The 1153433-nt window shown below is 41.2% G+C and overlaps 2 protein-coding genes, 1 non-coding gene and 1 pseudogene across 3 annotated transcripts; 1 reads left to right on the forward strand and 3 right to left on the reverse strand.

Moving 5' to 3' along the window:
- Positions 1-26745: 26745 nt before the first annotated feature.
- LOC136875849 (caspase-3) lies at positions 26746-200459 on the reverse strand. The gene is made up of 10 exons (XM_068228218.1): positions 200318-200459; positions 145345-145421; positions 144920-145178; positions 144590-144792; positions 118552-118790; positions 91647-91822; positions 75287-75425; positions 51572-51801; positions 31795-31868; positions 26746-27058 (listed from the first exon to the last, which is right to left on the reverse strand). Exons 2-10 carry the CDS (start codon positions 145347-145349, stop codon positions 26746-26748), a joined length of 1638 nt encoding a protein of 545 aa, XP_068084319.1. The 5' UTR covers positions 145350-145421; positions 200318-200459.
- A 31351-nt stretch (positions 200460-231810) lies between these two features.
- On the reverse strand, positions 231811-767381 carry LOC136876074 (dipeptidase 1). Its single transcript, XM_067149708.2, has 13 exons — positions 767282-767381; positions 707050-707224; positions 607000-607146; positions 597930-598098; positions 587392-587548; positions 579061-579190; positions 541737-541887; positions 515576-515645; positions 492466-492642; positions 489399-489483; positions 248348-248423; positions 238100-238238; positions 231811-232269 (listed from the first exon to the last, which is right to left on the reverse strand). Exons 1-13 carry the CDS (start codon positions 767312-767314, stop codon positions 232168-232170), a joined length of 1611 nt encoding a protein of 536 aa, XP_067005809.2. The 5' UTR covers positions 767315-767381; the 3' UTR covers positions 231811-232167.
- On the reverse strand, positions 370151-370269 carry LOC136876639 (5S ribosomal RNA). The gene has a single exon (XR_010860668.1). It is a non-coding gene; the product is annotated as a 5S ribosomal RNA (ribosomal RNA).
- Positions 723464-723582, forward strand: LOC136876641 (5S ribosomal RNA; annotated as a pseudogene).
- Positions 767382-1153433: the final 386052 nt, after the last annotated feature.

Below are 1153433 nucleotides of genomic sequence, written 5' to 3' on the forward strand. Positions count from 1 at the left end.
CATTTTGATCGCAGAGACTCCATCTTTGTTACTATAGCTCTTATAAAGAACTGTGAAACGGCACATTAAATAACAAGTCTGTACAGAGTTATCCTCCATTTACAACAGACCTATGCATGAACTAAATAATGGATTGTATGAATAATTGGTTAATATGGCAAACGGCAAAAGTTATATACATGTTAAACCTTGGCCGAATCAGCACGTCTTGTCTAGCTAAGACAGTTTGCTGATTCAGCCAACTTCCCTCCCATATGCTTGCTGAGCTACAGTGCCCCATATCATTACAACATTGCACTAATACACTGCAGTACTCACACACGATAACTCTCCTCTGTGTCCAAGCGTCTCTTGCTCACTAATCATATGTCCACTTCCTTTATTTTCTTAATACATAATTCCCTCACTTCACTTAAATACATACTTAACTTCCTACCCTTGTCTACTCTTTCATCCCTCCTCCAATAATCTACTACTGTTTGCTTACAGCTAAGTACTATCACTTCTCCTTTCCTGTAACGTTCGTATACACATATTTCTAACTACAACTAAGTACTTACATTACTAGGATTATTCCATTCATTTTCCATCCATTTTATTCTTCATTCTTTTTATGACTTAACACTAATATTTCACTATTACTAAGTTTTTTTTTCTAATCACTATAGTTTCTTTACATACTTTTAGGAGATGAAATTCTTCTCTTATTTTCCGACATAACACACATCTAAAATTGAATAATTAAAAAAGAGGTTCAACCTATTCAATACATAAGAGAAAGAAATGTAGTGATTACATTCTTATTTAATAGTAATTAGAAATGGGACCGGTTTCGACCCTAGTCCAGGTCATCGTCAGCCGTTCAAAACATAAAAACATGAAAAACAATGCATATGAAAAAGAAAAAGATTAAGTGAACTCTGGATCGGTATAAGATGAAATATAAAATGATGATGGGGGTAGAAACTGTGAGTCACTTAAAAGAAAACAGTACGTAATATTATAAATGGTAGTACGGCACACGCAATGATAGGTAAAGTCTAACAATGTTTATGAACAGTGAACGGTCAAATGGGTCAGTTTTTACACACTGTCAGGTACAAAGTCACAACACTATCGAACAACATATTAAATACCGAAAAAGTCGGCTCGCTCCTGCACTCAGACTCCAGCGACTGTCTTTGAATATCCTTGACCCTTCTTGCAATTCTCTTCCATAGTATAGCCTCTCCCCTAACCATGCCTATCTCCCAATAATTACCTGCTCCTAATCTCTCTAAGATACTTTTCACCTTACCTAACCAATAATCTTTGGACATATTGTCCCTTTGGTGTTTATATGCCCTCTGCAGGAGCAGCCTCCACCTCTCCTTTTTTTATCCTTAACCAATAACTTATAATTCTCTTTAAAATGTCTACTTGAATATACTCATCACATATTAGTCCTGCACCAGAATTTTCTGTACAGTATGGCAGTCCCATTACAGTTTACTTTTTTTGCTATTGGCTTTACGTCGCACCAACACAGATAGGTCTTATGGCGACGATGCATTACAGTTTTGCTAAATTTACTTACTATTTGGTTCAGCTTCTCACTTGCCGCTTTTACTCCCCATACCTCAGAACCATATAACATTCTGCTCTTTATTACAGTTTGAAAAACCAATTTTTGAATCTTATAGTCTATATTCGGGAACTTATTTTCTAGAATCTTTATTACTGAAAGTGCTGCTAGGCCTTTCCATTTCGCTTGTCTTATTTGGTGGGTCCATTTCCCATTGCTACTTATATATACATATTCCTAAGTACTCTAGTTTATTAGTTATCTCCATTTTTTCTTCCTTTATCATCCATTGTTCATTTGCCACTCTTTTCCCACCCTTCTTACATATCAACACCTTCGTCTTACCAATGTTAATTTTCAATGATCATTTTTGAGAGAATTCTATCACCTCATTTATACTTTTTTTTCAAGCCTCCCACTGTTAGTGTCATCAGGAAAACATTGTCTGCAAAGATCAAGCCTGGTATTTCTAGATTTCCTAATACTGGACAAGCCCACCTCTCTTGACCATGGGCCTGTAGTATATCATTTATAAATAACAAGAACAGAATTAGTGATAACTTGCACCACTGTTTCAGCCCCATATTTGACTCTATTAATCCACATACTACTACGTAGAAATGAAAAGGTTGGCTCAGGATAGGGTGGCATGGAGGGCTGCAACAAACCACTCTATGGACTGATGACTCAAACAACAACAACAACAACAACAACAACAACAACAACAACAACAACAACAACAACAACAACAACAACAACAACAACAACAACAACAACAACAACAACAACAACAACAACAACAACAACAACAACAACAACAACAACAACAACAACAACAACAACAACAACAACAACAACAACAACAACAACAACAACAACAACAACAACAACAACAACAACAACAACAACAACAACAACAACAACAACAACAACAACAACAACAACAACAACAACAACAACAACAACAACAACAACAACACCACCACTCCATCATCTACTCTAATACTGCAATATACCCTTTCATATATAGCCTCAGTCGCCCTTCTCATGTTGTTCGACACCCCTAACCGAGCCAACTTCTCAAACAATCTTCCCCTGCAAACTGTGTCAAAGGCTTTCTCAAAGTCCACCGCGGCAATATTTAATTTACCTCCTTTCCTTTTTAAATATTTGTCTATTATTGTTTTAACAATCATAATATTATCAGTTGTTCTTCTCCCCTTTCGAAATCCACTTTGGAATATCGTGAGGATGTGTAACTCTTCAGCCCACCTCATCAGCCTACTTGCTAAGATTCCTGTATATAACTTATGGAGGGAATCTAATAGTGTTATTCCTCTATAATTACTAGGATTGTCTCTATCCCCACGCTTTTTATAAATTGGACAGATTATGCCCCTCGGCCATTCCTTCAGAAATTATGCAAGCTCAAATATCTTATTACATACCTTTACTAGAGTTCCCAGCATTTGTTTACTTTTAACTGCTTCTTTCCAAAACTCATTCGATAAACCACTTAACCCCCCTGCTTTCCTACATTTGGCTTTGCCTATCACCTCTAATACTTAGTATTCAGTTATCTCATCATCTAAGTAAGGTATACTTATCTAAACATCCCACACCACATCCAGACACCTCATTATTTTTCCACACCTCTTTTCCTCTTAATAATTTCTGGAAATAGTCAACCCACTCTTCCTTATTAATTTTAGATTTTACATAACTTCTCTCCCCTCTATTTATGCTGTTAATTCTACTCCATACCTTATCTACATGGTTATTTTTACATTCTACTGTATATTAATCAGCTGTGCCTGCTCTTTCTGCCAAAGTTTCTTTCTTTCTACTAATAACTCTTTACGTACTCCTTCCTTATTTTACAAAACTGTTCCCTCATTTCCGTATCCCCGTATTTCAGGTTCCCTGTAGCCTTTGCTGGCAAGATGTAGTGTTTACAGTGCACTATGTCTTCTGGTACGGGCTAGAATAAATTTGTTACTTTCATTGACCTGTCTCAGTCTTATCCTTGGCTCTGACAATATGAAAGTGGCTGCGGTATGGGTGATGCTAGTAATGCCATTCCTTATGCAGCCAGTCCCTGCTATGAATGGTGTGAAAATGTTACTCATAGGGTCAGTTGGTGTACGCATTTCAGTGGGCTTGGCAGACTGATATGCAATAGCAACTTCTGGCCCAGTGAGGAAAGCAACGGGAAACTACCTCACTCCTCATTTCCCTAGTACGCCTCTTCAGTGACACCTAGGCAATCTATGACAGCTAATGGTGGACCTGTTGAGGATCCAACCAGCCTTCGGGCTGAATACCCATACCCAACACATGGGAATCAACATCTATATCATCTGATGACCGGGCAGACATCAATTTTTGGTAATGAGACAAAGTCTCTCATAGTGCATTGGCATTGCCGGTGGCTCCAAGTAGCCTACGCAGTGGCCTCCACGATATGCACTAGCCATGTGTCTTGGTGGGTGTGCTGTTTTTTGCCAACTGATGAGCCCGACTTGGCACTGTGAGACGAGACGCTAGCAACCAGGAGTGGATTGGCTGGAAAATTTATAATGTCCAGTAATGGACCAGCTATATTGGTATTATAAATTTACTCACTTGGAACAAATATTTCAGGTTCCCTATGGGAATCAAAATCATCAAGGCTGATTGTAACTGATGCTATGTCTCATTTTCCTTTTGTAGTCAAAATGAGCTCTTTCACTACGGCAGCAACCATTTGTGGATTATAGCGGATATTTACAATTGAAGATTTACCTCAAACTATTATTTCCAATAATGGACCTCAGTCCATATCAGCCAAATTCCAGGTTTTCTGTGCAACAAATTGCATTTGCCATGTCTTGGCACCTCCATTCCACCCGTAATCCAATGGAGAAGCTGAGCGCTTTGTCCAGACTTTCAAGAAGTCCACGAAGAAAGTCATCCACTCCGGTCACCACAAATACCAGGCTCTACTACACCTTTTGTGAAACTACAGGACCATCCTTAGACCTTACGGTCTTCGCCCAGCGCAGAAGCTGCCTGGACAAACTTACCAAAATCTGCTTTCTCTTTTGCAGCCCATCAAGCAGAAGACATTCAGCACCAACTGCAAGTTCCTACCTGTGACAAGGTCTATGCCAAACCTTTCCGCCAGCATCCAGCCTGGGTACCTGGTGTAAAAAAAAAACATCCTTTGGGAAACCGACTGCGAGGTCCAGACAGCCGGCAGGATTGTTTGTCGACACCAAGATCAGCTCTGCAAGCGCTACCCTACAGCCCCGGAGGTGGACTTAACCCTTCCACACCAACAACCTATCTCAGAAAGAGCATTAGACCAGTTCATTAATATGGGTTCTTTTCCAGGTAAACCTGCACTACTGCAACAGCACCAGCACGTGGCCACCAAAATACAGATGGCCAGCTCCCCAGTACAACAGCGCCACCGCCATCGATGTCGTCGTCGTTTTACGCCATACCGGCATAATTAGGAGGGGAAGGTGTTGTGGTGCCCTTATCAAACTGCGCACCACGCACCTACATCTACAGTCAATACGGCAGAGTGCAGCGCTGGATAATAACGTCACTCCAATGTTCAGTATAAATTGGCATGCAGGATGAGGTGCAACACACTGTCGTACGCTGACCTGTCTACACTGTACTTCAGTCACGTAGTCTGGACAGGTGGTCTGACAAATGTCATGAGGTTTCACCTATGCACGCGCAAGCGTAACCTCGGAAGGAGCCACTCCCTTTCTCCCTCTCACTGTAGTCTTCTTTCCCTTCAACATATTCGTGACATATGCTATGTCCCATTATACATTGTACCGAAGGACTAAATTCCTTATTCTTTATCTCATGTGCTTTAAGACAGGGCTTCACTTAATATTTGTGTTCTGGCAACAAGAATATTATTGTGACTTAAAGCACACTTGGGAACTGACTACAGTTGTTTCCACTAATAAGCATCATTTTGTAAATAATGTACATAGTTCATTTTTATGGTCACCAGCAAGAACAACCTTTAGTTTCAGTGCAATTTAAATTTAAGAATGTTTCTTGATGGTCCACCTTTTCAATACATTATACACTGACTGACAGAGCAAATGCAACACCAAGAAGGAGTGGTCAGAACCTTATGCCAATTGCAGGGTAGACTGACGTCACTGAGGTATGCTCATGATGTGAAATGCGCCGCTGTGCTGCGCATGTAGCGAACGATAAATGGGACACGGCGTTGGCAAATGGCCCACTTCGTACCGTGATTTCTCAGCCGACAGTCATTGTAGAACGTGTTGTCGTGTGCCACAGGACACGTGTATAGCTAAGAATGCCAGGCCGCCGTCAACGGAGGCATTTCCAGCAGACAGACGACTTTACGAGGGGTATGGTGATCGGGCTGAGAAGGGCAGGTTGGTCGCTTCATCAAATCGCAGCCGATACCCATAGGGATGTGTCCACGGTGCAGCGCCTGTGGCGAAGATGGTTGGCGCAGGGACATGTGGCACGTGCGAGGGGTCCAGGCGCAGCCCGAGTGACGTCAGCACGCGAGGATCGGCGCATCCGCCGCCAAGCGGTGGCAGCCCCGCACGCCACGTCAACCGCCATTCTTCAGCATGTGCAAGACACCCTGGCTGTTCCAATATTGACCAGAACAATTTCCCGTCGATTGGTTGAAGGAGGCCTGCACTCCCGGCGTCCGCTCAGAAGACTACCATTGACTCCACAGCATAGACGTGCACGCCTGGCATGGTGCCGGGCTAGAGCGACTTGGATGAGGGAATGGCGGAACGTCGTGTTCTCCGATGAGTCACGCTTCTGTTCTGTCAGTGATAGTCACCGCAGACGAGTGTGGCGTCGGCGTGGAGAAAGGTCAAATCCGGCAGTAACTGTGGAGCGCCCTACCGCTAGACAACGCGGCATCATGGTTTGGGGCGCTATTGCGTATGATTCCACGTCACCTCTAGTGCGTATTCAAGGCACGTTAAATGCCCACTGCTACGTGCAGCATGTGCTGCGACTGGTGGCAATCCCGTACCTTCAGGGGCTGCCCAATGCTCTGTTTCAGCAGGATAATGCCCGCCCACACACTGCTCGCATCTCCCAACAGGCTCTACGAGGTGTACAGATGCTTCCGTGGCCAGCGTACTCTCCGGATCTCTCACCAATCGAACACGTGTGGGATCTCATTGGACGCCGTTTGCAAACTCTGCCCCAGCCTCGTACGGACGACCAACTGTGGCAAATGGTTGACAGAGAATGGAGAACCATCCCTCAGGACACCATCCGCACTCTTATTGACTCTGTACCTCGACGTGTTTCTGCGTGCATCGCCGCTCGCGGTGGTCCTACATCCTACTGAGTCGATGCCGTGCGCATTGTGTAACCTGCATATCGGTTTGAAATAAACATCAATTATTCATCCGTGCCGTCTCTGTTTTTTTCCCCAACTTTCATCCCTTTTGAACCACTCCTCCTTGGTGTTGCATTGTCACTGTCAGTCAGTGTATGTGTTTTATTAATTTTGTGGCAGGATTTGTGACAGCAGTGGGGGAAATGATGGAAGCCTCTTCATTTATTGTTTTGAAAAATGGTTTGTGTTCTTTTGGAACTAAAAGAGAAAAATCTGTTTTGGAAATATTTTTAATTGTTTGTATTGTTTTGGAACTAAAAGTGAAAGTCTGTTTTGGAAATAATGTAGTTGCGAGTTTTAAAGTTATTATGTATGTAAACTGTGAGGCAGCGTGTAATTACACATGCTGTTTTTAGAAGCACACTTCCTGTTGCTTCCTGTTGCGTCATAAAACTCGCCTGAATACTTGTCAGCAAGAAAATCAAGAAACTTTATTGTTTGAAATAAACTTAATGATAATTGTTGAATATGAAAGTCGAGGATCAAGTCTGTAGCCTGATTGGTTACATTGGTGGTTGCACCATTTCCTGTTCCTTGACCTCATCCACTCCTCTTTGGGATCAAGGTTGCTTCCACGTCTTTGATTCTTGACCTTCCTTGGAAGTAGTCATGCTCCTGCATCGATCCTGTCATGGGATGCCTCTCTCGGGGTAAGCACTATTTCTTCTTATTATAGTTTGGGCATTAACTTAATTTAAATGTAATTAATTCTTTTCTTGGGCAGGAGTTTATCCTCGGGATTTACCATTTTACCATTAAATTATCGAAATGACTTAGCTTTTCAGCTAAGCATGTGCAGTTTAATCTTTTGAGGCAACTGCCTCTCCTGTTTTCTAACCTTGTAATCAACATGCAATTTAACTTTTTCTCGGGTTTGCCTCTCGTAGTTCTGCTTGACTTAACACAAGCAAGTTAAATCTATGCTCTTTACCAGAAGTGATTTTAGTATAGACGCAAGTTTATTGTGCCTCTGTGTTAACATCTTATTTGTTTCTTTTCCTAATTTTGTGTAATGGGGATTAGCCCTCGTTTAAAACAACATACACAATAGTACTTTTTGAATGTAACTTAAAATATTTCTTTGTGCGTAGTGCATATCTGCAGACACAGTTAAAACTGTAGTCTTGTAAATGAATTTATTTAGTTCCTTGTTCATGATTTTTGGTTCATCCTTCTATTAACACATTGCTGAACGGATGCTTGAGCTTGTCACATTCCCTGTGGACCGGACATCTTTCTACTAAGCATACTAGGGTGGACTTGATTATAAAAATGTACATAAGTATTAAACCAGTCAAGATTTTATCTTTAAAGTTGGTATGAGTACTCAACCAATGCCCCTAGTAGTACTTCAACATATCTAAGATAAGCAAGAAAATGCGTGTTAATTCAACAACACATCATTAATATTTACATCGTTGTCGTCGTCAGAGTCAGTTGAATAAATAAGCACACTAGGTAAATTACGGCGTGTAGAGGCTTGAATATCACTTCCACTATCACTCTCACATTCAGTTTCCACTAATTCATTATCACTATATCCATTTGAACGATCATCGGCATATAATTCTTATCATTGTCAGCTAACACCGTATTCCGCGGGCGCTCCACCTTGTCATTGACAACCGGCAGAAAGAAAGTCGACGTTTCGAAACTAAATCAAAGAATAAAAGAGGCCGTGAATAAAAGAAAAGTGGCAGATACACAATATATGGTCAAGAGATGTCACAGGAAGACCGAAAACAATGTCGTGAACAAAACCGAGATTTCTCGGGGCCCGTCACCTACCGCTGGCGAGCGTACTACGAGATTTCTTGGGGCCCGTCACCCATGTGTTAATTTATTTGTTTCTTTCAATAAAATGTCAAGGGCAATTACCATGTTTTAATTCTTCATCCATGACAAATATGTTCCATTCCCTCGTAGGGTCTATGCCATTTTCCACATCCTTTTGGTAGTTGTCATGTTTCCCAACCTGTTGTTTATGTTTTATGCTCCTTCGAGTCTTTGAACTTTGAGTTTGTTCTAATGTTTTTACTGTGTTTTTTAGTCATAAAATTTATTATCATTATTTCATTTATGTAATTAATCAGTAACACAGTTACATTTGGTAGCAGAGCGTGGTTGTGAGCAAAGGATTAGTAGATGGTGATTGACCCTTGAACTAACCTTAAAATTAAGTAAGATGGTAAATCCAACTTAAATTCTAATCTTGTATTTTTTTCTTAATACCTTTCATGATGTCTCAAGTCATTTCTGGCACATTGCTGTAATTTCGAAAAGTGAAATTTAACTGATGTCATTTTTCCTTTTAAAAGATGTAATTATGGTGTGTGCATTCCTAATCCTTGTTTGGTTGTTTTTCTTCATAATGGTCACTCGCGCTCAATATTCACATCCCGAGGGAGTTGCCTATTATCTCCGTATAAGGCACCTAAATGTGTCTGGCATTGTCCGTGATGTGGAATCTGTGTTTTGTTGTTTTCAACCTGTAATTGCCTGAACATTGGAGGAAATGGAAAGTCACTCTCCATGACATTGTATTTCAGTCTGTTGTCAATTTATATTAAAAAGTTTTGCCTGTGGTAAGCTTTCTGCTAACCGAGTGAATATTTTAAAGCTATATCAGCACATTGCGTGTGCCGTGTTTTCAAAGTGTTCTGTGATAAATTTCAAGATGTGTTATTAATTTAAAGTTTTCTTGATCCGTGTGTTTTGATTGTAACATCTGTGTAATCACCTGTTGCTTTAGGCTATCTCATTAAATCGTGCTAAGTTGTGAACTTCTTCATGTGACTTCGCGCTTATCTTTCGAACAGCTGATGGACGTATCTGTTGAAGACAGCTGATTGCTTGACCTGCTTCAAGTTTCAGCACACTATACACCTTAAAATTAACTTGTGTCATATTCTTCTTGTTCTCCTTCCAGATTATGTAATTTTAAATTTGATTGTCGTACCAGATATCATGTACGTGGACATTGCTGATATTTATTCCCACTTGGCGATAAACAGTCAGTGAACGCAGTTTTCGGTTCATGTTCTTTCATTCTTGAAATGTGTATTTTCTAAGTTTATAACCAACAAACTTCATTTTTGAAGTGTTCTATGGATATTTTTGCTAGTAACGTTTTCTTGTGTTTGATGTTTAAAATCACGTAAAGTGTTGTGGCTATTTTCAGGTTAGTTTACTATTTTGCCTTTCAGCAGGTACCTATTTATCCGTTATCCCCTTCCCCCTATGACCTTTTTTTTCTTATTTGTCCTTTCGATGTAAAGTATTTGTGATGGTTGGGAAACAACAATATTTGTAAAGATCAGTAGATTTCTTGTAAATTTGTAAATTTTGGTATCATTCTTTTTAAATAGATTTTGTTATCAAAGTTATCAGTGCTCTTTTCTCTTGCCTTGGCAATCCTGCTTCTGAGCCTAACCCGAATTCCTAAGCTGAACACTTATTTATTGTGCTCCTCATTTGATTCTGACATAGATTTCAAATTTTAATCCTGGTATTCCTAGTTATTTTATTGCTTCCACTCCTTTGTTCTTAATTTCTATTTGAATTGTCATCAGAGTGTACCTTCTTCTTCTTATTGGTATTATTACCACAGCCTCTATCTCCCCGTCATTTATACTATGGTAACAGAGCATTACAAAATGGTAGCAGAATACGGTAGTAAATATGATAGCAAATCATCATTAGCTATCATTATCTTCTCGTATTATCATACATATATGGTTTTTCTTCACCATCTTCATCACTGCTCAAATCAGGTTCAGCTTGATTTTATTTTCTAAGAGTTATTATTGGTTATATTCTTCAATATGGCATACTTTTCAGATAATTTTCTCCTTACCCTTCTGAAACTTCACATATGTCCTTTAACTCTCATTTTTTTTTTTTTTTTCAGATCCATATCCCTTCTCTAATATGCAATACAATCCCTTTGTTAATTCTAATTCAGATACTCTTTCAACCTCGAGCACTATTTCTGTAACAGTGTCCACTAGTACACCTTCCGAATCCCCATTGCTCCCACCTCAACCTACCACCTCTCTCTATCTCGATCTTTCAATTTTTACTGTAGAATCAAAACAGCCACTTAATCATGCACCTCCTCCTCCAGTTGAAAAACATCAATCTGCACAGCAACACTCCTCAGATTTTCGTACCCCACTGCCAACCCCTTCTCAGCAGTATTTGTATGATTCTCCACTCTAACACAGTCCCTCCTCACAACAACCTCTTTATTTCCATATATTAACAAAATGTCTTGATCAGGTACCACTTATTCAGTCTACTGATCCTATCACATTAATCCAATGGCTATTTACAGTTCAAAAATTTGTACAGACGGATTCAGCTCCATTTCCTCAACTACTTTTGTTGCTCTATCCTAAAACTTCAGGCCATCTCAGCAACTTTTGGTTACAACACATGAAATCTTGTCTTGATTGGGCCCAGTTTTGATCCGTCTTACACACTTTTTTTCTACTGTATGAAATTCGACAACTCAGTGATAAGTTCATTTGACGTCGCCAACATCCGGACGAATCTGCATATGAATATCTTGACTCTATCATTGGGTATTCTGATGTGCTAGCTATTGCTCAACACCCTCAAGAAATTATTTCACTAATTAGATTTTACGCTGTCCCAGCTTTTTGTCAGCTAATTAATGCCTTTACTCCACCCACTACTATACCCCAGTTTTATAATATTGCTCAATTAGATGTTTTAAATACACATAGTATTTTTTCCTACTATACTTCTACCCTCCCTCCTCAGTTGGTCACTTCAACCAGTAGCAACCTTCCCTCTCGTGCGTCACCTTTTCATGGCAGTACTCCTCGTCCCTGCTGTTATCGTTGTCAGGGCATGGGACACTTGGCACGGAATTGTGCCACTCCAAATTTGGGAAACTCCATCCCCCGTCGTCAGTAGGCAGTTCATCTTACGTCTCCTCGACCTTTTCGTCAGGCAATAAACTATCCAAGTCATACACTTTAGTACAATTACAAAACTTTCCCTCCTTAGCATTATTAGATTCAGGTTCAGCTGCTTCATCAATTAGTTCCTCTTTTTTTCAGCAACTTTCACAATCAGACTCCCACTTTCAATTACACCCTTCTACCCTCAGATGTCATTCCATATCTCAACACTCTCTTGAAATCTTGGGTAAAGTAAAACTCAATGTTAAAATATCAAAATTGTCTTGGCCTTTTGAATTTCATGTTGTCAATAATTGTTCTCTTCCCATTATTTTGGGTTATGACATTTTTACTCATACCGGTCTTATCTATAACACAGCAATTGCCCCCTTCTCCACTTTTTTTTCGATCAGAACACTCAAATCCCTTTGGTAAATCCACTAGAATTTCCCATCAACCACATTTCTAGTCATCAGCATATTTATGTTACTATTGCCCAGCAAGAGGCTCTGGAGTCATAAAAGTTTGAATTTACGAATGTTATTACAGATAAGTTAGGAGCTGTTACCAATTATCAGGCTCATATTGATCTAATTGATAACACCCCTGAACGTTCCCCTCCGTACCACCTCAGCCCCCTAGAATCTCCAAATTGGATGACCTAATTAGGAAAATGCTCAATGACGGCACTATAGTCCTCCTTTAATTATGCATCTCCTGCATTTTTAGTTGATAAGCCTGATGGTTCTTCACGACTGGTCATTGATTAAGTAAAATTCTTTCTTGAATAAAATTACTGTGCCCACCTATTCAATACAATTATATTTTGTAGTGATTAAATTCTACATGAAATATAAACACTAGTTAGGGACATGTTTCACCCTAGTTTTGGGCATCTTCAGCCTAATATTAATCTTAAGGTCAAGTCTTAAATCTGTTAACACTGGAACTTAATATTAATCTTAAATTAATATCAAATACTAAATACAATGGTCTTATGCTTATTACATATTTACATACTGTAGTTTACAATATGTACATTAACTAAATGCCAGAATTTGTGAACAAGGAAGCAATAAAATATTTTATTTTACAATGACTAGGAAACGTCTGAGACGTCTGGATGAAAGTTTATGCAAATGTGTACATATTGGCTAGAGATTGATTACAGCGTGAATTGGAGTATCTCCAACTGTTTGATCACGCTGTGATCAGTCTCTAGCCAATATGTACACATTTACATAAACTTTCATCCAGACGTCTCAGACGTTTTCTAGTCATTGTAAAATAAAATATTTTTTTGCTTCATTGTTCACAAATTCTGGCATTTAGTTAATGTACATATTGTAAACTGTGGCCGTTGGTGAGCAGATATCAGTGAAGCAACAGAAGTCCTTCTTATGTATGTAATGTTATGTAAATTTTATCTTGTCATCATTTTGGATAAACAAAAACATTTAAAGAACTGAAGTGTTTATGTAAAGTATATTATTGTATGAAGCTTTCTTATTTAAAAATTATTACACATTTAGGCATATGAAGGAATGGACTATGAAGAAGATTTATGTTCTGTTACATTGCCTGATTTAAATTTTATTTTTCTGTAAATTATAGAAAGGGATTTGGAATTTTTATTCATGACTTGTGAGGCAGGGTGTGCCACATGTAAGTGGCCCTTCATATCGTTTTGTAATATCCGTGAAGATGCAAATTCTGCAGAAAGCATAATTCTAGAACATCATTGTCATTGGTCAAAAGTACAAGGGTTTTTATTGGTGAATGTGGCAAACTGGAGTGTTGCTATTGGTCATTTGTTATCACTCTATTTCCTGTTCGTGGCTCATCGCGTGTGCGAGTCACTTTGTCCGGGTCTTTGAATTTGGATCAGTACAGTGGGCGGGCGTGTTTAGCGCCCGTCCCGCAATGGGTCGTCAGCCGCCAAAGGTAAGCGCATTTTTGCCTTATGCTATTTAAATGTTTCGGACAATTCTCACTTAATGTAAATTCAGTCATTATGTAGAAGTTCATCTCGTGTGCCGGAATTTCCTCTAGTTTTCCACATTTTCCAAAATAGTGTATTTATATGACTTAGCGATTATGCTAGTCTGCAACGTGTTGTTTTCAGAGGCAAACCTTCTTTTCTAAATCTAGTTGTAAGTGTAAGTAAAGGATAACACTTTCTTGAATTGTGTAATTAATTTTGTTTCGATTGAGGTTGCCTCCCTTCATTCTGTAAATTCTGAATCTCTATGTCAAAGTTTGTTAGTGATCGAAGACCTTAGTTGTTTCACTTACACATCTTTTGTTTTGTATCTCAAGTATCAGTTAATCCGCAGTCCATTTATTTGTTCATTAGTATTGTATATTCATGTTCTTAATAATTATTTGTCTGTTGGGTGTATTATTGTAAGTCTTTTCTCCCCCATAACATCATACGTTCCCATGGACCTCATAAGGGCTTCCCGCACGTTCCACTCTCCTGTCTTAGTTGTCATTTTTAGGCCTGTAAGTGTACCCTATATTTGATTTAATTTTGCGTATCTAAAGATACTCGTCTCGTTTCCACGTTCTGATGGCAATACACCGCTACTGCGTTATTTACTATTTCCTTAGTCATATTATTAAGTATTATATTATTTACTACTGGTATTATTTTATTATTATTATTATTATTATTATTATTATTATTATTATTATTATTATTATTATTATTATTATGTTTATTATTATGTGTAACCGTAATTGCCCCCGGAGCGGTTACAAAAACTATGTAAATATGTAATAAGCATAAGACCATTGTATTTAGTATTTGATATTAATTTAAGTTTAGTATTAAGTTCCAATGTTAATAGATTTAAGACTTGACCTTAAGATTAATATTAGGCTGAAGATGGCCAAAACTAGGGCGAAAAATGTCCCCAACTAGTGTTTATATTTCATGTAGAATTTAATCACTACAAAATATAATTGTATTGAATAGGTGGGCACAGTAATTTTATTCAAGAAAGAATTTTACTTATTGTATCTTCAATACGAAACAAAATGAGATTAGTTACTTGGTCATTGATTACCGTAAATTAAATTCTAAAATACTTTATGATTCGTATCCTATTCCCAAAATGGAGAATGCATTTCATTTTTTTCCATGGCTAAATATTTCTCTGTTCTAGATTTTAATTCCGCCTATTATCGGATCCCTCTTGATTCTGACAGCAGCAAGCTTACTGCATTCATTACCCCCAATGGCTTATTTCAGTTTACAAAAGTACCATTTGGTTTAAATATAGGATCGCATATCATGCAAAGATTTGTGGATTCCATACTTTCTGATATCAAATATCAATTTTTGTATCCTTATATTGATGATCTTATATTTAGTCCTGATTTTGAGTCCCATATGTCACATTTAACCCAAGTTCTTTCAAGATTACGCTTGATTGGACTTACTGTCAATCCCTTTAAGATCTCCCTTGCTCAGACTTCTATAAAGTTTTTAGGTTACATTATTTCATCTCACAGAGTAGCAGTAGGTCCTGAACGTACTTCTGCCATCTCTAATATTCCCTCACCCAAAAACCTCAAGTAATTACGCACATTCATGGGCATGGTTTCGTTTTATAACCATTTCATTCCTAATTTTTCTCACATTGCTGAACCTCTTAACTATATAAAGCGAAAAACGTCTCGTTCAACTGGACACAGTCTCAACAACAAGCTTTTCTCAAACTAAAGTCTCCTTCGATGCATGTTTCTATTCTCCAATTTCCCGATTTTTCTCTGCCTTTTGAAATTCATACTGACACATTTAATCTTGCTGTTGCTGGAGTTCTGACTCAACTTGTCAATGATATTCCTCTACCTATAGCTTACTTCAGTAGACTTCTCTCGCTCACTGAAAAGAAGTATTCTACTTTTGAGCGTGAAGCCCTGGCATTGTTGAATACCATCGAACATTTTGCAGAATATCTTGAACATAAAGAGTTTCTGGTCAAGATGGATAACCAGGCCCTTTCCTGGCTATTGCATAATGCACCCAAAATTGGAAGAACTGGTCAATGGCTTAGGAGTTCCGCTATTAATGACATTTCTGCCAAACTTGCCCCTCGATGGCTTGGACCATATCACATTCTTGCTTTTCCTACTCCACTTAATGTGTTTGTACAATCCACTTCGGATTTGATGAATACTAAGAAACACCATGTTAGTCAGCTCAAAAGATTTCATTCCTCTTAATATCATTCTTTTCTTCTATATCTTTCTATGTTAATTATTAAAGCCCAAACTGCTCGATTTATCCTTTCTTTTTTCTGTTATTATGCTCTTTTAATTACGTTAATTATATTTTTCGTTCTTCCTTGGAAATGTGCAATGCTTCCCATTTTTATATATATGTTTTGTTTTTCTTTTAATTTTTATTTCTTGTGTACTATATGTTGGTCTACCCCATGTCCACACTTTTTTTTTTCTCTCTCGTTTTCTTCCTTTTCTATGGTTTTAATTAATTATCCCCCTCTACACACACTCATCCGATCTCCCTCCCAGACCAGAAGGTCAACATTGTAATGGGAATGTATATACGTCTTCTTTTCTCCCAACCACATTTTTTTTCTATTTTTTGTAAGAGTTTAATATTTTTAAATATTATAAGTCCTTTTGTAATCCTTTCTCCTCCCTTTGCTAGCATGTTAGCCCCCCTTCATTCCCACCCTTCTTCCCCCTCTACCTTACTATTCATCAACTTCTTATATTTATATTTTTCGAATATGTGTTTGGTGCCTTTTACTTGTATTTTTTCAGTATATTTACACTTCCTGACTTTCGACTCCATGGCATCACTCGACCCACTCATCAGCATTTGGAAGAGCCCTCCATTGCTGACACCTGGGACATTGTGCTGTCTCAAGAAAACTGTGCCTTCTACCGATATTTTCATTGACTATCACCAAAAAAAAAACCCTTGGATTTTTTTCTGGTGCCTGGCGGATGATGTAATTGACTCACCTCATCGCTGATATCTACGAGAAATGGAAATACGCCGCACGCACATAACCTTCACCTTCTCAGCTATTCACCTCGGCTGTGCATCGTTTACTAACTGCTCTGCATAGTCAGCTGATACCCTGATGACGTCACGCTGCACAGCTGTTTCAACTGGTGCATGTTCTCGTAATATTAAAAATTCTTCCAGAAAGTGCTGGTACCTCCTCCCCTCATTTCTCCCCCTCTGCACTATCATATATAATCCCGGCTTCGCTCACATCGAACTGGGATGGACTTCAGCCTGTGTAGAGAACTTTTATTTACTTTATGGCTATGGGGAGCATGCCATTTCCAAGCAAAATCTCTATCTTTCTTCACCACTCTATGTATGGTGAGTAAGGCTTCAAGCTTTCTGAGGTGCATGTGTTTAGTTTCCATTGCCTTTGAGTTCACTTCGTCTGTACGCATGAACTATGTTTTGATCCATACACTTGTTTCCCCATTCTGCACCATTTAAGGTTAAGTGAGACTGTCATTGAAAAGCCATATCTGATAACTGGGTCTGGCTCCATAGCTAAGTGGTTAGCATGCTGGCCTTTGGTCACAGGGGTCCCGGGTTAGATTCCTGGCAGGGTCGGGGATTTTAACCATCATTGGTTAATTTCGCTGGCACGGGGGCTGGGTATATGTGTCGTTCTCATCAACATTTCATCCTCATCACGATGTGCAGGTCGCCTATGGGAGTCAAATCAAAAGACCTGCAACTGGCAAGCCGAACTTGTCCTCGGACACTCACAGCACTAAAAGCCATACGCCATTTCATTTCATCTGATAAATGGAACTTTCAGTAAGGACTTGGCACTTGGCAATAGACAGTCAGCGGATGCAGTTTTCTGTTAATGTTCTTTCATTCTTGAAATGTGTATTGTCTACATGTGTAACCAATGAACTTCATTTTTGAAGTGTTCTATGGATATTTCCGCTAGTAACATTTCCTTCCGTTTGATGTTTAAAAGCATGTAAAGTGTTGTGGCTATTTTCAGGTTAGTTTACTATTTTGCCTTTCAGCAGGTACCTATTTATCCGTTATCCCCTTCCCCCTATGACCTTTTTTTTCTTATTTGTCCTTTCGATGTAAAGTATTTGTGATGGTTGGGAAACAACAATATTTGTAAAGATCAGTAGATTGCTTGTAAATTTGTAAATTATGGTATTGTTCTTTTTAAATAGATTTTGTTATCAAAGTTATCAGTGCTCTTTTCTCTTGCCTTGGCAATCCTGCTTCTGAGCCTAACCCGAATTCCTAAGCTGAACACTTATTTATTGTGCTCCTCATCTGATTCTGACATAGATTTCAAATCTTAATCCTGGTATTTCTAGTTATTGCTTCCACTGCTTTCTTCTTAATTTCTATTTGAGTTGTCATTGGAGTGTATAATAATATTATTATTATTATTATTTAATAATTATTTAAATATTTAATTTAGCGTGCTGGCCTTTGATCACAGGAGTCCTGGGTTCAATTCCTGGCAGGGTCGGGAATTTTAACCATAATTGGTTAATTTCACTGACACGGGGTCTGGGTGTATGTGTCGTCTTCATCATCATTGTCACCGGTCGGTGGGACGGAGAATTGGAACTACAGTGTGTTTAGAAATATAAATTTTAAAGTTTTTGTGTAACTGAAATATGTTTGTAAATTTTTTAAAAATATGGAAACATCACGATAATATTGAACTGTATGAACATTGCAACATGCAAAATTTTTTTGAAGTGATTTTTTTTTAAATGTAGTTTTTATGTAATCTGATGTAAAATTTGTGGGGTAATTTATTTTGGAGCATCCTGTACCTGTGCTGCAAGCGCGGTTTCCTATGATGAAATTTTGGTGTTGTAATCGTAATGTTCCAGAACTTGTGCAATTGTTAACGATGTTAAAATGACCATATATGGTCACAAGATTTCCTATTGGCAAATGGTCCAGGAATCTAGGGTAAGTCTGATCTTATTGGTTGATTGTAATCGGGCCATATCCGGTCTTCCTACCGGCTTGGGAAAAATGATGCGTGAGCTCGGCGTCATTTTCCATCCGACCACCCTCGCGAGCGTTCGCGCTCGAGGGCTACCCTCGGGAACTCCTGCCTTTCCGAAGTAAGTGTTATTTCAGTGTTTTTGCAAAGTTTATCTCAATGTTTTCTGGTTTCGTTTCATTTAGTTTAATTCCTTTTGTGTTTCATTATTTCTTTGCTTAATGTCATTTTAAAAGTTTAATTTAATGTGTCCGAGTTTACCCTAGGTTCCAATTGCCGTACTTTCAATTCTTTCATCCATTATATACTTTCGCTTTAAACTATACCTTTAATGTAGCATCACCTTCATTGTTAAATCAAGTTTTATGTTAAGTTACTTAAGTATGTCTTGTTTCCGTGTCGTGGAACTGTATTTTGTAAAACTTTCTTGTCATTTTTAATATAGTTGAGCTAGAGGGTGTTTCTTATAAGTCTTTTCTCCCCATAACGTCATACGTTCCATGTACCTCGATAAGGGCTTCCCGCAGCTTCCACATCCTGTCTTAGTTGTCATTTTTAGGCCTGTAAGTGTTCCCTGTTTTGGTTTATATGAATTCTCTGCCACTGCATCATTTTATCATATTATTATTATTATGTTATTTACTATATTATTATTATTATTATTATTATTATTATTATTATTATTATTATTATTATTATTATTATTATTATTATTATTATTATTATTATTTATGTACGCGCTCGAAGTCCTGCGGTTACAATCATTTCATCCTCATCACAACGCACAGGTTGCCTACGGGTGTCAAATCAAAAGACCTGCATTTGGCAAGGTGAACATGTCCTCGGACACTCCCAGCACTAAAAGCCATACACCATTTCATTTCACATCAAATGCTTTAGCAAAATCAATTACAATATTATCAACTTGCACATCTTTGTCTACTGGTTCACTAATATCTTGAAAGAGCTGCATCTGGTTCTCACAGGAGAAACCTTTTCTAAAACCATGTTGACGGCCATTAATCCACAAACATTTCTCCCTTTGTTCCCTTAGATATTCTGAAATGAGTTGATCCATTTTTTGCATACAATGGATATAAGGTTAGAAGGTCTATACCGGAAGTTGTCCATTAGCAGCCTGTTTCCCCTTTAAAAATCAGGACTAGAGTTTCCTTCTTCCAGTCATCTTTTCATTGTACGCTTTCCTTACTTTCCTTTTAAAGCTCCTAATTTTCCTATTGTAGTATTCTGGATCTAGTTTCCGTTTTTGTAATTTAAGGGCACAAACTGCTCAATAGCCCTATTAATTATCCCACATTTGCCATAGAAACTCTACACGCTCCTCCAGGACTCTGCTTAGCAGTGGCAGACCAACTGCGTGGTCCCTCCGTGTTAGCAAATAGGGATTGCTAACCTGCTAAAGGAGAAGTGAATTCTCCATTTCCAAAAATATTACTCCCCATGGAGTTACATGGAGGGGCGTGCCAATCCAGCTGATGAGCCCAAATGGCACGTCTGGGTGAAACTCTGCAAGTGCACACGGCCTAACCACCCAAAAGCTGGTTCTATTCCTGTGATTGTAAAATCGCTCTCTTGTTTTTTGCTAGTTGCTTTACGTCGCACCAACACAGACAGGTCTTATGGCAACGATGGGATAGGAAAGGGCTAGGAGTGGGAAGGAAGCAACCATGGCCTTATTTAGGGTAAAGCCCCAGCATATGCCTGTGTGAAAATGGGAAACCTTGGAAAACCATCTTCAGAGCTGCCGACAGTGGGGTTCGAACCCACTATCTCCCGGATGCAAGCTCACAGCAATCGCTCTTTTTTAAAACAATCTACAAAGAATATATACATGTTTCACACCAATGACCTATTAGTGGCGCCATATTGGATGTCTTTGTGTGTTAATACGTCCATTGCTATGTCACAAGTCTTTAATAATAATAATGTTATTTGTTTTACGTCCCACTAATGACTCTTTTACGATTTTCGGAGATGCCAAGGTGCCGGAATTTAGTCCTGCAGGAGTTCTTTTACGTGCCAGTAATTCTACCGACATGAGGCTGACGTATTTGAGCACATTGAAATACCACCGGACTGAGCCAGGATCGAACCTGCCAAGTTGGGGTCAGAAGGCCAGCGCCTTAACCGTCTGAGCCACTCAGCCCGGCACACAAGTCTTTAAAAATCCTGTCCATTGGTACCTTATTCCTCGTAAACTCAGCATGCTAATATATAAGCAGGATAAGTATATGGACATTATATGTCCAGGGACATAATATATATATATATATATGATATAATATAAGAGTTTTGTCTGTACATTGCTCAGAATTTAAAAAGGATGGTATTTCTGTATCAGTCATGTCGACAGTAACAAGGAAATGTACTTTTTAATTTTCTGTAAATTCTGTCTGTCTGTCTGTCTGTCTGTCTGTCTGTCTGTCTGTCTGTCTGTCTGTCTGTCTGTCTGTCTGTATGTATGTATGTACAAGCATCACGAGAAAACGGCTGAAGAGAATTTAATGAAAATCAGTATGCAAAGTCCGGAAATAAGTTGCTACAATCTAGGCTATAAATAATTGTATTCAGCCTGAGTGAAGTGGTAGTTTAGGGGAAGGCCTAAAATTTAATTCTCAAATATAATGTTATTAGTGGTTGTGTCGATAAATACCGCATAACTAAAGTTATATAGTATTGAATTTCCGATCATTTGTATCATACATTGTTACCATATGGGCTATGATCACAGAGATATTCATGAATTTGGATTTTTGTTACTAAGTCCGTATCAGCGCCGAGCCGCGAGAAAATGGGTAAACAGAATTTAATGAGAATTGGTATGTAAATTCGGAGGATAAGGAACTACAGTCCATGTTACAAATAATGTTATAAGATGCCCTAATCTCACAGAGTCCCAAGACAATTAAATGTGAAGGCCTACAATGTATAAAGCTCATAAAATTGACCAACAATAACATTACAAACCATTATTCTCGTCATTATTCCGTATTGAAAAATAGCTAATTGAATTGAATAGGTGGAATTAAAATTACTCCTTGTATAAACTTTGTGATCAACACTAACATTACGTTGACCATTGTTTGTTCTGATGTGCTTTATGCCTTCTGTTGCCACTTATCTCTGATAGATAGGATTACTGCCACGCACAGAGTATTTTTTAAAATTTGCCTTACGTTGCACCGAGACAGATAAGTCTTATGGTGACGACGGGATACAAAAGGGCTAAGAGTGTGTAGAAAGAGGCCTTAGCCTTAATTAAGGTACAGCCCCATCATTTTCCTGGTGTGAAAATTGGAAACCAAGGAATACCATCTTCAGGTTGCCGACAGTGGGGTTCGAATCCGATATCTTCCAGATACAAGGTCACAGCTGCGTGCCCCTAACCACATGGCCAACTCACCCAGTCGTACCAAGTGTAACAGCCTGCCTGAATATTGACGGGAAGTAGCTGGGGAGTTAGATAACTTTCTTCTTTAGCATGCCATTCCTCTGGTTTACAAATGTTCTGATAATACTGGTACATAATACACTGGTCCATCATAGCATGCGAGTTATTCAATCCCTGTTCTAAGGCACTGATTGGAATGAGCAGTGTGCATATATAACGGAATAATGACAGAGGAATGTTCATGGCTTCTGCGGCCTGGTCATTCCAGCTCTGGAACTATGGACTGTTAGATCGGCACTGTAGTACTGTTCGTTAAAAGTGAGAAAATGTGCGATTTTTTTATTTGATCGAGTATTTTATATGATAACATTGCTTTTAATTGCTACTGTCGTACTGACATTTTTGTAATGACCTATGTTAACTTCAGTTAAGAAAACCACAAGGTCAGACTTTTTGAGAATCCCGTAGCGAAGCACGAGTACATCAGCTAGTATTAAAATATTAACACAATTTGTAGATCATCGTAACTCCTATTATTTTATCTATTATATTAAATATGATTATTGAAGGTTTTACCACAATAAGATATTGGACCTATGACAATTATCCCCCCTAAAAACTTCAATATCTATCCTGGACCTTCCTTTCTCTAGGTCTTAAATTAGATCTAGGTGTCCTGATATCTATGTCTTCATCTCTCTTATCCTTCAAGGTAGATATCGGTGTGTGTTGATTCTCCCTGGAGTTTGCATTCTTCTGAGGCCCCTTAGAGAGTGTCCACTCTCCGGTCTCTCCACCTTCTTGTAGGGGTTGAGGTAACACCTTCAATTCCAACATATGCACCTTCATTGGTGGTGTAGTCTTCTCAAGATACACACCATTTCCCAACTTTATACCCACCTCGAAAGGTCTGAGCCACTTTGGAGCCATCCCAGCATAGAACTTTTGAAGCTTGTTGCTGAGGGGTGGTTTCGACGAAGAACTAGTGTTCCAGGTCTGAACTCCCTTTCCTCCAGTGCATCAACGTTCTTGGCTTCTCTCCTTGAATGCTCTTCGGCTTGGTGGTGCACCTACTGAATCTGCTGCTGGTTCCACACATGCCATGTATCAGGATCCTTCAGTTCCTCTCCTTGCCCATGGATGAAGTTCCAGTCACCAGTTCTCTTGATTGGAAGTCCAAGGAAAAGTTCTGCAGGTGAGAACCCGTGATGTGATTAACCCGCTGTCGGATGGCCAGAAGGGACTCATGTAGATGTTGGTCCCACTTGGTATGTTCTCTGCCGACCAAGTGAATCCGAAACATCTTCTTTAGCTCCTGGTTTCCCTGTTTGGTGGGATTCGCCTGTGGATGGTAGATCCGTGTTGTCCAGTGTTCAATTCCCTACTCTGACAAAGTTTGCAACCACTGACTCGAAGTGAACCGACTGCCATTGTCCGTGAGTAGACACCGAGGATACCCATACTGACTGAAGACTTCCATCCTTAAGAGTTGTACGATACGTTCCAATGTAGCTTCAGGGATGGCGAATGCTTCCACCCATCTAGTGAATATTTTTTATTTCGTATGGCATATAGAGGGTATGTTAGGGGCTTTACGTCGCACCGACACAGATAGGTCTTATGGCGACGATGGGATAGGAAAGGCCTAGGAGTTGGAAGGAAGCGGCCGTGGCCTTAATTAAGGTACAGCCCCAGCATTTGCCTGGTGTGAAAATGGGAAACCACGGAAAACCATCTTCAGGGCTGCCGATAGTGGGATTCGAACCTACTATCTCCCGGATGCAAGCTCACAGCCGCGCGCCTCTACGCCCACGGCCAACTCGCCCGGTATATAGAGGGTATGGAGAAACTATGTATATATACTTGTATATATATGTATATATACACACACTATATACACTTAAAGCAGATAGAACAACATTCGGACAAAGGATCAATGGATGGTAATATAACTTATAGTTTAATGTCCAGAGAATTTAGCCAGTTCACTGCCTCTTCACTTGCCGCATGAAGTTCGTGGTATCCTCCCTGGAAGCTCCGAAGTGGGCGTTGATCTGGTTGGCATCCTCTCATGCTGGTACTTGCCTTCTAGTTGTTGTTGACCTTAGTGCGAGCACAGATTGCACAGGCTTGAACGTAGTTCTTGATTTCCTGACACATGTGTACCCAGAAGAAACGTCACCGAATCAAAGAATAGGTTTCCTCTTGATCAGGATGACTGGCTTCTGGATTATCATGGTATTTATTCAAAATCCTCGTGGTTTGGACTTCGGAATGACGGTGACCGGAGATGATCCAGGCAGGTGGAAAGTATACTTAAGTATGCCGTCTTCGAGACAGAAGTTCTTGTAGCACATCTTAAACAGAACTGCGACAAATCAACAATTAGTGCTGTGTTTGCTGATCCAGGATACCATTCTGTTACAGGGCATGTCCTAAGTCTGCCACTTCCTTATTAAATCTATCTCATTATTTGCTCACCGGATAGCAAGGAGCATAGGATCAGTTTGAGACCTCTTACTTGGCCCAGGAATCTCCCTGTCTAAAAAATTTGTGGCTGATTTCTATCCGTCCGCACGATTTCTTGACAGACTGTCCGCAGCTTGATTGGCTACACCAAAAACATGACAAATTTTGAAGTCAAAATCAGCAAGGATCAAGGCCAATTGCATCAGTTTGGACTTAGTTCCAGAAATTTGGTTCAACCACTGAAGTGAAGAGTTGTTTGTAAAGAGTCTGAACTTCCCTCCCTCCTTCCTTCTAGATAATCTCTGGACTTCCCAACAACCCATACAACTGTTAATGCCTCCTTCTCAGCTGTACAATAGTTTCTCTCAGGAGCAGAAAGTTTCCTCTTGGCATACTCAATTATATCCTTGCCTCCTCCTCCTCTCTCGTGGAACAGTACAGCCCCAAGACCGATGTCACTCACATCCGTCTGCAAGCAGACCTCTTGGCTAGACTTGGAATGTCACAAATAGATCTTTTTATCTCCTGGAAGGCTGTTTCTTCCCTTTGGGTCCATTTAAATGGTATGTTTTTATTGAGGAGGTCAGTCAGTGGAGCAGTTTTTATTTCAAAGTGTGGTACAAAGCTACTGTATCACTCACAGAGGCCTAAAAATTGACATACCTGGCGTTTCATATGAGACCTTTCCTGTTCCTGAATGGCCCTATTCTTCTCAGTTTGTCTGTCCAAGCCCTTGTCCGTTAATACATGACCTAGGTGCTCAACTGAGTTTGATGCTTAACTGATACTTCCTGACTTGGCAGGTAAGTCTGCAAATCCTCAACCTCTCTAATATTTTAGCTAGGTGTTCCAAATGGTCTGAAAATATCTTGCTGTACACAAGGATGTCATCCAGATATACCTGGCAGAATTCTCCTGTGTATCCGGACAAGACTTCATCCATCACACGCATAAAGTTGGCTGGAGCATTCTTAAGACCAAATGGCACGACTCTGAATTGATCGAGTCCTCTTGAGGTGGAAAAAGCAGTCATCAATCGAGACTCTTCTTCGATTTCTACTTGCCAGTAGCCAGAGTTCAAATTGAGGGTACTGAAGACTTTTGCCCCACTCACTTGCTTTATCAGATGGTGGAGATCCAGCATGGGATAGGCATCTGATATAGTCTTGTTATTTACCTGATGTAGGTCCACACAAAGTCGGTAATCACCATTTTTCTTCTTAGGTAGTACAGTACTGTTGGAGAAGACCATCCTGATACTGTAGGTTCAATCAATCCTTGCTTCTCCATTTCGTTTATCTGGGTAGGGGCTTTGTTTAACTGGGGCATTATCCTTACAAATTATTTTATGTTTTACTGATGTGGTATATACGATTCTATCAGTAATGACCTCAGGAAACTTATTCAGTAACTTCTCAAGGTCTTCCTTCTCCTCCACCCTCAACAGTCCTGTTTTAGTTCGGCCAATACATTGGTTTCTAAAATTTCTGACTCAAAGGCGTTATTTTCAACCCATGCCAACCTAATTCTATTTCTATTACCAAAGAATGTTTCATTGCCTGTATAATCTATCACTACCCCATATTTAGCTAAGAAGTCGTGTCCTAATATTATGTCAGGTATCCCTGTCCAGCTCCATGGCTAAATGGTTAGCGTGCTGGCCTTTGGTCACAGGGTTCGATTCCCTTAATTTGTTAATTTCGTTGGCACGGGGACTGGGTGTATGTGTCGTCTCCTCGTCTTCATCATCATCATCATCATCATCATTTCATCCTCATCACAACGCGCAGGTCGCCTACGGGAGTCAAATCAAAAGACCTGCATCTGGCGAGCCGAACTTGTCCTCGGACACTCCCGGCACTAAAAGCCATACGCCATTTCATTTTTTCATGTCACGTATCAAATCCTTGACAACCCTCATCAGTATATCTATGACTTCAGTAGCACTTGGCTTGAAGAAAGGTACAATCCTCAATCTGGTAATGCATGTGGTGAGTTGCCCCCATGACTGTTGCCACCTTAGCAGGATGAACAGGTTTTAATAATTTTGCCACATTCATGCTCACAAACGAGTCTGAAGCTTGAATGTCAAGGATAGCGATTGAAGGCTTATCATTAATCGTCAAGTTAATAGCCGGGTGGAATGGATTAGGTTCATCATCACTACAGATTTTAACAATATGTTTACCTTCTAGCCAGGTGTCATGTATCCAGGGCTTCTTCATTCTTCCGGAACCCTCCTTACCCCAACTAGAACAGTCCCAAGAGAGTTTTCTGGGCATTGGCCTTTAAAATGCGCAGTCTGCCTGCATCGGTAGCATTTCCGGGGTTCCTCCGCTGTTGAGGTTTTCATTTTTGAGGTATGCTAACTTGTTTCTTTGTCTAATTTTTCTACGATGTGACGGAGCTCTTCAAACGTTTTTGGTTGTTCCACCTTAACAAGCGATCGAACCTTATCATGGACCAGTTCAATTATATAAGGGATTCTCTTATCAATATTTTCCCATTCGTGGACTCGCTTAAAGAGCTGTTGGTTTCCTTCTCCAAGGTGACTTTGAAGTCGAAACTGCCTGGGTCCTCCTCATTTTCTATCAAATCCTGGTGCAGCCTCTCTTGTAACTGTGCCTTGCTTTCAGCCGTCGGTAAACCTTGGGATACCAGCGCCTTCCATAAAATCACCACTGTCATTTGATCAATCTTCATCGCTGAGTTTCGAAAGTCCTGTAGCAGTCACCAATTTATCATTCTCAATATGCGATTTTTTTTTTACGAAAGAAAAATATCATACGAGAACATGTATACTTCTTTGTGTAACAACTTTATCATCACTACGATACATATGCTGTTCTCTTCAATCGTCCTTTTTTTCCATTATCACCCATGCGTTATCTTTTTTATTCCCTAGAAAGCAATCACTCTTTTTTTAAAACAATCTACAAAGAATATATACATATTTCACACCAATGACCTATTGGTGATGTTTCTTGGTGCCATATTGGAAGTCTTTGTGGATTAATACGTCCACTGCTATGTCACAAGTCTTTAAATATTCTGTTCATGGGTACCTTATTCCTTGTAAACCGAGCATGCTAATATATAAGCAGGAGAAGTATATGGATGTTATACGTCTGGGGACATAAAACATTAATACATGAACACAATTTATAGATCATCGTAATTCCTATAATTTTATCTATTAAATTAAATATGATTATTGAAGGTTTTACCACAATAGGATATCTGATCTACAGCATGGGTACCCGGTATTTATACTAAAGACTGTACTACAGACACTTACACTAAAGACAAATAAATACATGGAAGAATACATACATAAATATATACATCATCATTATAGACCATTATGCCTTTCAGTGTTAAGTCTGCAAGACTCTGAATTTACTAAACGTCGCCACAGATCGCACTGGTATCTCGATTTTACATTTTGAGTGACATTTCCCCTTCTTCCCCTGGACCCTCCATTTGCAACTAGTCCCGTAGCCTCATTTAGTTCTACACCTCTTATCTTTAAATCATTAGAAACTGAGTCTAACCATCATCGTCTTGGTCTCCCTCTACTCCTCTTACCCTCCATAACAGAGTCCATTATTCTCCTAGGTAACCTATCCTCTTCCATTCGTCTCACAAGACCCTTCCACTGAAGCCGGTTTATGCGTACAGCTTCATCCATCGAGTTCGTTATTAACTTAGCTTTTATGCCCGCATTCTGAGCACCCTCCTGCCATTGTTCCCACTTGTTTGTACCAGCAATCATCCTCACTACTTTCATGTCTGTTACTTCTAACTTAAGAATAACAAATCCTGAGTCCACCCAGCTTTCGCTCCCGTAAAGCAAAGTTGGTCTGGAAACAGACTGATGTAAAGATAGTTTCGTCCGGGAGCCGACTTCCTTCTTACAGAATACTGTTGATCGCAACTGTGAGCTCACTGCCTTAGCTTTACTACACCTTGATTCAATCTCACTTACTATAATACCATCCTGGGAGAACACACAACCTAAATACTTTAAATTATCTACCTGTTCCAGCTTTGTATCACCAGTCTGACATTTAATTCTTTTGGATCTCTTACCTACTGACATCAGTTTAGTCTTCGAAAGGCTTATTTTCATACCAAACTCATTGCACCTATTTCAAGTTCCAAGATATTAGACTGCAGACTTTCAGCACAATCTGCCATAAGAACAAGTCGTCAGAATAAGTCAGAATACTTACTACATTTCCACCTAACTGAACCCCTCCCTGCCAATTTATGTCTTTCAGCAGATGATCCATGTAAACTACGAACAACAAGGTTGAAAAATTACTGCCTTGTTTAACCCCTATAAGTACCCTGAACCAAGAACTCATTCTACCATCAATTCTCACGGCAGCCCAATTGTCAACATTGATTTTAACAATCTACCCTTAATATCATAATCCCCCAGTATGGCAAAAAACTTTACCCTTGGAACACTGTCATTTGCTTTCTCTAGATCTACGAAACATAAATGTAACTATCTATTCCTCTCGTAGCATTTTTCAATTACCTGGCGCATACTGAAAATCTGATCCTGACAGCCCCTCTGTGGTCTGAAACCACACTGGTTTTCATCCAACCACTGATCGCACCGTTCCTTCCAAGATGCCAGTGCATACTTTGCTTGGTATACTACTCAATGAGATGCCTCGATAGTTGTTGCAATCCTTCCTGTTCAATTGCTTATAGATAGGTGCAATTACTGCTTTTGTTCTATCCGAAGGTACCTTACCAACATTCCATGTTAATCTTATTACTATATGAAGCCATTTCCTCCCTGTCTTTCCACTATACTTCACCATTTCAGGTCTAAGTTTATCTACTCCTGCTGCTCTATGACAATGGAGTTTATTTACCATCTTTTCCACTTCCTCAAGCGTAATTTCACCATCATCATTTTCCTCCTCTCCATGAGCTCATTTGTTCGCGACACAACCATGAAGATTTTCTTTTACATTGAGAAGATTTTCAAAATATTCCCTCCACCTGTCCAGTAATTCCCTGGAATCTATTATGAGTTCACCTGAATGACCCAAAACACTGTTCATTTCCATTTTCCCTCCCTTCCTAAGATTCTTTATTACTGTCCAAAAAGGTTTCCTGCTGCTTGACCTAGCCTTTCCAGGTTATTACCAAAATCTTCCGATGACTTCTTTTTGGATTTAAAAACTATTTGTTTCACTCTGTTTCTTTCATCTGCTGTACGTACAATTCCTTGTCTGCAACAGCCCTTGTTTGGAGCCATTTCTGATAAGCCTTCTTTTTACGTTTACAAGCTGCTCTCACTTCATCATTCCACCAAGATGTTCACTTTTTCTCATCTTCACACACAGTTGTTCCTAGGCACTCCCTTGCTGTTTCTACTACAGCATCCCTGTATGTCACCCATTCTCTTTCTATATCCTGAACCTGCTTACTGTCCAATGTTCGGAACTTCTCACTAATCATATCCATGTACTTCTGTCTAATTTCCTGTTCCTGGAGATTTTCTACCCTTATTCGTTTGCAGACAGATTTCACTTTCTCTATTCTAGGCCTAGAAATACTTAGTTCACTACAGATCAGATAGTGGTCTGCATCATCGAAAAATCCCCAGAAAACCTATACATTCGTAACAAATTTCCTGATTTTGAAGTCGGTTACGATATAGTCTATTAAGGATCTGGCTCCCCTACCCTCTGATGTGTGGCAGTGAATAGCCTTATGCTTGAAGAATGTGTTTGTAACTGCTAAATCCATACTAGCACAGAAGTCCAGCAAACTCTTCCCATTCCTATTAGCTTCCATATCTTAACCACATTTACCAATCACCCTTTTGTATCCTTCAGTTCTATTTCCAACTCTTGCATTGAAATCGCCCATTAGCACTATCCTATCCTTGCTGTTGACCCTGAATATGATGTCACTCAGAGCTTCATAAAACTTGTCAACTTCATCCTCATCTGCATAGTCACATGGTGAATACACTGAGACAATCCTTGTCCTAATTCCTCCAACTGAAAAATCTACCTACATCATTCACTCATTTACGTACCTAACAATTACTATGTGCGTGCAATAGTATTCCTGATAAAGCACTACCCACACTCTGCCCTTCCCTTTTTAACACCCCTCAAGTACACTGTATAATCTCCTATCTCTTCCTCCCGAATATCACTTACTCCTAGCACATCCAGATGCATCCTCTTTGCTAACTCAGCCAGTTCTACTTTCTTTCTTACATCAGCCTCATTAATAATGATAGCTCCCCATCAAATTCCATTTCAATCGCCAAGTTGTTTCAAAGGAGTACCTCGCCTGTCATATGGGAGTGGGACTCTGTTACTCCCATAAGTCCGAGGCTTGCTTAAAATGTTCTGAGCTCGGTAAATTTATGAAGCTGGATGCTATGCTACTTACACATTGTCCAAGTGAGGATCTCTCCTCTAACGGGTTAGGGACCAGAGGTGGATTGTATAGTCCTAGCCGCCCGAGGACAAGAAGGGCCATGACTCAGAAAGTGTCCACTCCCATTCCATAGCAACTGGCATCCTGACTCTCAGGACCACTTACTAGGCCACTCAGACGTTGCTCATGGTTCACGAACTAGGATATGACTACAGTAACCCATAATATGAACTAATGGAAGAATAGAAAGAACAAATAAAATAGATGAAGGAAGATCTATAGCAATGGGTGGCGAAGTTTAGCATTGACTGGGAAAGTGTAGAAAAGAAAGGTGGATAAACACAGAAAGATGGAAGTGACATAAGATAAAGATAAATAAATGTTGTAAAAGACTAGGAGCACAGGATAAACACAAAAGGAGAAAAGGATCCCAATATGTCAATACAGGTATTGGAAAGGAACAAACAAGTGTCAAATCAAGTCATGAATCAGCAAACAAGTATAGTCAAAGAGGGCAAGGCAGGAGGAGTACATGTGATGATGTAGTTATGGTGACTCACGTTGAAGATTCAGATGAAGAAGTTTTATACTCAGAAATTTGATTTTTTTCAGTCAGTTGTTGTCCCATAGGTACCTGAAATTTTTGGCATAAATTTATTAAAGACAAGAATTCTCTGTTTGCTGTTATAACAAAACCTCAGAACTCTATAAGCTAACACAATAGAATAGAGAAATACTGATCCTGACCGATTTATATAACTTCAAAAGAAACTTTTTGTTTTGGCTTTCATCAATTACTTCACCTTCTTTTGCTTATCCCAGATATTCCTGGGGTTACTGGAGACATCCAAGCTCATTTTGGTTTTGTGGTGGTGGTGGTGGTGGTGGTGGTGGTGGTGTTTTAAAAGGAAGTACAACTAGGCACTCATCCTCTATATAACACTAATCACAGAGAAATAATGGAAGGGATCCAATACTTCAAAAAATGAAGGTATCCACCATAGAAAGTCAAGGTTCACGAAGGGCATGAAAATGAAAGACTCCCTAGGCCTCCATACGTAATACTGTCAGAGTCGGAGAGGAACAAGAGTTGAACAAGGAAGGTCAGATAGGATAGATGAAAGTAAGGGCTGGGAGTTTTAGGCCAGATACCCTTCCTGACACCACATGCTTTTTAATATGAAAATCTCATCCCAGAAACGACCGGAGTTCAGCCTTCCGGGAGGCATGCCAGCAACTATGCAACGGAGCTAATCATTCCCTGCTTTGACTTTCACCAATGACAAAATAAAAATCAGTCATGCTAAACTACTGTATTGATACAGCAATCTCTGATGCAGCAACTTCATTAATATAAAATCTCATTCACCCAAAATGTACCTCATTTGAGAATCACAGTGACAAGAAATTACATATTGATCCTTCTTTTGTCATCCTGAAAAATCAAGTAGTAACAGCAGTAGTGCCTTCTATTAAGTGGAAACCTGCCTTTAATGGAAAATTACCCTAGTCCCTTGACTTGGGCATAAAATGTAATGCAAATCACCCTCAAATCTGTCTTTCTAATATCAACTAAAAACGTGAGGAAGTGATTAAAATTATCTCTGAACTGTAAAACACTGCCAGCTAGCTGATGATGATGTAAGCAATATTCTACTGAAGATATGTAAATTTAGTCTTATTAGTGCTTTGGATGGTCTGTTTAATCTATCTCTCTCTTTTGTGGCAAGGTAACGGAAAAATAAGCAAAATTGCCAAAGTAGTGCTTGTCCTTAAATGTGATGACTTCTATAATCCTCAGAGCTACACATCATGAAGTATTACATCAGCATTGTCAAAATTGCTTGAAATAATAGTTAAGGACAGACTTGTTTTTCTTAGACTCTAACTGTTGCGACTTTATGTGTTGGCAACACTGCATATGCCGTAGTTCATAAATTTGACATTGTACAGTTGGCAATGTGCTGCTGCATCTTGGATATAGAATAGAGAGACAAGATGGCTATAACAGCAGTGGATGTGTTTTTGTACCTCTAAGGCTTCACCTGTAAATTGGTGTATATATGTGCTGTTTATACATTTATTCGTAGAGAATAAATGCCTTGAAACATGTCAGTGAGTGACATGTTTGTGTGTGTCTGTGCAGGACAGTCTGGTCATAAAAATTAACATAGTATTTCCACATATGGAAATATGAGCATGTATGTGTGTCCCGTATGTTGATTCATCAGTCGCAACATTTTGGTCCTTCCAGTCCGTGATAGGAATCACTATAAACAATGAAGTTTGAACATCGTACAGCTTTGAACACTGTGCTAGATAGACACCATAAAACATTGTCATGTATCGCTGCCTGTAACCACCATTTGAACATAGCAACGAGGCTGGTGTGAAAAGCATTGTATTTGATCACCGACACATGCTGGTGCTTAAAACAAATTACTACGAATGATGGAATAAGTTACATTGAGATTTCAATGAAGTCTATATTGCTTTGGAACTGTCTTGAGACTGCATGTTAGTGAACTGTGGAATGTTTCCCAAGTACCATCAGTTCTTGTGAGCTGTTTACACCAGTTTTGTATCTGATCCCCTGATGTTCGAGATGTTGAATGCTGCTTAGAACTTTGACTCCAGCTAACATAACATCACAGAACATCATCCTTGGATTTTCTAGTCAGCTTGGATATGTCTATGACAAGCCGCATGTGGTTCCAGTGGCAGTGATGGTGCAGCATCACTATGAACTCCGAAGTCTGTTCTATTTGTCTTATTGTTTCTGTCTTGACTAGGGCAGAAATCCTGCCTAATATCCTAACCCTACTGCTAGCACTTATCAAGTATAGAATTAACTGAGATTGGCCTTGATTTCTCACAGACAACGTAAAGCTCTGTAGTAATAATTTGTTGTGCCGTTCAGTGTATTTTGAATATTTTGGGATGTATGTGACTTATACATTATTGCCATGCTTGTATGCATTTGCTTACATTGCTGGGTCGCTTCAAACATTGTCACTCATTCCGACAATGCAAAATGAATGCAGTGCACTTAGTATAGAGCTTATTGTTTATACATTCACCATAGTTGCAAGATTGATTCCTTTATTATCTTATCAGTAACTGATTACCAGAACTATTCATTATGGTGTTCGAATCCAAAGCAAAGGCTGCTAAAAAATGTGGCCTACTTAAAATGTCATTAACTCAGCTTGAAAATTACATCAATCATCACAAACTGATTTCCAGCCAAAATAGGCTGCCAGAAATTTGGAAGGAATTCAGTAATGTTAGGGAGTATCTAGAATGTGAATTAGACCCAAATGTAGCAAAACTCCCTTCGGAGAACATGATGAATTTGAAAACAGCAATAGTTGGTAGGATTCAAGAATTGCTTAGTTCGTTTGAACGACCCACATGTCCTGGTAATGCGTCCATTGTTTCTAATAACTTTACTCGAACCAGCTCTAGCTTGAAACTCCCTCCCATTGAACTGCCTGTTTCTAAGGGAGATTTGACAAATTACATTAGTTTTAGGAACACCCTTGAAAGCTTAGTTATTAACAATACCCGCATTGACAATGTGCAAAGATTACACCACCTATTTTCGCCTCTTCAATGTGAACCTAGGGATTTGTTAGATAACCTAGTGTGCTGAAACCTTCACTGTTGCTTGGGATTTAATTGATGAAAGGAATAATAATAAACACTTTAATTGTATCACAGCACATAAAACATTTGCTTAATATCCATAACTGTACTAGTGGATCTTTTTCTCAAATATCGCAAATCTAACGTTCGCGCTATTGAAAATTTGCAAGGTGAAGTTGCACTTCATGAAATATTGCAACAGGAACTGATTCTAAATAAGATCAAGTCTAACCATAGAAGTGAATGGGAAAACAAATTTGCCTCCACTGATGCCCCAAAACGAAATAATTTGATTGATTTCTTGAGAAGAAAATGTCAGACATTAGAGCTGACAGAATCCAAGAAACCTGTTATTGAACAAAAATGAGAGCCAAAATCCAACCTAAAGGCACTTCACATTAAGAATAACAGCACTTCCTTTGCAAACTTGATAATCATAGCATTTCTTAGTATAGAAAGTTAAAACAAGCAAACATTGATCATCAACACAAGTTTGTGAGGGAAAATAAACTTTGTTATGTGTGTTTTTCCACTTCTCGTGTTTCTAAACAGCGTAACCGACACAAGTGCTCCCCAGTGTAACGGACCCCACAACTTATTGGTTCATAAAGAACAAACAACTCCCAATAATAATATAAGTTCTGCAATTGTTTCACCCACCGTTATGAAGGTTGTTTCAGAACTAGGCTCAAATATCTTGCTAAGCACAGCTTGTGTAGGAGTGAAAAACAGTTCAGCAGAGATTGTACTAGTTAAAGCTTTATTGGACTCAGCAAGTCAGTTATCCTTTGTGATTTATAGTCTTGATAAAACCTGATAAAACTTGATTCTCTCAACACAAAACTACAAAGCTTGAAGAACTTCATCAACCAGTTCTTACTCGTGAAGAAAGGGCTTGTGAAGAACATTTTGTGAATAATGTTCAAAGAGATGATTCTGGAAGTTTTTTTTGTCAAACTTCCAATTTGACCTGAAGTAACACCTGCAGCTGAGTCCAAGCATCATGCTGTTAAAAGGCTCAAACACATTGAAAATACATTAGGTAGATTTCCAAACTTGAAAAAGAAGTATGTAGATTTGATGTGTGAATACAGTGAAATGGGACATAGAAATTGCACCCCCAGAGACTTTTAACTCAGTTTTTACATGCCCTTCATTATGTGTTCAAGCATTCTAGCACTACAACCAAGCTGAGAGTTGTTTTTGACGGAAGTTGTGAATCTTCAAATGGGATAGAGTTGAACTCTATGTTAATGGTTGGCGCTATTATTCAGCCTTACTTGCTGTTTATTGTTTTAAAATTCAGGACTTATCTTGTTGCTCTTTCAGCTGATGTTGCTCAGATGTACAGATGTGTGTTAATTCATCCTGACCACAGAAATCTTCAGAAAACTGTCTGGCGTGAATCCTCTGATGAAGGGAACAAGGACTACTGTCTTACTATCGTTACACACGGTACAAGTTCTGCCCCCTTTCTTGCTACGAGATGTCTAGTTCAACTTGTTGATGAAGACAGAGAATTTCACCTCACTGCATCAGAGATCTTTTGCTCTTGTTTTTACGTTGATGACCTGTTGACAGGTACTAGCTCAGCTGAAGAAGCTAAGGAGCTTCAATCAGAAATGTCTTCCATGCTTGATATTGCACATTTTCATCTCAGGAAGTGGATGTCAAATTGTGCAGAAGCCCTTGTCAAAGTCCCAGTAGAAGACAGAGAAATCTTGTCACCTTGTAACCCCACTAAGGATGAAGCTAGGTATTGTTTGTCATCCTAAATATGAAGAGTTTTAGTTTCAAATAAACTTGAAGAAAGCACCTAAGGAATTACCTAAGAAAAGCATTCTCACAATCATCGCTTCCATACCAGGTGTATGCATAAGTCTTTTCCGGTTTCACAAAGAGATGGCGCCAGCGAACAGTATGCAGTGTATAAATTTATAAGTAATAATAATAACAACGTAAACGTTTCCACCTTTTCAATACTAAAATATATTCACAAAATTATAAATTACATGGTACTAGTTTCGACCCATCTAGGGGTCATCATCAGCCGTATTGGAGCAAAGATCACTTTTGGTGAAATCCTAAGAAAATGTTATTTTAAAGAATAACAAGTGAAATGAGATATTATGGTAATAGTTAATAATACAAGGAATATACATACTAAGAGGTTTTTAACAAAGAATAAAGTATAAAAGGGGTGTTGTAAAAATTATAATCATGGAAATCAGTAAGTTCTTGTATTGAAATGACATATATAAAATTATATATGGCTTAGGAAGAGGGCTTAAGGTGGGGCTGAAGGGTGCAGGAGAAAGTGTAATTGTCTTGGAAAAGTACCTTTGATTAAATTTAGGATTGAGTTTAGGTTGGCTGCATTATTGTTTCTGAGGAAAGTGATAAATAGATCGAAGAGTATGTTGGGTTTCTCTGAGATTTCATTGAGATTGTGACTGGCATTAAAGTATTGGTCTAGGTGTATGTAGTAATTTTCCATTATGTTGAGTAAAGGGCTCTTGTTTGCTAATACGAGGATGTCCATGTCTTGTTCAATATTGGTGAAATTATGGTTGTAATCTTGCATGTGTTGGCCGATGGCTGAAAACCTGTTGTATTTTATTGCGTTAGTGTGCTCGTGGTATCTGATAATGAAGTTTCTCCCGGTTTGCCCGATGTAGGTTTTTTGACAGGTGGTACATTTGATCCTATAAACTCCTGATTTTAAAAAACTGCTGGTCTTGTTGATGTGTGAAGTATTGTATAAAATGTTCATGTTCTTACTGTTGGTTTTGAAGGCTATTTTAACGCCTTGTTTCTTAAAGATGTTGGTTAACTTGTAGATATCATTGTTGAACGTGAAGGTGGAAAATGTTAGAGGTTTGGTTATTTCTTTTTTGAGGGTAGTTTTTGGGCGATGTTTGTGTTTATTGATTATCCTTTCTATAAAATGATTGCTGAAGCCGTTGAATTTTGCGATTCCGCGGATTGTGTTGAGTTCGTTTTTTAGATCTTTATTGGACATAGGTATGCTGAAGGCTCGGTGAACTAGGCTGTTGTATGTGGCTCGTTTGTGGGACTGGGGGTGCACTGAATCTTGGCGAATGGTGGAGGCTGTTTGAGTGGGTTTTCTGAAAATTTTATAACTGAAAGAATCTGAGTTTCTAGTGATGGTTAAATCTAGAAAGTTGATTTTTTGATTTGATTCGGATTCTAGTGTGAATTTGATATGAGGATCAATATTGTTGAGTCTTAAGAGGGTGGTGGGTGCGTTAATTGATTTCTCATTCATGATTACAAAGACATCGTCGACATATCTGGCCCAAAAGAGAATGTTTTCGAATTCGTTGTCAATTTTGGTGTATTCGAAGAAGTCCAGGTATATTTCTGCTAAGATACCTGAGGCTGGTGACCCCATTGCCAAACCATTTTGTTGATATATGACATTGTCAAAAGTGAAGAAGTTACTGTCGATGATAAGTTTTAATATTGTGATAAAGTCTTGTATTTCTAGTTTGCTTAAGTGGCTGTTTTTGTTTAAATTGTTTATAATTATCGGGATTAATTTTGATACTTGTATGCTTGGGTACATGTTTACAATATCGAAAGAGTGGATGGAGTGATCCGGTTGCAAATTGAACTTGTTTAGTTTTTCTACTAGCTCAGCTCATTTTCCATAATCAAAAAAGACCCCACCCATAAAATTCAAAAACTACTTAAACAAACTCTTAAAAACACTTCATTTTATTTACCGAACAGGAAAAATCCAAACTCATACATATGAACCCAGGACTCCCCACTGCTAAAGCTCTTCCCAAAATTCACAAAACCGGAATTCCCATCCGGCCAATTATCAACTATAGACCGAGCCCCTTATACAAAATATCACAATTCATCCAATGTTTCTTAAGAAAAAATTATCAATTCTTATCCAAAAAGTCTATTAAAAACACATCTGAGCTAGTAGAAAAACTAAACAAGTTCAATTTGCAACCGGATCACTCCATCCACTCTTTCGATATTGTAAACATGTACCCAAGCATACAAGTATCAAAATTAATCCCGATAATTATAAACAATTTAAACAAAAACAGCCACTTAAGCAAACTAGAAATACAAGACTTTATCACAATATTAAAACTTATCATCGACAATAACTTCTTCACTTTTGACAATGTCATATATCAACAAAATGGTTTGACAATGGGGTCACCGGCCTCAGGTATCTTAGCAGAAATATACCTGGACTTCTTCGAATACACCAAAATTGACAACGAATTCGAAAACATTCTCTTTTGGGCCAGATATGTCGACGATGTCTTTGTAATCATGAATGAGAAATCAATTAACGCACCCACCACCCTCTTAAGACTCAACAATATTGATCCTCATATCAAATTCACACTAGAATCCGAATCAAATCAAAAAATCAACTTTCTAGATTTAACCATCACTAGAAACTCAGATTCTTTCAGTTATAAAATTTTCAGAAAACCCACTCAAACAGCCTCCACCATTCACCAAGATTCAGTGCACCCCCAGTCCCACAAACGAGCCACATACAACAGCCTAGTTCACCGAGCCTTCAGCATACCTATGTCCAATAAAGATCTAAAAAACGAACTCAACACAATCCGCGGAATCACAAAATTCAACGGCTTCAGCAATCATTTTATAGAAAGGATAATCAATAAACACAAACATCGCCCCAAAACTACCCTCAAAAACGAAATAACCAAACCTCTAACATTTTCCACCTTCACGTTCAACAATGATATCTACAAGTTAACCAACATCTTTAAGAAACAAGGCGTTAAAATAGCCTTCAAAACCAACAGTAAGAACATGAACATTTTATACAATACTTCACACATCAACAAGACCAGCAGTTTTTTAAAATCAGGAGTTTATAGGATCAAATGTACCACCTGTCAAAAAACCTACATCGGGCAAACCGGGAGAAACTTCATTATCAGATACCACGAGCACACTAACGCAATAAAATACAACAGGTTTTCAGCCATCGGCCAACACATGCAAGATTACAACCATAATTTCACCAATATTGAACAAGACATGGACATCCTCGTATTAGCAAACAAGGGCCCTTTACTCAACATAATGGAAAATTACTACATACACCTAGACCAATACTTTAATGCCAGTCACAATCTCAATGAAATCTCAGAGAAACCCAACATACTCTTCGATCTATTTATCACTTTCCTCAGAAACAATAATGCAGCCAACCTAAACTCAATCCTAAATTTAATCAAAGGTACTTTTCCAAGACAATTACACTTTCTCCCGCACCCTTCAGCCCCACCTTAAGCCCTCTTCCTAAGCCATATATAATTTTATATATGTCATTTCAATACAAGAACTTACTGATTTCCATGATTATAATTTTTACAACACCCCTTTTATACTTTATTCTTTGTTAAAAACCTCTTAGTATGTATATTCCTTGTATTATTAACTATTACCATAATATCTCATTTCACTTGTTATTCTTTAAAATAACATTTTCTTAGGATTTCACCAAAAGTGATCTTTGCTCCAATACGGCTGATGATGACCCCTAGATGGGTCGAAACTAGTACCGTGTAATTTATAATTTTGTGAATATATTTTAGTATTGAAAAGGTGGAAACGTTTACGTTGTTATTATTATTACTTATATATTATTCTCAGTTCAATACGGACCAAAAACATGAAATTCATAACCATCAGTGTATAAATTTGACACATAATCAGTTTGTTCATTTGACATTAACCTACGAACACACACAAATTGAGTCTGCCAAACAGTAGCATTTGCGTTGTATTGTTCAGTGATCATGTTTGTGCCTGAAAAAGAATATTTGCGGCACGCATTGCTTTTCTTATTTAATCAAAGGAAAAGGCTGTGGAAAGTCATCGTTTGCTGGTAGAAACATATGGTGAACATGCTCCATCGATTAGAACATGTGAGACATGGTTTCGACAATTTAAACATGGTGATTTCAATGTGATGTGATTTCAGTTGTGTCTAGTGGGACCAGAGCAGTATTGTATTATGAACTCTTGAAGCCTGGTGAAACCATTACTGCACACACTATCGCAAACAAATTATTAATTTAAATAACGCATTGATTGAAATACAATCAGAATGGGCCAGAAGACATGGCAAAGTTATTTTGTAGCATGACAATGTGCCATCTCACACAGCAAAACCAGTCAAAGACACCTTGAAATCGCTTGGATGGGACATCCTTCTGCACCGTACTGCCCCAACCTGGCGCCATCTTCGCATCAATAGGCCACACGCCTGCAAGCTGATGCAAGCTAGTGAATATGGGAAGGATATTCATGACTTGAGGTCTGATAATGTAGTTGCCTCTTCGAGCACATTGAAAAACTCTGAATCCGTTTTTTGATGATAATCGGCTGTTATGAATCTGTGGTTGACTCATGAATTCTTAGTTGGAATATAATGAAAAACATCCTATCATTCTTCCTCTGAAATACTTTGTTACTAAATTGATTGTTAAACGATGAACACAAGATGCTATTGCATTCCGGCCCTCAGGCTGTATTGCTCTTTTTGCATAACAGATTCTGGATTCTATGTGGGAAAACAGTTATTCATTGTGTGATCCATTCATGCTTCAAGTGCTTCAGAAGCAAACCTCCATTCACCACTCACATGATGGGTCAGTTACACTTATACAGAGTTGAACCGTCCTTACCTTTTGTTAAGGTTGGTCTTGATTATGGTGGTCCAATCATCATAAAGAGTGACAACCTGAGGAGTAAGATAAAGTTTAAAGCATACATTGCTCTCTTTGTTTGTTCTGTCACTAAGGAAATACATCTTGAACTTGTGAAGAGTCTAACAATTCAGTGTTTACTCGCTGCCTGTAGAAGATTTACGGTATGTAGAGGATTCCCAAATCTCATCTTGAGTGACAATGGCACAAATTTTGTTGGAGCAAAATATAAGTTATTAAGATTTATAAAGGATAGCTGGACTTAAATAAAAGAATAATCATATAATATGAATGCAAAATGGAAATTTATTCCACCCTCCAGTCCTCATTTTGGTGGACTTTGGGAGGCTGGAATAAAGTAAGCAAAATCACCTTCGAAGTGGACTATAGGAAATTCCATTCTTAATTTTTAAGGGTTGTGTACTCTTCTGTATCAAACTGAGTCTGTGTTGAACTCAAGACCTCTCTGTTCAATAACTGATGACCCTGATAATCAATGTTATTTGACACCTGGACATTTTCTAGTAGGGAGTCAATTGACCTCTGTCCCTTCTCCAGACATATCCAACAGCTCCTCCTCCTGTCTAACTGAATGGAATTTGGTACAAGAACTGTATCAAGGTTTCTGGCACAGGTGGTCAAAGGAATACATGCAATCACTCCAACAGAGGCATAAGTGGTCATCTACAGGAAAATTGAATCCAGCTATAGGAAACTTGGTGCTTCTAAAGGAAGATAACCTTCCTCCACTGGTTTGGAAGACTGGTGTAATCCAGGAGCTCCATCCTGGCTGTGACAGTGGTCACTGTGAAAACAAAAACTGGTTTCTTTTGCTGTGCCATATTCAAATTGTGTCCATTGCCCAAAGATTTTCATCTATTTGTACCATAATTTTCAGTGTTAATTTGATATTTATTTGAGTGTTCAGATCCCTCAAAGGGGGGAATATGTTGCAAATTGATGTGTTAGCAACACTGCATATGCTGCACTTCATAAATTTGACATTGTACAGTTGGCAATGTTCTGCTGCATCTTGGATATAGACTAGACAGAGACAAGATGGCTATAGCAGTAATGGATGTGTTTTTGTACCCCTAAAGCTTCACTGTAAATTGGTGTACATACGAAGTGTGTTAAAAAAAAGACCGAACTTTGTAAATTGCGCGCAAACCGCAACATTGAGCGAGTTGTGACTGTGGCGGCGCCTAGCGGCAACTTCTGACAACAGACCGCTGCTTTCCGCATTCCATTGCCTGCATTATCAGTTGAGTTAGAGCCTCTGAAGTAATTGTGTGTGTCACATGTTCATCGAATTCTATAATGAAACAGCTTGAGGAACAACGCGTGTGCGTGAAGTACTGCTTCAAAGTTGGGAAAACGTTTGTGGAAACATTTGAAATGTTGAAGCTAGCATACGGGGAGGAATGCATGAGTCGTACACAATGCTACGAGTGGTTTAAACATTTCAAAGACGGTAGAACGTCTGTCACTGAAGACCCTAGGCCTGGGCGACCTTCCACATCAACAGACGACCGCCATGTAGAGAGAGTTTGTGAAGTGATTCGTGGAAATCGTCGTTTGACAGTCCGAGAGGTTGCTGATCAGGTGTGCATCAGCGTAGGATCATGTCATGCAATTTTAACCGAAAAACTTCAGATGCGGCGCGTCAGTGCTAAATTTGTCCCTTGTTTGCTGACTGACGATCAAAAAGAGAACCGAGTCAGCATCAGTCAGGAAATGCTTGCTAACGCAGATGCTGATGACAACTTCCTGAAGAACATCATCACTGGAGATGAGACGTGGGTGTACGGTTACGATGTCAAAACCAAAAGGCAATCATCACAGTGGGTGGGGAAAGGTTCTCCTCGACCGAAAAAAGCACGAATGAGTCGTTCAAATATCAAGGTGATGCTGATTGTGTTTTTTGATTGGAAAGGCATTGTCCATCACGAGTTTGTACCCCGAGGCCAGACAGTGAACAAAGAACTGTACCAGAATGTTTTAACGCATTTGAGAGATGCTGTGCGCAGGAAGAGGCCTGAGCTGTGGGAAAACAAATCCTGGATGTTGCACCATGACAATGCGCCAGCACATGCCTCTCTCTCGGTCCGCAGTTATCTGGCAAAACACCAAATTCTTGTTGTGCCCCATCCGCCCTATTCTCCCGACTTGGCTCCAGCAGACTTTTTCTTATTCCCCGAATTGAAAACCACCTTGAAAGGACATCGTTTCCAAGACATTGAAAAGATCAAGGAGAATGCGATGAGGCAACTTTGCGCCATCAAAGAAAGTGCATTCCAGGAAGCATTCCAAAGGTGGAAGAAATGTTGGCAACACGCTGTTGATAGTGCAGGGGACTATTTTGAAGGGGACAGTCTGTGAAATGATGTAAGCTACATAATAAAGTTTTTCTAGCCACAGTTCGGTCTTTTTTTGAACACACCTCGTATGTGCTGTTTATACATTTATTCGTATAGAATAAATACCTAGAATCATGTCAGTGAGTGATGTGTTTGTGTCTGTCTGTGCTGGACAGTCTGGTCCTAAAAATTAACATAGTATTTGTGCCTATGGAAATATGAGCATGTATGTGCATGTGGTAAGTTGGTCCATTGGTTGTAACACTAACAATGTATTAAACAATCAACAGTTATAGCTTTTGAAGGAAATCAAGCACAGAAAGAACTGCAATAGATGCAATAATATCAATTCATTGTTCTCTTGATAGTGGAAAATTAGCAGCTGGACTGTTCAGTGTACGACAACAAGGGTAGACTATTAAAGGGTAGAGAAAGATCCACTTATTCAATACCAATTATATTAATGTTGTTATCTTTTATTAATGTTCATACTAGTTTCAACAGACACCAGAAAAAAGACCTGTCCCAAGCGCACATAAACTACGAGGAGCGCGAGGACGTTCACTTCACACTGAATTCTACCACAGATCATTTCATCGGATGGAAAGGCCACTTATTCAAGTTGTGAATGTCCCCTTTAATGCTACATAAACTGTTCCTCTTACATTCTATTTGTTAAGGCATAAATTGTCAATCTAACGGGTCTATAACATACATAAATGATGAATTATCAGCTCCAAGATCAATTTAAAACTCAAGAATACTGGTTTATAATAAGGACATTATCATAGTTCAACGACACCAGTAACAATAGTTTTAATGTGTTATTTTAATTCTTTTTTTTAAATGTGTAGTCTGACATTTCATCCACACTGTTTTAGATTAAGACTCAAGTTACCAATGAAAACAAGATATCAGTACCCAGTTTGACTTCATAGATGCGTATAACAATATCAGTTTGGGCAGGGCTTATGTGTGTTCTCAACATTATGTAATACAAATTAAGACAATCCAATTTTATTGATGTTCATATATATGCATGCTATTTCCAATTTTGATCATGGCTGAAGTTGATCTAATATAAAGTTGAAACTAGTGTAGTACCAATATTAATACAAGATAACAACATTAATCTAATTGGTATCGAATAGGTGGGCCTTTCTCTACCCTTTGATAATGATCAATTGCCAATACAGACCAAAATGAAATCCGTAACTTACGAACATAGGTAGATGTAAGAATGTGACAGAGTGGCAAAAAGGGGCAATTGTGTTTGGCCGTGCCCATGGCCATACGCTGAGTGAAGTTGCTGGATTGTTGGTGTTTTGCAGCGGACTGTTCAACGTGTCTACAAGAAGTGGTGTATTACACGTGGCCACAAAACACGACATCAGAATTCTGATCGGAAACAGATTCTGACTGAGAGGGACCGGAGAGGTGTTTCACGGCTTGTAAATCAAAATCGCTTCCAAAACTGAGAAGAATTTTGGCAGTCAGTGAATGAAGGTCCATCCCAACCTGTTAGCAAGAGAAAATTGCAACTGGAACTGCATGCAATGAATATTTGGATTCGGTCACCTCTCAAAATGCCATTGCTCACACAGGAACATATAAAGCTGCGCATCATCAATGGGCCAGAAATCATCGAATGTGGTCAGTAGCTGACTGGCAGAATGTAATGTGGTCTGATGAATCACGTTTTTGCCTGTATTCCAACGACTCATGTTGTAAAGTATAACAAAGGCCAAATGAAGCATTTCATCCTGGATGTGTGCAATGTCCGGTTCAAGCCGAAGGTGGGTCTGTGATGTTTTGGGGGTGTTTTTCGTATCGTGGATTGGGCTCACTCACTGAGATGACCGCTAGGATGAACCAGCATGTTTATTTAAACATTCTGGGTGATCAGGTGTTGCCTGTCAGTCAACATCTGCATGATGAGTATGCTAATGATACCCCGATTTTTCAAGATGACAACAGCAAAGTTCATTGGGCGTCCGCATATGTAACTGGTTTTATGAACACTCTCCCACCCTATTACATCTCAATTGGCCTGTAAAATCACCTGACTTGAACCCCATTGAAAATGTGTGGGACATGTTGCAACAGTGGATAAAATGACATCAGCAATTTAGTGAAACTGCGCAATGAAATCCTCAGCAAGTGGCTTAACCTGGATGTGACGTACCTGCACAACCTTGTGGACTAATTTCCTAAACAAATCTGGGCAGTTATCAAGTCCAGAGGTGGAGTTACACGATGTTAAATAATGCTTGTACTGATTTCTCCAGAAGTGACTAATTTTTTGTCCGGTGAGCTTATTGTAAAGAATAAGTTTCCTGTACGTAAAGGTTCAAAGTCAAAATGAAGAAAGTGAAGAGGAAGAACAGGCAAAACTACAATTTGAGGAAAATCAAAGACCCAATAATGAAAGAGAACATGCAAGTAGAACTTAACTTGAAGATTATCACAGAGGAAAACATCACCAGCAATAATGTCAAATTAGAATTAACTAAACTACAAAACGCCGTTCAGCAAATAAAAGAGAAATACATGAAACCAGAGGAGAAAAAAAGAAAGTCATGGATGACAGATGAAATACTGAACCTAATGGAGAAAAGAAGAGTCAATAAAGGAAAACCTGCAGAATACAGAAAGATAAATGCAGACATCAGAAGAAAGATCAGGGAGGCAAAAGAAAAAGAAAAAGTGGAGCAATGTGAGGAGATTGAGTTATATCAAAGTAGGTATGACAGCTTCAATGTACACAGGAAAGTAAGAGAAGTAACAGGGAAATACAGGAATGGCTCTGGTGGAAAGTTAATAGATGAAGCCGGGAACTTGATGGTGGATTTAGAAGACAAGAAAAAGATCTGGAAAAAATATATAGAAGATTTATTTTATGACACTAGATGTGCTTTTACACAAAATACAAATGAAATAAGTGGCACAGATATATTAGAAGAAGAAGTTCAAACAGCCATCAATCAGATGAAGGACGGAAAGGCAGTGGGACCAGATAAAGTAGAAGCAGAGTTCTTAAAACTGATGGATGAACATCATGTAAAATGGTTGACCAAAATTTTCAATCGAATTTATGTATCCGGGAATATTCCATCGGAATGGCTCAAATCAGAGTTCATCACCTTGCCAAAAAAGCAAAACGCAAACCAATGTGGAGATTACCGCACAATAAGTTTGATGAGTCATCTCTTGAAAGTGTTCTTGAGAGTGATACACAGAAGAATATACAGACTGTGTGAAGATCAGATAGCCCCTAATCAATTTGGGTTTATTAAAGCAGTAGGTACGAGAGAAGCCTTGTTCAGTGTGCAGGTCCTCTTTCAGAGATGTAGAGATGTAAATAAGAATGTATTTGCTTGTTTAATAGACTACCAGAAAGCCTTTGACTGTGTAAAACATGAAAAATTGATGGATATTTTGAGAAATATTGGAATGGAGGAAAGAGATCAGCGAATCATCAAGACGCTGTACTGGAATCAAACAGTGGTGTTGCGTGTTGAAGGAGAACACACCGAAGCAGTCAAAATCCTGAGAGGAGTGAGGCAAGGATGTATCTTGTCACCTATACTATTTAATTTGTATTCAGAATACATATTTAGAGAAGCCTTGGAAGATATAGAAGAAGGAATTTTGATAAATGGAGTGAGATTAAACAACATCCGGTATGCTGACGATACAATTGTATTTGCTGATACTATCCAAGTGCTACAATCACTAATGGATAGAATTGTAAGAGTCAGCAGCCAATACGGGCTTGAAATAAACACCGCAAAGACAAAACTCATGGTTATAAGTAAGGAAAATATTTCCGGAATAAACTTGGTTATAAATCAAAAGAGTATAGAAAGGGTAAAACAATATACATACCTTGGAACCATAATAAATGAAGACTGGGATTGCTCACAAGAAGTCAAGGTACGCATTGGAAAAGCAAGAAGTGTGTTCCAGAAAATGAGTGATGTGTTTAAAAGCCACAATCTAACTTTAGGGACTAAAATCAGACTTCTGCACTGTTATGTATTTTCTGTTCTTTTATATGGTGTAGAGACATGGACCTTAAATAAAAACACAGAGAAGAAGCTGGAGGCCTTTGAAACATGGCTTTATAGGCGGATCCTGAGAATATCTTGGACCCGGAGAATTACAAACGTGGAAGTAATGAGAAGGATGAACACAACACCTCAGTTGATCAAGATAGTGAAATGCCGAAAGCTGCAGTATCTGGGACATATAATGCGCAACACAGATAGATACAACCTACTCCAAAAAATACTCCAGGGGAAAATCAACAGCAAAAGAGGTCCTGGAAGAAGAAGAATATCTTGGCTTGACAATCTTAGAGGCTGGTGCAATATGTCATCAGTTGAACTGTTCCGCTCTGCCACAAACAAGACGAAAATAGCCATCATGATCGCCAACATCCGAAACGGATAGGCACCGAAAGAAGAAGAAGAAAGGTTCATGTTGTACTCCTAATTTTTCAACCCAATGCTGTGTGTTACTTAATGTATCTCTCCAAATCTAAATATGCTAAGACTGTCCCTGCCTAGAGCCACAGGATCATTGGAATGAATAAATGAAATAATAAATCTCCAAGAGAAGACTAAGTAGTGATAACAACAACCTCCGCTTCCTTAAACTTCACCCGTGCTGCATTTACCAAATCCCACACATCCCCAACTATGTTGGTACTTTCACCTGCTTGCCTTACGTTGTTGGTACCATTGTAACACACTACCACCTTCTCCTTCCCCTCCTCCTTCTCTTCTACTTTCCTCTGCCTCAACCTATTTCCTGGATAACAATATACCCTGTTTCCCTTTCCTCCACACACTTTCCCCACATGTCTAACAATGGAATTCCCCGTGACCAGAGCCTCAACCCTACCCACCTCATTTGATCCCCTCCTCTCCTGGTCAGCCATATCTTTCCTGATAGCTGCAGAAGCTACTTCTTCCTCCTTTTTCTCCCTCCCATCAGCCTGTTTCACCTGTCTTTTCCTATCCTCTACATTTCCCCTTCCTACCCATTCCCTTCCTCCTACTTCCACACTTCTCAGCAACAGTTCCCTGTTCCTCATCTTCCCTCTCTTGTTCTACCTGCAGTGACTCGTACTGATTTCTCACAGACACCTGTCCTGAATTCTGATCCTGAATAAAGCCCTTAGACTGCAATCTCCTTCCCCTTAGAACGTTAGACCACCTGTCTTCTACAATTATCCCCTTTCCTTCCCATCTCTCTTTTACACCTACTGTATACTGTATACCATCTGACCAAGAACACGTACAACAAAAGGTGTCTCTCCCATAACACCAAACTCAGACACAATCATGCTGTCATCAGCCCAGAAGCCCCGTATGCTTCCGAGTGCCTGATCCTTAACAGGAAATGTCTAGCTGAAAAACTAGAGATCAAAGAAAGGAAGATTCTCAGGAAGATAATAGGGCCAGTCAAAAAAGAGGGTGAATACAGGAGGCAGCACAATCAGAAGCTCTATGACTACACAGAAAAGATTACAGATGTGGCTAGGAAGAGACGTCTGACCTTCTATGGGCACATATTAAGGATGAATTCTGCCAGGGTGACCAATCGTGTTCTATCCTACTGGCAGAAGAGAAAGATTAAGATCCTGTGGTTAACAGTAGTGGCTAAAGATCTTCAGGAACTAGGAATAGTTGAAAGTGACATCAGAGACTGTTCATCACTCAGAAGTATTCTGAGACAAAGGGAGTTCCCCGTAACAAGACAGGTACCTTCTGGACAAAGGAGAGGAAGGAGCCAGAGAATGTGCACATACTGGGCAAATATCAAAGCCCACTCTCACCAAAAACGTTGAATATCATGGTCCTTAGTTGGCCTTATCAAAATAGAGAGAGAAAAATAAATAAATATTCTTCTATTGTGTTTCTTTCAGCCTTTACACTTAGTCCTCGTGCAACATGTTCCTTGAAACAATCCCTCACACGCTTTCCTTTCAACTTTTCTAGATCCCATCTCCGAACATTCCTTTCTTCAATTTTTTCAACTTCAGATGGCATTTCATGACCAACAACTTGTGGTCACAGTCCATGTCTGCTCCTGGGAAAGTCTTACAATCCAACACCTGGTTTCTGAATCTCTGCCTAATCATAATCAAGTTTTTGATATCTTCCAGTGTTTCCATGTCTCATCCACGTATACAGCCCTTGTTTGCAGTGTTTGAACCAAGTATTAGCAAGGACTAAATTATGATTGGTGCAGAATTCAACCAGCCGACTTCCTCTTTCATTCCCTTGTCCCAGTCTGAATTCTCCTACTGTGTTTACCTTCTCTTCCTTGGCTTACCATTGCATTCCACTCTCCCATCACAATAAGATTCTTATCACCTTTGCACATTGTATGAAATTTTTTCTCTCTTTATATATTCTTTGATTTCTTCATTGTCCACCGAACTAGTACGCATATAGACCTGCACTATTGTGGTGGGCATTGGTGTGGTGTCTATCTTGACAACAATAATACTTTCACTAAGCTGGTCATAGTAGCTTACCTGCTATTTCTTATTCATTACTAAACCAACTCCTGCATTTCCCTGTTTGATTCTGTGTTGAAAATTCTGTAGTTGCCTGATCAGTAATCCTGCTCTTCCTGCCAATGTACTTCACTTATACTAACTACATCTAACTTTAAGTCTATCCATCTCTATTTTCAGATTTTCTAATTTACCACAATGGTTCAAACTTCTAACATTCTATGCTCCGACTCGTAGAATGTCAGTATCCATCTTCCTGTCATGTAGGCCCCACCCAGAGATTCGAATGGGGAAATATTTTACCTTGGAGGTAGCCATCATCAGTACATCATTCATACATTTGCCCTGAAGATGATCTTTTTCATGCAACACAGAATGGACTTGATGTTGCCAGGTTCTGGTTGAGATTGGTGTGAAGTGCTTTGATTTTTATCTGTGTTATATTTTGTTATGTTTGTTATGCATTAATGAACTGTGTAAATGATATTTCTGATATGATAACAATAATTCATACAGAGAGCTGCATGTCCTCAGGAGTTAGTTACAGCTGTAGTTTCCCGTTGTTTTCAACCATGTAGCAGTATCAATCCAGCTAAGCAATGTTGACTATTATTACAAGGTCGTATCAGTCAATCATCTAGACTTCTGCCCTTGCAAGTTCTGAAAGGCTGCTACCCCCCTTTTGATGAACCGTTCATTAGTCTGGTCTATTACAGAACTATTTCAAATAGTTTTAGTTTTGTAATAGATTCAGACAAGTCAATACGGATCAAACAACCATATTAACCTATCATGGTTAAGTTTATCAACAGTCAGTCTGGTCTTTCGACAGATACCCATCCGATATGGTTGCACCTGTGGCTTGGCTATCTGCTTCACTGGAACACACTGCGCAGCAAGGTCGCACGGTTACTTAATATTCTATCTATAATAAATCTTATTTCATGAACTTAAGTACCATATATATTTAAAAAATCTTGATTTATTGTGAGGGAAAGACATGATCTTTTAAAAAGAGATGTAAAAATCAATCAAATATATGACTAACCTTGGATTTTAAATAGAGTTTCTTGGTAAGTGTAGAGCGTATGGAAGGGACTTGTTTGCATCTACTTATGTTACTATCCACAGAAAATGATTCATATTCCAAAGCCACTTTCCCAGAGACCTGGTGAAGCAGAGTAAGCAAATCTTCAGAGCCATTACTTTGTGAGAGCACATCTCTCAGTGCAGTAATAAACCATGAACCATCTAACCTGTTGCTCCATGAATAGAAACCTGCAATAAAGAACACATTTTCTCTTACAAACAGAAGTATATAGGAATAAATAAAGCATGCATATCTATACTGGCAAGCAAGAGAAGTGGATCACTTTGTAAAAATGAAATCAGAAACAAATGAACAACATACAGAGGCAGAGAATTACAGTAGGCAAAGCTTTATCTGATCCCATAATCACTATGAGGGGAATTCCTCAAGGCCTTTATGTTTCCTTATATATATATATATATATATATATATATATATGATATGATTAAAGAACTGGAATCAGAGATAAGGCTTTTTGCAGATGATGTTATTCTGTATAGAGTAATAAATAAGTTACAAGGTTGTGAGAAACTGCATAATGACCTTGATAATGTTGTGAGATGGACAATAGGCAATGGTATGATGATAAATGGGGTTAAAAGTCAGGTTGCGAGTTTCACAAACAGGAAAAGTCCTCTCAGTTTAAATTACTGCATTGATGGGGTGAACGTTCCTTATGGGGATTATCGTAAGTATCTAGGTGTTAATACAAGGAAAGATCTTCATTGGGGTAATCACATAAATGGGATTGTAAATAAAGGGTACAGATCTCTGCACATGGTTATGAGGTTATTTAGGGGTTGTAGTAAGGATGTATAGTAAAGGGCATATAAGTCTCTTGTAAGACCCTAACTACTGTATGGTTGCAGTGTATGGGACCCTCACCAGGATTACTTGATTCAAGAACTGGAAAAAAATTCCAAAGAAAAACAGCTCAATTTGTTCTGGGTGATTTCTGACAAAAGAGTAGCTTTACAAAAATGTTGTAAAGTTTGGGCTGGGAAGACTTGGAAGAAAGGAGACAAGCTTTTCGACTAAGTGGTATATATTACAAGTAATAAATTTCATCTTGATCCATGGTGGAATTTGTTATATATAATAACTCCAACTTGTATGTTTGGGAAGTTCCACCTTTCCAGCACTTTTAAATCACGATTTTTCTTAGATTAAAATAACATTAATCTATTTTAAAACTAGATGACCCGGTGAACTTCATACCACCTAAAATGGATTTTATTGTAACTCTTCGTAAGTGATTATTAATCCAAATCAAACTTCCTCCTCCAGTTCATTGAGATCGATAATATTAGCCATATCTTGTATGGTTTGAGTTTTGTTTGGTTATTAAATGAAACCCGTTTGTAAATGAAATGAATTCAATGTCTTTTATTTACATGAAGGATAAATGCAGTTAACATTCAACGCAAAGCTTTCCGGTAAACTACATTTTTAGTTTTGTTTTCTGGTACGTAAATAAACAAAGATGGTTTTCCGACACACGAACACATGACATACAGTTGTCCATGAAGTAAACACAGAAACTCAAAGTTAATTCCGCAAACTTCCAACGACTGGCTTTGTGATTTGTTGATGGTCATCGTGAAGGCCAGAATGCATGGGGAATTGCAACCGTTTAAAATTGTATGGCACATCTACTGGAAACATCGGGATGCGCAGAATCAAAGCATAGTTATAAATGGACAGGCAATTAACAATATCAGGTATGCAGATGATACTGTTGTCATAGCAAATGAATTACCTGTGCTCCAACGCATGATAGACAAATTAGTCCGGCGCAGTGAAGAGTTTGGCCTGTTTGTCAATGCTTCCAAGACCAAAGTTGTAGTCTTCTCTAAAAGAAAAATTCCAGCAACCCTGTCAATAAATGGTAAGATTGAACAAGTATCCTCCTTAAAATACTTGGGTACTGTGCTAGATGAGGAATGTGATTCCAAGAGAGAGATAAAATCTAGAATAGAACAGGCCAGGAGGCAATTTTTTAGCATGAAACAGCTATTTACAAAATCGGACCTAAGTGTGCAATTAAGAATGCGAATGATTCGGTGCTATGTATTCTCCATTTTTCTCTTTGGATGTAAAAGCTGGACCCTTGAACAAAATATAGGAAAAAGAATTGATGCTTTTGAAATGTATCTATATCGCCGTCTACTCCGAATACCTTGGGTGCTGAAAATTTCAAATGACGAAGTCCTTCATCACATGAAGAAACAAAAAGAACTATTACTTACTGTTAAAAAAAGAAAAACCCAATATCTAGGGCACATTATGAGAGGCGAGAAGTACCAGCTATTACAACTCATCACTGAAGGTAAAATACAGGGGAAAAGGTCTGTTGGCAGGAGGAAGAATTCATGGCTGAAGGACATCCGAAGATGGCACAACTGCACTTCAGAAGATGCTTTCCATGCTGCAACAACATGTCCAGAGCTATGTGGCTATGTGGACCGCCAACCTCCGCTAGGAGAAGGCGCCTCAAGAAGAAGAATGACGTTATTCATGCGCTTCTCCACAGCCAGTCTCGTTCCATTGCATAGTCGAGGTTGACTGATGTTATGCAACATTTGATCGACTTAACGGAGTTACAGTATTCCACATTGATGTGATTGCACCACTTAAAGCCATTTATTGAAAGTAATCTGAACTGACTCCTATCCTTCGCATTGTACCACGAACGCCATCTATTGAGCCAATTCCGATACCGAAGTACCAATTTTTATTTTTTTAATTTTTTTGGTGTTTCTTTGGGATCTTCATTTAAAAAAAATTCCCTAAACCATCTCAGTATTGAGGTGAAGAAAACAAAACAAAATTATTCAAATTGGTCAAGCCATTTTCGAGTATTTGCAAGATCAACACACGGCAACTAATTTTTATATTGAGAGAAAATTATTAAATAACACTAGTACGGTATGTTTTTATTGTTCACCCACCTATTCATTGCAATACAATCTTAAAAGTTAGGACTTTGCCCTTATCAAAATTGTTAACATAAAATTAATACATTGGACGGTACATGTTACGCCTATCAATAGTAGGCATCATCGGCCATATTTTTTAACTTAGGAATAGATCAGGTACCTGATTGGAAATGACTTATGAATACTGTTAAAAACTATGTCTTGTAAAATGGATTAGAGATCATTAAATAAGTATTACAATATAAAACGTAGTATACTATTACTTAACAATATTTGTGTTAATATTTGAGTCTAAAACCATGACAATTATTTGAGGATTATGACATAGGTGGTTGGATATTAAAAGATATTACAATAAAGATAAAAATCAGAAAGCACATTCTATTTAATTGTCAATTGGTGTGTTGTTAAAAACTTGAAGAAACTTGAGCATTGGTAATGGTCGTTTGTTCTTGAAGTTAATAAGCACTGATTTTCATTTATATGCTTATAAATTTTGAAGAATTTCCATATGGCCTGGTTCTTTTTGAGATAATATTAGTTGGAATGTTGGTGCCATAGGCTTTATTGAAGTTCGTGTAGATGTCATTAGGCCATCTTCTTTGATGTAGTATTTGTGGGAAGAGTTTGCGATAGGTGTGGCTCTTTGTTGTTGGATGTGTTGGGGTGAGCATACTAGTTGAAAGGGAACGTTGTTGTCAATCAGTGGGTAGCCAAGTGTGTGATGAAATTCCCTTCGACTGCTGAGATGTTAACTTATGTTGAGGGCTCTAAAGTTGAGATTCTGAGGTGCCAGAATTCATTCCTGCAGAAGTTCTTTTGCATGCCAGTAAATCTACTGACAAAAGGCTGGCGTATTTGAGCACCTTCAAATACCACCGCTCTGTGCCATAATCGAACCTGCCAAGTTGGGGTCAGAAGGCTGGCCAGCGCCTCAACAGTCTAGCCCACTCAGTCCGGCGAGGAAAAAAGAAATCTCTTGCGTCATCAGCTCATAGAAAATAGGCGTACCGAGCTCGATAGCTGCAGTCACTTAAGTGCGGCCAGTATCCAGTATTCGGGAGATAGTAGGTTCGAACCCCACTGTCGGCAGCCCTGAAAAATGTTTTCCGTGGTTTCCCATTTTCACACCAGGCAAATGCTGGGGCTGTACCTTAATTAAGGCCACGGCCGCTTCCTTCCCACTCCTAGTCCTTCCCTGTCCCATCGTCGCTGTACCGGGTGGTACACCTCCCCGCCGCTAATTCGAACTTTGCGCCAGTTGAAACTCCTCTACTGGAGGAAGCCTGAACTTTAACTACCGGGTTAATTCTCAAGTTTCTCAGAAGATGTTCCTACTATAAATTTTGAAGTGTTCTGAACTGTGTCTTTTTCGATTCATATTTGTTTTCTCTGTAGCAAGAAGTGTGAACATTCTCTCCTAGATGGCACCACTTAAGAACTACTATTGTGCACCCTAGTGCAAAGTGAAGGAACTTTTCTTTGAAGAAATTTAGTATCTATAAGTTTGTTCTTTATTAAATTTCTTTCTGCCATTGTTTAAGTTGGCAACATTAACCCTTTCTTTCCACCAGTTTTGAAATTGGCCATTCATAAATTTCTGTAATTAATTTTCCACCAATCCTGGTTTTCTTCTTCAGTTTTGACATGTAATCTTTTGGCCGTCCAATAAAAAGCTTGTGGGCGGGTGTTCTTATTCTTGAAAGGTCTCGAATGTTCCACGAGGGTATATAAACTGCTGATTTTTGGGTCTCCGGGCCACTTCAGTAACATCTATCATAGTGTAAATTATGTAGCAGGGGGCGGGAAGCGCCTCTTTCGTCGGGCAGAAGTTCTTCAATAAGGTAATGGCCTTTTAATAACTTATTTTCTTGCTAGCTCAGCAGTTTAACTCTCGGGGCAGGTTCGATACCCTTTACCATGTAACTTTTCTCTAAAATGTAAAAGACTCTTGGTATAGATTCTATCTCTTTAAACTACATATTGGGATAGAGAGTGCTTAACCCTCTCGAACTCCCACTCCTATTGCTTTGAGGTGAACTTATTTTCACAACCGTTTCTTCCCTTCCTAATGTAATATAATTTTTTTTTTTTTATATAAGTCACCTCTGTAGTATGGGATTAGCCCTTGCATAAGTGGTCTAGAGCTGAATAGGTTTTAATAAAGTGTATTAGGAGTGCAAGTACGCCTCCACTCAAATTGGTATTTTGGGGCCATGTCATTGTCCGGTTTCTTCACTGAATAGGCCTCAGTAAGTTGGGTATTTTTACCCCTGTGTTATTGTACTTGGAGGACAGCTTGAATGTGGAGTTTGGTGTGGCCTTTGATGGGCTTGAACTTTGAGAGCGAGTTGCTCTTTCTTAAAATTTGTTTCTGTGTGCCTCGAGGAGGCTTTTACTATGTAATTGGGAGCAAGTGCTCTTGAGCATGATTGGGGTCTTCTGCCCCTTGGTTGAATCTTGTATACGGGTAAAGTTGGGCTTATAGCTCAAGAATTGTGTCTGGCTCTCGGAGCCCAAATCCTGTAACTACTGTAATTGTACTTTCTCGATTTGTTGCTAGGCTACTAAGTACCTGTTATATTTGTTATTTCTTGATCTTGAAAAGAAAATATAACCTTGTTAAATTTTAAATTAACTTTAATTTCGTAGATTGAGACCTATTCATCCCAACACCTTCTTTCACCTCTAACTACCATGGATAACTCCGTAACAGTCGCCACAAGACCTATCTGTGTCGGTGCGACGTAAAGCAAAAAAAAAAAAAAAAAAAAAGGCGTAGTGAACAAGCGACTGCAAGAAATATAGTGTCCTAATTTGTTCGGACACGATCTTGATCTCGACTCCTTCGTTTCATCTTACTAAACTGGGTTTTATGTGCGATTTCCTGCTCGGCATCTTTTGTCTGTTCAGCTATGTTCTGGCATATCTCGTCATAAAAAAGTAATTGAAATATTTTGGTCAGTTTTGTTTTCCCTAAAAACTCTCCCTTTACATCATGATGGAATTATGGATCAATGCGGGACTTTCTTTATCCATTTTCAGTATAAGTTGACAAAGAACTTGCACTGGTTGGATTGTAATCAGTATTATCGTCACAACTGTCACTTAAAGATAAAAATTTCATTGTTCCGTATTGAAAAGTATCAAAGTTAAATTGCGTGTGCCGTGCTGATGCTCGGAAGATTACACATTACTTCTTTTAAGTGACTTACATTCCACTTCATCTGAATTTTACATTGCCTACCCCCGTCATTTTTATACTGCCTCTTCAACTGATATTGTGTGGACTTGACCGTTAACTTCTTACTTACTTATGCATTGTTTTTCGAGTTAGAATAGGCTGATGATGACCCAGACTGGGGTCGAAACCGGTACCATTTCCACTTTTAATTAAATAAGAATGTAATCTCTACATCTCTTATTTACTTGTATTGAATAGGTTGAACTACCATATTTATTATTTCAATTTAACAACTGTCACTATCGTGATTGCTACTTGAACTGGAATCGAATACGTGTTGTCTCTTTTGTGACTGCTGAACATTTGCATCAGCTACGCCCGAACCCTGTACATTCCAGCCTGCAGTACTTATTCCAGGTAAGTTCCTGTCACTTACGAATTCTCCTTCGGCAGAAATTACTTCACTAATGTCACTATCCTCCCCACTAAATTCCAACATTTTGTTTATCATGACCCGTAAATCATCTTCCTCTAACGGTGGGGGCCGGTAATTCGTTACAGACATTTTAGCGAAAAAAATGTAAGAAAAAGGATCAAATAGAACCCTGGTCTCTGCAGTTTGGATGGAAATCATGAATTGTGCCTGTATTATGGATGTGTACAGTAATAAATGTTGTGTAACTCGCGGTAAACACACACTCCAGTCGTGAAGGAAGAACTCAAGACTGAGGATAATAAATCAGGTCACAGTTCTAAAATGTCATCAGAGAGGTCTGTTCAGTACCATAATCTCTAGAAACCCCTCCTACAGCAATATTATTACATCCAAGGGACGATTAGGCGATGAGCTAAAGCTTCAGCCCGAAGCTATTAGGCTTTAGTTCATTCTTGCCTGGACGTAAGCTGCGTTCTTTATGATGCAACTCGTGGATGACACATTGATATCGGAAGAACATAGTTGAAAAATTCACATCAGTGGGCAGACTCATCCAGAATACGCTGCTGAAAAGAAAACAAACCTCTGCAGGCAGGTAACTGAGAAAAAAAATAATAATTTGAATCAGCGGATATATCCACGTTTTCCCCCCCGAGCAAGCAACTTGTAGCTGCGGATCTCGCCGCATCACCCACCGAACGGGTTAAAATTTCTTAATGAATAAGAACAATAGTGTACAGCTATGCAAGTTCTTGTAACATTCAACACTGGATGTGAAAAGAAAGTGGGAATTTTCTTGTCAGTTTCAATCCCAAAAAGTAGTAACTATACAGATTCAGGTGTTTACAGGCTTAATTGTGCTAGTTGCAGAGCCGTGTACATCAGACAAACCAGTTGAGACTTTGCAACTAGATACTAATGAAGGTGAAAGAAGAAAGTGCAAAAGCTGGACTAAGGTTGAATGTCAAGAAAACAAAGATCATGGCAACTAAACCTATCACCTCCTGGCATATAAATGGTGAAACAATGGAGGTTGTTCCTAGTTTCATCTACTTGGGCTCCAAAATAACTGCTGATGGCGATTGCAGCCATGAAATTAAGAGACGCTTGCTCCTTGGGAGGAAGGCAATGGCCAACCTTGATAACGTTTTCAAGAGTAGAGACGTAACTTTAAGAACGAAGATTCGTATAGTGAAGGCTATGGTCTTCCCAGTAGCAATGTACGGAAGCGAAACCTGGACAGTAAGAAAGGCTGAGTGCCGAAGAATAGATGCATTTGAACTATGGTGTTGGAGAAAACTCCTTAGAGTTCCGTGGACTGCGAAGAGATCTAATAAGTCCATATTACAGGAAATCAACCCAGGCTGTTCACTGGAAGGTCAAATACTCAGGCAAAAACTAAAGTACTTCGGTCATATCATGAGAAAACATGATTCACTGGAAAAGACCTTAATGCTGGGGAAGACTGATGGTAACAGGAGAAGAGGGCGACAACGGATGAGGTGGATTGATGACATCAAGGAAGCCACGGCTCTCAATTTAGAAAGACTTCGGAAAATTGTATACGACAGGAAGAAATGGCGCACTTTGGTCTATGGGGTCACGGAGAGTCGAAAGCGACTAAACGACTAACAACAACAACAACAACATGGAGAATGTAAATGCCAGTAAACCCTGAAAATTCTCTGCTATGAGTAGTCACATGGAAGAGTCCAGATATACATATACAATTGAACAAAATCTGGATGTAATAAAAAGAGTGAAGAAAGGGTGCCTAATGAATACAATGGAGAACCTATCATTTTCTGGGACTAGTTCTATAAAAATCATAATCTGAACGAAAATATAGAAAATAGGAATCCTTTATTTGATTCATACCTCCCTTATTAAACCTACTTAGCGTCAATAACAAAATAGGCTACAGAATGTAGAATTTTCCTGCAGCTAGAAGGAACATTTCCCCTCCACTTCCTTCCACAACTGTTGTTCCCCCTCCCTCCACCACGCATACAGAACATGCGAGCACACACAGATACAACACTAGGAGGAAAGCAGCTTTGAGCGCAGTAGGAGGCCCAGTGTGAGTCAGCTGTGAGGGATGTCAGGTGGTGAGCAAACTTGAGGTCTCATTAAAAATGACAGCTAAATTACTTTTGCTATCGAGCTTCAAAATTTGTTCTCCTTTCCAGATTTGGACACAACTACATCACATCTTGAACACAAATAGTCCATTTCATCTGACAAGAAAATTCCCCTTTCCATTCACATCAAGTGTTGAATGTTACAAGAACTTGCATAGCTGTACACTACTGTTTCATTTATTCATTAAGAAAATTTAAGATCCCTTTATCTTAGGATAGTTTTCAGTATTCAACAATTTTAGAGATACGAGATAAACACAAGAAAAAATAAATCTTGCTCCATGAATCGCTTTTTAACACTAAGAGCTGGCACAGATTTTGTTGCACCTAAAAGCAATAAAACCTTTTAATTTTTAAAATTTTTTGCAATACATTCAGAATCAAGTCAGCACAGCAAGATCGTGTGGTTCGTTTTATATTCTTTTCTGGATAACAGCGCATCGATAAGAATATTTCAATTTATAAGTTATATGGTTACATATACATATAAGTGTTCATAGTATGGCTAATAATCTTTCCGATGAACAACAATCACACGGTGTACAATGTGGAAAATATTATCGAGACGATAGGGGTATAAGCATACACATTAGCCGAGCTCACCCTACAGTGCACAGAGATACCCTGGTCAAGAAACAAAGTAAAATCAGTATGTTACGAAATTCCCCACAGACTTCTTACAAAATTGTACAAAACTATTTAACTAACATTTCATTTTGTGTGTTCCTATGTTTTTAAATTTATACGTGTCTTACTGAGGATGACCCAATGCCAGGTCAAAACATATCTATTTATGTGTGAAGTTTCGTCTTAATTGGACGTAAAATAGTTTTGTACAATTTTGTAAGGAGTTCAACCATCAATATGGATTTAAAATGAGATTAATTCCCCAGAGAATCGTCAGTCAATGATACCACAACCGACACCGCTACTACTCCAGCTCCAAATATGGATGAGTACAATCGTGATCTGATTAAATGGATATCGAAGTTTTCTGAAATCCTAACAGACGATGACTTCGACAATGCTGTTAATGACTTTGTCCAATTCTTAGCTTCAGTGCCACATATTCTTCCTGGGCTGAAACACCCCGCTCAGAAATATTATGAACTGAGAAGAAAAGACCAATTTAATTCTGCCCAGCGTTCATATAGGACCTCTTCAAACCCTGAAAGATAAACGAAAAGGGGAAGAGAAAAGAGAAGAATGAAGTACATGTATGAATTAACTGAGTTCTACTATTACAATCAGTGGCGAAAAGCCATACACAACATGTTTACAAACGAACAACCAATTTGCGGGCTGAAAGAAGAAGTATTGCACATATACTTTTCAGACATATTTTCTAGAATACCCTCAAAAGGGCACTGAGAGTGAACTCATGGAGACTAACAACTTATACAATCCTGTCATATCTAAAGAAGACATTGTTCAGGCAACACAGAAAATCAAGATAGACGCTGCAAGCTGTCCTGACCATGTAATCATCCGAGCTATTAAAAACAACACTATTTCAGAGATAATCACAATAATCGCCACTAGAATGCTAACAACAGGGTTAGTACCATCGACTTTCAAGAAAACTCGTACAATTCTGGTTCATAAAGGAGGTAATAACTACAATAATCATATGGCCTCAGCTACCGTGTGCAGACATTTCAATTTGACGTCATCTGGCTGTCTGTTTGTCAATTTTGATGTTCCGTTTTACTCTTGGCCCACTAGATGGCAGACCGAGTAAACCAAAACTCTCTTGGGTGTCTATGGCTGAGATTTAATGAATTTTGTCGGGTAAACACCAAATGTGTCACCAGAGATCTTTTTACATGCCGACATCGTACGACATGGAGTGTCGAATGGACTTTTCCTCCCCCTTTCAAAAAACCACTACCTCTGCTGGGTTTGAACCCGCTATCTTGGGATCCGGAGGCCGACACTACCACTGATCCACAGAGGAGGTGATGTAAATGATTCCAGTAACTGGCGTCCAGTTACTATAGGCTCAGTAGTTAGAAGAGTCATTGAGAAAGTTCTTGATAAACAGCTTCGGAACTACATTGCGTTTCATGACAATCAAAAAGGCTTCACCAAAACACCCGGTACTTACATAAATACCTCAATTTTGGAAGCCGTTTTACAGCACACTAGGCAAGAAAAGAACGATGCATGCATTATAATTCCGAACATTCGAAAAGCTTTTGATAACGTCGAACATGCCCACCTCCAGAGCACATTGGGGTCGGTCGGAGTGCCCGAAAAACTGATGAGGCTGCTAATTGCTCTACAAGATGGAAATGTAACACAGATACAGACCCGAAAACTGGAAACAAAACCCAACAAAATTAATCGCGGTGTACTTCAAGGCTCCCCTTTGTCACCGGCATTAACATCGCTATCAGTCATATTGTGGAAGAACTATCTGAAGATTCTTTAGCAGGAAATTAAGGTTACTCGATTGCAAATGAGCAGCCTAACCTCACTATATTGTGTTTCACCAACGATACGGTAATATTTGGGAAAAACACTGAATCTGCTGCCGAACTAGCCAGGATCGCCATAGAAAGATTTAAGGATTTGGCCTGGACATCAGAGCTTCAAAATCAGTTTGTCTTTCTATCAAGAAAGGTCAGCTAACACAGGAGAATATCATCATAAATGACGACTGTGAAATTAAATCACAGTGCAACGGAAGTGCGATTTGTTACTTAGGTGTGAATTTCATTAATGAACTTAAATTGGATTCACAAGCCATATTTGACAAGACGCAAAACAAGATTGACACCCTTGTTAGCTCACCATTGCTGCAATCTGACAAGAAATTTTCAATTTTAAATAGTTCAATGTCACGTACTCTTATTTACCCACTCCAATTTACTCCCCTAAACAAGATGTATCAGATGTGGATAAAATATTAAAGAGTAGAACTAAAGAATTATTACAACTACCAGCAGATATTCCAGACCACATGGTTTACACTGAAAAAAAGTATAAAGGCCTCGGTTTGTTTCACGCCACTTGGGAAGCCAAACTGCAGCATATTAACATCTGTTATAAATTAACGTTTGCAAATAACGTCTACATTAATGCAACTAGGAATTTGGAGCAAGAACGTATAATTTGTTTGCAAGATCTAGGCATAGAAATGAATGATAAGTTGTGTCCAAAAGCAGCCATCTTCCCAATGTAAGGAAGGTCCGACAGATACTACGAAACAGAGAAGTCCAGTCATGGACAAAGCTGCCACACAAAAGAAAGGGTGTTGGGTTCTTCCAGAAATACATGCCAGGGAACAAATGGATAAGAGATCACTGAGGTTTATCCTGTGCGGAATGGAGAGAGGTCATCAAGATGACAGCGAATGTGTGCGCCGTTTGCTCCGTGCCAGGAAGGTCCCAGGACAATACCCTCTGTCGGCATTGCCACAGAGAGCACAAAACTCTTGCCCATGTCCTGGGTGCCTGTCCACATGGGGAGGTATTGAGAAATTCCCACCATCATACAATACGACACATGATCACGACCTAGCTGAGGGATCAGGGTTTCACGGTGCATGAAGAGGTTTCTGGACTAGCTACTGTTGGGAGTAACAGGCGTATTGACATGATAGCCTTTCAACCAGCTAGCAAGCAAGGACTAATCTTAGATCCCACAATACGCTTCGAGTCATACGTTGGCCAAGCCGAAGAGGTGGACACTGAGTAGAATTCGATTTACCAGCCAACTGTGAACTATTATAAAGACAGATATCACCTAGACAGTATCTCTGTCCATGGACTCATGATCGGAGCTTGAGGCACAATCACTACATTTCTTGTACAGCTATGGGATTCTGTCCGTCTCAACTGACACGACTTCACGATATCACTATTGCCGCAATACGAGGTTCAATAACCATACTCCGCAATCATCTATATAACATTTGAAGAACCATACATCATGCCACATTCCAAATTTATTCCTGAGCGTAGTGATGGTTATTTCTATCTCGCACACTAGCAAACTCACCAGTAACTTAGAAGACAAAATACTGTGTAGTCGACATACTTTGTTCTTGTGGCAGCCTCCTCTTGGGGGAAGTTGTATTAATCAATAATCAAGGTATTGATGGTAGTAAAGATGCTTCTTATCCAAGAAGACAGTGCTAGAGCTATTGCATTAATTAACAATAGATGAAGCATTCATTATGGTGCTGATGTAACATTCACTATTTGGAAGAGTCCAGCATACTCTGAGATTATTCTGTGTACTCAGTACCTATCAGAGATGATGTGGATAAGCCATCAGAGGTCTACAGCTGTCAGGAAATATTGGTTGCTGGTAGTTCAAGTCTTGCAAGTTCACCACACTGCTACGGTCCATGCCAGAAAATGTCTCAAGTCAGTGTGTAAATGTCACTTTAAGTAAGAGGACTGTAAGACAAAATATTCTGGAAGCCAGTTAGAGGTCAAGAAGACCTATCATCTGTTGCAGTTTACTCTCCAGCACCGAGCAGCACAATTAGAATTTGTGCATCAATGCCATAACTGGACTGTGGACCCGTAATCAATACTGTTTTTCACAGGAGTCATGATTCTGTCTCTGGTCACCTGATAGTAAAAATAGTATGTAGAAGGTATGGGGTGTGATATTCACCCTGCAATATCTCTGCAAGGACATCATTTGGAGGTGGCTCCATAATGTTTTGTGATATTATCAGCTTTGAGGTGTGGGAAGAGCTTATCATCAATGATGGAGGTGCTCTATCAGCTTTCAGGTGTGAAAATAGCTTGTCATCAATGATGGATGTGCTCTGAATGCACACAAATACACTGAGGAGTTGCTGAAAGCACATCCCCTATGATCCATTTGTTGGCAATAGCTTCAGAACGATGCACGACAATGCCCACTCTCATGGCTTTCGTTGCATGTTGGAATATCTTCGCAACATCAGGATAAAAACGTCGAACTAATCAACACGTAGCGCAGACCTCAATCCCATTGAACATCAATAGGATATGCCAGTACAAAATCTCTGAAGTCAAAATTTTAACACCCTAAAAGAAATGAGACCAGTTTAGCACGTATGTTGTTACAAAGATGAGACAAAGGCAGACATCTTGTAATCATGTAATAGCCTCAGTACGCTAGTTTGAGGGGAAGGTATAAAAATTATTTCCTAATGTATACTTCAATTTTCTATGTAAATTTTCAAACAAGTTTAAAGACCTTAGTCTATCTTAGGGAATAAAGAGTGAGAATCCTCTTTTAATTTCTCTTCAACTTGGTATTGGGGTGACTATGATTTCATAAAATTTTAAATATATCTTTTCCTTTTGTATATTTTTTTTTTTTCCATCTAGTCTTCACCGTAGTATAGGCTTAGTCTCTATAACTTCGGGCCATAAGCCCACATAGTGTTTTAAGAATTTTCAAGTGAATTTCAAAAGAGTGCAAGTGTTTAAATCCTAACATTTTGATTTACAGCTAATAACTTTAACCTTTTCTTTTTCACTAAGGCCATGTAGAATGGGCACTTATTGCCTCTGTTAAATTTAACTATTCTTATATAATTTCCTATTTAGACGTAACAGACTGTCGAGCGAGTAAGACAGTGGAAGCTGGTTATATTTTACCTAATGTTGAAGTTAAACTGTGCCTCTGAGAGGCTTGAATCTTGTAAATTTTGGAGAGTAGTCTCCTTACTTGTAACTGACTGGAGCAGTAGTGCTCTTGGTAATAGTGTAATGTTTGAGGTACCTAACTCTTCTCTTTGTTGTACCTGATTTCAAATAATTATTGTTTCTAGAGCTGTAGAACTCCCCTTATGGCTATCTCACTATTATGTGTTATTGTTTAACAAAGTTTAAAATCTAAAAAGAGAAAAAAACAGGAAAGAAATAAAATTTCAACTTTTAGAGTTTTAAATTAAGGTTTGATCTTTTCTCTATACACCCATTCACACCCGCACCTTCTTACACCTTTATGCTCCACGGTATTTCTGGAACAAGTGGTAGCAGAACGTGGTTCAATGGGTCTGGATAAAGCCCATTTTGATGGATGTTCATAGAATTTGAAACTGAACTCTAAAAATGTTTCTGGAATTTTCCAAATTTTGTCAACTTTTCCTTGATTATGTCTGGTCCTAGGGAAGTCCTTGCACCGTGGTATCTGCACGAGGAAGAGCTTATTTATGAACTTTTGATTAGTAACGTCCAATCTGGTGACACGGTTATGAAAGACGTGGCTGAACTTAAAGAATCCTTAGAATTTCCCATCTGTATTCTGGTGTATGAGGATAAGGAAACTCTGAGGCTCTGTCCACCATTACAGCCAATACTACTGAGATTGCCTCTGTTTTAAGCTTTTTTGAAGTAGGTGAACCTTCGGAAATCAACTAAAGCGTGTTCAAGCTAGGTTGTTCCATTTCTATAATAGGGCTAGGTACCTATTGTCTCTGAAGCTAACACTAACGGGAAGCTGTGGAAATACGTAGTAATCCTAACAATTTCAATAGGGACACCGGCTATCAAGTAATACCTGGTTGCCAGCCATTAAGTGACTCGTAAGGCCCCTTCACTGTTGTTATTTCATTTTGGTGTTTTCCAAATTCGTACGTTCCTCGTCGCCAGATGTTTCATTCCAGGCTTATGTCTATGTCTTACACCTGTCATATGTTACGCAAACATGTTATGTGAACCGCTTAGTCTGATTGTGATGGTTCGGTCAGCGTCCGCTTCGAACGCTAGCATTGTGCCACGTCCTAGGGGCCATCTGGTGGTGAATGAACGTACCATTTCCACTTCTACTTCTATTACAACGTTCCAAATTCAAAAGTGTCATTGTTTAAGAAGCCTTTCTCGTGGACAGTCGAGAATTCTTCTGAGGACGCTGAGCACAGTTTTCTGCGAAACGTTAAGAATTTCACCTTATTTTCTTGACACGGCACAAGCCAAAAGCCTATACAATATCATGTCTATAAGTACGGGCCGTGGAAGCATTAATGCCAGGTTTTATTAATGTTTCGCTTCTCGACCTCAAACATTTTCTAAACTTGAGGCTATGGCAGTGTCTGCGGAAGGAGTTAGGTATGCTGACACCTTACGAGTCACTAGGGAGCCTCCTCTATCAGCTAATAATTCTCGGCCACCTCCTTGGTGAACCTTCTCTCCACGCAAGTGTTATGCATGCGGATTGGCAGAACACCTTCAAAATAAGTGTCCATTTGTGAAATCTAGTGGAACTAGGAATGGTGCAGGGCTATCCCAGGGATGTTTTAAGTGTGGATCATTTTCACATCTTTCCAAAACCTGTACTTCGCCTAACATACACCTTAATGTTCAACTTCTGGTGCTGCCTCCACTAACTTAGGTGGTAGGAAATGACTAGCACGTCTGGCAGAGTCACAAACTTCAGCTTCTCGAGGCTCAGCTCAGGTCCAGTCAGGCACCGAACTCTCTGAGGAAGAAACACCCTCTAATTTATCTTTTGAAGGCCCAAGGGAATGTCTTAAAATCGCCTCTGAGACCTCAGGATTTGTGTCCTTCCTCAAAATTGAGATAAATAACAAACCAGTCATGGGTCTGTTAGACTCAGGAAGTGTTCGCTCTATTATTTCTGAGGAGTGGTATTCTAAATTGAAAGTTTGCTGTAAATTTCCTGATAATTGTTTTTCTTCTGTTAAATGTGTTTCGACAAATTTTTCACCCTTAGAAATATAAGGCTGATGCTAAAGTTCGCATTTCTAAATTTACTTGGAAAATTAAGTTGTTTGTTGCCAAAAAGTTGTCCTGCCCTGTGATATTAGGAGGAGATTTCATGTCACACTCTGGTCTTGTGCTCGACCTTCAGAGCAAGTTTTGCCCATTCAAATTTGAAAGTAATTTCCATATCCCCCTTTTAAAATGTACCTCTGCTTCATCGCCTTTTATTTCGCCTACCCAGAGTGAGATCTTGTTAGATCTTAGACATCTTCCTGAGGACCAGGCTGATTGTATTCGTAAATTATGTCAGTCTTTTCCCAATGTATTTTCGGAAACCCTTGGTGTTACTGACCTAAATGAATACAAGGTTGAGGTAACTGATTCAATCCCTTTAAGGCTTCCCCCACATAGGCTGTCTCCACCTAAAATGAAGGCTCTTAAGGAGATTATTGATCAAATGTTGAAGGATGGTATTATTTGACCTTCAAAGTCGGCGTATTCATCACCCATTTTTCTTGTACCGAAACCCCAAGGAAGGTTCATGCCTGTCATTGATTACAGGGCTTTAAACCATAAGGTTGTATTACAATCAGTGCCCCTTCCTGATCTTCGTTCATGTTTCTCTTGTTTTCGTAAGGCTAAGTTCTTCACCATCCTAGACTTTAACCAAGCGCACAATCAGATACCCCTGGTGGAAGAACTGAAACATCTGACTGCTTTCGCTATAGACTGGAACTTGTACGAATACAACTGCATGCCTTTTGTGCTCCCCACGGGCACAGCTGTTCTTACCAGACTGCTGGATAGGGTCTTCTCTGACATCAAATTCGAATATCTGGGCCATTACCTTGATGATGTCGTGATTTTTTTGGAAGCCTTTAAAACACTTAGATCATCTTAAGAAGTCTTAAATCGCCTTCGTAAGGCTGGGTTAATTGTAAAGTTATCTTTTTTTTTTTTTTTGCTAGTTGCTTTACGTCGCACCGACATAGATAGGTCTTATGGTGACGATGGGATAGGAAAGGCCTAGGAGATGGAAGGAAGCGGCCGTGGCCTTAATTAAGGTACAGCCCCAGCATTTGCCTGGTATGAAAATGGGAAACCACGGAAAACCATTTTCAGGGCTGCCGACAGTGGGGTTCGAACCTACTATCTCCCGAATACTGGATACTGGCCTCTTTAAGGGCTGTAGTGCCATGGGGTTTGGTTTGGTTTGGTTATGCACTTAAAAGACCTGATTGGACTAAATTGTAATATAACTGTGGCCAATCGCTTCGCCATTATTAAAAACCTGACTTCTGTTCCAGCGCTCGAAAAGAGCAGGTGTGATGTCGTTTGTCTTGCTGCCATTCGCTATGGCAGGCAAGAATGATTTGAAACCCCCATAAGATGATAGTGAAAGGAAGGTGCAGGCCTGTATAAATTGTTTTATATTGAATGTTGTTTATTTGGTAGTGTTTTAATTTGAACTTGTGTGTAAATTTGGAATGCAACTTTATGTGTGACTCCGAGTGCCTGCAGCTGACTATAATATTATCCTTGGTAATATTTCAAACAAAATTGTATAAGTGAGTACTTCAGAACTGTTCATCACCAGTCTGGTAAGTGATCGTCTGGCTTGATATTAACTCCAACAGACTTTATCCACGTAAACTACAGTGCATTTTTCTGCAGTGAGAAAAACGCCAACATGGCTACCGTCGTCGAAGTTTTAAATGAATATTTTTGAGAGACGTCTTGTGAACCACAACCTCAAATTACCACTTACCGGAGAGCAATGTTTATTCACAAAATAATGTTCAGAAATGATTAGACTGGTATTTAAATTCGTAACAATTAATAATAATAATAAAAATTGTGTTCTGTCGAAAACTTGTAAAATCTAGTTGAGAGTCATGTACTGGTTCCATAAACATTCTTAAGGTTGTCTAACTCCCAAAAACTTGCTAGGGTTAAAATTAATATCGTACTGGATCTTGGTGATGTGATAATGATGGTATTTCAAGCATTAATAATATGGAATTGTTTCGAGCCTACTGGATAAATGTATTAGCTGTTAAAGATACTCTCTCACATTTATTTGTTGTAAAGATGAAATTTTAGGTAGGTTAGATTGACTTATTCTGATCTTATCTACGATATTCCGTTGCATCTTTCATTATTGTCTATTGTTCTGGTAGTGTCAATTATTGATGTGGGCTTGTTATTGTTATGTGTATGCGTTTATTTGATAAGATTGAAGGGGTATTTTAATTAGCTTTGAGTTTAAAAATTGGCACTTCAGTGTTCTTGAGGTATTGTACACTTTCTTAACATATATATATATATATATATATATATATATATATATTTTTTAAGGTTCCCTCAATCTTTCAAGGTCTTAATTATGTTTGGGATGGTACACCGAGGTAAACTAAAATTTTCTTGTTTTGAGAAAGGTAAATATGGTAATCTGAAAATCCTATTATAAAACAAGGGTAAAACTTAATGTATTGGTTATTTCTGAAAGATATGCAACTCTACTAGCATTTTCTGTTTTTCTAGATGATTTTATTAATCTGAATTTGAGTTCATTACTTTTTAAGTATTTTAATTTCTAATATTTTAAAACCTTCTCCTTTGAATTTTCTTTCTATTAAATATCTTGGGTTGTTTAAACTATACATGGTGTTTATGTTATTTCAGGTAATTTTTCTATCCCTTGTTGGTTCAAGATTCACCCTCTGCTGAGGTTCCTTTGACCTTGGTATTGCCCAGATTCCATCGCTTCCCAGTCCTGTGTCTTGTGTTTGATCGAGGCCTACCCTAAGTAGTTGGGATTTCACACTGGGTTGGCCTTTAATCTCTTAGTGGTTGGGCTAGCAATCGAAGACCTGGGCTGCGGTCTTGTGCCGTCAGTTGTTTCATTGTCCTTTTCTTCGGTTGTTGGTATGCCACAGTCGTTCAGGCAGACACCTCATCATCTGCAGTCACTGCTGCTGTCATTCTCCAAGGAACTCAACTCAGAAGGTGACCAATTGCCTATGCGTCTAGGACCTTATCGGCTCAAGAAGCCAAGTACTCCATTTATGAGTTAGAAAGACTGGCTGTGCTGTTCACCTTAGAAAAATTCTGCCTGTATCTTGAACATGTTAAGTTCGAATTGGAAACCGACAATCAGGCTCTAAGTTGGGTTTTAGCTAGGCCCCATCGTACAGGACGTATCATCCATTGGGCCATCCGCATCTCAGCATTTCAATTTGACATGCAACACATTCGGGGATCAGAGAATGTGGTCGCAGATGGGTTAAGCCGCATGTTTTCTGGAGAGCCTGATCCCATTGAGGCGGAAGAAAGTTCTTCTCCTTCTATTTCCATACATTCTTGTGTTAGTGCTATTTTGACTAATGCCCCTACGTTATTCCGTGACACTGAAAAATATCAATGGGGAGCTCCAGTACTGGCTCCTATTATGGAAACACTTTCTTCTGAGGAACATGTTGTCCCTTATGTTCTGAGGAATGGGGTTCTGTGTTGCCCTTCGAGGCATGATCTAAAGATGAAAGTCATAGTTCCAGCTGTTCTTGTGCCAATGATCTTCAAGTACTACCATGATACCCCATTAGTGAGACATTTAGGCATCTTCAAAAGTAGAGGAAAAAATTAGAAAAGGGTTTATCTGGAAGAGAATGGACGGTGAGATTAGGGAAATGGTTAAAGCTTGTAAATCTTGCTTGCTTAGTAAGCCCACCTTGTCCACTAAGCCAGGGTTATTATCAACTCATCAAGCATCTCGCCCTATGGAATGCTTATACTTAGATCACGTTGGACCCTCCCCTCAATCTAAGGGGAATGGGAACAAATTCATTCTCGTATGAGTAGATGGTTTCACCAGGTTTTCATGGCTATTTCTGACTAAGCTGACCCCAGTCAGTCTACCATTTCTTGCCTTAATATTATTTTTGCTTATTTTGGTCCTTGTCAATATATAGTCTCTGGTAATTCCAAGGCATTCACCTCTAATTTATTCCACAAATTCTGTTTTGACCTACCCATCTCAAATGTAACAACATATGCCTATTACCCACAGCCATCTCTTGCTGAACGGGTTAAACGTAATCTTCAATCTGCCTTGATCGCTTTTCATCATGAAAACCATTCTTGGTGGGATACTTCACTGCATTGGTCATCTTTTGCATTCAACTCTGCTGTTCACGAATCACACAAGTTTTCACCTGCATCTCTCATGTTTAAGTTCATTCTTAACACGCCGTTGTCCGATTTGTGGTCAATCAACGAGATTTTGCCAGAGACAATTGATCCTGATAATATCAGGGATCTGCGGAGAAAGGCCAAAAGTAACTTAAAAGTTTCTCATGAGAAAGTAAAAGAGAGATATGATCGTGGACAGAGACCCACCAATTTAAAGGTTGGAGATCAAGTCATGGTGAAAAATTTTGTTCCTACAGGCAAGCTTGCCCCCATATTTCATGGCCCATGCATTATTCTGGATTTCTTAACACCGGTCTCCCTCTTGGTGAGGAATCCAGAGACCGAAAGAATTTTTAGGGTTCATCTGTCCCAAGTAAAACCTGTATGACATCTCTGTTTTTCAGTATAAGCCACCAAGTCATGGCATTGTGAATGTAATTGTATTTTTTTCCTAAACAACATAGAATTTAAAATTTTTGTGTGTAAGTTGAAAGATGAGGCCTTCTGCCCCATTAACTCTGTAAAAATATCTAAGGTATTCTTTTTTACTTTGTCAACTTTTGTACAAACCTTCCCTTTAGTAAGAGTTTATTTATTTATTCCTTTTCCCGTCTGCCATTACCTTAGCCCTGCCTCCAAGCCTGAGCCTGGATTCTACGCACTCATCCTCTATGCCGCCGCCTTAACTGCACTACCAACAAAAAACAAACTCTCTCCCCATTAAAAAAACAGTCACTGTCGCCCAGTGCAGTGCCCTAATGTCATCTGAGGCCATCTCACAACAACTGGCAAGAGATGCTGGCGCGGAGTAAGGGCCCACCTCGCTCTGGTCCAGTCTCCTTCACAACGGCAAACTTGAGCACCATCATTAGTGGCAAGGGCTGAGATGCGGTTCCACAACTGCCCACTTCATCATTGGGCAGAATTCCAGATTTGGTCCGTGGCAACCATCGCCATGGCTGCCCCTGTCAAGGTAGTGGGAGAGACGTATCTGAGGGTACTTGGAGGGTCTGGGGGACCCCATCCTGGTTTCGACAGTCAACCTTGGGCATAACTGGACGGACTTCAACAACTTCACAAATCACATCAAGAACTATTTTTCTTCCAATATCTGGTGAATGAACTCTCTATTAATAAATTTTCTGACTCCAAATTCAAAGTTTTCTAAAATTCTAGAATGCTAAAATTTAAGACTGTATCAACCATGGGAGGACTTTATGGGGTGGAAGTCTGTACCAGAGGTACACCAACCCCGTTTATTTAAAGTGAGCACCTCCTAGAGGGCGATCTGCAATACGCACACTAAGCTTTCTTGCACTAGAAGTTTGAATGTTTATCGTCAGATGTCTCTACTGTCTATTTATGTGCAACCTCAGGTGGGAAGATGAACAATTAATATTCAAGAGAATTAAAGTATTCATATTCTTTCAAAACTGAATTGTTTGTAGATTGCTTTTCGTTTTTCTTAGGTTAACTAGCACTGCTATCCCTTCCTTCTTCATGTAAATTTTCCACCAGTCACAAATTTCAGTATTTAATTTTGTAATCAATCAAAACTGTAGGTGTGTACAGGGCTTCGGCCCAGAGAATTCTAGAACTTTCTTCTCCGCTATAAAAGCTGGGACCTTTTGGGCCATGTTGTCTTTTGATCGCTCCAGTCAAGAAGTAGAGTATGTTCGTAGAGGAGGCAGGGGGCTAGCCTTGCCTTGCCCATGAAATTTTTAAACTTGAACATCCCCGGAAGGCCCACCAGCTCAAGGTAAAGGCAGACATCTTGTAATCATATAATAGCCTCAGTATGCTAGTTTGAGGGGAAGGTTTAAAAATTATTTCCTAACGTAAACTTCATTTTGCTATGTAAATTTTCAAACAAGTCTAAAGTTCTTAGTCTAACTTAAGGAGTAAAGAGTGAGAATCCTCTTTAAATTCCTATTATCCTATTATCCTGTTATCTTTTCCTTTTGTAATTTAAAAAATTTTCTCCATCTAGTCACCTCTAGGCTTAGCCTCTGTAACTTCGGGCCATAAGCCCACATAGTGTTTTAAGAATTTTCAAATGAATTTCAAAAGAGTGCAAGTGTTCGCCTCCTAACATTTTGATTTACAGCTAATAACTTTAACCTTTGCTTTTTCACTAAGGCCATGTAGAATGGGCACTTATTGCCTCTGTTAAATTTAACTATTCTTATATAGTTTCCTATTTAGATGTAACTTAGACTGTCGAGCGAGTAAGACAGTGGAATCTGGTTGTATTTTACCTAATGTTAAAGTTAAACTGTGCCTTTGAAGGGCTTGAATCTTGTTAATTTTGGAGAGTAGTCTCTTAGGTGATTGTGTGGAGCAAAGACACTCTTTCTAATGTTGTAAATTTTAGAGCCCAGTCTCCTTACTTGTAATTAATTGGAGCGGTAGTGCTCTTGGTAATAGTGTAACGTTTGAGGTACCTAACTCATCTCTTTATTGTACCTGATATCAAATAATTATTGTTTTTAGAGCTACTAGTGCTTTCGTCCAATTACTTTCATCCTATTACTCTATCTGGCATATGCTTCAGAAACTTGGATAACGTAGGGAAGAGAGAAAAGCAGGATCGATACCAATGAGAGGTGGGAAGCAATTTTTGAGAAATAGAACAGGAGTAATGAAAAAGGATAAGAGAATAAATGAGAAGGTTAGATAACTAGTGCATGTGGAACTGTTGTAGGACAGGACACAAGAATCAAGGCTTAGATGATTTAGATGCATGAGATGAGGGTGGAAGGCAGGGAGGGGTTCAAGAGGAAGACCAAGCGGCAGATGACTGAAAGGAGTGGAGGAACAGGTGAAGAAAATTTGGAATGACTGAACCAAAGTGAGATGACGGGAAGCCACAAGAACAAGGTTTTTGATCTAAACGGATCCACCCATTGGGTGCAAAATGATGATCTGTTCAGAGATTACTGGAATCTGCAATGAGTTCATCTGATTTTCCCAAAAAGTATGAAGTATGGTAATTCCTACTTACTTTCCTCCAATATAAGATTTCACAGAAGAAGAAAAAGGAAAGAAAAACACAAATGTTCTAATTAGAAAACAGAGTCAGAGTATATAAAACAGTACTTACCTTCGACAGAACTGTTCATTATAATGAGATCTGCATAGGAGGGAATTCGGTAATGTTCTGTATGTATGCTATGTCCAGAATCAGTCATCTTACGAGAAGGCACATCTATTGCACGATCAAATTTTTCCCCTCGAGAAGCCTATGGAAATGATGAGAATTTGTCATCATCAACATCAGCAACAGCAGCAACAGAAAAGGAAAATAGTTAATTTTAAGATAACAGACTCCTGTGTACTTTCACGTGGTGTTGCAGTATTGTAATAAATGAGATACCATAATCCTCAGATTCATGAGTAGGATAGTATTTATACCATTTAAGTGCATAAGTATAGAATAAGTCAGGTGCTTTTAAGTGCATGTAAGTGAGAATTTCATGATATGACCAGTGAAAAATAAGCTAAAATGATACACAGCGTATGATGCTGTGAAATGTCGGAGCAATGTAGCTGAAAAAATAGTAGTACCCAAGTGTCAAATGGTTTAAAATATTAAATCTACAATAATTTGATTAACACTGCATGTTTCATACATACAAGGTGATTGGAAACAATGTGAACCAGATGTATGAGTTTTAGAGGGTTGGTCTTAAGCCGTGTGTAGATTTAGCAACACCACCTCGCAAAGCCCATTTGAATTCATCCACTTCAATAGCTGAAACAATTATAACGGTGCAAGATTTCAAATTATTTAAAAAAAATGATTTATCAGTATGTCCAATCCTCTTATGCACATATACACGGTTCACATTGTTTCCATCCACCCAGTATATAGCTTTTGGACTCAGGTAATACAACTTATACATTTTTACAGTGTGTTAAAATATGAAATATAAGCCTTAGAACAAGACCGGCTCAAAAAATAGGTAGCCAAAAATGAAACTGAGCAAAACAGAACTGTTGCCATGAAAATCAGCAGAGATAAAGTACTGGTTGCCAAATACAACTTGATGGTCAATACATTACAACAGTACAAGAATTAGAGTACCTTAGGAACATGGTCTCAAATAAGGGTGGAGCAGGGCTTTAAAGAGTGGCCAGTGGGTCTAAATGCTATACTCTCACGCGTACCCTGATCTGGGACAAGGTACCCCTACAAACCAAGATATCCTTGTATAAATTGTATATTATTCCCATACTCACGTATGGCCCAGAAACCTACATGTTGTGGACTACAGTCCTTAGTAAACTGCAGGCCTGTGAAATGAAATTTCTCAGGAATGCCATGCAGAAAGTACGGCACAATTATGTGAGAAATGTGGATTTCAGATCATCTTTGGAAGTGGAGAACCCTCTGCAAGAAAGACTTAAGTCTCCAAGATTTAAATGTTTCAGGTATGCAAGGAGAATGCAAGGCACTTGAACATCACATGCATACATGAAGGAGACAGTCAGTGGAGAGAGACCTATTGCACAACCATGGAAACAATGGCTGGACCAACCAAAGATAGACATCGAGAGTAGAGGAGACTAAAGAGCTGTGATGGAGGGAGAGAACTACATCGGCAGACAATGAAGATGAGAGCTCATTCAACAGAACCCCACCCAGCAAGCTGGAAGGATTTCATGATGATAATGATGATGAATGCTATAATACAACCGTGAAATGTTGGAGCACTGTAGAGAAGAAAAATAACAGTACCCTATGTGTTAATGACATAGTTTCAAGAGGATATTCTTGTAGAATGAAACATGTCATTCTCTTACTAATATTCTTCTGTTTATTTCTTAAATAGTGTTCTAAATGTTATATTTCAGGTTTCAACAGACTGGAAAAACTTATAAGTTATACATACATACGAGGGGCGTACTATATTGTTTTACACTTTATTTTTCGTACGTCCGGGTATGGTTCAAATTTCAGTTTTGAAGGTGGTGACGTGTAACTAGTGTCTTATTCCACCGTTTGGTAGCAGCACACACACGGGCCAACGAATGCACGCATCATAGCCATTTCATAACAACATTGTCAGTGTAGGGGCAGACAACATGGAAAGCAACCATCAGGGACAGCGCTATACGACTTGGTTCCTATGGAAAGAAGGCGTGACCACTGCAGAAATTTATCGGCACTTGGTGGCAGTCTGTGGAGAACATGGGCCGTCAAGTAAAACAGTTTACTACTGGGTGGAAGGTTGGAAAACAGGGCGCACATCGGTGGACAAGAGTACCAGTTCTGGAAGGAATGTGACAGTGTCAACACCACCCAGCATTACCCGGGTCGAACAAGCCATCTAAGGAAAGAAATGCATCACATTTACGGAAATGGAGGCAGCCATGGGAATTATCCAAAACACCCTGCAGTGGATCATGCATGGCCACTTACGGTTGGGGAAGGTGTCATCCACATGGGTGCCTAGACTTTTGTCTGCAGATGAAAAGCAGAGGTGTGTGGACATGTGCAGAGAACTTTTGCAACTCCATGGTCAAGATCCAGCCGACTTCATGGCTAGGCTTGTGACTGGTGATGAGACGTGGCCCCATAACCATGAGTCACAAACGAAACAACAATCGATGCAGTGGAAGCATTGGGGCAGTCCACGGTCAAAGAAATGTCGAAAAGTGATTATCACCTGTTTGGGAACATGAAGAAACCTCTGCATGGTCACTGTTTTGTGGATTTTGCAGTACTGGACACAGCTGTCAAGGCATGGGTATGCAGCACTCTGACAGAATGGTTTCAGGAGGTCTGGAGAGACTTACACATCATTGGCAAGAGAGCATACAGTTACAAGGAGATCATGTTGATAAGGTGGACAACTGATGTGTAATGTACTTCATTTGGGCAGAAAAAAAAATGTAAAACTATAGTATGCCCTTCGTACAAGACAAACAGAAAAGGTGGAATGCTGTAACATTTTAATTGTGTATTTCATAACAAAATAGGTACCGGTATAAAACAAATAACAAATAATTTGTGTATAACGTCTCTTTATCTAAGAGACAGCTTGTATTTCTGTACAGTACCTTCAGTTGTATGAATGAGTATTTTGAAAGAAAGAAAGAAAGAAAGAAAGAAAGAAAGAAAGAAATAAATAAATAAATAAATAAATAAATCAATCAATCAATGTGGTCTTTAAAGGAACTGAAGATGTCTCCAGAGGAGACAAAACATGTAAAAATATTACTATACATAATTAAATGTATGATATAAAAAGTGGTGAATAAGTGGACCTTTTTACTTGACAATTGGATATTTTGCCAACATGGATATTGGAATAGGACAGATATAGGATGAAATTCATCAATTGTAGTACTTTTACAGTTTTTGGAGACGTTGAGGTGCCGGAATTTAGTCTGGCAAGAGTTCTTTTAGGTGCCAGTAAATCTACCGACATGAGGCTGGTGTATCTGGGCACAATCAAATACCACCAGACATACCAAGTTGGGTCAGTAGGCCAGCGCCTCAACCATCTTGGGCCATTCAGCCCAGCTTTTTCTTTTCTTTTAAAGCAGCCTCTTCAAACTGTGTGTTCCATACCGATGGTGCACTGCCAGTGTCGAGCATCTCAGGGACATCGTCGCCTGTTAATGGACACCAAGGTTGAATGATGAGGGTGGCAGCGGATAGGGTGCCAGATGCCACAAATCCGTGGGGCTTCTCTCCCATTGCCATTTGCTGCCCCATAGGCTAGGTGCATATCAGCCATTTAATTGTTGGTGCACTGAAATGGAGCCATTCTCACCAATTTCTACCGCAAACTCAGTAGCCATTGTATGCGGACTGCCTACTGGGGCTGGGAAGCAACTGTGTGAAACGAACGAGAAACTTGTGCATTAGCACTGAATATTATCTCTGTCTCTGTCTATCACACACCCCACTTCCCCTGCCTTCCCTTCTCTCCTCTGAAACATAGCAGCAGGCAGCAGCTTATGCTCTGGCACAGAAAATACAGCGAGTTCGTCAATCTGAATTGTGTGCCCGGAAGTAACAAAGTAGCCTCATTTTCTCAAAATGAAAAACTTTCTGTGACAGTCCAAATGCGCCATCGTTATTTACATAACACTAGGAGCATCCCTGATTTTTTTTTGTTAGTATAATTAACTTACACCCTGTATAGAGCTCATCTGATTTTTCAACACCATGTCTAGAATATTTCCCCTCTAGTTGGTTCCATCACTTTCCGATTCACCTGTCCTAGCCAGATTAAATTATTCACCATTTGTTGGTCATGCTTTATCTTCCAGACAATATTTGGTGAAATGAAATACCTACTACCATAACATTCCTTTCTGTGTCATTCCCAACACAGCAGATTATCTTACCAACTAATTCTGCATCAGCGTCAATCCACCCTTTCCTAGTCTGTACACCCCAAAAGCATCAAGTTTCAGATATGAGCCTTACACCTAGAATTTCATGTATCTCACCCCCTTTTTTTTTAGCTCATGAATTCTTCTTTCACCAGTATGAATACTGCCCTTTCTATTGTTCCTATCCTGTCTATATGATAAACACTCATGGCTCATGTTCCCTAAGAAAATTTCCACGTTCATAATATCACTTCTCAGCCATGATTCAACACCCATTACAATATCTGGTAAATACATATATATTAAATTACTTAATTCTATTCCTTTCTTTACAATATTTCTACAGTCTAACACTAACAATTTTATGTCATCCTTACTTGACTTCCTGCTCCCTACACTTTCATCAACACTCCCTGGTCCACCCTGTTTCTCTGAATGTATCTCTCACTTATCCCTCTAAACAAACACCCTAGTTATATGTACCATTGCGGTTCAAAAGAAGGCCACCTGAAAGTAGACCCTATATCCTACCCACCAATTAGAATCTACAAATCTCACTACCAGTTTCCCACATACCCATCCCATAGTCTCTTTTAAGTTCCTGATCACCCTCCAATCAGAATCCCTCCAGCACTTTATCATACTGATAACAATCTCTGACCCCTTAAACTTCTCCCATGATCACATATAACCAGATCCCACCCATGCCATTCCTGCCTGCCTTACATTGTTGGTACTAACGTGGAAAATTACTACCTTCCCGTTATCCTCCTCCTTCCCTTCTACTCTCTTCAACATCTGCCTTAACCTAATTCCTGGATAACACAATCTACACTGGTTTCCTTTCCTCCACACACTTTCCCCATATGGCGAACAACAGAGTCATCTATGACCAGAGCCTCACTCCCACCCACCTTATTAGACCCCGTCCTCTTGTGGTCTCCCTTAACTCCCCTGATGGCTACAGAACCTACTTCCTACTCCCTTCTCTTCCTCTCACGACAATATTCCACCTCCTTCCTCTTCTATATTCAATGTTTCTCTTTCCTACCATTCCCTTTCTTCTTGCCCTACCCCTGCTCTCTAATACTTTCCCGTTTCCATTTTCCCTCTGCTGTTCTATCTGCAGTGACTCATAGTGATTCCTCAGTGATACATCTCCTGAACTCACCTCCTATGAGTGCCATTATCCCTCATTCCTTCCCCTTAAAACATTAGCCCACCCAGCTTCCACAACTTCTCCCATTCCTTCCCCTTCCTCTTGCTTACCAACCGTGTGCTATTATATTGATTGAAGGAGACCTATCTTCACTGGGCTGAGTGGCTCAGACGGTTGAGGCACTGGCCCTCTGACCCGAACTTCGCAGGTTCCTTCCTGGCTCAATCCAGTGTTATTTGACAGTGCTCAAATACGTCAGTCTTGTATCAGTAGATTTACTGGCGAGACTAAATTGCAGCACCTTTAAGTCTCCAAAAACCATAAAAGTAGTTAGTGGGATGTAAAAACCATTTCTTTAAAGACCTATCTTCATTGCTGTTATCCATTTAAAGCCTTATTATCTCCCTCAAACTTGTTCTCTCTTTCCTCGTTCTCCTTAAGTCCCTCTCACACCTAAAGTCCCTACACCTACCATCATCAGCCATTCTTTTACCTTCTTCACAGAAATATGAAATAATTTGAAAATATCAACAGAAATAAAATAATGTATTCTGTAAATAAGTATACGGTATATGTCAGATGACAGAAATACTGGGTACTACTCAAGAATTTTGTGACAATATCCAGCAAGACACTAACTGATAAAATAACTACACTACAATTCAACTTAGGCATAACCTAATTATAAAATAATGGGGATAACAGATAAAATAATAAGAATAACAGCTAACTAGTTACACTAAATATTTCCATGTACTGGTAGAGAAAGATTATTATTACTACTACTACTACTACAACACACAAATAGAAATTATAATAATGAATGTTATCGATTTTACATCCCACTGACTACTTCTGATGGTTTTTGGTAATGCCAAGGTGTTAGAATTTTGTCCTGCAGGAGTTCTTTTACATACCAGTAAATCTATCGACACAAGGCTGACATACTTGAGCACCTTCAAATACCACCAGACTGAGCCAGGATCGAACCTCCCAAGTTGAGATCAGAAGGCCAGTGCCTCAACCATATGAGCCACTGAGCCCAGCAACAGAAATTAAAATTGATGTTAACTGCTGAAATATCAAAAGGACTACACAAGGATTATACAACAATAAAGAAAGATACAGTACTATGTAATAAACAAGCTATATGTACTACAATATTATTCGAAACCAAGCCTATTCTAATTACAACAGGCTAACTGAAACAATAAAATTGTAGTTAGAATTAAATACCTAGAGAGATTTCTCCTGTATTACAGCAGGATTACACAATAATAAAGCGCTAAATAATTAACCAAGCCATTTCAATTTCCGACTTCGGGCGGGACAAGATACAGATGTTGATTCCCATAGGGAACCTGAAATATTTGTCCCAAATTAGTAAAATTACAATACCAATATAGTTAGTCAGTAAAGCTGTGACGTCACCATCAGGCCCATCTGCCCACTCTCTATTCATCCGTGGCGACACGGGGGCAAAATGGAAATTACAAGAATGATTAACCAGGAGTCTTCTACCTCGCAAGGTGTTCTGGATACATCCAACATCCGGACTGTTCTAGAATGACCGGCCCAGTTATGTAAGTCCAGCGTGACCTGTGGGTTCAGTTCAGTGTTAGTTCAGTATCAGCTCAGTCAGTTAGCGATTGAGTGCGAGTTACAGCCTGAGTTGAGTGAGGCAGTCTATTGGAGATCTGATGGTTCGTTCTGTGTGTCTATCGTCGTTCTACTGGAGTGAACAGTCAGTGTACACCATCCTTAACTGCGAGACTGTCACATGTGGGATGTAGTGCTAATGAACGAAAACTGAGTGTGAAAGAACAGTGAGAATTGAGAGAGAGAGAGAGAGAGCATGACCTGTGTAGCTGTGCGATCTGTACTATGATGTGTGTGTGGTTTTTTTTGGTGACACAACTTCGGCACTTGAGTTTTCTGTCTCCTTTCTTGAATTTCTGTTGTGACTCATTGGCGTTTTAACCTCATACAAATACTTGCAGCTTCCTTAGTCCACCCGGATCCTGCATTTTAGAAGTTTAAAAACGAGCTTCACAACCTTCTCATGTCGTAGCGCCAGCATCATCATCATGTCAGCTTCGCTAATTGTTTCATTGCGAAAAAATAATTTTACGGAATAGAACATGTCCTATTTTATGAAACGTTTTATCAAAGGTTTTATAAAACTTGAATTTCACCATGAGCAACAGATATTTTATAAAATTAAATTATTGTACAATTAATTTGAAGGAAAATTTTACCATCAGCAACAGGCATAATCCTTCCAGTGCTTCTGTTAATCAACACTCCTGTCTCAACAAGTGTCCCATCCAGTTCCTCTTTCTTTCTCTTATAAATTGCTGCAATCTTCTCTTCTCACCAACTCTTTCCAATACTTCTTCATTTGTCACTCTTATCATCATCAATTCTCCTCCACACCCACATCTCAAACACTTCTAGCCTTTTCCCATCTTCTCTTCTCAATGTTCATGTCTCTCCCCTATATAATGCCACACTCCAAACAAAGTGCTTACCAAGACTTTTTCTCAAACCTTCATCTAATTTGCCGCACAATAATCTCCTCCTCCCACTGAACGCTTCCTTCGCTACAGCAATACGAGTTTTCACCCCCTGATGACATCTCATGTCTTCATTTATTGTACTTGCAAGATATTTGAAAGCTCTTACTTGGTTGATATCATATTGTGCTATCTTAGTACATCCATCAAAGGCTGCTAATTTCAGATGGCAACCAGCCATAATACGCAGCCTTCATGGCTGCTAGGTAACATTGCCTGACCGTCCATCTATATCTTACTCCCAAACTTCTTGTGTCTGAGGTCCTCTTAGCATATCACATCCATATCCAAGGATCCCCTAGCCACAGAACATAATACTGAATAACATACATACATTATCATTATAGGCCATTATGCCTTTCAGTTTTCAGTCTGAAAACCTCTGAATTTACTAAACGTCACCGCAATCTTCTATTTACAACTAATGCTGTGGCCTCATTTAGTTCTATAATTCTTATCTTTAAATCGTTAGAAGTGGGATAAAATTGTGGGATAAATTGGTACGTTAAAACTGGTGTCAGAATCTTTAGTTACTGGTAGTGTATTTCATAGTTGTTAAAAATCTCTAGTTGGTGATAAAATGGATGCAGTTCCAGGTTGTTCTTTGGCAACTTGAGAGAGAAATCATAAGTGAAATCAAATCCAGCTATGAACAACTCATGAACAGATCATGGGCGAACTTAAACCTAGCCAAGACTGACTCAGAAGTGAACTGGAAGCGAGTCAGGAAAAATATAAGAGTGAAATGAAAACAGACTTAAATGAACTGAAGAACGGATAGCTGAAGTTAGAAAACTAAGTGCACTCTCTTGAAACCGAGGTGAAGGATGATTTTGTGCAGAACGAGAATGAACTGGTTGAGAAGCGGTCCAAACTAATGTCCGCAGTTGTAGATTCCGGAGGTAGAAACATAATGGCAGAAGTGAGTGCCCTGCATGAGAGGACGCCGACCATAGAGACCCGATTATACCCCCCCCCCAGTAGTGATGGCAGCTCTGGTGGTGGGCAGGTGGCAACCCCATGGTCACGACAGGACCACTTCCTGTGGAACATGCCAGACTCAATATGAGACTATCTGTGTGGACAATGGATCAACATCAGAGAAGAGAGCGGAAAACCCGATCACCAGACTACATGGACAGAAGACAAGTACTACACAGCCCCCAGCCAGGTTCGACCTACAAGGAAGTTGTGGGAGTACTTGACGGGCGCTGCAGTGACCACAAGCCAAGAGACACCTACTGTGTACAATTCAGAAGACTCAGCGTACCGACAGAATGTTGTGGATATTCGACATTGAATTCAAGCGACCAGCTGATATGACTCTGGATATTTTGCGCCGAGATGACACCCAGCGCGAGAAGGCTGACACCTGTGATAAGCTCTGCAGCACCAAGATCCAACTAGGGAGGGTGCTCAATGGGAAGCAGAACCTCGAGGGGACTCTGGCAATATTCCCGGAGATGGAGGTAGTGATGCTAACAGCAAGGCTGGAGGGAGCCTCAATAAAATAATAATGATACTAGCTATACGTCCCACTAACCACTTTCATGGTTTACAGAGATGCTGAGGTGCTGGAATTTTGTCCTGCAGGAGTTCTTTCACCTGCCAGTAAATCTACTGCATGAGGCTGACATAATTGAGCACTTTCAAATACCTCCGAACTGAGCCAGGATTGAACCTGACCCACTCAGCCCAGCCAGAGGGAGCCTCATTAGGAGTCAGTATGTTAATGGAGACCAAACTGGCAATCGACAAATGAAAACGCCACCTAACCAGGACACTCGGCCCAGCATGAAGCTGCATGCCGGTGCGAACATCAAGTTCGGCATCTCGGAAGAAGAGGAAGCTCAGCAGAGTCAAGTTTTGGACATGCAAGCCAGTTGCACTGGTAGACTACGAAGGCTCTCAAGCGTTGGAAGTAACAGAGATGTGAACAATGGGAAAGCCAGCAGAGCTTCTACCATCATGCGAGGACCTGTGGATTGTCGCCAACTGAAACAAGGACACTGCCAACCAGACCCAGCAGATCCTCTATGGGAAGGCGATGGCTACCTGATCAAATTGTCCAGCGCCATATCATGGAGTAAGTCGAGTCACCTTGCTCTAGGCGGGAAGGGGCAATGCAATGCTGACGGCCTGTACATCTGTCATTTCAATCTCCAACAACTTCTTTGTCAGTGTTACCTTTGTACCGGTACTGGTGGCAAGACAGCAGTTTGAATTAATTGGAACTCTCATTTATTTTCCTGTATACAATTTTATTATTTGATTTGGTGTTGTAGAAATTTGTTGATCTGAACTTCTGGACTTTTGAAACATAAGGTAGTTCAGGAAGCACTATTATTTCTGATTTCAAAAGCCTTGACTTTTCTAGAAATTGTGCATTTGACTGTGTCAGCAAGAAAAAAAAGAGAAATTTAATTGGTGAAAATAAAAATGATTCCTATTGGGTAATGTTAAGTCCTGAGGGTTAACTCTGTGCTCTTATTGGTCTCCTTTTGTGCTTACACCATTTCCTGTCTCCTCAACTCCGCTGCTCTTTGGTGGGAGTGAGGGAGTGTCTATTGTCTTTCCTGGTTGACCGTCTTAGCGAGTGGATGTGTTCGCGCTGAGCTCCCATCTCATGAGAACCCACCTATCCTAGGGTAAGCACTCTTGTTTCTTTCATGTTTTGTTTTAATTTCACTTAAATTTTAAATGTAATACTTTTCTTTAAATATGCAGGAGTTCGCCCACAGATCTTACATTTACCGCTAACTTTAATTTCGCGATGAGTTAGTTTTTCAGCTAAACTTACTTTCAACTTTGTTGGAGACAAACACTTTTTAACCTTTCCATTTGTATTAATTTTAATTTATCCATTGGGTTTGCATTAGTTCTGTTTCACCTTACATATGTAAATTAATTTTAATGTTCATCTCCTATAGTGTTTTCGGTGATGGCATAACCCTGTTTTCTTTTACGTCTTTGCTTATGTCAATTTTTAGTCACTCCTGGATTGTGTAGAATGGCACCAGCCTTCCTTTTCAGTGACGTGAATCATCGTAATAGGTTTTGACATGTTTTCATTCAAGTGCCAAGGCACATATAACTTGTGAATAATTTGTTTTAGCGCACTGCGCATGTGTTTGTTAGGGTATGTTCAATGAATACTTATTTATTTCTCACCAATCATGTTAAGAGTCATGCTTAGTCTTTTGAGTTTTGAATATACACTCTATAACAAAAAAAGAAAAACGACGCACCAGGAAGGCGTTGTCTGATTGTAAGGAAATTACATATGCAAAGACATTTGGACCGAACATGCAAATGATGAATGAATGAATGAATGAATGAACGAATGAATAGTGGGAGCTCCTGCGCATCCGAACTGCGCATGCATCAGGTGTATAGAAGGCGCGATTCTGAAGCGTAAGCTCAAAGTAGCTGTTGCATTCGACTGTGCTATCTTAACGTCGGCTGTAAGAATGTGACGCCGAAGGATTCGTGCTCATTACAAGCAGATGTCAGAGTTTGAAAGAGGTCGTGTGATCGGATTGAAAGACGCTGGTTGGTCGAATCGAGCTGTTGCTGGACAGTTGGGTTGAAGTGATGCGGCGATCAGACGATGCTGGCAAGCGTGGGTCAGCAACGTCAAGCATCAGCGTCAGGACGGCAGTGGTCGACTGACAGCCACAACAGCACGGGCAGACAGAGCGATTGTCAGAACAGCTATCACAGCACCGAAGTCATCGTTATCAACAATCCAGCGTGTCACCCGCACACATGTGTTCCACCATGACCATCAACAGATGTCTGAGCGAGAGGAATTTGCGCTTGCGCCACCCGTTACGCCGCTTCCCACTCATGCCTGTTCACCGTCAAGCCAGATTACAGTGATGCCGCACTCGAGCAATGTGGAACTGTGCTGACTTTGGACGTATAGTCATAGTGACGAGTCCCATTTCCAACGGTCCCTGACAACAACCGGAGACACGTTTGGAGATGTCCAGGCCAGCATGGGGATCCTGCCTTGACTATCGCATGCCACACAGCCCCACAACAGGGGGTGATGGTCTGGGGTGCCATCTCCTTCAATAGCCGGACCCCTGTGGTAGTCATTCCTCGCACACTGACAGCACAGTGGTATGTTGATGACATTCTATAGCCGGTTGTGTTACCGTTCCTTCAGCGACATCCAGGCCTTACTTTCCAATAGGATAATGTCCGGCCGCACATGGCACGTGTTGCTATGAGCTGTCTTCAAGCTTGCCTTATCCTTCCTTGGCCAACTCGGTCGCCGGATCTCTCTCCCATAGAGCATATTTGGGACGTCATGGGAAGGCGATTGCGAACATCCCAGAATGTCGCTGATTTAGCCCAACAGTTGGAGACCATTTGGCATGAAATTCCGCAGGACACCATCCGGGAACTTTATCAGTCTATGCCACGTTGAGTGACAGCTTGCATCCAAGCCAGGGGTGGACCAACACCTTATTGACGTCCTCACTTTCTAACACTCTAACTCTGCAATAAATCATTCAATTGTTCTGCACTTTTGATCTTTTGTTTTTCTATGTCTGTTCCTCACATCCACCGATTTGTATCACCATTGGACAATTCCTTCCTGATGCGTCATTTTTTTGGTTATCCAGTATATTAGAGCATGTTACAATAAACCTTTGACACTTACAAAAATTATCTGTTCCGAATGAAAGGCTATGTTTCACTACCTCACAGGGCTCCTGCCACTTCCCACATCCTATGGGTACCTGTAGTTATCGTGTTTTTAACCTTGTTTAATTTTGATTTAATGGTATGGTTTCAATGATTTTAAATTTATTTTCATGTTTAAAAATTCTTTCTTTTACATGTTTTATGTGTTAAGAGCTCAAAGGCAGTTACACCTTCACTAAAGAAGCAACAGTCCACCATGAGATCTTTTGTTGATTTGCTAGTAATCTCATGCTCATGGACCCATACAGTGGCCGAACATTCCAAAGAGATAGAATATAGGCCTACCATTCATCATCATCATCTTCTTCTGGAGCAGTTTCCAACCACAGGCTGGGTCTACTTAATATACCATTCAATATAAGTATAAAGAGTGTAAAGAGGGGAGTGGAGGGGTAGTCAATGATGCAGCTATTTGAAACAACAGATCCAGTGTGATCTTTCAAGTTAAGCAAATTGGCATGATCACTTATCCATCTTACTGCAAAGGCTTAATAAGAGGGTCACACAAGACAAGAAATTGTACAGAAAAACTAAAATTGATGAATTTGGGACTAACCTTAAATCACAATTCAGTTGTTGGATAAGTAAAGGGAGTAATGTGGAAACACTCTGGGCTAAATTCAAAGGAATCGTTTGGGAAGGAGAGAAGAGATTTGTACCTGTTAAGAAGGGTAAAATCACCTCAGACTCTGTTTATTATACAAGGGAAATAAGAAAATTAAAAAGAAAATGTAGAATAGTAAACAGGAAAATCAAAGAAGGTAGGGAGAGTAGAGAAAGTAGAAAACAGCTAATGAGGGAACTGAATAGAGTGAAAAAGGAAGCAAAAGAGAATTATATGAATGGCATTCTTCAAGAGCATAATGACCACAAAGGGAAATGGAAAAAGCTGTATTCATATATCAGGAATCAAAAAGGAAAAGGAATCCAAATTCCTACAATGGTGGGAGAAGGGGGTGAACACTATTTAACAGATACTGAGAAAGCAAACCTCTTTAGTAGGGAATTCAGAGATTCAGTAGATGATTGTCAGGAGTTGGAAACCGAAACTGAAGATAGAGAGGGAGAGACACAGAGGGAAACAAGAAGCTTCTCATTCACAAATGAAGATATTTTCAGAGAAATCCAACTGCTCCAGCAAGGAAAAGCAGCAGGAAGTGATCAAATTACTGGGAAGGTATTAAAGACAATGGGGTGGTACATAGTGCCTTATTTAAAATTTCTCTTTGACTATGTCATAAATAATAGTGTAAAACCAAAGGAATGGAAGGAATCTATAATAATACCAATTTATAAAGGAAAGGGTGATAAAAGGAAACCAGAGAACTACAGACCAATCAGCCTGACCAGTATAGTTTGTAAAATACTGGAGAGTTTAATACCAAAGTACATCAGAGGGATAAGTGATGATAAAAATTGGTTCATGAGGAGCCAGTATGGATTTAGAAAGAAATTTTCTTGTGAGGCACAACTGGTGGGATTTCAGCAGGACATATCAGACCAATTGAATTCAGGAGGCCAGTTAGATTGCATAGCCATAGATCTTTCCAAAGCCTTTGATAGAGAGGAACATGGAATATTATTAAAGAAATTGGAGGGAATAGGATTTTACGTAAGGGTTACACGTTGAATAAAAACATTTCTAAATTCAAGGGTTCAGAAAGTCAAAGTAGGAAATAACGTATCGCAGGAAGAGAAAGTTTGGAAGGGAATTGCACAGGGTAGTATAATTGGTCCGTTACTTTTCTTAATATACGTAAATGATTTAGGGAATAATATAACATCAAAAATAAGATTGTATGCAGAAGACATAATTGTTTATAGGGAAATAAATACCATTGAGGATTGTTCAGAATTCCAAAGGGACCTTGAAACTATCCAACAATGGGTTGAAGAGAATAATATGAAGGTTAATGGAGGCAAATCAACTGTTACAACATTTACAAACAGGAGTTTTAAAACTGAATTTGAATATACTTTGGATGGGGTAGTTATCCCAAAAGATGGCAAGTGTAAATACTTAGGTGTGAGATTTGAAAGTAATTTGCACTGGAAGGGTCATGTGGATGACATTGTTGGGAAAGCATACAGATCGTTACATGTCATAATGAGGCTACTTAAAGGATGCAATAAAGAATTAAAAGAGAAAAGTTACCTAAGTATGGTTCGTCCATTATTGGAATATGCAAACAGTGTTTGGGATCCTCACCAAGAATACCTAATCAAAGAAATATATAGTGTGCAGAGGAAAGAAGCAAGATTTGTAACAGGGGATTTCAGGAGAAAGAGTAGTGTATCAGAAATGTTAAAGGAACTAGGGTGGGAAACTTTAAGTTAGAGAAGGGAGAAAACTAGACTTACAGGATTGTATAGAGCCTATACAGAAGAAGCAGCATGGGGAGATATCCGTGAGAGGCTTCAGTTGGAAAATAATTATATCGGCAGGACTGGCCACAAATATAAAATTAGAAGGAATTTTAGCAGAAGTGATTGGGGTAAATGTTCATTCATTGGGAAGGGCGTGAAGGAGTGGAACAGTTTACCAGGGGTAGTGTTTGATCCTTTTCCAAAATCTGTACAGATATTCAAGAAGAGAATAAACAGCAACAGAGAAAATAAATGAAATGTTAGAGGACATTCGACCAGTGCAGGTTAATATAAATAAAAAATATGTGTGAATACATTAATTCCATCTCCTGGTCTAAGGAGTTGGACAGCCAAAGTAGGGGACTGCCTGTATGGGTGAAGTACAGTGGGGACTTCGAGGGCCCTGGGACCGCTACGGTAGCTGTGAAGGCCCTTCAAGAACTCTGAAAAGTGGTGGCAAAAGGGGCTCTGGTTAAGACGCAGCAGGTCGTTATGCTACTTAGGTTCCAGAATGGGTAAAGAAAAAATAAATAAATAAATGCAATGTAAATTTTAATCTTATACCAGTTGTACAGTATCGTTTGAAGTAATTCCACATACTGTATATCAGTTGACTATATTTGTAAGTAGTATAGGAGATATTATAAGTAGAATTTTGTAAACAATATAAATTTATTAAGGATGAGCTGTGTGTTTAATAGAAAAAATTGTCAGCGTAAATTGTATAATATTGTATTATAGGAAAATTTTCTTCTCTTGTTAATTTAATATTTAGTGCTTGACAATAATGTATTTTAGTGTACCATTTGCCACCGAGGTAGACACCTCATTTGCAAATAAAGAGATTTTGATTTGATTTTGAAGAAAACTCTGACTCAAGACACCTGATTAGTGGCCTCTGGTTTAGCTGGGAACAATGAAGTTCAGGTTTGGATAAGACGCTTGGTTATAATAGGAGACATCCAGGTACTGTGGTCTAGCAAATCAGTTCCCAACTCATGTGTCCCAGGTTTGAATTCCAGTAAACTCTGGTGGGATTTTCTATAGGATCAGTGCATGGAGAAAGGAAGATGTACAATCCTAAGCCACCAGCCTATTCAAATTGAGCCAGAGTCCTTTGCTTGCCCCAGATTAACATGAGAAGGTAGTGTTAGAAATAAATACACTGGCCGACTGAGGAGATATACATGGACTTCCTGTCACACTGTTTATTGGTGGGCTTTTCATCTTTACAAAAGAATGTTATGAGTAAGTTGAAAGTATAATCAAGTGTTTTAGTGAAGCCTTACCTCTATGAAGAACAGTTTTGGTTTTCCTGCCAAATGAGGACATGTATTTCCAATAAATGGGGTCCACAATTCTTCAGGTTTGTATGGCATATCTGCAGCCATCAGAAAACCTTTCTTTCCAGATGTGCTAATGGCAACAACTAAACAATCTTCATCACTATGATCTTGTTCAGACACTAGGAAAGAATAATTATACAAGTCACTAAACAATCTTCATCACTATGATCTTGTTCAGACACTAGGAAAGAATAATTATACAAGTCAATGAAAAATTACTTTCCTTACAGCAGTTTTAATTCAAGTGGCAAACTTCATTTCACTGAAGGCCATCTTAAGTTCAATTATACATAATTATGTAAGAATTTTCAGTAATTAAAGAAAATTGTTACAAAACAAAAAAGAAAGAAAATAACATGCATATGAAAGCATCCTGTCCAGAAAAAATAAGATACAAGAATCATAAAATACAAATTATGAACAAATAGATTAGAGTAAGACAAAGCAATTATGTACTAAAGTGCTTCAAATCACATTTACAAGCATTAAATCAGAGCTGTGCAAAGAGTGCTCCTAGAGCAGCAGAGGTCATTCTAACTCCCTTTGTCATCTGCTTGCTTACGTCACATCTGCTCAGTGCTTGTGATAGGCTAATTTTAATTGTTTGTATGTCTATTTACGGTTCCGGTGTATCATCTGTGAGGCATCTTCATGATGATTCTCCTGATTCCTTTTACTTCTGAAGTTTGTTCATGCGCTCCAGTTGTGAGGTGTGAAATTGTGTCGAGGTGTTTTGGTCGGTAATACATCACCTTTGATTCCTCATTGTCCTGGTAATCAAGATGTACGTAACATTGTATCTCTACTACTCCTGTGAATTTGTGTTATTGAAAACTGTCTTGAGTTGTCAACTCTTGCGTGCTAACTTTACCTAGCCTTCTGATGTCTCATTACATTTTTGGTTTTGGTTTACTGTAGTTTCATTTATTTTATCTACCGCTCTATGATGTCCCTTGGATGCTGTCTTAGTTACCCTCTGTGGTAGGTTTTAACTATTTTGCTGATCTGTGTTGTTAAAACTAGTAGGTATGGGATTACTAACTAGACTTTTGGTCAGTACTAAGGTTTTAGTCTGCTTGTAGAGTATGGGATCTTCAGGTTAGGTTGCTTCTTTCTTCTTCTTCACTGCCTTTGAGCTTTTCAATCTGATGAAACCTATCTCTTTCATTTATGTATTTCATTTTGCCTTATTTCTTCCTTTGGAAAAGGTACCTACCGTATGTGGTTGTTTTTATCCCATAGAACCTCACTTATTGTTAGTCTGGTATTACACTGAGGTCCCCTGGGATAATTGAAATGGATTTGGTCCTCACTTCCTGCTCCTATTAATCTAGTTAGGTTTCTTGATTTGAGGTACATTGTGTATATTTTCTTTCGAAATTAGGTTACGGTGCCTATCCTTGATGCCAATATTATTGCCTTATTCTGTGAAGTGTTGTTGAATTATGTAACCTCATGTTTTATAGCATTTCTGAGCTTTTACTTCGTTTCTTGTGATGTTAGTTACCTTTCTGACATTACCCATGGTAATAGGCGTGTTGTAAAAGGTTGATGACCTTACACCGTGGTCTTGTTCTTAGCAATATTTGGTGGTGAGGATTGTTGTTGAGTAACTATTGCATGCACCCGCCATCCTTATTGATTGTTATATGTCCTTCGATTTTTTCACTCATTGTTTTGGCTAGACAAGTAAATTTTTCTCAAACTTCCACGGATGTCATATAACTTGAATTACATTTTTCTGGGAACATTCCTACATTCTGGCCCTCCAGTTTTTAATTATCCTCATTATGTCCTTCTTCTTGGATTTGGTTGTGCAGTTGAGATGTTGATGGCTCTGTCCAAATTTGTTCACTTAAATGTTGTCATGCTACGATTTACCTATTATTGATAATTTAACTCTGTATAAACCTATGCATCATAAATTCAACCTGCATTTTTCTTGGAGTTTATGTTTGTCCCCTGTCGGTTGTGTTGTAAGTTGGTGCTCATGCAAGTGGATTAGTTAAGAATAGTTGATTTGCGCCCCTTCTTCATGTTTTCGCTGTGTTCTTCTGAACCATTGGGAAGTTTTGGTAACTGTATTGTATGTGAAACCCTATGTAGTTGTGAATGGGTAATTGGTATTGTATATGGTGTTGAGGCATGTGTTGGGATTTTTAATATCCTTGGCTTCATGTGGGTAGCATTGCACTCGTACTTACCGAGCTCGATAGCTGCAGTCGCTTAATTGCGGCCAGTATCCAGTATTCGGGAGATAGTAGGTTCGAACCCCACTATCGGCAGCCCTGAAAATGGTTTTCCGTGGTTTCCCATTTTCACACCAGGCAAATGCTGGGGCTGTACCTTAATTAAGGCCATGGCCGCTTTCTTCCCACTCCTAGCCATTTCCTGTCCCATCGTTGCCATAAGACCTATCTGTGTCGGTGCGACGTAGAGCAACTAGAAAAAAAAAATAGCACTCGTACTTCGATGTCAATTCTAGTGTGATGTGTATACTATGCGAACCTTTCCTTCTTCTTCTTGAAATGTTGTGTTGGACTCCTTGTAAGTTTCGCCCAGTCAGTATTCTTATGAGAGTTATAAAACACTGTATACATATGTGTATAAATATAAATAAATAAACAAATGGGAGCACTGCATTATACACACTACAGAAAACACTGGGGGTTTGGGAAAAGAGGTGCGCATTATAGACTTGATTAACTCATAGAGCGATAACGGTATCGTACGCAAGGGGTAAGCTTCATAGAGAAGGTAGTAGGCAGCTTCAGTGACAAAACAAAACAAAAAACTGAGAATGAAGAAAGAGTCACCACAAAAACAAATGATCAGGTTATATACACAAAGGAGGCCAGGAACATACCAACAAAAGACAAATGAAAGAGTAATATGATATCAAGTTATAAAGTGAGGTTGGAGCAAATACAGTAGAGAAATACGCGACACTTAACCAAACCAAACCAAACCAAACCAAACCAAACCAAACCAAACCAAACCAAACCAAACCAAACCAAACCAAACCAAACCAAACCAAACCCCATGGCACTACAGCCCTTGAAAGGCCTTGGCCTACGAAGCGACCGCTGCTCAGCTTGAAGGCCTGCAGATTGCGAGGTGTCATGTGGTCAGCACGATGAATCATCTTGACCATAATTCTTGGCTTTCTAGAGCGGGGCTGCTATCTCACCGTCAGATAGCTCCTCAATTCTAATCACGTAGGCTGAGTGGACCTCGAACCAACCCTCAGGTCCAGGTAAAAATCTCTGACCTGGCCGGGAATTGAACCCGGGGCCTCCGGGTAAGAGGCACGCACGCTACCCCTACACCAAGGGACCGGCCACTTCCGGATTTAGCCTTGTTAAAATGGGAGACAATTCGCAAGTGGAGCTCCTAGTGGCTTGACCTGAAAATTCGCGCTAAATTCAAATGTCAGTGGAAATGTATATATGGAAATGGATAAATAAATTACATCCAGAAAGAAAGTGTTGCAAAAATATTAACTTCAAAGTTGCAAAAACAATTCTGGATACATGAATGAAGAATTATTTAACAGGTTATTATTTAAAGACTGAAATTAGACATATAATCAAGATGTGAAATGAACTGCTATGAGAGGGCTTGATCTTTCATTTATGCATTACTTTTTTAGCTTTAGCATACCTGCCTGAACTTTCATGGCTAGATTTGTCCTTTTTTTTCATTTAAAAGCATTGTATATCACATTAGGACACTTGTCAATAAAAATATCGGCACATTCCTTACACACATGATTCAATGAATTTACACTTAAGAGCTGGACAATTTTCCTTTTAACTTGAAGCCTAATAACAGAAAGAAAATCTATAAATTTAGCCACAAAAACATTCAAAATTTCCCTATAAGCAATACTTGCCATTACATTAGGGTAAAGCAAATTTGTGTCATCATCACATTTTTTCTTAAATTACCCACATTTTCTTCAGCGGTTGACAACGCATAACGGCATTCCAAATGGGGTACTTGGAACACAACCAGCCACACACATATGCATATGCATTTTCCTGAATTAAATCAAAACCCACAGATCACACCTACATCAACACATTGGTATTGAAGGTTAACTGCTGCACTAATACAATAAAATAAGCTTATTATACTTTAAGCAGTTAAAATATGGGTCGCTCAGGTCAGAAATTTAGGAAGTAGGCCTTCTATAAAATATCTTTGTAACCGGAAGAATATGTATGCAAACACAGTAACTAATTTACTTCCTTTTTCTCATCACGAGGGAAATGGAAGAAAGATCACGAATCCTTCTGCATTTCATAGTTATTGCAGCCAAACGCAGCACATATCTTTCCACTCATGTTGAAAGGAGATATAAAGGAATGACACACGCCACTATTTACTTATGTCAACTTAATGCAAACGCATACATAACCCCAAAAACTTCACAAACAAATACATGTGCTCTTACGACAGAATCAGTAACTCTCAGGTCACTCTGCTAGATAGCTCTAATCACTGTCCCTCGATATCTCGCAGAGTGTCGCATATTGTCTCTTACTGTATTTGGTTGGAGTTATCAAGAAAAGTGGAAATTAGTGAAATTGCAGTGGGTGTCAGATTATAGAGTAAACAAGAAATACTGGTAGGCAATGATAATTTGTGCTGGACAAGGCGGTGTTAAAAACCTTGGCGGGCTGAACGATATAAAGGACATTGGAAAAAGATATGATTAGCATCTCCGTCGAGGTAAGCACATTCACAAAAGGGGTGAGTTGTCAGATGAAATCGATATTTATAGAGCGGAGTAAGGACATGATTAAATCTTACACGGAGGATAGTAGTAATATTGTATGCGAACTTCTTAGTGATAGATGAACACCCTAGTGCTGAATCGGTCGACCTCGGTTATTTTTGAGATTCGAATCTGCAACCTTTGAAACACAAACTAAGAATTGCTTATGATCGCTGTGCGACATCTAGCGTACACTTTACGTAGTCATACTGTTTACACAGCAAAGCCAAACTATAGAATTCATGCTAGGAACAAGTTTCGCATCGAGAAATGTTATATGATATTATATATTGTGTGTGTGACACACTTGTTGGCTTAAGAAAATAAAGGTTTAGAACATTCATATCGATCGATCATATTATCGATTCAATTCAGATTTCATTTCCATTCAGTTGGAAGTATTACCGGAACCGGCAGTGCTCCCTCCTTACTCCTCAACCCAGTACAAAAATCTATCACTAAAAAGTGCGCGTACAATATGTCGTCTAGAGTACTGGCCTGTTATGAACCACGGTTGTAGGGGAATAAGAGGTTGCAGTTGGTAGTACGATCTACCTTTGTGCTTGGCAGTATAATGCCATTCTGATTGCCATTCAGAGTGAGCCTTGTTTTTGACATGTATAAAATAATCAGTGGGGGGAATAGCTATAGCAGAGGCGGGAAGCGGAAGACATGCTGCTTGCTCCGCATAAGTATCGGCTCGTCCATCTCCATAAATTCCAATATGCGCTGGCACCCAGACGAAAGTCAGGTAGACGTTTGAGTGTTCGAGGGTATAAATAATTTTTATTCTATTCAGATAGGTAGTTATTTCGTTTTCCCCGTTAGAGGAGCGGGCCACCAGTCCAACAAAGGGATTCTTTGGCTGATTAGATGTACAGATATTTGTTTTGAAATGCTTTATATGAGTGTGTGCTAATAGCACATGTTTTACGAAAATTAAAAAATCTTATGTAGAACACGACATAAGAAATGAAAGTCTTTTCCTTGAAGTACGAAGCACTACAAACGTAACAAAAGAACAGTGAGCATTGTTTTTCTTGAAGTGAAAGAATGTGGAATAAATTGATAAACAATATCGAAATTTAAATATACAATCAATGACAATATTAATATCCATTTCTTGTCCAAATGAAAAAGCCAAATCGTCATAAGTTCTAAGAGAAGGTCACACATACACTGAACACAAATGTAGTCAGAGATGGCGGTGATATCGCCATTAATTCCACTAAATGTGTAAGGTGGCAGTGGAAAAATAACCGGAATAAGAACCTCAGTCAGAATTGTGTGATCTGAAGTGGTCCATAATTTTATGTGCATTTAGCTTTATCTGTGGGCTGAGGTCGAGCGGGGGGGGGGGGGGGGGGGGATGTGTTTGATGAAAGGTGTTGGTTGGTTTGTAAGAATGGCAGTGGCGAGAGGGGAAAGGCTAATTTATTCTAAAGGTTCAGAAGAGCTGCGGGAGACAGCATTCTGTAAATAACGAAAACAAATAGAATGTAGATGGGAAAGGATTGTTGGGAATGTATAAAGGTTATTTATTACTTCGAGTCTAGTTTCTGGTCTGAGGCGATAAGCCAGTCGAATGGCGTGATGGTCAAGTCTAGGTATTGGAGAAGGGAGGCGGAGATCCAGGATAAGGAGGCATTCGTGATAACAGGTCGAACAAAAGCTTTGTACGTATTAATGATTTGTGTTGCTTTTAATCCCCAGGTTTGACCTAACAACCAGCGGAGGAGGTGAAACCTGCGGGATGTCTTTTTGTAAATCATGTCCAAATATATATTCCATTTTAAATTATTTTGGAAAGTGATGCCTAGGAAGGTAAGGGTGGTGGTTTCTGTAAGGGGTTGATCATGTAGGGTTAGGTAAATTTGGTTAGTAGGATGGCATCTACGTTTACGATTACGAAAAATTATAAAATGTGTTTTGCTTACGTTGATTTTGATTTGCCAGAGATTCAGCCATTGTTCGAGCTCATTTAAGTAGGTTTGTAATCGGGATTGCAGGGATCGGTTATTGGTTCCTAGAGCCAGTATTGCTATGCCATCAGCAAATTGATATAATCTGAGTGGGAGAAGAGGTTGGGGAATATCGATACAAAACAAGATATAAAAAAGCGATGACAATGGGCTACCTTGTAATACTCCTGCTTCAATAGGAAAGGTGTAGGATACCGGTAATGTATTATGGATATTGATTTGGGCTGTGTGAGATTTAAGAAAGTTGGTGAAAAAACGGATGATCGTCAGAGGTAGCGGGAGCTGATGAAGTTTAAATATCAGTCTGTCAATCCAAATCTTATCAAAGGTTTTCTCAACGTCTAGACTGATAAGGGCTGTGCAGTTTTTTGGAGGTAAATATTTGGTGAGGTATGCAGAGATATGGAAGAGGCGATCATGTGTGGAGTGCTGAGGACAGAAACCGGCTTGCGATTGAGGTATGAGATGGAGGGAGTTGAAATAGGAATATATACGGCGTGCGAGGATGGTTTCTAAGATTTTAAAATACACTGTTAGAAGGCTGATAGGACGATATGAATTTAGAAGGGATGGCAGTTTTTAGGTTTTAAAAATAACAAAATAGTAGCATGTCCCCAATGGGCAGGAAAGAATCCAGTATGGAGAATGATAGTATATACTGCACTTAGGAGTTGTAGGAAGGGATGTGGAGCTTCTTTGATGTGTCGATAATTAATCTGATCTAGACCTGGGGCAGTGTTCTTTTTGGTCCTGAGTACGTCTTTTATGTCTTTTACTGTAATAGGAGCATTTAGGGGATGTTGGAAGTCAGGGGCGGAAGGAGGTTCAAAGCTAGGTCGAAGAGGAGGTTGAGTGATATCCGCATTTTCAGATATTACAGAGTGGTCAGGATGGTATAAATGGGGGTCGGAAGACAGTGACAAAATTGCTCTATAATGATCTGCAAAAATGTCGGCCTTTACTTTAGGATCACTGGGTGCGGATTTGTTATGTATTATTGGATAATGGGGGTAGGATTTCTTTATGTGTGTCAGTTGTTTTAATTTAGTCCAATATTTGCGAGTATCAGTCATGTTGGAAAATTCAGCACAATTATTTGCCCAGGCTTTTCTTTTCATAGCCTTGATGAATGAACGAGCATGTCTAAGCGTAGTTCTATGTTCGTGGAGGGTATTTGGGTCACGGGTTCAGAGGTATGCCTTATAAAGGTCATGAGAATATTTCAATAACTGGCGAGGAGTATGGAGTCGGTCGGCAGTAATTAGTGCGGATTCTAATGTCTTAATTACGTCATGTAATTCGTGCGGTGATGTAGGTGGGTCAGTATTGCGTATTATGTCTGTTATTGTTTGCCTGTTTGCTACCAAATCGGTTCGATTATACTGTCTGACTGGTGGAGGACGTGGGGTATGTTGGTATGGGTTGTTAGTAAATTTGTTAAGGTTAATAGAGCAGGGACATGGTCACTGCTGATTGAAGGTAGCATAGTGATGTCACAGTTCGTTGCTAGGATTGGGGAGCAGATCAGAATGTCAGGAGTCGTATTTGATATAGGGCGGGTGGGGGAGGGAAAGGGTAAGTCAACACCCCGGATATCATGTAATAGTTGGTCGTAAATGGTTTGTTGTTGTTGTTGTTGTTGCGTATATGACGTAATGTTAAAATCTGCGATAATGGTGTAAATACTGTATTTACGATCGATGTATTCCACAAATTTGGTTGGTGGGGAAGAACTTGGAGGTATATAAATTGTTGCTAGAGCTATTATTTGATTTCCAATCGTGATTTCTATAATTAAGTTTTCAGATGGATATTCAGTTAGATAATGATAATTTTGTTGTGAGGGAATGGATTGGTGAATACTAATAGCTACCCCTCCGTGGCTATTCATGGGGTGATCGGAGCAGTAGAAAGTATGGTTTATTAATTTTGGACTTTGTTTTCTTGTTAAAGTGTTTCATTAAAAATTATGATATCCGGTCTGTGTTGATCTATCTGCAAATCCAGCAGCGGTCGCTTGGCCCTCAAAGAACATACATTATCGTAATAAATTTTCATTTACTACAATAGTGGACTAGGATCAAGGGGAAAGAATGCACAGTGCATTCTTGTCCCAGAGAATGTTGCGTCCAAGTGAGTCTAGAAGATCAATCGCACCGCTAACTTGATCTGATAAAGGATATAAGGACGTTGGAAGGGGAGAACATTCTGGAGCACCATGGTGATGAATCGCAGAATGTTCTCAGTGGAGGGAGGGGGAAGAGTAGAATAGGAAGGCGGGGCAGGAAGGTCAATGGGAGGGAGTGATAGGTAGCACGGTCTCTGGTTGAGTGGGAGGAGGTTGAGGTTTACCCTTGTATTTAACTGAAAATGTCGGATGAGCTTCGCCGCAAGTACTGCATTAGGGTGATCACTTATTTGTGCAAGCATGTGAGGCGTGTTGACCACTAGAAATCACACATACCTGATCGAGAAAGCACGGTACAGTAGTAGGATGATCGTAGGATTGACAGCGATCGCAGCGCCTGCGCTGTGGTGGAGATGAGCGGGAGGCCTCCACACGATGTCGCTTCGCGTAGATCAGAAAACCATCCCTCAGTAGCTGGTCCCGGGACAGGATACGCATCAGCGAGGTCGGTCCGTTGGCATTTCGGATCCGAATGGCCCGGAATATTTGATGTCCTTGCTGCTGGAGTTGGGCAGCGACCTCGTCCTCATTGTAACTGCGATCGACCCCATATGCCACCACTGACAAGGTGGGGGTGGGACGCGAAGGTGGTTGGTTTCGCCGGGGTTCTTGAGCCAGGTTTTGTGCTGCAGCGTGTGTTCCAAAGTGCGCCAGTCCTGTGGAGTTGACCAGGACTGTGTAGAATGGTCTAGAAGTTTTAATATTGTAGCCTCTTTGCTCCACTGAATTTCAAGATTATAATCGTGTATGGCGTTGGGCAGAAACTTGATGATACAGTAGATTGCTTTCAGATGGTTGATGTCCGCGTTTAGATGCCTCAACTTCACTATGTAGAATGGGGCTTGTAGACCAGTTTTTGTTGCTGTGCCACTGTGCTGTCATACTTGGTAGGGCAGTGCAGGGTTTTTTGCTGCCTCTGCATAGCTTCTAATATTTAATGGCATAATTCCCTGAGACTGGTTCCCAGGTGGTAAATGGAACGATGCTAGAATATCAATCTCTTTGATGTTTAGAAGGGATATGCCACTTGGAGATGCTTCAGGATTGACTGAGAGTGGTGTATAGGTACCGCCAGCCAATGCACGGGACCTGTCATCCTCAGGAGCAATGGCAAGCTTCTTGCGATGAATGGGACTTGGGTCATTGTCTTCAAGACTCCTTGCTTGTTTTCCTGTTTCCTCGTCTATCGCGGATTGTTGTCCTCGTGGTTGTGGTGATGGTGGTGGTGGAGGATTTCCGGACGCCATGAGTGGTGCTTTACCCTCTGTTGCTCTGCTGGTGATATACAGGTGTAGCCGTTCGTAGCTGTTGCCATACAGTACACAAATAGCTGGAATGTGTGGTATAAATAACTAGCTAACTAACTAACTAAGAATGCTTTCATTCCCTACCCTGAAGGGGTGGGGCGTGCCACCTGGAGGGTAACGCCCTCCCTCTAGCCGGGAGATTGGGCGGGGTTGAGGAGGTTTGAGAGAAGGAGATGGGAAAGGAGACGTGTCATATTAAGGAGTGTTGAGCAAAGGAGCCTTCTTTTTTTTTTTTTTTGTTATTTTGAGAACAGAGAGATGAGTCTTTATTGAGCTGAGATACAATACAATATATTAGATACAGAGCTTTACATGACGGTGCGACAGAAAAGATGGAGGGCTAGGAGATGGTAAAATGAGGAGAAGTTAAGAAGGGAAGTGAGGATAAGGTTGAAAAGGTCCGGGTTGGGTAAGAGAGGCGTAAAGTAGTTGGGAGGTGGTGGAGCGGTGAGATGAGGACGAGGAGATTGGGGTGATGGAACGGGCCGGGGACGGCTGCGTGGTGTGGGCATACGGTGCGATGGGAGTGGAGAAGAATGGGAGGGTTCAACCCTATGATAGCGCCCATAGATGTGGATGCCTTGATCGATAAGGCGCTGAACGTCGGCGTGCGTCGGCAGCTGGAGTCTCACCAGAAATGTGGGACCGTCGGAGTTATAAATACGGGATGCTTGCTTGACAGGTACTCCTGCCTGGCGAAGGTCACGTGTGATGGCAGCAGGCGCTACGGTACGTTGGGGTCCATACCGCGCAGAACACAGCTGTAAGTTGAGGTACGATCAGATGGCGGTAGTGGCGAAGATGGATGTGCCGCATTTTCAGAAGGATCGGTAGAAGTTCCCTCGGTAGATGGTGGTTGAGACGTTTCCTGGCGACTTGTCTGCTCAGAGTTGGGAGGGAGAGGATGAGAGGTCAGGAGAGGAGATGGATGGGACGAGGTAGTAGTAGTAATAGAAATGATGGGATAAAGTTGCGTAGAAGTAATAGTGATAGTGGGAGTTATCGTGGTAGGGACAGGTATGGTAGGCGAAATGTTGGGAGAAATGGTAGTGGTGGCGATGGTAGTGGGGCAACAAGAAGGCGATGGAAGTGGGGGTGGATTATATGGAGGAGGCAGGCGAGCGGCGGGCGGAGCAGGTGCTTGAGCGCTGATGTTTGCTGGGGTAGGTGATACTCGATGACGTCTGAGCTGGATAACCACGCCGGTAGTTTGGACAGAGTTGCATGTACTGGCAGAGTGGAAATGAAGAAGTATCTCCGGTGCGGGAACAGAGCCGTAATAAAGACGAGTGACACTGAAGACACCGAGCGGGCGAAGTTCATTAGCAATGTCTTCAACTGATAGAGCTGGGTCAACATCACTGACTAGGAGAGTATACATGGCTCGGGATGGCCGTCAACCCAACTTGGAGACAGCCGATATGCTAATTGGCTCGGCGAAGGACGAAGTATAGATGTGGCGTCCCCTCGGCCGATCAAAAGTAAAGGATGAGACGAAGAAGCGATGCGTGCTGTGTTGTGTGTCTCCTCGCCTCTTGCCCTCCTGTGTTGTGTGTGCAGCGTCTGTGTATAAATAAGATGTTTTACGTTATATAGGTACCAATTGTATGAGAAGGAGGTGGAGGAGAGTGATTGTAATACGCTCATGGAATCAGTGTAGATGGTTGCTTTTGCATAATTTTGTTGTGTAGCTTGGCGTACGGCAAAAAATTCAGCAGAATAAATGGAGAAGTGACTAGGTAATCTAAATTGTTGGGCAAACTGAGGTTGAACAGCATAAAAGGCCGCTCCAACGCCAGTCGATGACTTAGAGCCATCTGTGTATATATCGACAGTATTTGTAAAAGGGGAGACACGTATATTTTTGTGAAGCTGTTCCTGTGTACAGTGCTGTTTGACATCGCAGCAATAGTTAGAAGCATTAGGGAGAATAATATAAGGGCGACGAATGAAAGATTCATAAGAAAACGAGTACCGTAATACGGCAGTGTAGGCATCCGCAAAAGAGCATCGCGGTATCCATGTAAATAACTATATGTGTGATATAGTGCCGGAATTTTTTGAAGACGGTGACGGGGAGGAGCGGAAAGTTCGAACAAGAGTTGTAATTTAGGTATGAGGGGAGTAGCGATGATGGCAAATTTCTTGAGGAGGTATTTTTTTTGTTAACGTAAGTCGTCGTATTTTGAGGGCGGGATCGCCAGCTTCCACAAGTAATGCGTTAGTAGGCGTTGTGTGAAGAGCACCGAAACAAATGCGGAAAGCGCTGAATTGTATCGTATTTAGATGTGCTAAAATAGTGTTAGAAGCCATATCTAGGACATGGACACCATCTATGTTGATGTGAGACAGGTAAAGAACGATATCGTCAGCGTACGCTATTATGCGGCCGGAGCGCGTCATTAACCTGTCAAAATCGCTCATATAAAGAGCAAAAAGTATTCCGCTGAAAATATCTCCCTGCGGTAAGCCATTTGACAAGTGCCGACTAGAAATAGGACGTTGAGACGATTTTATTATAAGATTACGGTATGTAAATAATTGCTGTAAGAGGGAAATAAAACCAGGTGAGAAATTCTTAGCAGAAAGGCAATCCCATAACATATGTAACGAAATAGAATCATATGCGCCTTGAATATCAAGAAACGTACCTATGGTACCTACTGTGGTGACGTGCCTTGGCCAATATTAGGTCGAGTACACAGGTGTTTATAGCATCTTGAGTGGTACGGCCCTTAAGAAATGCATATTGAATTTTTTTAGGACCAGATTATAATATTCGAGTACCCAAAGAAATCTCTGGAGTAGTATTTTGGGAAATGTTTTCCTCATACACGAACTGAGAACAATCCCCCGGTAACTGCGAAAATCAGAGGCTATCTTATTCGGTTTAAGGATGGGCACAAGAAAGAAGTCATTCCATTGACAGGGCACTTAAAGTGTATATAACATGTTATTATCGTATTTAAGAATGACTTGCTTAGCTGTGAGTGGCAACAAGTGCAGCATACTGTAGGTAATGTAATCAGGGCCAGGTGCTGACTGAGAGGATGTAGGGAGTTCTGCTTCGAATTCATATAGTGTAATAGGTTGTAATAAAACGGAAGAATAACGACTGGAATCGGCTTGTGGAAATGGACTGACAGGGACGACATAGTCCGGAGTGAGGGAATGTGGAAACTGCTCAAGCACATCAGTTGGGATTATCGCACTTGCCGCATGTTGAGAAACACGGGTTAATGTTCGAACAGCATACCAGAGTTGCGTAACCGGTGTGGATGTTGTAAGTGGTGAAATAAAGCTCCTCCACGCTTCCCGGCGCTCGGCGGGAATAAGCAATATGATGTTTTAAAGCGAAATAGTTGTGAGGCGATAAGTTTTTTCGGTAAAGGCGAAATAATCTTTTACGTTTTTGTATAATATTGTGGCAATCATAATCCCACCAACGCAAACGACCAAGTTGCCGTGATTGAGGACTGTGAACGACTTTAAAAGGGTGATAGATATTGATGTAGCGAAAGACGATCTGCAGGAGTGAGTCATATGTTAGCATATGAGAAGGCATAAGAGAAAGTTGAGTCGCGATAAAGTGTTGGTAGGTGTTCGCGTCAAAGTTCTTAAGTGATCGTACGGTAGGAATATGTCTGCTGTCAAACAGAGACGGGTTCGGTCTACTGAGGCCGTACATAATAATGATGGGAAAGTGATTGCTTGTAAAGGTATCCACCAAAGTATGCCAGGATGTGAGTGGTGCCATAGCACTACGACATAGAGTAAGATCTACCGCGCTGGGTGGGGAGCCTGGGGGAGTCAATCTTGAGGAGAGCCATCGTTAAATATTATGAGATTATGGTGATATGACACATCTAAGAGATGGATACCTCTCGACGAGTCAGAGTCACTACCTCATACTGTATGGTGACAATTCATATCTCCGAGGATGAGGATCTTTGAGGCATGATCAAATTGAGCGAAATAGTTCAACCATTGTCCTTCTGAAAGATAAAAATCGGGGGGGGGGGGGGAAATAGATATTGATAATGTATATATCACGATAAAGTATACCGATACTAAAGGTGGAAGGAAGTTGAGTAGTAATGTGTAATGATTGATCTGATATATTATTTTGACCGACGAGTGCCACGCCACCAAATCCTCGGTCATCATATCGTTCAATATTGTAACCTGGAACGGAAAGAAATGACTCGGCAAAAACCATGTTTCTTTTAAAGCTACAATCTGAGGGTGTGTTTGTTGGATAAGTAATTTTAGTTCATGTTGTTTAGTTAGGATGCTCCTAGCATCCCATTGCGTGAGACTGATCATAAAAAGAAAACATAGGGTATACACTATCTTTTAACATGTGAAGAGCATGACATACTTGATGATTATCACCCAGGAGTTGGATTAATTGTGAAAGTTTATAGGTAATATCATGTCGTAGATATAGACGTTGGCGTTGGATATTGTCTGCCAACGGTGGTTGTGACACACTTCCGGACACAGAACGAGCTCCGAAGGCGGGGGATACAGATGGGGCGGTTGAATGGGGAGTGGATGGCAATGGAAGGGCTTGAGAAGCTGGTGCCGGAGGAGCACGGAAGAGATTTAGATAACCATCTCGGTCATATCCTGGTACAGGTACAGGCCGAGGTTGATGAGTAATAATTAGGGCGAATTTGCGTTTTCTTGGTTATTCGGCAGGCATAGGAGATGTAGCCTGAAGTAGAGGGGGAAATTGTTGCTGATGCCGATCAGGAGAATAACTTGCGGGATGAAGCTTAGACAAGGCGTCATTAACAGAGATATTTTCAGTGCTCATGATTTTCTTAATTTGGAGTTGGCGTTGTTTGGAATAGGAGGCAGAATCAGTCAAATGGGGTCCTTGGCAGTGAACACATTTGAAGAATGTTTCTAGACAGTCTTCAGCAGAATGAGAAAGGGAACAGCGACCACAATCTGGTAGTATTTGCCCCACAATTCTTGTCTCTATGGCCATACTTTTGGCACTTACGGCAAAGAATAGGAACAAAAATAAACGGTTCAGCCTCCATATAAACACTGTATAGGGAAACATGTTGAGGTAACGCCTGACCAGGAAATACTACTTTAACAGAGCCCGTGGGTAGATATTCTGTATTACCTTGTTGCGGACTCGACGGTTAAGGCATTTAACAGATTTAACTGGGTCGTGGACTTTAAGTTTTTAAGAATCTCAGATTCAGTAAGTGTTTTTACAACATCACGGATGATGGCCACACGCATAATATTGGAACTAGGTATGAATGCTTTAACTTGAAGAGTGTTGAGAAGAGGATTAGTTAAGAAAGCATTAGCTTGCACTGCATATGAAAATTCAAACTGAAGGGCGATTACGCCCTTTGCGAGTAATGGATTTCGCACTTAAATTATTTTCATGAAGTTTTTGCCCCCAAACCGTTGGGTGCAAATGACTGATATTTTGTGGATTGGTAGACTGCACATACAATATATGGTCCGTAGTGAGTACTAGGACACGTTTCAGTTACAACAGGCGGAGTAGAATCAGAGTGGGGTTGATCATTGGATCCTTCCATATTTTGAGAAGTAAAATTGGGTAATTGAGCGGAATCAAGTAGTGAGTTATCATCTTCCATACGGAGTTCTATTTCCATTTCAACCTGTAGCTGTGACGCGATTCCTCACCCCCACTATGCTCTGCCATATCACACACACTACACTATGTAGCACACACTGTACTGCACTACACTCGACCGTACGTTACTCGCAACCGCACACACTATACGAGGCAACCGTTCAGGTCCGCTGCCAAGCAGCAGCTCGAACCTTTTCTTGATACGGTACCTGAGCTCCCTAGTGCTGAATCCGTAGACCTCGGTTATCTTCGAGATTAGTATTGACAACCTTTGAAACACAAACTATGAATCGCTTATGCATCGCCGTGAGACATCTGGCGTACACTTTACGTACTAGTACTGTTGTTATTTACACAGCCAAGCCAGACTATAAAAATCATGCTAGGAAGAAGATTCGCATAGAGAAATATTACATAATGTTATATAATGTGTGTGTGATACAGTTGTTGGCTTAAGATAATATAAGTTTAGAAAATTAATATAGATCGATCATATTATCGATTCAATTCAGATTTCAATTCCATTCAGTTGGCATTATAACCGGAACCGGGAGAGCTCCCTCCTCAACCCCGTAAAACTTGGTATCAAGAAATGGTTCGCGTATTATACAAGTCCTTCTGATTATGTAACATGTTTTCAGTGCGCAGTACTGGGTTTATGTGATCTGTTGTATTATGGAGTCTTGGTTGTAGGCAGCTCCACATCGTTCATAAATAAACCAGCCCTCATGGATAATAAGATTTATTTACACCACACACAGTTTTAGTACACCTTTGCATGTGAGATAGGTTACACTGATTACACCAACAAGACACAAACAGGCGTGATGCTCATGCTCACTCCACGCAGCCGAATGACGCTAGTTTAGCAAGCTATACCCTGATGCAATGTTGCATCGTGCACAAGGGTGTGTTCTGTATGTGGGGCGAGTTCATTCTTCCCGATGCCACCACAGTATCTTGCTTGTTCTAATTTTCGATGTATTTTACTTTGATCTGGGTTGTAGGCCTATACATAATTTTCTTTCTTGGTTGTTCTTTAACTTAGTGGTATACTGTAGTCCTAAGTCAATTGACTGTAATTGAAGGTTATGTTAACTTAATGTGTGGATCTTACTATCCTTGTAGGAATCTGTTCACGAATGTTGTCTTTTTCTCCATCCTCCCTTGCACTGTTTTCATTTAATTCTTGTCCATTAATGTTATTTATGCGATGGATAAGAATGGAGGTCGTGTGTTTTTTAAAATGGAAGCCCAACAGTTAATTAATTTAAAGCTGGATAACGTATAATATACTAACTATTGTAGACTCTTTGGGACATATTTTAACTATGCGTGTGCCGTTGTAAGAATCAAACATTTGTTGCGAACTGTGAAGTAACTTTCAAAACTTATATTTTGAGAAGGCCCGGTATGTGACAATTGAATTATGCTTCAACCCTATCAAATATAACCAAATATTTTGTAAGCAACTCGGTTAAAATACATGGTTTGGAATTTATCTCGCGCATCGAACTCCTTTAACTCAAGTGTGAACTGTGATCATGCATTTCTTTAAGTGAACGCATGAGGGTAAAAGCAAACCTAATCAATTTTGTGTGTGGAATATTTGAACATCATTGCTGATGTAATGAACTATGAATGTATCAGCGCAGTATTGTGAATAATTTTACTTGATATTTCACCCCCTCCCCTACGCAAGTTAGTGGTGTCTTACCACAATAGCATTTTTTCCAGATAAAAAGTCATATTTTTACCAAGTTTGCCTGTGAGCTACGCTGGAACATACAAACATACATCCATAATCTCGGTCATTTTGGACAGTTTCTTTTCCAATCCTTCTCACGTCCCATATCGATGGGGAGTGACATTGGACTTAAAATACATCCGGAATGTCACTGTTCATCTTAAAGACCCCGAAAACTATGGATGCTGCATTAATATTGGAAGTTTTCTATTACTTATATATTTCACCCCTTTCCATCCCACCTGATGGGTGCTAGGAGTGTATGAACCCTACAGTATTTATTTCTGATACTAAGCCACGTGTAACATGTTTGGTGTAGACCTATTCTGAAAACGCACACATACATCCCTAATATCAGTCATTTTGTACATTATTTCTCACCTCTTCTAACCCCAATTCTGACGGGCTGAACTTGAGTACCACAGTTCACCTCAGAGACAACAAAATCTATGTATTTGACACTAATATCTGTCGTTTTTATTATTTTTATATTTCACCACTCCCTCCCCTTAGGGCGCTATAAGTGTCTTACCCTTAAAATATTTTATTCAGATAGTAATTCATATATTCTATCAGTTATGGTTGAGAGCTATGTGAAACATACATACATACATACATACTGTACCGGGAAATTATTGAGTGATACGCCACTAGTTATTTCGGAGTGTTTAAGAAGTCGTAACCGCAGTGCACACTCAGTGTAGACTAGAGCTGGGTACAGAGAGAGGTCCTAACTACAATCAGTTCAGATCTTTAAAATACTGACTTTATTCAAATAAGGTTCACCTTAAAATTCTGCTGGTTACAGTGAAGTTGTCTCTGTATAAACTCCTTGTTGAACGGTGTCCCAACCATGGAAACACGATTCCTCGTATTCAGCAACCAAATCACGGAACCGCGATCCATTGTAAGCAGCAATGGTCGTCATTGATTCTGGAAGGTCTCGGCGCGGGGTAACCACTCACTGATTATGTTACGCGAGTGTCCACATTTAACAGTCCCCCGAGTATTGGAATAATTTCACGAAAACCACAGCACTTCGTAATCGATGATGATGATGATGATGCTTGGTGTTTTAAGGAGCCTAACATCGAAGGTCATCGGCCCCTAATGGAACGAGATGAATGTCATGATATATGGCAATTAAAATTATAAAAAGCATCCACTGACTAGAGTTTAAAAATGGTGATAGAGAAATATGTGGGTGAGATTAAAACAATCAGTGGATCTAATACGCAATGCCTTATTTCCTAATAAAATACGAGAAAATACAGGAAAACTAAGGAATAAGGCATTGCCTAGTAGTACATAATTTACGAAAGACGTTAAAATAACACATTAAAATACGCAACACAAACTAAAATGAAGTCAATGGGATAAAAGCGCAAGTCACACAAAAAACACTAGGACAAAGGACATTATCACACGCGATAAAACAGACCACTATCTCTCATAAAGCGGATGACGAGGTCTGCTGACTGCTCGTCATCTCGCAAGATAAGGGAGATTGTACTCGGAAGTTTAAGACTACAGCGCAGATCGACCAGGTCCACACAGTCCGTAAGGATATGTACCACGGTAAGATGGTCACCGCAGCTACACACCGGAGGGGGTTCTCCTTTCAAAAGATGCGAGTGAGTCAAGATACCGTGGCCGATCCGAAGACGACATAATACCACGGCTTCCCTCCGCGAAGCCTGAAGGGAAGTCCTCCATACCGTCGTTGTTCCTTTTATCGCTCCCAGCTTATTGGAAAGTGGAGTGGCCTGCCACTCCATCTCCCAATGGGACATAACCAGATGTCTCAGCTGGGAGCGAATATCACTTGCTGGAACCTTGAAAGGCAACGGGGGCAGTGTAACTGACTCCTTGGCAGCCTGATCTGTTAACTCGTTTCCCTCTATGCCCATGTGGCTTGGGAGCCACAGAAACGTGATTCTGGTGCCGGCATCCCAACACCCGGCCAGCAGGTCCTGGATCCGCTGCACCAGAGGGTCCCGAGGGAAACAGGTATCTATAGACTGGAGCGAACTCAAGGAGTCAGTACACAGAAGAAAGTGTCGGCGCTCATTGTACAGTGCGTACCGCAGAGCCTCACAGATAGCATAGAGCTCTGTTGTGTACACACTACAGATTGCCGGAAGAGCAAAAAGGAACCTATCATTGTCAACAACGAACGTACAGCCCATCTTCGTATCTGTCCTTGAACCATCCGTGTAGACGACGACTGAACCCGGATAGCGGCCAACAACGGACCGGAAGAGTCTCCGATAAATCGAAGGGTCCGTGTTTTCCTTTGGGCCAGTGTGCAGATCCAGGATTATTTCAGGTCGTCGTACGACCCACGGAGGTACCCCACTTGGTTGTCTGACAAGACAAGGAACCGAAGGTACGTCAAACAATTCGGAACTGCTATCCAAGCGTATCCCAACCGGCCGCGTCGCTCGAGGACAAGCAGCGCACAGCAAACGGTTGCCATTGTTGAACACGCAAGGATAGCTTGGATGAAGTGGCATCTGTCGCAAATTAGCAGCATAGGTAAGAAGCATTTGCTGGCGCCTCAGATGTAAAGGCGACACACCAGACTCAGCGAGCAGGCTAGCTATGGGGCTTGTTCGAAAAGCACCAGTCGCCAGCCGAACCCCGCTGTGGTGGATGCTGTTCAGCTTTGAAAGAACACTTGGTCTTGCTGAGCCATATGCTGCACTGCCGTAGTCTAACCGGGATAAAATATGTGCCCTATAGAATCCTAGGAGCACCGTGCGGTCAGCCCCCCAAGAAGTGCTGCTAAGAAACTTCATGATATTAAGCTTCCTAGTGCATTGCACTTTCAACTGCCGAACAGATGGCTCCCACGATAATTTACTATCGAAAAGGAACCCATGAAATCGGTAAGTGTCAACAACTGGCAGAACGACATTTCCTAAATAGAGCTCGGGATGAGGGTGAAGAGTACGTTGACGACAAAAGTGGACAACAGAGATCTTTGCGGCAGAAAACCGAAAGCCATGTTTTAAGGTCCACTGCTCCACCCTCCTAATAGCCTGCTGTAACTGTCGCTCTGCGACTGTCATACTGCACGAGCTATAGTGCAGAGCAAAGTCGTCCACATATAGGAACGGTATTTCTGCTGGACCAGCAGCAGCAACAATACCGTTTATGGTAATCGCGAACAGAGTGACACTAAGGACCGATCCCTGTGGGACTCCATTTTCTTGAACGTGGTATTGCGAATATGTCCTCCCCACTCGGACACGGAATAGACGGAGGGACAAAAAATTCGCAATAAATACCGGCAAGTGACCTCGGAATCTCCATTGATGCAGGACTGAAAGGATACCATATCGCCATGTGTAGTCGTAGGCCTTCTCCAAGTCAAAGAAAACAGCTACCAAGTGCTGTTTGCGGAGAAACGCATTCTGGGTAGAGCTCTCCAGGCGTACCAAGTGGTCAGTGGTGGATCGAGCGGCTCGAAAACCACATTGGTACTCGGACAAGAGTCCTTGTTTCTCCAGACACCACACGAGTCGGCGATTTACCATCCTCTCAAATAGCTTACACAGGCAGTTTGTAAGACAAATTATTCTGTAACTTCCTGCATACTCAGGATCCTTGTCAGGCCTGAGGACAGGAATGACTAGGCCCTCTCGCCACTGAGACGGAAAATCACCCTCTATCCAGATACGGTTGAACACACGAAGGAGATATAGTAAACTATCATCACTAAGGTGTTTCAACATCTGGTTATGGATGTTGTCCGGTCCAGGAGACGTGTCCTTACAAAGCGCTAAGGCGCTGCGGAGTTCCCAATTCGTAAAGGGCACGTTGTAGTCCTCTGAAGCTTGGGTGGCAAAACTAAGGTGATGAAGTTCTGCCTCCCGCTTCAGAGCGTAGAAATCAGGATGGTAATTCCCGGAGCCAGATACATCCGCGAAATGACTAGCTAGATGGTCAGCAATCGCGAGAGGGAAATTCCCGGTACAGCAGATGATCCTTGGATATCCGAAATCTGTCGAAGCTTAGTCAACACTTGGGATGATGGAGTATGTGGCGTCATAGACTACACACATCTCTCCCATGAAGCCTTCTTACTTTGTCGAATAAGAACTCGCGCCTTAGCGCGGAGTTTCTTAAATGTTACCCACTTGGCCACAGTAGGCTGTCTACGGTAACGCTTATGAGCGCGACGGCGTTCTTTGATGGCTGCTGCTCTTTCATCGTTCCACCAAGGAACGAGTTTTCGGTGAGGAGTCCCCGAGAAAAACGGAATGGACTCCTCAGCAGCAGCAAGAATAACTTAGGTGACGTAAGTTATTTCCTCGCCGACGGTCCGCCTGATATCATCGTTAAAGACAGCTAGTGATGTGTACTTTGGCCAATCAGCATGTTTAAGAATCCATCGAGGGGGAGCCTCGACGGGTTTATGTTTCAACAAAGTAAGAATGATGGAAAAATAGTCACTGTCACAGAGATCATCGTGTGCATTCCACCGAAACAGTGGAACCAACGTTCGGCTGCATAGACTTACTTCTATGCGAGAATATGTGCCGTAAGGTGGTTCCCCTGTGTTCAAAATACATAAATCCTGCTCTGTTAGTAGTGTTTCCAGCTCTCTTTCCCGGGGGCAAGGCGTCTCAGAGTCCCATATGGGGTGATGGGCGTTAAAATCGCCCAATAAGAGGAAGGGTGGTGGAAACTGATCTATAAGATCAGCGACATCATTTATGTTCAGATGCTGGCCTGGTGGAAAATAAACATTACACACTGTTGCTATGACAGGCAGCGGAACGCGAACAGCTACAGCCTCGAGTGGGATTCTTAATGGAACCTCTTCGCTGTAGGTATCAGAACGTACAAAAATGCCAACACCATCGGAAGCCCGGTGAGCATAGTACCGTTCTGTCGAGTATAGTCGGAAATTTCTCAAGACCGTATGATGACCAGGTCTGGTCTCCTGAATACAGACTATACTCGCTGCGTACTCACTAATGAGCTGACGTAACTCAACAAGATGCCTGTCATAACCGTTACAATTCCATTGCAACAGTGCCATAGCGTGGATTATAAAAGGAGTGTTAGATTATGAGCGACAAAATGCTCGTAAGCCTAAACACTATCTACTTCTACATCCGTAGATGTACAGGACAGCGCGACATCCATCCCGTCATCAAAAGATGGCAGGGATGCCGCCCAGAACTTCAACGCTTTTCGGGGGCGAGCAGGTCCCCTACGAGGAGAGCGCGCAGGTTTGGGAGCAGGAGTACCTCCCGGCGCAGACTCATAGCCCCCAGATGGGGGGCATGACTTCTCCTTCGCAGGGGAATTCCGAGAGCGCTCAGCACGGGCGCTCTTCTTCGCCGCCTTCTTTTCTTATTTAGACGGGCTGGCAGATGGTTTCTCAGCCCTGGTCGACGATACCGCCTCCGCCAGCTGGGGCACGGCTTTCGCCGACCTCTTATGGGGGGGGTTTAGTCTTCCCCCCTTGCTGTGCCGGCTGGGAACTGCCAGCCTGCACAGACTTTTACTCTTTGCGATGCTGCTCTGAGGAGCAACAGTCGCCATGGGCGCAGCGATCGTCACGGGTAACGATGTCGAGAAAGACGAACCTGGAAGACTCTCAGCTATCAAGCTATAGTCGAGTGTACGGGCAGGTGTATTCATAGAATTAAACTTATGGCGCGCTTCCTGGTAGGAAAGACCATCCAGGGTCTTGATCTCCTGAATCTTCTTCTCACTCAGATATGTTGGACAATTCCGATCCCGAGGAGAATGAAAACCGGAGCAGTTAGTGCACTTGTATGGAGTTGTGCACTCCTCCGCGCCGTGAGCTACTCGTCCACATGTATCACATGCAGGCTGATTCGAACAGCGAGATACCATATGTCCGAATCGCTGGCATTGATAGCATCGCATAGGAGGCGGGATGTACGGCCTCACATCGCAACGATAAGTTGTTACCTTGACTTTCTCTGGTAACACTGACAACTTGAAAGAGACAATGAAGGCACCAGTGGCAACGTCTTCACCGTTGACATGCGCGTAATGCGCCGGACGTGTGTCACGCCACGGTTCTTCATGTCTTCCATCAACTTGTCGTCAGTGTTCAAAATAAGGTCGCGGTAAAAGATGACTCCGCGAACCAGGTTCAAGGACTTATGCTCCTCCATTTTGACGGGGATTTCGCCAAAGTGCTCGCACTTAAGCAACTGATCAGCTTGCAGTGCTGTACGAGTCTTCAGAAGCAAACTACCGTTGCGCATTTTCTTGAGGTCCTTCAGTTCGCCGTAGACGCCTTCGATGTGACTACTGTAAAGGATCGACTTCACCAGCTTAAAATCGTGCCCATCGGTTCTGGTAGCGACCAGAAACCTAGGGAAGCTGGGTCCCATTCATTCACCCTGCGCATGTTCCTAGGGAGTTGAACCTCTCAGGGAAGCAAAAGTTAAAGACTTAGGTGGGAGACCACCTTGAGAGAGCCGACTTCGTTTGGAAGCCATGCCCGAAAGCTTCCTCCCCGAATGCCACTCACTCCGATCAGGGGTCTCTGTAGCCGAACCAAGCAGCCAAGGCCATACCCACCTGGTCATATAGCAGGTACTGCCCGGGATCCGATGTTGGACGATGCCTAATACGGGATGACTGAGGCAATGATCACTAGGACTCCCTTCCTCTAGTCACCCGCAATAGCATGTACCCCATAGCGTGTACAGAGCACTAAATATAGAGATAAAAAATAATTAATAATAATATGTCCTTCTGGCATTCGGCTGTGTGGGGACCTGTGTTGTCAGGCGGATACTACTGCCAAGGTACATGGCGCTCCCACCCGCAATGGTCCTGGATGAGCAGTTGCGGGCTTTTGGGCGTAATCGCACACGTAAGAGGCCCATCTCCGGGCAGCACGCACATCAAAATTTGGAATGGTCTATATCTGACCCTCGGAAAAGTAATAAAAAATAAAGAGTGGACCATGGCCACATGACCCTTTAAGTCGCCTTCTACGACAGGCAGGGATTACCTATGGATGTATTCAACCTCTCCCATCCACAGGAGGTCCCACACAGTATACCAAACCGCAATCCATGTCCGCGCCAAGGTCGCCCCTTTTTGTCGCCTCTTACGACAGGCAGGGGATACCGCGGGTGTATTCTACATGTGCGTCCCCCCACCCGCAGGGGGTATTGTGTTTGGTCCGCGAGAGGTATTTTATTTCCCTCAAGTCCGCCGGCAAGCCGGTTAGGACCCCCCTATCCTCCACCTGGGACGGGCCACGTGGAAGTATCACCTCACCCCTGCTACGCCTGCGTAGCAGGTTCGTGGCTTCATAATCGTAACGTAATATTTTATCATTGGCTCAGCTCTGACTTAGAACCAGAATGTTAGTTTGGTAAAACAAGTTGCACTTGTGTGAAAAATTGTGGTAGTTCCCCACATACACGAAAAAATAAAGTCTGAATCCCTTCACGTGCGTGGTGTTTTCCCACTAACTGAAATTAACACTGTTCTTTTGCACTAATAACTACAAAATTTATTCCTATTCGTATCAGGAAATATAGTGTCTGATAGAATAAGTTTAACTTCGAATGATTCCTAAATGTTCTATAAAATTAAACTGAATGTCTGCATTGACCGACCAAAAGCACTTGTGAGATAAAGCGACAATTATTGCACTGAAGGAGACTGTTCATATTTCAACAGTACTGCGGACTGTAGGCCATTATTTCGCACCTTAAGGTGTTTTATGGCATTTGCTATGAATTTTACTGTATTTCTCTTCTACTTCCATTCTCTTCTTTTACTTCTTGCAAGGAAGACTCTTTAGGCTTAATTAATAATACCGTAAGTAATTTCCTTATCTAAGAATCCCTGCGCCTAAACTTCTCCTGCCGGGCTGAGTGGCTCAGACGGTTGAGGCGCTGGCCTTCTTGGCAGGTTCGATCCTGGCTCAATCCGGTGGTATTTGAAGGTGCTCAAGTATATCAGCCTCGTGTTGGTAGATTTACTGGCACGTAAAAGAACTCCTGCGGGACAAAATTCCAGCACCTCGGCGTCTCCAAAAACCGTAAAAGTAGTTAATGGGACGTAAAGCAAATATCATCATTATTATTATCATTATTATTAAATTTCTCCTCTCTTACTGCTTGACTAATTGAATAATTAATACTGAAAGTAGCCGTAGTGTCTACGTCTTCCACAGAGTCCATTCTTGCCCAGGAGTACGCAGTGTAACCTTAAGGAGTTAATGAACTATTCACCATTATAGTTAAAGATTTTTAAGAATCAAAACTATTTTAACTTTACATTAATTTCACCCTGTAGCAATCATAGTAAAAGTGTTTCTGCATGTAATAAATGTTATTAATTAAGTCATATTTTGAATTTTATAGGTTATGTTTTTAGGTCATAAACGCATACATATTTCATACCTTTTTACGTCATAGAAATCTGCCCCCTACTTTTTAGCAAACTTAATATTGCATAACTTCTTTACGTCTGGTTAGAACAGTCTTACTAAATAGCTTGAAAATATAATGTGATTAGAGATCTTCGGTGTAATTCTATCAATTGTATTATTAACTACCTTAAGTGATTATCTATTTGTTTTGTTAAAGTTTTTATGTTAATTTAAAAAAATGAAACGCTGATTGGTATTATACATACGACAGTCAAATACCTGTAACCCAGCAAAATAATTGACTGAACAGGATTACCCCAATTTATGGGATAACATCAATCAATTATATTTTTCTTTTTGCATTATTATTATTATTATTATTATTATTATTATTATTATTATTATTATTATCGATTACTTCAAATTCCTTATTATTACGTCAAAATTGCTAAATAATTATAAAACAGACTTATTTAATTTCATAAGTACTACGTATGTATCCAAATAAACATTTAAATGGTCGGTTTTACCCCATTTGTTGGTATCCAATGACTTCACATAGAATAATTTACTTGCATCCGGGAGATAGTGTGTTCGAATCCCACTGTCGGCAGCCCTGGTTTCCATGGTTTCCCATTTTCACACCAGGAAAATGCTGGGCATGTACCTTAATTAAGGCCACGGCCGCTTCCTTCCAACTCCTAGGCCTTTCCTATCCCATCGTCGCCGTAAGACCTATCTGTGTCGGTGCGACGTAAAGCCACTAGCAAAAAAGATTAATTTAGTATTTCTGCCTTGAAATGATACTTACAGTTGTTAAGTATTTCCATAATTTCTCGATACTTCTTGTCCATATATACTTCTGTAGTGAAGCCGAACCTCTCGAAAGTACGACGTAGTTTTTCTGCATCAATATTTGCAGCGTATCTTTCATTCAAATGAAGATGTTCCAAGAATCTTTTATGGCTAAAAATGACTGCATAGCCTCTTTTAGGATGATTCATGCTGTAGGAGAATCTTTCATCAGCATATTCTTCTTTAGTTGAATCTCTGTAAAAACACAAACATTGTATTGATGCATGCATATGTATGTTGAGTGCTCAGCCCAAAAGCTGTTTGGGATCTCAACAGTTCCAACATCAGTTAGGTAGCTTATTCATCACTGAAGAGGCATACCATGGAAATGAGGTGTGAGGTCATTTCCCGTTGCTTTCCTCACTGAATTAGAAGTTGCTATTTCATACAAATAATAAACCTTGTATAAGTAATGCAGATTTTTATTAGTAATTCAATTACCTATCATTATTTCACCACCTGACAACAGAATATGACACATGTTGTGGAATACGAATTAATAAATAACATGACTGGTAACAATTTGAATTATTAAATAATGAATAAATTCACAGTCATGGACAAGGAGTACATTAAAACATGGTTACGTTCAACACCATTTGATTAAAAAATGAACTTAACAGTTAATATATATAGACCTATACACACCATGCTTCTTACAAAAAATCCTTATACAGTTGCTTAATACTTGTCTAGCTATACAATAAATAAACCCTGTATAAGCGATGCAGATTTTTCTTATTAATAAAAGTGGTATAGACACTGTATTTTATACCACAAATATACACTCGTTGCAAGCCATACGAATCTCTTTCTGCTGTTTGCAGACTTATTTCAACACATTCGCCACCTTTATGATCACTGTTGCTGGTTATCTAAAACCGGTTCACTACTGATTAACATTTAACAATAACATGTTAAAAATGACATGTTGAAATTGACATAGGCCTATAGGCCTACAGGGTGAACTTTAATAAAACCGACAAACTGCAGGGACTTATTCCTGACTAGAAATGGAGGAAAAAATGTCCTATTCATGTTGGGAACAAGCCGAGATGGTGTTTGTGTACGGCCAAGCCAATGGAAACAGTCGAGAGTCAACACGGCTATACCAAAATATGTACCCTCACAGACACCAACCACATCACACAACGTTTCAAGCCATTTATGGGCGTTTGTGTGATCATGGGTTCTACAAGTTAGTCTCATAACAACCTGTGTCTAGCCACCATCTTTTGCAATTGCCCATGGCCGTCATCTTTCTCCATAAGAGCGCATTTATAGCCACTATCTTGTGGAATTGCCCATAGCCGTTATCTTTCTCCATAAGAGCCCATGTATAGCCGCCATCTTGTGCAATCGCCCATGGCAGTCATCTTTCTCTATAAGAGCCCATGTATAGTCGCCATCTTGTGCAATAGACCATCTCATAAGGGCCTATGTATAGCCGCCATCTTGTGCCAGCGCCCCTAGGCCGTCTCATAAGAGCAGCCGCCATCTTGCGCAAGCGCCTTTAGGCCGTCTCATAAGAGCAGCCGCCATCTTGTGCTTAGAGATGAGACGTTACAGCGAGGAAGAAGTTCCATATATTCTCCGCCGTATAGGGGTCCGTATGTAATACAGAAAGTTGAAGGAGTGAACTGTTTTTGAGAACCAGAAAAAATGGGACGTAATTAAAGTGCAAAAGAATTGTTTGAATCTATATATTTAAACTGGGTTGTGGTGTTAAGAGAGTAGATGAACTATGTATGTTCTAAAACAAAGGGTGCTGAGTAAGCATTTTTCCCAAGAGGTTATTGATCCTGAGTTGAGTAGTAAGGCTTTACGATCCTGACGCGAAGTCATTGACCCTGAGTTGAGTAGTAAGGCTTTACGAACCCGACGCGAGGTCATTGACCCCTAGATGAGTAGTAAGCCTATGTAGGTCCTAGACCATTGAACGCCGAATAACGTCGTAACCTTGCATACGAGAGCAAGCCAAACTTCACAGACTCCATTGTAGGGATGTAATTGGTCAGGGAATGATCTGGGGTGCTTTTCTACCCCCTATGTGAGGTTATGACGTCATGCGCACACGTGCAATGGCAATGCTAACCTCACTGGCAAACCTGGAGTGTTTTTGACCGCTAGGTGATGTTATGACGTCATACCCTTACGTACAAGGGCAATGCTAACCTCACGGACAACTTTGGAGGAGCTGAATCGGACGGAGCCCCTTCGAGGAGCCGAGTCGGAAAGGCCTCACTGGCCAACCAGGAGTGATTTTGACAGCTAGAGAAGGTTATGATGACATACTCTTACGTACGAGGGTAATACTAACCTCACGGCACTTCGTAGGAGCCGAATCAGACGGGTCTCCCTTGGAGGAGCCGAGTCGGAAAGGTCACGTACCCCTTTGGAAGAGCCGAATCGCAATAGGATCCCTAAGGGTATTTCGAGAAGCCAGTGGAAGGAAATATCACGTAGGCCAGGGCCTCGCAAACGCCCACAATCTCACGCGTGCAAACAGCGGCGCGGAGTTCCTATGCACAGTGCATCGGTTCCACTCGGCTCGGACCAACGTTTCGTCTCTGGGCTACTCGTCCAAGCTCGGCTCAACTCGGCTCGGATTTGGAGCGCTACGGAGCAAGTGAGGAAGAGGGAGACAGGTGGAGCGAGCGAGACAGGCGTGGCGAAAGAGAGACAGCGCTATTGCTCCAAATCTAGGAGTGGGGTTCCGCACTCTGGGCAACCAAGCGAAGTCGTCTTTTGCACCGTGCACAGTGCATGCACCCTGAGAGGCCCTGACGTAGGCCAACGCAGTGATTTTGACGCATTAGAAAAATACTTTTTCCGAGCGTGTTCTATGACACAGCCGCCATTAATTAGTGGGAGGAACATGTGAGCCAATCAGACTGAGACACAACAGACTTCAGTGAGAGTTCTGGAAAATTCGAACTTGAGGATATAGGCAGAGGTTTTGAGAGACTAAAGATAGAATCAGTGCAGAACCTATGGGAGACGTATGTGGTGGTGGTGGTGATTATTGTTTTAGGAGGAAGTACAACTAGGCAACCATCCTCTATATAACACTAATCGGAGAGAAAAATGAAAGGGGTCATACACTTCGAAAAATGAAGGTATCGGCCAAAGGAAGACAAGGGTCTCGAAGGGCGTGAAAATGAAAGACTCCCTAGGCCTCCATACATAATACCGTCGGGGTCGGAAAAGATCAAGAGTTGACCAAGGGAGGTCGGATAGGATAGGTGAAAGTGAGGAGCCTGGCACAAGTAAGTGAAAACAACGCCAGGCTCAGCTGAGGGCCCCGTGGTTGCTAACCCACGCTCCAAAGTTTAGAGCCCTTGGGACCCCTTTTAGTCGCCTCTTACGACAGGCAGGGGATACTGTGGGTGTTATTCTGCCGCCCCCACCCATAGGAGGAAAGACGTGTGTGACAGTGAGCCGTAGAGCAAGTTGTATGTGGCCGGGCGCCACTGAGGGAATCAGTCCAAATATTGTGAAGGATGCGCGTGGCAGTGAGGGACTACTGTCAACTTAAACTTGCAACCAGTAGTGAAGGGAGATTGGTCAAGCTGACTGACGTTGGAGTTTGAAGGTGCCGAGTTTGAGTTCTGGATTTGCGCTTCCCATTCAACGAGCTATCGCGACGCCCAGTGCGATTACGGCGTCTCGAAGAGAAGAATCAAGAGAGAAGACGGAAGTAGGAGAAGAAAGAAGCCCTCGAACACGAGCTAGGTATTCGCCAAGTTTCCCAAGGCTTAGCATTTCTGAAGTAAAGAGTGTAAAGTGAAATTGGGGCAGCAAGGACTTGGAAGAGTCTACCTCAAACCTAAAGTTGTACATAATTGTAAAAAGATCAAGTCTTCTGTATAATTTGTGTATTTGTATTATGTGCTAAATTTTAAACAATACAGGTGAAGGGAGTTGTGTGTGTATGGATAATTTTAGTATCTTCATAGCCTAGGGTAAAATCTCGATTATTCCGAACCCTAGTCCCCAGCCTGTCCAATCCTTAGGATCACGAAATAGTGTGTGTTACGATTTGCACTTCCGAATGTAATGCATAGTTACTGTGGCTGTTGAAAACCAGACCCTTGTTTTTAAGTATGTTTAATGCTTGTTCACTACATTTATCACATCAGGATTTACCTAAACAGGTATAAATGAGATGAGAGACCGCATTGTTTAGGTTAGGTATCCTCTAGCGACCCCTTGTATCATATATGATACACTGGGGCCCGGTTTCATCAACACATGTTAAATATATACTAACAAGTAGTTAGTTAATACGGAGTTAAAATTTTAACATCTTGCTAGGTTTTTTGCGTTTCATCAAACTTTTCTTGTGAAATGTTAACTAATCGACTGTTAACCTCCCAATATTGCGAACTGGTGCGAATCAAGGAGGCAGTGGTACGAACATGCTGTTTTACAGCGCGCTCCGATGCGCTTTTGTTTGTGTACAGCTGTAAAATACGGCGCGAGAAGTGAAACGGAATCGTAGTTCTATTATTTTTCCTCCTTCGAAAAAGAGTTGTTAATTGAATTAGTTAGTAAATGTAAGCTATATAAGTTACTGAGTGCAAGCGCACGGATGGCTTGACGATCAAACAAAAGGACAAGGCGTGGGAGAAAGTCCGCGATGGTTTCAATGGGGTTAACAGTTACTTTTTTAGCGGGTATCCACTGTCACCTAACAAAATCACTTCGTTAATTGTCCAACTTCAAACTGTGCTGCGATATGGGAGTTATTAAATATTGTATTGTCGTGTGCAGAACCAGACCACCTAGCAAGTATATCCCTGATTTGGAGGTTAGACTCATTAATCACCTGAACATTAACAGAAAAGTATCCCTTCCGATTACGATATATTTCGGCCCAATTGCCTCCAGGTGATTGGATTCTTTCATGTGTGTAATCTATTGCACCTAGAACAAACACTAGGAAAACGGCTTATTTCATAGAAGTCGCGGATAATTTGCTGACGCTCTTCTACTGAAGGGAATGTAATGTTATATGCTTCCTCCTCATGGATGCTATTGCTGCAGACACTCGTCAAACAGCTCTAGTAACAGTGGCTTTAGAAATTCCAGCATTGTCTCCGACCATTATGTGAAAATAACCAGTAGCAAAAAATCGTAATATTATCAGTACCTGCAACATTGGAGAAAGAGGTTAAGTTTCTCTTCGTATGATATTCTAACCTCACTCGAATTTCGTCAACAACCTTAGCAACGACTATTTTCGATAACCTGTATCTATGAAGAAATTTCTCATCCGTCAAATTTTCAAAAGTCATTACGTCGCTGAACTCTTCTTCGATCAGGACTGTTTTGTAAAAGATCTAAATAGAGCAATTTCGCACCGAAAGCGAGATTCACAGCAGCCATTTTGCAACAGGTTGCTAAATGCTAATGTTAGCCATTTAACATTGGAAATGGCTGATGTTAACTTTAATACGCAGTTTAACATTTGTTAATGTTAACAGTTGTTGATGAAACGCAAATTTTCTTAAATCGTATGTTAAAATGATTTAACACCTTGTTAAGTACTAACATGTGTTGATGAAACCGGGCCTGGGAATTTATTTTCTCTGGCGCTTCGTATGCATGTTGGGAAGGTTGCACCCATTGTATCACATTCGTTACACTCTACGCTATTCAACCGTCGCTTGTTTTTCATTGCTCGCTGTCCCGGTAGATGGCAGGGGAGGTTGTAATCAGGTGGAGATTGAACCATAACAACAATGCTACATAATAAACACGGTAAGTTACGTTATTACGTACTTTATAACATAAGATTGTTTGCTAATTGTGCTCCAAGTCTGGAGATCATATTTTTATCATAGTAACAAATTTTTCAATAAAATTTCAATGTGTAACACCAAGATATATCTTATGTATCATATATGATACATTGGGTTCCTATAACTACTTTTCAAGCAGTTTTCTCGTGGGTTGTCTGTGATTTAGTATTTAGATTTTTATTCTCGGAATTGTCATGTTTTTGGCTTTAATGCAATAGAACCGTGAGGTAAATACATATCAAATATGTAAACCCATACAAACGTATTAAAAATAAAAAATATATCAATATTTTAAGGTTATGTTACACATGATCTTCCGATTTCTTTTTTAGGGCTGGATGATGATGAGATTTTTGAGATGTTGGATGGCGTAGATCCAAACAATTCAAATATTGAAACTGAAGATGAGGATGTTGAGGCTGATATTCAAGCTCCAGCAGTTAGTAGTGGCGTTCTGCAAGATGGAGCTTCTGATGATGATGATGCTAATGATAGAACAGTTTCCAATGGTGACGTTTCTGCCAGAAGGGATCCTACTCAGCGATGGCGCCACAAAACAGAGTGAGTAATTTTGTCAACTGGTCCATTTAATAAATAATCAACCCAGATAAAAACCAATTTTCACAGATTATCTCATTGTGTGTTGTAGTTCAAACAGTAAAAAGTGTCTTGTTACTAATTTTATGGTTTATTTTTCTTTTCAGGTTTCTGGGACCATCTCATCATGCTCCTTTCATGGCCAAGTGAAGATGAAACAGTATGTGAAAGGAAAACCCCAACCTGTTGGGTTAAAAAACTTTGTTATGACAAGTACCAGTGGCCTTCCCTTAGATTTTACCTTGTACGAAGGAGGTGGAAGGGAAATTGTGTCGGAAAAGGTTCCTCTCCCATATAAAATGGACATTGGATGAAGGGTTGTACTTAAACTCTTGGACTCGCTTCCTTCTGGTTCAACCATTTTTATGGACAGATATTCTTTATCTGTGACTCTCTTTGATGCATTGTTTACCCACAGGTCCATTTTAGCTTGTGGTACAATCATGGTAAACAGGATTCCAAAATCTGTGACGCTGAAAAGAGATGGTGATATGAAGCGCGAAGGGGGAGGTGCAAGTGACCAAGTTGTAAGAGCAGATGAAAAGATGGTTATAGTAAATTAATTTCAACAGACTACGGTCTTGCTCCCATTGAAGAATACATGCGTTGGTCAAAGAAAGATGGTCAGTACATATGTATTCCTCGACCATTCCTAGTCAAAATGTACAACAACATCGTGGGAGGTGTTGATCTCTTGGATAAAATCCTCAGCAGGTATGCTATGAGAAACAGGACTAATAAGTGGACAATTAGAACAATCCACCATTTTTTCTATTTTGTGTTGGCAGCCGCTTGGATCGAGTATCGAATGGCTGCTATGCAAAATAAGTGGCTAAGGAAAGACATTCTAACCTATTTCTCATTCAAGCTATGTATTGCAAAGCATCTCATCTACTCTCATGTCACTAGGAAAAGTGTAGAAAGTGAAATTGAAGACGAAGATGACGAAGTAGCAGAAGAACAAAGAAAACGAACCCCAGCCCAGCCACTTCCACCATTGGCAAAAAGATCAAGAAATGCCATGCATTTACCAGAAACGATGACTCAACAGAAGTCAAGATCAAGGGGTAGAGCGCCCGGATGATCTGCACTAACATATGTCAGATGCATAGATTGTAACGTGTTTCTATGTTTCACTTCCCAAAGGAACTGCTTCGGTGAATTCCATACCACAAGAGGGAGTTGCCTGTTGGATGGGTATGGAAAAGAAACCCTAAAATTCATTCTTTCAATGTCTAATAGTTCTAACAAGTAAAAGGCTATGAAAGAGCTTATTTTAACCTGTATTATCATGTAAATAAATTTTCTCACAATAAATGTTTGTTCTTGATACAGACCCACTGTATCATATATGATCGTGTATGTCATCGTAGAATACATCACTCGATTCGGAAGAATAATTGTCAGTTTCGTCTTCACTTTCGTCGCAAAATAAGAACATTCGTTCATTATCACTGCTAAATTACTTTGTTTGTTTACACTCAGGGGGTTTTAGCGCGGAAGCCATATTGCTTCGACTGCTAACCACACGGAAAACGTGTGTACGGCCACTTGAATTTTACACGGAATATAATATTCCATGGAAATAAAATGTAGAACTTTGTTGCAAAATAAGGCCAATAGATGTCAGAAGTATCTATGAACTTCTGACGCTTATAATTGGTTGACGCAATCTGTAACAAACACATGAACTTGGATGACACTTATAAGCGGTTCACACAACCTGTGAATGACCTTGACTCTTATAAGCGTTCGGCACTGGGAAGGGGTAATGTTAAGGCCGGCTGCTTCCCTGGCCCTGAATACCAGTTAATGTCCAGCTTTGGAATCTCTTAAGAGTGAGAGGGTTGGAAGTTCGGGGCAAATGTTTGAGGACTATCACTGAAACATTCATCAAACGCGGTTTGATGATGCCTGGTGTGAATGGGGGTTGGAAGATCCATGTTATGTGTTTTTCGGGTACTGCAGTGGCCGCATATAGATTTAGCTAGTGTGTTGCTAGGAAACACATTAGAGACTCCGCCCATAGAAACTACGGGTGTATTACTGTATTTACTCGTATAATAGACCCCTCGTGTATTAGACCCCCTGGTTTTTCGAGACGAAGGAAACCAGAGAATAAATCTTGCATAAAAGACACCCCCAACGTAATTCAGCAGAGAGGAACAACGATTCCGCTTCGAAGTGGGTACAAGCCTTACTGCAGCTTTGATGACATGACACAAATTTGTGAATTTTCGTCCAAACGACCCACGAAATGAAAACACGAACCAAAGTCATGCGGTACATCTGTGTTTCGTAGTTAAGAAGTGTCTGCCTCCGTGGCGTAGGCCTACAGCAGCTCTGATGACGTCCCACAAATAAGTGAATAGTTTCGTGTCCAACCCGCGCATTGCAAGCACACATCAGTCATGTTCGATTTGTTTTGTAGTTAAGAATGTCCACCAGCGTAATGGATAGCACAATTATCTGCCATTCTCAGGAGCCAAAGTTCGATTCCAGGCACCATAAAGCGAGAGATTTACAAATGGCAGGAAGATTGATATGCGATAAAAATGATACATGTAACTCCCCTCCACTGGGGGGGGGGGCGTGTCTAAAAAATGCTGGACCACCTCGGAATGAGGAAACGAGTTGACTTTAGTTGCGAAATATTCACTGTGGTTGCTATTAATATAGCAGGCGAGATCATTAACAAAGTGATCGTTTGATATCTCATAACTCTCGTCTATATAGGTATTTTGTGGAGAGAAGTAAGTTTAAAACGTGATAAAAACAATCCAATCACAACGATTGTTTTACTTACCAACATACGTAACAATACGTCCCCATTTCTAACGAATTTCGGAGATGCCCAACAAAACATTCCATCCGTTAATAAAAATGGAGACAACGAATATACAAAATTAAACTTTATCATAATAAAATGCAATACCGCCACACCTGTAGATATACACTGACTGACAGAGCAAATGCAACACCAAGAAGGAGTGGTCAGAACTTTATGCCAATTGCAGGGTAGAATGATGTCACTGCGGTATGCTCATGATGTGAAATGCGCCGCTGTGCTGCGCACGTAGCGAACGATAAATGGGACACGGCGTTGGCGAATGGCCCACTTCGTACCGTGATTTCTCAGCCGACAGTCATTGTAGAACGTGTTGTCGTGTGCCACAGGACACGTGTATAGCTAAGAATGCCAGGCCGCCGTCAACGGAGGCATTTCCAGCAGACAGACGACTTTACGAGGGGTATGGTGATCGGGTTGAGAAGGGCAGGTTGGTCGCTTCGTCAAATCGCAGCCGATACCCATAGGGATGTGTCCACGGTGCAGCGCCTGTGGCGAAGATGGTTGGCGCAGGGACATGTGGCACGTGCGTGGGGTCCAGGCGCAGCCCGAGTGACGTCAGCACGCGAGGATCGGCGCATCCGCCGCCAAGCGGTGGCAGCCCCGCACGCCACGTCAACCGCCATTCTTCAGCATGTGCAAGACACCCTGGCTGTTCCAATATCGACCAGAACAATTTCCCGTCGATTGGTTGAAGGAGGCCTGCACTCCCGGCGTCCGCTCAGAAGACTACCATTGACTCCACAGCATAGACGTGCACGCCTGGCATGGTGCCGGGCTAGAGCGACTTGGATGAGGGAATGGCGGAACGTCGTGTTCTCCGATGAGTCACGCTTCTGTCAGTGATAGTCACCGCAGACGAGTGTGGCGTCGGCGTGGAGAAAGGTCAAATCCGGCAGTAACTGTGGAGCGCCCTACCGCTAGACAACGCGGCATCATGGTTTGGGGCGCTATTGCGTATGATTCCACGTCACCTCTAGTGCGTATTCAAGGAACGTTAAATGCCCACCGCTACGTGCAGCATGTGCTGCGGCAGGTGGCACTCCCGTACCTTCAGGGGCTGCCCAATGCTCTGTTTCAGCAGGATAATGCCCGCCCACACACTGCTCGCATCTCCCAACAGGCTCTACGAGGTGTACAGATGCTTCCGTGGCCAGCGTACTCTCCGGATCTCTCACCAATCGAACACGTGTGGGATCTCATTGGACGCCGTTTGCAAACTCTGCCCCAGCCTCGTACGGACGACCAACTGTGGCAAATGGTTGACAGAGAATGGAGAACCATCCCTCAGGACACCATCCGCACTCTTATTGACTCTGTACCTCGACGTGTTTCTGCGTGCATCGCTGCTCGCGGTGGTCCTACATCCTACTGAGTTGATGCCGTGCGCATTGTGTAACCTGCATATCGGTTTGAAATAAACATCAATTATTCTTCCGTGCCGACTCTGTTTTTCCCCAACTTTCATCCATTTCGAACCACTCCTCCTTGGTGTTGCATTTGCTCTGTCAGTCAGTGTACATAAATGTGGCAAACTTTCCTGTTATTTTATTCTTTCCGTCGTGGAAATTCGGACTCTATCCGGGCACTTGATAGCATACCCTCTAGAGACCCAAGGTCAAATTTGTTTCGTGAAATATGATTCTCTGAATTAATTTTACTCTTTCAGGCTTGAAAATGGTACTTGCACTATAATTTTTTTTTAGGGTTTCCATAGTGGCAGGAAGGGACATTCAGACGGACTGAGTTACGTTTGGAGAGCCACGCAACAGATTCAATTTTACCGGCAATAGTGAGATTCATTCTAACTTTGAGGATTATCCCGAACCATTGACAATATTTGAAGATTTTCTTAGTGATGAAAAATTATCTGAAGTAAAGTAAAAAAGACGCAGATGTGAATGTCTTGTCAGGCGGGCTGGAGTAATGATAATACCTTTACAAATAATAAGAATATATTGCAGCCGAAAGGCCAAAGCAAGATAATAACATCTACGTTAGACTTCTTACATCTTTCTATAATGTGTTAATGACATTGTTCTTTTTGTACACGTTGTTAGGTGACATCCGTCACATTCTCGATTACACAGCTCACATATACAATTTTCGCTGGGATTGTGATACGATAGGGTCGCGCATATTTTGTGATGACAGCCGTGGATGGCGTATCGGGTCACAACGTGTGTGAGTTCCCGGTTTTCCTTCATCTAGTTTCTCCCTAACGTGGCGCTTGTAGGGTAGAAGTATGTCTATCTCTTTACTCTTAGCCGCTCTTCTCTCCAGATGTTTTGCATATTGTTCAGTAGATGGCAGGAACTATTGGTTCCTCAAATCCTCAACATAGGTCTCCTTGGTTAATATACAAGCCATTCTTGTAGGTGCTGATTTACCCACTCTCAGTGCATTCTTAAGGGAGCGTGCTTTGACACCTTCTATTGTTTTCAAAGTCCCTACGTTTAAGACGTTCCCAGATGAGTTCCAATCCATGAGATACTATAGAGGATATGGCGTTAAAACGTGTCATAGCTGTAGCTAAGGACAGAGCTGGGAGGTTCTGTATGGCTGAAATTGGTCTTGTAGCTGCTGCGGTTCTTTCTTGGACATGGTATCTAAATGACATTGTAGTAGTTTGCAGGGCATTTCCAAGATAACTGACGTGGTTGCCGATTTTCTGCGGTTCTCCATTGACAGCAAGATAGTGTCTACCTGAGATTTTTCCTCCCTTTCGTAATGTCATTTGGACTGTCTTCTCCAAATTTATTGTCAGGCAATTTTTCTTTACCCAATTCCTCAACTCTATTAAAGCACCTTGTAGGTCTTTTCTATTGGGTGACCCCAGCACCATGTCATCTGGTATTGTTCCAGACCGGAGGCATTCATTTAGCAATTTTGTCCACACCGGTATCATTATCTCTTGTCACTCTTTTAGGTGTTCCATGTCTATATGGTCTGAACCTGAAGCCTTTTTCCTTTTTTGTCTTACTTATCGCCTCTGTGATTTCTGTGGGTGTTATTTGCATTATTTGTGCGATTATTGTATTGAGGACCGTTCGTCCATTTTGAATGCGCATGGTTTGTTCTCCTGGTTCAATACCTTTTTGAAGTGTGTCTCCCATGTGTCCATTGGGATTTTCTTTGGTCTTCCTTCTGAGTTTAAAGTCAAGAATTTCATGTTTGGTCCATATTGAATAGAGATTACAAAACAATAAGTTAAATAGTACAAGATCCACCTTTTCAATACAAGATATGTTGTTGATTAAAATTACAACATCATTTATTAAATAGTACAGGTTTCAACATCCATGGACGTCATCATCAGCCAAATATGGTCATTATACAAAGATACACATTAAAGTTAAAGCACATGAAATTGACCCCATAATTAAAATTATCTATAACACGTTAAGATATAAACCATATTTATGCTAAATGTCCAGGTTTGAATATATAATTAGTACAAGATTGACAACTTGTTAGTCACTAATAAAATAAAAAAAACTGAAGTTGGGAAGCCTCATAGAAATAAGTTCGAAGTCATTGACCGTTTTTTTAAGATTTGGGTGCTTTGTACAACATTGGCATCGACGTATGAAGATAAATGTATGCTAAGTGCGATGCAGTAATGTTAAATACGTTGAAAGAAGTGGATGATGTGCCTCTCTGAGCGTAAAAACAATGTCTATTTTAAAATTGTTGATCGACAATAACTATTTTATCTTTGATAATGTAATTTATTAACAGAACGGTTTGGCTATGGGGTCACCGGCCTCTGACATTTTGGCCGAAATATACCTGGATTTCTTGGAACACACGGCAATTGATAATGATGTGAGATTCAACAATACTCATATATGTGGATGATACATTTATTATCTTAGATGAACGCTCCACCGGTGCACCGACGACGCTAATAAATCTCAATAACATTGATCCTAACATTAACTTTACATTAGAATCAGAAATTAATGGCTCCATCAATTTTTTTTAATATTTAACAATCAGCAGACTTTCCTCTTCTTATCTATATAGAATTTTCAGGAAACCCACTCAAACAGCAACGACAATTAAACAAGACCCAATGCATCCTCAGACTCAAAAACGCGCCACTTACAATAGCTTAGTGGACCGCGCATTTAATATCCCCATGTCTGAAACGGATCTGAGTAGGTAATTAAACACCATTCGTGCTATAGCTAAGTTCAATGGTTATAACAACACTTTTATCGAACGCATAATCAATACATTTAAGCATCGCTCAAAATCAAATTTAATAAAGGATAAACCAAAACAAAAAAAGTTTTCGACTTTCACTTTTGATAAAATCATATATAACGTCACTAATATATTGAAGATGCATAAAGTTAACATCTCTTTCAGAACTGCGCCGTTCCCGCGTCCAGGTCGAGTTGCATGAGATCCAGGCTGGCTCGAATATATCTTACTTTCTCGTTTCTCAAAATTTATGGGCTATGGGTTCCGCAATCGAGGAAAGATCGCCGGCTTATGCTTGCAGGAAAGACCTAATCTTCGTAGTGGACGTCTCCTGCCCGTAATTTGATTCGTTTCCACATTTGGCTCATGAAAATATAAAATAATCATCACTTACATCTAATACTTATTCTAAGAAGTCACTGAAAGAGTACTTAGGTTTTACAATACAATATTTAGTTGAAAATGTAAATAAAACTAGAGGAGAATAATTAAATGTTGAATTCTTCTTCGAGAAAGTAGATAAGAAATAACCGATTTGATGTCATAAATTAAACCAAAAAAATATATCGGAAATGTCTTGGAAATATTAGATTGAAAATATTAGATGCATCTAATGAAATGAAGGGAAATATATCAGGTTACATTATTTACAACGTTATCGATTGAGAGTTATCAAATGCATTGGACGCAGATTTTTACGACTGAAATACAAACAAAATTTAGAATCACATATTTCATCTTATTAACTCTTGTGCGAAATGTTCCTACAATCTATCTCGCCTTCATCAAACACTTGCTAATTCCATCACAGTGCGACGATTTCGCTTGATTGTAACTGTTCATATTCAATTACGGACAACAGGTTATTCATGGCAAAATGTTTTCAGAAACCATAAAAATATTCAACATGCATTACACTTTTCTAACATTCTTTCAAGATTCTTAGCACTTTCTTCTTGTAGAGAAAGATAATCCATTTAGTTATTATATCCTTCAGAAAAATATGATCAAATATAATGCCTTAAAATTACTGAAATTGTTCTCTTAGTTGTAAGTCTTAATTAATTTAAGTGCTTATCTATGTCATAATATGGTACTATTATCTATATCTGACAGTCATTCAACCAGATCATGCTGTTTTCAGGTGATCTAGCTTGTACGAAGATTCTATCGATTATTAACAATCTTCATTTGTGAACAAAAATTACCAGTGATATTGGGTAATGCAGAAAAGTAAGCTTCCTAGCTTTGCTAACCTGAGTAAGAATTCTTGTGGTTAGAAGAAACACATGAAAATAGGCTATTTCTATGTTATCCCTCTTATTAGGAATTATTCGATGATCTACCGACTGAATATTAACATAAGAACGTTACTGAGATCGTATTCTACGCTATATGTCGCTTATTCAAGTATCAACGGTCGATTGAAAACAAATTGTAATCATCCATCATCTCAAAAATACGCAAACTGAAACAATATCATCGCTAAAATAAACTGAAACTTCACTTGCGATGAAACAATAAATATCACCAACATTATTCATCATAATATCTTACCATTACTCGCATATAAAACCATCACTTCACATTATTCATCTCATATAACATTCTACATTACCTTAAACACATCAATTCATTTCATCCTGACGTATATTATTATGCCATCATTGACCGTTCACCTGATTATTCCGTTGTATACTCAATCTTGAATAAATTCATAAATATCACCACATTTTACTATTAAGCCTTCAAAATCTTATATAAGATCTCATTTCCACTCAATTTCATGTCACATGTTCTTCTACAAACCTAGTGACTACCACAACGTCGTATATCATTCACCTAAAGGAGAAACTTAACCTCTTTTCACTTAATATTGACAGCATTACGAACGGAATACCTGATTATCACTGGTTAACTGTCTCGTATATACGGATTTGTGAGGTGATTACCTACCAACCTCTAACCTATTTATATAAGTCGTCTTCTCATATGTTATTACTCCTACGATATTAATTAAGATAGCACTTTCAAAAGAAATGAATTTCATTTACAAGAATAACTCCAATGATTTGTCTTTCTCTGTATTCCCTCGTTGTCATCACATGTCTCGGTGGTTAGACATGCAGGCTTGGTTCACGGCATTTCCCTCATCTATTTGGGAACTCCTGGGACAGTCTCGGTCGGTTACCGGTCATCATGGGTTGGAATCGTCATCTCATGTTGCCATAATCTAGGTAGCTGCGCCTCCTCTTCCTTAGTGCATGATGTTCTTGGTCTCTTGCGCAATCCAAACAGAAAAATACGTCAGCATGGTTAATTTCGTCATCTTACACATATAGCCTCCTATAATCTATGGGAATACCGCTTCTTAAAATTATCTTTGGGTTATTCTAAGACTTGTAATGTATATACGAATATTTCAATTGAGCTCCGGTAGTAAACGTTCTTCTTTTCTCTTTCGCTATGCTGATATCACTGCTATGTGGCTTCTCAAAGTCAATTATACCGGCTAATACGTCGTTTTATAAAGATATCGTGACGTAGTAGTACGGAAATATATTTACTCTGTAGGGACAGTTTCAATTTTCGAAGTGAAATATTATTCAGCTCCGATATCTCGCAAAATAGTTCGTGGACAGTAACCCTTATCTACCTAAAGTCTTAAACTTCGTCTAGACGATATTGTTCTTCCTCTCGAGTAGTTCTGGATGAGGTTCTCCTTCTGTACCTTTAGTGCGAATCGAATGTTATATTCCAATAATAAATTTCAACAATCTTCTTGCGACTTTCTTTACCACCGCCTTCTATGCTCCTTTCTCATCAAGTACCTGACGAAAACGTTACTCCTTTGACATGTAGGAATATTCTGACGCTTTACCAATGACATTCTCATGGTCCAAACTCCATTTTTGTTCCAATTAGACCTGCTTGGGAACAGTGAAATGACACAGAACTAACAATAGAAATTCGGACATTCTACACAATTCCAGCATGATTAATAGCTCTAACCCTTTCTCAAAATCAGGTGTATACAGATTTCGATGCAATGAGATGCAATGACTGTAGCAGCTCATATAATGGGCAAACTGGCCGTACCATAAAAATTAGGTACACGGAACATACGAACGCAATTAGGGATAATTGATTTTCCGCGGTAGGCCAGCATATTCACGACGCTAAGCACACATTTTACGGAATAGACCAGGATATTGAGATCCTCGACACGCTTAGCAAGGGTCATCTTTTAGATACTACCGAAAGCTGCTACATTCACTTAGACCAATTTTTTAATTCAAACCTTAATTTAAATGACCTCTCTGAGAAACCGAAAATCCTGTTTGATGTTCTCATTACAATGTTTTATTTGTTCAAAATTCCGGAAAATAGCTCAGTCTTTCAGATAGGACGCAACTCTTTGACGCGATATTTCCTCCTACCTCCAAAACCGCTGATCCCGCCATGTTTATCGGCCCTCCTCCTACTCTAACACTCCTCCCTCTCCCCTTCCTTCCCCAGCCTGACCACACGTCTCCCTTGTCAGTTCCTCTTAAACTCAACTCCGCAGTACATACAACCACTCAACCAAAAGGTGAGTCTCTTCATAAAACTTCACTTTCTTGCCCCATTTCCACTATCCGAGTTCACACGTTTTTATCCTTCATACTACAGGCACGCATTGGGTCGAGAATATCTTAACTTCAACATAAGTTCCGGTCACAAGATCCATTTGCTCCAAATAAATACGACATAACATCGTACTTACGAAGATGGCTTTTATAAGTGTTATCTACTGGCTTAGTATTGTTTTTGCGCTCACAGAGGAACATCATCCACTTCTTTCAACGTATTTAACATTACTGCATCGCACTTAGCATACATTTCTGTACATACGTCGATGCCAATGTTGTACAAAGCACCCAAATCTAAAAAAACTGTCAATGACTTCGAACTTATTTCTACGAGGCTTCCCAACTTCAGTTTTTTATTTTATTAGTGACTAACAAGTTATCAGTCTTGTAATAATTACATATTCAAACCTGGACATTTAGCATAAATATGCTTTATATCTTAACTTGTTATAGATAATTTTAATTATGGGAATCAATTTTATGTGTTTTAACTTTAATGTGTATCTTTGCATAATGACCCTATTTGGCTGATGATGGATGTTGAAACCGGTACCATTTAATAAATGATGATGTAATTTTAATCAACAACATAGCTTGTATTGAAAAGGTGTATCTTGTACAATTTAATTTATTGTTTTGTTCCTTCTGAGTGGCAGGAAGGGGTCCCATTTTGCTTCTTCCGCTAATCATTTTGTCTCTGTTTCCAAGTAGTGGGATTTATTCAGTGCCAAGAGTTTCTTATATTCCCTCCGGTGTGTGGCGTATTCTTGTAGCTCTCCTTCCGAATCCCTGGCCCTTTGCTTATGTAAAAACCTTAGGGTTTCTTTTCTTTTATTGTAGCGTTCGCCGTCGAATCAGGACTGTGATTTTCTCTCCTTTCTTGGTATAATTGCCTTCGTTATCAGATCTGTAGCAATTTGCGTTGCTTCGTTCAGATGTCCTTTTGTACCGGTATTAGGTCTTGTGCTAATGTAAGTGCTTCACTTTGCTGTAGTTGTTCAGTGTCCAATCTTCTTGATATTTTCTTCTCTCCGTCCGTATACTTATTGGGTACGGATTTCATAATTGTGATGTCGGTCGCAACTGGTATGTGTTTCCTTATCGGGGCTACACCTGAGTTCCAGAGAACTTCCTGCTTCTGTATGGTGATTGCAGAGCCTTTGTAGAAGACAAGGTATATAGTACTTGAACCGTTGAATGCAAAGTATGTTTTTTCTTCTTTCTTATTTATTAGGTTGAAACCCTCCTCCGATAGCATCTCAAGGATCAATTTTGACTTTTGGTTCGGTTTATCAATTCTACATTTGATGTCCCTTGCAATAATGATATTCACCTCGTTACGGACTTTCTCAATCGTTTTGAATAATATCTCTATCACGTCTTCTGAAGAGTTGTTTGGTTTATTATATAAGCAGATTAAAGTTATCAATGACGTAGTTACTATTACCCACTACATTTTCTTCTTTGTATGTATTTTTCAATTTGCCTGCTGTTGCCTTCAAGAAACTTGAAACTCCTCCTTCTGGTCTTCCTGCAATAGGTGTTGCGTATGTGTGATTGCCATGGTATCCTGTTAAGTCATATTCTTTTAGTATAAATGATTCTGTTGCTATTAGTATATCTGTTTCTTTCATAATCATTTGTGGGATGTGGGGAAGAGCATTTTTCAGTCCTTCAGTGTTCCATAGAACTATCTTGATCGACTGCTGCTCCTTTAGATTATCTGTGGGAGAAGCGAAAGCAAAATCTTCTCACTAGAACATATTTGGGCCAGAATTCTGGTTCTGAAGCAACCGTGAGGTATTGAAAAGGGATTACTATTTTGAATGCCTCTTTCTGACCTCTTGTTAAGAGTTCTTCACACACTATTTGATCTTAGATTCCATTCCTATGGAGAAATTCCTTCACTGATTCCGTAGTAGTGCTCGAATTGAGCCTCCCTACATAGAGCCAGGCTCTTTTCATTCCGGCTTGGAGTTCGTACCCCCAGATGAAACCTTGTCTATTTTTGTTCCAATTATCACAAGATTCGTGGATTCCTGTATCTGCATCCTTCCGATATGCGTTACATTTGCCCGGGAATCATGATTGGTTGGGTTCCCTTCTATTCCCTGTCCTTCTACACTTTGGAATTGACTCTTCAGTATTATTGTATTATTGCCTGAGTATTGTCAGTAGTTTTATTTTTTATGAGGTGTTTACTACTTTATCCGCTATTAAAGCACTTGGTTTGTCCATTATATTTTATACTTTCTCATTTAAGTTCTCTATGCTTTCTTTATCAGTTGTTTTATCATTTGATTTAACGGTAAAATAGTCTCTGCAATTATCGCACAGCCAGCAAAGTTTCCTATTCTTTCTCTTGAGAATATCAAATCCTCCTTGAGTTAAACCAGTACAGTCTTTATAATATTTTCGTTCAAAAGCTCCATCGCATTTAAGGGAAATTTCCTCGTCCTCCTTGATAACCGTGTTACAGGTATCACATATCTTCTTTGTCTCCTGTGTAGATGGCATGTTGATAATCTGCAGTTTATGTCTTTATTCTTTGCTAACCTATTCCTCAGTGGTGAGATCATGTGGCAGAGCTAGTAACTCACAAAAAGTAAATCGCCTAGTGACACTTCCAATCTTCTTGCTTTATGGAGTAGGTATTACACTATTCAATATGCACGATCGTATGTTTCCTCTTTACTGTTCTGAGAAAATTCACTGTATCACGGGTTTTTTTCAGGCACTCACTAACACCGTACTCGTGAATATGTACAACTATATATACATTCAAATAGCACTTACAAATTAGTATAACGGCATAACTATATGTATGACAGAGCTAGTAGCTCCCAAGCAGTAGATCGCTTAGTGACACTTCCTATCTTTCTACTTCATGGAGAATTACACCAATCATTATTCACTTCACAAAAATGCGATCTATGTTTCTCTTAGAAGATCTGAGAATTCACTGTACCGCGGGATATTTCATTTAGGCCCACACCGTTCGATCTCAGCAGTGAAGCGAGCACGTTGTTTAAGTTCGTGTGCTGCGTGTGATAAGTGTTTGTTTGTTCTTGTGCACTTGTGGGCTTTCTTTTTTTCACCATCAACTGCTAGTAAGACGTGAACAGGATGGCCGCCTCCAGTGGAGGAGGTGGTCAAAATTATAGGGGATAGTTTAATAGTTAGTAGGGAAGAGGAAGTCCCTATAAATGTTGAATCTTCTGGAAAATCCATACCTCAACAAGCTCCGAATGATACGGCATTGCTGCAAAGACACAGTAATGATAGCAACACCTTACAAGTCCAAGTGGAATAGGAATATTATTGTCATTCACATCGTGGACCATACCTCGTCTTTATTGAATTTACCGACAACAGGAATCTGTGTCATGTAAATCCCATGGCCTTGGGACGTCACTTCTATGGCAGAGACGTTTTCGTGCAATCGATTTCATGTAAAGGGAGAAATATATTACAAATAGTATTTAATAACGCCGAGCAGGCTAACAATTTCTTAAGTAATCCAATTCTTGAAACATTAAAACTCAAGTCATATATTCTTTCGTCCAACGTCTTACGTGTGGGCATTATTCGCGATGTCGATAAAAGCTCATCTGAAGATGACATTCGCACGTATCTCACATCAACGGTTCCTGTTAAAGTTGTCCAGAGACTTAAAAGGAGAGCAGTTAATAATGATGACATAGATTGTGTTCCGACAGGTTCTATTAAAACCATATTTCGTTCTCAACATTTACCACAGCAAGTGTCGCTCTTTCATATATATCTCCATGTTGAACCTTTTATTTTTCACCCATTATCTGCCGTAAATGTTTACGATATGGACATACCTTAAAACAATTCAAGGCACAAGAATTTCGATGTGGAAAGTGTACACTGAGGCATACCACTGAACAGTGCACAGCACTATATCACAAATGTGCGTATTGTAAGGGTAACCATTTAACCGGAGCATCGATATGTCCAGAGCAGAAACATCATCAGGACATCAAAAAGTGATGAGTGTTGAGCATATTTAATTTACAGAGGCTAAAGCGAAAATCACATTACCAGTATATTACCCACAACAAAATTCTCAGAACTTCCCACTCCTCTCTCAAGATATTCCTACTACTTCCTGTTATCACTAAAATCCGCGGAAAAGGAAGTTCAGGCCGATAATACAGAAAGCCTCAAGACTCATGCCGGAACCAGGTTTTGATAAAGAGGGTTGGCTCTCCTGCGTCACGAGAACATCCCCTCGGGAGGAGCGGTTGTGCCGCCTCAGCCACAGAACACATCTTTACCTTTTACTTCTACCGTTTCTTCTTTGTCGAATACGGGTCCTATTTACCCGACCCTTCAGCAAGATCAGCATTATATATGCAAAGGACTCATTTACAACGGGAAATTCAAGATATTTTTCCTGTTACTTCAAAATTTGGGAGGAGAATCACCAATTTCCCCCGTGATTTATCAGCTACAAGAGAGGATTGCACATATGCCAGCCCTTTATGATACGCGTTTTACAGTGGATCGCAAGGAGCCTAATATCTAAAAAATATGAATTGCAGTTATTTATAAAATAAAATCTTGCTAGCATAATTGTCATACACGAAACATGGTGTTCTGCTGCCAGTAATTTTAATATTCTAGGATTTAATCTCGAACGCCAAGATAATAATGTCAGTACAGCGGTAGCGATCTTCATTCATAATCACATTTCCTATCCTCTTTTTAATTTTACCTATCAAATTCCTAACACGTTTGTACTTGGCATTATCCACAACAATTTGCATTTGATTAGTATATATTGTCCGCCGGACGTGTGTATTACCACCTCTCAATGGTCAAGATTTTTCGGTCAGTTTGATCCGTTAGAGTTTGTAATTATATTGGGCGATGTAAATTGCCACCATACATTCTGGAAAAGTGTAAGGGACTGTTAAAGGAACACATTTGCTATTCGAGTCTCAATTACATGATTTTGACAAACAAACTTACTGCACATTTTCCATGAACAACTTCGCAATCGGCGGTCCCCGACATTCAAATATTCAGATCTCGTACTTCTACTCCATAATTACGTGAATACATTTCATCTTTACAGATTAATTAATCCCAAATCTTCGCGTCCATTTCAGTGTATCCATTGGTGGGATAGTGAATGTCATAACATGATACTTCAGCGGAAACTCTTATTTCAACGTTATAGAAAGGACATGACATTAGAACATTACTTAGCATTGAAACGACATAACGCGCGAATCAAGAAATTTTTAAATGCAAAAGACGAGCTTTCTGGCGATCATTCATATTATCGCTCAATCAACGTACGGTATATCCGCATCCAGTCTCTGGAATGCCATACGCGCTCTTACCCCGGTTGCATCTAATAATAATACTCGTTCGGTTATACCCGTTCGGTTATACCGCCCGACATTCTTCTCCCTTTCCTTACCTCGTTAACACCGGATTTTACACTTCCTCGCCTTTTTCATTCTTTCCGTAACACATCCTTTCAATACACCACATTATTAAATCCAATCCATTTTAGTGAACTACAATCTGTACCAGACTTCGCCAATAGTACCTCTCCCGGGCCTGATAGCATTACCTACACTACGATACAATTATTGCTATCTTCTGTAGCATACCATGTCTTGCTTTCCTTTTTTAATGTCATGTTAATTACTCTACATATACCGGCACAATGGGATATTTTCCATTTAGTACCGATTCTGAAAGCAGGAAAAGCCCCGACAGATCCAGTAAACTACGATGTTGAGGCATAGTAGTAAGTTCATGCATCAGAATACTTTTTTGAAAATTCTGTTAAAGCGATTAGTGTGGGTATTGGAATACTATAACCTACTGCCGAAAACTTAATATGCCTTCCTTAAGGGGATGAGCACGCAAGATCCCATAAGCACTTCGATAATTGATCTGCTCTTAGCGCGTCATAGAAAAGCACAGTACCATTACGTTTTTTCTTGACATTAAAGGTGCATAGTTTCTGTACCCTTGAATCTATTATGGACATACCTGGATATGCACAAGGATTTCCTGCCAATTTTATCACATTTTTGAAAAGTATCTTATTATTAAAGCAACCCTCTCATCAATTCCAAGTCGACAATGTTCACAGGGTTTGCCTCATGGAGATATATTAAGCGTCGTACTTTTTACGAATTTTATGAGTGACCTAGAGCGCATAATTACATTACGAGCAAGAGTATTAGCTAACGCCGATGATTTTGTATTATACGTCTCCCATGAAAATATCGATGAATGTAGGAGGATTATTGTCCAGGTGATGGGTGACGTCATAGACTGGTTACAAGGTCATGGTTTTTCTATCACTAAATGCGCAGCTATGCTGTTTACACATAAACGTGCTCATAATACTTCTCCCTTATCTTTCGAAGGATTTTCAGTACCTTTTGTTTCACAACATCTTTATCTCGGTATAATACTGGATCACAAATTGACGTGAAAACAACATGTATCTATGATTGGTCCAAAACTGATAGCTTTATTAAATTGTTATACACGATTGCACGTAGAAACTGGGGTGCTGATCCCAGAACTGCGATTACCCTATACCGCACCAGCGTCCAATCTATAATGGATTACTGTGCATTTTTCATCGATATGGCACCCTCCACAACGATCGCACACTTAAATACTATTCAATTCCAAGCATTCCGAGTATGTATAAGCGCACTCAAAACCACCTCTACACCAACGCCTTACTGATTGAAACGGGCGAATATCCTTCATGGATACGCAGACAGACTCTCGCTAATAAGTATCTACTCAAGCATTTCGCGCTGGCACAGTCTCCACTCATTCCCAAGTTGAAACTATTGCATGAATATTATTCACAACAATCTCCACGTGCTGATCGAACCCCTGCCCTCTACAACGCATATAAGTCCATTAGTACGCAGCGAATTGAATTCCTACGTATGCCTAAACTTCCTATGTATTCCATACTTTATGAGATTTGTGTTTTATACCAACTATTATATTTTCTTCAATTGATACTTGCCCAAGCAACCCACAAAATTTGTATCATTCCTCCACTAAGTTTAAACGGGTAAAAGTTTCCTTATGCGAGGTTGAAGTTAGCATTTATACCGATGGTGCTAAATCAGTAAATAGAACCGGAGCAGCGATTTTTATTCCCTATCCACACACTTACCGAGTATTACCTCCCCTACCATAGTTCTATATTTACTGCCGAAGTATTTGCAATACGTCAAGCTCTCCTTCTTATTAAGAACAATTTCTATTAAAAAAATCTACTATATATATATACGGATCCTAAATATGTTTTACAAGCCTTATTCTCTAAATCGACTTAATTCAATTGGTTTTTATATAATGTGAAATATTTATTACATTAACTTGACCAGGCTGGTGCGTACATAACCTTAATATGGATACCTGACCATGTAGGAATTCCTGGCAACGAGAAAGCTGATGTTGCCGCTAAACACGCAAGCAATCAATCTACTGCACCCCTCTCCATTGCGATTCCTCCTTTAGATTACCTATCAGTAACTCAAACTGAAGCCTACCAGACATGGCAACATGAATGGCAAAATTCTTCCCGTAAACAAGGTAATTTTATTATCAACTCCAACTTATAATCCCACCTAAACCTTGGTACTTCTATGGATCTTATACAAGACGTCACATCACAAACATAATACGACTTCCTTTCAATCATGCGTTAACTTCTCAATATAAAGCACGTTTTCACCTTACTCAACAAGCTTACTGCATGTGTGGTCAGTCTAGTGGTGATAGCAATCATATTTCTTACAATGTCCGGTCTGCGATTTACCTCGAAGAACTTTCTTATCTTGTTTAACGAAGAGGGCTATCCCCTTTTCTACCAGTATATCTTGCTTATTGGCAACACCTTCTCCTAATCTCATTGCTAGTTTAAATCAGTTTCTTGATGACGCTCAAATAGTGTTGTAATTGTTCTGCAATGACTAACTTCCGTCATTCCTGTCCACTGTGAAGCCTGTAGGTATCTCATTCCTTTCTACTCTTCGTATGCTAATGGCCTTCTAAATATCAAATTACGTGTGTCATTAACATCCTATGTCACTATTAGATTATCATTTACTATTTACACGTTCGCATTAATCAAGAATTCAGCTTTAGATATATGCAAGTGTATACTTATAAACAGGGTTAAAGTGACTGGGCGATAATCTAAAGAATCCAAACAACCCCCTCCCGAAGAAGAAGAAGAAGAAGAAGAAGAAGAAGAAGAAGAAGAAGGCCTACACCGTTCCTCTCGGCTATGTGTAACCGCCAAGTTGTCGGACTATATTTACATTCAAATAACAGATTTAACTTAGCACATAACGACATAACTGTGTGTGTCATGACCTGGATTTCTGTGTCTACTTCAACATAAATAAACACTATATAGCCCACATGTAAGTACTTTCGAATTAATGCACTGCAACCTACGAGATTTTACAAAATTTAAAGAGCGTTGATGAGCACACTAGATAACACACGCCACAGTTTTCAAAGAGGTCATATACTGTATAAGCCTAGGGCACAGTTGTAGAACAGCAATTTACCATGTAAGACTGCATGGATAGAGTAGGCTATACTTAAAATAAAGGCATGGGTCCAAAATTTTTGGCTGAAGCCTTCATCAGTGGAGGATAGAATAATAATAGTAGATATCATTGGTGACAAGTATACGCTAAATGAGGTTAAGCGAGTAGGGAGAACAGATGGATAAGAGAATGGTAAAAATGAGCAGTTATTTAACCCCTAACTGAGCATTCATTTTCCATGTTTTGTGTATTCATTTTTCTTTGGAGGAAAATATAAATATAAATTACCCAAAAAAGATCTTACCTAGTTTTCATAAACTCATTTTTCGATGTTGATGAATTTGAAAAGGTTGAGTGTTTGATAACTGGCTTCATCAGTTCAAAATTATTCTCCATTTCAGACATTTTATTCACTTTTCTGTCCGTGGTAGACAGGTTTGATTCTTCTTCAGAGTCATGGGATTTGGCTGCCATAGATGGCTCTTGATCCTCAGCATTGTTTTTGACCTGTGATAAAGAATGAAAAATGGAGGATTATAAGGTATAAATTTAATTTTTGTTCCGTACTGAAGTGCAATTGTCAATTTATTTCTTATACTAATGGAGGATGTTCGAAAAACTGCATTCCACTCACATATGGGGAACACTGGTGTTCAGATAGGAGGCATATTGAAGATGTGTTACCAGTACCGGTAGTGTGAGTATTATTCTTATCATCTGTGCTTGTTGTTGGTAGTACAGCAATTACATCATTTATAAATGAAGGATCCTTCCTGAGTGCTTCCTGCAGCTCTTGTAAGAGCTGTCTTCGATTTCTGATTGAAGAAGACATTTCTGACTGTTGATCTTCACAATATTCTATACCGTATCCACCATTCTTAGCAAAATTTTCTCTGCAAAGAAATAAATAAATGTAAATAAACAGATACATAGATACATAAATAGCACTTCAGCCTGTTCAGATCATAAGTAACTTACTCAAAGATTTCATTTCTACTCTGGCAAACCTATTGTTATCAATGTACTTCCAGGGTGTTTATTTGCAGAATAGCCACTTACTGCATTTCTACAGGAAGGATTCTTCTTAATTCATTTTACACATCTTGTAAGCCCTTCCTTTAATGTAGGGTTGCATTCTGTAAACATGAGACATGAAATCTTATAAAAAGATTATTTGCAAATAATAATATAATTTGCATATACAGTATTGCCACCAATATAAGATCACAGTGAAAAAACATGTTAAGTGGAATTTTCCTGGAATATTTCAGAGAGCAATTTTAAAATTCAATGAATATCCACAGCTTGTTTCCAGTTATTTGATTGGGTCAGGAATGGAATGAATGAAGCCCCCATATAGCAGTGAGGATAGGAATTGTGTCGACTTCCAAAGCCTGTCGCACTCCTCTGGGCCAATGATTAATGACTGACAGATGAAATGAAATGATTCTGGAGTGTGTTGCTGGAATGAGAGATGACAGGGAAAATCAGAGTACCCAGAGAATAACATGTTCTGATTTTTTCAGCAAAAGTTCACATGGAGTGACCGGGATTTGAACCAAGGAACCCTGCGGTGAGAGGCTGGCGTGCTGCCACCTGAGCCACAGAGGTTCTTTAAAGTTCAATATGATGTCAAATAAAACTATATAATCCAATCTGTTGTCTAGTTGGGTGTAATGGCCAATTATATGATGTAGTATTGAAATTATACTTTTGGTCACAACAGGAGCCACATCCTGTCTTTTTTGGAAAATGCCCTGTACCTATCCGCTTTTTCCCTAGCAAAGTATTTAATTTTTGAATGCTTGAATTTCAGTATGTCTGATCATTTAACATCATTTACTCTGGTTTGGATCAAACTGTGCACAATTAGAGCATTATGCACAGGAAATCATTGCCAAAATTTATTTTTTATATATGTAGCAGAATATTAGCATACTGCTCAAAACGCAACAGAGCTTTATTTAGGCCTGTATAATACCAAAAATTAAACAGATCAACCAGTCTTAACAAATACGAGAAAGGGTTTCGCATATGATTATGATTTAATATTGAAATACTATAATGGGAAAGTCTCTCACAAACAGGTTTTGTCTCTGGACTGAACAACACTTTCAGAGCCTGTAAACCCTTATAATTTGCAATCTTCAATGGCCCTGTTTATTTAAACATGTCGGAAGCTATATCAGTCTTAAAAGTACAAGATTAGATAATAAATAGGTACAATATAAGAGGTAAATATTTAGTTGGTACTATATACAGTCACATCATAACCATCAAAACTTGGTTATAAAATCTCTACATAGAGAACCAGCATTAGACTAGTATTTTGTCACATCAAATGCTTCAGGTATTGCCCTCATCAAGACCTTCATCATACACTTAGATGGACATAATCTGCAAGCAAGGTGATTCTTCCCTGCACTTCTTTTCTTCCTAGTGACTTTACGTCGCACCGACACAGACGTTGGGATAGGAAAGGCCTAGGAGTTGGAAGGAAGCGGCCATAGCCTTAATTAAGGTACAGCCCCAGCATTTGCCTGGTGTGAAAATGTGAAACCACGAAAAACCATCTTCAGGGCTGCCGACAGTGAGATTCAAACCCACTATCTCCCGGATGCAAGCTCACGGCCGCGCGCCTCTAACCGCACGGCCAACTCGCCCGTTATTTCTTGCACTTGCACATGGTGGTGTTGGAAGTGTATCCACAGTTTTTCAAATTCACCTTAAACCTACCCACCCCGCATCTCAACCTCTTCTGCATTTTTCATGAAACCCATCCATTGTCATGTCCAGTGATAAGTCAGCAGGTATTATTCAGAGCGATGTCTACTTGCTTTGAATGACCAGATATATATCAGACAGGGGATGAATATTCTACAGTGGAGTTGTAGAGGACCAAGAAGTTGTTCTAAGCATGTTAGGTCGTGTCCCCCATTAGATACTAGAGAGTTTACACAATATATTGTTCCTAGCTGAAGGTAGCAGGTAGGGACCCTCTTTGTAGGCAGGCCTGCCCAGGGAGTGGCGCCCCTGTCTATGTGAGTCCCAAAGCACATTGACCCGGTGTGTAACATCTAGTAAAGGTCCCAGCTCAGGGTTACGAGTGAAGACCTCAACGACATCTACAGCAGAGAAGTTGAATTTCAGTAAGGTGGAGATGGTGGAAGGGGCAGCCCTATACTTGAGGATTAATATGAGTACAACCTGCTGCCTTGCAGTTGAATAGGGGACTATCAAAGGCTAAGAGAAAATACCCCAAGAGAAACATCGTCTCTAGCGTTAGGCTTAGCAAGCCAGCAAAGAAAGACATTGGAATTGCTTTCAAAACTAAAAAGAACCTTGGATACCATAATAAAATCCCAAATGCGACTTCATCTTTGCATGGCTCTGCTGGGAATGGCTGTCAGTAACCTGATGTTAAACAGAGCCATGCTAAGAAAAGAAACACTATGAGACAGAATAAGACACGAATTGGGACTTTAAACATCATGACCCTGACTGCTAAATGTGAAGAGCTCATTGATCTCATGGAAAGAAGGAAGATAGAGGTCCTAGGGTTGAGTAAAATAAACTGGAAAGAGAAAGGTGCAATATCTCTTCGCAAAGATTACACTCTCCACTGCCATGACAATACAAATGAAGCACGTAATGGTATAGCATTCCTCCTCAGTAAACAGGTACACGCAATTTCAGACATAGAATATGTCAGTGAGAGGATAACGAAGTCACGATGGAAAACAAATCAGAATATCTTGACCATTGTTCAGGTGTATGCACTGCAGTCTAGTTGCACTCAAGAGGAGAAACTTGCCTACCTTGAGGATCTGGAAGAACATGTAGAAGAGAACATCGTAATTGTGATGGGAAATCTTAATGCCCAAGTTGGTATTGATAGACAGGGATATGAAAATGTAATTGGCCCCAATGGGTTTGGAAACAGGAATGGAGAAAGAGAACACCTCTTAGATTTCTGCCTGAGGAATACCCTCCTTATTAAAATACTTATTTTAAGAAACAACTGAGCCATAAAACCAGCGGGGATGGAAACCTGAAATCCGTAATAGGCTATATCATATCTGACAAAGAATCTGCAACCCCCATCACAAATGTAAAAGTCTTCCCAAGTGAAAACCTCAATAGTAACCATCGACTACTAACTGCCACTTTGTGATACATTCCAATGAAAAGGGCAAAACCTCAGCGTACACAAAATATAAAGGTTTGGGGCCTAGAATATCTTACAAAAAAGGAAGTATACCAGTAGAAAATCAAAAACAACCTACCACTTGATGAATTAGACCAGGCCAAGAAGAGTGGAACAAGTTTAAAGAAATAACTGTGTGCACTGCAGTTGATATAGTTGGTAAAACAAGCACCAAAGTAAAGGCGAAAAAAACGCCCTGGTAGAATGCTTCTATCCAGAGAACCATATAGGAAGGAAATATGGCTAGGAGTAGTAGGGCATTAGGGTTCACACCCCCGAGCCAATCAGAGGCCGCGATTCGGGTCACGTGACTACTGACGTCAGCAGCGCAGGCAATTTCAATTCGGCGTGTGCGAAATATGAATTTGTAAACAAAGCCACGTGCTTTTTGACAGCTGACAGCTGTCATCCTTAAACAAGACAGCATCTCTAACCTCAGTCCTGCCATCTTTACGGCACTAAACCTAATGGCTACAAGCTTAGGGGCACGTGGTGGCGGGCAATTTGAAATTCCACGTGCTTTTTTACACCCCATCTTTAAACAAGAGCGCATCGCTAACTTCAGTGCTGACATCTTGACGGGGCCAAATCCTCATGGCTACCACCTTAGGTACGTGGTAGCGGCAATTTGAAACTCCATGTGCTTTTTTGACAGCTGTCAAGGTTACAGGTGACATCTTTAAACAACAGACTATCGCAAACTTCAGTGCTGACATCTTGACGGGGCTAAATCCTTATGACTACTACCTTATGCACATGGGCGCGCGAAATTTGAAAAATTCTACGTGTTTTTTTGACAACTGTCAGCTGCTATCTTTAAACAACAGAACATCGTGTTGGCATCTTGACGGAGCTAAATCCTAATGGCTGCCAACTTAAGCAGGTGGTAGCGGGCAATTTGAAATTACACATGCTTTATTTGACATCTGTCAAGATAAAAGCCGTTATCTTTAACCACGAGCGCATAGCTTACTTGAGTACTGCTATCTTGACAGAAGAAAACATTATAGTGCAGAATTTAAATTGATCTTGACGGGACTTAGCTACGCTGCGGACAACCAAGCTGCCCTTCCCAACTTACTACTACTATCTTAGTTATAAAGCAAGCTGCGCTTGTCGACACATACTTAAAATCGTATAGCGAACTGCCCTGACAAAACATACAATTATCTTAGAGAACCTAGTTTTTAGGTATACTTAAACCAACACTCTAAGGCTTTGTTTTTGTTCACATACTTACTACCTTAAACGAAGCTGCTGTTGCCGTTACTTACAACAGATGTTGAGAACACTGATTGTTGTGTTCAGAACACAAAATGACTGATTAAATCATGTTTACTGCTTAGCAGGGGATACCTTTGTCCTAAGAAGATGGATTTTATAGGATTCGAACAGAGAAAAATATATATCGCCAATTGCAATGGTAACAAGACTAGAATTCTGAAAAGCTTGCGCAAGATAGCGGCTATACGTAGGCTGTTTGAACTCCTCCTCTTCCGCCTCCTCTGCTTCCTCCTCTTCCCGCTCTGTTAAGGCACAGCTTTATGTCTCTATCGATCGAGTTTAAACATGCATTACTATAACAACGTGATCTTATGCATAAGGCTAGAGTGAGCTCGTGCTATTATTTTGTTTATAACAACAGCGATGACGTCGTCATAGTTATGCATGTGTAGATTTGATCGCTATGAATGTGAACGTTAATTTACAAAATATGAATACAGCTAACGCACATCTATCATTTGCCTAGTGTGAAAATCAGAAACGGCAGAAACACATATCGCACAAACCGCGTAGCTTACTCGCTCGGTAAACGATAATTTACAAAATATGAATACCGGTAACGTACATCTATCATTTGCCTAGTGGGAAAATCAGAAACGGCAGAAACACATATCGCACAAACCGCGTAGCCAACTCGCTTGGTAAACGCTAATTTACAAAATATGTATACAGCTAACGTACAACTTTTACCATTTGCCTAGTGTGAAAATCAGAAACCGCGGAAACACATATTGCGCAAACCGCGTAGCCAACTCGCTCGGTAAACGCTAATTTCAAAATATGAATACAGCTAACGTACAACTTTTATCATTTGCCTAGTGTGAAAATCAGAAACCGCGGAAACACATATTGCACAAAACCGCGTAGCCAACTCGCTCGGTAAACGCTAATTTCAAAATATGAATACAGCTAACGTACAACTTTTATCATTTGCCTAGTGCGAAAATCAGAAACCGCGGAAACACATATTGCACGAACCGCGTAGCCAACTCGCTTGGTAAAGGCTAATTTACAAAATATGTATACAGCTAACGTACAACTTTTACCATTTGCCTAGTGTGAAAATCAGAAACAGCGGAAACACATATTGCGCAAACCGCGTAGCCAACTCGCTCGGTAAACGCTAATTTCAAAATATGAATACAGCTAACGTACAACTTTTATCATTTGCCTAGTGTGAAAATCAGAAACCGCGGAAACACATATTGCACAAAACCGCGTAGCCAACTCGCTCGGTAAACGCTAATTTCAAAATATGAATACAGCTAACGTACAACTTTTATCATTTGCCTAGTGTGAAAATCAGAAACCGCGGAAACACATATTGCACAAAACCGCGTAGCCAACTCGCTCGGTAAACGCTAATTTCAAAATATGAATACAGCTAACGTACAACTTTTATCATTTGCCTAGTGTGAAAATCAGAAACTGTGAAAACACATATTGCTCGCCTAGTGCAAAATCAGAAACCGTAGAGACACATATTGCTCGCCTAGTGCGAAAATCAGAAGCTGTGTAAACACATATTGCTTTAACTGCGCAGCTAACACGCTCGGTGATTACAAAGTTACAAAATATGAATAAGCACAACACGGGTTATCGAGCAGAACACTGATATCCGCACACACATCACTCCCTTTTTAGAAAAACAGAACATACATAGACAAGAATGTTGCGAGTTAGCTATTATATTTTATTACACAAAGTTTATACCACATACACACGATTTTTAATTTACTCTACACACAGATATATGAATACCTAAGATACTTACTGTTGTAACCAAGGTTGAGATTTACAAAACACAACTTTATTATTCGCTTCAAATGCAAAATACACTATTTACACAAATAAAACTGAAATTTAACTTGAAGCAAAATGAATTAGGAATCTTGAGAAAGAGTCTATCTTCTGTATACTATATACAAGTTTACAGTATTTACATCCACTTCTATCTTGAAAAGATAGTCCTTGATATATGAAAAGTTGATAGTCGAAAACTATCCGAAGTACTGACATAAATGTTTTGGAAAGTCCTTCCTTGCTGAGTTCATAAAAGCAAGTTCAATGTTGGAAGAATTCTTACTTGGCGAAACCAAGGGAGCTTGCATTAATTAGGGAAATATAACGGTATGTAATAGTATGACTGGATATGGGCAGCGGAAGAGGAGCGGTGACCAGAGGTGAGACCTCGTACTGCCAGAAATTCAGTCCACCTGGCCGAAGCACATTTTCAAGAGGAGTAGCCTCCGTGCTCGACGTAGGGTGTATTCTGGAGCTGGACACCGGGGCAAGTGGGCATCTGGACAGGCTGGGAGTTCCTCTTTATAGTACACACACGATGGTTCAGGCACGCGCACTGAGGGCTGCGCGTCGAGGCTAGAAGAATGACACTTGGCGCGCGTGTAGCTGGCTGGCGGAGCGAGAAGGGAGCGCCGGACATACAACACCCTCCCCTCCTAAATACGCCGGTACGGCGTGAAACGGCGGCGGCGCTGGCGGCGGCTGCGATGCTGGGCCGGAGCTGCTGATGTCTCTGTTGGATTGTCCGGAGCTGGGACCGGGCGGAGTGGCGCTGTCTCGTCCTGAAAGGAACCCATGGTTATTAAATGGTCTAAAGCTCGTTCAGCAATAGATTTATCTGGCTGAGCAATAGAATCAATAGCTGGACATGGGCGGTAGCGCAGACGTATCTGGTCTTGATGGCGGCAGATACGTTTCTCCGTAGTCTGTATTTCGTAGAGACGATGACCCAAAGATCTGCAGATGACTCCAGGTATCCAGAGTGGGTTTGACCTGAATGTCCGGGTGTAGACCTTGTCGTTGACTGAGAACTTCGTTGGTGAGGTCTGAGACTGGGCCGGAAGAGGCTGCAACAGAGAAAGTAAAGTTCTGTGAGGTCGTCCATGGAGCTTCTGTGCAGGAGTGATATTATCAGCGCCGGGCAGAGTTCTGTAGTTGCTTAAGAGTTGGAGCAATGCTTGGTCTTTAGTTAAGCCTGAAGAGACAGCTTTTTTCATACTTCTCTTAAATGTTTGTACAAAGCGTTCAGCTTCACCATTAGATTGAGGGTGAAAAGGCGGTGCTAGGATATGACGAATGCCATTATATGTACAAAATTTCTTAAAAGCAGTAGCTGTAAATTGAGGTCCGTTGTCCGAAATGAGTACTTGAGGTAAGCCTTCTGTAGTAAATATTTTCTGTAGAGCACGAATGGTAGCTTCGGTCGTAGTAGTCGAATGCATATCCACTACATATGGAAAGTGCGATAGTGAATCGATGACTATTAACCACATGGAATTGAGGAAAGGACCTGCGAAATCGATGTGAACTCGTTCCCATGGAGTAGTAGCAGGGGGCCATGAAGCTAGATCAGAAGACGGGGCGTTCTGATTCAGTTGACATTGTTCACAATGACGGATGAGCTTTTCGATGGCGGCATCAATACCGGGCCAGTAGCAGTGTTGACGTGCTAGTTGCTTCGTTCGGGATATACCCCAATGGCTTTGGTGTAATAATTCGAGAACTTGTTTCTGTAGGCTAAGTGGGATAACCACTCGGAAGATGGTGCCTGCTTCTAGGAGTACGACTCCAGCACGAGTCGTGAGACGATGCTGCATACGATGATAAGGTGCAAGGTGGGCGGGAAGATTGCTCTGAAGAGGCCAACCGTTGCGGATGTAAGTACGCACAGTAGCAAGTGTACTGTCCTTATCCGTAGCTTTAGCTATGCAGGTAGCATCAATAGGAAAACTGGAGACAGTATCTTCAAGTCCTATGTCCAACTGAAGACATTCAGATTCGTGAGAATCGAAGGCAGTATCAGGACCAACTGGTAAGCGTGAGAGGGCATCAGCATTACAATGCTGGGATGTGGCTCGATAGACAATCTGATAGGAATAATCAGAAAGGAACATGGACCATCTTTGAAGCTTTCTGAGGGAATTCTCAGGGATCTTATTACCAGGATGGAATAAGTGTACGAGAGGCTTATGATCAGTAATGATCAGGAAATGGTTGCCATAGAGATATTCATTGAAACGGCGAATACCAAAGATGATGGCTAAAGCTTCTTTCTCTATCTGTATCGACGTTGATGGTCATTAAGTGTTTTCGAAGCGAAAGCGATGGGGCGTTCCCGTCCATGACGATCCTTCTGGGAGAGAACGGCACCGACACCGTAGTCTGAAGCGTCAGTAGCTAGCGTGATGAGCTTGTCGGGCTGAAAATGAGTGAGTTGTATAGCTTGAATTAAGGCGTTGTTGATGGTTTTCCATGCCTGTTGGCATTGCGGAGTCCATTGAAATTTAACACCTTTTTTACGTAGAGCGTTTAATGGAGCTGCCACTGTAGCGAAGCGGGGAATGAACTTATTATAGTAGTTCGCGTTGCCTATGAAGGACTGGAGCTGCTTGAGGTTCTGAGGTGCTGGCATGTTGACGATAGCTGAGACATTCTGTGCACTAGGGCGAATTCCAGTCTTATCAAGTATATGTCCTAGGTAGTGAACTTGAGGCTGAAAGAATGTACATTTAGCGAGATTCGCTCGTAGGCCATTGTCTTTCAATTTCTGGAGAAGGAGGCGTAGATTGTTTAGATGTTCCTGATGATCTTTTCCCGTAATAATAATATCATCCAGGTAGTTAGCACAACCGGGAATGGAGGCAGTGAGTTGAGCTAAATAGCGCTGAAAAATAGCCGCTGAGGATGAAACACCGAATGGGAGCCGCTGGAGCTGGAGCAGTCCGAGAGGAGTGTTGAGTGTTAGAAATTTCTTAGAGTCTTCGTCTAAAAGTAGCTGGAGATATGCTTCTTTAAGATCAACTCGAGAGAAGAATTGTCCACCAGCGAGACGACGGAATAAGTCTTCTGGACGTGGAATAGGAAAGATATCTGTGTCGAGTTGTGCGTTGACTGTAGATCGAAAATCGCCACAAAGTCGAACATTACCATCCGGTTTCTTGATTACCACTAGTGGAGTAGCCCATTGACTAGAAGTAACTGGTACCACAATTCCAGTTTGTATCCATCTTTCTAATTCTTTCGTGACCGGGTCTTGAAGTGCTAGGGGTACTGGACGTGCTTTGAGGAAGCGAGGCTTAGCTCCGGATTTCAGCTGTATGTGAGCTGTATAGTCTTTTGCTGTTCCGAGCTGAGAGTCGAAGACTTCAGGAAACTGCTTTAGGAGATCGGTAACGTCAGAAGTAGGATGCAATGTAGATACAACGTTAATGTTGTCATGTATCTGGAAACCAAATAAGTTAAATAGATCCATGCCCATAATGTTGGATGCAGTGTAGTTGTTAACTACGAGAAGAGGAATGGCCTTCTGAATTCCTTTATAACTAGCCTGAAGCTGGATTTGACCTTTAATGTCAATTTTCCTTTTGTTAAACGTCACAAGCTGGATGTCAGCTGGAGAGCATGAAGGGGAACCTAAGTCATGGTAGGTAGCCAGGTTAATAATAGAGACAGGTGATCCAGTGTCTAATTGAAAATCGACAGATCGAGTAGAGAATGATAGAGGAACGATGATCTTGTGAGAATTCCTTGTGGGAATAATAAGATTGATCTGATCAACTTCCATGTCTTGGCGGGGCTGTATATACTTCGGGCGTGCTGCAGGAGTCTTAGCAGGGCGGAGCGAACTCCGACATACAGTCTTATTGTGTCCAAGTTTATTACATCGTTCACAAGTGGCTTTGAAAAAACGACAGTCATGACGTTCATGATGCTTGAAACAGCCTCGGCAGGAAGGCAGGAGTTTCGAGGTGCTTTTAGAATTGGGCTTCCTTGTAGCATTACGAGAGGGAACCTGGCGAGAATGCTTGGTAGAGAGCGCCTTATCTGGACGGTTCACTGTAGCAGAGGACTTGCGGGCCTGAGTCGAGACTTGAGCAACTTCGTGTGGAGAAGCTATGGCTGCGGCAGTCTTGGTAGTAAGCTCATAAACCGTAGCAATACGCTGGACGTCTTCTAAAGAAGGGTTACTCTGCTTGACAGCGTCAAAACGTATCTTGTCCTCAGGAGTATGTAAAATTACCATGTCCCGAATGAGAGAATCAATGTAGGGTGAACCACAACCGTCCTTGGAGCATATGAACTGGCAGGGTTTAGCTAGACCACGCAATTCAGTTATCCATTCAGTATGTGTCTGATGGGGTTGCTTTCTGCTCTGAAAAAATTTATAGCGAGCAGCCACTATGTGAGGAGCTTTGGCATAATGTTCAGTGAGACGGGCCAGGAGCTGTGCGAATGGTACCTCAGAAAGGTTTTCTTCTGGACCTAATTTACGTAGTAATTCACACGTAGCATTGCCAACCGAACTAAGAAATAGTGCGCGGCGGCGTTGATCATCTGTGACAGAATGGCAGATGAAATGCTGTTGTAAGCGGGCTAAATAAACTGACCATTCTTCCTTAGCCGGATCAAAAGCAGAGAACGGAGGAATAGCTGATGGCTGTGTAGAGACAGACATAGCTTGAATAGCCTGAATTAATGCTGCCTGTTGTTGTTGCATAAACTGTTGTTGTTGCTGCTGTAAGGCTTGGAATACCGTAGCGAGTTGCTCAGCTGTAGCCATTGCGAGATGCGTGCAATAAAGAGCAAGGAGAGCTGTGTGTCAGCACTGGTTGTAGGCGCGACCTTGACCGGTATATGCTGGGAGTGAGAGAGAGAGCAAGCAAACACGTTGGAGCGTGCCACACAGGTGGAGCGCACGACAGAGCTGTGGAATGTCTGTGGAGTGGGCGACACACTGAGCACTGATTGACTTCGTCGCCAATGTCTAAGTGTATGAGGGCACGGAGTTTGCTGTACCTCGTTGTGCAGGAGTGGATGAATTGCAAGTTATTATCCTGTCGCCACAGAGTTGGTGACTGGGGCCGATGAATTGGAGTGTTTGTTGGGTTCTTTTTTTTTTTTTACCTCGTCGCCATAGAGTTGTGTTGTAACCAAGGTTGAGATTTACAAAACACAACTTTATTATTCGCTTCAAATGCAAAATACACTATTTACACAAATAAAACTGAAATTTAACTTGAAGCAAAATGAATTAGGAATCTTGAGAAAGATCTATCTTCTGTACACTATATACAAGTTTACAGTATTTACATCCACTTCTATCTTGAAAAGATAGTCCTTGATATATGAAAAGTTGATAGTCGAAAACTATCCGAAGTACTGACATAAATGTTTTGGAAAGTCCTTCCTTGCTGAGTTCATAAAAGCAAGTTCAATGTTGGAAGAATTCTTACTTGGCGAAACCAAGGGAGCTTGCATTAATTAGGGAAATATAACGGTATGTAATAGTATGACTGGATATGGGCAGCGGAAGAGGAGCGGTGACCAGAGGTGAGACCTCGTACTGCCAGAAATTCAGTCCACCTGGCCGAAGCACATTTTCAAGAGGAGTAGCCTCCGTGCTCGACGTAGGGTGTATTCTGGAGCTGGACACCGGGGCAAGTGGGCATCTGGACAGGCTGGGAGTTCCTCTTTATAGTACACACACGATGGTTCAGGCACGCGAACTGAGGGCTGCGCGTCGAGGCTAGAAGAATGACACTTGGCGCGCGTGTAGCTGGCTGGCGGAGCGAGAAGGGAGCGCCGGACATACAACACTTACATGTAAAAAGGGGGTAAAAAATCAAATCATACTTTTTTGGTATGTATGCATTTATTGTCTGCGCCAAGTCATATGAGCAAATGAGAGCGAATAGTGTGAGGTTCTGCTACTGCTTGCAAAAACGTGAACAGAAGTCACTTGAAAACGCAGCAAAATACTCATCACCTTGTTCGGGCATAGACAAGTAAGACACACATTTAGTTTGAAATAAAATGCTGGATAGCGTGGTTCAAATCACGGTGACTTAATGTCCTGATACTTGATAAACCTAGTAATTACATCTTAGCCTTGGCGTTATAAGGGGCATCCGGCAGTAAAACAGTGTGTTTGATTCTTGTGTTTGTTTCTGTTCTCTGTTACTTGAAGGACCTAGTTTCTAATAATTACATCTTGTATATATATCTTGTGTATATAACATGGTAGTTGAATAACAAACATAGTGTGCCCTGTTTGTTGTATCAGCTTTTAGTTTCCCAAGCCAGAATCAAAGGTAGTTTTACCGCCGGATAGCATTCCTGACGACAACGCTAAGATATAATTACAAGAAACTAGGTCTATCAAGTAACAGATAACAGAAACAAACACAAGAATCAAACTCTCTGTTTTACTGCCGGATGCCCCTTATAACGCCAAGGCTAAGATGTAATTACTAGGTTTATCAAGTATCAGGACATTAAGTCACCGGGATTTGAACCACGCTATCCAGCATTTTATTTCAAACTAAATGTGTGTCTTACTTGTCTATGCCCGAACAAGGTGATGAGTATTTTGCTGCGTTTTCAAGTGACTTCCGTTCACGTTTTTGCAAGCAGTAGCAGAACCTCACAGTATTCGCTTTCATTTGCTCATATGACTTGGCGCAGACTACATGCATACATACAACACATTATGATTTGATATCCCCCCTTTTTTACATGTAAGTATCTTAGGCAATTCATATATCTGTGTGTAGAGTAAATTAAAAATCGTGCGTGAGTGGAAATAAAATATAATAGCTATCTCGCAACATTCTTGTCCGTGTGTGTTCTGTTTTTCTAAAAAAGGAGTGATGTGTGTGCGTATATCAGTGTTCTGCTCGATAACCCGTGTTGTGCTGTATTCATATTTTGTAAATTTGCAATCAGCGAGCGTGTTAGCTGCGCAGTTAAAGCAATATGGGTTTCTACGTTTTCTGATTTTTGCACTAGGCGAGCAATATGTGTTTTCACAGTTTCTGATTTTTATACTAGGCAAATGATGAATGTTGTACGTTAGCTGTATTCATATTTTGTAAATTAGCGTTTACCGAGCGAGTTAGCTACGTGTTTTGTGCAATGTGTGTTTCCGCGGTTTCTGATTTTCGCACTAGGCAAATGATAGAAGATGTACGTTAGCTGTATTAATATTTTGTAAATTAGCGTTTACCGAGCGATTTGGCTACGCGATATGTGTTTTAGCGGTTTCTGATTTTTCACACTAGGCAAATGGTGAATGTTGTACGATAGCTGTATTCATATTTTGTAAATTAGCGTTTACCGAGCGAGTTGGCTACGCGGTTTGTGCAATATTTGTTTCCGCGGTTTCTGATTTTCACACTAGGCAAATGATAAAAGTTGTACGTTAGCTGTATTCATATTTTGTAAATTAGTGTTTACGGAGCTAGTTGGCTACGCGGTTTGTGCGATATGGGTTTCTGCCGTTTCTGATTTTCGCACTAGGTAAATGATGGAAGATGTACGTTAGCTGTATTCATATTTTGTAAATTAACGTTTACATTCATAACGATCAAGTTTACACATGCATAACTATGATGACGTCATCGCTGCAGGTTATAAACAGAATAATAGCACATGCTCATTCTAGCCTTATGCATAAGATCACGTTGTTATAGTAATGCATGTTTAAACTTGATAGAGACATAAAGCTATGCCTTAACAGACCGGGAAGAGGAGGAAGCAGAGGAGGATTAGCAGGAAGAGGAGGAGGAGGACGATGTCATAGCAGCTTATGTATAGTCGCTATCTTGCGCAAGCTGTTCAGAATTCTAGTCTTGTTAGCATTGCAGTATGCGATATATATTTTTCTCTGTTCGAATCCTATAAAATCCATCTTCTTAGGACAAAGGTATCCCTTTATGACTGTTTTAGTCAGTACATAGACCCATCACAGCATGGATTTGTTAAAGGTAGGTCAACTGTTACCAATCTGGCAGTTTATTTATCTTCAGTTCCAGATGCATTAGGCAAAGGTAAACAGGTTGATGTGATATATACTGATTTCTCCAAAGCCTTCGACTCTTTATAACACGAAGCCTTGTTGAGAAAGTTGTCAGCGTATGGAGTGTCCGGGAGTTTTTCAAGTGGCTAAAGAGCTACTTGACAAAACGAGGTATGTTTTGTCAAGTCCGAGGGTTTGATCTCTGACCCCTATCAACCTTCATCTGGCGTCCCATAGGGATCACTGTTTGGTCCTCTTCTATTTGTTTTGTTTCTAAGTGATATTAGTACAGTCGTTCAGGGCAGTGAATGTCTCTTGTACGCTGATGACTTGAAACTATACAAAGTCATAGAAGGAGACAATGATGGTGATTGTCTACAAGAGGATTTGAAGCAAATGTGCGAGTGGTATGATAAGTGGGTCCTTAAAGTGAATAAACTCAAGTGTGGTGTCGAGTCATTTACTCGGAAATTAATACCTGTATTTTACAGATATAAAATAAGTGGAGAAAGTTTAAATCGTGTGGAGGAGTTTAATGATTTAGGTATAATTCTTAGTAACAGGAATGGCTTATCCTTTGAGAAACACATCGATGGTATTATAAAGAAATCTTTCAGACTCCTGGGGTTTGTCAAAAGGAATTGTAAAGATTTCCAAGCATGTGTCAAAACACTGTTTTGTTCCGTGGTGAGACCCTGTCTCGAGTATGGTTGTGAGGTGTGGCTCCCATATCAGAAAGGCCACATGCACCAACTCGAGAGAGTACAGATAAGGTTCATGAAGTGGATTAGTTTTGGGTTCCTGGGCATGCAACTCTCTTCAAGCAGGTATGAAGAATTTGGAAACATTCTTGGAATGAATACGCTGGCAACGCGCCAAAAATGAGCGAACGCAATGTTAGTGATTAAGTGCTTGAAGAGTAAAGTGGACTGTCCGGCTATACTGGGGTTGATCCCACTTCATGTTCCAAGCAGACGAACAAGGCAGATATGTACATTCCACCTGCCCAAATGTAGGACGGTTGCACATGAAAATTCTTGGTTCATGCAAGCCCTTAGGACCATAAATCAGCTTGAAAGGTCACTCGACAGTTTTTACCACCCTTCCACTGCAATTCGGAAAGTTCTTCTCAAGGGTGGAACGTGATAATTTCGTAAATTATGTAAATAATCTGTAGGAAACATGAGAAGATTTAACTGTTTGTATATATACATGTATATTTGTATATACATTATTTAATTTAATTCTTTATTAATTTAATTATTTAATTTAATTTTCTATTACATCATCTGTAATTGGGACATCCTGTAGGTGATAATTCAATATATTCTATTCTATTATATTCCCTGCTAAGCAGTAAACATGATTTAATCAGTCATTTTGTGTTCTGAGCACAACAATCAGTGTTCTCAACATCTGTTATAAGTAACGGCAACAGCAGCTTCGTTTAAGGTAGTAAGTATGTTAACAAGAACAAAGTCTTAGGGTGCTGAAAATAGCAGCTTGGTTTAAGGATATCTAAAAACTAGGTTCTCTAAGATAATAGTATGTTGAGAAGGGCAGCTCGATATAAGATGTCAAGTATGTGTCGACAAGGGCAGCTTGTTTTATAACTAAGATAGTAGTAGTAAGTTGAGAAGGGCAGCTTGTTTGTCCGCAGTATAGCTAAGTCCCGTCAAGATCAATTTGAATTAAGCGCTATAATGTTTACTTCTGTCAAGATAGCAGCATTCAAGTAAGCTATGCGCACGTGGTTAAAGATAACGGCTTTTATCTTGACAGATGTCCAAAAAAGCATGTGGAATTTCAAATTGCCCGCTGTCACATGCCTAAAGTGGTAGCCATGAGGATTTAGCTCCATCAAGAAGCCAGCACGATGCTCTGTTGTTTAAAGATAGCAGCTGACAGCTGTCAAAAAAACGCGGAATTTTTCAAATTTCAGGCACCCACGTGCATAAGGATTTAGCCCCATCAAGGTGTCAGCACTGAAGTTTACGATAGTCTGTTGTTTGAAGATGGCAGGTCAAGAAAGCACATGGAATTTCAAATTGCCTGCTACCACATGCGTAAGGTGGCAGCCATGAGGATTTGGCCCCGTCAAAATGTCAGCACTGAAGTTAGCGATGCGCTCTTGTTTAAAGATGGCAGCTGTCACCTTGACAGTTGTCAAAAAAGCACATAGAATTTCAAATTGCCCACTACCATGTGCCTAAGGTGGCAGCCTTGAGGATTTGGCCCCGTCAAAATGTCAGCACTGAAGTTAGCGATGCGCTCTTGTTTAAAGATGGCAGCTGTCACCTTGACAGCTGTCAAAAAAGCACATGGAATTTCAAATTGCCCGCCACCACATACTTAAAGTAATAGCCATGAGGTTTAGTGCCGTAAAGATGGCAGCACTGAGGTTAGCAACGTTGTCTTGTTTAAAGATGACAGCTGTCAGCTGTCAAAAAAGCATGTGGCTTTGTTTACAAACAAGAGCATGTGGCTTTGTTTACAAATTCAAATTTTGCATACACCAAATTCAAATTTCCTGCGCAGCTGACGTCATCAGTCACGTGACCCGCTCTGCGGCCTCTGATTAGCTCGGGGGTGGGAACCCCATTGCCCTACTACAGCTGGAAAAGATAAGTTTAAGAGAACTAGAAGGGTGTAAGACAAAATGAAATCAGACTGAGAGAATTAGATAAGAAGTAGAGACTTCAAGCTTAAAGCTAAGATTAATCAAATCGGAGAAAGAAAATGTTGGTTGGATTTCACTTTCAAATTAGAAAGGGACAACAAAAACCACAAGATGCTCTTGTTCAACATTATGAAAAATAGATGAAAAGCTATAGAAAGCTATGGAAAATAACGATGGAACGGTTGTATGGAAAGAGACAGACTTAAGACAAGTGACGAGGAACTATTTTGCACAGTTATATAACGGAAAAGATGCAGTAGAGAAGGAAGGAGAAGGTTTAGAAGCTGAGAGTGAGAGGAGAGAAAGTGGGCCTTCCCTGACCTGGTCAGTGGTTGAAAATGCTTTAAAGATCATTCGGAAAGGCAAGTTACCTGGCATTGTTGAAGTGAGTGTTGACATGATAAAGGCTGCAGGAATTCCTGAACTTCAATGGTTGTTCAGAGTTGGTCTGGTAACTTGCACCATCAACAGAAGGAATAGCAGCAGACTCCAGGCTGTGGAAACAAAATTCCTGCAAGGAAGAGGAGTGGAATTGTGCAAAGATGAAGAAGTATACTGTACTTGCATAGACGTAAGTGGAGAGCGTTCTTGCATCTCACCTGGGAAACTGGAGACGGTTAAATGATAATAATATAATGAGCATCAATTTGTAATGTATATGAGGTAAACACTTAGAAACAAAACCATCTTTAAAGAAATGATCTAAATTCATGGCTATTTAATTTCAGGGACACACAGGTTTGTGTGAAATGTAATGCCATCGTTATTATAGCGCTCAGGGTAGGCAACAATATTTTATTCTTTTCAGGGGTCCTCATTTGCATTATTTAGCAGCAACACTCTTTCTATAGCAGCACTAGTATCTTGAGGACTACACAATACTCATCCTACTTTTATATTTCACATGCTTTGATTTCAGATACAAAAGTAACTCAGTCCATCATTTGTCAATAGTTACCCTCGAATCATCCCCACAGTAACTCGGAAGGAAAGAGGAAATAGGAACCCAGCAATACTGCAAAGATTCATACAGCTTCGATTGTCAAACTAGGGTTGCCAACTTTCACTAATTTCTCATAACGTTTTTAGAAACTTTTTTGAAATTGGAAGCAAGGAATTAAAACAGAATTTTGCTGGATACAACATTTGTACCATGGTTCAAATCCCCAGTCACTCCACATGAGATTTGTCCTGGACAAAGCGGAGGCGGGGCAGGTTTTTCTCCGGGTACTCCAGTTTTCCCTGTCATCTTTCATTTCAGCAACACTCTCCATTCTCATTTCATAGTATCTATCAGTCATTACTAAATCACTTTGGGAGTGGCGACACCATCATACTAATAGCCTATATATGATTCATTCATAACATCCCTGACCCAGTCAATGACTGGAAAACAGGTTGTAGGTTTTCATTTTCACAACATTTGTACTATAGAGGGACTGTTGCACTGAAAGCAGGGTGTATGATCACTTTAATTTAAGATTTTTATTTTCAGTTTCATTCAAACTTCCAAATAGGGCTGAGCATCCAGCTTTCCAAACCAAAAAGAAGGGCAGGGATAACATAGCATCGCAACATGCGAACTCGGAGCTGAAGTTTGAGATATCTTCTGGTGAATAGGGCTCTCATACTTTTGAAGAAATTTTTGGCTTACCCAATCCTGGGTAACATTTCATTCTTGAGATCGCAATGCTCACTCACTGTAGTGCCAAGATATTTGAAGGATGACACTTGCTGAACAATCAACTTGGCCTTACCAATATTCATGAACAGACCAAATGCTGCACTGATCCTTACAATGTTATCAATAATAATGCAAAGATCAGCAAATTTACTGACTAACACAACTATATCATGAACAGGACAGATGTTATTAATGACACTGCCATTTATTCTGATGCCAAATTTAACATCCTTGACAGCTTCTCTTAACACAGTTTCAGAATATATATTTAAAAGGAGAGGGGACAGGACGCAGCTGTGTTGCACACCTCTATGTACAGCTATGTTCTCAGTTGTGTCTCCCTCTACTTTCACCTCTGCTGTTTGGTTCCAGTAGAACTGAGTGATGATATGTAAATCACCAGCATCAACACTAGTAGTTTAGAAAATTTTTGGCAAGTTTTGCATGAGACATGCAATCGAAAGCTTTTCAGTAGCCAAAGCATGCATATATGTCGACATTCATGTCCTGGCATCTCTGAGTCAAAACATTGAGAGAGAAAAGACCCTCATGAGTTCCCAATCTACTTCTAAAACCAAACTGAGTACAAATAATTTGGCATCCGCATTTTGCAAAGATTCGAGTGTGGATGATATATAGGAATACATTTAAGACATGGGACATTACAATGATCATGTGAAAATCATCACAATGTGATGCACTACCTTTCTTAAGTATGGTAATGAAAGTTGGTCTTAGCCTGTCACACGCAATTCTCCCAGCCTTATATATTGCATTGTATAGTACAGTTGGCAGGTTTAAGCCTCCACCATCACCTAAAGCAATGAGTTTCTACATGTTATGTCAGAACTTGCTTCATTGCATTCTTCAATACATGGTGGTTTCATATGACATAAACTTCACAATGATCCATATTGACAAGTATTCAACATGAAATGAAATGGCATTATGGCTTTTATTGCCGGGAGTGTCCGAGGACAAGTTTGGCTCTCCAGATGCAGGTCTTTTGATTTGACTCCCGTAGGCAACCTGCATGTCGTGATGAGGATGAAATGATGATGAAGCCAACACATACACCCAGCCCCCGTGCCAGCGAATTTAACCAATTAAGTTTAAAATTCCCTACCCTGCCGGGAATCGAACCCGAGACCCCTGTGACCACAGGCCAGCATGCTAACCATTTAGCCATGGAGCCGGACAAGTATTCAACATTAAATGGGGTAAGAGTGGGTCCACCTATTCAATACGTAATTACACTACCCAGCATGATTTTTGCGGCAAAGCATCTGATATGTGATTTTAACTAAATAAGGTCTCCTGATTTCAGAAATGTCATTGGTTCTATTGTATCACATCTAGTTTTCGTGATATTTGCTATTTACTGTCTGAAAATGTGTAATTGCAGCACAGTGCTGCTTTGTGATAACGGCGAATCGGCTGTTTGTGGATTCCTGCAAGAGGAGCTTAAAGGCTATACTACTTCATAACGGAAACATTCTAGCTTCGATTCCTGTGGCACATTACATGTAATAAATATCATTTTTGGTCCGTATTGATGATATTAGATTGAAATAATAACATTAAGTTATTTATTAGACCACCTAATCAATACAAAATCGTCTTGGATGATTTACATAAATTTGTTAGCTAATGGTGGGACATGTTTCGCCTTCCCTGAAGGCATCATCAGCCATAGTCTTAACCTTAAATTAAAAATAAGCGTCTAAATAACATGTAGTGATGAAATGAATTTTAAAATCTTGAAGAGATTTGAAGTAAAATAACATTAAAAATAACAATGATGGTTTGAAAATACAATGTGATGAGATACAATAGTGGAAGTATTAGCAAAATTAACATTAGAAGGCTGCTAAAATAAGTACAATGGATAAAACAACAGATTGTTATACAATCAGTAGTAAGATTGCATAAAAGTAAAGTTGATAGTCATGGCGGTTATAATTAGACGATGGCGAAAAATCTTATATAATCAAAGTAAAGAGGAGAGAATAAAAGTCAAAGTTAGTCGTGAGATCAGAAGTTCATCATGATCTTGAAGATAAAAGACGAAAGTCAGATGCATATGGTGAAGTTGTAGAACACGTTGAGGATATGAAGTTGGTGAATAGAAGTTGAAGAACAGTTTCAAATAGGATCACTATGGACCATCTCAAAATTTGAAGTGATGTTCAAATGTTGTAAATTGTGAGTTTGTAGATATTCTAGTTGAAAAAGCATATACAAGTGGAATCTGTAAATGGAAGCAAGAAACGTAGAGTTAATTGTGTGAAAAGATTGAGGTAGAATCGTATGCACTTACCATTTGACGGTGACAAAGATAGCTTGTAATATTATGAGTTAGAAGTATTTGCAACAGTAGACTTCTTGCTACGTGTGTTATAACTGAAGTTTTGTGCTGGAGGGGGATCTGTTTGCGTTGACGTAACTATTGGAGGGGGGCTGCTATTGGTGGGAGGGAAGGAAGAGAGTGTATTACTGCGCGTGTTGTAACGGTGTGAGGCTATTGGAGGGAGCGATGTTCCGGTGGGTGTGGCTATGGGTTTATTGGTTGTATTTGAATTAGAGGTACTAGCGGCGGGGGGAAGGGAGGGGGGTATATTAGCTGTAGGGGAGGTGGGAACTCTAATTGATGTGAGGTTGAAGATTTTTAAGAATTTGTTGGTGAGGGAAGTTGATTCTCGTAATCAAATAAGAATCTGTTCATACAAGGGGCTTTTTTTATCAATAGTGTCATTTAGATTTTTATCTTTATTAAAATGTTGGTCGAGGAAAATAAATAAGTTTTCATATTCTGTCATGAGTTTGCTTTTATCGACTCTTTTTAGGATATGGAGGTCTTGTTCTATTGTGGTGAATTTATGCCCGGTGTCCCTCATATGGTTGACCATTGCGGAGAATTTGTTGTGTCTTTGGGCATTGTAATGCTCGGCGTATCTGGTAGAGAAGCTGCGGCCAGTTTGGCCAACATAAGAAAAATTACATGTAGAGCATTTCAATCTGTATATTCCTGATCCAGAGTAACTATTGTCTGTGATAAAAAAGCCACTTATCACAGTTTAATATATAGAGCATTAAAGATCCCTATGTCCTCTACTAATTTAAAGAAAGAATTACTATTCATCAAGGAAATAGCTAAATTCAATGGATTTAACACGAATATGATTGATAAAATCATCAATAAAACCAAACTGAAACTAGCTACCAATTTAACTCCATTAAAACCCGTCAAACCTAAATACGCTAAATTCACGTTCACTAACCATAGCATTTACCCGATAACCAATTCATTAATGAAGCACGAAATAAAAATAGCCTACACAACAAAAAACACTAATCGTAATTTATTCTTCAATCACAACTCTATCAACATCACAGACAATAGTTACTCTGGATCAGGAATATACAGATTGAAATGCTCTACATGTAATTTTTCTTATGTTGGCCAAACTGGCCGCAGCTTCTCTACCAGATACGCCGAGCATTACAATACCCAAAGACACAACAAATTCTCCGCAATGGCCAACCATATGAGGGACACCGGGCATAAATTCACCACAATAGAACAAGACCTCCATATCCTAAAAAGAGTCGATAAAAGCAAACTCATGACAGAATATGAAAACTTATTTATTTTCCTCGACCAACATTTTAATAAAGATAAAAATCTAAATGACACTATTGATAAAAAAAGCCCCTTGTATGAACAGATTCTTATTTGATTACGAGAATCAACTTCCCTCACCAACAAATTCTTAAAAATCTTCAACCTCACATCAATTAGAGTTCCCACCTCCCCTACAGCTAATATACCCCCCTCCCTTCCCCCCGCCGCTAGTACCTCTAATTCAAATACAACCAATAAACCCATAGCCACACCCACCGGAACATCGCTCCCTCCAATAGCCTCACACCGTTACAACACGCGCAGTAATACACTCTCTTCCTTCCCTCCCACCAATAGCAGCCCCCCTCCAATAGTTACGTCAACGCAAACAGATCCCCCTCCAGCACAAAACTTCAGTTATAACACACGTAGCAAGAAGTCTACTGTTGCAAATACTTCTAACTCATAATATTACAAGCTATCTTTGTCACCGTCAAATGGTAAGTGCATACGATTCTACCTCAATCTTTTCACACAATTAACTCTACGTTTCTTGCTTCCATTTACAGATTCCACTTGTATATGCTTTTTCAACTAGAATATCTACAAACTCACAATTTACAACATTTGAACATCACTTCAAATTTTGAGATGGTCCATAGTGATCCTATTTGAAACTGTTCTTCAACTTCTATTCACCAACTTCATATCCTCAACGTGTTCTACAACTTCACCATATGCATCTGACTTTCGTCTTTTATCTTCAAGATCATGATGAACTTCTGATCTCACGACTAACTTTGACTTTTATTCTCTCCTCTTTACTTTGATTATATAAGATTTTTCGCCATCGTCTAATTATAACCGCCATGACTATCAACTTTACTTTTATGCAATCTTACTACTGATTGTATAACAATCTGTTGTTTTATCCATTGTACTTATTTTAGCAGCCTTCTAATGTTAATTTTGCTAATACTTCCACTATTGTATCTCATCACATTGTATTTTCAAACCATCATTGTTATTTTTAATGTTATTTTACTTCAAATCTCTTCAAGATTTTAAAATTCATTTCATCACTACATGTTATTTAGACGCTTATTTTTAATTTAAGGTTAAGACTATGGCTGATGATGCCTTCAGGGAAGGCGAAACATGTCCCACCATTAGCTAACAAATTTATGTAAATCATCCAAGACGATTTTGTATTGATTAGGTGGTCTAATAAATAACTTAATGTTATTATTTGAATCCTGTGGCACATTCGGTTTCACTAAAATAAAATTACAATATATCACAATGCAAACTGTTTTAGATAAAATCAAGTATCATGAGCACCGGTGGGATTTGTGTAGTGACTTGAAGGTGTGTGGTATTGTATTAGGATAACAAGCAGGCTACACTAAATTCCCTTGTTATTTATGTGAATGGGACAGCAGAGCTATGGACAAACACTGGTCTACACCTTCCTGGCCCAAGAGACAAGTTTTGACACTTGTGAAAAATGTTACAAATACTTCATTAGTTGACCCACAAAAAATTATTTTGCCACCACTACACATCAAACTGGGAAACATGAAGCAGTTCATTAAGGCCTTGGACAAAAGTAGCCCCTGTTTCAAGTACATTGCGAGCAAATTTCCACATTTATCTGTTGTAAAAGTCAAGGGAGGCGTTTTTAATGGACCACAAATTAGAAAGCTTCTGAAAGACAGAAACTTTCAACAGACGATGAATGCCGTGGAACTTGATACATGGAATTCAATAAGAGACGCCATAATGAAGTTCCTAGGAAATGTAAAGGATGAACAATACGAAACAGTAGTGAAAACGATGTTGGATGACATGAAAGAGTTGCGTAGAATGAGTCTGAAACTGCACTTCCTTCATTCCCATCTCGATCAGTTTCAGGAAAGTCTTGGGGCTGTTAATGAAGAGATGGGAGGGAGATTATATCAGGACATCAAGGAGGCAGAAAGAAGATACCAGGGGAGGTGGGATGAACTAATGATGGCCGACTACTGTTGGTGTTTGAAAAGAAAAGACCATCTTTGATGCAGTCAGACGCTGGGGAGCCAAGCATTCATACCCAGCGGACATTTAGGACTGTTAAAGTTTATTTTGTTCACATTTATGAATTCATAAAGATACTGAACAAAAGTTACATTGTTTGCTTGTAAATCACGTTTAATTGTCAAAATAAAACGCTTTCATTGCCTCAGAGTAGTTTGTTTATGTGTTTTTGTGTAAATCAGTATTATATTACAATAAATGCTAAATATTTCATTGTAATTTTATACTCAATAATTATTCATGTATATAATAATTCAAGACAATATTCAACTATTTCAAAATATATAGTAATGCAAAGAAATATAAATCTTTCCAAAATTATCAACATTTTTCAGTACTTTTTCAATGCAATATTCAGGTCTATCTCTTATTTTTATATACCTATTGCCAGAAAACATGACAAAATACATAGAAACGGACAACGGATTCGTATTCAGCGACCCAAAATTAGTTAAGATCACCTATCACACCTCTTGCCACAAGAAAAAAGTTTGAAAATGCTGGGTTGTGTTATCAATGACAACTTAACTGTATTTTCATTCAAAAATTGGCTATGTTCTCATTAAAACATTAATGCAACTAGTCTTAACCTTATTTTGAGGTCATCCTCAGCCATTATATAGACCCAAATTGGCATAATTAAAAAACATGACCATATAAAAGAGTAAATGAAACATGACACTTAAAAATACTGAGACTTTGGTGAAATGTTTTTTGAAGAATGACACCAATATCCCTCAGTTATTTTGTGAAGATAATGTTTGTTTAGTTAAATGACACTGTTTTGTTCAAGTTGTAGCCATAGGAACCAGTCATAATCTTGATTGCACTGTGACTTATAATGAGTAGATACATTTAACAAACTTGACAACTGGCTGAGAAGGACTCTATAAAACAGAACTCTGGAACATAGTGGCCCAGTAGATGTTTGCAGGTTGTCAATATGGATCAACTGTATGTTGTCCAGAAACAGATGCCCCCCTCTCACACAGCTTTATGGGTGTCGTTCAACTACGGTAGAGTGCACCACAGTGTGACGCTAGAGCAACTCTCAATCCTTACAAACATTCATAATATTTGTAATTTCAGCATGAGTATGAAGAGTGGGTGTGTACTGTACAAATCTTCTCATACTGCAATTTACAGGCAGACTGTTGATGAGTGCACCTCATGTAAGAGGGTCTATGCTGGGCCTGGTGAGAAAAAATGTCACAACAGTAACTTGAATTAATTTCCATCAGCATACACACAACTCAACTGACAGAGCAAAAAACAAGGCTGATGTCCAATATTACCTGCAGCATTCTGAATGTGATTGAGGAGGTCTTCAAGGGAACAAAAGTCTGTGACAAGGATTGTTTCATTTAGGAAGAAACCCAACAGGGTTATATCAGTGCTTCTGGTGGGTCAGACTACTGGTCTACCAGAACCAATTCTATTCATCTTCTGGGATAGTTCACTTTCTGCCACTGACGAATATCATAGGAGTGACTGGGTGGTGCACCATCATGCTAAAATCATACCGAGAAAAACCTCTTCCAACAACCTTGGCAACATCTCCTCAAAGAAGTGAAAACAGTCATTACCACTGAAACACCCTTCCATTACCAGTACATAGCGCCCAGTCAAAGTATTCCCCACTATTCCCGCCCAGAAATTATTTGCTAATATGAGGAGCATTCCACAGAATTATGGTTCACCAGAGCCTGTACTTGTGCATTATGGATGTTTATTATACCAAGCCTTGTGAATTTCGACTCATCGCATAATAATAATAATAATAATAATAATAATAATAATAATAATAATATGGCCTCAGCCACCGTGAGCGGACATTTTTGTCTGGTGCCATTTAGGCTGCCTGTGTGTCATTTTTAATGTTCTGTTTCACTCTACCTGATGGCAGAGAAATGAATCTCTGTAGGATAATCTATGGCTGAATTTCAATTAATTTTTTCAGGTTAACACCAGATGTGCCACCGGAGATTTTTTACACATCGTCGTTGTATGAACAGAGTGCAGACTCGACTTTTTCTACCCATTAAAAATCCAACAAACAGTGCCAGGTCTGAACCCACAGTCTTAGGATCTGGAGGCTGACACTCCACCACTGATCCACAGAGGGAGCTAGCTCATAAATGAAATGGCTATAGCCCTTTCTCGCGTAAAATATGCTATGCTATACCCAGAGGCACCACTATGTTAAGGCAAAAAAATAGAATGGCACTGGCTAAGCACTCGTGCTTGAAGTGGCCTCAGAAATTCGGTAAATTTTATTAAATTATTTAATTATTGTTATCTTACTGGAGTGCATGGTGATTGAGTTCCCAATGTCATTTGCACTGCAGCTCAAAATTTAATTGATGCAAGGAATGCTGGCTGAACTGTATTCCCAGTAATCCTTGTGCAACAGCTCAGAAATGTTAGGCTGAGTTTAATGGTAGTTTGTTGCAGTTTCTTGCGTCTAGTGATGAGCTGTAAGTTTCTTGTGTTGACAGTAAAGATGTGTATAGTATTTATTCTAGTAAGCATTCCATTAGATTTTTGTGTTGTCTCTGAAAATGTCTGGAAGTGGAAAGAAGGGAAGGAGTATTGGTAGGAAACTTGAGTCTGGCTATGCAAAGATAAAGAAAAAGGCCAGATGAAATAAATAGAAAAGTAAAATTAGTGGATCTATCTTACTAGCAGTACTAACAGTGATTTAGTTGAAACGAAATATTTACAGGAACTCCCCTTAGCAATTTACAAATGGACTCGTATTGGGTGTGAAAATCAGCAGCCTCATGTTTCCGAGAAGTTGTTTCATCAGCTGAACGTCTCCCCTTTCGTAGCCATGACTTGACATATGGATGTGGGTTAAATATATGCACAGGAGGTCCAACGCTGCTTATGAAAATAAGTCCGCTTGATCTTGCATCCAGCAGCCTATTTCTCTTTTCGGTGAGGATCTCATTCATGGTACTGAAAGCTCCTTCAGCTTCTGTTGAAGAGATGGGAATGGTCTGTACAGTCTTGATTAAAGGCATCACCTCCACTGGAATTTCCTTGCTCTGGACATACTTTCTAAAAGCATTAATGTACCTCGTCTTGTCTGACACGTGGAAAAAGTCACAAAGGTTGCCAACACCCTCATCACCATAGTATATATCCAAAGTAGAAGTGGAGGGCCAGTTATTTTTGTATAGTACCTTTGAATCACTGATACCTTTAGTCATTCTCTCATGTCTCTGCTGACTAGAGCTGGAACCAAGATGAGATGATGTTGTTTAAATTGTTCACAAGACTTCTGAAAAACTGCTTTCTGTCAATTTTTACAACTTTTTTTTTTATTATTTTTTTTTTTTTTTAGAATCATGTAATCCTATGTTTCTAAACATTTTGTTTTCTGCTGCTTTAAGAACTGTTCTGTAGTATTCTCCAGGAGCTGAGTTACACATAGATTCAAACCCTTTCATAGTGTGCTTGATTGCATTTTGAGCCTCTGTCAGACTTGTCTCTCTTTTCTGCAACTCTAATGACAAATCAGCTAACTCAACAAGAGCATCATATATAACTGCTATATTTTCTAGGACTTTTACACATGTTAACATATTTTCTAGGCCTTGGAATTTTGCCTTTCTTTGGAGTCTCTCTGGTGGTCATTTTTGGGCTCACTAAAATGTTTTACTAGTGCACTATAGTTTTCCCAGACAGCTTTCACAGTTGTCTGGCTTGATGCTACCCATCTTATTGTAAATGTTTTGGATTCACTTGGATTCACACAAACATAACAAGTGGAAGAAGGTTGTTGTGCTCACTTCCCGCTCTCCGAATCCAAGAGCAGTGTAGCCAACATTAGAGAACCAGAAAACCACCCAGCAGTGTAAAATCGACCTATCTTATGAACATAAAACCGTAAGTTTGGATATTAGTCCGTTAGAGTACACCCATAACGTTTCAGTAATATGTATAGATTATAAGATTTTCTTACTGAATGTAAAAATCTTACGTCATTGTAAAGCGGGAAAATATTTTCCGGAACGGCGTTCCAGCCCGTTCCGGTCCAACTAAACCACTGAGTACTAATACTGAAAAACAGGATGGTTCTGAACTGAAAGACTTCTGTTTAATTGAACCTTCAACTTCAAACAACAATATGGCTAGGAATGATACTTAGTTGATGCCAAACAGTCATAGACAATGATAGAACATTCGTTACATGCAAATATAAGTTATCATCCTGGTGACTGGCTTTCCCTAGTCCATGACAAAGTCATAACCAGTTTAGTTCATCAGGGTGCAATTGTAGTTGATAAGATGACTTACCCTCTCAATGTAGGTAAATAATGGACATTTCTTATATTTTGATTACACTAGAGTCCTAAGCAACAACGGAAAACAAGGCGAGCATTTGCTGGTATACTCAAAAAAGAAAAAAAGGAAGAAAAAGAGATTTTTATTGTTTTGCCTGCTGTCTTTTCTCACCACCCACCACCTCTTCATCTGTAGACAGTGGTGTAAGGGACCAGAAAAATATTGGTGCTTACCAGTTATCGTATTACGGATAGTGTAATTAAGTGGATAGAGTTAAAATAAAGATTTAAATCTGGGATACTTGACTCAACTTAAAGCAGAAAGAAAATGATGGGGAAATATTTTTAAAAGGATACTTGCTGTCATTCAGTACCTAATTGAGTACACATAATATTGTGTTTAGAGATCTTAGAAAAAGCTTGGAACGGGAAAGCAGTGGTGAAGTTGTTGACCGAATTTGACCCCATTATAAGTGACCATGTACAGAGAACCAAAGAGAACCACCTCCACAAGATCTGGGAAAAAGATATATGGAATGACAAACTGCTAAGTTACAACAGGTATCTGTGAAATTAATGAGACTTTATGGGTAGATTTATTGAGGAATCAGTTTCCTGCAGCCACTTACCGAGTTCTCCAACCTGTCACCCTTAGTTGACCTTTGTCTTCTTTGGCCAAAACTTACATAAAATTGATTCCTGTGTAAGCTCCCATTTATTGACTCCTTCGTTATTTTGTGCAACCCTCAACAATTCTCGAACAAAGCTAATTGTGGAACCCTTAATAATTCTCGAATAAAGCTAACTATTCAGTTGAGACAGTCTGGTTCCTTGGCTGAACAGTCAGTGTATTTGCTTTTGATTCAGAGTGTCTTGGGCTTGATTACCAACAATGGTTCAATGGCTGGGTGTTTGTGTTCATCTTAATACATGTTTTCATTTACATTCAAGACATCACACTTCCATTTCCACACGCACAGCAAGTCTCTATTCTTTGTTGATAAATTTAACCATAATGGTTGCTATTTACTCCTGTACTGACTTGTATAATCATATAAATAGGACATACGAAAGATCCACCTTGCCAATACAATATCTCGCAAAAGTTTAAGACCACCAGCAAAAATCAATTAATGAACTCCTGCTTCTCCATTTATTGTATGAATCAGTCTGCAAATATTTTTTTGGCTTATTTTTGTTGAAGTTTATAAGTTTTGAAACATTTTGAAAACCTATAAAAGTTCTCCACTTTTGGCTTTTAAACTTTTGTTAAATACTGTAAACTTTATGTTAATATTATTTATTAATTAAAAACATTGCCCATGTTTCAAGAAAAGCTTGTTTTATTCATTGATGCTGTAAATCATATTATCATATTATTCTCTAAAGGTGTACAATGGTTTTAGTGAACAAATAAGATTAATATAAAGTGTACTGGCAAGGCAGTTTCTTTCCAGCATCTTATTTATGAGATCTCTACTCTGTGGCAAAACACAGGGACGTAACTGGGGCAATAATAAGGGGGATAATAAGCCAAGAATAATGGCTGACTTGTGATAATCACAGACCGAGTTAACTGGCTGGACGGTTTGATCGCATAGCTGTCAGCTTGCATTTGGGGAATAGTGGGTTTGAACCCCAATGTCGGCATCCCTGAAGATGGTTTTTCATAGTTTCCCATTTTCGCACTAGGTAAATGTTGGGGCTATACCTTAACTAAGGCCATGGTCTCTTCTTCCCCACTCCCAGCCCTTTCCTAACCCATCATCGCTACACGACCTGTCTGTGTCAGTACAAGGTAAAGAAAATTGTAAAATTTTTAATCACAGTTTATCAAAGCTGTACGAGGATATGCATTGCGCTTCATTACCTCTAGTAAGTGAAACAGGTCTACGCAGTGTTGACTTTACAGAAGCTACCACCATGCTGTTCGATCTTGACTCATCATAACGCACATGCACCGTTAGGCCATGTGCTCATTGAAAATGTAAACATAAACGCTTTGCTGTGCTGTGTATCAGTCCGGTCATCATCGCGCACACGACACAGTGGAACTGACCTCCCTCTCTTCTTCCCTTTACTGTGCTGCAAGCCAGACAGTTCCAAGTGTCTCAGATGAAACATACCGAATGGTGGCGAGGTTCATAAATGTGAGATACGCTGGTGATGGAAATGTCCTAGCAACTGTATGGACTAGTTGGCTTTGATTTTCAAACAGACGCCAATCTCAGTGGCATGTGTTTGAGAGAGTGCATCACAAAATATGAAAAAGCAGTAAGGAACAGGGGAGATCAGTTATTGTAATTTGTAATATTTTAAGCTGTCTCTTTTCAATTTTGAGTAAGTTCAGGTAGTTTTTAAATTTATTTACTCAATGTTAGTTTTAGCAGCCTGAAAACCCTAACAGTTATAAAACAAATTAAGAAAGATAGTTATTGGGCATGAAGAACACTGAAACACGAGATGTCCTCAACTTAATGCATGCCAGTTCTTCTATGAGCGCTCACCAAGCAGCTCAAATCAGCATATCAGAAAGTATGACCATAAGGGGCCATAGAATTCACAAGGCAAAGTTAATTTCGAGGCTCCTTAAAATGGTGTTGGTGGTAAATAGGCAGCAGTGCTTAACAACTACAATTGTATTGATCATATATAGCAAGAGACAGTCATATTGAGAAATGCAGAATAAAGTACAACAACAATTATGTACAATAACCAAACAATGATTTGAACAATTTTACAAGCATTCAGGAACTGCCATGCAAAACTGTTCCCCAGCCTTTAGAAGCATTGAATGCATCAGTTACAGGCTAGAAGTCCAGTTCTGCTGAACCAAATTTCTCAGAAGATTGAAAGCTATATCATTTGTATTCATACTCTTCAGTGAGTTAGTAATTTGTCATTTCTGATACACCACTTTCATACATCCTCCATAAAGCGCTTCAGCAAGGGTAGAGTCATAAGTCATAGCATCTATTTTTTTTCCTCATGAACAGGAGACAACATGGAAAATCTAAGATATGCATTTGGAAATATAGGGCATGTACTTATGCATACTGCCTGAAGACAAATTCTGACTTCAAGAGATTCTCATTGTTTTATTATGGTATAGACAGCAAATACACAAGACTATGTACAAAGGGCAGGTTTCCACTGGTTACAGACCTTTAAAATAATCACCTAAGGTTTCCACTGTGCGTTGGGGCAGGTGCTGAAAACCATTCGCTGCATGTGTATCGCTAACGTGTGACACCTCTCTCCAAAATGCTGTTAAGATGTCCTCCTTGTTAGCAAACCGTTGTTTACGTAATGGCTTCTTGACTTTGGGGATTAAACCACAGTCTCATGGGCTCAGATCAGGTGAATAAGGTGGGTGTGGAAGAACCTCCCATCCCCACCGTTGTAAGCGACGCTGAACAATGGCTGCTGTGTGAGCTGTCGCATTGTCATGTAGGATTATGGCATTGTCCAAAAGATCTGGATGTTTGGTTCGCACTGTACTGCGCAATTGGTACAACAAAAAATAATTTTAATAAACTGCATTGACAGTGTGTCCCTCACGCACTGGATGACACACAAGATCACCTTGAACATTGTATGCCAGGATTACCATAACCACCTTGCCACTGTTCTATACACCTAATGCTTCACGCAGCTCTGCATGGCATTGGCGTGCATTTCTGCCGTGGGGAACTGCTATTTTAATATACAATTGTTGCTCCTGCTTGTTGACTTCCATTTTGTGATACTCTCGCTCACACACTGAACTTGGGGGCATGCTTAGACCCACACTTTTGTTTACATACACCATCTAGTGGCATCATACACAAGTACATACTGTACATTTCCAAATGCATGTCTTAGATTTTCTGTTTTTTCTCCTGTTTGTGAAAAAAAATAGTTGCCATGACTTATGACTCGGCCTACATATATAGAAGTAGATATTTCAGATATTTTATTCTTCCACCATCAAGTACAGAAAATGTACACTAGGTATTGTCAGTATAAATAAAAATAATCTATATACAATATCTTAGTAATTATGCCTGAGTCATTAGAAAAATTATTTTAGCTACCTATATTATGTCAGTTTTTGAAATACCACATTCTAGATACTCTTCTACACTATAAAATGCCTTTTTCCTTAAGAATTGTGACAGTACCCTGTTAAATGCACTATTGTCTAATGTTCGAATAGGTAGTGGAAGCTTATTGTACATCTTAAGCTGTTGATAACAGTGGCTGTTTGTGCTTTTACTAAGCCTGGAGTAAGGAGTATCCAGATCATTCTTGTATCTTGTGTCGTGCATGTGAACTGTAGATCTTTCTTTAAATTTGGAAAGATTCTCTTTCACATGCATAATATTTGTAAGAATATATAAACAGGGAACTGTCATAATTTTTAGGCTCACAAAGGAAGTTTTACAGGAGTCTCTAAATTCGAATCCAGCAATTAGACAGACTGCCTTTTTCTGCCATATAAATACATTATTTGATGTGGGACAATTTCCCCATAACCTGATCCTATACAGTATATGAGGGTGAAAGAAAGCATGATAGGATGCAAGTAGCATATCCCGACTGATGCAGGTTTTCAGTTTCCGCAACAGATACCACACCCTGGATAATCTCTTACAGAGTTCTGATGTATGTATTTCCCATGTAAGTCTTGTATCTACATGTATGCCTAATAATTTAACAGAATTACGGCAGCCATTATTTACAGTGTGATCCAAGGTAAATATGATATTTTCTGTTTTAGTGACGTTAATAGTTAATTTATTGTGATGAAACCAGTTTTCAGCAATTTTAACAGATGTGCTGACTTGGTTTTGTAGTGTTGTGATATCAACATTACTGTTTACGAAAGTTGTATCATCAGCATATAGAACTGATGTGCAGGGAACATTACATGCTAGGTCATTGATATAGACCAAAAACAGGAAAGGTCCCAAAACAGACCCTTGTGGGACACCTGCTTTAACCATTTCCATACCAGATTTTTTATCACTTATTACCACCATCTGTCTCCTTTGATGGAGATAGGATGCCATTAATTTCAGTTCATGACCCCTTACTCCACAATAACTAAGCTTGTGAATTAGGATTTCATGCGAGACACAATCAAAAGCTTTCGTCAGGTCAATTAATGTAGCACCTGTGACTGTTTTATTCTCAAAATTATTTAATATGTCTTTGATGACACATTCAACTGCTTTTATCGTTGAATGACCCTTCCTAAATCCAAACTGTTTGTTGTAAAGCAAATTATTTCTGAAAAAGTACTCGTCGAGTTGTATAAATATACAGGATTCAATAATTTTGCTCAGAATGGGTACTATTGTTATAGGGCGGTAATTTGATGGGCACATTCTATCCCCCTTTTTAAAGATAGGTATCACTTTAGACATCTTTAAACACTCAGGAAAAACACATTGTCTAAGCATTAAATTTATTAAAAATGTCAATGGCATTAATATCATGTCAATAACTGCTTTGATTGTATTGTTAGAGAGACCATAAATGTCTTGGGTACTAGATGAATTCAAATTTGTGACAATACTTCTGACTGTTTGCAGATTTACTTCCACCCACCTAAAATCATTATTCAGTACATTTGAGGGAAGATCAAAGTTATGCAACCAGTCTGAGAAATTATGTTTACTTGCATCCCCATCTGATGAAATGCTATTATCCTGATCACATGTGCTTTCATGTGCACTGATAAAATACCTATTACACTGATCAGGTTCTAGAGGAATCACATCTTTGTTATTTAAAGTATGACTAGCACTTCTTATGATAGACCATGCAGCTTTGCATTTATTGTTCGCACTTAGGATATACCTGTCATTTGCTGCAAGTTTAGCCTCATGTATATGTTTTTTATATAATTTCCTGTAGTTTTTGAATATTTCTTTATCCTCTAAATTATTATTTAATTTATACTTATTATAATAAGCTAACATAATGCTACGCATTTTACCCAAATTAGGCGTAAACCAGTTTTTAACTCTATTTCTTGGTTTAGAGCTGTTGGCCTTTATAGTTACAACTTTTTCAGGGAAGGCTGAATTAAAATATATAATTATCGTGTTAATGAAATAAGAAAATGCAAGGTTGACATCATTCATGGCATAAAGGTTAGTCCAGTCTGTTCTTATTAATTTGTCTTGTAATTCATTAACCCCTTTAATTGATATGACACGTCTGATGCATTTTAATTCTTTTGATGACTCGATGACTCTTCTCTTACCGGTACAGTTAACTTTAAATTCAACCCAAATACCACCATGGTCTGACAATACATCTTGTCCTAGAAATGAACATTTGTAAAATGATTTGTGTACATTGGTTACAACATTATCTAGGCATGCATTATTTCTTGTGGGTTCACCATGTGTACAATATAAGTCATGCGATCTTAACATATTAAGGAAGTTTTGAGTATTTTGTGATACCTCTAAGATATTTACATTAAAGTCACCAGCTATAGCAATCTGTTGATCATATTTACAAGTTAAATAAGAAATCAACTTCTCTAACTGTGATATAAATAATTTTATATTGGTGTTAGGGGCACGATACACAGATACTACAACAAAATCATATTCACACAATCTAATAGCTACTGATTCACATAGGTTATTAATGCAAAAGGAGGAAACATCTATTACTTCAAATTTAAGTGATTTCTTAACATATATTGCAGCTCCACCATGTGTTAGTGGGAAGTCTCTAGTAAAAATACTTCCTAATTCAAAATCATGAGGTATATATAGATTGGTCTCATCTCTAGTCAGCCAGTGCTCATTTACACACAAAACATCAGTAGGCATTTTATTGAGTATTACATCTAATTCATCCAGTTTATTTCTAATTGACTGTAAGTTAATGTGAAAAATAACTATGTTGCTCATGATTGTTTCTACTGGTTCATTGATTTTAGTGAACTGATGATAACCTAACCTAGACTGTCTACCTTGCACATTAATACTATTCTCCAATACAGTTTTAAAAGTACCTAACCTGTCTAGACTACCATAAGCATTAATATCATTCCTTGACTCTAACACAACAGACCGACCTACATCGGTCACTTTCTCTAGTTTTTTAGAGGAATAGGAAAAGTTTTACACTCGACATCTTTAATTGCATTAGCAAACTCTAATATACTATTTACAACGTACCTTTTTCCCAACCTATTTAGGTGCAGACCATGCCAGGTATGAAATCTTCTTCCTAAATTACTTATATCTACATATTTTACATTCTTGAAGTGCCTACATATTTTCAAAAGTTCTTCATAGACCTTGTTTACCTCCTTGTTAACACAAGACCATGCCGTTTACATGCAGGATTCAGATCGATCTGTGTACACTTCCCGTATTGAAAACGCCATGTAAACGGGGACTCAGTTCGGATTGAGTCTCAAGGTCGATACGGTAAAATCTGGGATCGTATCGTACTCAGTTCGAATTGAGTTCCATGTAAACGCGGATCGTACAGAGATCGTATTGAAAACGACTGCGCACACAGTCCATGTTTGTTCTGACAAAATCATCATCATTAAAGTTCTGTCGAAATGACAAATATAATAAGCCAGTAAATATATTACCGTACCTGTATAAATGATCAGCAACTGCAATCATATTATAAGACGGCCAGCCCTGGCGATTAAGAAAATCACGATAACCTTCTGTTGGGGGTAAAATTGGAATGTGCTTTCTATCTATTGCACCAATTACATTTGGAATACCACACATACTTTCAAAACTGAAAGTTATCTCCTAGGCTTCTACTGCATTTGGCGTTTTTAAATTCTAAGAGGTGATATCGATTTTACAACAATTCTGCATCGTCTGTATACGTCGATGTTGCCTGGCGGATTCAATACGATACTCAACTACTGTACATGTAAACGGGGATCGTATTCAATACGGTAAGTGTACTCAAATCGATCTCAATCCCCATGTAAACGTACTAACGTGTCTATGAGGAACCGAAAATACCACAACATTGGTGTGATGCAACTCTTGGAGTCTTGATCTGAGGGAAGATATCATTCCCCTTGCGTTATTTCTTCCCACGTCGTTAGTCCCTGCTAGATAAACAGCAACCCCCGTAGCTCCTAAATGTTTACAGTATTTTTTACTTTCTGAGGTTATGTCATTAAAATTTGCACCAGGCTTAATCACAGCAGAAACATCATGCTTGCTGTTTCTAATTAATTCTGAAGCAATATTCCTCCCCTGACTATCGGCAAAAAGTCTTATCTTCACAGATTTTCGCGAGGTTTTGCAACTTGGTTTTACAATATTCTTGTTACTTTCACTTCGAACATCCAACAAATTTACTTCAGAGCTGTTATCTACAGATTCATGAGTGCCACTTGCAAGGGGTTCAAACCTATTCTTTAAAACAGGAAAGTGACAATCGTCCTTTATCTGTTTTTTGAAGCCCGCGTATTTTACCGGCACCGATTCCCATCGTCTACAGTTTTTAGGCCTAACTGTTTCAGTTCGCACAGGTTCATAATTCGAATCCAACTCGAACTCTAATCCACAGTTCAAATATTTACACTCCATCACATTAATCTTATCCTTAAGTGCGTCATTTTCAGCTTTAAGTTCCTCAATGTCATTTCGCAAAATATTGATAATTTCCAACGCATTTTCATGCTCTCGATCTTTAGATTTCGAGCCGCCATCACCGATAACAATATTCGCAACGCACTGATCACAAAACCAGTCTTCAATTGCATTAAATTTTTCCTCCCTGGACCTCTTCCCGCACTTAAAATGCCACCAACGATCGCACAATTTACACAGGATGCCGTTTTTAACTGGTTTACGGCATTTACCGCACTTATCATCAAGTTTTACACTTACTTTCTCGGGAGTAGACATAACCGTGTTCACAATAATCCAGTATGATGTACCTGAGAGCATGGATGGACAACAGCATCACTGCACCACCGATGGACCTCTTCTTCAATATTATACTTATTGTTATTGGCACATGTGTCAATTTACTTCAATATAATTGTGTAGTTTTTACAGAGCTTAAATTTATATTGATACAGAAGTGTATCCATTTCAATGTGAGATATTTTGAGGAATACATCGTTTTATCATTGTAGTAAGCTCATTTAATCTGTACGAAGTGTATCTGTATGTTATAATGTATTATGACAAAGGCTATTGCACTTATTGTTTAATGCCAAAAAAATGATTCAATGATCTCCAAAACATACAGTAAGTACCGTACTTCTTGAAGAGTATAAGTGATGGAGAAGTTCTTCATCAAATATTCCCTTCAAAGATTTAATCTTGTACAGAAAGCAAAGTTTACCTCACAATTTATCATATACCGGTACATGCTTTGCTGATCATGTCAACCATTATGTAAATGTAGTCTGTTCTGTAAACGTTTTCTCCTCTCAGGGGACTATCAAGTACTGTACTCAATTCATTTTTTCATATCTTCCTACAATGAACTTTCTTTAACTCCTTGGTAATGTCAAGATTATCAGCTATTTTATTTGCTGTGATCTCTGCAGAGTTAAAATCCACTTTATCTATATTCTGATACCGTAGTCAAGAGAGAAACTACTTCAAGCAAAAAATAACTGAAACACACAAACAAAGGAGAATTTTCAAGGCACTCTGCAGTCTCTTTCAGCTGATACCGTACACCTCTAACACTTTCCACTCAGCATTCTCATTCTGTTTCAGATAAAAGCTTCAGCAAGATGTTGACCCTTTTCTCCATCTCTATGAGGATGCTGAGACATAATATTTGTGAATTTCTGTAAAATAAGTATGCCTTTGGGCATGATGCTTCATCACAAATCAGGAAGTTCCAGCTATCACACTCACAAGGAGATAAAAAACTTAAAAAACAAATTTTTCCAGTTTTCTGAATTTAATGCTGCTGTACTCTCCTGTCATGTTGCAGTCATTGTTATTGTAATTAAAATAACAATAAACTGCATTTGAATAACCAGTCTTTGCAGAAATTCTGCATAAGCCACCTTCTTCACTATAACGTGGATTAAGCCCAGTTATAACAACAAGGTGCCACCATTCGCTATTGTGTGTCTCTGAGGGGGTTTGTAATGTAGTATGTTGAATGTAAATGAAGATGTGTATTAGGACAAACAAAAATCCCCAGCCACTGAGCTAGATCAATTGTACAGACATGGGGGAATCAAACCGAAGACCCTCTCAACCAAAAGCAACTACTCTGACCATACAGCCAAAGAGCCAGACTGTACCAACTGAACGGTCGGCATTATTCGAGAACTGTTTAGGGCTGCACAAAATAACAAGGAGTCAATAAATGAGAGCTTATACAGGAATCAAATTTACGCACATTTTGCCCCAAGACAAACATCAACTAAAGAACTAGTTAAGTGGTTGCAGAAGACCGATTCCTCAATAAATTTACCCATAAGGGCTCGTTTATATTACAGACTAGCTGTAGTACCTGTCGTTGACGGGACAATGTAACTCCCCAACTACTTTCTACCAATATTCAATCAGGCTGTTTTACTCTGGGTGCAGCAGTAATCCCATCTATCGGAGATGAGTGGCAGCAGAAGAGACAAATCACATCACAACAATTGTCAATATACTGTTGTTGGCCAGTTTTACAAGTTTTCAATATTGTAGGCCTTCACTTTTCGTTTTCTTCCGACTCTGGGATGTTAGAGCATCTAATGTAAAAGCAGTCTTTTCCTATATGACTCCGCCTTGTCTTATTCTTCGAGCTATCATTTCGTTACGATTTTTCTCGTTTTTTATAATCATCTTCACATTTTTCTTGTCGATACAGACCGATGACCAAGCGGTTTTACACCTTAAGACAATCATGACAAAAACCATCGCCAGTTAACATGATTAAACAATATTTCCATGTTAACAATGCTTGGCGTTGATATGGACTAGGTCTAAGCAAGCAACAGAAGTCTAAATTCACTATTCTATTATAGATGGTACGGTAAAACTCTATAAGATATAAATGACTGGAACCTGTATTCTCTACAACATTTCTTATGTAATACTTTTCGACAGGACCAGTAACATACGTATTTTAAAAATTCAATTTTAGGCACTTTCCCCTAAACTACCATTTCATCCAGCATGAATAAAAGTTATTTATAACCTAGACTGTATCATCTTATTCCAAATTCTGTTCACCCATTTGCTCGTGGTTCGGCGTTATATGGACTTCGCTATAAAAACCGATATTCACGAATATCTGTATTATAATAACCGGTAGGCCTACGGTAAAAATGTATAAGACATAAATGATCATAAATATAATTCTATATAACTGTACTTGTGTAGTAGGCTATTTATTGGCAGGATATATATAGAATTAGGCCAATAGACACAGATATTTGAGAATTAAATTTTAGGCCTTCCCCTAAACTACCATTTCATTCAGCATAAATATGATTATTTGTAGCCTAGGTTGTAGTGTATTATTCCCCGACTTTACATTCCTACCAATTTTCATTAAATTCTCTTCAGCCATTTTCTCGTGATGCCCGTACATACAGACAGACAACCAGAAATGATGGAAAATTAAAAAGTGCATTTCCTTGTTACTGTGGACACAACCAACACAGAAATACCATTCTTTTTAAATTCTGAGCCATGTACAGACACTTCTCTTTTTTAAAAATATAATATGAGTAGCCTATATAGTTAGATAGGCCCTATCTGTTTTAACTTAGCAGTTTGACATGTTTGGTGACAGGCCAAATACAGCAGAGAGAGTCTGCTAGAGACAATACAGGACACTTCCGGATTTAGCCTTGTTAAAATGGGAGACAAGTCGCAAGTGGCGCTTCTAGTGGCTTGACCTGAAAATTCGCGCTAAATTCGAATATCAATTGAAATGTATATACGGAAATGGATAAATAAATTACGTCTAGAACGTAAGTGTTACTAAGATATTAACTTCAAAGATGCTAAATCAATTCTGGACAAATGAATGAAGAATTGTTTACCAGATTATTATTTAAAGACTGGAAATTGGACATATAATCAAGATGTGAAATGGACTGCATTACTTTTTTAGCTTTAGAATTCCTGCCTGAACGTTTACGGCTAGATTTTTCTTTTTTCTCATTTAAAAGCATTGTATCATCATAATAAAACACTTGTCAACAAAAATATCGGCACATTCCTTACACACATGATTCAATGAATTTACATTTAAGAGCTGGACAATTTTCCTTTTAACTTGAAGCCTACTAACAGAAAGAAAATCTATAAATTTAGCCTCAAAAACATGCAAACTTTCCCTACAAGCAATACTTGCCATAATGCCATTACATTAGGGAAAAGCAAATTTGCATGATCATGGTGTTTCAACAAAATATGTGCATTTCTCAAATCACTCATATTTTCTTCAGTGCTTGACAACGCATTACGGCTTTCCAAATGGGGTAACTTGGAACACAACCAGCCACACTCATAAGCATATGTATTTTCCTGAATTAAATCAAACCCACAGATCACACCTACAACACATCGGTATGAAGGTTAACTGCTGCACTATACAACAAAATATGCGTATTATATTTTAAGCCAGTTAAAATATGGGTTGAGCAGGTCAGAAGATTATGAAGTACTATAAAAATCTCTTTTGTCACTGGAAGAATATTATATGCAAACGCAATATTACATTTTCTTGTCATGAGGGAAACAGAAGAAAGAACGCGCATTCTTCTCTTCTTCATAGTTTCTGCAGCCAAACACAGCACATACCTCATGTTAAGAGGAGATATCAAGGAATGACACACGCTACTATTTAATTATGTCAACTCACTGAAAACGCATAAATAACACCAAAAAATTCACACACAAATACACGTGCACTTATGACAGAATCAGTAGTTCTCAGGTCAATCCGCTAGAGAGAGCTCTAATCGCTGTCCCTCGATATCTCGCTGAATGTCGCGTATTTTCTCTACTGTATTTGATAAGGCCAACTGAGAAAGCTGAACTTTCAACATTCAACATCGGAGTGGACTGAAAACATAGACTAAAAGTGGTGGCAGACATCGCTCCAGTACAAAGTTCGTTCAGCAGGAGTTATAGAAACAGCTAATAAACCACTATGGTGTGAATCAAACATGGCACGAGTCCTTGGACACTGCCTGTTCAGCCGTTGCCTACGAGATACATAAGGCCGGGATATAGGAAGCAATTTGCCGCTGAAAAAGCGGCCCGATCGTGTTCACGGCTTGCCCGCTAGATGTCAGGTTTCCGTTCTGTTCTTGGCGGACTTTTAACATTGTGATGTGCGGACTAATAGTGATGTTGTGTTGATTTTGTGCAATTTATTGTCAGTATTTTTTCTGTCGGTGTGTGTATGTGAGGTTGAGAAGATGGCGAACTGTTGTGTACCTCTGTGTACTTCCGATACTGCTAAAAAGCAAGAAAATGTGACGTTTCATAGTTTCCCTTCGGAGCGCGGTTTAAGAGAGAAGTGGAGGCAAGCCATTTCCAGGCACGGTGATAAACTAGGATGTCTTTAGGTACCTAACAACTCTTATCGAGTGTGTAGCTCGCATTTTAATACGTCAGATTCACCGAGCTCGATAGGTGCAGTCGCTTAAGTGCGACCAGTATCCAGTATTCGGGAGATAGTAGGTTCGAACCGCACTGTCGGCAGCCCTGAATATGGTTTTCCGTGGTTTCCCATTTTCACACCAGGAAAATGCTGGGGCTGTACCTTAATTAAGGCCACGGATGCTTCTTTCCCACTCCTAGCCCTTTCCAGTCTTATCGTCGCCATAAGACATATCTGTGTCTGTGCGACGTAAAGCAAAAAAAAAAAAAAAAAAAGAGTCAAATTTTAGTGTAAGCACATCAATCAAGCGAATTCTTCCTAACAAAGTTCCTTCTGTTTTTAGTGTGTACCCTGTTCATAAACAGAACAGTAACAAGCGCAGGAAGGATCCAGCTCCCAGAAATGACGTACCATGAAAATTTAGTAGAATTTCTGATTCTGATAATGATATATCTTCAACAAATAACGGTTCTACACCAGTCACAAACGAAAAAGGGTTACAAGTCTCGTTTCTATGTAAGGGAAAGTCTACGAGTAGCTCTTTTAAATCGAAATATTTATTGACGAGAAAGTCAAATACCAGGTTAAGGGAAACAATATTTAAATTGAGAAGTAGGATACGGGCAATGAAATCAGAAAAACGTTTTAAGATATCTGAACTTCATCGAAAATTTCCGAACAGGATGATGGGTTCAAGAATTTCCGAAGGAAATCCCTGAACCGCAAAGTGCTGAAATTTTGATAACTTCCTGCACCTCAGGTAAGCTAATCTTATGTATCGGTACGTCATACACTATAGATAATATTCTATGAGATGAAATGAATTGTTTCTTGTGATCATTTGAACATTGATGCTGCTGATATGTATTTGTCTTAATTGATCACGAAGTTTTCGTGAATTACTTATTTCGTCTTAACACAGTGTGAGACAAAGGCCTACGTTCTAGAAAATAAGTCATACAATTGCTCTTAGTCTATTTTTTTTATCTTATATCTGTTTGGTGTCCTCTGAAATTACTAGTTTTAATTAAATTTTATAGTTTTTCGCAAACCAACGCGCGAGACAGAATAGTAAAGAGAACTCTAGCGGCGCTTGTCGGAAGTATCTCGAGACAAGTTTAGAGTGCTGTATTTCCCGGCCTTGGTGTATCTCGTAGGCAACGGTTCAGCTCATCACTTACAATTAGAAATGCATACCGTAATATCATACAGTATGAGGCCATATTGCCAATGCTTTTTGTAATGAAGGCTGGGAGGTTTATAAGGACGTTCATAGCTTCAGGAGGAAGTACAAGAAAGAGCTGTTATTCTAACTATTGATAAGTGAAGAAAAATGCACTCTTTTTTGAGCCATCAAAGCAGCTAGAATTCAGTTAATTGCCACAAGACACAGTAGCGTAGGCAGGATTTCAGTTTGGGCGGGGGGGGGGCATTCATTCAGAATTTTGTTTTGATAGGTGTCCAAACTTCCATAGTTTCGGTGGTGTAGAATACCGAAAAAGAAAATGGGTGTCCTTGGATCCAAGTAAGAGTGGTGGATTCGTGCGGATTCCGGAAGCTAATAGTAATTTTTCTTCTTCTTCTTCTTCCCACGATATTCACACATATGTGGGGTCGCGGGTGCGAACTGTGTCGCACATGTGGATTTGGCCATGTTTTACGGCCGGATGTCCTTCCCGACGCCAACCCTATACAGAGGGATGTAATCAGTGTTGTGTGTTTCTTTGGTGGTTGGTAGTGTAGTATGTTGTCTGAATATGAATATGTTGGGACAAACACCTAGTCCCCAGCCAGAAGAATTAATCAGACGCGATTAAAATCCCCGACCCAGCCGGGAATCGAACCCGGGACCGTCTTAACTGAAGGCCTCAACACTGATCATTCAGCCAATGAGTCGGACTCCGTAAGCTAATATTAATGAACATTATATACAAAATGCTCAATAAAAGTACATTCGTTAAAACTCCTGGGGTGTCTGGACTTCTTGGACGACAACGCCGTCCCCCGGCTACCACTGTTACTCCCATCCCAACATAACTGCAGCATTTCATATATTTCGAGTACAAGTGAAATGAATGCAAGAATAAACAGTTTGAGTAAGGATGCAATATTCTGGTTTAGAATAAATCCGGTAAAGTTATTATAATAATGGTCATGTGATAAGCCATAAAGAAGTGACATTTTATACAAATAATGCGGCAAAGACACACACACACACACACACACACACACACACACACACACACACACACACACACGCACGCACGCACACACACACACACACACACACACACGTCGAATACAGGTTTCTCGTTCTTCTTGTCCATGGCTAGATGATGATGAAGGCAAGAGAATGATGGCCCACCGTGACTCGTTATTTCGACATTATAAACAAACCCTAGATGACACAGACGTCGAATCTAACCGCATCTTAAGAAATCTCACAAAGCAGTTAATCAGAAATGTAAAAAAATGTATATATTTTCGGAAATTAGCTAACAACTTAAATTTTAATCGCGCACGGGACCAGCTTAGAGCTCTGGGAATAGGAAAACATCAACAGAGACAGACAACTCCTGACATTCCACTTGACAAACTGAACGATTACTTTAGTAGAATAAATAATCAACCTACCCAAATTAACTGCACAGACTCACCGCCCTCTCCTCCAGCCAATCCACAATTCACATTTCACAGTGTCACAGAAAATCAGATTAAAAGGCTTTGTACCCGATTAAATCAAAGACTACAGGTGTAGATGATATTCCTATTACTTTTATACATAACATTATGGGTGCTATCTTGCCTATGCTGACACACATACTGAACTACTGTTTACTAAACAGAACTTTCCCTACTGTCTGGAAAACAGCCAATATTGTATCGGTACCTAAGAGTTTAGACCCACAATCACCCTCTGACTATCGTCCTATCACACGAAACAAATACGTAAAAAGATTTTTGGAGTTCTTCACCCTCTTAAACGGCAGAGGGATGTATTTCCATTTGAGCCACAGACCAGACGAATACAGACACTCATTCTCCCTATTCTTGATTATTGTGACAGGAAATAACACACATGACCTCTGTGCTGACGATCTTCATATATCGACACTACAAGACAAGGTATTAACAGGGATCTCCGATGACTCAGTGTACAGTATATGCACAGCGAAGCTCTCTTATACTAAACTGCAAAAAAAAAAAAAAAAAAAAAAAAAAAAAAAACTCAGACAATTATAATTGGATCACGAAAATTACTGAGCTGCTCAAACAATGTCTCAATCCCGCCTATCCTACTGATTTATTCCCTACAGTTAAACGGTTTAAAATTCCGGTGTAATGATGAATGAAGCAGTTGATTGGTCTGATCACACGAAACAAATACGTAAAAAGATTTTTGGAGGTCTTCACCCTCTTAAACGGCAGAGGGATGTATTTCCATTTGAGCTACAGGCCAAACGAATACAGACACTCATTCTCCCTATTCTTGATTATTGTAACGTTGTTTTAGTTGACATGACGAGAGAAGAAACACTTAAACTTCAACGAGCACTGAATTCCTGCCTGCGATTTATTTTCAATATCGGGCACCATGTTCATATCATCCCATACTATCAGGCTGTCTCATGGCTGATGTCTGATAAACGTCGGCAGCTACACACTTTAACGATGGTGATCAGAGTGGTAGCTGAAATTCAGCCAATGTATATTTCTTCTAAATTCATTTTTTTATCATCATTTCACAACTTAAATACACGTTCTAGATTCATTCTTTCTATTCCACTGCACCGCACAAATAAAATAAAATAAAATTAATAGATATTTTGTGGTGACTGTCCATGCCAGTTCAGGTCAGGGAAACTAGCTTTTCAAAATCACGATTTAAGGTCACCTGCCGAGACTACCTGCTGAGGACAGCTGACTGAATGGTTGAAATATGGATGTGTGCGTTCCTGAGGATTAGCCATTTTTAAAAGTTTTTAATATTAATTAGTTCTAATATTAATTTAGTAAGTAATTTATTTAAATTTATTTTCAATTCTATTAATTTATGTAGTTTTAACTATTTTGACTATCTCAGTATTTTATTTAAGATTCTGATTAGTATGTGGTTAAGTGTACGAGAGGGCCTAGAGACCTAACTTCGCCACTGTACTGAAGGCACTAATAAATAAATAAATGAATAAATAAATAAATAAATAAATAAATAAATACATAAATAAATGAATAAATAATGTAAAGCGTATGGGTATAGGTATTTTGTTAGTTGGTAAAGAAAAATACGTGTTACAACATATGCTATGTAGGGTTTACCTTGTCCTATCAGTTTCCAACGCGGTTAGGCCCATGCAGCTATGAGCTTGCATCCGGGAGATAGTGGATTCGAACCCCACTGTCGGCAGCCCTGAAAATGTTTTTCCGTGGTTTCCAATTTTCACACCAAGCAAATGCTGGAGCTGTATCGTAATTAAGGCCACGGCCGCTTCCTTCCCGCTCCTAAGTCCTATCCCACCGCCGCCATAAGACCTATCTGTGTCGGTGCAACGTAAAGTAAATTGTTAATTACTTTCCTCGCAGGCCTGGGATACAGAATATAGTAGTATAAAGCTAGAGATTTGTGACGCTAATATTCATATGTATAATTTTCATTAACGTGTCAGAAACCAACGACACTGAGCTGATGCCATTTCAACACCGTTTTAAGGGTTACCGATCCAAGCCGGGATTTGAACCTGCGAACTCGGACTCAGAAGGACAGAGACACAACCAACTGAGCCACATGAAAAGAAGGCGTTTGTGATTATTGTTATAAATAGATGCAGTTAGTATTTTTACAAAGGTTTCATGAGGAGCGTTTATTGAGGCGTACGTTTTCTTGCTTTCCTAAAGGCACGAGGCCGGACAGAAGAACTAGCTGGAAGCTAAGGAGCCTTGCAGGGGTGTCGCTTCCTTCTCTGTTCACTTTTCCAAACCAAACTCCATGACGTAACAGCCCCGAAGCGCCATCGCCTACCAAGCGATGGCTGTTCAGCCCGAAGGCCTGCAGATTACGAGGTGTCTTGTGGTCAGCACGACGAATCCTCTCCCTCCACCGTTATTCTTGGCTTTCTAGACCGGGGCCGCCATGTCACCGTCAGATATCTCCTCGATTATAAACATGTGGGCTGAGTGTACCTCGAACCAGCCCTCAGATCCAAGTAAAAGTCCTTGACCTGGCCGGGAATCGAACCCGGGGCCTCTGGTAAGAGGCAGGCACGCTACCCGTACACCGTGGGACAGGCTGGTTACTTTTAGGTCTCCTTATTTTCGAATTTGACTTAAGGCATCCTGCATTCGATTCCCGGCACAGACAGAGTTAAGAAAGGCATGGGATGGGGAGGATACAACCTTCTTTTTGGGTGCAGTAGAGTTTTCCTTGAGTTTCCCGTAATCGAAATATCTACGGCCTGGAAGGTAGTCACCTTCACGGAGTGTAGTACCAAAGTGGTTCCTTTTTTAAGAAGACAAATTAAATAAAGATTCTACTTCCTCACAAACGAAGAACGATATTATCAATTTTACGAACAGTTTCAATAATGCAGCCGGTGTATGTACAGAAGCTATGATTGTACATGGTAACAATCAAAACCAACAATATCTACTGAAGATCCGTCACCGCACTCGGTAGGACCGGCTTTCTTTTTATATCCACCGGGCGAGTTGGCCGTGCGGTTAGGGGCGCACAGCTGTGTGCTTGCTTCCGGAAGATAGTGGGTTCAAACACCACTATCGGCAGCCCTAAAGATGGTTTTCTGTGTTTTCCCATTTTCACACCAGGCAAATGCTGGGGCTGTACCATAATTAAGGCCACGGCCGTTTCTTCCCACTCTCAGCCCTTTCCTTTCCCATCGTCGCCATAAGACCTACGGTGCGACGTAAAGCAAATTCTAAATAAAAAATATTTTCACAGCCCCTTCCAAGGAAAATATTATCCACACTACTGGCCTGGACACTGAAATTATTTTGTGGGTACGCCACTGCATCCACTCACCATTGAAGGTACAAGGTAAGTCCGAAGAATGGTTGGATACTCAAAATACGCCACCATAAATGATGCGGTTCTGGCTCAAAAGTGTAAGGAAACGTAAGGGACGGGATCTAGTGTTTTAAGTAGAATCCGTATCAATAGAACGTGACTTCCCATTTAAAAATGTTTCATGTATCGATCGACTGCGATTCAAGCCTGGGCCGTCCTGATGAGAAGATAGAACCATTGGAACTGAGTTATCACGCCCGCCAATTACAAAATACACTGACTGACAGTGACAATGCAACACCAAGGAGGAGTGGTTCGAAAGGGATGAAAGTTGGGGAAAAAACAGAGACGGCACGGATGAATAATTGATGTTTATTTCAAACCGATATCCAGGTTACACAATGCGCACGGCATCGACTCAGTAGGATGTAGGACCACCGCGAGCGGCGATGCACGCAGAAACAAGTCGAGGTACAGAGTCAATAAGAGTGCGGATGGTGTCCTGAGGGATGGTTCTCCAATCTCTGTCAACCATTTGCCACAGTTGGTCGTCCGTACGAGGCTGGGGCAGAGTTTGCAAACGGCGTCCAATGAGATCCCACACGTGTTCGATTGGTGAGAGATCCGGAGAGTACGCTGGCCACGGAAGCATCTGTACACCTCGTAGAGCCTGTTGGGAGATGCGAGCAGTGTGTGGGCGGGCATTATCCTGCTGAAACAGAGCATTGGGCAGCCCCTGAAGGTACGGGAGTGCCACCGGCCGCAGCACATGCTGCACGTAGCGGTGGGCATTTAACGTGCCTTGAATACGCACTAGAGGTGACGTGGAATCATACGCAATAGCGCCCCAAACCATGATGCCGCGTTGTCTAGCGGTAGGGCGCTCCACAGTTACTGCCGGATTTGACCTTTCTCCACGCCGACGCCACACTCGTCTGCGGTGACTATCACTGACAGAACAGAAGCGTGACTCATCGGAGAACACGACGTTCCGCCATTCCCTCATCCAAGTCGCTCTAGCCCGGCACCATGCCAGGCGTGCACGTCTATGCTGTGGAGTCAATGGTAGTCTTCTGAGCGGACGCCGGGAGTGCAGGCCTCCTTCAACCAATCGACGGGAAATTGTTCTGGTCGATATTGGAACAGCCAGAGTGTCTTGCACATGCTGAAGAATGGCGGTTGACGTGGCGTGCGGGGCTGCCACCGCTTGGCGGCGAATGCGCCGATCCTCGCGTGCTGACGTCACTCGGGCTGCGCCTGGACCCCTCGCACGTGCCACATGTCCCTGCGCCAACCATCTTCGCCACAGGCGCTGCACCGTGGACACATCCCTATGGGTATCGGCTGCGATTTGACGAAGCGACCAACCTGCCCTTCTCAGCCCGATCACCATACCCGTCGTAAAGTCGTCTGTTTGCTGGAAATGCCTCCGTTGACGGCGGCCTGGCATTCTTAGCTATACACGTGTCCTGTGGCACACGACAACACGTTCTACAATGACTGTCGGCTGAGAAATCACGGTACGAAGTGGGCCATTCGCCAACGCCGTGTCCCATTTATCGTTCGCTACGTGCGCAGCACAGCGGCGCATTTCACATCATGAGCATACCTCAGTGACGTCAGTCTACCCTGCAATTGGCATAAAGTTCTGACCACTCCTTCTTGGTGTTGCATTTGCTCTGTCAGTCAGTGTAGTTACCCGCACTTTTGATGGTGCCATTTGGGGTTCCAATCGTCTCCGGGCATTTGACAAAATATATAGGCCTACCTATCGAACTTGGGCACGACTCCGCGCTTGCCAGAATGAAACATGAACAATAGGCTGCAGATGCGGATTTCCACTGTTGCGTTGTTTTCTTGCTCAAGGTCCGGCAGTCATTTGATTTATTGCTGATGTTTCTATGGAAATATGCACAGTAAAATCATTAATTTCAATAATAAACTATACGTGTTCTACATTTTCCTCATTATTTTATAATGAAGGAATCCCCCCGGGCAATTTTAGTGGGGGGGGGACACTTTGAGATAAAATCGTCGGCGGGGGGGGAATCCCTCCCATCTCCCCCGCGATTTCACACCCTGACGGTAATACATCTGTTTAACTATACGGCAGGTAGGCTACTACAGGTATATTGTTTTATCTGCGATGGGGATTGTCACTTGCCCAGTCGCCAGCACTGCGAGCTTGTCTCCCACCAAGCACTTCGCCGCGATGCGCTTCTCGGAGCCACAAGTTCCCCCCTCCTTTGCAGTCTGCTGAGAGCCTTATCAGCGCAAGGTTCAGCTGAGCCAGTTGTTCACGTGTTTTGGGCTCAGTGTGTTGTTACAATGCCTGGAAATCTTGTGCGAAAACCCGATGGGAATTCCGTAAGAAATTTCCAAACAGACCCATGCCTAGCGCCAATACAATTAAAAGTCTAGCTAAAAATTTCAGTAAACTATTGTAAAAGACATAGAAGGAGACATGTTTTTACAGAAGAGAAATTAGATGAGTTTCGAGAGAGATTAGAGCACACCCTGCAAAAATGTCTTAGGCATTTGCCCAAGAAACTATAGTAAGTAAGAGTTCTGCTAATAAAGCAGTAAAATTACTTAAATTAAAGCCATACAGGAGTTCGATGGTACAAGAGTTAAGGGAATATGACCCCAATAAGAAGTCAGATTTTTTAAAATTGGATTTTAGATAGAGGTAATTCTGGGGAAATCTATCTGAAATTGATTTATTTATGTTTTTACTGACGAAGCATTGTTTCATCTGCATGGGCACATCTGTTCTCAGAATAATACGTATTACTTTGTACTCGAAACACCTTTGTGTGGTGAAAAAACTGGGGTCTAGTGTGCACTTAATGGACACGGAATGATCGAGCCTATTTTTTATGAGAGCACAATCAACAGTGGGCATTGTGTTAATGAGATCCTTGACAAATTTCTTGATGAACTGACTTACGGAGAACATTTGTCAGCATATTTTCAACAAGATTCCGCCACTGCTCACACTGCTGAAGCATTCAACAGAATTGCGTCACATTTTCGGTATGAGGATTATAAGTAGGAACGTGCGGATCCTGCGAAGCCCAGACTTCTCACCATGCAAGTTTTATCTATGGGGTACTCTTAAAAATAGGGTGTATGCGAGAAACCCTCACACTATAAGTGAGCTTAAAGGCTATACAAGAGCTGAAATATACCGGGTGAGTTGGCCGTGTGGTTAGGGTCGCACAGCTGTGAGCTGGCATCTAGGAGATAATGAGTTCGAGCCCCACTGTCGGTAGCCCTGAAGATAGTTTTCCATGGTTTCCCCATTTTCATACCAGGCAAATGCTGGGGCTGTACCTTAATTAAGGCCACGGCTGATTCCTTCCCACTCCTAGGCCTTTCCTATCCCATCGACATAAGACCTATCTGTGTCGGTGCGACGTAAAGCAAGTTGTCAAAAAAAAGGCGCTGAAATCGTGTCAATCAGTGCTGAAGAACTTCTCAAAGTAAATAACAATTTCATAAGGAGGTGCTAGCAATGTGTAGCAGTGAATGGCGAACATTTTTAGCACCAGCTGTGAACTGGGTTAAGTACAAATTTTTAAACTCAATGATTCAGTGCCTGGGAAGCGTTGGCCGCATTACGGCAAAGTGCTTGGCAGGAGACAGATTCACAGCGAAGGCGACCGGGTGAGTGACAATTCCCCGTCATAGATAAAACAATGTTCCTGTATCTTTCTGGCAAGTCTGTTATGGTGCTCCTGTAGTAAATAATTATACATGGGTTATATGGTATTTATTAGTTATTCCATACTTCTTAGACCTGCTCATAGGAATTTAAAGTATCATATTACAATTTCTTTCCATTTGAAATGTACAAAAAAATACGTTTCTAAAGACCTAGGTTCTTATAAAATATATTTGCCAAAAACTGACTTTAAAACTTAGCCCCTTTTAAAAAATGGTCATTTCTAAGCGGAATGACTTGGCTGACAACAGACGGGTGTATTACTTAGAAAGCTGTCTTATTATGATATGAAAAAAAAAAGAAATGTTAACATAAAAGGCGGAGATAATCCTTCGCTCGATTTTATTATATAATTACCTTCCCCTTTATCTATATACCGTACCTATTGCTTACTAAGGGCCTAATAATAATAATAATAATAATAATAATAATAATAATAATAATAATAATAATAATAATAATAATAATAATAATAATAATAATAATAATAAGTAACGACGATTGGGAATTAGAGGGGGGGGGGAGGGGCGAGCAAGAAATGTACAAACAACAAAACGTACCCAAGTTGTGGGATACAGCGGGCGGGTGGGGGGGCTTTTATAATCAAAACTGAAAAAAAGAAAGAAAAGCTACAAAATGGTAAGTTTTTGAAGCTCTCTGAGCGAATTTCGGTTTACAGTTTACTAACTTAAGTGCGGTAAAGCCGGTAATAATAGATTTTTTTGAGATTTTGATTCAATACTATACAATAAAACTTTCACCAAAGGAACAATATCGCACATGTACCGTATTACAATTAAATAGAAGTATGGCGTGATTATAGAATTAAAAACATTTAGTATTTGGCTACTCACTAAGAAACTAACAGATACTAAAGAGACTGCCAGACTGACGAATGCGCGCGGCAAGCGGGTGAATCATACCTCAGGGCTTATACAAATTGCTTTTTTGTAATAATTCCTAGTTTCAGCCTCCCAAAATGGAATAAAAATGTAATGTTTTCTCCACGAAATAGTAGTGGTGGTGGTGGTGGGGGCAGGATGATATGAAATGACGTATGGCTTTTAGTGCCGGGAGTGTCCGAGGACAAGTTCGACTTGTCAGGTGCAGGTCTTTTGAAGTGACGCCCGTAGGCGATCTGAGCGTTCATACACCCAGCCCCTGCGGAATTAACCAATTATGGTTAAAATTCCCGTCCCTGACGGGAATCGAAGCCGGGACCCCTGTGACCAAAGGCCACCAGCATGCCATGGAGCCTGAATTAATAATAATAATAATAATAATAATAATAATAATAATAATAATAATAATAATAATAATAATAATATCATACGACTTTCGACATAATGTCTTTCGAATTTATTTGCCTCTCCAAACGTATCCTAATTTACGTTTTGGAGCTTTCCACTCCGCCTACTTTCGCTGAGTAGATTTCAGCCATTCATTTTATAGATTTTCCAGGATAAAGATGCCGAAAAACACAGGTTATCAGACATGTATCGTATTCATTGTAACTATACAGAGATAACTGTCACTGTCAATATATCACTTCTTCGAAAATAGAAAACAAAATGCTCGCAGTGTCTCTATTAGCAAAATATGGCTTGAATTCCTCTATCGAGTTACTATCTAACAGCTAACATTTGACTGGAATGTTGTCTCCTGACTTGTGTTTTGGGACTTACATTTATATAAGGAAATAGATATCAAGCATTGAACCTACAACCTGTTTTCCAATCAATGACCGGGTCAGGGATGGGAAGAATGGAGCCCCCAACTTGCGGCGAGGATAGAAATTGTGCCGGCTGCCGAGGCCTGTCGCACTCCTCTGGGGCAAAATGAAGTGTCGTATGGCTTTTAGTGTCGGGATATCCCATGATGGGTTCGGCTCGCCAGGTGCAGGTCTTTCTATTTGACTCCCGTAGGCGACCTGCGCGTCGTGATGAGGATGAAATGATGATGAAGACAACACAACACCCAGCCCCCGTGCCATTGGAATTAACCAATTAAGGTTAAAATCCACGACCCGGCCGGGAATCGAACCCGGGACCCTCTGAACCGAAGGCCAGTATGCTGACCGTTCAGCCAACGAGTCGGGCTACTCTGGGGCAATGTTTAATGACTGACAGATGAAGTCATAATGGAGAGTGTTGCTGGAACGAAAGATGACAGGGAAAACCGGAATACCCGAAGAAAAAAACTGTTCCGTCTCCGCTTTGTCCAGCACAAATCACACATGGAGTGACCGGGATTTGAAACACGGTATCCAGCGGTGAGAGGCCGGCGGACTCCCGCCTGAGCCACGGAGGCTCTACGGATACCAAGCCTTGAACAAGCCATCTATTTTTAAGACAAACAAAATTGCGTTTATTATGTCAGACACATCGTATGGAGAATATGTGCTTTATTCTGGTACCCAACCCATTTCGCAAAGGTTCGCGTAGTTTACGATTGGAATTCATTTTTACTTTGTTAGAAACGTCATTTCAGCGGTTTAGTCCGCGAGTAGCAGAGAAGAAGAAGACGCATTTCAGCGCACTTGCCAACCAAGGAACGCTGAATTAAGTTGAATAACTTGATAAGTGGCTACAGAAAACCGATTCCTCAATAAAACTACTCACCATTTATCCAGATACTTACTTTATTCTTACAAATTAACGCTTGCTGCGATAAAGGAGAATGGCTGCGCGTTAACGCGCTACGGCTAAGTAACCAAACGAGTAGGTTCGAACCCCATCGTCGGCTTTATGTGGCTTCCCATTTTCACTTCCAGGCAAATGCCGGGACAGTTCTTATTCATAGGCCACAGCTGATTCCTTCCACCTCGTAACACAATTTCATTCACCATGATTCATTTCATCTTCATTATTTCAACTGAGGATGGCGTCTACCAGGTACCCGTAAAAACCTGCCACATATTTTCATCTAATCCCCGACCCCGCAGTAGGTAACAAAAGGGTAGACATGCCGTACACAAATACAGTTAAAGCTTGTTGCGAGTAGGTACAAATAATCAAAAGCTTACCGTACTCGATAAATGAAGCTACATGTCTTCACTCTCTTGTATTAACGATGCAACATCACCTACATTTAATTGTTTTTAACTGTCCATTTTTCTACTTGCGTCAAACACCATACACTACTATACACCACAAAATAATAGTCAAGAAGCAGCCGTACACACGCTATGCACTGATCAAAGCTGTGCTGATACTGATTGCTCCTGAGAGGCTCGATAAAACTAAACGGCAAAGAAGATAAAACGGAGTTCGCGTGCTTTTTCCTCATGACGTAACACCACGGCTTGCTTATCCGGCAAGTTGAGATCCAACTGTATACGTTGTGACGTCAGTTCATGAGAAATTTGGCGAACTGACTCACATTCGAATGGCCCTCTTACTTATCCTGCGTGCGATGAATGAAAACTTCTTTAAACGTATTGATAGTATCCACTATCCGAATACACTTTGCATATCGTACTTGAAGTGGTATAACCAATTCTAACGGCGAAAGCTCTTGTTGCTGCTTACTTGTAATGTAATAAGATAATCAGTGTCTAATGTAAGGGTCTCCTCGTGCTGTAGGGATAGAGGGTCTGCCTCTTAGCTGGAGGGTCGATTCCCAGCTCGTCTGTACTAAATTAACGAGGACAAGATGCGAAGTCGAACGGCGAAAATCGATTTTTATTTTTACATATTCGTGAAGGTCTCTTAAATCTGAAACAGGTAGAGCGGTTCTAATTCTTCGCTAGTCGTTTTTTAAGAGGAGATTTGGAAGCTCCGAGTTCGCGCTGCGCGACCTGAAAAGTACAGTACCAAGCTCGAAAGCTGCAGTCGCTTAAGTGCGGCCAGTATCCAGTAATCGGGGGGATAGTGGGTTCGAACCCCACTGTCGGCAGCCCTGAAGATTTTTTCCGTGGTTTCCCCGTTTTCAACCCATGCAAATGCTGGGACTGTACCTTAATTAAGGCAACGGCCATTTCCTCCCCACTCCTAGCCCCTTCTTATCTCATCGTCGCCATTAAGACCTATCTGTGTCGGTGCGACCCACTATCTCCCGATTACTGGATACTCTCAACCACATAGGCCTACGGCTGTCTCGGGCTGTCTACAGTTGTGTATAGGGGACGACGAGTCCTATACCGTCAAGTTCTTCGCGACGAATGGCTGTTGATTTCTTGCGCTTCCCCCCCCCCCCCGGACAGGTCTTCCGGACACATTGGAGGATTTAGGTGCTGAACTCATCATGCACAGATTTCAACCTTATTCTTCATCATCATCATCATCATCATCACCATTTCCCTTTATCCAGCTGTAGCCGGGTAGGGGTAAATATGGTTCCTTTCCACTTTCTTCGGTCTTTCCAGCACTCCTCCTCCAACACTGTGTCTCCAACACTGTGTCCCAGTCCAGGATTCATTCTATAATACTGCGTTGAATTGTGTCCTTTCATCTCAATCGTGGTCGTCCACGGCCTCTCCTTCCTTGCATTCGCATTTCCATAACCTTTTTTGGCATTCTTTCATCACTCATTCGCTTTATGTGCCTAAACGATCTCTAGTCGGCTCCTCTCTATTCTATCATTCATTTTTTTCCACTCCAATCATATTCCTCAAGAACTTCATTTCGGCTGCCTGTATTCGACTTTCATCCTTCTTTGTCGTTGTCCAAGTCTCTGCTCCGTAAGTTGTTATTGGTACGTAATACATCTTGTACACAGTTTCCTTTGCTTCCATTGGCACATTTTTGTCCCATAACATGCTACTTACACTATGATAGAAACAGCTTCCAGCTTCAATCCACTTACTAATCTCAGCATCCAGTCGAGCATTCTCCATGTATTCACTCCCCAGGTATTAGAAGTCTCCACTATTTCCAGGGGCTTGTCTGCAAGTCTAATCTGACCTTTCCCTTCTTTCTCCCCTCTAGTCATAACAATAGTTTTACTCTTTTCTACACTCATTTTCAATCCACATTCTTCGATCTTCTTATTCACCACATCCAACTGATCTTGAACCTTCATGTCCTCTTTTCCCCAAATCACAATATCATCTGCCAATAACATGATGTTAATTTCCCTTCCTCCATATGTTGCATTTGCTGTTCTCATGATGCCATCCATTACTGTTGTAAATAGGATTGGTGCAGTGGCGAATATAGAATATATTTTTTTTGGGGGGGGGGGCCAAGATTGATACATACATACATTACACCAATGGTTACAAAACGAAGTCCAGGTTTCTTGGTACACTTGCAAACTTATCAAGAACCTCTTCATCACTAACTATAATGTCTCTGTGGATAGAGAGTAAAGCAAGCCCGTTAAGCCTACTTTCAGATGTGCTGTTCCTTAAGTAAGTCTTCAGTCTCCTTAGGCTAGAGGAAGTTCTTTCTACGGTTGCGATAGAAACAGGGCGAGTAATTTTAGAAGGGTATAAATCTCGGGGAAGAAAGTCTTGTCACATTTTTCTAGAGAACTTACAGCCATTTTGGGAAGATTTGAAGGATTTTCCTGACTCCACTTTTCTTTCCACAACATAAACTCACTTTGCACAATCTCTTTATGTGACAGATCTCCTTCGAAGAAACTAAAAGCAGCCTCCAGTGAACCGAAATCTGTTACGATACAGAAAGATGTTTTGTAAGGATGCAACTATTTCCTTGTGAGATTCAAAGCGTTCTTTTAGTTAGTTACAAAAATCGTCCAGGTATGGCACATAAACAGCTAACTGTTGGCTCGGTATCTCAAAAACGATCGAAAATTCCCATCATTTTGGTCCGGTTCTTCAAGGCTTATACATTTTTTCGGGGGGGGGGGGCCAGGCCCCCTGGCCCCCCCCCTTATATACGCCCCTGAATTGGTGATAGAACACTTCCCTGTCTCAGCCCACTAGTTATTTTGAACCAACTTGTCCTGCCAACTTGGGTTTGCACGCAACTACAACATTCCTTGTACGTTACCATCATCATTTTTATTAATCCCTGTCCAATTCCTTTTTGCACCAGACTGTCCCAAACTTTAGTCCTGGGGACACTGTCATATGCCTTTTCAATGTCAGTGAATGTCATCACCATATCATTCCCGTACTCCAATTGCTTTTCCATTAGTTGTCTCATAATGAAAATGGGCTCTTTTTTTTTGACCTTCCACTTCTGAAACCAAACTGATTTTCCTGTATCTGATTTTCAACCCTCAACCTTATCCTACTTTCCAGTATCATCTCAATTATCTTAGCAACATGGGATATCAGAGTATTTCCCCTGTAGTTCTTCAATACTTTCGTATCGCCTTTCTTGAAAATTGGAATGATTATTCCTTTTTACCAATCCTCAGGGACCTCCTTGTTCTCCCAGACAATCCTGAGAACAATATATGTCAATTGCAGGCCTACAGCTCCAGCTGCCTTTATCATCACTGAAATTTCATCTATTCCAGGAGTTTTTCCATTCTTCATCTTTTTACTACATTCATTGTAATATCTTTATCCATTTCTTCATCAACTAATTGCCTTCCCTGTTCGTCCATTGAATGACTGCCATTGGTTCTCATGTTCGGCAACTTCTAAAAATACTCTCTCCATCTATTTTGTATTTCTTGCTTTGTTTATGCCACTTTCATCCTTCACAAATCTAGTGATTACTTGATCTCTCTTTTTGTTTCTTAAAACACCATGCAGTTGTTTCTTGTTGCCGTGCATATCATCTATCAATTTCTGTGTGAATAATGCCCAGCTTTTCCTCCTTTCTTCTTCCACTACTTTCTTGGTCAAATTCTTTGCCTCCACATATTTTCTTCTACTTTCTTCAGTCTTAGAAGGTTTCCATGCTTTCCATGCTATTTTCTTATCTTCACTTTAATCTTTACCTTATCATTCCACCAGTGTGTCTCTCTTTGTCTTTCACCTTTCCTAATGTTCTACCACATACCTTTTCTGTACATCCAACCAGTGCTTCCTTAAATCTTTTCCATTCATCTTCAACATTCCCCATCTCTGTCATGGGTACCAAGGGTTATATTTCCCTTTGAAATTCTCCTTGTATGCTTTTCTCCCTCAACTTCCATACTTATTTCTTTTCTCTCTTCTTAATGGTTTTTTTTCAATCTTTCCAACTTTCAATAATTTCCTATCACAACTCTATGATCTCCACCAAAGGCTTCTTCAGGCATGGTTGTAACATCTAAAAGGTTCTTCCGGTGTTCTTTCTCTATGATTATATAATCAATCGTGGTCTTTTTTCGTCTGTCTCCCCTACCATACCTTGTAATCTTATGACTATTCTTCTTCCTAAGCCAGGTGTTTCCAACAGTCATTTGGTTCCTCATGCCAAAATCCACCAACGACTCTCCTTCTGGACTTACATTTCCATATCCAAAGGGCCCTATAACATCTTCCTTTTCTTGTCTATCCGTTCCAACTTCTGCATTTAAATCTCCCATCAATAGCACTTCCTTATCTCCTATCTGTCTCTCCACTTCCTCTAAACAGTCCTCTAGATGTTCATCTATCATCTAGATGTTCATGTTTGTGGGTCATGCAACTGAAATAGATCTTTCATGCCATTTTCAAACTGGAGTCTCATCACCATCATCCTATCGCTGACGCATCTTGTATATTGTAAATAAACAACAGAAATTTGCACGTGGCTTAGACTATGTAGCTAACCAAACAGCGAGCACTGCACCGCACAGTAAAACGGGCAGCAGGCGTGGAGTAGAGTGCGGGAGCGCTCTCACTCCGTGCTGCCATGCATGACTAGACAGACAGTTAACACCTATTTTGCGTTAAATGTCTATTTAAGAGCCTAAAACATTTTCTTCGATAGTCCTATCTGTACTTGTAATCTCGTTAGTCGGCCAGGAATACGCTATAGCCCCAGGGACATAATATTAGGGCCTGCAATGCAGACGCACCCGGGCATTTAAGGGACCCCCAAAGACTCCTCGTAAAGTGTACATAGGCTATATGTCACCATCAATAAATATTCTTACACGAAAAATCGATCTAGACTAATTTGAGCCCGCTCTATCGTTTGTTCCTGTAAACTAACACATTAAACAACATTTCGTTTGAAGTAAGAAACAAACCGACAGTTTTCGTTTACCTTGGACGCTGCAAGTCGCACCTCATGAAAATTCTTTGTTTGGGCTGGTTTAACCTACACATTACAAAAACGAAATTGAAAATTCCTTCTAAAACACTAGAGAAACGGCGACTAACGACTCTTACATGCGACATCCAGTATACAATGTCACTCTGCAGAAGGTCAGATCATGACAGTTTGTTTTGTAGAATCAGTCGAAATAGTTTGTTTTTGCAATTTTTATGTAGAGTAATCGTCATATGTTTGCATCTAGCAGCTGTTATTTATTATTATTATTATTATTATTATTATTATTATTATTATTATTATTATTATTATTATTATTATTATTATACAATTTGTTTTACGTCACACCGACACTGCCTAGTTTTGGCACCGCTGTTGGCTTTTGTGGTTTCCCTACTTCAGGATCTAACCATCCTCCAGACTGATGACCTTACAGATTGAAAAAACTGTGAAAACAAACTAGGTATTTAGACAAACTGTTGTGATCTGACTTTCTGCCCATTTCCATGCAGAGTGACATTGGCTAAATATATTATACCAGGAGGACCAAGAGCAGTGATGTGATGACAGCAGGAAGTCAAGTACGGATGACAAAATTTTTAGTGTTAAATTGTAGAAGTATTGTAAAGTAATATAATTACCGGTAATGTAATAAATACCGGTATGTTATATTTTCCAGCTATTGTGATGGGAATTGAATCATGGCTGGGAAATAATATTATGGATGCAGAAATTTTCCCCTGAAACAGGGTTAAAAATAATGGCGCATGGCTTTTAGTGCCGGGAGTGCCCGAGGATATGTTCGACTCGCCAGGTGCAGGTCTTTTGATTTGACTCCCGTAGGCGACCTGCGCGTCATGATGAGGGTGGAATGTTGATGAAAACGACATATACACCCAGTCCCCATGCCAGCGAAATTAATCAGTGATGGTTACAATTCCCAACCCTGTCGAAAATCGAACCTGGGACCCCTGTGATTAAAGGCCAGCACGCTAAACATTTAGCCATAGAGCCGGACCTGGCACTGGGTGTTTATCATAGATACAGGTTAGGAACAATACGAGGGGGAGTATTCATAGTGGTGAGGGAAGAATTTGTAAGCTACGAAATAGTTAAGGACGAGAAAGATGAAATTCTTTGTGTAAGTGTTATTTGGAAAGTTTTTTTTTTTTTTTTTGCAAGTTGCTTTACGTCGCACCGACACAGATAGGTCTTATGGTGACGATGGGTCAGGAAAGGGATAGGAATGTGAAGGAAGCGGCCGTGGCCATAAAAAGGTACAGCCTGGTGTGAAAATGGGAAACCACGGAAAACCATATTCAGTGCTACAGACAGTGGGGTTCAAACCCACTATCTTTCGAATACTGGACACTGGCTGCATTTAAGCGACTGCAGCTATCAAGCTCGGTTGCAAAGATAACAGGCAACTTGATGCTTTTGGGGTGTAGAGACCTGGCAAGTCTGGTGGTGACGCTGGCGTGGAATTATTTCATAAGATAATTCACCATATGAAGAACGACGCAAAAAGGAACATTTTTGTAGCGGGTGATCTCAATTTGCGTAAAATAAATTTCATTGTAAAGTCCGTATTGTCGCTCGTATACTTTTCTTTAAAAAGGTACATTCAAAGGTTCCACCTTTACAATACTGAAAGATTTTTTATTTGATTAAGAATTAACAAATATCGGTACATGTTTCGTCTATCTTGTGGACATCATCTGCCGAACATTTGTAGAATAAGTACAACAGACAAGGACAAAAATACATTAAAATGATTCGGATTACCGAATACGTCAATTAAAAACTTGTTTGGAGAATATTCTGGAGCACAAATATTTGGTTCTAATAAAGTGCATCGACAGGAAGTTTTTGGATGTTAGATTCAGCTTTAGCGATAGCTGTAATTATATACATACCTACGGCTAGAGCGTTGCCAAAATCTTCCTATGGACACTCAGGATGATCCTAGGTATTAAATAAAGAAAAGACTCCCTCAGTTAGTCAGCTCAAAACCAATATTCCATTGGACAAAGTTAAATGTAACAAGGATTGTAGGAATAAAATAAGTGACACCGACGTTATCGTGACTAAGGCTGATAAGGGCAATTGTACGGTCATATTGGATAGAAAAAAATATATTTAAAAGATAGAAAGGTTTTCCTGACGAGTCGTTTTCCAGAGTTTATAAGGACACCAGGTTTAAAATCGTTATTGAAAACATCTACGTTTGTCCTCAATGAAGACGAAATTCAGAGGATGATAAATATGAACCCCAGGTTACCGACGGATAGAGCGTTGCCTACAATCCATAAAGTAGGAATATCTGTCAGAACTATTATTAATTGCAAGAACAATCCTACGTATAAAATCTCCAAATTTATACAGAAATTTCTTTCTTAACAACTAGGCCCTATAAGTTTCATAAAAAATCAACGATAAGGAATTCAGTAGATTTTTGTAATAGTTTGGAAAGTTTCAAACTTTTGACACATCATTATGTTTATATGACATAACTAATACGTATTACAGTTATTAAGTTCTGAGACTGACCGCATAATGGCGCTGTGGTGCACAATAGCGCATAGGTGGCGCCATGGTATAGTACCATCTCAGTTAGTCCCTCGAATCTACAAGAGACAGTTGACTGCATGCATTGGAAGCAGACGTACGGTCGTTGTTGTGGCGGTGATTTGAATGCCCCCGTCGGACCTTGACATGTCACAGTTTGAGTAACGGGCAAACATCAATTTCTGCCAGAAATTAGGCAAAACCGCTGCCGAGACGTTTGAAATGATGCAGCAGATTTACGGTGAGGACGCATTGAGTCGCAGTGTTGTGTATAGGTGGCACCGACGTTTTGTGCAAGGACGGACAGTTCAGAAGATGATGTGCGTAATGGTTGGCCACAAACAGTTCGAACGGAATGCAAGATCCAAGAAGTTGCAACGTTGGTACGTACTAACCGCTCCCAATCGGTAGACGATCTCGCAGCAGCAATAGGAGTCAGCCATGGTACTTGCCACAAAATTCTGACGGATGATCTCAACATGTCTCGTGTTAGCCAGCACAGTGTTCCACGAATCCTGTCGCAAGACCAACGTGATGATCGCATGACGATTTGTGGTGACCTCATCAGTAGTGCTGACGATGATCCGATGTCTCAACCGGATAATAACTGGAGACGAAACAATCTCTCATTTGTGCTCCAAGCAGCTATACCAGCGTTGGCAAACGGGCACAACGGTCAACGGCGACTATTTTGAGGGTGGATGTGGTTCTGTTTAAGTGGTTCACGGCCAACGGCAACTATTTTGTTTTCTGAACAAATTCATTAAATCGAACGCTTCAGTATTCTTCTGCTAATGATAAGGGGACCTTTTCCACAAAACTGTCCATCACAATCTTGCAAAAATTCTTCTACATGTTGAAATTTGATTCTAAATAATATACCTTGAGATTTGACATACGGTAGCTTCAGTGTACTGACCAAGGTAGAATTTGAACTTAGGCCTCGGAAATGGGAGAATCAAATTTCAACACGTAGAAGAATTTTTGCAAGATTTTGATGGACAGTTTTATGGAAAAACAGTATGTATTGTTTTAGTGTAGTTTTAAACATTTCATTTTAAATTATTCCATTTTAAATTATTAGACAGTAATAATTATGTATTTTAATTAGATACGAGACGCTATGGCTGAAAAAGTCTTAAATAAGACGAAACATGTACCAGTACAAAAGAATGTATAACATACTTTAACAATGAATGTGTTCTCACCTGTAAAGTGAAGTGTACTGATGGGGTGGACCATTAAACCTAATACTAGTTCTTAATTAAGCTGTATTAATACGGACCTATATAATGAAGTTTGTAAATTGTAATTAACCTGGGAGGAGTCCAGGTGGCTTTTGTCATCACATGGCTCTGGGCAAATGGGAGTGAAACGCGTCGTTGCTTGTCATCTGCAACTATAACATATTGGGTTCAGCAAGAGAACCCAACTTAGCCTCTTTCACTCCAACTCCAGCATGTAACCTACAAGAGGTGTCCCTGTTAAACAGAGCAACCCAGTGAAATGTTGGGAAACCAATCCCAGCGGGAAACTGGGTCGGTGAGCCGATCAGTGTTGGTGGCTTCAAGGCTTACAACCTTGATAGTTAAAACCCGTTACCTTTTAGGTAACCACCATTACGACACTCGTAATACTCGATACATGTAGACAAAGAATATTCAGAAATATACCCCAGGTGGTAAACAATCCACCTCCACACAGTATGGGGCAAGCAGGTCATCTAATTCTGCTAAACGACAACCAAAGAGAAACATCGAGTACTTTGTTACAATAAACATTAATTCCCTACTGAAGGTAGGTAAGCTCAAACAAACGTTTGACGTGCTGGGAAAGTACAAGGTTATGATAGCAGCGCTACAAGAGACTCGGTTTACCGACGAGGATACAATAGAGTCCGGAGTGTACAGAATCTACAAGGGGAAACCTGGTGAAAAAGTTACGAGGACACTTCCACAATTTGGTACTGGTTTTGCGGTACACCACAAGATGGTTGACTTTATTTTAGATTTCACTTCACCTAATGGAAGGACTTCCTTGTTATCCTTTAGGTCTCGTAATAAAGCATACACAATCGTAAATTTCCACTCACCCACGAATGACACAAACCGTTCAAACCTGGAAAATGTAGAACAATGCTGGGCCACGTTAGAAGAAACTCTAGATAAGATCCCTTCCCACCATTCCATCATACTCATGGGAGACTTCAATGCACATGTCGGTAAGGAGTGGAAGTACCGGAAGATAGTAGGCCATTATCCAGCCCATAAGAGAACAAACAGAAATGGACAACGTCTCATTGAACTCCGTGACAAGTACAACTTGGTCCTAAAATCAACAGCCTTCAAACGTCTACCTAGAAAGGCCAAAAACTGGAAGAGTCCAAATCCCATGCTTGGTTAATTCCAGTTAGACCATGTTGCTATAGCACGGCAACATCATACGGACATACAGAACGTCAAGGTATTACGAGGAGCCAACATAGATTCTGACCACTACCTTTCACTTGTCAAGATTAATACGCAACCCTTTAGAAAAACACCAACTCTCCAAAGCAGTCATAAGATACCCAGGTTCAACACTCTGCGACTGCGCGATGAGGATTGTGATTTTCAGGATACCCTCAGGAAGAATACAGAGAAAGAAGGATGGCCTGCCTTACAAAAGGCCTTGCTAGATGCCGCTCAAGAAACTATTCCTGTCTCATCAACCAAAGGCAAACACCCATGGTGGAGTTCATAGTGTGATGAGGTTACAGAAGAAAGGCGTAAAGCCTGGACTAGGTGGAACCAACATAAAATTGAAGCCAATTATGAAGCCTTCCTCATGCAAAGAAAAGCTACAGCTAACACCATCCGCAGTGCCAAGAGAAATTACCTCAGGAGCCTAATGCAACAGGCTGAAAATAATTTTCAGGAACACAACTCAAGAGACCTGTACAAAGGACTTAAGAAGCAAACGACCCAGTACACAGCTCCTACCCTCATCCTCCACGGGCCAGATGGAAAACTTCAACTGAACAATAAAGACTGCACCAAAACTCTTGCTGATTATTTCCAGAACCTACTAAACGCAGAGGAACCTAAAGAAAAGCTTATTTTCCATGAGCCTTCATACAGGAACCCTGATTCTCAACCACCTACGAGAGAAGAAATAAAGAACATCATCGGTGGACTCAAGAACAACAAGGCTTCAGGTGAAGACGGCATAGTTGCCGAGATGTGGAAACATGCAGATGACCAGTCTTCGCAGAGCATCCATCAAATCATAAAGGACATATGGACAACAGAGTCCCTACCCGAAGTATGGACGTCTACCGTGATTCATCCCCTCCACAAGAATTAACAAATTTAAACAAGGATGTATAACTAAACATACAAATAGAACAGACGTCTCTGGCTAGAGTCTGAACAACAGCACAGTGGTGTTGCGAGTGTAGCCTGGCTGGAAGGTTTACTGAAGCGCTCGCAGCGCTATAGGAACCGTGCGCGTACGAGATTTTTAGTAGCTAGCGCCCCTTACGGAAACAGCTGCAGTCGTATAAGAGGATCGAGACGGCGGTGTGGGGCACTCACGAGACTTTTGACAGTGCAGTTCATCGCAACCAGCGCAGTAAGATGTGACTTGTGATTGTAAAATAAAGAGGTAAAGCCGGACAATAATGGCTTCGACAGTAGCAGTGACCGCTATAATTTATGTAGGTTTTCGGACAGTGCAACACTCAGATTATTTCCGGGAATCCACGCTAAAGAAAGGTGAAGATTTAAATAGCAGTAACCATGTCTTCAACGTGAATTAAAGGTTAGAGCAAGAAATATACGCAATTGTCTAAGGGAAACGAGTATTAATCAGCCGCCATACAATGTTGAAATTAAGGTATTTACTATATTTTATTCCTACTTCGGGAAATTGTTAATTACTTATTTATTCACAATAACTTTAGTTGTAAATTATTGAATCATTGTGCGGAGCCATTGCATACCCTGAGTCCTGTAATACTTGTAATCATGATTTTAAAGTCGGATGCTTTCCTGAAACATAATTCTTTCAACTGAAAATCGCACTTCAGTGACACTGGGGTTCAAACCACGGTCACTTAAGTCAGATGCTAGCAGCTAAGCTAACATAGGGAAAGCAAGCCAGTTTTCCTTAGCTATTCTACTATTATAAAGGAGGTAGCGAGCGGCTTGCCTCAAGTTCCGGCGACTGTGGTTCAAATCCCGGCAGAAATTCAGTTTATAAATAATGAGTGAGGAAGGGCAACCGACCTGCAATTCATGGTGATAACTTCTTCTTGAGTGTACTTCCCCCGCGCAGGCGGGATAAGCTGTGAATGATGATGAGATGGTTCAAAAAATATAATACAAATATTTAATTCCAAAAGTATTGTTATTTATTTTTCAGATTGACTGTAACAGGAACGTCGTTAACTGTGATTGTGGATGCAAAGCAGGTCAGTCGAAACGCTGTAAGCACATTACTGCTTTGTGTTCCTTTATTAACTCCGAGAGGGACTCCTCCAAAACAACCATAGTACAACAATGGGAAAAACCAAAGTGTGCTCGTAAGGATCTATACTGACTGAGCAAATGTCATGGGATAGCGGAGCACTGATGCGCAGGTGTGTTGTCTGCGTACCACACGCCCCCTTTGCCAGCGGCAGTTCTATAGGAGACCTTGTAAGCAGTGGCTGTGCATGTGACAGCAGTAACATGGAACGTCGTCATGAGCTGACACCATTCGAACGGGGTATGGTGGTCGGTGCCCGACGGATCGGAAGTGGTGCGGGAATTCAGCTTCACACGACCAACCGTGTCCAGGGTATATCGTGGATGGTTGAATGCGAGTGTCACCGTCCACAACAGACGAACGACCGGCCGTCCAGCCATCCTCGATGACCGTGACCGGCGACATCTGAGACGGATTGTCATTAGTGACAGACGGGCAACCGTGCAACAAATCACGGCTCATTTCAACACAGGCAGTGCTAGTCACGTCTCCCAGTGGACAATCCGTAGGAACATGTGTTCTATGGGGTATGGGAGCCGGCGCCGCACACGGGTGCCACTGTTAACCCAACGTCATCGGGCACAACGACGCGCATTTGACGCCAGGGATGGGCACTGGAAAAATGGCGTAACGTGATATGGTCGGACGAATCACGATTTCAGCTGCACCATGCCGATGGGAGGTACCGTGTACGGCGCAGACCACATGAAGCGATGGATCTCGCCTGCCTCGAAGGTGTGGTCCAGGGCGTTGGTGTCTTGTTATGGTCTGGGGTGCATTTTCCTGGTATGGAATGGGCCCCCTAGTTGTTCTGGAAGAGGCTTTAAATGGTACGCGGTATGTTGAGCTGCCCGGAGACCATCTCCACCCATTTTTGGCCTTCCAGCGCCCAGACGGTTCTGCGGTGTTTTAAGGTGATAACGCGCCGCCACATCGCTCCCACGTCGCCCGGGAATGGTTCCAGGAACATGCAGCGGAGTTCCAACGACTGCCATGACCACCCAGGAGCCCCGATATGAACCATATCGAGCATATCTGGGATGTCCTGGAACGCAGGCTCCGTGCCATGGATCCTGCACCCACGAACAGACCAGCATTGGCGGCCGCTCTGCAAACGATTTGGTGTCCAGGGGACTACCAGGGACTTGTCGACTCACTTCTACGGCGTCTCACTGCAGTTCGCAGGGCCAGATGAGGCCCCACACGCTATTAGGAGACTATCCCATGACATTTGCTAAGTCAGTGTATATTCGAAAGGAGAGAAGAGAAATGTCGAAACCATACGTCCACGTTGCTGAACAAACAGAATCAACCACTTTCAATAAAAATTGTTTGTACCAACGAGTAAAACATATTGAGTGTGCCTTCACTGACATGCTCAAAGCCGAATGTGAGAGTGAAAATTTCGTGGTGGAAAATTCCATTCTACAAAACGTTATAGATGATGCTGTAGAACGTAGCAAAATTGAGGATTTGATCAAGTGTCTGAACGAAGTACAAAATCAGAATACCCATGCAGTCCATAGGTGCTATTTTGTTACGAAAATGTTGTAACCGTCCAGGCTTCTCCAGTCCTACTAATTTAATATAATATCATTTTACGCGATATCATTTGATATCAAGTTTATCCGCCATCGGCAATTATTTGTAATAACATATTTATTCAACTTCAATCATTTGTAATCAAGGCTTTTTGGAATCATATTGTATATATGATAACATAGTTTTATTATTTAAATTATTATATTATGTAGGATAAGAATTCATTATGTTGTAAATACGGTCAATATGTTGAGACATAGTTATTTTCATTTCATCTCATGTTTGTGTATACGGAGGGTTATTCTTGAAGCTTGGGATTTTGCGTTAGTCATGGGTTTATCTTATGACCAAGGCTAGTAAACAGCGACCCGTGCGCGAGGCTTGCAAACCTGGTCAGCTATATCATCGCCACGCCTTCTGGACTTGTCGAGGAAGAGAAGGGGAGTTGATGCTTCGATCTATCGAATCAGATACTTCGTTGTATATGAGTTTTGAGATTGAGCTGTTACCAAGAGTGGGGGTGAGCCCGGATATATACTGATTCTCAACACAAGAACGGGAGCTAACTAAGTACAACTTCTGCTGACAACCTTACAACCTAACTACGTGATACTCCATCACTAGTACTTCTACTGTGAACATCTACTTTGTACGACGTGATTTGATTTTTGAAACAGTGTGTGGTCGCTCCGCGACAGAGTTATTTTTGTACAATGTGTTATCGCTTCGATACAGTACTTAGTTGCGGTAATGTTATCAGATCTGCGTGAAACGAAACAAGCTTATGGCTTGTGTGATATTCAGTAAATATTGTGGACGAAGAACTATGTTTAGTTCAAGTCTACGGAATTTTGGTACAAGTCTGTACCGCATAAATAGTATAGCTCAGTTGGATTGAGATTTCTAGTAATATGGAAAAATTCATATCTCTGAATTTTCTCCTCATACGATCAACGCTGATCAGTTATTACAAGTATAGGGCCAATGTCTAATTTAAAGACTAGGCAAGTAGGGAGTGTTAGTCCAGATAGCCCGTACCATATCAGAGAAGGAAGAGTCTACAACGAGAAGAAGAGAACGAGTAACCACGGAAACCAGATGACTTCAACGGAAGCTGCAATTGGTGAGCTTCAGATAAAGCAAGCAATAGTAAATTCAGTAAATTCTAAATTCCTCCACGCTTTAAGGAAACTTTTCCGATTCATCTCATTTTTTTGTATAATAAATTCATTTGTATTTAATATTGCGTTAATTTTCTTTCATAAGCGATACTTAATGGTTAATTATTTAAAATCCTACCCCTGTGATTTAAGTATAAGTCTCTATGCTAGTAAATATAAATTTTGGTTTACAGTTTTATTTAAAACTGTAATCATGGCGCCCAAACATTACATAGAGAAATGGGGAACCATGGAATGTTAATTGTTTCTATTTGCGTGGCAATTTGCGGGCAAGCCACAAATAGTTTATTTAATATTCATGTGTCCCAAGATAATAACTTTCATCTCCCCAAGTGTTATGACGAGGAGGAACAGTTACATTTGTCGCACCAACGTGGAGCTCGAAAACCATTAAGTATTCGTGGAAAGAAAGCAGTAAAGTAGAGTCTGTGTTTGTGGGGGTTAAGTGAGTGTCCATATAATTTGTATGTGTGATTTTGGGGGAATCATGGCTACACATGGTGAAAAGGACATGAAATTACGTAGCGGAAACTTAGTAAAGGGAGGCGAGACACTGAATTCTAGGAATGTTGTAGATGAAAGTATTGAAGTAGATAAATCGGTAGAGAGTGGTGGGAACATGGAAAATAGTACAGAATCTGATGTAGCTAGGATGGAGGACGAGAAAAGTAATACGAATAGTGATAAGAATATTCAACAACTGTTTGTGATGATGCAAGGGATATTTGAGCAAACGAATGAAATCAAGAAGGAAGTACAGAGAACGAAAACCGAAATTAGCAAAGAAGTAGAGAAAACACAGACAGAGATTAAAGAAAATAGAAAGGAGATAGAACAGATGAAAACCGAAATTAGCAAGGAGATAGAACAGACTAAAACGGAAATTAGCAGAGAAGTGAATGCTAGGATGGATGCCTTAGATCATAGATTAGATGAAGCACTAGAGCAGCAGAAACGTTTTGAGAATCAGTTAGCGGAACAGGAGATGAGACGCAGCCAACATGAGAAAGTGGTAGAAAGAAAGTTAACTGAACAGAAAACCGAAGTCATAGAGTTGGTAGAGAAAGAAAATAGTAAAGTTAGAGAAAGAGTACAACAACAATACGATGATCTGTGTGGTAAGGTAGAGACTAATACTAAAATATGTAATGAAAAGTTTAAGAAAGCAGAGGAATATGCTGTTGAAATTAAAGCCACCAGGGAAAGACAGGAACACATTGCGAATGACGTGAAAAGAATTAATGAACGTATTGATAGGTCGGAGGCACAAATACGTAAAGAAATCAGAGAAAAGCAAGGTAATATAGGAAGTCAGTGCCATGGTACAAATTTCATATATGAAACTGAACTACCTAAATTTAATGGGAGGCAGACAAACCCTTTAGATTTTTTAAACACTGTTAAGAAACGGTTTGAAAAGCGAATAGAAGAAGGAATCATTGAATGGGAAGAAGCGTTAGAGATAATTGGTAAAGCTTTTATTGGGGAAACGAAATCATGGTTTGCGGTGTATAAGAGCAGCATGACCAGTATGGTGGAATTCCAGAAATATTTCACGGAAAATTTTTGGAGTGAAGCTATACAAAGCAGGGAAAGAGAACGCATTGTCTTTGGGAAATTTAGGCCACACGAAGGAGTTTCTATGACCGAATATTTTTTAGCCCACGTTATGATTTGTAAAAACGTAGATGGGATGTCAGCGGAGAGAGATATTGTGAATTTATTACTCAGACATTTTCCCAACAAAATCCGCGAAGCTAGCTGTATGCAACAGATAGAGTCTATTCAGGGAATGGAAAGATTGCTAGCAAGTTTCGATGCGTTAGGAAATAGTAATAGTACACGAGAACACACAAACTATCAACCACCACCCAGAAGACAAGAACACAATCACAGTGGTCAGTTTCAACCGAGACAACAACCTGTAGGTAATCAGTCACACCAGCAAAATAGGAAAGTTCACAGGGAACGTAATGTAGAGGAAAATACAAGCCGAAATCTGGATACAAGGAGACACAGTAATTTAAACTGATAGTAGACGGTAATGAGAGATCAGATTATCAGTCTTCAGAACATGTTGCGAGAAATTGTGTAATGACGCACATGAGTTATGATCTCGATGTTAGAGATGAGTTATTACGGAAGGTGGAAGTGGATCAAGTCGATGTTGGTAGTAAAAGTGAGAACCCCGTTGTTACGATCGTTATATGGAGGGCGCAGTATCAGGCTTTATTGGATTCAGGCAGTCAAAGATCATGTGTAAGTTTGAAGTGGTATGAGGACAGAAAAAAGGAGAATATTGAGATTGAAGAAATGCCTGTGAAATCCACATATATCGTCACTGCTGTAGGTAAAAGATCCAAGCAAATATGTAAACAAGTTGCCATACCTATTTGTATTAACGGGAAGTCGAAAATTCAGATCTGTCTTGTTATTCCGAATCTTATATTTGATGTTATCTTGGGATCTGACTGGCTAAGTTTATACTCAGCTCGGCTAGATTACAATGATGCGATAGTATATTTAAGGTGGGATAATGAGGATGTTAAAGTCACGTGGGATGCCGAAGTTCAGACGAAAGTGGAGGTTTGTAACATGTGGTGTGTTAATGAGGTTTCAAAAGATGAAGAAGAGAGAGCGGGTTTTAAGTTGTGTGAAGTGTGGTTAGAGGAGAACCACGATGATGCTTTGAGAGAAGCGGTAGATAGTAGCAATTTGGAAGAAGGTCAGAGGGACCGATTTTTGTATGTGTTGAGAGAACACAAGGAAGTATTTTCATCGAAACCTGGCAAAACACATGTGTATGAACACTCATTTTCAGTGCTGGATAAAAGTATATTCGCTGGACCGAAATATCCGATTCCACATAAATATGCTAAAGCGGTAGACAATCAAATTGAAGCTATGTTAGAGGATAGTATTATTGAAGTTTCGAGTAGTGAGTGTGTCAATCTTTTATTTAGTAAAGCGACAGGTCTTAGTTGCAGTAAGATTATTAGTGATAAGTATATTCAGGAATTAGGTACGCCTAGTAGGTTATTATCTGATAGCGGATCTCAATTTACATCGAAGAAGTGGAAGGCTGTGATGACAGAGTTAGGTATCACACATGTTTTTTCCTCAATTAGGAATCCGCAAGGGAATATGTGTAAACGCACGATGAAGGAATTAGGTAGGATGTTTCGATCTTTAGTTCATGACAAGCACACTGCGTGGGTTGGTTCTTTAGCGTTGATTGAGAAATGGATTAACATGGTTCAGCATGATAGTACGAAATTCACCCCATTAGAGGTTCATTTTGGCAGCAATCCAAGGAATGAGCTGACAAAAGTACTAGGTATTACACAGGAACCTCAGCGGGACTCTCAGAGATATGTCAGATTAGCGAGAGAGAATTTGATTAAAGCGGCTGAGAAGCGTAGCAGACAGCAGAAACGTCAGGTGTTAGACGAATTTCAGGTAGGAGATTATGTTCTGTTACGTGTTCCCATGCCCTCGTCCAGTGAAGACAAAGTGACGAAGAAATTATTTCTGTTGTATCAGGGTCCATTCCAGATTCATTGTCGGGTTGGTCCTTGTGCATACAGATTGAAAGATGGTAATCGTGTCATGTTGGGCACTTATAATATTCGTTCTCTGAGACGATATATTTCTGCGAATTAAGTGTAATGTCTCCCAGACGTTGTTTTGACAACATTAAATGTACTTGAGTTTGAAAACGTGAATTCATGTATAGGTTGTGAACCTAGACCTGACACCATTGTAGAAGCCATGAGTAACTTGGGATTTTTTTTGAAACTGCAGAAGGAAATTAATGCAATAATTTTCTAAGTAGTAATATTTTTTGCAATGAAAACAAGAAATTGCTTGCGGCCATCTAAGAGAGGTAAGCCACGTGTGATTACGTGTGTGTGTGTTGTATATATTATGATAACCTGAAACTGCCGAACACTTTGATGGTGAAGTGCAAAGATAGAGTTATTTACCTGTTGTTGTAAATATTATAAGTGTTGCTGACAAACTTTCTGAAGAAAATCGGCAGGAATTATAACTAATGTTATCTGGTATCGTTGAAACAGACACTCTACAGTGAGATACAAGATTTAATTATGTATGCTTTATTAAGGGTGTGTCAGATGTAATGATGTATATATCAGCCATTTTGTTGTAGTGTGTTATTTTCATATATGTTATATCTGTAAATAACAGGAGGGCGTATGTAACCGTCCAGGCTTCTCCAGTCCTACTAATTTAATATAATATCAATTTACGCGATATCATTTGATATCAAGTTTATCCGCCATCGGCAATTATTTGTAATAACATATTTATTCAACTTCAATCATTTGTAATCAAGGCTTTTTGGAATCATATTGTATATATGATAACATAGTTTTATTATTTAAATTATTATATTATGTAGGATAAGAATTCATTATGTTGTAAATACGGTCAATATGTTGAGACATAGTTATTTTCATTTCATCTCATGTTTGTGTATACGGAGGGTTATACTTGAAGCTTGGGATTTTGCGTTAGTCATGGGTTTATCTTATGACCAAGGCTAGTAAACAGCGACCCGTGCGCGAGGCTTGCAAAGCTGGTCAGCTATATCATCGCCACGCCTTCTGGACTTGTCGAGGAAGAGAAGGGGAGTTGATGCTTCGATCTATCGAATCAGATACTTCGTTGTATATGAGTTTTGAGATTGAGCTGTTACCAAGAGTGGGGGTGAGCCCGGATATATACTGATTCTCAACACGAGAACGGGAGCTAATTAAGTACAACTACTGCTGACAACCTTACAACCTAACTACGTGATACTCCATCACTAGTACTTCTACTGTGAACATCTACTTTGTACGACGTGATTTGATTTTTGAAACAGTGTGTGGTCGCTCCGCGACAGAGTTATTTTTGTACAATGTGTTATCGCTTCGATACAGTACTTAGTTGCGGTAATGTTATCAGATCTGCGTGAAACGAAACAAGCTTATGGCTTGTGTGATATTCAGTAAATATTGTGGACGAAGAACTATGTTTAGTTCAAGTCTACGGAATTTTGGTACAAGTCTGTACCGCATAAATAGTATAGCTCAGTTGGATTGAGATTTCTAGTAATATGGAAAAATTCATATCTCTGAATTTTCTCCTCATACGATCAACGCTGATCAGTTATTAGAAGTATAGGGCCAATGTCTAATTTAAAGACTAGGCAAGTAGGGAGTGTTAGTCCAGATAGCCGTACCATATCAGAGAAGGAAGAGTCTACATCGAGAAGAAGAGAACGAGTAACCACGGAAACCAGATGACTTCAACGGAAGCTGCAATTGGTGAGCTTCAGATAAAGCAAGCAATAGTAAATTCAGTAAATTCTAAATTCCTCCACGCTTTAAGGAAACTTTTCCGATTCATCTCATTTTTTTGTATAATAAATTCATTTGTATTTAATATTGCGTTAATTTTCTTTCTTAAGCGATACTTAAAGGTTAATTATTTAAAATCCTACCCCTGTGATTTAAGTATAAGTCTCTATGCTAGTAAATATAAATTTTGGTTTACAGTTTTATTTAAAACTGTAACCATGGCGCCCAAACATTACATAGAGAAATGGGGAACCATGGAATGTTAATTATTTCTATTTGCGTGGCAATTTGCGGGCAAGCCACAAATAGTTTATTTAATATTCATGTGTCCCAAGAAAATAACTTTCATCTTCCCAAGTGTTATGACGAGAAGGAACAGTTACAATGTCCGCTGTTAGATTATCAATCAAACCTGTGAATTATCTCGATTTCTTGCCTCAAGATGTGCAACTATTTTATATCGCAAACGTTACAATTACAACAGAACAGATGTACAAAATTGCATTTGATACAGGGTTTCAATATTGCTGTGCTGTATGGTTCAAACAAAGAAAATTACGCTTATCTGCCAGCCAGCCAGCTCGTCAGATTAAAACACTGAGAAGTGGTGATTATAATCAGCTTGCAAGGTCATTTCTAATTTCCACATCCCCTAACACACCTGCGATAAGGTACGGTAGGAACAATAAACAACTAGCGGTGGCTGAGTACTGCAAACTCAAAGACTGTTTTGTAAAACAGGTGGGAGTGTGCATCAAAGTAGAGCAGCCATGGCTGTGTTCGAGTCAAGACTGAATAGTATTTCATCCCAATGGCTTTCCTCTCTTGGAAATTAAGTGTCCTTTTTCGGGTAAAGAAAAGAGAAACGGAGCAATGTGCCGTACTTGTATGTGGCACAAGAAGGTGAAATCAATATTAAAGACAGTCACGTCTACTACACCCAAGTGCAGATATCCATGTATGTTTTAAACATCAACTTATGTGAACTGTTTGTATATTCTCCTAAAGGAAGTATCACTGTTAAAATTTCAAGGGATGAGCAATTCCTATCTAGTGTCATTCCCTTACTGGAAAGGTTTTATTTTCAGTACTATCTGCCATTAATTCGGAATATGTGAAACTGTATTCTTAATCGAAGAATGGTCGTTACGGGTAGTGTCACATTGAGGGACACGTGTATGCACTTTTATCTTTTTACAGTATTTTGCTCACCGACGTACTTCAAAGTTTTCAATGCAGAGAACTAACAGTAACAAAGGTACATTGTATTCGGTCCCAAACGCTTTCAGGGGTTCGTAAGCGAATTAGGGTGTTTGACAACCATAACATCACTACTCAAACTAAACTGTATGTATACAAAGCCGTTCTTGTTCCAACTCTACTCTATGACTGTGAAACTTGGTTTACGTACAGAAATGCACATACTATGCGTAGAAAGATACCATCAACGCCGCATTAGGAGAATCCTAGGAATATAATGGCAAAACACACGCATTAACGTAAGTGTTTTGGAGCAAGCTAATATAACCAGCGTTGAGGCTCCCATAATAAAACACCAGCTTCGATGGACAGGTCATGAAATTCGTATGCCTGAGTCACGTCTCCCAAAACAAATCATGTTCTGTCAATTGAAGGTCGGATAGAAAACAGGGTGGGCAACAAAAAGGCTATAAAGAAGTTCAGAAGGCGAATCTAAAGAAATGCCAAATTGGCCCTGAAAATTTGGAGGTTGTGGCATCCACTCGTCCAGAGTGGCGTCGCGTCGTCCACCAAAGGCATCGATCCTTTGAACTACAGCGAAGGAAACTTCTGACCGACAAACTCAAGAGCGTATGAATAGCAGAAGTAGCAACCCTCAAAGACCAGTGGCTACCCAAGACACCGTGTGCCAACAGAGAACTCATGTGATCTGAACTTTACCTTTGGATGACAATCATACTTGTTAACGAGCGATAGCCCAATAATAATGAAAATGAAAATCCACAGCCTGTTTCCAGTCATTCGACCGGGTCAGGAATAGAATGAATGAAGCCCCCATTTAGCGGCGAGGATAGGAAATGTGCAGCCTGCCGAAGTCTGTCGCACTCCCCTAGCCCAATAATAATAATAATAATAATAATAATATAATAGTTATTATAGGTCTAGGCCTATCTACAAATACAGAATTTCTAACCTCTTAAATAATTGTGACTTGTTGTATACCACGTATAAATATAAATTTGGAACTCTTATGTCAGGTAGTAAAATACTGATATATACACGCATTATAAGCAAAAGAAAAAGAAAATCTTACAACATTAAACTAGTCTTCTTCTTCTTCTTCTTTTCCTGCCGCTTTTTCCCACACCTGTGGGGTCGCGGGTGCGAACTGAGTCGCACATGTGGATTTGGCCCTGTTTTTACGGCCGGATGCCCTTCCTGACGCCAACCCTCTATGGAGGGATGTAAGCACTATTGCGTGTTTCTGTCGTGGTTGGTAGTGTAGTGTGTTGTCTGAATATGATGAGGAGAGTGTTGGGACGGACATATACACCCAGTCCCCGAGCCAGAAGAATTAATCAGAAGCGATTAAAATCCCCGACCCGGCCGGGAATCGAACCCGGGACCCTCTGAACCGAAGGCCAGTACGCTGACCATTCAGCCAACGAGTCGGACAACATTAAACTAGTCTATTATTTATTAAAACAATATCATTCTCCTTCATCTATCTGCTGTTTGAGTCTTCTTCTTTAATCTGTTTACCCTCCAGGGTTGGTTTTTCCCTCGGACTCAGCGAGGGATCCCACCTCTACCGCCTCAAGGGCAGTGTCATGGAGCGTGAGACATTGGGTCGGTGTATACAACTGGGGAGAATGACCAGTACCTCGCCCAGGCGGCTTCACCTGCTATGCTGAACAGGGGCCTCATGGGGGGATGGGAAGATTGGAAGGGTTAGACAAGGAAGAGGGAAGGATGCGGCCGTGGCCTTAAGTTAGGTACAGTCCCGGCATTCGCCTGGAGGAGAAGTGGGAGACCACGGAAAACTACTTCCAGGATGGCAGAGGCGGGAATCGAACCCACCTCTACTCAGTTGACCTCCCGAGGCTGAGTGGACCCCGTTCCAGCCCTCGTACCACTTTTCAAATTTCGTGGCAGAGCCGGGAATCGAACCTGGGCTTCTGGGGGTACAGCTAATCACACTAACCACTACACCACACAGACGGACTGCTGTTTGAGTATGTGGCTAAAACATGGCGGCTGAACTGGACTAGGCCACACTGTGCATACAGTCAGTCGGGCGACGAGTGGGTTCGAGCCCCACCGTCAGCTTTCTGTTGTTTCCCATTTTCACTTACAGGCAAATGTCCGGACAGCCGATTCCTTCCACCTCCTAACCCATTTTAATTCGCCATCATTCGTTTCATCTTCATTAGCCCGACTGAGGATGGCGACCGGCCGTAAAGCACGCCATGTATTTTCATCTAATCCCCGACCCCTATCAGAAAACAAAGGGTAGACATACATAAATACAGTTAAAGCTTGTTGTGAGTACCAATTATCAAAAGCCTTGATGTACCTACCGGTACTCGTTAGATAAGGCTTTAGGCTAATCTCTTAATTTCTATTTCTTCACTGTCTTGTATTAAACGATGCGACATCACCTACATTTTTCTTAAAATATCTACCTACCTTTCCACTTGCGTCAAACACCGCTATGCACAACAAAAATAACAGTCAAAATCACCCGTACACAAGGTATGCAATGATCACAGGCTGTGCAGATATTGACTGAACTTGAGTGGCTCGATCAAAGTCGGAAAAGAAGATAAGGGTTCGCGAACCTCTCCCTTATGACGCAACACAAGCTTCCTTGTCTACCACACGGCTATGACGTCAGAGCAAGTACGGTAGATTCGACAGCATGCATTTCACCGCTAACTAGACAATGATACGACAGGAATTGTGTTCACGATTTTATATAAGCTGAATTACTTTCAGCCGGCCCCGTGGTGTAGGGGTAGCGTGCCTGCCTCTTACCCGGAGATCCCGGGTTCGATTCCCGGCCAGGTCAGGGATTTTTACCTGGACCTGAGGGCTGGCTCCAGGTCCATTCAGTTTACGTGATTAGAACTGAGGAGCTATCTGACGGTGAGATAGCGGCCCCGGTCTAGAAAGCCAAGAATAACGGCCGAGAGGATTCGACGTGCTGACCACACGTCACCTCGTAATCTGCAGGTATATAAAGGCTAAAATATCAAGTCCTTGTTGTTTAAAAGCCTTTTTTTTGCTAGTTGTTTTACGTCGTACCGACACAGACAGGTCTTACGGCGACGATGGGACAGGAAAGGGCTAGGAGTGGGAAGGAAGCGGCCGTGTCCTTAATTAAAGTACAGCCCCAGCATTTGCCTGGTGTGAAAATGAGAAACCACGGAAAACCATTTTCAGGGCTGCCGACAGTGGGGTTCGAACCTACTATCTCCCGAATACTGGATACTGGCCGCACTTAAACGACTGCAGCTATCGAGCTCGGTTTTTAAAAGACTTTCCGTGGCTGTAAAATAAGGTACAAACTTGGGATCTTCTTAAAATAGATCATGTTGATTTAGATGTTATAATACCATTTTTTGAGTCTGGATAAAATCTTGACTTGTACTGTGTGGGATGTTGTGTGAAATCCTGCTCAATCCAGGTTCTTAAAAGTTAAGGTATTCAAAGAACATATCTGTAACAAACAGGAAAAAGCCGTAAGCATTGAGAGAGCCAAAAAATGGGGGGGGGATAAGAAAAAAATTGTTTGAAAAGTGAAAGAAAAGCAACTTGCATCCTCACTGGCTTAAGTTGGTCTATGTCTATCCACGTCCTCGGGCCATTGTAATTAAGAAATGAACGTTAAAATCCCCGAACCGGCCGGAAATCGAGCCCCGCACCTTCTGAACCGAAGGCCAGTACGCTGACCATTCAGCCAAAGAGCCGGACAGCTAATATGTTTAAAAATCATTCTTAAATGTTCCAATATACTGGAAAATTTAGTATTCACACTCCCAATTACTTGAAAGAATTTAAAATAAATACCATATACATATACAGATGAAATAAATCAAACCTTATCATCATCATCATCATCATCAATGTCCCACTCCAGTCGCCCGGGTGTGGTTAACAAGCCTCCTCCACTCCTTTCTGTCCTTCCACTTTTCCTGCTCCATTACTTCCGCCACATTCTATCCAGTTTCTCTAATGTCCTTCTAAATCTGATATATAAATTCTGGGTTATATAAGGTGGAATGCCAGGGATGTGGTTCAAGTCGGGCAAACTGGAGGAACTTCCTCATAGATATGCAGAACACTGCAACGCTTTAATATATAATCGTTTCTCTGCCATGAGTAACCATCACAAAGACCATGACCATGATTATACCAGAACAGATCAAGATCTGAAAATTCTACAACGTGAACAAAAAGGTCCACTACTCAACATCTTTCAGAATTTTTACATTAGTACGGATCAATATAAGAATTCAGCTCTCAACTTAAATGAGATAAATGAAAAAATATAACGTACCTAATATGATAAACTTTCATTCCGATTATTTGTAGTAAAGAACAAGAAAAGAACAGAAGAATTCACAATTACTGCACTCAGTTGCAGTCACCACCCCTATAATCCCGCATACTACCCCACTCCCACTTCCCTTCTGTTTCTGGTTTTTTATGCTGCTTTTTACTTAGCCCTTGCATTCTTATCATTGCAACCAGGTTCTACTTCAACACATTACTAGTTGGATATGCTCTAACTTTATTTCACTTTCCTATATAATTGTTTGTCATGTTTTCTGATAGTCATGTTTTCAGCTGCCTGACTAGGCCTGACAACTTGGTTTTAAATCAGAGGACTTTCTCCTAGGCAACGGGCAACAGTCTTACTGGACTAATGTGCTTGCCTGCTTGCTCTACACACACACAGTGAAACTTCATTAAGACGTTCATGTAGGGGACAAGCAAAGAGAACGTGCCAAGCCAGAAAATGTACTACTGAACATTAAACATGTTTGAAAAATTAATAACTGGTTTGACAGAAGGCAGTTTGGGTTTAGGAAAGGTTATTCGACTGAAGCTCAGCTGGTAGGATTTCAGTAAGATATAGCAGATATCCTGGATTCAGGAGGCCAAATAGACTGCATTGCGATTGACCTATCTAAGGCATTTGAAGATCATGGAAGACTACTGGCAAAAATTAGTGCTATTGGACTAGAAAAAAGAGTGACTGAACGGGTGGCTATACTTCTAGAAAATAGTACTCAGAGAATTAGAGTAGGCGAAGCTTTATCTCACCCTGTAATAATTAAGAGGGGAATTCCTCAAGGCAGTATTATTGGACCTTCATGTTTTCTTATATATATATCAATGATATGTGTAAAGAAGTGGAATCAGAGATAAGGCTGTTTGCAGATGATGTTATTCTGTACAGAGTAATAAATAAGTTACAAGATTGTGAGCAACTGCAAAATGACCTTGATAATGTTGTGAGATGGACGGTGGGCAATGGTATGATGATAAACGGGGTTAAAAGTCAGGTTGAGAGTTTCACTAATAGGAAAAGTCCTCTCAGTTTTAATTACTGCGTTGATGGGGTGAAAGTTCCTTTTGGGGATCATTGTAAGTATCTAGGTGTTAATATAAGAAAAGTCCTTCATTGGGGTAATCACATAAATATGATTGTTAATAAAGGGTACAGATTTCTGCACATGGTTATGAGGGTATTTAGAGGTTGTAGTAAGGATGTAAAGGAGAGGGCGTTAAGTCTCTGGTAAGACCCCAACTAGAGTATGGTTCCAGTGTATGGGACCCTCACCAGGATTACTTGATTCAAGAACTGGAAAAAATCCAAAGGAAAGCAGCTCGATTTGTTCTGAGTGATTTCCGACAAAAGAGTAGCGTTACAAAAATATTGCAAAGTTTTGGCTGGGAAGAATTGAGAGAAAGAAGAAGGGCTGTTCGACTAAGTGGTATGTTCCGAGCTGTCAGTGGAGAGATGGCGTGGGAGGACATCAGTAGACAAATAAGTTTGGATGGTGTCTTTAAAAGTAGGAAAGATCACAATATGAAGATAAAGCTGGAATTCAAGAGGACAAATTGGGGCAAATATTCATTTATAGGAAGGGGAGTTAGGGACTGGAATAACTTACCAAGGGAAATGTTCAATAATTTTCCAATTTCTTTGCGATCATTTAAGAAAAGACTAGGAAAACAATAGATAGGGAATCTGCCACCTGGGCGACTGCCCTAAATGCAGATAAGTAGTGATTGATTGATTGATTGATTGATTGATTGATTGATGAATAAGAACTAGCCAACAGGGATATGTAAACACTTGATATGTTTTCTCTGACATTAGTGCATTTTACGTCATGTATGTATGGGTACAGTAAAAGAAATAGGCTATCTACGTATTCTAAAGATGAGATGAGATTATTCAAAGGCACGAAAAAGATGAGAGAACAAATACGAAAACGAGAGAGGACCCACCTAATCAATACATAATTTAGAACTAGTTTCGACAAATACTGATCATCTTCAGCCACTCATAGTAAAAATTTGACAAAGTGTTAATCCTATTGTATACAAATAACGTTGAAACATACAAAATTTCAGAACAAAATATGTTTTGTTCATTTTATATGACTTGTTATATGACTTGTTATATGTTAGTATGCTTATAATTAGTTCCAACGAGCTAGAATAACCTTTCTATTCCTAAGTTGATCTGAGAGTTGGCATTCTCCATCTGTATAGTCGAGCCTCTTGATTTATAAATTATGTTTTGTTGAATAGTAATATGGGTAATGGTTTGTATTTAGCTTGGAGGGGAACATTCATTTTTATCAGATGTAGTGATCTATGTTTAATTTGGTTTGAAGTGAATGTCTGAAAAGAAAATATTTGAAGTAAATCATTGAGAAAAGAAGGGAAGCTAGAAGATCAAGATTAATATACAGCTATATGAGACTCACCCCTATCATCATCATCATCATCATCATCATCATCATCATCATCACCATCATCATCATCATCATCATCATCATCATCAATGTCCCACTCCAGTTGCCCAGGTGTGGTTAACAAGCCTCCTCCACTCCTTTCTGTTCTTCCACTTTTCCTGCTCCATTACTTCCGCCACAACCAATCCAGCTTCTCTAATGTCCTTTCATATCTGATCCATCCACCTTCTTCTCGGTCTTCCAACTGGTCGCCAGCGGGATACAGGAGAGCGTATCTACACGACGCCACAGAAGATGACTACCGCAGCAGAAGTCGAAACGTCTGGGAGAAGCGAGAGGAGTGGACCACGGCATAACAGCCCGGAAGATTTTTATTATATTGACACCGGCCGTGAAAGCCTTCATACTTTAATGGTCTCTTTCCCTTAACTTCTCTTTCCAATTCCCTTCTTGCTACCTGTTCCTTTCCCATTCTTTTTACATGTCCGAACCATCTCAGTCTTGCTTTCTGAATGTTCTGTACTAACGGTTCTATATTTAGTTCTTCTCTGATTTTAATATTTTGAATTATATCTCTTCTTGTCTTTTTAACCGAAGTTCTTAAAAATTTCATTTCTACTGCTTGGATCTTACTATCTTGTCTCTCATTAGTTACCAGCGTTTCTAGTCCGTACGTTACACTTGGTATGAAATACTGTTTATATCATGTTAATTTCGATCTCTTGGTTACTTTGTCATCCCATAAAAGCTCTCTGACTTGATGATAAAATGTTGTACCTTTACTTAGTCTGTTATTAATTTCAGGGATGATTTCATTACTTCCATTAATAATGCTACCCAGATATGTAAACTGTTCTACATTCTCTAACCGTTCTCCGTCTATGTTCACTTGGCTTCTCTTTTTCTCTTTTCCACAGTGCATGATTGCAGTTTTCTTTTTACTAATTACCATTCCAAACTCCTTCATATTTTCATTCCATATGCCCAGTCTCCTTTGTACTTCCTTTTCTCCCCTTTCCCAAATCACCACATCATCTGTAAATACTACTTCAACACTATTGATACTCTGTTTTACACGTTTTATGATTTCATCCTCAATATAATAAACAATAAAGGCGACAGTGCACTTCCTTGTTTGAGACCTTCTTTTGTATAAAATGTTTCAGAGTCACCACTCCCCACTTGTACACTGCTTTTACTCTCATGGTACAACATTTTTATCTTGTTAATTAATAATTTTGGTACATTCCTTTTCAATAGACGTTCCCATACATGTTTTCTCTCAACTGTATCATAAGCTTATAATATAAACTTTAACAACCAAGAAATAATATTAACCGATAAAGTCTAAATGAAAACACTTAAACACAATAAAATACACATGTTTAAATACCGCATGTTGTTACTTTCCTGAAAGTAGTCACTGTACTAAAATCATTGTTTTTTAACTTATTACTAACAAAAATCTATAATAATAATAATAATAATAATAATAATAATAATAATAATAATAATAATAATAATAATAATAATAAAGAGATCATAACGTTTTTCAAAAATAATAAAGCTCCGAGTGAAGACTCAGTGATCACAGAATACTGAAAATTACTGGATAAGAATGTGGTACAGCCCTTCCTCCCAACTATCCAACAGATTTGGAAGACCACTCAGATACGCTCTAAATGGGTCACAGCTCTTATTCATCCCCTTCATAAAAATATGATATATTGGATGTCAATAATTACTGCGGCATCTCATTTTTTCCTTTTACTTATAAAATCCTCTTCAAAGCATTACTCACTAGAGCCGTAGAACAACTTACTTGACTCACAAATAGGTGAATACCAAGCTGGCTTCCAAAAATTCAGATTTTGCGCAGTACAGATCCAGAACCGAAAAATGACTATCACCTACCTGAAACTCACAGGCCAGACTTTTGTACATTTTCAGAAGGCATATGAAACGATTGACCGCACAACCCTTTTCCAAATTCTCCAAGAACTTGGCCTAGACAGCAAGACCCAGCCGATCATCCAAAGTACACTCACTGGTACGTCTTCAAATGTTAAATTTAAATCTGAGATTTTGGAAATGCTGACCAAATGCGGAAATTAATGCACTGATTAAATTTTACAATTTATTGTTATTACACTCTGATGGTCCCTTTACGTCTAAAATGGTTAGACATCGCTAGTTCTAGGTTCAAACCTGTGACTGGATGTAAAACTTGTGATGGATAAAGCGGAGTATTTCCGGTATTTCCAGTATTTCCGGTTTCCCCATGTCCCTTTCTAGTGCTACTCCATTTATTCATTATATCCTGTGCTAAACTTTACATTTCTACGTAACTGCTTCATCCTACATCTGCTCTAATCTACTTGTCATATCCATACTTTGGTCTACCCCTACCGTTCTTACCGCCTACACTTCCTTCAAAAACCAACTGCACATGTCCTGGGTGTCTTAAGATGTGTCATATCATTCTATCTCTTCGTCTCGTCAAATTTAACCAAATCGATCTTCTCTCACCAAATCGATTCAGTATCTCTTCTTTCATGATTCAATCAATCCATCTCACCTTCAGCATTCTTCTGTAACACCACGTTTTGAAAGCTTCTATTCTCTTTCTGAGGTAGTTATCGTCCATGTTTCACTTCCATACAATGCCACGCTCCAGACGAAAGTCTTCAAAAACAGATTTCTAATTCCTATATCAGTGTTTGAAGTGAGCAAATTTCCTTTCTTAAGAAAGGCCTTCTTTGCTTGTGCCAGTCTGCATTTTATGTCTTCCTTACTTCTGCCATGGTGGCATGGAGAGCTGCATCAATCCAGTCTATGGACTGATGACTCAAGCAACAACAAGAAGTACGATAGGAAAGACAGATTGAGAAATGTAGATATTAGAAATGAAGTTTAAATAGAAAAACTAAATAAGAAGAAATTAAGATAGTTTGATCATGTAAAGAGTATGGACGAGGAACGAATACCAAATCAGGTGATGAATATAGAAGGGGAGCAAGAAGGAGATCTAGAACAAGGTAGATGGATTCAATAAAGAGGAGTGCAAGATGAAGAAACCTCCAGTGGAACAAAATGATGGAAGAGGAATGGTGGAAGGTGGAGAAATGCCATAAATGTCCCGACCATGGAGGAGCCGGATATGGGAAAGGAAGATGATGAGGGCATTACAAAAAGGAATGTATCATAATGATAAAGTCAGACAGTAAATAATAAAGAATGAGTCCTTTATCCACAGGTTTCTTTGAATAGTTTGTACAGTAGTCAAACAGCTGTTTGGGAACTATTGTTTCAAAGCACGTACTTAGTAATACATTATTAATTGGTACAGTCCCTATGTTATTTTGGACAGTGTACAAGAAACAGCTTTACAATCTCTGATTGGAGTTATTGGCCTGGAATCTTCAAAACTCCACTCCACAAATTCATAAATTTCCATATGCTGCAGTTTTCCCTATTCCTTTGCAATTATTTCCATTCTTGTTTCTGAGAAAGTTCGTTTTGTTGAACACCCATTACAAACTTCATCTTCCAGAAATGACTCTATGTACTGCATATTTGCCGAAGGAGACAGCTCATTCTCAATGATGCCTCGTAATTATTGTCATCGGCCCAGGCAACCATGTTTGTCCAAGCTGCTGATGTCAGCAGGAGGAATCCATTCTTCATATGGTTCGATAGCTAGTTTACGCATCTGCTCCTTCACCTGTTAACAGAATGGAAAAAAAATAACATTATTGAACAAAACATTACATTTGACCTTGGTTTAGACTTTGAAATCAATCAATCAATCAATCAATCAATCAATCAATCAATCAATCAATCAATAAATCAATCAATCAATCAATCAATCAATCAATCAATCAATCAATCAATCAATCAATCAATCAATCAATCAATCAATCAATCAATCAATCAATCAATCAATCAATCAATCAATCAATCAATCAATCAATCAATCAATACTGATCTGCACTTACGGCAGTCGTCAAGCTGGTAGATTACCCCTATCTTTTGTTTTCTTAGCCTTTTCTTGAATGATTTCCTTCCTATAAACGAATATTTGCCCTAATTTGTCCCTTGAATTCCAACTTTACCTTCATATTGTGATATTTCCTACTTTTAAAGTTACCACTCAAACTAATTCGTCTACTAATGTCATTCCACGCCTTCTCTCCACTGACAGCTCGAAACATACCACTTAGTCGAGCAGTTCGTCTTCTTCCTCCCAAGTCTTCCCAGCACAAACTTCGAAAAAAAAAAAAATTTTTGCTATTTGCTTTACGTCGCACTGACACTGATAGGTCTTATGGCGGCGATAGAATAGGAAAGGTCCAGGAATGGGAAGAAAGCAGCCATGGCCTTAAGCTACAGCCCCAGTATTTGCCTGGTGTGAAAATGGGAAACCACGGAAAACCATCTTCAGGGCTGCCAACATTTTTGTAACACTACTCTTTTGTCTGAAATCACACAAAACAAATCGAGCTGCTTTTCTTTGGATTTATTCCAGTTCTTGAATCAAGTAATGCTGGTGAGGGTCCCATAGACATGAACCATACTCTATTTGGGGTCTTACCAGAGACTTGTAAGCCCTCTCCTTTACATCGTTACTACAACCCCTAAACATCCTCATAACCATGTGCAGAGATCTGTACTCTTTATTTACCGTTGCCTACGTTATAATACAAGGCCTGGAAATAGAGCCCGTAAAACGCTATCGAAGTGGTCACAATGAAGTTCAGTGCCGGGCCGCCTGGGTCGCTTTCTTGCACCCTTCTACCAGGTTCGCGCCTTTAAACGTGTTTATTAACTGATTTGGTTGTGAATGTATTATGCATTCGTCTGATGTTAAGCATTCGCAGTTCCAGTCATGGTTTATTCACGAGAAATTAAAGGTAGTGGAATTTCGTTTCACAAGTTTCCAGTGAATGTTCAATGTTCGAAACATTATACAGAGGAAGTATTACGCATGAGATACGACTTCCACCTGATGAAATTAGGTTCCTAAGTTTTGATCCGAGTTACGTCATAAGAATCGGGCGATCCCAAAATTTGTCACTGGACTTCTTTGTAAACATTGCTACCGTGACCGGCGATCATTTGAGAGGTCTCTTCAAACTCAGAAATTTTAAATTAGGAAACCAACCAGAATAATAATTTGCCCAACAAATTTGGAGAAAATGAATGTAGCAAGAGCAAAAAATACCGTATTGTATTTCCCCCCGGAACAATCTCTGGTTTGAAAAGTATGGAGGTGATTTGTCCCGAGAGCATTAAATACAGTTTAAAATAAATCATTTGTTTTATGGAGCATTTTATGAAATTGTTCGATGCGCATGACGTCTGCAACACCTCACATGGGACATATTCCAGGAATGAGAACAAACGAGCATCTTTTAGTACTGAAGATGAACGCCTCAGTTGGTTAATTAATGATTTCCTGTCGTATATTAAGGAGCCGGCCCCTTGGTGTAGGGGTAGCGTGCCTGCCTCTTACCCGGAGGACCCGGTTCGGTTCCCGGCCAGGTCAGGGATTTTTACTTGGACCTGAGGGCTGGTTCGAGGTGAACTCATCCTACGTGATATGAACTGAGGAGCTATCTGACGGTGAGATGGCGGCCCCCGTCTAGAAAGCCCAGAATAACGGCAGAGAGGTTTCGTCGTGTTGACCACGCGACATCTCGTAATCTGCAGGCTTTCGGGCTGAGCAGCGGTCGCTTGGTAGGCCAAGGCCCTTCAAGGGCTGTAGTGCCATGGGGTTTGGTTTTTTGTTTGTCATTATATTAAGAAAATTCAAATGCATTCAGAGAAAATAAAAAAGATTCATGAGGGAAATGTATCAGGCATAGATCTTGACTACCCAATCCACTGTAGCCTGCGTAAAATACCTCATAAGTATACATTTGCATTATGCATTGACGAGGAACCTAACAAGCGATGGCATCGAGCTCTTCTTCAGCTACCTAAGACGCCAAGCGGAATACAATGACATTATGGTTCGTGTAGCGAAAGAACAAACAGACTGTAAAGGCTGTTTAGAACATATCTCTTCTCCAACTATTCAAAGTCCATCATTGGGTCTTATTCGTCTTCAAGATCGAGGAGCCCTCAGATACCGAAAATCATCGTCTGTGGCACTTCTGCAGTGATCGACGGAATTTGTCACCTCCGCTACGCAGTACTTGCCCCGAAGAGAGTTACTAAAAAGACATTTTCAACATTGAAACTAAATGTAGAAAGTGTAAACACGACAAACCAGCTGTTTTTCTACAATGAAAATTTCTGAGACCTCTATTAGTCAACATTGCTTCGAGCCACTCAAGTAGAAGAGGGAAAGTTTTGAAACTTGATAAGAAGCCCCTGAAAAGGAAAGTTTTGAAACTTCAATGACACATCCAAGCCAATGCAGTACCGCTCTATAAATAAAGTACTGTCAATACTCGCAAAAACAGTCAGCTCTTTTTATTTAGGATATAATTTACTTATTGGCATATACGGCCATGCGAATTAAAAGGGGGCAAGAACGCGATCCTAGCGGCTGAATGGTGAACTAGAATGCTACCCGTTTCCATGAGTGCATTTCAAGGCCTTGTATTATAGCGTAGGCAACGTTATTTACAATCCCTTTTATGTGATTATCCCAATGAAGGTCTCTCCTTATATTAACACCTAGGTACTTTCAGTGATCCCCATAAGGGACTTTCACCCCATCAATGCAGTAATTAAAACTGAGAGGAATTTTCCTATTTGTGAAACTCACAACCTGACTTTTAACCCCATTTATCAACATACCATTGCCTGCTGTCCATCTCACATTATCGAGGTCACGTTGCAGTTGCTCACAATTTTGTAACTTATTTATTACTCTATACAGAATAACATCATCCACAAAAAAGCCTTATCTCTGATTCCACTTCTTTATTCATATCATTTTAAAACATGAAGGTCCAATAATACTGCCTTAATAAATTCCCCTCTTAATTATTACAGGGTCGGATAAGCTTTGCCTACTCTAATTCTTTGAGATTATGTTTTCTAGAAATATTGCTACCCATTCAATCACTCTTTTGTCTAGGCCAGTTTGACTCATTTTTGCCAGTAGTCTACCATGATCCACCCTATCAAATGCCTTAGACAGGTCAATTGCAATACAGTCCTGAATCCAAGATAACCCCTCCTTCATACAAACAATAATCAAATAAGTACTTCATATATGGTACTATTTCCCAAACCATTGTCCTTAGTATATCAGCAGAAATCTTATCAATTCCAGCTGATTTTCTAGTTTTCAACTTTTGTATCGTATTGTAAATGTCATTGTTATCATAGGTAAATTTTAATACTTCTTTAGCATAAGTCATCATCTCTATCTGGACATTATCCTTGTAACCAACAATCTTTACATACTGCTGACTGAATACTTCTGCCTTGTGAACATCCTTACATACACACTCCCTTCGATCGCTAATAATTCACCGGGCGAGTTGGCCGTGCGGTTAGAGGCACGCGGCTGTGAACTTGCATCTGGGAGATAGTGGGTTCGAATCCCACTGTCGGCAGCCCTGAAGATGGTTTTCCGCGGTTTGCCATTTTCACACCAGGCAAATGCTGGGGCTGTACCTTAATTAAGGCCACGGCCGCTTCCATCCAACTCCTAGGCCTTTCTTATATCATCGTCGCCATAAGACATATTTGTGTCGGTGCGACATAAAGCCACTAGCATTAATAATTCCTGGAATGTCCTTGGAACCTGTTTCTGCCTTGAAGTATCTATACATACTCTTCCATTTTTCGCTAAAATTGGTATGACTGCCAATTATGCTTGCCATCATGTTATCCTTATCTGCCTTCTTTGCTGGATTAAGTTCCTTCAATTTCTCCTTACTTCCACAGCCATTTCTAACTCTCTTTCTTTCCAGTCTGCACCTCCTTCTTAGTCTCTTTATTTCTCTGTTATAATAAAGTGGGTCTTTATCATTCCTTACCACCTTTAAAGGTACTAACCTGTTTTCACATACCTGAACAATTGCTTTAAACACAATCCAGAGTCTGTTTACATTTTTATTTATCGTTTTACACCGAACACTATTACTTTTTAAAAGCTCCCTCATGCCTACTTTATCAGCCATATGGTACTGCCTAATAGGCCTACTTTTAAGACCCTCTTTCTATGACATTTATTTTTGACTAGGGCAAAAGCACCTTCGTGATCACTAATACCATCTATTATTTTGGTTTCTCTATAGAGCTCATCTGGTTTTACCAGCACCACGTCCAGTATATTCTTCCTCCTAGTTGGTTCCATCACTTTCTGAATCAGCTGTCCTTCCCATATTAACTTATTTGCCATTTGTTGGTCATGCTTCGTGTCGTTCGCATTACCTTCCCAATTGACATTTGGTAAATTGAGATCTCCCGCTACAATCACATTCTTTTCCATACCGTTTCCCACATAGCTGATTATCTTATCAAATAATTCTGAATCAGCGTCAGCGCTACCCTTTACCGGTCTGTACACTCCAAAGATATCAAGTTGCCTATCACCTTTAGAGGTGAGCTTTACACCTAGAATTTCATATTTGTCAACTTTAACATTTTCGTAGCTTACAAATTCTTCTTTCACCAGAATGCATACTCCCCCTCCTACCATTCCTATCCTATCTCTACTATACACACTCCAGTTCTTTGAGAAAATTTCTGCATTCATTATATCATTTCTCGGCCATGATTCAAGTCTTGTTACAATATCTTGTAAGTATTATCTATTACATTACTTAATTCTATTCCTTTCTTTACAGTACTTCTACAGTTCAACACTAACATTTTTATGTCATTCCTACTTGACGTCCAGAACCCTGTACTCTTATCACCACTCCCACTGCGGTTTAATTGAAAGTCATCTGAGCGCAGATCCCTTTTTCCTATCCACCCATTAGGATCTAGAATTCTCACTCTCAGTTTCCCACATACCCACTCGATAGTCTCATTTAAATCCCCAACCACTTTCCAGTCAGTATCCCTACTATACAGTATTACACTGATAACAATCTCTGCTTCCTTAAACTTCACCCGAGGTGCATTTACCAGATCCCACACATCCCCAACTATGTTGGTACTTATACCTGCTGGCCTTACGTTGTTGGTACCAATGTGAAACACTACCACTTTCTCCTTTCCCTCCTCCTTATCTTCTACTTTATTCAACATCTGCCTCAACCTAATTTCTCGATAACACTCTACCCTGGTTGCCTTTCCTCCACACACTTTTCCCACACGTCTAACAATGGAATCCTCCATGACCAGAGCCACAACCCTACCTACCTCATTTGATCCCCTCCCCTCTGGGTGAGCCCTATCTATCCTGACAGCTGCAGAAGCTACTTCCTCCTCCCCCCTCCCCTATGAGCCTGTTCCACATGTCCTTTTTTATCCTCTCCTCTTCATTTCCCTTTCCTACCTTTTCCCTTCCTCTTACTTCCATACTTCTCAGCAACAGAAATTAGCACACCATTGCAAGCAACAAGGACATGTTTTACCTTCTCCACACTCCTCAGCACCCTGAGTAGGTTCTTTCCGGCTAGCTTCTCCAGCTGACTCATGGTCCAACCCTTGGTACGTGCCAACTCTGCCAGGAGGATTGGATAGCGAGAAACATCTTCTAGTCCCACAGGAGTCCTGAAAGATGGAAAACCATTAAGGCTACTGTTTTATCTAGAGGAAGTGGTGGGAATATTTGTTGCTGGGACAGTAGAAAGTAGGGACAAAGGTAGAGCCTTTGAAATAAACGTAGGAACATTTATCTGGAGCATTTGGATTGCGGTTATTTGAACCTCACCGTCAGTAAACACGGTTTTCTTTGGTCTCTCATTTTTATTTCAGCCTGTACAGTATCTTAATTAAGGCCACGGCTACTTCCTTCCCAACAGACGAATTTTAGTGAAAAATGGAAGGGTATGTATAGGTATTTTAAGGCAGAAACAGGTTCCAAGAAGGACATTCCAGGAATAATTAATGAACAAGGGGAGTGTGTATGTGAGGATCTTCAAAAGGCAGAAGTATTCAGTCAGCAGTATGTAAAGATTGTTGGTTACAAGGATAATGTCGAGATAGAGGAGGAAACTAAGGCCAAAGAAGTAATAAAATTTACATATGATAACAATGACATTTACAATAAGATACAAAAGTTGAAAACTAGAAAAGCGGCTGGAATTGATCAGATTTCTGGGGATATACTAAAGACAGTGGTACTATATACCATATCTGAAGTACTTATTTGATTATTGTTTGGTCGGAGGAGCTATACCAGATGAATGGGGAGTTGCTATAGTAGCCCCTGTGTATAAAGGAAAGGGTGATAGACATAAAGCTGAAAATTACAGGCCAGTAAGTTTGACATGCATTGTATGTAAGCTTTGGGAAGGGATTCTTTCTGATTATATTAGACATGTTTGTGAAATTAATAACTGGTTCGATAGAAGGCAATTCGGTTTTAGGAAAGGTTATTCCACTGAAGCTCAACTTGTAGGATTCCAGCAAGATATAGCAGATATCTTGGATTCTGGAGGTCAAATGGACTGTATCGCGATTGACCTGTCTAAAGCATTTGATAGGGTGGATCATGGGAGACTACTGGCAAAAATGAGTGCAATTGGACTAGACAAAAGAGTGACTGAATGGGTTGCTATATTTCTAGAAAATAGATCTCAGAGAATTAGAGTAGGTGAAGCTTTATCTGACCCTGTAATAATTAAGAGGGGAATTCCTCAAAGCAGTTTTATCAGACCTTTATATTTTCTGATATATATATATATAAATGATATGAGTAAAGGAGTGGAATCGGAGGTAAGGCTTTTTGCGGATGATGTTATTCTCTATAGAGTGATAAATAGTTACAAGATTGTGAGCAACTGCAACGTGACCTCGAAAATGTTGTGAGATGGACAGCAGGCAATGGTATGTTGATAAACGGGGTTAAAAGTCAGGTTGTGAGTTTCACAAATAGGAAAAGTCCTCTCAGTTTTAATTACTGCGTTGATGGGGTGAAAGTTCCTTTTGGGGATCATTGTAAGTATCTAGGTGTTAATATAAGGAAAGATCTTCATTGGGGTAATCACATAAATGGGATTGTAAATAAAGGGTACAGATCTCTGCACATGGTTATGAGGGTGTTTAGGGGTTGTAGTAAGGATGTAAAGGAGAGTGCATATAAGTCTCTGGTAAGACCCCAACTAGAGTATGGTTCCAGTGTATGGGACCCTCACCAGGATTACCTGATTCGAGAACTGGAAAAAATCCAAAGAAAAGCAGCTCGATTTGTTCTGGATGATTTCCGACAAAAGATTAGCGTTACAAAAATGTTGCAAAGTTTGGGTTGGGAAGAATTGAGAGAAAGAAGAAGAGCTGCTCGACTAAGTGGTATGTTCCGAGCTGTTAGCGGAGAGATGGCGTGGAATCATATTAGTAGACGAATAAGTTTGAATGGCGTTTATAAAAGTAGGAAATATCACAATATGAAGATAAAGTTGGAATTCAAGAGGACAAACTGGGGCAAATATTCATTTATAGGAAGGGGAGTTAGGGATTGGAATAACTTACTAAGGGGGATGTTCAATAATTTTCCAATTTCTTTGAAATCATTTAGGAAAAGGCTAGGAAAGCAACAGATAGGGAATCTGCCACCTGGGCGACTGCCCTAAATGCAGATCAGTATTGATTGTATTGTATTGTATTGTATTGTATTGTGCTGACTTCCCCGATTTAAGCCAGACACTCCCTATTTTTGGTCCTTTCTCCCTATCTCCTGATCGCAGAAACTTACCTCCCGATTTTGAGGACAGGTTTAGTGTTTATGTATTTTTTAAATCCCAGGTTTTCCCTCGTTCTTTAAGTAGCTGTCCGCCTGTGGGTGGGGGTGGTAGAATAAATGGGACCCTAGTGGCTCTTAACTTTGGGGCATGGTTTGGCGACCACGCGGCCCTTAGCTGAGTCCTAGCAATGCTTCCACTTACTTGTGTCAGCCTCCTCACTTTCATCTATCCTATCCGACCTTCCTAGGTCAACTCTTGTTCTTTTCCGATTCCGACGGTATTAGAGCACTCGAGGTCTAGGGAGTCTTTTATTTTCATGGGCACTGGCAAGGCAGATGAAATCAGCTGCTAGTGTTCTTAAATATGACAGAATCTCTTACGTAATGCTTTTTATTTCATACTTTCCACATAGCAATGTCAACTGTGAAAGTATTTTTAAGCATATTTACAAGGCCAAAAACTCAATTCAGATCAAATCTTCCCAAAGAAGAATTCTGAAAAACTTTACCCTTGAAACCACTTTCAACAAGGCCAGTGATTTGAGCATTAGTCTAGTTCAGAAAAATATGAAGAGGCCTAAGGCAATTACTATGAAGAGTCTTATGTTCTAAAGCTCAGAAACATGTAGTATCTCAGTATTTATAAATAGATTAATAAATTAATAAATACATGACACAATTGAGTAGAATAATGTGTTAAATATTCTTGAAAGTTACATGGTCAATTATGTGTTGTAATATGTCGGGATATGCCGCAAAAAAGAAAAAAAAGTAAATCTCCTGATTTTCTACTTTTGAACGTTTTTCTGCAAGAACACTGAAAAATCTGGATGCGTTAGTGCAATATTACATTTCTAGTAGATCGTAAATGACTTGAAGACACACAGAAGAAATCATCAAGTAAGTTCACAGTGACACTAATATGGTGTAATAAATTGGTGGCATACACTTGATATGATCAGTTTTGTAGGTTTAAGATATTTAGGTTGTTTCCTTTTTTAGGTGTAATTCTTTTACCATATGTTTTCTTTGTAAGTTTAAAAATGTTATTCAAAAATGATTTTGGCAGACTGGAGAACCTAACAGTTCTGTAGGGTACGGTAATTGGATAGTTTTGTTAATTGTGAACAGTGGCGGCTGGTGTTATCTGAAGTTGAGTGTCGCACCAAAATTTTCGATGTAATATTTTTATATGAGAAGCTTACAGAAATTACAAGAAACTATGTTATCGTTAAGTAATGAACTACATTCCTAGTAAAACTGAAATATATCCAGCAATTAAAGCACAAGAAGTAGGAGGCTAATTATCCAGTATAACTACAGTAATTCTTACCTCACTTGAATAGAAAATTTGGCCTCTTGTTTTTCAATGATGTTAAATGTTAGTAACACCATAGTGGTGTTGAAAAGAAATTACCGTTGCGAGAGGATAGAAAGTAGGAACAAAATCATCTCCGCAGAATGGTGCAATCTAAATGGGACATTTGGAATTGTCTCTCGATACCAGTAGGGGGCTTGCTGGTTTCGTGCAACTTCCGAGGACCACTACTGGTGAGCGTGCGACAAGGCAAGGAGAGATGTTTTAGCTAAGAAGTTGTTTTGGTTGTTCGTTGATTATATTCTCGAATAATTTGATCACGTTGGTAATAAACTTAGTAATCTGTAGCTCGCTGGTAGTGGCAAACGTTTTCCAGGTTTGTGAACTGCTTGTTTCGATGTAGTGGAGACAGTATCCTCGACAAAAAAGTGAACTGAATATACATGCAAAATTGAGTGTGCTTTTGTCATGGTACAGACTTAAGGCCGCCACGCACAGAAAGTTAAGATAAGCTACGTTCAGCTACGCTATGCTAAGCAATGCTAAACTACGTTGTGCTAAGTCACGTATAAAATGCTAAGCTAAACTATGCTAGGCAGCCGTTTAAATATGTCAGATCAATGGAAGAGGATATTTTTTTTATTGGGCGCTGCCGTAGAAGAGGAACAGAAAGAGGAGAAGATTCTGTATATGTGAAACTGGAGGGAGAATAATTCATGGTGAATTCTATAATTTGATTCAAGCATTGCATAGAAATGATGAAGAATTAAAAATCACTATCGTCTAAATCAGGAACAGATTCATGAACTTCTCTCTATTACTGAGGATGATAATAAGAAAAAACGAACATGAAGTACGCAAATTATAGATTGTTGGGTAAAAATGTATGTAAAAGCAATAAATGATACGTACAATCAATCAGTGGCGGTTCGTGACATTTTCACTGACCAGTACCATAATAATTTGAGATGAATAATAATAATAATAATAATAATAATAATAATAATAATAATAATAATAATAATAATAATAATAATAATAATAATCCGATGACACTGGCTGAATAGAAATCTGCTTGCACTAAAACACTAATGCACACACATTAACAATCTAAAAGCGAATGCAATCCCAACTACAATCAAACACAGAAGAGACAATACTTGACATTCTGCGAGATATCGAGGGACAGCGATTAGAGCTCTATCTAGCGGAGTGACCTGAGAGTTACTGATTCTGTCATAAGAACACGTGTATTTGTTTGTGAAGTTTTTGGGGTTATTTATGCGTTTGCATTAAGTTGACATAAGTAAATAGTAGCGTGTGTCATTCCTTTATATCTCCTGTCAATATGAGTGGAAAGATATGTGCTGCATTTGGCTGCAATAACTATGAAGTGCAGGAGGATTCGTGCTCTTTCTTCCGTTTCCCTTGTGACAAGAAAATATAAGTAAATACTGTGTTTGCATATATATTCTTCCAGTTACAAATATATTTTTATAGAAGGCCTACTTCCTAAACTTCTGACCTGCACGACCCATATTTTAACTGGCTTATAAGAAGCTTATTTTATTGTATTAGTGCAGCAGTTAACCTTCAATACCGATGTGTTGATGTAGGTGTGATCTGTGGGTTTTGATTTAATTGAGGAAAATGCATATGCATATGTGTGTGGTTGGTTGTGTTCCAAGTTACGCCATTTGGAATGCCGTAATGCGTTGTCAAGCACTGAAGAAAATATGGGTGATTTAAGAAATATGATGATGATGCAAATTTGCTTTACCCTAATGTAATGGCAAGTATTGCTTATAGGGAAATTTTGAATGTTTCTGCGGCTGAATTTATAGATTTTCTTTCTGTTAGTAGGCTTCAAGTTAAAAGGAAAATTGTCCAGCTCTTAAGTGTAAATTCATTGAATCATGTGTGTAAGGAATGTGCCGATATTTTTATTGACAAATGTCCTAATGTGATGTACAATGCTTTTAAGTGAGAAAAAAAGACAAATCTAGCCGTGAAAGTTCAGGCAGGTATGCTAAAGCTAAAAGGGTAATGCATAAATGAAAGATCAAGCCCTTTCACAGCAGTCCATTTCACATCTTGATTATATGTCTAATTTCAGTCTTTAAATAATAACCTGTTAAAAATTCTTCATTCATGTATCCAGATTTGCTTTAGCAACTTTGAAGTTAATATTTTAACAACACTTTCTTTCTAGACGTAATTTATTTATCCATTTCCGTATATACATTTCCATTGATATTTGAATTTAGCGCGAATTTTCAGGTCACGCCACTAGGAGCGCCGCTTGCGAATTGTCTCCCATTTTAACAAGGGTAAATCCGGAAGTGTCGCGTATTTTCTGTACTGTATTTGCTACAATGGCACTGCACTGTTTCACTGTGAACGATAACAAATGGTATAATAACGACATTCATAAAACAAGTAAACAGTGCACTCCCGAATTTATCTCTCTTTGCTCAAATTTGAAAGCATGAAAACCCTACAAAGTGACAAAGTGACCACCTTACAAATAGTGCCGTCACGTTATGGTTACATTTTAAATCTTTATTCTAGCTTCTTTATAGAACTGAATTTTTTAAATAGTCAGTATAATGGAATTCATTGTTTTGTAAAATGTTTTCAAATTCACCTCTAACAACAATTAATGTAAGACGTGGGGGAAAAGCCTAGGGTACATTGTAAAGTGGTTGGTGATGTTGCTGGGGGCTCCACAGTTCAGCGCTTACACCTGCTTGCCCTCTTCCTTCCCCTGACAAGTCCATATTGGTCTTCCAGGCTCCCCCCGCACCCCGCACACTTGCTTACTCCAGGGACCTACTGAGGGCTCTGCCGGACAGACCATACACCCGCCTGCACTCTTCCTTCCCCTGACAAGCCCACGTTATCCTTCCAGGTTCCTTCCGCACCCCGCACAATTGCCAAGTCTGGGACCTACTCAGGGCTCTGCTGCCACAGTCCGAGCGCCTGAAGACTAAAGAGAAAACATCGTGCTTGCTGGACAGCCGCCACGGTCAGAAAACCTTTGCCATTTCTCTGAAAATAGAAAAGCAAAATGTCTACAGCCGAAATAATAAAGATAACATCGTGTAACTGAATAGCACACCACATAAGTTCGACTTCGCTACATGTTTCAATATCTTTATGTAATCAGTTACAGAGTGGAATCACGTTAAATATTTCTGAAAAGACGGTGGGGCGGCGCCCAAAAGCCCTTCATGCACGAACCGCCACTGCAATCAATTTCCAGTTTCATTTATTTCTTTAATAATTTGAGAGACAAGTATATTTTTGTATCTCTTCAATCAGTCTTTGATCTTTTGGTCTGCCTTCCATGATAATTAACAAACACAGAAACAATTGGGCAATATAATAACTTCTGTGTGAGCTAATTCACGAAAGCCACACACATAAAACGACTGTTTGCTAGACGCCGGACAAAAAGGTGATTGCGTGCATGCGCGCGAAGCGAGCTGCAGCTATGAAACTGCCTCCTTGGCGATGTATAAAATTGAGCTTGGCATGGCTTAGGTTAGCGTAGCGTGTGTGTGGTGGTCTTTAGGCTTGTCCCTGCTGAAACTAGGCCTACATTGCTCCACGCTGTCTGCTTGGGAATTGCCGTAGGAAAGCAAACCCCTGAGTTTGATTCGAAGCCGGCAGCGTTTATTGGTCCATTTGGACACTGAGGGCCGATTGCAGAAACGATGACTAGTTTTAAGCCTTAGACATCGTCTACCTAAACAACGTCTAAATCATTCACGATCTTCCATTACATAAACAATGTTCAGTCGATGTTTAACTAGACATCCCTTAAAGTTTCAATTTTGGTTTGAAAATGGAGACAGAAGTATCTTTCATGCAACTCTTTGCTTGTCGCAACCAATGAAATTCGTCGGTGCGCGCGCCGAACGCCAGTCAGCTGTTTGTCTTCCTACACATTACTCAAATATGGCTGAGCATGACTTGCCCACAGATAAGAGTATCGCTTTCGGTGCAAATTAAATCTCATACCGGTAATATTATCGACACTAAAGCGACACGCCACGGTACGGGGAAGTGTAGCTTTCATTATAATGTTGTTACAGTGAGTGTAATCTACTCATAAATACGGTAGCCTCGACGAAGGGAAGATGAAGCAATAGTAATGTGTAACCGAGTGTGTTGTACGGGCCATATAGATGTAGCTTGCATTCTGGAGATCGTAGATTCGAAACGCATCATCGACAGACGTGAAGATTGTTTTCCGTAGTTACCCTATTTTTACAGCAGGCAAATACTAGGGCAATTATTATGGCCACGGCTCTTCTTCCCCAGTCCTCTTTAAACGATAATCACCACCACTTGCCTTTTCCTATCTGATAATTGCCGAAAACCTATGCGATTATATATATAAAAATCCCATACAACCTACTTTTTAGTTTTCACTATTATGTGTGTTTACTTGGCAGTAAATATAAGTGAATCTCTCCCGGTTGATGTATGTGACAGCCCTCAGACGATCGGGACACGTAATTGTGATATGTATGTAGTCGAAGTGACCTATAAATCCATGAAAATTACCCCATGTATATAATAAAATATATCGATTGCCAAGAATTGTATTCAAGTTGACAGTTACCGGACTGTCACTTTGTCAGTCTCAAGAAACAAGTATCTCGTAAAGCGGAACCTTATTTTTTGATTATCTCCCCGTGCATGTCAAACGAATTGCTGCGATTTAGCAGCGGGTGACCCACAGAGAGGCCGTCGGACTAACCTTTCTTCCCGGAATCGTCTCAACATGATAATACAAATTACATATTTCACTGTACATAACCTCTGATTGTGATTCACTCCTGTCATTTGAGGTTAAACAGTGCTCTCGGCAGTGTTTAAACATGACCGGTTGAACATCGGTTTTAGACAGTGTCTAAGTGATAAATAACGTCTCTGCAATGCGGCAGCCATACTTAGGCATTGTTTAACCGTAGACATCGTCTAAATGCCGTTTCTGCAATCGGCCCTGAATGACCAAAGATGGTTGATTTTAACAGATTTTGCAGTTTGCCGCACTTTTTAAATATTTGTTAATAATTTCGTTGCTCGCCGCTGTAGGGCATAGGGCGCTCGTTTCATCCCTCCTCTCCCTCTCTCTCGCCTGACGTTGATTATCATCAGTGTATTGCCTGCTGCATTCCGGAATGGTTTAAGTTTTCTTTCACTCTCGCATCTGCTGTGGCAAATTGCCTTCGGGTGACCCCTCGCGTAGTGCATTCTTACATGACTGCATTTCCAAGAAAGTTTCTTAAGTAAAGTTCATGAGGTCTATGGTGGCTTTCAGTGAAATGTGGTGCTGTAGTTTTATCTTGAATTGTGACCAAATCATTCATTGAAATGTACAAATGCAAACGCTGAGACAATTTGCTCATGCGCGACCTCTCGCGCTCTTTAAAAACTCATGTAATTTTACCAGATTTTGCAAAAAAATTCATTTTTTAATATTGAGAAAATATTTTTACTGGGTAATTATGTTAGTACTAGTTGAAAGGCAGTTAAACAGGGTACATATTTACATTTTCATCAGAGCATTCACTGCAAAAGGAAAATAGAAGCTCATTACAATATTATGCGTGAGCAATTTGCCTTCGCGCGACCTCTCGCGTTCTAAAACGGGCGCGACCTCTCGCGCGTTAAACTAAAAAATTAGAAGAAAAGACAAGTGAAGTGTAAAATTATTGAGAGTTGTGCAACACTGCAACAATACCATGCACTCCCCTTGGTCGTGAAACAAATGAAGGCCTTTCTTAAAGAAAGAAATTTGTTCCAGAAGGATGTTGAAGGTCAGATGGAGAGATCACGTCACGTTTGAAGATATATTGAATCGAATTAGTGAGAGGATAAAGATTTGAGGATATTTGATCATAAGAAGAGATAGAATGTTAGCATTTTAAGACACCCAGGACTTGGTCAGTTAGTTTCTGAGAGAAGTGTAGGCGGTAGAACGGTAAGGGTAGACCATAGATATGAATGTGGCAAACTGATTAAAGTACATATAGAATGTAGTAGTTAAGTAGAAATGCCGGCCCCGTGGTGTAGGGGTAGCGTGCCTGCCTCTTACCCGGAGGCCTCGGGTTCGATTCCCGGCCAGGTCAGGGATTTTTATCCGGACCTGAGGACTGGTTCGAGGTCCACTCAGCCTACGTGATTAGAATTGAGGAGCTATTGACAGTGAGGTAGCGGCCCCGGTCTAGAAAGCCAAGAATAACGGCCGAGAGGATTCGTCGCGCTGACCACACGACACCTCGTAATCTGCAGGCCTTCGGGCTGAGCAGCGGTCGCTTGGTGGCCAAGGCCCTTCAAGGGCTGTAATGCCATGGGGATTGGATTGGAGTTAAGTAGAAGTAGAAAGGTAAGCTCAGGATAGGGTGGCATGGAGAGCCGCATTAAACTAGTCTATGGACTAATGACCCATACAATAAGAGTAAAGGAATGACCTTCGTATCACGCAAAGCTTCAGAATTCTTGCCCTCTTTATGCATTTTTTAAAGTATTCTAACTCGTTCAGGTTGATCTGGTTGCCTGCATGGAGTAGGAGTCGTCAATTGGCGGCTGTGTATGACAGTGTATTTCGGTGCGTCGCGACGTTCAGCGGTCAATCGTACTTACCGGTTTATACCGTCGTATCCAGCACCAATGCCCACGTGGTCCTCTCCCGCTACATCCCGTATGTGGGTCAAATGACCTAGAACAAACAAACAATTGGCATAAGTAGTTCTGAAAGTCTAGGCTAGTACAAGTTACGTAAAGCATATAATTTAGTTGTTCAGTAAAAATAATAATGCATTATTGGAGTTGATCGAGTGATATTTTAATTTTCTTTTGATGTGATACCGTCAATAACATCAGGCTATACACATTCGAGACTTAGTGTAAGGAAATAAAGTGTTCACATTTGCGCTTCAACTCCGGAAATAAAGTTTCGCTCCGAATGGTTGAGGCCGTTTTCAATTAGAAATATGGAACTTGAGACTAAAGGGCCTAAGATAAATACACCGGTTGGAGGGAGAAGGGGGGGTATTTAAGGACCGAGCGGGTGGTTGCGCGGCTTAGGTTACGTAGCTGTCAGCTAGCATTCAAGAGATGATATGTTTGAACCCCACTGTCGGTAGCCCTGAAGAATTTTCCGTGGTTTCCAATTTTCACACCAGGTAAATGGGGCTGTCCTGACCCATTGACACCATGTTGGTGCGACGTAACCAAAATTTTTATATAAATAAATAAAAATATGTATATTAAGAAAAGTGACAATTATGAGGCCTATGATTTGGTTTGCAATTAATTACTCCGAAACCAAAATACATACGAAGGTGGTTAAAAATAATTGATTGATCGATTGACTGATGCTTCATTTATTCTGGCAAGATTAAGGCCAGACGGCCTTCTCTTTCATGTAAACATTTTAATATGAAACTAAATGTTATATTTACAAACATTATAACAAAACATAGCCTCCGTGGCTCAGGCGGCAGAGCGCCGGCCTCTCACATCTGATCTGCCCTGTGAGAGGCGGCGGTAGAATAACACCTACGGTGTCCCCTGCCTATCGTAAGAGACGACTAATAGGGCCCCAGAGGCTCTTAACTTGGGTGTGTGGGTTGACGACTGTGGGGCCCTTAGCTGAGTCCTGGCATTGCTTCCACTTACTTGTCCAGGCTCCTCACTTTCATCTATCCTGTTCGACCTTCCTTGGTCAACTCTTGTTCTATCACGACTCCGACAGTATTAGGTATCGAGGCCTAGGGAGTCCTTCATTTTCACGCCCTTCGTGACCCTTGTCTTTCTTTGGCCGATACCTTCATGTTTCAAAGTGTCGGATCCCTTCCATTTTTGCTCTCTGATTAGTGTTAAGAGAGGATGATTGCTTACTTGTACTCCCCCTTAAAACAATTACCTCCACCACCACATCTCACCTTTGGGTTCCGCGGTTCAAATAAATGTGAGCTTTGTGCTGGATAAAATGGAGGCGGGGCAGGATTTTCTCTGGATACTCCGGTTTTCTCTGTCATCTTTCATTCCAGCAACACTCTCCAATCATTTCATCTGTCAGTCATTAATCATTGCCCCAGAAGTATGCGACAGCCTTCGGCAGCTGGCACAGTTCCTATCCCCGCCGCTGGATGGGGGATTCATTCCATTTCGAACGGGATTGAAACTGGGAACAGGCTGTGGATTTTCATAACAAAACATATTCCTTGGTTGCGAATGATGCTAGAATACGGAATTATTTCCTCCATAACATTAGAGCCATAAATAGCTTAAAATCTCTTTAATTAGTCTTGCCGTGGGCATCTCCTCGATGTGTGCCGCCAGCTTGAATGAATCTTGAGGAGCGAATGTGTAGTCTATTATTTTATTCAGCTTATATTTTGCCAGTTTGTGTCACGTTACTTCTAGTTTGTAATGGTAGTTTCTAAGATAAGATTAATAGTTAATTTTGTACACTATAAATGACGTGTGGTAAAGTGTAAGAGAGGACTGTAAGTCCTAACTTCGCCACTATGAATGAAGATAATAATAATAATAATAATAATAATAATAATAATAATAATAATAATAATTCTTTCCTTCTCTCTTTCTTCCTTAATCCGCTCACCCTCCAAGGTTGGTATTTCTCCTCGAACTCAGAGAGGGATTCCACCACTACCGCCCCAAAGGCAGTGTCCTGGAGCGTAGGGCTTTGGGTCAGGACATACAACTTGGGTGGAGGACCAGTACCTCGCCCATGCGGCCCCGGCTGTTATATTGAACAAGGGTCTTGTGGGAGGATGGGAAGAGCGCACGAGATAGGCCTAGACAAGGAAGAGGGAAGGAAGCGACAGTGACTTTAAGTAGTTACCAACCCGGCATTTGCCTGGAAAGAAAACCACTTCGAGGATGGCTGATGTAGGAATCGAACCCCCTCTACTCAGTTGACCTGATGTTGAGTGGATCCCATTCCAGCCCTCGTACCACAACCGGGAATCGAACCCGAGCCTCCGGGGATGGCAGCTAATCACACTAACCACTACACCGTAGAGGCGGACAATAATAATAATAATAATAATAATAATAATAATAATAATAATAATAATAATAATAATAATAATAATAATAATAATAATAATAATAATAATAATTGTACCGGGCGGTACACCTCCACTCCGCTAATTTAAAATGTGCGCCAGTTGAAACTCCTCTGCTGGAGGAAGTCTGAACTTTATCTACGCTATTAATTCTCTACTTTCTCAGAAGATGTCACCACGTGGAAAATTTTGAGTTTTTGAACTGTGTCATTTTTGATGTGGTTTTGTTTCGCTTGAAGTAAGAAGTGTGAACTTTCTCTTCTAGAGGACACTACTGAAGATCAACAATAGTGCAACCTAGTGCGGAGTCAAAGAACTATTTTGTTGGAGAAATTTTTATTTCAAATGTTTGTTCTTTGCTAAATTTTTTTCAGTCTTTGGTTAAGTTGGCAATATTAACCCCTTCTTTCCCCTTGTTTTAAATCTAGCCTATCCCGAATTTCTTGAATTAATTTTCCACCAATTATGTGTTTCTTCTTAGTATTGTGTAGGGGGTTTATTGATCTACCAATAAAATCATCGCGGGAGGGTGTTTTCATTCCCCTAACGCCTAGAACCTTCTGCGAGAGTATTTAAACTGCTGATTTTAGGGTCTCCGGGCCACTTCTGTTCCATCTTTCAGTGTATAAAGTACATAGCAGGAGGCGGGAAGCGCCTCTTTCCTCGGCAGCGGTCATCAATAAGGTAATGGCCGATTAATAAATTCTTTCTTTGCTAGCTCAGCAGTTTAACTCTCGGGGCGGGTGCGAGGCGTTCCTCCATGTAACCTTTTCCTAAAATGTAACGATCTTTTCTTCTATTCTCTTTTAAGCTGCATATTGGGATAGAGAGTGCTAACCCTCTCGAGCTCCCACTCACATTTTCTTGAGGTGAACTTATTTTCTCAACCTATTCTTCGTTAATGTAAAACAAATTGCTCTTTTCTAAAGTCACCTCGGTAGTATGGGATTAGCCCTTGCATTAGTGGCCTAGAGCCAGATTAGGTTTTTAAAAACAAGTGTATTAGGAGTGCAAGATCGCCTCCTCTCAAATTGTTATTTTAGAGGTCATGTAATTGCCCATTTTTATTTAATAGACCTCAGTAGGTTGGGTACTTTACCCCTGTGTCTATGTCCAGTGAGGACAACTTGAAGGTGGAGTTTGGTGTGGCCTGGGAGAGGCTTAAATTTTGAGAGCGAGTGGCTGTTTTGAAAATTGAGTGTTGTATGCCTCGTGGAGGCTTTTCCGTGTAATTTGGAGCAAGGGCTCCTAGGTATGAATGGGGTTTTCTGCCCCTCTGTTAAAACTCGTGTTTGGGGTAAAACTGAGCTGATTGCCCAAGCAGTGTAAAATCAGGGCGCGAAGCCCAATTCCTGTAAATATTGTAACTACCCTTTTTGATTTGCTACTTTGTACCTGCCATGCTTGTTATTTCTTTGTTTTTGAAAAGAAAATATAACCTTGTTAAATTTTAAATTAATTTTGCTTTCGTAACTGGAGGCCTATTCACACCCGCACCTTCTTTCACCTCTACCTACCACGGAAAACTCCGTAACAATAATAATAGACTGCAAACTTCTTAAGCGAATAGCCATTTTCTTCCGGTCCGTAAGACGGTTGTTTTAAGAAGAACTGTAACTGGGCAACCATCCTCTCAGAGGAAAAATGGATGAGATCCGAGCTTTCGAAAAATGAACGACGTGAAAATGAAACACTCCCGAGGGCTTGCAAACGCATTACCATTGGAATAGAGGTTGGATAGGACAGATGAAAGAGAGGAGCAATGATAGACTCAGTTAGACGCCCCGTGATGGGCAGCATACGCTCTCAAACTGAGAACTCCTGGAAGTTCCCCTTTTAGTCTCATCTTACAATAAGCAGGGGATACCGTTGAAGTATTCTGCCTGCTGTGCCGGCAGCGAGACATATCTGACAAATTGTTTTGTTCTTTTAAGTTGAAGAAAGCGACAGGCCGAATTCACCTGTCCGGTTTATTGATATTATTATGTTACACGGTCATTAATAACAACTAACATTTATCGTTGAACATCCTTCTTAAAACTCATTGCGAATTGTGTCAGTATCGCTAGATTTGAGCCATTCAAAGGACGAAGCACAAAGGTATCGACCGTATTTAAAGGGGCAAGCCCACTTATAACGGAATGACAAATACAGAGATTGTTTGATGGACGCTATAAAAGGTCGTCAGCTAAAGTATAGACGGAAGGGGACAAACATGGGTAATCTCTCTTCTTTCTCCTGTAAGCCACGTTAAATTGCTTGAAGGTAGAGTGCATAGACAATGGAGGCTAGGAGACGCAAACAAATTAGTGAACAAACCAGTGGCGGCGCGTGACTTTCGCCACTGGGGGTTCAACAGGAAAAAATCCTCCCCTCATTATCTCCTCTCCACCCCTGTCACCTGTGCCATGACTAAGTTCAGAGAATGGGCATAACGGTGCACATAATGTACATGCCTAAAATCTTCCCTGATGAGAACTTGCACCATGAATGGTGACCACTCATTACATTTGCTCCATCGTAACCTTGTGAAATCAACTTATCTCTATTATCCACAACTTCGCTCAAAGAAAATTTTAAACACTCTGCTATTGTCTTAGCATCATGACTAGAGGGTAGAGGAAACCCCGGAATCTTTCAACTGGCTTACCGTTGGGAAGAATGATAACAAATTGTGCTGTAGTTGATATATCGGTGGTCTCATCTGCAATTACCGAAATGAAAGGCACTGTGGTGATTTTTTTTTTCTCACGACAGATTTCATAGATGCACGAAAGCAAATAATTCTGAATGTCTTTCGAGGGGCCTTTGAAAACAGTAGCTTTGGACAGATGGTCTCTTAATGCAACGTCAATTTCAGAACTAAACTTGACGAGGCCTCAAAATATGCCAGGATTCGATGATTCACTTGTTTCGTCATGCCCGCGCAATGCCATCTCAAACGCGCCACAGAACTTTACACAGCACATAACGATTTTTCCGTACTTGGTCGTTGTCTCTTTCCACAGACTGCCTGTAAGCACAGTCAAATTACTGACGGTTATCGTGTCTTCCCAGGAGATCGAATTGTAACTGGGCAAGCATATGAGATTTAGAACTTCTGTGTTTCTTTATAAATTTTTTGGACGAATATCCTATATCTACCACTCCGACTTTGGTCCAAGTCCCTTCGCTTTCATCACTCATGAATCATAAAAAAGGAAAACAAATCAACATGCTAGTAATTTCGCACCCACAGATCCACTCGATTCTTTTATACAGTATAAATCCATTCTGAATTTACGCACGATTTCATTAATTTTACTTTTAGGATGCCTTGTTTTATCAAGATCAGGCATTGGGCGTCCGGCATCCTTAATCTTAATCTTAAGTTTACGCTCAAGATAGAGAGAGAGAAGAAAAGTTTGTCTTTTTAAGTATCATATCACTGTTCAAACTCATTATGTAGGTAGCACCTTACCTTTCCCGGGAACAAAAATTATGGACGCAACTACAGTGCACAAAAATACACACACGGAGAAAATATTGTAACTTTTTATGTCCTAAAAATTAAGTTCCTGAACGGCACAACAGTGCAGAAAAACACTCACACGCTTGCACAGCGTACATTAATATTACGAATTATGATTACTATTGCAAACTGTTGTAAACACTAGCATCACACTTGAAGAACAGAGTAAACTTTAGGCATGTATGTTCGCAATGTTGGTAACTTAATTTTAAGAACTCCTGTGACTAGGCAATTAGCGTTTTCTTTGGCATTACATTCCCGCTACTCTTTGCCTCGGTGATTTTTAAGTTAATTTTCTCTCCAACAAGTAATTATTCCAAAGAAGGCAAATGAACAGATGTTTAGTAAATATTGATGTGTTTGGGAAAAGACATCAATTGGAATTTGACAGTTAAATGTGACTGCTGGCAGTAATGATGCTCTTCAACACTAGCGCTAATTATGTGCACTATTTTCTGCTACGTAGTTGAATTCCTGTAAGGGCAACAGATGGCAGGCACACACTTACCCAACGCAAGGTCAGTCTAGACAGACCTTGCCCCAACACCCCTGACAACACTAGAGAGAGTGGCATATTGCGCATGCGTAAACCAAGGATATCTGTTTCTGCGATATCCTGGCCTTGTCTACGTGCCGGCCGATTTCCCCGCGCACCTCGCCACTCCCTTCGCCCAGGCACGGTCGGAGAGATAGCCTTCCAAGGGGGTTCATTCCAGACAAGTATCCAGCCACGGAACGTGCGCTGTTCACATGAATTGAAAGCCAGTACGAGTATATTACGGATAGATGGGCTAAGCAAGAGCTTCGAGATTGACAAGGGAGTTATGAATACTAAGTAGTTGAATAAAATTTGATATAAACTGGGGGTTCATTGCTCCATTGCGCTATACCAGAAACCGCCACTGGAACAAACATCTCTTTCCAGTTCTACAGGTCAACGAAAACAAGAATAATTAAAAACTGGAGACTGGGATTATCTCAAGAAGTTTGAATGGAGTAAGAGAAATGAGAACAAGATATTATCTCAGTAGATATACCTGTCGTATTATCATAAAAGTGACAAATAATTTCAAGGTTTCGACTCTTGAAGGTTTTTCAGACAATTTTACCCCGTGATCTGTTATTTACGAGAGTATTTCGGCAATTCCTCATTGGTGGTGGTGGTAATTATTGATATAAGAGGAAGCACAACTAGGCAGCCGTTCCCTTTTAAACCCCCTGTGGGAGGGGGCAGTAGCATAACACCCACGGTATCCCCTACTTGTCACAAGAGGTGGCTAAAAGGGGCCCCAGGTGCTCTGAACGTGGGGGGGTGTGGGTCGGTGAGCATGGGGCCCTTAGCTGAGTCCTGGCATTGTTTCCACTTACTTGTGCCAGGCTCTTCGCTTTCATCTATTCTATCCGACCTCCCTTGGTCAAGTCTTGTTCTTTTCCGACCCCGACGGTATTAGAGCACTCGAGGGAGTCTTTCATTTTCACGCCCTTCGTGGTCTTTGTCTTCCTTTGGCCGATACCTTCATCTTTCGAAGTGTCGGATCCCTTCCATTTTTCTCTACGATTAGTGTTATAATTATAGAGGATGGTTGCCTAGTTGTACTTCCTCTTAAAACAATAATCACCACCACCTCCACGTTCTCTCTTAACACTAACCCGAGGTAAGAAAGCCCACCTGGAAACTAGGATCGTTAACGAGCCATGCCTCCCAGTGATTAGCAGGTTTGAGTCCCGCTGCTGAAACAAATCAGCAGCAGCATGTTGGCCGGCATGGTAAGAGAGGGGGTGGTAGGCCTATACAGTTTTTAATCATTGAATTGTATTCCAAAAGCCTTGATTTAATTCCCAGACCTCTCCTTAGTGTTTATGTGCATGGGGGGGGGGGCGGAGGGGTGTATGACGTTGATGCTGATGATTCATCCGTCGCATGGGGACGATAAGCATCGCTCCCCTTGGCGTTATCTGATAGGAGTAGACTCTGTGTCGGCAATGGGTTTCACCTTCTCCCTATCTCATACCCACCATCATCATCATATCAGGTCCCACATGTTTGCTAACACTCCGTATATAGACTGTCACCGCGACGATCGACAAGCAGCTGCGTTGTATGCACAGCGATATCCAGACAGGTGACATTCAGATCGGTGTTTGGTGTGCTGTTAGTGCAAGACGAATAATTGAGCCTATTTGTTTCCAGACGACAGTAAATGCAGAGAGGCACGAAGAAGAAATTTTGACGTCGTTCTTCCATCAGTTAACGGAAGATGTAAAATCGCGTGGGTGTTCTCAACAAGATTCAGCCGCTTCTCATTGAGCTGAAGATTCCCTTCTTACAATCTCGAAGTGTTTGCAGACAGAGTGATCAGAGCTGGTCTATTTCCCCCTCGTTCTCCAGATCTAACAGTGTGTGATTTTTATTTGTGGGGTAAACTGAGAGAAAAACTGCTACTCTAGGTGCGGTAATTCAACATACGGTGGAGTATGCGCGTGCTAGGTGCGGTAACTCAACATACGCTGGAGTATGCGACTGCTAGGTGTGGTAACTCAACATACGGTGGAGTATGCGCCTGCTAGGTGTGGTAACTCAACATACGGTGGAGTATGCGCGTGCTAGGTGCGGTAACTCAACATACGATGGAGTATGCGCGTGCTAGGTGCGGTAACTCAACATACGGTGGAGTATGCGCCTGCTAGGTGCGATAACTCAACATACGGTGGAGTATGCGCCTGCTAATTGCGGTAACTCAACATACGGTGGAGTATGCGCGAGCTAATTGCGGTAACTCAACATACGGTGGAGTATGCGCCTGCTAGGTGCGGTATCTCAAAATACGGTGGAGTATGCGCGTGCTAGGTGTGGTAACTCAACATACGGTGGAGTATGCGCCTGCTAGGTGTGGTTACTCAACATACGGTGGAGTATGCGCCTGCTAGGTGTGGTAACTCAACATACGGTGGAGTATGCGCGTGCTAGGTGCGGTATCTCAAAATACGGTGGAGTATGCACCTGCTAGGTGTGGTAACTCAACATACGATGGAGTATGCGCGTGCTAATTGCGGTAACTCAACATACGGTGGAGTATGCGCGAGCTAATTGCGGTAACTCAACATACGGTGGAGTATGCGCGAGCTAGGTGTGATAACTCAACATACGGTCGAGTATGCGCGTGCTAGGTGTGGTAACTCAACACACGGTGGAGTATGGACGTGCTAGGTGTGGTAACTCAACATACGGTGGAGTGTACGCGTGCTAGGTGTGCTAACTCAACATACGATGGAGTATGCGCCTGCTAGGTGTGGTAACTCAACATACGGTGGAGTATGGACGTGCTAGGTGTGGTAACTCAACGTACGGTGGAGTATGGACGTGTTAGGTGCGGTAACTCATCATACGGTGGAGTATGGACGTGCTAGGTGTGGTAACTCAACATACGATGGAGTATGCGCTTGCTAGGTGTGGTAACTCAACATACGATGGAGTATGCGCCTGCTAGGTGTGGTAACTCAACATACGATGGAGTATGCACCTGCTAGGTGTGGTAACTCAACGTACGGTGGAGTATGGACGTGTTAGGTGCGGTAACTCAACATACGATGTAGTATGCGCCTGCTAGGTGTGGTAACTCAACATACGGTGGAGTATGGACGTGCTAGGTGTGGTAACTCAACGTACGGTGGAGTATGGACGTGTTAGGTGCGGTAACTCAACATACGGTGGAGTATGGACGTGCTAGGTGTGGTAACTCAACATACGGTGGAGTATGCGCGTGCTAGGTGCGGTAATTCAACATACGGTGGAGTATGCGCGAGCTAGGTGTGATAACTCAACATACGGTCGAGTATGCGCGTGCTAGGTGTGGTAACTCAACATACGGTGGAGTATGGACGTGCTAGGTGTGGTAACTCAACGTACGGTGGAGTATGGACGTGTTAGGTGCGGTAACTCAACATACGGTGGATTATGGACGTGCTAGGTGTGGTAACTCAACATACGGTGGAGTATGGACGTGCTAGGTGCGGTAACTCAACATAGATGGAGTATGCGCCTGCTAGGTGCGGTAACTCAACATACGGTGGAGTATGGACGTGCTAGGTGCGGTAATTCAACATACGGTGGAGTATGCGCGAGCTAGGTGTGATAACTCAACATACGGTCGAGTATGCGCGAGCTAGGTGTGGTAACTCAACACACGGTGGAGTATGGACGTGCTAGGTGTGGTAACTCAACATACGGTGGAGTATGCGCCTGCTAGGTGTGGTAACTCAACATACGGTGGAGTATGCGCGTGCTAGGTGCGGTATCTCAAAATACGGTGGAGTATGCGCCTGCTAGGTGTGGTAACTCAACATACGATGGAGTATGCGCCTGCTAGGTGTGGTAACTCAAAATACGGTGGAGTATGCGCGTGCTAATTGCGATAACTCAACATACGATGGAGTATGCGCCTGCTAGGTGTGGTAACTCAACATACGGTGGAGTATGGACGTGCTAGGTGTGGTAACTCAACGTACGTTGGAGTATGGACATGTTAGGTGCGGTAACTCATCATACGGTGGAGTATGGACGTGCTAGGTGTGGTAACTCAACATACGATGGAGTATGCGCCTGCTAGGTGTGGTAACTCAACATACGATGGAGTATGCGCCTGCTAGGTGTGGTAACTCAACATACGATGGAGTATGCACCTGCTAGGTGTGGTAACTCAACGTACGGTGGAGTATGGACGTGTTATGTGCGGTAACTCAACATACGGTGGAGTATGGACGTGCTAGGTGTGGTAACTCAACATACGGTGGAGTATGGACGTGCTAGGTGCGGTAACTCAACATAGATGGAGTATGCACCTGCTAGGTGCGGTAACTCAACATACGGTGGAGTATGGACGTGCTAGGTGCGGTAATTCAACATACGGTGGAGTATGCGCGAGCTAGGTGTGATAACTCAACATACGGTGGAGTATGGACGTGTTAGGTGCGTAATTCAACATACGGTGGAGTATGGACGTGCTAGGTGCGGTAATTCAACATACGGTGGAGTATGCGCGAGCTAGGTGTGATAACTCAACATACGGTGGAGTATGGACGTGTTAGGTGCGGTAACTCAACATACGGTGGAGTATGCACCTGCTAGGTGCGGTAACTCAACATACGATGGAGTATGCGCCTGCTAGGTGTGATAACTCAACATACGGTGGAGTATGCACCTGCTAGGTGCGGTAACTCAACATACGATGGAGTATGCGCATGCTAGGTGCGGTAACTCAAGATACGGTGGAGTATGGACGTGCTAGGTGCGGTAATTCAACATACGGTGGAGTATGCGCGAGCTAGGTGTGATAACTCAACATAGGTCGAGTATGCGCGTGCTAGGTGTGGTAACTCAACACACGGTGGAGTATGGACGTGCTAGGTGTGGTAACTCAACATACGGTGGAGTATGGACGTGCTAGGTGTGGTAACTCAACATACGGTGGAGTATACGCGTTCTAGGTGTGCTAACTCAACATACGGTGGAGTGTACGCCTGCTAGGTGTGATAACTCAACATACGGTCGAGTATGCGCCTGCTAGGTGCGGTAACTCAACATACGGTGGAGTATGGACGTGCTAGGTGTGGTAACTCAACATACGGTGGAGTATACGCGTTCTAGGTGTGCTAACTCAACATACGGTCGAGTATGCGCGTGCTAGGTGTGGTAACTCAACACACGGTGGAGTATGGACGTGCTAGGTGTGGTAACTCAACATACGGTGGAGTATACGCGTTCTAGGTGTGCTAACTCAACATACGGTGGAGTAGGCGCGTGCTAGGTGCGGTAACTCAACACACGGTGGAGTAGGCGCGTGCTAGGTGCGGTAACTCAACATACGGTGGAGTACACGCGTGTTAGGTGCGGCAACCCACCATAATGAAAAGTATATGATTATGTATTATGATGTATGCATATATGCATGTATGTATGTATGTACGGGTATGCAACTGAAACAGCCGGGGACACATAAGGGACCCCTACAATTTGATATATTATAATGTTCGACTGACTGACTGATTTTTTCTCTTTCTAATTATTGTAAAGTACGGTATGGCTTAGATCAATTGAAATGAATTTCACAGAACACACTAATGGATTAGAAGGCCGACTTTGCTACATACCTGAACGCTTTACATATCAGAGAATGTGAAAAGCAGCTGTTGCTCACGTTTGCCAATACCTGGGAATTCACTAGCAGCGGGCGGGAGTGTTAGAGAAGTGTTCGCTTCAGGCAGCAAGAATTGGAACGCAAGTAATAAGGCAATCTGGTTTAAGGGATGACATTCTCCTGAAGTGAAAAGGTTGAAACCTACTCCCCCTTCTCTTCCATACAAGACCATAAGCAATAAATTACGTTTTATTCTTAGAAGCCGTGTATATAAGCATTTTAAACGAACTAGTAAATGTGTAAAATGAAGAAAAAGAAACAGAATTATTTCAGTAGTGCAAAATGTTGCTAAATAGAGAAACTAATTTATATGCATCCTGATATATATATACAATGCACAACATGTACATGTTTGCTATTGGTTTAACGTCACACCGACACAAACAGGTCTTTTGGTAACGTTGGGATAGGACTGAGAAGGAAGTGACGTGGCACAGCCCCCAGCATTTTCCTAGTGTGAAAATGGGAATCCATGGAAACCATCTTCAGGGCTACCGACGGGGGTATTCGAACCCACTAGATAGCGAATGCAAGCTCAGAGTTGCGCGACCCTAACCGCACGGCCAACTCGCTTGGTAAATTTATCTTTGTCCGGGATTGAGGCCACCACACACAGAAAGCTGAGCTAAGCTACGCAATGCTGCTCAACCCAACGACAATAATCACTCCATTGAAAAAAAGCAAAAACCAAACCAAACCCCATGGCACTACAGCCCTTGAAGGGCCTTGGCCTACCAAGCGACCGCTGCTCAGCCCGAAGGCCTGCAGATTACGAGGTGTCGTGTGGTCTGCACGACGAATCCTCTCGGCCGTTGTTCTTGGCTTTCTAGACCGGGGCCGCCATCTCACCGTCAGATAGTTCCTCAATTCTAATCACGTAGGCTGAGTTGACCTCGAACCAGCCCTCAGGTCCAGGTAAAAATCCCTGACCTGGCCGGGAATCGAACCCAGGGCCTCCGGGTAAGAGGCACGCACGCTACCCCTACACCACGGGGGCGGCCTAATCACTCCACTGAAGTTACATAGAATGGCATACACATACTGGTGCCCTAAGCTATGCTAAGCTATGCTAAGCTATGCTAAGCTAAGCTACGCAATGCTACTCAGCCCAACGACAATAATCACTCCAATGGAGTTACATAGAACGGTACACACATACTGCTGGGTTAAGCTATGCTAAGCTAAGTTACGCAATGCTACTCAACCCAACTACAATAATCACTCCATTGAATTTACATAGAATGCGCTAAGCTATGCTAAACTAAGCTGAGCTAAGTCAAGCTACGGAATGTTACTCACCCCACTGCGCTAAGCTAAGCTATGCTAAGCTAAGTTAAGCTACTCAATGCTACTGAACCCAACGACAATAATCACTCCAATGAAGTTACATAGAATGGCACACACACACATACTGGTGCGCTAAGCTAAGCTAAGCTAAGCTAAGTTAAGCTACTCAATGCTACTGAACCCAACGACAATAATCACTCCAATGGAGTTACATAGAACGGTACACACATACTGGTGCGCTAAGCTAAGCTAAGCTATGCAGTGCTACTCAACCCAGCGACAGTAATCACTCCAATGAGATTACTTAGAATGGCACACACATACTGCTGGGCTAAGCTAAGCTAAGCTAAGCTAAGCTACGCAGTGCTACTCAACCCAGCGACAATAATCACTCCAATGAAGTTACTTAGAATGGCACACACATACTGCTGGGCTAAGCTAAGCTAAGGTAAGCTACGTAATGCTAATCAACCCAACGAGAATAATCACTGCAATTAAGTTACATAGAAGCTAAACTTTGCCAAGGAGGCGATTTTCATAGCTGTAGCTGACTTCGCGCATGCGTACAATCACTTTTTGGGCATGTGTGTGACTTTTGTGAATTACCTCAATGCTGGATCTATTGTATTGCTTAATTGTTTCTGTGTTTGTTAATTATCATGAAAAGCAGACGAAAGAAAGAAAGACTGATTGAAGAGATACAAAAATATACTTGTTTGTAAAATTATTAAAGATACCTAACCATGAAAGACTTACTGTTGACAAGAAATAAATGAAACTTTTGAAATTGATTGTACGCATCATTTACTACTTTTGCATACATTTTTACCTTGCTTTCGGTAATTTGACTACTTCAAATTCAGTTTTCCTTAAGGTCATCCTCAGCAATAGAGGGGGAGTTCAGGAAACTGTTCGTGATTTAGACGAAAGTAATTTTTAATTTTTCATCATCTCCACACATTGCTTGATGGAATTCACCACGAATTATTCTTTTTCCAAATTCACGCATACAGAATCTTCTCCTCTCTCTGTTTCTTCATCTTTCTTCACCTTCCACGACAGTGGCCAATAAAAAAGCCTCCTCTTCAATTAATCCGTCATCTTTAAACGGTTACCTAGCATAGATTTAGCTTAGATTTTTATCCATGACATAGCACAACATTAAAGTCAAATAAATATGAAAGTTTATTTGTTCCACCTTTTCAATACATAAAAAGAATTTACAAAAATAATTAAAACTGTAGGGACATATTCCGCTCTTCAATCAAGAGCATCATCAGCCTATATCTCCAATTGAAAGGTAAATAATCAGGTACCTGATTGTAATTAAATTAAATATAAATGTGAAGATGATGTTACAAATGGCGAGCGAAATGGTTGACAATAGTTTAAAGATTAAAATATTTAAAAAGAATAAATTTATTATTATAAAATTTTACTTCTATCCATATTTTAATCTTTAAACTATTGTCAACCATTTCGCTCACCATTCGTAACATCATCTTCACATTTATATTTAATTTAATTACAATCAGGTACCTGATTATTTACCTTTCAGTTTGAGATATAGGCTGATGATGCTCTTGATTGAAGAGCGAAACATGTCCCTACAGTTTTAATTCTTTTTTTTTAAATTCTTTTTTTTTGTATTGAAAAGGTGGAACAAATAAACTTTCATATTTATTTGACTTTATTGTACATTTCAATACGGACCAAAATATGAGAATCATAACATGTAATAGCACAACATTGCTTAGCATAGCAAGCCTTATCTTAGATTTCTATGCGTGGTGGCCTTTAGACTGTTGATTACAGTTCTGCATTGAAGTTTGATAATAAAATACAGACTGTTAACATTTTAAGAATAAAATTAAAGAAAATGAATCTTCAATTTAATAAACCGGTATTCGTAACTTGTTGCTGTGACTAACAGAAGCGCCTGTGGGAAACAAGGATGCAGTAGATAAGTTTCCCGATGTAGAAGCTGTCTATGCTGTTTACCCACCATAAACTCTGGCTTCAAACTTCTTCCATCTCCCTATCTCATCGCTGATGTAAACAAACAAAAAAATTCAGGGCTCGCGAAGTTAGTTTTACGTAGTGCAGGACGGAACAAACTCTTCTCCTCAACTCCTAACAATAAACAGCATAATTTATTAGCTCTAAACCGGAGGCTCAGACAATATTTACATCTCGTACAAGAACAAATATGCCGGGGTGTGTATCACTTTAAATTTAAGTCTAATCCTATCAGCGCAACTTGTAAATTTATTGTAAGTGAGATTCTGAGTAACGAGATAGCGGATATTATTATTATTATTATTATTATTATTATTATTATTATTATTATTATTATTATTATTATTATTACATCGCCATGCCCAACTAAGGGGCACGGTTGGACTGTTTTATCAGATATTTTTGCTTTCTTCTTCTCCCAAAATCTCTTCATCGTCTCACTAAGATTTTTGCTGCTTTCTTCTGTCCAGGTGTTAGGTATTATTATTATTATTATTATTATTATTATTATTATTATTATTATTATTATTATTATACTCTTCTTCTTTCTTCGATTTTGGCCTACTTCGGACCACGTTAAACAGTTGACTTGTCAGTTAGTCCTTTTTTCTTCTCCCAGAACTTTTTCATCATTTCGCTGCGGTTCCTCTTCCTCCCCTCTGACCATATGTTTTTGGACTTTTTATTTTGTTTTTCCTGGACCCCCTCGAATTTGTTATTTTAACTCGAAACATTTAAGATTTATTTTGGATTGTGGCCAAGTTCCTCCATATATTTTCTTGTTTCTCTACCCATTTAGTATTTGCTTTTAATTTGATGATACCGGGCGAGTTGGCCGTGCTGTGAGGAGCGTTCAGCTGTGAGCTTGCATCCGGGAGATAGTGGGTTCGAACCCCACTGTCGGTAACCCTGAAGATGGTTTTCCGTGGTTTCCCATTTTCCCATTTCCCATTGATAAAATAGCAAATAAGGGAAGGGCCAGAAGGATGGAGTTAGTCTGTAGATAGAAAAGACAAATCTATACCTTAATTAAGGCCACGGCCGCTTCCTTCCCATTCCTAGGCCTTTCCTGTCCCATCGTCGCCATAAGACCTATCTGTGTCAGTGGGACGTAAAGAAAACACCAAAAAGAAAAAAGTAAAAAAGAAAAAATATGTGATGATGTAGTTAAAGATGTTCTTCGTTAGTCGACTCTCGTTCATTCTTGTGAGGTGCCCATAATAATTTCAGTCTACTCTTACATGTGGTGTCTGTGATCTTCTCTGTCTGTCTGTACAGATCTTCACTTCTCTTCCTCCATGTACCATCCATTCCTTTTACGGGCCCTAAGGTCTTTCTCAAGATTTTTCTTTCTTTCTTCTTTAGCTTATTCATTTCTCTTTTCTTATTCAGTATCAGACATTCTGAACTGCAAATTCCCTCTGGCTTGATAACCGCGCTATAGTGTCTGATCATTGCTCTCTTTTGTTGTCTCTATTCTGTACTAATCTACAGGCTAACTCCATCCTTCTGGCACTTCCCTTATTTGCTATTTTATCAAGTCCATTCCTCTGGATCTATTCATTAAGGCAGGGCCTCTCAAACGCCCAAACTCTCACGCGTGCAGAGCACGGTGCATAGGCTCTGTGCACTGTGCATCGGTACGCTTCGCCTCAACTCGGCTTGACTCGGATGGTGTAGTGTGCTGAGAGCGACGAAGCGTTTGGTGGTAGACGACGTGTTTATCAGGGAAATAGATAAGCGCACGACAACAACATAATAATGGAGCAACCTGTTTCGAAGAAAGCAAAGACTTCCGAAAGTCCATTTCAATCAAACTGGGAACTTCCGTATTTTTTTTGTTTGTTTGTCGTGACGATAACGCCAAATGCTTAATCTATGGGACGATAATTACGTGCGTAAGAAAATCGTCTATTGAAAGACACTACAACAGACTACATTCGGAAAATTATTGTGAAGTCATAGGAGACGTCAGAGAGAAAGAATTAAGGAAGCTGAAACAGCTTGAAGAAGAGCATTCTATATCCACAAATGAGGTTTGTTCCAGTACTGTAGCATTTTCATTTTGGTTACGGGTTCTGCATTTCTTAAAAATTATGTTTACATTCCTCTCAAACATGTATGTGTATTTCTAATTCACTTTTTTAATTTTTTTAATAACACTGGTAACCTTGTCCCATACAACTGTGCGTCTCCGCTCACCACACGTAAGCATTTCGCAGTGGGGGAGAAACAGCAGTGAAGGTGAGGAACGCGGAGAAAGGCCGAACGGGGAGACAGGTGTAGGGAGAGAGGAGTGGGGGGTCTGCACTCTGGTCAACCAAGCGAAGTCGTCTTTTGCACCGTGCACAGTGCATGCACCACGCGCATGCACCCTGAGAGGCCCTGCATTAAGGTATTTAAATTTATCTGATCTCTTGAATTTCTCATACATTGTTTATTATTATTATTATTATTATTATTATTATTATTATTATTATTATTATTATTATTATTTAGTCCGGCTCCAAGGCTAAATGGTTAGCGCGCTGGCCTTTGATCACAGGGGTCCCGGTTTCGATTCCCGGCAGGGTCGGCAATTTTAAGCATCATTGGTTAATTTCTCTGGCACGGAGACTGGGTGTATGTGTCGTCTTCATCATCATTTCATCCTCATCAAGACGCGCAGGTCGCCTACGGGAGTCACATAGAAAAACCTGTACCTGGCGAGCCGAACATGTCTTAGGGCACTCCCGGCACTAAAAGCCATACGCAATTTCATTCATTTCATTTCATTTCATTAATATGTAACGAGAACTTATCCCCTAAATTTTGTTTTTTGCTATTGGTTTTATGTCGCACGGACACAGATAGGCCTTTTGGCAATGATGGGACAGAAAAGGGCTAGGACTGGGGAGGAAGCGGCCGTCGCCTTAATTAAGGTACAGCCCAAGCATTTGCCTGGTGTGAATATGGGAAACCACGGAAAACCATCTTCAGGGCTGCCGACAGTGGGGTTTGAACCCACTATCTCCCGAATATTCCCAAATTTCGTAGTGTTAATAGTTTCTGTCTATAAACCATTACCGCAACTGAGTAATACGTGCTGTGAAGTTCGGTAAGTGTTCCAGTTCAGTCTATGTGCAGTCTGTTTGCGAGCCCAAATACAAACCAACATACACGATAAAAGCTTTACACTGTTTAAATGCGGACGCTCTTGCTGCAGTTGGCTTGGTGGTTCATAATTATAATCGCAGATATCCCAAGCTCAAGCTTCGTTGGCACTTTTAAATACAGACTGCTTGTTTAACTCTAAACAGAGCACATTTGTGTAAATTCACACATCTGTGCATAAATATCTTTTTCCAGGTTAAACAATAACTACAGACTCCAATTTATCGTTCTTGTATAGCATTATTATTGTGTCCGGCTCCATGGCTAAATGGTTAGCGTGCAGGCCTTTGATCACAGGGGTCCCGGGTTTGATTCCCGGCAGGGTCGGGAATTTTAACCATCATTGGTTAATTTCGCTGGCACGGGGGCTGGGTGTAGCCTATATGTCGTCTTCATCATCATTTCATCCTCATCACGACGCGCAGGTCGCCTAGGAGGGTCAAATCAAAAGACGTGCACCTGGTCAGCTGAACATGTCCTCGGACACTCCAGGCACTGAAAGCCATGTGCCATTTCATTATTATTATTATTATTATTATTATTATTATTATTATTATTATTATTATTATTATTATTATTATTATTATTGTCATCATCACGTGGCAGAGAGCCTACGTAGCTGCACGCCGGCCTCTCACCGCTGGATTCCGTGGTTCAAATCCCGGACACTCCATGTCAGATTCATTGTGGAGTATAATTGTATGTATGCATGTACGTTTGTTTGTTGAGTCCTGAACTCGAAGACTGGTTGGAATCTCCACAGATCCACCATCAGCTGTCAGAAGTGGTCTTGGTGTCACTGAAGAAGAGAACATGGGAACTGTGGAGCGAGGTAGTTTCCCGTTGTCTTCATCACCGAGTCAGAAGGTGCTGTTGTATATCCTTCTATCAAACCTACTACGATGCATACACGAGCTGATCCTATGAGCAACACTTTCACACTATTCATCACTCGGCCTGGCTTCATAAGGAATGGTATTATTATCATCGCTCATACCTCTGTCACTTTCATATCGTCACAGACAAGAATAAGACTGAGAAAAAAAAGAAAAAAAGGTATAAGAAAATTTCTCATCTTCACGGAAAAAGCGTAGAATCATGGAATTTTTTTTTCAAATTGCTTTACGTCGCACCGACACATATAGGTCTTACGCCGAGAATGGGATACAAAAGGGCTAGGAGTTGGAAGGAAGCGACCGTGGTCTTAATTAAGCAACAGACCCAGCAATTGCTTGGTGTGAAAAAAGGAAACCATGGAAAACCATTCTTCTTGTGAAAATGGGAAACCATGGAAAACCATCCTCAGGGCTGCCGACAGTAGGGTTCCAATCCACTATCTCCCGGATGTAAGTAAGCTCACAGCTGCGCATCCCTAACCGCACGGCCAACTCGCCCGGTTCATGGATATGTTTCCAGGTTTAGAAGACGAGAGAAGAGTACATACTCTTTGAGTGTTCCCCTCTTAGTAGCCTCTTACGACATGCGGTGGATACAGATAATGCATCCTGTCACTCTGCTCGCAGGGGAGATAAAGAATTCCGATAAATCGAAAGAAGTACTGTATGTAAGATCGTGGTCTACGTCCAACAACATGACAGCTGATCCAGCACACAAAACTTCTGTTTGTTACGTCCAACAAAATGGTCGCTGATTTAACACACAATTTTATGGCGATAAATATTCGTAAGATACGTATTATGAGAATAATTCTGCTGCCTTCTGTGACGTTACCATGTGTAAGGGGCTTTGATGTGACCTAGACCACGACTAGCTACAATATACCAGACCTTAATGCAGTTATCGATATTAGCTAAAATGGCGCTGCGTTCGGTTTGTCCAAATGTACACAGGAGCACATGCGAAGCATCATTTTAGTTCTTTCTGATGGTTTACTTTGATTGGGAAACACTAGTCTAGTGATGTATTTATTAAAAATTTGGTTTTAAAACTACTTCGATATATTAGGACGTGTCGATCGTATCGTGTGCCTGGATGTAATTTATATTAAAGCAGATGCACTCACATTCAGATCAAGTGTACTTAATGCATCGTGATGTTTTCGTAGTTACAAATAATTAATTAGGGTGTACTAAAATATAAATTTGTCAATATAGAGAGGATGTTTTCCGTGTACTTGATGAGCTATTTATTTCCGGATAAGGCCAAAACTCTGTGTTGGTGCCTATCCTGGAACGTTTCTCATTTACTATATTTTTTGAGGTTTTAATAAGTGAGGTTATAAAGTGATAAAGCTATTTATTTTATCTGTGAATGATGAAATTATCTTTGTTTAATTAGAGGACAATATATCAACTCATATACTGTCACCTACAGTAAGCATTTACGTGACAAACGATTTCGGTGTTAAAGTGTTTTTTTTTTTTTTTTTTTTTTTTTTTTACTAAAGTGCATATGCCACCAGAGAACTTAAAATCGATTGTTCTAATGAGAGACAAAGATTATCTGAAGTGAAACAGATGTAGTATATCAGTTAGGTGAATCGTTATTAGAATCATTGTTATGAGAGAATTGAAATTCGTGACAAGGTTATGTTTCTAATAATTTATTGAACGAGGTAGGCTATTATATTTAAAAGCGTACAGTACAAGAAAGGCCATTGAAATGAATGTATTTCTAAAACAAGTACTGATTTATAGGAATAATTACTGTGTGGAGTAATTTTCGAAGGGTGCCAACTATATCTACACCAATTCGATAAATTTCCAACTTTTTTGAAATCATTTAAAAAAGACTAGTTGAACAATTGACACGTAATCTGCCACTTGGACGATATCCCTAAATTCAGATATTCCCCCAGGTCTGTTATTTTATAATGCAATCCTATATTGCCCATTTCCTGAAGCATACAAGTTAATAGAAAATAATTATATTTTGAATTTTCCACATATTGCTTATCTAAATATAGGCTGTTTCTTGACAGTATTGCTTCTATCACCCAAAGTAAAGTACGGTATTCTGTTCGTCATTATTGACAACTTAGAAATTCAATTCGATAATCAGAAGGTTATGCTTGTATATCCTCAACTGCCCTTACATCAGGACTGCAACCCTCAGAAACAGAAGAGATTAAAGTCCAGAAACTCATCATGGAAGTTAGGCGAGAAGCTCCTGGAAACACATTTTGATGCTGATGAGATCTGGCGCGAAGAATGGACCTCTTCAAATCCTGACCACCTGAGTTTAATCCACCATCCTTGTAGAGCTCCTCCTGGTTGCAATTTACCGAGAAGGGAATGGAGATCTCTAAACAGAATCAGGACAAACCATGGAAGGTGTAAATTCTGGCTTCACAAGTGGTGAGAATCTGAAGACCCATTCTGCGACTGTGATAATGTGCCTCAGACCTTCCAGCACGTTGTTATGGACTGCCCAAAAAGAAGATTCAATGGATCTGTTCAAGAATTACATAGTGCCTCTACAGAAGCAGTGGACTGGCTGAAAAGTCTGGACATTAAGTTTTGAATGCTGGCCTGTAAATTACATACTTATTTAAGAAATATGTATTTATATGTATTTATAATGTATCCTTGTTTTGCCATACGAAATAATAATAACAGGCTTGTTTACATTCAACCGATACGTCGGCCATGTTGATTTTGCATTAAGGTCTGATACTATTGTAGATGGTCTTGCGTAGACGAAACGCCAGCCAAAGACAGCGGAAAATAGTTTTAAACACAACGCCATTTGTACGTACTGTATATAGAAGGCAGAGAGAGTTCCGGCACAGCGTAATAACACGAGGAAGAAGATGACGAAGACTTAGTACAGATATATGACGAACACTGATTGCCTATCGGTTTTCTGCCCACGTATAATTGACGACGCTAATTACAGATAGAACCCCAGTCCAAAAGTCCTTCATGCAAGCAACGCAATGTTAGAAACATCCTAGGGACATGAGCTACGAATTTTAGGTAAGTAGAATATAAAATAAAGTATGAGTATGTGCAATGTGGCTTGCAGACTACTGGTACTATTCCCATCGACGGGCAAGATCTAGTTAAAGCCAACCAATTTAAATACCTTGGATCACTCATCACTCATCTCCTCAGGCGGAAAGACATTACCAGACACCCGAGCACGAGTAAATCCATCTTGGCTGAAGTGGCGTCAGGTCACTGGTGTGCAATGTGACAAGAAAATTCCCACCCGCCTGAAAGGAAAAGTCTACATATCCATGGTCCTACCAGTTGCACTCTATGGGTCGGAATGCTGGCCTACGACTAAGAAGCATGAGCAGGTTCTACATGATATGGAGATGAAAATTTAACGTTGGTCACTGGGTCTTACAAGACTGGACCATGTCAGAAATGAAGATGTCCGAAGGCGATTGGAAGTGACATCTATCCCAGAGAAGATGCGAGAAGCGCGACTTTTAGACGATATGGTCATGTCGTACGAAGCCCTGCAGGCTCAATGATACATGCAGCCCTCCGATTTGATCCTGGAGGTTCTCGATCCCGAGGTCGTCCCAAGAAGCAATGGATCGACTGCGTCTTGTAGGCATCCCTGAAGCTGACGCCCTTGAACGCAGGAAGTGGAGGATGGCATGTTTAAAAGCGGACCCTGCACCAATGCGGGACTAAACGCTAGGGAAGAAGAAAAACTATGAGAATATATTCTTTATTTATTCCTAAAAATTGCAATCCTTTTCTTAATCATCGTTATCCGGTGGATTAGATTAGCAGTTTACCGGGCGAGTTGGCCGGGCGTGTAGCGGCGCGCGGCTGTGAGCTTGCATCCGGGAGATAGTAGGTTCGAATCCCACTATCGGCAGCCCTGAAGATGGTTTTCCGTGGTTTCCCATTTTCACACCAGGCAAATGCTGGGGCTGTACCTTAATTAAGGCCACGGCCGCTTCCTTCCAACTCCTAGGCCTTTCCTATCCCATCGTCGCCATAAGACCTATCTGTGTCGGTGCGACGTAAAGCCCGTAGCAAAAAAAAAAAAAGATTAGCAGTTTTCTTTTTCAACCGCTACGAGCGCTAATGTGGGTCAATGCAGAGTTTCACTTAAGCCCTTATAACTACATTTGGTGTGTACATTTTTCAAAATATCAAAAAAAACCGCCTGAGGTACTGAACCAAGGAACACATTACAGAAATAATTGAATTTGGCTAAGATTTGAATAAAAAGAAAACGAGTAAAGAAATAAGCGATTTTAGGCTGTTTTCCGGAAATGCATTTTCGAAATTTGTCTTTTTAGTTTGATAGAGATAGTCATGAATTACAATTTGGAATCTTTTCGGGCCCTTTAGCCCTTCAACTTTGGGCACAATTGAGAAGATTGCATAATTTTACGTTTTTTTTTCGTAGTGTGGAGACCCATACTTTATCTGCTAAGAAATGTTTGCAACATTAAAACACATCCATTTGATCCAGCCTGTACCGGGAGATATAGCACAGTGTTCGCTCTAGACTGAGAATGTAATTCATCTAATGATCTGTGTGTTTTACGATTTGTGCACTCCAACGTTAAGGCGCGAAGATTGTTAATACTGCTCTTATAGTGTTATTATCTTCCTGGATGTACGGAGATTTGAGCTGAAAGGAGGAACGAAGCTGAACAATCAGTTGTTGTCATTGTTCGTGCAGCATGCTGTGGACCTGATTACAACAGCCGGCCGCTAATTGGCGCAGAGGGCCGTGGAACTCGTTAGTAACTCCGCACCGACTGTTCTGTTATTGTGATCGCAGTGACACAGTAATATTATTTAAAGTTTACATATCTTTCAATAGACTTTCTTTTTTTTATTTGCTTTACATCGCACCGATACAGATAGGTCGGTCTTATGGCGAACTTTCAATAGACTTGTAGATGGACCGTAGGACATTTTTGCAGTTGACAGTAACACTCCTACTGAAATATATAGAAATATAAAAATAAATCGCGCGAGTTCAATCAATTTCTCCGCCACACTGAACATAGAATCATGGATATGTTTCGGGCTCAGAAGACAAGAGAGCGAGTACAGATTCTTTGGTTGTTGCCTTCTTAGTAGCCTCTTACGACATGCAGGGGGCACAAGGTAATGCATACTTTAACTCCATCCCCCTGTGGATGGGGGCGGTAGAATACATACGCGGTATCCCCTGTCTGTCGTAAGAGGAAGCGACTAAAAGGGTTCCTAGGAACTCTGAACTTAGCAGCGTGGGTTGGCGACCACGAGGCCATTAGCTGAGCCCTGGCATTGCTTCCACTTTCTTGTGCCAAGCTCCTCACTTTCATCAATCCTATCCGTCCTCCCTTGCTCAACACTTGCTCTTTTCTGACCCCGACGGTATTAGAGCATTCGAGGCCTAGGGAGTCTTTCATTTTCACGCCCTTCGTGACTCATATCTTTCTTTGAGTGATATTTTCATTTTTGAAGTGTAAGTCCTCTTCCATTCTTTCTCTATGATTAGTGTTATATAGAGGATGGTTGCCTAGTTGTACTTCTTCTTAAAACAATAATCACCACTACCACCACCACCTCAACCACCTTTGACTCCACCCACAGGGAAGATAAATGAGCGTGTCCACAAAACAATGGTAAGTTAAGGCTCATGAACTGTGAAGAGATGAATTGAGTCGTATGCGCGAACAAACGTCTATGTTACATTTTTATGGCATTTGAGATATTCACGGAACAAGCATCTATGATGTGTCCTAGATATGTATTTGCAGGTAGTTTGAGCATATCTCAACAGATGGCTATAGTATTCCGGAAAATGTGAAGAGAAATGCACTTGAAAAATAATGGAACAAAAGTCTATGTTACATCGTTTCCCGCGCGAGCGCTCGACAATGTCACGAATTGAATGCAATGTAATGAACACATTCTAGTCCGGAGATTGTTCTGGTTTGTTCAGTCTTATATTACTGAGTTTATTTAGTTACTCATCGAAACCATAATCATGCAATCAGACGATAGTAGTGATCGTAATGTACTGTTGTAGCCAAGCAGTATACACAAGTTGACGAAAAACAGATGCAGGAAAAGGAAACGTGACCCTAGTGAGTGGAAAGATGTACGCACCAAATCATTATAATTAGGCTAAAACTTTAAAATAACACTATTCCCCTCTGCATCCATACATTATGTACGAATGAGTGAACGCGTGCACTTATAACCTGTTGGTTTACGGAACAAAAGTCTATGTTACATTCTCTCGCGTAGCCATGTCCCGCGATCAACAATTATCTTTATTGCCGTTTTTCTCAATATGTAGGGAATGTAACATAGACGTTTGTTCGCGCATACGACTCAATTACATTCTAGACGTTGTAAATGTAACACTGATCTTCTTCTTAACCAGCCCTGTGGTGTAGAGGTAGCGCGCATGTGTCTTATTTAAAGGGGTTGGGTTCGTTTTCCGGCCAGTTTAAGGATTCAAATTCTGAATTGAGGTGTAGAACGGGATTCATCTGATACGAAATTTTCTCAAGCTCTTAGTTACAGGAAGAAAGCGAACAGTGAGAAGATGGCGCTTCTGACTGGTACACATACAAGAATACTGGTTGCTATGGTTACAATGGTGTCAGGAAACTGATGACGTTAATATTGCAGATAGACCAAAAACACATCCATGTTGAAACTTTCAACGGTAATCGTAGTCAAGAGTCAACACCAAGTCCAGGAAAATGTTAATGCCAGTTTTCTGACGGTGGTGATGGTGGTGATTATTGTTTTAAATGAAAGTACAAACAGATAACCATCCTATATTTACGCTAATCACAGGGGGAAACATTAAAGGAGGTCCAACACTTCGCAAAAAGGAGATATCGGCCGAACAAGGGCAAGGGTCATAAAGGGCGTGAAAATGAAAAACTCCGTAGGCCTCGACACCTCATACAGTCGGGGTCAAAAATGAACATGAGTTGACCAACGGAGGTCGGAGCCTGACACAAGTAAGTGGAAGCAATGCCAGGACTTAGCTAATGGCCTTGTGGTCGCCAACCCACCCTCCCAAGTTTTGTCGCAAGTTGCTTTCCGTCGCACCGACACAGATAGGTCTTGCGGCGACGATAGGACGGGAAAGGGCTAGGAGTGGGAAGGAAGCTACCGTAGCCTTAATTAAGGTACAGCCCCAGCATTTGCCTAGTGTGAAAATGGGAAAACACGGAAAACATCTTTAGGGCTGCTGACAGTGGGGTTCGAACTCACTATCTCCATAATACTGAATACTGGCCGCACTTAAGCGACTGCAGCTATCGAGCTCGGTCGCTCCCAAGGCAATGTCGTGTGTTCTCTCCTATCGCCCCCACCCACAAGGGGGACATTTTTGTGACAATGAATTCAGAATAGGAATGGACGAGTATTACGAGGAGTTTTCAGTGCTATGTGATCTCTAGGTTTAGGATAGATAAAGTGAAGTCTGCCTGCAGATGGATAAATATAGAAAAACTCGAGGACAAATAATTTAGACGCAAATACTGAACATGGGTATGATTACTGAAAAGTTCCAAGGTTCGGGATTAGGAACAGATGGGTGGCATACAGGAATGCTATAGTAGTAATGACGTGGAAATATATACTGTCAGTAGTATAATATACGGGTTCTGCCGCCACCTCCACCTCAGGCTCCCAGTGGCCACCTCCACCTCCACCTCAGCCAGAGGCCTCCCAGTGGCCACCTCCACCTCCACCTCAGCCAGAGGCCTCCCAGTGGCCACCTCCACCTCCACCTCAGCCAGAGGCCTCCCAGATGCCTCCTCCACCTCCCGCGGGAAATTTGAATTTGTAAACAAAGCCACGTGCTTTTTGACAGACAACAACGCATCGCAAACCTCAGTACTGCCATCTTGACGGGCCTAAACCTCAGTAGTGCCAACTTAACCTAACTAGCGCGAGGTAAACAAAGCCACGTGCTTTTTGACAGCCACGTGCTTTTTGACAGATTTGTAAACAAAGCCACGTGCTTTTTGACAGCTCTCATCAACAACAACGCATCGCAAACCTCAGTACTACCATCTTGACGGGCCTAAACCTTAGTGGTACCAACTTAACCTAACTAGCATGAGGTAAACAAAGCCACGTGTTTTTTTGACAGCCACGTGCTTTTTGACAGATTTGTAAACAAAGCCACGTGCTTTTTGACAGCTCTCATCAACAACAACGCATCGCAAACCTCAGTACTACCATCTTGACGGGCCTAAACCTTAGTGGTACCAACTTAACCTAACTAGCATGAGGTAAACAAAGCCACGTGTTTTTTTGACAGCCACGTGCTTTTCGACAGATTTGTAAACAAAGCCACGTGCTTTCTGACAGCTGTCATCGACAACAACGCATCGCTAACCCCAGTACTGCCATCTTGACGGGCCTAAACCTCAGTAGTACCAACTTAACCTAACTAGCGCGAGATAAACAAAGCCACGTGCTTTTTGACAGCCACGTGCTTTTTTGACAGCTGTCATCCGCCATCTTTAAACCACAGAGCACCGTGCTGCCCTCTTGCGTCACCTGTCATCGGCAGTGCTGCCATCTTGACGGGCCTAAACCTTAGTGCTAACAACTTAACCTCACTAGCTCGAGATAAACAAATCCACGTGCTTTTTGACAGCCACGTGCATTTTTGATAGCTGTCATCCACCATCTTTAATCTATAGAGCACAGTGCTGCCCTCTTTAGCTACTTACCTTTGAAATGTGGTGGCGGATAATTTGAAAAATGCTTTTCGACAAGCAGCCATCTTTAATCCAGAGAGAACAGTGCTGCCCTCTATGTGGTGGCGGCAAATTGAAAAATTCCACGTGCTCTTGTTTGAAAACAAACTCACGTGCTTTTTTGACAGCTGTCATCTGCCATCTTTAATCTATAGAGCACAGTGCTGCCCTCTTTAGTTTGAAACGTGGTGGCGGTAAATTCCACGTGCTCTTGTTTGGAAACAAAGCCATGTGCAGCTGTCATCCGCCATCTTTAATCAACAGAGCACCGTGCTGCTATCATGCGGGCAATTTCATCACCTGTCATCCGCCATCTTTAATCCACAGAACACCGTGCTGCCCTCTTTATGGCTACTACCTTAAGCATGTAGTAGCGGGCAATTTGAAAAGTTCTGTTAGCTATCATCCACCATCTTTAATCAAGAGAGCACCGTGCTGCCATCTTTAGTTGAAATGTGGTGGCGGCAAATTCCACGTGCTCTTGTTTGGAAACAAAGCCATGTGCTTTTCTGACAGCTGTCATCCACCATCTTTAATCAACAGAGCACCGTGCTGCTATCATGCGGGCAATTTCATCACCTATCACCCGCCATCTTTAATCTACAGAACACCGTGCTGCCCTCTTTATGGCTACTACCTTAAGCATGTAGTAGCGGGCAATTTGAAAAGTTCTGTTAGCTATCATCTACCATCTTTAATCAAGAGAGCACCGTGCTGCCATCTTTAGCTAGATACCTTTGAAATGTGGTGGCGGCAAATTGAAAAATTCCACGTGCTCTTGTTTGGAAACAAACTCACGTGCTTTTTTGTCAGCTACCATCCGCCATCTTTAATCAACAGAGCATAGTGCTGCCCTCTTTAGTTTGAAATGTGGTGGCGGCAAATTCCACATGCTCTTGTTTGGTAAACATAGCTACGTGCTTTTTTGACAGCTATCATCCGCCATCTTTGAGCACCGTGCTGCCCTCTTTATCGCAGTAGATGTAAATTCGTCACCTGTCATACGCAGTGCTGCTATCTTTAGCTAGATACCTTTGAAATGTGGTGGTGGATAATTTAAAAAGAAAAATTCTACAGCAGTCCTCTCTCAACGCTAATTGCATAAGATGGCGGCTATACATGACTCCTTAAGGGTGCTTACGCAAGATGGCTGCTATACACAGGTTCTTATGAGACGCCCTTGGGATGCTTGCGCAAGATGGTGGTTATACAAGGCTCCTTATGAGACGCCCTAGTGATGCTTGTGCAAGATGGCGGTTGCTCTTATGAGGCGGCTTAAGGGTCCTTGCACAAGATGGCTAGAGACGCCCTAAGGATACTTGCGCAAGATGGCGGACACAAGATGGCGGCTATACACGTCTCCTTATGAGACGCCTTAAGGGTGCTTGCGCAAGATGGCTGCTGCTCTTAGTTTAGAGACTAACGTGTCGTGCTAGTTCGATTCATTAAATTTAGGGCTTAAATGCAAAATGTTAAATATCTCGAAAGCAGTGCATCGTAGAGCAAAACGGACAAAAATTTTCTGCTCAATACCTCGGTTCGAAGTACGAGGATCAAGTAAAACATAGTCTAATGATGAGATCAACGGTTCGGTTCCTACTTAGGCCCTTTGGCATTCACTCTGTTTTAGCTTGTATTGAAGTAAGTCTTCGTAACATGATCAGGTCTAGCTATGGTAGAGAGTATAACGTGCCGTGCAGGTTCGATTCATTAAATTTGGGGCTTAAATGCAAAATGTTAAATATCTCGAAAACGGATAAAAATTTTCTACCTGATACCTAGGTTTACAGTATCAGGAACATGAAAAAAACATAGTCTAATGATGAGATCGACGGTTCGATCCTTACTTAGGCCCTTTGGCATTGGCAGCTATCTATTTCTACAAGATGGTGACTATACATAGCTTCTTATGAGACAGCTTAAGAGCGCTTGCACAAGATGGCTGCTGCTCTTATGAGACGCCCTAGGGGTGCTTGCGGGAGGTAGCAGCGACAAGACGGTGACTATACACAGCTGCTTATGATACGGCCTAGAGGTGCTCACACAAGATGGTGGCTGCTCTGATGAAGAAAGTTAGCTTTGCATCGTGCAGGTATCTTTACAGCACTAAACCTCATACCTTTGAAATGTGGTAGCAGGTAATTTGAAAAATTCGACGTGCTTTTTCTTCACAGCAGCTATCTTTAAACAATAGCGGCTATACATAAGCTGTTAAGGCCTCCTCTCATGTCAAGGTATAGCTCTATCGAACAAGTTTAAACCTGCATCGGGATAGCTAGAGTAAGCATGTGCTGCAGTGATGACGTCATTATGCATGGTTAGACTTGCAAATCACTAAAGAAACATAACAATACTAGAATCGAACACCGCACTCTATGCCGTTAACTTTATCATGTGATCGGAACATTGATTGAAGTGTTTAGAACACTAAATAAGTGATCAAGACTATAATAGAACACTGTACTCGATACAACATGTGTTTAGAACATGTCAGGGGATACCTTTGTTCTAAGAAGATTAGATTACCGCACATTCCTTGGCTAAAGGGCTAATGGGCTAAAGGGCTAATGGGCTAAAGGGCTAAAGGGCTAAAGGGCTAATGGGCTAATGGGCTAAAGGGCTAGGGCGCCTCTCCTCTCTTTATCCGGGCTTGAGACCGGCTCTACAACTAGAGGCGGAGTTAACACCCTAAGGAAGGGAGAATGTTAGGAAATAATCTATACGAATATAGCTACTCGATCGACTATATACTACAGATGGATGACTTAGGTGAGGGTAAGCGCTTACTTAATAATACCAACACGACGTAATTCATGCTCTATTTCAAAAATATCTTCTTTGTACTGTGTGTAACCAGCATCATGATAGGCTCTTAGCAGTTGTAAACGTTTTACCAGTACGTTGGGGTCTTTACAGTAGCTTATATCTACATAGGGTAACAGAGGCTTGTTGTGAACTTTGAGTCTATATGCAGACAGTTGATGTGCAGGGACTTGTTTTGATATAATACGTGCTTCAGCAGTAGCGTTTCTAGGTACAAACATAACTTGTTTCGATAGCGATGAAGCGTTGAAATTTCCTTCTTCTTTACCTTGCATCTCTTCTTGAGATGTTTGCACTTCGACAGAACGTGTAGTAGGCTTAGGAAATGAAGTAAAATCATCAAGCTGTAATGGCAATGAATTTTCTTCTTCTTCTACTTTCCCTTTACTACTGTTTTGATCAACATCATTATCCTTATTATCATAATCATGATCTTGCCTCTCTTTATCTTGAAGTTTGTGCTCAGTAACAGAACTTGCAGCAGGCCTAGACAGCAAGGGAGAATTAAAAATCTCTCGCAGAGGTGTACTTTTTAAACATAAATCAGTGTTCGCTGGAATATGGTTGAGCTCTTTGTATTTTGTTCCCGATGAAGCTACATTACACGCGGCTTCATGACGTTGAGCGTTGTATGCGTTCTTGAACTCTCTTCTACAATGTTTGCATTGAAAAATCATCCTACATGATATCTCATGACGTCTCCTGTGATAGCTTCGGGAAAATGCTTTTCCACACTCTTCGCAAATATACCTAGAAATAGGTTTTTCCATGACGGACTTTTATCTTCTGCTAACAGATTCTTCTTTAAATCTACTCGACATTTGTTACTCTCTACTTCGATGATGCGAACAGCTTAGCGATTAATAGTAAACTAACACAAAAGCGTATAACCAAGGTAGCAACAGTAAGGTTTAAGCCCATCAAGATGGCAAGAGTGAGGTTAGCGACGTTCTGCTGTTGGATTTTAAATTCCGCGCTGTAACATGCATAAGGTGGCAGCCTTGAGGTTTACTGCCCTAAAGATGGCAGCAGTGAGGTTAGCGACGCTCTATTGTCCTTCAAAGTGAGGTTATGTTTGGTAAACATAACCACGTGCTTTTTTGACAGCTGTCTTCTTGACGAACCCTAACCTCACTTTGAAGGACAATAGAGCGTCGCTAACCTCACTGCTGCCATCTTTACGGCAGTAAACCTCAAGGCTGCCACCTTATGCATGTTACAGCGCGGAATTTAAAATCCAACAGCAGAACGTCGCTAACCTCACTCTTGCCATCTTGATGGGCTTAAACCTTACTGTTGCTACCTTGGTTATACGCTTTTGTGTTAGTTTACTATTAATCGCTAAGCTGTTCGCATCATCGAAGTAGAGAGTAACAAATGTCGAGTAGATTTAAAGAAGAATCTGTTAGCAGAAGATAAAAGTCCGTCATGGAAAAACCTATTTCTAGGTATATTTGCGAAGAGTGTGGAAAAGCATTTTCCCGAAGCTATCACAGGAGACGTCATGAGATATCATGTAGGATGATTTTTCAATGCAAACATTGTAGAAGAGAGTTCAAGAACGCATACAACGCTCAACGTCATGAAGCCGCGTGTAATGTAGCTTCATCGGGAACAAAATACAAAGAGCTCAACCATATTCCAGCGAACACTGATTTATGTTTAAAAAGTACACCTCTGCGAGAGATTTTTAATTCTCCCTTGCTGTCTAGGCCTGCTGCAAGTTCTGTTACTGAGCACAAACTTCAAGATAAAGAGAGGCAAGATCATGATTATGATAATAAGGATAATGATGTTGATCAAAACAGTAGTAAAGGGAAAGTAGAAGAAGAAGAAAATTCATTGCCATTACAGCTTGATGATTTTACTTCATTTCCTAAGCCTACTACACGTTCTGTCGAAGTGCAAACATCTCAAGAAGAGATGCAAGGTAAAGAAGAAGGAAATTTCAACGCTTCATCGCTATCGAAACAAGTTATGTTTGTACCTAGAAACGCTACTGCTGAAGCACGTATTATATCAAAACAAGTCCCTGCACATCAACTGTCTGCATATAGACTCAAAGTTCACAACAAGCCTCTGTTACCCTATGTAGATATAAGCTACTGTAAAGACCCCAACGTACTGGTAAAACGTTTACAACTGCTAAGAGCCTATCATGATGCTGGTTACACACAGTACAAAGAAGATATTTTTGAAATAGAGCATGAATTACGTCGTGTTGGTATTATTAAGTAAGCGCTTACCCTCACCTAAGTCATCCATCTGTAGTATATAGTCGATCGAGTAGCTATATTCGTATAGATTATTTCCCAACATTCTCCCTTCCTTAGGGTGTTAACTCCGCCTCTAGTTGTAGAGCCGGTCTCAAGCCCGGATAAAGAGAGGAGAGGCGCCCTAGCCCTTTAGCCCATTAGCCCATTAGCCCTTTAGCCCTTTAGCCCTTTAGCCCTTTAGCCCATTAGCCCTTTAGCCCATTAGCCCTTTAGCCAAGGAATGTGCGGTAATCTAATCTTCTTAGAACAAAGGCATCCCCTGACATGTTCTAAACACATGTTGTATCGAGTACAGTGTTCTATTATAGTCTTGATCACTTATTTAGTGTTCTAAACACTTCAATCAATGTTCCGATCACATGATAAAGTTAACGGCATAGAGTGCGGTGTTCGATTCTAGTCTTGTTATGTTTCTTTAGTGATTTGCAAGTCTAAACATGCATAATGACGTCATCACTGCAGCACATGCTTACTCTAGCTATCCCGATGCAGGTTTAAACTTGTTCGATAGAACTATACCTTGACATAAGAGGAGGCCTTAACAGCTTATGTATAGCCGCTATTGTTTAAAGATAGCTGCTGTGAAGAAAAAGCACGTCGAATTTTTCAAATTACCTGCTACCACATTTCAAAGGTATGAGGTTTAGTGCTGTAAAGATACCTGCACGATGCAAAGCTAACTTTCTTCATCAGAGCAGCCACCATCTTGTGTGAGCACCTCTAGGCCGTATCATAAGCAGCTGTGTATAGTCACCGTCTTGTCGCTGCTACCTCCCGCAAGCACCCCTGGGGAGTCTCATAAGAGCAGCAGCCATCTTGTGCAAGCGCTCTTAAGCTGTCTCATAAGAAGCTATGTATAGTCACCATCTTGTAGAAATAGATAGCTGCCAATGCCAAAGGGCCTAAGTAAGGATCGAACCGTCGATCTCATCATTAGACTATGTTTTTTTCATGTTCCTGATACTGCAAACCTAGGTATCAGGTAGAAAAATTTTATCCGTTTTCGAGATATTTAACATTTTGCATTTAAGCCCCAAATTTAATGAATAGAACCTGCACGGCACGTTATACTCTCTACCATAGCTAGACCTGATCATGTTACGAAGACTTACTTCAATACAAGCTAAAACAGAGTGAATGCCAAAGGGCCTAAGTAGGAACCGAACCGTTGATCTCATCATTAGACTATGTTTTACTTGATCCTCGTACTGCGAACCGAGGTATTGGGCAGAAATTTTTTTGTCCGTTTTGCTCTACGATGCACTGCTTTCGAGATATTTAACATTTTGCATTTAAGCCCTAAATTTAATGAATCGAACTAGCACGACACGTTAGTCTCTAAGCTAAGAGCAGCAGCCATCTTGCGCAAGCACCCTTAAGGCGTCTCATAAGGAGACGTGTATAGCCGCCATCTTGTGTCCGCCATCTTGCGCAAGTATCCTTAGGGCGTCTCTAGCCATCTTGTGCAAGGACCCTTAAGCCGCCTCATAAGAGCAACCGCCATCTTGCACAAGCATCACTAGGGCGTCTCATAAGGAGCCTTGTATAACCACCATCTTGCGCAAGCATCCCAAGGGCGTCTCATAAGAACCTGTGTATAGCAGCCATCTTGCGTAAGCACCCTTAAGGAGTCATGTATAGCCGCCATCTTATGCAATTAGCGTTGAGAGAGGACTGCTGTAGAATTTTTCTTTTTAAATTATCCACCACCACATTTCAAAGGTATCTAGCTAAAGATAGCAGCACTGCGTATGACAGGTGACGAATTTACATCTACTGCGATAAAGAGGGCAGCACGGTGCTCAAAGATGGCGGATGATAGCTGTCAAAAAAGCACGTAGCTATGTTTACCAAACAAGAGCATGTGGAATTTGCCGCCACCACATTTCAAACTAAAGAGGGCAGCACTATGCTCTGTTGATTAAAGATGGCGGATGGTAGCTGACAAAAAAGCACGTGAGTTTGTTTCCAAACAAGAGCACGTGGAATTTTTCAATTTGCCGCCACCACATTTCAAAGGTATCTAGCTAAAGATGGCAGCACGGTGCTCTCTTGATTAAAGATGGTAGATGATAGCTAACAGAACTTTTCAAATTGCCCGCTACTACATGCTTAAGGTAGTAGCCATAAAGAGGGCAGCACGGTGTTCTGTAGATTAAAGATGGCGGGTGATAGGTGATGAAATTGCCCGCATGATAGCAGCACGGTGCTCTGTTGATTAAAGATGGTGGATGACAGCTGTCAGAAAAGCACATGGCTTTGTTTCCAAACAAGAGCACGTGGAATTTGCCGCCACCACATTTCAACTAAAGATGGCAGCACGGTGCTCTCTTGATTAAAGATGGTGGATGATAGCTAACAGAACTTTTCAAATTGCCCGCTACTACATGCTTAAGGTAGTAGCCATAAAGAGGGCAGCACGGTGTTCTGTGGATTAAAGATGGCGGATGACAGGTGATGAAATTGCCCGCATGATAGCAGCACGGTGCTCTGTTGATTAAAGATGGCGGATGACAGCTGCACATGGCTTTGTTTCCAAACAAGAGCACTTGGAATTTACCGCCACCACATTTCAAACTAAAGAGGGCAGCACTGTGCTCTATAGATTAAAGATGGCAGATGACAGCTGTCAAAAAAGCACGTGAGTTTGTTTTCAAACAAGAGCACGTGGAATTTTTCAATTTGCCGCCACCACATAGAGGGCAGCACTGTTCTCTCTGGATTAAAGATGGCTGCTTGTCGAAAAGCATTTTTCAAATTATCCGCCACCACATTTCAAAGGTAAGTAGCTAAAGAGGGCAGCACTGTGCTCTATAGATTAAAGATGGTGGATGACAGCTATCAAAAATGCACGTGGCTGTCAAAAAGCACGTGGATTTGTTTATCTCGAGCTAGTGAGGTTAAGTTGTTAGCACTAAGGTTTAGGCCCGTCAAGATGGCAGCACTGCCGATGACAGGTGACGCAAGAGGGCAGCACGGTGCTCTGTGGTTTAAAGATGGCGGATGACAGCTGTCAAAAAAGCACGTGGCTGTCAAAAAGCACGTGGCTTTGTTTATCTCGCGCTAGTTAGGTTAAGTTGGTACTACTGAGGTTTAGGCCCGTCAAGATGGCAGTACTGGGGTTAGCGATGCGTTGTTGTCGATGACAGCTGTCAGAAAGCACGTGGCTTTGTTTACAAATCTGTCGAAAAGCACGTGGCTGTCAAAAAAACACGTGGCTTTGTTTACCTCATGCTAGTTAGGTTAAGTTGGTACCACTAAGGTTTAGGCCCGTCAAGATGGTAGTACTGAGGTTTGCGATGCGTTGTTGTTGATGAGAGCTGTCAAAAAGCACGTGGCTTTGTTTACAAATCTGTCAAAAAGCACGTGGCTGTCAAAAAAACACGTGGCTTTGTTTACCTCATGCTAGTTAGGTTAAGTTGGTACCACTAAGGTTTAGGCCCGTCAAGATGGTAGTACTGAGGTTTGCGATGCGTTGTTGTTGATGAGAGCTGTCAAAAAGCACGTGGCTTTGTTTACAAATCTGTCAAAAAGCACGTGGCTGTCAAAAAGCACGTGGCTTTGTTTACCTCGCGCTAGTTAGGTTAAGTTGGCACTACTGAGGTTTAGGCCCGTCAAGATGGCAGTACTGAGGTTTGCGATGCGTTGTTGTCTGTCAAAAAGCACGTGGCTTTGTTTACAAATTCAAATTTCCCGCGGGAGGTTGAGGAGGCATCTGGGAGGCCTCTGGCTGAGGTGGAGGTGGAGGTGGCCACTGGGAGGCCTCTGGCTGAGGTGGAGGTGGAGGTGGCCACTGGGAGGCCTCCGGCTGAGGTGGAGGTGGAGGTGGCCACTGGGAGCCTGAGGTGGAGGTGGCGGCAGAACCCGTATATTATACTACTACTGTCAAATTTAAAAAAGTGGAAAAATGAACGTTTTGGGGAATGATGATCACAGCTACTTTGTTACGGTGAGCGTTGACACATTTAAACAGATATGTACTTTCAAGTGCTTGCAGCAATCACTAAGCATAAACCGACCAAGTTCGAGGTAAAGTAAGCAAAGGGACTCAAGAAATACTTGCCGGTGCGGGGGGGAAGAGGACTCAGCAGAGCAATGCGCAGGGAAGGGCGTAAAGTGAGGAAACACCAATATTTAAATGTCGTGTCTAGAATAACCAGATAGCAGTAATCACATCCCAAACCAAGTGGTGATTTCAATTATGGGGCCTTTCCCCAAAGGAACTATCGCGGTAGGGACCCGTGGAAAAGGGTTGGTGGGAGGAGAACACCCAAGAAAACTCCCACAAGCACAGGTTTCAAAAAAAATGAACACATATATTAAAACAACTCCAAGAAATAACAATTGTTTACACTATAAGAATGAGAACTTCGACCATTTGATACACCATTAACGTGGGAAATTGTACAAATTATCAACAGGTTTTCTCTCCTTTTTTTTTTGTTTAGTGTACGTATCTTAAAGGGGTAATCACCCAAGCCACAATAGAGCTTGGGGGGGGGGGGGGGGCGCCAAGCACGAAACCAGAATAAAATTTTATACCAATGTTCACGCGAATGCCACAAAAGTAAAGGTAAAGTGGATGTGTATCAAAATAGTAACATACAAGTTATGGTGTAGATTGAGAATTGTATGCAACTGTCAGCTTGCATTCGGGAGATCGTGGGTTCGAATTTCACTGTGGGCAGCCCTGAAAATTCTTTTCTGTGGTTTCCTATTTTCACTCCAGATATATGCTGGGGCTGTACCTAAGTTAAGGCCACGATCGCGTCCTCCCCTCTGCTAGACCTTTCCTATGCATCGTCGCTATAAGACCTACCTATGTCGATGACGTAAACTAAATTGTAAATAAATAGAAAAAATGTATGCGGATGGAAGAAATAGAGCAAAATAAATAATTATTGAACAGTCCAATAAGAAATCATACGAAAATTTTGGAAACAATAAGGAAAGGCTTAGTTAAGCACTAGAGAAAGATTATTAGAAAAGGGAAGAAGATGGATAATGAATAACATCTATATATAAAATAAGAGTTTTGTCTGTACATTGCTCAGAATTTGAAAATAATGGTATTTCTGTATCGGTCATGTCCATAGTAACAAGAAAATGCACTTTTTACTTTTCCGTAATTTCTGTCTGTCTGTCTGTCTGTCTGTCTGTCTGTCTGTCTGTCTGTCTGTCTGTCTGTATGTATGTATGTACACGCATCACGAGAAAACGGTTAAAGAGAATTTAATGAAAATCGGTATGTGAAGTCGGGGGATGAGCCTCTACAATCTAGGCTATAAATCATTTTGCTCACGCTGAGTGAAATGGTAGTTTAGGGGAAGGCCTAAAATTGAATTCTTTACTATTTATGTTATTAGTGGTCTAATGAAAATCGGTATGTGAAGTCGGGGGATGAGCCTCTACAATCTAGGCTATAAATCATTTTACTCACGCTGAGTGAAATGGTAGTTTAGGGGAAGGTCTAAAATTGAATTCTCAACTATTTATGTTATTGGTGGTCGTATTTTAAAGAAAATGGGTATGCAAAGTTGGGGAATAAGTTGCTACAATCTAGGCTATCAATAATTGTATTCACGCTGAGAAAAATGGTAGTTTAGGGGAAGGCCTAAAATTTAATTCTCAAATATTGTTGTTATTAGTAGTCCTATCTTGATGAAAATCGGTATGCAAAGTCAGGAAATAAGTTGCTATAGTCTAGGCTGTAAATTATTTTATTCACGCTGAGTGAAATGGTAGTTTAGGGGAAGGCCTAAAATGCAATTCTCAAATACTTCTTAATAGAGGTGTAATAGATTAATGCTACATAACTAAGGTTATATAGTATTAAATTTCCTATTATTCATGTCTTATACATTGTTACCGTACTGGCTATGATCACAAGGATATTCATGAATTTGGATTTTTGTTACTAAGTCCATATCAGCGCCGAGTAACGAGAAAATGGGTAAACAGTATTTAATGAAAATTGGTATGTAAAGTCGGAGAATAAGAAACTACAGCTTATGGTATAAAATATTTTACAAATCACAGAGTCGAAAGAAAACTAAATGTGAAGGCCTACAATATAGAAAGCTCATAACATACATCAACAATAACATTACATTGACCATTGTTTGTCGTGATGTGCTTTGTGTCTTCTGTTGCCCCTCATCTCCGGTAGATAGGATTACTGCTGCGTACAGAGTATTTTTTATTTAATTTACGTTGCACCGACATAGATAGGTTTTATGGCGACGATGGGATAAGAAAGGGCTAGGAGTGCCTTAGGCCTTAATTAAGGTACAGGCCCAGCATTTGACTGGTGTGAAAGTGGGAAACTACGGAATACCATCTTCAGCGCTGCCGACAATGGGGTTCGAGTCCACTATCTCTCGGATGCAAGCTCACAGCTGTGCACCGCTAACCACACGGTCAACTCGCCCAGTCGTACAGAGTGTAACAGCCTGTCTGAATATTGATGGGAAGTAGCTAGGGAGTTAGATAACTTTCTTCTTTAGCATGCCATTCCCCTGGTTTATAAATTTTCTGATTCTACTGGTACATAACACACTGGATCATCATAGCATTCGGGCTATTCAATCCCTACTCTGAGGCACTGATTGGAATGAAGAGTGTGCATATTTAGCGGAATAATGGCAGATGAGTGTTCATGGCAATCTGCGGCCTGGTCATCCCAGCTCTGGAACTTTGGACTATTAGATTGGCACCGCAATCTAACCGCAGCACTGTTCGTTAAAAGTGATAAAACGTGCGGTTTTCCATTTGATCGAGTATTTTATATGATAGCATTGGTTTTAATCGCTACATTCATACTTACGTTTTTGTAATGACCTATGTTGATTTCAGGTTAGGAAAACCACAAAGTCAGTCTTTCTGAGAATCCCGTAGCGAAGCACGGGTACATCAGCTAGTTTTAAATAAATCAGGTGAATTCATTGTAAGTTCTAGAGAATCATTGTACAGAAGGAAGGGATATTTATAAAAGACTTCTTAACGTAAAGATAAATCTCTCTGTTGAAGTTCCGAACAATGGAATGGAATTCGTGGGAATGGGGGTTGGGGAGGAAGAAAGCAATGTTGGCAGTGAAATTACGCTTAAAGGAAGAGGTTCGTCGCTAAATTGTCATAAAGTAGCTGGAATAGATTTAATTAGATCTGAAGTTGTGAAAAATTAGTGGGAAGGAAGGAATAAAATGCTGTAGAGTGGTACGATCAACATGGAATTTAAGTAAAGTACTTCCTGATTGGATGAAACGGGAAGGACTGCAACAACTATCGAGGTATTGTTTTGCTAGTGGACCGTGGGAGTTGGCCGTACGGTTAGGGGTGCGCAGCTGTGAGCTTGCATTCGGGAAATAGCCGGTTCGAACCCCACTATCGGTAGTCCTGAAGATGGTTACCGTGGTTTTCAAATTTCACGAAAGGCTGTGCCTTATTTAAGGCCACGGCCGCTAACCCGCACTCCTAGGCCCTCCCATCCCATCGTCGCCATAAGACCTATCTGTGTCGGTGCGACGTAAAACAAATTGTAAAAACATTTGCTAGCCGTTTAACGTCGCACTAACGCATCGGAGGTTTTCCGCGACGCAACGATGTGAAAAGACCAGGGATAGGAATGTAGCAGCCGTTGCCTTAATTAGTGTACAGCCCCAGCATTTGCCTGGTGGTATGAGACTGCTAAACCATGGAAAACCATTTTCAGGTCTGCCGATAGTGCGATTTGAACCCTCTATCTCCCGGATGTAAGCTCGCAGCTAGGTGACCCTAACCGCAAGCCCAGATCCCTCTGTTATCGAGGTGTTTCATTGCTCAGTGTATGAGGCAACTACTACTGCTGTTACTACTAAAAATGTTTTCATTCCTCCCCTGAAGGGGGAGGCGGGCCTCTTAGACGGTTACGCCGTCTCTCATCCGGGAGATTTGTTACGGTGAAGGAGATGTGCGGGGAAGGTGAGGGGGTGGACGGCCGTGGCCTATACTACGAACTGTCCCGGTATTCGCCTTAGTGCAGGAGAATGGAAAACCACGGAAAACCATTATCAGGACAGCCAACGGTTTGGAGCTAGGCGTGAAGTCCAGCCCTGTGCCCCTGTCTCGTCTCCCGAATGCAGAGTCGTAGAGCCACGGTAGAGCCGTGGCCACCTCTCCTCTGCTCGGTTAGCCGGTCAGAGTACAGAGCTGTTGGACCACGGACAAGCCGTGGCCTCTTAAGGGACGAAATAAAAGGGCCGAAACCCACTCTGCATCTACCGACGTATCAGGCAAGGTGCTCACAGGCATTTCAAAAAAGAGGATGTGATCAACGGTGGCGAGTAAATAGGATGAAATTCAGTGCGTTTTCCGACCGCAGAGTGGGTGTCAGGACGAGATTATCAATATGCGTCGAGAAACTGGAAAATGCTCCCTACGTATAGACAGTTATGTTTGTGCTTCGTAGATCTAGGGAAGTCCGTCACTGTGGTGTAGTGGTTAGTGTGATTAGCTGCCACCCCCGGCTCTGCCACGAAATTTGAAAAGTGGTGCAAGGGCTGGAACGGGGTCCACTCAGCCTCGGGAGGTCAGCTGAGTAGAGGGTTTCAGAGGGTTTCGATTCCTACCTTATCCACCCTCGAAGTGGTTTTCTGTGGTTTTTCACTTCTTCCACAGGTAAATGTCGAGATGGTAGCTAACATAAGGCCACGGCCACTTCCCTTCCTCTTCCTTGACTATCCCTTCCAATATCCCCCTACACTCAACAGGCCCTCGTTCATAATAGCAGGCGAGGCAAACTGGGCGAGGCACTGGTTCTCCACCTCAGTTGTATCCATGACCAAAGTCTCACGCTCCAGGACACAGCCTTTGAGGTGTTAGAGGTGGGATTCCTCGCTGATTCTGAGGAAGAAACCAACCCTGGACGGTAAACTGACAGAAAAAAGTAAGAAAGGAAGAAAGATCTAGGGAAGATATGACAAAGTAAAATGGCAAAGTACAGACCATGAAGGTCCTTGGAGGAGTGGAATGTAAAGGCTTCCACTTTACATAACCTCGGCACATAGTGGGATAGAGAAGTTAGGTCATCCTGTGTGTGGGCGCGGTTATATAACACCCACGGTATCCCCTGCCTGTCGTAAGGGGCCCCAGGGGCTCTCAACTTGGGAGCGTGGGTTGGCGACCACGGAGCCCGTACCTGAGTCTGACATTGCTTCCACTTACTTGTACCAGGCTCCTAACTTTCATCCATCCTACTACCGGGCGAGTTGGCTGTGCGGTTAGGGGCCTGCGGCTGTGAACTTGCATCCGGGAGATAGTGAGTTCGAATCCCACTGTCGGCAGCCCTGAAGATGGTTTTCCGTGGTTTCCCATTTTCACACCAGGCAGCGGCCTTTCCTATCCTATCGTCGCCATAAGACCTATCTGTGGCGGTGCGACATAAAGCCACTAGCAAAAAATCATCCATCTTATTTCACCTTCTTTGGTCAACTCTTGTTCTTTTCCGACCTCCAACTCAGCCCGGCAACAGGCCATGGTCGCTAAGGCGTCAGGTCTATTACGGTCTGACACCGTGGTCAGCCGGTTCGAGCCACTTTGGTCGAAACATTTTTCACCATCCCAGAGGTGGAGGTATACAGTTTCTAATCACTAGACTGCGTGACAAAAGCCTGGATTTACTTCCAAACCTCTCCGCAGGGCTCATATGGAGTGAGGGCATATGGCGCTGTTGATGTTGATTCGTCCGTCGGATGGAGACGTTAAGCCTTGAGCAGGCCGTTTGCAGCTATTCGTCAAGAGGAGGCTACGTGCCGACACCGCATTCCACCCTCTCTCTACCTCACATCTAGACCCGCAGGTTGCCCATGGGTGTCAAATAGAAAGACCTGCACCAGGCGAGCCGATCATGTTCTCAGACACTTCCGGGCCGGGCTGAATTGCTTAGACGGTAGAGGTGCTGCCTTTTGACACCAGCTTGGTAGGTTCGATCCTGGCTCAGTCCGGTGGCATTTCAAGGTGCTCAAATACGTCAGCCTCGTGTCGGTAGATTTACTGGAATGTAAAAGAACTCCTGCGGGACTAAATTCCGGTACCTCAGCGTCTCGTAAAACCGAAAAGTAGTTAGTGGGACGTAAAGCGATTATTATTATTATTATTATTATTATCATTATTATTATTATTATGACACTTCCGGCAGTAAAAGCGATACGATAAGCAAGTACGCAATCCCGGCAATTACTCTACTACCCTTGTTCGTCTTCTTCTACCACTTATACAACTCATGTCGGGTCGCGGGTGCGGTCTGAGTCACAGATTGGATTTGGCCCTCTTTTATGGCCGGATAACCTTCCTGACACCAGCTCTATGTGGGAAAATAACAAAGGTACAGCAGTGATGGAGACTGTTTTTTCTAATAATTTGGCCACACCTGTAGTCCATAAACTTTAATGCTTCATAATCCTTCCCACTGAATCTAAGATAATCTCTGATCCTTATCCAAAGCGAAACAAATTATGTAATTGTGGATCACCGTGTTTCGTATCTGGGTGTGGACGGTCCATACACAATCGGTAGCAGGTTTCGTAGAGCTTTAAACTGCGAATTTGAGATGTTGACTTTGGAGCAACTTCGTCTTCGCTCGTAAAGTTCTGCTCATCCTTGTGTTATACCGGAGATTACTGTAGAGGTTTCTTAATATTCGCCATCGACATCTCGGCTCATCTTGTCAACATAATCAAAACAACGGTAGTACTACTAAAACATTTTCATTCCTCCCCTGAAGTGGGAGGCGGGCCTCTTAGAGGATAACGTCTCTCAAGCCAAGATATTTGTTACGGTGAAGGAGATGCACGGTGAAGGTGAGGGGGTTAGAGGCCGTGGCCTGTGATAGGAAGTGTCCCGTCATTCACCTTAGTGCAGGGGAATGGAAAACCACGGAATACCATTCTCAGGACAGCCGACTGTTGGGGTCAGTGGTTAGATCCAGCCCTGTCCCGTCTCTCGAATGCAGAGGCATAGAACCACGGTAGAGCCGTGATCACCCCTCCTCTGCTCGGTTGGCCGGTCAGAGTGCAGAGTTGTTGGACCATGGAGCAGCCGTCGCCACTTGTGGGCCGAGACCCACCCTGCATCTGCCGACCTGCCAATGGTGTAATGAACTTCTCATTGTGGTGGTTGCAGGTGATTTCATTTTAAGATGTAGAACAATTGGACAACCGTCGTCTACCCCAGAGCGGGTGGGAGAGAGGGAAGTGGCCCGATATTTTAAATTATGAAAATACCGAAAAAAAAAAAAAACAGGGAAGGGCCATTAAAGGCGTGATAATGAAAAGCTCTCTAGGTCTCGCAAATTTAATATTGCCGAGGTCGCAAAAGGGAGGTGAAACGTAGGCCTGCCAACAGGTGTCAGCACACGACAGAGGAGCATAATATCTGTTAACTACGCCGCCTTTCACTAACGGCTACCGTTAAGTGAGCGGACAGCGGACAGGTTTCGCGACCAAATTTGTGACCGGCGATGGAGACATGGACTGGACAACTATCCTACCGTATATTAATACTAATCAGTGAGAAAAAACTGAAGCGGTCCGACACTTCGAAAACAAAAAAAAAAAAAAAGAGAGAGAGAAGGGCCACGAAGGGCGTGAAAATGAAAGCGTCTGCGTCGGAAAAGAACGAGAGTTAACCAAGGGAGGTCGGATAGGATAGATGAAAGTGAGGAGCCTGGCACAAGTAAGTGGGAGCAATGCCATGACTCAGCTAAGTCGCCAACCCAGGCTCCCAGGTTAAGAGCCCCTGTGATGCTTTTAGTTGCCTCTTACGACAGGCAGGGGACACCGTGGGTCTTATTCTACCGCCTCGCCCACATGGGACGTGAAACGACCGAAGTGTAACTGTTCTCATTGAATTAATGTCAATATGGAACACCCCTCATGTGTGGAAACTCTGTCAGACCCAGGCAGTATCCTGTACTCGCTAAGTAACGTTCCCAAGTTGAGAGTCTTTGGTCTCACATTTAGTCGCTTCTTACGACAGACGGGAGACCCCGTGGATGTATTCTACAGCCTTGTGGATGGGGGCAGCGGTGAGAATCAAACCCCCTCTACTCAGTTGACCTACCGAGGCTGAGTGGACACCGTTCCAGACCTCATACTACTTTCCAAATTTCGTGACAGAGCCAGGAATCGAACTCGGTCTTCCAGGTGTGGCAGCTAATCACACTAACTACACCACAGAGGCGGGCATTGTTGTAAATACCTAACATTAATTATCTTCTTTAAGGAACCGTTTGCATGTGTACTGTATATAGCATGTATATAATGAAAATCCACAGCCTGTTCTAGTCATTCGACCGGGTCAGGAATGGAATGAATGAAGCCCCATCTAGCGGCGAAGATGGGAATCGTGTCGGCTGTCGAAGCCTGTTGAACTCCTTTGGGGCAATGATTAATGGCTGACAGATGAAATGAAATGATAATGGAGAGTGTTGCTGGAATGAAAGATGGCAGGGAAAACCGGAGTACCCGGAGAAAAACCTATACCACATCCGCTTTATCCAGCACAAATCTCACATGGAGTGGCCGAGATTTGAACCGAGGAATCCAGCGGTGAGAGGCCGTTGCTCTGCCACCTGAGCCACGGAGGCCCTATAGCACGTTTATAATACCTATTAGAAACTGCTAGTAGAATAATAATTGGAATAAACGCAATAATTTGGTTTTGTGATTCGATTCTAGGCATGTTCTAGCGGATCCTACTTATATTGATACCGGGCGAGTTGGCCGTGCGCGTAGAGGCGCGCGGCTGTGAGCTTGCATCCGGGAGATAGGTTCGAATCCCACTATCGGCAGCCCTGAAAATGGTTTTCCGTGGTTTCCCATTTTCACACCAGGCAAATGCTGGGGCTGTACCTTAATTAAGGCCACGGCCGCTTCCTTCCAACTCCTAGGCCTTTCCTATCCCATCGTCGCCATAAGACCTATCTGTGTCGGCGCGACGTAAAGCCCCTGGCAAAAAAAAACTTATATTGATCTGGAGGCCATAACAATACCTCAAAAGCGTACCTATCGACTTCAGCAACAGGCAAGTGGAAGAATTGTATCGATAACGTACTCAGCGCCTGCCGCTGTTTCTCCCATCAGAGAGATGGACGTTGATGTAAAATCGATTCTTTCCAATATCATGACAGATGTAGGGAAAACAGAAGTAGTGAGCTGTCAAGTGAAAGTAGACCAAATAATATCAATATGCTCTCTCTTTTATTTTTGAAGGAAAGGTGTTGAAAGGAAATGCTGCTTGTCAAGCAACTTCTTGCTGGAGTTGTGCGCTATCGACTAGTCCAGTGATGGCGAACCTATGACACGCGTGCCTCTAAGTGATTTGTGTGGTCCGCCACACAACACACTAACTTATTTTAACATTACGTTTTAATGAAGAAGTATGTTACAATTGGAAACTGTGTACAGAACTAGAGGCACATGCGACCAAAAATCGCAGCGCAGAACTGAACGACAAGATGAAATACTTAGCACGAGAGTTTATGCTTTAAGTCTCAGATTATTAAAGATGACCAAGGGAATATCATCACAAATGCAGCGGGCATCACCAAAGTATGGAGAGAATACTGCATCATGCTGTTCACTGATGACTCACAGCCAATGCCAGGTCAGACTTTGAACCAATGATCCTTTGAGAAGAAGTGAAACGTGCAATAAAAAACCTCCGGAACCGGAAAGCACCAGGCCAAGATGGAATCACTGCTGAAGTCCTAAAGAACATGGGTGACCTAGGTGTCGACATCCTCCACAAGTTATGTCAGAAGATATGGACGTCTGGAAATTGGCCGGACCAGTGGTGCCACTCCATCTTCATACCACACCGTTCAAGAAAGGTTCTCCACTTGACTGTGCACACTATCGAACGATAGCCCTCATCTCCCATGCCAGTAAAATCATGCTCACGGTGCTGATCGAGCGGCTGAAGACCTTCTTACTTCCACAAATCTCAGAGGAACAAACCGGGTTTGTTTCAGGCAAAAGAGCTCGTGAGCAGATCCTAAACATCCGGCGGCTCGCAGAGAAGACAAGGGAGTACAATATCAAGATGTTCCTGTGCTTCGTGGACTACAAGAAAGCCTTCGACGAGGTAAAATGATCAAAGCTCTGGGTTATACTCATTGAGATGGGGACGCCGAGACATTTAGTGTACCTGATTCAACAATTGTACTCTTCGAACATTGCGACAGTGAGAGTTAGTGCCAATTTCTCAGACATCTTTTCTACTAGTGCTGGAGTGCGACAAGGTTGCATTCTCTCCCCCCTTCTATTTATTGTATACAGTGAGTACATTATGAGGGAGATTCTCGAGGATTGGATTGACGGCATCACAGTTGATGGCAGGAAAATTAACAATCTCAGATATGCGGATGCCACTGTGATAATTGCAACAGATGACCATGAACTAGAATCCATCATGCGGAGGTTAGACGAGCGAAGCAGAGAATATGGTCTTGAAATCAACAATAAAAATACAAAAGTGATGATTGTAAACAGTTTTAATAACAACAAACCTGCCATAACAACAATTGCTGATTATGACGTTGTCAGTCGCTTCGAGTATCTAGGATCTATTGATGCTCTAGAAATGTGGTGCTATAGGAGATTACTGAGAATACCACGGACAGCACACCATACTAACGAATCCATCCTGCAACAGCTCGGCATCAGAACTAGACTGTCGACCCTTATCAGCCAAAAACAACTCAGATATTTTGACCATATTGCCAGAAGACAGGAGGCAATGGAAATACTTATCATAGAAAAAAGTCGACGGCCGAAGACCTAGAGGACGTGCACCGTCACGATGGATAGACCAGATCAAGAGCTTGACCAGGATAAGCTTACAGCAAGCACGTCACCATGTCCAAAGCGGAGACTCCTGGAGGAAGGCCACCAAAATGATTGTCGCGTGATGCCACTACACCCTTACGAAGGGTTGGACTAAAAGAGAGATTTTTATTAATTCCGTTTACCGTTTTCCGTTTTCCCCCCGACTTTCATGAGGGATTCCTCCTCTCAAGCCTGAAGGGCAGTGCCCTGGAGCGTGAAACATTTGGTTGGGGATACAACTGAGGAGGAGGAGGACTGGTTCCTCATCCAGGCGGCCTCACCTGCTATGTTGAACAGGGGCTTTTGGGGGGAGGATGGGAAGATTGGAAGGAAGAGGGAAGGAAGGTAACATACCGACATTTTCTGGAGGAGAAGTGGGAAACCACGGAAAACCATTTTTGAATGGCTGAGGTGGGAATCGAACCCCCCTCTATTCAGATGACCTACCGAGGCTGAGTGGACCTCGCTCCAGTCGTCGTACCACTGTTCAAATTTCGTGGCAGAGCCAGGAATCGAACCCAAGTCTCTGGTGGTGGCAGCTAACCACACTAACAACTACAGCACAGTGGTGGACAAGCCTGGCATTAAAGTGCAAAAACTGAAGTTCGAACAACGTAACATTCAGTGTTAAATTTTATAAAATTGGTTTAGCTCGCACAGTTGGCCTGCTCCTTAGCTGAGTAGTCAACGTACCGGGTCTGGATTCATAGGGCTGGGGGTTCGATTCCCGACCCGGCCGGTGATTTTAACAGCGTATAATTAATTCCTCTGGCTCGGGGACTGGTTTATTATGTTCGTCTTAATTCACTTCTCTTTATCTACGTAACCTATAACACACCACACCACTGAAATATGCAATAGTAAACACATTCCTCTACTTAGGATGGGAGTCAGGAAGGTCCCCCGGCCGTAAAACTGGGCCAAATCTAACCCCCAAATCAATTGGGTAACAAGGCCAGGTGGCCACCGGGCGGGTTTTCAAACCATTCGCGTGTTTTCATTCAAACGACGATAATTCCGAAATGATTCTGCAAATTATAGTGAATTTTGAAAGAAAATCGCAATCCAAGGAGAGGAAATGAAAACCATGAGATTTGCCGATGATATTGTTATTTTATCTGAGACTGCAAAAGATCTGGATAAATTGACGAGTGGTATGGACAGAGTCTTGGGGAAGGAATACAAGATGAAAATAAATAAGTCCAAAACAAAGGTACTGGAGAGCAGTCGAACGCTGTCAGGTGATGCAGGAAATATTAGTTTAGGAAATGAAGTCTTAAAGGAAGAAGATGAATATTACTTGGGTAATTAAATAGGTAACATTGGAAGAAGTAAGGAGAACATAAAATGCGGCACGAAAAGCGTGGAAGGCATTTATTAAGAAAATAAAGTAGCTCATCGAAACCGACTTTCAACCTATTAGGTCGTGTTATGGGAGGTTGTGGGTTCGGATCCCACTGGTGTCTGGTTTGCCATTTTTGTTCTGTACTTAACATCTCTTCAACACGTACTAAATGTACGTAACACGACCTAATAGGTCGAAAGTCGGTTTCGATTACAATGCGGTCGTGAAAATTCAATATTCATTAAAGTAGCTCATTTCGAACATTGATATATAAATTTAGTCCGCCTCTGTGGTGTAGTGGTTAGCGTGATTAGCTGCCACCCCTGGAGGTCCGAGTTCGATTCCCGGCTCTGCCACGAAAATTTGAAAAGTGGTACGAGGGCTGGAACGGGGTCAACTCAGCCTCGGGAGGTCAACTGAGTAGAGGTGGGTTCGATTCCCACCTCAGCCATCCTCGAAGTGGTTTTCCGTGGTTTCCCACTTCTCCTCCAGGCGAATACCGGGATGGTACCTAACTTAAGGCCACGGCCGCTTCCTTCCCTCTTCCTTGTCTATCCCTTCCAGTCTGCCCATCCCTCCACAAGGCCCCTGTTCAGCATAGCAGGTGAGGCCGCCTGGGCGAGGTACTGGTCATTCTCCCCAGTTGTATCCCCCGACCAAGAGTCTGAAGCTCCAGGACACTGCCCTTGAGGCGGTAGAGGTGGGATCCCTCGCTGAGTCCGAGGGAAAACCCGAACCTGGAGGGTAAACATGATGATGATGATGATGATATATAAATTTAAACGACGTTTCTAGTAGACTTTCGTCTGGAGCGTGGCATTGTACTGTATGCAAGTGAAATATGGGCGATAACTTGCTCAGAAATAAAAATAGAAGTTTTTGAAATGTGGTGTTAGAGAAGAAAACTGAAGGTTAGATGGGTAGATCGAATCACAAATAAAAAATATACTGAATCGAATTGGTGAGAGGAGAACTATTTGGCTAAATTTGTTCAAAAGAAGAGACAGAATGATTGCGCACATCTTGAGACACCCAGGACTTGTTCAGTTGGTTTTTGAGGGAAGTATAGGCGGTAAGAACGGAAGGGGTAGACCAAGGTGTGAATATGACAAGCAGATTAGAGTAGATGTTGCTGTAGTAGTTACGTAGAAATGAAAAGGTTAGTACAGGATAAGGTTACATAGAGAGCTGCAGCCAATCAGTCTATGGACTGATGACCCAAACAACAGCAAGATTAATTGACGTGAATAAACAAAATGATTGAGTGATTAATCTCAAAATACGGTTTCTAATTTTAAGGGCAGGGCTGCGGCAATGGAGCCAAGTTCTGCATTCGGGAGGCGCGTGGGTTCGAACCCCACCATCAGCTGTCCTGAGAATGGTTTTCTGTGGTTTCCCATTTTCACTTCGTGTCCAAAGGCCACAGCCGATTTCTTCCACCTCCTTACCCAATTTTATTCACCATCATTCATGTCATCTTCATTAGCTCCTCTGCAGATGTTGACGTGAGGAAGGGCATCTGGCCGTAAAGACGTGGCATACAAATTAATCTCATGTCATCTCCGACTCCGTATCAAGAAACGGTATTTTGTACGTAGTGATGGGATAATCGAATACAAAATAATAGCTTATTCCATTATATTTCTCATTAGATTATTTTTCGATTATTTTTTGATTATCCACCCGAAACTCTATTCGAATCAATGAAGCAATTGAATAGTGAATGCTTTCGAAGTAATCGAATTAAAGTGATCTTATTAAGACAGTTAATTCATACATTTAGTTTCTACATTTGGAGATACGTCTGGAAAAAGGAGTATTTCTATTTTTCATAATAGTTCATCTATTCGCTTATTTCAGTCGATTATCCATCCGACACGCTTAAATCGAAAAATTGATTCATAACGCATCCGAACATTCTACGCGATACAACTGAATGATATTTCAAACTCATTCGATTATTTTATTCGATTATTTATTCGATTATTTAAATAATCGGATCGAGGTTATTCGATTATACCATCACTACGTTGTGATACAGAGATAAAAAGGACGATAGTAGTATAATTGTATAGTATAATATGTGTAAAAAATCTTGTGAACATAGCAGAGTGTTAACTACGTAGGTGTAGACATTGAACTTTACATGCTGAGGCAACATACTACGTGACCGTGACGTCACGACCACGTGCTCTTGTTTGGTAAACATAGCCACGTGCTTTTTTGACAGCTGTCTTCTTGACGAACCCTAACCTCACTTTGAAGGACAATAGAGCGTCGCTAACCTCACTGCTGCCATCTTTACGGCGGTAAACCTCAAGGCTGCCACCTTATGCATGTTATAGCGCGGAATTTAAAATCCAACAGCAGAACATTGTTAACCTCACTCTTGCCATCTTTACGGCGGTAAACCTCAAGGCTGCCACCTTATGCATGTTGTAGCGCGGAATTTAAAATCCAACAACAGAACATTGTTAACCTCACTCTTGCCATCTTTACGGCGGTAAACCTCAAGGCTACCACCTTATGCATGTTGTAGCGCGGAATTTAAAATCCAACAACAGAACATTGCTAAACTCTCTGCTATCATCTTGAAAAGTTCAGTGTTCCAAACACTAGTTCGAAAAACGTAACTCATCGCACCTCGGGGATTTTCCATTCCTTGTTCTGAACATGAAACCATTTACAAATAAAGATTAATTTTCTACACTTAACAAAGTACAAGCGTTCTTGCTGATAGCGATCGACGAGGTTGTTGCTCCTTTAGCCCTTTAGCCCATTAGCCCATTAGCCCTTTAGCCCTTTAGCCCATTAGCCCTTCAGCCAATTAGCCCTTCAAGGAATGTGCGGTAAGGAGGAGGAAGAGTCCTTTCATCCTTTTTGCCCTTCTGATAAGATGTAACCCCTGGGTTCCATACCCTATCACGATTTTTTTCCAGCCATGTTTATGCGATAACTTGTTCGACTGATTTTTACACACAAGACGAATGATGGAAGGTAAATAATTTGAAGTTATACTTTGGCTATATCGTTTACCGAGCGAGTTAGCTGCGCAGTATGGGTACAGTGTGTTTTTGATTTTTACACTATGCAAATCATTGAAGTTGTAGTTTTGCAATATTGCTTACTGAGCGAGTTAGCTATGCGATATGTGCACAGTGTGTTTCCATAGTTTTTGATTTTACACTAAGCAAATCATCAAAATTGTACTTTTGCTCTGAACACATCAAACAATGTTCTGATCATATGTTGAGGTTAACAACATCGATTACAGTGTTCGATTCTAGTCTTGTTATGTTTCATTCTGATCTTCTTAGAACAAGGGTACCCCCTAACATGTTCTAAACACATGTTGTATTAAGTACAGTGTTCGATTCTAGTCTTGATCACTTATTTCGTGTTCTGAACACATCGATCAATGTTCTGATCACATGTTGTATCGAGTACAGTGTTCGATTCTAGTCATGATCACTTATTTTGTGTTCTGAACACATCAATCAATGTTCTGATCACATGTTGAAGTTAACAACATCGATTACAGTGTTCTATTCTAGTCTTGTTATGTTTCAATCTGATCTTCTTAGAACAAGCGTATCCCCTGACATATTCTAAACACATGATGTATTGAGTACATTGTTCGATTCTAGTCTTGATCACTTATTTTGTTTTTCTGAACGCATCAATCAATGTTCTGATCACATGTCGTATCGAGTACAGCGTTTGATTCTACTCTTCTTATGTTTCGAAAGTCTAAACATGCACAATAATGTTATCGCTGCACACGCTTGCCTTCGCGATGCAGGTTTAAACTTGTTCGATATAAAGCTATGCCTTGACATAAGAGGCGGAGGAGGAGGTAGAGAAGGAGGAGGAGGAGGGGAGGAGGAGGAGGAGGAGGAGGAGGAGGAGGAGAATGATAAGACCTTAACAGCCTATGTATAGTCGCCATTGTTTTTAAAGATGATAACTGTCAAAAGAATTTTTCAAATTATCCACCACCACATTTCAGCTAAAGAGGGCAGCAGGGTGCTCTGTTGATTAAGCACATAGAATTTCAAATTGCCCTCCACCACATGCATAACAGCAGCTGTTATCTTGCGCAGTAGCCTCTAAGCTAGCTTTCTTCATAAGAGTAGCCGCCATCTTGTGCGAGCACCCCTAGGCCGTCTCATAAGGAGCTATGTATAGTCACCATTGTGTGTCTGTCATCTTGCGTAAGCATCCCTAGGACGTCTCAAGGCATCTTGTTTCTCATAAGAGCAGCCACCATCTTGTAGAAATAGATAGCTGCGAATGCCAAAGGGCTTAAGTAGGAATCGAACCGTTGATCTCATCATTAGACTATGTTTTTTCTTGTTCCTGATACTACGAACCTACGTATTAGGCGGAAAAATTTTGTCCGTTTTGCTCTACGATGCATCGTTTTCGAGATATTTAACATTTTGCATTTAAGCCTCCAAATTTAATGAATCGAACCTGCACGGTACGTTATACTCTCTACCATAGCTAGACCTGATCATGTTACGAAGACTCGCTTCAATACAAGCTAAAACAGAGCAAATGCCAAAGGGCCTAAGTAGGAACCGAACCGTTGATCCCATCATTAGACTATGATTTTCTTGTTCCTCATACTGCGAACCTAGGTATTAGGCAGAAAAATTTTGTCCGTTTTGCTCTACGGTGCACCGTTTTCGATATATTTAACATTTTGCATTTAAGCCCTAAATTTAATGAATCGAACTATCACGACACGTTAGCCTCTAAGCTAAGAGTAGCAACTATCTTGCGCAAGCACCCTTAAAGCGTCTCATAAGGAGTTATGTATAGCTGCCATCTTGTGTCCGCCATCTTGCGCAAGCATCCTTAGGGCGTCTCAAGCCATCTTGTCCAAGGACCCTTAAGCCGTCCCATAAGATCAGCCGCTATCTTGCGCAAGCATCCCTAGGGTATCTCATAAGGAGCCATGTATAACTGACATCTTGCGCAAGCATCCCAAGGGCGTCTCATAAGAACCTGTGTATAGCAGCCATCTTGCGTAAGCACCCTTAAGGAGTCATGTATAGCCACCATCTTATGCAATTAGCGTCGAGAGAGGGCTGCTGTAGAATTTTTCTTTTTAAATTATCCGCCACCACTTTTCAAAGGTATCTAGCTAAAGATGGCAGCACCGCGGATGACAGGTGACGAATTTACATCTACTACGATAAAGAGGGCAGCACGGTGCTCTCCGTATTAAAGATGGCGGATGACAGCTGTCAAAAAAGCACATGGCTATGTTTACCAAACAAGAGCACGTGGAATTTGCCGCCATCACATTTCAAACTAAAGAGGGCAGCACTATGCTCTGTTGATTAAAGATGGCGGATGGTAGCTGTCGAAAAAGCACGTGAGTTTGTTTCCAAACAAGAGCACGTGGAATTTTTCAATTTGCCGCCACCACATTTCAAAGGTATCTAGCTAAAGATGGCAGCACGGTGCTCTCTTGATTAAAGATGGCGGATGATAGCTAACAGAACTTTTCAAATTGTCCGCTACTACGTGCTTAAGGTAGTAGCCATAAAGAGGGCAGCACGGTGTTCTGTGGATTAAAGATGGCGGATGACAGGTGATGAAATTGCCCGCATGATAGTAGCACAGTGCTCTGTTGATTAAAGATGGCGGATGACAGCTGTCAAAAAAGCACATGGCTTTGTTTCCAAACAAGAGCACGTGGAATTTACCACCACCACATTTCAAACTAAAGAGGGCAGCACTGTGCTCTATAGATTAAAGATGGCAGATGACAGCTGTCAAAAAAGCACGTGAGTTTGTTTTCAAACAAGAGCATGTGGAATTTTTCAATTTGCCGCCACCACATAAAGGGCAGCACTGTTCTCTCTGGATTAAAGATGGCTGCATGTCGAAAAGCATTTTTCAAATTATCCGCCACCACATTTCAAAGGTAAGTAGCTAAAGAGGGCGGCACTGTGCTCTATAGATTAAAGATGGCGGATGACAGCTATCAAAAAAGCACGTAGCTGTCAAAAAGCACGTGGATTTGTTTATCTCGAGCTAGTGAGGTTAAGTTGGTAGCACTAAGGTTTAGGCCCGTCAAGATGGCAGCACTGCCGATGACAGGTGACGAAAGAGGGCAGCACGGTGCTCTGTAGTTTAAAGATGGCGGATGACAGCTGTCAAAAAAGCACGTGGCTGTCAAAAAGCACGTGGCTTTGTTTATCTCGCGCTAGTTAGGTTAAGTTGGTACTACTGAGGTTTAGGCCCGTCAAGATGGCAGTACTGGGGTTAGCGATGCGTTGTTGTCGATGACAGCTGTCAGAAAGCACGTGGCTTTGTTTACAAATCTGTCGAAAAGCACGTGGCTGTCAAAAAAAACACGTGGCTTTGTTTACCTCATGCTAGTTAGGTTAAGTTGGTACCACTAAGGTTTAGGCCCGTCAAGATGGTAGTACTGAGGTTTGCGATGCGTTGTTGTTGATGAGAGCTGTCAAAAAGCACGTGGCTTTGTTTACAAATCTGTCAAAAAGCACGTGGCTGTCAAAAAAACACGTGGCTTTGTTTACCTCATGCTAGTTAGGTTAAGTTGGTACCACTAAGGTTTAGGCCCGTCAAGATGGTAGTACTGAGGTTTGCGATGCGTTGTTGTTGATGAGAGCTGTCAAAAAGCACGTGGCTTTGTTTACAAATCTGTCAAAACGCACGTGGCTGTCAAAAAGCACGTGGCTTTGTTTACCTCGCGCTAGTTAGGTTAAGTTGGCACTACTGAGGTTTAGGCCCGTCAAGATGGCAGTACTGAGGTTAGCGATGCGTTGTTGTCGATGACAGCTGTCAAAAAGCACGTGGCTTTGTTTACAAATTCAAATTTCCCGCGGGAGGTGGAGGAGACCTCTGGGAGGCCTCTGGCTGAGGTGGAGGTGGAGGAGGCATCTGGGAGGCCTCTGGCTGAGGTGGAGGTGGAGGTGGCCTCTGGGAGCCTGAGGTGGAGGTGGCGGCCGAACTGTCCAATTATACTACTGACGATTGCCATGGCCAAGTAAGTCATGACTCCACCCACCCAAATCCATGGCACTACAGCCCTTGAAAGGTCCTTGACCTACCAAGCGACCGCTGCTCAGCCCGAAGGCCTGCAGATTGCGAGGTGTCGTGTGGTCAGCACGGCGAATCCTCTCGGCCGTTATTCTTGGTTTTCGAGACCGGGGCAGCTAGCTCACCGCCAGGTAGCTTCTCAATTCTAATCACGTAGGCTGAGTGGACCTCGAACCAGCCCTCAGGTCCAGGTAAAAATCCCTGACCTGGCCGGGAATCGAACCCGGGCCTCCGGGTAAGAGGCAGTCACGCTACCGCTACACCACGGGGCCGGCTAAATAATGACTCAGTTATCTCATATTTAGGACAGTCGTAGTGTTAAGCGAGCCGGCCCCGTGGTGTAGGGGTAGCGTGCCTACCTCTTACCCGGAGGCTCCGGGTTCGATTCCCGGCCAGGTCAGGGATTTTTACCTATACCTGATGGCTGGTTCGAGGTCCACTCAGCCTACGTGAGTAGAATTGAGGAGCTATCTGACGGTGAGATAGCGGTCCCGGTCTAGACAGTCAAGAATCACGGCCGAGGGGATTCGTCGTGCTGACCACACGACACCTCGTAATCTGCAGGCCTTCGAGCTGAGCAGCGGTCGCTTGGTAGGCCAAGGCCCTTCAAGGGCTGTAGTGCCATGGGGTTTGGTTTGGCTTTTTTGTTGTCCTGAGAATGGTTCTCCATTCTCCTGCACGAAGGCGAATGCTGGGGCAGTTCTTAGTATAGGCCAACTAATCTCATTTTAAACTTTATAAAAATGTATTATTATTAACAAATACATTGAAATTGGGAAAAATCCTGGTGGCAATGGTCACGTACAGTAGTGTGATAATAAAGTAAGGTTAAAACATAATCACCCAACAACAACAACCACAACAAAACTACAACAACAAAAGTATAGCCAGCAATTCCAGGGGAAGAAATACTAGTTTAACATTCTAAATTCAGTATCATCATATACAATTTCACACACAACTTAAGTATTTCCAGTGCTTAACACTACAAAAAGTACTGATATCCTTACGTTGCACTGAATAAATATATTCTGTTATTTCATTAGTTTTATCTACATTAAAATAAATTAATGGTTATTACCGTCGTCGGCGGTAGCAGAGTAGGAGTCGGCCTACAAGTGTCCACGGCTGGTCCGTAGTCCGACAGCGCTATACCCCGTCAAGCCAGCCGAGCAGAGGAGGTGTGGCCACGGCTCTGCCGTCGCTCTACACCTCTGTATTTGAGAGACGGAGAGGGGCTGGTCCCTACCGTCGGTTGTCCTGAGAATGGTTCTCCATTCTCCTGCACGAAGGCGAATGCTGGGGCAGTTCTTAGTATAGGCCAACCCTCTCACCTTCACCGCAATTCTCCTTCATCACCACAAATCTTCCGGCCTGAGAGACGGCGTCAAGTCTTAAGAGGTCCGCCTCCTCCTTCAGGGGAGGAATGAAAATATTTGGTAGTAGTAGTAGCAGTAAAACGCAAGACGAATGTGCCCTTCCTACAAGCAACTCGTCTGACAACGCACTGCCAAGGATGAGGGTGGACACAAAGAAATACGCTTACAGATTACGATCCTCAGGACTGAGGGAACGATAAAGAAAGAGAAAGTTTTATATGGCATCACGGACATTTTTAATAGAGCTCTTTTATGCTCAACAATTCTTCCAAACATACTTGGGGATTATCGTTTACGGCTTACGATGGTAAGCCAAGGAAGCGCTCGGATGGCCGTCTTTTCAATTACTTCCTCCAAGATCGCAACGTCTCGGTTTTATGTCACCACAGATTAATGTTCCTTACTCCTATACCTTTAAGCCTCTGTGGCTTAGGCGGCAGCGTGCCGGCCTCTCACCGCTGGATACCGTGGTACAAATTTGTGCTGGACAAAGTGGAGGCAGGACAGCGTTTCCTTCGGTTTCTCCGATTTTTCCTGCCATCTTTCATTCCAGCAACACTCTCTAATCTGTTTTCATTTCATCTGTCAGTCATTAATCATTGCCCCAGAGGAGTGCGACAGGCTTCGGCAGCTGGCACAATTCCTATCCTCGCCTATCCCTGACCCGGTCACTGGTTGGAAAACAGGTTGTAGGTTTCCTTTTCAATCCTATACCTTCTTAAAGAAGTGTTGTATACAATGGCATAAACAGCATCAAATCTGTTCGATTGTTCTTGAGATTGGCTCGCACGATTACTGATAGACGCCTACCGACGGCCTTATTTTATAATATGCATAGAAATAATATGCATTCAACATGAATATTTAGGGATGGAGGATCTATCAGGGGGCCCGGGAGATGACCTGGGGGAGTCTCTGCAAACACCTTGAGACTCTGGCAAAAAAAAAAAAAAAAAAAAAAAAAAAAAAAAAAAAAAAAAGGGGTGATATGTGATTATAAGAACTCAACAAGAGAGTTCTCTTAGCCTCTGTCACCTCAATTCCCCAACTTCCTACCTACACGTGGTGCCCCTGTTACGCCGAGCAACTCAGTGGAAGGTTGGGTAACCAACCCCAGCGGGAAACTGAGTCGGTGAGCAGACAGGTTTTGGAGGTCAGTGGAAGGCAACGGGAAACCACCACTGAAATCGTCCCAAGAAGTTCATGGCAATGGGCCTCTGTATAAAAGACTCCGGAGGTAAAACTTCCCCTCAATCGGATCTCCGGGAGGGGAATACATCGAGGTTTTCTAATAGAGATGAAGGAAGGATGAGTAAACGCAGTATAAAAAGTAAACACATTTTGAGGATAGGTTCATGGAATGTACGAACTTTATTACAGCAAGGAAAATCGGAAAATGCTAAACAAGAAATGGTTAAAAACAAACTTGACATACTAGGCATGAGTGAAGTGAGATGGGGAGGTAGTGGAGAAATACACTATATTACTCAGGTGCTGAGCGTAGTGGGCAGCATGGAGTAGGAGTACTAATTAAGACAGATATAAAGCCAAAAGTGTTGAAGATAGAATATGTAAATGAGAGAATAATTATGCTACGATTGAAAGGCGATCGGAAAGATTTAGTAATAATTCAAGTTTATATGCCAACCAGTCAACACCCAGAAGAGGAGGTAGAGGAATGTTACGACCAAATAGAAGAGATTAGTGGAAGAGAAATTAAGAATGCATGTGTGGTGATAATGGGAGGTTGGAATGCCGTTGTTGGAGAAGGACGTGAAGACAAAATAGTTGGGAAATATGGGCTTGGAGTTAGAAATGACAGAGGCCAGATGTTAGTTGACTTCTATAAAAGAAACAACATTGTTATTGGCAATAAATTGTTTGAAAACAGTAAAAGGCGGAGGTATACATGGACACCCAGTATTAATAAGGAAAGGTACTCAATAGACTATATTATGATACAACAAAGATATAGGAATGGCTTAAAAAATGCAAAATGTTATCCAGGATCAGACATATGTTCTGATCACAACCTAGTTGTTGCAGAATTTTGCATTAAATTAAAAAGAGTTAGGATAAGTAAAAGCAATTAAGTTATATGCCTTGAAAATGTGAAAGAAAACAAAAATGTTGTAGTGTTAGAAGAGAGCCTTGTTGAAAGATTACAAACTGAGAATAAGGCTAACTGTGTTAACGAAAAATGGGAGAGATTTAGAAACAATCTTAAAGAGACAGCAAAAGAAGTTCTGGGAACAAAACGGACGAGGAAAATAAGAAAGGAATGGGTAACTGAAGAAATGTTGGACAAAATGGAAGAAAGGAGAAAATGGAACAATGTAAACACTCAAGAAGGAAGAAAGATGTACAGAAAATTAAATAATGAATTAAGAAGGGAGACTGAACAAGCTAAAGAAAAGTGGATCAGAAAAACCTGCAGCAAAATAGAACGGTTGGAAAGCGAAGGTAAATATGACATGATGTACAAAGAAGCTATGGAATTAACATTCAAGGATAAAAGGAATGGAAGTGGAATGACTGAGATTAAAACATTGGATGGACAGTTAGTAAGTGAGCCTGAAAAAGTCAAGGAACGATGGAAAGAGTACATAGAATGGTTATATGATTGGAACAGCAGACCAGACGAGAGTAGTATAAATTTGGAGAAGGAAAATGAAATAAATGAAGATCAGATTGGGTTCAGTATATTAGAAGAGGAAATTGAGGCAACTATTAGGGAAATGAAGAATGGTAAAGCAGTTGGTGTAGATGAAATACCAGTTGAACTACTCAAAGTACTGCAGGGGAAAGGAAAATATATATTTGTAAAACCTTGTCAAGAAATATACTTAAAAGGGAAATGGCCAAAAGATTTTCTGTAAAATATAATAATACCAATTGAAAAAAGGAAAAATAGTAAGAAATGTGAAGAACACAGGACACTAAGTTTAATTTCACATGCAGCTAAAATACTGTTAAGAGCAATAAACAGAAGGATTTACAGACGAATGGAGAATTATATTCGTGAAGAACAATATGGGTTTAGGCATGGAGTAGGCACAAGGGATGCCATTGGTCTACTGAAAATCATAGGTGAAAGGTACATAGAGAAGAATAGAAAAGTATACACAGTCTTCGTAGACTTAGAGAAGGCATTTGACAAAGTAAGGTGGGATAAACTCTTGGAGATACTTAAAAAACATGGGGTGGAATGGAGAGAAAGAAGATTGATCAAGGAATTATATTACAACCAAACAGCAAGAGTGAGAATACGAGGAGAATTAACAGAAGAAATCAGACTGGGGAGAGGTGTTAGACAGGGTTGCTGCTTATCACCAACTTTGTTTAATATTTATTTGGAGGAAATTATTTGTGAATGCTTGGGTGGTAAAAGAGGTGTCAACGTTGGAGGTAAGAGAATTGAATGTATAAGATTTGCTGATGATATGGCAGTAATAGCTGAAAATGTGAAGGACCTCCGCAAAATGCTGAGAGAATTAAACATAAAGTGTGAAGAGTATGGAATGAGCATAAACAAAAAGAAAACCAAATTCATGATACTTGGAGGTAAAGGTGAAAAAGCAACAATCAAGATAGTGGGAGAAATTATTGAACAGGTGAATAAGTTTAAGTATCTTGGAAGTATTGTGACTGAAGACCTTCACTCTATAACAGACATAAAAGCGCGAATTGCCTTAGCCAATGAAAGCTTCAACAAGAAGAAAAAACTGTTTTGTGGCCCGCTAGAGAAAGATCTGAGGAAGAGACTTGCAAGGTGTTACGTATGGAGTATAGCTCTATATGGTGCTGAAACGTGGACATTAAGGAAGGAAGAACAGAAAAGAATAGAGGCATTTGAGATGTGGATTTGGCGAAGAATTGAAGGAGTAAAGTGGGAAGATGAAATATCAAATGAGGAAGTTCTGAAGAGAGTGGGAGGAGTGAGGAGCATGATGTCCGAAATCCAAAATAGGAAGAAAAATTGGATAGGTCATAATCTAAGACACAACACTTTACTACGAATAGCAATTGAAGGGATGATAAAAGGAAAACGAGGAAGGGGAAGGAGACGATACCAGTTATTAGACAGCATTAGAAAAAGAAAGGAAGATTATGCAGAAGTGAAAAAAAGGGCACAAGATCGAGAGATATGGAGGTCACAGCCATGACAGGACCTGCCGGATGGCAGAACAACCTATGATGATGATGATGATGATGATCTATCAGGAATTAGTGTAATCAATTTTGCATGAACAAAAAGCCGACATCGTGGTATCCAGGCAATCAGTGATCGTCATCTTCTTCCTCACATTGTTATTTCTCTGCCTTCTATATACAGTCGGTACAAATGGCGCTGTGTTTTAAACGAGTTTCCTGTTTCCTCTGTCTTATTGGCGTTTCGTCTAGGTCACAGCAAAGTAACGGTAACGTCATCGAAGGCAGCAGTATTTTCCTCGTAATACGTCTTTTGCGAATATTTATGACCATTATGTGCTAACTCAGATACCATATTGCTGGACGTATCTTGATAGGTGGGACTAAATTGTGACATGACATGGGAATGTCGTGTGCTGGATCAGCTGCCATATTGTTGGACGTAGCTCATGATAGGTGGAGATATCTTGTGACATGGCATGGGAATGTTGTGAGGAAATGGATCAGCTGCCATATTGTTGGAGGTAGAGCTGGATAAGTGGGACTATCTTGTGACATGGCGTGGGAATGTTGTGTGCTGGATCAGCTGCCATATTGTTGGACGTAGATCTCGATAGGTGGTGACATGGCATGGAAATGTTCTGTGCTGGATCAGCTGAAATATTGTTGGACGCATATCGTGATGCTACATATTTCTTTCGATTTATCGAACTGTCTATCTGATCCATCGGTGGTGTGGAACGATGCATTGTCTGTACCTCCTGCATGTTGTAAGAGGCTACTAAGAGGGGAGCAAACAAAGAATATATACTCGCTCTCTCGTCTTCTAAGCTGTGAAACATATCTATGATTCTATGCTTTAATATGTAGGAGATAGTTACATATATCTTTTCTTCTTTGGTCTGTGTGTCTATGTGGCCCTGACTAAAACTAGCTAACTCAATCTCGCAGTCTTTCACTTTTCTGGATCAATTAATTCTTCTTCCTTCAGTTACAAGAGATGCGGTTTCAATTCATGAGCTTCGATTTGGAGTCATTCCCTTTAAGCAATTAAAATTAAATGATTCATGAGGAACGAGATGTCAGTAAGTGGATTTGTGTCTCTCAGACATGCATTTTAATTTTCTTCCTTCTCTCTTTAATATTTCATATCGTACTCATTTCCTTTTACCACGATCGTTGAGAGATTATATAACGTGCCGGGTAACATTCACCAAGTGAGATATTCCGTGGCGATGCTTCACCTTACTCATTGATGCACAGCGTATGATTAATGAGACAATAGATCACATTTTCTCATCCTATTTTCTTTCTTTCTTTCTTAATCCGTTTACCCTCCAGGTTTGGTTGTCGATCGGACTATGCAATGGATCCCACCTCTACCGCCACAAGGACAGTGTTCTAGAGCATGAGACATTGGGTCGGAGGATACAACAGACAAGTAGAACAAGTACCTCACCCAGGAGGCCTCACCTGCTATGCTGAACAGGGACCTTTTGGGGGATGGGAAGATCAGAAGTTGTAGGCAAAGAAGAGGGAGGGAAGCAGCCGTGGCCTTACGTTAGATACCATCTCAGCAGTTGTCTGGAGGAGAAGTGGGAAACCATGGAAAACAGCGTCGAGGAGGGCTGAGGTGGGAATCGAACACCCCTCTACTCAGATGACCTCCCGAGGTTGAGTTGACCCCGTTCCAGCCGTCGTACCACTTTTGAAATTTCGTGGCAGAGCCGGGAATAGAACCCGAGCCTTCGTGGGTAGCTGCTTAATCACACTAGCCACTACACCACGGTGCTTTCTCCTTCACCAGTTTATATGCATTTTCATTATTTGTTTGAAGATTGTTACGAATTATCGATTAAATTTCCTCTAAATGAAGCCTATCTGGTGGGCATGGTCGTTAAGGCGCTGTCGTTAGTCGGTTCGAGTCCCCTTGATGAAAAATTTTTAACCATCAGAATGTTGGACGGTAGGGTAGAGAGGTGGTGGTTACAATTTCCAATCATTATATTGCGTGCCAAAAGCCTGGATTAAATTCCAAATCTCTTCCTAGTGCTCATATGGAGTGAGGGCATTTGACACTGTTGATGACCAGTCGTCCGTCGGATGGATGTGCTAAGCCTTGAGCAGAACTCTGTGTGCTATTCGACAGGTGTAGGCTCACATCATTTTATCGAAATAGTCAATATGGGTTTGAAATTATTTCTTAATTCTAAACAAATTTCACGTGTCCGATTCCCGGTCGTGTTTCATTTCATGACATTGTTTGATATATATAGCTAGTAAACCTCAAATAATGACTCATTCTAAAATATAGTGTGGCTAAATGATAGCCAAAATAAAGAAAAAACTCACAGTGCTAACATTTCAGGCAAGCAACTCAATGTTGGAAACATTCTAGGGATATAGCCACGAAATAAATCTAAATAAATAAATAAAAATAGTACGCCTCTGTAGTGTTGTGGTTTGTGTGATTAGCTGCCACCCCCGGAGACCCGAGTTCGATTCCCGGCTCTGCCACGAAATTTGAAAAGTGGTACGAGGGCTGGAATGGGGTCCACTCAGCCTCGGGAAGTCAATTGAGTAAAGCGGGGTTCGATTCCCTCCTCAGCCATCCTCGAAGTGGTTTTCTGTGGTTTCCCACTTCTCCAGGCAAATGCCGGGATGTTAACCAACTTAAGGCCATGGCTGCTTCCTTCCCTCTTACTTGTCTATTCTTTCCAATCTTCCCATCCTCCGACAAGGCCCCTGTTCAGCATGGCAGGTGAGGCCGCCTGGGTGAGGTACTGGTCATTCTCTGCAGTTATATCCCCGACCCAAAGTCTCGCGCTCCAGGACACTGCCATTGAGGTGGTAGAGGTGGGATCCCTCGCTGAGTCCGAGGGGAAAAAACCAATCCTGGAAGGTAAGCAGATTAAGAAATAAATAAATAAAAATAAATAAAATCTAATAAAGTGTAGAATATATTTTTATTTATTCCTAAAAATTACAATCCTTTCCTTAATCATCGTTATCGGGTCGATTAGATTAGCAGTTAGCCTTTTTCTACCATTACGAGCGCTAATGTAAGTCAATGCAGGGTTTCACTTAAGCACTTATAACTACATTCGGTTGTGGACATTTTTGCAAAAATTAAAACAACGCCTGAGGGTATTGAACCAATGAACACATTACATAAATAATTATGTAAATAAGTTAATTTGGCCAGGATTTGAATAAAAAAGAAAACGAGTAAAGAAACAACGGATTTTAGGCTATTTTTCTGGAACTGCTTTAAATCCGGAAGTGATTCCTGAAATTTGTTTTTAGTCTGATGGAGGTATCCTATGCTCACAATTTGAAGCCTTTGTGGGTCCTTTAGCTCCTTCAACTTTCAGTACAAATGCTAACAAATGTTTTCAATATATAAAATATTATGTACAATTTCTCCGCTACACGGAAAAGCGAAGAATCGCAGATATGTTTTTAGGCTTATAAGAGGGGAGAGCGAGTTCAGATTCTTTGGTTGTTCCCCTTTTAGTAGCCTCATACGACATGCAGGATGTACAAATCATTGGATCCTTGTACTCCACCCAAAAGGGAGAAAGATTTCCGATAAATCGAAAGAAATATGAAGCATCATGATCTACTGTACGTCCAACAATATGGCAGCTGATTTAGCACACAAGACTTTCGTAAATAGCCCTATCTATTAAGATCTACGTCCAACAAAATTGTCACTGATTTAGCACACAATTTTATGGCCATAAATATTCGTATGATATGTATTATGATAAAAATTCTGTTGCTTTCTGTGACGTTACCATGTGTAAGGGGCTTTGCTGTGACGTAGACGAAACGCCAGTCAAAGACAGTGGTAACTCGTTTAAAAAGACGGTGCCATTTATACTTACAGGGTCTTTCGCAGCGGGTAGGTGGGCGAGATAAAGTCAGACGAGCACATGGCAACTCGCTGAGCTTGTGACCGGGAGAGCGCCCGTATGAATCGCATGTAAATAACAAGCACACACAATAACGCATAATCGAAGTAAAATGATTTTTCACCTTGTCATAGAAGTTGTTGAAAGTGTCCGCTACCTGCATCTACACATTTCTGACTTCATCTAAGGAAATTTTAATTCATATGTATTAGTTCATTTACCGAGATGAACAAAAAATTGAGGCTGAGTTCATCTAGAGTGCGAGGCTTTGTTGCATAAATCTTATTTTTCAATTTTTTTTCATAAATAAAGATCGCAAACCGTAAGATCTGGGGATCTTGCGGACGACAATGGTTTACTAATTACTCTGTTGTAAAAAATTTCCTCAATTAAACTTAATGACTCGTTAGCCGTATGCGCAGTTGCCGAGTCTTGCTGGAAATATCCAGACTGGCATTCATTGTCCGTCAATTGTTAGAAAATGGTACGAGAATGTCATTCCTATATCTCTGCCAAGTGATTGTGGTTTGAAAAATCTATGGGCCCTGTCTGCAGTTACTGCCGCCAACACTCCCATTTTCACACTGTAGATGATCTCAAACAAAATTTCACGAGAGAAATTGACGCTATCTCGGTAGATGAACTAATGTGTATGAATTAAAATTTCTTTACATGAAGTCAGAAATGTGTAGATGCAGATGGAAGACATTTCCGACATATTCTGTGAAAAGGTCATAAATTATTTTACTTTGATTATGCGTTATTATGTGTGCTTGTTATTTACATGCGATTCATATGGGCGCTCTGCCGGCCCCAAGCTCAGTGAGTTGCCATGTTGAGTGAAAGACCCTGAACTATAGAACGTAGAGGGTCTCGGCCCACATGTGCCCACGGCTGGTCCGTGGTCCAATAACTCCGCACTCTGACCTGCCAACCGAACAGAGGAGGGGTGGTCGCGGCTCTACCATGGCTCTACATCTCTGTATTCGGGAGAAGGAGAGGGGCTGGTCTCCACCGTTGGCTGTTCTGGGAACGGTTTTCCACTCTCCTGCACTAAGGCGAATGCCGGGATAGTTTCTAGTATAGGCCACGGCCGCCAACCCTCTCACCTTCTCCGCACATCTCCTTCTCAGACACAACTCTCCTGGCCCGAGAGACGGCGTCAGCGTCAAGGAGACCCGCCTCCCCCTTCAGGGCAGGAATTAAGTTCTGGAGTTCTGGCTCACGGTAAAAACGTGAGGAAGAAGATGACGAAGGCTTAGTACAGATGAAAATGAAATGGCGTATGGCTTTTAGTGCCGGGAGTGTCCGAGGACAAGTTCGGCTCGCAAGATGCAGGTCTTTTGATTTGACTCCCGTAGGCGACCTGCGCTTCGTTTTGAGGATGAAAATGATGATCAAGACGACACATACACTCAGCCCCCGTGCCAGGGGAATTAACTAATCATGATTAAAATTCCCGACCCTGTCGGAATCGAACCCGGGACTCCTGTGACCATAGGCCAGCACGCTAACCATTTAGTTATGGAACCGGACTTAGTACAGATAAATGAAGAACACTCGTTACCACGGTATCGGTTTTCTGTCTACGGAAAACTGATGACACTAATTCCAGAGAGCCTGAGCCGTATCCTAACGGCCCATAAGAGATACCGGTACTTAGATTATTATTCGGCATAATATATAATTTTATTGAAATAAACTTCAGTCATATTTGGTAAGAGTAATGAATCGCAGGATAGCGGAGACCGGAAGCCCATGGACACATCAAGTCACTGGATACTGCGCGATACTTCCTCAGGACCGTGAGAAAGGCTTAGTGTCACCAGAAGCTAGCACATCTCGGCACGTGTACATGATGTTGGCCAAGAGTAATATTCAGCCAATAAGAACGCGTGGGGGTGGCAAATATGGAGTCTGGATTGCGCGAAGTAATATTCCCAGGTTAGCCAACATGGACAGTTGCTTGATATAAATTCTGTTATTTGACGAATTTCCACAGGTCTACAAGTGAAATATAATCAGGAGTACGCGATAGAAATAATATAAAAAATTTGATGTTATTCGCAGTGTGTTTTAAGGTATATTATTATTAATGATGAATGGCAAGCACGCTGATTGGTGTTTTGTCTAAACATGCGGGAATCCCATAGCTACAACGGCCTTAGCCACGCTTCCTTAGCGTCACAATCTCTGGAGAGCGTCACTCTGATCGCGGAAGCCGATGTGATGTGAACGTTGTTCGGTAGTGCTCCGATACTTGTACGTGAAAGTTGCCACGTGAATATATCAATAACAGTGCATGGTTTTAAGACCGATAAACAGTGTGTTCAGTCGTGCAGTTGAATAAATTAACTGGTGCAGTGTCAAATTGCAGATTATATGATGGCGCAAAGTTCACTACAGATAAATAGACGGTGATAATTAACCGCAGTTTGCAAAGTGAAGAAAAGACGCTCAGTTGTTTCATATTTTCGTGTCGGTCGCGTTTTGCGAGGAACTCTCGATCCGTACCGCGAGCCGCTCTCAATAACTGTATAACTGTATATAGAAACCCCAATTTGTTAAATTTCAAGTTTATTTGTGTGTCAGTGTGTTGGCTGAGTTTATAGCTAACAAGAGTTTTTCGGCGCGTGCAGAATTGACCGGTGAAGGGACATTCATCTAAAGCCTTCTGTGTTGCATTCAGTAACTTTCAGCAAGAAGATGGCACCGCCCATGGAAGAAGGAAGATTGTTTCTATATGTTAAAGCAGTGATCAATATGGAGTAACCACATAACGCAGCAGGGATGTGAGCCGTGGCCAGTGTCCTGAGAGTCGTCCAAGATAAGACGCATGTTTTAATTATGGAATGTTATATGGGTTATGTTAAAATACTAGTGCAGTTTAGTGTAGGAATTTTCTGTAACGTAAATTAAGCCTGACGGCATGTGTTTATTTCACCTTTGTAATGTTGTAGATACGGATAAGAGAGGAATGCATGATCTCTATATTTTTATTTTTATTTACGATTAGTCAGATGGGATAAAGAGGGAGTTGTTAGGATTATTTTGTTGTTATATTATGCATGAAATTAGCTTAGTATTATTCCGATTTGTCCTTGTATATTACTGATAGGAGGATTAGATTGACAAGATCATCCAATTTCCAAGTTAAACCCTTGCTATGTTGAGAGTAAATTCAATTTAATTTTAGTCATTTAGAATGTTAGTAACAGTTAGATTGCATGACGCATGGTATTTCAGAAGCTGACACGTATGGAGCTGCATAACAACGTTGAAGGAATAGGATCTTCAAATGTAGGTTGGAAACTGTTTTGCCCAATGAATTGTACGGGAATCGAACCTAGATTCATAATGGAAAAGGCTGATGAGAATTGTAAGAAATATAAGAGGTTTTAATGCATGCTAATTTATGAAGTAGATTATGCAGGCCGATTGCATGCCTGATGAAGTGAAAAGAATGATGTGCAGTGAATGTGTCTCTGCTATTGTCTTCTGAGAGAATATTAATTATCAGAATTGACGGAAATTGATTCCAGACCAAGGAGCCTGATGTGTGTAATAAATTATCGAAGCATGCCAGTTAGAAGTACGATTGTACGTGAGCTTCCGTGTAGCCGAAGAAAGATGATATTGCCTCACAAGCTTATTTGTTAGCCGTGTTTACATAGACAGCGTGCATGAGATGGTATTTCCGTGATACAATCTTGGTGAACAGAACCAAAGCCTCAGCACAGTATTGAATTATAACATTTCCTTTCAGCCCACAGCACAGCAGGAAATATGTGTCGGATGAACGCGCTTTTGGGGTGCGCAAATGCAGCAGAAGAAGCCAGTGTTTCCCATTGCTTTCTACATGATTAATGAAGGGTAATAATATGTTTTCTCTTACAGGATGGTGTTTTGTGATATTTCCTGTTGTTTGGAAATGTTGTCTGGTTGTTTAATGGGGAACAGCCCGAGTGCTGAGTAATATTGATGGTCAATCTAGTTCTTACTAGATCCTTTGGTGAACCGCGTTTCACGTCGAGTCAGTGTAGTATGTAAGTTTTCCTTTCGTTATCCGATGTAGATATGTGAGATACTTTGCTTATTTTGTGTTTATTGTAAATACAGCGTAGGGAAATGCCACTAGTATTTTTCATAATTCATATCGCGTCCCATTGCGTCTTAATTTTCCTTTTTAACGAAAGTTTTATTTTATGTTAATTTTTTCCTTTAGCGTTTAATTTTACGACGACTCTAGAAATTTAAAAACCCGTATCAATGTGATGCTTTAGATTATGTGGCTCCATTCGAATCGATAACGTACCAGTATACGCGTACGTATATAATTACATAAAATGAACACTGGACAATCAGATGAAGAATATATTGAAAAGTTTACAAGTATTCAATGTTGTGCTTGAAACTTCATTTCACATTTTTTTAGATTAATGAACATTTTTATGTCCAGTTTCTTTCTTTAAATTTTGAGATTATGTCAATGTCATCTTTATTTTTGATTTTCTTGTCTTTTATTAGTATGATTCGGGGCTATTTTGTGAATAAATTCATCCTACCCCATATTATTGTTTCTCATTCGAGTCATACCTCCATTTTCCTGATATATACTTATATTTAAGTGAGAAACTTCGACTTTTAGCCTGGCCCATCGACAACCCACCCACTTCTCTGCCCAACCCTGAGTTAGTCGGATGTTCATACAGGAATGGAGGCATCGTCCTGGTGGGTTACGACCTCTGGGTACGGTACAAGCCCTTCAGCCGAAAAACATATCGATGTTCAAAACACATTTCATCTCATTATCATCTCACACTAAGACGTGCAGGTTGCCGATGGGCGTCAAATAGAAAACCTCCTTCAGGTCAGCGCAACAAGTCCTCGGACACTCCCCGCACTAAAAACCATACGATAAATACATAAACCCATGATGTGACATTCCCTTCGATATTCCTAAGAAATACCCCGCTCTTGCTCGGGGCGGGGCCGATGACCTAGTTGTTAGGCCCCTTTAAAAACGAGCAGGCTAGCTCGCTTGGGGACTGGGTGTTCGCGTTGGAGTACATACAACACATTACACAACCAGCCATTACAGAAACAAATTCCTCCACACAGGTTTGGCATCAGAAAGGACATTAGATCGTGGAACTGGGCCATATCCACAGTATATACCAACTCCAGTAAATTGGCAAAAAAAAAAAAAAAAAAAAAAAAAAAAAAAAAAAAAAAAAAAAAAAAAAAGAAAGCAAGAAAGGGGGAAGAATATATAATTAAAATGTTGCCCATGCGATGTAAGTAGTGTATCTGGACCTTCTATTCACGTACTCGGACCAATAAAGCAAGGCGTTTCGTGTTTTGAGCGCAGAAGAGATGAATACTACAACGTTCTGTGATGTATAACAGTGAGTCACGCAAGGCGTCTTCATTGAGGCAGGCAGTTGGGATGAGAACACATTTCTCATCTTATTTTGTCTATTGTTGCTCGTATTTTATCGTCGTAGCATCTTAGATGAGGTTTTGACGACGATGGGATAGGAAAGGGATACTTGGAAAGAACCAACCATAGTTTCAGTTAAGGTATAGTCCCAGAAGTTATTAATTATTAATTTTTATTTATTTGTTTATTCATGAAAGACCTCAACGAGCAAAGATCGTAGGACATACACATAATATTCAAAAGAAAAATTTAACGTGATAAATCAGTACACTGCAATGGAATTTAACATTGGAACTACTACAATAATGCAAATAACATAAAAAAGACTATAATAAAATTCAAAGAAACTAAATTAACTAATAACATAAAATGGGAAACCTTGAAAACTATCTTCAGGAATGGCGATGGTGGGGCTGAAATCAAATAATTCTGAAACGAAAACCAGCAGCTTTAAAACATTAACTTATGGCAAAACTGTACACAAATTTACCGAAGTATGAAATAACATAAATAACAAAAGTGTCAATATTCCCTGTGGGAAAATCAAATGATCATAACTAGGTCTTAAAAATGAAAATTCTTTGCATCTAATGGATCGTTTTCGAAATACATCTGTATGGAATTTGTAGTCGAAAAGTGTAGAGCATCGAAACAGGAAAACTGACCCAGAGCCTACGAAACTACCACGAATGAAATAATAATTTCTCTAGATTACGATGAGATAACGTCCCTTGTGGGGAGGAAGCTCTGCTATCATACTGTCGTGAGGTAGTGGTGCTATTGTACAGATAGCCTCAGCTATCGTCGTAGGTACGTATGATGCAGAGGTAAAATAGCGTACTGTATTAGTAGATATATATAGCTTAAGCATATAAGTGGTAGAAGAAGCAGCACGAATATAATAATCATAATAATAATAATTTACGGCAGAATTCGCGCAGTGAGAAGCAATGAGACCAATAGAAAAATGACAGGAACAAGAAAATTCTCCAACTTAACAAAGTAAATAAGATATATATTTAACAAATAATAAAAATAGAAAACATTTCTCAATAAGTTTAGTAAATCGCAGACAAGAGTTTGCTAGACTGAAATATATAGAGGAAACTTCGAAAAACAAGGAAAATGTGCCAAATTTACAATATACATATTTAGAAATACATCAGAAACCATATGAATAAGTATTAAGCGTACAATGGAGAATAATAAAGGTCGAAATAGAGGAAGCAAGCTGAAAGAAGTTGCGAAAAGAAGGAAAAAGGAAAATGAAGTAGGGATGAAACTGGGAAAGGGATTCTCTTCGCCGGGTGAAGTTACACTGCAGAATATGTTATTATAATTCTTATAGCAAAAGGTAGCATTGGTCCAACGAAGCAGATAATGTGATTTCAAAAATCCATTGTCCGTAGTACAGTTTGTGTTTCAAAGGTTTTAGTCGAAATAATGTCCTGCATATATATTTTTGATGCCGTAATAAGGTGGCAAAAATGAAGTGGGACAGATGAAGAATTTAATGTCAAAATAACATTATGATAAAACTTGCTCACCGGATAACCTGAAGAAAATAACAGTCCAGATGGTAAATAACAATACAGAACATAGTAGTTATATGGGTGCTTCCACCACTCCGTAACGAAGCCGGACTCAATTTTTAGAGCGGTAGAGCGAGATATATAGTCGTAGAGAAACGTCGAGAATAATAGAGAAGTTGAAAGCCAGCATATTCCAGAAACGTCATAATCACGTGTCCAATCGAGGTTAGCGCAAGCACACACACAGGCGGAGAAGGCGGTGCGTGGAGAAGAAGATTGACGTCAGAATCACGTGATAAACAGAGTAGGCAGACGACAGATGAGCATAGCAGAAGAGTGAGTGAAGCAGTGGTGGCGTGATCCGCGAAAACCAGCATGCGAAGGTAGGAAATATACGTAGCAGGAGCGGAGATCGTAACACCCTTTCATACGTCTCTCAGTCATGGCCATCCTTCAATACTACACATCACAGCCTGCACGGTTGCTAGGTAATATCAAGTCACACATTTTGCACAGCTTTTTTTTTTGGCAGTTGCTTCACGTCGCACCGACACAGATAGGTTTTATGGCGACGATTGGACGGAAAGGCCTAGGAATGGGAAGGAAGCGGCTGTGCCATAATTAAAGTACAGTCTCAGCATTTGCCTGGTGTGAAAATGCGAAACCACGGAAAACCATCTTCAGGGCTGCCGACAGTGGGGTTCAAACTCACTATCTCCCGAATGCGAGCTCACAGCTGCACGCTCCTAACCGCACGGCCAACTCGCCCGGTTTTGCACAGCTAATTTTGCAATGCAAATTTTCAGACCATCCCCATACGACATAATCATAATTTTTAATAATATTGTTTTTACACCCCACTAACTATTTTTACGATTTTCGGAAACGCTGTGGTGCCTGAATTTAGTCTCGCAAGAGTTCTGTTACATGCCAGTAAATCTATCGACACGAGGCTGAAGTATTTGAGCACCTTTAAACACCACGAGACTGAGCCAGAAACGAACCTGCCAAGAGTGGGTCAGAAAGCCAGCGCCTCAACCGTCTGAGCCACTCAAAAAAGACATATTTATGACAACAAGAAATAACTGACACAATCAACTTGGCACAAAGGAAAGTCAGATTTCTAAATCAAAATTGCTCAATCAGTCTATAGCTCTCTCAGAGGCATTCACAAAGTCCTCCACAGATCCAGGCGAGGATAGGTGCACATTCGGTGACGATTACGGAAAGGGTTGTTAGCACGAATAGGTTAGAATACAAACGTATTTGCACAAGGCGCAAGCGTCGTCTAGCCGCTCTACAGCTGTGTAGGCGAGTTGAATACATTGTAGGGGTTCTAATAGTTCAGATCGCTAATACAGAGTGTCTCATATGAACCCAGACCAAACGCATGGTGTTTATACTCTGCGCTACGGCAGCTGCAATATGGGAGGCGCGCGCAAGGTTCTTGACCTTGCAAGCAGCCTGCACGTGTTCGACCTGGCAAGCATGAGTCGCCAGTCTGAATCTCAGCTGTTAACATGGTGAGATAGTTATGATTACAACGCTGTATTTTTGAATGTAAGAGTTCTGGTTTCAAGTTAGTGGTCGTGTGAACAGTCATAACCCCCGCTATTGATGTGCAGAAAATCCTAATGGTGTTTATGAAGTCCCTCATTATGATAGGAAGATTGGTGCTTGGTGTGCTGTTAGGGTGAGACGAATAATTGGGCCTATTGTTTTTCGAGACGGCAATAAATGCAGAGAGGTACCAAGATGACAATTTGACGTCGTTGTTCATCAGTTAACGAAAGAAGAAAAATCAGCCTCTGCTCATACAGCAGAAGATTCCGTCCTTACAATGTCGGAAGTGTTTGCAGACAGAGTGATCAGAGCTGGTCTATTTCCCCCTCGTCTTTTTACTTGTGGGGTAAATTGTAAGAAAAATTGTATCGAACAAATCCTCACACATTGATTGGAGGAAGGGAAAGAAAACATTACGAATGAAATCAGAAATATTACGATGGCAGAACTCACTCGCGTCAACCAGAATGCGGCTACCAGATACAATGCCTGTATAACCGAGGAAGGACGACACCTCCAGAATCTTTTATAAGGTGAGATTTCGAACACGCTTAAAGCACATAATTTCGGCTGAGGCAGCTGCCGTAACGCAGAATACAAACACCGGGCGTTCGATTTGAGTTTATTTGAGAGACCCTGTATTTATGCAAATATCACTGCGGAAGCGTTGTGCGGGTAGAAGATACTTGCGCTTGAGTTAAATACGTTTGCGTTCTGACATACTAGTGCCTAGTGACGATACGCAGTATTCTTGGTCCGAGTGTATCATATCCACAGTCATACCTTTCCCGTATGAAAACTCCTTTGTTGATTTTCTTCTTTAGAAATGCATTTCTAGGTTGGAAAGGAGATCTAGAAAAGAGAACAGAATACTGAAATCTTATTTCTGCTATACGTGTTCTGGAAAGATACCAGCACTATTGTGCAGGTTAAGTGTTCATCTTTCAGTAGTTTTCCATTTTGACAGGTGGCAAATGTTGGGGCTACACTCAGGGCTGTAGTCCCAAAATGTTTACAGGGTATAGTTAGGCCATAACTAATCCTGAATTTTCAGATCACCAGTGTCCATAAAATTAGTGGTTGGCACTTCATATACAACTGATTTTCGTCTTACTCTTCTTAGTATCACTGTCTTCGTTTTAAAATTTCTCTTTTGACTCACACTACCCATTTTCAAGCAACGATCCATCTTTCTTGTTGTAATAATAATTTCGTGTGGCTATTTCTAGCCGAGTGCAGCCCTTGTAAGGCAGACCCTCCGATGAGGGTGGGCGGCATCTGCCATGTGTAGCTAACTGCGTGTAATTGTGGTGGAGGATAGTGTTATGTGTGGTGTGTGACTTGCAGGGATGTTGGGGACTGCACAAATATCCAGCCCCCGGGCCATTGGAATTAACCAATGAAGGTTAAAATCCCCGACCCGGCCGGGAAGCGAACCCGGGACCCTCTGAACGGAAGGCCAGTACGCTGATCGTTCAGCCAACGAGTCGGACTTTCTTGTTGTTAAGCAGCGTGTTGTTTGTTTGCAGTCACAAAGAAACTGGTACTAAACGCTAAGGCTTTACAGGACAGTGTTGCAAACCCATGAAATAATTTACATTCTGAATGAAATAGCTTAGATCGACCCACAGCCACAAAACTGATCAATATAATGTTATGGTACACATATTCATAAAATATTCAAAGCTATGCAATGACAATACCATCCTATACGACAGCTAGCTCCTTTTTAGACACAACATTATAAAATACGCCAGTTAAATGCATTGATAAAATGATATTGGTAGCCCTTGGTACAAACCGATACCTCGTAATCTAAAGTGTGTTTGTAACATCTGTAACCATTAAGGAACGATCGCCGTCTATATCCGTAACGACTGCATGGGGGTACGTCGCTGCTAGCAACTTGCTAGATATCTCCATGTTCTTCATGTTACAACTTTCATGATTATTAAGAGCGTAATGCTTAAGTAAGAATGTTAAAACTCAGTGGCAGAACGGCGGAGCAAAGCGGAAAGTTACGCAAAAAATCAGAAGGTATACTCTACAGCCTCTCAAACGCCCAAAATCACACTCGTGCAAACCGAGGCGCAGAGGCTCTGTGCACTTCGTATCGGACCGACACGGCTCAACTCGGTTTGACTCGGATGGTGTAGTGCGCTGAGAGCGACGAACCGTTCGGTGATAAGACGGCTTGTTCATCAGTGAAATAGATAAACGCAAGACAACAACATAATAATGGTGCAATCTGTTTCCAAGAAAGCAAGGACTTCCGAAAGTCCATTTCAATCGAACTGGGGACTTTCGTAGTTTTTGTCAGTCGTGACGATAAAGCCAAATGCTTAATCTCTGGGACAATAATTACGCGATCATCAAAAAAGTTAGGAATAAACTCGATGGATGAAGCTGTACGCATAAACCGGCGATAGAAGACAACTGGAGCACTAGCAAAAACCGACTACAACACTCAGACCTTAAGGCGGGTTTCGATTAGCGGCAATATGGCCGCCAAGGCATTGGTTATATGTGATCGTTGTAAAGAGTTTAAAGTAGTAATTGTAAAATAATTATTTCGAGTCTGCTTGTGATTGCAATTCACGATTTTCAATACTGATAAAGACGTATTATAGGTATTGAGTCGCTAGGTGCTTTTATGTGGAAGCTCAAAATACCTGGAGGTTAATTATTTCGTGTTTGCACGTAGTACCGTACACGGTAAGTGTTTGTTTATCATTATGTTTGAGTGGTGTTGTTGTAGAATGTAGTTAGCATGGATCGATCGCGTTGTGTATCTCTCTGTAAGTTAAAAATGGGAAACTCTTCGGGTATTTCTGCCCTAATCGAAGGATAAGGTTTTCGAGAGAAATAGATTCGGTGCATTCATCGCAAGAATTTTACTGTAGATAATGGAACTGTCGTGTGAATCAAACATTTCACTCTTAAGTTAATTGTCCGCAAATATATTTTTCCCGTTGAGAATAGTGAACCAATTCGCATTCCAGGGTAATATTTTAAATTGTCACCCGATACTTATTCAACCACATTCAGCAGTCAGCTTTCGCATAACAACATTAATTCACTTCAAGGAACAAAGTACTCTAGAGAGCCACAGAGACACGAAGAAGAGTTTAAACGTTGGTGTGAAGAAGCTAATTTCAGACTTTCACAATAAAGATGTGAGCGCATTCTACGTGATTATGAAAGATGTTAAGTGTTCTCAAAAGCTACTGTAGATACTCCATCGATATCAGTGAGTTGTCGAGTGATGCAGGAGTTCAAGAGTAATTTTAGAGTGTTGCTTTACGAGGAGAAAAATTAAAGTTGATATAAGGACGCGAACCCCAAGCGGACTAGCCTAACGTGTTAGCGCATTTTATTCCTCTTCTTGGTTATTTATTCAAACACTACATTTCATATGCCTGCTCTTTCAGTTAAAGATACACAGGGATTTAGCTAAATCCGTCTCAAAGGTCTCAAGTTATCCGAACAAACACAACATGTCAAGGAACGTCACAATGTAAGTGTTGAGACAGCATGCCATCTAACCGAACCAACGAGCTAACGGTCTTTAATTTTGCACCAGTGATCCTATAATGCGTATTTTGAACACTTTTAGTCATTCTGCAGTCACGCACCCTTGCTCATGTGACCGCTGGAAATATGGCGGTCGTTTGTTCAATTAGCTTCAGCCAGGCAGCGTTTCCGCCTCTTTATGTTATTCTAGCTCGTTGAACCTGACTTGTATACGGCATTTCCATGCGCTGTGCCAACGTCACAGTACTAGTTCACATTCTTTACGCGGATCCACTCGCCTTGGTCGAGTAATAGTTATTATTAACGTGTTTCCATGGCTCACAGAGGAATAGGAAGCGCCTGGGTTGAATGGGTAGACAAGCAATATTCAAAGTATAAGTTAAAGTAGTAAAATTTCAGACATTTTATTTCTTTTCTACTAAAATTTCAGTTTCATAACCACAATTTAACAACTTTTAATAGAAGAACAGGCTCGCTCGATAAACATTTACAACAGTGCGACCATACAGGAGCTCGTCAGATCCAGAAAACAAAATAAAACCTCAAAAGCTCTCACACCAGTACTTTTGTTTTGCTAGTTGTTTTACGTCGCACCGACACAGATAGGTCTTACGGCGACGATGGGACAGGAAAGGGCTAGGAGTGGGAAGGAAGCGGCCGTGGCCTTAATTAAGGTACAGCCCCAGCATTTGCCTGGTGTGAAAATGGGAAACCACGGAAAACCATTTTCAGGGCTGCCGACAGTGGGGTTCGGACCTACTATCTTCCGAATACTGGATACTGGCCGCACTTAAGCGACTGCAGCTATCAAGCTCGGTCACACCAGTACAACACGAGCCTATTGGCTCCTAACAGGTACAATTATTAAGGGAATGAGCTCCGCTTTAGATAAAAATGATCACAGTAAGGCCGAGTTGCTTCATCCTCAATTCAAATAGAGGATAGCCTTAAACTTAGTAAGCTAACTTACTAAGATTACGCTTCGAGAAACGTATATACAGAGGCCAAAGGACTATACTAATTGGCCACAGCAAAACAAATTTAGAAAAGGAAGTTTTTACGATAGGCCGATAGCAATTTAGAAAGGAGGTGGATACCAAGCGTTCCAAAAATGAAAATGTTAGAACCCTAAGTGGACTGATTGCCCGATGAAGCAGAGGCTAATCTCATACTACGCTGGAGAAACATTTAAAGCTGAAAAACGTGAGTTCAATTCCAGACTTACAAAAACTTAGTTACCCAATTTAATTTGAATGGGAGAATTACGAAGGTAACCACTCGTGCTCCCTTACATTCAACCAGTTCCTCATAAGGAAAATAATTATTATTACATTGAGAAAAGGAAGCCCTAACGGTTATATTTTAAATGAAATCTGAGAAAATCTTCCGTACACTTCACATGGATTTAAGTACATTCAGGTACGTTTATTCCGCCATACCTTATAAGTTGGAACTTCTTTCATGCCGTAACCTCGATATCCAGCGATTCCCCGAGGGGAAATTTCTCTCTTTCACGACGCGTACACAATCGCAACAGCAATGCAAGACACTGAGGGTGAAAATGCCTCAGCTTATATATAAAGAGAGCCGGAAAGCTCCAGATGTTTACAATTCAAGGATCGGATTGGGCGGCTTATATTAACCAAGACAGACCCAGATTGGTCAGTATATTACATTCCAGCTTACGATAGGCTGTCGGAATTAGAGGAGATGGTGGAGGAAGTATGTGCAATTTCGAAACTAAAAATAATAACTACATCATGCCATCACGTTTTCAAACATGGAGATACAAGCTTTAGTTAGGATTAGTTAGGGTTTTACCCTCAAGAAGTGTCTTATATATCGATGGCAGAGCCATCTAACCATAACAGAAAATACTATTACAATATCTCCAAGTTCAGAGCCTTTAGTACAGACGGACATCGTAGAGAACAGCTCAAGGAATACATACACAGCGACACTGTACCCGCGGTACAATTATTATTAAATCGTTCTGAGGTCGTACATTGTAGTGTTCATATACGCTAGTTCCTGGACATTCTCAATACAAAGATATGTCGCCCCCTGCACCAATAGTGTATTCGTGGATAAAGCGCCATGCAGGATAAAATTACAAACATGTAATCGAGTTGAAAACATTTATGAAAGAGTCGAGGTGCGCTTTCCAGACTAAAAGGTAAAGGGGCGTTTTAGATACGTCTGTATTCACTAATTGAAAAGTCTGAGAGACTGTAGGCCTACTGTATATTGGACTCTTTTCCTCGCAAAGCAATTTACGAATGGAAAATTGACATTCGCCCGTATTCAACGATAATTTAAAAGGTAATTGATCATCCCGCTTAGCTCGGTATTGCTTTTAAAAGGATTAATTCTTTGTCTCTTTGATTTAATGGGAGAAAACATTTTTTTAAAATATAAAGTCAGTACTAATCCGAGCTATTCCCTCGGATTGAACGCGAAGCTGTGGCTAATTCTAGCAAGCAAATAAATGTGAATCAATATTCCTTATAGAAGGGATTTCTTTCTTCCTCCCTCCAACGCACAGCTTGAGGATTAACTCCCATGTGTGTTGGAGCAGAAAGGTTGGATTTCAATTGTTATCAAAAGACTAAGTTTCACAGTGGATGAAATTATCAATTAAATTGAAGAATATAAGTCTCCTCAAGTTCTCAAGATGATTGAAAGAGAGAACGATGGATAAAAGTAAAAATGTAGTAGTGGAGACATGGCTAAATCATCAGTCCGGGTAATTCCGCAGCAGTATTGGGAATTAAACGTGTGGGAAAAAAATACAGACAACGTACAGTACCCGGGTTTGTTAGATGTAGCGGATGAGGGTGAGGCTGAGAGGTTATATACATCAAAAATAAAGAAACAAGCTACAGAATGGTAAGTTTTTTATGCTCTCCAAGCGAATTTCGCGGAGTGGTAAAGGTTGACAGTTTACGAATTTAAGTGCGGTAAAATTTTCACGAAAGGAACGATATTACGTATTTATTACAATTAAATAGAAGTACGGCGTGATTATACTACAGAATCCATTTAGTATTTGACTACATACTAATAAGACAATAAAGAGAACGCGAGACTGACGAATACGCGCGGCAAACGAGTGAATCATTCCTCAATGGCCATGACCTTGGCAACAATATATATACCCCTGCCACCCTTCCTCACGGCACATGCAAAGTGTCCACTACTTGCTGTGGCGCTATACAAATAGGTTAGCTGGGACAAACGACATTTTGTGCGCATTTCCGTCAATATTGTTAATAATTAAAGACAATAAAGGAAAGAATTAGCTGATAAGACAACAGGGCTTGTAAAAATAGTTTTTAAAATAATTCCTATACTGTAATTCCTAGTTTCAACTGGCTAAAATGCGAATAAAAATGTAATATTTTCTCCGAAAAGTGGCGGGGGGGGGGGTGTGTGTGTGTGTGTGGCGGCTATCCCCCCGCCCCCCTAATCGCCGCTACTGTTCCGCAGAAATAGTTATTTACACAACTGTCACAGAAAAAGGTCTTTTACATCATCGACTACGGTTCAGGCGGAATTTCGAAACGAGTAACTTTAGTGGCTGTTGTGTACGATATTATATTTCATACTGTGGTGAAATTCCGCCACTGTGGTGTAGTGGTTACCGTGATGAGCTGCCACCCCCGGAGGCCTGGGTTCGATTTCCGGCTCTGCCATGAAATTTGAAAAGTGGTTCGAGGGCCGGAATGGGGTCCACTCAGCCTCGTGAGGTCAACTGAGTTGGGGAGGGTTCGATTCCCACATCAGCCATCCTCGAAGTGGTCCGTGGTTTCCACTTCTCCTGCAGGCAAATGCCGGGATGGTACCTAACTTTAGGCCACGGCCGCTTCCTTCCCCGTTTATTGCCCATCCCTTCCAATCTTCCCACCCCCACAAGGCCCCAGTTCAGCATAAAGGTGAGGCCGCCTGGGCGAGGTACTGGTCCTCATTCCCAGTTGTATCCCACCGACCAAATGTCTCACGCTCCAGGACACTGCACTTGAGGTGTTAGAGGTGGGATCCCTCGTTGAGTCCGAGGATAAAACAATCCTGGAGGGTAAACAGATTAAGAAAGAAAGAAAGAAATAATTTAATTATAAATAATTTTCAATCGTCGCGACGCAAATTATCCATGTTTGACCCATGTTTTCTTGATTTCTTATTCACGTCTTGCTATGAAATGCATAAGAAATATGTACAAGGGGTTTGTGTCGTAATAAAACATGCGAATTAATGTTACTTGAAGCAGCGAACAGTCCACTAAGCTACCAGAGTCGTAAACTTGGTCCTCCGGTTCTGGATTAATGAAGGTGATATGACTTTATGATATATGGGATATTTATCTGTTCGAAATGGATTAAGATATACATTGGTCAGTATAGAGTGGGCCTCAGCGGCTCAGGCGGTAGCTCGCCGGTCTTTCACCACTGGGTTCCGCGGTTCAAATCCTGGACACTCCATCTGAGATTTGTGCTGGACAAAGCGGGGGCGGGACGAGTTTTTCTCCGAGTACTCTGTTTTCCCTTTCAACTTTCATTTCAGCGACACTCTGCAATATCACTTCATTTCACTTGTCAGTCATTAATCATTGTTCCAGAGGAATGCGACAGGCTTCGGCAGCCGGCACAATTCCTATCATTGCGGCTAAATGGGGGTTTCATTCATTCGAGTCCAGATCCAGTTGAATGACTGGAAACAGGGTGTGGATTTTCATTTTCATTGTTCTGTATTGTGATGGCGGCAGATCACTTGAGCTGGGAATGTGGAGATACCATATTTGTTGCTGATGGGTACGGAACTGCAGTCCTGCAATCAAGTGAAGAAATATTTTAACGAGGTTAAGTTTGGTGTTCTTTGATTCATTATATCTCTGACTATCCGTGAAGCGGAGTTCAACCAATTAAAGACGATTTGTAATATTAGAGTGCGGAAATTAATTACAATACCGTAAAACGGGGTAACTTTGGGACGGGGGTGCAACTTTGGTACAGTGTGCAATCTTCAGCATTTTCATTTTCCGCTATTCGTTTTGAATTGGCACACAATCATCGCTACCAGAACCGCTAGTATGTGCTGACATCTCGCAGCACCGTTTAGAAGCTGAATGACTGAACACAGCCTACTTGTTTCTCAGTTCATACTTTCAAGTTTCCTTGCTGCTCCGGAAACTTTCATATGCTAGAAGAAAACTGTGCTTATTACAATATTGATAGGTATGTAGTTTGAGAAGTACATGCTCTGACACCTATTTCATTTTATAGTAGTTTTTTAATACGTGCATGTTACTTTATGACCTCAACATTGTAAACAGTCCGAAAAGTCCGCCCTGAATGGGGTCCCAAAGTTACCCCACACAGCTCACTTCTCGACAACACGCCTTCGTCGTCTGTCTCTACAGTGGACTGTCTTCTCCATTACCTCATCCCAAACTATTTTTGATTCTGTCGGGTGACGCAGCAACTCTAACATCGCACCCAGCCGACCCAACAAAGCATATCGGCCAGACACCAAGTTGGAAGTCGGCCTTCCCGCCATGTATTATACCTGTATAGTCCGTGATGTTGACCTTGCAATCGCCGACGAAGTCATCCAGACCGATCTACGCATCCTCGGCGTTCATAGTGCCGCACGACTCTACGACGGCCCCGCGCCATCACCGGATGTACTTCTGTATATCGACTCTGCATATGCCTACTTCAACCTTCACGATAATGGTGTGTTCATCCAACATCGCCTTCACCGTGTGGAATCTACTCCTTCCAACGTCTTCGCGCAGCTCATGGACAACGCACCTGCTACAGCCACTTCGCCCATCACAACCACTCCATACCCGTCACCACCAGCACACGCGTCCTCTAGTTACCCCCGTTACTACCATTACTACTACCACCACCACCACTACCACCTCTGCGCACACCTCACTCAACACTCCTATTACCACCACAACGATGTCCCATCTTTTCCCCCTTATGATGTCTTTTCTCCCCATCCCTCCCACCCCTGATCTATCACGTCCCCAGAGTACATCTCTTCAGCCACCTGCCGAGGGAACTGTTACTCCTGATACTCCTGGAAGTATGTTACGTCCACCATCGACGCAACCGTCTTCGGACAGTAATATCCTGTATAGCTGCGTCGTTCGCGGTGTGGAACCAAGTATACCAGCTGACGTCATCGCCCAGGAGCTCCGCCAGTCAGGACTGCCCGTGCGAAGAGCGTCTCGCATCCACAACGTCGACGGCCCGACCTTCTTCGTCAAACTCCATCTTCCAACTTCCGAAGACGCTCAACGCCTCATCGACAACGGGATAAACCTCTATGGCCGCCACCATCGAGTTGAACCATCTCGCTCGCCACCTCAAACCTCGCCCCGACATGCCACACATCGTCGCCGTCCCCGGCCTGCCCCTTCTCCTCAACCACCTAGTCCATATCTCCGACCTTATCCACCCCCACCCCATTACTTTTCGCCACCATCGCCAACATCTCATCTCCTTAGCCTTCTACTCACTTCTCTTGTTAACTTCTCTTCCTTCTATCACATCCTTGCAGCTCATCTTATCCCTTGCAACCTTGGTTAAACCTTCCCTTCTTGGCTTCTCTCCTATACAAGTATTTGTAAATCTGTCCACAAAGCACTAAATAACCTACACATCCGTTAGTCTCATCTCCTTAACTTCTTCATACCGCATTAACCACCTTCCTCATTTCTCACACCTCCCAGTTCTCTTCACTTCTCACGGCCTGAGCGAGGGCGTCACCCTCTGAAAGGCCCGCCCCACCCTTCGGGCGGGGAATGAAAACGTTAAAACAACAACAACAAGTTACCCTACACAGTGATCCTAAGTGTTGTTTAATGTATTTCCCCCTTTTTTCATAATCAAAGCTGACCAATCGTGCCGAGGAATCCAAAACGTGTTCTTGGAATACGTCCGTACAAGAGTTACACAGATGAAAGTTTGAGGGAGGTCTTGCAAGCTATTAAATCAAAACTTTGTCTCTTCGCCAAGCAGCATCGAAATTTTGCATTCCGAAAAACACCTTGCACCTGAAGAGCCAGGAAAAGCACTGTAATCCTGTGGGTCGGGCTCCTGTTTTTACAAATGAGGAGGAGCTGCAATTTGTAGCCCACATTGTTGCCGTGTCGAACTACGGATTCCCCGTTGATAGGTTGACCTTCGATGCCTTGTGAAGTCGTACCTGGACCGCTGTGGGAAGAAAGAAGTTTGTTTTAAAAACAACTACTCAGGAAAGGATTGGGCGGAAGGATTTATGCAACGACACAAAGCAGTGTTAACGCAGAGAAACGCGATAAACATTTCTCACTCGAGAGCAGCGACGGACGCAGGCGTCGTGAACAATTTTGTCGATGATTTGGAACAGGAGCCGAGTGGAATTCCTCCTAGCAATATCTGGAACTACGACGAAACTAACCTTGTCGACGATCCTGGCGCAGGAAAAATTATCACTTAAAGGGGAACCAAGTACCCCGAGAGGATCCGAAATTCGTCAAAAGCGTACACATCAATCATGGTGTGTGGATATGTAGCAAGAGATGTGGCACCGCCTTATGCCAACTACAAGGCAGAGAAAATTTGAACAACCTGGGCCGAAAACGGTCCCTCTGGAGCTTGTTGCAACCGGAGCAAATCAGGTTTGTTTGATGAGATTGGTTCAGATCATTACTGTTCCCTACCCTGAAACGCAGGAAAGACCGAAGGGCATTATTGGCGATAACCTTAGCTCCCACATTAACTTCGAAGTACTGCGGCTCTGCAGGGAAAACAACATACAATTCATAGCACTTCCACCGAAGGCAACACATCTGCAGCCACTGGACGTGGCATATTTTCGCCCGGTGAAAGTTGCTTAATGAAGTTAGGTACCATCCCGGCATTTGCCTGGAGGAGAGGTGGGAAACCACGGAAAACCACTTCGAGGATGGCTGATGAGAGAATCGAACCCCCCTCTACTCAGTTGACCTCCCGAGGTTGAGTGGACCCCGTTCCAGCCCTAGTACCACTTTTCAAATTTCGTGGCAGAGCCGGGAATCGAACCCGGGCCGGCGGTGGCAGCTAATCACACTAACCACTACACCACAGAGGTGTACCGTCGGGGTATTTACAGTGTAAATGAACTTGACGCCTGTAACGAATTGTTCAGTTTTTAAAGCAATTAATTTTACTTTGAACATTCATCTAATTAAAATCAATTTTTAACTCTGTCATTTACGTAAGATCTTTTCATGAAAATTTTAGGTCCGTTGATTACAGAAAGAAACTGTATTAAATAAAATTTACTTTTATTTTTACTGTCTCAGATGCTCATAAACAAATGGCTGAAGAGTAAAATTTGGACAAATAGATTTTTCCTAGTCCCTCTGAGCGAAAATTTGTACTGTCCCTAAGTTTCCCCACATAATGAGGTAAGATTGGGACACCGATAGAAGGCGATTATAATGAAATCATTGCTGGTAGAGTAATATCATGTCCATATTTGAAACTTCATATAAAAACAGTACTCTCTGCGAATTAGCTTGTTAGGTGTTGAGAGGAGTCGTAAAAGAACTGAAAATGTGCGTTGCGGTAAAGTGTACTTTTTTGAGTAAGGGAAGAAGACAAAGTATGAAATAAATGAAATATAACTTAACTACGGGTAACGCAGAATGAGGAAGATCCTAAAACCAAACCAAAAAAACAACAAAAAACACGGTACTTAACGCCCTTGAAAGGGCCTTGGCCTGCCTAGCGACCGCTGCTCAGTCCGAAGGCTTGCAGATTACGAGGAGTCGTGTGGTAAACACGACGCATCGTCTCGGCCGTTCTTCTGGGCTTTCGAGACCGGGACCGCCATCTCACCGTCAGATAGCTTCTCAATTCTAATCACGTAGGCTGAGTGGACCTCGAACCAGCCCTCAGGTCGTGAGAAAAATCCCTGACCTGGCCGGAAATCGAACCCGGGGCCTTCGGGCAAGAGGCAGGTTCGCTACCCCTACACTATGGGGCCGACAAGATCCTACTCTCCCTCATCATAAATTTAAACGCAAATTTTCGTGAAAATCCATCAATCCATTCTCCAGTAGTACTGTAACAAACAGACGGAAAATTCGTCATGTAGGTCAGCCGAGATAATTTGAGTGTAATATCTGTTCTATCATTGATTGTGTATGCATATATTGTTATTAAAAACTATCAGTTAGAGTCGGCTGTGATATAGTAAGAGTAAACTACTTCGGTATTCAATTTTTTCCTTGTAACTGTGTCCATTTTAAGACAGTTAAATAAACACCCTTTAATGCCATAACATTGGAGGTGTACTCAACGTAGAATGAAGACAGCATTTTGGGCAATATATCAATAGTGGGCACGATTTCAAGAGCGTGTTTAAAGCAATTTATTCATTGCAGCAGATAAAAACGTCTACATTAATCACTAGCAGGGAGTGGATAGCCCGGAAGTTAAAACAAAGCGGGTATTTGTGCGATACACATCTTCCGTTTCCTTCTCTCGTAATTCTACTTTGTAATACACTAGCATAAGCCTACAGGTCAAGTTAAACAAGATTCCTTTGTCTGTCCTGCTCAAAGGAAAGAACAACACTATGGGCGGATATTATCAAAAACATTTTCAAGGCTCTGCTGTCAAAAGAAAATGATTCTAGGTAGCAGAACTGAACGTCATTTAACATAAAGCAAGCTCGCTGTTCGTATAACGCGTCTTAAAATGAGGTGGCCACGAATCATAGGAACCCAATTCAAACGGACGTACATTTTTATTTAAAATTTTCACATATATACATTCCAGCAACTAACTGTGCACTTGTTTCTCCAATTCCTTTTGTGTACTATTTGAGCATTAAAGACATAGGGTAGAGTTCGGGGGAGAACTAAGCACAACAAAACAGATTTTTTGATGCAACCTTATTCAAGTCCTATTAAATATAGAACTTCGCAATTTTACACATGCTTATACAGTTCTTCTTTAACCCAAAACAAAATATATGGCATGATTTATTACTTCATTTTAAAATCATGTATAAAATGTTATTTTTTAATGTATTTTTCTCTAAAGGTACACTTTTCGCAGAATGTGGTTCAGAGAGAGAGAGGAACTGAACTTCATGCGTATAATTTACAGACCTAGATTTACATACTAGGTGAGATATTATATTAATTTTCTTAACAACTTGGCGATAAAAATGTTAAACTTGAACCACCATATTTTGATATATTTTTACAGTACTTAATATTATTTTGTGATCAACATTTTACTTATGTTCAAGATATCTTTCACCTGTTATAGAGCTGCTACTATTGGTGTGAATTCTTCTTCTTAATCTGTTTACCCTCCAGCGTTGGTTTTTCCCTCGGACTCAGCGAGGGATCCCACCTCTACCGCCTCAAGGGCAGTGTCCTGGAGCGTGAGATATTGGGTTGGGGCATAAAACTGGGGAGGATGACCAGTACCTCGCCCAGTGGCCTCACCTGCTATGCTGAACAGGGGCCTTCTAGGGGATGGGAAGATTGGAAGGGATAGACAAGGAAGAGAGAAGGAAGCGGCCGTGGCCTTCAGTTAGGTACCATCCCGGCATTTGCCTCGAGGAGAAGTGGGAAACCACAAAAATACCCTTCGAGGCTGGCTGAGGTGGGAATCGGACCCACCTCTACTCAGTTGACTTCTCGAGGCTGAATGGAACCCGTTCCAGCCTTCGTACGACTTTTAAAATTCCGTGGCAGAGCCGGGAATCGAACCTGGGCCTCTAGGGGTGGCAGCTAATCACACTAACCACTGCACCTCAGAGGCGGACCCTCAATAAATATTACTTCAGTAGGTTCAACGGTTTCAGAGAAAAGTTCACGTGTAAAGAAAAATACATTAAAATATAATATTTTACACATGAAATTGAAAAACATTTGTTTTTGAAACGAATGCATATTTTTTGTTTTGGGTTAAAGAAGAACTGTGTAGTGCATGTGTAAAATTTGAGTGTTCTATGTTTTATAGGATTGGAATAAGGTGGGGTCATACAAAATGTGTTTTGTTATGCTTAGTTCTGCCCTCAGCTCACCCTGTATCCTTAAACATTCACCACGATGCAGGGCATTCGAGTATGATAGTGATAATAATAATAATAATAATAATAATAATAATAATAATAATAATGGAACCGGTAATGACCACAATCAGGAATAAAGGACGTTTCTTATTCGGACATTTTCTCAGGACACCAGACGAATTACAGAAGAATTATGGAACAATAACAGCAACATCAGATGGACTGCAGAAATTAAGGGATCAAGCGAGCTGGCCGTGCGGTTAGGAGAACCCCAATGTAGGCAGCTCTCAAGGTGGTTTTTTATTTTCACACCAGGCTGTGCCTTAATTAAGGCCACGGCTGCTTCGTTCCCACTTATAAATCTTACCTTTCCTATCCCATCGTCACCATAAGACTTATCTGTGACGGTGCGACTAAAGCACATTGTAAAAAAAAAAATTTAAAAAATTAAAAGTTATTATTGTTCGCCTCTGTGGTGTAGTGGCTAGCGTGATTACCTGCCACCCCCGAAGGCCGGGGTTCGATTCCCGGCTCTGTCACGCAAATTTGAAAAGCGGTATGGGGACTGGAACGGGGTCCACTCAGCCTCGAGAAGTCAACTGAGTAGAGGTGGGTCCGATTCCCACCTCAGCCAGCCTCGAAGGGGTTTTTGGTGGTTTCCCACTTCTCCTCCAGGCATGTGCCGGGATGGTACCTAACTTACGATCACGGCAGCTTCCTCCCCTCTTCCTTGTCTATAGCTTCCAATCTTCCCACCCCTCCCACAAGGCCCCAGTTCAGCATAGCAAGTAAGGCCGCCTGGGCGAGGTACTGATCATCCTCCCCAGTTGTATCCCCTGACCGAAAGTCTCACGCTCCAGGACACTGCCGTCGATGCAGTAGAGGCGGCATCCCTTGTTGAGTTCGAGGGAAAAACCAACCCTGGAAGACAAACAGATTTTTAAAAGATGATTATTATTATTTCGGGGCTGCTCGTGTCTATCGCCAGCGATAGCTGGGCTGTGTTGTCCTTGTTCTTCATAGCCTCGCACCTTGTGCACCCGCCTTACGTCCCACAGGTCCCTATTCACCAACGTCAGTTTCTTTCCCTGTTAACTTAGATTTCCAAACTCGCATAATGCTCACTTCTGTATTCACCACAGAATTCATTATCTCGCTTTGCCAAAACTAAGTTTTCGTTTCAATTGAATTTCAACCTTACATTTTTCATACTGAGGCACGGAAAACAAATGACTACTTGCTGCCGCCACTGTGGAACAAGAAGACAAGGACGGCATGGGATTAAGGAAGTTCGTAAAGATCTGGAGAAGTACAACATCCAGTAAGTTTAGATGTTAGACAGGAAAATACTTCGGACCATAATTCAAAATTTGGAAGGGTTTCAAGTCGAAAGAACTGCAAAGACGGGAAGAGTCTGGACGGATGAACAGAAGAATCAGCATAACTCCCCATATGAAGGAGTACTGGAGGGAGAGGAAACTTCAGACAAATAAACAACGAAATTGTAGCGTGATCCTAAATGGCTAATTCGCAAATAAAAGTAAAAAAAATCAATATCCTGTTTCCAGTCATGTGACCGGGTCAGGAATTGAATGAATTAAGTCCCACCTAGCGGCGAGGATAGGAATTGTACCGGCTACCGAAGCCTGTCGCACTCCTCTGGGGCAATAAAAATGACTGACAGATGAAATGAAATGATGGTGGAGAGTGTTGCTGGAATGCAAGATGACAGGGAAAACCGGAGTACACGGAGAAAAACTGTCCCGCCTCCGCTTTGTTCAGCACACATCTCACATGGAGTGACCGGGATTTGAAGCGGTGAGGGGCCGGCGCGCTGCCGCCTGAGCCACGGAGGCTCTTCATCACAGAGAATAAGAAAACAAATTATAGCCTTCACATGATATATTGCACTCAAAAAATAAGGAAAAATTCCTTCGTTCTTCATTAAAAATTCAACCAGTCGTGTCCGGTACAATATATTTATTGAAATTAAACACAAAGTGTACATATATGTAAAGGTTAAAATTTGTCAATTTTTTTTGGTACATCACTTCGTTTTCACCAGTCCTTAGCAAGTGTGCTGATGCGTTGTGTTTGTTCAGTACAGTTCATCAGGTGGTACCTAGGACAGGTCATGCCGCAGAGACGGCAGATACATTCTTCGTCTGGGGCGTGAAATCTGGTTGTTAGGTACATTTTCCTATGGAATCCGTGGACACAGAAGCGTGTGTACAAATGGTGTAGTTTGTAGTTTAAGCCCTTCTATTCACTGTTCTTCATTACTTCTGTTTGGTAGAAACCTCCAGGTGTCTGCTGGGCTTTCTTCAAGGACGGCCGTCGACGAGGCGGAGTCTGGTAGTCCGAATGTTTGTTTGATGTCTTCCAGAAAGGAATGTTTCGTGTGCCATTATGTGTGCAATTCGATTCTCTGTAAATTTTGAAATCTCTGGGATCCGTTTCAAGTACCTAGGCTTTATATTTTCCATTAGTTTCATGTTTGCAACAGTTAGTGTGTGCCATATTAATTGTATCCCATACGTAACTACCGGGACCACTCTAGGCTTGAATAGTGCCATTGCAGTGCTCATTGAGAGGTTTTGCGGCTTGGGGTTGCGCCTGTGGTCTGCAGTGTGATACCCAGGTATTTAAATGATGGTACGATCTCGATATAAGCTGCAATTGAGAATTAATTTTAGGCTTAACTTTGTGTTGGGAATTCCAGGTTATGTTCGATCAATGTCGACATTTTAGATAACCTAAATTGTGTTTCAAAATCAGTGTCATCGTAGTCCTCAACTTATGTAGCGCGTTCTTTTTATTCATATAAGACGTTTTCTTGCATGATCTTGGTCATATTCCTCGCCGCTGTGATTTTCTCTTTCATTTAAATATTCCAGCCGTCTACGAGCTGCCATCTTGTATCATCTTAGATTTCTTGTTTTACTGGCCAACCTTTCTCCGTTAAAATTTTATCCGAGATAATGTGCTTCTTGAATACAAATGTAACTCTTATCTCTGTTTTCTTAGTTTTAAATCAAGATAAAAGCTTTTACTCGCGTTGGTCCTGAAATTGAACCACTTCGCAGGTTGCGGAGAGCAACTGAGTGTTGATGTCAACATTATTGCTACGTACGCGAATATATAGAGCTAAGAACTCTTAATAAACCATTTTACTATGACACTAAGGGTTCACTCAACATAATGGACGTTCCGTGCCTGGTTTACTGTCACATATGAATGAATTTCCGTAACTTGTCGTGCGGCAAATTGGAAAATTCAAGGGGGAGAAGGTTTTTGACCTCGAGGGAACACTATTTGGGGATGACAAGTTCTCAGTTAACTTGATGTACCTGAACGGAGGACGTTGCAGCTCAGTCTACCAGTAGCGGCGATGGGGGGTTGGGGGCGGGGGTGGGGGGTGAGGCAAAAATGTACAGACAACAAGGAGTACCTGGGTTGTTGGGATAGAGTGGGAGGGGTATATATACTGGCGGAAAAAATATCAAAACACCATGAAATAAGAAATGTAGAATACGGAAAGTTTGTCAATATATTGGTCGAGGTAGCATATTTAGTTGATTAAAGGTACAAGACTACATGTTAATATCCGCGTGAGAAAAGCCATCGCAAATGTGCCATGCTGCTTCATTAATAAAACCGGTGTCACCACCTGACTGTTGAATGCCGGCTTGCAAACGTGCATGTACTGTGTCGTACAGGTGACGGATGTCAGCTTGTGGGATGGAGTTCCATACCTGTTGCACTTAATCGGTCAATACAAGGACGGTTAATGCCGGTTGTGAATGACGCTGGAGTTGGCGTCCAATGATGTCCCATACGTGCTCGATTTAGGACAGATCGAGGGATCGACCAGTTCAAGGCAACATGTCGACAGTCTGTAGAGCACGTTGAGTTACAACACCGGCATGGGGGCGTGCGTTATCCTGTTGGAAAACACCCCCGTGAATGCTGTTCATGAATTGCAGCACAACAGGTCGAATCACCAGATGGACATACAGATCTGCAGTCAGGGTGCGTGGGATGACCAATAGAGTGCTCCTGCTGTGATAGGAAATTGCTCTCCAGACCAGAACTTCCGGTGTAGGTCCAGTGTATCGACGCCGCAGAGAGGTGGAATGCAGGCGCTCACCTGGCCTCCTTCTAACCAACACACGGCTGTCACTGGCACCAAGGTAGAATCGGCTTTCATCGGGAAACAACGGACCTTCACTCCATCCTCCAATGAGCTCTCAGTTGACACCAGTGAAGTCGCAGACGGCGGTGGTTTGGGGTAAGTGGAATGCACGCCGTAGGACGTCTGTCTCGGAGCTGTACTTCAAGTCAGCGATTTTGAACAGTTCGTTGCGTCACTGTGGTGCCAACTGCCCCTCGAATTGCTGCTGTAGACGCAGTCCGCTACGCCACAGCCATACTCCGAATACGGCGGTCCTCCCTCTCGGTGGTGCCACGGGGAAGTCCGGAGCCTGGTCTTCTTGCGAGCGTACATTCTCGTGACGACTGCTGCCAGCACGCATGCACAGTGAAGACATTTCTACCAAGTAGTTCTGCAATAGAGCGGAAGGAAAATCCACCTTCACGTAGCCCTATTATACGGCCCCGTTCAACCGCAGTGAGTTGTTGATACTGGCCTCTTCGTTGCTGTAAAGGCATTCTTGACCCACTCACAGTCACTCTATCCAATCTCACAGGTAACTAACGCTCTCACACAGTTCAGCCCGTATTTAAAGCAAACCTGACGTGCGACGTCATGGGGCCGCTACTAGCGCCACGTTAATGCGATTTGTGGGAAATCTGAATCAACGTCATCCTTCATATGTATAAACAAGCCCATCAACGTTCGTTAATCTAGCACGACCCTTTCTTGGTGTTTGATTACCTTTTCCGCCAGAGTACATCAAAACTGAGAAAGAAAAAAAACTACAAAATGGCAAGTTCATTGATGCTCTCTGAGCGAATTTCGATCGAGAGTTAAAGGTTGACGGTGTATCAATTTAGTGCGGTAATAATAATTTCTGAGATTTCGATTTGCTATACAATGAAACTTTTACCAAAGGAACAATATTACACATTTATTACGATTAAATAGAATTCAATTCAATTAAAAATAATTTATAGCTGTGACGAACGGCATTGTGTGCATATTTCCGCTAGTAATTTTGCTAATGATTAAATAAAACAAAGGAAAGAATTAGCTGGTAAGACAAGTCTGCTTGTAAAAATTGCTTTAAAAACAATTCCTATAATTCCTAGTTTCAGCCGGTTAAAATGGAGGGGGTGGGGGGAGGGTTTAGGGGGTGACTGACACCCCTCGCCCCGCTACTGCAATCTACCCTGTTTTCAAAACCTTATTTACTCAGTTCCTTTGTTAAAATAATTATTTTCTTATTGGCTAGAGGTTTAACGTTGCACTGTCACATCGAAAGTTTTCGGCGACGGAAGGATGTGTCACGTCTGGGATTAGGAAGCTAGTGGCCTTGGCCTTACCAAAAGTACAGCCACAGCATTTGCTTGGTGAAAGTGGGAATTCGAGGCTGCCGACTGTGGGATTCGAACGTACCATCTCCCGAATGCAAGCTCAAAGCTACGCAACCTTAACCGCGCGTCCTTCCAACCCGTTTTATTATTATTATTATCACCTTTATACTAAAAGAGTTTACTGAAAACAGCTTTGGCAAATCCAACCTTCCCTTCTTTACCGGTTTGCTTAATTTTTGTTTTATTCTCTTCAGAATTACCTGCCGGTGAATCATGAGACATTGATAGGTCTCTAAGTTGAGTTAACTTTGAGTAATCATAAAATCAAATCATTAAATGCTCACTCCAATAATTGTAGGCGAAGGCTTACCCTAACCTGCAATACATTCTGCACTTAGCAGGTTGCTAAGCGACTGACACTTTCATTAATATTCTGATATATGTGATGTTCATCCTTAGTAATGTCATTGCATGCAGCCATGTTTGACTACAACCTGTCAAGCCAGAGAATATACACTTCCTGTGATCATGAAAGAATACTATTCTCTGCTAGATACTCTTTGGTTCTCTAACCTTTACAGATTCCAAATATATTCAACAGATGGCAGAGTGTTTCTAATATCTTAAATGGTGCTAAGAGGAAAAAGTCTACGTACAAACAAACCATATCACGATATTCGCCTTAGACATTATCTGGGGACACCTATCGAAGGATAACCTAGCTACACTAGAAACAGTGAAGGCTATGTATCTAGAAAACGTTCTCTACCTGGCAAAAACACTCCTTCGTGACTAACCTTGAGCTCTCATTTAATTGATTCTTCTTCTTCTTCTTCTCCTTGCGTTCCGGCCTTCTAAGGACCACGTTACAATTTCAATTCTTCCTCTTTAGTTCTTTCCTTTTCTTCCAGTATTCTTTCATTGTTTCACTGTGCTTTTTTTCTGTCTTCAGTCCACTTTGTGCCTGTTTTCTTTTCCTTCCTTGGAATCTTTCCATTTGTAAGACTTCCTTCATAAAAATATTTCTTTCCAATAATTCTTCTTCTCGTATGTTGTTCTTTTCTAGGTCTTTCTTGACTTCTTGAATCCAGGTGGTAGTTGATTTCTTTTCCCAAAGGTACTTGAAAATTCGTTTAGTTAGTCTATTGTCATCCATTCTGTAAATGTGTCCAAGAAATAGCAATCTCTTTTTTCTTATTGTTTCTGATACGTTTTCTATGTTATGGTAAATTTCATTGTTACTTCTTAATTTCCAAAACTCTGCAATTCTTAGAGGACCTAATATGTTCCTTATAATTCTTCTTTCTAATATTTCTAATTTATCGAGCTTGTAGTTCAGTGCTAGACATTCGCTGGCATACAGGCATTCTGGTTTCACTACTGTGTTGTAGTGCTTTATTTAAAGTTTTCTTGATAAGCACTTTTTGTTATAAGTATTCTTAGTTATACCGTACGCTCTTTCCATCTTTTGTATCCTCTACTCTATAGCAGATTTTTCTAAACCATTTTCTTGAATTGTCTCACCCAAATATTTGAATGTCTTTACCTTTTCTATTTGACCAATATCCGTTACTAAAAACTTTGGGGCACTTTTTATATTCGTCAAAAATTTTGTTTTCTCGGCAGAGATTCTCAAGCCTGTCATGTTGGCTGTCTTTTCAAGGAGATTGACTTGCATTGCTGCATCTGTAAGGCTTTCTGAGAGTATGGCAAAGTCATCTTCAAATGCTAGGCAATTTATTGCATCACCTTTGTTCTTCTTCCCCAGGATGAGTGGAAATATTTTGGATTCTTTCAGTTTTTTCATTCCAGATTCTTACAATTTTCTCCATGACACAATTGAAAAGGAGTGGAGATCCACCATCGCCCTGCCTGACACCTGTATTTATTTTGAAAGGTCGAGATATTTCACCCATAAATTTTACTTTCGAGATAGTGTCTGTAAGTGTTTCACGAATTAGGTTTGCCAGTTTAGTTTTAACTCCAAATTCCCGGATTTCTTTATCTAGGGATTATTCATTTATTGAGAATACAGTGAATATTTCGTTTCATTGAGTCTTATTAACTTGCACGGACCGAGGCTTGGGTTTCAAAAGTTCAACAGAAAGCTTTGAGCCGAGGGCATATTTGTTCTCAAGCTATGATAAGAAAGAGGGGTTTTTACGTGACAAACCCAACCTGCAGGGGCTTGTTTTAGAACAAGGAAATAATAGAAGACAACGGCATGGACCAACGGACCACATTTCGGAAGCCCGGCGAGAGGCCAGGATATTATACGACATGAGTTTGAAGTCAGTATCGGGGACGCGATGATTTGAACCAATGAAAAGGTAACATCATTCCGATATTGGCTATGCATTGGTTAAAACGAAATGCGGCCCTGGATGAGCATACAACAGCGTCTGTGGAGACGAATTAATAAAAGTGACCAGCGCGTGGGCTAGCTACCCTTTTCCGGCAGGAGTCTTCAAAGTAGTAACGTCGTGAGAAGAAGTGTTCTTTCGGCGAGTGAGGAGTGAGTCAAGGTCCGAACCAGTAGTAGCAGGAAGACGAGAAGAACACGTTTTTCTACGCCAGGATGGAGAACCACGGACTGAACAAGTTCCAATTTGAAGGCATCGCAGTCAATATGGCTGGCTAGAAGGATTGGGGGTGGGCTGACCGTAAGCGGGCGGCCGAATCAACAAAAAAAGTGTATTAGATTTGCAATATAATAAGGTATTTGTGCACGTGTTTTAATGTAGCCAAGGCTATAGGTTGATTTCTATTTATTATTTAATTTCAATAGGTTTAGCTGTTGGTTGGAAGGACTACGTCCTATTTAATCAAATGTAAGGAAGCTTGTATATTTATATGTAAATAACTGTAAATAACATGTGCACCAATTGAATGAGGTCACAGCTTGCCTCTTCTTTTATTAAGAGTGTATAGCTGAGTGGTTAACGTCATTCTTTTTACACGTCAGTTTCTTGCTTTTAGTTTTTTATTATTAATTTGTTTTCCTATGATGTTTGAGATGCAGTGAACGTCTCGGGGCTTAAATTTAAATATATAAATGATTTAAATTAAAGTCAGGAAGGACTAGATTCATTAGATAATGGGATTTCAAAGGGTACGGGAACATGACATCACGTTTTCTCTGATTTATTGAATGAAGTGTGGATGCGAATATGTGGGATGGTGGAGACTGGATCCATAACTTTTGTTAGCGTCATCTTAATTATTTGAGTGTAAATATGGGTGTAAATTTGTGATTGGTTCACGGGTTTCCTCGATAGCAGTTTCGTATTCCAGGTTCCGAATATTAGAATCAGTTTTCTTTAAGTCTTTCTATTATTAATGTGATTTTCTCGAGTTGAAAGGATAAGATATTTCTGTAACTTCCAGATTTTCAGACATGATCTATGTCTATGTGGGAATTTTTTAGTTTCTGGTTATTGTATCATTACAGACTTGGCCATTTGATTTGAAGTTTAACGTTACGAACGCGAGTGCTCTGGTATGTGACCAGCGCGCTATTGTTTCTTTTTCTTGAGAGCGTAAGTTAGACAATGTCATTTATAATTTGTATCAGTTTTGGCAACTTTAGGACATGTGATATTTTGTATGATGATGAGTAAGGGGACGCGTTCCTCTTTCTTTTAAAGGCCTGCATTTTCATGTTTGAGTAACTTGCCTCGGGTAGACTTGTGAGCATTGTTTGTTAAGGGTTGGAACCAGGATGCATTGGTATTTGCTGCAATTTTGAGCGACTGAGCCATTCCGCCATGTGGTAGGCGAGTATGATGTGCGTTTCTACCGAGGAGAGCTTTATTTTAGCGGCCTATTTGTGTTGATTTTACTGGTATTTGTCCATGTCGCTTCGGTTGATGCTATAGACGAGACTTTTATATCGCCACGCTTAGTTTTTTACTTGTCTTTTATGATATGACCACGCCGAGGATTATTTGTGTCATATCATCTTGTTCAGAGACCAACGTTGAGATTTGTTTTGAATGTATAAGCCTACTCTGTTATTTTCTTGAATTTGTGTCAATTTGTTTCAGGAAACCACGTTGATTTATGCATGACGTTGTAAGGTCCACCAGATGATTGGTTTTGTGTCATGTATTCTTTTTCAGGAACCTACGTTAAATAGGAAGTGATTGGTCAAAGTATAAAATGTATCTCATTAATATTTTCTATCGAGACGGTGTGTGAGTGAGAGCTGCATAAATGCGGCATGCTTTTCTTGGTGATGCTTGGAAAATATGACAACATGTTTTTGTTCTTTGATTTGTGTATATTTTTCCACTTATGCGATTTTTATTGGTGTGTGGTTCCAACCCACAGTTATTTTCTTTTGTGTTCATGACTATACTCATGATCGAGGTGTATATATTGGTAGGATGTTTTACCGCTCAGCGTAGTTTTATTGTGTACAGTTAGATTAGTTGTTTTCACCCCAAAGCGCATTAAAACACGTCTTTTCTTTGAGGTTAGGGAACCCCACTGCAATGTAAATTGTGAAGGAACGGGTAAATACTCATCTAAAGTAGAAAGAGTAAAAAAACAGCCAGAAACGTGGTACGAGCACGCAAGCCACAGTGTCAAAGTGCTAAAGTTTAGGAATATTTCTTGCTAAATGTTACATAATTATGTGTGTCGGCATACACTTGTTAAAATGTAATATATTTTTGATCCTCAAGATAGACTCTATAAGCAGTGAGAATGATCTGTGTCATATATTTTTCTGTTACATTTGATGATTTTTGCTATATATTTCCGCATTTTTGGAGCCTCCGTGGCTCAGACGGCAGCGCGTCGGCCTCTCATCGCTGGATACCGTGGTTTAAATCCCGGTCACTTCATGTGAGATTTGTGATGGAAAAAGCGTAGGCGGTACTGGTATTTCTCCGGGTACTCCTGTTTTCCCTGTCATCTTTTGTTCCAGAAACACTCTCCATTATCATTTCATAGAATTTATCAGTCACTAATAAATCATCTTCGGAGTGGCGACCCCATCGTACTAACAGCCTAAATATGGTTCATTCATTACATCCCTAACCCGGTCCAAGACTGGAAAGCAGGTTGTAGGTTTTAATTTTCATTTCCGTATTTTCTTGTTTTTAATAAACATGATTTTCTTTAAACGGACCTCATTTTTTCTTTTTTAGTGTGGCTATTTCTAGCCGAGTGCAGACCTTGTAAGGTAGACCCTCCGATGAGGGTGGGTGGCATCTGCCATGTGTAGGTAACTGCGTGTTATTGTGGTGGAGGATAATGTTATGTGTGGTGTGTGAGTTGCAGGCATGTTGGGGACAGAACAAACACCCAGCCCCGGCTCATTAGAATTAACCAATGAAGGTTAAAATCCCCAAATCGGCCGGGAATCGAACCCGGGACCCTCTGAACCGAAGGCCAGTACGCTGACCATTCAGCCAACGAGTCGGACAACTGACCTCATGCATCGCCTTGTATCATTTATAGCTATTACTTGACCTCGTCTTGTCCATACTGGATGCATGTTCCCCATCGAATCCAGGGTGTAAAATTCAATTTATTTTTCATTGTTCGAACTGAGCACGCCTAGGAGCGGCTGACTAGTCTGGGGCAGATTACCTTGATGGTAGAAAAGGGGGACAACCTATGAGCTCACAAGACAACCGTTCTATACAGAAGAACTGCGATTTAAAATACCATTCCCTTGTACGACACAATGCCAAGCTTTATCATCAAGAAGTGCAGGATAAGAAAGCGAATATATGGAGAGATTCTTTTTTTTGCTAGTTGCTTTACGTCGCACCGACACAGATAGGTCTTATGGCGACGATGGGTCAGGGAAGGCCTAGGAGCAGGAAGGAAGCGGCCATGGCCTTAATTAAGGTACAGCTCCAGCACTTGCCTGGTGTGAAAATGGGAAACCACGGAAAACCATCTTCAGGGCTGCCGACAGTGGGGTTTGAACCTACTATCTCCCGAATACTGGATACTGGCCGCACTAAGCGACTGCAGCTATCGAGCTCGGTGAGAGATTTTTACCGGACAGACGGCATGACGACGTCAGATTGTGTACCGGGCGGTACACCTCCACGCCGCTAATTTAAAATGTGCGCCAATTGAAACTCCTCTGCTGGAGGAAGTCTGAACTTTATTGACGGTATTAATTTTCAAGTTTCTCAGAAGATGTCACTACGTGGAAAATTTGGAGTTTTTGAACTGTGTCATTTTCGACGTATTTTTGTTTTGCTTGTAGTAAGAAGTGTGAACTTTCTCTTCTAGAGGACACTACTGAAGATCAACAATAGTGCACCCTAGTGCGGAGTGAAAGAACTGTTTTTTTTGGAGAAATTTTTATTTCAAAAGTTTGTTTCTTGTTAAATTTCTTTCTGTTATTGTTTAAGTTGGCTGTATACCCCTCTCTTTCCCCTTGTTTTGTATTTAGCCAATCCCGAATTTCTTTAATTAATTTCTGACCAATTGGATATATCTTCCCCCAACTTGAATATGTTGCTGTATCCTACCCAATAAAAGTTTTTGTGGGAGGGTGTTCTCATTCCCCTAACGCCTCAAACCTTCCGCGAGAGGATATAAACTGCTGATTTTAGGGTCTCCGGGCCACTTCTGTTCCATCTTTCAGTGTGTAAAGTACATTGCAGGGGGCGGGAAGCGCCTCTTCCTTCGGCGACAGTCAACAACCAGGTAATGGCCGACTAATTACTTCTTTTCTTGCTAGCTCAGCAGTTTAACTCTCGGGGCGCGTCCGAAGTTTTTCCATTATGTAACCTTCCTTAAAATGTAAAGAAACTTGTATCTATTCTATCTTTTAAACTACATATTGGGATAGAGAGTGCTTAACCCTCTCGAGCTCCCACTCATATTGTTTTGAGGTGAACTTATTTTCTCAACCTATTCTTCCTTAACATTATGTAAATTTGTTTCTTTTCTAAAGTCACCTCCGTAGTATGGGATTAGCCCTTGCATCAGTGACCTAGAGCCAAATTAGGTTTTGAAACAAATACATTAGGAGTGCAGATCGCCTCCTCTCAAATTGTTATTTTAGAGGTCATGTAATTACCCTTTTTCATTTAATAGACCTCAGTAGGTTGGGTATGTTACCCCTGTGTCTATGTCCAGAGAGGACAACTTGAAGGTGGAGTTTGGTGTGGCCTTTGAGAGGCTTAAAGTTGAGAGCGTGTGGCTCTTTTTCGAAACTTGAGTGTTGTATGCCTCGAGGAGGCTTTTCTGTGTAATTTGGAGCAAGTGCTCCTGAGCATGAATGGGGTTTTCTGCCCCTCTGTTAATACTTATTTTGAAGTAAGGTTGGGCTGATTGCCCAAGCATTGTGAAATTGGGGCGCGAAGCCCAAATCTTGTAAATATTGTAACTACCTTTTTGACTTGCTACTCTGTACCTGCCATGCTTGTTATTTCTTTCTTTTGAAAAGAAAATATAACCTTGTTAAATTTTAAATTCACTTTAATTTCGTAGCCTGAGACCTATTCACCACCCCGCACCTTCTTTCACGCATAACTACCGCAAAAACACGGTAACAAGTGGTAGCAGAGCGTGGTTGAATGGGTCTCAATTTAGCCCCTTTTGACGGCTAAACATTGCTTTGATTCAAACTCTAACCATTTTCTCTGGTGCTGGAATTTTTTGAGTTTTTAAAAATTGTTCTGTCATCATGCCCGGCCCTCGCGATGTTCTCCATCTTAACTATTTGCGCAAAGAGGAGTTGATCTATGAGTTAACTATCAGAAATGTGCAATCTGGAGGCACGGTTGCAGTAGACACAAACAAGCTTAGAGAGTCCCTTGATTTGCCCATTTCCATCCCCACCTTGGGAGAGAAAGAAATTGACGACTCTCTTACCACGGGCGTCGAGAATATTACTGGGCTAGCCTCTGTAGTTAGTATTTTTGATGAAAATGATCCTTCTCCTAATCAAATTAAGCGTGTGCAAGCCAGGCTGTTTCATTTTTCAAATAGAGTTAACGATCTGTTGTCTCTAAAGTTGAATGACGTTCAGAAGAAGGAAGCTAGTACGCTGCTTGAAAATATTTCTGAATTATCTAGCAAGGTCACTCAATTGTTAACTGGGGAGGTTCCTCCCAAAACTGATCAACCCGTCACGATGAATGTAGGTAGCGAGGAAGAGCCTCCTAAGGGAGAAGTCAATAGGATAACCGTTGCTGCTCAAACTATCTCTGCCCCATTGGACAACGAGTCTGAACGCCGTAACTCACTGAATAATATACGTTCTGAATTAACTTCCTTGCCACTGAAACCTTTACCTACTATGTCACCCGGGTTCAGCAGCTTGCCTCATCCATTGGCAATGTTGCTCAGAGGTATCTCTAAGTTTTCCGTTAATACCACCAGTGACGTAATTTCATTTTTAAGATTTTTAGTTGAATTTCAGGATCATGCCCTTGTGTTTTCTCTTTCTCCATGTCAAATTTTGCAAATCATCTATCCTTATGCAATTGGTATTCTCTCTGACAAAATAGTAAGAGCCATAGCTGAACAGTCATCTATTGAAGATTTTCACGCACACTTGCTTGCAAATTTTATTCCTGCTCGCGCGAGGTCATCTCTGATTCAGAAGTACTATTATCGTGTACAGCGCTTGGATGAAAACTTGGCTGATTTCATACAGGACATTAAGTTTTATACTAGGGTGTTTGCTCTTCACTTCCCTGAGGATCAGATTGTACAAGCCATTGTGGAAGGTATCTCACCATCCTATAGGTCATATTTGTGTTTCGCGGCGTGCCCGCAAACTTTCTCTGAACTTGAAGCATTGGCCGTCTCAGCGGAAGGAGTTAGATACGCCGATTCTTTGCGTGTCGCGAAAGAACCCCCTCCTTCTTTTAGTAATCCTCGGCCTCCACCTCGCCGACCAGTCAATCCCCGTAAATGTTATGCTTGGGGATCGCCTGACCATCTTCGCAATAAGTGTCCACTGATCAAGTCGAGTGGGACAAGGAATGGGGCTGGTTCATCACAAGGCTGTTTTAAATGTGGGGCTTTCTCACATATCGCCAAGAATTGCCCAAACTCAAATAGCACCCCCTCCTGCTCAACTTCTGGTGCAAATTCCACCAATGCCAATAATAAAATGTGACTAGCGGCTTCGGCTGAGTCGACTAATTCTGCTTCCCAAGTCTCAGCCCCTGGCAAAAAGGTCGTGAATTCAGGGAACGATCAGTCTTCAAATTCGTCTTTTGAATGCCCTAAAGAGTGTCTTAGGATTGCGGCGGGTTCCCCCGCGCCTGTTCCTTTTCTTAAGATTGAGTTAAATAATGAACCTGTAACAGCTCTCTTAGATTCAGGCAGTGTTTGTTCGATTATTTCGGCTGAATGGTATTCTAAATTGAAATCTGTTTGTAAACTACCTGACTATGTCTCATCTCCTGTTCAATATGTTTCGGCTAATTCATCTCCATTAGAAATTCTAGGTTCCTTACATGTCAAAATTCGTATTTTAAAATTTACATGGAAAACCAAACTGTTTGTGGCTAAGCACTTGTCTTGCCCCATCATACTGGGAGCGGACTTCATTTCTCACACTGGTCTTGTGCTCGATCTTCAGAGTAAGTCGTGCACGTTCAAATTTGCGTCCAATTGTAAAATTCCCTTGCTAAAGTGTAATTCTGTATCATGTTCATCTATTTCGCCTACCCAGGATGAGATGTTGTTAGACCTTAGACATCTACCTGAGGAGCAGGCTGATAGTATTCGTAAATTATGTCAGTCATTTCCAGAGGTGTTCTCTGATACTCTTGGTGTTACTGACCTTATTGAATACAAAATTGAAGTCACGGATTCGATTCCTGTCCGTTTTCCACCATATAGGCTATCTCCACCTAAAATGAAGGCATTGAAAGAAATCATTGATCAGATGTTGAAGGACGGTATTATTAGGCCCTCTAAGTCGGCGTATTCGTCACCTATTTTTCTAGTCCCGAAACCCCAAGGAGGCTTCAGGCCTGTCATTGATTATAGGGCTCTCAATCGGAAGGTGGTGTTACAATCTGTGCCCCTTCCCGACCTTCATTCTTGTTTTTCATGGTTCCGTAAGGCCAAGTTCTTTACTATCTTGGACCTGAATCAGGCCTATAATCAAATTCCCCTTGCCGAAGAGTCTAAACATCTTACAGCTTTTGCCACGGACTGGAATTTATACGAATACAACCGCGTGCCTTTCGGGCTCCCCACGGGAGCAGCTGTACTCACTAGGCTACAAGATAGGGTCTTCTCCGACATCAAATTTGAGTACTTATATCACTACTTGGATGATGTCGTCGTATTTTCAGAGACTTTTGAAGAACATCTAGATCATCTGCGAGAAGTTCTCGATCGCCTTCGTAAGGCTGGGTTAACTGTCAAGTTGTCCAAGGTTGCCTTTGCTAAGCCCTCTATGTCGTTTCTAGGGCATATTGTGTCACCTGATGGTGTAGCGGTCGATCATTCTAGAACACAGGCCATCCGTGATTTTAAACCTCCCAAGGACATTAAAGGTATCGCCAGGTTCATTGGTATGGTGAATTTCTTCAGGAAGTTCATTCCTAACTTTGCTAATAGAGCGGCGCCCTTGAACCTTCTTCGTAGGAAAGGCATCAAATTCGAGTGGGGACCTTCTCAACAAGCCGCTTTTGAAGATCTTAAATTAGCCCTCTGTAATGCCCCTGTACTTGCTATGCCTGATTTCTCGAAGAAATTCATCGTCCAAACCGACGCGTCGTCGTCAGCAGTAGCTGCAGTCCTTCTTCAAGAGACTGAACTAGGGAGGAGACCCATCGCCTATGCATCTAGGACTCTATCGGCTCAAGAAGCCAAGTATTCTATCTATGAGCTCGAAGGGTTGGCAGTCTTATTTGCCTTAGAAAAGTTCCGTCTCTATCTGGAACATGTCAAATTCGACCTGGAGACAGATAATCAAGCCTTAAGCTGGGTCTTAGGTAGGCAGCGTCGTACTGGTCGTATAGCCCGTTGGGCCATCCGTATTTCTGCCTTCCAATTCGATGTCCGGCATATCAGAGGTACCGAAAATGTTGTTGCTGATGGACTCAGCCGTATGTTTTCCAACGACGTCGAAACCCATGAACCGGTCAACAGTTCATCACCTTCCAAGTCCATACTATCTGATGTTAATGCCATCTTAACAGATGCTCCCATGCTCTTTAGGGATATCGAGAAATACCAACGTGAAGATCCGACGCTGGCTCCGATAATGGAAACCCTTTCTTCTGGGGAACATGTGGTCCCTTATGTTCTGAGGAATGGTGTTTTATGTTGCCCATCGAGGCATGATAAGATGATGAAGGTTGTCGTTCCAGCTGTTCTTGTACCTATGATCTTCAAATATTATCATGAGACCCCATTAGGAGGGCATCTTGGAATCTTTAAAACTCGTGAAAAGATTCGTGAAAGGTTCATCTGGAAAGGTATGGACGGTGAAATCCGTGAACTAGTAAAAGCTTGTAAACCTTGTTTGCTCAGTAAACCCACCATGTCCACCAAGGTAGGCCTTTTGTCTTCGCATCAAGCGTCGCGTCCCATGGAACGCCTGTATATTGATGATGTCGGACCCTTCCCCCAGTCAAAGGGAAATGCCAACAAGTTCATCTTTGTATGCGTAGATGGCTTTACTAGATTTTCCTGGTTATTTCCGACTATGCTGGCTACCGCTTTTGGGGGGGGGGGGGAGGTCTGTACCGGGCGGTACACCATTACTTGCCTAAATTCTATTTTTGCTTCTTTCGGTCCGTGCCAATATATTGTATCTGATAATGCTAAGGCTTTTACATCTAATTTATTTCGTAAGTTCTGCTTTGACCTGTCCATCTCTCATGTGACAACTTCTGCTTATTACCCTCAACCATCTCTGGCTGAACAAGTTAACCGTAATCTCAGGTCCGCGCTTATTGCCTATCACCATGAAGATCATTCCAGGTGGGACACGTCCCTGCATTGGTTAGCTTTTGCTTTGAATTCGGCGGTTCATGAATCACATAAATTTACTCCAGCTTCTTTGATGTTCAAGTTTGTTCCCAACACGCCGCTCTCTAACCTCTGGTCTCTGAGTGACATTCTACCCGAGACAATAGATCCGGACAACATTAAAGATCTTTGGAAGAAGGCTAAAGCCAATCTTATAGTGTCTCATGAAAAGGTTAGGGAAAGGTATGATCGTGGACGGAGACCCACCCATTTGAAGGTAGGTGACCAAGTAATGGTCAAGAATTTTGTTCCCGCGGGCAAGCTTGCCCCCAGATTCCATGGGCCGTGTATCATTCTAGATTTCCTTACGCCGGTCACATTATTATTAAGTAATCCAGCTACCGAGAGGATATTTAGGGTTCACCTGTCACAGGTGAAGCCGGTGTAATTTCTGGGTTAACTTGCTTCCTATAATCGTGAAAGGAATATGACGGTTATATATTTTTTTTTTAGTTTTCACTTTTAAGGCATTCTGCCCCTTCTATAATATTTTGTTTCATATGTAAGTTTTTTGTAAACCCCTCCCGCACGGTTAAACTGCCATCCTGTCCTTGCCACGGCCATTACCACGCTCCCGCCTCCTGCTCCACTCTACACAGTGGCTTAATTACGGCCATGGATTTCTGCACGCCGCTGGCCCCTCAACCTCTCCACAAAGCCTGTGCCCTCAAAAAAATGATGATGGTCGAACAATTCTGCCGCCTAGCTTTAATGTTTCAGTGCCCCCGCAGCCGCGCGGCGCCGTGCTGCGACTGGGTCAGAGGAAGGGCCCCCTCTTCCCCAGCGAGGACCACATGTGCACGGCGAGCCGGAGCTCTCCTCCCGGCCAAGGCTGATGTGCGGCGCACGACCTGCTACTGGACCGCAGCCTGTATATGTTCACCGCGGGCGCGGCGTGCTTCAACACCACTGCTCCCCTCATAATGCGGGCGAGCGGTATCTCAGGGTACTTAAGGTGTCCGAGCGGCCTCCTCTGGACGCAAGCTGCAACGGCCGGTCTGGCCATCCAACTTAATCAACATTAACTACATGAACTATTACTATCAGCAATTACTGCACTTGGGAATTCAACAGCAATATTTGGTGGACCTTGCAAAAAATTTTCTTCACTTTCAAGTATTAAAAGTTTATCTTCTGAATTCAACTTCTACCACCATAAAAACTTTACTTCTCCAGTTACAACAAAAATTTTGAAACTGAATCAAACCACATTAAGAAAATCTTATAAATTCTCCGGCAATTAATCTCCATATCTACATCAAAACTTGGACCTTGTTTTCAAACAAATTTCATGTGTCACCCCTGGAGGAACTTTTTTTGGGGGGGGGGGAGGTCTGTACCGGGCGGTACACCTCCACGCCGATAATTTAAAATGTGCGCCAATTGAAACTCCTCTGCTGGAGGAAGTCTGAACTTTATTGACGGTATTAATTTTCAAGTTTCTCAGAAGATGTCACTACGTGGAAAATTTGGAGTTTTTGAACTGTGTCATTTTCGACGTATTTTTGTTTTGCTTGTAGTAAGAAGTGTGAACTTTCTCTTCTAGAGGACACTACTGAAGATCAACAATAGTGCACCCTAGTGGGGAGTGAAAGAACTGTTTTTTTTGGAGAAATTTTTATTTCAAAAGTTTGTTTCTTGTTAAATTTCTTTCTGTTATTGTTTAAGTTGGCTGTATACCCCTCTCTTTCCCCTTGTTTTGTATTTAGCCAATCCCGAATTTCTTTAATTAATTTCTGACCAATTGGATATATCTTCCCCCAACTTGAATATGTTGCTGTATCCTACCCAATAAAAGTTTTTGTGGGAGGGTGTTCTCATTCCCCTAACGCCTCGAACCTTCCGCGAGAGGATATAAACTGCTGATTTTAGGGTCTCCGGGCCACTTCTGTTCCATCTTTCAGTGTGTAAAGTACATTGCAGGGGGCGGGAAGCGCCTCTTCCTTCGGCGACAGTCAACAACCAGGTAATGGCCGACTAATTACTTCTTTTCTTGCTAGCTCAGCAGTTTAACTCTCGGGGCGGGTCCGAAGTTTTTCCATTATGTAACCTTCCTTAAAATGTAAAGAAACTTGTATCTATTCTATCTTTTAAACTACATATTGGGATAGAGAGTGCTTAACCCTCTCGAGCTCCCACTCATATTGTTTTGAGGTGAACTTATTTTCTCAACCTATTCTTCCTTAACATTATGTAAATTTGTTTCTTTTCTAAAGTCACCTCCGTAGTATGGGATTAGCCCTTGCATCAGTGGCCTAGAGCCAAATTAGGTTTTGAAACAAATACATTAGGAGTGCAGATCGCCTCCTCTCAAATTGTTATTTTAGAGGTCATGTAATTACCCTTTTTCATTTAATAGACCTCAGTAGGTTGGGTATGTTACCCCTGTGTCTATGTCCAGAGAGGACAACTTGAAGGTGGAGTTTGGTGTGGCCTTTGAGAGGCTTAAAGTTGAGAGCGTGTGGCTCTTTTTCGAAACTTGAGTGTTGTATGCCTCGAGGAGGCTTTTCTGTGTAATTTGGAGCAAGTGCTCCTGAGCATGAATGGGGTTTTCTGCCCCTCTGTTAATACTTATTTTGAAGTAAGGTTGGACTGATTGCCCAAGCATTGTGAAATTGGGGCGCGAAGCCCAAATCTTGTAAATATTGTAACTACCTTTTTGACTTGCTACACTGTACCTGCCATGCTTGTTATTTCTTTCTTTTGAAAAGAAAATATAACCTTGTTAAATTTTAAATTCACTTTAATTTCGTAGCCTGAGACCTATTCACCACCCCGCACCTTCTTTCACGCATAACTGCCGCAAAAACACGGTAACAGATTGGATGAATTCTGACTACGAACTGCGCCATACCACAATGCACTTTTTGTTAAATGTTCATAAAACCACTGAATGGGGCAGGAAAAACAATATGACTACGACAGGCGTATCAAGACGAGTTATCTGACCTATGTATAACGAGTGCTGAGGAGCAGCGCGGGTCCTCTGGTTATTATTATTATTATTATTATTATTATTATTATTATTATTATTATTATTATTATTATTGTTTACAGGATACCATATTTTGTGGGAGGGGTTACAAAAATTTTCCTTTCGTTGATCCGGCAACACTGGAGCGAAGGCTCGTCAATCCACCCGTTGTACAAAAGACCACAATATCGCGGGTGTTCTATGAACATTACGTGTGCAATATGTCAAGCTTGATTTGGGTTTCATTAATTACACAGCTGTTTCAATTCATTATTGAGGCACAGTTACCTTATCGTGGTAGAGCAAGCCCGTCGCTCGTCAGTTCCCACATTTGAAATGGGGAATAAGCAGTGTGAGAGAGGTATACATCACCCTGCTTTCTCGTGTTTAGTTCAAGCAGTCTCATATCACTTTATCACTCCCTCTGTCGATCAGCATTAGGTTTCTTCACGGGTTCAAATCCGGTAGTAGTAGTAGTCGTCGAATTTTTGAAGGGCGGAATGAAGTTCATTCCACACGCCATATCGCACGATGTCGGTATGTAAAAGATATCCGGTGACACATTTGAAGTTACCCGACAAAATAAATTAATATTAAACCATATATCGCTCAACAGAGGTCAGCTTTACTCTGCCATCTAACAAAGTGAAACGGAACGTGGAAATTAACGTGCAAGCACCCTATTATTTCTTTTCGGTTTTTTACGCGGACTCACAGAGGGATACCACCTTTACCGCCTCAAGGGCAGTGTCCTGGAGGGTGAGACATTGGGTCGAGGGATAAAACTGGGGAGAAGGACCAGTACCTCGCCCAGGCGGCCTCACCTGCATGCTGAACAGAAACCTTGTAGTGGGGGGGGGGTGGTAGGCAAGAAGACGGAAGTAAGCGGCCGTGGTCTTAAGTTAGGCACCCGGCATTTGCCTGGAGGAGAATTTGGAAGCCACTGAAAACCACTTCGAGGATGGCTGAGGTGGGAACTGAAATCTCCCGCTACTGAGTTGACCTCCCGAGGTTGAGTGGACCCCGTTACGGCCCTCGTACCACTATTCTAATTTCGTGGTAGAGCCGAGAATCGAACCCCGGCCTCTGGGGGTGGCAGCTAATCACGCCAACCACTACACCACAGAGGTGGACTTATTATTATTATTATTATTATTATTATTATTATTATTATTATTATTATTATTATTACTATTGAGTCGTGTGTTAGGTCTCCCTAGGCTTTAATATTGTCCACTATTGCTACTTTTCATCTCCACGCTTCATAGTTGTGAACTACCTGTGAAGTTAGTTCGGACTTTGGCTATCTGAGGGCGCTCAAGCTGAAAGTTTGGAAGATCGCAAACAGGGGTCGCTACTGCTGGAAAGGATTTGGACCTTTGCAAACAGAGGGCATCTCTGTTGATACTAGTACTTGAAGAAATTTGTTAATGTATCAAGACTTTATTTATGTATGTTGCCTATACTGTTAGTAAAGGGACATATATATTATTTTTTTGGGCCCTCTCCAATCAGTATCTTCCCTCCGTTCTTGCTCTCTGGAATGTTCCACCAATTTGCTATTTAAGGGGTGGGTTTTGCTCTGGGACTTTTTTTTTTTTTTAAGGACGAGGTGACTGTCGAAGTGAAAGGACGTACGTGCCTCTCGCTGCGCGCTCTCTCTCTGCTTCTAAAGTATCAGCCAGGCACTTGTACTTATTAGTACATCTTCGAAGGAGCATTGTCTGGGCTGTAGCACTTTTCAGTGCTCGCTCTTTCTTCTGTTTCAGGATCTCTTACAGGAGGACCAGGATGGAGAAGCCGACCCTACCAGTGAGACTGGTCGACTACGACTACGAGGCAGCCGTCGAGAGGATACTAGACGCGCTCGACACGACGGATACCCCCATCTACGAACGCCCTGGACTGGTGGTGTTCAACCGGCCGGGGGAAGACGACCACAAGGGGGCGCTCCAAGTATTCGACAACCTGAACGCGACTGCGGAGTACATCGGAGAGCCACTCCTGCCGATCATCGGCATTATGGTTCCTACCTGGGCGAAGATTATTCGCCCTAACGACGCAGCCAGCTTCAGGATCTACGAGGAGCGCGCGTCCCAGCAGTTCCAGGTCACCCGGCTACCAGGACTCAGGGAGCACCTGGACGTCTCGGGCTACTAGGAGGCAGCCTCGCAGACGGAACCAACGACCGAGGATGACGACGGCGCTCCCGAGCGCCGCGACGGCGCGACCCCAGTTGGAAAGCTGAACCTTACGAAGTACACGCAGACCAACAAGGCGCCAACCAGGGCGAAGTGGTCGCAGACGCAGGCCTACCAGGAAGGGCCTGTTACCCGGGCGCAAACCAGGAACGCGCCCGTGATGGTGGAGAACAGCACAGCGGTGGAGAAGGACGCCCCCTGGCGTACCGAGTCTGCTGCCCAGGTCCAGCCTGCCTGCACGTCTGTCGAGTTGCAGACCTCGATGTGCGCCCCCCAGGACAGGGAATGCAGTCGAGTGTTAGCACCGACCGACGCCGCCGCCGCCGCCAGCCAGGAGAAATAAGATGGCACCGCAGCGGAGCCACCAGCTACCCCGGGGTCACCAGGCCGGGAGGAGGGCCACCAGGACGAGGCCTCTTCCCCCGCCGAGAAGCAACCCCCGGGAACGACCGCCGCCGCCGCCAGCCAGGAGAAAGAAGAAGATGGCAACGCAGCGGAGCCACCAGCTACCCCGGGGTCACCAGGCCGGGAGGAGGGCCACCAGGACGAGGCCTCTTCCCCCGCCGAGAAGCAACCCCCGGGAACGACCGCCGCCGCCGCCAACCAGAAGAAAGAAAAAGATGGCGACGCAGCGGAGCCACCAGCTACCTCGGGGTCACCAGGCCGGGAGGAGGGCCACCAGGACGAGGCCTCTTCCCCCGCCGAGAAGCATCTCCCGGGAAGAAGAAGAAGACGACGCCGCACCAGGAAGCAGAAGGCGTCGCTGGCTCACCAGGAGAGGACCGCCAAGCCGCAACCCAGGACTGCTCCCAGGACCGCAGTCAACCGAGGAGCCAATCAGGAGAGGACCTCAGCAGGCAGCGGCAGTCAGGTGAGAGTAAAACGTCCCCCTTAGCAGCTCTTGCAGTGTTTCCGCTGTCTGAGGTGACGCCACCGTCAGGTTAGCTGTGGGCTTGAGGTGAGGTGCAACCGCTGTGGTGGTGATCACCACTACACGGCCTGCGCAGCACTTAGAGACGCGCCGGTATGCGCCAACTGCTCGGGGGGCCACCCGGCCTCCCATCGCGGTTGCCCTGTCTACCGGGCCATGGCGCGGGCAGAGAGGAAGGGGGCCCGGCGCCATGACCCACCCCCTTCCAGGAGGCCCCCGCCTCGGCGGGCTTGGCCTCACTCTCCGGGATCGGAGACTGGGTACGAGGTACCCCAAGGAGGTGGAGTCGTGCGACAGGCCCTTGAAAACTACTGGAGATATTTCAACCAAACTTCATACAGTATTTAGCATTCAGCTGTGCAAAGGTTAGTTTTAAGGTCCATGCCATTTCAAATTCCCGGAATGGACTGTGGTTTATAGGGAACCGAAACAGCGATTTAACTCTCCCTCAATATACACAAGGCCAACATGACTGGAAATCGACGAACGATGATGGAAATCCATTTCTAAAACATTTTGTCATGTGCATTTTTTCGACAGGAGGATTAATAAGTGAGATATAATGGACGGTCGGTTTTGCAGGCGGACATAGCCCAAAAGGTGTTGTACGTGGAGCATATTCCTTATCTATATAAATAAAATCGTAACGACTGTGTGTCTATACAGTGACTATTTTGGTGAAATTTCCGTACGTTTATCCGTTGAAGGTGTAATAATGACCATCTGCATAATTTTAGATTTACTTTCCTGAAAGTCTTAATGTTTCACCCCCCCCCCCAAGTCAATATTGCGGCACATCTGCCAGATGAGCTAGAAATTTGGCACAATTATAGGTTTTAGCCTGTAACTGACGGAAAACTTTCAAGATCTTTAAATTTTTCACTTTTCATCCCCAAAAAATATCGATGTATGGAGGCAATTTTAATGACGGTGCAAGCCTTCGTTTCGAGGTATTTCGTGGGTAAATGGAAAATCTTGTCACAAAATGGATGGCACGATCTCAGTCCAATTTGGAATGACCTACAACTTTGGTCCTATGACTTCTTGTCGTAACTATATCCCTTATACGTTAGATATGTCTCTATTTTTCCATTGTAAGAAAATTTTGCACTTTTTACAATACCTTTTGGGGCGCACTACCCTACTAATACCAAACTCAACAAAAATAGTCAAAATCAATCAATCAATCAATCAATCAATCAATACTGATCTGCATTTAGGGCAGTCGCCCAGGTGGCAGATTCCCTATCTGTTGCTTTCCTAGCCTTTTCCGAAATGATTTCAAAGAAATTGGAAATTTATTGAACATCTCCCTTGGTAAGTTATTCCAATCCCTAACTCCCCTTCCTATAAATGAATATTTGCCCCAGTTTGTCCTCTTGAATTCCAACTTAATCTTCATATTGTGATCTTTCCTACTTTTATATACTCCATTCAAACCTATTCGTCTACTAATGTCATTCCACGCCATCTCTCCGCTGACAGCTCGGAACATACCACTTAGTCGAGCAGCTCTTCTTCTTTCTCTCAATTCTTCCCAACCCAAACATTGCAACATTTTTGTAACACTACTCTTTTGTCGGAAATCACCCAGAACAAATCGAGCTGCTTTTCTTTGAATTTTTTCCAGTTCTTGAATCAGATAATCCTGGTGAGGGTCCCATACACTGGAACCATACTCTAGTTGGGGTCTTACGAGAGACTTATATGCACTCTCCTTTACATCCTTACTACAACCCATAACACCCTCATAACCATGTGCAGAGATCGGTACCCTTTATTTACAATCCCATTTATGTGATTACCCCAGTGAAGATCTTTCCTTATATTAACACCTAGATACTTACAATGATCCCCAAAAGGAACTTTCACCCCATCAACGCAGTAATTAAAACTGAGAGAACTTTTCCTATTTGTGAAACTCACAACCTGACTTTTAGCCCCGTTTATCAACATACCATTGCCTGCTGTCCATCTCACAATATTTTCGAGGTCACGTTGCAGTTGCTCACAATCTTGTAACTTATTTATCACTCTATAGAGAATAACATCATCCGCAAAAAGCCTTACCTCCGATTCCACTCCTTTACTCATATCATTTATATATATAAGAAAACATAAAGCTCCGATAACACTGCCCTGAGGAACTCCCCTCTCAACTATTACAGGGTCAGACAAAGCTTCACCTACTCTAACTCTCTGAGATCTATTTTCTAGAAATATAGCAACCCATTCAGTCACTCTTTTGTCTAGTCCAATTGCACTCATTTTTGCCAGTAGTCTCCCATGATCCACCCTATCAAATGCTTTAGACATGTCAATCGCGATACAGTCCATTTGACCTCCAGAATCCAAGATATCTGCTACCATACAACAACCGGAGTAGTGTCACGAGTTGACATGAGAGGACAACGGGAAGCGGAGGCCACGTTAAGCACAATAGGAAAGGTCGGGATGCTTGTTAACACTTAATGCAATGGGACCTAGTTGAGATGTAACCGTGAACACATGAACAACACAGTTTGAATACGTATGGGAAGGATAGAATCATCACATTCTACACTCAAATCAGTCCTAAAAGTAATGAACTGTGAGAAAATATTACCCAAATTTCACCCTATTGAACATTACTAACTCAATACGACCCATGAATAGATGAGATACAAGAAAATATCATAGGACCAGCCATTTAGACTGCTATATGTGGTGTCTTATGGTATAATCCGTTTGTCGATATGACATAGCGGTTTAGCTTCAGTTAATCTGTAAATGAAGGTCTGCAATATTGTAAACATGCATCTACTTTCGTATGTCGATCTATATATTCATCGATGTCGATTTGTAGAGATCTAGAAATAATGTGTTTGCTATTGTAATCAGTACTCCCCACATCGACTTTGACTGACAGTAGGAATGGGGTCCTTCTCCAACTCCTGTGCTACTGGCATTAGTAAGGAGGGACTACCATTGGAATGAATAATTCCCGTCTCGATTTAACTGGCAGAAGGAAAGGGAGCATGCAATTTTGTTCAAAACCCCCTACCTGACTGTTTGGCTCTAGGCAAGGGTGCCCGCCATTATAAACAAATTTACCCAAATAAAATGTGACAGGCATTAGGCATAGTGGCCTGTTAGTTTAATGGAGACTCACCAACTCTATGTGACTGGCAGTAAGCTGGCTGGCATTAGGAAAAAGCGTCTGTCATTATAATGATAACAGCACAACTCAATTTTGACTGGCAGTAGAGAAGGCGCCTGTCTTTTTAATAGAAACTCCTCAACTGTAATCTGTCTGGAAGTAGGAAAGGGGGCCTTTCATTGTAACGAGAACTCCCTCAAATTGATTGTGACCGCGCAGTAGGCAAAGGGGCCTCCCATTATAATGAAAATTTCCCGACTCGATTGTGAATGGCAGCAGGCAAGTGAGCCTGCCGTTATCATCACAACTCCGCAACTCACAATTTACATTGTACCTGCTATTTTTTGGATAACGCTAAGAGACATGCAATTTAAAAAATCTTATTCAATGCGTGTACAGTAATTTACTTCGATATCCGTATACAATGTGGAATATCGTAGTGAAGCACGGGTACATTTTCAAGTACTTTTGTTAACATTAGGTCTATTAAAAGACTGTTTTGTTTCTGCGTAACTGCTGCATCCTACATCTGCTCTAATATTCTTGTCATATTCATACCTTGGTATACCCCTACCGTTCTTACCACCTACACTTCCCTCAAGAACCATGTTTCACCTCCATACAACGCCACGCTCCAGACCAAAGTCTTCCTGTATCAATGTTTGAAGTGAGCAAATTTCCTTTCTTTGCTTGTGCTAGTCTGCATTTTATGTCCTTACTTCTGCCTTCGTAGGTTATTTTACTACCCAAGTAAAATAATTCATCTAGTTCCTTTAAGACATCATTTCCTAATCTAACAATTCCTGCATCACCTGACTTCGTTCCACTGCACTCCATTGCTTTGCAGTCTCAGATAAAATAACAATATCATCAGCAAATCTCAGAGTGTTGCTTTCCTCTCCTTGGATTGTGACTACCTTTCCAAATTCCTCTTTGATTTCCTTTACCGCTTGTTCTATATAAAAACTGAAAAGCATGGAGGTGGGAGGGACAAATTGCAACCTTGCCTCACTCCTGTCTGGATTGCTGCTTCTTTTCCAAAGCCCTCGATTCTGATCACTGATTTTTATACAGATTGTAGATAATTCTTTGTTCCCGGTATCTGTCCCGATCCCCTTCAGAATCTCAAATAGCTTGGCTCAATCAATATTACCAAAGGCCTTTTCAAGATCTACGAACGTCATGTATGTGGGCCTGTTCTGTTTAATCCGATCCTCTAATATCTGACGTAAAGTCAGGATTGCTTCACATGTTCCTATATTTCTTCTGAAACCAAATTGATTTCCTCTCAACTCAGTTTCAAATTGTCTTTCCATTCTTCTCTAAATAATACGTGTTGAAAGTTAGCAGACGTGAGATACTGAACTAATGGTGCGGTAGTTTTCACACTTGCCAGCACCGGCTTTCTTGGGAATAGGTATAACAACATTCTGCCGAAAATCGGTTGGCACTTCCCCTTTCTCATACATCTTACTCAGTAAATGGAATAACCTCGCCACGCTGGTTTCTCCTAATTCAGAGGGAATGTTTTCAATTCCAGGTGCCTTGTTCCTATTGGGTCTCTCAAAGCTCTGTCAAATTCTGACCTCAAAATTGGGTCTCTCACTTCATCAGCAATAATAATAATAATAATAATAATAATAATAATAATAATAATAATAATAATAATAATAATAATATAAACCTAGGAGTTGGTATTCAAAATTATGTCATTAAAAATAAGTTACTGGAATTCCCTGGAATGTATTGCAGGTTCACTGTAACGTACTAGTTTCCTCTGCCTCAATGAGGACTGCGCATATTTCAAGGTCTGCTGTTAATGGGCTTGGCAGTGATAAAGTGTCGGGTCGTCCCGGACACGCCGGACGCCTTGAAGAATGTTTTACGCGTCCATCATGGTGAGAAGACAACTGCGACCGCAAAAGCTCATTAACACGGCTGAGCGGCCGGAAACAGTCACCTTCAGGAGTGCTAATAGTCCTGCACGCTAATGTAGGTGGGAAATAGACTGGACTTCGTTCTTGGAGGTTCCCGTACTTCTGGATTGTAATAAGCCCAGTACTGTCTTTCCAACCGGTTCTGTGATCCTTCTACGCAGTTGGTAATGGCATCCACTGCCCCAGTGGCGGTTCGCGAATATTAGCTTGGTAGGGATTCACTAGATTTGTTAGTATACAGTTTCTTTGAGATATAATTATAAATATGTTTGGTTGGGTCGTAAAAACATACGACGTAAAAGTAATGCAGTATTACAAAATTAAAAAAAAGTGAAGTTGGGCAGTTTTATGTTTATAACACGGGTAAAGTAGAACTCGGTTATTTGGTTGGATTTTGTGTAATTCAAGAAATTAATTAAGTATCTGCTTTAGGTCGTGAATGAAACTGACTTCTCCCATATTGATCAGTCATTACCTTTTTATGTGGACCAGTAAAAACCAAAGCGTGTAGGTCAAGAATTATAACCATGACTTAAAAAGCTGTTTCGTGCAACGGAGAATGGTTTGACAACATTTGATCAATCGGTGATTTCGTATTGTTTAAAAACAAACAGTGCTTCACCTGAGAACTTCAATTTTTTGACTTATATTTTTCTTCCCTTGAATGAGTGAATAATAATAATAATAATAATAATAATAATAATAATAATAATAATAATGACCGGGCGAGTTGGACGTGCGCGTAGAGGCGCGCGGCTGTGAGCTTGCATCCGGGAGATAGTAGGTTCGAATCCCACTATCGGCAGCCCTGAAAATGGTTTTCCGTGGTTTCCCATTTTCACACCAGGCAAATGCTGGGGCTGTACCTTAATTAAGGCCACGGCCGCTTCCTTCTAACTCCTAAGCCTTTCCTATCCCATCGTCGCCATAAGACCTATCTGTGTCGGTGCGACGTAAAGCCCCTAGCAAAAAGAATAAATAATAATGCTGTTGTTGTTGTTGTTTGTCTATGCATCCTACATCTGAAGACTCAGGGATTTGCTGATAATCATTACAATTTTATTTCAAGTGTGGAAAGGTTCGTTTCTTGTATGTATACCGTTATATGACAATTTCGGAATTTATTGTACGGTACAGTTCCTCGTCCGTATTAGTGCGAAATTCTGCATGGTTCTCAGGTTGCATATTGTCTCTGACCAAAGGCGTGGTGCTCTGACATTTTCTTACAACTTACGCATGCATACGTTCTGAAGCCTCAGTGAAAGGATGTGTCCAGCTGCACAGTAGCGGCGATTGGGTGGGGGGGGGGGCAGTAGCACCCCCACTTTCTAGAGAAAAATATTTTTTATTCCATTTTATCCACCCGATACTAGGAATATAAATGATCTTTCTTGTCCTACTAACCCTTCTGACTAACCCTTTTGACTTTTCCTTACATTTTTCCATTTTTCTGTTTTCTTACTTTCTTTTCTTGTTTTCTCCTTTTATTTTCCAAGGAAGAGACACACACCTAGTCCCCGAACCAATGGAAATAACCAATTAAGTTTAAAATTCCCGACCCGACCGGGAATCAAACCCGGAGCCCCTAGAACGAAAGGCCAGCATGCTGACCACTTAGCCATGGAGCCGGACCTAGTGGGTAAATCATACCTGTGTTCATGACCTTGGTAAAAATACACATCATCTGCAAACAGTACATGTTACACATTGCTGCACTGGTCTCCACTACTTGCAGTGGTGCTGTACAGATCGGTTATCGGTTAGCCGCGACGAACGACATTTCCGCTAAGTATTTTTCTTAATAATTAAAGAAATTAACAGAAATAACTAGCTAAAAAGACAACAGATTTTGTACAAATCGTTCTTTCTTTATAATTCCTAGTATTAAGCGTGCGAATTCGTCAGTCTAGCAGTCTTACCCAGTCCATGTGTCTGTTGCTTTCTTAGTGTGTAGTTAGATACTAAACGACTGTTTAATTTTATAATCACACCATACTTATATTTAATTGTAATACATGTGTAATTATTGTTCCTTTGCTGAAAGTTTTATCGTATAGTATTGAATCAATATGTCAAAACACTATTATTACCGCACTTAAATTGGTAGACTGTCAACCTTTACGTCTTTATCGAAATTCGCACAGAGGGTATAAAAAAAGCTTACAATATTGTAGCTATTTAAAAGAAATGATGTCTTCCCTAGCCTTTTCTATATCCCAAGGACCTGGGTACTGTTTTGTTGTCCACAAAGTTTTCTACACCCCTCGCACTTCTAATATCCAATCACCGCTTCTGCAACTGTGCTGAGAATTACTTCTTACATATTACGCATGCATAATGCCTGAAGCTCGTTACGCCTAAGCTGAGGGGCAAATGAAGTTACAGTACGCGCAACTTTTAGTGATACCTGGTTTTACGGGGGTGAGGAGTAAGGAGGCAGCTCTCCCGGTTCCGGCAATACTGTCAAGTTAATGGAAATGAAATCTGAATTGAATCGATAGTATGATCGATTGATATGAATTTTCGAAGTTCTCTGAAATATCACTTCCACAATCACTTTCACAATTGTCACTGCTATCTGCAGTACTATTATTTACAATTTCGTCCATGGTTATTTCCTTGACACCGTCGTGCCTCCAGTATTCCTCCTCCAGTTCTTTCACCTTTCTGCAATACCCCTCGCAATCTGCGGCTGTATCTAAATGGAATGCCCCGATGGTGAGTCGACGTAAGTTAACTCCTGACATGTCTCCTGTAATATTGCGACGTTTGAATTCGCGTTTTATTTTTGCCCATGCCAATTCGGTGGCGTTCATATCACAGTTGTATGTGATGTACTTGGATTTTCCTCACTCATGTTCAATCCGAATCTACATTTTGGCTTTGCCGTTTCTAAAAACAACAGTACTGGTACGTAAAGTGTACGCCAGATGTCTCACGGCGATGCATAATCGATTCATATTTTGTGTTTCAAAGGTTGCCAATAGGAATCTCGAAGATAACCGAGGTCTACCGGTTCAGCACTATGGAGCCCAGGTATCACTAAAAGTTGCGCGTACTGTACTATCTACCCACAAACATTGCACTCAACTTCAAGCTCCTCCCTCGGACAAACCATTCACTAAATTAAAAAAAAAAGTCATATGCTACAAACGACAGACATTGATCCTCATTTACCAAACAACTTATGTAGCACCGTCATAGAGCGCAGTGAAAATTCTAGTACTATACCTGTTGTAATATTGCGAGATCTATAAAATTCATCTCGAAAGAATCTCTAGTAGTGTTTCTTTTGACTATTTTTTTTAGACGTTTGCAGCCATTTTTAGAACCTTTCTTTGCAGCGCAGTATTGCTGCATTCTCTCTCTCTCTCTCTCTGGCAGACTGTCTTCTTTCTGTTGTCCACCCCCTGTTCTGGTGTTCTTCTTCACGAAAGCCTTTGAAGTTATTGATCTGGGGTTGGTGCTTGGTTCTGTTAGCAATGTCTTCATGATTTAGTCCTTTTTTCAGATCTTTCCTGACCTCCCTGAGCCACTTATCACATGTGTTAGGTCTACTATCGAGTATGGTAAACATTTTCTTAGTCAACTAGTTGTCTTCCACTCTAAATAGGTGGCCATAGAAGTAGAGTCGTCGATTTTTGATGGATTCCATAAAAATTCCATAAAAATAAAACCCCATAGCGCAACAGCCCCGAAGGGCCATCGCGTACCAAGCGACCGCTGCTCAGCCCGAAGGCCTGCAAATTACGAGGTGTCATGTGGTCAGCACGACGGATCCTCTCGGCCATTATTCTTGGCTTTCTAGACCCCAAACCCCATGGCGCAACAGCCCCGAAGGGCCATGTAAAAGGGAATTGAGCCAACGGCAAGTGGTGTTCCCAAGAGGTCACCCATCCAAGTACTGACCACGACCAATGTTGCTTAACTGCGGTGATCGGAGGAGAACCGGTGCATTCAACATGGTGTGGCCCTTGGCCATTTTCAGATAAGTACAAAATTAAATAAGTGTATATCTACCACTTAGTTCCGTATCCTAGAATGGGGTCAGGGATGAGGTGAGATGAAATTATACGGCGAAATTTTACGGCTGTATTCCTTTCTTGTAGCCAAACTCATTTGAGGAGTTAATGGAGATGAAATGAATGATGGTGAATGAAATGGGGTATGGAGTTGGAAGGAATCGATTTTGGCCTAAGAATAGGAACTGTCCCAGCATTTGCCTGGAAGTGACAATGGGGAACTACACAAAACCATTCTCTGGACAGCTGACGGTGGGGTTCGGACCCACTCGTCTCCCGGATGCAGAACTTAGCTCCATAGCCGCAGCGCGTTAACACGCTCGGCGACTCCGCTCGGTGCAAAATTAGGTAAATAATAGTAGTAAAGGTGAAGATTTGATTTGGTTATGCCATGATCTGGCTACAGCATTCAGAGAACAGCACTTGGGAGAGAGGGGGAGATGATTTATGACTACAAATAGGCAGTGATAAAGGCCCGAATGTGGTCTACACGATTGTGTGTACACCTCCCTTTCCTCCACACATTACGGTCGCTCCGTCGTAGGTTTGGGCGATAAGTTTAACATTTTGACATTCACAACTGTTTTCTTATTCTCTAAAATGTAGTTTGCTTATACTTTAGTATTTTGAGCATTTGGGCTAAAGCATCCTCATAATTTTTCATGAAAAACACCTAATTCAAAAGGCAGAAACAATAATCTGATACGTATTGTGTCATCTGATATGACTGACAAAAATTGAGACCGTTTTATTTCAGCACATCGCGACATACGTCGAGGACACATTCTACAAGCATTCTGGATTGTCTTGGAAGTTCCTCTAAATTCTGAGTTCAAAATATGATATTTGTAAGACTCGTCTTAGTTTTCAACAATCAACAAGTTACAACAATTCTCGGAAGATGTCACGATTCGATTACTGTGAGGTTTCGTCATGACCACGTAGTGGAAATTTAAATTTCTCGTGAAACTTGGTTCAGTCGATAAATCTCGAGAGAATTTGTATACCCACAATAATGCATTCTTGCAATGAAATCAAAACCAGGGGGTGTACCAACGATGAAATGTAAATAATTAAAGATAAACCTCAAACATCACTGGAAAAAGAAATATGCAAACACGACAATTGTTTCTCCTATAAGAAAAACAAATTAGTGAGGGCTTTAGCCATGGAGTCCTTATGGCCAAACTGCCGCTGGACATGTGGCATTGTATGGAAGTGAAACTTTGCCGATAACTAGCTCAGAAGAACGAGAATAGAATATTTTCGACCAATCACGAACGAAGAAATACTTTTAAGAGGAGGTCGATTTGGATAAATTTGACAGTAAGAAGAGGTAGAATGATATGCCTCATCTTAAGACACCCAGGACTTGCTCAGTTGAATTTGAGGGAAGTGTAGGCGATAAGAACTATAGCGTTAGACGAACGTATGAATATGACAAGCAGATTAGAGCAGATACAAGATGTAGTAGTTACGTAGAAATGAAACGGCTAGCACAGGATAGGGTGGCATGGAGAGCTGCAGCAAACCAGTCTATGAACTGGTGACCCAAACAAAAACAACAACAAAATGTTGTTTGTTGATGGCTCCACTACGATAATGAGTTAGGTACAGAAAATCAATACTCCCGAGAAAATTTGAACCAATCGGAAAAGCTGTTGGTAAGCGAACCAGAGTTCAACCAGTCAGAGATGCCTTAAAAATAAAACTGAACGGAAAGCACTATGGTCGTCTGCCGAGAAGCCGTGTGGACACTGGGTAAGAGATGCCACGCATGCGCCTACCCAAGTCTCAAGGCCTGACAATAAACATCTGTTCCGTCCGCGGAGACTCTTGCGAATTGAGGTGCTGTTGTGTAATTGTGTTTTAGTTACACATTTACTATGGTTATAATTACTGCATAATAAACATGAATCTGTTTCTTCTGTCACGACTAATGTTTGTAATGAGTAGAGCCAAGAAAAGGATGCAAAGGAGAGGGCACATAAGTCTCTGGTAAGACCCCAACTAGAGTATGATTCCAGTGTATGCGACCCTCACCAGGATTACTTGACTCAAAAGCTGGAAAAAAAAAAATCCAAAGAAAAGCAGCTCGATTTGTTCTGGATGATTTCCGATAAAAGAGTAGCGTTACAATAATGTTGCAAAGATTGGGCTGGGAAGACTTGGGAGAAAGGAGACGAGCTTCTCGCCTAAGTTGTATGATCCGAGCTGTCAGTGGAGAGATGGCGTGCAATGACATTAGTAGACGAATAAGTTTGAGTGGTGTCTTTAAAAGTAGGAAACGTCACAAGAGGAAGATAAAGTTGGAATTCAAGAGGACAAATTCGGGCAAATATTCGGTTATAGGAAGGGGAGTTAGGGATTGGAATAACTTACCACGGGAGATGTTCAATAAATTTCCAAAGTCCTAGCAATCATTTAAGAAAAGGCTAGGAACGCAACAGATAGGGAATCTGCCACCTGGGCGACTGCCCTAAATGCAGCTCAGTAGTGATCGATGATGATGATGATCCAAAGCGCCTTTTTTTATCTAGGTCGATATATCGAAGTGTAACATAGAGACACACATGTTTTCGCACGTTTGGGAACGGTAGGACCAGTTATTATTTGGTCTTTTTTCCCTGTTTTAGCTTCCGTAGTGTATTTCATAGCTTAATGCCTTTTTTTAGCCTTTTTAAAGTTGTTATGGATATTTTTTGCTGTTATATATGTATTAAAATTAATCAATGGAAAGACAAGCACATATTCTCAATGTACTGTATTAATGATAAAGAACCGAGCTCGATAGCTGCAGTCGCTTAAGTGCGGCCAGTATCCAGTATTCGGGAGATAGTATGTTCGAACCCCACTGTCGGCAGCCCTGAAAATGGTTTTCCGTAGTTTCCCATTTTCACACCAGGCAAATGCTGGGGCTGTACCTTAATTAAGGCCACGGCCGCTTCCTTCCCACTCCTAGCCATTTCCTGTCCCATCGTCGCCATAAGACCTATTTGTGTCGGTGCGACGTAAAGCAAAAAAAAAAAAAAGAAAAAAGATAAAGAAAAATCATTTTAGCCTATTAGATAAAAAAGTAGAATTTACATAAATGATATGAGGGTTGCCAGATTACGTCTTTGCTACGTAAAATTAAGTGCTGGTGGTGATTATTGTTTTGACAGGAAGAACACATTTGTAACTATTCTCTGATAACACTAATCAGCAGGAAAGTGGAAGTGGTCCGATGTTTCGAAAAATGAAGGCATCGGCTAAAAAAAGAGGACTACGAAGAGCGCTAAAAAGAAAGACTCCCTAAGCCTCGCAAATCTGATACCGTCGAGGTAGGAAGAGAACAAGAATTGGCCAAGGGAGGTCGGGCAGGAAGGGTAAGAGCGAGGAACGTCACACAAGTAAGTGGGAGCAACGCCAGACTCAGCTAGGGGAACCGTGGTCGCCAACCCACACCCCCAAGTTGAGAGGCCCTGGTCACCTTTCAGTCGTCTCTTCTTACGAAAGACAGGGGATACCGTTGACGTTATTCTATCATCCTCACCCACAGGGGGATGTAAGGTTAAGTACTAAAATGTAATGCTGATGTGTGTTACGTAGCTACATTAAATCTTTATTATTTTAGTGCCCAATTTTTGTAATTATAATGCCTATTTGTCAACCTCTGTGGTGTAGTGATTCGTGTGATTAGCTACCACCCCCGGACGCCCTGGTTCGATACCCGGCTCTGCCACGAAATTTGAAGAGTGGTACGACGGCTGGAACAGGGTCCACTCAGCCTCGGGAGGTCAACTGAGTAGACGTGGGTTCGATTCCCACCTCAGCCATCCTGGAAGTGGTTTTCCGTGGTTTCCCACTTCACTTCCAGACAAATGCCGGGGTGGTACCTAACTTAAGGCCACGGCTGCCGCGTTCCCTCTTCCTTGCCTATCCTTTCCAATATTCCCATCCTCGCAAGGCCCCTGTTCAGCATAGCAGGTGAGGCTGCCTGGGCGAGGTACTGGTCATCCTCCCCAGTTGTATCCCCCGACCCTGGAGAGTAAACAGATTAAGAAGGACAATAAGAAGAAGAATATCCGAGCTCTAGTAATGAGTATACTAGAATCTGCTACTCGTGCCGTACCTACAAGCAGCCGCAACTTCTCTTCAGACGCATACAATAGGTACTGAAGCGTAAAGTGTCATTTTCTGTACCCTCTTGACTGTGGACAGAAATAGTAGTATGCAATAAAATATGACGAGATGTTTTTAATTTTAGAATTTGCTTTACGTCGCACCGCCAACGGCCGTAGCCGTGTTGAAACACCGGAACCCGTGAGATCTCCGAAGTTAATCAACATTGGGCGTGGTCAAGATTTGGATGGGTTGCCACGCGCTGTTGGTGGGGGGTAAGGGTATGGAGGAGCGGAAAGGAACTGGCCACCCTACCGTACGTAAACTCCGGCTCAGGCACACCTCTGCGGAGGTTCGAACCTGCCTTCGGTCAGAATACACCCTTACCTTACTTACCTTACGTCGCACCGACACACACAGGTCTTATGGCGACAATGGGCTAGGAATGGAAAGGAAGTGGCCATGGCCTTAATTAAGGTACAGTTCCAGCATTTGCCTGATGTGAACATGGGAAAACACAGATAACCATCTTCACTGCTGCCGACAATGGGGTTCGAACCCACTGTCTCCCGAATGCAAGCTCGCAGCTGCGCCCCCTTTACCGCATGGCCAATTCGCCCCGTAAAATATGACGAATGGACAGTAAAACTATTTTCTCGGTTTGTATTAGAAAGCTTGAACTGAAAAAAAGGATGACCTCAGAACGTGAGAACTGTTTTACTCACTTGAAGAGAACACTAAATGTCATTTAAAGAGTAGAATGTTGCTCGCGAGCGACTGGTTGAAAACGCTGGAATAAAGCATGCGACACGAACACTCCGCGATTAGTACAATATACAATAATGATGGAAGAAGAGGTTGAACAGACTTGAAGACATAAATGTTAGTATAGGGATAAAGATAAGTGATGTGGTTTTTCCAGGAATGATGGTGCTTTCCATTCCCATTTTCGTCTTTCTTATGCTCTATTTAACCTGCTGGAGTGACGGTAAGTGCGGTGCGAAGCAACACAACCTGCGGTCGTAATATATCACCGTTAATACTGAGCTCGTGGCTCTTGTGGCAGAATGTCTCTGCCAAGTATTTACCAGTACTTGGAGACGGTAACACGAGTTTATGGCCAGCGGGCTTACTCTCTTCAACGGTATGAAACTTTAGATCGTTCAGTGTGACGGTGAGAAATGGACGCAGCAGATGTTTGTAGTGTTCTTACTTACACTCGGAGGGTGAATATTTCTGATCACCAGCTTCTTCTTTTGGTGCGATCTATCTACCTAGATCTACTTGTATTTGGCAGATGCTGAATTCCAATCCCACCATTGACAACCCTGAAAATACTCTCAGTTTCCGTGATTTCCTGTTTTAACACCAGGCAAGTGCTGGGGCTGTAACTTAATTGCTGCTAGATGCTTTACGTCGCACCGACACAGATAGGTCTTATGGCGACGATGGGACAGGAAAGGGCTAGGAGTGGGAAGGAAGCGGCCGTGGCCTTAATTAAGGTACAGCCCCAGCATTTGCCTGGTGTGAAAATGGGAAACCACGGAAAACCATTTTCAGGGCTGCCGATAGTGAGATTCGAACCTACTATCTCCCGGATGCAAGCTCACAGCCGCGCGCCTCTACGCGCACGGCCAACTCGCCCGGTGTGTAACTTAATTAATGTCATAAGCGTTAGCTTTCCAATACTAACATTTTCCTGTCATTGCGTCACTGGAAACCTTCGAGGTATTAATGGGACGTTAAAGCACTATCAAAGAAAAAATCTACACTTCTAGTCCTTTGGACAAGCAACTGAGCATTGACAATGGTCCTTCACGAAATTTGGAACAGAGAACTTTTACGACATGAAGTAAACCGTGAGAGTGCTTACAATGTATGCAATATTTATTACTATGTCCAGCTCCATGGCTAAATGGTTAGCGTGCTGGCCTTTGGTCACCGGGGTCCCGGGTTCGATTCCCGGCAAGGTTGGGAATTTTAACCATCATTGGTTAATTTCCCTGGCACGGGGCTAGGTGTATATATTGTCTTCATCATTTCATCCTCATCTCGACGCGCACCTGGCGAGCCGAATCCGTCCTGGGATATCCTGCCACTAAAGGCCATACGACATTTCATTTCATTTCATTACTATAGTTATATAAAAATATACATCTTTTGTCAGATGTATTTCATTTTTTGTCTCTTCGAACGATTTAGCTTGCTTCTCGAAGTCCTCACTAATGATGTCCATAAACGCCGATTGTTTCATCGTGATTAATACATCCTCAACATGCGATTTCTTTTGTTTGTTTTAGTACCGACACAACTATCGCTCTGTGAGTGCTCAAGTACATACACATTATTTAGAGTCCTGTCATCTTGCTGAAAACTACATCGAGAGTCGTTCCGTTACGGGCACTGATCCCCAAGTGTTTACTAGTATACGTTAAACGATGCTCCTCGTGTAAATAAATAATCACTATTTCCTCAGCGGGATGCGACCTGAAGTCAAAGTTGAAATCACATAAAATCAAAGGACATTAATACAGATCTTCCCTCCTACTAATACACACATATTCATAAAAACCAGAACACATTGAAAGACTAGAGATAGGAAGTTCATATTCACAGGACATGTGCATTGATATGTCCTGAAGAAATGATTAGCATTGAAACCATGTCGGCCCTCAGGTTCAAGGTCCACATCGATATCTCGGCGCAACACTACCGGGTGGTAAAATGTGCCTGCGGCTATCGTCGCTATAACACGAAGATAATGGATCAGTGTGACTTGAGCATCCGTGCAGGATGCCTCGCAGACGTATGCGAGAACCGTACCGTCAAATGAGTGAGTTTGAAAGAGGGCGCATTATTGGCAAGACAGAACATGATGCATCCATCCGGGAAATTGCTGCTCGTGTGGGACGAAGTGTGTCGACAGTGCAACGGGTGTGTACAGAATGGTTCACAGATGGCTGTAGAACACGGCGAGGTGGTTCTGGTCGCACCACACGGACCACCTCCCGAGAAGATCGACACCTCATTGGAATGGCATTGCAGGGCAGATCTGCATCTTCCTCGGCTCTGGCGCAACAGTGGAACAGTGTAACACATCATACACTATCACGAGTGACAACCCGTCGCCGTTTATTACAGTCTGGGTTACCGGCGCCTCGTCCACTTCTTCGCCTACCTTTGACTAATGTGCATAAACATGCTAGACTGCAATGGTGTATGGAACGACGTCACTGGGGACAGGAATGGCAGCAGATAGTGTTTTCGGACGAATCCTTGTTCTGTTTGTTTGAAAATGATGGCCGCATTTGGTTCGCCGCAGACAGGGGGGAGAGACATCACATTGACTGCATTCGCACAAGACATATATCACCAACTCAAGGTGTAATGGTGTGGGGTGCTATTGGATACAGTCACAAATCACAGTTGGTGCGTGTTCAGGGCACTGTGACCGGTTTGACCTACGCGAATGACATCCTGCGACCCGTAGCCATACCCTTTCCGTATGACACCCCAGACGCCGCATTTCAGGAGGACAATGCGCGGCCACATGTTGCTGAACGAAAATGTGCCTTCTTGTTGTCACAGGATGTCAAACTGTTGCCCTGGCCCGCCCGATCACCGGACTTGTCGCCAATCGAAAACGTGTGGGATATGTTGAAACGACGGGCGCGGCGCTGTGATCCAATGCCAACTGTGGAACAAGGTGAATGCAGCAGGGATGGCTATACTCCAGGACGCCATTCGGACCTTATATGCGTCACGCATGGAACAAGTTATCAGTGCCCATTGAGGACCCAGTGCCTACTAGGCAACAGGATACATGATGAACCTGGGCGACTGAAATGCTAATCAGAACATACTAATGTACATGTCCTGTGAATATGAACTTCCTGTATCTAGTCTTTCAAGGTGTTCTATTTTTTATGAACATGAGTGTATGAAGTTCCATAACACCAATGCAGAAGGTAATGAGAGTCCTGTCCATCAGGAACATCAATCGCTTTTGCTATAGTGGGGCCCTATACTGTGTGATCTAAGAAACATTTTTCGGAAACTATTTGGTTGCCTAACTCTACCAGTAGTAACGTTATTTTCTGATCATACATGCCAAATCGAACTGGAGACCTTAGTTTTGCCAAATTCAAATATAGCATGGAATGGTTTCAATAACGGATCAATCTGTTTATTGAAATATTTAAAATTAATTTCGGATAATAATTGTGGAATAAGTTCAGTTTTAAGAAATGCACTGTTTTTTCGTGGATAACATTTCGACCGGATATGATTTCCAAAATTTTCTTTTTCCATTTGATACAGTTCAAAAACATTTTCAGTGTTAAAATTGTAGATTGATGGCCTCCGGATCCCAATATCGCAGACTGAAACCCAACAGAGGTAGCCGCATATTTTTGAATGGTGAAGAGAAGTCCATTCGACACTCCATGTCGTATGATGTCGGCATGTAAAAAATCTCTGGTGACACATTTGGTGTTTACCAGTCTTAATTAATTTAATCTCAGCTACAGATCGCCGATCTGAGATACGTTAATGAATCATCTGGCAGAGTAGAACGGAAGAAATAGGTCTCCTGAAGGGGGATCAGACCCTATGTGAATGAGGCGTGGTACAAACGACAAGGCACCTCATAAATTGCCCTCTGTGCCCTGTTAAATGCACAGAACTTGATCTGGCACAGGCCAGTATCATTGCTGTTAACGTGGCTAAATTCTGGGCCGATATTTTGTAAATAACTGTTTTGTTTATGTAATATTGTAATTTCATAGATTTGTTCTAATTTGCATCTGTAATCTATATTGTGCTACTGATACGAATAAATAAAATAATCAAAATACCTGCACTTGGTAGTTGTGGCCATACGATTACTATTAAGTCTATTACTTCAGTGGACTGAGTATACTTCGCCATTTCTGGCAGCCTCTTTCTGGTGGGTGAAGTGTTTATTCGTCTTGCGAATATATTTTTTACAATCTGCTTATGTCGCACTGACACAGATAAGTATCAGTGCGACGATTGGTTACAAAAGGGCTAGGAGTGGGGAGGAAGCGGGCGTGCCTTAATTAAGGTAAAGCCCAGCATTTGCCTGGAGTGATAATGGGCAATCACAGAAAACGATCTTCAGTTCTTCCAACAGTGGGGTTTGAACCCAGTATCTACCGAATGCAAGCTCACAGATGCGCAGCCCTATCCACTCGGCCAACTTGCTCGGTGATGAGGTTTCTTTGTTGGATTTCTTTTATTGACATTTTATACAGTCTTTTTGTGGAATATAGGTGGTGTCTGATTGTTGATACGAGTGTTTTAGCACAGAGTCTACTGTCCCATGGATGGTCGATTAAAATGAGGAAAAGCATCCTTTCTGAAACAAATGAAAATGAACTGCAACACTTCTTAGAAGCTCATTTATTTTAGAGTCTTGGTCGAACCTTGTAGGATCGTTTAAAATCGTCCAGGAAGCATTTCAAGATCCTTTAAATAAATTTGATTAGTGTTTTCGTATTCTGAAAGAAAATGCGACGACCAATAACGTGCTCAATAGGGATGAGATCTGGACTCCTGGTTGGCTAGCCCAGGGTGGTAGTGTTGACTTCCCGAGGAAACTCCGTGACACACTGAACAGCAATTAGGTCTTGCATTATCGTATACGAGCAGAAGTTTTTGTCGAAAGCGATTTCAAATGGTATTACGTGATTGATGGGAATCTCCTTAAAGTCTGTGTCCGGTGAGGGAGCCGTTCTCAATGAGTACAAGATCGGTACAGTTGTCTGAGTTACGCCAGCCCACACCATCACGGGACATCCTCCAAACAGGGTAATCTCGGTGAAGGTACAGAGGGAGAAAGAGTTCCCCTGCCCTTCTCCACATCCTGTCTCTTCCATCAGGTGACCTCAGGTTGAATCTGGACTAGTGACTGAAGAGAACTTGTCCCCACTGATACTCAGTCCAATGTTCATGGACCTGCGCAAAATGAAGACGGTCTCCCCGGAGCTGTGGCAGAATTGCTGGTTTTCTGGAGACTAATTTTGTCTCATGGAGCCTCCCTCTGAATTGTTATTTCACTAGCAGCTACGTCATGGACCTGCATCAGACTACTCCGAGCCTCAACCGCTGTAAGATGTCGGTTCCTCAACATTTGTAGCCTCAGAAAGCGATCTTGCAAGGCAAAAGTGATTCTAGGGCCGTATGAACCAGGTTTCCTATCATTTTGAAAACGTTTCAAAGCTCGATGAATGCTTGTAGGAGACGTATTCAAAACCTCTACTACACAGCGGTAGCTACGGCCGCCATTCACCAATGCTATTGCATTCCACCGAGTTTACGGGTCTTCGGGGCATGTTGATCAGATTTCTATGGCACCCAAACCCTTCCCTTGATGCTCAGATATGGGTCCATCATCGTCAAAGGTACAAGAAGCAATACACTGCTGAAATAACGTTTTTTTCATAATTGGCGCGAAATGAATAAGAAATGTGTGGGAGCACTCATAATTGGTGGCATTCTGTTGTTTTTCATTGTTGCGTCTCCTTCAATAATGTTCATGGAATACTAGTCAATCAATAGATATTGGAAATTATGTGGTAATCGTATTCAGCGTGAAATTTAACTGAGATTCCTACCAAAATACCAATTGTTATGCTTCTCCAGAAGGGCAGTGTATGAGAAGCTTTCTTACAAATGCCACTTAAGTAATTTGTTTATACGTTTTATTTGTATTAAAAATTCTTATTAGAATGACGTCTTTGTGCTCCAGTATAAAACCATCAGTGGATTGCCCAGATTTAATACAATATCAGTGGCTTTATAAAATAAATTAATCACCGAGCTCGATAGCTGTAGTCTCTTAAGTGCGGCCAGTATCCAGTATTCGGGAGATAGTGGGTTCGAATCACACTGTCGGCAGCCCTGAAGATGGTTTTTCCGTGGTTTCCCATTTTCACACCAGGCGGATGCTGGGGCTGTGTTTTGATTGGGGCCACGGTCGCTTCCTTCTCACTCCTAACCCTTTCCTGTCCCATCGTCGCCGTAAGACCTATCTGTATCGGTGCGACGTAAAGCAACTTGTAAACAAGAAAAATCATGCAGATAACACAATAGTGTCAAAATATTACACACGTTATTGATTGTATACATGGACTGGGTGGGATTAATACCACATTTAAATTAGCTTCATGCATTGTGTCAAAGAATGGCGGACTTTTATTGAATTGCACAAGTTGATCGTAGCTGACGGACTTTTATTGAATTGCACAAGTTGATCGTAGCTGACGTTATATATATTTTAATGTAGTCTTTTCAACAAGAAAGATTTATGGTATTATAAAAGTGGAACATTTGATGTAAGGATTTCACAAGTTAATACAAAAATAGTGTTAAAATGACTGAAGTGGTGTTTGCATATATCTCGTCTGTAGCTGTTCTGTGTGATGCCTTTGGACTTTGTTGGTACTTAAATATATTTTTACAGTTTCATCTGCAACGCCGGTCAAACGTTTAGGACCACATTAAAAAGTTATGAAGTTCCATCTCGAACATAAAATTGTGCTACTAGACCTCTGTATTTTTTCCTGAGCTCTCGCATCTATTATGGTATACGTCGCCTGATTTCAGTGATTTACGCCAAGTAGTGTATAAGTTATACATTTTTAACTGTTGGAAGGTCACATCAGAAAGTCAACATTTATGGAAATATTATGTACTTTGTACTCTAATTGGTTTCAACTATCACCACCAAGATTCTTTTATAGACTTAGAAATAGTTGGGGCTCATTTTAGTATAAATATAAAAATTCCGAAAAAAAAAAAAAAAAAATGCGGCACCGACTTTTGTGCGGTATTTTTCAAACCAACATTAAAATGGTCAATTTTTCCTTGTTCTTGTCATAGGACTCAGTGTGAGCTATCGGCATCAGAAATGTGTTCTTGGATGCCATCTGCGGAGTGCAAGTGAAACTATCAGGGCAGACAAGTTTGACGCCGATAGCTCGTCCTGACATCTTGGGCCATACATGACAAAGACAAAGAAAAATCAACCATTTGATACCTATTTGATAGATGGCCAGCTCTTCTAAAACATTTTGCTTGAGATTATGTTGCAAGAAGAGTAGGCCTGCTTGCGATCGCCAGTAAAACATACAGACAAATTACTGTGTACGCTCACCTCTGCTCCTCATCGCCATATGATTATGATAATTTATTGGATTCCCATTTACCAGGTCCGGACGTACATCTTCTGGACAGAGAACTCTCTTAGCATATGCATCACTTATCCTAAGAAGAATCAGAGGGAGTTGAAAAGAAGTTATAGTCTACAAACCTAATGGTAGGTATGCACATGAATATCTTTAAGATCAGAAGCAATATTAATTTGGACAGATTTATTGTTAATAGCAAAGTAACTAAACAGCCTCGTGGCTTAGGCGGAAGCGCGCTGGTCTCTCACCGCTGGGTTCCATGGTTCAAATCCCGGTCACTCCATGTGAGATTTGTGCTGGACAAAGCGGAAGCGGTTCAGGTTTTTCTCCGGGTACTCCGGTTTTCCCTGTCATCTTTCATTCCAAAAACACTCTCCACTATCATTTCATTTCATTTCATTTCATTTCATCTGTAATTCAGTAATCATTGCCCTAGGGGAATGCGACAGGCTTGGGCAGCCGGCATAATTTCTATCCTCGGCGCTAGATGGGGGGCTTTATTCACTCCATCCCTGACCCGGTCGAATGATGGAAACAGGCTGTGGATTTTCCCATTCAAAGAGGTGTTAAGCTAGGCGACCCCATATCTCCCAAGCTGTTCTCAGCCGTATTAGAAATGGCCATGTCAAAAATCAACTGGCAAAGCACAGGAATCAAAATCAATGGGAAAAGGCTGAACAATTTAAGGTTTGCAGACGACATTACACTTTTGGCCAACGACATCGATGAACTACAAACTCTAATACAAGATCTTGTCTCAGCCTGTCAAAAAGTGGGACTATCCATGAACCTTTCTAAAACCAAAGTAATGCTTAACAAATGGGCCCCAGCAGGAAAGCTGCATGTGGGAAACACCAGATTACAACAGGTCAATGAATTTGTCTATCTTGGGCAACTTGTAAACATGAAAGGGGACTTAAGACCGGAAATCTTCCGACGTATCAAACTAGGATGGCAAGCCTACGGAAGAAATTCTTCAGTCTTCAAATCCAACATGCCACCCCACCTAAAGAAGATAGTCTTTGACCACAGTGTTCTCCCCGTACTGACTTACGGTTGTGAAACCTGGACATTGAGCGAGTTTGTAAAGCAAAAACTCAGAACAACCCAAAGAGCTATGGAACGGTTCATGCTAGGCTTGACGAAGAAAGACAGGAAGAGAGCAGATTACATCAGGTCAGTCACAAAGATCAGTGACATTTTAGAAAGGGTATTTACCCTAAAATGGCAGTGGGCAGGCCATGTTGCTCGGAGAACTGATGGTAGGTGGACAAAGCTTGTGCTTGAGTGGTGTCCGAAAGACCATCTCAGACCAAGGGGAAGACCACCGGACAGATGGGATAAAGACATCCGGAAGATTACTGGGATCAATTGGCAGAACATCGCTCAAGACCGTCCCAAATGGAGAGACCTCATGAAAACCTACCTTGCTTCGGACTTAAAGAGGCCACATCGTAAAAACGATTGAATATGGCTGATAGTGATAGTGATAGTGAAGTAAACTCGTGTCCTCATCCCGAGGTGTTGCAGCTCTTTTCAGGCACAGCCCCAATGGAGGTGAACTGTATGTACCATTTCAACCACATACCAGCCCTCCTGTCATTCCTAAACCTCTGGCAGTACCGGGAATCGAACCCGCGCCTCAGAGAATGGCTTCTAATAGACCGTTACGCTACAGAGGCGGACAGATTTATTGTACATATTATTATTATTATTATTATTATTATTATTATTATTATTATTATTATTATTATTATTATTATTATTATTATTTTCAAGTGTCTATTGAGGTCAAGGCAACAGATAAAAGTTCATGTTATAACAATTTGATAGGCGGAAACCTTAACCAACATTCAAATAATAATAATAATAATAATAATAATAATAATAATAATAATAATAATAATAATAATAATTCAATCTCACTTGCTAAAACATCTTATGGGTAAACGCCGGATTGGGGACGTGTATGACAACATCGAAATTTTCTTCTTATGAACATGTCGCGCAACTGGGTTTAACTAAAATTGTGGTAGTGGTGATTGTTTTCTTAAGGGGAAGTACAACCTAGTAATTCCCCCCTCCTCAGTATTAACTATAATCAGCAGAAAAAAAGGAAGGAGGGTCGACCCTTTGAAGATTGGAAATATTAGCTGATATCTCCATTTTTCGAAGTGTCGGATCCATTGCACTTTTTCTCTCTGATTAGTGTTATATAGAGGATAGTTACCTAGATGTACTTCCTCTTAAAACAATAATCACCACCACTACCACCACCACCATCGCTTGGTCATCCTAGGAACTCCCAGTCTATTAAGTGAATTTTGTCCGACTCGTTGGCTGAATGGTCAGCGTACTGGCCTTCGGTCCAGAGGGTCCCGGGTTCGATTCCCGGCCGGGTCGGGGATTTTAACCTTCATTGGTTAATTCCAATGGTCCGGGGGCTGGGTGTTTGTGTTGTCCCCAACATTCCTGCAACTCACACACCACACATAACACTATTCTCCACCACAATAAAACGCAGTTACCTACACATGGCAGATGCCGCCCACCCTCATCGGAGGGTCTGCCTTACAAGGGCTGCACTCGGCTAGAAATAGCCACACGAAATTATTATTATTAGTGAATTTTAAAATTAAAAAAATATCAAAACTTGCTCCTGGATGACTGGATTTGAAGTATGAAGTTTGGCATAAGTACATTCAGTCGTATTCTAGTGATGTAACAAAAAACAAACAAACAAACAAACAAGCAAACACGGAAGATAAAAATCTAAGCCGGATCAATACCTCAAAAATTTTCAAAGATAAACAAATTTACAGATAGTGTACCCCCTACAATTTTAATTTTATAGATTTCATTTTTAACTGCGTCGAACCCTGAGTCTTAAGTATGAAGACGAAACCTCGGTAAATAACTGATCTGTTGGTCTTTGTCGGGAGCTAAAGCACGATAACCTCTCCTGGAAGTTGGGGAAATGTAAATTCCAACGTTTCTTGAGGCAGAGAATATGCGCGGGAGGAAATAAGCTCCACTCTATTTAATCTGAGCCTCGGCCTTACTTTAATTAACTCAGAATTATTCATATGTGGACTATAGCTGAATGGGTCGAGGATAAGGGGTCGTCGAAATGCATAATAAACAGCCTTGTAGATCCCTGTCTTTACCGTGGAGCATCAACTCATTCTGATATAGTTTAATGCATGGAGGGCCGCTGTGAATAGCTCGTAATGAACTAATGTCGTACTTGGTATTCACAAGATGAAGGCCAGGGAGTTGGAAGTGCAGCATGGCTGCCGGGGCGCGCTGGTGCACCATTCAGAGGATTCACAGTCGACAAATTCTCCTTTAAGAAGCTCTCTAAGCAAGGAGGTACGGGGTGAATTTAGCTATTTGACGTCCATAGACAGAGAAAAATATTTGTGCCCCTTATCTTCACATAAGGAAAGAAAGGGGAAATCCGTGAGAGGCTTCATTTGGAAAATAATTATATCGGCAAGGCTGACCACAGGTACAAATAATTAGACAGGGGTAAATTTTAATTGATTGGGAAGGGCGTAAAGGAATGGAACAGCCGTACTTGATACTTTTCCATAATATGCACATATACTAATTAATATCGTGTGGCTATTTCTAGCCGCGTGCAGCCCTCGTAAGGCAGACCCTCCGATGAGGGTGGGCGGCATCTGCCATGGGTAGGTAACTGCGTATTATAGTGGTGGAGGATAGTGTTATGTGTGCTGTGTGTGTTGCAGGGATGTTGGGGACAGCACAAACACCCAGTCCCCGAGCCAAGGGAATTAACCATTTAAGGTTAACTTCTCCGACCCGGCCGGGAATCGAACGCGCGACCCTCTGGACCAAAGGCCAGCACGCTAACCATTTAGCCATGGAGCCGGATTGTACATATTTACTACTACTAAAATGTTTTCATTCCTCCCCTGAAGGGGGGAGGCGGGCCTCTTAGACAGTGACGTCGTCTCTCAGGCCGGGAGATTTGTTACGGTGAAGGAGAAGGTGAAGTGGTTGATGGCCGTGGCCTATATTAGGAACTGTCCCGGCATTCGCCTTAGTGCAGGAGAATGTAAAACCACAGAAAACCACTCTCAGGACAGCCGACGGTTGGGAGCAGCCATATCCCGTCTCCCGAATGCAGAGGCGTAGAGTCACGGTAGAACCGTGGCCACCCCTCCTCTGCTCGGTTGGTCGGTCAGAATGCAGTGCTATTGGACCACGGACCAGCCGTGGCCACTTATGGGCCCAGACCCATTTTGCATCTACCGACAGTACAGATATCCGAGAAAAGAACGAACAGCAACAGAAGAAAAGAAATGTTAGAGGGCATTCGACCTGTGCAGGTTATTTTATATAAAGACTCTCTGTACATAAATTAATTCAATCCCCTTGTCTATTGAGATTGAACAGTAGAAGTAGGAGATTGTCTGTAGGGGTCAAGTTCAGTGAGGATTTCGAGGGACCTGGGGCCGCTACGGTAGCTGTGAATTTCCCTCGCCAGTGCAGTAACCAAGCGATTTCTTCGACCTCATCAGGTAAGCAACGGAAACCGATGAGTAAAAGACTACATTTTGCTCTGAGGCTCCCAGCTATTCGCCACCTTGGAAGAATATAAATGTACGTCGGAAAAATGATACTTTACTACGTTTAATTCACAACATACCACACTGTGGTTCAGAATTTATACTTCACGGTTAATCACAACACTACAAGCATAGCAGTTTATTCAACAGCAAGTGCGTAAATGCATGTCTCCAAGTCCAACGCATATTTTTAGCTGCATAACAAAGGATATTCACTAATAGAGATAGAGTATTATTTCAAAGTATAGGCTTGAATATATATTATTTACGAAACTGTGTTTGAAAAGTCCCATAACAGCCTAATCCCGGACCAGGAAACAAGTGTAGGGAGATTAGCAATGACATTATTGTTTACTGATATGCAAGCGATACTCTGTCTGATAGTCTGTGGTTTGCCGGGCGTAATGAAAGCACCTTCGCCTGTATAGAGGATTCCCATACGAGAAATAATCAGTAGTAATTTCAATTAGGTCCAGCTCTGTGGTGTAGTGGTTAGTGTGATTAGATGCCACCCTAGGACGCCCGAATTAGATCACGGCTCTGCCACGAATTTTGAAAAGTGGTACGAGGGTTGGAACGGGGTCCATACAGCCTCGAGAGGTCAACTGAGTAGAGGGGTGTTCGGTTGCCTCCTCAGCCATCCTCGAAGTGGTTTTCCGTGGTTTCCCATTTCTCCTCCAGGCAAATGCCGGGATGGCTACTACCTGTAACTTAAGTCCACGGCCGCTTCCTTGTCTATTCCTTGCAATCTTACCACCCCCCACAAGTCCCTTGTTTAGCATAGTAGTTGAGGCCACCTGGGCGAGGTACTGGTCCTCCTCCACAGCTGTATCCCAGACCCAAAGTGTCACGCTCCAGGACACTGCTCTTGAGGCGAAAGAGGTGGGAGAAACTAAATCTGGAGGGTAAACGGATTAAGAAAGAAAGAAAGAAAGAAAGAAAGAAAGAAAGAAAGAAAGAATTTTAAATAGGTTACAAATATAAAAGTGGAAGGCGGGAGTGAAAACTTGAACAAGCGACTGTGAACTCATTCTGGTGGCCCGGAGTGTACATTAACAACCGGGCATCAACAGCTGTGAAGCAATACAATGTCAAAAGTGAATAATTTTTAATTATTTTAAGGAAAAAATGGCTGGACGAGACAGAATTTGCGCTGTAAATGATTGTAATAATTACAATGCGTCAAAATATTTCTACAGATTTCCCGAAAGTAAAGAAGTATATGAGCTGAAATATTAGTGTAAATGGTATATGTGACAATTGTTTTTTCATGTTGGCCCATAAATACTTTGGAGTACGCACTAAAGCCTTTGTAAATAACATGAACGATTCCTATACATCTGAACAGGAAAATAAAAATACACAGTTCTATCCCTTCAGGCAAGCAACTCAATGTTGAAAACACCTCAGGGATATGGGCTACGAATTTTAGGCAAGTAGAATATAATAGAGTATGAAAATATATTTTTTATTTATTCCTAAAAATGACAATATTTTTCTTAATTAATCATCGTTATCCGGTCGATTAGATTAGCAGTTTGCTTTTTTTTCTACCACTACGAACGCTAATGTGAGTCAATGGATTGTTTCAGTTAAGCCCACTACGAGCGCTAATGTGAGTCAATGCAGAGTTTCAATTAAGCCGTTATAACTACATTGGGTGTGGACATTTAACAAATAATCAAAAAATCGTCTGAGGGTATTGAACCAAGGAACACATTAAAGAAATAATTATGCAAATAAGTTAATTTTGCTAGGATTTGAATCAAGAAGAAAACGAGTAAAGAAACAAGCGATTTTAGGCTGTTTTTCCGGAACTGCATTTAGGCCGGAAGTGATTTTCGAAATTTGATTTTTGTTTGATAGAGCTATCCAGGACTCACAATTTGAGGCTTTTCCTGGCACTATAGCCCTTTAAGTTATGGCGCAATTGAGAAAATTGCCTAATTTCACGTTTTTCGTACTTTAAATGCATGTGCATATGGACAGTATTTGCATATGTGCATAGTAGTCACTGTGCACACCTATAAAAGGAAATCATAATGTATGCCTAAATGAATTTAATGAAAATACGGTAGCATGACCTATACCAAGCTATGGAACCAAGCTCTACATTCGGGAGACTTGTGGGTTCAAACCCCACTGTCAGTTGTCCCTGACAATGGTTTTCTGTGGTTTCCCATTTTCACCTCCTGGCAAATGCCTGAACATTTCCTATTCATAGGCCACAGACGATTCCTTCCACCCCCTTACTCAATTTCATTCGCCATCATTCATCTGCATTAACTCCTCAACTGAGTTTCGTGTCAGAAAGGGCACCTAGCCGTAAAACAGGTCACACACATTCATCTCACCTCATTCCTGACCCTGTACTAAGAAATGGCTGTAAGGAGTATTCATACATGGTTGTAAGACATGAAAAATAACTCATAGTTTAATTTGCAGAAAATGGGATATGTACAGTAGGCTACCTTATTTTTGAATATATGTAGTTGTCACATTTATGCCTTATGTGAAAACTACGGATTGTATCTCATGTAGCTTTGGGCCTGAAATGGACGTCACCGAGCTCGATAGCTGCAGTCGCTTAAGTGCGACCAGTATCCAGTAATCGGGAGATAGTGGGTTCCAGCCCCACTGTCGGCAGCCCTGAAGATGGTTTTCCGTGGTTTCCCATTTTCATACCAGGCAAATGCCGGGGCTGTACCTTAATTAAGGCCACGGCCGCTTCCTTCCAATTCCTAGGCCTTTCCCATCCCATCGTCGCCGTAAGACATATCTGTTGGTGCGAGGTAAAGCAAAAAAGAAGAAAAAAATGGACGTCACTGGGTGAGTTGCTCGTGCTCGTGCTCGTGGTTTCCCATTTTCATACCAGAAAATTTCTGGGTCTGTACCTTAATTAAAGCCACGGCCGCTTCCTTCCCACTCCTTGGCCTTTCCTATCCCATCGTCACCATAAGACCTATCTGTATCGGTGCGACGAAAAGCAAATTGTAAAAAAACTATGGAGGTCACTTTTCAAGCCTTATCCCGTGATTAATAAAATATTACAATCCCAGATCAAATATTTTGTACTTGAAAACCTGTTCCACAATTACTTTAAAACTTAAAAACCAATCCGTTTTGGTATACAAGTGACATTTCGGGATCTCTGGTTCAGGCATTATTTCATAGCAGCCAACAGGATCACGTGTGCCCTGTGAGTAGTTATAACTAGATCCCTCCACGGATGCGGATTCCGCGAAGTTAGTGTTTTGGCAGATACAAACTGTATGGTAGTGCGGATAATTTTGCTAATAATTTCTAAATAATGTTCATTGATTTTTCACTCAGGTATACTCTCTTTTGCTTGTGGTGAGGTGACTCTTGACAATGGAATGAGAGGAAGGTGATATATAAAGAGCCATGAGACCATAAACCGTAAAACTGACCTAAACCTAACTGGCTTCTGCCCGTAATTAGTGGAAAGAAGGAAGTCGGTAGTTGTCGCTCATAAACCTGTGACTGTAGACAGGTATCAGACCTGTTGTAACTTATTATGTTAACGGATATATCTGTTTCGATACCTTGGATGTAATATACCTGCAGTTCAATAGTTGCAATATCTGCGGATAACCGTTCGTAGATGCGCAGATGAAGGAAGTGCGGATGCGAATAATATTTTGTATATCGAAAAAGTTGGCGGAGTGCTTAGGGGCGCGCAGCTGTGAGATTACATCGGGGAGACAGTGGGTTCGAACCCCACTGTCGGCAACCCTGAAGATGATTTTCCACGGTTTCCCATTTTCACAACATGCAAATGCTGGGGCTGAACCTTAATTAAGGCCACGGCCGCTTCCTTCCCACTCCTAGGCCTTTCCTGTCCCATCGTCACATCGTCACCATAAGACATATCTGTGTCAGTGCGACGTAAAGCAGCTTGTAAAAAAATAAAGTCCGCCTCTGTGGTGAAGTCGTTAGCCTTCCTGGAAGTGTTTTTTCCGTGGTTTACCACTTTTCCTCCAGGCAAATGTCGGGATGGTACCTAACTTAACGCCACGGCCGCTTCCTTCCCTCTTCCTTGTCTGTCCCTTACAATCTTCCCATCCCCCACGAGGCCCCTGTTCAACATACCAGGTGAGGCCGCCTGGGCGAGGTACTGGTCCCCTTCCCCAGTTGTATACCCCGACCCAAAGTCTGACGCTCCAGGACACTGCCACTGCCACTGCTCTAGTTATAACCGCGAGCCGCTGGATAGCGTTAGTGACACTGTCTCGTAGGAAAGTTATGCATTTTCGAGAGAGTTTCCGCTATTATCTTTGTAACCTATTTGGTAATTTCAAATAGGTTGGCAATTTATCTTTCCTAATTAAACTTAAACTTCTAACAGGGCAATTTCGAGAGGGCTTAAACATCCGCAGCTTTTCAAAAGTCTGGGAGAAAGAAATTAAAATGTTCGACTTTCGTTATGTTTGATAACCCACTTTAAAACGCAACTAAATTTGAAATACGAGCTGTAGAACCTTAAAATTGAATATATTTGAGAAATAATGGTACCAAGGACGTTGATTCCGCGTTATACAAGGCCGGGAAATGCAAGCAGTTCTGCGCTAAAATGATGTACATGAAGGTCAGCCAGTCACCGTTAGGATCGTGGTGTATCACCCTAGCTTCACTATTAGCGCCTGTTTAAACTCAATATTGACATCAACAACAAAAATCAATCAACACTGATCTGCATTGAGGGCAGTTGCCCAGGTGACAGATTTCCTATCTGTTGCTTTCCTTTTCGTAAATTATTGTAAAGAATTTGGAAATATATTCGACATCTCCCTTGGTAAATGATTCAGTCCCTAACTCCCCTACATATAAACGAATATTTGCCCCAATTTGTTGTCTTGAATTCCAACTTTATCTACATATTTGGATCTTTCTTATTTTAAAAACACCAGTCAAACTTATTCATTTACTAATGTAGTTCCACGCTATCTCTCCACTGACAGCTCGAAACATACCACTTAGTCGAACAGCTCATCTCCTTTCTCTCAAGTCTTCCCAGTTCAAACTTTGCAACATTTTTGTAACGCTACTCTTTTGTCGGAAATCACCCAGAACAAATCGAGCTGTTTTTCTTTGGACTTTTTTCAGTTCTCGAATCAAGAAATCCTGGTCAGGGTCCCATACACTGGAACCATACTCTAGTTGGGGATCTTACCAGATATTTATATGCCCTCTTCTTTACATCCTTACTACATCCCCTAAATACCATCATAATCATGTGCAGAGATCTGTACCCTTTATTTACAATCCCATTTACGTGATTACCCCAATGAAGTTCTTTCCTTATATTAACACCTAGGTACTTACAGTGATCTCCATAAAGAACTTTCACCTCATCAACACAGTAATTAAATCTGAGAGGACTATTCTTATTAATGAAACTCACAACCCGACTTTCAACCCCGTTTATCATCATAACATTGCCTACTGTCCATCTCACAACAGTATCGTGGTTGTTTTGCTGTTGCTCGCATTCTTGGAACTTATCTATTACTCTATACAGAATAACATCGTCCGCAAAAGTCTTATCTCTGATTCCACTTCTTTTCTCATATCATTTATATATATAAGAAAACATACTGTAAAGGCCTAATAATACTGCGTTGAGGAATTTACCTCTTAATTATTACAGGGTCGGATAAAGCTTCGCCTACTCGAATTCTCTGAGATTTTAGAAATGTAGCCACTCATTCAGTCACTCTTAAGTGTAGTCCAATATCCCTCATTTTTGCCAGTAGTCTCCCATGATCTACTCTATCAAATGCCTTAAGTCAATCGCGTTACAGCCCATTTTACCTCCTGAATCCAAGACATTACAATTAGTGGTTGTTTTAATGAATATTTTAGTAAAATGGTTTATTGATTGTGTTCTGTTTTGTACATTCCGTGAAGGAAAGGATAAATCCATTATGTTTGATAATTTTCCTGTTAATAAAAAATTGAGAAATAAGTGGATTTCAGCCGTTGGCGAGAAAGTGACAAACCAGGTATTGTGTGGACTTACACGGAAAGGTCGAGGGTTTGTACTAGACATTTAAGGGAAAATAATTATAATGAGAGAAGTAAAAGATTTCTTTTGCCTAATTCCGGTCCATCAGTATTCACAGACTTTCCTCAGCACAAACAAGTGATAGGCACAACTAGGAAACCTCGGAAACGACGACAGCCTTAAACTCGTCCTTGCTGTAACTGAAAACCCCGTTGAAGTTAAATGATTAACTTACACATTTATTTTCATTACAGCGTGTTTTTATCTAAACAAGAGTATTTTCAGGAAGTGGGTTTCGTTTTAGAATCTCTAGGTCCTACATCCAACATAGCGGTAGCAGTGATAGGAGGCGATCTGATGCGCGGAGCAGAAGAACAGGGCCTCTAAAACGCCCAAAATCTCACGAGTACAAGCCAAGGCACAGAGGGTCCGTTTACCGTGCTTCGGTCCGACTCGGGTCGGTTCGGACCAGCGTTTTGTCTCGGGATGACTCCGCTAACCTCTGCCCAACTCTGCTCGGATGGCGAAGCGCTGCTGGGCGGGCGAAGAAGGGGAAGACAGGTGGAGCGAGCGAGACGGGCGTAGGAAAAGTGAGAGACAGCGCTATTCATCAAAAGTGAGGAGTGGGGGTCTGCACTCTGGTCAACCGAGCGAAGTCTTCTTTTGCACACTGCGCCACGCAATGCACTGGTGCATGCACCCTGAGAGGCCTTGCAGAAGAAAAACGAGCTATTAATGTTGTTTGGAACCTGTTTCTCTTCCTGCGAGTGAAAACGCAGTTGTCAGCCTCATGCGTTTTCAAGATGGCTGAGGGCTGTGGTACCCTAAAACATCACTTGTGGCGTTACTAGAACAAGTTATGCTGTCCAGTATCTGCCTCGTAAGAACTTGCTCACAAACTGTACAATTTTATTGATTAATTAATGTTATTTGCTATACGTCTCACTAACTACGTTTACGGTTTTCGGAGACGCCGAGGTGCCAGAATTTTGTCCCGCAGGAGTTCTTACACGTGCCGACACGAGGCTGACGAATTTGAGCACCTTCAAATACCGCGTGACTGAGCTAGGTTCGAACCTGGCAAGTTGGAGTCAGAAGGCCAGCGCCTCAACTGTCTGAGCCACTCATACCGGCTACAATTTTATTAAAAGACTAATTCTTTCAAACAATGTACTTCCTAACCATTATGTTCCTTAAAACTGAGCACGCCTCTCAGCCACGTATGGATATGCAGTCCATCAGAACAATTGTCCTTGTGTTCATATTCCTATGTCTACGTGTACATGAAAATGAACCTTACATGCATTATACTGTACGCGGGAATCATGCATACATTTCAGCAACAGGCCTATGCTACAAGATATGTAAAGTTCATTTACCTGTACACATCTGCATATGAAAATGAACACAACGACAATTGTTCTGATGGACTGGATATCCGTACGTGGCTGAGAGGCGTGACCAGTCTTAAGGAAAATAATGGTTAGGAAGTGCATTGACACTTACCCGGTTTTTCAAAATCGTTACAAATATGAAAAAGCCCGCCTCTGTGGTATAGTGGTTAGTGTGATTAGCAGTTACACATGGAGGCCCGGGTTCGGATCCCGGCTCTGCCACAAAATTTGAAAAGTGGTACGAGGGCAGGACCGGGGTCCACTCAGCCTCGGGGGTCAACTGAGTAGAGGGTGGTTCGATTTCCGTCTCAGCCAACCTTGAAGTGCTTTTCTTTGGTTTCCCTCTTCTCCAGGTAAATGCCGTGACGGTACCTAACTTAAGGCCGCGACCGCCTAATTCCCTCTTCCATGTCTATCCCTTCCAATCTTCCCAACCCTCCCCCCACAAGGCCCCTGTTCGGCATAGCAGGCGAGGACTTAGCGAGGTACTGGCCCTCCTCCCCAGTTGTATGCGCGACCCAGAACACTGCCCTTGAGGCGGTCGAGGTGGGATCCCTCGCTGAGTCCGGGGGAGAAACCAACCCTGGAGGGTAAACGGAATTAAGAAAGAAAGAAAGAAAGAAAGAAAGAAAGAAAGAAAGAAAGAAAGAAAGAAAGAAAGAAAGAAAGAAAGAAAAAACATAAATATTATATGTTAATAACTTTGCAACCAATTAACCAATCCTCTCCAAATTTTGTGCGGCCCCATATCGTATTAATAATATGTTCTTGTGTTTTAAATTTGGTGGTAAATTATAGAAGCTCTTAATTTCAATCATGACTCCCCTTTACCGCGCGTTCCAGAGCACTCACCGGCCTGGGTATTTGGCCGGTTCTGATAATTTCAGTCTGCACATCAGATTGTAGCAAGGTTGGTGCTTAAAAATTACGCGTCACCGAGGGGTAAATTCTCCTGGTTAGTAATAAAAAAACCTACAACCTGTTTTCCTGTCAGTGACCGGGTCAGGAATGGAATGAATGAATCTCCCATCTAGCGGCGAGGATGGAACTGTGCCGGCTGCCGAAGCCTGTCGCACTCCTCTGTGGCAATGATTAATGACTGATACATGAAATGAAGTGATATTGGAGAGTGTTGCTGGAATGAAAGATGACAGGGAAAACCGGAGTACCCGGAGAAAAACCTGTCCCGCCTCCGCTTTGTCCAGCACAAATCTCACATGGAGTGACCGGGATTTCAACCACGGAACCCAGCGGTGAGAGGCTGACGCGCTGCCGCCTGAGCCACGGAGGCTTGGTTAGTCATAAATAGAACCCAAATGTTTAGTCAGAGTTAGGTTAGAATGCAAAATAATGAAGGGTGTAGCAAAGTATACACTAGCCTGCACAACGGTTATGCTATGAGATATGTATATACATTAGGGAAAGTTTTTCTCCGGGTACTCCGGTTTTCACTGTCAGCTTTCATTCCAGCAACACTCTCCAATATATACATTAGTGGTATTCAAAATGTGGTGCGCGTACCAGTAGGGTTACGTGGAGGTGTCTCAAAAAGTACGCAAATTTATCTTAGCTTCTAAGTGTTTTCAGTGAGCAATTCACAAATGAGTTGAGCTTGCACATTTTCATTTAAATCATGCTTTGATTTAGTGTTTTTCTCTGCCATTACACATAGTACCTTTCTAAAATATGTGTCATTTTGTACCTCCCATTGACTAGGTATGTAAAATGCTTACTTATGCTGTGTTGCTGTTTTTTAATTCACTTCATTTCCTTCAATTTTTTCAGTAACACTACATTAGTAATTGTTGCATAAATAATTACACACATATACATAGAAGAATTCTTCGGAAAATTATTAGTGAAAAACACCAGATTGATGGCCCGAGGAGACTTTTGCCAAATTCAGTACTTTGGAAGGAACGTGAATGGACCATTGACACGATGCGAGAACAGAGGATTGCATCTTTTGGACACATATACCGCTTGCCAAATACTAGACTCCTGAAAGAAACTTTAAATTTATTTTCGAATAGTAAAACAAAAACCACATGGTTTAAGGAAATGCAAATGGATTTAGATGAACTGAAAATCACTAAAGGCTAGTGGGATAGCTGCCACCCCAGGAGGCCCGGGTTCGATTCCCGGCTCTACCACGAAATTTGAAAAGTGGTACGAGGGCTTGAACGGGGTCCACTCAGCCTCGGGAGGACAAATGAAGGAGGTGGGTTGGATTTCCAGATCAGCTATACTGGAAGTGGTTTTCCGTGGTTTCCCACTTCTCCTCCAGGCAAATGCCGGGATGGTACCTAACTTAAGGCCACGGCCGCTTCCTTCCCTCTTCCTTGCCTATTCCTTCCAATCTTCCCATCCCCCCCCCACAAGGCCCCTGTTCAGCATATCAGGTGAGGCCGCCTGGACGAGGTTCTGGTCATCCTCCCCAGTTGTATCCCCGACCCAGAATCTGAACCTCCAGGACACTGCCCTCGAGGCGGTAGAGGTGGGATACCTCGCTGACTTCGAGGGAAAACCAACCCTGGCGGGTAAACAGAAGAAGAAGAAGAAGAAGAAGAAGAAGAAGAAGAAAAAAATCACTAAAGATCAAATTGAAAATAGAGAAGAGAAGCAGATTCTAAATAACAGGTACACAAGGCTCTCACTAAAAATGTCGCAGCGTAAGCAGTATGTTATATCTGCAGAAGAACGGGCCGCAAGATCATCCAGAATGAAACAGTTTTGGGTAGGTAAGGAAAAAGTTGTCAAGTGTTAAAAGCTGAACTTATTATTTGAAGGCTTTGTTGGGTAAAGTTTGATTTTCGTGCTCCAATGTGGGCGTAAACAGTGTAAATAAATACATATCGTTATATCGTTGCTAGACAATGAACATCTTATAATTCCACTCAAGAGAAAACCAAGTTTCCCCACCTGTCTTGTGAAGGCTTGCCGCGTTGCCTGAGAAGAGAACAGAAGACTCCAATGGTCGAAAATGCCAGGAACGGTTCTCCGATCATTGCTCACCGTTTAGTTCTGCGCTTGTTTTGTAAACTTTACCCCGAAGGAGTTATGAGCTTTCCTTTGTGCAGCGATGATTATATACATTACATTATTGTTATTATGGGGAAACAGGATGGTGTACCGACTTAGCTGCTTGCCTGTCATCTCGGCGAACGTGGTTTGATTCCTGGTGTTGCTGCGGTGGGAGTTTTCAGCTGAAATTCTGGAGGTACCAGGAAGGGCATGCGGCCTTAAATCCCCGGCAACAACACAGGGTCCCTGAGCAAGAGGGTTGAACTGCGGAAGGTGATGATGACGATGATGATGATGATTAATATTATTTGGCATCCTGCAACAATCATTTGTTATTTCTTGTATACGCGAAACATGGGCGATAATTAGCTCAGAAAGAAATTGAAACTTTCGAAATGCGGTGTTACAGAAGAATGCTGAAGGTGAGATGGATAGATCGAATCACGAATGAAGAGATACTGAATCGAATTGGCGAGAGGGGAACGATTTGGCTAAATTTGACCACAAGAAGAAATATAATTTTAAGACACCCAGGGATTGTGCAGTTTGTTTCTTGAGGGAAGTGTAGGGGGTAAGAACGGTAGGGGTAGAGAAGGTATGAACATGACAAACAGATTAGAGCAGATGTAGGATGCAGCAGTTACGTAGAAATGATAAGGTTAGCACAAGATAGGGTGGCACGAAGAGCTGCATGAAACCAATCTATAGACTGATAATTCAGACAAAAAACAACAACAACAAAATCCCGTAATATACTGGTACTTAGGGGGTACGGAAGTAAAATAATTGGATTTTGAGGGTTTGCGAACCAAAAAGTTTGAATACCAATCCCCTAGAATTTATGCCATTCTTGCTACATTGTAGAACGGCGGGTTGGACGACACTTTCTCCTAACCAAATAAGTTTACGTTCTAGTTTATTATTGCCTAAAAATTCAGGATATATTCATAAATGAGAGAAAGAAATAGAATAAATATGAAGAGAGAGAGAGAGAGAGCGAGCGAGCGAGCAGAATTTCATTCTTTCATTATCTCGGAAGAAGATGACAGTTATAAGCCCTTGAACTAAGAATCTCTCATGTTACGACCAAATGTTGAGAAAAAAAATTAAGAACAGAGAAGGAAGCCCCTGTGGTAACTGACAGTCCCCTTATCTCTCTGTAGCCAGCTTCCATTCGCGCTCGCCAGATTGCAGACTCAGCCAGCTCAGTGGGACTGACAACAGGCAGATCAAAACGTCACTCCTCTAGCGCCGTCCCACTGAGCTGTAATGTGAAATGCGTATTTTTCACTCAGAACATTGTCAGGTACTTGCCACTGTCTACAGGTTAGTACGGTAGCTCCCCGTACGATTAGTCTCGCAGAGAGAGACAGATGGGCTTGCATTCGCGAGATAGTGCGCTCGAACTCCATTGCTGGCAGCACTGAAGATGTTTTTCCGAGGTTCCTGGGGCTATATTGCTAAAAATCCACTTTTAAAGTTACAAGTTTTCAAAACAAGACACTTAGAATAATGACCAAAATACCAGTACTGAAATCTAATCCCCCTGTGAATGGGGGCGGTAGAATAACACCCACGGTATCCCCTGCCTGTCGTAAGAGACAACTAAAAGGGCCCCAGGGGCACTTAACTTGGGAGCGTGGGCTGGCAACCATGGCCTCTGAGCTGAGTCTTGGCATTGCTTCCACTTATTTGTGTCAGGCTCCTCACTTTCATCTTTCCTATCCGACTTCCCTTGGTCAACCCTTGTTCTTTTCCGACCCCGACGGTATTAAAGCACTCGAGGCCTAAGGAGTCCTTCATTTTCAGGCCCTTCGTGGCCCTTGTCCTTTTTGGCCGATACCTTCATTTTTCGAAGTCTCGGATTCCTTCCATTTTTCTCTCTGATTAGTGTTATAGAGGATGGTTGCCTAGTTTGTATAGCGCCATAACAAGTAGTGGAGACTTTGCATGTGCTGTGAGGAAGGGTAGCAGAGGTATATTTCATTTTGTCAAGGTCATGGACACTGACGTTTAGTTTACCCACTTGCCGCGCGCATTCGTCAGTTTGGCAATCTCTTTGGTGTCCGTTAGTTTCGTAATGTGCAGACAAATACCGGTACTAAATGATTTTTAATTGTATAATCCCACCGTACTTCTATTGAATTGTAAAACATATGTAATACAGTTCCTTTAATGAAAGCTTTTTAAATTAGTAGAAAATCAAAATCTCATACAACTATTATTACCGCACATGAGTTGGTAAACTGTACCTTTACCTCTCTGTTGAAATTCGCCCAGAGAGCATTAAAACTTTCCATTTCGTAACTTATTTTTTTCAGTTTTGATGTGTAGAGGAGAAGGTCAAAATAATGGGCTACCGCCTTTTTTCTGTGATATTACTCGAAAACCTTTGTAGACACAAAGGAAGAAATAACTAAATATTTTAACTTCATCTATTAGCCATAGCATACAAACATGAAAATATGAAATGCAGCAATGATCTAAGTACAATACAAGATTTAATCAAATGTATCACTGTTTTACTTTTTCAGATGACTCAGATCAGATGATTTTCGCCCAGAAATGGAGCACTTTCACAGCGCAATAGCAACCTACCATTAACTCTTGCGTTGTGGACGAGTGTGGGCACAGCTGACAGGTACGCAAGTGTAACATTGTCTGCCTCTCCCCACACTCGCAGAGATCTGTACACTGTAGGCATCCCCTTACGCAAATTCACTCTACATCTCCTCACCAAACCAAACAAAAAACCAAACCCCATGGCACTACAGCCCCTGAAGGGCCTTGGCCTACCAAGTTACCGCTGCTCAGCCCGAAGGCCTGCAGATTACGAGGTGTTGTGTGGTCAGCACGGCTAATCCTCTCGGCCGTTATTCTTGGCTTTCTAGACCGGGGCCGCTATCTCACCGTCAGATAGCTCCTCAATTCTAATCACGTAGGCTGAGTGGACCTCGAACCAGCCCTCAGGTTCCAGGTAAAAATCCCTGACCTGGCCGGGAATCGAACCCGGGGCCTCCGGGTGAGAGGCAGGCACGCTACCCCTACACCACGGGGCCGGCCACATCTCCTCACACCACACCGAAATCTGTTCAGTGATCGCCAGATTTCCCAGTTGGTGTTGTGACCTGCCAGGAAGGCTTTCTTTGGCCTTTTTGCTACCTTTGAAATTATTTAAAAAACATGAAATCAAGGCATTAAGCAGAAGAAAATGAAAAATCCCAGTAATGACACTGAATACAGTAACTACACATAAAACATACGAGTAATGCTGCTTACACTCTTTACAAAAGTCACAAATGCATTCTTCCTTTTCTGCACCTACACAGTCCATGTGTGCCAATATGCAGCACATAAAACACATTATCCACTATTCACCGGAACAGTCTTCAGAAAATTATCACTCACGTGCATTATCACCTCCCAGCCTTGCATATCGCAGATGACAATCCATATCATTATCTCCATCATCATCCTCATCTTCATCCAATTTCAGCGATATGTCTAGCGTAAAGTGGCACATTTTCGATCAAAATTAAATTAATCGTGCACTCACACTTCACATGTGGTACTATCAACACTCTTTTACATTGACAATGAACCACCTTAAACAATGCCATATATTATTAATAATAGTGTTCGAACAAACCCTCGTTGTAAAAATTGTACGAAACGGAAAAGCCCGTCTTTGATTGCAATTGTACCAATGATGGTACAATTCTGATTACATAAGGTACAGTTTGTATCACACACACATTTTCTATACACAAAGTATATATCGTTCGTTTCCCCAACACGTATTTTGTGGTCCTGGCATTGAATATCATTATCTCCATCATCATTCTCATCTTCATCCAATTTCAGCGATATGTCTAGGGTAAGGTGGTACATTTTTGATCAAAATTAAATTAATCCTTTTAACACGTAATTCTCAAGTTATAATCCAGATGACAAAATCCACACTGGTCGTATTTCGAATGCTCGCGTTGAAATGTATCATGTTGAAGATTTGTTGTGCTTGACATGCCGGTTATCTTTTGATTTATATTTGTGCTATTGCCATTCTTATAAAAGGATATTTTTTGAACTTAATAATCTGAACCTGATATTAAATAGGATGAAGATATTGCCTTTCGTATTTTTGGCTTGGATTTCTTTACAGGTGATGGTAAGATATTTTTCATAGATTCATCTGGTGTACAGTGATTGTAGCATTAAAAGTTGACGTTGAAGCATTTTCCGTAATGGTTGAATTATCTGGTGTTGAACTGGTACTGAAATGCAGTCATTCATTACATTCGGTGACAAGATGATGATTATTTTTGGATTGACTGTTTGAAGGAGTTTCAGAAATTTTAGGCAAGGGTATTTTTTCTTCGATAACCAACTAGCTGGAGATCAATGAAGGTACACAATTGACTGTTTCATATAAAATTTCTTCTCTCATCTTCTGTGCAGCATCTGCAGTAAGAAAATTACAAACATCTATGATCGAAATTGTACCATTCCATTTGATCGAAAATGTACCGCTGTAGTTGGACAATGAATCCATTAACTAGTTACAGAGAAGTACAAGACATAGTTCTTGCAGTATCATAATCCGTCTTGAAGTTTGTAGAGATATAGCGTTATTATAAATAACACTTTACACTTCAAGAAAAGGTCCCAGAGCTTAGCTAAGACACACACACACACACACACACACACACACACACACACACACACACACACACACACACACACACACACACACACACACACACACACACACAAACTCTCTCTCTCTCTCTCTTTTTGATCAGTATGCCATCGCTTTTAGCGATAATTTCATAACAAATCGAAAGCTACATTTTCATAACCGCATGACTGATGTATTGTGTAAATACCTGTTGCATACATATTTTTGCAAAAGTCGTGTAGTGATAACGCAGTAAATGCTTTAAAGGCGACTGTAGCTTGGTATATGGCAAGAAAAATCGACCATCACACCACTGACGTTCGTTGGGATATCTAAAAGCAGAGATGCAAGGCGCAGCGGACTCACCCTGTATTAATTGACTCTCCCACATGGCGCAAAGTAGTCATCTGGTAATATCTAAGTAAATGTTTTACATGCATTCATATTGCATGTGTTCATATTGGTAGGAGTTGAATGTGCTAACTAACGACAACCCAAAAAGGCATGGAAAGCTCTGTGTTCGGATTCACAAGAAAGGACAGGAAGAGAGTTGTTGATATGAGAGCAGTCACAAAGGTCAGTGACATTTCCACCTTGAAATAACAACGGGCAAGTCATGTAGCTCGAAGAAAGGACGATAGATCGACCAAGGTTATTCTTGAATGGAGCGCAACAGACAGAGGCCAAGAGATCTTTGGGATAAGGACATCTGAAACAGCAGCGGCGGTTGGGAATTAAAGGTACGGGGGAAAAAGTTACACAGACAACAAACAGTACCCGGGTTTGTGGAATATAGCAAAGCTGCAAAATGGTAAGTTTTCTTATGCTCTCTGAGCGAATATCGACAGAGAGGTAAAGTTGACAGTTTGCCAATTTAAGTGCGGTAATAATTGATTTTCGAGATTTGGTATCCATATTCTGTTTATACGATGTAATTCTCGTCTTGTAATCCTGTCGTTTTGGTTGATCTTGTTGATGAGGTTTACGTTGCTTTTCCACTATGATATCGTTTGAATTATTTGAAGGTTCATTATCTTCAGCAATTGTCTTTGTTGATCACTCTACTATCACATCTTCATCAGAACGACCACTCGGTCCTGGTTCATCACTATATTTCACCACTTTAAGTTTCTTCCAATTTTCTAACTTACAATTTGCAACCAAATGACGTTCACGTGTTGGCGGCATAATGCCGCACGACATACTCACGTGATTTATTGATAGATAACATAAACTCAAACTGGAAACTCGTTGGTTGACTAACTCTACCACTAGTGGCGCTGTTGTCGCATCTTGCATGACTTCATTCAAATCGAACTGAAGACCTTAGTTTTATGAAATTTAAAAATCTGGCCTCCCGATGGTATCACCACCTTGACGAAGGCAAAATACATTTTGCCGGGTGTTTTGGAGGCTTGCGTGTTCAAATGATCCTTAGAGCTATGCCGGCGGGAGCATATGCTCCTGGTAGGGCCACCCAAGCCGGACAGGTCTAAGGTGATGATCCAGACTAAGAGTGATACCCTGGTCCTCCAGGTTGGGGGTTGGTACGTGGGGCTAACAACTCCACTACCACAAAACTACATATTGTTCAGAAACCAAATCAAGATAACCGGACGGTCCCAAACTTACGACGACTAAAGCGCGCTAAATGGCAACGATACGGATATATTGGAACATGGAATGTGAGAAGTATCTTTCAGGCCGGGGCTAGTAGAAAATTGGAGGAGGAATTACTTAAATATCAGATAGATGTGGCAGCATTACAGCATTACAGGAGATAAGATGGAAGACAATCGAGGTGACAGATCTACAGCACTACATTTTGTTCAATAGTGGGGAGGAAGAAAATAGAATAGGAACAGGGTTTATGGTCAAGAAATCGGTCAGTCATAATGTGATTGAATATGAAGCAATAAGCCCCAGACTATGCCGGTTAAGATTGAGAGGGAGATTTGCCAACATATCACTAATTAGTGTCCATGCACCAACAGAGGATGCCGATGAGGAAGAGAAAGAACATTTCTATGAAAAATGGAGCAAGTATATGACAAGTTGCCCAAGTATGATGTTAAAGTTGTCCTAGGGGATTATAATGCCAAAGTAGGCAAAGAGAAAGAAAACCACCCAGTGGCAGGATATCATAGTAAACACCAAGAATCAAATGAAAACGGGTGGAAATTGATTGACTTTGCCTTTAGCAAGGAGCTGGTGATTAAGAGCACATGTTTTCCCCATAAGGAGATCCATAAAGAGACATGGATATCACCGGATGGTCTGACAAAGAACCAGATAGACCATGTGCTGATAGATGCGCGACATGCCTCCAATATAATGGATGTGAGAAGCATGCGTGGTGCAGACAGTGATTCAGATCACATACTGGTGAGGATCAAGTTCCGAGAAAGACTGGCAATTAAACCCAGGGACAGAGCTGAGCAGAGCAAGATCTATAATGTAGAACTGTTAAGGGATGAGAAGAAGGAGGAAGAGTATAGAGACCGGCTGCAAAGAAAGCTACAGATGGGCAGAAACGGAGATGTGGACATCAACACAATGTGGGAGGAAACCAAGATAGCAATAAATACAACGGCGCAGGAAGTACTTGGAGAGAGATGGAAACAGAGTAGAAATAAATGGTATGACGAGGAAGTGGGTAAGGTTCTGGAAGAGAGAAATCTTGCCCGACAAAGAATGCTACAGAGACCCACTCGAAATAATATTGCAGTTTTTAAAGAGAAACGGAGAATAGCAAAGACATTGATAAGGAACAAGAAAAGAATAGAAGAAAAGGAGAGAGTGGATGAAATGCAGAATAATTTTGAAAACAAACAAGGCAGAAAATTCTTCCATGGGGTTGGACAAGTAAAGAAGGGATATCAACCCAGAGTGAATATGCTTAAGGATGAGACTGATAGACTCATTGTTGGGAAAGAACGAATTCTGGAAAAATGGGCAAAACATTTCGAAACACTACTTTCTGTCAGACCAATAAATGAAGAAAAAGAAGGATCAGACCGTATGGAAACTTCAGAGAGAGATGAGGAGGGTGAATATGGAGATGAGTGTGAGGAGGAAGAGATGGATGAGGAGAATGGAGATGAGGATGAAGACGATATGGGATCACCATCGATTGAAGAAATAAGAGATATTATAAAACAATTGAAGAGCAGTAAAGCCCCAGGGAATGACCTCATAACAGCAGAAATGGTAAAACATGGAGGAGAAGTGTTGGTGAAGAAAATACACGAGATAATTAAAAAGGTATGGGAAACAGGTACAATGCCGGAGGACTGGACACTAGCAAATATATGTCCTATACATAAGAAGGGGTCACGCATGCAATGCAAGAATTATCGAGGTATATCCTTACTGAGTATAGTATACAAAATCCTCTCTACAGCCATAACAAAGAGAGTTAGTAGTAGAGCGGAAAGAATTATAGGGGAGTACCAAGCTGGTTTCAGACCTGGAAGATCGACGATGGACCATATTTTCACCATGAGAATGACTCTGGAAAAGACATATGAATACAACGTTCGACTAGGGCATCTTTTTATAGATTTTAAACAAGCCTATGACAAAGTTAAGAGATCGACATTGTGGGAAACAATGAAGGAGTTTAAATTCCCACAGAAGTTAATAAAGTTGACTAAGATGACCCTGGAGAACAGCAGAAGTCAGGTAAAAGTGCAGGGAAGTCTGTCAAGATCTTTCAGAACCGAAGAAGGCCTAAGGCAGGGAGACCCCTTATCACCAGTGTTATTTAATCTAGTGTTGGAGAAAGCTGTAAGATCAGTAACTACTAATCCGGGTGGTAATATTTACAATAGACTGATCCAAATTTTGGCTTATGCAGATGATGTGGTGATATCTGCTAGAAGTAACGAGGCACTTACAACTGCCTTGAGGGAGCTGAAAGATGCGGCTGGGTCCTTGGGCTTGGAGATAAGTGACTCTAAATCTAAATATATGGTAACAGAGAGAAATGGAAGGAACACTGAAAAACTCCAAGTGGATGGTTACACCTTTGAAGCAGTAGATAGCTTCACATATCTTGGCTCAGTAATAACATCAGAAAATAAAGTTGAGACAGATATTGTAAATCGAATTAAGGCTGCCAACAGATCCTACAGGGCACTGAATCCCCTTCTGAGAAGTAAAAACTTAAGCAGGAAATTAAAACTGACTCTCTACAAAACAATAATTAAACCAGTGCTTATGTATGGGAGTGAGGCATGGGTATTGACTGAGGCCACAGAGAGGAGATTAAATGTGTGGGAAAGGAAAGTACTGAGGAAGATATTCGGACCGGTGAAGGAGGGAGATTTATGGAGAATCAGAACAAATGAAGAAATAAGATTATTGTATAAGGAGCCGGACTTGGTGACATCAATCAAAATGAGACGAATTGGATGGCTGGGGCATGTACAACGGATGGAGGAGGGAAGACTTCCAAGGAAAGCACTGACAGGACACCCTGGGGGCAGGAGAAGGAGAGGTCGGCCCCGGATTAGATGGCTGGAGGATGTGGAGACTGATCTGAGGACCGTTGGAGTCAGGAGGTGGCGTAGGCGTGCTGAAGACCGGGATGACTGGAGAGCTGTGGTCAAGGAGGCCAAGGTCCTTAAAGGACCGTAGAGCCATGGAGTAAAAAGTAAAAGTAAAAAATCTGGCACACACATTTTTTAAACAAATGATCAATCTACTGTATTTATTGAAATATTTAAAATGAACATCGGATAATAATTGTAGAACAAGTTCATTTTTGAAAATTGCATTCTTTTACGGTTTTTTCGTAAATAACATATGGAACGGATATGATTTCGAAAGTTTTTTCATTTGATGGAACTCTCCAAAAGACACACTTTGACACCGGCACAATTTCTCTATCTTCAATACTTTTCGCAAAACTGAGTGATATAGCTTAAAAATTTACGCTTTTGCTAAAGTTGGGGCTATATTGGACTGACGTAAGAAGCATTTTAAATGCTAAAATAACAATTTTGTATATAATGATATTTAATTAAAAATTTTGGTGCAAATTTTAAAAATGTAGAATTTTATCTACCATTAGCACATTAAAACCCAGGGCAATTTTAAAAAGTTCCCGTTTGATGAACCTGTTGACAAAACATGGAGTTGAAAAAATTAAATTTTCAATACGAGGGACTTTTAATGTGGCGTCCCATAAAGGTGAAGTAATTTAGCCATATCATATGAACTATGAAAGCTGTAGAAATGAAATTTTGTGAACAGTCTGTTGCTGTATATTACATATTTGGTATAAATTTGAAAAATATGGGTTTGATAGTTTAGAACTTTTAGATTTCACTCATGGGTTACCTTGAGGAAGATGTGGTTAAATGCTTGAATAGACTTCTTTAACGTTTGAATAAATCTACCGGCATTGGTCTAATTCGCATTTACGTGCCCTTATCACAATCGACAATTAGACGGCTACGATGCTCGGCAGAAGGCGAGCGGTTAACCGTTTGCTATAGGCGGCAGGTACGATATGTGAAGCTGCTGGTTATACCTAGAGACTGGACGTTACGCATTAAAAATTGCAAGTTAGTCCTGCAAATCTTGAAAATATACATTAAATTTTTTTAAAATAGTTAAGTATAAGCACTAAATGTCAAAGCAATTTTTAGCTGAATTCCTTTCAAAATGAGTACGTGACTACTCGATTATATGTGTTTCACTTTTGCTTTTAAAATCTAGCTATAAATTGGTATAAAATCCACAGCCTGTTTCGAGTCATTCGACTGGATCAGGAATGGAATGAATGAAGCCCCATCTAGCGGTGAGGATAGGAAATGTGCCGGCTGCCGAAGCCTGTCGCACTCCAATCATAAATGACTGACAGATGAAATGAAATATTCATGGGGAGTGTTGCTGGAATGAAAGCTGACAGAGGAAAGCGGAGTATCCGGAAAAAAGGTGCCCCGCCTCCGCTTTGTCCAGCACAAATCTCACATGGAGTGACCGGGACTTAAACCACGGTGTCCAGCGAAGAGAGCCCGGCGCGCTGCCGCCCGATCTAGGGAGGCTCTTATATACTGGTATAAGAAATCAATATTAATACGTGTAAAATTTACAAATGAGAAATATAAATGGCGTTTCATATTCTAAGATATGCATATACTGCACCCATAAGCGAATGTGCGTAATTAATGCATAAATAATGTTCAATTTTTCGCATACGAGAATACAGCAGTAGGCTGGGAAAAGATTACAGTCTAACAAAGCAACTGCCAGGCGTCGTTCAGACTGGAAAATAAATCCACAGAATAAGTCTTAAGGCACGGACAGGATGTAGCTAGCCTGAGTGGTACGTCCAATTAGGTTTTATGATGCCGACGGGAAGTGAAAGCTTTCTATCCAGTTCCCACGTGAATCCGCACGATTGGAATGCACTTGGCCCAGAAGAGTGAGTGAGACACGAATAATACCCATCATCCCTTAGCAGAAAATGGAAGAGCCCAAACTACCAAGAGCGCGAACGTCTCAGCCAATCACAAAATTGCAAATTTTAATAGCTTGTCATAGCGGGAATCTACAGCTAGTATTTCACGATTTGGTGACTGAAGTAACTGTAAAATATCGTGTCCTGACTTCCAAGTAATATTGAAGGATTTATTAGTGCAAGTGTGTGGTTAATCAGTGGCTAAATAAGAAATGTTCAACTTTACATGGAAGAGTGGAATCGCCCAGGAAGTGAACCGTCATGGCGGGAAGGAGCCATACTCTGACAGAAAGTAGAGCCATTGATGCGCGCCGTCGTAGGAATTAACCTGTGGTCGTTCCTCATAACGCAATGTAACACATAAATCGGACCAGAATTAGGAAGGTTTTGAACACATTTTAAAAAAATTCTAACCTACGGACACATGTTAAATCGGTCCCAAGTGCAGAATTATTACGCCACATCCCTTCCACAGAACTATTTTCGAAGTGGGGGGAGGACTGTTTACAAAAGCAAAGACACCAGTCTGGTAGAACCTCAGTCTCAACCGCAGTCTCAGTCTTGTAGAAGATCAGTAGTCTCGTGGTAAACTTCAATCTCGTCGGAATTCTCAGTCTTGTGAGAATTCCCAGTCTCGTAAGAATCTTCAGTGTCTTATACAATAGTTGACATCCTAGTGAGTAATGTATTTATTTGTGAGAGCAATATCTTAGCAGAAATGAACACTTTGACAAACTTTTATTCGACTTTAGATCATGCAGATATAATCAGGCAATTAAATTAACAAAATGACAATGGTGGTTATATTCTCAACACTGGCCATGAATGAACTTAAGGTGCTAGGACCGAGGTGAACATTGAATCTCGTCGTAACACGTAGCTGCATCACATTTTTCCTATTTCACGTGTAGCTCGTATATTTCGTGGAAAAGTCATATGTTGGAGAACGATTATTATAAAATTCTCCACATCATTGGGAACATTATACGTAATTTTTCTACACTCCCATAGAACTATTATTGCAAGTGAGATATTTGGGAGCAGAATTAGTCCAGCCAGTTACAGGGAGAAAACTTTGTTTTCATAATTGGAATACTGCCGCAGTTAGACCTTGAGTCCAGGGTCATGGTCAGAGAAGGTGAATAACCAATAATCCTTTACACAAACAATCTGAGAGGGGCGAGAGGGGCAACAGCAGGCAGGTAGCGGAGTACAGACTTTCGACTTCACGTCAGGTGTTCAATGCAGTGTCATTGAATATTCTTCGTAGGAGTGTTAAAATGCGAGTGTTAATATAAATATGGACGTGTGCAACGATATTGTGAAAATGCATCAAGTTTGCGTGTGTGACCTCTTGGATAACATCAGCCTGAAGATGAAATACTAAGTCCATCATGACGGGGTCCGGAGGATGATCTGACCTGCCTCCAGCACAAATAAGGTAAATGAGCAAAATGTAATCTGTAAACAAAAAAGACTATGAACAGTCGATGATCAAAAATGTAGTTTAGAATTTTAGATAGGACTGTAAATAATTCACGGATCGGATAGTAATTATAAAATTAGGATTATAATAATAACAATAATAATAATAAAATAATAATAATAATAAATATAATAATAATAATAATATAAATAAGTGTTAACGTGTGTTACTTGCGCAGTTTTCTTTTAATGTAAGTCATTTTGACATGTGAGAATCCTATTTTACTAAGAAATTTACATACGGTGTAGTGCAGATTTTTAAAGTGATGATAATAATAATAGTTGTGGTAATGAGCGGTATTTTGTTGACACTTTGATTTTGTGGATGCTGCCATGTTAGTTTAAATGTTTATTTTTGCTATTAGCGCATTAGGTTTATGATTTCATGTTCTGTAATCATTATTCAGATGACCTTTTCCGGTAGCTCTCATAATTTGTATTTCGCGACGATGGTTGATACGCGAAGATTTAATTTCTTTGTGTGACGTTAGTTACACAGTTCGATAGCCGTGTTTTTGAGTGGCAATCTCGTTATTTCAGTTATTTAATTAGTGACAGAAAGCCATTGATAAGTTAGCTCTGATATTTCATAAGATGTGAAACGGTGGATGATCAAAGTAACGAGCAACGTAATAGTAATATCCCTGATGTTCTGTGATGAGAGATGGAAAATGTGATATTTGGACCTTGTCATTAATTAATGGTGTCGTATAAATGGATGCGTGAACGACACAGTTATTCGCCCGCCGGATACGAGCGAGGCCGTATTATGAGTTACTACGTCGAGAATATTGATGAATAAATAGAATTGAGAGATGAATTATTTAACCGAGAGTGTTAAATATATGACGACATGTGTTATGGTTGTAGGCGGAAAGCCTGTAGTGCATCAAATAGTTTCCAGGGAAAATAAATGCTCGGAAAATATGCAATCGAGAGCCCGAGATAAGTTGTGAACAGAGCGACTGATCAATGCGTGTTTCGACAGTCAAGTCTAATCATTGATGACATGTAATACGAATAATTATTGTCCGTAAAGATTGAATTAAGTCATGTCCAGACATTTTATTCTGAGGTTAGAAGGTTGCCATCAAATTCACATAATTTTGCTACTTGGATCAGGGTAACATTTTATGCTTCTTCATTGCGCATATTTATTTTTTTAAATTTTATTTGGCAGCGATTTTTGGGATCTAGATTTTTATTATGATATAATTTCTTTGTATATATTTTGTCACCGTATTATTTTAAATCTGATACGTGAATTGTGTTTGATTTAATGTCTGTAAATAGAATAGAATAGGCGTGGTCAGATTATTTTAATTTCAGTATTTCTTAGGAGCAGTGTTTCTCCGTTGACATGTTCATTTATGTAAATAAGATTTCATGTGTTAGGGTAAGAGATCATCGATTAGTTCATAGTCAAAAATATAGTAGTGGGATGCTCATATAAAAGGCAGTCAGTAATCACCAAGTCTTAGAAATCCACTACATTTCAGTTAGGCAAATGAAGCGATCTTTAATAAGCAGTTGTATCACAAATGCCGTAAATGAATGACATAAATAAGATGGGATCTGCCTCCATCTAGAGTTGGTACCACAAAAATATGCGTGCACAATGAAAATGCAAACAGCGGCAAACTAGGTAAAATTAATGATGTAAAGGGATCGCTTACATTTGAGATATAAACTTGAAGCTCTTGGCCTAATTAATTTGAGTAATTTTGAGAGTCCAGGCTATCACAGGCAAGTAAATAAGGTTTAACAAATTAAATGAGTGGTGGTAGCAGTCAGGTGTTCAGTTCAGTAAAAATTTCCACGTTTTCAACCACAAGCAGTTTAAACAGGTGGCAAAGATTATGTAACAGAAAAGTACAATGTTCATGGTTGTTTTCATTTTCTCTCTTTTCGTCATTATTACACATGGTCACTGTATTTTGGTATAATTTTGAGTGGGGTGCTTCCTAAAATAATTTAAACATGAGTTAAATATTTGACATACACCTTAACGTCAATGTCAATTGGATGGATTAATAAATCAATTAATTAATTACTGAATTTATTTGGAGAGGATATTTTTCCAAGGTATTATAAACCATTCATCCAAATGAGACTCTATTTCTGACCAGGGTTTAAATGTGGTCACGTCATCGTCATGGAGACAGCGGTTCGATGTAATTCAGAACACAAATTTAATCGACATTCAGTTGTGAATTTATTAAGGCAGATAATTAATTTATTGTAATGCAGATATCAATTGTTTTAAATTTAAGTTTCATTTCACGTTATTTCATTTTTACACCAGTTTACTTTCATTTACATTTCGCAAATTTTGTTTAATAAAACGTTTTATTTATTTAAATTTGAATTCAGTCGTTGGGTACCGTTATTTGATAGTTTAGTTTACCCCATCTTTTATTTCCTCACCCCCCCCCCCGATCGACGTGTGGCCCAGCAACCCGAGGGATCGAAGGACGCACCACCCCTGAGGAAGAAGAGTCTACATGTGACGGTGGGTATATTTTAAATGTCATTATTTTTCAGGAGCAGCCGGCGCACATATCAAGAAAGAAGACCACCGCATTTGGGTGCCTCTAGAAGGGCACTGGGGGCCGGGGCGAGGGATGAAAGCTTGGCGCCCACCTTTGGGGCTAGATTTGCTTATCCCCGGGACTTTGCACTTTATGTTAAATTTATTTTTGTACCCAGACTGACAGCCATGAACATGCGTTTACTAATTGTTGATAAATATGAATGCTGTGATAGTACTGTTTGACAGGTAGTGGTGGTGATTATAACTAATATGTTTTGTATAATTTTATCCAAACTTTGGATAAAAATTTTTTGTGGTTGGTGATTACAATGTCTTACATGTGTTGGAAGTAGTGTTGGGGAATCTTAAGGCCTCCGTCGTCTCTCTCAGTATACAAATGTGTCGATCAGTCAGGAGCAGTGGGACAGATTGATACAAACAATCACTGAATTAAGCGTAACAAATAATGAACTAAAATCTAGTCAGGCCGAACTATCAAACAAAATAGAAACTAGCCAGACAGAATTAGCAGGCGAGTTAGAATCCAGCCAGGCCGAACTGTCAACTAAGATAGAAAGTAGTCAGGCAGAATTAGCTAATGAACTAAAAGCTACACAGAGTGAATTAAAGTCCAGTCAGGCAGAACTAGCGGCTAAGATTGAAAATAGCCAAGCCAAACTTGCAAATAGGGTAGAGGCGATACAGGAACAGGTCACAGTGGAATTTCAACAATGTGAGGAGAAACTTGAACAGAAATTTATTAAGAGCCAAGTCGAGTTAAAGAAAGAACTACAAGCAAACCAGGACAAACTTATGCAAGCATGTAACGCGAACAGGCAGGAGACTATGAATGAAATTAAAAAGTTAGCGGATGTGCAGTCGAAAATACAGGAACAGCTAGACAGCAACAGTGCTACTTTTAAACAAAGTATGAGTGAAACCGTGGCTATGATACAAGACCAGGGAAAAGATTTAGCTCAGAGTATCATACTTTTGGAGGAACGCATAGATGAGATTGAGGACGGAACCAAGACAGAGATAAATAAGGTATACGTGCAGGTTGAAGAAACTCATGAGCAAATGAGTAATGAAATTTTAACTTTAAAATCAGAAACCCAGAACATCACGAAGAAATTAACGGAACTATCGGAGAAAATATCAGAGACTGAAAACGCAATTGTACTTAATGAACAGTCGATTAGGCAAGAATTTAATGAGGTCATTGATAGCAAAATTCAGGTAATTAAGACGCAAGGCGGAAACCTATCAACCTTGGTCAAGCTACTCGTAGACAAACAGACTACCAAGCAGCAGGCAGACGCGAGAACAACGGGGCAGCCGCAGGATAAACAAACCGCCGAGAGTGAGTCAGTGACACAGGTATTTAACTTCGAAAATACAATTCCGGATAACTCTCAAAGGAATGAAGCTGCCACCCAAATAATAAATATCGTACGAACAAGTGACGATCAACCTAAGAAATTTAGTGGGACTTCACAACTTACCCCGAAGGTATATTTGAGGGAAATAAAACAGTATTTTCAAGATCTGAAAGTACCGGAAGAAAAGAAACTACGTATTGTAGAGAAATACTCAGAGGGACAGGCAAAGATATGGTATTATGGGTTCGTGGACTCATTTAAAACGTTCGATGATTTCGAGAAAGCTTTCCTCGAAAGGTACTGGTCCTTGTCAGCGCAACAAGCACTTAGAATGGACTTGTACACACGCAAGTACATGTCCACGCAGCCCACACGTTACGTAGATTTTTACCTAACTCAATTGGTGAAGCTGAGCCAAATAGGTTCTCCTGTATCTGACGCGGAGATAGTTCAGACCATAATTAAGCAATTCCCACCAGACGTGCAACGAATGCTAATTACGGCAAGAGTAGAAGATCCAGCTCAGGTTGAGGCGATCTTAAGTGAATTAGATGCCACAACAACAAACAATATCCCGACAAGAACAAATAGACAGACACAAGAACATAGGGTTTACCTAGCGAATGCCACGAATGACAACACACGGGGCAACGCGCAGGGTAACAGATCAAATTCAGGTGCTGTACCGCGGCGAGACACAAACCCGAGACGCCATGAGGAAGAGGCTGAAAATACTTGGTACCGGCGACCTAGCTACCCAGATAGGCGACCCAGGTATCAAGATAGGCAACTGTACCAAAGAAGTTATCCATCTCGCGACAGAAGAAGATGGGACAACAGAGGAAGGAATACACCATATTATCATGACCGGGAAAGAAGATGGGACGACAGGAGAAATTATCAACCGGACAGGAACTCGGACCAAAGATACCAAGAGGGGCGGCGATACATTAATGATTTAAGCAATAAACACCAGCGCGACCTATGGAAACAGGCAATTGAATCCCAGGATATGAACCCGGATATCACGGGAGCTGAAAATCTGGAGCTTCAGCAAGGCAGAAGAAGAGGAAATGAGGACAGCAGGCCGCTAAACGCAGACGCACCCGTACATAAAGAAACTGGTGCTAGAAAGAAATAATATCCTCCGAATTGGAATTAAAGACTCCATCGGACGAGCTCAAACGCAGGAGAAAACTCAGGTTCCGGCACGGAAGAAGAAGATGAAGATGATGACCCGTGTACAGAAGCAGAAGAAGAAGATGACCAGGAAACCCCATCAACGAACCCAGAACACGACACTTACTTCGAGGTTGAAACAGGTCAACGAACAGAAGAAAATTGTCCGGAGTGCGAGCAGAAGTCAGCTGAGGTACTGGCGATCATGAAACAAATTGCAGATGACCTCGAGAAAGAAAACAGAAAATTAGAGGAAGAAATCAAAGAAAAGCTCAGATATAAACAGAGGTATACTTCGTAGTCAAAAACATACATTCACTTATGGATGCAAGTATGTTGGAACCATAAGTTGAATTGAGAGAAATCTTCCACTGTCGCGTAAGATTTCTAACGTCGTAGGGGAGCATTGCACCCATAAGCGAATGTGCGTAATTAATGCATAAGTAAATGTTCAATTTTTCGCATATGAGAATACAGCAGTAGGCTGGGAAAAGATTACAGTCTAACAAAGCAACTGCCAGGCGCCGTTCTGACTGGCAAATTAATCCACAGAATAAGTCTTAAGGCACGGACAGGATGTAGCTAGCCTGAGTGGTAGGTCCAATTAGGTTTTATGATGCCGACGGGAAGTGAAAGCTTTCTATCCAGTTCCCACGTGAATCCGCACGATTGGAATGCACTTGGCCGAGAAGAGTGAGTGTGACACAAATAATACCCATCATCCCTTAGCAGAAAATGGAAGAGCCCAAACTACCAAGAGCGCGAACGTCTCAGTCAATCACAAAATTGCAAATTTTAATGACTTGTCATAGCGGGAATCTACAGCTAGTATTTCGCGATTTGGTGACTGAAGTAACTGTAAAATATCGTGTCCTGACTTCCAAGTAATATCTAAGGATTTATTAGTGCAAGTGTGTGGTTAATCAGTGGCTAAATAAGAAATTTTCAACTTTACATAGAAGAGTGGAATCGCCCAGGAAGTGAACCGTCATGGCGGGAAGGAGCCATACTCTGACAGAAAATAGAGCCATTGACGCGCGCCGTCGTAGGAATTAACCTGTGATCGTTTCTCTTAACGCAATGTAACACATAAATCGGACCAGAATTAGGAAGGTTTTGAACACATTTTTTAAAAATTCTAACCTACGGACACATGATAAATTGGTCCCAAGTGCAGAATTATTACGCCACATCCCTTCCACAGAACTATTTTCGAAGTGGGGGGAGGACTGTTTACAAAAGCAAAGACACCAGTCTGGTAGAACCTCAGTCTCAACCGCAGTCTCAGTCTTGTAGAAGATCAGTAGTCTCGTGGTAAACTTCAATCTCGTCGGAATTCTCAGTCTTGTGAGAATTCCCAGTCTCGTAAGAATCTTCAGTGTCTTATACAATAGTTGACATCCTAGTGAGTAATGTATTTATTTGTGAGAGCAATATCTTAGCAGAAATGAACACTTTGACAAACTTTTATTCGACTTTAGATCATGCAGATATAATCAGGCAATTAAATTAACAAAATGACAATGGTGGTTATATTCTCAACACTGGCCATGAATGAACTTAAGGTGCTAGGACCGAGGTGAGCATTGAATCTCGTCGTAACACGTAGCTGCATCACATTTTTCCTATTTCACGTGTAGTTCGTATATTTCGTGGAAAAGTCATATGTTGGAGAACGATTATTATAAAATTCTCCACATCATTGGGAACATTATACGTAATTTTTCTACACTCCCATAGAACTATTATTGCAAGTGAGATATTTGGGAGCAGAATTAGTCCAGCCAGTTACAGGGAGAAAACTTTGTTTTCATAATTGGAATACTGCCGCAGTTAGACCTTGAGTCCAGGGTCATGGTCAGAGAAGGTGAATAACCAATAATCCTTTACACAAACAATCTGAGAGGGGCGAGAGGGGCAACAGCAGGCAGGTAGCGGAGTACAGACTTTCGACTTCACGTCAGGTGTTCAATGCAGTGTCATTGAATATTCTTCGTAGGAGTGTTAAAATGCGAGTGTTAATATAAATATGGACGTGTGCAACGATATTGTGAAAATGCATCAAGTTTGCGTGTGTGACCTCTTGGATAACATCAGCCTGAAGATGAAATACTAAGTCCATCATGACGGGGTCCGGAGGATGATCTGACCTGCCTCCAGCACAAATAAGGTAAATGAGCAAAATGTAATCTGTAAACAAAAAAGACTATGAACAGTCGATGATCAAAAATGTAGTTTAGAATTTTAGATAGGACTGTAAATAATTCACGGATCGGATAGTAATTATAAAATTAGGATTATAATAATAACAATAATAATAATAAAATAATAATAATAATAAATATAATAATAATAATAATATAAATAAGTGTTAACGTGTGTTACTTGCGCAGTTTTCTTTTAATGTAAGTCATTTTGACATGTGAGAATCCTATTTTACTAAGAAATTTACATACGGTGTAGTGCAGATTTTTAAAGTGATGATAATAATAATAGTTGTGGTAATGAGCGGTATTTTGTTGACACTTTGATTTTGTGGATGCTGCCATGTTAGTTTAAATGTTTATTTTTGCTATTAGCGCATTAGGTTTATGATTTCATGTTCTGTAATCATTATTCAGATGACCTTTTCCGGTAGCTCTCATAATTTGTATTTCGCGACGATGGTTGATACGCGAAGATTTAATTTCTTTGTGTGACGTTGGTTACACAGTTCGATAGCCGTGCTTTTGAGTGGCAATCTCGTTATTTCAGTTATTTAATTAGTGACAGAAAGCCATTGATAAGTTAGCTCTGATATTTCATAAGATGTGAAACGGTGGATGATCAAAGTAACGAGCAAAGTAATAGTAATATCCCTGATGTTCTGTGATGAGAGATGGAAAATGTGATATTTGGACCATGTCATTAATTAATGGTGTCGTATAAATGGGTGCGTGTACGACACAGTTATTCGCCCGCCGGATACGAGCGAGGCCGTATTATGAGTTACTACGTCGAGAATATTGATGAATAAATAGAATTGAGAGATGAATTATTTAACCGAGAGTGTTAAATATATGACGACATGTGTTATGGTTGTAGGCGGAAAGCCTGTAGTGCATCAAATAGTTTCCAGGGAAAATAAATGCTCGGAAAATATGCAATCGAGAGCCCGAGATAAGTTGTGAACAGAGCGACTGATCAATGCGTGTTTCGACAGTCAAGTCTAATCATTGATGACATGTAATGCGAATAATTATTGTCCGTAAAGATTGAATTAAGTCATGTCCAGACATTTTATTCTGAGGTTAGAAGGTTGCCATCAAATTCACATAATTTTGCTACTTGGATCAGGGTAACATTTTATGCTTCTTCATTGCGCATATTTATTTTTTTAAATTTTATTTGGCAGCGATTTTTGGGATCTAGATTTTTATTATGATATAATTTCTTTGTATATATTTTGTCACCGTATTATTTTAAATCTGATACGTGAATTGTGTTTGATTTAATGTCTGTAAATAGAATAGAATAGGCGTGGTCAGATTATTTTAATTTCAGTATTTCTTAGGAGCAGTGTTTCTCCGTTGACATGTTCATTTATGTAAATAAGATTTCATGTGTTAGGGTAAGAGATCATCGATTAGTTCATAGTCAAAAATATAGTAGTGGGATGCTCATATAAAAGGCAGTCAGTAATCACCAAGTCTTAGAAATCCACTACATTTCAGTTAGGCAAATGAAGCGATCTTTAATAAGCAGTTGTATCACAAATGCCGTAAATGAATGACATAAATAAGATGGGATCTGCCTCCATCCAGAGTTGGTACCACAAAAATATGCGTGCACAATGAAAATGCAAACAGCGGCAAACTAGGTAAAATTAATGATGTAAAGGGATCGCTTTCATTTGAGATATAAACTTGAGGCACTTAGCCTAATTAATTTGAGTAATTTTAAGAGTCCAGGCTATCACAGCCAAGTAAATAAGGTTTAACAAATTAAATGAGTGGTGGTAGCAGTCAGGTGTTCAGTTCAGTAAAAATTTCCATGTTTTCAGCCACAAGCAGTTTAAACAGGTGGCAAAGATTATGTAACAGAAAAGTACAATGTTCATGGTTGTTTTCCTTTTCTCTCTTTTCGTCATTATTACACATGGTCAGTGTATTTTGGTATTATTTTAGAGTGGGGTGCTTCCTAAATGAATTTAAACTTGAGTTAAATATTTGACATACACCTTAACGTCAATGCCAATTGGATGGATTAATAAATCAATTAATTAATTACTGAATTTATTTGGAGAGGATATTTTTCCAAGGTATTATAAATCATTCCCAAATGAGACTCTATTTCTGACCAGGGTTTAAATGTGGTCACGTCATCGTCATGGAGACAGCGGTTCGATGTAATTCAGAATACAAATTTAATCGACATTCAGTTGTGAATTTATTAAGGCAGATAATTAATTTATTGTAATGCAGATCTTTCAATTGTTTTAAATTTAAGTTTCATTTCACGTTATTTCATTTTTACACCAGTTTACTTTCATTTACATTTCGCAAATTTTGTTTAATAAAACGTTTTATTTATTTAAATTTGAATTCAGTCTTTGGGTACCGTTATTTGATAGTTTAGTTTACCCCATCTTTCATTTCCTCACCCCCCCGATCGACGTGTGGCCCAGTAACCCGAAGGATCGAAGGACGCACCACCCCTGAGGAAGAAGAGTCTACATGTGACGGTGGGTATATTTTAAATGTCATTATTTTTCAGGAGCAGCCGGCGCACATATCAAGAAAGAAGACCACCGCATTTGGGTGCCTGTAGAAGGGCACAATACTTTCACATAGAACGGGCAAGTTTGCAGATGTTGATAACCTCTGTACCTTAGCAACACCCCAAATGTCCCTTCGAATCGAACAGGTGCAACCCCCCCCCCCTCAAGAACGGGGCAGTGCCATTTCTGCAGTGTGTAGCGTAATAGGCATTATACAAAACATAGACAAACATAGGCAAAATTATTAACATTGATGCTTTCACGGTCCGTGCTTATGGACATAATTACAATATTATTGTACTCGTAGAAGCCTTTCTCAAGGACAGTCGAGGTTTTTTTCTGAAAACGTGGAGCAAAGTTCTCTGTGAAACGTAAATTGTTTCACCTTGTTTTCTTGACACGGCCAAAAGCCTATATGTCTATAGGCAAAATTATATTTTATGTACACAACCCTAAGACTTACATTAAATCGTTTCCGTTATGCTTGTAAAAAAAACAGAGACATTTTGGCTAGCATGCGGTCTATAAATAATGCCGTGTTTTGGCCGTCTCTTTTTTGGGGGTGTACGAGCCGTGTGGATTAGATTAGTTAACAAGGGGGCCGAAGGTCGAACCCCATCCAATCGTAGTAGCGATTATTGTTTTAAAAGAAGTGCAGCTGGATAACACTCTCGGAGTAACATAAATCAGAGGAAGAATTTAAAGAGCCCCGGCACTTAGTTAAATGAAAGTACCAGCATAAGAAATGGAAGGGTGACGAACGAAAAACTCCATTTGCTTTGCAAACTTAGAACCGCTGGGGTGGGATGAAAAGAAGGATTCATCAAACGAGGTCGGATAGGAAAACTGGAAGTGAGGAACCGGACAGAAGTCCCGCGATATTTTAATATACCGTATTTTTTTTTGACTTTTTACTGATATTTTTCCCTCATTTTTCTAATTCCTTCTTTTCGTTATATTTTCTGTTTAAGGACGACACACACGCCCAGTCCTCGGGCCAGTGGAAATAACCAATTAATGTTAAAATCCCCGACCAGGCGGGGATTCCAACCCGGGGCACTTTGAACCAAAGTTCAGCACGCTAACCATTTAGTCATGCAGCCGGACATAATGATCGCCAAGGTGAGAGCCTCTGGTTCCCTTTTAACCGCCTTTAATCGCAGGCAATACGGTGGGTCTATTCTCTCACCCCTCCGCCCCCACAGAGGTTTGACCAAGGAAGGTGGGATAGGAAATACAAAAATGAGGAGCCCACCACGCAGACGTCTAGGATTTTACGGGACAGTACCGTATTCGTGTTATATGTCTCGCGTCCTGGACAGTTCCCATCCTGGACGGCGCTTGTCCCGTATTTTGAACCTCGAGAGAAATGCTCCAGTGTTTCCACCTGTGATAAGTACCAAGAACTTTTCTTCTTTCTTTCAAAGAGGATAGATTTCTTCACTCCTTGGTTTCTTTATCTGGTGTGAGTTCGAAGATTTTTATTTTTTTATTTTGTTATTTGCAGTTCTCAGGTTGTCGACCCTAGAAAATAAGACTGTAATGACGGGCAGCTACCTCAGGTACTCCCAGTCCACCGCACGTTTGTGTGAAATATTGTGCTCTGTTGACTTGATTAGGTCTGAGATGTTCATTTCTGTACATTTTTCTTTTATGCCATGCCGAGATTCTTATGAAATTGCTAATGTACCGGAGGTACACCCGCCCCGTACATTTAAATGAAGCACTTTGGAGAATGCCATCTAAAATCTAAAACTCACAACAACTAGCGCAACAAGTTTGAACATTTCTCAACAGATTTCGCTGCTATAAACTTATGTTGTGCCGTCTGGTGCGAAGATGAACTATTAAAATTGTAGAATATTTTGTATGTTAAGGCTTCCTAAACTGAATGGTTTTCGGTGTGTTCAAATTTATAACACTTCTGTCTCTTCCCGCCAACTTAAGGGGTTGGCCAATGACAAATTTTGTACATTTATTTTTCTACTAATCAAAATTTTCTTGTCTTTATTTCATTATCCAATGAGAATTAGGGGTGTTTTAGGGCCTTAGCCCAGAGTTCTCTGGAACTTTCCCTTCGACTATAAAAGATGGCACATTTTCGGACCAGGTTGTCTTATTGATGGCTCCAGTATATAGTGTGTGTTTATAAAGGAGGTGGCAGCGCCTCGCCCAACTTCGAGAGGTCAACCAGCTCAAGGTAATGGCAGTTATGGCTTAACTATGTGAAAGTGTTTGAAAGCTAGCTCGAGAGGAAGGTTTAAAATCTTTATTAATGCAACTATATTTTCTTAAATGTAAATTTCAACAAGAAAGACCTTAATCGAAATCAGGGTATAGAGAGTGAGGTACCCTTTCTTGTTCCCTCTCAACTTGATCTTGAGGTGACTATGATTTTGTAACCTTTAAAATCTATCTTTTAATTTCTGAACTTAACCTTTTTATCTAGTCGCCTCAGTAGTATAGGCTTAGCCTCTGTAACATCGGGCCATAAGCCCAAATAGGGTTTTATGCATGTAATGTAAATTTCTTGGAGTGCAAGGGTTCGCCTCCTTTCCATTTTGGCTTTTGGGTCAATAAGTTAACTTTTTTTTTTTACCAAAGGCCTTGTAGAATGGGTACGTGCTACCTCTGTTCAAGTTCATCTTGTAAATAGTTGTTTTGTCTAGTTTTGTCACGCAAGTGTAAATTTTCGGAAATAGATTTTAGAGCAGAGACCGTCTTCCTATTAATGTAAAGGTTGAATGGTGCCTTTTTAAGGCTGGAAAGGTATAATGTGTGGAGAGTAGTCTCCTAGATAATTTTGTGGAACAACGATGCTCTTACTAATGGTGTAAAAGCAATTGGGAGATCCGTCTCCTTGACTATTGATTGAAAGAAAGCAGTCGTGCTCGAGTAAAATCTGTGAATTGGGAACTTCAAGTACATGTTGTAAATAGTTGTTGTTTTGACTAATTTTGTCACGCAAGATTACGAGGTAGCCTCGTTTCTGGTCCATCATTATTTGCTCAGCAAATTGTAAATATTTAAGATTTGAAAAAAAAAAAAAAAAAAAAAAGAAAAAAGAAAAAAAGAAAAAAGAAGGAAAAGTCAAGGAAAGATATCAAACTGCCAATTTTAGAGTTATAAACAATTTTTCGATTTTCGTATATCCACCCATTCTTTCACCTCTGTAAACCACGGTATCGCCGTAACAGCTAGAAAGACAAACAACTCTTAACAGCACTTCACAGAAATGAAAATTTATTGAAATATATTGTTTTACATCGCACCGACAGAGGCAAGTCTTACGGTGACGATGAGATAGAAAAGGGCGAGGATTGGAATGTACCGTGGTCTTAAGACAGGATACAGTCCCAGCATTTGCCTGGTGTAAAATGGGAAATCACGGAAAACCATCTTTAGAGCTGCCGACAGTGGGGGTCCGAACCCATCGTCTCCCGAATACAACGAATACAAGGTTATAGCTACATGACCCAAACCGCGCGGTCAAACTGTTCGGTACTCTCAGTATAAATGTTGAGGCATGCATTAATAAACTTCACTATGATGTCAACACAATAACAAGCGTATCATTTCTGTAACTTGTAGAATACGAGCCCGTTGATTTCCTCCATCGCACATCTGGTATCTGACTACTCTGCCACTGCTACCCCCGCCGCTTGTCGAATAGAACCTGCGGCTACTCGCCTTTTTGCTACGTTACCTCTACTACTGGTCCGCCTCAGTGGTGTAGTGGTTAGTATGATTAGCTGCCACCCCTCCGGAGGCCCGGGTTCGATTCCCGGCTCGGCCACGAAGATTGACAAGTGGTACGGGGGGTTCTAACGAGGCCCACTCAGCCTCGAAAGGTCAACTGAGTAGAGTGCGGGGGTTCGATTCCCTCCTCATCCATCCTCGAAGTGGATTTCCGTGGTTTCTCACTTCTCCTCCAGGCAAATGCCGGGATGGTACCTAACTTAAGGCCACAGCCGCTTCCTTCCGTCTTATCTATCCTTTCCAAACTTCCCATCCCTCACAAGGCCCCTGTTTAGCATAGCAAGTGACGCAGCATGGGTGAGGTACTGGTTCTCTTCCCCAGTTTTATGCCCTTGAGACGATACAGCTGGGATCCCTCGCTGTGTCCGAGGGGAAAACCAACCCTAGAAGGTAAACGGATTAAAAAAGGTAGAAAGGAAGATATCCACTACTCCGTACTCGCGATGTCAATCATCAACACTGAAGGTCGCTGACGACACGGACTTCAGTTCCATTACATTCACGAATCATGCGAATCTGTGTTCCCCTTATTTCGTCCCCACTTCGAACACTATACGGAATGGTCGGAAACAATGTCAACCGGGTACATACGCCTAAGAGTGTTGGTCACACTGATACATTAATTGGAAAACAATATTTGATATCTCACACCATTGTCATTTTATAAGCTGCTAAAGTCAGCCAATCAGATCGCTTTGCGAGGTGGTGTTGCTAAATCTCTACGTGACTTAAAATCAGCAGAGAAATCAGCATCCAACTCAAAAACACTGTGGGTTTCCGCCGGTGTCAATGTAGCGGTCCGCCTTTGTGGTGTAGTGGTTAGTATGGTTAACTGCCACCCCTGGAGAACCGGGTTCCATTCCCGGCCCTGCCACGAAATTAAAAATGTGGTACGGGGGCCGTAACGCGGTCCACTCAGCTTCAAGAGGTCAACTGAGTAAAGGTGGGTTCGATTCCCATCTCAGCTATCCTAGAAGTGGTTTTCCGTGGTTTCTCACGTCTTCTCCAGGAAAATGCCGGGATGGTGCCCTACTTAAGGCTACGCTCGCTTCCTTCCCTCTTCCTTGCCCGGCCCTTCCAATCTTTCCATTCGTCTACAAGGCCTCTGTTCAGCATAGCAGGTGAGGTGGCATGGGCGAGATGCTGGTCTTCCTCCCCAATTGTATCCCTCAACCCAAAGTCTCGCGTTCCGGGGCACTGTCTTTGAGGCGGTAGAGGTGTGATCCCTGGAGGGTAAACACATTAAGAAAGAAAGAAGTCACCGTACCGTACCTGTTATGGCACGAACCTGTCAGTTCGGAGCTCCAAGTTCAAATCCTTCCCGTAGCAAATGGTTTATTTCTTCGGTTGGTGCTGTCAAGCTTCGTAAGGCTCGCAGGTGACAAAGTTGCGGAACACGTGTATCGCGACAAGTTCCAGGGATATCCTGCGACATTTTTTCCGTGTTTGGGACTGTCGCGATACAAAAGTTGCATGTTGCAGGTCTCCCACTCGAAATGGGATACACGATACAAATGTTGCGCAACATGATGTAGTCTGGACGTGTCACGAGACAAAGTCCCGGGACACGCGGATGCCAGTGTGCAGATAGCCGCCACGTGTTGGTGTTGTGTTTCGTGTTCTGTTGTTTTGCGATGGAAACTACTCTAAAATCATTGAGGATTTACACACCCTCCTTTTGTCTTTGGGATGTTATATCTACCGAGTATAAAAACAGAGACAAAAAGAGGGAAGCAATGGGGTCTCTGGCTAAAACGTTCACTATGTCCATTCACGAGTTGGAGAAAAAGATTCACAACATAAAAGCACATAAAGCAATTTCTTTCGCCATTTCGCGCCGATACCTGTGGTGCAACTGGCTCTATAGATGTGGACGCGGGACATTGTATCGCAACAGTCTAGGGACAGTGTCTCGCAACTGTCCTCATACAATGTCCCGCGACTTTGTCGCTAGGTGTGTACTAGCCTTAACAATGACATAGCAATGATTGCATGTCTTGTGCCCATGTTTATATCATGGCATTCACTTTGAATTCGAGAAATGTTTTAGGTATAAAGCAGGTTCGTTAGCACTTTAGTACTGGTCTGGTGGCCATGATCGTTAAGTCTAAACGTTCTGACACCGTGGTTAACCTATTCGAGCCCCGTTGATCGAAAAAAAAAATGTCACCATCAGAATGTTGGCCGGCAGGTTAGGGGAGGTGGTGGTATACAATTTCTAAACACTAGATTCTGTGCTGAAAACCTGGATTAAATTCCAAACCTCTCCACAGTGCTCATATGGAGTGAGGGTATATGACGCTCTTGATGGTGATTCGTCCCTCGGATGGGAACGTTAAGCCTGTAGCAGACCCCTTGGTGCTATCCAAGTTGTCCGTCCGTTCTTAGCAGTTCAAACGACACCGGGGATATTCGAATGGGTACAATATAACTTTGTATGACCATGCCATGCAGGGGGACGCCATTTCGAACATTTGATGTAAACGGAGCAGCTTGTGAAACTCGTGCAAAGAGTGGGACAAAAATGAGTAGATTTCTTCTTAACTTTTGAATCAATCGTTTCCAGACTACGGTTCCTTATCTCAAACTGATCCATTATAATAATTTCGTGTGGCTATTTCTAGCCGAGTGCAGCCTTTGTAAGGCATCTGCCATGTGTAGGTAACTGCGTGTTATTGTGGTGGAGGATAGTGTTATGTGTGGTGTGTGAGTTGCAGGGATGTTGGGGACAGCACAAACACCCAGCCCCCGGACCACTGGAATCAACCAATGAAGGTTAAAATCCCCGACCCGGCCGGGAATCGAACCAGGGACCCTCTGAACTGAAGGCCAGTACGTTGACCGTTCAGCCAACGAGTCGGACAACTGATCCATTTGCCGTCCTCCATCATCCCTGAAAGTCTGTAACTCCATCGCACGGATACAACCTGTGTATAGTAGGGTTAGGTCATTGCTAATATTATGAATTTCTTTGTAGACCACCCTGAGTTGCCATAGATGGAATCAACTTGTGTTTTGTTTCTTTTCTGAGAGGAAGGAGCCTTTTCTGGATTACCTTCTTCTGCAGTTACCCTGGTTTATAGGGTGCGTCACATGCTTCCATAAAATCATAGAGAACATACCATGAAAGTAGAAGCTGTCACAACCACAGATAAGTTGACGCAAAACCAGACACAGCTAGGGGACTCGTAGTCTCTAACTGACTGTGTCAAGTTGGGAGCTCCTGGCTAATACCCTTTTTAGTCGTCTCTTACGATGGGTCAAGGCGTTTCAGACTTTTTGAAATATAAAGCCATATTCCTATGGTTCGGATCCAGGGGAAACTTAAAAGTTCCCTGACTAAATAACGATGTCAGCAGTCACCGTACATTAGTGGCGTATAGTCCGACTCGTTGGCTGAATGGTCAGCGTACTGGCCTTCGGTTCAGAGGGTCCCGGGTTCGATTCCCGGCCGGGTCGGGGATTTTAACCTTCATTGGTTAATTCCAATGGCCCGGGGATTGGGTGTTTGTACTGTCCCCAACATCCCTGCAACTCACACACCACACACAACACTATCCTCCACCACAATAACACGCAGTTACCTACACATGGCAGACGCCGCCCACCCTCATCGGAGGGTCTGCCTTACAAGGGCTGCACTCGGCTAGAAATAGCCACACGAAATTAAATTAGTGGCGTATATTGAGGGCTTCCAAGGTGAAGCCCAAATTTCAAATGAGAACGATAGAAATCTAAAGCACCCAGGCTCTGCGTCCTTCTCCCCTCGACAACATAGCTGGGCTTGCTGCTGTATGTCCAATAGGTGCTGAGACCGGGGGGATAGCTGCACTAGGCTTCGTTCTGTCAGATCGCCACTGCTAACGAACAACCATACGTTCCTCATCGTATATACACTGACTGACAGAGCAAATGCAACACCAAGAAGGAGTGGTCAGAACTTTATGCCAATTGCAGGGTAGACTGACGTCACTGAGGTATGCTCATGATGTGAAATGCGCCGCTGTGCTGCGCACGTAGCGAACGATAAATGGGACACGGCGTTGGCGAATGGCCCACTTCGTACCGTGATTTCTCAGCCGACAGTCATTGTAGAACGTGTTGTCGTGTGCCACAGGACACGTGTATAGCTAAGAATGCCAGGCCGCCGTCAACGGAGGCATTTCCAGCAGACAGACGACTTTACGAGGGGTATGGTGATCGGGCTTAGAAGGGCAGTTTGGTCGCTTCGTCAAATCGCAGCCGATACCCATAGGGATGTGTCCACGGTGCAGCGCCTGTGGCGAAGATGGTTGGCGCAGGGACATGTGGCACGTGCGAGGGGTCCAGGCGCAGCCCGAGTGACGTCAGCACGCGAGGATCGGCGCATCCGCCGCCAAGCGGTGGCAGCCCCGCACGCCACGTCAACCGCCATTCTTCAGCATGTGCAAGACACCCTGGCTGTTCCAATATCGACCAGAACAATTTCCCGTCGATTGGTTGAAGGAGGCCTGCACTCCCGGCGTCCGCTCAGAAGACTACCATTGACTCCACAGCATAGACGTGCACGCCTGGCATGTTGCCGGGCTAGAGCGACTTGGATGAGGGAATGGCGGAACGTCGTGTTCTCCGATGAGTCACGCTTCTGTTCTGTCAGTGATAGTCACCGCAGACGAGTGTGGCGTCGGCGTGGAGAAAGGTCAAATCCGGCAGTAACTGTGGAGCGCCCTACCGCTAGACAACGCGGCATCATGGTTTGGGGCGCTATTGCGTATGATTCCACGTCACCTCTAGTGCGTATTCAAGGCACGTTAAATGCCCACCGCTACGTGCAGCATGTGCTGCGGCCGGTGGCACTCCCGTACCTTCAGGGGCTGCCCAATGCTCTGTTTCAGCAGGATAATGCCCGCCCACACACTGCTCGCATATCCCAACAGGCTCTACGAGGTGTACAGATGCTTCCGTGGCCAGCGTACTCTCCGGATCTCTCACCAATCGAACACGTGTGGGATCTCATTGGACGCCGTTTGCAAACTCTGCCCCAGCCTCGTACGGACGACCAACTGTGGCAAATGGTTGACAGAGAATGGAGAACCATCCCTCAGGACACCATCCGCACTCTTATTGACTCTGTACCTCGACGTGTTTCTGCGTGCATCGCCGCTCGCGGTGGTCCTACATCCTACTGAGTCGATGCCGTGCGCATTGTGTAACCTGCATATCGGTTTGAAATAAACATCAATTATTCTTCCGTGCCGACTCTGTTTTTCCCCCAACTTTCATCCCTTTCGAACCACTCCTCCTTGGTGTTGCATTTGCTCTGTCAGTCAGTGTACTTCCCCACCTCACACTTCTGACTTAATTGTTTAGATAACAGAATGCTGGTATTTCATTCCCATTTACTTCTGTGTCCTTGTAGGAAGACACTGCACGGCTGTTGTTATACGAGTAATATAGTTTTCATTTATGGGTAGATCTGTTAAAATGAAATGCAGTCTTTCAAGTTTAGTGTTCCCCTATCTTAATTGGAATCGAACCCGTGATCATGGGTCGTACACCACCACTGATCTCCCGAGGAAGCTAATAAAGCAGTGAACGATGGGTACGATCGCTGTAAAATTCAAAATGTTTATTTAATAATAATAATAATAATAATAATAATAATAATAATAATAATAATAAAGATAATAATAATAATAATGGTGCATGGCATCTGTATAGGCTTGGTGGTGACCTAATGAGGATAAAATGGATGGCGAGGACGTCATAAACATCCAGACCCCAAACCAACGGCAATTAACAGTACGAGGGGGTTGATTCTGGGAATTGAACCGGGGCCATCGGACCATAGGGAAGCATTCTATCCATTTAACCACAAAGCCGGAATTTAATTTGCTAAGGACTTTAATTCGCTACACCTTGCGCTACCATCTCCACTGATCAGGTGTTGAGTATTAGCAGTAGCAGAAGCCAGGGCAGTAGCTCGTGAAGCAGCCTTGACAACACAGCAGGCTACTCCGTTGGCAATTGGCTGCAGCTCAGAGCACTTAAGGCTTGATGTTCACTAAACCAACCATCGAAAAGGGGTTACCTAAGTCTAGTGGTAGCCCTCGTCTTGATCCCAAACTTACATGCTGTTTTCGGACACGAAAGTGTGTTCTTTCAATTTGTATGACGATTCTCGCGCGAGTTAATGTATCAGCACCCATTAGAATCCTTGTTAAATTGAATAAGCTGTTATACATTGCAGCTATTAAGGAATCCAATTACTAACCTCACTACCAACTCTCTCGTTTAATATCCGGATTCATCTCCCCATGTTGGAGAGTTGTAATTATCATCATCTTTAATAACTACGGAATAAGCGACTGTAATTTTCATTTTCCGCTTCATGGAATTCTGGAATGTACACCACGAACTCCTCTCTGTTCCACAATTGATACGTCTGCTTTTCCATGTGCGACTGTTAGGAGTAATATGTCGTGCCTCAGTTTCGAAATTGCTCACGAAATATGTTACTGTCATGTCACATTGGAGATCGGCTGTTTGTCCGCGGAATTGAGAACATTTCTCTTCGTTATGTGGAATGAGAGTATTGCTGATGGACCACAGTCACTAACCCTGAAAATGGAACACAGACGGGGGGATGTAATGCATATTGTCATCACTGCCATTTCTTGATTGATATTTCTATTAATTTTCAGTTATGTTTCTAAAAGTGTTTTTCCGCGGGGGGGGGGGGGGGGGGTCGTTTAAAGACAGAAATTTAAGTTGTGTAGCATAATAGTACATTATGAAACAAACCTATAGACTAATGGCAATAATTAATACTCGAGTATTTTTAATTTCCATGCGAGTGTCTTAATTACCATTATAGGCGAGTTTATGCTCGACGACAGTTATAATTATATTTTTTTAAATATTCAGAAATTTCTGTCGATATGTCGCCTGACAGTTGTTTTTACTGAACAAGTGCAGAGCGCATGAGCTAGGTTATTGATTTTCCGTCAGTGGATCAGAGACCTTGACAGTGTCTTTTTTTTTTTTTTTTTTTTTTTTTTTTTTTGCAAGCTGCTTAACGTCGCAGCGACACAGATAGGTCTTGTGGCGACGATGGGCTAGAAAAGGGCTAGGAGTGGGAAGGAAGCGTCCGTGGTCTTATACAGCCCCAGCATTTACCTGGTGTGAAAATGGGAAACCAAGGAAAACCATCTGCAGGGCTGCCAACAGTGGGGTTCGAACCCACTATCTCCCGAATACTGGATACTGGCCGCACTTAAGCGAGTGCAGCTATCGAGCTCGGTCTTGACAGTGTCATATATTTTCAAAGCTTTGATAGAAGGTTATCATCTGTCTGTTAGGTCATCAGCCCAGAGGCTGGTTGGATCCTCAAATAGCACCACCAAAGGTTATGCGGTTATAAGGAAACCGCAAAAACCAATGGCAGCACCAAAATGAGGCGTACTAGGCAAGACGAGGAGTGAGGTAGTTTGCCATTGCTTTCCTCACTGGGTCAGAAAGTGCTATTGCAGCACGACTGACCCTATGAGCAACACCTTTCATAACACTCAGATGCACTAGTCGTGCTCTGGATGTCATTACTCAGCACCACCCATACCCCAGCAACTTCCATATTGTCACAGCCATGGACGAGACTGGGACTTCGGTGGAAGCTACACTTTACTCTGGCCTGTGCTAAGAGATGGATACAAAAGTACTGTATCCATCAAGAAATGGCAGCAGGCAAAACGTTATCATAACCGAGCTTTATTTCAAATACAAATTGTTTCTTGTACAGTTAGTGAAATGAATTTGTGGGAATGTGCCGTGTGGTTGTAGAATATTGGAAGTGGAAAGCGCATTGATGTTATTATGTGTGTCCGACATGTTTGAATTTGGAAACAAGTGTGAAGCTAGCGCGTTGAGCGCAGGTGCGATGCTATCCTTATCTAATTGGTCAAACAGTTGTACCACAATGAAAATCTGAACTCTGATTGGTGGAGAACCTTTATCATAATGAAAATCTGAACTCTGATTGGTGGAGAACCTTTATCATAATGAAGATCTGAACTCTGATTGGTGGAGAACCTGTATCATAATGAAACGTGAACTATAATGAGCCTCATTAAGATTCGTTTTTCTGGCATATAATATTTATATTTCGGCATCGTCGAGTATAAAGAGAGTTATATACAAAGACATAAATATGGTTATAAAAATGAGTGAAATAGAGACGACTGCTACAAGTTAGCCTTAAGAATGCACTGTAATGACTAGAGCCGGGAATTGAGTACACAATCAAATAGTAAAATATGCAGGAACAATGTGAAAAGTTCTGCACAGAGTACTCAAGAACAAATGAGGGATCTAAAAGCAGAACTGGCAATGTACAATCAACCCAATTTTGCAGGAGAGATCGATTTATTAGAACTAGTTAGAACTAGAATTAGTTTTCTTTTACGTTTAAACATTTTAAAATGTAGCATAACCTAATACAGTATCTACGACAAACTTCAAGCACTGACGTTATTAAAATTGGAGATGACAGGTTTGCCACTTAGTTGAAATTTCCAGTTGTGCATATTTTTAAGGATTGGCTTTATGTCGCACCGACACAGATAAGTCTTACGGCGACGATGGAATGGGAAAAGCTAGGAGTGGGAAGGAAGCGGCCGTGGCCTTAATTAATGTACAGTCCCAGAATTTGCTTGGTGTGAAAATGGGAAACCACGGGAAACCATCTTTAGGGCTGCCGACAGTGGGGATCAAACCCACCATCTCCAAAAAGTAAGCTCACAGCTGCGTGCCCCTAACCGCGCGGTCAACTCACCCGGTAAAAGATTTCTGTTACAGGAAGTTCTGATGACTTATCACAGTAGGACGAGTTGCCATGAATACGCTAATCAGGATCGGGAAGAGTAGGGCAATTACGAAGAGCAGAAAGGTCCGTCTGTCCGCTTTCATTCGGGTGAAATTGGGTTTAAACCCTATGTCAGCAGTCCTGAACATGGTTTTCCGTGGTTTCTCATTTTCACACCAGGCTAGTGCTGGGGCTGTCCCTTAATGAAGGCCACAGGCGCTTCCTTTCCATAGTCGACGTAATATCTATCTGTGTCGGTGCGACGTAGAATAAATTGTATTTAACACATTCACTGCCACCTTAAGTAAACGAATTTTTCACCCCAGGAGCCGATATGTTATGCTTTTCTATTAGTTAGAAGGTAGTAGTTGGTGGTTTTAACATTAGAAGTGAATTTTTACGCGTACACATGAAAAGTCATCAGCACTGAAGAATGTATTATTAATACATGATATTTAAATTGCATTGTCCCAAATTATGTTGTTATTTTGTTATGTAATAGTCATTCACGCCAAGAACATCCTTCAGTAACTGTTTTCTTGACGCAGTAGTGAGTGTTATTGAAGTCATTCGCATCATGTATAGCACCAGCAGTAAATCCTAATGCAAGACTCTAAACAAAATGCAGGATATTCAGGAAACTGTGGACAATAATAAATAGAGTCAATTCTTTCCCCCTTTTCGTGGCACAATTTACATCGCTTTCACATTGACCTGCGTTCTGAATTTACTTTTAGTGTTGGAATTTGAAGAACCGGTGGATTGTCATTGCCACATTCATCCGTTAATGGTTATGAATTTCATGTTTTTGGTCCGTATTGAACTGAGAATAATATATAAGTAATAATAATAACAACGTAAACGTTTCCACCTTTTCAATACTAAAATACTAAAATATAATTTTGTGAATATATTTTAGTATTGAAAAGGTGGAAACGTTTACGTTGTTATTATTAATACTTATATACATTCATCCGTTGTTATACCACGTATGAGAGTAACAAGTCACGAACCAGTAACCCGAACCTCGATCTGAGTGCCATTACAGGAGATCGAAGCCCAATCACAGTGCCGACCAGAAAAGACAAGCAAAAGCAGATTACATACAATGGCGCACATGTACGCCCGGCAGCAATCAATGTGTTAGAAACAGAACAGCAAAATGATTTTTATTTCACTTGGTCTGGGATAAAATGTGGAATCACCCAGAATCGAACCTGCCTACTTGAAGTCAGAAAGCCTGAGCCACTCAACGTGATGGTAAAGATACTGTGCTAAATTAAATGGAACATTGATCTACTGGGGCTCAGTAATCTCCTATTAACCCCACGTTATGCGCACATCATTTAGTGACAAGTTTAGGCGCTTGGATGACAACATCTGTCAAACAATGTTAACCGAAATCCTGTATTAGAGTAATTCATTTTATAACTCCAAATTATTGGTAAAATATTTATTGCGAAGAAGAACACAATATTGAAAGCTGAAAAGATATCGGAACCCCCACATCATCAGTACAAGAAACCTAGAATAAAAAACTAAACTTGTCTAATAAGATTCAATCTATTACCTGATGACAAAGTGGTGAATCCTAAAGATGGTTTTCTAAACTCTCAGTAGATCAGGGAGATGTAAAGAGGTCTGGAATCCAAGAAGTGGTGCTATCTCCCTCATGAAGTTAAATTAGTTTTCCTTTTTAAAGAACACCCAGCTTCCAATAAGGGGGTCATCCCCCACATGAAGGGTTGTCACACAGCGAATGAGGAGACGACCTCAATATGTCGGGGAAGGTAGCAGCAGTTCGGGCGGTTCCCGGTAGGTCCATGGTCAGTAACCGTTGTAGGCGATACCTCAACGAGGTTGAAACACTTCCTCATGTCCTTGATTCCTGCCAGCACGGTGAAACTCTGCGCATCGCTACGCATCATCAAATAAGAACCACCATCGCCCAGACCCTCCGAAGAATCACCGTCCATGAAGGGATCAATGGTTTAGCAGAGAATGAAAGCACTCGAATGATCGATGTAATTGACTACGAAGACAACAATGTAAGATATATAATCGATCCAACCATCCGCTTCGAATCTTCCGCGATTCAACCTGACGAAGTTGATCAAAGGGAATATACGAGCCCACAGTTCCATTCTACAAGGAAGCATACAACCTAAAAAGGATGGAAGTCATAGGCTTGCTAATCAGGAGTAGGAGCACGATACCTCGAAAATTCGTTGCGTTCTGCCAAAATCTTTGATTATTGACATTGCACTTTCTGCCTTGAAATCGTCAACGAGCATTTTAAGAAAACATCTTCGGTAATTTCCTTTAAAATTCAGCAGATTTTTAAAAATTTTCCATTTTCCATTTAGTTGGTATTAAGTATACTTTGACTTCTAGACAATCTGTATAAATTGAGGAAGTCTGTGTGTGTGTGTGTTGTGCGCATCCGCGAATGGTTATATTGTAAATATTTAACTATATTACACCCAAGGTACTGAAACGGATAGGACTGCTAACATAATATAATAGGCTTTTTACCTGGCACCAGACTTCCTACAGTCACATGTTTCTGAGGGATTTTCTCTTGCACAACCGACATATAAAGCGGTTCTCTTTCGGAACCTTGGTTCCTTCCTTCCACTAACTGCGAGCAGGGGCCAGTCAGGCTTAAGTCAGATTTATGACCTTAGGTCGTAGGGCTGTTTATATATCAGCATTCTCCCAAACCAGTATCAAGGGTCATCTCACCACAAGCAAAAATAAGAGTATACCTGAGTGAAAATTAATAAACGTCATTATTTACAATTTATCAGCAAAATTAACTTCGAGGATATCCGCTGATCCGCATCTGCCCACGGCTCTCTCTCTATATATATACACTGCCGAAAAATCCATGCATCATCCCCAAGGACTGTGTTCAGTGGCATACTGAGGGGTTGTTGTGTTAGTGATTCATTTGTCACGGACTTTGGCGATCAGATGTCGATCAGGAGGCCTGTTCGTGAGGATTGTGTTTTGACACTGCAGACAGTAACTGTGCTGCAGTTAGAGGTGAATTCTAGGGTACAACCATGCCCCGCGGGCGAATACGTGCTCCTGTTGAACAACCGCAGCCATTTGAACGATCTCGCATTGTAGGCCTGCGGGAAGCTGGACGGACGTATCGGCGGATTGCTGCACATGTTCGGCAAAATATATCGGTGGTGTATCGCTGCTTTGAGCAGTGGTCTGTGGATCATTCCCACACCCGTAGACCAGGCTCCGGACGCCGCGTGGTACAGACGCACGTCAAGATGGACGCATTTTGCGAGCTGCGGTAGCTGACCGAACATCATCCAGGAACGAAATCTGGGCACATGTTGCACCTGCTGTGTCTCCAAGGGCACCACAGACACCACCACACCTCCAAGCACGGCTACTCTGGTGTCGTGAAGAAGTTGACTGGAGAGGGGAATGGCAGTGACGAGACTAGGTTTTGTCTGTATGCAAGTGATGGATGTACACGTGCGCAGTGTAGACCTGGTGAGGGGCCTATTCCACATCACCCAGGTCCCACCCAGGCTTCATTGTATAGGGGACCATTAGTTACAACTCGCGGTCACAGTTGGTGTTTCTGCAGGGTAACGTAACGAGAGCCCGCTACATTGCATAGGTTGCTGTCGTAGTGCTAATGCCATTTCTTCGACAGGAAGGTGATGCGCTTTTTCAGCAGGACAATGCACGTCCACATACAGCTGCTGCGATGCAACGTGCTCTACATGGTGTACAACAACTGCCCTGGCCAGCAAGATCACCGGATCTATCACCAGTTGAACACGTATGGAACACGATGAAGCGGGAACTTATGCTTTCGCCTGAGCCTCCAAGAACCATTGACGAATTGCATCAAAAGGCGCAACATGCTTGGGACAGTCTATCGCAGGATGCCATTCGACACCTTTGTGATCGTTCGCATGTTCGAATACACGCCTGCACTACCGCCAGAAGGGGATACACTGTGCATTATTGCGACTGTTTGGGTACCCTTTTCTGTGACATGTGTGTTTCATTTGGTTTGAATTTATAATCAACTACTGTAATGATGAATTACCTGTCACATCGCTTGTGAATAAAATGACCTTGTCCTTGAGGGTGCTGCATGTTTTCTTTCCGACAGTGTATATATAAGTTTTTTTTTTTTTGCTAGGGGTTTTACGTCGCACCGACACAGATAGGTCTTATGGCGACGATGGGATAGGAAAGGCCTAGGAGTTGGAAGGAAGCGGCCGTGGCCTTAATTAAGGGACAGCCCCAGCATTTGCCTGGTGTGAAAATGGGAAACCACGGAAAACCATTTTCAGGGCTGCCGATAGTGGGATTCGAACCTACTATCTCCCGGATGCAAGCTCACAGCCGCGCGCCTCTACACGCACGGCCAACTCGCCCGGTTATATATAAGTTAAGAAAAATCTACGTTGTATAAAGTACTGGTGATATAATCAGTACGCTTTTGACTAGTATACCGCACTCATTAGCTAGTGCTGAAATTAATAATAATAAGGTAAGGTAAGGGTTATTCTGCCCGAAGGCAGGTCCGAACCTCCGCAGAGGTGTGCCTGAGCCGGAGTTTACGTGCGGTAGGGTGGCCAGTTCCTTTCCGCTCCTCCATTCCCTTACCCCGCACCAACAGCGCGTGGCAACCCATCCACTTCTCGACCACGTCCAATGTTGCTTAACTTCGGAGATCTCACGGTATCCGGTGTTTCAACACGGCTACGGCCGTTGGCAATAATAATAATAATAATAATAATAATAATAATAATAATAATAATAATAATACACCGCTCCCTAGGAGAGTTCCCTATTCTGCTAGAGAGAATAGAAAGAGAGCAGTGATATTACTCAGCTGACACTCCGCAATCTCGGTATTATAAAAAACATTTTATTGTGGAGATTTACAAGGGAAATCGGTTATATTTAACAAACCCATAGGAGTAATAATCAATTAATGAATAGCGCCGTTCTTGGCGGGAACCTGCAATCTCCATCTCAAATTATAGTTTGAAAATGTGTTGAACTATTTCAATATTTCCTGTGGGAATATGAACACTTTACGTTTCATCTGACATTCGACGGCCAAGGTCTACAGTGAAGCAAAGCCCAGGTAATATTTGGAGAGAATTGGAGATACCTGATTTGAAATTATCAAAATTTAGCGGTGCATGTCACCGTGTTTGGGTAATTTTGTATCGATATGCGGTGTGAACGGTAAATGCATAAATAATCCACCTGTCTTGGAAAATTTGTCAGTCCACAGACTGGAACGAGGCCATCCTCACGTCACTTTGGACGTGAAGTCGTGTAATAGAATTCAGAAATGTTATCAGTTGGTGTAAAGGGAACTTAGAAAATGTTCTTTTTTTCAGTTTGTTGGAAGGGCTTAGTCGAAATCGAGTGAGTCGTGAATGAACTTAGAAGATTTCTGGTAGCCGATCACATAAAACCCGTATGAAAGCATTTCTACGTCGTTCACGTCCAAAGCTGTTTAATAAGTGGAATCGCATTGATTACTATCGCCTGTAAAGGAATCAGGAACTCATAAAAACTACACGAATAAGCCAGCTTGGAGGGAGTTGAGCAGTCGACTAGAAAAGCCCTGTTACATAAGTAGGACAGATCATTCGCATAAAGTATAACGTAGATCGCAGAAAACTAACTATAGCAAATATTCGTTTGTAAATCAGGGAATTTATGATTGAAATGCATTAGCTGCAGCTGTCTTAGAGTCTTTTCCCAAAAATGTATGACGCTTCAAAAATAGACCCCAGCATTCTGTAAATTGTGGGTAAATTTCTGTGATGGTTTCAATCAATCAATCAATCAATCAATCAATCAATCAATCAATCAATCAATCAATCAATCAATCAATCAATCAATCAATCAATCAATCAATCAATCAATCAATCAATCAATCAATCAATCAATCAATCAATCAATCAATCAATCAATCAATCAATCAATCAATCAATCAATCAATCAATCAATCAATCAATCAATCAATCAATCAATCAATACTGATCTGCATTTAGGGCAGTCGCCCAGGTGGCAGATTCCCTATCTGTTGTTTTCCTAGCCTTTTCCTAAATTATTTCAAAGAAATTGGAAATTTATTGAACGTCTTCCTTGGTAAGTTATTCCAATCCCTAACTCCCCTTCCTATAAATGAATATTTGCCCCAGTTTGTCCTCTTGAATTCCAACTTTATCTTCAAATTGTGATCTTTCCTACTTTTATAAACGCCACTCAAACTTATTCGTCTACTAATGTCATTCCACGCCATCTCTCCGCTGACAGCTCGGAACCTACCACTTAGTCGAGCAGCTCTTCTTCTTTCTCTCAATTCTTCCCAACCCAAACTTTGCAACATTTTTGTAACGCTACTCTTTTGTCGGAAATTACCCAGAACAAATCGAGCTGCTTTTCTTTGGATTTTTTCCAATTCTTGAATCAGGTAATCCTGGTGAGGGTCGCATACACTGGAACCATACTCTAGTTGGGGTCTTACCAGAGACGCATATGCCCTCTCCTTTACATCCTTACTACAGTACAACCCCTAAACACCCTCATAACCATGTGCAGAGATCTGTACCCTTTATTTACAATCCCATTTATATGAATACCCCAATACCCCCAATGAATACCTAGATACTTGCAATGCTCCCCAAAAGGAACTTTCACCCCATCAACGCAGTAATTAAAACTGAGAGGTTTTTTTCTATTTGTGAAACTCACAACCTGATTTTTAACCCCGTTTATCAACATACCATTGCCTGCTGTCCATCTCACAATGCAACGCTCAACCTACTGTAAATTGTTCTATAAAGGCGTCTGAATTATTTAAGGTACGTGTGAATTTGTACATGACTGTGTTGTAATGTTAAGCTAGTAGTGAGCTCAGTCTATAGTATTGTAAGCCGTAGTGTTAAGCACTGGGAATACTGAAGTTGTGTGTGAATTTGTATATGTTGATGCTGGACTTGGAATGTTAAACTGGAGTATTTCTTGTAATATTTTCCTTCCGGGAAATTGCTTGTTGCACTCTTGTCGTTGTTGTTGTAAGTCATAGGGTAAAGTACTGAAATACGTAAGGTACGTGTGAATTTGTTAGTAGCTGTAGTAAAATGCTAACTGTTCTATGATCACGAGAGAGATGAGTCCCTCAACAAGCTAAGTCCATAAAAGAAATGTAACAAGTTAATCAAGATATTGTATGGTTAAATGATTTTCTTACTATTTTAATGTTGAAAATATTTCTTAGCAGAAAAATTAAGGGTCCCCGTACTACGAAAAACGTACAATTAAGCAATTTCCTCAATTGTGCCAAACTATTAAGGGCTAAAGGTCCTGGAAAGTTTTATAATATTGAGTCTTGGATAGCACTATCAAACTAAAAGAACAAATTTCGGAAATCACTTCCGGCCTAAATGCAGTTAAAGGAAAACGTATAAAATCACTTGTTTCTTTACTCGTTTTCTCTTTTATTCAAATCCTAGCCAAATTAACTTGTTTACATAATTCTTTCTGTAATGTGTTCCTTGGTTCAATACCTTCAGGGTTTTTAAAATGTTCTTGTAAAATGTCCACACCGAATGTAGTTATAAGGGCTTAAGTACAACTCTGCATTGACTCACATTAGCGCTAGTAGTGGTAGAAAAAGGCAAATTGATAATCTAATCGGCCGGATAATGATGATTAAGAAAAGGATTGTAATTTTGAGGAATAATTGAAGAATATATTCGAATACTTTATTATATTTTATTTGTCTGACTAGATGCCACTCTGTTGTCTGTAAGTGCCTCCTAGTGGATTCGGGTTTAATTAACTTCCTCGGGAATTGTTCATGTTTTAGGGTTTGATAACCTGATCACCTTCAGCTGTTTTTTTTTTTGCTAGTTGCTTAACGTCGCACCGACACAGATAGGTCTTATGGCGATGATGGCACAGGGAAGGGCTAGGAGTGGGAAGGAAGCGGCCGTGGCCTTAATTAAGGTACAGCCCCAGCATTTGCCTGGTGTGAAAAATGGGAAACCATGGAAAACCATTTTCAGGGCTGCCGACAGTGGGGTTCGAACCTACTATCTCCCGAATACTGGATACTGGCCGCACTTAAGCGACTGCAGCTATCGAGCTCGGTCAGCTGTTTATTAACCAATCAGTTTACTGCCTTATGATGCCATGTTCCGCCAATTCGTAGCTCATATTCCTAGGATGTTTTCAACATTGAGTTGCGCGTCAGTCTACTTATGGACTTCCACAGGGTGACATTTTTAGTGGCATACTTTTTGCTCTATATCTCTCAGAACTAGAACAACCAGTAGTACAACATGCACAAATCCTTCTCTATGCTGATGATATAGTCATATAGTGATACAGATAGTGCTCGTAATTCCATTACTCAAATCATGATTCAAGTGCAGAATTGACTGTGCGTCCGTGGCTTATCCATATCTCCATCCAAGTGCTCCCCACTCATTTTTACTCATAAACTATCTTCAACTCAGAATCTTTAACATTTGCCTCCTATGAAATCCCGATAAGTACCCAACATAAATATGTTGGTATTATACTAGATCATCATCATCATCATCTGTTTACCCTCCAGGTTCGGCTTTTCCCTCGGACTGAGCGAGGGATTCCACCTCTACCGCCTCAACGGCAGTGTCCTGGAGCTTCAGACTCTTGGTCGGGGGATACAACTGGGGAGTATGACCAGTACCTCGCCCAGGCGGCCTCACCTGCTATAGTGAACAGGGGCCTAGTAGGGGGATGGGAAGTATGGAAGGGATAGGCAAGGATGAGGGAAGGAAGCGGCCGTGGCCTTAAGATAGGTACCATCCCGGCATTTGCCTGGAGGTGAAGTGGGAAACCACGGAAAACCACTTCGAGGATGGCTGAGGTGGGAATCGAACCCGCCTCTACTCAGTTGACCTCCCGAGGCTGAGTGGACCCCGTTCCAGCCCTCGTACCACGTTTCAAATTTCGTGGCAGAGCCGGGAATCGAACCCGGACCTCCGGGGGTGGCAGCTAATCACGCTAACCACTACACCACAGATTATACTAGATAACAAATTAAATTTCTCCCGCCATGTGAACTACCGCAGACATACGGCTGCTACATACATAAAAGTGCTCAAAGATATTACTCGACATTCGTGGTGGTGGTGGTGGTGATGGTGGTAGCGGAGGGGAGGGGGGGCAGATCCTACCACGGCCAAATTAGTTTTCTGCTCTACAATACGTGCCTGCTTAGATTATTGCGCACATATTATTGACCTTACCAATCCCTTGGCACTTCAATCACTAAATACTATTCAACATCAAGCTCTTCGACGAATGCTCTGCAAGTTGAAACGGGGGAACCCCCCCCCTCCCAATTCGCAGACAATACCTTGCTTCAAAGTACCTACTCAAACGTTTTGTAAAAGTATCTAATGATCTTGTCCCGAAACTGCAACTACTGTCTGAAAGATTCACGTCTCCTAACATGCAAGATGCTTTAATCGGTGCATTTAAACACGTCTCCTCACTAAAAGGAGCATTCATACGTAGTCAAGTCCTTCCCCACTACACTATATCATATGAGGTAATGCAATACTCTCCACCCATTATGATAGCTAAACCTGCCAGTCTTGACATGCTCCCGTATCGGATCTCTATTTTTCCATCATCCTCTAAAAATTGCGTATCTCCTACTCCAATAATTTTCATAATTTTTATACAGATGGCTCTAAGAATTCCTGTGGAGTAGGTGCTGAGTTAGATTATGAACAAACTCAGCACATTGAGTTATATCATCTAAACTCATATTTCTCCGTCTTTTCAGCGGAACTACTTGCAATAAGACAACAGTGAAAAGTGTATTGAAGGGAACACATTTTCAGTCTGTGGAACACGTAAAAGTAAAAACGGCAGAGGTGTTGTGCAGGGTGACAAAGGATGACCTACAGCATTGCTTCGAACAGTGGAAGGCACGTATGCAACGGTGTATAGATAGGGAAGGGGAGTATGTTGAAGGGGATAAAAGTGTATTGTAACTTTGTTTGCAATAAATCAGATTTTTCACATCAGTCTCGTTATTTAATTGCCGCACCTCGTATATTATAAACGCATCTCTTCTAACTGGAAATATCTTCACAGACTCCCTACCTGCGTTAAAATCAATAACGTCCTCTAAATTCTCTCTTAATTGGTATGTCTACAATGCCAAGCGGCTATTATATGACTTACATACATCCGGAGTACATATTACGCTTATATGGATTCCGGCACATAAAAACATTCCTGGTAACGAAACAGCAGATAAATCAGCCAAAGAATCTTCCACGCTATCAACCCCTTCCTTGACATTTACGGCTCCAGTAGCTGATTTAATTCCTGTGCTACAGAGAAATCAAACATCATCCCGGCAACAATTCTGGAATGAATCTGCCTGTATAAAAGAAAAAATTCTATCATAGACTCCAATCTTCACTTCCTACCTCACACTGGTATAAAAAATCATACACAAGGTGACATATAATTAATATAATTCGACTTCGCTTCAATCATACCCTCACACCTCTCTTTAAATTCCGCTTCAACATTGTCAACCAGCCCCTATGTGCATGTGGTTCAACTGATGCTGAATCCAATAATCTAATTTTATAATGCCCGATTTGCAACCCCTCACGAAATCGGTTGTACACAAGCCTAATAAATTTTAAGCTCCCTCTCCCAACGAGTGTTGAGTGTATTGTTTTCAATACCACCCCAGAGATACTCCACATATTAAATAGGTTTCTGGATGAAGTTAAAATTACGCTATAATTCTAATCTGCTAATTTTCTCACATATCGTCTTGTTCTTGAACACTTTTCGCTTCTATGTCTGATTCTCCGCAAATTCTGGCTTTGTTAAGGTTCTTTTTTCTCCGTAACGCCTGAAGCTACTTCGCCTCTATTTGAATTTCTATTGTCTTTTGTCATTTCTACTACTAGTGTTTTTGTGAGTACTTCTTCCGTAAACCAGGCCAAACATCACACGTTACGGGTTTAGGTTATGACGTCGACCTTAATAACAAGCTATCCAAGTATATTTCACATATTCCTTGATCGCTCCTTCAATGTAATTCCTCCCAACGGTGTTCCCCAATCCCTAAAATGAACTATAATGTCATTGATACATGTCATATCTTTCTTCCCAATTGTTGATCCGGTCCTGTTCGTCTGGTAATAAGACGCCAAGATGGATCACTTCGGAGTGAAGATTAGAACCTTGTGTCTATGTGCTTTTTCTTATGTTTATTAATCCTTATGATATTTTTGCTTCTCACTACTGTTAGAGGTTATTGAGTTATAGTAAATTTCGTATAGTAACATCACTCCTACGAATGAGGGTTCCCTTATACATCCTTTATCCAGATGTTATGTTGTGGCACATATGGAAATTTTTTACTGTGATTCTAAACACCACCGCATATTGTGGTTAATAGTGTCGTATTGTTAAAATTCAGGAAACTCAATCGTCAAAAATTACCAGTGTTTCGCCCAGAGTGCGGCATGGGCTCATCAGTTGGATACCACACCTTTTCCAAGACACTGGCCGGCTAGCATGCCGGTAGCGACACCACTGCAAGCCATACATGTGATAAGCACAATGCAGTGCCGACGTATTAGAGGAGAATTGCATCTCCACTTGTTATATTGCCCTCCCGGGCTAGCATGACCAAAATATGGCTTCCGATTGAGATAGCTAAAATTAAAATTCGGGAAACTCAATCGTCAAAAATTACCAGTGTTTCGCCCAGAGCGACATCATATGTATGGCTTGCAGTGGTGTCGCTACCGGCGTGCTAGCCGGCCAGTGTCTTGGAAAAGGTGCGGTATCCAACTGATGAGCCCATGCCCACTCTGGGCGAAACACTGGTAATTTTTGACGATTGAGTTTCCTGAATTTTAATTTAAGCTATCTCAATCGGAAGCCATATTTTGGCAGTGTCGTATAGTGTTTAATACTTATAAAAATTGGAACTGGGTGAAAGCTGAAAAGCCCATTCATATTTCAAGAATAATAATAATTAGAAGAAAATTGAGTTGCTTACCTGAAGGGCTTGAGCTGTGGATTTTTATTTTGTGTAGTGAAATATAGCTCATATTTAACATAGGAGTCCTAGAGAAGATATGTCCGTATTTGGCGCGCTAGAAGACTCTTCTGACCAATCACTGCCTAAACACCAGCACTCTACGTGACAAAGGCAATGTCCCATGTTAGAATTTGGTACATTCTTCGAGCGAAGAAGTACACCAAGCTGCACAAGCACAGTTACGATATATAGACTGGATGGCACATGCCACCCACGTGTGTAACATTCAAATAGGGATGGTTATTGTAAGGGGCATATTTCTACCTTGGCAAATAGTCAGCTCGAGGATGTGGTGCTCTTTGATAGTTCTGATTACTTTTTAAATGCTGTACTCTGAGCAGGGTTTCATTTTATTCAGTATTTTAATTACAGGATGGTTTGTACGCTGTGGGATGCTCGCCAAAGAAAGTAATTTCTAGACTCTTATATCTCTCTCGACTTTCATTTTAATATAGGAGGCTTATATATTATAGCTGTATTGAGGGCGCAGTATGCATTGAAACCAAAGTAAAAGGATTCTGACCTGCAGCTGTGGTCTTCAGCTAGGTTTGAACTGAATCCATCTACCTTCCTAGTAGTTCAGTCAGTGTAATGTCTCCGGACCTCAAGATATTGGGTTCAAAACTGGTATAGGTAGTCAAAACTTTGAAGTGCAGGGAATCTCTACTCGGCATCCCATATCGTATGACGTCAGCATGTATTTATTTATTTATTTCATGCCTTCATTTGTGGCGAAGTTAAGGCTCACGGCCCTCTCTTACACTTTCTTGCAATTTCTTGTGACACTTTGGTGTTTACCAGAAAAAATTAATTGTAACTCAGCCATAGATCGCCCGATTGACACGCAAGCAAACTAAATGACGTCATCTAAATCAATTTTCAATCTATTAGGTCGTGTTACGTACGTGAAAATTCAATATTCATTAAGTGACGTCAAATTAAAAAGCCTACACCTGGTAACTGAAGCCTTATGATTATTATAGAAAATGAAGTTCCCAGAAGGAGACCGTCATTTAATTTCATGATCCCACTGCTACATCGAGGCGAAACGCTGGTAATTTCTCGTTTGAAGGGACCTAAATAGCTTAAATGGTTTTAACATTTGAAATCGATGAAATTAAATTATGGTTTCCTTCTGGAAACGTGAATTTTGATATAAAGGCTAAAAGCAGCCATTTGTAAAAGTGGAGACTCACGCTTCCCCTAATGCACCGTCACTGCATTACGCTACATAGGAGGCTTGGCCGGTGGGGGGGGGGGGGTGAGGTCTAAACGGTCGGCGGTCGCAGAGTGGGCTTTGGTCAACTGGTGGCCACGGCTGGTTTGTAGTTCGACGGCTCTGCACTTCGCCCAACCCAACCAGCAAAGGAGGGGTGGCTGGGGCTCCACCCTGGCTCTACGCCTCTGCATTCGGAAGACGGAGAGGGGCTGATCCGCACCGTCGACTCTCTTGAGAATGGTTTTCGGTGGCTTTCCATTCTCCTGCACTAAGTTCCTAGTATAAGCCACGGTCGACAAACCCCTCACCTTGCCCCAAAATCTCCTTCACCGTACCACATCTCCCTGGTCTGAGAGACGGTGTTATCCTTTAGGAGGCTCGCCTTACCCTTCAGGGATGAAATGAAAACATTTTAGTAGTAGTAGTAGTAGTGGTGTCTCAGAGGCCCACTACCCGCCAGCGTCTTGTAAAGGTGTAGCAATCCAACTGATGAGCCCACTGCTACACTGGGGTGAAACGCTGGTAATTTCACGATTGAGAAAGCCTAAAGAGATTAAATGGTGATTATTATTATTATTATTATTATTATTATTATTATTATTATTATTATTATTATTATTATTATTATTAGTAGTAGTAGTAGTAGTAGTAGCAGTAGTAGTAGAAGTAGTACCGAATTCTCCCAGTACTGGAATACGTCAAGTAAATAAATTAATTCTTCTTTGGTTTATTCTTGTTGTTCCAATAGGCTTTCATTCTTTTCGAGAAGGCTTTTTACGTCCTCCCGACCACTTTGGTATGTAGTGTTCTTCTTGTGGTTGCTCTGATGTAGCTTCCCAGTTGTTTACCTTGGGTCTAAATATATCTCTTTTTAGAATGTCTGTTGAGCTTAATTTGCATTTTTGAGCCCCTTTCGAAGTTCGTTCAGCCAGGGTGTTGACTTGTTAAGTGAGGTAACATAATAATCTCTTATCCTTTTTATCAATCGATGTTCTGGTAATAGTGAGATGATTCATTCGTCTTTTCCTGATGTCAGTTTCGATGTTTGACAACATTTCTGTTGTTTTGATTGATTATAACCTGTAACCGTCTTGGATTTTCCTAATTATCTTCCTCTCTTCTTTTTTGATTTCTCCAAGTTCTTGTTTTCTGTTGACTGCCAATGTTTCACTTGCGTAAAGGATTTTTTGTTATAGATGTTTTGGACTAACTCTAATGCTTTTTTAATTTTTTGGAGACACTGGCACTCAACAGAGATATTTTCAAGGCCTGTCATTTCGATAAGTTGTCCCAGGTATTTAAAGTAAGGGACCCTGTTAAACCGAGCTCGATAGCTGCAGTCGCTTAAGTGCGGCCAGTATCCAGTATTCGGGAGATCGTGAGTTCGAGCCCCACTGTCGGCAGCCCTGAAGATGGTTTTCCGTGGTTTCCCATTTTCACATCAGGCAAATGCTGGGGCTGTACCTTAATTAAGGCCACGGCCGCTTCCTTCCCACTCCTAGCCCCTTCCTGTCTCATCGTCGCCATAAGACCTATCTGTGTCGGCGCGACGTAAAGCAAATAACAAAAAAAGGACCCTGTTAATTGTACTATATTTTGTACTCAGGCTCATGATATATGCCTTAGAATACACGAATTTAGTTTTCTCGAACAATATCTATAGCAGATTCCTGCAGAGAGGTCCAGCCCGTGAGCTGCTTCGGCAGTAGACTGCAATGGGCTTTGAAAGGTTTGAACATACGAAGCCCGTGACGTCATCGCACGGGCCGGTCTGGGCAGCGCTCTGTCATTCGTACGCGGTGAGCCAAGGACAGCGCTGTGGTAGTTCTATGGGCTGACTGCTTCAATGTGTACTAGTGATGTGCTTGAGCCCGGCTCGAGCTGCTCGAACAGATGACGTCAGAGCTCGAGCCTGTTCGAGCTTTGCTCGAGCTTTTGCGCGCGCCGCAACCTGGCGCCTTGCTGTTACTAACACCCAGCAAACTTGAGAAGGATATGTAAGAGTATTTATGCTGGACAGTACCGGTTGGTCCTCTCTACTGTTACTTCCGTGTATTTTGTACATAATATAATTTCGACCCATATCTATATATTGGAGACAGTCAAAATTTGTGCTTGTGCGATGATTCGTTACACATGCCTCCATCCGAATAAACCAATTCTCTACTAAAATGTGTTGTTGGGGCCGTATAAAGACAGAAAAAGGAAACCATTCACGTGTCGTAAGTTACATATTTAAATGGTTACAAGACTAAAAATGTATATTTTACCTGCAGTTGTTGTTGACACGTTTCTCGCTCGGGTGCATGGCTCAATGGTAAGCGTGTTGGCCTTTGGTTACAGGGGTCCCGGGTTCGATACCCGGTAGGATCAGGATTTTTAAAACCATAAGATGATGTCTTGTGTTATTTGTTCCAGATGGGCTCGAAAACTACTGAACCGATTGACCTGAATTATTGTAAATGATACAGCTTGAAATCGCGAGTCACGTTTGAGTTTCATATAGCCTATATTTCACGCAATCAGACAGTAACTTTGTTGCATCATAATATTTATACATGTATTTATGTATACGATTGATGAGATGTCAATCCTTTCTTACTCAAGGCTTCTATACGAGCAACAAGGGTAATACTCTCCCAAGGAGTGGATTCAAACCTCCCAACATTGAGGACAGAAGGAGAACCAAGCCTGAGGCGCTGCCAGCTGTCTTAGCCGCCCAAAGCATCGCATTGTAAGAATAATATTACCGTATTCATAATTTTGCACGGTCTAGAAAGCCAAGATTAACAGACGAGAGGATCTGTCGTGCTGACCACACGACACCTCGTAATCTGTAGACCTTCGGGCTGAGCAGCGGTCGCTTGGTAGGCCATGGTCCGTCGGGGCTGTTGCGCCATGGGGTCTGGTTTGGTTTTTTATTCATAATATTGCGCCCAACGTGCAGTTGTTACACGGCACACAAGTACTGCCATGGGAGGAAATAATTCTGTTAATGCGCGGGGAATAATACGGGTACATCCTTCGTCATTTTCATTGCATATTATCATAATCTAAGCCTTCCAATTTTATGGCCAACCTTTATTCCTCATAAGATATACCGGTACGTCAATGACTGAATGTAGTAATATGTGAAAGCACGCACCTCCGTTATAAATATTATACACACACATGTGTGAAAGGTGCTTCACTTCATATGCAGTTTGCTAATCTGCACGTTCTATCTGTAGCCCGAGACAGACACCGCCTTCGATCACGTGACTGCTCGAGCTTGCTTCGAACCTCGGCGCGTATCGGGTCGGCTCGATCCCGCTCTCTACGCGTGTGATGGGCAAACGATACCCGTGTTCAAGCGGGATCGAGCCGACCCGTTACGGGCCGAGGTTCGAAGCAAGCTCGAGCAGTCACGTGATCGAAGGCGGGTTCTGACTCGGGCTACAGCTAGTGATAAGCAAACGTTACCTGTGTTCTAGCGGGATCAAGCCGACCCGATACGCGCCGAGGTTCGAGCCTGTTCGAAGCAAGCTCAAGCAGTCACGTGACCGAAGGCGGGTTCTGACTCGGGCTACAGCTAGTGATGGACAAACAATACCTGTGTTCTAGCGGGATCGAGCCGACCCGATACGCGCCGATGTTCGAGCCTGTTCGAAGCAAGCTCGAGCAGTCACATGACCGAAGGCGGATTCTGACTCGGGCTACAGCTAGTGATGGACAAATGATACCTGTGTTCTAGCGGGATCGAGCCGACCCGATACGAGCCGAGGTTCGAGCCTGTTCGAAGCCAGCTCGAGCAGTCACATGACCGAAGGCGGATTCTGACTCGGGATACAGCTAGTGATGGACAAACGATACCTGTGTTCTAGCGGGATCGAGCCGACCCGATACGAGCCGAGATTCGAGCCTGTTCGAAGCAACCTCGAGCTGTTACAAGACCGAAGGCGGATTCTGACTCGGGCTACAACTAGTGATGGACAAACGACACCTGTGTACTAGCGAGATCGAGCCGACCCGATACGAGCCGAGGTTCGAGCCTGTTCGAAGCAAGCTCGAGCTGTCACAAGGCCGAAGGCGGATTCTGACTCGGGCTACAACTAGTGATGGACAAACGATACCTGTGTTCTAGCGGGATCGAGCCGACCCGATACGCGCCGAGGTTCGAGCCTGTTCGAAGCAAGCTCGAGCTGTCACATGACCGAAGGAGGATTCTGACTCAGCTACAGCTAGTGATGGACAAACAATACCTGTGTTCTAGCGGGATCGAGCCGACCCGATACGCGCCGAGGTTCGAGCCTGTTCGAAGCAAGCTAGAGCAGTCACATGACCGAAGGCGGATTCTGACTCGGGCTACAGCTAGTGATGGACAAATGATACCTGTGTTCTAGCGGGATCGAGCCGACCCCATACGCGCCGAGGTTCGAGCCTGTTCGAAGCAAGCTCGAGCAGTCACATGACCGAAGGCGGATTCTGTCTCGGGGTACAGCTAGTGATAGGCAAACGATACCCGTGTTGTAGCGGGATCGAGCCGACCCGATACGAGCCTGTTCGAAGCAAGCTCGAACTGACACATGACCGAAGGGTAAGTCTGCCTCGGGCTACAGCTAGTGACAGGCAAACGATACCCGTGTTTTAGCGGGATCAAGCCGACCCGATACGAGCAGAGGTTCGAGCCTGTTCGAAGCAAGCTCGAGCTGTCACATGACCGAAGGGTGAGTCTGACTCGGGCTACAGCTAGTGATAGGCAAACGATACCTGTGTTCTAGGGGGATCGAGCCGACCCGATACGGGCCGAGGTTCGAGTCTGTTCGAAGCAAGCTCGAGCAGTCATCACGTGACCGAAGGCGCAGTTGCATCGTGCTACAGCTAGTGATGGGCAAACGATGCCCATTTTCGAGCAGGATCGAGCCGACCAGATACGCGCCGAGGTTCGAGTCTGTTCGAAGCAAGCCCGAGCAGTCATCACGTGACCGAAGGCGCAGTTGACTCGGGCTATAGCTAGTGATGGGCGAACGATACCCGTGTTCGAGCAGGATCGAGCCGACCCGATACGCGCCGAGGTTCGAGCAGTCACGTGACCGAATGCGCAGTTGACTCGGGCTACAGCTAGTGATGGGCGAACAATACCTGTGTTCTAGCGGGATCTAGCCGACCCGATACGCGCCGAGGATCGAGCCTGTTCGAAGCAAGCTCGAGCTGTCACATGACCGAAGGTGGATTCTGACTCGGGCTACAGCTAGTGATAAGCAAACGATACCTGTGTTCTAGCGGGATCGAGCCGACCCGATACGCGCCGAGGTTCGAGCCTGTTCGAAGCAAGCTCGAGCAGTCACATGACCGAAGGCGGATTCTGACTCGGGCTACAGCTAGTGATGGACAAATGATACCTGAGTTCTAGCGGGATCGAGCCGACCCGATACGCGCCGAGGTTCGAGCCTGTTCGAAGCAAGCTAGAGCAGTCACATGACCGAAGGCGGATTCTGACTCGGGGTACAGCTAGTGATGGACAAACGATACCTGTGTAAAAGCGGGATCGAGCCGACCCGATACGAGCCGAGGTTCGAGCCTGTTCGAAGCAAGCTCGAGCTGTCACAAGACCGAAGGCGGATTCTGACTCGGGCTACAGCTAGTGATGGACAAACGATACCTGTGTTCTAGCGGGATCGAGCCGACCCGATACGAGCCGAGGTTCGAGCCTGTTCGAAGCAAGCTCGAGCTGTCACAAGACCGAAGGCGGATTCTGACTCGGGCTACAACTAGTGATGGACAAACGATACCCGTGTTCGAGCAGGATCGAGCCGACCCGATACGCGCCGAGGTTCAAGCCTGTTCGTAGCAAGTTCGAGCACATACGTGACCGAAGGCGGAGTCTAACTCGGGGTACAGCTAGTGATGGGCAAACGATACCCGTGTTCGAGCCGGATCGAGCCGACCCGATACGCGCCGAGGTTCGAGCTCAAATACGTCAACCTCTTGTCGGTAGATTTAATGGCACGCAAAGAACTCCTGCGGAACTAACTTCCGGCACCTTGGCGTGTCCGAAAACGGTAAAAGTTGTTAGTGGGACGTAAAGCCAATAAACTTATTATTCTTTCTTGGCCCTTATATTTTTCTAGCCCGATTTCCCCAGCGCTTTAAAACGAGGATGTAAGGGGTGTTTATTTCCTGTTTGGGGCCATAACCATTGAAGTAAAGAACTCCATTGTTCGTTATTGGCTTTACGACCCACTAGCTACTTTTTCGGTTTTCGGCATCGTTTTCTTTAATTGCCCATCTTCTTCTTCGTCTTAATCTGCTTACCCTCCGGGGTCGGTTTTTCCCTCGGACTCAGCGAGGGATCCTACCTCCACCGCCTCAAGGGCAGTATCCTGGAGTTTCAGGCTCTGGGTCGGGGATACAACTGGGGAGGATGACCAGTACCTTGCCCACGCGGCCTTTCCTGTTATGCTGAACAGGGGCCCTGCGGGAGGATGGGAAGTTTGGAAGGGATAGACAAGGAAGAGGGAAGGAAGCGGCCCTGCCCGTGAGTTAGGTACCATCACGGCAATAGCCTGGAGGAGAAGTGGGCAACCACGGAAAACCACTTCGAGGATGACTGAGGTGGGAATCCAACCCACCTCTACTCAGTTGACATCCAGAGGCTGCGTGGACCCCGTTCCAGCCCTCGCACCACTTTTCAAATTTCATGGCAGAGCCGGGAATCGAACCCGGACATCCGGAGGTGGCAGCTAATCACACTAACCACTACACAACAGAAGCGGACTAATTGCCAATCAATTAATAAATTGATGGTTTCATAACGTAATGCTTACGCACGTAAAATCGGTATAAACTGTATACCTCAACAGTAAACTATGTAGACCCTGTCTGGGCGGACATTCTGAGCCTTTCGCCAGTCAAATGCGAGCGGCCGTCCACTGTGCTATTCATGAAAAACAAAACGGAACCTATTAAGAATATTTTACCTGCATATATCGACGTCGTTTATGTGGAGGTGTCTCCCTCTCATTTGGAATGGTGTCATTCGACGAAGGACGAATATTATGAATTTTTAAGTATCTTATCATCGTCGATGTATTTTTACTATCGTTTTAATATTTTATCACATCGAGAGCATTTTACTTGTTTGTCTGGAAGCTCTTCAAAGTAGTCCCAAGTCCATGACCTTTTTCTACCGGCCACTGTCTGCTCTGTCTGAAGTAATAACAAATTCGTCTATTATAATAATGTATTTTCTTTCTTTCTTAATCTGCATACCCTCCAGGGTTGGCTTTCCCTCGAACTCAGCTAGGGATCCCACCTCTACTGCCTCAAGGGCAGTGTCCGGGAGCTTTAGACTCTGGGTCGGGGGATACAACTGGGGAGGATGAGCAGTACCTCGCCCAGGCGGCCTCACCTGCGTAGCCTTAAGTTACAGTAGGTACCATCCCGGCATTTACCTGGAGAAGAAGTGGGAAACCACGGAAAACCACTTCCAGGATGGCTGAGGTGGGAATGGAACCCACCTCTACTCAGTGCCACTTTTCAAATTTCGTGGCAGAGCCTGGAATCGAACCCGGGCCTCCGGGGGTGGCAGCTAAACACACTAACCACTACACCACCGAGGCGGACATAATAATGTATTATTGGGAGATAGTGGGTTCGAGCCCCACCGTCGGCAGCCCTGAAGATGGTTTTCCGTGGTTTCCCTTTTTCACACCAGGCAAATGCTGGGGCTGTACCTTAATGCTACGGCAGCTTCCTTCCCAGTCCTAGCCCTTTCCTGTCCCATCGTCGCCATAAGACCTATCTGTGTCTGTGCGACGTAAAGCCAATAGCAAATGAAATAATAATGTATTACTAATTATTATTGAAAAAATAATAGCTTGTAGCATACGAAAAACATGTTAACTATCGGTACTTGAAAGTAATGATTAACAACATTAAGCCTGTAAAACACGACAAAGTTATACAGAAACGTATTTCTGAAGAGCGGACAAAATGTAAAATGCAAAGGTACATATTAACGAAATAAATATTACCAATCTGTTGTTCGTACTGCCAGAAAGACTTAAACAAATGCTCTTTCCGTTCACTGAGAACGTTGTGTTCACCACCCCCCGACACATAAATATACTGAGTGTACCTAGTACCGGTAGTAATCTAATAGGACGAATTGTCCATCCGCGCTCCGCTTAGTCGATGTGTGGTGTCGCCTGACAGTTCGAACAGGTTCGATACGGCATCGAGCCTACGTAGCGTATCGGGCCGACTCGAGCCTGCTCGAACCTCCGTATCATTCGCCCATCACTAATGTGTACAGTGTACTGCGTGTCAGTGGAGTGCGTTGCGTTACGGTCGAGTGGAGCCGATCAAATTTGCTGTGGTTTTCAGTTTGACTTCTCCGTCTATCCTGTTATCGGAAACGAATGTGGACAGTAGTTCCAAAAGAAAAGAAACCGTGACAAAAATCGTGAATTAAAAAAGAAGCAACAAACGAACTAAAAACCGCACAATACAAGACTTCTGAACCGGATCCTAAACTTAAAAGTCGTATTTGGTTGATATTCAAGCCTTCAGTTGACGGTGATGGGAAGACGTTAATTTTGTGTGCTGTACGATCTGCGGTGAACTTTATGTACAACTTTATCTACGCGTGGATTTCGTAATTTGATAAAAGTAAACGTTCCTCTGTACTGTACTAAGGAATTATCTGAAAATCCCTGAAGTACAAAACCTCACTGAGAAAATGAGTTTCATTACCCCAGAAACTCTATGTAAACAAAGTTTGTGGTATTGCCTTTTGGGGATGAGATGACCATGCGACATAGAACTGTCACGTGAGAACGTCTTTTCTTAAGTAAAAAAGTTTCTTTATATTTAAAGGAGATTACAACTACATATTTCCACATCTGTAACATCTTCAGGTTTTGAGATATAAGTATCCGCATAAAAATAATTCAACCCCTTTATCAGCCCTTCCTCCACTCCCACCTACGTGGATTTTTCGAAAACAAAAAAGAAAGACGTTTCTTTATTTTTAAAGGACATTCCAAGTACCAAGTTCCATATCTGTAACATGTAAAGTTTTTGACATACACTGTAGATACACCGGTACTCATTTTAAAAATTCACCTGTTTTTTAATTCTTTTCAGTCCCTTAAGTGTTTTTCCGAAAACAAAAAAAAAATACGTGTTTATTGATAAAGGAGCTGTCAAATACCAATTACCACGACTGTAACCTCTTCAGTTCTTGAGATATTTGTATCCTCATGAAAGAATTCAACACCTATTTCAACACCCCCCTCTCCGAAGTTAACTTTACGCCCCAAGATGAGTGTTTTTTTTATTTTTAAAGGCGATTTGAAATACCCATTTTCACGTCTGCAACATCTTTAGGATTTTTAGATATAAGTATCCTCATGCAAATAATTCAAATAATATTTCAGTCCTTTCATCCCCCTTTAAGTGGATTTTCAAAAACCAAAATAATACGTATTTCTTTCTTTTTAAAGGAGACTCTAAATACCAATTTTTACGCCTGTAACAACTTCAGTTTTTGAGATATCAGTACCCTAACAAAATTTTCACTTCTGTAACATGTTAAGTGTTTGAGATATACTGTAGATATGTTCATCATTAAAAATTGGCGCCAACCCACATTTCAGTCCTTTTTACCCCCCCCCCCCAAGTGTATTTTCCGAAAACAAAGTAATACATGTCTCTTTATTTTTAAAATAGATTATAAATAACACTTCACGTCTGTAACATGTGAAGTTTTTGAGATATATTGTAGATATGCTCAGGGATTATGTGTACAAATTTTGGTTGGCAGCTATGCCCAAAAGTACACGCATAATCTCGCTGCTGTAGAATCCTGGAGCTGGCGTTGCCATGGTTGCGGGAGTTAAGTTCCTTATCCGATTCCGAGAGCAGGGGTAGTGTGGTGCCAGTATCTCCATGACGGTCAGTTTTAGGGCCTTAAAACATGGTTTTCGGGCCCGTAGGGTTTACCGAGATTTGTTCTTTGGGTTAAGGGGCTTAAAATGAGCTCTTAAAATGAGCTTAGTCTCGACCTTGCACGACAAATTCAATATTTCGCCTATATTAACCTATCATTTTTATATCTTCCCCGTCGCCCCCCCCCCTACGTCGAATTATTTTGAAAATAAAATAAAGCCCATGTCCCTCAAGGATAATGTATATTTACATTAGTAAAAGGATTTTCAGAATCGGTCCAGTAGTTTCTGAGATTACCCTCCAGATATACACAAACTATCAACATTCGCGCTCTCTCTTTATCATATTAGTATAGATTAAAGGAGTCGGACTGGTTTTGTCTTTTTATGATTAGATAAGAAAATTACGATGAACGAGGTGTGCTTGAATGACGAGCATTCTAATGTTTCCGTGTCATCAGACTCCATGACTATCCCACAACCTGTCAAAGGGAAGTTTTCTTCGTGGACTGACGTTCATGATGCTCCTATTCCAACAGGTGAGCGGAAAAGATATTTAAAGCAAAATTGTGTAATGGAAGAAGATAGAATAGCGTCCTATTGGAGATGAAATGGACAAAACTATCCAAAATTTCACCAGATCGCTAAGAAAGTAATATGTATGCAAGCATCAAGTTCAGCTTCAGAGAAAAATTTCAGTTCAGCGGGATTCATTCTCAACGCACGACGGTCTCCTCTACAACCAGACAATGTAGTTGCTCTTAGGGCCGTAGCCCTTTATTCATTACACGTTACCCAGGCATATTGCGGTAGGTAAAAGTTCTTTTGAAGAGCGATAGCGCAAAGCTTGCAACAAACAGCATGGCTCCCAACAAAGCACTCACCCACGCCAGCAAGGCGAGGTACACCAACAGAGCACAGGGCTCGCAACCAGACCAAGTCAAACTCGCTCCCAAGCTGGCCTGATATCAGACCAGTAAACAAAAGGCATAAAATCAGGGAAGAAAAAAAAAAGCAAACGCATCGTATATAAACGATGGCAGTTACAATTAGCGACCAAAGTAGCGCCGAAAAAGAATTAAAACGGAGTAAGAATAGGATTCCTAAATGATACACTTTTCAATGGCGAATTGCCCAGGTCTAAAACGTTGAAGAGAAAGGCTTAAAACGCCTCCCGACGGGCACAATTGTTATTATTACAGTGCAGGAGAAATCTCTACCGTTTAATTTCAAAATGCGATTAGACTACTTTAAAATATATTATTAGCGTACAGGAATTCGTAGAGTGAGTGGTCCGAATAGTAGTGTGACGTGAACATTTCGTTGTGCACGGCGCACATGTTATTGTGGAGAAGTACTCAAGGTTATTCTACTGAGCCCGCACAGTGCGGTGGACTGCGGTGGGCTGTATGAGACCAGTGCTGTGGGCCAGTACGTGCCGCGTCAGAAGAGAACGGTACTGCACGGGCCGGGCTGCCGAAGCCCGTGGGTTTGAAGTGCTGCGCGGTGGGCCTGGCTGCAGTACTCTGATCTATAGTCCAACCGTTTCTGCACTTTCTTTAAGTATCTCGAGCTGTTTGACGGCAATATCTTCGTACTTCTCTATTAGTACCGCCAGATCATCTGCAAAAGGTTATCTTTGGGAAAGCCCAGTCGGATTTGCTTCCAAAACTCACATTTCTTGAGTTCTTTCTGACATAACCTTGTCTGGGACGACGTTCAAGAGAGTAGGAGAGAGTCCATCACCTTGTCTCACGCCTGCTTATTATTATTATTATTATTATTATTATTATTATTATTATTATTATTATTATTATTTCTTTTATCTTGGTTATCTGCGGACTACATTAAATAACTTCGTGATTTTCTTCCTCTCCTTTCCTTTTTGTTTTTCCAGTTTGTCTTCATTCTTTAACTACGTTCCCTCGTTCTCTCTTCTGTCCAGACAGACATCCTTTGCTTCTTTTCTTTCTCCTGGAACCCTCCAGTTTTCTTAATCCATTTTTCTGAAAATGACTCTATTCATAGAGATTTCATAATCTCTTGTCTTGTGATACTCAGTTCAGCCATATCCTGTTTAACTTAGATGAATCATTGTGTTTATATTTTGGTATTTTTATCCGAATGATCGAATATTCTCCTCGTTAGCTTATCTGAATTCATCCAGACCTAATGGCCATAAAATTGCGATATGGAGAGGACCTTTCTCTAGAGTCAGGCAACACTCTAAACATCTTAATACGATAATAATAATAATAATAATAATAATAATAATAATAATAATAATAATAATAATAATAATAATAATACGTTCTAGTAACAAGTTTTACGGTTTACGGAGACATCGGGGTGCCTTAATTTAGTCACACAAGAGTTCTTTTACGTGCCAGTAATTTTACCGACTCGAGGCTGACGTATTTGAGCACCTTCAAATATCACCGGACTGAGCCAGGATAGATCTTGCCAAGTTGGGGTCAGAAGGCCAGCGCCTCAACCGTCTGAGCCCGGCCATTTGAAGCCTTGTGGAGACAATCTGAACTTTATGTTACTATGTCTTTCTGAAGCCTGTCAATAGATATCACTGGTTTGATTGGGGGTGTCAGCTAGGAAATGCGGATTGAACTCTCTATAGTGAGGAAATGTAATGGTTGGGAGTTGGTGTTCCCGAATACTCGGTGGGAGTTCTAAGGTTGACCCTACTAAACTTTAACATGTAAATCAACCAATCAGCTCGCCATTATAAATAAGGCAGTTTTCGCCCCCCCCCCCCCCACCCAGAGGCTATTTTAACTCGTCCTTGACATGAACATCTCCCTGGCGACCTGGGCCAGCGTCTAAGGTAGGCAACTTATCCACCCTCATCATGTGAACTCATTTGCATGTGGTGACGGGAAGATACAAGCGGTCCCCTCATCAACATGTAACGATTAAGGTTGCGTCATGTCTACTTATTTTAATGTAGGGTTCTGTATCTTTATTTAGCTTTGTAAAATGTAGAGTTTCTAGCTTTTCAAGCCACGAATGTAACCAACCCAGTGGGTGTCATGTATTCTTGTGACTGTTTCAAATTGTTCCTTTCTCGCATTTTCGATCGTTAATTTCCCCCCTTCTTAGTGAAATAGTAGTATGGACTATCCACTGTCACCGTACCTTCTGCCCCGTTAGAATTTGTTGTGATTGTGCCATGAGATTGCTTGAGTGGGTTCAGCATCCCATTCTCTTCGTGTTTGATCTATTTTCGTGTTGAATATTTATATTAATTTTCTCTTGGCCTAGTCGTATGAGCTTTTGCTTCTGTTTTGTTTTGGATGCTTCTGATCCGAGTTGCTTCCCTGTCGAATTCTGGCAGCGAGCATCAAGTGTGTAGTTCAGAAAAAGGCTCATAAGCCTTCAGTGTTTCTGTTCCCCTCTGGGAATAAATTAAGAATGTTCCTTTAGGGTGGAAGTTCATTCTCCCCGTGGTGTATTAATTAAACAGAATATATTCTCGTAAAGAAGAAAAGGTCCTGGTAAAGAGGGAGTCTATTCTTGTAAAGACTCAATTGTCTCGGTACAATTGGGAGCTTACTCTTCCCAGCGACTTCGAAGCTCAGTGAGCTTTTTGTTAATGTTTTTCTGATATTTATCCTTCTTACTTGTTGTTTTAAGGAAAAGAAACACTAGAGAAAGAAACTGTGAAGATTAGTAAATACATTCAAATATTAAATTTTTCTCTTGTGGTCATTATTTGTCGCCCCTTTCGGCTCTGCCGCTTTTCCACTTCTCCCACCCTTGTGGTAGTAATCCTCCTTTTTCCGGCACTGTCATTATAATATTTTACCTTCCTAGTACTGAAAAGTGCAAACAATCATGCTCAGAGGCAACGGAACCTACTTTGAAATGATTTTGAGATAACGAATCACATGATCGAACAAACCCAGAGTTATTAGACTATAAAGTAGCCTATATGAGTATTGTTGTCAACTATGTCAAATAATAAGAAAACCGGGCGAGTTGGTTGTGCGGCTAGGGCCGCGCAGCTGTGAGCTTGCATTCGGGTGATAGTGGGTTCGAACCCCACTGTCGGCAGCCCTGAAGATGGTTTTCCGTGGTTTCCCATTTTTACACCAGGCAAATGCTGGGGCTGTACCTGAATTAAGGCCACGGTCACTTCCTTCCCATTCCTAGGCCTTTCCATCCCATCTTCGCCGAAAGACCTATCTGTGTCGGTGCGACGTAAAGCAAATAGCAAAATAATAATAACAATAATAATAATAATAATAATAATAATAATAAATAATGAAAACTGTGCCGCAAAGAGCATTTTCCATGCAACATATAAACAATAAACATTATTTGTTAATAAATTTGCTACCAATTAACCAATCACCTCCAAATTTTGTTTGGTGCTCTATCTTATTATAATATGCTTGCGTTTTTAATTTGGTTGTAATAAATGGTAAACTTTAGAACATGCAAATTTCAGTTATGACTCTCCTTAAAAACGATTCGCTTATTTTACAATAATAATAATAATAATAATAATAATAATAATAATAATAATAATAATAATAATTCTATCTTGTGATTCTGTTCCTGTATAATATTGTTTTTGGCGTAATCTATATATTAAAAAAATTGATGAAAACTAAAGTCAGTCAGTACGGCCATTCTATCCGGTCGATTTCCTTCATTTTTTAACTGAAAGGTATTCATGCACAGATTTGTCATCAGGCACTATAAATCACTTAACTTTCGCCTTTCTCAAATTATTTGATTTTTTCAATGTTTTGTCTCTTTGATCATATCTTCGGCTCTAATTGAGTTATGCAGTTCGTTTTAGTCTAAAACCACTCAGTGGATCAAGCGCTTTCTTTTGAGGCAATAACTACTTAAATTGCTAGATTCTGAGAAAAGTTATGAGTACATTTGTCTCCATGACGAAGATCTTTGAAGGACTTTTTAATAGTTCGGCGCGTAGTGTTGTTCCAAGGAACGTTTAATTCAATTTCTTTGTGTAATGTATTTTCAAGTGTTTTCTTGACACAATATTACATTCTATTACCGCAGCAGATCATGTGCTTTATTTCATTAAGTAGGAACTTTGCAAATACATCCGTGAGGATAGTAGCGAACAACACCATACATTGTACATTGCGGGCGGAGCCAGAGGGAAACTGCTAGTATTTTATATGAATTTTGTGCTATAAATATCCGCCATCTTGGAAATTACGGCAATTATTCCATAGATAACACTATCTAAAGGTCACTCCGTTTATCTGAATAACACTTTTGACCTAACTGCCCCCTTTTTGGTTTCCATTGTCATTATTTCCATAGAAACCTCGAATAAGATATGCACTATTCTTTATATTCTCGGCGTTACCTAGGTCACACAGCCGGCCACTATTATCAGCCATCTTTAAGACCGGCAATGCGACACATCTGTACTGGACAGCATACTACATTATTACCTGGTCAGTTCACGTGGGGGTTTAGTTCCGAACTAAGTACGAGCTAAGCATAACCCTGCGTGAGACACTGGGATGGGGCTCTCAACCCCGACACGGCGCGTCCCAATGGCTAATAGGGGAAGTTTCCTGTAGATATACAGGGCAGGTGCGAATAAGACCTAGTGAAATAAGCACTCGCGGATCAACTGAGGTGAATAGAACTGTGGTCAACGGCTTCGATGGCAGAAGAGGACTTATGTCTCAATGGCAGGGAGGGCGGAAGAACCAAAAATGAAATCCACTTCGCGTCTGACTTGGATCGAGCGGCAAAGTGGTCAGAGTCTGTTTACCTAGTAAGTACGGCTGTACAAATTACGTTCCAGGAATTAGCAATTCCTGGTCCTAAACTCTCAGTGGAAACACTGGACTAATCCTTGATTACAAGCAATTATGATTCGTGAGAGTAATTACAGAATTACCCCAGGTGGTAATCAATCCATCCGTCCATGGACGGCAACCAGGTTTTCGGATTCTGGGGGACCTGGGCTACCACGATCACAGAGAAAGTCGGAGTTCTCTGGCAAACTACCACCAAGGAAACCCACATACATCGGGACCTTCAACATTAACACGTTACTACAACCAGGCAAACTACTCACCAGAACTAGATCGACAAAGGATACAATTACTAGCTCTTCAGGAAACACGTCTTACGGATGAAAATACACTAGACTATGGTAATTATAACATTTTCAAAAGTAAAACAGACAAACAATCCCTCTTTTGTGTATGGCTTTCGTAGTTCACAAAAGCATAGTTGATTCGATAAAAGAAGTCACTCCCATAAGTAACAGAGCAATGATTATGCGCGTACAATGTGCGAACAAAAAATACACAATAATGAATTCTGGGCCCAGAGAAAAAAGAAGAAGGGTATAACTCAAATCACACAAAGCTACGGAAAGACTGTCCAACCTTGCCGCAGACATCAGGAAACGAAGACTGAAATTCTATGGACACGTTTACAGACTATCGTACTCAAGGCTAACCCACAAGATTTTGACATATACTGAAAAACTGAAGAACGTACCATGGATACAGGATGTTAAAAATGATCTGGAAAAGGCCCAGATAGAACCATCAGAAATACTGGACAGAAACATTTACCGTCACAAGATAAATAGGTGGGTAGTGAAGCCAGAAAATGAAGTCCCTAAAATTTGGGGACTAAGTGGTCAGAGGAAAAGAAACATGCACACAGCGAAAGAATGAAAGCAATATGGCCTGTTAGAAAGGCAAATCATAAATGTAATGTGTGATCCAACAGGGTCCATACGCAAATAATAATAATAATAATAATAATAATAATAATAATAATAATAATAATAATAATAATAATAATAATAATAATAATAATAATTGTACCGGGCGGTACACTTCCACGCCGCGAATTCAAATATTGCGCCAGTTGAAAACTCCTCTACAGGAGAAAGCCTGAACTTTAACAAACTGTATTACCTCAACAGGTTCTCCGAAGATGGCTCTATGTGAATTTCGTGGTGTTTCTGTTTTTCATGTATCAAGAAGTGTGGACATTCTCTACCAGATGTCTCTACTATAAACTATGATTACGCACTCTGGTGCGAAGGAATGAACCTTCTTGAAGAAATTTAGTATTCAAAACTTTGCTTTTACTATATTTTGTTCTGTTATTTTTGGGTTGGCAACATCAATCCTTTCTTTCCGCCTGTTTTGAATTTAGCCAATCCCAAATTTCTTTAATTTATTTTCAACCAATCATGTACATCTTCTTCGACATAGATATGTTGCTCTAAGCGATCCAATAAAAACGAAAGGGGTGTGTCTAATCATTTCTGAAAGGTCTCGAATGTTCCACGAGGATATATAAACTGCTGATTTTCTGGTCTCCGGGCCACTTCAGTAACATCTCTCTTAGTGTGTGAATATGTAGCAGGGGGCGGGAAGCGCCTCTTTCTTCAAGCAGCAGTTCATCTACAAGGTAATGGCCTATTAACATCTTCATTTCTTGCTAGCTCAGCAGTTTAACTCTCGGGGAAGGTTCGAAACCTTTAATATGTAAACCATACAACATGTAAATCATTTTCCTGGCAAACTTCATTTTTGTTGAACTTGAAAACGGGGATAGAGAGTGCTTCACCCTCTCGAGCTCCCCTTCATTTTGAAATTGAGGTGACTACGTTTTCGTAACCGTTTCTTCTCTTCCTTAATATATTAATGTTTTCCATACTAGTCACCTCCCTAGCTTGGGATTAGCCCCTGCCTGATCGGCCTAGCGCCACATAGGTTTTTAGACAAAAATTTGTGTAGGAGTGCAAGTTATCGCCTCCATTCAATCTCGTATTATGGGCCAGTAACTTAACCTGATGTTTTGTTTTCCTCATGTAAAGGCCCTGTAGGTTGGGTATCAAATACCCCTGTTTCTTAGTGTGCCTTGAGGGTAGTCTGAAGTGAAGGTTGTAGCCTTTGATAGGCTTGTAATAGTCTGCTCTTTTCTTTAACATTGAAATTAGGAGCAAGTGCTCCTTGTACTTAGGGGTTTTCTGCCCCGTAGCTTTTGTGATTGTGAGCTGTGAGCTCAAGAGTTAATGAATTCGGGCCGTAGCCCAATATATGTAAGAATCACTTAACTGGGTTTTGGTACAGCGGCTGTATACCTGATTGTCTTTGTTAAGGTAAATCCGGGACAGATGCCGCCCCGGTAGAGATGCCGCATACACTGTAGCTAAAGGTTCCCATCGTTACAGCTAGATGGCAATATGTGTGATTCTTCAGTTTCTAAGGAAGAACTACTGTCTGCGAGTGTGACGAAATTTGCTCGTATATTACGCCAATTATAGCCGATATCATGAGGCGAGTACATGTTTCCTCCTGACAAAGTTTTTGCGTATGTTAATTTATTGTATATTAAGTTGGCTTCAAATGCTTAAATCAGACGTTTTTAGTACAGTAGACGTCAGAAACATAACTGTAGTTGAGAGTAAGCTAATTTTGGGCCATGATAGCCTTGAGGTATGAAAACAGGAGGGTGCGGCGTCTCTCCCTGATAGTTGGGAGAGTTGCCACACAACAATCCGGCTGAGATGCGTCATTGCTATCAGATTCTACAAGCGATCTGGAAACATTCAATACTATTCAGAGTGTACCGGTATTTTATTCGAATATTTTATCGTCTCACGATTCTTGATATACATAATCTATTTTTATTAATTTCATTGGTAACATTATTTTATTATATAAAATTATATTATTTTCAGCAATCAAAATTTGCGACATGCCTGCTCAGTATAAAAGTAAGGGCACTGTTAAAAGACCTCAATGGACACAGGAAAATTTAAGAGAGGCTGTTAAAAGACTGAAAGCCAAGGAAATACTGATCAGGGAGGCAGAATGACACTACAGAATTCCGGAACGAACACTGAAACTTAGAATGCAGTCACGAAATCTGGAAAAGGGCTCTCTGGGTTCAGCAGGTATAGCTACTTCAATAATCACCGAAGTCAAAATGATATCCAAAAAAGGATTACTGTATCCAATGTTTGAGTTACAAACAGTGACTGCATGAATCTTGCTCTACATATAAAGACTGTTGCAGCAAAATTGCTAGAGAACAAAGTTTTAAGAAACAATCTGTAAAAACCTGTAAGAGGATAAACATCAGTTTTTGATTCAAGAATCCTGCCAAATTACATGTTTCCAAATTACTGTGTCAGGACAGAATTATATTCATTATGATTTTGATGTTTCCATTATATAACACGAGGGTCCCGTGGTGTAGGGATAGCGTGCCTCCCTCTCCCCCGGAGGCTCCGGGGTCGATTCTCGGCCAGGTCAGGGATTTTTCTCTCGACCTGAGGGCTGGTTCGAGGTCCACTCAGCCTACATGATTAAAATTGAGGAGCTATCTGACGGTGAGATGGCGGCCCCGGTCTCGGAAGCCCAGAATAACGGACGGGAGGATGCGTCGTGCTGACCACACGGCTCCTCGTAATCTGCAGGCCTTCGGGCTGAGCAGCGGTCGCTGTGCAGGCCAGAGCCCTTTCAAGTGTGTTAAGTGCCGTGGGGTTTTATATAACACAGTGAAGAATCCATTGCACATGCACATTTATAGTAAATCGAAATTAAAATACGATTCATTTAATGTTGTAAATTATCAGATAGATTTTTTTCCATTGAATGATTATATTATGTGGATATAATTGTCTTGTAGTACGTTCTAGTGTTCGGTTATATTAAAGTTGAAGAAATTGGCTTAAATTTGATTTTGTCATTAATTATTTTACTTGCGGCATCTCTCCCGAGCAAAGTCGGCATCTATACCGGGATCCAGGGAGAGACGCCGCAGATGCAACAATTCCTTTGTTCCCTCCTTTCTCCCATTTACTTTCAATTGCCAATATTTTGTTCATCCCTGATCAAATGTACATGTTTTCAAATTATGCTCGATGAATTTGCAACAATTTTTAAAGTAAATATACCGAGATATAACAAAAGACATAAAAAGTGCGGCAACTCTCCCGGAATTACCCTATTTCCCCTAGTGGGAACCGGTTAAATATTCTCTAAATTGTGTACCTGATTTAACTTGTAGTTATTTGTTGTATACTCAAAATTCTATACTACCACTGTTAAGTTTTGAAAATATAACCTTGTTAAAATTTTAATTCATCTTTCGTGCTTCTGTAGTTGAGACCTATTCCAGCCCCCACCTTCTTTCACCTCTGCAAAACCACAAAACTACGTAATAATAATAATAATAATAATAATAATAATAATAATAATAATAATAATAATAATAATAATAATAATAATAGATATCCATTTCCATCCAAATACATACTTTTACGGTTTTGAAGACACCAAGATGCCGTAATTTTGTCCGACAGGAGATATTTCGTGTGCCGTTAAATCTACCGAAACGAGGCAGGTGTATTTGAGCACGTTTAGATATCGCTGGACGGAAAACTCGCGCTGTCTAACCAGGATAATTGTAAGCAGTTGGTTGGATATTTCTCTAAATTACTCAGTTGTCAGGAGCCAACATTACGATGGCCCAAAGAAACTCCTGTACACGTAAACCGTGAATCTCCACCACCTACCAAAGAAGAAATCCAGACTCAGACTCAGACTTCAGACTCAAAAATAACAGGGCATCAGGAGAAGACGGCATAGTTGCAGAACTCTTCAAGAACATAGGCCCAAATACACTTGAGGAGTTCACACTAATAATCATTGATATCCGGAAAAAAGAAAAGCTACCTGAAGAATGGAAATGTGCATTTATCCATACGGCACAAAAGAAAGGTGACAAAACCGATGTAAATAACTACAGAGGGATTTCTCTTGTTCAAGTCACTTACAAGATTCTCTCCGCGTGTCTTCTTCAAAGAGTACAAGAACAGCTTGAACATAAAATTGGAGAATATAAAGCCGTTTTCCGACCTGGGCGGTTTTGTTTTGAACAAATTTTTAACTTGAAGACGATATTGAAATACAGAGCAACCCGAAGCTCTCCGATTATTTGTAGTTTCGTCGACTTCAAGAAAGCGTACGATTTGGTCGATCGACAGTCTCTCTTTAACATCTTAGAAGAACAAGGGCTTGACCCAAAGATATTAAGACTCATCAAGGAAACACTCACGGACACGAAGTCAAAAGTGAAATTCATGGGTGAAGTATCGGAGCCCTTTGCCATTAAGACCGACGTGCGACAGGGTGACGGACTGTCACCACTGCTTTTCAACCTTGTTCTGGATAAAGTCATTCGAGAATGGGAGAAGGACTTGAAAGTTCAGAAGCACTGGAAACCCATTCAACTTGGCCGAAAGAACGATGCCATTACGGTCAGTTGTTTAGCTTTCGCAGACGACCTAGCGATACTAACAGTGATATTTCAGCGATCAGATTGAAGTACTCAAGGAATGTGCTGAGAAAACTGGACTACAAACATCATTCGAGAAGACCAAGTTTATTTGCACTAAATTCGACATTCAGGAATTACAAGCAAAATATGGGCAGATCAAACGATTTCCATACTTTAAATATCTCGGTGAGATCCTAGAACCAACAGGGTTGGAAGAGAGAGCATAGAAAGTTCGATTACAAAAACTCAAAAGAGCATATTGGAGAACCCATGACATCTACAACAAGAAATGCATGTCCATACACACAAATATCAAACATTATAATACGGCAATTAAACCTGAAGTGTTGTATGCAAGTGAAATCTTGGTACTTAATAATAAAGGTGATCTGGAAAACATCTTGAAGGAGGAAAGGAAGATCTTGAAGAAAATTCTGGGTCCATAGAAAAAAGAAGAAGGGTATAGACTCAAATCACACAAAGATACGGAAAGACTGTCCAACCTTGCCGCAGACATCAGGAAACGAAGACTGAAATTCTATGGACACATTCACAGACTATCGTCCTCAAGGCTAACCCACAAGAATTTGATATATACTGAAAAACTGAAGAACGTGCCATGGATACAGGATGTTAAAAAAATCTGGAAAAGTACCAGATAGAACCATCAGAAATACTGGACAGAAACATTTACCGTCACAAGATACATAGATGGTCATCGGTCGATCCTGGCTACGCTACTTCCATACGGTAGCACTAAGGAGATACCTAATGAACGTTCTTAAACTTTGTGAAACAAGAATGTCATGGCTACTTCACACCACTCTGAAGGCCAAGATTCATAGAAATCTCTTACTTACACTTATCCTTTCCTCTTCTACCTTGCGATGTAGCGAGGTTTCCCTGCACAGCTCTAGTGTGATTAGAAGTCAAACCAACCCCTCCGGCTCAACAGCCCCGAAGGCCTGCAGATTACGAGGTGTCCTGTGGTCAGGACGACGATCCTCTCGGTCATTAATTCTTAGCTTTCTAGACCAGGGCCGCCATCTCACTGTCAGACAGCTCATCAATTATAATCACGTAGGCTGACTGGACTTCGAACCAACCCTCAGATCCAAGTGAAAATTCCTGACCTGGTCGGGAATCGAACGCAGGGCCACAGGGTAAGAGGCAGACACGCTACCCACAAGACGGGGTCGACGGTTAAGCTAGGAATAAGTAAACATAATAAAGAATATACTTATATACCACTATGTAGTGAAAATTTACAAGAATAACACAAATAATGAGTTTTAAGAGTAACGTCTCTTCCATATGCCACAAGTCCTGGAAATACTAAAATGTTTTGAAGTGGTTATTTCATGAGCTACTCCACCGTTACCAACTGCCTCTTTGTACGTACCACAAGGCAAATTACATTATGAGGCTTCATTGAGAATTATAAATTGACTAAATCATCCAGAAATATCACGGCATCACTGAACTGGAAAGGCGTAATAAAAATCTCTGGCGAAGAACCGGCCATTCCGCTCGTGCATTAGAGAAACGAACATTTGTAGGGAGTTTAACGAACACTCGGAGTTACTGGAGCACATTCCGTGCTCAGTGTGCCCGGTGGGCCTGGAGCAAGAGCGACTAGATGGCGTGTAAACAGAGAGAATTGGAAATGGCCTCCTGAACTTCGTCATGCCATAATATGGTTAAGCGGGTCGTGAGGGTGCGCTCAACATTACCATGTTCATACATTTGCATGTTCCAGAAGATGGGCTTTAAAAAAGTTGCGAAGTCGGCGAAATTAGCGGAGCTGATTACACACTTTTCTGTTGTATTCAGATTAGCAGTATATGTTGTTGTTTCTGGTTGGGTCATATAGGCTGGTTTTATGCCAACCTACACGCTGCTAATCTTTTCATTTTTACAAAACTCCTACATCCTATATGTACTTTATTCTGGTTGCCGTGTTCATACCCTGGTCTACCTCTTCCGTTCTTGTCAGCTACACTTCCCTAAAAAAAAATATTGTAAACTTTTCCCTTTGCGTAAAGCTAATGAATATGTCTTTCAATAAAACTGCCTAACATCTAGGTCACTGGTCCTTTTTTTCTTACAATAGGTCTGCTTTTGTAAGGCCTAACGCGTGGCGAGTCATTAGAGCAGGGCCTCTCAGGGTGCATGCGCGTGGTGCCTGCACTGTGCACGGTGCAAAAGACGACTTCGCTTGGTTGACCAGAGTGCAGACCCCCCCCCCCACTCCTCTCTCCCTACACCTGTCTCCCCGTTCGGCCTGCCTCCGCGTTCCTCACCTTCACTGCTGTTTCTCCCCCACTGCGAAATGTTTACGTGTGGTGAGCGGAGACGCACAGTTGTATGGGACAAGGTTACCAGTGTTATTAAAAAAGTGAATTAGAAATACACATACATGTTTGAGAGGAATGTAAACATAATTTAAAAAATGCAAAACCCGTAACCAAAATGAAAATGCTACAGTACTGGAACAAACCTCATTTGTGGATATAGAATGCTCTTCTTCAGGCTGTTTCAGCTTCCTTAATTCTCTCTCTCTGACGTCTCCTATGATTTCACAATAATTTTCCGAATGTAGTCTGTTGTAGTGTCTTTCAATAGACGATTTTCTTACGCACGTAATTATCGTCCCACGGATTAAGCATTTGGCGTTATCGTCACGACAAACAAACAAACAAAAATACGAAAGTTCCCAGTTCGATTGAAATGGACTTTCGGAAGTCTTTGCTTTCTTCGAAACAGGTTGCTCCATTTTTATGTTGTTGTCGTGCGCTTATCTATTTCACTGATAAACACGTCGTCTACCACCAAACGCTTCGTCGCTCTCAGCACACTACACCATCCGAGTCAAGCCGAGTTGAGGCGAAGCGTACCGATGCACAGTGCACAGAGCCTATGCACCTCGCTATGCACGCGTGAGAGTTTGGGCGTTTGAGAGGCCCTGCATTAGAGGTTAGGCTTCGTTTAGGTGTGCCTGTTGTTATGTTTTCAGTACTGCAGTGGCTGAGAACTCCTCGAAGCATGCAGTTCGTTCTATGTTGCTTCACTGACATCCACTGTTATCCACTGTTCCAAAAAAAAAAAAAAAAAAAAAAAAAATATGAGATGTTTATACAAAAGTGTGATTGCCCTGTAGAATAGATGTTATTGTCTGCACAATGAGCTGACCTTGTTTGTGTGCGACATAGAGAACGGCTATAGTCGGCATTAGCTCAAGTCATAAGCGGCCTAATTGATGTTATACAAAAGGTCAACTCAAGAACGGAGGAAAATATCCTTCCGCGTGTGATTACATCCTCTCTTTCCCCTTCTCCATCGCGTTTGTCGTCCTGGACCTGGCGGCTTTTATGTAACATATATAACATCAAAGAGATCGCTTAGGAGTTGAGTTGACTCCGAATATAACAAGTTCCAGTCCTAAAGAAATACCTGAGAGGAAAATTTGATCTGCTTCTCGAAATGTCCAATAATTCACCCTTCAGATTTGTGAGATTTATGCTGCCGGTAACTTCGAAAATAACTTCCTAAGTCGCAACTAAGTTAAAGTCACGCCGTTTATAACATTACATTTTCTTCTTTTCTACCGTTTTTCCCGCACCTATAGGGTCGCGGGTGCAAACTGTGTAGCATATGTGGATTTGGCCCTGTTTTGTGGCCGAATACCCTTTCTGACGCCAATCCTTTGTGGAGGGATATAATCACTATTGTGTGTTCCTGTGTTGGTTGTCTGCATTTGAAGAGGAGAATGTTGGGACAAACACAAACACCCAATTCCCGAGCCAGAAGAATTAATCGGACGTGATTAAAATCTCCGATCCGGACGGGAGTCGAACCCCGGACCTCTCAACCGAATGCCTCAACGCCGATCATTCAGCCAAGGTATCGGACATTTATAGTATTAAATAAAAAACCAAACCAAACCCCATGGCACTACAGCCCTTGAAGGGCCTTGGCCCACCAAGCGACCGCTGCTCATCCCGAAGGACTGCAGATTACGAGGTGTCGTGTGGTAAGCACGACGAATCCTCTCGGCCGTTATTCTTGGCTTTCTAGACCGGGGCCGCTATCTCACCATCAGATAGCTCCCCAATTCTAATCACGTAGGCTGAGTGGATCTCGAACCAGCCCTCAGATCCAGGTAAAAATCCCTGATCTGGCCGAGAATCGAACCCGGGGCCTTCGGGTAAGAGGCATGCACGCTACCCCTACACCACGGGGCCGGCTATAGTATTAAATAGTCCAGTCAAATCAGAGGAAATGTTCATCCTTTGCTGTCCGGCTCCGTGGCTAAATGGCTAGCGTGCTGGCCTTTGGTCACACAGGTCCCGGGTTCTATTCCTGGCAGGGTCGGGAATTTGTACCATAATTGGTTAATTCCCCTGGCACGCGGACTGGGTGAATGTGTCGTCTTCATCATCATTTCATCCTCATCACGACGCGCAGGTTGCCTACGGGAGTCAAATCAAAAGACCTGCACCAGGCGAGCCGAAGTCCTCGGACACATCCCGGCACTAAAAGCCATACGACATTTCATTTTCATACTTTATTGATTTTTTTCGGAAACCCTCCTAGCGTTTTAGGAAAAGGGTGGGAATCGTCCCCATCGACATCGCGTGAGCATTTAGAAATCAAATTTCAGCCAAATGTTTGTTTTTATTTGCAAATATCTTGCTTCCGAAGCGTTATATCTCAACTGAGATCATAAAATTGTATGCATTTCTTCGTGCAGTTAACCGTTTTTGAAGTATAACATGGTTTTCGTATTTGTTTTACGTCGTACCGATACAAATAGGTCTTGTGGTGACGATGGGACAGGAACGGGTTAGAATAGGGGAAAAACGACCGTGGCCTTACTTAAGATTAATTGCCTGGTGTGAAAATGGGAAACCACGGAAATCCATGTTGAGGGCTGCCGACAGTGGGGTTCGAACCCACTACCTACCGAATGGAGGCTAACAGGTACATGACTCAAACCGCTCAGCCACTTCCTGGGTCAATTGATCTTTATTTTGGAAATAAAGGGTATTTATGAAAAGTTGAATAGTTAATGTAGATTGCTATACGAAGTGCAGTTTCTTCTTGTTCTTATCTGTGTATTTTAACGTATCACCAGAAAGAAGGGACTCAAGACAATGGACCACGCTACAATTGAACACGCAAACCTCACATTACAGCTTGCTCGTGCCATCACGACCTCGGTCAAGTATGTCGGTGAAAAATCTTCCTTTTCTTTTAGCTGCTCCCGCTAGCGAGCAATAAGGGTCTGAATGATCCGCCAGCACGCCACGTCTGAAGCGCTCCCTTTGCTTGTCTTCTTGCTTGAGGTGTAGCTGTGTAGAACTTCCGTCCCCTTGTAACATACATAACACAGCTTCACTATGCATTGTTATGCCTTTTAAGTAGGCACTTGGCGTGTTACTGCTAATAGCAACCACTCTGGAAACATGAACCATGTATATGAGTGTTACGTTGTTGGTCAAACTGATTTTTTTTTTTTAAATTGATCTCTTGAGATCAACAGTGTTCTGTAAGAAGGAAGTCAGCTCTCGGACGAAACTGTCTTTACATCGGTCTGTTAGACCAACTTTGCTTTACGGGAGCGAAAGCTGGGTGGACTCAGGATATCTTATTCAAAAGTTAGAAGTAACAGACTTGAAAGTAGCGAGAATGATTGCTGATACAAAGAGATGGGAACAATGGCAGAAGAGTACTCGAAATGAGGAGGTAAAGGCTAAGTTAGGAATGAATTGGATGGATAAAGCTGTACGCATAAACCGGCTTCGTTGGTGAGGCGAATGGAGGAGGATAGGTTACCTAGAAGAATAATGGTCTCTATTGCGGAGGGTAAGAGAGGGAGAGGGAGACCAAGACGACGATGGCTAGAGTGTGTTTAGGTTACGTGAACGAATCGTATCCACGAAATTTCACTGTAATTGTTGTGACGAACGGAAGATAATAATTGCTCTTACTCAAATAAAGTGTAAAATCTGCGGTAAATTAAGAAATACCGTCATTACTAGTGAAATATTTAGAGAAATATGTGTACGTACTTACGGGCTGTAGACTGGACTCCCTTGTGTTCCATTCCGCTGCTCGTGCCGTCTTTTGTTTCTTTCTTGAGGTCCAGGGCTTGCACTGACTAATGGGAGTGCTGTGTCTGTGAATTCTTATTTTTTCGGCTACTTGCTTTACGTCGCACCGACACAGATAGGTCTTATGGCGACGATGGGATAGGAAAGGCGTAGGAATGGGAAGGAAGCGGCCGTGGCCTTAATTAAGGTACAGCCCCAGCATTTGCCTAGTGTGAAAATGGGAAACCACTGAAAACTACCTTGAGGGATGCCGACAGTGTGGTTAGAACGCACTATCTCCTGATTACTGGATACTGACCGCACTTAAGTGACTGCAGCTATCGAGCTGCAGCTATCTTTGTCCATATGACTAGCGTGGGTAGTTCAAACAGTAAAATAGCATGATCCCTGAACCTATAAATATATTACTTTTTAGTTGAAAGGAAAATTGCATGATCCATGGACCAATAAATATTACCACTTAGTGAATGAGTTAGGGCACACAAGGAATGAGCAACAACGACACCTAATTAATTCAAACAACTTCAGTGAGCAAAGACATAATTAAAATGCCATTATTAAAGGTTGAAACTTGTTTGGTCCGTCTCTATGGTGTAGTGGTCAGTGTGATTAGCTGCCAACCGCGCAGGCCCGGGTTCGATTCCGGGCTCTGCCACGAAATTTGAAAAGTGGTACGAGGGCTGGAACGGGGTTCACTCAGCTTCGGGAGGTCAACTGAGTAGAGGTAGGTTCGATTCCCACCTCAGCCATCCTGGAAGTGGTTTTCCGTGGTTTCCCACTTTTCCTCCAGGCAAATGCCGGGATGGTACCTAACATAAGGCCACGGCCGCTTCCTTCCCTCTTCCTTGCCTATCCCTTCCAATCTTCCCATCACCCCCAAGGCCCCTGTTCAGCATAGCAGGTGAGGCTGCCTAGCCGAGGTACTGGTCTTCCTTCCCAGTTGTATACTACCGACCCGAAGTTTCACACACCAGGACACTGCCCTTGAGGCAGTAGAGGTGGAATTCCTCGCTGAGTCCGAGGGATAAAACAACAATGGAAGGTAAACGGATTAAGAAAGAAAGAAAGAAAGTAAATTCCTGGAACGTAAAAATTAAAAACATAATTCGCTTACGGTTCTTTAACATTCATTTAGTTCCCTTTAGCGATGTTTTCGCCGTACTGCCAGTGAAGGGACGTGACAGAGGCTGTTACACTTGCAGCCTAACTTTGTTTGATTTGTGGTTAACGTGTCTCTGTCGTTTGCCAACAGACGACAGCAGGTGCGCGGCACGGCTCTCAGTGTTTGGCGAGGTGTCCCACACACACAGTGACAGTTAACCAGGATTTATAGCAAAGGTTAAAAGTCACCTTCACAGAGTTCCTAACCGCGATAGATCAAGAGGTCCTGGTTTAAAGTGGCCAGATTAAGGAGTGAAAAACTTCTGACTAAACTTCTCGTCTCTTATCCGCATCCCGTAATGCAGCCGTTCTCAAACTTTCTATATATAAAAGATCATGAAAAACATTCTTAAGTAATAGGTTTAAAAATATGAGTACTTAGCTGGAGACGCAGTTTTAACCGATTAAAGTAGTTCCTTTAAATACGCATTGTATTTTTAGTTTATTATTGGTAAATCAAAACAGCGAGATGCGGAATTACACAGTTCCACTGTGAAAACGATATTTAAAATGGAGTAGCACAATGCAAACTTAAAAAATAAAAACAAATAAAAATCCATCAGCAACAAACGTAGTGGAAGAAAATTTAAAACTAACATGTGAACTGTAGGGAAACAACGATTAACAGTAAAAATAATGGCAAATGAAAAACAAGTAAAGTTGAAGATTGAAAGCAAAAGGAAGAGAAGAACTCACAGCTAGGCACGGTAAGATAAATACTGATATGACACAGAGTACAGTAAAAAATAAATAGGTAGGTAGGTAAGGGTTATTCTGCCCGAAGGCAGGTCCGAACCTCCGCAGAGGTGTTCCTGAGCCGGAGTTTACGTGCGGTAGGGTGGCCAGTTCCTTTCCGCTCCTCCGTTCCCTTAGCCCCCCACCAACAGCGCGTGGCAACCCATCCAACTCCTGACCACGCCCAATGTTGCTTAACGTCGGAGATCTCACGGGATCCGGTGTTTCAACACGGCTACGGCCGTTGGCAAAAAGAATAAATAAATGGTACAATATTTACAATAGAGGGAATAGCAAAGAGGAGAGAAAAAAGGGAATATGTAGGAAATGAGATAAGTTAAGGAAGATTGGATTAAAGGAGGCATACGAAGAAAAAAGCGTCGAAGTTCCTCTCAGAAGATAAAGAGTTAAGGAGGGTTGAAAGAAGAGAGAGAGGCGGGAATGTGGAATATGATGGGGTGGATTCTTCCTGGTATTACGAGTTGGGACATGTAGGGTAAAGAAGGATACAGGGTCAGGAGAACAAGATAAACCGTTAACAGCTGTGTGTAGGATTTTAAGGTCGGATATTTTACTGCTAGAAGATAACGGGAGAAGGTTTAACTTATCCAGTATCCGACTGCTGTTCAATTTTCAACAGTCATATAATCTGGCTCTAACAATGGCCCAGAAGAATGACTGAAGGAGGTCAAAGAGGTAGACCAAATGGGAGGCGCGAATTCAAGAATTGGTAGGATGCAAGATATATAGTACGTAGTAGGCTCTGAGGGCGTGGATATCTGTGATGTCAGAAAATCTATATAGCGAACAGAGGAGTGACATTGTGACGTACCCACTTGGCCCACAGATGTATGACTAATTTATAACGTGGCGGGTCACTTAATATTAAAATAAATAAATGATATGTCATTGTTTCTTCAGAAACAGTATCCCAAGGGCGCCAGTCTTCAAGCTTATGGCTTGAAAATAAAAGTAGATAAATAATAATAATAATAATGCGTAATGAGACTCAAAAAACTCCCAGGGGTAAAGTGAACGGAACACAAATCATTAAGTACACTAACTTGGAATTTAAGTATCATTAATAATCATTTCATAAAATACAAATTAAAACAGCTATTTATCAAGATGAAAAACGTGACGTAACGGCGTTTTAACGACAGTAGTATAATTGGATGGTTCTGGCGCCGCCACCGCCACCGGGCTCCCAGAGGCCACCTCCACCACCACCACCACAGCCAGAGGCCTCCTAGATGCCTCCTCCACCACTACCACAGCCAGAGGCCTCCCAGAGGCCTCCTCCACCACCCGCGGGAAATTTGAATTTGTAAACAAAGCCACGTGCTTTTTGACAGCTGTCATCGACAACAACGCATCGCTAACCTCAGTACTGCCATCTTGACGGGCCTAAGCCTCAGTAGTACCAACTTAACCTAACTAGCGCGAGGTAAACAAAGCCACGTGTTTTTTTGACAGCCACGTGCTTTTTGACAGACAACAACGCATCGCTAACCTCAGTACTGCCATCTTGAAGGGCCTAAACCTCAGTAGTACCAACTTAACCTAACTAGCGCGTGATAAACAAAGCCACGTGCTTTTTGACAGCTGTCATCCGCCATCTTTAAACTACAGAGCACTGTGCTGCCCTCTTTATCGTAGTAGACGTAAATTCGTCACCTGTCATCGGCAGTGCTGCCATCTTGACGGGCCTAAACCTTAGTGCTACCAACTTAACCTCACTAGCGTGAGATAAACAAATCCACGTGTTTTTTGACAGCCACGTGCTTTTTTGACAGCTGTCATCCGCCATCATTAAACCACAGAGCACCGTGCTGCCCTCTTTATCGTAGTAGATGTAAAATTCGTCACCTGTCATCGGCAGTGCTGCCATCTTGGCGGGCCTAAACCTTAGTGCTACCAACTTAACCTCACTAGCGTGAGATAAACAAATCCACGTGCAGCTGTCATCCGCCAACTTTAATCCATAGAGCACAGTGCTGCCCTCTTTGTGGTGGCGGATAATTTGAAAAATGCTTTTTGACAGCAGCCATCTTTGAGCACCGTGCTGCCCTCTTTAGCTACTTACCTTTGAAATGTGGTGGCGATAAATTCCACGTGCTTTACAAACCTATATGCTTTTCTGACAGCTGTCATCCGCCATCTTTAATCCAGAGAGAACAGTGCTGCAATCTTTAGTTTGAAATGTGGTGGCGGCAAATTCCACGTGCTCTTGTTTGGAAACAAATCAACATGCTTTTTTGACAGCTGTCAACCGCCATCTTTAATCACCGTGCTGCCCTCTTTAGCTACTTACCTTTGAAATGTCGTGGCGGTAAATTCCACGTGCTTTAGAAACCTATATGCTTTTCTGACAGCTGTCATCCGCCATCTTTAATCCAGAGAGAACAGTGCTGCAATCTTTAGTTTGAAATGTGGTGGCAGCAAATTCCACGTGCTCTTGTTTGGAAACAAAGCCATGTGCTTTTTTGACAGCCATCATCCGCCATCTTTAAGCAACAGAGTACAGTGCTGCCCTCTTTGTTATGGCGGCAAATTCCACGTGCTCTTGTTTGGAAACAAATCAACATGCTTTTTTGACAGCCGTCATCCGCTATCTTTAATCACCGTGCCGCACTCTTGCGTCAGCTGTCATCCGCCCAGCAATTCTCTTTCTATATAATAATTTCGTGTGGCTATTTCTAGCCAAGTGCAGTCTAAAAAAATAAATCCTAGTCTTGTTACACCAGGAAGGGTAACTGGCTAAATCCCGGTCTTTCAGCGTCAGGAAGGGCAACCAGCCATACCGTGAAACAATAGTGTATGATGTAAGAGGCTAGATACTGCTTTGAGCATCTAGCTGTAAAACCCCGATTCTCGTGTTAAAGAGAGCATCTAGTTGTAAAACAGATTCTTAATCCTAGTTCTTTGACGTCAGGAAGGGCAACCGGTCGAAAACAATAGTGTATGATGTAAGAGGCTAGATACTACCAGTTTTGCGTCAGGAAGGGTAACTAGTCTTAAGACAAATTCTTGCGATTTAAAATCTTAGTTTTGCGTCAGGAAGGGCATCCGGCGGTAAAACAATAGTTCGTGATACAGCGATTTAAAATCTTAGTTCTTGCACTAAGAAGAGCATCTAGCTGTAAATCCCCGATTCTCGTGTTAAAAAGAGCACCTAGTTGTAAAACAGATTCTTAATCCCAGTTCTTTGACGTCAGGAAGGGCAACCGGTCGAAAAAATAGTGTATGATGTAAGAGGCTAGATACTACCAGTTTTGCGTCAGGAAGGGCAACTAGTCTTAAAACATATTCATCTGATTTAAAATCTTAGTTTTGCGTCAGGAAGGGCATCCGGCTGTAAAACAATAGTTCGTGATACAGCGATTTAAAATCTTAGTTCTTGCACTAAGAAGAGCATCTAGCTGTAAATCCTCGATTCTCGTGTTAAAAAGAGCATCTAGTTGTAAAACAGATTCTTAATCCGAGTTCTTTGACGTCAGGAAGGGCAACCGGTCGAAAACAATAGTGTATGATGTAAGAGGCTAGATACTGCCAGTTTTGCGTCAGGAAGGGCAACTGGTCTTAAAACGAATTCTTGCTATTTAAAATCTGTAAAACATATTTTTAATCCCAAGAGAATCGAACCCGAGACTACCGGGTGAGAGGCATGCGCACTAAACCAAACTGTAGGCTATAGGTTACATTTTTTTTCCACAGTCTTTGAAGTTGTATCGGCGCAGTCATTCAGAGCGAGGTGCGGAATGCATGTGTTGGCTGAAATTGTACACGCATCTTCCGGCTGTAGTAACCTTGAACGAAGACACTGCGTGGTGATAAGCTACTTGTAACTCACGGAACGTCTTCTTAGCTGAGTAGCATTCAGCCCGTGTAAGCTCCTAACATAAAATATCATGATTGTACGGAGAGGTTAAAACACAGTGCCAGCATATAGCCCACTCCTATCGAAAGAGCCTGCACGGCGCCGGCATGTAGGCTACTCCTGTTGAAGGAGCCTGTACAAGGTTTAACACCCCTCTATCAACAGCCCTTACTTAATGCTGGCTTTTTTGCACGCCCTCGAAACTACCTAAGAATGTAATATACAATAGTAGGGAGAGGGTAAACCCGGTGCCGGCACATAGCCTACTTCTACCGAAGAAGCCTGCACACAGCTTAACGCCTCCATCCGACAAATGAATCACCCTCAAACACTCCAGTACTCGCAATCATTCTCGCTACTTCGGATGATAGCGGGTTCGAACTCCTACTGTTGGAAGCCGTAAAAAATAGCAAATGCTAGGCGAGGGGCCTGCGCGATGGTCATAACGTGTAATTACATGATCTAGCTAAATGTAGTTTTAGCTCAATACCTTTAAGTGCCTACAGGTAAGGAATACCGCGAATGTAGCTTAGTACCCTCCCGTTTAAGTCCAGAAGTCGAGGATCGCGTGCTAACTTTCCAAGGCTCGATCTGCGGCAGAACTCTTAAATTCTGACACCTCGGCATCAACAGCAGGTTCGATCCCGGCTTAAATATGTCAGCCTGCGGGACTCAGTGTAAGACCTTCAGGAGAGCTCTTGTTGCATAAACATTTAGTTCCGACTGTACTGCAGTTGTCAGCGATTTTCACATCCGCTTGGTAACAAGCAGCATATTGACTCGCTGCAGTCTGCGTGAAGCGCTCACAGTTCTCTGTATGCGTTTATTACGTACACATCTCCCGTCTAAGTACTGTCTGCTGTGAATATTATTCTTCAGCCTTTATCTTAAGGTAAGCTAGAACTGTTAGTTACTGTTTGCAAAGCAACTTCTACGCTAGGTAATAGACATCTACATTCATATATGTTTGTTCTTTTCTTTTTTTAGGTACCGTTCGAGTTACAGGCTTGAAAGTACGCATTTTATTCATCGGAGTTACAGTCTGCAGCACGTGCATTTTTAAGGTATGTTTTCGAACTTTGAGTTGTAAAGATAGCTAGGCTAGCTGATGCACCCTACACTACATTCATATATGTTTGCTCTTTTCTTTTTATATTCGACCAGAATATTATCATTCGAGTTTCAGGCTTGAATGTACGCATTTTATTTATCCAAGTAACAGTCTGCAGCGCGAAGATTTTAAGGTATGTCTGACCTCTATACGTTGAAACTTGGTTTCTTCCGAACATCGTAACTTTAAGCTAATCATAAATAGTTGTTCTCCTCAATCCTCATGCTATAGACGAGGTTAATCTTATAATTTCAAACTCACAGCAATGTCCGACCTCTATACGTTGAAACTTGGTTTCTTCCGAACATCGTAACTTTAAGCTAATCATAAATAGTTGTTCTCTTCAATCCTCATGCTATAGACGAGGTTAATCCTATAATTTCAAACTCACAGCAATGTCCGACCTCTATACGTTGAAACTTGGTTTCTTCTGAACATCATAACTTTCGTCTATTGATAAATAGTTATTTTCTTTAATCTGCATGTCATAGAAGAGGTTAATCTTATAATTTCAAACTCACAGCAATGTCTGACCTAGACAGGTTCAAACCTGGTTTCTTACGAACATAGCAACTTTAGTCTATTGATAAATAGTTGTTCTCTTCAATGTTTTATGCTGTAGAAGAGATTAATCTTATAATTTCAAACTCACAGCAATGTCTGACCTGTACAGGTTCAAACTTGGTTTCTTCCGAACATAGCAACTTAAGTCTATTGATAAATAGTTGTTCTCTTCAATCTTTCATGCTGTAGAAGAGGTTAATCTTATAATTTCAAACTTTCAGCAATGTCTGACCTCTATAAGTTGAAACTTGGTTTCTTCCGAACATAGCAACTTTAGACTATTGATAAATAGTTATTTTCTTTAATCTGCATGCCATAGAAGAGGTTAATCTTATAATATCAAACTTACAGCAATGTCTAACCTCTAGAGGTTGAAACTTGGTTTCACCGGAACGTTATAACATTAGTCTAATGATAAATAGTTGTTCTCTTCAATCCTCATGCTATAGAAGATGTTAATCTTATAATTTCAAACTTACAGCAATGTCTGACCTGTACAGGTTCAAACTTGGTTTCTTCCGAACATCGTAACTTTAGTCTATTGATAAATAGTTATTTTCTTTAATCTGCGTGCTATAGAAGAGGATAATCTTATAATTTCAAACTCACAGCAATGTCTGACCTGTACAGGTTCAAACTTGGTTTCTTCTGAACATCGTAACTTTAGTATATTGGTAAATAGTTATTCTCTTCAATCCTCATGCCATAGAAGAGGTTAATCTTATAATTTCAAACTTACAGCAATGTCTAACCTCTATAGGTTGAAACTTGGTTTATTCCGAACACCGTAACTTTAGTCTATTGATAAATATTTATTTTCTTTAATCTGCATGCCATAGAAGAGGTTAATCTTATAATTTCAAACTTACAGCAATGTCTAATCTCTATAGGTTGAAACTTGGTTTCTTCCGAACGTCATAACATTAGTCTTATGATAAATAGTTGTTCTCTTTAATCTGCATGTCATAGAAGAGGTTAAATTTATAATTTCAAACTCACAGCAATGTCTGACCTAGACAGGTTCAAACTTGGTTTCTTCCGAACATAGCAACTTTAGTCTATTGATAAATAGTTGTTCTCTTCAATGTTTTATGCTGTAGAAGAGGTTAATCTTATAATTTCAAACTCACAGCAATGTCTGACCTGTACAGGTTCAAACTTGGTTTCTTCTGAACATAGCAACTTTGGTCTATTGATAAATAGTTGTTCTCTTCAATCTTTCATGCTGTAGAAGAGGTTAATCTTATAATTTCAAACTTTCAGCAATGTCTGACCTCTATAGGTTGAAACTTGGTTTCTTCCGAACATAGCAACTTTAGACTATTGATAAATAGTTATTTTCTTTAATCTGCATGCCGTAGAAGAGGTTAATGTTATAATATCAAACTTGGTTTATTCCGAACATCGTAACTTTAGTCTATTGATAAATAGTTATTTTCTTTAATCTGCGTGCTATAGAAGAGGATAATCTTATAATTTCAAACTCACAGCAATGTCTGACCTGTACAGGTTCAAACTTGGTTTCTTCTGAACATCGTAACTTTAGTCTATTGGTAAATAGTTATTCTCTTCAATCCTCATGCCATAGAAGAGGTTAATCTTATAATTTCAAACTTACAGTAATGTCTAACCTCTATAGGTTGAAACTTGGTTTCTTCCGAACGTCGTAACATTAGTCTAATGATAAATAGTTGTTCTCTTCAATCTTTCATGCTGTAGAAGATGTTAATCTTATAATTTCAAACTCACAGCAATGTCTAACTTGTACAGGTTCAAACTTGGTTTCTTCCGAACATAGCAACTTTAGTCTATTGATAAATAGTTGTTCTCTTCAATCTTTCATGCTGTAGAAGAGGTTAATCTTATAATTTCAAACTCACAGCAATGTCTGACCTGTACAGGTTCAAACTTGGTTTCTTCCGAACATAGCAACTTTAGTCTATTGATAAATAGTTATTCTCTTCAATCTTTCATGCTGTAGAAGAGGTTAATCTTATAATTTCAAACTTACAGCCATGTCTGACCTCTATAGGTTGAAACTTGGTTTCTTCCGAACATCGTAACTCTAGGCTAGCACACTTACCCTTTTATATCCTATTATTACTATGTGTCATGCAAGTGCTAACGCTACATTTATATATTTGTTCTTTTTAGAAAAACCATGGAGAAGATTAACCAGCTAGGTCATATTTCAACTCCAACTACCAAGCCGTTAACAAGTCTACCGCTAAATGAGCAATTTAAAGTAATTTCACTACGAAGATTAAAACGAAATTTGGAGAAAGGATTTTATGTGTCTGCAAAGACTTTCAAGTTTTTTTACCTAATAGATTTAGCGTGCTAACTGATTTAGAAATAGAAGAACTAAATCAACGTTCTATTTTCATTATATATCGCGGCATAGAGAACAAATCTTGTGTTATTAGTTTTACTGATGCGTAAAAGCATGTACATACAAGAATTACATCGAGAAAGCAAAAGTATGCAAACATCACTACAAGTAAAATCATTCATGATAAAACTAGTACATACAAGATGTAAATAAATACTGTAGAATTGGCATATTCTTTTATTTTAGATTAGGTATTACCTTCTCCTCCTACTCCTTCCTCTCGAAGAAGAATAAGAGCAAGAAAGAAGATTTGATTAAATTCGTAAGTATGTTATTGTCTAGCACAGTAAGTATGTTGAGAAGAGATTTTTTTTCCTAAACAGTGCTTGATTCTAGTCTTGTAATATAGTGTACTACAACATCGCACTATAGTATGTGTATATATGTTTTTTGAACGGTAGTATGTATTCTAGTCTAAACTTGCACACTCTCGCTTTGCGATGCATGTTCGATAAAGATGTACCTTGGCAGAGTAAGTAAAGGTAAAGGAAGTTATACACATCAATTAATGTTCTGATCACATGTTAAGGTTAACGACATCGAGTGCAGTGTTCGATTCTAGTCTTGATCACTTATCTAGTGTTTTGAGCACATCAATTAATGTTCTGATTACATGTTAAGGTTAACAACATCGAGTGCAGTGTTCGATTCTAGTCTTGCTATGTTTTAATCTCATTTCATGTTCTAATCACATGTTGAAGTTAACAACATCGAGTGCAGTGTTTGATTCTAGTCTTGTTATGTTTTACAATCTTGTTTTTTGCAATGCATGTTCGATAGAGGTGTACCTTGAAAGAGTAGGAAGAGTTCGATTCTAGTCTTGCTATGTTTGAACCTGATTTAATGTTCTAATCACATGTTGAAGTTAACATCAAGTGCAGTGTTTGATTCTAGTCTTGTTATGTTTTACAATCTTGCTTTTGCAATGCACGTTCGATAGAGATGTACCTTCACTGAGCAGGAATAGCAGCTCAGTAAGTATGTTGAGAAGAGAATTTTTTGTTTTTCTAAACAGTGCAGTCTCGCAATGCTGTGTTCTGCAACATCGAACTATAGTACGCGATTCTAGTTGTAATAGGTTTTAAACAGCAGTATGTGTTCAAGTCTAAAAATGCATCACTCCAGTTACGCGATATGTATAAAGGTATTCTCAAACATGTCGTATCGTGTTCTATTCTAGACTTGATCACTTATCTAGTGTTTTGAACACATCAATTAATGTTCTGATCACATCTTAAGGTTAACAATATCGAGTGCAGTGTTCGATTCTAGTATAGATATCTTACGCAAGCTATTCAAAACTGCAGTCTTGTTTTCTCTTAGAAAAATCGATGTTCTGATCATATGTTGTATTGAGTACAGTGTTCGATTATATTCTTAATCGATTCTTTTTAAATTGTCCGTTACTACGATCAAGAGCGCAGCACGGTGCTCTCAGATGGCGGATGTGGAATTTGCCACCACCACATGTCGAAGAATAAAGATGCTAACACGATGCTCTCTTGGCAGCTTTTCAAATTGTCTACTACCACATTTCAACTAAAGAGTGCGGCACTGCGCTCTCTTGATTAAAGATGGCGGATGACAGCTAACGAAATTGCCTGCATGATAGCAGCATAGTGCTCTGTTAATTAAAGATGGCAGATGACACCTGTCCAAAAAGCACATAGCTTTGTTTCCAAACAAGAGCACGTGGAATTTGCCGCCACAACAAAGAGGGCAGCACTGTACTCTGTTGCTTAAAGATGGCGGATGATGGCTGTAAAAAAAAGCACGTGAGTTTGTTTCCAAACAAGAGCGCGTGCAATTTTTCAATTTGCCGCCACCACATTTCAAAGGTATCTAGCTAAAGAGGGCAGCACGGTGCTCTCGTGATTAAAGATGGCTGATGATAGCTAACAGAACTTTTCAAATTGCCCGCTACTACGTGCTTAAGGTAGTAGCCATAAAGAGGGCAGCATGGTGTTCTGTGGATTAAAGATGGTGGATGACAGCTGACGAAATTGCCCGCATGATAGCAGCATGGTGCTCTGTTGATTAAAGATGGCGGATGACAGCTGTCAAAAAAGCACATGGCTTTGTTTCCAAACAAGAGCACGTGGAATTTGCTGCCACCACATTTCAAACTAAAGATTGCAGCACTGTTCTCTCTGGATTAAAGATGGCGGATGACAGCTGTCAGAAAAGCATATAGGTCTCTAAAGCACGTGGAATTTACCGCCACGACATTTCAAAGGTAAGTAGCTAAAGAAGGCAGCACGGTGATTAAAGATGGCGGTTGACAGCTGTCAAAAAAGCATGTTGATTTGTTTCCAAACAAGAGCACGTGGAATTTGCCGCCACCACATTTCAAACTAAAGATTGCAGCACTGTTCTCTCTGGATTAATGATGGCGGATGACAGCTGTCAGAAAAGCATATAGGTTTGTAAAGCACGTGGAATTTACCGCCACCACATTTCAAGGGTAAGTAGCTAAAGAGGGCAGCACGGTGCTCAAAGATGGCTGCTGTCAAAAAGCATTTTTCAAATTATCCGCCACCACAATGAGGGCAGCACTGTGCTCTATGGATTAAAGATGGCGGATGACAGCTGCACGTGGATTTGTTTATCTCACGCTAGTGAGGTTAAGTTGGTAGCACTAAGGTTTAGGCCCGCCAAGATGGCAGCACTGCCGATGACAGGTGACGAATTTTACATCTACTACGATAAAGAGGGCAGCACGGTGCTCTGTGGTTTAAAGATGGCGGATGACAGCTGTCAAAAAAGCACGTGGCTGTCAAAAAACACGTGGATTTGTTTATCTCACGCTAGTGAGGTTAAGTTGGTAGCACTAAGGTTTAGGCCCGTCAAGATGGCAGCACTGCCGATGACAGACGAATTTACATCTACTACGATAAAGAGGGCAGCACAGTGCTCTGTAGTTTAAAGATGGCGGATGACAGCTGTCAAAAAGCACGTGGCTTTGTTTATCACGCGCTAGTTAGGTTAAGTTGGTACTACTGAGGTTTAGGCCCGTCAAGATGGCAGTACTGAGGTTAGCGATGCGTTGTTGTCTGTCAAAAAGCACGTGGCTGTCAAAAATTACGTGGCTTTGTTTACCTCGCGCTAGTTAGGTTAAGTTGGTACTACTGAGGTTTAGGCCTGTCAAGATGGCAGTACTGAGGTTAGCGATGCGTTGTTGTCGATGACAGCTGTCAGAAAGCACGTGGCTTTGTTTACAAATTCAAATTTCCCGCGGGTGGTGGAGGAGGCCTCTGGGAGGCCTCTGGCTGTGGTGGTGGTTGAGGAGGCATCTGGGAGGCCTCTGGTTGTGGTGGTGGTGGAGGTGGCCTCTGGGAGCCCGGTGGCGGTGGCGGCGCCAGAACCATCCAATTATACTACTACTAACGACATCTGAACTTACGGAAGCAAAAGAAAAATTGAATGAAATTAATTTTAAAAATGAACTGTTGCGCGAAGACTTGTAGTAACTTATGCCATAAGCTCACCATATGTAGACTCTGTTGTCTTGAAGCTGATGATATGTGGATCTCGTACTGGCTGCCTTCTCTGTTGTTGGATTCCAGTCCTACTTCTACATTTCCTGTCCTTAACACTTCCTACTGTACTCCTTACATAAAGTCGTAATGGGTCCTAATTTTAAATGCAAAACCGCCATGGGTTATGTTCATGGAGAGAATACATTCGTATTCTTCCGTATTACGGAACAGTAGCGCAGCTAAATTCATAATAAGAGCTCTCCTGCCCTATACTAGTCAAAGCCGGTCTCCCGTTGACTACCTCTCGTCATTGAGATAACAAGTCCCAATGAGAGTAACTTTTGAGTAGAATATACTCAGATGCGAAGTCAACTAAGTTAAAATCTTCTCCGATGTGTAGACGTAGAATCGTAGTAAGAGTATGAATAAGAATCTAAATGAGAATCTGAATGTCCTCTCCAGCCCTTGTCGGTGGTATTTATCGGTTCAAAAGTCTCCTTCCATCAGCCATATCACATGGTCCAGTAAGTTTCGAGGTCTCATCCCTTCTCTGATGTATTGCTATGAATCCATCACGTTGCTTCATTACGTTCATTCACATAGGCTGAACTTTCCCGCTGAAATAAAGCGTCCCGAAGCTGAGTTTGAAAAGTGGGTGTTAATAATGTATCAACTGTCTCTTCATGAGGTGGAGAGGGTAATATCTCTCGTAACCTCGATGACGTACTTTTCCTGGAACTGGGCTGAAATTAGCCTGCTGACTCTGGTCACCTCACAACGGCTATTGGAAAATTTACTGCAAATTATAATTATGCGTGATGTTGAAATACTTTACCCAATAATTTGTTCATTCAGAATACGTTATAGCCGCGATACAAAGAAATGAAATGATGATTGAAATGGATGATAAAAACCCTATATATATATATATACATATTCATTTAAAAATGACCTATCAGTGATTAAATATATACATCTTATCAATTAAATATATAGTTCAATAATTAAAAATATACAGTGATGTCCCAAACATCACAGCATTGCTCTTTTGTATACGGGCGACATAGAAGAATTTACTGTGAAACAACACTGCTAAGGGCCGGTATTATAATGAGGGTTTAAACTGAAGATTGAGTTAAACTGTAACTTGAGTTTAAACCGATGTTGAGTCTTATAATGGCCAGTATAAGTTAAACTAAGGTGAAGAAGGAAATATACGTTCTTGGTAGCAGTGACTTGCTAGAAAAGATGACTGTCGATAATTTTTGTTTACTTCTTGTAGGTAAAATGGCGGATAAAAGCAGTAAACGTTGTCCTAATTTTACATGTAAGGAAATAGAATTACTTGTGCAATTATTACAGAAATAATTTATACAGTCCGTGAAACAGTGGCCGTATGAATTCCTTCGAAATCTCCCATTTTAATAAACATACTGCGGGAGGCATAAAACCGCAATGCTATTTGTAGCTGACTGAGGGGTTCTACAGCATGATTTCTGAAATAGAAGGAAGTTTCTTTATTTTCTATAATTTACACTTTTGACATTCTGTTTTGTAAGCCTATACCAAATTAAAAACTACTTTTTAATTCCATATATGAAAGTGACGTCCCCCTGCTCGGAAAAATCGTAGTGCCCGTGGTCGTTCAATAATTTGAATCACTTCTTCGTCATCGCTTAGTATTTCTCCAAACACCCCAAAAATATGTTCGAGATCCATTCGTTCTGCCATGTTGTAAGGTTATATATTCTTAAACTTCAGTTTCAATGGTAGATGAGTGGCAGTAAAATTAATCTCTAGTTAAACTTAATATTAAGTTTTATAATACACGACTAACAGCTAAACCGAAATTTAAACTGAAGCAACAGTTTAAACTGCTATTATAATACCGGCCCTAAGTCGTTTTGTTCTGTTAGAATTGGGAACTGGTTACCGAGGGAGGAGTACTTGCTAAGAATAGGGGAGTTATGAAGCGAGATCGAGACAGAGGTACACTTGGGGGGATTAGGCTTAAGACGTCATGTAGAGAGAGAATCAAGCCCACTCTGTAAGGAGTTTACGTCTGGTAAAGAATTGCTTTGTTTGAATATTTCACAACCATCGGCAAATAGTAGAATTTCACAAGAATATGAGAATGGGATCATCAATAAATAGGACAAAGATTATGAAATACGATTTTTTAGGTACATCACGAGAAATTTAAGAGTATATGTCGGTATCAAGTTCTATGCAATGGTAGTAAAATAACACAGAATTTCCTGTTCGTATGAAAATTTCATAAAACACACTAGATGTGAGCCTCAATATCAAAGTAATAACTAAGAATGAATCAAATGTAATTTTAATTCTGAAATTTATAGATTACACATCATGAAAATTTCAATGGGATGAGTGTGACACACACTCTGATGTGTCGTAGTCCAGGTGAACGTTCAAGCGAGGTGTGGCTCCAGATTTAGCTTTCGTAGTGCGTCATAATCATAATAATCGGTACAAAACAACATAAAATGAACTCATCATGCGTGTTAATGTAGTAACGGAATGCCGTGTTCTACTCACGCATGACGTCTTCCATGCGCGCTGTCTGTGAACACGTGAGGAAGTCGTTGTAGAAGCTGACCATTACCACTCCGCCGTTGTCTGCCTGCATCAGAAGGTAACATGAGCCTTGAAATACAGAAATAATAACCAGTGCCCGGAATATTTTTGTAAAATAAAAGTGCAAAATACGTAGACCTACATAAAAATGCCGTAAATATAAGTGAAATATGCAATATTCTAAAAATATGTAATAGTATTTCCTTTTTTCTTTCCTTCTTAGTCTATTTATCCTCCAAGGTTGGCAGTGTCCTGGGGCGTGAAACTTTGGTAGGGAATACAACTGAGGAGGAGGACCAGTACCTTGCCCAGGCGGCCTCACCTGCTATAATGAAGGGATGTTGAACAGGGGCCTTGTTGGGGGGGGGGGGGAGATTGAAAGTGACAGACAAGGAAGAGGGAAGGAAGCGGCCGTGTCCTTAAGTTAGGCACCATCCCGGCATTTGCATGGAGGAGAAGTGTCTCCGAGGGTGGCAGCTAACCACTTCACCACTCAGGTGGACACATGTAATAGTATTAATGCAGATTTTTTAAATTTACATGTTCCTTTTATTATGACATGGTTATGATATGAGGCAGTAAAATTATTTTGAATACCTCCATATTTTATGACGAATTGTTTGTTCTTGCTTTAACACACACACACACATATATATATATATAGAGTCTATTTTCTGACTTTGACAATATTAAGTAATCAAATTAAAGGCATAATCAAAATCCTTCAAATATTTAAAAATAATGTTATGCAGTGTAAATCGCGGAGTATATTACATAATGTATTGTTATAGCTAATTTCCTGTTGCCTTCATGGTCTGAAAATGAAACCAGAAAAATTTACTATATAATATTAATATCCTTATAATGCTTATCCTGGAATTCCAAATTAAAGCATTACAACACCGTGGTCAAAACAGAATGCCTGTATGCCAGTGAATGCCTGTCCATGAACTGCAAGCTGGAGAAGCTAGAGTTCCTGGAAAAAAGAATTTTCAGAATAATTGTGGGAGCTGTCCAAACTGAAAGCGGATGGAAACTTTGGAGTAACAAAGAAGTTTACCAGAAGGTGGAAAGAATCTCAGAGACGATGAAGAAAAGGAGGCTGGCGTTTCTTGGACATCGATACAGAATGAACCCAAACAGACTTACCAAACAGATATTTGATTACTTCTGGAGAAAAAAGGCCACTACATCATGTATTAAAGAAACGAAGAAGGATACGGAAAGGTTAAGCATCTTGGAAGACCAGCTGTTAGAAAGAAATACGTTTAGGAACACACTGAAGAATTTGGAAAGTGTTCAAGCCGCAGGAAGAACTAGGAAGACCGGAAGAGCCTGGACAGATGAACAACGGAAGCAGGCCAGCGAACGCATGAAGGAGTATTGGACAGAGAGAAAACTCCGCACGAAGAGAAAGAAATGAAGTTGTAGCGTGATGCTTAGTGGTCCATTCGCTAGTAAAGATACAAATTTAAAAAAGGTTAATATATAATCTGTCTTTAAACACCGCATTAAATAAGACAAATAGTATGGTAATTTTTTTTATCGTGATGCGCAGTTAGTCATCAAGTACTTCTCCATGATTTCAATTGTGATATTTTGGCGCTGATCCGATGAAATTCCCTTGTAGGCTGAGTCACCGGTGCATATTTTAAAAGAAAACAACTAGCTGGGTGGAATATATTCCGAAGGCTCTCCTTGTTTGACACTAATGATTTTTCAAACATGCATAGCTAGAATAATCTAGATTTCATTTCAAGACTGCGTGGAGTTTGTTAGAAACTCTTACTAATTAAAGGCACCTAGCCATCCCAGATTCTGAGAAATGATTGGTGCTGTTATATGAAGTTGAGGCGCTCGACCTGCTGTATTTCATAGACAAAGGGTTAGAAATCCCAATTTCAAAGCCAACTTTAGCAATTGAAATGTATTCTATATGACAAAAAATAGTCCGCCTCTGTGGTGTAGTGGTTAGCGTGATTAGCTGCCTCTTCGATTTCCGGCTCTGCCACGAAATTTGAAAAGTGGTACGAGCGAGGGCTTTCAACGGAGTCTACTCAGCCTCGGGAGGTCAACTGGCTAGAGGTGAGTTCAATATCCACCTCAGCCATCCTCAAAGTAGTTTTTCCGTGGTTTCCCGCTTCTCCTCCAGGCAAATGCCGGGATGGTACCTAACTTAGAGCCACGGCCGCTTCCTTCCCTCTTCGTTGTCTATCCGTTACAATCCTCCCATCCCCCACGAGGCCCCTGTTCAGCATAGTAGATGAGGGTGGCTGGGCGAGGTACTGGTCCTAGTACCCAGTTGTATCCTTGACCAAAATCTCATGCTCCAGGACACTGCCGTTGAGGCTGTAGAGATGGGATCGCTCGCTGAGTCCGAGGGCAAAACCAACCCTGGAGGGTAAACGAATAAAGAAAGAAAGAAAAAGAAAGAAAGAAAGAAAGCAAGAAAGAAAGAAAGAAAGAAAGAAAGAAAGAAAAATGAAATGAAATTCGCCACTTATTTTACTATATTCCTGAAAATTAAGAGCTGACACAATTTTTAAACATTTTTAGTATTAATTGACATATGTACAAAAATTTTACATTCTTTACATAATACAGTATGTAAAATATGTAATATTACTAAAATCATGTGAAATGAAATACAGGTATAATCGTATCAGAACCACAATTCGCCGACATTTTTCATTATCGGCTGTCTACAAGTAAAGGAATGGAAAATGTAATAACATAAGATTCAGAGCCCTGATAATAACACCTCAGATTTTAAGGAAGTCACCGGCATGGAAAGGCTTCGTGATATCTAAAATTGTCGCACTATATTTTAAATAGAGAAGAAAAGGAAGGAACGTAATAAATAAGGAAAGAAAGAAAGAAAGAAAGAAAGAAAGAAAGAAAGAAAGAAAGAAAGAAAGAAAGAAATTGTCATAAAACAGGTGATTCATCCACTTATTCACTAAACTTACAACAAATATCGAAATAGCTTCTTCAGGTTATTGTTCAATGAAGATATTCTAATACACACCATTAATTTGAGCACGGAGTCAGGCACGTTGCGAGAAGTATTGCAGAGCGCCTGCGCAGACGAATGGGAGAATATGACAGGACTACGAGTAGCGTTTAGTGTAGCGATGACGGTCTCGAGGGCGGCGTGCGACAAGTCGACCACCACACCTAGACGGTTCAACTCGTGGATCACCACCTGTGGGGCACAGACAGGAGACTAAGGAATAGCATCAAACAGGAAATGCTATACTAAAGTAGCGTGCGATAAATCGACCATCACGCCCAGGATGTTGAGCTCGTGGATCACCACCTGTGGGGCACAGACAGGAGACATTAAGAACTAGCATCAAACAGGAAATGCTATACTAAAGTAGCGTGCGATAAATCGACCATCACGCCCAGGATGTTGAGCTCGTGGATCACCACCTGTGGGGCACAGACAGGAGACATTAAGAACTAGCATCAAACAGGAAATGCTATACTAAAGTAGCGTGCGATAAATCGACCATCACGCCCAGGATGTTGAGCTCGTGGATCACCACCTGTGGGGCACAGGCAGGAGACATTAAGATCTAGCATCAAACAGAAAATGCTATGTAGAGTGCTTATTTTGGAGTAACCTGTTTTACCACTTCGATTTTACAAATATTCTTCATTACGCATCGCCATCATCGATATCGTATCGATATATAGAAATGTGATTATGGATTTAGATTAACGGCTGAGAGAATTCGTCGTGCTGACAACACGACACCTCGTGATCTGCAGGCCTGCGGGCTGAGCAGCGGTCGCTTGGTAGTCCAAGGCCGTTCAGGGCTGTAGTGCCGTGGTTAGTTAGATATTTTTTTGTTATGGATTTACAGTACATGGCATGTAAGTCTTCTTTCCTTCTTTCTTTCTTAATCCGTTTAGCCTCCAGGGTTGGTTTTTCCCTCGGAATCAGCGACGGATCCCACCTCCACCGCCTGAAAGGTAGTGTCCTGGAGCGTAAGACTTTGGATCGGGGGAATACAGCTTGGGAGGAGGGTCAGTACCTCGCCCAGACGGCCTCACCTGCTATGCTGAACAGGAGCCTCGTGAGGGATGGGAAGATTGTAAGGGATAGACAAGGAAGAGGGAAGGAAGCGGCCGTGGCCTTAAGTTAGATACCATCTCGGCATTTGTCTGGAGGACAAGTGGGAAACGACGGTAAACCGCTTCGAGGATGGCTGAGATGGGAGTTGAACCCCCTCTACTACCTCCCGAGGCTGAGTGGACCCCGTTCCAGCCCTCGTACCACTTTTTAAATTTCGTGGCAGAGCCGGAAATCGAACACAGGCCTCTGGTGATGGCTGATAATCACACGTAGCACTACACCACAACTGCGGACGGCATGTAAGTCACCTAAGATATTAGTTCCATTTTTTGTGAACTGATGTCTTTTGAAATATGGTATTTACATCCACTGACGTCCGTATTTCATCCACATATCATTCAAATAGTAAGGGAAGAACATTCTCTTCTTGAAATAATGGAAATCCTGGATAACGTTTGTGAGGTACTTCAAAACAAATTGCAAGAGAAGTTCATTTCGTTCAAAGTTAAAGAGAAGTTAGATAATGCTGGAATAGAAGGTTTGCGACGCTCCTTCTTCTCTGTCTGTATTTATTTTCAGTTTCACATATGTTTAATTAATGTTACGAAATCTCGCCTTCTTTCTATACTGGCAATCTTCCACTTGAATGTTTTTCATACTGTCACAAGATGGCAGTAGTGTCCCCTCTCATACCTTTGACTTTTTTACCTCCTTGATTTTAAGTCTATTAATGATGTTTTTTTCTTTGAACTTCGGAGAAAGGCAAAATGGTGTCCAGAATCACGATGCTGGCCTTCTTACTATAATATTTACAATAGATTCTTCGTCTTCTCCTTTATTTGTTTACCCTCCAGGGTGGGTTTTTCTCTCGGACACTGCGAGGGAACTCACCTCTACCGCCTCAAGGGCAGTGTCCTGGAGCTTCAGACTCTGGGTCTGGGGATACAAGGATGACCAGTACCTCGTCCAGACGGCCTCACCTGCTATGCTGAGCAGGGGCCTTGTGGGAAATAGGAAGTTTGGAAGGGATAGACAGGGAAGAGGGAAGAGGGGTGCGGCTGTGAGCTTGCATCCGGGAGATAGTGGGTTCGAATCTCAAGTCAGCAGCCCTGATGATTGTTTTCCGTGGTTTCCCATTTTCACACCAGGCAAATGCTGGGGCTGTACCTTAATTAAGGCCACGGTTGCTTCCTTCCAACTTCTAGACCTTTCCTACCACATCGTCGCCATAAGACCTATCTGTGTCGGTGCGACGTAAAGCCACGAGCATAAAAGCGGGTATTTACACTCTGGTATCTAATATGTATCGCCTTGCTTTATCGCGATCTCCTCATTTGAGTTTCCCCCCGTGTTATCTCTGCTGATTGGTAATGTTATGTTTGGAATAACGAAAGGGGAGGGGTTGTCACAGGTTATGATAAAGACCCTTAAGTTAGTGTTTGTGTGGAGGAAGCTATGTTCTTGTATGTATCATTCTACGAATACTTCAAACGATGGTTGGTGGATGACGCTGAAAAGAGATATGCATTATTGTAATGTTGAAAATAAATTTGTGTTTGTCAGCTGTGTAAATCCTTTCAAACTGACGATGTAGAATCTTTTGACAAGTTCTGCGATTTCAAACTATTCCTGAATGAGAGCAGTAATGACTCTGAATTTAACAAGTTACCTTGTAGTCAGATATGGGCAAAGTATTTCAAGGAATTTACATGCGAATCTTTTTATAAGTATTTGTTAGACAAGCCAAAACTCCTAAAAACAACTGAATTTTCATAAAAGTACCATCAGAGTGTCTAAATTTGTTTCATTGTTTAAATTTTGTAAGAATTGACTGTAAAATATGGAAATGGATACATGTATGTTAAAATTAGAATAATTATATTAGAATACATGTCTAAATTCAAGCCCCCGTGGCTCAGGTGGCATTAATATTCTGAATTTAGACATATGAAAAATGCAAACCTACAACCTGTTTTCCAGTCAGTGACCGGGTCAGGGATAGAATGAATGAAGCCTCCATCTTGCGGCGAGGATAGGAATTGTGGCGGCTGCCGAGGCCTGTCGCATTCCTCTGGGGCAATGATTAATGACTGACAGATGAAATGAAATCATACTGGAGAGTGTTGCTGGATTGAAATATGAGAGGGAAAACCGGAGTACCCGGAGAAAAACCTGTCCCGCCTCCGCTTTGTCCAGCACAAATCTCAATAGCTCTATCAAACTTCAAAAAACACATTTCGAAAATCACTTCGGCCTAAATGCAGTTCCAAAAAAAACAGCCTAAAATCGCTTTTGTTTCTTCACTCGTTTCCTTTTTTATACAAATCCTAGCCATTTTAACTTATTTACAAAATATTTGTCCACCTCTCTGGTGAAGTGGTTAGTGTGATTAGTTGCCACCTCCGGAGGCCCGGGCTCGATTCCCGGCTCTGCCACGAAATTTGAAATTGTTACGAGGGATGGATCGGGGTTCACTCAGCCTCGGGAGGTCAACTGAGTAGAGGTGGGTTCGATTCCCACCTCAGCCATCCTGGAAGTGGTTTTGCGTGGTTTATCACTTCTCCTCCAGGCAAATGCCGGGATGGTACCTAACTTAAGGCGGCGGCCGCTTCCTTCCCTCTTCCTTGTCTATCCCTTCCAATCTTCCCATCCCCCACCAAGGCCCCTGTTCAGCATAGCAGGTGAGGCCGCCTGGGCGAGGTACTGGCCATCCTCCCCAGCTGTATCCCCCGACCCAGAGTTTGAAGCCCCAGGACACTGGCCTTGAGGTGGTAGAGGTGGGATCCCTCGCTGAGTCCGAGGGAAAAACCAACCTTGGCGGGTAAGCAGATTAAGAAGGAGAAGAAGAAGAAGAAGGCATATATCTTTCCGTAATGTGTTCCTTGGTTCAATACATCCAGTTGTTTTTGATATTTGAAAAATTCCCACACCGAATGTAGTTGTAAGGGGTTAAGTGAAACTCTGCATTGATTCACAATAGCGCTCGTAGTGATAGAAAAAAGGCAAACTGCTAATCTAATCGACCGGATAACGACGATTAAGAAAATGATTGTCATTTTTAGGAATAAATAAAGAATATATTCTCATATTTTATTTTATTTTATTTACCTCAAATTCGTAGCTTAATTTCTAGAATGTTTTCAACGTTGAGTTACTTGCCTGAAGAGCTAGAACTGTGGATTGTTGGCGAAGTGTAGGCGCTAAGGTTAGTCCAAGGTATTGGAACTGTTCGCTGTCCTCATAAAAACACTTGGGGAGATGAAAGTTATTACCATGGGACACATGAATATCAAATAAAGTATTTGTGGCTTGCCCGTAAATTGCCGCGCAAATAGAAACAATTAACATTCCATGGTTTCCCATTTCTCTATGTGATGTTTGGGCGCCAGGGCTACAAAACTGTAAACCAAAATTTATATTTACTAGCATAGAGACTTATACTTAAATCACAGGGGTAGGATTTTAAATAATTAACCATTAAGTATCGCTTAAGAAAGAAAATTAACGCAATATAAAATACAAAGATAGGAATTTATTATGTATTGGATTTGGTTAATATGTTGAAATATAGTTGTTGTCATTTCATCTCATATTTATGTATACGGAAAAGGTTATTCTTGAGCGTGGAACATTACATGACTCACTGGGTTTAACTCATGAGCCAAGGCTAGTAAACAGCGACCCGCGCGTGAGGCTTGCAAGCTGGTCAGCTACATCATCGACACGCCTACTGGACTTGTCAAGAAAGAAGAGAAGGGGAGTTGATAATTCGATCTACGAATCAGATACTTCGTTGTATATGAGTTTTGAGATTGAACTGTTACCAAGAGTGGGGGTGAGCCCGGATGTATAGAGATTATCACCACGAGAACGGCACCTAACTAACTTCTACTGTGAACATCTACTGTGAACGACGTTATTGATTTTTGTACAGTGTGTTGTCGCTTCGATACAGTACTTCGCTGCGGTTATGGTATCGGATCTACGTGAAACGAAACAAGCTTACGGCTCGTGTTATATTCAGTAAATCTTCTGGATGAAGAACTATGTTTAGTTCAAGTCTACGGAATTTGGTACAAGTCTGTACCGTATAAATAGTATAGCTCAGTTGGATTGAGATTTCTACTAATATGGAAAAATCATATCTCTGAATTTTCTTCTCTTACGATCAACGCTGATCAGTTTTTACAAGTATAGGGCCAATATCTAATTTAAGGACTAGGCAATTAGAGAGTGCTAGGCCAGATAGCCCGTACCAGATCAGAGAAGGAAGGAACGATGCCCATGGAGCAAATTCTACATCGAGAAGAAGAGAACGAGTAACCACGGAAACCCGATGACTTCAACGAAAGCTGCAATTGGTGAGCTTCAATTAGATAAAGCAAGCAATTAGTAAATTCAGTAAAGTAAATTCTAAATCCCTCCACGCTTTAAGGAACTTTTCCGATTCATCTCATTTTTTTTGTATAATAAATTCATTTGTATTTTATATTGCGATAATTTTCTTTCTTAAGCGATACTTAATGGTTAATTACACTGACTGACAGTGACAATGCAACACCAAGGAGGAGTGGTTCGAAAGGGATGAAAGTTGGGGAAAAAACAGAGACGGCACGGACGAATAATTGATGTTTATTTCAAACCGATATGCAGGTTACACAATGCGCACGGCATCGACTCAGTAGGATGTAGGACCACCGCGAGCGGCGATGCACGCAGAAACACGTCGAGGTACAGAGTCAATAAGAGTGCGGATGGTGTCCTGAGGGATGGTTCTCCATTCTCTGTCAACCATTTGCCACAGTTGGTCGTCCGTACGAGGCTGGGGCAGAGTTTGCAAACGGCGTCCAATGAGATCCCACACGTGTTCGATTGGTGAGAGATCCGTAGAGTACGCTGGCCACGGAAGCATCTGTACACCTCGTAGAGCCTGTTGGGAGATGCGAGCAGTGTGTGGGCGGGCATTATCCTGCTGAAACAGAGCATTGGGCAGCCCCTGAAGGTACGGGAGTGCCACCGGCCGCAGCACATGCTGCACGTAGCGGTGGGCATTTAACGTGCCTTGAATACGCACTAGAGGTGACGTGAATCATACGCAATAGCGCCCCAAACCATGATGCCGCGTTGTCTAGCGGTAGGGCGCTCCACAGTTACTGCCGGATTTGACCTTTCTCCACGCCGACGCCACACTCGTCTGCGGTGACTATCACTGACAGAACAGAAGCGTGACTCATCGGAGAACACGACGTTCCGCCATTCCCTCATCCAAGTCGCTCTAGCCCGGCACCATGCCAGGCGTGCACGTCTATGCTGTGGAGTCAATGGTAGTCTTCTGAGCGGACGCCGGGTGTGCAGGCCTCCTTCAACCAATCGACGGGAAATTGTTCTGGTCGATATTGGAACAGCCAGGGTGTCTTGCACATGCTGAAGAATGGCGGTTGACGTGGCGTGCGGGGATGCCACCGCTTGGTGGCGGATGCGCCGATCCTCGCGTGCTGACGTCACTCGGGCTGCGCCTGGACCCCTCGCACGTGCCACATGTCCCTGCGCCAACCATCTTCGCCACAGGCGCTGCACCGTGGACACATCCCTATGGGTATCGGCTGCGATTTGACGAAGCGACCAACCTGCCCTTCTCAGCCCGATCACCATACCCCTCGTAAAGTCGTCTGTCTGCTGGAAATGCCTCCGTTGACGGCGGCCTGGCATTCTTAGCTATACGCGTGTCCTGTGGCACACGACAACACGTTCTACAATGACTGTCGGCTGAGAAATCACGGTACGAAGTGGGCCATTCGCCAACGCCGTGTCCCATTTATCGTTCGCTACGTACGCAGCACAGCGGCGCATTTCACATCATGAGCATACCTCAGTGACGTCAGTCTACCCTGCAATTGGCATAAAGTTCTGACCACTCCTTCTTGGTGTTGCATTTGCTCTGTCAGTCAGTGTATATGCAAACACAATATTACTTACATGTTCTTGTCACGAGGGAACCTGAAGAACGACCGCGCATTTTTCTCTACTTCGTAATTACTGCAGCAAAACACAGCACATACCTTTCCCCTCATGTTGAGAGGAGATATCAAGGAATGACACACGCTACTATTTAATTATGTCAACTGACTGAAAACGCATAAATAACACCAAAAACTTCACACAAAAATACACGTGCTCTTATGACAGAATCAGTACCGTTCAGGTCTATCCGCTAGAGTGAGCTCCAATAGTTGTCCCTCGATATCTCGCTCAGTGTCGGGTATTGTCTCTACTGTATTTGGTAGTATTTAGCGGATCTTGAAAATATAAGTTGGTAACACTGGTTTCGGATGCAGCATGTTACTGAGTTGGGAGGCCATATTGAACAGTGTTTGCAACTAAAAATCCTAATAAAAGGGTCAGAATCACCGTTATCATGTGCCTGATCTTTCCTGCGATCCCACCATTGCTTACAGCGCTATATTTTCGCCTGGTGGCAAGACTTGGAACTAATAATTTTTATTGCATAATTCGTGAGCGCATTGCCTAGTTAGCATATCTACTAAATTTCAGTCTCCTACGATAATTACAGCCAGTGCTGTAGTGCGTTTAACACCGTCAGTTTAATTGTGTACAACCGGTACATTGTCCACTGTACAATGGACTAGGACTGTTCTCAGACGGCTGATTTTCTCACAACAAAAGTGCAACGTCCTACAGATAGAATGGGACTATAAAACATTTTGTTTCTTCTAAAAAAGTAAATTCTCAGAGGCTTGCAGACTGAACGCTGAAAGGCATAACAGTCTATAATGATAATGTATGTATGTATGAAAAACTTTCGTCCGCCTCTGTGGCGTAATGGTTAGTGTGATTAGCTGCCACCCCCCCGGAGGCTCGGGTTCGATTCCCGGCTCTGTCACGAAATTTGAAAAGTTGTACGAGGGCTGGAACGGGGTCCACTCAGCCTCGGGAGGTAAACTGAGTAGAGGTAGGTTCGATTCCCACTTCAGCCATCCTCGAAGTGGTTTTTCGTGGTTTCCTACTTCTCCTCCAGGCAAATGCCGGGATGGTACCTAATTTAAGCCCACAGCCGTTTCCTTCCCTCTTCCTTGTCTATCCCTTCCAATCTTCCCATCCCCCCGCATAGCAGGTGAGGCTGCCCCCGACCCAGGGTCTAAAGCTCCAGGACACTGCCCTTCAGGCGGTAGAGGTGGGATCCCTGGCTGAGTCCGAGGGAAAAACCGACCCTGGAGGGAAACATATAAAGACGAAGAAGGAGAATAATAATAAAAAAACCTTCTAGGTTGGTCGGTCGTTCGTATTAGCGCGATATTTCTTAAATAATTCTTGTACAAGCTCCCAGTATGTTAATTAATAATTCATGAAGACAATTCCATATGTAACGGGATGGAGGGGATATATATTTACCCCGTGTTCGCAATTCATCTGCTTTTGTGTGTCTAATCTGCTGCACAATGGCTCCACTCAGTGTGGTTTCTCCTGTTCGTATGAATTGTTCCCGCACTCTGCTAAGTAATTCCCACTATCGTGGTGCTGTGCTTTCTTTCCCTCCTTGGCTATAACTCTCCGACATTGGCAACTCCCCATTGAGGACACCTTCTCTCATACTGACATCATTCACAAGGTGAATTCGAAATAAATTGCACGAAATTTTAGTCGACTACCCCTGAATCCTCAACAACGGCAGCCCTAAGACAGTTTTTAAGATGCCTGGTACTTGCCGTAAGAGGGGAAACATTATCTCATACTGCAATTATTAAGAGAGGAATTCCTCAAGCCAGTGTTATTAGGCCTTTATGTTTTATTATAAAGTATAGGCCTATATTTCATCCCCTTAGCAGATTTGGACTTGTAGAAATTCAGGAATATTATGGACAAGGCTAGAAATTGGTATATACCGGGTGATACAACTGCCTCTCCTTTTTCCCAAACATATGCAATCAGGTAGGAATTAAATACATCTTAGTCCGATATAGACATCCCCGCACAATGCAAAAACGGTACAAGTGGCAGTGAGTGAGGTCCTTCTCAAAATCACTGTACAATTGTATGTAGAGCGAAGTCCAATGCTCGAGTCATTTCTACGAAACGTTACTGTACTGAACAAACCATAGTCACAGCTATAGCTGTCGGTAGAGAACTGCGTACCTGATTGGTTCAAGAGAGCATTTTCTTTTGACAGAAAAGGGTGGTCACAGTATCATAGAAAACGTGATAGGATAGGACCAATTACAGACATGTCAATTCACCGCCATTTTGTATAGTCTCATCACATCAAAATTGATAGAAACGCGTTTTCTTTCTTTCTTTCTTTCTTTCTTTCTTTCCTTCTTTCTTAATCTGTTTACCCTCCAGGGTTGGTTTATCCCTCGGACTCAGCGAGGGATCCCACCTCTACCGCCTCAAAGGCAGTGTCCTGGAGCTTCAGACTCTTGGTCGGGGGATACAACCAGGGAGGATGACCAGTACCTCGCCCAGGCGGACTCATCTGCTTTGCTGAACAGGAGCCGTGCTGGGGTATGGGAAGATTTGAAGGGATAGGCAAGGAAGAGGGTAGGAAGCGGCCGTGGCCTTAAGTTAGGTACCATCCCGGCATTTGCCTGCAAGAGAAGAGGGGAAACCACGGAAAACCACTTCCAGGATAGTTGAGGTAGGAATCGAACCCACCTCTACTCATTTGACCTCCCGAGGCTGAGTGGACCCCGTTCCAGCCCTCGTGATACTTTTAACATTTCGTGGCAGAACCGGGAATGGAACCCGGGCCTCCGGGGGTGGCAGCTAATCACACTAACCACTACACCACAGAGGCGGCCTCTGTGATGGCTTACGCCATGTAATTACTACCGTTACAGCCTTCAATAATAAAATCATAAAACTTTATGAAGCGAGAACTTTCGCCCTCCTCGTGAATACAGAGTTGTAAAAGAAAGCAGGAAGTAGCTGCGCGGAATTAGGCATGTTAGATGTTCATGGATAAGCTGCATGGGACAGTGAGGTTTCGAAACCGAACTGAGTTATGCCTTTTTAACAATTTTATTTCGTATTCTCCTAGGCATCCTTTACGAAGACTTGACTTTTCTGAAGTCTCAGATATTCTTCTAAGGATGTTATAATAAACGGACATAATAATTATCGCCACATAAGCACCGACTACGGAAAAAATCATTGTGAATACCACCTGAAACATAATGTTGGACCCGTTTAACCAAGCAATAAGTACATACTCTACGCGTAAGGAATGGTTGCTACTATCTAGGCTTAAAAGTGCGGTGTTTGCAGCAAGGTAAACCTGTCTGCACATTCGAATTCAGAACTTGTAACATACGAGATAAGTTTCGAAGCTATAGCGTAGTAAAGAGATACGAGACCTACTCTTCGTCGTCAGGAGTGGCTCGACGGATTCAGAGTTTGAATATAGCTACAAGCTTTTCATTTTTATACTCTTAAGGCATTCGTAGTTAAGGTTTGACTTATTAAGGTTTAACTTCCTTAAGAGTCACTTTTCACCTTTAGAAAGAAAGCATACATCAGAAAGCGATAATAACATGCGACTTTTGTATGGCAAACGGCTTCATCTAATGAAGCGCACTGCACTTATTGTCAGCGTTATGGCATATGCATTCATCCAAGCAACTGCGTACGTTCGAATCGAAGAACGACAGGACTTCATACGCAGGGCTCATGAAACAACACCTAGTAATCTTTACAGCAAAGTGGAGACAGGTTCCACAGTATACGTTGCAGCAAGCGATAATGACTCACCTCTGCCGTACTCAGATATGCATTAACGAAGGAGGTGGTCATTTTAAACATTTCCTTCATTAATCGAATGGCCATGCACAAGCGCATTGCACCTCTGTCGGTAATAGCTTATTTTACTTCAAATAGCTCTTTTAAGAGCTACTTAGAAATGAAAATTACAGAGTACCTGCGATATGAGAACTGATCATGATTTAGATTTGTCTTCAACAATGCGACTCACACGAACATTTAACAACGAAATAAAAGAATCATCCTATGTCGGACTCGAGCCTCCGACTAACGAGCACACCTTTCCTCCTCTAACTTCAAGCACGCTCGGCTATCACAAGCTGTCGTTTGCCTTCGTTATATCAACACTAATTCTACTCATTCAGCCGTCATGTACATGAAGTTTCTGTGATACAGAATTTTCACGATTCTTTATCATCATTCGGTATTTTATCATTAATGGTGATTTGACACGAATAAATGAATTACAGAAAGCGTAGTAAGAGCAGACATCGCTGTGAGTAGCCAAAGTCAATGTTTTTAGGTTAGGCTATAATCTGCGGGTAGCATAAAACTGAGTGAATAGGTGCAGCTGTACCACCCGGTATATTACTGAATATATTCTCCCCTTACGGGCAAGTTATAATGTAACTTTTATAATGTAAGGTAATCAATATTTGACTTAAACACAAACACTAAAACTAAACTACCAAAAATGTGCTTGTAATTTTCATAAATTCGGAGGGGAATGAAATTACAAACACATTTTTGGTTGTTTGTAATTTCATTCCCCGCAGAATTTATGAAAATTACGATTAATATTTTTTTATCTTCTGACCTTACTAAACACTTTCCCTATAACGAATTACGTGAAGGCCATTTATGAAAAGTGTTTTCTTGGTATTCTTTTTAACGTAGTATTTCAGCGTTGCTCGTGGGATGTTAAACGCTTTACTGGCACGTTTGTAACCCATTATCTTGTCCCTCACTGCCTTAATAGCCTTTTTCATAGCCTCCTCATCACAGTGCTTGCGTTTCCCATCTGAAAACAATAATGAACATAAATAAGAAATAAAATGAATAGGACGAAATTACGAACATTCACTGATTCATTATAATGGCCGCTACAGTAAGTCACGCCAACCACCTCACTGTAGTGATTACTCGCCAGGAACTCTCACAACAAGACAACGGGACGAGGATACGAGTGTGCGTGCGGCTAAACATTAGGTACCAACCGTGCAAACTGGAAATTCCTAGGGGGACGAAATTAGGAGCGGGGACGGAATTTGGCTCCCCTAACTTATATATTTATAAATAATATGTGTAAAAAAAGTAGAATCTGAGATAAGGCTTTCTTCGGATAATGTTATACTGTATAGATTAATACACTGACTGACAGAGCAAATGCAACACCAAGAAGGAGTGGTCAGAACTTTATGCCAATTGCAGGGTAGACTGACGTCACTGAAGTATGCTCATGATGTGAAATGCGCCGCTGTGCTGCGCACGTAGCGAACGATAAATGGGACACGGCGTTGGCGAATGGCCCACTTCGTACCGTGATTTCTCAGCCGACAGTCATTGTAGAACGTGTTGTCGTGTGCCACAGGACACGTGTATAGCTAAGAATGCCAGGCCGCCGTCAACGGAGGCATTTCCAGCAGACAGACGACTTTACGAGGGGTATGGTGATCGGGCTGAGAAGGGCAGGTTGGTCGCTTCGTCAAATCGCAGCCGATACCCATAGGGATGTGTCCACGGTGCAGCGCCTGTGGCGAAGATGGTTGGCGCAGGGACATGTGGCACGTGCGAGGGGTCCAGGCGCAGCCCGACTGACGTCAGCACGCGAGGATCGGCGCATCCGCCGCCAAGCGGTGGCAGCCCCGCACGCCACGTCAACCGCCATTCTTCAGCATGTGCAAGACACCCTGGCTGTTCCAATATCGACCAGAACAATTTCCCGTCGATTGGTTGAAGGAGGCCTGCACTCCCGGCGTTCGCTCAGAAGACTACCATTGACTCCACAGCATAGACGTGCACGCCTGGCATGGTGCCGGGCTAGAGCGACTTGGATGAGGGAATGGCGGAACGTCGTGTTCTCCGATGAGTCACGCTTCTGTTCTGTCAGTGATAGTCACCGCAGACGAGTGTGGCGTCGGCGTGGAGAAAGGTCAAATCCGGCAGTAACTGTGGAGCGCCCTACCGCTAGACAACGCGACATCATGGTTTGGGGCGCTATTGCGTATGATTCCACGTCACCTCTAGTGCGTACTCAAGGCACGCTAAATGCCCACCGCTACGTGCAGCATGTGCTGCGGCCGGTGGCACTCCCGTACCTTCAGGGGCTGCCCAATGCTCTGTTTCAGCAGGATAATGCCCGCCCACACACTGCTCGCATCTCCCAACAGGCTCTACGAGGTGTACAGATGCTTCCGTGGCCAGCGTACTCTCCGGATCTCTCACCAATCGAACACGTGTGGAATCTCATTGGACGCCGTTTGCAAACTCTGCCCCAGCCTCGTACGGACGACCAACTGTGGCAAATGGTTGACAGAGAATGGAGAACCATCCCTCAGGACACCATCCGCACTCTTATTGACTCTGTACCTCGACGTGTTTCTGCGTGCATCGCCGCTCCCGGTGGTCCTACATCCTACTGAGTCGATGCCGTGCGCATTGTGTAACCTGCATATCGGTTTGAAATAAACATCAATTATTCGTCCGTGCCGTCTCTGTTTTTTCCCCAACTTTCATCCCTTTCGAACCACTCCTCCTTGGTGTTGCATTGTCACTGTCAGTCAGTGTACATAAGTTACAATATTGTGAGAAACTGCAAAATGACCTCAACAATGTTGTGACACGAACAGCAGGTAATGGTATGTTGATAAATGGGGTTAAGTCAGGTTGTCAGTTTCACTAATAGGAAAAGTCCTCTCAGTTTTAAATATTGCGTTGAAGGGGTGAAAGTTCCTTATAGGAATCACTGTAAGTACCTAGGTGTTAATGTAGAGAAATATTTTCGTTGGGGTAATCACATAAATGGGATTGTAAATAAATGGTAGGGGGCCTACATGGTATAAAATTGAAATGAAATGAAATGGCGTATGACTTTTAGTGCCGGGAGTGTCCGAGGATATGTTCGGCTCGCCAGATGCAGGTCTGTCGATTTGATTCCCGTAGGCGACCTGCGCGTCGTGATGAAGATGAAATGATGATGAAGACAACATATACACCCCGCCCCGTGCCAGCGAAATTAGCCAAATATGGTTAAAAGTACCGACTCTGCCGGGAATCGAACCGAGGAACCCTGTGACCAAGGGCCAGCACGCTAACCATTTAGCCATGGAGCCGGACGGTACATGTTTATGAGGGTTTTTAGGGGTTGTATTAAGGATGTAAATGAGAGGGATTGACGTCTCCGGTAAGACTCCAACTAGAGCATGTTTCCAGTGTATGAGACGCTCACAGGATTACTTGATTCGAAAACTGAAAGAAAAAAACTCCAAAGGAATGCAGATCGATTTGTTCTCGGTCATTTTCGACAAAAGTGTAGCGTTACGGAAAAAAATGTAAACATGTTGCAAAGTTTGGTCTGGGAAGACTTGGAAGAATGGGGACGAGATGTTCGACTAAGTGATATGTTACGAGCTGTCATTGGAGAGATGGCGTGGAATGACATTAGTAGATGAATAGGTCTGAGTGGTGTTTTTAAAAGTAGGAAAGATCACAATATGAATATAAAGTTGGAATTCAAGAGAACAAATTGGGGAAAATACTCGTTTATAGGAATGGTTCTAATATTCAGAAGAAATCGATCACCTGTATGTCACTTTGATAAGGTTGGCACATTGAAATCAATACAGTGAAATAGGGATTATTTATTTAGATTGTGCAATTTACTTCGATATTACAGCATTTCAGATATTAGATATTGGGGCAAATATTCGTTTGTAGGAACTCCTGTTCTGATTGGAAAGCTTTCGGATAGTTCACCTCTGAACCTGACCTTGGACATCGTGTTCCTCAGAGTGGCTTGAACCAATCGTAGGGTCTTCCCATCCAGACCAAGTTCCCAAAGTATGGAGAAAAGGGTGTCTCTGTACACAGAGTCATAAGCTTTCTGAAAATCTACTAGGACCACCACCCAGGGATGTCCACCTCGACTTTTGTAATTGAGAACTGTCTTCAGATTGTGTATCTGTTCTGGACAAGATCTAGTCTTATGGAAACAAGCTTGGTATTCTCCTAACTGTGAGTCTAGCTGTGTGGTGACTCTATTGAGCAGGGCTACAGAGAGGATATTGTAGGTAATTTGTAATAAGAAAATACCTCTATAATTGTTGAGGTCTGTCTTACTTCCCTTCTTGTGGAGGGGATGAATCACAGCAGACGTCCATCCTTCGGGTAGGGACTCTGTTGTCCATATGTCCTTTATGATTTGATGGATGCTCTGCAAAGACTGGTCCATGTTTCCACATCTCGGCAACTATGCCGTCTTCACCTGAAGCCTTGTTGTTGTCCTTTATTTCTTCTCTCGTAGGTGGTTGATAATCAGGTTTCCTGTGTGAAGTCTCAAGGAAAATAAGCTTTTCTTTAGGTTCCTCTGCGTTTAGTAGCTTCTGGAAATAATCTGCAAGAGTTTTGGTGCAGTCTTTATTGTTCAGTTGAAGTTTTCCATCTGGCCCGTGGAGGATGAGGGTAGGGGCTGTGTACTGGGTCGTTTGCTTCTTAAATCCTTTGTACAGGTCTCTTGAGTTGTTTCCCTGAAAATTATTTTCAGCCTGTTGTATTAGGCTCCTGAGGTAATTTCTCTTGGCACTGCGGATGGTGTTAGCTGTAGCTTTCCTTGGCATGAGGAAGGCTTAATAATTGGCTTCAATTTTATGTTTGTTCCACCTAGTCCAGGCTTTACGCCTTTCATCTATATCCTCATCACACTTTGAACTCCACCATGGGTGTTTGCCTTTGGCTAATGAGGCAGGGATAGTTTCTTGAGCGGCATCCAGCAAGGCCTTTTGTAAGGCAGGCCATCCTCCTTTTTCTGTGTTCTTCCTGAGGGTATCCTGAAAATCACAATCCTCATAGGGCAGCCGCAGGGTGTTGAACCTGGGTGTCATATGACTAATTTCGAGAGTTTGGTGTTTTTCTAAAGGGTTGCATATTAATCTTGACAAGTGAAAGATAGTGATCAGAATCTATGTTGGCTCCTCGTAATACCTTGACGTTCTGTATGTCCGTATGATGTTTCCGTGCTATAGCAACATGTTTTAACTGGAATTCACCAAGCATAGGATTTGGACTCCTCCAGGTTTTGGCCTTTCTAGGTACGCGTTTGAAGGCTGTTGATTTCAGGACTAAGTTGTACTTGTCACAGAGCTCAATGAGACGTTCTACATTTCTGTTTGTTCTCTTATGGGTTGGATAATGGCCTACTATCTTCCGGTACTTCCACTCCTTACCGACTTGTGCATTGAAGTCCCCCATGAGTATGATGGAATGGTGGGAAGGTATCTTATATAGAGTTTCTTCTAAGGTGGCCCAGCATTGTTCTACATTTTCCAGGTTTGAACGGTTTGTGTCATTCGTGGGTGAGTGGAAATTTACGATTGTGTATGCTCTATTACGAGACCTGAAGGATAACGAGGAGGTCCTTCCGTTAGGTGAAGTGAAATCTAAAATATGGTCAACCATCTTGTGGTGTACCGCAAACCCAGTACGAAATTGTGGAAGTGTCTTGATAACTCTTTCACCAGGTTTCCTCTTGTAGATTCTGTACACTCCGGACTCTATTGCATCCTCATGGGTAAACCGAGTCTCTTGTAGCGCTGTTATCATGACCTTATACTTTTCCAGCACGTCAAGCGTTTGTTTGAGCTTGCCTATCTTCAGTAGGGAATTAATATTTACTGTAGCAAAGTACTCGATATTTCTCTTTGGTTGTCGTTTAGCAGAAATAGATAGAAGTGGGAAGCATGAAGGTGCAGGTTCCCCAGAATCCGATGACCTGCTTGCCCCAGACTGTGTGGGGGTGGATTGTTTACCACCTGGGGTACATTTCTGAATATTCTTTGTCTCCATCTTTCGAGTATTACGAGAGTCGTAATGGTGGTTACTTAAAAGGTAACGGGTTTTTAACTATCAAGGTTGTAAGCCTTGAAGCCACCAACACTGATCGGCTGACCGACCTAGTTTCCCGCTGGGATTGGTTACGCAATCTTCCACTGGGTTGCTCGGTTTAACAGGGACACCTCTTATAGGTTACATGCTGGAGTTGAGTGAAAGAGGCTAAGTTGGGTTCTCTTGCTGAACCCAATATGTTATAGTTGCAGATGACAAGCAACGACGCGTTTCACTCCCATTTGCCCAGAGCCATGTGCTGACAAAAGCCACATGGACTCCTCTCAGGTTAATTCCTGGGACTTCTTCTTCGTCTTCTTCTTCTTCTTCTTATTGTTATTATTATTATTATTATTATTATTATTATTATCTATATTAAATGAGTTTATTAAAACAGCTTGGGCCAATCCATCCATCCGTTCTACTGGATCTGAGTAATCATAAAATCTGCGTAATCATAAAATCAAATCATGAAAAAAATGGCGTATGGCATTTTTAAAATTACTATTTGCTACGTCGCACCCACACAGATAGGTCTCATGGCGACAATGGGACAGGAAAGGCTTAGGAATGGGAAGGAAGAGGCCGTGGCCTTAATTAAGGTACAGCCCCAGCATTTGCCTTGTGTGAAAATGGGCGTATGTCTTTTAGTGCCACGAGGGTCCGAGGACATGTTCGGCTCACCAGGTGCAGGTCTTTTGATTTGACTCCCGTAGGTGACCTGCGCGTCATGATGAGGATGATGATGCAGACGACACATACACACAGCCCCCGTGCCAGCGAAATTAACTAGTGATGGTTAAAATTCCCGACCCTGTCGGGAATCTAACGCGGGACTCCTGTGACTAAAGGCCAGAACGCTAACCATTTAGCCATGGAAATCAAGTCATTAAATGATTACTCCAACAATTGCAGGCGAAGGCTTACCCTAACCCGCAATACATTCTGTACTTAGCAGGTTGCTAAGCAACTAACACTTGCATGCTGACAGGCTATACGTAATTGTCATCCTGTAATCAATTACTCTCTTTCTTCCTCTGATACTCCATGATTCTCTAACTTTTCCCAGCTTCCAAATATACTCAACAGATGGCAGAGCGTTCCTAACAACGTACATGCTGCTAAGAGAAAAACAGAAGAGAAAAACCCCACCATGACATTCGCCTTAGAAATTATCTGGGAACAACTATCGAAGGATAACCTAGCTATACCAGAAAGCGTGAAGGCTATGTGTCTTTAAAAAGTTCTTTGCCTGGCAAGAAATGCTCCTGCGAGACTAACCTATGAGCTCACAAGACAACCGCTCTACAGAGAAGAACTGTGATTAAAAATACCATTGCTTTCTACGACGTACCACCAAGCTTTACACCAAGAACTGCAGGATAAACAAAGTTAAAATATGGATAGATTTTTTTACAAACACACGGCTGACGTAAGAATGGATAAATTATGACTACGAACTACGCATGCTATAACGCGCTTCTTATTAAATGTTTACTAAACTATTGAAAAGGGCAGGCATACTATAACGCACTTCTTAAAAAATGTTTATTAAACTATTGAAAAGGGCAGGCAGAACAATATGACACGACAGACATATCAAGATGAGTTATCTGACCTACTTATAACGAATACTGCGGAGCAGCGCGGGTCCACAAGTTATTATTATTATTATTATTATTATTATTATTATTATTATTATTATTATTATTATTATTATTATTATTATTGCATGTAGGCCGAGCTGCCGGCAATGGACGATTGATCTTAGTCAATGTTCTCTATAAGTGGACAGCAACTCGTTGGAAGGGAAGATGAGCGATCAAACGTTTCGCTGACAGTGCCCGGCGGTAATCCGGTAACATGTATCGTAACTTACCGGGTTGTTGAAAGTTCGGTCTGCCTGAGGGGAGATCGATGGCTCAGGAGACTAGCGCTGCCAAACAAAGGGAAAGGAGCCTGTAATCAATTACTCTCTCTCTCTTCCCTGATTGAAAAAGACGAGTTCATCCTGAAATGTTTAGTCCGTCCAGAGATAGTAATGTGATTCAGATATCTTCAGTCTTAGCTTACTGAGTGGAGGACACTGCGTGGCCTTGCATTGCGACCGATTAGATATTTTTTCTTCCCATAATTTTAGTGAAAAATGCTGTGAGACTGGTAGTGGAGATTATTGTTTTAAGAGGAAAGGCGGACATTTGAGAGTTGCTGTTTTAATCAATAAATTAACTCCAAACGGTCTTAGCTATTAACATGGTTAAGGCTTCACATTCACAAAATATGCACTTCATGGTTTCATCTCACACAAGAGGAATTCATTTAGCCTGCAATGAGCAGATCAGTTATTCAAGTTCTTGTCTTCAGTCATAATAAGGGATGAATGCTGTTTTAAGCTACTGGATCCGGCTCCAAGATATGGTGAACTCACTCTATCACCCGACACTATTCGTTTTTTTTGGTTCGTTTTGGCCTACTAGGGCAACGGGGCTCGTCTTAACTCTTAGCTAAAATATTCTGCTTTTTCTTGGCCCAGTATGATTTTATTTTCTGTCTGTGTGCCTGCTTCCTTCCATCCGTCCACTTATGTCTGGTGGTCTCTGTACTCTTTTTGCTTGTGAGGGACAGTGGGAAGACTTCCTGTAGGATGGCCTGTCAGTACTGAGATCGGTTCTCTGTGGTCTCTGATGGGATCTGTAGTTTCTCTAGTCTGATGTCACCGAGGTGATCCAGTTGGTCTCGGAAACCTTTCCCCTACTTGTTACTGTGAGGATTCTGTGGTGAGCCTGCAGTGTTTCAAGCGGCCCGAAGAAAGTCAGTCGCCTTTTCCTCATAGAGGTGACTATGTCTTCCGGATGTTCGTAGAGTTCGTTGTTGTACCTGATCCTGTAGGCACCGTCCTCCTGTCCTATGGGTCCTAGTATCCTCCTGAAAATCTTCCTTTCTGGCTTCCTGAGTGGGCCCTTTCGATTCGTCAACAGGCACTCAAAGGCGTAGAGTACAGAGGGTCTTACTACTGAGTTGTGGTGCTTCAGCTTCAGGTTCTGGGAGAGGTACTTGGAGGTGTAGATTTTTATTAATTAATAGGAAAAGATAACGTTTAGAAGTACTAGTGCCGAGCATCCTACAAAAACTGCCAAATAATCTTAAAAATCCACATTCAAGGAGAAAATGGAAAACTTGCTGAAATAATTTATAATACGAAGTGTGTTAGCGAACTAGTAATATTAGTGCCTTAATTTGAAAAATTTAATATCAAATATAAATTACTATTTAGACTGTAAGAAGGATATACAGTTTAGCATTATCATAATATTATTACCTACGCCATGAAAGTGTGCCTTTCCTGGCGAGGCGTAGTGTTTACAATGCGCTATGTCTTCTGGTATGAGCTAGAGCAGTTTTGTTACTTCCTTGGCATTGATAATATGAAAGTGACCTTGGTATGAGTGATGCTAGTAATGCTATTGCTTAAGCAGGCATGCAGGCAGTCCCTGTTATGAATGTTATATGAAAATTTTGCTCATAAAATCGGTTGATGCATGCATTTCAGTATGCCTGGCAGACTGATATGTAATAGCAGCGAGGAAAGCAACGGGAAACTACCCCACTCCTAATTTCCCTAGTACGCTTCTTCAGTGATGCCTAAGCCATCTTGGTAGCAAATTTTAGAGCTGTTGAGGACTTCGAGCTGAGAATTGAACGTACACCACGAAAGTGATACAATATCTATCTGATGACAGCCATTATCTGCCGACAAGCGCATGCACATTTAGCAGATGCAAATTGTAGAAAATAGAAACTTAATATGATGACGGAGGTTGTGCAAATAAGTTAAGATGAATGAAATAAACCGTATTATTATTATTATTATTATTATTATTATTATTATTATTATTATTATTATTATTATTATTATTATTATTACAAGCTGATTTACGTCGCACCGACACAGATAGGCCTTAATGGCGACGATGGGACAGAAAAGGGCTAGAAGTTGGAAGGAAACAACCGTGGCCTTATTTAAGATACATCCCCAGCATTTGCAGGTGTGAAAATGGGAAACCACGGAAAACCATCTTCAGGGCTGTCGTCAGTGGGGCTCCAACCCACTATCTCCCGAATACTGGATACTGGTCGCACTTAAGCGGCTGCAGCTATCGATTTCGGTGTTATTATTATTATTATTATTATTATTATTATTTATTATTATTATTATTTTTACAAGCTGATTTACGTCGCACCGACACAGATAGGCCTTAATGGCGACGATGGGACAGAAAAGGGCTAGAAGTTGGAAGGAAACAACCGTGGCCTTATTTAAGATACATCCCCAGCATTTGCCAGGTGTGAAAATGGGAAACCACGGAAAACCATCTTCAGGGATGTCGTCAGTGGGGCTCCAACCCACTATCTCCCGAATACTGGATACTGGTCGCACTTAAGCGACTGCAGCTATCGATTTCGGTGTTATTATTATTATTATTATTATTATTATTATTATTATTATTATTATTATTATTATTACATTTCATATTCAAGAAGAGAAGGAATCCTGAAATAGGGAACTTGAACATTTTTCGATCTTCATCCATCAAAATATAATTTGTTTATAAATTCGTTCTATAAAGTTCTATAAGTTTCTGACGTGTTCTATGTTACAGGTAAAATTGTTTCTTTTTTTATATGGTCCTATTGAAATACTTCCATTTCCTCAATGAACTGATACAGAAGGCTGCGGTTGCCATGAATTTGTGGAGCAAGTTCATTCCTGACGTTGGTAATAGTGTCCTAACAGGAAAATGATATTCGATTAACTTGTGAAGTGCTTCATTGAATGAGTGTTCATAACGAAATATTTTGATCAAAGCTTCAAACATTTCATGTTTCCTCCTTTTTACAATTTTCTTTACGTCGGACCGACGGGTTTTATGGTGACGAGGGGATAGGAAAGGGCGAGGAGTAGGAAGGAAGTAGCTGTGGCTTTAATTAAGGTACAGACTCAGCACTTGCCTGGTGAGAAAATAGGAAACCACGGAAAACCATCTTCAAGGCTGCTGACAGTGCAATTCGGACCCACTATCTACCGAATACAAGATGACAGCCACGTGATCCAAACTGTGCAGCCAGTCATGCTTTCAATATATTATCCATCTCTACCTGACAAACTGTTGAACGAAAACTATTCAAATTTCCATTAACTTCTTAAATCAATATGTTGTGATGGACGCCATTCTATGAACATATGTTGTTGGGTTGAATCTGTCTGGAATTAACGTCGTAAGTTTCCCGACACCATTTGTAACCATGGCAACCAGTGTTCGTTATCAATTTCTCGACACTATTGTAATCATGGCAACCAGTGTTCGTTATCAATTTCTCGACACCATTGTAATCATGGTAACCAGTGTCCGTTATCAATTTCTCGACACTATTCTAACTATGGCAACCAGTGTCCGTTATCAGTTTCTCGACACCATTGTAATCATGGCAACCAGTGTCCGTTATCAATTTTAGCACCTGGTCAAGAGTTTCCCTCTTTCATGCGTGATACGTTCACTCTCGAATTAAACAACGACACAGCCACTTCCACAACGAGGAGTGGTACGTGTACCGATGCCGTGTTCAGTCGCCACATGAACCATTAAAAATCCAACAGTATGTTTCCTACTCTTATCGCCGTTACTCAGTATAAGGAATGTACCCAAACCTTTGCCTGTACATTAATGCGTATGAGCTCATACACAAGCATTGCACGACTTTACCGACAAGCGGACCCAGTCTGAACGCAGGACAGAAACTGTGCCATCACACACCGAACGGGTTCAATATTTCTCCCTTAATTATATGATGATGATGATACTTTGTTTTGATTTCTAACTTCTGTTTAAATAAACAAAAATGGGTGGTTTGTAACTGCGAGCACCATGTAAGTGTTGAAACGAGAGGCAGGTGACCACTTTTGCAAACCACCGTGCATGATCGGACAATTCTTTGGTGGTTACGACTACTAACCACAGTGCTGCAAAGATATGACACTAGGAAGAGGTGATAATATTAAAAATAATCACCTTGAATGTATACAACCAGGTTTGACTGTATAATAACATTTAACTGAAAGTGGGAGATTCGCTTTCTACGTTGCTAATATAACGAGTAAGTTGAGTTATGTTGGCTCTCTTACCTTTCCGAAGGCGGTGAGTCCCTGGCCATTGGTATTGGACTCGGAGGCGGCACCTGAGGACGAGTCTGCCCTAACAAGAAGCATTAGTCTTAGATCACAGCATTCATTGGCAAGAAATAATAATAATAATAATAATAATAATAATAATAATAATAATAATAATAATAATAATAATAATAATAATAATAATAATAATAATAATAATAATAATTACAGAAACCATATCGAATCACTTGGAACACATATAACAAAAATCATTATCTCGGAAAACAAAACTAAGACATAATACAGTAATAAAATCTGAAACATTATACGTATCAAAAACCTTAATCATTGGCGGTAGATCACTCAAAAAAGATTTTAAAAAGGAAGAAAGAAAAATTTTACGGAAATTTTTCGGCCCAGTATGCATAAAGAGGACATTATGGAGGAGTATGGATGAAAAGGAAATCTCATGAAATTTATTGCCATACTGAAAAAATCTCAGACACTATCAGGAAAAGGAGGTTGAAATTCTATGGTCATATTCTCAGAATGAAGAACGATAGACTGACCAAAAAAATCTAAATCTTGTCCTCACACTGTCAAGAACAACTGACTAAGTTAAATAGAATCAAATCTTCAGGAAATAATATCAACCAGAAGATTGTGAAGAACCTATCTGCTTTCAGAACACTGATTAATAATAATTATTTCGCGGAACCAAAAGATAGGACTGATAAAACCTGGAGTGTAAAACGTAAGAAGAATTTTAGTCCCAGGATGAAGAGATTTTGGGAAGAGAAGAAAGCAAATTCATCAGCCAAATAAGTTTAAGCGTGCTCCTCAGTTGGACATAACGATGTGAAGAAAATAATAATTTTACCATTCTACCAAGCGAAGATCAAACACTACAACAATGTGATTAAAACGGAATGCCTTTATGCCGGTAAGTACCTCCGTATGCCTGGGAAGGCTGATCTGAGAGGCGCTCAGAAGGTTGAGAGAAACATTCTTCGCAAGATAAATGGTCCAAAAATTGGACATGGAAATTATTAGGTTAAGCGGAAACTGGATGACTGATGGAGACCATTAGAAAAAGAGGACTGAAATTCTAAGGCACCTCTTTAGAAATGATGGAAAGCGACTGACAAAAAAAAAATTCACATACTTGATAGTACACCTAAGAATTCAGACAAGTGGTTCCAGGAGGTGAGGAAGGACTTCGGCAGCAAGGCTGGTTTAAGGCGAGTAGATATCTCAAATCGAGCACAGTACCGGTTAAAAATCAACAACTTCAAGGGCTTCCATGAAGAACTACAAAAGAAAACGAGTGGTTGGACGATAGAAAACGGCAGACTGTCAAGGAATGCAGCGAATCTGGACTGCAAGAAAAGACTTCCAAAAATATGTAACAGTTATTTAATGTGGTCTTTATTGATCCTAAAGGAAATAATCTATATATTAAAAGAGTTTACTAAAAACAGCTTTGGAAAATCCATCCGTCCGTTCTACTGGACCGATTGTCCGACTCGTTGGCTGAATGGTCAGCGTACTGGCCTTCGGTTCAGAGGGTCCCGGGTTCGATCCCCGGCCGGGTCGGGGATTTTAACCTTCATTGGTTGCTTCCACTGGCCCGGGGGCTGGGTGTTTGTGCTGTCCCCAACATCCCTGAAACTCACACACCACACATAACACTATCCTCCACCACAATAACACACAGTAACCTATTCACGGCAGATGCCGCTCACCCTCATCGGAGGGTCTGCCTTACAAGGGCTGCACTCGGCTAGAAATAGCCACACGAAATTATTACTGGACCGATTTGCTTCATTTCTGTTTTATTCCCTCCGGAATTATGTGCAGGTGAATCATGAGACATTGATTGGTCTCAGAGTTCATCCAACTTGGAGTAATCATAAAATCGAATCATTAAATGATTATCCCCTGAAGGCTTACTCTAACCCGCAATGCACCCTGTACTTAACAGGTTGCTAAGTGACTAACACTTTCATTAATATTCTAGTATATGATTTTCATCTTTAGTAATGTAATTGCATGCAGCCATGTTTGATTACTACCTGTCAATCCAGAGAGTATACACTTCACCTGAACACGGCAAAATACTATTCCCTGCTAGACAGTCTTTGATTTTCTAACCTTTCCCAGCTTCTAAATATATTCAACAGATGGCAGAGCGTTCTTAATAACTTACACGCTGCTAAGAGGAAAAAGTCTACGTACAAACAGACTCCATCATGACGCACACCTTAGACTTTAACTGGGAACGCCTATCGAAAGATAACGTAGCTACACTAGAAAGAGTGAAGGTCATGTATCTCACAAAATCTCTGCCTGGCAAAAAGAACGCTCCTTCGAGACTAACGTATAGAAGAACTGCGATTAAAATTATCATTACCGGGCTGAGTGGCTCAGACGGTTGAGGCGCTGGCTTTCTGACCCCAACTTGGCAGGTTCGATCCTGGCTCAGTCCGGTGGTATTTGAAGGTGCTCAAATACGTCAGCCTCGTGTGGGCAGATTTATCGGCACGTAAAATAACTCATGCGGGACAAAATTTCGGCACCTCGGCGTATCCGAAAACCGTAAAAGTAGTTAGTGGGACGTAAAGCCAATAACATTATTATAAAATTACCATGGCCTTCTACGACACAATATCAAGCTTTACATCAATAACTGCAGGGTAAACAAAAGCGAATATATGCATATATTTTTACCAAACAGAAGGCATGATGACGTCAGAATGGATGAAATCTGACTACCAACTGCGACATACCGCAACGCGCTTCTTAAGAAATGTTCATAAAACCATTGTAAAGGACAGGTAAAACAGTATGACTACAAGAGGCATATCAAGACGAGTTATCTGACCTATTTATAACGAATACTGCGGAGCAGGACGGTTCCTCTAATAAGAACAATAATAATAAAAATAATTATAATACTTTTCACGAAATAATTGAACACATGCAGTATGTAGGGTGTTCGAAATCATGTGAGAAATAATCGGGGGTGGATAGTACACACCAAAACAGCACAAAAGTTCCTGTGAACATTTGCGATGTGGTCTATCGTTAACGAGTTACACACTTTCCAACTTTTGTACGGGAAGTATTTGTTATTAACTAGACCCCGGATGTTTAGACAGTAATAGGTTAGAATGCAAAGTAATTATTTTGGTAATTAGGAAGTGTCAACTATCCCGCTCTTCCGCAGTGTAATACGAGTAACATAAATCTAGGGATTGTGATGAACCGTACCCCCAATGTTTATGCAAAACTCATAGCATAACCATTGTACAGGGTACAATACACTTGTTACTCACTTTAGTAAGGTTACATTCTAACCTATTATTGCCTAGTTATAACCTTAACCCTTGTAGTGCCAGACGACCGATCTATCGACCATGCAAGCTGCTGCTAAAAATGCCGCAAACCGATCTGCCAGCCACGTTTTCTATTGCCTGTATCTTCGATTCTTTCTGCACTATGGCAGCATAAGTATTACTGCCGGAAAGATTGAAGCTTTTACTCTCTGAAAATATCGATAACATGCGACATCGATATCAGTGAGGTTTTATAAAAGCTTTCTTTCGATGCATTGTATGTTTCGTGGTTGGTAGCTCTGCACTCTTCCGCTTTGTGTCACTTGCTTGTTATCACATTTGTTTATTTACTTCCAATAGTGTAAGTATGGATACGTATCTGAACGATGTTTAAAATACGCAATGTTTTAACATTAAATGATTCATTAGAGAAAAATTTATCGACTGAAAAGTGTTCGAAGTAAAGAAAAGGTCATTGTGTATTTAACCTGCGCTTGCATGATTTTGTAAAAATTCGTAATTCTCAAAACGTATTATCAAGAATTGCGTTAAACATTAATTTTTATTCAAAATTAGCTGAATATTCTCACAAAGGTATCGTAATCATGATAAAATACACTATAATTGTCAAAATTAGATCAAATTTAGAAATTTAATTTTCAAGAAATAATGAAAATTTCGTAGACTTTTAAATTAATAAAAAAGCTCTAACGGCATTACAGTCACACCCATATATTCTATATTCAATTGTGCGCTGTGGAAAAAAACAGGTATTAACCTCCAAAAATATAAATAGGAGTATATTTTTCCTTAAAACTGCCTTGGCATTCTTAGCGCAACCACTACATTACATCAAAAGGGTTAACTGACACACGGGCGATCTGCGCGTGTTGGTGTAAGACAATAGTTAGGCGCAGGAATGGCGAACCTATGCCACCTGTGCCGATATCTGTGACACACCAGATGCACATATTAACGTTTTTATGTACGTCTTGTACTATAGACTATACATATCTCGTGCATCGTACAGTCATAGTGTTTCAGGTTTAAGAAATAACACCGAAAATCTAAATTCTAGTTCCATTCGGACATGCATTATGGCAACACTGATAGGTCTGGAAGTCAAGTGAGACGAGGCCATTCGCTCATCCACACCAGTCAATTAGTGAAGATTGGCTTGCCAGCATCTCGTAATTATTCTCAGTGAGTAAGTGTTTATTCTTTTGAATTTTTTAAGACAAACAGTTACCAATTTAGAGATTTGGAAAAATTATCGCACTTTATTTCAAAACCTCATATTGCACAAATGAGTGACATGAAGGTCAATTTTTTGAGTGGTTAAATATTGACTGTTTAGAAATGGAGTTGACTGAATTTGGAGAAAGCAGTTCATGGTTGAACAAATTCGTACAACCTGGTGAAGCACTGGTGAAAATCGAGTGTGCTGTTGGTGGTGAATACTCTCTTCAGAAGCCGGAGAACTTAATACATGAACAGTGGAACAGCCTCCCACAAATATTTTCGGCCATGAAGAAACATGCTACAGTGCTACTTACTTTGTTTGGGCCATGATACGCCTACGAGAAGCTGTTTTCTACAATGAAGGATGTGAAGTCAACAGTTAGAAACAGCGTTTGTTCAGATTTAAGTGGTTCTTGTGTGTTATTGAAGACAACAAGTTTTGAACCTAACATAAATCACGTGACTACTAAGTATTTTTGCTGTATTAACAAAATACGATGACAAGCCATGCTATCAAATGTATTATTTTACAATCTACGTATAACATATTATGAGACATTTTGAATTAGGGATGGAAGTCGGTGGTGGTGATGGTGGTGGTGGTGGTGGGGGAAGACTGTAGCCATTTCGAACGAAAATAACAAGTGGCGCAGTAGACAGTTGATAAAAATAAACCAGACTTAAAATGGCATACTAGTTGGAGGAGGTTCACCGTTTCTGACCTCAGGTACCGTGTGCAGACATTTCGACGTCACGCCATCTGGCTGCCTGCTCGTCAATTTCGACGTTCCGTTCTACTATAGGTCCACTAGATGGAAAACCGAGCAAACTGAAACTCTCTTGGGCGTCTATGGCTGAGGTTTAATGAGTTTTGTCGGGTAAACACCAAATGTTTAACTAGAGATCTTTTACATGCCGGCATCGTACGACATGGAGTGTGAAATTGACTTTTTTTTTACGCACTTCAACAATCCGACTACCTCTGCCGGGCTTGAACCCGCTAACTTGAGATCCGGAGGGCGAGACTCTACCACTTATCCACAGGTGATACCTGGTGTCAGCTCAAAGCGTACTCCTATCGAATAATACAAAGGGTTGTGCTCAAGGCTTAACGTCGCTATTCGACACGGCACATCCAACGTCGAATAGCTGTCTCCGTGTTGTTTTACCAACAAGAATATTGCATTCTCTTAAGAGAAGTTCTTAAAATGCCCGCTATGTGCCTGCGTGCGCCTCCTCATTGACGGACAAATCCCCATCTGCAGTGCCATATGCCCTCACTCCATAAGAATACCACGGAGAGGTTTGGAATTAAATCCACGCTCTCGCAACGCTGTCTAGTAGTAAACTTCGTGCCACCACCTCTCCTACTCTGCCGACAACCTTTCTGATGCGGATTTTGTTTTCCAGCAACGGAACTAGAACCAGCTGCCCACTGTGTCAGAATTGATGCCTTATCAATCATGTCCACCAGTCAGAGTTTTGTCTGTAAACCATCCTCTGGAGAACTGAGACAATACACTAAAAAGGCGTATGACAGTTTACCGAGTTAGTTGGCCGTGTGGTTAGCGGCGCTCAGCTGTTAACTTGCATTCGGGAGGTGGTGGGTTCGAACCCCACTGTTGGCAGCCCAGAAAATGGTTTTACGTGGTTTACCATTTCCACACCAGGAAAACGCTGGGACTGCACCTTAAATAAGGCCAAGGCCGCTTCCTTCTCACTCCTAGCCATTTCCTATCCCATCGACACCATAAGACCTATATGTGTCGGTTGCGGCGTAAAGCAGCTTGTAGATAAAAAATAAAAAAAAGGATGCAGTTCCCTTCATGACAGTCCTGCTCAGAGGCTTCTGACCATCGGGCTGAGTGTCTCAGATGGTACAGCAGTGACGTTCTGAGTTCAAGCTGGCGGGTTCGACCCCGGCTCAGACCGGTGGTATTTGAAGGTGCTCAAATACGTCAGCCTCGAGATGATAGATTTACTGGAACGTTAAGGAACTCCTGCGGGACAGAATTCCGGCACTTCGGCATCTCCGATAACAGTGGAAGTAGTTAGAGGGTCGTAAAACCAATCATATTATTATTATTATTATTATTATTATTATTATTATTATTATTATTATTATTATTATTATTTTGGCTAGAAAACTTCCGTTAGAAAATCTGCAGCCACGAGCGTCTTGGATGTGTGGCAATCCAACTAATGAACTCGAAGCCGCACTAGAGTGAAACGCTGCTAATTTAAAAACTGGAAATTCTTAATGCTTAATTTGTCGAAATTTGACGAGAAGAAGAGATGTAATGATGTAAGACACCCAGGACTTGTTCTATTGGCTTTTGAGGGAAGTGAAGGTGGTACTAATGCTAGGGGTAGACCAAGGTATGAATATGGAAAGCAGATTAGAGCAGATGTAGGATGTAAGACTTACGTAGAAATGAAAAGTTTAGCACTGGATAGGGCTAGCCAAGATGTATATCAAGTTATTTTTACTACTTAAATCAAAATTTGTTTTATTGTATAAGCAGATCAGCAGATAATTCTGGTTGTCAGTTGATCATTTTTTGTTTTTGTTATTTGCTTTACGTCGCACCGACACAGATAGGCCTTATGGCGACGATGAAGCAGGAAGGGGCTAGGAGTGTGAATGAAGCGGCCGTGGCCTTAATCAAGGTACAGCCTGGTGTGAAAATGGGAAACCACGGAAAACCATCTTCAGGACTGCCGACAGTGGGGTTCGAACCCACGATCTCCAGAATACTGGATACTGGCCGCACTTAAGCGACTGCAGCTATCGAGCTGGATAATGTCAGTTGATCAAGACTATTTTAACATTCCAGCGATCATTATTTTAACCGTGACAATATGAGCATTATGAGTAATTTATGGATGATGGACGTCAATTTTCGGAACAGCTGACAGTGAGATAGAACAATATGAAAAGTTCTCTCTCTCTCTCCAGTCGTTCCAGTCATGACTGAGTATCGTGACCCAAGGACATTGTTGCTTCTTTTATAAGCTGATGCCATTCTGTACGAACTTGCGTTTTCCGGACAGTAATTCTCCATGATCTCTCTTACTTGATCAAGCCATCTTTTTGTGACCCGTCCTCGTGTCCTTGTACCAGAAACTTCTCCTCGGATAATTAATTCTTCCAGGTTTTCATCACTCTTCTCATAATGTGGCTGTCCGCGGTATTCACAACATCCTTCTCCAGCACCACATTTAAAAGGTGCTGATTCGGTTCTTGTCATTAGCTTCTATGGTCTAAGTTTCGCATCTATACGGGAAGATCGAGAATACAAGCGAATGGACTAATATTTTCTTCGTATTCATAGATATTGCTCTACCTTGACAGATCTTCTTTGATATTGCCATAACTGTACGTCCTAGTATGACGCGGCGTATTATTTCTCTTTTCGCAGGTACCTGTATCCTCGACTGTTGAAGGAAACTGACAGACTCTTTGGAGATTGTCCAGGTGCTGTGCGAGCTGAATCTCTGCACCTTTGTTGACAATCATTAGTTTTGTTTGCTCCAACTAATTTCCATGCCAAGATTGTGATTTTCCTGTTGTACACGATCCATTATCTCGACAATCTCCTGTCCACTACTGGCTACAAGTGTGGTGTCGTCCGCAAAACGGAGGTTATTAATTCTCTTCCCACCAATCGAAAAATTTGTAACGCAGCCAGTTCATCACCAGCATGTGAGAAAAGAGTTCTTTCCTTTTTTTGGTGCAGTGCATTGGCAAATTATAGATACGTTCTACAACAATATGACTTCGTACTCTAACATACGACATATTAATTTTCGAAGTTATTTTGTTGTTTAAGTTGTAAACAGTGACCTGCCTACGGGCATGTCAATATACTGACTGCTACCATAGCAATATGAGCCTTCGCGCTTGGTGATATTTAGTTGTTTCTCGACCGAGACGAGACCATGTTTTGAAATTAGTCCTTTAGAGGACATTTGTGACACCAAGCGTGAAGCTGTGGACTTTATACTTAATAAACGCTTCCTGGCGACAGTCCTTTGAGAGCATTCCCTAGGGAAATGTTTCCAATGTTCGTTGTATGAGGCTGTGTACTTTCTTACGTCACGGTCTCTGATCTGTGTTGAACACAAGTGAGGGCGGTAGCATACACCCACGATATCACCTTCCTGTAGTACGCAGAGACCCCAGGGGTTTTCAACTTGAAGCATGGGGTTCAGCTGAGATTCGGATTGTTGCCACATACAAATGTCAATCTTCTCATTTTAATCTTGTCTATCTGGTCTCCCTTGGTCATCTTTAGTTCGCTTCTTATCACGAGAGTATAAGGTTCCTTGGCTGAATGATCAGCACATTAATCTTCGATTCAGAGGGCTGAGGGTTCGATTCCCGGCCGGATCGAGTACTTTTACTGCGAATAGCTCATTTGTCTGACTGAGCAAGCGGATGTGCGGTTTGGGTCACGTAGTTATCAACTTTCATCCGGGAGATAGTAGTTTCAAAACCCATTGTCGGCTGCCCTGAAGATGGATATCCGTGGTTTCCCATCTTCAGACCAGGAAAATGCTAGGCCTGTACATTAAATAAGGCCATGGTCGCTTCCTTCCCACTCCTAGCCATTTCAAATCCCAAAAACCTATCTGTGTTGATGCAACGTAAAGCAGATTGAAACAATCCACAGTTCTAGCTCTTCAAGCAAGAAACTCAGTGTTGAAAACATCCTGGGGAAATGAGCGACGAATTTTAGGTAAATAAAATAATAATGTATGAGAATATATTCTTTATTTTTTCTTAATCATTACAAACCCTTGGTCATCGTTATCCGGTCGATTAGATTAGCAGTTTGCCTTTTCCTGTCACTACGAGAGCTAATGTTAGTCAATGCAGAGTTTCACTTAAGCCCTTATAACTACATTCGGTGTGAACATTAAAAAAAATCATAAATCGCCTGAGGGTATTGAAACAAGGTACACATTACAGAAAGAATTATGTAAATAAGTTCATATGCCTAGGATTCCAATAAAAATGGAAACGAGTAAAGAAACAATCGATTAAGTGCGGTCAGTATCCAGTATTCGGGAGATAGTTGGTTCGAACCCCACTGTCGGCAGCCCTGAAAATGGTTTTCCGTGGTTTCCCATTTTCACACCAGGCTGTATCTTAATTAAGGCCATGGCCGTTTCCTTCCCACTCCTCGCCCTTTCCTGTCCCATCGTCGCCATAAGACCTATCTGTGTCGATACGACGTAAAGCAAATAGCAAAAAAAAAAAATCGACTCTAGGCTGCTTTTCAGAAACTAAATTTAGGCCGAAACTGATTTTCGAATTTTTTTTTTTAGTTTGAAGGATCTATACCAAGACTCACAATTTGAAACCTTTCCGGGCCCTTTAGTCCTCCAACGTTCGACAAAATGGAGGAAATTTCTTAATCACTACTGATCTGCATTTAGGGCAGTCACCCAGGTGACAGATTTCCTATCTGTTGTTTTCCTAGGCTTTTCTTAAACGATTTCCAAGAAATTGGAAATTTACTGAACATCTTCCTTGGTAAGTTATTCCAATCGCTAAGACCCCTTCCTATAAACGAACATTTGTCCCAATTTGTCCTCTTGAATTCCAAGTTTAATTCATATTGTGATCTTTCCTACTTTTAAAGACACAACTCTAACTTATTCGTCTACTGATGTCATTCCACGCGATCTTTCCACTGACAGCTCGGGACATACCACTGAGACGAGCAGCTCGCCTTCTTTCTCCCAAGTCTTCCCAGGCCAAACTTTGCAAGATTTTTGTAACACTACTCTTTTGTCGCAAAATCACCCAGAACAACTCGAACTTCTTTTCTTTGTATTTTTTCAGTTCTTGAATTAAGTAATTCTGGGGACGGTTCCATGTGATTACCTCTATGAAGATCTTTCCTTATATTAACACCTAAGTACTTACAATGCTCTTCATAAGGAAGTTTCAACCCATCGACGCAATAATTAAAACTGAGAGGACTTTTCCTATTTGTGAAACTCACAACCTGACTTTTAACCCCATGTATCATCATACCATTGCCTACTGTCCATCTCACAATATTATCGCAGTAATTTTGCAGTTGCTCACAATCTTGTAACTTATTTATTACTTTATACAGAATAACATCATCCACAAAAAGCCTTATCTCTTATTCCTCTTCTTTACTAATATCATATATATATATATATATAAAAGAAAACATACTGTAAAGACCCAATAATACTGCCTTGAGGAATTCCCATCTTATTTAATACAGGGTCAGATAAATTTTTGCCCGTTCTAATTCTCTGAGTTCTTTTTTCTTTATATATGTGTGTATGTCTAGTCCAATTGCACTCATTTTTGCCAGCAGTCTCCCATGATCTACACTATCGGATGCCTTAGACAGGTCAATCGCGATACAGTCCATTTGACCTCCTGAATCCAGGATATCTGCTATATCTTGCTGGAATGCTACAAGTTGATATGCATTGGAATAACCTTTCTTAAACTCGAACTGCTTTCTATCAGCCAATATTGTTATCTGCTAAGAAATGTTTTCAACACTAAACACTCGTCTGACTCGGGGCCAGGTGACTGTGTTCGTCTGGGGGTCATGATCCTGAAGGTGTAAAATCTATGCAGGGTGAAGTAAACGTTTGTTTAGTAAATTGAAGGAGTATTCAGTCAACTTCCAGAAGAGGAACATTGTAGAAAGAGTGACTGTCAAATGCCCTTATTTCGGCCGGGATGTCCCCCACCTTGCTCACTCATTCCTTGAAGAACTATCGAAGGTGCTGGCAGTCCCGTTTTCATGTAACAATACCATTCCAGCTTCGGATCACTCACATTAACTGGTGCTGCGCTGCTATGAATAGGTCTACTAAGTGTTAGTTGTCCTATGCAACAGGCACAACGAATTCCATCATATTTACACATTTCCTGGGCGTTTTTATAACTCAATTCACGACAAATGCTATATTCCTGAATTCTGTTGAGTATAATTTGTTTCCATTTACAGGATAATACACTTAAGAAAATGGAAATTGCAACACCATGAAGGCATTGGTCGTTTGTGTTGACTTTCAAGATATAGTACGATGCCATGTAGGTATGTAAACGATCAAAGTTTCAGACCCATTGGATTGTTGCTACAGGTCTCCCCACGTGATTGGTCGTGGGGGAATCCACTCCAGTATACGGACTCTGGTGTAGCGTAGTTGACTTGCAGTCTGTGCAGTGAAGTGTTCCCCGTCAAACATGCCTCGACGACAGAGAAGAGCACGCTATCAACAACTGTCACCGTTTGAGAGGGCTCGGATAATTGGGCTGTGTGAGGGTGAATTATCGCTGAAGACTGTCGCTGCACGTGTTGGCCGACAGGCATCTACGGTACAACGTGTATGACAGCAGTGGTCAAATGAAGGTACCCACACTCGTAGACCTGGCACAGGCCCAGCGCGACAGACAACTGTGAGAGAGGATCGCCGCATCATTCGGATGACCCGGATGGAACCCCATGCAACAGCAGCGCAAATTTGAGCAGCTGTGGCACCCCAAGTTACAAAACAGTTGGTATTCGCCTGCGTGCAGCTGGCTTACGAGCCCGTGTCCCTGCAGAAGGTGTTCCATTGACCCCACAACAGCGACGTGTAAGGCTGGCCTGGTGTCGAGAAAGAACGACGTGGGTCGATGAATGGCATAGGGTCGTCTTTAGTGATGAATCGCGCTTCTGTCTTGCCCGCAGTGATCGCCGGAATCGTGTGCGCCGACGTACCGGGGAGAGAGGCCGCCGAGATCTTATTGTCGAGAGGCACACAGGGCCAACACCAAACATTATGGTCTGGGGAGCTATTGGCTTTCATGTGAAATCACAATGAGTGCTTGTTGAGGGCACTATGACTGCTCGACAGTACGTTGATAGGGTACTCAATCCAGTGGTTGTCCCTATGATGTCGAACATTGCTAATGGGATGTGCAGCAGGGCAATGCCCGGGTTCACACTGCACGCATCTCCAGAGAAGCTCTCCACGACATCACAACCTTAGAATGGCCCGTCAGATCCCCGAACCTCAGTCCTATTGAGCGTGTGTGGAACATGATGGGTCGACAACTGGCCAATCGCCCTCAGCCACCCACAACTCTGGAACAACTGACCCGTGCAGTGCAGCAAGCATGGGCCACAATTCCTCAGGAAGCGATCCAGGGCCTTATTGACTCCATGCCTCGACGAATTCATCAATGTATTGCAGCTCGTGGTGGGCACATCCTGTATTGATTGTTGTCCAAACTTGCGGTCAGAGGGACCTGAAAGTGTAATCATCGAGTCAAAACCAAACTCTCGTCCTGTATGTTCAATTGCAGCAAGGTAGCACCACTCCTTCTGGGTGTTGCAATTTCCATTTTCTTCAGTGTATTCTGTTTGATTTCCCCGTACATACAAATATTGCGGAATACTTAACCGATGAATAAATATTGAGATGTCCACGTTAGCAGTATGACACGGTACATGTACTGTACCCTTATCACCAGCGTCCTAATGTTGAGACAGTAATATGTAAAGGTGCGTACACATTTGCGAGCATATTATGAGCCATGAACCGCTCACCCTACCACGCTCGCAAGTGTGGACGACGGGGTTCTGAGTGTAATGCGAGCATTCGGTCTTGAACCGATGGAGCCGGTTTCCTAGGCGAGCACAAGGTGTTTTAGAACTCCCCTTGCTCTACTACTAAAGACGATTCTGGCACCACGAAGTTTCGCCTGTAGACTTTCAGATACAGGAGATGCCTCGTCGGTCTTGCAGACGTTGACATTACTAAAGTGCCGCGTTCAGACAAACGAGTATGCGACGGGCCGATAAGGTCATCGCCATATATCACCGGTTCCTAAAGTGCCGGGAGGAACGAAGGACGAATGTGTAAATTAAGCGGGTCGGATAGAAGGCCATAAGTGTAAATTATTATTTAAAATAGTTCTGAATGTAAATTGTGAAAACGTTAAATGTTTAATAAGTGAAAAATTGTTTAAATTTCATAAAAGCACTTGATTACTACTTCAAGCTAGCATAAATGCTACCAGAATGCAGGGCTAAGCCGGAAAGGGCCATGAGGCTTTTCGTCCGGCATAGCAAACAACAGGCAAAGGTGAGTAGTAATCACAATTTATTTATGTAGATTTGTTAGTGTTAGCGGGCGAAGATCATATAATTTAATATGGTAACTTGAGTGTCACGCAAGCCGCTTCACGGCTCGTATAATTCAGATAGACAAAGGGACAAATTGATATGTAAATAATTGTATCAAGCACTCTTTTTATTCTTGTGTGATTTAGTAGAGTAGATTAGGGTTGGTTTTGTGTTTTCAAGTGCTTGATGTGTTCATTATTAATTATGAAGGAGCATGATTCGCTTAAAGATAAATTAAGATTCATTTTAGAAGTGCTCCGAATGTGTTTGTCTGACTTAGGTCAGCTTCTCGTAAATTTTGTAGATGTTAAGGCATGTTGTACGATTATCCAGAGGTAGAGGTTAGCCAGAGAATTTCAATATTGTGGGACAGGATTGATGTCCGATTGTTTTGAATGTAAATAACAATGGTTATGTGTGCCGCGAAGTTTCACCATTGGACAGCTATAATATTAATCATTAGAAGTATCGGAGTGATAAATGGACACGGGTTATGTCTAAATGAATGTTTAAAGATAATAATAATAATAATAATAATAATAATAATAATAATAATAATAATAATAATAATAATAATAATAATAATAATAATAATAATAATAATAATAATAATAATTCTTTGTGAATAAGAATTAGAATAATTGCAAGTTAAAGTTAAATGTGGAGATAACATGAGGCACCTGGAATCTTTAATTCAAGTAGTAAATTTGATTTTTATATTAATTGTTAATTCAACGTTTCTGGACTCCATAATAATCATAACATGATTTAGAAGCGATAGAGGCACTTTTATATGATGGTTACGCTATCTTGAAGGCCCGGAGTGGGTTTAGTCCATTTTTGATCTTGGAAGTCGAGCGGGACAAAAATCCGGCATGAAATAAAATTGAGCCGTGGTGATGTTGATGATAAAAGAGATGAATCCCGAGGCCTACGTCGATGTTATATGCCGATTCCAGTGTTATGAGTGGCAGAAGAGTTCACGCACCGAGGAATAATAAATAAAATGTTTTGAAGAGTTCCAGTTGAATAAGTGGACTTCAAATGAGAAGGAAGAAGTGATTTAGCACTCGCAGGGACTGGATAGAGATTCCCAGCGCCAGGTGCCATGGGATTTGAGATCTGTCTTGGGAGAACTTGGTGTCCCCATAAATTAATATCAGAACGAAATGAACTAAGGTTGCGGTTCGAATACCGTTATTGTGTCCCGATCGATGTGAAATCAGATCTTGGTTGTTCTTATAGGATTTAAGATATGTGACTAAATTATAAAGATTGGAAATTAAAAATATAAAATTAATAATAATAATAATAGTTCAAGTAAATCGTGAATTAACTGATCGCTTATTGCCCAAACAGGATCGGAACGGTGAAGGTTACGGATTAATAATAATAATAATAATAATAATCGCTAATTGCTGTGGAGAAATTGATAATAATTTATCATAATAATAATAATAATAATAATTTGAGGAAGCATAAGAAGAAGAATTTACGCTATTATTTCGGAGAATAATAATAATAAGGGTGAAAAAAGGAATTAATCGATGACGATTAAGTGTTACGATAACGATGATCTCCACTGATGATGATGATGATGATAATAAAATAAATACATTTTATTATGGATTAATTCGGATGATGATGTTGACAGTGAATATTGAAGTCAGCTGGCGAAATGACGTAATTATGTCAAGATGTTGTAAATAGTAAGCTAAGTTTATGGTGATAAATATGATGACAAATCCCTATATCTGGACGTTTAGATTAGAGTTCCTTTGACGTTTTCCTTCCGCTGACAGTAGCATATCTTGGGTACTAACCCGGGATGGTATTGTATAATCCCGGGTTGGTCTTATCTCGGGAAAGGTGAAGGCGACAACATATCACGTGCTCGCGCTCACTTTTCCAACAGGTAAAGGTCTCGACTACATGTTGTCGTGGTACTAGATATTATCACAAGGGTCGTGGTTTCAATCCTCGACAATCAACGGTTCAACCACCCAAATGGATGTGTGGTCTACAGAGTCAAAGTTATTTATGTAACATTGCAGGAATGATTTGCCAAAATAATAGGCAAATAAGGATCTACAGTATCAAAGTTATTTATGTAACATTGCAGGAATGATTTGACAAAATAATAGGCAAATAAGGATCTACAGTGTCAAAGTTATTTATGTAACATTGCAGGAATGATTCGCCAAAATAATAGGCAAATAAGGATCTACAGTGTCAAAGTTATTTATGTAACATTGCAGGAATGATTTGCCAAAATAATAGGCAAATAAGGATCTACAGTGTCAAAGTTATTTATGTAACATTGCAGGAATGATTTGCCAAAATAATAGGCAAATAAGGATCTACAGTGTCAAGGGTTTTTATGTAACATTGCAGGAATGATTTGCCAAAATAATAGGCAAATAAGGATCTACAGTGTCAAAGTTATTTATGTAACATTGCAGGAATGATTTGACAAAATAATAGGCAAATAAGGATCTACAGTGTCAAAGTTATTTATGTAACATTGCAGGATTGATTTGCCAAAATTATAGGCAAATAAGGATCTACAGTGTCAAGGTTATTTATGTAATATTACAGGAATGATTCGCCAAAATAATAGGCAAATAATGATCTACAGTGTCAAGGTTATTTATGTAACATTGCAGGAATGATTTGCTAAAATAATAGGCAAATAAGGATCTACAGTGTCGAAGTTATTTATGTAACATTGCAGGAATGATTTGCCAAAATAATAGGCAAATAAGGATCTAAAGTGTCAAAGTTATTAATGTGACATTGCAGGAATGATTTGCCAAAATAATAGGCAAATAAGGATGTAAAGTGTCAAAGTTATTAATGTGACATTGCAGGAATGATTTGCCAACATAATAGGCAAATAAGGATCTACAGTGTCAAAGTTATTTATGTAACATTGCAGGAATGATTTGCCAAAATAATGGGCAAATAAGGATCTACAGTATCAACACACCTTATGTAAAATTTCAGGAACGATTTTCCAAATAAGGGGCAAATGAGGTTTAACAAATTTTATGTAGACTATGTTCCAGTTTATCTTTAAATAAAATGCTCCTTAAGCATTTGCAAGGAAACAGTTCCAAGTTCTTGTTCTTGTAGAATAGCAAACCCTTGGTGACCGTTTAAAATTTCCGTCCCCTTTCCTAGGACGGAGCCTCCAATTTTTCTCTTTGAGCTGTTTTAATGTATTTTTGTTCGTATTTATGATGAGCCTTAAAGTTAATAATTTGAGTGCCCCGTTCAACCCTGTAGTAATAATTAGATGGCGCACGTATATTTAATTGGAGTTTCCGTATCTTCTTATTTTTTGTTGTTGTTTATTATTTGCGTTAGATTCCAACCGTAACACCCCTGAAAGAAATGCTGATTGGGACTCAAGCTTTGAGCGGGTGCAGTATGGAGTAGTGTTATGCAAAACACGCTCTATGCTCCCATTTGTCGAGAATGGCTATAATCGTACAGTACTTCTCAAAGGCGAGGCGAGCTATATTCGTTCGACTTATCCCCTTCATACTCCCTTCTTCACGCGCTATATCAGTCACAGGTAGAAGTGCTCGCCTCCCTCTGTCCTCGTTTAGCCGTATTCTGGGGCGTGAAACTGACAATAGATAAACTCGAAGACTATGTTTCTACTCCATACTGGGCTGGGCCTGCTTCGTATGTAAGAAAAACTGTCGGAGAAATGGCTAATCGAGTTCACGTGTTGCCACGTGTATTCCTCCCGGCTAGCGTACTTTATTGCTTTATATATGGAAACTAAATACACATCATTAATGAATAAGCCACATTTATAAACTGTGCAAATTAATAAGTCATTATAACACATACAGTTAAATATGAAGTTCAGCTCAAAACTTATGGTTAACGCAACCATTCCATTACCCTTTTATACCTCCGAATTCCAGACCTTTGCTCTTTGCAAACAAGGAATTACTCATATCTGGATAAACTCCATTGCTTGCAACGTCAGTAAACCAAGCAAGATCATCCTCCCTCGTCAGAAAACCTCGCTTCGAACATTCGCTGTCAAATGAATTGGAGGAAACTTAGGGCATTTTAGCGTACACGCTCCACTTATGCGTAATAATAGTTGCATATGCAACAAGGCGAATGTTGCTCTGTCCTCCTTACCCTCTTAAGTCCGAACAATGCACGCCATTAGTATCGAGGGTATTTCTGTACGGAAATGTGACCTGGACACTAGGGACAGGGAGGGGGGGTTCAGATAGGAAGAGGATAGAAGCCATTGAACAATGGTGCTATAGACGAATACTGAAAATTCCTTGGGCAAATAAAGTTACTAATGAGGAAGTAATGGAAAGAGTTGGAGAAACTCCGAGCTTGTCAATGAATATGAAGAAAAGAAAAAATACATGGATTGGACGTATAAGCAGACATGAGAGTTTACTGGCCTTTATCCTGGAGGGCTCTGTGTAAGGAAGAAAATGTAGGGGAAGGCCTAGACTGGAATATATTGGTCAACTGGTGGAGGAGCTGGGATGCCAATCTTATGTATAACTGAGGATAATGTCACAAGCCAGAACATTTGGAGACCTGCTGACAACCAACTCTAGTAGTACCTCGACCTCTTGGCCAAGATCAAAGTGTAGTGTAGCTCACCTTTGCTTAAACTAGATTCCAAGTTTTATCACTTGTAGTGTTAAGAACTGGGAATACTTAAGTTGTGTGTGATATTTTATATGATTATCCTGGATTTAGTATGTTAAACTCAGAGTCTTGCCTAAGCCACGGACGAGTGAGGTCGCATTGAGTGGAGGGTCCCGGGAGTGGGAGATGTGGGTGAAAGTGCTGAGAGCTGGAAGGTTGTGGAGAAGTGTGCCGACAATGATTAGTGTAGAGCAGTTCAGGGCGACGGTAGGAAGATGGCAGGGAAGAATGAAGAAAGAAGAAATGCAATTAGGAAGGTGTAATATGGATTTGGAGAGAAAAGGTGAATTACTGCTATCAGCGGTGGTGATTATAATTTTGCTATGCATTGGGGGGGTTGAGTTGAACCCAGGCCCGACCCCTAGTAGAAATGAAGAAATGGAAAATATGGACGCATTCAGAAGAGCTGTAAAAGAGGTGGTGGAAGAAGCTGGCCCTTTTGAGAAAATTAAAAATATGATTAAGGAACAAACCAGAAAATTTGGAAAAATGGAGGTATGGTTAAGAGAAAAAACGGAAGATATAACAGCACAAGTGAGACATAACACCGGAGAAGTTGTATCATTAAGGGAAAAATAGGTCGATTAGAAAAGGAGAACTTGAAGCTGAAAGTAGAAGTAGAAGCCAATACTTTATATCGAAGAAAGAAGTGCTTATTTATCTATGGTGTGCCTGAAGAGTTGAGAGAAGACAAAGTACTGACAACTTACAAAGTTGTGGACTTAATACAGGGGAATTTGAAACTTAATTTTAGTGAAGTAGATATAGATGATGTGCAGAGGGTGGGAAAAATTAGGGGCAACAGGCCTATCAAACTAGAACTGTTTTCTACGTTGATGGCTGATGCTGTGATAAGAAATGCGAGTAATATGCAGAGAGAGAAAATATGGATCAAGAGAGACGTGGGATGGGAGACGATTAGGAACGAGAAAATACTTAGAAAACACAAGATTCGTGCAATAAATCAAGGGTTGAGAGCGACCATTAAGGGGCAAGAGCTAGTGGTAGCAGGCAGAAATTGGAAGAAAATCTGGACTGTAAATAGACTGATGGACTTAGACAGGAGGATAAAAGAAGACGAAGAAAAAGTGAGTAGTGCAACGAAAGGTGGGGAAGTGAGGAGAGATATCAGTAACAGTGTGCAGTGTGAAGAGGGTCAGGGAGAGGCGCCAAGTGAAAATGTGACCATAAACAGGGAAGAAGCCCAAGTTGAGGAAGAGAGGACAAGTGAAAAGGTGACCATAAAAAGTGAGGAAGAAAGGCAGGGGAGGAAAAGCAGTGAAGAGGGCAGGCAAGGAAGGGAAAGCAGTGAAATAAGGGAAACGCAAAGACTGGGAAGTGAAAACAGTAGCGTAAGGCAAGATCAGGGTAAACAAGTAAGGACAGAGGTAACCCGGCAGAGTCTCGGGCAGAATTTCGATCTGAGCCGGGGCGGACGGAGAGAGAGAGACTTTAGGGCCATGTTGGAAGCTATTTATAGAAGAAATAACAATAATAAAGTGAGTAAGTAAGTAATTAAGGGCATGATTGTCGAAGAAGCAAGAGATGTAGGTGGTGTTGTGGAGTTGGAAGTTATGATGGTATTCATTTGTGAAGGCTGAAATGTGGTGATGGAGAAGTGGTATGTAAGTTAGGACGTGTTATGGGGCTGAAATGAGGTATTGGAGAAATGGTGGTATAAGATGGTGGAGGGCAGAAGGAGAGTGTAATGGTCGAAGAAGTGGAGGTGGTATATGAGGTGGAGTTGGTGTTATATTGCTGAAATGTGGTGTTGGAAGTTTTTGAGGGCTTGGTATGTATGAGTATGTGTTATGATTAAATTAGGAGGTGCTATATTGTTGAAATGAGGTGTTGGAGAAGTTGTGATATAAGATGGTGGATGTAGAAGGTGAGTGTTAGTGTCGAAGCATGGTTGAATATGTAGGTAATGAAGTGTGTTTAGAAGGAGAGTGTAATGGCCGAAGAAGTAGAGGTGGTATATGAGGTGGAGTTGGTGTTATATTGCTGGTGTTGGAAGTTTTTGAGGGCTTGGTATGTATGAGTATGTGTTATGATTAAAATTGGAGGTGTTATATTGTTGAAATGAGGTGTTGGAGAAGTGGTGATATAAGATGGTGGATGACAGAAGGCGAGTTGTTATTGTTGAAGCATGGTTGAATATGTAGGTAATGAAGTGTGTTTATTTATTGTTGATATTTGGAGATGGAGGAGTGGTGGTACACATAATAGCAGAATTTAAGCGTGGAAAGGGATGAGATTTGAGAAGTGGTGTTTTGTTTGAATAATTGTCTTGACGTGTTTTATTAGGTCGAGTTGAAGTTGTAATAGATGTGTCTGTATAGTGAACTTGACGGTGATGGTGGTATGTGTTGTTATAATAGGTATAATAGGTATAGGGTAATTAAGGAGTAAGTTGAAGTTATTTCGTATGTGAATCTGTGTTGGTATGATATAGGTACAAAAGTCGAATGTAAGATACAAAGAAAATCGGTAAAGTAACGAGTGTATTGCTATAATATGTGAAAGGTGGTGTTAGAGAGGCGGTAGATATGAGTGTTTGGTATTTATAGGTGAAATTTTGGTTTGGTGGCGTAACGTGGAAGAAAGCTTGGTAGGTAAATCTGATCATTTAATTATGATTACAGGAGATTAAGATGAGGTGGTATTTTGAAGGATGAAAAGGTATATACTGTGGAGGCAATAGTATTGGTGAGTGGTAGGGAATTTTTGGAGTCGGTGAGGTGATGTTAATGCGGGTTGGTAGAGATGGTTTTATCTATTGCTGAAAATTTTGGAGTTGGGAGGTGATATTATTGCCTTTGTGTTTGGTATGCTAGTGCGGAAATGATGATTGATTAGTTGTATAGTGATGTAAGTGTTGAGTGAAATAAGGACAACTGAAGAGAATGGGAGTAAGTATGTGTAAAATGTATGTGAGTTTGTAAGAGTGAATACGGGTTGGCAAATGGTGAGTCATTGATGTATTGTGTAATATACAAATCTATTGGTGGCGAAATTGTGGACATGGAGGGGTGTAGGAGATATGCATTGCTAAAGGACAGAGTTGCAACAGGTGAGGTGTGAGGTAAACATAGATATGGCTGGCGAGGCAAGGTCTGCCTGAGCACAACAAAGCAGAGTGGGGCATGTAGAAAAACAATGGCGGTGTGGAATGTGCAGTGTCAACAAGGACACTTGGTAGAAGGAGTTGTCTGGCTCCGGGATCGCGCATGTGATATTATATGTTGATATTGGCAAACGGTTCATAGAGGGAATCAACCGTTGGCCAGCTGATTATTATTATTATTATTATTATTATTATTATTATTATTATTATTATTATTATTATTATATTTAGCTATTCATTTGTTTATTTATTCAGCTATTTATTTAAGTGACGTGATAGTTGTAGGGTGACATAGGTAGAACTCTATTGTGAACATGTATTGGGGCTAAACGCCTGTGTTGTTCATTAATAAATTCTGTTCTAGTGTGTTAAACTAGTAGTATTTCTTGTAGTATTTATTTCCATGAAATTGCTTTTTGTACATTTGTTGTTGTACCGTTCTTTGTTGTTGTTATTGTTATTGTGTAATTATATTTTAACTTTACCTTATTATCACATTCCATTCACACTGGGATATTTTTCATTTGCGATGTATCTGTTAATAATAATAATTAGGATTTTTCAAACTGTGAATTACATTGATTTTGCCCATATTACGAAATAATTCACAGCGCTATTGTCACCAGAGTTTTATCAGCCCTGCGATTGTATTATCTTTTATCCCTTCACCCACGTTGTATTTATGGATCGATTATCCCTTGAGGTTATATTATGTTCAGTATCCCAAACGGGCGCAGTGTGTTTGTATGTCATAAATCATGTATTCATACCACAATATGCTTTCGGCCAATTCGAACGCTCAAAGTTCAGTGTCAGAGTCCGAGAATTTTTAACATTTCTTCAATGGAATCCATCACTAAAGTAACAAAGAGTGAAAATATGCGCTGTTCTTTTGACGACTGAGCCATGCAGTTCATAAATTAATGACCGTTTGATGAAGCCATGAGTGGAGCGATGTAATGGACCGCTGATCAGACATATTATACACGCATCATCCTTTCAGCTTTGAGCTTGAAATGACTGCTCTGCAAACAGAGAATACAGTCCATTTCACATGAGTATTTTCAGTGAAAACGTCCATGTACAGTTATTTGAATAGAGGTATTAACGCAACTTTCATCTTCCATAGATGGCTTTCTAAATTACCGCGATCAATGACACTACCTCTGATGATCACAATAAGATCTGATATCCATAAACATATAAAGGATTATTTTAAAATACGCTCTCTAACAAAACATATACATAATAAGGCTGAGGTTAAAGGTAAAAGCTATCAAAAGCATTTCTTTCGAATTGAGGAGGACCGTGTAAGTTTACAGGAAATACAAAACTGAATACAATATTGTTAAATTACGATAATGAGAATTAATCAATATTCAATATCTATCTATCTATCTATCTATCTATCTATCTATCTATCTATCTATCTATCTATATCTATCTATATCTTCTTCCTTTTTAATCCGTTTACCCTCCAGGGTTGGTTTTTCCCTCAACATAACGAGGGATCCCTTCTCTACCGCCTCAAGGGCAGTGACTTGGAGCGTGAGACATTGGGTCGGGGATACAATTGGGAAGGAGGACCAATAGCTCGCCCAGGCCGCCTCACCTGCTGTAATGAATAGGGGTCTTGTTAAGGGATGGGAAGATTGAAAGGTATAGGAAAGAAATAGGGAAGGAAGCGACCGTGGCCTTAATTTAGATACCATCCCGGCGTTTGCCTGGAGGAGAAGTGGGGAACCACGGAAAGCCACTTCGAGGATGGCTAAGGTGGGAATCGAACCCCCTCTGCTCAGTTGACCTCCCGAGGCTGGCTGGAGCCCGTTCCAGCCCTCGTACCACTTTTCAAATTCCGTGGCAGTGCCGGTAATTGAACCCGGGCCTCCGGGGGAGGGAGCTAATCACACTAACCACTACACCACGGAGACGGACATCTATATATATCAAATCCCTAATCATGTCATTCACAGCGATATTGAGAGAACGAAAAGCTTTCAACACCTGAAATTGGTACCAGTTATCGATTGTATTGTCTCCTTTACCAAAAAAATAAAATGAACCTCTCACGACGACGACGACTTTTGCACTTTCTTAAATAGAAAAATACGTTTCTATCATTCGTCATGATGGCGTAGGCACGCAGCTACCTATATCGATCGGCAGGAGATCAGATTGCGTATTTCTGTTGCGTTTGATAGTGCGATATGTTGTGCGGATATGAAGAGGAAAATGTTGGGACAAACACAAATATCCAGTCCCCGAGTCAGAAGAATTAATCAGACGGAATCGAACCCGGAACCCTCTGAGCCGAAGGCCTCAACGCTGACCATTCAGTCAGTGAGTCAGGCAAATTCCAAGTCTCTTAATATCTCCCTTACATTTCGGGAGTTAAGAAAACCATCTTCTGGATTCATCAGCTTGTCATTAGGTAATAGATCGAGTCTTATTAAGCAAGTTTCCTTTTCTTCTTCTTCTAGGTTTCTTGTGCTGAGATTGTATTTTCCTGTGCTACTTCAATATTTAGATTCTTTTAGTTAAGTTTCCTCGCACCTCTTCTTTAGTCGACCATGCTTCCCCTTCCCCTCAGCTTGCATGAGATCTTTGTCCTTCCCCATCAGATGGCGAAACCACCTTAATTTAGCCTTCTGAATCATTGCCCCAATGTTACTAATTTTCAGACTGCCCCGTACGTGATCGTTTCTGGTGATACCACATATCCTCATCTCTCATACCTCCAACCTGCTGCTATCGTTCTTCTTTAGAGGCACCGTTTCAATGGCGTACAGCAGAGCTGCTCTCACAGATGCCCCGTATTTTTTTCTTTAAGTATTATCGGCACCTTCATATCGCACAGCACTCTGACACCTCTCTTCAGTTCTTCCATCCTTTTTGAATTCTAGAAGACACGCCCATTGCAACATCCCCATCCTGTTGTATAATTGATCACAAGTAACGAAACTCAGCAACCGACCTGATAGCATCACCTTGCTCCTCTTTGTCTGATTTACAGCATAGATATTCGGATTTGCTTCAACTCATCTTCATACTTCTTTCTTCCAGAATCCTCCTCCACCGTCCGGCTTGTTCACAACCTCTTCTCTTGATTTATCGCACAACACGGCATCAACTGCCCACAATATTGTAAGCAGGTATGTTGATAAACGGGTTTGAAAATCAGGTTGTGAGTTTCACCAGTAGAAAAAGTCCTCTCGGTTTTAATTACTGCGCTGATGGGGTGAAAGTTCTTTATGGAGATCACTGTAAGTACCTAGGTGTTCATTGTGGGTATTGGGGTATTCACATAAATGGTACTGTAAATTAAGGATACAGATCTCTGCACATTGTTATGAGTGTATTTACGGGTTGTACTAAGGATGTAAAGGAGACGGCATATAAGTCTCTGGTAAGACCCCAACTATAGTATGGTTCCAGCGTATGGGACGCTCATCAGATTAATTGATTCGAGAACTGGATAACAATCCAAGGAAAAGCAGGTTGATTTGTTCTGGGTGATTTCAGACCAAATAGTAACATTACGAAAATATTGCAAATTGTGGCCTGGGAAAACTTGGGAGAAAAGAGACGTGCTGCTCGACTAAGTGGTATGTTTCACCGGGCGCGAGCTGGTCCTGCAGTTAGGGGCGCACAGTTGTGAGCTTACATCCGGGAGATAGTGGGTTCGAACTCCACTGTCGGCAGCCCTGAAGATGGTTTTGCCTGGTTTCCCATTTTCACACCCGGCAAATTCTGGAACTGTACCAAACTGAAGGCCACGGCCGCTTCCTTCCCATTCCTAGGCCTTACCTATCCCATCGTCGCCATAAGACCTGTCTGTGTCAGTGTGGCGTAAAGCAAATAGCAAAAAGAAAAGAAAGTGGTATGTTTCGAGCTGTCAATGGAGAGATGGCGAGGAATGACATTAGTATACGAATAGGTTTGGTTGAGTGGTGCTTTCTAAAGCAGGAAAGAACACAATATTAAGATAAAGTTGGAATTTAAGAGGACAATAATATTCGTTTATCGGAAGAGGAGTTAGGGGTTGGAATGATTTACTGAGCGAGATGTTCAATAAATTTCCAAATTCTTTGCAATTATTGAAGACAAGAATAGGTAAACAACAGATAGGAAATCTGCCACCTGGGTGACTGCCCTAAATGGATATCAGTGGTGATTGATTGATTGATTGACTGATTGATTGATTGATTGATTGATTGATTGATTGATTGATTGATTGATTGATTGATTGATTGATTGATTGATTGATTGATTGATTGATTGATTGATTGATTGATTGATTGATTGATTGATTGATTGGACATAGTACTTCATCTCTCACTTCATTGGAAAGCACTTCCATGAGGACATTAAACAGGAAAGGACTTAGCGATGACCCTTGATGCAATCCACCCTTTACCTCAAGGCTATTTAACTCTGCTAGACGGCTTCTGACTCTGGTTTTAATATATTTCTTTGAGTCAAGAGGTTGCTCTTTCCTGGTACCATCCTTTCCCTCAGACACCTCTAAACGTCCTCGATGGAACAATAAATAAGTATTAGGACCAGTCAGAAAGGCTACTCACCAAGGTGTATGGCAAGTGTGCGTTAAGGTGAGGTAACGCACTCCAAGGTCGTGCATGGCTCGGAGAACACCAAGACTAGCTCCCAAGGAGTGGCCGCCCTCCACTCCGATCAGAGAAGCAATCCGTCCTTGACGGTGGGCCTGCTCCACTCCTGCAACAAACACCATCCTTAGTCAAGCTACGTGCAGGTCCCGTTCTTGACGGATGCCTTTCTACTCGCCGTGGTAATGCAATCTAGCGGAACTGAGCTGTAACAGAAGGGACAAAGCATATCTGGTGGTAGTGGTGATTACTGTTTTAAGATGAAGTAGAACTGACAACCATCCTCTATTAACACAAATCAGAGAGAAGAAAATGGAAAGGGCCCGACACTTCGAAAAATGAAGCTATCGGCCAAAGGAGGACAAGGGTGACGAAGGGAGTGAAAATGAAAGACTCCCTAGGATCCACAAACGTTATACTGCCGGGGTCGGAAAGGCACAAGAATTGACCAAGAGAGGTCGGACAGGTTAGATGAAAGTGAGGAGCTTGTATAAGGAAGCAAGACGATTACTCAGCTAAGGCCTCTGCGGTTGCCAATCCACGTTTCCAAGTTCAGAGCTTCTGGTGCCCCTTTTAGTTCCAAAGAACATCTCAGCTAATGACAATACTCAATCATTACAATGCTATTGTTGACAAGTTCAGGACATTGTAGGTCATTACATGTTATTTTCTTCTGGCTCACTGATATTAATCTGGCCCGTGGTTTAGGGGAAGCGTGACTGTCTCTTACCTCGAGGACCCAGGTTCGATTCCCAGCCAGGTCAGGGATTATTACTTGGATCTGAGGGCTGGTTTGAGGTCCACTCGGCCTACGTGATTTGAACTGAAGAGCTATACGACGGTGAGATAGCGGTCCCGGTCGTACCGACCACACGGCACCTCGTAATCTGCTGGCATTCGGAATGAGCAGCGATCGGTTGGTAGGCCGTGGCTCTTCAGGACCTCGCGCCATGGGGTTTGTCTTTGTTTCGTTCAGGCCTCGATACCTGATACCTGATTCGAAGAGAACAAGAGTAGACCAAGTGAGGTCGGATAGCATATATGAAATTGTGGAGCCTGGCGCAAGTAAGTGGAAGCAATTTCAGACTCAGGTATGAGAACAGAAGTGGTCAATGTTCGCTCTCTATTTGGGACACCCTGATTCGCATTTCAGTCGCCACTAACCAAAGGCACAGGACTTATTTTACTGAACTCATATGGGTTATATTTTACTGTTACTGAGTAGTTTTATTCATGAATATTTGAGTCATTGGGTGTTCCAAATTAAACGTAAATAATAAGAACGATATATTTCATTACTGTCAGCATAACTGCATCAGTTACATCGGAGTTTAAATGTTTAGCTTGACTACCACTTAGCGCCCTGTACGAGCGGTGTCTGGGTTAATGTGGAATCGCATTCAAGCACCTGATTCCGCATGACGTCACAAACCCGTATGGAACTCCACAGCAACCGAGTGATAACCCAGTGTTACTTGGTTATGAACGAGCAATAGAACACTATAAGTTCAAAATACTCTGTTACGTCTTTTTCGTGGTAACGACATTAAAATATTTTAATTATACAATTAATGTTTGCCTACCGGATATTACTGTTAATGCCCAGAGGGTAACAAATTGAAATTTTATCATTCATTTTTTACGCAGTTTCACTTGCCCGGCTACTCATTCCTGCCACTCGGCTGACGAAACTTTCTGGGGAGGAGAGTGGAAGGTATTAGGTTTCCGAGGTCTAGGGTTGTTTTTCATTTTCACGCCCTTCGTAGCATTTCTCTTCCATTTACTGATACCTTACTGTTTGGAAGTGTTGGGTTACCTTTCATTTTTTTCCTCTGATTAAAGGATGATTGCCAAGTTGTACTTCCTTTTAAAACAATAATCACCACCACTCAGTAAGTGATTCCTGTAAACTATGAATAACGAAGGTGAACCCTAAAACTGTTATCAAAACACAAAAAAAAGACCGCCCAAAAACTACTCTAAAATTAGATGACATAACACAAATATTAAAGAACTCCCCTGAAACCGCTGTAAAATTAGATGAAGTAATAGAAAAAATTAATAACTCGCTAAAACGTAGTGAAATTAGATGAAGTAATTTAAAGAATTGAAAAATTCCACTAAAACCGTTGTAAAATTAGATGAAGTAAAAGAAAAAAGAAAAAACCTTGCTAAATCCGTTGCAAAATTAGATGAATTCAAAATATTAACGAAACTCCATTAAAATCGATGTAAAATTACATGGCGTAAGTTTAAAAATGATAAAGAAATTCCGCTAAAACCGTTGTAAAATTAGCTGATAACAGAAAAATTAAAAGCTCGCTAAAAGCGTTGTAAAATAAGATGTAATTTAAAAAATTAAAGAAACTCCACTAAGACCGTTGTAAAATTATATGAAGTACTAGAAAAATTAAAAAACTCCGTTAAAGCTGTTGTAAAATTAGATGACGCAATAGAAAAAATTAAAATAATCGCTAAATCTGCCTAAAACCCATGTAAAATTATTCGGCATAAGTTTAAAAATGATAAAGAAACTCCGCTAAAACCGTTGTAAAATTAGTTTACGTAATAAAATTTTTTTTAAAGTCGCTAAAACCGTTGGAAAATAAAATGACGTAATTAGGAAAATTTAAGAAACTCCGCTAAAATCGTTGTAAAATTAGTTGATAAAGAAAAATTAAAAAACTCACTAAAAGCGTTGTAAAATAAGATGTAATTTAAAAATTAATAAAACTCCACTAAAACCGTTGTAAAATTAGATGACGTAATAGAAAAATTAAAAAATCTCCGCTAAAATGTTGCAAAATTAGATGAAGTAATAGAAAAAATAAAAACTCCGTAAAAACCGTTGCAAAATTAGATGACATAATTTTAAAAATTAAAGAAACTAAAATCGTTGTAAAATTAGTTGATAATAGAAAAAATTAAAATACTCGCTAAAAGCGTTGTAAAATAAGATGTAATTTAATAAATTAAAGAAACTCCACTAAAACCGTTGTAAAATTATATGAAGTACTAGAAAAATTAAAAACTCCGTAAAACCGTTCTAAAATTAGATGACGTAATAGAAAAATTAAAAAACTCCGCAAAATGTTGCAAAATTAGATGAAGTAACAGAAGAAATTATAAAACTCCGCTATAATGTTGCAAAATTAGTTGAAGTAATAGAAAAAAATTAAAGAACTCCGTTAAAACCCTTGTAAAATTAGATGACGCAATAGAAAGAATTAAGAAACTCTGTTAAAGCCGTTGTAAAATAATTAACGAAATAGTGGTATGCTGTCACTGTTGTAACGGCCGCAGGGGTTTGAGGGTTTTGTAGACTTACAGGGAGAATAATTTAAGTGTTCAGACTTCTGTTCGCATAACGTGGGAAGTACCGAGAGCGCAATGTGGCTTCTGTCAACATTGGCGAGATAAGAAGTGTTCACTGCCAGCGCGCAGCTGTTTAGCACTCTGTCCCTCAGTTCGCTAGAAACTATTGGACTTTTAAGGTGTGTTGTGAGGTTATTATCACGATGGTTAAATACACTATAGAGCAAAGAATATTCTTGGTCGAGTGTTATTTGCACAAGAAGAAGAAACCAGTTAAAAGGTGCCTTCGAAAATTCCGTAGACAATTTCCCGGTGCGACAGTACCTTCAAAACGTTACGTGCATCAGCTCGTTTACAAGTGGCGTAGTTCTGGTTCCGTAAGCAATAAGAAAAAGAAGCGAAGGAGAACAGGGGGAGGTTAGAAGATATACAGGCCAGACTCCAGGTCAGTCCACATAAGTCGCTTCGGAGAGTAGCTCAAGAAAGTGGTATTTCACCTTCTTCAGCACGTAATGCAACAAAATTGTTACATTTATGATCTTATCGGACTCGTTCAGTCCATAACATACTGCCTACAGATTTCAATGGAAGAGTACGATTTTGCAATTGGCTAATGAATAGTGTCCACGACGGTATTGTGGATCCGAACTTTCTTTTTATAAGCGACGAAGCCTGGTTTCATATGAGTGGATATGCCAATTCACAAAACAATAGAATCTGGGATACAGACAAACCGCACGTTTTACAGCCGCTATCAGTGCCCGACGAATTATCGGTCCGATATTTTTTCAGGACACGATTACTTCTGACCGTTATATTCACAACATTCTGGAACCATTTTTTGCTGAACTGACTGAAGAAGAGAAAAGGTACGGCTAATTCCAGCAGGATAGTGCAACGGCCCATACGGCGCCTAGCTCTATGCGACGGTTACGGGAAATGTTCGATGATGATCAAATCACCAGTAAAGGCTTATGGCCCCCTCGTTCGTCTGATTTAAGCACATGTGATTTTCATCTATGGGAAAATCTTAAAGGAAAAGTTTACAGGAATAATCCTCGAACTGCAGAAGAATTAAAAACTGAAATTAGGAACATTGTGCGTTCTATCGGTGTCCATGAACAACAAAGTGTGTTTCAAAATCTCATTACAAGATGTGAAGCTTGCATTGCAGCTGAGGGAGATCACTTTCAGCATCGCCTATAAATACTGGTGAGTTCAGTTTAATTTCCTAGTTGATTTATTTATTTGTTTATTCATTAACTTATTTGTCCAGACATCTATGTAGCCGGCGAGTTCAGTTTCGTTTAGTTTCTATAGGCGTAATCATGCCGCTTCTTTGAGCCGACTATGCCTGTTTGTCATGGCGGGCACTGTGCTCGCTGTATCCGCTTCCCAGCGCGCCTAATCCTCGGCACTACGCTCTGAACTTTCAAATTAATCACCCTGTACTTATTAGAAAGTGACCGCGATGTATTCACAACGACAGCTAACCTCGTACTGAGCGCGCTAGTCAACACACCGCCATCTTATAAGAGTATGTGTGTGACGTCACACAGCACAAACTTTGCCTTACTTAGAAGCGCTATTTCATGAAAACTACGTTTCAGCTTTGCAGTTCGTCTTGGCAACAGGTAGCCTTCTCTTTTATCTGAGACATTAAACATAATCCTCAGCTTTATGATATACGCATTCTATCCAAACACTAAACGCGTCTTAACATTTTTCTTTCCATGTGCCCGTTGTCGAAGAATGTAAGTCTACGTTCAAAATAGATGTGTATAATACATTGAAGAATTAGAGAGGAAGAACAGAAAAATACTAAGGAAGATACTTGGACCAAGGAATGTAGGGAGTACATCTATGAGAAGAAATAATAAAGAAATATACTGTCAACCTGAAAAATTATCACATGCCCTCAAGAAAAGAAAAGTTCATTTTATTGTCTCTTGGTCTTAATGAGATGGGAAATTCCGACTAAAAATGTCATCATTTTGACAAAAATCCCAAAACACAGTAAGTTGGTTCATTTAAGTGAAAAAGGATTTAGCAGTCAAAAATGAGACATTCTAGACAGACCTACATTTCACAATATAATTAAAAATTTGGGTTGTTTTCAGGAGAAAGACGGAAAGCGAGCAAGTTTCTGGACAGACGAAAGAAGAAAAGAAGACAGTGAAAGGTTAAAGAAATACTCGAGAGATCAACAAAGGAGGCAAACACTGGACGAATTGATGTTACGTAGTCCATAGATGGCGGTGTAGGGGTAGCGTGCTTGCCTCTTACCCGGAGGCCCCGGGTTCGATTCCTAGCCAGATTATGGATTTTTGTCTGGACCTGAGGGCTGGTTCGAGGTCCACTCAGTCTACGTGATTACAATTGAGGAGCTATCTGACGCTGAGATAGCGGCTCCGTTTTAGAAAGCCAAGAATAACGGCCGAGATGATTCGTCATGCTGACCACACGACACCTCATAATCTGCAGGCCTTTGTAGCCCAAAGGCGGTCGCTTGGTAGGCCAAGACCCTTGGGGGTCTGTTGGGGTTAGGTTTGGTTTGGTCCATAGATGGCCGATGTCGAAGAATGAACAAAGGATACTGTGTGTAATAGAATTTATCGACAGCACTCAGGAGTCGATCATGCTACCTTGACCACCTGAATCGAGTGCCTAACCAATCGCTCTGCTCGGTTGACATATTCACAAGGCAAGAAGCTGGGTGTTCCAGCAGCTCCCGTGTACAGAACACTCAGATCTAACTTAATATACCTTGCTCGCCGAACACGTCTGTTGTTATATCACACCTGACACTTCCTTGGTCGTATCTCACAAAGGATTAAGGTATGGCTGGGTTTCTAACTCTCTCTACCGTCGTCTAAGCCTTTTTAATACTCTGACATGTCCTTTCCATCCAGCACGATTCCTCAGCACGTACCATGTAAATATCCTCACGTACATGTATGTGAGTCTTGGACAATCTCTGTCGAGCGACTGTAAAACTTTACGGGAGTAATTGCGACGAGACTGCCTCTGAAACAGAGACTCAGTCTTAGAACTTGTAAGATCAAGTTTCTTGAAATTCATATTAATTTTATTTAGCCTGACTTCCACCGTCGAAATTACTATGTGAAAAATAAAAGGAACCCAAAAAATGAACACGTTCCCCCTATACATGGCTAGAAATCTGTCATTGTTGTACGAATAAATGGAAACAATGTGAACTAGGCAACCAGTTACAAAGAAACTACAATGATCGTCATTTAATAGATATCGCTCTCTCTACGCCGAAATTTCAAATTAAACAGATGCTTTTTCCATGTCGGAAAACTACGTGAAATTCTTTAGGTTTCGCGGGGAACTTTGCTCCGGGTATTCAGATGAAAATCTTGTCTGTTCACAAGCAAAACTCCACTAATAATGAAGTTTTGAATTTAACCCTGGAGTGGTCGCGCGGCATCCCAGAGACACCACACTAGATTATTCCTGTCATTGCAAGGAAACTACCAAGGCCACTGACTGGAAATTCCGTCTACCTTCCAAGTAATTATTCTCAACCAACATAATAAAGCATCAGTACGCTAGTGCTTGTCTAATTCGTGTGGTGGTGAGTTATTGTTACACAAGAGCCAACGGCGTCTGATAGATTACACCGTTACAATGTACGTTCCCGTTTTGAAGTATTGTCTTCAATATTAATGCACCAATTATTCTTCAGAATGTCTCAGATTGCATCGGTTCTTGCTAAAATGTTATTTTTTCGTATTATTAGCACTAAAAATGAGTGGAAAGAAGACAAGATATAACCTTGATCGCATTGAAGACTGAAGGATTGTCCAGAGTTTGCTTGGTGATGATGAGGAGGAAGATGTTCTAAAAGCCAGAAGGGAAAGACGTATACAGTAGTGACGAAGCAGAAGAAAATGACAGTACTTATTTCCTAGGGTGGCATACAGCTAATCCTCCTCGAAATGTTCTAACCAGGTGACAAAATATCGTCATGCATTTACCTTTTGTTTTGCGAGGCTGGCTAAAACACCTAAAGAATGCTGGGAACTATTATTTGATGAGTCATTGCTATCTACTATAGTTGAGTGCACAAACGAGAAAATTGAACAGGTTCAAAGGAAGCAGGAGATCTACCGACATGTCAAATAAAGACCCCAATTGGCATACTGTACTTGCGTGTTACAAGGAAAAATATAACCATACAAATACCAAGGAGATTTTGGTTAACGATTAGACGGAAGCTGTTCAGCTTGGTTATGCCAGAGCGACGTTTTACGTTCCTATATATTCATCGTTAGTTGATTTTATATCATCATCATCATCTGTTTACCCTCCAGGTTCGGTTTTTCCCTCGGACTTTGCGAGGGATCCCACCTCTACCGCCTCAAGAGCAGTGTCCTGGAGCTTCAGACACTTGGTCGGGGATACAACTGGGGAGTATGACCAGTACCTCGCCCAGGCGGCCTCACCTGCTATGCTGAACAGGGGCCTTGCGGGGGATGGGGAAGATTGGAAGGGATAGACAAGGAAGAGGGAAGGAAGCGGCCGTGGCCTTAAGTTAGGTACCATCCCGGCATTTGCCTGGAGGAGAAGTGGGAAACCACGGAAAACCACTTCCAGGATGGCTGAGGTGGGAATCGAACCCACCTCTACTCAGTTGACCTCTCGAGGCTGAGTGGACCCCGTTCCAGCCCTCGTACCACTTTTCAAATTTCGTGCCAGAGCCGCGAATCGAACCCGGACCTCCGGAGGTGGCAGCTAATCACGCTAACCACTACACCACAGAGGCGGACTGATTTTATATCAATAAATTAAATTCAATATTTTATATTTATCATTTTAAAATGTCCTAAAATTAAATAATTATTTGAAACTTGGGATAGCATAATTGCTTCAGAAAAGGAATGGCGTCTCTCAGACGACCTTCTATGACACAGTCACTGCCTCCTCGATATGCACCCGATGGCTACTTATAAGATCGAGCAGGCGGTGGACATATTATTGTGTGCGAACACTGCAGGGTTAAGAAAATTTTGCCGTTAGTCTATAGTACGTGGTACTCTCGTTTGTCACTAGATGGCTCAGTGTGCACCAGCCTTCCGAGTTCTTGTTTCTTATTTCATCCAATATGCGTGCAAAGTAAACAGCAGGGTTATCAGACGAAACAGTGACGAATGTGGCAGAAGAAATAAAATAAAATGCATCGAAGGACTAACAGGATAGAAAAAATAATAGAGCTGAAGATAGAATGAAACGTATCAGGAAATAAAACGAGAAAAAATATTGAGAGTCAGTCGAGGCGGGGGAGGGTGTTTCGAAAGAAAGACGTACTACTACAATGAGGTTGAAGACAGGGGAATGAAAATAATACAGAAACAGGTTATGAAAATTTGCTCCATAGGACAAAGCCTAGAGTGAACCGTTTAGTGATGACGAAACTACTAATTTTGAAAACACCGAAATGAAGTAACAATAGTGGAAGGACATTGAAGAGTACTATTTACGTAAGTCCTTAATGGCTGGCAACCATTCAAATTCAAAGCAGTCAGTAAGAGTTCAGTCTTATGCCAGTAGATGATATTAAGGCTGGTACGAGCAACAAAGTGACAACCTCACCTCGCTGAATGAGAGATACATTTTATTAACAAAGAACCAAGCATGATAAATCCCACTTGGTTCGAATCATTCCTCCGCCATGGGAATACCTACAACGAAAAATCTACGATTAAAATTTGATAGATGTCACTCCACAAACGTTCAGATTTCTGGTGGATATTCCAGGTGTCAGAACAAGCTCAGTTTACCAGGTGTATGCTTACGTTTTGGCTGGTTTCTGTGGTAAAGAAATTTTCAAGGGAATTACATTTTTTTGTTTATTACACACTTCGCCCATCTTTCAGGTAAGTTATGAACACCATGCCAGAAAAACTGCTTGTCATTTCGTTGAGCCATTTTCCAACTACTCCTCGAAATTGCTGAAGTGCTGCTCTGCGAGCGCGTGCCCCAGGCCAGGGAGTACAGCGGGTGCTGAAGGATGTCCCATCCAAGCGTTCAAGGTGTCTTTCACTGGTATTTGCTGTGTGAGGCGGCGCATTGTCGTGTAACAAAATCACTTTGCCATGCCTTGCGGTTCATTCCGGTCGTGTTTCGATCAATGCGTGATTTAAATTAATAATTTGTTGGCGATAGCGTTGTGCATTAATGGTTTGGCCGGACTTCAAGAGTTCATAATACACAATAGCGCTCTAGTACCACCAGACACAAAGCATGGTCTTTCACATTGAAATCACCACGTTTAAATTGTCGAACTACTACTACTAACTGCTAAACGTTTTCATTCCTGCCCTGAAGGGGGAGGCGGGCCTCTTAGATGGTGACGCCGTCTCTCAGGCCGGGAGATTTGTTACGGTGAGGGAGATGTGCGGATAAGGTGAGGGGGTGGGCGGCCGTGGCCTATACTACGAACTGTCCCGGCATTCGCTTTAGTGCAGGAGAATGGAAAACCACGGAAAATCATTCTCAGGACAGCCGATGGGTGGGGCCAGGCGTGAAGTCCGGCACTGTGCCCCAGGCCCGTCTCCCGAATGCAGAGGCGTAGAGCCACGGTTCAGCCGTGGCCATCTTTCCTCTGCTCGGTTGGCCGGTCAGAGTAGGGAGCTGTTGGACCACGGACAAGCCGTGACCTCTTAAGAGACGAAACCCAAGTGCCGAAACCCACTCTGCATCCACCGACAAATTGTCGAAACCATGTCTCACATGTTCTAATCGATGGAGCGTGTTCACCACATGTTTCTACCAGCAAACGATGACTTTCCACAGCCTTTTTCTTTTGATTAAATGAGAAAAGCAATGAGTGCTGCAAATGTTCTTTTTAAGGCACGAACGTCGACATGATCACTAAACGATCCAACACAGACGCTAGTGTTTGGCGGACTGAACTTGTGTGTGTTGGTAGGTTAATGTCAGACGAACAAATTGACGTATGTGTCAAATTAATACGCTGCGTACTGTTCGCTGGCGCCATCTCGTAATGAAACCGGAAAAGACTTATGCATACACCTGGTACAAAATAGCGACTTCGCAACAAAAATCATCCTCTTTGAGAGTATGATAAGTGGTTATCCTTCGTTCCGAAGACAACATGAAGCAGAAAACCTCCAGCATGCAGCGATGTTATCGACAATTCAAGGGCACAGGCTGCTCTGGACGACCAATTGTTTCAAATGAAACAGGTGAAATAGTTAGAGAGAATTTGATGCGTAGTCTACGCATGTCTTACACTTGGAGTATCACAGCAACTGTTTGGAAGATTTCGCGACGACGATTACGGCAGAAATCGTATTGTGTAAAGCTATTGCAACAATTTCGGTAGAACAACAAGGTCATGTGGTACGAATATCGTAACGTAATGTGGGAAGTATGAGGGTGATTATTTGTCATCCAGAAGGTTCCGTGGCTCTTACGGTAGCGCGTCCGCCTCTCACCTCTGGGTACCGTCGTTCAAATCCCGCTCACTCCATGTAAGATTTGTGCTGGACAAAGCGGAGACGGGCCAATTCCATTCATACTTTTCATGAATGATATGCCTGATTAAATAAAATCGGAAGTGCGCCCCTTTGCTGATGACTGCGTCATATACCGGGAGATAAAAACAGAGGAGGACGAAGTATTACTTCAGCAGGATGCAGATACGATTGAAAAATCGGATGAAAATCCACAGTAGAAAAAGAAAGGAATTGTGTTCCAGTTAAAACAAAAATGACAGAAAAGAGGGATTAAGAACTTTGTACTCGTGGTGGTGGTGGTGGTGGTGGTGTTGGTGGGCGGGAGAAGTGTTATTGAAGTTGATAGTGGTAAGTATTTAGGTGTTGCTGTTAGTAAAAACGTAACTCTTAAATACTCAATTTATTATTTATTTTAGATATGACTGTTTTCCATTCCAAAAATAATAGATTGTTACCAGAAAAATACTTAAAAATATATTTGTCAAAGTTAATATATTTTTATTCATTTGGATCAGTCAACACGTTAAGAGTTATGAATGTTTTTCGAATCGGTATATGCAAAGCTGGGCGATTACTATGGCTACTGCCAGACTTCAATCTTAGGGATGTCCTTCCTCACGAATTCTCAGAGGTAAACGACATGTTACTTGTTTTACCTCAACTATTTAAAGTTTACACCACTCCAACTGTTCAGCAAGAAAAATCATAAAATAAAAGACTGTTCGTTTGTTAATACACTAGTGACCCCTAGCGAGTTCGTCTGCAAGGCAAAAGTAAATGGACACTTGTAAAATCATAAAGCAGATATAACAAGTAAGTATATTCTCTTTTGCACATATGCAATGCTGTGCATTTAAGGGTTAAAATGGTCAAAGCAAGTGGCAAATGTACTTAATAAATACTGGAGATCGATCGTTATATGTTATTATTCGGAATCTCACGAAATGAAATTCTAGTGTCAAAAATAAAGCTTAAAAATGTGGGTTTTTTTGCAAATTGCTTTACGTCGCACCGACACAGATACGTCTTATGGCGGCGATGGGATAGGAAATGGCTAAAAATGAGAAGGAAACGTCCGTGGCCTTAATTAAGGTACAGCCCCAGTATTTTCCTTGTGTGGAAATGGGAAACCACGGAAAAACATCTTCAGGGCTGCCGACAGTGGGGTTCGAACCCATTATCTCCCGAATACTGGATACTGGCCGCACTTAAGCGACTGCAGCTATCGAGTTTGGTATTAAGAATGTTTAGTAACACCGATTCTTGAATATGGATCTGCTTGCTGCGATCCGTACAGGGTAGGTTTAATAAATTCCCTACAAAATTCTAGGAAGAGTGGCGCGTTTCGTAAACAGGAATAGGAGATATACCATTAATTGGGAACGACTTGAATATAGAAGAAATTGAGCTCGCCTGTGTGGTCTTTACAAGAGCTACACGGGAAGGGCTCCTGGAGTAGTATTAGGAATAGTTTGGAACCTCCCTCGTACTTATAGAGAAATGATCACAAGCATAAAATTAGAGCCAGAAGCTAGCATACGGATGTGGGCAAGTTTACCTTCGTAAACAGGACCATAAGGGATTGGAATAAATTACTTGCAGCAGTCTTTGATAGATTCACTTTATTACTTTCTCTTTATTATATTACTATAGATTATTGTTATTATTATTATTATTATTATTATTATTATTATTATTATTATTATTATTATTATTAAGGAAATACGGTGGTTTAATTTAATTCTGAATTGACCATGTTAATAGGTTTTATTAACGTGTTCTCATATTTATCGTTGGCAACCGTATTATTGAAAATATATTTAATATCAATTTTTAAAGGAGATTTCAAATACCTATTTCCACATCTGCAACATCTTCAGGTTTTTAGATATAAGTATCCCCATAAAAGGAATTCAACCCCTTTATCAGCCCTTCCTCCATCCCCCGCCTAAGTGGATTTTCCGGAAACAAAAGAGACATCTTCGCTTGACATTCAGAATCAGTGTAGTGTGGTTTATTTTATTCATTGCATGTTATCGTGTACTTTTTTTTGTATTGTGCATTTTATGCTGCCACCGGTTGTAAGCCACTTATGGTAGAAATACATACTTACTCCCTTACTTAATTACTTTCCGTCGCACCGACACAGGTACTATAGGTCTTATGGCGACGATGGGATAGGAAAAGGCAAGGAGTGGAAAGGAAGCGAGTGTGGCCTTAATTAAGGTACAGCTCTAGCATGTGTCTGATATGAAAATGAGAACCCTCGAAAAACCATCTTCAGAGCTACCGATAGTGGGGTTCGAACCCACTGCAAGCTGATAGCCACTTGCTCGGTAATACCACGTATCGACTTACACGGTGACTTAAAATCTGGTATTAAAGACGCGAGGATAGAAAGGAACCTTTTATGTTTGTCGTAAATGGGTTGAACGTTAAATCCGCCAAGAGACGGAGCAGGCTAAGCCTGTTTCTTGTTACAGCGAGCAGCTTAGGTCCGCATCTCATTCGTGAATATGGACTGCGAGCTGCAAACAGAGCGAGACTAAAGGGGATGTGATGAATGCATTGAACAACTTTTTAACCACAATATTCCACTATGTAACAAGTGTCCGGCTCCTTGACTCAATGGCCAGCGTACAGATCTTCGTTTCAGAGGGCCCTGGGTTTGATTCCCCATCGTACCAAGGATTTTAATGGCTTAAGATTAATTTCTCAGTCGAGGACTGGGTGTTTGTGTTCGTCTTCATAAACACACAAAACACCACACTACTTACCATCGCAGAGACAATGGTGAGTACATCGCTACAGATAGGATTAGCATTGGAAAGGGCATCCAGCCGTAAAACGGGGCCAAATCCGTATAAATTGCCGACTCAAATAAATTGAGGGAAATGCCAGGAAGGAGAAGGAGAAGAAGATTAAGACGCTATGTAACGTAGGCTTCTGGTAACTACCCTGCTGTAGAGTGGCTGGTGTACCTGCTCCACACTAGGAGCTTTCATTGTGAAGCACGGAACGGCTACCCGCAACAACGCAAAGTTGGAGAAGTTGCCGAATGTTGTAGGAGACAGAGGACAAGTCAGGGACTGAAAACCGACGGCCTCTTTCCAGTCGGTCGACTGGGTCAGGAATGAAATGAATGAAGCCCCCGTATAGCGGTGAGAATAGGAAATGTCCCGGCTGCCGAAACCCGTCGCACTCCTCTAGAGCAATGATTAATGACTAATCACGAGGGAAACTGAATGATACAGAAAACTTTCTATGGGATACGCTCTGGAAACAACTCGAAAAATTATGTTTGCTTTTGACTCCACTTCGGTTAAAAGCTAACCATGGGTGGATACGATAGAAGAGCGCTGGTTTTCTGACTTCAAAGTAACAGGGTACTATCCCGGCTCAGTCCGGTGGTATTAGTAGACCCTATTATACCGGCGCGAAGAACAACTCCGATGGGAGAAAATATCTAGCATCTCGACGTCTTCTTTAGTATGACAAATTAGTTTGAAAAATCAATCAATCATACAATATAAGAGCAATTTACCTAGCAGCATCATTCATGGTACATATTATCGAGTAGCATAGGACTGTCGGTTGAGTAAGGGTGAGGAAACGCTTCAAGCTCACAAAATCCTAGTTTAGATCGTAGATGAAAAATGCCATTTCGAGATAAATGCTTGACTCGTTATGATGTATAAATCGACATGACGAACTCTGTGTTTTGTTTTCGTGTTCTCGAGGGGCAGGAAACCAGAGTGCTATGTCTCATTATAATAATAAATTAAACCTATGTCAATTATTTAGGCGAAAGGAAGGCCTGTTGTATTATATTGTGTTTAGGCAGTCTCAGACCGTTCAGTTTTGGTTGAAGGATATTGTTACCTCCATAAATGATTACGGCTATTTTTGAATTGTTCCTAAGATAGAGTTGCAATATCGAACATAATATTATTTGAAAAATATACCCGATTTCGACTATTTTCAGTTATTAGTTACTTTAAGATGCAACTTCAAACTGATAGCGGTGTTATAAAGCTAAAATTCTGAGCGTGAAAAAAGTTTGAATTTGATGGTTAAAATGATCAACGGTGGCGGAATGTGAATTATCGGTGTTTGCTGACTTATAAGTATGGTTACTCACCTTTACTTTCTTTTTAAACTAAAATCACGAATCATTTTATTTATTTAAAGGGGAAAACTCGAGCTTGTCTTCATATCTTAATTTCTTCCTCTGCGAGGTCTTGAGAGTCTTTCATGTTCATGCCCTCCGTAGCCCTCTGCTTTACTTTGCTGATATCTTAATTCTTCAAAGTGTCCTACCTCTTCCACATTTTCTCTGATTATTGTTAACAGCGGATTGTTCCCGAGTTATATTTCCTCTTAAAACAATAATCGTCACTACCATCACCACTGTACAATAAATCAGCAACATCAGCAGTAATAGTAGTAGTTATACGAGATTCTGGAGTGTCCTTTAGCACGCCAATCTATACTAATATTGTAAAGAGGAACAATTTGTTTGTTTGTAACGAATAGACTCAAAAACTACTGAACCGATTTTAAAAATTACTTCACCTATTAAAAGCTACATTGCAAGTGAGTAACATGGGCTGTATTTTATTTTCAAAACAATTCGAGGTGGGGGGCACGGGGGGGAGATATAAAAATAATAGGCTAATATAGGCAAAATATCGAATTTGTCGTATAAGGACGAGACAAAGCTCAATTTAATCCTCTTGACGCAAAGAACAAAACTCGGTAAGCCCTGCGGGCCCGAAAACCATGTTTTAAGGCCCTAAAATCAACCGTTACGGAGATATTGCCACCACACTACCCCTGCTCTAGGAATCGGATAAAGTAATGAACTGCCGTAACCATGGCAACATCAGCTCCAGGATTCTACAGCAACTAGATTATGCATGTACGTTTGGGCATAGCTGCCAACCAAAACTGATACACATATGACTTACTATCTGAAAAAAAAACTGTTGTGTAAGACGCTCATAGCACTCCTTTGGGCGGGGATGGAAAGGGAGTGAAGTATAAAAATAATAGCCCCGGAGATCTCCGTAGTTCAGCGACCAGCGGTTGCTGACGGGCCTTCGTTTTTACGTACTGGCTTAGGTTTCAGCATTTTGTGGTATCTGTTACCTATAGTTTAAACTATTTTCTATCAAATCATGGATTAGTAGGATCACTGATGTTATTAGTGCCGATATTTTGGTCCACTTTTACGATCATTTTAACCATGAAAACAACCTATATACTGTACACAATTGTCAAGATGGTACGCCCATGACTTGAAAAAAATTTCAACATTTATACTCAGATTCATTATATGATGTGCGACATGAGTGACAAGCCCTGAGAATTATAATTCTCGATAATTATAGTAGTTTATTTTATGCATCGCGCATTTCCTTGATCATTTGTAATAGTTACGAAATGTTGGATCAAACAAATACATTCAATAATATTTATATTTGTGGTACTATCTAGCGGAAGTATACTTACACTAAACCTGCAGCTTTGTGGGAATGAAGGAAAAACGTGGTAGCAAAAGATCTTAGAGGTCGACGCTAATTAGGAAGTAATATTTAGGGCCCCCATGAAGAAAAGAAGAAGATGATTCACCATAGATCCAAACATGACAAATAATTTCTACGTACTTAAGTAAATACACCACTGATATAAATATCTCCAGTTTCTGACAACCCGTACGAAGAACGGGTACTCCTGCTAGTAAATCAATATACACGAGTCTTTCGTAATTAAGAACTCTTAAATGCCGACCAGATTCAGCGAGGTGTGATTCCGCTCATTGGAGAACAAAAGGGGAACACTTAGGCAAATCAAGAACTTTACTGAGTTACGGCTCCTAAGAAAGATGTATCCATCTTTTAAAATGTGGTTTCGGAAATATGATGGCATCTCCGGTCCCTCTCAGTCAGGATCTTTTTCCGACCCCAAATCTGACTGCTTGCAGACATGTTGAACAGTCCACTGCGAAACACCAAAAAATCCAGCATTTTCACACTCCGTATGGTCATGGACGCGGTCATGTTGACGTACACTGCCCCATTGAAACATCAATGTCTTCCTTATCGCTACTGCCTTATGCTCATGTAGAGATAATGCGCATGCGGTTGAGCATGGAAATCGTTCGCTGCGCCATCTGCACAGGCTTAACAATCCATCTGTACCTAAGCACTAGCGTGACTAATTTTTTTTCCGGTGAGCTTATCTAGATTTCAATTAGACAATAAAATTTCGGAAGCACATTGGGAAACATAATACATGGTACTCATACAAGCGGCGTAGATGTTGAGTTCTTCCTGAAAATGTAATCAAAGCAATACATGCCCTAATCATAGGCCTATACAGAAAGGTATCCTTTGCTACATAATAATAATAATAATAATAATAATAATAATAATAATAATAATAATAATAATAATAATAATAATAATGTTATTTGCTTTACGTCCCACTAACTACTCTTTAAGGTCTTCGGAGACGCCGAGGTGCCGGAATTTAGTCCCGCAGGAGTTCTTTAACGTGCCAGTAAATCTACCGACACGGGGCTGTCGTATTTGAGCACCTTCAAATACCACTGGACTGAGCCAGGATCGAACCTGCCAAGTTGGGGTTAGGAAGGCCAGCGCCTTAACCGTCTGAGCCACTCAGCCCGGCTGCTACATAATACTCACTATGGTAGAGAGAGGGGGAAGGAGTGTATATGTGTGTGGCGTGTATGTGTTCCTGGCCGTATCCAACCACAGCGACTAGTGCATAATATCATTTCCATTTCTCTCAAGAGTTCGGGCACGACTGCTGAACCAAGTTTTTGTTTTGATTTGTCTGTGAGAGGTGTGCCTGACAATCACTGCCTGCTCATTCCATATTCAAACGTGTAATAGAACTTGCGAAGAATTCGCCGCTAAATGGCAGTACCAAAGAGCCCTAGTTATCACGGAAATAAAGGTAGATAAACACATAAGGGGAGTTAAAACTCTGAAAATAAAGTAGAGGAAGGAAAGAGTTTTACTTATAGAGATTTATAGCTTCAGGACTTCTCGAGAAGAGGGTTTAGATGAAGAAGAAAACCTGGAAATTTCGTCTGTATTATACTCCCTGTCCGCCTCTTGGTGTAGTGGTTAGCGTGATTAGCTGCCATCCCCGGAGGCCCGGGTTCGATTCCCGGCTCTGCCACGAAATTTGAAAAGTGGTACGAGGGCTGGAACGGGGTCCACTCAGCCTCGGGAGGTCAACTGAGTAGAGGTGGGTTCGATTCCCACCTCAGCCATCCTGGAAGTGGTTTTCCGTGGATTCCCACTTCTCCTCCAGGCGAATGCCGGGATGGTACCTAACTTAAGGCCACGGCCGCTTCCTTCCCTCTTCCTTGCCCATCCCTTCCAATCTTCCCATCCCTCCACAAGGCCCCTGTTCAGCATAGCAGGTGAGGCCACCTGGGCGAGGTACTGGTCATACTCCCCAGTTGTATCCCCCGACCAAGAGTCTGAAGCTCCCGGACACTGGCCTTGAGGCGGTAGAGGTGGGATCCCTCGCTAAGTCCGAGGGAAAAACTGAACCTGGAGGGTAAACAGATGATGATGATGATGATGATGATTATACTCCCTTACATTACTAAGGGAAGGTCATAATTTTCGCCACCACACTTTGTGATGCTAGTTCCTGGTGATTATTGTTACTAACACACTTTAAATGACTCGAAAAGTTCTTGCAGTAAGGTACCGCAACCTCAACAAAAACATATAGCCCCATAATTAGGCCAGTAAATCGTGGATGGGTATACCGCAGGCCTCCTCTATTCGAGTGACTGATCAAGTTCATAAATACCGATACATTAACTGCAGTGTGCACATTATTCAAGCACCTGCAGCATTCAATTTCTTCTAGGATTACACGGACCGAGTAACCACACACACTAGTGCCTGCGAAGCTGTTACCAAAGTGGCACACACTGATTCAGGGGGCTCACCAACACCTTCCAGAAAATCAAATACCACTGATTTTGTTTAGTCAAGTATGCAAGAGGATGTTGAGGCAGAAAAATTGTGAATTTTGCTTGTGCATAACGCTAGCACCATCGGTGGACATTATTAAAATACCAGATTTTTTAATTCTCTTTACTGAATTCTGAGCAGTCCGTGAGTTACTCGTGTCACTACTCCCTCTACCATTCTTATAGCCCTAAACATGACTTCAAATGGATCTCCTGAAAGGCCTGTGTCAGCTCATAAAAAACTTCATTTAGAAGATGAACAATGACAGAGGAAGTAGATAATCTTACTCCACCGTTTTTCCCGCTCCTGTGGGGGCCCGGATGCAAACTGTGTCACGCATATGTGGATTTTCTCCTGTTTTATGGCCTTATGCCCTTCCTGACGCCAACCCTATGAGGAGGGATGTAATTACTATTGCGTATTTCTGTGATGGTTGTAGTGTGGTGTTTGGGCAAACACAAACACCCAGTCGTTGAGCCAGGAGAATTAATCCGACGCGATTAAAATCCCCGACACGGCCAGGAATAGAACCCATGTCCCTCTGAAACAAAGACCTCAACGCCGACAGTTCAGGCAAGGAGTCGGATAGTGATAATAATAGCTTGATGTGTTTCTTTGGCAAGTCTTTTTTTTCTTTTTAGCTTTGGACGCTTCTTGTATCTCTTCAACATATTGGCAGAAGCTGTCGCACTGAGTTTTATGGAGAACCACAAATTTTTTTAACATGGGAATATTTGTTCAATGCTGGTCCGTCACAAGACGAACAACATAGAATCCAGCCTTCGAAAACTGCTGAACCAGGAGAAAAACTAATTTCCTTGAAATGCCTTCAGCATGAAGTAGGCAGGCGGAATCTTATATTTATTCGTCAAACCATGAATTACAAATAACACCAATTTGTTGGCGAGTTGAGTATTTATTCCAATTTCTTCTTTGTAGATTCCCTTGGCTTCGGCAAGTCCATAGAATCTGTACTCTTGTTTATTGTGGAGCGACCGCTCTTTACCTGCCATTTCGTCTCAAATAAGAGAGCAAACTTTCATTAGATCATTCAGATTAGTGACTTCTGATTGCAATCTTTCCTTTATTAGCGGTTAAATACCTGATCCTCACCTCATCGCTCCTGGATACCTCTCTAATGTACTACGCGAAGGTGACCATATTAGTAAATTTGATCTCTGCCTATACTCGTAATCCTTTGGAGAAGCAATCCGCCACCAAAATACAAGGCCGTATAATACACCATTTACACTGAAATGAAGTACAGTAGTAGCCAATTTTCCGCTATTTCATTCCGACTGATTTGGGCTCTGTGGTGCTCCCACCACAGTACCGCAGTATTTTATTTAGTGCTATGTTAAAATGTTGTAATTAGCAGCCATCGGATGCAGATCGAACAGGCAGTGCTAATAATAGCCCCCCATGAGGGGGGCAAAATTGCCAATTTAAAAATCTACTTCAATGCTCCCTTGCCGTGTCATTCTTTTTGGATTCAGACCATTAAATTATGTGAATGTAAGACGTTAAATACTGTACTTTTTTTACCAATCCTAAGTAACTTAGTATGTCGTATGGGTTTGGAAAGTGTTTTCTTCTTCTTTTTCTACACTTTGCTTCATGTGTCGTCGACGCAGGTAGGTCTTACGGCGACAATGGGATATGAAGGAGCTAGGAGTGGGAAGGAAGCGACTGTGCCCTTAATTAAGGTACAGTCCCAACATTTGCATTTGCGTGGTGTGGAAATGGGAAACCACAAAGAACCATCTTCAGGGCTGCCAAGATTGGGGTTCGAATCCACTATCTCCCGAACACAAGCTCACAGCTGCGCGCTCCTAACCTTTGGAGTTATTAATGGAAAAGCATATCATATAACTCAAATTCTTCACTATACTTAAAGCTCCACATAATCCCTCGACCCCCATTCAAATATGTATAAGGACCTACCGAAAGTTAAATATTAATGTTATTGGCTTTGCGTTCCACTAACTACTTTTTTGCGGTTTTTCGGAGACGCCGAGGTGGCGAAATTTAGTCGCGTAAGCGTTTTTTCGTGCCAGTAAATTTACCGACATGAGGCTGACGTATTTGACCACCTTGAAATAACCTGTCAAGGTGGGCTCAAAATGCCAGCTCACTACCGCCTGAGCTACTTAGGCCGGCGGAGTTAAATCTCCCAATGTAAGGACTCTACACTAAGGTTCGAGTGAATATAGACTGATTTTGTTGACACGTCAAGTACAACTGGAAATTTTCCATGAAAATTAGTACAGAGATGAAATAAAATATGATTTATCAGTTGAACCCACATTTTAAATTTATTTCTTAGTGTATGTAACCCTTTAAGTCCTGAGTAAAGCCCTCCTCACTCTAGTAGTGTCCATCAATCAAGATATACGCCTACGCATTTCATCGCATTAATGCATCTTTTCCAGCAAACCTTCCATTTGGTGATGTGTGGGAGGTTCAAAGCAGAGTCGGTCATGAATTGAGAAATAACAGCAGTGCGACGTTTGTGACGACAGAGATGATGGATGAGGTTTAATGTCCTCCTCGACTTGAAAATATATTACGTTATATGCAATATTTACTGAACCACTTCCACTGCCTTCTTGTTGTAGTTATAGTTTATTTCCTTTCACCATAAAAGGTTTACATTTGTTCCGAGTTTTATTTCTGATATAAAGTAACGGATTTCGCTTCAGAGAACTCCTCCTTTCTGGCCCATTCATAACAGCTGGCAGTACGATAAGAAACAGTCGCTTGTACTGAACTCCAGCATAGCCTGGAGTAGCACTAATTTTCTCATTAGATTATAAAACATTTCTTTCCTGTACAAAAAAATATGTGGTAGGTTACAGAAGATACAGCCATTATAGTTATGTTTCTCATGTTTTGTAATTATAATATAACGTAGTCTGTCAATACGTAGGCCTGAAAATGAACCTGTCCAAGACGAAAACCATGGAAAGTAAATGGGTTACTACAGCAAACGTGATCATAGAAGGTAACATTCTTGAAAATGTTGCTGTTCCCCTTCCTTGGTCAATCTATCTATATAAATAAAATCGTAACGACCGTGTGTCTGTGTATGGACTATTTCGGCGAAATTTTCTTTCAGTTTTCTGTTTCAGATGTAATAATGACCATCTGCATAGCTTTGGTATCTGTTTGTTTGTCTGTTTGTCTGAATTCTTATAACATGAAAACTACTGGATATATTTCTACAAAAATTCATATTTAGAATCCACCTGTTCTTGGGTAGGTTTTAGGGCCAATATTGTTTCTAAATCCCTGAAACCGTGATTTTGCTCTCCCACAAAATATACATAACCATACTTAATGGAAATATACCTGCCTTCATGGAAATCAAAAACTTTTTTTCTAATGTGCATCATTTCAATATGAGGAGTAATAACGGAGATATAATTAACGTGCCGTTTTTCAGTCTAAGTTCGAGCGGACATTTTTTTAGCTCTTGTCGATTTGTCTGTTCGTTCTCTTGTTGGGAAACTACTCTATATATTTGTACCAAACTTTATACCTGTCCTTGGGTAGGTATTAGGGCCAATATTATTTCTAAATCCCGGATTGGTTTGGGGTTTATAGGTAGTCGAAACAGTGATTTTACACTCCTACAAAATATACATGACCTACCTTAATGTAAAACTAACAGCCTTAATAGAAAAGAATTTATGAAAATGCTTTTCCTCACGTGCATCTTTCGATAGGAGTATTGCAAGGGAGATATCATTAATGGGCTGTTTTACAGGCTGTCATTCCATTTCATGTTGGATAAAATGGTTTAGAGCCACTTTACTCTTTTCGATAGAACAGGTAATAAGAGAGGCTATTGTCAACGATTGGTTTCATGAGCCTTTAGCCACAGTGCCACTTCCGGTTTCAGCTGAACAACAACATGTAACCGAGAAAGAGAGAGAGCATTATGAACAACTTCGGACCAGGAACTCTGTGATCTGCACCATTCTGTCTCCACTTTGTTCAGCTTTATCGTACTTCACGTTACTGCCACGTGCTTTCGTAGAACAATATCGGCTTAAAATACCGTATCAAACGTTTGAATACAGGCATATAACTTCGCATAAATTGATGAAGGAATCGTGAAATCGGTTACCAATTCCCGTGCGAAGAACGAGTACATACGCTAGTTGATTATTATGACAGTATATCTAATAACTAATGTTATTTGCTTTACGTCCTACTAACTACTTTTACGGTCTTCGGAGACGCCGAGGTGCCGGGATTTAGTCCCGCAGGAGTTCTTTTACGTGCCAGTAAATCTACCGACACGAGGCTGTCGTATTTGAGCACCTTCAAATACCACCGGACTGAGCCAGGATCGAACCTGCCAAGTTGGGGTTAGAAGGCCAGCGCCTTAACCGTCTGAGCCACTCAGCCCGGCGACAGTATATGTGAGATCGATCGATCACTCACTCACTCAGAGTGTAAAAATGATGATTCAGCATCATTGTTCCAGAACATACTGTACTCATTCTACTGAGGGAGTTATTTTTTGTGGCCCATATATGGCTGAAAGCAAAGAAAGGAAAAATGAAGAAGGAGAAGAAGAAGGAAAAGAAGAACTGTCAAAACGCATCTTTCAATACTACGACCAATGTTGTGAAGTCAGACATGTCGTAACAGACAATGGAGTAATTCACTAGCATGTGAATCAAGGTTGTCATCTCACACGTGCAGTACCTCACTGAAGTGTTGGAACATGTCCAACATTCAATGAGGTGGCGTGTTCAGGTGGTGGTGGTGATGGTGGTGATTATTGTTTTAAAAGGAAGTACAACTAGGCAGGTGCTTGGTGGAAATTCTGATCACTTCTCGTATTAACATGTAACATCTCTGCTGGTAGACCAATAAGGTGACAGCTACTGGACATGTGGGGTGTGCCAGATAAAGCTGTCAAAAACATTATCATCACAGTTGGGGGGTTGTCCTTCAGTTGATTAGATTACATTTACGTGCAGAACGTGAAAGTTAGCAGAGATAACCAACGACTGCCCATCAAAAAATGAAAAGAACGAAGATCCGGCCAATATTTAAAACATTATTTCATGTGGACAGTATATTTCCTCCAAAGACTGTAGTAAGTTCTTATTTTCTATTCATTTTCAGCGTTAACATTGATCTCAATGGAAACAGTGAGAAATTTGCCAGGTGTATGCATAAGTCTATTTCGGTTTCACTAAGAGATGGCGCCAGCGAACAGTACGCAGCGTATGAATTTGCACATATGTCAGTTTGTTCGTCTGACATTAACCTACCAACCCACACAAGTTGTGTCCGCCAAACACTAGCGTCTGTGTTGTATCGTTCAGTGATCATGTCGACGTTTGTCCCTGAAAAAGAACATTTGCGGCACGCATTGCTTTTCTCATTTAATCATAAGAAAAAGGCTGCGGAAAGTCATCGTTTGCTGGTAGAAGCCAACAAACGATTAAATTAAATCACGCATTGATCGAAAGACGACCGGATTGGGCTAGAAGGCATGTCAAAGTGATTTTGTTACCCGACAATGTGCCGTCTCACACAGCAAAACTAGTGAAAGACACCTTGAAATCCTTCCACATCTGCCGTACTCTCCCGACCTGGCGCCATCTGAATATCACCTCTTTGCATCAATGGGGCACGCAATTGCGAGGAAGTTGGAAAATGGCTCGGCGAATGGTTTGCCGCAAAAGACAAGTAGTTTTTCTGGCATAGTATTCATAACTTACTTGAAAGATGGGCGAAGTGTGTAGAAGCCGTTGACCAATATTTTGAATAAACAAAAAAAATTACTTTCCCTTGAAAATGTCGTGTTTTCTTTACCACAAATACCGGCAGAAATGTATGCATACACCTGGTATACATGTGATAAAAATCATTCATATGAATAATCCATAACCTAACCGACATATTACAATTTACCATTATGTTACATTTCATAACCTTCCCGTGGCATAAAATCCCAGACAAACTAAAAACTGCAATATTGGGGGAACAGGCAAGCCTTCCTGATTTTTTTTTGTTAGTACCAGATGCCCTCTCGGAATAAAACCTCCAAAACGATGTTTTTAATATAAATATGTCTTATGGCTGGTTGTCATCTGAAATTAGCAGCCGTAATGGATCGCCATGGCCGGGAGACATATTTATGATCAGTTTATTTTCGGAAAGGGAAAAGTTTTTAATGAAAACGAAACCTCCATTTGAATTAAGTTTCGTTACAGAATCCAAGGGCGTCCATAATATTTCGTAAACAACGCTTTCGAGCACTTGCTTTTCAATAACTTATTCTGCCATTTCATGAAAATTACAGTAGAACCTCTATATCCAGAATCACCTCGGGAGCAAAATTTTATTTCGAGTTATCGAAATTTTGAGATAAAGAGAATACCGTTTTTGAGCGTGCATAATTGAATCATATGTCTCTACGAGCTTATAATGAATACAGTATTTATAACAGTAATTTAAAACACAAACTAACTCTATTTTACGGTATCACTTTTATTATAGCCAACGGCCGTAGCCGTGTTGAAACACCAGATCCCATGAGATCTCCGAAGTTAAGCAACATTGGGCGTGGTCAGGAGTGGGATGGGTTGCCACCCGCTGTTGGTGGGGAGTAAGGGATTGGAGGAGCGGAAAGTAACTGGCCACCCTACCGCACGTAAACTCCGGCTCCGGAACACCTCTGCGGAGGTTCGGACCTGCCTTCGGGCAGAATAACCCTTACCTACATTAATTATAGCCCTTATTATAGTAACTTTTTACAAGACAAGGTACAGTACACACAGTAGTGAAACAAGAAACATACCTCCGTTATCACCTTTGGAAAACATCCGCTAGTCTCTTCTGTTTGTTACTGTTAACCTTTCCTCCCTTCTCGTCAATAGCACGCAGCGGAGATTCGTAAATGGAGCTTGTCATCCGCGACTTCGAGGGTTGCTTTTGTAGTGGGCGGTAATTAATTCACACTCGAGAAACAGCGGGGCTTCGCCGATTTTTCGATCACTAGAAGTTTTAACTTTTCGGTTCCCGTCATATTAGCTCCCAGCATCATCGTAAACCTTTCTTAACTTGTTAACTGTTGCTCACAAACCACAAATGCCGTATTGCACGGTTAATGTTGCACAAAATTCGAGTTACAGGGTCTTTTTTTGCTACAAGGGGGAAAATATTAGCTTCGAGAAATCGATAAATTACTGTAACTGTGTTTCGAGTAATAGAGGTTCGAGATATTGAGGTTCGACTATATCATCCATTTTACAGGAGAAGATGTGGTTAAAAAAGAAAAAGTCAACGGACCCCTTGACCTGTTAAAGCTCATTTCATCAAATAAGTAGCACTTTATGAAGTAGGCCCAAGTCGCTATTAAGTAGCCTTATTTGCGCAGGAATTTGGGATAAAATCGGGATTAAATTTCTACTCCAACCCAACATTGTGACTATGAATACTGGGCTTAGTGCGTGTTTATTGTGCAGAAAGTAGCGTTGCCAAATGTAGTCGAGAATCGACTAGCAGCACAGCTCCCGGGCCACATCAAAGTCGATCACAAATGCGTAGTGACCCTCACGGTCTGGTGTGATACTACTTCTATGCGTTATCAGTTGCTCGGCACGAAACTAAGGCTTGGGAAGTCGCTATCGCGAGTGTGGAGGTAAATGGACTTGGGTTAATGTTCGCTGTTGTGAGTATCGTCCCGCTGTTGAATACTGTTGAGCTGTGTAGTTGTTCACTCCATGTGACTCTGTGAATTACTGGACTGTTTGTGGAGTCGAACCAACGAACAGTCAACGTGTGCTGTGTACCCAGTGGCACTGTGTTCAAATCCAGCGGTCTTCACGTAGCTGCTGTATGAGGTGACTGGACTTGGGGGGAAAGTAAGGCTTAAGCGTCCGCGGGTAGACAAACGTGCTGGACCTCCTACTGTGCCGTAAGAAAGAGGGACTTGTAAATAGATTTGTAATTAGTATGTGTGGCCATTCATAGCTGGCTATAATTGTGTGTGTGCATTTACTAGGTCATACTAAAATAAGAGTAAAGAAACAATTGGAGTTTTATTCGTAACACAATGGTGTCAGCATCGAAGATGGTTTGCATGGGTGGATGCCTAGATAGGTATGTAGGTAGGAGCTTAGGTAGGATGTGTGGTGGCCGCAGTGCCAGGAGCTATGTTACTGTAGTTTCTCAAGACGAAGACGGCTTAAAACGTCTCTGTCGAAGTGGGGAAGGAAATTAATTCTTATTGAGAATTCTAGTTTGAAGTACGAACTGTTTATTCTGCTTGCGTTCTTCTTGTTTGGTACACGAAGTAAATTATTCTACGTCTGTGAGTGGATCATTTAATATTCTCTACAAACAGTCACGAAACCATCCGGACAAATTTCATGAATATTTGCGAACGACTACTGAAACATTCAATATTATGCTTACTAAAATTCAAGAAACACTGCAAAAGCAGAACACCAACGATAGGAAATGCATATGACCCAAAGAACGACTCATCGTCACTTTGAAGTAAGAAACAGACCAAGGTATCCTTTTGTTTTTATTACATACTTTAATTTTCATTTTTTAAAACGCTCAAAAATCGGAGAACAAGCTATCTGAAGTTTTGCACATAAGCTGCTACTAAACTTGGAAACTCTTTTTGGTCCTCTTCTCCGGGTACTCTGGTTTTCCCTGTCATCTTTCATTCCAGCGACACTCTCCAATACGATTTTATTTCATCTGCCAGTCATTAATCATTGCCCCAGAGCAGTGCGACAGGCTTTGACAGCCGGCACAATTCCCATCCTGCAGCTTTATTCATTCCATACGTCGAAGAATGACTGGAAATAGACTGAGGATTTTAATTTTTTTTTCACTATAGATTTGTACTTACCATCTTTTGCACCTTCCTGCGCTACCTCGTCTCAAAGCTTCTTGAGGACAATGGTATGTTTGTGTAGCACATGTGACGAGTTCTACAAGGCTTCTCTTGTAAACACTTCTGACACTAATAATTCATCCATTTTCCAGTTGAAAGTGAATACAAGTCACGTAAACGGTGCGTCATGTACAACATCAAGTTCGCGTTTCTACCTGGGTAGAAGCTTGGGAAAACAGCCCAGTTCGTTCGCTAGGATAGACGCTTAGCCGAGCGCTCGGTGCGGCCACTTCCATTCATTCTCGAGAGTTCGTTCGTTTGGATGAATCATCCAAGTGACTATCCTCCATCTAGATGCTAAGCAAGCCACCTCTGGTGCGGACGTAGTCTAACAGGATTACGATAGCTACAGTCAATAAACACGAGACCACGTAAAGCAGAGATGATGTAAAATACATCTGTCACTCTTGTATAACAAAGATGACTGAGGTAACAGACCCAAATGGCAACTGATCGCTGCCAGCATGAAGAAATACTGTAAATGCCGCAAGAGTCAGTGCTGCATTGCCCACTGTGGCTGGGGGTGTAGAATACATACAATTTCATCAATCAATCAATCAATCAATCAATCAATCAATCAATCAATCAATCAATCAATCAATCAATCAATCAATCAATCAATCAATCAATCAATCAATCAATCAATCAATCAATCAATCAATCAATCAATCAATCAATCAATCAATCAATCAATCAATCAATCAATCAATCAATCAATCAAGATCTGCATTTAGGGCAGTCGCCCAGGTGGCAGATTCCCTATCTGTTGTTTTTCTAGCCTTTTCCTAAATGATTTCAAAGAAATTGGAAATTTATTGAACGTCTCCCTTGGTAAGTTATTCCAATCCCTAACTCCCCTTCCTATAAATGAATATTTGCCCCAGTTTGTCCTCTTGAATTCCAACTTTATCTTCATATTGTGATCTTCCCTACTTTTATAAACGCCACTCAAACTTATTCGTCTGCTAATGTCATTCCACGCCACCTTTCCACTGACAGCCCTCTTAATTATTACAGGGTCAGATAAAGCTTCACCTACTCTAATTCTCTGAGTTCTATTTTCTAGAAATATAGCAACCCATTCAGTCACTCTTTTGTCTAGTCCAATTGCACTCATTTTTGCCAGTAGTCTCCCATGATCCACCCTATCAAATGCTTTAGACAGACTGCCTATCGTAAGAAGCGACTAAAAGGGGCTCCATGGGATGTCATTTTGGGAGAGTGGGTTGGTGATCAAGGGGCCTATACCTGAGTCCGTTATTGCTTCCACGTACTTGTGCTACTTCTCATATTTCCTATCCGTCCTCCCTTAATCAACACTTGTTCTTTTCCGATCTCGACGGTGTCAGGTGTCGTGGTTTAGGGTGTCTTTCCTGCTCCCATCATGGCCCTTGTCCTTCTTCGGACAATATCTTCATTCTTCGAAGTAACGGACCCCTCCCATTTTTTCCTTCTGATTAGTGTTAATCGAGAATTGTTACCTAGTTGTACTTCCTCTTAAAATAATCATCATCACAACCACCATCAGACAAGAGGAATGTGTATTTTCTCCCAAAATACACTTCCTTCCTCTTTCCAAAGGTCATGCAAAATATCCGGCATTTACACTGCCTGACAGTCTGTCTCTATGGCTAAATGGTTAACGTGCTGGCCTTTAGTCACAGGGCTTCCTGGTTCGATTCCCGGAAGGGTGGGTAATTTTAACCATAATTGGTTAATTTCCCCTGGCAAGGGGACCGGGTGTATGTGCCGTATTCATTATTTCATCCTCATCACGACGCGCAGGTCGCCTACGGGAGTCAAATCAAAAGACTTGCACCAGGCCACACGGCATTGTATCACCCAGAAGGAATGGTCGGATGTCAATGGAACTTTGTACACGTACTTACCATCGGTGGGTTTGTAAGTATTCTGTGACAGGTACAACGGCCGGCCGAGTGCACTAGTATTGTTACCAGGACTGGTAGGGTATACGCGGGGCGTGAGCAGCGTGAGATATTGAGTGATCACAGTGAAGGACACGGGGTTGCTGCGTACTCGTATGAGACAGTGATATCAGCCCCTGACAGAGTTTGAAAGGGACCTCCTTATGAGTCTCCATTTGGCCGGCTGGTCCAATCGTACAATATTCATATTTGTGGGGCGTTCGGATGCGAGAGTGGCCCCATGTTGGACTGCATGGGATCATGAGGTCAAGCATACTCATCGTCAAGATTCTGGTCGACCAAGATTCTGACCACCACACGGGAGGATCGCCGTATTGTGCACCAAGCACATCTGCACCTGCCATCCGGGAACAAGTACTGGACTCCGTGAAACATTCTGTGTCATCCCGCACCAGTGCTCGGAGACTAGCAGCAGCCGGACTGGGGTTGCCGTTAACACAACACAAACGGCTCCATTTGCATTTGTGCCGTGACCAGGATGCATGAACTGCTGATGAATGGCCTCGCATTGTGTTCAGCGATGAATCGTGGTTCTGCAATACCCTGGATGACCATCATCTGCGAGTATGGCGGTGACCAGTGGAGAGGTCCCAATCTTCCAGTGTTTTGGACAGACACAACAGCACGTCACGGACTTCCTGCGTCCTAATGCGTTACCTCTCATGTGACAGTACCGTGGTGCCATTTTTCAACAGCACTATGTTCGTCCACACACGGCACGTGTCTATGAACTGTCTGCATGATGTTGAGGTACTCAGGTGGGCAGCAAGATCCACAGATCTGTCCCCGATAGAACTTGTGTGGGATCAGTCCGGACGTCAACTCCGTCCCAGTGCCTGTATCCAGGATATCATGGACCAGTTCGAACAGTTGTGGGCAGCTTGCCTCAGGAGAGGATGCAACGCCCTTTTAACACTCTTCCCAAGCGGATCAGATCACGCATCCCAGCCAGAGGGGTTGCAACGCCATACTGGTCGTGCTGCCAAATTCTTTGTGAATTTCACTCGATTTTATAATCACTGAAATAACATCACACACCCTCTCAACACGTGAAGTGCCATTTTGTTTCCTACTCCCCTTCTGGGTGCTTCAACTTTTTCTTTGTCAGGCAGTGTAGAATCAAAGTGGAATTCACGTATCTAGAACAGAAAATCGGCACAGAGATCCCTGTGGGTGGGACCGTTAGAATACACCCACGAAACTAAAAGAATTACGATAGCGACAGACAGTAAACACAAGACCACCCTACTTATTCTGAAAGGTGACTATAAGGGGATCCTGTGGGTTAGTGACTATGGGTTCCCTTGCTGAATCTGGCATCACTTGTACCAGGTTCCTCGCTTTCCTCGTTGTTAACCGACCTCCCTTCTCAAGGACCTTGCCTTGGTATTCGAGGCCTAGAGTCTTCGTGGCCTTTTTTCCTTCGGCCGATACCTTCATTCTTCAAAGTGTTGTCCTTTTCCCTTTTTCCCTCCATTCTATATATTAAAATAGTTTACTAAAAACAGCTTTGGCAAATCCATCCATCCGTCCGTTCGACTCGACCTATTTTCTATGAGATATTGATAGGTCTCTAAATTCAGCCAAATGTGAGTAATAATAAAATAAAATCCTTAAAAGATCACTCCAATAATTCAGGCAAATAATTACCCTAATCCGCAATACATTCTGTAATTAGCAGGTTGCTAAGCGACCAACACTTTCGTTGATATTCTGATGTATGTGATTTTCATCCTTAGTGGTGTCGTTGCATGCAGCCATGTTTGATTAGTACCTGTCAAGCCAGAGAGTATACACTTCCTCTGATCACAGAAGAATACTATTCTCTGGTAGATGCTCTTTGATTTTCTAACGTATCCCAGCTTACAAATCTCTTCAATAGATGGCACAGCGTTCCAAATAACATCCTGTTTAGAGAGAAAAAAGCCTACGTATAAACAGACCTCATCATGACATGTGATTCACACATTATCTGGGAACACCTATCGAAGGATAACCTAGCTACACTAGAAAGAGTGATGGCCATGCATTTTAAAAATGTTCTCTGCCTGAGAGACTAACCTATGATCTCATAAGACAACCGTTCCATATAGAAGAATTGCGATTAAAAATACCATTGCCTTCTGTGACACAATACCAAGCTTTACATCAAGAACTGCAGGATAAAAAAGCGAATATATGGATAGACGGCATGATGACGTTAGAATGGATGAATTGTGACTACGAACTGCGGCACACCATAACGCGCTTCTTATTGAATATTCATAAAACTATTGAAAAGGGCAAGCAAAACAATATGACTACGACAGGTATATCAAGACGAGTTATCTGACCTATTTATAACGAGTGCTGCCCAGCAGCACAGGTCCTCTAGTTAGTGTTAATAGAGGATGGTTGCCCGGTTGTACTTCCTCATCAAACAATAATCGCCATCACAGGGGTGGCGGGTGGTATATTGTTGCAGTGTTATACAACTCCCTATAAGTTTACACTTCTTTCCTTCTCTAATTTTTTAGTATAATAATACATATTCTAAAATTCATTAAAATCAACCATCTTTGGTCGTTCGATGGACTAATGTTTCGTAATAGACCAATAAACGCTGCCGGCTTCGAATCAAACTCAGGGGGTTTGCTTTCCTACGGCAACTCCCAAGGGGACAGCGCGGTGTAATGTGCTTTCTGCAGGGACGATGCTAAGCCTGTATGTACCATCAGGTAGCACGCTCGCCGGTATCGGTCCTTGGGTGTTGCATGAGACCAGCAAGCTCCCTGTCGAGAAACTTCTAAATATACCCGTAGATTGCACCACTCTGCGGAGATGACGTCATTCCTGCCTTCTCCCCTCACCTTTTCCACATAGCGGATAACTCACAATATTACCAACATCTTGCATCAATGAAAAATAGGAGGGTGAATTTTCAATTCAAGTGAGGTATGAATAACTGTAGTTATACTGTATAATTAGCCTCTTATCTACTGTGTTTTTATTGCCGCATATGTTTCAGTTTGAATAGAAATGCAGGGGTGGCGGTTGCAGTCTTGGCTTCGGCTGGTCTGCATTCCGACCGACCAACCGAGCAGAGGAGCGGTGGCCAGAGCTCTCGGGAGACGGAGAGGGGCTGGTCACCATCGTCGGCTGTCCTGAGAATGGTTTTCCGTGGTTTTCTATCCTCTTACACTAAGGCGAATGCAGTTCATTACCTAACGATAAACGAAAATGTTGGTGCAACACCCGGTCACCCGCCACTGAAAACCAATCTTCCATTTCCCTTCTGTTGGTTTAAGAGACGATGGTAGCCTAGTTCTCCTTCCTCTTAATACAATGATCACCTTCCTCTTGTACGAGAGCAGATTTATGACCTTTTGGCACTGAATGTGTTTCTTCGACATAAATATACTGTCACTCTCCTCGAGGTACAATGGCACCTACCCCAACTTATCACTCGACTATCGTGGGAAATTAAACTCAAGAAAAAGTTATCTGAACGCAGAAATGTTTAACTAACTCTGCTGGAGAGTTTCAGGACAAAGCTTTACTTTCTTCTGACAGACTCTAAAAAAATCACGAGCCAGTAAGAAATGTGAGAAGACATCCCTCAGGCCGTAGTCAAGAATCGCGAATTCAAGAAGACGAGTATTCCACATTCATAATGATGAAGTTCTTAAGTAGAGTAGAAAGCGATGGAGAAAGTTTCTTGACAGAAGAAATGACGAGAGGAGACGTCCAGAAAGAAGTAGCAGAGAAGATCTCTGTCTGGAAACTGCTCTTATGTTGTAGAGCCTACGAATTCCCTGGACTAAAATACAACACAGCTGTTTAATTCAATATTGAGTTTACATTAAATGAGGGCAGTCGTTTTGTTTGTTTCCAAAGATTTCCCTTGTGTGCCATGTGGTGGCGCTGATTATTGTTTTAGGAGGAAGCACAACTAGGCAACCATCCTCTATTAACACTAATCAGAGAGCAAACAGTAGAAGGGGTCCGATATTTCTAAAAATGAAGATATCGGCTAAAGAAAGGCAAGGGCTACGAAGGGATTGAAAATGGAAGACTTCCTAGGCCTCGAGTGCTCTAATACCGTCGGGGTCGAAAAAGAATAAGAGTTGACCAAGGGAGTTCGGATAGGAGAGATGAAAGTGAGGAACCTGGCACATTGCTTCCTGTATGTGAGGGTGATGGATTTTCCGGCTTGTATCCTTCAGATTTTTCTCAACCAGTCATAAACGGCATTTTATATCTTTGTAGGAATTATGTGGTGAGGCTGCGAAAAAAAGTCAGTAGTTAATTCAGCAATTTCACTCTCAAGAGACCCTAATATGTAACGATATTTTGTTTCTTCACAGTTATGTTCGCAGTAACAAATTTAGTTTCCATCTGGAGAAATCATACTTTCATATTCTTACACCTCAATTTTGAATTTTGATTGACGTCCTTGATATTTCTGGCCACTTGTTGATTGTTCCAGGTTTAATTTGACAATTACCTAAAAATTTTCTTATCGATATTTCCCTGAACCTTATTTTCTTACTTTCCCCGGAATATTTTCTCCCAATGCATTATTCCTCAATATATCGATCTTAATCTTTCCCCATGACCATACTTCACAATTTTTCAATTCCCTACGATACGCTTCTAAATTCAAACTTTCCTATCTAGGCATATTTTTCCAGTTGACCTAATTTTTGAGAAATTTATCGTCAGAATTTATTTACATAGACTATTTTTATAACCCCCTTTGCGTGGGGGTGATAGAAAAATATCCATGGTAACCCCGGGCTGTCGTAAGAGGAAACTAAAAGGGGGACCTATGATGGCGACCACGGGGCGCTTAGCTGAGTCCTGATATTGCTTCCACTCATTTGTTTCAGCCTTCTCACCATACAAAGTATCGAACCCCTTTCACGTTTTCACTCTAATTAGTGTTATTAGAGGATGGTTTCTCCTCCTAAAACTATAACTACCACCACCACCACCACCACTTTCTGTTAAATTACTTACCACCATTATTACATCTGCGCGAGTAGCATCTTAAAAGAGTGTGCAAGACAAGTATTTTTTTTCTATATTTTTGTACAGTACAGTAGTTTCCATACAATGAATCCGTCTCGCCCAGTGCGTACTTTGTCTACCTCTCACATTGTTTTCATTTATATTAAATCAGTTTGTGGAACGTACAGTGTTCACGAGTGTTATCATGCATGTTTGAACATCATGTATATTAGAGGTGGACTTAAATCTATTGCATTTGCTCTTAATATCTGTAGTGGCCCAAGTCTTAAAAACTACTTTTACAGGAGTGATAATAAACAGTCTCAGCGATTACATGATTTATATTTTAATAGTTCAGTTTAATATTTATTTAATGAAGTATTTACAAAACAAAACAAAAATAAAGTAATCAAACATTATGTTAAATGCTCAAAATGATATTTCGTTCACAGCAACATTGGTAGGTTCTTAATATACGCATGAAACTAATGTGATAACACAGTCTCAAATAATAACATGTAAATTAAATTAAATACATTAAATAGAAGGTTCGTACATTCAGCATCCTTGATCTGTATGTTTAGTTTACTGCCATGCCTTCATCATCTACACATATCAGGATCAATGTCTCTAACAGTAGAATTTGTAAACTTAATGGAGATTGGGATCAATTAGATGAAGCAAATTAAACAGGTCATTTTCCTTTTTCTTGATAATGGGAACAGGTCCCTTGAAGCAGTTCATCAATGAGTGCGTTTTAAGACTTTGTCCTTGTCGGCGGAAGTCCTTTACTTCAAAAAGAGCGTCATTATCCAGGGTAGTTTTAACAAGTATTTTCCCAGGTTCACGTTCCAAATACGTCAACCTCTTTATATTAAACCAACGAATAAACTTTTCTGTTATATTTCTTTGAACCAAGGGCCCTTTGAGCAGGTCTCCAGAGTTAAGAAATATATATTGAATTTTTTCTTCTGGTAGTGCCCCTCACTAGCTGATACCAGTCTCTGGGATGAACAATAGCCATATTTTTCTTTTCAATCAAAAAGTGGTCTGTGTCACATTCCAGGTGTGAGTGACCTGGTGTCTTGAATTTACGGTCTGGTGTGAAGACATTGACCGATAGAGACATCAATGACAGGAATATGGCAGCTACAACCTCGTTCCTATTATGTGAATAAATAAATATAATGTCAGTTACATTAGGAGGCACACCTTGAATATGATTGAATGGACCAGAAGCAATTCCATTGGCACACCTACTAGCATTGCTTCGTGCCAGACGCATCATGTAGAAAGTTCTCCTACGCAGTTGTGTATTTTCAAATTAAAGGCCTACAGCTGTCGTTTCTAGAAAGAAATACACTATTACTCTCAAGATGTCGGCAAACATTGCTGGAAATCAAATACTAGTGTTACGATGGAACAGTCATCCATCGCAATATTCTTATCAACTGCCTTACTATCGTAAGGTGATTTTGCATCATCTTGATCTGCCTTTCTTTCCCGCAGAACACTTTTTCTTTATCACTTTTTGCTGCCTTGATTTGTAGCTGAAACATGTCAATTTTGTTATAAGGTGTCACCTTAGGTTTAAAAATATATATATTCCATGTGTGGTAAGTAGATTGATATATTGATCGATACTGGTTTATCCCAGGTCACCCTATAAACTTCATACATTTCTTTTAATTTAAGGTGTGCCGAAAGGAATTTGTTGCTTGTCCTCTTTCTTGAATAGTATAACTTACTTAGTTTACTTTCTCTCTAGCATCAGTTGACAATTTCTTCATCGGAGGACCCTTGCCTCTCATGTCACCGTCGGTCACACCACTAACAGGTTTATTCTTCTTCATCAAGCATGTTCGAACAAATCTGTTTATAGAGCCAAGGTTTTTGTAAAGCACCCCTTGCATAGTGGCATCCTAAAACCATTTGCATACAAAAAATATTTATATGTCTGGACTCTGAATTTTCGTTTGTCTCCATATACATGAGGTCAAAGTCTCATTGTTTCTTTCTCTGCTGTTTCAATAAGAGATGTCGCATATCTATGTCTACTGTCAAAGTTTCCCAAACGCCACTCTTGTCTGAATATAGTCTGTCTTTCTTGCGGAGAAAGTCGAGCACTGCACTTCATCCTGCAGGTTGGAAAGGCTTGGTATTTCTTCTTCTACTTCACTATTTGTGCCGTCCTTTTGGAGTCAAGTCACCGGTGTCCACTATAACAACAAACACGGTAATGCTGCATAATACACACAAACGTATACAAACTGTACGAGTGCCAACTGAATAAAATCCGCTCGAGAATAACCAAAGTCGACTTAAACACCTTTTGTCAAGATCCGTTCTGTTGAATGGAATTGTGTCACTTTGACTTGTGCCATGTTATAGTATTTTTGTCACATGAAGGAGTTCTCCCTTTTCCCAAGCTGCATCAGATACACACTTAAAGTGGCCACATTGACTTATGCCACTTTTCCCGAGGACTACATTTATATGTAGGCTACATAGGTAACTCGTGATGTGAGCTAAAGTAAGGAAGCCTCTTACCTTCAGCCGTGGTTACAAACTGCAGAGCACTGTAGCCGTCTATCAGACGTCGGATCACGTTAATCTGCTCCAGCGTGAGCTGCACAGCGTCCTTATACTGGGCGTCGCAAGGAACATAGGCCGACCAGAACTGGAACACAACGAGCAGTCCTCGTCAACTTCATCATATTTTTACATCGAATTTAGTTGCTTCATTTTGCATAATTCATTGATCTGTGTGGATGTGGATTGGAATTTTAACCAGTATTATTTGAAATAAGTATATATATATATCAGAGTTATATTAGTATATGCCCTTATATTTTAATAATAATTATCAGTTTGGAGTTTCTGAACCATTAATTCAACTATTAACTTCCTATTTAAAATATAGGCAGCAATCTGTTTGTTTCAAAAGTGAAATTTCACATAATTTTGTTAGTTCTTCTGGTGTGCTAAAAGGGTCCAATCTTGGGCCTCTATGGTTAATGACTTGTCTGGAATGATTCGTTTCTCTGATTGTTTGTTGTTTGCTGACGACGTAAATAAATATAAGACCATATATAAATGCAGTGACATGAATTATTTGTAAGAGGATATTAATAATATTATATTATGGTGCGATATCAACAAATTATTCCTAAATGTTAAGAAATGTAATGTTCTGGTATTTACTAGGAAAAAGGAATATATAATTCCGACATATTATATTGGTGAAACAACACTTGAAATCGTAAAATCTATTAATGATTTAGGAATTATTTTCGACAGCAATTTAACTTTTAATAGCCTTATTGAAAAAGTAATTAGTCTATCTAACAAGATGCTTGGTTTTATTATTAGATGTCCGACTCGTTGGCTGAATGGTCAGCGTACTGGCCTTCGGTTCAGAGTGTCCCGGGTTCGATTCCCGGCCGGGTCGGGGATTTTAACCTTCATTGGTTAATTCCAATGGCCCGGGGACTGGGTGTTTGTGATGTCCCCAACATCCCTGCAACTCACACACCACACATAACACTGCCCTCCACTACATTAACACGCAGTTACCTACACATGGCAGATGCCGCCCTCCCTCACCGGAGGGTCTGCCTTACAAGGGCTGCACTCGGCTAGAAATAGCCACACGAAATTATTATTATTATTATTATTATTATTATTATTATTATTATTATTATTATTATTATTATTATTATTATTATTATTATTATTATTAGATATTCCAAATTATTTACTTAATCTGAAGTTATTGTTAAGTTGTACACAAGTTTAGTACGAAGCAAGTCAGAATATTCATCGGTAATCTGGGATCCCCTTTATAAGGACCAAACACGTCACATTGAGACTGTACAGAATACATTTCTGAGATAATTGTATTATAAAACTTTCAATAAATTTTGTCCATTTGACATTTTAACCCACTATTAAAGAAATTTGTTCAATTTCACGTCTTTGAAAAACAGGAGAACATTAATTTCGTTACATATATTGAGGAAAAGTTTGAATGGAAAAATTGACTGTCAAGAATTACTTACCTTCATCCCATTTCATGTACCACAAGTAACATCACCACACATCCCGATATCTAGTCGCGTTCATCACTCTAATTCACCACTAGTTACAACATTATTAGTTTATAATTCAATTAGCGCACAAGTTGATTTATTTGCTGGCGCTAGGTTGTTCAATACGCAAATAAAGGCTATTTTAACTAAATAATTATTAAATTCCATTTTTCTGGAATGCTAGGTACTCATAAGCTTTCGTTTTGTTTGTTTGTGTTCCTTTTAACTTTTCTATGGCTGATGTTTAGCCCATATTATTGTTTTTAATTTGTAGTAATAATTTTAAATTGTGTCCTGCTTATTAGTTTTCTTCTTTACTTCTTGCTATTATTGTTACTATTGTTATTATTTTTGTTTGATGTATTTAAAGTTTAAAGTCTGTACGTCATGAAGGAACGTAATTGGGCTCAGCCTGTGTACGTTAGTGCTATCAAATAAATAAATAAATAAATAAATAAATAAATAAATAAATAAATAAATAAATAAATAAATAAATAAATAAATAAATAAATAAATAAATAAATAAATAACATAGCGGAGTAGCCGCGCATGTTAACGCGCTATGCAATGGAGCCAAGCTCAGTATTCGGGGGACGCATGGGTTCGATCCCCACTGTGGGCTGTCCTGGAATGATATTCTGTGGTTACCCACTGTCATTTCCAGGCAAGTACGGGAACATTTCCTACCACAATCGATTCCTTCCTCCCCCTTACCAAATTTAAATTACCATCATCTATTTTATCTTCACTAACGGCATCTGGCCGGTAAAACACGCCATATAAATTCATCTCACCTTATCCCCGGCCCCGTATCAAGAGGCGGGACTGAGGGGTAGACGTTCAGTCATATTTAATAATAATAATAATAATAATAATAATAATAATAATAATAATAATAATAATAATAATAATTGTACCGGGAGGTACACCTCAACTCCGCACATTCAAAAGAAGCGCCTCAATAAAACTCTATCTATCCAACAAAAAAAACTGCTAATACATAAAGTTGGGACATTAATCAGAAGATGTCACTACTGCAAAATTGAGAGGTTTAACATTTCTAAGTTTCCTAAACTGATCGGATTATTTCGATTTTGTTTTGCTGTACATCAAGAAGTTTGGACATTTCTCCATGGATGTCATTACCAAACACTGTGGTCATGCACTCTGGTGCAAGGTAAAAGAGTTTGTATTGAAATAAATTTTGTGTTTATGGGTTTTCTCAAGTAAATTGCTTTTCATTTGTTTTTTGTATATATTTCAAAGTGTGCAACACTTCTTTCTTATTCCGCCAGTTTTGAATCTGGCCAATAGGAATTTTCTGTAATTTTTTTCAGCCTATCACAGGCTTCTTTTTGGTTCTTTGGGTGTAACTTTTGTGTCTGCCAATAAAATTGAGAGGGTGTGTCCGGATTAGTCCGGAACCCTCTAGAACCGTCCTCTCGCGTATATAAACTGCGGCTTTTCTGGCTACCTTTTCTCTTGATCGCCGTATTTTTGAGAGAATGTGTGTTTAGACAGGTGACGGGGCGCCTCATTCCTCGCAAGGCAGACCAGCAGACAAGGTAATGTCCACCAGACTTATTTTTCTGCAGCGATATCCGCAGACTTACACGCGGGGAAGGTACTAATTTCTAACTATGTAACCTGTTTTCTAAAATGTAAACCTTCTTTCGGCTAATGTAAAATTTCATAAATTCTTAAAACTGTAAATCGTGGATAGAGAGTGCGTTACCCTCTCGAGTTCCCCTTCAGCTTGTTTTGAGGTGACTACGATTTTGTAAGTGTTTCTCTTTTCTGTGAATCGTTTCATTACCCTTCATTCTAATCACCTCAGTAGAATGGGATTAGCCCCTGTATCACTGGGCTGAGAGCCCCGATAGGATTTTATTCTTCATCATCTAGGAGAGCAAGTGTTCGCCTTCATTCATTTTGTGTTCGGGCCATTAATTTAACCTGTCATTATTTTTCCACGAAGGCCCAGTAGATTGGTTACTAGATACCCCTGTGTACTAACTTTAGCCAATTGTAAATTGTGCCTAGAGAGGTCAGAGATTGTAAGGGGTTGTGTAAGTTTGCCCAAAGCGAGCTGTAAGAGATTAGTTAAAGTTGGAGAGCATGTGTTTTCTAAATTCAACTGCATATTGAGGTGCGTCTCTGGAAGGTTGTAAAGTTGTTGGAGCAAAGTGCTCTTAAATTGGAAGATTCTAATTCTTGTCTATATATTGAGATTTTGCAAAATTTTGTAAACTGGATCCGGTATCTCGGAATTTGTAAACTAAGGGCTTGAAGCCCCAAATCTGTAAAATTCTCGAATCTTGGGTTTTCCAATTCTTGTTTCAAGATTGCTATTTGTACCTGTCACTTTATTATTTCACCAAATGAAAAGTTTGTTAAGTTTGAGATTCTAAAAGAAATATAACCTTTATTTAAAGTTTTAATACAATTTCTGATATAGTAGTTAGACCCATTCCACCCAGCGCCTTCTCTCACCTCTTTCTGCTCCACCGATATGTCCGTAACGATAATAATAATAATAATAATAATAATAATAATAATAATAATAATAATAATAATAATAATAATAATAATAACAATAATAATACGAATACGTCGTGTGGCCTCGGGAGAGGCCTAGAACACGTCTTTCTCTTTGACGCTCATGGGTGACCTGCTCGTCTGGTTATGTGTGTGTGTGTGTGTGTGTGTGTGTGTGTGTGTGTGTGTGTGTGCGTGCGTGTGCTGATGATCAGTACGAAATAGGGAAAGGATGAAACCCGGTATAAACAAAAGGTGTCTGCAAAAGGATTAACGCTCCTATTCGAAGGAGTAATCACCATATGCTTTTTGTCAGTAGATTTACTATAACGTAAAATAACTCCTACAGGACTAAATCCGGACCTCGGCGTCTGTGAAAACCGTCAAAAATAGTTAGTGGGTCGCAAAATCAATATTATTATTATATCCACGGTATCCCCCGCCTGTCGAAATCGGCGATCAAAAGAGAGAACAGGGGCTCTTAAACTGGAAGCGTGGGATGATGACCACGGTTCTCTTAGATGAGTCTGGCATTGCTTGTGTCAGGCTTCTATCTTCCCCTCGCTTGGCCAAGCCTTGTTCTCTTCTGACCCCGATGGTATCAGGTTTACGATGGCTAGTGTGTCGTTGTCAGTTGAAACAGTATTAACCACCGCCATAGAGATGCTCGGAACTCAGCAAACAGTTCTGTCGTGATTCTGAGGGTGTTGTCCGGCTCCATGGCTAAATGGTTACCGTGCTGGCCTTTGGTCACAAGGTTCCCAGATTCGATTCCCGGGAGGGTCCGGAATTTTAACCACCATTGGTTAATTTCGCTGGCACGGGGACTTGGTATATGTGTCAACTTCATCATTATGTCGTCCTCATCACGATGCGTGCGTGGCCTACGGGCGTCAAAACAAAAGACCTGCACCTGGTGAGCCGAGCATGTCCTCGGACACCCCTGGCGCTAAAGGCCATATGCCATTTCCATTTCTGAGGGTGTTGATGTGGTTTATGCATTATTTTGTGCTTTCCCATCTTAGCTGTTCATCAACTGGGTGTGGGTTGGCCAGCACGGGGCTGTTAGCTGAATCCTGGCATTGCTTCCACTTACTTGTGCCAGTCTCCTCACTTTCACCTATCCTATCCGACCTCCCTTGGTCAACTCTTTTTCTTTTCAGACGGCGACGTTATTAGGTCGTGAGGCCTAGAGAGTCTTTAATTTTCACGCCATTCGTGGCCCTTTATTTTTCATTGGCCGATGCCTTCGTTTTTGGAAGTCTCTCAGCTCTTCCATTTACTTACTGATCTTACTTACTTCCTCTTAAAACAATAATCACCACGTATCGTGGTAGATGCACTCGAACGTAAAATAACTCCTGAGAAAGTAAATTCCGGCACCTCGGCGTCTCCGAAACAGTAAAATAATTTTTAATGGTTCGTAAAAACCGTAACATTATTATTATTCGAGACTAAGCACATCGGAAAGTAATTTTACCACCATCTATAGAAAGACTAGAAAAGTCAATCGATTCCGGTATCTTGGTCCACCCCAGTGGTAGAGACGTAACCTCCATCTTAGGCAGATGTGCCAAACTTAACGCAGCATACCAACTGTCGCAAAACCGTTACAACAAAAAGTGCATTATTCTAAGAACGACAAAACATGCCATTATAAAACTGTTGTCAGACCCCAGTTCTTACACACTGCGGAGACCTTACTGATGAACAGGATAACCTGAAAAGGTCGAAAGTCGTATCCTCCAGAAAATTTGTGAGCCAACAGTGCTCCCGTGTGGAACGTACCGACGGAAAGCGAACTCTGAACTGTACGAGCAGTTGGAAACGGATAACACTGGAATGCGATGTAGGCGGCTGATGTTTTACGGGCACCTTCTGAGAATGGACAATGACAGGCTTACGAAGAAGACTTCTCACTCATCAAAAGCAAGGAAACATGTGGCTCATTGGAATAAATAAGGACTTAACTTCCCCTGGGATTTCTGATACTGATGTCTCAGACCGCCCTAAAGTTTGTGAAATGGTAAACTCGTGGTCTCCTCTACCCAAGGTTGTTAAATCTCGCAAACCTCTTTCACAGGTAAGAGAGGAAAAACTAATAGCACGACTCAAGAGGTATTGGGAATGAAAGCGAGCATCCAAAAAGAACTAGTCATAAGCGCTCCCTAGCAGACTTAAATCACTAATAGTAAAATAAAATGACCTCTCGTATTCTTCTTCATTTCGAATGACCCATCTTTGTGGTACGTCAGATCAATCACTTCTTAGATGCTTGTGTTCTTTTCTTCTCCCAATATTTCTCCATTCTAACTGATCTCCTCCTCCTTTCCTCCTCTGATATCTGAATCGGTGTTGTTCTTAACTTGAAACCTCTTAGTTTTGTCTTTTGACCTCCCGTATAATATACAATATTTACACAATTATTAATACGTCAGAGCCTCCTTTCTTTGTTAACAATTCAGCATGAGTGGGTTAAAACGAAGGTAAAACGTTGTTTTATGCTTATACAGAGTGTCCCCAAAACACCGACAAGGCTTACTATGTTGTGCGGGATGGCGGACTGATCAGTTTTCAAGAAGGAGCCCCTGTCCGGAAATGCACGGTTTGGGCGCTGGAGAGCGACGAATTCTGAGAACGGTTGTGACAATTTGTTCCGATTCGGTGTCTTAATACGGAATGTATGCAACCCTTTAGACATCTGTGTACAACGAATGGACGCCTGCAGCCTAATAACATTCCTGCGCATGCGCTACATTCCTCCACACAGTCCTTACCTGTGTACTGTAGTCTGTCAGTGCAGTAAAGTTGTTAATAGTAGTGTGACATGTACCAGTTCACGGCTGCGGAAATGACCGACATGGTGCTTGCATACGGCAAAGCGGATTGCAGTGGTAGAACTTCTGCAAAAATGTATGCGGAACGTTTTCCAAACTGACGTACCCCATATCATTCCACGTTCGCGGCCATCGAGAGGCGACTAAGAGAAGCCGGACAGCTCCACGTTGGTAGTACGACGAGTATGGTACATGACACTTGAAACGTCAGTGGAGGACCTTCTTGCTCGAGTCCATGGAGCGATTGAAATTCTTCGAAGACAACCGCGCGTATTGGGTCATGGGCGTGAGGCTCAGCACCTCCGATGTAGGCTCTGCCATGACGTAGGAGGTACACAATTCGAAACCCATTTGTAAAGAGCCCAATGTGCTACTCATTTTGGGTTGATTGACGGCATGCCGAACGCACATCCGTTTCACACTTCGATGCACTGCAGCGTCCAAGGTGTGCTTTTCTGTATATGGGTTCCTTCTTGAAACCGGATCAGTTTGCCTTTCGCACAACATACTAAGTATTGTCGGTGCCTGTGTATGTTACTATCAGCTCTATGCTGAGAAAATTTTAATTCTACATTGACATCAAGGTACTCTATTAATCATAATTAATTTCAAATCACATACTTTAATTGAAAGAAGGAAAAGGAGTCGTTAGTATCAGCACACAAATCCTTGAGGTTGTTGAATACTTCAAATATTGTGAAGTGAAATAATGCAAGGTGCAAGGTTGGCTAAGGAGGTCATCAGAAGCGTACAAACGGAAAATACGTTCTACCAGAATGTAAGGAACTTGGTGTGGAACAGAGAAGTTCCTATGAAATATAAAGAGATAATGTACAAGATGTACTATACCCCTATATTAACATATGCGTCAGAGACTTGGACTTTGGCAGTAAGAGATGAGATTAAAATTCAGTCCAGTGAAATGAAGTTCCTGAGGAGTGTGGTAGGGAAGACAAGGAGAGACAGAGTGAGAAATGTTGAGGTCAGAAAAGAGATACGGGTGGAAACACTGAGTGACAGGATGGAGAAGAATAAATTGAGATTGTTTGGACAAGTTAGGAGGATTTAGGAGGGAAGGATACCAAGACAAGTGTTGGAGGCTAAGATAGAAGGAAAGAGGGCAAGAGCGAAGCTCAGAGCGAGATGAATGAACTCTGTCACGAACAGTATAAGATAAAGAAGACAAGAATACAATTACTGAAGAGGAGTGCTGGGAGGAGAGGTGATGGTGGAGAAGTACAATCAACACCCCGACGTGGGAGGAGCTAGACAAAGGGAAGTGACGATGACAATAGTTAAACTGTAGATGTCTAAACGGTAGAAAATGCTAAATGTGGAAATCAACATATTAAGTTTACGATTTTAAAACTCTATTAATGAGTACCCCTACAGATAACATATTGGAAGATATTTACCTGTGCTCCCAGCATGCCCTCCTGTAGGCGAGGGAGGTCCGTCTGCGACCACGAGGTTGTAGACCAAGGAGGAATCTGCCTCAGGTCAGCGGAGAAGTTGAATTTATGGAGCTGATTGTGAACGAATTTTCGAAGATTCCATGCGAGATCATTGTGCCTGAAAAAGACGAGTATTCGTTAGCATCGTACTTGATATAAAGTTTATTTGGTAATAATCCAGGGTTTTAACAAGTAACGCATAATAACAATAAAACTAAATTAACTCATTTAAAAATGATTGGACACTACAGATTTAATATTTTGAGAGAGATATTTTACAAATAGCAAACAAGATCTTCAACTATTATTCTACGGGATTTAACGTCAACTACAAAATATTGGAGTCCCTGAGGGGTATGGTAGGAGTATGGAGGAGGGAAGGATACCAAGACAATTGCTGGAGGCGAAGATAGAAGGAAAGAAGGCAAGAGGGAGGTCCAGAGCAAGATAGATGGACATTGTCAAGAACAGTATAAGGAAAAGAAGAATGGAATACAATTACTGAAGAAGAGTGGTGGAAGTAGAGATCATGGTGGAGAAGTACCATCAAAACTCCGACCTGGGAGGAACTGGACGAGGGGAAATTCTTCCTTTATGCTTTTTCTTGAAAGGTATTTCTTACTTCAAATAAATCTTTCCCCATACGGAAAGTTTGGTTGCTGTGGAAATAACTTAACTCTTCACTTGTGCATTGCATTTTGTGTGGAAAAAAAGAAACCACTTTTCCTTTTGCGAAAAACAAATGATCATAAATTTGTCTCTCGGTCATGGCCTATGAACAGCTGCTAATTTCAGATGACCGCCAGCCATAAGATATAGCCTGCACGGTTGCTAGGTGACATTGTTTGACCATCCATCCATACCTTTCATCCGTGGCATTAACCCTCTACTGCATGAATTATTTTTCATTTTCCTTTGGTGAAGAAAATTTCGAGCTTTAATGTTCAACATAAATCCAGTGTTTTAAATGTACCAGCAATTCTTAACTGGGGCTAATAGCTTAACACTCGTATGTGATGTGGATTGCCATAGTGGAATATATATACGATTTTTCACGATTTTACTCTAAGCTTTTAACATTCAAAGACGAACATTACAACCTACTGACCATGGGTACGCACTGCGGTACAACTTGCACGACCGTAGGTCGGTGATGTCTTTGAGGTTGAGCCAGAGGTACTTTTGAAGCCTGTGGTAATATGATGGGGAGGGCCCACGTAAAATAAACGGTGGCTGGTACGAATGGATGTTGACAGGGTGGAAGGAGTGCCTTTGGTTGTAGGACTGTTTTGTCTCATGTTATGTATTAAAAAAAATGAAAAGCATCACTGGGATATATGTTTAATTGATTGTACAGTTGAAGGTGTGCCGTAAAACTACCTCTGTCTACAATATTTATCCATGCATACAGGTGAAAAGTTATTTATTGCCTAATGGCAACAGTATGCAGTAGAGGGTTAAATGGGTGGTCCGCGTACCACTCGGGCAGAGGTGCTCAGCTGGGCGCCCGTTGAGGCTAGCCCAGTGCGGCCGGGCTGGTCTGACGTCAATGCGGGCAGCTTACGTAGCAAGCATACGTCACAGTGTAGAGAGAGAGCGAACACACTTTGCAGGGAAGCATTGACGTTCGATTATGATTAGGAAGCTCCCCTCCACTACTCAGCGAAATGCTGATTGGGGGGCAGTATTCAAAACAAAGCGCCATAATCGCAAGAAACCATGAGCTTTCAAGATATTCCGGATTGAATTACTGTATACTGCGCTCGATATAAACAGTTTTATTTTCTTATATTTTTTTATTCAAAGAAAACCGATACGTTATAATTCTTTGGATACAATCTAGAATGGTATAAGGTTTAAGAGTACGAGCTACGATTTACAATTCCTTGGATGGGCATGACAGTACTTCCATTTTTTAAAAGTAAAATTTCTGTTATTCATTAAGAAAAAGTAACATTATTACAAAATTCAACAAGTTTGCTGCTTGATTTCTCACAGTGCTGTAGTGTTGTGTGACTTTCTCTGTTCGCTGAATTTCTGTAAGAAGTATTAAAACTTAACACGAGTTTCATCACGAGTGAGGACATAGATATTTAATATCCAAGACTAAAGTACCAGAACAAAGTAGATGTATCTATCAGATAGATGTACAATATGCCTTCAAATAAATAAGCTCCCTATGATATTAGAAATGTTTCTAAAGCACCTCTTAAAAATGTAGTAGTTGAAATTGTAATTCATTACGTACATCATAAAAATATTTGAAGTTGTCGGCCCAAATTTTTATTGTATCTGGTCAATGTACATAAATTGCAATAAACGTAAGTAACTTATTTCTTACAGTGTAAATTGAAAATAACGTAGATTTCTGCCCTTATCTCTTATTATTTTCTCCCTTCGTTTCATACTCATATATCGCAGCAGTGATCGGGTATGACTGGAAGAACTTTACCTAACCTTCACGGCCTGTGACGTAGACACAACGTCACTGTGGTTGAATAGCATACGCTGCGCTCATCGCCTGCCAGTCCGCCCACTTACAGTGCTGGGTGCTCAGCGTGAGCACCTCTGCATTAAGGGTACGAGGAGTCGTCTCAAAGGGTAAGCAAATTTATGGTAGCATGTAACTGTTTACGGGCCGCCTCTGTGGTGTAGTGGTTAGTGTGATTAGCTGCCACCCCCGAAGGCCCGGGTTCGATTCCCAGCTCTGCCACGAAATTTGAAAAATGGTACGAGGGCTGGAACGGGGTCCACTCAGCCTTAGGAGGTCAACTCATTATGGGGGGAGGGGGGGGGGGTTCGATTCCCAATTTTCAATAAAATCTTGTTTTGATTTAGTGTTTTTTTTGGTATACCACTATACAGAATCCCCTTTCCGAACTCTTCATTCTAAAATCTATGTCCGTTTGTACCTCGCAATGACTAGCTATATCAAAATGCTTACTGTATTTACGTTACATTGCTCTTTATTAATATTTTTGTTTCGAAATCCACTCATTCACTGCAATCGTTCTTCAGTAGCAGTATGTACAGTAAAATAGCAATTGTTGCATTAGTCCGGCTCATTGGCTGAATGGTCAGCGTAGAGTCCTTCGTTTCTGAGGATCCCGGGTTCGATTCCCCGCCGGGTCGGAAATTATAATCGCGTCTGATTAATTCTTCTGGCCCGGGGACTTGGTGGTTGTGTCTGTCCCAATACTTTCCTCTTTATATTCAGACAACACACTACACTACCAACTAACACAGAACTACGCAATAATAATTACATCCCTCCATATGGAGTTGGCGTTAGGAAGAGCATCCATCATAAAATATGGCCAAATCCACATGTGCGACACCGTTCGCACCCGCGACCTCACAGATGTGGGAAAAGCGGAGGAGGAAGAAGAAGAAGAAGAAGAAGCAATTGTTGTAATTATCCCGCACAAACACCCATCCCCACAGTGTCCGCACAGGTAGCAACAAGACAAGAAATATAGGTTAAAAAAACTAAACAAGGTGGAAGCAAAATCACCCCAGAAAACCATCGCAAAGGTACTTACCACGAATAAGACAAGCGACCAGAGGCCGTGGAAATAAGGAAAACCAACTATCACTGTATGGTTTCAAATTACTACAATAATCACACGTCCAGGTACTTTTGAAATAAATAAATAAATATATTTAATAAGAGAAAGAAGTAAAATTAAAATAACTCTGGACTCAGAACATCAACAGGAATAAGAAAAAAATGAACAGGGAAATAATATCAAAACATAACTAACCTACGGTTCGAACCGGCCTAGTTTATTGGGACCCAATAAAAATTTCATAACCAGCCTATCTTCTTAGTTATAAAATACAAATAAATTATGCTTCGGCTTAATTACCTTAGGTTGAGTTTAATACCTTCAACGTCGTTAATTTAGTTACTTGCATGAAATTAAATAATTAAGTTAATCTTTCTTTACTTGTAAAATACACCAACCAAACGAGATACTAGGCGAGGAGTTTATATAAGGTTTCTAAACCTCGTGCAAAAGGAAGAAAACCAAGAAAATCCCGAAATAAACTAGGGAAAAAGGAAAAATCAAGAAAATCACAACACGCGGGCGAACAGTGATACCAACCAATGGATCAAAACACAAATAGATAATCGGCCCCAAAATTAAAGACAAACGGACTTAGCATATAACTTTTCAGACATCACCGGAGCATGAAAAATCTTTTTTTTAAATCATCATTTAAAGCAAATGCGCACAAACGTCCATTACATTTTCATCACAATCATCATAATATCCATCCCCATGGCAACAACAACAATTCAAGTTCAGACCCGAGAGAGAGGACCAATAATAATTAGGATCACAACAATGCAATCAACAGACCGCACGAAAAGTTTAAAAAAAAAAATTCCCGGAGGGAAATGAAAAGCCGAAAGAAAAGGGGAAATAGCAGGCGAAAAAGAAAAATTCCCACCGGAAAACCTTACGAAAACTGCCTCCCTTAGTATCTTTCACAATCCAAAAACGTCTCCTCTAACTCGAGCTCAAGACATCACCTCTTTCCTTTTTTTGAAGGAAAATGCCAAGAGTTACCAGAACAAATATTACAATATTTGTACCACATTTTTAAGGGTTTCCAATTTTGAACAATTCCAAGTTTGAAATACTATACCAAACACAGGAACCGGTATCTAATCACAACACGCCGCCGAAAATGTTACTATTATCATTACAGCATTATTTCCAGGAGAGGCATAGCATGTGTCACCAACTGATTAGCACAAACACTTCGATGAAATTGTAGCAAAATGCCGTTAGAAGAAAGGTTTCAGTAATAATAATTACTCTCGTATATCTCGTTGCTATCATTAAGCACTGAAAAAAACCAGGAACAGTTCTCCAGCCATTGTTCACCGCTCAGATTTGGGCTTCTTCTATAAACCTCACTCCGAAAGAGTTACGAAGTTTTATTTGCCCAGTAACGATGAAAATTAAAATCCACTGAGTTTCCAGTCATTCGACCGGGTCAGGAATGGAATGGAATGAATGAAGCTCCCATCTAGCGGCGAAGTTAGGAATTGTGCCGGCTGCCATCTCACATCGAGTGACCGGGATTTGAACCACGGAACCCAGCGGTGCCACCTGAGCCACGGACACTGCCCCCCTAGTGACGATATAATATTGTTGTTATTGGGCAACAGGATGGTGTAGTGGTTTAACTTATTGCCTGTGTCATCCCGGTGAGCGTGGTTTGATTCCAAGTAGTGTTGCTGGAGTGTCGGGAAGGACATGCGACCTTAAATCTCTGGCCACAACTATTTCATTCCTCATTGCATGCAGGGCTCCTTAGCAAGCGGGATAAACAGCGGAAGATGATGGTGATTATTATTATTATTATTATTAGTATTATTATTATTATTATTATTATTATTATTATTATTATTAGATGCGAAAAAGACCATAAAACTGATCACGCAAAGCTCACTTAGAATTTGTGCATTTCCTCCTTTGCCAGGCAGCCTTCAATTTTTTTCTCATCGTGGTTCTTCATTCTTATGTCCAAGTGGCTCCTGTCTCCTTCTTGTGGATTCTCTCTCTGACTCTACTTCCCACTTGCAGATTTTCGTTCTGTATCAGGTGTGGTCTGCGATGTCGGCTACTTTTATTCCTGATTTTTCCAGGTCTTGGCGGATTTCCGTTGTCCAGCTATTTGCTTTCATGCCTTATGTTGCCTCTTGCAAGATTCTTGCCAATCTTTTTTCTGGAAGGCGTTTGATGTGTCCGTAAAATTCCAGGCGACTTTTTCTGATATCAGCCGCAAGGTTTGGGAGCTCCTCGGTCTGTATCCTTCGTCAGTCAGTTTTGGGCCGAGAATTTATCAGATGATTTTGCGTTCTTCTTTCAGTTCTGCTTTTCTGTGGAGATCCAGTGTTTCACTCGTGTAGAGTATTTCAGGTTTGAGCACGATGCTGTAATGTCGAATTTCGGTGAAGATTGAGAGGCATTTTTTGTTGTGAATGTTTTGCTTTCGGCCGAGAGCTCTCTTCATTTTCTGGATGCGGGCCTCGAGGGCCTTCTGTTCATTTCCTGTTGGTACTACAATTTCTCCGAGATATCGGAACTCAGGTTTTGGATTGTGCCAAATTTCGTGTTCAAATTCTGAAGGTTGCGGTGGTTGCACATGACCATGGTTTATGAGAAGGAGATTTGTAGGCTGAATTTTTCTGAGCATTTCTTGAGGGTTTCGATTTGGCTTATTGCCTGTTGTTCGTTTGTTGCGAGGATCACGAGATCATCTACGAGAGCGAGACAGGAGATTTTTACTAAATGGTTGCCAATTTCCTTGAACTTTCAGAGAGAGATTGTTCCCATTCTCTCATGATTTTGTCCAGGGCTATGTTAAAGAGTAGTGGGGAAAGTCCATCTTCTTGTCTGACACCGGATTTTATCTGCACTTTTCAGATATATTTTCCATGAATTTTACTTGGGAGGTTGTGTTGGTAAGAGTCTGATGATTTTTTGAGTCTTGTTGCCCAGTCCGTACTCATTCAGTGTTTGGAAGAGGGATTGCCGGTCAATGGAGTCGTATGCTTTCTGGAAGTCCACGAATGTGCAGAATGTGGGTTGTTTTCTGTCTTTTTTGTTTTTACATCGTTATGCCCTACTTAGGAGCTCGATTGAACCAGCTTAGCTGATGTATTCGCCTTCTTCTCCTCCCAAAATCGCCTCATCCTCTCGCTGAGCTTCTTCCTTCGTTCTTCTCTCTGAGTTATAGTGGCTCTGGTATTGGGTTTGTCTTCAAACTGGTGATTGTCGATTTTGATTCTGAATTTAAATCTGCCCTGTATGATATCTTCCGAGATGTTGATTTCCTGGAGATCTGTTTCAGTTTCAGTTCTTGGTTTTAGATGAAAGGGCCAGGTTGAGAATTTTTTAGTTAGTCTGTTACTGTTCATTCTGATGTGTCCATAAAATTTCAGTCGCCTTTTCCGAAAAGTGTGAGCTTTTATTTTCAGAATGACAATGAACTTCCTGCGATGACTTTTTCCTCCATTTTCCTTCTATACAATCTGGGCCAAAAATTTTGCTTAAAATTTTCCTTTCCTGTTTCTCTACGTCTTTGGTTAGAGACCTACCACCAATGATTAAGGTTTCTGAAGCATATAACGCTCCAGGTTTGATTACTGTATTATAGTGTCTATGTTTTGCTTTCCGAGATATTGGATTTTTGTTGTACCTGTTCCAAGTGATCCTGTAAGCTTTCTGTAACTTGGACATTCTTTCTTTATCAGCTTCGCGGATTATTATTATTATTATTATTATTATTATTATTATTATTATTATTATTATTATTATTATTACAGTTAGTTTTATTTGGCTTCCAACAACAATCACTTGTTATTTCAGGTATAATAATAATAATAATTTTGTGTGGCTATTTCTAGCCGGGTACAGCCCTTGTAGGGCAGACCCTCCGGTGAGGGTGCGTGGCATCTGCCATGTGTAGGTAACTGCGTGTTATTTTGGTGGAGGTTAGTGTCGTGTGGTGTGCGAGTTTCAGGGATGTTGGGGCAGTAAAAACATCCAGCCCCCGAGCTATTGGAATTAACCAATGAAGGTTAAAATCCCCGACCCGGCCGGGAATCGAACCCGGGACCCTCTGAACCGAAGGCCAGTACGCTGACCATTCAGCCAACGAGTCAGACATTTCAGGTATAATCGCAATATACTCGTACTTCGGGCGTTCGAAGGTAAAACAATTGGATTTTGTGGGTACGCCAACCAAGAATTTGAATGCCAGCCATACATCACAGCCTGCTCGTGGTACACTTCCGTAACGGAGATTTTCAGATGATTCTCAACCATAAGAAATATTGATTATAAAAATTGTTTCTTCCGTATGTCTGGTAGCGATAAAATTACATCCACGGTATATTCCCTGCCTCCATAAGAGGTGACTAAAAGGCCCCATGGGCTCTTAACTTAAAATGTTATTTGTTTTACGTCCCACTAACTACATTTTTAAGGTCATCGGAGACGCCGAGGTGCCGGAATTTAGTCTCGCAGGAGTTCTTTTACGTGCCAGTAAATCTACCGACACGGGGCTGTCGTATTTGAGCACCTTCAAATACTACCGGACTGAGCCAGGATCGAACCTGCCAAGTTGGGGTCAGAAGCCCAGGCCTTAAACGTCTGAACCACTCAGCCCGGCGGCTCTTAACTTGGAAGCGTGCGTTGGCGACCACGGGACTTTCAGCTGAGTCTGATATTGGTCCTCGGCTACCCTGTCCGACCTCCCTCGGTCAAATCTTCTCGTTTTCCGCCACCGACGCTATTTGGTTTGAAGACGTATGTAGTATTTCATTTCCACGCCCTTCGTTACCCTTCTCTTTCTTTAGCCGTTGCCTTCATTTTCGACGTGTTGGAGCTCTTCCAGTTTCATTCCTGATTTATTTATTTATTAATGTATTTATTTAAAGTTTTCTTATTTTTTCTTACAAGTTGCTTTACGTCACACTGACACAGATAGGTCTTATGGCGACGATGGAACAGGAAAGGGCTAGGTGTGGGAAGGAAGCAGCCGTGGCATAATTAAGGTGTCAAAATGGGAAACCACGGAAAACCATCTTTAGACCTGCCGACAGTGGGATTCGAACCCACTATCTCCCGAATACTGCATACTGCCGCACTTAAGCGACTGCAGCTATCGAGCTCGGTTTTCTTTATTTTAGGCCTGATGTAAAACAAAGTATAATATGTAAACCATTATCTACTTTAAACAATAACATTCGTAATGAAAATCCACAGCCTGTTCCCAGTCATTCGACTGGGTCAGGAATGGAATGAAGAAGCCGCCATCTAGCGGCGAGGATAGGAATTGTGCTGGCTACCGAAGCCTGTCGCACTCCTCTGGGGCAATGATAAATGATTGTTATATGAAATCAAATGTTAATGGAGAATGTTGCTGGAATGAAACGTGACGGGAAAAACCGGAGTACCCGAAGAAAAGCCTGTCCCGCCTCCGCTTTGTCCGGCACAAATCTCACATGGAGTGACCGGGATTTGAACCCCGGTATCCAGCTGTTAGAGCCTGGCACGCTGCCACCTGAGCCACGGAGGCTAACATACGTAATATTAACCGTAATTATTATAGGCTATAAAAAGAAATTGATCCTGTGAAAGAAATCAGAGGAATTGAATTTACAGTTCCTTCTTCAAACCTTGGCTCATCCAAAGCCGGCGTAACAGCTTCGGCACTGTTCCCCGTGCACCGGTCATGAGTCCTTTAATAATTATTTCTTGAAGACTATGCTTCTCTGAAAATAAACAAATCCAAAACAAAAGTGACGGAGTGCAGTAGAACGAAGTCACGTGATGCAGGAAATATTAGATTAGGAACTGAAGTCTCAGAGGAAGCAGATGAATATTGTTACTTGGGTAGTAAAATAACTGACGATGGCAGAAGTAAGGAGGACATAAGATGCAGGCTAGCACAAACAATGGAGGCCTTACATAAGAAAATAAATTTTTACAATTTGCACACTTCGAACATTGATATAGGAATTATAATGATGTTTTCAAGACTTTGTTATGGAGCGTGGCATCGTATGGAAGTGAAACATGGACGATAACTAGCTCAGAAAGAAAGAGAATAGACGCTTTTGAAATGTGGTGCCAGGGAAAAATGCTGACGGTGAGATGGGTAGATCGAATCACGAATGAAGAGATACTGAATCGAATAGGTGAGCGCAGATCGATTTGGCTAAATTTAACGAGAAGAAGAGATAGAATGGTAGGGCACATCTTAAGACACCCAGGACTTGTTCAGTTGGTGTTTGAGGGAAGTGTACTCGGTAAGAACGGTAGGGGTAGACCAAAGTATGAATATGACAAGTAGATTAGTGCAGATGTAGAATGTAGTAGTTAAGGAGAAATGAAAACTTTAGCACAGGATAGGGTAGCAAGGAGAGCTGCATCAGATCAGTTTATGGACTGATGACTCAAACAACAACATATTATTCAATGGTTAGTTTCAGCGTGCCGGGCTGAGTAGCTCAGACGGTTGAGGCGCTGGCCTTCTGACCCCAACTTGGCAGGTTCGATCCTGGCTCAGTCCGGTGGTATTTGAAGGTGCTCAAATACGTCAGCCTCGTGTCAGTAGATTTACTGGCACGTAAAAGAACTCCTGCGGGACAAAATTCCGGCACCTCGGCGTCTCCAAAAACTGTAAAAAAGTAGTTAGTGGGACGTAAAGCCCATAACATTATTATTTATTACTATCTTTTCAGCGTCTACTTCCTCAAGCTGACCACTGTGTGACGAAAGCGAATGGTGGGGTAAATGATCACTCCGCGCTTGCGTGGTTGGTTACCCAGTTCTACTTCCTCTTCAAACAGTTATCATCACCACCACGTCATAATATATTTGAGAATATGTGTTTTTGGTGTAATGGTTCCTTTACACTAAAAGGACCTAAGAACCCTTGAGTATCAGGTTGTTTGTTGAAATGCTCACCCGTCTACTAATGGCGTCTCCCGCAGCATCCTCTTGACGGCGCCGAGGTGATCCGAACCTATCCCACCGTGACGGACTCTTGCGGTAAGTGGCAGGACCACGCCCACTCCTGTCAGTGTGAGCAGGATGAGCAACATACAGGCTAGACACCAAGAGCGCTGAGCCGAACCTGAAACAACATACCACTTGTGAGCTACAACCAGCCAGTAATCAACTTTCTTGTCAACATTTAATCAAAGCTCTTTTCAATCACAACCAACACTACTATAGACTACTTTTGGACGGATAGCCCGCTGATATTTATGGACAAAATACCTGGTAGGCTGTAGTAGGTATAGCCGATATATGTTTTTTAACCTATACATATACGCGTAAAATACCTATTCTGTCTGTCATTCATAGCGATATTGAGATATCGACAACATTTCACCATCTGAAACTGACGTCTGACAGAGGTTGTTTGTTGTTTAAAGGGTCTAGGTGATTTGCCCACAGATAGAGGTTGTTATGTCTCTTTTACAAGAAAAATGCAGGGACATTATTTTATCAATGCAGGGGATTGCCGCTGGCCCTGTCGCCTGCGCTGCGAACCTATCTCCCGCCAAGCACTTTGCCGTCATGCGGGCAGCGCGTGCTTTTGCACAAGATTTCCTGTGCTTTATGAAAGTATAATGTATATACACACACTCATGTCATGAAAATGGCATTGGAACAATACACTGAGCAGTAAACACGTGAACACTTGACTAAACTGAAGCTTACGCCGATAAAGCTCTCAGCAGATTGCAAAGGAGGGGGAGCTTGTGGCTCCGAGAAGCGCATCACGGCAAATTGTTTGGCGGGAGACAGGTTCGCAGCGCAGGCGACCGGCCGATTGAGAATCCCCGAACAGATAAAATATTGTCCCTGTACAATAGAACTTCCACAACCATGAACTATGTCTTCTTCTTATTCTTATTCCGCTTTCCCCACACCTGTGGGGTCGCGGGTGCGAACTGTGTCACACGTGTGGATTTGGTCCTGCTTCATGGACGGGTAGCCTTCCTGACGGGAACATTACATGAAAGGATGTAATCACTATTGCGTGTTTCTGTAGTAGCTGGTAGTGCAGTGTGTTGTCTTAATATGAAGAGGAAAGTGTTGGGGCAAACACAAACACCCAGTCCCTGAGCCAAAAGAATTAATCCAACACGATTAAAACACCGACCCGGTCGAGAATTAAACCCGGGCCACTCTGAACCGACGGCCTCAACGCTGACCATTCAGCCAATGAGTCGAACAACCATGAACTATGTCCTTTTAAAAATACTTTTCTTTGAATGAAGTGAAATGTACTTCCCTTGTAAGGCAGACCCTCCAACGAATATGGCCGGCATCTGGTGTGTGTAGGAAACTGCGTGTTATTACAGTGGAGTATAGCGTTGTGCGTGGTGTGTGAGTGGCAGGGATTTTGGGGACAGTACACCCGGTTCCCGAGCGAAGATAAATAACGGGGAATCGTACCCGGGGCTCTCTGAACCGAAGGCGACTAGGCTGACCGTTCAGTCAACACCTGTTGACATGAGGACGAACTATGTCCATCCACAGCTGCTTTTAAATGGCTTTTCCTATGGTGCTTGTTCGAAAAAAAATTGTTGAAATTTTCCATCGTTTGCTATATTAATTTAAACTTTCATTTCCAAAATTTATAGCAATTGTAAAAATTCACTAAACAATGATGAATAACGTGAGAAGATGTAGATAGATATGTGACTTACACTAAGTTATACCTGTATTTTTCTTACGAATATTAAACCTGTAGAAGTTTTATTCAGTGTTACTGGTAAGACACGCACACATATCTCTGCAAATACGGACAGCTCCGATCTACGACAACTCCCCGAAGACACACCCGATCATTTTTGTTGCCGGCCGGATGGTTCCACGTCTTTAATACAGCTCCCAGCCGGACTCAACAAAGCATACAGCTGCTTCCACGATTGGAAAGTCAGCTTCCCATCCTGTCTGTGTACCATTCCGCCCTTACCATCACCACCACCACCACCACCACAACTACCACCACATCTGCACATACCGATCCTTTCGTGCCTTTCACTACTTTATCTCTGTCTCATCCTTCCCCAATTATGTCATTGTCCCTCCCCATCTCTGACACCCCTGACAGATCCAGTCTTCTGTACGTAACCCCCCCCCCCCCCGCTACCTTACACCTCAGCGACCTGAAGGAGAAGAAGAAGAAGTCGTCTCTGCTACGCCTGCCACTACATCAGCAACCGCCGCACCATCACCGTCGACACCACCACCACAACAACAACATCTCAGGCCATGTATAGCTGTGTCATTCGCGGTGTGAATCCCTCAATCTCCGACCGTGAAATACTCAATGAACTCCACGCGGAAGACGTCCCTGCCAGAAGAGCATTCAGGATCCAGAACGTCTACGGTCCAACATACTTGGTCCGCCTCATCTACCTACAGAAGATGAAGTCCAGCGCCTCATCAGCAAGGGAGGGTACATATACCACCAGCTACATCAAGTGGAACCCTCTCGATCTCCTCCGCAATCTCTCTCTAGCCATCCCGTCAACAATATACGTCGTCACCTCCGGCCAGCCCCTCCTCCATACCAACATCGTCAACCCGTACAGACTCCTCACGACCTCCTTACGCGACATCAGCGCAACCCTCCACCTCCTCACTCTTCCTTCCAATAAGAGCACCTTAGTGTAACCCTCCACTCCTTCCACACATCAAAATCAAAATCTCTTTATTTGCAAATGAGGTGTCTACCTCGGTGGCAAATGGTACACTAAAATACATTATTGTCAAGCACTAAATATTAAATTAACAAGAGAATAAAATTTTCCAATAATACAATATTATATAATTTACGCTAACAATTTTTTCTATTAAACACACAGCTCATCCTCAATAAATTTACATTGTTTACAAAATTATACTTATAATATCTCCTGTACTACATACAAATATAGTCAACTGATATACAGTATGTGGAATTACTTCAAATGATACTGTACAACTGGTATAAGATTAAAATTTACATTGCATTTATTTACTTTTTCTTTTTCTTAACCCATTCTGGAATCTAAGTAGCATAACGACCTGCTGCGTCTTAATCAGAGCCCCTTTTACCACCACTTTTCAGAGTTCCTGAAGGGCCTTCACAGCTACCGTAGCGGTCCCAGGGCCCTCGAAGTCCCCACTGTACTTCACCCCTACAGGCAGTCCCCTACTTTGGCTGTCCAAACTCCTTAGACCAGGGGATGAAATGAATTTATTCACACACATTTTTTTTACATTAACCTGTACTGGTCGAATGCCCTGTAACATTTAATTTATTATCTCTGTTGCTGTTTATTCTCTTTTTGAATATCTGTACAGATTTTTGAAAAGGATCAAACACTACCCCTGGTAAACTGTTCCACTCCTTCACACCCTTCCCAATGAATGAAAATTTACCCCAATCGCTTCGGCTAAAATTCCTTCTAATTTTACATTTGTGGTCAGTCCTGCCGATATAATTATTTTCCAACTGAAGCCTCTCACGGATATCTCCCCATGCTTCTTCTCCTGTATAGGCTCTATATAATCCTATAAGTCTAGTTTTCTTCCTTCTCTTACTTAAAGTTTCCCACCCTAGTTCCTTTAACATTTCTGATACACTACTCTTTCTTCTGAAATCCCCTGTTACAAATATTGCTGTTTTCCTCTGCACACCATCTAGTTCTTTTATTAGGTATTCTTGGTGAGGATCCCAAACACTTTTTGCATATTCCAATAATGGACGAACCATACTAAATAACTTTTCTGTTTTAATTCTTTGTTGCATCCTTTAAGTAGCCTCATTATGACATGAAACTATCTGTATGCTTTCCCGACAATGTCATCCACATGACCCTTCCAGTGCAAATTGCTTTCAAATCTTACACCTAAGTATTTGCTTTTGCCATCTTTTGGGATAACTACCTCATCCAAAGTATATTCAAATTCAGTTTTAAAACTCCTGTTTGTAAATGTTGTGACAGTTGATTTGCCTCCATTAACCTTCATATTATTCTCTTTAACCCATTGTTGGATACTGTCAAGGTCCCTTTGTAATTCTGAACAATCTTCAATGGTATTTATTTCCCTATAAACAATTATTTCATCTGCATACAATCTTATTTTTGATGTTATATTGTTCCCTAAATCATTTACATATATTAAGAAAAGTAACGGACCGATTATACTACCCTGTGCAATTCCCGTCCAAACTTTCTCTTCCTGCGATACGTTAATTCCTACTTTGACTTTCTGAGCCCTTGAATTTAGAAATGTTTTTATCCAACGTATAACCCTTACATCCAATCCTATTCCCTCCAATTTCTTTAATAATATTCCATGTTCCACTCTATGGCTTTGGAAAGATCTATGGCTATGCAATCTAACTGGCCTCCTGAATCCAATTGATCTGATATGTCCTGCTGAAATCCCACCAGTTGTGCCTCACAAGAAAATTTCTTTCTAAATCCATACTGGCTCCTCATGAACCAATTTTTATCATCACATATCCCTCTGATGTACTTTGATATTAAACTCTCCAGAATTTTACAAACTATACTGGTCAGGCTGATTGGTCTATAGTTCTCTGGTTTCCTTCTATCACCCTTTCCTTTATAAATTGGTATTATTATAGATTCCTTCCATTCCTTTGGTATTACACTATTATTTATGACATAGTCAAAGAGAAATTTTAAATAAGACACTATATATCACCCCATTGTCTTTAATACCTCCCCAGTAATTTGATCACTTCCTGCTGCTTTTCCTTGCTGAAGCAGTAGGATTTCTCTGACAATATCTTCATTTGTGAATGAGAAGCTTCTTGTTTCCCTCTGTATCTTCTGTTTCAGTTTCCAACTCCTGACAATCATCTTCTGAATCTCTGAATTCCCTACTAAAGAGGTTTGCTTTCTCAGTATCTGTTAAATAGTGTTCACCCCCTTCTCCCACCATTGTAGCAATTTGGATTCCTTTTCCTTTTTGATTCCTGATATATGAATACAGCTTTTTCCATTTCCCTTTGTGGTCATTACGCTCTTGAAGAATGCCATTCATATAATTCTCTTTTGCTTCCTTTTTCACACTATTCAGTTCCCTCATTAGCTGTTTTCTACTTTCTCTACTCTCCCTACCTCTTTTGATTTTCCTGTTTACTATTCTACATTTTCTTTTTAAAATTCTTATTTCCCTTGTATAATAAACAGGATCTGAGGTCATTTTACGCTTCTTAATAGGTACAAATCTCTTCTCTCCTTCCCAAACGATTCCTTTGAATTTAGCCCAAAATGTATCCATATTACTCCCTTCACTTATCCAACAACTGAATTGTGATTTAAGGTAAGTCCCAAAATCATCAACTTTAGTTTTTGTGTACAATTTCTTGTCTTGTGTAACCCTCTTATTAAGCCTTCTTGGTACCAGTCCTACATTCATTATTACAGCCTTATGGTTACCTATTCCTTCAGTTTTATCAACAATTTCCCATGGTTTAACCAAGAATACATCTAGTAAGTTATTGAGACGAGTCGGTTCTTGTACTACTTGTGTAAATCCTCCCTCCCAAATTAACTTATTTGCCAGTTTCTGTTCATGCGCTTCACTTGCAGCTCCATTCCATTCAACCTCAGACAAGTTTAGATCTCCCCCAATTATTACCACATCATTATTGTTTTTATGAGTATAATCTATTATTTTCTCAAATATTTTCATGTCTCTTTCCTCTCTTCCAGGCCTGTATGTTCCTATAATTCCCACCTCCTTCATGTTATCACAAAGTAATTTTATCCCTAATATTTCATCCCTTTCATCGGTAAACCATTCATGTGAACAATAAGTTTCCTTCACCACAATAAACACCCGCCCTCCCGTTTTATCTCCTCGGTCTCTACGATAGACTGTGTACCCTTCTGGAAATACTTCTCTATTACCCACCCCTTCTCTCAACCACGATTCCACTCCTATCACCACATCAGTCTCATAAGATTCCATCAATGTACCGAATTTTAATTGTTTATTTACTACACTCTGACAGTTTACCAAGAGCAATCTCAGACCCCCTTCCTCCCTAAAACTTGGCTGTTGTAATTGGGTAACTTGAAATTCCTTACTTTTTTCATTTTCTAGTTGGCTGAGCCAGCCTGAAGTACAGCTGGCTCTTTCTACTAGTTTTCCTGGTCAGTATTAAAACTGAAGGGAGTTGCCTTTTTTACAGTACCATATCTTATGATTAATAAAATCTAGAACAATATTTGCTATCTTTCGTTGTTGTTTAGATGAAGGCCATGCTTTGTGTAACAGTGTCTCTCGAAACTGCTGCTATCAATTACCTGTGTATAACGAAAATGTTTACAAATTTTAACCATATCTGTATTAACTTTGTCCACTTCAATGTTCACACACGAGTCTCTAATCAAATCATGCCTGTGGGGCACGTTCACTACAAAGATGTTAGTGTGAGTCAGCTTACCTAGTGTACATTTAAGTTCATAAATAACATTCTTAGCGTCGTTGTGAGCTACGTCGTTCGTCCCCCGTAATTTCCATCTCCGTTGCCAAGCCCTGATAAAGAATATCTTCCTTTTCCCATCCCCTTATTCTCACACTTATCCCCAACCCCGTAACCTCTCCTGGCCATAGAGAGGGCGTTACCCTCTAGATGGCCCGCCCCACCCCTTCAGGGTGGGGAATAAAAGAATTTGTAATTAGTTAGTTACTGGTGAGACCTAGTGTTTACACTGCACTATGTCTTCTGGTATAGGCTAGAGCAATTTTGTTACTTTCATTGTCTGTCTCAGTTTTATCCTTGGCTTTGACAAAATGAAAGTAATGCTAGTAATGCCACTCATTATGCAGCCAGTCCCTGCTGTGAATGGTGTTAAAATTTTGCTCATAGGGTCGGTTGGTGGATGCATTTCAGTTGGCTTGGCAGATTGATATGTAATAGCAACTTCTGATTCGGTGAGGAAAGCAATGGGAAACTACATCACTCCTCATTTCCCTAGTACGTCTCTTTGGTGATGCCTAGGCCACCTATGACAGTTGATGACGGACCTGTTGAGGATCCAGTCAGCCTTCGGGCTGAGGAGTAAACATACACAGTTGCTTCATTGCCAAAAGCCACCGTTTTTCTTGCAAACTCTTGCAATCTTAAATTTGACGAGTCTACATTAAAGTCCTTTCTAACTAACCATGGTTATCTGTATCACATGGCCAATCCTCCAAATTGATTAAAACTCAGTGTTACGTGACATCATTCCAAACATAAATGGTTGTAGTTTATTTTACAAGAGGCCAGCATTACAAACTCGCTCCCTTGTTGCCTCTCTCATTCTGAACATGTCCTTTTGATCTTATTTGACCCTTATTGAGTTACCCCTGTGAGTGGGAATGGTGGAATAGTATCCATGGTATCCCCTGCCTGTCGTAAAAGGCAACTGAAAGGGAAACCAGGGCCTCTCTACAATTCTGAGCGTGGGTAGGCGACCACGGAGCCCTCAGGTTGTGCCTGGCGCCTCACTTCCATCCGACCTCCATTTGTCAACTCTTGTTCTTTTCCGACCCCGACGGTATTAGGTTGCGAGGTCTAGGGTATATTTCATTTTCATTCCCTTCGTGGCCCTTGCCTTTCTTTCTTTCTTTCTTTCTTTCTTTCTTTCTTTATTCCTTTCTTTCCTACGTCGTTAAGCCCTACCTTCATTTTTCGCAGTGTTGAATCCCTTCCATTTTCCCCTCTAATTAGTGTTAACAGAGAATGGTGGCCACCGAACAAGTTGGCCGCGCGGTTAGGGTCACGCAGCTATGAGCTTGTATTCGGGAGATGGTGGGTTCTAACCCCACGGTTGGCAGACCTGAATATGGTTTCCCGTGGTTTCCCATTTTCACACCAGAAAAATGCTGGGTCTACACCTTAATTAAGGCGACGGTCACTTCCTTCTCACTCCTAGCCTTTTCCTATCCCATCGTCGCCGTAAGATATGTCTGTGTCGGTGTGACGTAAAACAAATTGTAAAAAGATGTATGATTGCTAAGTTTTACTTCCTCATAACACAATAACCACCACCACCTTTTTAAATCTAGTTTTCTTCTCCATACGTTTGCTATGGGTTTTTACCCGCTCATTATTCATGTATTTGCCCTCTGTGGGTGCGGGCGGTAGAATACATACACGGCAACACCTGCCAGCCTATAAAAGGGGAGCCACGGCTTTTTGGGTGCGTGGGTTGGCAACCACGGGACACCTACCCGAGTCTGACATTGCTTCCTCTTACTTGTGTCTGGATCCTCACCATCATCTTTGCTATCATACCTTCCTTGGTCAACTCTTGTTCTTTTCCGACCCACATTGCGAGGCCTAGGGAGTCCTTCACTTTCACGCCCTCCGTGGCCCATCCCTTTCCTTGGCCGATGCCTTCATTCTTCGAAGTGTTTGAGCTATTCCCTATCCGGCTCCATGGTTAAATGGTTAGTGTGCTGGCCTTTGGTCCAGAGGGTACCGGGTTCGATTCCCGGACGGGTCGGGGAATTTAACCTTCATTGGTTAATTCCAGTGGCTCGGGGGTTGGGTGTTTCTGCTGTCCCCAACATCCCTGCAACTCCCACATCACACATAACACTATCCTCCAGCACAATAACACGCAGTTATCTACACATGGCTGATGCCACCCACCTTTATCGGAGGGTCTGCCTTACAAGAGCTGCACTCGGCTAGAAATAGCCACACGAAATTATTATTACCTCTTCCCTAAACCATAGAGTTCACTGAATTATTTCACACCAACAATGTTTGTAACGAATAGATTAATACTGAAATTATTGTTTTGTAATTTCTGACAAATAAGTGTTAGGGAAAAATACAAATTTCGTTGTGATCCATTATGTAACCTTCACGCACGCGAATATTCAAGGCTTTATTGTGAGTGCAGCAATACAACATGCGTTACGCCTTCCAAAGCAATAAATAGGTTATTATTTTCAATTCGACAACACTGGAGGTTCTTTGGATACTGACCTTCACTGTGCGTTGCTCCATGGACTATAAAACCTTTCTTGAACCTCAGTGGATCCACTTCAGCTGGCTCAGCGTCTGTGTCGGTTTCGGACTCCGATGCACAGGTGCACAAGTTGATATCTGCGACTTGTTTCTTGCACGATGAATCTATAGACAATACAGAAAAAGAAAAGATGCAATAAAAGTTATAACAGCCGATCAAAGACACGACTATCAGTAAGAATTAAAATGCTGTTAAATCATTAATTGGTAATTCCAAGAATGTCCACCTCTATGCTGTAGTGGATAATGTGATTAGTTGTTCCCGCGGACGTCGGGTTCGATTCCCAGCTTTGCCACAAAATTTGAAAAGTAGCACTAGATCCGGAACCTGGTCCATCGAGGATCAACTGAGTAGGGTGGGGGGAGGGTCGATTCCCACCTCAGGCATCCGTGAAGTGGTCTTCATCTTCTTCTCCAGGCAAATTGCGGGATGGTACCTAACTTAAGGCCAGGGACGCTTCCTCCTCTCTTACTTCCCTGTCCCTTCCAATCTTTCCATCTCCCACAAGGCATAGCGGGTGAGGCCACCTGGGCGAGGTACTGGTCCTCGTCACTAGTTGTGTCCCCGACCAAATGGCCCTTGCTCCAAGACACTGTCCTTGAGGCGGTAGAGTTAGGATCCCTCACTGAGTCCGGGGTAAAACCAACCCTGGATGGTAAATGGATTGAATACATACATTATCATTATAGACTGTCATGCCTTTCAGCGTTAAAAAATTAAAATAAAATTTCACAAATCCCCTGTGTAAATAATCTAGCGTTCTCAGCTGAGAAAGGGAGCAGATACGGAGTGGAATGGGTCCTGGCACCCCTCCTAGTCAGTCGTGGTTGGAATACCATTAAATATATCGGATTTTAAAATGAATTTTCAGATGCCTGTGGTCCCCTTTCCGTGTAGAAATGGTTGCCCGAAACTATGATCATGATGTTAAGAGTCACGTAAAACTAGACGAATCGTGGTATCTCCTGTATGCCGTAGAGGCAACTAAAAGAGGACGCACGGGCTTCCATCTTGGAAGCGTGGGTTGGCAACCATGGGTCGCCTAACTGAGTCTGGCATTGTTCAAGGATCCTCACTTTCAGAGGCAGAATAACACACACACACTATTTCCTGCCTGTCGAAGAGGCGGCTAAAAGGGCCCTAGAGGCTCTTAACTTAGGAGCATGGGTTGAAGATGACGGGACCCTTAGCTGAGTCCTGGCATTGCTTCCACTTACCGTACGCGCACCTTTTAGCGATACATGGACACCCTAATGCTAAATAGGTCGACCTCGGGTATCTTCGAGATTCGTACTGGCAACCTTTGAAACACAAACTATGAATCGCTTATGCATCGCTGTGTGACATCTGGCGTACACTTTACGTACTAGTACTGTTGTTGTTTACACAGCAAAGCCAAACTATAGAATTCATGCTGGGAACAAGATTCGCATCGAGAAATGTTATATAATGTTATATAATGTGTGTGACACAGTTGTTAGCTTTAGATAATAAAGGATTAGAAAATTCATATCGATCGATCATATTATCGATTCAATTCAGATTTCATTTCCATTCAGTTGGCAGTATTACCGGAACCGGGAGAGCTCCCTCCTTACTCCACCCCGTACAAAGAAATATCGCTAAAAGATGCGCGGACTATACTTGTACCAAGATCCTCACTTTGATCTTACCTATCCGACCTCCCTAGGTCAACTCTTGTTCCTTTCTGGCCCCGAACCTCTTAGGTTTCCGAGTTCTAGGGAGACTTTAATTTTCACGGCCTTCGTGGCCCTTAGCGATATATTTATATTTCGTGGTGTGGGACCTCTTCTATTTTTTTGCCTCTGATTAGTGTTAATACGGAGTGGTTGCCCATTTGAAATTTCGGCCCCGCGGTGTAGGAGTACCTTGCCTGCCTCTTACTCGGGGGTTCCGGGTTTGATTCCCGGTCAGGTCAGGGATCTTTATCTGGATCTGAGGGCTGGTTCGAGGTCCACTCAGCCTACGTGATTACAGTTGAGGAGTTATCTCACGGTGAGATTGCGGCCGCGGTCTAGAAAGCCAAAATAACCACCGAGAGGATTCGTTTTGCTGACCACATGACACCTCGTTATCTGCAGGCCTTCAGACTGAGCAGTGATTGCTTGGTAGGCCAAGGCCCTTCGGGGCTGTTGCGCCATGGGTTTGGTTTGGTTTGCCCATTTGAAATGACGGATCACCATGGTCTTTCATGTTCAGAATGGCCGGGAGCAATCAAGACGACAGACGATGTTCGCTCCCAGGTCAATAGCATCTGTCGGCGTTCACACAGAGAGCACGATACACTTGTGTCGTCTCAAAACTCACGAGTCTCAAAATTCACGAGTGTCAAAACTCACGAATTCCAGAAAGAGGAGTAGTAAGAACAGGTTTCTCTACCTGGGCCAGTCTCAAAACTCACGAGCAGGGCCAGTTCTTCTTTGAATGGGTAAATGTCCACCTTACTAGTAATGGGATAATGGAATACTTTTAACAATCGAATGACTTCCATCCGATTATTTAAATAATCGAATGAGTTTCAAATATCATTTGGTAATATCGCACAGAATAATCGGATGCGTCATGAATATTTTTTTACTGGACGAGTTGGCCGTGCGGTTAGGGGCGCGCAGCTGTGAACTCGCATCCGGGAGATAGTGTGTTCGAACCCCACTGTCGGCAACCCTGAAGATGGTTTTCCATGTTTTCCCATTTTCACAACAGGTAAATGCTGGGACTGTACCTTAATTTAGGCCACGGGCGCTTCCTTCCCATTCCTACGCCCTTCCTTTCCCATCTTCGCCATAAGACCTATTTGTGTCGGTAAAGCAAATAGCAAAAAAGAAAAGAAAACATTCGGTTTGAGTGTCGGGTTGACAATCTATTGAAATAAGCGAATAGATGAAATCTTACGAAAAACAGAAATACGCCTTTTTTTCCAAATGAATCTCCAAGTGTTGAAACTAAATGAGTGAATTAACTGTCTTCATCTTTAATATCTCTAAATAAAATTCCTTATCCAAGTAAATGCCGCCTTCTAGCCGCATAATGGAACTAAGCCCCAGTACTACCAACTGACCAGTTTCTTTTAACTAGCAGCGGGCAATATACCTACTTTAATTTTATGTCGTCCGGCTGCATGCATAAATTGTTAGCGTGCTGTCCTTTGGTCCAAGGGGTCCAAGGGGTCTCGGGTTCAATTTCCGATCGGGTCGGAGATTATAACTTTCATCAGTTAATTCCTATGACTCGGGGACTGGGTATTCGTGCCGTCTTCAGCATTAGACTTCGATTTAGGCAGGGCCTCATCCTCACAGAAGTGCAGATCACCTGAACGGCGTCAACTCTAAAGACCTGAACCAGACCTCTCCATCGTCGCCATAAGAAATATCTGTGTCGGTGCGACGTAAAGCCACTAGCAAAAAAAAAAAAAAAAACTCTCCGGAGGCGACACGTCATTATTATAAATGAAAGGCAAAAAAATGCATTATATTAGCTTTAAGACAAGAGCAAATTATTTTAATAATAATAATAATAATAATAATAATAATAATAATAATAATAATAATAATAATAATAATACACCTCGGTCTCTTTCATTTACCAGCCATTATTTTTCCCCTGTGGGTTGGGGTGGCAGAATAACATCCACAGTTTTCCCTGCCTGTCGTAAAGGAAGCGTGAGTCACCGGGCACCTCATCCCTCCTGCGGCAAGCACCTGTTGTCCGGAGTCGTGAATTTTGAGACTCATTAGAATGTTTACTTTAGCTACCAGTTTGTAGTCGTGAGTTTTGATACTATTTGTAATTAATTTTAGGCCGTGAGTTTTGAGACGTAACCGATACAGTTAAAAACTTAGGGATGATAATGGATAAAAACCTTAGTTGGAACGATCATGTAACAGGTATATGTCAGCGAGTGTTTTATTCCTTACATTCCCTTAAAAAACTCAGAGATTTACTCCCCCAAAATGTAAGAAAACTGCTTATCCAAAGTATGGTAATGCCAATATTCGACTACTGTGACGTAGTATACAGTAACCTGAATGCCTCACTTTCCATCAAGCTCCAAATGGCACATAACGCATGCATTCGATTTATTTCAGATATACCAAGGTTTAGCCATATTTCTCCCGCATTTGCTAGGCTTTCATGGCTACGCTTAAGAGAGCGACGAAATTTACACACTCTTTCCCTGTTACATCGTATACTGGACCTTAACACACCTGAATACCTTGCCACACAATTCCATTACCTAGCATCACCTTCTAGTATTCCTACCAGATCATCGTCCACCGCACTATTAAGCATTCCCATTCACCGCTCAACTGGCTGCAGTAGATCATTTATAGTCGCCGCCAGCCGAATTTGGAATTCCCTACCTGCTGAAATTAGGAGCGTGTCAAACCACCTCCGCTTTAAGAAACTCTGTCAAACCTGGTTAATAAATAATAATGATTTCTTATAACATAGTAGGATTAGATCATAGCTAAGTATTAGATTAATTAAAACATTTAATTGCTACCTTAAGATATTAAACTGTAGATAATTTAGCGTATATTTAACTCTTCATGTAGGTGTATGTATGGTCGGACAGAATAGCAGGCTTCATAGCCTGAGTCCCGCCATATAAAACAAGACAATAAATAAATAAATAAATAAATAAATAAATAAATAAATAAATAAATAAATAAATAAATAAATAAATAAATAAATAAATAAATAAATAAATAAATAATACGCTTGCCCATGACCCTGGGGCATGTCCGTTATTACCACAAGATTTGACACATGATGGCCAGTGCCCTCAAGGAACGAGGCTATAAGGTGTCTAGATTGGTAGCAAATAAAATCACCAGACGTAAAAACAAGAACTGAATGAACATTGACCCAAGGGTGCGATTTGAATCGCATTCTGGTCAACCGGAGGAAGTAGATTTAGAGTATTTTTGATCCTACCAGCGCCTCTCAAACGCCCAAAATCTCACGTATGCAAACCGAGGTGCAGAGATTCTGTGCACCATGCATCGGTCCGACTCGGCTGGGCTCCGATCAGCGTTTGGTCTCGGGGCGACTCGGCTAAGCTCGGCTGAACTCAGCTCGGATGGTGGAGGTCTGCAGAGCAAGTGAGGGAGGGGGAGACAGGTGGAGCGAACGAGACAGGCGTAGGACAGTGCTATTGCTCAAAATAGAAGAGTGGGTGTCTGCACTCTGGTCAACCTAGCGAAATCTTATTTTGCACCTTGCACTGCGCAATGCACCGGCGCATGCACTCTGAGAGGCTCTGTGCTAGAGTGTCATATTATAAAGAAAAATGTGGACCGCAAAATACATATATCAGCGCCAAGGTTAATGGTGGTAGCCCGAGGGCAATTCCTAAATTCTTATCCCAGTTTTGGACTGCATTAGGCATAGAAGGATATCTGATGACAAACATAGAGATAGCTGCCATCCGCTGATCAATATTAATTTTGAGAAACCATTTACACAGTCAATAGCATCTTACTTCCGTTTTGTACTGTAGGTGAAATACATTTTATAATCCATGCTCATACGATTTATTAGGCCTACATAGTATTTTTGTTACCTGTAAAACATTTCTTTACCGGGCGAGTTGGCCGTCCGGTTAGGGGCGCGGCTGTGAGCTTGCATCCGGAAGATAGTGGGTTCGACCCCCCTCCCCACTGTCGGCAGCCCTGAAGATGGTTTTCCGTGGTTTCCCATTTTCACACCAGGCAAATGCTGGGGCTGTACCTTAATTAAGGCCACGGCAGTTTCCTTCCCAATCCTAAGCCTTTCCTATCCCTTCATCGCCATAAGACCTATCTGTGTCGGTGCGACATGAAGCCAGTTGCAAAAAAAAAGTGCATTCCTTTGTTTACAATTTGCTTAACACCGCAGTAACACATACAGGTCTTATGGCGGCGTGGAAATGAGAAACAACGAAAAATCATCCACTGGACTACCGATAGTGGGGTTCGAACCCACTATCCACCGAATGAAAGCTCACAGCTGCGCGCCCCTAACCGCACGACCAGCTCACCTGGTAGTATTTTCTTTATCACCTCTTAGACAGTGATGGAAACTTGTCCGACTCGTTGACTAAATGGTTAGCGTACTGGCCCTCGTTTCATAGGGTCCCGGGTTCGATTCCCGGCCGGGTCTGGGGTTTTAATCGCTTCTGATTAATTCTTGTGGCTTGGGGGCTGGGTTGATGTGTCCGTCCCAACACTCTCCTTATCATATTCAGACAACACACCACACCACACTACCAACCACCACAGAAAAATGCAAGAGATTACATCCCTTCATATAGGGTTGGTGTCAGGAAGGGCATCCGGCTGTAAAATAGGGCCTAATCCATATGAGCTACGCAGTTAGCACCCGCGACCCCACAGGTGTGGAAAAAGCGGTAGAGAAAGGAGATCAAGAAAACAGTGATGGAAAGTTGTGTATTGGCAAATCAAATATACTTTGCCCTCTTGGCAGTTATAGAATTAATATAGTTAGAAAATAAATAAAAAAATAATCACCACCAAAGCGTCCGACTCCTTGGTCAGCGTACTGGCCCTTGGTTCAGAGGGTCCCGGGTTCGATTACCGGCCGGGTCGAGGATTTTAACCTCCATTGGTTAATTTCCAGTCGCCCGGGGGCTGGGTGGTTTTGCTGTCCCTAACATCCCTGCAACTCACACACCACACATAACACTATCCTCCATCTACACATGGCAGATGCCGCTCACCCTCAGCCTTACAAGGGCTGCACTCGACTAGAAATAGCCACACAAAATTATATTATCACCACCACAGTTAAACAAGTAACTGAATTGCCACCGACCTCACACGGGATCGAACACGCTATCCTCGGAGCAGAACAACGGTTTACTGACACCTGTCTACTTTCTCTGTAATCAGAATTGAATGGATGAAAACCATAATGGTATAAGTGACATAAAAAAATGAGTTAAGTGCAGGATGTAACTCCGGAAGGATGTATCCTTTCACCAGCAAAGAGATACAAGTGATAGCGGTAATATTCTGCGCTCTAGCGATGGGTGGTAGAACTAAAAATAGCATGCTTTATATGAGTGGTGACGATGTTTAAATGCCTTTTTCTCTGAATGACCAAAATGCTACTTATACCGTTATGGTTTTCATCCATTCAAATGAAGAATACAAACTTCTTTTCCTTCTTCTACTACTTCCTACACATGTGGATCAAGCGTCCAACAGTGTAGCAGATGTAGATTTGGTCCTGTTAAAACGACGGTTTCCCTTCCTGACGCCAATCCTATGTGGAGGGATATAATCGCTATTGTATTTTTCCGTGGTGGTTGTTAATGTGGTGTGTGTTATCCGAATATGAAGAGGAAAGTGTTGTGATAAATCCCCTGTGGGTGGGGGTGATACAATAACATCTACGTTATACCCTGCCGTCGTAAGAGGCAACTGAAAGGGGCTTCAGGGTCTCTTAAGTTGGCAGAGTGACTTGACGAGCACGGGGCCCATAGCTGAGCCCTGGTATTGCTTCCATTTTTCCATTTACTTATATAAGGCTCCTCACTTTCATCTATCCTATCCCGTCTCCCTTGCTCAACACTTCCTCTTTTCCGACCCCAACGGTATTGCGTATGGAGTCCTAGGGAGTTTTTCATTTTCACGCACGTCTTTTATTCGCCGATACCTTCATTTTTCCAAGTGTCAGATCCCTTCCATTTCTTCTCTTTGATTAGTGTTTATAGAGAATGGTTGCCTAGTTGTAATCTATATATATAAAATGAATGTTTGTTTGTATGTATGTCTCGAATAGATTGAAAAACTACTGCACCGATTTCGCTGAAAATTTTAAAATTTGTTCTTTTTACCCTTGGGAGGGTTCAGGTAGTGGTTTGAACGAAATCCGATGGGTAGTTCGCCATAGGAGGTGAGAAGGGTGAAGAAAAAAAAATAGGGGAAGGTAAGTAAACCGCATGACACGTTTGATCACCGGGTTGCCTAACCGACAGATGATGATGATGATGCTTGTTGTTTAAAGGGGCCTAACATCGAAGGTCATCGGCCCCCTAACCTACAGTATATAAATATTATGATGTGTTTCTTAAAACTAATCTTCTTCTTATTCTTCTGTGTACGGTATATAAAAATGAAAAGTCCAAGTTCAGTACCCATAGGGCAGGGCCTCTCAAACGCCCAAAATCTCACGCGTGCAAACAGCGGAGCAGAATTCCTGTGCACAGTGCACCGGTTCCACTCTGCTCGACTCGGACCAACGTTTCGTCTCTGGGCTACTCGGCTAAGCTCGACTCAACTCGGCTCGGATTTGGAGCGCTACGGAGCAAGTGAGGAAGAGGGAGACAGGGGGAGCGAGCGGGACAGGCGTGGGGAAAGAGAGAGAGAGAGAGAGAGAGAGAGAGAGAGAGAGAGAGAGCACTATTGCTCCAGATCGAGGAGTGGGGGTCTGCACTCTGGGCAACCAAGCGAAGTCGTCTTTTGCACCGTGCACAGTGCATGCACCAGACGCATGCACCCTGAGAGGCCCTGCCATAGGGGATGAGAAGGAGTGAATAAAGAAAATGTAGGAAATGACAGAGATTACGGGCGAATGTGTGTGTATGTTTCAGCATAGCTCTCAACCAAACTACACTCACATATAATTTAATATCTGGAAAAATTACTCCATGGGACAAGAAACCTCTAGCGGTCCTAAAGGGAGGGGTGAAATGTAAAAATCTGAAAAATGACCGATGTTAGTGGCGAGTTCATAGTCTTTGGGGTAGCTGAGAAAAAGCGTGACACTCTGGATGCCGTTTGAACCAAAGTTCATTCGTAATCGGGATGGGGGTTAGAAGGGGTGAAATGAATGTCCAAATTGACCGAGATCCTGGATGTACGTGTGCATATTCGAGCATAGCTCTCAACCAAACACGATACTCATATGACTTACTGTTTGAGAACGAAAACTGTAGGGTAAGACAATAATTACCATCGCCACCACTGTTGGGAAAATCACAAACATCCAGTTCCAGAGCCAGAAAAATCAATCACACGCAGTTAAAATCCCTGATCCGTCCGAGAATTGAACCCGGAACCCTCTGAATCGGAAGCCTCAACCCTGACCGTTCAGCCAAGGAGTCGAACAGAATTCAAGAATACCAGCGAACAAATAATATGAACTTCTCATCAAAATCGCACTGTACGCTAACACTCAGCAGCCCTCCTCCCCTCCCCAATGGTTCCCTATCCCCTTCCCCCCTTACGAAACATACGCCACAGCGGTTACAGCGCTAATTAAATGTAGACGGCGAGTTCTGAATTATTCTCCCTGAAGCTGTGCATTCAGCATGTTTTGAGTCTAACAAATATTTATTGTTTTTGTCATAAATCATCAAGTTCATTTCAAAAGACCAATACGATGTGTATTATAACTGAATTGTGAACCGAAACTCAAATGTAAAGCCCATTATAATCAAGAGTGTACATGATATTGTTTTTGAATGTACGAGTGTTTAACTGTGTTATTTCAATTGAAAATTCAATTATATGCCATTCATTTTTAACCGCGACAAATGTTTGAGTAGAATCATGAAAGACTAATAAACCCATTAGAAATAAACATTTATCTCTGTTATATAACCTATTACCAGCTGATGTTCAGATGAAAACAATGAACCAACTGAATGAAAAGATTGTATTAACCAACGAATTGCTCGGCATCGAACTTCGGAAATTTTGTCTACTTAATTTGGAGAAGAGATGCTGTAAATTCTACTGAACATGTCTGCTTGTTTTAGGGTGCCCTCCTCCCTTGCGTGAGGGAATAGAATATACCACGGTAGCCCCTCAGTGGACTAAAATGGACACCAGGGCCTATTAAACTGGACCGAGCAAGTGGCCGCGCGGTTTGGGGGAACGTAGTTATGAGCTTGCATTCGGGAGATACTGAGATCGAATCCCACTCTCGGCAGCTCTGAAGATTAAGGTGACACTCTGGAGATAAAAATATATTTTTACTTAATGAATGGATTTTCACGAAAGTTTGTGGGAATGTATGAGTAGAGATATCACAAACATTTCTTTCATTTACAATTAATAGCTTTTCCAAAATATATTTTTGAATTTTTTTTCCTTTTTATCATGAAATTTAATTAGCATGTTAATGTAAATTCGTAATTAGGTGGATAACACTTCTTTTAAAAGCTCTACGTATCGATTGTTCTGTACATAATTTATATGAGGAGATATATCGTACTAAATTCAGTGTAAATTTTACGTTCTAAAATTTCGAATTCGAAAGTCCCTACTACTTGAAAAATTCGGCAATCGAAAATTCCGTACGCAGGTTTCTTAATATAGCTGTGGTACATACACTATACAAAGTTTGTTACATTTGGATGAATATTATGGGAGAAAATGGGATTTAAATGTAAAATTACGATAGTTGGCAACAAAGCATTATACTTCTTTCTTTCTTTCTTTCTTTCTTTCTTTCTTTCTTTCTTTTTCTCTCAATCTGCTCACCCTCCACGGTCGGTTTTTCCTTCGGACTCAGCAAGGGATCTCACCTCTACTGCATCAAGGGCAGTGTCCTGAAGCATGAGACATTGGGTCGGATGATACAACTGGGGAGGATGACCAGTACCTCACCCAGGCGGCCTCACCTGCTATGTCGAACAGGCGCCTTGGTGGGGGTGGGAAGATTAGACGGGATAGACAAGGAAGAGGGAAGGAAGCGGCCGTGACCTTAAGTTAGGTACCACCCCGGCATTTGCCTGGAGGAGAAGTGGGAAACCACGGAAAACCACTTCCAGGATGGCTGAGGAGGGAATCGAACCCACCGCTACTCAGTTGACTTCTCGAGGCTGAGTGGACCCCGTTCCAGTCCTCGTACCACTTTTCAAATTTCGTGGCGGAGCCGGGAATCGAACCCTAATCACACTAACCACTACACCACAGAGACGGCCCGAAACAAAGCATTATTACAGTGATAAATAGTCTGAATTCAGCGGAATAACTTCGTGACAAGGAAAAAGAAACTCAATCCTTTCAATTTGAGTCATAAATCAATTTCACCAAAATAACCAAAATATTGATTTTTATCTCCGGAGTGTCGCCTTAAGGCCTTTCAACTCCTAGCCCTATCCTCTCCAATCGTTGCCATAAGATCTATCTGTTTCGGTGTGAATTAAAGCAAATTGTATATTTAAAAACTTGGTAGCGCTAGTTGGTGACCAAGGGCCCCTTAGCTGAGTCCTGTCATTCCTTGCACCTACAGTACTTGTGCCAGGCTCCTCACTTTAATCTATCCTACACGACCCCCTTAATCATCTCCGTACAGGCCATGAAGGCCCTTGGAGGGGTGGAAGGTAAAGGCTTCCACTATCCGTAACCTCGGTACTTGATGGGGTAGAGTGGTTAGCTCTACGCTCGGCCGCCTTTGCCAACAGGAATTAACCTGGTACTCATTTTTGGTATAGGGTGAGTGAACCTCAGAGCCATATGCATCTCTGGAAGTGGAAATCTCGTTTCTCAAATTTTACGACTTCCTGACGGGGATTCGAACCCACGTCCATCCGGGTGAACCGAGCACCCCTTTACCGCCACGGCCAGGCAGCCCCTGACCCCTCTTAGGAGGGCTTCTATTTTCACGCCCTTCGTGTCCGCTTTTCTTCTTTGGCTTATACCTTCATATTTCGAAGTGTCGGACTTCTATTCTTACCCCTCATTACCGTGGCTTACGTACGCTTGTAGATACCTGGAAAAAGAGAAAGAAAAATGCTAAGAAAAATTATAGGTCCCAAATCTAACAAAGAACTGTATCAAAGAACGGGAGGAGTGTTTGAATTGATGAGGAAGAGAAGGTTAAAGTTCTATGGTCTCTTCTTAATGATGGACAGTTACAGACTTTGAACTCTTCAGGAAGAGGAAGACATGCTGAAAAGGTTTCCGGAAGTGAAGTTGGACTTGACGGAGATAGTGATTCCGGTTCTGGCTACGATGGGATAGGAAAGGGCTAGGAATGGGAAGGAAGTGGCCAACGCCTTAATTAAGGTACAGCCCCAGTATTTGTCTGGTGTGAAAATAGGAAACTACGGAAAACCAGATTCAGCACTGCTGACACTGTGGTTCGAACCCACTATCTCTCGAATGCAACCTCACAGCTGCGCGCCCCTAACCGCACGGCCATCTTGCTCGTTGAAGAAGGAAGTAGGAGCAACAATAAAAAGATACTGACACAGAAGGTTAAAAATACCGCAAAAATTGTCAATCGACGTCTATATGCGGCCGAAACGAAGGAGAAAAGAAAGCATGCTTGCCCAGTTGAACTTACACTTAAAACAGTAATCACCACCCCCGGCACACCCTGTCTGTCTTAAGAGGCGGCTCTCAACTCTAAGTTTGGTGACGACGGTTTTCCTAGCTGAGTCTGGCATTTATTTCTCTTCCCCCTGTGGCTGGGGGCCATAGAATAACATCCACAGTATCCTCCGCCTACAATTCCACCACCTCAACAATTTTTCTCTCAATGTAATGCCACTTCTAACCTGAATGCGATGTATTCGGATTGTGCAGTGGAGAACAGAAAACATTTGAACGGCTGAAATTTCCATCATGAATATGAGCCGGAATTAATTATTTTCATTCTGGCACTCTTTCTGAAGTGAAACGAAAACATTTATTGGTTTGCTTCCACGTGTGTGCTCGCTTTTGTAATATGTGTAATTTTCTCTTTTTTTTAAAACGGAACCCGCGTAGAAAAGAATTTAAACGGCGAGCAGAGCGAAAGCAAAATAAAGCCAATTTATATCGAACGTCAGTCCACTGTAGCCACAAGCACTGTACGCGCACTTTTTAGTGATAGATTTTTGTACTCGGCGAGGAGTAAGAAGGGAGCACTGCCGGTTCCGGTAGTACTGCCAACTGAATGGAAATTAAATCTGAATTGAATGATAATATGATCGATCGGTATGAATTTTCTAAACCTTTATTATCTTAACGCCAACAACTGTGTCACACAAACAATATACACTGACTGACAGAGCAAATGCAACACCAAGAAGGAGTGGTCAGAACTTTATGCCAATTGCAGGGTAGACTGACGTCACTGAGGTATGCTCATGATGTGAAATGCGCCGCTGTGCTGCGCACGTAGCGAACGATCAATGGGACACGGCGTTGGCGAATGGCCCACTTCGTACCGTGATTTCTCAGCCGACAGTCATTGTAGAACGTGTTGTCGTGTGCCACAGGACACGTGTATAGCTAAGAATGCCAGGCCGCCGTCAACGGAGGCATTTCCAGCAGACAGACGACTTTACGAGGGGTATGGTGATCGGGCTGAGAAGGGCAGGTTGGTCGCTTCGTCAAATCGCAGCCGATACCCATAGGGATGTGTCCACGGTGCAGCGCCTGTGGCGAAGATGGTTGGCGCAGGGACATGTGGCACGTGCGAGGGGTTCAGGCGCAGCCCGAGTGACGTCAGCACGCGAGGATCGGCGCATCCGCCGCCAAGCGGTGGCAGCCCCGCACGCTGACGTCACGTCAACCGCCATTCTTCAGCATGTGCAAGACACCCTGGCTGTTCCAATATCGACCAGAACAATTTCCCGTCGATTGGTTGAAGGAGGCCTGCACTCCCGGCGTCCGCTCAGAAGACTACCATTGACTCCACAGCATAGACGTGCACGCCTGGCATGGTGCCGGGATAGAGCGACTTGAATGAGGGAATGGCGGAACGTCGTGTTCTCTGATGAGTCACGCTTCTGTTCTGTCAGTGATAGTCACCGTAGACGAGTGTGGCGTCGGCGTGGAGAAAGGTCAAATCCGGCAGTAACTGTGGAGCGCCCTACCGCTAGACAACGTGGCATCATGGTTTGGGGCGCTATTGCGTATGATTCCACGTCACCTCTAGTGCGTATTCAAGGCACGTTAAATGCCCACCGCTACGTGCAGCATGTGCTGCGGCCGGTGGCACTCCCGTACCTTCAGGGGCTGCCCAATGCTCTGTTTCAGCATGATAATGCCCGCCCACACACTGCTCGCATCTCCCAACAGGCTCTACGAGGTGTACAGATGTTTCCGTGGCCAGCGTACTCTCCGGATCTCTCACCAATCGAACACGTGTGGGATCTCATTGGACGCCGTTTGCAAACTCTGCCCCAGCCTCGTACGGACGACCAACTGTGGCATATGGTTGACAGAGAATGGAGAACCATCCCTCAGGACACCATCCGCACTCTTATTGACTCTGTACCTCGACGTGTTTCTGCGTGCATCGCCGCTTGCGGTGGTCCTACATCCTACTGAGTCGATGCCGTGCGCATTGTGTAACCTGCATATCGGTTTGAAATAAACATCAATTATTCGTCCGTGCCGTCTCTGTTTTTTCCCCAACTTTCATCCCTTTCGAACCACTCCTTCTTGGTGTTGCATTTGCTCTGTCAGTCAGTGTATAATACTATATAATATTTCCCGATGCGAATCTTGTTCCCAGCATGAATTCTATAGTTTGGCTTTGCTGTGTAAACAACAACAGTACGAGTACGTAAAGTGTACGCCAGATGTCGCACAGCGATGATAAGCGATTCTTAGTTGTTTGTGTTTCATAGGTTGCCAATACGAATCTCGAAGATAACCGAAGTCGACCGATTCAGCACTAGGGTGTAAATCTATCGCTAAAAAGTGCGCAGATAGTAAATACACTATGAGTCAGAGAATAAACGAATCCCCACGCACTATGCACATGCGTACGCCAGCTACTTCAAGGTTCGGTTCGTTACTTCACCCTTAAAAATGCGCCATCAGAATCATCAAATGTAGGAAAAGTTATTACACATTGCTGTTAAAGGATGAACTTCAACGATAATATCTGAGATAAATTATTGCAGTTTTCTACACGGGACAGTAAGTAAGAGAAGGGGCTAACACACAAAAACTCAGAAATTCGTTTTATCGTGTTTATGCATAGTGCTAGTATCTCTTAACAATCCTGTGCACTACTTGTGGTTGTGGGATAGTTCCTTGTCTGTCCAAATGTACACAGAAATCTGAGGACCTTGGGAATCAGCTGCACAGTTAGTAAGAGAAGGGGCTAACCCACAGAATGACATGTAGTTACTTTTCTACCCAGGAACTGTCTTGTGATGGTACAAATAGTGGTTTCAATGTGAGTATTAAAACACTCTTGAACATTATACTGAACGACAAACCAAGTGTTGAGGGTAGAAAAGCACTGAATAGAGAAATAACAACAATTAAAGTAACAAAAGGCAAGCTAGGATTCCTGTTTCTGAGGTTCTCATACTCAGATTTAGAGCCATAGAAGAAAGCTCATACTTTTTCGAAAACAATCTGGCAGTGACCTTTACGTCGCACCAACACAGACAGGTCTTATGGCGACAGGAAAGGGGTAGGAAGGGGAAGGAAGCGGTCGTGGGCTTAATTAAGATACATCCCCAGCATTAAAATGGGAAACAACGGAAAACCATCTTTAGGGATGCCGACAGTGGGGTTCCAACCCACTATCTCCCAGATCCAAGCTCACAGCTGCGCGCCCCTAACCACACTGCCATCTCGCCTGGTAGGCCGAAAAAGGAACAAAAATATGAAAGCGTTGCTTACGAACGAAGTGTTGAAAGAAGCACTGGAAAACCTGACTACCTTGTACCCATCAGGAAGGGATATTAATCACGTAAAACACAGAGATAAGCTGCGTCATCTGCTATACATTTCAGCAGTGCATCACGGACTATATTTCTTGACATTGAAGACCAAGAAGGGGGTAAAATGTCTAATTTACAGTATTATCTTCTTCGCATACAGTATTATTTTTAAACTAATATCATTTTATTAATGACTAAACTTAAGATGTTACTCTGCTATTAATTTTCTGAATTACACTGATACGAAATTAATTTAAAGACTGATATTTAAATTTGCAATTTTGTTGTGTGTTTTATTTGATCTAATAAAACCTTATTTATCGTGTATGTTTTTGTTGGTTAGCCCCTTCTCTTACTCAGACACTCAATTCTTGTGACACACTAACATCAGAATAATAATAATCTATAATCAATTAAAATTCATCATTACAACAGTTATGAAGCCGGCATCTCACTATGTGTCAGAGTGCCTTGTGCTCTTTCGGACATGTGCTATCCGGGCTGAGTGGCTCAGACGATTGAGGCACTGGCCTTCTGACTCCAACATGGTAGGTTCGATCCTGGCTCAGTCCGGTGGTATTTGAAGGTGCTCAAATACGCCAGCCTCGTGTCGGTAGATTTACTGGCACGTAAAAGAACTCCTGCTGGACTAAATTCCGGAACCTCGGCGTCTCTGAAAACCGTAAAAGTAGTTAATGGCACGTAAAGCCAATAACATTATTATTAAATGTGTACTCGCTAAGTTATAGCCATGAAAATAAGAGAAGGATTCTCCACAACATGCAGTACTTGGCCGAAACTACAAAAACGGGATGGACATAAGAAAATCTAAATAACAAATATAAAGATAGAGAGAGAAGATCGTGTACACAATGCGCAAACACAGGACACCCTTCTAGGGTTACTCAGGACGGATGGACAGATGCTTGATGGCCGAAGTTAAAAAAAAAAAAAAAAAATCGACTCGAAACCAAAAACAGCAGTTCCCTGATGAAATGAAATGACGTATGGCTTTTAGTGTGGAGAGTGTCCGAGGACATGTTCGACTCGCCAGGTGCAGGTCTTTTAACTTGACTCCCGTAGGTGACCTACGCGTCGTAATGAAGATGAAATGATGATGAAGACGACACATACACCCAGCCCCCGTGCCAGCGAAATTAACCAATGATGGTTAAAATTTGCGACCCTGCCGGGAATCGAACGCAGGACCCCTGTGACAAAAGGCCAGCACGCTAACCATTTAGCCATGGATCCGGCAATTCCCTGATACCTTAACGTCAATAAAGACCTCGAAAAAATGGGCCTACGACCAGAGGGCGCGGACAAACGACACCTTTTCAGAACAAGTGGTGTGAGTTTTGGGACTTCTCTAGATGAGAAATTGACAATTGGTGCAAAGTGGTCGGGTGAACGCAGCGCCATGCTCGAAGCAGCGAGCCAACGAGAACCTGCGGGATTAGTCAGAAATTGAATAAACACTAGAACGTATAATGGAACTTATCGTGGTTCCTATTTGGTCCATTAGCGAAGACATTCATCCAGAAAGCGTGGGTTGCCGATCACTGACCACTTAGGTTATTCCTCGCATTGCTTCCACTTACTTGTATCAGGCTCCTAACTTTCATCTTTTCTGTCCGACCTCTCTTGGTTAAATCTCGTTCTCTTCTGACCCTACAGTATTTCTTTTGGGGGACTTTTTACGGTCCTTAATTCTTGGAAGAGGCCCGCCTCTGTGGTGTGGTGGTTAGTGTGATTAGCTGCCACCCATGGAGGCCCGAGTTGGATTCCCAGCTCTGCCACAAAATTTGAAAAGTGGTGTGAAGACTGAAACTGGGTCCACTCAGCCTCGAGAGGTCAACCGAGTACAAGGGGGTTGGATTCCCACCTCAGCCATCCTCGATTTGGTTTTCCGTGGTTTCCCACTTCTCCAGGCAAATACCGCGATGGTACCTAGCTTAAGGCCACGGCCGCTTCCTTCCTTCTCCCTTGTCTATCCTTTCCGATATTCCCATTCCCCCACAAGACCCCTGTTCAGTATAACAGGTGAGGCCACCTGGGCGAGGTACTGGTCCTCCTCCACAGTTGTATACCCTTTACCCGAAGTATCACGCTCCAGCGCACTGCCCCTGAGGTGGTAGAGGTCGGATCCCTCGCTGAGTCCGAGGAAGAAATCGACCCTAGATGATAAACGAATTAAGCAGAAGAAGATGAAGAATAAAACGAAGAATTCTTGGAAGGGGAAAACCTCTTCCATTTTTCCCTCTGAATAGAGTTAATAGAGGATGGTCGCCCAGATTCCTCTTATCCAATGATGCCGCTGTGTACACAGATGTCGATTGTGTCGTTCAATGTGTGACTGCCCGTAGCACTGCATCAAATTGACACGGAAGGGGATGAGGCAGTTCTCTATGTTTGGGAATACATCCGAGGCATCCGCCTGCCTGTTGTAAATGAAAGTGTTCCGTTCTCGCCCCGACAGTACTAGGCTTTACAGACGTAGCGAATCTTTCAAGTTCACTCGGTTCGTTGCCCTTCCCTTTCTTTTGGTGAATAATTCATTCTTCGAAGTGTCGGCCTTCTTCCAATTTTCCCTCTGATTTGTGCTAATAGAGAATGGTTGCCCAGTTGCGCTGTCTCTAAAAAGGTAGTGGGACGTAAAAAAAAAAACAAAACACTTTTCACTTTGCAAAATTCAAATGATCATAAATATGCCATCCATCAACAACTGCTAATTTCAGTTGACAACCAACCATAAGACACAGCTTGCACGGTTGCTAGGTAACATTGTCTGACCATCCATCCATACTTTACATCACTGGCTGCATGGTTGCTACGTAACATTTTCTGGCCATCCATCCATACTTTACATCACTGCCTGCACGGTTGCTAGGTACCATTGTCTGACCATCCAGCCATTCCTTACATCACAGCCTGCACGGTTGCTAGATAACATTCTCTGAGCATCCATACCTTACATCACAGCCTGCACGGTTGCTAGGTAACATTGTCCGACCATCCATCCATACTTTATATCACAGCCTGCACGGTTGCTAGGTACCATTGTCTGACCATCCAGCCATTCCTTACATCACAGCCTGCACGGTTGCTAGATAACATTCTCTGAGCATCCATACCTTACATCACAGCCTGCACGGTTGCTAGGTAACATTGTCCGACCATCCATCCATACTTTATATCACAGCCTCCCGGTTGCTAGGTAACATTGTCTGACAATCCATCCATACTTTACATCACTCCCGGCACGGTTGCTAGGTAAGGTTGTCTGACCATCCACTCATACCTTACATCACAGCCTGCATGTTGTCTAGGTAACATTCTCTGACCATCCATACCTTACCTCAAACCCTGCACGGTTGCTAGATAACATTGGCTGATCATCCATATATACCTTACATCACAGCCTGCACGGTTGCTAGATAACATTCTCTGACCATCTATACCTTATATCAAAGCCTGCACGGTTGCTAGGTAACGTTGTCTGACTACCCGTCCAGACTTTACATCACTGCCTGCACGGTTGCTGGGTAACGTTGTCTGACTATCCGTCCATACCTTACATCACTGCCTGCACGGTTGCTGAGTATGGTTGTCTGACCATCCATCCATACTTTACATCACTGCCTGCACGGTTGCTGAGTATGGTTGTCTGACCATCCATCCATACTTTACATCACTCCCTGCACGGTTGCTAGGTAACATTGTCATACTATCCATCCATGCTTTACATCACTGCCTGCACGGTTGTAGGTAAGATTGTCTGACTATCCATCCATACTTAACATCACTGCCTGCACGGTTGCTAGATAACATTCTCTAACCATCCATACTTTACACCATTGCCTGCACGGTTGTTATGGTTACACTTCCATTACACATTTTGTCGTATCATGTCAAACAAATTTGTGGTTGACCCAAGCCATGAGACATAGTCTGTCAACATTGATCGCCACCATCGCCGATAATCAAGTGATGGAAGCAAGAGAACCACATGATGTAATTTACCCCACCTCCCCTCATGACGCTACAGGTCTTGGCCTACCAAGCGACCACTGCTCATCTCGAAAGTCTAAAGATTACGACTAAAAGGAATCGAGTGGGCCGTTATTCTTGGCTTCTAGACCGGGGCCACTATCTCACCGTTAAGTAGCTCCTTAATTGTAATCACGTAGGCTGAGTGAACCTCGAACCACTCGTCAGATGCCTGACGTGGCCGGTGATCGAACCCGGGGCCTCTTGTTGAGAGGCAGGTACGCTACTCCTAGACCACGGGGCCGGCATGATGCAGGTCAGAAGTGAAAATTACATCATTCATAGTGGGGTACATACAAAGGTAATTAGGAAAAATGCCTCTAGAAAATAAACTTCATAGCGCATTCTTCAACACAAACTTTCATGTTAGATTTCTTTAAAGTCTTTTCATTTTGATTTAGGAGGCTTTTCACTGCTCTGTATTATTATAACCGGAACTATTTGTTTCGCATTACCGTATTAGGCTTATAATTAAACTTAATTTATTGATAATAATTTCCTGTGGTTATTTCTAGCCGAGTGCAGCCCTTGTAAGGCAGACCGTCCGATTAGGGTGGGCGGCATCTGCCATTTTTATTGTGGTGGAGGATAGTGTTATGTGTGTGGTGTGTGGGTACCAGGGATGTTGGGGACAGCACATAAACCCACCCCCGGGCCATTGGAATTAACCGACCCGGCCGGGAATCGAACCCGGGACCCTCTGAACCGAAGGCCAGTACGCTGACCATTCAGCCAACGAATCGGACAATTTATTGATGGCACATTGATTATGTTTGGACTTCTTTCTTTTTTTCTTTTTTTTTAATGCTATTTGCTTTACGTTGCACCGACACAGATAAGTCTTATGGCGACGATGGTATAGGAAAGGCGTAGGAATGGGAAGGAAGCGGCCGTGGCCTTAATTTGCTTGGTGTGAAAATGGGAAACCACACAAAACCATCTTCAGGGCTGCCGACAGTGGGGTTCGAACTCACTATCTCCCGGATGCAAGTTCACAGCTTCGCGCCCCTAACCGCACGGCCAACTTACCCGGTATATGTTTGGATTACGGATGCAAGTGGTCATATGAATGTATATATATATATATTAGTTTTCTCCAGTAACGGACATTTCTCCATGTATTTTGTAAATCCCCACGGGAGATCAATTTTGAGAAGTTGTATTATTATTATTATTATTATTATTATTATTATTATTATTATTATTATTATTATTATTATTATTATTATTATTATTATTATTATTATTTCTTCGAGTTCGGCCACCTATGAACCATGTAAAATAAATTTTCCGTGTTTCTTTCTCCTTTTTTATTTTTGGTCTCTCCAGTACTTCTTCGCCCTTCCACTGTACTATTTTCTGTTTTTCATCCATCCGGACAGTTGAACTCTTTATGTTTTTCCTGAAAATTCCCGATAGCTAAGCCTGTTCAGAAGGATTTCTTTGGCAGTCCTCACTTCTGCTAAGTCCTTTTCACTTAGATGAACCAACTTGTTTGGAATTTGGAATGTTATCAAAATAGTCAAGTTTTTTGTAAGTCTTTCTGGGTTTATTTGGTCCAAATGATCATAAGAAGAAGTTCTTCTCTTCCTGAGGACATCTGATTTTCTTCAGCTTGGCCATACATTATTTATTCCTTCTTCTCTTCGATTTACTCCCTGCTTTCCTAGGTCCTAGTTTCTTTAGTACTTTCCTTTTCCTCTAATTCTTCAATTCCTCCTGTTTTAAGATTAATTATCCTGCTGTATAAAGGCGACCTGGTTTTATATCAGTGTTGTAATTTTGGTTTTCCGTTTTGACCGACATTATTTCTTTAATGTGTCTTTTGTCAGTTGATGAGCCACAATTAAAATATCAAGGAAGGTTCAACCTTTTCAATACAAAACGTGTTGCATAAGATGTTCACAACATAATATTTATTAAATAGTTAGAACCGGTTTCGACGCTCACTGCGTCATCATCAGCTACAAAAAATCAACAAATGGGCGAAGTACATGTCATAAAAAATTTACATTAATAACTCTTGCATGACTGAATACAAATGGTAGACTGCTTTGTCTTAAAAGCTAGAAGAAACTTGAGTAAAATATGATAATGTGATGTGACACATAAAAACGTAGTAGTTTGATGGGTAAGTGTTGTGCATAAAATTGAACTGATGCTTTGAACATAAAAGTCTGAATATGATGATAAAACTATGTGGTAAAAACAAAATAGTAAAATTGTCCACTCTTCTATTGTTCACTTCAGGCACATAAGTCCAAGTCCGATGTTATAAAGCAAAACCAATAAAAAGATTTTTGTCGAGGCCGGGACACCTGATGTTGGGCGATTGAATAAGGTTGCTCTTCGAATTAGTCTCAGCTCAACAGGGTGGTGAGTCTTTAAAGAAAGGAAAGAAAAAACTAAGTTAGTGAAATGGAAGTTTAAATCGAGTCGTGGCCAAGGGTGATAGAATGTGAGACTCACCTTGTTTAGCGTGCTGAGTGTGTGATGTAAGAGGAGTTGTGGACAAGTGAGATGGTGCGACTGAGTAGCGGAGTTAGAGTGAGAGGGGTGGAAAAGGGGGGGGAGGGGAAGTGGAGAGGGGAGGGGTAGGGAGGCGGAGTTTAAGGCGGGTCAGGAGGGCGGAGTGGCAGTGGTGTGGGACGTAAAAGAGTACTGTGGAGAGCGTGAAAGATCGATTTTTCTCTCGTGGTTTTTATACCTCTAAAGACTTCTATTAGGTAGTCGAAAAGAATGCTGGATTTTTCTGAGATTTCGTTAAGATTTAAGTTAGGGTTAAAAAATTGGTCTAGGTGAATAAAACAGTTCTCCGTAACGTCGAGTAAAGGGCCTTTATTTATGTTTTTGAGAATTTCTAGGTCTTGTTCTATGGTAGTAAAATTATGCTTTAAGTCATGTATATGTTGGCCTATTGCGGAAAATCTATTATATCTGATGGCATTAACGTGTTCTAAGTATCTAACTTTGAAGCTGCGCCCGGTCTGTCCGATATATGAGGAAAGACAGTTATTGCATTGAAAACGGTAAACACCTGACATTGCATAAATGTCAGACCTGTTAACTGATTTGGAATTGTGAACTATATCTATGTTTCTATTGCTGGTTCTGTAAGAAATTTTAATATTATGTTTCTTGAAAATATTCGTTATACTGTGTATGTTTTCGTTAAAGGTGAAGGTAGCGAATAGGGCAGGGTTATGTCTTTCTTTGGTTAATGTTGTCTTCAGTCTATGTTTACATTTGTTAATGATGCGTTCTATGAATGAGGTGTTATAACCGTTGAATTTAGCAATGGCACGAATGGTGTTCAATTCCTTCTTTAGGTTTTCCTTGGATAAGGGTATTTTTAGTGCACGGTCTACCATGCTATAGTAAGTGGCACATTTATGTGCATGTGGATGTGTAGAGTCATTTCTGATAGTAGTCGCTGTTTGGGTTGGTTTTCTGTAGATATTGTATTCTAAAGAAGAAGGATGTCGTTTAATTGTAAGGTCTAAAAAATTAATCGAGTAATTGGACTCGGATTCTAATGTGAATTTTATATTAGGATCAATCTTGTTTAAGTTATTAAGAGTGGTAGCTGCATTAACCGTTCTGTCATCTAGAATAACCAGAGTATCATCGACATACCTAGACCAGAAGTGTATATTTGAAAAAGTGTTGTTGGTGTTAATTGCAGTGTCTTCTAGGAAATCTATGTAAATTTCAGCCAAAATTCCTGAGGCCGGCGACCCCATAGCCAGTCCATCTTGTTGGTAAATGCATTTGTCAAAAGCGAAATAGTTGTTATGTATTACGAGTTTTAGGACCTGCATAAAGTCTTGGATCTCTAGTTTACTTAGCCCACTATATGTTTTTAGGTTTTTTTGTATTATGGGAAGGAGTTTTTTGGTGTTGGTACTGGGATACATATTATTGATATCGAATGAGTGAAGGGTGTGAAATGGTAGTATTTCAAATTTATTCAGTTTTTCGATTAGTTCGATGGTGTTTTTTACGGATTTTTTCGACTGAAATTTATAGTTTTTACTAAGAAATTTTTGTATGAATTGGGCCAGTTTATATAATGGGCTAGGTCTATAGTTAATGATGGGGCGTATGGGGACGTCGGTCTTATGGATTTTGGGAAGAGCTTTAGCGGTAGGCAGGCCGGGATTCATATTAATTAATCTCGTTTTTTCTTGTTCTGTAAAAAGGAATAATGTATTTTTTAAAGTTTGTTTTAGGAGGCGTTGGATTTGCTGTGTCGGATCTTTTTTGACTAAAGAGAAAGAACCAGTATTGAAAAAACTTTTTGTTTTTTCGATATAATCATTTTTATCCATGATGACCGTTGTATTACCCTTATCAGCTTTTGTGATGATGAGGTTATGAACTTTAATTTTTTTCGCGAGTTTTGTAATGTGTTCTCGTTCTGCGAAGGTTTTTTTATGTGAAATAATATTAGTGGCAGTTGTTCTGTTTTTTAGGTTATTGATTTTGTTTAAAGTTCGTTTGACCTCGAATCTAACCTCATCTTGTGCGTCTAAAGGTATTTTATTTATGGCTGTTTCAGATTCTATGACTAGTGTGGTAGCGATGTTAACTTTATTTAGATTAGGCCAATTGTGTTTTGGTCCTTTTTCGAGAATCTCATTATCCTTGTCTGAAAGTGTTATTTCTGTTAAGTTAGCTACTGGGGGATGGAAATGTTCTATTAAAGACTCTAGGTTACGGGTACTCGATTCGTTAGGAAAAACCGTAGTTGGACTATTCAGCCTTGCGTTATTTTTAAGGTTGTTGAGTTTCTTCTCATGTGTTGCTTGTTTTTGTTCAAGTGTATAGAACAGTTTGTCTGCAATTTTACTTTGGAAAATATTCCATTGAGCTTTAGAAAGTAAATGTGCTGTCTCAAGGTGCGTCTCATATAGTTTGTTATTTAAAAAAGATTTTTTCTTGTATAAGAATCTTATTTCATTCTTAAGCGAGATTTTATTTACCTTGGCTTGGGTTTTCGAGTGTTGAGGAGATTTTCGTTGTATTTTTTTCGAGTTATTTTTAAGAAAGTTCGGAGTTAAATTGTATAATAAACATTGTTTTAAGAAACGATTGTCCTTGCCCAGTTTTGCGATCTTTATTCTAAGGCCCATGTATTGATGGGCTTTAAATTTTGCTTGGTTAGCTTTGTCATTATAAGTTAAAAACTTCATTTTCCCGTATTGAACTGAGATTCACAATTAAAATATCAAGGAAGGTTCAACCTTTTCAATACAAAACGTGTTGGATAAGATGTTCACAACATAATATTTATTAAATAGTTAGAACCGGTTTCGACGCTCACTGCGTCATCATCAGCTACAAAAAATCAACAAATGGGTGAAGTACATGTCATAAAAAATTTACATTAATAACTCTTGCATGACTGAATACAAATGGTAGACTGCTTTGTCTTAAAAGCTAGAAGAAACTTGAGTAAAATATGATAATGTGATGTGACACATAAAAACGTAGTAGTTTGATGGGTAAGTGTTGTGCATAAAATTGAACTGATGCTTTGAACATAAAAGTCTGAATATGATGATAAAACTATGTGGTAAAAACAAAATAGTAAAATTGTCCACTCTTCTATTGTTCACTTCAGGCACATAAGTCCAAGTCCGATGTTATAAAGCAAAACCAATAAAAAGATTTTTGTCGAGGCCGGGACACCTGATGTTGGGCGATTGAATAAGGTTGCTCTTCGAATTAGTCTCAGCTCAACAGGGTGGTGAGTCTTTAAAGAAAGGAAAGAAAAAACTAAGTTAGTGAAATGGAAGTTTAAATCGAGTCGTGGCCATGGGTGATAGAATATGAGACTCACCTTGTTTAGCGTGCTGAGTGTGTGATGTAAGAGGAGTTGTGGACAAGTGAGATGGTGCGACTGAGTAGCGGAGTTAGAGTGAGAGGGGTGGAAAAGGGGGGGGAGGGGAAGTGGAGAGGGGAGGGGTAGGGAGGCGGAGTTTAAGGCGGGTCAGGAGGGCGGAGTGGCAGTGGTGTGGGACGTAAAAGAGTACTGTGGAGAGCGTGAAAGATCGATTTTTCTCTCGTGGTTTTTATACCTCTAAAGACTTCTATTAGGTAGTCGAAAAGAATGCTGGATTTTTCTGAGATTTCGTTAAGATTTAAGTTAGGGTTAAAAAATTGGTCTAGGTGAATAAAACAGTTCTCCGTAACGTCGAGTAAAGGGCCTTTATTTATGTTTTTGAGAATTTCTAGGTCTTGTTCTATGGTAGTAAAATTATGCTTTAAGTCATGTATATGTTGGCCTATTGCGGAAAATCTATTATATCTGATGGCATTAACGTGTTCTAAGTATCTAACTTTGAAGCTGCGCCCGGTCTGTCCGATATATGAGGAAAGACAGTTATTGCATTGAAAACGGTAAACACCTGACATTGCATAAATGTCAGACCTGTTAACTGATTTGGAATTGTGAACTATATCTATGTTTCTATTGCTGGTTCTGTAAGAAATTTTAATATTATGTTTCTTGAAAATATTCGTTACACTGTGTATGTTTTCGTTAAAGGTGAAGGTAGCGAATAGGGCAGGGTTATGTCTTTCTTTGGTTAATGTTGTCTTCAGTCTATGTTTACATTTGTTAATGATGCATTCTATGAATGAGGTGTTATAACCGTTGAATTTAGCAATGGCACGAATGGTGTTCAATTCCTTCTTTAGGTTTTCCTTGGATAAGGGTATTTTTTAGTGCACGGTCTACCATGCTATAGTAAGTGGCACATTTATGTGCATGTGGATGTGTAGAGTCATTTCTGATAGTAGTCGCTGTTTGGGTTGGTTTTCTGTAGATATTGTATTCTAAAGAAGAAGGATGTCGTTTAATTGTAAGGTCTAAAAAATTAATCGAGTAATTGGACTCGGATTCTAATGTGAATTTTATATTAGGATCAATCTTGTTTAAGTTATTAAGAGTGGTAGCTGCATTAACCGTTCTGTCATCTAGAATAACCAGAGTATCATCGACATACCTAGACCAGAAGTGTATATTTGAAAAAGTGTTGTTGGTGTTAATTGCAGTGTCTTCTAGGAAATCTATGTAAATTTCAGCCAAAATTCCTGAGGCCGGCGACCCCATAGCCAGTCCATCTTGTTGGTAAATGCATTTGTCAAAAGCGAAATAGTTGTTATGTATTACGAGTTTTAGGACCTGCATAAAGTCTTGGATCTCTAGTTTACTTAGCCCACTATATGTTTTTAGGTTTTTTTGTATTATGGGAAGGAGTTTTTGGTGTTGATACTGGGATACATATTATTGATATCGAATGAGTGAAGGGTGTGAAATGGTAGTATTTCAAATTTATTCAGTTTTTCGATTAGTTCGATGGTGTTTTTTACGGATTTTTTCGACTGAAATTTATAGTTTTTACTAAGAAATTTTTGTATGAATTGGGCCAGTTTATATAATGGGCTAGGTCTATAGTTAATGATGGGGCGTATGGGGACGTCGGTCTTATGGATTTTGGGAAGAGCTTTAGCGGTAGGCAGGCCGGGATTCATATTAATTAATCTCGTTTTTTCTTGTTCTGTAAAAAGGAATGATGTATTTTTTAAAGTTTGTTTTAGGAGGCGTTGGATTTGCTGTGTCGGATCTTTTTTGACTAAAGAGAAAGAACCAGTATTGAAAAAACTTTTTGTTTTTTCGATATAATCATTTTTATCCATGATGACCGTTGTATTACCCTTATCAGCTTTTGTGATGATGAGGTTATGAACTTTAATTTTTTTCGCGAGTTTTGTAATGTGTTCTCGTTCTGCGAAGGTTTTTTTATGTGAAATAATATTAGTGGCAGTTGTTCTGTTTTTTAGGTTATTGATTTTGTTTAAAGTTCGTTTGACCTCGAATCTAACCTCATCTTGTGCGTCTAAAGGTATTTTATTTATGGCTGTTTCAGATTCTATGACTAGTGTGGTAGCGATGTTAACTTTATTTAGATTAGGCCAATTGTGTTTTGGTCCTTTTTCGAGAATCTCATTATCCTTGTCTGAAAGTGTTATTTCTGTTAAGTTAGCTACTGGGGGATGGAAATGTTCTATTAAAGACTCTAGGTTACGGGTACTCGATTCGTTAGGAAAAACCGTAGTTGGACTATTCAGCCTTGCGTTATTTTTAAGGTTGTTGAGTTTCTTCTCATGTGTTGCTTGTTTTTGTTCAAGTGTATAGAACAGTTTGTCTGCAATTTTACTTTGGAAAATATTCCATTGAGCTTTAGAAAGTAAATGTGCTGTCTCAAGGTGCGTCTCATATAGTTTGTTATTTAAAAAAGATTTTTTCTTGTATAAGAATCTTATTTCATTCTTAAGCGAGATTTTATTTACCTTGGCTTGGGTTTTCGAGTGTTGAGGAGATTTTCGTTGTATTTTTTTCGAGTTATTTTTAAGAAAGTTCGGAGTTAAATTGTATAATAAACATTGTTTTAAGAAACGAATGTCCTTGCCCAGTTTTGCGATCTTTATTCTAAGGCCCATGTATTGATGGGCTTTAAATTTTGCTTGGTTAGCTTTGTCATTATAAGTTAAAAACTTCATTTTCCCGTATTGAACTGAGATTCACAATTAAAATATCAAGGAAGGTTCAACCTTTTCAATACAAAACGTGTTGCATAAGATGTTCACAACATAATATTTATTAAATAGTTAGAACCGGTTTCGACGCTCACTGCGTCATCATCAGCTACAAAAAATCAACAAATGGGCGAAGTACATGTCATAAAAAATTTACATTAATAACTCTTGCATGACTGAATACAAATGGTAGACTGCTTTGTCTTAAAAGCTAGAAGAAACTTGAGTAAAATATGATAATGTGATGTGACACATAAAAACGTAGTAGTTTGATGGGTAAGTGTTGTGCATAAAATTGAACTGATGCTTTGAACATAAAAGTCTGAATATGATGATAAAACTATGTGGTAAAAACAAAATAGTAAAATTGTCCACTCTTCTATTGTTCACTTCAGGCACATAAGTCCAAGTCCGATGTTATAAAGCAAAACCAATAAAAAGATTTTTGTCGAGGCCGGGACACCTGATGTTGGGCGATTGAATAAGGTTGCTCTTCGAATTAGTCTCAGCTCAACAGGGTGGTGAGTCTTTAAAGAAAGGAAAGAAAAAACTAAGTTAGTGAAATGGAAGTTTAAATCGAGTCGTGGCCAAGGGTGATAGAATATGAGACTCACCTTGTTTAGCGTGCTGAGTGTGTGATGTAAGAGGAGTTGTGGACAAGTGAGATGGTGCGACTGAGTAGCGGAGTTAGAGTGAGAGGGGTGGAAAAGGGGAGGGGGAGGGGAAGTGGAGAGGGGAGGGGTAGGGAGGCGGAGTTTAAGGCGGGTCAGGAGGGCGGAGTGGCAGTGGTGTGGGACGTAAAAGAGTACTGTGGAGAGCGTGAAAGATCGATTTTTCTCTCGTGGTTTTTATACCTCTAAAGACTTCTATTAGGTAGTCGAAAAGAATGCTGGATTTTTCTGAGATTTCGTTAAGATTTAAGTTAGGGTTAAAAAATTGGTCTAGGTGAATAAAACAGTTCTCCGTAACGTCGAGTAAAGGGCCTTTATTTATGTTTTTGAGAATTTCTAGGTCTTGTTCTATGGTAGTAAAATTATGCTTTAAGTCATGTATATGTTGGCCTATTGCGGAAAATCTATTATATCTGATGGCATTAACGTGTTCTAAGTATCTAACTTTGAAGCTGCGCCCGGTCTGTCCGATATATGAGGAAAGACAGTTATTGCATTGAAAACGGTAAACACCTGACATTGCATAAATGTCAGACCTGTTAACTGATTTGGAATTGTGAACTATATCTATGTTTCTATTGCTGGTTCTGTAAGAAATTTTAATATTATGTTTCTTGAAAATATTCGTTACACTGTGTATGTTTTCGTTAAAGGTGAAGGTAGCGAATAGGGCAGGGTTATGTCTTTCTTTGGTTAATGTTGTCTTCAGTCTATGTTTACATTTGTTAATGATGCGTTCTATGAATGAGGTGTTATAACCGTTGAATTTAGCAATGGCACGAATGGTGTTCAATTCCTTCTTTAGGTTTTCCTTGGATAAGGGTATTTTTAGTGCACGGTCTACCATGCTATAGTAAGTGGCACATTTATGTGCATGTGGATGTGTAGAGTCATTTCTGATAGTAGTCGCTGTTTGGGTTGGTTTTCTGTAGATATTGTATTCTAAAGAAGAAGGATGTCGTTTAATTGTAAGGTCTAAAAAATTAATCGAGTAATTGGACTCGGATTCTAATGTGAATTTTATATTAGGATCAATCTTGTTTAAGTTATTAAGAGTGGTAGCTGCATTAACCGTTCTGTCATCTAGAATAACCAGAGTATCATCGACATAATCGCCCAACATCAGGTGTCCTGGCCTCGACAAAAATCTTTTTATTGGTTTTGCTTTATAACATCGGACTTGGACTTATGTGCCTGAAGTGAACAATAGAAGAGTGGACAATTTTACTATTTTGTTTTTACCACATAGTTTTATCATCATATTCAGACTTTTATGTTCAAAGCATCAGCTCAATTTTATGCACAACACTTACCCATCAAACTACTACGTTTTTATGTGTCACATCACATTATCATATTTTACTCAAGTTTCTTCTAGCTTTTAAGACAAAGCAGTCTACCATTTGTATTCAGTCATGCAAGAGTTATTAATGTAAATTTTTTATGACATGTACTTCGCCCATTTGTTGATTTTTTGTAGCTGATGATGACGCAGTGAGCGTCGAAACCGGTTCTAACTATTTAATAAATATTATGTTGTGAACATCTTATGCAACACGTTTTGTATTGAAAAGGTTGAACCTTCCTTGATATTTTAATTGTGAATCTCAGTTCAATACGGGAAAATGAAGTTTTTAACTTATAATGACAAAGCTAACCAAGCAAAATTTAAAGCCCATCAATACATGGGCCTTAGAATAAAGATCGCAAAACTGGGCAAGGACATTCGTTTCTTAAAACAATGTTTATTATACAATTTAACTCCGAACTTTCTTAAAAATAACTCGAAAAAAATACAACGAAAATCTCCTCGACACTCGAAAACCCAAGCCAAGGTAAATAAAATCTCGCTTAAGAATGAAATAAGATTCTTATACAAGAAAAAATCTTTTTTAAATAACAAACTATATGAGACGCACCTTGAGACAGCACATTTACTTTCTAAAGCTCAATGGAATATTTTCCAAAGTAAAATTGCAGACAAACTGTTCTATACACTTGAACAAAAACAAGCAACACATGAGAAGAAACTCAACAACCTTAAAAATAACGCAAGGCTGAATAGTCCAACTACGGTTTTTCCTAACGAATCGAGTACCCGTAACCTAGAGTCTTTAATAGAACATTTCCATCCCCCAGTAGCTAACTTAACAGAAATAACACTTTCAGACAAGGATAATGAGATTCTCGAAAAAGGACCAAAACACAATTGGCCTAATCTAAATAAAGTTAGCATCGCTACCACACTAGTCATAGAATCTGAAACAGCCATAAATAAAATACCTTTAGACGCACAAGATGAGGTTAGATTCGAGGTCAAACGAACTTTAAACAAAATCAATAACCTAAAAAACAGAACAACTGCCACTAATATTATTTCACATAAAAAAACCTTCGCAGAACGAGAACACATTACAAAACTCGCGAAAAAAATTAAAGTTCATAACCTCATCATCACAAAAGCTGATAAGGGTAATACAACGGTCATCATGGATAAAAATGATTATATCGAAAAAACAAAAAGTTTTTTTCAATACTGGTTCTTTCTCTTTAGTCAAAAAAGATCCGACACAGCAAATCCAACGCCTCCTAAAACAAACTTTAAAAAATACATTATTCCTTTTTACAGAACAAGAAAAAACGAGATTAATTAATATGAATCCCGGCCTGCCTACCGCTAAAGCTCTTCCCAAAATCCATAAGACCGACGTCCCCATACGCCCCATCATTAACTATAGACCTAGCCCATTATATAAACTGGCCCAATTCATACAAAAATTTCTTAGTAAAAACTATAAATTTCAGTCGAAAAAATCCGTAAAAAACACCATCGAACTAATCGAAAAACTGAATAAATTTGAAATACTACCATTTCACACCCTTCACTCATTCGATATCAATAATATGTATCCCAGTATCAACACCAAAAAACTCCTTCCCATAATACAAAAAAACCTAAAAACATATAGTGGGCTAAGTAAACTAGAGATCCAAGACTTTATGCAGGTCCTAAAACTCGTAATACATAACAACTATTTCGCTTTTGACAAATGCATTTACCAACAAGATGGACTGGCTATGGGGTCGCTGGCCTCAGGAATTTTGGCTGAAATTTACATAGATTTCCTAGAAGACACTGCAATTAACACCAACAACACTTTTTCAAATATACACTTCTGGTCTAGGTATGTCGATGATACTCTGGTTATTCTGGATGACAGAACGGTTAATGCAGCTACCACTCTTAATAACTTAAACAAGATTGATCCTAATATAAAATTCACATTAGAATCCGAGTCCAATTACTCGATTAATTTTTTAGACCTTACAATTAAACGACATCCTTCTTCTTTAGAATACAATATCTACAGAAAACCAACCCAAACAGCGACTACTATCAGAAATGACTCTACACATCCACATGCACATAAATGTGCCACTTACTATAGCATGGTAGACCGTGCACTAAAAATACCCTTATCCAAGGAAAACCTAAAGAAGGAATTGAACACCATTCGTGCCATTGCTAAATTCAACGGTTATAACACCTCATTCATAGAACGCATCATTAACAAATGTAAACATAGACTGAAGACAACATTAACCAAAGAAAGACATAACCCTGCCCTATTCGCTACCTTCACCTTTAACGAAAACATACACAGTGTAACGAATATTTTCAAGAAACATAATATTAAAATTTCTTACAGAACCAGCAATAGAAACATAGATATAGTTCACAATTCCAAATCAGTTAACAGGTCTGACATTTATGCAATGTCAGGTGTTTACCGTTTTCAATGCAATAACTGTCTTTCCTCATATATCGGACAGACCGGGCGCAGCTTCAAAGTTAGATACTTAGAACACGTTAATGCCATCAGATATAATAGATTTTCCGCAATAGGCCAACATATACATGACTTAAAGCATAATTTTACTACCATAGAACAAGACCTAGAAATTCTCAAAAACATAAATAAAGGCCCTTTACTCGACGTTACGGAGAACTGTTTTATTCACCTAGACCAATTTTTTAACCCTAACTTAAATCTTAACGAAATCTCAGAAAAATCCAGCATTCTTTTCGACTACCTAATAGAAGTCTTTAGAGGTATAAAAACCACGAGAGAAAAATCGATCTTTCACGCTCTCCACAGTACTCTTTTACGTCCCACACCACTGCCACTCCGCCCTCCTGACCCGCCTTAAACTCCGCCTCCCTACCCCTCCCCTCTCCACTTCCCCTCCCCCCCCCCTTCTCCACCCCTCTCACTCTAACTCCGCTACTCAGTCGCACCATCTCACTTGTCCACAACTCCTCTTACATCACACACTCAGCACGCTAAACAAGGTGAGTCTCATATTCTATCACCCTTGGCCACGACTCGATTTAAACTTCCATTTCACTAACTTAGTTTTTTCTTTCCTTTCTTTAAAGACTCACCACCCTGTTGAGCTGAGACTAATTCGAAGAGCAACCTTATTCAATCGCCCAACATCAGGTGTCCCGGCCTCGACAAAAATCTTTTTATTGGTTTTGCTTTATAACATCGGACTTGGACTTATGTGCCTGAAGTGAACAATAGAAGAGTGGACAATTTTACTATTTTGTTTTTACCACATAGTTTTATCATCATATTCAGACTTTTATGTTCAAAGCATCAGTTCAATTTTATGCACAACACTTACCCATCAAACTACTACGTTTTTATGTGTCACATCACATTATCATATTTTACTCAAGTTTCTTCTAGCTTTTAAGACAAAGCAGTCTACCATTTGTATTCAGTCATGCAAGAGTTATTAATGTAAATTTTTTATGACATGTACTTCGCCCATTTGTTGATTTTTTGTAGCTGATGATGACGCAGTGAGCGTCGAAACCGGTTCTAACTATTTAATAAATATTATGTTGTGAACATCTTATGCAACACGTTTTGTATTGAAAAGGTTGAACCTTCCTTGATATTTTAATTGTGAATCTCAGTTCAATACGGGAAAATGAAGTTTTTAACTTATAATGACAAAGCTAACCAAGCAAAATTTAAAGCCCATCAATACATGGGCCTTAGAATAAAGATCGCAAAACTGGGCAAGGACATTCGTTTCTTAAAACAATGTTTATTATACAATTTAACTCCGAACTTTCTTAAAAATAACTCGAAAAAAATACAACGAAAATCTCCTCAACACTCGAAAACCCAAGCCAAGGTAAATAAAATCTGGCTTAAGAATGAAATAAGATTCTTATACAAGAAAAAATCTTTTTTAAATAACAAACTATATGAGACGCACCTTGAGACAGCACATTTACTTTCTAAAGCTCAATGGAATATTTTCCAAAGTAAAATTGCAGACAAACTGTTCTATACACTTGAACAAAAACAAGCAACACATGAGAAGAAACTCAACAACCTTAAAAATAACGCAAGGCTGAATAGTCCAACTACGGTTTTTCCTAACGAATCGAGTACCCGTAACCTAGAGTCTTTAATAGAACATTTCCATCCCCCAGTAGCTAACTTAACAGAAATAACACTTTCAGACAAGGATAATGAGATTCTCGAAAAAGGACCAAAACACAATTGGCCTAATCTAAATAAAGTTAACATCGCTACCACACTAGTCATAGAATCTGAAACAGCCATAAATAAAATACCTTTAGACGCACAAGATGAGGTTAGATTCGAGGTCAAACGAACTTTAAACAAAATCAATAACCTAAAAAACAGAACAACTGCCACTAATATTATTTCACATAAAAAAACCTTCGCAGAACGAGAACACATTACAAAACTCGCGAAAAAAATTAAAGTTCATAACCTCATCATCACAAAAGCTGATAAGGGTAATACAACGGTCATCATGGATAAAAATGATTATATCGAAAAAACAAAAAGTTTTTTCAATACTGGTTCTTTCTCTTTAGTCAAAAAAGATCCGACACAGCAAATCCAACGCCTCCTAAAACAAACTTTAAAAAATACATCATTCCTTTTTACAGAACAAGAAAAAACGAGATTAATTAATATGAATCCCGGCCTGCCTACCGCTAAAGCTCTTCCCAAAATCCATAAGACCGACGTCCCCATACGCCCCATCATTAACTATAGACTTAGCCCATTATATAAACTGGCCCAATTCATACAAAAATTTCTTAGTAAAAACTATAAATTTCAGTCGAAAAAATCCGTAAAAACACCATCGAACTAATCGAAAAACTGAATAAATTTGAAATACTACCATTTCACACCCTTCACTAATTCGATATCAGTAATATGTATCCCAGTATCAACACCAAAAAACTCCTTCCCATAATACAAAAAACCTAAAAACATATAGTGGGCTAAGTAAACTAGAGATCCAAGACTTTATGCAGGTCCTAAAACTCGTAATACATAACAACTATTTCGCTTTTGACAAATGCATTTACCAACAAGATGGACTGGCTATGGGGTCGCCGGCCTCAGGAATTTTGGCTGAAATTTACATAGATTTCCTAGAAGACACTGCAATTAACACCAACAACACTTTTTCAAATATACACTTCTGGTCTAGGTATGTCGATGATACTCTGGTTATTCTAGATGACAGAACGGTTAATGCAGCTACCACTCTTAATAACTTAAACAAGATTGATCCTAATATAAAATTCACATTAGAATCCGAGTCCAATTACTCGATTAATTTTTTAGACCTTACAATTAAACGACATCCTTCTTCTTTAGAATACAATATCTACAGAAAACCAACCCAAACAGCGACTACTATCAGAAATGACTCTACACATCCACATGCACATAAATGTGCCACTTACTATAGCATGGTAGACCGTGCACTAAAAATACCCTTATCCAAGGAAAACCTAAAGAAGGAATTGAACACCATTCGTGCCATTGCTAAATTCAACGGTTATAACACCTCATTCATAGAACGCATCATTAACAAATGTAAACATAGACTGAAGACAACATTAACCAAAGAAGGACATAACCCTGCCCTATTCGCTACCTTCACCTTTAACGAAAACATACACAGTGTAACGAATATTTTCAAGAAACATAATATTAAAATTTCTTACAGAACCAGCAATAGAAACATAGATATAGTTCACAATTCCAAATCAGTTAACAGGTCTGACATTTATGCAATGTCAGGTGTTTACCGTTTTCAATGCAATAACTGTCTTTCCTCATATATCGGACAGACCGGGCGCAGCTTCAAAGTTAGATACTTAGAACACGTTAATGCCATCAGATATAATAGATTTTCCGCAATAGGCCAACATATACATGACTTAAAGCATAATTTTACTACCATAGAACAAGACCTAGAAATTCTCAAAAACATAAATAAAGGCCCTTTACTCGACGTTACGGAGAACTGTTTTATTCACCTAGACCAATTTTTTAACCCTAACTTAAATCTTAACGAAATCTCAGAAAAATCCAGCATTCTTTTCGACTACCTAATAGAAGTCTTTAGAGGTATAAAAACCACGAGAGAAAAATCGATCTTTCACGCTCTCCACAGTACTCTTTTACGTCCCACACCACTGCCACTCCGCCCTCCTGACCCGCCTTAAACTCCGCCTCCCTACCCCTCCCCTCTCCACTTCCCCTCCCCCCCCTTTTCCACCCCTCTCACTCTAACTCCGCTACTCAGTCGCACCATCTCACTTGTCCACAACTCCTCTTACATCACACACTCAGCACGCTAAACAAGGTGAGTCTCATATTCTATCACCCTTGGCCACGACTCGATTTAAACTTCCATTTCACTAACTTAGTTTTTTCTTTCCTTTCTTTAAAGACTCACCACCCTGTTGAGCTGAGACTAATTCGAAGAGCAACCTTATTCAATCGCCCAACATCAGGTGTCCCGGCCTCGACAAAAATCTTTTTATTGGTTTTGCTTTATAACATCGGACTTGGACTTATGTGCCTGAAGTGAACAATAGAAGAGTGGACAATTTTACTATTTTGTTTTTACCACATAGTTTTATCATCATATTCAGACTTTTATGTTCAAAGCATCAGTTCAATTTTATGCACAACACTTACCCATCAAACTACTACGTTTTTATGTGTCACATCACATTATCATATTTTACTCAAGTTTCTTCTAGCTTTTAAGACAAAGCAGTCTACCATTTGTATTCAGTCATGCAAGAGTTATTAATGTAAATTTTTTATGACATGTACTTCGCCCATTTGTTGATTTTTTGTAGCTGATGATGACGCAGTGAGCGTCGAAACCGGTTCTAACTATTTAATAAATATTATGTTGTGAACATCTTATGCAACACGTTTTGTATTGAAAAGGTTGAACCTTCGTTGATATTTTAATTGTGAATCTCAGTTCAATACGGGAAAATGAAGTTTTTAACTTATAAAGTTGATGAGCCAGGTGAGTTTTCTAAGAACTATTTTTGTTTGCTTGTTTGTCAAGGGCGTTTAGCTGAATTATATCCTCTCGGCACTTGAACTTATTCATCCTACTGATTCTGTCGTATCTTGTGTTTAGGAATCCTGGATCATTGTTGTCCGTCATCGGACGTTGGCGATCATTTAGGCTATTTTAGATTTGTTGGAGTCCGTGTGGAATAACGAAATACTTGTTTGCCAAACCATTGTTGCAGGTTCTCCAGCCAAGACGTGCAGGGTCACCCAGGACCTCCCTTCTTCCTCGATTCTCCCTTGTCCAATTAATAATAATAATAATAATAATAATAATAATAATAATAATAATAATAATAATAATAATAATAATAATAATAATAATAATAATAATAATAATAATCATATGGCCTCAGCTACCGTGTGCAGACATTTCAATTTGACGCCATCTGGCTGTCTGCTCGTCAATATCGACGTTCCGTTTTACTTTAGGCCCCCACTAGATGGCAGACCGAGTAAACCGAAACTCTCTTGGGCGTCTATGGCTGAGATTTAATTAATTTTGTCGGGTAAACACCAAATGTGTCACCAGAGATCTTTTACATGCCGACATCGTACGAAATGGAGTGTCGAATGGACTTTTTTCCGCCCTTCAAAAATCCGACTACCTCTGCCAAAGTGGAGATCTTCTTGATCTTTACAGTCCTACACAGTTCTTTTTCTTTAACCCATCCTGTTCAATATCTCCTCATTGCCTATTCTGCCTACCCAGCTTATACGAAGCATGTTACAGTAGATTAACAGTTATTGTTCGTTACGAATTTTGTCTTATTATTATAACTATAGCCCGGATTTTATGCTGTAACAAGTTGGAATGCAAACTTACTGAAGCGAGTAATAAGTACACGGCCTCTTATATAAACCCAGACCCAACGGATCGTGTTTGTACTCTGGGCTATGGTAGCTGCAGTTTGGGAGGCGCGGGCATAGTTCTTGACCTTGCCTGCACGTCTTCGACCTGGCAAGCATGAGTTGCCTCAGCTGTTAACATGGTGAGATATTTATCATTACAACACCGTATTTTCCTATGTAAAAGTTCTGGTTTCATCTTAATGGTCGTGCGAAAAGTCATAACCCTCGCTATTGGTGTGCAGAATATACTAATGGTATTTATGAAGTCCGTGTGTGCTGTTAGTGCAAGACGAATAATTGGGCCTATATTTTTCGAAATGACAGTAAATGCAGAGAGGTACGAGCATGACATTTTGACGCCGCTCTTCCATCCGTTAACGAAGAAAAAAGTCGCGTGGATGGTTTCAACAAGATTCAGCCGCTGCTCAAACAGCAGAAGATTTCCTTCTTACAATCTCGGGAGTTTGCAGGGGGAGTGGTCAGTGCTGTCTAATTCACCCTTAGTGTGTGATTTTTACTTGTGAGGTAAACTGAAAGAAGAAGTGTATCGAACAAATCCTCACACACTAGAGGAACTGAAAGGAAACATTACGAATTAAATCAGAAATATTACAGTGGCAGAACTGACCCGCGTCAGCCAGAATATGATTAAGAGATACAGTGCCTGTATAACCAAGGAAGGGCACACTTCCAGCATCTTTTATAAGTTAAGATTCCATATAAGATTGTATAAATGCTTTAAGTAGGGACGGTATAAGTTCGGCTAAGGCAGCTGCCGTAGGGCAGAGTACATACACCATGAGAGACCCTGTATAGTCTAATCTGCACTACGGTTATGTTATGAGCATTGTATAAACATTAGGGGCTCGGCCCGTTATTAGTATATAAAATCTGAGATCTAATTACCACCATATTCCACGCTACGCATATCCATTTTTCTTTCACTAGTGCTCTCTTGTGAACTTTTCATAAACGTCTTATTAAACATTTCTCATTTCACCTGACGACAGCCGTGATAACTAGAGAGAAATGAACCTCATGCCTGCCAGACAATTTATTACAGTAAGTATCTTATCTTCCTTAGTGCCATATCGTAATAATGTGATATTTCATATAATATTGCCAGACTTGGATATTGTATGAGGAACAGAGTTGTTTTAATAAGAGCAGTCAATTTTCAAACTTGTCGTCTGCACAGCTAACACCCTGCTGAGATGAGTTGCGATATTAAGGCGCTTAATATAAAATGTTTCTGATATTGGGACACGTAGTTCCATCATAAAACATTCTTCAGGGTGCATATTCTGCAGGAAGGAGGATCAAACTGTCGCTTGCAAGTACCCGGTGTTCACAATTAAACTGACGGTGTTCAGCACGGGCTGCAATGGTCGTAGGATTCTGAAATTTCGTGGATATGCTAACTAAGCAATTAATTATGCCAAACCCCAACTTGGCAGTTTCGATCCTAGCTCAGTCCGGTGATATTTGAAGGTGCTCAAATACGCCAGCCTCGTGTCGGTACATTTACTGGCAGGTAAAAGAACTCACGACGTGCTAAATTTTGGAACCTCGGCGTCTCAAAAAACCGTAAAAGTAGTTAGTGGAACGTTAAGAATATAATATTGTTATGCATTATGCCAAAAACATTATTAGTTCCAAGTCTTGCCACCAGGCGAAAATATGGCGCTGTAAACCGCAGTAGGGTCGGAGAAAAGGCAGGAAAGATCTAACACATGATAACGATAGTTCTGGCACGTTTATTAGGATTTATGGTTACAAACACTGTTTAATATGGCCTCCCAACTCAGTAACATGTTGCATCCGTAACGTGGCATGGTCGACAGTTGCCCGCAGCATATCGGGTGAAGTCCGAGTGGCATGTCGCACATTTCAACTCCGTTTGTACGTACGCAGACTGTTCTCCCTTAGCAGCATGTAAGTTATTAGGAAAGTTCTGCCATCTGTTGAGTATATCCAGAAGCTGTGGATGGTCAGAGAATCAAAGAGTATCTAGCGCAGAATAGTGTACTTCCATCATGTGAGGAAGTGTATACTCTCTGTCCTGACAGGTAGTAGTCTAGTCTATAGATCAGGCAGAGACCGGATATGTCCCTGATAGACACGATCCTTCAAATATCCCCAAAACCAGACGTCACGTGGATTTAGATCGCGGGATATTGAAGATCACGCATTTGGGAAAAGCTCATAGATGATGCGGTCGTTAGAGGTGGTTTCTCGCAACAAATCTTTCAGCTGGCGAGCGACATGTGGTGTTGCCTCATCTTGCATGAAAATAACGGTGTGGTTACAGTTGCGTTTTTGGAAAGCTGCAGATGTCACTCTATGCCTAACAGTCCCACGAGTGGTCATCTCCTCAAAGAAAAACGGACCAAGATCAAAGGAGCCTGTAATCTGAATGCAGTGGTTGTTCCTACAACAACCAAGGAATTGACACAACACAGTTTCACCGGAAGAACATTCTGACGTCAGAGTTTACGTTCTAACTGCTTGCAGCGCCATATTTTCGCCTGGTGAGAAGACTTGGAACTAATACTTTTTATAACATAATTCGCAAGCCAATTGCTTAGTTAGCATATGTACGAAATTTCAGACTCCTACGATCATTACAAACTGTGTTGTGCCACGCTGAACAACGTCGGTTTAATTGAGGACATCCGGTATTATAACTAAGACCAAAATCCTAATGAACTTAAATCTTCGAAAATGTATACAAATATTCTAAATTCTCAGATAATGAAGTGAAGTGGTAAAATGATTTAACGGAAACGTCCATTCTTCTTCTTTTTCTTCTACTTTCACTTTTCCCGTACCTTGGTAGTGAATACAGTTATACGGAATTTCTCGAAACTAAATATTCATAAGTTCTGCGATAGCCAAGCTGCACACTAGGTTATATATTATTTTATTAGTGAGCAGTGGCATAAAATTTTAAGAAAGTAGGGACAGGAAATATCAAATTTCTCCTTTAATGTTAGCTGCACAGGAAAACTGTGCATAGTAAAAGTTGTATAACATATCACCTCCGACCTTCGACATTTCGTGCGTTTCTACCTTGCCTGGAATAATAACGGGAGATATTCGGGATTATTGTAATTTACACAGGTCTTATAAGTATGCTCAGCCATGAAGGGACCGTAGTTTTGGATCAAGCTTTTAAAGAAGACGTACTTATCCCGCCTAGATCTGGGAACGTACCTGGTAGGGAAATTTTGTTTTCAGCTTCGGTGAACCCTCCTGGGAATGGGAGCGGCCAGTTACCCGATGTCCCATCAAGTTCAGAAGAAATAAGAGGACAATTACTGTGTGGTGGTCCTCTGCCCGTCCTTCACGGAGAGAGGCCGTACATTTGTGCTAATTGAGGATAGATCATGGAAGATCACTCAGTATGTTCACCGTGCTGTTCATCCTCACAGTGTGCGTCGATCTGTCTCAAGCCCAACCTGTAGCTGAGTCTAATATTGATTCCACTTACGTGTGCCAAACTCCTGATCGCTATCTGACCTCCTTTGGTGAACTCCTGTTCTCTTCAGACCCCAACGGTATTAGGTTCGCGAGGCCTAACGAGTCTTTCATCTTCACGCCCTTCGTAGTCCTTGTCTTTGACCCACCAGATTCATTTTTCGAAGTGTCGGATCCCCTTCCATTTTTTCTCTCTGATTAGTGTTAACAGAGGATAGTTGCCTAGATGTACTTCCTGTTAAAAAATACTCACCACCACCACCCTAATCTTCCGGCTTGGGGACTGGGTGTTTGTGTTTGTCCGAACACTCTCCTCTTCATTTCAGGCAACACATCACTCTTCCAGCCACCACAGAAACACGCAACAGTGAACACGTTCCCCCATACAAGACTGGCATCTCGAAGGGCATCCGGCCGCAAAACATTAGTCAGGTAGGCGCACCTGCAACCCGGCAGGTATGGGAAAAGCGATAGGAGAAGATTAAGGAGAAGAAAAGAAGATTAGCGTTATGGATGGTTGGACAGTTGTAGTTCCTCTTGAAGCATTGTTCACCACCATTCTACGCACTCATATTGAGATATTTAATCTATAGCTTACTATCCAATACATTAGCACCTACTGGCAATGTTATTTAATGTGAAAATTACTTCGTTTCGGAAAAACACCGATTCATGTAGAATTCCTCGCTCATTATTCCAGTGAATTATACAAGTGAATTATGTTGATATTCAGTCTGGAGTACAGGACTACATCTATTTATTCAGAGTATACTAAAAACAAATTTGGTAAATCCGTCTGTCCGTTCTACTGGACCGATTTACTTCATTTTTGTTTTGTTATCTCCGGAATTACCTGCCAGTAAATCATGAGACACTGACAGGTCTCTATGTTAAGTCAACATTGAGTTGTCATAAAATCAAATCATTAAATGACCACCCGCAATACATTCCGTAACTTACCTGGTTGCTATGCTACAAACACTTTCATTAATATTCTGATATGCGTGATTTTCATCCTTAGGAATGCCATTGCAAACAGCCGTGTTTGATAACTACTTGTCAAGCTAGAGAGTATACACTTCCTCTGATGATGGAAGAATGCAAATCAGTAGCTCCTATATTAGATAATGTTTATTTTCCTCCAGATCTACACTACATGACCTTAATGATCTATAACGGAGAAAAATAACAATTTCTAACCTTATGAACATATGTTCAATCAATTTGCATTTGCTGAAAAATAAACAAACAAACAGACAAACCAAAATAAATTTCCATGAAATCATCGACAGACTCTGTCAAAAAGCCCACGGTCAACTCGTTTTCGGAGATCCGTTAAAAAAATATATAATATTCCCTAAAGTAGGGCCCACGAGAGTTGAAGTCTGACGTTTAGCGCCACCGGCGAGAAAAAGTTGACTAACGCTGCTCGAAAATGGCCTGTTGCAATGGCAACGATAACAGAGTTGCAACATTTTAGGACGCTATCACCACGTGGGTTGGCTTGCTCTCAGTCACTTTTGTCATTCATATTCTGACTGATTTCTTTTCTTGATGAAGTATCGTCTTCCTATTGTGTTTATTATACCGTAGATTATTTTTTAATTGTACAGGTACCGTTAACAATCGGAGTTAAATATTAAAAAACTATCAATGTGGGTAGTGTTGTTATATTCTGTGATTAACATGTGCATTTGTTGAGGTTATTGTCAGAAACTGATGATTTTGTTAGTGATTATGAAATTTTTTATATATATCGATAATGTCGTGTTCTGTCTTAAATGCTGGAATTATTAACACGAGCTTAGGAACCGGTTAAGGTAAACGAATTGTATTAGGCCTAGGCCTACATGTTTTATTAAACACTCAGCCTGTATGAAAGGGTGGTAGGCTGCAAATGGAGGTAACTATGACAACGCAGCGTACTTCGTAGTTACAGCTTTCGCCGCTCACCTGTCAGACTTCAACTCTCGTGGGCCCTACTATACTTGATACGCTATGATTCTCTAACCTTTCCCAGCTTTCAAATATATTTAACACACGGCAGAGCGTTCCTGAAAAAGTCTAAGTACAAACAGACTCCATCATGACGCACGTCTTAGACATTATCTGGGAACATGTGTCAAAGAATAACTAGCTACACCAGAAAGAGTGAAGGCAATGTTTCTTAAAAACGAAGCTTTCTCCCTGGAAAAAAAAACGCTCTTTCGAGACTAACCTATGAGCTCATAAGACAACCGTTCTCTATAGAACTGCGATTAAAAATACCATTGCCTTCTCTGACACAATACCAAGCTTTGCATCAAAAACTGCAGGATAAAATAGCGAATAATATGGGTAGACTTTTACCAACAGATGGCATGATGGAGTCAGAACGGATGAATTTTGACTACGAACTGCGCTTCTTATTAAATGTTCATTAAACAACTGAAAAGAGCAGGCAAAATAATATGACTATGACAGGCGCTTCAAGACGAGTTATCTGACCTATTCATTACAAATGCTGCGGAGCACCACGGGTCCTCTAGTCTAATATTAAAATACAGAACAAGAACAATACGTTCCAGGTCAACAGTTTTACAGCGAATGGTGTGTTCTGCTTCCAATCTAAATTACAATTTCCGAGACTTCGTACAAAATAGATTCAACAGACTGTTGGTTCTACAATTATGTCTATGAATGTTTACTTAGTTTATTGTCATTTTCTATTTATATTCTTTTTAAAAAAAACCATGGTGGGGGAGGTGTTGGCTACGCCCCTGCTCCAGAGACATTATACTTAACATAATATAATATAAAAATCATGGAGGTTAAGCGAACCTTAGGGTCGTATTTAAGAACAAGACTTTGAGCGAATACTTCACAAAGTCTACTTTGAGCGGAAAGTCTAACTTTGCTCTAACTTAAGTCCGCATCACAGACGCTACTTTCGCTAAAGTCAACTTTGGCTGAAGTAGACTTTGCGAAGTCGAGCATTTATTAATGTATTTGAGGTTGGCAATGAAAAATTATGTAGTAATAATAGAAAACAAGAGAAGAGCGGATTCCCTCAACCATTCCCTTTGCCGGCGATTATTTTTAATTACGGCGATCAGCCGTAGTATATCTAATTTTTTGTGATTTTGAGTAAAAATGGAAGAAAGGAAGAAGTTGATACCGTTGACGAGTTTTAAGAAGTATGTGTTATTAGAATTAGTTAAAAAATTCAAGGACATCATCGAGAACTAAAGAACGGACAACGTGAGTCTAAAATGGGAATTGTTTTCTAATCGCACTTTAAAGGAAACGTTTTCTAAGGATTTATCGACTCCAAAACATTCGAAAGTAGTTATTAGGACGTAAAAACAATAAGATTATTAAAGATTTTTCGAAGGACAATTAAGTGGAGACCAACACTTTTGACAGACCAAAAATGCTGTTTTTCAATTATTATTTTTAATTAAAAATTGAGCTTTTCTCTTAATAACAGTGCACAACTTTTGTTAATGTCTCCAATACTTTAGGAGTTATGACCAAAAACATGAAGCCCTGCCACCCTAGCAAGCCCTTTATCGGTAAGCTTGCTGCTCTTTTCCCGTAACATTAGTTTTTCGCAACCGTTTCCCTGATAACTCTGAAAGTTTTAAACATATTAAGATGAAATTTTGCGTCCATGTATATTTCATAGAGAAGAAGATATACTAGAATTATTGACCCAGCTTCATTGGATAAGTTTAAAACAATATTTTCTGATGAAAATGAATTAAAAATTGACTAATTGATAATAATTCATGAAAAAATAAATTTATACTTGATGGATTTCAGTGATGTTTTAGCTATAATGTTAATAATAATATTAAGAAAGAATAATAGAAAAAATATTCATGTGTTTGGAAATTATCAGGGAAACGGTAAAAAAAGTGGCCATAATACACCGCCATTTTAAATAATTAATTATATCTAATGGCATAGTTTTTTATGATTTACAAATATGTAGGCTTATTGTTAAGGAATAATGTGTTTGTCATAGTAAGTTTCTTCTTAGCATTCATTCGCATTGCTGCGGAAAGAAAAGTTTAATACACCCCGTTTTTCTGTGTTTAAAGGCGTAGGTTCCCCCGTAAATATAAGAGATGGAGGACTTGTTATTATAGAATGGTTAAGTTTCGGAGTTATTTCAATCCGTTTTGAAGCAATGTCGCAGGGAATCAGACATATCCGCTAACACAAGTGGATGGGAAGTCAGGCTGAGTACGTTTGCTTTCATTCGGTGGACAAGCCACTTAAACGTGCCCGGTGAATAGAAAATGGGCGCGGTGATTTCGAACCAGAAGAAACTCCATTGAAACTCGGGGTTGATTGACATCGGCCTGAGTGCTCTTGTGTGTCCACGAGGACTCCAATTCACATGATCAGACATTGACAAGTTGAGAATGGGAACGATCTTAATGGTCTGCCTCTAATAATAATCAGCTAGCTCCACTCCGTCGCCTTTCCTGAATATCACTCGAGATTCAATAAGAGTCGAGAAATTGCCGACACTAGAATTCAGCGAAATATACAACACAAGAAATATTCTCGAGCGTTAAAGAAAATAACACCGCTGCCGGGACAAAACATCCTATGTGAGATAGGTTAGTACTTTGGCCGGTAAGGTTCTGTCATCTAAGATGCAATATTGTGTGACTATTGTCAAGGCATTCTCGCTCTTCATAATGTATGTGCTGTGGGTCAGTATATCTCCAAAAATATTATCACATACGAGGTTTTGTCCCGGCAACGACTATAAACTACTGTGTCTCATGAAGTAACTCCTGTGGATAGACGTGGGAGCATATACACACGGTATCCCCTTACTGTCATAAGATGCAACTGAATGGGAAATACTACTGGCTCTCATCTCTGGGAGAGCGGGATTCTTTAATTTAACCTGGCAGTGCTTCCACTTACATGTCCCAGGCTCCTCACTTTCATCTATCCTATCCGAACTTCCTTGGTCAACTCTAGTTCTTTTCCTACCCCGACGGTATTAAGTTTTCCAGGTCTAAGAAGTCTTTCATGTCACGCTCTTCCAGGCTCTTCCCTTTCTTCCCGATACCTTCATTCTTTGAAGGATCGCACCTCCTCCATTTCACCTCTGATTAGTTTTAATAGAGGATGGTTGGCGAGTTGCACTTCCTCTTAAAACGATCATCACCACGGCACCATCACTTACGTAAGAGGTGTCAGAAAGCATTATTAGAATTCTTAAATATATTAACTATTTTATCTCCTTTATTACAATCGTTAGCTTTATTGTCAACAAGTTCAATGTTAACTCCATTCTTCGTAGCCAGCCTCCTGGTGGGTGTCCCCCTGAAAGTGGCGTGGCAGCATAACATCCACAATATCCCGTACCTGTGGTAAGAGGCGACTAAAACGGGAACCAATGGCACTACAGTTGGGAGCGTGGCTTCCCTCCCCTAGCTGGGTCGGAAATGGCCAAAGGAACCTTTCATTTCCGTTTTCATTTTTCCTCCCACTGCGGGCGAGGGCGGTAGAATAACACTCACCGTATCCACTGCCTTCGTATGAGGTGACTAAAAGGGGCCCAGGGCTCTAAATTGGGAGCGTGGATTGGCTACCATGGAGTGCTCAGCTGAGTCCTGGCATTGCTTCCACTTACACTACCGCTCATTAATTTCAATAACCCAATAATTGACATCTAGTTCTCTGTAGATAAAATCTAATACAGTGGGTACGATTGAGGAAGCAAAGGAATAGTACAACAGTTGTCCACATGTCATTATTTTTGTTTGTAGTCATCGAGATACAATGGTATCCAACAAACAATGTTCTGCACATAAACGTTAGGTACCTATCGGATATGTTTGTTTACCTATTTGCGACGGACGCCGCATTTGGTGCACCTGTGTTGTTCCCTGTAGTAATGTGATATCTGCAGCGAACGGCAAGCATTGCTACGATACATAAACACATGTTTCCTTCAAGTCAGTTCCTTCGTGACAGTTGAAGTGTGCACATCGCTAGTATGGCTCCACGAGTGGAGATATCCATAGAAAAACGTGCTGCAATTGTAGCACTTTGCCAAGCAAATTTATCTATTCGTAAAATTGTGAAACAGTGTAGTGTGTCCATAGGGGGAGTGCAATACACCCTTCACTGCCAGAAGACAACAGGTAGCAATAAGGACATACCACGAACAGGACCACCTCGTAAAACAACTAAAATTGATGATAAATATATCATAATTACCAGTGAGAGAAATAGATTCAAAACAGGGCCCCAAATTCGTGCAGAATTGGCAGAAGTGAACACGACAACCATATCTGTTGCAACATTAAAAAGGAGACTGATTGAAGCCGGCTTGAAGGGATGTGTCACAGCAAGAAAACCCCTTCTAAGGCCCATAAATAAACAGAAGAGACTTGAATGGGCTAGAAAACATCGTAATTGGACATCGGAAGTGTGGACGAAGGTGTTATTCATCGATGAATCGAAGTTCGAGATGTTTGAAACCAGAAGGAGGATATTTGTTCGCCGATTTATAGGGGAAAGGGTAGCCCAGCAGTGTGTTCTACCTACAGTTAAACACGGTGAAGGTTCTATTATGGTTTGGGGATGTTTTGCTGGAGATAGAGTTGGTGACATTGTGAAAATAGAAGGATGTATGGATCAGAAGCAGTACCACCGCATACTTCAGTATCATGCAGTACCAAATGGATTTGCTTAATAGGGAAAGGGTTCACCTTACAACAGGATAATGACCCAAAACATCGGTCGGCATACTGTACGAACTATATTGCATCAAAGGAAAAACAGAAAGTACTGAAAGATATGGTATGGCCGTCCCAATGCCCCGATTGTAATCCCATTGAAATGGTCTGGGATGAAGTGGACGGACGTATCAGGGAAGTTAATATATCCAGCAAGGAACATCTCTGGAATATTGTTAAGGATGCGTGGAATCATACAGATTCACGATACCTACAAAAACTGATTGACCGCATGCCTCGAGTTTGTGAGGCATTCAGTAAATCCAAAGGAGGATACTTTGATGAAAGTAAAATATAATGATTGTGATTGTATTATATATGTGTAAGTTACTATAATTATCTTTTGTGAGAAATAACGTCCGATTTGTGTTGTAAATCTGAAATACCAGGGTGTATTGAGATTAATGAGCGGTAGTGAAGGTGGTGTACTTGTGCCAGACTCCTAATGTTCATCTATCCTATCCGACCTACTTTGGTCAACTTTTGTTTTTTTCCGACCCCGACGGTATTAGAGCAATCGAGGCCTAAGGAGTTTCTCATTTTCCCGCCACCGAGCTCGATAGCTGCAGTCGCTTAAGTGCGGCCAGTATCCAGTATTCGCGAGATAGTAGGTTCGAACCCCACTGTCGGCAGCCCTGAAAATGGTTTTCCGTGGTTTCCCATTTTCACACCAGGAAAATGCTGGGGCTGTACCTTAATTAAGGCCACGGCCGCTTCTTTCCCACTCCTTGCCCTTCCCTGTCCCATCGTCGTCATAAGACCTATCTGTGTCGTTGCGACGTAAAGCAACTAGCAAAAATAAATAAATAAATAAATAAATAAATAAATAAATAAATAAATAAATAAATAAATAAAATAATAATGCATTTTCACGCCCTTCCTGGTCCTTGTCTTTCTTTAGACGTGTCTCTGATTTGTGTTATATAGAGGGCGGTTGCCTAGTTGTACTTCCCCCAAAAATCAATAATCATCACCACCATTTTTCACTTTTCATTTACTCCCGCTCCCGGCGAGATAATAAGTGCTGCGCATACGCTACTCTAACACATACAAGTAACTTTTAGTCTATTTAAACCAAAGCGGTCCGCCTCTGTGGTGTAGTGGTTAGCGTGATTATCTGCCACACCCGGAGGTCCGGGTTCGATTCCCGGCGCTGCCACGAAATTTGAAAAGTGGTACGAGGGCTGGAACGGGGTCCACTCAGCCTCGGGAGGTCCACTGAGTAGAGGTGGGTTCGATTCCCACCTCAGCCATCCTGGAAATGGTTTTCCGTGGTTTCCCACTTCTCCTCCCGGCAAATGCCGGGATGGTACCTCACTTAAGGCCACGGCCGCTTCCTTCCCTCTTCCTTGTCTATCCTTTCCAAACTTCCCATCCCTCCACAAGGCCCCTGTTCATCATAGCAGGCGAGGCCGCCTGGGTGAGGTACTGGTCATTCTCCCCAGTTGTATCCCCGACCCAAAGTCTGAAATCTCCAGGACACTGCCCTTGAGGCGGTAGAGGTGGGATCACTCGCCGAGTCCGAGGGAAAAGCCAACCCTGGAGGGTAAACAGATTAAGATAGATAGATAAACCAAAGTGACCGGGCGAGTTGGCCGTGCGGTTAGGGGCGCGCAGCTGTGGGCTCGCATCCGAGAGATAGTGGTTTCGAACCCCACTGTCGTTAGCCCTGAAGATGGTTTTCCGTGGTTTCCCATTTCCACACCAGACAAATTCTGGGGCTGTACCTTAATTAAGGCGACGGCAGCTTCCTTCCCATTCCAAGGCCTTTCCTATCCCATCTCCGCCATAAGACCTATCTGTGTCGGTGAAACGTAAAGCAAAAAAGCTATATATTTAAATCGATATTTATCGAAAATGAGGAAGAGTTGCGTCTTAATATTTTGACATGTAACACTTGTGACCAAGCTCTATGAAAATGAAAACTCACAACCTGTTTCCAGTCCTTTGACCGGGTCAGGAATGGAATGAATGAAGCCCCATCTAGCGGCAAGGACAGGAACTGGGGCAATGATTAAAGATTGACCGATGAAATGAAATGATATTGGAGAGTCTTGCTGGAATGAAAGATGACAGGGAAAACCGGAGTAACCCGGAGAAAAACCTGTCCCGCCTCCGCTTTGTCCAGCACAAATCTCACATGAAGTGACCGGGATTTGAACCATGGAACCAAGCGGTGAGAGGCCGGTGCGCTGCCGCCTGAGCCACGGAGGCTTCTCTGACCATGTTCTTTAACCCCACAAAAAATGAACCGGTTACCAAATGACACGTGCGTGGTGTCTCCTTGTTGTTACAAACTGCGCAAGAAAGTCAATAAAACATTTCCTTTGAAGTAAACAAGCCCCACAATCTTCTGAACCGAAGGTTGTTACGCTACCCAGGCTGGAAGCTAGCTGTCCAACTCCGGTGTTCTCTCCGACAGAGAATAATTCATATCCTGCGCTATTAATCACAATTGCCCCACTGTTGCAGTAGTAAAGTATGATGTCGTACATCACAGATGGATCATTCAGGCGCCATATATTCATCGAAGGTAGTGCTGATAGCAGCTTTGTCCATAGCGTACGTCAGCCCACACAGACAAACCGCTAATACACAAACGAGCGCTGATTTTGAGGGCTACTCAGTTAAAAGACGGTAGAGTAAAATCCACGGTATCCCCTGCCTGTTTTAAGTCGCAACTAACAGGAGCCTTTCTATCCGTAAGGCTGAAGAGCGTCAAGTCAGCTGGAATTGGGAACATGCATCATTTTCAAAAATATTTTTTTTGAAAAGTACACCAATGAAATAGTACGTAAACGTATTACATTGTGGTATGTTGCCTTGTTTTCTACCATTAAAAAAATATTTAATAGTGCCTTCCCGCAAGGCGAGTGAAACGGCCTCTGACGTAAGCGGCGCGCTGTGACGTCACGATCCAGTACCGCATGGAGCTCTACCAGCCGTTGTGCATCAGCCGTTGCTAAAAGCCGATTGTTTATTATTTATGATCGCGAATAACTTCAAAATGACAGAAGAAAGGTTCAAAACAGCACAATAAGACAATCTATCATGTGTAAATGTCATCATTCTTGAAAAATAGTGACTTTTGTGGCAGCAGAAATTCGCGGATAACAAGCAAGTTTGTAAGTGGCGTCTTTTATATACGTGCAATGTACTGTAACCCATAGTATTAGGATAACAACGAACCTGGATAGATATCACATCACTTTCAACATTTCCTTCTAGACTGATTCCCCTATTAAAGAATAACATTACACTTTCGGGCTTTCAGCATTAGTAAAGTAAGAAATCGGATTTCAGCACTAACATAAACATATAGGTTGCATTATAGAACTAGTCCGCTTCTGTGGTGTAGTGGTTAATGTGTGCCACTCCCGGAGGCCCGGTTTCGATTCCCGGCTCTGCCATGAAAGTTGAAAACAAATAGTACGAGGGCTGGAACGGGGTCTACTCAGCCTCGGGAGGTCAACTGAGTAGAAGGGTTTCGAATCCCACCTCAGCCATCCTCGAAGTGGTTTTTCGTATTTTCCTACTTCTCCAGGCACCTAAGGCCACGGCCGTTTCCTTCCCTCTTCCTTGTCTATCCCTTCCGATCCTCCCATCCTCCAACAAGGCCCCTGTTGAGCATAACAGGTGAGGCCGCCTGGGCGAGGTAATGGCCCTCCTCACCAGTTTCATCACCATACTCAAAGTCTCACGTTCCAGGACACTGCCCTTGAAGTGGTAGAGGTGAAATCCCTCGCTGAGTCCGAGAGAAAACCAACCCTGAAGGATAAACTGATTAAGAAAGAAAGAAAGAAGGAAAGAAAGAAAGATCATAGTACTATAGGGCTATAATCTATCATTCCCAAAAAAAATATATATTTATGGTTGGGACAACTGGCCTACCCACTTCCGGGGCCCATGAAAGAGAATTAAATATCTTTGTGGAGGGAAGAAGTTAAACATTATAAAGATAAATATGACTTCATCTAGTTTTCACAAGTCGGGCTGAGTGGTTCAGACTGTTGAGGTGCTGGCCTTCTGACCCCAACTAGGCAGGTTCGATCCTGGTTCAGTCCGGTGGTAGTTGAAGGTGCTCAAATACGTCAGCCTCGTGTCGGTAGATTTACTGGCACGTAAAATAACTCCTGCAGGACTAAATTCCTGAACATCGGCGTCTCCGGAAATCGTAGAAGTAGTTAGCGGGGCGTGAAGCCAATAACATTAATTACATTTGGCTTTTAACAAGCTGAGCATATCAGGAAAGAAAAGTGTCCTGGTGACATTTTAGTCGCTCAATACAGGAATGTCTTTGGGTGCTGTGACTTTTTTTTTTGCTTTACGTCACACCGTCACATATAGGTCTTATGGCGACGATGGGACAGGAAAGGCCTAGGAATGGGAACAAAGCGGCCGTGGCCTTAGGTACAGCCTCAGCATTTGCCTGGTGTGAAAATTGGAAACCACGGGAAACCATCTTCAGGGCTGCCGGCAGTGGGGTTCAAAACCCACTATCTCCCGGATGCGCGCTCACAGCTGCGCGCTCCTAACCGCACGGCCAACTCGCGCGGTATTTTTACCCTTCGGTTTATTGACTTGGCTTGTATAACCTAAAACTTAGGCTAAGTTGGATAATATTTTAAACACCTACATCACTATTTTCACCTGTGTGCAATTATGTTATTTCATTAATATTATGATAATTATTATAATTGAGCATTGTTAACTTATAAGACCCCAACAGACAAGCATTGGTTTTGTGTAGAGTTATACATTTGTTAAATTCACGTTGTTTCCTTTCATGATGTACACGCCTATTCTTTGTTACATTATAGAGTATTTAGATATAGCCTACATTTCTTTACCAATTAAGCTCTTCAATAAAGACATACATAACTGTCCCATGCCAAGATATATTGGTAGAATTAGAGCTGTCAAAATGGTTCATAACCCCTTCGATTTATTATCTTGACATGGATCACCCAAAACATAGGTTAGGTTTGGAGAATACTTTAATAATCAGCATTATTTAATGCACTGTTTGTTACTTTCATATTCCAAGATGTAATTGAAGCATTTAAATAAAGCATCATACATTAAAATTTAAAGTTTTACCACTAGAACAGCTGACATGGAAAAGTGATTTGAAAATTCAAACAAATTCATCTTACGTTAAAATCTTCAAAAAAATAAACTGTAGACTTTTCCGATATATCACCAGCATTTCTCCAGCTCGCCAAAATCCATTTCTCCCTAGTTTTAGCGTCTTTGGAACGTTTATAAACAATTTGCTATGGTATGCGATGTGCTATTGCACATCGGAACTCTACACCATTTATAAGTTTTCTGCCTCACTGTCTGGGCAGGATTCATTTTAAGTCTAAAATATACCACTCAGATTATTATCCAATGTATAGACCTCGAATTTAACCATACTAGACACTAACGTAAAGTAGAAATACGCGAAGTGTATCCTGCTTCTCACAGCGCACTATGTGTTATTTCGTCTGCTAATTCAGTCAACCTGTACGATGACGTCAGGCCAATGAGATCGCGTACTTGCGTGACGTGACATTTTCCTAGATTTTTATCATGTTTGGAGTTATTATTTGTACATTCTGATCACATTTTTGAATTCTGCATGCAATTTTGAATCAGATTAGCATATTTTTAATTAAAACCCCGGATCATGCATGTTCCCTATTGTTGAGGTACGGTAAGTAGAGATACCCTTAATAAAGCATGCATTTTTTTTAATGATAACCTCCTATGCTACAGGATCCCGTATACAGGAGGGGAGAGGGGAGGCGAGGGTGATTTTTGGTCAGGAGGCTGGTGGCTTGTAAGAGGGGCTCTGCCCCCAGGTTGCTGGTTATCCGCGACGGGGGGAATGGGGAGTTCACACGTGCAGCAAGACGTAGATTAGTTCTTTCTACCTTGTTTGTTTTGTTGATTCTTAAAAATATTTTCTTCGGCGATAATGATGTAACTGGGAGAATTCTGCATCGATCCGGAGAAAATAAAGGTACTATACTACAAAAGAGCCTTAGGGGCCCTTAACTTGGGAGCGTGAAGATGGTTTTCCGTGCTTTCCCACTTTCACACCGGGTCAAGTGCTGGGGTGTACCTTAATTAAGGCCACGGCCACTTCCCACTTGTTCCATCGACGCTAGAAAGCCTACCTGTGTCGGTGCGACGTAAAGCAACTTGCAAAAGAAAAAAACAAGGAAAAAAAAACAAGAAACTCGCCAGCACTGGAAACTTTTGAAATTGAGAAATGTATATTTTGTTTCACATTCGTTAGTTGAATATGCTGATGACAATGTTGCTAATGATTCGATCACGTAACTTCCCACAGCTTCTAACTGATGGTTCAGCGCAGAGAAATCAGACATAAGTGGATTATAAAAGAACTAATCAGAGCAGTGAAGTTCATGAATCTCTTTCAGTTCTTACCCTCGAGCTTATTAAATCAATAAGACTGGAAGCTTGGATCTGTCATCTCATTTGGTTCCAATGTTATTGGTTCTGGCTGCTCTCTGTTCAAGAGGGGGAGAATCATCTCCACTCACTTGTAGACTTCTCGTGTCAGTAGGGATCGGGATGACAGCCCTGAGGCCTCTCATTATTTTCTTGTCTTGTGAACACGGGGAGCTTTAGCTGTCTTGTGGTATCAGCGGAACACCTTATCACGCCCAAACAGCTGCGGGATTTCGGTAATCGATGGTTCAGTTCGGTAGAATTACTGCTGTCACCAGCTCGAATGAAAGCAAACATTTTGATGACGCAGTCTGTCCCAAAAGTGGGTCTACGAGAAAAGGAATATTGTTTAAAATAATTACAATAATCAATCAATCAATCAATCAATCAATCAATCAATCAATCAATCAATCAATCAATCAATCAATCAATCAATCAATCAATCAATCAATCAATCAATCAATCAATCAATCAATCATCTGCAGTTAGGGCTGTCGCCCGAGTGGCAGATTCCTTATCAGTTTTTACCTAGCCTTTTCTTGAATGATTACGAAGTAGCTTAGTTGGAAAGTCATCAAAAATTTCCCTTGAAAAATTATTCCAATCCCAATTTCTCTTTCTATAAACGAGTGTTTGCTCCAATTTGTCCTCTTAAATTCAAACTTTATCTTTATTTTACGATCTTTCCTGCTTTTAGAAACTTCACCGAAACTTATTCGAAACTTACTAAGAAAACAATTGAAATGGCGCATGGCTTTTAGTGCCAGGAGTGTCCGAGGACAAGTTCGGCTCGCCAGGTCTTCTGATTTGACTCCCGTAGGCGAGCTGCGTGGCGGGATGAGGATGAAATGATGATGAGGACGACATATACACCCAGCCCCCGTGCCAGCGAATTTACCCAATTAAGGTTAAAATTCCCGACCCTGCCGGGGATCGAACCCGGGACCCCAGTGACCAAAGGTCAGCACGCTAACCATTTAGTCATGGAGCCGGACACTTAGTACGAGAGAAAATTAAATGAAACTCATCTTTGAAAAATCTAGGGGTATCAAATTGTGTGCAAAATAAGTGAAATATTGAAAGGAGAAATGTTTTATGTGGGTGTTTTTGAAGAGGAAGATCTCGCTTGCTTCAAGTATGAACCCTTAGCATCCGTTGATGTGGAGAGACGTTTCTCCATGTTTTGCAACACGCTGTCTCAAAAGCGACGATCTGTTACACCTAAGAACCTGGAGATGACTGTTTTGATATACTGCAAAACCAACTGAGGTAAGTTTTCCGAATTCCAGTTTCTGAAGCCCTGGTGTAGTTAAGCCAAATATGATTCGAGTTATACAAATTCGAATTTCTTTCTCCAGGATATCCAGCCCTGGTTCACTGAATTCATTCTAAGTGAAATAAAAAGCATTTCATTCTAAATTCTGCAAGTACTTTTTTAACGAACACGGAATTAGTTTTTGATTATCTTAATCTAAAAATATACAGAGTGAAGCGAAATTCGCGCATTCAGGAGTCGCAGCGCGACTCCTCACATGCCACCAATAAAAAATGTGTCTCACAAACTTTCGTCCTGCGAGTATATCCAGCAGAAAAAGGACGTTGAGTGACAATCTGGCAACACTGTAACCACAGGTAGGGTAACTACCTCTGTCATCACGTGTTAGTCGTGTTGTACAGTTGGTGCAGTGGATAGAGTTTTTTGTTAGCATGCAGTAGGTCGAGGGATCGATCCTGGGTTGAGGCATACGGTTTTTATTTCTTAAATGTAGTCCAAGCGATTTGGTATCTGGCATCTTAATCGTCAACAGCGATTGCAGAGGGTCCTCTAGAAACCATTTGCACTTACTACGATCCTAGAAAGGGACGAACAATAGTTTCATTTGGTCAGCTTTGAAAGACGCCCTTTCCACGTCGTGAGCGTGAATTTATTCGCACCACTTCATCTACTGCATGCGCAACCTGTTTTATTTGTACCCTCCTCCAATGGTCCCATAGATTAGTACCAACTATTATTCTTGCCTCGTTCAGGTCCATTACATTTCGTTAGGGCCTTATGTTACTAGTAGGTCTAGCAACGTGCTTTGCGAATAATGTCCAAACTCGGTTACAATTTGTATGTGTTATCACCATAGTCCCACTAATTATGCCTTACAACATTGCGTCTGGTAACCGCATGCTGTTTAGTACGTATCAATGCATTTGTATTATTATTATTCAATCGATGGGATTGTGGAAACATCACATCTATTACTGTTAGGGAAACAGTGTAATTCGAAACCGACCATTTCACAAGTAGCGATGTCGGGTTGAATCATGCAGAACAATATCTGTCAGAGGGGTAATGCGCGTTAAGTGGAACAGCGCGCAGGACTGACGGCGTGTTTACTACGTAGTGTATGCGCTGTCCACCAGACAGCGACTAGTGGCGAGCGGAGTAACGCGCCCGTGACAGACTCCAGTGTACATACCTACACGTATCGAATGTCCTTCTTGTAAACTTCTAAACCAGTATGCCAGACGTATTGAACCCGAGTGACTTAGGCCCAAAGTCAATCATGATTTGATTTATGAAGGGAAATAGTACATTTATTGAAATACAGAAGTGTAGTTGAAAATATTTCATCTGTGTAGTGTTGAAATATGAGCTAAGGAACACGACAGACTGGAGCCTGACGGATTAGCTCGACACAACAACATTTAGCTACTTCACAGCAGGGGATCCCATTAGTTGGCGACCAGGAAAAATACAAGGTCACAAATAAGTCTTGGTCAGAAAGAGAAGGGGGTAGTTTGACACAAAGGAAGCTTGCAACATGAGTAGTGCGCTGGGATATTTTTGGCGGACGGAAATTTCCGTGACGTCATGGAAAAGTACAGTGGTTGCGAGGACATTCGCTAGCCTAGGTTATCGCAGGTGGAAACTTAAATCACGTGACCACTTGCAGGCCAATCACGAAAATTTAGATGGAGACTCAGGGATACCATCTTGAGGAATGATGGATGAGATATTCTCGTAACTTCGAAAGTAATCAGTTATAAATTATTGTGAGTACCCGGAGCAATGTAATGAATTTATTAGATGTCACGCATGGAAAAATAATCAATAATTATTGGCAAATTAAATAAATTGAAGGCTGGATTTCTTGGAAACCAGACAGCTTGAATGTCATTGGCTGGACGAAAACCATGTTGTAAGGGACGCTTCCAAAGGCGCGAAATGTCAGGAGCTAAATCCACCCGTATCTCCTAAATCTATGATCGTTAGGAGTTCATATTTAATCCAGCAAATATGCTAGCGGAGCTGATTAATTTGATATAAATTTTAACGTCCAATTCGGAGTGCAAGTGCCGATATTAAAAATCCACCCCCTCCCTCATGGGTATGACGTCAATGAATCCGCGAGGGAAAGCTTCATCCATATATACGGGCGCAAGGGATACTCGACAACACACTTGAAATGAATCTCTGGAGCTGAACCGTCGTTCGCAGCTGACTTCAAATCCGTCGGGCGTACAGTAACTCAACATTTAATGGCGCGAGCATCCGCCAGTACTTATAAAATGTGATCGCGCTCAAGCAACATGAACTGGAAGTAGTTAACTTAGGACAGTGTTTGCCAGTTATAAATATCATAGTGAAGTCAATTAATTGCATTGTAAGAGTGAGTAATATAAATTGCACCGCAATAAGTACGTAAATAACATACTGTGTGACGAACAGTACTTCGAGGGAATAATAGCCTGTACTTTGGAATATCGAACCGCTATCATGAACACTTCAAGAGGGCCGTATGAAACAGGCGTATCGCGTCGGACGACATAAATCGCGACGGGCGTAAAATTCGACACACCGTCGTACGTGTCCATGTCCATGTGTGCGGTAATTGGACGAAGCTTAAAACAGTGTAAAATATTAAATTTTTGGGTATAGGGTATTAATTTGTTTTATAAAAGTAAAGTTTTCAGTGTTAACATTGTCAATGGTGAAGTATTGTGATAATTAAGGTATTAGTGTAAAAATGGTAATGTGCCAGGAAATCCTTTGTGGAACTACGCCATCAAGAATGGAGGAGTAATACGGCGGAGAGGGGCCGAAAGGAGCCTCTCATCTGCCAAGCTGCAATGGATTACCGATAACTAAGATGAGTACTAAAATGTAGATAATATTTGGGAAATGTTAGCGTGATTGGAAAAATGGGAATAATTTGATTAGACTTGGTTACCTTCTGTAACAAGATGAGTCGCTTAACGACCCCATCCTAAATTTGTAGCACGGGCAGTATTAAATAATAACAATGTAAATAATCGGGTCTTTTTATGTATTCAGTTTGTTGTAGGTGTAAATTTTGTAGATATAGGGTAGTTGATTAAGTCATGCATGCATTCATATTTTCTTTGTATTCAAGAATAATTTTCTTTACATTTGATTTTGTTATCATAGTCAAATAGACCCGATATGTGCTTTTCTGTTTGTCATTTTAACGAGTTATGTAATGACATTGAAGGAAAGTCCAGCCTTGTCATGCCAGTGGGGTTTTGTTGTTGATTAGTGTGTTCATATTTTCAAAGTGAAGTTGTTAAATTTGTGAGAAGCGATATTAATAATATAATAATTCATGAGATATTGGGAATTTTAGTGAGCCGTGCGTAATAATAAAATTTAAGTGATCAGGTGTTGAGTTTATCGGGAATCATTTAATGACGGGATGTCGTTTTTAATTCGGAATTAAAGTGTGTGGTAATTTAACTTGATAAATTTATAATAATGAAATGTAGATCGGTGCTAATAGTCCGTACATGTTAATGAACGTGTGGTTTAAATTACGGTCCAATATTTTTCTTTACGAATAAATGTCGTGTCTTAAATTTGCAATTCAGTAGCCGGAACACGTAGGACTAATGTTACGAAACCATGATTGTCAAAATTTGGTAAATATAATTTCAAGATGTTACGATTATTTGTGGAGAATGAATTAAGGCGTAGATCAAAATGAGATAGAAAAATGTTAAAGAACCTGCAGTCAGATAATAAAAGGTCGTACGATGTAAGAAGTGGAAGAAATAAGTCAGTTGATAATTCTGTGAGAAATAAATGAATAAAGGAATATTGAGATAGAAAGGGATATAAATTCCGTACGAGAGACACTTAGAATATTTAAATGAGTGTAAAATGTACGGGCAGTGTCACAGAGAAATACTGAGTTACGTAGCGGGTAGAATTCGAACCCGTGACAGCATGTACGAAATAAATAGACTGCGTAGCTATTCGTTGAGATACAACGATCTAAGGATAATGAGAGTTCAGAGTCCACATAAATGATCGTATATTGTAATCATTGTAATGACGAGTGATGACAATCATGATGCCGTGATAATAATAATAATAAATATTGCAGATAAAGGATTGGACCGCCTTAATTAAATGAGCGTTGATAAAGATGTTAAACGGGAATCTAAATGAGAATATGCAACCGATAATAATAGTAACAATGTTAGGACGATGTCAAATCGTCGCGGTCAGATTAATAATAATTGTCATAATAATAACAGTAATGATGTCGTTGGTTGATCAGTGAAATAACTGTAATTGTGACCGATATCCTAATGCATTTTTGGCGGAAGTGACCGGTTCATTAACAATAATAATAATAATCTTGAGTGACATTAATAATAACATCTTGAGTGACGTTAATAATAATAATAAAATCTGGAGTCACCTATACATTAATAATAATAATAACCATCAGAGGGATATACTAATAATAATAACAGTAATAACCATTTGTGTTTGCGTCCCGCATAATAATGACGATATTAATCAAACGTGACAGTGCCAGGAACCGTTGAGTATAATAATAATAATAATAATAATAATAATAATAATAATAATAATAATAATAATAATAATAATAATAATAATAATAATAATTTCAAGGATGATAATTTCATGGATAAATGAATATTCTGGCGATAGTGAATTAATTAATTGGTGACAACATCCCTCTACTCGTATGTTTGAATAATAAGAATGATATAAATATTATAGTCATTTGTTACCTCGTTATCATACGGTTTCCGCACGGGACGAGTTACAGTAATACTTTGTGTGTTTGTTTACTTCGCTTGCGATGCGAGGGGAGGTCTTCGGCACGGTATTTCCCACCGCTTCTCGTTATCTCATCTGTGGCAGTAGTCTACTGAGGCTACTTTGTAACATTTCAGATCATGTGTAAATAAAATATAAATGCTAATTCAGTGGTATAGCATCAGCTGGACATCGTAAGATAGGAACTGTCCGTGTAATCCATTTTTCGTAATTCACGAGAAACATTACCCAGTCCGAGTACCGGTCTCGGAAAAATGTATATAGCCGGGGTACGTCATCTTAGTTAAATCGAGAAGCCGACCGTAACATGGGTTATGCTCGGACTCCCGATAGAAGGATGCTATATCCTTGAACAACGGTTCGATTCAAATGGAATCGACCCATAAGTTATACTCCAATTGTAATTTCTTCCAGAAACAACCCAGCAACATATTGATACCACTTGCGGTATAGCAAGTGATTTATTTATGTAACATGTGTGGAAATTTAAATATCATTGCCAAATGTATCAAAGTTTCGTACGTCGGATGGCGTAATAAACTGCTCCTTCTGGCAAATATTTCAAAGGAAACCATTCTCATAATCTTTTTATTGTAGTCAGATGATACCCTTTTTAAAGTTAACAGTCACTTACTAGTCCTATCATGGAGTCCTTAAATTCAAGTTTACAATCGAGCTTTCCCCATTTTAATTTTAAATTGCTCCGTTCATTCCCGTGTGCTATTATGCCTCTATATTTATATATTCATGGACTTAAAATAATGAACCGACACCCCTGAGATAAATGCTAGTCTGGGACTCGGGAGGTGGACGGGTGCAGTATGGCATATACGAACGATGTATATGTGGATATGCTTCTGATCCTTGGTGCATCTGATAACCGGACTGGTGTTGCCGCTATCCTCGTCGACGACATCCAGATAAAATGTGTTTCGTCGTCTGGAGCTGCGCCTTCGGGAGTCGGGTTCTCTCCTTCCACCATCGCGTGACAGAGGTCGCCCACGGACTCGCCGTACTCCAGCTACTGAGGAAGCTATTCTGGAGGTCATACACCAAGAACCTCAGCGAAGTATACGTAGCGTAGCAAGGCAGCTGCGTGTCTCACAACGCACGGTCGTTAACGTGCTGCACGAGCATGGGCTGCACCCCTATCATTATTCTTTCACGCAACACCTGCATCGTGCAGATCGCCATCAGTGGATGAAATTCTGTGAATGGTTCCAACAACAACAGGAAGTAAATGATGAGTTCGTGAACACCGTACTATGGTCAGATGATGCAGCATTTACTCGTGAGAGTGTCTTCGATATGCACAATGCCCACCGTTGGTGTGAGGTTAACCCGCACGTCACCCGCGACCTTGGGTATCAAGTTCACTTTGGGCCAGAATATTGGGCGACAGGTGTTTGGGCCCCTACATGTTGCCTCATCGGTTGACTGCACGAAGGTATCATGCATTCCTCTCAAACTATCTGCCTGATGCGCTGGAAGATGTTCCACTACATGTTCGTCAGAAGATATGATTCCATCATGATGGTGCCCCTTCACTCTCTGGAATTAATGTGCGACAGTATTTGAACAGAACGTTTCCAGGGAAATGGCTCCGACGTGGAGGTCCAGTTGTGTGTCCACCACGTTCACCTGACCTAAATCCCCTGGATTTCTTCCTGTGGGGACACCTGAAGGAGCACGTGTACTCTACTCCGCCGACAAATGTGGTAGAATTGGCAGCGCGTGTTTATGCTGTTCCTGTTGCTGCGAACGGTCCAGGGCTGTATGATCCGGCGCGTGCGCAATGTTTGGACGTGCAGGAAGGTCGCTTTGAGCATCTGTTGTTCTGAGGACAACGTATTCTGTTGTGAAGGTCATGCAGTCATTAATATGTACAGTATTATTGCTAATGTGCTACATCTGAGCTCTCATAAAAAATACATGTAGTATGTAAATGACAAGTAGATGTTGTGTTATTGTACTGTGCTGTCATCTTTAGCATCTCGAAAGTGATATTGTTTGTGTAGATATTCTGTCCTATGACAGGTCATTTGTTTCAACAGGCTATTTCTTATTTGTCTAACTACGTATTTGTTGTGTTCAGCGTTACAAAATGTTGTAAATGTAGGATGTATGTGACCTAAGATACGGTATCTTACTGTATTACAGTATGTAATGTCCGATGGAAATTGGCAAATAAAAAATGCTTCTCAACCCAAATCGAACCCTCGACCTCCTGCATGCTAACCCAAAACTCTACCCACTGCACCAACTGTGCAGCACGAGTAATAGATGCTGACAGAGATAGTTACCATACATCTGGTTACAGTGTTGCCAGATTGCCACTCTTCAACGTCCTTTTTCTGCCGGATATACTCCCAGGACGAACTGTTGTGAGATACATTTTTTATTGCTGGCATGTGAGGAGTCGCGCTGCTACGCCTGAGTGGGAGAGTGATAGAGGAGTAACACCTTTAAAAAAAATCTTAGTCCAACTGACCCGAGTGGAAGTCCCATGTAAGGGTCTATTACCAGGGTTACAGTGAAGACCTCAACTTCAGTCAAGGCGGTGAAGAGGGACTTCGGAACGGTGGAACTGACGGATGAGGCTACCCTCCTATTCTGGGGAAATAGAACAGGAACTGCTGTCTTGTAGTTAGAAGTGGGAATTTCAAAGGCTAAGGGAAGAAACCCCGACAGAAAATCAGCCTGGTGCCTCAGGCTTAAGATGGCAGCCCCATCAAGGCACTCGGAAGCAGTAGGTTAATCACTCGCTCTTCTTAAATAATCTGATTATAGAAACGGAAGCGGAATTACAAAACCGGTCGGATAACCTAATGATGACCTTTGGCATGAAGAGGATAACGAAAATTGGTTTCTGGAATGTGAGGACCTTCAGGGAGAAAAGCAGGCTGAAACAAGTGACACGGGAAATGAAGAACTACGGGCTGGACATTCTGGGATTGAGTGAGGTGAGGAGGCCAGGATTTGGCGAGATACATACAACATTTCTATATTCTGGTGGTGAGGACGAAGAGCACAGGGATCGAGTGGGGTTGCTGTTTAGTAGAAATGCAATGAGAAGTCTTATAGAGTGGAAACCGATTTCTAGTAGGCTACTGACTGCTAGGTTCAAGACCAAGATCAGGAATGTGACCATTATCCAATGCTATGCGCCTACAGAACAGTTGGGGTTGGAAAAAAAGGAAGAATTGTATCGAATGTTGCAACATGCCACAATGGAAGAAGTAAGAAGGATATTCTCATCCTTATGTGAGACTTCAATGCAAAATTTGGCTCAAAAATGATGGATTGGAGCACATCATGGTTATACACGGTCTTGGCGAAGATGACTGAAAATGAGAAGTTTACGGAATATTGTGCCAGCCAATACTTGGTGATAGATGGCACGGCTTTCACCCATAGGCAATGTCACAAGTTCACGTGGGTGTCTCCTTATCAAGTCACGGAAAACCAAATTGATCACATTGCGGTGGGGGTTCAGAAGAAATTTGGAAGATGTTAGGAACAGAGAGGAGCTTTGTCTTTTTGTCTTTTTGTTGCCAACTTCCGTATAAAGATCATGGCAGTCCACCAAAAGTTCAACACTCAGCACAAAAAGTTTGATGTAGGTAAACTAAAGAAACAACAGACGTTGGAGCAATTTTGTCTGGAAATTAGCAATAGTGTCCAGGTGTTGGATTCCGTGACAAAGAAGAATGTGGAGACTGTATGGAGCGAATTATAGAACATCTTTGTGGAAACAAGAGAAAAGTAGCTCGATAACAAAAAACTACCTGCAGAAAGACTGTATGTATGATAAGACCCGGGACAAGATAAATTATAGGAAGGAGATCAAGGTCAAGCTTCTGGAAGACTAGGCAGAGGAAGGCTAAAAGACAAGCAGAGAAAGCAGAACAAGTGAGGGATATAAAGGAGCTCTATGGCATCAAAAATATGCTCTCGACGAAAGCTTTTTAATAAAACTAGGTCTGTTGCGAGAAAGACAGGCAAGATGCTCACTACGTGCGAACAACAGCTGTGTAGATGGAGGGAACACTTTGCGGAGATTTTTAATAGAGATAAGGGATTGGAAAATGAGCGCAAAGAAGAGGAAGAAGAAGCAGAAAGTGATCCAGACATCAGCCTTTACTCTCCAACCGAGGGTGAGATACGAACAGTGTTGAAGCAGATGGAAAATGGGAAGGCACCAGGTCAGGATAACATTCCGGCGGAATTCCTGAAAGCAGACCTTGATACTACAATAAAATGTCTGCACCCGCTGCTGGGGAAGATATGGAATGAGGAAAAAATTCCGATCGACTGGAAGGAGGGGTTGATATTCAAGTGACCGAAAAAACGGCATACAACAAACTCCAACAACTTGAGGGCTATCACCTTGTTCTCCATTCCAAACAAAGTGCTGTCGCGAGTCATTCTGAATCGCATAAACGGCTCGGTAGAAAGGAGGCTTAGAAAGGAACAGACGGAAGTTCGGCAACATCGCAGCTGTGAGGAATGGAAGAATACCCTCTACCTTGCAATCGTGGGCTTCGAGAAAGCCTTCGATTCTCTAAATTAGAGAATTATATATGGAAGACCCGCGAGGAATACAGAATTCCATCAAAGATCGTTAAGATCATAAAAGAGATGTACGAAGGGTATGAGTATCAGGTTCTTCATGAAAGGAAACTAACACAAAAGATAAACGTCAAGTCTGGAGTGAAACAGGGGCGTGTTCTTCCCCACTCTGTTCCTGTTGGTCCAGGATATTGTCATGACAAGGGTAATGGGAGGACGGAAGAGGGGTGTTCAATGTGGCATGAGAGACAGGCTTGAAGATCTTGACTTCGCAGAGGACATTTGCCTTATGGCACAGCGGTACCGGGCCATAGAGAAGAAACTGAGTAGATTGCGAAGGGAAGTAGAATGTGTAGGCTTCATTATCAACAAAAACAAGACTAAAGAGATGAGGATTAATTCGGATGTCATGACCAGCTTGACAGTAAATGGAAAGGAAATTGCGCCAGTTGTGTCCTTCTTATACCTTGGAAGTAGAGTTACAACGGATGGGCGAGCAGAGGAAGATGTTCGAAGCCGTATCCGGAAGGCAAATGGTGCGTTTGTCCAGCTCTACCCCGTGTCGACAAAAATCTCCAGGAAGACTGAGTCGATTCTTCCATACGGCTGTGAAACATGAAAAGTTACAAAACAGATCAACAACCAGCTGTAGGTGTGCATTAACAGATGTCTGCTTCGCATAACAAATGTGAGCTGGCCGGACATAATCTCAAATGAAGATCTTTGGACCATGACCAATCAGCAGCTGATTGACATCCAGATCAAGGAGAGGAAATGGCGCTGGATCGGGCACACTCTAAGGAAGCCGAATGGAGCTGTTGAGAGGTCGGTGCTGGACTGGAACCTTCAAGGCACCAGAAAGCGAGGTCGGTCCAAGAAGACCTGGAAGAGGACGATCAAAATGGAAATCGCAGAAGTGGACAAGACCTGGAGAGAAGTTAAGAAAATGGCCAGGAATCGTACTGTGTGGAGAAATTTCGTCAAGGCCCTATGCTACAGAGGGAGCAACAGGAAATAAGTCAAAGTAAGTAAGTCATTGAATATGTAATTAAAAAATAAAACCGTGAATAAATTTTAATCGCATTTTTACGTTCTTTATGCCAGGTTTAAGTCCTTTTTGGATAGTTTTATGTTTTCTACTGGTCTATTTTAGATAATTTATAGGTCTTCAACTTACGAGACCTAGTAATTTCACACCATCACTCCACTGTGAACTTGAAACAATCCACTTCGTCGAGCTGTTTGTGTCCATACCACTAAGTCTTCCCAGCTCAAAATTTGCAACAGTTTCGTAATTTTACTCCTTTGTCGGAAATTACCAACTAAGGCACTTAAGTTTAGTAGTAGGAATAATGGTGTATGGCCTCCGAAGGGGCCTGGTGCCGTATTTTTTAAGTAGACGGCCTATAGGCGATTTGTGAGTCTGTGAGAATGGAGCCCACCTAAGATGATTTCTACTGCTGAAGACATCGCAAACACCGAGTCCCAAGCCAGACGAATTAACTAACTAAGAAGGAAATCCCCGGCCCGGCCTGAAATCGAACCCGGGAGCCTTCCGACCAAACACCATATTTAGCCGTGGAGCTGGACATTTAAAACTCCTTCGTTGTCAGCCCGAATACGTACTCGACCTCCATTACCAGTGTTGCCAACACAATTTTCAATTCATAAGCTAGGTCATCATCCAATATAAGCTAGAAAAAGCTAAACCAGAAATGGATAATGTTAAAACAATAAGCCAAATATTTATAGCACTGCTGACCGTGTAGAGATTGAAATTGTTCTCTGTTCTGTCGCTGTTCAACTAGCAAAGTACTATAACCGCAAGCCATGGATATTTAATTATGTACACTGAGCTACTCCTGACAGTAGGTGGTGATTGTTGTCTTAAGAGGAAGTACAACTGGGCAACCAACCTTTATAAAACACCAATTAGAGAAAAGAAATGGAAGGGGTCCGATTTTGAAAAATGAGGATATCGGCCAAAGAAAGACAAGGACTACGAAGGGCGTGAAATTGAAAGACTTCCTAGGCCTTGTGACCTAATAGCGTCGGGGTCGTAAACGAACAAAAGTTGAACAAGGGAGGTCGGATAGAATAGATGAAAGTGAGGAGCCTGACACAGGTAAGGAAGTTTTGTGAGGTGATCGGACGATAGTAAAACTAAAGTATGAGAAGGAATGTATTAACATTACATCAAAAATTCACATTCTGTACTCCCGCTGGACCAGTGGTGAGTCACCTACCATGATCATAGCTAGTTTCGCTGTTAATACCACATCGTACAAGGAGGCAGAGAGAGAGAGAGAGAGAGAGAGAGAGATGGGGGGGGGGGGGAACAACGCCACAGCACATGAGGCAGGTTGAAGGAAATAAGCTAGATTTAGCGGGAAAAATTCTAAGTTGGCAATGCTGCCCGTTACCGCTGCACGCTGTCAGCCCGAATACGTACTGGGGCTTGTGCAGCTTTGCCTTAATAGGGATGAATCTCGCAAAACTTCTCCGCTAGGTAGCGTAATGGTAATACCCGGTATGCGCTTTCCGCTGCTCGATTGTTTTACATGAGACTTATAAGGAGAATTCCTACATTTGCGATCATCGAAACGAAACTTTTGCTTTAAATGCATTAAAATGGAGTTACCTTATTGTGCTAATGTTTTCAACAAGACGGGAAATGGTATAGGTGCAATGACGATTGCGGATTTGGAAGCAGAATTTAAGAAACGGGGCGAAAAATTATCCTTCTCTTAGCGTTTTTGTTAAGATTGAATTCTTAAAGAACAAATAGCATTTTGAAAACATTCTTAATACGGTATTTTTTTGTTTTTTTTTTGTTTGCAGGTTATAGGCGTGCATAAGGCACGACATTGGTGTGACAGCAGTGCCTGGGGCTACCTCCAGTACATCATCATCATCATCTGTTTACCCTCCAGGTTCGGCTTTTCCCTCGGACTCAGCGAGGGATCCCACCTCTACCGCCTCAAGGGCAGTGTCCTGGAGCTTCAGACTCTTGGTCGGGGGATACAACTGGGGAGAATGACCAGTACCTCGCCCAGGCGGCCTCACCTGCTATGCTGAACAGGGGCCTTGTGGAGGGATGGGAAGATTGGAAGGGATAGGCAAGGAAGAGGGAAGGAAACGGCCGTGGCCTTAAGTTAGGTACCATCCCGGCATTCGCCTGGAGGAGAAGTGGGAAACCACGGAAAACCACTTCCAGGATGGCTGAGGTGGGAATCGAACCCACCTCTACTCAGTGGACCTCCCGAGGCTGAGTGGACCCCGTTCCAGCCCTCGTTCCACTTTTCAAATTTTCGTGGCAGAGCCGGGAATCGAACCCGGACCTCCGGGGGTGGCAGCTAATCACGCTAACCACTACACCACAGAGGCGGACACATCCAGTACAACTGAACTTTATTTCCGTGTAGCGTACGAGTTTCGGGATCTTGTTTCGGACCATAAGACAACAATACCCGTATAAATTTCAAATTTGGAAGTAATGAGTTATTTCCTGTTCAGGAAGTCTGAAATTGATGGTGCTCCAGTGTCAAATTATAGGTCACTGCGTGATTCAGGGTACCGTACAGCACACGGTGTTATGGCTGTTTTCCTACTTCTATATCTTCTTGCTCTCGGAGTTATTTCCAAGGTACCGGTGCCACACCATGAAAATATCGAAGGTACAGCGTTCTCCTTAAGTCTTCGTCTTTCGCCTAAAATTATTGAAATAGGTCATATTAACTCTTAAGAATGTACTACCGGTACCTTATTATAAAATTATTTCTTAATTAAGTTAGTACTAATTAGCTTACTTACCAGTTTCAGTAATGACATAATCTTCAACTGTAAAACATTTCGAGCAGACTTCGATATTATGAGTCATATTTTTATTTCGTAGGTCCTGCCTAGGAATCGTATGCAACCACTTTTTACGGAAAGCATCTTACTTAGAAAATTGATGGTATGAATACGGTCGACCTTGATTTTGGGACATTGGGACACAGCAATAGTCAGGCATCACAATTTTCTTGTCGTCTTTGTTGTCGTAACGATATATTAAATCTTTAACTTCAGCATTTGACTGGGTAACTTCCATTAAAAATACATAGAAACAAATGACGATCGACAAGCGCATACCGGATACTACACGTGAGACATCTATCGGTAGTGTTTCAGTACATCCCTATTGCTTGACTGTAGCCGAAAATGAACGCAAACGCCATCTGTTGCACATTATTGGAATCAGGAAGATATTCTCTTTGCAGTAGCGCTGCTCTAAGTATTTATCCTCCTTGCATGGCCTTTCGTAGAGACAAAAAAACGAAGCTAGCCGCCGTTTGTGTACAGTATGGCTTCTTCATCGCGCGGTGTTTCGTGTTGTTTGCTAAATGACGATATTGAAAGAGATTTGTATCGTGACAATGGTTTATTTAGTGCAAGTGCGAGTTTAAGTGAACCTAGTAATGATGAAGCTATCAATGGTGATCGTCAACAGGTGGTTTTGACGAGACTTCACACTACGTAATTTATACATTCTGTTCTTATCTCCGATAAACTACAATTTGCTGGGCAAGCAGCTTTGAAAATATATATTCCCGACAATTCTACGGAGCTAGATTTCTTTGAATTAATTTTTTCGAATGACTTTTTATAGTTTTTAAGAACAATTTTCTATCTACAGTATGTCTGTATTTCCTGTTTATATACACGAGTTTTCAAATCACTGCGGAGAGAGCAAGGCAGACTAACTAAGACAGTGAAATAGTTAGGACTGGTAGTATTCTATAGAAGGAAACCACGCCGGCTGTAGCAAAAAATGCACTTTTCATAGGTGGTCTTTCGAAAATAAATGTATATTGAATTTGTATATTGTGTAATTCAGTTCTTATGTTAAATAGGTGTCCGCGTCTGTGGTGTTGTGGTTAGTGTGATTAGCTGCCACCCCCAGAGGCCTGGGTTCGATTCCCGGCTCTGCCACGAAATTTGAAAAGTGGTACGAGGGCTGGAACGGGGTCCACTCAGCCTCGGGAGGTCAACTTAGTAGAGATTGGTTAGATTCCCACCTCAGCCATCCTGGAAGTGGTTTTCCATGGTTTCCCACTTCTCCTCCAAGCAAATGCCGGGATGGAAATGCCGGGATGATACGTAACTTAAGGCTACAGCCGCTTCCTTCCCTCTTCCTTGCCTATCCCTTCCAATCTTCCCATCCCCCGCAAGGCCCCTGTTCAGCATAGCAGGTGAGGCCGCCTGGGCGAGGTACTGGGCATCCTCCCCAGTTGTATCCCGCGACCCAGTGTCTGAACTCCAGGACACTGTCCTTGAGGTGGTAGAGGTGGGATCCCTCGCTGAGTCCGAGGGAAACGCTGACCCTGGAGGGTAAACAGATTAAGAAGAATAAGAAGAAGAAGAAGATGTTAAATTGGTTGTGAACATATATTTCTTTCTTCATAATCTGTACTTGTAAAGTTTAAATTATACAGTTAACCCTCCAAGATAATTTTATTTTATAATTGTAACGTTTATGACTACAATAAAATTCAGCTAAAACATGAAAATAGTGAAATACCTTTTAGGAGCAATCGTGCGAGCAGAAGTATTCTCTCTTAAAGTCATGCAACTTCGTCATTTTTCTAACGAGACCCTCTCCGCTGTTTGAGATACGTTACTTCCTAAAAGTCTTCCGCCGTTCTTATGTGGTTCCTCATATATCACCAGACCTGATATATGTATGCTGTTACTAAGGGGCAACTCGCAATGTCTGTGTGTCTATACATGTCGTTCGCTCCTGGCAGGGCAATGAAATACCTGCCCTAGGGTGTGCAGGGAAGAGAAATGGCTGGATTTACTGTCCCGCGGGAGTTCAGCTGCATCTGCTGGAATATGAAGACAGGAATATCACGGAACTGAAATAAGAAACGTGTAGCATTTCCCATCTCTGTAAGACTGAACCAGCGGTAGAATTCTCGGTACGGATGAGCCTGAAGTTCAAATAAAACCACTGTATTCTCGAGGTTTTAAATACAATTAAAATAATGTGACTTAATTTTAACGTATTTTAGTACGAATACTGTGTTAATCCACCTCTGTTTTGTAGTGGTTACTGTGATTAGCTGACACCCCCCGGAGGCCCCGGTTTGATTCCCGGCTGTGCCACAAAATTTGAAAAGTATTTCGAGGACTAGAACGAGGTCAGCTGAATAGAGGAAGTTCGATTCCCAGCTCAGCCATCCTTGAAGTGGCTGAAGTCGTTTCCCACTATCCCTTTCAGTCGTCCCATCCCCCTCAAGGCTCCTGTTCAGCATAGCAGGTGACGCCGCCTGGGCAAGTTACCGGTCCCCTTCCCAGTTGTATCCATGACCAAATGTCTTACGCTCCTTGAGGTGACAGGGGTGAGATCCCGCGCTGAGTCTGAAGAAGAAACCAACCGTAGACGGTAAATGGATTAAATAAATAAATAAATAAATAAATAAATAAATAAATAAATAAATAAATAAATAAATAAATAAATAAATAAATAAATAAATAAATAAATAAATAAAATACTGTTTAAAAAACATCACACTTCAGGCTGAGTGGGTCAGACGGTGGAACGTTGAATACTGAGCCCAGGTAGGCGGCTTCTATCACGGCTCACTCCGGTAGAGATACGGCACGAAAAATCTCCTGCGGATCAAAATAACTAACACATTGTTTCCATTTACTTTTGACGGTCTCCTCAACCTCCATTGGTCAACATTTTCTTATTTTCACGCCTTTGTGACCTTTATCAGTTTGTCCATGCCTTTCATATTCTCCCCAATTCAAAATATAGTCTGCCTGTCGTAAGAAGGAGGGCAAGGGGGTGACAACGGGAACTCGAACTAACTGTGGCATTGTTTCCGCCTATACCAGTCTTCTCACGTTCCGAGTTCCACAAAGGAGGGAGTGAGTAGCTGAAGAAATAAAAGAATAGATAGGAATAAAGAGGGTGCTCTAGCTCTACACATTTGGAGACGGGGAATAGAGTACAAAACACCCAGATATGAAATTAATTGAAAATCAAAAAGGTCCGGAAACAGGTAACTTATTTATAAATGTAAAAAAAATAGATGTGCTAATCAAAGGAGGAGAAACGGAAAGAGCTTACAAAGGAGTCAACATGTTCTTCAGATATCGGAAAAGAAAGTACAGTGGGATAGAAAACGAGGACAGTCCGATATTTCTACTTCCGATTCACACGATATCCACAGAATCGTATCAACCTCATTGAAATCCACAGACCCTCCTCTGAACCTGGCTCAAAATCTGATGAAAGAAAATTACTCTGGATTGGAAACTTAAAGGAAAGAAGGGACTGCTAAGGCCCCCGATGAATGGAAATCGATATTCGACCCTAAGCAACCAACGCCCCCCCCCCCCCCGATTTCAACTTCCACGGAGTCCTTTATATATAGACTGCACACTGGGCATGGTTGCCTTCGACTGCGGAGAAGAATTCCAGACAATGCGGTATAACACATTCAGAGCCTCGTCTTGGACTGTCTTCGACGACTATTCAGACATCCTAGTTTACTCCCCCTGTGGATGGAAATGGAAGAATAACATCCACGGTATCCCCTGCCTATAGTAAGAGGTGACTAGAAAGGGGACCAGGGTCTCCTAACTTGGGAACGTGAGTTGGTGACCATAAAGCCCTTAGCTGAGTCCTGGCATTGCTTCCACTTACTTGTGCCAGGCTCCTCACTTTCATCTATCCTATTCGATCTCGCTTGGTCAACACTTGTACTTTTCTGACCCCGACGGTATTAACTTGCGAGGCCTAGGGAGTCTTTCATTTTCACGCCCTTCGCGGCCCTTATCCAGAGGCCCCAGGTTAGATTACCGGCCAAGTCAGGGATTTCTACTTGGATCTGAGGGCTGATTCAAGGTGCACTCAGCCTACATGATTACAATTGAGGGGCTATCTGATGGTGAGATAGCGGACCCGCTCTGGAAAGCCATGAATAACGGCCGACAGGATTCGTCGTACAGACTAGAGAACACCTCGTATTCTGAAGGCCTTCGGGCTGAGCAGCGGTAGCTTGGTAGGCCATGGCCCTTCGGGGCTGTTGCGCCATGGCCATGGAAAAAGTAGCTCAATGATGTCTTCTCCAGGCCGTGACTGCGGGGAAGAATTCCAGACAGTTCCAGACATTCAGGTGCCCATGGGATTTGGTTTGGTTTCCGTGGCCCTTGTCTTTCTTTGGCCATTAACTTCATTTCTCGAATTATTTGATCGCTTTCTAGTTATTCCCTCTGATTAGTGTTAATATAGAATGGTTGCCCGGTAGTGTTTCCTTTTGAAACCACCATCACCATCACCCTTGAGATGAATTTGAATTGGCAGAGAGATCATTACACGATGGATAGGTCCATAATCCAATAAGATACAAAAGTTGAAAACTAGAAAATCGGCTGGAATTGATCAGATTTCTGGGGATATACTAAAGACAATGGATTGGGATATAGTACCATATCTGAAGTACTTATTTGATTATTGTTTGGTCGGAGCAGCTATACCAGATGAATGGAGAGTTACTATAGTAATCCCTGTGTATAAAGGAAAGGGTGATAGACATAAAGCTGAAAATTACAGGCCAGTAAGTTTGACGTGCTTTGTATGTAAGCTTTGGGAAGGCATTCTTTCTGATTACATTAGACATGTTTGTGAAATGGATAACTGGGTCGATAGAAGACAGTTCGGTTTTAGGAAAGGTTATTCCACTGAAGCTCAACTTGTAGGATTCCAGCAAGATATAGCAGATATCTTGGATTCTGGAGGTGAAATGGACTGTATCGCGATTGACCTGTCTAAAGCATTTGATAGGGTGGATCATGGGAGACTACTGGCAAAAATGAGTGCAATTGGACTAGACAAAAGAGTGACTGAATGGGTTGCTATATTTCTAGAAAATAGATCTCAGAGAATTAGAGTAGGTGAAGCTTTATCTGACCCTGTAATAATTAAGAGGGGAATTCCTCCAGGCCGTATTATCGGACCTTTATTTTTTCTTATATATATAAATGATATGAGTAAAGGAGTGGAATCGGAGGTAAGGCTTTTTGCGGATGATGTTATTCTTTATAGAGTAATAAATAAGTTACAAAATTGTGAGCAACTGCAGCGTGATCTCGAAAATGTTGTCAGATGGACAGCAGGCAATGGTATGTTGATAAACGGGGTTAAAAGTCAGGTTGTGAGTTTCACAAATAGGAAAAGTCCTCTCAGTTTTAATTACTGTGTTGATGGGGTGAAAGCTCCTTTTGGGGATCATTGTAAGTATTTAGGTGTTAATATAAGGAAAGATATTCATTGGGATGTATGTATGTTTAGTCCTCAGCCGAAAGGCTGGTTGGATCCTCAACAGCTCCGCCATCGGCTGTCATAGATGGCCTAGGCATCACTGAAGAGGCGTACTAGGGAAATGAGGAGTGAGGTAGTTTCCCGTTGCTTTCCTCACCGAGCCAGAAGCTGCTATTACATATCAGTCTGCCAAGCCCACTGAAATGCATGCAACAACCGGCCCTATGAGCAACATTTTCACACCATTCATAACAGGGACTGGCTGCATAAGGAATGGCATTACTAGCATCGCTCATACCTCAGTCACTTTCATTTTGTCAAAGCCAAGGATAAAGCTGAGACAGGTCAATGAAAGTAACAATATTGCTCTAGCCCATACCAGAAGACATAGTGCACTGTAAACACTACGTCCTGCCAGCAAAGGTATATTCATTGGGATAATCACATAAATAGGATTGTAAATAAAGGGTACAGATCTCTGCACATGGTTATGAGGGTGTTTAGGGGTTGTAGTAAGGATATAAAGGAGAGGGCATATAAGTCTCTGGTAAGACCCCAACTAGAGTATGGTTCCAGTGTATGGGACCCTCACCAGGATTACCTGATTCAAGAACTGGAAAATATCCTAAGAAAAGCAGCTCGATTTGTTCTGGGTGATTTCTGACGAAAGAGTAGCGTTACAAAAATGTTGCAAAATTTTGATTGGGAAGAATTGAGAGAAAGAAGAAGAGCTGCTCGACTAAGTGGTATGTTCCGAGCTGTCAGCGGAGAGATGGCGTGGAATGACATTAGTAGACGAATAAGTTTGAGTGGCGTTTATAAAAGTAGGAAAGATCACAATATGAAGATAAAGTTGGAATTCAAGAGGACAAACTGGGGCAAATATTCATTTATAGGAAGGGGAGTTAGGGATTGGGATAACTTACCAAGGGAGACGTTCAATAAATTTCCAATTTCTTCGAAATAATTTAGGAAAAGGCTAGGAAAACAACGGATAGGGAATCTGCCACCTGGGCGACTGCCCTAAATGCAGATCAGTATTGATTGATTGATTGATCAAATGAGGTAACTTAAATGCTGGTACTTCCACAGAATTTTAGATAAAGTCACCTCAATGTTTAATGATTTATTAAAGTTAATCAGATGTACACAGTGGACTAAATAAAAGTAAGCTATTTCGCAGCTATTCACAACATTCAATAATTTGTTTGAGCAGTAAAATTAAGAAACGGCTCAACGTGAAAAGACGAAGTCTCGCACACATTAGCACTAAGAAAATATCATTGTGCTGTTGTAATTCCTCTTGAAACAAACACCACCAACATCACCGCCGCCAAGGCAAACAATTATTATTATTATTATTATTATTATTATTATTATTATTATTATTATTATTATTATTATTATTATTATTTACTGGCAAACGACTTCGAAGAGCTCCAGACCTTAATTACAGATCTTGCATTAGAATGTCAGTTGATTGGCCTAAGCATAAACCTTTCCAAAACAAAAGCTATGTCCAACGAATGGGTTCAAGCTGGAAATGTGAATATTAAGAACATGCCATTAGAAGAGGTCAGTGATTACATCTACCTTGGCCAGATTATAAATATGACAGGTGATATAAGACCAGAAATCTATAGGCGCATCAAGCTCGGATGGCAAGCATTTGGAAGGAATTCTTCAGTATTAAGATCAAAAATGCCAGCAAATCTGAAGAAAACAGTATTTGACCAATGCATCCTTCCTGTGCTGACTTATGGCTGTGAGACTTGGACTCTGAATGAATTCACAAAAGGGAAACTTCGGACCGCGCAGAGAGCCATGGAAAGGTCAATGCTAGGCTATACAAAGAAAGATAGGAAAAGAGCTGATGACATCCGGTCTGTTACAAAGGTTAAAGACATCTTAGAGAGAGTACGCTCCTTAAAATGGCAGTGGGCTGGCCATGTTGCACGAAGAAATGATGATAGATGGACAAAACTAGTGCTGGAGTGGAGTCCGAGAGAACATCGAAGGCCTAGAGGAAGACCACCGGACAGATGGGTCAAAGATATCAAGAAGATCGCTGGTACCACTTGGATGAGATCTGCCCAAGACCGTTCTACTTGGAGAAGACTGTTGAAGGCCTACCTATACCCACGACTTAAAGAGGCCACATCATTTTAATGATTGAAATGGCTGATTGTATTATTATTATTATTATTATTATTATTATTAATGCTAGTTGCTTTACGTCGCACCGACACAGATAGGTCTTAAGGCGACGATGGGACAGGAAAGGCCTAGGAGTTGGAAGGAAGCGGCCGTGGCCTTAATTAAGGTACAGCCCCAGCATTTGCCTAGTGTGAAAATGGGAAACCATGGAAAACCATCTTAAGAGCTGCCGATCGTGGGGTTCGAACCCACGATCTCCAGGATGCAAGCTCACAGCCGCGCGCCTCTACGCGCACGGCCAACTCACCCGGTATTATTATTATTATTATTATTATTATTATTATTATTATTATTATTATTATTATTATTATTGTGCGTTTCACCCACTTTGGGGTACAATAGATCAATCAATGGTTAGTGAGTCGTGTTTCCCTGACCTCCCAGTACTTTTTCAGTCTTTCATATCTTGCCTTCCTCTCTTCTTCAGAAATTCTATATAGTCGTTTGGGCTTCACTCTGTCCTGAAATATCTTTATTTCATCTTCGGTTATTTTATTCCAGGATCCATCTACAAGCATCTCTTCTGTAATTTGGAACTCTCGTAGGTCATTCTCAGTTTCCTTAAACCAGTTCGGCTTCGTTTTCTTATTGCGGAAATAGTTGGAAATTCGTTTAGCTATCCTTTCCGGGTTCATTCTTAGCATGTGACCATAGAAGTCAATTCTCCTTTTCCTTATTGTGTTGGAAATCCTTTCTGTTTTCCTATACAGGGTTTCATTAATTTCATTCTCCAACTTTTCTATTGGACCATATGTAGTTATAGACAGTGTTTCTGAAGCATAAAGGGCTTCAGGCTTGACTACTGTATTATAATGTCTGATCTTGGAATTCCAGGAGAGGGATTTTTTGTTACAGGTGTCTTTGGTATGCTGGAAGACTGTTTCGATTTTGTTTCGTCGAGATTCCATTGCTTTCATCTCAAGACCATTCCAACTGATCAATTCACCAAGGCATTTGATATCCGTGACGATCTCTATTTTTTGTTCCCCCACTTTTAAATATTTTGGAGGATTCTTAATTTTGGTTATAATTTTGGTCATTACACGGGCAATTTTGAGACGCATCTTCTCTGCTTGCTTCAGCAGTTCGAAGGACTGCTCCTTGGCTTCCTCCCACGTCTCAGCTAGTAAGATCATGTCGTCTGCGAAAGCTAAACAGTTGATCTCGATACCCTTGTTTACCGATCCCAATCGAATTCCGCCACTGGTTGGTCTTATCCCATTCTCTGATGACCTTCTCCAGGGCACAATTGAACAGTATGGGTGAAAATCCGTCACCCTGTCGGACACCAGTTTTGATCTCAAAATGAGCCGACAATTATCCCATGAATTTGACTTTGGAGAATGATTAGTGAGAGTTTCCCTAATGAGGTTTGTTGTTTTGTTCTCTAGACCGAATTCTTTGAGTAGAGAAAGGAGTCTTTCCCGGTCTAGTAAGTCATACGCCCTTTGGAAGTCAATGAAAATGATGAAGTACGTTTTTGCCCTAGATTTCTGGTATGCTATGAGATTTTAAAGATTCAAGATTTGTTCCGGACAGGATCTCCCCGTTCTGAATCCCGATTATTATTATTATTATTATTATTATTATTATTATTATTATTATTATTATTATTAGTAGTAGTATTATTATCTGAAGGGTATAAAGTAGCAAGGAGGCGTTCAGTTAGGTGGAAATGTACCAGGCGGTTCTCGGGCACCGCACTTTCTACTTATACATGTCCTGCATACACAAGTGATAAATGGGATATCTACTAACTGATTTTCACAGGGCCGTTACTGTTAGCAGGCAGATTACGTCAGAATATGAAGAGATAGTAATTGGACGGTCGCTCGCAGCTTGTTCCTCAGCGCTACCCGTCTAATGCAACCCCTCGCATTAGTAAACCTCGTTTTCGACCGCATAGTACTAGGCTGGTGTACGGTACAGCAGCACTACATTTGCTGTCTACATATCGGCAATGGCTAGTTGTGTTCAGCAATGACGAATACTCAGACATCATTTTCATCTATGGAGAATCTGGTCGGAATGCAGCCGAATCTCCAAACAGACGCCTGACTTCTGCGCACGTATTTCGCCACACAGTATTAGATTTGGTTTTATACAAACAACTCTTTTATATAATGGAATGTCTACACGTGTATAAAATAATAAGTTATTACATTTTCTTTTCTGCATCTTTTGCGTATTTATAAATGCATCCTGTTATGGAACGTGTGCAGTAAAATGACTGCTATTTGTATCATAACATCCAAAATACAGCACGTTGTAGTGCTCCTTGCAAAACAAGTGATTAGGCATCCCATGCATCACTAAATGCATGCGAGACATTTGCAAGTAGAAAGTGCGGCGCTCGCGGGCCGCCTGGTATAGGAGCAGTTTGACCTACGCGGACGACTTACCCTTAAAGGCAGATTGTGATGAAAGCCTGTAGTCTAATATCTTCGAACATTAAAATAGGTGCAATGAGTATGATATGAAAATTACCTTTGCCAAGACTAAAGTGAGGTCAACTGGTAAGGTACCTAAAAGAAATGAATGTCAGGTTGGGAATACAAAGCTGGAACAGGTAGATACTTTCAAGTATTTAAGATGTGTGTTCTCCCTGTGTTTTAGTATAGTAAGTGAGATGGAATCAAGGTGCAGTAAAGCTAATGCAGTGAGTTCACGCTGGAAATTCACTATGACATACCGTACTTTTACAGCATGACAAGGATGCAAGATGTTAGAAATCTTAAGTAGAGGTGAGATGTGTTCACTGCGACAACCAAGAACCCACCCACCGTCCCCCAGAAATAATTTTGCTTTTATAACCGAATACAATTTGTCACGCGCCATAGTCCATCGCCTAACTACGTACCGGCATTTCGATTGGGTGAGACACAATGGGATATGACGTCACTCCCAGCAATGGAGTCAAATGAATTCCGTTACCAACCCGCACACAAGAAATACACTAACCTACCCGCAGATCAATGGAGGTCTCATGCGGGATACTAGAGGGCTAAGGGCCGCTTCGCGGCTTATAACTTGGGGGCTTATGCCCCCAGACTCCCCTCGCTTGATCCAGACCAATGGTCTAACCAATCAAGACCATTGGCTTTGCCACTAACCTACCCTAACCAGTCCAGACCAATGGCTTTGTCACTAACCTACCCTAACGTATCCAGAACAATTGCTTTGTCACCGTAGGAGATTCGAAGAAAACAAATGACAATGCAATCGCGCCTAGATGCGTGCGCTGGAAAATGGTAAGTCTTACTGAACTTTTGCTGAGCTCGCAGTTGCGATCGACAGTATTCTGTAAGGAGGAAGTCAGCTCCAAGTCGAAACTATATTTCCATCGGTCTGTTTTCAGACCAACTTTGCTTTACGAGAGTGAAATCTGGGTGGAATCAGGAGGATACCTTGCTCATAAGTTAGAAATAACAGACATGAATGTAGCGAGAATGATCGCTGATACAAACAGGTGGGAACAATGGTAAGAGATTACTCGGAATGAGGAGATAAAGGCTGAATTCTATTGATGAATCTGTACGCATAAACCACCTTCGTTGGTGGGGTCGTGTGAGGCGAATGGAGGAGGATAGGTTACCTAAGAGAATAAATGACTCGGTTATGGAGGGTAAGAGAAGTAGAGGTAGACGAAGATGACGATCGTTAGACTCAGTCTCTAACGATTTAATGACAAGAGGCATAGAACTAAAGGAGGCCACAGCACTAGTTGCAAATAGAGGACTGTTGTGGCATTTAGTAAAGTCACAGAGGATTCCAGACTGAAAGCTGAAAGTAATGACAATCTATAATGAAGATGTATACTATTATAATAATAATAATACAACAATGATCCAGTTGCGTTACCTAAAGCCGAGTAGTCCCGACTGAAATCGATAAAGACGCATCACAGTGACGTAATCACGAACATTTTCCATGAGCATTACTCCGGTAATTTTGGCCATGAGAATACTGTATACCTGTATACACGTTGACTGAGTTCTCGCCATTCAGCTCCCGCGAACAACAAAACAAGCACGATGCTGCGCTGTTGGTTGTGTAATCCGAGCCACAAATAGTTCCGCTAAGCTGTTTATTCAGACCTGAGCTTGCACATGTTTCATTTCTATTCAAAAGGCGCTCGTTCATTGAGCCTTTGTTACACACGGGAGAACCGTATTAATTTATACGTACGTGCTATAGACAATGTGAGACGATAATTTTACTTCTACCTGGCATTATCCGCCAGATAAGAGCGAAGTATTAATATCACCACTCGAGCATTACCAATAAACTGTACTATTAGCAGAAGTTCCTAGGCTCGATTCTGGGCAAGTTTCGCGGACTTTTCGAAAATGGTAATAATATGTACCGGTAGCTGAAGAGGAAGCCAAATTTGGAGGTCCCCTGGGTTCTATAGAATAACAGCCACGATATGCCCTGCCTGTCGTAAGAGGCGACTGAAAGGAGTCTTGGCATTGCTTACACTTACTTGTACCTAGCTCCTCACTTTCATCTCTCCTATTCGATCTCCCTTGGCCAACGCTTGTTCATTTCCGACCCCGACGGTATTACGTAAGGCGCCTAGTAAGTCTTCCAGTTTCAAGCCCTTTGTGACCCTTGTCTTTCTTTGGCCGATGCCTTCATTTTTCAAAGGGGTGGACCCCTCCACATTTTCCCCTCTGATTATTGTAAATAGGGAATTATTACCTAGTTGTACTTCCTCTTAAAACAATTATCACCACCTTCGTGTTGACCAAACGACCCCTCGTAATCTGCAGGCCTTCGGGATGGGCAGCGGTCACTCGGTAGGCCATGGCCCTGCGGGGCTGTTGCGCCATGATATTAGGTTTTGGTTTTCAAGGCAACAACACTATCGGTTATTGAAAATGCAGGGTACTTATGGTGTCCAGTTTCTGATTTCTGGTTGGCTCGTACTTTTAATGGTTTTACTAACGTATCCGACGTGTGTTGGCTTCTAATTACGCCACGATTGCCACTTTGGCATTTCATTAATTCCGCAGTACAGTAGAACTTCATGTATCCGGACTAATTAGGGCTCTAGGTGGTCCGAATTAATGAAAGACTGCATAAAACTAAATAACGCAGGTACATATTTAAACACTCTGTTTAGTAAAAATAACGTGTGCAGAACAGTATTTTAAATGTAAGAAATAAAAATGTTGACATGATATAGGCTTTTGGGCTTATGTCGTATCGAGAAAATTATGTGAGATTCTTTACGTTTAGCAGAGAAATTTACTCTGTGTCACCAGAAGAAAATCTCAACAGTCTTTTCCTTGACACGGTATGTCTACAGGTACGGCCCATGAAAGCATAAATGGAAATTAAAACGTTATTTTGTACATGTACAAGATATGATTCAATTTAGTATTAGGCTTTACGAAATACAGATTAACTAGTGCAGTACAGAATTAGAACATGACAATCAAGGCACGCCTTCATTGACCAGACTTGACACGCTTATTAGGTTGAAGAAACTGCTGATATTTTGTTGTCTTCCTTTTACATTCGTTTCCTTAATAAATTACTCTCGCAGATGCCTGAAATGTTCGCAATATGCAGCTATGTTCTCATCGTTGTTTTCTTCAGCATATTTAATGACAATGATTAGATGGTATTCAATTTCAGTATGTTTTGGCTTAGAGTTAATAATATCACCTGCTTCATCCTGGTTATATTCATCTGCTTCAGAGGTTTCTGCACTGATCACACTTTCAACGATCTCCTCCTGTGTAGTTTATACTGTAATGCATTTATGTAGTAGTAGTATTAAACGGCTGTCCGAATTTAGCGAAGTCTGGACTAATGGGTTCCGGGTTAATGAGGTTCTACTTATTTCCAAATTAAGTTTCTCTTTTCCTGGCCTTTCTTCCAGTTATCTGGGATGGACACTAATGTGGGTTAAAATCAGATTTACGTTGAAATGAAACGTGGTTACAATCCCCGACCACGTCGGGAATCGGACTCGGGTCATTACATTGACCTCCCAGGCAACGAATCATGCAGTACTTATACATTCATTATTATGTTGTTACTATTAATAAGTGAAAATTGAACTAAAGCCAAAATTCAAATTTCAACTTCCAAGGGATACATTTGGGTTTGAACAGTCGAAAATAGACTAAACATAGCTCAGTTTACTAAATTTAGGACACTGAGTCTCGTAGTGATATTCAACCGTTTAGATCGCAGCGCCGGATTAAGTAAATAGAAAACAGTGACTTTTTGGTTTGTTCCAAATTAATTTAATAAAACTGTACCCCTTCATGTTGCAGTTCTTTTGTACACAAGTGCAGTTATATGGCAGTAATTCATAATATCTCACAACCGTGGCATTTCTTTGTCGTGTGATTTGAGACTATGAAGATGATAGTGCAAATCTCTATACCCATAATACTGAAAGAAGCATTCTGACAGACAGGGCTGGAGGGGGGAGCAATGCACGGTGTTGGACATTCCTATATTCCGTTTGCCTTCCCAATGAGCCATTGTAAGTCAGTGGGGTAGGAAGCCATTTTCGGTTCCAGACACGAGGAACCCTATTCAGTCCGTAATATCCGGAAGTGTTTGTTTGTGTGAATGTGTGCAATGCCCATCCAGATCTGCCGCAAGCAGAGATCTGCAATTTTTAACACAGGCGTATTCCTAGATGAATATTTATTAAGGTAAAGATCTGCTTTCATTAACTTCTTTCTTGCTGTCGTTTCGGCCATCTACCGACCGCGATATTTCACCTGTCCTTTTCCCGATTCCCTTGCGCTTGGGCTTTAACTTTCACCTAGAATTGCCGCATTCGAATCTTATCCTGTTCCTTCCTAGCTGCAGTTCCCCGTTTATTTGCATCAACAAGACACAAGGACAATCGTTTAAAATTGTAGGACTCGATCTTCAGGAACGGTGCTTCTCCCATTGTCAATTGTACGTAATTTGTTCAAGAGTTGGAAAGGCAAACCCACTATTCAGGTTAGTTCCAAAAGGAAGGACACTTAATATAGTTTAACCGGAAGCTCTATAAGGAAGAATTAGTTTGTTTTAATATCGAAAACATTTCTTACCAAACAAAGTAGGGGTCTCCATACTACGAAAAAAGTGAAATTAAGGAATTTCCTTTATTGTGCCGAAAGTTGAAGGACTAAAGAACCCGGAAAGGTTGTGAGTCTTAGATATCTATATAAAACTAAAAACAAATTTTAAAATCACTTCCGGCCTAAATGCAGTTCCGGAAAATCAGCCTAAAATCACTTGTTTCTTTATTAATTTTCTTTTTGATTAAAATACTAGCCAAATTAACTTATTTACATAATTCTTTTTGTGATGTGTTCCTTGGTTCAATACCCTTAGGCACCTATTGATTTTTTGAAAAATGTCCACACCGAATGTATTTATAAGGGCTTAAGTGAAACGCTGTATTGACTCACACTAGCGCTCGTAGTGTTGTAAAACAATGCATTGACTCACACTAGCGCTCGTTGTGTTGTAAAACAATGCATTGACTCACACTAGCGCTTCTAGTGGTGTAAACAATGCATTGACTCACATTAGCGCTCGTAGTGTTGTAAAACAATGCATTGACTCACACTAGCGCTTCTAGTGGTGTAAACAATGCATTGACTCACATTAGCGCTCGTAGTGTTGTAAAACAATGCATTGACTCACATTAGTGGTCGTAGTGGTAGAAAAAGCCAAACTGCTAATCTAATCGACCGGATAACGATGACTGAGAAAAGGATTGTAATTTTAGGAATAAATAAAGAATATATTCTCCTAGTTTATTATATTTTATTTAGGTACCTACAATTCGTAGCTTGTATCCCTAGGATGTTTTCAACATCGAGTTGCTTACCTGAAGGGCTGGAACTATGGATTTTTAATTATTATGGTATTTTATATTATTTTAATATTATTTGTACTATCCAACAACACTGTTATACGGCAAGCCGACCGTATCAGGATTCAATCCTACAGCCCGAAACGATGAACGCTAGTGCACAAATTAAAATGTTAGGTAGCTGAATGTAATATTGATAGTCTAGGCCTGGAGCTAAGAGCTTTACATATACTGCGACAAGTGAAGGCAGTACTCCTTACAATCTTCCGCTTGGATACACTATCACATACGAATGAGTTAACCCAAACTCTGGAACCAAGTGACGTACGGAGACATGAACTTCCAAGAGACTCGCCTGTGTGTTTCAAGAAGAGACAGTGAAAGCCTCAGCGACACTCCTCGCGCTATGTAATTATAAGGCAGTAATTAATTTTGATGTATGCGCTATGTTAATTCATTCAGAGGAACATCTGCAAATAAAAAATACGAGATCATATTCAACTTGGATGCTTTTGTAAAGAAGTGCTCATTACTTCATGTCGCTCATACAGTAATGTTCGCTAGACGAGCTTCGTATCACATGCTAGTAAAAGCGTACACCTAGATATTCAAGATTCAATTCCCAGAGCTGTTATCTCTGTAGGTAGTGGCCTTGGAATACATATACGGTATCCCGTGCCTGTCGTAAGAGACGACTAAAGGGGAGACCGAGCAAGTGGGTGTGCTTGTATCCGGGGTATAATGGGTTCGAACCCCACTGTCGGCAGCCCTGAATATGGTTTTCCGTGGTTTTCCATTTTCACATCAGGCAAATGTACAATGGCAGAAAGCCGTAAATACAGCCTGTACCGTAAGAAAGCAGGATCTGCAGTAGTATTGCGTTTTAAGATTGTACTTTCATTCCACGCTCAACATTGACAGAAGGCAGTATATACTGGCTACAATGTAAGAAAGCACTGTATGCACATTGCTGCCTCGTTCGTTTTATTGTTGATAACACTAGTCTACTGTACAGTGATGTTTCTTTCTTTCTTTCTTTCTTTCTTTCTTTCTTAATCTGCTTATCCTCCAGGGTCGGTTTTTCCCTCGGAATCAGCGAGGGATCCCACCTCTACCGCCTCAAGGGTAATGTCCTGGAGCTTCAGACATTGGGTCGTGGGATACAACGGGAGAGGATGACCAGTACCTCGCCCAGGCGGCCTCACCTGCTATGCTGAACAGGGGCCTTGCGGGGGGATGGGAAGATTGGAAGAGATAGACAAGGGAGAGGGAAGGAAGCGGCCGTGGCCTTAAGTTAGGTACCATGCCGGGATTTGCCTGGAGGAGAAGTGGGAAACCATGGAAAACCATTTCCCGGATGGCTGAGGTGGGAATCGAACCCACCTCTACTCACTTGACCTCCAGAGGCTGAGTCGACCCCGTTCCAACCCTCGTACCACTTTTCAAATTTCGTGGCAGAGCCGGGAATCAAACCCGGACCTCCGCGGGTGACAGCTAATCACACTAACCACTACACCACAGAGGCAGACTACAGTGATTTTGCTACTGAACAAAAACAAGGGTACCAACCGTAAATTGAATACGCTGATTACAAATCTGAAGTCAGTTTTGCTCTATCACTTCACAATTTTTAAACAATTACGTTTTAAATTTTTTGCTCTTTCATAAATTTTTATACATTTCATTGTATATTCAGATAAATGAGATCGTATTGTAATCTTGGTCTTCATGATTTCATTAGTCAGTTGTTTTAACATTTCAGCAGCTACTCACCAAGGGTGTTCGCTTTCCCGCCTAAAATTGTTGATTTCCATGAAAATGGGTTCTTTGTTGTGAAATAAAATAAAATAATTATAGCTGAATTATGTTCATGTAACACTATGAAGTAAGTAAACGCTTAATAATTAAATTGTAACGCTTTCCTATGAAGGTTTTATGCTGTTAAATACCAAGATACAATATACTTAACATCTGGTTTACATAACCTATATGAGCTCCACTATTAATAATCTTGACCATAGTGGCCGGTATTTGATCCGTATTGACTTGATCACAACAAATATGTAGGTGGATGGTCTGCCTAGTCAATACTAAATATTAATTATTTATATTTATTTACGTAAGTCTAGTACATGTTTCGAGAATCCTAATACATTCCCTTCATCAGCTTCTAAAATTGTGTACAGGAATTTTAATTTTAATTTGACTAGCTGATGAATGGAATGTATTAAGATTCTAGAAACATGTACTAGACTTATGTAAATAAATATAAATAATTAATATTTAGTATTGACTGGGCGGACCATCCACCTACATATTTGTTCTATATGAGCTTCACTCATGAAAGTTAAAGTTTGCTTTCATTGATGCCACTGTCAATTTCATTTCAGAAGTTAAGGTAAGGTAAGGGTTATTCTGCTCGAAGGCAGGTCCGAACCTCCGCAGAGGTGTTCCTGAGCCGGAGTTTACGTGCGGTAGGGTGGCCAGTTCCTTTCCGCTCCTCCATTCCCTTACCCCCCCACCAACAGCGCGTGGCAACCCATCCAACTCCTGACCACGCCCAATGTTGCTTAACTTCGGAGATCTCACGGGATCCGGTGTTTCAACTCGGCTACGGCCGTTGGCTTCAGAAGTTAAAATGATGAGTAAAAGAAGCTGTGTTAACCATTCAGAGAATTTCTGCTATATCTGTGGGAAACTTACGCCACATGGCCAGCGTAAGAACATTAGAAGTCAAGTGAAGACTGCTTACAGACATTACTTCCTATGCACCATGGGAGATGATGACAAAGTTTGGGCACCTCATTTTTGTTGCACAGTGATTGGCTGGAAAAAGTCTATCTATGCCTCTTGCTGTGCCAATGGTTTGGTGTGAGCAGAAGGACCACACCTCAGACTACTATTTAAGCATGACAAAAACTGCTGGGTTCTCGAAGGGAAACAAATAAGGAATTGTATACCAGACTCCGGCTTTGCCCTGAAACAAGCGCCTCATGATCCGGAGAATCCTGTACCACTTTGCCCCCAAAGATATTCCCCCTGAAAATCAACTGCCCCATGAAGAGGAGGAAGAGACAGGAAGTACTACCGATGCTGAGTGTTATGCAACGGAATTAAATTCTTCTAAATCTCATTTACCGAGCTCGATAGCTGAAGTAGCTTAAGTGCGGCCAGTATCCAGTATTCGGGAGATAGTAGGTTCGAACCCCACTGTCGGCAGCCCTGAAAATGGTTTTCCGTGGTTTCCCATTTTCACACCAGGCAAATGCTGGGGCTGTACCTTAATTAAGGCCACGGCCGCTTCCTTCCCACCACTAGCCCTTTCCCGTCCCATCGTCGCCATAAGACCTATCTGTGTCGGTGCGACGTAAAGCAACTAGCAAAAAAAAAACCTCATTTACTAAGTCAAGACGATTTCAATGACTTACTCATGGATTTCTCGTTTCCAAATCTTAGCCTCTAGACTGAGGAAATGGAATTTATTACGGAAGGGTATCATCGAGCTGATATCATAATCTAGCTTGTCATATGGCTTTAAAGTTACACTTTCTGCATTCGCACCTTGACTATTCCCCGCCAAATATCGGTGCTATAAGTGATGAAAATGGTGAGAAGTTCCACCAGGATATATCAACGATGGAATCCAGGTTCAAAGGCTATTGCGGGCCGAGCATGATAGGGAATTTCTGCTCGTCCCTACAGCGATCATACCCAACCCAACATAAGCGGAGAAGCAAAGGTGTCGAGCACTTTTAAATGGGTTGATAGTGCTCAATACATGTTGTAAGTTTACATTCACTCACGAAAGTATTTACAATAAGGTAAAGGTAAGAGGGTATTCTGCCCGAAGGTAGGACCGAACCTCCTCAGAGGCGTGCCTGAGCCGGAGTTTACGTACGGTAGAATGGTCAATTCCTTTCCGCTCCTCCATTCCCTTACCACCACCCCCCCCGCGCCAAGAGCGCGTGGCAACCCATTCAAATCTTGACCACGCCCCATGTTGCTTAACTTCGGAGATCTCACGAGATCCGCTGTTTTGACACGGCGTATTTAAAATAGCTTAATACAAACACCGCAAAGAATATATTAATTTATTTATCTTGTTTTATGCACCTGGTATTTATATGAACTGTGAGATTTTGACTTATGGTTATACTCTCATAAACAGGACGTGCCAGGATAAATCTGATTTCAGAGTTGGATTCAGCGCACCGATTTCAGTATAAGACACATGAAGTTTCCTTAGTAGCAGATAATTTGTTTTAAACTAGTGTAATCATTCTAGTAAGAAGCTGTACCAGAAATGAATTTTCCTGTTTTATAGTGGTTAATGTGTTAATAAAGTAGAAAGCAATGAGAAATTGATTAAACCTTGATTTCAGTTTTCTAAAAATTAAAACTGGCCCAACGCCGCACCGATACGGGTAGGTCTTATGGCGATATTGGGATTGGAAATGGCCAGGAGTGGGAAGGAGGCGGCCGATGCGTTAATTAAGATACGGCCCCAGCATGTAGGCCTACCTGATGAGAAAATGGGAAACCAACAGCGCGTGGCAACCCATCCAACTCCTGACCACGCCCAATGTTGCTTAACTTCGCAGATCTCGCGGGATCCGGTGTTTCAACACGGCTACGGCCGTTGGTACTTACATATAGAGAGGTAAAATTTGTTTGTATATAATGGGTTACGTCAGGAACTACTGGACCGATTCTAAAAATGATTTCACTAATAGAAAGTTACATTATCCCTGAGTGCTATAGGCTATATTTTATTTTCAAAACAATTCGAGGGTGGGGCGACGTGGGGAGATATAAAAATACTAGGCTAATATAGGTGAAATATCGAATATGTCGTATAAGGACGAGACAAAGCTCATTTTAAGCCCCTTGACGCAAAGAACAAAACTCGGTAAGCCCTACGGGCCCGAAAGCCATGTTTTATGGCCCTAAAACCAACCGGTATTGAGATGTTGGAACCACACTACCCCTGCTCTAGGAATCGGATAAAGAAATGAACTGTCGTGACAATGGCAACATCAGCTCCAATATGCTTACAGCAGCGAGACTATCTACAATATATCTCAAAAACCGAACATGTTACAGACATAAAATTTCGTATTTGGAATCTCCTTTAAAATAATATAACACAAATTTTTGTTTTCAGAAAACCCACTTAAGGGGTGAGGGTTGGAAAGAAGTGAGGAAGGAGTTGAATTCTTTATATGAGGATACATATAAATAAGAAACGGAAGATGTTACAGAGGTTAAAATTGATAGGTCGTACTTTGAATCACTTTTACAAATTAATGAACGCACTTTTTTTTTGGAAAATCTAATTAAGGGGATGATTTTTTTTTAAAAAAGCGGGTGATATTTTAAAATGAGTATCCTCTCCTCTAGCGGTTTTCCCACATATGTGGGGTCGCGGATAAGAACTGTGTCGCACATGTGGATTTGACACTGTTTTACGACTGGATGTTCTTCCTGGCACCAACCCTATGTGTAGGGATGTAATTACTATTACGTATTCCTGTTGTGGTTGGTAATGTGGTGTGTTCAATGAATATGAAGCGGAGAGTGTTGGAACAAACACAAACAATCTCCTCGAGCCGGAAGAATTAATCACACACGATTAAAATATCCAATCAATCAATACTGATCTGCATTTAGGGCAGCCGCCCAGGTGGCAGATTCCCTATCTGTTGCTTTCCTAGCCTTTTCCTAAATGATTTCAAAGAAATTGGAAATTTATTGAACATCTCCCTTGGTAAGTTATTCCAATCCCTAAATCCCCTTCCTATAAATGAATATTTGCCCCAGTTTGTCCTCTTGAATTCCAACTTTATCTTCATATCGTGATCTTTCCTACTTTTATAAATGCCATTCAAACTTATTCGTCTACTAATGTCATTCCACGCCATCTCTCCGCTGACAGCTCGGAACATACCACTTAGTCGAGCAGCTCTTCTTCTTTCTCTCAGTTCTTCCCAACCCAAACATTACAAAATTTTTGTAACGCTACTCTTTTGTCGGAAATCACCCAGAACAAATCGAGCTGCTTTTCTTTGGATTTTTTCCAGTTCTTGAATCAGCTAATCCTGGTGAGGGTCCCATACACTGGAACCATACTCCAGTTGGGGTCTTACCAGAGACTTATATGCCCTCTCCTTTACATCCTTACTACAACACCTAAACACCCTCATAACCATGTGCAGAGATCTGTACCCTTTATTTACAATCCTATTTATGTGATTACCCCAATGAAGATCTTTCCTTATATTAACACCTAGATACTTACAATGATCCACACCCCATTAAAACTGAGAGGACTTTTCCTATTTGTGAAACTCACAACCTGACTTTTAACCCCGTTTATCAACATACCATTGCCTGCTGTCCATCTCACAACATTTTCGAAGTCACGTTGCAGTTGCTCACAATCTTGTAACTTATTTATCACTCTATAGAGAATAACATCATCCGCAAAAAGCCTTACCTCCGATTCCACTCCTTTACTCATATCATTTATATATATAAGAAAACATAAAGGTCCGATAATACTGCCTTGAGGAATTCCCCTCTTAATTATTACAGGGTCAGATAAAGCTTCACTTACTCTAATTCTCTGAGATCTATTTTCTAGAAATATAGCAACCCATTCAGTCACTCTTTTGTCTAGTCCAATTGCACTCATTTTTGCCAGTAGTCTCCCATGATCCACCCTATCAAATGCTTTAGACAGGTCAATCGCGATACAGTCCATTTCACCTCCAGAATCCAAGATATCTGCTATATCTTGCTGGAATCCTACAAGTTGAGCTTCAGTTGAATAACCCTTCCTAAAACCGAATTGCCTTCTATCGAACCAGTTATTAATTTCACAAACATGTCTAATATAATCAGAAAGGATGCCTTCCCAAAGCTTAGAATGCATGTCAAACTTACTGGCCTGTAATTTTCAGCTTTATGTCTATCACCCTTTGCTGTATACACCGGGGCTACTATAGCAACTCTCCATTCACCTGGTATAGCTCCTCCGACCAAACAATAATCAAATAAGTACTTCAGATATGGTACTATATCCCAACCCATTGTCTTTAGTATATTCCCAGAAATCTGATCAATTCCAGCCGCTTTTCTAGTTTTCAACTTTTGTATCTTATTGTAAATGCCATTGTTACCATATGTAAATTTTATTACTTCTTTGGCCTTAGTCTCCTCCTCTATCTCGACATCATCCTTGTAACCAACAATCTTTACATACTGCTGACTGAATACTTCTGCCTTTTGAAGATCCTCACATACACACTCCCCTCGTTCATTAATTATTCCTGGAATGTCCTTCTTGGAACCTGTTTCTGCCTTAAAATACCTATACATACCCTTCCATTTTTCACTAAAATTCGTATGACTGACAATTATGCTTGCCATCATGTTATCCTTAGCTGCCTTCTTTGCTAGATTCAATTTTCTAGTAAGTTCCTTCAATTTCTCCTTACTTCCACAGCCATTTCTAACTCTATTTCTTTCCAGTCTGCACCTCCTTCTTAGTCTCTTTATTTCTCTATTATAATAAGGTGGGTCTTTACCATTCCTTAACACCCAGCCCGGAATCGAAACCGGAACTCTGTGAACCGAAGGCCTCAACGATGAACTCTCAGCCAAGGAGTGAGGCAGTTTTTAAAATTACCATATCTACAGTATATATCATAAACTTAATATGTTACAGGCGTGAAAATTGGTATTTGGAATCTCCTTTAGAAATAAATAAACCCCCTTTTTGACTGTTTCTCACGTGTAGAGTTCCATGTCGCATGTTCCAGATTTAGCTCTGCCAGCAGCTTGGTCGTCTTAACCCCAAAAGGCAATGCCACAAACGTGGTTTACAAAGAGGTTCTGGCGTAAATAAAATGCAAATTTGGGCGAGTTTTTATACTTTAGGGATTTTCAGATAACGTCTTAGTGCAGTACCGAGGAACAATTAATTTTTATCAACTTACGAAGTCCTCGCGAGCGAAGCCGTGGGTAACAGCTAGTATGGAATAAAATGAATGTAGAATTTAATAAAAGGGAAGAGGAAGAAGCTTTTCTTAACGGTTCTTTTCAGGGTTGCATTTTGAGTTATTTAGTGAATTGTGGAGCTACATTTTGGAACAGGCCGAAATTATAATTCTAGACCAGGTCATAAGTGAGCCTCTGCCTTTATCCTATTAAGTGTGCACACTGATCATTTCAATCAGCGCGTCAGAGTAGGGAGCGAATAGCTGGAATACTATGATGAACTAGTGAGTTACGTACCAGCAGTATTATAAAATGGATGACCGAGCTCGATAGCTGCAGTCGCTTAAGTGCAGCCAGTATCCAGTAATCGGGAGATAGTGGGTTCGAGCCCCACTGTCGGCAGCCCTGAAAATGGTTTTCTGTGGTTTCCAATTTTCACACCAGGCAAATGCCGGGGCTGTACCTTAATTAAGGCCACGGCCGCTTCCTTCCAATTCCTAGGTCTTTCCTATCCCATGGTCGCCGTAAGGCATATCTGTGTCGGTGCGATGTAAAGCAAATAGCAAGAAAAAAAAAGAAAAAAAAAAGAAAATTTATCAAACAGAGGAATGGGACGCTAAGGAAGAAAGTTCTCTAACTCCACAGCTATTTCCCGCCAATATTCAAGCAGGGTGTTATATTCGGTACGCAGCAGTATTCTCATCTATCGGAGATGAGTGACAGCATAAGAGTATCACAGCAAACAATGGTCGATATAATGTTATTGGTGATCAATTTTATGAGCTTTCGATATTGTAGGCCTTCACATTTAGTATTTTAGTACTGTACGGTCAAACTGAATAAAACATGAATGATCGGGAATTGTATTCTCTATCAATTTTGTTATGTAGTACTTTTCGATAGGGCCAATAAAATAGGTACTTAAAAATTACATTTTTAGGCACCTTCCCCTAAAATACCATTTCATCCAGGGTGAATAAAATTATTTATAGCTTAGAATGTGGTTTCTTATTTCCCGACTCTATATACCGATTTTAATTAAATTCTGTTTACCCATTTCCTCGTGGCTCGGCGTTGATTGGATTTAGCAACAAAAATACAAATTCATGAAAATCTCTATTGTCATAACCGGTACGGTAAAAATGTACAAGACATAAATGATCGAAAATTTAATTCTATATAACTTTAGTTACGTAGTATTTATCGATTGGACCGCTAATAATATAAATATTTGATAATTACATTTTAGACCTTCCCCTAAAGTACCATTTCACTCAGCGTGAATAAAATGGTTTATAGCGTAGATTATAGTGGTTCATTCACCGACTTTACATACAGATTTTCATTAAATTCTCTTAAGCCGTTTTTCGTGATGCGTGTACGTACATACATACATACATACATACATACATACATACATACATACATACATACATACATACATACGGACAGACAGACAGAGAGACAGACCGGCGGCAGGCAGGAAAACAGAGAGACAGAAATTACGTAAAAGCAAAAAGTGCATTTTATTGTTACTATGGACATGACCGATACAGACATACTATTCATTTTAAATTCTGAACTATGTGGGCTACGGACAAAACTCTTATTTTATATAAACATTAGGTGTTATTTATAGTATTCAAAATTGCATTAAAGAGCCCTGCATTCTACAAATTAACTATATCGTCGTTGCCGGGAAAAAACCTCCTATGTGATAATATTTTTGGAGATATACTGAGCCGCAGCACATACATTATGAAGAACGAGAATGCCTTGACAATATTCACACAATATCGCACCTTACCGGCCAAAGTTCTAAACTAAAATATCTCACATGGGAGGTTTTGTCCAGGCAGCGACGATATCATTCTTCAAAATCGTGTCATTGTCAAATGGTCATTTACGTCGGTACTTGGCAATTGGTCCCGAGTTGTTGCCTTGTGTCACGAATCAATACGTGATGGTTGTGCTGGAGGGAGGAGCACATAATTAATTATGTCTTCATCACAATGGCTGGCGAGCTTGTTACTCACACTAGATCCATTCAGTAATAGGTTACAATATCTTATTTCTATACGTCAGAGAACAGCCCCAGTGGCTCTTAACTTGCGAGAGTGGATTGGCGATCACCGGGCCCTTAGCTGAGTTCGGGGATTGCTTCCACTTTCTTGTGTCATCTTTCTCATCCGATCTCCCTTGGTCAACACTTTTTCTTTTCCGACTCCGCAGCTATTATGTTTACAAATCCTACGGAGTCTATCAATTTCTCGTCCTTCGTGGACCTTGTCCTTTGTTGCCGATACCTTCATTTTTCGAAGTGGTTGGTCCCTTCCACTTTGATTCTGGTTTGTGATAATAAATGAAGGCTGCCTTGTTGTACTTCCTCTTAAAACAATAATAATCACCACCACCACCTCAGAAAGAACCGTTGTTCATAGAAGGGACCGACAAGGTGAAAGTACAAAGTCTCAATGTCCATTTCCCCTCTAGGTGGTGGTAGGGGTGGTGGTGGTGGAGGTGGTGCTGGAGGTGGTGCTGGTGGCAGAACATATCCACTGTATCCATTGTCTTTCGTGAAAGGTGAATAAAAGGGGATCTAAGGGGTTTCATTTTGGTAGCGTGAGTTGGTGACCACACATCCCTATGCTGATCCCTGGTATTGTTTCCCCGTACTTGTATCAGCCTCTCCACTTTCATCTATCCTATCAGACCTCCCTTGGTCAACTCTTGTTCTTTTCCGATTCCGGCAGTATTACGTTTGCGAATCCTAGGGAGTTTTCCATTTTCACGCCCTTCGTGGACCTCATCTTTCTTTGGCCGATATCTTCATTTTTCGAAATGTAGGTCCTTTTCCACTTTGCCTCTGATTAGTATTAATGGAGGATGTTTCCTCAGTTTTATTTCCTCTTAAAACGATAATCACCACAAGTACCTAAACCTGATGGAAAATAAACAGATCATGGAGCGTTTTATAGGATTTTGTATATTCGAAAAGACATTATAGAACTGTGATATAATTGATACTGAACCCATAATTCTACGGAGAGAAAAATACTTTTTTTCTCAATATTTATTAGTATCAAGAAACTACTTTTATGTTTGAGGGCAGCCATGTTGCACTCCTAAGAGCCCCGATGTCGCGTGGGAAGGATCTCATTTACGGCAAGCTCGTGAAATACCGGGACACCTCGGCGGAACTCGAGTGCCCGACAATTCTTTAAATTCATGGAATTCTATACAACGTGGGATTTTGGCAACACAGTAAATAAAGAAATAAATAAGTTAAATTATTCGTAAACCCTACGTGAAGACAGAGCCCCCAGGGAAAAACATAAATGTAGTTAAGCCTAAGTACATGTTAGCGTCAGATCAGTGAACCAGCTACACGTGCCAAGGTCAGGGGATGAAGAAAACGCGCGAAACGCACGGGCAGAAATAATTTATTTCCCCTGTTGTGAGTGTGGTAAAATTATAAGATTAACATCTAAAATAATTCCAAGCCTGTCCGGAAGTCTGGGACAAGTCTCATCAAAATCGGTCTATTGGACGCAAAATTGGCAGATTACACAATCAAGCTTAATAGTGGGGATAGCGTCCCTTCTGAGATTATAAAAGAAACCCCCCACCGTATATTTTTCAGTGTCGATCTGGAACTTGAAGCCGCGGGAGCTAGTGCCCGTCGTCATTGGAAATTCGCGCCAGATTGATCGACAAATAATTAAATACATGTCCGTGGCTAAGGTCCACATACTCGGTTAAGAAGAGAAGGTGATTGGAAAATTTGAACGTTTGCCGATGAACTAGGAAAGTGTAGGCGTTGGTTAAAATATACACAGCAGATTTTATTTATATCATCTCATGTACGTTTGAAAGTGAAGAGGGTTGGGGAAGCTATTCAGAGTAGTTCTGCTCCCTTTATCTGTTGAACACCTGTTTTATTGGAGTAACGGAGAGAGACAACTCTGGGAACGATCCAGACAGTCGTAGAGGACCGCAGAACGAGGGAAGTTCGTGGTGCCAATTACAGAGAAAAGTGCGCGATTTATGTGGTAATTTTAATATCGTGTGGGAGAAGGGTAGTGTTTGTAAGAGTGAGATGTTGGAAATGATAATGTTCTTTGTGAAAATGTACGGCTAAGGAGCGAGGTCAGCTGGTGACGATGTAACCAGAATGCTGGGAATGTCACCATTGTGCAGGTCTGTCTATTTTTATATTATGTTGTAGTTAGTTTTATTTGTTCTGTCCCAACAAATTTTTCAAGATGATTGTCGGGTTGATATTCGTAATTATCAGACGAAAGGTGTTGAAATTTTTGGTCAGCGTGTGAAACTTTCAGTGTGTAAATTTCATGTCAAGAAACGGTAAAATGCGACGCTTAAAATTTGGTGTTAATGTTCGATGAGATATTGTCCAAAGCGTGGAATTTTGGGAAGTTATAAGTTATAAATCAGTCGTGGCGAATATCTAAATTTCAAATATCAGTTGAATTCAGAAATGTTTGTCGATAATAATAATAATAATAATAATAATAATAATAATAATAATAATAATAATGTCTACCGCGGGATAAAGAAATTTTTCTATGTTAAAAGTGCATTTAACCAGTATATTTTTACAAGGATCGCAGGCATATTTAGATAATTTCAGTGAAATTTGGTAGAGTTACAGTTATTCATGGAAGGAAAATTTTGAGACATCGTGTATATCAATGATATGAAAAGTCGCGGTGTGTTCTTGGATTCTCGAGGTCTGAAAGTCGTAATAACAGTAAGTAAGAGATGTGTTTTACAGTGGTTGTTGTTTCACCAGGGGACTGAATTATGAAAAAGGGTCTTGGAAATATAAGAAAAAGGGACTGAGAGCGACGAATTTATATGTATGTGGAGATGAGAGAGATGGATGAAATGAAGCCTGGATTTTAAGTGATACCGCTGGAATAAAGCGAGGAGAATGAGTTTGAGACAGGCTATATTTTTGAAGAGGAAGTATTTAAGAAACCGGCTGTATTGAGGCAGGCTGTATTGTTTTCCGCTACCAATCCGAAATTTGAGTAGTGTGTTGGGACAGACAATAAATAGATAGATCTGTACTGGTAGCATTGTTTTTCAAGGGAAAGAATTCCTTAAAGTTGTAATAATTTTTAACGTGGACTGGTAATTTTATTTAGCGTAACAAAACCATTTCTAACCTGAAAATCGGTTCGATAATAATACTTTTCAAGTGACTTTCCACTTTTTAATTAACTTCAGTGTTTGGCATTTCTTCTAAATGCATGATGAATAAGTGTTTCCTGCATTTCGCAGTTTTGTTCCTTTAGAACGACATAACGTAAGATCCTCACGGATCATGTTGTTGTTGGTTCCTTCCGAACAGCTGTTTTTGGGTGATGCACATTTAGCATCGGGATTACCTTATCACTTAAGGGTGTCATGAATGACAAATACATGGTGGAATTTTATTTCAATTGTGAATGATGCTGTTAACTCGTAGTGAACACCATGCTTTCCCATAATATTTCGCAACCTATCCAAAGCAACTGATAGTCAGTTTGGTTCGATTAAGGGTCCATTCGGCGGGTGTTCCGTATCCGTAAAGGGTATTCGACTGGTGGATAACCTTAATTGAGAGAAAATCAGGCGTTCTACTTGTTGAAAGTCAGATTTTCCACGGATCGTGTGGATTAACTCTCAGTTCTCGTTTGGAATAATAGGTGCCCGGTTTTCAGGTCTTCCCTTTTTCAGTTTTTCAGTTTCGCTGTCCACTAATATATTAACTTCTCCGAAGCAACTCTTCGATATTGTAAGAAACAAATCAACGCTATGTAATGTGACTGTGTTTGAAACATTCAAAAATCAATAATTCATAATTTTTTTATTTCAAGAATGCATATTAAATTAATAATGTTATCGTGCTATTTCAATTTAATAAAAGTTAGTAAGCACATTTTGCTCCTCATTTCAAGTAGTTAGGCTCTCTTCTGAACCCTATCGTTTGGTTAAGATCGTGACCGAATTTATTCCCGCAACGACCCATGATTTAAGAGTTCTAGATTGTTCTACTGTAGCAGCCGTGGCCGACCAAGGATGGAATGGTAAGTTCAAGGGTTCAATACTTAAATAATAAAGAGCTGGTTAAGGAAAGAACTTCGGCCCCGCGCTGTAGGGGTAGCGTGCCTGCCTCTTACCCGGAGGCCCCGGGTTATATTCCCGGCCAGGTCAGGGATTTTTACCTTTATTTGAGCGTCACTCAGCCTGCATCATTACAATTAAGGAGCTATCCGGCTGTGAGATGGCGGCCCCGGTCTTGAGAGCAAGAATAACGGCCGTGAGCATTCGTCGTGTTGACCACACAACACGTCGTTATCTGCAGGCCTTCGGGCTGAGCAGCGGTCACTTGGTAGGCCTTGGCCCTTCGGAGCTCTCGCGTCATGGGGTTTGGTTTGGTCTTGGAGAAAAAAGACGCCATTCTCACTTTCCTTTACATTCGACAAATATTCTAGTCTCTGACACAGATGTTATTTGAAGCAAAGGGGGTGGTAGAATAACATCCACAGTATCCCCTGCCTGTCGTAAGTGGTCAAAGAAAGGGGACCAGGAACTCTCAACTTAGGAGCATGACAATCGATCACAGTTTTCCGATCTGAGTCTGACATTGCTTCGACTTATTTATTAGGCACATGACTTTCATCGTCCATACGGATGTCCCTTGGTCAACTCCTGTTCTTTTCTAGCCCTGGCGGTGTTTCGTATTCAGGAGCTAGAGTGTCTTTAATTTTCACGCCCTTCATGACCATTCCCTTCATTCTGCCGATACCTTCATTTCTTGGAAGTTTGCGACATCTTCAATTCGTTCCATCTGTTTTAATGCTAATAGAGGAATGGTTGCTAAGATGAACTTCCTATTAAAACCACTTTTAGATAAAGGTTTCAATCAGTCACTTACCTTTGTCGCTAGCGATTTCAGCGTCCAGTCGTAGGCTACCATCGCCTGGTGTATTTGGCTTGGACATGGCTGCACACTGCCCTAATTTCACTGCACACATTTGTAGAGAGGTGTCGGCGGCGCCGTAGGAGCGTGTTCCAGGTGCTGCTGATGGAACTTCTCCCAGTCGAGCCGTCTGGAAGTAAAGAAACACTCCTTTATATTTTGAAACATCACTGTATCCTAACCTACACCGAAAATATTTAGAGATGTCAAGCATTTTAAACTCGTAAACTAGGTGTCACTGTTTGCAATTACACAAGAGAATTGTGTACGAAAAGTTCCGTTGTTTTTATTAGACTCAAACTGGACACTAAATTACTCTTGAAAATGGGTAGTGAATATAGGGTGACAGGCATAAGTATGACATTGGAATATGTTAAACATACATACATATATACATACATACATACATTCATACATACATCATCATTATAGACCGTTATGCCTTCCAGCGTTCAGTCTGCAAGCCTTTGTGAATTTACTAAACGTCGCCACAATCCTCTTTTTTTAAACTAGTGTTGTGGCCTCATTTAGTTCTATACCACTTATCTTTAAATTGTTAGAAACTGAGTCTAACCATCGTCGTCTTGGTCTCCCTCTACTTCTTTTAACCTCCGTAACAGAGTCGATTATTATTCTAGGTAACCTATCCTCCTCCATTCGCCTCACATGACCCCACAACCGAAGGCGGTTTATGCGTGCAGATTCAACCATCGATTTCATTCCAAATCTGGCCTTTATCTCCTCATTCCGACTACCCTCCTGCCATTGTTCCTACCTGTGTGTAGCAGCAATCATTCTCGCTACTTTCATGTCTGTTACTTCTAACTTATGAATAAGATATCCTGAGTCCAACCAGCTTTCGCTCCCGTAAAGAAAAGTTGGTCTGAAAACAGACCGATGTAAAGATAGTTTCGCCCAGGAGCTGACTTCATTTTTACAGTACACTCTCGATCGCAACTGTGAACTTACTGCATTACCTTCTTGATTCAATCTCGCTTACCAATCTTACAGTCAGTTCTCTTGGTTTTCTTACCTACTGACATCAATCTAGTCTTCGGAGGGCTAATTTTCATACCATACTCATTGCACCTATTTTCGTTGAGGCGTTAGGTCTGACAGCGTTGTTAGCCGGTTCGAGTCCCGTTGGTCGAAAAAAATTCACCATCAGAATGTTGGCCGGCGGGGTTGGGGAGGTGGTGGTGTACAATTCTAATCAGTAGATTGCGTGCCAAAAGCCTGGATTAAATTCCAAACCTCTCTGCAGTGGGGGCATATGACGCTGTTGATGGTGATTCGTCCGTCGAATGGAGAAGTTAAGCCTTGACCACACCCCTTGGTACTTCTCGACAGGAGTAGGCTTTGTGCCGGCACCGGGTTTCATACTCTCCCTTCCTACTATCATACATCACGTCATTCATTTCATCTCATTAACTCCCCTGGTGAGTTTGACGTCAGGAAGGGCATCCGGTCATAAAAACCCGCCAAGACAGATTTATCTCACCTCATACCCGACCAACCCCAAGGGTTGAACAAACAAACAAACAAACAAACAAAACACTGCAGCTATTTTCAAGTTCCAAGATATTAGACAGCAAAATCTGCCATTAATACCAAGTCGTCAGCATAGGCCAGACTGCTTACTACATTTCGACCTGACTGAATCCCTCCCTTCCACTTTATACCCTGCAGCAGGTGATAAATACTCGTAGTAATCCATGGCTAGATATAGTCAATTACAGTGGTCAACACGATTTTTGTAGCTCGGTTCCTTCCCATGTGTCCGCCTCTGTGGTGTAGTGGTTAGTGTGATTAGCTGCCACCCCCGGAGGTCCGGTTCCGATTCCTGGCTCTGCCACGGAATTTAAAAAGTGGTATCGGGGTGGAACGGGGTCCACTCAGCCTCGGGAGGTCAACTGAGTAGAGGTGGGTTCGATTCCCACCTTAGCCATCCTGGTAGTGGTTTTCCATGTTTTGCTACTTCTCCTCCAGGCAAATGCCGGGATGGTCCCTAAGTTAAGGCCACGGTCGTTTCCTTCCCTCTTCCTTGTCTATCCCTTCCAATCTTCCCATCCCCCCACATGGCCCTTGTTCAGCATAGCAGGTGAGGCCACCTGGGCGAGGTACTGGTCATCCTCCCCAGTTGTATCCCCCGACCAAGAGTATGAAGCTCCAGGACACTGCCCTTGAGGCTGTAGAGGTGGGATCCCTTGCTGAGTCCGAGGGAAAAACCAACTCTGGAGGATAAACTGATAAAGAAGAAGAAGGTTCCTACCTATGTACGACGCTATGTGCAACTGTATCCTCTTGTCCTAAAAGGAAGGAAGATCAATGGCGTAATGATCCTGATTTGCTTTTGTGGGCAAGGGCGCGTATCAGTGAGCTTGCATCCGGAAGATAGTGGGTTCGAACCCCACTGTCGGCAGCCCTGAAGATGGTTTTCCGTGGTTTCCTTTTTTCACACCAGGCAAATGCTGGGAGCTGTACCTTAATTAAGGCCACAACCAATTCCTGCCATGTCTTGTGCATGATACCTGTTCCCAACTAACAATACCTGGACCTATCCTTGCTCGTACTATGTGTGTAAGATACCCGGTTAAACCTATAGACACTTTCTATTTGACACGGGGACAAGTCGCTTCTTTCATAGTATCACATTTCCCAATTCTCTCCGCTTTCTCTCTTTTCTTACAACTAAGGGCATGTCGGAGGCGATGTACATTTTAGCTGATCGCTCCCTCCCCACAAAAAATACAAAGCCTACAGCGGGAAAGCTTAGACACTCACGCTGTAGATATTTCTTGAGGCCACCAAAAGATGGCAGTTGTGCAGAATCCAAAAGTTCTCAAATATCAAAGGAGCAAAGCACCCTTAATTTGTTTTGGTGTCCTCTCATTGCTTTTATGCGGTGAGAACGGTGAAGTTGTTTGTTTGTAGAGAAAGTAGTTAAATCAGTTTTAAATATCGCGCAGCAAGTATTTGTGTTATATTCTACTATATTTTACGGTGCCTCCTCCTAACTTCATGGTCAGTATCTCTAAACATAGAAAATGAAGTGATGTCTGTCAGTCTGCCTCCATAATGGCACCACATCTAACGCGTCGATCCCCCTATGGTTAGGGGTGTAGTAGTTTTTCACTGGTTCAGCCACAAACTACACCTCACGGATGTGCTGACTAAGAATAATGAATAGCGGCTATCTTATGCAGTAGCTCTAGCTCAGATTTGAGACCCTGATGTAGCCCTCTTTTGAGTTATCCCCATGAAATGAAATGAAATAGCCGATGGCTTTTTGTGCCGGGAGTGTCCGAGGACAAGTTCGGCTTGCCCGGTGCAGGTCTTTTGAATTGACACCCGTAGGCGACCTGCGCGTTGTGATGAGGATGAAATGATGATGAAGACGACACATACACCCAACCTCCGTGCCAGCGAAATTAATCAATTAAGGTTAAAATTCCAGACCCTACCGGGAATCGAACCCAGGACCCCTGTAACCAAAGGCCAGCACGCTAACCATTTAGCCATGAAGCTGGACAGATATCCCCATAAGAGTGATGCATAGCAGCTACTTCCCTTTGCGTCAGCTCCTTAATGTTATCCCAATAATACCAATATGTCCTAAGTTACAAACTAGCACCAGTAAGAGCCCTGTAGCGCCCCAAAGGAGGTCCCATAGCGGCCATATCAAATTGAAGTCCATAAGATTAATTTTATACTCATATGCGGTTAGCACGAGTGTCGAACTTGGGCCTGTAAATTCGTATCCGCACCTGCGAAGTTAACCTGCCCTCTTATGCGGTTAGCCTGAACATCAAACTTGCATCTGTAAGGTTAGTGACCTTGTAATATTAAGCTTGGAATAGAATTCAAGCCGGTTAAGTTACGCTTGCACTATTATGCGGTAAGCATAGGCATCGAAGTCGGGCCTGTAAGGTTAGCGCCCCTGTGACATAAGCCTAGAGTCGGTACCAATCCTGTGAGTTTAAGCTTGCGCACGTAGGGAAAGTTAGATTATGACGTAATGTGAAGTTAAGCAAGCGATCTTAGTCAGCACATCCGTCCGGTGGAGGCGACGGCCGAACCCGTGAAAAAAAACACTATTTAGGGGCGGTAGAGTAACGTCCACGGTATCGCCTGTCTGTCGTACAAGTCGACTAAAAGGGACCTCAGGTGCTCTTATCATGGACGCGAGGTTTGGTGTAAAGGGGTCCCATAGCTGAATCCTGGCATTGCGTCGACTTTCGTTTGGCAGACTCCTAGCTTTAATCGATCCTACCCGATCTCCCTTGGTAAACTCTTGTCCTTTTCCGACCTTAACGGTATTACGTTCGTGAGGGCAGGGAGGTCGTTCACTTTCACGCCTTTCGTGGCCCTTCTCTTTCTTTTGCCGATATATGCATAGTTCGAAGTGTCCAACCTCGTCAATTTTTTCCTTCTGATTTTATTGTTAACAGAAGATGGCTGTCAATTTGTACTTTCTCTGAAAACAATAATAACCACCATCAACATTAATTAATTGAGAAATAAAGTAATCATCTCTATTCGACATAGCCCGAGTGAGTGGGAGCACGGTTGGGGTCATATAGCTATCAGCTTGCATTCGGGAGACAGTGGGTACGAATCCCACTGTCGGCAGCCACGAAGATGGTATTTCGTGGTTTCCTATTTTCTCACCAGGTAATTAAGGTCACAGTCACTTCCTTCCCACTCTCAACTTTTTTCTAGCCCATCGTCGCCATAAGACCTGTCTGTGTCGGTGCAACGTAAAGAAAATTGTATTTGACACATGTAATTAAGAAGTACGCCGGAGTACACGCATTTCTAGAGAGAGTGGTGTACAATTCAGATAGGGGATCTTCTGTCTTTAGTATTTAAGAATATCTTGGCCTTTCATAACCTAACCTAATCTATATCATTATTGAATCTACTTTCTCGAGAAAGGTTAAATGTCTATCTAGCACAGGGCCACTCAAACGCCCAAAATCTCACGCGTTTAAACAGCGGCGCAGAGTTCCTGTGCACAGTGCATCGGTCCCGCTCGGCTCGGTTCGGACCAACGCTTCGTCTCTGGGCTATTCGGCTAAGCTAGGCTCAACTCGGCTCGAATTTGGAGCGCTACGGAGCAAGTGAGGAAGAGGGAAACAGCGGGAGCGAGCGAGACAGGCGTGGGGAAAGAGAGAGATAGCGCTATTGCTCCAAATCGAGGAGTGGGGGTCTGCACTCTGGTCAACCAAGCGAAGTCGTCTTTTTGACCGTGCACAGTGCATGCACCAGACGCATGCACCCTGAGAGGCCCTGATCTAGCATCTGGTGTCCACTTCATTTATCCCGCAGCACTTTCTAACTAAAATGTTGAGGGCTTGCTGGTGAAGGGATACAAAGTTAATCAGTTCGAAGATAATGAAGCATTATCACACAGGCAAGCCAAGTTTTGCCTTTGCATAAGGTAATTAAGTTGTAATCATCGTCCTTTCCTCTGTAAGCCGCAAAGCTCACATTGTCCAAGTCTAAGTCTTGTTCTCTGGAACGGATTAACTGGAGTTTCAGCCGGTCTCCTTTTAAAGCTCCAGCTTCCAGCTCGCACTCAACACACGCTGGAAATGCGTATTCCCTCCTTCATTTAACGAAATTCAGCGTATTTGACCAAGTATTCCTGGATTCCTCGTTTTGTAAATGTTATCAAAAATATAATAATAATAATAATAATAATAATAATAATAATAATAATAAAGGGCACTGTCCTTGAGGCGTTAGAGGTGGGATCCCTCGCTGAGTCTGAGGGAAAAACCAACCCTGGAGGGTGAACGGATTAAGAAAGAAAGAAGGAAAGAAAGAAAGAAAGAAAGAAAGAAAGAAAGAACACTAACCAGGTGGAATAGTATATTCAGAATTAACTTTGTTGTACGTAATCAGTCGATGTATGGTCCGGTTGAAGAATTTTATTTATGAGACATACTTGCGTCTAGACATATGTTTGTTCTTTATAAAGTTCGTGAAGTATGTGAAGACTGTAAATTTTGTAAAGTTTTGATACTGAGGTGTGTAAATATGAATTAGAGATGATAAACTGGTTGTTAATGTGGCAGTGCACCAGGCTCTCACCGCTAGGTTTTGTGGTTCAATTCCCGATCAGTCCATGCGAGATTTGTGCTGGACAAAGCGGAGGCGGAGCAGAATTCTTTCCGGGCACTCCGGTTTTCGTTGTAATTTTTCTTATTCCAACAACACTCCCCAATATCATTTGATTTCATCTGTCGGTCATTAACTATTGCCCCAGTAGGGTAGTACTGAACTGGTCCTACGATTAACTCATCCCAAAGATATTTTTGTTCCATAAGGAAAGGTCGCGGTTGAACTGATCAGACAGATAGTTGGCAGGTAGAGGCAGGAATTCCCGAATGGGTTACTAACCTAACGCCCCTCCCCTCAACAATAGCCTCATTCTTCTAGAATCAGTATCAGGTCAGTGTAGTACTAGTAGAAATAATTGTACAGTCGTTTTCGGGGGATTTAAATATTCAAAGGGTGACAAGATACAATCTGGTCAAAAGTGGTGGTCCTAACCTAACCTAACCTAAAGGTCACTACCTAGAGCAGGGCCTCTCAGGGTGCATGCGCGTGGTGCATGCACTGTGCACGGTGCAAAAGACGACTTCGCTTGGTTGACCAGAGTGCGGACCCCCACTCCTCTCTCCCTACACCTGTCTCCCCGTTCGGCCTATCTCCGCGTTCCTCGCCTTCACTGCTGTTTCTCCCCCACTGCGAAATGTTTACGTGTGGTGAGCGGAGACGCACAGTTGTATGGGACAAGGTTACCGGTGTTATTAAAAAAATTTAAAAAGTGAATTAGAAATACACATGCATGTTTGAGAGGAATGTAAACATAATTAAAAAAAAATGCAGAACCCGTAACCAAAATGAAAATGCTACATTACTGGAACAAACCTCATTTGTGGATATAGAATGCTCTTCTTCAAGCTGTTTCAACTTCCTTAATTCTTTCTCTCTGACGTCTCCTATGATTTCACAATAATTTTCCGAATGTAGTCTGTTGTAGTGTCTTTCAATAGACGATTTTCTTACGCACGTAATTATCGTCCCACACATTAAGCATTTGGCGTTATCGTCACGACAAACAAACAAAAAAATACGAAAGTTCCCAGTTCGATTGAAATGGACTTTCAGAAGTCTTTGCTTTCTTCGAAACAGGTTGCTCCATTATTATGTTGTTGTCGTGCGCTTATCTATTTCACTGATAAACACGTCGTCTACCACCAAACGCTTCGTCGCTCTCAGCACACTACACCATCCGAGTCAAGCCGAGTTGAGGCGAAGCGTACCGATTCACAGTGCACAGAGCCTATGCACCTCGCTCTGCACGCGTGAGAGTTTGTGATGTTTGGGACATTACTGAATGTTTTTAATTATTGAACTATATATTTAATTGATAATATGTATATATTTAATCACTGATAAGTCATTTTAAATTAATATGTATATATATAGGGCTTTTATCATCCATTTCAATCATCATTTCATTTCTTTGTATCGCGGCTATAACGTATTCTGAACGAACAAATTATTGGGTAAAGTATTTCAACATCACGCATATTTATAACTTGCAGTAAATTTTCCAATAGCCGTTGTGAGGTGACCAGAGTCAGCAGGCTAATTTCAGCCCAGTTCCAGGAAAAGTACGTCATCGAGGTTACGAGAGATATTTCCCTCTCCACCTCATGAAAAGACAGTTGATACATTATTAACACCCACTTTTCAAACTCAGCTTCGAGACGCTTTATTTCAGCGGGACAGTTCAGCCTATGTGAATGAACGTAATGAAGCAACGTGATGGATGCACAGCTATACAAGGGAGAAGGGATGAGACCTCGAATCTTACTGGACCATGTGATATGGCTGATGGAAGGAGACTTTTGAACCAATATATACCACCGACAAGGGCTGGAGAGGACATTCTCATTCAGACTCACATTCAGATTCGTATTCGGAGATTCGGACATTCTGATTCTGATTCTCACGCTTGGAAGATACTCTTACTACGATTCTACGTCTACACATCGGAGAAGATTTTAACTTAGTTCACTTCGCATCTTAGTATATTCTACTCAAAAGTTACTCTCATTGGGACTTGTTATCTCAATGACGAAAGGTAGTCAACGGGAGACCGGTTCTGACTGGTATAGGGGAGGAGAGCTTTTATTATGAATTTATCTACGCTACTGTTCCGTAATACGGAAGAATACGAAGGTATTCTCTCCATGAACATAACCCATGGTGGTTTTGCACTTAAAATTAGGACTCATTACGACTTTATGTAAGGAGTACAATAGGAAGTGTTAAAGACAGGAAATGTGGATGTAGGACCGGAATCCAACAACAGATGAGGCAGCCTGTACGAGAGATCCACCCATCTTCAGCTTCAAGACAACAGAGTCTACATTTGGTGAGCTTATGGCATAAGTTACTGCAAGTCTTCGCGCAACAGTTCATTTTCTTAGAGTTAATTTCATTCAATTTTTCTTTTGCTTCCGTAAGTTCAGATTTCGTTAATACGCCGTTACGTCACGTTTTCATCGTAATAAATAGCTGTTTTAATTTGTATTTTATGAAATGATTATTAATGATCCTTAAATTCCAAGTTAGTGTACTTAATGATTTGTGTTCCGTTCACCCCACCCCTGGGAGTTTTTTGAGTCTCATTACGTATTTTATTTATTATTATTATTATTATTATTATTATTATTATTATTATTATTATTATTATTAATTATCTACTTTTGTTTTCAAGCCATAAGCTTGAAGACTGGCGTCCTTGGGATACTGTTTCTGGCGAAACAATGACATATCATTTATTTATTTTAATATTAAAGTGACCCGCCACGTTATAAATTTGTCATACATCTGTGGGCAAAGTGGATACGTCACAAGTTTGGGCGTTTGAGAGGCCCTGACCTAGAGTATTTACGTTATTTGACAAAGCCAAACGGCCGCTACATATTTTTACTATATTGTCCTGTGTTATTTTACTGGGACAGTTGATAAAATATATGAGCGGACGATAAGGCTTCTTCGATCCTTAGATTTGATATTTTAACTTCGAACCAGTTCGATTCCACCTCCTATGCTAACCATCGGACCAATTAGACAACAACCCCCGAGAGGTATGAGACAGGCTTCGGCAGCCGGCACACTTCCTCTCCTCGCCGAAGATGAGGGCTTCATTCCATTCCTGACCTGGTCGAATGACTAGAAACAGGCTGTATATTTTCATTTTCAAACTGGTTGTTAAACACTCGCGATTCACCTTCGCTTCCCCTTTGGCTACTTCCTTTTCCAGGGGCCTTAAGCTATTACATTTGTAACATCCAGGTCGTTACAGACCTCTGAAAGATTTTATAGGGTTTTCAATTTAAATAGGTGTTTGATATCATTTAATATTATGCCATATATATATACTGGGTTATTTTATTATTTCATATTGTGATTGCATTCCAATATATTGTACAGTAACTGTTAGCGAGACCAGGAAAGAAAGGTTTCATGCAAGTAGAATATTGCAACATACATGTTAAAATTAACTTAATGATTTACTCGAGTGCTCACGACGACAGCAAGTGGTATTTACTCACTCCAAACGGAGGCTAGCTTATTCCTGGAACTTCTAGGCAGTAGCGAGCCAAGGTCAACGTTTATAATTTTCCTTGTTCGCTTCAGTTTGAATTCGGCAACACCCCTTGAGCCTGTTAGCGTGGGACGAAGCGGGAAAGATCAACCTATTAAGAAGAAGCTACTAGAATGGATTTAATGGAGGGATTGATTGATGTAGGAGAGGGAGAATACTCTTCAATATGATTGGAATACAGGATATATCAACAGAGAAGTCGAGTATGTTGATAAATACGAGAGACTAAGGCCCCTCGCTCTCAGGTGATATAAGATCAGTGGAGAGACTTACTTCTGAACTGCGGTAGCAATGAATTACAACTAGAACTGTTATACATTGATTTCTTGTACTTTGTAATAGCGAGTTACTTCATTCGACTACTTGTAGTCATATTTTCCAGACCGGAAGCATAACTTTAATTCGGAAAAATTCCGATCTTGGAATTGTCTCCACTCTAAAGTACCCATGGTAGTGTGTTTCAGTAGGACTGATATCTGCGTTATATATATTGGTGTAATAGGGAGTGGTAATGTTCGAGAAGACGTCTTTCAACTCTTGATTGACGCACGCAACAGGCAGGCCAATACTAGGATGACGAGATGAGCAGCCCACATGAAGGCAGGCAACAACCACGCAACCAGCCCATATCAGAAGGATGTCCAAATGAACGAGTCTACAATCGGTGAGTGTTTGATTAAATTGTAGCAAGCATTCGCGGAGTCAATTACAGTTAATGAGTCACTTTTCGATCAGTAATCTTTTAGTTCTTGGTACATTACCAGCATTTCATTTACACCTAAATAGTTTTCTTTGCTTTTTAATTCATTCATATTACATTAATTATCCTTGTTCTTCAAGATAGTACTTAATGGTTAGTGTCCTTTCACCCTACCCGTGTTATTATCTTGTGTCTCTACTTTTAAATATAAAGTTTGACCTAGAGCCTTCAGTTCTAGTCTGGCGCTCAATCACCTTACAAGAGAGAACTAACGTTAATTTTGGACGGGTAACCACGGAACTAATAATATGAAGTATCAGAATCTATGTGTGGCCATTTAGGGACAGATCTTTCAAGGTAGTAATTGGTAATATACATATTGTCGCCAGTCCGTGGTGAAAGAGCGGGCTCACCACACCTTCTCCATGCCAGAATATACTGTACAGTGCAGCGTAGACACCACGCCTCACCAGTATGAGGCCGTTATATTTCATTCTTCCTCACCCTCCTATTGCAGAGAGAATGGATCTGCCGGTCTTCTCCTGTTCCTTGTTGAGCTCAAGACCAGCAGTGTTCTATTCATGTAATTAACTCAACAAGAATACCCAGTGAGGAATTTAATAAACAGTTGGGTGTGAACTCAAGTATCGTTATGCAGACAAGTTCACCTAAATTCAAGATATTGCCACTGGAAACTTGATACGCAGGGTGGCAGTACGTGCCTAAGAATTATTGTTAGGCTGATTCCATTTCCAGGTGAATCACTCTGGCATTCTAGCCAAAGAGAAGTTATGATTAAATAACAGTTGGACTTCAAATTAATTCATGAGAGGAAAGAATGCTGCTCATACAGGTTGTAGTGTAGTATTTATTATGACCTTATTTTACAAGGAATACTACCCTTTCATAATACTACCACCTAGACAAGAGATGACAAACCTTTACCGACTAGAGGCATTTTTATTACTTTTCACTGTCTAATGTGTCATCGGTTATTTTCTTTAAATTATGATGAAAACCTCTCATTTGACTTCATTTAGGTATCAGATTGCATTACATCCATTCTACTGAACGTTCTATAATTTTATTTTTCAAACAGCACTGAAAATTACGCTTTAAATTTTAAGAATAAAACCTTTTTAACCTGAAAAACGTTTTAAAAAATGTGGCCATATAATTAATTGTGACACACTTTTTTTATTAAAGCGTAATATTTTCATATTCGTATTTTTTCATATTGAAAATGAAAACCTACAACCTGTTTTCCAGTCATTGACCGGGTCAGGGATGTAATGAATGAAGCAGATATAGGCTATTATTACCATGGGGTCGCCACTCCCAAAGTGATTTATTAATGAATGATAGATGCTATGAAATGAGAATGGAGAGTGTTGCTGGAATGAAAGATGACAGGGAAAACCGGAGTACCCGGAGAAAAACCTGTCTCGCCTCCACATTGTCCAGCACAAATCTCACATGGAGTGACCGGGATTTGAACCACGGCATCCAGCGGTGAGAGGCCGACGCGCTGCCGTCTGAGCCATGGAGGCTCTTTTTTCATATTAAAACATTAAAATATGTTAATATGTTGTCTGACATGTCGCATAAGTCGTGTTCACGTGTCACCTAGTGCCGCGCTTGTCATAGGTGCGCCATCCATGACCGTCCGACTCGTTGGCTGAACGGTCAGCGTACTGGCCTTCGGTTCAGAGGGTCCCAGGTTCGATTCCCGGCCAGGTCGGGGATTTTAACCTTAATTGGTTAATTTCAATGGCACGGGGGCTGGGTGTATGTGTTGTCTTCATAATAATTTCATCCTCATCACGACGCGCAGGTCACCTACGGGTGTCAAATAGAGAGACCTGCACTTGGCGAGCCGAACCCGTCCTGGGATATCCCGGCACTAAAAGCCATACGACATTTCATTTTCATCCCTGACCTAGACTGTCTGGTCTTTGCAGTAATAAAATTAAAATTCCGCCTCGGTGGTGTAGTGGCCAGTGTGATTAGCTGCCACCCTTGGAGAACAAGGTTCGATTCCAAGCTCTGCCACGAAGTTTGAAAAGTGTTACGAGGCCTAGAATCGGATCCACTTAGCCTCGGGAGGTCAAATGAGTAGAGGGGATTATATTTCCGCGTCAGCCATTCTCGAAGTGGTTTTCCGTGGTTTCCAACTTCTGCACGTAAATGCCCGGATGGTGCCTAACTTAAGGCCACAGCCGCTTCCTTCTCTCTTCCTTGCCTAACCCTTCCAATCTCCCCTTCCCCACAAGGCCCCTGTTCAGCATAGCAGGTGAGTCCGCCTGAGCGAGGTACTGGTGCTCCTCCCCAGTTATATCCCCCACCCCAAAGTCTCACGATCCACGACACTGCCTTTGAGGCGGTAGAGGTGGTACTCTCGCTGAGTCCGAGGGAAAACCAACCCTGGGGGATAAACGGATTAAGAGAGGAAATTCAAATTAAAGAAGTGAAACCGACAAATATACATAACAAGTAGATATGAACACAAAATTCGAAAATGGTTCAAGGCCTGCAACGGGGTCCACTCAACCTCTAGAGGTCAACTCAGTAGAGGGGGTTTCGATTCCCTACTCAGCGATCCTCGAAGTGGTTTTCCGTGGTTTCCCACTTCCCCACGTAAATTCCCGGATAGTACCTAACTCAAGGCCATGGCCGCTTCCTTCCCTCTTTCTTGCCTATCCTTTCCAATCTTATTTTACCTACAAGGCCCCTGTTCAGCATAGCAGGTGAGTCGGCCTGGGCAAGCCCCAAAATCTCACGCTCTAGGACACCGCTCTTGAGGCGGTAGAGGTGGCGTCCCTCACTTCTTCCGGGGGAGAAATCAAACCTGGAGGGTAAACAAACGAAATAAAAACGTAATTGCAATACTTCTGTACATTTTATTGGCCCCAGGATTTTTCTAAAGTTTCTTCCTTGTAATAGTTGAAGCTTGTCTCATCTATAATTTAATGCCGGGCATTCACCCACATTTAGACATTGCGGTTTCACCACTGTATTATAGCGCCTTATTCTATTAATATAGGGGCTGCCTGGTCGGACCGGTAACGGCATGCCAGTTCACCCGGAGGAAATTGGGTTCGATTCCCCATCAGGAAGTCGAAAAATTTAAGAAACGGGATTTTCACTTCCGGAGGTGCTTATGGTCCTGGGGTTTACTCAGCCTACAACAAAAATGAGTAGCACGTTAATTCGTACGGGTCGAAGGTGGCTGGGCGTACAGCTAACCACTCTACCCCAACATGTGCCGAGGTTACGAATAGTGGAAGCCTTTACGTTCCACCGTTCCCAGAGTCTTCATAACCTGTATGGTGATAATTTTGTTGTTGTTTTTTGCTTCTTTTGTATTATTATACTTCTGTTTTAATAAAATTATTCCCTCACATGATATCATCCGTTAGTATCGCCTTTAACGTCCTGTTCGACACATTGAAGTTCCTTCTCGTTCTTTCGTTTATCTCTGTGTGCGCAATTCCCATCTCTTGCGAAATTTAGCAAGAACGCTGCCTATAGAACTCTCTATAACAAATGGACCTAGGGAAGGCAAGGAATACCTGTAATGTTCTCCATTCGAATTCACTTTCCTCGGAATACATGAAATAAAAGTAAGGGGGAGTAAATATGAATGAGGACAATATTTTTGAAGCAGGAAGTTCGCTGCTGGAATGGAAGAGTCATTTGCAAGCCGTACCTTTATAGAAATTGTTTGTGTATGCTGAAAAGATGAGTCTAGAATGTGATCCCAGCAGGAGAGGAGCATCTGTTCCGAGCAGAATGAAAGGAATAATGCACCGCAGTACTTACTAAAAAACTCGTCCATCAAAAACATATACGGCTACGGTATTACAATCCACAGAGGTTTCAATTCTGTTGAGATAATGGTTCTTATTAGTACAGCGTAGTACGAAATTAATCGTAAAGATTTTCATTTAGAAAGACTTCTATTTTTACCCTGTCCCTTTTCATTAAAAGTGAGTTTAAAGTTGTATCATAAGATTGCTGTGGATTTTTTTGAATACGTTTTGAGCTGCTGCTATAAATATGATAAAGAATTGCTTCAAAATTCGACGTTCAGTTATTTATTTTAATCTGAGAGAATACTTGAAACTAATTACATAACTGTCCTTTGCCACAACCCTTCGTTTACAACCATTCAAGGGTGTGATGACACGCAGGACTTAAATAAATAAGTAAATAAAAGAAACAAAGAATTAGATAAATAAGTAAATACAGGGTGGGAAAAATAAAAAGGCCTGGAACTGACAATGAATTGACCTTTATTAATGAACAGGAGAAGTTCCCATCGCAGGAAATGCTGGAAGCCGTGATTTTGATTCACCAACCGCTTGCCGCCAAATGTCTGCGCTTGCGCATCTCTTCAGAACGTCGCTGTGTCATTATTTGTGAGTGAGTGCGAGGAGCGGACGTATTTAGTGACCACGTGAAAGCAACACAAAATGGTGATCACGATAAAAAAAAAAGGTGTTTTCATTGTCGAGCGTTATGCGAAGCACGATTCGTGGAAAACCTGTGCAGAACTGTTGGCACAAGAGTTCAAGCCTGGAAGTGTTTTGGAAAAACCTCCAGCAAAGTCTGCAGTGCAAAACTTGGTGGCAAATGGCGTGAAACGGGCTCTGTGGGGAATGAAAACCATAACTATCCGAAAAGAGTTCGAACACCAGAAAACATTGCTCGAGTGAAGCTTAGAACGAAGTCCGACAAAATCTCAACGCCGTTTACCTGCAGAAGTGGGATTTAAGAGATAATCGTGTCGAAACCTTATCAAAAAGGATCTGCAACTGTGTACACATTTACTGACATACATGCGCTAAAGAGTCAGCGTCTAGCTGAACCATCGTGTACTGATTTCTGCCGGTGGTTTGTGAGTGAAGTGGAGTCAGGACTTAGGATCCTCAGTTTTCATTCCTTCAGATGAGGTCATTTCCAGCATCTGCTGTGATAAGGTCAATCCCGCGACAGTCCTATTCTACAAAATTTCTGGGACAGTTTTATTTTGCCTTCGCAGTCTTATCTAATACAGCCGCGTCTGGGTGGGGGTGGAAGAATGACATCCACAATATCCCCTGCCTGCCGTAAGAGATGACTAAAGGGGGGCCCAAGGTCTCTTAACTTAGCAGAGTTGGTTGACAACCGAGGGGCCCTTATCAGAGTTCTGGGATTGCTTCCACTTACTTTTTCCAGGCTCTTCACTTCCATCTGTCCTATTGACCTTCATTGGTCAACTCTTGTTCTATTCCGACCCTGACGGTATCAGGTGTCGTGCCTCTTCCCTTCTGTTTGCCGATACGTTTTTTCTCTCTGATTAGTGTTAATAGAGGATGGTTGCCCAGTTGTATACCACTTCACTACCAACTACCACTATAATAATGGCGTTTAGCCTCCGCAGATGCCTGGTGCCAATCTTTAGAGTTGACGCCGCATAGAAGTCCTACGCGTCTGTGAGGATAGAGCCCTACCAGTAATAAATTCCGATGATGAAGACGGCACACACTCCCAGCTCCCGAGCCATCGGAATTAACAAATGAAAAGTGAAATCCCTCAATTTATATGTACATAAGACTCACCTGACCTGGCCGGGAATCGAACCCGGGACGTCTGCGTACGAGGCAGACTCACTGTCCCTACACCGCGTAGCCGCCTCCATAGCGTAATGGCTAGTGTTATTAGCTGCCGTCCTCGGGGGGCCGAGTTCGACTCCCGGAAGTGTCAGAAATTAAAAAAACTGGCAGGAGGGCTGGTATGTGATCGAAATGGTACCTGCAGCTCACCTCCATCGGGGGGAGGACACGAGTTTACTTCTACTTCGGTCGGGCTGAGTGGCTCACACGGTTGCGGCGCTGGCCTTCTGACCCCAACTTGGCAGGTTCGAATCTAGCTCAGTTCGGTGGTATTTGACGGTGCTCAAATACATCAACCTCGTGTTAGCACATTTTTCCAACAGGGATACCATGTTGATTACACCGGTTCTCGTCCGATCACCGTAGTTAAGCAACATTGGGCGTGGTCAGTACTTGGATGGTTGACCGCTTGGGAACACCACGTGCCGTTGGCTCAGTTCCCTTTTTCCGGCTCCGCGGTGTAGGAGTAGCGTGCCTACATCTTGCCCGGAGGCCCTGGTTCAGGGATTTTTAATTGCATCTGAGGGCTGTTCCGAGTCCACTCAGCCTACGTGATTACAATAGGGGAGCTATCTGACGGTGAGATGGCGGACCCGGTCTAGAACGTTAAGGATAACGGCCGAGAGGATTCGTCGTGCTGACCACACGACACCTCGTAATCTGCAGGCCTTAGGCCGAGCAGTGATCGCTTGGTAGGCCATGGCCTTTCGGGGCTGTTGCGCCATCGGAGCTCACCATTGTTCTTTAGCCCTTCCATCTTTCTGCTCAGAATTGTGATAAATAAATAATCCTAATACTGCCGGGATGAATGAATGAATGAATAGAATTAGCTACTCCTTCTTCTTAATCTGTTTACCCTCCAGGGTCCGTTTTTCCCTCGGGCTCAGCGAGGGATCCCACCTCTACCTCCTGGAACTTCAGACTCTGGGTCGAGATACAGCTGGGAGCATGGTCAGTACCTCGCCCACGCGGCCTCACCTGCTGTGCTGAACAGGGGCCTTGAGGGGAGATGGGAAGATCGGAAGGAACAGACAAGCAAGAGGGAAGGAAGAGGCCGTGGCCTCATGTTAGGTACCATCCCAGCATTTGTCTGCAGGGGAAGTGGGAAATCACGGAAAACCACTTCCAGGATGCCTGAGGTGGGAATCAAACCCACCTCTACTCAGTTGACCTCCCGAGGCTAAGTGGACCCCGTTCCAGCCCTCGTACCACTTTTCAAATTTCGTGGCAGAGCCGAGAATCGAACCCGGGCCTCCGGGGCTGGCAGCTAATCACACTAACCACTACACCACAGAAGCGGACGAATCAGATACTCCACTCTCACATAACTGTTCACATCGTGATAATAGCTACGAACTATGATTTACATGGAAACCGAACTACAAAGAACTGATTTTTCATTTTAAATCGTTACATAATTACAATGCCCGTAATTTGAACCCCGAAACCATTTTCGATATCACTCGGCTATCTCACCCGGTTAGGAATTCACCGACAAGACAAATAATGCTCGATTGTGTTCTAGCTCCTCGACATGAGATTAATATGCCGTTGCAGTGAATGGCAGGCTCGTTACCCAGCTGCAAGCAAATGAGCATCCATTTCAGATCAGTATTTCCTTGTAAGTGCGACAAAAAAAAATCTCTCATTAACGATGTCACATAAATCCGCTGCTAGGATCTTCTGTACAGTCTGCGGACCATCGATATTGCTGGCGTCAAGTTATCGCTCACGGATGCGGATATTCACGAAGATAGTGTCTTGGCGGATACAGACTGTATGCTAGTCCGCATAAATTTGCTACATACATACATTATCATTATAGACTGCTATGCCTTTCAGCGTTCAGTCTGCAAGCCTCTGTGAGTTTACTAAACGTCGCCACAATCCTCGATTTGCAACTAGTGTTGTGGCCTCATTTAGTTCTATACCTCTTATCTTTAAATCGTTAGAAACCGAGTCTAACCATCATCGTCTTGGTCTACCTCTACTTCTCTTACCCTGCATAGCAGAGTCCATTATTCTCCTAGGTAACCTATTCTCTTCCATTCGTCTCACATGACCCCACCACCGAAGCCGGTTTATGCGTACAGCTTCATCCATCGAGTTCATTCCTAAATTAGCCTTTATCTCCTCATTCCAAGTACCCTCCTGCCATTGTTCCCACCTGTTTGTACCAGCAATCATTCTTGCTACTTTAATGTCTGTTACTTCTAATTTATGAATAAGATATCCTGAGTCCACCCAGCTTTCGCTCCCGTAAAGCAAAGCTAATAATTTCTAAATATTGACTTTTATTTTTTTTCACTCAGGTATACTCTTTATTTTTGCTTGTGGTTAGGCCGCCCATGATAGTGGTATGATAGAATGGTGATATATAAAGAGCCTTGACTCCATGAAGCCGCAAATCTGACCTAAACCTAACTGGCTCCTGTCCGCAATTAGTGGAAGGAAGGAACAGAGGCCGATAAGTCGGTAGTTGTCGCAAGAGGAAATCTCATATAAACCTGTGACTGTAGGGGTTCTGGTGCCAGGTATCAGGCCTATTGCATTATGTTAACAGTACCATGGATGTAATATACTGTAGTTAAATATTCACAATACCCGCGGATAACAATTCGCGGAAGTGTGGATACGGATATTATTTTGTATATCCGCGCGAACTTTATGATATACTGTGGTATATGCGATATTTATCTGTTGGAATTGGATTAACCTTGGCATTGGCCAGTATTGTGATGACGGGCGGCATATTACTTGAGCTGCGAATGCAGAGACGCCTTTCCCTTTTTTTTTTTTTGTGTAGATGGGTACTGTACCGGGAATGTCTACGGCCTGGCACATTGTATTTTTAATTTGCGATATATTTGCGATATGAAGGTGATAGCACTTGAAGTCAGCGTGCAAAGCGAAGCTATGTGAGTGAGAGAGAGAACGCTACGTCACAGGCGATGATGTAATCTCCACGTGCTGCCAGCTAACCAATCTAGAAAATGCTAGAACATTTTTTTATATCTGCAAAAACCTAAAGCCCATATTTTAAATGTAAACTGGCCAAAGTTTCAAGAAAATCGACCTACAGATTTCCAGGTATATAAGAGCCTCGACATGACCGGTATAATCAGTTGCAATCTACAACTCGACTATGACGGATAGTACGGTCGCCGTGTGCAGGTGTAGAACCTGAAACTCTCTCGCGTTACGCGAAGTTAGTCGTCGAACTTATAAAATTTCTGCAGTGCTACGGACTTAGAAAAACTTCAGCGTGTACTATGACGATACTTATAAAATTTCTGCAGTGCTACGGACTTAGAAAAACTTCAGCGTGTACTATGACGATACTTATAAAATTTATGCAGTGCTACGGAGTTAGAAAAGATCCGGCGTGTAATATTTCCGATAACTTATAAAATTTCTGTAGTGCTATGGACTTGGAAAACTACAGCGTGTGCTAAGTCGAACTCTAATATTTTCGGTGACATCTCCGAACTTAGTAAAATTTCAGCGTGTGCGAGAACGAGTGTTTGACATTGGCAGTGACTTATCGGAACTTAGAATATTTCTAGAACTCGGAACTTAGCAATTGTCGCAGCCGACTGGGGACAATTTTCCCAAATGTGACTTATATTTGAACAGTGATACCAAATAACTTAATAAATCTTAAGGATATTTTATGGTATTTTCATTAAATATTGACCCAAGTGTAGTAAAATAACACTTAATACCCCCTTAATATTTGTGTTAGTAATAACTAGAAACAGTTAAACACATCTTGCGTGTGTAGGACATGGGCTGAACTTATATTTGACATTCCCATAAGTTTTGAACTTCAGGTTTCATTTTGAACCCAGTACAACGTGTTCCGATTGCCAGAAACATTATTCTCTTGTGTAAATAGTCTGAATTATATGAACAGTGTTTTTAAAAACTCGTATTAAGTAGTGTGACTACTTAAAACTGTGGAAACTTCGAACTGTGATGTGTGTTTCAATATCATAAATGTTTCAGACTGTGCTTTAATTCATTCAAAAGCCATAGTTATATCTAAGTGTGATTACTGCTTCGAAGTAGACTGTGATTCAAAGTGCATATAACAAACTGCGATTCAAAGTGCAATTCTGAGTACTGTTTACCAATGACTTGCTAATATGAAATTAATCAGATAGTGCTATTTTTAGCACTCACAATCAATCGTCAATTGAATTTTCTCGTGTGTCTTCACAATTAAGTGGCACCAGAAATCTTGACCAAGTGTTTAATCCTCATATCAACTTAACAACTGACTCGACGTAGGAGATGGTACGTGGTTTGACGTGGGATATGGTACGTGGTACAGCGTGGGAAATGGAACGTGGTACAACGTGGGATATGGTACATGGTAGAACGTGGTGCTGACAACATCGATGGAGTTGCGGATGCTGTTCGTAGAACCACATTCCCCAGTTCCAGCGTCATAAACATTCAGGTGATATGAGTGCATTTAGCATTAAGTTTTCAAACTATTAAAAGCAGTGATCATTTTGAAACCTTTCATAGCACTAAACATTTACGAACTTACTGAAGAAGCACTTTATGTATTTCCAAGTCATTCTTTTCAAGTGCTACTTTATTATTGTTGCTATTTGCTTTACGTCGCATCGACACAGATAGGTCTTATGGCGACGATGGGATAGAGACGGGCTAGGAGTGGGAAGGAAGCGGCCGTGGCCTTAAGTAAGGTACAGCCTGGTGTGAAATGGGAAACCACGGAAAACCATCCTCAAGGCTGCCGACAGTGGGGTTCGAACCTATTATCTCCCGAATACTGGATACTAGCCGCAATTAAGCGACTGCAGCCATCGAGCTCGGTGGTGCTGCTGTAACTAATTACAAGTGCCGATTTACTTTCAAGTGACATTTAATTTCAAGTGATAATTAACTTAACGTGATAATTTAAACAGGCTTTAGGTGCTTTAAAGTCATTTAATATTAAAGTTATTCAAATAATATTGTGAAGTGCATAACTTAGAAAATACTGTAGGCATTATCAGTGAATGATTTAAAGAAACTGTAGGTCTTACATGAGAATAATCTATAAAGACTATCTATAAAGTGCTTATTCCAGAAAGTTCTAGAGACTCATGAAACGATATTTAATTTCGAATTTTATGAAGAAAAGTGGTTCATTTTTAAATTTCATTTATTGCAAGAATTTTCAGAATTCAAATTTTGGTTCAAGTGTTTAAGAAAAAACATGGCAGAATATATTTCCAATTAATTTCTTTTTTGCTATGGGCTTTACGTCGCACCGACACAGATAGGTCTTATGGCGACGATAGGATAGGAAAGGCCTAGGAGTTGTAAGGAAGCGGCCGTGGCCTTAATCAAGGTACAGCCCCAGCATTTGCTTGGTGTGAAAATGGGAAACCACGGAAAACCATTTTCAGGGCTGCCGATAGTGGGATTCGAACCTACTATCTCCCGGATGCAAGCTCACAGCCGCGCGCTTCTACGCGCACGGCCAACTCGCCCGGTCAATTAATTTCTCAGTTTACATGCGAGATAATAAGAAGGTTATTTATGTGCCTAGTCATTTGAATAAATTTTAATTTTGCAAAATAACATCTATTATTTCGCTCTGCGAACTCCTTTCCTGTACTGGCTCCTAAGAATCGATCACTATCTGAGACCTTTCCCATGCTCCTTATCCCAACAATTTTCCTGGTACAGTACGGAGCCACGGTGTTACAATAAGGCGGAAAAGTAATTCAACAAAGTTAAGTCTGGTGTACCTTGATTCATTATCCTCTGACTGTCCATGTTTACGTTACAGTGAAGCGGAGTTCAACCAATCGGAGAGCATTTCTAACAAAATTAATATTACTGTACGCTAAAGTGTCATTTTCCGTTCTCTTTTGAGTACGGAAAGAAGACAATTACCTTATAGCACGAAAAAAAAATATTTTTCGGCTGCTGGCAAGGCGCAGGAAGAAATATCAATTTTCGAAGACATGTAATTAGAAAGACGAAGTTTACTCTGTATCTTGCTAAATATTTGGCTCCTGGAAGATCCAACTCAAGGGGTATATTTGCAGTGCTTTTATTCGTTTATTCATTTCGCAACAACAACAATAACGTAAAGCTATTGTGTCGGTTCGATGTTCAGTTCACGACAGAAAGTGAAATATATAATTTTCATCCTGAATTCTGAATTAAAATACTCTATTCTTCATCTCAGAGTAACTGGAATATAACATAAATGTCTTCTCTTAGTTATCCCTCTTGCTGTGTCTTCTGCTCACATTGATATTTCCAATGTCACCTCTCAAAAAAAAGGTGACATTTCAATATTGCTGCTCGCGTCGTTTTTATTTTTAATCACTTGCGTTTGGCAGATGTCGAATATTCTTCTACTATATTCAGCTGGTAGAGGGTTATTCAAACTGCATCGTAATATGGTATGAAGAATATGAATGTTCGCGTATTTTTGACGAAATAATATTCCTGTTAATTGTGCCGTATCCCATGAAGTTGATACCAATTACTGAACGTCGTTACACTTAGCCTCCTCATTTTAATGTTAAAAACATTTCTTATCAGACAAATTAGGGGTCCCCATACTACGAAAAACGTAAAATTAAGCAATTTCCTCAATTGTGCCGAAAGTTGAAGGGCTAAAGGTCCCGGAACGGTTTCAAATTGTAAGTCTTCGATAACTCTATCCAAATAAAAATATCATAAATCACTTCTGACCTAAATGCAGCCCCGAAAAACAGGCTAAAATCGATTGTTCCTTTAATCGCTTTCTTTATGATTCAAATTAACTTATTTACATAATTCATTCTGTAATGTGTCACTTTGTTCAATACTTTCAGGTGATTATCGAATTTCTGAAAAAGGCCACACCAAATGTAATTATAAGGGCTTAAGTAAAACACTACATTGACTCACATTAGCGCTCGTAGTGCTAGAAAAAGCTAAACTGCTAATCTAATCGACCGGATAACGATGGTTAAGAAAAAGGATGGTAGTTTTTAAGAATGAATAAGTAATATATTCTTATATCTTAATATATTATATTTACCTAAAATTCGAAGCTCATATCCCATGGATGTTTTCAACATTTTGCCTGAAGAGCTGGAAGTGTGGGAAGTTGTTAACTGTTTCTATCCTTGGTGGTTTCTTGTACCTACAAGGAGTCTTTGAAGTGGTAAGCCAATGATCATCTTCATCTCGTCTATCAGCTAACTTTTCATTCCAGCAAGTCTTCTACTTTCATCTTTTCCTTCTATCACCAATTTCTCCAGGTTCCTGCCAATCCTTCGAGCACTGTGGCCGAAGAAACGAAGGATTCTTTGATTAACACTGAAGAAAGGCATTCGGTGATATTACGCTGGGCGATAATGCAATAATTAGTTTCTTCTCTCCTGCGCTTAAGCAGCATTTTTCGCCAACAACACATCTCAAAAGCATCAATACGAAGGATATCTCGTAATAATATTTCTTTTACGCCCCACGCACTTCTTTTGATCCCCTGTGAGTGGGGGTGATAGAATAACACCCACGGTACCCCCTGCCTGTCGTAAGAGGCGACTAAAATGGATCTCAGGGGCTCTTGTCTTGGACGCGTGGTTCGGCGACCAACGAGTCCTTATCTGAGTCTTGGCAATGCTTCCACTTAATTGTGTCAGTGTCCTCAATTTCATCTACCCTATTCGAACTCCCTTGGTCAACTTTTGTTCTTTTCCGAACTTCCTGGTATTAGAGAACTCAAGGCCTAAGAATTCTTCCATTTTCATGCCCTTCGTGGCCCTTTTTTCCTTGGCCGATACCTTCATTTTTCGAATTGTCTGATCCCTTCCATTTTCCTTTAATTGCCTAGTTGTACTTCATCTACCACCACTAGTTTTGACGGTTTTCGGAGACGTCGAGGTGCCGGAATTTTGTCCCACAGGAGTTCTTTTTACGTGCCAGTAAATCTACTGACACGAGGCTCATGTATTTGAGTACGTTCAAATACCGCCAGACTGAGCCAGGATCAAACCTACGAAGTTGGGGTCGGAAGGCCCGTACCTCAACCGTCTGAGCCACTTAGCCCGGCAAAGGTTACTTTTAACCACAAGAGTAGTGGTGGAGATGACTGTTTTCATGTGAAGTAGCAATCGGGCAACCATGATCTATTAACACTAACCAGAAGGAAAAATGAAGAGGTCCGACACATCGAAGATTGGAGATATCAGTAAAAGAAATGGGAGGGTCGCGAAGGGCATGAAAATGAAGGACTCCCCAGGCCTCGAATTCTCTAAAACCTTGAAGTTCGGAAAAGACCAAGTTTTGACCAAAGGAAGACGGATAGGATAGATTAAAGTCAGGATCCTGGGACTAGTAAGTGGAAGCAATCCCTCTTATAACAATAATCACCACAAATACCACCTGTTGCCTTCTGATCGATGAACAAGTCAATACAAAAACAATCAAAGAGCTGCACGGTTTATCGTCCAGTTTTTATCACAATATATATTTTAAATAGCCGAGCACTTCTGTTTGATCAGCAATTGATTTTAAAGTAGAACTTGCCGCGCGACTCAGTGTTAGGTCGGTAGATGCAGAGTGGATCTCGGCCCACAAGTGGCCACGGCTGGTCCGTGGTCCAACAGCTCTGCACTCTGACCGGCCAACCGAGCAGAGGAGGAGTGGCCACGGTTCTATCGTGGCTCTACGCCTCAGCATTCGAGAGACGGAACAGGGCTAGCCCAAACCGTCAGTTGTCCTGAGAATGATTTTCCGTGGTTTTCCATTCCCCTGCACTAAGGCGAATGCCGGGACAGTTCCTAGTATACCTCACGGCCGTCAACCCTCTCATCTCCTCCGAGTATCTCCTACACCGTAACAAATCTCCCGGCCTGAGAGACGGCGGCACCGTCTAAGAGGCCCGCCTCCCCCTTCAGGGGAGGAATGAAAACATTTTAATAGTAGTAGCCAATTTTACATCCGTATGAGATTTCAACTTTACTCATGTTGTGTAAATGTTATTGATAGATAATTTGCTTTACGTCGAACCTACACAGGTAGGTCTTATGGCGATGATGGAGTAGAAAGGGGCTAGGGAAACCATCTTCAGAGCTGCCGAAAGTGGGGTTCGAAGCCACTATATCCCGAATGCAAGCTCACAGCTGCACGCCCCAAACCACACGGCCAACTCTCTCGGTGGGAAAAATTTGGAATGCATTCACCACTTGCCGGGATAGACAGTTATTACTGTGTCACCCAATATATTGGAGGACATTCACACTGGAAATATTTACTGGGGCGTGATTTACCACCATTTTGGATTTGATTAGTCCCCATTACGTAATACTCTGCTAGTAATGAAACTAGTTGGTTGCGATATACAGTCGAAACAAACAGCTCTGTCTACATTAACATTTATATATCTGCATGCGCTTCAAGTTAAACACGCGACCTCAGCATCCATGTAATAATAATAATAATAATAATAATAATAATAATAATAATAATAATAATAATAATAATAATAACCATACCTGGATGAATGGATCCAAGTTAACGAACTAGATACCGAGCTCGATAGCTTCAGTCGCTTAAGTGCGGCCAGTATCCAGTATTCGGGAGATAGTAGGTTCGAACCCCACTGTCGGCAGTCCTGTAAATGGTTTTCCGTGGTTTTCCATTTTCACACCAGGCAAATGCTGGGGCTGTACCTTAATTAAGGCCACGGCCGCTTCCTTCCCACTCCTAGCCCTTTTCTGTCTCATCGTCGCCATAAGACCTATCTGTGTCGGTGCGACGTAAAACAACTGGCAAAGAAAAACGAACTAGATAAAGACTAAACGGACAAACAAGGTAAGAGCCAGAAAATTAGATTTGGCCTACAAGCTAACACAGATCAGGTGTAACAAACGGACAAAATCCGACATTATAACTCAGTAACAAAACCGAGGTCCGCCTCTGAGGTGTAATGGTTAGTTTGATTAGCTGCCACCCCCGGAGACTCGGATTCGATTCCCGGCTCTGCCACGAAATTTGAGAAGTGGTACGAGAGCAGGAACGGGGTCCACTGAGCCTCCGGAGATCAAATGAGTAGAGGTGGGTCCGTGGTTTCCCACTTCTCCTCCAGAAAAAGGCCGGGATGGTACCTAACTTAAGGCCACGGCCGCTTCCTTCCCTCTTCCTTTTCTATCCCTACCAACCTTCCCATCCTCCACAAGGCCCCGGTTCAGCATAGCAGGTGAGGACGCCTGGGCGAGGTACTGGTTATTCTCCCCAGTTGTATCCCAGGACCCAATGTCTCAGAATCCAGGACTCTGCCCTTGAAGCAGTAGAGGTGGGATACGTCGCTGAGTTCGAGGGAAAAAACCAACCCTGGAGGTTAAACAGATAAAGAAGAAGGAAACCGAGCCGGGCTGAGTGGCTCAGACGGTTCCGACGCTGGCCTTCTGAGCCCAAATTGGCATGTTCGATCCTGGCTCAAGCCGGTGGTATTTGAAGGTACTCAAATACGTCAATCTCTCGTCGGTAGATTTACTGGTACGTAAAAGAACTCCTGTGTGATTAACTTCCGGCACCTAGGCCTCTCCGAAAATCGTAGAAGTAATTAGTGAGACGTAAAGCAAATAACATTATTATTATTATTATTATTATTATTATTATTATTATTATTATTATTATTATTATTATTATTAATAATACAACCGGAAGGTTTGTATGCTTCAGAATGTCTTATCTTAAATTTTTAAAAAGGGTAGCAGCTAGAAGGAAGATTCTGAGAAAAATTCTGGGACCGCAGAGGTCTCCTGATGGGGCTTGGAAAATGAGGAGCTCTACAAGTACACTGAAATGATCACGGATACATTGCGGAAACGAAGTTGAAATTCTGCGGATATCTTGTAAGAATAGATGACAAACGGCTGACCAAAACGATCTTCAGATATCATCATTAGATTAAAGTCACCTCCAAGTAGGCAGAAGAGGTCATGAGAGATGCTGGAGAAGTTGGAATTACACTGGAGACGATCCACAATAGAAGAGAGTTCAGAAGAAGTGTAGAGAGTCTAAAATCCTTTGAAGAGATACCACTAAAACGGAGATCAAAGCGGATCATCTTCGAAGAGGAGAGCAAGATGAAATACAAAATTCCGGCACCTCGGCGTCTCTGAAAACCGTCAAAAGTAGTTATTTGGACGTACAAATAACAAAATTATTTTTATTAAAAAGGTTAAAGGACGAATAGGAGCGAGTACCTTCCATTTCAAAATCTCGAAAATAGGACGTTTCTTCTGTCAAAGTTGATAGTTGAAATTTTGCTATTTATAAGACACAAGAAGGTACATGCGTGAAAAAATGTAACAAGGGAGTTGAAAGAATGTAGAGGTCCACGAAAGGGAAGAAACAAAAGGACAAGAATCCGTAAGTTCTATGCAAAATTCATAAAATAAGAAAGCTAGACCTGTCCATTTATATACTTACAGAATGCCAAAATGATGCTGTTTGCCTCTCATGCAAGATGCTCTTTGACACCGGATACCAATCAGTCCCACCAGAAACTATATAATACGTTCTTTCTTGAGAGAGAGAACCCGAACTGGATAGCTACCTTGCATAAGTGTTACCGTGAAGATGCAGCCTCATGATCAGAATAATACTGACATCAAATTTAAATAAAAATATCTACTATTTTATGAGTATTTTTTCATACTTATAGTCCAGGTAGTAGGAGATTTTACCTAGAGGAACTCATGATAGTTCTGTAAATAGACTTACTTTATGGTTCTGGGTCGCTCAATCCGAAATTTCTACTTCCCGCCAAAAATTCTCCCGCAACTCTCCGAAATTTTGAAAAATCCCCCAAATATATCCTTCATTTAAATCGATTTTTGTGTGTGTTTTCGGAAATGAATGTGCAGGAATACGGAAAGTAGACAACATTTTTAACAATAACGGTCCGATGACATTTGGACGTAGGACGAACCAGGGGTTGCATGCAATCCGCTGAACATGCACCGCGGGGCTGCATGCGCAACTCCACTAGCCACTCCCGTAGTTTACATTCTCTCTCTCGTCTCCACCCTCTACCTTTTACTTCAAAACTTTGCTCCCCCCCGCCCCCCACACACACACGCATACTCAATCCTCCTATGTTTCAACATCTACCTCTACCTCTTCCTGAAAAAGACAAATGCCGGGTGAGTGGTTTAGACTAGTGATGGGATATTCGAATACTTTTAATAATCGAATAACCTCCATCCGATTATTTAGATAATCGAATAAAATAATCGAATGAGTTTCAAATAACATTCAGTTGTATCACATAGAATGTTCAGATGCGTCATGAATCAATTGTTTGGTGCAAGTGTGTCGGATGGATAATCGATCGAAATAAGCGAATAGTTGAACTCTTATGAAAAATAAGAAATACGCCATTTTCCAAACGGTGAAACTAAATGAGTGAATCAACTGTCTTAATAACATCACTTTTCATTCGGTTATTGAGAAAACATTCACTATTAAATTGCCCCATTCATTCGAATGCAGTTCCGAATCGATAATCGAAAAAATATTCGAATGGAAAAAATATTCACTATTCGCTTGCCTCATTCATTGGAATGGAGTTTCGAATGAATAATCGAAAAAATAATCGTGTGGAAAATATATTCACTTTCCGATTGCTTCATTCATTCGAATGAATAATCGAAAAATAATCGAATGAGATATATGATCGAATAATCGAATAAAATAGAATAATCGAGTAAGCGATTATTTTGTATTCGATTATCCCATCATTAGTTCAGACGGTTGAATCGCAAGCCTTCTGACCCCAACTTGGCAGGTTCGTTCCTGGCTCAGTCCGATTGTATTCGAAGGAGCTGAAATACGTCAACCTCGCATCGGTAGATTTAATGGGACGTAAAATAACTCCTGCAGACTAAATTACGGCACCTCGGCGTCTCCGAAAACCGCCAAAACAATAATATTATTATTTATGAGGTATTTTTTGGGCTTATGCCGTGTAATTAATTGTAAACACACTCTACGCGTTTCGAAAGGAACCTTGCCTTTCTTCATCAGGAGACAACAGAGAAATGAAACGACGTATTAAAGGTTGCTAGGAGAAAGCAAAAGGGACGCCATTTCAACCCCATGCTAGCGACAACGAATGGCAACAAAAAAGTATTACTCTCCAATGGTTCTGATAATAGGTAGCCATGATTCACTGAGGTTGTAGCCTGTATCGCGGTTGAAATTATCTGGACTGCTTTCTCCTAGCAACCTTTAACACGTCGTTTAATTTCTCTGTTGTCTCGTGATGAAAAAGGCAAGATTCCTTTCGAATCGCGTAGAGTGTGTTTACAAATGATTACACGACATAAGCCCAAAATATACCTCATGAGTAGTTACACGGCCGTGAAAGTCTAAATGATAATAATAATAATATTATTTTTGATATAAAAAGATAAACGGACGAAGAGGAGGGAAGCACCTTCCATTTAAAAATCTTGGAAATAGGACGTGTCTTCTGTCAAAGTTCATGGATGAAAGTTTGAAATTGACGTTCAAAACCAAGAAGATACGTAAGTGAAAAAACTGTTAAAAGGTAGTTGAAACATGATTTAATAATACTGAGCCCAGGATTTTGCTCAAGTCTAGTCGAAAAAGAAAACAAAGGAGAACAGAGACGCATTTGTTGTTTGTATTATTTATTTCATCTGTACAGGCCAGGACCCTTATTTTCAGGGAAACTGAAAACATATTCCCTTAAAATTAGGAACATAGACAAAAAAAGAAGCTGAACTTTTCTTACGTGGTAGATTTGAAAAAAATAAACTTTCCCACACTAAAATATTGAAAGAATCCGCAGTTCTAGTCCTTCAGTCAACCAGCTCAATGTTGGAAGCATCCTAGGGATATGAGCTACGAATTTCAGGTAAATAAAATATTATAAAGTATGAAAACGTATTCTTTATTTATTCCTAAAAATTGCAATCCTTTTGTTAATCATCGTTATCCGGTCGATTAGATGAGCAGTTTGCCTTTTTCTACCACCACGAGCGTTAATGTGAGTTATGCAGAGTTTTACTTAAGCCCTTATAACTACATTTGGTGTGGAATTTTTTCAAAAAATCACAAAACGCCTGAGGGTATGGAACCAAGAAGCACATTACAGAAGGAGAAAGAATTATGTAAATAAATTAATTTGGCTAGGATTTGAATCCAAAAAACGTGTAAAGAAACAAATGATTTTTTTGCTATTTGCCTTACGTCGCATCGACACAGATAGGTCTTATGGCAACGATGGGATAGGAAAGGCATAGGAGTGGAAACGAAACGGCCGTGACCTTAATTAAGGCATAGCCTGATGTGATAATGGGAAACCACGGGAAATCATCTTCAGGGCTACCGACAGTGGGATTCGAACCCACTATCTCCCGGATTCAAGCTCACGGCTGCGCGACTCTAACTGCACTGCCAACTCGCCAGGTGCAAGTGATTTTAAGGCGGTTCTTCCTGATCTGCATTTAGGCCGGAAGTATTTTTTTAGTTCGATAGAGCAATTCAAGGCTCGCAATTTGAAACATTTTCAGGCTCATTAGCCCTTCAACTTTCGTAGCATGGGGCCCCTACTTTGTTTGCTAAGATACGTTTTCAACATTAAAAAGAAATAGGATGAAGAGGCTATGAAAAATCTGTGTCTGATTTTCGGGAATCTTCCTTACTTGATTGCGATTCGATATGCAGTTCAGGTATGGTAAGCACGTATTTTGATAACCTCAAAAGGACAGACGCTATGAAAGAAGAATCTGTCCAGTCTGCCTACGTGTCAATTTTAAAGTTCTGTTAAATCTACCAGATGGCAGAGAAAATAATATATGTTAGTTAATCTACGGGAAACGAGACTCAGCTAGGAGTCCAGTGGCCTTCCACCCACACTCACACGTCAAGCAAACCCTAATGTGTCACCAGAGATGTTTTACATGCCAGAATCGTACGACACGGCCTGTCCTTCAGAAAGCCGACTGCAGTATCTCTGACGGGTTCGAACCCCGCGATCTTTGAATACGCAGGTCTGCACTCTAGCAGTGACTCAAAGGAGTTTATTAACACTAAGAAAGATATTCTACCCACATCTAAAAGATATTTCTTTTTGCTGCTGTTCACTTTGTGGACCATGCCTCATTGCGGTGAATGGAATATAACGCAGGAGGAAATATTTGCTCAATATCTGTGTATAAAAGCTATGAATTCTCTGATAAAAGTTTTAATTGTACATCTACGTCTCATAAGAATTTCCTACAAACTGTACTCTGTTTTTTTAGACTTTGCCGTTTGAAGTGTTAAATTTCTTTCTCACTTTGTGCACAAAACATGAAAATTGAAGTGTCTCAGAAAATATTAACCCTTTTATGGTGGAGGCGGCAGAATATATCCAGGGCATCCCCTCTTTGTTGTAAAAGGTAACTACAGGTTCCCCTAATTGAATCTGGCATTGCTTCCAATTAATTGTGCTACTCTCGCCGTATTCATCTTTCTTATCCGACATGACATGCAACATGACTTATCTTTAATTCAGACCTGGCTTACTACCAACCGACTAAGAATTAATCATAATAAAAATAATTATATCATATTTCACAAACCATTATGTACATTTCCTCTGGACATCAGCTTAAGTTTCTATGACCAAGTGATACCTCGAGTTCAATCAACCTAATTTCTAGGACTTAGCATAGATGAGTCGCTAACTTGGGAGAATCACATCACAATGCTGTGTGATAGAATAACTCCTGCTATTGGTGTACTCAGCCGATTAAAATACAAAGTTTCTCGTGGACTGTTGAAGAGTACTTATCATGCACTAATTGAAAGCCACCTGAATTACATGATTCATATCTGGGCATGTTGCAGTAAAGAACAATTTGAAACGATCAGTATCTTACAGAAAAGAGCACTGAAAATACTCTTCAACTTACCCACCTTAACACCAACCATACAGGTCTACCAGTATTGTAATGTGCTGTCACTAGATGGTCTTCGTGAAAAAGCTTCAGCTATTATGTTGTATAAATTGAAAAATGGACAAACTCATTCGAACACACTTTGCAACTTGAATTCTGATATACATTCATACAGTACAAGAGGATCTACTAAAATTCACTGTAAATCATCAAAGTCTACTAAGTATGGCACTAATTCTTTATGGCATTTCTCTGTAAAGTTTTTCAATAGCCTTTCTCAGCATATTCGAGAAGCCGCTAAATTAGCTATTTTTAAAACCAAGCTTGTTAATTTTCTAAAAGTAAAAATGCCAAGCCTATAGAGTACTGATTTAGTATACTATATCACTGCTGTTCATATTTGATTTCTATCACTATGATACCTGATTATTATTATTATTATGATTATTATTATTATTATTATTATTATTATTCATTGTACATTATAATATATTTTTGTCCTAGAAGCTGATATTCTCAAATCTCATTATTATTATTATTATTATTATTATTATTATTATTATTATTATTATTATTATTATTATTATTATTATTATTATTCATTGTACAGTATATTATATTTTTGTCCTAGAAGCTGATGTTCTCAAGTCTCCTCTTTGTTGTCAAATGTAATTAATTGTACTGCACCATTATGAGCCTTGGCTCAGGTGCCTCTTTTGAAATAAATAAAAAAAAAATACCTTGATCAACTCTTGTTCTTTTCGAACTCCGACGCTAACAAGTTTACAAGGCCTCTGCCCGGGTGCACAATTCTCGGTAAATATCAGGCGTTACGAAACCGTGGTTAAACTCTTACCGTGGTATTGCTATATAACCTGTGCACCTTAACCTTTGGTTACGAAACCATGGTAAAAATCTTACTGTGACATTGTCATATAACCTGTGCACCTTAACCTTTGGTTACGAAACCATAGTAAAGCTCTCACAGTGGTATTGTGATGTAACCTGTGCACCTTAACCTTTGGTTACGAAACCATGGTAAAACTCTTACTGTGACATTGTCATATAACCTGTGCACCTTAACCTTTGGTTACGAAACCATGGTAAAACTCTTATTGTGGCTTTGTCATATAACCTGTGCACCTTAACCTTTGGTTACGAAACCATGGCAAAACTCTTATTGTGGCTTTGTCATATAACCTGTGCACCTTAACCTTTGGTTACGAAACCATGGTAAAACTCTTACTGTGACATTGTCATATAACCTGTGCACCTTAACCTTTGGTTACGAAACCATGGTAAAACTCTTATTGTGGCTTTGTCATATAACCTGTGCACCTTAACCTTTGGTTACGAAACCATGGTAAAACTCTTACCGTGGTATTGTCATATAACCTGTGCACCTTAACCTTTGGTTACGAAAGCATGGTAAAACTCTTACTGTGACATTGTCATATAACCTGTGCACCTTAACCTTTGGTTACGAAACCATGGTAAAACTCTTACTGTGACATTGTCATATAACCTGTGCACCTTAACCTTTGGTTACGAAACCATGGTAAAACTCTTACTGTGACATTGTCATATAACCTGTGCACCTTAACCTTTGGTTACGAAACCATGGTAAAACACTTACTGTGACATTGTGATGTAACCTGTGCACCTTAACCTTTGGTTACGAAACCACAGTATAACTCTTACCGTGGTATTGCTATATAACCTGTGCACCTTAACCTTTGGTTACGAAACCACAGTATAACTCTTACCGTGGTATTGCTATATAACCTGTGCACCTTAACCTTTGGTTACGAAACCATAGTATAACTCTTACCGTGGTATTGTCATTAACCTATTGCACGGTTGCTAATCCTTGGTTTCGAAACCGCGGTTTCTTGACGCTCGTTTTTCTCGTTGTTATTCCCCTGAGAAGTAATTCAAAGTAGTATTCAGAAGGCAGTGAAGAGTTCGACAGTCACTTATCTCTAATTTATCCAGTTCTCAGTTGTTTACGTTCTGTCTTAAATCCTCCGCTGTCTTTTTATTTCTAGGACGAATATTATTTAAATTATTTTACACTTGTATAAATAAAGTGTTATAATCATTTTTCTCCTCGTCAGCATCATTGTGGTCTTTTTTGTCACATCTTCTATTAAGGTACAACCCGTCATTCCTAAGATAAATTGGTTTTGTTTCGTTAGGTTAGTTTAGGTTAGGTTATCAGCCGATATGGAAAAGGAAGGGCGAACGAGAACGCCAAATTTTAGTGAATTTGAAACTGAAATGTTTCCTGATTTACTGTACATTACTTCTTGGTGAAACAGGATTATTTCTATGAGATGGAAACTCGAGTTGGTCAACTATTAACTGTAACAAGGACGCCACAGTCTCTTTGTTAATCATACTCAAGATATTGTGCATATACACTGACTGACAGAGCAAATGCAACACCAAGAAGGAGTGGTCAGAACTTTATGCCAATTGCAGGGTAGACTGACGTTACTGAGGTATGCTCATGATGTGAAATGCGCCGCTGTGCTGCGCACGTAGCGAACGATAAATGGGACACGGCGTTGGCGAATGGCCCACTTCGTACCGTGATTTCTCAGCCGACAGTCATTGTAGAACGTGTTGTCGTGTGCCACAGGACACGTGTATAGCTAAGAATGCCAGGCCGCCGTCAACGGAGGCATTTCCAGCAGACAGACGACTTTACGAGGGGTATGGTGATCGGGCTGAGAAGGGCAGGTTGGTCGCTTCGTCAAATCGCAGCCGATACCCATAGGGATGTGTCCACGGTGCAGCGCCTGTGGCGAAGATGGTTGGCGCAGGGACATGTGGCACGTGCGAGGGGTCCAGGCGCAGCCCGAGTGACGTCAGCACGCGAGGATCGGCGTATCCGCCGCCAAGCGGTGGCAGCCCCGCACGCCACGTCAACCGCCATTCTTCAGCATGTGCAAGACACCCTGGCTGTTCCAATATCGACCAGAACAATTTCCCGTCGATTGGTTGAAGGAGGCCTGCACTCCCGGCGTCCGCTCAGAAGACTACCATTGACTCCACAGCATAGACGTGCACGCCTGGCATCGTGCCGGGCTAGAGCGACTTGGATGAGGGAATGGCGGAACGTCGTGTTCTCCGATGAGTCACGCTTCTGTTCTGTCAGTGATAGTCACCGCAGACGAGTGTGGCGTCGGCGTGGAGAAAGGTCAAATCCGGCAGTAACTGTGGAGCGCCATACCGCTAGACAACGCGGCATCATGGTTTGGGGCGCTATTGCGTATGATTCCACGTCACCTCTAGTGCGTATTCAAGGCACGTTAAATGCCCACCGCTACGTGCAGCATGTGCTGCGGCCGGTGGCACTCCCGTACCTTCAGGGGCTGCCCAATGCTCTGTTTCAGCAGGATAATGCCCACCCACACACTGCTCGCATCTCCCAACAGGCTCTACGAGGTGTACAGATGCTTCCGTGGCCAGCGTACTCTCCGGATCTCTCACCAATCGAACACGTGTGGGATCTCATTGGACGCCGTTTGCAAACTCTGCCCCAGCCTCGTACGGACGACCAACTGTGGCAAATGGTTGACAGAGAATGGAGAACCATCCCTCAGGACACCATCCGCACTCTTATTGACTCTGTACCTCGACGTGTTTCTGCGTGCATCGCCGCTCGCGGTGGTCCTACATCCTACTGAGTCGATGCCGTGCGCATTGTGTAACCTGCATATCGGTTTGAAATAAACATCAATTATTCGTCCGTGCCGTCTCTGTTTTTTCCCCAACTTTCATCCCTTTCGAACCACTCCTCCTTGGTGTTGCATTTGCTCTGTCAGTCAGTGTACGATGTGTGGAGCCAAATCAACGGTACGTGGTTAAGTGTAAAAGAGGGCCACGAGCCCTAAATTAGCCATTGCTTAAGTCAAATAAATAAATAAATATATAAATAAATAAATAAATAAATAAATAAATAGATAGATAAATAAATAAATAAATAAATAAATAAATCCACTTTAAAGATAACATCACGGCACTTTGGTGCACGCAATGTGAGGTTATACCGCTCACTCACGACCGGCTAAAATTTAACAGCGGTAAAACGTCACAAATTTCAAAACCGGGCTTGATGCAACAGAAATTCAACTTAACCGTGGTAAGCTATCCGTTTTACAACGGCTAAGTCGTCACCGAGGTTGACGAACCCGGGCAATAGAGTGTATTTCATTACCGAACGAGCTGACCGTCAGCAGCTGTGAGCTTACATTCGGGAATAATGGGTCTGAATTCCACAGTCGGTAGCCCTGAAGATGGTTTCCCGTGGTTTCCCATTTCGACACCAGGCAAATTCTGGGGCTGTATCTTAATGAAGGCCACGGCCGCTAACTTCCCAATCATAGCCTTTTCCTATCCTCCCGTCACCGAAGATCTTCGATTTGTTCGAGCGACGTTTAACAGGTTGCAAAGAAAAAGGTCTTTCATTTTCACGCGCTTCGCAGCCCTTGTCTTTTTTTTACCGATACCTTGATTCTTCTCTATTTTCTCTTCATATTAGCGTTAAAAGGGCGTAGTTTCCCAGTTGTAAGTCCTCTTAAAACAATTAATCACCAGAGTCTAACTTCACACAATAAGCGAGTGTTGACATCAAATTGTTTCTGTTGCTGTCTACGGTACGTGACCCAGTTTAATATGCAGTGCAGCTCCAGATGTCAAGAAGGGAACTGAATTACTCTTGACTCGTGCTCACCGACCAAAAGCACATTCAAGATAGCTAACGTATTTAAAATGGAAGGTTTAATAAATAGCCTTCAAAACCAACAACACATTACAAAACCACATTAGCAAACGCAAGCTAAAGCTGGGAATATTCTTTAGAAAGAAAGAGGTAATTCTGTCAACCAAACGTGTTATTTTACGACTATGTTACAGGGTTTTCATAAATTTCGTATTCCACGTTCAACAGAAATTGGAAAATTATTTCTTGTGTTGGCGAGACATCTAACTTGTATGTGTGTTCAGTCTTCGGCCTGATGGCTGGTTGGATCCTCAACAGCTCCATAAACTAGCTGTCATAGATGGCCTAGGCATCACTGAAGAGGCATACTAGGGGAATCTTATATGAAATCTTACCTTATAAAAATTCTGGTAATGGGTTCCGTAATCTTACCTTATAAGAGATGCTGGTAATATGCTCCTTCTTGGGTTATACAGGCATTATATCAGATAACTGACTAATGTGCGTGAGTTCTGTTACTGTAATCTTTCTGATTTCATTCGTAACGTTTTCTTTCAATTCCCTTATTGTGTGTGGGGATTTGTTCGATACACTTTTCTTTCAGTTTACGCCACAAGTAAAAATCACACACTGTTAGATCTGGAGAACGGGAGGGAAATACACCGGCACTGATCACTCTGTCTTCAAACTTCCGAGATTGTAATAAGGAAAACTTCTGCTGTATGAGCAGGGACTGAATCTTGTTGAAACCTCTCACGCGATGTTTCTTCTTCCGTTAACGGATGGAATAATGGGATCAAAATATCACCTTCGTACCTCTCTGCATTTTAATGTCGTCTCGAAAACAGTAGGCCCAATTATTCGTATTGCACTAACAGGACACTAAACACTAATTTTTCTACCATAATGACGGACATCATTAACACCATTAGGATTTTCTGCACACCAATATTGAGAGTTATGAATGTTCACACGACCATTAAGATGAAACCAGAAGTTTTACATACGAAAATACGGCGTTGCAACCATAACTGTCCCACCAAGTTAACAGCTGAGATTCAGACTGGCGACTGATGCTTGCCAGGTCGAACACGTTCAGGCTGCTTGCAAGGTCGAGAACTATACGCGCGCCTCTCATACTGCAGCTGTTGTATCCCAGAGTACAAACACCGTGCGTTTCGTCTGGGTTTGTAGTGGAGACCCAGTAAAACCATTTACTTACACAATCATACGTCATTCACTCGGGCAGTTCTATATTTTAGGAAAGAATCTCGGCAAGTAGATCTGAACTCTTCAAATTTGTAGATGTTCTGATATTCACTGGAATAGAGTTGCACAGTCCGGCACCGGCACTTGGAAAGTCCGATTTAAAGGGAGAAAGAAGATAATATAATTGGATGAAACAGCATGAAGGTCTCTCCTGAACGAATGGCGGAATGTAATTAAAATGAAGGCTAATGTCACTTCAGTAAGAACTGTGCCTGGTAGATCTCTGGTTAGTAACCTCTGTACCGGGCGAGTTGGCCGTGCGCGTAGAGGCGCGCGGCTGTGAGCTTGCATCCGGGAGATAGTAGGTTCGAATCCCACTATCGGCAGCCCTGAAAATGGTTTTCCGTGGTTTCCCATTTTCACACCAGACAAATGCTGGGGCTGTACCTTAATTAAGGCCACGGCCGCTTCCTTCCAACTCCTAGGCCTTTCCTATCCCATCGTCGCCACAAGACCTATCTGTGTCGGTGCGACGTAAAGCCCCTAGCAAAAAAAAAAAATAAGTAACCTCTGTCGGCGTTGTCAGAGAAAAAAGAAACACGAGTTCACGACCTGGAATCATGCTCGCATAGTGAAGTAGTAAGGAATTATCGGCACAATTCAGTATGGTCTTTAATCACAGATGAACTTCAGAGAAAATGTAATACCATTTTTGAAGAACACCATGTCATATCATCAGATAATAATCTTCTTTCTTTCTTAATCTGTTTACCCTCATGAGTTGGGTTTTCCCTCGGACTCAGCGAGGGATCCCACCTCTACCGTCTCCAGGGCAGTGTTCAGGAGCGTACCTCGTCCAGGCGGCTTCACCTGTTATGCTGAACAGGGGCCTTGTGGGGGATGGGAAGATCGGGAGGGATACACAAGGAAGAGAGAAGGAAGCGGCCCCAGCCTTAAGTTAGGCACCATCCCGGTATTTGCCCGGAGGAGAAGTGGGAAACCACGGAAAACCACTTCGAGGATGGCTGAGGAGGGAATCGAACCCCGCTCTACTCAGTTGACCTCTCGAGGCTGTATGGACCCCGTTCCAGCCCTCGTACGACTTTTCAAATTTCGTGGCAGAGCCGGGAATCGAACCCGGGCCTCTAAGGGTGGCAGTTAATCACACGGGCCACTAAACCACAGAGGCGGCAGTATATTTCGACAAAAATATATCCTATCTAAAAGAGACTGATTTGACAATGCTGATGCTTGGAGTACGTGGTATGGTACCAGTATTCTTCATAAAATTCTTGCCAAATATGCAACACAAGGTATTGTATTTAATGTAATCCGTAGTTCAATGAGAATCATAAAATCCACCTATACAATTAGTAACACCCAGTACTATACAATGTACGAGGGATAATCAAAAACTAAGGTTACATAGTCGATATTATTGGAGTTGCCTGTGTTATAGAGAAATTAGTAGTGCGCGGTAACTCTAATACATGCCACTGGCAACTGTGCATAGCTTCAGCCGCACGCCACTTATAGCGCTAGATGTAGGTATACACAAATGTCGACTCGTTTGGAAAACTCGTCTCGCGAAGAAATCCGCTCAGCTTTTCGACTTCTGTGGGCGAAACATGTAACCGCGGCTGAAATTCAGCGGCAGCTGGTAGAGGTTTACGGAGAGACTGTAATGTCTCGTCAGCGTGTCGCAGAATGGTGTCGAGAGTTTGCGGCCGGTAGAGGAAACGTCACCGTCGAGGATGGCAGTGGCCGACGCAGCACGGCGTCAACATATTTGTACACAGCTCGCGTGGAGGAGCTGATTCAGGACTACAGGAGCATCACGTTACGGCATATGACGAGGCGTGAAACACTTCGTGGCAAGGGTGGGGGGTATATTCATACTCATCCCACGAAACGAGAAGTGCCTAAACGATATGAAGACTATGTCGAAAAATAACTTAATGTATGTACAATCACTTGGCTGTATTGGTTGTGGGAAATAAAATGTACATGTTTCACTGCAGGATTTACTTTATGATCAACCTTCGTATTTGTACGGACAGTAATTTTACAGCAATGTAGGGCTATATTCTAACAGTTCACTTTATCTATACAATCAACGACAAATCAATGTCAACCCTTTAGCTGCTACTATAACATCTGCAGTACACCAGTGCTCCCACGTCTGTTTTTCCTGGAACCCAGGACACATCGGTTCTCCTGGAAATGTAAAGGCAGATTTCCTCGCAAATGCAGTCTCCTCGTTCAACATAGAAAGTACTGTACCCGTAAAAATGTGTTCATATCTTTAAGGCGCTTGATATTAAATTAACGAGCATGATTCTTAACCTAGGGAGTGGCTTTATCATTGGAGCTGGTACAGAGAGAGGTATAGTCATCAATTTTATAGATTCTTTTGATAAATTGAGTTTATTGATCATCAAAAGCAAGTTCATATCACCTTCGTACAGCAGCGTGGAAGTGTCGTGGCTGGTTGGTACCTCCAAGTCCTGGGATGGTGCTGGACATCGACTGGGCAGGGACCACACCTGCTCGGATGAGGAGTTCTGGAATGTCTCGAGGTTCTGGAAATGTCTCGACGTTCTGGAAGTCTCGACGTTCTGGAATGTCTCGAAGATGTGAAAATTCCAAAGCCATTATACCACCAGGTTAGAAAATCCTGCTGCTACAAACGGTTCCTTAACTTCATTCACCAAAAAAAGCTAAGTCATCTCTGTACAGGCCATGAAGGCCCTGGGAGTGGTGGAAGGTGTAAAGGCTTCCACTATTCGTAACCTCGGCACTTGATGGGTAGTGGTTAGCTCTACTCCCGGGCACCTTTGCCCCCAGGAATTAACCTGGTACTCATTTTTAGTGTAGGCTGAGTGAACCTCAGGGCAATGTGCACCTCCGGAAGTGGAAATCTCATTTCATAAATTTTACGACTTCCTGACGGGGATTTGAACCCATGTCCTTGCGGGTGAACCGAGTACGCCTAAGTTTATTCACCAACATCTTCAATAATTTAATTTCCTACTTTTGTGTCAAGGATCAATAATTAATTAACTAATCAAAACTACTCGTATAATCCTAATATACTAATGTAAAATAGGCTTAAGGCTATTAGGATATTAAATAAATAAATAAATAAATAAATAAATAAATAAATAAATACATAAATACATAAATAAATAAATAAATAAATAAATAAATAAATAAATAAATAAATAAATAAATAAATAAATAAATAAATAAATAAATAAATAAATAGTTCAGTTTTTCCACAGTGGCAACCTGTAAATTCAGAAAGTTGATGGTTCCACATTAAGACATCTTTCTCCCCATCTTGAAAATATATTCATATGAAATTAGGAGAAAATATTATCAGTTATTAGATTATCATTTGGTATCAAATTGCAGTATTACCTCACCGCAAGGTTAATAACTAATTTCCATATGAAGTACACTTAAAATAAAATTATAGTAATTAAACGGGCATGTTGAACATGCCTTCATTAGTAATTTTTTCTGTGCCGATTAAACAGCAAAATATTTTTTAAAAGTGTTTTGGGCGATTAAATCATCGAGGTTCATTAATTGCCCGTATCCAATTACTTGTGACACGCTGGTCATGTAATTGGTTCGTTCATTAGAGCAATATCGCTAATGTTGGCTGTTATTTCAATTAATTCTGGATGAGAGATTTTATCACTGACCGCAATTCTAACACCATTTACTGTGAGACACACCAATAACGGGGGAATATTAATGCTAAGTTTGTTTTCACGAGTTGCGAAATGTAGACTAATCTGTTTAGTAATTCGTCGGCATTTAAACGTGCACTCTTGTTGCTGCTTTAGTAGATTCAATTCTAATACGAACGCATTAACAAACTCTTGGAAAACCATACGTTTGATTGCATCCTAGTCTTAAAATTCATTCGTATTTCAAACTAGCCGTTATTAACAGCTTAGATTTCGTAATTATAGTAGTAATACCATCTACCAAGGATGAATGACAGCAGAATAAACCGAAACCTGCTCATTTAACAACAATATCAATAAGTCAGCATTAATCTGAATTTAGTGCTATCACCCAGGAGACAGATTCCCCATCATTTCTTTAGCTAGAATTTTCTTAGATAACTTCATCGAACATCCCTCTTGATAAATTATACGAATTCAATTTTCTTTCTTTCTTTCTTTCTTTCCTTCTTTCTTTCTTTCTTTCTTTCTTAATCCGTTTACCTTCCTGGGTTGGTTTTTCCCTCAGGACTCAGCGAGGATTCCCACCTCTACCGCCTCATGGGCACTGTGCTGGAGTGTGAGACTTTGGGTCGGGGATACATCTGGTGAGGAGAACCAGCACCTCGCCCGGGCGTCCTCACTCGCTATGATAAACAGGGGCCTTGTGTGGGTAGAAGGGATAGGCACGGAAGAGGGAAGGAAGTGGACATGGCCTTAAGTTAGGTACCATCCCAGTATTCGTCCAGTGGAGAAGGGGAATCCACGGAGAAGCCCTTCGAGGATGGCTGAGGAGGGAATAGAACCTCCCTCTATTCAGTTGACCTTCCGAGGCTTAGTGGTCCACGTTCCAGCCTTCGTACCACTTTTCAAATTTCGTGGCAGAGCCGGGAATCGAACCTGGGCTTTCGGGGACGGCAGCTAATCACACTAGCAACTACACCACAGAGGGGCAATATCTTTTATTGCATTTTTTGGCAAGAATTGTGTGAAGAATGCTGGCACCACACCACGTACTCCAAGCATCACCCAAGTCACTTCAGTCTCTTGGAGATAGGACTTACTTTTGTAGAAGTGCGTTTATTTCTTCTGGTTGACCTTTATGATGCTCAAACCTGGTGGTCAGGTCTGTTATGTAGCCTTTTATCTTGCTCTTTTCAAGAGCAACGTCTACGCGTCTAGTGCTGCCAGCTGGTGAGAAGTTTCTCTGTGGATCAATGGTAGAGTGTTGGCCTCCGGTCTGAATTATATTTTCTATAATGTAAAGCACTGACAATTTGCTGGAAAAATATTAATTAATTATTATAATTTTTCACACAAATTTATGACCGACCTAAGTGTTATTTACGTTATCTCTATTTCCTTGCCTTTACGGTATAATAGGTTAATTTGAACTGTAATTACACAACATTTTAACAATGACATATAATTCTTAATCGTTTTAGTTTCAAGTGGCACAAACTTCATGAAGTTTTCTCAGTCAGTTTGTAAACCCCTTAAAGGCTCAAATGCGCTCTAATTACACACCTTCTTCGCAGTCAAACGACGTAATTCATACTTTACTTTTCTTCTTTATCCTCTACAGCGGGTGCGAACTGTGTCGTAAATGTGGATTTCGCCCTGTTCTACGTCCGGATGCCATTCCTGACGCCAACCCTACGTACATGCATTGTGTCGTACAGGTGCCGGATGTCAGCTTGTGCGATGGAGTACCATGTCTGCTGCACTTGGTCGGTCAGTACAGGGACGGCCAATGCCGGTTGTGGATGACGCCAGAGTTGTTTTCGACCAATGCAATCCCATGCGTGCTCGATTGGGGACAGATCGGGGATCAAGCATGCCAGAGCACGTTGGGTTACAACACCGGCATGGGGGCGTGCATTATCCTGTTGGTTAACACCCCCAGCAATGCTGTTCATGAATGGCAGCCCAACAGGTCGTATCACCAGACGGACGGACACATCTGCAGTCAGAGTGCATGGGATAACCACGAGAGTGCTCCTGCTGTCATAGGAAATTGCTCCCGAGAGCAGAAATCCCGGTGTAGGTCCAGTGTGTCGACGCCGCATACAGGTGGAATGCAGGAGCTCACCTGGCCTCCTTCTAACCAACACACGGACCTCCACTTCATCCTCCAGTGAACTCCTGCTTGACACCACTGAAGTCGCAGACGGCAGTGGTTTGGAGTAAGTTGAATTCACGCCAGCGGACGTCTGGCTCGCAGCTGTCCTTCAAGCATTACGAATAGAAAGACGAAGTGAGAGCACTTCCACTCGCTTTCTATTACAGCAATGGAGAAACTATAGACTAGGGTGAGGAGATTTGCCACTGCAGCGCAACGATCGCTTTGGATGAATAGATGGCATTGTTTATGCCGGGTGTGCGTGTTTTTACTTGTAGCGGGAGTGATTTTCTTTAGTATAATAACCATATTTTTGTAATATAATGAGTGTGAAAATGCCATCGTGCTTTGTACCGGTGTGTCGATCTAGTTACACGTCAGGTGAAGGTAAACATTTCTTCTCACCAGCTGAAAATAAGCAGCATTTCTTGGAGTGGGCTAGAGCGATCCCAAGGAATGACATGCAGCTTACGCGTAAGTCTAGGATTTGTGAGAGTCATATTTCGGAAGATCTTATTATATCGGTAGACTTGTTTATTATTTATGGGAAAAAAGTTGAAATTCCGATAATAAGGTGGAGCTTAAAGCCAGGAGCTGTCCCCCAAATTTTTCCAAACTTATTTATGCAAGTCCCTGAAAATACGAAAACCCCCATCGAAACGAGAGTTTCTCAAAGAATATGTTGGCAATGACAATATTAACAGCAGTAGCTTAGCATGTAATGAACTAAATTTTCACTCTACAACTAAAATACTTAATAGTGACGATAATGTAAAAATAAAAGAACCTGGTCTCGTTTTGCCCTGCAAAGTCGCTGATAGTGACGTTGGTGCTTCTAGAGCTATTCTAAATTTGAGAAAACAAGTTAAAAACCTTGGTACGAATTTAATTAGAACCAAAGGAAATTCGTTTCATATAAAGATAAATTAAAGCAGATTGCAAATCAAGTCAATGTGTCAAGTGATGCTGAATACAGTCTTAAGTTCCTTGGCAAGAAAGAAAAATAATTATGAACACAATGCTCAAAAACTGTAACACCAGTTCCAAAGGTATGCGCTATTCTAATGAATTTATATTAGACTAGCGAATGTACCCGTGCTTCGCTACGGTATTCTACATTGTATTCGAATATCGAAGTAAATAGTGTACATGCAGTAAATAAGATTGTTTTAAAACTGCATGTCTCTTAGCGTTATCCGAGAAAGAGCATGGGGAGGTCCCCGTACGTTGTTTCCAATGTAAAGTGTTTGTTACGGATTTGTGATATAACGGCAGGCTCACTTGCCTACTGGCATTCACAATCGAGTTGGGAAGTTTACATTATAATTGCAGGCCCCATTGCCTACTACGCGGACAGAATCGATTTGGGGAGTTTTCGTTAAAATGGCAGCCCCCCTTTCCTACTTCCAGACAGATTACAGTTGAGAAGTTTCTATTATAATGGCAGGCAATTACCCTACTATCACTCGAAATTGAGTCGTGCAGTTATCATTATAATGCCAGGCCCATTTTCCTACTGCCAGCCAGCTTACTGCCAGTCACACCAAGTTGGTGAGTTTCCATCAAAATAGCAGGCCACTATGCCTAATGCCAGTCACATTTTTGATGAGGACATTTCTTTATAATGGCGGGCACCCTTGCCTACTGCCAAACACAATCGGGTAGGGGAGTTTTAAACAAAACTGCATGCTCACTTGCCTTCTGCAAGGCCTTCCTTACTAATGACAGTTACACAGGTGTTGGAGAAGGAACCCTTTCCTACTGCCAGTCAAAGTCGGTGTGGGGAGTACTGATTACAATAGCAGACCCACCCTTTCTCGATCGCTACAAATTGACATCAGTGAATATATATAGATCGACATACGAAAGCATATGCGTGTTTACAATATTGAAGACCTTCATTTACAGATTAACTGCTACTAAACGTACGTCATATCGACTAAGGATTATACCATAAGACACGCCGGATTTAGTGGCCTAAATGGCTGGTCCTATGATATGTCATCTATTCTTGGGTCAGATTGAGTTAGAAACATGGAACAGGGTAAAGGTTTTGTAAGATTATCTCACATTATATTACTTTTCGGATAATTATGTGACAGCTGCATACATAGCATTTGGCTCACATATGGCTACTGGGTGGGCCAATTTTCGTGAAGAGTTTAATGATTCTGTATTTTATATAAGTAATCGAAAGTATGAATTATGCTTGTGAAAATTACAAATTGACTTAACATCGATTAATAGAGAAAAATCAAACGTAAAAGGGATACAGATACGGCAAAAAGTCATAAGACCAAGGTTGTAGATCATTCCAAATTGAACTGAGATTGTGCAATCCGTTATGTGATAGGAATTTCCGAAGGTCTGCGCCATAATTAAAATTGCCTGCATATTTCGATATTCTTCGGGGATAAAAAGTGAAAAATTTAATGATCTTGGATGTTTTCCGTTCGTTTCAGGCTAAAACGTATAATTTTGTCAAACTTCAATTATCTTCTTTTTCTTCTGGCAGATTGTGCCGCAATCTGGATTTTGGGCGAGGCGGGTAAAAATTAGGACTTTCAGGAAACTAAACCAAAAATTATGGAGATGGTCATTATTACCCCTTAAACGGAAAGCTGTACGAAAATTTCGCCAAAATAGTCAGTGTTGAGGCACACAGTCGTTACGATTTGATTTATATAGATAAGGAATCTGCTCCATGTAAAACACCTTTCGGGCTATGTCCGCTGGACTTAACCTGCAAAAGTGACCATTCATAATATCTCTCTTATTAATCCTCCTGACGAAAAAATGCACATGAAAAAAAAAGGTTTAGAGGTGGAATTCCATCACGTTTGGTCGATTTCCAGTCAGGTTGGTCTTGTTCTGTGTATATTGTGGAAGAGTAAAATCACCATTCCGGAACATGAAATGTTATTTACGTTTCAAACCTACCTTTGGACAGGTGGATGCTAAATATAAATCTTCGTTCGAATGTCTTCAGTAGTTTTCAAGTTGTAAGGAATACGCTTTACACGCACCCGCTCGTGAGTTAAGTCCGATGGCACTTGTACAGAAAAACGGTCCGTTAATGATATCTCCCTTATTAGTCCTCGTATCGAAATGATGCACATGAGAAAAAAGGTTTAGAAATTAATTTCTACCAAGGTAGGTAGATTTCCATTAAGTTTGGTTGCGTACATTTTGTGGAAGTGCAAAATCACTGTTTCGGTTTCGTATAAACCCCCAGTCAGTTCAGGGATTTAGAAACAATATTTGCCCTAAAACCTATCAAGGACAGGTGTATTCTAAATATGAGTCTTGGTGGAAATACATCCAGAAGTTTGTAGCACTCGCGTACATACGGCGTAATTAAGGAAGAAAATAATACAGTTAAGAAAGTTGAAAGTAATAGAAGATGGATTATAACTGAGGACAGCCGGATAACGACAAATATGTAAATGCCAAGTGAATATATTGGAAAATCAAATGCCCCTCAATAAATTATGCTAGTGTGAGTTATGGATATAATAAAGCAGTAACAGAGGAGAAATTTAGGTCCAGTGATTCTTAGGTAAACAAATAATAAGAAGATGACTAATGGTGTTATTACTTAATCTATTCGAGGGCGGTTATAACATCCAACGATATTCCGCCAATATCCCGCAGATAGGCCGATTGACGCCTCTCTTGCCTTCTACCCAAGGAACAACCACGAATTTAAAAGCATGATGAGGAAAATGGCAATACGTTACTTCCCTGCTGGCATGCAGTCAGAGTCGTTGCCATGGTAACCTCTAGGTTCGTTGTCGGTCTGTCGGTCACTCAATGCAGAGCATGATACCAGCGGAAAATTGTAAATTTCTCCGTCATGTGAAGAGTAAGGTAAATTATGAACATAACGAAAGTTGTTTATAATGAAGAGACGTTTCGCGTACGGTAAACTAAGTTTACAGAAAATCAATAGTATAAGAGAAAATGGAGGAAAACCATTCTGGTTCTGCTATAAACCCCCCGTCTATTCAAAGATTTTAAAATAATATGCATATAGGAACCTTCCCCGGGATGAGTATACTCTAAATATGAAGTTTTATTGTGATCTAACCAGCCGTTTCGACGTGATGGTGGAAAAAATATTCTGGTTTTCCTATAAACCCCCGTGTATTCAAAGATTTTAAAATTATATGCTTATCAAAACCTTCCCTGGGATGAGTATACTCTAAATATGAAATTTGCTTGAGATCTATCCAACCGTTTCGACGTGATGGTGGAAAAACCATTCTGGTTTTCCTATAATTCCCCCGTGTATTCAAAGATTTTAAGACGATATGCATATCGAAACCTTCCCCGGGATGAGTATACTCTAAATATGAAGTTTGGTTGAGATCTATCCAGCCGTTTCGACATGATGGTGGAACAGAAAAACAGACCGACAAACAGGCAGACAAACAGACAAACAGACACGAAACGTAAAAACCACCGATTCGGTCTTGAGTTGACCTAAAACGGATAAATATCTGAAAAATTGGCAAAACAAAAGAAATTACAGACAGCGGACCCCCTACAATTTTATTTATATAGATAGATAGTTCGCTTTTGAAAAACAAATCTCCTAAGAATTATAGATCTACCGAAGCTTATTTGAGACGACTTTGCAAAGAGTTCAAAAATAATTATGGTGTTAATGGAAATGCCGTGAATGCAATTAAATATTTTTTATTTAAACGAGCAAGACGAAAACAAGCAACTAGGAGTAGTGATTTTTGATGAAGTGAAATTGGGAGGAAACATTATATTTAATACTACTACACTGACAGTTGATGGGTTTCTTGATTTAGGAGATGAAACTACCTACGACAAAAATAACGTCCTTGCCAATCACGCTCTTGTGTTTATGTTTGTCCCTTTGTTACACGGCTGGATCCAGCCTGTAGCAGTGTAAGGTAGCAAGAATGGAACTCCTGGGGAGCTATTGACGCTCCTTCGCTGTATAAAGGCAAAGAGGTGGATTACAACTTTTATAGACAGTTATATCTGACTGACACTTCTCCTGAGTTCGCTGGTCTTCGAAGTTGTCCTAAGATAACATCCTCTCACATAGACTAAACCTCATTTCAGAGGATGAACACCAGGTTAGCTTTTCAGTTATTCAGTAATAGTGTGTCCGGTGAAATTAAGCTGTTTAGAGATATTTAGCCTATTGAATTCAGTAATTGTGAGCACACAGAATATTTCACACAAGAAATCAATAACCTTGCCGATGCTCTTAACTCCACATTGCCCGTAAAATGGCTTGATAAAGGTTCCCTGTCACACAAAATAATGCTTGAAATTTTAGAAAACATCATATCTCGGAAAACCCATTTGCTTCTTCAAGAGCTTCGGAATAATTAATAGTAACCTTGAAAAGTACTCTGGAAATGGCGGAGTACTTGTGGAGCAGAGGATTTAGGCATGTCTTGACGGCAAAATGTAATCAAGATCCTTTGGAGCGCATGCTGCAGTCTGTGTATATACCTAGAAAATTCGCCTTAAATTCGACCGCAAATTGCGAGTCAGTGGTAGATTCCCCCCCCCCCCCCCTTCCCCCTCACTTCACTTGTTAGTCATATCCGAGCAATGGCTAAAGAAAGTGTACGTAAGAATAAAGAAATTTCTAGGTTAGATATTACCGCCAGTGTATTTCGGAGCCATCTGTTGTGGCTATTGATCTATTGTTGGAACTTTAACTAGTTTTAACGCACAGAGAGCAGAGTCTACACAAACGTGTGTTGAGGTACTTAGAGTGTTCTCCATGAGGCTCTTTCACTCCACCAACACAGTCATTGAAAGTAAGAAGACTTTTCCTCTGGGTGAAACTTACAACTTACAACTTACAACTAGCTAGCTGGGTGATCTCAGGTCGTCTGATTCACTAGCCCCTTTCTGGAAGTGCCCAAAGGGGCCACCACGGGACTGGCACGTAATAGTATGTGTAGTCAAACATTATGTGATTTTTAATTGTTTAATCACGTCGTACTTCTATTTAATTGCAATACATGTGTAATATTGTTCCTTTGGTGAAAGTTTTATTGTATAATATTGAACCAAAATCTCAAAAAGACTATTATTACCGCACTTGATTTGGTAAACTGACAACCTTTACCTCTCTGTAGAAATTCTATCAGAGAGCATTAAAAACTTTCCATTTTGTAGCTATTGTTTTGAGTTTTGATGTGTATACCCACCTCCACTATATTCCACAAACTCGCGTACATTTTGTTGCCTGTAACTTTTTTGCCTCCCCACTTCTAATTCCCAATCGCCACTACTGCTTGAAGCCAGGATTTTGTCCCGCCATCAAGGGCACATGGGATGAGCGCCTAACAGCTGCATCCCACAGCTTAATCATCCCTGTCGTCCTTCTTTCGGACAGACGATTGTAATACAGGGTATTAATTACAGCGTTCCCCATCAATTCCCTAAGCGCTGACTAGGACAAAATCCCGTTCGCTATAATACTTTATCTCTCTCTATAAATTTATCCGTGAATTCCGTTTAATAAAGCACTCTCTCTAATTAGTGGTTGTGCGGATTCCTAGTTGAACATCGATTACTGTCGGCCATTGAGTGCGCGCCGGGAAAGTCCCGCGCTCTGTCACTGCCAGACGGCGCGTACATCACCAGTGGGGGAGGAGAAGAAACACATCTCCATATTGGTGGTCGCCAATAGGCAGACGGAGCAGAGAAGCTACAAGTAACAGTTAATACCACTTCCACACTAATTGTGACCACAGTGTTCGTACCCATTAAACACCCTGTGCTTTCGGGCTATAATGTACTGTACATCCAGGATCTTCTCCTTCTAAGGAAAGGGGGCGGTAGAATAACATCCACGGTATCCCCTGACTATTATGAGAGGCGAATGAAATGAGGAACCGGTTCTCTCAAGTTATGAGCATGGGTTGTGACCACGGGGGCCTTAGCTGAGTCTGATATTGCTTCCACTTACCTGCGTCAGGCTCCTCACTTCCGTCTATGTTATCCGACTTCCTTTGTTTAACTCTTATTCTATTCCAACCCAGACGGTATTAGGTTTATGAGGCCTAGGAAGTCTTCTATTTTCACACCCTATTCTTTCGCTGATATCTTCAATGTTCGAAGATACAGCCTTCGTTCTTTTTCCCTCTGATCAGTGTTATTAGAGTTTGGTTGCCAAGTTGTACGTCCTCTTAAAACAATAACGAAAATATATCTTCAGATCATTCTCGATATTTTTCACATTTCTTTCCTTGCATCGGAACGATACAGACAGCGTGATTCGACCCCACTATCTCCCGAGTCCAAGCTGATAGCTAGAGACGAATTATTACAACGAATATATAACTTTTATGACCGCATTGTACTCGAAATAAACTCCCAACGTATTAGATCATGTCCAGTACATACAGTACATACAGTACATACAGAAGAGGTCTGAAGTCCACTACTTAAATGGCAAATCGGACATCAGTAGGATCCGAACCCACAACCTCTCGATGTCGCGTCGGATGATGCAGCAGAACAAATATGACTTAGGCCACGATAGATAAACTGTCAAGAGTTTATTCTGAAATCAAATAAATTCTAATGCACATCAGTTATGTGCAAGTTTTCAGTGCTGAAAATAATTAAAAAAACATAACATAGGACAGACCTTACCACACCAGGGGTGACATTTTGATCAGCATGTTGGCTGTTCTTTCAAGATCAAGTGAACGGTGTGATTGTTACGTGCGACTGGACATCCATCAGGTGAGGTTGACACGGTCTAGGGGTCGCGTCAGACGTGACCGGTGGAATGTGGTGAGGGAGAAATTACGTGAGGTCCTTGTGATTCGAGCTTGTCGAAAATTCTACGAGGGTGGATCAGTAAGTAACACTGAGTTGGAAGAATTAACCATTTTATTGTATAGGCCTAATATTAACAACTTTACACACTCATTCTTCAGACAGATTTAGCTGAGAATCATACAAACAAACGTATGGTCTTCTCAAAAAAAAAGAGTTCCTATTTCATAACTAATCAAAAATATTTAGATACTAATACTATAAGTTAGAATTCAAATGAATTTGAACAAGCCGCAGGTACGATCTACCCGCTCTACAGGTATGTCGGCGAGTTACATAACTCTTAGGGGTTCTGATAGTTCAGATCACTAATATTTATGTAAATCTCAGTGCAGAACTGTTGTGCGGGTAGAGGACTCTTGCGCCTTGGTTAAATACGTTTGCATTTTAACCTTTCAGTGTCTAAAAATATTTCCTCTGTTCATAATATTCAATAATAACACACCAATTCTACGTTTTGCTGACAAGCATTAACATAAACTTACGGCCTTCTCGGAAACAAGTATTCCCTTTTTATATCATAACATTCAAAGCTTAACACACTCATTCGTAAGACAGTTTTTGCTGAGAAGAAGCTGAAAACCCACAACCTGTTTTCCAGCCAGTGATCGGGTGAGGGATGGAGTGAATGAAGCCCCATCTTGCGGCGAGGATAGGATTGTGCCGGCTGCTGAGGCCTGTCGCACTCCTCTGGGGCAATGATTAATGACTGACAGATGAAATGAAATGATATTAGAGAGTGTTGATGGAGTGAAAATTAACAGGGAAAACCGAAGTACACGGAGGAAAACCTGCCCCGCCTCCGCTTTGTCCAGCACAAATTTCATATGGAGTGACCGGAATTTGAACCACGGAACCCAGCGGTGAGAGACCGACGCGCTGCCACCTGAGCCACGGCGGCTTTTTAATGAGAAGCCTTAAAATAAACTTACTGTAAGGCCTTCTCAACTCGGAGATTTTATTTCATAATATACTATTACATCAAGATAGTAGTAGTAAGCGTCGTTCATGTAGTTAAAGATGGTGGCTGACAGCTGTCAAAAATCACGTGTAAATTGCCCGCCACTACATCTCAAAGGTAGTAGCTAAAGGTGGCAGCACGATGCTCTGTTGATTAAATATCGCATCACATAGAATTTCAAGTAGCGTAAAGAGGGCAGCACTGAGGTTAGCGATGCAAGATGGCGGCACTGAGGTTAGCGATGCGTTGTTGTTTAAAGATGGGGATGACCGCTGTCAAAATAGCACGTGGCTGTCAAGAAATCACGTGGCTTTGTTTACAAATTCGAATATCGCACCAAACAATTAAAATTTCCCGCAAATATCGAAATTTCCCGCCCGTGTGGGGGGCGCCTCTGATGAGGGGCCTGTGGAGGAGGAGGAAGAGGCCTCTTAGGGGGGCCCGAGGAGGAGGAGGCACCCAAACCATCCACTTATACTACTTTGAGAGAATTGCATTATTATTTAAGAAGGGGGAGGTACACCGACATTGTAAGATGTACATATATGAAGCGGAAATGACTACAGCAAATGATTTAAGATGAGACTTGTACATACAAGATGCAATAAATAATGTAGAATTGGCATATTCTTTTATTTTAGATTAGGTATTACCTTGTCCTCCCGCTCCCTCTTCTTGAAAGATGTGTTCAATACTACATCACTCAAAAAAGAAGAGTATGTATGTCAAGAAGGAAGGTGTTCAGTTTCGTAAGTATGTCATCGTCTCAGCTTGCTAAGTACAGTAAGTACACTGACTGACAGAGTAAATGCAACACCAAGAAGGAGTGGTCAGGACTTTATGCCAATTGCAGGGTAGACTGACGTCACTGAGGTATGCTCATGATGTGAAATGCGCCGCTGTGCTGCGCACGTAGTGAACGATAAATGGGACACGGCGTTGGCGAATGGCCCACTTCGTATCGTGATTTCTCAGCCGACAGTCATTGTAGAACGTGTTGTCGTGTGCCACAGGACACGTGTATAGCTAAGAATGCCAGGCCGCCGTCAACGGAGGCATTTCCAGCAGACAGACGACTTTACGAGGGGTATGGTGATCGGGCTGAGAAGGGCAGGTTGGTCGCTTCGTCAAATCGCAGCCGATACCCATAGCGATGTGTCCACGGTGCAGCGCCTGTGGCGAAGATGGTTGGCGCAGGGACATGTGGCACGTGCGAGGGGTCCAGGCGCAGCCCGAGTGACGTCAGCACGCGAGGATCGCCGCATCCGCCGCCAAGCGGTGGCAGCCCCGCACACCACGTCAACCGCCATTCTTCAGCATGTGCAAGACACCCTGGCTGTTCCAATATCGACCAGAACAATTTCCCGTCGATTGGTTGAAGGAGGCCTGCACTCCCGGCGTCCGCTCAGAAGACTACCATTGACTCCACAGCATAGACGTGCACGCCTGGCATGGTGCCGGGCTAGAGCGACTTGGATGATGGAATGGCGGAACGTCGTGTTCTCCGATGAGTCACGCTTCTGTTCTGTCAGTGATAGTCACCGCAGATGAGTGTGGCGTCGGCGTGGAGAAAGGTCAAATCCGGCAGTAACTGTGGAGCGCCCTACCGCTAGACAACGCGGCATCATGGTTTGGGGCGCTATTGCGTATGATTCCACGTCACCTCTAGTGCGTATTCAAGGCACGTTAAATGCCCACCGCTACGTGCAGCATGTGCTGCGGCCGGTGGCACTCCCGTACCTTCAGGGGCTGCCCAATGCTCTGTTTCAGCAGGATAATGCCCGCCCACACACTGCTCGCATCTCCCAACAGGCTCTACGAGGTGTACAGATGCTTCCGTGGCCAGCGTACTCTCCGGATCTCTCACCAATCGAACACGTGTGGGATCTCATTGGACGCCGTTTGCAAACTCTGCCCCAGCCTCGTACGGACGACCAACTGTGGCAAATGGTTGACAGAGAATGGAGAACCATCCCTCAGGACACCATCCGCACTATTATTGACTCTGTACCTCGACGTGTTTCTGCGTGCATCGCCGCTCGCGGTGGTCCTACATCCTACTGAGTCGATGCCGTGCGCATTGTGTAACCTGCATATCGGTTTCAAATAAACATCAATTATTCATCCGTGCCGTCTCTGTTTTTTCCCCAACTTTCATCCCTTTCGAACCACTCCTCCTTTGTGTTGCATTGTCACTGTCAGTCAGTGTATATTGAGAAGGAAATTTTTTACAGTGTTCTGTTGTTCGATTCTAGTTTTGTTAAAATTATCTCTTGCAATGCAGTAAACATGTTCTAAACACCTGTTGTAAGTAACGATATGCGATTCTAGTCTTAATCACCTATTTAGTGTTCTCAACACTTACAACGTCAAACTATAGTATGTGATTCTAGTCTTAATATGTTCTTAACAGCAGCTTCATAAGTATGTGATCAAGTCTAAACATGCACAATAACGTCATCGCTGCAGCACATGCACACTCTTGCTTTCGCGATGCATGTTTAAACTTGTTCGAGAGAGTGTAGGCAACAGCAGCTTCGTATGTAAGTCAACAAAGTCTTAGAGTCTCTAAGAGAAGTATCTCTTGCACATGTTCTGAACAGTGTTCTGAACACCCGTTGTTCGATTCTAATGTTAAGAAGCGTAGCTCTGTAAGTATGTGAACAAAGTCTTAGAGTGTTGAAAAGAGCAGCTTGGTTTAAAAACTAAGGTAAGTATCTCTTGCTAAGCAGTAAACAAGTTCTAAACAGTGTTCTGTACACTTGTTGTTCGATTCTAGTCTTGTTGCAGTAGGCAATATATTTTTTGACTCTATCTACAAAGGTATCTCTTGCACATGTTCTGAACACTTGATGTAGGCAACAGCAGCTTTATAAGTATGTCAACAAAGTCTTAGAGTGTTGAAAACAGCATCTTGGTTTTAAATTCCGTACCAAAATAGCAGTAAGGCATGTGCATGTAGTGAAAGATGGTGGCTGACAGCTGTCAAAAGAGCACGTGGAATTTTTCAAATTGCCCGCTACTAAGTAGATATAAAGTTTAGTGCCATAAAGATAGCAGCACGATGCTGTCTTGTTTAGAAAGGCACGTGTCAAAAAGGCACGTGGAATTTTTCAATTTGCCAGCTACCACATTTCAAAGGTAGTATCGTAAAAATAGCAGCACGATGCTCTGTTGATTAAAGATGGGAGCTGTCAGAAAAGGCATGTGGAATTTACCCCCGCCACATTTCAAAGGTAGTAGCTAAAGAAAGCAGTACGATGCTCTGTTGATTAAAGTTGACCGCTGTCAAAAATCACGTGGAAATTGCCGCCACCACATTTCAAAGGTAGTGCCGTAAAGATGGCAGCGCGATGCTTTGTTAATTAAAGATGGCGATGACAGCTGTCAAAAAGCACGTGGATGTTAAATTACCCGACTTAGTGCCGTAGAGAGGGCAGCGCTGAGGTTAGCGATGCAAGATGGCTACTGTCAAAAAGCACGTGGCTGTCAGCTTGACAGCCGTCAAAAAAGCACGTGCCTTTGTTTACAAACAAGAGCACGTGGCTTTGTTTACAAACATAACCTTGCCAGAGGTCAATGCGGTGGAGGCCTCTGCGATGGGGCCTGCGGTGGCCGTGGTCCCAGAACCCGTGACTTATACTACTAATGTCCTGAATGATGTCAAGAACACCAGGCAAAACCTGGACTTCAAGAAATGAACATTTGGGGATACAGTGAAAACACCGACTGAGGAAGGATTTCATAAAATCCAATTCTAAGGGGATGAAACGGAGATATAACCTTGAAAACTTAAATATTCATGATTCGAGAACCGTTCACCGAACAAAGTGGAAATTTCTATTCTCATATTTTATTTATTAGCCTTTAGAGATTATATTCCCGCAGTTTGTAATGTGAATTAGATCTCTAAGTCTATTAAATTACTTAAGGTTGGTGATGCACATAAGCCACGCCCGCTTTTCATAACATGCCGTTGTACCAGTTCAAGTCTTCTTGTATTTATTGCTATTTATTCTCGCATATTAGCAGAATTCTGTCCTGGAAGACGTAATATAACTACGGCGTGACAGACAAACTTCACAACGACTGCATTTATGATTTAGAAGGCTGTGAATTTTGCGCGAATATTGCTTTAGTTGACACCTCTGTGGTTCTATGTAACTTTCTATGTATTGTTGATTCTTCTTCTGAGCGGTGTTAATGGTAAGAACTAATATGCCTAGAAGTAATAGAATTTTTAGGGAACACACGAAATCTCTGATCAATAATGATCGGAGGACAAAATGTGAACGTGGTAAAAGTGACGTAAGTAATGTTGTGGCTAATATCTCCGCACCTCTAAGTGCGTCTAAATCTAAGCTGAAGAAACGCTTGGAAAGTGACAAATTATAATTTGTAATAATTATTACAGTGATGAACTGGCGGAAGATAGTGGATTTAGTTTAATTGATATCCAGTCACACAGCCTACCTGAATGAATTTTATTAGCCATAAAGCCGTCTATCGAGCTCTTTTGAAATACCGACCTTCTCCGTCGTCGATGTCTCCATTGAGAAAACACATTCAGTGATATGGAGATATCCTAAAATCACCTTTTGTTCCTTCACCACTGTTAAAATTACCAGAAATGAAGCTGGTCCTGTTTACAATGATGGAAATGCAGGAAGAATTAATACTATTCTAAATATGGGCTTCAAGACTGGAGTCTGCACATGCCGAATCCTCAGAACTATCGACCAAAACGTGCCTCTGCAGCCGAAACTGAAGTTCGGGCTGGAATGAAACAAAGAAGACAACAGAAGAGGGGTGGAAAGAGAAGAGCAGACAAGGACTAACGTGCTGGAACATTTTAACTCAATAAATAGAGTTTTGTGAGTGACAAACTTACATTGATAATTTCCATTTTTTGTAACAAATGTCCCTTTTTTCCGACACTGTGTAAGGTAGCTGAATTAAATTTTTACACTTAATGAACTAATAAGAACACATATTTTAGCGCAACGTATGTGGTATATTTATCAAAACAGCGTTTTAAGTGGATTTTCATTTAATACATTTCACTGATTTTAATGCATACCTTTAAAATATTTTAATAACGTTGATATTATACCAAGAAAATTTCTTGCACCTATTTGTTTAAACATTATTGGTGAGATTAAGTTTCAATTTTCAGGAAATTTTATTCGCAGGTTTCTTCAAAAAAGCTACATAAATTAGCATTTAAAATTAAATTTTTGGATTTCAATATAAACTCGATATGTTGAGGTAGAAGTCTACAGCTGCTCACATAAGTATTCGTCCGCGTACGTCATGTGAGGACAGTGGCCAATACCACCAATATCATAAAGAAAAATGATAAACAAATAATAGTATGTTTTATTTGCCATCTGAACATCTAACAACATAATGTATAGCAGTGTAAGCACTGGAATTTGTAAAAAATTAAAAAACAATCAGACTGCTTGCAGAAAAGTCACGTTTCAAATGCATTCGTCCACAGTAAGAACTCGAGGAATGTACAGTCATTTCCTAAGAATCAGCAGCGTTGAACGTCCTTTGGAAGCAATCACGGCTCGAAGGCTTTTTGGCATGGATTTCACCAGCTTTTCTATCACTTACGGGCCTATTTAGTGCCATTCGTTCATGAAGTATTGCTTCAGAGTTCCTTATTTATAATACGCTGCCTGCTCAGTTTACATTTTAATTCCACCAATGAATGCTCTATTTGGTTTAATCTGGGGACTGAAGCGATGTCTGCAGCACATGAGGTGTATTGTGGAGTAGCCATTCCCTAACAACACGAGCAGTATGCTTAGGGTCATGATCTTGCTAGAAGAAGTATCCACTATTAAGACCTAATTTTGCTACGCTGGGTGATGTGTGTTGCTTTGAAATATCCAAATACAGCATCTCAATCCGTTCAGGTATTATAAGGCAGTTACCTACCCCAGCCGGCGACATGCAGCCCCATAACATGAGGAACCTTCTCCATATTTTACGTTCGGCTGCAGACTTTAATTTTCGAGCTCGGCGTTGTTCTTTTTCCATACACGTCGCTTTCCAGAGCAATCATATGAACAGAATTTGCTCTTCTCAGTAAACAACACGTGTTTCCAAAACGCCGGAGGCTTCCTAACGTACGCTTTGGCAAATGCCAGCTTCTTCTTACAGTTCACTTCACTCATCCAGGGGCTTCTTCTGTCTTTTATGGCCTTGAAAAACAGCTCTGTAACACACGTCGTACAGTGGTTGTGCTGATGTTCTTCCCGGTGAAGGTTTGTACATCTGTTCGAAGCACAGGTCCAGACACATGGGAATTTTGCTGGACGGTGGGTATAATGTTTCGCTCTTCTCGTGTTGTCAGCTTTCTTGGCCGCCCAGTTCTTGTTTTGTAGAGTACAATTACACTGGTCTTATATCGCTGAATAATACTTGCGACTGTATTTGGCGGTATTCCTGTTTTCTCAGCAATTACTCTCTAATAATCATCAATTTGGTGGAGTTGGATAATTCGTTCGTGTTCAACAACAGTTCGTTTCCTTATCTTAACCATTGTACTCGGGGCATGAAATAGATGTTAAATCACTGACACTGTCGGCATCACTGATTGGCTGAGCTTGCTGAAGTGTCTGACTTCCTCAATGCTGTGATCGTTATACAAGACAGTGCATAAGGTGGACGAATACTTTTGCGTTGCCACTTCCTAGCTCAACCACACTAATTATTTTTTATTAAATTGTATTGACCTGAAAGAGGGTATATTCTCCCGTTATTATTGTAAGTACAATATATATTCCATATCCACTACTTACTTCTTTATTAACGTACATTAAGCTTTGTAACATAATCTTGGTGTTCAATATATGAAAAGGGCGCTAGCATTCGGGGGCAGCTCCTTGCTGGTCTTCGCGGAAACAGTCGAAAGGCAACGACATGTCACTGCTCACTACAGGTACATACTTTCTAAATTGAGAGCGGCTGTATAAATTGCAGAACTTGTAGCTAATTGCACTAGTAATCGGCCTATCAATTTCCATGTATATGTGAATTGTGGTATGGGGGATGTATGTTTTTTTTTTTTGTGCACATGCATATTGGGTGACGTCCCCCATTTAATAGGACAATTTTAGAACATTTCATCCCTTAATGGTTAAATGGAGGTCAATACCCGCAAACAAAAGTAGTAATTTATCTGAAACCGATTGAGATAAGAGGTTAAAATTTCACATGATGGTTCCTCGTGAATGAATGAATGAATAAATAAATATAAATAAAATCATTGGCTGTTATTTTCCATCATACGTAAATCTGTGCTTCTCCTTCTTCTTCTTCGTTTTACCTCATGACTGAGGCGTCATGACTATCATAATATTCATCCCTCTAGCCGATGAACCATACTCCGCCATTCTTCCCTATCTAAAGCTTTCAATGTGGTTACTCTGAGAGAAAACTGTAGGGGGTCGTGCTTAAACGATGTGAAATGTGTATCATCGAAACATTTTGGACACACTTTATAAAGAAACCAGCAGTGTAAGGTTATGAAGATGGGCTCATCCCGCACTTACCTCCTCCCAGTCCATGTAGTTGCCGTAGCCCATGTGGTTGCAAGTGCACCGACATTCCTTGATATGACGTAAGACGATGTCCTCTTCCCACGCTTCACTGCTGCTGCTGCTGTAACTGCTGTTGGAAGTCACGTGGTGTCGGTTTGGCAACTTGTAACTTTCCACACAGACACCGCCGCCCTCACACAGTCTGGAGCACTTCTCACCCGCAGCCGAGGGAGGCAGCAACTTATCATGTTCCGTCACTTTCGATATACACTTTTCTAAAGGAAGTGACGTAGGTTTTTGGTTAAAAGATTCAGTAACTTGACCTTTAATGCTAGATCGTCGTTCTTTCAGCAGAATGCTGCTTCTGCTGCCGCTTCGGTGATACCACAGACCTCTGACGGCGCTACCATTCGGGCGGAGCTCCTTGCTGGTCTTCGCGGAAACAGTCGAATGGCGACGACTTGAGATGGCTTGCTCACTACAGGTACATACTTTCTCCATTATGGCGGCAGCATATCACGTGACATGATGTTCTCCGGAATCTGAAACATAAAAATCGAGCATTAACCTATAATACTTTGAAGACAAATCTACGGTAACCGTTTATGAAGTAGGTGTCCATACGCTAAAGTGAATACAGTGACTTTTTTATGAAACGGGGTTAATGACACCGAATGACACCCTAAAGCACGCTTCCTTTTCCCAGAGACAACCATGGAATACTTATATTCTACTTTACCTGACAGGGATGTTTTCTTGCGACATAAGATTGGTAGTACCCTAATTAACATTCCAAATCACCCAATGAAAAAAAATTAGAGTATGCTTCCGATGCTTGGGACTCACAACAGGACTACTTTATATGAGAACTGAAAAGGATCCAAAGGAAAGCAGCACTGTTTGTTTTGGTTTATTTCCGACAAAGGAGTAGAGTTACGAAAATGTTCCAAACTTTGGCCCAGGAAGGCTTGGAAGTAAGGAGAGGAGCTGGTCGACTAAGCGGTATGTTCCGAGCTGTCAGTGGAGAGATGGCGTGGAATAACATTAGTAGACGAAAAAGCTTAAGGGGAGCTTTATCTGCCACCTGCGCTAGAGCGGATCATTGATTGAATGATTATATTTATTTATTTATTTATTTATTTATTTATTTATTTATTTATTTATTTATTTATTTATTTATTTATTTATTTATTTATTTATTTATTTATTTATTTGTATCTACCAATGTAGTGAGATGGAGAGCAGTCAAAAGTGAGCTTGTAAGTTTCATCATGGGGGAACACTGTAAGAACTCAGGTGTTAAGATAAGGAAAGGTCTTCATGGGGGTAATCATATTAACGAGGTTGTAAACAAAGAGTACAGATCTCCATACATGGTTATGGGGGTATTTAGGGGTTGTAGTAAGGATGTAAAGGAGAGGGCTTATAAGTCTATGGTAAGACCATAATTAGAGTGTAGTTCCATTGTATGGGACCCTCACCAGCACTACTTACAACAATTGGAAGAGATCCAAAGGAAAGCAGCACGATATGTTCTATGTGATTTCCGACAGAAGAGTAGTGTTGCAAAATTATTGCAAACTTCAGGCTGGGAGGGAGTAGGAGACGAGCTGCTCAACTAAGGAGGATATTCCAAGCTGTCGGTCGAGAGACATCAATAGGCGAATAAGCTCAAGTAGAGCTTTTAAAATTCGGAATGATCATAATATGGAGATAAAGGTGGAATTGAAGTGGACAAATTGGGCGAAATATATTTTGTAGGGGAATTCATTGGAGAGTGGAATAATTTAACAAGAGACTTGTTCGATACATTTCTAAATTGATAAAAAACTAGGTAAAGAACTGATAGGGAATCTGCCACCTGGGTAAGAGCCCTAAATGTAGATCTATGATAATTGCTGATTGATTGAAAGTTAAATCCCCATCATAAGCTGAAGGAGCTCGAAAATGAACTAAAATTCATTCCACCACTATATCACCCTTTTATTGGGGACTGAAAGCAACATCAGATTGAAGCTAGTTACAGATAGAATACGGGGAGAGATTTTTAAATTATTTAATAATTTCCGTTTCTACATATTTCCCGTACAGGGGTGAGGTTGCAATGTTAAGCATGCGCAATTGATTCCTTCATCTGTTGATACGCCACGTCCGACGTTGGAGACATTCACATAGCGATAGATAACCCGCCGATTGTGAAATACTGCCTGTGAATCCTTTCATGAATGAATGCACGAAACGTTTCATAAGCAAGTGCCTGAGGTGTGCGGCAAAGTGCAACGGTGAGGAAATGGATTAGAATGGTCAATGAAGGTCGTCAAGATGTACATGACGTCCCGCGGAAACCTCTACACAGAGCTCAACGACGTGTATGGGCCCGTGAGAGTGTGTCGAATGCCCCACGAAACTAAGGATCCTGCCTGTCAACAGGGTGGAAGGTAAGTAAGTAAGTATGTAATTCGTCTTTATTCGTGGCGAAGTTAGGGCTCAAGGCCCTCTCTTACACTTAACCACAATATTTAAAATGATTAACGTACATATAATATTTAAATACAACAGATCTTTTAAAATAATATGGTACTAATAGAAAATTTGGAGATTGTAATAAAAAACTATTATAGAATCTACAACACTACAATCTAAGTGTACATGATAATAAATATAAAACTAACACTAGTGATAATAAGAGACGGAAACACAGAAAAAAATCCTATAACTAGTAAATATATTTCTAATTTTTATGAATATATGCTCATTCACACACTCATTCACACTACACACATCGAAAAGTCAGCTAGAGGTATTCAGAAAGTGATTCCGGCAATCCATCTTAAATATCCTACGAGAACGCAAATCCCTAATGGTAGCAGGTAGGGTATTCCACAGCCTCGCGGCAGTGACTACAAAGGAGCGGTTGTAGGTCCTGGAGTGACTGATAGATATTGTTAAACAGGAGCCAGATCGTGTATCGTGGTTATGATAGGAGGAGAGGTAATTAAATTTTGAAGAGAGATAATTCGGTACACCTGTGTTTAGAACTCCATCCAGAAGATACAACATGTGGAGACTGCGACGCTCATGAACACGAAGCCATGACAACTCCCTGTAATAAGGTGAAATGTGAGAACCATATCGCAGCTTAAATATGAATCGAATACAGGTGTTTAAACTCCGTTCAAGCATCTTGTTACTGTCTTGAGATATGTCCGTAAGTACAGTGTCGCAGTAGTCTAGAATTGGTAAGATTAGGGATTTTACCAGTTGTATTTTAAGATTTTTTGGAAATATAGTAGAGTAGCGTTTGAGAGGAAATAGGGATTTCTGCACTTTACGGCATGTATTTGTCACTTGTTCAGTCCAGTTGAGGGTCTCAGTCATTATAACGCCTAAGCTTTTATCTGGGTGGCGTTCTCATGGTCGCAATTACGTCCCATTGTCCGGTTGTAGGGAGTGCTGACAGTTGCACGTTATGTTAACATTATTTCAGGCCATCTGCACCCCTTTCTGGCCCTAGAGTACCCTAATGGAGAGTCCATGTTTCACCGGGACATTGCGCCATGTCACCGCTCTGTGGTGGCATGCAGGTGGTTCAAGGAGCACTCCAGTCAAGTTACGACCATGAATTGGCCCTCAAGATCCCCCGATCTTAATCCAATCGAGCATTATTTTATGGGATGGTGTCGATGCTGGTATACGCTCCATGAACCCCGCACCAACTTTACAAGACCAATTGTGAGTAGCAGTGAATGATGCGTGAGCCCGGATCCCTCCATTACCTTGTCCAGTCGAAGCTGCTGTTTTAAGGGCTCACACAGGAGCAACTCGTTATTAACATCACATTCAATGTCTCCTTATGACTTTTAGCTACTCAGTGTATACGAATGGTATGAGTAAAGGACTGGAATCAGAGATAAGTCTTTTTGTCGATGATGTTATACTGTACAGAGCGACAACTGTAAGTTACGAGATAGTGAGCGACTGCAGAAAGACTTCGACAATGTTGTGAGATGGAAAGCAGGCGATGGTATGAAGATAAACGGGGTTAAAAGTCAGGTGGTGAGTTTCACTAACAGGAAAAATCCTCTCAGTTTTAATTACTGCGTTAATGGGTTGAAAGTTCCTTATGAGGATTACTGTAAGTATCTAGGTGTTAATTAATGCAAGGAAATATTTTCATAGGGTTCATCATAAAAACGGGATTGTAAATAACGGGTACAGATCTCTGCACATCATTATGAGGGTATTTATGGGTTGTAGTAAGGATGTAATGTAGAGGGCGTCTAAGTCTCTGATAAGACTAGAACTATAGTATGGTTCCAGACTATGGGACCCTCAACAGGATTACTTGATTCGCGAACTGGAAAGAATTCCAATGAAAATCAGCACTATTTCTTCTGGGTAATTTCCTACAAAATAGTAGCGTTACGAAATATGTTGCAAAGTTGGGGCTGGGAAGACTTGGGAGTTTGAAGACGAGCTGCTGTACTTAGTCGTATGTTCCGAGCTGTCAGTGGAGAGATGGCGTAGAGTGACGTTAGTAGACGAATAAGTTTGTGCGGTGATTCTTAAAGTAGAAACGATCAAAATATGAACATAAAGTAGGAATTATAGGGGACGATTTGGAGCAAATATTCGTTTATCAGAAAGAGAGTTAGCAATTGCAATAATTTACCAAGGGAGATGTTCAATAAATTTCCTAATTCTTTGCAGTTATTTAAGAAAAGACTAAGAAACAGATAGAGAATCTGCCACCTGGGCGACTGCCCTAAATGCAGATCAGTATTGATTGATTGATTGATTGATTGATTGATTGGTTGATTGATTGATTGATTGATTGATTGATTGATTGATTGATTGATTGATTGATTGATTCCCACAAAATATCCTTAATGAAGATGTGTTCTACTACCACACTAGCTGCCTCTGTGGATCCGTGGTAGAGTGTCGGCCTCCGAATCCCAAGATAGCGGGTTCAAACCCGGCAGAGGTAGTCGGATTTTTGAAGGGCGGAAAAAAGTCCATTCGACACTCCATGTCGTACGATGTCGGCATGTAAAAGATCTCTGGTGATACATTTGGTATTTACCCGACAAAATTAATTAAATCTCAGCCATAGACGCCCAAGAGAGATCCGGTTTACTCTGTCTGCCATCTAACGGACCTAGAGTAAAACGGAACGTCGAAATTGACGAGCAGACAACCAGATGGCGTCAAATCGAAATGTCTGCACACGGTAGCTGAGGCCATACGATTATTATTATTATTATTACTACCACACTACTGTAAAATGTGATGTAAAGTATGTTGTAACTTCGATGGAGAATCAAAACAACAGAAGGATTCAGTAAATAGCTTTAATGTGTTTTTCCAGGCTACCAAAAAAGATTTGTAAATGGGGAGAATGTACATTCCTTTTTTCAGGTTATAAAAAATAAACTAAAAACAAATATGAATCTGTTGATGGCCATTCTGATATTTAAATGAAGATAGAAAGAGAGAGAAATAGTGGCTAGGTCTATATATATTCAAAGCCGAAAGGAAGTAAATCAAATCAGTCGCTGGCTCGTAAATATATTTCATTCGTCTGTACGTTGACGGTTTTGTTTTGTGTGAAACATGGGAGACAAAAACCTATCGACTATTGTGTCGTAAAACAACTCATTTTTAAATACCATACAGTAGTTATTAAATATAAAATTTATATATGTTTAAAACATAAAAGTACTTTTGTGGTATAATACAATTCTCTGGCATTGAAATGAAGGTATTATTTTATTGTTCGTTATTAAATTGTTCAATTGGAAACAAGGTACTTCAAGCTATTGAAAATAATAATAATAAAACCTCCTTTGTTAGACCAAATACTGCTAACTGCAGATGACTGGTGATGGACAGGCGACTCGTGCTGAATTACACTGGTGGTCCTGCATTGTGTCGCACACTCCACATTGCAATAAGTGTAACAGACAAAACTAAATTCGTGCCAACTTACCTTGTGAGCATCCGCCCTCCAACCCCGCAAACACGACTAATATCTCCCTCCATCTCCAAGTGTTGTCAGCTTTGAAGGTGCCGAAAACATGCAGAAAAAAGTACAGGTAAACGTACCTTACATCCTTACATCTCAATTTGTGAGAACTTCTGATTTCCAGTAACTTCTACGATATGAAGAGCTGAATACACAAAAAAAAAAACGTTTAAAAAGTCTAGTATCGACACACTCGTATTTACAGAAGATCCTAGACCTGTATACAATTCACCGAGCCGGCTTTTTTAATGAAGGGGGAAATTATCATCTGGTTACAGTAACGTTCCTTCTGTCATTTTCATTAGTACCTAACTTCTAAGAATTCACCTTCATCTGCATCATTACGGCCAAACATCCTCATTATTACTCGTAGAACATTCAGGCATTGATGTGGTTAATTTTACGGTTTGCCTCACCTTGACAGATGTATAACGAATAGTGAATGACTCCCTATTAAAACCTTTGTTGAATGACGATCAGTTTAAACCCTTGACATAATTTTACGCTACAGCACGATCTAATAGCAAGATGCCAACCCAAAGGAATGCCAATTCGATACAAATCTTAAACCAAGGTATAAAGGCAATTTTCTTTCACATCCTGCATGACAAGGATATTGCAATTTCACATCCTGCATGACAAGGATATTGCAATTTCACATGCTGCATGACAAGGATATTGCAATTTCACATCCTGCATGACAAGGATATTGCAATTTCACATGCTGCATGGTAAGGATATTGCAATTTCACATCCTGCAAGACAAGGATATTGCCATTTCACATCCTGCATGACAAGGATATTGCAATTTCACATCCTGCAAGTCAAGGATATTGCAATTTCACATCCTGCATGACAAGGATATTGCAATTTCACATCCTGCATGACAAGGTTATTGCAATTTCATATGCTGCATGACAAGGATATTGCAATTTCACATGCTGCATGACAAGGATATTGAAATTTCACATCCTGCATGACAAGGATATTGCAATTTCACATCCTGCATGACAAGGATATTGCAATTTCACATGCTGCATGACAAGGATATTGCAATTTCACATCCTGCATGACAAGGATATTGCAATTTCACATGCTGCATGACAAGGATATTGCAATTTCACATGCTGCATGACAAGGATATTGCAATTTCACATGCTGCATGACAAGGATATTGAAATTTCACATCCTGCATGACAAGGATATTGCAATTTCACATCCTGCATGACAAGGATATTGCAATTTCACATGCTGCATGACAAGGATATTGCAATTTCACATCCTGCATGACAAGAATATTGCAATTTCACATCCTGCATGACAAGGATATTGCAATTTCACATCCTGCATGACAAGGATATTGCAATTTCACATGCTGCATGACAAGGATATTGCAATTGCACATCCTGCATGACAAGGATATTGCAAAGAGTAATTACAAATTGCAACGTGTAATACACACGATTAGACCAGCCGTACGGCAAGACGTGCAGATAATTCAGAACCTTATGGGCGATCCTTAAATACATCCTTCTCCCATAGACAGCTGTGTGAGCTCCATGATTTCGTTTAGAGACATTTCCACCTCCGTAGTGTAACGGTTAGCATTGTTAGCTGGCGTCGTCGTCGGGGATCGGCGTTTGGTTCCTGGTACTACCAGAACTTCAAATTCAACACCTTAATTTCGTGGATTGGAATAATCTCAAGTACATATCGGAAAGGTCAGAAATGTGTCTCTCGTTATTCGTTACTTTGAACTGACCAAGTCCGCATGAATAGTATATATAACACTGCTTAGCGCGACGTTAAACCACTAGCAAAGAAACTGCTTGCTGCAATTCTTGAAGTTTATAAAGTCTTATTTACCCTTTGAAGTTTATCTTCTTGCTTTTCCACTGAAGATTATGATCCTTTTCTTCTACGTTGTTGTCTTACAGAAAAAGAGCCACTTCTTGGAATGATTTCGGTTCTTTCCTATTTTCATTTTCTTGTAGTTTGTTCGGTGATAGTATAAAGTCCTCTATATTACTTGTTGTTCTGGCAGTTCCGCGACGACATCATGCAAGTCACCTAACTCTTCTGAGCATGTTTTAGAAATGTAAGTGGCTTCCTCGCCTGCTCTCTTCTTCGTTCGATTTATGGTCTTCTCTGCTTGTAAGTTACCGTCGTCCGAAGTTCACAATGATACTCGTTTGAACTTACTCCATCTTTGGTCTTGTTGATCTTCGTTTTGATCAGCGCTAAGTTACAGACCCAATTTTCTTTAGTTCTTTTAATATTATATCTGTTTCTTTGCTTTTTATTTTATTTGTAACTGTTAGCTTCTTCAGGTTGCCGAAACTAATGTTTGAATAAATATATTTATAATCGATCTGAGCAAGAAAACACATCATCGTTGCCGTTTCGGAACCGCGAATGTGACAATGCTTTTCCTACTTTTTCAAAAGGTACAGTCAAAGGTTACACCTTTACAGTACTATAAGATTTTTAATTTAATCAACAATTAACAAATATCGGTACATGTTTCGTCCATCTTGTGGACATCATCAGCCGAATAATTGTAAGAATAAGTATAATAGACAAGACAAACACATTAAAATGATTCTGTACCGAATACGTCAGTTAAAAAGCATGAAAATTTTGTTTTGTGTGGAGAATGTTCTGCAGCGCAAATGTTTGGTTCTATTAAAATGAAGATAAATATATTGAAAACATGTGATAGTTCCAATAAAATATGATAATCGAGCTCTTCTTGTTGGCGTGAAGTTGTTGTTGACGATTCTTAGTTATGAGGCAGGCGGAATATTTGAGTGTAATTTCATTCATGGAGAAATTGTGTTGTAGTTAATTATCCGTAGAACGGGAACGGTGGCTATTAGGAACGATAAATGTAGGCAAGGTTGTCTGCCCATGAGTGGTTAGATCGATGCATGTGTTAATGTTGACGGCTGACTGAAGGTAAAGGACGAACGATAATACGAGCTTTGCAATGTAATTTATTTTATGCACTGCTTCTCCTACCCGTATTTTCCTGGTTACGCCTCCCAGCCATATATGGATATACAGTCCATCAGAAGAATAATCGTTATGCTCATTTTCCTATGTGCATAGGTAAAGGAAAATGAACCTTACCGTACAGCATTCTAGGAATGTATGTTTGCACTCCTACAATATAATGTTTTTAAGGTTCATTTTCCTCTACGAACGCGCATAGAAAAATGAAAACGAAACATTTTCTGATGGACTGCATATCAGTATGTGGCTAGGTGGCGTGAAGGAAGTATGGAGAGGCAAAGCATTGTCACATTCACAGTTTTAACACAGCAGGGACGATACGGTAACAGTATTAAATTTTCATTTTTCAGGCACCTAATTTATAAATTACTAGCTCTACTAACCGTAGTTGGCGGGACAATCAAATTTATCTTACTCCCCTATCTATCGGATATGAGTGGCAGCAGAAGAGACAACGAGTTTTTGATATTGTAGGCCTTCACATTTAGTTTCCTTCCGATTTCGGAATATTAGAACATTAAATATAAAGCAGGTTCTTCCTTCTTTCACGCCTCTGTCCTGTCTTATTCTTCAAGATAATAATAATGTCATTTGCTTCACGTCCCATTAACTACGTTTACGTTTATCGGAGACGCCGATGTGCCGGAATTTAGTCCCACAGGAGTTTTTTACGTGCCAGTAAATATACCGACATGAAGCTGACGTATTTGAGCACCTTCAAATACCACCGGACTGAGCCAGGATCGAACCTGCCAAGTTGGAGTCAGAGCTGTACCGTCTGAGCCACTCAGCCCGGCAATATTATTTTTAAGCGATTGCTTCTTATATTTCTCACTTTTTGTAATCATCTTAACATTTTCCCTTGTCGATACGGACCAATCACCACGCGCTTTTACACCTTAAGACGATCATGATAAAAATCATCGCCGGTTAACACAATTAGACAATACCTCCATGTTACCAATGCTTGGCGCTGATGTGGACTAAGCAAAAGAAGTCTTAATTCATAATTTTGTTATCATAGTCACTCCAATAAAACTGTATAAGACACAAATGATTGGAATTTGTATTATCTATAACTTTTGTTACTTTTCGATTAGAATAATAAATTTATTTTAAATTTAGACACCTTCCCCTAAACTACCACTGTATCCAGCGTGAATAAAAATTATTTATAAAGACTGCAGCACCGTATATCTCCTGACTTTACATACCGATTTTCATTCAGTTCTGTTCATCCATTTTCTCGTGGCTCAACGTTGATCTGAACTTAGGTAGAAAAATCGAAATTCACAAATATCTCTGCTATCGAAGCCAGACGGTAAAAATGTATAATACATAAATGATCGGAAATTTAATTCTATATAACTTTAGTTTTGTAGTAATTATAGATAGGAGCACTAATAAAATAAATATTTGAGAATTAAATCTTAGTCCTTCCCTTAATCTACCCTTTCAGTCAGCGTGAATAAAATTATTTATAGCCTAGATTTTAATGCATCATTTCCCCACTTTAAAACAGATTTTTATTAAATTTTCTTCAGCCGTTTTCTCGTGATGCGCGTACATACATACGTACAGACAGACAGACAGACAGACAGACAGACAGACAGACAGACAGACAGACATGACGGAAAATTAAATAGTGCATTTCCTTGTTACTATGGACACAACCGATACAGAAATGCAATTCTTTTTAAATTCTGAGCAATGTACAGATAAGACTCTGATTTTATACATAATATATAGATTGCTCAAAGTTAGTTTCAGCAGAATGAAGAACTTAACAGTTATAAATGAACTGAGTGGAAACTGAAAAGAAATGGCTTCAGGTATTACAAAATAACGGTTTTCTTCACAGTAAGCACATGGGCTAGCGTGGCTGGTCACTCGTATGTTTATTATATAAACAATAATACAAACATACAGCGTGCACAAAATGAATGAACCGAGCAGAACCGAACAACGGGATGGTTACATCACGACTAATGATGGTAAAGAGAAAGCTGAAGGGGGTTGAGAGGAAGCAAGTTCTGTTTATTCCCAGGAGATTAACTAATGGGTATTTCTGGGACCGATTGGACGCGCAGGCAGTAATACGTAAACTGGGTGCGATTTACACAGATTTTTATTTGGGTGTGGTTTTCACTGGGAACGATCTTCGTATATTCCAGTTGTATCTGGTGGGGACTGCAATCCGTTGGCATTGTTAGTTCCATACAGCAGGAATATTCAGCCTGGAGATGCCGCAATCCGCTCTACACGGGTGTCCTTACACTGGAATGGCTAGGAGTTAGTCGGCAACTTGTTCATCCACACCGTTAAGTAGTAATGCATACCTTCCAGGCGTTGTACATGGCGACACGAACTGGCTTTTGTCCCCAGCAGATACTTCGCCTTAAAACAATAATCACCACCACCACTCATCAAACGACTAAAAATACATAATATTCTGAAATATATAGTCATTCAAGGCATTCTAATATAGAGACTATGTCTGTAAATATAGGCTTTAATGACATGTCCTCAAAGTGGAAGTGTGTTCTCTGTAACGGGGAAGAAGCTATTCTCATTCACGTACAGCAACGTGTTTCTATCCTCACTTTACTCTCAGAGAAAGCACGAAGTTCCTCTCAATTGAACTGGCGAGAATTCTCCTTTTAAAGAATGGCTCGCGTCTGAAGTTTCCATTACGGAGCGGAATCGAACCAAAGAGTTCTCGTGATTTATGTCCAAGCTAGCCTCTAGGAAACACAAAAGGCATGGTCAATGGAACCTCTTTAGCGAGCTGCTTCACGTTCTGCTGCATTCCATACTCGTCGACGTACACAAGTAGTGAATATCTCCAATTCGACACTTAATAATAATAATAATAATAATAATAATAATAATAATAATAATAATAATAATAATAATAATAATAATAATAATAATAATAATAATAATAATAATAATAATAATAATAATAATAATAATAATAATCACGTTCCTTGTTCTTCAGAAAGTTTAATTTAAAATTTTGATGAATGAAGAGTAAAACATTTCGAACACGTACAATTTCACATCGACACGGAAAAGCACAGAATCGTGGAGATGTTTTTGGGCTTAGTAGAGGGAAGAGTGAGATCATATCCACAATTATATGCTTCTCCCTATAGCGGAGAAAATGTAAGAGTGTCTGTAATAGAGTACAGGAGTTTAGAGGTTCGTTTAAGTACTTTTCGTGAATGAAAAAAACCACATTTTTAGCCCTTCACGCAATCAACTCAATGTTGTAATCATTCTAGGGATATGACTTACGAATTTTAGGTAAATTTAATATAATAATGAGAATATATTCTTTATTCATGCCTAAATATTATAATATTTTTCCTAATCATCATTAGCCACTCGATTACATTAGAAGTTTGCCTATTTCTACCACTACGACAGCTAATGTTCTTTTTTCTCCTACTTTGCTTTACGTCGCACCGACACAGATATGTCTTATGGCGACGATGGGATAGGAAAGGCCTAGGAAAGTGGAAGGAAGCGGCCGTGGCCTTAATTAAGGTACAGCCCCGGCATTTGCCTGGTGTGAGAATGAGAAACCACGGAAAACCATCTTCAGGGCTGCCGACAGTGGTGCTGGAAACCCACTATCTCCCGATTACTGGATACTGGCCGCCCTTAAGCGACTGCAGCTATCGAGCTCGGTGAGAGAGCTAATGTGAGTCAATGCAGAGTTTCACTTAAGCCTTTAGAATTATATTCGGTGTGGACATTTAAAAAACCAAAAATGCCTGAGGGTATTGAAGCAAGGAACACATTACAGAAAGAATTACGTAAATATGTTAATTTGGCTAGGATTAGAATCAGAAAGAAAACTAGTAAAAAAACAAGCGATTTTAGGCTGATTTTCTGGAATTGCATTTAGGGCGGAAGTGTTTTTTCGAAGTTTGTCTTCGTAGTATGGTAGAGCTATACAACACTCGCAATTTGAAACCTTTTCTGAGCCCCTATCATTTCAACGTTCGGTATAATTGAGCAAATTGCTTAAATTCACGTTTTTCGTAGTAGGGTGACCCCTACTTCGTCTGCTACGAAATGTTTTCAACATTAAAATGCAATACTGATGGAACAAAACAAAAGATTATTTACACATTAATGTCCAGCCATGGCTTTGGGTAAATTAGTTATGCTCAGTAATGGACGGTGATAGGAGAAGTACTTTTTTTTTGCTAGTTGCTTTACGTCGCACCGACACAGATATGACACGATGGGACAGGAAAGGGCTAGGAGTGGGAAGGAAGCGGCCGTGGCTTCAATTAATGTACAGCCACAGTATTTGCCTGGTGTGAAAATGGGAAACCACGGAAAACCATTTTCAGGGCTGTTGACAGTGGGGTTCAAACCTACTATCTCCCGAATACTCGGAGAAGTACTAATCGTGCTGTTGGGTTGTTAACTGATTTACGTGGCGGCTGCACGTACTACTCCTGGTAGTAGAAGCGGCAGGGTCCTTCTTTAATTCGAGGACGAACGTATCGCGCATGGAGAAACACTCTTGACCAGGTGCTGACTTCACACCAAGTACGATAGGTAGAATATGAACTCGTTCTCACCAAGCTTGCGTTCTCATAGTAACGTGTGTATGACGCTACTGACCTAGTATACATAGATACTTTGACGCTAATTGAAGACCTCCCAAAAATAAGGATGTGACAAAAAATTGAAAAGTGATATATCTGTGCTGTGGTGTCATATTATGTCCTACATTTGAACTTCAAGCTGGTTTAAATCAGAACTTTGTCCTCCGTGGTGTGAGGATGGAGCATCAGTCATGTGCTTGTATTGGTTCATCACCAGGTGTAACAGATCATTTAAACATGGGGGAAATCATATCTATATTTTGAAATATGTTCTTTACATTTTTATTGTTGTTATTTTTATTGTTACACTGACATTCCTTGCTATCATTTGTGTTCCAAGTGCATGTACAGGACTTCTCTTTTGTTATATACGAATGTAGGACATACTTGCAGATATTTTCCATTACACCATTTTCAGTTCATATATTAATTTTTTACCTTACAATAAAAGATTGATTTAACAGATGAACTCATTTGTACACTTGCATACGCAATTGGTTCAAGTAGTGTATACCATGAAATAAATCCCAAAGATAATATTCCTTTCTCCTGAAAAATTACTCATTTGTTGTTTACATTCTTATTCGGGGGGGAGGTCTTCAATTTCACATAGACTCCCAGCCCAAAAATTATGAATATTAATAATAACCCCCTGTAGGTGGGGGACGGTAGAATAACACCAACGGCATTCCTTGCCTGTCGTAAGTAGCGACCAAAAAAGGGGCCCGAGGTGTTCTGAACCTTGGAGCGTGGTTTGGCGATCACGGGGCTCTTAGCTGAGCCCTGGCATTGCTTCCAATTGCTTGTGCCAGACTCCTGACTTTCCTCTAACCTATCCGACCTTCCTTGGTCAAGTCTTGTTCTTTTCCGACCCCGACGGTATTAGAGCACTCGAGGCCTAGGAAGTCTCTCATTTTTATGCCTCACGTGGCCGTTGCCTTTCTTTCGCTGATACTTTCATTTTTTGAAGTGTCGAATCCCTTACGTTTTTCTCTCTGATTAGTGTTATATAGAAGATGGTTGCCTAGTTGTACTTCCTCTTAAGGCATTAATCACCACAAACCACTATTAATAATAATCATCATCATCGACTGGGGGTCAATAATGAATATTTTAGAGGAGTTTGGGGTGGATGATACGTCCGGATACCACATCAAACAGACTCTCACCAACCTAGTGTCAAAGATAAAATTTAAGGGTGATATATCTGAACCCTTTTGAGATAAAACTGACGTCAGGCAAGGTGACGGACTATCCCCACTCACCATCTGTATTCTGGAAAAGATTATTTTTGAGTGGAGGAACTTACTAGGTAAAGAAGAAACAAACGAATATCGGTGTAGACATGGTCGTAAACTCAATGTGGTGTATGTTATTTGCGAATTACCTGGCCATTTCTTCTAACGACATAAACACAGCAGTTAACAAAATCAATAGGCTGACAAAAATACCGGGCAAAGCAGGACTCCAGGTTTCCATTTATAACTTAAAATATATGAACGAATAACAGTGCTGGTCCTGAATGGATGATCGTTATAGAGTGAATCTGAACTCCACAGACAAACTTCCAGAGCTTGTTCAGGAATATCTTCTGAGTATATCGGTATAAGAACCTGTAGTCTCCGGTGGCTCATTACAGAGTAATAATATATTTATGATTTATTCAGTTTGTTACCCCAGTTATCCTTGCTTCTGTGGAACTACCTTTGGTCACAAGGGTCCCGGGTTCGATCCCCGGCAGGGTCGGAAATTTTAACCATAATTGTTTAATTCCCCTGGCACGGGGACTTGGTGTATGTGAAGTCTTCATCATCATTTCATCCTCATCACGACGCGCAGGTCGCCTACCGGAGCCAAGTCAAAAGACCTGCACTTGGCGAGCCGAAGTCCTCAGACACATCCGGCATTAAAAGCTATAAGCCATTTCATTTTCATTTCAATGAACAATCCTGTAGTATGCAATAACCAGGGCCAGGATTCTGATGACCTAAAAATGTTTAAAAATGATCTATAAGATGACGGCAAAAATCCATTAAAATACTCCAAAAACTTAAAAAATGACATCAATTTTAAATAAAATTTAACGATCAATTTACTGACAGAGTTGGTGAACTGTAGTCTATATTTATGTTATAGTAATTACAATAACCTCTGGGAGTTTTGCAACGTCAAGAAAACAAGGTGAAATTAACGTTTCGTAGAGAATTTTGCTCTGCGTCAACAGAAGAAAATCTCGACCGTTGACAAGGAAGACTTCTCCAACTGTAGGTGTCTCTCCTACAATGTGGACATTTCCAAGAAGGAAGCGGTTAACAAAGTTTCCTTAGTCCCCAGATTGACAAAGCTTTGTAAAGATTCTCAAGTCTCCGTATTCATCCTCATTTGAACTTGCGGTAATATCCAGTACAACACGCGTAAATGCTTAAAAATTTCTCTAATATGTAAAATATTACTCAAAATTGTAGCGTTATTAACAAATACGCTACTTGTGATATATAAATGTGAACTATCTACTGTCTAGTCTAAAAAATTCCGTAAAATGACCGAATAATGAAGTCTAATCTTAGAAAATTAGTTAAAAAAACAAAATGCAAAGAATTACCTAATAAATTAGCGATTCTACAATGTGCGAACTATGATCAAGATTTCTGTACTAATTAGCAATGTCTGTTGTCAACCAATTAAAAGATGGCATCTTGTCAAAATCCTACTTCTGACAATAACCAAAACGTACAACACAAAACACAAAGTAATAAAACAACCCTCAGACGAAACTTTTGTCATAGTGTGTTCAACCTATTCTATCAGTGTACTGCACAGAACAGTACGTAACAAATGCAGATCTGTTTCCTTACAGGTATTGTTCAAAATTTCGACCATAATAATCTCGGCATCGTTGGCTCTCGGTACATTAAAAGCTCCTGCGGGATACAATTCCTACACCCCAGCGTTTGCCAAGGACTAGCATTTATCTTTTTCTGTGCGATACAGGTACACAGCTAACTGCGCCAACAAACCAAGCAAAATCCAATTACTCTACTACTCAGAGCGTATCCCTGAACAATCTCCGAAAGTTTCTCGGTGGATTTCGGCACCAACCTGTAGGCCTATATGGGAAAGTCGTACGAGTCAAGAATTTTAGATATCTCGGTAAAGTGATCCAGCAGAACGGACTGGAGGAGGAAACAGTTAACGTCAGGTTAACGAAGATAGCCCGGGCATCAACAACAAAAAGTCTGTGCGTATAGGGGCAAAGTTCATGCACTGCAACACACTTTTCAAACCTGATGGATTATTATTCCTCGGAAATATTGATCAAGGGTAAACAACCAGTTGGCAAAAATGACAGCGTAGAATACTAAGGAAGACTAGCAAATGTACCCGTGGTTCACTACAGTATTCTACCTCGTATACCCATTTCTACTTAAATAACTGTACACACAGTTCGGCATAGCAGGTGAGGCCGCCTGGGCGAGGTACTGATCCTCCTCCCCGGTTGTATCCCAGTCCAAATGTCTCAGGCTTCAGGTCACTGCCCTTGGGACGGCAAAGGTGGGATACCTCACTGAAGGTAAACGGATTAAATAAAACAAAATTGTTGTGCGATATCGTGAGACTTTATTACTTTTAAAAAGTATTTGAATTCTTTCCTTTTCGGTTTACTAACTTCCCGAATGAAGGTGAGAAGGGTAGATAGGATCACGAATGATGAGGTACTGTATAGAATTGGTGAAAGGAGAAGGGTTTCATATAATTTGACCAGAAAAAAGAGATAGTCTGATAGGACACGTCTTAAGAGAGCCAGTTAATGTTTGAGGGGTATGAACATGACAAACAGTTTAGAGCGGGTATAGAATGTAGTAGATACGTAGACATTGAAAGGTTACCACATGATAGGGTGGCATGGAGAGCTGAGCAAAGCAGTCTATGAACAACACATAGAAATCTCCACGTAGCAGTATTTATGTTTCGAATATTAAACGAGAATAGAACCTATTGCTTATCTTCACAACTGAATTTGTTATTCTCCTTTCACCAACATAACACACACTCCGGCAGCACCCTAGCTATCCCTTTCAGCAGGTCAGCAGCGATATCGCGATGTTGCGTATCGTGCTAGAATAATGGAACTCTCCCCCGTAACACAAGAGCCACTAATGGCTTCAATTTATGAAAGTCGATTTGCCGGGAGCATTTCCTCGATGCGTTCCAACACGTTGAACGAATCTTGAGGAGCGAACATGTAGGTGAATGTAAAAACAATGACAGCTAGTTAAAATGGAAGAATCCGCAGATTAGAGACACACCAATGAGGACAACCCTGTACAGTACCGGCCATGAAATGGAAGCATACATACTATCTTTCTTGTATAAATCGACATCCGATTTTCTAGAACCACGCAGAACATATAAACAAGAAATTGCCCAGAACATTATTTATAGAAGGTAAACCCGTTAATAGCGTACCTCGAAGCTAAGACAGGGCCACCCTCGTGAAAGTCCAATGGGACATTTAGTTCCAATCTGTAGCTAGCTTCAGGTAGTTCTGGTCCCTATTTTTAGATAGCGCTGAAGTTCATTCACAACGTGTAGATAGTTGTGGGCAGGTTCTCTAGATGGCAGACAAATAGGTATGAAGTTAGCGATTTTAATAATTAAAAGCCGTTTACCTAGAAATGAAGTATTTCAAGTCTAACCTCAGTGGGCCATTCTGACAACGTCAAATATTATGGATTTAATATTGTTGGATTGCATCAAAACCGACATTACCCAATGGATTAACCTTGTTTGAACGCATATCGATTTTAAGCGATAGGTCCCATGATGCTATTTGTGTTGTTTGAATTGCAAGTGCCCATGTGCCTGTGCTGTAAATCTTTCTTCCTTGTGCTTGTCTATTTGAAACATATCTTCAGAAGTCCTCCTGAAATCCTATATTTCCTGTTTGAGTACACCTCAGGGGCTGGAAGCTGAATTGTTTTATTAATGTATTTCTATATATTTCGTGTCTCGGTGTAGTTAATTCTGTTTTTATTTGGATGTGGTACTTGGATACTTATGTGATACCCGTATTTTACGTATTCTGTGCTCTCCTGTCTTGCTTTTGAAGGGATTTCTTATTTGTCATAATATCAGATTTGTGTAAATGTGTCAATCATTCATTTCAAGGTAAAGCTACTTTGTTTCTTTGTGGAGGGAGGTTATGGTTGAGGTCATGCTCTCAATAACACATTATGTCATACTAACTAGGGATATCAGATCATTATTAACAACATAGTACTGGAGAATAAAAATGTATGAATTTTAATTTATTGAGAATGTAAATAGTAGAACTGCATTATAATCTTCGGACTAGATGATGATGCGATGGGCCGCGGGAGGGCATGGGTAAGGAGGGGGAGGGAGGGGCTGCTGTAAGCATAACCAGATGTGTGTTACTACGCCGAAAGTTACTTCTCTGCGCTATCTGTTGATAATAATATTGTATTGCACACAATGGGCATTGTAGCGCTATCTCTGATTGCGTACTGAAACTACTAGTGCCTTGTGGCTTGGCACCAAAACGTATTGTTGAGTTTCATACCTATTCTATTTTATCCTCTTTGGTCAGGGGCGTAACGTTAGGGCGTGCAATGCAGACGGGTTTGGGTCTTTAAGGGGCCCCAGAATTAGTCAAAATATTGTAGTTTGTTTTTCTCGTGGTTGCATCTAGCAGCAGTTATCGTAACACAGCATAGCTGTAAAAAGTACTTGCTCTCGCGACACGTTCCTCAGAAAAGACCTCCACCAAATAATTTATAAATAATTACAGCAATAAAACTTGACACCAAATTATTTTATTTTAGTATTATCCATGTGTATTATGGCCAGGAGATCAAAAACTCTTGGCCGCCAATGAATTATTGTTGCTCGCTTAGCACCACCCAGGGGACACGTGTAGGGTAATGAGGAAGTAATTCCTACGGACGAATAATATTACAGTCAAAGTTCGTTCCACGAACAACATCCTTCAAAAACTGTTTGGTACTTCGTTGCTCTGCACTGGGACTAGTCTACAGTACAGCGGAATAGTGTGCTCCTGTTTGGCTAAACATCAACCATACCAGCAAGCTCAATACTACAATGCGTACAAACATAGCTTGTCTAGAAACTACACCAACATTTTGGCTTCCAACTTTAAGTCACATTCATCCACCTACACTGAGAAAACAGGGTGCTTTGTTACGTGAATATAAGAAAATATTAGATCACTCTGACATTCCAATTCATGACTACATTCCTAGTGCAATAAAATCTGCTGTTGAATTTTTCAATAACGGCTTCAATATAAATGATCGTTGGGAAGAAAAACTGATCCAACATGCACCACAAGACATTATAACTGTTTTAAATACTCAAATTCAACCAGCTGCTTTTTGATCAGCCTCGACGTACGTGGAAAACAGCCAACAGGATTCGTACAAACCATGGAGTATGTTATGACTTCCTTTACAAGTGGATAAACATTTCTGATCCGTCTTGTGTTTGCGGAGCGACTCCCCAGACCATCCAACGCATTGTGCAGCAGTGTAGTATTACGTCATACTCTGATGATCTGAAGGACTTTCTAACGCTGACTCCAGATGCTGTTAACTGGATAGACAAATTAACTCTCACTATATAAGTGCATACATTGCCATTGTATACTCTGTTTTATGTCTAATTGTAATAACGCCTAGTTATTTTATTACATAATTTATATATTGTTGTGTATTGAGCCCGCCTGGTGGCCATGATCGTTAAGGCGCTGAAGTCTAAACGGTCTGACACTGAGGTTAGCCGGTTCGAGTCCCGTTGGTCGAAAAAATTTTCACCATCAGAATGTTGGCCGGCAGGGTAGAGGAGGTGGTGGTATACAATTGCTAATCACTAGATTGCGTGCCAAAAGCCTGGATTAAATTCCAAACCTCTCCGCAGTGCTCATATGGAGTGAGAGCATATGATGCTGTTGATGGTGATTCATCCGTCGGATGGGGACGTTAAGCCTGGAGCAGTCCTCTTGGTGCTATTCGAGAGGAGCAGGCTATGTGCCTGCACCGGGTTTCACCCTCTCCCTACTATCATATAGTATCATCTCTTCTCATGAACTCCTCTGATGACGTTGACGTCAGAAAGGGCATCCGGTCATAAAAATCCGCCAAGACAGATTCACCTCACCTCATACCCGACCCCGTAGGGAAACGGGACAAGGGTTGGACAAACAAACAAACAAACAAACATATATTGTTGTGTATTCCAGTGTGTTGCGATAGGCTAAATAAATAATAAATAATTGTATTTTAGTTATAAAATGACACTTTGTTGACCTGTAGTGCACCTGAGATCGTATTACGCACAACGATTGCACATTTTACATTTGTCACACATTTCTTCGATAACAGTGTATAATAAGAAGTTGTAGTACCAATCAGTCATCTCAATTTTGAAAGAGTTCTCTTTGCACGAAGTTAATAACCGGCTTATCACTTATGCAGTTTGATATTTTCCAAACTTTATTTGAACAGTTTTTGATTTAATTTTCTTCGTATACTTTTCTGTATAGTCTTTCTTTCTTAATCTGTTTACACTCGATGGTTTTTCCCTCGGACTCAGCGATGTATCCTACCCCTACCACCTCAAGGGAAGTGTTGTGGGACGTGAGACATTGGTTCGGGGGAATAGAACAAGGAAGGAGGACCAGTACCACGCCCATGCGGCCTCACTGCTATGCTGAACTGGGGCCTTGTGGGGGATGGGAAGATTGGAAGAGATAGACAAGGAAGAGGGAAGGAAGTGGTCGTGGTCTGAAGGAAAGTACCATCCCGGCATTTGCCTGGAGCTGAAGTGGTAAACCATGGAAAGCCACTTCGAGGATGGCTGAGGTGGCAATCGAATCCGGCTCTACTCAGTTGACCTCCTGAGGCTGAGTCGACCCCGTTCCAACCCTCGTACCACTTTTCGTGGCAGAGGTAGGAATCGAACCCGGGCCTCCAGGGGTGGCAGCTAATCACACTAACCACTACACCATAGAGGCGGACGTTTCTGTGTTGTAACTGAATAAATTATTGTAACGGAGACTTCGGTATCGGTTAGAGACTATAGGTCTGTGGTTACTGAAAAATGAAATAAGTTAAAGTTAAGAACGAATATGTAAGTGGTTCATGGTTGGCAGTTCAACAGTCTAGCCGTTAAAACACGGAGACAGTCAAATAAAACCTATTAAATATAATTGTTTTTAATAATCTTACAGTAATTAATAATCTCTTGTTTCATAACTCAACAATATATTGGATTACTTCTACCTGCTGTAATTAAACTTACTAGGGCACCCGTGCGAGAAATCTCGCATGTTCATAAAGTATGTTGTGGAATAGCCCCCTGGTGAACTACTGGTGAACTAAGGAATCCTAAAATCAGTACCGTATTAGACGGTCTTATTTATTACTTAATGTAATCTTTGATTTTTTTAACATTTATGGTATCCACTTGAACGGAAGCAAGTGCAAGTACATTTGACGAATGTTCCGGAAGTAATCTTTGTTTTACTATCAATCTTTTTTCACTGATAATTGCAGCATATTATAATGACATAAAACAGGCGTCTCGGCGGCCAAAATGCGAAGTGGACCGCAATAATGGCGCGTATTTTCCTACAGCAATAGTATTTGCAAATCACACACTTCGTACAAATTTCTAAACTAATTTTTAAAGAAATTATCGATATTAATGAAATGAGAATGGAATTAGTCACTAATAATGTCTATTCTCTTTCTTTTGAATGCTCATTTGTTACGCTCGGTAACTTGTGAGCGTCGCAAAAGGGATCTAAACTTGTGAAATAGTATATATCGTCCCTGTTTTGCCAAAACGGCGAATGTGACAATGCTCTTCCTATCCATTATTTCCCTTAAGACTGGTCACGCCTTCCAGCCACATATTGATATGCGGTCCATCAGAACAATTTTCGTTGAGTTCATTTTCCTATGCGCGTGTATAAAGGAAAATGAACCTTACTGTACAATACTGAAGGAATGTATGTTTGCATGACATTTACCCACTCCTAGAGTGTGGTGCATTTAAGGTTCATTTTCCCTTACACACGCGCATAGGAAAATGAACTCAACGAAAATTGTTCTGATGGACCGCATATCAATATATGGCTGGAAGGCGTGACCAGTATTAAGGGAAGTAATGGATAGGAAGAGCATTGTCACATTCGCCCTTTTGGCAGAATAGGGACGATATGATATTAAGTTGTTCATAGGTTTTACACACAGATAATGTTAACGGGGAAAAATTATCATAATTACCTTATTTCGTTTCATTTCTTTGTATAGCAGTACGTACGACAGTATTTTTTCCAGTATTAGCTTTATTTTTATTCTTGCGCTTAATTACGCACTTTATTTTATGGTTTAATACACAAAGCTTGTTTGTTACATTGAACACAAGATAAATTATCTCGTCTTTGATTCCTATAATGTTGAAGGTAATAGACAGGTAATAATGATTGCTGTATTTTGGGAGAAGTATATCGATTTATCGACGGGTTGACCAGTGGAATAACAGCTTAGCCTGCACAACGTATGGGTAGTATCATATACTGTATTTGTCCGACTCATTGGCTGATGGTTAGCGTTGAGGCCTTGGGTTCAGAGGGTCCCGGGTTGGATTCCCGCCCAAGTCGGGGTTTTAATCGCATCTGGCTCGGGGACTGGGTTTTTGCGTTTGTCCCAACACTTCCCGATTCATATTCACACAACACACTACACCACCAACCACCACAGAAACACGCAATAGTGATTGCATCCCTCCACATACGGTTGTCGTCAGGAAGAACATCCGTCCGTAAAACAGGGCCAAATCCACATATCCTACGCTGTTTGCACCCGCGACCTCGCAGATATGGAAAATAGCTGTAGATGATTAAGAATAAGAATAAGATGAAGAAGTGTCATCTACTGTAGTTGTCAGGGTTGGGTTCGAATTTCATTTTCGGTCTCATTTGTGAGTCAACGTTATTGTTTTTGTTCTTTTGTTGTTGTTGTGTTTAAGATTAGGCCGACTAGCGTCGCACAATGCGTGGAGGAGTTGGCTAACTGACCCTTAATGGAATAAGAATATCCTACTATTGATCTGGATTTAGGGATGTCACCCATATGGCAGATTGCCTATCTAGTGTTCATCTAGTCTTTTATTAAATTTTTTCAAAGAACTTGGAAATTTATTGAACATTTTCCTTCATAAATTATCCCATCTTCCAATAAATTTACATTTTCCTTAGAAATGTCCTCTTCAATTCGAGTTTTATCTTCATGTTGTGATCTTTTCTACTTTTAAAGGCTCCACTCAAGCCTATTCGTCGACACCATCTCTCCACTGACAGCTAGGAACATATTACTTAGTCGAGCAGCTCGTCTCATTGCTCCCAACTTTTCCCAGCCAAAATGTTCCAACCTTTTCGTAACACTTCTATTTTCACGGAAATCATCCGGATAAAAACATGCTGCTTTTCTTTGAATATTTTCCAGTTTCATATCAAGTAATCCTGGTGTGGGTTCAATACACTGGAACCATACTGTAATTGGGGTCCTACGAGATGCTTATATGCCCTCTCCTTTACATCCTTACTACAATCCCTAAATATTCTCATAACCACGTGAAGAGATCTGTAACCTTTATTTACAATCCAGTTTATGATTACGCCGGTGAAGGTATTTCCTTATATTAACACACAGCTACTGTACTTGATCACCATGACTTACTGTCATCCCATCAGTTCCACAATCGAAACTGAGACGACTTCTCTTCATGTAACTTACAACTTGAAGTTTCACTCCCGCTAACCATCATACGATTATCTGTTGTCCATATCACGACATTGTCGAGATCTTTTTTGCAGTTGGTCATAATTTTGAAACCTATTCTATACAGTATACCATCATCCGCAAAAGGCCTTAACTGTGATACCACTTCCTTACTCATACCATTTTTATATGTAAGTAAAAACAGAGGTCCAATGACATCGCCTTGTGGGACCCTCCTTTTAACCCTGAATGAGTGAAGTGTAGTTGTTACAGCACTATGAGTAACCTCACGCACTGAAGTTTAAATATAATGAACGTTCATTTAATATATTGAAGTTACTAACCTAACATCATATTATCAATGTAGTGCAAATAAAATGTTCTTAAAAAATTATAGGTAGTATATAAAATGAAAAAAATTAGTTACAAAATATGGTTCTAAAATACACTTTTCAGAAATGATGTTGTTTTCACACATTTTAGCCAATGCAGCTGTTGAAGGTGATCATTTTGTGTTCCTGACATACCAGCCTATTACAAACACACAGAAAACTTTGATTTTGCGGTCTTTACTTCTTGGACAGGCATAGCGTCTTCCTTGAGATAAAGAAGGCCTCTGAGTTAGAGGTCTAACTGGAACTTCCTTACCTAGCTGCTCTGCAAGTGCTTTCTTGATAGATAAAGGGATAGTTCCAATCAGAAGTCGCTTCTCCATTTATAAACCCATCAAGTGCTCTGCTAACGTCAATCTAAATACGTCTAGGTTTGTAGAACTTTTACCTACTGATGTCACATTATGGCGATGATGTATCCATTTAGACAAGCTCCATTCAGCAGAGAATTTCATTTTTACAAATGTTTGTCATTTCTTTCTTGTTATATTACACAATTAAAACTGTAATGGCTAAATATTTTTAATGTGTATATACAGTCCGGAAATGATAATTAACAGCTCACTGTACTTGCATAACAAAAAGTAACTGTTTGAGTAAGGTGGGGTGATAAGTTGCCCCAAGATCAGTGTTCAGACAACTGATGAACACACAGACCGAACGTCACGGTGGCACTGACTACCTGCTAGAGAGAAAAACAAAGTCAGTGAAGCTGAGAATATTCAATGCTACCAACTTCAAACCACATCAGAATAAGAAAAGCTCTGGGGTGTGGCTCCAACCCACCTTACCCACCCAGAGTTAATCATTATCGCAGTGAGTTAACGAATGACGATAATTTTACAGCAGCCGAAACATATATTTTTACGTGAAATCCAAACCATCCCGCGTGCTCGTCTACTAACTCGTATAAAGGCCTTCTCTTGAAGTCTGCGAGGAACGGAACCCATGAAACACTCCCAGCAACCTCCTCAATTTCTAACAAATGTATACATAAACTCCACTGAACAGGAAAGAATGAACACTCATATATGTTCCTACTCACGCTCCTAGTTGAGTCTGGCATGACTGTGGATACGTCAATGCTTCGAACTTGCATGATTAAATAATGCCACCCACCGTGCCCCGAATGTACGATACAATTCTATGCACTGATGACCGTAAGTCTCAAGTATTTCTCATTACCGAGCTTCAGATTTGTTAATTAGCAGAGCCAAGGACCTCCCCACTTGCCGAGAAGCGGGTGACAGATCGATTTCATACTCGACAAATTTAAGGAAACTCTTTTACAGAAGAGTTTGTGTTTGATGATTTGGAGTGACACAGCTAGATAATTGTGTACATTACGTCACTCTCCGAGAGTAGACCTTATTAGGTTTGCGAGCCTTAGCGAGTGAAAGCATTCGCAGCGCTGTACTTTCTTTCCTTTACCCTCCTACCTCACTCCTCATGTCCCTATTTAGTGACACCTAGGCCATCAACGACAGCTGATGGTGATGATTATTATTTTAGGTAGACGTACAACGAAACCATCCTCTTTAAACACTACAACACAATAGCAAACACTCGAAAACAAGTAGGTTGGTCTTCCAAACAGAACTCCTGATGAGTCCGTAGGTGACTGTACAGCCTAATATCCTTTTCTTTTTCTTGCTAGTTGCTTAACGTCGCACCGACACAGATAGGTCTTATGGCGACGATGGAAGGAAAGGCCTAGGAATAAGAAGGAAGCAGCCGTGGCCTTATTTATGATACAGCCCCAGCATTTGCTCGGTGTGAAAATTGGAAACCACGAAAACCATCTTCAGGGCTGCCGACAGTGGGGTTCAAACCCACTATCTCGCGGATGCGAGCTCACAGCTGCAGGCTCCTAACCGCACAGCCAGCTCGCCCGGTGAGCCCAATATCGGAGGCACACAATTTGTTTCAGAAATGGCAGGTCTCCCAGATGGTGCAGCCACTGTTCGCCTATTTCGCTCTTCCTTTCTCCATTGAATCTTGTCGTTCGCTATTCGCCTACACTTTTCTTCAAGAAGTAGTGTGCCGCGATGAACTAATGATCTCCAGGATGATCGGTTAAGGGCTAGGGTCTCCCAATTGTTAAAATTAATGTAGCTAATCTACAGGCTACACACGATATAACAAAAATTTGAAACAATTTCACTAGCGATGAAGGAGAATTCTGAATTTAACTTGGCACGATAGACGCACAAATGTCAGCGTACTTGAAGAGGCATAGACCACCAGCATAGAAGCCATGGTTTTAAGACATTAGCTACGAATGGACTGGACATGTAATATGCATGCCCGATAACCCCATTCCCAAGCAAGTGTTTTATCTGAGTTGACAGTGCGTAAACGTTGTTTGGGAGGTCAGAGGAAGCAATTTAAGGTTAATATGAAGATGTGCCACACTGATGTTAACAACTGGGAGACTTTAGCCCTCAACCGATCATCCTGGAGATCGTTAGTTCATCGCGGCACACTACCGTTTCAAGAAAATCGTAGGCGAATAGCGAACGGTAAGATTCAATGGAGAAAGAAAGAGCGAAAAAGGCGAACAGTGGCTGCACTACCTGGGAGTATCTGCTATTTCTGCGACAAATTGTGTGCCTACCGCATTGGGCTGTACAGTCACCTACGGACTCACAGATGAAGAGGATTTCTGTATGAAACATCAACGTACTTGTTTTCGAGTACTTGCTATTGTATTGTACTATTCAAATGGGAAGGTCGTTTCGTTGTAATAAAATAATCATCATCACCACCAGCCCCATCAAATCTCTCCCGCACAAGGTTTAGCATGTTAATGAGAAATGTTATTTAAGATCGTTTATTCCAAGCTATTATTATTATCTATCTTATGTTAAGAGACTGGGATACTTATTTACTAGAATCTCCCCATGAATTATATTCATACATACGTTAATATATCTGTGTCGTTTCATCATAAATTATTTTGCAATTTGCTTGACGTTGCTTCGACACAGACAGATTTTATAGGGACGATGGGATGGAAAAAGGCTAGGAGTGGGAAGGAAATGGCCATCACCTTAATTAAGATACAGCCCCAGCATTTTCCTGGAGTGAAATTGGGAACCGTGGAATACCATATTCAGGGCTGCAGACAGTGGGGTTCGAACCCACTATCTCCCGGAGCAAGGTCACAGCTGCGCACCCCTAACCGCACGGCCATTTTGCTCGGTGTCATTGTTTCATCATCATAAAATAAGAAGCCTGCTTGGGGGTCAGTTCTATACCATGGTCAGCTGGTCTGAATCTCATTGGTGGAAATGAATCACCACCAGGGTGTTGACCGGTAGCACAGGGTAGGACTAGACTGCGCGCCAGAAGCCAGGATTCAATTCGAAACTTATCCTCAGTGCATATGGAGTGAGGGCATATGATGCAGTTGGTGATTCGTCCGTCGGATGGAGGTATTAATCCTTGAGCAGACTCCTTGGTATTGTTCTACAGTAGTAGACTACGTGCCAATACCGGGTTTCACCCTTTTATTACCATCATCTCACAACCTGATGCGCAGTTCGTCCACAGAAAAACTTGCACTAGATGACCCGAACATGTCCTTGGATAATAATAATAAGAAGAATAAATGGCCGTATCTATACTATGGGCAACGACAGACTCGCCAAAATAATTATTTAAAGTAATCAACTCAAAGAAGAACAAAATAAACTGGCTAGAAGAAACTAAGGCGGACCTACAAGAAATTAATGTCACGGACGACATTATAGAAGATCGTGGATCGTTTAGTACAACAGTAGCCGAGCACAAATTCGCGGAGAAATCTAAAAAGAAAACTGGTATAAAGTGTGCCACAGAACGCAAGATGCAACACAGTTCATTCATGAGGAGATTTTTGGAGAATAAGAAGGCGAGAAGCGTCCGACCAATGAACGAGTTCAAACGCGCTCTCTGAGTGGGCATAAGGAAGAAATAATAATAATAATAATAATAATAATAATAATAATAATAATAATAATAATAATAATAATAATAATAATAATAATAATAATAATAATAATAATAATCATCATCATCATCATCATCATCATCATAATCATCATCATGATAATAATTGTTACGGGGTTACCCGTGGACTGCAGACTTATAAGTTGATACAGTTGTTAAAGTTCAGAGTTTCTCCTGTAGAGGAGTACTTAAAGGCGGAAAATTCAAATGTGCGGCGTACAGGTGTACCAGCCGGTACAATAATAATAATAATAATAATAATAATAATAATAATAATAATAATAATAATAATAATAATAATAATAATAATAATAATAATGCGTATTCTACGTATTATATTTTAGTGAAACATGTTCCAATTTTCTTATTGCGAGCGAAGTTCTCCAAAAGTTCTGTTCTATTTCGGTTCCAGAGTAAAAGTCGTATTGACTCCTGTCCACAACGGGATACCACACATGTTGCGGAGGAAGCATGTGTTAGTGGACAGGTCATGAATACTTCATGGATTATACAGTGATTATATACAAAAGAGCCTATAGTCAGTGGACAAAGAAGTGGGAAGACACAACGAGCCATTGTTGTTGTTTGAGCAATCAGTCCATAGACTGGTTTGATGCAGCTCTCCACGCCACCCTATCCTGTGCAAACCTTTTCATTTCTGCGTAATTTTTTCATCCCATATATGCTCAAATCTTCCTGTCATATTCATACCTTGGACCACCCCTACCGTTCTTGATGCCTACACTTCCCTCAATAACCAACTGCACAAGTCCTGGGTTTCTTAAGATGTGTCCAATCATTCTGTCTCCTCTTCTGGTCAAATTTAGCCAAGTCGATCTCCTCTCACCAATTTGATTCACTATCTCTTCTTCATTCGTGATTCGATCTATCCATCTCACCTCCAGCATTCTTCTCTAAGCTTCTATCCTCTTTCTTTTTAAGCTAGATATCGTCCATGTTTCACTTTCGTACAATGCCACGCTCCAGACGAAAGTCTTCACAAACAGCTTTCTAATTCCTATGTCAATATTCGAAGTGTGCAAATTTCCCATTTTAGGAATAGCCTTCTTTGCTTGTGCTAGTCTGCATTTTATGTCTTCTTTACTTCTGCCATCGTTAGTTATTTTACTACCCAAGTAACAATATTCATCTACTTCCTTTAAGACTTCATTTCCTAATCTAATATTTCCTGCATCACAAGATTTCATTCGACTGCACTCTATTACTTTTGTTTTGGACTTATTCATTCTTCCACTCCTTACCAAATACTTCGTCCATGCAATTCAGCAATTTCAGATCTCCTGCAGTTTCAGATAAAATAACAATATCATCAGCAAATCTCAGAGTTTTTATTTCCTCTCCTTTGATTGTGATTCCATTCCCAAATTCCTCTTTGATATCCTTTACAGCATGTTCTGCATAAACATTGAAAAGTAGGGTGAAAACTGAAGCCTTGCCTCTTTTCTGCATTGCTAATTATTTTTCAAAGTCCTAGATTCCTATTACCGCAGACTGATTTTTATACAAATTATAGATTATTCTTCGTTCTCGGTATCTGATTCCGATCACGTGTAGAATTTCAAATAGCTTGGTCGAATCAACATTATCAAATGCCTTTTCTAGATCGAAGAATGCTTGTCCTCCTTAATTCGACCCTCTAAGATCAGACGTTTAGTCAGGATTGCTTCACGTGTTCCTACATTTGTTCCGAAGCTAAATTGATCTTCTCCCAACTCAGTTTCAACTTGTGTTTCCATTCTTCCGTAAATGATATGTGTTAAAATTTTGCAGGCGTGAGATACTAAACTAATGGTGCGATAGTTTTCAAACTTCCTAACAGCGGCTTTCTTGGGAGTAGATACAACAACATTCTGACAAAAATCGGATAGCCCTTCTCCTGTCTCATACATCTTACACAATAAATGTTAATAACCTTCCCATGCTGGCTTGTCCTAAGGCAGTCAGTAATTCAGAGGGAATGTCATCAATTCCAGGTGCCTTGTTCCCATTTAGGCCTCTAAGCTCTGTGAAATTCCGAGCTCAAAATTTGGTCGCCCATTTCATCAGCATAAACACCCTCTTGTTGTTACAGTACCATATCATCTACTTTTTTACCTTGTTAGAACTGTTGGATATGTTCCTGCCATCTTTCTGACTTATCTTCTTTCCCTGGAAGTCGTTTTCCATCTGAGCTCTTAATATTCATACAGGGCCGATGACCTTTGATGTTATGCCCCTTTGAACAACAATCATCATCATCAATATTCATACACCTAGTTTTCCTTTCTCCACAATTTTCCTTCATTTTCCTGTATGCAGCATTTACCTTACCTAGGACCATACAACCTTCAACATCCTTGCACTTCTCCTTCATCCATTATTCCTTAGCTGTCCTGCACTTTCTATCCACTTCGTTCTTTAATCGCCTGTATTCCTTTCTGCCCTCCTCATTTTTTGCATTATTGTACTTCCGTCGTTCATCAATCTCCTGAGTTATCCATTTATTCTTAGTTGAACATTCCATTCTCCATAATATTTCTTCATAAGGCCTAAAGATCTCATTTATTATGAATGAAAGAGCCATAAAGGTAAATAGTACTCAATGGTCGAACAGAATCCCCTGCGATGTCCTTTGTTCGCACAATGGAATACTCAACGACGATTCATCTCTGTAATCACTCGAATGAGATTAAATCACCAAAGTTTTATAAGTCACCTTTATCGCATCAATGTAGTGGACACACCATACTGTATATGTGATGACCAGTCGATTCAGGACCTCAATCATCTGATTTTTGAAGGTGTTCACCACAAACAGCAAAATGTGCTGGTTACATCTGTGATCCACGCTAAGCAACAGTTAACAACCTGTATCAGTACACTACTGGCGACTAAAGGCAAAAAGGTGTATACCATTATCAGGAACTACAAATTTGACTGATTTTATATTATATATTTATGTGATTATAATGTAAAAATGTGCAATATATATGCATTTTATATATATTAGGCGACCCGCGAGCGCCATACTTTCTACTTACAAACGTCCCGCATGCACTAGTGATGCATGGGATGCCTAATCACCTGTTTTCGAAGGAGCGCTGCAACGTGCTGTATTTTGGATGTTGTAAAACAAATAGCAGTCATTTTACTGCACATGTTTCATAACAGGATGTATTTGTAAATACGTCAAAGATGCAGGAAAGAAAATTTAATGACTTATTAATGTATACACGTATAGACATTCCACTCTATAAAAGAGTTGTTTGTATGAAAAAAAACTAATACTGTTCGGCGAAATACGTGCATGACTGATTGAAAACTCCTGTGCATACCGTCTGTGATCTTTGACTGCATTCCGACCAGATTCTCCAAAGATTAAAATGATGTCTATGTATTCGGTCGTTGCTAAAAACGATATGCCGATATGCAGACAGCAAATGTAGTGCTGCTGTACCGTACACCAGCCTAGTACTATGTGGTCGAAAGCGAGGTTTAATAATGCAAGAGGTTGTATAGACGGGTAGCGCAGAGGAACATGCTGCGAGCGACCGTCCGGTTGTTATCTCTTCATATTATGACACAACCTGCCTGCTGGCAGTAATGCCCCTGTGAATATCAGTTAGTAGATATCCCATTCATCGTTTATGCATGCGGGACATTTATACGCAGAAAGTACGGCGGTCGCGGGACGCCTGTATATATTTCAATGTATGAACATGAATTGTAAGGAACTGTAATGAATTGTAAAGTTCAAATCAGTTGCTGTAATATCCAGATGGTTGTTGGGTCCGACACTGACCTAAAGCCAAAGAAAGTTATGTTCTATAAGTAAGAGTAGAATGGGTAAGTAAATCCTCCTTCTATGAGTATAGGCTTAAAAATAAATTGTAGCTATGGGCAAAAGGTTTCTTAGTTTTGCTCAAAATCTTATTCATGTAACTTGATTCCCTTTAGCATAAGACCATCCATATTATATTGAAACTTTTGTCATCCTTCGTCTCCTAATTTTCAGCCAACATAGGAGCTGTCTGGAGTACGAAACCACTTTAACTTGTTTGCCCTGCAGATCGTGCAAGTCAATCAAAATAATATGACCTCAGAGCAGTCTGTTGCAGTCCGGTAGTAAATTATTAATGCTCTCAATCACAGGACTTTATGGCGAGGTTAACTTAATTAAAGCTGACTTTTATGGCAACAGCGTGACGCGAATGGACCAAATTAAATTATTGTTATTGGCTGTTTTTAAGTGCGCCAGTTCGTCCCAAGTTTTAATTGCTTGGAAACAGCAGAGTTAGGTAATTATGTGTGGCACGGTGCTCAGGTAAACTTTACTCAAGTGTTTTGTCCAATTAAATGTGCAAAACTTTGCATTGACTGTCCTCTTTGTACAAGCGACAGCAATTGAAGGCAGATCTTTGCAAGTCGTAAACTTGGAGCCTTTACTTTCAGGCAGAGAGTTCACAAGACAAGACTGAGGATAATAATCGAAAGGACTTGAAGTTTTCTCTGTAAATGTTTGTTCTTAATGAGAAATTCTCTTCTCTTCACTTACTTGATGCTGTGCCAGGAGAATTTCGTTTCTTCATCGTATGGCATTTAATGCTGAGAGTGTCCGAGAACATGCTCGGCTCTTCTGATGCAGCCCTTACAAGGCGTGTTTTTAATGCTCAAAAAATTTTAGCAGATGAATTACCAAAAGCAAAAAGGTTAATTAAGTAATTTCCTAAATTGTGCAGAAATTTGAAAGGCTAAAGGGCCCGGAAAGGTTTAAAATTGTGATTTATGAATAGATCTATCAATACAAAAACAAATTTTAAAAAATCACTTCCGGTCTAAATGCAGTTCCGGAAAAATAGTCTAAAACCGCTTGTTTCATTACACGTTTTAATTTGGGTTCAAATACTACCCAAATTAACTTATTTACATAATTAATTTTATATGGTGTTCCTTCGTTCAATGCCCTCTGAGGCTTCTTTTTTGTTTTGGAAAAATATCCACACCGAATGTGGCTATAAGGACAATAATACGAGCTGCAATGACTCACATGACTCGCAGTGGTAGAAAAAGGCAAACTGTTAATCTAATCGACCGGATAACGATGGTTAAGAAAGGTTTGTAATTTTCATGAATAAATAAATAATATATTATCTTACTTTATTACATTTTATTTACCTAAAATTCGTAGATCATATCCCTAGGATGTTCTCAACATTGAGTTGCTCGCCTGAAGAGTTAGAACTGTGGATTTTATAGTGGAGGATAGTCTTGTGTTATGCGTGGTAAGTGAGTTGCAGAAATGTCGTGACGGTACAAATACCCAGTCCCGGAGCCAGGGGAAAGAAGTATTTTAGGGTTAAAGTTTCCGACCTGGCTGGAAATCGAACTCGGGGCCCTCTGTACCGAAAGCAAATACGCTCACCATTCTGCCAAGGAACCGGACTGCCTCAGACTACTCTCTGAATGATATCCTGCATTCGAAAATAGAACTTTGGTTAAATAAATATAAGATGTCTCTAAGCAACATGTAATAAAACTAAGTGTGTGCGACGTTTGTCTGTGTGTTTCCTAACTATAACTCGGAAATGGCTAGGAAATATTTTCAGCATAAAAGATTGACGCTATTAAATTATAAAGTACCGAGCTGGATAGCTGCAGTCGCTTAAGTGCGGCCAGTATCCAGTAATCGGGAGATAATGGGTTCGAGCCCCACTGTCGGCAGCCCTGAGGATGGTTTTCCGTGGTTTCACATTTTCACACCAGGCAAATGCCATGGCTGTACCTTAATTAGGGCCACGGTCGTTTCCTTCCAATTCCTAGGCGTTTCCTATCCCATCGTCGCCATAAGACCTATCTGTGTCAGTGCGACGTAAAGCAAATAGCATATATATAAAGTAACTTAATTAAATAACGACAACTCAAAACACTTACAGGTTCATCAAACAATGGTACAACGAACTATTATTATGAGCTCTTTATTAAGACGGAGGCCATCATTTTTCAGTGTTATTTCAAATCTGTATATCCGTATAATTAACCATAATGGATCATTGTTACTGTGCTTTATTTCCCCACAATCACTGAGCGCGTCATGTAAAACACGTGGCTCATGGCTCTACTTACAGCCGAGCCTTACAGGACAGAGGATGGGGCAAAGAAACTGCTGTCTCCTTGTTCGTCCTTTGAGTGGGCCAATGCAGCTGTGCTTTCCGTCAGCACGCCATGGGTGTCTCGCTTGAGTTTACCGTAAACTCTTGTTAGTTAATTACTGCATTTTCTATTAAGAGGAGTCGGAAAGTTCTATCTTGATGATGTTAATTTGGCAGAAAAGATACCCCATTATCTCAGGAAGTATTGGGGTTAGAACTTTGACATTTTTACTACTGCTAATTACACTCTCTTCATAAATACTGATGTAGAATGGAGTGATTTGAGTAAAAAAAATATATTAATTTGATTATAAGTTCCAAAATTTTAATTAAAATGTCGTTAATGACGTCTTAATGTTAAGGAAAAGGCATATTTCTTTCCTGAGCTTATTTTACCAAAAATCTAAAAGAGTAGAAAATGTAAATGATGGTTCCCTGATCCCGTTGAAAGCAATTTTATGTTGCATATACACTGCCTGAAAGAAACGTTCATCACCCATAAGGAGTGGTTGATAGTGAACGAAACTACATGTGCTGAAAGACCATGTGTCTTTACTAAACTGAATACAATATGGGATAAAAGAGACAAGGCCGTTGGCAGTTACACGTGGAATGTTGGCGCCAGGTCAGTAGGGTGTCGCATCCCCACTGACCGCAATGCATGCCCTTATGAAGTTCGGAATGCTGTCAAACAGCCTTTGGATCCTCTCCTGAGACAAGATCGTCCACAGTTGTTGCAGCTGTTCCTCCAGATCCCGATGGCTGGTATTCGGACGGAGTCCCCTTCCACAATGTCATCCCACACGTGTTCAACGAGGAGGGATCCGGGGATCTTGCTCGCCACTGGAGGACCTCAGCGTCTTCTAGTCAGTCCATAGACACACGTCCTGTGTATGGACGTGCATTATCTTCTTGGAACACTGTCCCAGGTTGCTGTGCCATAAGGGATACGACGTGCGATCGCAGAATGTCTGTGACGTATCGCTGTGCCGTCAAAGTCTGCCGAAGCACTATTGGAGGTGACCTGAACACATATCCTATGGCTCCCCACATCATGATGCCAGGGATTACGCTTGTGTGTCTTTCTACAATATAGTCAGGATCTGCCCTCTGCCCTCGATGCCGCCAAATGCGCACACGATGGTCATCGGATGTTAAGGAGAAAGGCCACTAATCACTTAACATGATGCGACGCCGGTCTGTCCATGCCTCCCGGGAAAGGCACCACTCCAAACGCAGGAGTTGGTGTTCTGGTGTCAATGGCAACCGACGCATGAGGTGGTAGGACTACAATCCAACAGATGCGAGTTATCGAGACACTGTGCGGTAGCTCACAAGATGTTGTATAGTCTCCAGTACATGTTCGCGGATGGCGGGTGCCGAAGTTATGGGATCCCGCAATGCTTGTTGCATTATACGACGGTCCTCCCTCGAGGTGGTGTTTCTTGGTCGACTCGAACCTAAATGACGTGACTGGGTGGCCTCGTGTACCCATTGAGACCAACATTGGGCCACTGTGACATCTGAATGGCCCACAAGCCTGCCAATTGCACGACCAGCCTAATGCAGTCCCACAATGTGGCCTCTGTCAAATGCTCTCAATTCGTGGATAGACTCTCTAACGCGTCTGCGGGGCATCGCGGGTGCTTCGTACTGTTCGTAGTCCTCTCTGTCTCACAACAGTTGACTGGTAACAACTTATTAACAACAGGATCATGCTATCACGAATGCAGTCTGGTGGGCGCTCTCCACATTACAGATCCTTGTAAATGTAATAATTTACTCTCACATCAATGGTGCACCATACGACGGTCCTCCCTCGAAGTGCTATTTCTTGGTCAACGCGAACCTGCACGACGTGATTTGGTGCCAGCATGTACCCATTGGGTCCAACATCGGACCACTGTGCTGTGGATGATTAACTTCTTTTGTCAGGCAATGTAAATGCATATTTCGGCTAGTTTTACTGTTTTGCTCATATTTTGTTCATTTTTGTGATATGAGGTGTTATTTTATTGTATTTTGAGTATGCTTGTTTAAATTGAGGCATCGGTTTTAATAAGGCACATGTTATCTGCGTCCAGTTCCAAACACAGAATACTGTAGTAGTTGTATTGTTTCCTTTCTTTTACCGAAACAGACAGGTAGCAGCTTTTGAAGGTGTGATTCCAAGAATGTGATGCTGTACGAACGTGCGTCGACAGATACCAAAAGGCGAGCTAATATTTTATTTATTTGGTCCTACTTTACGAGACCATAGTGAGTGAGAACTGCACCTCACGGCTGTGATACTGAATTACTGTATAAAGTTTTCCCGTACCTACAGTAGCTCTGTCAGTTTCTTTGTCTGCTGTATTATCGCTAATATTTTTTGATACGTTTTATGTAAATAATACTCTACTATTTGTTATCAACCCTTAAAATAGTTGAGTCATACTTTACGTATTTAGGTGATATTTAGCTGATTTTAGGACATATTTAGCTGCGTTTTTGGACATATTTAGCTAGTTTAGGTCATATTTAGCTAGCTTATGGATCATATTTCTCTTGCTGATATCATATTTAGCTAGTTTAGGACATATTTCGTCAGTTTTTACACATGTATCTAGTTTTATGTCATATTTAGGTAGTACTAGGTCATATTTAGCTAGTTTTAGGTCATATTTAACTATTTTAGTCCACATTTAGCTAGTTTTACGTGTTATTCCGCCAGTTTATGAACATATTTAGGTCATGTCTAGGTCATATTTGGCTAGGTTTACGGTATATTTAACTAGTTTTGGTCATATTTAGCTAGGTTCAGGTCATATTTAGCTAGTTTAGGCCACATTTAACTAGTTTTAGGGCATATTTAGATAGCCATTAGGACATAGTTTACTAGTTTTAGGTCATATTTAGCTAGAATAGGTCATATTTAGATAATCATTTGGACATATTTAGCTATATTTAGGTCATATTTACCTAGTTCTTAGATCATATTTAGGTAGTCTTAGAGTAGTATAATTGGACAGTTCGGCCGCCTCCTCCTCCTCCCGCCGCCTCCTCCGCCGCCTCCTCCGCCTCCTCCGCCGCCTCCTCCGCCGCCGCCGCCCGCGGGAAATTTGAATTTTGGCGGGAGATTTGAATTTGTAAACAAAGCCACGTGCTTTTTGACAGCTGTCATCGACAACAACGCATCGCTAACCTCACTGCTGCCATCTTGACGGGCCTAAACCTCACTAGTGCCAACTTAACCTAACTAGCGAGAGGTAAACAAAGCCACGTGTTTTTTGACAGCCACGTGCTTTTTGACAGCTGTCATCGACAACAACGCATCGCTAACCTCACTGCTGCCATCTTGACGGGCCTAAACCTCACTAGTACCAACTTAACCTAACTAGCGTGAGGTAAACAAAGCCACGTGTTTTTTGACAGCCACGTGCTTTTTGACAGACAACAACGCATCGCTAACCTCAGTACTGCCATCTTGACGGGCCTAAACCTTAGTGGTACCAACTTAACCTAACTAGCATGAGGTAAACAAAGCCACGTGCTTTTTGACAGCCACGTGCTTTTCAACAGATTTGTAAACAAAGCCACGTGCTTTTTGACAGCTGTCATCGACAACAACGCATCGCTAACCTCAGTACTGCCATCTTGACGGGCCTAAACCTTAGTGGTACCAACTTAACCTAACTAGCATGAGGTAAACAAAGCCACGTGCTTTTTTGACAGCTGTCATCCGCCATCTTTAAACCACAGTGCACTGTGCTGCCCTCTATATCGCAGTAGCTGCAAAATTCGTCACCTGTCATCGGCAGTGCTGCCATCTTGACGGGTCTAAACCTTAGTGCTACCAACTTAACCTCACTAGCTCGAGATAAACAAATCCACGTGCTTTTTGACAGCCACGTGCTTTTTGATAGCTGTCATCCGCCATCTTTGAGCACAGTGCTGCCCTCTTTAGCTACTTACCTTTGAAATGTGGTGGCGGATAATTTGAAAAATGCTTTTCGACAAGCAGCCATCTTTAATCCAGAGTGCACCGTGCTGCCATCTTTAGTTGAAATGTGGTGGCGGCAAATTCCACGTGCTCTTGTTTGAAAACAAACTCACGTGCTTTTTTGACAGCTACCATCCGCCATCTTTAATCAACAGAGCACAGTGCTGCCCTCTTTAGTTTGAAATGTGGTGGCGGTAAATTCCACGTGCTCTTGTTTGGAAACAAAGCCATGTGCTTTTTTTTGACAGCTGTCATCCGCCATCTTTAATCCAGAGAGCACCGTGCTGCTATCATGCGGGCAATTTCATCACCTGTCATCCGCCATCTTTAATCCACAGAACACCGTGCTGCCCTCTTTACGGCTACTACCTTAAGCATGTAGTAGCGGGCAATTTGAAAAGTTCTGTTAGCTGTCAGCCGCCATCTTTAATCAAGAGTGCACCGTGCTGCCATCTTTAGTTGAAATGTGGTGGCGGCAAATTCCGCGTGCTCTTGTTTAGTAAACAAACTCACGTGCTTTTTTGACAGCTACCATCCGCCATCTTTAATCAACAGAGCATAGTGCTGCCCTCTTTAGTTTGAAATGTGGTGGCGGCAAATTCCACGTGCTCTTGCTTGGTAAACATAGCCACGTGCAGCTGTCATCCGCCATCTTTAATCCAGAGAGCACCGTGCTGCCCTCTTTATCGTAGTAGATGTAAATTCGTCACCTGTCATCCGCAGTGCTGTCATCTTTAGCTAGATACCTTTGAAATGTGGTGGTGGATAATTTAAAAAGAAAAATTCTACAGCAGCCATCTCTCGGCGCTAATTGCATAAGATGGCGGCTATACATAACTCCTTAAGTGTGCTTACGCAAGATGGCTGCTATACACAGGTTCTTATGAGACGCCCTTGGGATGCTTGCGCAAGATGGCAGTTATACATGGCTCCTTATGAGATGCCCTAGGGATGCTTGCGCAAGATGGCGGTTGCTCTTATGAGGCGGCTTAAGGGTCCTTGTACAAGATGGCTTGAGACGCCCTAAGGATGCTTGCGCAAGATGGCGGACACAAGATGGCGGCTATACACAACTCCTTATGAGACGCTTTAAGGGTGCTTGCGCAAGATGGTTGCTACTCTTAGCTTAGAGGCTAACGTGTCGTGCTAGTTCGATTCATTAAATTTAGGGCTTAAATGCAAAATGTTAAATATATCGAAAACGGTGCACCGTAGAGCAAAACGGACAAAATTTTTCTGCCTAATACCTAGGTTCGCAGTATGAGGAACAAGTAAAACATAGTCTAATGATGGGATCAACGGTTCGGTTCCTACTTAGGCCCTTTGGCATTTGCTCTGTTTTAGCTTGTATTGAAGCGAGTCTTCGTAACATGATCAGGTCTAGCTATGGTAGAGAGTATAACGTACCGTGCTGGTTCGATTCATTAAATTTGGAGGCTTAAATGCAAAATGTTAAATATCTCGAAAACGGACAAAAATTTTCCGCCTAATACGTAGGTTCGTAGTATCAGGAACAAGAAAAAACATAGTCTATTGATGAGATCAACGGTTCGATTCCTACTTAAGCCCTTTGGCATTGGCAGCTATCTATTTCTACAAGATGGTGGCTGCTCTTATGAGACACAAGATGGCTTGAGACGTCCTAGGGATGCTTACGCAAGATGGCGGACACAAAATGGTGACTATACATAGCTCCTTATGAGACGGCCTAGGGGTGCTCGCACAAGATGGCGGCTACTCTGATGAAGAAAGCTAGCTTAGAGGCTACTGCGCAAGATAACAGCTGCTGTTATGCATGCGGTGGAGGGCAATTTGAAATTCTATGTGCTTAATCAACAGAGCACCCTGCTGCCCTCTTTAGCTGAAATGTGGTGGTGGATAATTTGAAAAATTCTTTTGACAGCTATCATCTTTAAAAACAATGGCGACTATACATAGGCTGTTAAGGCCTTATCATTCTCCTCCTCCTCCTCCTCCTCCTCCTCCTCCTCCTTCTCTACCTCCTCCTCCGCCTCTTATGTCAAGGCATAGCTTTATATCGAACAAGTTTAAACCTGCATCGCGAAGGCAAGCGTGTGCAGCGATAACATTATTGTACATGTTTAGACTTTCGAAACATAAGAAGAGTAGAATCAAACGCTGTACTCGATACGACATGTGATCAGAACATTGATTGATGCGTTCAGAAAACAAAATAAGTGATCAAGACTAGAATCGAACACTGTACTCAATACATCATGTGTTTAGAATATGTCATGGGATACCCTTGTTCTAAGAAGATCAGATTGAAACATAACAAGACTAGAATAGAACACTGTAATCGATGTTGTTAACTTCAACATGTGATCAGAACATTGATTGATGTGTTCAGAACACAAAATAAGTGATCATGACTAGAATCGAACACTGTACTCGATACAACATGTGATCAGAACATTGATCGATGTGTTCAGAACACAAAATAAGTGATCAAGACTAGAATCGAACACTGTACTCAATACAACATGTGTTTAGAACATGTTAGGGGGTACCCTTGTTCTAAGAAGATCAGAATGAAACATAACAAGACTAGAATCGAACACTGTAATCGATGTTGTTAACCTCAACATATGATCAGAACATTGTTTGATGTGTTCAGAGCAAAAGTACAATTTTGATGATTTGCTTAGTGTAAAATCAAAAACTATGGAAACACACTGTGCACATATCGCGTAGCTAACTCGCTCAGTAAGCAATATTGCAAAACTACAACTTCAATGATTTGCATAGTGTAAAAATCAAAAACACACTGTACCCATACTGCGCAGCTAACTCGCTCGGTAAACGATATAGCCAAAGTATAACTTCAAATTATTTACCTTCTATCATTCGTCTTGTGTGTGAAAATCAGTCGAACAAGTTATCGCATAAACATGGCTGAAAAAAAAATCGTGATAGGGTAACGAACCCAGGGGTTACATCTTATCAGAAGGGGCAAAAAGGATGAAAGGACTCTTCCTCCTCCTTACCGCACATTCCTTGTAGGGCTAATTGGCTGAAGGGCTAATGGGCAAAAGGGCTAATGGGCTAAAGGGCTAATGGGCTAATGGGCAAAAGGGCTAATGGGCTAAAGGGCTAAAGGAGCAACAACCTCATCGATCGCTATCAGCAAGAACGCTTGTACTTTGTTAAGCGTAGAAAATTAATCTTTATTTGTAAATGGTTTCATGTTCATAACAAGGAATGGAACCTAGGGGTTACGTCTTACGTAATAAAATCCCCGAGGTGCGACGAGTTTCGTTTTTTTAAACTAGTGTTTGGAACACTGAACTTTTCAAGATGGCAAGAGTGAGGTTAGCAATGTTCTGTTGTTGGATTATAAATTCCGCGCTACAACATGCATAAGGTGGCAGCCTTGAGGTTTACTGCCGTAAAGATGACAAGAGTGAGGTTAACAATGTTCTGTTGTTGGATTTTAAATTCCGCGCTCTAACATGCGTAAGGTGGCAGCCTTGGGGTTTACCGCCGTAAAGATGGCAGCAGTGAGGTTAGCGACGCTCTATTGTCCTTCAAAGTGAGGTTAGGGTTCGTCAAGAAGACAGCTGTCAAAAAAGCACGTGGCTATGTTTACCAAACAAGAGCACGTAGCCGTGATGTCACGGTCACGTAATCAATCCTTAGCTCGACGTCGTTAAGAGCAGTATTAGGGTTAGCTATGCTTAAAAGTCTTGGGAACAGAGCAGCAGTATGAATTGCTATGTTTCAAAGCGTGTACACGTGACCTATCGATTTTACATGCATCGACCATCGAACTAAACTTCATCCGCTAGATCGTGCTGCTATCTTAGCATGACTTTAAAGTACAATGAACAGCCATGTTTCAAAGCGTGTACACATCACCTATCGATTTTGCACACATCGACTCTCGTACTAAACTTCTTCCGCTAGATTGTGCTGCTATCTTAGCATAACCTTAAAGTACAAAGAATAGCCATGTTTCAAAGCGTGTACACATTACCTATCGACTTTGCATGCAACAAATATCGTACTAAACTTCTTCCGCTAGGTTGTGCTGCTATCTTAGCATAACTTATACACATGAACTTAAAGTACAAAGAATAGCCATGTTTCAAAGCGTGTATACATTACTTATTGATTTAGCATGCATCAAATATCGTACTAAATTTCTTCCGCTAGATTGTGCTGCTATCTTAGCATAACCTATACCCATGAACTTAAAGTACAATGAATAGTCATGTTTCAAAGCGTGTACACATCAACTATCGAATTTGCATGTATCGACTCTCGTACTAAACTTCTGCAGGTAGATTGTGCTGCTATCTCAGCATAACTAAGACGCATGAACTTAAAGAACAAAGAATAGCTATGTCTCAAAACGTGTACACATTGCCTATCGATTTTGCAAGCATCGACTCTCATACTAAACTTCTTCCGCTAGATTGTGCTGCTATCTTAGCGTAACCTATACGCATGACCTTATGGTACAAAGAATAGCCATGTTTCAAAGCGTGTACACATTACCTATCGACTTTGCATGCAACAAATATCGTACTAAACTTCTTCCGCTAGGTTGTGCTGCTATCTTAGCATAACTTATACACATGAACTTAAAGTATGAAGAATAGCCATGTTTCAAAGCGTGTACACATTACTTATTGATTTTGCATTCATCGAATCTCGTACTAAATTTCTTCCGCTAGATTGTGCTGCTATCTTAGCATAACCTATACCCATGAACTTAAAGTACAATGAATAGTCATGTTTCAAAGCGTGTACACATCAACTATCGATTTTGCATGTATCGACTCTCGTGCAAAACTTCTTCAGGTAGAATGTGCCGCTATCTTAGCATAACTAAGACGCATGAACTTAAAGTACAAAGAATAGCCTTGTTTCAAAGCGTGTACACATTACCTAATGATTTTGCAAGCATCGACTCTCGTACTAAACTTCTTCCACTAGATTGTGCTAAAATCGTGTAAGTGTTCTGCTATCTTAGCATAACCTATCGATTTTACATGCATCAACTATCGCAAGCATAACTAAGACGCATGAACTTAAAGTACAAAGAATAGCCTTGTTTTCAAAGCGTGTACACATTACCTATCGATAATGTATGTATCGAATATCGAATATCGTACTAAACTTCTTCCGCTAGATTGTGCTGCTATCTTAGCATAACCTATACGCATGACTTTAAGGTACAAAGAATAGCCATGTTTCAAAGCGTGTACACATTACCTATCGACTTTGCATGTATCGACTCTCGTACAAAACTTCTTCCGCTAGGTTGTGCTGCTATCTTAGCATAACTCATACACATGAACTTAAAGTACAAAGAATAGCTATGTTTCAAAGTGTGTACACATCACCTATCGATTTTGCATGCATCGAATCTCGTACTAAACTTCTTCCGCTAGATTGTGCTGGTATCTTAGCATAACCTATACCCATGAACTTAAAGTACAAAGAATAGCCATGCTTCAAAGCGTGTACACGTCACCTATCGATTTTGCATGCATCAAATATCGTACTAAACTTCTTGCGCTAGATTGTGCTGCTATCTTAGCATAACATGTACGCATGAACTTAGAGTACAAAGAATAGCCTTGTTTCAAAGCGTGTACACATTACTTAATGATTTTGCATGAAACGACTATCGTACTAGACTTCTTCCGCTAGAGCATGTAGCAATCGCTTTTGTGTATCCCTAATCCATGTGCACGAACTTAAAGCACAAAGAAGAGTTATGTTCTAAAGCGTGTACACATCACCTATCGATAATGTATGTATCGACTATCGTACTAAACTTCTCCTGTCAGAGCGTACGAGTATCGCTTGTGTGAGCACGAACTTAAAGCATAAAGAATAGCAATGTATAAAAATCTTGTAAACAAAGCAGCAGCATTACGTATAGTCAAGTTTAAATGCGTGCACACATCATGTATCCATGATGCACACAGTACTAAACTTATTCTATTAGAATGTACAAAGTTCGCATGTGTTTGTGCTGCTATCTTAGCAAAGCCTATGTGCATGAACTTAAAGCATAAAGAATAGTTATGTGTAAAAAATCTTGTGAACATAGCAGAATGTTTACTACGTACGTCTAGACATTGAACTTTGCATGCTGAGGCAACATACTACGTGACCGTGACGTCACGACTACGTGCTCTTGTTTGGTAAACATAGCCACGTGCTTTTTTGACAGCTGTCTTCTTGACGAACCCTAACCTCACTTTGAAGGACAATAGAGCGTCGCTAACCTCCCTGCTGCCATCTTTACGGCGGTAAACCTCAAGGCTGCCACCTTACGCATGTTAGAGCGCGGAATTTAAAATCCAACAACAGAACATTGTTAACCTCACTCTTGTCATCTTTACGGCAGTAAACCTCAAGGCTGCCACCTTATGCATGTTGTAGCGCGGAATTTATAATCCAACAACAGAACATTGCTAACCTCACTCTTGCCATCTTGAAAAGTTCAGTGTTCCAAACACTAGTTAAAAAAAACGAAACTCGTCGCACCTCGGGGATTTTATTACGTAAGACGTAACCCCTAGGTTCCATTCCTTGTTATGAACATGAAACCATTTACAAATAAAGATTAATTTTCTACGCTTAACAAAGTACAAGCGTTCTTGCTGATAGCGATCGATGAGGTTGTTGCTCCTTTAGCCCTTTAGCCCATTAGCCCTTTTGCCCATTAGCCCATTAGCCCTTTAGCCCATTAGCCCTTTTGCCCATTAGCCCTTTAGCCAATTAGCCCTACAAGGAATGTGCGGTAAGGAGGAGGAAGAGTCCTTTCATCCTTTTTGCCCCTTCTGATAAGATGTAACCCCTGGGTTCCATACCCTATCACGATTTTTTTTCAGCCATGTTTATGCGATAACTTGTTCGACTGATTTTCACACACAAGACGAATGATAGAAGGTAAATAATTTGAAGTTATACTTTGGCTATATCGTTTACCGAGCGAGTTAGCTGCGCAGTATGGGTACAGTGTGTTTTTGATTTTTACACTATGCAAATCATTGAAGTTGTAGTTTTGCAATATTGCTTACTGAGCGAGTTAGCTACGCGATATGTGCACAGTGTGTTTCCATAGTTTTTGATTTTACACTAAGCAAATCATCAAAATTGTACTTTTGCTCTGAACACATCAAACAATGTTCTGATCATATGTTGAGGTTAACAACATCGATTACAGTGTTCGATTCTAGTCTTGTTATGTTTCATTCTGATCTTCTTAGAACAAGGGTACCCCCTAACATGTTCTAAACACATGTTGTATTGAGTACAGTGTTCGATTCTAGTCTTGATCACTTATTTTGTGTTCTGAACACATCGATCAATGTTCTGATCACATGTTGTATCGAGTACAGTGTTCGATTCTAGTCATGATCACTTATTTTGTGTTCTGAACACATCAATCAATGTTCTGATCACATGTTGAAGTTAACAACATCGATTACAGTGTTCTATTCTAGTCTTGTTATGTTTCAATCTGATCTTCTTAGAACAAGGGTATCCCATGACATATTCTAAACACATGATGTATTGAGTACAGTGTTCGATTCTAGTCTTGATCACTTATTTTGTTTTCTGAACGCATCAATCAATGTTCTGATCACATGTCGTATCGAGTACAGCGTTTGATTCTACTCTTCTTATGTTTCGAAAGTCTAAACATGTACAATAATGTTAACGCTGCACACGCTTGCCTTCGCGATGCAGGTTTAAACTTGTTCGATATAAAGCTATGCCTTGACATAAGAGGCGGAGGAGGAGGTAGAGAAGGAGGAGGAGGAGGAGGAGGAGGAGGAGGAGAATGATAAGGCCTTAACAGCCTATGTATAGTCGCCATTGTTTTTAAAGATGATAGCTGTCAAAAGAATTTTTCAAATTATCCACCACCACATTTCAGCTAAAGAGGGCAGCAGGGTGCTCTGTTGATTAAGCACATAGAATTTCAAATTGCCCTCCACCGCATGCATAACAGCAGCTGTTATCTTGCGCAGTAGCCTCTAAGCTAGCTTTCTTCATCAGAGTAGCCGCCATCTTGTGCGAGCACCCCTAGGCCGTCTCATAAGGAGCTATGTATAGTCACCATTTTGTGTCCGCCATCTTGCGTAAGCATCCCTAGGACGTCTCAAGCCATCTTGTGTCTCATAAGAGCAGCCACCATCTTGTAGAAATAGATAGCTGCCAATGCCAAAGGGCTTAAGTAGGAATCGAACCGTTGATCTCATCAATAGACTATGTTTTTTCTTGTTCCTGATACTACGAACCTACGTATTAGGCGGAAAATTTTTGTCCGTTTTCGAGATATTTAACATTTTGCATTTAAGCCTCCAAATTTAATGAATCGAACCAGCACGGTACGTTATACTCTCTACCATAGCTAGACCTGATCATGTTACGAAGACTCGCTTCAATACAAGCTAAAACAGAGCAAATGCCAAAGGGCCTAAGTAGGAACCGAACCGTTGATCCCATCATTAGACTATGTTTTACTTGTTCCTCATACTGCGAACCTAGGTATTAGGCAGAAAAATTTTGTCCGTTTTGCTCTACGGTGCACCGTTTTCGATATATTTAACATTTTGCATTTAAGCCCTAAATTTAATGAATCGAACTAGCACGACACGTTAGCCTCTAAGCTAAGAGTAGCAACCATCTTGCGCAAGCACCCTTAAAGCGTCTCATAAGGAGTTGTGTATAGCCGCCATCTTGTGTCCGCCATCTTGCGCAAGCATCCTTAGGGCGTCTCAAGCCATCTTGTACAAGGACCCTTAAGCCGCCTCATAAGAGCAACCGCCATCTTGCGCAAGCATCCCTAGGGCATCTCATAAGGAGCCATGTATAACTGCCATCTTGCGCAAGCATCCCAAGGGCGTCTCATAAGAACCTGTGTATAGCAGCCATCTTGCGTAAGCACACTTAAGGAGTTATGTATAGCCGCCATCTTATGCAATTGGCGCCGAGAGATGGCTGCTGTAGAATTTTTCTTTTTAAATTATCCACCACCACATTTCAAAGGTATCTAGCTAAAGATGACAGCACTGCGGATGACAGGTGACGAATTTACATCTACTACGATAAAGAGGGCAGCACGGTGCTCTCTGGATTAAAGATGGCGGATGACAGCTGCACGTGGCTATGTTTACCAAGCAAGAGCACGTGGAATTTGCCGCCACCACATTTCAAACTAAAGAGGGCAGCACTATGCTCTGTTGATTAAAGATGGCGGATGGTAGCTGTCAAAAAAGCACGTGAGTTTGTTTACTAAACAAGAGCACGCGGAATTTGCCGCCACCACATTTCAACTAAAGATGGCAGCACGGTGCACTCTTGATTAAAGATGGCGGCTGACAGCTAACAGAACTTTTCAAATTGCCCGCTACTACATGCTTAAGGTAGTAGCCGTAAAGAGGGCAGCACGGTGTTCTGTGGATTAAAGATGGCGGATGACAGGTGATGAAATTGCCCGCATGATAGCAGCACGGTGCTCTCTGGATTAAAGATGGTGGATGACAGCTGTCAAAAAAAGCACATGGCTTTGTTTCCAAACAAGAGCACGTGGAATTTACCGCCACCACATTTCAAACTAAAGAGGGCAGCACTGTGCTCTGTTGATTAAAGATGGCGGATGGTAGCTGTCAAAAAAGCACGTGAGTTTGTTTTCAAACAAGAGCACGTGGAATTTGCCGCCACCACATTTCAACTAAAGATGGCAGCACGGTGCACTCTGGATTAAAGATGGCTGCTTGTCGAAAAGCATTTTTCAAATTATCCGCCACCACATTTCAAAGGTAAGTAGCTAAAGAGGGCAGCACTGTGCTCAAAGATGGCGGATGACAGCTATCAAAAAGCACGTGGCTGTCAAAAAGCACGTGGATTTGTTTATCTCGAGCTAGTGAGGTTAAGTTGGTAGCACTAAGGTTTAGACCCGTCAAGATGGCAGCACTGCCGATGACAGGTGAAGAAATTTTGCAGCTACTGCGATATAGAGGGCAGCACAGTGCACTGTGGTTTAAAGATGGCGGATGACAGCTGTCAAAAAAGCACGTGGCTGTCAAAACAGCACGTGGCTTTGTTTACCTCATGCTAGTTAGGTTAAGTTGGTACCACTAAGGTTTAGGCCCGTCAAGATGGCAGTACTGAGGTTAGCGATGCGTTGTTGTCGATGACAGCTGTCAAAAAGCACGTGGCTTTGTTTACAAATCTGTTGAAAAGCACGTGGCTGTCAAAAAGCACGTGGCTTTGTTTACCTCATGCTAGTTAGGTTAAGTTGGTACCACTAAGGTTTAGGCCCGTCAAGATGGCAGTACTGAGGTTAGCGATGCGTTGTTGTCTGTCAAAAAGCACGTGGCTGTCAAAAAACACGTGGCTTTGTTTACCTCACGCTAGTTAGGTTAAGTTGGTACTAGTGAGGTTTAGGCCCGTCAAGATGGCAGCAGTGAGGTTAGCGATGCGTTGTTGTCGATGACAGCTGTCAAAAAGCACGTGGCTGTCAAAAAACACGTGGCTTTGTTTACCTCTCGCTAGTTAGGTTAAGTTGGCACTAGTGAGGTTTAGGCCCGTCAAGATGGCAGCAGTGAGGTTAGCGATGCGTTGTTGTCGATGACAGCTGTCAAAAAGCACGTGGCTTTGTTTACAAATTCAAATCTCCCGCCAAAATTCAAATTTCCCGCGGGCGGCGGCGGCGGAGGAGGCGGCGGAGGAGGCGGAGGAGGCGGAGGAGGCGGCGGAGGAGGCGGCGGAGGAGGCGGCGGAGGAGGAGGAGGAGGCGGCCGAACTGTCCAATTATACTACTTCTTAGGTCATATTTAACTTGTTTTAGGGCTTGTTTAGCTAGTTTTTGGATCATATTTGGCTAGTTGATATCATATTTAGCTAGTTTTAGGGAATACTTAGCTACTTTTATGATCTAATTCCCCAGTTTTGGGCACATTTAGCTAGTTCTAGGTCATATTTAGCTAGTACTAGGTCATATTTAGCTAGTACTAGGTCATATTTAGCTAGTTTTAGGTCTTATTTAGGTATTTCAGTGCACATTTAGCTAGTTGTAGGTGTTATTTAGGCCCCGTGGTGTAGGGGTAGCGTGCCTGCCTCTTACCCGGAGGCCCCGGGTTCGATTCCGGCCAGGTCAGGGATTTTTACCTGGACCTGAGGGCTGGTTCGAGGTCCACTCAGCCTGCGTGATTAGAATTGAGGAGCTATCTGACGGTGAGATAGCGGCCCCGGTCTAGAAAGCCAAGAATAACGGCCGAGAGGATTCGTCGTGCTGACCACACGACACCTCGTAATCTGCAGGCCTTCGGGCTGAGTACCGGTCGCTTGGTAGGCCCAGGCCCTTCAAGGGCTGTAGTGCAATGGGGAAGAAGGAAGGAAGGAAGTAGGTGTTATTTAGCTAGTTTATGGACACATTTAGGTCATGTCTTGGTCATACTTGGCTAGGTTTACGTTATATTTAGCTAGTTTTTGGTCATATTTAGCTAGATTTAGGGCATATTTCGCTAGTTTTAGGCCACATTTATCTAGTTTTATGGCATATTTAGATAATTATTAGGACATAAGTAGCTAGTTATAGGTCATATTTAGCTAAATTAGGTCATATTTAGCTAGTTTTAGGGTATATTTAGCTAGTTTCATGTCATATTTTGCCAGATTTTGACACATTTAGTTAGTTTTCTGTCATATTTAGCTGGTTCTAGGTCATATTTAGCTAGTTTAGGACATACTTAGCTAGTTCTAGGTCATATTTAGTTTTAGGACATGTTTAGCTAGTTCTTGGGCCATATTGAGCTAATTTTTGGCCATTTTTAGTTAGATTTACCGGGCGAGTTGGCCGTGCCCCTAGGGGCGCGCAGCTGTGAGCTTACTTCTGGGAGTTAGTGGGTTCGAACGCCACTGTCGGCAGCCCTGAACATGGTCTTCCGTGGTTTCCCATTTTCACGTCAGGCAAATGCTGGGGCTGTACCTTAATTAAGGTCACGGCCAGTTCCTTCTCACTCCTAGCACTCTACTATCTAATCGTCGCCATAAGACCTATCAGTAAAACAAATTGTAAAAATAAAAGTTAGTTTTCGGTCATATTTACCTAGATTTAGGGCGTATTTGCATGCATTTTTATACTTCTTTATGTCATAAGCTTCCGAACACTTGTCATTGAAAATGTGTGTAAATTATAAAGGTGTGAAAATTATTAGAATGGAATATTTCCATTACCTACTTGCCTGACCATAAACATCTTTTTGTTTTGCAGTGGAGCTCTTTTACGTGCTATTTGTTGTCAGTTTAAGCTAAATTATAGAACACAAGTAACATTTTGTTTCAATTACATCAGTGACGATAGCAATATTCAATTCTAATATTGAAGAAGTTTAATTTCTCCTTCGAGTGTAATTAAAATGGAATTACATGAAGTGGTTCTGTGATATTTTGCTTTGCTAGGTATAATTCACTCTGCTTTGTACTATTTACTATCCAAGCTCTTGGATACTGATGTTTGTTGTACGATTACCATCCGGAAAAACAGAAATATTTAATCTCAACCTAATATTTAGCAAATTATCATTAATACAGTATTTCACGAAGTTTAATAAATAAGATAAATATTTGACTGAAAGAAAGGGAGATCCATGGAACGAATTGGACGGACAAGTGGGGGCAAAAAATCTAATCCTTTGAGTCCAATAATTTTCACACCTCTGTAGAAACTGAATAAGAGATTTTTTTTTCTACGTGAGTAGCTGAATCATGGCACAATGACCTCTCTGAAAACAATACACTTTTTATCCCATCTAGCTTCTTTGATATTGGGTCAAACATGCGGAAGAAGTCGATTTCTAGAAACTGAGTTCAATGTAAGGCACAATGCTCATTCGCATGATCACCTAAGTCAGCACCTAAAATAGCCCACTCCCTCATCTGAGTCCTCTTCCCGTCCACATCCATCAAAACACAGCCTAACTTATTTATAATTGCTTCTTTGTCAATGAATTACAGCTCAGAAGTTTGAAATTTTCTTTCAGATGACAATGTCATTTTTGACAGCAGAGGCATTACTATGTTCAATATTATTTACATTATCTACAAATTTTATTATTATTATTGATATTACAGTCGTATCAGCACACACGTTTTTAAAACATAACCGGTTTTCGGACACTAAGGTCCATCATCAGTGTTAATATTTAAATTTAATTTCACATAAGTGTGTCGTCAAAATGAGTTAAAAATGAGTTTAAATTTGTGGCCCTGTTGACATCAACTGTAAAATGAGAAAAAAGAAACCAAGTGTTAAAATTATGAAATCAATACATGTAAACTTACGATGTTGTTGTAAAAATTATGGACGTACCATGTTAAGGCTGGCTTTCCTTCGTGCTCAGGCTGTTGGTCGAGTACTAACAAGCGTTCAGCTTTAACTACGGAACCGCACTGCAAGCACATGATGTTACGTCACCTCAAGGTTACGTAGTGAGCACCTGATATTTACGTCAACTCAAGATTGTAAACAAGATGTTGCTTGCGGCTGTTTCATTTAAAATTTTATCTGGTTCCCTAGTCTGTGCTAAAAATATCTCAATGTTTTCACGTGTATTTAATTCAAATCCAAAATGGCTTTGATATTTTATAATGATTATAATTATCTACAAAGTCAGCACATAGAGCAGCGACATGTTTGTACCTATTTCTGCAAAACCTACGCTTTTTAAACAGACCTCTTGCCTTATTCGTGGTTATAACTTAAACAGCTAATATTGTAAAGAGGAAACATTTGTATATTTGTTTGTAACGGATAGACTCAAAAACTACTGAACCGATTTTAAAAATTACTTCACCTATAGAAAGCTGCATTGCCAATGAGTAACATAGGCTGTATTTTATTTTCAAAACAATTCGAAGTGCGGGGTACGAGGGGGGGGGGGGATATATAAGAATAGTAGGCTAATATAGGCAAAATATCGAATTTGTCATACAAGGACGAGACAAAGCTCGATTTAATACCATTGACGCAAATAACAAAACTCTGTAAGCTCTACGGGCCCGAAAACCATGTATCAAGGCCCTAAAACCAACCGTTACGAAGATATTGGCACCACACTACCCCTGCTCCAGGAATCGGATAAAGTAATGAACTGCCGTAACCATGGCAACGTCAGCTCCAGGATTCTACAGCAGCGAAATTATCTACAATATATCACAAAAACCTAACATGTTACAGACATGAAAATTGGTATTTGGAATTCCTTTTAGAAATCCACTAATTGGGGGGGGGGGGGGTTGAAAAGAAGTTTGGAAGGAGTTCAATTACTTCTATGAGGATACATATATCTCAGAAAAGATGTTATAGACGTTAAGGTTGGTACTTGTAATCTCCTTTAAAATCAACACACATTTTTGTTTGGAAAATCCACTTAAGGGGTGTGAAAAGAATAAAAAAGCGTTTGAATTTTTAAAATGAGTTTTTCTTCTTCTACCGTTTTACCCACACCTGTGGGGTTGCGGGCGCGAACTGTGTCGCACATGTGGATTTTACCCTGTTTTAGGCTGGATTCCCTTCCTGACGGCAATCGTATGTGTAGGGATGTAATTACTATTGCTTGTTCCTGTTGTGGTTGGTAATGTGGCGTATTATTACTTGAGTTCCATAACTTTGGGTGAATTTACAAGTTACAAGAACAATCTTTTTTCCCACGTTACAGGACCGTTTGGACTGCAGTTTGTTGAAACCAAACTTCACCAACACTCAGTTTCTTTCGGGTCATGGAAAATTTAAATTTTATTTACATAAATTCAAAATTAATAGTAATAACAGTTGTGTTTGTGGAGATGAAGAAACTGCAACTCACATTATTTTTGATTTTCCATTCTTCAGCAAAGCTAGATATATTTTGGAACAACACTTATTGTTGTACAGAAATGTGGTGCTGGAGGAAAACTTTAAGGATTCCTTAGATAGCTCATCGCACGAACACATCAATCATGAACAAACTTCAGATAAAAGTTCGTCTATCGTGTAAGGTCTCTCAGCGGATTGTACGCTACTTTGGACATATAATGCGCCGAGATGGTAGTCTTCAAAAGCTGATTGTTGAGGGCAAAGTCCAGGGAACCAGACAACGAGGACGAGTACCAACGCGATGGATTGACATGGTGAACGGCCCCCTACAGAGTTCTCTCAGAGTAACCACATTGAAAGCTTTAGATAGGGAAAATGGCGGAGTATGGTTCATCGGCTAAATGGCTGAATATTATGACAGTCACGACGCCACAGTCATGAGGCAAAACGAAGAAGAAGAAGAAGAAGAAGAAGAAATGTTAGTCAAACCTATTTTTAGGATATTTCACAAGATCTGATGTTTGAATGAATTTTTTAAGTTTATGCAGTTTATTTTAGAAAAAAATTAAGAATAGTTTCCCTTTTCTCCTAGTTTAATTAATTTTTGTGTGTAATCACTCACTTCAAAAATGTTGTATTATATGTTTGTACTATTTAAGGTAACTAGTTACAACCTACGGCCCTAATATGCTAGAGAAAGTAGGGCTTTTTCATGGATAATAAATAAATAAATGTGGTGTGTTGAGTGAATATGAAGAGGAGAATGTTGGGACAAACAAACTGCCCCCGAGCCAGAAGAATTAATCACAAGCGATTAAAAACCCAGACCTAGCCCGGAATCGAAGCCGGAACCCTGTCAACCGAAGACCTCAACGCTGACCACTCAGCCAAGGAGCGGGGCAGTTTTTAAAATTAGTATATTTACATTATATCTCATAAACGTAACATGTTACAGAAGTGAAAATTGGTACTTGTAGATTCCTTTAAAAATAAAGAAACATGTACTTCTTTTTCGGAAATCAACTTAAGCCGGAGATCGAAAATTAGTGAAAGAGTTGAATTCTCTTTATGAGGATAATTATATCTCAAAAAATAACATGTTAAAGACGTGAAATTTGGTATTTGGAACCACCTTTAGAAATAGAGAAAACCTTTTTTCGACATAAAAGAGGACTGTTTCTCACACATAGAGTTCCATGTCCCGTTTTCCAGATTTAGCTCTACCAGTAGCCTGGTCATCTTAGCCCCAAAAGGCAATGCCACAAACGTGGTTTACAAAGAGATTCTGGGGTGAATGAAATGCAATTTTTCGGTGAGTTTTTATACTTTAGGGATTTACAGATAATGTCTTAGCGCAGTACCGAGGAACAAGTAATTTTTAACATATTACGAAATCCTTGAGATCGAAGCCGTGGGTAACAGCTAGTAACTTAAATAAATGAGCTATATTTCCATCAGATGATGCACATAGACTGAGAGAACAAATGACATAGCAATAAAATCACAAATTAAACTCTAGTCAATCTAAACTACGTGAACGTTTGTTACGAGAGTGCCGGAAATTTTACACACAAAATTCTCGAACAGCTCAGTGAAAACATGCCCTAAGTTGTACGATTTGTCACTTGTGCACTAATGTTCTAAAATATTTTTAAAATGCTTACACGTAGCATATCAAATTAAACTATACACCATTTCATTCAGCGGAGTTCAAATAAATTTATGAAATAACACTTTGTATAATCCATTTTTAATTGAGGCGTTGCAATGGGAAATATGTAAGTAAAAAAGTCTAAATTTCCTTTTTTTTCATGGAGAAAGTTTTAAACGCTCATGCCAATGATATGGAAAAGGTACACGTTAACTAGTAGGATAGATTAGTTTTTACGATTGGAGCAAGACGGAACCTCTGTTAAGTCCACGAGGTTTGGCATGCAGAAGGAAGTAAGTCAGCCCGTGCCTCTGGTGGAATTAGATATAACCTTTGCCATTTCCTGACAGTCAACTGTGTATAAACTTTGTTTATACGATGGTTTGTCATAGCAATGCTTCAATTGCCAGAATGCCTCTGGAACCTATTCCTTTCAAAATGTTAAGTCCTTATTGCCAGCATCTTCAATATTCTTTAGTTCTTTGTTTTTTATAAATAGGTATTATGTGTTTCCAACAATGGTGCCCGAAGAAGTTGCGGAAGTGACCAGAGAGGCTAAATATTTTCAACCATTTAATGTAATCATGGTGACGCCTGAGGATTTTCGTAACTTCGCCATTGAAAGTAAGAGTTATTTAAATACTCAACACCTTAATATTAGCTCTGTGAGCTGGATGAGGATTTCAAGAGCTGAACTTCCATCAGTCAAGACAAGGCAATCATTCAAATAGAATTGACGGAAAGAGGGTGGTCCTATCACGTGATCCTTACAACCACGTGGAAGGAGACGAACTATCAGTGAGCTGGAAGAAAAGGACTTATAGACCATGCTGGACTTTTCCATGAAAAATATCTTTCGTTTTACCGTGAAATGTGTGCTTGAATCATACACATCAACTGACAAACTGATTAGGGAGTGACGTTCCACAATGCTGGCAAGAATATTTTTTTTCTTCTCCTGTAAAATTCACATTTTAATACTTACTACATTTCCCATGCCAAAGTCCTCTATTGAAAATACCCCCGGAATAAGGATTTAACCAACAAATCAGAGAGGAAAATTATTTTTGGAGTTTACTTCATGGTATATACTACTTGAACGAATTGCGTATGCAAGTTTATAAATGAGTTCATCTATTAAAAACAATATTTTATTGTTATAACTGAAGGTTTTAAAAATAATGTTTATATTGGAAGTGATAGAATGAAAATAATCTGCAAGTATGACTTATGTTTGTGTATAACAAGAAAAATCTTGTACATGCACTTGGAACATGAATGAGAGCAAACAATATTAGTGTAATAATTAGAGGCACCTGCTTTTCTCAAAGCGCGAAATCGATAAAATTTTATGAAAATTTACAAATTTGGCTCAAAATACGAAACTATTTTACCTTTAAGAAAAATCTCTTTGACAAAATCGATCCAAGAAGCATAACGGAAGGTGATTTAGGAAACTATGAAGTTGTATAACGTGCTCCTATTTTTTCTACTTTTCTACGTGATTCTACGTCTGCTACGGCTCGACATGCTGTTACTAACCTCTGTGTGTGTGCTCTCTTCGCCCGTCCAGCTGGTACTGTTCGCACTGCTGCCCTCCCTCCTTTCCACCCCTATCACCTCGCTGCGCAATGTGTACCTTCTGCTCTCGTCTTTTCTGGACGTTTCCATCGTAATATAAATAAGGCCTGCTCTGGGCTCTATCGGCGAGTTGGATGAAGAAGACGATTTGTGTGGAGGGAGGACTTTATTTTATTTGCGCTAGCGGCTGGTCCGTGTGCAATGTTTTTAAATGGTGTTTGTTGTTCATGAATGAGCTCAAGAACTGCTGGACGGGTGAGCGAACTTTGAATCTATATTCTCTTCTCATACTTAATATTTTCTCTTTAAAACTGTTTTCCCTTATTCAACATCCCGTACTGGCTGCTAAAGACTGTTCACGCTACCAAATGTCACTAGTCAGAGCTGTGGCCATTGGTGTTTGTCATGGAACTACACTACGGTTTTTTCCAAATTTTGTTTTCTACTACGTGTAAATCACAGTGATATGAACCTTTGGATACTAAAAGGCTTGGCGAACAAACGCAAGAATAGGACTAACTGTATTGATATTAACGCCTAGCTTCTGTTCGAGTTTCATGATTATATTAAAACTTGTGGGTTCTATCTTTCCTAATCCCTGTTGCCAGCCCTAGGTACTGTTCTCTTCCTCGCCCTTTCTTTTTTCCCACGCTCCTGTCCTGGGGTTTTCCTTTCTTTTTCTTTTGCGATTGTACAGTGGCCTATATGCTTGTTTAAAATTCTTTTAACATTTTGCATTAATGGGTAATATCTGTTTAGCATTTGTAGGATACTCCTAATGAAAACTATTGTAAAATTCATCTCTTGTTTTGAGTCTAGCTGTTTTGGATAGGAAATTGTGTTATTTAATGGTCGTCCTATTTATTTTATAAATCCGAAGTATCTATTCTTGAAAATATTGTTACTCTCTTTAATCATCTGTTCACTTTCTTTGACATGTAAAAATCGTTTTGGTATATGTTGTAATACATTATTATTATGAAAATGCAGTTCCTTTTCTTTCCCTGATTACTGTCACACGTATTTCCATTAACCTTTTTATTTGTACTTACCTTGGGTCCCTTTGGAAAATGGACACAGTAAAATGCTTCCTTGTGCGCTCTGCTGAATCACTTTACTTTGAATCTAAAATCTGAGTACTTGCTTTGGGCGATATACTCATAGATTTTGTGGAGAACTCCAATCCTTTTCGTGGCAAGCCATACTTTGATGGACTGCTATTTGTTTATGTTACCACGTTAGTCGGACTAGTGTCCAAGTTCATAACTTGGTTGTGTTCTCTAATGATCCCTGATTATTAGCGTGTGTATTACAATTTTGGCTGTGTTTTATAGTTTTCATTAATTGGTTTATTGACTTGCCATCTCCGTACTGCTATATTTCGATTATTCTCAGTGTACATGGTCATACACCCATACAGATGACACGATACCCTACCCAAAAGTTCCAACGTCCCAAATGGTAGCAGATTATCCCTTTTTCTCTCATTATTACATTTCTTTTAGTAATTTTTCTATTATGGCATGCTTTTCAGATAATTTCCCTTTGGGTGAAGATAATTCTTCTCCACCTCCTACTTATCATAATCTTTCTTTGCCTAACCCTCCCGTGAGTAATTTAATTTCTTTTTCTACTTCCACTCCTCCGAGTTCCTTTTCTTATCCTTCTACTCCTACATCCCATAACCAGTTTTCTGATCGCAAATCTTTCCCATTTTTTCACCACCACGACATGGCTCCGGATCTAGGCCCCCATTCTTCTCATCCATACCCCAACTTAATGCTGTTGACAATTCTGTGAATGTTCATATTGTGAAACAATCTTTACTTCAGGTTCCGCAGTTATTAGCTACTGATCCCCGTAACCTTACTATGTGGCTTTTCTCTGTTCGTAAATTTCTGAATCTCAATTTAGCCTCCTTTCCTCAAATGCTTGGTTTGTTATCCGCTAAGACTACGGGGTTTTTTTTCTAAATTTTGGTTAGATAGCATGACTCATTTTTCCACCTGGTATGAGTTACGTAATGCTATTCATAATTATTTTTTGCCTTACGAGATACGTTTTAAACTCAGTACCGAGTTCATTCATCGTCACCAACTTCCGACTGAATCCGCACATGACTATTTAGATTCTATCACTACCTATAGTGATGTACTAAATATTGCTCACAATGTTGCTGAGTTAATTTCGATTGTTCAGTTTTATGCTACTCCCTCTTTTCGACAACTTTTGAATGCTATGAACCCTCCAACCTCTATGCTTCAATTGTATAATCTGGCTCATTTTTTCTCTCTTGAAATAGTTTTTCGCTTAACCCTTTGGCTTGACGTAGGGATGAAAACAAAATTATTTTCCCCTTTTTCTTTCTTAGTATACTCTTGCTTTTTCTTTACTTGCGTTTGTTCACACATGTCCCCCCCTTTTTTTCTTTCTGCGGTTCATATCTTTGCTTTTTCGCTCACCCAGTCATGCTCCCTCCACACACTTCGTCACTTCGTCTGGCTCCCCCATCAATCATTTTCCCCTTATGGGTTTGTTTTTCTTTATGGGACACCATGTTTATAATTAGATCTCTTGTCATTGTCAATTCATTTATTTATTTAAATTTCCTAGCTATGTTTAATCCTAAATAAGGCCACTTATATTTTATGATCATTGTAATTTATATTGTAAATTTTTTGTATTCCCTCCCCTCTTTTTCTTCCTCTTATACCTTTTTTGATCCGGATCGTTCTTCCTACTCTATTTTCCCCCTTCTGTATTTTTTTCTCTTTCTTGTAACTTATGCCTGTTCTTGCTTTCTGTTCTTGCCTTCTCGACGACGACTCTCTCCATGTTCCTGAGTTTGGCGCCCCTCTGGAGCATCGATGGACTTTCGTCGCCTCACCACCCCATCCTTCGGATTTCTCCGGCTGCTGGGAGTATATAACGTGCTCCTATTTTTTCTACTATTCTACGTGATTCTACGTCTGCTACGGCTCGACATGCTGCTACTAACCTCTGTGTGTGTGCTCTCTTCGCCCACCCAGCTGGTACTGTTCGCACTGCTGCCCTCCCTCCTTTCCACCCCTATCACCTCGCTGCGCAATGTGTACCTTCTGCTCTCGTTTTTTCTGGACGTTTCCATCGTAATATAAATAAGGCCTGCTCTGGGCTCTATCGGCGAGTTGGATGAAGAAGACGATTTGTGTGGAGGGAGGACTTTCTTTGATTTGCGCTAGCGGCTGGTCCGTGTGCAATGTTTTTAAATGGTGTTTGTTGTTCATGAATGAAGCTCAAGAACTGCTGGACGGGTGAGCGAACTTTGAATCTATATTCTCTTCTCATACTTAATATTTTCTCTTTAAAACTGTTTTCCCTTATTCAACATCCCGTACTGGCTGCTAAAGACTGTTCACGCTACCAAATGTCACTAGTCAGAGCTGTGGCCATTGGTGTTTGTCATGGAACTACACTACGGTTTTTTCCAAATTTTGTTTTCTACTACGTGTAAATCACAGTGATATGAACCTTTGGATACTAAAAGACTTGGTGAACAAACGCAAGAATAGGACTAACTGTATTGATATTAACGCCTAGCTTCTGTTCGAGTTTCATGATTATATTAAAACTTGTGGGTTCTATCTTTCCTAATCCCTGTTGCCAGCCCTAGGTACTGTTCTCTTCATCGCCCTTTCTTTTTTCCCACGCTCCTGTCCTGGGGTTTTCCTTTCTTTTTCTTTTGCGATTGTACAGTGGCCTATATGCTTGTTTAAAATTCTTTTAACATTTTGCATTAATGGGTAATATCTGTTTAGCATTTGTAGGATACTCCTAATGAAAACTATTGTAAAATTCATCTCTTGTTTTGAGTCTAGCTGTTTTGGATAGGGAATTGTGTTATTTAATGGTCGTCCTATTTATTTTATAAATCCGAAGTATCTATTCTTGAAAATATTGTTACTCTCTATAATCATCTGTTCACTTTCTTTGGCATGTAAAAATCGTTTTGGTATATGTTGTAATACATTATTATTATGAAAATGCAGTTCCTTTTCTTTCCCTGATTACTGTCACACGTATTTCCATTAACCTTTTTATTTGTACTTACCTGGGATCCCTTTGGAAAATGGACACAGTAAAATGCTTCCTTGTGCGCTCTGCTGAATCGCTTTACTTTGAATCTAAAATCTGAGTACTTGCTTTGGGCGATATACTCATAGATTTTGTGGAGAACTCCAATCCTTTTCGTGGCAAGCCATACTTTGATGGACTGCTGTTTGTTTATGTTACCACGTTAGTCGGACTAGTGTCCAAGTTCATAACTTGGTTGTGTTCTCTAATGATCCCTGATTATTAGCGTGTGTATTACAATTTTGGCTGTGTTTTATAGTTTTCATTAATTGGTTTATTGACTTGCCATCTCCGTACTGCTATATTTCGATTATTCTCAGTGTACATGGTCATACACCCATACAGATGACACGATACCCTACACAAAAGTAACAAAGTCCCAGTTGCTTATCTACAGTAATAAAGTAAATTCTCATCCTACCGGAATTTTCGTCATAAGAATATCTTCAACCATACACAGTGCTATAGGGATCTAGTTGGTAGTCCCTAAAGAGCAGGTAAAGATATTGATGTGATTGCGATCCTTCTTTATCTGAAATCGGAATACGGGCATTTTGGGTAGCTGTAGCGATAGATCCCAGTCAGTAACGTAATGTTAATACTATTGTCAACGTATTAAAATATTATGTGACACGACTACAGTAATATGGAACTCATGGCATCGCTGTCATTTTTCACACTGATGAATAAATTCTGTACATAGGCTTGTTAAAGTGGGAGGATAAAATTCTTCCAAACATCAATGATCTGATATGTGTTTTCAGCAGAAACGTTCATGTTTTTTGAACAAATGTAAAAATAAAATATGATGTATTATTACACATTATGCTATCAACTACCTTTTCGTTCAGCTATTATTGCTGAAAAGTGAAAATTAAAATTTAGTGAAATTACCGACGAAATAAAATTAAAATAGCGAAAAATGTACCCATCATATCATATCATACATATCTTTATTACCCACCCTAGAATACACCATCGGCTTTACAGGTAATAAAGACAGACAGAGCGAAACCCAAAAACAAAGAGAACAAACAAACGAACACTAGGCACTACATTACTCGTAAAACTACTTAGTTAAATTATTTACCTCTAAATCTACTCAGTGTCCTCCCACACGCACGCGGATAGCCGGCAAACGTGCAGGAAGCACCGCACTACAAATTACCCTATTTCCCTATTCCCCTATTCCTACCAACCACCTAGAAAAAAAATAGTAGACTGGTCCCTGCGTCAGCCCTGGTATGGAATACATGCCCACCAACCCGTTGATCGCAGGGACCAGCCTCGTCACGTGAGAACTGATCTTATTTCTCACCTACACCTGCTGACAATGTATTCCTCACCTACCATGTGTGACAAGCCAGCTTGGCGGAAACCAGACCCATCACATGGCTTGTCACACACTTCCGCTATATACGTCACACCTTCTCTGTTCATTGTCAGCTCACTACCTTCCCTCTTCTTTTTCTTTTCTTGCCGTGCAGACATGCTAAAGCCTAGCTTCTTTGGGTTGGGTCAAGCCCCAACCCCTCCCTCTTCCCTTGATACGCCACCTTCTCCTCTCTCGTACTATTCCCGCCCACTACATCTCACCTTCTTGAACTTAAGACTTAAACATCAACAATTTTTTTTCACTTACACACAAACAGACAGTTTCCATTCCAAGTCCATCAGTTCACTCAGTCTTCACAATCTACAACACCACACTTGCCTCAAACTGTTAGACTTAATTTTTATACTTCCAACATTTTCTCCTTAACTACAGTCCCCCTTAATCTATCTAAATTACTATTACACACACCATCTTTATCCTCCCTCCTCACACAAATACTTGTTTTTTTTACACCTCATATACACACAAACAAATAGTACTCCATTCCAAGTTCATTAGTTCGCTCAGCCATCTCACTACTTTTTTTAAAGAAAAATGTACCCAAAAACTCTTTAAAAATGATAAAGTCAGGCAAAAACAGGTGCCTCTAGTAATAATAAAAATAACAACAATAACAGGAATATCAATCAAATATTTATATATGTGATTTCCAGTATGAACTTTATTTAAATGATCTATTACACCTGGTGATGTACCAACACAAGCACAGTCCATCATATTGACCGATGTTCCATCCTTACAGCAGGGAGGACAAAGTTCTGCCGGCTGTAAACCAGTTTGAAGTTCAAATGTAAAACACAAAATGACACCACAGCATATAGACGTGATAATAAACACTATTTCCACTGAAATATTCATTTTTTAAAATTTGTTGGTTTGATCCTTATTCCGCAAGGTCTTTAATTTATTAATTGTGACCACCAGCAACAATATCGTCCGTAATCCGCGTACGGGCTCTTGTGTTATAATCAATATATATAACTGAGTTTCGCAAACATTGTGTATTATTATCTTATGGGATACAGCTGTTCCTTCAGACACCACATGGAATGAGCGATGAAGTCGGTGTAAAGCACAGAACGGCGCAGACGAGAACATGGTCACTGCCGGAAATTATGATCAATTACATCCGCTTCCGCTCGCATGTTTTCATTAAATTAATTACCGCTGACTGCCGGAGCAGATTAAGCGCTTATTATTGGGAACGTGTTACAGCGTGAACAATGGCGCTACTAGCTTATTCAGGCATTATCTCCATATAATTCTCCTGTTTCGGTGGTCTCACCCTTCATCAAAACTAACAATACAGGCATAGGGCGTTATAAGAAACTCACCCATATTAATTAAGATGATATAATTCACCAACATTCCAAGCTAACTCAATTCAAGTTTTCAATACATCCATGAAGTTCTTCCTCCGCCAGAGTGGTAGTACTTAAATAATATCGCAGATGAGTTCCATGTAAGAATTTTTATATTTTTATTTTATCGGTTTACCCTCCAGAGTTGGACTTTTTCTCCCACACTCAAAGAGGAATCCTATTCCTACGGCCTCAAGGGCAATGTCTTGGAGCGTGATATATTTGATCGGGGATACAACTGGCGAGGGTGACCAGTACCTCTCGCAGACGGCCTCACCTGCTATGCTGAACAGGGTCTTGTGAGGGAGGGAAGATTGGAAGGGATAGAAAAGAAAGAGGGAAGGAAGCGTCCGTGGGCTTAAATTATGTACCATCCCGGCATTTGCCCGGAGAAGAAGTGGGAAAGCATGAAAAACTACTTGCAGGATGGCTCAGGTGGAACTCGAAACCCCTGGACTCAGCTGACCTTCCGAGGCTGAGTGGAACCCTTTATAAACCTTGTACCACTTTTCAAATTTCTTGGAAGAGCCTGAATCGAACCCCGTCTTCCGCGGGTGGTACTTAAACACACTAACCACTACACCACAGAGGTAGACATCTAAGAATTTTCAAGGAATCACATCCCATTCCCACCTGACCCACTTTATCGTGCGGAATAATTTGAAGATTTCTGGAGCATTAACGAGTCCCTTTTATCAAAGTCAGCCCAGACTGCAGTAATTGTATGGGTCTCGCAGAATGTGTTTGTGTTGTTTCTGTTGCTTTATTTGGCTGGCAAGTGTCAGGTCCAGAATTTCCTGATGTTAAACTAGAAACAAAACTCGCTGTATACACTGTGATTCTATCTGTGTATCTTCAAGGAAGCAAATGTTTCAAAATATTTCACACACGTGTGCAATGTTGAGAAATGACCTGCTATAAACAGATTAAATAGAACAGCTGACTGAATTTTGACGAAGAATTCGACTCTCCCGACGGTCCCGATAAGAAAATGCAATGCACGATTTCATCAAAGATTTTAAATGCTAATAAATTCATCGTTTTACATCGCACGTACGCGCCGCAAAAATAGTCTCATTCGTCAAGACATGCTTCTTCATTTAAGATCACTCCCACTCTCTTGTGACGTCATCCAGGCTTGATTGCGCGTGTTGCACAAACTTGTCAAAATGGCCATGCCTCTTGCGTTGTAAACTAGTGCAGGTTCGGCTGTCACTGAGCCGTGATGATATGTGCTTGGTGTCGAATAAATCGTCTGAATCTGCTACGTCAGTTAAAAAATTCAAATCGTGGAATACCAGATTCGCAAAATAATGCAACAACCAAATCAGAGTTTGGGAAAAAAGTTATTAAATTTCCCTTTCGGAAAATCAAGTGATCATAAACATGTCTTTCAATAAAATGGATGACGCGATGCTACCTAGCAACCGTGCAGGCTGTGATGTGAAATATTGATAGATGGCCATGACATACAGATCCACGAGCTGTACAGCACTCAAGGTACTGTTGCTTGGTAACGTCGAGTCACATTTTGTTTATATGTTATTATTTAGTTACAATCGTGAATTTATTTTATTATTGTTACATTGATTACCATTAAATATTTTAGTGTTGAAGGGAAGATGTAATTCACCAACATTCCAAGCTACCTCAATTTTATGATTGTGTTTAAATAGTTTAATGAAAAAACGTCGATTTGTGATGCCAACGTTGTAGGGAACTACTTTAAACAATTTTATGGTCGTTGTCTATTTGTCTCTTGAGTTTTTGATTTTATTTTATAGCAAAAATTGTAATTGTAATAGGGTTTTTATTATACATGAATTAGTAGTTTTTATTGAGTACGAAGTGTTTAATTTGAATAGAAGTTCTATTGTTATAACTTTCTTACTTGATTGGATTTCTTTGTTGTTTATAGGATGTGTGTTATTTATTTCATCTTTAGTGATCTTTTGTAGTGAGGAATATATACACGGTGATTTGACAATTAAACTGTTTATTACTTTGGTTTTAATATTTGGTTAATCTATAATGTTTTTATTATTAGACTAAATTTAATTAGAATTTTATTAGGATGGGATGGTTTGGGTTTGGTTTTTTACGGTTTACTAATTTATTATCAGAATGTGAAATCTTACAATGCAGGGTTATAAACGGCTTTATCAAATCGGCTTGGAGATGTAGCGTTGTTAATGGCTATTGAAAGAAAAATAAGGTATGGGAGTTGAGATTATGTGTATTATCTAGAATTTGGTAAGGATTCTTTTGTCATAATATTAATTAGGAGCATGGTAGTACTGCCTGCTATAAACAAGAGTGCTCAGATTCCTTTTTCTCCATGACTCCAAGCAGCTATGGCTGCTGCAGCACCTGTTTCGGCTTTGGATCATTCGTCTACACTGTTTATTTTTGTATGTTCAGTCCGTCAGCGATGCCGCTGGTGGGATCCTCAACAGCTCTGCCATCAACTGTCATAGATGGCCTAGGCATCACTGAAGAGGCGTACTAGGGAAATGAGGAGTGAGGTAGTTTCACGTTGCTTTCCTCACCGAGCCAGAGTTGCTATTACATATCAGTCTGCCAAGCCCACTGAAATGCAGTCCGACTCGTTGGCTGAACGGTCAGCGTACTGGCCTTCGGTTCAGGGGGTCCCGGGTTCGATTCCAGGCCGGGTCGGGGATTTTAACCTTAATTGTTTAATTCCAATGGCACGGGGGCTTGGTGTGTGTGTTGTCTTCATCATAATTTCATCCTCATCACGACGCGCAGGTCGCCTACAGGAGTCAAATAGAAAGACCTGCACCTGGCGAGCCGAAGCCGTCCTGGGATATCCCGGCACTAAAAGCCGTACGACATTTCATTTCATTTACTGAAATGCATGCACCAACCGACCCTATGAGCAACATTTTCACACCATTCATAACAAGGACTGGCTGCATAAGGATTGGCATTACTAGCATCGCTCATACCTCAGTCACTTTCAGATTGTCAAAGCCAAGGATAAGACAGAGACAGATCTATGAAAGTAACAAAATTTCTCTAGCCTGTACCAAAGACATAGTGCACTGTAAACACTAGGCCCTACCAGCAAAGGCATCTACACTGGTTACAGCCGGGATTTACTTGTTGATTCGATTTTATACAGCTTTTGTTGATACATGGGTGTCAAAAATTTTATTACTTATGGCCGGCTTAACCATGTTTATTGCTGGCTTAGAGATTAATTTTGAATCTGATTTGGAAAAGATTATTGCTTGTCAATTTTAACTCAACTAGGTTTAATAATAATCCGGGAAAATAGCATCAAACAAAATACACCGTAGCACAGTTGCTATGGCGTGATCCTTTCAGCTCGGAGGACGGTATTCAAATCCCTCCCCTGGTAACGTTTTTCCTTCGAGTGGTGCCCTCAAGCCAGTCTAATCCACGTACATATTCCTCGCAAAGCCCATTTGAATTCGCCCGCTAAGCGATCTGATTGGCTAACTTCAGCAGCTGATAAAGTGACAGTGGCGTGATATAATGAATTATTATTTCAAATCACTTATCAGCATGACCAACCCTCTGGTTCACGTTACTTCCGACCACCTTTTATGTATTCCAGAAGACGGTAGACAGTCAAACCCTAGCGAGCGGAGGCAGAGCCGAATATTCCTTGAGCTCACGAATACCGGGCGAGTTGGCCGTGCGCGTAGAGGCGCGCGGCTGTGAGCTTGCATCCGGGAGATAGTAGGTTCGAATCCCACTATCGGCAGCCCTGAAGATGGTTTTCCGTGGTTTCCCATTTTCACACCAGGCAAATGCTGGGGCTGTACCTTAATTAAGGCCACGGCCGCTTCCTTCCAACTCCTAGGCCTTTCCCATCCCATCGTCGCCATAAGACCTATCTGTGTCGGTGCGACGTAAAGCCACTAGAAAAAAAATGAGCTCACGAATTGCATGGTGCGTAGGTGCATACTGCTAGGTTACTACTAGACCTCGGATTTTAGGTAAAAACCTATTTTGTTCCATAAGAGTGAACTTAAAAAAATTTGTATTTACACGTGTCATGTATTTATAAGGTTAAAAACGGTGGCCCTATAGTGCTCAAAAATGTCTAAATTGGCATTAGAACACATATTTGCCTATATGCCTACAATTCCTATAATTCCTATTTTTATCCCTAATTCGATTAAAATTCTTTTAATTTATTCCGAGAAAATAAAATCTTTGCCGAATCGTTTTATCTTGAACAGTATAAAGATTTTTCAAACAAAATATTAAAAATATTAAAAACGGAAAACTGTAAACTCTACTCCTGTAAATACCTCCCGCAGTGCAAGCCTGTAGGCTGTCACGAATGTGCACTGACCAAGTCGTCTTTAATTAAAAGATTACAGGAGATTCCCCCTTTCTCATGGGATGGCGATATTTCACTCTAACGACTTATTATTATCAACTTAGCAAAATAAAAATGATATTTTAATTGATGGGCGGGAGCATTTACAAATCTAGCCTTCACTGGATGCGGGAGGAGCTTTCACTGGGATTTAAAGGCTAGCATACCTGCGCACCAAACTATTTTATGATACCATACCTCTGTTAATTTCTAACCTATTTTGATTATATTGGAAATAGCTTTTCAGTTCACCATATCGTGTGTTCAGTCTCGTTGTCGTTGGAGGCAGGTAATTTTCACAGGGATTAAAATTTGTCTAAAAATATGAATAAGGGGCGTGACAATGGTACAATTTTTCGAGAAGTAAGACCTAAATTTCGTTCCTGTACTATTCCCATCAACTTGAAGAGGGCTAAGGTAATGTACATCTAACTTTCATTGACTGGAATCAATTCCATCTTGTACGGGATAGTTCGTAGTAGATCCTTGCTTGTGTCCTCCCGTGCGAATATGCTGAGAACTCAGCCCGACCGAAAGCTGACTGGGTTTCCAACAGCTACACTATCATTCGTCATAGGTGGCCTAGGTGTCAGAGAAAAGGCATTCATGGGAAATGTCATAGTTTCCCATCGCTTTCCTCATTTTAACAAGTTGCACCGACGCAGATAGATATTATGGCAACAATGGAAGAGGAAAGGGTTGGGAGTGGGAAGGGAGCAGCCGTGGCTTTAATTAAGGTACAGCCCCAGCATTTGCCTGATTTTAAAATACGAAACCACGGAAAACCATCCCCAGGGCTGCCGATAGTGGGGTCCGAACCCACTATCTCCCGAATACTGGATACTGGCTGCACTTAAACGACTTTAGGTATCGAGTTCGGTTCGCTTTCATCACTGAGCCAGAAGTTGCTGTTACACATCGTTGAAGCAATGCCAAAACCGCGAACGTGACAATGCTCTTCCTATCCATTATTTTCCCTAAGACTAGTCACGCCTCCCAGCCACATATTAATATGCAGACCATCAGAGTAATTTACGTTGAGTTCATCTTCCTATGCGGGCGTATAAAGGAAAATGAACCTTAAATACATCATAGTCTAGGAGTGGGTAAATATGTCATGCAACCATATGTTCCTAGAGTACTGCACAGTAAGGTTCATTTTCCTTTACACACACCCCGTGGTCACCAACCGCACTCCAAAGTTCAGAGGTGGTGGTAATTATTGTTTAAAGAAAGTACAACCGGGTACTAATCAGAGGGAAAAAATTGAAGGGGTCCGACATTTCAAAACACTGACCAAAGAAAAACAAGGGCCATGAAGGGCGAGAAAAGGAAAGAATCTGTAGGATTCGCAAACCTAATAACGTTCGGGTCGATAAAGAACAAAAGTTCACCGAGAAAGTTCAGACAGGACGATGAAAGTGAGCAGCTTAGCACAAATAAGTGGAAGTAAGGTCAGGACTCTGCTAAGAGCCCCGTAGTCGCCAACTCACGCTCCCAATTTAAGAGGCCCCCGGGGCCCATTTAGTCGCTCCTTACGACAGGCAGGGGATACCGTAGGATGTATCCTACCACCCCTAAACACAGGGAAACTTTCATATTTTAAAATTTATGGATGAGACTTTCGTAGACAGGTCATTGAAAGTAAAACATTTTGTTCGACCCATAGCAGGAGACATTAAGAGCTGTAAACACTAGGTATCGCTAGCAAATGCATCTTCCGGGGATACACCCGCATTAAATGTGCCTTTAGCGGGAAAGTCAAGTCTCCAAACATTGCAAATATTTTGGTGTTTTCCGTGTACTATTTCCAATACGTTCTTTCGGCAAACAGTGATCAAAAAATCCCTCCATTAGAGTGCTTTCGTCGTTTTCAATGTCAAGGTAGCGGAAAGATAAATTTGCATCAACTACCGTTAGAAGTACTTCTAAAACTCTGGTTGTAATTGTAAATCGTCCACCTCTGTGGTGTAGAGATTAGTTTTCTTAGCTCCCATCCTCGGAAGCTCGAGTTCGATTCCCTTCTCAGACATCCTGGAAGTGATTATCCGTGGTTTCCCACTTTTCCTCCAGACAAATGTCGAGATGGTACCCAACTTAAGACCACGGCCGCTCCCTTCCCTCTTCCTTGTCCACCCATTCCAATCTTCCCTACAAAGCCCCTGTTCAGCAGGGCAGGTGAGGCAGCCTAAGTGAGGTACTGGTCCTCCAACCTAGTTTTATCCCCACGACCACAAGTCTCACGCTCCAGAACACCGCCCTTGAGGTGGTAGAGGTGTGATCCCGCATTGAGTCCGGGGAGAAAAACAACCCTGGAGGGCAAATGGATTAATTAATTAATTAAATAATAATTGTAAGTCACGACCAGTCAGTATGGGTGCACATACTGTATTGCATCACGTATGACATACACATAGCAAAAATACCCGGAAAAATTCCACTTCCTTACAAAATATATCTTCATGCCAGTCCGCTGAGGTTTTACTGTAAGTACTGTCCTTCGGTATAGAGGGTCCCGGGTCCGATTCCAGGCAGGGTCGGGGATTTTAACCTGCACTGGTTAATTCCAAAGGCTCGGGGGTTAGGCGTTTGTGCTTTCCCCAACATCCCTGCAATGCACACACCACGCATAACACCACCCTCAACCACAATAACACGCAGTTACCTACAAATGGCTGATGTTGCCCACCCTCATCGGAGGGTCTGTCTTACAAGGACAGCACTCGGCTATAAATAGCCACACGAAATTATTTTTACTGTAAGTACTTGGACTATACACAAATCTTAAGCACAACTGAAATATTGTACCTCAAATTTTTGAAGCATTTCGAAGTTGGTTTTTTTTTTGTTTTTTGTTTTTGCTAGTTGTTTTACGTCGCACCGACACAGGTAGGTACTATGGCAACATTTGGATAGGAGTGATAACGAGGCGACTGTGGCCTTACGAAGGTACAGTCCCAGCGTTTTCCTCGTGTGAAAATGGGAAACCACGGAAAACCACCTTGATGAACGCCACACTTATTTCCTTCCCAGTCCTAGCTCTTCCCTATCCCATCATCGCGATAAGACCTATCTGAACCATTCGGTCTGGAGAGATAGTGGGTTCGAACACCACTGCCGGCAGGTCTGAAGGTGTTTTTTCTCGTTTGCGATTTTTACACCATGCAAAGGCTAGGGTTGTACCTTAGTTAAGGCCACACTCACTCCCTTGCCAATCTTAGCCCTTTCCAATCCTCTCGTCGCTATAAAACTATCTCCGTCGGTGCGACGTAAAGCAGACTGCACAGAATATTTAAATAAACTCCATGGCGTAAGAGCTCCGAAGGGGCTTGGCCTACCAAGCGACCGCTTCTCAGCCTCAGATTACGAGGTGTCGTGAGGTTAGAACGACGGATCCCCTCGGCTTTCTAGACCGGGGCCGCCATCTCACCCTCAGATAGCTCCTCATTTTAAATCATGTAGGCTGAGTGGACCTCGACCCAGCCCTCAGATGCAGGTAAAAGTCCCTGGCTTGGTCGTGAATCGAACCCGGGGCCTCCGGGTAAGAAGCAAGCACGCTATCCCTACACCGCGGGATCAGCGTATAGAACATTTAGACCTACCTACTTTATAGTCAAGACAGGCAAGGTGTTTCAGCAACAATAATAATAAAACAATTTATTGTTGTACTTCCTGCCAGGTTCCTTGCATGAATGATCAGCCCACTGGCCTCCTTTTCAAAGTGGTCCGTATTCGATTCACGGTCAGGTTGGGGGATTTAACTGCATATGTTTACCTGAGTCCGCAGAAGATCTTGAAAAATCGCTGAACCAAATGGATACAGTCTTGGAGAAGGAGAGCAGTCGAACGAAGTGATGCTGAAAATATTACCTTAGGAAATGAAGTCTAAAAGGAAGTAGTTGAGTTTTGCTACTTGGGTACTAAAATAACTAATGATGGTAGAAGTAAGGAGGACAAACAATGGAATACCACAAGCAAGAATGAAATTTGCTCATTTCGAACACCGATATAGAAATTAGAAAGACTTTTATCTGGAGCGTGGCATTGTATGGCAGTGAAATATGGACCGATAACTAACTGAGCGAGAAAGGCAGCAGAAAGCTTCGGAATGTGATGTTACAGAAGAATGATGACTATGATATCGATAGATCGAACCACAAACGAAGAGATATTGAATCGATTGGTGAGATGAGAACGATTTGGCAAAATCGATTGGTAAGATGAGATAGAATGGATATAACACATTTTCAGACAGCCAGGAGTGGTACAGTTGGGTTTTCAGGGAAGTGTATGGGGTAGGAACGGTAGTAGTAGACCAAGGTATGAATACGACGAACAGATTAAAGTAAATGCAGGATGTTCCTAAAAACAGAACACCTTGAAAGACTAGAGACAGGAAGTTCATATTCACAGGACATGTGCATTAGTACATTCTGCAGAAAAGATTTAGCATTTCAGTCACCTAGGTTCAGCATGTGACATGTTGCCTATTAGAGAGTGGGTCCTCCAAGAGCAATTACATCCCTGACGGCATCGACGTGTATAAAGCGCGAATGACGTCATAAGGTATAGCCATCCATGCTACATTCACGTGGTTCCACAGTTCGTTCTTTGTGGTTGACATTGGGTCACAACGCCGCACCCGTCGTTTCACCATATCCCAAACATTTTCGATTGGCGACAAGTCCGGTGATCAGGTGGGCCAGGGTAAAAGTTTGACATCCTGTGACAACAACAAGGTACGTGTTCGTGCAGCAAAATGTGGTTGGGCATTGTCCTGATGAAATATGGCGTCTGGGGTGTCGTTCAGAAAGGGTATGGGTACTTCGTCCCGCGCGAGCAGCAATTTCCCGGATGGATACATCACGTCATTCACGTAGGTCAAACTGGTCACAGTGCCCTGGAGAGGCACCAGCTGTGATTTGTGGTTGTACCCAACAGCACCCCATACCATAAGGCCTTGAGTTGATCCTGTATGTCTTGTGCGAATGCAGTCAATGTGATGCCTATCCCCCTGTCTGCGGCGAACCAAAATGCGACAATCCTTTCCAGACAAACAGCACCTGGATTCATCCGAAAACACTATCTGCTGCCATTCCTGTCCCCTGTGTCGTCGTTCCATACACCATTGCAGTCTAGCATGTTTATGCACATTAGTCAAAGGTAGGCGGAGAAGTGGACGACGCGCCGGTAACCCAGACCGTAATAAACGGCGACGCACTGTCACTCCTGATAGTGTACGATGTGTTACACTGTCCCACTGTTTCGCCAGAGCCGAGGTGGACGCAGATATATCCTGCAATGCCATTCGGATGAGGTGTCGATCTTCTCGGTGGGTGGTCTGGGTGGTACGATCAGACCCATCTCGTCGTGCTCTACGGCCTTCTGTGAGCCATTCTGTACACACCGGTTGCATTTCCGACACACTTCGTCCCACGCGAAGAGCAATTTCCCGGATGGATGCAACACATTCTTTCAAACTCACTTATTTGACGGTACGGCTCTCCCATACGTCTGCGAGGCATTCTGAACGTCTGCTCAAGTCACACTGATCTATTACATTGGGTTTATAGCGACAACGAGAGCCGCTGGCATATTTTACCGGTCGGTGATGGTCCACCGAGATATCGATGTGGACCTTGAATCTAAGGGCCGACATGGTTCAAATGCTAATCATTTCTTCAGAACATACTAATGTATATATCCTGTGAATATGAACTTCCTATCTCTAGTCTTTAAAGGTGTTCTGGTTTTTAAGATCATGAGCGTAGTAGTTACGTAGATATTCAAAGGTTAGCACAGGATAGGGTGCCAAGAAGCGCTGCATCAAACCATTCTGTGGACTGATGACTCAACGTGGTTAATTCCTCTCGCTCGCAGACTCAGTAGGCCACTTGTGTTCGTCTTGATACACAACATACACACACCATAGTCCCAGCCACCACGGAAACTCGAAACAGTGAGTGTAATATATTCCTTCACATAGATTTGAAGTTAGGAAGGCTATCTGCTTATAAAACTCAAGAGATTCTAAAAATACAAGGAAGGAAGAGAAATAATAATAATAATAATAATAATAATAATAATAATAATAATAATAATAATAATAATAATAATAATGTCCACCTCTGTGGTGTAGTGGTTAGCGTGATTAGCTGCCGCCCCCGGAGGCCCGGGTTCGATTCCCGGCTCTGCCACGAAATTTGAAAAGTGGTACGAGGGCTGGAACGGGGTCCACTCAGCCTCGGGAGGTCAACTGAGTAGAGGTGGGTTCGATTCCCACCTCAGCCATCCTCGAAGTGGTTTTCCGTGGTTTCCCACTTCTCCTCCAGGCGAATGCCGGGATGGTACCTAACTTAAGGCCACGGCCGCTTCCTTCCCTCTTCCTTGCCTATCCCTTCCAATCTTCACATCCCTCCACAAGGCCCCTGTTCAGCATAGCATTTGAGGCCGCCTGGGCGAGGTACTGGTCATACTCCCCAGTTGTATCCCTCGACCAAGAGTCTGAAGCTCCAGGACACTGCCCTTGAGGCGGTAGAGGTGGGATCCCTCGCTAAGTCCGAGGGAAAATCTGAACCTGGAGGGTAAACCGATGAATAATAATAATAATAATAATATAATAATAATAATAATAATAATAATAATAATAATAATAATAATAATAATAATAATAATAATAATAATAATAATAATAAAGTCATCCCCGTACAGGCCATGAAGACTCTTGGAGGGGTGGAATGTAAAGGCTTCCACTATCGGTAACCTCGGCACTTGTTGGGGTAGAGTGGTCAGCTCTACACCCGGCGGCCTTTCCTCCCAGGAATAAGAAACTCATGTTAAGTACTCAAGAAAGGGACTAGATGTCATTCCACACGGATTGCATCCTACCTAATGAATCTCCATTGGATTCGTGCGGGAAACTGGTACTCATTTTTTATGTAGGCTGAGTGAACCTCAGGACCATGTGCACCTCCGGAAGTGGAAATCTCTTTTCTTACATTTTTTGAACCCACGTCATCCCGACTGAAATGTGGACACCTTTACCACCTTGGCCAGATCCCCCACGTAATAATAATAATAATAATAATAATAATAATAATAATAATAATAATAATAATAATAATAATAATAATAATAATATTTTTATGTACCGCTAACTGCTTTTGCGGTTTTCATAGACGCCGAGGTGGCGGAATTTTCTCCCGAAGAAGTAACTTTATGTGCCAGTAAGTCTACCTACATTAGGCTGACGTATTTGAGCAGTTTCAACTACCACCTGACTGAGCCAGGATCGAAACTGCCAAGTTGGACTTAGAAGGCCAGCACTCTACCGTCTGAGCTACTGAGCCCCGCTTAGGAAAGAAACTGTCTCCACATTTCCTGGAATTGAAATTAGAAACCACATTCGAGCACGGCAGATAGTGGATTCGAACCCAACCCTCCTGTCTCCCTAGTACTGACTTAATGTGTTCGGTTTTAGCGAGTTGGAAGCCAATTACATGGAATTACTGCACTGAAATACCCTGAAATGACATCGTCCTCGGCCAGCCTTAAACCCATCATTTCAGTAACAGTAACACGGCGACTAACAAACTATATCACGGATATCTGCAACTAATATTCCATTTTCTCTGTATATCCGTCAATCTCCATCTTCATCGTAGACTGCTATGCCTTTCAGCGTTCAGTCTTCAAGCCTCTGCGAATTTAGTAACCGCCGCCATAATCCTCTATTTTTAACGAGTTCTGTGGACCTCTAATCTTTAAATCGTTAGAGACTGAGTCTAGACATCGTCGTCTTGGTCTCCCTCTACTTCAATAACAGAGTCCATTATTATCAAGGTAACCTATTCTCCACCATTCGAACGCCTGAGAGTGGGGGCGGTAAAATAACACCCACGGTATCCCCTCCCTGTCGTAAGAAGCGACTAAAAGGGGTCCAGTAGCTCTCAACTTGAAATCGGGGGTTGGCGACCACGGGACACTTCGCTGAGTCCTGGCCTTGCTTCTACTTACTTGCTCCAGGCTCCTCACTATCATCTGTCCTACCTGACCTCCCTCGGTCAACTCTTGTTCTTTTCCGACCCCGACGGTATTAAAGCACTCGAACCCTAGGGAGTCTTTCATTTGCACGCCCTTCGTGACCGTTGTCTTCCTTTAGCCGATACCTTCATTTTTCGAAGTGTCGGATGCCTTCAATTTTTTCTCTATGATTAGTGTTATATAGAGGATGGTTGCCAAGTTGTACTTCGTCTTAAAATAATAATCACAACCACCTCCATTCACTTCGCATGAAGCAGCTTCATCAATCGAATTAATCGAATCAATTCCTAACTTAGCCTTTATCTCTTCATTCCGAGTACCTCCCCTCCTTTTGTTCCCACCTGTTTGTACAACAATCATTCTCGCTACGTTGATGTCTATTACTTTCAACTTATGATTAACCCAACTTTCACTCTCACAAAACAAAGTTTGTCTGAAAATAGACCGATGTAATGAGAGTTTGCCGCAGGAACTGACTTCCGTCTTACAGAATACTGCTGGAACTCAATGAATTAGCTTCACTGCACCTTGATTCAACACGTAATCCAGCTCTGTATTCCCAACCTGACATTCAATTGTATAATACTAGGAATATTAAATAAGCTTACCTGTTACAAGAAATAGATTATCTTGCAGGGGAACACCATCAGTTTTGGAAAATATGGCAAGTATAATGAGAATTTTTATAAAGTCTCCCGTATTGTGGCGTTACTATTTCTCACTGAACACACTCTTCAGAACTGTTTTGCTAATAGGATAGAGGATTCATTCCTCGTTCTTACCGTCGCACTCTCCGATCTCCTTCGATCGAACGCTTACGACGTCGCTAGGCGTCACATGGTGCACGACGCACAGTGACCGACACCAGCGCGCGTCACCGTCCCACTGCTAAAACTTCAGACGGAGGCGACGTTCGACGGGCGAAACGAGCGCTCACTCTGCGCATGCGTCAACTCCCAGCACCCCGCACTTACTGTTAATGTGGTTCTTGTTATTGTTGCTACTTAGGCCCTGGCTCTGAAGCTCAGACACACAGCATTAAACGTTAACGAGCTCTTCCTTACCGGGTCATTGCGCCACTAAGTACATAGTATCAGAGTATCACAGCAAATGATCCATTAGTAATGTCTGGCTCCGTGGCTAAATGGTTAGCGTGCTGCCCTTTGGTCACAGGGGTCCCGGGTTCGATGCCAGGCAGGGTGGAGAATTTTAACCATAATTAGTTCATTTCGCTGGCACGGGGCTAGCTGTATGTGTTGTGTTCTTCATCATTTCATCCTCATCCCGACGCCCAGGTTGCCTACGGTAGTCAAATCAAAAGACCTGCACCTGCCGAGCCGAACTTGTCCTTGGACACTACTGACACTAAAAGCCATACGCCATTTCATTTCATATATTAGTAATTAGTAGCTCTCCATTAAAATCCCCTAACCGCCTGAAATACTTACGGTGAAAGTTCCCAGTTACGAAAACAAGTTATCAAATCAGTAACAAATATGATACATGCATACATACATACATTATCATTATAGACTGTTATGCCTTTCAGCGTTCAGTCTGCAAGCCTCTGGGAATTTACTAAACAATCCTCGATTTGCAACTAGTGTTGTGGCCTCATTTAGTTCTATACCTCTTATCTTTAAATCGTTAAAAACAGAGTCTAACCATCGTCGTCTTGGTCTCCCTCTACTTCTCTTACCCTCCATAGCAGAGTCAATCATTCTCTTAGGTAACCTATCCTCCTCCATTCGCCTCACATGACCCCACCACCGAAGCCGGTTTATGCGTACAGCTTCATCCATCGAGTTCATTCCTAAATTAGCCTTTATCTCCTCATTCCGAGTACCCTCCTGCCATTGTTCCCACCTGTTTGTACCAGCAATCATTCTTGCTACTTTCTTGTCCGTTACTTCTAACTTATGAATAAGATATCCTGAGTCCACCCAGATTTCGCTCCCGTAAAGCAAAGTTGGTCTGAAAACAGACCGATGTAAAGATAGTTTCGTCTGGGAGCTGACTTCCTTCTTACAGAATACTGCGGATCGCAACTGCGAGCTCACTGCATTAGCTTTACTACACCTTGATTCAATCTCACTTACTATATTACCATCCTGGGAGAACACACAACCTAAATACTTGAAATTATTGACCTGTTCTAGCATTGTATCACCAATCTGACATTCAAATCCGCTGAATTTCTTACCTACTGACATCAATTTAGTCTTCGAGAGGCTAATGTAGATACCATGCTCATTGCACCTATTTTCAAGTTCCAAGATATTAGACTGCAGGCTTTCGGCACAGTCTGCCATTAAGACCAAGTCGTCAGCATAGGCCAAACTGCTTACTACATTTCCACCTAAATGAATCCCTCCCTGCCATTTTATACCTTTCAGCAGATGATCCATGTAAACTACGAACAGCAAAGGTGAAAGATTACAGCCTTGTCTAACCCTTGTAAGTACCCTGAACCAAAAACTCATTCTACCATCAATTCTCACTGAAGCCCAATTGTCAACGTAAATGCCTTTGATTGATTTTAATAATCTACCTTTAATTCCATAGTCCCCTAGTATGGCGAACATCTTTTACCTCGGTACCCTGTCATATGCTTTCTCTAGATCTACGAAACATAAACACAACTGCCTATTCCTCTCGTAGCATTTTTCAATTACCTGACGCATACTGAAAATCTGATCCTGACAGCCTCTCTGTGGTCTGAAACCACACTGGTTTTCATCCAACTTCCTCTCAACGACTGATCGCACCCTCCCTTCCAAGATGCCAGTGAATACTTTGCCTGGTATACTAATCAGTGAGATACCTCGATAGTTGTTGCAATCCTTCCTGTTCCCTTGCTTATAGATAGGTGCAATTACTGCTTTTGTCCAATCTGAAGGTACCTTACCAACACTCCACGCTAATTTTACTACTCTATGAAGCCATTTCATCCCTGCCTTCCCACTATACTTCACCATTTCAGATCTAATTTCATCTATTCCTGCTGCCTTATGACAATGGAGTTTATTTACTATCCTTTCCACTACCTCAAGCATAATTTCACCAACATAATTTTCCTCCTCCCCATGAGCTTGGCTGTTTGCAACACCACCATGATGATTTCTTTTTATATTGAGAAGATGTTCAAAATATTCCCTCCACCTCTCCAGTGATTCCCTGGGATCTACTATGAGTTCACCTGAATTACTCAAAACACTGCTCATTTCCTTTTTCCCTCCCTTCCTAAGACTCTTTATTACTGTCCAGAAAGGTTTCCCTGCTGCTTGACCTAGCCTTTCCAGGTTATTACCAAAATCTTCCCATGACTTCTTTTTTGATTCAACAACTATTAACAAATATGATAATGACACAAATGAATTGAAGTTTTCAATTTTTATTTCCGAAAGACGCTAATGAATTAGGACGGGATAGCTCTTATGTGATCATCTTCAGAACTCAGTTGAAAAGGAAGTGGGGTATGGCTTTTAGTGCCGGGAGTGTCCGAGGACAAGTTCGGCTCGCCAGGTACAGGTCTTTTGATTTGGCTCCCGTAGGCAACCTGGGCGTCATGATGAGGATGGAATGATGATGAAGACGACACATACCCCCAGCCCCGTGCCAGCGAAATTAACCAATTAAGGTTAAAATTCCCGACCCCGCCGGGAATCGAACTCGGGGTCCCTGTGACCAAAGGCCAGCACGCTAACCATTTAGCCATGGAGCCGGACAGAACTCAGATAATTGTTCCAAACAAATCTTTAATTTTCATGTACATTTATTGGACAGATTGACATATCGTGATTGCACCTAAGAAAATAGCTATGTGAAATATTTCAGCTTAGAACTTTGGTCGGTAAGATTCTGTCTTCATTTTTTTTATTTTTTTCATAATCCTTTTACCCCCCAGGGTTCGTTTTTTTGGCGGACTCATTGAGGTATCCCAATTCCACCGCTTCGAGGACAGTGTCCTGGAGCCTAAGACATTGGGTTCGGGTATACAACTTGAAAGGAGGACCAGTAACTTGCCCAGGTGTCCTCACCTGCTATGCTGAACAGGGGCCCTGTGGGGAGGGGTGGTAAGGTCGGAAGGGATGGACAAGGAAGAAAGAAGCGGCCGTGGCCTTACGTTAGATACCATCCCAGCATTTGCCTGGAGGTGAAGTGGGGAAAATGAGGCAAACCACTTAGAGGATGGCTGAGGTGGGAATCAAACCCCCCTCTCAGTCGACTTCCCCAGGCTGAGTGGATCCCGTTCCAGCCCTCGAGGAGGACCAGTGGCAGAGCCGGAAATCGAACCCGGGCCTGCGGAGGTGGCAGGTAATCACACTAACTACTACACCACAGAGGTGGATGGGTATTTTTTTTAATTATTAGGTAGTCCAGCGTCTCCTTACGCATTGTCTCTCTAGCGCAAATCATAAGCCTTCCCATATTTCAATCCAATACTCTCCGCCTCAAAGGTTAAATGGTTAGCGTGCTGGCTTTTCGTCCAGATGGCTCGGGAGCTCTGTGCGCGCGCGTGTGTGTGTGTGTGTGTGTGTGTGTGTGTGTGTGTGTGTGTTGAATTCATCTTAGATAAGGCCCCGTCCTCAAAGACTCGCAGGTCGCCTATACGGCTTTGATTCGAAACACCTGCAGCAGGGCTCTTTGGAGGCCACACGTCATTATTATTATTTTTATTATTATTATTATTATTATTATTATTATTATTATTATTATTATTATTATTATTATTCCATTCTTCTTTTCGAGATCCTTAGTTCATAAGAGGGCCGATGACCTTCGATGTTGGGCCCCTTTAAACAACAATCACAAGCATCAGTTCATAAGAGCCCGCCTTGTGTCCATGATCGCCAAGGCGCCAAGTCTATATGGTCTGACACCGTAGATAGCCGGTTCGAATCCCGTTGATCGAAAAAATTCGCCATCAGAATGTTGTCCGGAAAGGTAGGAGAGTTGGTGGTATACAATTTCTAACCACTACATTACACGCCGAAATCCTGGATTAAATTCCAAATCTCTCTGCAGTGCTCGTATGGTGTGAAGGCATATGGCTCAGTTGATGGTAATTTGTCCGTCGGATGGGGATGTTAAGCCTTCAGCACACACCTTGGTGTTATTCGACAGGAGTAGACTACGTGCCGACACCGGGTTTCACCCTCTCCCTACATCATTATCATCCTCATTCCACATTCGGACGCACAGATCGCCCAGGGAATAGGATGACCTGCACCTAGCGAGCTGAACGCGTCCTCGGACACTCCCTGCACTAAAAGCCAGAAGATATGTAAATCCTTCTCCTGGCACACTAACCGAAGCTGCTGCTCATTTTCCCCCAATCTTATACTGGAATCAATCACCATACCTGTATCTTTTGCCCGATCAATGACAACAAAATATTTTTAATATTTTGTCCAATGCGGGTATCAGTGGTGTCAACAACCCCACTGCACTGGCAACCTCCTTCCTCTAGATCTACGCCGCATGAACAATATCATCCGAAAAGCAAGTAAAATACAGGCCAATAAATCACTTCCAGTTCATCAAGGTACCCAAAGAATCGCTTCAAACCTACTGAAATCCAGAGATGAATGAAGGATGGACTGCTAAGGCCCCTGACGAATGGAGATCGATCTTTGGCCCTACGCAGCCCCCGCCCGTATTTCATCTCCCGTGGAGTGTTTGGGTCTTACTAAACTGGGCATGGAAGAAGCGGCTCTGGGACTTGCGACCATCTCCAAGCTGTGAATGTGGCGAAAAATTCCAGAGAATGCGACACATCACATTCAGATGCCCGCATTGAGCCTTCCGCGGAAATGTCGACGACCTCCTGGCAGCTTCAACAACAGCTATTCAATGGCTGCAACAACTGGACATCCTGGTTTAGTTTCAATTTATCATTTGTTAATTTATGTATTTACTTATATTTTACATCATTTTTGTGTTGTTTCTTTCTATTTTTCTGTATTGCACATATCTCTCGATTTCTACTTTATGTTTCACCTTGACTTTCTTCCTTTCTTAATCTGTTTACCCTCCAGAGTTGGTTTTTCCCTCGGACTCAGCGAGGGATCCCACCTCTACCGCCTCAAAGGCAGTGTCCTCGACCGTGTGACTTTGGGTCGTGGGATACAACTGGAGAGGAGGACCAGTTCCTCGCCCAGGCTGCCTCATCTGCTATGCTGAACAGGTGCCTTATGAGGGGATGGGAAGATTGGAAGGGATAGATAAGGAAGAGGGAAGGAAGCGGCCCTGGCCTTAAGTTAGGTACCATCCCAGCATTTGCCTTGAGGAAAAATGAGGAAACCACAGAAAACTACTTCGAGGATTGGGGAAGTGGGATTCGAACCCACCTCTACTCAGTTGACCTTCCGAGGCTGAGTGAACCCCGTTCTAGCCCTCATACCACTTTTCAAATTTTGTTGCAGAGCTGGGAATCGAACCCGAGCCTCCAGGGGCTGTCAGTTAATCACGCTAACCACTACACCCCAGAGGAGGACTTCAGCTTAACTTTTTATATGTATTCTGTCTTGTAAATTATTTATTTGCTTTTACAAGTTATTCAATTTGTGCGCGGCTTAACTTGTACCATAAGCTAAATAAATAAATAAATAAATAAATAAATAAATAATACTTTGTCTTCTTTGACTGTCAGAATAATCCACCAGCGGTCTCTTTGACGTGAGCTCACAGAAATACGACCTCACAAGGTGAGGGTTAATACAGAAGTGTGAACAAGGCTGAACGAAGAGCTGTTATGCTTTATTATACGAGTCAAGCATACAAATTATATGGCGTTCTAATTGTCCTATATTTCATGAATAGCGCTCAGATAATGGTTATGTATCTAGTGCCACTGAGGTGCTTGTATAAATAGCAGATAATATGCTATGTTTGAATAAGGTAATGAGGGCTTATTGACATAAAGTGCAAAGTTTGCAAAGCACTAGTGTTACGAGACGCGGCTTAGAAATTCTCCAGCGCTGACCACACTGGTGCAGTGAGTTAGTCTTGGACTTGTTCCCAAGACTGTGGGCTCGATTCTGGCGGAGTTCGTTGGCATTTGAGATGAGCTTGTGTGCGAGAGCTGGCCCCGCGGTGTAGGGGTAGCGTGCCTGCCTGACACCCGGAGGTTTCGGGTTCGATTCCCAGCCAGGTCCGGGATTCTTATCTGGATCTGAGGGCTGTTTCGAGGTCCACTCAGCCTAATTGTGGAGCTATCTGACGGTGAGATGGCGGCCCCAAAAGGCTCCTGTTCAGCATAGCTGGTGAGGCTACCTGGATGAGGTACTGTTCCCCCTCCCCTGTTTCATCCCCCCTGGCCCAAAGTCCCACGCTCCAGGACACTGCGCATCAGGCAGTAAAGCTGGGATTCCTCGTTGAGTCCAAGGGAGAAACCAACCCTCGAAGGTAAAAGGGATTAAGAAAGAAAGAAAGAAAGAAAGAAAGAAAAGAAGTACGGAACTAGAGCTAACTATAAATAGAGGATTGTGGAGGCCTTTAGTAAATCCATAGCGGCTTACAGAGTGAACGCTGAAAGGCACAATGAAGATGAATGTACGTATGTAGTCTTAACATTGAATGGTTGCCCGCTTGTACTTCGTCCTGGAACAATAATCACCACTACCACCACTTTTAGTAGGTAGGCACCAACCAGCATACACACGCAAAGAGTGTGTGAGAGAGAGGAGAACGGGAAGGCTATGTTCAAACTATCAGGACTACACTAAATTCCTTCCATGACGAAAGCTCACTTTTCAGAGTGTGGAGTAGAGCAGAGATATTGCTTGGTGAAGTACCTTTATTTATTAATCTCCCCCCTTAAAAGAGTGGATCGAGGAAATGATTCGTGAGAAAGACGTATATCTGATGGCTGCGATTCCTCTTCGCCCTTTCGCTCTGCATTTTAATCTCTCTAAATTTAATCTCGAGGTCTGCGCACATCTTTGTCTCTCATTCAAAATACTTCCCTCCCTCAATATGGAGATTGATATAATACTTCGCTCTATGCCCCACTTACTTCACCTCCTCTATACTCATTTTCGTTGCGTAGGTAAACTTTGTAACCAGCAATCAGGGAACCACTTTACGCTGCTAACTCCTCGACGGACCCCGGTTTCTATACCCGGCCAGGTCGGAGATTTTTAACTTTAAATTCGTTGATTCCGTTGGCTCGGGGACTGGGTGTTTGTACTGTCTCCACCATCCCTGAAACTCACACACTCCTTCACTACAATAACACACAGTTTTTCATACACAGCAGATGTCACCCACCCTCGTCGGAGGCTAGAAATATTCAACGAAATTATTATTATCTGGCTGGAAAACCCCTTTTAAGAGGGTTTGAATTCAGGTACCCAACACAAAAATGCGGTCTGGGTGTGGAAAGAAAACCAGAATCGGCGATACCAAGGGAGTTCTCTACGCACATCCGCAATAAATTTACATGCATCAAGTAAATCAAGAACAATCAGCGGTATTGTCGCGTTGCCAACCTGCAGCAACACTTTGCGTGGTCAGTACCTGGATGGGTGACCACTCAGGTCTAGCACATACCGCTGTACTAAATGCAATGTGTGTCAGCCATGCTGTCTAGAAATACGGTAAATGGCTCGAACACCACAATGTTATTATTACCCAACAACTCTAATTCAACTAATCTAACACTTCAATTTCATCTTCCTCTAAAACCACTACTCTATATTTTTTCTTCACTATCACTAAACATCCTATTCTACTTTTCAATCACTAATTTAGGGCAAAGTAGACTGGGTGTGGAGCGATCTTATCGCACCGGTACCAGTATTGAATCAAGAATCCCTCCCTCCTCCCCCCTCCCCCCCTAGAGATTATTCTGGAAAAATGCTGGTTGAAACTCCGCCATCTGTGATGTTGGCGGTGGTGATTATAGCGATAGTAGGAAATACAAATGGGCAGCCATTATCTCTTAATTCTAATCAAACCGAAAATAGCAGAAGTTTTTCTTTTCATTTTTACAATTGGCTTTACGACGCACCGACACAGATAGATTATATGGCAACGATGGGACAGGAAAGGGCTAGGAGTGGAAAGGAGGCGACCGTCGTCTCCGCTAAGGGACAACCCCAGATTTTGCCTGGTGCGGAAATCAGAGACCACGGAAAACCATATTCAAGGCTGCCGACAGTGGACTCGAACCCAGTATCTCTCGATTGCAAGCTCACAGATAGACGGCTCGAAGTGCACAGTGCACAACTCTCGGTGTTTTATTATTATTATTATTATTATTATTATTATTATTATTATTATTATTACTATTATTATTATTATTATTATTATTATTATTATTATTATTATTATTATTTCTGTCTTTCCTTACTTCTTTCTTTCTTTCTTTCTTTCTTTCTTTCTTTCTTTCTTTCTTTCTTTCTTAATCAATTTACCTTCCAGGGTTGGTTTTCTCTCGGACTCACCGAGGGATCCCACCTCTAGCGCCTCAAGGGCAGTGTCTTGGAGCGTGAGATTTCGGCTTGGAAAGATAAAAGTGGGCAGGAGGACCAGTACTTCGCCCAGGCGGCCTCACCTGCTATACTGAATAGAGGGCTTGTGGGAGGATGGGGAGATCGGAAGGGGTAGACAAGGAAGGTAGCGGGCGTGGCCTGAAGTTAGGTACCAGCAGTATTGTCGCGTTGCCAACCTGCAGTAACACTTTGCGTGGTCAGTACCTGGATGGGTGACCACTCAGGTCTAGCACATACCGCTGTACTAAATGCAATGTGTGTCAGCCATGCTGTCTAGAAATACGATAAATGGCTCGAACACCATAATTTTATTATTAGCCAACAACTCTAATTCAGGCATTTGCCTGGAGGAGAAGCGAGGAAAAACGAAAAACCACTTCGAGGAAGCTGAGGTAGGAATCGAACCCCTCTCTACTCAGTTGACCTCCCGAGTGGACCTGGTTCTAGTTCTAATACTACTCTTCAAATTTCGCCGGAGAGCCGGGAATCGAACCCCTCTCTACTCAGTTGACCTCCCGAGTGGACCTGGTTCTAGTTCTAATAACACTCTTCAAATTTCGTCGGAGAGCCGGGAATCGAACCCGGGTCTCTGGGGATGGTAGACAATCACACTATGCACTACACCATAGAGGCGGACATTATTATTATTATTATTATTATTATTATTATTATTATTATTATTATTATTATTATTATTATTATTATTATTTGCTGAAAGGTTATCTTCCGTTCAGCTTACGAAAAAATATACCAGTCTGAGTCACTCGTTCGTTCATTGCATCCCTGTCAGTTACTGGATTAGATGTTAACCAGCAAACAAAGTGATTTCTACAGACTGTGTGAAATGTCTTTCTAGGTTCATAATTGGGAGCGGGCGCTACATTCAGGCGCAAGTTAGACGCAGCGCTTCTTGCAAAGTTCATAATACGTCGATAGGAGTATTAACAAAAGCATTCTTTTAAGGCAAAGAGCTTTATGACTTTTAATCCATTTCATGAGATTAAATCTTCCTTTCTTTGCACTGATGCGAGAATCTGTTGAACCTTCCATAAGACTGATCACATCCAGTGGCTGGGAATAAAAGGCCATCTAATGCAGGAGGCTAATTCCGAGAAAGCTGGTGAGCGAAGATCAATATTCCTTGTGATATCCTGTGGAGGCCTACAATGAGAAGTAGGAACCATTGTGTCTTCCACAGCGGGCTACGCTCTGCATTGTCGAGTTAATACCTCCCTTTCATGTCTTCCGTCCGTCCCTCCATCCGTCCGTCCGTCCGTCCGTGATGATAACTGGTGATATCCGGATAATAAAGTTCTATCGGAGTGATAGATCCACACCAGCCCTGAACTAACAATACAGGCCAGTCCTGGCGAAAATGTGATGGTGTGCCGAACCTGTGTGGATGGGGACCCCAGAATACACCTACCGTATCCCCTGTGTGCCTGATATCCTCATATTACGAAGTGTCGGATCCCTTCCATTATTTTTCTCTGGTTAGTGTTGTATAGAGCATGGTTGCCCATTTGTACTTCATCTTAAAACAACAATCACCACCACTTATGCTACCAGTTTTGCATAAACATTAGGGGGTTCGTTCATTAGAACTCCTATTATTTATGTTACTCCCGCAACAGTATTATAGAGCGGGCCAGTCGACACGTCCTAATAACCAAATTTGTTTGCGCTCTAACCTATAACTTCCTAAATATCCGGACTGTAACAACAACACATTTGATCGCACAACCAACAGAATATAACTGCGTTATTTTGATGAAGCCAACAGGCGACATCTTGGGAGACTGCTGTCCAAAATGTTTAAATACAAAAATGAAACAGTATATTTCCGTGGTAAAGGATTTACTCGCTGCACGGGTTATGACTACCTGTACATTTGATTTGTGTTATATGTATGCACTTATATTATCATTAATTATTCAATTACCGAGCGAGTTGGCCGCGTGGATAGGGACGCGCAACTGTGAGCTTGCATCAGGGAGATAGTGGGTTCGAACCCCACTGTCGGCAGCCCTGAAGATGGTTTTTCGTGGTTTCCCATTTTCACACGAGACAAATTCTGGGACTGTACCTTAATTAAGGCCGCGGCCGCTCCCTTCCCACTGCTGGCCCTTTCATATCAAATCGTCGCCATAAAACCTATCTGTGTCGGTGCGACGTAAAGCAAATTCGCTCGCGAGGAGTTCGTAATATGTTAAAAATTACTTGTTCCTCGGTACTGCACTAGGACATTATCTGTAAATCCCTAAAGTATAAAAACTCACCGAAAAATTGCACTTCATTTACCCCAGAACCTCTTTGTAAATCATGTTTGTGGCATTGCCTTTTGGGGCTAAGATGACCAGACTACTGGCAGACCTAAATCTGGAGCACGGGACATGAAACTCTATGTGTGACAAACAGTCCTCTTTTATGTCGAAAAAAGTTTTCTTTCCGCCCCTGTGGTGTACTGGTTAGTGTGATTAGCTGCCACCCCGGAGGCCCGGGTTCGATTCCCTGCTCTGTCACGAAATTTAAAAAATGGTACGAGGGATGGAACGGGGTCCACTCAGCCTCGGGAGGACAACTGAGTAGAGGTGGATTCGATTTCCACCTCAGCCATCCTGGAAGTGGTTTTCCGTAGTTTCACACTTCTCCTCCAGGCAAACGCCGGGATAGTACCTAACTTAAGGCCACGGCCGCTTCCTTCCCTCTTCCTTGTCTATCCCCTCCAATCATCCCATCCCCAACAAGGTCCCTGTTCAGATTAGCTGGTGAGGCCACCTGGGCGAGGTACTGGTCATTCTCCCCAGTTGTATCCCCCGACCCAGAGTCTGAAGCTCCAGGACACAGCCCTCGAGACGGTAGAGCTGGGATCCCTCGCTGAGTCCGAGGGAAAAACCGACCCTGGAGGGTAAACAGATTACGAACTAACGAACGAACGAACGAACGAAAAGTTTTCTTTATTTCTAAAGGAGATTCCAAATACCAAATTTCATGTCTGTAACATCTTAGTTTTTTAGATATAAGTAACCTCATAAAGAGAATTCAACTCCTTCCTCACTTATTTTCGATCTCCAGCTTAAGTTGATTTTCTGAAAACGAAGAGTACGTGTTTCTTTATTTTTAAAGACTACAAATACCAATTTTTACGTCTGTAACAGTTTACGTTTATGAGATATAATGTTGATATACTCATTATAAAAACTGCCCCACTCTTTGGCTGACTGGTCAGCGTTGAGGTCTTCGGTTCACAAGGTTCTGGCTTCGATTCCGGACTAGGTCAAGGTTTTAAATCGCGTGCGATTAATTCTTCTCGGTCGGTAATAGGTTGTTTGTGTTTGCCCCAACATTCTCCTCTTCAAATTCACTCAACACACCACATTACCAACCACAACAGGAACACGCAATAGTAATTACATCCCTACACATACGGTTGCCTTCAGGAAGGGCATCCAGCCGTAAAACAGGGTCAAATCCACATGTCCTACACAGTTCGCAACCTCAACCTCACAGGTGTGGGTAGAGCGATAGAAGAAGAAGATACTCATTTAAACATTCACCTGCTTTTTTAATATTTTCACCCCCTTAAGTGGATTATCCAAAAAAAAGTGTGTTCATTTTTGAACGAGATTCCAAGTACCAATTTTAACATCTTCATTTTCTGAGATATATGTGTTGTGGTTGTTGTTGTTGTTGTTGTTGTTGTTGTTGTTGTTGTTGTTGTTTGTCCAACGCTTGACCCGTTTCCCTACGGGGTCGGGTATGAGGTGAGATGAATCTGTCGTGGTGGGTTTTTATGACCGGATGGCCTTCCTGACGTCAACCTCATCAGAGGAGTTAAGGAGATGAAATGAATGACGTGATATATGATAGTAGGAAGGGAGAGGGTGAAACCAGGTGCCGGCACATAGCCTACTCCTGTCGATTAGCACCAAGGGGTCTGCTCAAGGCTTAACGTCTCCATCCGACGGACGAATCACGATCAACAGCGTCATATGCCCTCACTCCATATGAACACTGCGGAGAGGTTTGGAAATTAATCCAGGCTTTTGGAACGCAATCTAGTGATTAGAAATTGTATACCAGCCAACATTCTGATGGTGAAAACTTTTTCGACCAAAAGGACTCGAACCGGCTAACCTCGGTGTCAGACCGTTTAGACTTTAGCGCCTTAACGATCATGGCCACCAGGCGGGCTTATTTACTGAGATATACTGTATGTATTTTCATATAAATAATTCAACTCCTTCCTCACTTCTTCTTTCACCCCCCCCCCCCCCCCCAAGTGGATTTTCTGAATAACGGACATTTGTGTTCCTTTATTTTTTAAAGGGGATTCGAAATACCAATTTTCATGTCTGTAACATGTTAGGTTAGGGGCTACCTGGCCGAGGCGGTAAAGGCGTGCTCGGTTCGCCCGGAAGGACGTGGGTTCGAATCCCCGGCGGGAAATCGTAATATTTAAGAAAAGAGATTTCCACTTCTGGAGGTGCTTATGGCCCTGAGGTTCACTCAGCCTACACCAAAGATGAGTACCAGGTTAATTTCTGGAGGCAAAGGCGGCCGGGCGTAGAGCTAATCACTCTACCCCATCACGTGCCGCGGTTAACAATAGTGGAAGCCGTTACCTTCCACTCCTCCAAGGGCCTGCATGGCCTGTACGGAGGTGTCTTTGTCTTTTTTAACATGTTAGGTTTTTGTGATATATTGTAGAAAACCTCGCTGTTATAAGAATCCTGGAGCTGACGTTGCCATGGTTACGGCAGTTCATTACTTTATACGATTCCTAGAGCAGGGCTAGTGTGGTGCCAATATCTCTGTAACGCATAGTTTTAGGGCCTTAAACATTGTTTTCGGGCAGGTAGGGCTCACCGAGTCTTGTTCTTTGCGTCAAGGGGATTAAATTGAGCTTTGTCTCGTCCTTGTACGATAAATTCGGTATTTTGCCTATATGAGCCTATTATTTTAATATCCCCCCCCCCGTGCCCCCAACCACCGAATATTTTGAAAATAAAATACAGCCCATGTTATTCACTGGCAATGTAGCTTTCTATAGGTGAAGTAATTTTTAAAAACGGTTCTGTAGTTTTTGAGTTTATCCGTTACAAACAAATATACAAATGTTTCCTCTTTATAATATTAGTATAGACAAAATATGCATTTAACGCTGAAATGTTTTATAGGAAGTCTTTACTATTTTTACCTGTAGCAAAGTGGATTGGTAACTCTAGTTAATCAACAACCACAGGACTGATTTTACCGGTAGGCCAGAAATAACAATTCAAGTTGGACGAAATAAACTGAGATAGAAACGCAGAGTTTTTTCCTAAATTATTTAAAACGAATACCCTCCCGCAGTACCTCCGTGGCAGTGCGCCGGTGGTTCGAATCCCAGTAACTCCATGTGAGATTTGTGCTGGACAAAGCGGTGGCGGAATATATTTTTCTCCGGGTATTCCCTGTCATTGTTCAGTCCAGCAACACTCTTCACAGCAGCCGGCACAGTTCCTATCCTCGCCGCTAGATGGGGCTTCATTCATTCCATTCCTGACCCGGAAGAATGACTGGAAACAGGCTGTGGATTTTCATTTCATTTTAACCCACCCGACGTAAATTGCGGAATTTACGAAATTTGGAGCAAGTAAGACGTAAAATAATTAGGCAACCCAGATACTTATTGCATCTGAACAAATCCTTTATAGAATTTCTGCAAGTATCATTAAATTTACTAGAAATAGAATAGTTTTATGATAACAATGGTGAGTGTTAAATGGAGAGAGTTCTGTCCTTTTCATGAGAAGGGAGGACAACGCCCTCCCCAAGAGAGAAATAAATAGCTGATACATCACTGTAATGATGTGTGCGTGGCGAGTCACACCCTAAAACATGATGGATAGCATATCACAATCTCATTCATCAATTTAACTCACACCTCAGCGACAATCACAGAAACCGTTTCATTTCCAGGACGACGGAAGATTTGATGGTGTAATGTGTACGCTTTCTTTCTATGTCATCATTTCACACAAAGAGTTGGAGATATTTTGCTGTTCCCTTGCAGTCCGTCAATTTCCACACAATGGGGGCTAAATGACGGAGATTTTGGAGGAGCTAGGGAAGAGCAATGCTGCAAACAAACAAACAAACAAACAAAGCGATGATGCACAACCAATGAAGGTAATGGGCCTGCCAATACGACTGCTGCCCAGTGCCACATTCAATACATCAAAAATATATTACAGACGTCGCTACCTTTACTTATAAGGTGGTGGTGGAGATCATGGTTATTATCGTTTTAAGTGGAAGTAACGCTAATCAGAGGGGTTGGAAAACAACCAAAACTGACCAAGGAAGATCGGATAGGATAGATGAAAGTGAAGAGCTGGCATAAGTAAGTGGAAGCAATGCCAGACACAGCTAAGGTCCCTTGGTCGCCAAACCACGCCCAAAATTTAAGAGCACTTGGGGCAAATTTTAGTCGTGTCTTACGACAGGCAGGGGATTCCGAGGATGTTATGCTACCGCTCCTACCCATAGGAAGGCTTTACCTTTATATCTCATACCATAATCACATATGTAGTTATAGTAATAAATACTAGACGATAGTCTTGTAGAGGTCCAAATGATGAACTACCGTATAATTGAGGACTTTCCTGGAATAAATTCCGAACACCGAAAAGATGAAATAGAGATATAGACAGTTTAAGTTTTCAGATACAAAAAATTGTTACACAGAGGCGTGTTATAACTCTCAAATTAGTAACAAATGTAATCAAAGTAACAGAGAAGATGATCACACAAGTTAATTATGGTTTCCTCTATTTATTTCCAAAAAGCCACTAATGAGTTAAGGACTTCTTGTACAGACATCTGTAGAAGTCAATCAATTATTCCAAATATCTTGAAATTAGAGCCTACGTGGCTCAGATGGCAGCGCGTCGGCCTCTCACCGCTGGATACCGTGGTTCAATTCCCGGTCACTCTATGCGAGATTTGTGCTGGGCAAAGCGGAGGCGGGACAGGTTTTTTCTAGGGGTGCTCCGGTTTTCCCTGTCATCTTTCACTCCAGCAACACTCTCCATTATCATTTTATATCATTTATCAGTTATTAAAAATCACCTTGGGAGTGGCGACACCATTGTAATAATAGCCTGTATATGGTTCATTAATTACATCCCTGACCCGTTCAAAGACTGGAAAATAGGTTGTAGGCTTTCATTTCAATCTCGGAATTAACTGGAACGAGTTTAAATGTAATAAAAGGAGTTCTTATATTTAATGCTTAAAGGAATTGAAATAAGAAGGTTTACACGCAAATGTAATATTTAAATTGAATGGAATAAAATGGTTGCAAATTAAATCAGATAATATTCTATGAAGGAAAATGTAATATTCACAAAATAGTAAATGAAATTAATCTGACAACTTGGAATAACCGCTTAGTCGAGCAGCTCGTATTGGGACCTTTCCCACCATCCCCCATAGCTCATGGTACCATGTGCCAACAAAGAGGTGACCCTGTCGGGTCATGAACACATGGCACCATGCTCCACGGAAGGCGATGGTCAAGGGACCTTTTCGGCCTGTGACGATTCCCTCTTATTGGGATTGAATAAGTAATCCACTCACATGAGGGGTCAACGCCCTGCGGCCCAGCAAGGTCGCTGCTAACTCTCCCGTTCCTAAGATCTGAACCGATGATAACATTATATTCCATTTTGGATAAAACGATGAACGGGTGGGAAATAATATCCTTCCCAATCTCCAGATCCAAATACGCTTGACTATTGCAGATCGTGGTCCTGTCAGGAATTACCCCACGAACTTTGACATTTGATATTGGGATAACCTGGATATCATTCTTGGATTGAAGTTCTTGTAATAGTATTCTAGAAACGACGCTCACGCTGGCTCCCGTATCCACAAGACAACGAACTCGGACCCCATGGACTCTGATATAAATCACAGGCAATTCCCTCACGACCGTGATGTCGGTTTGAAACTTATCTTCCAATAACTCACCAGATTGTACCACCCACGTGTCGATCGTGATCACTGTCCATGACAATGTTTGAGGGTCGATAGCCTTCGAAAATTCGGCTATCTCCTCATCTAGTACTTCGGCTTTTTTTTAGACGATCTCCCTCAGTTGCCTCATATTCTGGCGCACGGGGATCTAATCTACTTTGACTTGCATTGTGTTGTTGCAATGCAAGGCTTTCAGCCCCTTTACATTCGGTCGTCTGAGTTAATCGCCTAATGGGCTGCTCCCATATGTCCTTAACATTTTGTGATGCATTTAGATCCCGGACGTACTGTTGTGACTCCTTTTTTCTGTCCTGAAGGTCGCCCTGGTAGTATTCCCTACGCTGTTGGAAATTTCCGTCATTGCGCGGTTGCCATTTTGGATATGGTCGACGTTCTCTATTATTACCATTTTGCTTATAAGCCGGTCTATCATATTTACGTTTAGACTCTTCCCATGGTCGAGACCTCCACCTCGCATCTCTTGGGTTTCGGTTCCCAACGTACAGCTCCCGTGTACTTGTTCCCTGATCTTTCTGGCTGGTTGAATTAGCATTCCCTTGGCAATCCAAAACGTTGACCATCTCTGTCTGCCTAGTTCGTATATGCTGCCCACTGGACGTTTGGTCAAGGTGCCGCAACACCTGTTCCATTTCCACCGCCGTCTTTACGTTCGCGGCTATTAACATGCGTTGAACGTCGGCGGGAAATTGCTTACTAATGGCTGCAATTAGCTCAATTTCTGCCGGGGGATTGTCTAGTTCTCTCATCTTGACTAGCTGCCCAGTGAAGTACTCACAGAAGCGCGTTGGGCCAGTCATGGAGTACCGACGAGAGTACAACTCCAATCGCAACCCCTGTTGAGTCTGCATTCCCCAATACTTATCCAGAAATGCCCTTTTAAAGCTCTCATATCCATCAAAGCAGTACCGGAACGCTTGGAACCAAACGAGGGCCTGGTCTTCCAAAAACCTTTCCACAACCCTCAATTTTCGCTCTGGCGTTATCCGATTATCGGCCATATATCCGTCCATTTCGAGCAAAAATTTCTTTGGAGTTATGTTCCCCCCAGGTTTAAACCGTTTCGGCTTATCTTCCGCCATCTTCATCATATTGTAAATGGGTATTGGTTCAATGGGAATTGACGTCGAATTGTGCATTTGCGTTCCAGATAACTGTTCCTGACTGGTATTAATCCTAGCAAAAAGACCTGTTCCTTCCGGCTCCATCTTCATTTCGAAAGGGTTAACGGGGCTCGATTTTATCGGACTGAACTCCTTTCCCTTTCCGTGAAAATCCTCCCGTACTTTCAATTTTCCTACCTCTTCTCTCAACTCTTGGATGAGGTTTTCATGGGTATCTACCCTAATTTTCGCCTTCTGGATTTTATGGGACCAATCCTCGATCCTATCCGATATTTGGTCGTCCCTCTTATGAACCTCTTCTCGGATCGAAATTATTTCTTCGGTCGTTATTTCTTTGACTTTGGATATCTGCTTCTCTATTGACTCAGCAAATTCCTTACGCACCGCCACGGCTTGATGTTGCACATCACACAGTTTACTCTGAGCCTGAGATATCTCCCCCTTAGTTGCTTCCATCTCCCTACTAGTAGTTTCCTGATATGCCACTGTCGCTATAATGTGTTCCTCGAGTTGCTCCGCCATACTGATAGTTTGGGCCTCAATACAACCTACACGCTCAACCGCTGTGTTGATCATCTTGCCGAAAATTTCCTGTTTTTCCTCTACACCGTCTATTCGCGCTCCTAATTGCTCGGTAACCTTTTCACAACGTTCTCGATCGACTTTAAGGTGGTCAACTAGTTCGTTCTGACGTTCAGTCATTCGCTCTAACCGCTCCTCAAAGTCACCTAGCCGTTTATTGATCTCCTCTCTCCCTTCCTTGCATTCCTCCTGTACCTTCTCTATCATTTCCTTAATGTTTCCCTGAATATCCTCACTAGTCTCATTTAGTTTCGCCTGCATGTCTTCGTTATTTTCACGCATAAGTTCCTTCATACCCTGAATGTCTTCGTTATTCTGATTAATTTTCGCCAAAATGTTTTCGCTATTAACGCGAATCATCTCCTGCATCCATTCTTTCATCTGTTCTAATTCCATTACGAACACAATTTTCATTAAATGAGCCCCCCTTTAGACTCGAACTTAGGACCTGGGTCAATTAACTCGAAACCAAGTTTTCTTCAAGGTTGTTTCCCCCCTCAACTTCGAAAATTTCTACAATTTAATAGAATTAAGTCCAAAACGTAGCCACAAAAAGGAAACGCTAACTCGAAGTTTCCTAACTTTTACATCCCTGTTGCACCGAGAGCATAATCAAAATTAAAGAATGTAGCCATAATACTTAACGATAGAATTTTGAATACATTAGCTATCCGAAAATAAAATACCAACACAGGTGGTATATGCCAATTAATTAGGTCATCCTTCCAGCATTGAGGCAGATACACCTGATACAATGGGTAATACCGTCCCAAGACTTTCCGTCTGAAGCCTAATCTACTGCATCTTCAGAATCAGCTCAAAGGCCTGAGGTCACCTTGGCTACTCCGCGGAGAATCTAACTCGTCACATGCATAAACACTCACTATTAGCAATGAGGCCTATTGCAAGTAGTACCTCCTGACTAATACCCATGAATATGATTACCTGAAGGGTATCAATATTCGTTTTTCCTCAGATTCGGGAAATCATTCCATTGTTTCCCGGATTCAATTGAATCCTTCATTAATTTCTGGGTACGTCAATTGCTATGAATGACCGTCATGGCTATTGCCGTAGTAATAACAATAATAATAATAATAATAATAATAATAATAACCATGACATACGACAATCTTCGCCTTAAACATACAAATTAAAATTTACTGTCACTCGTCATTCATTTTCATCTATTGGTCCAATCATGTGCATCCAGTAATATGAACTAAATCAGTTCTTTATCATAATTGGCCATTCCTATAAATTTTTAATTCTGGCATTACCATGCCATGCGCCCATTTTTCAGAAAATAAAAAACCGAAAATGCCTACCGAATAAAACGAAAAAACCTACTGGAAATGCCGAAAATGCCAACACGAAGGGCGCCATATGGGACCTTTCCCACCATCCCCCAAAGCTCATGGTACCCTGTGCCAACAAAGAGGTGACCCTGTCGGGTCATGAACCCATGGCACCATGCTCCACGGAAGGCGATGGTCAAGGGACCTTTTCGGCCTGTGACGATTCCCTCTCATTGGGATTGAATAAGTAATCCACTCACATGAGGGCTCACCGCCCTGCGGCGCAGCAAGGTCGCTGCTAACTCTCCCGTTCCTAAGATCTGAACCCCCGGCTACTCAGAGTCGCAGACCGTCCGCGGCGATAAAACTAAAATATCTTACAATAACTTAAAGGCATAACATGAACGGAAGAGGTTCTGGATGCTAATTATCGGCAAAAATTAGGCACGAATAAATTTTCTGAATATTTAATTCACTCCCGTTGAACATATTTACAATCTACAACCTTGAACATCATAGTTAAATTACATCCATCGAATTTTAATACCCGCAACGGACAACCATGTCCGGGCTATCACCCAAGTGAAATTTTGATCCACATCATTATAAGATTCATTATGTGGTCTATTGACATTACGCTGTTGAATATTATAACACAAAAAAATCACCTATTCGGATTAAGCACCTGGGTGTTCACATATAGCTTCAAACAACTCGGAGAAATTTGAGTTGCGTTTACTACACTCTTGGTTGATAAACTTGGTTTCGAATTTACGGACACGATTATTTTACCTGCTGAGTACGGTAAACACTATTATAATGAACCAAACTTTTTACAAAAAAATTATAAGAAAACTATGACCTTACGGATATAAATATTCCCGGGATTGATTCCCAAATTACATATTTAAAACACAGCAAGTTACACTAATTTACTCTAAGATTAGAGTGGCCATCTACATCGAACATAACACGAGAAATATAAGATTTCAAGAAATTAAAAAAATCATAAAATGATAAACAACTTCACGGCGTTACAACCTCTCGCAAAAACATGAAATGCACACAATTCTAGTTACTGCTAATCACCTCATTTGAGGACTAACTATACACATCATAGGGCCTGAACCCTCCACTCAAACGAACTACCAAAGGATTTTTCACGAAGTCTCAATTAAACAAAGCAATTAGCATCAAAACAACATCCTATTTACACTATTATCACACCTGGAAGAGAAAACACATATTATAACATTTCCCATACATGGTAACTGCATCTGGTTTACCATTCGCCGTCGTTTGTGTGACTGACTCCCTTTTGTCATGTCCGAGGTACGAACGGGAGACCAACAGGTCTCTCGAGTCGGGGAACCTGAAAATCAAGACCCTATCTATCACTTCTACCTGTGTATGAATTAAGTGTTACTGCATTCATTCTTTCTTAGCCTTATTAGAATGTGGTAATCGATTAACATAAAACATTTCCTAGCAGAGCACAAGAGGGTTTCGAGGAAAAACACTTCCTTGAGAAAGACGGCCATACATTTGCCTTTTAGCAGGCCTAGTTTGACACACGCTAGCTCCGACCCTCCCGGGGTGGGATGCCATAAATTTCCTTGTCAACCGCCGGCACACCGGCCACATACTTTTTCTTTAAACCCAACATTAGCGCGTTTACAAATCCTATTCAGTGGGCCAATTTATTCACGCGAACAAAAATAACAAATACAAACAGGTGCATAGAATTATGCTCTAACCCGCTCAGGTATTCTTCATCTGACCAATCGCTCAACTTTTGGGCCGTTACATTATTTTACTTTCTCTCCCTCTCTCTCTCTCTTATAGGAGTCCGGAGTTCCATCCTCGTGCCTCTCATAGTAAAACTACCACAATCCACGGGCTAGCAAACTAGAGTTTTATAATCTCACAGAATTTACTAATAACAATAGTCATAATAATCACAATAATGATAATAATAATAGTAATAATAAGAATAATAAGAATAATAAGAATAATAATAATAATAATAATAATACGGACTATGTACCTGACATGAAGTTATAATTCTTTAATAAATCGGCATAAAATTATCCGACCAAACTGATTAATTTAAATGAAATAAAATGAACTAACAAAAAGGTATTTAAGCAATCACAAAAAAAATTCTTTAACAGGGGCCCTAGCTAGAGTTGGTGGGGGTGGACATTTGTACCTCGGTGCCATGACTCTTCACACACATATTATGTAGCAACGCCTTAAGTTATCATGCATAAAATACAACTACTTTACATTAAAACGAGTACTTCACCTATCCAACTTTATCTGGTTCACAGGATATATGGCAAAGATTCTTGCGTCATCTTAACCTGACTTCTTTCATATATCTCTCCAAGAACGAAGGCTCCTTTATTACCTCAACGAAATTAAATAGCCTTTTCCCCCCGTCTCCTCTGACAGTACTCATAAAACAAGGATACAACAACCATGCTCATGCAATAAAGGCAACTAGATGGGAAATTCATGCTCTATTCCTAATTTGTTTCCTTCCCAAACAACTTTAAAAGGTTAAAATAAAATAAAAAATACCGACCACTCTAATCTTACTACTTTAATTATTCAATATAAAATCATCCCATGCTATTCCTATATTCTGATATGATTTATCTACAGGGAATATCAATATCATAAGATCATAATTTTGTACTCAGTAATGCTGGTCCGTTGTCCATCGTATGCTGTTCGAGCCCCGAAGGAGGGCTGCCTCGAAGGTCTTAGCCCATCATGGTGACGTGGAAGGTCGCTGGTTCAGGACGTTCCATGATGCTCCTGGAATAATCCATAGCGTTGGGGTTTGAACACTGAAATGACACTGTTTACACTGTTTTCACAAAACTTCCTCCACTCACGTTACAGGCAAATTTTCCTTTCTTCTAACCAGTATGAAAGTTATGAATGTATACGATACCCTGGTACAGGACGCACCAAACCTATCCTAATCTGACATATGCAATTCCGAGCTCACAGTTTCATTACCGGAACAGTTTAACCTCCCGCATTACCCCAAGGTAGGCTACTTATGTTTATTCTCAACCCTATCTTGTATGCTTGTTCAGCGCGCTCCTCAGATTACGCTGTTCTGAAGCACGATAAACGTTGATACAATTTTGTTTATGTGATAACCACTAATTCTTCGTACTATCACTATTCACTCGCCTGCCGTTTACACAGTTCCTAACATAGATTATAATTAAGAGGCTCTCTGCCTCCACTACGGGATACCGATTGAAAAATAAAGTTCCACGTTCGACAGACGGCAATTCATTGTTTCACAGTTCTCGGTGCAAATTTATGTCACTCACGATCCTTCGTGTCGCACCGCGATCAAACTATAGATGCGCACATCATGTTTACACAGTACAGATTTTTACTGCAGATTCGCACTGAAATCCGACTGTTCACACTCCCGCTTACCGAAATTTTACCATACAAAGAGAGGGAAATCAGACCAAAAATCGGCCGTGTGGTCACCTCGTAGACTCCTCGAAGACTGGTCTCACCCTCATATGTGCAGGCAAATATAAGGGCTCCCTAGGGTGGGGAATGCTTGGGAGACATCTCCCTCCTACACATTTCAGCTTTCCAGATCCACAAGGCTTACGAATCCCAGCGATGCGGCAACTTGTGTGGCCAACTACTCCGAAATACCAGATGTGATGCGGAACTCAGGATGATCGGTGGATTTGTAGTAATTAATTCCAATACAATCGGGGTGGGGGTAGTATTCGCTAATAGTATTTGGCGACCCTGTAGGCGTAGGTACGCCGTGGTGGTTACGTAATCTTATGAAGGTGCATTTTCGTATGTGAGATTATTCTACCTTGATTTTCAATTTTGCCATTCATCCAATATTCCTCTTATTACTCTGTCGTATGTTTTCTGGTTAGTTTTGCCTTTATTGAGCTGAAAATACCCCTGAAATCGCCCCCATCGCTTTGGCATCGCTGTGCGTTGGCGTTTGTTTTCAAGATGGAGTCAGCAAAATTGTATTCTTCTTCCCCTTTTTCCATGATACGCGCGCAGTTCGAGAGTTTTTCTGAGCCACCCACTGGGAGCTCTTGGCGCCCCTATGTCGCGAAGTGTTATGCAATATGACGCTACTGCCAGCATCCACACAAAGGAAGCTACCAGCCTACTAATTTCTTCAATATATACTTCGAAATAATTATTCCTGTGACTATACGGTCACAGTATCCTTAATCCGAAGTCTTCCCAGCACAAAGATTTAACATTTCGTTTTTTCGGAAATAATCCAGAAGCAAATCGTACGCCTTTACTTCGGATCCGTTTCCAGTTCTCGAATCAAGTAATCCTAGTGAGGTTTCCATACACAGAAACCATGCTCTAGTTATGGTCTTATTAGTGACTTAAACCCCCTCTCTCTTACATCCTTCGTACAACCCCTAAATACCCACATAGGCCTAAGCATATGAAGAGATCTGTAACACGTTTACAACATCGTTTATTTGATTATTCCAATGAAGAAATTTCCCTTTTATTAACACCTAAGTACTTGTAAAGTACTTCGACTCCATCAGCATAGTAATTAAATCTCAGGGAACCTCTCATCTTGGTGAAGCTTACAACCTGACTTTTGACGCCGTTTTTCAGCATATCATTGTCCGCCGTCGATGTCACAAGTTCACTAAGGTCTTTTTGCGGTTGTTCACGATCCTGCAACCTAATAAGCTGTGGTCGCTACCCCACAAGGCCACACAGAAAGCTGCTAAAACTTGGCCAAGATGCTGGTTGATAGTGTGCCATGGGTGGGCAGTGATGACTCCGACGATGAGCTACTCTTGTTACTTTCCGCGTGTAAGTGTAAAAGCTAGTGGATACCCGGCGTGAACTCACACCAGGCAAAGGCTGGGGTTGTACCTTAATTAAGGCCACGGCCGCTTCCTTCCCAATCCTAGGCTTTTCCTACTCATATCGTCTCCATAAGACTTATGTGTGTCGGTGCCACGTAAATAAACAGCTAAGAAGAAATTAATTACCTTTAATTAGCAATTCCGTATTGTATTGAAAACTGTTTGTTTACAGAAGGAACGGTTAGTGTCCGTCTGCCCCCAATAGCAGTATTCCATACGTACGTCACACTATGTCCATGCCCATGGCCGCTGCATGTATTCTTTACTACTACGCAAATCACGCTATCCCTTATTTACCAAAAGTATTTTTCAGCATCACGTTATTCAAAGGCACTTTGTGAGTTCACCTGAAATAGTTTTCACCGTCGATGCTCCTTCCCTCTAATAACATACACACTAATCTCTCAGAACTTGCTTCTTATGCAGCATTACCAACTTTAGGTGAAAAAATACACTAGGTTTCCTTAAGTTACGTCTGTTTGTCCCCGCATCCGTCTGCCCCATACTTACCCTATCGACAAACAACGGTATTTTACGCTAAGACTTCGTCATGTTTAGATTGATTTCTCTTAACCAATCACCGAAAATATCGCCTATCACCCAAGCTTTTCTGTTGTGCACCAAAATAAATTATTATTTTTAGATGGACTTTGATAGGCATAATTTCCAATAAATGTTAAAATTGTTTGTACTAAACCATTACAAAACATGAGAACAAAAACAAAGTTTTGAACCAGTCCGACCTGTCCAATATCTAGATTTGAGGGGAGTCCAGTGTACAGAGGATAATTAACACATACAAGTACAGGGAATTAAATGGTGTATTCAATAATAACCGTTCATCCCAAGTGTCTCGTGCCAGGTTATGGAATTCTCTCCCGCTGAGAGTTAGGAACTGCGCGACATCAGACACTTTTATAATATCTTGCCGGGATTTCCTCCTAACTGCGTAGCCAGGTTGTATGAATGCTCGGGTGAATTTGAGAATGAATTACGTAGTTATTAAGTATTTACATAAATTCATAAGTTACTTGTATTAAGATGCACCAAGTCACGTAGAGCATTAGTTTCCTGACTCTAGAACCAATGGTGTACTCCCTTTCTTCTCACAGTAGATTGTTTGTTAAATGCTGCTTTTCCCCATGACAGTCTTCATCAACATTGTGACAATCATCTTATAATTTGTAAGAAAAGACAATTTAACTTTTAGCATGGAATGGGTTAAGTGTAACAGAGGCCAAGGGCCTTAAGTTCGCCAATTATATATCAATAAATAAATAAATAAATAAATAAATAGATAAATAAATAAATAAATAATATAATTAATTAAACACGTAACTAAGTAAAGTATATGTCCAACGAAAAGGGGTGTCCATGCTATAGGTATGTCCACAGTGAGGTTTTCACTGTAAAAGCCTTGGATAGGTGAATACTGATACAGTTCACTCAGGAATGAACTAAGCAACTCCGCTATTATCTCACCACAAGTGATCATATACCACATCTCTGCAATACAATATCCACTTGCTAAATACATTACGAACGTTACTTCAGCAACATAAAGAGAGCAGAATAAAAGTTCCTTTTCACAGAATTCACACTTTAGCGGAGATAATGGAACGCACTGGCAACAAGTGTCGGATGATCTAACTACTGCTTTTAGAGCCAGGAACATAAGGCTGACTGTAATCTCTATCGTAACTAATCAATTAAACAAATTAAACAATTAAACAAAGGTTGTCCGAAATATTGTCCTCTGTGACAGATACATCCTATATTTAAACGTACTCCTATGAGGACCTGGAAAATCACAACTATCTTCTTTTCAGTGCATACCCTTCATCGAATAAGGGATTTCCTACCAGGAAACCCCAATCCTGTATTTCTCAGTAGAGCAGAATCTTGATTACCCGTGTCTCTATTAACCAGTCATCGGATTATCCGGTGGTCTTTCCATTTTAATACAATCAATAATTTCATCTAAAACTCCACGCAACTGCTAGAATATAATAAAGCAATGCGTATATTAAAAAGTATTGCGTCCAAGTAGAGACGGTGCACGAGGTTACTGGTGCCACTCACAATTTGTAGGCTTCTCACTTGTCGAGTTGGCTGCTGTTGAGGCATAAAAGTTGAATACAAGCAGTGGAAATGAAGTTTCAAAGATTTCGAGTAGGTTTAACAAGAATGGACAGAGTAAGAAATGTGGGAGTTCGGGGAATGGTAAATGAGGTACCCGTAGAGGAAAAGATAGACAAATTAAGGCTGCAGTTGTATGGACATGTTAAGAGAATGGGAGAAGAGAGGATAACAAGAAAGATGTTAGAAAAGGAGTTCAAGGGAAGGAGACCTAGAGGAAGACCAAGGGACGGATGGCTGAAAGGTGTAAAGAAGAGCATTGAGGCAAGAGAAGGGAACTGGACGACAGTGAGAGAAGAGAAGTGGTGGATGGACAGAAAACGATAGAAAGGCCTATGTTCCAAGTAGACCCAGTTTGTGGTTGGAACCTGATCCAGATGATGATGATGATGATGATGATGATGATGATGATTGGGACCCGGATGTTTATGACATGTCATAGTTTTAAAAATTATTTTCATGAAAAATATAAGATAGGGACGGTTTTATCTACGATTACCAAAATTATGCAATTTTTACGAGTCATATAAAGTCATATTTTGGCTCTTTTAACGTTTTTTGTCATTTTCCGGTAATTTTTCATATTAAGAACATATTTACCCGTGAATTTTCGTGTTATTGTCATATTTTTATTCCATTTTCGCATGTCTGCTTTCAGTCGTCTCAAAGACGGATTTTTCACATCTCCTAATCGTTGTCTGTAAATCTTACAATATCTTTCTTAGAAATATATATTTATGTGAATTAGGAGGGTAAGCTGTATATAAAGAGATAGATTCGTACAAAGAGAGAGAAAGGTGAGCCTCAATCGAACTCTAATGATTTAACGTGTTTCAAATATGCCCCAATAACATCTTGCAATGTTGAGCGGTCTTTGCCCCATTACAAGACAATGTTGCGTGAAATTAAAAGATCACTCCTATTTGGAAATTTAAAAATATATATATATATAATTTGCTATTGTAATTCTTTCTGATCACTCTATAAAAATACATTTCTTTCATTCTGTGCAGAGTCGAGGGATACTTTTTGGAAGCAAAAAAAAAAGCAAAGTCACCTCCGTACAGACCATGAAGGCCTTTGGAGGAGTGGAAGGTAAAGGCTTCCACCATTGTTAACCTCAGCACGTTGTGGGGTAGAGTGGTTAGTTCTACGCCCGGCCGCCTTTGCCCCCAGGAATTAACCTGGTACTCATTTTTGGTGTAGGATGAGTAACCTCAGGGCCATATGCACCTCCGGAAGTGGAAATCTCGTTTCTTAAATTTTACGACTTCCTGACGGGGATTCGAACCCACGTCCTTCCGGGTGAATCGAGCACGCCTTTACCGCCTCAGCCAGGGAGCCCCTACTTTTTGGAAGGAATAATTAAATAAACTCAAAATATAATAATAAAATTAATATTGTTACTTATTTACTGTTATTGGATATTCTACATTTTCAATATAATGTTAATTTAAACAGCGTCAAAATTTTGAAGATTTCGATAATGGGACCAAAAATCTTTAAGTCATATTTATTGTCATAATGTAATGCATATTTAGGTCACAAACATCCGTACCCTAATCATAACGATGATGGTGACAGGGATGCGTCGTGTCAGTTTAACTTCAGTTCTCAATTTGATCGTAAATATTCTCTGTGACACAATCTTCAAAACAAATTAATAAGAGAAAATGCAAAGCGAAAAACATTAAAACAAAAGTTAGAATAAATAAAACAGCGAATTGGTGGCCGTGGACAGTGACGACCGTGATGTGAAAGGAGGGTCCTTACCTCGATCCCGTATTCCTCTGTAAGCTGCGCTTGGAATAGCAGAAACCGTTAAGCACTTTATAGAGCAAGAAGAGATGACAATTCATTCTCGGAGATTAGTTTACCCCGGAGAATGATAGATGGGATACCGAAGAGAAATTTCTGCTATTTTAATAAGTAGTGGGGCAAAGGGATATTGTTAATAATAATAATAATAATAATAATAATAATAATAATAATAATAATAATAATAATAATAATAATAATAATGTTATTTGCTTTACGTCCCACTAACTACTCTTTTACAGTTTTGAAGACGCCGAGGGGCCAGAATTTTGTCCTGCAGGAGTTGTATTACTTACCAGTAAATCTCCCGACACGAGGCTGACGTATTTGACCACCTTCAAATACCACCGGACTGAGCCAGGATCGAACCTGCCAAGTTGGAGTCAGAAGGCCAGCGCTTCAACCGCCTGAGCCACTCAGCCCGGCAAGGGATATTGTTGAAATGTCCCCTTGTTTCCCTGTGCGTTAGAACATTGCTCACCGGGCGAGTTGGCCGTGCGCGTAGAGGCGTGCGGCTGTGAGCTTGCATCCGGGAGAGAGTGGGTTCGAATCCCACTGTCGGCAGCCCTGAAGATGGTTTTCCGTGGTTTCCCATTTTCACACCAGGCAAATGCTGGGGCTGTACCTTAATTAAGGCCACGGCCGCTTCCTTCCTACTCCTAGGCCTTTCCTATCCCATCGTCGCCATAAGACCTATCTGTGTCGGTGCGACGTAAAGCCCGTAGCAAGAAAAAGAAAAAGAACATTGCTCAGTGGTATATAAATTTATTCTGTGATATAACGAACGATAATGACGTGCTTTAAATTTGCGTTCTTTTGCAATTTTTGCTTATTTCGGGTGATCAGTCATTACTTCATTTTCAAGAATGTTTTAGGTTATCTTCCTTTTTTTAAATTTAAGCAAGTATTATTTACCGCCAGACTAGTAAAAATCCACAAGTGGCAATATAAAAAAAGTTTCACATTATCTCTTACGGTTAAATTTTTCAAATATATTTCAGGTCAAGCAGTTATTTGTGACTAAAAATGGTAAGTAAATGATTTATAACTGTCATGTTTGTGTACCCGAAATATGTTCACAAACACAGTACAATAACTAATCAATTAGGAGGCACTTTTTCCTAACGTGTCTCAATCATAAACCTTCGCACCCCGACGTACCTCAAGGGTAAGTACAATTCTAAATGAGAAGAACTAGAAACAACAGTTCACTTCTGTTTCAGTAGAGTACTAGTTAATAACCGGCGAGCACTGCTACGCCTCAATAAATAAAAGGTGTATTTCACTAATTCCACTTTATGCAATTTTTATTAACGATTTTCTTCATTATTTTTATTGTTGTGTTATTTGTATACTTTTTACTACATTTACTTATAATGTCACTTACAAAATTACTGTAAATATGGTGTACTTTTTAGATTCCTATGTCTATTAATTTGAACAAACTGTTTTTTCTATCTGGTGCGAAAATGAACGCTTTACGTCGCACTGACGCAGATAGGTCTTATGGCGACGATGGGATAGGAAGGGGCTAGGAGTGGGAAGGAAGCGGCCGTGGCCTTAATTAAGGTACAGCCCCAGCATTTGCCTGGTGTGAAAATGGGAAACCACGGAAAACCATCTTCAGGGCTGCCGACAGTGGGGTTCGAACCTACTATCTCCCGATTACTGCATACTGGCCGCACTTAAGCGACTGCAGCTATCGAGCTCGGTCGAAATTAAACAGATTCCTCGGCAATGTGTTGCCTATTTATATGAAAGTACATCTCGATCACGGCATTTTGGATTGCTATTTCCGAACAAAAGGTGTATGAAAGGTGTATTTCACTAATTCTACTTTATGCAATTTTTATTAACAATTGTCTTCATTATTTTTTGTTGATGTGTTATTTGTATGTGTTGCCTAGTTACATGAACCTCCTAGCAATAAACGTACATCGTAAAGCATCACGGCGTGTTCCCATCCTCCTATATACAGCCACGGTCATGATCTTCCTAGCAAGAAAATTACTTCGTAAAACATGGCTGCGTGTTCCCATCCTCCTATATACAGCCATAGTCATGATCCTCCTAGCAAGAAAGGTACTTCGTAAAACATGGCTACGTGTTCCCATCCTCCTATATACAGCCATGGTCATGACCCTCCTAGCCTTATAATTACTTCATAAAACATGGCAGCGTGTTCCCATCCTCCTATATACAGCATTTCGTACCGAATTATCATGAAACCGAGTAAGTCGCTGTCGCCTAGCGACAATCTGTCCATCAAGGTCGATCCAAATCTTAGTGTCGCTTTGTAATTAAACGAATTACATAAAATAAATATATTTCCGTTGACTTTTCAAGAAATGCAAGATTTTTCCTGTACTATTGGGACGATTTGGAAGATTTTGGTACAAACCGCACTTTTATGGGACACTGGGACTGAGTTTTAGGCATATTTTATCAAATATTTCGATTTTTTGATTTTCACATAATGCTCTACCCCTGACCATTGCGGATAAATTAGCGGTATAATTTTCCACGTTCCGCCATTTTTAAAGGCATAGCGAGACATTTAAATGCCTGTTGCGCAGTCATTTAAACGCCCCTTCCTCTTCGCTTCTCACAGAACATTATCCTGCACACGCATTTATGCGTTTTTTATCACATAATTTTGAAATGTGGTGTATGGAACCAACACAGTACTGAAGGAGGAGTGTGTAAACCACATTGCTAAGAGAATGGGAACAGGTTTGAGACAGATGCTACAAACTTGGAAAGTGAAGGGTGTTCAGTTAGGTGGCTGTTCAGGTGGACTTACTAATGCTACAATTACCAAGCTTACCAGCTATTATAGGAATGATATTGTACAAAACACACTTATTGTTGCAAACATGAAAATTGCTATCTCTGCCACACTCTACTATTACAAATCCACCAACAGTAAAGCCCAACATAAGAAATGCCGCCAAGGCTAAGATGATTGGTGCTTCTATAACAAAAGTATAGCAGAAGGTAAGGTACCTCAGAGTCATGATAAAATGTCGGTCAAGCTTTCTGAGCCATTAGTGTGTAAGATTATGCCTGTGTAGAAGAGGCTGGCCTCTGATGAAGTACCCTACTATCCCGATGTGTCTACATTCTAGCATCTGGAGAAAGTGTCCAAAGGAAACTTTTGTATCAAGAAAGAGACTTCTAATTGGTGTATGCAATGTTGTGACAGAGTTCATTATGGGATGCAGTGCAACAATAGAGTTAAAGTTGATATCAAAAGAACTTCAGTCCCTCATGTGACAGAAAAATCAGTCCTTAGGCTGATGTTTGCAGAAAGTGTGAAATACAGCGATCGTCCTCTGAGCAGAAGAAAGCAACTCGACGGAAGGCGAAAGACGCAAACATGAAGAAAGAGGCTGAACAAGGGAAGACGGAGGGTGCGACTTATGCTGCAGGACAGTTCTAATGAGTAAGTCGAGTGACAGTATCAAAAAATATGGATGGTTTTAGAAAAATGCTATTTTCTCAGTTTTACGTTTTCAGATGTATAAAATGTTATACGAATTACAGAAATTATGTTACTACCTTGAAATTTCACATGAATGTTCCTTAGTACATTATCCATAAACGTGTGCATTACTTTTATAACTGAAATTCTGGTTTGCCTGTAAAAAAATTTCAAACCTTAAAATTTCAATATCTTTACAAAAAATAAACTTCAACAGGGGGAAAAATCCTATCTCCATAGTAAATAATATAATCTCAAAAATGATGCACAGTTTCATTTATATAAGAATAAGGTACTAGATCATTATTTTAAAAATGTGCTATCTGGATCGCTTTGATGTGCTTAACATTTAGAATATTTGAAAAATTTGCATATAAATATTGGAAAATAATTAATATCTATGAAACTAGTAAAGCTACACTGATCAAATTTAGTACATATATTCATAATAGTACGTAACTTGAGCCAACCAAATATTAAGGTGATATCTTAATTTTTACAGGAATTAGAAATTTCAGTCCCAGTGTCCCTTAACTCCCTCTGGTTCAAGAAATTCAGTTTTGTGGAACATACACGTTAGCGTTTTATATAGATAGATTATCCTCCGAAGTGTACACTGTTGTTCTGTGCAAGATAAATGCCGAAAGTGAAATCACCTCAAACTGTATTTTGAAATTAGCTAGCGAATGAAATCGGAAAAGACATGGTTACGACAGATAGGCGTGTTGTATTTTGTAAAGACTGCAGTGTTAAAGGGAGTGCGGAAACGAAGTTTATTGTACCTCGTATATTAAACGAGAAAAATATCTGAAAGCTGTAACGAGTGCGAAGAACAATAAGCGTTCCCAGGTTCGTTGGGATTCAGCAAATCATTATGTCCGTATTATATACACTTACAAGTAATTTGATAGGTGATAAGTAATACGCGTTATCTGATCCCGTAGTGATTAAGAAGGGGTGCCGCAGGAGCGTACTTTTGGACCTTTATATTTCCTTATATACATAAATGTTATGAGTGAAGATCTGGAATCACAGGTAAGGCTATTTGCGGATTAAGTTATACTGTATAGAGTAGTAAATGAGTTACAGGATTGTGAGAGACTGAAGAGAGACTTACACAATGTTGTGAGATGGACAGCGGGAAATGGTATGAATACAAATGGGATGAAAAGCCAAGTTGTATGTTTCACCAAGAGGAAAAGTCCTCTCACGTTTAGTTATTGTGTTGATGGGGTGATAGTACCTCATGGGGAACAATATAAGTGACTAGGTGTTAATATAACGACTGATCTTCAATGGAGTGACTTTATTAACGAAGTTGTCAAGGAGGGTTACAGATCTTTTCACATGGTTAGGGATTGTAGCAAGGATGTAAAGAGGATGGCGTCTAAGTCTCTGGTAAGACCCCAACTTGAGTATGGCTCCAGTGTATGGGACCCTCACCAGGATTATTTGATACAAGAACTGAAAAAATTGAAAGGAAAGCAGCATGATGTTTTCTGGGCGATTTCCAACAAAATATTACTAAAATGTTGCAAAATTTGGACTGGGAAGTCTTGGGAGTAAGGAGACGAGATGCTCGACTACGAGGTATGTTTCGAGCTGTCGGTCGTGAGATAGCGGGGAATGATATAAGTAGGAAAATAAGACTGAGTGCAGCTTTTAAAAGTAAGAAACATCATCAAATTAAGGTAAAGTTGGAATTCAAGACTGGGGTAAATATTCGTTTATCGAACGAGGAGAAAGGAATTGAAATAACTTATCAAGGGAAATGTTCAATAAATTTCCAAGTTCGTTGAAAATATTTAAGAAAACGCTAACAATTATAAGTAAATATGAGGTATACAATTAATAGGGAATCTGCTACGTGGGCGACCGCCTTAAAGGCGAATCATTGATTGATTGATTGATTGATTGATTGATTGATTGATTGATTGATTGATTGATTGATTGATTGATTGATTGATTGATCGATTGATTGATTGTAAATTAGGAGGTAATTATTTCTATAAAAACGAGAGCTGTGCAGTGAATAGATCATGCCCATATTACTTGTAGAACCTTTGTTACACAGTCACAAGAATTTAGCTTGGTCAGTTATTTTAAAGTTTTCTTTTTATTTATTTTATTGCATTTTTTACTAAATTTAAGGGAATTGTATTATCATTTTCAGTGATTTCTAGGTCAACAACATTCGCAGCCCACAGTTGTAATGTAAGAACAAGTCGAATGGATTATCCGTCTTTCTCGATTGTCCGTTTCTCCCTTGCCATCCCTTACGACAGATAATCGAGCTTCTACTGCATTTAAAATTAAAATTACCGGGCGAGTTGGCCACGCGGCTAGAGCCGCGCAGCTGTGAGCTTGCATGCGGGAGATAATTGGTTCGAACTTCACTGTTGCCAGCCCTGAAGATGGTTTTCCGTGGTTTCCCCATTTTCACACCTGGCAAATGCTGGGATTGTACCATAAATTAAGGACACGACCGCATCCTTCCCACTCCTAGCCATTTCCCATCACATTCACCATAAGATCTATCTGTGTCGGTGTGACGTAAAACAAATTGCAAAAAATACAACAATGGCCACTGAAAACACAAAAAAATTATCTTAAGCCTCGCCCACAAGTGTTCGTCAGTTTCTTCGGCTCCAGATTTGTTCCTTTCCTCCAGAATATCCTGTACAGTTTCATTCCCAAACTGTCGTCCGCGGACTCCTGGGGGGTGCACAATAATAATGTAAGTTGTAAGTACTTAACGGGATCTGGGACACATTTTTTTCGGTAAAAGGGTGAGATTGTCGAAATTTTATTTCTGGCATAAATAAATTGTATTAACCTTCCTCTACATAACAAAAGTGGTTTTGTGAGCTGTGACTATTTTTGACGTAGTTACGACCATTTTTAAATGGCCCTGCACGTTCTCTTAATTCTCCACCACGCCCCCTTTCCTCTGTATGCTCGGCTATCCGTGTCCCTTCTGTTACCATTAATTCCCTCTTTACAGTAGCATTGAGATGACACTATTTTTGAATATTGGAATATATACTGCCATCTGGTGGCTATGTTATGAACTACTTGAACCTACAATTTAGTCAACATAAAACTTTATATTTTACAACATGTTTATAATTATATCCATTCTAGTGACATGTTTGACTTGAAGAAATTCTATGTGTTTTTAGAAGTAGTATTTTAATATGTTTGAGAGTTGTAATCAAATGCATATATTTAATAAGTTAGTGGACAGCCTGACATCAGCCTATACACTTCCTTGTTTACTATTGGGTTTGTTTTGGTCAGTTTTGTGAATTGCAAGCAAGGTTGTGGGAAATTTTTAGTGAATATTATATCAAATCATGAGGAAATAGATCCATCCAATGTAGATAAACAAGTGCTTTACATTGCTGTATCATTTGATGGAACATGGCACAAGCGTGGCTATACATCTCTCCATGGCACTGGCATAGTGATTGACATTCTGAGTGGATTAGTTATAGATTACCATGTGTTATCTAAATATTGTCACATGTGTGTTGTAACTGCTCATGAACTGGGTGATGATTCTCCAGAATATAATATATGGCTGGAAGGTCATAAAGCATGTGGGGAATACTCCAGGAATTATGAGGGGTCATCTGTAGCAATTGAAGTATTTTCAGCTGATATTTTATGGAAAAGTTCAGTGGTAAAATGTGGCATCGCTACACAACTGTGATTCCTGATAGTGATGCCAAAACATTTCTCTACCTTTCAAATGAAGCAGTATATCGACTAGATGTACAATTGAAGAAAGAAAGAGTGCATTAACCATGTTGCAAAAAGGATGGGGACTGGTTTGAGGAATTTGGTGAAAGAGTGGAAAGTAAAAGGAACTACACTTGGTGGAAGGGGGCCTGGAAGTTTGAAAGAAGCAACTATTGTGAAACTCACAAATTATTATAGGCTGGCAATATGTGCAAATACTCCCTCAGTAGATAATATGAAATCTGCAATATATGCCCCACTACACCATTACTCCTCCACAGATTAATATCCTAAGCATAAGAAATGCTCCCAAGTATTGCAACTGGACAAACCCCTCAAAACCCACAAAAAATGTCAGTTCAGTTCACAACTGCAATGCTGCTGAAAATTGTGCCTGTATACCAAAGGCTGGCATCAACAGAACTTCTGTCTAGATGTTGTAGATGGACTACTCAAAATGCAATGAAAGTCTTCATGCATGTATATGGAAAAAGTGCCCAAAAGAGACCTTTTTGTCCTCAAAAAGACTAGGAATAGCTGTTTTTAATGGAGTTGCAGAATATAACATGTGATTTAGTGCAACACAAGAAACGAAAATGGCTAGAAGGAATTATAAACTTTCACCAGTGTCCACCAAACTTGCCACACAAAGAGATGAAAGAAGAAAATTTTACATTCAGCGACCAGTCACACAACAAAAGAAAACAGTCAGGAAAAAACTGAAAATTCTCAAGGTACACAGGGAGGTAGCCAAGAAGAAACAGGAGGGTAGGAGTTATAGTGCTGGTGAATTTTATGAGATTTGGAAAGGCCATTATGAAAATTTTTAATGGTTTTAGAACTAAAATTCATTTAACACAAAACACCATTTTTTCGTAACCTGCTGTGTTCCATGCGGGTCAAATCTAAACCTATATTTACCAAAGTTTGTATGTAGCTTCTATGTGACCTATCAAAGAAATTACAGGATGGATTTTGCATTCTTCTTCAGCATACTCATTTTATGAGGCAAAATGTACAGAAAATTAGTGGAAAATTACATGAAATAAAATTTAAAAATTGAAACAGGAGTTAATTGAGCAACATAGGGTGAATCAAAAATTCCATTCTAGTTTTATATTATAAGGAAGAATCATTTCACAAGTTTTCAAACTCTCAGGTAAAAATCCATCCCGCAGGGAACTTTTTGAAAGTTGCCTGTTTCATGAGTGTCATAAACACAAAGTACATCATATCTCATAAAGTAATATCGATATTAAGTTGAAATTAAGAAATGTTCCTTTCATAATAGTCCTACATATTCCGTATCAATTTCATTGTGATTGCTCAAAAATTGTGGAAAATAAGAAAATGTGTCCCAGGTTCCCTTAAAGAGGGAATTTTTATTGTACACACACAATTCATAGACCATTATACTAAATTTAGTAAGTATGTCTTCACTGTTGTATAACTTACACACACCATCATCATCTTCTTCTTCTTCTTCTTTTCCTACCGCTTTTCTCACAACTGCGTCGCACATGTGGATTTGGGCCTGTTTTATGGACGGATGCCCTTCCTGACTCCAACCCTATATGGAGGGATTTAATCACTATTGCGTGTTTCTGTGGTGGTTGGTAGTGTGGTGTGTGAATATGAAGAGGACAGTGTTGGGACGGACACAAACACCCAGTATCCGAGCCAGAAGAATTAATCAGAATCGATTAAAATCGCCGACCCGGCCGGGAATAGAATTCGGGACCCTCTGAACCGAAGACCAGTTCGCTGACCATTCAGCCAACGAGACGGACAAATTACAGTATATGTGACACTTAAGTATGTCGATAGACGGTACTACTCAGCAGCGGAAGAAGATTAAATACTACAAGGCAGTGTAAGTGATGTAATTGTGAGACACTTGGAATTGCTAGTATCAACACTCAGACCATATTTTCCGCCTCTGGTTGAGAAAACCTCGTGGATTAGAAACCCCTTCTTTGAAACTGAACATGAAGTGCCCTCCCGTGAGGAAGGTTAACTAGCCGAAGTATCTAGGCAGAGATAAAGTGAAAAATAAATTGAAGTGTGATATGGCTGGAGAATCAGTTGGTGTCGCTCCAGGAAGTTCCCTGAATGTATCTCAACTCCATGTTTCAGATCAACTTTTGTGACATTCCCCACACCCTACAATTTCTCGAAAGTAAATATTACGTTTAATGCCTTTCATGACAACATACCTGTCTGAGTGTACCTTTTCTGCTCTCACACAAATGAAAACGAACTACAGAAACAGAACTGATCTTCGGTTCGAGTGGGTACGCTTGTAAAATGGTTGGTCTTTGGAAGACAGCACGATCCAACAAGTCAATTTTTTCAAGTAAGTTTCCAGGTCCAAACTGTTGTAATTATTAACCAAGTGTCACACTGTTTTATAATTTCTGTGCATGTATAAAGTTGTATGTAAATGAAGTTACATTAAACTTTCAGCGAAAGTAAATAAAAGTCCTAAATTATAAGAATAAAATCAAACATGGTATCATTACAAAATTCTGTTTTTTGCTTACTGAATGCAGTATTATGTCTTGTGGCTAACGTAAGGTCCTTCGATGTTAGGCCCTTTAAACAACAAGGATCATCATAATTATCATTGTCATAAGGTCCTTGGACCTGCTTGCGATATGCTCATGGGGCCTCAGAGACAAAAGGTTTTGGAAACTCTGCTCTACGGCTTGGTATATTTAGCAGAGTCCGGCCTATCCAGAGGTTTCCTCGCATCTGGCTGTTCAGTGAAGGCTTGGTGAAGTAGATCATCAATTCGTAGAATTCGTCCAAACTGGGTCACCCGTCTAGTACGGATTATGGCAATTATTTTAGTCACTATACGTCGTTCCTGTGTCCTGATTGCTGCCTACTTTCCAGGTGCTGTTTCCCTATCGAGGAACTGAGGAATGCATTTCCCAATGTAATAAGTTAGAAGGCTAGCGCTCTATTGCCCGAGCTATTCAGCCCGGTCTAATTTTTCGTTTCAGGGTTTTGTATTCAGGAAACAAATGTTAGGCCACAAAGTGAGTTTAATGTTGAAAACACTTCTTAGCAGGCAAAGAACTACAAAAAACGTGAAATTAAGCAATTTCCTCAATTATGCCGAAAGTTGAAGGGCTAAAGGGCCCAGAAAGATTTTAAGTTCTGAGTCTTCGATAGCTCTATCAACCAAAGAAAACAAATTTCGAAAAATCCCATCCGGCATAAATTCAGTAAAGGAAAAACAACGGGTATTTTTTTTTTTTTTTGCTTTACGTCGCACCGACACAGATAGGTCTTATGGTGACCATGGAAATAGGAAAGGTCTAGGAATTGGAAGGAAGCGGCCGTGCCCTTAATTAACGTACAGCCCCAGCATTTGCTTGGTGTGAAAATGGGAAACCACGTAAAATCATCTTCAGGGCTGCCGACAGTGGGGCTCGAACCCATTATCTCCCGATTACTGGAAAAGCAGTGTAAAATCGCTTTTTTCTTTACTCGTTTTCTTTCTGATTCAAATACTAGCCAAATTAACAATTTACATAAGTAATATGTTCCTTGGTTCAATACCCTCAGGCGTTTCTTTATTTTGAAAACTGTCCAGACCGAATGTAGTTATAAGGGCTTAAGTGAAACGTTGCCTTGACTCACATTAGCACTTGTAGTGATAGAAAAAGGCAAAATCCTAATCTAATCGACCGGATAAGATGATTAAGGAAAGGATAGCAAATTTAGCCGGCCGCGTGGTGTAGAGGTAGCGTGCCTACCTCTCCCTCGGAGTCCCCGGGTTCGATTTCCGGCCAGATCAAGCATTTTTCTCTAAACCTGTGGGCTGGTTCGAGGTTCACTCAGCCTGCGTGATTAGAATTGAGGAGCTATCTGACGGTGAGATGGCGGCTCCGGTCTCGAAAACCCAGAAAAACGGCCGAGAGGATGCGTCGAGCTGACCACACGGCCCCTCGTAATCTACAGGCCTTCGGGCTGAGCAGCGGTAGCTGGGCAGGCCAAAGCCCTTTCAAGGGCGTTAAGCGCCGTGGGTTTTGTTTTTTATTTCAATTTTTAGGAATACAAAAGAATATATTCTCGTACTTTATTATATTTTATTTACCTACAATTCGTAGCTCATATCCCTAGGATGTTTTCAACACTAGTTGCTTTCCTGAAAGGCTAGACCTGTGGATTTTTTCTGGACTTCATTTTGCCGGTGTACGTTAACACACATAGTCTACATAAGCTGAAACGTTGAAAACACTCATGATGTCACGTACTGAGTATGTGTTTATCAATATGGCTTTAGTATAAACATTTACTATAGTTTAATCACTAATAACTGTTTACCAAAACAGCAGGATTTTGTACCTAGCCCGTTCCCGACTCCTGCCACAATATTTAGCATCTTGTACATCGTTAGCCCAACATGACTGTGAAGTAAACGCCATTGCTTTTGCCACATAAATGTCATGTTCGGAAAAAGATTACGCCTATGAAGTCTCACTTGAAATGAATCTTCGATCGTCACAGGTTGTATGAACTTCCTGTGTTAAATTAACAAATTTTAAATGATCCAACCATCCACCGACTAAAACTCTAGAACTCCACGAGGAAAACCAAATAGAGTAGACAAAGATAAAAGGGACAAACTTAGAAATAATATGCAGTTACAAGGAGAAACCACTGAAACTAAAATGATACTTTTGAAGAGAGATGAACTGAGTAAACTTAAGTCAAAATAAACAGAGAGTAATATTCTCATTTTGCATATTTCTACGTCATTGGAGATTCCATAAAACCAGGCTTCAAAAGATATTGTACGTGATTTGTTTAGTTCTTTTTCACATCCAAGTGAGAGTAGCAATATATTGCTCAACAAACACTATAATGTCATCAACCAGGAAATCCGTAGCCTATTTCCAGTCATTTTACCGGGTCAGGAATGAAATGGAATGAATCTAGCGGCGAGGATAGGAATTGTGTCGGCTGCCACAGCCTGTCGCATTCCTCTGGGGCAATGATTTATGACTGAAAGATGAAACGAAATGATATTGGTGAATATTGCTGGAATGAAAGATGACAGGGAAAACCGGAGTACCCGGAGAAAAACCAGTCCTGTCTCCACTTTGTCCAGCACAATCTCACATGGAGTGACCGGGATTTGAACCACGTAACCCAGCGGTGGAAGGCCGACGCGCTGCCGCCTGAGCCACGCAGGATTGTAATGTCATCAACCAGAATCCTCTGAATAGTTTAATAGATGGCTAAATAACTTACATTAGCAATGGCTCCGTAGAGGGCAATGATGTCAATTGATTTAATAAACCTGGTTTTTGCAACGGGACAGGATTGAGTCTACTGAACCTAGACAAACGTACCGTTCATGCAGATATTCTAACAGGCTCAGCCTCACGAAGAAAGTGTTTTATTCCAATAATATATTTAGCACACGTTACTCCCAGTACGTCATTCGTTCTTGAACAGAGGCAGTTTCCTCTCAATTTAACGTTCTCTGTTGCAATGAATAACTCATAAGAAAAAATCCAAACCCCATGACGCGACAGCCCCGAAGGGCCAAGGTTTACCAAATGATCGCTGCTCAACCCGAAGGTCTGCAGATCACGAGTTGTGGTGTGGTCAGCATGACGAATCCTCTTGGCCGTTATTCTTGACTTTCTAGACCGGGACCGATATCTCACCGTCAGATAGCCTTTCAGTGACTGTAATCACGTAGGATGAGTGGACCTCGAACCAGCTTTCAGCCCCGGGTAAAAATCCCTGACCGAGATCGATAGCTGCAGTCGCTTAAGTGCGACCAGTATCTAGTATTCGGGAGATAGTAGGTTCGAACCCCACTGCCGGCAGCCCCGAAAATGGTTTTCCGTGGTTTCCCATTTTCACACCAGGCAAATGCTGGGGCTGTACCTTAATTAAGGCCATGGCCGCTTCCTTCCGACTCCTAGCCCTTTCCTGTCCCATCGTCGCCGTAAGACCTATCTGTGTCGGTGCGACATAAAGCAACTAGCAAATAAAATAAAAAATCCCTGACCTGGCCGGAAATCTAACCCGGGACCTCCGGGTAAGAGGCGGGCACACTACTCGTACACCGTGGGCTGGCAATAAGTCATAATAACAAACTTTATACACATTTGGGATAAATCTCTCCACCCTGGTGTTTATTCAAGGACAGCGTATGTATCTTTCTCCAGAATACCCTGATCCTTAGAAGTCAAAATACAACTTTCGTCTACACACGATATGGTTTGTAAGAAATTGCTATAATATATTTTCTCATTCCATTCAAATGCCACATATTTGACATGGAAAATGTTACAGCTTTTGATAAGATCTATTAATAGGCTATTAAAACATTCTCATTTATTCTTAGTAATTACGACTGTCGGCTTTGTGTTTTGTTTTATTTATAAAATATATTAATATGTTCATTTCATATTTCCAATTACTTTTCACGTACTAAGTCCTACGTACTAATGGTAAAATAATTTACAATAATACAAACAAGCACTGAGCTCAGTTAGCTTTGTTTAGTTAGTGGGACGTAAAGCCAATATCGTTAGTACATAATTATTGGGTGAGCCTGGAATCGAACCGGGACACGCTATCACTACACTAGCGGGCTGGCTGGTTAGACCCACTGACATCGCTCTGGGTGGGGGTGGTGGAGTACGTTCACGGCATCACCTGCCTGTCCTAAGTGGCAACTAATATGGGACCAGGGGCACTGAACTTGAGGGCGTGTGTTGATGACCATGGTTCCCCTAGCTGAGTCTAGCATTGGTTCCACTTTCTTGCGCCAGTATTCTCGCTTTTATCTCTCCTATGTGGCCTTGCTTGGTCTACCAAACTCCGACAGTATTATGTTTGCGAGTCCTTGTAAGTACCTCATTTTCACGCCTTTCGTGGCCCTTCCCCTTTTCTCCCCATCCCTTCATTCTTTGATGTGTCAGAGCTTTACCACTTTCTCTCTGATTAGTGTAAATAGAGCATGGTTGGCAAGCTGTACTTCCTCTTAAAGCCATAATCACCACCACCACCACCACCTCCACCACATCCACTAAATTCACGAGGGCGGTGATCATGATGTATTACACGTATTTATTTATTGATTTATATATTTATTTATTTATTTATTTGCAGTATTGAAGTAGTCGTAATATTGAAAGATGCGTTATGACTAGGGATGGCAACGATATATCGGTTTTTACGAAATACCGATATTTTCCTTTCGATTTATCGATATATCGATACCGAAATTTTGATTCAATTTATCGCATAATATATCGGTTTTTCCATAAATGTATCGCTTTTCTATGAATTATTATTTTCATTAACAACATCCGCACTAGAGAACGCCGATAATTCTTCAAGAGATGGTGCTGGTGAAGGTGGAATTGCAACCTGGAAATATCCAATTTAATCAATACCTTCCTCTGAGCCTCTGAAAGGCTGCACTATAATTCGAATACAAATGGTGGAATATGTAACACCGTTGCCTACGTGATTAGTAATAAGGCCTCCGCATGGCAGTTTACACAGCGCGAAATACGTTCTAGTTCCAGAGTCGCCGCTAGACTTCGTGTTAGCCCTCCATTGTTTAACAACACAGACGTATAAGGAAACTGTGAAGCAAAAAGGTAAGTTAGTGAATTTTTAGGTGAGATAAACCTTAAAACTAATTATAAGAGGCGTTGATTTATGTATTGAGCTTGGGGTGAGTATATGGTTTATATTTAAACGTAAGATTAAGAAAATAGAAGCCTCCGTTACTCAGGTGGCAGCGCGCCAGCCTCTCACCGTTGGGTTTCGTGGTTCAAATTCCGGTCACTCCATGTGAGATTTGTGCTGAACATACCGGAGGCAGGACAGATTTTTCTCCGGGTACTCCGTTTTTCCCTGTCATCTTTCATTCCAGCAACACTCTCGACTATCATTTCATTTCATCTCTCTGTCATTAATCATTGCCCCAGAGAAGTGCGACAGGCTTCGGCAGCCGGCACAGTTCCATCCTCGCCGCTAGATGCGGCTTCATTCGTTCCATTCTTGACCCGGTCAAATGTCTGAACAAGCTGAGAATTTACATTAAGAAAATGTTTTGTGCATATTGATAAATATACAAGAGCCGAGAGAGAGTTTATTGTAAACATTATATTCACAGGATGTTTATTGCGTGTGATAAACAATGGTAAAGTAAATGCCAAAGTAAAATTCAGAAAGGTAGTGGCATTTCTTTCCACGAGCAAAGGTAGAACTACGAGAAAAATGGGTCAAAGTTATATCATGTCGGGGTGACGAGAAGAATAGCATGTGGCAACCTTCCTCGAAGTCTGTAGTATGTAGTGAACATTTTGAAAGCACATGTTTTAGCATTTCTACTAAATTTAGCCACAATCAATGCCAACACTTTTTTTCAGGGTATCCATCATATTTGCATGGCAAGACTAGGCTATGTACTACAACTACAATGTTCTCATTCCTCACCTGAAGGAGGAGGCGGGCCTCTTAGACGGTGACGCCGTCTCTCAGGCCGGGAGATTTGTCACGTTGAAGGAGATGCTCGGAGGAGGTGGGTGGGGGGGGGGCGAGGAATTAGTGGCCGTGGCCTAGACTAGGAATTGTTCCGGCATTCGCCTTAGTGCAGGAGAATGGAAAACCACGGAAAACCATTCTCAGGGCAGTGGACAGTGGGAACCAGCCGTGAGGTCCAGCCCTGTCCTGTCTTCCGAATACAGAGGTAAAGAGCCACGGTAGAGCCGTGGCCACCCCTCCTCTGTTCGGATGGCCGGTCGGAGTGCAGAGCTGTGGGACCACGGACCAGCCGTGGCCACTTGTGGACCGAGACTCACTCTGCATTCATCGACGTAGGTTATGTGAATACTGCAGTGTTTTCAAATATAGGCCTACTATGGAATATTTTAATTTTTATTAGGACGTGAACTTTCCGGTTGCAATGATACTACCTGATTCGTATGAGCTCATCTTGAATCACTGGGGGATACATTTATTTTTCTTCATTAAACATCGTAGAAATATCACTTTCCTACTCAAAACGCAACGTTTTATATTTGTAATGTGTTTTTATGTGCAAGTTATTCTCGTAATGCCAATTGGAATCGTGCTGAGGAATGGAGACATCCAGCGGCGCTATTTGAACTGCTGCTACTCTGTCAATTTAGTACTTGAAGAGACCGTGCATGCAGAGGCCTTTACTAAAATACCGATATTTCCTTCGATATCGACATGCCGATATTATCCTACTATCAAAACAAAACATCGATATATCTCGATTTCTTTTTCAAAACACAAGGATTTGAAATTATATTGACGTTCTATAAAACGGGAACCACGTCAGTTCTAAGAAAAACAAGATAATTATGAGAATCAAATACTTTTCCTTTCTTAATCTGCTTACCCTCCACGGTCGGTTTTACCCTCGGACTAAGCGAGGGATCCCACCTCTACCGCCTCAAGGGCAGTGTCCTAGAGCTTCAGACTCTGGGTCAGGGGATACTATTGAGGAGGATGACCAGTGCCTCGCCCAGGCGGCCTCACCTGCTATGCTGAACAGGGGCCTTGTGGGGGGATGGGAAGTTTGGAAGGGGTAGACAAGGAAGAGGGAAGGAAGCGGCCGTGGCCTTAAGTTAGGTACCATCCCGGCATTTGCCTGGAGGAGAAGTAGGAAACCACGGAAATCCACTTTCAGGATGGCTGAGGAGAGAATCGAACCCCCGTCTACTCAGTTGACCTCCCGAGGCTGAGTGGACCCCATTCCAGCCCTCATACCACTTTTCAAACTTCGTGGCAGAGCCGGGAATCGAACTCGGGCCTCTGGGGTTGGCAGCTAAGCACACTAAACACTACACGACAGAGGCCGACAAGAGAATCAAATATAATGACCAAAATATTTTGTGTAAAATGGTATCAGCAGTAAAGTACAAAAAATCTAAACATAATTCAACCATGAATTCTAACACCTTAAGTATCTGAGTTAATGTTATTCACCAGAAAAAGAGACCAATGACATCTTTATTCCCAGAATGCAATGTTAAAGCCATAAATACTTGCACGGTAGATTCTGCATCATATTCTTAACTATTTTCGGCCATTCCTACCAATTTACGAGGTTTATATGAACTTCATCAAGCATTACTGACACTATTTTTTTACTCTCTTTCACAGGTGCACTTAGTTCTTTCAAAAAGCTAATTATTCAGGATCTATGCCTCGACTGCTGGCGCTTATTGACATAAATATATCTTGTGGCTGAGGGTGAATGAAAATTTGTGTTTCGGAAGTATAACCCTAGCAACCGTGCAGGCTGGTGCTCATCTGAAATTAGCAGCCGTTGATTCCATGGATAATTAAACCTCGAATTCCAGTAGCAAGATAAACTCAACCAACCAGTCGCGTGCACAGGCAGAATACCAATATTAATATATATGCATTGAGGTCTGATGATATTGTTGTTCATCTTGGGTTATCATTTACGATATATCGATATCGTTTGAATATGCCGATATATTATGTGCAATAAATATCGATTATCGAAAATAAGTTTTCAATATATCGCAATATCAATATATCGGTATTTAAAAATCTTGCCATCCCTAGTTATGACGGTTCTTTAAAGGGAGATCCGCGCACTGCCTGCCTGGGTGGGGAGAAGGGAGTAGCGGGTCTGGTTGCCATAGAAACGTAGACGGACCCACTGCTGTTGCCATGGAGATAAGCCTGCGGGCCGGCTCGTATTACTTGGAGTTGGAAAAACCTCTTAGTCTGAGTTATGGACAACAGAACACAGCGGTCTGAACGAACGAACAAGTGAGCCTGAAGCGAAGGGAAGGAGAAAGGAATGCAGGAATGTGCCAACACCGTGCAATGCTCCTCCCTCCAGCTCTATCTGTCAAAACGCTTCTTTTATTATTATGGGTATAAATGAAATTATAAAATTAAAGTAACTAGGACATAAATTTAAGAATTGACACATTACTTGAATATAACTATAGTATGAATTTGATGATGTTAATAATAATAATAATAATAATAATAATAATAATAATGAAAATCCTCAGCCGGTTTCCAGTCATTCCACCGGCCAGGAATGGAATGAATGAAGCCCCCATCTAGCGGTGAGGATAGGAACTGTGCCGGCTGCCGAGGTCTGTCGCATTCCTCTGGGACAGTGATTAATGACTGACAGATGAAATGAAATGATACTGGAGAGTGTTTCAGGAACGAAGGATGACACCGGATTGTGCGGAGAAAAACCTGTCCCGCCTCCGCTTTGTCCAGCATAAATCTCACATGGAGTTACCGGGATTTGAAGCACTGAACCCAACGGTGAGAGGCCAGCGCACAGCTGAGTGATCCACTGAGGCTATAATAATATATATATATATATTTTTTTTTTTTTTGCTATTGGCTCTACGTCGCATCGACACAGATAAGTCTTATGGCGACAATGGGACAGGAAAGGGCTAGGACTTGGAAGGAAGCGCCCGTGGCCTTAACTAAGGTACAGCCCCAGCATTTGCCTGGTGTGAAAATTTGAAACTAAGGAAAACCATTTTCAGGGCTGCCGACACTGGGGCTCGAACCCACTACCTCCCGAATACTGGATACTGGCCGCACTTAAGCGACTTCAGCTATCGAGCTCGGTAATAATAATAATAATAATAATAATAATAATAATAATAATAATAATAATAGCCGTAATCGCAGTAACAACAGTCAAAATCATAATGGAAAGTAAATATTTCTTGTACAGGTTTGTGAGTGACGAGTCAGGAACTAATTAATTCTGCAAGTTTCTCATTCTGAGAGTGTAGCGGGCTGTGTTATTGCATTAATTGAACTTTAAGTAGCGACAAGACCAAGACCTGGTCGGTATTCAGCACTGTTGTTCCGTGTAATTGTCTCCTATTATGGGGAAGCACAGATTACACAGGACGGTTCACGCTCGAATTATGGCGAGGACTGCTCATAAAACAGAGAACTTGAACCTAACTTGCGTGTGGGAGTACAACTCTACAAGGAACTTCTCCAAGAATCTCGTGGTATCTGCTTGGGAAATTCTTCCTTATTACAATGTTAATGATGTCACAAGAAAATGGTTAAATTCACTGACATCAATATTTACAAAATTATAATCTTGCCTGAATTTTTAGCCTCACGTTTTAATTTGATATTCGATATTCCGATTTTATTTCTTCATTATCGTATGGCTTTTAGTGCCGGGAGTGTCGATGTCATGTTTGGCTCGAATGGTGCTGGTTTTTCTATTTGGCGCCCATGGGTGATCTGCGCGTCTGGATATGGGAGGATGGTAATGAATTTGGAAGAGGGTAAAGCCCGGTGTTGGCAAGTAGCCTACTGCTGTCAAATAAAACAAAAGGGTCTGCTCTAGACCTAACGTCTCCATCGGACGAACAGTCATACCATTGTTGCACCTGCGAAAACCGCTATGAGAAACATTTTAACTTCTAACATCGGCCGGTAAGGTTCAATATTGTGTGAATATCGTCAAGGAATTCTCGCTCTTCACAATGTCTGTGCTGCGGGTCAGTATATCTCAAAAATGTCTCACACTGCCGTTTTCGCAGGCGCAATGACGATATGAACACTCTGGATAGGTTTTTAATTTGAACTGAACCCAACCTCTTTAGTGATTGGAAATATTCTTTTTATAATCGTATGGCCTCAGCTACCGTGTGCAGACATTTCAATTTGACGCCATCTGGCTGTCTGCTCGTCAATTTCGACGTTCCGTTTTACTGTAGGCCCACTAATTGGCAGACCGAGTAAACCTAAACTCTCTTGGGCGTCTATGGCTGATATTTAATGAATTTTGTCGGGTAAACACCAAATGTGTCACCAGAGATCTTTTACATGCCGACATCGTACGACATGGAGTGTCGAATGGACAATCTTGTGATCCGGAGGCCGACACGCTACCACTGATCCACAAAGGCAGCTTATTGGAAATTATATACTACCATCCCTCCCACCCTCCTGGCCAACATTCTGGTAGTGATTTCTTTTTCGACCAACAGGTCTCGAACCGTGTAACAAGGGTGCCACACCATAGAAATTTGAACTCTTTAACCATTAACCAGGAAGTCTACTTGGTTCAGTATTTACGTATGTCGGGTTCCCCTGTCATAAGGATCCCCTGTAGATGGGGGCGGTAGAGTAACACCCACGGTATCACCTGCCTTTCGACAGAAAAGACTAGAAAGAGGCCCAGGTGATTTTAACTTGGGAGCGTGGGTTGGCATGACACTTATCTGAGTCCTGGCATTGCTTCCACTTACTTGAGCCAAGCTCCTCACCTTTGGTCAACGCTTCTTCATTCCTGGCCCCGACGGTATTAGGTTGGGAGACCAGGGAAGTTTTTCATTTTCACGCCCTTGGTCGTCCTTGTCTTCGTTCGCGATATCTTCAATTTTGAAGTGTGAAAACTCTTATATTTTCATTTCTGATCTAATTCCTAAAAGATTAATATCACGAAAGAGCTTCTTTGACGTTTCTACCACTTTAAACAAATCACCAGCAACAGTGTGCCCAGACCTGTGTCGAAGTAGCATACAACACCTTTCGGAGTGAATGGTACCTCAGATGGGCTACTTGGAGATCACATCGTTTGAAGAGTGATACTGCGAGATCTAGGGACAACCTCAAGTAGTGAGGCTGTTTAGGAACACATACAGAACTTCGTGAATGGCGGGAAATACAAAATAACCCACACATATACAAAGTATAACTGTCAAATAAGCCCTGTCGAATGTACACTTCAAGACCTCGTCCAAGTGAACGAAGAGATAATTGATGCCCTTTATTATTGGATGGATCCTGTGTGACCTCGCGAATTACAGTATATCTGTAAATTGCAGTGTATTATGTGTATGTTATGTTTGTACTGAATTTCATATGAATTTCGTTTCTTGTAATGTTCATATTGCGTCAACGCACTGACATAAAATAATAATAATACCGAGCTGCATGGCTCAGCCGGTTGAGAGCTGGCTTTCCAAATTGACAGGTTCGATCCTGGCTCGGTCTTGTAGTGTTTGAAGTTGTTCAAATTCGTCAGACTCGAGTCAGTACATTTACTGACACTTAAAACAACTCCTGCGGGGCTAAATTCCAGCACCTCGGCATCTCCGAAAACCGTAAAAATATTGTCTGTGGGACGTAAAAACAAATAACAATGTTATTATTATTATTATTATTATTATTATTATTATTATTATTATTATTATTATTATTATTATTATTATTATTATTATTATTATTATTATTATTATTATTATAACCACAATAATTTCCGATTAGTGTTAATAGAGGATGGTTGCCTAGTTGTACTTCCTTTTAAAATAATAATTACCACCACCGCCAGTGATAAATGAAATAAGAGAAGATGAATTATTTCCACGTGTGTCGCAGGATTTCCTTCGAAGATACAGGGTCCGCATAAACGAAATTGCAAATCAGTGACAGTAGTTGCTATGACATTAAGGTTTTTAAAAAATCATTGCGTTCTTTTAATTTTTTTCCTTTCTTATGTGACAATGAGGTTGAAATGTCGTGTTACAGAATAATGCTGAAGGTGAGAAGGGTAGATCGAATCACGAATGAAGAGATACTGAGTCGAGTTGGTGAGAGGAGATCGATTTGGCTAAATTTGACGAGAAGAAGAGATGGCATTTTAGGACACATCTTAAGACACCCAGGAGTTGTTCAGTTGGTTTTTGAGGGGAGTGCAGGCAGTAGAAACGGTAACGGAAGACCAAGATATGAATATGGCAAGTAGATTAGATCAGATGTAGGAATTAGTACTAGTTACATAGAAGTGAAAATTTTACCACAGGATAGGGTGGTATGGAGCGCTGCATCAAACCAGTCTGTGGACTGATGAATCAAACAACAATCAGGTTGGTCTGTAATCCTTGTAACCCCTTCTTGTTGAAGAGAGTCGCGAGTGTTTGCAGCAGTAATGACCAGTAGAGTTCTCAGAGAACAGAGCCCAACCTCCACGTCAGTTCGCAATGCGCGCCTCGCTTGGGTCTACCGTAAACTCTTGTCTGGTCGTCGTTGTAGTTATTGCCGAAATTATCTAATCCTTACGTCATTTTCAGCCGATTCCGTAGCGTAGGTGTAGCGTGCCTGGAGACCCCAGGTTTCATTTCCGGCCAGGTATGTGAGGGCTGATTCGAGGTCCACTCAGCCTACATGATTATAATGAGCAGTTATCTGATTCTGAGATAGTGGACCCGGTTTAGAAAGCCAAGACTTTCTGATCTGCGGACTGAGCAGCGGTTGCTTGGTAGGCAAAGGCGCCATGAGGTTTTTACGACATTTTCATCCACTGGGTCAGTAGGTGTGGTCAACTGGATCTCCAATAGCCTGGAACTCACCTCACGAAACCGGATCCTTAAATTTGAGGTGCTCGTGGTAAAAGCCTTCTTACGCTAGGCATTGGGGATTTTTGATTTTTTTCAAAATTTTAGTTAGCCGCTTTATCCTCTCGAACGTGTTTTCGATACCTTTGAAGCCATATGTCGTGACATTTTGTAAAAGAGGAAACATTTTTTCGCACCGCATTGCACCAGAATTCTCCCAATTAATATCTTTTGTTTTTCTTTCGATTTACTTGTATAACTCACTGATAAGGCTCGAACGCCTCCTCACATGACGTTTTACTCCCTCCAGAATCCAGAGCTGCATGGCATAGTGGTTTTTGTAGCTTAAGATGGTAGTGATGTTACGTCATTCGATGACGCCATACTGTAGTTGCTAGGATGGACTGATTCTTGCTATTTAGAACGAAATATTGATGACTGCCGTCGCATGTTGTCTAGCAAACATTACGAGTTTAAAAGTGTCATGTTTTTAACACTCATCAATCAAAGTACGGTTTCGAAACATTCACTCAGTGGTCAAAAGGCATGGGAAGAGCTGTCCCATTAAGAAATGTGCCGTGTATGACCTTGAGTATTGCGGCTAGTTACGGCGTAGCAGAGGACTCTGTCACAAACACCAGTGGCATGTAGATGACAACACATCGCGAGTTAACCGACTTTGAACATGGGATGATCATCGGCGCACGGTGCATGGGTCATAGAATTTCGGGGATTACACACGAATTCGGATCTCCGAGGTCAACAGTGTCGAAGTTGGGTCTCCAAAACCGCAGAGAGAATGTTACCACCCGCGTAAAACGCCGCAAGGGAAGACCACAGGTGTTTGACAAGCGGACATCACGTCACCTCCGCAGAACCATACTGGATGCTCGACGGGCTACTGTGAGTCAGATCACCGCCCAGTTGAATGTTCTACCGGGACTGTAAGGAGGCAACTGCACCGCATGGGCTTCACCATCCGACGACCAACTCGAGTCCATTTGCTGACACCTTGACACAGAGCTCAATGACGTGCAAAGGCCCGCGAACATCGGCAATGGTCCATGGAACAGTGGTGGTGTGTGGTATGGTCCGATGAATCCTGGTTTCAGTTGTATCGAGCTGATGGGCGCGTGAGATGCCCCATGAAGCTACGGATCCTGCATGTCAACAAGGCGGAAGGTGGCTCAGTTCTGGTCTGGGTTTCGTTCTCATGGTCGCAATCAGGTCCCATTGTCCGGCTGCGGGGAGCGCTGACAGGTGCAAGTTATGTGGACATTCTTGCAGAACATCTGCATCCCTTTCTGGGCCTAGAGTACCCTAATGGAAATGCCATGTTTCAACAGGACAATGCTCCATGCCACCTCTCTATGGTGGCACGCATGTGCTTGGAGGAGCATTCCAGTGAAGTTACGAACATGGATTGGTCGTCCAGATCCCCCTATCTTAATCTAATCTAGCATTTATGGGATGCTGTCGATGCTGGTGTATGCTTCATGAACCCCGCAGCAACTACACAAGACCAATTGTGTGTAAAAGTACAAGATGCCTGGGTCCAGATCCCTCCAAAACAACACTTTCAGTATCTTCCCATGACGTTTGGATACTCAGTGTATTTATATAACAGATTCATTAAGTTCGTGGACTGGCCGTCTAGTGTTGCTGTGGCGCGTTATAGCGGACAATTTGCACCACAGGATGCTGTGTGCATGCCGTATAAGTAGAACTACGGTCTCTATTGTCGAGGGTACTTGAATGTCAGCGGCAGAACTTGAGAATGCCATAGTTTGACAACGGGCATATTTAAAGTTCAGCCAAAAATTAGGTATATCCGCTGGCGAATCGTTTATGATGATCAAGTCAAAATGGCCCGAATAGCCACGATGGGGAAAATGCGCGTAAAGGCAGGTCAAAAGACTATGAGAGCCTTGAACTGCTGAAGCCAGCCACGAACATAGTGACCGTAGTGGTTTCACAGGTGTGCGCTGTGTTGCCTACACTGTTAGCGCCAGACCAAGAAGTTACTGACTAGGGTACATGAGTGTACGCCGTGTTGCCTACACTGTAGGCTCTAGTCCACTAACTTACTGACTGTAGTACATGAGTGTACGCCTTGTTGCCTACACTGTAGGCACTAGACCACTAACTTATTGACAGTAATAGTATTCCATTTAAAGAGTTAGAGAAGCACTGAGAGGCACTCGCCAACAATTGATAGCATAAATGAGAGACGTGTAAGCTACAAATTAAAGTCCAATAAGATAGCGTTTTTACATTTGAGCAGAGCGATCGCTCAGCCAGTTGTTATTTACCCGCGCCGTTCCATGTGATTTTGCGGCTTATCTGGTTGAAAGAAAAGTGTACATTGTGTTACCTGCGTATTTATGTTTCTTTATGTTTACATAGTTAGGAACTTGAAATCTGGAACTTATCTTTATAAAGTCCTCCTTCCTCTCCACTCTACCAGGCACGTACGTAAGATGGATAACTGGGGGGATAAATCATCCCCCATCCCAAAATTTTGAAGTCAGAACTTGTGATTAATTGTGGCAACCAGTAACTGAAGATTATAGGTGGCTCACTGTATTGTTTTTAATTTGAGCTACGTATTTGCCAAACATGTGCTGATGCCCCCATTAATAAATAGTGCAGTGAGATTGATCTGGCATTTCACCTTCAGTCCGTGTTATATTCTACAGTTGTTATTACATCGCACTTCGCAAGTAATTCCCATACATCATTAGCAAAATATCAAAAGGGTATTATAAGACCTCTATGAGATCTTATTATTTTAAGAGAAGGAGTTTTACCCTTCCATTTACCACCGGAGTTGAGTGACCAAAAGCACACAACTTTGTGAACATGGATGCCACCAACTGGTAAAATCTTTGTGATGTGATGAATACAGAACTTCAGGAGAGGGTCAGACACCAGACAGTGCGCCTGGTGATGGCGGTTCATACGGAAAGCACAATTCTTGGCGATGTGATGTGTCTTAATAAAATAATTGTGTTGTTTTGAAGATTTTAATTTAGTGTTTCTAATTTAACAATGTGCACCCAACATTGTTTTATAAAATTCCTCAAATTTTCATATTTAAAGAAATTTCTGCGCACGCGTATGACACTAGCATAGAATTCCTACGCTAAGTGCCTAAGTATTTAAACAAATAAACATAAATATTTATACTTTTCTAAATATTGGAATGTAATTTGATAGAATGTGATGTCCTTCAAGAACTAAACATGTCACTCAATTTTAATTATGTTTTATAAGTAAAACACTGTTACCGTATGTTTTCTTTTCAATGTAGTTTATACATTTATTTACTCAAAGTTTGTTTCGGAAAGCTGAGTGGCCTGACAGTTATAAAATAGCACAACTTTGTCAGTTTTTCAAAGAACTTTAATGATCACTTTCATATAAGTCTCAAGTAAACAGATGATACAATATTTTCATTATTTTCTAGCAACATATCGATACAGACATTTCAAATGTACGTGTGCAGTGAATCAGTGTTTAATACAAAGGCAGTGCAAAGGCAGTCTCTGTTTAAATGTTCGGCAAGTCTGAGGGCTTTATTCAAATCCTTGCTGGGAAACATACAATCTATACTAATATTATAAAGAGGAAGAATTTGTATGTTTGTTTGTAACGGATAGATTCAAAAACTACCGAACCGATTTTAAAAATATCTTCACATATAGAAAGCTACATTGTCAATGAGTAACATGAGCTGTATTTTATTTTCAAAACAATTCGAGGGAGGGCCCGGGGGGAGATGTGAAAATAATAGGCTAATATAGGCAAAACATCGAATTTGTCGTATTGGGACGAGACAAAGCTCAATTTAATCCCCTTGACGCAAAGAACAAAACTCGGTAAGCCCTACGGGCCCGAAAACCATGTCTTAAGGCCCTAAAACCAACCGTTACGGAGATATTGGCACCACACTACCCCTGCTCTAGGAATCGTACAAAAGAAATGAATGCCGTAACCATGGCAACGTCAGCTCCAGGATTCTAGAGCAGCGAGATTATGCATGTACGTTTGGGCATAACTGCCAACCAACATTGGTATACATAAGACTTACTATCTGCAAAAAATATACTGTTGTGTAGGGCACTCATAGGACTCCTTTGGGCGGGGATGGAAAGGAGGTGAACTACAAAAATCTTACTACTGTGTATGTAAAAATTGATGTATATGTGTGTGTGTAAGTGACACATCTCCTCCTGAACCACTAGAGCAATTTCAACCAAACTTGGTACACGTATTACTTACTATCGAGAGACGAGCACTGTGGGGGTAAGCCATCCCTAGCGCCCTTAAGGGAGGCGGGCCAAGGGGTTAATTATAAAAATAATCGAGAATAGTTTTCGGGGTCGCTGAGTTGAAAAGTAATACTCCAGAATTTTTTAAAGTCCAAGTTCAGCCCCCTTTTATGTGGGGAGCAAAGGGGAGGGGGTGAGATATAGAAATAATTAAAAACAGTTTCGAATCCATAGATTTCAGGGTCTCTGAGATGAATAGTGATACTCCGGATTTTTTACAAGTCCAAGTGTGGGGCGAAGGGGGTGAGATATAAAAATAATCGAAAAACTATATATAAAAACTTTATTTTCATCTTCTTACTATATATAAAAATGGATGTATGTGTGTGCGTGGGTGTGTGTGTGTGTGGGTGTGTGAATGACACATCTCCTCCGAAACCACTGGAGCAATTTCACCAAACTTGGTACACTAATTAATTAGTATCAGAAGACAATCGCGTGGGGGTAAGACACCCCTAGCACCCTTATGGGCAGGGGACGAGGGGGGTGGTATAAAAATAATCTAGAATAGTATCGAATCCGTAGTATTCCTGGTCACTGAAATGAATAGTGACACTACGAAATTTTTAATGTTCATGTTCAGCCCCCTTTGGGGTGAGGGTGAGGGGAAGTGAGATATAAAAATAATCGAAAACAGTGTCGAATCTACAATTTTCAGGGTCACTGAGATAAATGCTGACAATCCAGATTTTTTATCTCTTAGGGGTACATCGTATCTATAGTGCGACGGCTAAATACATATATTTATCACTTATTAATTTTGGACACGATCAAATACTTCCCAGTCGATTCGAGCTTCAAAAGGATAAAGTTTCACTCGAAAATTAAATAATCTAAAACTTGAAATCAAACACATCTAAATAATTCTAAAACTACATAATAGATCGTAACCTATCGATCTGCAGGGCAAAAAGGAATTCTGTAGAAATTCACTTCACACATAACTAACTGGTAATGCAAAACTTAAAAGGTAAATATTCAGAAACTATCCGGGCAACGCCGGGTACTACAGGTAGTAAAGAGTGTTCACCGTTGGTTGATTCCCACACAATTTTGATATGGGGGTGACTGTATAAAGCCACCGTTAAGTCTCATAAATCGGCGTTCTCCTCGCTGATATGATTTTCCAGCAATGAACACCGCAAGAGTCGGAATGCATTTTCCTTGTTCTGCTCCGAGTTGAGCGTCGCCTTATTGCATAGTTGAACCTTCGATAATACGACCGCTCCAGGATACGTTGACTAATATTGGTGCTGCCTCCCAATGGAATCCAGCCCAAAGTTCTTATTATCATTGTTGTAGTTGTTTCATTGGAGCGGTTATACCATCGTGATCTACAAAACCACGAGCAGATTTCGCTTCGATAATAATAATAATAATAATAATAATAATAATAATAATAATAATAATAATAATATACGGCAGAAACCAGACTATTTTTGTACAATCTGCGTTATATCACACCGACACAGATAGATCTTATGGCGACGATAGGAGTGGAAAGGGCCATGAGTGGGAAGGAAACCGCCGGGGCCCTTCTACCGAGGGTACACATTCTCGGCCCCGTTGAACTGTGCGCCTTATAGAAGGCCATTTGTCCTATGAATCCTAAACTATGTAACTGAAGATACTTGGCCCTTTACTATTTATATGTCTCTACTATCGGCCTATGAACACCCTCTGGCGGAATTACGGACAATTACCTCTTAAGGGAACTTTCAATTCTCCATGTTTGCAAACCGCAAGTGTTTATTAATGTGCTAAGGTTATCAGCACTTCTACGGCCTCCTCCTTCTTTAGTTATTAACCAATCAGTAATGGTGTGCATATTTCTCTATCCACTTAAAATTGGGCGTGTGTACAGGCATTCTTCCTAGCTCAAGAGAGTTCTAGAACTTCTGAGGTACTATAAAAGCTGGGCGCTTTAGGGCCCTATTTCCATCTTCATCGCTCCGTTCTAGTGTGTGTGCATGACGTATTTAGGAGGCAGGAGCAACCTTTTCGTCGTCGAAAAGCCCAACAGCTCAAGGTAATGGCTGACATCTCTTAATATGTAATAGCTCAGGGCATATAACTTGAGGAGAAGGTTTCCAAATTTTTTTATTAACATAAAATCCCAAAGTCTCTATTTAAATGTAAATGTTCCGCAAGTCTGAGGGCTTTATTCAAATCCCTGCTGAGAAACATGTAATTTAGAGAATTAAGAGTGTTCACCGTCGGTTGATACTCACACAACTTTGATATGGGGGTGGCTAAGATTTTTTCTAAACCTCTAAATTCTTCACGGTTGATTCCCACACAACTTTGATATGGGGGTGGCTAAGATTTTCTAAACCTCTAAATTCTTCACGGTTGATTCCCACACAACTTTGATATGGGGGTGGCTAATTTTTTTTCTAAACCTCTAAATTCTTCACGGTTGATTCCCACACAACTTTGATATGGGGGTGACTAATATTTTCTAAACCTCTAAATTCTTCACGGTTGATTCCCACACAACTTTGATATGGGGGTGGCTAAGATTTTCTAAACCTCTAAATTCTTCACGGACCGAGCTCGATAGCTGCAGTCGCTTAAGTGCGGCCAGTATCCAGTATTCGGGAGATAGTAGGTTCGAACCCCACTGTCGGCAGCCCTGAAAATGGTTTTCCGTGGTTTCCCATTTTCACACCAGGCAAATGCTGGGGCTGTACCTTAATTAAGGCCACGGCCGCTTCCTTCCCACTCCTAGCCCTTTCCTGTCCCATCGTCGCCGTAAGACCGATCTGTGTCGGTGCGACGTAAAACATCTAGCAAAAAAAAAAAAAAAAAGCAATTCTTCACGGATGATTCCCACACAACTTTGATATGGGGGTGGCTAATTTTTTTTCTAAACCTCTAAATTCTTCACGGTTGATTCCCACACAACTTTGATATGGGGGTGACTAATATTTTCTAAACCTCTAAATTCTTCACGGTTGATTCCCACACAACTTTGATATGGGGTGGCTAAGATTTTCTACACCTCTAAATTCTTCACGGTTGATTCCCACACAACTTTGATATGGGGGTTGCTAAGATTTTCTACACCTCTAAATTCTTCACGGTTGATTCCCACACAACTTTGATATGGGGGTGGCTAATATTTCCTAAACCTCTAAATTCTTCACGGTTGATTCCCACACAACTTTGATATGGGGGTTGCTAAGATTTTCTAAACCTCTAAATTCTTCACGGTTGATTCCCGCACAACTTTGATATGGGGGTTGCTAAGATTTTCTAAACCTCTAAATTCTTCACGGATGATTCCCACACAACTTTGATATGGGGGTTGCTAAGATTTTCTAAACCTCTAATTTCTTCACGGTTGATTCCCACACAACTTTGATATGGGGTGACTAATATTTTCTAAACCTCTAAATTCTTCGCGGTTGATTCCCACACAACTTTGATATGGGGTGACTAATATTTTCTAAACCTCTAAATTCTTCACGGTTGATTCCCACACAACTTTGATATGGGGTGACTAATATTTTCTAAACCTCTAAATTCTTCACGGTTGATTCCCACACAACTTTGATATGGGGTGACTAATATTTTCTAAACCTCTAAATTCTTCACGGTTGATTCCCACACAACTTTGATATGGGGTGACTAATAATTTCTAAACCTCTAAATTCTTCACTGTACCATGTTACTTAATATCTCGTCACCCTTTGTTGCATAGGCTTAGCCTCTGAAATTTCGGCCCATAAGCTCATTTAGGATTTTAAAGTGTCCTTCAAAAGGAGTGCAAGTATTTCGCCTCCTAGCTTTTTTTCACGGCCGATCATCCTAAAACCCTTTATTTGGTACACTAAGGCCATTTAGAAAGGGCGCTCATTGCCCCTGTTTAAATTGTAATTATTTATAGACGAGTGTATAACAGACTGTCAAGCAAAAATGACAGTAAACGTATTGTCTGAAGTTTTCAAGTACAATTGTGTAAGAAACTGGTGCCTCTAAAGGCTGGATTATATTAACGTTTGAAACACGAACTACTATACGATGTAAGTGAGAGGAGCAAATACGCTCTCTAGAGCTTACAAGTTCATCTTATATTATTGTTGTTCATCCATATTTTCTAACTACTAAATTTTAAAATGAAAAATGGAAAAAAAATTAAAAATTTAGTGCCTTAATTTATGCTTTGATCTTTTCTCTATCCACCCCTTCACCCCACCACCTTGTTACACCTCTATAAACCACGAAATATCCGTAACAGCCTTAATTAAGGTACCTCTCCAGCATTTGCCTGGCGTGAAAATGGGAAACCACGGATAATGTTCAGGGCTGCCGACGATGGGGCTCGAGCCCACTATATCCCGAATACTGGGTACTGGCCACACTTCAGCGACTGCAGCTATCGAGCTCGGTCCCAGAGGTTCCCAGTCCACTAACAAATTTATATTGTATAAACTTTCTAGAAAAATATATGTCTAAGGATTGAAGATAAGAATATTAAATAATTGGCCTTGGTGCAGTAAAAATATAAAAATATAACATTCATTTTTTCAGTGTTGTCCATCCTGATTCATCTTAGAATGGTGGGAATAATCATTACGGTAATAATGTAGTTAAATTACATCCGAATTAGCAAGCAAATATTCCGTAAAATTAATTTTATTCCCATTAAAAATTCGGTTCTGAATTTTATAACATAAATTTAATTTGCCACTGAAATCATCGGAAATTAAAATCCTGAAATAATACTTATGATCATAAATCTCAATGAAAAATACATTTGGGAAACTACGTCAGTAAAGCACTAGTGTGTCACTCTAATGCGGCTTAGGCTGATCACTTCGAAACCGCACCTTTCCAAGACACTGCCCGCTAGCGATACTACTGCAAGTGCAATGTAGTGCTGACGTACTAGGGGAGAAAAATCGTAAGATAACTCCATTGTAATTAGGAAAATTATGGCAATTATTATGTTTAACGTAAATATCATGTTTAATTATACAGTTGGTAATTTTAAGCCGAACAAACTAATACGATTTGACGTATGTTCCAAATACAAACTATTCACTTCTTCTTCTTCTTCTCCTTCTTCTTCTTCCTCTTCTTCGAAGGCCGTCTCCGTACGAAGTTTGTGATCCATTTGATTATGATAACTCGCGAAACAGCGTCTTGAAATATTGCAGTGGAAATTCGTCCGTAGCAGCGGCGAAGGTCTCTAAGCCAGGAATTTATCGCATGAGACTTAGAAAACCACTACGATGAATTAAATATAATGAACTCACAAAAACCTAAATATCTACCTCAGGGCCTCTCAAACGCCCAAACTCTCACGCGTGCAGAGCGAGGTGCATAGGCTCTGTGCACTGTGCATCGGTACGCTTCGCCTCAACTCGGCTTGACTCGGATGGTGTAGTGTGCTGAAAGCGACGAAGCGCTTGGTGGTAGACGACGTGTTTATCAGTGAAATAGAAAAGCGCACGACAACAACATAATAATGGAGCAACCTTTTTCGAAGAAAGCAAAGACTTCCGAAAGTCCATTTCAATCGAACTGGGAACTTTCGTATTTTTTGTTTGTTTGTTTGTTTGTTTGTCGTGACGATAACGCCAAATGCTTAATCTGTGGGACGATAATTACGTGCGTAAGAAAATCATCTATTGAAAGACACTACAACAGACTACATTCGGAAAATTATGGTGAAATCATAGGAGACGTCAGAGAGAAAGAATTAAGGAAGTTGAAACAGCTTGAAGAAGAGCATTCAATATCCACAAATGAGTTTTGTTCCAGTACTGTAGCATTTTCATTTTGGTTACGGGTTCTGCATTTTTTTTAAATTATGTTTACATTCCTCTCAAACATGTATGTGTATTTCTAATTCACTTTTTAATTTTTTTTAATAACACTGGTAACCTTGTCCCATACAACTGTGCGTCTCCACTCACCACACGTAAACATTTCGCAGTGGGGGAGAAACAGCAGTGAAGGTGAGGAACGGGGAGACAGGTGTAGGGAGAGAGGAGTGGGGGGTCTGCACTCTGGTCAACCAAGCGAAGTCTTCTTTTGCACCGTGCACAGTGCATGCACCACGCGCATGCACCCTGAGAGGCCCTGATCTACCTTATACTACGTGGTAACTATTAATCAGTCAACAATAATCTGCATTTAGGTCTGTCGTCCAGGGGACCAATTCCCTATAAATTGTTTACCTAACTTTTATTAAATATTTTAAAAAACTTGGGGATTTATCGAACATTCCCCTTGATAACTTATTCCAATCCCTCACTCCTTATCCTATAAATTAATATTTTTCCCAATCTGTCCTCTTGAATTCCAACTTTGTGTTCATATTATGATCTTACCTATTTTTAAAAGCTCCACTCAAGCTCATTCTCCTACTTATGTTAATACACACAAACTCACCACTGACAGCTCGAAAAATGCCACATAGTAGAACAGCTCGTCTCCTTACTCCCAAGTCTTCCCAGCAAAAAGTCTGCAAAATTTTGTAACGCTACTCCTTTGTCAAAACTCGCCCATAACAAATCATGCTGCTTTCCTTTGAATTTCCTCCAGTTCCCTTATCAAGTTCTCCTGGTGAGGGTCCCATACACTGGAGCCATACTATAGTTGTAGTCTTATCAGAGACTTAAACGCCCTCTACATTACATCCTTACTACAAACTCTAAATACTCCCATAACAATGTGGAGAGATCTGTAACCTTCTTTTAACAACGTCGTTAATATGATTACCCCAATGAAGATCATTCACTAAACTAAAACCCAAGTACTTACATTGTTCCCCGTGAAGCACTATCGCCCGATGTCTGATGTCCATCTCACTACAATGCTTATCTCTCCCTGCATTCACTCACAATCCTGAAAATCATTAACTACACTATTCAGTACAACATCACCCGCAAATATTCTTATTTTTTGATTCCAGATCCTTAATCTTAGCATATATATAAGACAATACAAAGGTCCAATAATATTGCCCTGCGGGACCTCCTTCTTAATCATTACGGAATCAGGTAACGCACCTACTTTAATTCTCTGAGTTCTATTTTCTAAAAATGTAGTCACCCATTCTACCACTCTGTCTTCTACTATATCTCGTTTAATGTACATAATAATAACATATATAAAGGAGATCGATAGCTGCACTCGCTTAAGTGCGGCCAGTATCCAGTATTCGGAAGAATCCCACTGCGAGCATCCCTGAAGATGGTTTTCAGTGGTTTCCCATTTTCAGACCAAGTAAAATGCTGCCGCTGTACCTTAATTAAGGCCACGGCCGTTCCGTCCCACTGCTAGCCCTTTACTATCCCATCCTCGCCATAAGACTTATCTGTGTCGTTGCGAAGTAAACCAAATTGTAAAAAGAGGAACAGATATCAAATTATTTACATGGAAAATGATTGAAGTATTGATTTCCCACACTGAAGACGGGTAGATTGTCCTCCTGGGACTGATGACTGTTAATTTTGGATTTTTGACACCTTAGGCCTGTCGAGGTGATTCTGTTATTTAGCGCCTTAAAGCAGAAATATTAGAGTGCATGTTGAAGCCCACCTACGATCCACGAAATCCGGTGTCGAATTGTAACGGAAATGTCCATTCATATCCACAGAAGATTGTCTTATTGTTTGAAGATTAGATCACTAATAGCATTTAAAATAGTACACTAAAATCAGTATAAGTTCTGTTTGTTACTCAACAGTCGTGGTTATTCAGAATAAGTACTTCTAATAAATTGCTTTTACGTCGCACCGACACAGATAGGTCTTAATGCGAGGATGGAACAGGAAAGGGCCAGGCGTGGGAAGGAAGCGGCCGTGACCTTAATTAAGGTACAGCTCCAGTATTTACCTATAAAATATCTCGCTTGACAACTCATTACACCTTGTTTCGGGAGTAGAGATACCCTCATGTCGGGCTTGTTGGTAAGCAAACATGCTGCACGTCACATATTTCACACTCCAAAAGTCCAAAGAACACCTTATCCATAGATACACACCGGCACAATATGTATACACGGTGTGTCAGAACTATACCGGCAAAAAAGAAACAGGGATGGTATTATGTTAAGAACGATATTGCAATCGGATTGCCGGAGAAAATGTTTCTTTTCGAGAAAATGAGGTTACTTTGTTATTTTAGGGCGCGATTCAAATTGACGAACTCGCCATATTTGCTACGCCAGAGCACAACCCGCTGCCGTGCCTCAGGAAAGAGAAGGGGAGGGAGGGGAAGTGGTGTGTATGTTGGAGACAGAGATAATGCATGTTTCCTCGTTCGACTCGCACAGGATTGTCCTCGTCTCTTACACGCAACATCCACAGTTCGTTTATCAAACAGACGTAACTGCACAAGAACGTACTGTAATTAAGACACACTTGTCACTCAAGGAATGCACAAGATTGTTTCTCCTGTCATTTGTCGGTCGCAGGAACGTTATTTATTAACATGCTCGAAGATACAACACTGTCATCCCACGATTGAGTATTCCTTCACTCACATCATTGTAAATGGAATGAAATACTGAATGAAGGAAACAACACGCCCAATGGTTTGATTACAGTAGATGTTCAATATGCACCAGTCCTACGTCGAAGCACAGTTCGTGAAGGTGTAGTAGTGATATGTGAACGCTATTCAGGATGTGTCGTGTGTTCCTAACGACCTGGAAAGCTGCCTGTATTCTTGATACAAGTTCACCTTCTCTTTCTACGGAGTTCGCATAGTAGTCGATTTGTCCAGAACAAACTGTACAGTGCCTACAGGGGCTGGGAAGCGACTATGCAAAACGGACTAGAAACATGTGCATTCTCACCGAGCATTACCTCTGTCTCCCGCTTCCCTCCTCTGACGCACAGCAACAGGCAGCGGCTGCCTCTCTGCCATAGCAAATACAGCATGTTTGTCAATTTGAATCGCGCGCCCGGAAAAAAAGAAAAATTTTCTCCGCCAATGCGATTGCACCATTCATCTTAACATAACACGAACAGCATTCCTAATTTTTTCTTTCGGTATAGTTTTGATATCCTCTATATATGTATGTCTTCTTCTTCTCCCTAGCCTTCTTTCAAGTGCTCTGTTACTCAGAGAACATGTCGTTGCGGTCTGAAAATTCTGTTATCTGTATGTGCCAATGGTGAGGGGAGAAATACTAACCCGCAGCACACGTATCACTCAGAAAGATAATTCGCTGATAGAGTTCATGCAATACTGAACCTTAGATGACACAACCTTTCTGCTCAGAGTTCTAAGCTGAAATATTATCATATAGCGGTTTTGTAGGCGCAACGACAATATTTCTACATATATTTCGGCTCAATAAAATATTTTTTGTTTCATCTTTCCTTCAATTTCAAATTTCAAGTTTCTTTTCATTCTGTTTCCATTTAGATTGTCAAAAGAGGGTGGTTGCCCAGTTTTATTTCCTCTTGAAACAAAAACCACCATCACAATCCTATTTACAGTCTCTATGGGTTGACCTTTCATGTAGATTTGGCCCAGTTTTACGACAGGATGTCCTTCCGGACGCCAATGGGCATTCAAATTCCTTAACATAAAACTTTTTTTTCGAACAGTGAAATTCCATACACTTTTGCTTTGCAAGGAAACATTATAATTACTCAAGTGTTTTGTAATGTCGACTTAAAAGGTAAGATCAGCAACCCAGCGTTTAAGTTCTAACATCGCTGCACCCACAGTGACAAGAGTAGTGCGGGGCAAAGTTCTAACATCGCTGCACCCACAGTGACAAGAGTAGTGCGGGGCAGCATCACGGTTCCTTAGCACTCAAACACTGAGTTGGAATGGCCTGTCTCAAGGGATACTGTGTTAGTAAAACCTATATATTCAATGAAAGACTGTCTGATAAACAGAAAAAGAGTAAGTTTTAAGGATTGTATTTTGCTAGTATTAACCCATATCTACCCAAATTACTTTTCTGTGGAATATTGCGATGTATTTCGTAAGTACAGTTGTTCGTAACCTGAATGCAAGGGTTTTAGGTTTTATTAATATATTTTCGCGGAGATTTGCCGTGTCGACATATTTCGACAGTGAGCATGGACGGGTAGGATAAAAGACATGCTAAATAAAGGAATTTTATTTGCGTTTTAAGCTCATATGAATATAATAATTAATCACTTAGTAAATATTAGTCACAGAAGTGTTGAATAAGCACAAAATATTACAAAATATTAGACTCAAAACACAAATGAGGAACAGTTTTGTCTCAGTTTAGAATGCATACTGTTTCAAAACAAAAGGACAATATTCAATATGTTTGTAGTACTTGTTACACACAATACCAGATTTTGAGCAAGTATGACCACTCTGAAAAATAGCTAAAAAAGGAAAACTACGAGTAGAACTTCACAGCAGTTTAGTTTGTGTTTTGAGGTTACACTCTGATTTTCGGCATCCAGTCTGGTTTAGCGCGAGTGAAATGCCTCGACTCAAAGGACGCGGCAGCCAACGTTACATTTTTTGCACTGTTTACTGGCAGCTTTACCACACTGAGTACACCGCACTTGTTTCTCTCTTGTTTCGAGGTAGTGAGATACCCCGTCGAAAGGCACTTCTTGCAACTCGCGTGAAGATACTTTCGTACTCGGTCTTCCTGAGTTAGGACGCGTAGCGGCACAAGATCGAATATGTACCCTAACGATGTACCGTGTGAAAGCCGAGAAGGTCTAAATTTTCCTCTTTGCCCTTTGGGGTCAAACGGTAAAGTTCACTTATTTTTGTACACACTAGTTGAACATCAGCCTGGAGTTTATAACCAGAGAGTCTGTATATATCTCCACATGACTCATCATCATCGCCACCACCCTCACTATGGAAAGCATTTTCGGGTGGTTCTATGTATATATTAGCATCTAGGATGTCTTGTGATTCCTCCACGATGATTCAGATCTGCTCGACGGTCAACCTGAGAAGAATAAATGAACATTCTATATCGGTAATGAGGCAGTCCCATTCGCGCCCACTGTCGACATATGTCGACGTGGAACTTTTGTGCTCTGCTAGACAAAAGCAACTATAAATCAGCCATAAATGAATTCAAATTCTGTTAAAGGCATGTTTCGTTATTACGTTAAACACAACAGTCCGATCTTACCTTCAACTTTAACAATATTATAAGAAAATATTACTCACCGCGACGGAAGCGTCATCCTCTTCAGTGTATACGGAATGATATTTCATACGCAGCCACGCGATAAGGCTCGAAACTGAGTGTTTCTTGTTTTCGTGCCGTGTAGTAAGTATCAAACAATGAACTGTAAACAATGCACCTCAAAAATATTCTTCCAGTTTACCGATACAAGATCGACAATATTCAGATATTAACGTCGACAAATGTCGACAGTGGGCGCGTATGGGTTAAATGCCCGTAGCTCGAATCTCTCTAAGTTCCATGCTTCTTTACTTTTGTATCATGAAATAAGAAACAATATATATCGATATATCAAGAAAGGAATGTTCAGCTGTGAAGTTTTTGTTTGTAGACTTTGAGACGCAGCCCTGGAACACAATACATACGTGTCAGCCGCTATCAGCAAGACCGGCTCGTAAAATGTGGCCTCATTTTTCTCCGAGAGTAACACCAACACTGGCAACAGAACATTGCCTACCTCGCCTTATCTCGTAATGCTGTAATAAAAAAGCTCTGCAAAACTATGAAGTTCCCAGTGTTTGGACAATAAATACAGGTGGTGGTGGTGATTATTGTTTTAAGAGAAAGTTCAACTGAGCAACCATCCTCTGTATAACACTAATCAGAGAGAGGAAAGTCCACAGTTCTTCAGAAAATCAACTCAATGTTGAAAACATCCTAGGGATATGAGCTACTAATTTTAAGCCAAAAAAAATATAATAAAATATGTGAAAATATTATTTATTTATTCCTAAAACTGCAACCTCTTTCTTAATCATCGTTATCCGGACAACTAGATTAGCAGTTAGCCTTTTTCTACCACTACGAGCGCTAATGTGAGTCAATGCATTGTTTCACTTAAGCACCACTACGAGCGCTAATGGGAGTTTTACTTAAGCCCCTATAACTACAATCGGTGTGGACATTTAAAAAAAATCAAAAACCACTTGAGGGTATTGAATCAAGGAACACATTAGATGAAGAATTATGTAAATAAGTTAATTATTTGAATCGAGAATAAAACGAGTAAACAAACAAGCGATTTTAGGCAGTTTTTCCGAAACTGCGTTTAGGCCAGAAGTGATTTTCGAATTTATTTTAGTTTGATAGACCTATGCAAGACTTATAATTTGAAACATTTCCGGGCCGTTTATCCCTTCAACGTTCGATACAATTGAGGAAATTATTTAATTTTACGTTTCTCATAGTATGGAGACCCCTATTTTGTCTGCTAAGAAATTGTTTCTGCGTTAAAATACGGTGTGAAGTTTCTCTTTCGGAAAGTCAAATGATCATGATTATGTCTCTCGGTCATGGCCATCCATCAGCTGTTGCTGGCAACTGCACGGTTGCTAGGTAACAGTGCCTGGCCTTCTTCTTCTTCCTCTTCCGATTCTTCTTCTTCATGTGCCAGTTCCTCACAGAGCGTTCACTATCAGTCATATGATCTTCAGTCTGTTATAGCTGTACTGAATAAAGTATGCCTTTTCACTCCAAACCACTGATTCAACTTGGCGCGCCAGGATGCCTTAATTTGTTCCCGACCACGTACTCCATTAATTTTCCCTTACCAAAAAGGTGGCAGTGCGGTTAAGTTCACCCAGCTGTGAATTTCCATTCGGTAGATACTGGGGATCCCACTCTTAACAGCGCTGAAGATGATTTCCCGTGGTTTCCCATTTTCCCAGCAGGCAAATGCTAGGGACGTACCTTAATTAAGGGGAATTATGACTGTAATTTCGTGTCTTACTTACAAAAAGTCGATTTTCGGAATTATTGTTAAGAAAACACCAATCCTTCTCTTATCAGAAAATGTCACAATATTTCAAGTTCCACCGTTTTTAAGGCCGCACGGAGATTTTAATGGTCTGCCGTGTTGGTATCTCTGTTACGACCTCCTCAAACTGATGGCACTTTGTCGCATTCATCGCCGTTTCCTTTTGAATTTGGCTCCAAGGTTTGACAAATGACAGTGGTATGTTGTCAGCGCTTTACGATGTTCCACAGTTTACCTCATAATCTTTGAAAAATTACAGGAGAATTCAAAACTTCAGATGCCTTTCTCTCAATTTCCATTTTTTCAGTGCTTTACTTCCTGCGAAAAGCTCCATGCTGGTTGATATGAAACTTTCTGGAGTTATAGTAATATCTTCAACTAACAAAACATACTTATAAATAATTGTATTTGTTGATGGGGACCAACATTACTTACATTTGATTACGACAGTAGAAATTATCAAACTGACACATATTTGAAGATAAATACATTTTCAAATAAGTTATTTTTAAATGCAATATGTAAACAGCATTATCAAATATTGAAGTCATAGAAACCAAAATTGTATCTCAGGGTACATTTTTTAGTAACTCAGAAATAAATTTATTAAAATAAATGAAGAATATTTAATCAACCCACTGCTTTGAAAAATTGGTTTAATAAGGTAATATTTACTTCATGAAGTTGAACGTTTCAATCATCCGTCCCCTGAAAACCACTGCCAGGTCCTTTCCACTCCTAGTCTTTTCCTACCCCATCTTCTCCATAAGCCCTACCTGTGTCGGTGCGACGTAAAACCAATTGTAAAAAATAAAGGGAATGTGCGAGTGCGGCGTCATTTAGAGGAGTTTTGTGACTCTCCAGCTTGCTGCACCATTTACCGGAGGCTGTGTACATACACGTACTTGTAAAGTGTTCTATCGTATGTTACAAACCGTATCAGACGTGACGTCCTGTCCAGCGTATTTCATGTCCACAACACCCTGGAGTAATTAATGGGCCAAATGTTGCCGTGAAATACGAGCTCATGAGCCGAAGACACACGTGTAATAGTATTCAAAATATATATAGAGCCACTGATACTCCCGCTGAGACAGCCGCGGAGTACATCATTTCACGTCCCCAAGTCTCCAGTAGGAGGACAATGAGAGGAGCTATTATTTATTTCTCCCTTTACCAGTGGCGAAGTTAGGGCTCTCGGCGTTCTTAACCACATTCTTGATTTAGAATAGAACACTCCGCCACCTGGTTGTGGATGGCCTGATACTGGGGACAGAGATTCATTTATTGTCATCCATACTCTCAGTAGATAACCCTCTTCCATTATTTCTCCACAGAGTAAATTCGTCATTTCTCCCTTATACCTCTGTTCTTATAGTATAGTATAGTATAGTAATAGTATGGTATAGTATAGTATTTATTGAAGAACATAACAGGCTATCGGCCCAAATACATGTTCCCGTTACAAAGAGAAAAGATAGCAAGTGTGGCGATCACATGTGGATAGGTTTCCCTGTTCTTATAGATGTTCATTACCCACCACACTCATGTATTCAGATACGTCTTTCTCTTCTTCACAGAATTAGTAGTCAGTAAACATGCTAACAAGCCAGCCCCGTGGTGTAGGGGTAGAGTGCCTGTCTCTTACCCAGAGGCCCCGGGTTCGATTCCCGCCCAGGTCAGGAATCTTTTCCTCGACCTGAGGGCTGGTTCAAGGTCCACTCAGCCTACGTAATTAGAATTGAGGAGCTATTGACGGTGAGATAGCGGCCCCGGTCTAAAAAGCCAAGAATAACGGCCGACAGGATTCGTCGCGTTGACCACATGACACCTCGTACTCTGCAGGTCTTCGGGCTAAGCAGCGGTCGCTTGGTAGGCCAAGGTCCTTCAAGGGCTGTAGTGCCATGGGGTTTGGTTTGGTTTTAAATATGCTAACAAACGCTGTTGGAACGATTCAACTATAATTCCAAGTCGTTCTGCTGATCAAACCACCGCGCGCGCGCGCGTGTGTGTGTGTGTGTGTGTGTGTGTGTGTGTGTGTGTGTGTGTGTGTGTGTGTGTGTGTGTGTGTGTGTGTGTGTGTGTGTGCATGTGTGCTAATTGAAATTCATTAGTTGCTTAGCAACGGAAACCCTGTTATATATGTCAAGAGCGTATGTAATGCGATGGGGAGTGGGCATAAACCACTCACTGTAAAAAAATGTCTCTCATTCGAAAATGTACTTTCAACCCGCTGAGGCAGCATTAAATATTGGTACATAATTTCTATAAATATTTTGATTTTTCTCTTAGAACAATGATATGCGAATACTGTACGTAAACTCAATTTTTGGTTCAATATTATGGTTAAATATTAAAGATCTCAGGCAGTTTATATAATGCAATAAATCCATTCAAGGCAATTCATTAGCGGTTCGTGACTGTATTCACGAAATGGTCACTTATTTTGTCTATAAGACACACATGGTCTGAAATATAATACACTCGCTAATACGTGATTAGGGAGACCCACACGAAAATATCCTAATCGAAGTTTTCGCCTTAAAATGAGAAGACATTACCTAATCTAACGCATCGTAACTTATTTTCGTGAACAGTGCCTTGTAATACCATTCAAAGCGTGCTCCAAGTATAATTCTAAGGAATAAACACATCCTCTACTTTGCAAAATTTGCATAAGAAATGCCTGACTTCCAAGTTAGCCTAACTGTCTACAAACAAAATCATAAATCTGCAACTCATTGGTCGACTTACAACACGTTACCCAGCATATGGTAACTCTAATGTAACATTTACTTAAGCACTGTGAAATATCAGATTCAAAATATATGGCACTCGCCACACGATTATTATCTGCTGGGGTCGTAATTCCGTTCGCATTGTAATCTATGGAGGAGGAATATTCAAACCTGGGGAGGTCACAACCCGCTCTACAGCAGCGATAACACAAGTGTCCTAGTGGCTAGGAGGAAAGCCGGCAACTTGTCCGTCCACGCCGTTAAGTGGCTGTGCATACCTTCCAGGCGTTCTATATGGCGATACGAACGGACTATGCCCCCACCACATGTATCATTATTACCATCGCATAAATGCGTACTGTTTAAATTCATGGTTGTCAATAACTGAAGTCTTCTCATGTCGACCATAAGTGCAGTTAAATACATGATTCGTCCCTATGACGAGGTAACATCGTGAGGTAACACAACAGATTTCAAAACTCCATCGAAATAAATTATCCTGGCAAATTATCACAACTGCGAACAATTATTATCCTCTAATTAAATTCACATTTTCTTCACATTACTATTATTGTCGTGATTATTAACTCCTACAGATGGTTATATAACGTATATTGAAGATTTTCCGATCGCCTATCACCATACACAATTCTTCAAAAATAGACCTTAAAATCTACCACAAAATACATGGAAATTGTTCTAGAAAAATTTACAGTTCTAGCCCTTCAGGCAAGCAACTCAATGTTAAAAACATCCTAGGTATATGAGCTACGAATTTTGGATAAATCATAAAATTGGATATTGGTATATTTGAAATTAAGACTCAAAAACTACCGGACCAATTTCGCTTCAATTTTCACAGTTTGTTCTTATTACATCTGAGAGGGATTATAAAGTGGTTTGAACGAAATCTGATTGGTATTTTGGCACTAAGGGGTGCAAAAGGAAATAGGGCAAGATAAGCAAACCGAAAGACAAGTCTGATCAGCGGGTTGCCTAACCAACAGTATGTGAAGATTATGATGTGTTTCTTAAAACATATTTCTACTTTTATCTTCTATATAATTATATAAAAAGGAAAAGTCCAAGTTCTGTCCCCATGACACAGGGGGTGAGAAGGTGAGAAAATGTCGCAAACTTAAAAATACCAAAATGACGATATTAGTGACGAATTCATAGTCTTTGGGGTATATGAGATGAACTGTGACACTCTGAATGCCGTTTAAGTCAAAGTTCGTTCCCGATCGGTATGGTAAACGTATTACGACTTACTGTTTGGGAAAGAAAACTGTAGGGTAAGACACACATACGGGCGGGATCGTACAGTATATAAAATGACTGTCATGACTGACTGAATGACAGACTGATTCATCATCGCCGAGCCAAGACTACTGGACATAAAGAAATGAAATTTTGGATGTTAAATTTATATTACGATGTAGGTGCATGATAAGGGAGGATTTTTGGATATTCCGCCGCTAAAGGGGTAAACAGGGGAGCGAATTTTTAGAATGAGTATCCATATCTCAAAAACTTAACAGTTTAAAGACGTGAACATTAGTATTTGGAATCTCCCATACAAATAAGGAAACACGTATATTTTTTTCCGGAAATTCCTTTTAAAGGGGCTGCGGTGAAAAGAGGTTGAATACTTTTTGCGAGGATACTTATATCTTAAAAACTGAAGATGTTACAGACGTGAAAATTCGTATTTGGAATCTCCTTTAAAAAACTTTTTTTTTTGAAAAATGCAATTTTATATAGGTGAACGGCATTGACAAAGGGGGTGAGTTTTTAAAAGACTATATATATCTGAAGTATTTCTCAGAAAGGTTAACAGTTTACACACGTGAAAATTGGTATTTGGAATGTCCTGCGAAAGTAAAGAAACACAGGTAATTTGTTTTCGGAAAATCCGCTTAAGAAGGGGATGAATTATTAAGATGAGCGTATCGACAGCACATCTCAAAAACTTAACATGTTACAGACGTAAAAATTGGTATTTTTAATCTCTTTTAAAAATAAAGAACCACATTTTTTTCGGAAAAACTCTTAAGAGAGGGGGGTAAAAAGGACTGAAAAGGGAGTGAAATATGTTTCATTAGGATGCTGATATCTCAAAAATTGAAGATTTTACAGACATTAAAATTGGTATTTGGAGTCTCCTTTAAAGCTAAAGAAATGCGTATTTTTTTGTTTCGGAAAACCAGCTGAAGGGGGTGAATGAATCGAAAAATTAGTTGAATTCTTTATATTTCAAAAATTAAAGTTGTTGCAGACGTGAAAATTGGTATTTGGAATCTCCTTTAAAAATAAAGTAACACTATTCTTTTGTTTTCGGAAAATCTACATAGTTGGGAAGAATTGAGATATTAGTTGATTTTTTACGAGGATACTTGCATCTCAAAAACTGAGAATGTTATAAACGTGAAAATAGGTATTTGGAATCTCCTTTAAAAATAAAGAAAGATGTAAAATCTACTTAGGTGGATTGCGGGTAGGGGTAGGACTGATAAAGAGGTTGAATTATTTTTATGGGGATACTTATATCTCAAAAACTGAAGATGTTACTGGTGTGGAAATAGGTATTTGGAATCTGCTTTAAAAAAACATTTTTCACGCCTTGAGAGAAGACTCTATATCTCACACCTACAGTTCTAAGTCGAATCTTAGCCCCAAGAGGCCATAGAACAAACATGGTTTACAAAGACTTTCCGGGGTAAGTGAAACTCAATTCTTAGGTGAGTTTTTATACTTTAGGGATTTTCAGATAATGTCTTAGTGCAGTAGTGAGGAACAATGTCCGGCTCCATGGCTAAATGGTTAGCGTGCTGGCCTTTGGTCACAGGGGTCCCGGGTTCGATTCCCGGAAGGGTCGGCTATTTTAACCATAATTGGTTAATTTCGCTGGCATGGGGACTGGGTGTATGTGCCGTCTTCATCATCATTTCATCCTCACCATGACGCGCAGGTCGCCTACAGGAGTCGAATAAAAAGACTTGCATCAGGCGAGCCGAACTTGTCCTCGGACACTCCCGGCACTAAAAGCCATACGCCATTTCATTTTTTTTCGAGGAACGATTACTTTTTATCAGATGACTAAATCCACGCGAGCGAAGCCACGGGTAACTGCTAGTAAAATATAAAGAAGTATGAGAATATATTCTTTCTTTGTTCCTAAAAATTACAATCCATTTCTCAATCATCGTTATACAGTCGATTAGGTTAGCAGTTTTCCTTTTTCTATAACTATGAGTGTTAATGTGAGTCAATGAAGAGTTTCACTTAGCCCTTTTAACTACATTTGGTGCGGACATTTTTCAAAAAAATAAAAAATGCCTGAGGGTACTGAAAAAAAGGAACACATTACAGAAATAATTATGTAAATAAGTTAATTCGGCTAGGGTTTGAATCAAAAAGAATAAAGAAGAAAGTAATCTTAGGCTGTTGTTCCGGAATTGTATTTAGGCCGGGAATTATTTCCGAAATTTTATGTTTTTAATTTGATAGAGCTTTCAAATACTCACGATTTGAAATCTTTTTGGGCCCTTTAACCCTTCACCTTTCGGAAGAATTGAGGAAATTGCTTAATTTAAACTTTTTTGTAACATTGCACTCCTACTCTGTCTGTTGAGAAAAGTTTTCAAAATTAAAATCTTTACAGACCAAGAGTTAAAGAATTGTAGATGGTATTGAAATCATACCATGAAGTGATTTATTCTACGTCCACAGGAAACAAGTTCAATTACAAGAAATATTTTTTAGTGTAGACTTATCTTTTATTTTCCTTTTAATTTCTCTGGGATATATTTCAGGAATGGATGAGTGCATGATGAAGGTTTTACAGAAGTGTACTCACGTGTTAGGTTCCATTGGTGTCAGCTCTCCTGTTTAAGCTGCCGTGGAAGTTCTGTTGAGTCGCTAAGATAACTTCATCATCAGTCACAAAATCCAGTGTCGGAACACGTTGAACGTTTCCAGATCTTCCGATGCGGCGATTAATAAGCCACATCTCCAATTATCAAGTCATATGAAATATATACAGGATAAATGAGACGAGGTCTTCGCTATTCTCCATCATGTGCTGAAATTACATCGTACTCAAATTTAAGGGGATGAAATGTGTCTCAAGAGGTTTCAGAAATAATTAAGGCCTGGGAATTAGGAAACGTACATTTTTATTCAACTACAGACGTCACAAGCGGAGTGTTACTCAATTGACGTTTTATATTCACTCGTGTTACTTTATACGTAAAATGTTTCCAATTTCTGGATTCAAAAATATGTTTTTAAATTTAATAAATATCATTAATTACTAGGGAAAGGATTTTTTTCGATACTAAAATGTTAGAACACAAGCGTATTTAAACAAGGCGCAAGTGTCTACTACCCGCACAACGGTTCTGCAGTAACATTTGCATAAATATGAGTGATCTGCACTCTCAGAACCCGTAAACGTTATGCAACTCACATACAAGTGTTCAGCGGCTAGATGATACTTGCGCCTTGTTCAAATATGTTTGCGTTTTGAGCTAAGTAATTACACTTTATCCACCAATGAATAATTGTATTAAATAATCACACACACTTAATATCTCCTTTTCACGTGGGTGGAAGATTTCGAACTCTGGTCAAATTTATTTCCATCCATACTGGGTATCCTGAATATTTCAGTGTTCTGTCCTTCTAAACCAGTTATAAATTTACAGGAGCTCGATAAATATTTCACAAGGCCGTGTCGAGTGGAGATAAGAAAAACCAGTCCAGCAAAGAAGAGGGTCTCACCTGATAAGGTTACGGCTGCCCTAAGATACGATACGCGGCAGATAAAACACTCCAAAGCAAAGACGATGCTGCTCCTACATATTTAAACGGGCATAATATAGACTTCTTCATGTGAATTCCGAGCCGTGATTTGTGTATCATTGAACAGAGAATCTTACGTTTGACAGTAGAGTCCCACTCTGATACACTTAGCACAATTAGGACAAACGTTACGAGCTGTATGAATGAATTGTGTTGAAATGTATTGAAATAACCTATAATCTCGTATATACGCGAATAGCCATGCCATCAAATAATCCGCCCATCCTAATCTTAGGAGAGAAAATTTATAAAAAGGAAATTGCTTGTAATTTGGGTTTTATTTACAAGAAATTAATACGATATAACTTTGTACTTCAAAACTGAATAAAATATGTATTTTTTAAGAAACAATTCATAATCTTCTACAAACATATTTCAATTATTTATTATTATTATTATTATTTTTATTATTATTATTATTATTATTATTATTATTATTATTATTATTATTATTATTATTAACAAATACATCGTAAATGGGAAACATCCCGGTGGCAATGGTCACACACAGTACTGTATAATAAAGTAAAGTTAACATAAATACCCGACCACAACAACAACAACAACAACTATAACTACAACAACAAGAGTACAACAAGCAAGTCTACGGAAAGAATATATTACAATAAATACCACTGGTTTAGCATACTAAATCCAGCACCATCGTATACAAATTCACACACAACTGAATATTTACAGTGCTTAACACTACGGCTTACAATGCTCTAGGTTGAACTTACTACTAGCTTAACATTACAAGTTATAATAAAGTTAAGGTTACAACATAATTACCCAACAACAACAACAACAACAACAACAACTATCACTTCAACAACAAGAGTACAACAAGAAATTCCAAGGAAAGAAAACATTACGATAAATACTACTAGTTTAACTTTCTAAATCAAGCATAGTAGTAATATAGCAAATAGACTGGCAATGAGCAGCTTGAGCTGAAGCTGGAAGTTTGCGGCTGCCGCCAGCTTATGTCACTACACCTTTTCAGCGCGAAAATATAAAATCAAATCAAAATACGAATATTGAACGGGAAATAATGAAAATGCATCGGAATTATAATAGCACTATTTATTTAGGCCTGTTATGGCTTTTTCTTTCATGTTTAGGGAAACTTCCTCTGATAACAGTGTAAAAATGCTTAAAATGCCGGCTGACCGATGATCTATGAAAAAATCTGCTTCATCTCTCTTACAGCATGATTCAAAGGATTTTTTTAATTTACTGATGAGATTACATTAATAATATAATAAGCATATTTGTCCATTGGGATTGTATCTGAAGAATGCGTGCTTAAACTTAAAAACATACCAGTTTTATTTCGTATTGTTGAGACGTGACTTTAGTACGTAGATGTGTTCTGTATTCTCTCTAAAAATCATCTCATAAGGGTGTCTTCAGGTATAGGGGTCTCGTACATTGTCGTACCTACAGAATGCCCACACGAAAGTGACTTCTCGAATGTGAATGCCTTAAAGGCATTAGTTCACATATTCAAATGATGGTCTTTAAAAGTTTCATAAGTCTTATGTTTTAGTTTCGTATATCCTAGGTAAGAAAATTTATAATGGTTGAAAAGTTGGGTACAATTATGAAAAATGTCAGGTAGGAAATTGAACAGTCCGGCTCTGTTGTATAGTGGTTAGAGTGATTAGCTGCCACCCCCGGAGGCTTGGGTTCAATTCCCGGCTCTGCCTCGAAATTTCAAAAGTGGTACGAGGACTGGAACGGAGTCAACCGAGAAGAGGGAGGTTAGGTTTCCACATGAGCCATCCTCGAAGTGTTTTTCTGTGATTCTGTGGCTTCCAACTTCTCCTCCAGGCAAATGCCAGAATGGTACCTAACTTAAGGCCACGGCCGCTTCTTTCCCTCTTCCTTGTCTATCGCTTCCAGCTTTCCCATCCCTCCACAAGTCTCCTGTTCGGCATAGCAGGTGAGGCCGTTTGGCCAAGGTATTGGTTATTCTGCCCAGTTGTATCGCCGATCCAAAGTCTCGCGTTCCAGAACACTACCCTTGAGGCTGTAGATGTGGTACCCCTCAATGATTCAGAGAGAAAAGCCAACCCTGGAGGGTAAATTAATTAAAAAGGAAAGAAATTATAACATACACAGTTCAAAAAAAATACTGGAACATGTTTTTGAACGTATGCCATTCTCCACACAGCAATACCTCACACCCTGGTATATTACCAACTAAACCTTTATTTTTTACCGTTGAAGTACACAAAAGAACATCGATGAATTCGCGTTCGTTTTCAAAACACAAACATAAATGTCCAAATAGGGGCGAAAACAAAGTGTTAACAGTCCTCCAGGGTGGGTTTTTAACACAGTTGGAGAGCCTTAGTATGGTGTATGACCCCACGAGCACCTACGCGGCCTGCTCCGTATAAATCGGTGGAGATCACGTTGCAGTATCAGTCTCATTCTTCAATGAGAGACTTTTCGAGGTCCTGGAGCGTTTATGGTGGAACAGGACGCCCACGAACACTTCTGTCATGCCTATCCCTTGCATGCTCGATGGGATTAAGGTCGCCATTCCATCTCTTGAATGTCCAGTTCTCGCAAGACAGCTCTGGTTTTGCGCCCTACATGAGCCCTGGCCTTGTACATGAGTACCAATTCAGGGCCAACACCGTATGCAGCAACCAACACATGCTGTAGCAGTAACTGTTCGATGTACCCCGCAGCGGTAAGATTATCATGGACGTTGACAAGATCCGTACGGCCAGGAATACCGATGCCACCCCACACCATCACAGAACCTTGTCCGAATCGGTCGCCTTCCTGGACAATATTTGGCATGTATTGCTCACCACAGCGTCTTCATACACGTTGACGTCCATCACGCTGTTTCAGGGGAAATCTGGACTCGTCTGTGAACAACACAGGTCTCCATTGGGAAAGTTGCCAGTTGACGGGGTTCGGGCAAAGAGAAGGCGAGCTGCGCGATGTTGCTGCGTTAAACGGGGCACTCGAACAGGACATCTGTGTCGTAAGGACACTTCTCTTAGCCTGTACCTTACTGTCTGGTTAAACACCGTGACTCCAGTGACCCCCCTGAGGTCTTGTTGCAATTCTCTGGCAATTACTGAACGACGCCGCAACGCACAGATGGTCAGACATCGGTCATCCTGTGGGGTTGTCATGCGTCCACGACCTTGTCCAACCTTCCTTGCGAAATGACTAGTCTCACTGTAGTGATTCCACAAGCGTTGAATAACTGACGGAGAGACATTGAGAACCATAGAAACACGACGAAAATCCACCCTTCTTGGATGAAATTGACGGCCCTTGCGACTTGAACCTCGTTAAGATGTCTCATGGGATGCGCTGGTTTACGTACAACGTGCTCAAATGACCGCAGTAGCACGGACGAACCGCTATTCACTTTATTTGAGGGGTCACCTGACAGTTTAATGCATGGCTACGCCTACAGATGCAGTATAACGATTTGACATACCCTGAGTAGCTAAGGTCTCAAGATATGCTGTACGGCCATTGGAACCCCATCTACTAAATAAACGTTCACATACAAGACGTTACAAAACTTGTTCCTCTATTTTTTGAACTGTGTATTTGTACGCGTATTTTCCACATCAAAACAAAGTAAACGTTTCATTTCCTCCCCAGAGTTTTTCATTTTTGTACCCAACTTTTGAACCATAACAAATATTCTTACATAGAACGTAGGCAGAATGAAACATAAAGAGAAAAAGAAACCCGTACTTGCTGCTGGACTTGAACCGTCGATCCCGCGAAGCATAGATTCCGGCGCTACCCACAGAGCTACGTCTTTATATAAGGCACTTGGAAGTTATTCAAAGCCGATTTTCTCAATAATGCTTGAATATCTAGCCCAGTGACTTTGGGACATTCATATCCGAATTGCAGTATAAATATGGAATTAAATCCATGACCCGCCTACCTGAAGGCCCCATTGCCAGTAAATTTTCAGAAATGAACAAGTAGTAGATGGTCTTTGTCTCCTACATAACTACGCATAATAAATAGGACCGGTAAATGACAACAAGTGTTATAGAACACTTGGCAGTTAACTGAAACTCCTATTCCTTCTCTCTTCGCGAACAGGAAAAACTACACTCAGCCTCTACGCAGTTATTCTCAATTCTGCCACTTTACTAAAAAAACAAACAGAAATGTGCATAAAACAACAGAAACCAAAGCTTCACTTAGCACAGTAACGTACAAGCTCACAATGAATCTGTAGTGACGTAAGGTGGCGACCCGCGCAAGCTTCCGGCTTCACCTGTTTTTTGAAAATTATTTCCTATGGCGAAGAAATGAATACATGAATAATTGCAGCGCTGTTTAAACAGCCATAATGTTACAAATACACGTCAGATACAGAAACTGCAATCAACAAATCTTCATAGACGCACGACCAGTAAGGACATCCAGGTTTTTAAAATAATAATCACACGTGATCTATCACTTAAAAATAAAATACAGAAAGGCAATTCAGCTTCTCCTGTGTCCTATAACTACTGTAGAATTATATCGTTAAATTAAATAATTAAAGGAAGAAACAAATAGATGCATACATAAACAAAATAGTATTTACGCGTGCTCGATCATCACCCGTTAAGAACAAAATGTCCACTGAATTTCCCCTGCGCTCCAGAACTCTTATAGAATGTTAGTTGTATCTTTCTGTCTTCAAAAACTGCCTAAAACATTGCACAGAGCATCTATTTCTGGTCTGCGTATAGTGAAGAAAGCCAATTGCTTGCCATAGTAGCGCGAACTTGTTTTTTCTGTTGGTTACGTCCAAAGTTAACATGATACGGTTCATATCATTAAGGTTGCTGGAAGAGGTTAGCTACTGCCCCATATTATGTATCCAATGCCAGATGTATATCAAACAACCACATCGTGTTAGAGTGTGAAGTTGTGTGTCAATAGTTGGAATCTCACATTTTTTACACAAGGGTGACTGAACCAAGTTGTAGCGATTTTTTGCTCTCGGTTGGTATGGCTTATTGGATGGTTTGTATGCTGAACTTTTCCAGCCTGTTGGGATCTCGTGAGTTTTGAACTGCTTCTAGATATTTTTCCAGTTCTTGTTAGGAATTTTTTTTCATGATCTGCTGTGTGACAAGATGTCAGTAGATTATTTTCGTGGTTGGAATACACTGTTAATTCACATCAATATAGAAGGATTCAATAGTATGTTCTACTGGTTGAGGATTCCACCGAATGTTTTCGCGTCTGAGGTGACGTCCAAAAGTACATATCATTTATATCTCCGAGTTCGTTTTTTGCCATTAGAATTGATCTCAGAAGCAAAGCCTGACACTTAGCAGAGACTGAGATGAACCCTATGCCTTCTTGGTCAACTGGTCTCCTGATATGATTTCATGATATCCGATAGATGTATCCTCACCATAGGTAATAACTCATTCCAGCTTCCACTCTTTGAGCAGCTTTCTCTGAAATAAGAAGGACCTAAGCCTCCCACCATAATTTAGACAGAGCAAATGAATTAATGTGCCGTACCTTCTGTATTAGATTAAGGCGTCTGCTAAGGTGCGTCTTCTTTGTGTTCGGGACAGTTCACTGCACCAGTGCTACGAGATAGAGCTCTGCCTGTCTACTTACTATACTTCTGGGTAACCTTTCCTTGCTTCCGGATCTCTACCTACAATAGACAAAAGTGATGTACTATTTTTATGAATTTATCAATGATGTATGCAATAAAATATTAAATAGTATAAGGGGATCAATTAGTAGTTGTTTTCACTTTCGACATTTTCAACGTCATCGTTAGCGAAATAGTCATATTTATTGTAATCGATATTTCCCCTTAGAGCGTCGTCCTCGCTTCCGTCAAGTTGACAGCGTTGCCCAGCTCCGGTCTGTGCGGCCCATAACACAGTACTAGTGATGGTATAATCGAATACAAAATAACCGATTGCTCGATTATTCGATTGTTATTTTGATTCGATTATTTTTCCGGTTATTTGGCTATTTTATCCATTCGACTATTTTTCGATTATTCATTCGAATTTCCATTCAAATTATTGAGGCAATCGAATATTGAATGTTTTAAAAATAATTGAATGAAAAGTAATCTTAATTGTTGTCATCTCCTCATCGATCTTATCACAAGGAAATTAAAATTACCTGTCTCCATTCCCTTACAGTAAGTGTGTAGGTAGTACGAACGATGATAAGTCTTCCGAAAATAATAAGAACCCATGCTCCACACATATGAATGAGTCATGCATTCAGATGCCATTACTTAACATTACTTAAAATACTGCACCACGCGCCCAGATTTGAGAAAAAGACTTATTTCTGTTTTTCGTAGGAGTTCATTTATTCGCTTATTTCAATCGAATATCCACCCGCCACATTTAAACTGAGAACTTTATTCCTGACGCATCCGATTATTCTATGCGATAGAACTGATATTGTTTGAAACTCATTCCATTATTTATGGAGGCTACTCGATTATTAAAAGCATTCGATTAGCCCATCACTACACAGTACACTGATTACAACACATGCCGTATACAAATTTCAGGGGAAGGTAAGCAAACCGCCTGACAATTCTTGTAAAGCAGGTTGCATATCCGAGCTATACATCATTAGCATGTGGTACAACGAGTACACAAATAGGCAAACAGACGGCGCTGGACAGCAACTCGTGAGTGATGCCGCATGAGATTTGACCTTACCAGATAAGGCACTTTTAGTGAGACCTTATTTTATTTTGGTGTCAACAAAACCCCGTGCAATGCCAATCATGTGTGTCAATTATTACTTCTCTACCTCTATTTTTCCGTGAAGTATTGCCTCGTCAAATGTTAACGGACTTTTGGGCGACCCTGTATGTTCTAATTAAACTGTACTGTACATTTTTAACTTGATGAGGTGTACATTTTAGTGACTAACATTCTCCTATACCTCTTCAGCAAACTATCTTCCACATTTCAGCACATCCCAATTCTTCTGGGATAAAAAGCTATGGAGTTATTGAATAATTTTCCGTGGAGTAATTATCCAAAAATTAATCTAAAACGAACAGCCTGAGGGCTCCATGTTATGAACTCATGACTTGTTCTTGCGTTTAACTGAGCGATCAAAACCAATTGTACTGCTCAGGACGCCATTCGGCTGGCCTGTTCTCAAGGGGCACTTTCAGGTTTAATTTCGCTTTTCCCTCGTCCATACGGAGGGGAATTACGAAAGGTTGATTAGTTCCTTTGTGGAAGTAATTAGCTAAACTTGGCATCAAAGCATGTGAACAATTCCCTGGACGTGAAGTATTCTTCAACCCTCGACAATTAACAGCCAATGGACGCTCGTTTATTGCTTGCCAATAGCAATTTTGGAATGTGGACTCAAACGTGTAAACCGATGAAACTATACGTCACTCCCTCATCACGAGGACCTGCACCTCGTTAGTGTGTTGAACAATAACGGTGGACCACTAGGATTGACAGAAACATATGTTCCATAGAAGTTTGTTAGAACAGAAAATCATCAGGCCGATCACATATAAGTAAACAAAATATTTCATTCATTTTAGATGGATTCAATTACAGAGTTTTAGCTGCAGTAGCATTTACTATAATTTGATATCCCCCAGTTCTAAATAAGTTACAAACTTTTGTGTGAGAGGGACGCGCACCTATGAGTTTGCATTCACGAGAAAGTGGGTTCGAACCCACTGTCGGCAGCCCTGAAGATGGCTTTACTTGGTTTTCTCTCTTCACACTAGGCAAGTGCTGGTACTGTGCCTTAATTAAGGACAAGGTTGATCACTTCCCACTGTGTCGGTGCGACGTAAAGCAAACTTGCTTATCTGAAAACATGACCTAACGAGTAGGATTTACTGTTCGAATTCTACGACAAATGAAGCAGCTGCAACTGTAGCAAACGAAGAGGTGTAGGAGGATGTTAGTCACTAAAATGTACACCTCATCAAGTTAAAAATGTGCAATTTAGTTTAATTTGAATATACAGGGTGATCCAAAAGTCCGTTAACATTTGACGAGGCAATACTTTAAGGCAAAGTGGAGACAGAGAGGTAATAATTGACACGTATGATTGGCATGACATGGGGTTTTATTGATACCAAAATAAAGCTTCACTAAAAGTGCCTTTTCTGGTAAGGTCAAATCCCGTGCGGCATCACTCACGAGTTGCCGTCCAGAGCCGTCTGTTTGCCTATTTGTGTACTCGTTGTTGGTGTCAATAAAAGCCCATGTCATGCCAATCATGCGTGTCAATTATTATCTCTCTGTCTACTATATTCCGTGAAGTATTGCATGCTAACAAACTTCTGGGCCATTCTGTAGTTCGTACCGAATGTACACGATGGGCAAGGAGGAGACGGGTGGAGACATGTGATAAATTTAGTGAGAACGTCGCCCAGCGCAAGTCTAACATAAGGTGAAATGAAAGACCACGTTAGATTGTCAATTCAATACAATTTTATTTACGAAAAATGATTACTTCATTGAATGTTTACGGTGTTGTGTTATTGATATTATTTATAGCGAACTATTTTATGAGATTCATCGCCTAACGACATGGATGTCCAATTACTGTATATGTGCGAATACTCCGTGCATATTTTTTCTGAACTATACTAGAGCCGTAACCACTACTTTTCATGGCGTCAAATATTGCAACTCTAAGGAGGCATTATAGAGGTGTTTTTATACGCCACGCCGACACAGATAGGCCTTATTGCGACGATGGGATAGGGAAGGGATAGGAGTGGAACAGAAGTGGACGTGGGATTGAGATACATCCCCGCCATTATCCTGGTGTGAAAATAGGAATACACAGAAAACCATCTTCAGAACTGACGAAGAGGTGTTCGAATCCACCATCTACCGAATGCAAGCTCACAACCGCACCGCCACCTAGATTGGTTCAGGATTAAAAACAAGGGCTGTACATACGCAACGAGTTTGTATGTAAAAACACCAGTTGAAGTTCAAAAAGGAAAGGCCAAAATTATTAACTTGAAATTGCGTGAAAATAATACGTCTCATATTTGTAGATGCAACATTAAAGCGAAAGTTCTGCATGGAGTTATTTTGCATTCCTCTGGCACTAACGTGATCATAAACTAAATTGGGAGGTCTCTGTTGACCACCCTCAGTTCAAAGAGTAAACCAGTCACAAAAGCAGCTTACTCTAGGAGCAGTAAGCCCTCAATCAACTAAGCTGACAGGCGAAGCTGAAGAGCTCTCCGATGAAATACACTGCGGATAATAATCATACCCGTTCACATCAGTTAGTTCATTACCGTGGTAGTCTCTGATAACACGGGTAGAGTCAAAGAAATATAAACCTCCCCTAGTGAAACGTTAAAGACAAATTCATAGCTCTTTCGTGAGTACAGAGATTGGCAAGATTACTGTCATTAACATGAACGTATACACAGGGTGGTCGGAAACAAGGTGGGCCGGGTGTATCAGCGTTAGAGCGTTGGTCACACTGATCAATTATTCGAAAGATATAATTCCATATCTCGCCTCGTTGCCTTTTATCAGTTGATGAAGTTAGCCAGTCACATCATTTCGCGGGAGAATTCAAATGGGCTTTCTGAGGTGGAGTTGCTGAATCTGTACGTGGCCTAAGGACGCCATGAGAGCTCCAGTCAAGGAATAAAACTTTGCCATGGGAGTTGTTTGAATATGGACCTCCAAGCTGACAGGATCGCTACGGCGAATCCCGCAGAAAACAACGGTGTGTTTATGTTTGATGCTGGCTCCCAAGACGTTCGTAAGTCACGTGCAGATTTAGCAATACCGCCGCGTAAAGCCCATTTGAATTCGCCCACATGACAACAGTGCGAGATATCGATTAACATTTTCAAATTATTTATCAGTATGAACAACCCTCTAACGCTGATGTACCTGGTCCACGTCCGGCTCCATAGCTAAATGGTTAGCGTGCTGGTCTTCGGTCACAGGGGTCCCGGCTCGATTCACGGCAGGGTCGAAATTTTAACCATAATTGGTTAATTCCCCTGACATAGAGACTCGGTGCATCGGTCTTTATCATCATTTCATCCTCATCGCGACGCGCAGGTCACCTACGGGTGTCAAAATACCTGGACCAGGCCTCTCCAAAAGTCACACGTTATTATTATTATTATTATTATTATTATTATTATTATTATTATTATTATTATTATTATTATTATTATTATTACCCTGTTTACGTTGTCTCTGAAAATACTAAATAATGTTTTAGTTTTTCATTAAGTCGTACTAATCTATACTAGTATGTTTGTTTGTAACGAATAGGCTCAAAAACTACTGAACCGATTTCAAAAATGTCTTAACCTATAGAAATCTACATTGCCAGTGAGTAACCTGGGCTGCATTTTATTTTCAAAACAATTCGAGGTGGGGGCACGGGCGAGAGATATAAAAATAATAGGCTAATATAGGCAAAATATAGAATTTGTCGTATTAGGACGAGACAAAGCTCAATTTAATCCTCTTGACGCAAAGAACAAAACTCGTTAAGCCCTACGGGCCATAAAATCAAATTTTAAGGCCGTAAAATCAACCGTTACGGAGATATTGGCACCACACTACCCCTGCTCTAGGAATCGGATAAAAGAAATGAACTGCCGTAACCATGGCAACGTCAGCTCCAGGATTAGCGAGATTATGCGTGTACGTTTGGGCAGAGCTGCCAACCAAAATTGGTACACATAAGACTTACTATCTGGAAAAAATATACTGATGTGTAGGACACTCATAGCACTCCTTCGGGCGGGGATGGAAAGGGGGTGAAGTATAAAAATCTTATCTTACTATAAATAAAAATGGATGTGTGTGTATTGTGTGTGTGTAAATGACACATCTTCTCTTAAACCACTGGAGCAATTTCAACCAAACTTAGTCGACGTGTTACTTACTATCGGTAGACGAGCACTGTGGGAGTAAACCACCCCTAGCGCCCTTAACGGAAGAGGGTCAGGGGGGTTAGTCATAAAACTAATCGAGAATAGTTCATAGCTTTCGGGGTCGCTGAGTTGAAATGTAATACTCCAGAATTTTTTATAAAGTCCAAGTTCAGTCCCCTTTTAGGTGGGAATCGAATGGGGCGGGGGTGAGATATATAAATAATTAAAAACAGTTTCGAATCGATAGATTTCAGGGTCTCTGAGATGAAAGGTAATACTCCGGATTTTTTACAGGTCCAAGTGGAGGGCGAAGTGGGTGAGATATAAAAATAATCGAAAAACTAAAATTTTATCTTTTTCTTCTAACTATATAAAAATGGATTATGTGTGGGTGTGTGTGGGGGGGGGTGTAAACGACACATCTCCTCCTAAACCACTGGAGCAATTTCACCAAATTTGGTACACTTATCAATTAGTATCAGGAGACAAACCGTGTGGGGGTAAGACACCCCTAGCACCCTTATGGGCAGGGGGCGATGGGGGTGGTATAAAAATAATCTAGAATAGTATCAAATCCATAGTTTTCATGGTCGCTGAAATGAATAGTGACACTCCGAATTTTTTTAAGTTCATGTTCATCCCCCTTTGGGGTGAGGGTGACGTGAAGTGAGATATAAAAATAATCGAAAACAGTGTCGAATCTACAGTTTTCGGGGTCATTGTGATCAATGGTGACAATCCAGATTTTTATCTGTTAGGGGTGGGGGGCGAGATAGAGAGAGTCACATTGACAGTTGAAATCCTGTACATCGTATATATAGTGCGGCGGCCAAATATGTATAGTTATCACTTATTAATTTTTGACAGGATCAAATACTTCCCAGTCGATTCGAGCTTCCATAAGGATGAAGTTTTACTCGAAAATTAAATAATCTAAAACGTGAAATCAAAAATTCACTTCACACATAACTAACTGGTAATGCAAACCTTAAAGGGAAATATTCAGAAACTATGCGGGAAACACCGGGTACTACAGCTAGTCATTAATATGTATGGTAATAATTAAAATGATTATTACTATTTTGAAAATTTCGTTTTACATCGCACCGACACAGATAGGTCTTAAGGCGACGATGGGATAGGAAAGGCCTAGTAGTGGGAATAAAACGGCCGTGACCTTAATTAAGGTACAACCCCCAACATTTGCCTGGTGTGGAAATGGGAAACCACGGAAAACCATCTTCAGAGCTGCCAAGAGTGGGGTTCGAACCTACTATCTCCTGGTTGCAAACTCACAGCTAGTAAACGCACGGCCAACTAGCCCGGTATTATTATTATTATTATTATTATTATTATTATTATTATTATTATTATTATTATTATTATTATTATTATTATTATTATTATTCCCGAATAAGGAGCGCGATTATACTTATTTACCTAAAGTCGTTGCCTTTTTCTTCTTCTAAAATTTCTTTGTCTTCTCGCTGTGGCTTTTTCGTGCGACCTTTTGACCAGGTTTTGTTACTGGTAGTGCTTGGATGGCCTGCAAAGCGGTGATTGTCGAATAATTTACTGAACATAGGTCTGTCTAATACAATGTCACCTGTGATTCCCATTTCCTGAATATATTTTCCTTCATGGAGCCAATTGTTCCTTTTACTCTCAGTGATAGGGCTAGGTTTAGAATTCCTTGCGTCAGTCGCTGATTACTCATTCTGAGAATATGTCCGTAATATTTCAAGCACCCTTTCTTCTCGCAGATGGGCGGGAGGAAACTAGGAAATGCGACACCTGGTGACCGGAGTGGAGGAGAGGAATTACTTCCAACTAAACTTGAGATTGTGAATCGAGAAGATCCTACTGGAAGAGGATATAAAGGACAGGATACGGTCGAGAAGGTTCACCTGGAGAAAGACACCCAATGTACTGCGTGACAAGAAGATAACTGAAAAATTAAGAGGGACGATGAACAAGACCGTGGTGAGATCAGATATATGGGGCAAAAACTGGGTGGATAACAATGAACTGGGCGGAAATACTGGACGTGGCGGAAATCCAAAGCTGACCTGAACAAGTGAACATACGAAGTTGGACAAAGTGAACAATGAAGTGATTTTTACCGTGGTCAAAGTTTTTCAGAAAGTCAGAAAAGCTGGGTTCAGATGGTCTGACCACGTTAAGAGAGGATTTTTCTTCGTGTGTATTGAGTAAATCAGCAATGAAGTTGATTGTTCAATCAATCAATCAATCAATCAATCAATCAATCAATCAATCAATCAATCAATCAATCACCACTGAGCTGCGCTTAGATAAGTCGCCCAGGTGGCAGATTAACTATCTGTTGCTTACCTAGTCTTTTCTTAAATAATTGCGAAGAACTTGGGAATTTATTGAATGTCTCCCTTGGTAAATTATTCCAATCCCTAACTCCTCTTCCTATAAAAGAATTTTTGCCCCACTTTCTTCTCTTCAATTCCAACTTTATCTTCAAAAACACCCCTCAGACGTATTCGTCTAATAATGTAATTCCGCGGTATCTCTCCATAGAGGGATCGGAACATACCACTTAGTAGAGCAGCTCGTCTCCCTTCTCCCAAGTCTTACCAGCCCAAACTTTGCAACATTTTCATAACGCTTGCTCTTCTGTCAAAAAATCACCCAGAACAAATCGAGCTGCTTTTCTTTCGATTTTTTTCCAGTTCTCGAATCAAGTGATTCTGGTGGCGTTCCCATAAACTCTTGATAATCTTACTACAATCACTAAATACCCTCTTACCGAGCTCGATAGCTACAGTCGCTTAAGTGCGGCCAGTATCCAGTATTCGGGAGATAGTAGGTTCGAACCCCACTGTCGGCAGCCCTGAAAATGATTTTCCGTGGTTTCCAATTTTCACACCAGGCAAATGCTGGGGCTGTACCTTAATTAAGGCCACGGCCGCTTCCTTCACACTCCTACCCCTTTCCAGTCCTATCGTCGCCATAAGACCTATCTGTGTCGGTGCGACGTAAAGCAACTAGCAAAAAAAAAACCTCTTAACCACGTGTAGAGATCTGTACATTTTATTTATAATCCCGTTGATGTGATTATCACAATGCAGATCTTTCCTTATATTAACACCTAGGTACTTGCAGTGATCGCCATAAGGAAAATTCACCCCATCAACGCAGTAATTAAAACTGAGAGGACATTTCCTATTAGTGAAATCTACAACCTGATTTATAACCCCGTTTATCTCATACCATAGCATGATGTCCATCTCGCAATATTGTCGAGCTTTTCCCGCAGTTGTTCACAATCATGTAACGTATTTATCACTCTATCAAGAATAATATAATCCAGAAAAATCCTTAACTCTGATTACAGTTCTTTACGCTTATTATTTAAATACAGTATATAAGAAATCATAAAGGTCCAAAAATACTCCATTGAGGAATTCTCCTCTTAATGTTTACAATATCAGCTAGTGCTTCAACTACTCTAATTCTGTAAGTTCTGTTAACTAGAAATATAGCCACCCATTCAGTCACTCTTTTGTCTAGTCCAATTGCACTCAATTTTGCCATTAGTCTCCCATTATCAAATGTCTCAGATAGGTTAATCGCGATACAGTCCTTTTAACCTCATTAAGCTACAAAGAAGTGGGGAATAAGGTGACTGAAATGTTTTCACCAGGGTAAAGGTATCGAGGATGACCCAGAAGGCGATGGATGGACAACATTTAAAAAAACATGAAAAATCATGAGCTTGTGGAGGACAATACGGAGTTAATATTTGTAAGATTTTTTGCCGAGACGAACAGTGGTCTTCTTGGAAGCAGCCAAAACGCTCTTACTTCACCTCCGCTCCCATCAGCAGGTGTAGCCTACAGTACAGCATTGCCGAACATACTGTTGAATTTCGAGTCCACTGTATGTGCGTGTTGTCTCAGAAAAGGAAAGAATATTCAGTGAATGATAAACTAAAAATAATTGATCGTGTGAGTAATGGGAAGTCGAAACCAAATTTATTACGTGAGTAGTACCTATGTTCGAGAATTTTTGATACAAATATGACTTACGGCTGGGGTCATCCTAAATTTTGTGTAACATAACGCGGCCAAATGTGTGACGGCAGTGTGACGATACAAATCGCGCGGGCAGTGATGTAAGGTATGGATGGTTGGTCAACCTACGTTACCTAACAACCGTGCAGGCTGTGATGTAAGGTATGGATGGTTGGTCAACCTATGTTATCTAACAACCGTGCAGGCTATGTCTTATGACTGGTGTTCATCTGAAATTAGCAACCGTTGATGGATCACCAAGACCGTGTGACATATCTATGATCATTTGATTTTTGCAGCTGAATGAGCATCGCTTCAGCTCAGACAGATAAAGGAGCAGTATGCAGCCTATCATCTGCTTCCCCGGCTCTCGGTTACAACTAGTGAAGAGGCGGATATCTGAACAAATTTAAAATTTTAGCGGTTTTATTGTGCCCAATATCTCGTTCTGTTCAGTGCGTTAGATTATGGTGAGGAAACAGTACAAGCTACAAATATTTGCTTTATTATTATTATTATTATTATTATTATTATTATTATTATTATTATTATTATTATTATTATTATTATTATTATTATTATTATTATTATTATTATTATTGCTCCAAGGAAGGTATCCTTATTTTTCCTGAAATTACGTTAGGGCCATAGTTTATAACAATACAATATTGAATGTTATTAATGCATTACCTAGTAGAACAAAATACTGAAAATACTATTACGGTGAGTTAAAGACATTTGAGGGGTGTGGCCAAACAACGGGACACTTACCAATAAAATACTGCCGTTTCGTTCAGTTTGTTGGTGATTTATCAACCTTTATTCAACTCATCCCTGTTCGGTGCAGACTGTGGTAATTTGTTCTACTTCTAAATATTAATAATTTTTTTGGCTGTGTGGCACATATCTAATATAATAATCCGTAAGATCAATGGTTACTTACGTACTTAATTAAAAAATTGTACCTTCGTAACAATATTATTTCTTCGATTTTACACACACACACACACACACACACACACACAGACACAGATCAAGCTGCATCCCTTGTATTAGTAGAGGTGAACAAGTACAAAGAAGTCATGTGTTATATTTGTCTTATTATACGATACTTCACGAGGTACAAATCTTTTATTAAAATAAATGAAGGGGTTTTACAGTTTATCATGTTAGATCGTGCTTGTCGTGTGAGAACATACTTCTCAAACCTCGTTTTACCGCGCGAAGTAGAATGGAACAGCGGGGAGCTTGGCTCTCTCACTGCCCAGCTATGGGCTATAACGTGGGGGTGAAGGATGTCCCACAGCAATCACATTACACATTGTAATACGGTTCCCAGATATTAAGTCACGTAAAACTCGAGCTGTTACTACAGATCGCTATTACGCGGAACAAAACCAAAAACCGGACGAATAGTGATGATTGATTGGTGGCGGGATGACAGATTCAATAAAATCTCACAACTAGTTGGTTTCCAAACCACATGTTAGGGAGTGGTGGCTACATTCAGTGAATGACGTACCACACCCACTCTGCAATATGCGGTACCCCTCAAACTGTCCTAACGTTTTACCGCGGATACCCACTATGGAATTCTGATTGAACCGGCTCAACCAATATCGAGTACAAAAATTTAATATCCTCGCAGAGTGTGCGGCTAAACTGTAATGTGAATCGAACTTCGAAGCGAACAGTTGATAGTACGAGGGCCATCCATAAATTAAGCTTCCTATTTAAAGAAAGACAACATGGTCACATGAAAAACTTTCTTGACATTCTGTTCAGCAATGTTAGAGCTATTTTTCAATAGAATCGCCACCTGAACTGAGACACTTGTCATATCAGGGGCTCAACTTTTGTATGCAGGTGTCGTAGAAGTCTGTCGTTCGGGAATAGAACCAGCGTGTGACATTCGTCTTCAGCTCATCCTCCATAAGAATATGTTGACAGGAGAAAGGAATTTTTTCAGGTTCAAGAAAAGATGAAAATTACTGGGAGCAAGATAAGGATGATCAAATACATCCCAGCTTAACTCCTGCGGAACAGTTGCTGAGCGCCGAGCATTGCCATGGACCAGCACTGAGCATTCCACGGCTCTTGTTTTGAATGTCCCATCGCGATTCCCGCAGACATTTTCTCACAGACCAAACCTCTCAGACGGTGGGAGAAAGAATAGGATTCACTGTTGCTACGCTACTGGCACCAGGCGGGACTTCTCCGGCCGGTATATGATTACTACATCATGGATCTATTACCCAACCTCATATATTCCGGCTAAATTCGTTTACTTTACAAGAAAAGAAATAGGGAAACATATGTTCTTAATTTACGATGTTAGCCTGCCCTCAACAAGTGCTCGCGGATTTAAAAGAACATTCTCACCTCTCTGCAGTATAGGAGTCTACGGTGTCTCTCTCCCTCCTCTCCCTGCCTCGGTGAGAATACATCCGGGGTGAGAATTGCACCATTAAATTCGATTGACGCTTTACTTCTAGTATTTTGTCCTAACGTTACATCAATTTGTCTTATACAGCCTACATACAGACACGTTTCCCTTTTAAAACATTATTTCCGCAGTAATAATAATTTCATAATTTCATGTGGCTATTTCTAGCGTGGTGCAGCCCTTGAAAGGCAGACCCTCCGGCGAGCGGGGACAGCATCTGCCGTGTATAGGGAACTGCATGATATTTACAAGTTACACTAATTAAAACAATGTTATGCTGTTAGTGTGCTATTCTAGTGATACAGCTTTTTTACCTTTAACCCTGTACGGTGTGTCCACTTTCCGCACTACACTGGAAAAGAAATGGGCTCAGGATAAACTGTTGCAAATTCAACGAGTGTTTTCTCTAAGAATTTCTCGTACATATCGCACTACATCTACTGATTCAACACTTGTAAATGTTGGAATAGAACCAATGTTTTTAGAGGAATTGGCAAAGCCGAGCTGTCGTTACTGAAGAAAAAAAAAAAGAGTATCACCTTTGCCAATTTTCAACATTACTATAGAGTACAAGTGTCAGTCTTTTTAATCTGCTCATCAAAGTCAGTTCAAGAAACCTATGAGCAAGGATTGTTTTAACACACATGACTGCATCATATAAACTGATGGCTCCCGCAACCAAGTTCTGATGGAATTGACGGAGTTGGGTGTGCATTTGTAGTCTATGAGTGACGCAAGTGTGATAAACAGATACAGCCTGAAATCAATATTCTCTCACCTTACCCAAGGGTAACTAATGTAAATATTGAGCTCGAATTATTATTATTATTTTAGATTATTATTTTATTGTTATTATTATTACTTGTATGTATTGCTATGAAGTGTTACATCCAGTTAGTATTTGTATTATTATGATAAGATCGCGTTGTGTGTGAGGTTATGTCATGAAACATGTGTTCTACATAAACATTTATATCAGTCCAATTAATGTAAGAACCTGTATATAATTCATACATCCGATTCCTTGGCTGAATGGTCATAGTTGAGGCCTTCGGTTCAGAGGGTCCCGGATTCTATTCCAGGCCGGGTCGAGGATTTTAATCGCGTCTGATTAATTATTCTGGCTCGGGGACTGGGTGTTTGTGTTTGTTACAACACATATTCAGACAACAGGCAACACTACGAACCACCACAGAAACACGCAATTGTGATCACATCTCTCCATATAGGGTTGGCGTCATGAAGAGCATCCGGCCATGAAACAGGGCCAAATCCAAGTGTGCGATACAGTTCGCATCCGAGACCCCACAAGTGTAAGAAAAGCTGTAGAAGAAGAATAAATCGATGAATTTAACACATGTTTTCAGGGGCTGGCTAGGCAATATGCTGGGTAGGAGGCAACCCGCCCAAAGTTGTTTTTATCTATCAATTATTTAATTATTACTAGCTTTTAACAAAAACCGTTCCTGTTCCTCGTACTGCAGAAACACATTATACTTCTGGAGTAGAACTGGTACGGAATATTGCTCTAATCATTTGTGGAATGGCATGCTTGAATACCTATACATGAAGGAGCTATACCAAATGAATGGAAAGTTGCTATAGTAACCCCTGTGTACGAAGGAAGGGAAACCATGGAAAACCATTTTCAGGGCTGCCGACAGTGGGGTTCGAACCTACTATCTCCCGAATACTGGATACTGGCCGCACTTAAGCGACTGCAGCTATCGAGCTCGGTGGAATGTATTCTAAAAATTATATTTTCTATATTTAAAAAAATATATAGAATAACACTATTTTCTAATAACATAGAAATCTTTTAGGATGCTAACAATTAATAAGAAGTCAAAGTTTACCTGTTATGAGAGTTTTGAAGTTATATTGCAAATCTTATCTATTTTTACGTCAATTTCACAAATAATGTCGTCCACTTCTCCTTAAGTAAGTCCACGACCGCTACCTTCCCAGTCCTAGCCCTATCTCATCCTTACGTCACCAAAAACTTTCTATGTGTTATTGCGACTTTAAACCGCAAGCAAAATAAAAATATAAATTGGCAAGTCTTGCGTGCGAGCTTTGGGAAAGCGTTCCTTCTGAGTAAATTACGCATGTTTACGAAACTACTAACTGGTTTTATAAGGCAGTTCGTATTTAGGAAACGTTATTCCAATGAAGCTTAACTTGTAGGATTCCAGTAAGATATATTAGATCCAGGAGGTCAAATGGACTGTATTGCTGTTGACCTAACCAAGTCTTTTGATAGGGTAGACCATGCGAGAACTACTGACAAAATTGTGTGCAAGTGGACTAGACAAAAGAAGTCTAAATCGTTAGCTACATTCATAGAAAACAGAACTCTGATAATTACAATAGAGTAGATGAAACATTTTCTAATCACTAGCAAATGTACCCGTGCTTCACTGCCGCATTATAACATGTATACGGATTTCTACGTAAATTACTGTTTGCACGGTGAGTAAACGACATAAAAATTGCGTGTCCCTTAGCGCTATCCGGAGGGGCTGCCTGGCCGATACGGCAAAGGCGTGCTCGGTCCGACCCGAAGGACGTGGGTTCGAATCCCCGTCAGGAAGTCGTAAAATTTAAGAAACGAGATTTCCACTTTCGGAAGTTTCACTCAGCCTACACTAAAAATGAGTACCAGGTTAATTCCTGGGGGCAAGGCGGCCGGGCGTAGAGCTAACCACTCTACCCCATCAAATGCCGAGGTTACGGATAGTGGAAGCCTTTACCTTCCAACCCTCCAAGGGCCTTCATGGACTGTACGGAGATGACTTTGCTTTTGCTAGCGCTATCCGAGAAACAAAACAGGGATGACGCCATACGTTGTTTCCGATGAAAGGTAGGCATTGGGAAAGTTTTGATGATGACAGCAGGCTATCTATCTTACTGCCATTCACAATAGAAATTGAGACTTTTCATTACAAAAAGAGAACTCTTTTCCTAGTGACAATCACAATCGAGTTGGAGAGATTTGATTATAATCGAGGAATGCAGCGTTATATAACGTATAAAAAATCGAAGTACGACGAAGTCATAGGCCAAAATTTGAAGATCTCTAAAAATTGAGTGGCGATTATGTAATCTGTTCTGTAATACTATTTACCGTTCAGCCACCAATTACCTCGAAACGAAGGTCTGCACCGTCATTAAAATTGCATCCGTATTTCGATATTTTCCGGGAACAAACAGTTATAGCCTACATTTGAACAGCTTGCAATTTTTCCTCCGTGGAAATAGTGCTCAGGTTTCGGAATTCGCACTCGTATACATACGGAGTAATTCAGTAAGAAAGCTGAAAATAATACAGAATAGAATTATAAGTGAGGACAGCCGGATAAAACAAATATGTACATACCAAGTGGATGTACTGGAAAATGAAATGCTCGTCTCTAAATTGTGAAGATATGAGTTACGGATATAAGAAGGCGGTAACACAGGAGAAATTTAGGCGCAGGGATTCTTGGGGAAACAGATGAGAAGATGATTTATGGTGTTATTACCTAAGCCTTAAGAGGCAAGGAAGAGGCAAGAAATTAAAGCGGAACACAGATGTAGAAGACAAATACAGTAAAAATTAGAGCAGAAGCCAGGAGAAAACCTTACAGTGTGATAAATTGGCTGCACTCCAAGGTACTGTTCAGATATTAACAGCCCTCTTTAGTGATATTCGAGAACGGTTGTAACCTCCAAAGCAAATATCCCGCAGAATGGCAGCTTGAAGCCTGTCTCTCTCTCTGCCCAAGGAACAACCACGATTTTGCAGGAATAAGGACGAAAATGGCATTCATCACTTTTTTGCCTTTGAAACCTGTAGGTTCGTTGTCGGTCTGTCGGTCACTCAATGCATAGCATGAGAGCCGCAGAAAACAGTAATATTCTCCTTCATTTGAAGAGTAATAGAAATGATGTAACTTGCAAAACAAAAGTTGTTTAAAATGAATGGACGTATAGACCACGGAGTTTACAAAATATCAATAGTATAAGAGAAAATGGATGAAAACTGTTCTGGTTTTCCTATAAACCCCCAGTATATTCAGTGATTTTTAAATCATATATACAGGGTAGCCCACTTAAACGTTTCACCGCAGATATATCTGGAACAACAAGAGATATAGAAAAATGACTTTCACGGGCATGAAGGCAGGGAAGGGCCTAATTAAAGTATATACTATGAGCCAGTCAAAAACGTAGGTAAATAGTATTTTCAACGTCAACTTACGTTTTTTTAAATGGACATCCTGTATTATTTCGCAAGCAATCGTTAATATGAAAAATCACATAAGTAATGGCGTTTGTTTCATCGCAATAGGTCAATTACATCCCGAGATATTGCAACTTGAAGTTGACGCTTGAAATAAACGAAACGCGCAGCAGTTGCACATCCCGAGATTCCAGCACGAATCTCACGGTCCTCTTACTCGCGTAATGATTGCCGGACTGCAGTGCGACAGGCGCTATACTTAATGCTATTTGCACTGCTATCAAGAGGGATGAAAATAAGAGAATTTCGTTACAGTAAATTTGCTGTACGAATTATGTACATTCTGAAGTAGTACAGTACACAGTACTGCAATATACTGTGTAGTTAAATAAAACACGCAAGAGAGAAACCGTTATTTACATATCCTTTTGCTGTGTCAGGAAACCCTGCTCTTATTTTCATCCCATCCAATTCTTGACCACGCCCAATGTTGCTTAACTTCGGAGGTCTTACGGAATCCGGTGTTTCTACACGGCTACGGAAATTGGCTTGTAAAAGTAGGAATGATCAGAAAATGAAGATAAAGTTGGAATTCGAGAGGGCAAATTGAGGCAACTATTCATGTTTAGGAAGAGAAATTAGGGATTCGAGTAATGTACAAAAGGAGATTTCGATGAAGTTAAACTTGTTTGAAAAAAGCGGTTACTTAAACAATTGTTAAGTAACCTGCCAGATGTGTGACACCAGGAAGATTTTGGTGATTGACGATGAATCAACATATCTACTAACAAACAAACAAATGGTAAAAATGTGACCGCATCTACCTTCCACTTTTGCTTGCTATTCTTAATCCGTTTACCGTATAGGATTAGATTTCCCCTGGAATGATCCCACCTCTACCGCCTCGAGGGCAGTGTCCTGGAGCGTGAGACTTTAGGAGAGAGAACCAGTGCCCCACCCAAGCGATCTCACCTGCTTTGTGGGAGATCCGAATATTGGAAGGGATAGACAAGGAAGATGGAAGGAAACGTCCGTGGCCTTAGGTTAGGTACCATCCCAGTATTTTCCTGGCAGAGAAGTGGAAAACCACGGAAAACCACTTCGAGGATGGCTGAGGTGGGAATCGAAACCCCCTACTCAGTTGATCTCTCGAGGCTGACTGGACCCTGTTTAAGCTCTCCTACCACGTTTCAAATTTCATAGCAGGACGGGGAATCGAACCCGGTCCCCCAGCGATGGCAACTAATCACACTAACCACTACACCACAGAGGCGGACGACAAAAACGACTCTTGAGACAAATATTCGAACTTTATAGAGAAAATACGGATGACCTACGTACAATGGTAATTAAAGATGTTTTAAAACACATTTATATCGTTAACAGTTTAACTCTGCTGCTGTGGTGATAAAGTTTTATATGCGGTCCGGTACGTGCTCACCACCCAAGGAAGAGTCGCGGTCTCATCAAGGTATATAAGTAAGACATCGTGAACGCTGTACTCATTACCAGTCCTGGTCTTATCAGTCGACCGTGGTAAGGAAGGAGCCTCATTGCAGTCATAATTATTGTGTTATCACACGAATGTCTGAAATATATGTTAGGTGGAACAGAAATGAAATGAGGTTAGTAGGAGCGGACTCAACATCACGCCAGTTCTTAATAACAAGCACATCTGCGACTGCCACTAAATACGTCTACGAATACACCTGCGACGTGAAATGTCTTTTAAACTGCGGTCACGGATCTGCGGTGAAAAACTGATGTGAAAGTTTTCATGTAACACAAATAAAACTTGGTACTCTTACGTTTCCTTCCCTACATGGGAAAGCATAGGATCATATGTGTTAACTGTATTTCAACTTGCTTAGGTTACAATAGATTAAATGTTACTTCTTCACCCGCTGGACTTCCGTAGCTGTAGGCTGAGAGTATTCCTGATTCATCCATTCACTCATTCATTAATCATTCATTAATCACTAATTCATACATGCATTCATTCACATTCAATTTATTAAAAATGCTCTCTCCACGGTTGGTCGCTATCCGTGACTTGGAGAGAGTGGTGTTCCTTCACTTATGCATGCATAAACACAATCCAGTCAGACCATTCATTCATACAGTCATTCAGTTAATTCATAATGTTTAGCGTAAGCTAAGGATAACGTTATTCAGACTCAAGACACAGAATAATACTTGCACTAACACAAATTAATAGACTTAAGAGACTATAAAATAATATTAACGTCTAGAACAAAAATCCATAGTTCTAGCCCTTCAGGTAGGAAACATAATGTTGAAAACATCCTAGGGATATGAGCTACTAATTTCAGGTAAATATATTAAAGTATGAGAATAAATTATATATTTATTCCTGAAAATTACAATCCTTTTCTTAATCACCGTTATCCGGTCGATTAGATTACCACTTTGCCTCTTTCTACCACTACGAGCGCTAATGTGAGTCAATGCATTGTTTCACTTAAGCACCACTGCGAACGCTAATGTGAGTCAATGCATTGTTTCACTTAAGCCCTTATAACTACAGTACATTAGGTATGGACAATTTTCTTCTTCTTCTTCTTCTTCTTCTTCTTCTGTATCTGTTTATCCTCCAGGGTCGGTTTTTCCCTCGGACTCAGCGAGAGATCCCACCTCTACCGCCTCAAGGGCAGTGTCCGGGAGCTTCAGGCTCTGGGTCTGAGGATACAACTGGCTAAGATGACCAGTACCTCAACCGGGTGGCCTCACCTATGTTGAACAGGGGCCTTGCAAGGGGATGGGAAGATTGGAAGGGATAGAAAAGGAAGAGGGACAGAAGAGGCCGTGGCCTTGAGTTAGGTATCATCCGGGCATTTGCCTGAAAGAGAAGTGGAAAACCGCGCAAAACCACTTCCAGGATGGCTGAGGTGGGAATCGAACCCACCCCTACTCAGTTGACCTCCCGGGGATGAGTGAACCCCGTTCCAGCCCTCGTACCACTTTTCAAATTTCGTGGCAGAGCCGGAAATCTAAACCGGGCCTCCGGGAGTGGCAGCTAATCATACTAACCACTACACCAGAGAGGCGGACATGAACATTTTTCAACAAATCAAAAAATTCCTGAGGGTATTGAACCAAGGAATACATTACGGAAACAATTATGTAAATATGTTAATTTAGATAGGATTTGAATAAAAAAGAAAACAAGTAAAGAAAAAAGCGACTTCAGGCTGTTTATCCGCAACTGCATTTAGGCCGGGAGATATTTTCAAAATTTGACATTTCATTTTTTGATAGAGCTAAGCAAGACTGGTAATTTGGAATATTTACGGACCCTTTAGCTCTTCAACTTTCGGCACAATTGAGGAATTGCTTAAGGGGGGAAACCCAGCTTAACAAAGGAAAAAAGAAGGTTAATATTCATTCGATTGTTAAATATGCTACAATTGTTGTTGACAATTGCTGCACATATCCCAGTATTGGCATGCTTCCTGGCAACCGGAAGCAATTTCAATAATGTCAGAATTTTAATAATTTTAATATTTTAAAATAAAATGTTCAAAATTTCCCGCCTTTTGAACAATATATCACTGTTTCCCTTATAAATTCCAAGTTTATAAAAATTTTCGTACTTTTCCTTTTTTAAACTGCGTATCAAACCTCCAGCTACAAAATGAACCTCAATCATTAACATAGACTGTAATTCGGATTTTTTGTTGGGATTTTATTCCGAGCACCAGAAAATATTAATATTTTAAAAAATAAATATTTTATATAAAATCGAATTTCAATCCCATTGATCAGAATGAGGTAAAGATTGTAGTAAAACACTATGGGAGGAAACTCTGAAAAATTCATAATTATCCGTGAAACAGTAAGGGAGATATGAAGGAAACCGTTAAAAAGGCGGGAAATATTGAACATTTTATTTTGAAATGTTGTAATTAGAATTTTGACATTATTGAAGTTGCTTCTGATTGCTCTGAAGCATGCCAATACTGGGTTATGTGCAGCATTTGTCAACTACGTTTGTAGCATATATAATAATCGAATGAATATTGGCCTATTTTCCCCGTGTTAAGCTAGGTCTCCCCCCTTAATTTTACGTTTTTATGGCATCAGAACCGCTACTTTGTGTGCTAAGAAATGTTTACAACATTAAACATCTTAGAAACTACAATTTAGAGATCGTGTGTAAATACTCAGTTGAATATTTAAGATAGTAATAGATAAATTAATTGTAACAAAATCATGCATCAAAATAATATTTTGATTGCAATAAACGATTACTCTCTCCCCAGTTCCTGGCGATCCGGAAATAGATAATGCCTTCACTGGTGGCGAAGTTAGGGCTTAAGGCCCTCTCTTACACTCAACCACTAGAAGAGTATACAAACCCCATGGCACTACAGCCCTTGAAGGGCCTTGGCCTACCAAGCGACCGCTGCTCAGCCCGAGGGCCTGCAGACTACGAGGTGTCGTGTGGTCAGCACGACGAATTCTCTCGGAAGTTATACTTGGCTTTGTAGCCCGGGACTAGAAGAGTATACATTTACATAATTCTTACAAACACAAATGAAACAAATATATATTTTTTTGCTAGGGACTTTACGTCGCACGGACACAGATAGGTCTTATGGCGACGATGGGATAGGAAAGGCCTAGGAGTTGGAAGGAAACGGCCGTGGCCTTAATTAAGGTACAGCCCCAGCATTTGCCTGGTGTGAAAAAGGGAAACCACGGAAAACCATCTTCAGGGCTGCCGATAGTGTGATTTGAACCTACTATCTCCCGGATGCAAGCTCACAGCCGCGCGCCTCTACACGCACGGCCAACTCGCCCGGTACAAATAATATTAATAGCAATAATAATAATAATAATAATAATAATAATAATAATAATAATAATAATAATAATAATAATAGAACCCGGGGATAGGAGTATTCTCTTCTTATAGAATCATGGATATATTTAACTATAATCCACTCTGGATCGGTCCTTGACATTCAAACAACAGTGCATCACATTATCTAAGAAACTTGGCTCGATAGTGAATCTACTCCGCAAGATTGCAGGAAATAGCTGGGGTTTGGACAAAAATACCTTTCGCCTGCTGCACTCGCTTTTGTGTATTCTACTGGTGAATACTGTGCTCCTGTATGGCAAAACAGCATTCACACAACAAAGATTGATGTCCAGCTTAAGCCATGAGCGTTATCCCTGGTACTGTCAGTTCTACTCCCATTCAGTGTTTCCTGTCTTAGCTAATATTACCCCGCAATATCTAAGAAGAAAGCAGCTAAGGTAAACTTGCTCAAGAAGATCTCTTCTCATAAGAAGTCTCCGTTGTACGATGCCCTACAACACCCACCAACAACTCGTCTGAAATCACGCAAACCACCCTGGACTGATTTTAAAAGTATCAGTTCTTTCGACATGACCTTCGAGTGACGACAACGTTGGCATGAACATCCACCCAACAACGCTCACTTGGTTCAAGATCCAACAAAGGAGGTTGAAGGATTCCAACTGCCTCGTCAAACCTGGTCGAAGCTCAACCGGATTAGAACGGGTCAAGGGAGGTGGTGTGGTTGCATGTTGAAGAAATGGGGTTTCCGTTCATCTGCTGAGTGCGACTGCGGAGCGGAGGAGCACATTGTTAAGAAGTGCCCACTTCGAGCATTTAACGGTGATCTGAGGCTTCTGCATCAAGTGATTCCGAGTGCTCTGGACTGGTTGTCAATTTGGACATTTCCATTTGATATTAGATTTTTTGTGTACTTGTAAAGCCATACGATGTGTATATATGGATATGTTTTGGACTTGGAAGACGGGCGAGTGAGTACAGATTCTGTGGTTGTTCCCCTCTTAGTAGTCTCCTACGACATGCAGAGTGTACAGATAAATACAACCTTTCACTCCACCAAGAGGGAAGGTAAAAGTGTTCCGATAAATCGAAAGAATAATGAATGTATCCACAAAAGGATGGAAAGACTGATGAACTGTGAGAAAATGGAAAAATAAATGTCTCCACAAAAGAATGGAAAGGCTGATGAACTGTGACAAAATGGAAAATGAATGTATCCACAAAAGAATGGAAAGGCAGATTGACTGTGAAAAAATGGAAAACGAATGTATCCACAAAAGAATGGAAAGGCAGATGAACTGTGACAAAATGGAAAATGAATGTATCCACAAAAGAATGGAAAGGCTGATGAACTGTGAGAAAATGGAAAAATGAATGTCTCCACAAAAGAATGGAAAGGCTGATGAACTGTGAGAAAATGGAAGACAATCTCGACCTCGTAAATATATTATTATTATTATTATTATTATTATTATTATTATTATTATTATTATTAGCGCCCGGATGTTTATGACATATGATATTCTGTTTCTTTATATTGTTTCCATGCAAATATAAGTTAAGCATGATTTTATCTACGGTGACTAATATTATGTAATTTTCATATTTTAGCTCTTTAAAAGTTTTCTGACATTTTCCGGTAATGTTTCATATTATGGCCACATGTCCCCGTGAAGTTTCGCGTTTGAGTCTTATTTTTATATTTTTATTCTATTTTCGCATATCAGCTTTCAGTAGTCTCGAATAAGAATTTCTCACATCTCCTAATTGTTGTTTGTAATTTCTAACATAATCTTTCTTAGAATAATATATTTATTTGAACTAGGAGAGTAAGCTCTATACGAAGAGACGGTTGCGTATAAAGCGACAGAGTAGTGAGCCTCAATTGAACTCTAAAGGTATAACGTGTTTCAAATACGCCCCAATAACATCCTGCGATGTTGAGCGGTCTCTTCCCCCTTACAAGTCAATGTTGCGTGAAAATAGAAGATCATTCCTATTTGAATACTTTAAAATACATGTAATTTGCTATTGTAATTCTTTCTGATTGCCCATCAAAATGAGACATTTATCTCATTCTGTGCAGAGTCGAGAGTTACCTCTGGAATGAGTAATTAAATAAATTCAAAATATAATAAAATTGTATTGTTACTCATTTATTATTACTGAATATTCTAGATTTCAAAAGTATATTTTCAATATAATGTTAATTTAAACAGCGGCAAAATTTTGAAGATTTCGACAATGTGACAAAAAAAATTTTAGACATATTTATTGTCATATTTTAATACATTTTAGGTCATAAACATCCGGGCCCTAATTATTATTATTATTATTATTATTATTATTATTATTATTATTATTATTATTATTATTATTATTATTATTATTATTATTATTACATTATCATGCCCGACTACGGAGTGAGGTTGAACCCATTTACTCGATGCTTTTGCTTTCTTCTTCTCCCAAAATCCCTTCAACCTCTCAACAAGCTTGTTCCTGCGTTCTTCAGTTACTGGTCCTGGTGTTGGTTTTGTCTACAAATTGTTGACTGGCGATTAGTGTTCGGAATGTACACATATGAAATGAAATTCAAGGCTTGTTTCCAGTCATTCGACCGGGTCAGGAATGGATAAAATGAATCCCCCATCCAGTGGCAAGGATAGGAATTGTGCCGCCTGCCGAACCCTGTCGCATTCTTCTGGGGCAGTGATTAATGACTGACAGATGAAATGGAATGGTATTGGACAGTGTTGCTGGAATGAAAGATAACAGAGAAAAACTAAGTGCCCGGAGAGAAGCCTGTTCCGCCTCCGCTTTGTCGAGCACAAATCTCACATGGAGTGACCGGAATTTGAACCACGGAATCCAGCGGTGAAAGGCCGACGCGCTGCCACCTGAGCCACGGAGGTTCAATTTACATATCAATCCCATATAAATTACAAGGTGATGTTGATTTCCGCCCGTCTATGTGGTGTAATGGTTGGTGTGATTAGCTACCACCCCCGAAGGCCCAAGTTCGATTCCTACCTCAGACATCCTCGAAGTGGTTTTCCGTAACTTCCCACTTCTCCTCCAGGCAAATGCCGGGATGGTACCTAACTTAAGGCCACGTCTACTTCTTCCCTCTTCCTTGCCTGCCCTTTCCAATTTTCCCATCCCTCCGTAAATCTCCTGTTCAGCATAGCAGGTGAGGCTGTCTGGGCGAGGCACTGGTCCTCCTTCCCAGTTGTATCCACGACCTAAAATCTCACGGTACAGGACACTGCCGGTGAGTCAGTAGAAACGGGATCCTTCGCTGAGTCCGAGGGAGAAACAACCCTGGATAGTAAACAGATTGAAAAGAAGGAAAGATGTTGATTACCTGGAGGTCTGTTTCAGTTTCACTAAGCCAGTTGTTCTCGGCTCTAGATGGAAGTGAAAGATGAAATAAATTTTCGTCATTTTATCCTCGCTCATTTTAAAAATATGCCCATACATTTTCAATAGCCTTTTCCTGAATTATTATTATTATTATTATTATTATTATTATTATTATTATTATTATTATTATTATTATTATTATTGAAGCCTCCGCGGCTCAGGCGGCAGTGCGCCGGCCTCTCACCACTGGATACTGTGGTTCAAATCCCGGTCACTCCACGTGAGATTTGTGCTGGACAAAGCGGAGGCAAGACAGGTTTTTCTCTGGGTACTCCGGTTTTCCCTGTCATCTTTCATTCCAGCAACACTCTCCATTAACATTTCATCTGTCAGTCATTTATCATTGCCCCGGAGGAGTGCGACAGGCTTCGGCAGTCGGCACATTTCCTATCCTCGCCGCTAGATGGGGTTTCATTCATTCGATTCCTGACCCGGTCAAATGACTGGAAACAGGCTGTGGATTTTCATTATTATTATTATTATTATTATTATTATTATTATTATTATTATTATTATTATTATTATTAGCCATTTCGTGTAGAGGTAGTCTGCCTGTCTCTTATTCCAAAGTCCTGGGTTCGTTTTTCCGTCTTGTTGAAGGAATTTAATTCTAGACTGAGGAGGAAAACGGAGTTCACTTGATACGATATTCACTCAGGCTCTTAGTTACAGTTGCAGTGAGAAGATGACACTACTGGCCAAGTGTACATAGATGAGGAACACTCGTTGCCATGGGGAAATATATGACGGTAATTGCATATGAACCCCAGCCAAAAGGCATTACGTATACGAGAAGGGTTTGTATATTAATTTAAAGAGAATGAGGAGTGATGAAGTCGTTGCCTTGGTATCTGAAGTAATGCGTATGACACTATTACAAGATGGCCGCCGACTTAGGTATGATTCTGTGAGTTGAAATTCGTTTACCACGCGGTGCAGCTTGCGAATAGATGTTGCTTAGAGTCTAATGAGGTGTAATTTGATTTCTTTCAACGAGATTTATCAGAAATCATCTTAGAAATTAAAAGTTAACTGTAAATAAAATAGTATTGGATGTTTTGTGCCTGAAAATTGACTAATTGTTTTGTGCATTTCACAAGAATGCCCAAATATATGACTAATAAGCAGTTAAAATGCTATAGAAAACATATGATGGAGAAAACTAGAATCAATAAGGGATTGAATAACAAATAAAGTGTCTCTAGAAATGTACACTACAGTGGTGAAACCGGAATGCCTATATGCAAGTGAATACCTGGTACTAAACTATAGATTAGATAAACCTGAGGTACTAGAAAGGTGAATCATGAGAAAAATCTTAGGCCCTGTGAAAACGACAGAAGTATGGAATAATGAAGAAATATGCGGGAACATAGAAAACATAACAGAAATCATAAGAAAAAGGAGATTGGAAATTGTTCGACATGTTTACAGAATGGATGATTCCATATTAACAAAAGGGAAGTACCTTTGGCACAAAAAGTCAACAACTAACTGGATTCAAGAATTGAAGAAATATTTAGGAAGAAATAATATAAGAGAAGAAGAAGCTATGGACAGAGATATTTTTAGAAGGTAGTAAGTATGGAAGGGTTCCAAAGAAGAATGAACAATAAACCTGGTGCGAAGTGGTCCGAGGACAGAAAAAAACATCATAGTGAAAGGATGATAGAATATTGTAAGGAACGGAATATAAAACAACAAAGTATGAAGAACTGAAATGAAATTGACACGTGCTGCTTAGCAGGCGTAACAGAAAGAAGAAAAAGAAGAAAGTGCATCAGCAGAATTAATTAGTCACCTACGGGAGAGTCGAAAAGTGGCAAAAAACCAACAATATTGCAAATAATACATCGCTAACCCCTCACATCTATCACCGTTGTTCAATAACATTGTGATAATAGTAAGTAAAACAGTAAATAAAACGATTTGAAAATGTCAACTTATTTATCATTTCAAATTACAAGAAACATATCAGCAGACTCAGATCTCAGGCAGCACAAGGCTACAGTGAGGAACTCCATACTGAAATGAAATGAAATGTCGTATGGCTTTTAGTGCCGGGATATCCCAGGACGGGTTCGGCTCGCCAGGTGCAGGTCTTTCTATTTGACACCCGTAGGTGACCTGCGCGTCGTGATGAGGATGAAAATGATGATGAAGACAACACATACACCCAGCCCCCGTGCCATTGGAATTAACCAATTAAGGTTAAAATCACCGACCCGGCCGGGAATCGAACCCGGGACCCTCTGAACCGAAGGCCAGTACGCTGACCGTTCAGCCAACGAGTCGGACAACTCCATACTGTACGTGGCTGAGAGGGGCACAGGACAGAGCAACTGGAGACAGAAGCAAGGACAATTCTTAGAACGATACTGGGACTAAAATAGGAAGTGATCTAGGGATGAACTGTATGGAAACATGAGGACGGTCTCAGAAGAAATAAGACTGAGAAGAGCAAGATTTGCTGGACATGTGATCAGGTTTGAGTATTGGAGACAACGGGTAGGAGGAGAGGAAAGACGGGAACTAAGTTGGTATTCTGGATTGAGGTGGGGAAGAGACAGAGAACAGGAGCATTCTGCCAAACCTTCATGAAAGAGAAAGATACAGGAATAGGACAGCGAAGCATCAGTGGGGGAGATAGGAGAAGAGAAGAGGACACTAAAAATATCACCTGAAGACCGGGAGAGAAGCAAAGTGAGGATGAAGAGGTTCTCGGAGGAAAAACAGGAAACCCAAACCACGACAAAGATGCTCGTGATCCTACAGACACCTTAACGGTAGAATAAGAAAATAATTGATAATTACAACATGCGAGAGACATTCCAAGTACAGAACTCTAGCACACCCCACCGCATCCTTTTGGCGTTTTCCGGTCTATCTTATAGTCTATGAACTTTCAAATACAGGTGCTTCATATTTCTTTTCTGTTGTTTCGAAGTCGCGCTTACACATTGAAGGTTGTTAGCGATGCAAGGAGAGGAAACGACTAGGAATCTGAAAGTAGTGAGTGACCGTTACCTTAATTAAAATACAGCCTGCTGTGAAAATGGGAAACCACTGACAACAAATTATAATTAGATGTACGAAAATAAGCTATTAAAAACCAGAATACCGGGCGAGTTAGCCATGCGGTTAGGGGCAGTCAGCTGTGAGCTTGCATCTGGGAGATAGTGAGTTTGAATCCCAATGTCGGCAGCCCTGAAGATGGTTTTCCGTGGTTTCCAATTTTCAGAACAGGCAAATGCTGGGGCTGTACCTTAATTATGGCCAAGGCTACTTCTTTCTCTTTCCTATCCCATCGTCGTCATAAGACCTATCTGTGTCGGTGCGACGTAAAGCCACTAGCAAAAAAACAAAATATACAATATGAAAAGCAAACTCAACATGAAAACAAAAGTTAAGATTTAATAAAAAAAAAACCTGGAATGGAGTTCCAAAGCTCTCATGAGGATCTCCGGTGAGAAATTTGTTCATGACATCTTAATATCGTTTGTTTGAATTTATGAAGAGCAAGTTACGTGCAACTTGTAATCAGTAGAGGCGTTGCATGGCGTGGCGTCCCATGCTATCGCAGCAACGTTGCATAGCGTGGCGTCCCATGCTATCGCAGCAACGTTGCATGGGGTGGCGTCCCATGCTATCGCGGCAACGTTGCATGGCGTGGCGTCCCATGCCATCGTGGCAACATTGCATGGCGTCGCGTCCCATGCTATCGCGGCAACGATGCACGGCTTCCCCTGCACTGGTCTCGGGAGATGGAAATTCTCAAGGCATTGTGTGAAAAGATAAGACAATAGGCTTTTTACAAGCAGTGCCCTTCAATGTTCTTAGGTTAGAAAGATATTTGTCAGGTAAAAAAGCAAATATTGTGCATAAAATTAACTTCTATCAATCTTTTACGTCTCCCTTGTGCGTTTGATACTGTCGCTGTGCACCAGTGGCCCTCTCTCGCGGCGTTGAATGCCATGTTGACACGGCCCACCACAACTAAATTGCAATATCACATAACTTTTCATCGGAGGAAGATATCTTCACGGTTCTTAGACCATTGTCGTTGTCTCACCAGTTCTCTTCGCAGTGCATTAATTGACCGGCGAGCATTGAATGATTACCGACACAGGAACCGCGAAATGAAATGTTGTTACGAATGTTCAACGTGCACAGTGACTTTTCATGAAATGTACTCGAGTTCACTATAATATCACTTACTATGTAAACCTGTCCATTTTGGGATGGTGACCACGGGGCCCTCATCTGAGTCCTGGCATTACTTCCACTTACTTGTGACAGACTCCTCACTTCTGTCCTATCCATCCTCCTTGGTCAACTCTTGTTCTTTTCCGACCCCGACGATACTAGAACACTCGAAGCCTAGGGAGTCTTTCATTTTCACGCCCTTCGTGGCCCTTGTTGTATGTCCGGCGCTCCCTTCTCGCTCCGCCAGCCAGCTACACGCGCGCCAAGTGTCATTCTTCTAGCCTCGACGCGCAGCTCTCAGTGCGCGTGCCTGAACTGTCGTGTGTACTATAAAGAGGAACTCCCAGCCTGTCCAGATGCCCACTTGCCCCGGTGTCCAGCTCCAGAATACACCCTACGTCGAGCACGGAGGCTACTCCTCTTGAAAATGTGCTTCGACCAGGTGGACTGAATTTCTGGCAGTACGAGGTCTCACCTCTGGTCACCGCTCCTCTTCCGCTGCCCATATCCAATCATACTATTACATACCGTAATATTTCCCTAATTAATGCAAGCTCCCTTGGTTTCGCCAAGTAAGAATTCTTCCTACATTGAACTTGCTTTGATGAACTCAGCAAGGAAGGACTTTCCAAAACATTTATGTCAGTACTTCGGATAGTTTTCGACTATCGACTTTCATATCAAGGACTATCTTTTCGAGATAGTAGTGGATGTAAATACTGTAAATTTGTATATAGTGTACAGAAGATAGACTCGTTCTCAAGATTCCTAATTCATTTTGCTTCAAGTTAAATTTCATTTTTATTTGTGTAAATAGTGTATTTTGCATTTGAAGCGAATAATAAAGTTGTGTTTTGTAAATCTCAACCTTGGTTACAACACAACTCTATGGCGACGAGGTAAAAAAAAAAGTACACAACAAACACTCCACTTCATCGGCCCCAGTCAACCAACTCTGTGGCGACAGGATAATAACTTGCAATTCATCCACTCCTTCACAACGAGGTCCAGCAAACTCAGTGCCCTCATACACTTCGACATTGGCGACGAAGTCAATCAGTGCTCAGTGTGTCGCCCACTCAACAGACATTCCACAGCTCTCTGACGTGCGCTCCACCTGTGTGGCACGCTCCAGCGTGTTTGCTTGCTCTCTCTCTCACTCCCAGCATATACCGGTCAAGGTCGCGCCTACAACCAGTTCTGACACACAGCTCTCCTAGCTCTTTATTGCATGCATCTCGCAATGGCTACAGCTGAGCAACTCGCTACGGTATTCCAAGCCTTACAGCAGCAACAACAACAGTTTATGCAACAACAACAGGCAGCATTAATTCAGGCTATTCAAGCTATTTCTGTCTCTACACAGCCATCAGCTATTCCTCCGTTCTCTGCTTTTGATCCGGCTAAGGAAGAATGGTCAGTTTATTTAGCCCGCTTACAACAGCATTTCATCTGCCATTCTGTCACAGATGATCAACGCCGCCGCGCACTATTTCTTAGTTCGGTTGGCAATGCTACGTGCGAATTACTACGTAAATTAGGTCCAGAAGAAAACCTTTCTGAGGTACCATTCGCACAGCTCCTGGCCCGTCTCACTGAACATTATGCCAAAGCTCCTCACATAGTGGCTGCTCGCTATAAATTTTTTCAGAGCAGAAAGCAACCCCATCAGACACATACTGAATGGATAACTGAATTGCGTGGTCTAGCTAAACCCTGCCAGTTCATATGCTCCAAGGACGGTTGTGGTTCACCCTACACTGATTCTCTCATTCGGGACATGGTAATTTTACATACTCCTGAGGACAAGATACGTTTTGACGCTGTCAAGCAGAGTAACCCTTCTTTAGAAGACGTCCAGCGTATTGCTACGGTTTATGAGCTTACTACCAAGACTGCCGCAGCCATAGCTTCTCCACACGAAGTTGCTCAAGTCTCGACTCAGGCCCGCAAGTCCTCTGCTACAGTGAACCGTCCAGATAAGGCGCTCTCTACCAAGCATTCTCGCCAGGTTCCCTCTCGTAATGCTACAAGGAAGCCCAATTCTAAAAGCACCTCGAAACTCCTGCCTTCCTGACGAGGCTGTTTCAAGCATCATGAACGTCGTGACTGTCGTTTTTTCAAAGCCACTTGTGAACGATGTAATAAACTTGGACACATTAAGACTGTATGTCGGAGTTCGCTCCGCCCTGCTAAGACTCCTGCAGCACGCCCGAAGCATATACAGCCCCGCCAAGACATGGAAGTTGACCAGATCAATCTTATTCTTCCCACAAGGAATTCTCACAAGATCATCTTTCCTCTCTCATTCTCTACTCGATCTGTCGATTTTCAATTAGACACTGGATCACCTGTCTCTATTATTACTCTGGCTACCTACCATGACTTAGGTTCCCCTGCATGCTCTCCAGCTGACATCCAGCTTGTGACGTTTAACAGAAAGAAAATTGACATTAAAGGTCAAATCCAGCTTCAGGCTAGTTATAAAGGAATTCAGAAGGCCATTCCTCTTCTCGTAGTTAACAACTACACTGCATCCAACATTATGGGCATGGATCTATTTAACTTATTTGGTTTCCAGATACATGACAACATTAACGTTGTATCTACATTGCATCCTACTTCTGACGTTACCGATCTCCTAAAGCAGTTTCCTGAAGTCTTCGACTCTCAGCTCGGAACAGCAAAAGACTATACAGCTCACATACAGCTGAAATCCGGAGCTAAGCCTCGCTTCCTCAAAGCACGTCCAGTACCCCTAGCACTTCAAGACCTGGTCACGAAAGAATTAGAAAGATGGACACAAACTGGAATTGTGGTACCAGTTACTTCTAGTCAATGGGCTACTCCACTAGTGGTAATCAAGAAACCTGATGGTAATGTTCGACTTTGTGGCGATTTTCGATCTACAGTCAACGCACAACTTGACACAGATATCTTTCCTATTCCACGTCCAGAAGACTTATTCCGTCGTCTCGCTGGTGGACAATTCTTCTCTCGAGTTGATCTTAAAGAAGCATATCTCCAGCTACTTTTAGACGAAGACTCTAAGAAATTTCTAACACTCAACACTCCTCTCGGACTGCTCCAGCTCCAGCGGCTCCCATTCGGTGTTTCATCCTCAGCGGCTATTTTTCAGCGCTATTTAGCTCAACTCACTGCCTCCATTCCCGGTTGTGCTAACTACCTGGATGATATTATTGTTACGGGAAAAGATCATCAGGAACATCTAAACAATCTACGCCTCCTTCTCCAGAAATTGAAAGACAATGGCCTACGAGCGAATCTCGCTAAATGTACATTCTTTCAGCCTCAAGTTCACTACCTAGGACATATACTTGATAAGACTGGAATTCGCCCTAGTGCACAGAATGTCTCAGCTATCGTCAACATGCCAGAACCTCAGAACCTCAAGCAGCTCCAGTCCTTCATAGGCAAAGCGAACTACTATAATAAGTTCATTCCCCGCTTCGCTACAATGGCAGCTCCATTAAACGCTCTACGTAAAAAAGGTGTTAAATTTCAATGGACTCCGCAATGCCAACAGGCATGGAAAACCATCAACAACGCCTTAATTCAAGCTATACAACTCACTCATTTTCAGCCCGACAAGCTCCTCACGCTAGCTACTGACGCTTCAGACTACGGTGTCGGTGCCGTTCTCTCCCAGAAGGATCGTCATGGACAGGAACGCCCCATCGCCTTCGCTTCGAAAACACTTAATGACCATCAACGTCGATACTCACAGATAGAGAAAGAAGCTTTAGCCATCATCTTTGGTATTCGCCGTTTCAATGAATATCTCTATGGCAACCATTTCCTGATCATTACTGATCATAAGCCTCTCGTACACTTATTCCATCCTGGTAATAAGATCCCTGAAAATTCCCTCAGAAAGCTTCAAAGATGGTCCATTTTCCTTTCTGATTATTCCTATCAGATTGTCTATCGAGCCACATCCCAGCATTGTAATGCTGATGCCCTCTCACGCTTACCAGTTGGTCCTAATACTGCCTTCGATTCTCAAGAATCTGAATGTCTTCAGTTGGACATAGAACTTGAAGATACTGTCTCCAGTTTTCCTATTGATGCTACCTGCATGGCTAAAGCTACGGATAAGGACAGTACACTTGCTACTGTGCGTACTTACATCCGCAACGGTTGGCCTCTTCAGAGCAATCTTCCCGCCCACCTTGCACCTTATCATCGTATGCAGCATCGTCTCACGACTCGTGCTGGAGTCGTACTCCTAGAAGCAGGCACCATCTTCCGAGTGGTTATCCCACTTAGCCTACAGAAACAAGTTCTCGAATTATTACACCAAAGCCATTGGGGTATATCCCGAACGAAGCAACTAGCACGTCAACACTGCTACTGGCCCGGTATTGATGCCGCCATCGAAAAGCTCATCCGTCATTGTGAACAATGTCAACTGAATCAGAACGCCCCGTCTTCTGATCTAGCTTCATGGCCTCCTGCTACTACTCCATGGGAACGAGTTCACATCGATTTCGCAGGTCCTTTCCTCAATTCCATGTGGTTAATAGTCATCGATTCACTATCGCACTTTCCATATGTAGTGGATATGCATTCGACTACTACGACCGAAGCTACCATTCGTGCTCTACAGAAAATATTTACTACAGAAGGCTTACCTCAAGTACTCATTTCGGACAACGGACCTCAATTTACAGCTACTGCTTTTAAGAAATTTTGTACATATAATGGCATTCGTCATATCCTAGCACCGCCTTTTCACCCTCAATCTAATGGTGAAGCTGAACGCTTTGTACAAACATTTAAGAGAAGTATGAAAAAGCTGTCTCTTCAGGCTTAACTAAAGACCAAGCATTGCTCCAACTCTTAAGCAACTACAGAACTCTGCCCGGCGCTGATAATATCACTCCTGCACAGAAGCTCCATGGACGACCTCACAGAACTTTACTTTCTCTGTTGCAGCCTCTTCCGGCCCAGTCTCAGACCTCACCAACGAAGTTCTCAGTCAACGACAAGGTCTACACCCGGACATTCAGGTCAAACCCACTCTGGATACCTGGAGTCATCTGCAGATCTTTGGGTCATCGTCTCTACGAAATACAGACTACGGAGAAACGTATCTGCCGCCATCAAGACCAGATACGTCTGCGCTACCGCCCATGTCCAACTATTGATTCTATTGCTCAGCCAGATAAATCTATTGCTGAACGAGCTTTAGACCATTTAATAACCATGGGTTCCTTTCAGGACGAGACAGCGCCACTCCGCCCGGTCCCAGCTCCGGACAACCCAACAGAGACATCAGCAGCTCCGGCCCAGCATCGCAGCCGCCGCCAGCGCCGCCGCCGTTTCACGCCGTACCGGCGTATTTAGGAGGGGAGGGTGTTGTATGTCTGGCGCTCCCTTCTCGCTCCGCCAGCCAGCTACACGCGCGCCAAGTGTCATTCTTCTAGCCTCGACGCGCAGCTCTCAGTGCGCGTGCCTGAACTGTCGTGTGTGTACTATAAAGAGGAACTCCCAGCCTGTCCAGATGCCCACTTGCCCCGGTGTCCAGCTCCAGAATACACCCTACGTCGAGCACGGAGGCTACTCCTCTTGAAAATGTGCTTCGACCAGGTGGACTGAATTTCTGGCAGTACGAGGTCTCACCTCTGGTCACCGCTCCTCTTCCGCTGCCTATATCCAATCATACTATTACATACCGTAATATTTCCCTAATTAATGCAAGCTCCCTTGGTTTCGCCAAGTAAGAATTCTTCCTACATTGAACTTGCTTTGATGAACTCAGCAAGGAAGGACTTTCCAAAACATTTATGTCAGTACTTCGGATAGTTTTCGACTATCGACTTTCATATCAAGGACTATCTTTTCGAGATAGTAGTGGATGTAAATACTGTAAACTTGTATATAGTGTACAGAAGATAGACTCTTTCTCAAGATTCCTAATTCATTTTGCTTCAAGTTAAATTTCATTTTTATTTGTGTAAATAGTGTATTTTGCATTTGAAGCGAATAATAAAGTTGTGTTTTGTAAATCTCAACCTTGGTTACAACAGCCCTTATCTTTCTTTAGCCAATACCTTCATTTTTCGAAGAGTCGGATCCATTCCATGCAGTCGCTACAGTAAGGCGGTTGGCTTGAGTTAAAGTAGCAGTCATTATAATAAATCAGGGAATGTTCGTAATTTCGTCCCCCATTCATTTAATTTGTTATTCATGAAGTTTATTATTATTTTCAGATGGGAAAACGCAAGCAGTAGGATAATGAGACTGTGAAATGGCTACTAAGGCAGTGAGGAACAAGATAATGGGTTACAGACGTGCAAGTAAAGATTTTAACATCACACGAGCAACACTGAAAGACTCAGTTAAAAAGAATACCAAGAAAACATTTTTCATAAATGGCCTTCAAGTAATTCATTAACTTCTAGGGAAAGTGTTTGGTAAAGTTAGAAAGAAAAAATAAATTAAAATTAATTGTACTTTTCATAAATTTGGTGGGGAACAAAATTACGAATACATTTCTGGTAGTTTAGTTTTAGCAGTGTTTATGTCAAATATTGACTACCGTACGTTATAACAGTTTCATCGTAAGTGGAGAATATATTCAATGATATACACTGATCAGCCAGAACATTGTAACCACCGATCTACTATCGATATAAACCTATCCAGGCGATAATAGCGTCACCTGACGAAGAAAGACTCCTAGTCAGACACAAGCACGGTGCATGTAGTATCAGTGAGGGTGCTGTCTGTGTCTAGAATTGGGAAGGTGCGCGATCTACCTGCGTTTGACCGACGGCAGATTGTGTTGGCCCAGAGGCTCGGCACGAGCATTTCGGAAACTGCACGACTTGTTGGGTGTTCGAGGAGAGCTGTTATATGTGTCTTCAACAAGTGGCGAAACCAACGGGAAACTATAGGTATCCAAACGTCGAGGGTTTGGCCGGCCACCCCTCATTACAGATGTTGGACGTCGTAGGCTGGGCAGAATGGTAAAACAGAACAGGAGTCGAACTGTGGAGGAACTAACATCAGACTTTAATGTTGGTCAGAGTACAAGTGTGTCTGAACACACAGTGCACCGAACACTCCTAAGGATGAACCATGTGCAATGTTAACACCACGACATTGGCGACTACGACTGAAATGGGCACGTGACTATCGTCAATGGACGTTGGCGCAGTGGCAGAGCGTTGCATGCTCTGATGAATTCCGATACCTTCTTCATCATGCCAGAGGGTGCGAATCCGGCGTCTTCCAGGGGAACAGGTCTTTGACACCTGTATTGCGGGACGGAAACAAGCTGGCGGCGGCTCAGTTATGCTCTCGAAAATATTCACGTGGGCAGTCATGACTCCAGTGGAGCTCGTGCAAGGCTTCATGAAGGCCGAGAAATATCGTACACTGGTTACAGTCCACGTACACCCCTTTACGACGATCATTTCTCCCAAAGGCAGTGCCATTTTCTCAATAAGATAATTCGCCATGTCAACAAGGCTACGAGTGTGATGGAATGGTTCGAGGAGCATAGTCACGAGTTGCAATTGATGTGCTGGCCTCCCAGTGCGCCAGATCGTAACCCGATCGAACACATCTGGGGTCTGATTGAACGTGGCGTCAGAGACCACCCCCGCCCCCTCAGAATTTATGGGAATTAGGTGACATGAGTGTGCAGATGAGGTGCCATCTCCCTACGGCGACCTACCAAGGCCTCATTGCTTCCATGTCGGGAGGCGTCGCACCTGTTATCCGTGCCAAAATTGGCATACTGGCTGTTAGGTAGGTAGTCATAATGTTCTGGATGATCAGTGAATATACCAATTTCTAGCCTTGTCCACAATACTGCTGCATTTCTACAAGTCCAAATCTGCTGAGGGGATGAAGTATGAGCCTCCTACCTTACATTAATCAACACACCAACGCATTGAATCCCGGTAAAGATGCAGAGAGTCTTTGTGCCCGTAACAGTTATAACGGAGGAAATTTTGAACGTTTCGTGTGCTATTCTGGTACGTTCTGTTCCTGCTTTTCCGTAATTAATGTACTATGTAGAGTTGTTGATGCCTTTTTTGGCGAGACGTAGTGTTTACTGCGCATTATGTCATCTGGAATGGGTTAGAGCAATTTTTTACTTCCATTGATCTGCCTCAGTCTTCTCTTTGGCTTTGACAATGTGAAAGTGACGGAGGTGTGAGCGATGCTAATAATGCCATTCCTTGTGCAGCGAGTCCCTGTTATGAATGATGTAAAAATGTTGCTCATACAGTCGGTGCATACATTTCGGTGCGCCTCGCAGAATTATTTATTTATTTATTTATTTATTTATTTATTTATTTATTTATTTATTTATTTATTTATTTATTTATTTATTTATTTATTTATTTATTTATTTATTTATTTATTTATTTATTTATTTATTTATTTATTTATTTATTTATTTATTTATTTATTTATTTATTTATTTATTTATGTACCACAAATCACACAGATTTTATGGATGGTCTAGTGATAAAAGCACAAGCCTCATGTACAGCAGTTGCTTCACATATCCACTAAGCTAACATTTACACTCGCACAGTAATTCATACACTCTACGAACTTACACTCCCTTTCAGTCCCGTCCATGTACACAGAAAGTTTTCATCTTTTTACAAGGTTTGTAAGCTGTGTTAGAGGAAATGCTCATATTTCAGGTAGCAGCTCATTCCAGAGGCGTGCGGAGCGCCGTAGTAACCAGATTGGCAGGAGGTGATACGGGCAAAGTGGAGGGACGGGACAAACGGACAGAGCGAAAGGATAGGAAAATGCGGTGAAACGGGTCAAGGAGCCGCCGAGGTATTTTCGGAGGAAGATCAAGTCGGTTCTTTGGAAATGATTTTTATTGAGGGAAGGTTAGCCGAAAGAAGTTGGGTGCTGTAAGTTATTAGCCACTCCGCCCGATTCTGTATTTTCAGAAATGTGTTTATATTTGCGACTGTGGTGGGACTCCAGGCAGGACTATATGTTATAGAAAATTCTGGCCCAGGGAGGAAATCAACGGGAAACTATTCACTCCTCATTTCCCTAGTACTCCTCTTCAGTGATGCCTAGGCAATTTATGATAGCTGATGGTGGATCTGTTGAGGATCGAACCAGCGTTCGGGCTGAGGACTGAACATACATACCACAAACATAGAGCTGTAGGAAGTGAGTTCTGAAAAGGAAATAAAGCGTTTTCAGACCTTGTCCATATAATTTCTTCCTCTACGTGCCAGCAATGGCCCTGAAAGCTTGGTCTACATTATTGTTACACCCTGTATAATGAACGTTATTTTAAAAATTACCTTCATATTTGACACCCCCTCGTAGGCCTGATATCCTTTCACTTCGGATGTATGACACTACTTATTGTAATAGAACATCACGCTCGATTGACGAAAGCCGTTCTGCGAGGGGGTGGCTAACAAAGCTTTATGTGACAAGCGCTCAATTTTCCTTCGAAAAATTAATTTTACCGCTAGTTGACGCCGTTCATTAATATACATAGTTTATGTAAAAGCTCCCCGTAGGAAACACGTGTTACGCTTTTATGCCTCTTTGTGCAGAAAAATTATCTTAATAGGCACTTAACATTTATGAGTTGTTAAGCCTTCGACGGTAACGATCCACACGTGCTCTGGAATAACGACACCACGTCGAGCAATTCCCCGCTCTTGGGGTTACAGAAACTCTGTCTTAAGTGCCTTGAGAGTCCCGGTCTTTAGCCTCATGACCCACTCCACAAGACAAGAGAGTATACTACAGAGTTTATTTACAAACTCTCATGATGTATTTCATTACATTTACTTTTACTTTTACTTTTACATTTACATTTACATTTACATTTACATTTACATTTACATTTACATTTACATTTTACATTTACATTTACTTTTATTGGCCCAGTCTTACGATCGGATGTCCTTCCAGACACCATCCCTATACGGAGCGATTCATTCGTTATTACATGTTTTCGTGGTGGTTAGTAGTGTGGTGTGTATAATGCAGAAGAAGAGAGGCGCGTGTTAAGAAGAACACAAACATACAGTTCCCGAGTCAGAGGAATTGACCATGCGGAGTTGAAATCACTCACCGGGATGCGAACCCGGGGCCCTTTGAAGCGAAAAGCCAATTCGCGGATCATTCAACCAAAGAGAGTGGCCCCAGCGTGGGTTGTCGACCACAAGGCCCATAGATGAGACCTGGCGTTGCTTCCACTTACTTGTGCCAGGCTCCACACTTTCATCTATCCTAGCCGACCGCCCTTGGTCAGCTCTTGCTTTTTCCGACCCCGACGGTATTAGGTATCCAGGCCTAGGGATTCATTCATTTTCGAGCCCTTCTTTGTCCGATACCTTCATTTTCGAAGTGTCGGTCTCCTTTAATTTTTCCCCTCTGATTAGTGTTAATAGAGGATGGTTGACCAGTTCTATTCCTTTTAAATTTAATCACCACCACCACCTCAACCAAGGAGAGCCAGACATCATCACAGGCTGAAGACAGGAATAATAATCGGTAGTACAAACTGGTAGGAACAAGAACGTATTTCGAGAGCATAGGGCTCCAATGATTTACGGACCTCGGCAAATTTTAATTTTCAATTTATTTTTGAGGGTCAGGATCAGGTATTTTTAAAGAATTATTCTTTAGATGATAATGATAACAAATAAACAAACAAAAAAGGCCAAATTGATTAAAGCATCTAGCAGGGAGGCATAAATCCATTGGCACTGTAGTAAATAGAAGAGGAATACTCGGCCGGGGGCGCCACAACCCGCTGTACACAGCGATAACACAGGTGTCCAAATGGCTAGGAGTTAAGTCGGCAACTTGTCTGTCGTTGGCGTTAAGTCGATATGCATACCTTTCAGGCGTTCTAAATGGTGTTACGAACGTACTGTGGTCCCCACCACATGGAAAACAATGAAATAAAACTAATGAGAACAATTCTTAGTCCAAAGAAAAATGAAAATAAATGGAGGAAATAGAACAATAAACAACACCCTCTGAAAAAATGAAAAGTTTTCAAACAATATCAGAAAGAGGAGACCACCTTTTATGGCCATTTGGTTCGGAGGAATCCGGATAGGTGAAGAGAATATTTGATCATTTCGGCAGAAATCCCGAAAGACAAATGCAATATTCATCGAAGTTAAACATGATATTTCTGAGCCGTGTATCTCAAGAAACGAGATATAATATAGAGTTATATTCAGAAAAAAGAATTAAGGAACTTCAGCGGTTCTAGGGGAAAAGGAAGAAGCGGATAAAATCTGTCGGGACAGAGGGAAGAAGAGGGGAGCATAGTGAATGAATGAATGAATGAATGAATGAATGAATGAATGAATGAAGAAATACTGGAAAGACAGGAAGAAATGGAGAGGAAGGAAATCATCCGGAGTTGACTAAGATCAAAGAAAGAAAGAAAGAAAGAAAGAAATAGCGCAATAATGGTAATAATAATTTCGTGTGGCCATTGCTAGTATTTTGCAGCCCCTCCGACATGGGATGGTGGCATCTACTGTGTGTAGGAAACTGCGTGTTACAGTGCTGGGGGATGGAGTAGTGTGCGCGCTAATAAGTAACTTGGAAAGGCGTGCCAGACCAACTGCTGAGCCCAAATGGCACGACAGGGGTAAAGCTCTACACACACAGGCTCAGTAGCGTAGCTAGAATGAGCCGATGATGGGGGTCGTAGTTACAAAATGTTGAAAGAACACTATGAAGGTATGTGTGTGTGGTGCGTGCATGCATGACTTGTCATTATAAGGATACTGATACAAAAGAATTATGTTGATATTCAGATTGCAGTACACTAAAAAATCTTACATTGAAATACACATCAAGGTCAACAGTTTTACATCGAATGGTATGCTCAGTTTACAATCTAAAATCTAACTTTCGAGGACTCTTAAAAAATAGATTCAACAGATCTGTTGGTTTTACAATTATGCCTCTGAATGTGTATTTAGTTTATTTTCTTTTTGTAAAATTTCCATGGGCGTTCGGAACCCCGGTAACCCTCCTTGGCTGTGCCCCTGCACAAGCTAATAATCCAATCCATTGCTACTTAGTGTTTGAGACGCAGTCATATTGCGGACATAACAGAGTCCACGAGCCAAGAGGAATTAACCACTTAAGATTATAATCCCTCGAGCTGGTCGAAAATCGAACTGGGGCCACTCACACATGGAATCGGACATTATTATTATTATTATTATTATTATTATTATTATTATTATTATTATTATTATTACTATTATTATTTGGTTTTAGCTACCGCGTTCAGCCATGGTGTCTTACGCCATTTTAGCTGCCTGCGTGTAAGTTTGTACCTGCCGTTTTACTTTACTAGTGGTCAGAGAAACAGACCTCTGTTGGGCGAAATTTATTTTGTCGGGTTATTACGAAGTGTGTCAACAGAAATCTTTTGCATTCCATCTTCGCACGACATGGAGTGGGGAATGTAGTTCCAACCACCCTTCAAATATCCGACTGAAGACGATTCTGGCTGCAGGTTTGAAATGGAACAGAGTTTTATAACTATTAAACAAGCTAAAATCCCCAAAATAATATAATTTTACCGGTTTACTAATACTGAAGTTATAATAAACTTATACTATGCCCCGGTCTGAATAAAGAATAAGCCTCAGTAATACGTGATCCTAACCGCAACAATAATATCAAAACCACTGAAGCGAAACAAATTTATTTTCAATACATTAAAAGAGTTTACCAAAACAGATTTGGCAAATCCGTCCGTCCTATCTACTGGACCGATTTACTTCATTTTTGTTTCATTCTCTCCAGAATTACCTGTTAGTGAATTATGAGACACTGATAGATCTCTATGTTAACCCAACTTTGAGTAATCATAAAATGAAATCATAAAATTATCTCCCCAGTAATTTTAGGCGAAGTTTTACGCTACCCCGCAATACATTCTGTTCTTAACAGTTGCTAAGCGACGAACACTTTCATTAATATTCTGATTATGCGATTTTCATCCTTATTAATGTGACTGAGTGCAGCGATGTTCAATACTACCTGTCAAGCTAAAAGATATACCCTTATTCTGGTCGCGGAAAAATACTATTCCCTGCTAGATACTCTTTGATTCTCTAACCTTTCTCAGCTTTCAAATATATTAAACAGATGTCAGATGCTACTAAGAGAAAAAGTATACCTACAAACAGAACCCCTCATGACATACGCCTTAGACATTCCATTACAGTCAAAAAATGTGATCACCATCACTTTCCCTGCAGATGGAATAACTTTTGCCTTCTTTTTTTCTTTTTTTTTTTTTTGGCCATTTCCTCACTGTGCTGGCTTGTTTTCCTTCAGGATCATAACGATGCTTCAACTTTTCGTAAGTTTCAGTGGCTGTATGGTTTAAAAGAAAACAGAATTTGATTGCGCTGTACTTCTCCTCTCGCTTCACCTCCATTATCTGGTGTGCGAAATGCACATAGGGTCTACAAAATAGAACATTACTACCAACCTACCGAAACGAAAGTGCTGCCGCCTATGGGCATCGGACATAAAAACCCGCTCTTTTCAAATATTCATGTTACAGACAGGAATTTATCACGGAAGCTACAGGAAAAATCAGTATCACTCCTTGTTGATCAGCCTTCGTAATATTGTAATTCTCCCCCCCCCCCCCACCTTAACCCACTCACTCGCCATCACGCTCTCAACACTGACGCTTGCAATGGCCTGTACTGAGATAAAGGTAAACACATACTCCCTAATCAAGTTGAATTAACGAACGCGAATAAAATCCCCATACCGGCCGGAAATTCAACCTGGGAATTCCTGCACCGAATGCTGGTTCGCTGATCATTCAGTGAAGAAGCCACCTCTCTACAATGTTCTTGAAGGTATCTTGAGACAACTGTGGATTAAGAGTCTTTTGTATTCCGTACAGAATTATCACAGCTAACGTAGCACCAGACTCCATTTCACACTTTCCTTCTGTTTTCCCTGTAACGGGGAGCTACGCAGTAAATGGTCTGAAGGGGTTTAAATAGCTTTTGTGTGTTAACTTTCCTTTGTTCATTGGAGCGAAGATTTCTTTTGAGCTTAATCTTGTTTACTTTGCATTCAGAAGAAAGTAACGTTATCTGTATCCAGTCTTTTAGGCTTAAACCATCGTCTGTACGTAAAAGACTTGAATTAATAATAGCCTCAGAGTCAGTTTGATTTATAAAATTAATGCATATATGACTATTTATCTCATGGCTCCACTGCTCAATTCTGTATCAGCAACATCAACCAATCAACACCAGCCTACCGTCACAGAATTATAGTTTTAACGTGTTGTAAAGCACGCTGGTCAGACCGAAACTAGAATTCGCGAGCGTGTTATGGAACTCTAGGTAAAAGCATGCATGCATAGCTTCCTAAAATGGTGCAACACCGACTTCGATAGCTGCAGTCGCTTAAGTGCGGCCAGTATCCAGTATTCGGGAGATATAGGGTTCGAATCCCACTGTCGGCAGCCCTGAAAAGGGTTTTCCGTGGTTTCCCATTTTCACACCAGACAAATGCTGGGGCTGTACCTTAATAAAGGCCACGGCCGCTTCCTTCCCAGTCCTAGCCCTTTCCTGTCCCATCGTCGCCATAAGACCTATCTGTGTCGGTGCGACGTAAAGCCAATAACAAAAAAATGGTGCAAAAGAAGTATTTATATTTTTTTAAGTCTGAGTATCCATATATCATCACTTAAAAACAATCTAACAATGCTCTTCCTGTCCATTATTCTCCTTAAGATTGGTCACGCCTCCCAACCACTTATGACTCAAAAGTCCACGAGTACAATTCTTGTTGTGTTCACTTTATTATGCTTATATGTGAAGGAAAATGAATCTTAAATGCAGTATACTGTAGAAGTGCGTAAAAAACGTCACCTTAACATACAGTAGATTCCTATTGCACGATCATGTAAGGTTCCTGGCCTGGATGATACGAGGAACGAGCAAATAATAATAATAATAATAATAATAATAATAATAATAATAATAATAATAATAATAATAATAATAATAATAATAATAATAATAATAATAAATGGAATATTAACGAGAAAATGGCTTGTCGAATTCCTTAATACCTGTTTACATGCTGAAAACTGGGAAAGAACCATCGAACCCCAAAAGTTATAGAACTATTTCACTCCTATCTTTATAAACTATTCGAAAGGCTTCGTTTGAACCTGTGGCGCTTATGTTTGGTAGTTTATTAATACCTGAACAGGCAGGATTCAGACCTCTGAGTAAGTGCAAATTACAAGTAGCCCCTTTAACACAATACATTGAGGACAGGTCAGTGGAGTTACTATTATTGATTTATATTCAGCCTATGACACTGTTCAACATCGTATAAAACTCCAGACGATCTACAACATGACACATGATTATGCTTTCATGTAAATAATTGGCACTTTATAATACAACGTAGGTTCTTTCTTGAACTTCAAGGAAGACTAAGTCTTTGGAGAGATGAAAGGAATGGCCTACTTCAAGGAAGTGTCTTGTCCCCTGTGCTGTTCAATGTACACATTATCGACCAACCAAGACCTAATACGTGCAAAAGCTATATATATGCCGACTATCTTGCTTTAGCAACTCAAGCAAAGAACTTTGAGGAAATTGAACAAGTTCTTACGACAGTACTGGGAATTTCCATTGAATATTACAATAAAAACTACCTGAAACCAAATCTCCAGAAAACTCGGGTCACCTCCGAAACAAAAAGTAGGCAAGTAGAAAACTGAAGTTAACTGGGAGGGCACCGAGTTGGAACACTGCTTTATGCCGAAATATTCGTACTTTACCGCCGCTTTAGATATGTCTCTAACATATCACAATCACTGTCTCAATACAAAGCAAACAATTCTAGCCCAGAATAACATGGTTGGGAAACCAACTGGCAATAGTTGACTTCAAGTCAACAAAATTTCCGCAATGCCACTCTGCATCTGTGCATGGGAGTATGCATGTCCTGTATGACATAGATCCGCTCATGCAAAGCAAGTGGATGTCTGGGTGTCTCAAACCAACACCTGTAGACAAGGTTTATTCCTTGGCAGGTATTGCACTATTTGATATACAGCAGAAAGTAGCTGCAGATATTGAGACAATACTTAAATCACATCGACAGCGAAATTTTATTTCGACTTATCGAAATTCCGCGATATAGAGAATACATTTCTTGACATGTATAAGAAATAATTTGATCATATGTATCTACGGGCTTTTACTGAACACATTATTTTTAAGAGTAAATTAAAATATACCAAAAAACTCTATTTTACGCCATCACTTGAATTATAACCCTTATTGTACTAACTTCTTAGACGACAGGATACAGTACATACAGTAGTGGAACAAGAAACACACCTCAGTTAAAACTTCTGGAAAAAATTCGTTAGACTCTTTTGCTTGTTACTGTTAAACTGTCCTTCTTTCAAGTTGAAACTTCTCGTCAATACCACGCAGCCGAGATTCGTAAATGGAGCTTGTCATCCGCGACTTCAGGGGTTGATTTCGTATGTGACCGGTAAATTAATTCATACCCGAGAAACCGCGAGGCTTCACCGATTTTTCGATCACTGGAAGTATTAGTTTTTCGGTTCCCGTCATATTAGCTACCAGCATCACTGTTAATGTTTCTTTAGTTATGAACTGTTCCTCACAAACCACAAATGCTGTATTCCACAGTTAATGTTGCACAAATTTCGAGTTACAAAGTAATTTTTGCTTCAAGGGAGGAAATGTTTGCTTTGAGAAATCGAGAAATTCGTGTAACTGAATTTCGAGTAGTATGAATTAAACACACGTGAAGAATAGGACAAAGGGCCGGGAAATTTAAGTTACTTCGAGATACTGAAAATTCGGGTAATGGAGGTACAAGATACAGTTACACCAACTTCATCTAGCACTAAGATCTAGATTGTAATCCAGAAAAATTCCCTCAGTTCAACCTCAACGCTAACTGAGAACAACTGTTGGCTGCTAGATGTGACCATCTTCAAACATGGATGAAACCTGCTGAATGCTTACCTCCTGGACGTACTCTAGACTGGTTAACCTGGAGATCATTAAACATACTAGGATCAGGTGTTGGTAAATCCGGGGACAACCTCATCAAGTGGGGCTCTAAGGAACCAACACTATGTGACTGTGACTAATCTATGTCTGTCCTGAGACATGTAGTGATCAAGAAATAGTGAAGGCTGAAGAAAATGCAGTCGCTTCTGCCCGATTCTGGATGATCTTTTAATGTCTTTCCCTTAGAGATGTTTGATTTATTTGGAACTAGCTGTAGTACGCGTCAATGACGGAACAATCACAGCATGTGCAAAGTTATCCAACCCCACAGCTACTTCCGCCAATATTTAGGCAGGTACGTATTTTACTCGAGACGCAACAGTAATCCCATCTATTGGAGATGAGTGGTGGCAAAAGAGACAAATCATATCACAACAATGGACAATGTAATGTTATTGCTGATCAGTATTTTGAGCTTACGATATTGTACGGATTCACATTTAGTTTCCTGCTGACTCGGTGATATTAGGGCATCTGATGTAGTGGGAGTCATTCTTCCTCATTCCATGACCCCCTCTTGTCTTATGCTTCAAGCGATCGTTTCTTTACGATTTTTCCATTTTTTATAATCATCTTCACACTTTTCTTTGTCGATACGGACCGATGAGCATGCAGTTCCACGTCTTAAAACAATCATGACAACAGACCATCGCCAGTTAACACGATTGGACAATATTTCCATGTTAGCAATGCTCAGCGTTGATAAGAACTATCGGGCGAGTTGGCTGTGCGGTTAGAGGCACGCAGCTGTGAGCTTGCATCCGGGAGATAGTGGGTTCGTATGCCACTGTCGGGAGCCCTGAATATGGTTTTCCGTGGTTTCTCATTTTCACACCAGGCAAATGCCGGGACTGTACCTTAATTAAGACCATGCCCGCTTCCTTCCAACTCTTAGGCCTTTCCTATCCCATCGTCGCCATAAGACCTATCTATGTCGGGGCGACGTAAAGCTACTAGCAAAAAAAAATCATTTAGAAGTCTAAATTCATGAAATCTCTTATTATAGTCGGTACGGTAAAACTGTACAAGACACAAACGATCACAAGTTTTATTCTCCATAACTTTTGTTATGTAGTACTTTTCGATAGGACCAATAATTTCGCCATTTAAAAATTACATTTTAGATGCCTTACCCTGAACTACCATTTCGTCCAGCTGAACAAAATAATTTATAACATGGACTGTATCAACTTATTCCCTTACTTCACATACCGATTTTCGTTAAATTCTGTTCACCCATTTTCTCGTGGTTCGGCACTGATGTGGACTTAGCAACAAAAAACCAAATTCACGAATACCTCTGTTATTATAACCGCTAAAGTAAAAATGTATAAGATATAAATGATCGGAAATTTAATTCTGTATAAATGTGCTTTATGGAAGCGAAAGCTGGGTGGACTCAGTACATCTTATTCATATGTTAGAAGTAACAGACATGAAAGTAGCGAGAAAGATTGCTGGTACAAACAGGTGAGAACAATGGCAGGAGGGGTCTCGGAATGAGGAGATAAAGGCTAATTTAGGAATGAACTGGATGGATGAAGTTGTACGCATAAACCGGCTTCGGTGGTGGGGTCATATGAGGCAAACGGAGGAGGATAGGTTACCTAGGAGAATAATGGACTCTGTTATGGAGGGTAAGAGAAGTAGAGGGAGGTCAAGACGACGATGGTTAGATTCAATTTCTAACTATTTAAAGATAAGAGGTATAGAACTACATGAGGCCACAGCACTAGTTGCAAATAGAGGAATGCGGCAACGTTTAATAAATTCACAGAGGGTTGCAGACTGAACGCTGAAAGGCATAATAGTCTTTAATGATAATATTTGTATGTATGTACATATGTATGTATGTATGTATGTATGTATGTATGTATGTATGTATGTATGTATGTATGTATGTATGTATGTATGTATGTATGTATGTATGTATGTATGTATGTATGTATGTATGTATGTATGTATGTATGTGATGTGACCGAATGCTGGTCTCAGCTGGTTGAATATGGGCCAGTGTGTCACGAATCAAGTCTTTGTCTGCATGGCGCGCGTGTGTCCTTGAGCCAAGTGGTGAGCTGTTTTCTAACCTGAAGGGGGAGTCTAGCTGGTTCGGAAAATAAAAATAAAAGTAAAAGTGGAAGAGAGATGAAAATAGCTAGAATATGTTCGCCTGCAGTCGAGTTGGATTAAGAGCAAAGGAAAATATTTTTAATCTCTTCGACGGCGTGATATGTGTAATTACGAAGGTGTACAATTATGATATTTGACTGGACAGTGTTAATGATATCCTCTATGAATTGTAAAAATTAGTAACTGAATTTTTATTTAATTTGAATGGTACACTGGGAGAAAATGAAAAGGGAATTTAATTAATGAAACAGGTAAGAATTCATTACTTGTATTGACTCTCCTTCCCTCAACGAGTGGAGTACTACGGTACTTAAAGCGAGCCATACGCATGCAAGTTCTCACTTCTATTACTTCGCTCACTTCGTCTCACTTCGCTTCACGTCTGATTGCTGTTCACTTCAGCTTACTTCGCCGCAGAACGTCAGTGGAGATACTGCCATCGACAGGGATAGTGGACGCATTTCCAGCCTTCAACTCTTACTTAAAATTGTGACAGCCTACGACTATAATTAGTGTAACCAACAGACGTCGAAAATATCAGATAACAAATAAAAGTACGTGTCTTTCTATAACAACTTGCAGATTGTGCTCAGGATTTTTCTTAATTTATTCTGTACAAGTTTCAGCAATCTCATCAAGGAGTGTAACGTGGAAGAGGACCTCTACATCATTCATCGCCAGAAGATGGAAGTTCGTGCCAGAGACTACACACATCCCATCATGAGTTCCTAAGTCGATAGACCGGCGCCAACAACGGAGAAATGCAAGGATTTCAGTCCTAGAATGTTCGATTGAGGACCCCATGAGTTCAACATGAAGACTACAGTCTAAGTTAAGTCGACAAAGTTTATTTATATCTGTTCTCTGTAGCTCTTTATTTCGATTCTTATTCTTTCTTCGGAATGATTTATAGTCTGTAGTTGATTTCATTTTCACGATATTTCATTGATTATTTCCTATTATGTGAGATAGGACTTGGAACTTAATTCGTGTACTTGTTCATATTCTTGACCACGTGTTGTTGAGTACGGAAATGACAGATCAGTTGAAGTTATCCATGTGTTATAGGAACCATCCCTTCTTATTTTACCAAGTTTATTATATTATAATTTTTAATATTTTCATGATAATTGGAATTATATTCGTGCCTCGTGGTAATGATAGCATGTCATCAGGATGTCAATTCCGAATTGAGATTATGAACTAATTAGGAGTACATGCGCAGTGATATATTATTATTAATGGTTTATTCAGTCAGCGAGACAAAGTTAATGGTAATAAGACCTGTTTCTGGACGCTAACAGGTTCTTACATAATTTCTGACTACACATTGTGTGATATGTGGTTGTGATGAATATTAGTCGTCATTATAATGGTGTTATTGTACGTGAAATTTATGTGGAATTAGTACAAGTGATATGAGTCTTTTTGATATAGAATTGTCACGTGTTAGTGCGACGATATTTTATACATGATGTTGATCACGGTAGGAAATGGAGATAATGGATCTTCGAGATTATACGAGGTGTAGTCACTGTAGTAAAGTCTTCCGATGATGATAATAATAAGTCTATGTCGATCGATGTACTCCATAATTCAGCCTAAATATTTTGGAATAAGCTTATCCTGATATAACTCATGGAAGTCAGTAATTCAAAATTTCTAATGTATGTGTAACTCTTACTGGAGGACCTTAAATGTGGAAAATAGATTCTCAAATAAATATCCTGCTAATATTATAGTTCGATACCAGGCGAACTCACTTTTTATGCCATAATTCGTACTCACGTGGAGATTTCACATGTTCAATGACATTTCTAAATGGACCTTATGGAGAGTGGTGATATTGATTAGTTCATGGATGTGACATGTAGATACCGTAAATATTTCTTCTTTTGGAATTTTCCAGAAGTTAGTTGTAGAATTAGTAAGTTTTTCTAGTGATAAGAGATTTCTTGTGCATCTGTGATGTGATGTGATGTGTTGACAGAGGGGATAATCTGTGACACTTTAGTGGAATTTTATTTAAAATTTTTGACTGAATGCCAACGTTGATGAATTACTTTGATTTAATGATTTTTGAATAATAATGATAATTTCAGTTTCTTTTGATGACCACGCGATAGTAAAGTTAGTTGTTGGTTCTCACGAGGAGATAAGTGGGACAGAATTTGAACAGATATGCTCGACATCTCGAATTAACCTTATCAGAAAATAAAAGTAGATTCAAGTCACAGTTAATTGTTAATAAAATTGTGATGAACGTAATTTCACTAATATTTGGATTAAAAGAATTAAACTTGTTAATTTTGAAAATTTTATCTTACACACTTCATTAAAATTGAATGTGTTTTCCAGATTGTTCGAGGAATTCGATGCACCAATCTCATTTTTCAATATTACATACATTTCAAATTATTAAATTGATATTAACAATCGAAACATGTAAAAGTTCTGAAAACACTTCTGTTAGAATTGTAGGGAAAATTGAGTCACGTGTACCACCCCATTTGTTAGTATTATTCTTACGACACATCAAGATTCAGCAGTAAATTAACGTAACGTAGCGATCATTTTCCATCATCATAGATATCAGGATAGCAAAAGTTTTATTTTATTTGAATAAACATGTTATATGATTTTCTGAACATCAAATATTTTTATTTTCCGAACCTCATGTCAAATCCTGCCACTTGTATTTATTCAGTCAGTAATCTTGTCGAACTGAGCACCCCTGGGATGTCTCTTGTTCACCGGCAGACCTAGTTACGGGTGCAGTATGTGTGTGTGTATGTATGTATGTATGTATGTATGTATGTATGTATGTATGTATGTATGTATGTATGTATGTATGTATGTATGTATGTATGTATGTATGTATGTATGTATGTATGTATGTACTATACCTTGCCAACCCTTTCCGTTCCTGTCTCCGGTACCTTTCTTCTCATCAAGCCCCACGCTGGGCGACTAATTAACATACACCCTTCCACCTATCTATAATTTCAATCATCTTCTCAATTTCGGGGGATTAATTGCGTTATTCATGTACGGTGGTTCGAAGTACATGTTCAGCTAGCTACTCAGGGTAAAATATATATCAATTCGGTCATCAAATCATACTACTGTAATCGCCGGTTCCGTTCAAGTGTGTCAATATCCTCAATTAATCATTCAATTCCCCCAAAACCAAGTAATTATCCGTGATTACATCATAAATATATTCTATCAGCACTTATGCTACCTTATGACTACGTATTTTAACTTATTCTTATAAAGAAAACGCATAAATAGTCCTATATCTAATTTATTAGCATGCTAATGCAGTATTAATAAAAATCAAAATCAAATTATGGGCAGTATAGAAAAGAAAATGTAGTTACGTTACATTATTATCTTTGAATTCATTAATCATCTCCATAAACATTATTGAAATTGGGTAAATTATAGTCTTCCACTTCAATATTTGTCATTATCATCTTGTTGTATGACCACAGTTCAACATTCCATAAATATATCATGGGGTAAGAGAGGGTTGAAACTTTATTTTAGGATGGAGTGGTATTTCTTCATGTTTGGTCTGTTTGGATTTGTTTGGATTTGTTTGGATTTTCGTAGTGACCTTTTCTTGACATGAGATAAGCAGTAAGTTTCCCAAGAATGGTTTTAAAATATCAACTCACATTAAATAATTCTATCTATACTAATACCAAGTATTTTATTACCAAATTCTTTCATATGTGCCAGAAGAAATCAAGTATTTTCACTAATAAGTGCTATATCAACTCTCATATCATTTACCGCTTTGATCTACATTCATATTTTGAAACTCTTGTCCTGCTAGGCGATGTTCCTTCATATTCTTATATTTATTCTATAACGCATGTGTATTTCAATTAACCTAGCATAATCCTTGATATAAATACTACCAATCGACCGTTTACCACTTGGACTGTATCTTATATTCATTTGGACATGACCTAACTCCATTGCTTGCAGTATTATCTACCATACCATAACCGTAACTAACACAGAACTCCTTAATAACATCATCCAACCATTGCTTATACAAGGAACAATTAATATTTCCTAACACTATTATCATTACATAATTCTCATATACCTCTTCTTTCCGTTTCATCTGCATATAAGAATCATCATCTAACTTCTTCTTAACAATCTCTGTGTTACAGTTAAAACAGTTCATCGTCTACAGTTACTATTTATTAATGGCAAATTTCTAATATTTAATCAACTATTTAATATCAGAATCGTATTGGCCATGTCTGCCGGTCTGGTCTTTGTAATATCTAGATTTCATTCCATACTTCACAAACTCTCTTCTTAACCTCGTCTAGTTCGACATTAAATGATCTTTCCAAGTAGATTGGCTCTTAAACATTGATATTCACATTCCGTTTCTGTTTACAATAACCTAAATTCATCTTACGAGCACGGTATAACTACTACTCTCATTAGCACATCTTTGCGGTTAATATCTTAGAATGTAACACTTGTATTCACTTATCGGCACATATAATGTATCTGTTGGCACTTCTGCACTCTTACTAATATCTTTCATCATTTACCATTAACTTTAGAATGAAAACCTTGAAACTTATTACTTATCTCGTGTCGGCTGGTCATCTTCTGGATTCTGCTTGCTCCTCACGACATCTCCGAGTAATCAGCCATGGTCCTGAATTACGCCACAGCCGGGCATCGGTTAGGCAGTCTGGCTTGAGCTATAGCATCTTGAGCAGTCTTCCGCCATCAGTTTAAGCGAGCTCCATCATGACTCCAGTGCCCATGCAATGAGAAAACAGCATAAATCTGGTAGAATACATCTCAATTCCTTTCATTCTCAGCTTTCCAATACGTATGTTTATCTATTTGTATTCCTTATTACTGAAAGACAGTGTTCTAAGGTATTATAAATCTTCAAAATATGCTTGTTTTTTGTCAAATATATCGCCTAATATAAGCTGATTGGAGCTTCTGACTGTTATTTCTGCAGTTTTTGATAGTATATGGCCACTAATTGTAATAATACTGGCCCTTTTCTCGTCAACGTTTCACTGGACTGTAGCCTTTCTTTACTTCGGTATTTGGAAACGAAGTATGTGCGTTTTCCTTTAGTTTCTGAATTATTTCGCGGATATAAGTAGCATAATCCCTCGTTTGAGTGTGTATTTTACTTCAGTTTTCTCTGACGCGTTGATTATTCTTCCTGTTTCGTAGTGAAAATTGCTATCCTTCCTCAGTGTGGTTTTTCTTCTTTCAATAAATATTTGAGAATTAAATTTTAGGCCATTCCATATCTTCCGTTTCAATCAGTGTGAATAAAATTATTTATAACTTTGATCAGGGCCTCTCAGGGTGCATGCGCCCGTGCATTTCACGGCGCAAAGTACAGGAGACTACTTCACTAGGTTGACCAGAGTGCAAAAACCCCACTCCACTTCCCCTACATCTCTGTCACCCGTTCGTCCTGTCTCCACCTTCTTCACCTTCCCCACTGATTTTCCCCTCGCTGGGAAATGATTATGTGCGGTGAGCGGAGACACTCAGTTGTATGGGACAATGTTTCCGGTGTTAAACGCTCGTCTTTTAATGTGGTTTGAGCAGACAATTTATCTTCTCTAGCTCTTCTTTGCCTTTTTATTTGCGATTATACCAGTAATATCTGGAACTCGGGATTGGCTGACAGCAATTCTGAGAGCGTTCTTTTAATTACGATCAGAAATACTCGTACGCAATCGAGTTTTCGTACAACTCAAAACAGAAAAAATGAAACTTTGACATATGCACGTGGAAACAAACACAGAAATAAACTTCGCTGTTTCGCGATGCAGCATAGGAAAATCTTCCTTCGACACATTTTCGTAGAATTCGAGCAAAGCCTTTGATTTGAAATATAGAGCTTTTTGATGATCACGTACTTATTGTCCCACAGATTATCATTTGGCTTTACCGTCACGACTGACAAAAGAATACGAAAGTTCCCAGTTAGACTGAAAGACTTTCGTAAGTGTTTGCTTCATTCGAAACAGGTTGCTCCATGATTATGTTGTTGTCTTGCGCTGAACTGTTTCACTGATAAACACTACACTTCGTCACTCTAAGCACACTACACCATCCGAGTCAAGCCGAGTTGAGCCGAGTCGGACCGATGCACTATGCACGGAGCCCTTGCGTCTCGGTTTGCACGCGTGAGATTCTGAGAGTTTGAGAGGTCCTGGCCTAGATTGTGATGCCTCATTACCTGACTGTACATGCCGATTTTCATTAAATTATCTTCATTCATTTTCTATTCATGCCCGTACATACAGACAGACGGAGATGACGGAAAATTAAAAATTGCATTTCCTTTCACTGTAGAAACGACCGATACAAAAATACCATTCTTTTTTAATTCTGAGCGATAAACAGACAAATCTCTTATTTTACGTATTGTGTACATAGATTACTTCATTATTTCCTAAAATTCCACTATTTTACACAATTATGTAATGTTAAAATTCGTATAGCTTCTGACCGAAATAAATAAATTTCATTTCTTTCCCTTTCGGGCTTCAAACCGTAATCCCTCTTCCTCTGTCGCCGAATCCCTACCTGCGTTAGGTGATGTTATACATTTAGCAATGATAAAAACAGCCTTGCATGATGATGATGATCGTATTAAGAAATATACCAGCATGAATATTGTATTTCCTATTTCAAAGTCTCTATTAGCGAATGTCATTAACATTTCATGGAATCTCAACTTAGTAATTAATTTTGAGTAATGAGCGCGACTCTCCCAAGTTAAAGGAACATGTGTAACTGAATTGTAGACTGCATTAAAACGAATTAGTGAAGCTCTGAGTGTCTCACACTGCCAGCTGCTGCACACACTTGGGACTGAACACACATTATTGTACACAAAGTTAATCCACGCTGTGGTTAAAGTGTCACCTACTCCTTAGAGTATCGTCGCCATAAGACCTATCTGTGTCGGTGCGACGTAAAGCCCCTAGCAAAAAAAGAACTCCTTAGAGTGACTTTTTGGGACAATAGCCACAATCATTGTTTAAACGTATTGCAGTGAAGTGGGAAAATAATAATAATAATAATAATAATAATAATAATAATAATAATAATAATAATAACTTGTTCTTCAATACATTCACGAGGAAAATATTTGGATCCTAATGATCCAAATTGCATGACAATTAGTAGGAAAACTTACATATGGTCGCTGAAAACGGCAATAGAGTTCTTTTCCTGTATAATTCATCAAACGAATAGGGGTATACTTTCTAATTTCGGGGATTATTTTGCATCGAAATGTAAGGAGATTTACCCCATCTGATGAACAGAAAGCTAACTGAATTTATGCAGTTTTATAATAGTCCAGTAGATAGAACTTCAAAGCCTGCCTTGAACATCTTTTATAGATATTCCCGCCATTTTGGTCACTATGTTTTCTTGAGTTTACTCTGGTGACCAAAACTTATCCAAAAAGTATCGGAAATATCCATCAAAGTGATAAACTATTCTATGTATATACGGATGTTATTGTTGGGATAGACCCCCTCCCAAAAAGAGACTGGGAAAACGAGGAATTTTTCGAATTTCTGAATTCTGAACTTTAAGGGAAATTGTAAAATTGAAGTCAGTTAATGCAACTTGGTACACAGTGTTTGGTGTTGTAAATTCTGTTTTATTTTTATTATAACTTATTATTTCGTTAGTTCTTTAATTTGCCGTCCAGGGTTGGTTTTCCCTCGGTCGGGGATACAACTAGCTAGAAAGACCAGTACCTCACCCAGTTGGGCTCACCTGTTATGCTGAATGGATGCCTTGTGGAGGGATTGGAAGACTGGAAGGGAGAAGGAAGCGGCCGTGGTCAGTTAAGTACGCTGTATGGCACATTTTCCACTTTTTACAGTAGAGGCAAAAAACGTAAAACAAGAAAAATAAATAATAATTTAGTCCTTATATCAAGAAACCTGGCATGTTGCATCATCACAATGCATGATAACTCTTAATCAGCAGTATATAATAGAACGTTTCAACATCAAAGTAGTTTAAAAGCGAATATCAGTCGCACAATGATGTATAGTACTTACTGGAACAATGCTGTATGTCGTTTATTGACGAACTTACTAATAAGACATGAGTTTCTAATCTTATAAACATAAAAACAAAGAAAAGTATAAAAACTAACATAATAGATGTAATACATTAAAGTTATGTAGCATGTAAGTACCGTAATTACTTGTGGTCGCACACACTCCTTAATTAAAACTAAATTTTACACACATATCACTTCAAAACTAATATAATAGTTTCAACATATTTCATAGAGTATGCACTTTTTCTTCCAATGCCACAAATTGGTAAATAAGTTGGCTCAATTCCTATCCTCGCCGCTAGATGGGGCTTCATTCCATTCCTGTCCCGGCCGAATGACTGGAAACAGGCTGTGGATTTTCATATTCAATGACTTCTAAAAAAATTATGAATCGGAAGTTTACAAAGGAAAAAGGATTTATCGTCTGAGTCGAAAAGTACAGTGGTCACAATAAAAATGAGGACAAAATCACAAAATAAAACTTGAGAAATTGCCGATATTGATTGAGTCGCATACTCGAAAAGTCTAGAGGGCAACAGAAATATAAGAACGTATTTACGAAAATCAGGTGCCAAGTGTTGCGTGTTAGACTAGGGAGTGAAAATCGTCAATAAAATCCAAATCCGTACCGGAAAAAATGATAAAATATGAATGTGAGAAGCTTGGGTTAATACAAGAAAAGATAAACGAAAATAAACTTTAGACATTCTCTTTAATTAAATGCCCTCTCGAACGGCCTGACCTTCTCAGTTCACATTACGAGTGCTGAGCAGCCGTGATCCAGTCTTGGTTAAGTTCGCCCCTGCGTATTGTAAATGGAAGTGTTCTCGCTAGACGTTCCGTGCGGTGGAAATAAAGGTCTGTTGACCGTTGCGCCGCCTTCAGCCCATAAATATTAACATTTTGCCTCGTTTATTGTTAATCAAACCAATGGCTCAAGTTGCCGAGCCACGATGTCCTATTTCTCCCCTGTCCCCGTTTTCCATTAACTTTCCCTTGGAGTATTACTTTCAGAAGGTGGTATTTACTATTCCGCATCATATGACTAATGTATTCTAGCTTCCTTCTATTGATGGAGTTAGAATTTCTGATTCTTTGTTCATACGGTGAAAAACTTCTGTATTGGTCATTTTAGCTGTCCAAGATATCTTCAGTATCCTTCGGTACGCCCACATTTCAAATGCTTGCAACTTCTTGCACATGGTCTCAGTTAGTGTCCATGCTTCATCGTTGTATAACAGAATGCTGAAAACCTAGCACCGGGGTAATCATGTCCGTAGTGTAATGGAAAGGTCAAGGCTTGTCAAAAGTTTTCTAGGTCTCTAAAAAGAAGTTCGGGCCTGCTCAATTCTGCATCGGATCTCATGAGCAAGGTGCCAGTCATCATTGATGTGACATCCCAGGTATTTAAATGTTGCCACTCCTGCAATATGGTCCTTTGCTGCTGTGAGATTACCTCGAATGTCATCTTCTATCCTGCTTATAACCATCCACTTCGTCTTATTTACATTAAGCCTCAATCCCAAAGCGCTGCTGGCTTCAGTGACAGCATTAAATAGTTCCTGTAGATCCTGCAGATTGGTTGCAAGTAGCGCAGTGCCATCGGCATACCTGATGTTATTTATGATTTATGATTAAACAACAACTCATTGAGTCTTTCCATAAAGAGCGTCTCGAAAAATATTTTCTGAATAGATGTTGAAAAGCATGGGTGAAAGAATTCAGCCTTGGCGAACTCGTTTCATAATTGAGACTTCTTCTGAGACACGACCATTGACTCTTATGCCAGCACTCTGGTTCCAGTAGAGATTACCAATAGTACTTTCAGACCTCTTAAAATACAGTTTCGCCCAAATATCTGATGATATCATTTTATCCAGGAGATTAATTCAAACTAATGGTGTTCTAGAAGGAGATCCGATTAGCCCATTACTGTTCAACGTCATAATAGCAGACTTTACACATATCATTAAGGAGAGTTCAGCAATATTTCTACTCTATGCATGTGATATGGGAATAGGTTCAGAAGACAAAGAAGAGCTTCAGAAAGTACTAAACAGGCTCACTTCATGGTCTCTAAAAACGATTTACAAATAAATCATGACGAAACTAAACAAATGACTTTCAGAAGAGGTGGTAAACTCTCTCCAAAAGATACATGAACCCTTCAAAATAAACTTCTAGAAGTAGTACAAAAATTCATGTATCTCGGAGTTACTCTTCAAACAATATTAGCATCTTTTAACAATCATATCAAAGAAAGAACAACATCAGCAATAAAAGCAATTTACAATATTCAACAACCAGAAAAGCTTTCAACAAAAACCGCAATAATACTATTTAAAACAGCTATAGCACCAATAGCAACTTACGGGATCCATATAAACTGGGATAAACTCATAACGCTAGAGAAAATTTAAGCTCGCTATATGAAATGAATCTGGACATTTAGAAGACAGTTCTCTCAAGACTGACCTATGTCTTACTAAAAGAAGAAACGTTCCTCATAGAAGACATTAGAATGCTGATATATCTGCATACGAGAACACATTCAAAAATCTCTTAAAAAGCACAACTATATCTGGAAAGGCTTTTATTCAACAGACGCCAAAATTACGGATGATTGGAAGCAAGCAAATTACGAGCTTCGATACGTAATAACGCGATATGCAACACATGGCTTTCACCACAAGTTCTACCAAAATAAGAAATTTCACCACCCGAATGAAAATTGTGTGTGCGAGTTGCGCAATGAACACTGTAAAAGATATACAAATATCTGCAGTAAAAGACAAATACCAATAACAAAACTAGGACCAGAGTAATGTAATATATGGTTTGTACTTTCACATTGTGCGCATTTTCGTTAATAATAATAAATATCATCAAAGCTGACAGTAAGCGTTTCCGTGACTACGCCGAAGACTCTATCCTGTACATGGAATGCAGGATCGTGAAAATTAAGAAACTTTCTAGGCATGGCGCGGTGGATTAAGAGATGCTTTGGGAAATCAAGATTCTCTAGTATAGCCAAAGTTTGTTATATTTTAATAAGGCAATGTATGCGCTCCTTTCTTGAAAAATAAAACCCGCAAGAATTTAATATCATCCTCCCTCGAGACGATTCGCTGTAAGTCTACATGCTTATCTAGAAGGCGGAGGAAGGGAGAATGCTGCAATATGAGGAACTTAATATTCAAGTCAGCCACCACTCGTTCTCCCACAGACAATGGTTCTGGGTTCATACCTCAAATTACGTACTTACATAATGGCCCAATCTTATTATCTTCCCTGGAGGTTTTTGAAACACAATTGGGGGAAACTCAGATGTTGGGAACTAGAAAGGAAGGCTTGGAAGTCCGTGTAATTTGGACCACATAACTTTACACGTCCATAACTCTATCGACCATAACGAAAATGTCTCAAATTTTATACACGATAATTAGTATAATGTATCGAATGATTTGTTGAAAATAAATGTTAATGTTATCTTTAGGATTTGTTTAAAAGTACTATTTATTCTGAAATTTGTTATCGTGTAATGAGGAACGATAGCGTGTAACTGGTAAATAGAATTGTTGATAAGTTATGTAATGAATTTATTATGTACTACTAAGCAATAAAATACAACACAGTGAATTGTCGTCGTCACTTTTCTAATGAAGGACATTGATACAACAATTCATCCTGAATTTTGGCGCCCACTTTCTGCAAATATTGCACTGAATATAACCGCCATCATAATACTTGTCACGTAGAATGCCGTCAGATAGCTCCTCAACTTTAAACACGTAGGCTGAGAGGGCGTTGAACCAGCCCTCAGGTCCAGGTAAAAATCCCTGCCCGGCCGGGAATCCAAGCCGAGGCCTGCGGGTAAGGGGCAGGCACGCTACCCCTACACCACGGGACCGGCATCAAATAAGAAAACATGTTATTTTAGAATCACTAATGAAACTATGAAGAAACGTAATTATTACAATTGTTACAAGGGTCCAAATTAGACGACATGGAAAGATTTAATCAAGAACTAAGTAATATGCAAAATACACTGACTGACAGTGACAATGCAACACCAAGGAGGAGTGGTTCGAAAGGGATGAAAATTGGGGAAAAAACAGAAACGGCACGGACGAATAATTGATGTTTATTTCAAACCGATATGCAGGTTACACAATGCGCACGGCATCGACTCAGTAGGATGTAGGACCACCGCGAGCGGCGATGCACGCAGAAACACGTCGAGGTACAGAGTCAATAAGAGTGCGGATGGTGTCCTGAGGGATGGTTCTCCATTCTCTGTCAACCATTTGCCACAGTTGGTCGTCCGTACGAGGCTGGGGCAGAGTTTGCAAACGGCGTCCAATGAGATCCCACACGTGTTCGATTGGTGAGAGATCCGGAGAGTACGCTGGCCACGGAAGCATCTGTACACCTCGTAGAGCCTGTTGGGAGATGCGAGCAGTGTGTGGGCGGGCATTATCCTGCTGAAACAGAGCATTAGGCAGCCCCTGGAGGTACGGGAGTGCCACCGGCCGCAGCACGTGCTGCACGTAGCGGTGGGCATTTAACGTGCCTTGAATACGCACCAGAAGTGACGTGGAATCATACGCAATAGCGCCCCAAACCATGATGCCGCGTTGTCTAGCGGTAGGGCGCTCCACAGTTACTGCCGGATTTGACCTTTCTCCACGCCGACGCCACACTCGTCTGCGGTGACTATCACTGACAGAACAGAAGCGTGACTCATCGGAGAACACGACGTTCCGCCATTCCCTCATCCAAGTCGCTCTAGCCCGGCACCATGCCAGGCGTGCACGTCTATGCTGTGGAGTCAATGGTAGTCTTCTGAGCGGACGCCGGGAGTGCAGGAATCCTTCAACCAATCGACGGGAAATTGTTCTGGTCGATACTGGAACAGCCAGGGTGTCTTGCACATGCTGAAGAATGGCGGTTGACGTGGCGTGCGGGGCTGCCACCGCTTGGCGGCGGATGCGCCGATCCTCGCGTGCTGACGTCACTCGGGCTGCGCCTGGACCCCTCGCACGTGCCACATGTCCCTGCGCCAACCATCTTCGCCACAGGCGCTGCACCGTGGACACATCCCTATGGGTATCGGCTGCGATTTGACGAAGCGACCAACCTGCCCTTCTCAGCCCGATCACCATGCCCCTCGTAAAGTCGTCTGTCTGCTGGAAATGCCTCCGTTGACGGCGGCCTGGCATTCTTAGCTATACACGTGTCCTGTGGCACACGACAACACGTTCTACAATGACTGTCGGCTGAGAAATCACGGTACGAAGTGGGCCATTCGCCAACGCCGTGTCCCATTTATCGTTCGCTACGTGCGCAGCACAGCGGCGCATTTCACATCATGAGCATACCTCAGTGACGTCAGTCTACCCTGCAATTGGCATAAAGTTCTGACCACTCCTTCTTGGTGTTGCATTTGCTCTGTCAGTCATGTAGATGATGTATATAGAGTGGGAAGGAACAAGGGACATAGGCCGGTGAAGTTAAGATTAATATCAACCCTGATGGCTGATATACTTCTGAGGAATGCTGGAAATTTGAAAGGATCGAACATTTATTTGAAGGCTGAGATAGAGAAAGAAGACAGGATGCGGTTGGATGTCTATAAGCGGCATATGTGGCGTGCTAGAGCGCAGGGATTGCAAGTCAAGATAGTGGGGAGGTGTCTGGTAACTTCAGGCAGAAATTGGTCGCGATCGTGGACACAGGAGGAACTGCTGAGGATGGAAAAATGTGAGGAGGATGAGTTGCAGAAATCGAGAGCAGGGCGACATCAGTACGGAGAAGGAAGAGAGAAGATGGGACTGCGGTGTCAGCGGGCAGGTAGCGAAGACAGCAGAGTCCTTAGTGAGTCAGAACAGCCCAGGAAGGAGTGAATCAACAAGTAGGACACTAGACCGAAGTGAAGTGGATACAGGTAGTGAAGAGGTGACGGGAAGGGAAAGGAGTCAGGGTAGTGACTCAACCTCCCCGAATAGGAGTAATGCAGAAATAAACCTGGAGAGAAAGCAGGCGTTAAATAAGGCGAGATCCTTAAGTTTAAAAAATCTATGGGGTGGGAAAAAAGGCTCTGGCACGGAAAAGGGGAAGGATGGGGGTGAGAAGAAAGAGAGGGATGGGGTGGAGCCAAAAGGAAGAATCACGAGAAGTAAGGGGGGAAGTGGTGAAATGCAGAAGTATAGGGAGGGAGGAGGAGGAAATAAATAACTAGATATGGTGATAGGGATGCTGAATATTGAGGGGTTGATGGGAAAGTTAGGGAATAAGGAAATTGTGGATTTAGTGAATGATTTTGAGACTATTGCTCTAGTAGAGACGTGGTTAGGGAAGGGCGTTGAAATTACATGGGACGGTTATAGAGTAGTTAACGTGTTAAGGAAAAAAATAGGGAAGAGGGGCCGAAACCCAGGGGGCATAGTAGTTTTAATAAGAAATGAGATAGCTGAATGGGTGGAGACGTTACAGACTAGGGTAGAAGGGGTAGTGTGGTTGAGAGTAAAAATGGGGAAGGGGGCAGCGGAAACAATTTGTCTGGCACTGCTTTATAACCATCCGAGCGATTCAGTTTATGCAAATAAACATTTTTTTGACGAACTGATTGAAGAAATAAACACAATTAAAGGAATGTATGTAGAAGATGGGATGATTTTATCGGGGGATTGGAATGCGAGAGTGAGCAATAGAGTACCGGTATACGGGAAAGAAGTAAAAGTAGACGGGGTACTGCAAAGGAAGAGTAAGGATAATGTTGTAAATAGTTATGGAGAAAGGTTATTAGAGTTATGTGCTCTAGAACATTTATTTATTTTAAATGGGTGGATGAAGGGGGATAGTGTGGGAGATTTGACGTATATTACAACAAATGGAGGGAGTGTGGTGGATATAGGAATAAGATCAGAGATAGCGTTAAGGAGAATAATAAGTTTTGAGGTGTTAGATTGTGGGTTGACAGAACATATGCCTATCAAAATAAAATTGAGAACGTTGGTCGCTGATGAGAAGGGAAAGATGGAGGAAAGTAAGGAGAGGTATAGAAATGGAGGATGGAAGTATGTATGGGATGAAAATACTAAAGAGAAATTAAGACGGCATTTGAAAGAGGAGGGAGATATATTAAGGGTAGAAATTGAAAGGGCGGTAGAAGGGAATGATATGGATAACGTGCTAAAATTAATTGAACTCCCTGTATGGAGGGTGGGGAAGAAAGTGAGGAGAAGGGTAGATGGAAAAAAGAATAAAATGAATGGATGGTTTGATGAAGACTGTAGGAGAAAACGTGAGGTTGTAATGAGAGCCCTAGCGGAGTTTAGGAAGGAGGGTGTGCAAGAAAAAAGGAAGGAATATTGTAAATTGAGAAGGGAATATAAGGAGGTATTGAATGAGAAGAAAAGAGGATGGAAGGAGGCGGAAGCTGAAAAAATAAATATATATTGTAGAGAGAAGAAATTTGAGAGAATTTGGGAGTCAATAAACAAGATCAGAAGAACGAAACCGGAGGGGAAGGGGGATAAAATAGGAGAAAACGAGTGGGTTAGGCATTTTAAAAGGCTTTTAGAAGGGGAGAGGAAATTGGGTAGAGAAATAGACAAGTCACAAATTGGAAGGGAACTGGAAGTAGGCATTACAATATTGGATGGGGAGATAACAAGGCAAGAGGTAATTACAGTATTAAAAAATGCTAGACCCAAGGCTGCAGGAGGTGTGAATGGTATTTCCAATAGTGTATGGAAAGAGGTAGGGGCAAATGAACCGATGTTGAGAGGGATTGTGAAATTCTTTAATAGGTTGCTGGAAACGGGGAAATTTCCTAGAGAATGGAGGAAGGGGGTATTATGCCCTATTTATAAAAATAAAGGAGCTAGTAGTGATCCAAACAACTATAGAGGAATTGCACTCCTAGACTCGCTGTCAAAGGTGTACACAGGGGTTTTGGCGAATAGGATAACAAATTGAGCGGAACAGTACGGTAGGATATCTGAGTTCCAAAATGGATTTAGGAAATGATATAATACAGTTTACCGGGCGAGTTGGCCGTGCGCGTAGAGGCACGCGGCTGTGAGCTTGCATCCGGGAGATAGTAGGTTCGAATCCCACTATCGGCAGCCCTGAAGATGGTTTTCCGTGGTTTCCCATTTTCGCACCAGGCAAATGCTGGGGCTGTACCTTAATTAAGGCCACGGCCGCTTCCTTCCAACTCCTAGGTCGTTCCTATCCCATCGTCGCCATAAGACCTATCTGTGTCGGTGCGACGTAAAGCCCCTAGCAAAAAAAAAATAATAATACAGTTGATAATGTTTGGATTCTGGACACTTTGATTACAAAGTATGTGAGGATAGCAGGGCGTAAATTATTTTAGCAGCGATTGACTTAGAAAAAGCCTTTGATACGGTCAGTAGGGAGGCGCTATTTTTGAGATTAGGGGAGGTTGGAATGTCGAAAAAAATGAGGGTGGCAATTGAAACTATTTATGAGGAAGTGTTTGTGATGATTAAATTGCAGGATGGAAGGTTGAGTAAGTGTTTTGAATCGAAAAGCGGGGTGAGACAGGGATGTAAGCTATCCCCGATATTATTTATATTATTTATAAATAATATTTTAGAGGGTCATGGTGGAGACGCATGGCAATGCCCTTGGGTAGGGAAAATGGAGGTTCCGGGGTTGCTATTCGCGGATGACCTATTGATTTTGGCTTTGACGGCAAATGGGTTGCAAAAAGGGTTGGACAAGGTAGTTGAATATACTAGGAAATGGTCTCTCAGAGTAAATGTAAGAAAGACTCAGATAATGGTGTGTAGGAAAAGGGGTGGGAGAAAGAATGAGGAAGTCTGGAGTCTGGAGCAGGAAAAAATTAAACCAGAGGGAAAATTGAGTACCTAGGTGTAATAATTAGTAAGAATGCTTCTTGGAAAAATCAGTGTAAGAAGGCAAAACTTAAAGGAAGGGGAGCGCTTGCGGTAGTAGGGGTATTAGAAAAGAAATTTCCAGACGTTAAGTACAAAATTCAGAAAACGGTGTTTAAATCACTGGTAATGGGCAAAATGCTATTTGGGGTTGAAGTATGGGGAATGGAGGAAGACAGGAGTGAACTAAACCAGGTGGTGGCGAAATTTAGCAAGATCATGATGGACCTACCGAATTGTACAGCCAATGCCGGGGCCAGATTAGTCAGTAAAGAATCGATAGAGGTTGAAATAGCTAAGAGGGTGTTCAAGTACTGGATTAGATTGGAGGAAGGGAAGGGTGGGGCGTTAATACAAGAAACGTTTAATTTTCAGAAAGGTATGACGAATGAAGGTTACTGGGTGAATAAGTGCAAAAAAATTGTTACAAAAGATTGGATTGGATGGAGAGGTCTGGGGGGATGGTAGGAATAAATGGGTATGGGGAAGGATAAAGGGAAGACTACTAGATATTGAAAGACAGAGCTTAATAGGAGAATGTAGAGAGAGAGTCTCTTTATCAGTATTAAATAAATTGGTGGAAGTAATAAACCCGAAAACGGAGTTTGAGGGTAGAAGGGATAAGAGAGGTTTGTATTGGTGGATATTGGGTGTTCCGAGGAATAGGGGATGGGTAGGTAGTGAGAATAGGGATAGATGTGTGTTATGTGGAGAGAAGTGGGAGGACCTGCATATTTTTAATCAATGCCGACCTTTGGCGGAGATAAAGATCAAACTACTAAGTAAGAAGGAGCTGCATATGGTAGGGGAAAGCTATAAGATAACATCTTGGTTATGTAGAGAGTGGGAGGAAGGAACGAATATAGCGAAATTCTTAAATGTGGCCAGAGCTATATTTATAAAGAAATTGAGGGAGTAACAGGGGTTGTGCAGATAATGTGGTTCGTGCCGAGGGAGAAAGGGGGAAGGCATTCTGCTCAGAGGAATGGATATCCGCCCTGAGCAAATGCGGGAAGGGTATCATGGTAATCATGATATCAGAAGAGGGGGCTGTAGTGTTAGGGAAAAGGGGGAGAGCACCTTGCCCTGTGGAAAAGTGATCCGCCTGGGGCAAAGGGAAAGCCTGAGAAAATTAGGTAAGCGTTGAGAAAAGGGGAGGTTGAGTAGGTTTGAGGGTAGTGTAAAGCTTAGGTGGAAGTAAAAAACCAAAAAAAAGCGAGTTGACTGAGTGAACTAATGGACTTGGAATGGAGTATTGTCTGTTGGTGTGTAAATGAGGAGTAAAAAAATGGATTGTTTAAGTGTATTTGTGTGAGGAGGGAGTATAAAGAAGGTATATAAGATAGAATTGAGATAGATTAAGTGGGAATGTAGTTAAGGAGAAAATGTTGGCAGTATGGAAATTATGAAAGTAGGTCATATGAAAAAAGTTAAATGGTGTAGATGCCTTGATGAGGGGTGTAAAATTGAGGGATTCTTGATGTTTATGTATTAAGTTTAATAGAATGGAAGAAATGGGATAAGTCTAACAGTTTGATGTAATTGAGGTGTTGTAGACTGAGAAGACGGAGTGAACTAATGGATTTGGAATGGAAACTGTTTGTTTGTGTGTAAGTGAAATGTTAAAAAAAAGTCAAATTACTTTAAGTGCGATGATGAGGGATTTAAAATGATTGTTAGTTGATGTTTAAGTCTGAAGCTTAATAAGGTGAGACGGTTTGATATGTGAAGTGTGGTGCGGTAGGTGGAGAAGACTGAGTGAACTAATGGACTTCGAATGAAAAAAGTTTGTCTGTGTAAAAAAAAGTATTAATTGTTTTAGGTGCGTTGATGAGGGATGTTAAATGGTTGTTAGCTGATGTTTAAGTCTTAAGTTTTATAAGGTGAGATGTAGAGAGCGGGAGTAGTGCGTGAGAGGTGAGGGTGACATATCAAGGGAAGAGGGAGGGGTGGGGACTTGACCCCACTCCAGAGAAGTTAGACTTGAGCATGTCTGCACGGAAAGGAAAAGGATAGGGAAGGTAGTGTGCTGACAATGGACAAGAGTATGTGTGACGTACATAGCGGAAGTGTGTTGCAGGCCACCTGTTGGGTCTGGTTTCAGCCAGGGTGTCTTGTAACACATGATAAGGAAAGGAACAGTGTTTGTCAGTGAGGGTCGGTGAGATACGATACCAGTTCTCACGTGGCAAGGCTGGTGGCTGCTGTAGACGAGTTGGTGGGCGTGTGTTCCATGCCAGGGCTGTTGCAGCGACCAGTCTAATTACTTTTTTTTATTTTTTAGGTGGTAGTCAGGGGTTGGGCTTTGGGTAGTTAGTAGTGCGGTATCGTCCTGCATGTGTGCTGGCTATCCGCGTACGTGTGGGATGATACTGAGTAGATGTAGAGGTAGTTAATGTAGTTAAGTCGTTTTAAAAGAAATGTAGTTGCTATTATTGCTTGTTTTCCTTTGTTTCGCTCTGTCTGTCTTTATTGCCTGTAAGCCGATGGTGTACACTAGGGTGGGCAATAAAGATATGTATGTAGGTATGTATGTATGTAAGGCGTGATCAAAAAGTTTCAGTTTGAGGGTGTTGCTGCAGCGGACAGGCAATGTAGCACGACTCCGATGCGGGTATACGAAAGGGGTTAGTGTGGCAGTCGTGTCGTGCCGAGGTGAATATGTTATATGCGGCCACGTGAATTATGGCGACGTTATTACCAAATGCGTCCAAACAGGACCAACTTGCTGTTAATCTGTTCTTGACTGCCGAAGGACAAACACCAGTGGACATCCATCGGATGGTGGTGGTGGTGGTGATTATTGTTTTAAGAGGAAGTACAACTGGGCAACCATCCTCTATATAACACTAATCAGAGAGAAAAAATGGAAGGGGTCCGACACTTCGAAAAATGAAGGTATCGGCCAAAGGAAGACAAGGACCACGAAGGCCGTGAAAATGAAAGACTCCCTAGGCCTCGAGTGCTCTAATACCGTCGGGGTCGGAAAAGAACAAGAGTTGACCAAGGGAGTTCGGATAGGATAGATGCAAGTGATGAGTCTGGCACAAGTGGAAGCAATGCCATGACTCAGCTAAGGGGCCCGTGGTCGCCAACCCACGCTCCAAAGTTCAGATCCCCTGAGGCCCTTTTTAGTCGTCTCTTACGACAGTCAGGGGATACCGTGTGTGTTATACTACCGCCTCCACCCACAGGGGGACATCCATCAGAGAATGAAGACTGTGTATGGGGAAGCATGTCTGTCGAAAATCACCGTTGTGGAATGGTGCACCAAGTTCCGTACTCGACACCAAGACGCCGGTCGATCTGGGAGGCCAGCCTCATCCCTTACGCCAACTCAAATGGGAGACACTCGAGCACCCGCCCTACAGTCCTGATCTCTCCCATGCGATTATCACGGCTTCGGTCCCCTCAAAAAGGCCTTGACGGGTCGACGTTTACTGCAGGACAAGAATGTGCATCAGACGCCTACGGACTTCTTCACGCAGGAGGACCACACCTGGTGCGCGGTGGGACGACTGCCTCAATGCTCACGGCGTCCCAATCCAGGACTGTACGGCCGTCGAACGGAAACATTTTGATAGCCCCTTACGGGTTATTTATCTGTCCAGTACGGTATAAGAACCAAGAATCAGGTTAAATTTTTAAAAATACAGGCAATAGGTCTATTTTAGTTTCAATTGATTACAAATGCTAGGGGCGTTTAACTGGGTAACATCGTCTTTGGCATCTCAGTAGGCAACCAGCAATCAATTCTAAACAATATATGTGGGATTTTCTTGAACCGAACCGTCACATCCCTCCTCTTTACATTCCACTTGAAAGTACAAACACCGTATCAATAAAATATATAAATACAGGGTAGCTTACCAATTACAAATGTTAATGCACTGGGGAGGAAATAGTTTTAGTTTCCACGGAAACAGTTCTTATTCTTTGAATAATATTGTTAGTGATATCGTGTTTATTGTTCGATTATGAAGATTCTGAACTAATTAAATTTGCTTAGCCCTTCGTGGGACTTAGTAATGTATGATTATATGACAAATATACTACGAGAAATAGTAACATAAGGAAAATTATACTTAACAGTAACATGCAAATGAATGCCGAATAGATATACATTCAGTTTCAATGAAAATCCACTATCTTCTGTATTTATTTATTTATTTATTTATTTATTTATTTATTTATTTATTTATTTATTTATTTATTTATTTATTTATTTATTTATTTATTTATTTATTTATTTATTTATTTATTTATTTATTTATTTATTTATTTATTTATTTATTTATTTATTTATTTATTTATAGTATTTACTGCATAGTGGCGTATTTGTTCAGAAATAAAATGAATGTCTGACACACAAAATGAAGGAACCCCTGAAAGAGTTTCTTCTCTTGGAACATTTAACGCCCGAAGTAAATAATATGCCATGCGGTGCTGTTCACTGTACGGTCCGCACCTTGGTTACATAAGGAGTTTTCAACAACGCATGACAATAATGTCATACGAAATATTATACCTACATTGAGTGCTTAGTTGCCTTAGTTACACTGCTGTTAGGAAAAGAGCAATGCCAGCGAGGTAGATTCACTTCTATAACCGAACTCCTTCGGTAACAGGACTTTTTTTTACCAAGATGAACGTGAAGTTGACTGATAATGGACTTCATCAGAAGATTTTGGAATCGCCACCTGGCCATCAGGAGATTTTGAATTTGCCAGCTTATCATCAACAGGTATTGCACTCATCAGCCGATCGTCAGAAGATTTTGGAATCGCCAACTGACCATCAGAATATTTTGGAATGATCAGCCTACTATCAGAAGATTTTGATAATGTTATTGTCTTTACGTCCCACTAACTACTTTCTACGGTTTTCAGAGACGCCGAGGTGCAGGAATTTAGTCATGCAAGAGTCCTTTTACGTGTCAGTAAATCTACCGACAAAAGGTTGACTTATTTGAGCAGCATCAAATACGACTGGACTAGGCCAGGATCGAACCTGACAAGTTGGCGTCAGGCCAGCGCATCAACCGCCTGTACCACTCGGCCCGGCAGAAGATTTTGAAGTTGCCAGCCGATCATCAGAAGATTTCGAAGTCGCCAGCCGAACATCAGGATAGTTTGGAGTCGCCAGCTGACCATCAGAAGATTTTGGAGTCGCCAGATGATCATCAGAAGATGTGTGTTTGCGTGTGTTTGTGTGTGGGGAGCTGGGGGAGGGGTTGTGTGTGTGGGGGGTGTTGTGGGTGGGTGGGTGGGTGGGTGGGTGGGTGTGTGTGGGTTTGTGTGGGTTTGTGTGGGTTTGTGTGGGGAGGGGTGTGGGAGGGTTGCGGGGGATGAGTGAGTGTGTGAATGTGTGGGTGGGGGTGGGTGTGTGGGTGTGTACTGGGTTTTACCGGTTGCAATGTACGAATTTAATTATGTAAACAAAATATCATACTGCAGTATATTATTATTGGATAAGGGAGAATTTATTAATCGGTTAGAGTGTCTGGCTGTTGTATGGGTGGTACTGAGTTCAATTACGAGCCCTTTACAGGGTTCTTCTCGGCTAAGGTGTTGCCTGCTGTGCAGGACTCACACAGCCCAGAATGAAATAATTGGTGTACTGCTTTATACAATCGGTACAGAGCTCCAAGGGCGCGACAATGTAGAAGGGTCTTTAATCAATATATTTATTTGGGGCTGATGACCTAGATGTTAGGCCCCTTTATCACTCATTATCATCATCATCATCATCATGAAGAATGCCTGCCAAGGATAGCTGCAATACAGCGGAGATCAGCTTTAAGAATTACAAGAAGATGGCTTAAAGCAAACGAATGAAACGATGACAGCAAAGATGGCAGGAAGATCCACGAGAGAAATTGACTAAGCGGCTATACCATGTTTAGCGAACTAGATAGCGCGAGCACATGGTGAAGTTATTACCTTACGCAGCTCTTGACAGGCCACGGATACTTTAAAAAATTTCTACATAAACAAGCAGATCGAGCAATCCATTGTGTGTTTATTGTAATGATGGAGACAATGTACTTCACGCCTACTTTTTGTACGTGTGCATTGGTGTACACGAAGAAGATGTTTACAAGTTGAGCAAGAAGAACGGACATCAGAATCTGTTGTCCTAGTAATGTTGGAATTTTGGGATCAGATAGCCGCATATGCAGAAAGTATCGTACGAGAGAAATAGATGAACGTCAATAAAGGAGAAACGAAGAAAGAAGAAGCCTGAGTGGGCAAAAGCACGATGCCGCCCTGAAGTAATGCGAGAGCGATTCCGGGGTGGAAGTGCTCATCGTGGGAAAAGGGTGTGTGGTTTTTAGTGGGTAAGAATCCCACACGCTTGTGGAGTGCGGACCCTTCACAAGTGTCTCATGAAAGATTTTCCACACTCCCTCGTAAAAAAAAAAAAAAAAAAAAAAACCATCATCATCATAATACATTTAATTTAAAATCAATCCATTATCCCATTCTCACCTTCAGAACCTCATTGGCCTTAAGTTGTTTCTTCGTATGATATTATACGGGCAGGCGGAGGTGACATATTACACTCGCTGGTCGCAACACTTCTGGGGGAGCGGGGTGGTGCTCTCCCAGCCTCAAAGGTATGGTGAGTGCTTTCCTCTCATTTTGTATTTGAAGGAAATCTGTTGCTATTTAAAAAAGTAGGCCAATTTGCTGCTGTACTAAACTATGAGGTGTCACACAGATCTCAGAAGACTTAAGCTAAACTGTAATATTCTCAATAAATCTAATGTTTTTTACATGTTTTACATTGTGACAATAAAATCGATTTTATAACTTTAACATAATGTATGTCTATTTCGTGTGAAAAATATTTGTGTGTAATTAATTCGTACATAGAAGATCACATTTACTGTTTTAATAAGGTGCTTGCTGACACAGAATATAAATACAAACTTTGATACGTTGAACGAATATCGATGGCCTATTTCTAATAACACGTATCTCAGAATGCACTTCCTATCCACTATTTTTCTTAAAACTCTTCACGCTTCCCATTCATATATGGCTATGAAGTCTATCAGAACAATTTTTGTTTTGTTTCTTTTTCTCTGCACACGTGAAAATAGTTGAAATCGTACAAGTTGAAAACCAAGAACCTATAGCATTTAAAGCAGAAACAGGCGTAGTTCAGGGTTCCGTTATGGGACATTTTCTCTTCCTCGTGTATATAAATGATATTGTAAGTAATTTACCCTGCAGGTCAGTACTCCATGCAAATAATATCGCTGTCATAACAAGTGGTAAGGAGTTAACAAACGTGGAAAATAAAAGGTAGGAGATGCTTCAGAAATCATCCAATTGGTTGCAGATTGATAAACTACTTTTAAATAGTAACAAGATAGAAGTTATTTCTTTTCACTTAATTAAATTAACTTTAAATGAGAATGAATATCGTTCTGTCAAGTTATTGGAAATACATTTGGATTCTAAGTTAACGTGTTATACTCACAAACGTTATGTAAAAGACTGTGTAGAGGGTCATTTTTACGTCTGAAAGAGTCAGTTGATAGAAATCAGATGTGTGCATACTATGCTTTCTTTCATTCGCATTTATCATACGGTACCATATCATCTGGAAATTCTACACGCACAAGATGTGTTTAAGTGGCAAAAGAAGGCAATAAGATGTATAAAAGGAAAGGCAAAAAGGGAGTTATGCAAGCCTATGTTTTTTTTATAACTTGCTTTAGGTCGCACCGACACAGATAGGTCTTACGGCGACGATGGGACAGGAAAGGGCTAGGAGTAGGAAGGAAGCGGCCGTGGCCTTAATTAAGGTACAGCCCAAGCATTTGCCTGGTGTGAAAATAGGAAACCACGGAAAACCATCTTCAGGGCTGCCGACAGTGGGGCTCGAACCCACTATCTCCCGAATACTGGATACTGGCCGCACTTAAGCGACTGCAGCTACCGAGCTCGCTCAGCCTATGTTTCAAGAACTTGCTATTATGACTCTCCTATCACTATACATATTTCATTGCCTTCTTAATTTCGAAGAAATTCTCGATGATCTGACATCTCGTAGAATTATTTACTCATACGATACACGGAGAAGGAATGATTTAGATTTACCGCACGTTAGATTCATAAAAACAAAAGAAAATTATAGATATAATGAGATAAAGTTGTTCAATAAGCTGCCTACCCAATGGAAAGACATGCCCTTAAGTAACTTCAAAACATATCTCAAAAATGGATGTTATTAAGTTTTTATTCACTATCAAAATATGAAGAAAAAAATAACGCTATTGTCAAGCGTCGTAAATGTTGCTCTTACCAAACCAAACCCCATGGCACTACAGCCCTTGAAGGGCTGTGGCCTACCAAGCGACCGCTGCTCAGTCCGAAGGCCTGCAGATTACGAGGTGTCGTGTGGTCAGCACGACGAATCTTCTCGGCCGTTATTCTTGGCTTTCTAGACCGGGGCCGCCATCTCATCGTCAGATAGCTCCTCAATTCTAATCACGTAGGCTGAGTAGACCTCGAAACAGCCCTCAGGTCCAGGTAAAAATCCCTGACCTCGCCGGGAATCGAACCCGGGGCCTCCGGGTAAGAGGCAGGCACGCTACCCCTACACCACGGGGCCGTCAATGTTGCTCTTATCACGTGTAAATATTCCAAGTACTTCTCTGTTTTCATAGCCATGCACACTAAGTGTTCTATAAATTGCCAGACTTATCTCAATTGACCTTCTAAAAAGCTGTATCGCCAACTTGGTATTCATCTTTAGAAAAACCTTATGATTTATATTCTGACAGAATAGCATGATGCTGAGTACATTTCATAACAGCACTCAGTTCACACGCAAACAATATTATACAGTGCGCCGTGACTACACAATATTATTTTCAACTGCTAATCGTTCAGACTAAACGAATTGTGCGGCGCGTGGTGTTGAAATATGGAACTAATTTCTCTGGACTACGGAGCCTTATGGAAGTTCCAAAACTTGATTATCTACTCGCCCTGGTAGAATGTAAGGATTATAATTTTATTTCAAGAAGTAAATTACAAGTAAAAGTTACTAAGAATGTAACCGTTACAAGTAATGCAATTACTTCCCAACTTTGATCATAACCACAATAGACAGAGATAGAGTTATTTTGTGCAGGTCTATGGTGGTGGTGGTGGTGTTGATTATTGTTTTAAGAGGAAGTACAACCAGGCACCCATCCTCTATATAACACTAATCAGAGAGAAAATGGAAGGGATCCGACACTTCGAAAAATGAAGGTATCGGCTAAAGAAAGACAAGGGCCACGAAGGGCGTGAAAATGAAAGACTTCCTAGCCCTCGCATACCTAATAGCGTCGGGGTCGGAAAAGAACAATAGTTGACCAAGGGAAGTCGGATAGAGCAGATGAAAGTGAGTAGCCTGGCACAAGTAAGTGGAAGTAATGCCACGACTCAGCTAAGGGCCCCGTGGTCGCCAACCCACGCTTCAAAGTTCAGAGCCCCAGGGGCCCCTTTTAGTTGCCTCTTACGACATGCAAGGGATACCGTAGGTGTTATTCTACCGCCCCCACCCACAGGGGGGAGTGCAGGTCTATACCTAGTGGCTAGTTTCGTAGGCATCTCTCTCGTAACCCGCTGAAGGCGGTGAATAGAACAAGAAGGCTGCCTTTAAAAACCACCCACCAGCATACACATTGTCAAAAAATCAAGTTCACACCCATATCTGTAATAGTGTACTCAAATTCAGATATCATCAGTAATATATATATATAAAAGAAAGAAAGAAAATATGACCCCCTACCACCAATAGTCAGCAAACAAATAAATAAAAATATACCCTCATACCATGACCCCTTACCCACAAAACCCCATCACTTATATTTCTCTCCTCCTTTAACATCCCCACTCTCCCGGCCAGAGACAGGGTGTTGCCCTCTGTGTCGCCCGTCTCGACCCTTCAGGGTGAGGAAATAGAGAGCATTAAAAAAAAAACAAATACTGTAATCAAAGAATTGGGGAGTCAAAACAACCGAAACTACTGTATTTAAAATTTACGAATGAAACTAATTTAAAACCTACCCAGAAATTTCATCACTACTCGTGAAAGCTAAACATACTCTTGGCTGAAATATTTCATAGTACACTTATTTGTCACCTTGTAAATTTATAAGGAATGTGAGTATTAAGATTGTTTTCCTTTTTCCCTTTCAACCTTAAACCCATTAGGAAAACAACTTTCAGCCCTCAGCTGTTTTGCTGACCTTGCCTCAGACAGGGGGCGACCAAACTTGTAAATACCAAAAATATTATCGGTCCAAATTACACGCAGGTCCAAATTACACGCAGGTCCAAATTACATGTCCTTCCCCTAATTATATAATGTTCCAGTCTTATTATATTCCCTGGAGGTTTTTGAAACACACTTAGAACAAACTCAGACGTTGGAAACTAGGAGGGAAGATATGGTCGCGCTGAAAAAGCGCCATATATTTTGACCTGATGGTGATGGTGATTATTGTCTTAAGAGGAAGTATAACTGGGTAACCATTATCTATGTAACACAAATCAGAGGTAAAATGATGGAAGCGGTCGGACACTTCGAAAAATGAAGTTATCGGCCAAAAAAGGGAAGAGCAACAAAGAGGAAACCTAGTACCGTCGGGATCAGAAGAAAACACGAGTTGACCAAGTAAGGTCGTATAATAAAGATCGAAATGAGGGGCCTGGCACAAGTAAGTGGAAGCAATGGCAGGACTCGGCTAAGGGCCCCGTCACCGCCAAGCCACCCTCAAAAGCTGAGAGCCCTGGGGCCAGGCAGAGAGGCTGGCCAGGTAGTCAGAGAAATTAACATTAAGGAGGTTAAGATAGGAAAGAAAGACATAGAAACGAAGAAAAAGCACAGACACATCTGAGGCGACTCGGGATACACCTAGTTAAGTCTGGCCCCAGACCGAAGCCAATGCAGCATGGGTAATTCCGAGCTGCCACAGCTCTTGGGATCAAGGATCGCACAGGCCCCCACACCGACGTCAAGGTTCTGGTGTCCCCAGAAGGGGACCGGTATAGTGGAACCAATGCCACACTCAGCTAGCGTAGACAGTTAGTGGTCTCTGGTACTGGAGGACTTATAATTAGAATTCAAACTAAAATTTACAGTGTTCCATTTCGCATTAATAGAAGGTAACAAATAGTCCCTCAGAGTCATAAAATCTTGAAGACTTTTGTAATAATACGTGTTACCAAACAGAGTATGGCAATTACTTACTTATGCCAAGCTGCTCGCTTAAATCTTTCCTGCCCGATCTACTTTAGTCACCTCTTCATCCCGTCCGACATCGATCGTAATCAAGCTTTTAAACTCTAATTTATTTTCCTGTATCTAGAATCCTCCAAGTGTTGGACATCTTCCCTTTTTACGTAAATATGTGACGTGATGTTACCTAACAACCGTGCAGGCTGTGATGTGCAGTATATATATGGATGGCCATAACTAAGAGTCATATTATCAAATAGGGCCATTGAAGCAATTTACAGACAGTCGATGCGATTTTTCAGGCTGTGATGTGAAGTATTGATGAATGGAATGAAATATGACAGGGAAACCCGGAGTACACGGAGAAGAACGTATCCCGCCCCCGCTTTGTCCAGCACAAATCTCGCATGGAGTAACCGAAATGTGAACCACCAGCGGCGAGAGGCCGGCGCACTTCCACTTGCGTCGCACAGGGACAATTAAATGCCATTATGTAATGATTTTTTCTTTAAATCGTTTAAAATCTGTATTGTACAGCGTTTCTTTCTGATACGAATAAATAAATGCACGTGGTTACTGAGGTGTTTATACTTCCATGGCATACTTTTCACTATGGAACGCCAGGCTGAGTGGCTCAGACGGTTAAGGCGCTGGCCTTCTGGCCCTAACTTGGCAGGTTCGATCCTGGCTCAGTCCGGTGGTATTTGAAGGTGTTCAAATACGTCAGCCTCGTGTCGGTAGATTTACTGGCACGTAAAAGAACTCCTGCGGGACAAAATTCCAGCACCTCGCCGTCTCCGAAAACCGGAAAAGTAGTTAGCGGGACGTAAAGCAAATAACATTAGATTATTATTATTATCACTATGGAAGATATATTCGAGAGCAGTGTCTGGAACGAGGACGGTCTTCCAACCAATATCGGCTGGTAATATGCACTGAGCTTTATTATATGAATATGTCTAATGATTGGGGTCGTCCGAAAATTTGTGTAACGTAACGTGACAAAAAGTGAGATGGAAAGGACGTCACATTAGTCGTTATCGTAGGCCTTGGTCACCAAAGATGCTGCGGATGTGGATTTGTATAAATAGAGTGTATTGAAATAGAAAGTGTACCATCAGTGACGACACATTAGTGGTTATCGTAGGCCTTGGTCACCAAAAATGCTATGGCTACAAGTTAAGTTCCTTTCACGTGGAGTTTCAGTTTTCCTTGATATAACATTGAGCTTCATTTATTGAAAAATATACAGTACAGTATTCATGATCATTAGCTTTTCGTAGAGGGAACTTTCATAAACTTTCCATTGATTATTACTGTCAAGAGATTCACAGCTATTAAAATCGTACCAAAACTTTGAATATTTATTTAGCGCATGGCTTTACAGATACAATACATACATGATTTTGGAAAACAAACTATATCTTTAGGTCCAGGATGCTTATGTAACTAATTGTCTCTCGAAAAGCATGAACAAGATCGCTGATGTCGCCACTGTACTTTCTTTTTGAACAGTCGGTGGTCGGCTTAAAGGCACCACAATCGCAGTTACGTTTAGAAATTATTTTCCCTTTGTAGTGGAAATCTGCGCAATTACCATAGCCCAATAGTATCCTGTTAGGAGTAGGCCAGGTTTAACGACGAAGACATTTGAATAGAATCGGTCATATAGAACATGTTTTAATCAAACAACGGTTATCACTTAAACAAGATGTGACGTATTTAAGACCTGTATCAAATCAAGCATATATTCTTTTTCTCGTAAATAATAAGTTATTAATGTAAGCAAACGCGTTACATTCATTTCTGCCGTTGTGAAGTCAAAAGCTGCACACAGTATAGTGTAAACGGAGGTTCCTTTTTATAGAAACTACGCTATCGTCGAAAGCGGAAATATGATTATATATTCGCTTGCTCCCTGGTGCTAATGAGCAGCGTGAGGAGAAAATGAGTCTCGTTTGGAGATATGGATGTAATCACATCGAAATTATCATATGAAAGCTGGAAGTTAGATGCGCCTTTTGACTTCAGAAGCTGAGTGGGAAGTGAGTTTCATAGAAGCTCTGTGTATCGTAGCAAGACTTGTCTAACTGAGGTACACATATTTACTTAATGTCATGTACAACACGTATTGTGATTCTGTTCATGCCCATCTCCATTCCATACTACCGCAGGCTCTCGTGAATCAGTCCATGATAATCTCCATCTCCCAGGCGCTCGATGACATGATGACGGTACATACAATCACGAGACCCGAAGGAGAGAGAGAGAACGACTGAGCTTGAAATAGACGGAGAGTAGTGATGTGCATGGACGACATATTTTATTAGACATAGGAACCATTCAAGAAATGTAGTTTTATTTTTTAATTACTTGTACTTCCTACAATGATAGGCTGCCAAAATCTGACAAAGTATAACAGAATACTTGAATATTGAGTTTTCTGGAGTTAATCCATCTCTTACGCAGTACTATAGAGGTGATTTCTAACAATTTTAACGGAGTCCTTAACGGCAAAGACGTTAAATCACAGTAAAAATACTTGAGAATGTCCACACTTTTTAAAACTCAACTAAGAATTTTTATATGGTTCTTCTTGCTCCGATGAAAAGTCCTACAAGCCCTACACAGGAGATGAATGATCCTTTGAAGCACCTGATGGTTGATTCATAGATGGCTTGCTTTTCCGCGTCTACGTCTGCTGGCTGACTTGAGTAGACCTCTCATCTAATGGTGGGGTCCAGAATATATGCAAATTCCTTTGCAAAAAGGAAAGGACTTGTCCTTTTCTTCTGCATTTACGGCAGTACTTGACTTATCTCAGTGATGTCAGGGAAACCTGCTTGAGCAGAATAAACGTCAACTCTTCTTCCAACGCAACACCAGACAAACATATCCTAGTTTTACTCTGGACTGAGAATACCAGTTGACCCTCCAGCCCCGTAGTTTCTACTTATAAGTGTCCCGAATGCACTAGTGATGAATGGGATTTCTAATAACTGACATTGGGAGGGGTATTACTTCCTGTAGGTTATTTACGTCAAATAATGAAGATATAACAACCGGACGGCCGCTCACTGGATGCCCCTCAGCGGTATCCGCCCAACTCCCTTTTCCAATAGTAAGCTTTATTTTCGAACACATAGTAGTAGGCTGTTATCTGATACCGTAGCACTACAGTTGCTGTCAACACATCGAAAATTTCTGGTGTGTTTAACAACGACGAATATACAGACATAAATTTAATGTATGGGGAATCTGGTCAGAATGCAACCCAAGCTCGCAGACGGTATGTACAGAAGTTTCCAAACAACCACCTGTCTTCTATACACGTATTTCGCCGAACAGATTTGCAATTAAGAGCCAATGGATCTTCAGGGCACATACCATATACAAGCAACACTCTGGTAGAGCGAAATGTCTGAACGTGTATAAATCAATGAGTTATAAAACGTCATTTTCTGCATCTTTGGCGTGTTTGAAAATGCACCTGCCACAGAACGTGTGTAGTGAAATTACTACTATTTGTTTCACATACGAAATACAGCACATTATAACGCTCATTTTTAAACCAGCGATTAGGCATCCCGTTCATCATTAGTGCATGCGGGCACATACAAGTAGAAAATGCTGGGCTGGAGGGCCACCTGGTATATGGTCACAAAGGTATGCAGAGCCAAACAAAGAAACTAAACTGTATATCATTGCGTGGATAAACGTAAATTATATTTATTTCAAGTTCGTATAAGATGCAACAAAAATCAGTCACAAAATGTTTAATTCAGTCAACATTTCTTCGATTTTTTCAAACAATTGTCGAATTGTAGCGCTATCAGTACTACAATCGTAAGAATCACAAGGTTTAAAAAATGGGAATTCTTCAAATTCTACATACATACATACGTCTTCAGTATAGACTATTATGCCCTTCAGCGTTCAGTTTGCAAGCCGTTATAAATGTACTAAACGCCACCAAAATCTCTATTTGTAACTAGTTCTGTGGCCTCGTTTAGTTCTATACCTCTTATCTGTAAATCATAAGAAACTTAGTCCAACCACAACTGTCTTGCTCCCCCTCTACTTCTCTTACCCTCCATGACCGAACCCAGTACTTTTCTAGGTAACCTATCCTTCCCTAATCGCTTCATATGACTCCACCAACGTAGCCGCTTTGTGCGTACAGCTTAATCAATTGAGTTCATTCCTAACTTACCCTCCAACCATTGTCCCCACCTGTTTGTGTCAGTGATCATTCTCGCTACTTTCGTGATAACTTATAAATAAGACATCCTGAGTCCACCCACATTAAGCTCCCGTAAAGCAAATTTGGTCTGAAAGTAGATCGGTGTAAAGAGAGTTTCGTCCGGGAGCTGACTTCCTTCTTAAAGAATTCTGTTGATCGCAACAGCGAGGTGACTGCATTAGCTTTGCTACGCCTTGATTCAATCTCAGAATACTACCATCCTGGGAGAATACTCGTCCTGAATATTTGAAATGATCTACCTGCTTCAGCTTTGTATACTGACATCAGTTTAGTCTTTGAAAGGCTAATATTTTATCAAACTCATTGAAACTATTTTCAAATTCCATGATATTAGACAGCAGGCATTCAGCACAATCTTCCATTAAGACGAAGATGTCGGCATAGGCCAAATTGCTTACTACATTTCCACCTAATTAAATCCCTCCCTGCCACTTTATACCTTTCAGCAGTTGATCCATGTAAATTATGAACAACAAAGGTGAAAAATTACAGCCTTGTATAACCCCTGTAAGTACCTTGGAATCAGAACTCATTCCACCATCAATGCTATCCGAAGCCCAATTGTCAACATAAATCCCTTTGCTTGATTTTAATACAATTGTCCCAATACGGCGAGCATCTTTTCCCTCGGTACTCTCAAATTATTTCTGTTGAAATTATTCTTCGAATGGTAAACTTTCCATCTTGATATCACGAATTCTGTCTTGGAAAGGAAGATTTAAATCACTCAGATGGTTAGTACCCATAATGTCGGCTGGAAAGGCAAGTTCAGCAACCCATCGCCACAACAGAAATGACAGAGATTAGTGATGGTCAGTCATCGGCAGGCACAGAGCCGCGCCAGGGCTCCCTACCTCTCAAGTGCTAAATTAGAATCTAATTCTATGGAGAGTTGCTACCGGCAATTTTTACTTCTACAGTCAAAAGTCCTTGGTCTGGCGCCTACAAGCTACACGGCGCACAGTGGTCTAAACACCGATTCTAGCCGGCAATAAATCGTATCATCTTCCCGGTTCACAAAAGCCGATGAAAATTCATACTCGGGGTTTTCGAGGTCGCTGATTACGAATCGTTTAACGGATTTTCGATTAACGGAGTAGCGGATCCACTACGCGTCCGCTAAATCGCAAAACTTAAGGTAGCCGGACAAAATTTAGTATTCCGCGAATGGATTCATGATAAATGGCACGCTACGCTCTCGTTAACTCTTTGATGAAATTATGAACAGGGGTTAAATATAAAAACGTATGGAATCCTTGACAAAAGTCATGATTTTATTTTAATAAGAATCGGTCATGTAAATCCATGATGTAAAACATATCAACGATTGTAAAAATTAGACCAGTTTGGCGAGGAAGGTGACCTGAAAAGGAATAAGAATATATTATGTTATACTTGAAATGTTTCGATTTTTAGCGCCATGTTACTTATTTTTTAACATGCTATTTGTTCGGGGCGTGGACCCATGTTGATCTTTTGGCCGTATGTTACTTATTAGTAAGACTACTTACGAGTCTTACCTTGGGTTCCCTACCTGTACTTGACATTTCAACGTCCTCTTCTTCTGATTTCGAAGTCTCTTCTGCGGAAGTCTCTTCATCCGAAGCCTCCTCTCCAACTGTGTCCTCATCGAACACGAGCAAAGCGCGTACTTCAGGGGCCAGTTCATTCCAGTGAATTTTCGGCTTTGGAGGTGCCTTGTAACTACTACGTCCGAAGAAAACAGGAGACTTTGTATTGGATCAGTTGTTGTGTCCTTTCTGGAGGTCTTCCGGGTTTGGTGCTCCCGGAAGAATCTGTAATCCTTATTTCGGGATTCTTGGGGCTCCTCGGACAGCTTTCCGATTGGCAGTAGCGCGTATATGATCGCCTGAACACCATGAATTAAGACTTTGTGGACGGACAGAGGCATAGGATACCAATTATATAAGGACACGTACAATTTTGCAGTGTCCAAAGCGTACGCGCTGAAAGCCTCATCATTCACCTGATGACCACTGGACAAAACCTTAAACCCAGAGAAGAGTACAAATATCGTGAAGCGAAGGAACTAAGTCCAAATGTAGTTGAATTAGGTTTTGTTGTTGTAACAGTAAATCTGATTAATTCTTCACTGACTCCGGTTGCTTCCGCTGTCTTTTCCGGATTGCGATAGAACCTTCTTGAGATGTTGCCAGTGTTCGTGGTCCCAGTCCCTGGAACAACCCTGTCAACTTTCAGGCCCAGCTCTTTCCATAAAGCCTCCTGAATAGTGGATTTTCGATCTTTGACCTCTTGCTTTTGTTCATCCGTGTTTCGTAAACTACTTTTAAACAACAAATTTCAATGTAAATAAATACAGTCAGATCCATGGTATACAAAGGCCTGGAGAGCGGTAGGCCATGAGTTACAGACAGTGGGTGTTGCGTTACGGGTAGAGGGTGGGAGGGGGGGAATGCCACTGATAAGGAAAAGGTAGTGCGGTGAAATTTTTTCGGGTTGCTTATAAGCAAATACGGCCAGCAATAAATAAAAGGCGCAAGAAGTGGCAGTTGATTTTTGGTGCAAAATCTTTATTATAGTGTATAATATCGATTAAATCAATCAGTAACTCATAACTACCTATAACTTCGGTTTCCGGCCCTGTAAACGCCGTAAAATCGGAGTACAGTGAAGTCTGAAATATGGAGAAATTAACTGGTTGATACGGTCTTTTTAGCGCGTGCAGAAGGACTTATCCTTGTGAATTTACTCAACAAATACCTCCTCCAACAAGGGGTTCTTCAATATCCTGGCTGGTCCCAACAAGATATAAATGGTTAATATTTTCCAAGTTTTAAAATTTTCATGATTGTGCTTCATTCCCCGCCACTTACACACTCCAAGCACATTATGTAGGGCAGATATGAGGTACCTTGGGTGTCTAGAATGAGTTCCCAAACTTTTTTCATCGATTTCTTGACTTTGATTTTATCGATCTTTTGCCGGCTAGAATCGGTGTTTAGACCAATGTGCGGCGCACATTAATGTATTAGAGTTAACAACTACTTGAACTGGCGCCTACAGTTCAGGCAACACGGCGTATACCTTTAATCGATTCTTCCTTATCTTAATCTAGCCCATTTTCTTCATATTCCTTTTTCTCTTCTCATTGCTGTCTCCTGTATTGTATATAATGTAATATTTATTTATTTTTACTGCACTACACCGTTACTTATGTGTTATATCTGTATTTATCTTACTGTGCCTAGCTATAAGTTCTTCTCTTCGTTTTACTTTCAATCTATAATTTTCCTCGTTCTTTTCTTTTACCTTTATGCTTTGTTGTTAATTGTTGTGTCTCTACATTTACAGTATTTTAATTAGTTTTTAATGTTCTTCCACTTATTTTTTATGTTTGCATTATGCTACTCCATTGTAAATGATTTTTCATTCCGGAACTCTGTAGTTCGGTTTCTCGCTGTTTTAGTTTCCCCAATAAATAAATAAATAAATAAATAAATAAATAAATAAATAAATAAATAAATAAATAAATAAATAAATAAATACAGAGCAGCAATGAGAGAGAATATGATGATGAACCCTCGGCAGGCACTGGGCTGTACCAGGGCTCCGTAGCTCTCAAATGTTAAATTAGAACGTAATTCTAAGGCGAGGTACTATGTAATTCATACTGGAAACCTTTCCATTACTACAGTCAAGAAGTTCGTGGACTGGCGCCTACAATGTAGGCAACACCACATACACCTCTCTACGTACTACTGTCAGCATGTTCGTGGACTGGTGCTAACAGTTCAAGGGTCACATAGTATTTTGAGGTATTTTCGCGTCTTTTTCTCGTCGTGATGATCCAGGCCATTTCGACTTCATCATCTCAAACGTTTCGCTAGCGGATTTGCCTAATTTTTGGCAGAATTTTATATAGGACCGTTGCTAAGACTACGATATTCTCAAGTTGCGTCGCTTACATTCAACTACCCTTCACAACAGAGACCGTAGTTCTGTTTATACTGTGTGCACGCAATTGCCTCTTGCTGGGACTAGCGAAGAACTGTGACGGCAACATTATGTAGTGCAAACTCTACGCTATAATGAACCATAGCGACACTAGGCGGTCAGCCCACGAACTTAACGACTCCACTACGCATTTGCTTTGCTCATCCGTCTGCACATTTTGAATATTAGTCTGATACTTAACTTTTTGTGCAGCCAGTCCCTGCTGTGAATGGTGTGAAAACGTTGCTCATAGCATCGGTTGGTACATGCATTTCAGTGGGCTTGGCAGACTGATATGTAATAGCAACTTCTGGCTCTGTGAGGAAAGCAACGGGAAACTACCTCACACCTCATTTCCCTAGTACGCCTCTTCAGTGATGCCTAGGCCATCTATGACCGCTGATGGCAGAGCTGTTGATGATCCAACCAGCCTTAGGGCTGAAGACTAAACATACACATACATACACTTAACTTTTATACCAGAAGGCAGAGATCACAAACAGAATAGATGAAAGTGTGCAGGGCCAGAGAGATCGAGGAAATGAGTACGTGATGACAAGCCACTGACAGGGAGAAACACTCTACCTACGTTCCTCAGAATGTTAGCAACAACATGAGAGCACGAGAGAAATGTGATTATGAACATTTTAATTGACAGTTCCTTCAACAAAGGTAAAAGTACAGGATTTTAATATAATATTATTCCACAAAACTAGAACGAAACTCGTAAAATGTTATGTTGTAGGCAAAATTTATAGAATTTTCTTTTGATTACATTGCTAGTAAACGTTGTGAATTGGAACCATACGTGAGATAAACATTTTGTTTATTAATTTAGAAGCAATCTCCTAATTTAGCGTATCACATTATCAGCTGGATTATTTTTGTTAATATGATCTTGTTTACACAAAACAAACTCGGTGCTAATGAGGTATACAAATTATGGAATCGACTACTGGCCAGAGTAAATATTAACACGACGAGGATCATTAACATGAGGACGGCAAATAATGAACCGGTGGTGGTGATCACAGCTTCAAGGGAAACGAGGACCAAGAGAGTTGGCCGTGCGGTTAGGGGCGCGCAGCTGTGAACTTGCATTCGGGAGATACTGGGCCCGAACTCCATAGTGGACAGGCCTGAGGATTGTTTTCCATTCTCACACCAGGAAAATGCTAGTGGGACTGTGCCACGGCCGCTTCCTTCCCACTCCCAACCCCTCCCTATTGCGTCGTCGCCGTGAAACCTATCTCTGTCGGTGTGACGTAAAGCAGATAGTAGAAAAATAAAGAGGAGGAAAAGACCGAGCTGAATGGCTAAGACGATAGAGCACTGACATTCTTATTCTTCATCCTCCTCCTTCTTCTTATTCTTCTTCTTCTTCTTACACTATTTCTCCCGCTCCTTGTTCAGATCGCGCGTGCGGATTGAGTCAATCACGTGGACTTCTTGGTCCTGTTTACCAGCCGGATGCCCTTCCAACACTCTGTAGAAGCTTGTAATTACTATTACGTGTTTCTGTGGTTGTGGGTAGAATGGTGCGCTGTGGGTGAATGATGAGATGCGTACTGAGGCAAGTACAACCATTAGGTTCCGAATTTACCAGACGCAGCTAAAACTTTCGACACGGTTGAGAAACCTCCGAACCGAAGACTACGACTCCGATTATACATCATTATTATTATTATTATTATTATTATTATTATTATTATTATTATTATTATTATTATTATTATTATTATTATTATTATTATTATTATTATTATTTGTATCAATTTAGGAAGGCTCGGCTTGTGCCGGTAACATAATGGGCTGACTCGGCCTAAGCAAGGAGTCACCCTCTTGATTATGAAACTACAGGTACATATATGTACAAATATTTACAACAGAAATAATTACAACATATACACTTATACAATAAATACAAACAACTTCAGACAACTTCTTATGTCCCCGTTTTGGGAATCTAATGTTCAGTATTACTGGAACTGCGGCCTGGAACTTCATGTTGTTTGGCGTGAGTCAGAGGAAAAGTCGTTCCTAGGAACTTTCTCACAATGTGGCAGGTGCTCAGGAGGGTGGCTTTCAGTAGTTCTACGTATGTGTGATGATGCAGGTTTAATGCGGCCAGAGAGCTGTGCAAGCATTTTGGAATAACACCGGTACATGATATTACTATTGGAACTGTGGTGACTGATTCTAGTTTCCACAGGCGTTGTATTTCTATTGCCAGTTCTGTGTATTTTGATATCTTTGTGGCTATTGTTGTTTGCAGATTGGAGGTATTTGGACAAGCAATTTCTATAAGGGATGCGGATTTTTTTGATTTATCGATTAGAATAATATCTGGCCTATTGTTGCTGAGCGTGACATCGGTTATGACTTCTCGGTCCCATAGTAGTTTATATGAAGAGTTTTCGAGAATGGGTGGAGGTGTATATTTCCAATATGCAGTTGATGACTGAAGAAATCCACATTTTACAGAAAGTTTCAGGTGAATGATTTTTGCTACCTGATCATGTCGGTGCTTATAATCGGTGTTGGCCAAGTGTGGGCAACCAGAGATGATGTGCTGTATGCTCTCTGTAGTTCTGGAACAGCGGCGGCAGTTGTCTGAGACAACTGTTGGATCCTTCATGATAAATCTACGGTAGTTCCGTGTAGCAATTACTTGATCTTGGATGGCCAGAACAAATCCTTCTGTTTCTGGAAAAAGACCGGAGTAGGTCAGCCAAGCGTGCGACGCAGATTTGTCGATATGAGGTTGATCCAGTTCATGGGGGTATTTCCCGTGAAGAGGTTTTTGCTTCCACATGGCCATATTCATCTCTTTTGTAGGTGGGGTAGAAACAGGCATTTCTGGCGACGACAGATTGAGAGGTGTATAGTTTATATCAGCTCTGCAAACAGCATGATGAAGACACGATGAATCAGATCTCGAGTGGAAATATTCTCTTAGACTTGATATCAGATTGCTATGTAAATTGACAATGGATAAGAAGCCCCTACCACCTTCTGATCTCGGGAGTGTAAGACGTTCGGTTGCAGATTTAGGATGGTGCATATGGTACCGGGTGAGTGAAACTGCTGTTTTCGTTTGTAACTGCTGAAGTTCTGTTTGGGTCCATTTTATGATACCAAAGGAGTATGTGAGCAGTGGTACGGCGTACGTATTGACTGCTTTGGTAAGATGTTTAGCTGTCAGTTTTGATGATAGTGCCTTGTTGAGACGCGTTATATATTGCTGCGTGACATTTCTCTTGATGTCGGGGTGTTTCATACGAGTGCTCTGATGAAAACCGAGGTATTTGTACATTTCTTCTTCCTCCAGCTGTTGTATGGATTCGTCGCTTAAACTCAAAGGTGTCCTTTGTGCTGAGTAGGATCCTCTGATGACAGTTTGGGTTCTGCATTTGTCCAATCCAAACCGCATGCCTATATCTGAAGAAAACGTCTTGGTAATCGAGAAGAGATGTTGGAGATGGGGTTTGGTAGAGGCATACAGTTTAATGTCATCCATATAGAGTAGATGGCTGATTTTGAATAGCTCTTCTCGCTTATTCTTAATGCTAAATCCATACCCACTTGTGTTCAGTAGGTAGGATAGTGGATTTAATGCCATGCAGAACCATAATGGACTCAGTGAGTCCCCTTGGAAGATCCCTCGTCGTATTGGTATGGGTCTTGTTGCAACACTGTAGTTTCTTAGAGAAACGTGAAGTGAGGTGTTCCAGTCTGCCATTACCGTCTTAAGGAAGTGAATGATTGAGGGGTCAACTTTATATAGTTCCAGAACATGTATGAGCCAAGTGTGTGGTACTGAATCAAAGGCCTTTTGGTAGTCAATGAAGCACGTGTATAGGTTCCTGGATTTATGGTGTGCTTGTTCCAGGACCACAGTGTCGATAATCAGTTGCTCCTTGCACCCCTTGGTATTCTTCTTGCAACCTTTTTGCTCCTCGGCAATGATGTGGTTTTCTCGCAGTGTTTCAGAATTTTGTTGGCTATTATAGATGTAAATATCTTATATAGAGTACATAGACATGTTATAAGCCGATACTTCGCTGGCTTTTGCAGATTTTCATCCTTTGGTTTCAGATATGTGATGCCAGTGCACAGGAAAGCTGGGAATGTTGCCGGGTTGTCTAAGAATTTCTGGAAATGTTGAGTCAGAAGGAAATGAGTACATGTAAATTTCTTGTAGTAATAATTGTGTATACGATCAATGCCTGGGGCCTTCCAGTTCTGCAGTTTCTTGATGCTCTGTTGTATTTCTCCGATCTCAACAGCCTTAGTTGCCATATGCTTCACTTCATTACTTCTATCTTTCAGTTCACTGATCCAATGGGCTTCCGCATTGTGCTCTATTGGGTTCTACCATACTCCCGACCAGTAGCTGTGAATTTTTTCTTCGCTGGGCGTATTTCTATCTTGTGCTGCATCTTGTGTTCTCTCGTTCAGATTGTTGTAGAACTGTTTCTCATTTCTTTCGAACATTGCGTTCTGTGATTTTCTCTCTGTGGTGTTTTGGTATCTTTTGAGGCGCTTGGATAATGCGGCCAACTTTTGCTTCATGGTTTCGAGGGTTTCTTGTAGTACTGTGCTTCCAGGTTCCTCCAGACTCTGCCTTGAACTGATTTTCATAATTCGAATAATTTTTTTATTTAGGCGTTTCCCTCTGACTCCATTCTTATATTGCTGCAGGCGATTTACGTCCTGGCGGATTTGGATGATGCGTTCTTTCAGGCGTTTTGCCCAAGGTGGTTCTCTCAATTTTTTCTTGACAGACTTATTGTTAGGCAAAAATGGCTTTCCATTGTTCAGTCGTACTGCGGCAAGCGCTGCACAGTATATTGCAGTATGTACTTCAGGGAACGTCTGATGTTCTTTCAGATATTCTGGCAAGACTTTCGAATTAAGATCTTCAATGATTTTTGCAAACTTTTTGGATGATTGCTGCCTTGGCAGTATGGGTCTTTGTGTGGGATCGGTACCAGAATATTCTAGAAGGGCCTTGTAGAATTCAACATGTGTCTTGTCATGGAGGTCAGAGTTATCTGAAAGTATCACTTCGGGAGTACTTGTATGTACTGTTATATCAGTATCAGGTGGACTGTTAACCGTTGAGTCAGACTCGGTACTTTCAAGATGTGGAAAGAGTTCTTGTGTTACTTCTTGTCTGATTCTACTAAGAACAGGACCCGGGATCAAATTGTTCTTGATGATTGATCTTCGTTGATCTGCAATGCACTGTTCAGTAACTTTCATTGTTGGGTACTGATTTGGAAAAGGCTGTGCGTAGTTGTTGCCTATATCCTGCAATTTCAGTTTCAAGACGAGTTATTCGAAGATATGCCCGCATGATAGATTCATCATTGTTCCATTTAATGCGTTTTTTGGGCTTACTGATACGAGAGGTCGTACTTGGCACAAAAGCACTCGCACCAGGTGCGGTATGATAATCAGGTTCTTGTGTTCCGCCATGATCGTCTTGAGCTACTGTAGCTTGTTCGGGTGACCCGATGGGAGGCCAGCAGCTTACGCTCCCACCACCACCGGCTCGCATGCTGTCATCTCTAGCGGTGGCTCCAGAGATGCCCTGGCGTACCCCAGGCAGCGGCATTTTCCGAGGCACAGTTTTAGAACTCTTCATAGTTGATTTTTGCTTTTTATAACCTACAGCCAGGTGATGTGATGTTCAGTCGCTCCGTTGGAGACAGACGCTGACCACTTTGCCGCTTGCTGCAAGTCAGACGCAAAGTGGATTTGGGTCGGTTATTCCTCCCTCTCTGCCATTATTATTATTATTATTATTATTATTATTATTATTATTATTATTATTATTATTATTATTATTATTATTATTAATTATTTTTATTATGATTATTATTATTTATTATTATTTATTATTATTATTATTATTATTATTATTATTATTATTATTATTATTATTATTATTATTCCGGATGTTTGGCCTCTCCGCACATTTAATTTGTCCGGCAACTCCATTGTGGTCCTGTTAACAGCAAGTTTGTGAACTGTTATCAAGAAGGTCATACTTTGGCCAAGAGAGTGCTCTACTTGTGGATATACTTTGATATTTGGATAACATAGGTGTCTCCCAAGCGGGAAGGTTTATTATGCAGTACGTAATTTCGTGAGTGTATATGGGTAATACTGTGAGAAGTGACATCATGTTGCTTCCCCTTCTCTTATATGGAAGTAACGAATCAGCCTTAAGGATAAAGTCATCTTAGTCTCCAACTTTCCTACCATGCCTTTTCTAAGGGCAGATATTTCGGCCGAGAGGTGGAGTGCGGCTTGTGGGCCTCTGTGAAGAGACTCGGCGATAGGGGACTGACTTCTAAGGGGCGACGCTGAGTAAACCTGACATTATGAAACGGTAGGCAGAGTACCTGATGTTTTAACCTTTAACTTTGGGAAGCTATTTGTGGACTTAAACTTTGAGGAGATGTCTTCGAACTTGCAATTATAAAGAACATGGCTAGAAACCTTATAATTAAACTCAGTATTTGGTATGTGTTCTGGAAGTTTAGGGCTTCCTTTTAGTATGATTAAAAAGAGGTAGGTCTTCGAATTATACCCAGATGGATTGTTAAAATTTCTTGGAGGCACGAGTGTGGTACCCTCCTTATCCTCCATTCAATTTCAGTTTCGGGTGACTAAAATTTCCTTTTCTACATTTTTCTTTCTCCCCCTTCTTTCGGCTTTCTTAAGTCACCCGGTAGTATGGATTCTAAGGGCTTTTCCCACCTAAGAAATTTTTGTACTCGTGTAAGAAGTGCGGTTCCTGCCTCCGACTCTTGCTACTTAATTGGGTTTTTCCTTTAGTTCGTATATTAGTATGGACCTTCTGCTCCTGCTTCATTGGATCTTTTGGCCCATATTTATTTTCTGTCTGTATAACGAGTGTACAGGGGTCTAAGGGCTAGGAAGATGGTAATTGATTTGAGCTTCAGGTTCTCTTCTATTGTAAATGCTGGCCTAGACTTTGAACTCTGTTACCTTGATGAAGGGACCATATAAATACTTATTTGAAATTTGGTTGAAATATTTAGTGTGCTGTCATTCTCGTTTCCTAGGAGCGTTTTAAAAAATGTTCCTATTGTTTTCTGTTGATATTATTCGTTATAAGCCATGGACTCTTCTAATTGTTTGTAATTTTTATGTTAATTTGAAAAGAGAAAGAAAAAATAAAATTTTTGTAATTTTATTTATGTGCCCTACCTACCCATTGAACCCGCGCGTTTTATTTCGCTCTGTGATCCACGAAACAGCCGTTATTATTATTGTGTTATATATTGGGTATTCAGCCCGAAGGCTGTTTTGATCCTCCACAGCTCCGCCAATAGCTGTCATAGAGAGCCTAGGCATCACTGAAAAGGCGTACTATGGAAATGAGGAGTGAGATAGTTTCACGTTACTTTCCTCGCTGGGCCAGAAGTTGCTATTATACATCAGTCTGCCAAGCGCACTGAAATTCATCCATTATTATTATTATTATTATTATTATTATTATTATTATTATTATTATTATTATTATTATTATTATTATTATTATAAGCGTCCTTGGTTCAAACGGCAGCGCTCCGGCCTCTCATCCCTGGGTACCAAGGCTTCTGCAGCCGGCACAATTCCTATCCTCCCCGTCACATGGGGCTTCACTCATTCCATTCGTGGCCCAGTCAAATAACTGGAAACAGGCCGAGCATTTATATTATTATTATTATTATTATTATTATTATTATTATTATTATTATTATTATTATTATTATTATTATTATTATTATTATTATTATTATTACAAGGTAGCTTCAAATAAATTGTAAGAAGTGCACGCGCGGAGAATATTTTACAGGCAAATGTAAAGATGCACAGTAGTAGAGTACTGATATCCTTTATTATTCTACACAGTCACCATTCTATCATCCGACTCCATGACTGAATGGTTAGCCTGTTGGCCTCTGGTACAAAGGGTCCTGGGATCGATTTCCGATCGGGCGGGGATTTTATCCCTCTTGTTTAATTACAATGGTGCGGAGGCTGGGTGTGTGTGTCGTCTTCAGCATTAGAATCCATCATAGGCAGGCATTCTCAACTCGAAATACTTGCACTAGATTTCTCCGGAGGCATGGCATTAATTAATCACTTCATTAATTACCATTCTATCCATGTTACAAAGGTACACCAAGGCATCGATGCTAGCAATGGAAGAAATCTTGGTCCAGTCCTTGAAGCCACTTCATGACGTCATGCTGAAATACCATATCACGCATGACAATGGTTGCGTGTGGCCTGGTGTTATCGTGCATCAACACGACGCCTCTTGAGAGAAATCCGGATTGTTTCCTGAGAACTGCTACCCGCAACACTCCAGTGTGTCGCAATAACTGGCAGCATTCACGGCTGCTACGGATATTTGTTCTCAGCTACGTCGAACCATCTTGGCGTCCTGTGAATCAGAGTGGTTAGCTATCCAAACTCCCAACAAACTGAGAGCAATTAAGAAAACAACTTCCCTGTGGCGGTCCTCTTCTCTGACTTCACGGAGAGGCCATAGTTTCATGTAGGCTGAGAATAGGTCATGGAAGATCTACGCACTCGTACGTCTTAGAGAGAAGACCCTCCATAGTGTTCTTGTGGTGCCGAAATCACCGTGGCCCACATCCTCACAGAGTGTGCCGATCTCTCTGGCCTAAGAAGGAGCCTCGGTCTGCAGGAGACGGTCGAACTCATACACTAACCGATTACGTGACTACTCCTGATCTCGTCATCCGCTTTATGTGCGACAGTGGATTAAATTTCAGTTCTCTGTTTCCCTTTCGGCTTAACAAAATTATTTATTTAGTTATTTATTTATTTATTTATTTATTTATTTATTTATTTATTTATTTATTTATTTATTTATTTATTTATTTATTTATTCACCTTCAATTCATTCTCAAATACTTCCGTTCAGTAAATAGTTTAACATTTTTTTTCCACTTAATTTGTTGAGAGAGGATGGTTACCTAGTTGTACTTCGTCTTAAAATAACACTCTCCGCCAACACGTGTCGCTCCCTTGGTGAGGAATGAAACATCTACACCATCCTCCCTACATACCGGATTTCCATCTCTTCCGACCGTCGAAGAAGTACCTGATTGGTAAGAGATTCAACGACGATACGGCCATTCAATATGCCGTTATAACGTGGCTTCAGGAACTAGAAACAGGTTTCTTCCATGCCGTCGTTGGTGTACCGTTGGAACAAGTGCTTGGACACTAACGCAGACTGTCTTTAATAGTGATACGTATCAGTGCCCCACTACTGTGTATCTGCATGTAAAATTAAGTGTCTTCGTGCGAGCTCCTCTTACCTTGTTTTTGGAAAAGCCTTTTCGTACTATTTAATGAGCCGTGAGGCTCTAGGAATATCCCTTCCCCCCACCCCCAACCCCACCTTTTTTCACTTTTTCCAGCGTTCAGTAAATATCAGTAATATCACCATCATTATCATCATCATTTATGGCATTTCTCCAGCTTCCTCTCTCCTTCCACTGTCCGCCTTCCATCATTTTGTCCCAGTCCAGGTTTCTTGCATTCCTCTTTATTAAATCGATCGACCTTCTTCTAGGTCTCTGGAACTTCGTCTCCATCATACAGTTTGGTATTATTTTCTCATCCATCTTTACATGTCCAAACCATCTTAGTTTACTCCTATCATTTCTCTCATTTAGGTTTACCATTCCAACCTCCTTCCTCACATCTTCGCTTCTCAATCTGACTTTCCGTGCCTTTCCTTCATATATCTTAGATATTTCATTTAACCGGCTTGAATTCTACTCTCAGACCTATTTGTCATTAGCCAGGTCTGAGCCGTCTAAGTCAATATGAGTTAATAACACATTTTTACATGATATCTTTATACTTCCTTATTCCAGACAAAGTTTTTTACACTCTGGAAGAACGCATTGCCCCGTTGAACTCCCTTGCTAATCTTTATGTCTAGCTTTGTATTCTACATTAATTCACTCCCTAGGTATTTGAAACTTTCCACGATTTCAAGGCTTTACCACCAATTTTGACAAAACTTTTCCCTTCTTTTTTTCCTCTTCATATCACTATGGTCTCGCTTTTCTCCGCGCTGATTTTAACACCCTTGTTTCCTCCATTCCCTTACATATCCCTAATTCTCCAAGATTTTCAAAATACAATGTTCTAACCATTCACTACATATCAGGTAGAACTTTTGCATAACTTCATTTCGTTCCTTGTGCTTGCCACTTGAGAACAGAGTTGGAGAGCCATCCACTAACTGGGGAAGACATTGTCCGCTCTCCAACCGTCACTTAGACGCAATAGCTCCCGCCGTAATTCAATAGACGCCACGGCTAGCGTTCAAAGCAATAGCTTCTGAACTGTGGGACAAACTCAACTTCATTATGAATTAAATCGTTCTGACGAGCCACTACAGTACTTCAGCTTTCACTAGCCGGTGTAGTGTACAGTCAGGGTAAGGAAAACGTGACTTAAGTGGATGTAATATCCGTAGCCCCCAGCCAGGATCATAAGTAAATTGCCCCTTAAGTTTCCCTTTCATTGCCATCTTAGAGCACGCAGAGGATACCATGGATGTATTTTATCACCACCACCACCACCACCACCACCACCACCACCACCACCACCACCACCACCACCACCACCACCACCACTTACCATGGTTTCCAATCAATTATGCCAGGCTCTTCGTTTTAATGTTGCCTATCCGACCTGTTGATCTCTTCCACACCCGACTGTATTAGGTTTACGACGCTTAAGGTGTCTCTCGTTTTAATGCATTCACTGACCGTCCTCTTTCTTTTGCCGACCTCTCCCATTTTCCATCTTTACAATCATATTGAGCTTTGTATTGTGACCGTATGCTTCGTGTCAAGTGGTTGAATGTAGGGTACAGTGTCAACAGTCTGGTTGTTTGTCGGCATCGCACGTGCTTGTCCCTGAGCAAGGCGGCGAGCGGTTTCAAACATGAAGGGGAGGGCGCTAGCTGGACCAGAAAATAAAAATAGAAATAAATGAGGAAGAGAGAAGAAAACAGCTGGAATATGTTCGCGTACAGTTTACTTGAGTAAAAGTAAAGAAAATATTAATAATATCGACGGCGTGATATGTGTGAAATTAGACTGAACAATGTGAACTACAATAATTAGAAATTGAATTTATATTTAAATTTGAATGGTGTACTGGTAGAAGGTAATATGAATTTAATTAGAGGAGCTGAAAAGGATTCAGTACTTGAACTGACTCGTACTTCCTACGTTGAGTGGGGCACTGCATTACTTAAAGCCAGTCATATGCACGCTCATTCTTACTTCATTGCATTTATTCTTCAGCTACGCTTGGTACATTGGTCTACGAGAACGTCGGTTGAGATCCAGTCAGAAGCAGCATATCCAGGGTTAAGCCTATACTTAAATTGTGCCAGTCTATACGACTACAGTTAGTGTATTCAACCAACAGACGTCGAATGGAGACACATAAATAATTAAAGTATGTGTTTTTCAGTAATAATTTGCAGGATTGTGCCTAGGACTTTTTCTAATTTATTCTGTATAAGTTTCCGCAAAATCATCGGGAAATGCAGAGTTGAAGAGGATCTCAACAGCATACATCGCAAGATCGTACTGGATTGTACACCTGTTTCATCATGAACTGCTAAATCTACTGACCGTCTCCAACGGTGGAGAAATGCAAGGATTTGAACCATAGAATGTTCGATTGAAGACGTCAGGAGCTCAACATGAAGCCTACAGTAAAAGTTAAGTCGACAACGTCTTATTTATATCTGTTCTTAGTAGCAATTTATTTCTTTTCCTATTCTTTTGGTGTGGTCTTGTAGTCTAGTAGTTGATTCATTTCACATGTTATTTCTTTAATTGTTCCCTAATGTTCGAGTTAGGACATGAAGTTTAGTTCGTTTACTTGTTTCATATTCCTAACCACGTGTTACTAAGTTATGAAATGATAGATCAGTTGAAGTTATCCATGTATTATCATAACCATCATTTCTTATTTAACGAATTTTATTGCATTAGTGAGTTAATCTGTGCCGTAGAAATTTATTGAGATAATATTTTCCCTATATTTTTCGATATTTCCGTGATATTTGGACTTACATTCGTACCTCGTGGTAATTGTAGTATGTCATCAGGATGTTAATTCCGGAATGAGATCAAGGATTTATTAGGAGTACGTGAGTTGAGATATATAATTCTTAATGGTATATTTGATCATCGAGACAAAGTTAATGGAATTAAGACTTGTTTCTTGGACGATAACATGTTCTTACGTAATTTTCTGACTACACGTTTTGTGATATAGAGTTGTGGGGAATATCAGTCGTCATTATAATGTTGTAATTGTACTACGAATTTATGGTGAATGTGTACATGTGATATGAGTCTTCTGATAGTGAATTATGACATGTTTGTGCGACGATGTTTTTAATTTGATCATGGACGGAAATAGATAATGGTTCTTCGAGAACAGATATAAATTGTAGTCACTTTCATAAAAACTTCTGATGATGTTATTAATATGTATATGTCGATAGATGTACTCCAAAATTCTGTCTTAATATTTAGGAATAAGCTTTCCCTTTTGTACTTATGGAAATCATTAATTCAAAGCCTCGAATGTTTGTGTGAATCTTACCGGAAAAGGGATTAACTTTGGAAGTAGATTATCAATTAAATATCCAGATCAGACTAGTTCTACACCAGGCGAGCTCACTTTTATCGCCAGGATTCGTACCAACGTGGAGACTTCACATTTTCAATGATACCTCAGAATGAATCTAATGGAGAGTGGTAATGTTAATTTGTACGTGGGCGTGATGTCAATATTGTAAATATTTCTTCTTCGGAATTTTTCCTGTAGATAGTTGGTGGAATTAGTCAGATATTCTAGTTATAAGTTATGTTTTATGAATTTTAGATGAATGTGTTGTGTTAACAGAGGGAATAATCTGTGACATTTTAGTTAGATTTAATTTACAATTATGACAGCATTCCAACGTCGATAAATTATTTTGATTTAAGGGTTTTTGAGGATTCATAATTTCGATTCCTTTTAGATGACCACGTAACGATAACGTTAGATCTTAGTTCTCACGCGAAGATAAGTGAGAATAACTTTGAGCAGATATACTCGACGTCTCGAGTTAATTTTTACTTCAATTCAAAAGCACTTTCAAGATGAATATTTAAAGAACGTAACTTCACTAACATTTCGATATGAGAAGAAGTGACTTTGTAAATTTTGAATATTTTATCATTTATACCCTCCATTAAAATTTAATGTTTTTTTCAGATTTTTCGAGAAATTTGATACACTATCCTCATTTTTCAAGATTCAAAAATTTCATTCTATTAAATTACACGATCAACAAATGAAACGTGTTATACAGAAATCACTCTGTTAGAATTGCAGGGCAAATAAGTCACGTGCACTACCCCATTTGTTTGAATTATTTTTATGTCACGTCAGCAATCATCAGTAATTTAACTTAATGTAGCGATCATTTCCCATAATCACAGATAATCAGGATGGCAAAAGTTTTTATTTTATTTCGAATAAGGAATGTTATAATATTAATTGAATCTCGAATATTCTTTTTTCCGAACCTAATGTTTAATCCTACCATTTGTATTCATTCAGTCAGTAATATCATGTCGAACTGAGCACCCCTGGGGTGTCTCTTGTTCTCCGACTTGACTAATACGGGCACAGTATACACCGACGACACTTCTTAGCCGAAGTATAGTCGTAATTTTGTAAGATGAGTTCTAACAGTTCCTAGACGGTTGTCCGTTTACTGCCTCCCTGGGTAGGAGGAAGGAAGTAGGGTGAACGGTTGCCATGGAAACGTGGGCGGACCAACTGTGGTCGAAACAAGGCATTTGCATTCCATCTGAGCAACAGAGAATCGAGAAGAGATCTTGAGATGTGATGGAGAGGAGATCGACTGCAGCACTGCTCATTTCCCAAATACCTTCAAGAAATGCTCGCCATACAGTCAGTATTGCTTCAATAGAAAAGTTCCGTATTTATTTATTTATTTATTTATTTATTTATTTATTTATTTATTTATTTATTTATTTATTTATTTATTTATTTATTTATTTATTTATTTATTTATTTATTTATTTATTTATTTATTTATTTATTTTTCAGTGGAGTAATAACTTACAAGGAATCTTTTCCACCTGCTAATCTTCGATCTGATGAGATTTGATACAACGACTTCAGTAGGAATTCTTTATTCAGCCATATCAATATTAAATGCTCAGTCATATATTTAGCAACAGTTTTGGGGTGTCGTTTGCTCATTAAGCATCACAGAAGTGAACCGAGGAGAGGAAAGCAATGTGCGTGCGCGAGGGAAAGAGTGAGATCGTTGCGGAAAAACTGGCCAGCCATGCCACTCCACCTATACCTACTTCCTGCCACTCACTCCTCTCTATGCGATGCTTAAATGAGCAAATTTTGACACCCAAAAACCGCTACTAAATATAAGACTGGGCATCTAATTTCCATAAATCTGAACAAATCATTCCTAATTAAGTCGTTGTAACACATCTCTATCAGATCGGAGACTTACAGCTGAAGGGGTTTCCTTGTTAGCTCTCTTCAATCTGAGTGTCACGTTCCATCTCGCCGCCCATGCAAACATTTCCTTTGGCTTGTTTATAATTTATCTTATTGCCTTAACAAAGTTTATTTCACAAGGTAATGACAACAGTTCGGATTGCACTTCTAATTGATACTAATAAAAATATTCACAGTAATCCACCCAGCTGTACCACTCTCGAGTGCCAGACCTCCGCGCTGTATGTTCGAAATGCTTCTTTAACGATAAAAGCATATCAGTCAAACAGTTAAATATACGAGAAAAATGTTCGTTATATTTTTGAAAATTTCATTCAAAATCCTGCTCATTTTAGGTACGACTAACATTTATGACATTATTGTGGTTGATACCGGAAGAAACAGAAAGGTATTTTTACTTCTGCAAGTTTTAGGGAAAAAAAGGTGTACGGATTTGGTTTTTAGAGAACTGTCGGTATTTTTGGTGGCACTGTATCGTCGTTACGCCTCGAAATGCCGTTATGTGACAATGCTGCCCCGCAGCACATGTATCAATCAGAACGGAAATTCCTTGATACAGTTCTGTAATACTGAACCTTCGAGAACAGAACCTTCCTGGTCAGAGTTCTCGGGTGGAATATAATCGCAGAGCGGGTTTTCTAGGTGCAACTACATGTAATCCTTAAAAGTACGTACACTATTTTTGTTGTTATTGTATGAAACAAAAAGGTACTTTTCCTCCTGCTACAGTCCCAACCACGAGTTAACTAGGAACTCAATACACGACTACCACAGTCCAAACTACGAGTTAACTAGGAACTCAATATACGTCCTCCACAGTCCAAACCACGAGTTAACCAAATATACGTCTTCCCCGATCCCAACCACGAGTTAACTCGGAACTCAATATACGTCCTCCACAGTCCCAACCACGAGTTAACTCGGAACTCAATATACGTCCTCCACAGTCCCAACCACGAGTTAACTCGGAACTCAATATACGTCCTCCACAGTCCCAACCACGAGTTAACTCGGAACTCAATGTACCTCTTCCACAGTCCCAAACACGAGTTAACTCTGAACTCAATATACGTCTTTCACAGTCCCAACCACGAGTTAACTCGGAACACAATGTATGTGTTCTACAGTCCAAACCACGAGTTGACTTGGAACGCAGTATACGTCTTCCACAGTCAAAGCCACGAGTTAATTCGGAACTCAATATATGTCTTCCACAATCCAATCCACAGTTAACTCGCTTTATACACGTCGAACTTCTTTCCAGTTCCGACTTTTGTCTGATACAGTAGTTCTGATTTTCAGCACAAGATGGTGTACCCCTTGTATGGTGTTCGTGGTGGTTATTGTTTTAGAGGAAGTACAACTGGGCAACTACCCTCTATTAACACGAATCAGAAAGGAAAATGATAAAGGTCAAAAACTTTAAAGGAAAAAGGCATCAGTAAAGAAAGGAAATTGCCACGAAAGACGTGGAAATTGAGATGGGTTTGTAGAAAAAAATCTGTGGAAATTCTTCATACATAACTCTTAAGTTTCAGTTAAAAAGCCAAAACAACTAATGCTAATATTTTTGCGTAATTGTATTTCACAAACTTTGTACGTATCTGTAAATATAAATAATTTCTTAGCCTACTTCAACTGTTTTAAAACATCCAGATAAACTTGCCATGGGGCAAATAAAACTTGGGAGTCAAAGGGTGAGATGTAAAAGACGCTTCTGACAGGAAATCCCTCCTGTAATATTCATAGAGTAAATCCAAACTGGTGCTCACTCACAGATGGAGGAGTTTGTCAAAGCGATGCTAACTACTACTTCCGAGGGTTAACGCATCTCTGTTTGGTGTATCAAAGTCTCTTTTAATTTAATTCAACAGGCACCAGAATATCCTTTCACAAATAACGTCCCCAGAGGATTTCAACTTAGGAGCGTGGGTTGGCGACCACGGGACCCTTATCTTAGTCCTGGCATTGCTTCCACTTACGTGTGCCCGGCTCCTCACTTTCATCTATCCTATATGACCTCCCTTAGCCAAATCTTGTTCTTTTCCGACCCAGACGGTATTAGACCACTCCACGCCTAGGGATTATTTCATTTTCACGCCCTTCGTGTCCCTTGTCTTCCTTTGGCCGATATCTTAATTTTTCGAAGTGTCGGATCCCTTCGATTTTTTCTCTATGATTAGTGTTATATAGACGATGGTTGGCTAGTTTTACTTCCTCTTAAAACAATAATCACCACCACCACCTAACGTCATTCATACCTACTCATCATGTGTCTTTCAGCGTTCAGTCTGCAAGCCTTTGTAAATAACTACGCCCCTCAACAATGTTCTATTTGAAACTAGACCGTAGCCTGGTTTAATTCTACACCTCCTGTCGTTTTATATCATAAAAAATCCACCCTACCTCTACCTGCCTCCCCCCCCCCCCCCCGTTGGTAAGAGCGGTAGAATATCATCCCCTGTTTATCTTAAGAGGTGATAAAGGGAGTCAGCGGTTCCTAACTTTAAAGTGTGGGTTGGCTACCACGGAGTCCTTAGCAGAATCCTGGCATTACTTCCACTTACTGGTGCAAAACTCCTCACTTCCATCTATCTTAACCGTCCTCTCTTGGTCAACTCTTGTTCTTTTTCTACACCGATGGTATTAGGTTTCCGAGATAATTATAGTGGTGTTCATTATTGTTTTTATAGGAAGTACAACTGGACAAGCATCCTCTATTAACACTAATCAAAAAAGGTAATGGATCCGACACTTCGAAAATTGAAGGGCATGAAAATGAAAGACTCTGCACGCCCATCTGGCTCGGTATTAAAATAAAAAGTAACTCACATATTCATAATGAGTATTTTGCCTTGCGAAATACCACTCTCACACTTTTTCCTATAACTCAGGAGCCATCAAAATTTTCATTAGTGTACTTCTCTTAAAACAATAATGATCACCACCACCACCACTTGAACCCATAACTTTCTACGTATTACATATGAAAGTTCAATGTTTTACTTTACGATCCTGTGCTTGGCATTTAAGGGAACATGTTAGTTATGGTTACAGTAATGTAGTGAAAAGTCACTAGATTTGCCATCATAATTTGGACAGAAATACTTATTCTACTTGGATAAAGATTATCATGTTGCAATGAATGAACATTTTAGATTATTAATAGCACGTTCATCCTGACGTGCGCCACCGGTGGTACATGCAATTTCATTGTCACTGAAGGAGAGTTTGAAGCTTTCTAATTTCCAAAACTGCTTGTTCGAATGCAACAACTCCCATAAGCAATCAGTAGAGCGCTTTTTCAGTGTGTCAGTGAACCTCACACGTTCTAAAACATTGGAACGATTTGCAGTTCATTGTTCACGATTTAAATCGACTTCGTAGATCAAAAAACGGTAAGATTTTCTGGCGCTGTTTTAGAAAGAGTAAAACCACTTTCCTACTTTTTTTTGCTGTACGTCGCACCGACACAGATATGTCTTATGGCGACCATGGGATGGGAAAGGCCTAGGATTGGGAAAAAAGCGGCCGTGGCCTTAATTAAGGTACAGCCCCAGCATTTGCCTGGTGTGAAAATGGGAAACCATCTTCAGGACTGCCGACAGTGGGGTTCGAACCCACTATCTCCCGATTACTGGATACTGGCCGTACTTAAGCGACTGCAGCTATCGAGCTCGGTCATTCCTATTTTAATTTGTGGTAGTCCTAAATATGTATGATGGGTCTTGACGAGATTGATGAAATCCTAAATGAGGGCAGATGGGTGTCTGAACTTAGTGATGTATCAGTGTCTGGAAGTGAGAGTGACCTTATAAGTGTGGTAGAAGAAAGCAAGGAAGAATGAAGTGGTGCAGAAAGGAGTGGCGGTTAATACAATGGCGTGTGTCTTCCGCAGAGGCCTGATGCAGGTCTTTCGGTTTGACTCCCGTAGGCGACCTGCGCGTCGTGATGAGGATGAAATGATGAATATGACACATGCACCCAGTCCCCGTGCCATGAGAATTAACCAAGTTTGGTTTAAATTCCCGACCCTGCCTGGAATCGAACCCGGAACCCCTGTGACCAAAATCTAGCATGCTAACCATTTAGCCATGGAACCGGACAGAAGTGACGGTGACCCTGTACGAACGGTGGTAAGTGCAATTCATAATAATTACGTAAATAATATTCTGGAGTGGACTAACTTATAAAGCCACGACCAGGCGAGTTAGGGACGTGCGGCTGTGAGCTTGCATCCGGGAGATAGTGGGTTCGAATCCCACTGTCGGCAGCCCTGAATATGGTTTTTCGTGGTTTCCCATTCTCATACCAAGCAAATGCTGGGGCTGTACCTTAATTAAGGACACGTCCGTTTCCTTAACACTCCTAGGCCTTTCCTATCTCATCGTCGCCATAAGACCTATCTGTGTCGTTGCGACGAAAAGCCACTAGCGAAAAAAGGAAATATATAAAGCCACGTGTAGGGAATTTTCTTTTCTTGGACATCCAAGCCTGCAGTATAATTTGGGTGTAGCAGACCCTTTTACAGTATATATATATTAGCAATTTCTAGATGATGAAAGCTTAGATGCAATTGTTTTAAATACAAACAGATAAGCAAAGCAAAATGCTGCCTCTAGAAGAGTAAACTGTCGCTCAACAATGGCTAAATGGAACGACTTGACTAAAGAAGAAATGAAGAATCTGCTTGGAGTTTTCATGATCATGGGCATTTGTCCTCTTCCCCAAAGAAAAATGTACTGTTCTAAGAATGTATACAATCGTAATAACGCCGAAGCATTACTGCGTTGCCTTGCACAAAACGCCCACTGCAATATAAGGCAACATTGTGCACCACTGGTGGCGCACGTCTGAATTTTGGGAGCTCAATGTCTGTTCGCCGTCGGGCTGAACGTGTTAAATTATTAGTTTCTGGTTACAGTTCGTGGTTACTTTTTTAAGACAGTTTATTCCTTGTGATGTTTTTCATGGCTGTAAATTTTTTTTCAAGTTGCCGGAAGAATGAATTCGAGAACTACGCATGTGACATTAATGATATTTTTATATCTGCTACCCACAGCATGTAGGTACAAAGCAGACTACAATCATGATATTTGGCAAAACATTATTTTTGTCAGAAAATTTATGTTATAATATTGTTAACCAAGTATTCATAAATTTTTTCGAAAACTTTATGCCCTTATTTTCATAAATAAAGAGCTATATATATGATTATAGTCCATTTTTACCGGACGAATTGGCCGTGCGGTTAGGGGCGAGCAGCTGTGAGCTTGCATCTGTGAGATAGAGGGTTCGAGCCCCTTAAATAAGGCCACGGCCAATTCCTTGTCACTCCTAGCCCTATCCTATCGTCACCGCAAGACCTATCTGTGTGGATGCGACGTAAACCCAATTGAAAAAGAAGTCCATTTTTAAGATAGAACGATGTACTGAATATCTTTGTCTGCCATTAATGGTTGCGGAGATAGTAAAAGTAATATCCTCAAAAATACACTTGTACAGGAGAGCAATTCAAAGTAATTATAATCCAATATTTCAGTAACCAGTAAAGATAGACCAGTGAAATTTTGCATACTGTTTTACTGTACAGCTATCTTAATCGTGAACTACAATCATGAATGTAGCTCCTTATTATGAAAAATAATCCATAAATTTCCGACACAATTTCAGAAAAGTTAAATACCAACATTTGAAATTTTCCTACAAGAGGCTATTTTACTAGATATGATGATTATATTCTACTTTGTAGCTACTACTACTACTACTACTACTGCTACTACTACTACTACTACTACTAAACGTTTTCATTCCTCGCCTGAAGGGGGAGGCGGGCGTCTTAGATGGTGACGCCGTCTCTCAAGCCAGGAAAATCGGTACCATGAAGGAGATGCTAAGAGAAGGTGAGGGGGTTGGCGACCGTCGCCTATACTAGGAAATGTCCTCACATTCACCTTAGTACAGGAGAATGGAAAACCACGGAAAACCATTCTCGGGACAGTCGACGGTTGGGGCCAGCCATGAGATCCATCCCTGTCCCGTCTCCCGAATGCAGAGGCGTAGAGCCACGGTAGAGCCGTGACCACTCCTCCTCTGCTCGGTTGGCCGGTCGGAGTGCAGAGCTGTTGGACCACGGACCAGCCGTGGGAACTTGTGAACGGGACCCACTCTGCGTCTACCCACGCTATACCTATATGCTGTGGGCAGTAGGTGTAAAAGCACCATTCTTGTCACATGAGTAGTGTCCGAGTTTAACGCTCCCACAGCCTGAAGTGAATTAGTAGTCATGACAAGGAATAAACTGCCGTAATAAATGAACCATGAAATATAACCAGTAGCTAATAAGCGAGGGCTCGGAAGTTGAGGAAAACTCTTTTTTTTCCTCGAGTGTACGAAGACGACGCTCAACGTAATATATGTTCATTCAGGGCCATTGTGGGCCAGAAGAGGTGAGTTTTATTTGTATTTCTGGCGTTTACAGCGGTTTTTTGTTCAAATTCACCTTTCGACTACATTTTCACTGCCCATTCTCAATTAGAATCTTCGTTGGTTCATCCATCACCTCTTAAACAATTGCCGGGCTGAGTGGCTCAGACGGTTAAGGCGCTGGCCTTCTGACCCTAACGTGGCAGGTTCGATCCTGTCTGAGTCCAGTAGTATTTGAAGGAGCTCAAATATGTCAGCCTCGTGTCAGCAGATTTACTGGCGCGTAAATGGACTCCTGCGGTACTAAATTCCGGCACCTCGGCGTCTCCGAAATCCGTAAAAGTGAAAACATATATTTGAACCATATTCTGAAGATAGGAAGTGAAATGACATAAGAGGTTGAAAATACCAGAGGTATCAAATTATGTGTAAGATAAGTGAAATATTGAAAGGAGAACGCCTTGATGTGAGTGTTTTTGAAGAAGATCTCACTTGCTTCAAGTATGAACCCTTAACATCCGCTAATGTAGAGAGAAGTTTCTCGATGTTTTGCAACCTGCTGTTTGAAAACCGAAGATCCTTTACACCTAAGAACCCTCAAAGTAACTGAGGTAAGGTTTCCGAATTATAGTTTCTCTAACCCGCAGCGTCGAAAAGCCAAATTTGGATCCAGTTACACTGAATTCATTCTAGATGGAAAAATATTTCATTGTAAATTCTGCACTACGTTTTCTAACAAACACGGAATTCTTTTCTAAATTATGTGAGTCTAAAAATTGCTATGCTGACGACCTGGTCTTAATGGCAGATTGTGACGAAATCCTGCGATCTTATATCTTGGAACTTTAAAATAGGTGCAATGAGTATAATATGAAAATTAGCCTTTCTAAGACTAAATTGATGTCAGTAGATTAGAAATCCAAGAGAACTCAATATCAGATTGGTGATACAAAGCTAGAACAGGTAGATAATTTCAAGTATTTAGGTTGTGTTCTCCCAGGATGGTAGTATAGTAAGTGAAATTGAATCAAGCTGCAGTAAAACTAATGTAGTGAGTTCACAGTTGCGATCAGCAGTATTCTGTAAGAGGGAAGTCAGCTCCCGGACGAAACGATCTTTACATCGGTCTGTTTTCAGACCAACGTTGCTTTACGGGAGCGAAAGCTGGGTGGACTCGGGATATCTTATTCATAATTTAGAAATAACAGATATGAAAGTAGCGAGAATAATTGCTGGTACAAACAGGTGTAAACAATGGCAGGAGGGTACTCGGAATGAGGAGATAAAGGCGAAGTTAGGAATGAACTCGATGGATGAAGCTGTACGTATAAACCTGCTTCGGTGGTGGGGCCATATGAGGCGAATGCAGGAGATTAGGTTACCTAGGAAAATAATAGACTCTGTTATGGATGGCAAGATGGATAGAGGGAGAACAAGACGAAGATCGTTAGACTCAGTTTCTAACGATTTAAGTACAACAGACATAGAACTAAATGAGGCCACAGCACTAGTTGCAAATAGAGGATTGTGGCGACTTTTAGTAAATTCTTAGTAAATTCACAGAGGCTTGCAGACTGAACGCTGAATGGCATAAAGGTCTAAAATTATGAATGAATTCGGATCGAATTTTTACGTTCTTTTTGCCAACTTTAGGTACTTTTTTAGGTCTTTAGTCAATTTATAGGACTTCAATTTCCGAGCCCTTCTAATAACAATCTACAATGTTCATTCATTGTACATAATGTTTCTCAACCTAGAATAAGTCGATGATGGCAAAATTAGTGATTTTCCACTACTTTACTGTAGTCTTGTCAGGCTCCATGGCTAAATGGTTAGCGTGCTGGCCTTTGGTCACAGAGGTCCCGGGTTCGATTCCCGGCAGGGTCAGGAATTTTACCCATCATCGGTTAATTTCGCTGGCACGGGGGCTGGGTGTATGTGTCGTCTTCATCATCATTTCATCCTCACCATGACGCGCAGGTCGCCTACGGCCGTCAAATCAAAAACCTGCTTCTGGCGATCCGAACATGTCCTCGGACACTCCCGGCACTAAAAGCCATTCGCCATTTCAACTCACTGTAATCGTCAGGGACATGTGGCCTTAAGCTTCATTTCTTTCGGTGATCAACGTTGTTACAGTATTTACAGATATAAGATTCCGTTCCCTAAATTACAAGGAGTCATTTCTTAGAGGTAATGAATTACATTGAACAAAGCAAGCAGCATTTTAAGTTCAGTAAATAATTATTGCGAGCGTAGACAAATAGTAATTAAGAATCTTGCGCAACAGAGGATTATAGGAGTTGCCTCGGGCAAACACAAATATAGCAGTAATTATTCTATCCCCCTTGAGAATGCAATACGTTTGTCATTTAGAACCATATAAATACGGGGAAAATTGTAACCGAACTAAGAACGAACTCAGTAATGAGTTTCTTATGTTTAACACCCATTCACTAAGTAAAGCCATGTTCCACTGAAGGCCACAGCGACATTCAACCCTCTCCCCTCTGGGAAATTAATACTTCGTCACGTAAGATAACAGCTGAGGGACTCGACGGCGAGCTCATAAACTACAAGTAAATTTAATATTCTGTAAGTCAGGAAATAAATGCTGTCCCCGGGTCACGTAGTTCATCAACTCTACAGACCAGCCCTCCTGTGCTTGGGGCTGTTTGAATACGTCCACGGTATCCCCTGCCTGTCGTAAAAGGCGACTGAAAGGGGATCAGGGGCTCTGAAATTTGGAGCGTGGGTTGGCGACCATGGTTACCTTAACTGAGTCCGGCACTTCTTTCACTTACTTGTACCAGGCTCCTTTCCTATCTGACCTCTAAGGAACGAGAACCAGCGGAAGAGCTCCAGCAAGATGGATTGACCAGATGAAGGAGTTGGTCTGGAGGTCTCTACATCCAGCGACGTATGTAGCGCAGGATAAAAGAGTATCGCGAAAATCCCCAGTTCTAGCCCTTCAGACAAGCAACTCAATGTTGATATGAGCTACGAACTTTAGGTAAATGAAATATATTAAAATATGGGAATATTATCTTTTATTTATTCCCGAAAATTGCAATCCTTTTCTTGATCATCGTTATCCGGTCGATTAGATCAGCAGTTTGCCTTTTTCTGTCACTACGGGCGCTAATTTTAGTCAATGTGTTGTTTCACTTAAGCACCACTACGAGCGCTAATGTTAGGCAGTGCAGAGTTTTACTTAAGCCTTTATACTATATACAATGTGGACATTTTTTAAAAAATCAAGAAAAGCATGAGGGTATTGAACCAAGGAACACGTTACAGAAAGAATTGCGGAAATACATTCCTTTGGCTACGATTTGAAAAAAAATAAAACGAGTAAAAACAACGAGCGATTTTAGGCCGGAAGTGATTTTCTAACTTTTCTGTTTGGTTTGATAGAGCTATCCAAGGCTCACAATTTGAAAATTTTCCGGACCCTTTAGCCCTTCAACATTCGGCAGGTAGTATGGGGTCCCCTACTTTATCCACCAAGAAAAGTTTCCACCATTGAAACCCTGCAACCACACATGATATGCCACCGTATCCTGTAAAGGGAACATCAGTAGGAGAGAGAGAGATCTTACCTCCTTTGATCAACATCTTGCTCTTCTCCTACCCCGAAGGTATTAGGAAATTGTAGGTTCGAATTCCACCGTCGGCACCCCTGAAGATGGCTTCCCCCTTTCACATCACGCAAATGCCGGGCCTCTACCTTAATTAAGGACACGGCCGATACCTTTCCATTCATAGCCCTTTTCCATCCTATCGTCACGGAAAAGAATTGGAACTGTCACTGTGGCGTTAAACAACTAGGGAAAAAATTGTGTATTTCATTTTCATGCACTTCATGACCCTTTCCTATCTTTTACTGATACTTACATCTTTCAATTCGTTTTAACATTTAAAGCAAGATGCCACAGTTAATTTAAATCTCTGTTTCATATGGGTAGTTTCTCCCTTTACATTCTTAGCACTTCGTTTACGAACGGAGATTGTAATGACTAGGAATGTTCCCAAGAGCTCCACAGTCATTCCATTGCTTTTCTAAGCACTTCTGAATTTAACGTGACCGAACCGGAGAGTAACGAGCAGGTACTTAGCACGTAGAGAGAGATCTCCACATCGCAGGGTGGAGCGGACAGCCACACTGGTTAAAAACCCATATAAAAATGTTAGAAATATGCAAGCATTTATGACCTAAAAATTTATTAAAATATGACAATGAATATGACTCAAATGTTTCTGGTCACATTTTAGATATCTTCAATATCTTAACGCTGTTTAAATTAAAATTATATTGAAAAATACTTTTAAAAATCTCGAACTTTCAATAATAATATTAATTTTATTGTTATTGTTACGGGGATACCCGTGGAGCAGAAAGAGGTTAAAGAAGGTGCCGGGGTGAATGGGTCTATCTACAGTATCAAGAATTGAATTGAAAGTGTAAAAGGTTATATTTTTCTTTTAGAACTTCAAACTTAACAATCTTTCACTGATTGAACACAATAATATATCAGGTACAATGACAAACTAGAAACAAGACAAGAAACATCCAAATTTTAGTGATTTTTACAAATCCTGGGCTTCAAACCCCTCGCTTCACAATTTCTGAGCTCCCAGCTCAAATTTACAAAGAGCACAATTTTATTCAAGGGCAGAAATCCCCTAATTCACGGAGCACTTGCTCCCGAAATACAATTTTTAGCCTTCTAGAGGCACTCTTTACAATTACAAAATTTGAAAAAGAGCTAACAGGCACTTGGTTCCATACTGCCTACTCAGGGCAACATTACATCAATCTCGGGTCTCTCAAACCACCATTTACAAATGGAACTTATTTTTACAGGGGTATTAAATACCCAACCTACTGGACCTTCGTGGAAAAAGAATAACAGGTTAAATTAATGGCCCGAACACAAAATGAATGGAGGCGTATACTTGCGCTCCTAGATATGAACACTAAAAGAACCTAAGGGGCTCTAGGCCGATGAAACAGGGGCTATTGCCAAACTACTGAGGTGACTCGTATAGAAATTACTTTAACACCTTACAGGCAGAAAACCGTTACAAAACGAAGTCGCCTCAAACCAAGATGAAGGGGAGCTCGAGAGGGTACATCGCTCTCTATCCCCGATTTACAGTTAAAGATTTTATGAAATTTTTACATTAGCCGGAAGATGATTTACATTTTCGAAAAGTAAGTTACGTAGTTAAAGATTCAGACCTTTCCCTCAGATTAAACTGCGGAGGTAGCGAGAATGAATAAAGTTATGTGGCCATTACCTTGAAGATGTTCTATCTGCCGACGAAAGAGGCCGCCCGCCTCCTGCTTAACACACACACCCAGATAGACGTCGATCAATTGGCCAAGAAACGTGAAAAGCCGCAGTCTATAAACCCTTCGAGATCATTCAAGACTAAACTAGCCACACCCTCTCAGTTTTATAGGATGAATTCAAAGTAACACTCAGAATCGAACAAGAAGCCTATGATAGGTTGAAAATTAATTACAGAAATTAGGGATTGGCTAGATTCAAAACTGGCGGAAAGAAAAAGTAAATATTGTCAACCCAAAAATAAATGAACATCAATCAGTTACAAAAACCTAGAAATACAAAACTTCTTTAAATTATAAGTTCTTTCACTTTGCACCAGAGGACATGATCATACATTTTTGTAGTGTCATCTGTAGAAAAATGTCTAAATTTCTTGATGTAGAGCAAACAAAACGAGGAGAAATTCAGTCAGTTTGGGAAATTTCACAACAAAATTACTCAATATTTTAGTGGTGACATCTTCTGAATAATTTCTAAGTTCCTGTTGTATTAGTTTCCACGTTGCTCGATAGAGGAGTTCATTAAAGCGCTTATTTTGAATGCGCGGCGTTGAGGTGTACATCTCGGTACAGTTACATTTCGAATTTATTTAATTACACAACCCAGAGGTAACTCTCGACCCTGCACAGAATGAAATAATGCCACAATATGATGGGCGATCATAAAGAATTACGTGATTTTATAGTTTCCAAATACGAATGATCTTCTATTGTCATGCCACATTGACTTGTAATGGGGAAAAGGCCGCTCAACATCGCAGCATGTTATTGGGCCACATTTGAAATACGGAAAAATACAAATTATGTTAATTATTTTAAATGTTGTGCTTAAGTGTAAGAGAATAAAGACGACTTGCTTGCTTGCTTGCTTGCTTGCTTGCTTGCTCGCTTGCTTGCTCGCTTGCTTGCTTACTCACTCACTCACAAATCCTTAGAAAATATAAATTAAAAATAAATACGAAGGAAACAAAATTCATTATATTAGACAAAAAAGGCTACAAGTAAAAAAAATGAACTATAACCCATAAAACAAGTCACATAATTCTCCTATTTGGGTATTTTATTTACCTCTGTTAACAGGTCCCTTTCGGAAATCAAGAAAAAAGATAGTGGTAGCAATACAAGCTTTCCTAAATAAGAAAATCTTATTGCTGAAGAATCAACTCAGTTTGGAGACCAGAAAAATCATTTCTCAAGACCTTTGTTTGGAGTGTGCTACTGTATGGATGTGAAACCTGGACATTAGGGAAACAGGAAGAAACAAAACTTGAGGCTGCAGAAATGTGGTTTTGGAGGAGAATTACAAAAACAAGTTGGTTGGATAAAAACAAATGACTTTGTTTTAAAGAACGTAAAGTGGATCGATGTTTATTAAATACGATCGAGAAGAGGAAAACTGGACACGAACTGAAAGATGACTCTTTTCTCCAAACCATTATTGAATGTAAAGTACTGGGAAAGAAACCAGGGGACGACCAAGGATGGCATGCATCAGGAACAACGTCGGTGAACTGGAACATGCTTCATATAGCAACATGTAGAGGCTAGCGGAAGGTCGTCAGATGTGGCTACAGCGGCAAGGCATTGCCTTTACTAGATGATGATGGGACAGGAAAAATCTAAGAGTGGAAAGGAAAGGAACGTGGCCTTAATTAAGGTACATCCCCAGCATCTGGTTTATGTGAAAGTAGAAAACCACGGAAAATCATTTTCAGGACTGCCGACGGTAGGGTTCGAACCCACTATCTCCCGAATGCAAACTGACAGCTATGAGACTTAGACCACGGAACCACTTGCTCCATATTCATTGTATCATGGCAAGTTGAGCGGCGGGGCAAGCTTTTCTCTGTAAGATGATGGTGATTATTGTTTTAAGAAGTACAACTAGGCAACTATCCTCTATATAACACTGTTGAGAGAGGAAAATGGAAGGGATCCAACAATTCGAAAAATGAAGATATCGGCCAAAGAAAGACAAGGGCCTTGAATGCTCTGATACCGTCGTGTCGGAAAAGAACAAGAGTTGACCAAGGAAGGTCGGATAGAATAGATGAAAGTGAGGAGTCTGACACGTAAGTGGAAGCAATGCCAAGACTCAGTTAATTGCCCCGTGGTCGCCAAGCCACGCTCCAAAGTTCAGAGTGAGAAGGATTTTTAACGCTCACCGAAACTAATCTTCATCAAGAGAATCTCGTTGATTTGTTCCTTCAACCGGCCTCTCTTTGTTTCTCGTGAACCCTGTTGCTGCGTGATGAGTGCTCGACTACGCTGATATATCTACCTCATTACCATCACGTTAGTAATCTGCTCTTCACAGTACGTTAACAGTCTCCCCTGGTATAGCAAGAGAACTGTTGTTGAGTCAACCAATTTGAGGAAAATTTAATTTTATCGGCGGAGCGAAGACTGCGTCAGTTATTATCTCGTCCCTCGGCTCGTGGAAGATCGCTCGACGCTAACAACTGCCATCTGCGCTCTTCCCGCTAGTATCCTGGGTGCCCCTGTGTGTTACATCCACCGCTAACCCTGTTGTAAGAGTCGACTGAAAGGTGTATTCACCGAGCGATTTGGATGCGCGATTCGGGTCACGTAACTGTCAGCTTGCATCCATCTCCACTGTCGGCAGTCCTGAAGATCGTTTCTCGTTCTTTTCCACGGTCTCGGCCGCTTCTTTCCCATTCCTAGCCTTTTACTATATCATCGCTGCCATAAAACCAAAATATGCTTGTGCGACGAAAAAGAAAACTGTAAAAAAATTACCTTCAGGCATGCAACTCAATGTTGAAAACATCCTAGGGATATGAGCTACAAATTTTAGGCAAATAAAATATAATAAAGTATGAGAATATATTCTTTATTTATTCCCAAAAATGACAATCCTTTCCTTAATCATCATTATCACGTCGATTAGATTAGCAGTAAGCGCTAATTTGAGTCAATGCAGAGTTTCACTTAAGCCCTTATAACTACATTCGGCGTGGACATTTATCAAAAATCACCTGAGGGTATTGAACCAAGGAATGTATTACAGAAAGAATTATGTAAATAAGTTAATTTGGCTAGAGTTTAAATGAAAAAGGAAACGAGTAAAGAAACAAGCGAACTGCATTTAGGCCGTAAGGAATTTTAGAATTCTTTTTAGTTTGATACGGCTATCCAAGACTCACAATTTCAAACATTTCCGGGCCATTTATCCCTTCAACTTTCGGCACAATTGAGGAAATGCCTTAATTTTACGTTGTATGGTGATCCCTAAGTTGTCTGCTAAGAAATATTGTCCACATTAAATGTAATCCTAATCCTCAGATGTTCATAACATGGGAGCATGAGTTGGTGAACATGCCTACCCTAGCTGAGTCCAGCAGCGCTTCCACTTACTCCTGCCAGCCTCTTGTTTAACCTTCAGTATATGACACTTGTTCTTTTCAGACCGAGGCAGTATTCGGTTTGCGAGTCCTTCATTTACACGCCCTTCGTTATCATTACTTTAACGATATCTTCATCCTTTGAAGTGTCACACTTCATCCATAACTCCACTGAACGGCTTTAAGAGTACGGGAAACAGGAAAAATCCAACAAACTTCACGAAATAACGAAGAGGACTCCCAAAGCTTTCAAAAGCCGTGGGCGTAAGACGGATACAAAATGACAGGATTCTGTTACGTGTAGATGTCTCCTCAAAGATTCTATTCAATATACAGTAAGTTAAGAAGAATGCTACCAGTATAAGGACGGAATCAGATATTGGCAACACTAACAACAGGTCTCTTCTCGCTTTAACGTTCCGCGAGTGTACCAGCAAGTGGAAATGAAGGAATGTCAGACATTCAGATCAAATGTAGCGGTCAGACCACCTGACGTTTGGAAGAGCCTTATTGCGGCCATCGGGCCTGTGCACCAGTGAGAGGAGGAATTCGCTAGTTATCCATCAGCAGTTCCTTTAATACGTGATCTTTTACAATTTATTGCGGGGTACAAAATAATGTCATTATTCATAGTCGCCGTTAACAACATATCTTTGATAGCGGACACTACAAACCAATTAAAATCTAGATAACTTAGAGTACATAAAATTTACTTTAATTTTTTACGGGGAATATGAAAGGTGGTTTTGTAGAAAAACATTTTTTTGTTATTATGTCATAATATTTTTGAGTTTTCAGCTTAATTTTGTGTCCGTTAACAAAGTGCCAAATTGTAGGTATGTTAATAAAGTTTAAGTTATGTTACCACACGAGCCAATTTTTTGCTATTTACGACCACTTGTTTAGTTAAAATTCAATAATGCAGAAACTCTTTGCTCTAGAGTACTGTGGTTTGTTCTGATTTATTATAGTGGACATTATGTTTCATAGGTTGGCTGCATTAGTTACTGAGTCGTCACTTTCTGTTTGGTGTTCACAGCGTTAACAATACATGGAAACAGTTACGTTTAATAAACAGCTTCATCAAGCCAAACGCCATGGCGCAACAGCCCCGAAGGGCCATGGCCAACCAAGCGACCGCTGCTCAGCGGATTATGAGATTGTGAGATGTCGTGTGGTCAGCATGGCGTTATTCTTGACTTCCTAGACCGGGGCCACCACCTCACTGTCAGACAACTCCTGAATTGTAATCACGTAGGCTGATTGAACATCGAACCAGCCCTCAGGTTCAGGTAAAAATCCCTGACCTGCGCAGGAATCGAACCCGAGGCCTCCGGTGAAACAGCTTCATACTTTTTAATTTTTGACGCGGATTTCTGAAAACATATTTTATTTGTGATAGTTTTCTGTCTTCTCAGAAACTATTTTTAAATTATTAACATTTATTCATAACATTATTCTGGTAATGTGGATCGACATAACGCCACCGTAAAAATTTTCAGAATGAATTAATAAAGCTGAAAAATTTCATTTATATAAATATACATATATCTTGCCTTTTTCAGAAGGTACCTATAAGAAAATATATCGTTGATCCTGCGAACGGTACCTCTGCATCCTGTAAAATTTTATTTTTATTAACTTGACTTGTTCCGGAGAAAACAGAAAAGAATTTTGAGCTTGCGCCTGCGAAAACCGGTATACGTGATAATGTAGTAGAAGAAATACTGCCCCGCAACACATATCATACAGCGCGGGAATTACCTGTCAGAGTTTCGGAAAACCATAAAAATGTAGTTAGTAGCTGTCAAAACCTTATTTTTTAATTTTTTATGTACAAATTTATTTATTTATTTATTTATTTATTTATTTATTTATTTATTTATTTATTTATTTATTTTTATTTATTTATTTATTTATTTATCTGAGAGTACATAGGTTTTGCATCTAATTGAGAAACTTCTTAACATTCATTATCAATCTATGTATACGAAGTTAATATGTAACAAAACCAAAGTTAAAAATCAACAATAAACAAAATAAAACAAAATGAATATTAACATTATATATACCACTTAAGATTTAAAGGAAATGAAAAATACACTAGGAAATCACACGATAATGCAAAGCAAAGACAATACAAAAACCAAACAAATTAAACACAAATAAGTACACTGGGAAATATGATGAATACCAGAAAGAAAGAATGATCAATTTATAAATTCTTATTGATTTAGAGTTTTAGATATTCTTATTGATTTCATTATCCGATTCGGTGAATATATCGACTTCTTTTGTTACAGTGTTATTAAGCGTTTTCATTTTTACGAAAGGTGAATTTGACTGATGCAACCTTTTTACCTTTGAACGTGAAATAATTGGTGCTGACGTGGTCTTGTCTAAGGAACATTGAGTGAAATGCGGTTTAACAGGTCCAAAGAATCAAATCGTCCTATTATAATTTTTGTTATTATTTGTATGGAAATTAAGGACAGTCCGGTTTTCAATAAAGGAAATTGAAATATATTCCTCAATAACTGGGTGGATGTGTCGAAAGGGCAAAAAGTATTAAAAGTTTCGAAATAAAGATAACGTAGGGACTTTTTCTACAATTTCAATAGTATTCACTTGTTGCTTTGTATACGGGCTCCTTACTAAGGTAACATATAAGTCATAAAGTACAAAGGGCTGGATAAAAGGTCTCGAATTTCTAATAAAAATTCCTAGCATTTGATTAGCATTATTTTTCATATTGTATTGATATGATCGTTAAACCTTAGCTTACCGTAAAAAATTATACCAAGATCCTTAAATTTTAAAACCCTATTTAATTTTGTCCCGCGCATATGACAGGCTGAGACTTCAAATTCCTTCCTCCTGGTGAGCGTCATATATTTACATTTACTAACATTCAGAGACAAACACATTAACTGTGTGACTTTAATCAGATCTAAGAATGAGAATATTACATTATGACAAAATTATGTCCAAATTAAAGACAGGAGTTATTCCGTTTATTATGCAGTAGAACCTCTGTCATCTCAACCACTTTCAGTCGAAATACTACTTAACCGAAAACGATCGAAAAGCTACATTTCGGTTAAAACGAATTAAAGAAACATCGTTTGTTAGTTTATGACAAAGGGCTCTGATCTTGACTGCCTCATTCCCTTCATTATTCCCAACTCACTTTGTTTTCATTAGTGTCCCATGGTTTGCTATGTTGTGTTATGTTCTTCCCGCAGCTTTGACATCCACCCAGTATTTCTTGAGTTCATCAGTCAGCTTCTTCTTCTAACCCATTCTTCGGATTCACCTCACCCAGATGCATGAAATTCTTTGACTCGTCTCATCTTCCCATATTAAGTAATCATTCAGGCTGGTCCATCACTAGTGTTAATTATATATTCTGTTTTCTCAAAGGAAATCAGCATCCCTACTTTCTCAGCTAATTCCGGCAGCATATTGACCTAATTGATCGCTGAATAATTTCCGTTTCTAAAATGACCAAGTCTTCCGCAAAGGCCTTGAGTCTGGAACTAAGTCGGAAACCTGCTTTGGGCCGATGACCTTAGATGTTAGGCCGCGTTAAAAAACAAGCATCATCATTATCAAACTTTCTTCGTTTGTCCCTTCTTGGCTCAAGATTGTCCTCCACTATCGAATGATCTTTGAAAAGGAGTGTAGAGGCGCGCAGCTGTGAGCTTTCATTCGGGAGATAGTGTCGGCAGCCCTGAACATGATATTCCGTGGTTTCCCATGTCCACATCAGTCAAATGCTGGGACTGTACCTTAATTAAGGCCACGACCGCTTCCTTCCCACTTCTAAGCCTTTCCTATCCCATCGACGGCATAAGACCTATCTGTGTCGGTGTGACGTACAGCAAATTCTAAAAAAAAATAAAAAAAATAAAAAAAGGAGAGAGAAGTGGGGATAGTCCATTACCATATCTCCGTATCTGAGGCCTGTTTTGACCATAAACACTTCCGAGATCTCACCATTGAATTTCACTGTACTGGTGAGCGTCTGTTTGATCAGGTTCCGTTCATCCTAAACACTTCAAGAACATTCGTTAGTGATTAGTGACTCCCGGACGACACAGCTGTATGCCTTCCTGATGATGATGATGATGATGATGATTATTATTATTATTATTATTATTATTATTATTATTATTATTATTATTATTATTATTATTATTATTATTATTATTATTATTATTATTAATATCAGCACTAACAGCTGGACGTTATGTTCCAAATTTTAGCCATATATCTTAGTGGGATGTGTGAAAATGATTGATGAATGCATCAATCAGTCAGTAAGTCATCAGCCAGTCAGTCATGGCTTTCACGTTTATATAGAAAGGGATACACGACAGATGTTTCACGTATATATATATGTGTGTGTGTGTGTGTGTGTGTGTAGTACAGCCTATTGTGTCTCTTTTGCATTTTATAATATGTTACTTAGACATTGGCGAAGGAGACACCAGATTTCCCTTTCCTGTGTGAACTCCCTTGACCAACTCTTCTTGTCTTCCGACTTCGACGAGTTAGGCATGCGAGGCTTTGGGATTCTTTCACTTTCACGCCCTTCATAGCCTCTCCCCTCTTTTGCCGATAGCTTCTTTCTTCGAAGGTCAGAACTCTTCCAGATTTACCTTCCGCTTAAGTTAGCACATTACTGACCGGGTGCTCCTCACACTGCATACCCCGTATGCCCGTCCACTTCCTCACCAACTTAATGCTAAAGTACAGGCATAGAATCAAATGAACATTATTTCCGTGTGGTATGCTGTCTGTGAAGGGCTCACAATCAATGAAACGCACATATTAGCGATTCATTGCTTCTTTTACATTACAGATAACAAAACAGCCCTTTATCCGATGGTACTCACACCTCGTCAACATCACCACATACCCATCCACTTACGACAGGCTTCAGGAGTACCTGTGGCATCAACCTCAGACACATTACATGCCTTAAGTCCAGGAAGGCCTCTGTGGTGTAGTGGTTAGTGTAATTAGCTGCCACCCCCGGAGGCCTGGGTTCGATTCCCGGCTCTGCCACGAAATTTGAAAAGTGGTATGAGGGCTGGAACGGGGTCCACTCAGCCTCGGGAGGTCAACTGAGTAGAGGTGGGTTCGATTCCCACCTCAGCCATCCTGGAAGTGGTTTTCCGTGGTTTCCCACTTCTCCTCCAGGCGAATGCCGGGATGGTACCTAACTTAAGGCCACGGCCGCTTCCTTCCCTCTTCCTTGTCTATCCCTTCCAATCTTCCCATCCCGCGCAAGGCCCCTGTTCAGCATAGCAGGTGAGGCCGCCTGGGCGAGGTACTGGCTATACTCCCCAGTGGTATCCCCCGACCAAGAGTCTGAAGCTCCAGGACACTGCCCTTGAGGCGGTAGAGGTGGGATCCCTCGCCGAGTCCGAGGGAAAAGCCGAACCTGGAGGGTAAACAGATGATGATGATGTCCAGGAAGTATACTTGCCTTTGCAATACGTACCCATGCACAGTAGGCAATAATGATCGATATTTGAATGTTATAATACAGGGTCCCTCTTATAAACCGCCAACGGCGGTAGCCGTGTTGAAACACCGGATCCCGTGAGATCTCCGAAGTTAAGCAACATTGGGCGTGGTCAGGAGTTGGATGGGTTGCCACGCGCTGTTGGTGGGAGGGGGGGTGTAAGGGAATGGAGGAGCGGAAAGGAACTGGCCACCCTACCGCACGTAAACCCCGGTTCAGGAACACCTCTCCGAAGGTTCGGACCTGCCTTCGGGTAGAATAACCCTTACGTTACCTTATAAACCCAGACCGTCTAGCGGTATTTCTACTCTCCGAGACCTAAACAGCTGTAGGGAAGGCGCGCGCATAGTTCTTGACCTTGCAAGGAGCATGCACGTGTTTGACCTAGCATCAATAGCCAGTCTGAATCTCAGCTGTTAACAAGGTGAGACAGTTATCACCGCAACACCGTATTTCCGTATGTAAAAGTTATTTTAAGTTTGAGTCGGTTCGACGAGTACGTGATGCATTTGTTCAGCAATTTGCTGGTGAAGTGCCACCTTCAAGAGCACAAATTCACGAAATTGTAAATAAATTTTGAACTACTGACTCCGTGCTCAATAAAAATCATGCGTACCCATGAACAGGTTTAATGGAGGAACAGGCAGATGACATTGGTAAGAATCTTGAACGGTCACCAAATAAATCATTCACAAAATTTGCACAAGAAGTCGGGGTTTCGGTTTCTTCTGCACACACAGCTACAAAGCTGTTTACACATCAAACCGTACAGGTTTACATGTGACCATTGTTTAAAACCTGCTGTTCCAGCCACGAGAGTGAGTGGTACCTTGCATCATTGAATGATCGTTTCATCGACCCATCTTAATGATCGTGTGTACAGTCATAATTCTCGCTATTGGAGTGCTGAAAATCCTAATGGTGTTTATGAAGTCCCTCATTATGAAGGATGGCACTTCCAGCATTTTTTTATAAGGTAAGATTTCATAAAAGATTGTATACACGCTTAAAGTAGGGCGGCCACGCGTGAAGTAATTTGGGCTGAGACAGCTGCTTTAGCCCAGAGTGCAAACACCAAGCGCTCGGTCTGGGTTCATAAGAGACACCCTACAGGTTATAAGAAGGCGAGGCACAGTGGCCACCTTCGCAGTTGATTTTAATTGCCTAGGGAGACTGATTACCTCGCATATACGTCACTATCTTCACGACGTCAGCAACCTGTACATCAGCATCATTTAATAAAGGCTACAACCAGGTTTTGCCGGCCCCGTGGTGTAGGGGTAGCGTGCCTGGATCTTACCCGGAGGCCCCGGGTTCGATTCCCGGCCAGGTCAGGGATTTTTACCTGGACCTGAGGGCTGGTTCGAGGTCCACTCAGCCTACGTGATTAGAATTGAGAAGCTATCTGACGGTGAGATATCGGCCCCGGTCTAGGAAGCCGAGAGGATTCGTCGTGCTAACCACACGACACCTCGTAATCTGCAGGCCTTCGAGCTGTGCAGCGGTCGCTTGGTAGTCCAAGGCCCTTCAAGGGCTGTAGTGCCATGGGGTTTGGTTTTGGTTTGGTACAACCAGGTTTCTCTGCCCATCGCCAACATTTTCTTCTCCTCACAGGAACTGCAGTTCATTTTCATCATAATGATTTTGATGTACGAATGTCTTGGTCACTTCTTCTCCTTTCAACCAAGCACTTTCCCTTCAGGATGCATTAAATGAAACTGTTGTGTCTCATCAGGAATGCAACCAATTTCTCTTTCCGTTTCCCTGATGGTACTTCTCTTCACATTTACCTTCCTCAATAATAATGTTATTTGCCTTACGTCCCACTAACTAATTTTTTAAGATCTTCGCAGACGCCGAGGTGCCGGAATGTAGTCCCGCAGGAGTTCGTTTACGTGCCAGTAAATCTACCGTCACGGGGCTGTCGTATTTGAGCACCTTCAAATACCACCGGACTGAGTTACTTTCCTCAAAACCACGGTGTTACTTTCTCATCCAGACCAGAGTGTTCGGTGTAATCGTCTCCAGAATACATCTCAGCTGCTTCCAGCCTGTCCTTTTCTGGTTTCTCTGGGGTTCATGTTTCGCTCCCGTACAAGAGTACATAAACTATGGCATTAAAAATTGTCTGTGTGTACATGATTTGCTCTTTATAAGAAAGAAAGCTTTGTAGCTTGAATATTAACGTCGTAGGCATTAATAAGAGCTGCAATAATGTTGCAATTCGTAATGAAAAAGCAAACAAATCCAATGCGCTCGTGTGCACATGGAATTACCATCCGTCGTAAAGAACTTGATCGTATGGAATAGGACTCGCCGTCCCATATACGGTGAGTGTAAGAAGTATTGGAACATTAAGGGGAGACGTGAACGAAATCCTTCAAAACTATAAAACAATAAATTTTGCTGCAATTGCTGGCTTATTATGTTGGGAATGTAGTTCCAAAATGATTTAGTTGAATTCAGTACCTTAGTGCACTTAAAAATTCAAATTCCTAACACACGTTTGACAGGTGCCACGGACCTTCTTAGTGCATTGTTATTTTTCATATCCGCTGAACTCTTTACGTCTGTTTAGTCAGGCAGTTGTCGATATCACACCTAGGAGTACTGAAGAAGGCTGTGGAACGTCCTTTCGTGTTGATCAAGCATGGAGATTACCGCGGAAAGTTTGTTTTCATTTGACAGATACAGTGCGAGGTTGCGTGTTGTGAAATTCAATTGTCATTTTCCGGACTTCCTTCTACCATGACAAAGGTACCTTTTTCTCTCGAAATACTAAATATATCAAACTGAAACGTGTTAGACAGGTAGGTTAAGCACTGCCACACAGTTTTCTGCAGGGCAATTACAAAATATGTAATTTTATGGACTCAGAATTGAATATGTATGTAATTTTTGTGAACTCTTCAAATTGAAATGTTTATTGTACTGGGATTGACTGTAAATCAAGTATTTCTTAAATAAAATACGTCATAAAGAATTTATAATGTATTAGCGAGTGTATTTTCAGCGCTCATACTAACCAAGTCTCGCAGGAGCAAGTAGCCAACCCGCACAACGCTACCTTCGTCGTCCCACAGCCAGCGCGGTGTCAACGATAGGTTGCGTCATACGATCAGGGAACATCCAAGCAAGAAACAGTGTATATCCCAAACCAGTTGAGGTATCGATTCAGAAACAACGGCATCTTATAGTGGACATTTTAAAATTCTCCTCGTGCTAATTTATCCAAAATCGATCCATGGGTTACGGAAATATTCAAAAACATTAAATCATTACGTCAGAGCTATATCTATACAAAAGGCCATAACTCTTCGTCCTGTCACTTCAATTCACACCGGCAAGGCGGTGATTTTGGTTCGCCGCATGATACGAAGTCAGCCTGCAAGGTGAGATTATGCCTAAGTGACGTGCGAGTTTTGGAACATAGAACAATTCCGGGGTTACGATTCTTAAAAACTTTCAGTAAGTTGAATCTCGTTGATAACATTACAATGTGAACAACAGAATATTTAGAGACTTTACTTTTCGTACAGCAAGTGCTTAATAATTCGCTTAGACATTATATCAAATGCGGTACTGAAAGTGATATGTTTTTTTTCTCCGAACAGACTTTTCACAATAATAATAATAATAATAATAAATGTTTCGCATAGAATGCAGTAGTTAGGAGAGCTAGTGATCTTTTCAAGTTACTTACACTACATAAATACACACAAGTGCACTCATAGACATGTAAAAACGCAAGTGAAAATTCCAAGTGAACTATGCTTCTAATAGGTCACTACAAACATTCAGTTTCTTTATAATCATAATTCTAAGAGTACAGTTATTCCACCAGGCGTTTTATTTCTCGACGTGAATAGGAACAAACTACGTTGTGATGAGTTCCAATGAACAGTACGAATTTTAATTTGGTAGAAACACTACGCAAATTACAGAAGTCAAACTTATTTTTCTTCTTGTGGAAAGCCACCACAAGTTTCCAAAATGCAAATTATTTTTCGAATTTTACGTTTTGTGTTCTAATTCAGAACCGAGGTAACGATTACAATTCACAAAGTACTTTGGTTTATGTGAATAATTCCGATATTCGGGGGACAGTTAAATGTGGACACTCACGTAACATAATCAGTGAGCGGTTAGCCCGCACCGGGACCTTCAAGAATCAAAGATGACCCACTGCTGTCTACAGGGGATGGTGGTTCCAAGGTTTGGTTGCTATACACGAGGGATCGCGTTTCCGAGGTTTGGTTGTTGCACAAGAGGGCACGTGTTTCCATGGTTTGGTTGCTGCACAAGTGAGATCGTGTTTATAAGGTTTGGTTGCTACACATGAGGAATCGTGCTTCCATCGTTTCGTTGCTGCACAAGTGGGATCGTGTTTATATGGTTTGATTGCTACACACGAGGAATCGTGCTTCCATCGTTTCGTTGCTGCACAAGTGGGATCGTATTTCCATGGTTTGGTTGCTACACACGAGGGATTCGTGTTTCCATGGCTGGGTCACTGTCCATCAAGGAGGATGTATGCAAAGAACTTCACCGTGACCAGAACAATTGTAAGGTGAATAAATTCAGTTTAAAGAATTTGGAACTCATTGCAGTTAGACCTCTCTCTGTAACCATCTCCAGGTCTACACCCAGTGTGCCCTGTGATTAATATATCATTCCTATCCGAAATATCTAGTCGTGGCTTATTACCAAATAATTTCCTGGTGCAATATATTATTTTACAAATCAAAATAGGCATGAAATTAAAAGAGCCTGCAGGTATTAAATTATTAAGGCCTTACAAATCGTTAAGAATAATTTAGAAGATCCAGAATCTCAGGATTTCTGAGGAAAAGGTACATCATTATGACCAGAATTCTAATTTGAAATATCTTTTAAATACACTTTATCTAAATTAACTGATTAATGTGTATAGCTAAGAACAATGTATTTTAAAACATTGTGCAAAGATTTATGGTTTTAACTCAGATAATGTCCAAGTTGCAGAGTATGAGGAAAATGATTGAATCTTCCTGCACATCTCCTCTTAACGATTTGCACTAAGGGGAAAGTATGCACTGAGTGGACAAAAGTCATGGTAAGAAACTGAATGTGATGTTAATATCGAGTTACTCCTCCGCGAACACTGAACACGGCAGCAATGCGGCGAGGCATCGACTCTACAAGGTTTTGGAATCGTTCTGGAAGGATCTGTACCTACGTATCTTTCACTGCTACCCACAGTTGGTCTTGCGTAATTGATGCGGGGTTCATGGAGAGTACACCAGCGTCGACAATATCCCATAAATACTCGATTCGGTCAAGATCGGGGGATCTGGATGGCCAATCCATGGTCGTAACTTCACTGGAGTTTTCCTCCAACCACATGCGTGCCACCGCAGAGCGGTGACGTGGCATCTCTATCAGGGCACTCTAGGGCCAGAAAGGGATGAGATGGTCAGAAAAAATGCCCATATAACGTGCACCTGTCAGCGTCTCCTGCATCCGGAAAATGGGGCCTAATTATGACCATGAGAACGCCGCCCAGACTAAAATTGAGCCACCTCCTGCCTGGACAAAACCTTGTTAACACGCAGGATCTATAGCTTCATGGGGCATATGCCACACTCTCACGCACCTATCAGCTCGACACAACAGGAACTGGGATTCATCGGACCATACCACACGCCGCCACTCTTCCCTGGTTTATTGCCGACCTTCACGAGCCCATGCACGTCCTTGAGCTCTGTGTCGAGGTGTCAGCAAAGGGGCACGAGTTGGTCGTCGACTGGTGAATACTATGCGGTGTAGTTGACTCCTTACCGTACTGGTAGAAATTGGTTCCTGACTCCCAACATTCAAGTGGGTGGTATCTGACTCACAGTAGACCGTCGAGCGTCCAGTATGGTTCTTCGGATGCGACATGATGTCCGCTCGTTAAACACCTCTGGTCTTCCCGCACGGTGGTTTATGCGGATGGTAACATTCTCTCTGCGATATTGAAGATCAACCCTCGACACTGTTGACCTCGAAAATCAAAATTCGCGAGTAATCTCTGCAATGCTATGACCCATGCGCCGTGCGCCGATGATCATCCCACGTTCAAAGTCGTTTAACTCGCGACGCGTTTACATCTTCACGACACTGGTGTCTGTGACAGACTGCTCAGCTACGGCGCAGCTAGAGGCAACGTTCAGGGGCCAATTAGTCATACACGGCACATTATCTAATGGGACACCCCTTCTCGGAACTTTTGGCCACTGAGTGTATCTCCCATCACATATCCGTAATTTTAGCTACATTCCTTTGAGAGAGCAGATGATTTTTACGGATTACTAAACAGGAATTATCCTGGCCGCGCAACAAAAATACAAATCGTTATCTGTAAAATTATACAGAATAAATTAGCATTCGAACAGTAGATTTGTATGCACGCTTCTCGGCAATGTATGGCTTTACCAAAGCGGCAGTGTTTTACATGTATCCTTGTAACTGCCTGATGTGTCAGTTGCTGCGCTGTTAGCATGTTATTGAAATCATCCCCAAGAAAAGGGGGGACCGGAATGCGAAAGAAACGACTTTTGACACTGATGGCCGAGTTATTCTAAGAAATATCAAACGATATCCGACAATCAGTGCACCCACTACCTGAAACGAGAATTCGACATAAATGCATTTCACAGCACGGTTCTCAGTTTCCATAGAAAAAGTGACTGCAGTGGAAGAATTACCAGTAGAAGGTATTACGTCAGTGAGATCAACATTAAGAAGAGTTTGCAGTTCGCAAAATCATATGTAAAACCCTCCATGGACCAGTTGAATAGGGTGATTTTTACTGATGAAAGCAAATTGGATGTTTCTTTCCGCTGATGGGAGATGCAGGGAATCATTGGAGAACGGGAAGTGCGGAGGGCAAGTCAATAGTGGAGTGCATTGTTCAAACTTGAGACGAGTAACCATGACAGAGCATCATGCACCTTGCTGCATATGCAACCACTATCACGCATTAGTGGAGCGTGTAAACTAAAATGCCCAAGTTTGCTCCAATTCGTTCGACAAGGCACGTTCGAAGCGAAGGGAGTATGACCTTGCTTGCTTTTCTGACGTTGCAATAAATGTGGTTCATCCTGATATGAGTTCGGCTCCATAGCTAAATGGTCAGTGTGGTGGCCTTTGGTCCAACACATAACTGAAGAAGGAGAACCACTCTTCTACAGAAAACACGGTATATGAGTGCCGCAGGTGTGGGAACCCGGAATTTAATTGAAGGAAACATGGACCACCAGTACTACATTAATGTATTGAAGCTTCATGTCGTTCTTGCTGCAGAAAAAGTGTGGGTTAAAGACAACTGTGTATTCATGCACGATAACGATTCCACAGCTGATGTACAAGAATGTGTATCCTTTACAACACACCCATGTATCTCCAAACTCCCCCGCAGTTTCCAGATGTAAATCCCATTGAACATCTGTAGGGGTTACTTTAAAGAAAGAATTCACACTGGACACATTTCTCCCAAAACAGATTTGAAACGAGCATTTGCAGAAGAATAGAGCAATATCCTCCCTGCTAACGCGTCTATTTTCGTGAATTCAATGCCAATACCATCCCAGGCTATTATCCAGTCCAAAGACTATACCGCTAAGTACTGAACGTGTGACATTATAAATGGTGTGTGGATTTGAGAGACTGAATATCCTGTGAACTGAGACTGTTCGCATACCTAAACTGTACTAGCATTTTGAATGCCTATTCGAAGTTTTCTTTAATTTTTATTTATCATGGAAATATTTAGTTTAATTTCTCTAATTGTATAACGTTTACATGTGCGTTATGCTTTTGCTACAAATATATACATAACTAAGAAGATATACACAGTCTTTTTGTTAAATATGCTTAGTGTTCGAATACTTTTACAATATGTGTACACGACTGTAGGCAGCCGTATGCTGGGAATCATTGGAGAAGGGGAAGTGCGGAGGGCAAGTCAATAGTGGCGTGCATTGTTCAAACTTGAGACGAGTAACCTTGACAGAGCATCATGCGCCTTGCTGCATATGCAACCACTATCACGCATTAGTGGAGCGTGTAAACTAAAATGCCCGAGTTTGCTCCAATTCGTTCGACAAGGCATGTTCGAAGCGAAGGGAGGATGACCTTGCTTGCTTTTCTGACGTTGCAATAAATGTGGTTCATCCTGATATGAGTTCGGCTCCATGGCTAAATGGACAGTGTGGTGGCCTTTGGTCCAGTGGGTCCCGGGTTTGACTCCCGGCCGGGTCGGGGATCTTGACCAACATTGGTTAATTCTGATGGCTCAGGGGCGGGATGTGTGCGCCGCCGCTATCCTCACAGATCCACGGGTCGTCTATACGTCGTCAACTCGAAAGACCTTCACCCGGCCTCTTCGGAGGCACCATGACATTATTATCCAGAAATGAGCAAGCCCTTTTTTACAAAGAGCGAAGGCCGGGAATTCGGAGGTATAAAAGGATGATGGAACGATTGGTTAAGAGTCGGTGGATGCAAGGTGATTCTCGGCCCACAAGTGGCCATGCTGGTCCGTGGTCCAACAGCTCTGCACTCTGACCCGCCAACCGAGCAGAGGAGGGGTGTTCACGGCTCTACCGAGGCTCTACGCCACTGTATTCGGGAGACGGAGAGGGAACGGTCCACAACTTCGGATGTCCTGAGAATGGTTTTCCGTGGTTTCCCATTCTCCCGGTGGAAGGAACATGAAATCAGTCTACCTACTCTGTCAGTAATTGCCAGACGTACGTTGTGCATTCCATCAAGCAGCGAAAGAAACATCAGAAAAACGGAGATGCTTTGAAAGAGTCATAGGAGTTAACTAGACCCAGACCAAGCCAATGACTTGTTATTAATTCATAACAATCATAAAAATAAATAATTAGTTTGCAATGTATTCCCAAATTGGAGCTAGAGTTTTGCACTAGCCATGTCTTCTTGGATAGAAACCTTGACAAAGAGGATTTTTAAATCAATTTTCAGGTTTATATTTAACTTTATGTGACGTAATAACTTATTCATTTTCACAGTTTGTATAAAATGTCTTCAGTATGACTAATACTAAATTATATGGCTTATCCATTAATAATGTATATTTAGTTAACGTTTATAGAGCAGTGAAGTAGGATAGCCAGGAGGAATACACGTGGCAGCACGTGAACTTCATTGACCATTTCTCTGACAGGAGCGATACTTACTACATTATTTCCAGTTTTTATTACATACGAAGCAGAAACACAGTCTAAAAATATGAGTGACTATTTGCCCACCATTGCGGCAAAAGCGTAATATTTTGAAGGATGAAGGTACGCGAGACAAACTTGAGTACGGTATGGCTCAACAAGGATGGAGGGAGACGAGCACCAGTAGGCAGATTACGTCGGACGGTCGCTCGCAGTATGTTCCTCAGCGCTACCCGTCTAATGCAACCTTTTGGATTAGTAAACCTTCTTTACGGCCGCATAGTGCTAGGCTGGTTTATGTACTAGTATACAGCAGCACTACATTTGCTGTCTGTATATCGGCAATGGCTAGTGTGTTCAGCAACAGACATCATTTTAATCTGTGGGGAATCTGGCGAGAATGCAGCCGAAGCTCCAAACAGACGTTTGCCTTCTACACACGTATTTCGCAGAACAGTATTAGTTTTTGTTTCAAACAAACAATTATTATATAGAGTGGAATGTCTACACGTGTATAAATTAATATGTTATTAAATTTTCTTTTCTGCACCTTTGGCTTATTTACAAATGCACTCTGTTATGGAATGTGCGCTATAAAATGACTGCTATTTGTTTCACAATGTCCACAATACAGCACGTTGTAGCGCTCCTTCCAAAACAAGTGATTAGGCATCCCATGCATCACTACTGCACGCGGGACAATTGTAAGTTGAACGTATGGCGCTCGCGAGCCGCCTGGTGTTTCTTGCACAGTAACACTTCCTCAATTTAGAGGTTGCCTAAGAAGCAAACGAGGCAAACGCTGGGGCTATACCTTAACTAAGGGCGCTTCCTTACCACTCCTAGGGCTTTCCTATCCCATCGTCGCCCTAAGACCTATATCTGTCAGTGAGACGTAAAGCAACTTGTAAAAAAGCAAAGTATAGTTTGTACCGCTAAAAGTGTGTAATGGGCAGATAAAGACAAACAATCTATTGAATTTTAAGGAAATTCACCGAAGTTGGTTCATTAAAATACTCATTGACGATTTTATGTTAAGGCAAAAAGCGCAAAGTATCTCATCTTGTATTGCACAACTCAGCGATATTTTTCAGTATTATGCCTGTATTCCCTATCAGCAAGCCTGTGACCGATCAGTTTTTAGATTGTAAAATAAAATTGTGGGCTCGTATATTCCGTTCTTCTCTCGATTAGCATCGTCAGGTTGACTCGCGTAGGATTCGAAGTGGATCCATTATATATTCTTTGTCGGCAATCATAGGGATATTTCTTATATTCATTCATTCATTCATTCATTCATTCATTCATTCACTCATTTATTCATCGATACGGCCATCTGTGGACCACTTTTACGTAATCTACCACCGCGTCTCCTTGCACTCTTGCCAAAAATCCTTAAGTATTCGGCTTCTCCTTTCTCGTTCTCCCGCCGAGATATTCCACAGCTTGACCGGTGGCTGTTCGGGTGCACCCTCACTCTTTCTGTATCTCTGTCCTGCATCTCTTCTTCCTTAACACACCCGCACCTGATAGGTCTCTCTGCACCCGTGCAAGCCACCCCGGTTTTGAATATTGAATTTTCACGACCGCATTGTAATCGAAATCGACTTTTAACCTATTAGGTAGAGCAACTGACGCGAAATCGGGAGGTTGTGGGTTCGAAACCTACTGATGTCCAGTTCGCCATCTTTGTTCCGTACTTAACATCTCTTCAACACGCACTAAATATACGTAACACGACCTAATAGGCTGAAAGTCGATTTCTTTCACCCAGGTTGTGTTTCCCACTTTTCCTGTACAAGGAGTATCCTCTAAGCCAATGTATCCATGAAAAGTCAATCTCCTTTTGCTCATACTCGACGTAATCTTATCAATAGTTTAGAGAGTTCCTAATTCGTTCTCAACCGAAAAGTATTGTGGTCATTTTGCGACTTAGGTGGACCCAAGATGATGCAAAAAATTATTATTATTGCTATTATTATATTTCTCCCTTTCTTAATCCGTTTACCATCAGGGTTGCTTTTTCCCTCTGACTCAGCGAGGGATCCCATCTCTACCGCCTCAAGAGCAATGTTCTTGGGCGTACAACTGCGGAGGAGGACCAGTACCTCGCCAATGCTGCCTAACCTGCTATGCTGAGCAGGGACCTTCTGGGGTATGGGAAGGTTGGAAAAGATAGACAAGGAAGAGGGAAGGAAATGGTCGTGGCCTTAAGGTAGGTACCATTCCAGCATTTGCCTGGAGGAGAAGTCGGGAAACCACGAAAACCCACCTCGAGAGTGGCTTACGTGGGAATCGACCTCCTCCCCCCCCCCCCGCCTTCTACTCAGTTAACCTCCCGAGCCTAAGTGGACCCGTTCCGGCCCTAGTACCACTTTTGAAATTACATGTCAGAGCCAGGAATCAAACCCGGGCCTCCGGGTGTGGCAGCTAATCACAGTTACCACTACACCATATAGGTGGACATATTATTATTATTATTATTATTATTATTATTATTATTATTATTATTATTATTATTATTATTATTTTAAAGAATGGCGTAGCCTACATTTTATGTTGTATATTCAAAAGTTTTTACAGAGAGCACGTTTGTAAACTATCTTCCCCTTGACACAAAGCTCAGTGAAGATAGGTCTGTCCATAAAGGGTAGCGGTCAAGTAATAATGGAGTGAGCACGCGGCCCTTGTGGGACTCTCTTCATGAATGATGCATCAGCGCCAGCACTCCGTCTACTTCACAGTGCGGCCGCCAACACTCGCTCTTTGATTTCACATACAGAGGAAGCTTAGGAATTGATCGAAGTCGTCTAAATGTTTCACTCTGCAGTCTCAAAGGAAATAAGAAATGATTTACTGTCTTCTGGCCTCAAATTGTCTTCTGTTAATTTTTCCTTACCTGGATGATGGCTGATTTAAAGAGCAGATGGGGATAACTATAGTTGCGCCCACGACAGTTGGAATCTGACATTTGAGCGGCGAAATCGGTAACTACGAAGTACTTTGCGTTGTCATAGTTACCTCCATCTGTGGCATATCACCCTTTAATACAGGCGGATTGTTTAATAAAACATGTAGGCCTAATGTAATTCAATAAACTTTGACCCTTTCCTAAGCTTGTGCTAAAAATCACATACCACGTCATTGCCGATAAATATGAGATTTCATAACAGAATCATCAGTTTCTGAGAGTAACCTCAACAAATGCTCATGTTAAATATAGAATAGAATTGTACAACTAGCCACTGATTAACTTACAAAAAATAGACTAACAAATAAAATAAGTCAGAAAAAATGTAACTACACAAAGCAGTAAAAACTAACACAGTACCACTCTGAATAATATCACAAAAGCGACTGAAACAAGCCAACCCACGTGGCGTTAGCTTCCTTAAATATGGCATCGATGTTATCGTTGCCATAGCAACAAACCCTTTTCGACCAGCGTTAGTTAAATTTCTCTCGTGAGCCCAAATAAAGGTAACGTTGCCCTCTTAATACATTGCGGATGGATCTCAAGAAAATTCGTGTTTGCCTGGCCGAGCGTTGTGGATGGGTACAGAGTTTTTTCGTGTTAGCGTTTGCTGATAAATATTTTAAGCTTCAAAGTTCATCTTGCGTTCACCAGTTTAGATTTACCAATAATTCTTAACTACAATTAAAACCTTAAGACTCTCATGTGATGTGACTTACCATATGCATCATAAATTATAATAAATGACTTTTGGTAACTACTAACCGCCGCACCCTATCAGGATGGGGAATGAAAGCTTGTGGTAATGATGAGCGATTGTTATTCTACGAATAAAACAGGGTCTCTCTTATAAATCCAGACCGAGCTCACGGTATTTGTACACTACATCAGCCCAAATTACGTCACACGCGGCCGCCCTGCTTTGAAAGTGTATACCATCTTATATGAAATCTTACCCTATAAAAATACTGGAAGTGTCATCCTTCGCAATGAGGGACTTCATAAACACTATTAGGATTTTCTGCGCACCAATAGCGACGTCTGTTCGCACGAACATTAAGATGAAACCAGTCCTCATCCGAAAAAGGAAACAAGCTATGGGTCGAATACACGATTATTCAATGACACAAGATACCATACACAATATCTTACTCTTGTGGCTTGATCAGCAGGTTTTAAATAATGGGCCCGTGTAAACCTTTAAGGTATGATGTGTAACAGCTTTGTAGCTCTGTGTGCAGAAGAAATCGAAACCCCTACTTGTTGTGCTAATTTTGTGAGTAATTTATTCGGTGACCGTTCAAGATTCGTACCAATACCATCCAGCCTTTCCTCTGTTAAAACTGTTCGTGTTCGCGCATGTTATTTTATTGAGCAAAGACCTGGTAGTTTCAAATTTATTTACAATTACGTGAATATGTGCGCATGAAAGTGGGACTTCACCAGGAAATTTCTTAATAAATGCATCGCGTACCCGTTGAGTCGACTCGTACTCAAAATAACTTTTTATGCTCGACCATGCCGAAATATAAATATTATATGCCAGAAAACTTTACCTTAATGAAGCTCATTATAGTTCAAGTTTCATTATGATACAGGTTCTCCACCAATCAGAGTTCAGATTTTCATGATGATACAACTGTTTGACCAATTAGGTAAGGATAGCACCGCACCTGCGCTTATCGCACTAGCTTCGCACTTGTTTCCAAAATCAAACATGTCGGACACACATATCAACCTCAATACAATTTCTACTTCCAATATTCCACAACCACGCGGCACATTCCCGCAAATTCACTTCAGCAACTGTACAATAAACAATTTGTATTGGAAATAAAGCTAGATTATGGTAACCTTCTATCAAATCTTTGAAAACATATAACATTGACAAGGTCTTCTCTGGTCCACTCATGGAAAATCAATAACCCAGTGCATACGCTCTGTTCAGTAAACTGAACTGTCAAGCGACATCTCAAGAGAAATTTATGAATATTTTTTTAAAAATACAGTTATAATTATCGTCGAGCACAAACAGTCGCATGAAACTCGCCTATAATGGTAATTAAGACACTCGCTCGTTTTATAAACATATCTGTGTCTTAATTATTGCCATTGTAGGATTGATGCATAATGTACTACTACATACAAAAGTTGGTATGATAACTTTCTCACCATGTTAACAGATGAGATTCAGAGTGGCTATTGATGCTATGTCGAACACGTTCACGTTCCTTGCAAGGTCAAGAACTATGCGCGCGCCTCCCGTACTACTGTTTAGGTCTCGGAGAGTAGAAACGCCGCTGGACGGTCTGGCTTTATAAGAGAAACCCTGTATTTTTACATTCAAATATCGATCATTATTGCCTACCGTGCAGGGGTACGTATTGCAAAGGCAAGCATACTTTGGTGGACCAATGTCTCTGAGATTGACGCCAGAGGTACTCCTGAAGCCTGTCGTAAGTGGATGGGTATGTGTGGATGTTGACGGTGTGGAAGTACCGCTGGATGAAAATTTAGGTCCAAGATAGTTACATAATGTTTATGCCAGGTTATCTGACACGAAACGTTGGTCAACTCAGGAAAATATTGTCTTCTCAACCCATAAAACTATGAACTGCGGAATGATACGCAGAATATTCTAAGTTTAACTTCGAGTGATTTTTTTATATTTGTGCTATTCCTTTCTGAGACAGGCCCGAGCTCTGGTCGATAAAGACGGGATCCCATGGGAGAGCAAATAAATCTGTCCATTTTTCTTCCTTCTTCCGTGCTCAACACATTGACGGGGTTGTATTTCATCCCACCCCCCGGGGCACTCACACATAACCTGTGAAGTATTGAGTTTCGAAATAACACCAGAGATATTTCAAACGAGGAAGTTTTGATAGCAGTGGGTAGGTCGAGAAAGAGGACGCTTTAGAACCCTAGACTGGTAACTGCAAGGAAAATATTTATTGGTTATAAAGTCACTATGTGTTTAATGATCGAAGTGCCGAGAAGTAGATTTAGAGAATAAGGATGAAAACGAGAAACACAGTTTACTAATGAAGAAGCATTTTTAGCAGCGATGGCATTGCAAATGTGTGCATCAACATTATCCAAAATATTAATGTTTCAATTAAATACACAAAAGAGGAAAATGAATTGTAAAAATGTTAATGATCTCAGTCCATCCAGTTATTTCTCCATGGCGGCCAAGGGATAGGAACGGGCCAGGAGCTGGAAGAAAGTGACCGTGGCATTAATTAAGATACAGCTCCAGCATTTGACTGGTGGGAAAATGGGAAACCGCAGAAAACCATCTTCATTCGTTGCAATCGTTCACAATCCTGTAAGATATTTATTACTACATCATCCGAACAAACGCTTATCTGTGATTCTAGTTTCTTCCCCGTATCATTTACACCTAATATAAGAAAACACAGAGGTCCAGTAAAACTGCCTTAAAGGATCTGAGTTTTACTTCCTAGAAACTTAAAATTAATAGTATTTATTTCTACGTTCCACTAACTACTTGTAGAATTTTTAGAGATGCCGAAGTGCCGGAATTTAGTCCCACAGGAGTTCCTTTACGCTATTTTTTTTGCTATTTGTTTTACATCGGATCGACAGAGATAGGTCTTATGGCGACGATGGGATAGGAAAGGCCTAGGAGTTGGAAGGAATCAGCCGTGGCCTTAATTAAGGTACACCCCAGCATTTGCCTGGTGTGAAAATGGGAAACCACGGAAAACCATCTTCAGAGCTACCGACAGTGGGGCTCGAACCCACTATCTCCCGATTACTGGATACTGGCCGCACTTAAGCGACTGCAGCTATCGAGCTCGGTTGTTTCCTTTACGTGCCAGTAAATATACCGAAACGAGGTTAACGTATTTGAGCAACTTCAAAATTACCGGACTGAACCAGGATCGAACCTGCAAAGCTGGGGTGAGAAAGCCAGCGCTTCAACCCTCTGAGCCATTCAGCCCGGCTGGATTATTATTATTATTATTATTATTATTATTATTATTATTATTATTATTATTATTAAATCAGTTTACCGTCCAGGGTTGGCTTCTCCCTCGGACTCAGCGAGGGATCCCACCTCGATCACCTCAAGGGCAGTGATCTAGAAGGTGAGACATTTGATCAGGGAGATACAACTGGGAAAGAGGAGCAGTACCTCGCCCAGGCGGCCTCACCTGCTATGTTGAACAGGAGATTTGTGAGGGATGAGAAGATTGGAAGGGATAGGCAAGGAAGAGGGAAGGAAGCGTTCCTGGCCTTAAATTAGGTACCATCCCGGCATTTGCCTGGAGAAGAAGGGGAAAACCACGGAAAACCAAGGATGGCTGATATGGGAATCTACCGCGCCCCCCTCCTCTACTCAATTGACCTCCTGAGGCTGAGTGGAACTAGTTCCAGTCCTCTTACCAGTTTTCAAATTTCGCGGTAGAGCCGGGAATCGAACACGGGCCTCCAGGGGTGGCAACTAATCACACTAACCACTACACCACAGGTGCGGACAATAACCGTACTTAAGTTATATTTAAACTATTCTAGAAGATTATCACATCGTTAACTTCGATAATAATAAGGGAACCGGGAAGTGTAATAGGCTCGAAAATGTCAATTTTCGTTTTTAACCTTAAAAGAAATCTCCAGCTTTACTGAAGAATTCGGTGTATCAGTTACTGTCCTGAAGTTATATTTGAGGCAATAAAATTAGATTTGAACATAACTCTGCACGCTGAATGTCATTAGAAGCCAGGTACCAGGCAAATATTATGTATGGATTTTCCCTTAAGTCCCATTCTTTAAAACTTTGTGTACCATTTTCTCAGAAACTTGATAGTCGCTTAGACACTATAGAGATATGATTGTGGAAGTAAATTTAATCATATATCTTGATTATTCATGGAGGCCAGTTTGAAGAGTGCAGAAAAGTTTACATAAATTTTCAGTTTTCAACGGGATATTGAGAAATTCTCCACACCTGTAAATGATAGGACAATAATTTTACTTCGGCAGATCAAGAAATATGTACATACTAGCAAGATACCCGTGATTCGCTACGGTATTATACTGAAATTTATAATTGAATGCTTATTGTTTTAGATATATAATCCGCCGAAATTCGCGAACTGACTCGTTTTCTGCGAGAATCCACCAAAATTCTCGATCTGACTGGTTTTCTATTATTTCACGGCACGTTTCCTCCCATTTTTCAATCTTCCTTTCCAGCAATTGATTTCGTACTTCCCGGGCTAGGCTCAGGTATTCCTCCCGGTCAGTTGGATCCGTAAATCTTTGCCATCTTTTCCTATAATCATTTTTAATATGGATAAAATCCTTCAGGAGATCCGGCGTGGTGTCCTATTGGGTGCCTTGGCGGCACTGAACCCGCGGCCGGACTGCATTCTTAGTCATTTGTCCAGGAGCCGTTACCAGCGTGGTCCGCACATTTGACGACGGTCCGGAATACTATTATTATTATTATTATTTTTATTATTACTGTTATGTGTTGCTGGAATGGCTGATGACAGGGAAAACCGGAGTATCCGGAGAAAAACCTGTCCCGCCTCCGTTTTGTCCAGCACGAATGTCACATGGAGTGACCAGGATTTGAACCACGGCACCCAGCTGTGAGAGGCCGGCGCGCTGCCGCCTGAGCAACGGAGGATACTTATAAGTACATTAATAACAGTAAAATCAATTGGATACACCTCCTTCTACACCCCACCCCCGTTAAGTTTATATACCGCCACACCCCCCCCCCCAAAAAAAATTAAAATAATGCTTGTTTCTTTATGTTTAAGTGAGATTCCAAACACCAATGTTCACGTCTATTACCTTCAGTTTTGAGATATAATTATCCCCATAAAAATAATTTACTTTTTTCACTTCATTTCACAATACCCCCCCCCCCCCCCGAAGTGAATTTTCCCCTCAAAAATACTTGTTTCTTTGATAGTAAAGGATCTTCTAAATACCAATTATCACGACTCTAACTTCTTCAGAGTTTTATATTTATGTGTCCTCATGAAAGGAATTCAACTCCTTTACACTCCCGCCCTCCAAGATGGTTTCCCCAACAAATGCGTTTTTCTTTGTTTTTAAAGGAGATCCAAATACGAATTTTCACGTCTGTAACAACTTTATATTTATTAGATGTATGTATTCTCATAGAATTAAGTCAATTAATTTTTCAATTCTTCAAGGGATTTTCCGAGAATACGTGTTTCTTTACTTTTAAAGCAGATTGTAAATATCAAATTTCACGTCTGTAACATCTTCATTTTTGAGATATCTGAGATATCAGTAGACTTTATGTTTAATAGAGATAAAAAAATACCATTTTTCACTTCTGTAACATGTTAAGTTTTTTTAGATATACTGTAAAAATTCTCATTTTAAAATTTCACCCCTTTTGAGTTCCCCTTAAGCGGAGTTTCCAAAAACAAATCACCTGTGATTCTTTACATTTACAGGAGATTCCAAACACCCACTTTTTACGTCTGTAACATTTTACGTTTCCAAGATATTCTGTGGATATAGTCTTTCAAAAAATTCACCCCAATTTGTCACTCCTGTTTAACCGCCATTAATTGGATTTTCCAAAAACGAAATATACGTGTTTCTTTTTTTAAAGGAGATCCCAAACACCAATTTTCAGGTCTGTAATATCTTTCGTTTCTGAGATATATGTATCCTCATTAAGGGCATTCAACCTATTTTTCACCCTTTTACACTCCTCCTATTAGGATTTACAGGAAACAAAAAATACATGTTCCTTTATTTTTAGAGGAGATTCGAACTACCAATTTTTACATCTGTAAATTTTAAAGTTTTAAGTTGTAGACACATTCATTTTAAAAAATTCACCCCTCCTTTTCACCCTCCAATATTTGGATTTTCCAAAAACGAAAAAAATACGTGTTTCTTTACTTTTAAAGAAGATCCAAAATACCAATTTTCAGGTCTGTAATATCTTCAGGTTCTGAAATATAAGTAGCCTCATTAAAGGCATTCAACCCATTATTAACCCTTTTACACCCTTCCTATTGGGATTTTCCGAAAACAAAAGAATAGGTGTTTCTTTATTTTTAAAGGAGATCCTAAATACCAATTTTTACATCTATAAACTTTAAAATATTTGAGATATAGATACACCCAGTTTAAAAAATCACCCCCTTTTCACACACACCCCCCCATTAATCGGATTTTCCACAAACAAAAATATGTGTTTCTTTATTTTTAAAGGAGATCCCAAACACCAATTTTCAGGTCTGTAATATCTTCAGGTTCTGAAATATAAGTAGACTCATGAAATGCATTCGACCCCTTTTTCACCCCTTTTCACTCCTCCTATTGCGATTTTCCGAAAACAAAAAATACGTGTTTCTTTATTTTTAATGACGACTCTAAATACCCATTTTTACATCTGCAAACTTTAAAAGTTTGGAGATATAGAATCACTCATTTTAAAAATCTCCCCATTTTCACCCTCCCATTAATTGGATTTTCTAAAAACAAAAAAATACGTGTTTCTTTATTTTTAAAAGAGATCAAATGTACCAATTTTCAGGTCTGTAATATCTTCAGTTTCTGAGATATAAGTACCGGTATCCTGATTAAAGGCATTCAACCCATTTTCCCCCATTTTCACCCTTTTTCACCCCTCCTATTGGGATTTTCTGAAAATAAAAAAATACGTGTTTCCTTAATTTTAAAGAAGATTCTAAATACCAATTTTTACATCTGTAAACTTTTAAAGTTTTGAGATATGGATACACTCATTTTAAAATTTCACCCCCCCCCTTTTCACCCCCTTAGCGACGGAATATCCAAAAATCCTCTCTTAGCGAGCACCTACATCTTAATATGAATATATCCCCAAAATTTCATTTCTTTATGTCCAGTAGTTTTGGCTCGGCGATGATGAATCAGTCAGTCAGTCAGTCAGGACAAGTTATTTTATATATATAGACTAGCAAGATACCCGTGCTTCGCTAAGGTATTATACTGAAATTTATAATTGAATGCTTATTGTTTTAGATATATAATCCGACGAAATTCGCGATCTGACTCGTTTTCTGCAAGAATCCACCAAAATTCCCGATCTGACTGGTTTTCTATTATTTTACGGCACGTTTCCTCCCATTTTTCAATCTTCCTTTCCAGCAATCGATATCGTACTTCCCGGGCTAGGCTCAGGTATTCCTCCCGGTCAGATGGGTCCGTAAATCCTTTCCTATAATCATTTTTAATATGGATGAAATCCTTCAGGAGATCCGGCGTGGTGTCATATTGGGTGCCTTGGCGGCACTGAACCCGCGGCCGGACTGCATTCTTAGTCATTACCCGTCCAGGAGCCGTTTCCAGCGCGGTCCGCACATTTGACGACGGTCCGGAACATTATTATTATTATTATTATTATTACTATTATGTGTTGCTGGAATGGCTGATGACAGGGAAAACCGGAGTATCCGGAGAAAAACCTGTCCCGCCTCCGTTTTGTCCAGCACGAATGTCACATGGAGTGACCGGGATTTGAACCACGGAACCCAGCTGTGAGAGGCCGGCGCGCTGCCGCCTGAGCAACGGAGGATCCTTATAAGTACATTAATAACAGCTAAAATCAATTGGTCTCACCTACTTCTACACCCCACCGCCGTTAAGTTTATTTACCGCCATTCCCCCCCCCCAAAAAAAATTTAATAATAATAATAATGTTATTTGCTTTACGTCCCACTAACTACTTTTACGGTCTTCGGAGACGCCGAGGTGCTGGAATTTTGTCCCGCAGGAGTTCTTTTACGTGCCAGTAAATCTACCGACACGGGGCTGTCGTATTTGAGCACCTTCAAATACCACCGGACTGAGCCAGGATCGAACCTGCCAAGTTGGGGTTAGAAGGCCAGCGCCTTAACCGTCTGAGCCACTCAGCCCGGCCCAAAAATTTAAAGAATGCTTGTTTCTTTATGTTTAAGAGAGATTCCAAACACCAATGTTCACGTCTATTACCTTCAGTTTTGAGATATAAGTATCCCAATAAAAATAATTTACTTTCTGCACTTCATATCACAATACTCCCCCCCCCCTCCAAGTGAATTTTCTCGCAAAAAATACTTGTTTCTTTAATAGTAAAGGAACTTCTTAAATACCAATGATCACGACTCTAACTTCTTCAGTTTTTGATTTGTGTGTCCTCATGAAAGGAATTCAACTCCTTTACACTCCCGCCCTCCAAGATGGTTTCCCCACCAAAACGCGCTTTTCTTTGTTTTTAAAGGAGATCCAAATACGAATTTTCACGTCTGTAACAACTTTAGTTTTTATTAGATGTACGTATTTTCATACAATTAAGCCAATTAATTTTTCAATTCTTCCCCCCCCCCTTTCATTGGATTTTCCGAGAATACGTATTTCTTTACTTTTAAAGCAGATTGCAAATATCAAATTTCACGTCTGTAACGTCTTCATTTTTGTGATATCAGTAGCCTAATTAAAAGAATTCAACACCATTTTCAGTCACTTTTACCACCCCCCTCCACCCAAGTGGTATTTCCGAAAACTAAAAACACACGTTTCTTTATGTTTAATAGAGATAAAAAATACCTTCACTTCTGTAACATGTTAAGTTTTTTTAGATATACTGTAAATATTCTCATTTTAAAATTTCACCCCTTTTGAGTTCCCCTTAAGTGGAGTTTCCAAAAACAAATCACCTATATTTATTTACATTTACAGGAGATTCCAAACACCCACTTTTTACGTCTGTAACATTTTACGTTTCCAAGATATTCTGTAGATATAGTCTTTCAAAAAATTCACCCCAATTTGTCACTCCTGTTTAACCGCCATTAATTGGATTTCCCAAAAACTAAGAATTACGTGTTTCTATATTTTTAAAGGAGATCCCATATACAAATTTTCAGTTCTGTAATATCTTTGGTTTCTGAGATATATGTATCCCCATTAAAGGCATTCAACCCATTTTTCACCCCTTTTACACCCCTCCTATTAGGATTTACATGAAACAAAAAAATACGTGTTCTTTTATTTTTAGAGGAGATTCTAACTACCAATTTTTACATGTGTAAATTATAAAGTTTTAAGATGTAGACGCACTCATTTTAAAAAATTCACCCCCCCTTTTCACCCCCCAATATTTGGATTTTCCAAAAACGAAAAAAATACGTGTTTCTTTACTTTTAAAGTAGATCCAAAATACCAATTTTCAGATCTGTAATATCTTCAGGTTCTGAAATATAAGTAGCCTCATTAAAGGCATTCAACCCATTTTTCACCCTTTTACACCCTTCCTATTGGGATTTTCCGAAAACGAAAGAATACGTGTTTCTTTATTTTTAAAGGATTCTAAATACCAATTTTTACATCTATAACCTTTAAAAGTTTTGAGATATAGATGCACTCATTTTAAAAAATCACCCCCTTTTCACCCCCCCCCATTAATTGGATTTTCCACAAACAAAAAAATACGTGTTTCTTTATTTTTAAAGGAGAACCCAAACACCAATTTTCAGGTCTGTAATATCTTCAAGTTCTGAAATATAAGTGCCTCATTAAAGGCATTCAACCCATTTTTCACCCCTTTTCACTCCTCCTATTGAGATTTTCCGAAAACAAAAAAATACGTGTTTCTTTATTCTTAAAGGAGATTCTAAAAACCAATTTTTACATCTATAACCTTTAAAAGTTTTGAGATATAGATACACTCATTTTAAAATATTACCCCTCTTTTCACCCCCCCCCTTAATTGGGTTTTCCAGAAAGAAAAAAATAAGTGCTCCTTTATTTTTAAAGGAGATCCCAAACACCAATTTTCAGGTCTGTAATATCTTCAGTTTCTGATATATAAGTAGCCTCATTAAAGGCATTCAACCCCTTTTTCACCCCTTTTCACTCCTCCTATTGCGATTTTCCGAAAACAAAAAAATACGTGTTTCTTTATTTTTAATGAAGATTCTAAATACCAATATTTACATCAGCAAACCTTAAAAGTTTCGAGATATAGATTCACTCATTGTAAAAATTCACCCCCTTTTCACCCTCTCATTAATTGGATTTTCCAAAAACAAAAAAATACGCGTTTCTTTATTTTTAAAAGAGATCAAAAGTACCAATTTTGAGGTCTGTAATATCTTCAGTTTCTGATATATAAGTACCGGTATCCTGATTAAAGGCATTCAACCTATTTTCCCCCATTTTCACCCTTTTTCACCCCTCCTATTGGGATTTTCTGAAAACAAAAAAATACGTGTATCCTTATTTTTAAAGAAAATTCTAAATACCAATTTTCACATCTATAAACGTTTAAAGTTTCGAGATATAGATACACTCATTTTAAAATTTCACCCCCCCTTTTCACCCCCTTACCGAAGGAATATCCAAAAATCCTTTCTTAGCGAGCACCTACATCATAATGTGAATATATCCCCAAAATTTCATTTCTTTATGTCCAGTAGTTTTGGCTCGGCGATGATGAATCAGTCAGTCAGTCAGTCAGTCAGTCAGGACAAGCTATTTTATATATATAGATTATTCATGCAAATGTTTATGGGCCTGGTTTGAGTATTTCTCAGAAAAAGGTACCTCACTTAAAGGAAGTTTTACAATATTTAAAAAAATATATTATTTTTATAACGTTCTTACTGACACAAAATATGAAACATTTTTCCCCAATAATTACGAATTTATTCTGAATATATCAAAGGAAATTCAAAGAAATACCTCTTCTACTTTCTAAGATATTTAACTAAACATCGGAAGTTATATTTTTCTGTTGTTTCACACTTCCCGACTTTGGTGTTATTTCGGCCTTTTCAGACTAGTGATTTTGCGGACAATCATTATGACCTGACTGGTAGAATGATACACCCTATCACAGATAATAATACTTCATCAGTGAATAAATGGATAATGGATTACTGGAATATTAATATAGTAGTCAAACCTTCATGAGGTAGACTAAAATTTATTGTAATTGCTCCGTGTTACGTGACGTAGCGGTATGAATATAAATGCAACGCGATTCAGTACAATATATTATGCCAAATCGCAATAGAAACTGGAGACTAGAATTTTGGAGAACACAGATCTCCAGTAACACTGCCTGCATTGCGGGACTGCACCCCCGCCCCTGCCACTACCTTACTCATTACATGATCTACCCTGTCAAAGGCAAGTCAACAAACAAGGAAGCATTTTCATTGGACAGTAACTATGAACTTCATTAGTATGAATTGTGTTGCCTTGGATCGTGACTCCTGATGTCATATGCGGTTATTTATTTCACTTAGGCTATAAATGTATCTTTGAGACACGGCCTTAGTACGATAGAGTGGTCAGTCCTATTTCTGACCGATTTACCTTCACGCTGATCACTCATTCATTGAATCGAACAATAAATAATAATAAAATTAATATTAACTTCATTTCATTGTCCGCTTACCCTGCAAAGATTATTTTTCCCTCGGATTCAGCGAGGGGTCCCACCTCTACCACCTTAAAGTCAGTGTCCCGGAGCATGAGACTTTTGGTAGGGAATACACCTGGGAAGGAGGACCAGTACATCGCCCAGGTGGTCTCACCTGCTATGCTAAACAGGGGCCTTTTGAGAGGGGGAAGTATTGGAAGGGATAGACAAGAAAGAGGACATGAAGCGTCTGTGACCATAATTTCCCAGCATTTTCCTGGAGGAGAAGTGAGAAACCACGGAAAACCATTTTGAGGATGGCTGAGGTGGGAATCGAAACCCTCTGTACTCATTTGACCGCCCGAGGCTGAGTGGAATCCGTTCCAGCCCTTGTAACTCTTTTAAAATTTCGTGGCAGAGGCGGGAATCGAAGACGGGCCTCTGGGGGTGGCAGGTGATCACCCTAACCACTACACTACAGAGGCGGACAATAATAATAAATTATTAATTCCTTTTCATCAGAATAAAGCGACAAATGAAAACAAAATTTCACTGATACAATAACACACTCTAATACAGAAAAATCACCGGGCGAGTTAGCCGGGCGTTTAGGGGCGCGCAGTTGTGACCTTGCGTCTGGGAGATAGGGGGTTAGAATCCCACTGTCGGCAGCCCTGAGGATGGTTTTCTGTGGTTTCCCATTTTCACACCAGGCTGTACCTAAATTAAGGCAACTTCCTTCCCATTCCTAGCCCTTTCCTATTCCATTGTGACCATGATACCTATCTGTGTCGGTACGAACTAAAGAAAATTGTAAATATATATGACTCGTGTGTAGAAAAATCACAAAGTGAAAACTCTACAGGATGTAACATTAAGGTAAACATTCCTCACACTCAGAAGAAGACATGGACATGGGCCGAAAACGCTTTATTTACTGTTAGAACTCCTTCTCTACAACTGTACATGGTATACATAGAAACACATAGAAAGAATGCTAACGGATGGAATTTTGGACAATTCATGTGATATTCTGGTATTTTCTGTTCTTGTGTATATTTATGATGTGGAGAAGAAATGTTATATACGATTTATTAGGGTTCGATCTGCGAATATAATGGGAAGTGTATCTGATAAATGTATTAATTGTCTTCTCTCTCTTGTGATATCTTATGTGGTCTGTTTTTATGCACGGTAACCCACGTTTGTCTGTAGGAGGCGTATGGAAGGACCGTTCAAACGAGGATTCTGTACTGGTATTAACCTACAATAAAGACATCTCCTTCTTTACTTATTCCTAAAAGGAGATTATTCGTCATGAAGGAATGAAAATAAAGTACTGCTCACCCCTAAGAGTTCTTTTTTTTTTTTTTGCTATTTGCTTAACGTCGCACCGACACAGATAGGTCTTATGGCGACGATGGGATTGGAAAGGCCTGGGAATGGGAAGGAAGCGGCCGTGGCCTGAATTAAGGTACAGCCGCAGCATTTGCCTGGTGTGAAAATGAGAAACCACGGAAAACAATTTTCAGGGCTGCCGACAGTGGGGTTCGAACCCACTATCTCCCAAGAGTTCTTAAACGCTCATCCTTTATTAAATGAGCTATACAGAATACTTTGAACTTTGTAGCCAGTTCTTTAACAAAATACTTCAAAGTATTATATCTTTGAGAAAAATCTGCATACACTCTGCATTTTGTTTTCTTTCAGTTAGAGCCCTCAGCAAGTTCAGACAGATAGGCATTTTTGCATATTATACTTGCACAATGCAAAGAAGTCTGAAAATACATTTTTTTCTTTTCTTGCTCGAGATTTCTATGAACGCTGTATGTAATTTGATAGCACTATTCAATGGGAACCAGATTTTCCATCAATGATATTGAAAAATACTCGTTCCCGCTATTGCATATTTTTTTCCAGTTTCCTTCCACCTCTGCTTTCTAATGTTGAGAGCATTTCTTGGCAGACAAACAAGGGGTCCCCATAGTATGAAAAACGTAAATTTAGACAATTTTCTCAATTGTACCGAAAGTTGAAAGGCTAAAAGTCGTGGAAAGGATTCAAATTGTCAGTCTTCAAATGTTCTATCAAACTTTGAAAAAACAAATTTCTAAAATCACTTCCGGCCTAAATGCAACTCCGGCAAACAGCCTAAATCGCTTGCTTCTTTACTCGTTTTATTTTTTATTCAAAACCTGGCCAAAATTAACTTACTTACATAATTCTTCCTGTGATGTGTTCCTTGGTTCAATACCCTTAGGCATCTTGATTTTTTGAAAAATGTCCACACCGAATGTACTTATAAGGGCTTAAATGAAACTCTGTATTGACTCACACTAGCGCTCGTAGTGTTGTAAAACAATGCATTGACTCACATTAGCAATCGTAGTGTTGTAAAACAATGCATTGACTCACATTAGCGCTCGTAGTATTGTAAAACAATGCATTGACTCACATTAGCGCTCGTAGTGTTGCAAAACAATGCATTGACTCACATTAGCTCTCGTAGTATTGTAAAACAATGCATTGACTCACATTAGCGCTCGTAGTATTGTAAAACAATGCATTGACTCACATTAGCGCTCGTAGTGCAGTAATACAATGCATTGACTCACACTAGCGCTCATAGTGTTGTAAAACAATGCATTGACTCACATTAGCGCTCGTAGTGCAGTAATACAATGCACTGACTCACATTAGCGCTCGTAGTGTTGTAAAACAATGCATTGACTCACATTAGCGCTCGTAGTATTGCAAAACAATGCATTGACTCACATTAGCGCTCGTAGTGGTGTAAACAATGCATTGACTCACATTAGCGCTCGTAGTGCAGTAATACAATGCACTGACTCACATTAGCGCTCGTAGTATTGTAAAACAATGCATTGACTCACATTAGCGCTCGTAGTATTGTAAAACAATGCATTGACTCACATTAGCGCTCGTAGTATTGTAAAACAATGCATTGACTCACATTAGCGCTCGTAGTATTGTAAAACAATGCATTGACTCACATTAGCGCTCGTAGTGGTGTAAACAATGCATTGACTCACATTAGCGCTCGTAGTGCAGTAATACAATGCATTGACTCACATTAGCGCTCGTAGTATTGTAAAACAATGCATTGACTCACATTAGCGCTCGTAGTGCAGTAAAACAATGTATTGACTCACATTAGCGCTCGTAGTATTGTAAAACAATGTATTGACTCACATTAGCGCTCGTAGTGGTGTAAAACAATGTATTGACTCACATTAGCGCTCGTAGTGGTGTAAAACAATGCATTGACTCACATTAGCGCTCGTAGTGCAGTAATACAATGCATTGACTCACATTAGCGCTCGTAGTATTGTAAAACAATGCATTGACTCACATTAGCGCTCGTAGTATTGTAAAACAATGCATTGACTCACATTAGCGCTCGTAGTGGTGTAAACAATGCATTGACTCACATTAGCGCTCGTAGTATTGTAAAACAATGCATTGACTCACATTAGCGCTCGTAGTATTGTAAAACAATGCATTGACTCACATTAGCAATCGTAGTGTTGTAAAACAATGCATTGACTCACATTAGCGCTCGTAGTGGTGTAAACAATGCATTGACTCACATTAGCGCTCGTAGTGCAGTAATACAATGCATTGACTCACATTAGCGCTCGTAGTATTGTAAAACAATGCATTGACTCACATTAGCGCTCGTAGTATTGTAAAACAATGCATTGACTCACATTAGCGCTCGTAGTGCAGTAAAACAATGCATTGACTCACATTAGCGCTCGTAGTGGTGTAAACAATGCATTGACTCACATTAGCGCTCGTAGTGGTGTAAAACAATGTATTGACTCACATTAGCGCTCGTAGTGGTGTAAACAATGCATTGACTCACATTAGCGCTCGTAGTGGTGTAAAACAATGTATTGACTCACATTAGCGCTCGTAGTGGTGTAAACAATGCATTGACTCACATTAGCGCTCGTAGTGCAGTAAAACAATGCATTGACTCACATTAGCGCTCGTAGTGGTGTAAACAATGCATTGACTCACATTAGCGCTCGTAGTATTGTAAAACAATGCATTGACTCACATTAGCGCTCGTAGTATTGTAAAACAATGCATTGACTCACATTAGCGCTCGTAGTGGTGTAAAACAATGTATTGACTCACATTAGCGCTCGTAGTGGTGTAAAACAATGCATTGACTTACATTAGCGCTCGTAGTATTGTAAACAATGCACTGACTCACATTAGCGCTCGTAGTATTGTAAAACAATGCATTGACTCACATTAGCTCTCGTAGTATTGTAAAACAATGCATTGACTCACATTAGCGCTCGTAGTGGTGTAAAACAATGCATTAACTCACATTAGCGCCCGTAGTGCTGGAAAAAGGCAAAGTTCTAACCTAATCGACCGGATAACGATGATTAAGGAAAGGATTCTAATATTTAGGAATAAATGTAGAACGTATTCTCATAGATTATTATATTTTATTTACCTATAATTCGTGGCTGATATCCCTAGGATGTTTTCAAAATTGAGTTGCTTGCCTGAAGGTCTAGACTGTGGATTTTTTAATGTTTTAGAATTTCCTCGATATCTGTAACACTTTCCACGTGATGATCTAAAGAGTGCAGGGCCGTTGCTTTTAAATTCTGGAAGCTTTACATGTGAGTGAGATTGTTGCTCTTTTTCTGCAAAACGAGTTTTACAAAACTGTATTCCTGATAACTCCCGGAGTTTTAAAGATGCTCAGTTAAAATTGTTTACTCTTCCGCATTGAGCACAGGACAATAACCCGCAATAGAACTGGAGCTGTGTCTTTTAAGGTTTAATTTTTAAAAATATTTTTGGTGGAAATTTGAGCAGAATTTTTGTGCTTAAGAATCAACAATAATTTACTTATTCTACTAGGGCCTGTAAATATAAAAATTATAAGTAAATTTCTAAAGGTTTCTTTGAAATATATTGATATTCACAATTTTTTTAAGAAAAGTGACAAATGTATGTAAATTTTACAGCCGCCATTTTGAATACCTGGTTTTTAGCACTACATGGCAGTTATATATATGGTTATGTTGGTAAAGAATTGTATATTTTAACATCAAATTTCATTCTAGTCATCCTTTCAGCTGACGAGAAAGAAGACTTGACATTAATTGTGCTTTTTTGTCGGTTGAGGTGTTGGAACCCTTAAACCAGAACAAAGCATTCTAAATCGTCCAAATACTACACCAAGGATAACAGAACTAAATTCCAAATAAAATGAGACCAAAATCAGCTCTGCAGATCCAAAATTATTGCGAGGCTCTGCTGTGCCTATTAACGCCAGCATCACCAGACCAGACATTTTTCACGCCTTCAAGGTTAACAGCAGTGTAGTCCGCCGACATTCTTTTAGAGATATCATCAACAATGAGCCGTCAGTATCAGTGTAACGCCAGTGGTCAGAGGAACCACTGTATGTACACTCATGTTCATAAAAACCAGAACACCTTGAAAGGATTAGAGATATGAAGTTCATATTCACAGGACATGTGCATTAGTATGTTCTGAAGAAACGATTAGCATTTCAACCATGTCGGCCCTCAAGTTCAAGGTCCACATCGAGATCTCGGCCCACCACCACCGAATGGTAAAATGTGCCTGTGCCTCTCGATGTCGCTATAAACCGAAGGTGTGTGATTTCATCAGACGTGCAGGATGCCTCGCAGACGTATGCGAGAACCGTACTGTCAACTGAGTGCGTTTGAAGGAGGGCGCACTATTGGAATGAGAGAACGTGATGCATGCATCCGTCTGGAAAATTTCTGCTCGTTTGGGACGAAGTGTATCGGCAGTGCAACGGGTGTGTACAGAATGATTCACAAAAGACCATAGAACACTACGAGATTGGTCTGGTTGCACCATACAGACCACGCCCCGAGATGATATACACCTCATCCGAATGGCATTGCAGGACAGATCTGCGTCCTCCTCTGCTCTGGCGCAACAGTGGAACAGTGTAACACATCGTACACTATCAGGAGTGACAGTACGTTGTCGTTTATTGCGGTCTGGGTTACCGGCGCGTCGTTCACTTCTCCGCATACCTTTGACTAATGTGCATAAACATGCTAGACTGCAATGGTGTATGGAACGACGTCACTGAAGATGGGAATGGCAACATATATTGTGTTCGGACGAATCCAGGTGCTGTTTTTTTTTTAAATGATGGCCGAATTTTGGTTCGCCGCAGACAGGGGGAGAGGCATCACATTGATTGCATTCGCACAAGACATACAGCGCCAACTCAAGGCCTGATGGTGTGGGGTGCTATTGGTTACAACCGCAAATCACAGATGTTCCGTGTCCAGGGCACTGTGACCAGTTTGACCTACGCGAATGACATCCTGTGACATCGTAGCCACACCCTTTCTGCACGACAACCCGGACGCCATATTTCAGCAGGACAATGCGCGACCACATGTCAATGCACTAACACGTGCCTTCTTGTTGTCACAGGATGTCAGACTGTTGCCCTGGCCCGTCCGATCACCGGACTTGTCGCCAGTCAAAAATGTCTGGGACATGGTGAAACGACGGGTGTGACGCTGTAACCCAACGCCAACCATCAAAGATGAACTGTGGAACCAGGTGAATGCAGCATGAATGGCTATACCCCGGGACGCGATTCGCGCCTTATAGGCATCGATGCCATCACGCATGGAACATGGAGGACCCAGTGCCCACTAGGCAATAGGACACATGCTGAACCTAGGTAACTGAAATGCCAATCATTTCTGCAGAACATACTAATGAACATGTCCTGCGAATATGAACTTCCTATCTCTAGTCTTTCAAGGTGTTCTGTTTTTTTTTATGAACATTAATGTAACTTGGAAGCAGGGGCAATTTCGCTCTACTTCGGGCAAAGAAATGTGCTCTGTTCATCCTCATTCTTTCTTGGATTGGTCGTGAATGATCGTACTTCCACATACTTCTAGAGGAGAATGCAATTTCTACATGCCGTAATTAACTTGTAGGGGCTGCCTGGCCGAGGCGGTAAAGGCGTACTCGGTTCGCCCTGAAGAACGTGGGTTCGTATCCCCTTCAAGAAGTCGTAAAATTTAAGAAATGAGATTTCCACTTCCGGAGGTGCATATGGCCCTGAGGTTCACTCAGCCTACACCAAAAATGAGTACCAGGTTAATTCCTGGCGGCAAAGGCGGCCGGGCGTAGAGCTAACCTCTCTACCCCATCAAGTGCCGAGGTTACGAATAGTGGAAGCCTTCACCTTCCACCACTCCCAGGTCCTTCATGGTCTGTACGGAGATGACTTTGCTGTGCTTTTGTAATTAACGTGTGAACTGAGCCACGGACATTCGCGTCAGTTCATAGAGCATACATAAATTACGTAGTAAAATCACTTTTAAATAATGAGTGCAAATACTAGACAAGCAATAAAAATAATATCTAATATCAGTATAAAATAACTGTTCACATATTTTGTGGGAATTTGCTCTTTTTTTCATCTGACAATACGCATTTTAAAAGACGTATTCTTTCTTTATTTCCTAATCCGTTTACCCTCCAGGGTTGGTTTTTTCCTGGGACTCAGCGAAAAATCCTACACCTACCGCCCTACGGGAAGTTTTCTGGAGCGAGAAACTTTCGGTCGGGGGATTTTACTGGAGATGAAGACCAGTACCACTCCCAGGTGGCCTCACCTGCTATGCTGAACAGGAGCCTTGTGGGGGGTTGGAAAGATTGGAAGGGATAGATAAGGACGAGGGAAGGAAGCGGTCGTGTCCGTAAGTCAGGTACCATCCAGGCATTTCCCTGGAGGAGAAGTTGAAAACAACGGAAAACCACTTCGAGGACGGCTGAGAAGGAAATCGAACCCCCTTCTACTTAGTTGACCTCCCGAGGCTGCGTGGACCCCGTTCCAACCCTCGCATCATTTTGCAAATTTCGTGGCAGAGTCGGGAATCGAACCCGGACCTCCGGGTATGGCAACTAATCACACTAACCAATACAATATAGAGGCGGACAAAGAAATAATTACTACCGGTATGTCTATTTCATTTCTTGCTATCACAGAACGAGAAATACTGTGATGTATACACTGTACTGTCTGCCGGAATCACATTTACACGATGCCGAGAAATCGAAGTCCTCAAGGGCACGTGCTACTATGCTGGAGATGTTGAGTATTTAAAACCATCTCATCCTTAAGTTTCTTCTGTTAACAAGCGAACTGTTCTGTAAATTGTGAAGTACGTACATCGCTCTCATGGAAAGTTGTCTATACATTAGCTTTGTTCCAAGAGTTTATTCAGAGGAAATAAACTTCAAACCTACAGATAATTATTTTTAAACGCAGTTGAACAACCCAATGCGCTTGGTGAAAGTTCAATTGTTCACAGTTAATACCTTCAAAGTACGGCCCCATTGCTAAATGGCGTGCTCGCCTTTGGTCCAGGGAGTCTCCGGGTTCGATTCCTGGCCCGGTCTGGGATTTTAACCTTCATCGGTAAATTCCGATGGCTCGGAATCTGGGTATGTGTGCCGTTTCCACCATAGAATCCGCCATAGGTAGGGCCCCATCCTCACGGATGCGCAGGTCGCTCAGAAGGCATCAGCTCAATACACCTGTACCAGGGTTCTTCGGAGGCCACGCCCCATTATTATTATTATTATTATTATTATTATTATTATTATTATTATTATTATTATTATTATTATTATTATTACTATTATTATTATTATTATTATAGTCTATGTTGGAAGCTCTTGAAGAAACTTTCAAGTTACCACAATATCTCATGCGCATAATGGGAGACTACTTCGAGGATCGCACTCTGCTGTATAATACGGAAGATGGACAAAGGACAAAACGACTGTCGGCTGGTGCAGCGCAGGGATCGATCCTTGGCCCAGATCTTTGGAACATAATGTATGATGGCTTGTTAGGTTTGAAGATGCCAGAGGACACGAAGCTTGTTGGCCACGCTGATGATGTGGCCGCCTTGAGAGTGACTCGTAATGTTGAGATGGATCAAATGAAACTGAACCAGGTGATGCAGCGCAGAAAAGAATGGATGATGAGTCACAGGCTAACACTAGCAGAACACAAAATGGAGATGTCAGTCAATCACTACTGATATGCATTTAGGGCAGTCACCCAGGTGGCAGATTCCCTGTTGTTTTCCTAGCCTTTTCTTAAACGATTGCAAAGAAATTGGAAATGTATTGAACATCACCCAATCCCTAACTCCCCTTCCTATAAACGAATATTTCCCCCATTTGTCCTCTTCAATTCCAACTTTATCTTCATATTGTGATCTTCCCTACTTTTAAAGACACCACCCAAACTTATTCGTCTACTGATGTCCTCCCACGCCATCTCTCCACTGACAGCTCGGAACATACCACTTAAAAAAACAGATCAGATGTAAGGCTTTTAGGCGTTTGCTCTATTAACCTGCGTTTCGTCTTAGGTCTGACACTAGACTCATCAGAGTGGGATGTGTCAGACCCTACCCACTGACGCTGGGGTGTATGCAGGTGAACTTATCAGAAGCCCATTAAAAAGGCACAGTCTGATAACTGCTTATGGGAGATAAATCTCCACAATGGAATTATTGGCCGCCTAGCAATTCCGAACGGAAATTCTAAGTTCCCATGGAGCGAACTTAGTCGAGCAGCTCGTCTCCTTTCGCCCAAGTCTTCCCAGCCCAAACTTTGCAGCATTTTTGTAACGCTACTCTTTTGTTGGAAATCGCTTTTCTTTGGATACTAGTTGGGATCTCACCAGAGAAAAATATGCTCTCTCCTTTACATCCTTACTACAACCCCTCAATACCCTCATAACCATGTGCAGGGATCTGTACCCTTTATTTACAATCATATTTATGTGATTACCCCAATGAAGATCTTTCCTTATATTAACACCTAGATACTTACAATGATCCCCAAAAGGAACTTTCACCCCATCAACGCAGTAATTAAAACTGAGAGGACTTTTCCTATTTGTGAAACTCACAACCTGACTTTTATCCCCGTTTATCATCTACTGTCCATCTCACAACATTATCGAGGTCACTTTACATTTGCTCACAATCTTGTAACTTATTTATTACCCTGTACAGAATAACATCATCTGCGAAAAGCCTTACCTCTGATTCCACTTCTTTACACATACCATTGATATATATAAGAAAACATGAAGGTCCAATAATACTGCCTTGCGGAATTCCCCTCTTAATTATTTCAGGGACAGATAAAGCTTCATCTACTCTAATTCTCTGAGTTATATTTTCTAGAAACAGAGCCACCCATTCAGTCACTCTTTTGTCAAGGCCAATTGCACTCACTTTTGCCAGTAGTCTGCAATGATCTACTCTATCAAATGCCTTAGACAGGTCAATCGCGATACAGTCCAATTGAACTCCTGAATACCGGATATCTTGCTGGAATCCTACAAGTTTGGCTTCAGTGGAATAACCTTTCCTAAACCCAAACTGCCTTCTATCAAACCAGTTATTAATTTTGCAAACATGTATTCTATAATCAGAAAGAATGCTTTCCCAAATAGTTCTGACGAGGAAAAGGATCTAGACTCTTGTGCCAATGACTGTTGGAGAGTTAGTGATTGAAACGTCTACGAGCACAAAATATCTAGGAGTGACACTTGACTCCAAGCTCACATTCTGGAATCATATTCAGAGAGCGACAGATAAAGTAGTAAAATACATGACTGCACTTAGTAGACTGACGGGAAATATTGAAGGTCCGAAATCCAGTAAACGACGCCTTCTCATGTCGACGGTTTAGTCAGTGCTCCTGTATGGCTCTGAAATCTGGGCTGAATCCTTGAGATTTGCTTGGTATGGGAGAAGGATAGCTGCCGTACAACGGAGAACAGCTTTACGTATTGCACGTGCATACCGCACGGTTTCCGAACCTGGAATCCTCACGATGGCAGCAACAGCCCCAATAGACCTACTCACATTGGAGCGACATGAAATCTGGCGTACCCAAGGAGAGCTGGGAAAGAAATGTGCAAAGAAGCGTGCCTTCAGTCAACGGATTATATTGTATTATTATAATAATTAATTTATTATTATTATTATTATTATTATTATTATTATTATTATTATTATTATTATTATTATTATTATTATTATTATTATTATTATTAAGCCTCCGTGACTCAGGCGACAGCGTTTCGACCTCTCAGCACTGGATACCGTGGTTCAAATCCCGGTCACTCCACGTGAGATTCGTGCTGGACAAAGCGGAGGCGGGATAGGTTTTTCTCCGGGCACTCCTGTTTTCCCCGTCATCTTTCATTCCAGCAACGCTCTATATTCTCATTTTATAGCATCTATCAGTCATTCATAAAATCACTTTGGGAGTAGCGACCCCATCGTACTAATGGTTTATATTATTATGATTCACTCATTACATCCCTGACCCGGTCAACGACTGGAAAACAGGTTGTAGGTTTTCATTTTTATTATTATTATTATTATTATTATTATTATTATTTCGAATGGGCAACATGAACACCGCGCTGTTCAACTTTTCCGCTTAGAGAGGGGCTTATTGTTTGTCCAGTACTTGCGCATTCTCTGGTTATGTTTCTCTCTTCTTTCATTTGTCCAGAGGGCGCCTGTTTTCTTGCAAGGTGCTCTGTCCTGAAATCTCTTTCGTTTGATTATTCTTCTGAGAGCTGCCTGATGTCTTTTTAAATTACTCCCTGTTCCTGTACGTCTTTCTTCACTTCTGTCAGCCATGGTGTCCCTATCTTCCTGTTCCTTCAGTAGTTGAGAAGCTGATAGGTCATTGGTTCATCCTCGTGACATGTTCATAGAAAATCAAATACCTCTTGCTGGCTACGTAACTGTATAGCTTTTGGTTTGGTCGCCTTCTCTACTCGCCATCGCTCCTACTATCTTTGTCAATATCTTCCTCTCCTGGACTTCCAGTTTGTCCAACAATCCTTTCCTGTATAACTGTCTGGTACTGCCTCAATTTGGTGTTACAAGAGAGACATTTTATTATTATTAGTAGTAGTAGTAGTAGTATAATGCAGGGATTCTGCGGCCTCCTCCGCCGCCCGCGGCGCGGGAAATTTGAATTCTGGCGGGAAATTTGAATTTTGGCGGGAGATTTGAATTTTGGCGCGAGATTTGAATTTGTAAACAAAGCCACGTGCTTTTTTACAGCTGTCATCGACAACAACGCATCGCTAACCTCACTGCTGCCATCTTGACGGGCCTAAACCTCACTAGTGCCAACTTAACCTAACTAGCATGAGGTAAACAAAGCCACGTGTTTTTTGACAGCCACGTGCTTTTTGACAGACAACAACGCATCGCTAACCTCAGTACTGCCATCTTGACGGGCCTAAACCTTAGTGGTACCAACTTAACCTAACTAGCGCGTGGTAAACAAAGCCACGTGCTTTTTGACAGCCACGTGCTTTTTGACAGATTTGTAAACAAGGCCACGTGCTTTTTGACAGACAACAACGCATCGCTAACCTCAGTACTGCCATCTTAGTGGTACCAACTTAACCTAACTAGCGCGTGGTAAACAAAGCCACGTGCTTTTTGACAGCCACGTGCAGCTGTCATCCGCCATCTTTAATCCAGAGAGAACAGTGCTGCCCTCTTTAGCTACTTACCTTTGACAGCTGTCATCCGCCATCTTTAATCTAGAGAGAACAATACTGCCCTCTATGTGGTGGCGGCAAATTCCACGTGCTCTTGTTTGGATACAAAGCCACGTGCAGCTGTCATCCGCCATCTTTGAGCACCGTGCTATCCTCTTTAGCTACTTACCTTTGAAATGTGGTACGTCATCCGCCATCTTGCATCCGAAACCACAGTGCTGCACTCTATGTAGTGGCGGCAAATTCCACGTGCTCTTGTTTGGAAACAAAGCCACGTGCAGCTGTCATCTGCCATCTTTGAGCACCGTGCTGCCCTCTTTAGCTACTTACCTTTGAAATGTGGTACGTCATCCGCCATCTTGCATCGCAAACCTCAGTGCTGCACTCTATGTAGTGACGACAAATTCCACGTGCTCTTGTTTGGAAACAAACCTATGCGCTTTTTTGTCAGCTATCATCCGCCATCTTTAATCTAGAAGGCACCGTGCTGCCCTCTATGTGGTGGTGGTAAATTCTACACGCTTTACAAACCCATGTGCTTTTCTGACAGCTGTCATCCGCCAGAGAGAACAGTGCTACTCGGTGGCGGCAAATTCCACATGCTCTTGTTTGGAAACAAAGCCATGTGCTTTTTGGACAGCAGCCATCTTTAATCACCGTGCTGCCCGGTGGCGGTAAATTCCACGTGCTTTACAAACCCATGTGATTTTCTGACAGCTGTCATCCGCCATCTTTAATCCAGAGAGAACAGTGCTGCCCTCTTTATGGCTACTACCTTAAGCACGTAGTAGCGGGCAATTTGAAAAGTTCTGTTAGCTATCATCCGCCATCTTTGAGCACCGTGCTGCCATCTTTAGTTGAAATGTGCTGGCGGATAATTTGAAAAATGCTTTTTGACAGCAGCTATCTTTGAGCACCGTGCTACCCTCTTTGTGGTGGTGGTAAATTCCACGTGCTTTACAAACCCATGTGATTTTCTGACAGCTGTCATCCGCCATCTTTAATCCAGAGAGAACAGTGCTGCCCTCTTTATGGCTACTACCTTAAGCACGTAGTAGCGAGCAATTTGAAAAGTTCTGTTAGCTATCATCCGTCATCTTTGAGCGCCGTGCTGCCATCTTTAGTTGAAATGTGGTGGCGGATAATTTGAAAAATGCTTTTTGACAGCAGCTATCTTTGAGCACCGTGCTACCCTCTATGTGGTGGCGGCAAATTCTACATGCTTTACAAACCCACGCGCTTTTTTGACAGCCATCTTTAAGCAACAGAGTACAGTGCTGCCCTCTTTGTTGTGGCGGCAAATTCCACGTGCTCTACAAAGCCACATGCTCTTTTGACAGCTGTCACCCGCCATCTTTAACCAACAGAGCACTATGCTGCGGGCAATTTCGTTAGCTGTCATCCGACATCTTTAATGAACAGAGCACCGTGCTGCCCTCATGCGGGGCAATTTCGTTAGCTGTCATCCACCATCTTTAATGAACAGAGCACCGTGCTGCGGGCAATTTCGTTAGCTGTCATCCGCCATCTTTTAATGAACAGAGCACCGTGCTGCTCTCTGTAGTAGCGGGTAATTTGAAAAGTTCTGTTAGCTGTCATCCGCCATCTTTGAGCACCGTGCTGCCCGGTGGCGGAAAATTCCACGTGCTACGCGCAGCTGTCATCCGCCATCTTACATCGCAAACCTCAGTGCTACACTCTTTAGTTGAAAAATGGTGGTGGATAATTTAAAAAGAAAAATTCTACAGCAGCCATCTCTCGACGCTAATTGCACAAGATGGTGGCTATACATGACTCCTTAAAGGTGCTTATGCAAGATGATCGCTATACATAGACGCCCTTCGGATGCTTGCGCAAGATGGCGGTTATACATGGCTCCTTATGAGACACCCTAGGGATGCTTGCGCAAGATGGTGGTTGCTCTTATGAGGCGGCTTAAGGATCCTTGCACAAGATGGCTAGAGACGCCCCCTAAGGATGCTTGCGCAAGATGGCGGCTATACATAGCTCCTTATGAGACAGCCAGTACTCGATACAACACGTGATCAGAACATTGATTGATGTGTTCAGAACACAAAATAAGTAGAATCGAACACTGTACTCGATGTCGTTAACTTCAACATGTGATTAAAACATTGTTTGGTGTGTTCAGAACACTACATAAGCAGAATCGAACGCTGTACAACATGTTAGGGGATACCTTTGTTCTAAGAAGATCAGATTGAAACATAACAAGACTAGAATTGAACACTGCACTCGATGTCGTTACATGTGAACAGAACATTGATTGATGTGTGTTCAGATCACTAAACAAGTAGAACCGAACACTGTACAACATGTTAGGGGATACCTTTGTTCTAAGAAGATCAGATTGAAACATAACAAGACTAGAATTGAACACAGCACTCGATATCGTTACATGTGATCAGAACATTGATTGATGTGTTCAGATCACTAAACAAGTAGAACCGAACACTGTACAACATGTTAGAGGATGCCTTTGTTCTAAGAAGATCAGATTGAAACATAACAAGACTAGAATTGAACACTGCACTCGATACAACATGTGATCATAACATTGATTGATGTGTTCAGATCACTAAACAAGTAGAACCGAACACTGTACAACATGTTAGGGGATACCTTTGTTCTAAGAAGATCAGATTGAAACATAACAAGACTAGAATTGAACACTGCACTCGATACAACATGTAATCAGAACATTGATTGATGTGTTCAGATCACTAAACAAGTAGAACCGAACACTGTACAACATGTTAGGGGATACCTTTGTTCTAAGAAAATTAGATTGAAACTAACAAGACTAGAATCGAACACTGCACTCGATGTCGTTAACCTTAACATGTGATCCGATACAACATGTTAGGGGATACCTTTGTCCTAAGAATATTAGATTGAAACATAGCAAGACTAGAATCGAACATTGTTTGATGTGTTCGGTACAACTTCAATGATTTACCTAGTGTAAAACACGCACTGTGCACATATCGCATAGCTATCTCGCCTATCACGAAAATCAAAAAACACACTGTGCACATATCGCATAGCTAACACTTCAAATGATTTGCTTAGTACGAAAATAAAAAAATCTATACCGCGTAGCTAACTCGTTCATCGCACTGCTAAGACGCTTAGTAATTGCAAATATATCTCATATGAAAATCAAGAAAGCACACTGCGTAGCCAACTCGCTCGGGTCACTCGCTTAGTAATTGCAACACTGATACACACACGGATAATAATGTTGCGAGATACTTACATGTTAAAAAAATATTAGGGGTGAAAGATCATAAATTATATGTGCACATGTTGTCTCCTCCAAGTTGTAAGATGAAATAGACGCAGTACTGCGAGTTTCCGCTCTAGCTCGCGAACGGAAGTAGCATGATATCTCAGCAAAAAAAAAAAAAAATACGCGTGAGCTTGCAAGTCAGACACAATGATGGATACCGCGATTCAAATCCTGGCAAGTTATGCCGTCACCGATTCTCGACAGATTCTTAAACCCAGTTCTTTGACGTCAGGAAGGGCAACCAGTCGAAAACAATAGTGTATGATGTAAGAGGCTGGATACAGCCAGTTTTGCGTCAGGAACGACAACTAGTCTTAAAACAAATTCTTGCGATTTAAAATCTTAGTTTTGCGTCAGGAAGGGCATCCGGCTGTAAAACAATAGTTCGTGATACAGCGATTTAAAATCTAAGAAGTGCATCTAGCTGTAAAACCCCGATTCTTGTGTTAGAAGTTGTCAAACAGATTCTTAATCCGAGTTCGTTGACGTCAGGAAGGGCAACCGGTCGAAAACAATAGTGTATGATGTAAGAGGTTAGATACTGCGAGTTTTGCGTTAGGAAGGGCAACTAGTCTTAAAACAAATTCTTGCGATTTAAAATCTTAGTTTTGTGTCAGGAAGGGCATCCGGCTGTAAAACAATAGTTCGTGATCCAGCGATTTAAAATCTAAGAAGGGCATCTAGCTGTAAATCCCCGATTCTCATGTTAGAAGTTGTCTAACAGATTCTTAATCCGAGTTCTTTGACGTCAGAAAGGGCAACCGGTCGAAAACAATAGTGTATGATGTAAGAGGCTAGATACTGCGAGTTTTGCGTCAGGAAGGGCAGCTAGTCTTAAAACAAATTCTTGCGATTTAAAATCTTAGTTTTGCGTCAGGAAGGGCATCCGGCTGTAAAACAATTGTTCGTGAAACAGCGATTTAAAATCTAAGAAGTGCATCTAGCTGTAAAACCCCGATTCTTGTGTTAAAAAGAGCATCTAGTTGTAAAACAGATTCTTAATCCGAGTTCGTTGACGTCAGGAAGGGCAACCGGTCGAAAACAATAGTGTATGATGTAAGAGGTTAGATACTGCTAGTTTTGCGCCAGGAAGGGCAACTAGTCTTAAAACAAATTCTTGCGATTTAAAATCTTAGTTTTGCGTCAGGAAGGGCATCCGGCTGTAAAACAATAGTTCGTGATACAGCTATTTAAAATCTAAGAAGAGCATCTAGCTGTAAATCCCCGATTCTCGTGTTAGATTCTTAATCCGAGTTCTTTGGCGTCAGGAAGGGCAACCGGACGAAAACAATAGTGTATGATGTAAGAGGCTAGATACTGCGAGTATTGCGTCAGGAAGGGCAACTCAACAAATTCTTGCGATTTAAAATCTTAGTTTTGCGTCAGGAAGGGCATCCAGCTGTAAAACAATAGTTCGTGATACAGCGATTTAAAATCTAAGAAGAGCATCTAGCTGTAAAACCCCGATTCTCGAGTTGTAAAACAGATTCTTAATCCGAGTTCTTTGACGTCAGGAAGGGCAACCGGTTGAAAACAATTATCGAACACGCATCGCGAAGGCAAGAGTGTGCAGCGATATGCATGTTTAGACTTGCGGATTACGAAAGAAACATAAGACTCGAGTCTTAAAACAAATTCTTGCGATTTAAAATCTTAGTCAGGAAGGGCATCCGGTAGTAAAACAATAGTTCGTGATACTCCGATTTAAAATCTAGCTGTAAAACCCCCGATTCTCGACAGATTCTAAATCCGAGTTGTCAGGAAGGGCAACCGGTCGAAAACAATTATCGAACACGCATCCCGAAGGCAAGAGTGTGCAGCGATATGCTTGTTTAGACTTGCAGATTACGAAAGAAACATAACAAGACTTGAGTCTTAAAACAAATTCTTGCGATTTAAAATCTTAGTCAGGAAGGGCATCCGGCAGTAAAACAATAGTTCGTGATACAGCGATTTAAAATCTAGCTGTAAAATCCCCGATTCTCGACAGATTCTTAATCCGAGTTGTCAGGAAGGGCAACTGGTCGAAAACAATAGCGTATGATGTAAGAGCTTAGATACTGCCAATTTTGCATCAGGAAGGACAACTAGTCTTAAAACAAAACAGATTCTTAATCCGAGTTCTTTGGCGTCAGGAAGGGCAACCGGTTGAAAACTATAGTGTAAGAGGTTAGATACTGCTAGTTTTGCGTCAGGAAGGACAACTCAACAAATTCTTGCGATTTAAACACATTTTTATTCCCAAGAGAATCGAACCCGAGACTGCTCGGTGAGAGGCATGCATACTGTAGGCTATGGGTTTGTTCTACTGTCCTTGAAGTCGTATCAGCGCAGAGCGAGCAGCGGAATGCATGTGTTGGCTGAAATTGTACACGTATCTTCCGGCTGTAGTAGTAACCTTGGACGAAAACACGGTGTGCTGATAAGCGACTTGTAACTCACGAACGTCTTCTTAGCTGAGTAGCATTCAGCCCATGTAAACTCTTAAAACACAGTACCAATTAAGGTTGTAAAATATTCTGAAATAGTCCTCCTCTGTGGTGTAGTAGTTAGTATGATTAGCTGCTATCCCCGGAGGCCCGAGTTCGATTCCCGGCTCTGCTACGGAATGTGTAGCATTTAGCCTATGTAAGTTCCTAACGTGAAATATCATGATTGTACGGAGAGGTTAAAACACACACAGTGCCCACTCCTATCGAAAGAGCCAGCACGGTGTCGGCATGTAGGCTTCTCCTGATGAAAGAGCCTGCACAAGGTTTAACACCCCCTATCAACAGCCCTTACTTATTGCTGGCTTTTTTGCACACCCCGCCTCTTAGATCATACACCATAGGTTTACGACCGGTTGCCCTTCCTGACTAGGATTTTAAATCGCAGTATACGCGATAAATTTGTTATAGCGGGTTTTATAACTAGATATCCCAGTGCCGGCACATAGCCTACTCCTACCGAAGAAGCCAGCACAAGGCTTATTGCCTCCATCCGACAGATGAATCACCATCAACGTCTTGTACTCAAAAATCATTTTCGAAGGAGCCTGCACAAGGTTTAACGCCCCCCCTATCAACAGCCCTTACTTAATATTGGCTTTTTTGCACACCCCGCCTCTTAGATCATACACTATAGTTTTACGACCGGTTGCCCTTCCTGACTAGGATTTTAAATGGATAACTAGATATCCCAGTGCCGCCACATAGCCTACTCCTACCGAAGAAGCCTGCACAAGGCTTAATGCCTCCATCCGACAGATGAATCACCCTCAACGTCTTGTACTCAAAATCATTTTCGAAGGAGTCTGCACAAGGTTTAACGCCCCCCTATCAACAGCCGTTACTTATTGCTAGCTTTTTTGCACACCCCGCCTCTTAGATCATACACTATAGTTTTACACGACCGGTTGCCCCTTCCTGACTAGGATTTTAAATCGATAACTAGATGTCCCGACATAGCCTACTCTTACCGAAGAAGCCTGCACAAGGCTTATTACCTCCATCCGACAAATGAATCACCCTCAACACCCTTCAATCATTCTCACTACTTCAGAAGATAGCGGGTTCGAACTAGAAGCCGTAAAAAATAGCAAATGCTAGGCGAGGGACCTGCGCGATCGTCATAACATGATCTAGCTAGATGCCCTTCCTGACGGCATAAGTTGCCAGGATTTGAATCGCGGTATCCATCATTGTGTCTGACTTGCAAGCTCACGCGTATTTTTTTATTTTTTTTGCTGAGATATCATGCTACTTCCGTTCGCGAGCTAGAGCGGAAACTCGCAGTACTGCGTCTATTTCATCTTACAACTTGGAGGAGACAACATGTGCACATATAATTTATGATCTTTCACCCCTAATATTTTTTTAACATGTAAGTATCTCGCAACATTCTTATCCGTGTGTGTATCAGTGTTGCAATTACTAAGCGAGTGACCCGAGCGAGTTGGCTACGCAGTGTGCTTTCTTGATTTTCATATGAGATATATTTGCAATTACTAAGCGTCTTAGCAGTGCGATGAACGAGTTAGCTACGCGGTATAGATTTTTTTTATTTTCGTACTAAGCAAATCATTTGAAGTGTTAGCTATGCGATATGTGCACAGTGTGTTTTTTGATTTTCGTGATAGGCGAGATAGCTATGCGATATGTGCACAGTGCGTGTTTTACACTAGGTAAATCATTGAAGTTGTACCGAACACATCAAACAATGTTCGATTATAGTCTTGCTATGTTTCAATCTAATATTCTTAGGACAAAGGTATCCCCTAACATGTTGTATCGGATCACATGTTAAGGTTAACGACATCGAGTGCAGTGTTCGATTCTAGTCTTGTTAGTTTCAATCTAATTTTCTTAGAACAAAGGTATCCCCTAACATGTTGTACAGTGTTCGGTTCTACTTGTTTAGTGATCTGAACACATCAATCAATGTTCTGATTACATGTTGTATCGAGTGCAGTGTTCAATTCTAGTCTTGTTATGCTTCAATCTGATCTTCTTAGAACAAAGGTATCCCCTAACATGTTGTACAGTGTTCGGTTCTACTTGTTTAGTGATCTGAACACATCAATCAATGTTATGATCACATGTTGTATCGAGTGCAGTGTTCAATTCTAGTCTTGTTATGTTTCAATCTGATCTTCTTAGAACAAAGGTATCCTCTAACATGTTGTACAGTGTTCGGTTCTACTTGTTTAGTGATCTGAACACATCAATCAATGTTCTGATCACATGTAACGATATCGAGTGCTGTGTTCAATTCTAGTCTTGTTATGTTTCAATCTGATCTTCTTAGAACAAAGGTATCCCCTAACATGTTGTACAGTGTTCGGTTCTACTTGTTTAGTGATCTGAACACACATCAATCAATGTTCTGTTCACATGTAACGACATCGAGTGCAGTGTTCAATTCTAGTCTTGTTATGTTTCAATCTGATCTTCTTAGAACAAAGATATCCCCTAACATGTTGTACAGCGTTCGATTCTGCTTATGTAGTGTTCTGAACACACCAAACAATGTTTTAATCAAATGTTGAAGTTAACGACATCGAGTACAGTGTTCGATTCTACTTATTTTGTGTTCTGAACACATCAATCAATGTTCTGATCACGTGTTGTATCGAGTACTGGCTGTCTCATAAGGAGCTATGTATAGCCGCCATCTTGCGCAAGCATCCTTAGGGGGCGTCTCTAGCCATCTTGTGCAAGGATCCTTAAGCCGCCTCATAAGAGCAACCACCATCTTGCGCAAGCATCCCTAGGGTGTCTCATAAGGAGCCATGTATAACCGCCATCTTGCGCAAGCATCCGAAGGGCGTCTATGTATAGCGATCATCTTGCATAAGCACCTTTAAGGAGTCATGTATAGCCACCATCTTGTGCAATTAGCGTCGAGAGATGGCTGCTGTAGAATTTTTCTTTTTAAATTATCCACCACCATTTTTCAACTAAAGAGTGTAGCACTGAGGTTTGCGATGTAAGATGGCGGATGACAGCTGCGCGTAGCACGTGGAATTTTCCGCCACCGGGCAGCACGGTGCTCAAAGATGGCGGATGACAGCTAACAGAACTTTTCAAATTACCCGCTACTACAGAGAGCAGCACGGTGCTCTGTTCATTAAAAGATGGCGGATGACAGCTAACGAAATTGCCCGCAGCACGGTGCTCTGTTCATTAAAGATGGTGGATGACAGCTAACGAAATTGCCCCGCATGAGGGCAGCACGGTGCTCTGTTCATTAAAGATGTCGGATGACAGCTAACGAAATTGCCCGCAGCATAGTGCTCTGTTGGTTAAAGATGGCGGGTGACAGCTGTCAAAAGAGCATGTGGCTTTGTAGAGCACGTGGAATTTGCCGCCACAACAAAGAGGGCAGCACTGTACTCTGTTGCTTAAAGATGGCTGTCAAAAAAGCGCGTGGGTTTGTAAAGCATGTAGAATTTGCCGCCACCACATAGAGGGTAGCACGGTGCTCAAAGATAGCTGCTGTCAAAAAGCATTTTTCAAATTATCCGCCACCACATTTCAACTAAAGATGGCAGCACGGCGCTCAAAGATGACGGATGATAGCTAACAGAACTTTTCAAATTGCTCGCTACTACGTGCTTAAGGTAGTAGCCATAAAGAGGGCAGCACTGTTCTCTCTGGATTAAAGATGGCGGATGACAGCTGTCAGAAAATCACATGGGTTTGTAAAGCACGTGGAATTTACCACCACCACAAAGAGGGTAGCACGGTGCTCAAAGATAGCTGCTGTCAAAAAGCATTTTTCAAATTATCCGCCAGCACATTTCAACTAAAGATGGCAGCACGGTGCTCAAAGATGGCGGATGATAGCTAACAGAACTTTTCAAATTGCCCGCTACTACGTGCTTAAGGTAGTAGCCATAAAGAGGGCAGCACTGTTCTCTCTGGATTAAAGATGGCGGATGACAGCTGTCAGAAAATCACATGGGTTTGTAAAGCACGTGGAATTTACCGCCACCGGGCAGCACGGTGATTAAAGATGGCTGCTGTCCAAAAAGCACATGGCTTTGTTTCCAAACAAGAGCATGTGGAATTTGCCGCCACCGAGTAGCACTGTTCTCTCTGGCGGATGACAGCTGTCAGAAAAGCACATGGGTTTGTAAAGCGTGTAGAATTTACCACCACCACATAGAGGGCAGCACGATGCTCTCTAGATTAAAGATGGCGGATGATAGCTGACAAAAAAGCGCATAGGTTTGTTTCCAAACAAGAGCACGTGGAATTTGTCGTCACTACATAGAGTGCAGCACTGAGGTTTGCGATGCAAGATGGCGGATGATGTACCACATTTCAAAGGTAAGTAGCTAAAGAGGGCAGCACGGTGCTCAAAGATGGCGGATGACAGCTGCACGTGGCTTTGTTTCCAAACAAGAGCACGTGGAATTTGCCGCCACTACATAGAGTGCAGCACTGTGGTTTCGGATGCAAGACGGCGGATGACGTACCACATTTCAAAGGTAAGTAGCTAAAGAGGATAGCACGGTGCTCAAAGATGGCGGATGACAGCTGCACGTGGCTTTGTTTCCAAACAAGAGCACGTGGAATTTGCCGCCACCACATAGAGGGCAGTATTGTTCTCTCTAGATTAAAGATGGCGGATGACAGCTGTTAAAGGTAAGTAGCTAAAGAGGGCAGCACTGTTCTCTCTGGATTAAAGATGGCGGATGACAGCTGCACGTGGCTGTCAAAAAGCACGTGGCTTTGTTTACCACGCGCTAGTTAGGTTAAGTTGGTACCACTAAGGTTTAGGCCCGTCAAGATGGCAGTACTGAGGTTAGCGATGCGTTGTTGTCTGTCAAAAAGCACGTGGCCTTGTTTACAGATCTGTCAAAATGCACGTGGCTTTGTTTACCACGCGCTAGTTAGGTTAAGTTGGTACCACTAAGGTTTAGGCCCGTCAAGATGGCAGTACTGAGGTTAGCGATGCGTTGTTGTCTGTCAAAAAGCACGTGGCTGTCAAAAAACATGTGGCTTTGTTTACCTCATGCTAGTTAGGTTAAGTTGGCACTAGTGAGGTTTAGGCCCGTCAAGATGGCAGCAGTGAGGTTAGCGATGCGTTGTTGTCGATGACATCTGTCAAAAAGCACGTGGCTTTGTTTACAAATTCAAATCTCGCGCCAAAATTCAAATCTCCCGCCAAAATTCAAATTTCCCGCCAGAATTCAAATTTCCCGCGCCGCGGGCGGCGGAGGAGGCCGCAGCATCCCTGCATTATACTACTATTATTATTATTATTATTATTATTATTATTATTATTATTATTATTATTATTATTATTATTATTATTATTATTATTATTATTATTATGATTATGATTATTATTATTATTATTATTATTATTATTATTATTATTTATTTATTTATTTATTTATTTATTTATTTATTTATTTATTTATTTATTTATTTATTTATTTATTTATTTATGAATTGACCACTTAGTATAACGCTACAATGTCAGTATTTCTTTGTCTGAAGTTCCCTCTTCCTTCAGTACTCCTTCATATGTTCGCTATGCTGTTTCTTCTCTTAATCCGTCCAGGCTCTTCCAATCTTGGCAGTTCTTTCGACTTGAAATTCTTCCAAATTTTGAATCATGGTCCGAAATGGTTTTCCTGTCTAACATCTGAACTTCCTGGATGTTGGACTTCCTTAATCCATGCCGTCGTTATCTTATTGTTCCACAGGTAGTAGAATCACTTTTGGTTGGTACGCTGGTTCCGTCCATTCTGTACAAATGTCCGAGAAATAATAACCTCCTCTTTTTCATGGTTTCTAAAAATGTTTCCATATGTTTGTAGACTTCATTGTTGTTCCGAAGTTTCCTGTCGGTTTTCTTATGGATTATTATTACGTTCAAATATTCGATACGCCGTATTTTTCTTCCATGCCTTCCTGTAAAGTACTAGAGACTGTCCCAATTAACAACCCGAGACATCTAAGCCAGTATTTCTTCTTATTCTTATTCTTCTTTTGACATATACGGTTAGCGAAAGAGGCTATTATTCTTCTATCAACTGCTGCTCGAAACAGATTCATTAGCCATGTTGTTGGTCTTCTTCTACCTCACTGAGAGCAACCCTGAATATGGATTTTCGTTGTTTCCCATTTTCGCACCAGGTAAATGCTGGGGCTGTACCTTAATTAAGGCCACGGCCGCTTCCTTCCCACTCCTAGCCCTTCCCTGCCCCATTGTCGCCACAAGACTTATCTGTGTCGGTGCGACGTAAAGCAACTAGCAAAAAAAAAAAATAATAAGTAGCTTTCTTTCTTTCTTTCATTATCGGTTTACCCTCCAGAGTTGGTTTTCCCCTCGGACTCAGCGAGGGATCCCAACTCTACCGCCTCAAGGTCAGTGTCCTGGAGCGTGAGAAGTTGGGTCGGGGGATACAACAGCCGAGGATGACCAGTACCTCGCCCAGGCGGCCTCACCTGCTGTGCTGAATAGGGGCCTTGCGGGGGGATTGGAAGATTGGGAGGGATAGACAAGGAAAAAGGAAGGAAGCGGTCGTGGCCTTAAGTTAGGGACCATCCCGGCATTTGCCTGGAGGAGAAGTGGGAAACTACGGAAAACCACTTCCAGGATGGCGAAGGTGAGAATCGAACCCACCTCTACTCATTTGACCTCAGGAGGCTGAGTGGACCCCGTTCCAGCCCTCGCACCACTTTTCAAATTTCGTGGCAGAGCCAGGAATCGATCCCGGGCCTCCGGGGGAGGCAGCTAATCACACTGACCACTACACCACAGAGGTGGACCATTTGGCAATTCAGTGCATGAACATGCGGCACTAGAGTGTAACTAGAAGTGAGCCTCACCGCGCACTCTTTATCTGGAAGTGTAAAAATAGCTTTTTCTGAGCTCATTAATAACTGGAAGTATTCCTCTCGCTTATCGCTCGTTCTGCTCCGTTAGATTAATGAAGCTCCTTGAATTATGTAATGATCCGCGCTGACCCTTCAACACTGAAATTTACGGTAATAAAGAAATCAATATGGTGATACGAAACGTAGCCGACTTTGATATCAATCACAAATATTGAGCGCATGTTCCTTTTCTGTCGTATGAAGTAACAAGAATTTTATAGCGAGCCATCCTGAGGCTATTCAGTAATAAACCGTTTTCCTTGAATACAGTTCGCAGGGCTGAGTGGCTCAGACGGTTGAGGCGCTCACCTTCTGACCGCAACTTGGCAGGTTCGATCATGCTGCAGGACAAAATTCCGGACCTCGGCGTCTCCGAAAACCTTAAAAGGGTAGTTAGTGGGGCGTAAAGCAAGTAACATTAGTAGTAGTAGTAGTAGTAGTAGTAGTAGTAGTAGTAGTAGTAGTAGTAGTAGTAGTAGTAGTAGTATTGGTATTATTATTATTGTACCGGTTGGTACACCTATACGCCGCACATTTGAATTTTCCACCTTAAATTACTTTCTACCGGAGAAACTCTGAACTTTAACAACTGAATTAATCCAACAGTTCCTCAGAAGATGCTACTGTGTGTAACTCTTAGATACCCAATAAAGTTGAGCGGGTGTGTCTTTATTATTCATGAAAGGTCTCGAATCTTCCACGAGGGTTTAAAAACTGCTGATTTTCTCGGCCTTTCGCCACTTCAACAACATCTAGCTTAGTGTATGGAAGTATAGCAGGGGGCGGGTTGCGCCTCTTCCTTCGAGCAGCAGCTCTTCAGCAAAGGTAATGGCCTCTTAACATCTTTATTTCTTTCTTGGTCAGCAGTTTAAGCCCCGGGGAAGGTTCGAAACCTTTTCAAGTATCCTACCTGTTTAAAATGTAACTTAGTGCCGGCTTATGTAAACATTTTCTTATTACTTTGGATGTAAATCGGGGATAGAGAGTGCTTTACCCTCTCGAGCTCCACTTCATTTCGACTTGAGGTGACCATGTTTTCGTAACTGATTTTCTAATCTTTCCTAATGTGTTAAAATTTTCTTATACAAGTCACCTATATAGTGTTGGAATAGCCCCTGTGTATCGGCCTAGCGCCACTTAGGTTTTAAAATGTGTATTTGGGAGTGCTAATTCACGCCTCCATTCCTTTTGCGTTTTGGGCCGTTTTTATTAACCTAGTATTTGTCCACTAAGGCCCAGGTAGAATGGGTACAAGATACCCCTGTTTCTTTGTAAGTGTGCCTTGAGCGCAGTTTGTAGTAAAGTCCGTGTATGGTCTTTTGATAGGCTCGAAAGATTGAGAGCGGTCAGCTCTTTCTGGTATTTTGTAAGGTGCCTCTAGGAGGCTTGACATTACGAGGTGGGAGCAAATGCTCCATGTAATTAGGGGTTTTCTGCCCTTTGGTAATTTGTGATTGTGAGCTGAGATCTCAGAAATTGTTAAACATGGGGGTTCGTAGCCCGGAATTGTATAAAATCCCTTAACTTGTGCTTTCGTTTGTAAAGTTGCATTGTACCTGATTTTTCTTTGTTGTTTCACCTAGTGAAATTTGTTAAATCTTGTTATCCGTTGAAAATATCACCTTTATTTAAATTTTTAAATTCATCTTTCGGACTTGTAGTTAGACCCATTCCAGCCCGCACCTTCTTTCACCTCTGCTGGTCCCCCAAAACACGGTAACAATTATTATTATACTAGGAGGTACACCCGTCCCGTTCAAAAAATGAAGCGCCTTGAAGAATGCCATCTACAACTAAAATGCGCAACAACTAATACCAGAAGTACCCTACAGATGTATCTACTATAAATTTATGTTATGCCCTCTGGTGTGAAGATTAACTACAAAAATTATTTGTTTAAGGTTTACTACACTGAGTTGATTATTCTTTGTTTTTGATATGTTAAAGTTTACAACACTTCGATCTCCTCCCGCCAACTTAAGATGTTGGCCAATAGAAAATGTTGTATATTTGTTTTTCAGCCAATCAGACTATTTCTAGTATTTAATTACCCAATAAGAATTTGGGTGTGTCGGGCCTTAGCCCAGAGCTGTCTAGAACCTTCCTCTCGGGTATAAAATCTGGCACATTTTCGAGCAGGTCATCTTATTCATCGGTCCAGTCAAGTGTGTGTCCATCATCAAGTAGTCAATCAGCTCAAGGTAATGGCAGTCCTGGTTTAACTAAGTGATAGGTTTTGGCAGCTAGCTCGAGGGGAAAGTTCCCAATATTTAATAATGTAACGTCAATTTTATGAAATGTAAAATTTCAAACTTCTAATGTAGATTTCAAAACCAGCCAAAGGAACTTATACGTAATCAGGGAACAGAGAGTGTGGTTTCTGTTTGTAACCTGGTAACTTAAATATTTTCTCCATCTAGTCATCTCAGTAGCATACGATTGGCCTCTGTAACTTCGGGCCATAAGCCCAAATAGGTTTAAAAATTTCATTTCGATTTTCAAGGAGCGCAAATGTCCACCTCCTCACCATTTTGATGTTTGGTCCAGAAACTTAACCTGTTGTTTTTCGCGAAGGCCTAGTAGAATGGGTACTGGATACCCCTGTTTTATTCGTTTTATGTAAAGATGTAGACTGTTGAGCACATACGACAGTGAATACTGGTTGATTTTGCTAAAAGCAGGTCGTGCCTTTTGATAGGCATTGGTAAGGTGAATTTTTGGAAATATATTCATAACTGTAAACTAACAGAGCAAGAACGCTCAACTAATGTAAAGGTTGAACGGTGCCTTTGGAAGGCTGGAATATATAATGTTTGGAGAGTGGTCTTCTATATAATTTTGTAGAGCAAAAGGTGCTTTTGGAAAATATTTCGAATACTTTATCTCCTTGTGAAATAAAAGAAATTGGGAGGTCCGTCTCCTTGACTAACGTTTTATAGGAATAGCAATGCTTAGGTGTTAATTGTAATTGCGAGCTTCAAGCTCAACCTGTACAGACGTGCACATTAATGGTGTCCCGACATAAACAATCAACACTGCCCCACTCCAGTACTGAAAAGAAGGGGAGAGAGTGAAGGGGTAGTGTTGAAGGCCAATCCAGTACAAAACATGGGGGAAGGGAGTGAAGGGGTAGTGTCGAAGGCACAATGACTCACCTTCTCGCTTAACGCATTGCTGCATGGACTGCATGCAGACAGCCCGCTACAAGACTTCGTTGTGATCGAAATGGGCACAGTGGCGGATGTATTGAAGTACAGCATTAGGTTACCTACTCATCCGGCCCCGCTGTGTACGGGGCAACGTGTCCGGCCGCCCCGGGTTCGGTTCCCGGCCGGGTCAGGGTGTTTTAATTGTAAATGATTAATATCCCTGGCCTGGGGACTGCGTATTTGTGTCATCTTTAACGTTCCTCATATTCAACATCCAACACTTCCGCAATTCCAATTACATGCAGGTTCATACATTGTGCAAGTAGGGGCAAGAGGTCGACGCCCAAAACAAATAGCATTTTAACATAAAAAATTAAAAAATTAATTACAGTATTACAGTATTAAGAGGAAAAGGAGGTTTTTAACCGAAAAGTATTTTATACTAGTTAGGAATATTCTGTAGCTGCGTTATATCGGGTCTACCAATCCTTCTTCACCTCGTTCTTGCCATATTTCTATCCATCTCCAAACTGTCTTAAGACTGCATAGTATTGCTTGTACTATTGCTTCGGGGACCATGTGAGCCTCCCACATGCCAATAATACGTCCTCGATTCACCTGTGATAGGATAGCAGCCATCTTATTACAATGTTGCAGTATAACGCCGGAATACACACACTGTGTATTCAGCACTACCTGTTCACTCCCTTCCCCTCCTTTTCAGTACTGGAGTGGGGCAGTGTTGATTGTTTATGTCGGGACACCATTAATGTACGTGCGTGTACATCAGTTACATGATTATTATTCTTGAACTCTCTAAAAATGTTTTTCAAGCTTATAATCTAAGGTTCTGTAATTAAATTGTTAATTATTGACGAGTTGAGATTTGGAAAAGAAACAAAAAAGTAACAGAAAATGAAATATAGGTCTAATTTTAAAATTTTAAATTAATCTTCTGATTGCCTCATATCGACCCATTCATTCCCGCACCTTCTTTCATTCTTGTCCAGCACGATAGCACCGTAATAATAACAATAATAATAATAATAATCATCATCATCATCATCTGTTTACCCTCCAGGTTCGGTTTTTCCCTCGGACTCAGCAAGGGATCCCAACTCTACCGCCTCAAGGGCAGTGTCCTGGAGCTTCAGGCTCTTGGTCAGGGGATACAACTGGGGAGAATGACCAGTACCTCGCCCAGGCGGCCTCACCTGCTATGCTGAACAGGGGCCTTGTGAAGGGATGGGAAGATTGGAAGGGATAGGCAAGGAAGAGGGAAGGAAGCGGCCGTGGCCTTAAGTTAGGTACCATCCCGGCATTCGCCTGGAGGAGAAGTGGGAAACCACGGAAAACCACTTCCAGGATGGCTGAGGAGGGAATCGAACCCACCTCTACTCAGTTGACCTCCCGAGGCTGAGTGGACCCCGTTCCAGCCCTCATACCACTTTTCGAATTTCGTGGCAGAGCCGGGAATCGAACCCGGGCCCCCGGGGGTGGCAGCTAATCACGCTAACCACTACACCACAGAGGCGGACAATAATAATAATAATAGTTATTATTATCATTAAATACAGTCCGGCTTCGTGCCTAAATGGCTACCATCCCGATCCTTGGTAAAAAGGGTCCCGCTCCGATTTCCGGTTGGGTCGCCGATTTTCACCTTAATTGGTTACCTCCCTTAGCTTCGGGGCTGGATATTTGTGCTGTAGTGAACATTAGAATGTCATCTTAGGTAGAGTTCCATCTTCACAGGGCGTCTACTCGAGAGACCTGCACTAGGCCTCTCCGGAGGCCATCATTATTACTTGAATAGAGGGTGTCCCAAAGTCACTTTACCAACGGAAACAATACTAATTCATTAAAAGTATTACGGTATTTTGTTTGTATTTCTTTAAAATTTGTATTAGAAACAATTGCTTATATATTAAAACCAACAGAAGCTGTTCAAAATATCTACGATTCAGTTCAATATTTTTTCACAACGTTGTCTTTTACGTTCTTCACAACAATCAATCAATCAATCAATCAATCAATCCATCAATCAATCACCAATGATCTGCATTTAGGTCAGTCGCCCACGTGGCAGATTCTCTATCTGTTGTTTACTCATCATTTTCTTCAATAATTGCAAAGAATTTGGAAATTTACTGAACTCCCTTGGTACATTATTCTAACCCCTAACTCCTCTTCCTATAAACGAATATTTACCCCAATCTGTCCTCTTGAATTCCAGCTTTATCTTCATATTGTGATCTTTCCTACTTTTAAAGACACCACTCAAACTTATTCGTCTACTAATGTCATTCCACGCCATCTCTCCACTGACAGCTTGGAATATACCACTTAGTCGAGCAGCTCGTCTCCTTTCTCCCAAGTCTTCCCATACCATACTTTGCAATATTTTTGTAACGCTACTCTTTTGTCGGAAATCATCCAGAACAAATCGAGCTGTTTTTCTTTGCATTTTTTTTCCTAGTACACGAATCAGTTAATCTTGGTTAGGGTCCCATACACTGAAACCATACTCTAGTTGGAGTCTTACCAGAGACTTATATGTCCTTTTCTTTCACGTCTTACGGTAACCCCTAAATACCCTAGTAACTATGAGCAGAGATCTGTAATAACCTTTACTTACAGTTCCGGTGATTAACCCAATGAAGACCTTTTCTTATATTAACACCTAGATACCTGCAATGATCCCCAAAAGGAACTTTCACTCCATCAACGCAGTAATTAAAACTGAGAGGACTTTTCCTATTAGTGAAACACACTATCTGACTTTTAACCCCGTTTATTACCATACTTTTGCCTGCTGTCCATCTCATACCACTGTCGAGGTCTTTCCGCAATTAAACACAATCTCGTAACATATTTATTACTGTGTACAGTATAACATCGTCCGCAAAAGTCCTTATGTACTATTCCAATGTCCGGCTCCATGGCTAAATGGTTAGCGTGCTGGCCTTTGGTCACAGGGGTCCCGGGTTCGATTCCCGGCAGGGTCTGGAATTTTAACCATAATTGGTTAATTTCTCTGGCATGGAGGCTGGGTGTAGGTATCGTCTTCATCATCATTTCAACCTCATCACGGTGCGCAGGTTACCTACGGAAGTCAAATCAAAAGACCTTCACCTGGCGAGCCGAACAAGTCTTTTGACACACCCGGCATTAAAAACCGTACGACATTTAATTTCATTTTCTGATTCCACATCTTTACTCATATCATTCATACATATAAGAAAACGTAAAGGTCCAATAATACTGCTTTGAGGAATTCCCCTCTTAATGATTACCGGATCAGATAATTATTCACATACTCTAACTCTCCGAGTACTATTTTCTAGAAATACAGTCACGCGATCAGTCACTCTTTTGCCTAGTCCAAAAGAGTGATTGAATGGGTAAGCATTTGTTGTTATTTAAATTTTGATTTTGTACTTCAGTGACTCTCCTTAAATCATTCATATCTCTACGCTCTTAAGCTGCTTTTACACTAAGCGTAATTCCCTCGCGAAATAATTTCGCGAGGGAATTGCGCCTAGTGTAGACGCTCCCTCGCCCCTGAGTAATTGCGGAGTGAGGGCCCTCGTTGCGAGCCGGAGCTCAGTCGCTTTTCGACCGCGCATCAAACGGTTTCGCCCATCGAATATCGCTCAGTGTAAACGTGGTCCCCATAGCTGGGCGAGGGATGAATCAAGAACAGTGCTTGCAGCTCATCGAGCCCTACAAAAATCGAGATTTTATGTGGAATCCGAAAAAAAATTCCTTCAATCGCAATAAAAGGGAGGATGCGTGGAAGGAAATTAGTTCTCAACTAAACTTTCCTTTTCTACAGTGAAAGGAAAGATGAAAGCGGTACTAGTATCATATCGAAACGAAAGATCGAAAGAAAATAAGAGCAGAGTCACTAGATTAGGTAAGCAATTATTATTTATTTATTTAATTTATTTATTTATTTATTTATTTATTATAGGTTTATAATGCAAAATTGTGTCATTTCATTACTTTTTTGAACCTGCCAGTACCTATTTTGAAGCATTCTTGGGTCATTGTGAAGAACTTACACTGACCGGCACGAAAACATGCAACACTTCAATTTCTTACAAAAATTTAAATTTATTTTAACTTTATGACACAAATCTACTATATGATGATGACATACTGTAGCGGCTGGAGAAACAAAACAAGTTTCCATGTTGGCTGCTAAACCACAACTGAAGCTTTCAGGCTTGTCGAAGGCGGCTCGCCCTACTCGCGCTATTTTTCGCTCTGAATTGCACTCTGTTTTGGGAAGTGCGAAATTTCACTCGAAGCGAGTAAGTTTCGCTCGAGCAACTTTTGCGAGGTGAAGATGGTTTTCCGTGGTTTCCCATTTTCATACCAGGCAAATGCTGGGGCTGTACCTTAATTAAGGCCACGGCCGCTTCCTTCCAACTCCTAGGCCTTTCCTATCCCATCGTCGCCATAAGACCTATCTGTGTCGGTGCGACGTAAAGCCCCTAGCAAAAAACAACTTTAGCGAGGGAGTCTCGCTAGTGTAAACGCAGCTTTATGAAGTAGAAGAAGAAGAAGAATAAAACATTATTTTTAAAGTGAAAAGTCTCATGGTGTGAGATCACGTGACCTTGATTGATGCTACACCAAGAGTTTTCCACATTTTCTCATTCTTGGCCCTTGTCGATTTTCATCAAGTCCAACTGACCAACGGAGAATTGTCATATCCTTCGTATGTAAAATTTAACTCCTACCGATATATGACGCCCTATTCTTCAAACTACCATAAAATACAAAATATCTGAAATTCGACTAATTTCATCTGAACCGACTGCAGCCCTTAGCAATCACCATCATTATTTATTATTCTGTACAGTAAAATATCGTCGACAAGTCTTATCTTATATTCTAGTTCTTTACACACATCATGAAAACATAAAGGTCCAATAACACTGCTTGGAGGAAGTGATTGAATGGATGAGCTTTTGTTGTTATTTAAATAGTGATTTTTGTATTTCCGTGATTCTCCTCAAATCTTTCATATCTCTACGCTTTTGTGAGGACGAAGAAGAAAACATTTCTTAAAGTGAAAACATTGGTTACTATCAGAATATTTTATCATTAATACTTGTTTATATTCTCCACTAGATTCCGGATGTAATGACAGCCTAGTGTGGTGGCTATCCGCTGTTTGCTGTCGCTAAATAAATTTCCGATCCTCTTTAACGTCCCTGCATCCCCATTCGAACAGTGCATTACCCTTCACTAGTGCATTACAATCGGCCGCTAATGCTTTGCCGCTTTTATATTAAAACAGCTGAAGTCATGCATTTTTTATAATTACGTAAAGAGCAATGTAATCCTATGTTAACATTCCTATCGATCGACAATCTGTTAGTTCAACAGGAGTTGGGTGTTTCATATTCTAACCCAGTGGTTCCCGAAGAGTGTGCCGTGAGTGGTAGCGCGAAATACAGTCGAGTCTGGATTACCCGAGTTCATTTGGACCAAGATTACCTCGCATAAGCTAAAACTCGGTTAACACGGATGGTTACTGAAAAACTATGTTTTGATTAGAAATAGCACAAACTCTTTACTCATTGGAAAAATACGGGTGGGTAATTTTTTTTTTTATTTTTTTTTTTTTTTTGCTTAACGTTGCACCTACACAGATATGTCTTATGGCGACGATGGGATAGGAAAGATCTAGGAAGTGGAAGGAAGCGGCCGTGGCCTTAATTAAGGTACAGCCCCGGCATTTGCCTGGTGTGAAAATGGGAAACCACGGAAAACCATCTTCAGGGCTGCCGACAGTGGGGCTCGAACCCACTATCTCCCGATTACTGGATACCGGGCGCACTTAAGCGACTGCAGCTATCGAGCTCGGTTGGGTAAAATGAAGCTGGCTTGGAAAATATTTACAATACGAGGTTGACCCTTGTTAATGAACATCACAGAAGATTCTGGAAATGGTCTCATATGAAGAAATGAAAAATTGAGCATCCAAAAGTCTTAACTCCTCTTCACTCAGAAACCACCGGCAAAACTTAACACGCGAAGGTTCATCTGGACGCTTTAACGCATACACAACCGTAAATTTGTACAGATACAGATGCAGGTCTTTTTCGATAATGTTCCGACACGACGATTTCGTCGGACTTCGTTCCACGCTTTCCTTTACTCGAGCAATGTTTTCTGGTGTTCGGATAGTTACGGTTTTTATTCGCTACGGAATATGTTCACGCCATTTTGCCACTATGTTTTCCATTGCAGACTTTGCTGGAGGTTCTGTCGAAACACTTCCAGGCTTAAACTCTTGCGCAGACTGTTCCACACGGGTTTTTCACGAATCGTGCTTCGCATAACACTCGACGATGAACACCTGCTGTTTCATCGTGAGCACCATTGTGTGTTGCACTCAACAGGTCACTGCTCCTCTCACTCACTCAGTCACACATGTAATGACATAGCGACGTACTCGGGAGATGCGTACGTGCAGACATGTGACAGCAAGCGATTGGTGCATCAAAATCGCAGTTTCCATCATTTCCTGTGATGGGTAGTTCTCCTTTCCATTAACAAGGGCCAGTTTGATTCTGCTCACCCGGTAATGAGAACAAAACAAGAAAATATGAAATCTGGGCGTTTAACCTTTTCACCCCCAAGTTTCTTCAGCTTTATACATGTTCCATTTTTCTGAATGTTTGGACTATGGTTGAAATAGGGTAAAAATACCTAGTATTTATGCAGTTACTGAGCAGTCACGGAACGACAACAACAGCAATAATTTCACCGGGCGAGTTGGCCGTGCGGTTACGGGCGCTCAGCTGTGAACTTGCGTCCGGGAGATAGTTGGTTGAAACCTGACTGCCGGGAGCCCTGAATATGGTTTTCCGTAGTTTCCCATTATCACACCAGGCAAATGCTGGGGCTGTACCTTAATAAAGGTCACGGCCACTTCCTTCCCATTCCTAGCACTTTTCTATCCCATCGTCGCCATAAGACCTATTTGTGTCGGTGCGACGTAAACCAACTTGTAAAAAAAAGCAATAGTTTTCTCTTGAATCTTTTACCAGAACTTGGCAATGAAGTAATAAATGTATACAGCTTGTTTCACTTCACTTCACTACACTCATAAAAGTTAGGCTCATCATCATTCCCTCGAATTTCTGAAATATAATCTTCCTTCATGCCTCATGTGCACCTATCTCAGTAGACAGTCGTGAAAGAAAAACATAACGCACATAATTATCGTCAAAATACGCTGAGGCGTCGTCTGAACAGAGCATGTGATGAACAAAAAATCTACAGCGTCGGAATGAACTCGGAAGTGGAGAAGAGCGCATTGTTTGAAATGCGATTTAACTCGGGCATGGAATGGAAAAGGTCCGCCTCTGTGGTGTAGTGGTTAGTGTGATTAGCTGCCAGCTCCCGAGGACCGGTTTCGATTCCCGGCTCTGCCACGAAATTTGAAAAGTGGTACGAAGCCGGGAACTGGGTCCACTAAGCCTCGGGAGGTCAACTGAGTAGAGGGAGGTTCGATTCCCTCCTCAGCCATCCTGGAAGTGGTTTTCCGTGGTTTTCCACTCCTCCTCCAGGCAAATGCTGAGATGATAAATAACTTACGGCCACGGCCGCTTCCTTCGCTCTTCCTTGTCTATACCTTCCAAACTTCCCATCCCCGACAAGGTCCCTGTTCAGCATAGCAGGTGAGCCCGCCTGGGCGAGGTACTGGTCATCCTCCCAAGTTGTATCCCCCAACTCAGAGTCTGAAGCTTCAGGACACAGCCCTTGAGACGGTAGAGGTGGTATCCCTCGCTGAGTCCGAGTGAAAACCAAACCTGGAGGGTAAACAGATAAAGAAGAAGAAGAAGTAATGCAAAAGGTTAAGAGGTTAAGAAAACAGCAACATGCAATGCTGTACAGTACACTGAAAGCTGATAAACTCGTGGTATAAAATATTTAATAGGCCTTTTTCTTCTCTAATCAGCAATAATCAATTCTCTAACACATAACTCACTAGCCGCGCTTTAGTGGTGTCATCACTATGTTACCGTTTAATAGCATTAAGCTTATCTTATTATTATTCTTTCCTTTTAACCCACTATGTAGCACGATACTTAGAATTCAGTTTCATCTGTTTCTGGGCTTTAATCCTTCTCTAGCTCTCCTTCATCCTCTCTCCTGTCCATTGCACTTGGTACGGGATCTAACTTTTTCTTGGATCCTCTTCTTGTAAGTATCCCTGTTGCTGATTTCCGTTCGTTGTATTCCCATTTCTTCCAGGTCCTTCTTCACCTCCCGATACCAGCGCACTTTAAACCTATTATCTCATTGGTCAGTCTTCCGGGGTTCATACTATAGATATGTCCGAAGAACATGGCTTTTCTCTTCCAATTGATATCTGAGATCTTTTCCATCTTAAGATATAATTCTTGATTTCGTTTCTTTCTCTACGATCCATCCTCTGTTCTTTGTGGTCCTTCTTCAGGATCTTTCTCTCCACCAGTTCCAACTTCTTGACCAATTCTCTTTTTATCAGGTTCAAACATTCAGCTGCATATAAATCCTGCGGGTGGATCACTGTCTGATAGTGTTTGAGTTTTCCACCGATCGAGTTCATCTTCTTGTTGTAAGTGTTCATAACGTATGTGCCAAGTTTATCTTGTTGATTCTCGATAACAGTGCCTCTCTTTCTGACAGGTTATTGTGTATCCACTCTCCCAGATATCAGAATTTCTCAACTTACTAAATCCGTTCTCTCTCAACTGCCATCCATCTGGGTGCTGTTCTGATGTTGGTCATGTGTTGTGTCTTCTTAAAGGACATCCATAAGCCTGCCTTACTTGCTTCTTCATGGAGTTGGACAATTTGGTTCCGTGCCTCCTCTATTGACTCTGACAGGACACAATGTCATCCGGAAAGGCTAAACAGTCAACTCCAACTCCTTTGTTCTTACATCACATTCGTATAGTTATCTTCTATTGATACTACCACAGGTTTTCTTATCCCAGTCATTTAATCAACAGCCGATATAGTGATTACAGTACTGACAAATTAAGCCGGGAAATAGCAATTGAATAAGGATTAATGACAAGTGAATGGAGCCACGAAACAACAGAGTCGTTGCAATGCGTGTTCAGTCTGACACCGATCAGAAGACAGTAGTTGGATTCGAGGTGTGAAACAATTAAATTGTTTGGCACCGATAAAAATATGATCGTTATTTAATGTTTTATCAGGCTCGGATAATACGGCATCTCGGTTAATCGAGACTCCATTGTGTTCTAATACTTTCAATGAAAAGTCATTTGTCAGTCTTGTGGGAAGCGTGTCAGTCGTGCTAAACGGCTCCTGGTGACATAGGTCCATGGCCACTGTGCTGTACTCACAGACCTCTCTACAGAACAGAAAGATACTCACCCGATATGGCTGCAGATATAGCTCGGATACTTGCTCTATAAGAAAGCGCAATAATTGTGGCGTTGAAACAATGGAAAGAAGGCGTCTTCGAACTCCCAAAAATGATCTTAGGCGGGCACAGAGGCATTCCCCCCCCCCCCCCCGATAAAAAGTTCTTCCCTATATGTTAAGTCCCTTAACACGTGGAGTTTGGTAGTTTTCGGAGGTTGCTAAGGCGTTAAATCCGGAGAAGGTGGTAGACGGTTTGATATCAAGGAATGAGATTAGAAAGCGAGGATTCCTTCATAGAACTACATTTCCCAATAGAGAGCGTTCAGACGGTACATCTGGTGGTAGAGCTCTTCACATCTCGTATCAAGAAATAAACAATATACAGTAATAGTACACTTATTCAGAAAATATATCAATGAAGCAAATCCTACTTTTTCTATTTGTGATTATTTTTCATAGCTTCGTACATAAAATATTCTTTCAAAATAATTATATATGAAACAATTTATATTTCTCTGTGTATTTGAGAAACAAGTTCATTATTGTTCAACATTTTTCTCTTTGTGAATAGCATTATATAGGAATGTCTGCATTAATAGTTGTTGCTCATTAAATATGCCTGTGTTTATGTTAATAATGACCCCACCCCGCAATAATTTGAATCACTGTACGTCCAATATTTATTTATTTATTTGTTTACTTATTTATTTAAATTTATCTATTCAGTTTTACAAGGTCTGTATATTAACCTATTTTTATATTAACTGGCTCTGAAACAGAGCAAGTGGCTGCGTCATTTGGGACACGTTGCTGTCAGGTTGTATTCGGGAGGTAGTGGGTTCGAACACCCCCCTCCTCCTCCTTTTGGCAGCCCTGAAGATAGTTTACCGTGGTTTCCCATTTCCCCTCTGACCTCCGCCTCTCAAATCACAGCAACACATCCTCTGGCATGATAGAGGGCCACGACAGCTTCCTTCTCACTCCTAGCCCTTTCCTGTTCCCGAGAAGAGTAGCCTTGGCCACGGCTTTACCGTGGCTTTACAAGTCTGTACCCATAATATTATACTCTATACGCCCCTCTAACTAATTTTACTGTTTTCGGATATGCCGAGGTGCCGGAATTTAGTCCCGCAGGAGTTATTTTGCGTGCCAGTAAATGTACCGACACGAGGCTGACGTATTTGAGTACCTTGAAATAGCACTGGACTCAGCCAGGATCGAACCTGCCAAGTTGGGGTCAGAAGGCCAGCGCCTCAACCGTCTGAACCACTCAGCCCGGCAATTCGAAAGGCAGTGGGTTGTTCCCACCGTCCAGCTGTCCTGAGAATGTGTTTCCCTGCTTTTCTTTTCTGCTCACTAAGACGAATGCTGGGACAGCTCCTTTTATAGGCCACGGCTGCTCCCCTCTGAACTTCTCCGCACCTCAAATCACCGCGACACATCTTCTGCCATTATAGAGGGCTTCATCCTCTCAAACGCCCACTGTCAAGCAGTCATCAATGACCTGCATTTAGAGGGTCGCCCAGGTGGGGGATTCCCTATCAATTGTTTACTTCATATTTACATGTATTTATAATTCTTTAGTTTTTTCTTAAATATTTTCAACGAACTTGGAAGTTTACCGAACATTTCCCTTGATAATTTATTCCAATTGCTTACTCTTCGTTCTATAAATTAATATTTGCAACAATCTGTTCTTCAAATCTAGCTTTATCTTCATATTATGATCCTTCCTGCTTTTAAAAGCTCCGCTCAAGCTTATTCTCCTACTTATGACATTCCACGCCAACTCACCCCCGACAGCATGAAACATATCGCATAGTCGAGCAGCTCGTCTCCTTACTCCCAAGTCTTCCCAGCCCAAAGTTTGCAGCATTTTAGTAACACTACTCCTTTGTCGGAAATTACCCAGAATAAATCATGCTGCTTACAGTTCTCGTGTCAAGTAGTCCTGGTGAGGTCCCATTCACTCGAGCCATACTCTAACTGTGGTCTTACCAGAGACTTACACGCCCTCTTCTTTACATCCTCACTACAACCACTAAATACTCTCATAACCATGTGAAGGGATCTGTAACCTTTCTTAGGTAGCTCATTAATATGATTACCCAAATGAAGATCATTCCTGATATTAACACCTAGGTACATAGGCCTACATTGTTCCCCATGAGTAGAGGCATGATTTTTTCGCATTAACGATAAACGCGACAAAAAATATTTTGAACCGGTTTTGCGATATCTTTACGAACCATATGTTTCTGCTTAAGAAAATATGGATATTATGTTCGCGAATTAAAGCGATAAGGCCTTTTAAAGCGAAATTCAATTATTTCGCGATAAGCGCGATATTACAGCAAAATCTGCAGTGAATAACGAACTTGACATTTTGTTCCAAGATTATGTATGAAAAGAAAAGTAAGAGCGAAAAAAGATTCATCAACAGGAAAGAAATATGTTACCATTAATGTTCTGGAAAATCTCTTTAAGTTATGGCATCAAAGAAAAGGGGTTGGCTCCAGGTTGGTTTCTTGCCAAACGAAATGTTTGGTATGTTGTTCTTGTGGTGGCTGGTAATTCCACTCCAGCCTGTCTCCTTACGGCATTGTGCAATCCTGGAATCCCTGATAACGTCTACAAGCAGCACAATTGATTGGTGTATTTCGGCTTCGTGGTCAGGTAAAATTAAGAAGGTGATCACAGACAGTAGCGAAGATGGGTCACTCGACAAGTGTTACGGTGCACAGCAGAGCTAAACAGTTTGCGAGTGAAGGTTTATACGTTTCGAAAAAGCAATGTTTTAATGTGTAGGCCTACATTTTGTAATGTTCGTATCGAGTGAGAGAAAGAAGATTCTGTCTCAAAACATTGTTTTAAAAATAAGGAACATTCAGAACGTAAATTTAGCACTCCAACAGGGAAACGGCAGGCAACAATAGAACTCTCATTAGATATGCAAAAGAAAGCTAAGAGTGAAAAAATAAAATGTATTCACGAAACAACAGCGCTGCTACTCAAAGGCAACAACCCGCTGAAGAAGGTAGACGACCCTGCAGTCCGGAAATGGCTTCAAAAGTATGTACCACATATGTACAGTCTGTCAATTAAAACTCCACGATCAACGATCAGTCATAGTAATTAAACATTTAATGATTAATTTTAGAATTTCATTAAAGCGATACGGCAATATGTATTTCGCGAAATAACGCAAAAATTAGTATCCTTCTCGCGAAATAGTTCAAAAATTAACGCGAAAAACTCATGCCTCTACCCATGAGGTACTTTCACCCAGTCAACACAATAATTAAAACTGAGTGGACTTTGCCTTTTGTTGAAACTTCCGACTTTACTTTTCATCCTATTTGCATTCATACCATCGTCTGCTGTTCATCTCACTACATTGTTTAAGTGCCCCTGCAGTCACTCGCTATTCCTACAACTCATTTACTGCTCTACATAGTAGCCCATAGGGCACGAATGAAAACAATTTGTACTAATAATAGCCTTTTTATATTATATACGGCTCGTCTGTAAAATCATTTATACTATGAGAATGTTTATTACTCTCAGTCTATCCCGACTATATGAAATCCACTTAAATGTGAACCAAATTTTGCTTTTAATTTTACATAGATAGAGAGGCGAATGTCTTTATTACCTCTTACACTACCACGATGGTCTACAGTCCACGATAGTACACACACAGTACTCCGCTCAGATACTCTGACTCCTGCGAGCCACAGATTACAACCAGCACTACTCCCACCAAGCTATTTATGCATTTGCCACGTAAAGTTTGAGTTACCAAATTTTATTTCATTACGAAATATTTTTTTTCCTTTTCGTTTATAAATGTGGCATTTAACTGCGGATTTCAGCGCTGTTTGTTAACAAAATTAGAAATATACGTTTTCATTCGTTAATTTAAGAACTGAAGCTGTATCCAATAACAGATTTATTGCTGTTTTCAATGTGCTGATTGGCGACATCAATAAATGGAGCAAGAAGATAACACTCTTCACTTTCCGACATTCATTTACTCCGAAGAATTAGAATGGATATCAGGAAACATTGCTGTAATTAAGTTCAGAAGAAAGTTACAGACTTCCTTAAAAGAAAACACAAATGTTGTAAGAACAAGTTGGACGTATTATCTGTCGTTTCTGAATATCCACCCTCACCTCTCCTTCATTACGGAGGATAATAGAATACCGAAAATGGAAAAGGGTGAAAGTGCCAGAAACATGTTTTCGAATAAACGCCAATGATACAGTTCCCGAACACAATGGCATTTGACACTTTTCTACCAAAGGAGACCAGGAATTAATGATGATGGCCATTGAAGTGCAAGCATACTACATCTAATACATTTTATGTAATTACATAACAATATTTAGCTTCTATAAATTTCATCTCTTTAATTAAGTGGCTCAGAACTTAGAAAATACATGAGTGATAGCACACTGACGCAATGGACAGCACAGAAGAATTGCAGCGCGAGACGCTGGCACATTCACCCTTCTCCACCAAACTCAGCTGGGCACATTGGACTGTGGCTCTACCTGTTGAACTTCCTACCAACTAAACTAATGACACATGGCACATGCACCAGCATATCCGGCGAGGCTAATATATCCCCTTACTACAGAAAAGCACATTTTTCGTACTTCCGCACTTTCAGCTTTTTCCTTCTTTAGTCTTCTATACCTCAGACAAGCCCATGACCACTAACTTTCCAGCCCCATACCTTGCACGGTATGTTCCGTCTGTCGTAAGAATTAAACTAAACGATGTAACTTACACCATGTTTGCTGCTCTAACAACTGACCTGCGTTCTGGAACACTTCTACGTCTCGTATTCTAGATCATATCTGCAGATGCGACTAATGAGATCTAATTTCCTTCCAACTTGAGAACCACATAAGTAGTTGTAGAAATGTTGTCATGTTCGGCGCCTGAACATTGGAAGAAAAATAGCTATTGCAGGTGACGAGATGTTCTCGTAATTAGTTAAATGAGCGAGCGAACTTGTTGGAAGTTTCTCGTAACGTCTTAGCTGCAGGCTTTCTCAGGCGACACTTGGCTCTTCTTCCCAGTCTGGTAGTAGAGCTTCCCCCACATTCACATACGTCTCCTCCTGCCATTGCTTTTCTCTTACCCTGGTGCGTTTACAGGTGTAAATTGCGTATATTTGCCCCTGTTGTACGGGCGGATACCTTCCCCGCATTTTGCATTTTGCGGAGCAATGTATTCATTATTGTGTGTTACTGCGGTAGTTGGTAGTGTGGTATGTTATGTCAGTCAATGAACCACAATCATGATTAATCTGTATTTAGGGTTGTCGCCCAGGAGAAAAATCCCCTTTCTAGTAAGTAATTCGTCTTTATTCGGAGCGAAGTTAGGTACAAAGGCCTTCTCCTTTACTTAACCACAAAATAAATAATTATGTAACAGAAATAGTAAATAAATTATAACAAATCATTGAAACACTAAATAATGTATTAGTACTTATAGCGAATATCGAGATAGAAAAAATAGAAATAAGTCCGCCTCTGTGGTGTAGTGGTTAGCGTGATTAACTGTCACCCCCGGAGACCCGAGTTCGATTCCCGGCTCTGCCATGACATTTAAAAAGTGGTACGAGGGCTGGAACGGAGTCCAGTCAGCCTCGGGAGGTCAACTGAGTAGAGGTGGGTTCGATTCCCACCTCAGCCATCCTGGAAGTGGTTTTCCGTGGCTTCGCACTTCTCCTCCAGGTAAATGCCGGGATGGTACCTAACCTAAGGCCACGGCCGCTTCCTTCCCTTTTCCTTGTCTATCCTTTCCAGTCTTCCCAGCCCCCTAAAAGAACCCTGTTCAGCATTGCAGGTGAGGCAGCCTGGACGAGGTAATGGTCCTTCTCCCCAGCTGTATCCCCCGACCCAAAGTCTCGCGCTCCAGGACACTGCCCTTGAGGCGATGGAGGTGGGTTCCCTCACTGAGTCCGAGGGAAAAACCGACCCTGGGAGGTAAACATATTAAGAAAGAAAGAAAGAAAGAAAGAACTTTCAAAATTAACAATAGTATTTTTTAATAAATGTCCGCCTCTGTGGTGTAGTGGTTAGTGTGATTAGCTGCCACCCCCCGGAGGCCCGGGTTCGATTCCCGGCTCTGCCACGAAATTTGTAAAGTGGTACGAGGGCTGGAACGGGGTCCACTCAGCCTCGGGAGGTCAACTGAGTAGAGGTGGGTTCGATTCCCACCTCAGCCATCCTGGAAGTGGTTTTCCGTGGTTTCCCACTTCTCCTCCAGGCGAATGCCGGGATGGTACCTAACTTAAGGCCACGGCCGCTTCCTTCCCTCTTCCTTGCCTATCCCTTCCAATCTTTCCCATCCCTCCACAAGGCCCCTGTTCAGCATAGAAGGTGAGGCCGCCTGGGCGAGGTACTGGTCATACTCCCCAGTTGTATCCCCCGACCAAGAGTCTGAAGCTCCAGGACACTGCCCTTGAGGCGGTAGAGGTGGGATCCCTCGCTAAGTCCGAGGGAAAAACCGAACCTGGAGGGTAAACAGATGATGATGATGATGATTTTTTAATAAATGCTATTTGTTCGGGGCGTCGACCTACAAAGATTTTTGCCCCTAATTGCACCATATGTCAGGAACCTGCGTGTATTTTGTAAATGGCGGAAATATTAAGTGTTGAATATGAGGAAAGGAACGTTAAGGATGACAAAAAAAACAATCCCCAGACCAGGGATATTAATCATTTACAATTAAAAACCTCTGACCCGGCCGGGAATCGAACCCAGTGCCGCCGGGTGACAGGCGATCGCGTTGCCCCTTGCACCGCGGGGCCGGACAACAATAGTAATACGTACTGTTTGAAAGTTTATGACCTAACGAAGTACAAAATATGCTAGCAAATATCCCTAAATCTTGTTAAATGTGAGCTAAAATTATAAAAAATGCCCTAAAATCTAAGTAAATATGACCTGTATGTACGTTCAGTCCTCAGCCCTAAGGCTGGTTGGATCCTCAGCAGCTCCGCCATCAGCTGCCATAGATGGCCTATGCATCACTGAAGAGACGTACTAGGGGAATTAGGAGTGAGTTAGTGTTACGCTGCTTTCCTCACACAGCCAGAAGTGGCTATTACATATGAGACAGCCAAGCCCAGTAAAATGCATGCACCAACCGACCCTATGAGCAACACTTTTACACGGACCAGCTGCATAAAGAATTGCATTACTAGCATCGCTCCTACTCCAGTCACGTTTATATTGTCAAAGCCAAGCATAAGACAGAGACAGATCAACGAAATAACAAAACTGCTCCAGCCCATTCCAGAAGATTTAGTGCACTGTAAGCACTAGGTCCCGACAGAAAAGCAAATATGACATAACTTTTAGGGATAGGTAGGAAGTATTAAGTGTTTTACTAACATTAAGCATCTTAAGTTCCAAAGCGTTATCAGTGATAATACACCGGATAAATATATCTACTCGAGTGACATCCTATTCAAAGACGGAAACACACTATCATCACATTCCGTGAGCTCACGCGTATAGTGCCGCAATCTAACCTGAACAGACGTCCGAACAGTAACTCCCTCTCGGAAGCAGGTCTTCTAAACCTGCTACATGTCTGTTCCGGGAAAATAAATAAAACTGTATCTACTAGACTGTGTTTGAAACTCGACGCAGATAACGCGTACGTTGCTACGGACACCTCAATTTATACAAAAAATGCTGACATTGTAACTAAAAACGACCTTATATCACTACATCTAGTGAAATATGGCCAAAACTATAAAAATGGACGAAATATGCATTTATATGCAACATGACATTGCTTTAATCGGGGTCAGGGACCCGTCATTCGCAGCTATTTTTCAGATTTCGGGTAAAATTAGCTCAGGAAAGAACTATGAATTTTCCTTAACTTCTGAAACTTAGGAATAATAAAGGAAGGAAATACAGTTAGGAAAACTACAAATAGTAAATAAATTCCTAATTTTAAGAAAAATATGATCATTTACGCCTGCTAGAAGCATTCAGCAAGTTTTTTCGGTAATCCATCTTAAATCTCCTACGAGAACGCAAATCTCTAATGGCAGCAGGAAGGGCAGTAACTACAAAAGAGCGGTTGTAAGCGCTGGATTGACTGAGATATATAGTTATAGAGCACCCAGACCTTGTATCGTGATTATTATGAAAAAAAAAGGGGTAATTAAAATTTGATGAAAGCAGATACACTGTAGAGAATACGTGCCACTTTGCGAGATATCGCAAGACATTGATTGCCAGCGCACCTATCGGGACGGCCTTGAAACTCAGTGTAGTAGTGCACCATTCTTCTTCTTCTTCTTCTTCTTCTTAATACACTGACTGACAGAGCAAATGCAACACCAAGAAGGAGTGGTTCGAAACGGATGAAAGTTGGGGAAAAAACAGAGACGGCACGGACGAATAATTGATGTTTATTTCAAACCGATATGCAGGTTACACAATACGCACGGCATCGACTCAGTAGGATGTAGGACCACCGCGAGCGGCGATGCACGCAGAAACACGTCGAGGTACAGAGTCAATAAGAGTGCGGATGGTGTCCTGAGGGATGGTTCTCCATTCTCTGTCAACCATTTGCCACAGTTCGTCGTCCGTACGAGGCTGGGGCAGAGTTTGCAAACGGCGTCCAATGAGATCCCACACGTGTTCGATTGGTGAGAGATCCGGAGAGTACGCTGGCCACGGAAGCATCTGTACACCTCGTAGAGCCTGTTGGGAGATGCGAGCAGTGTGTGGGCGGGCATTATCCTGCTGAAACAGAGCATTGGGTAGCCCCTGAAGGTACGGGAGTGCCACCGGCCGCAGCACATGCTGCACGTAGCGGTGGGCATTAAACGTGCCTTGAATACGCACTAGAGGTGACGTGGAATCATACGCAATAGCGCCCCAAACCATGATGCCGCGTTGTCTAGCGGTAGGGCGCTCCACAGTTACTGCCGGATTTGACCTTTCTCCACGCCGACGCCACACTCGTCTGCAGTGACTATCACTGACAGAACAGAAGCGTGACTCATCGGAGAACACGACGTTCCGCCATTCCCTCATCCAAGTCGCTCTAGCCCGGCACCATGCCAGGCGTGCACGTCTATGCTGTGGAGTCAATGGTAGTCTTCTGAGCGGATGCCGGGAGTGCAGGCCTCCTTCAACCAATCGACGGGAAATTGTTCTGGTCGATATTGGAACAGCCAGGGTGTCTTGCACATGCTGAAGAATGGCGGTTGACGTGGCGTGCGGGGCTGCCACCGCTTGGCGGCGGATGCGCCGATCCTCGCGTGCTGACGTCACTCGGGCTGCGCCTGGACCCCTCGCACGTGCCACATGTCCCTGCGCCAACCATCTTCGCCACAGGCGCTGCACCGTGGACACATCCCTATGGGTATCGGCTGCGATTTGACGAAGCGACCAACCTGCCCTTCTCAGCCCGATCACCATACCCCTCGTAAAGTCGTCTGTCTGCTGGAAATGCCTCCGTTGACGGCGGCCTGGCATTCTTAGCTATACACGTGCCCTGTGGCACACGACAACACGTTCTACAATGACTGTCGGCTGAGAAATCACGGTACGAAGTGGGCCATTCGCCAACGCCGTGTCCCATTTATCGTTCACTACGTGCGCAGCACAGCGGCGCATTTCACATCATGAGCATACCTCAGTGACGTCAGTCTACCCTGCAATTGGCATAAAGTTCTGACCACTCCTTCTTGGTGTTGCATTTGCTCTGTCAGTCAGTGTATGTTTAACCTCCAGACTTGGTTTTTTCCTCGGACTCAGCTAAGGATCCCACCTCTACCGCCTCAAGTGCAGTGTCCTGGAGCGTGAGACATTGTGTCGGTGATACATCTGGGGAGAATGACCAGTACTTCGCCCAGTCGGCCTCACCTGCTATGCTGAACAGGGGCCTTGCGGGGGGGGGGGTGGAAAAGTTGGAAGGGATAGACAAGGAAGAAGGCAGGAAGCGGCCGTGGCCTTAAGTTAGGTACCATCCCGGCATTTTCCTGGAGGAAAAGTGGTAAACCACGGAAAGCTACTTCCAGGATGGATGAGGTGGGAATCGAACCCACCTCTACTCAGTTGACCTCCCGAGGCTGAGTGGACCCCGTTCCAGTCCTCGTACCACTTTTTCAAATTTCGTGGCAGAGCCGGGAATCGAACCTGGCCCTCCAGGGGTGGCAGCTAATCACACTAACCACTACACCACAAACGCGGACTCATTCACCATTCACTATGACTTAATGCCGAAAGAGTCCATTCCAAGTCGTCTTTAATTCAAAAGTGCTTACAAGAGTTTCACCATTTCACATCGCAGGGTAAAATTATACTCTGTGACGTTTGCAGCAAAGAGGTGAGTGAAACTTGATATATATTTTCCCCTAACGAGTTATTATCAATTTAGCAAAATAAACATGGTTTTTAATTGGTGCCTTTTAAAATGCGTAAAATTGAAGCTGCCTAAAAATATTTTAGAACCTATCTGAGAGTCTATTTTAGGCTGGTAAATTAACATTTAAGCACTTAAAAATCCGAGGTCTAGTATTCGCTATTGCATGTTTCTGTGGTGGTTGGAAGTGTAGTGTGTTGTATGAATATCAAGGGAAAAGTGTTGGAAGAAACACAAACCGCCAGTCTCCCAGCCAGAAGAATTAATTATACATGATTAAAATCCCCGATCCAGCCGGGAATCGAATCCGGGACCTTCTGAACCTTCTGAACCTAGGACCTCAGCGCTCACGATTCAGCCAAGGATTCGGCCAAGACGAAATTATGGTTGAGTTTCATTATTTCTATCAGTATTAACATGGAAGTTTTTAGTTTCAGTCTTGCCGCCTGCTGTTTAAAAGGTCCGGCCACTAGGTGCTGCACTGACAACACCTCTCTCTGTTTGGCACGAGAGAACACGGAAGTGTCCAGTATTGTTTATGGTGTATTTGTTGAAAGGTAATTCGGTACACCTGAAGTAGTATAATGGGAGAGTTCGGTGATTAAAGATGGCTGCTATCAAAAAGCATGTTGATTTGTTTCCAAACAAGAGCACGTGGAATTTGCCGCCACCACATTTCAACTAAAGATTGCAGCACTGTTCTCTATGGATTAAAGATGGCGGATGACAGCTGTCAGAAAAGCATATAGGTTTGTAAAGCACGTGGAATTTACCGCCACCACATTTCAAAGGTAAGTAGCTAAAGAGGGCAGCACGGTGCTCAAAGATGGCTGCTATCAAAAAGCATTTTTCAAATTATCCGCCACCACAAAGAGGGCAGCACTGTGCTCTATAGATTAAAGATGGCGGATGACAGCTGCACGTGGCTTTGTTTACCTCGCGCTAGTTAGGTTAAGTTGGTAGCACTAAGGTTTAGACCCGTCAAGATGGCAGCACTGCGGATGACAGGTGATGAATTTACATCTACTACGATAAAGAGGGCAGCACAGTGCTCTGTGGTTTAAAGATGGCAGATGACAGCTGTCAAAAAAGCACGTGGCTGTCAAAAAGCACGTGGCTTTGTTTACCACACGCAAGTTAGGTTAAGTTGGTACTACTGAGGTTTAGGCCCGTCAAGATGGCAATACTGAGGTTAGCGATGCGTTGTTGTCTGTCAAAAAGCACGTGGCTGTCAAAAAACACGTGGCTTTGTTTACCTCGCGCTAGTTAGGTTAAGTTGGTACCACTGAGGTTTAGGCCCGTCAAGATGGCAGCAGTGAGGTTAGCGATGCGTTGTTGTGGATGACAGCTGTCAAAAAGCACGTGGCTTTGTTTACAAATTCAAATCTCGCGCCAAAATTCAAATTTCCCGCCAAAATTCAAATTTCCCGCCAGAATTCAAATTTCCCGCGGGAGGAGGAGCAGGCGGCCGAACTCTCCCATTATACTACTACCTGAGTATAGAACTCCATGCAAAACGAATATGTGGAGACTGCGACTCTTGTCCACACAAAGGTAAAATGTGTGTATCATATCGGAGTTTAAATATAAATCTGATGCAGGTATTTAAACTCCGTTCGAGCATCTTATTATTGTCTTGAGATATGTCCGGAAGTACCGTGTCGCAACAGTCTAGAACAGTTAAGATTAGGGAATATACCAATTGTACTTTAAGATGTTTTGGAAATGTACAGGATATCTCATTTAAACCCAGACCGAACGCACGGTGTTTGTACTCTGCGCTACGTCAGCTGCAGTATGGGAGGCGCGTGCATTGTTCTTGACCTTGCAAGCATCAGTCGCCAGTCCGAATCTCAGCTGTTAACATGGTGAGACTGTTATCATTGCAACACCGTATTTTCGTATGTAAAAGTCCTGGTTTCACCTTATGGTCGTGTGAACAGTCATTGATAGATGAAATTGACTTTCAACCTATTAGGTCGTGTTCGTTCGTAATCTGTTTACCCTCCAGGGTCGGTTTTTCCCTCGGACTCAGCGAGGGATCCCACCTCTACCGCCTCAAGGGCAGTGTCCTGGAGATTCAGACTTTGGGTCGGGGATACAACTGGGGAGAGTGACCAGTACCTCGCCCAGGCGGCCTCACCTGCTATGCTGAACAGGGGCCTTGTGGAGGGACGGGAAGATTGGATGGGACAGGCAAGGAAGAGGGAAGGAAGCGGCCGTGGCCTTAAGTTAGGTACCATCCCGGTATTTGCCTGAAGGAGAAGTGGGAAACCACGGAAAACCACTTCCAGGATGGCTGAGGTGGGAATCGAACACACCTCTACTCAGTTGACCTCCCGAGGCTGAGTGGACCCCGTTCCAGCCCTCGTACCACTTTTCAAACTTCGTGGCAGAGCCGGGAATCGAACCCGAACCTCCGGGGGTGGCAGCTAATCACGCTAACCACTACACCACAGAGGCGGACTATTAGGTCGTGTTACGAACATAAAATAGGAGATGAAGAGATGTTAAGTACTCTGCACTGTGATGGCAGTAGTGTCAGACCTGTAGCTTAGATCCTTTCCGACAGTACTACGATGACCTAGGCCACCATAGCTCAATTGGCAGACCAACTGACGCGAAAGCCGAATGTTGTGAGTTCGGATCCCACTGGTGTCCGATTGACCATTTTTGTTCCGTATTTAACATCTCTACAACACGTACCACATGTACGTAACACGACCTAATGGGTTAAAAGTCGATTTCGATTACATTGCACACGTGAAAATTCAATATTCATAGTCAATGTTAGTTGTTTGAGCCATCAGTCCACATACTGGCTTGATGCAGCCCCCCATGCAACCCTATCCTGTACTAACCTTCTCGTTTCTACGTAACTGCTGCACCCTACATCTGTTCTAATCTGCTTGTCATATTCATACCTTGGTCTACCCCTACCGTTCTTACCGCCTACACTTCCTTCAGAAACCAACTGCACAAGTCCTGGGTGTCGTAAGATGTGTCCTGTCATTCTATCTCTTCTTCTGGACACATTTAGCCAAATCGATCTCCTCTCGCTAATTCAGTCCAGTATCTATTCTTTCGTGATTAGATATTGAAACAGGAACGCCCGTACTTCAGCTTTGTGGAGAGCATGGGTTAACGCCAAGGCATGTGCGGTTCATGCTTTAGAGAGTACGAGAGAAGGGCAGTGAAATGAGTTCATTTTTAAAGCGGAACTTGCAGTTTATTCAAAAATTACAAAGAAATTTTATCAGCTTTTACAGACGAATAGTTTTAATGTCTTCAGAGATGTGGAGAAGGCAACGTCCTGCAGCGTCGGAGTCGTCCCACGTCGGTTGTTAGCCCTTGATGTTGAAGGAGACTCGAACCCGAGACGGTCGTCTGACGGAAGTGCAGGTGGAATAGTTGTTGAGTTTTGTATTCCACTAAGTCCTATGGAAGGAGCAGAGAAATGTAAAACTTTCGCACAGAATGTCAATAGAATCTGAGACGACACTTCTCTACCGCACTGCACTGCAAATTATGGCAAGACACTGTTTACTGGCCGAATAAGTTCCACTATAAATGGTGTCGGACGCACATTTGAAAAAAGAGGTGAATTCAAAATCACAGTTCTGTGAGAATGATTAATATTGTTCGTGCAATAGTCACTATTGAACTTGAACTGATAGGCAATGAAAATAATCTGGAACTTTCTGAGACACGATGGTTTACCATTTCACTTAATCTCAGTACAAAATAAAATAAATTCAGTCCTTCGGACACAGTCTCTGCATTGTTTGTAATGAGTACATGCAATATTCTAGCACACACACACGTAGAAATACATTAAAGTTTCTGCAAAGACAGAAAAGAAATAGTTTATGACACAGTCTCGTGAAAAAGAACCAAGTTCTGTTACGACTGAGTCTTAATTTAAAAAATCACGTAGTTTCTCGGAGATAAATTTTCCACTGAGGCACATTTTTACACGTAATTTAATACAACTTTTCGGCGATAAATGAGGGGAATTAACATAGTCCCTTGAAAAGTAATAAAGGTACCGTATTTCACGAATCAGAACAGTCCTTGAAAGGAAATATCGGCACAGTTTTATGAAAGTAAATGTTAGCACAGTTCTGTGAAATGGATTGGCACAGTCTTTGGAAAATGAAGGTTGGCACAGTCTTATGAAAGAAAATGTCGACACTATTTTTCTCACGGAGTGAACTGACACAGTCTTCACTGCCCGTTATGAAACAAATAATACTGTCCATGAAAAGAATTGTACTTTCACTAGGGCACAGTTTCACGAAATATCCTAACACAGTTTCTTGTAGAGGAAACAACTAAAGCACAGTCTTTATGCCCTAAGTCCTTTAAGCACAGTTTCAAAATATCAAGTGATTATTGTACAGTCTCTTCAATTACACAATTCACAAAACGAAATAATGTTACTCGGCTCGACAGACCGATATTATCAGTGAATAAACTTCCGCTTATACGCGAAGTTAGAGTCCACAGAGTAGACTTTCAACACTCGTATTACGTACTTTCAAACCCCGGTCCTTAGCCGGACAGAGTATTAGTATTGCTAGTTGCTTTACGTCGCACCGACACAGATAGATCTTATGGCGACGATGGGATGGGAAAGGCCTAGGAGTTGGGAGGAAGCGGCCGTGGCCTTAATTAAGGTACAGCCCCAGCATTTGCCTGGTGTGAAAATGGGAAACCACGGAAAACCATCTTCAGGGCTGCCGACAGTGGGGCTCGAACCCACGATCTCACGGATGCAAGCTCACAGCCGCGCGCCTCTACGCTCACGACCAACTCGCCCGGTCCGGACAGAGTAACGAACTGTATCACATCAGCGAGACGACTGGTTCATGACGAAGTACTGTGACACACACTGACATACTCTGGTCTCCTCGATTTTTTTTTTCGGGGGGGCCCCCGAAGCCCGCTCCCCCCGCGTGACCAACGACTCAATCTACATGGCCTCCGACATGCTATTATTTCTAAGAAGAAGAAAGAGATAGCAGGGAGGAGTGGGAAGTGATACAAGGAGTATCTGCCGGTTTCCGAGTCAGACTCGCTACCACGGCAAAGTTTGTATTGGTTGGATAGTGTTAAGGTATGGTATTGAAGGGTCAGGGAAAAACCACATAGGCAGAAAGAAGAAAGAGCCTACATGTAAAACCTGACATCTTTTGATAGCACATGCAAGGATGTGGGCTGGAAAAAGGCCAGAGGTTGTGTTAGTTAGGAACAGGTAACATGCACAAAACATAAACCGATTCCTCGCCATTCCATCGCCTGGGGATCAGTCCGTCTGGGCACTGCTGGGACTAGCGCGGTCCTTGCCGGCTGCGGAGCCATGCGTCGAGTACCACTAGGGCCTGTCGCACGGCTCCACCTCCTTGGGGTACCTCGTACCCAGTCTCCGATCCCGGAGAATGAGGCCAAGCCCGCCGAGGCGGGGGCCTCCTGGAATGGGGTGGGTCATGGCGCCGGGCCTCCCTCCTCTCTGCCCGCGCCATGGCCCTGTAGACTGGGCAACTGCGGTGGGAGGCCGGGTGGCCCCCCGCGCAATTGGCGCACACCGGCGCCTCCTTAAGTGTTGCGCAGGCCGTGTAGTGGTGATCACCACCACAGCGGTTGCACTTCACTTGGAGTCCACAGCTAACTTGACGGTGGCCCCACCTCAGACAGCGGAAACACTGCAAGAGCTGCTGAGGGGGACGTTTTACTCTCACCTGACTGCCGCTACCCGCTGAGGTCCTCTCCTGATTGGCTCCTCGGTTGACTGCTGTCCTGGGAACAGTCCTGGGTTGCGGCTTGGCGGTCCTCTCCTGGTGAGCCAGCGACGCCTTCTGCTTCCTGGTGCGGCGTCGTCTTCTTCTTCTTCCCGGGGGTTGCTTCTCGGCGGGGGAAGAGGCCTCGTCCTGGTGGCCCCCCTCCCGGCCTGGTGACCCCGGGGTAGCTGATGGCTGCGCTGCGTCGCCCTCTTCTTCTTTCTCCTGGCTGGCGGCGGCGGCGTCGGTCGCTGCTAACACTCGACTGCGTTCCCTGTCCTGGGGGGCGCACATCGAGGTCTGCAACTCGACAGACGTGCAGGCTGGCTGGACCTGGGCAGCAGCCTCAGAACGCCAGGGGGCGTCCTTCTCCACCACTGTGCTGCTCTCCACCATCACGGGCGCGTTCCTGGTTTGCGCCCGGGTAACAGGCCCTTCCTGGTAGGCCTGCGTCTGCGACCACTTCGCCCTGGTTGTCGCCTTGTTGGTCTGCGTGTACTTCGTAAAGTACAGCTTTCCAACTGGGGTCGCGCCGTCGCGACGCTCTGGAGCGTCGCCGTCGTCGGCTCCGTCTGTGAGGCTGCCTCCTGGTAGCCCGAGACGTCCAGGTGCTCCCTGAATCCTGGTAGCCGGGCAACCTGGAACTGCTGGGACGTGCGCTCCTCGTAGACCCTGAAGCTAGCTGCGTCATTAGGCCGGATGATGATCGCCCAGCCAGGGACCATATGGCCGATGATCTGCAGGAGTGGCTCCCCAATGGACTCCGCCGTCGCATTGAGGTGGTCGAATACTCGAAGCGTCCCCTCGTGGTCGCGCTCACCCCACCGGTTGAACACCACTAGCCCAGGGCGTTCATAGCGGGGGGCTGCCATCGTGTTGAGCGCGTCTTGTATCTTGTCGAAGGCTCCTTCGTAGTCTTGGTCGACCAGTCTCACTGGTAGGGTCGGCTTCTCCATCCTGTCCTCCTGTAAGAAATCCTGAAACAGAAGTAAGAGCGAGCACTGAGAAGTGCTACAGCTCAGACAATGCTCTTTCGAAGATGTACTAACAAGTACAGCTGCCTGACTAGTACTGGGAAAGTACAGAGCGCCTGGCAAGGAGAGAGAGAGCGAGCGGGAGGAACACGTCCTTCCACTACGGCTGTCGAACTCGTCTGGTCTCCTCGATTTTTTTTTATTTTTTTTTTTACGGGGGGCCCCCGTAGCCCGCTCCCCCGCCGTGACCATCGACTCAATCTACATGGCCTCCGACATGCTATTAATTTCTGAGTAGAAAAGAGATAGCTGGGTAGAGTGGGAAGTGATGCAAGGAGTATCTGCCTGTTTCCATGTCAGACACGTTACCAGGCGAGATTGTGTTAGGTATATGGTATTGGTGTATGGTATTGAAGGGTCAGGGAAAAACCACATAGGCAGAAAGAAGAAAGAGCCTACATGTAAAACCTGACATCTTTTGATAGCACATGCAAGGATGTGGGCTGGATAAAGACCAGAGGTTGTGTTAGTTAGGAATATGTGTCATGCAATCATAACCATTTACCTAGCTTTTGTCAATTATTATGGGGGATCAGTCCTACTTGTCACTGCCTGGTGCGGCTCGGGTCCGCTGCCGTCTGGGCTTTGGGCCACAGGTTAGTCCCTTGGTCCAGCAGCCAGCAGTCCCTGGTGCCAAGTCTCCTTTTTAAGGAGAAGGGGAATAGTGCCAAGCCTTACTTGTTGTAAGGGGCATCTTCTTTGCCGCCTGATGACGTCCCTTCTTTGCGGTGTTGGTGTCACACACTTGTCTCTGTAAATATATACACAAATATACACACATCCTATTATATATACATTATTACTTTTCTTCTGTAGAGTGCGGGCCGCTTTTCCGCTCTCGTGTCCTGTAGAATAAGTACAATTACAATTAATAGATTAATAGTTAGTGGTATTAGCAGGGGTGGGTTTTTCGTCCACTCCTTTGTCGCTGGTGGGGGCGAGGTTGGATTGGATCGTCTCTTTCATGGCTGTGTTGCCTTCGTCGTGTTGTATTTCTTCTCTCAATCCTCCCTCGCTTGACTAAATTTGTAACATATTAATAACATAATCTAGGACAAGGATGTAGGTAGTAGACAAGCATGTACATATATACAGGTGTTGTTGTGTGTGTGCATATTGTTAAGTGGTGCGGTGTATTGAGTTGGTGTCAGTTTAGGAGCGAGGGCGGTTTTGGGTCCCCGGCCTCCTGGCCCTGTGCCTGAACAGAATGTGTTTCGGTGTGGGGTATTTGGTGTATAGGTCGACGTCATAGCGTCCTATTCCACTGACTAGTGGGTTGACCTTACTACCCCATGACTTCTTGTACATTCGGAGTGTTTGCTTACGTATGTGTTGCCTTATGGAGGTGACTTTCGCAATTGCGCGTAGGTGGCGAATTGGTGTGTCATACGCGAGTTTAGCCGCTGCTCGAATGCATTTGTTTTGTATTAGTTCCAGCTTATCCAGGTTCGTCATAGCAGTGTAGCCCCAGGCGGGAGCTGCGTACGTTATTATCGGCCTAATTAAGGCCTTGTACATGTTTATTGCTACTCGCTTGTTAATACTGGATCTTTTATTCAGTATCGGATAGAGCTGTGCCAGTCGTGCGTTTGTTTTCCGCTGGATGTCTTTGATGTGATATAGCATGGTTAGTTTTCTATCTAGGACTACTTCTAGGTATTTGACCTTGTCGTGCCATGCTATATCTCGATTGAACAGTTTGAGCGGTTTTATATTGGCTGGCATGTGTGTGCGTCTGTTCTTCCTAGTGAACATCACAGCTTGGCATTTGTCAACGTTGACCTTGATACGCCATTTGGTTAGCCAGGGCTCGAGAGTTCGCAGTGCTACTTGTAGTCTCTTTCGGGCGCATGCTAGCTGAAAGTGTTGTACAGTGATAGCAGTGTCATCCGCGTAGAGGTGCGTGGTAGTAAGTTCCGCTGTCGGCATGTCATTCGTAAATAGAATGAACAGGATTGGCCCTATTAGTGACCCCTGGGCTACGCCCGCCCTAATTGGTCGCGTGCTTGACAGTGTGTTATGAACATCTACTTGGAACTCTCGGCCTTCCAGGTATGATTTAATTAATCTTATGTACCCTGGGTGGAATTCGAGGTCTATTAGTTTCGCTAATAGGCCTTCGTGCCTGACTTTATCGAATGCCTTCTGGATATCAAGGAATACCGTGCCTGTGTCTCTTCGCTTGTTTAGTCCGATGGTCGCTTGTTCTAGGACCCGGGTAAGCAGTTGCGGGGCGGAGTGGCCGTTTCTAAAACCGAATTGTTCGTTCCGAATGATTCCTCTTTCCTTGATATGTGCTATGAGCCTTTTCAGCAGTATTTTCTCAAATACTTTGCTGAGGGCGTCCAGGAGACTGATGGGCCTGTAATTATTAGGGTTAGATTTGTCCTTGCCTGGTTTGCCGAATACAAGGATTCTCGCCTTTTTCCACTGTTCGGGATAATACTGCAATTGGAACATTGCATTGTATATTTTAGTGAGTAGTGCGAGGGCTTTCGGGGTTAGCTTTTGAAGTATTATGTTCTGAATCTCATCTGGGCCGCGTGCCTTCTTCGGGTTAAGGTGACCTATTATCCACTTAATTTCGTGGATATTAGTCTTCCTAACCTCGGGCTTAGGTGCGTTTGTTAGGAATTCCGCTACCTTGGCCTCTGTTTGCCTAATGAAGACGGGGTCCGACGGTTCGTCATTGGGCTTAAAGGCCTCTTCGAGTGAGTCGGCTATCACCTCCGCTTTATCTTGATTTTCATATACTGGTCCGTTAGGTCCCTTGATTGTTGGGATCACGTGTGGTTCTCGCGTGAAATATCTCGCTAAGTTCCACACCGGTCTGGTATTTGTGTCAAACGTACTCAGTTTGTTATTCCAGATCCGTGACCTATACTCCATTATTTCTGTTTCGATTTCGACCCTGAGCTCATTTTTACGTATTCGGTCTTCATCGCGGTGGTGTCGGGCCCAGTTGCGTTTGTGTCTGTTGCGCTGGCGTATTAGATCTTTAATGTGGGCCGGTATTTCCATGTTAGTGTTTTGTCTAGGTTTGTGTACCGGAATGCTCGCAGTTGTGGCTGCCTGGATCGCATTTACAAGTGTTTTTAGGGATTCATCCGTTTGGGCTGGGTTTACTATTTGTATGTCCTCAGTCTCCTGTAGGAGTGAATCTAATTTTCTTTCGAATTTACCCCATTTGGCTGCTTTATAGTTGAGTCGGCGCTTGGGGTTATTCTCATATTCCTCCGGGTTCGCTTCCAGTGTAAATATTACTGGTTGATGCCTCGACCCTAGGTCGTTAATGACCTTTATAGTGTGTCTTTGAGGAATATTTCGCAGTAGGGCGATGTCCAATATATCGTCGACCTGTTCGTTTGGTGCCAGGAACGTGGGTTCGCTGGGGGCTGTTACCACATAGTCCTGGGATAGCATGTGGTTGTACAGCCTTTCGCCGTCTGCGTTAGGTTTCAGGCACCCCCAGCTGGCGTATTTCGAATTTAGGTCGCCTCCTAGGATCGTGTTTCTATTTTGCCTTAATACCGATTCTATATCTTGTGTGTTAAGGTGTTTAGGTCTGGAGTATGCCGATATTACATTGACGAGTGTTCCTCGCACTGGTAAGGCAATTGCGCACGCTTCGAGCTCGACCAGTTCTGGTAAGTCTATTTCCATATGTTTAATGTCCTTCCTTACCAGAACTGCCACTCCTCCGACTCTGTTGGCCTTGTCGCTTCGGTGTATTTTATAGCCTCTTATGGTGAACTTCTTCCCCGGTGGGAGGAAGGTTTCTGTTAGGAGAGCTATGTGTATGGTGTTCGCGGCTAGGAAGGCTTCGAGCTCATATTTCCTGGATCTGACGCCTTGGCAGTTCCATATTAGAACTCGAAGCTCCTGCGTGTTATTGTTATTATTATTGTGGTCTTCGTCGTGTTGTTCAGGCATCTTGGGACAGGAGGTCAGCGATCGCATTAACCAGATCCCTTAGCCAGGAAAATGGAAGCATGTTGGCCATCATTACCCCAGTGGTAATGGCTGCCGTGAGGTTCAGGTTCGGAAAGAAGGTTTTCAGGATTTCTTCTATCCTTTCCCTGAACGCCTTTACTGCCATGTTTCCCTCTGGCTGTTGAGCCTGTGTTAGTGTTACTGGTGCAGGTGGTGAGATGGGTGTGACTGTTGTTGTGTGGGGTTTGGGGGTTGGGGGGGGGGGTCGGATGCTGTTTTATTAGCGGCAGGTTCCTTGCGGGGGGTGGAGCTGCCCTGGGGCGGGCCGTGAGGCTGCTCCGGGGGAGCGTGCGTGGACTTAACCTGCCTTAGGTTGGGTCTTTGGGGTAGGGCCTTCTTCCTGTTTTTATTTTCGGAGGTCTTACTTTGAACGGAGGTGGCGGGTGCTTGGGCTGAGGGCCCGGTTTTGTGTGTACCCTCCGTCCTTGGGGGTTGCAAGTTTACTTTGCCTCCACCTGAAGGGTCTGATTTGCCTGATTGGCCTTGCTTTCGGCCCTTGGTGCCTGAATGGCCTGTAGGTCCTGATGGGTCCTTTTTGCCTGAGGGGCCTGTTTGTTGTTGTTGTCCACGTGAAGCGTCTGTGCCTGATGGGCCTGCTGGGGCTTTAGGGTTGCCACGCTTATTACCCTTAGGCCCTTTGCCTTGAAAGGCGGCTTCGTAGTCCCTGCGGCGGGGACATTCTCTATAATTAGCCGCGTGTTTCCCCTCGCAGTTGGCGCACTTTGAGTACGCTGGATCGTTGCCGTGGGGGCAGTCGCGGGACAGGTGGGAGGCGGCGCATCTGCGACATCTGGGATCCAGCTGACATGTCGCCCCTGAGTGCCCATGCCTCTGGCACACCCCACATTGTGGGCCAGTGGTTTGCGGGCGGTACGGTTCGACTGTCACCAGCATGTTTTTCAGCATCCGCATTTTCCGCAGGCTGTCCGCTCCCGGGGTATCCGCCACGGCAACTAGGTAGAGGCAGCCCTTGGCTGGCCTGTTTCCTGTTCGCATCCTGTGTACAGTAAGTGCTTTGATACCCTGGGCTTGCATGGCAAACCCGATATCATATGGCACATACGTGTTATTGGGCGTTCTCACTACAAATCGCTTTACTGTTGAGTTGGGCAATATCTGTACGAACTTGATATTAAGCCCTTTCAGCACTTTTATAGCGATTTCATAGCTTTCGAAGCTGGACATATGTAGCCGGATCGCTTCATGTGCGTTTATCCTCGGCTTGGAGAAATAATAATTTCTCTGCTCATGTGTCAGCTTTTTGAGAAGCTCCATTTCGATAAGTTTAATGTTGTTACTGTACACCGTAAGGGGTGGGGGGGTCGACCCCTTACGGGTGGCTGGTTTACTTGTTTGTGTCTGCTGAGGTCTTATCTGTTGTGCCTGTCTCGTGTTAGTGTCTGGTGGTGGCATGATCGAGCTGTATGAGGTGTCTGTGGAGCTTTCGGCTCGGGTACTCGTTTTCCGACTCCCGCCCTGTTGGGCCTTGCGGCTCATAGGCTTGGTGTCTTTCCCTTTCTCCTCGCCTTTTCTCCTTCTCCCGCTCTTGGCCTCCCTAAAACCGTCATCCTGGTTTCCCGGCTGGGTGGCTGGGTCCAAGGTTTCGGTCACCCCGTGCCCGCACGGCTCTTCTCCCTCCGTGCTTTCAGAGTCGGCATCCTGGGATGTACTTGATACATCTATCACCAGTCTTGCCTCGTCTGGGTCGGAGTCCGATTCACCGGCTTGCCCGGGGGGGGGGGTTGGACTTTACGTGGCGCCTTCCGCCGAGCCCGTATTTTCTTGCCCTCTTTCCTCCCCTTGGGCGCCGCCTCATCGCTCGGGTAGGCGGAACTGGGTCCCGCTTTCCCGGCGTCCAGCTGGCTTGCCACTAGGTTGGGTTTGAGGGCAAGGTTTCTGTTGGGGGGAGAAGTAGTCTCCCGTTTATGTTCAGGTATCTCCCCAGTCACTTTCCCATGTGCGAGTTCCGGCACTTCAGGGTCGAACCCCGGTTCCCGCTCACTCGCACATAACGTCAGGCCTCCTGGTTCGCTTTCCCCGCGCTGCGCGCTCCTTTCTCGGGGCTCAGCTCGAGTAGAGCCAGCCGGCCGAGTGGGCAGCAGCAGCACAGGTATGTGCTTGCCAGCGGCTACTGACGGGGTGGCTATGGGGGTTGTCCTGGTGGTGGTGGTGGTGGTGGTGGTGGTGGTGGTCTTGTTGGTGGTGGTGGTGAGCGCAAAGTACTGCGTGGCGCACCCCGTTACGTGAGGTTCGTGCGTCATGTTTACTTGCACAGAATCAGGGGTGAATTCTGTTCTGTGCTCCACTGGCGCATTTCGCTCACTGCTCACGGGGGGCACGCTGTGTTGGGTAGCCACCGGTCCCCGCTCGGCCGGGTCCTTGGCCGTAGCGGGAGCCGTTAGCTCTGAGCTGCGCGCTAGCGGTCGCCCATCCAAGTACTGACCAAGGCCCATGTTGCTTAACTGCGGTGATGGGATTTTCACCGAAGTGTTCAGCATAGCATGGCCGTTGGTCACCTGGGCTGGGCTCCTGGTAGACGTGTTAGGGGCTAATCCCCTAAAGATAGGACTGGTCAGCCCTAGTCTACTGGTAGTGGTTGGCGGGGGGTGCGCTGTAACAACAGCGCTATACCCTCCGCTGGTGGGCTGACGGCCGTGGAGTGAGTAGCTTGCCGTAATAACGGCAGCCCTTCACTCTCCGTCAGTTCTTCGGGATCGTCGTTGGTGTCTGTATTAGCACCGGGCTCGCTGACAATTTGCTCTTCACTAAGTGCATTGCTCTTTTGAAGTTCTCGAGCCCGGCGCCGTGTGTTTGTATGTGGGGGCATCTAATGCGAACTAGTGGACGCGGGATTATCCCTTGTTACGGGGGTCCCTGGGCCACAGAATCCCTATCTAACCCTAGGTACTGAGAAGCAGTAACCGATTGGGACAGGTAGTGTATCCACTTGAAGTTCTAGAGGTTCCCGGTGAGAGGAGAGTGAGAGCGGAGAGAGAAGCACATACGTGTTCTCGCTAGCGCAGTCGAACTCGTCCTCTGGTCTCCTCGAGGCTGGCGACGCCCTTATATGGCTCAAGGTCGAACGGCGAGACTGGAAATATGAGCTTCTAAAAAAAAACATTCATATCTCGGCCATCCTTCCGCCGATTTTAATGAAGTTTTGGGTAGTAGCATTTGTTGTCCAGTCCTACAAGGTGACGTTCTCGAAATTACAATTTAACCTTCCGTTCGTGATGAAATGCCATAGAATGGAATAGAACTTTCGGTGTGACGTCACTTGGCCTTGGCTGGCACTCTGTAGCAGCGCTTGCTTGCATGCTGTCCCCCATGATGCCTGCGCGCTCTGCGCTCGTTTTAAATCCATACAGCCGGGTGTTAGTGCGTTCTTCTCAAGAAATACATGAACGCGAATGCTCGTAGGGCATTCCCGTTTCATCACGTCCACCTCACCTTCAGCATTCTTCTGTAACATCACATTTCAAAAGCTTCTATTCTCTTTCTGAGCTAGTTATTGTCCATGTTTCACTTCCATACAATGCCACGCTCCACACGAAAGTCTTCAAAAACATCTTTCTAATTCCTATATCAATGTTCGAGGTGAGCAAATTTTTTCTTAAGAAAGGTCTTCTTTGCTTGTGCTAGTCTGCATTTTATGTCCTCCTTACTTCTGCCATTATTAGTTATTTGACTAACCAATTCATCTAGTTCCTGTAATACCTCATTTCCTAATCTAATATTTCCTGCATCACTTGCCTTCATTTGATAGCACTCCATTACTTTTGTATGAACTTATTTATCTTCGTCGGCTTTTCGTCAAGTCTCCTTTTAAGTGGACTCAGATATTCTCTCACATATCCTATATTTTTGTGCGGCCGAGGTGACACCTCAACTATACATCTCACCTCGCCTGGCCAAATAGAATATTGGCTGTCCCTAAGTAGGTTGACAGCCTTCCCCAGCAATGTTATCCACTTGCATCATCCAGGACATTGATCCCGCTATCCCGGAAGAGAACATCTGTGAAGCCCTTCTCTCGACCGGTGTCCATTTTATTCAACGCCTCTACCAAGGCACCGATCCAGCACCAGAGGTCCTGCTCTACTACACATCCGCCGCTGCCTGTCTCTCAGTCCAGAAAACTGGCGTTCTCATCCATTACCGCATCTACTCTGTGGTTTCTACACCGGCTCACATCCAAGCTGAGATTGAAACAGACGAAGAACTGGCTGCTAGTGCTGACATTACGCCTCCTCAGTCCCCATTAACCCCCTTACCAGTGTCTTCCTGCCCTTCCCCTCCTCCCACTACCACCACCGCATTTTCTACAGCTTCCCTTACTGCTCCTTGTATCGTATCTGTCACCACCGCTAGGATAACTACCACCACCACTACCACTGTCGCTCATACCTCTGCTTCTCTTACTACTCCGACTATGTCTCATCCTTTTCTTCTCTTGCAAGCATCTCTCCCTCTCCCACCCATCGCTGCTCAAACATCCCACCCTCCTTCTACGCAGCCATCTGCCGAGGGACATACCGTCGCTTCTCTGGAGAATGTGGTCCGACTACCTCCGCACTCAACACCATCTGTCTACAGCTGCGTCATCCGAGGGGTCGATCCCAGCGTAGCGCCCGCCGTCCTTGCCCATGACCTCCGCCAGGCAGACATCCCTGTCCAGCGCATCTTCCGCATCTATAACTCAGACGGACCTACTTTCCTGGTGCGGATTCAACTACCCACTTCAGCCGCCGTCGGGCGCCTCATCGCTTCCGGAATTCACATCTATGGTCGCCATCATCGTGTGGAACCTTCGCATTCTCCCCCACAACCCCTGCACCGTCCTAACACACCTCGCAGTCGTCCCCGGCCTGAACCTCCTTTTATCTCACCTCGTCCACATCTTCGATCACTTACTGTCCCACCCCTGCCACCCTATTCCCCCCCCACTCCACCAACCCCTTATCTACTCCGCCTTCTTGTTACTCCCCTAACGAACTTCTCCTCATTCTATAATACCTTCGCCTTACACCTCTTCCCTAGCCTACTCTCATAAATCATTAGGCTACATTTATGCTCTGTGTCATTCATATTGGATGTCTGTATTGTAATACAACGAAAACAATAAAAACTCCCCTTAGCCACGAGGCCTTTCCTTTTCCATCCCCCATTCTTCACATCACCTTTTCCCATCTCCCACTTTCCACACATTTCACCAATCCCGTCCAAGCTCCCAGCCAGAGGGAGGGCGTAACCCTTCAGGTGGCCCGCCCAACCCCCTCAGGGTGGGGAATGAAAACGTTCTCGAACGAACGAACGAACGAATGTTCATCTTGTACTCCTTCCTTCAGACTCTGTCCAGAAAATTCAACAATTTCTCGAGATCTTCTGCAGCCTCAGATAAAATAACAATATCATCAGCAAATCTCAGGGTTTTGATTGCCTCCTCTTCCTTTACTACCTGTTCTATATAAACATTGAAAAGGAGGGGCGACAAACTGCAAACTTGTCTCACTCTTTCCGGATTGCTGCCCCTTTTTCAAATCCTTCCATTCTTACAACTGCGGACTGGTCTTTATACAGATTTTAGATCATTCTTCGTTCTCGGTACCTGATCCCCATCACCTTCAGAATCTCAAATAGTTTGGTCCAATCAACATTATAAAGTGTCTTTTCGAGATCTACGACCACCATGAATGTGGACTTGTCCTTTTTAATTCAATTCTCTAAGATCAGACGTCAAATGCTGGGGATGTATCTTAATTAAGGCAACGGCCGCTTCTTTCCATCCCTAGGCCTTTCCTATGCCATCGTCGCCATAAGACCTATCTGTGTCGGTGCGACGTAAAGCAAATAGCAAAAGATCAGTCGTAAAGTCGGCATTACTTCACATGTTCCAACATTTCTTCTAAAGCCAAATTGATCTTCTGCCAACTCAGTTTCAACCTGTCTTTCTATTCTTCTGTAATTAACGCGTGTTCAAATTTTGCAGACATGAGTTACTAAACTAATAGTGCGGTAGCTTTCACAGTTGTCATCACCAGCTTTCTTGAGAATAGGTATAACAACATTCTGCCGAATATCTAATGGCACTTCTCCTATCTCATACATCTTACACACTAGATGGAATAACCTCGTCATGCTGGTTTCTCTAAAGGCAGTCAGTATTTATGAGAAATTGTTCCTATTTGTCTCTCAAAGCTCTGTCAAATTTGTTCCCCCATTTCATCAGCATCAGCATCCTCTTATTTTTCCAAAACCTTATCCTCTACGTCTTTACCTTGATACAACTGCTGAATAGCTTCCTGCCAACTTTCTGCCTTGTTTCCTTTCCCTAGAAGTGATTTTCCATATTTGCTCCTAATATTCATACACCTAGTTTTCCTTTCTCCAAAGGTTTCCTTGATTTTCCTGTATGCAGCATCTGCCTTCCCTTGGACCAAACAACCTTCAACATCCAGGCACTTCTCCTTCAGTTATTCTTCCTTAGCTGCCCTGCATTTTCTATCCACATCATTCTTTAATCGCCTGCATACCTTTCTTCCCTCATCATTTCTAGCATTCTTGATCTTTCGTCGTTCATCAAACAGGTCTAGTATCTCCTTATTTATCCACTGATTCTTAGATGATCTTTCCCTTCTTCCCAATATTTCTTCAGCAGCCTTAGAGACCTCATTCTTCGCGACTGCCCATTCCTTCTCTATTGTGTTTCCTTCAGCCTTTTCATTTAGTCCTTGTGCAACATATTCCTTGAACAATCCCTCACACTCTTTTCTTTCAACTTGTCTAGATTCCATCTCCTTGCATTCCTTTCTTTCTTCCATTTATTCAACTTCAGATGGCATTTCATGACCAACAAGTTGTGGTCAGTGTCCACGTCTGCATCTGGTAATGTTTTTCAACTCACCCCCTGGTTTCTGAATCTCTGCCTAATCACAATGAAGCCTATTATTTTGATACCTTCCAGTGTCTCCAGGTCTCGTCCACGTATACAGCCGTCGAATGTGGTGTTTGAACCAAGTTTCAGCAAGGACTAAATTATGATCGGTGTAGAATTCAACCAGCCGAATTCATCTTTCATCCCTTTGTCCAATCCGAATTCTCCTACTATATTACCTTCTCTTCCTTGGCCTACTACTGCATTCCAGTCTCCCATCACAGATTCTCGTCACCGTTTACATATTGTATTAAACCTTCTATCTCTTCATATATTCTTTCGATTTTTCATCATCTGCTGAACTAGTACGGATATAGACCTTCAATATTGTGGTGGGCATTGGTTTGGTGTCTACCTTGACAACAATAATCTTTTCACTATGCTGGTAGTAGTAGCCTACCCGCTGCCCTATTCTCATATTCATTATTAAACCAACTCCTGCATTTCCCCTGTTTGATTTCGTGTTGATAATTCTGCAATCACCTGACAACAAAATCCTGCTCTTCCTGACAACGTACTTCGCTTGTACCAACTACATCTAACTCTAGTCTATCCATCTCCCTTTTCAGATTCTCTAACCTACCACAACGATTCAAACTTCTAACATTCCACGCTCCAACTCGCAGAATGTCAGCATCCACCTTCCTGATGTTTGCCCCCTCTCGTGTAGTGCCCACCCGGAAATCCAAATGGGGGAATACTTTACCTCCTGAATATTTTACCCGGGAGGAATTCATCATCAGTACATCATTCATACTGAGAGCGCTGCATGTGCTCGGGAATTAGTTACGGCTGGAGTTTCTCGTTGCTGTCAGCCACGTAGCATTATCGTCACAGCTAAGTCATGTTGAGTATTATTACAAAGTCATATCAGTCAATCGTCCAGATTGTCGCCCTTGCAACTTCCGAAAGGCTGCTACCCCCCTTTCGATGAACCGTTCGTTAGTCTGGACTCTCGACAGATACCCATCCGATATGGTTGCACGTGCGGCTCGGCTATCTGCTTCATTGGGACACGCAGGCCTCCCCACCGCGGCAAGGTCACGTGGTTCGCAGGGGAAGTGAACAGTCATAACTCTCGCTATTGGTGTGCAGAAAATCCTAATAGTTTATGAAGTCCATCATTATGATAGGAAGATTGGTGTTTGGTGTGCTGTTAGTGCAAGATGAGTAATTGGGCCTACAGTTTTTGAAACGACAGTAAATGTAGAGAGGTAACAAGATGACATTTTGATACCGTTCTTCCATCAGTTAACGGAGGAAAAAAAATCGCGTGGTTGGTTTCAACAAGATTCAGCTCCTACTCATACAGCAGAAGATTCCCTTCTTACAATCTCGGAAGTGTTTGCAGACAGAGTGATCAGAGCTGGTCTATTTCCCCCTCGTTCTCCAGATCTAACAGTGTGTGATTTTTTACTTGTGGGGTAAAAGTGAAAGATAAAGTGTATGGAAAAAAATCCTCACACATTGGAGGAACTGAAAGAAAACATTACGAATGAAATAAGAAACATTCCAGTGACAGAAATCACTCTCGTCAGCCAGAATGTGGTTACAAGATACAATGCTCCTAAAATCCAGGAAGGACGACACTTCCAGCATCCTTTATAAGGTGAGATTTCCTTCCCACTCCTAGGCATTTCCTCTCCCTTCGTCGCAATAAGACCTACCTGTGTCGGTGCGACTTAGCCAGTTATAAATAACAACAAAAGCTACTTTTTTTTTGCTATTTGCTTTACGTCGCACCGACACAGATAGGTCTTATGGCGACGATGGGACAGGGAAGGGATAGGAGTGGGAAGGAAGCGCCCGTGGCCTTAATTAAGGTACAGCCCCAGCATTTGCCTGGTGTAAAAATGGAAAACCACGGAAAACCATTTTCAGGGCTGCCGACAGTGGGGTTCGAACCTACTATCTCCCGAATACTGGATACTGGCCGCACTTCAGCGACTGCAGCTATCGAGCTCGGTAGAACAACAAAAGCAGGGCGGCCGTGCGAGACATGAGTTCGGTTGAGGCAGCTGCCGTAGCGCAGAGTACATACACCGTGCGTTCGGTCTGAGTTTATAACAGAAACCCTGTTTGAGATGAAAAAAGCTATTTCTGAATTACTTACGTAATCTTTTGTTAAATTATTTCAAAGAACTGGGAATTTTATCGAACATTTCCCTAGATAATTTATTCCATTCCCTAATTCTTCTTCCTATAAACGAATATTTGCTCTAATTTGTCCTTTCGAATTCCAACTTAATCTTCAAATTCATATGATCTTTCTAACTTGTAAATATTCACTCAAGCTCATTTATCCTCCTATGTAATTCCACGCCACCTCTTCACTAACATGTCTACTGGCCTGTTTCCAGTCATTCGACCAGGTCATTAATGGAATGAATGAATGAATGAATGAATGAATGAATGAATGAAGTCCTCACCTAGCGGCGGAGGATAGTAACTGTGCCGGCTGCCGAAGTCTATTGTACTCCTGTGAGGCAATGAATAATGACTGCCAGATGAAATGTAATGATAGTGGAGAGTGTTGGTGGAATGAAATATGACATGGAAAACCGGAGTACCCGGAGAAAATTCTGTCCCATATCCGCTTTATCCTCCACAAATCTCATAGGGAGTGACCGGGATTTGAACCACGCAACCCAGCGGTGAGAGGCCGGCGCACCGCCGCCTGAGCTACGGAGGCTCACCTGCTTGCCTGCATAGATCTCAATTTATCTTCCTCCACCAGGTACAACCTTCACCTATTTCTACTTGTCATAGCTCTTATTCACAGAATACTTGTAAGATCTGTTCCAGACTGGATCTTGCCGTTCACAAACCTCCTTGATATTCGCCAGTTTGATATTTTACCTCGTCGTCCACTATTTGTGGTAGGGCCTTACGTATTACGTTATAGAGATAATAGCGATATCCCTTTGTCATTGTCTGCGTCACTTTAGTCTCCCTCCTTATGAAGAGGGACGTTTCCCGTCTCTAGGGATTTCTTCCTTCCCCCAGACCTCAAAGATCAAACGATGTAATATTTCTACTGCTTTATCTCCTCCAATTTTCCACATTTCTTCTACCATTCCATCTTTTCCTGGCGCTTTATTGTTCCTGTGTTCATGGGTTATTTGCTTTACTTCTTCAAAGCTTAGAGGTTTCGACTCTACGTTTTTTTAGCAGGTTGCTCGATTCTTAAGCTCTCCAGCGTTTCCTCGCTGTTTAGAACGGTTTATTGTATTATTATTATTATTATTATTATTATTATTATTATTATTATTATTATTATTATTCCGAGGATTTTGTGGAACGCAGAAGTCTAAGAAGATGCTGGGGTGAATGCGTTGACAAGGAAATGACCAGAGTATAAGCTTCTTCTTCTTCTTCTTCTTCTTCTTCTTCTTCTTCTTAATCTGTTTCCCCTTCAGGGTCAGTTTTTCCTTCGGACTCAGCGAGGGATCCCACTTCTACGGCCTCAAGGGCAGTGTCCTAGAGCTTCAGACTTTTGGGGAATACAACTGGGGAGAATGACCAGTACCTCACCTAGGTGGCCTCACCTGCTATTCTCAACAGGGGCCTTGCGGGGGGATGGAAAGATTGGATAGGACAGGCAAGGAAGAGGGAAGGTAGCGGCCGTGGCCTTAAGTTAGGTACCATCCCAGAATTTGCCTGGAGGAGAAGTGGGAAACCACGGAAAACCACTTCCAGGATGGCTGAGGTGGGATTCGAACCCACCTCTACTCAGTTGACCTCCCGAGGCCAGAGTATAAGATAAAGCACTAAATTTTGAAATGTTATTTCTTTTCTTCCTTTCTTTTTTCCTTCGATTTTAAAATTTGATAGATAATCTGAATGAACATCAGCAATATAATGATGAGCTTGTCAGCTCTCACAACAACAACAACGACATAATGTCAAAAATCAGGTACAAAATTAGAGAGAATTATCCATGTGATAATTTACAAGGGATAGATCTAAATAGGTACACTTTTACAAGAGCATGTTTCCTCCACTCATTTACATTCCAGAAGACTGAGCTCCGTAAGGTTACTGTAGTCCAGTCTCTAAAAGGCACAAGCTTCTTACAAAACAACGCCTTACAAATTTCAAAGTACTGCTCAACAGTCTGGTACACATTTGTCTACAAACAATTACCAAATAAACAGGGGCAATGCGTGCCCATTCTAAATGGCCTTGAATGAAAATAAAAGATTTAACATGAACGCCCATGGACAAAAGGCTACGAGACGAAACACTTGCACGCGTTTTAGAAAAACACCTAAAATCCTAAATGGGCTTATGGCCCCAAGTTGCAGAGGCTAAGCCTAAACTACAGAAATATTAAGTACCAAAACAGTATGAAGAATGTACAAGTTTAGAAAATCTTAGTCACCCCATACCAAGTTCAGTGGGAATCAACAGAGGGTGATCACTCTTTGTTCCCTTAATTTACATCTTTCCCAGCAGGGATTTTAAGAGAATCCTAAGACTTGCCGAAATCTTACATTTAAGCTATGACTTTAGAACTTTACATTTAAAAAAGAAGTTTGAAACCTTACCCCCAAGTCATCTGCCTGGAGCTGTCATATAAATTTCTGCCATTACCTTAAGTAGTTGGGCCTTCAGAACGCCGGCCTTCACCCCCTGCCTCCTACTCACGCCGCACTCACTAGACCGGAGCGAAGAAGATGACAATACGGCTCTAAAGCGCCCAGCTTTTCTAGCATCTCAGAGGGGAAGTTCCCAGAACTCTGTACACACCCCCAAATTTCATTGTCTAGAGAAATATACACAAAAATTCCTGATTGGTTAATAACTAAGGAAGCCATAGGAGTGTTGATAACTTTAACACATAACAAAACAATCTACAAAACCTTAAGGATTGCCACCTTCAAAAAGTTGAAATTCCCTTAAGTATTAATTGTCTTTAATCCCGGCAGAGGGGGCACAATGGCTGATAGTAGGGATATCTTATGGTTGAAGATCCAAGTATCTTGAGTTTTATAGTTTGAGATTCCTAGCACAGATGGCCTTCTGGAAAGCGTGCAGTTCAACGGGACGGAGAAGGTGTACCCCCGTACGATTATTATTATTATTATTATTATTATTATCATCATCATCATCATCATCTGTTTACCCTCCAGGTTCGGTTTTTCCCTCGGACTTAGCGAGGGATCCCACCTCTACCGCCTCAAGGGCAGTGTCCTGGAGCTTCAGACTCTTGGTCGGGGGATACAACTGGGGAGTATGACCAGTACCTCGCCCAGGCGGCCTCACCTGCTATGCTGAACAGGGGCCTTGGGGAGGGATGGGAAGATTGGATGGGATAGGCAAGGAAGAGGGAAGGAAGCGGCCGTGGCCTTAAGTTAGGTACCATCCCGGCATTCGCCTGGAGGAGAAGTGGGAAACCACGGAAAACCACTTCCAGGATGGCTGAGGTGGGAATCGAACCTACCTCTACTCAGTTGACCTCCCGAGGCTGAGTGGACCCCGTTCCAGCCCTCGTACCACTTTTCAAATTTCGTGGCAGAGCCGGGAATCGAACCCGGACCTCCGGGGGTGGCAGCTAATCACGCTAACCACTACACCACAGAGGCGGCTTTTTATTATTATTATTATTATTATTATTATTATTATTATTATTATTATTATTATTATTATTATTATTATTATTAAGGGGCCGCCTGGCCGAGGCGATAAAGGCGTGCTCGATTCGCCCGGATGGACGTGGATTCGAATCCCCTTCAACAAATCGTAAAATTTAAGAAACGAGTCTTCCACTTCCGGAGGTGCATATGGCCATGTGGTTCACTCATCCTACACCAAAAATAAGTACCAGCTTACTTCCTGGGGGCAAAGGCGGCCGGGCGTTGTAACGTGCTACTGCCATCGACGATCGACGTTCTACGAGTTTCTGCAAACTTCGTCGCATGTACATCTCCACATACTCTACAATTTTATGTTTCTATATTACAGCACTATACGATATTATTATGATCTGCTCTGGTTATCAACACTTCTTCCTATCATCGGAATTACCTTACTTTTTGCTCACCTGTCGTTACCCTGCGACATTTCTCGACACACTGACTGCTGTCTTTCTGTCTGCCTCGCACCTACTACGTCATCTGCCACGTCACATGATTTTTCTCGAATGAACTGGTCTTCGCTTCCGAGCGTGTATATATTGGACTGCTTGGCCCGTCTTGGGCAGACTGGCATCATCTTCTGTAAATAGCGTGTGTGTGTGGAGGGGCCTACGGACTTCGCACGGCTTGCCCGTGTGCTGCCATTTTCTTCCCTAACAGCTGATGGAGTTGACTTGAAAAGGGCTTTGGTGAGCTAAACATTTCTTTAAGTAAACTTGTTTAAAAATTCTAACTTGGCCTATTTTGGCATTCCCGTGATGGCATGCTGTAAAAATTTTCAAGGCCTTGTTTCGAGCCTGGCTTCTTGCCACCTTCAAACTTATTGAGATTATTTGTTTTTTAAGTGATGTAATATTGGTGATGTGGACTGAGCCTGAACATCGTCAAACAGAACTTTCTCAAGCTTAGATGATTCCGGAAAAACATAAATTGGCAGACTGAACTTTCTCAACCATTACGCAGTCGGAGTTTCCATTCTTTTCATCCTCACTTATCCTTATTGTGCTGATCCTTCTTTTTACCCTACCCTTTTTTCCTTTATTTCGGTGTATATGGTTTTTATATTAGAGCGCCCTGGAGGCGTTTTCGTTTGTTTTATAATGTGGCCAAATAATGTTTTGATCTTCATAGTAAAAGTATACTTGTTCCTTCCAAAGTTGATCGGATAATAATAATTATTTGAGGTGATTGTGTGTGTGTGTGTGTGTGTGTGTGTGTGTGTGTGTGTGTGTGTGTGTGTGTGTGTGTGTGTGTGTTTGTACACCTCCCTTTTCAAAAAAAATTGAGAAAACTTGTTTTGTGATCTAGTCCCCTTATATGGTTATCACTCACGCTAGGTGGATAGTGAGATAGTGCTCAAGTAACGATCTTGTAAATATTTTGTCAAACTTTTGTTGGGTTACTCCTTTTTCCAATACTTTTCCTCCTAACGGCGATCCGAGCTATTTACCTTTGTGATCAATGTCCGGGGTTTTGCTCGGGCTTATTCTCCTTGTTTAACGAGCTGTCTACTGTGATAAAACTTTTTACCCCAATTCTATTCACAAAAAAAAGGGAGTCTTTCCTTTAAAGAGTTTAGAAAATTCTAGTCAAGAAATGCATTATCTGATATATTTATCTGTATAATTATTGGAAAACATAAAAGATAGGCAGTTCCTTTTTAATCTCTTTGTATATTGGTCAATTCAGTTCTGCAAAAAATAGTTAGCTTAATTATCTCTCTTGTACTTTTTTGAGGATCTGTATTCTCCAAGTATGTCAGTGCGTACTGTATTCTCGTAATAGTTGCTGTTCCAATACACTTCGTCACTCTAAAAATTTCTTTGAAAAGGTGTTGTTCTTTTTTTTTTTTGGATGTTGGTACCTACCACGGTAAACCTCTCCTATTATTTCCCCCCTCCCCCTCGCCCAGTACTGCTTCCAGCCACTCTGCTTTTTTTCTTGTTTTGGCGTGGCCGACTTCGCACTGTTGCCTATGCATAGATATCGTTTTGGCATTTTTTTCTTTTTTATTTCTTACAACCGTAAATGGAAAGATTTGTTGTAGAGAAAGCTCTCAATATATCTTAATTATATTGCACAATCAACGTCACAGCGTAGAGCTAACCACTCTACCCCATCACGTGCCGAGGTTAACGATGGTGGAAGCCTTTACCTTCCACTCCTCCAAGGACCTTCATGGCCTGTACGTAGGTGACGTTGCTTTGCTTTTCTTATTATTATTATTATTATTATTATTATTATTATTATTATTATTGTGAGGTTTATGGTAAGAGCACCTGGTCGACATAATCGTTAAGGCGTGAAGTCTATATGGTCTGAAACCGTGTTTAGTAGGTTCAAGCCCCGTTGATCAAAAGAACTTTCACCATCAGAATGTTGGCCGGTAGGGTAGGGAAGATGGTGGTATACAATCTCTAATCAGTACACTGAGTGTCAAATCCTGCATTCAGTTCCAATATGACGCTGTTGATGTTGATTCGTCCGTCCGATGGAGACGTAAAGCCTTGAACAGACCCCTTGGTGCTATTCGAGAGGAGTAGGCTATGTGCCGGCACCGAGTTTGACTCTCTCTCTCTCTCTCTCTTCCTACTATCATATATCACGTCATTCATTTCATCTGATTAACTCCTCCGATGATATGGACGTCACGACGGGTATCCGTTCGTAAAAATTCACTACGAAGGTTCACATAACTTCACCCGACCCCGTAAAGAAAAAACAGGACAAGGGTTGGACGTACATCCGTTATGGTGTTTGTGGACAGCAACTACCATGGAAGTGTTCACAGTTTAGCAGAGTGAGACTGCAGACTGCACACACAGGCAGCAGTGCCCCTGGCGTGGTGATGAAATGACAAAGAGACAATAATTATCAGCTCAGTGACTGTGGCCGGTGTTTGACGTGATTCCACATCACTAAGGATACTTGGATTCGACTAAACTGAATTCAATTGAATACTTTGGTTTGTGTTCAGGGGATCTCTTCTGTATTTATCCCTGCTGAATTCAACATTGGTTCTGCTAACAATGTAATGTAGGGTCGAGCTCGAGACTTAACAACAATGGCAGGACTGTATTCTGTCTTATGTCAATGAACTCAACAGGGATGGATTTAAATGCCCTTCCACTTTTTATGTGTTTATGTTGGGACACAATAGACTTGTTCAGCTACTAATTAGCAGGAGCTTTGAATCTGATTTTTAACCCTGTACACTAGGCGCACGTTGATGTAACGTGAAATGTGACCACTATGATTGAACTTTCTCTGATAACAAAATTACTAATTTTTATGTATTAAATATTAAAGTATCAGGTTTGTTAACTTAATAGCATTATATTTTGTCGGAAATGTGTGTATTTACACAATACTAATTATCTTCACAGCATATGAATGTTATAAACGCAAAACCATGCCATGCACAGGAGTAATTTTTTGTTAAACTCCCTGTCTTGCTGAACTCAGTTGACACTTAGATTCTGCTAATTGCGTAATGCTATTTCTGCAGTATATCCCTGGGTGGTGGGGAGGGGTAATTCAAAAATAATACGCTACTGCAAATAATTATCCTCTTCATGACAAAACATATCGTGATAAGTAATCCGTTTGACTCTGGCTTTCATTTTCCTGCTTCATACAATTTACAATGAGTCCGACTCATTAGCTGAATGGTCAGCGTTGAGGCCTTCGGTTCAGAGGGTCCCGGGTTCGATTCCCGGCCGGGTCGCGGATTTTAATCGTCTCTGATTAATTCTTCTAGCCCGGGGACTGGGTGTTTGTGTTTGTCCCACAACACACTACACTACCAACCACCACAGGAACACGCAATAGTGATTACAGCCCTTCATATAGGGTTGGCGTCAGGAAGGGCATCCGGCCGTAAAACAGGGCCAAATCCACATGTGCGGCACAGTTCGCACCCGCGACCCCACAGGTGTGGGATAAGCGGTAGAAAAAAAGAAGAAGAAGAAGAAGAAGATACAATGAGTTGCAACATATTATGATTCGTGAGAAAAGCCCTCCAAGCTTCTTCAGGCAATAGTGCACTTCTTGCTACGACTTTAACTCCCGGTAAATAAGTGACAATGTTGTGGATTCGAACACGTGGGTAACACAATCCTTTCCTCTCGTGGTCCAAAACCGTTGAGAAGGAAGTAAATCATCGTCATCTTTATTAGCGCTCTGTCCCATATCACTGTTAAGTCTTCCAATCCTCAGTCTCACCAAAACTTCTTCCTCTTCCACAGACTGTAAAAGAAAAAACACCCTTGCCCCATACTCTTCGTAATTCATTCCTAACATGATTACACAAGTAACTCGCTGGGTATACTGAACCGTACTTCCGACAAACGGGACTGGTAGCGCGGGGTTTAACGAGATTGCACTCCTTGCTAGTAATCCCTCTTTCACGAACACTCTTCACTACAATGCCACTGACCTCAGACAAGAGGCAACGAATGTGGGGAGAAGTATGTGGCAGCAAAGGTATCTTAAGTTTAAAAATAAGTGCAAATCGAACAAAATAAATTTGCGCCAGTTCACAAAATTTCTCGCGACACCACTACAGTATAGTGGTGTGCATTGTTCGAACTTGGGACGTGTAACCAATGCCGAGCAACATGTGCCTTGCTGCATATGCAACCACTATCACGCTTGAGTGGAGCGTATAAGCTAAAATGCCCGAGTTTGCTCCAATTCGTTCAACAGGGCAAGTTCGAAACGATATTTGCTGACTATGGAGGATGACCTGGCTTTACTGACGTTACAATCAATGTGGTTCATCCAGATATGAGTAAGCCCTTGTTCACAAAGAGCAAAGGGTGGGAATTCGGAGGTATGAAAGGGTGATGGAAATTGTTGACTTAAGGTTCGGCGGATCCAGCGTGGGTCTCGGCCCACAAGTGGCCACGGCTGGTCCGTGGTCTGACATCTCTGTACTCCGACCGGCCAACCGAGCAGATGACAGATGGCCACAGCTCTACCATGGCTCTACGTCTGTGTATTCGGGAGACGAGGAGAGACCAGCCCACACGGTCGGCTGTCCTGAAAATGGTGTTCCGTGGTTTCCCATTCACGTGGTGAAAGGAGCATGAAATCAGTCTACCTACTCTGTCAGTAATTACCATACGTACGTTGTGCATTCCAGCAACCAGTGCAAGCAGCAGTAGAAACAGGAAAGCTTTAAACGAGTCGGAGAAGTCAGTCAGACCCAGGCCAGATCAATGACTTGATATTAATTTATAACAATCATAACAGTTAATAATTAGTGTACCGGGAGGTACACCCCAACGCCGCGCATCTAAATCTAGCGCCTAAATGAATTTATCTATTGATGAAACAGTGAAACTGAAACTACACCAACTTAGAAATTTACTCAGAAGATGTCACCACTAAAACATGATGTAGTTTTGTTATTGTGAAGTTTCCTGAACTGACTGTATTTCTACTAGTTTTGTTTGCTATCCACTAAGAAGTTTGGACATTCTTCCACAGATGTCACTACTAAAAACTATGATCATGCATCCTCGTGCGAAGTATAAGAACTTAATATTCAACGAAGTTTTGTATTCATAAGATTTTTTTACTGATTGATGTTCATTTATTTTTGGGTTGGCAATATTTCCTTTTCATTTCCGCCAGTTTTGAATCTAGCCAATCCCTAACTTCTATAATTAATTTTCTACCAATCACAGTCTTCTTCTTCGGGTTTGAGTGTAACTTTAACTTGACCAATAAACATGAGTTTAATCTTGAATGACCTCGAACTTTCCCCGAGGGATTATAAACTGCGTATTTTCTCGTCTCGTGGCCTATTGATCGTCATCTTACTAAGTGGGTTTGTCAAAGCAGGAGGCGGGCGGCCTCTTTCATCAGGCAGCAGTGCATAGACAAGGTAATGGCCACATAACATCTTTACTTCTTGCTGGCTCCGGAGTTTAACCTGAGGGAAAGGTCCGAATCATTAACTATGTAACCTAGTTTTCCTAAAAATGTAACTTTCTGCCGACTGATGTGAAAACTTCATAAAATCATTAACTGTAAATCGGGGATAGAGAGTGATGTACTCTCTCGAGCTCCCCTTCATATTGGTTTGAGGTGACTACGTTTTGTAACTGGTTTTCTTCCTTTCCGCAATGTTCTAATCTATTCTTATACGAGTCACCTCCATAGTTTGGGAATAGCCCCTGTTTCATCGGCCTAGTGCCCTTTAGGTTTTTAGTGTTCATATCTAGGAGTGCAAGTGGTCGCCTCCATTCATTTTGTATTCGGGCCATTTATTTAGCCGTTATTCTTGTTCCATGAAGGCCCAGTAGGTTGGGTATTAAATACCCCTGTATAATCCAGAAATTGTAAGTTGACGTCGCCTTGAACAGGCTTCGAAGACTGAGAGTCTGTTAGCTCTTTTTCAAAATAAGATTACTGTATGCCTCTTGAAGGCTAGATGTTGTACTTTTAGGAGCAAGTGCTCTTTGAATTAGGGGGATTTCTGCCCTTGTATAAATTTATACTCTTTTGTAAATTTGAGCTAGGAGCTCAGGAAAAGCAAAGCGAGGGCTTGAAGCCCATGATCTGTTAAAACCACTAATCTTGGATTTTCCCCAATCTTGTTCAATGTTTCCTACTTGTACCTGTAAAAGTTGTTAAATTTTGTGTCCTGAAAATATAACCTTCAGTTAAAATTTTAAATTCAATTCTTGACATTGTAGTTAGACCCATTCACCCCGTCACCTTCTTTAACCTCTTTCTGCTCCACGGGTAACCCCGTAATAATTAGTTTTCAATTCATTCCCAGTTTGGAGCTAGAGTTTTTGCACTAGCCATACCTCCTCGGATAGAGAACCTTCAGCAAAGAGGACTTTTAAAATTATATTTGAAATTTAAATTTACCTTTATGCGATATATTGGCATTAATTTCACAGTTTATATAAAATAAACGGCTAGTAGTGTATTTAGTTTTCGTAAATAGAGCAGTAAAGTACGCTAGCCAGGAGGAATACACGTCGCAGCATGTGAACTTCATTAACCATTTCTCCGATTTGAGTGATATTTACTACATTATTTGCAGTATTGTTTACATACGAGGCAGGCTTAGCCCAGTGTAGTGTAGAAACAACATAGCCTAAAAAATATGACTTTAACTGTTGAATGTTTCATGCCAAGTCATGAGTCCACCATTGTGGCAAAAGCATAACGTTTATTTCTTACGCGGTATTTCGTTTTCTTCCTCAGTTCCGTGGTGGATACTATTATTTCGTGGTCGTGATAGAATTAACTGCAGGGATCAAAAATTGAAAGAAGTTCAGAAGAAAAATAAGGGCAAGAATTTTTCTGCTTTAGAAAAAACAATACTTAATTGAATTAGCCACCAAGTACCAAAGCATTATAAAATGTTAAATTAAAAGAAAAGGAGGAAACATGGCAAAAATATGACGGGAATTTAATAGCATTTCGCATGTTACAGGCCATCTTGCAACTATACAATCGAGCCTCGATATCTCGAACTTCCATTACTCGAATTTTCAGTATATCGAAGTAACTTCAATTTCCCAGTCGTTTGTCCTATTCTTCACGTGTATTTATTTCCCTATTACTAGAAATTCTAGATTTCTCGAAGGAAACGTTTCCTCCCCCGAAGCAAAAAGTACTGTGTAACTCGAATTTTGTACAACATTGACTGTGTAATACAGCATTTGTAGTTTGTGAGGAACAGTTAACTAGTACAAACTTCTAATGATCGGAAAATCAGAGAAGCCTCGTTGTTTTTCGAGTGTGAATTCATTACCGGTCACTTACGAAAGCAACCCCGAAAGTCGTGGATGACAAGCTCCATGGCTGTGTGGTTTCAAATTTACATTCAGAGTCATTCGAATATAAATGACAGTGTTTCTCACATCAATAAATGTTGTTGAAAAGTATGTGGAATAAAAGAAGGTTAAGAGTAAAAAAACAGAAGTGACTAACGGTTTTTCCTGAAAGTTGTTAACGGAGGAATGTTTCTTGTTTCACTACTGTATGTACTGTATTGTGTCTTCAAAAAAGTTACTTTAATACGGGTCATAATTAAAGCGATGCAGTAAAATACGAGTTTGTTAGTATATTTTTAAATAATTATACTGTAAACCAGGGTCAGCCAACTAGCTGGCGTGTGGTGTAAGAGGGCCCGTGTGACGTCGGAGAACACATGTGACGTATGAGCGCAGAAGGTGGGGAGACGCTGTCGTAGAGAGAAACGATGAGACAGCCTCGCTTTGTAGTAAACACGTGCAGTGCCATACGTAGTAGTGGTGGTAGTGGTACAGTACGTATGGATGAACCGGGCACATCAGGGTGCAACAAGCTACCTACCCCTCCGATCTTTTTATCTTTATGGGAATATCTATATTTAATTGTTGAAAATGATAGGAATGCTACAGCTAAATGTTTAGTTTGTATACGTAGAAATAAAATTGCTTTAAAACTCTTATGCTACTTCATAACAAAGTTACGTTACAATAAAATATGTAGAGAGAAATATGTACTACACATACCGCATTGTACCTGAAGCCCTTGGGCCTCCCCCTACGAATGACGTTGTGTTTCCTCTCGCCCCTCTAGCCTTCACTTCTCAGTTACAGTACTAAGAACTTCGTTTCGCTGCCCAAGCAGAGTGTGTGACGTGTTACCTGACATCATACGTACACGCAGTTGGCTGACCCTGCTGTAAACAATACTGCATTCAGCATAATTCTGCAGATACAAAAGATTCAATTATGCGCTATTTACGCTCAAAAACAGTATTCTCTATACCTCGAAATTTCGATAACTTGAAATAAAATTTAGCTCTCGAGGTGATTCGAAATATCAAGGTTCTACTGTATAACGAACTTCGGCGTTAGAATCGTTGATTACTTGATAATTGGCAATTGACAGAAAAATAACCCTTGTTGTCTCCGACCATTATGTGAGACGACCCTGTGGTATTAAACCTTAATGCCAGGGCGCCGTATCTTATGTGCTGAAGTGCTGCAGCACATTGCTTACTTGAAAAATAAATTACTTTAAAAATATTATCTGCAATCAAATACAACGCATTGATAAAGAAAGCCAAAGAATAGTAAATTATTTAACTCCCCTCACAACCAGGTAACTAGTCGTGTGCTCCACGCCGAGTGGCTGTGCTGGGCTGTACGACCACAGCTCAGCGAGAATTTCTAAGCTTTTTGACAGAAAGCAGGACCTCTGCCTTTTGCGCATGCGTGCCCAACTTTTCCGATAGGCTGTGGAAAAAACAGCCAAGACATCACTTCACAGTGATTCTTCGTTCGACCACAGAGAGGCAGCACTGGTCCCAATTGCATTACGACCGAAATTAGAACGTGGTAGGTGGCACTCTCTTGACTCAGCGGTAGTATTTTTGAGGAGATCGCTCAAGGCAAACGGGAAAACAAAATGCTGTAAAGTCATTCTCGCCAATAATACCAAAGAGGACAGAATACTCCCAATTTGCCTATTCCACGGCCACATTTTTAGATCGATGAACTATAAAAATTGTGCTTTTTATGTTGATATTGTGATATTCTTTAATTAAAATGTCTAGTTTATAAATGACACTATAAAAACATAAACCGAGCTCGATAGCTGCAGTCGCTTAAGTGCGGCCAGTATCCAGTATTCGGGAGATAGTAGGTTCGAACCCCACTGTCGGCAGCCCTGAAAATGGTTTTCCGTGGTTTCCCATTTTCACACCAGACAAATGCTGGGGCTGTACCTTAATTAAGGCCACGTCCGCTTCCTTCCCACTCCTAGCCCTTCCCTGTCCCGTCGTCGCCACAAGACCTATCCGTGTCGGTGCGACGTAAAGCAAGTAGCGAAAAAAACATAAAATGTAATTTTGCATTTTGACGTTGCTGGTTTTATTTCAATGATTTTGGTAACATTGAGAAGTTCTTGTTTTGTGCCCTCACACCAAGTGTTTGAGTTCGTGAATATTTTGCCATTGCAGGTGTTATTGATTGTTTAATTATATAGTATTATAGTTTTTATGAGGAATGTGTAAGTGTGTTGGGTTGTTTGCGTGCTTTTTCAGTGTGGAAAACTCAGTGGAGAGCCTCTTGAAAACCGCATACCGGTATGTTTCTAAATATTTTTATTTTCTGGAGATGGGATGGGTAACAGGACACAATTGATTTTCTGCACCAGCCGCCACTACTTATTGCAATCAATACTTTTAGTACAGGACAGAGAAGCCTGTTTCGGTCTGTTGTGTATTCTAAGCTCTTGCGAATTTCATCGACGACTTTACTGGCTACGGTTTTTGACAGTCTATACCTCATCAGAAATTGCTCGTCAGATAGATTTTGAAAAACCTTCCTTCTTATTATAGACCTATTGCTGTTACGAACAACATTTAACAAACCTAAATAAAGCGACTTTACTTCAAGCTCATTGTTTACAGCGGCCATTTTGCTTTTAACTTCGAGTTAACAGTTTAATCAAGGTGAAGGAAGGCCTTAACTTAACTCCGGCCTTAACCTAGAGTTAAAATTAACCCTCCTTGATGAAACAGAATGAGTAGTCGAATTCAGAGTTGAAACTGTACAACTCGGGGTTAAGGTTTAACCCACTTTGATGACACTGGTCCTGAGAAGCTAACTTCGGTCATGGCCATACTCGACAAACATGAACCGAGCATAGAGCGTGTTTTCCATGACACTACACCACTCCCGGGTTAAAGTTGGAAAATCAAAGTGATATTGTGATTCATTATGGATTCAACTTACTGGAAGAGCAAATATCGTTGCCCTATTCTCTTTTTTAATGGCTCATGACTGCTGCCAACTTGACTAGTTATACCCGACATAACCATAACGAACTACCGTATAACCTCAATATAAGCATCAATAATGAAGAGTCCCTTACCCAAGTATATTAAAATCAAGATATTCATAATTACGTCGGTTCTCAAGCTAAATAAGGAATTAAGGGAAAATAAACACGCTCTCTCACTCTCACTCAGTGTAATGTAATGTTGAACATTTCTGCCGTTATTTTGATTTACGCCTTACTATAACTGTATTCTTTGGCGTTTGCCTCGTGTAAATAATAATTGAGCTGCCTTCCTGAAATTTTCTGTTACTTGTCGGACTGCAGTGAAACCACTTTTGCAATAATACACACTGACAAATATATTACATACACATATGTCGCAAGTCGATAAGAACCAAACTCGAGACAAGAC

Source organism: Anabrus simplex, chromosome 6 (genome assembly GCF_040414725.1).
Source record: "Anabrus simplex isolate iqAnaSimp1 chromosome 6, ASM4041472v1, whole genome shotgun sequence".
NCBI classification, from domain to species: domain Eukaryota; kingdom Metazoa; phylum Arthropoda; class Insecta; order Orthoptera; family Tettigoniidae; genus Anabrus; species Anabrus simplex.

Coding starts and splice junctions, on each gene's coding strand:
- LOC136875849 (XM_068228218.1), bottom strand. Junction 118,791..144,589: donor AATGAGTTTATGAAAACTAG/GTAAGATCTTTT, acceptor GTGTTTTTACAG/AGATTCAACTAAAGAAGAAT. Junction 27,059..31,794: donor TCTTCATCTGAATCTTCAAC/GTGAGTCACCAT, acceptor GGACTGTTCTAG/TTGGGGTAAGGAGGGTTCCG.
- LOC136876074 (XM_067149708.2), bottom strand. CDS start 767,314: ATGGGCTACGGCAACTACATGGACTGGGAGGAG. Junction 707,225..767,281: donor ACTACATGGACTGGGAGGAG/GTAAGTGCGGGA, acceptor CTTTACTTCCAG/ACGGCTCGACTGGGAGAAGT. Junction 598,099..606,999: donor TGGAGCAACGCACAGTGAAG/GTCAGTATCCAA, acceptor ATGTTGTTTCAG/GTTCGGCTCAGCGCTCTTGG.